Here is a 1,153,433-nt window from a genome sequence, read left to right on the forward strand (position 1 = left end):
TAAACTGTATTAGAGGACTTCAAAGCTCAGTTAAGAACAAAGTGAAATATGAAATAGTCCATTCCTTATTGTCGTTTTACTAATGTAGTAATGTGAGGGTTTTACATTTACTTAATTACAAATGGGAACAGTAAATAGACTGCTTTGATGGCAATTAGGAATCAAACACAATAAAAGGCACTCATACATAGATTCTATACAGTATATACCATATGTGATTAACAGATATAACACCAAAATATGCATAGCAAACAAACAAGAGTAAACAGATATATAGTATTTTTACTTACTAATCATTCTGTGGTTTTCTCATTAGTTGGTCATTCTTTGAGTGATTGACAGTAACCTCTGACCCATAGTCTTGGGTACCAGACTGAGAGGAATCATTTTACACAATTACTGTGCGGGAACTGTTACTGAATGGATCAGTTAACAATGTCCTTCACTGTGTCAGACTTGGAGTATGTTGCTTATCAAAGAGGTCACTTGGCTACAATCCTAATGATTGTCGATACAATGCTAAGTACTTACCCTATACTTTACTCTATACTGGGATGTATTAAAATGCATCAGATAAGTACAGTACTTTATATACACCAGTAGATAAAGTACTTATTAATACAATTTTGTTGCGCTTTATGCCTCTCAGTACATTTAGGCAAAACATATTTCTACTGTATATATACAGTTATTTTTTATATAATAATAATCGATTTGACCATGTTTCTTACAGGTAACTTAAAATGGAATGGTGGAAATGTTCAAATAAAAATACAGGGTGAATTTTTGTTCAAGTCAATTTATTTTAAAGCCTTTCACTATTAAATGAATTATCCAAATCAGTGCAAATTGCATTCACATGCTATATTTAACAGTAACATTGCACAAAAATACATAAAGTCCAATCAAATTATTTTCTCAAAATGCTTAGTTGTAAATTATGAAATAATGCATAGAAAAATAAACGGAGAAGACAAAAACAAACCAGAAAATGCCTGGAAAATACAAGATTACACAAAACCCAGAATGGAAGACATCATAGGGTAATTAATACAATTAATATAATAAAAAACCAAGAAAGACTCAGCAAAGAATACAAACAAAAATGTACATACAGTAACTGCAATTATCAAAAATACACCTTAGGTGGGTAGGTACTTATTATTTAGTTTCTGTATTGTGCTTACCAGTTTAAATACCACAGCACAAGTTAGAATTGTTGGCCACATACAGGGATCTGCAGATAGCATGACTGCAACCACAAAAGCCTGGCTACATTAACAATAATTCAAAAACAATATGCTGATCCCCAAAACATCCCAAGACATAAATTATTTAACAAAGTTATGTCAAAGGATGTGAGGGCTCATTTGAAAGTAAAGTGTAAGATTAGTGATGTGGATTTCTTGTTGTTTTTTTATTTAAAGCCAAGTGTTTCACAAAGAATAACATAACTTTCAGAAGATTTGCCAGAGTGAATCAGGATATCACAGGTACGTGCCTACACACATAAAACAGAAAGCTTTGGAATGCAGAATTATACAAGGATTAGCTCGTCTCCTTTTAGTGAATGAGCTTCATGAATAGGTTTATTTGCAAAGCAGAACTAAAAACTGCATTGAAAAAAACTGGTAGTTTTTCGTTATTGCTGCATGGAATCCTACTTTTCCATCTGCTTATTGTAATTGTATTTTATTTCTTAAAAAAATATCTAAATTTAAAAGAAAATACCTGTGAAAAGGGCAGCCTCTGTTTTCTTTGATACTTATGATAAGTGAGAAGTAGGCAAAAAGTGGCACAGACCATGTTCTTTCTTTCATAGTGATCTTTTAATGCTAAGCAGCCTGGCGTTTTGAAACAAAATAAAGATTGTTCTGGGGTTTGGGAGATGTGGACAAGGTTGCACTGGAGAAAAACAAATGAAAAGAACAAAGTACATAAAACCAAAATAACCCCAGAAATTCGAAAGCATTATAATACAATAGAAAAACCTGTGAAACCCGCAGAAGAGCAGCCCCTGGACAATACAAAAAAAACCCTCTTTTCCACATTTCAAAGGATGAAATTCCTGCAGTGCCCTTGGTATGTTAAGCAAAGAGGAGTAAAGTAAGCTCAATTAATATCACGAGGATTCTGCCGGCCTTTTTGTGGTTAAGGATCTAAACTGAGTTATACCCTATTCAGTGATTTCAGTTCCTAAAATCGTAAACAAAGCAAACTAAAAATTTGTAACTGAACAAAAATAGTTACATTTAGAATAAAAAACTGAACAATGTAGAATTATACCGCCAGCAGTGCAAATAATGTTAGCAATGTGGTATACTTTATTATTTGAATTTACCAACATATCAAGGCCTGTATTGAATTCTACAGTATATAATGAAATTGTTTTAACGGATCTCAACTGCTTATATTCATTAAACTGGATGCTGTGCCCTGCTTAAAGTCAGTCGTACACTCTTGGGGTTATATTTAGTTTTTTTTTTTGGCTGGAGAGAAACAGAAAGCCTCTGATGAAATAATGGGGGATTTTCAACCTGAATGAGCCATAGATTATTGTACCCATAAGGACTTCAGTCAGTATTGCTTTAGAGGATCACCCAATGAGTAAAAAGCTTCCTTTTTATTATTAGTCAATGTGGCACTGACAGGGGAAGAGATGCCTACAAGCACCAATAGGACTTCAGTGCTCAAATTGGCAAACCAGAGGAAGGTCAGAGGAAGCAGAAATATCATGACTGAATCTGACAACCCTCTGAAGATACAAACACAATGTACTACATAAGCCTTTGAAAGGTACATGTGTTCATTTGCCTGTATGGAATGATAAACATTTACTATTTTGTAAGGTAAGCAGGAATATGAAAAATATGGAAAAAACTTAATATTATCTTTCAACCATTGTTTGGACATTAAAACATCTGGTTTGTCAAAAGTCTAGAAGGAACCCATTTCCAATTCCTGGTGTGCTGTTAATATAATAATGATACAATTTTATTTTATCTTCCTTACAGACGACAGGTTCTCCTCTCATTCAACATAATTTCATTAACAGATTTATTCCAAGGTTCAGGACTTTATAACCTTTACTCTGTGACTCTACTACCATGAGATCAGTGTTAGGTTACTTTTCAAAAGTAATCCACATACAGTACATCACATTTATTAATTCCTTTACAGTTATGTTTACAATTTAATAAACAGTATTTTTTATTCTGTATCAAGAAATATAAAATATAATATTTTATTAAAATAATTTAATAAATAAAGGAGTGGAGGGAAAATGATTTGTCATCAGTTAAAGGGATGCAGTGTGTAAAGTTACCATTTTAAGAAACACAATCCTTCTTGAAAGCAATTTCCTATTAAAAAAAAAGAAACCAATTGTGCAAGTATCTGTAATATTTCAAAAGCAACTTTTCCCAGATCTGGAGATCATCATAGTCCTCTCTGCCTGATGCTAAAAGCCAAACTTGTATTAACAGCTTTCTCGTTTCTGTAAAACGTTGCTATTAAAGGTGGTTTTATAAACTCGATTGAAGTTTGTAATTTTACTATTTCTGAATTCAGTTTCAGGTGGTACTATGATTCATGCAACTGCCACACAGATCTTGGGTTCAGTTTAAGAGTTGGGTGCTTTCTGTATGGAGTTTCCCTGTTCTCCCCCTGTCCAGAGACAAAATTCACCTTCAAAAGGCATTGGTGACTCTAAATAACCTGTATGCATGTGCAACTTCTGACATTCTCTCCAGAGTGTACCCAGTATCTGCCTTGTACCCTTTGCTTTCTGAATCGATCTAGGTATCTGTGTGCCTGACCTGGAATAAGTGATTTTCTGGCAACTAGATGATAAAAATGAATTAAAGACTGTCCAGAAATCAATTTTGATGATATACTAAAACAAAAAGAAATGAATTTGAAAAAAAAACCATTACATTAGCATAAATTGATCATTTTTCATACAATTGAAATACACATTGGCACACGTTTCATTATGTTTGAAAATTAATTTACTCTCAGTTTTCTTTTTAAAAATGCAGGATACAGTGCTGTTCAACTGTTTGGAACACAAAGTACAGAGATGCTAGGGAAGAGAATACAATTATTTCATTTTTTAAGTAATCTCTATTCCCTATTAACTTTGCATCCCTAAATCTACAGTATAATAATCTTATCTTTTCATATTATACAGCATGTTTCCAAACTTGGATTGCGCTGTACACTATATTAGCAGTAAACTTTCATGAATATATTTATTTTCCATACCATTTTCAAATATTCTTGAAACCTGTACTCTTATACAGAACATAGAGTAATGCTGTTTTCAGGACTGCCCTGGGCTTAACAGGATTGGTTTTCATTCTAACAGTCCTTCAGTTCAGCGTTTGCCAAGTTTCATTTACATTGAGACTTGTTGTATTTGCAGTTTTCACTTTGGGAGATATTCCCATGGATACAGTTGCATTTAACCTGAGTTCCACTCATTGAAAGTGGTCTATCCTTTGGATTGCAGAGAGGTCTTCCTTGATTTTATTTGGAAAGCAGCCAAATGTGAAACTGTGCTCTTTAGATTTTAGTATTTGTTTCACATATTAATCAACATTTGTCTGTTTGCATTGACCTGCAGTGTTATTCACCCTGGAGTACAAATTTACCAATGTGATTCTATTGGAACATAGGAGAACCTTTTTACAAAGGCTATTCTTCCTAGCCTGTTAAATACCTTAGTTTCCTTTTTATCCCTCTTCTCATACTGCAATCTTACCTGGTACAGCATACAGTTCTTATTGTATTTGTATTTGAGCAATAGGCTCCTTACCTCTCTATTCAGCTAAAATTTGTAAATATAAATGTTTAGTCTGTCATAGAAACTGTAAAATATACTAACAAACAGTAAATAGATTTATTCTCCACAAGACTATAAAATGTTTTTTTTTAATTTGTTTTTAATGAGGGCTTCTTTTAAAGCTTTTTGTAGAAGAAAAAAACGTTTATAGATTGCATACCGTAGGACATCGGAAGGAATCTGCAATGCAACTAGAGACTTATTGACTGACAGAAGATAATGACATCCACCATTTTCTAGTTTCACTCTTCTTGTAATCATTTCATGTTATCCCCAAAACCTGTAAACTGGTGTGTTTCATTAGGACATGTAAATCATAAAATATAAATATATTTAAGCTTGAATAAGTTAAACCAGTGTGCTCATTTTAAAAGGAATGGATAAATTAATCTACAGTTCATTCTCTATAGTCTCCATAGTCTTTGTTGCTTGAGTAAGCTATTTAACTGGACACTGATCTTATTTGTTTTGTATGCTTATTTTTGAGAATTCATCTCTAACAGTTTAAAACCATGTTTGAGTTTCACTATGTGAATATAAAGAGAAAATGCAATTTTAATTCTTTGTAAATCTAATTGTTCATCAACAAAAATAGTCTTTCTTATGGGAATATTTCACTGTACTTCTAATTCTTGTGTACTTCTTCATATTCTGGTGCTCAAGAATGTCTCTTATATAAGTATATAAACGCAGAGTATACTCCAGTGGTATACTTTAAACATGTTTGCAGTTTGAGCCAGCTTTATTATTCACACTGTTATTCTATTCTCCAGCTACAGTGGTCCTTCTGATAGAAAACCTCCTCCTCCATTGTTAATGATAAAAATACTAATATCTAGTACTTTGCTTAATAAATATATCCATGTACACGACTAGAATGGGTTGCAATGCAGGCAATTACTGCAACTACTACATTATTAATATGGTAAGGGCCTGGCAACACAGCACATGTAACTGGATGCATTGTGATATAGATCTCAGTCTGTCTCTTAACATTCTACCAGTGAAAGGAATCACATGGGACAGCTGTAACAGATGTCCCTGAGGTGCACAAGGCATTAAAAAACACTAAATATTTTATTATTGTTAATATTTTGGAAGAACTTCAGATACCACAGAGGGCAGGAGTGAGGAGTGGAGGGTAAATGTTCTACTATTGGGGGAAAAAAATATATTTTCCCAAACTTTGTCCACATACAGTACAAAATATTACAGAATGAGCACAATAATTTATAAAATATAAACAACCTGCTAGAGTCAGAGGGCTAGAGATAAATGTTAGTGGTGTTAAGATGCCTGCTTTACAAACAAATATGAGGTACTCTAGGTAAGAAGTGCATTTTAATTCCTGTAAAGAGTCCAAAGCCAACCTTCTGAATGTAAAAAGGCATATTTAAATAACAATTCTTGAAGGGGTTTGAGTACTGTCTAATTAAACTTAAAGTATTAACATTACCCATACACTCCATCTTCCCATCAATATTAATATTCAGTGAGGTTACTAGTCCCATCCTGTGACATTACAGTTTTATCCATCTATGAATTCAACGGTGTTATTATTATTGAGGTTCATTTTTCACTCTGAAATGTGCATACTGAATGAGATACTGGGTCTCAGGAGTGACATCATTCAAGCAACAAGGTAAGAGCCTCTTGGGCTTCCAGCATTTTTAGATTTTACAACCATTACAAATTGAGCTCCAAGACACAATGGAACTAATGACACAGTGGAACTAATGACATAGGAAATGAAAACTTATAGTGAAATTAAGTGGCTAATAAGGAACAAGTAAAGGTTTATTCCATGCTGAAAAGAGAAGAAAAGAAACACAATGTTTCACCTGTGGAGCCTTCTTCAGACGTTAGAAGGAGAGGGAAACCCCACCTACTTGAACTAAATATGTTAATATTTTCATTTTTGTGATATTGTTTTAGTCGTTCTTTAAACACCAGATAAGTTTATAAAGATATTTCCTGTTTCTTACAAACATGTCCATAAGACCATCAATCAGAACTTTGTGTGTGAGTAGATCTTATTTGAAAATCAAGACACCTAAACACAGCACATTTACCCAAAACATTTTTTTGTGGATTTTATGGGTAAAAGCTCCAAAAACATGAACTACATTTCCATTGACCTAATGATTTAGTGTTATGGAAGGTAAGAGTTAGAGGTATTAAGTTACTGATGTCCACAGTATACCTCAGGATTCCACAAAACAGGGGACATAGTGATGGTTACATTTTATTGGACATTTTGTAGCTACTACATTGAAAAACAATCCTGAATTTATTAAAAGAGAACGCTCTTTGACCTAAATCAACATTAATGAATTTACAAAAAAATCAGACAATGTGCCTATATTTTGTAGATCTTGGGCCTCATTAACTTCCTTGATTTTCATTTAATAATATTTTGTATGCATCACAAAAACGGAACCAGTTCTATTCCACTTTCATAATGAGTTACATTTACACATCACCCACAATTTGCCCTTATACATTTCCCCACCGACTATTGCCATTTTGCCCACTTTCTGTTGCGACATCTTTGTTTCAGGACATTTCAGGTTCTCACAGCATGATTCTGATCCATGGCAGTGAAGAAAACGCAGACGGCTGCGGTCACAAGTGTGTGCATCCCTTCGTAGAGGAGCTTTGGGGAGAACACACTCCAGATGAACAAGTGGTACCGCAGCGCTGTGACGAGAATGATGTAGGCTGCAGCTGGTATGGATCGAAGCAGTGCAAAGCAGTAGCAACCATGGCCAATGGCCGCTGTGCTCCTGAGGAAAAAAAGGTAAAAGGTGAATCCCCAGGATTTAGAACATCTCAGCGTCTTGTAATGATAAATATCAGATATATTACTATGCACACACCCCCAGAGCTCATCTGGAGCAACATCATTAAGGTGAAGGGAAAACCGTAATCATCAGCCTTGCACCAATAGAAGGAGGTTGACACATACTACCCAGAAAATTTTGCCCAGCAACTTTTGTTTGGCTCAAAGATGATTCTGACTCATTTGAAACGCCCCGGCACATAAAAAACCAAGCCAGATCTCATCATCTGTTCACATGTGTTCACTGTTTACTCTTAATTTTCAGATCCTGCAAATAAATAGGTAGAAGGAAATATATTGAAAGCTTAGCTGAGCTCCTCAACGTAAAAACAAAATAAACAGGGTTACAAAGCTAGCAAGAGATGAAGTTGAATTGTATAATAAAAAGAATAAATATATAAACAAACTCACTGCTGGCTCCAGGGCAGTACAATATCACCTTACATTGACAGTTGCCTTGGGGGTTTCCTCTTGGTTTGAAATTGCTCATTTTTATATTCTGGAATCTATTTAACTTGCAAGGTACTACTGTTTCATGAATGAAACCTTTGCAGATGTATCTTTTTTTAAAGCAAGTTTAGCATTAAGTGCCCAGGCAGAAGTAGGGTTTGCCGTTTCACCAAGATCTGAGAGAGTGTAATCTTAATAATCCCTACTCCGCCACCCTTGACATTGAGCAAATTGTGTGCCAGCACTTGGGGAATCCCTGGGGAAGGTATTCTGATTATCTCAAGTGATTGGAAAAGACTCGGCATCGAGAAAACCAGCCATGTACAACAATGCGTTCTATGTTGAGATCCTATGGGCAATATGCTAGATTTACAAAGAAAGTCTTAGCACACATAGTTGTGCTATTAGGGCAAACCTTCTTTATTATACGTTTAGAGGAGACAAACATGAAGGTCTTAATAATGGAGAACAGAAGCCACAAGAGTGGTTTTCTCATAAATGACAATGCACAACAGTTCCTCTGAACTTTTTTTTTTCATAAGTTGTGGAAAATGGAGCACTGTATCGTACATTTGGCACTGACTGAAGGAGAGGCACTTCTCTTACACCACATGCACCTGGGAAGCTGTGTCAAAAGGAACCCTGACTGACTAATCTGACCATAATCTTGATCGCAGTTGGACCAAGCTTTGATGCCTGGACCACAGAACTCAATCTGTGCCTGGGTGAATGCCTTTACCAGCTTAGTCGAACAGGAGCCAAATTACATACTGTATGTGTGTTAGTGTGAGGTGCTCTAAAGCCACTGACATTCTCTCTTATTCATAACAAATCTGAAAAGTTGAATATGATGTCAAGTATTTGGTATTCAAATGACTGTGGAAATATCTCACCTTTTCCACAACATTGCTTTGATTTTCCTTTTGTTACACTCTCTATGTTGATATTCCCCTGCAAATAATTTCTCACAAATATCCTTAAGGTTTATTGTGGCATACCATAGTAAAAGTACAGTAAACTACGAAAAACAGAGATGACTATAATACAGCAGACAGAGGTATGAAAAAACATGGGATATTGTGACAGGCAAAGTAAACGCACAGACAGGTTTTACAAAGCAATTTTGCATCATTACCGTTGCATCACAGAAATAAGAGCGCTCCACCCGTGAAGAAGTGCTAAATTTGGGGTGTGATGCGCAGTGACAAGTTTTGCCTCAAAGCATCAGTGAATGGCAGGTGCAACAACAGCCCAGCATATTGTAATTAATCTCGTGCTCTTGCAAAGGCTCACTGAAGCAATGGAAATGCTTAGTATTATATGTCATTACCAATTTACTAACCTGCCAGGATCCCACTGTGTCTACCAGGCACCGCCTGATTTTGTGAAAGACAGATTTATGCTTCTCTGCATGGATCTCACCTCGGATTTGTCTGTCAGATGAAGGCATACATTTCCACAGCGCTACAAATTATGAGGCAGGATTGAAAGATAAAACTACTATAAGTCCCAGTCTTACCAACCCTAGAAATATCGAAGGGGATACTGAGTTTAACATGTCTTCTTATGATTACACCACCAGCCAGAGAGATACCCTTACAATGTGAAACATGTAACTGTTGAGTCACTGAACAGAGAAATATCCCTCTCAAGCATTTTGATCATACAGGTGTTCAGAGATCCTTAAATGTGTCAATATTCTAAAAATAAAGCAAATTACACTATGCTTATCATTCATATCAATTCATTCATATACATATTAATTTCAGAATTACAAATACAAATTGCATGACAGTAAAGCAAAACTAAGAGTTTTGACTTTACTGTCCTAACTTTTAAAACGTTTTTTTTTTTTTTTAATATTTTGAGAGACACCTCAGAAGTGATACTTTATTATACTGTATGTATATGCTAGTAACATGAGGTTTTAGGGCTGGGTTTGTGCTTTAATATCTAATTTTTGTGAATAGTGTTCTGGTGAGCGTAATTGTTAGATTTCTTGAAGCAGTATGACTTCTTTTTTTAAGGATTTCCAACCAGCTATTTTCGAACCACTTCTTCTTACTCAGGATGCTGGAGCATATGCCAGCAAACAACAGGCACAAGGCAGGGCACATCCTGGATGGGACACCAATCCACTGCAGGGCACACTCAGTCATAAACATGGACACAGATATACACACACTCAAACCAGGACCAGTTTTCCCAGAAGCCTACCAGTATCTTTTTATACTGTGGGAAGAAACTGAGTCACACTGAGGAAAACCAATGCAAACATCTAAACTCCAAGCAGATAGCACTTTAAGTCTGGAATTGAACCCAGGGTCCCAGCTAGGCACTTTGCCACCATGCTGCCCATGCTTTAAGGCTGAATATGCTTCCTATGGCTACAATGCTTTCAGCTTAGACTGCTTGAATACTACTATGAGTTTGGAATTCCTATCAAAATCAACTCTTCTTAAAAGAGCAAACAACGGACATCTCTGAAGAGTAATTTCATAAGCTGTCCACTTATCTGTCCCTCTCTCATGAGGGAGTCACAATGGCAGCAGATCCAGGTTGCCAAAATAGCTGTACTTATCTTTCTGACTCAAGACAAAATCAAGTTTGACTTAATGGTGAAATCATTAAGTGAGCCCTTTTAGAACATCAATAGAGATGACACAATAAAAACATCAGTCACAGAGAGGTACCAGAAAGGGAAGACAGAGGAGAACAATTTCTGTCCAAGTAATTTGACCATTACAAGTACCAGACTCTAGCCCTTAAGAAATTGACTTGTTTTCTGTTTTGGGGAAAAAAAAACTGGTTTCCATTTTGTTTTTTCCTTCAGGCTAAAATAAATCTTATTGTCTGGTGATGCATTGCTTTGAATAATGAAGGGGATTCCCATTTTTTTAGCATCCACTTAAAGAGAAAATGTTAATTTTTATAAATTTTTCTTCCACAGAAAGCTGATATTAGTACTTGACTCTTATCTGTACTGATCTGATTGATATTTCTTATTCTGTCTGTAGTTTTAACAACCACAAGTTTGTAACAGCATGAATTCCATCACTGATGTGCTGAATTTACTTAGTTAAGTTCATTTTGTTTTCTGAATGTCTAGAATATTAAATTCAGCACATTTTCTTATTCACCTGTTGTATTTTTTTAATTAAATTTGACACATTCAAGAGAAGTGGGACCTGTTGTAAATTTCCAAGATTCATGAACTCATTAAAATCACAACAAAAAATATCACACCTGCTTCTCTGTAACTATCGATATTTATTTATTATAGATATCTATCTATTAAGTTGCCCACTCACAAAAAGGAACTTTAAAGAAGAAATTAAGTCTGTATTGTGATCTGTTACATTTTTGCATTCTTGAAAAAAAACATGAAAAGCTTAAACTAAGGTGCAAAATATTATTTGCACTGATGCACTGGCATGTTTGAAAGTCAGCATGGGAATAACTTTAAACACTGGCCTTGCGCTGGTTGAAGGATTATTATATTAATATATCACAACAAGAAAAAAACAACTCTTAAAACTTTTGCTTCAGCAGAGTCCTGATAAACACACTTTGTCATGTTGTAGCTTAACGAATCTGTGTTACGTGCCACTGTGTATATTCATTTGTGTGCCTCTATCCTTGTTATAAAATGTATGATGAAAGAAGCACATTCTAAGCATGAAGACTCTGTCTAGTTTTTTTTTCCCTCAATTCAATGTGACCTTTAAAGGTCATTCTTAATTGTAATTTTAATTAAAAAGATAAAGCAAAGAACTTAACTAAAGATGTCAGCACTTTCACAACAGAGAAATTATGCAAAAATTCACACACTATTTTTACCAGTATATTTAGCTCATTGTACTGTTTACTGTTAACATAGAGCGAGACAGAAAAAATATATTATCCGGGTGGCGGTACTCAAGGATGGAGAAGGCAGAGTCTTGATTAAAGAAGAACAGATCAAGCAAAGATGGCTGGAGTACTTCAAAAATCTGTTAAATGTAGAAAATGAGAGGGAGAACCTAGTGGAGGCAGACGTAGTGTGTGGACCAATCCAAGAAATTTCAGTAAAGGAAGTGACAGAAGCTATCAAAGAGATGAAAGTGGGCAAACCAACTGGACCATCAGGAATAGCAGCAGAACACTTTAAGAACCTCGATGAAGAGGGGATTCAGTAGCTGACGAGATTGCTAAACAATATTGCAAAGGAAGAGAGAATTCCAGAAGAATGGACAAAAAGCAGTATGGTTACCATCTACAAGGAGAAAGGAGACCCAATGGAGTGTAAAAACTATAGAGGAATAAAACTTCTGGAACATGGATTGAAAATCCTGGAAAAATTCTGGACAAGAGACTCAGGAAGATAATCAGGATCCACAACTCACAATTTGGATTCTCAGCAGGGAAAAGCACAACAGATGCCATTTTTGTGATGAGACAGTTACAGGAGAAGACACTAGAGAAAGGGAAAAAGCTGTATGTGGCCTTTCTGGACTTGGAGAAGGCATATGACCGTGTGCCCAGAGAGGTGGTGTATTGGTGCTTGAGGAAGAAAGGAGTACCAGAAAGCATGGTGAAGTTAGTTCAAGCAACCTATAGAGATGCAACTACGAAGATGATAACACAACAGGGAGAGTTTGAAATCACAGTTGGAGTACACCAAGGATCAGCACTAAGTCCTTTCTTTTTCATAAACATTATTGACACACTGACAGAGGAGGTAAGAACAGAAGTGCCTTGGGAACTCATCTTTGCTGATTATGTGGCACTGATGGCAGACTCAGAAGTAGAACTACAGGAGAAAGTGTTCAAATGGCAGAAGAGTCTGGAAAAGGGTGGACTGAAAATGAATGCAGAAAAATCTGAAATAATGGTAATGGAGAGAAGAGGAGATACTATGACCAATGTTGAGGAGACAAATGGAGGAAAACTGAAACAAGTTGATGACTTTAAATACCTTGGATCAAAACTGGTAAAGGGAGGAGAAACACTGGAGGCAGTAAAACAAAGAGTGAAAGCTGGATGGAACAAGTGGAGAGAAATAACTGGAATAATCTGTGACAGGAAAATTCCCAGAAAGTTAAAGTGCAAAATGTACAAGACTGTGATTAAACCTGTACTACTATATGGAGCTGAATGCTTGGCAGTTGGAAAGAGGGAAGAGAACTTGATGAGAAGAAGTGAAATGAGGATGTTGAGATGGATTCTGCAGATTTCAATGAAGGATAAGATCAGAAATGAAGAAATCCGTAGACGATGTAGGGTGGTGGATGTGGTTGAGAAGATGCGAGAGGCGAGGTTACAGTGGTATGGACATATCATGAGGAGGGACGTTGAGGAAGTAACAAAGAGGGTAATGGAATTTGAGGTGGAAGGTAACAGAGGAAGAGGCAGGCCTAGAAAGAGATGGATAGATTGTGTGAGAAAAGATATGGAGGTATGTGAAGTGAGTGAGGAAGATGTGCTCGACAGAGACAAATGGAGAAGAGCAACCAAAGCAGCTGACCCCAGGACAGTCTGGGACTAAGGCTGTGAAAAAGAAGAAGAAGAAGAAGAAGAAGAAGTACTGTTTACTGTTAATATCATCACCATGATCACCTTCAATAACCATTTATCCCTTTCAGGGTCAGACTGGCCCTCAACCTATTCTGGGAAGGACTGGGCTTATACACCTCAGAGAGGACACTAGTCCTTTGCAGGGCACACAGAGACACAGACAAAACACTCCCACAGGGCCAGGTTTTAAAGAAGCCAAATAACTTCTTAATTTAACCTACCAGCATGTCTTTGGACTGTGGGAGGAAACTGGAGTACCCAGTGGAAACCCACATGAACACAGGGAGACCAAACTCCACATAGATAGCCCCCCCAGAAATTAAACCCAGGGTCCCAGTGCTACGAGGAAGCATTGCTTACAACTGCACCAAGTTTATAATAACATATACAGTAAATACCAAATTTACCAGTACTGGGTTTTAAACCACTCAACATGAAAATACAGATACAGAAGATCTGGTTGAACTCTAGATGGATTAATACAGTTCCAAACGGATGTGAAAAGATGTAGCTCCTGCTTGAGCTTATTATAAATTCACCAGATCAGTCAGCACTGGAGCACTTTCATATCTTGATTTTTCTGCTGCTATTTGCTTATAAAAGACCAGTTCTCAGAACAGGTTCTAGGGCACAGAACTAAGGCATTTTACATTTTCCCCTTATAACTTGCATGACTAAACAAAATGGAATTAAAATGTAGTTAATACCTTGAGAAATTCAAGATTTCGGTACAGTATGTGATATACAAAAATGCACTGAGCTGTAACTGAGCAAAGGCCAATGTAACCTATTTACATAGGATAACCAATGAGTAGAAGGGTACATTTACAGCAGTATTGTTAATAGTTAATAATTTGGTGTTGCATCACAAATTAGTAGATGGGTGGCAAGTCTGTCAATGTTGTATGAATAAATAGTACATATGTACAGTAAGTATTTAGGTAATGCAAGAAAATTTTGAAAAACTAGAGGTAATTCTGTACTAGTTTTCAATGGTTTCACATCATTGTGACAGCACCTTGTGTAATAAGATACAGTACATTGCTGAAATCTATTCATTAAACTTGTCATTGCCTGGATGAAGCATTTTTTTCTTGAAATAAAAGGTCTTTATAGATAAAGTAACAGACCTAGATTAATATGAGTTGGAGAAATATTTCAGTATGCTTGGCTTTACTGATTTTACCTTTACAAACATTTTTCCTCCTTTAATATTAATGCCATTTTCAAGAATGAACAGAAAGCAGCCAGCTATAATGCTAATGTTGGCATAAATAGATCTCCATCTCTTTACAGGCCTTGATTTGTTCCTCCTTAACAGAAAGGAGTGTAATGATATCAGATAACAATACGAGAAGTCAATGTTAATTACTTTGAATTTGCTAAAATTCATTAAAATTGTGCCAACAGACAAATTATGTGGAGCACTCACAGTGGTTCTTATCTGGAAATGCCAGACTGGCAGTTATAACGCAAAAATGCAAGACTACCTGCCAAAATGAAGGGCATTAACAGTTGCAAATAAATGGTCTGTTGTAGTATTGCCAGGGTTTTGTTGGATGTTATACAGTATGATGATATACAGTTGTCTCTGAAAGTTTGTGGTAATGATCAAATGTTGATGAGAACGTAATGTTAGTGTACTTCTGTATCATATACAGTACTATGTCCCTAAAATATTCAAAAAGAAGGATTTATGTGGCATGACCTCTGTAGGACATTCACTTTTGAAATGAAATCAAGGAAAATTATCAGGTAAAAACATTTAAACTAAGAAGTGCAGCTGAATGTTTGTAGCTGGCAGGGTTAAACTATACTCCATGTAGATGGCATAAAAGGCAGGGCAATAATTATTGATCTCATGTTGCCATTAGGTGCAAAATCATAAAATTACACCACGATCCATTCCATAGGTTAAACAATCGTGACAATATTTTCAAAATCTTGAATGGAAGAGAGAGTACATAATTGGAAACTGGAAAAGCAATCAATCACTGAACCAAAACCTGGGACAGAAGCAGAGTAAAAATTGAAAGAGTGACATTACATTCAATACAAACAAAATTATCAACTTGAATTTAACACTTGCCCTTATGAATTTACACTGTAGGAATTATATGTAGCATGTTGACTTTTTCTTGAAGATCAATACAGCAAGAAGGAAGAAAATGGGGAAATTGTCTTTAGAGATCTGCTTAAAATGTAGCAAATGCCATGCTGCATAGTAAATGGTTCTTCAACTGCAACCTCACTTATTCAATTTCCCAGAGGTACATAAGCTAAGTCGAGTTAGTATACCCAAGGAATAAAAACCTTCTGCAAAACACTGCAGGCCACACAGGCCGTGAAACTGCATAAGTAATGTGGAATCAAATTTTTAACCAATGCAGAAAAGGGATACCCTTGCATTAATAGGTAGTGTGTAAAACAGGGAGCTTCCCTCTACATGAAAAATGTAAAAAAACTGTATATCATCCCATATATAAAAGCACTCAGTGTGAAATGTCATCCCTTCACTTTTTAATAAATACAAAAACAATGTGTATATTATAACTAACAATGTTTGTTCGTATTATCTGGATTACTGGTGAATACATATGGAAAATGATACATTAATGAGAGAATTATCAGAAAAAGTGAATTTTTGATTCATAATGAAACAAAACTGAAGGTGTTCATGATGTTCATGAGTATTCAGATACCATATTCAGTACAGGACTACTGAGCTGGTGAAAACTGCCAACCTTGTTTTGCCAGTTGTAGATAGAAGATAGAAGACAAGAGTTTTTTTAGTGTTGAAATATAGAAAGGTAAATAATATGCCTTTGTATAATGTTTTGTATGATGCAGCCTATATTTCAAAGGAACAGGTTAAGGTTGATTCAATGCTGAAAGGAAAAAGAGGCACAACATTTAAGCTGTAGCGCCTTCTTTAGATGTAAGGGATAGAGGTAAACCAACAGATAAATCCAGCATGGAAAAACAAAAGATAGGGTAGTTAAGAAGGGGAAATACCACGCACATGTAAGGCCCCTATGGACAATTCTAGATTATTCGATTACATCATTTATTTCCAGCAACCTCATTTACTGCATCTTTGGTTGAAAATGCCAACCTATTTAAATTGGTGAGACAGGAAGGAGACTGGGAGACCATTTCAGGTTTGTGTCAGAGCTGTGAGAATCGAAAATCTTTCCAAACAGACAGTTCCCCGTTTCACCACTAATGGCCATGATTTCTCTGTGTGCATCCTCACAGAGGAGTTTCAGAACTCCCACTGCAGTAAGACATCCAAAACCAAAATTATCCCAAAACTTTGAGTACACCTCCCCCTTCTGTCAATGACAGACGCTTCTTCTAAATCCTTCTTTATTCATGTACAGGTTGTGGCTTCACACCTCTCCTCCTGTTCTCCCTGAGTGTCCATACCATTCCTCCCCTACTCAATGTCTCTTCTTAACTACACTGTCTTTTGTTCTTCCATGCTTTATTAACTGCCAGTTTCCCTCTCTCCCTCACATGAAGAAGGCTCCACAGCCAAAAAGTTGTGCCTCTTCTTTTCCTTTCAGCATGGAATATACCTTAACCTGTTTCTTTGCAGCTTATGAATGTTGACGCAGCGACCTACTTGAACATCTTCAGCCTAATATAATGCAGATTTACCATGAAATACATGTACTGCTATACTTCACAAATACATTTGTCGAGTTAACTAGCACAAATTAATTTAAGATGTGTACATTACAAATGTTTACTGACTGCAGATTATTTCTTTATATTAGATAACAAAAATGCAAAAAGAAACTGTAGTAGGGTGATCCATGAAAGCTTTGGAGGATGGAAAAGGGATTCACACACTTGAAAAAGTTGGGAGCCGCTGGTTTAATGTTATTTTATGCACCATTTATTATAAACGTTTCTACTGTAAGTATAATAAACCTTTCTTGTCAAAACAAATTTAACATCGGTTGGTAAAAAAAGAGAGAATGGAGGTGAGTTCACGGATTGCCGAGATGTGTGCAGATGACTACTATTTAGCAACTGATACTGAAAACAGACATTGGAACAGGTTGAAAAAAGCAATCGGGAACATGCACTGGCTAGCAAAACTGGAGAGTTTGGAATGTAAGACTGTTGAGCTGGAAAATACTTTCTGTTGAAACCCTGTCTACTTGGTGAGCTTTTCAGCAGTAACATGGAGAGGGAACACAGAATCTATGGTGATCATTTTTGACTCCCTCTTGTTTTGACAGACAATTGCTCCTGAAACTAAAGAGGCAATTCAGATCTGTTCTCCCTACTAAGGGATGTACAGTATGCTGCTGTTGGACCAGGATTATAGTAAAGTCACTGCCCAGGTGAGCAGATGCCCTTTCAGGACTGAGGAAATCACTGAGGGTGGCTTTTGTTGTACTCCACAGAGCTAAAGTCCTGCATGGAAGCAGGTGGTGTCTGTTTAGATAGATAGATAAGATTTTATTGATCCCGAAGGGAAATTGATGGTGTTTACTTTGGTGTAGGGTACAGAAGGATTGAAGGGCTCATATTCGTCATATTGGAAGATACAGTATAACAACATTATTTTAAAGCACACTAATTTTCTTTGCACGATTTCTTGAACTGTTCATATGAGTAAGAACAGACCTAAATATCATTATTTATGTGCCACATTCTATTATTTTGCCACACATGATATTAAGGGTGGTGATAGAATGGGCAGCACTGTGACACAGTGGTTAGCATTGCTACCTTGCAGTGCTGGTGCCTTGGGTTTATTTCTGGGCCTAGAGTGCTGTCTGCATGGGGTTTGTATGCTCAGATCTCACTGATCTTAACTTTCATCTATGTGTGTAGTTTTATAGTTTTATCCATTGTCGAAACAGAACCCCTCACATTTCCTTTGATACTGGTTAGATATGCATTCTGTTTTGCAATGTATGTTTCAGATTATGTTGTATGCAAACCATATGCTAGTGTGAAAAGTTGGTAACTGACTAAGGCATTAACCAGTTTATCTGTAAATTTGTGACATGTTTCTTCTCTTCTTACTAGGGGGCCTCATATTTTCTGACTACACTGTAAGAAGGAGCACTGCAATTTTATTTTATAGATACAGATAGAAAGATATAGTATAAGGTTATATATAAGGTTGTTTTATAGATATTTAGAATTTTGTGAAAGTGTCATGAATTAGGCAAAGAAAGAAGATTATGTGGGTAGAAGCTCCCGGATTTTTGGGAGGTTTCCTGTTTTTGATAGTGATAAGGTACCTTTTTAAAGGTTCAAGGTTAAGGATTTAATTTCTATTTCTGCCTGTCTCTGTATTTCTACAGTTTTGAGCTGCAGCTGCAATGTATCCTTCACTCACACAACACACAATTATTTATACCTCTTTGATAATGGGCTTGGTTTCTAATACCCATGACTAATGTTCCTATTTTGTTCTGGATCCCTGCTTATGTCCTTATGCTCTGTCTATTCAAATTTGCTATTTAGGAAAAAATGTTACCATGTTACAAAAGGCTCATCTGAAACAGCATGATACTGGTTTATTTGTTCATATGTATTATTATGGGGAGTTTGCAAAGTGCACTTGTAATAAGACATACATTTCATATTTTAATAACTGGATCAGTTCCTGGTGCTACAGATAGACAGACATATTTAAGAACATATATTTTATGTACAAATTTTATGTTGTTTTTTTTCCATTTATGCCCCTACAGCATTTGAACTAGATTATTTTCCTGTTCATACATGATTGTGGGTACAGACACAAATGCTGCTTTGAATTACAAGCCTGACAGATTTAGGCTGAAGGGGATGGAAGCCAAGTATATTGTGAAACTGTAAGTTTGATCTGGGTGTGGCAGCATCTTTATATGGAACCCTAAGTAAAAAAATGAACTTTTCTTCTGGTTATACAGTACACTACATTCCAGAAGTGGTAACATTTTGCCTCTACAAACACTTTTATCTGTGGAACACAATGCTGAGCTAGTTCTCGTGTTGCTCTCACAAATCCATGAGAATTTAGACAGATTTGACACATTTGTGACACATAATGTGGTTTTAATGCTACAGTGTTAAAAACACTGTGGATGAATTTTCAAGCGAAATCGTAGGAATTTCTTTAAATTAGCTGTGGTTTGGTGGAAGTCCCCTGCATTGTATGGAGCAGCTTGAACAGACATTAAAAATACATGTACTTTATCTGCCCCACAACTGCACGAATCCCATCATAGTAAAAACTACTGAAATGGAAACAGAGTTAGGTTCAGAACATGATTTACCTTCAGCATTGGTATTAAATGGCAGAAAGTCTTTCCCATTTGTTGTTTCTAGGGACATACTTTCATCTCTTATGTTCACCCTGTCTTTGGAAATACTAGCTTACTGTTGTTGTTGTCCATCAATCTACTGTTTCTACTTCTATTTCTGTTAAAAACTATCAATGTTGTATATTGCTGGATGCATACTGTATATATAGCTTATAGTTATAGGCTCCCCAATTACTGTATCCTCCAGTATTTTTAATAATATTGGTACTCAGTCAGGGTATAAATTGAATTGGTCTAAGTATGCATTATTACTATTATATTTTGAAATGGAATTACGATTGTGCTACCAGCCACACACTTCAGACACCATGAAAATTGCTATATTTTACATGACATCACATTAAATTACTTAAGTAAAATTTTTTAAAAGGGTAGATGCTGACCTGAACAGTTGGACACATTTTCACAGTTTCCAAAATTGTGTCTTCATAATATTTAAGAATGTGCTTCCTTCCATGAAATTTCTATGATTCAAGTTCTATTATTCCTTTTTTCTATTTGAAGGCAGTGTTTTCCAGCCCTTGTCCTTCATGATCTCAGTTGCCTTTTAATAAAACTTCGTTCTTAATCACAGAATAATTGATTTCAACTTTCTGTTCAGGAACTACTTTCAGCTCTTAAAAACTTAAAGTGGGATTTGTAATTGATATCCACTACATATCAATTTCTAAATTTCAGAACTGTTATGATTCAGCTGTGTTGTCTAAAATGAAACTTAATGAACCTCAGTAGACTTTAAGCTAATTGTGGGAGTGTTTCACAATTTATTATTCCCAACTTTGTCTATCATTAGCTGGTTAAAGTTCTGCACGCTGAAATTGTTGGAAATGTGCTACCCTTAAAGTAGGGTATTTCTACAACGTCTGATTGAGAGGAGAAATAAACCAAATGACATAGTGGATGTCTGAAAAAAACATTTGAACCTCTGCAGATGGAAAACAATGCTCATTGTGGGACTTTCGTCTAATCATGAAATGATTCACTTGAATTTTCTTCACAGAGTGTACTTGACCATTCATGGATGCTGATATGGAAACATATCCCTAGCCGCTTATGTAAATCCACAAGCATCTTTTTTAAAATGTTTTGAATCTCCACATATTCTTCCACTATTCCAAACAAGAAAAGCCTAGGTTTATTGCTCTTGTTGAACAACAAATGAGGCCTTGGCTTTTCACAGCAGTAGAAACGGATATGGTCGGCTGCCCTGACAACAGCTATGCAGTTGTTTGGTGCTTTATTGGAAACCTCTACAACAATTATTGGATCCAGAGTTTTATAGTTATTATATTTATAGTGCTTCATATTGCCAAGCTTGATGGTGAGAGTGGGAGGACAGTGAAGGCATGGAGTGATGTTGTTGGTGCAGGCAGGTCTATATTAAACTTCAATTTAATAAATTGTATAATTTATTAACAAATCTACAATTTGAAACTACAATTATCCTGCAGCTAAGATCACACCTTCCCCCTTCTCTTAATGACAGACTACTTTTCTTCTAAATTCTCTCTATTCATTGTAGGTCTCATTTCAGCCCTCTCTTCACCTATCCTGACTTCACACCGCCTGATTGGCCTCTCTTTCTGTCCCCTGCTCCCACCCCTCACTCCTCCTCTCTCCCAGCTTTTTTTCTCCCGCTACATGACCTTTGCTTACTGCCCTCTCTTTCTCACACCTGAAGAAGGCTCCACAGCCAAAACATTGTGTTTTCTTTCTTCTCTTCTCAGCATGGAATACACCTATTACTTGTTACTTTGTAAACTATAATTCTACTAATTTTGTGTGATTTGGCTCCTACAGTCCTTTAACAGATAGCTGTAGTAATAAGGTGTACCAGCAAAGGGATGAGGGGAAAAGTTTTTGCTCTGTATTTGATTTATTTTCTAAGGAAACAAGCAAATATATGATGACAATCAAAATCAGGAATATTATTTCAATAAGTGCAATTACTGTACATTACTCAAACTATTTTATCTTCTTTAACTAGATCAATCATTTATTTTAGACGTTCGTTAATGACAGAGGATGCAAATTCAAAATCCCAGTTCTATCTGATGATGGTGAGCAGGTATCTGAGATGATAAGATACTGTGTCAGAAGGGCTCTCTAACAAACTGTCTTTCCAATCAATAATGGATCAGAACAAACTGTACATAAGAGCCCAAAGTGTGTGCAATGCTTAGTAACATTGGTATTCAGACAGTCAAATGATGATGATGGAAGGATTGTGTCTGCTGACACCTGGGATAGCAGTCCTTCACAGCAGCACAGAGCAGCATAAGCCTGCAGTGGAAGACAGATACCAACTGCGCAACTGCATAGGATTTTTTTTTTTTTCATCTGCATTAATTTTGTTAAAAAGCCCATCTAGAGAGGAATTGATAAATCTTTATACAAGATGCATCAGATTTCTCTATTAATTTATCCAAAAGTAAAAAAGTTAAATGAATTTAAGTGGGGTGCTTAAAGCCCTCCCACCTACAGTTGTGATATGCAGAACACATGCTCTTCAAACTTTGCTTTCCCTTCCCTTTGCTGAACTGAAATGATGTTAACAGTTGCTCATTTTCAAGAGAAATCCTGGGGGAAGGACTTACACACTACAAGATGTCAAACATTAAAATGCTACAGTGTGCAAACACTATATTTTCAAAGCCTCTTCCTTCAAGCTCATTATCAGACACTTTAATTGGAATTACACAGTGAGAACAAAAGGCTTGAAAGCTGCTTAATGATAAATCACTCTTAAATACTGTTCAATTTGTGATTCATTTCAAACAGTAATTACTTATCTTTAAATACATACATTGCAGTTTTAACATTGTATGCAATTCCTATGTTGTAACCCGGGCCTGGTACAGGAATGCATTTAACATTGGCTTTTAATATATAATCTAGGAAGGTTTTAATCAATAATCAGTTAACTGTCTACCAGGCCATTCACATTATTCGTCCTAATGGTACATAAACATTCTAAGTTAAGCATCTTCAAATTATTCCAGATCAGTTATACCACAAGAGTCAACAGAGATTTACAGATTCTGAATGATGGCCTTCTGTTTGAAGGCTTTTCTTTTGACTGTACTGTACAGTAAAAGACCATCCAAGAAAATTAAATTAAATCTCATACAACAAGCACTGCTCTACAATTCACTTGGATTAACCCCAGAATAATTTAATTTCCATCACTGTGTGTACAAATACATGACAAGATGATAAGGCCTACTGTGTTGGGTTGCAAGCTGCACATTCTGTGATAAAAGGCATTTCCAGAAGTCTGCCAACAAGGTACAGTAGCTTTTGCAAATGATATAAGAACTGCACATAATAGACTAGTACAATGCAAACATTTAAAAATTAACTACTAAGTCATAAAATGCACAATATGCTTTTACACAGCTTACACAGCTTACCACAATATGTGCAAAAACAACATCACATTTTCCCCACAATTTGTCTAAAGAAGTTGCTTATGTAGAAACACTGAACAACAGAGTCTTACTGCTATCACTTAAAGTCACTTATTAAATACATTTTATGGCTCAAAAAGTCACTCTACCACGGTGGAACTTAGCTATTTAAGCACAGCTAAAATACATTGTTCACAGGCATCCAATAAAATGGCCACGACCCTGGATTAGAAGAGATACTGTACATCAACACCTGCTCCAGATAAGCACTTGTATTGGTTAAGGCTCTTGATATCCCACTTAGAACTTAAGGGCCTAATAAGAGTTACTAAAGAGAGGAGGCCATTCGGTCTTTCTAGTCTGTTTGCCTGCTAGTAGATAACTGCTCTGAGGATCTCATGCAGCTGCTTTTGAAAGAAGCCAGTGTATCAGATTCACCAACTTGGCTGGGTAGGATGTTCCAGACGCCCACAAAAACATTTAAGTACTTATTCAATATACTGTATAGACAAACTTTACTGTATATTATCTGCCAAAGATTATTTTGAAAAATAAAATATTTAACTCACCTCTCTCTTTCTGAGCTTAGATAGCAAACTAGGTGGCAGGCCCACAATAGTGGGCCTGCATAGGTACAAAAGGCTGTCAGAAAAATTGCTGGAATTTCAACATAGTTCTCCAGTCCCACAAAGCCTGCTGAGATATCCACAGTTGCAATGTTATTGGAATTACCCTAAAAGAAAAAAAATGTTATTTTTTACTGTATGTTGTCTCTCGGTATTTGAAAATAAAATGTAGAGGAAGTTGATGGTTATGATTTAAGAATGTTTTAGATCAACATTAGAATGTGTTTCGAATGTCTTTTAAGAATCCTAAATACTATTTACCGACATGGAAACAATCAATAAATGCATCAACAGGAGACAAATGCATCCAAGCTGATTTAGAACTATTAATTCTTATTTAGCTTCAGGAAAGTGTGCAGAGTACTACTAATGGCAGATTAATTACAGTTTGATGTTTATATATATGTGTTCAATACACCGCCCAATAAATGAGTAATGAGAAGGTAAGGAAATTCCAAGATGTATAGGTATATGCAAATGTCATTAGCCTGTACTCTAGAGAGTCCCAGTCCCAATCAAGAGATTTGAAGACCACCATATGCCAAATTGAGGGACAGAAACTAGTAACCACTAAATTAGATGTTCACGTTTACTTGGAAGTCAATTTCACTATGTAAGTCTCACTGTTTCTTTCAAATTTCAACTTCCTTCCTATAGCTGGGAGGTTTCACAATACCTACAGCAAACGTTAAAAGCAAATCCATGATCCTCGTGTCCTTTAGTTTTAGAAGAACTTTCGTTTTTCAGTTTGCTTATATCATTAGCGTAAATGTTGCACAGCCAAACCCAGAGAAGCGAGGGGTTGTCCAACTTCATTGTGCGCAACGGCTATGTATGGCTTTCATGAATCCAAGGTAACAACTTTTATCAACATCCAGTATTTTTTCTCATTCACCTTTTCAGGTTAACAGTGCTAGTCCCCTGTGACTACAAGTATTCCTACAGATATTCAGTGTTGCTAGGTTGCATGTTTACTTGAGAGCTCCAGGAGCAGGGTTTATCCTGACAGGCCTGGGCCTATGAAACCAGGTTTGCATTCCCCAGTAGTTGCTTATCAACGGAGCTTTTGCCACACGTCTTACTGTCGAAAACTGAAAATTACAAAAGAAAATAGAAGAAATGGCATCCAATAACAATAAGATCTTTAAAAATTCTTAACTATTGATCAGTACTACCCTTTTGTATCATGTAGGATAGAAATTATTATTATGCAGTTCATTTAATATTTGAGTTATACTGTATGGAGATGGTTGTGCAAGGCAGTTGTGTTCACTTGTAATTGAGTGGATAAGGGCTCAGGTGGTGGGCTAGAGCATTTGGGTGAGCCATATACCATCTTTGTCTTATGGTATTGATATGATGCTTATAGGATTGATGAATAAACTGAAATGGTTGCTTAATGCCAATTCCTACAGTATATTATGTTTTTTAAGTTCCAGCTTTCTTTACTTCTATGTGCTTAGAAATACAGTTTAAATACATCCGTCTGCTCATATCCAGACAAACCCGAGACAATCTGAATCTGCAAATGTTATGTGGCCATGTGCTTACCTAAAAATATGGTTAGGACTACTGATATCTTTGAAATATTTAATATTATACAGTTTTATAATAATTTATAACAATTAAACTGTTAACAATAGAGCAATCAATCTATGCTATTACACTGTACACTACAAGTCCAACTTCAACTCCATGGTCACTTCTGAAGACTCAATAAAATACTTAATTTATTCCAGTTCAGACAGCTGGCTAGGAATGAACATTTTTCCACTTTCTTTCTCCAAATACACCTTTTCATGACCAGGTGAGGGCTCGTAAAGGATACAAATTTGACAAAAGTATTCTCGACTACTGACAGCAGAAAATGAATTCTTCTGGTGCCACTGATGAGAACATCGAGGCATGTGTAATTCAAATATCTATTTTGATTCCTTCCCCCTGAACACACTGCAACACCCAAGAATCGGGGAAGGCAGAGGTTTTGTTTCAATTATTCTTACCAAGCATGTAGGAGAATAAATGAAACCCTTCATTTTGCTTTTCCTTCTTTATTAAGAGTTTCCAATTAAAAAAAAGCTGTGATGATAACAATGTAATTATACCTGATAAAAATAAAACAGAAGCATGGCTGTGGTCATCACTTTATGCAAATTGCCAGTTAAAAGCTTATAATTTTATGCTTCATTGCGTAACATGGCTTGTAACGTGAATATTAAAGATCCTGAGACAAATGAATGACCCTGAGAATGTCTTTACATGTTCAGGCACAAACTACAGTATGAATGTTTCATGAGCTGTTACCTGAAAGTAAAGGAATGCTTGACCAAACCAATAATGCATTATGGTAGTTTGTGCTGCATCATACTGAAGCTCTTTCCAGATGAACTGAGCCATGATGGTCTGAATCAAGAGGCAGAATAACAGGACAGGAAGGTTGTGAGGCCTGAAGAGCAGAGCTGCCAGCAGTACCACACCACTGTAGATCTCCCACAATCCCCTGCTCTTTAGTTGGGTATCTGAGCTGATGACCTGTGACCTCAGCAAGTCCTTAGCACCTGTGAACAAGATGCCAAGGACAAAGATGTAGACGAAACGGGCTTCCACAGTACCCCTAGGGGAAAACAAAAACAAATTACAAATAAAGACAACCAAATAACAGCAACATAAAAAAGCAATGAGACAAGTAAGTCAATATGATTGCAGCCATGCTGAGAATGGGTCATTGTTTTCTAAATATCACATTACTTCAGAAGCAATTCAAGATGAAACCATAAGTTAACATGTTTACTTGCCTTAATACTTTGGGTTTCTTGACATGCACAGTAGGTAACACTTCTTTTTCACCTGCCCACAATTTATCAGTCTTAAAAGTCTTAAATGAAAATAACAGTTAGGCTAACTTTAAATTCTGTTTATGTGAGGCAGCCACTGATATGTACAGTAGTGCTGTGTTAATTTTCAATCCTGAAATCATTGCTGGTTTATGGATAGAGCAGTACAAAATCTCTTCTCACCTTGGGTCCTAGATCAAAACCCTGACCTTTGCTTTTTCTGTCAAACTACCACTGACAAATGATCTACATATAAATCTGTGAAAATATACAATTGTTTTAAGAAAACAAATACTGCAGAAATACTGCAGGTCTACCAGGATGGACAACATAATTTACTGTAACATGCTTTCCCAAATTCATATAGACATAATATGTTTTTTATGAGTTATAATCTTTTGGTTTTTCCACATATTGAGAATTTTAAAAAAATCACAATCCATGACACAAGTGTATTACAATTTTAACATATCCTTTCTTGCAGGGCTGTATGGTTGAATGGTAAGCAAGCATTTCAAAATGAATCACAGAATAAAAACAAAGGATTTGACCATTCCTCAGAGAGAGGGACTCCCACTTCCTTAAAAAATAACAAGAGAACTAAAATTAACAAGAATTTAAAATACTAGAAGAGAACCTGTGCATGTCTCAAAAGTAAAATAAAACAACTTAATTTATGAAATAATAAAAATAATGTATTTTTGTTATAACAAGGTCAAATAGTATTTTTCTCCTTTTGCTAAAATGTCCCTTTGTGAGATGGGCCTCCTGCCTGGTAGCAACACTCTGGAAACCACAGATTACATTTTTTTCTTCCCAAGATTTCCTGGATTTTCTCTTTTAAGAACAAACTAATCTCCACTTAGAAATGTGAGTTTCACAATAACGGCATGTAGCTCAACATAAGAGATTTCTGCAGTACAGCCTGATAAAATATTGTTTAAATCAACCAAGTGTTACTGCTGATAGTGAAAACAGGGCAATTTTTCTTTGTCAACAGCTGACTTATCTAGCTAAATTAAAAAAATAATGGCTAACGAGCACAATTTATCGCCCCCTCCCACCCGCCCACCCCTTTCCTGAGCAAAAGACTGCAGTTTAACTTGAAATCAAATATGAATAATTTACAGTCTGAGTAAAAAAGAATGCTTTCAGCTTCCAGGTCAGTTGGACTGATTAAAGTTTTAAAGTTGGGGGGGGGGCTGTGTGATGTTGGAGCAATTTGTAATATGGGTACATTTTTTGATTAAAGTTACTATACACATATTGGGACCAGATCAGGAAGGTACTGTATATCTTCTACAGTTCCCAATTTTTCATTCTATGAAATTAAGAACGTAGAGCTTTGAATTTAATGATTTTTTTGTCTGGTATTATGCAAACATTAAAAAGGTACACTCAGGTGGCTATGTTATTTGTAGGCAGTATGTGGAAAATGCAAGTATTTAGATTAAGAATTTGTTATTACTGTAAAAAGAAACCAGAGGGTAAAGATAAGTCTTGAATACTAAACCTGGTGTGATATAATTACAGTACTTGACTACTACTGAGATCAGTGCTTGGTCCACTGTTCTTCTTAACGTATCAATGATGTACCTTCTTGTATAGTTAGTAAACTATTTAGATGATACCAAATTAGGAGGATTAGCAAACACTGCAGAAGCAACAAATGACATTCAGAAAGATTTAGATAAAAATCAAGACTGCACAAATACTTGAAGATAATGTTTCATGTAGACAAGTGCAGTGGAGGTATTGAAAACAAACCATAAACATAAAATATAAAATCCAAATTGCTGAGCCAGAAGAGGCTATGTCTGAAAAAGAATAAGGTGCTCTTCACCCCACTGCCCTCAGGCAAGAGATATAAGAGCATACGGACACTTACCACTAGATTCTTCAATAGCTTCTATCCACAAGCAGTGAGACTGGCGAACACATTTAGCCATCCCCCTCGGACCACACCTACAGTGCCTTGCGAAAGTATTCGGCCCCCTTGAACTTTTCAACCTTTTGCCACATTTCAGGCTTCAAACATAAATATATAAATTTTTTATTTTATGTGAAGAATCACCAACAAGTGGGACACAATTGTGAAGTGGAACGAAATCTATTGGATTTTTGAAACTTTTTTAACTAATAAAAAAATGAAAAGTGGGGCGTGCAAAATTATTCGGCCCCTTTACTTTCAGTGCAGCAAACTCACTCCAGAAGTTCAGCGAGGATCTCTGAATGATCCAATGTTGTCCTAAATGACTTATGGTGATAAATAGAATCCACCTATGTGTAATCAAGTCTCTGTATAAATGCACCTGCTCTGTGATAGTCTCAAGGTTCTGTTGAAAGCGCAGAGAGCATCATGAAGACCAAGGAACACACCAGGCAGGTCCGTAATACTGTTGTGGAAAAGTTTAAAGCCGGATTTGGATACAAAAAGATTTCCCAAGCTTCAAACATCCCAAGGAGCACTGTGCAAGCGATCATCTTGAAATGGAAGGAGTATCAGACCACTGCAAATCTACCAAGACCTGGCCGTCCCTCTAAACTTTCAGCTCAGACAAGGAGAAGACTGATCAGAGATGCAGCCAAGAGGCCCATGATCACTCTGGATGAACTGCAGAGAACTACAGCTGAGGTGGGAGAGTCTGTCCATAGGACAACAATCAGTCTTACACTGCACAAATCTGGCCTTTATGGAAGAGTGGCAAGAAGAAAGCCATTTCTCAAAGATATCCATAAAAAGTCTCGTCTAAAGTTTGCCACAAGCCACCTGGGAGACACCCCAAACATGTGGAAGAAGGTGCTCTGGTCAGATGAAACCAAAATCGAACTTTTTGGCCACAATGCAAAACGATATGTTTGGCGTAAAAGCAACACAGCTCATCACCCTCAACACACCATCCCCACTGTCAAACATGGTGGTGGCAGCATCATGGTTTGGGCCTGCTTTTCTTCAGCAGGGACAGGGAAGATGGTTAAAATTGAGGGGAAGATGGATGCAGCCAAATACAGGACCATTCTGGATGAAAACCTGTTGGAGTCTGCAAAAGACCTGAAACTGGGACGGAGATTTATCTTCCAACAAGACAATGATCCCAAACATACAGCAAAATCTACAAAGGAATGGTTCACAAATAAACGTATCCAGGTGTTTGAATGGCCAAGTCCAGACCTGAATCCAATCGAGAATCTGTGGAAAGAGCTGAAAACTGCTGTTCACAAACGCTCTCCATCCAACCTCACTGAGCTCGAGCTGTTTTGCAAGGAAGAATGGGCAAGAATTTCAGTCTCTCGATGTGCAAAACTGATAGAGACATACCCCAAGCGACTTGCAGCTGTAATCGCAGCAAAAGGTGGCTCTACAAAGTATTAACGCAAGGGGGCCGAATAATTTTGCACGCCCCACTTTTCATTTTTTTATTAGTTAAAAAAGTTTCAAAAATCCAATAGATTTCGTTCCACTTCACAATTGTGTCCCACTTGTTGGTGATTCTTCACATAAAATAAAAAATTTATATCTTTATGTTTGAAGCCTGAAATGTGGCAAAAGGCTGAAAAGTTCAAGGGGGCCGAATACTTTCGCAAGGCACTGTACACCATCACCATCTACCTCATTGTAATTTATTTATTGTACGTCTCCAGTCATTGTTTACACGTCTGTATTGTTTACATTCAAACTGTCTGCATGTTTACTTGCACATTGTCTGTTGTTTGTTTGTATATTGTCTTGATGCACTGTTTGGACTTTGTTTTGTTTTTTACACTTGTTTTACAATTGAGAGACTTTCTGTAAGTAAGAATTCCATTGTACCTGTACCGGTTACATATGGCAATAAAGTTCAAGTTCTAGTTCAAGTTCAACTGGTTTATTTCTGGTAAATATTTGTAGACATAAATAAAGTACTGTATAAACACTGGAATTCGCAAAACTATTTTAAAAGAAAAAATGGTGAATTTGAAATATCTGGTTAGCAAGAAAAATCAGATTAATTGGTCATTATGTCTACTTAATAACATTAACAGTAGAACAATTTATTGTTACTCAGAATATGGAGGCCCTGAATGGCTGTAATTGACTCTTAACAAATGTAGGGTAAAATAAGCTACTTATGTACTGTAAATGTTAACCACAGATTCCTGTTAAATGTACCAATGCTGTACTTTATCTTTAAGGGCTTTACCATATAATTACTGTAGGTACACCATCAAACTACTGTTAAACAGCAAGAAAAGGCATGATAATATTAATTCTAACATTTACTAGTTTACCTATTTATTAAAAATTCAAACATTTTGATAATAACATAAGATTGCATACATCAAGTTCTTATCTCAGAGGTAAATTAATCGGAATGATTAATAATCTGAAACCTGTTCTAATGATGCAGGATGTATTGTATTTAAACATGGATTCTTTGTAGAGAGAAGACATTTAATAGCTAGAACAAGTAAAACTTCAGAAATTCTCATAATACCTAACACAATCAGTATTTAAGAATTTACATATAATTTCATGCCCCATAAACTCCTAATCCAAACTCTGCAATTTCATCACACACAAAAAATTCAGCATTATGTTGTTTCTAATCCTAAGTGATACTGTCTAGCTCCCATGAACTGAAGAACACCTGCTTTCAGAAGCAATGTGTAACACAGACACTCCAAAATAAGCTACCAATAATAACAAGCTACCAAACAAAAAATCTGCATTATTTTAACCCTGAGTTCTTTAAGTCCACCTTGAGTGAGTTTTGAATCTGTGAAAATCTGTGAAAATTCAACAAAAATAAAAATAGGAATATTAATACAAAATACTGAATATCTCTGATACCCATCTTTAAATGGAAAACTTTTCATGCAGTAAGGTGACCAAGAAATGCCATAATAATTGAACTAATGTGGACAATTACACACACACACACATTTTGCCCTATAAACTATTACCAAACCAGCCTAAAAGGGTCTCCATAATGACTCAATCAGTGGGCAGATCAGCGGAACAAGTGCGTCTTTCCTCATTCTCAACATGGAGGTACTGGAGTTATTGCTGTGAGCCAAACTGTAAAGACACAACTGGTGCTTCCTAGATTTGGTGAGTATATAATAAAAATAACTGACGGTTCAAGATTTTTGCTTTTAGTTTGATCCAATATCAGCAGTAAGTACTAACCTCTGCAATACTGCAGGTTTTGCCAGGATTCAACTCCCTTAAAGTAGCAAGGTTTGGAATAAACACAGCTCATTTGAAAAAAAAAATGTGTATACCTTTGCAGGACACTGTCAATAAACATTAGAATGTTAACTCATACACCAAAACAGAAAACAGGATGTCTCTATTGAGACAGTTGTCCTTCATCTTTTTAAAGAACATAAGAACAGTCAAAAATGGCAAGAATTTGACTCATCCAGCCCCTTTGTAGTTAATAGCTAATTATTCCAAGGGTCTTATTTGTTGTTTCTTTAAAGGAGCCAGGATAGTGGCTTCAACAACATGGCTTTGTATCTTACTACCTAATCCCACAACCCTTTAAGTAAATCATCTTTCCTTGTTCTCAGTTTTAAATGCATTTCCACACAGTTTCACTGTTCCATTCTAGATCATGTTTCACTGTTCATTTTGAAGAAGTCTGCTAGGTTGACTTTGTCAATGTTCACTACAATCATGGATTTTGCATAACAAATCCCCTAATGCTATTCTCTGTTCAAGACAAATAATGTCCAGTTTTGTCAGTATAGGGCATTTTCTTAAAACCTGGAATGGTTGCGGTTGCTTTTTCTCCAGATTAATTCAGAATAAGCAGGGGGAGGAAAAGATTTACATGATTTCTGAACCTTTGTAATGAAAAACATTTTCTGATGCAATTTTTCTGTTTCATGTACAGTATTTTGCAGGTTTTATGAGTGACTGTTCACATGTTATGGGTGGTCTAGTGTTGCTTGCTCTAGAGACTTACTGTATACTGTATCCTACACTTTGGGGTATAACCAAGCCTCTTTTATTAAAATGCACATCTGACAAAGCCTGTGAGGTCCATTCACATTTAGGATATGTACAGTATATACTGTAGTTATATACTGTATATCATTCACTCCCAATAGCTGAGTTAAATGATTCTTAAGGTGGACAAGAGGAGGTGAAAATTCCAAAACAGAAAGAGTGCAATACCAGCTGTAAATCTGAAAGCTACTGTACAATTTCCACACAGCCTATACAATTTGAAGAGGTCACAAGAAAAATCAATCAACCTCTTAAGGAGATTTTTTTTACGTTTGCCACACACAACTCTGGAGCAGCACAGATGGGCAGAAAATAAATGCAAATGTAATCTCAGCCTCTACTTTTGCTATTTAGAAGTGCCACATACCCTCGAGGGGAAATCGCGCTGAAATGTCACAATGGCATTAATGTGCTGCATAGTAAAGTGGTCTTGCTGCCAAGATAACACCTCCCCTCTTTCAAAAGCCTCTGCAGACATAAAAGCTTTGAAGAGAATGAAGTGCTTAAACTGTCAGTGAAGCACAGAGCGTTTATGCCACTGGAAACTCAAAATGATAGGCCCAGAATGTCACTAAGACATTTTAAAAACTCACACACATATCAGAAAAGCACACATAACCATGTCAGCTGCAAAATGTCATACATAAAAGAAAAAAAATCTATGACACTTTGTTTTAGATACAGATACTGGTATGACATGTATGGTATGATACTACAGCTACAGGCTGAGGCGCCATTCAAAGAAATTGGAATGTATAATAAAGATAACAAAATTAAATTGGAAAATCAAGTATGGATAAAGTGGCAGATTTTAGATCTAACTTCAATTAATCCAGTTAATTAATCCCAGACATTTTCAATATACTGTATATTGTATTTGAAGAACAATATTTCACCCTAAGGTCAATAAAAACATATAATTAAAACATTTCAAAAAAGTTATTTATATAGAGTAACAACTAACACAAAATAGATGGGCCAAATGGCCTTCTCTAGTTTGTAGTGTTTCTAAAGTTCTTATGTTCCTGAAAAGACAGAGTTTCTCTTCACCCACGCCACAAAACCACATCTATCACACTCACTGGAGTTTTCGTTTTAAGATGATATTATTTAGAATTATTTTTATCCTTTCTGTGCAAAGTGATGTTAGATATAAAAAGAAACCAGCAATCAGTCAGTGACTTACTCAATACAGCTATGGAAACTACACATAGGATTTATAAAATAATGACAGGGCAACTGACAAAATGAAAATATGTATTCATTTGAAAATATGTTTTTTTATTTGCCTCAGCCTTGCTAGAACAAAGGAAAGTAACAGATAACTGTGAGATACATTTCGAAAGGACTGTTCCATGCTTGAAACAATGAAATGAGAACATTATGGCAAAAACAGAAATTAGACACAAATGAATTTAGGATTGAATGAAGTCATAAGCTGTGGGGGTGTGGAATGAAACACACGGTTTAGCTGTTAAAATTGACTCACAGAAATAACTAGACAAAATTGTATCTCAGCTTCTATTAACTAGGGGATTGGGGTAGATTGTGGCATCACTAACTTGGAAACTGGATAGGGCTGAATTTCCCCATGAAAGGAGGCCAAACCTTTTGGCATAGCTGAAGTATCTATGGCCTGTTGAGCAATAAAATGCGGTTCAGAAGCTGGATATGACCATGAGCATCCATACAGTAATTGAATCCAGTTGTACATAAGAAGGCCTGTATGCCTCCTCCCATCCTTTTGTAATATCCCTGCCTTTAAAATGATTGTGAAAGGCCAAACCCTTCTCATATGGGTCATAAAGCACATGGACAAACCACAATGGAAGGAAAATACTGTACAAAGGCTTTATTTCGGTAAAGCTCTTCGAAGGAGACACAAAAGGCGCATCTGACTCAACAGCTACCACTGTAATATCCCAAACCTAGGCTAAATGAAAACCAAATGAAAATGGGATTCTTACCCATCACCAATTATCTAATTAATTAACCAATTTATCACATGTGAATCTACAGTATATACGAGTGTCTCTGCCTCTAGTGGTAGTTCAGCTGAAACTAATATGCTCACTACTGCTATCCTGCTACAATGCTACATAGATCAAGAATACCTATTTAAGCCTGAGGTATGTCTAAAAGACAAAAATGATAGAATAATTACATGTTCTCTTAATATTTTTGTCCTTCACTGCATAAAACATCGCAAAGCTGTCTGAATATACTGTACCCTTTCTGAAAGTCACAGGGAAGTAGATGTTATGTGGCTGAAAACAGTATTCTTGAAGTAAAAAAAAAGGTCACTGCCACACAAACAAGAGGCTCACCACACAATTCTTTGATATTTTTATCTAGATTAACCAAATTGTAGTTAACTGAAAAATACAGCCATTTTTCCTGGTAAATTCTTCAAGTAAGTCCAACTCAAGGGCAAATAAAGTAGACATTGTTTGACACAGGTACTCCACAAAACCTCAGCCTCAGCTGGATTTACACAAAATACAACAATGAAAACAAGTTACAGTTCTACTTCCCTGTGTGTTGTATATTCACACAGAAACCTGATCTTCCATACTTCTAGAACTTAGAAAGTTGGAATGAAAAATTAAATTCATTTATATCTTCATATAGAAAAGGCAGGAATAAATGTATGCAAATGAGGCATCAGTACTAACAGACACAATTAGGGTAATCACAGTAGAAATGTAAATGCACACTTGTATATTTTCCTTTTGTCACAGCTGTTCAAAATTAAATTTTGATTATTGTCTAAAACCCATTATGCCTGTTTTATAAAAAGAAAACAGTCCAACTCGTTTATCATTGGTAGAACGTGGTAAATACCTTGTATGAATGATCTCTAGACACCAAAGCCAAAAAAACTTCTAGATTTTGTTTTGGCCCTTATTTATTCTTCAAATGACCAGGTTGTGCAAAAGAAGCTCTAGCTTTCTGTCTATGCCTTGCTGTTATTGTTTATTTTTAAAACTACCATTTTTCAAAGGGACTATTAAATAGAAGAATGCATTGGGCACATACAGTAGATGATAATCCCTGAATCAAATTGTCAAACCTCGCAAGCCTTCAAAAGGCTTGTTCACTATATTGGTGTGCATTACTAATCCGTAAAATCCTTTACAACAAAGTAATGCTGTACAATTATATCATCGTGGTGCAATCATATGATTTGAATCCAGTCAGTAAACACAAGGTGATGCACACATTTTTCCCATCAGGTTTGTGGCATCTCATTGATTTATCTTGTTCTGCCATAAACTGAATAATAAAATGAATATCATAATATTTTAAAGAAAAAAAAATGAATTAATTGTGCAAAAACAAGCAAAAAGAACATGAGAATGCTGGTAGTCATTCAATAGATATTCACTTTCAGGAACACACAGATGCATTTATAGGCTTATTAAATATCATATCACTTATTCTATGTCATGTATAGCACAAATCAATAGGAACATAGTACTACTGAATAATAAACAGTGTTTGATCATGAGATACATTGGAGAGTAATAGACTAATGTTAGAATTTTGTGGGAGACTTCCCTGTTGTTCAATTCCAAAACATCTCGTAAAGCACAGACTGGGATCCTATACCATGCCATTTGTCAGTTGCGTCAGATTGCATTTACAGTATAGGCTCAGATTTGGCTAATGATTTCCTGACTTTTCACACAAAGGTTACAGAAAAAATGTTAATTTTATTCATCTTTCTCCTCTGGTTGTTTTCAGTTCCATGGAACAGATCTTCTGGAGTTATTTGAACATTAATTACCTTTCATATACTGTACAGTAAAAAATTACAAAATTAAAATTGTTAATTGCTTTCTCTGCTACTGAAAATACAAACTAGAGTGTGGTTTTCTTCTTCACACAGAAGTAACTCCCTGGGACCACATGCAGGGGATAACTTGGAAGAAAGATATACAGTAACTGTTAGTTCTGGAGACTCTCACGTGACTGACAAGTCCATGGAGCTGAAACCTGACATGGTTTATTTTCAAATATGTCTTAACTGGAAGTACTACAGACAATTAGTTTTATAAGCATATACAGAGAGAAGAAGAAGCGGAGAGAGAGACAAGAAAGAGATTAATCTAGCATCATAATGTGATGCTAGATAACACTGAAACAACAGACATTTATAAAAGAATTGATGTTTGATTCTTCCAGAAAGAAAAAAAAGATTTCTTAACGAAAAAAGGAGAAAGATACAGGAATATATCTCTCAGTCTAAGATACCAAAATCATACCTTTTAATAGATTAGAAAAGATTTAAAAAAAAACTAATCATTTTGCTTCAGGGAGGATGTGAATGAAGAAGATCATTCTTAAAACCTTTTGTGCAACTCAGAGCTGTGGGCATGAATGAGGCATTTCGAACTGACAGACAACTGAACCAGCAAATGAAACATAGTAGATAAAAAGAATACAATGAATAACTATTCCTCTTTTCAAAGACAGGATATTCACAGCAACAGAAGCCAACATCTGTATAATAACCACCACAGTTTTGTCTATGAAGCATGGGTCTGTTTTACACATCTATTTTGTGTGTTTAAGACTGCATAAAAAACAAAACAAAATAAATTTCTTTCTTGTATTTTTCTTGCTTCTTCACACATGTGAAGAAGCAAAAAAGCTTCTTCACACAAACCACTTTTGTCTTTGTCACATGTTGCAACTCTAAAGTCCCTCATGCATGAGAAGAGAAGTATTTTGAAGGGGGAAAAATGGGTCATATACTGTACTTGTCAGAAGTGCCTTTTTCATGACAGAATGTAAATTTGAATTTTATTGCCGATCTCACATTTAACAGATAGATTTATTTTATAATCCTGTCAAGTGGGAGGAGGAGATGTGTCTGCAAAGAACATTTTTTTTTATTTTTGCTAAGCTGCCTGAGCGCCCTCATCTATAATTTCAAGTTAAATGCCAAAGGCAATTAGGTTTGCTTACAAATTGTGCAACACGCATAAAAAAGGCTCCAAGTAACAAGTTCAGAAGTTTGGAGGTTTGCAAGCATTGCAATTCAAAATACAAAAATTCAAACGAGGAATAAAGCAGAGTTCACAGAGTGTAAGAAGCAATACAATCTATCTAGACAGAAGACAGAATAACCCAAGTTGCAGACATCAAATGGAGTTGCATTAGTGCCAAGCTACAGTATATTTTACTATTTACTCTAAAGCAAAGCAGCTTTAAAATAATGCAAACACTCAGACTGTTCCTACTGCTTCTTTTGTTGTCGGTTTGATATTTTCTGCAGCCTATTTGGTTACAGTAATGAAATCAGTAGGCTAGAGTTCATGTTTTTAATTAAGAAGTAAGGAAAGCAAAATGGAACTTTTGTTAGTGGGGTGAACCTGCAGATGTCTGTTTTCTTTCGACAGCATGATACTCATTCAGCTCAGAAAATAAATAAGGCCAATCTTACTACAGGGTTTGCAGCAGTTATGAGAATATTCATACGTGGCTTAAAGCAATTGTTTCTAAAGTACAAACTGAAATAATCTTCTATATAGAACAGAAACATGGGGCTCAATCTGAACAACTGCTGTGATTCCCTCTGCCCAAGTCAGACAAAACACCCATTCACCCCCAACCTAACCATTCTACTAATGAGGAATGTACTGTAACTGAATATCTTGTAGCTTTAGCTTAGTAATAAAGTATTGTACTGTATTGGAGGTTTCTATTCATTGCAGCTCTGCGGCAAGGTAACCTCACCATGGCAGCTTTCCTGGGGACTGATTAAATCTTGCACTTTGGCATAAGAAGATAATTTGCACCTGGGGTCTGCTGGAAACGTGTGTGTTCACCTGTGATTCTTTTCTAGAAACTAAAATCCATAGTGCTCCCAAGTGGCTCAATCAGTACCAGTGTTCATTCACTTGCTCAGAGCACAGGTTGTGCCCTGTAGTCCATATACAGTCATTTCAGGTCTAGACTATGACTTTAGCTGAATAATATGGGAAATCCCAGTCAGAAACAAATAATTTGTTAAGCATTGCTGGTGTTGATGGGGTTTGAATTGGCAGATGAATCTTTAGTGCACCCTGTAACACTATTGGAACTTGGAGGTGGCTATTGTAAGGTTGCAGTATACCCATTCAAAGATGCACCATTCCTCCAATCAGTGGTACTTGAGGAGCCCGTCAAATGTTAGTGACTTTAAATTCAGGGGTTGTACTGTATACAGTATAACGGCAATATAACAGTATATAACATACTCCGTTGTTTTAAAATATTAGGTTCAAACCTCATGGAGACACTTATCTTTTCAAAAGACTTACAAATCTGTATTCAGATCTCCAATAACTATATAAAGTCATATAAAATACAGATGCAGCCATCTGGAAAAAACATCAAAACTTGAGTTAGCAGGCAACCCAAGGCAAACTGCGGTAAAGTTACAGTTTGTTCCGGCATACCAAATTCCACCCTTCACTGCGCAAAGAAGATCGATAGGTGGCACTTAGATGTTAATGAAACTGCACCTTCACTTTATCCTTCTTTCTTGGTCGAAATATCATAATTGATCACTTAAAATGTAACCTATACGTTATACAGTAAATGCATCTAAAATACATAGCCTAGCAACTGTTTTAACATGTCACGTGAACTTTTCTGAGACTTTTTAAAAGTGGTTTTAAATACTTCCTTTCTTGTTGGTTTGACAGCATCAGTACTGTTACTGTTACTGGTAATGAAGATAAAAAGCAAAGATCTTGAAGCAAAAAAAACAAAAAGCCAACTACAAACAGAGGGTGCTAAAGAAAGCCAAGAACATCATGGAGGGCACACCCCCTCCACCGCGAAATTACACTACTCCCATCTTGGAGATACCACTGTGTCCCCAGGTGTAATTTTTTTTAAGCTGAACAGCTTGAATTTGAACTTTATTGCCATATGTAACCGGTACATGTACTGTTACAATGGAATTCTTACCTACAGAAAGTCAAGCGCAAAAACAAAAGTGCAGACAGTGCATCAAGACATATACAAACAAACAGTAGACAATGTACAAGTAAACAAGTAAATAGTAAACAGTAATCAGTTAGCTCCCTGACTTCTTGCATCCCTACACACTGTGATTCTGATTTAGGTAATCAAATATGTGAACTGTAAACATTACAAACTTTTCTGAAATTCAAAAGTAAACGAAAGCTAGTAAACTAGTCACGTTTAAAGATCATACCAATTTAGCATGATTTGCAAACACTGTAGAGACAGAAAATGAAATTCAGAAAGATTTTGATAATCTGGGCATCTGGGCAAACAGCTGGCAGGTGATATTTAATATAGATAACAGGAGGGTTTTGCATGCTGGTAGTAAAAGCGTCAACTATAAATACAAAATTCAAAACATACAGCAGCTGGAAGAGGATATTTTTGAAAAAGACTAAGTTTACAGACAAAAGTAAAATTGTTCTGGGGCACTTATTTAAATCCTTTGGCAAAATTCTTCGAACTTTCGAACTAAAGTCGATTCCTTTACCCTAGAGGTTGTGTTACTTTTAAAAAAAATAAACAGTACAGAAATGCAGTACAGTAATGTATAAAAATAGACCAGCTCAAGAAAATCTAAAGTCTGTTCAGTTATTGCCTGCGTTCTGGGTTTTACCCAGTCACATTAAGATTTAATTGCACCAGAGATTCTTGTTAAAAAGCAAAAACCACACTTTCTCCTTTTTTATGACAATGTATTTATGTAAATGTTTTTGATTTATAATATGCTGTTTTGGTGTGTTTCTCAGTAATTTCACGTAAGTTTTCACTCAGCATTTTGAATTCATATTGTTTTCTTTTGAAACACCTCTGGTTTGTTTGGTTTCACTTCCTCTGCAAGCAATTATTACATCAGTAATCTTAATTATTTTCTTTATCTATAATGTTTCTTTGAAGTGTAATGGAAAATGAATCTTCCTATCAAATAATCCCATCATGGAGCAATGCTTGAAGCAGAACGCTCAAGACTCCAGGATAGTTTGTCTTTCCCCAGCTGAAGCTACATACAGTAGGAAACCCTAGTGGCTTACCAGCTATCTGTGCGACTGCAGTATGATCACTGCATTAGTCTTCCCACTGGACAAACATTGTGAAAAAGTGATAATGAATCCAAAGTACACATTTACAGGAAATCAAGTTCATTTTCAGTCATTTTCATTAGCAGCAGTAATCCGAATCCGCTGACAACATTTGATTCAAAATTGCAGAGAATCGAAGGACAGGTAAAACAAAATATGTAATGAGTACAAAGTTAAAAAAAAGATTTAAGGTAAGAAGAACCTTAGCTATCTGAAACCAACCTGGTCTGAAAATAAAAAAAAAATCATCATACGAATAAAGGGACAAAAAAAGGCATTTCGCAGTGGAGCCAGCTCACATTTGATAATATATTTTATATCACTGTAGCAGTGGAACTGAAGCATGTAATAAACCACTGCTACAGCTATGTAATGCTGTAGGCATAACAACATTCCAGACTCTCAGTACATTGGTCAAGCACAGATTATTGGGAACACATGAGAAACTGCTATACTGACCCACAACTCTTCACAGCTACGACATTTTGTTTAAGGATGAAACCTGGCTACATAAGCAACATATTTTAAAGGAAACAACACGGTGTCAATTGTGAAACCAACCTATGAAACCACACTAGTGGAAAAAAAAGAAAACCTTTAAAATATAGGTTCTGATTTAAAACTAGGCAACTGCCATTATCATTCTGTCTAAAACAATCATAATTATCTTGTTAACATCTGAATTGGATGATTTGTTTAAATATAAAAGCAATAAAACTCTACAGGGAGCGGGTGTAGGTCTGAGATACTATATGGCCTTCTTAAGTTTTCTTCTATCCTTTAAATGCACATTATTCGTAAAACAGCTTCGCCACCATTAATTTTAATTCTGCACTTGACAAAACTTGACAAAATGTCAGGCAACTGCCTTTCCTGTCAATAATATAAAACAAATATACAAAAGTACCGTTTAACATATAAAATCAAAACAATTCCACGTTCTGCCTTTTGTTGTTTATGAACTTACTTGGAAATGTCTCTGCCATCTTGTTGCCATGGGAACAGCACATTTCCAACTGCAGCCCGGTAACTGTAGACTCCCAGCAGTCCCAACCCAAGAGCTATTTTTGAGACCAGAGAGCACCTTCGCTGTACAAGGAGGAATATCAGGACCAGGGAGGCAGCTGCCAGGAGTGAGAGCTCAACGATGTGCTCAGAGCTGCAAAGAAGAATTAAACACTTAATTAACAACTACAATTAGTGCAACAACCCTCTTCCCTGGAGACAGTCAAAATAAGGAGATTTCCCCCAGTAGCTTTATGGTTGGGATTTTAACACACATACTTTGCACGACCACCTCAGTGGGCCTTGCGCAGTGTGCATCTGATTCCGAAGTGTGTATGCTTAATGTTTTTAATGTTTCAGCTATTCTTCTGTGCCCCAAATACTTTTTTTAACACAAACTATTTATACAAAGATCAACAAAAGCAAAAGCAACATGGGATAAGGGCAATGGTGAAGTCAACTGTGAATTGCTCTCCCATTAAAAGAGGACTTCATCCAACCATTCATCCATCTATCTACTGTACTGTCTAACTGTTTCATTCAATTCAGGGTCACCAGAGAGCAGGAGCCTATCCTGGCAACCTATGGGCACAAAGGGTAAACCCTGGACTGGATGTCAGTACATCTCAGGGCAGACACAGACACAAACACACACTCACACACTGGGGTCAGTTCTTCCAGAAGCCTGTTAACTTGCCGGTGTAACTTTGGACTGTGGGAGGAAACTGGAGCACCTTGAGGAAACCCAGGCAAACAAAGGTAACAAACTTTGTGGAAATAGCATCCCAGGTCTGAAATTGAACCCAGGACCCCTGCTCCGTAAGGCAGCAATGCTAAACACTGCTAAAACACTTTATTTGCAGAAAACATAATAGTCTATCCCATATTATTCCCATGATGTAAGTTTGTTTTGATGTCATAAAAAATATACAGGGATTATAACCTTAAAAAAGGTAATAATCTCCTCACTGACAATAAATTAATACCTACAGTATACTGTATTACCAATAAGAGATTCTAAAGTAGTCTATGGCTGAAGTACGTTCGTACTGCCACTGGATAAAGGCATTTCGATTCCTGTTTGTCCTTATTTTTTTTCCTCAGTTCTTCATACACCTTAAGAAACCTAGTGAGAGCTTTCCTTTGTTTTTGAATACCGATAATTGTACCAATTACATCTATTAGAACTGCTTAGTGAATAGAACTCATCTTTGCAATGAAATGAATCATTATAAAGCTGCCTAGGGCTTTTAATCAGCAGTAATTGTGCAGTAATCTTTAGCTGTTTTTCAGTTTGCATGGGGCATGGCAAGAAGGCACTCAAGCACATTAAGCACACAGCAAATTAGTCCTAAGAGAGAGAACTATTATTGGAGATGTTGATTCAAAGAATCTGTATGATGGGCCTAGAACTGCAGATGAAAGTTAGGAATGCTGTTTATTTCTCAACAACAGAACTTGCGGCGTTCATACAGTATAGTGCTTTCTCTTTTCATTTGTAACTACATTGTTAGAAATGTATTCATTGTAGGTTTAATTTCACCTATCGGGACTTCACACTACCTGATTGGCCACTCCGTCTGTCCCCTGCTCCCACCTCTCACTCCTCTCTCCCAGCTTTGTTCTCCTATGCAACATTGCCTTTGCTTACTGCCTTGTCTTTCTCACTCCTGAAGAAGGCTCCACAACTGAAATGTTGTGTTTTCTTTCTTCTCTTTTCAGCATGTAATAAACCTATTACTTGTGACACTGTTGGAGTACATCACATAGGCAGTTTTAAAAGTTCCCCAAACAGGGTTGAATTGTATTTTTTGAACAGTGAAAAGGGGTGTATTTAAATATACTGCGATTTAAATTTTAAGGAGTCAGTGTATATTTATTAACTCTTACATTGGTTGATTTTGTACACTTTATTAAAAAATGGTTGTTTTATCTCACCATTTGTTCTGATTGATGGGTTACTAGCAGCCAGAAGGTCCTCATAGTTTACTGTCCCAATTCTATTGCAGTAAATTCAGACCATCAAAACACTACAATAATTTAATGGAACCTCATATTTAGCAACAGTCTTAATTTTATGTAATAAAAGTAATTGTGGGACAAAGCTCAAATTTCTCAGAGGAGTAATATCCTTATGCTTCCAATATAAAGAGACAACTACTCGGCTTCCATTTCAAGACTACCTGAATGACAGTGTGTGTTCATTGCTGTTTAATAAATATCCCCGCAAATGGACTGAAGCTCACCAAAACTGTATTGACAGAGTAAGTAGAAATGTCCATGATATTGTCTGGGCCATTACATAAGAATGTGTGGGAGTGCAAACAGAAACAGTGGAGAACATGAAGCTGAAAGTTTCCTTGAAGGAACGTTAACATTGGATATACATTACAAGCACCTTTGTAATCCTGCACAATCCACTGAAAGGGATCAAATTCTAAAGCCCATATTCCCCTGCATCTAGGTCAATTACTGCTGACAGAAATGTTCCCCAAACCAGCGAGTGGTTTATGGTCAGTTAAAATTGTGAAGTGCAGCTACTGAGGTAATGCCAAAAACGTCTGACCGAACCCTGTAGAACAAAACAGGAATCACAAATGCAACCACTTTCTTTTGATTGTGACGGAATTTAGCTAATACAGCACTTCTAACAGTTTCTGAAGTGTCTGTGTAGAGGATGAAAGGCTGGCTGAAATCTAGAATGGCCACAGCAGGAGGCTGGGTTCATAATAATAACAATAATAATAATAATAATAAACTTTATTTTATATAGCGCCTTTAAAGGCAGCTTCTCAAAGCGGTTTACAGGATGAAAATAACAATAAATAAGAAGAATGCAACAATAAATAAGAAGAATACACAAGATAAGACACAATAACAATATCTAGAAAAGACCGTGGATGGTGGTACTAAGAAGAGCAGAGGGATAAAGAATGGAACCATAAGAAAAGGCTTTTCTGAAGAAGAGGGTTTTGAGTCTGGATATCTCTCTGATATCCTTGGGCAAAGAGTTCCAGAGCTTGGGGGCATAACAGGAGAAGGCCCTGTCACCCATACAATGTAGACGGGCTTGGGGGACAGTAATGAGGGCAGAATTTGAAGAGCGGAGGTTGCGAGGTGAGGAGTAGGGCGATAATAGTTCAGACAGGTACTGAGGTGCCAAGCCATGGAGAGCCTTATAGGTGAGCATGAGGATTTTAAAGTCTACACGGAATTTGACCGGAAGCCAGTGCAAGGACTCCAGGACAGGAGTAATGTGAACACTTGTACTATACCTGGTCAGGATTCTGGCTGCTGAATTTTGGACATACTGCAGTTTGTTCAGAGTAGATTTATATACCCCAGCGAGTAGAGCATTACAGTAGTCAATTCGAGAGAATACAAATGTGTTGATCAGCTTTTCAGCCACAGTTAATGATAGCATAGGGCGATATTTCTAAGGTGAAAAAAAGATGTTTTGACAGTATGCTGCACATGTGGGTCAAATGTTAAGCCATCTTTAATATACATTCAACAGTTCATAAACATGGGACGTCCTTTTTGGATCAGTTTTTGAGTGGGGTTCCCTTCTATATGAAATGACTGAATTTTAATTCATTAATTTAAATTTAAATAATTCCAGACAAAATCTATCTGTGTAGAAGGCATTGTGGTTCTATGGTTTGGCTGAGCATCCTTTGCAGACATAACAAGTCCTAGGAAGACAAGCTCTTGTCGGACTTTCCATGCCAAAATTTCAAGACCTTTAAAACACTACTTTTAATGGGTTTATATTACCTTTAATTAAACTATTGAACACAATGATGTCATTTAAGTGAGGTATTTTGTTGAATGGAGTCACAGAATCCAGCACCACAAAGCATTGAAATGTTGGCAGTACATTGCAGAGGCCCTTAGGTATTATACACATTTGAGCATATTTACTTATGCTTGACTTGACTGTTAAGACTTGACTGTTAAGTAAAAGTAACTTTTTTTTCCAGCAAAAGAATTTTCTGCCCCAGTACTTTTGAACTGCACTTACTGTATATATAACAAATAGCCTCTGCGTGAAAGCTGACTGCATAATGTTCATTCACATAACTCTTCATATCGGCTGCAGGAAATCTAGAAGTCTTAACTCCAGCCTTGGTAGTCATTTTTTGCAAGCTGATTCTATGGCCATCCTAAAATCACCAGGTGCCCCACACGCTGCATAAAGCTTTATAAGCTATTGCCAAGAAAAAAAAAGATGGTAGTATCAGTTTTACCAACAGTGTGTTCCTTCTGTTTTTATGCTCTTGCTTGCTTCCTCTTTCGAAATCTGTGTTTTGTACATTTTCAATTCGAGCTTTATTTTGATCCCCTAGGTCAATTTGTTTCATAGCAGAGTCCAGTACAACAATGCAACAAAGACAGACATCACCACCAAAGATTACAGTACAGCAGTGTTTCAGGAGATAAGAGAGTTCATTTACATTGAGAGTGATATTGCAGCAGGGATGAAAGATTTCCTTAGTCTGTAACCGTTACACCTGGGGTCACACAGGCATCCAGCGTCTTTAATGCATTTCACTTTCTTTAGAACTCTTTGTTTGCAAAGGAAGTTTTGGCTTATTTTATTTGCCCCACTGATTAATGATCTTCACTAAGTCTCCCAGTCCATTATACTTAATGGTGCTGATGTTTTTTTGGATATTAATTTAATTTATTAATTGCTTACACTTATTTAGTGCTTTTCCGAACACTACACTCAAAGCCTTTTAAAGGTAATAGAGACTCCCCTCCACCACTACCAATGCGCAGCACCCACCTGGATTGGAAACGGAACTGTTAATTTATTAGGAGAAAACATAAATTGACCACCTAAATCACAGCCTTTTTCTTTGATTTTGTAAGTTATGGTTTGCCATCCTTGTCATTCATAAAAGAGGAGACATTTCTTCACTACATACACTAGGGTGAAGATTGATTTCCTTCAACTGCTGCTAATTTTTTTTTTTTAGATTTACTCCTTATTTTATTTTGAAATTAGAAGGGAAAATATAACTGTTGCCATGAAAAAGAAATAGCATTTGAAACTTGTTTTCCCCATTAGTAAGGCTACTACCCTTATTATTGTATCCACTTGTCACTTGTGGCTATAATCACTTCAGTTAAAATCACTGTTTCCTGGAGTTTTCCAATATGTTTATTCCAATATTTATTTTATTTATTTTTTTTAATAACTTCAATCCCTTACAAATACTCCAACCCTTCATTTGAAATAATAAAACCCTACACATTTGTAAGAATTTTTCAGGAGAAAAAAACAAAACAAAAAAAAGAGGGAGGCACAGCAAGATTTAAAAAAAAAAAGAAAATATTAGTAAAAAAATAAATCTCAAATTAAACAACATTTTTTGTGTGTGCTAATAACAATAAGCACTGTTATATGGGTGATTCCTCTTCCGAAGAGAACAAAATGAAAGGGGTTTAAAATATATTCTAGAATGAACTATATTTTTGTCTCTTGAGCTCTTTCCCCTGTGGTACACAATGTGGAGACACCACCCATATCACTATGAGCTCAGCATGCCATTCATGAAGATTGTAACTGATAAAGCATTGTGTGACATGAAATTGAACTTTTATATGGGTAGCAATCAAAGGCTTAATTAAGGATAAATCTACTGTATTTATCTCACTCTTGCATAATTCTAGTCTAATTGAAAAAATACTGAACTGGGAACTTTCTTTTCTAGTGCAAGATTAAAAATTAATGGAACAAAAATGTAGATTAATGGTCAGAAGAGGATTACTACCACGAATCTAAGTACATAAAGATCAGTTTTGTTGTACTATTAATTACCCACATGGTGATATAATTAAGAATATACTCTACATACTGTACTTTCACTAGGTTAAAAAGTATTTTTTGTAGCATCACAATAACAAACTTTTCATCTCAAATAGTGAAAATTATTATTATTCTGTTTTTACCTAGCTTTCATTTAAACCACTAAACTGCATCTAATTTAGGATATCTCGTGAGGCTTTACTAGTTTATGGAATAGGTAGTTTTGTATGTAAAGAAAAAAATTAGCGCAGTAGTAAAATTTCATTTACTTATTTGAAACTGGTTTAAAGCTTCTGACTACAGCATAGCGACACAACTTATGAGAGATACAGTATCACCCGGGACTGGAATTGTCTGATTGTAGATTTAAAGTTACTCAAAATATTAATGCTAGATTTTCTATTATCATATATACCAAATACCCAAGCCTGAGCTTTGACTGAAAGCCATTTCAAAATTGAACTGCGGACAAGTCACAAACACCACTTCGTTTTCCTTCTCTGAGAATAGACATGCTTGAACATCTTTAGGGTGCATTTGGTCTCCATGCATTCTCGTTCAATATTGCAGTTGCGTATGAGCCGAGATGAAAAAGAATATGAGCATGACAAGAAATGATTAATTACGCACATGCCCGCACAAAGAGGAAACTTGTGTGTGCCATTTCTTAATTTGCATTTGGTCTTTCTTTTGAACCATTTTCACTTAAGTTTCCTTTTTTTTTTTAACCAGGGAAGTCAGACTCCACTCTCCTCCCCTTCCTTGTATTGGACTCACAGGAGACAAGACAGGCATGCTAAAAAGAGGCACCTCATCTGAGGAAGTAATCAGTGTGTTGCAAAGGGGCTTGCTCACTCACTTTACGGTGCACTGGGAAGTATAATACCCAGAGCTCATTACAGGAATTGCACAAGCTGTGCATTAGGGAAAGGTGTATACGTTAGGAGGAAATATGAAAACGCTGGATAATATTCCAGCAGTACATTACACTCCTAAATATACTACTCCAACCCATTTCTCTTTGCTGTATCTTGACAATCCTAATGATAACCTGTGAAATACATGTTTTCACTTCAGAAATATCACTCTATATTTAGGATTACTTATGATACATGTGACTGAAAGAAAGAACTCTTTTTATGCCATATGCACAGTTTGAAAGTCAGTAAAAAACACTTTTGCATAGCACTTTTTGGAGAAAATTTACTGCAGTTAAAAAAATCTATTTTAGTAGACAATCTTCTAAGATTCTTCTAAGCTAGTATTCAGAAAAGCCTTAAGCTGCCTGCAACTCAGTCATATCTCATTGCTGCAGTGTGATGTGTACATTGAGGTAGCCTGTAAGTGTAGCTTCTGATATATACAATAGAATACAAAAGTTTGAAACTTAGCTGGGAGAGTTTTGTTTCCTTAAGTAGTATTGGCAGCAAACCATCAAGCAGAGGATATTCGATTTTCTTAAATGCTTCCAATAGATGTAATACATCTTTCTCTTCTATGCTAAGACTCTCTTGCCTGAGGCAAATTGTTGATTTCATCCCTGGTAACCTCCTCAGGGAAATATTCATTTAGTATATTGTCTTTTCACTATCTATAAGCTTCCAATTATACTGGAAAGATACGATATCAACCTTACTATTTTTTCCATGTGACACTGGATAAATGTTTCTTTAAATATATTAAATATTGTGGATTGTAATTAAATTAAATTAATTTTATTATTGAATTCGTCTTAAATAGTGGACTAATGTCCCTTATACTTATAATCATAAAGTAATTATATTACAAGTGCTTGTAGTTCATTATATTCCTTTTTTTTACCTGGATTCTGTTGTTTTAAAAATATTTTTTTATGTGCTTTCTTCCTTTATTTTTCTTGATTTATTAAACTATTTGTGCAACTTTCTCACTTTTGGGATGAATCTGTTCAAGCAGATTCTCTTTAAACCGCTACCCTTAAATCTCTATCAATTCCATACCAACACTGTCCCATTCTGCTTCACTTAAACTGTCCATCTCTCATAGTCTTCTTTCCTGAAATTATAAACCTGTGATCTGGGCTCTGCCTTTACAGTTTGAAAGTGCACTTCAAAGGGATATGATCACAGGATATGATCACAGTTCCCTCATCTGTTTTCCTCACTTTGTCTTGACTGTTTGAAAATGCTAGATCTATACTGACATTCCTTCTTGTATGGTGTCTAAGAAACTAGATAAGAAAGCAAACTTTACTTTCATGCTGAAAAGAGAAGAAAGAAAATACAATGTTTTGGCTCTGGGGCCTTCCAGTGTCAACTTGAAATCTCCCATCATTAATTCCATTATACAGTGATGAATCATCATTAATACCTGAATTTAGTGGTCTGTAGCATACTTCTAACACTATGTCATTTAAATTGTGAATTCTGACACTGCCTTCATTGTCTAAGACCCTTGATTCCTGATGAAGAAGGTCCTGTACCTGAATATTCCTTTTGTGACATAATGTTATTCCTTCAATCTTATACTAAAATTCATCCAAAATCCAAAATTCTAAATCAGTTCCAAAAATGCCTTTCATGCTAGCACAGGATGCTCACAAAACAAGGGGTTATTCTATCTCATTTGGCTGCTCCAGTCTTCTGACGTAAAACCAAACATCTACTGCTAATCTGACGATAAAGTGTTCTTCAAAGGCAGAAGTGCAACAGAATTGTACTTCCCACCCCACCCACCGGAAAGAAAAAAATGAAAAAGGATATACAAGTGTCTTTTCTTTCCCCAGATGATGCTTTTGGCACTCTAGGCACCCAACAACTGGATTTACAGCTGGAAATGTTTCATCATGGAGCCAATGCCGTTTTGCTTAAAAAGCTTGTCTGGAACACTTTTAAATCTGAGATTTTAACTGCCTTTTCATTTTATTTTCTCTAACTGCATTCAAAATTGCAGATGGTGTGCAATAGTTTTGGCTTAAGCTGCGTATATCCACACATGCATACATCATTCAGTTTGGGTCAATGGCCACCTGCACATACTTATGCTTCTATATTACACTACGTTGCCAAATGTAGTTTTCATTAATAAATATTCACTTATGCAGCTCAGATTAGAAAATGTTATACAGTATATTCAGTTTTCTTTCATTTCTTCCTTCTGCTCTGTTTGTAAGAGGCACCAGATTACACAGCGATGTTGTACAGGTTATGCAACAATGTAGTACAAGAATATGGCTGGATTTGTCACTGCATTAAGTTTACTTCAATCCTTTGTGAATAATACGCGTGAAAGAGTCAGCTGCTCAAATCTTTTTTATCATCTACAGAATAAGGTAGTATCTCATTACCTTGTGACATTTGCTCTTGAAAACATAATTAATCAGTACTAGCAAATATGTCTTGGTAATTCTGTTCAATAATCCAATCGCTCTCTCTAAAAAATAACTCCAGAGCTCGATATTGAATCTGCCTTCAATTAATTTCCACTTATGTCCCTTGTTCTTGGCATCCACGATATGTCTGAAGTAGTGATTGAGATTGCCTTTATCAGGTGTACAACCATAAGCTTAGAGACCTCAATCAAACATCTAAAACATGGCTAAAAAACATTACATTTCTTTAACTTGTGTAGACAGGACAGATATTTAATGTTTGTACAATAGCCAGGTTGTTTTGCTCTGCAGTCTAACAATGATTATTTTTTGTTCATGGGGCAACCATTTTTCTTTCTCTACAGGGTGTCAAATCACCTGAACATAAAATGTTTCCTGATAGATTTGAAATCATCTCACATTACTATATTTCAGAGAAAGGCTGTTTGTTTCCAGAATGTACAAATCAATTTATTTCACAACACTGAGTTTATATTTGCTTTATTAGGTAATCTGTAATGAGCCTTTTTATTGCCCGTTCATTTTCAATTTCAGAAATTTTTCCTCTATCCGGTTCAGTGTAAAAGGTGAGGTTTTCAGTGCTTCCTGCTTTGCAGTCTTCCTCCTTCCTGGCACTGTCCGCAAATTTAGCAAGTACTGTCCATTATACTGGGCTCAGGTACCATTCAGAAGGAACAGGAGTCTTGTAGGTGAGAACAAAAATATGCCCAATTATGAACCCAGATGTGCAGAGATGCAAATAAACTCTAAGGAAATTAGCCTGCAGTTTACAACTTAGATCTTGTTTAAATTTTTTCATCATTTTACAAGGACATGCATATAATTAACAGTAATCGTAAACACGATGTTCTCTCTTAATGTTTTTCCCAATTCTTTTACATAGTAGCACCTGCTCCTTGCATTTCATCTTCTACTAATATTTATGAACTATTTATTTAGCTTTCTTTGGGGGGGGGGGGGGGGTTTACTGTAGATGCTTATCAAACTGTTTGTGTAGAGAGGGGCACAAATGTTTTGGTGTCAGGTCATAACAGCACTGGTGTCACTGATTTATCAAAGGGAAAGGGTGGGAAAAGAGGGGTTCCTTATCATCCATGCAGTTTATTCTGGGGGATTCGTCTTCTGAATTTTACTTGAAAACAATCAGAGAATTAGTAGGGAGAGGGAATTCAGTTGTACTCTGTAAAAGAGCTAGAATTTCACACGTGCTGCTTTACCTTTTGGCTTTAGCTTTACAATTGGTGTTGTATTCTTTATTAATTCCAGACATTAGTCCCTTACTGACTTTTTTTTAAATGCATAACTAGTGTTCAATTTTGTCACAGACCTGTTGCACGGTGGTGGGGACATTTATTGTTTAAAAGTCCTTAGCTAAAACTTTAAAAGGAGAGCATGACTGAGGGAGACTGCTTAGAAAATGTGTTTGCAATAAAAAAAAATCCTCCTGCTTCAAGCAAGGAGGTTTTAAGAGAAACAGAAATATTGGCCAGCCGTGAAAAAGTAATGAGGGTTATTGTTTAAGCTGGTTGTAACTTTAAGGCATCAGTCAGGTTAATAATATAACTTCAAATCTGTGAAGCTGTGATTTGAAAGAGCAGGTACAGTTTGTCTGCATATACGGTATATGTAACATTCCAAAACGTTTATTTTATGTCAGAAGAAGCTGCTATGAAAAGACTGCCTGAAAAAACTCATTGCACTATACCAACACATATGAGCGAGATATTAATTTAAAAAAACTGGGAAATGAGAGAGAGAGAAGTGAAGAATTCTACACAAAATAAAAGGCTATTCTTAGCTAACAAAAAACACTGTATAGTGTTGTTTTGTATTCTACGGGGTCTCTATAGAAGCCACCGTATAAAGTTTATAAGTGTATAATCTACATTTCTGCTCAGTTCTCCAAAGGACAATGAACCCATACCCTAACAGCTCCTTTGTTAGGAATTGTCTATCAACATAAAGTCATGCAAGGAAAATGCCTCCTTTTTGCTCCTTAGTTACACTTCCTCTCTTTTTATTTCAACACACCTGAACACAAACCTCTGCTAATGATGAAAAGCTCAAGATTTTTTTAGTGTTTCTTTTAATCTTTACTTCTCTTCTTGTTACTGTTGCCATCTGTTAGATAACATATGGGATTGACTCAGACATGCTTGCACAGGGGATCTTCAGATCAGAAGTTCCAAAACTACTTAACAGGTGAGGAGATCCTTGTATCAAACCTGACAGGCAACACAAGTCCCTAGGCTTACACACGAGAAAACCATAGCACACCTGCTGTGTAATATCACACTTTTTACCATATGTTTGTTTAGAGCAGTTAGGGACATGCATACACATATAAGGGCAGCTGAGAAATTTTAAGAGAAGACAAAGTCTACAGTCCGAAACATTTCTTTAACATAACACAAATTATCAATGCATGACTGAAGCATTTCAAAGCATGAAGATACATCAGTAAATATTGTTTTTTTACTTTCACTTAACGTGAGCAAAATGAAACACACTTAACAAATTGTATTAATTAAAAATTAAACTATTATGCACTTTCACCCAATTGTGCATACAATTAATTTATCTGTAGTTCTGTTTCTTTAACTTTATGTTCAAATGTCCAGATCATTCAGGATGTCATCTTTCATTCAGGCTGGCTGAGTGTCCTCGATGTATCAAACTACTTTACAGATCCCCATTACTTGCTCCTACAAAGGTATGTCTCCTTTTAGAAATCTATTGCTCCAAATATGTTTCTTATTTACTGTATAACACAAAAAATGCAAATGCCTGACTCAACACAGTTTTTTCTATAACATAAAAGCGCAAAACGGTGCTTTCAATTGGCCAAGTATTACTGGTCTTGGTCTGTAAAACCAGTCATACTTCTTCCAAATGTTTTGTATATTAAAGTCTAACAAATCCAAACAAAAATACTATATAAAGTGTGAGTAATGTTTTCATTTTCTATCTTTTTTTGCAATTAAGGATGGTGAAACATAAACGTACAAGATTAGATTTTCTTAAAGTGGTCAATTACAAATAAAAAAACAACAGGGAACAAATTTTTCTTCAGTGTTAAAGTTGACATTCAGACTGTCTACACAAGTACTCTCATCCTCTATTTTTATATGCACAGTGAAGAAATGCTGGATCGAACCATTAATCAGTGCTACATACTTTAGCAAAAACACCCCAACTAAATTGCAAGTAACACATTTTCAGAAATGAAAATTGTACAAACGATCTATTATTTTAAGTTAGGGAAACTAATTACACTAATGAAAAATGATCTCCTTAAACCCTTAACAAAACAGACATCTATTAGACTAGGTTTCCAAAAACATATTCTTCTATACCTACAGGCAATTTTATCTTTCAGATTTACCTCAATCCACACTTGTCCCTTGTTCATTTCTAAATCTGATGTTTGAAGACCCCACCCCCCCATTCCCGAAACCACAACTCTCACTATTTTATTTCTTCTTTTAGAAGAAGAACCTTGTTCTTCTTTTAGTCAAGTCCTTCCACAAGCAAACGTTTCTTATTACAGATCTCACGTGAGGCGTCAAACAGCCAAACACCACTTAACACTTACTTGTTCAGCCAGTGTCCTAAGTCAGGAAGATGGGCCCATTGCACCCCGGTCTGGTTCAATGAGCGGAGCATTCGGCAACATACCAATGTTGCCAAAGGTGTTACCAAAGCCAGCCACTTTTCATAGCCTGCCAAAGCAGAGGTTCTTGAACTGTAATCCACTGTTGGGGTGTCATCTTTAGAGGAGAGGTAGGAGTTTTCATCTAAATCCCTGTGACTCTTTTTCTCCCTGAAATATTTTCGGCAGACATCCTGGAACACTGCCAGACAGAGGGTATTGAGTAGGAAATACCAGGTTTGGTGTTCCTCCTCGATAAAACTGCTGGCTCCCAGACTCAGAACATGGCCCAGGGTTCCGGTCAGGAGGAGTATATCGAGCTCTGAAAAGCCAGAATCAGAGGACTGAGCCTGTTGAGAGAAAAAGGGAAAAAAATAATGGAGTTAATGGTATTGTACTAGCTTGAAAATAATTTGTATCTGTTCTACATGGAAAATGAGTAAATAATAGAAAAGGTTTGGGGTATTCAAGAAGAGGTCAGCCACACTTTAGAAATGATATCTACATAAATAAGAAACCATGAACTTCACTTGACAGTATGACTTCGAAACCTTGCTTGAAGGCAAAAAGAAACATTAAGCAATTTCCATTCTTTCCATTGAGATTTCCCTCATGTGATGAAAGTATGCAATCTGTCTCATCAGCATGCAGAAGTGCAAAATGTCTCATTAACATTCACCCGATAAAGTATGCATGCCTCTGAGAAGTGTTGATTAGTCTGAGTAGTACAAGGAACCTGAATTTATTAAACAAGAAGCTATTTTCAGAGAAATGACTCAGAGGGGCTCCTTATAAACACATATGTGGTGTATGTGCCATTCTTAGAGATCGTAGAAAGAAACTATTGTACCTTGATTCCTGATCTTGACAAGAGAGAGTCTCCCTCTTTTTGCTTGTTACTTTGGGCCAAGGGGCCAAAGATTATGAACTTAATGCTTTACAAAATAGATAATTCCTTCAGGGTTAATCAGAAATAGCCCTCCATGTTTCAAAGACTGAACATAACTCAACTATCCAAGGTCATTCTATCTGCTGTATTTATCTCCTAAGTGGGTGCTGCATTTTAGTGATGGGTGAAGTACATTCCTGCCTATAGGAACTGCACTAAATAAATTCAATGCAGCATTATTTAAAATTATATTAAAATCAAAGTAGAAAATCAAAGCAGAACAGAACAACGGGAGGTTACATTCATGCTGAAAAAAAAAGAAATTAGAAAAAATACTGATTGGGGAGCCTTCTTCTGGCATATACTGCAGAAGAATGAGGGAGAGGGAGGAGTATGAGTATAAGGAGAATGAAGAAAGAGGGTGTGAAAATGGAGACAGAAGTGTGAGAAAGGGGATTGTAAGGGATGGATGTGAATTCCAGAGGACATGAAAATGAATAGAGAAATTAAGAAAAATAATCATTAAGAGCAAGAGAAAGTTTTAATCGAATTTAAGCACAACTTTATTTATGTCTATCTGCATACCTGTGAAAGGACACAGCCAAAATGTGCATTGAAATCATGGCTGGGAGCAGTACTCTATCATCATCAAAGCACAACTACAGTAAATAAAACACTTTCTCAATTAACTTTGAACTGCATATTCTTTTCTTTCAGCCATACAGACAGAAACCAGTTTATTCTAAGTGAATTTTGGAGGAATCTCTTCTTGGTTGGCAAATTGGCAACATGTACACAAATAGTTAGGCCATGAGAAATACAGTATATAATGTAAACCATGACTATCTTCTTTAAATACCACAGATTGAACAGTTGTCATTAATATAACAACGGCTGTCTGAAGACACTCTCCAATTATCTTAATCATCTTCTATTACAATTTCTATACCACATTATGTATAGTATCACCATTTCAAGGTGATATACAGTATGCTAAAGGAAATACTATACATACAGTATTAAGCCAAGCATATAACTACCCACCTTTCATTTGAAGACTGTCCTACCACCCGCTCATACACACAAGGATTTCTGTCTCATCACAGAATTCTAAACATTTTCTTTGACCCCTCAGTATTCTGCCAGTGAAGCTCAAGAGTGATCTATTTTTGCAAAGTGTTTCCATAATTTCTGCCTCAGCATGAGAACCTTTTAGCCTAAAGAACTGTACATCAGTGTGATGGATGAAACTGACACTTAGCCATTTACGATTTGAGCACCTAACTGTGTTATGTTGTGCAGCTGTGCAATCAATCAATTCACAAACGCAGGGTAAACTTAACCAAGAGGAAAATGAATTGTGTAGCCACATTTCTGTTAGTGTAAACATGGCTGGTGAACTCCCCCGAGTCTGTCCAATGAGATTAGAATGCCAAGCTTGTATATATTTCTGTTAAATCTGCTAACATTACAGTTTAAGGGAATTATTTTTTTTCTCTAGTTCTTTCCCTTGACCAGAAATGAAATCCTAATGCAGGCCATCATTTATATGCTAATTCAAATATGTTTTTCATATGGGAGCAAATTTCTTTTGAATAGGTCTTCTTCAATCACAGACATTTTTCTTTCTTTCCTGGAGATTAGGCTGATAGTCTAACAAATTAAAACAAATGGAAGACATCTATTACTAAAATGTATACTGGCTCATTTCCTTTACTTTCAATAAGTAACCTCTCATTCTGAAAACATTAATATGCAAAGGACTTCAAACCAACCACCGAACAGCAGGGCAATTCCATTTAATTTCATTAAAGCTAGATCTAGTCAATAGCAGAGGCAATTGGGTTCCATTAGGGCTCTATATAAACAAAGCGATATAATCAGCTTTCACCAATGAACACTAACAATAAAAGACGAAATAATATTGATTTTTCTTCAGAATGGTTTAGTTAACTGCCATGTTAGTATGACTGACTAAATTAACGTACAGTATTATATTATTTATATGAATTATTTATTACAAAAAAAGTACATCCAACACTACATAGGATGTAACAAAGATCATTAGTCTTTATTATTCACAGTACACCAAATACATTACTGTATATTTATTTCGTATATTAGCTCCTTTTCAATTGAAGGAGGGACTCTCACAATTAGGGCATACATTCTGTTAAAATGGAGAAGCCATTTGGCTCACTTTGTCCACTACTGAGAATCTCATCCAGACTGTTCTCAAAGGACCTCAAGGGGTCAGCTTCAACAATGTGGCCCAATTCACTTTCCCAATACCCATGAATCTGTGTTATGAAGTGCCTCCTAAATGGAGTTCCTCTTAACTTTCTTTTGTATCCTTACATACGTGTTTCATTGCTGAGCCTAAAGTAGCCCAATGGGTGGAATCTGCCAATACTTTGCAAGAGTTTAACATCTTTTTTTCTTAGAGGTTCAGGTTCACTTTTACCTGTCTGTGTGCACAGAATTTTAAGGATATGGTCCTCAAAGGGCAGTTTTAATATGATTCCTCCCTTTCTTTCACAAGAAAACATTTAGTAAAGAAAATGAGATAAATCAAGGTTACAAACCAACAACAAATTAAGATTCTTTTTATATAAATTCATGCTTCTTGTTATTTTGTTAACTTTTCCCTTTAAAAAAAATGCAATGAGACTCCAATATTCCATAGAATATTTTAGAGGCAGCTAAAATCTTGGAATGTGATGGAAAGCAATAAAGAAATTAAAAAAAAAGAAAAATCATAAGCCAAATATAACACAGCAAAAGAAAAACAGATTTCCTTCCGGTGAAAAACACTTGATTATGTGCAAGTAATATTCTCAGATGGATAGCTGTGCTGCAATATTGCGACTAAACATGAACTGGAATGAAGATGGAGCATTTTATTTTAATAGAGACTTTTGAAATGACAATCTTACTGAAATTCTAAATAGATTTAATAAGAACTCAGTAATCTGCTTTATCAAAGATTGCTTTATATCCAAAATTTATTTTCTTAATATCGTTACAGAAGCATTTCCTTTAAAAAAAAGTTGATTAAGCAATTCTAAATTCTAGGTAGGTCTGGCATTGAAAACCTTCTTGAGTGTGTTTTATTACATAGAAACCATTTACAGCTCAGAGGCACACAAACAATCTGATTTTCATGTTTATAGTACATTCCTCTGCAGCAGAGCCATACCGTAACTGTCCACATTATGACCTCCACAGCATCTACATCAGAGTTTATCAATTGGAGGAGTGATGCAGCTCTCACTGACAGCACAGCAAACTAAGAACTTTTGCCATGATTCAAGGGATGCTGCTGCACTGTAAAATGGGGATTCTATGGTCAAATCAAATCCATACAACCCGAGTGGCATAGGGGCAATTGTGCACCATTCCTTAAGGAATTTTAGTCAAAATGATTTGGACTTTAGTTGCAAAGGAATTAGTAAAGGATTACTCCATGCTGAAACAAAAAACACAGGGTTGTGTGGAGCCTTCTTCAGGTGTTCCATTGCAGCTTAAGCATGCTGCTGCAGCTACCTACTTGGACTTTAAGATAAAATCACTTTATTGGCCAAATACAATTTCTTGTAGCAGAAATTTGTCTTTTCGCATACCCCAGCTTGCTCTCCATGAGACACACAGGCAGGAAGAGAAGCTTGGGGTCAGAGCGCAGGGTCAGCAACGCCCGTGGAGCAGTTGGGGTTAAGGGCCTTGCTCAGGGGCCCAGCGGAGTAGGATTCTTCTGGCGGCCGCTGGATAGGAACAGGCAGCCTTCCAGCCACATGAGCAGGTCGTTAGCCACAGAGCCACCGCACCACCCATTATATTTGTCCACCTGCTGTTTGAATGAGTGTCTGCTTATTGAGCCAGTTTGCAGACTGAATTTTGGGCTTTTTAACTTATTTTACATGTTAAGACAGAACATTTACTGCAACTTAAAACATAACAGTTTATAGTTGATCTACACTGCACAACGGGATCATAGGTCATATGCAAGTAAATAATTAAAGAACATCAACAATGTCATTCTGACTATATAAATACACCATTTGTTAAATTCAAGTTATTTGAGAACACAAATATCCAGCAGTCCTCAAATTGGATGGCTTCTCCATATGTAACAGAAATAATTACTTCACAAATTGATTTAAATCATCCTTATCCTCGTCACTTACCAAAACTCCTCATAGACTATAGTCTATTATGCAAATAAATTAAGCAGCTTCAGAAAAGAAAAATGCCTAACACCTTCCTGAAAAAAAACAAGACATGTTCTAAATGAAAAGGTCCAGCATAGAGCTTAATCCCCATTTTGATTTTTTCCAAAAGTGGATTTGTGCACTATCAGAAGGGAATATTATTTTGTCAACAAGCTGTAATGTGAATGTCAACCTCTGACATGAACAACCATGAAATTACCCCCTGAATAATATTCTTTTAAATCTAAATACTCTCTAATTAAATTTATTTTCTTTATTTTAGATTACTTTAAGAATATTTTGGAGAAAACACCAATCTGACTGAAATTCATGACTGAGATGCCTAATTCTTGCACATCAACTTGTGGGTAATGATGTATTAAGCATTCTTCCCAATAGGTAAAGTCTTTGAGGATAATCTAAATACACATCCTTCATCCATTTGTTCTCAATGAACTTTGAAATGCACCTGTTTAGATTAGAATAATTAACCAACATGGTAAAACAAAAAAAGAGACATAGACTATATAGAAACAGGATGTGTGAGGAGCAAAACAACACAAAAACTAGCAAATCCATCCATCCAATTTCTAATCATTTCAACCAATTCAGGGTTGTGGAAGGGGATGAAGTTTATCATAGCAAGCAACACGCATAAGGCAGGTAAACCCTAAATGGCATGCCAGTCCATCACAGAGCACACACAGACTCAGACAGACACACACACTCACACCAGGGCCAACTTTCCCAGGACTAAACTAGCGAATCTAAAAACAGAAATCTAATTTTATTATTCTAAGACAGCTTCAATGAAAACAGAACTCTTTATACGTACAGTGACAAATACTGTACATTAAAAAGATTAACATATGAGCATGGACAATCACATTCACTCTATGACTCCAAAGAAGCAAAGCTCTTCTGTTATGCATCATCACACTGCATCTCATTTCTGCTGCACAGTTCTGCTATGCAAATGGGCCACAATTATGTTTCTATTAAACTACTGTTAGAGCTTTTTATCACAGTAAACAGAGCTCCTCATTGACAAGCTGCTTCCTTATCTGAAAACATTCAGTCACCAAAGCAGGACACAGTAGTGTAGAATTTATTTCTTGTTTGCTTTGTTTTATATTTGGCTTAAACAAATTTTAAAAAAGCAACAACAAATTAAATGCTTAAAAATCATTTGGCTTTAAAACTAAAAAGACACCTTGATATTAGATATTAATTAAAGCAAGATATTTTGGGGATACATCTTAATGACATTTTTTGAAGCACGTGTTGAGTGAAACAAGCATTTTAGAATGTTCCTGCAAGGAAATCAATCCTTTCCACTGAGGTATGGATAAAATAACCCATAAACCATTGTTTGAGGTTTACTTAAAATTCATTTTTGGTAACTAACCTTATACTATGCATGGACTTAAAAGGAGACAAACACATGCTCTTAAATTAAAAGAATGTTGAAAAGGACACTATCTGGTAGGGGGTGATCACTACATGAATTACAGACAAAATATCAAAAGTAATTCTTAAATTGTGCATTTTTACTCAAGGCCTGTGCCACTTTAAATGCAACTATTAGGCTCAATTTTTATAATCTTCTGTAGTTCTTACTTCTGACATGCTGACTTTTCCAAAATGTTCATAAGACAGTGAACACTCAACGGCAGCTGCTTGAGATTAATATCCTCCAGTCTTTTTACAGTTTACCCAAAGAGTACCACTTGCTCCTGGTTGCAGGTGATTGCACAAATTGTTGAAGTGGCAATTAGTTTATTACAATAAATGACAGTGCCTCTGAATTTACACATGCAGTCTACATTGTGTAATTACAAACATCACAATATCAATAAATATCAAGCAGTCTATCCCTTTCACTGGTTGGCGAGGAGCACTATCATTTTAGAATCTATTATCTTAAATTGTTTGAAAAGTCTAAGGGTGTTTGAAGGGAGTTGATTTTTCAGTTATAAATATTATTCACAAGATTGTTTGGAAGCTTTTGGTTATTTGTATTTTCTTTTTCATTTTTACACAAAGGGATTTGTAAATAGGGGTGTAGGTTTACAATATATTGCAATATTATTTGCTGTGAGTGCTTATCAATAGACAGTCTATTTAAACTTATAACTCCTGTAGTTTGCAAAAAAAGAAAGATAGTTTTTGCAAATACATCAGCTTAGGATCTCCTTAAAACACTGTCTTTAGTTCTTTAAACTTGAGTTTGTGGAACTGGTACAATTCTTATAAAAAACAGTACAGTGTAATGATACACTAATGTGAAATTTTAAGGAAGGACAAATGTCTATTATTAAGAAAATAGGTAAGCATTATATAATAATGCATAAGTTAATGTAACATTCAGGTCTAACAGATTTAAGAACAAATTTTAAACAGACACTGAAATCACAGAAAAAGTGAAAGAAAATATAAATAAAGAATCATAATGGTTCATCAAAGTTATTAGTTCTTGTCAAACACAATCTAAATGTAGTGTTTCTCACTTTTCCTGAGCGACAACAGTCAACCAGCAAAGGATGGTCAGTTGCAGATGTCTACAATGGTTCTATAAATCCTATAAATATTGTTTTTGAATGTTTGTTTACTAAGGATGTTGACATTATATGTTTGGTTATCATCACCAATCTGACATGTTGTAACTGCAAAAAGAATTTGGACCTTCCGGTACAAATATTAACAGTTTGTTATTCCACACAGATGAAGAATGGAGAAATAGGACTCTTTAAAAACTGTGGAATCCAGAGAACATCTAATCATTCCTGGCTGACAAGTCACTAGCCAGTTAACACTGAAGGCAGACTTTCCCAGCTTACATTTTAAAACAAACAAAAAATAATGAACATAAGAAAGCAATAGAATTAACTTGCATAGGATACATCCACCTTCTTGGCATTTCAAAAGATATTTTTTTACATTAGGTAAAAGCATTAAAGTGTGAGCTCAAATCTCTCAAGTGCCATATGAGGTGACATACATATGTATACACAACATAACAAAAACATAAAGCAGATACAGTTTAGCTGCTAAGATTGGTAGCTTTTGCATGGAGAGAACTAATGAATTAAGATGATGTACTGCAGCATGGATATGAACTCTTGATTCAGCCTTTGAAAATGAGGATGCCGAAACATGACTAGAAATTAGTGTCTCCTTGTTTTCCTCATTACGGCTCTTAGAATCTAAAGCTATCCCACATGCCCACATGAGCTGGAGTCGGGGCAAGTAGAAGTACCACTTCCTCAGCTCCTAATTGATTTCAAAGGGAAACGGGGTCTGAATAATCAAGGATCATCAGGAAGAGGAGTGAGAATTGCAGAGGACAACAGTGACACAAATTGCACACAAGCACCCGGTAAAACAAAGCAGCCCGGAGAAGAAAATAAACCCATTTATTACATTGTCAGCCAGCGTCCTCACCTTCATCTGAGGTTTCGCCCAGAAGAGCTTTCTACCTATGATGGACAATATGACGCAGAGCAGGGACGAGAAAAAGGCTATTACTGCAAACACTAGGGCCCACGACAGACTGCAGAAATAGCAGGTGCTCTCTGTGGAAGTGCAGACCATGACGTGGATGGAGGAGCAGAACAGACAGAGCAGGTAGAAGGGCAGTGAACAGAGGGCCGAGGAGAGGGGCAGGTCCACCTCCGCTGCCCCACTCAGAGCCTCTGCCATGGTGATCAGTAGCAGGAAAAGAACCTGCAGGCACATGGAGGAAAACAGAGAACATCACATTACTATGGTAGTCACATTCAGCTTTAAAAAAAAAAAACATCAGTGGACATTAACTCTCCACAGATTACAACATCAAATAGTAGTGTGCCGGCTTCATATACTAGCTATGACTGAAGATCAGGTTTTTAATAATGCTATCATGACAGAAAGAGGCAACAGTTATGCAATTTAAAGCAGTGAGGAGAATGTAGTACTTGAATCACCTCTAGTATATATTTTTATTATTCTGGAAATTCTATCAGTTTTTAGACCACACTGATGATCTGTCAACAGCAAAACAAGTTTAAGATGCAAAAGGCTGCATTCTTCCAATCATAGCAAACCAGTTAACACTCCTGTGTAGTCATCAAACAAATACTGTATCATTGGATGCACTGACAACTGGTAGTTTTCCACTGATATTAAGAGACAGATGCTAACCAAACATCATACTTGTAGAACAGAATTTGTATGTACTGGCTCAGAAAAGCTGTTATAAGTTCTATTTTTTTTAAAGAAAATGTAAAATAGCATTGCACTAGGGTATATAATGCAGCTTTCAAATTTAAGGATTAAAAAGTGAAGTGTGATCCCTACCTTGCAATAAAAAGAGCAAAGCTGTTTAAAATGACAAATATACAGAAATACAGAAATTAAAGCACAGCTGTATTGTTGCTGTAATAACGTTTCATTACACCATTTGCTTTGCAGTTATGAGGAGTGGGTTATAAATTGGCCTGTGATCTGCATGTTTAAAAGTAATGCTCCACAATTAGCATATTCACTAGGCTTCTCAAACGGGTTTTAAATATCAGTAATATTTCAGTACGACTGTCTGGATGCCTTTTTTACCACTTCATTCAATTCAGGGACATGGGTTTCAACCTTCAGTATATCTTCAGTTGTAACTACTGTATGTTGAAGCAGGTTACTTCTCAGCATGGATGCACTGAAGTGATTATGATTTTATAAGAACAACAGCTTAGCCTCTCTGTCCATCAAGAAAGTAACTGAAATCCATCATGACAGGGTAGAAGTGTCATCCTACAACCACAACACGTAACATTTTACTATCACTATTTTAGAAAATCCTTACATTGTGGATGAACAAAACAATTTTAGAACTATCTGAGATAAAGACAGTGTGCTGAAGAAGGGGACGAGCACCTTAATAGTGCAAACTGGAGGACTAAAAAAAGTGCTGCTGTCTTGAAGAACCAGGGGTTATTTAACATACTGTATATATACTGCATAGATATATGTATCCATAAGGATACGAACTTTGTATTATAATTTCATATGTGTTCTATCACCACATGCTTTAGTATTTAAGCAGACACCAAAAAGCTGTTTCAGCCGTTTCTGTCCACATGGTGATATTCCAAATTGTAGTGCACATCACCTTTGATTGTTCCTGAAAATCTGGGCTTCCAAATGCTTACTGTTGTGATAAAGACTCCCACTTTCCCTAGTTTTACAATTGACAATCTTTAAGCATAAGCTAGAGCAATTTCTATTTTGTCACTGTTCTGCATAAAACGCTGTAATTGAATTTTCTATCAGAAACTCCTTTGTAAAGCACGGACAGACTTCTATTGCTGTCATCATTTGTTCTTCAGGATGACTAAAGAAGAATGCACTGACTGCATTAAATGCAGTATTTTTCCGTAAGGTGAAAAAATAGTTTGCTTGGAGAAAAAAAAAACAACTAGAGAGACTTCTTAATGTCAGAAGGATGGGTCTCTTTAGATAGTTGATTTATAGTATGACAGTTCATCAAGTTCCTGGTGGACAGCCTTGAAAAATGTACTAATGCAAAAAAAAACTTTCGGTTAATATTGTTTTTTTTTTGCGTTAAATGTGCAGAAGAAATATTTTGTAAAACCACAAACCTCATAAAAATACACTGTTGAGAAACGATTTTTTTTAAGTTTAGATAAAGCTTCTTCTGGTGCATCATAGACAAAAAAGCTTTTTAAACACAACAGATTTCAAACACATGAGAGTATTTTTTAGCACTGTTAGAGAATACTGTATAGAATATAAAAGGCACATTGAACACACACAAGAGAACACCAACACAAATGGACACGCATATTAATGAAAGGGGGATAATTATAGAAATAAAACAAATAACCCCAAGCTAATGACTGCAATCACCTGAATGGAAAAAAATGACAAATGATGATTAAATCTGGCTACATGCACTACACTGCAATAAATAAACGCAACTCTTTTATGTCTTTTTGCTCTTATTGCAAACCAAGGGTCCAAGACTCCGAATCCCTTGAGTACCTTCTCTTGGGGACATTAGTTAAAAGCTGTCATATGGATGCCCTTGGATTTCTACCTTGACAAACTGCTGACAGCTACTCTTCTCCTATTTTTTTCTTATTATTATTTCGTTTCAGGTCTCAGTGGAAATTCTTAAAGCTTTCCAGACACAAAGAGATTTTCTTTTAGAAACTTTCAGATGTTTGTAGCATTTACTGCACCACTAATAACCGGCAACATACCGAGCATATTTTGAGGCATCAACAAGGTCCATCGCCTGCATTTGTGAAAGTATTTTGTTCATCAACACTGACTTCAATTATTCAAACACCTGCACTCAGTAACTATTCTCCAAAGACTTTTGAATTTTAGAGATTTCCAGTTTATAGAAAAACAAAATTGAAAAGAAAGTAATCCACTCCTCTAGAATATAATGGTAACAGATCTTTACCAGTCTTCTTATGGCTTCTAATTCTGGTTCTCTTTCAATCCTTAACCTCCTTAAAAGTGCTGCTTTTGACACCGTTAACCAAGACATCTTACTTTTTCGTCTTGAGACTGTGTTTAGAGTTTCTGACATTGCTCTTAAATGGTTCAACTCTTACTGTACCTCACAGATCGCCGACACTTTGTCTCTCTTAGGGGTTTCAGTTGTGAAGTTGGGCTCATTAAGTCTGGTGTTTCTCAGGGCTCATTACTACAACATCCTTCTATTCAGCATTTACATGTTCCCACTTGGTCAGCTATTAAGATCATATGGTCAAATTGATAATTCCTTAGAAGATACTCAAATCTACATACTAAACTAAATCTATACTAAACTTGACATTGAAGTGTCCCTCTCTGCACTGTCTAATTGCATCTCTAACATAAAAACCTGGATGACTCAAATTTTCCTCCATTTAAACCGTGACAAGCCTGAAGTCACGCTTCTCGGCACATGTTCATTCTTTCTCAGTCTTTTTTTCAGAATTTAGTGTTAGGGTTCAGTGATGGATGTCTATCAAGTTTCAAATGCATTTTAAAGTGGGACCTACTGTATGAAAGTACAAGCAAGATTTCCTAGAGGTAATAGAAAATCGTGCAGTAACTATTTCAAAGATTTGCTATTGTCAAAAATCAAAGAAAGGATTTTCTACTCACTTGGCTATAAAAAATTAATAATTTAAAGTTTTAGTTACATTGTCAGGCTCCACTAGGCTATTGATTAGCACTGGTCAGCCTCTAGAAGATTTTACAAATATAGTATGTGAGTCTTCTTTGTACCACTGCTGCATTTCATGCCATTCATGTTTTTTACCCTTATAGTTCCAAGATTCTGACAACATAGAAGATAGTCATTCCATTCAGCTTTCCATCAGCTGTCACAATTTTTTTTTTAAAAAATGCCTGCATTTCTCATGGTTGGGAACAAAAAGGAAAAGAAAGTCAAAATTCCAAGCATATATAACTGCTTTTAGAAAAGTGGCTAGTGTAGCCACCTGAAACGACAAATAAGTTGACTAAAGAAGCTTATGAACACAATTTTTGTATGCTTTAATTTAAAAAAAAATCCTGCAGTAAAGGCATTTAGATTCATTAGTCATCTAATATAAACAACCTCAGTGGTATCAGTTACTGGTAGTTGCCGTGGAAACCCCCCAGAAGATGAAAAGTGAAGACAAACATATATGCAAATCTAGAAATATGTGTAATGCACTCTAATGCAGGTGTTAATTGAAGGGCAGAGGAAGAAAAAAAATGATTTTAAAGACAGTACAATTCTGCAATAAAGTTAAAAAAATGAAGACTCTTCCATTTCCAAGAAAAAACAATGAACTGCACTTTGCAGCTCTCGTTAAGTGATACAAGATGACAAATGCGACACTGGTAAAAAGACTCACAAAAAGATTTTTGCAGAGCAATCTTTTCAAGTGATTTTTTTTGCAACATTTTCTAGCGTAGTCGTCTCCCCTCTTAGCTCTGCCACTTTGTACTCGAAAATACTACATTTCCAAAACTGGTCTTGGCAGATCCCTTAGCCTTCTTATTTCTGCTTAAACCAAGCTTTCGATTGCATAATTTGACACTTTAATTTCACATTTTTATAATTAATTGTCCGTTGAAAAGCAATAAAAGGCCCAGTTAAGCACATTATTGTTTCCATTAATACATCAGTTGGACAACTGTCAGCTCACTTGGCACGAAAACCAGAAGACTCAGAGATACTACAGAACCAGAGTAGAAAACCCCAGTATTTAACTGAAAAAGATTTCCCTTTGGTTCCCAATCAATTATTTAATAGTTCTGTTTTCTGTAAATTTACTGAATGCCACACTTTGAAAGCACTTCACCCATACGACACTGGTTTTGTTACAGTTATAGTATAAAACCTCCAAAAGCTGTATACTGTAGTTGTACAGCTTAATGGTTTTTATTTGCTTTTAAAGCAAGGAAGATTAACAATAAATCTTAGTCTGCATATAAACGAGCTGATTTTGTACTGAAACCTGAAAAATGTTGGCAAAGGAAAATAATTTAAAATGATGTCCAGCAGTATGTCAGCAGGGGAATCATTCTTACCTCTAACACAATGCTCATGCCCACAATCATTGAGTACATGTCATATTTCCCCAGCTGCTTACTGAGGGATTCACTCATTGACTTTAAGGCATCCATGTACTGCTTCAGCACTTTCTTTCCCATGTTGCTCAGGACCTCTGACGTATTCCCTTCTAAATAAAGCTTCATCCAGCTGCCATGGGACTTCTCAGCTATTCTGAACTGCTCATATCCTGGATCTGTGAAGGTGAGAAATATGACACACATCACAAAGGAGACAAACAATTACCAAGAAAAGACTTTGAAAGTGGAAAAATACTGTAACACCAGTATGATTATCATTTCCACAAAGGAAGCTGGACATTCATAAAGCTCCCTTCACAATGCATGGACAAAAAATTCAGTGACCTAATTTCTCACTTGCTCCTCAGGAGTGTTAACAAGAAAAAAAAAACCCAACATAAAGCATCATCATTTAGATTATTCATTGTACATCAATATATGCCTGCATTCAGCCTGCAATACTGTATATTCCACAGAATACAGCAGGCTAAAATATTGAGAAAATAAGGTTAAAAGATCAACTTTCTTTGCTTCACTGAACATTATTTGCTATGCTGTTACTAGAGCTCTGTGTGAGTGTTATGTTTTGATAAATATTTGAACACAGCTACCCCGTAAATTATACTTAGTATATACCTTCCAGGCATTTAATAACCCAACTTTCTTGCTCAAGCAAATTTGCCTCTGAGTCCAAGCAATCTCTCTCTCTCAATGGAAAAGCATTATGGCCAAAGATTTTTTTCTTTTTCACAAAATGCACCCCTGTGTAAAATACACTTTAAAATCATCAATCTCATTGCAGGATTAAAACAAAATCCATAAGGAAATTTTACCTACAAGCATTCAAACACACTATCATGTGAAGAATTTTAAGATAGTCCTCTGCATTGAGTATGTATCTCTCCCTTAGGAAAGCTATTTGCTTTTACTTTGCAGTACTTGCTTTTCTTTGTGTAGTATTTTTCAGACTTATTCATTTATTTTCAGACAGTATTCATTTTTAAAATGGATATTCTGTGGGACAAGCCCCACTGTAAGTCACTTTTACAGGCTGCATTTGGTATTATACTCCTACATAAACAACTGTTATTAGTGGGAAATTAGCAGAAGATATTCTAAACTGGAGAAGAGCCTTTTATACCATAAGAAAAACAAAAAGTATTAAAAAAACAATAGACATGCAAAATGTATATAATTTATATGTAAAAAAGAGATGCTTAAAATGTCTGTCAATGCAATTGTGTGTTAAGGTGAAAAGTCCACTTAATCAAAACAGTACTTGAGGTCACGTTTATCTTTCAGAACGTGCTGTGCAGACAAGAAACAGCAAAATTCTGAATAAACGGAGATTAAATTGCTGTATCCCAGTATTTATATGTTTTCCTAAGTGAGTAAATTCAAAAGCTTTATACATGTACATGTTTTTTATTTCTAACATAAAATACAAGTATTAGTAATTCTTTTTCACATCATTAACTAGTTTAGCAAGTATTGCTCAACAGCGTCTTTATGGTAATATACTGTATGCTTCCACTACTCTTTTCACTGATAAAAAAGTGAGCAATGTAATATTAAACTAATGGAAACTGGAAAGGAGCACTGATTTCAAATTGTGTCCAGTCAGATTTATTTTCTAGCTTTAACTGTCGGTGTACATTACTTAATAAAATATCACAATTGTTTACAACTTTTACAACTATTGAGGTGTCTCAAGATCTAGAGAAAATGGTCAACATCTAGCAAGTGTCAACATTTGCAGTTCTAGGGATTTCAGAGTGAGTAAAAACAATGTGTGGAAGACAAGGTGTTTGCTGAGCTGTAGGAGGTCTGAGGCACATTGATCAGAAGGAATTGTCTGGTATACTTTAGTTAATTTAGTTATTGTTAAATCATTAAGAGTCATCAACAGTCCAGGAACACATGATAAAAAGACTAAATAAAGGAGAATGCAGAAAGGAAGAAGAACTACAAAGAAAGAAGCAAACATGTGTCAGGCAAGATGACCTAGTTTGAATCAACATTAAAGACCGGATTCTATTTGAATCTTGTCAAGAGAACGTGCCATTCTCTTGTTTTAGGAAACTCTGATTTCCTTATAAGAAATCCCTAAGTTAAAAACATCCTCTATTGGTTAGTACATGCAAATTTTAGAATAGGGAGATAAGATCCTATTCATTTTGGAGCATTCAGATCGGAAGAGGGAATGTTTATTTTGAAGGCAGTTTTATCACTTTTGGTCTGTGTTGGCATTATAAAGGATATCTTAGTACTGGGTTAGCAGTCTGAGTTGGTCTGGTTAGTCATGACATAGGCCACTGAGATGTCTTGTTTGTAAATAGGGTAACTTATACATTGGTTTGTGTGTTGCTTAGTGTGTCTTACTGTCATTAACAAATAATTCATATTTGTTTAACCCAGTGTGCCTAATTTATTACTCCATGCTGAAAAAAAGAAGAAAGAGAACACAACGTTTCGGCCGTGGAGCCTTCTTCAGGTGGGAAAATATATATATATATGTTTATCTAACTGTTTGGAATATGTATTTATATTTGTTGTTGTTTTTTGTTCCATTACGAAAACTAGGCAAGGAAGAGTAAGTTTATATAACACCTGAAGAAGGCTCCATGGCCGAAACGTTGTGTTCTCTTTCTTCTTTTTTTCAGCATGGAATAAACCTATTACTTGTTCCTTTGCAGCCTACACATGCTGACGCAGCTACCCACCTAATTTATTACTCTTTTGCCAAAGCTTTGTCAGAGAAGAAAGAGAGAGTGCCTCCAATTACACCAACCACTCAGGTATATTTTTTACATATTTTTACAATTTGGGGAGTTATGCGTATTTTACTTAATTATCAATTATCTTGCTTTGTATTTGCCATAAGTCTCTATTTTCCCAACCCTATATTAATAACAGTGCTGTTCTTAAAATCAGGAGTTATATAAACTTACTCTTCCTTGCCTAGTTTTCGTAATGGAACAAAAAACAACAACAAATATAAATACATATTCCAAACAGTTAGATAAACATATATATATATATTTTTCAGAACAGATTCACCCCAAAGGCTAGAAAGCAGTGACTGAATACATAAACTAAAAAAATATTCTGGAAAAATTCATGAAATTATTTCATAGAACAGGATCCAATTAATAAAGGAGTATAATGAATTGCAAGCTGTGGTTTAAGAGGATATTAGAAAGATCGAGAGAGAGAATATGGCAATAGAGACTAAAATAATATATTCGCAGCATTACAACAGCAAAAGAACAGTAAAGGACTCAGAAAGCAAATGGCTTCAGAGATAAAATGGTAAATGTCTAGACAATGAAAGCAAAATGACTTGATGTATTAAATCTAAATTGCACGTATTCGTATTTTAGGGATTCAGGTTTTATGCTTTTTTGTTAATGGGTTCATTAGCACATTTCCTATGTGGGACAATAAAATCATACGAGAGAAGATATTTAATGTAGACAACTGCATATACAGTACATGAATGTAGCAACAAAAGCTATAAGTAGATTATAAGAAATTCTCTTTTTGAAGGAGTTATAAAAACTCCTTATAAAAAAGACTTGGGTATCTGCTGACACATCATTTTCATTGTCCTGACACAAAAAAAGCCAGTATATTGTTTGGATATATATTTAAAAGCCACAGAACTTAAATCAAGGGACATTATGCTACATTTATTCATACCAAGATGCCATTTATATTACTTTACACAAATTTGGTCACTAAGCTATAAAAAATATTGCTGCTTTGGAATGAGTGCACAGAAGAGAAAGCAGATGCAAATCTAGGCTCAAAATCCAAAATGAAACATAAACCAGAAGACAAATATGGGTAAATAAGGCAGGTGGTTTTAAACATGTTATCATTTTACAACTGTTACAACCTGGCACAAGCTACCTTGGCATGATGCTGAAGATATGATGCTGAAGATAATACCCTGATTTCTTTCAAGAAATGGCCAGATGAGATCATCCGACCAATTAACTAGTATGCAACCAAACGAGTCTCCTCTTACACTTTCATCATTGGCCTTTGTTAATTCACTGTTGGATGATAACATCGCCAAGAATCGTCTACGCGCATCAGTTTCAATCTGTCTAAATTCACAATCTATTATTCCAGCACATTTCATGATTTTATCAAGTCAGGTCATCTTCTTGTTTGCTTACTTTTTTAAATCCAGTCGAGGATTCAAGAGAGCCATATCCATTCTGCTACTTTTATTTGCTGTACTCCAGCAATGAGAAACATTTGAGAATGAATTCATGCATTTCATTCTGCCTTTTTAATTTGCACTATATAACACTATACACTATGCTAGAGAAATGCGGGATTATATCAGACTTCCTGAATTGTTCTTCCTTGTGCTCTATGTGATGCTTCACATGTGTGCACTGAACTCTCAGACCACCAGTTAGATTACAAAATAAACTGAAGGGAGGGCCAGTGCCTGGGGCCTGATGTCCTGTCCACTCCAGATGCTTAAGCGTGGCTCACACAAAAGCACTCATGTTCAGCATCTGCCCTGTGGTTTCAGTTCCCAATTAACAGTGATGAAGTGCCAGACTATCATCTCTTCTCTGGAAAGAGAGCTGAGACAGTGCCAAGTTACAGCTGCCGAGCTTGTTCTCCTGCAAATAAGGACAGCGTCATCCCAGGTCCTACAATACCTTCTCTCAGAGTGCAGATTGCCACCAGAATACATTTTTACTAGCTTCTGTAGCACAAAGCTGGGCTCTGTCATTTCCTTTTGGTTTTACAGATTAATGTTCAGTGGTCCAAGAGAAAGCTTTAAAAATAGATTTTAAAGCAGTAATTCAGTTTTTCAGATCCAGAGGATACATTATCATATTTCAGAAGAAAGAAAAACAAGAATATAATACCTACAAAGACTGACATTACTTGATTTAAGAGGCATCATGTTCACTGCAATGAATGCATTTACACAATTTTTTTTTCTTTACAGGGTCTGAGTATTGTAAAGCATACTGAAGAAAAATAGATGATGACAGTATTTGTAAAAATCTATATTGTTATGAATAATGCAATTTAAAAAACATTTATCAGTGACCTGTAATTATATTACTGTAAATGTCAATGGAACTATTTCTTCATGCTCTAGAATGGAAAAAATGGGAAAAACAAACAGGGTTTGAATTTTTTTTTTCTGAAATCAAAATGGAATGCGAAGCTGCTAGGGTGCCATGGTGATGTACAGGTTTGTGCTGGAGCCCTGGGTTGAAGTTCTGGGGTGCTATCTGTGAGGAGTTCACATGTTCTCCCTGCGTTTACATTGGTTTTACTCTGGGTGCAGTTTTCTCCCACAGTCCAAAGACATGCTGGCAGGTTAACTGGTTAACTGATGTTTGGGAAATTGGATTCAGTGTGAGTGTGTCTGTTACTGTGTCTGTGTGTGCCCTGTGATGGACTGGCAAGCCTGTCCAGGGCATATCCTGCCTTGCATCCAATTCTTCTTAGGGCAGGAACCAGGCTACTATAAATCAGAATCCGATAAGTGGATACTGAAAGTGACGTGGTGTGATAAAATAGCTGTATCACAAAACGTACAATATAAGGTCCCATTATTGACAGAAAAAATGTGGTCAGATACACATAACATAACAAGAAACAGAACTCCCATCCGTAGTTATGTTCCTCAGCAGGTGTGTTTAGTGAAACTTGGCCTTATGTCCTGGCATTAAAGAGCATGGACCAAGCCATTAATCTACTATGGAGAGGGATTCTCCAAATGGTGAAACATAATTGGCTGGGTGAATGGCTGCGAGCACTGAGAGCTGTGCCACTAACCTCATCAAGTCTGCAGTGCCCACCATGCATCTCACAAGGTGTAAAATAGCTCTGTCAGAGGAATTGTTGGAGAACATATGCACAACCTTCATCCCTCCTGTGCTGTGATGGGGGTTATAGTGGTGAGCCAGTTTGATTAAGAAACAACAGTTCCAAACTGGGCAGCATAAACAAGAAGATAATTAGTGATTTCAAGCAATTTTCAGAGGACTTTAATCAATTACAGAGTAAATCAAATTGTAATACATTTGATAAATGATGCATGTGTGTTTTGATTACTTAATAAATCCTTATTTACCCAAATGGGAAGATTAAACTACACACTTACACAGTATCTGGGTTACTCATGTTCCGTGTTTCACAGAAGAAATAGCCATCAACTAATAGGATATCTTCACATTCAAGACAGAAAACAGGGCTTTTATAGACTTTTAGGTCAGAAATGTTATATCATGTCTCTGTTCCCTCTCTTTAGGAGAACAGTCTCTCCTTTCCTTTCTCTTTTATTGAAAACCTTGCGGAGGCACTGACAATAGAGCTGAGAGTTTTGGTGGCAACCACACTATTTCAAAGAGCAGGACTATAGCAGGACTATTCCCCTTCATTTAGAAGAGTAGCCACCAACCAATGAGACAGTATAATAATGTGAAATGCTGGCAAAAGTGGACCATGGCCAGAAAGCCTCACTGTCTCTTAGACAGAGCCCACTGAGTAGCTCAAGGTACCAGCTACAGGTATATCCATGAGGTGCTGTAGAAGCACAAAGAACCATGTGGAATAGCTCATCTAGCTGCAGAACAGATGGTGGAAATAAATGTAAAGAGTAAATGAAAAAAGAGTAAAAGAGAAGAGCATTTGCGGTGTGTAGTATATATAAAGGTGCACAGAGGAGCACAATATATGAAAATAAAGAGGCACACTGAGGCTTTGAGGTGTTCCAGGAGCTCCAAAGTGCATGGAGAATGGGGAGGAGGGGTTTCATGTGGAAATCGAGGGGCACAAATAATAAAAGCAGCATTTTAGAATTTATATTATAATTAGGTCAGCCTGAGATGTATCAGACATGAATCAAATGATCTAAATGAGGAGGACTACCTCCATCACAGTATAAATGATGAGTTAGCTGCAGTCAGACTACTTTTCCATTCCTGGTAGTTTATGCTGCAGTGTCCGACTTTAATAATGATTTACATGAAGGGATAATGAAGGAATCAAACATTCAGCAAAATCCATGATCAGATCAAGGGCATGTCACATTTACATGAAATAAATGACCCAAGTTAGAACCAGTAACCCAGTTGTATATTTTGAGGTATATTAAAAAGGAACTCCCAGTTAATATATTCAATGTTGAATAAAAGCGTAATGTACTACAATTAAATGTATTCAGATTTCTTCTGAATTCTAATTGGATAATTACAGCCAAGGTTTTAGCAATCTGACAACTGATCACAGCTGCTATAACATTTCTTTCTTTCAGGCAGTATATTTACAGCTATTAAAGACAAAGATCAATCTAATCAGCAAAGATACCATGGAGCGACAGAGAAAAGTCTAATTAATGCATGTCAAGGTTAAGCAATTAACATAAACCTGAATACTATGCAATTTAAGATACTGCACATGTTCTAATGGTCGCTGGAGTAATTTTAGCTTACTGCAGAGGTTCTTGGCAAGATTTGACGTTGCCAGTTTCTTACACAACAGTCTCTGAATGCTTTGAGATTCCTTCTTCACTACTCATTTGATTTCAAGTGAAACAGATGCTAGTCAATATTCTGCACCAACCATAAAGCCTCTGGAAAGTGTCGAATATCTAAAACCTCTGGAAAGTGTCGAATATCTGATAAATATCCTCAATATTTCCAGTTTTATTAAAATAAAAGGTTATATCACATTTATGCTACAATATGCTAAGGCTTTGCATGTACCATACTTAATTACACCTCTATTTGATTGTCCTTGGTTTTACCATAACAGGAATGTGCTTTACTAAAACATACTGTCCTGTTACTAAATGTGTGAGGAGGAAGTATTTTTATTTTTAATTGAGATTTTTTTTCAGCAAATATCATGGCACAAAATATTTTTACAATTGATTGTGAGGAAACAATAACACTCTAAACGTTGGACCTCCAGCCTCTCAAGATTATTCTCACATGCATCACGTGTTCATTTTTGACTGTTAACTAGACTGTAGGTGTAGAACAGACAAAAAAAACAGCAAGAAAAAAGAAAAGTTTGATGAAATGTACAGTATTCACGTTATCCAATGTCTTGGAGCATAAACCTTTTTCTAAGGATTATCATCTACTTGCCCAATTCATATTTTCAAACATTATTATCTTCACTGTTTACAAAGTAAGAAACAGAAACAGAAATTGTTTTGGATTTGAGTAGTTTAAAGCTAAGGAAACATTTGGCCAGCAGCCACATCACCCTGCAACTCACAACTGGCAACCTACTGAAGGTGTGAGCCTGGTCAGTACCTGAATGGGAGACCTCCTGGGAAAAGGTTGCTGCTGGAAGAGGTGTTAGTGGGGCCAGCAGGGGGCGCTCACCTTACGGTCCAGGTGGTTCCTAATGCCCCAGTATAGTGACGGGGACACTATACTGTAAATAAGCGCCATCCTTCGGATGAGACTTAAAACTGAAGTCCTGACTCTCTGTGGTCATTAAGAATCCCAGGGTGTTTCTCGAAAAAGAGTAGGGGTGTAACCCCGGTGTCCTGGCCAAATTTCCCATTCCTCCTAATAATCCCCCTCCATGAATTGGCCACTCCAACGGCAGGTGGAGCGACACGCCAGTTGGAGTATTTCTCTGTCGCAGTTAATGGCAACATCAGCTCAAAGATTTGGTTCAAACCACCAAATGGAGACGGGTGTGCCGACAAGCGGACCCTGCTGATGCGGGATTAATGCTAGGAAAGAGACAAAATCTAAGGAAACATTAAAGTGAAAGGCTTCCTTAATGAAATAAAATGAAAAACTACATGAGTGTCTGTCATCAGTTAATTTGAAATGGAACAAACTTTCAGTAAAGAATTGTGCATCTAAATAAAGTCACAACATTAAGTAGTAAGTAGGAAATAAATATCATTTTTACAAAGCAAAGTTCTATAAAGATAGTTTTTAACCAGTATGTATTGCATGAAAGAAATCATTATCTTTAATTGTGTCTTAATTTTTGAGGAATGTTGAAAAATAATGTTTTTGATATGGAAGACAACCTTCATAATTTTCCTGCTGTGAGAAGTAGCAGGGGTTTCTGAAAGACAATTGCACTGCATGGAACTGCCATACTGCTAAAAGTCTCCAGAACTTAATTTTCCCTCAGTGTGCACTCTGTAAGCTGAAACAAAAAAATCAATCACCATGCTGTGAGAAAAGAGGTGACATACAAGAACATTAAACAGCAATTTAAAGTGGGGAAGTTACCTCTAACCTCCTTCTCATTTAAATCAGAACTGCATTTAGAAGAGCAGAATTGTTCTTTTCTTATGGCTAAAATGCCAAGAGCCTGATGCAATTATCATTTACTCTTGAATAAGAAAATCAATGAAAGATAAACTTCTGAAGCAGAGAAACTAAAATCATAACAGTACTGCATTTCTGAGAATTTAACTATAGTAGCTCTTGGATCTGTGATCGAAAGGATCATTATCTTGAAGTTCAGACACACTCAGAATTATGTAAACTAGCTGTAGAATAGTAGGATATTTCCACAGTTTGATAGACTTCCCAAAAATATCACAGCTAACATAATTAACTGTAATAGAATAAGGCACTGTGATATGGGATGTGTAGTTCATCCATTTTCCTCTGTGTCAATTTTGCTTCATTAAAGGCACCGGATTGACCAGAGTGTCTTCTGGGTCTCAAACACCTGCTGACAGCACATTTCAGACTTAATACAGATTCTGCAACCAGTAGGAGGGCCAGTGCTTTGATTTAATCTGATCCTAGGTTTAGCAAGACACCATAGCACTTTTGGGGTAGTGGTGAAGCTGTAATAATATATCATACCTGACTGTAATTGTTTGTAATTTTATTTTAAATCATTTAAAAATGAATGGGAAGAAAACTGCAAATGAGCAGTGATTTGTCTTTTCTGGGAGCACAAGTCTTGGAAGTACAATGAGAAAAATGGTGCAAAGCCTCACCTACGGTATTAACTTGCAAAAAGTTTCTTCACAGTCCAAGTGAAAGGAACACCATCTCTGCCTTTTCTCACATTGGCAAATGTGATTCCAAAGTAAGAGAATCAGAGCTTTTTAGACTGGTTTGATTTTGTACAAACTGGCTTCCACCTTTTTTTTAACTTTAATTTTTCAGGAGTGTGGTTTATAACAAACTGCCTCCAGTAATTTTGCAGTTTAGGCATGCACATGAAATCACAACACTGTAGCAAAATATAAAAGTAAGCGCAAAACATTCACTTGGTAATTTGACTCATGATATTATAATGCCATAATAGAAAATGTAATGCAGTATGTACCCATCCAACATCAGAAAGGTTATCCTGGTGCAGGTGACAGCAAACCAAAACCTATTCCAGAAGCATAGCGCATAAGGTGGAACTAAGAGCACATGACTGACAAAGGATGCCAGTCCTGTCACACAAAAAAGGGAAAATTTAGAATATCTAAATCTACAGGTTTATGAGAAATCAGGGCGCATGGTAGAAATCCTCATAAAAACCATGAAGAATATATAAAGCTCCAGACTGCCAGGAGCTAACAGACATAAATGAACTGTGGACACTGGAGCTGTGAGGCACAAGTGACAACCAACACAGTACATTGACACACAGCATTGTAAGACTGTAATAAAACTTCATCTTCTAACAATTACTCAATAAATAAAACATTTTGAGATATGCTAATTACATTTTATCAACACTGCATTTCTTAGTGAAAAATAAGAACTCTTGCTTTCTATTGCAAACCATGTTTTGTGACATTATGAGGGAATTGCAAGTCACTGTAGCACAATACTTCTAGCTACTAACATCCTATTAGATACTGTAATGCTACAGGGTTCACGTGGGCGCCCTCGCCGCTGCCGCATCAGGTTGGCCCCCCACCGTCGGGGACTCAAACCCGGGTCTCCAGCATCACTCAACAAGGACCCAGCCTCTTGAGCCAAAGGAAAATCTCCCTTCAGCCCAGCGGCTGCGGTCCCTGCTATTCACAGGGAAGGGCGGTGACATCACTGCTCTGGTAAGCCAGCTCTCGCAAGCAATAGAGGCAGTATGAGTTACAATATGTTACTTACGTTAATATAAAAGGCAAGTTTTTTAACATCGAGGAGCCAGCCACACAGAAAGATGCACATAATGGACCTTTCTTATAGGCCTTCAGGTTGCACAAGGAGAAGATTGGAAACAGATAAACATTTCCTTTACTGCAGCAGGAGCTGAAGAAAAATCGTTGTCAGGTTAGGTTTTGTAAGTGTTTGATCTTTGAGACGCCAGGTCTACTTTACTCACCCTTTCTGACAGTCCCTGATCCTGGCTGACAATACAAGGCCAGAGGCCAGAGAATCAGTCCAATCTCTTTGATCTGAAACAGGTCTAAGGACCTTGGCTGCAACAATGCAGCTTTTCAGATGAGCTTTACTTTTCCCTTCAGGCTTAAGAACCAGAGAAACAGAATACAGAAACATCCATCCATTTTCTGACCACTTTATTCAATACAGGGTCATGGGTGAGCCGGAGCCTATCCTGGCAAGCAACTATCACAGGACATACAAACACACACTCACAGCAATGCCAATTTCCCAGAAGCCAGTTAAGCTACCAGTATGTCTTTGGGCTATGGGAGAAAAACGTAGCACCCATAGGAAAGCAATGCAAACATGGGGAGAACATACAAACTCTAGAGCCTTAGTGCTGCTGGACAGCAATGCTAAGCACTGCGCCACTGTGCCACCCAATACTGAAACTGTATTTTTCTCCTTTTCGTACTCAAAGAACATAAAATATTCACTTATATAGTACTTTTTACACAAAAGCTTTTTAAATATAGAAGGGGACCAACCTCATCACCAGTGAAGTACAGCTCCTACCTGGGTGATGTGTGAGAGCCATTAAGCACCACTACACAGCAGATCAGGTAGAGAAGCAGTGAATGTCTTAGAAGGCTATAGTGGAATTTAACCTAGACATTGGGTTAACAGGATCTTTCTTAAAGTAGTCAGGATTGCATCTGAGGGATGGTGCCGCCTACAGTACAGTCCTGACACCATATAGGGGCATGTTTTAAACATCTGGCCCAATGGGAAGAGTGCCACCTACTAGTCTACCAGTACCACTTACAACAGCAAGTAATTTTTCTCTGGGGGACTCCAAACCCAATATTGACAAGGCCCAGTCTTCCTTAGCCGGTGAGATCTGATGAGATCTGAGATCAGGCTCAAAGGTGGTAAAGTTGCTAAGAAAAAATGTGCCCGTGCTAATTTTAAGCATCACATTAAGTACTCCAAAGTTGCCATTGTGCAGCAATTGAGGGTTCACCCATGTGTATGACTGTACATCAGGTATATATGGGAGGTCAGCAAGAAAACCCATTACTAGTGTAAAAATAGCTGCAGTCTGGCCTTTAAAATCTATAACTCATTTGTGATAAAATGCAGTCTTCTGCAGTCTGCAGAAGTGCACAGTATGAGTCAGACAAACTCAATTAAATGAAATTCACAGAAGAAAGCAAACTATACAAATTCTAAAGTACTGGGATTTCAATTGAGCAGGATTCTTGCTTGTTTTTATTATAAACACTGCATGAGTTGTAAGTTTTCATACCAATCATATTTTACCAGTTTTATTGCTAAGAACACTGGCGATATAACAAATCTCATGTACCTTTACCGATAGTTAACAGTTTTAATAAAGAGCTTGTTAAGATAAAATAAAGGAAAAAAAAAAGAAGGATGTGTCTTCAAAAGTTGAAGAGCATTAGTCAATACATAAAAGTTTTTTTTTTTTCTCGCTGTCCAAACAGGGCACAAAACATTCAGAGAGTTTTGTGTATTCATACAGTCCACAAATCCTTTAAATGTACATTTCTCAGTCTTAAAACGTGTACAGAATACTTGCATTTGCCCCTTTTCTGTTGTTTGTATAACTTTCTAGTAGGCTAAGGAATGAACCTGGTGGAAAGTTCTTGTTGTGCTTCTATAGCGTCTTATGTTAGATTGCTGAACTCTGAAAATTGTATATTTTTTATTACATGAGGGGTCGTAACTGGTACCATGCTTTGTGTGTTTTATGAGATGGTGGCACGATTGTGAGTCTAGCTAGAAGGTAAAGAAGGGAGGAGAAAGAAGTACAGAGACAGAGAAAGCAGAGAAAGCATTTCAGCAGAAAGCAGAGAAAGCATTTCTTATACAGTAGGTGATATACCTTTATCCTTATTCTCTACAAAGAAAATAATTGAACACATGGAGTTAGGGTTTTTTTTTAAGACACAACTCTCATTTACTGTACGTTTACAGCAATATTGATGAAGGGAAGCAATACAACAATACCAGAAGGGTTCATAATCAGGATTAAATCAGGATGGGGATTAATTGTACTATCGATTGATATAACATAACAAAATAACTGCTTTAAAGTCATACTAAGAACTGGCAAAATATTTAACAACTTTTTAAAATGTACTGTAGATGTTATTCTAAAATAAAATAAATACCGACATGCTGCAGAAGGTACACTTCTGGTACACTTCTGGATGTACGTCAGTGTCTTTCTTCAGTAGAATTTATAGTTGGCCGTGTAAGGCAATTTATTGTTTAATTATTATTTTCTGTCTGAGAGTCCAGTGAGATGTTATTAGATGTAGTCATCCAGTTTCAGACACCTTTAGGGATTGTCATGGCAACCAGGATAAGAGAAAGCATCAATTGAATTTTCTCTAGACAAATTATCGTTGTGGAAATTGCAGGGTTACTGTAAGTCATGTGACTTCTACATATAATATCCTTTTCAGATGGTTTTGCTCAGTTATGAGTTAAAAGGTATTGTAAGGCGCCAGAATTTCTAATATTTATTATCAACAGTGTTTAAAGTAATGAGTAGAAATGATTCAGTGGTATATTGCTGGAGGCTGATTAGAGATGGGTAGAATACTACAAAGTAAAAAAAAAACTATTGCTTTCATTAGCTCATTCATTACATATCAGAAAAGGCTTTGCTGTTGATTGCATGCTGTGATTTCATTCATTTTACAAACTTAAAACATTTATTTTCTTATAGAATGATAAGATATCTTTTCCCATTACCTTAGAAGTCTTTCTCATTTCTAAATGAAATGGATAGAAACTATCATGCAGTGACAATTCAGTTGAATTTATATAAAGAAGCATATAAAGACAAAAATGTATTTTTAACTGCAACAAAGTCTTATTACTGGATATAGAAAGTGTTACACAATAAGGGAATCTTGCTCTCTCTTTGTCTTAAAACCTGGCAACCTTAAAAGCTAATCAATCAAGGAAACAAACTTAAGTTCAAGAATCACCAGGCATCTGCAGGAGAACAATTAATTCATATTAAGAACTGAAGTCTGCCCAATACTCTCTCTGAAACAATAGTCATATGACAAGTTACCCAATTGTAATGTCACCTGATCAATGAAATTAATACAGTTAGACTTCTGTCATTAAGCCTGAATATAAATGTAAATTCAGTAGCAGCAGCTACAACCAGATTAAGTGAACTGTCTGAATTTCAATCACCTCAGTCTCACACGCAGATAGAACCCGAATAAGACCTTCTAAAAAAACTGGTGGAAAGCCACCAAAGATCAAACATACAGTAAGTAAACTTTTTTGCACTGTTGATGAGCTGTCTTAAGTATAAGGCTCGGTGGAGCAAATCCATTTCAACCCTACTATTACTACTAATTTTTTAATCCCTGAGTGAATGATCAGCCAGTTGTATCACAACAGAAGCATTTATGTGCACTTTTACTCTAGGAGGTTTGTTATACATGTTTTGTTGTTGCATTAAAAACACAGCATATTGTACAGTATACTTGGAATTCATGTGCATAAACTGCACATGTACATTAAATTCAGCAGGAGGACAGACAAGCAACAACATGAGGAAGGAAAGCAAGTGAGGTCCCATTACAGTACACTGGATAAAATATATTTTCTTAAATACATATTGATTATTTTAACATATTTGAAGATAATTAGCAAATTGGGTTTCAAGGTCCTTCTATATACAGTATATGCAAGAACTTTATGTGTAAGAAAAGTCAGTTCCTACTGCTAGCTCTACCCTTACGTGTCTTTAGTTCTTTAAATAGTCATTTACTTGCACCTGAAAGAGTTAAACAGGATTAAGACCTTTCTTCATGAAATATTTCTATTATTTTATACTTTCTTTGCTATGAGAGGAATAAATGTCAGCACAACCTCCTATTCATTATTTTTTAAAGCAAATGGTTAAGAGATTTTGAATAATCCCATGTGCTAAAATCCAAAGCCAGAAATGCTGATTAAAAAAAACAGGGAAGTGATAGCTCAATTTAAGTGATAACTCACCCTTTTCGAAATCAGGGGTGCTGTCTTTTATGAGATGGCTTAGTTGGAAGCCATTGAGGTGAAGGAATCTGAGTTGCTCTCTCAGGGTGTTCTCTTCAAACACAGGGAGAATCAGATGCCCCACGTTGTTCTGTGAGATGGGAAGGCCGAGGCCCAGTGCCAGTGTGGGGGTAAAGTCCACTTGCTCCACAGGCTCAGGGGTTTCAAAGCCAACTGCGAGAAAATAATTGAGATTAAACTGGGGAAAGAAAGGGGTATAAATAAATAAAAAGTTGGCAAACAGCTGGTAATTTCAGGTTTTCCCAGGATCCTTTTTCCAGAAAAGCACATTTTGTTGATTTCCACTGTGGACGGCTACCAGCAGCAGATCCAGCTGACAGAAACAGCAACTGATCCACGATGGGACACTGAGCTCAATTTAACCAGATGTATGATTTTTAAACCACCTGAATAAAAATAATTGAACTTGCACCTTTCAATTTAAAAAAAAGCTACTCAAGTTGATGCAAAGGAAGAGCTAAAGCTGAAGTCCATGCTAAAAAGAAAAAAAAACATTTAAGTTCTTCTAACCTACTACATTTGATGTAAGCCATTTTTATTTCTTCATGCAGAATCCAGATAAAACCTGAATAAAACCTTTAACTTTATCTACTGTATATAACATCCAAATGATGCTAGAGCAGAATTGGTAAGGACTTTTTGAGGAAATTAAAATATTTAGCTTTTTGTAACTTAATACTCAGTGAAATACTGTTTTAACCTGAATGAGATGAGCTGGTAGGATGAACTCCCATTCATTTTTATTTGTATATGAATGTAGAAGAGGATAGCACTGGATGAGCAGGTGGGGATATACTCCAGCACTCTGGTTCAGAAGCAACTAAAAGGCCAACAAATGCAGGAAGGGTGAGTAAGATCTTATTCACAAGAAAGCGAGAGACATGTTACCAGAAATAATCAGAAGGCAGGACCTTAGCAGAGTGAAAGACAGTATAGCGGGTACACCACTTTAGCAGGTTAATATCCTGAAGTCAATTGCACAGTGAGATAATTGGTTGTAACACTTCTTGGGATTGTAAAAACCACACAAGAAGATACAGAACAAGGCTAGGACTGTTAGCTCCATTCAGACAGAGGAGGTTTAAAGAGGCAGATAACTGAAACGCCTAGGTACAAACAAGCACTGCAGGACTATAATGAATATATATTTATTTTTTTAGAAAAGCAGTGAGATAAAATTAGTGATCTTCTGATATTCTTATAGTTTTGTATTTCTCTAAATTAAAAACACATACACAAAATGCCTATTAGATAAATATACAAAATGGAAAAATACCAAAACAAAACAATTTAAGACTCCAAAGATCTTTGTAATGTCATATAAGATACTTCCAATATGAACAAGGCCTCCTGTTTTAAGTTTCTCAAATAGGTCATATAAATTCATAGACAAAAGAAAAAATAATACAAATACAATTAATTACTACTGCCCTAAGTACTAAACACAAAACTGGTAACAAAATAAACTCTACCTATTTATACTGCATTAGGCGTTAAGACTAGTCCGTCCTACAACAAAATAGAATCAAAAATCTTTTAACTGGTTTTCTGTGTATTTTACAATGGAAATTGCCCTTTCATTGTTTTGGTGACATGAGGCTTCAAATAAAAAAACTTCTTTACTTTGACAGTCCTGCTAAGACATACTGTACAACCATAACAGTGGAAGAGTTCTGGTTGTACACTGTCATTTCATAAGTAAAATAAAGCAAATAAGCGTCATTTAATAATAATAATAATAATAATAATAATAATAATAATTGCATACACTTATATAGCGCTTTTCTGGACACTCCACTCAAAGCGCTTTACAAGTAATGGGGACTCACCTCCACCACCACCAGTGTGCAGCATCCACCTGGATGATGCGACGGCAGCCACAGAACTCTCACCCCACATCAGCTATCAGTGGGGAGGAGAGCAGAGTAATGAAGCCAATTCATAAATGGGGATTATTAGGAGGCCATGATTGATAAGGGACAATGGGAAATTTGGCCAGGACACCGGGGTTACACCCCTTCTCTTTACGAGAAGTGCCCTGGGATTTTTAATGACCACAGAGAGTCAGGACCCCGGTTTTACGTCTCATCCGAAGGACGGCGCCAGTTTACAGTATAGTGTCCCCATCACCATACTGGGGCATTTGGTCCCTCATGGACCACTGACTGGCCCCACTAACATCTCTTCCAGCAGCAACCTTAGTTTTTCCCAGGAGGTCTCACATCCAGGTACTGACCAGGCTCACACCTGCTTAGCTTCAGTGGGTTGCCAGTTGTAAGTTGCAGAGTGATATGGCTTCTGGCGAATCCGAATTTAAACTGCTGTTGAATCCTAAATTGTCTTGGTAGAGCATGTGGAAAACCATAGTCCTAGTTAAGAAAACAGTTTTGAAAGGAAAAGACATTATAAAGAAGAAACAATGAACACACCGTACCTCTTCTCTTGAAGGCTAGGCTGATAAGAACGAGAGGTGTGCTCACTTCAGGCTCTGAAGACCCTCCATGACTCCCTGTTTCAGACATTCCATGGTCTCCACAAAGCACTAAGAGACTGGGTAAGGACTCCTCGCTTTCCTGCAAGCCACAGGGAAAACGGAAAAGCAAAATTAAAAAAACAAAAACGTTTAGTCAAAATGTATGTTTCGCATGGGGAAAAAGAGAATTTCAGTTGCAAACTGCAGTGATTGAGGAAACTGGCTCAATTTCATTTTTGTTGTCAATTTGGTATTTCTGTTTCCCTGAGCTACTTTTTTCATTTTTGTTCATGCATCTTATTTTGTAATGCAGTTATTATAGTTACAGTACCTGTATTGTACTTCTGACAGTTTTAAAATATGAGGCTATTAAGACCAGCAGTGCAAAAGGCAAAAAGATAAATTCAGACAATTATTCGGCCTTGCTGCAATTCTATTAAACATTGTTAAACAACACTTTGAAGGCTTAAAGGAATCACTTGTGAATGGTGAACATGGATTTGTTTTAACTTATTTCTCTCTAGTTCATTCTTCTAGCTAGAACTCCAACCTGCTGTGGCATTTTTTTCAAACAGAAACTCTAAAGTACTGTATAAAGTTGGCAAGCAAGTGTTAAGAAAAAAAGAGAACAAATATAACAAGCAAGAATTAAAAAAATGCAGACTAAATTTAAAGAGACTTAGATTTAAAAAAAAATCAAATAGATGACTAATATGGAAAAAAAAACTGCTTACACTGGAATTTAGAACCAGCTAAAAATAATTGAGATTATTAATTTTATTATTATTAGTAGTAGGGCCATTCTTTGCCTTGAGCAAGGTTATTCATGTTGTCATTCTGCAAGAATGCCAGGCATTTTGAAAAACATTGCTTCAGATGCACAAATGGAACCAGCAATCCTCATTTGTGGGAATACAATGAAATGTCAAAAGTGCTCAGTTGTGATCCTTTCTGATTCCTTCCTTGGTGCACATGTGTTTGCAGCACCACAAATTTGTACATGGATCCAGCAAAGACTGACGTTCTTTTCAAACTTGAAGTCTGGACACTTTTGTCTAGTCTCCAAATGGGGGCTGTGTGACTGGATATGGACTGGTAGAGGTTAGATATACAAAAAATCACAGAAAGGTGTTACAAAAGAACATGTGAACCTGAAGCAGAGTTGGCAGAGAGTTAGGGGCTTGAATAATCAGGTGCATTTCTTTTTAGTGAGACTATGAAGGTTTGATAGGAGAGAGCCCTTATACTGTATGAATTAATAGCAAACAAGGTTTCATGGAAGGCTTCTCAAATGTTGGGCATTCAGGTAGATAGCCAGAGGAAAGCATTTGTAAATATATTTTGTTACAGCAAGTATTTTTTTTGCAACACATAAAATACATTTTCCCACTAAATAAACATATATGTATAAAAATCTAAAGATTTTTTATTCAATGCTGGTAGCAGGATGAATTACGGACTCGGCAGCTATCAGGTTGAGCTCAGTGCATATTTTGTCACAGAGTTGGTGCAATATGTTAACAGTTAAAACAGGTATTTATAAATGACCCATTTCAAGAAGGAGATTTTCAGAAGAATCATAAATCAAGCAGGATAGGGAAAACACAGAAAATAGGTAGTTAGATTGATCAGATCCAGAGAAGTGGAAAGGCTGACTCCTTAAACCAGCACTATAAAATAATTTATCCTCAGTGAGATCCAGCCATCTCATAGTGTGATTCTATCACTGTGTATACAGTAGTTACACAGTGCCTTTAGTTCCATCCATTTTCTAATCTCTTTATCCTTTACAGAGTAGGTGGAGTCTATCCCACCAAGAAACGGATGCAAGGCAGAATACACCCTGGACATAGTGTCTCTCCATGACACAGCAGACAAACAGACACAAACACACTTAAACCTGGGTCAGAATTCCCATAAGCCAATTAACCAACCAGTATGTTTTGAACTGCAAGATGAAATTAGATTACCTGGAGAAAACCCACATGAACCCAGAAAGAAGATGCAAACTCCACACAAACAATACCTCAGGAATTGAACCTAGGGCATCAACTCGGCAAGATAGCAAAGCTAATCACTGCACCACCATTAAAAATGGATGGATATCTTAGTCATCTTTCTAGTTCAAAGGCCTCAGAGACACCTCGTACTACTGTTGTATTTATGAAAAACATACAAAAGGCATGCTAACCACTGTGCCATCCGATTCCTTAGTTAATATATTTAATTTTTATAAACAGTTACGATTGTTATTAATTGTTGATTTTTAGCAAAATATTTTAAATTATATTTTACCCAATTTCTTTATTAATTTTGTATTTTACTTATTATCTGGTAGTCAGATTTAACGTACATTTGAACAATGATTTGTAAAATAAATAAATCTAATTGGTGGGAAAGCTATGCTCTAAGTTAGTTAAGTGACTTAGAAGAGAAAGATAACGATTTAAGTTGTTTAATTTTAAAAACTAAGTGATGTATGTAGATGCAATTGGTACCATTCGCACTCCACACTTTAGAAAGCTCACTCCTGTTTATGTGCTCCTCCCTTTCTCAGTGCCGCCCCCCCAACGGAGCGCAGTGGGCGGTGAACTATTTTCACAGCCTCCGATTGGGAAAAAAGACCTGCTGATCTGTCCTTCACAACAGGATGAGAAGAGAAGGTGATTTTTTCTGCATGAAATGTGTGTTGCTTTTATGAAATACAAGTATTTTAAATGTTTGATTAAAAAGTAAAAATCTTACAGCGTACACAAAGATTCTAAGCAGATCATGAGGAAGTAAAATCACACATTTGTGCGCATAAAAAGTGTTTTTTTAACGAACCCATTTTTAACAGCTTTTAAAGTCATGCAATGTTTTAGGCAGGTACACATCATTGCATTGTATTGTTTGCCCATCGTGTTGATAAGTCGATTACCGGCAATTGTAAAAATTAACCCTTCCCCTCTTCCTCGTTTAATTTAAAGATTTTCGTGAAGAAATCCTTAAACACAAAATCATCACTTAAATAATTGATCCAGATACACACACCAGAGCCAATTTTGCCAGAAACAACCTCCCAGAGAAAATCAGGCACCTGGGCTGAGGTCTCCTTTAGCTCAGCTGTTAAATGACACTGATGGACTGGGTTCCATTTAGTTTAAACTTTTTTAGTTTAAACTGAATTATTGCCTGATTACTGGCTGCTGACATTTGGATTAAGACAAAATATAGATTTTCTCAATTTGTATGAGACATCATATTCACAATAAGCAGTGGACTATTTTTTGCATTTGGCTATATAAGAAATGAACCGAAAGTAATGCGGTGATAGCACTTAGAACCGCCTGGGTGCAACTCGTTACATTACAGTTGTAGGCATTCTCTCATGAGGCACCAATAAATATAGGGGTTTGTGCATTTACTGGGACAATTATTAATTGTAGCAGTAAGTCACACAATGATTCTTTGATGGCTATTCGAGTACCAACCTTGCAGAATAACTCAAACAACGCACACACACAGGTACTAATACACAAGAATACATTTATTAATACATAAAATGTGCATAGAAACATAACAGATCTTATCGTGAGGGTTAGCAGAATACAAAAGGTATATATTCAATCACGAAGAGTTACAAACCAAGAGGGACATTCAGTATACCATTCATTTAGACCGTTTCATAAATGAACTTGGATTACAACTTCTACACCAGATACTCAAAAGCAAGCACATCACTCATAGGAATTAAATTGATATCAACTGGCGTTGAGGTAACAATTGAATTCTCGAGCTGTAATGCAGAAGGTTGAATACTCATTCGATCTGTGGGGATTCAGATCTCCCGTGGACAGGCTGTTGCTGTGTCCAATCAGCATTCTCTGGCCCGGTGCCAAGAACTGGCCGGTGTGGGAGAAGGAGGGAGAGCTGCTGATGCTCTCTGAAGACCGGCTAGTTAGTTCTGGCTTTAATAGCGAGTTTGTGCACAGGAGAAAAGTGACTGTGGGTCCAAGCAGGTCACACTCTTTAGACAGGAAGAAGACCAGTTTGTTCCTGATGTAGCGCTAGTCCTGAATCCTTAGATTCAGCTGTCCACAGTTCCGACCGTAGTTCACTTGTTGATCAGGTGAGCTTTTGCGGTGGGTTCACGAGGCTTGCTGCTGGGCTAACCTCGGGTGGATCCTTTGGTTATGCGCTGGTGACCTCTGTTCTCGACTTCCAGAACAAAGGAAATTCCTGGCACTCGGACACACTGGCCGTTATGTGATTGTCCGAGCTGAGTCTGAGAATTTCCAGGGGGAGCCCTTCTGGGCTCTGTTTCACAGAAGCACATCTGAACAAAGGCCAGGCTTTTGTTACGGAATAATGTCTTAAATCAGAAATATGTTGTTATTGCCTTTTGTGACCTCCTCGAAACAAAATATAAGTTTTAAAAAAGTACAAAGCTACATAAGGGGTACTGCACTCTTTGCATTCAAAATTCTGAGCTCCTATTTTCTTTGGATATCAAACTGATTCAGCAGACTTACATCTGTTTCCCTGGAAACACTGGAGCTGAAATAAATCAACTCACAGATGGAAAGTGCTGATATGAGAAAAGTAAACTGAATTCAATAAGTTAGCCAAAAGTAAAATGTTATCGCTTTCAAATTATTTCCTAAGAAAGGTTATGTAAGAGAGAAGGCCGTTTGGGCCATCTAGCTAATTGGACAGCTGGAAGATAACAGATCAGAAAACCTCATCTATCCAGTACTTAACAGATCTCTGTGTCAGCTTCAGGAAAAAACAAAACGGGGAACTTAAAGTTAAGGACTACCACAATGCTCTGTGTAAAGAAGCACCTCCTGTTTTCTTAAATATATATCCTCTTATTTTATACTTGTGTCCTGTAGGCAATATTGCCCTATTGATCTTGAAGAATTTCACCTCAGAGATGTCAAATATGTTTCAGGAGTTTTACTACTTATATATTTTCCCCTCATCATCATCTTTGCCGAACGGGAGATTCAGTTCCTTTTGTCTGTGGATGACATTTATTGACAGCCCCTAATTATCCTATTTGTACCTCTCTGAATAAATTTCTCAACAGCAATGTCCTTCTGTAACACAGAGATTAAAATAACTATCTTTACCTTTAATATTTTAAAAGAGGTCTTACTAACACATGTATACTATTTTTTTTTCTTGATATAAATGTGACAACTTTAATAACATATGCTAAAAAAAGGATTTTTTATTCCCTGCTTCTTTTCAGTGGTAGAAGATGGTTACGCCATCTCTTCCCTGTCTGACAGACCTGAACCAGCGCTGCGCGTCTCTCTCTTGCTCTCCAGATGGCAGCCGTCCCCAGAGTGCCCCTGTGATTGACCGCAGTAAGGAGATGCTTGACAGGTCAGCCTAAGCTGCATAGTGAGAAGGTCACTTTGCATGCTTGCATGACTTACAATCTCCTGAGGTTCAGAAGACTTTCAATAGAAACCTCTGGGTACTTTGGAGCCCCTATCCCCTGAAGCAGAAATCAAGTAAGCATAACTATGGTAACTAATATATGCAAAAATCAACAGTCGTGAACTGACAAGTAATACTACTGTAAAACATCAAAAATTAAATATGATTATTATTTTTTGGTGAATGAATTTATTTTGCAGCATGTTTGCATTATTCACAAGCACAGGTGAATCCTAAATAGATTAGTACAGATATGTTACATGACAAATGGTCCCTGTTATAGGTAATAGATGACTAATTCATGTCAAAAGCTGACTTAAGTGACCTCACTAGAGATATGAAGATGGATCTACATGTCCCTGATGCATTGCTGAAAGCAACAGAACACCTGACTAATATTTCAATTTAAATAGCCTCAAGCTACAGGCAGCGGTTAGCAAAGAAAACACCAAGAAGCACTATTCAGACTGCAAAAACCATCTGAATCTCACATGTCACAGAGAACTGCTGACAATATGATTGGTCCCATACAATATCTTGACTGACATCTGTGAACATCCAGTGGAATTAATCTGGGAACATGTAGATCTGTAGTGCAGAACAAGCTGCTTCTAGGTATATACACACTTACAAGTTAAAAACCATTCTTTATAATTCCTTAAAATATCTTAAAATAAGTGACATGGTTTTACAGATGAATCTTTACACTTTCATGCCTGAGCATGTTTGAATTTTGTCACAGTTTGAACTTGTATTTCTCATCAACATGGAAAAGATATAAGACTGCAGAAAAAAAAGTTTTAAACATAATACACATACATGTTTACTGTGTCTCCATACCGCCTAAACATTGCTTAGTTTAACACTGGTATTGAGAAAGATTACTGGCAAGAATCTGGCCTACATGACCTGATAGCTTTAACTGACTGCTCCCAGAGCACAAAGGGATGAAAAACAGACTTAGCACCATCAGACTTGGGTTTGTTTCAGGCACAGAGAGGATAGCGACAGCCTTTGTAGTCAATCAGGAAACTTTGAGTTTCCACTGTTATCAGAAAAGAGCTGCATAACACCTTCCATGACCTGGTTTTGTTCTGAACTGTAAGCTCACAGTGTGAAAAGAAATGGATGTCTTTAGTGTGCATATTTTGGAAAATGTATACAAAACATCTTAATTACTTTCATTCTTGGTTCAAGTGTGTAGCACTAAGATAAGCTGGTTAATGGTGATGATTATGTGGAACTAAACATGGCATAGTAACAAAAATGAATCTCCATTGTGTAGAAAATGAAAAAAAAATAATTTACTTAAGAAAAAAAAGAAATTTTTAGAAAACACTTATGTGCCATTTAAGTCCCATTATTCCTTTGTAGCCTCTGTAATTGGGTACATCTTCACAGGGCGTTATAAATGACATTTGCTACTCTGACAGAGCTGTTTCTCCTTAACCTAAGTAATGCAATATTTTGGAAATAAAAACGTATTTCTTAGAAACAAAAGGCAAAAACAATTGAAACTATAAGTCAGTCACTAAAAAAAAGAAGATAATTTGCCAGCTTATACAAATCAGGTCTCAAGTTGACTAAATGAAGATAAATGTTTGGCTACAAAAAGATTGCTTTTCTCTCTTCTGACTGGCACCTGTGTATGTTAATAGCAGTGCACTTCTTTCTCTACACAGATTAAAACTGAGATACTGACTGTGAGGTAATTTGTAGGTCTAAGTTAAAAGAGCATCTTACCTGAAAGGGCAATTAGTAACATAGGAAAAAGACTTTAAACAGGAGACAACTTGGATTCAGATATCATCATAGCTCACAAAGCTTCAGAGTGTCACAGGTTAGACTGACAAGCTCTAAGAAGCTCCTGGTGCAGCAGAAAGGTGCATCAGTAGAGCAGAACTGAATTATTACAAGTTTCATACTTCCAAAGTCTATGGATTTTACCAGGAACGTCCCTCCCAATCCCAAGGACAATACCGAAACCTTTAAAGATGTGATTTCTCCCACCACTACCACCAGCTCAAGTGCCAGTACTCTTTCAATAAATATCTGAAACATTCTGAAATCCACTGTTCCACATTTCCATAAGGTGGCAGAAATGAAGATGGAGTTTTTCATATTTCCAATTCCTAGGCTTTCCTGAAGTTTCCACCACCACTACAGGGTTTCACCCTAGGCAGCGGTGTAATCAGTGTTAAATGTGTGTGACTATTTTAAAGGAACATTGATATCTATAAGTCATTGTATGGTCTATATTTTCGGTGTGCACTTAATCTTGCTCAACCCAAGGAGATCAGTCATTTGTGATCCATTTATCAGAGTTTTTTTCCCCATCATTTATAAAATCCTCTGGGTATGCTGCAAAATACAAAAAAGTTCTGAATACCTGACTAGTAATGTAAAAAACATATATATCCACTTCATGTTAACACTACATCTGCTACTGAATCATCTTCGAGAAAGACAAAAAATACTGTTTTATAGCATATCATTTTTGTACTTTATGCTTTTTATAATGCAGTCACTGAACAGAATTTAATTTCCTTTAAGTTCTTTGGCTTTTAGCAGTGCACAAGAGATTATCCCTTTTTATGAAGACCACATGAAAGACCAATGCACCGCCCTCTGAGACAATCTGACCCTGAAGCTCATGTAGAAAAAGTTGTGAATACTGTAAGGATTAGTAATAAAACATAGAACTTCTTCCCTTCTTTATACTACTTGGAACAGTGGACCTGATTTTTAACCACTATCCACCAAGCAAGAGGATGTGTCTATACCGAAACCCAATAGACAACCTACAATTTTACTTGTTAAAGAGCACTGAAATATAATGTACCAATTCAGCTAAAACCGTATTTTATCCCTCCAAACCTTAGTTTACCTTTCCATACAAATAGACCAAGTTTCTCATCACATTGTGATCAGAAACCTTGACTTAAACTATGAAAGTATGGGACATAACAATGAAGAAAACTCCAGAGATCTTTCCTGTTAGTGACAAGTTATTCGGACAATGAATAACTTGTTCCAGATTATTCTGTTCTTTGTTTAGTGTGGTAGATCATTAAGTATGTAAAAATTCAATATAATTATACATAAGCATGCACTGAGTCAAATTTACACACGCATACTCATACATTAGCTTTCTTTAGCATAAAATACTTTGTGCACCTCATGAATCAGATAGAAATCATGTAGATGAAGAGTGCTATACAGTTGCTGCAGAGAATGTAAGACAGAACAGAAACATGGAATTCAAAGTAATCCTCACTGTATTCAAATTAGTACAGTTTGAGCCAACTTTCATGTCTTTAAGTATGAAAATAAGATGTAACATATTGTCACAGCCCACTTTCTCCAGGGAGTCTAACGAGGTGTCCAAAAACCATGATAAAAGATTTTTTGTTTAATTCTAAGAGTAGTTATAAAATATTATTGTTACAAAGAACAAAACATATAAATAGAACAGAACAAAGATACTATACATTATATGCAACTCTGTTGATTTACTTTCATTTAAGTTTATTATAGTTTTAAGAAGATGTAGACAGCAAAAAGAAATATAAAAACAGCCCACTGTTGTTTAAAAATAGAAATGTATTATTTTAAAATGCATTTATTTACATCTATTTTTACATTTCTCGCCATGTCACTACACTGAATGCCAAGATAAAGAAGCCAATGTAATACATAAGGTTGATGGTTTGAGCTGTATTACGGTGACAAAAAAGTCAGTGTACAGTCACTTCAATGACCTACCAACACAATATGAAGCCACACTGACTTACTCCTAAACAGTTTGCTGTACATCTGATATTTTTTTCAATTTTCAAAAATGCACATGAAATATTCAGGATATCTACAAGGATACCCTAAAGGAAAATAATTTATGGAAATAAATGCTTTAATTAGGACAGAAAGAGGAGGCTCTGGTTTTCATTTAAATATCCGATGTACTCAGAATACTTTTGCATTTTCATAAAGGGAGGAAATGGTCGGGACTTGATCAGGCATACTGCGCACCTTGACTGTAACAGTCAAAAGCCAACAAGACTTGAGTGAGAATTTGAAATAGAATACAACAGAGCTGAAACCCTTGTTAATTAAATGTTTAAAGTTTTTAAAAGTGGAATATGGCCTGCTGCAATATAACAGGATTTGTTCTATTATTTCAATTTTATTTAATAAGCGTGTGAAATAAAGCTCACTGTATCAAATGTTAGCAAGCATGTTACTGAAAGGTACATTAACATGGTTTTGGGACAAACCTGTTTTGAAAATATCAATTTTAATTAATGATAAACTTTCAAGGAGGATATTAACACTCCTTATTCCTTACAGCAAGGCAGTGGAAAGGAAGCAAACTACTTTTAATTAAGGTTCAGAAAACAAAGGGATTACACCAAAGGGACTCAAATAAAAACTGGGGCGCTGAGGAACTGCAAAGATAAATTAAGCTTCTCACTCTGGGAAAGCATTAAAGCCTAGAAAAAGGTGCATATAAGTTTAAAAAATCCAGACAATTAAAACAGGGATGAGCTCTCAAATGCACAGTGAGACCGAGAGAGATTTTAGCAAAGAAAAAGAAGAGGATAATGACTCCTTAGTTTTATCAGTAAATTCTAATTATCATATAGATACTGTAGTTTAACCAGGATAGGGGTTTATATTATGTCTTTTGAGAAGTTACGTTTTTATTGTGGAGCATAACAAGCCTCAGCAGAAATGCAATAACAGCAAAACCCACAGACTGCACAAGTACAGTTACTTGCAAAAGTATTCGCTCCATTCCAGCAAAATCTGAATTTGATGAATTACAAAAGATGTTTTCATATATTAGATCTTGAATGCTCAAACACAGCACTTGGATGAGTGGAAAAAAGACACACTTCAGCAAAAAAAATCAATATATAAAATGTTATGTTGACATTCTCGTTGTGGTGCTTAACTATTCTTTGCAGAAATACTTAAAACAACAAATCCTGGAGCATGTAAAAAGCATCCCCGCCCTTGAGGAATACTTGGTAGAAGCACCTTTGGTAGCAATAACAGCTGTGAGACTTTTTGAATGAATTTACGGCTCTTTATTATTATTGGTGCATTTTTTAGCCTTCAAATGAGCAATAATATTTCACATATTGTCACACACATCTGTTGGATTCAAGTCAGGACTTTGGGCCAGTTAAGGACATGAATTTTCTTTTTGTTAAGATGTTTCAGTGTAAACATGAAATGGTGCTTTAGGTCATTTTTTCTGCTAAAAGGCAGATTCTCATGCCAGGTTTAGCTCTAGAGCAAAGTAAAGTTGGTTTACCTCTCTGATTTGCCAGTTATTTGCTCCATCCAATTTCCCCTCAATCATGACAGGTTTTGCAGTACATTTGACAAACTTTGACTGGGTGACACATTGTGTGGGATTTGCGATACACAAAAAGCTTTGCATTTAGACAAAATAGTTCCAGTTTTGCTTTCTCACCCAAAACATTGTATCTAGTATCACTTTGTTGCAAAAACCAGGCAGGACCTGAAAGATCAATCTGCCATACAGGACAGCTTTGTGGACTGACAAGGATATTGTTGACTCCTGGTCATTTTCTCCCATCTCAGCTACTGAAAGCTAAAGCTCTTTCAGCTCATTTGAGCCTCATGGTGGCAATCCTTACCAATTTCCTCCTTGTTCAGCTGGTCAGTTTATCAGTTACAGTATAATCTAGACACCGAAAGGGTTGTACGATACACCTTTCACTTAATGATCAATCTCATCATGCTCAAAGAGATATTCAATGACTATGAAATGTTAATCAGTGCCTTTCTACAACTTTAGCTTTATTCCTGAATTGTTCTGGAAGCTCCTTGGTCTTCTTGTTTCAATCTTTGCTTGATATTTACCACCTTTAAACGGGATCATACAGGAGCATTCATTCTGAAATAATGTCAATCTCTCTTACTGTACACTGTGTGATGATGCACAGGGATGTGCCTCACAGGGCATGGCTTTCCCTTTGGTCCATGTCGGGTTTTTTTACATTTCCCCCTGCCCAAGATGGCGGAGCGCTGATCACGGTGAGCTGATAGGCCCAACATTCACTGGAACAGACAGAACATTTAGAGCACCCAGGAAGGCGTTGTTAACGATGAGCCGATGCCCAGACCGCTCAGAACAATCCCACTTCTCCCAGCACAGACCAGGCCTGTTTCTTCCTCGAAGGTTTGCTGAGGGGAGTCACTTTCCTAAATTCAAGTAAGAAGAGCCATGTCTCTGAATGTTACTTCTAAAGCACTGAGAAAGGAGTTGTACTGCAGATGACTACTTGACTGGCACTGACCAAAAGAGGCACACAGGTATGGAGAAATATTATTTTCCCTAGAACTGATTAAGCGGTAGCACTGCTGCTGAGATTTTTTTGCAGCCCAGATAAGAGTAGTGAAACACAGGCTGGGTGTTGTATGTTTTTCCCCTTTTGTGGACTGTTAATTTCCCCTGGAATGGATAGTTATTTGCACTAGCTACCACAGGACCAGGCGTATTTACAATAAACATTTTTTCCCTGCTCAGGGCCCACCAACAATCTGTCCCCCTATTGTTGGTAATGGCATCTCAATTGATAGAGGACATTCAACTAATGACTAATGTCAAAGTAATTTTGTGCACCTGAGGTCATTTAAATTTGCCATACCAAATTTAAATTGCAATATGCAATAAACAATCATTTTTCTTTGCAGCTTTTGCTGATATTTAACTTCTTTCAACTGGAAAAATGTTCAGTTTGAGCAATCATGTTTTGATTAAGATATGTTTACTTCAAAAATGGGTAAACATCATTTGCAATTCAAAAGATGGGACATCATTGGAAGGTGATGAATATTTTTGCAAGGCTCTGTATATGCAGCAATTAAGAAATCAAAATTCAGAAACTTCCAAATATAACCTACTTATTATCGCCTATAATTTGTGGACTGATTAATCCTGGGTTTTAAGCTTCTTTGGGTTAAACAAAATTAGTCTGCAATTAGAGATTGTCAAAAGTGCTAATTTTATGCTGAAATAAACCATTTTAGAACATCCAAAAAGAAGAATGTAATAACTATTGTGGAAATCAAATCTTAATTCTGAATCATTTTTTTTTCAAATGACAGAATAGCCAATACTTTATAACCATGTAAGGATACAAGAATTCCTCATACATGCTGCTAAGTATCTTTGAATCTGTAGAAGGATACAAATCTATTTAATACTGTACAGCTGACAGATATTTCTCTTTCTTGACAAGAAGAGAGCTTCAAAGATTAAATTTGTTTGTATTTGTAAACAGTCCAGTGCCAGCAAAATAAAAATCAAATAGTTGCTTCAATCAAATTTCTTGAAATGGAAGTCCACAAGATGTTCTTTAAAAAGGAAATACATATAGTGAACAAAAACTAAATATTTTTTTATTAATATCTGCAAACGCACAGCTGATGCACAGAAATCAGACCTTCCAGATGTAGGTTAAAAATAGTGCACTTTTTCATATTTGTACTCCATTTATTAAGACTGGGAAGAAACCAACAGATGCAGAATTCCGAGTCCTAGCCAAGAAGAAATTCTAAACAGTCAATCAGTAAGGACATTTAGAGCTCTCCACTCTCTCAAGTGAAATACATGTACGCAGGGAGACAGACACAGCACAACTCTCAGAGACAACAATAAGAAAACACCTCCTCACCTCTGCATCTCTGTGATGCAGCAAAAGGTTTACATAACAAAAATAATAATACAAACCTTCAATGCTGCAGGCCTGAGAATGCATTTTTGTGAGGGTACACTTGAAGGCTAGCAAATCATAAACATTGTTCTAATATCAGAAAATGAAGGTGGAATTAAGCAAGACAACAATGACAGCTGCTTTAGTCCAGAGCAAACAAGCACCTCCATCTGCTGAAGTGATGAAGTAAACCAGAGAGCAAACTTTTGCTCTGGTTATTTTACATGAAGACACTAAAATATTACTAAACTAGTGCCAATCGTTTTCTACTTCTCATTGCGTTTTTCAATATCTGTGGGAAAAAACATGGTTGGTAAGTATTTCTTAACAGTAAAATACTGAGCATTGGCTTTGTGATAAATGCTAATAACCTCCTAACAAAAAAGGAGATCTACAAATTCCAAAATTTGATGTGCTTTATACAGATTGTTAGGAAATCACAACAGACAAGCTGGTTTAGTGTGAACAACCTTGGAATAAAAAAGTAATGCCCTTGGAATTTGCAATACAGCTAATATTATTAACCCACCACATTCATTTGTATAACTAGGCTGAGAATGTGTGGTTTAAAAAATAATTATTGACTTATTTCAACACACATTTTAAGTAAATCTAAGACAGATCCTATAATTTTGCAATTGTACTAATTCACATAAGACATATTTTAAATCTTTTCAGTGAGAGCTGTTTTAACTGTGTTCAGGAGTAGGCCCACTGGTCACAATCCACCCTCCAATCTGTTTCAGCTTCAACCACTGGTGGCAGCTTATCAGATAGAAATAAAAATAAAATTGACAGGAATTGACACAATCCCAGCAACATGTAAAGGTACGTCTTTCAGCTATGCCACCAGTCCTCCAAACAGAACTACCCTGCACGTAATGAAGTATAGTTGAAAAGTAGGCTACTTCAGAAATAATGGTAAATGTAATAATCACACGCCAATATTCCAAACCAATACCATCCAGTGAGTGCTCCTTTTAGGTCACCAGAGGTCACATCTGTTGAATCAGTGAAAAATGAAAAAGTATGTGCTTGTAAAAGCTGGATTGCTAGAAATCAAGGCATGAATAAATGAAATGAATTAATACATGAAATGAATCTAGTGTAGACCATGACAGGTGAAAGTGACACGTACGGTTGTTTCATATGCAGTAACCACAAGATATCTTCCTAGAGGAGGAAAAGCCAAACTCCTACCTGCCATGTTTTAAGGAACCCACATATCAAAGTTGTAATTTCAAAAGTAATGGCAACAAACATGGATAGTGGAAGATTTCATATTTAAATAAAATCAAAACTTCCAGTAGATGTTTACAGAATCACTGAACCCAAATTTATATTAAAAACAAATTAAATCAGTATATACAACAATGAAATGATTCACCAGTCAGAAGCCCTTAATTGTAGTCTGGCAATGAAAGATTTCCCAGAGCAGCCAAGTTATAATAAGGAAATAGCAAGAGCACAGAAGTCTATGAATTAATTAAGGTAGTGTAAAGAGCTGCTTTGTAGAATCATGTATGTGCAAGGTTTTCGGTCATTTTTTTATCTTTAATTTTCTTTATCTAGATACATTCACCTTCATGTGGATCAAGGCTAAACATGTTTTTATTTCCGTGCGCTCAGCAAATCAAACAGAAATGTAATGACCTGTACATTCACAATTCCTCATACATAGTTATAAAAGCAATTTCCAAATGGAGAGTTGATTCACATTATTGAACTTCTACTCCAGTAATTCTCACCCTGAATAGCTACCCTACTTCAATCTATGTCTTATGAATTAAACACACAAGGTACAGCAACTAATTATCAACGACAAAAAGTGCAAATCATGTATCCTTTATATTGGATCCTTTCTATGCTTTTTGTTCTTGACATTTCTTCAGGCTTTATATTAATCAGATTAAATCTCCTTATCACCTGTTCCATATCAATACTCTCACTTATGAGGTGATTTAGTGCTTATCCAGCTGTCAAAGTCACTCAAGTGTATCATGGTTAGTCACAATATGCTAAAATAATCAAATTGATGTCAAATAAATTTAAGCAAGATCCAAAATCAGTATACCTTATTTTTCTACAAACATACAGTGATAAATGAATGTTAAACTTTGATGCTGAGAATATTATATTGAGTTGACTATTGTATAAAATAACATCAATCATGTTGTAACATTCTGCACACTTTCAGAATATCAATACACAACCTACCGTTCCTAAAATAGTGAGGTTTTTCCATTTTCTCACAGAACATTTTTCACACAAGGTATCGTCCTGTATAATATCCACGAGGACAAGCTTAACGATGTGTTTCTTTTTTTTTTACATGGTGTTTTTTACACTTGTTTTTTTCCAGTTTTAATTCTATAAATTTTCTATACAAGAAGCCTCATGCTCAGCTAATACATTTACAAAGATTGATATAAGCCATTCTTGTAGTATCTGCTCATGCTAATGCTAATTCACTTGAATGCTTTAAAGTTAATATACTGTATATGAAAATTACTTTTTTAGAGGCTGACTTATTTCAAGAGCTAGAGATTGACTTATTTAGTCAATCACTCTATTTGAATGCTTTAGTGCAAGAAAAGCATAAAGACCAAGAGTTAGCAACTATTGTTGATACTGTATATTTAAACCTTTTAAAAAGTTAACTTGACTCATTGGCCTTTATATCAAAAAAGAATTATCATCTTACTGAAATGAAATATGAGGTTATCAAATATGTTTTTTTGTGTGCAAAATATACTTTTAAAAAACAATCCTGGAGATGAGAATCTAAATAATTATTATTCTATATGATTTGAGAATTTAAATCTGCAAAAAGAGGCAACTGAAAGAAAACTATCATACTAGAGTGGTCAAAGTTTTCCAATCTGAACAGAGATTGACAATTATTCACAGAGTATTTCCACTGACACAAAAAAAGGTTGTGATCAAGGTCAGTAGCCTGACCATTGTATGAAATGCCTGTCGCTGTCAATCAGACAAGTTAATTTTTCTTTTACAAAGTTTCAGATTGTGTCAACTAAGCAGGCTGTGTTGAAAAACACAGGCAAAGTTTCAAATATACCTGGCCTTGTAGTTAAGACTAAGGGCCCTGGTTTGCTCTGTGGTATTCGAATTTATGTGAACGCCATTACCTAGATTTCGCATGTTTGTCATTTCCAAAAATCTGAAGAAAAAAAATTAATCAGAATCTAACTAGGTTTGCAGAATTCTGATATGAAAAGCCCCAAAAATCAGATTGTTAAAATGAGCAATCAATGAATTTAGGATCCTGAAAGGTGCCGAGATTATATTATGAGATGTATATTTATGAGTGTTTTATTAACTTTTCACATTAATTTGAACATACAGTACAGAATTTGAGAATAACATTCAAAATGAGTGTGTTGGAGGAAAAGGGAGAAAACACTCATTTTAATTACTGATAATCAACTTTTTTTTACTATATACTCAATACCTCTACTTGCTTTTTATTAAAAGTTAAGAGAGATTCTTCAAATCCAGGTTTCACTGTGAATAGGAAAGTGTAAAAGAATTACAGCCATACTAAATGAGTAACACTCAAACAGAAAGCATCTGAACGGTGGGTGAGATTTATATTGTTAGACAAAACATGTTCCCCAAAGACGGAATGAAGTGTGAAGGGTCTGATTCACCACCTGTTTTTTCAAATGGTAGACAGAAGGTACAATTCTGCCATCTTGCATATATTAAATACATCATTCAACAAAGCTAATAATTTTTGTATGTACTGTATAAAGAAAACTAGAAATTCTAAATGGTTTTCTTTTTTATTAAATAAAATGGCATATACTGTACATATGTTTCAAACAAATTACAAAATATTGTAGGGGATCTCATATGCACCTCTTAAAAAACAGAAATTGGAATACACAGTGGATTATAACTAACTATTTTCAGGAATTATAACTAAGGGCTGCTAAAAAATATACTGTATAAAAGTATTAAATATATAAAGAAGTTCAAGCAGGTAGCTGCGTAAGCATGCATAGGGTGCAAAGGAACAAGTAAAGGTTTATTCCATGCTGAAAAGAGAAGAAAAGAAATGCACTGTTTCGGCTGTGGAGACTTCTTCGGGCTTCCTCACACTTAAGAAATGGTGTTTCTTTTCTTCTCTTTTCAGCATAAATTAATCCTTTACTTGTTCCTAAAATATATTTGTTTGGGGTTTTTTTTTGGGGGGGGTTGATATCAACACAAAACAATCTATAATGTCATTAATATTTACAATTAATTATAAATATAAACCAGAAAATAACTGTTTCAATATTTACACCCTTTGTTATGACACACCTACAAAGGCTTTGATGCAACCAAATTAGATAGATGACTTTATCGGCCATTTTCAATTTCTTGTATTAGGAATTTGTCTTTTCGCATACAGCAACTTTCTCTCCATGAGACACACAGACAGAGAGAGAAGCTGGGGTCAGCCATTTATACGGCGCCCTTGGAGCAGTTGGGGTTAAGGGCCTTGCTCGGGGGACCAATGGAGTAGGATTCTTCTGCTGGCTGTGGGATTCAAACCAGCAACCTTCCAGCCACTGGCACAGATCCTTAGCCACAGAGCCACCGCACCACCCCTAAATGTGCCTTTACAAGTCACATGTATAATTGACTGGAGTCCCCCTGTGTGCAATTAAGGTGTTTCACAGGATTTCAGGCTAAATACATCTATCTCTGGGACATCACAGTTGATTAGCATAGTTCCCAGTTAAAACTAAATCACGAAGACAAAGGAAAGTGCAAAGCAAATCCAGTATAGGGTTATTGAATGGGATGGAAAATACTTTTGATAGTCACTGTAAATTAAAATATGAAGATCACCCAAGTGACCTTAACAAGCAATGGGCTCCAGACTGCTGTTTTTCTCTTGACAGGATTGTAAAAATGCAGTATCAGAGAGAAATTTGTTAGAATTTTCCAAACAATGAGGGACATTTTTTTGTGGAAATTGTACCTGCCTGGAATGCTCTTACTGTTTATTTTTTGGTTATTTTCTCTTTTGAATCTATAGGTACCTAAACAGAAAAAAATAATATTGCGAAGGCAAAGAATATAAATCTGAATGGACTAGCTACATTTTGTTTCCAATGACAATAAGAGACTTTAAGAGTACCATACAAGCATCTACTGTAGTACAGTGGAGAGAAATAGTATTAAACTATAAATTCACATTCACATAAGTCTGTTTTTTAGAAAAAAAATATTTCCTACAGTGTTGTGAGGATACTTTAAGACCCCGAACATATACACTGTATATATACCTGCCAATATCTATCTGAGACAGGTATCTAAGTCAACTTTGAAGATATCAAATTCAAACAAACTGCTTGTACATAAGAACAGAAGAAATGTTAAAAACCAGAGGGGGTCACATCTAATTCATTTTGTTGCTTTAATTCACTAAGCCAAGGGTCCTATTCTGCTGATTTTGACAGAACCCAATTCAATGTAGCTTTTTCCAGATTTCCACATTCCACTTGCTATAATTTTCACTGCTTGTGTAGAGTTTGATCTTTTCATGTTTAAGTCTTCTGATGTGATTTTGATACACTGAGAAATCTTTATTTAGCTGACAAAGGATCCTCTGAAGTGCGGAATTTCTAAGCGATGGACATCAGAATTCAAATTCTGTGTTATTGTCTGAATATATGTTAGTGCTATGTATGTCCTTTTATATTCTGATAGGGTATGTCAAGTATGTCCTTTTACGAATGCAACATTTATGTTAACACAGAAAGATTGTGCTATTTATAAGCATAAAGTCACAGAGAAATGGCCTGTGCTTTAGAACAGAGGAATGAGAGAACAATGGTCCCTCTCTGCGTTGCTCTCCAGAGGCCATTCCTTAATAAACCTATTCAAAACCACATTGAACTGTGCTGTGACTTCTTCTATATATATACTTGCATAGTTTTGATTGCTTATGCATATCAAACCAATTCACTTGCGGGCCACCATGAAACTTCTGGAAACCTTTTTCTAACAGACAAAGTAATAATTTTATTTATACCTTTGATGTGCTACGTGGGGAATTCCTTTAAAATAGCAAGGCAAAAGAGCTGCATGGGTGGCATTGAGGCACAGTGGTGAGAATTGCTGCTTTGCAGTGCTGGGGCCTTGGGTTCAATTCTGGACCTGGGATGCTGTCTGTGTGGAGTTTGTGTGTTCTCTCCGTGCTCTTGTGGGTTTCCTCCTACTTAATTAATATTTTACTTCAGTTTCCTCCCACAGTCCAAAGACATGCTGGTACTGTAGGTTAACTGGCCTCTGGGAAAACTGGCCCTGATGTGAGTGTGTGTCTGTGTGTGTGCACTGAGATGGACTGGTCTCCAGTTCAACTGACTTGCACCCGTTGATTGCCGGGAAAGGCTCTGGCACCTCTGCGACCATGAATTGGATGAAGCGGTTAGAAAATGGATGGATGGGTAACACTAAATAAGAGATTTGAGAACATTTGCTGTCAGTCATCTCAAAAATACAGATGGAATCATAAATCTGAATCAGTAGTACTAAAATGATTAGGAAAATTTCAAGAAGCAAAAAAAATAATGATCGTAAAACTCACTTCCAAGAAATGCAAGGCTGTATTTTAAATGTTGAATGAATGGGATTAATTTACCAGAACTCATAAGTAATTTCCATAGGAAATTAAAAATAAAATTCATTGGCAAAATATGACACACAAAGAGGTTCCCTGACTAATTTGCACAGCATTGTGCATGTGGTGCCCCTCCTTTATAAAGTCCATAACAAAGTAAAACAAATTCTGGCAGTAAATTAAAAACAAATCTCTGCAGAATGTTAAAGCATGTGTCTTCTTTTACATAAACGGATTCTTCTCACTCTTCATTTAGCAATGCTTCAGTACAAAAGGGTTCTAATCCTGGTTTGGCATTTCTTTCCAGTTACGTCCCTTATTTATCTTTCTTATTACTGTTTTCAACATAATAAGATGAAGAACCTACTGCAGATTCGGGGTTGCCTTTTTTGTGCAGTGATACATCTTAATCACAGTTAAGTAGGGCAATGTTCTTACTACAGAGTTCAGTCAATGATTTGTGGTTTTCTCTGACTTCTCCAATGATAAATGCCCCTGTTTCAGTGCACCAAATGTCTTGTAAGGTGTCTGAATAAGATTGTACAAAATAAACAATTTTAATTAAATTACAGGAGCTGGAGGGGCCCATATGCTATTTGACAATTGCTTTCTCTCAGGGCCTAAGTTTGGTATCCTGGACACATTAATGTAATATAATTAACTTGCTGTCTAGCACCGTTTTATCAAGCTCACTGAAAATGACTAGAGGTCTGAATGGCTGTGAGGTACTTGGAACAAGATTCAACTGTGCTTAGAGAGCCAGATGATCAAATTTCTACAGGGTATTGAACTGCGTGTCCTTTAAGCTATGAGCAGTAACCTTGAAAGTCTGATGCACAAAACATTCTAGGCCACAACAATTTAGGAAGTAACAGCTTCACGTAACTATAGATAACAGCAGTGCGGGTGGATTCTCAACAAGAATTAAAAGAAAACTTGGTTGGAAGGAAAAATAATATTACACCGCAACACTTGCCAGTTATCACACAATCAACTTGAACTTGAACTTTATTGCCATATGTAACCGGTACTGGTACAATGGAATTCTTACTTACAGAAAGTCTCTCGATTGTAAAACAAGTGTAAAAAACAAAACAAAGTGCAAACAGTGCATCAAGACAATGTACAAACAAACAATAGACAATGTGCAAGTAAAAGTCTTATGAGTTGCCATGCTAATGAAATCGACACAGCTGGTGGAAAAATTTCCCAGTCTTAGCACTGCGCTTATCCCTGTTACTTAGACAATCGTGTATGTAATCATACATGACTCATTAACAAGGTGCTGTCAATATCCAGGGGAAGATGTTTACTGGAGCAACTGAGTGAAACAGCAGTTAGAAACGAGTGAAAAAGAGGTTAATACAACAGTTACTGTTTAGTTTGTTCACTCTGTGAGCACCAAGACACTGGATTTCCCCAAAACATGAACTGCTTTTAACATAGAAGCATCAGATTTAACTGCTCAAGAATATGATTTTTGGACTAAAAAAATAAGGTACAGATTCCAAGTGGTTCTGAAGTGGATTATCTGAATGTATTAGTCGACAATTGAGCACAAATTTGCAGTTAAGGACAAAAAGAACCAGAGAGCAATATGGACATTTGCTGATATGGTAACCTGGATGCTAAAGAGTGAAGAATTGACTGAACTGGCACCACTTATTGACATCTGTGCCACTTCCCAAGCATCTAGCACAGACTGTGAAAGTGGATTCAGTTTAATGAAGTGCATCAAGACCTAATTGCAGAACAGCCTCAAGGTCAACCACCTGGACCAGCTCATAAGAATAGTCCACTCAAGAAGCACATGCAGCCATAATCTTGGACAAAATTTACATCCTAAAAGTGACAAGGACAGATGGGAGAAGTTAAGAGTTGCATTGCTGATTAAAATGCCAACAGTTATTTTTTATTACTTATTATTTTATACAATAACTGTTGTGGTCTAAAAGGACCTTAAGCTTGTATAAACACTTTTGCATGCTGTAATTAATTGTTTCAAGGTTTGTTGTCTTTTTGGGTCTCCAATGTTGCAAAATTACTTTCACCAAGTGATCTGCTGACTGATCAGTGATGAGTTATAGGGCCAGGACCCAATTTCAATACCAATTAAAAAGTTATTTTTAATACCAATTCAATATCCATTGGTATAGAAAATAACTTTCAAGAGTATGTACAATAATTTAATAACATTTGTTAGAAAAAAATATTAGAGAGAGAGAAACTTCAAAACTTACAAAGAATTTTAAACATATCCACCGACTGCAGAGATACCTCACTATTAAATATGTAAAAGAACAGGATCACGTGCACAAACATACATTATATACAATTGCAATCTATGTCTTAAAATAAATTGTTTTTCTATGATTGGGAAATTCGATCTGGTTGTTGAGAAAATATTGATTTATAATGTAAAAAGGTGGTGTGACGTATTTAGGAAGCTAGTGAAATATACAGTAACTAAAATACATTATATAGAAACCTTCAAACTACAACTGTGGACATTATTTTCTAATGAAACAATATCAAAATTGTGTAAGAATTCTAATTAACAGTAAATATTTATGTAGACACTAAAATAAACAACCGTGTGAAAAGAAGCGTTCCATTGGTATATATAGAAAGGCCATATTAGATTTCCTGAATTTGTTTTTCATAGCCTATTACAGCATTTGCAAAAAGCTGTAAATTTTGTTATCAACGACATTTAAACTCTGTGACAGAATTCATAGGAAAAATTTGAATTGTATATTGTCTTCCCTTACACCTTCATGCCTACTTTCCACACATATAAAAGCCTAGTCAAGTAGGGAGAAACCTAATTTCCAGAATGAATTTCATTACTATCAAAGTCTTAGCTCATTAGGCACTTCATTTTCATTTTTAATCTCACTCTTTAAAAGTCCATGCCTAACATGTTTTTTTTTCCAGTCCTTAAGTTTCAGTTTTTTATCTTGGTACATAGAAATCGGGAAAAAGCCATAAACTGAACACTCTGTTGTCACCTAACAGTAAAATCTGCACAGGTAAAGCTCAACAATAAGGCAATCAAATAAAAGTCTAATGCCACTGCATTGTCCAATGCACTCATACGGGGGTACGAAAATATGGTCACATATTGTATCTTCAGAGTTGAAAAGCCTAACAAACTGAAGACACATAATCCACTGTATTTCCTCAGACTTGAGAAACCAATAGTATCTAAAGTGAAAGAGAGTGGAGGTATTGGGGATGGCAACACAATTTCCCTTACAATGAATAAACCTTTCAACTGACACAGGTCTGTGATAAATCTAACTTTACCTTGGAGATGAGGGCTGTGTGGATTTTTTTCAAGATGTCATCCATTTCAAGGAGTTTTGGCCCAATCAAGGAGCTGTGAGGCCCACTCAGGTGACCAATGTGGTCTAGACCGAGGTAGTGCAGGATCAACACGTCCCAGTCATCTCTCTTCAGAGTACTGGCCAGGTGTCTCGTTACATTGTTATCCACCTGAAAAAATAAGCAGAGAAATACACAATTTTTTCACTAAGAAAACATATTTTAATTGATTATTTCTGTATCTTTCATTGCTAAATTCAGTTTATTTTGCCCATGAAGTGTGATTGCTACATCGGTTTGTTTAATCCAGAAGAAATTAATTTAGCTCCCACATACACTACAATTTGTACATGGCAGCACATCAAATGAACTGCGCAGAGAATAAACAACATAAGCTGGATCCTGTGTATGAAGAGACATTTGCCATTGCATTTTTGGCAAATGTTCTAGATTGGGCTCTTTTTGATCAGTTACAATCATTTGCAAATCTTTAGGAGCCTTTTAGGTCTCAGTTCAGATCAAGGTATAGCTCTTTTATGTTTACTTACAATTCTGCTTATGACTACTGACTCTGGTTTGGTCAGGTATTACTAGAGAGGTTTAATCTTAATCGTATTGGTAGAAACTTTGTTTAGTTAGTGTTTGTTACTCAAGTAGAACGTTGGCTGCATTTAGCATTCCAATAAGGCTCTGTATTTACTGTTAGCCATTTCATTTTTGACTTAAGTCTTTGTAATCTATTCACAACATAAAACCTGTTTACTAACATAAGAAAGTTTGAATCACAGACCTGTCACTTTACTTGAAAATTAAATAAAATACATTTCCATATCACTTTTAAGGAGCTTTAAAAATGGCATTTCATAAGTATAGCACTGTATGTACCATTTGCTGCCTCACAGCACTAGGGCCCTGGGTTCAATTCCTGGGGTGCTATCTGTGTGGCATTTGTATATTCTGCTGTCCTGAGGTATGTCCTGAGGTATGAGTGTGTACATGTCTGCTAATGACTCTTGTTTGCAATGTGAAGTACTGGTTTCCTGCTCAGAAAGTACCCCATATTTTGCCCTTTGTTTGATGGGACAGGCTCCAGCACCCCCACAGTTCCTAAACTGTGTGATGAAGTAGTTAGAAAATATACGGATGTATATACCATTGTTTATGACAGATTGCAATAGATACAGGTGAAAATCCTAACACTACTGTATATCTTCCTCACTCTGAATTCTAGATGTTTTATAATCTTTACATTCACAAACACATACAGTATCTTACCTCTGTGTAATCAGACACAAAGAATGAAGTTGTTCCATCATATTCCATGAAGTGCTTTGGGAAAAGTCGAATCCAAGTATCATCTCCGTAGAATACCACCTTCTTCCCTGCTGTTTTGGCCTGCCAGATGAGGTTATCCTCTTGAAGAGCCGGAGAGTTGAGATTCATGACTACATCAATAAAGCCCGGTATACTGCCGGTTGTCAGTGCCTGGAAAACAATGTGTTAAAAAAACTCAGGTATTCCAAAGGTTTAATTTTCATTTAAATTGGTCTTAAGTGTATTGCTTAGGAAATATTTTACGCTAGCAAGATAGGCTGGCTATTATGTTTTTATTGGATAAAAGGGATCTTCATGACTGTCTGGTAGCAGCAACATGCTGGTTGTTTCCATGGTCTTCACAGTGGAAACCCTAATAGTAAATTTAACATCCCTGTTTGGGAAAATGTGATATAACTTTAAACACTCTTTAAGTAAGGTTCTTACAAGCCCTGTATATTCAGGTTGAAAGGTTTGGTTGAAATTTAAAGTCCTTACTTTCCCTGGAATATGGAATGCAGATTAAATGGAAGAGATTGCCAAATTGAATTAGGCCTTTGATTTCTAGTTATTCCATAAATAATGGCTAACAAAAACTAATTTAATTTCAAAATGTGACATGCAAACATCTGAAAATTACATATTTTGAAAAAGGGGACATACTAGGTAAATGAAGGCATCAAATGCTACAGAAAAAAAACATACCATTTGCTCATGAAGAGGGCAAGACGCTACCCCTGAAAAAAATTCCTGTGCTTTGTACAAGCAGAGAATGTCAAATTGCTAACATTGTGCGACTGGGCTCAATAGATCTGGCTCCACTCAATTCCCGTGTCACTTTTTAGCAGACGGGATGTTGGTTCATAGTCGCAAAGGGTTGAACACTAATATGTTAACTAACAATACTTTTTATTTTTTTTATTTAAAAAACCTAAATGAATGTCAAAACACAGCAAGCTACAGTGCTCTTCATTAACTTTATATGCTGTGCATGCCGTTCTTTAATGTTTATTAATTATATGCCTTATGTAGTTTTTTATATCCTGAAGCAAAAATAAAGCAAATGTCAAATTTGTGTTAAGTACATTGTGATAGTGGGCTTTTATTCTCTGAGAAATGCCAAAAGAGCCCACAAGCTTGTGTGAGTCAGAGCTTCCTACCTTACAAAAGTCTTCTCAGAAAATTCAAGCTCAAGACACACAGCACAAAACTATACTTAATAGCCAGAAAGAAACAAAATTATCTTAATTAGAAGTTGTAGAATTCATGCATTACTCTTTTGGCTTGCTAAAATATGTTCAAGGCCAGAAATCTAAAAGCAGGGACTGTAGAAGCCTTAACTGAAGCAATTCTGTCTCTTGCTGATATAATTGTCTGAGAAGAAAAGCTGAAATGAAACACCACACAACAAAATAAGTTAATGTCTCACACATACATCAGTACCAAAATGCATTATTCAGAGGGGCTGGAATGAAAAGAGCAAAAAGGCTTAAAACTAACTAACCCATATTTGATGTGTTTGGATTTATTAGAAGACAAGGGGTCATTTTCATAAAAATGACTAATCCCAAAATATAGGTTTCAAGTCCCTTCAACAAAGTTTGTCAAAACTTGACTCATTAACACTGTTTCCTAAAATAATTTTCTGTCGGTCTTAATTTAGGCAAGTATTTGTGTCTTGGCAAGATTCACATTATTCATATCACTATTAAGTACTCACTAAAAATCCACTTACAATTTTTACAATTCAGAGAGAGTGAAATATAATAAAAGTGCTAAAGAGGATGCTAGAGTGCCTACTTTTAAAAGTGTAAATATTAAGCATGTATGAGATATGTTTTGACTTTTATTTTAGAGATTAAATATGATACAAAAAGGAAAGCTTACAGGGCTGATGTACTGAATCAAGTGCTTTGCAAAAGTATTCAGACCTAGCTGTATTCACATTGTTGCTTTAAAGCTTGCAGTCATGACAATTTGAAGTAAAAGACATACTGATTACATACAAACAAGTAATAGGTTTATTCCATGCTGAAAAAAAGAAGAAAGAGAACTCAACGTTTCGGCCGTGGAGCCTTCTTCGGGTGTGAGAGAGACAGGGCAGTAGGCAAAGGTAAAGTAGCGGGAGAACAAAGGTTGGGAGGGAGGAGGAGTGAGAGGCGGGAGCAGGGGACAGAAAGAGAGGCCAATCAAGAGGTGTGAAGTCAGAATGGGTGCAGAGAGGTGTGAAATGAAACTTCCAATGAATGGAGTAAATTTAAAACAACAGTAGTCTGTCGTTAAGAGAAGGGAGAATGTGTGATCCTAGCTGCAGGATAATTTTGGTTTCGGTGGTCTTTCTGATGTATGAGTTCGGAAAACCGTCTTTGAGAACACAGACGGAGAGATTAGAGTGGCCGTCAAGTAGTAGAATCTTCAGGGCTGTGTTTCTCATTTCACCTCTGACGGCCACAACCACTCTAATCTCTCCGTCTGTGTTCTCAAAGACGGTTTTCCGAACTCATACATCAGAAAGACCACTGAAACCAAAATTATCCTGGAGGATGGCCTGCTTCAGACTGCTAATAACCAATAACTGGGATGAAAATCAAACTTTCAGCAAGAGAATAACTCAAAACACATGACCAAAGCTACATTGGAGTAGCTTAAAATAACATTATTGCTTCCTTCCGCCAAACACTAACCACTAGAAACTGTATTCTGAATATACTGTACTATACTTTTGTATTTATTATGCTGAAAACAATGGCATTTTAAAACACGGACATCATATTAAAATATAAAAATTAACATATAATACACTTGTTGATGTTTAAGACAAAAGCTTTAAACTTTGCTGCCAATGATGGTTTCTTTTCTTCAGGTAACATTTTATTCAAGAACAGTAAGATACACATTAGCTCAAACTGGTCTCTCTGGGCACCTGGGTTCTCAGAAAGGTTTGCTTCATTCTTCTTCATTCTTCTTATTTCCTCTCCTCAGCAAAGGTCCTTTTGAGACCATTTTGTACAAATGCACATTTTTCTAATCGTGAAAAACCATAGCACTTGCAGCAATGTTGTTTACAAGATGTAGTTTCCTATTAGATTGTCACCTTTCACACAGAGAAGTTAGTTTGCCAATAACAGTTTCTTGAATCCAGCTTACCAGTTCTTATGCACAGAACTGGGCTACAGCTGGTTGATGAAATAGCCTTCCCAGGAGCCACTGTGGTCACCATACTGTATATTTAAAACTCTACAATGGTATCACCACTTAGACCTTCAACCTTGAGCTGTTACGACACATTCTGATGGGTTGCCTGACACTGACATTGCCACCAATTGACACTGTACCATGCCAGTATTATGAAATTAGATATCCTGTCATTCTTATATAAAACATTAATTTATAAATAATAATTTGCATTGTATACCCATTTATTCCCCCAATAACAAAATATTAGAAAATATCTATTATGTAATGTTTCTTTTTATTTATGCTAAGTGTGGTATTATGCGGGGCCAGTTCCCAGTGGGGAAGCAGAGCCCTGGTAGAAGGGCGACGCCTCAGCTTTATAGTCACAGCTGGGCAAGTCCTATAAAGACACAAGGGGAAGGGGAAGTTTACACTGACAGTCCCAGAGGTGAAAAAGGTTTTCTTTTTCTTTTCTTTTCCTTCTTTTCGCATGACCCGCTGTGCAGTACCACTGGGGCAGGCTGCTATTTTTTCACACGTTTTTATTTTATTTTTGGCCTTATACACCTGTTAAATCGTGTCAGTCCAATCTGGTCAACGCTGTGCTAACTGTTCTTTTTTTCCCCAGGCTTGACCCCGCTAAACAGGGTAAGCCCAACCTGGAAGTAAAGAGGCACAGCGGTACATCTTTCATTTTTGTCTTTTTCTTTATTTTTTCACCTCTTTTTTGTGTTTTTATGCATGTATGATGTATTCGCATTGAAAACTTATCATCAATAAAACATATGGTCATTCTTACATGTTCTATATTGGACAGAATTCGCTCTCCAATCCATTATCATTAATCCTCTCATCAAGGTAAGGGTATAATCAAATAGGACCCTTTCTCAGAATCATATTACAGAGCTTTTCAAGTTGAGTTGCCATCCTGTATTCAAGAATAGTAAAATATAGTGCACTGCATTTTTGCAAAAGATACAGTGCAAAGGTTTCTGTACACTGCCAATTTATCTGAGAGGAGAGAATATGGATCTATTTGATTTAAGTTTTGTATGTTTAAAAAAAAGCCTAAAGAAATTCACACAGATTCTTAGAAAAACCTGCTCTGGTTTTTAACCATGAAGCCTTTGAAGTCAGAGGCTGGAGGTATAAGAAACCCTCCTGGGTCTGCTTTGTACTGTATCTTCTGAGCTGCTGCAACCGTGGGGACGTTCAAAACTTCAAAAGAAAGCAATTGATTAGTTGATTCCAAAACGTCCTATCCCACACAACAAAGGAACTGATACAATCGAGTCAGAAGAGGCATTCAAAGAGCTTCTAAAGATCATTACTGGCAACAGAAGAGAAAAACTTGACCTTTTAACTGTGTAAAGAATAATTGAGACATGTTTTCAAGACACTGCTAGTGCTAAACAATACAATACTTGAGCTCTGTGCTTTCTCGGCCACCTATTGTTACAAGAGGTTTGCAGTACACACTGACTGAGTATTGTCAAGAGAGACAATATTGTAGATGATAAAGATATCATCTCAATGACTACCTAAAAGCATAAATATCATTAACCTAGCTACAACTATATTGCTCAGTGTAACACAAGAAATTCTATTAACTTTCAGCTCCATCATTTTCAAATTAAATTGTTTTAAATACTGGTGTTCCCCAAGGCTGTGATTCACCTGAGTCATTAATAGCCTCTGCTATTTCCAACCTATACAATTGAAATGAAAACACAAGGACCTTCTGTTAATCTGTTAAAGTCTATAGATGATTTGGCCCTAGTAGGACTGTTTACTGAGGATGATAGAGAAGGCGTGGAGAACTAATTTGAACAAAAATAAGTAAACTGGGTGGATGAGATCAGTCAAGCATGCGTCATATTAATGTTGATAAAACCAAAAAACTGTCTACTTGTAACAATAATAAGCTTTCAACCTCTCTCCCTTATTGATCAACCTGTGAAGGTTGTTCAGTGTTTCAAATACCCAGGAATAGTAATAGATGAACATTTGAACTATGCAGAGAATACCAACTGTATTTTTACGAAGGACCTAGTCAGTGTATACTGTTGATCAGGAAGTTGAAAAGGTTTGGAGTAAGTCAAGACATTTTAGAGAGGGTTTAGAGAGGGTTGAATGGCTGGGACTGTTGTTTGAATTTTAACATGAATTTATTTTATGGCGGGTGTTTTTTTCTTTTTGACGTTTTGTATGGTGATGCCAAAGACAAATTTCCACACTGTTGGATGAACAATAACATTTTAGAAATGAAATGATAATACAATGGAAGACTAGCTCAAAGGAAATGAAATGGATTATCATTTTAATCCTAAAATTCCCCAAAACTCAAAGGAAAAACAATCTAGATCAATGTCTATTTACATAACTTAATCAATCTGGACATGAACTGGCACTGTGAAACCCACCAATTCCGCTTGGCAGCAAGTCATTGTGAACACTGCTGCGTCACACTGCCAGGATGCTGCACTGAAACACCTCTCCAAAATCCAGATGCCACATCAGTCCTTATCATTGCCATTTGGCAACACTTCCTCACTGTAAAAAAAGCCAAACTGAAAAGAGAAAACTGTTCATGTTGTTGTGTGTAAAATGCTTTCATACAAGAAAAAACATTTTCAGAAGAACAGTGGGCAAATATAATTGCATTGTTACTATTTAATTATCTCAATTAGATTAACAATCACATGGACAATAGCAGCTTTCAAACTACTTTTTAAACATATCCAGTGTCAAGAATCCTATAGATGATAAATTGAAGGGGCAGCTCTGCATTGAGCTCAAGCGATCTCCACTTGTTAGCCAGTTTATTACAAATTAAGTCTTGGGGACTTAATTTTGATTCGGGGACGACATTTTGATCATTTCAAAATCTCCAATGATGATAAAGCAGTTAAAACACACAATTTAACAATAGAGCGCCACCATTATAACTATTATTTATCATAGCTTTTCGTCTTTAAAGTCACAAGAAAAAGAGAAGATGAGTTTCAAAGTTCTAAAAGACATGTAATTAATTAATTAAATGTTTCTCAGAAAACTGCAGCTTCACCAAGGTCGTAGTGAAACGTTTACACCCAGCCTAACTCAAACCCACTTAATTTATTAAGACCCAGAGAAAAAATAACAAGTGCAAACAAAAGGTAATAATGAATCAAAACAAGTTAATGCAAAGATTACTGTTCACCAATTCCAGGAAAAAGCCATAAAATAAGGATTGCCCACAACACCCCCAAAAGGTAAACAGGCTGTAGAAAAGCACCATATAATTCAACTGTGCTTGGCTGTTATTTCTACAGTGAAGGATTAAGTTAAATGAGAGCTAAAAATGAGAGAAAAAAAATCAATACTGTGTCCAAACAGAATCGAACAGCCTATGACAGCAACTCCTTGTTGATCGATCTCAGCACAGAGGCTAGCCAAAGCTTCAGTCTGCCAGCAGGTTATGTTGACAGCATCCTTGCTGAAAAGCAAAATATAAGAGCCTACTGCTGGCACAAGCTCATGGATGACAAATCCACTTGCAAGGCGACACCTGGGACTGTAGTGTATATCCTGCTCAGCAGTTTGCGCTCCCTTCTTTGATTCCAGAACAAAATGCTGTGGTTTAGGTCTGTATCATTACCATGTAAAAAAGGAAAAAATAGATATGGACTGCATGTGCCTTACAGTATATGAAATCTTTTCTAAAAACTTGTAGTCTCCTATTATGGTCCAATATGATATATAGCTGAAATGTGGAATTAAGATATTACAATTAAAATAAGGAAATAATTTAAAACTTTAATTTACTTAAATTTAATCATTCATTTCTTGATTATTTTTAGTACTTCAATTGGGAAGCAATACTTAAATATTTAAAAAAAACTTAAAAGTGCAGGGTCTAATGACTTTCATATGCACAACACTTTCCCAAAGGGAAAAACGGAAATATACAGAGAAAACATGGGTAGGTGCATAAAACTATAAACTAGGAGGAGACAAGGCTTCTGTGGAATGTGTGTAGTGGAAGACGTGGATTTAAAAATTCCTCAATTGAATAATGACCATCTTTAAAAAGGGATTTTCCCACAGTGGTGTCATTAACATTACTGGACAGAACAAAAATGTCCTTATATAAGCACAGCTTCCAGGTTCATGTCAATAGTTAGTAATCTAAATTGACTTGAGGCCAGGAGATTCTACAACCTTTGAGGATTAAGCTTCTACAACGTATGAGGCTTGAATTTTCTAGATATGACCAGCTGAGCTCTTGTGACCAACAATGTATTAAAGAGATAAAAGAGAGGGAGAGAAGCAGAGATGCAGAGGTGGGAGTACAAAGACAGGAGAGACTTACAGCTTCACAACCATACGGGGGTCAGAAATATGCTTGGTTAATGTCAACACATTTCAAATGGGAGCAGACCCAAATAATTTTGAAAAGTTGGCTCCACTGTTAGCAACCTATCTTCAATACTTGGATTTGTCCTTCAAAAACCCAGAACCCAAACTTCTTGGGTATTTTGGTATTTCTGAATCTGAGACTTAATGAATCACATTCAGACTTTCATGTTTATGGAACTATCCAAGTTTCATTTTTAAATCCAATAGACATACTTTGTCATTCTTGATTATAAATTTCGGATAGGACCCCGAAGGTCTACTTTTTAGCATCAGATTAGAGAACAGGATCAACTGTGAAGGAGTAGTTCTGACTTTCCCCACATAAAGATCTAAATGTATTAAGATGTCAATTTGTCATATTTAATTTAGGAATTTAGTGGGGAAAGTTGGATGTAAAGTGTTGGGCTCTAGACCTCATACCAATTCTAAATATTAATTTGTGTGCTGTCTGTTTGTGTGGTAAATACGCTAGTTGTCTAGAGATTTCCTAACGATGTCTCTACCCCCAAATATTTCATGGAAAAATAAAGAAGTGGTGGGACCTTGATTGGTATTCACTGACCATTGGGAGTGTTTAATTATTTATTTTTTATATATCTGTTATACTGCAGGTTGTGTAAAGTCCGACTAATATGTGTCTAAATAGTAATTATTTTAGCATCAGTTAACGTTACTTAACACAGATAGGATAAGAAGTCCCTACATTCAACTGACAAATTATACCATCCCAACATTATAGATGGGACAAGAGCTGATAATGCACAGTATATATTAAAGTGGCTGGACTGGCCAGCTAGCACACCTGATGTGAGCCATTACAAAGCATTTTAAGAATGTTCTTCTGAGGGTTCAGAAAGTTACAGACTAAGATCCTGAAAGAAACTGAGAACATCCTGTAATAAGACTGAAACCTAGTAACACAGCAGTATGTAAGAAATAAGATAGCATCTATCAATGTAGACACTCTCCCATGTGTTTGTCTGACATTAATTTTCTCCTTCCAGATGCTTGTATGAATCTATTCCTTGAGTGGTTTCATGGTTGAAGAATAATTCCCATTATGAGAGAGAACTTTCAAAGCCACAAGGAGCATATTCTAGTTCCCTAGACATTACTTCCATCTGAAGCCAAAAAAAAACAACTTGTGTTTCTTTATCACAACATCTTAACAAATTTACATATTCTAACTGCAAGAACAATATGCCTTCACCTCTTGTCATACAAAAAGTGGGATGAAATCTGATTTTCTTCAAAAGCAATATCAATTGAATTAGGCACATTGTTGATGTTGGCAACAAAGTATTTTGTTATCTCCTGATATATTACATGGGTTTCCCCAGGTTTACTAATTCTTTGAAGAATATCTTGTTACAAATATAGGGGTTAAAGAATTATTATAATGGGATAATCAAAAAGTAAAATACATAATCATAAGCCCCAAATTATAAAAGATATATCAAGAATATACCCAAACACCTGGCATAGTTAAAGACGCCTGAAATCTTTATTTCTCTGGCACAGATCTGGCAAAGGCATAATAAATCGGAGGCATAACTTGTTAATAAAATGTTTATTAACAATGACAATAAGGCGCAAAACAACATACCCCATTTACAAACAAGGCATCTCAGAGGCCTATATCCTAACCAACCATAATTTAAAAATCCTATATACAGTAAACACTAACAGGCCAATAAAACATAAACCCGTGTCCCAAATAAAACAGAATAGAACTTAGAACTAAATCTCTCTTTCCTTAAATCTGGATGCTACAAAGTAAATGTGACCTTACCTTCCTATTCTTAAAAATACATCTACAAACCAGGAGAGAACATTTTTAGTTTCCTAAAATAGTATGGTTATGTTACATCCCTAACACCTTTAAGTCATACTTAAAATTCAAAGTTTATTAAGGGTTGTCTAGATAATAACACAAGCATTCTTTAAGCATTCATTAAGCAACATTTGGTAAATTCAACAATGGGTAATTATGTTTATACAATATACATATAGTCTAAGAGCTATGCATGATATTTACCATCAAAACTGGATTCAATAACTGAACTTAAATGTCAGTTGTCATGGCTTTTTTAAGATTTAGCTTCAAAAGTATTAATGTTGAGATTCAATGGATTTGGATTTCAACGCACAAAGCTATTAGCCTATTTAATAGATTTACCCTTGCTTTCAAATCTGTAGTGTTAGTCTCTAAGTATATGGTGGTTTTCCTCGTGTGATCCAATTGTCATAATTTCATACAGTACATAAAGTTTTAGATTTAGAGTTGACTGTCACTATCACTGAATTGTTATATAATGTCAGCAGCCATATCACCCTGCAATTCACAACTGGCAACCCACTGAAGCTATGCAGGTGTGAGCCTGGTCAGTACCTGGATGGGAGACCTCCTGGGAAAAACTAAGGTTGCTGCTGGAAGAGGTGTTAGTGGGGCCAGCAGGGGGCACTCACCCTGCGGTCCATGTGGGTCCCTATGTCCCAGTATAGTAATGCGGACACTATACTGTAAACAGGTATCGTCCTTCGGATAAGACGTAAAACCGAGGTCCTGACTCTCTGTGGTCATTAAAAATCCAAGGGTGTTTCTCGAAAAGAGTAGGGGTGTGACCCCGGCGTCCTGGCCAAATTTCCCATTGGCCCTTACCAATCATGGCCTCCTAATAATCCCCCTCTATGAATTGGCTCCTCCCCACTGATAGCTGATGTGTGGTGAGCGTTCTGGCGCACTATGGCTGCCGTCGCATCATTCAGGTGAATGCTGCACATTGGTAGTGGTGGAGGGGAGTCCCCATTACCTGTAAAGCTCTTTGAGTGGAGTGTCCAGAAAAGCGCTATATAAGTGTAAGCAATCAATAATAATAATAATAATAATATTATATACAGTACATATATTTGTAATATACTTAACACTGAAATACAAAGGGTGAATCCAAAGTTTCAACAATGTTACATTGCATTTTAGAAGAGTGGAGTGTTATAGACTCCAGGATACAGAGGCTATAAACAATGTAACTCAATTACCTCAATAATGTGCAAGCATGTAAGGGATCAGTTAGCAATCAGCATGCGTTGCTTAAAAGGCAGTAAAGAATAATTAGGTACGGCAAATTATTATATAACTGTGTGTTAAGCAATGCATTTTGATTGTTCATAAAATTAATATGACATTTTCTTGTTTCAGGAATACAGTACATATAATGTTGGCAGGCTTATCAGTAAATTTGTTGCTTTTAGCTATAGGGTGAGAGTCTAATTTGTTCTTATGAGGTGAAATGCCAAAAGTGTTCAAAAACCACTATGTATATATAGCACGTTTTCGTTTAAGTTTATGTATAATTCAGATAGTATGGAACTAAATCCTGTTCTTGAAATAAAAATAGCAAGAGCAATATAATACGACATATATACAAATAAAATAAGTTTAAGAAAGAAATAATAATATTAAAGGAGTACATTTATCAACCACAAAATCATCTTTCAAGTCTTTATTGCTGTCTGCCCTTTGACATGCTTTAAATTGTTTTTAAGAAGATTAAGTCTATCAAACAACTATACTAAGAATGAGTGCCAAATACAGCAACAGTTCAGATTCTTGGCTTCAGAGGATTGTCATATATGAACAGGTCAAAGGATTTAAAATTATTCAATCTAGAACAAAACAGACAGAGTGGAAATATGATCAAAGCATCAGACTGGGACAATATTTCATACTCACTATCGATTAACAATGGAAAACTAAAAGGGTACTAATTTAGGATGAAAATGGGAAAATGGGATGCAGACATCTGGAAAAGGCTTTCCAGTTAAGCAGCTGAGGCTGAAAATTGGGACTCTTTACAATAAATGGATGCATTTAATTTAGCTACTAAGCAATCATACAAGTAAGATGGGCAAAATAACTTCCTCTCATTTTAAACATAGCTCATATTCTCGAGTGGCATAGCATAGTGGATAAGCCTTTGGGTTTATGAAAAACAGATAGTGGGTTCAAATCCCTGCTGCAGACTCTTCTGTCGGACCTTTCCCTGAAGTACCTAGTCTCTCCAGCCCACCAAAAATGAGGATGTGGCATTATGAGGGGGGCAATATGTGCTCATCTAGGGGGACGTTATGTGCTCTCTAGTCCAGTTAGCACTACTGAAACCAGAATGACCTCTATCCCAATAAGCTGCAGTGGCTCTGGTATGGGCTTAAACGTTTTGCCTTAAATTATCTTCCACATAAAAAGTTTCCATGTGAATAGCTCTCCACCAGTGTTTCAAGGTGAAATGTGTATGTCTGGTGGAGAGTTTACATATTTTACCACATAGTCAAGGTTATCTCATTCCAATTTTTTCTATTTATGTTACACATGCTGTACCTTCTACCCAGAGCTTTATCCACAACCCTGCTGGATACCACCGCAACTGTGTATTACTTATACATCAACATAAAGATGCCGAGCATGAACAAGCAAAATAGCAGCACAGAATATGACAACAAATTAAAAAGTAACATATTATGTAAGGGTGCTTACTTTTTAGGGTAACAGCTTTAAGGTGTTTTTTAAAAATGCTTGGAAATTGTACATGGCTTTCGTGTTTCTGCTTCCTTAGTGCTTGCAGAGGAAGAATCAAATTTTAGCACAAGACCTTTTGGTACATGTTTGCAGTATCAATTAGCTGCTTTGTTTAAAAGCACATGTGAGAATCGAGATGTTTTTATCAGCCTTCTTCGTAGACAGACCAGGTTATTGCTGAACCAGGGACATTTTCTCCCATCTCAGGCACGGAACTCTTTCAAAGGTGCTACTGGCCACATGGTGGCATCATTAATCAGTTTCCTCCTTGCCCAGCTGCTAAATGTATAGGAATAACCCTATCCAGGCAGTGTCTGGGTCCCTTCCACTTCTTAATGATCAACTTCACTTTGCTTAAAGAGATATTAAGAGTCTCTAAAATGTTTATTAACCAACACAAATATTATTGCACACTCAACTAATTCTCTGTCTCATCTCATTAAGGTAATTTTGTGCATCAAAATTAATTTATATTTGCCACAATAAAGGCTTTTTACACTTATGCATTCTCAACTTTTCAATTTTTCTATCGTAGTAATGGCCTGTTTACTTCTTCGTTGTTTTTTTATATTTTGGATGTGTGGAGCAGGTTGTATATATAACAATTATTCTTTGCTACTTCATATTGTTTACAGACATTAAAGGCATAATGTGAAAACTATCAAAGAGTCTAAATACTTTTACAAAGCACTGTATATATAAAGAATGTAAACGTTTACCCTTTTCAAAGAAATAAAGCATCATACCTGCCAAATAACTAGTACTTATTGTATTAGACAATTTTCAGTTACCAAATCAAATGACTGTTCAAAATTTTACTCAAGTTAGTTGGTCAAGTTGAAAGGATATCAAGTTCTCAAATGGCACAGATGCTTCATGTTCTCAGACCTTAACAAAAATTAGGCAGGCTGTACTGCCACCTACTGATATAGATGAAACATCATGAGAAGTAAATCACATTGTAAACTTAATTGAAAAGATAACAATGCTAATTAGATTGATAGGGTTTCATGAAATATAGCATGAAAATATAGTCATGGTGTAAATATTCAGCAATTGTTCTGCTTGTCCCTACCCCTGGAATACATCAAATGAATAGGTTTAAGAAAGGTTCTTACGGAAAATCCTGCTAAGAAATTTAGAAGTGTGATAGGCAGAATCTTCATTTATGCTATACCTGAGATTCTACGTAAAGACATGCAAACAAATATGGATTAACTCAAATATACTGGTACAATTTTAGATTAATATAACTTATTAAACATATATTCCGTGACTACTGTATATAAACAGTAAATGTTTAAACAGTGTAGATAATCGTTGACCAAAAGGACTATAAAGCGCAGAATAAATAAAATCATAGCTTATTCCTAAAATAACATGATTCTGGGAATAACACACTAAGAACTTTCAAACTTTGTCTACAGTAAGTATGATACAAAGCAAATAAAATCCATTGGGCATTGGTATATTTATAATGACAATACTTAAATTCAGCACATAACCAATTCAACAACAGGATTTCAATAAGGAATTTCAATTTATTTGAATTTATCACTTGAGAAATTTGTAACACCTCTTATTTAGAACCAGTCAGTGAATCTCCAACGTAAAAAGTACCAATATGATCAAACGCTATGGACTGCTCTCCATGCCTTCTTGAGAACGGCAGAACACTAACAAAAATGCTGCATGTGCGAAGGCTTCATATACCAATATGTATGTTTTTTATCTTTTAATTTGGAAACTATTAAAAGTTTATTTTCATTTTTCAAAAATACACATTATAGAGATATAAATGACAAAGTTCACACGTCTTGGACTCTGAATGCACACCAACCATTTCAATGCAGACAGTGCCTGTTGTGTCCTAAGATTTTTCAAAGGAAAAAGGTTTCATGGTGTGTTTTTATGAATATTAAATGTATTATTAATAAACCAGGTGGAAGGCAGAGGCAGTACAATGCTAAGTTTTCAAAATTTTAAGGAAAATAAAATATTATTTGTACTTATTTCCAGTTTTTGTGGAGAAGTAAGCCCTTAAGTGCCTTTGCCAGCTAGTTAACATCTCTTACCTTGGCTACTTTCCAACTGTCAGACAGAGAACTTACAGAAATGCCCTCTAATCGATTCACGCTTCCATGCAGTGTAACTTACAGTGACAGCTTCGCCTATTTTCCTACTGCTCATTGCCATCCTTGTCACTGTCATGCTGGTGTCATTTTTCTGTGTCCTTCTTGACAGTAACAAGTAAAAACTACCCTTAACTTGTCACTTTTTACAACATTTTCAAGATAATGACCTGCTCGATTATTTGCATGGCTCATCAGTTTTCTCAGCTGTACCTATTCATAATGTAGTAGTAACCTGACACTAAATTTGACTTACCACTCAAGAAACCTTTAGTGGATATAGCCATCTACCCTGTGTCCAGATACTAAGCAGTTTTGAAAAAGTTAGATATTTCATGAATATATAGAACACTGTTTGCAAACTCCTTAAGTTTTTCATATATTTCACATCCTTGGAATCATAATGTTAAAGGGGAACTGCAATGTTATTTTTATATTTCAGGAATAGATGTATAATACATAAAGAATATACTATATAAAGAATTAACATTGATGAGTGCATTTCAAACCACAATAAAAGCAAAATGTACACAGTAACCAATTTACATGACAAAACAGACAATATTTCCAGGTGCAATACACTGTGATTCAGAACAAGACACCAGAAAATGCAGTGATGTGCTTTATTACATTGTAAACAAGCAAGCTTGTGAAAACATCTATTTAAATCCAATAAAATAATGGGCTCTTGATGGTTTTGCAGAAAAAATACTACTTATTTGTTAATTCTGTATGCAGATCACATTGGAACGTTTCCATGGTGAAATGTTCGCTGCACAACCTGTACTTATTTGCTCGTGCATCACATTTCATTAGTCATTACTGTGACTTGTGAGCAGGAAGGGCCACTTCACAAGAGACCAGCAGTTTGCAACAACAATGGTGACCATAAGGGACTTTCACAAAGTTAACGACACTATGTTTAATTCGAAATTTGTCATTTTATTTATACTGTCAATTCATTTATTTTCTTACTGAGATTTAATAACTGGCTTGAGACATTGGAACTGCAGTTTCCCTTTAATGTGATAGTACAAATCAGGAGCAACCAAATGTTTCCTGTAATTGTTGATTAGTGAGCATATATTCACTTTGGGTCTTCTCACAACATTTCAATGGGGTTTAAGTAGGAACTTAGTCTAGCTCATTGTAAAATGTGGAATTGCTTCTACAGCCACTTTTGTAAACCTGCTTCCATATTTAGGATCATTGATTTGCTGCAAGAACCACTTTTTGTTCATCTTCAGAACACATATAGATAGCCTGACATTCTCTTCTAGAAACTTTTGATACAATTCAGATTGTGTCAATGATGGCAAACCATCCAGGTCCTAAGGTGGCAAAGCAGATGCCAACCATCATGTTCTCAACACCATGCAGACGGGAGATGGGATGAGGTTCTTCTCTTTAATGGCAGTGTTTGCCAACCATACTATTTCTTATTGAGGCTAAAGATATTTTTGACTCTGACTTGTCTGTCTGAGAGCATTGCTTTAGAAGACTTGGGGATTATCTACAGTATGTGTTCTTTGGCTAACTTTAAACAGACAACACATTTTTGTTTTGGAAAGCAGTGGTTATTCACATTGTTATTCTTCCATCCACACCAGTCTTCTTCTATCATTTTCTAATAATTGAGTCATTAACAGCTACGTCAACCAAGGCAAGGGTGGCTTCAATTACTTGGATGTTATGCTAATTCTTTGATGATTGTCCGGTTTGTTCTTGAAGATATTTTGGTAGAATGACCACTACTAGGCAGAGAGACCATAGTTTTGAACTGTCTGACAGTGGATTGGTGGAACCCAAATCCTTAGAAATGGTTTTATAACACTTCCCAGACTGATGAGATTTCCTTAGATCATGGTATGATTTGTTACCACATACCTGTATGGTGAAGACTCACAATGTTTTGAACCTTTATATATTGAAGTGTGGGGCCTTCCAAACTCAGCCCCTGACATTTACCTAATTATTTCAACATCTGATTCTAATTATTCCCTTAATTGAGCAAATGAAACTAGGGGTTCACTTTCACGTCTCCTATACTTCAATTACTCATTGTTTTTTTGTTTAATTCATACATCATTTTGTTTCAAGAGACATGTAACCAGTTACATAAACCCTATTGGATATTTACATGAAGAATTATCTTGAGTCAAGAAGGCCATCATAGTAAAACTAAGAAATTACTATACTTAACCTAGGCATTCACAAACTTGTTTTTTGCATGGTATATGTTGCTGTCAAATTTTGATAATTCCATGTATATATGGTATATATATAGATCACTGTTAATTTTTGTACAGTATATTCTGTGGCATATATGGCACAAGTAATGATTACCACTTTGTCTGCTTTAGAGAAATCATTCAAGCAACAGAGTTTCATCTAGACACACCTTGAAGACTGAGTAATTGAGATGGTGTGACACCAAGTGGGAAATATGAGACTAAATCACATCACCTCTGGGTACCACTGAAGCCATGGCACTGTAATCCACAGACATGAAACAGATTGTCAGATCTTGGGTTACACAGGTTCCAAGGTGTCACAACACCGGGATTTGACTACAAATTGCAGGCTGGACATTGGGAAATCGGTATGAACAAATTGTAACTTCAAACATTAATATGGTGTCTTGCTTCTGACTTTGAAGAAGAGGTCAGCACAGACTTTTAACCTAATTGACCTCTGGGCTCAGCAGAGAATTTTCTATCTCCTCAAGTCACAAGCCCCCCCACCATTGCCTTGCCCTGAACAGGTTTAAATTTAGAAAGTAGAGTGTCAATCTGAAGCTGCTGTGAAGATCTTATTCCCTGTTCTTTGAAAATGAGGTTAGTCTTTAAGCCTTATAGCTCACCAGCTTTATAACAATGTGACAACTTGTCATGTTTTAAAAAGAACAGAAGAACACAACCATCTGTCACACAAGAAATAGTTTCTCATTAAATGAAAATTTGTACTTAAAAAAAAACAATCCATTCTGCTCTTGATCTTTTTTTCTACACACCTGAAGCCTTTCTTTCACATTGAGAATTCTCTTCTAAATGGCCTTGCCGAAAGTATTCAAAAGTGTTAGTAACTGGCAAAAGTACCAAATTCTAAGAAGTACAGCTGCATATTGTCTCAAACAATACAAATAACAGTCTTTAGAGAAAGATTAAAACAAGGAGTGACCCTAACTATTCATTCACATCCATTCAGTCACATGTAGGCCAACTACATGCGAGGTAAAAATGTGAACTCCCAATTCAAAGTCCTTGGATTTGCATCGCATCCGAGTTCTCAAATATTTAATCTACTCATATAACACTAATCTTTATTTAGGGCAGGACGGTGGCAGTTAGTACTGAACCTCTGGGTTCAATTCCTGGGGTGCTATCTGAATGTAAGTTCTATTTGCGCCTCTTTTCTCATGATTTTCTGCCGAGTACTCTGATTTCCTCACACAGTCCAAATACTGGTATGTTAAATGGCTTCTGGCAAAATTGGTCCTGGTGTGAGTCTGTCCATGTTTCTGTTTGTGTGCCCTACCATGGACTGGTGTGGATAGTTCATATTTGACAAATTAACTTTTTAGGACTAGAAATGCAGTTTTGCAAGTTATTTGTTCTCGGGCATTATACGTTATATACTTAAGCCTCTTGGATGAATAGCATCCATAACCCTTCAAAAAGACTAAGATGAGCAGTGCAGTCAAGCACATTAAATGAAATGGAAAAACAATCAGAAGAACTTGTGAGCCTTGAAAATGTGTCCCTTTTATTACTTGGAATGCAGCCATCCCTACCGTGAATCATAATTTCTGGCCTCATAATTGTGTTTAGCCACAATAGCATAATATTGTATAGGTTTGTCTAATATTGTCTAATTTTATTTTTTGTTCTAACATTTCTTGGGTTAGAACAGGACTGTCAGTAAGAGGTACTGTAACAGAAAGCTTTGGCTACATACCTACAACTTCAAAGATTTAATCACAGTACTGGGAGAAAAGTCAAAATGTAAATCCAGGTATTGAACATTTTTTAAATTAATCTTCCAGCTCTGCAGATTCTCAAAGATTAAAATGCAAGTTTGCTCACAAAATCTACTCTCATAAGTTCACTGCTTCTGTCCTGCAATATTTGGTTAGCAGCACTGCCCTGCATATTAATATCCAAAAAGAGCAAGGAAGAGCAAACTTGGAATAAAGACATGCCAACACTTTGTGAAAATGCTGAATAATTTAAAATCAACATCCTAGGAATAAGAAGTAGAGAGGAAAACTAATGAGACACTTCCAAAAATTTGAGACAAAGCAAGCCACATTCTGCCTTAGTAATATTATCCTGAAAGGTTCAGGAGCAAAGGCAGGTCAATCTGGGAATCAAACTTTGGTCGAACTCCCTTGGCACTGTTCTGTCTGGAAAATACAGCTCCCAAATCTTTGACTTGTGCATATTTTGTCAAGGATTCAGAGCACATGCTCTATGCAGTAAAATGCAGCAATTCAAAAACTTGGCAAATATTATAAAGTGAATACCTATCTGCGATGCCTTTCATTGCACTTGGATAATAACCACTGGTATTTAAAGAAGTACAGCTTTACAGTGGGTCTCAATGGAGCACTTGAATGAATGGCTTAATAGTATCAGCAGGGGTAAACCCAACCAACACCATTACAAACAGAAAAAAACTTTTTCATTTTTACATTCAAATGAATTGGCAAGGGTAGCATGCTGGCGGTGGTTCGCATTCCGGCCTCCCTGAGATGGGGCTCTGGGTTCATTTCCGGACATAGGGTGCTTTTTATGTGGAGTTCCTATGCTCTCCCCATGTTTGTGTGGGTCTCCTTCTGGTGCTCCAGTTTCCTACCACAGCCCAAAGACACACCGGTCGATTAATTGACTTCTGGGGGAAACTGGCCCTGGTGTCAGTGTGATTGGATGGGTGAATTGGCAATTGCATACTTTCTAACCTTCATATTACAATGAATGTAATACAACAATGACTGCAGAAGAATCCCCAGCCTTGCCAAAAAAGAAAATGAATCCCTGATAAAATCAAACCTTTCAAAGACCGCAAGCCTATTGATAAATCACTTCAAATGGTCGCCTCCTGGTTGCTGTGACTTTGCCAGAGGCATCTACACTACTGAAAGCTACCATTAAGGTCCGGTGTTAAAACATGCGATTAGTAGCTGAATTGTATTCCAAGCAAAAGAAAATAAAAAGGCAGATTTGCAAACGTAATGCTAGGGATAAAAAACATTTAGAACTTCCCGTCACACACACACATTCACACTTCATTTTTAGCTTTTTTTATGAATGCTTTATTAGACTGTCATTTGTGCGCTAATGCGGACAATTATCAAGCACAGCCATTACTTAAAGGTCAACTGGGTTATCAAGTAATTTAATTGGCTAATTGGCCATTAACTTGCTTGACATGAGAGGGAACAACCAGCTCTGTCTGTGGTAACAGGCATTGATGTGATTAGCTATAGAAAAGCAGGACATTAGGGAAGCTAATTGCTAGAAGCACAAATGTAAAAGGTTTTCATACAGATTATCATGTCCATTAGTATATTGTACATGACATCATTACATGAACAAAGCTAAGGGTGTTATGCTACAAAAAATGTGCAGGAATTACAGATAATTTCTAGTGCTTGTTGAATGGAATATCCTTTACAGCATATAGGAAAATAATATTAAGACATCTTTCAACATTTACACAACTTACATGTCAGGCATGAAAAGATGTACAAGTGTCCTGTTGCAGTTTATGAATTGAATACAATTTACAATTGCTCCTGGGCTTTTCTTTCTAACCGGATGACTTAAGAAAGAAATACACAGTGTGGTATAGCTCTGAGGGGAACAATCACTTTTAAAATGTATTTTATTTGCACTATAATAATTTATACAATTTGTTTTCCCATTAACACAGTTTTTGCTTTCCCTTGTGGGCAAAAGAAAGTCACTAGCCACATTCCTTCAGATAGCAAAAAAATTCAGGGACATTTAATGGAAACAGACACTTTTTACAGAATTTATGAGCCTCAATGGGACAAGTAACCTTCTCTTTTTAATACACTGTTTTTCTCTCTCATCCTTATATGAAAAAAACACGGAGCCAATCTAGGTCAGCCACATGGGACAAGCCAGGAAGACCTACAAGCCAAGCTGACTTTCGCAGACCAGATAATAGAGCAGGAGAATAAAGAAGGTGCTGTTAAGCTATACTTGTAAAGTATTAAATAGCACTGGTTCTGTTAATCCCTTTCGCTTTTGTGATTCCTGAGAGCGGAGTGTGGGATTCTAGGGAATTAGTGTTGTGCTTTCAAGGCACTAGATATGGCCTGAATATGGAATTGACTCTGAGGTCTGCTGTAACTCTATCAAGACAGCTGTTTTAACAACCTCTTTTATTCAAGAAGACTTATAGAGACTACGGGTTACCCGCGTCTCAATTACTGATGATAAAAAGTCATTTTAAATATTACCTTAGTTTTACATTTCATCCAAAGCACAGAATACATGTTAAGTTGCACAATATACAATATACAAGGTCACTGTTATCATCAACAAGACATCTAGTCCATCCTTAAGCTTATCCCTCTGCCTTCCTTCCAGTGAATATGCTTGAAGGCACATTCTCTCCCATTCACATTATATAAAGAACATTCACACATCAAAGAGCAGTGACCAGTGACACAAGGGCAGTATAAAGGGCAGGAAGAACTGAGCAGCCAGTCTTATGATTCTGTTTCCTTTCCCAGAATTCAGTTTATAGGCATGATTATTAAAGCCCCAAAACCAAGGATAGTATTGCTGAATACCCAGCATAGCTATCGGACTACCTATAAACATATTTATCCATATTGTACGAGAGTAATGTGAATAAAAGCAACTATGATGTACTTAGGGCTCTTTACCAGCTTTTCCCGATAATGAGCAGGATGGTACAGGGAAAAACAATCTCGTCTTTAAAAAAAACAACTGCCATTGTTTTACGATAATCTGCCTTGACAGTTATAAAGGTTTGTTTTCTGCTAGTTCGGTTATATCCCCAAAAGAAAAAAAACAAGATTACCATCTGAGAAAGCAAGACACGTTTACCAGATTTATCACCAGAGCTCATAATAGTAGCATGAATAGCAGCCAATCATATTAGCTAATTTCAAATGACATCTGCTATTGAGTGTCACCTACTATAAAATGATTGTAGATAACAGGACAAATTCAAGTTTTAACTATTTTATGTGGATTTATGTGCTTTATTTTTCTTGCATGAACATTAACATTATGTTGAGAAATTATGCTGAGATATGAAAGAAACATTCTAATTCCCAGCTCACCTTGATGCGAGGCATGGTCACAGTTGGAGCCCTTGCCTTAGCAACAAAACTGTGTGATGATCCGCGTTCCACCAGATGTCTTGTGTAGGGCATAAACTCTTTTCCCTTGGGGCCAAACACAAAGTCTTCCCTGAGTGCATCTACCAGCATAATGACCACTCTCTTAAACAGAGGGGGGGGAATCCTGCTGGAGTTAGCTGCATGCCCTGCAAATAAAGACACATCATCACAAATTATGACACTGCTGAGAAATACTGAAATAAAGAAAACAGACACAATTGGATTTAATACATTTGGAAAACAGTCTATTGACAGCTGCATTAACAACAGAGGGTTCGTTACATACATTTGTATGTCCATCTGATACAATTAAATAATTAAATTAAAACAGTTAATACGTGCTGCAGACTACTAATAATGTAACTGTTCAAGTCATGGAAAGCTTAAATAAGGATTCTTGCACATCCTGGAGGCAGAAAATTAATATAACTGACATTATACTGCACAGTACATTCGATCTTGAAACCTAAGCATCAAAAATGCATCATTACTGCAAAAGTGACCATCTACAGGTGTGGTACAACTGAAACAATAATCAACTAATCATGCCATACTGCTTATTAGAGCATTTCCCAGACAATATTCTCAAATAAGGCAAGCAAGATGCAGCAAAAGAATTCTTAAGTCAGCTGTTGTCTAGAAGATGTCAGCCTGACCAGCATAACATAGAATACAATTTCAACCATCACTGATTATCTCAAGATTAACTGTAATTCCTGAAAAGCCATCCAGTTTCTCAGCCTGAATAAACTGCGGTACGTTTACAGAGGATTATGGTCCAGATGTGTAGCAAATCACTGTATATATGGGACAGGAGCTCCACAGACTGTATAATACTGACTCTAAAAAGAAAACTCATTATTGAGGGAAGCTGTGTGATGATCTGCGTTCCCCCAGATGTGGACCAGATTACTCATCACAATTTTCAATCAGGCCCTATCTCTCTGTTTGCGTCCTCAAACCTCAAACCTCCTTAATACTAACTGCCACTCTCCATTTTCTCCATTATAATTAATGTACATGTTTGTGGCCAAAAAATGGAAATGCCACTAAATGAGGCAATGCGAGACATAAAAAGTTTAAGAGAGGTCTTTCACATTAGTATGGCTTACGCACAAACTAAGCATATAATATCCCAGCATGCTTGGTTTATTGGTGGATTAAAACTAAGATTTTGTTTCAAGAAATGGGAAAAACAGAAGGCAAAGGATAAGATGGTGGGGAAAAAAGGCTGCAATTATATTGTGTGTTACAAGGCTTTAGATGGGATGTTACATATGAAATATGATGAGATGTGAAGGAACTAAAGTAAGTGCATGAGGAGAGAGCAAAGGGAATAGAAATTAAAACTGAGAGGAGAGTGCTCCCATTTCTTTTTTTAAGATGGGGGTAAAGTAAACATGAGGGAAGAAATGTTATGGACAGCTGAAGACTTTTAAAAAGATACGCATAGAGTTAAAAATTCAGATCAGATTCAGATGTGAAGACAAGGGTAAAAGGGGATGAGAATCTTTAAAAAAGAGGGCTGGCTATACAATGGGACTGCGGGCATGTTTTTGGTGATTGGAGTCAGAATCTGTAAGAATACACTGTGGTTTCTGACAAGGCTGTCCTTTGAATAATACCCCACACTGGCTTGAATAGAACAGCTACTACAAAGCTTGAGATAGGAAAAAAGGAATAAAAGGGCTGGAAGTGTCTGGATATGGGTGAGAAACGGGGAAAATGTATCGCATACAGGGATGACACGAAGTTGTTGACTTAACTAGACACAAGAGAATATCTTCCGAACTGTATTTGAATTGGATCGTTTTTAGAATTATACATCCAGCAGTCCATTTTTTTAATCTCTTTAACCAAATGGGAACTAAAATCCAACCTGGCAAGCAACAGGCACAAGACGGGATACACACTGGTACAGATGCCTGTCCATCACAGGGCAGACAGACACATGCACACCGGGGCCACTTTTCCCAGAAGCCAATGAACCTACTGGTACCAAGACTCCTCATATTCGGTAATTAACCACACTAACCAGAACGGCTAACAGCACTAACGAATGAGAGCAGTTCTGCTCACCCGCGCAGCTGTAGGGGTGTGAGTTGAGTGAGATCATGACCCCCCCCAAAATAAGATGCTATATCTCGGGAACAAAAGCAGAACAAACACTGCTTTCAACTACACAGACAGCACTAACATGGGGTGCTTCCTTCATGGAGCTCTTAAGACTTTCTGCAACTTGTTGGGACGGGAAGCCTCAGCTATACTACTTGAGTCACAGCAAAAAATGTTGGGAAAATATTCTTTATTGTGTTGATTACGATGGTTCCTCCTTCTCCAGTCTTACTCAAAGTCTTATTCAAAGGATTGCACTACACTGTATTGTTCAACCTCACTTTGGATGATATTCTTGTATCTAATCTTGACCTGCTGCCAGATCCACCCACTGTTGTCCAGCTAATGTAAATGCACAAATTACTACTGCATAAAACAATATTGTTCAATGGCATAAAGAGGAGTTCCACATCAATGTCATAATAATGTAAATCAGTGAGAATACATGCTTGCTGGCTCAAATTTCGTCTTATCTTGAGATATTTCTTTGGATTTCACAATTAACTTTAAATATTCAATTTATAGGCGATTCTTTGCCCGATTCTCTGAATTGCAGCGGCTACATAATACCTCCTCTCTATACAGACTTTGTCAGAGTTTTCCCACAAAGAGACGTAATTCATCGTCACTGGATTAGGACTCCCACTTCTCTGCCATGTTTTTTTTTAACGCGGGTGAAGGATTCGATGCTCGACTCCCCTGCCTACTGAAGTGCGGCGTGAACGAGCAATTAGTCGGAATAAGCGTGACTCGTTTTAGTCGGATCATTTAAACCCGTTTCCAAACGCTAAACCGGGAATAATACTGACGTCAATTATCGGGTTAATTTAATCTAAGTAATTTGAGAAAATCCTGAATTAGTCAAACCTGAAACAGCACCCAGGATCATAATACAATAGAGAAACAATCTTTTTGCCATAATATGTATTGTAGACAATAATACATACAAAAATAACATTAAGGTAACAAAGAAACTATAGGTATTTTAACGCTTAGGTGTGTCACCTAAGAATGTGTACTCCAAAAACATTAAGATTATTAACCTAGTCATTTAAAGCATTTCAATGCTACTCACCTTCTAAAGGTTCGAGTGGGAGATCTGACACTTTGCTCTTTGAAGAAAGAGACGACTTAACAGGAACTGGGAAAAAACCTCGTAAGAAAAGAACGATTCCAAATACTTCGATTACCAGACAGAGAGAAGCAAAAACAGACGAACGGATTTTCATTTTAAAGGTTTAAGAGAACTAGCTAAATAAGCCAAATAATATTGTCAAAATGATACTAAGTTACTAAAAATAAATATTAAGCGCAAACACGTTGCATCTTCATTTTAATTGGCTTTCTTTTAAAACTAAAAATAATCTGACGTTTTTTCACATGTATAGCTTTTATTTTTCAGAATTTAGGATAAGTACTTTGCAAAATGCGTATTTTAAAGCGTTATCCACACAGGGCTCAATAAACAAACAAAATAACTATAAGCAAGAAAAAATAAATCTTATTATCTTATTTTTTACTCGATATTCAATTTAGCACAACTTAAAATTCTCTTTAAAAATTATTTTCTCAGTTTGAATTGGAATTGTTTCCATTTTGTGCAGCCCAAACTTCCGCGTTATTTATAACTACGGATGGTCAATAGGGTCAAACAACCTTTCCGGTAAATGTATGTTTTATGCACAGAATTTCCATTCAGAACCCACTGTATTAAACGTTAATTTAAAGTACAAGGCTGCCTCCATAGTCAAGATGTTAAAATTAGAATAGCTTTGAAAGTTGAGTTTGGGCGATGACGTTGAAATCCATATAATTCTAAAAATATTTTTTTCGTGAAATGCTGAAAAAAGACTTAACACTAGATGGCACTAGAGAACAAAAAAAAACACTTCAAGGCACTAGAAATAATCAGCATCCCAGGCTGAAAGAGTTTTAAAACATCTCCGCTAAATTGAACAATCTCACTTGATAATTCACTCTGTCGAGCTACACAGAGTACTGACTGGACCTACAGAAAACCATAAAGATTGAACAACCCTACACACAAAGCAATAGTTGATCATTTTACCATGTTAATATCGTGTGTCATCTAGCTTAATGTATCGCTTTTATTCAACGTATTGGCTAGGAAATTGTTTTAATCACTGCTAAAGCACCTGAAAACAAAACGTTCAGACTAACTTCGAAGGCTTCGAAGTGGTCTAAACGGTTTAATAATCCAGGACAAATATAAAGAGAAAGAAAGCACTTTAATAAAATTTTTAAAACAGATTAGTATCAATGTTTAAAAAGAGCATTATTAATTGCAAGAACAAGAAAGAAGTATTAGACTGAGAGGGATTCTGGCAATAGTGATGAGGGCTAAAAACAATAAAAGGTTCTTTCTGTATTACAATAGTAGACAAACAAAAAAAAAACGATTAAGTAAAACGTCTCAAAAACATTTTATTTTTTTTCCTGCTTTATTATTTAATGGAAAATGTTAAAATAGTTTTAAAGCTAAACCACGTAATTATGTGCCAATGTAATAGACGTCCTACTTCGTTTACATACAAAATCAATTGAAAATCATCCACACAACAACAGGATGCTAGCGGACTGTCTTAGTTAAATTGTCAGGCTTCCACAATATGCAGTAGGAGTATCATAACAACACAGCATAAGATGTGTATTAACATATACAGTATATTATATTGTATTGTGGTATATGGTATTTTTAGATTTTGAGAAGACTTTTGATTATGCCCAAAATTAATGATTAATACTTTAATGGAGGTGGTAGCCTAGGTTACATCATGTTTGTAACAAGTTAAAATAATAGTAAATAGAGGTAATGTACGTTGAGCATGACAGGTAAGAGATGAATGCTCTAATTGGAATGATGTCATTAGTGTACCACAGGTACAGCCATTTTGAATTGCTGTATCTGTATTAAGACTGCATTCGTCTTAATTTATATCTATTAGTCTGATTCAGATTTAAGTTCACAAGTTTTAAAAGTTTACAGGATATACCAAAGTACACTCACTAGCAAACACTATAGCAGTTGCAAGGAGAATTAAAAAAATAAATTGACAAAATCCAAGATCCCGACTCTTTAGTTTCAAACGGATAAGACTTGAATCAAAGATTTAAAATCCTCAGAAGGCATTGATCAAGTCGGTGCAGAGGACTTCTTTAGAATTAGGGAAAGTGAATATAAAACAGATAACGGAGATCACTATATTATGCAAAGGGCTGTTCAAGTCTAAAACAAGCTACTCAGCTATATTGGTAAAGCTGATATCCTGGATTCGTTTCAGGATACAGTTGGATGAGATCATCTAATCAATTAGCTGCTGAAAACCCAACAAGCTAGATGAACTACAAAATTGTCATCACCTTTCTTGTTCTGCAACAGCGATTTGCTTACAACTTCACCTTGTAGCATATTTAATTTTTCTAGTTTTTGAACTATGAACATACAGTATCATCCTACCATTTTTACAAAAGGTTTTAAAGGATATACATGCCCATACTGTACAGGTCACTTAAAAAATTCCACTTAGAAGAAGTGTTCTATCTTTAACCACCACATTTGTGATGTACTGTACAATCTCCCTTTCAAAGAAATCCCCCAAGCTTACAAGGATGTTCTAAGTGACACACATACTGTAAAGTCTAAAAATGGTACTGAGTGAAAATAAGAACTGTTGTTTTACTAAAAGAAGAAATATTTTCAAGGCAGTTATGTCTCAGTTGGTACTGTAAAACTGCCTGGCAGAGTAATGCACTTCCATGGGAATAATTAGTCTGTGTTCTTGTATGCTCACAATAGGAGACATATTTGATGCACAATGAATCTTCAAATGAATTCCATAGTTTTGCAGATGTTCCCCATAGACAATCTAATATAGCTCCACAGCAGACCATCTGTAATGCATTTTTTTCTTTAACTTAGCATAAAATAGCCTATAAAAATACTGAGTTTGTAAATTCTAACAAGCAACAGCTATTATTATGGATTTCCCTGGTAAATATATTTTTATTTCAGAAAGGTTTTTTTTATCAATATCTTCAGGGAATATATTTTGCTCTTCACAGCCATACTTTTGTTAACAGACTTGTTTAAGCTTACAAATTCTGTATAAACAATTAATTTGTTTGCTCACAGAATAATTTATTAAATACTTTGTAGATAATATGAATGAAAATGCACCACCTCTACTAGCCTCCAAACCCCCCATTTTCTGTACTGTATTTTTTTTTTGGTATTTGACATTCTTTTGTGCCAACTCAGCATCTAAAGAGAACACAGAAAAGCCAATGGAATCTGCAAACAAAGCAGAATTTTTCAAATGTGTCTGTCACATGAATGTCAAGAAAAGTTCTCTTAACTGAAGCTTTTTTCCCCTCAGCATACCCTTAGCTTACAGCTAGCTAAATCAGTGACAAGAAAATCAGAGATTTACACGAGTACTTAGTGGGTGCTTAAATGTGCTGATGCCCCAATACTTCGCTATGCTGAAAATCTATGTTCTCATAGATTCAAAAGACCAAAAAAATGAAAAACACAATATTCATGTACTGTAATTACACATTCCTTTCACTTTTCTCATTTATAACAGTTCACGTGTATGCCTACTCTTTGAACAGTGTACTGTTTGTACGGACAACATTCCATACCTATAAAAGAAAAGGGCCCTACTTGCTATTTGCATACATGCCTATGATATTAGTATATTTTTATATGTTCATTTTATTTATTTTTTATTGTTGCTGTAAATCCTTTGTTATATAAACATGGACAGTATAAATGACACACGTGTAATTTTAATTGAAAGGTAAACACATTATTTATACATAATGCAATATAATATATATGTATTTAATACTGCCCAGATCTAGAGAGTCAGATCTAAGTGTGTCTTAGCAGCTGCTAAATGGTCTGTAGGTATATTTAGTGGTGTACTGTAACATACTGTATATGAATGTACCTGGAAATGAATTCCATTGAGAATTACAATGCACTGCATGGAGTTACACTTATTTCTACTTAATCTTCAAGGGGAAACATATCTGAAGCAAATGATTTATGGATTTAAGTTGTTCCACTTTATTAAATGGCCTTGCGATCATATCATGAAGTGGCTTATTGTTGCCTCTTGATATAAAAATGAGAATGAGCAGGATTTTAATTTGAGTCATTGTGTGACCTAGTTTTTATTAACAGAAATGGCACAGATTTAATATATATAATAACACTCACTTTTGAAACTATACAGAGCATCAAAACATAGTTAATGGTTATACTGTAATTGCAACAAATTCACAGTAATCGTATGGAAAATTACTAGCATTACTGAAGCAGATAGCACTGACACCTTATCAAAAAGACATGACTTGGGTAAATTTATTTATAGTGGCAATCTAATACCATCTGTGGACGCCTGTGCTTTGCATCAGATCCTAGATACTGTTTTCTGGAATTCTATCCCAGAGCCTGAATAGCCATACCCCTGTTCACTGGTCTCTGAGCACTAGATACTACGTCACCCCAGCCCTACCCAAAAATATATAATGAGATTCAAGTGAGTGGTGAGTAGGATACCTATTGCATAATTGTTTCATTCTGATCTCCCAAGAAAGACGTCACACCATGAGCATGTAGACATGCTGTGATCTGCAAGAGTGTTTTCATGTTAAAGCAAAGCGAACATGTTCAGAGTAGTTTTTGCACTCAGGTTCTGACAACCACTCACAATCACAGGAGTTCTACAGTGTCTAAACACTCCTGCCCAGGCCATAAAGCTTGTATCTCCACATGGATTGGTGTGTTGTACATCTCACTTAGGGTATCATTCTACACATCTGTGAAACATTTGGCCCACAACCATCAGGGTGTTCTACAAAAGGCCTAGATTAATTGCTAAAGAAATATCGAGTATACTTCTGGCAAATACACCTGAAGTGTTGATCTAGCATTCCAAAGGCACAAAGGATTTTGTTCTCATCTTAAATGAGGAATATTGGCTCCTTTCTGTGCTTTTCTTTTTTGATTTTTACAGAACTTGACATTCATAAGGTTCAACAATTTCATCCCTTGTATCCAATCAACTCTTTCATTAATGAAGGGGTTTAGTGTTTAAGTAAAGTCACTTGGGTATATCTCTGTAATGGATGACTATTCAAATTAACCAGAATGATGGCAGAAAAATATAATAAATATCCAAATCCCATATACTTTATTATTCTATCAACATACATGCTTTAACAGAGCAATACATTTCTTGTGATGCTCACTCCCAAAGAAAAATAAACCAAAGAAAATCACAAAAGAACACAGTGAAAGGCAATCCTTTAAGCACTGGTGCAATTAGCTCTGAATTCTATGATGTACCTCCATCTGCTGGTAGAAATTACAACAGCACTGTATCAGTAACATAATACAAGTTAAGTGTTAACTCCACCACAGCTTGTCATAAAATTGGTAACAAGCAGAAATGGTCTATTGCAGTAGGTAACACAGTGTGTACAAACAGGTCTGCGCATAAAAACAAAATCCTGCTCCATTTGAATTTTAACATTAGGGATGTTATCATTTTAATAATGCAATAATGCTTGCATTGATGAGTTTAAAAATAATTTGAAAAGGGCAAAAACAAGTACTTTCCAATTCAGTGCTATAGTTACAGTGCTGCAGCTATTTTTGAGAACTGGAGCACATACTTGGGTTTGTTATTCTATGTTATTGTTAATATCATGTTATACTGCTATTTACAGCAAATGTTCTGTTCACTAACCAATCACCCACTTAGAGCTACTACTGGGTTAAAGCTGATTTAATATGCAACTAGTTGGTGGCAACACAAACAGCAGAAATATTCTAAGATTTTCTTTAAAATAATGATGATTTTTTAGAGCAATAGAAGACCTATAGTTTAACAAAAGATCACTGTTTTCTAATTCCATGCCGACTATCCTCTAGATTAGAATTTGCATCTAGATTAGTTTCATTTATGGTTCCCAAAGCAGTACATATAATATAACTCCAGTACAATTATTTTGTTTGGTTTTGTCTCCTTTTTATTGATAAGAGCTATATAACACACGTTGATCCTTACTCAGTTTGTCTGCCTGTCCAGAATGTACTGCTATATTTTAGGTTAGATCAGTAGTGATGCAATGTGTTCTGTCTCTTAGAGAAGCTCTTGATTGTAGTTCTGGAGATAAGAGTTGGGACAACATACAGGGTTGTGGTACATTCAAGGAAAACGTACAAAAAACAATCCTATGAAATAAAAATACCAGATTACTTGCCACCTATAGACAGGAACGTAAACCAAGCAGAACACTTGACTGTTGTTTTCTTTGCACAATGAGATTGAGGAGAAATGAAAAAGCAAAAGTTGAAAGGAAGAGCGAATATTTACAGTATTTTGCATCACGTACTTACAAACTAACACATTAAACGACTATATACACTGGTGCTAGAAAGTTTCTGAATTTCTGCATACAGTAAATTTGACCTAAAAAGTGACCAGATCTTCATCCGAGTAACTAAAAATAAAGAGAACTCAATAAAACAAATAACACAGAGAAGGGTATACTTTTTCATTCATTTATTGATCAAAATGATACAACATTAAATGTCTTTGTCGGAAAAAGTGAACGTATGCTTTCAGTAACTGGTGAGCTTGAGCAGCAATGAATTCACGGTAACTGTTGATCAGTAACGCACATTGGCTTGGAGGAATTTTGGCCCATTCTTCTTTAAAGAAATGTTTCAACTCAGTGATGTTGGTGGGCTTTCATGCAACGTTGTTTTTATAGTCAAGATCGACAGCATTCACGTTCTATAGCCAAATAATTACTGCACACACAAATTAATGCAAAAATGGCTTTGCATTTTACAGAAATAACTATGTAGCAGATAAACTATTATCTTTGTATATTACGTAACGTTTTGGTTTCTCAATACTGTTAAGTAAAAGAGAAGTAAAACAACTTTAATTTTTGCAGTTGTCAGTACCGACCGATTGCATTGTTGGTGTGCCATTATTTCACACGATTAACGACTTCAGGAGGAATATGTTTTAATTAAAATAAGAACATTATTTTCCTGTGTTAACTATGCTTGGTCGCTGTCAAGTTTTTTCCACTGTAACGTTTGGTTTTAAAGTGCCACCAGACTGCAGTAATTCGAAAGGTTTCCCTCCAAGTTTCAAATGACCAGCACGGCTTCTGTAAGTCGCATTCACAGCGCCTATAGCTGTTCAAGGCAGTGCCTGTAAATGCAATTGAAAATAAAACCCTAAATAAAAAGCCTTCTGCACTAATCGATATCAATATTTACCAATATAATAGAATAGAAACACTTGTCTTAATAATTAGAGCCCACCACGTTAACAGAGATGTAGTAGTAATGTTTTATTCTGGCAAAATGTGCAGAAAGCCAATCGGGCAACCAGGTCTTTCTTTTCACAATACATCTGAAAAACAATACACTGAAATGTTGCAACAAGAGCGTGCTGGTGTTTTTTTTTCCCCACAAGCGGTGAAAACTGAATCAGGGCATAGTAAACTGTATGCATGACATAGTTTTTATGTAATGCATTACGCATAATTCACTTTCTAGCCCTGCTTACTGTATATTGCCTGGCACTTTGTAATATTTTATTTCTACGATTCAGTAGTTAGAAGTGTACAGGAAAGACTGTTCTCGTTCCTAATTAATTATTTAGCTCGATTAATCAAACGGGCTGCTATCCACTGTAAGGAGGAGTGTAATTATTTTAGTCATTGTCTTTACAGAAGAGCAGAAAGACTTGTGAAGATTTGAATCGCACGCTATGGAATGCGAAAGCGGGTTCTTGTCGGGCATGAACGGTGCACATTTCGCAGTTTGTGATAAAAAAGTGAATGGCCACACGTTTGATGTACTACCCAACAAAAGAAAACGCAACATTGAGGAAAACTACGGCACAAAGGGCTGCGTCTGTGGAGCAAATGAAAACCAAAGGTTTGCAGCTCAGGAAACGAATAGAAAACACGGTTAGTAGATCACTCGAAACACGAGCATTGGTGCTGACCTAACAAGGAAGATCTTAAGTTTTCGGTGTACTCTGCGCGATGCATTGACTTTACGGAAGAAATCAGGTTGATTTTATCTATTTTTGGTTTTATTCTGTACCGACCGTTTTCTTTAGTTTATTTGGTTTTGAGATCTTTGGCTGATTATGTTAAAGTATTTGTCTTAAGGATCATGCATTTTCTTATAACTGCAAAAATACAAACGTTTTAGTTTGAGGGGATTCTTGCTGAGAAGAGTTTCATGAAAAGCATTCCTAATAATAAAAAATAACGATCTTCACAGTTGAAGGTTTTTTTTTTGTTGTGTTCTAATATATTTTTTTCCCTTTTCTTGTTTAAAAGCACGTTTTGTATCAATTAATGGAAACAGAGGAGTGTTTTACTCTGAGTGCTGGAAACCAAATGGAAGCACCCTGTACCTGCCCTTCACAAACAACATCTTGGTAAACATGGACAAATATGACCAGATCAGCATCGAAGAGGGCTCCTTTTTCATAGGCAATAATTCCGGAGAATGCCTTCAGAAAATGCAAGGTGTGTTTACTTTTTAAATTTCACTTTGCTCAGGATGTTCGAAACGATTTCAGGGCTGAAATACACAGCGATATTTCAAGTGAAATGACCGATTGCCTCACCTGAGTCGTAACAGCATACAACTTTTTTTTTGCTTTGAGTAATTGTTTTAAGTACTTTATGGAAATTCTCAACCGCGGTCCATTAATGCCACTGAAGATCACAGTGTTCTCAATCAGTAGTAAAAAGAAACTGTCCATTGAAGAGAAACTTGAAACCGAAGCAGTTATATTATGTTACAAGTTACTTTGATTCTACAAGCTGTGATTTTAAATTAGGTACCTTTAAAATTTGACTTTGCCATGGACAAATCAGGTTTCTTTAAATGAAAGGAGGTTTAACTTTTTTAGCTTTAATGTAATAAGTAGTGCATCGCACACCTCTGACATCCATGTTAAGGACTATAAATAAAACGAAGGACCAGTGTGCTTTGATTGCAACTTGTAGTGAATGTAGTGTCACATATATTCTTTGCAGTAGCTTTATTATTAATATGACAAAACCTGCTGAACCATCAATGTTGTTGTTTTTGTCCTTCATTCGTAGGTCATGCAATGCATTGTTGGCGATATAATGACCAGGAAAAGAAACTGTTTATAGCACTATCATATTTCTTTGTCAATCCATCTGTAAGTACGCGATTTTTATTAATTTAAAGGTTTCTGTAGACACAGAATTACTTGAAAGCAGTCTTTCATTGCCTTTCCAAAGACAACCCCTGTTTTTGAGTGTTTTTGGGGAAAGAAAAGAAAAATGCTGGAGAATATTCATTTTAATTTCTCCACAACTGGTGTTATTCATATGAAGTTACACGTCGAGACTTGTGATTTTAGCAGTGTGATTTATGCCTGTGTAAATAATCAAGTTGTCTGTGACAAAGTGGTCTCCGTCAGAATTACAATAAGGTTAATAAAAGGCTTGAAGAACACTTATCAGGGACCTTAATTTTCTAAGTGTCAGCTGTCAACAATGAAAAAAGTTTTTGCTTCACTACTTAAAACTACAGTCATAAAGCAAAGAACAATATTTTTCTTAATAAAGAACCACATGTGCTTATGAATTTAAATGTAGAATTACAGAAGGTCATGTAAAATAGTTTACAGTAGATCTCCAAACCTAGACCTAGAGAGTCCCCATCCTGTTTAACCGTTTTACAGGTGTCTGTGGTTTACTGAACTTTACTGAAAATTGTTCACTAAAGTTAGTATTTGCTAATTAAATCACTAAGGGTGCAGTTTGAATAAAATCTAGATCTCATGGCCTTACAGGGGTAGAATCTTTAAGGGATGATTACAAAACAAGGAAAGATTGAAATGCCATCAAGCCTAGCCATTTAGCCTTATTCTAAAAATATCTACTCTGGATCTAATGTGATCAAGCCCAACATCTACTTTAGCCTTGTCAGAGAACAGAACCTTAAAATATGCCCTGAATTTCAGTGAAGATAATTTCAAGACAACAGGATAAACTAAAAAAAAAACAGAAATACTACTAGAGCATAATTAGCCAGATATATTATCAGGAGTGATTGAGATGAATAAATCACAATGGTTCAAGAACCAAAGTGGAACCCATGATTTTGCTGCATTCATATCTTTTATGTTATACGTTATAACTTTTAAGTTATTTATAACATCTTTCCATCTCTTGCAGGTGTTCCAGGAAGTTGTGTGTTCTCTTGATGGGCTGTGAGAATACAGTGTTGCAACATCTGTGATGCAGCATTTACTCGGATACCAGTGATAAAAAACGTTTAAGATTGATCTAAATATACTACTTACCTGTATACAAGTTTTTATGAGAATCACTTGGCTCAGATATGCACTGCTATAACTGTAAGATAACTTGATTGTGATTACACTGTCACTTTATACACAATTAAGAATTTCTTTCTGCAGAAGTCCATGTACAATATGCACTGCATTTTATTTTCTTTAAGGACCCAAATGGATCAATATAGTACCAAACTTGTGAAGCCCTTGGTGACAGCTCTGCACTGTGGGCTTGGCAGCAGCTGAGAATGCTTTGTTCACCAGCTCTTTAGTGTAGTGTAATTTTTTGCATTTTAATATTTTATACTACTTTAATAAGTGACTATTTGTAGTACAGTTTCTTAATGTTGATTTACACCTTCCACTTTTGCAAACTTACATTCTGATAGTCTGTTCAATGAGCAGTGTAGTTTAATGGAAGAAAAAGGTTTGACTTTTGACTTGAGAAATGCAAAAATGGGTTGAAGTACCGGAAAAGGCTTCTCTAATCCCATTAATAACATTGTAAAATAGGGGGAATATTGGTTTAAGCCCTAAGAACGTTTTTGTGTAGCAGTATTACATTAATAATATAAGTACAGTGGTTTATTTAGAATCATAGATGTTTATGGGTTGAAACAAGAATTCTTTAAGCTTATTACATGTGCTGTTTCCATGTTGTTTTTTTATATTTTTTGTATTTTTTTATATTGTTATAAATAATCAGTCAATGCTTTGGAAACTGTTGTCTTTTCATTTAAAATTGAACAATATTAATTCAAATAACATGTGACTGCGTTATTTAGAAAGCATCTAATTATAGAAAATATTCAACAAATATACTTTGTTGTATATTTGTGAGATCTGAAAACTGAATGGTGATATGTTTGTGATGTTAGGCATTTAAAGCATATCTCTACTACTGTATGTTGTTACTGATCTTAGTAATTATGAACTAGGGTTTGTTCACAGGAGAAATGTCTTATCTTCAAACAGAAAGGACCATCTGCTACATAACTTCTTTCACAGCTCAGTGTAATGATGAATAGGTAGGATGCTCAAAACAGCCTTTCCTCCTTGATTAAATGCCATGTCTGTTCCAGGAGATATACAGTACCAGTCAGATGTTTGAGTACACCTCCTGGAAACCAGGTTTTTCATGATTATCTGTGCTTTAAACTGTAAAAATGTGTCTATAAACACTTAAATATGTAATTACATGACACGTGTACTTCTAATCTTCACACAATCTCCTCTGAACAATTGATGTTGAAACATCTGTACTTCTAGTTGCATTTCTGACTTTTAACTAACCTGGGCTTCCGACTGAAATCTGCTTGCTTTTGGTGTTTATTTTATTGAAAATGAAAAAGTAACATTTTCAGTGCAGTTTAGTTCAGATTTAAAGTATAAATATGATTTAATTAAATATTTAAGTGTTTATAGACACAGTTTAAAGCACAGATAATCATAAAAAACCTGGTTTCAAGGAGGTGTACTAAACCTTTTGACTGGTACTGTAGATGTAGACAACAAATGGAAAAACAGCACTTTGGACAGGGAAGGGCTAAAAATTGGTTCCAGTAAAACAAGTTCTGATTTATGCAGTTTATCTTTATTTGAAGTTATACATTTTAGTGTACAGTGCATGATTCAGGATATGGTGGTACATGGAATTGAACATTTTTTGACACTTGAGAAATATGTCACCCACATGCAGCATTAAGCAATATAATCTTTATGTCGTTAAAAATCTATTACACTAACCAATCCTCGTGTAATTTGCTCTAAAGATTAAAACTGCTTACTTAGTTGGGGTGCAAAATGAATGACAATTTCCTTAAGTTATATAATTTATTTTTATGTCTTTTAGTTTCAAGTAAATAATGACTTTCATAAAAAGACGATAACGCACCAATAAAATTACTACACAAATATCATTGCAACAATACAACTCCTATGTAAATAGGAAATATCATTGTATCTACAATACTCATGTATACGTTACTAAAATATTACATCTACAGCACAGTACTAGAAAAAACAGTTAAACTGTATTACAATATTTCTTGTTTGAAAATATCAAAAACAGTAGATGTTCACGTTAATTCCAAACCTAATAAGCAGATAAAGCTTTCTTTGTTTTTTTGTTCTTCTTTAACATCACATTCATAGGCATTTGTAAACCCATTGAAATACTATCCAGGGGGGGTCTCGAAATCACTTAATAGAAGTGTATACATTCAACCACCCATTTTCTAACTGCTTTATCCAGTACAGGATCACTGAGGTGCCAGGACCTATCCCAGCAAGCAGCTGGTAAATTGCAAGATACACCCTGGAGAGGATGCCATTCTGTTGCAGGACACACACAGACACACAAGCACAAGCACAAACTCACACCAGTGTCCATTTTCCCTGAAGACAACTTACCAAAGACCAGTATGTCCGAAGAACAGTGGTTTCCTCCCACAGTCCAAAAACACAGAGCAGCCAGAGGAAACCTCCACAAACATGGGGGGTACATACAAACTCCATGCAGATAACCCCAAAAAATTAAGCCAGGGCCACAGTACTGCAAGGCAACAGTGCTAACAACTGTGCTGCCTGACAGTTATATTAAAAATTAATTAAAAAAAACCTTCCCAGAATTCATTGAAATAATTATTCCACAACCTTTTTTTTTAGTGTACATGGAAGTTGCTTCTGTGCTACCATAAATGTCAAATGATTATTTGTTCTAAGATGTTAACTTCAGTATTTGATACACCATTGAGAAAATGAAATTTAAAGTGATGAATATGTTGAACCTCTTGACATTATTTTCCATATAATCCTCTGAAATACTGACAATCAGGGTAAGTTCACACAGAGTGTACATGCCAGATGCTTTACAGGAATCAAATAAACTTTTTTTCTCTACAAACTAGATGAACCCACCGACTATGGCAAATGTGATGAGCTTTTCTACATTTTGTTTTCAGATAACAGCAAAAAGATCCATTGATAAAGGGTATTACAAAAATTAAATTTGATCACTGTTGATGATGTACATCTTTTTGACTTGGCCTGAACATAAACTTATTTAAACTCCTGAGCAAATAATAACAGTGGAATCCAATATATATACACAACACCTAGTAATCTACCATAATTGTTTATGTCTTAAAAACTCATGAGAACATCTCTCTCCTGCACACTGGTGTAGAAAGGCTTTCCAAATACAAACGTGTGTAGACCAGACTTCAGCTTCTCAGCCAGCGCCATCACGATGCTGAGATCTCCTTCGACTGTCAGATCTAGGTCTGTCTTCAGGCTTCGAAGAGACCTAAATGGCTTCTTCCCCTTTTGTCTAAAAGTGTTCAGAATAAGAAATGAAAATAGACAGCAGTTTTGTCATTGCCATGGTTTTCATTTATATTCAAAAAATATATGTATATACAGTATCACATTCCAGCATTAGGACCACTTTGGGATAGGTGCTGTGGCTCTGAACCCACTACCAGACATTTGTGAGTTACAGTATCCAAACTGGACATTGCTATATCAAATACCACCTGTATAAGTAGGTACCATCATTAGATGGGAGTAAATCTGCCACTGATTAAGGGGACTTCTGCACACTCAGTTTAATACAACAAAAGCTGGGATAGGCTCAAACCCATTTGGATGTTCAACTGATGAGCAGGTAATGATCTATGAAGCCCTTGTAGCTGCTATCTATATGATAATAGACTAGGTGGGTCAGAGAGCCTGTCTATGAGAGCTACAAGACAGACATTGGTTTGGAGTACAAGAAAGGCAATAATTATACTGCCACAGGTTTTAAAGTGCTGGTTTCCTACAGAGAACAAATGATGAATGAAAATAAAGCAATGAGCACTTCTAGATTGAAGATTCTAGATTAGTTCATAGCTTTTTTAAAATAAATGTGGGCAAATCATGAAAATGTAAAGTCCAAACATTCATTTTCTAAAATGTACTAAAATACAAATAATATATTAAGGAGACAATTCCACAATACACTGAAGAATCTAACTGAGAATGAAAAAATGTATAAATATATTATATTTATAAATATAATTATAAATTAAAAAATCTCCACATTATCACAGCAAAATCGATGTACTTTAAAATACTTTAAGTTTAATACTCACGTTTCATCATCTATGTATTTTAGTAAAGTGAGTGCTTTCCTGTGAAGGACAAGCATAAACTGAGCAAGAAACGTACTTCTGAGAGACAGCCCAGGCTTCAGATGAAACACCTGTGAAAGAATAAAAAATATATAATGGGAATTATAAGGTGATAAGGAAATAATTCATTCACTAGTAACTCTTAAAATGGGAAATAACATTGAAATTCTATGTGTATTGCATGTACATGTACACCATGTTTATCTCTATTTCTTTCTCATCATTAGTCAAAACTTTAATATTTTTCCCATCTTCTTCTTCTTCGCATTTTCCCACTTTTATGGGATCTGCTTGTTTGCACCGATTTTTCCACTTCGTACTGTCTGCGGCGTCTCGGCAGGTGACTCTTGCGAGGCGCATGTCGTCTTTCAGCCGATCCAGCCACTGCGTAAATGGTCGTCTACAGGGCCAGAGGCCTTTCTATATAATTCCATTTAATATTGTTCCCATATTGCAGATAATTCAGATAGCAGCTTAATATTTGCAGGCAGTCTGTGACTTTTAAGAAGCCTGTCTTAAAGTCAGTAATAACAGGAAAAAAAGTGTACAATTCATTGACCTCATTTGGTTCCTAGTTCTTAACTGATCCAAGGATCCACTAATTTCTTAAGAGACATTATGGGGTACTTTATCCCAGATACCCACAACCCTGGTTTAAAAAATCTACTGTTACCTACAAAAAAAATGCATACGACAAAGTTTCCACTTTTTAAAAGCCTGCGATGAAATTACTTGCATTGATGAGCTGAACATTTCTGAAAAAAGCATAATGAGGCCACTGGAGGCAAGGGAAGTCATCAAAGGAAGTTTGGATTAATAACACAGGAGACTTTATATGCATTACTAATAAATAATTCCTTGCATTTACATAGCATTTTTCATCTGTGCTACATACACTTCCCTCCAAAAGTACAGGAACAGTAAAGTCAAAACTTTATTCTAGTCAAGCAATTTATATTTGTGATCATGAATGATAAGAACAATAAAATATACATTTTGGGGTAATTCATTGCACACATTTGATCACATTAGAACAAAAACATACTTTGTGTTCAATTCAGTGATTTCAAGGGATCATAAGTATTGAAACACTCCCTTTAAGTAACTTTCAAAGAGGAAGAAGTCAGTATGCCTTTGAGGCAATGCCTGAATGAAGTCGGCAACCTATAGAGCTCAACACTCTTTGGACAATCACTTGAGATGCTGTGCTGAGCCTCTGCTGTAGCAACTTTTGAGTTATTGCCTATTCTTGGGTGGCACATATAACCTGTCCTCCCATCAAGCTACCCAGTTTAACATTTCAGTCAAAAGAAAATGCACATTTTTTTAAACTCACCTGATCTAAAAATGATTTCACAAGTGTGTCTTTATGCATGACATCTTGAAAAATATTCCTGTAAAATAAGAACAAAGACAGTCTGACATCTATTTTCATATATTGCATTTCAAAAGGATGTGCTGTTTGTGAGGTGCATCCCAAATTGGTTTTACCAAATATTATACAAACTAATTTAATAAAATGTTAAGATCAGGGATGTCTGGACTTCTATAGATCAGCTATGTTAAGCCAAGCCAAATACAGGAAACAATGTAACCGAGATTCAAGCTGAAACACAATACTTACTCCTAAAGGACAAGCTTACTCCACATAAGCTGGATTTGGTATTCTGTGTAGGTGCCTTCTTGTTATTAAAATTAAAAAAAACGTGTGTGAAAATCATGTTAAAATTGTTAGTTGCTGTATTATCGCCCTCTGGTGGAAAGAACGGGATCATTGCAAAACAAAATTTGATAAAGATGAAAAAAGATCAATTGGTCTCCCCTGTTTAGCCTTAAATTAAACAAATTTCAACCTTATGTCTAGCCAGTGAGTCAAAGACCTCTTGACCCCTTTAAGACTTCAGTCCATCTTCTGATTCAGTCAATATCAACTAAATAAAAAAGATGTACATCCAAAAAAAAAAGGATGCAAACTTATTTTTTAACCTGAAAAGAGGATCCTCGGATCAGATTACCTAATGATATCAACCATCCGAATGTCTAACTATACCATTTATCAAAATATTCTTCAGGCACTGGGCTTATAATCTGAGACTCACTGGCACTTGAAAAGTTTGACTTACTTTCTGCCCTACAGTACGCCACAACACACATTAAAAATAAAACATCACAGGACGTACAAGTCAGGAGTGAAAGTTTCATCTGCAAGTATGATGGTATCAGGAGTTATCTCTTCATCAGATGCTGCCTTCCAGAGGGCAGACAGCTCTGATCTCATGTAGCGGCGCTGGTTGTAGATGTGCTCGTGGCAAGGTGGCATTTGCTTCACTGTGTTAATGTCAACATCGATATGCGTGGTGGGGTACGGAGAATAAAGAACCTGGCGAAAGGGCAGCACAAAACTACCTGTGGCATCCTGCAGGAAAGGACAACAGAAAAAAGATACAACACAAATTACATTTAATTCAGACAGCAGCTTAATATTTAGAGAAATACATGCCTGCTTAATTAATTTCCTTTTTGTTGATAGTTTCATTTGAGTATTTTTTTTTTGTAACGGATTAGTTGATTCACAGGTTCATTCCCAGATAAAAATCAAACCTAAAGAACAGCTCCTCTCTTACTATGCCTGCTAATCAGTCACATCATTGTTTATGAACTTTTCAGATTTAGACAGGTAGAATCTGTATCCTGCAATTGATATCTACAGTGTATAAACGTATGAATCTGAAAAGAGATGTTTTATTAGGATAGCACGTTAGAAAAAATCTGGCAATAAAGTTAATTAAACTCCTGTACACCAACCTGTATCTAGGGTGCATTTACATATAAAATTGGGGAGCTAATTCTGCAGGTTGGGATCAAACTACCTCATCATTTTAAATAAATTTCACTGGGAACATAACCTTCAAAGCGGTCGTAAGATCAAATGTACTATCAAGCAAATGAACGTGATGAGCCAAATAACCTTAAATTTAAAATCAAAATAGTCTGTGGAATATCCTGGTGAACAATTAATTATGACAACATTTTTGACCATTTCATGGATTACTTTAAAATACCATACATTATTTTATGTTAACAGAAGGGAAAACCATACAATAGTAAGAAAAGTAGGCAATTTGTAAGAATAAGTGACAGAGCTGCTTCTTTCTCTCAGCTCTGTCCTGGCATGAGCAGCAGGTTTGCAGCTTAAGAAACCTTTCAGAGAGAAAATAAGTGCAGACCTTTGCAAAATGTTGTGAGAATGAAATCTGCTTTCGCTAATTTCACTGTTTCAACAATGATAAAAAAATGAGGTTTTTACTTCTAAAACCACAAGAGGACTAAGGCCCATTTTACCCATCAAAATAAACATGCTACACAGAGCTATTCCACTTTCTCAGAACAGACACAAACATCCTGGAAGAGGTGCTAGTGGGGCCAGCAGGGGGCACTCACCCTGCGGTCCATGTGGGTCCTAATGCCCCAGTATAGTGACAGGAACATTATACTGTAAACAAGCACTGTCGTTCAGATGAGATGTAAAACTGAGGTCCTGACTCTCTGTGATCATTAAAAATCCCAGGGCGTTTCTCAGAAAGAGTAGGGGTGTAACCCTGGGCGTCCTGGCCAAATATCCCATTGGCCCTTACCAATTATGGCCTCCTAGTAATCCCCCTCTATGAATTGGCTTCATTACTTTGCTCTCCTCCCCACTGATAGCGATGTGTAGTGAGCGTTCTGGCGCACTATGGCTGCCATTGCATCATCCAGGTGGATGTTGCACATTGGTGGTGGTGGAGGGGAGTCCCCATTTTCTGTAAACACTTTGAGTGGAGTGTCCAGAAAAGCGCTATATAAGTGTAAGCAATTATTAATTATTATTATTATCCTGTGCTTACCTACAAACAGAAGGTTTTATCATTTTCCTACTGTTGCAGCTATAAGTGACAAAAGAAGTGTCATTAAGAAAACTACATACAAAAGGTAACACCTGGCTAATATAAAAATTTCCAATCTTCAAAGCAAAGGGGATGTTTGCTAAGATGTAGATTCAGGGATCAAAGTAATTGTGAAGTTAACCTTGGTTTAACATAGCTAATTAAGTTCTGGGTCAATCAACAATCCAGGAAGACAGTATATACGTAACTGGCAGGTACAGGAGGAAAGTAGAACACACAAGACAAACAGGAAAGATATCGGAGGCAAGAGGTCCTTGTTCCAGTTCACCCAGGAAGACCAAATTGGAGCTAAGTATTTGTACCTTATTAATATAATTTACTATTTTGTGGTTTATTAATGTTTTCAATAAAGCTGTGCAAGAGAATTTATGTGCCTCTAATTATGGCCACCACTCTGTTATATTCTTGGCAAAAATCTTTACAAGTTGGGGTTATGATTATTTAAATTATTTACTGATTTATCTGCTCGGTCATTTCCTGATATTACCCATTTTTGTAACCACCCATTTGTAACACTCCTAGATTTTTCTCTCATTAGGTCAGCGTTGATATTGGTCTATCATTAATAATAATAATAATTACTTATTAACCCTTTACAATTTCTTGCATTAGGAATTGTCTTTTCGCATCAGAGCACTGGGTCAGCCATTGTCGGCGCCCCTGGAGCAGTTGGGGTTAAGGGCCTTACTCAGGAGCCCAACGGAGTAGGATTCCTCCGCCGGCTGTGGGATTTGAACCGGCAACCTTCCAGCCACAGGCGCAGATCCTTAGCCACAGAGCCACCGCTCCGCCATTTGTATTAAGAGATACAAATGGATAAGTCTTGGTTCTCTAAAGACTGGTCCCAGGTACTCACACTCATTGTAAATAACAGCACGTTAATCTTTGACTAAAAAGATGTCTTTGTCCAAGTTTCATTTTATACTGAAACTACACTGTGCCAAGGAACCAAGAAGCCTCATGACCACACTTGCCATTCCCTTATTAATGGGGGTGTTTTATTATTTAATTTTTAGAAATGTGCTTGTTAGGCAAACTAGTGTCAGGAAATTTTCACTCTAGTGTGACCAAAGTTTACGCAACACCTTTCCTCCCCCTCGTTGGAATATAGAACATGACTTAAAATGTAAAAACTGCAACAATTAAAGCGATGTAACACCACTTCACCATTCAATGCTGAGGCACAATTTTCAGGTTTCAAACACTCACAATAGAAAAGACCATTAAAACTAACAAGGTCTGTTGCGAAATCACCTTCCATACAGTAATACCATTGAGATGTCTCCCAGTTTCATCTTCACACTTGTGCAGCCTAAAATCTCTATTAATCCATGCTTGATACACTTCTACAATTCAAGGAAATAAGCAGGATTAATTTAAATTTGTGTTGTGCTTTCTCAGTGGTGGACAAAAACCAGCATGAAGCTTCCCATTACAATCATGGCAATCTAATTAATGGGATCTCTGGGACAGTGTGGTCTCTACTGACAGGTACAAAGTGTGGGTGCAGTAACACTAACACAGGAAAAAGCTTTTCTTCTTCTCTTCCAGGTAATTGGCTGTGTTTGATGGGAGCAAACAGAGCCTACTCATTAAAAAGGAACGGTTAATCTTAGGTGATACTCCAAAGGTGAGATTAATCAATGGCAGGTACTTCAGGAAATATTCTGCTCTTCCTTCAACAGAGTTAAGGTCAGTGTGTTGCAGGCAATTTTCTGTCACAGCTGTTTACTTTTGATTAAAAATGTTTATAGTATAGTTCTTACAGTATTATCCATCCATTCATTTTCTAATGTTTCATCCAAATGAGGGTGGCAGTAGAGCCGGAGCCGGAGCCAAGGTGATTGGATTGCAAGCATTGACACCAGCCAATCACAGGACAGATAGACACAGACACACACACCAGAGACAATTTTCCCAGAAGCCAATTAACCTACCGGTATGACTTTAAACAGTGGGAGTAACACCCGGAGGACACCTACGCAAACACAGGGAGAACATACACACTCCTCGCAGATAGCACCCCAGTTTCAGAATTGAACCCAGGGCCCAAGTGCTGCAAGGCAGCATTGATGACCACTGTGCCACCATGTTGTCCAATTAACAGTATTGTACTGAATCAAAATACCAAAAATATATTTTCTCTGGTTCTACTATACTGTAATTACTAACTCTTCCTTTTGTCAAAATTTTGAATTTTGAAGAGAAAGCATTCATCACCCATTCAATTTGCTGATGTTAAGGAAGGGGTCTACCTTCAGCAGGCCCTGGACAAAGAGGCCGGTGTCATATCTGAAGGATGATTCTCCCCCACAGAGCCGTGAACATTTCCGTTCTGCTGGAGTGAGGAAAAGACAAAGGGTTCGAACAATCTGTAAAAAAAAAAGATAAGATCTACTGTCTAAAAGTTGGATATACTGTATGGCTGAGATTGAGTATTAGACTCAATACAACAATTTCAGAATTGAAATCCTCTTAATCTTTATAAGTGGTGTATGGTGCCTTGTAATAGTATCTGATTCTAGCCAATATTATCACATTTTTATGAATTACAAACAACAAACATGTTTTACTCAAAAATATCAGCAAAACCCTTTAAAAAAAGCAATCAGTTAATTTCAATTTAAGCCCTAAACCCCTGTTGTGATGGTCTCTGTGAACTTCGTATACACTCTTCCTGCAGAAGATGCAATATTTTATGACATTCAGAACTGGTTTGAACTGGATTGGAAGAATGCTGGACACAAGGGCTACTATGTAATTCTATACTATTATATAGGAATGCGTGCTACGAACCTATGTAACAAATTGTGTCAAAAAAAAGTTATCTTTAGCAAATAGGGAAGTAGGAAGATGTGCGTGATTTAGGAACACTGCCAATCTTGTTAGCACAGGGAAGTGTGATGGATAACAGAAAACTTTTTAAGGACTGTTCTAGTTTAATTAGTTTGAGAAAAATACACTAAGCATCTCTGTGTGTTTCGCTCCCATGCGCATGAAATATAAACTTATTTTAACTTCCTGACTGTCCTTTAAGGGGAAGCAGGAAAAAGTTCTCCAGCACCCCTTACATTAATACTTCATGTCCACTTGAGGACATTTACTCTTTTCTGGTCAGACCACTTCAGTGTTTTGGTTTTGATCTTGTGCTTCAAGTCATTGTCCTGCAGAACTGTGAATTTTCAACTGATTTTTAGATTCATGGGCAACTTAAGCATGTTTTCGCCTAGGATTCAACTGTACCTAAAATCATCCATCAGTCATGACGAACTTCCAAGTCCTTTATGATTCTAATAACATGATACAGACATTTTCAATATCAGAGAGAACTTACAGAGACAGATGCAGGAACTAGGATGTCTTTGTCTACGCTGAACTGAAGTTTAAAACAATTATTTAGCACTTGTACTTATTTAGGGTTATGGACGCAAAAGGGCTAAATAGTTATACAATCTCTTAGTCTTCTTTAAAAATCTAATTAACATTAACTAAGTCATACTTGAAAGTGTCATGATTGCAAGCTCAAGCAGCAACAAAATACTTTGCTGAGGTATGAATACTACTTATACATCTACTTCACAATTTATGAGTTTTGCAACTCATATGAATGCTGAACACAGGGTTCATATATTGTGCAATACTACAAGGTGCATACACAAAACAGTACACCCCCTTATGATTCTATGGTTTTACATATTAAGATCAACTGAATTTGACCCTCATCTAGTCCTCACCAAGTCCTAACAGTCCATAAATCTAACTTCATGTGACAGATAACACACACAAATTTTACTTCGGCATTACTTATTAAACAAAAAAAAACAGCCACATTTAGTAGCCTTGTGTGAAAAAGTAAGTGCACCCTTACTTTCACATACACCTTATCTATGTTAGGACTTGGAGAGGATCAGGTGAAGATCAGATGTCTTAAGAGTGTGTACCTTTTCACATCACTGTATACCTGTAATACATTGCATTTCATGTCCATGTCATGTTCAGTACTCTCCTGGCTAGATGACACTGTCATTAAATGTTGGTACAAGGAAGGTTGCATTTCAAACTACTGTACATTTATGGATGCTTGAATAAATACACCTCTATGGCCATGGTTGGCATGATTATGGCCAGCATCTTCTTGAATCCACAAGGGTTAGGCCTTACACAACTGATAACATACCACACAAAAACGCAATTGCTTCTAAATTACTGGTCTGGCTGCATAAACACTGGGGTTATCAGCATGAAGTACTGTCCTACTGTTTGAGAATGCACAAGTTCATGCATATGTATTTATAAGAACTGGGGAAGTGGGGATGTAACAATGTATTTTCTTTCATTAGAGAGTTAATGACTCTCTGTGCTAGTCCTATCCGATTTCTATAGCTAACAATTCTGCTGTGTGTTGCCCGTCAATGCTGGAAACATCCATGAAGCATTTCTCCACAAAAAGTCTGTTTAGGGCCTTTGTAATTTGGTTTGGAAGACATTTGTACATTTTTTTATTTCGAGTATGTGAAATTGGAAATGACAATGTGCATGTTTGAGAGTATGAAGCATGCATTGGCTGGAAAATGAACAAGAAGCTGTATTTACTGTTGCAGTACCTTGTTAACCTTCTCTGGATTGCTCCCCACCACTATAGAACAGCCACATGTCTGCAAGTGTGAACTGATTGCCCTGGAAAACACAGAAGCAATACGAAAATATCTGGATACACTGAACATCATTTGCATGCTCTTAAATGTAAAACAATGTAATGTTTTTAAAAGAATGAATTAATTCATCCTTATAGCCAGTCATAGTGTATGACAAGTAAAACAGCAATCCCTAAATAACACTGCTATTATAAAAAATAAGCACAGTATAATACAAATGGTATATAGTGGAGAACTAGAATATTTACACATTTTTATGGGCACATTCTTTTCCTCCTTCTCAGATTCGTTTAGGTGTTTATCCTGTCCTACACAACTGTTTCTGTACTATTACTTTCTTTACAGTGTTTGTTTAATGAGACAAGCAAATCACACTCTGGCACTGGAGCAGGAGCGATGTGCCTCTGGTAGTTACACAATGGAGGGCCATCACCAGCTGGGGAGGGAGTTTATCACAGGGACAGCAGACACAGCAGGTCTCCAGTTTTAATCCAGAACTGTTCATCCAGTACTGCAGGCCTAACAACTCCACTGCACTAAACCACTTAGGCAGAAGTCTGGAGCTACTCCATTCCCCTGAGTCAGACTTCTGTAGCACACAATACCTCAAAGCAGGGATTACCGAGGTAAATTTAAAATTTATTTAAATTATCTGGCAACAGAGAGTTTGTGATTTATTTGCAAAGGGTAACTAAAAATTGATTTTGTCTTGAATAAATGCTTGTGGGGCAGCACAGTGGTGCAGTGGTTGGCGTCGCTGCCTTGCAGCATGGGTCCCTGGGTTCAAATTCGGATCTGGGGTGGTATCTGTATGGAGTTTGTATGTTCTCCTATTGTTCACATGCGTTTCCTCTGGGTGCTTCAGTTTCCTCCCGCAGTCCAAAGACATACCGGCAGGCTAACTAGCTTTTGGGAAAAATGGACCTGGTGTGTGTGTTTGTGTCTATGTCTATCAGTCCTGTGATGGAAAGGCATCCCATGGTGTGGCTCCCCTGCGACAGTGAATTGGATGAAACCGTTAGAAAATGGATGGATGGATGGCAAATGCTGGTTTACTTAAATACTAAGTTTTAATCAATCACTAATTCCCTTATATGTTAAGACAATGATATAGTCTAGATAATTTCATAGTTCACTTTGGTTTAGTTTACTTAATACAAAAGCAAGGTGCCGGAGAAACTATAAACTATACAGTATATAGTGAATATATATAGCTTTCACTAATGAACCCCATGTAAGTTTTAATTTGATGTAAACCTGCTCTACTTTTTCATACTGAGATCACTAAGCTTAGAAGGATCTGGATTTCCTTGGAAGCAAGCAAAAGGGTGTATACTGACCTGTACAAAAATGCTACTTTGAAATGTTCATCTCCCCTTTCATAAAAGAAATGAGAGCGTATGGGAAGGTTTAAGCAAAGAAATACTGAAATACTATCCCAGAACTTATCTAGTCAAAACATTTTCACATTCTGAGAGCTTACTTGTGAAGAAAATCTTCATGGCAGCTATCTCCAATGTCGTCATCATTTAGCACTGTGTCTTTAATCTAGAAAGTATAAATTGGTTAAAAAACCTAGTGTGAGTGGAGACAGATGATCCAAAACTGTACTAAATTATACAAATTGAAAACCCACAAAGCCACAGACCTTTTATAATAAAAATGACCTTTTATTGATTAAAATGCAAATTATAGTCTAGATTTTGAGCGAGTGAATAGATTTTATCTTAAGAAGGTGATGAATTTTACATAAATTTTGATGCACATTTATAAAATAAAGACAACTACATTTTCTATAAAGATTCTGATATTCTTTGAAATTCTTTTAAAAGACAAAAGTGCGTGATTAAAGGTCAAAGACACCAACTTGCAAAATGAGTGGACCATAATAAGAATTCATGACTTGCACACCAAAAAAAAACATAAACAGAGCTGCCTTTTATCCAATAATCTATTAAATTGTGAAGGCAGGAAAATGTCCATGTTTATTGGTGCAGACCTCAATAGAATACTTTTTACTTTGTTCTTTCAAAACCCAAAAGGTGGCTCGTTTTTTATGAGTTTTTATTGCATATATTTACATATCTAGAAAGATTGAATAATATTTCTAAAGAACCTCCAGAAATAAAGCTAAATATACTTTAATGAGGTATTATTGTCAAAATCTTAAATTGAGCTAAAAGAGATTAACACATTATTATTATTTGAATACCTTTATTCCCCCAAGAATGGCTTGTGAACAGAGGAGTAGGAAAACAAGAATAATTCTGTTGTTTTATTAAACACTAGCAGGTCCTGAATATTATTCTTTCTTTATTGCTAGAGCTGGGTGATACAACAATACAGCACTGTGGAATATAGTGTTTATGATCTGTTGGCTCACAAAAATAATTATATTATTATTGGTAACTACCAGCAAATACTAGTAATGTGTCTTAATCCTAAGTATCATAACAATAGCAATTATAAAATAACAATCAAGAATGCTGAAATAAACGCAAATGCACCTTCCACTCCTTGATAATGCCATCCTGGTTGTAATGTCAATCTTTCCTTTTGAACTCACAGCAAGCTAACATTTTATAAAACCACCTCTGTGGCAGAGAGGTATCACTGTGGCTAAGGATCTGCGCCTGTGTCTGGAAGGTTGCTGGTTCACATCTTGCAGCCAGCAGAGGAATCCTACTCCATTGGGCCACTGAACAAAGCCCTTAACACCAGCTGCTCCAGGCGACCCTGTGCTCTGACCCCAAGCTTCTCTCTACCCGTCTGTGTGTCTGTGTGTCTCATGGAGAGCAAGCTGGGGTATGTGAAAAGACAAATTCCAAATGCAAGAAATTGTATATGGCTAATAAAGTGATCTTAACTCTTACTGCCAATATCAATGCCTTTTCCCAGACATCGTGTTAAAATGAAAAAGAATTTTAGCCCCTTATGTCACATCAACTTAAAGGGGAACTGCAGTCCCAATTTCTCAGACTGGTTATTAAATCTTAGAAACAAAATAAATTCATTGACGGTATAGAAATGTTTTGGAAATTTCGAATTAAGCGCAAAATCGTGTACTTTAATGCCATATTGTTGTGAACCTGTGGTCTCACCACAGGCAAGAACATGATGCAGCCCTTCCTGCTCAGTGTTCACCTTAATGACTAATGTAATGTGACGTAAAAACAAATAAGTACAGGTTGTGCAGCAGATTTCACTGCAGAAAGCTTCCAGCGGGATCTGCTTGCAGAGTTAAGAAGTAAGTTCCATTTACTGGCAAAAGCATCTCGAAATCGAGAGCAATATTTCTATTAGTTTTCACAAGCCTGCTTCCTGCTCTTGTACAATATTATAGGGCCGCCTGACGTCATCGGAAATGTTTTGCTGCCTCGTTCTGAATTGCAGAACAATGCACTGCTTATACCTGGAAATGTTGTCTATTTTGTGATGGTAATTGGAGGTTTTACAATTGCTGTGTACCTTTTACTTTTTTTGTGGTTTGAAATCCACTCACCAATGCTGATTCTTTCTAACCCCAAAATATAAAAACAGCATTGCAGTTTCCCTTTAACTTTACTCATGAATACTGAGATTTTGTTCCCTCTAAGACAATAAACAAAAAAGCTACATTACAATAATTTTTAATATTTAATTTAATGTATAATTTAATGCACCTTGCTTGAAATCATATGATATTTAAATTATATTTCCTATATATTACAATAATAGACAATATATAATATAACGGCTAAAATATTGTCATATGCCCTTTCAGCAGCATTACCACCATGTTGACTGATGTTGTTAGGAAACTATGTAAACCAGACCTGGTTAATGTTGAGATGGGAGACCTCTAAGAAAAATTGGAATGCTGTTGTAAATGGTGTTGATGGACCAATCGTCCATTCCTATGGACCAGAACATCCAAAAACTGCCCCAGTATGTTAAATGGGGAGGTTCCATTCTTCAGATGAGTCTTTGAACTAATGTGTTTTAAGTCATTAAAGTCTGTTTGTGAAGGTACTGGTGTTAACACCGGCTTCCTGACCTAATTCTACAGTACTATGGGCTTGTTCGGTATAGCCTAATTAAGGCTCCCTTTAAGTCACCTGATCGGCAGTCATTATTTAGTGGAGTTTTGGCACTTAACAGTTGGAATGTGTGTCAAGGGACTGTATTTCACTTCAGTGGTGGATGATTTGGGTTCATATCTGTGTAAGTTTTAAGATCCTTCACAATGAAAAGTGCTGTGTAAACACAAGTTCTTAATTACTACTTTGGGCAAAAGGGTTCTCTTTCTGACCATGTCTGTAAGGCTACAAGCTAACCTTCATGTGCGGGCACTTCAACCCCCTCTCTCATTTCAGCAGGCAGGAAAAAAAGCACATCTTCACAGGCAATATAAAATCATGTGCCCTAAGGAACTTTTCAAAACAAATGAGAATCGTAACTCACGTCTATGTGCTCTGGAACACTGTGCGTCTTCATAGAAGAAAGGAGATCCATTATAGGAATAATTTCAGTGTTCAGCACTGATATAATGTTGTATCCCTGTAAAAAATAACAGATACTTGCTTCGTAAGCCAGAACACATCACTGAAATACTACTCGCTTAAATATTTCATAACCCCCTTCGCATTCTTCATAAGGGTATAGCCATTAAAGAACTGATGAAGATGAAGCCCTTGACATCTACAATCTAATTTCTCCTTTCTCCCTCTTGTCCTCTCCAGTCTTCTGCTGCTTAAATATTCCTTCTCTTCACCATCCTGCCTCTCATGCCTCTTTTGCAACCCTGTAGTGGAACCAGATGCCAGAACACTTACAAACTTGGAGAAATTCACCAGTTAAATTAAGTCAAATGATGTTCCAGTCACCTCCTCATCCTGTTCATCTTTCAGATCATAAAAGGGGACCACATGCAACTCAGATTTTAATTTAAAAAAAGTTTAGCACTGGAAATTACACTGCATATCTATCTCGGTGCAGCTTGATGGAATAAATTGGCTTCTTCTCATTTGTAGGTCCTTCCTAATGTTCTGTTCTCCACTGTGAACTGATATTTTGACCCTTGAGATATTTGTTCCCTAGCATGCTTTTCTTTTATTCCTTTCCATTTCTTAAGTTATTAGTTCTCTGACACATAGAGCAGACCTCGTTAATCTTTTCCTCGTAATTGTTCTGTTTCTCTGTAGTCTAAGAGAAATGCCATGGCTGTTTCTGTCTTTCCTTTGAGAATACTTTTATTTATAAAATTATACTGTACTTTTTTTTTACCTGAAGGTCAACACTTGTCCATTTACACTTTATTTTACTATAGAATCCTTTCCTTATATTGTTCATCTCTAATGAGATTAAAATCTACATTACAAGGCATTCTTTCAAACTTTCCCAACTTAGCAGTGTTAAAATGTAGCACCAGTCTCTCTCATTACATGTGAGACCGCAAGAAGAAAGTAGAAATTAATTTCAAATTTGTGAAATCTAGCTGTCTCTTGTTTCCATTGTACTCTGTATACTTTATTCTCATTGTAATTGGTGTACTTCCCTATTTATTCAGTTTATGTATATAAAGCCATTGGCCAAAGCGAGTGGTTGGGCTTATCACATTGGGCATCTCCAGGGGGAAAAAAACATAGGCTCCATGTAGAGATGGGCAGTATAACTGGTATAGATGGTATACCAGTAGAAATCTGTGCAACAATATGGATTAGGCTATACCATTTATACCGGCAGAGAATGGATTTTATTGTTTACATAGATTGCGCCGCCAGAATCTTTGCAAAACGGGGTTTGGAAATTTTTACTATTGTAAATTCGGCCATATTTTAGCTCCGATTATATAATTCTGAAAATGTTATTCCTTCTGATATTTGGAAATCTGATAGGTTCAGAATTATTGATCTTCGGTTTATGACACATCTGAGGTCATTGTGGCCAATAAAAACACGCGGGCGTCCTCTTCCCTTTTTTCCGTGAAAACAAATGCACGTGGTCGGTGTGCCTGTCTGCAAACACAAACACGCCAAGAAATTGAGAAAGGCAGTGTTAGCGACAAGGGGACAAGCGACGAAAGTGTTGAAAAGAAGAATGCTTCACTTTATTGGCCATATGCATTTCTTGTATTAGCAATTTGTCTTTTCACATACCCCAGCTTGCTCTCCATGATGAGACAGTGCTTCAGGTTGTTTGGAAATGGTTCAGATATAAAAAGTCAGACCACAAGCAGAAAACGGTTATCTGCAAACTATGTCAGGTGACGATTTTGGCCAGAGGTGGTAATACAAGCAACCTCTTCTATCACCTAAAGACGAAAGCTGTATGCAAGTATGAGGAAAGTACAAGAATGCGCTCTAAACCAATCAGGCTGCACGAAGTCAATTTTCCAAGAGTGTCCAAATTGGCCAAGAAATGCCTCTGCATACCTGCGATCTGTGACAGGACACAATGTTGCCACCAGTGCACGTTCAGCACTGGTGGCAACATTGTGAACTGTCACACATCTGCACTCAAGCCAGACACTGTTGACAAGCTTCGCTTCCTGGCACGTAATCTGTAACCTGAAGTACAACTCAGTGTGTGCAGTGCACCTTCTTTTCCAAATGTTTACAGTAAGCAGCCGTTTGAATACTTGAGGAGTTCTTACTTTCATGCTAGAATTTTTTTGAAACTTATTTTTGTAATTTTATTTTGTTATAAGAAGTATTACATATTTATTTATTTAATCCATGCTCGTACGTTTTTGTATTGTTTCACTTCTGCAAAATAAAAATGTGCGACTTCTACTTCAGTTCAACAGGAAATTTAAAAAATACTGAAGGAACAACACAGGAGCTAACCAACAGTTAATAGTAACTTAACAGTTAACTCCAGGCAATAAAAACTTAACAATAAACAATAAAAACTTAACACAGTTTGCATTGTTTAGTCTGAACAGAATTTGTTGATTCTGACTTGCTTGTGGTCTTTGACTCTGAACACAGAAAAGAAACGAGATTTTTTTATTAAGAAAATGGGAATGCAGCCAAAGAAATATAATGCATTATATAGCAGCAGAAATGCATTATGGCTGTTTGCGTTTGCCCTCTTCTGTGGAATGGGAACCAGCTGTAGATCACTGGTTAGATTTATATTGGACTAGCGAGTAAACTTGTATGGAATTTTCTGTTAACAAATATGTACTGTAACTCAATTTTCAGGTTAGAAATGAATACATAAATGTACACTTTCACCACAGTAGCAGTGATGCAGGGTTAAACCACCAGAATTGTATTAATTTTCTGTATTGGCTGGAACCCAAACCCATTTTTATGGGTAAAGGGAGAGTTAGCACATCATGGCAGATCATTAATCTATCACAGCACATTGAGTCCCTTAAGAGAAGGCTAATTTTTAATTCCAAGCAGTCCCCCTCTCAATGTTCTTTTAGACTGCCTTTGCTGCATCACTGGAGACCTCCTGAGGACAAGGAATACTACTGGGAAATTGAAACCAAATAACGAGTCGGAGTTTATCCACTTTTCATATCATTTCTTAATACCGGGGCCTGTGAGCAAAAGAACAATTCTACCTTTTTAATTCCCAGCACACCAGTGACTGCAGTGACAGGAAGCCTACAAACTACTACTCGCACAGAAAACATGAAATCCAAATTTATTAAGCCATCAGTGTCTAACTCAGAGAGCCTGATTTACAACTCCTGTCAAAACAATTGATCCCATTTCTCTGGAACCCGATCCAAGTTATACCTTTTTATAAATTACAGATGTTTTTTTTTATATATATATATGGTAAGTTTTGACTAAGCTACTGCACTGAGCAGGAATAATTCAGTTTCATCCTCAACTCCCCTTGTTTGAGAAAACGGATAGACAACCACAGCAGTTAAACAGGACAAGCCCGAGCGGGACATTGGAAACTGCCCACCTTCTGCATCCATATCCTTCCTTTGCGAATGATGTGCTTCAGTCTCTCCACGCAAACCGTGTGCAGAGGCAGGTAAAAGCTCAGCTCGGTCTGAGGCAGGATGATGGAGAGGGCGCAGGTGTTCTTGTCCCCCTTTAGGTCCCCGTCGAAGATCAAGGACACGATGATGACCCCCTTCTCCGCCAGCACAAAGAACTTCACATCCACGGCTCCGCACTCGGCGCTCCGCAGGATCTCCCCGTTCAGGGTGTGGTTGGCCAAGAACGTGATCTCGCCGTCGCTGAGAAGCACCTGCTCTGACTTCGGCGCCCAGATGTGCCGCACTCTCGGGCCCAGGATGTTGTCCCAGTAGGCAAAGGTGGCGGCTAAGAGCGGCGACTTCCCTTTCAAAACAACCTCGGTCTTAGCCACGGCTGGGGACTGGGGTGGGCAGCCCGACGACATCTCCGAAGGCTTCCAATTATTTCCGAGCCACAGCAGCAAACACGATGGGGTTTTCCATCACATTCAAGCTGCAGAACAAGAACAGGCAGTGTGAGCAATAAGGCACTTTAGTACCATTTTAAGCTTAAGAGCCTAGTGCTCCTCAGCTCCTTAGGACCAAGGTCCAGCAGGCATGGGTGATGTTAAATGCCTTCAGATCAGTGAGTAATTGATTCATTTATTATAATCTTAAATCAGGAATTTTAGTGGCATCAGCCCAAAGACTCATTAACCTTTGAACAGTAAAGAGGGTACCTTTTCAAGGCTTCCACACAGACCACGGTACAACCAGTCTTTGCCAAATGTGAACAAGTTCACTGTACTCTGTCAATCCACTCTAATGTTAAGACAGGTTAGGTGCAGATCTAGACCCTATCTGCTCTGTATTTAATCTATATAATCTAATTTTTAACTGAATTAAAACAGCTATATATAGTTGAAGTTGAAAACATATCATACATGGGAACCAGAGCTGAGCCAATCTCAAAGAGTAGACTAGACTTTAGATCTAATTCAGATTGTATTCAATAGTGCAGTCAGTCAGATGTGGATTCTACAAGAGTCTTTATCTATTTATCCCCCACCACATAACCTCCAGTATCCCACAGTGCTTTGCTACCATGGGCAAATGGACCCCACCTTCAACGCAACTTCAATTTCAACTTGAAGTACGTTTATTGGCAATTCTGCAAAGTGGTGGGCAAACTACATGATCTGATTTTGAAATGAAAGCACTCAGGCATGTATTTATGCTTGAAGCTATTAAATATATCCAAAATATACCTGTGAGTGTACTCCTGCCATCTTCTCAAATCACTCCTGCCTTTTTTAAGCCGTAAAACATATTAAACATGGACTCCATCATAGATTTTTATATAGACATTTCTATATGAGAATGTTTATGCATTTTTAAAACCGTAAGTGCACGGTGGAATATTTCACCATTATCCTTTTGCCTACAGGGAACTGTAACCAAAGTGTCTTTTAATAAGTGTTGACATAGTAAACCTGACTAATGAGAAAACCATTCTTCGGAGTGGGCGCACTGATTAATTGGATTAATTATAGCACTTTCAAAAATGAATGAGCTGCCACTGAGTATAACATTCAGAAACTGTTTTTGGTGGTGGAATTAAAGTATTGTTTTAATATATGGGCTTTAGTGAGTGAAGCTGAGTAAAGCTCTTGAGTTTTTGCTGTTAACGTTTACGCATTGAATGAAATAAACACAAATCATGACTTCCCTTTGCATATATTGTTCCAGTTAAAAATCAATTAAACCATATTCTACGTTTTTTGTGTGCAATTCAATTGTATATTTAGTTTCCATAGATTTAGTGCAGACTGATTTTTAAAACAGAGAAGGACAACACGAAAGCAAAAACATTTTTCTGTGTAAAAAAAACAAGGGCCTTAAAATTATTGATTCACACGATTTAAACACTAAACCGTATAATCGTGATCTCTAATCTCAATCTGAAAAATTACTTTATCGCAGTGATTTATTGTAATGAAATGCAGACCATTATAAAAAATATAATAATTATTCATTTTAACTAATAATCTCACGAAAGCCTAGCTGAGTGGAAAGAAACTAAACAATATGTAGACACAACTTCTGTTTAGGTTTTTGTTTGTATAGTTGCAGACAATCGTCATACGATGCAAACACAATATTGTCTCCAGTATATTAATCTCGACGTGCTAAATCTTCTTGAAGAAACCGCTCAGAAAGGGTCTGGAGTATAGCCAACTTACTCCAGTAAAACTGAATAAAATGAATACAGATATTAAAAATAAAACGTTATTCATACAACTTTAATTCCCGTTTCCAATACAGAACATTTGCAACTGCACTTACCTCTCTTTTGCTGTTTTGTATCACTTCCCGACTTCGGAAGTCAACAACGCTGAAAAGGGAAGACGCGTGGCTCTTTCCTCAGATCTAAAACCTGTACTGCCCCCTAGAGGCAAATTAATAGTTTTAAAGCCTTCTATTACTGTATTGAGATTATTTTTTATCTACACACTTTCAACACGGAAGCTTTAATTTCCCATTATTTCTCTTTATTTCTACATGGAGTCTCCCCCCCACCCCTTTTCATTCCTTTCCTTGAATGAAATGAATGAGATCAACTGATTATATATCAGATAACAAAAACAGTAAACAGTAACACCTACGGTTTTCAATCATTTGATTTTGGTATTTCCATAGACTTTTTAAATGGTAATAAACCATATGTTTCCAAGCAAGCAACGGGTTTAATGGCAGGATACACCCTGGATGGGGTGCCAGTCAATCACAGGACAGATACAAACACAAACCCGCACACACTCTAACTAGGACCAATTTCCCCAGAAGCCAATTAACCTACCAGTATGTATTTGGACTCTGGAGGGAAACCAGAGCACCCAGCAAAAAGCCAGGAGAAATTTAAATCACAATATGACATTAAGAGCTATCTAAACTAAACTTTGTTAAATTGCATTTGTGGTGAATCACTACATTAATATATATATATAATAAAACATTGTGTGTTATTTCTAGATCTTTTGTGCATAAATTTAATTTCTTAAACTTCTTATTTATGTTTTCAGTGCATCTGATAAGTACTGAAAATACCCCCCCCCCCCCCCCCAACTAATACTTTGTGGAAGCACCTTTTGTATTTATTAAAGCAGTAAGTCTTTGTGAATAAATCTCCATCAACTTTGCACACCTTGACTTTGCAATTTTACTCCCATCTTCCTTGCAAAAAAAGTTAGAGCTCCTTCAAAATGTGCACAGCCCTCTTTAGGTCATTCCACAGGTTTTCTATGAGATTGAGGTCTGAGTTCTGACTGGGCCATTCCAAGACTTTGATCTTCCTTTTCTGAAGCCATTCCTTGGTTGACTTGAATGTGTGCTTTCGGGTCGTTATCATATTGAGGCCAGCAGGTTTTGTGCTAAAATATCTTGATATTTGGAGCTGGTCATTATCTCATCTATCTTGACCCAAAAGCACGATGCTGCCACCACCATGCTTCACAGTGGATATGGTGTTCTTTGGATGATGAGCTGTGTTGTCTTTGCAGCAAACATATCTTTTAGAATTAAGGCCAAAAAGTTCAACCTTTGTCTCACCAGACCATAATTGGTTTTCAAAGATTAAAAAATGCCTGACATGTTTTATCTTGATTTCTGGCTTTACATCACAAAATGTAATTCAATAAAGGTGTGTAGACTTTTTATATCCGCTGTATATCAGGATTGAAAAATAATTGATATTTTTATTTTTTTACTATTCTCAATGTCATGATAAAGAGAAGCAAACAATGTTTAAACTTTAAAATACTGTACCTGCTCATCTACATACTGATAACTTGTCTTCAGAAGTGTGCAGTTTCATTTTAATCCTTTGATTGGTTCTAGCATTTTTCTCCTCTCTTCAATAGGATGAAGAATGGTAGAACCACCTGCAAGCATCAATCAAAAACTCTTCAATAGCCTTTTCTTTACATAAGATCCCCCATAGTGATGATCCTGCACCAAAGATAATCCCTGCAGGCACACTGTGTTTTTCTGTTGTTATTTTCACTCTCTGTGCTTAATGGTTCTGACAATTTGTGTCACAAAACTCCAAGTTAAATGTTTGTAAAATTTTGTTGGAGATATTTTTCTTCTAGTTCACTCATCTCTCCTTTTTTGTTTGCTTTGCAAAACAACTTGAAGAGCCACCCCTATCCATATCAGTAACCAATTAGTCATGACAGGTGAAGTGTGGTTGTTACAAAAATAAAAGGTAGGAGACTTACCTTACCGACCTGGTGAATTGATAGTGAAAAGTTACTGATACTTGGCAAAGCAGCATTTTCACTTACTCTGGGACATTCTGGCCATCAATTAACAATTTTCACATTTGTTTTCTTTATCTCAGTTCTTTTTCTCTCTGCTTCTAAAATTGTTAACACCTGCTGTCAAAATATCAATGTTATTTTGAAATGCATAATATCAATATGACCTTACAATGCTTGTATGTGAGAATGATGCTGTTTCTCTAATAAAGATTAGGTTCTTCTTGTAAATCTACTGAGAGAGAGTTACATACTGTACAATATCTTCTTGGTTACACTTCCTTTTCAGTACAGGACAGGCATTGCTGAGGTGAATGCATCCTCTTGTCAAGGATGTTGGAAGGGACCAACCGTGGAATGACAGGAGAGCGAAAAGACCCTATGCGTAGTGGCGAGACGGGGGTTAGCCCGGGCTCAGCTGTCCAGGAAATGCCGAATAGAAACCTATGCCCTCAGGTAGCGGACGTGGGGCGACCTGGTGCTAGGCAGGTTTCAGGACATCTGAACGTCAATGCCGAGCGAAGGCAAATGAAAGACCCGGAAATATATAGCCCCAGAGAGAGAGACACCGGAAGGACAGCAAAGAACCGGAAACAAGAGACAGGACAGAGTAGGAGTGCCCTCAGGCTGTAGAGGGCGTGACACCTCTTTCTTGAAAAAAATTAATAAAAAAGACGAAAACAGAACACAATCACTAAAGCAATTCCCGAATCTCTCCCTAGTGCTAAAAAAAAGTCATTGACAGCAGCTATTGTCATCAAGAGAGGCCAATTATATAAAAAAATAAATAGACAGTTCAAACCCTTCCTAGCAGAAGTGTCCATCTTATAAGCAGGAGATCAAGATATCAAATACCAGACCTGACAGAAAAAAAAATCATATCTTCATATTGGTAATCATGGGCTTTTAAACTTTGTGCTTGTCTTAATGTGAGGTTTGATCTGTCATGTTGTGGATAGTATAGGACACATTGCTTTCTAATCTTTTGCGTAATCAAAGGCAAACCCAGCCAAATTAGGTTTGCTTCACAGTGCACAAAAATGTATGAGAATTAATACATTGTCTCCTCGCCTGCTAATTGTAAAACCATGCTTTTTATAAGCTTTCTGCAGCTGAATTTCTGCCTGGCCAAGATTTTTTCTTGGTTCAGCAATCATGGTGTCTTGTTCCATCTTGAGATTACTGGATCTACAATCCCTCACATCCTTTTTTCACTAAACAGAACAGGCTTGTTGACCACTGCTGAAGTTAGCAAATCCTGTGCCAACCTCTGCAACATTACAGGACTTTGGTTGCATTTTTGTCTAATAATATTTCCTACTCCAGCATTAGTTCTATGCTGTCCTGTTAGCATCACTATTCACCTAATCATGACTAGACAATGGTGACCTCTCTGAAACAATCTCTTCTGGATTGATTGTCTTTAATATTCAATCCTTAAGTAACAGAGCTCTGATTCTCAATGATCCCATAATTAAAAAGACAGTGGATTTCCTTTGTCTAAGTTAAACTTGACCCCTACTGAATAGCTGTTTGGTGCTGAATGACATTCCAGTGTCTTCTTCTTCTTTTTCACCGCCTTAGTCCCAGACTGTCCTGGGGTCAGCTGCTTTGGTTGCTCTTCTCCATTTGTCTCTATCGAGCACATCTTCCTCACTCACTTCACATACCTCCATATCTTTTCTCACACAATCTATCCATCTCTTTCTAGGCCTGCCTCTTCCTCTGTTACCTTCAAATTCCATTACCCTCTTTGTTACTTCCTCAACGTCCCTCCTCATGATATGTCCATACCACCGTAACCTCGCCTCTCGCATCTTCTCAACCACATCCACCACCCTACATTGTCTACGGATTTCTTCATTTCTGATCTTATCCTTCATTGAAATCTGCAGAATCCATCTCAACATCCTCATTTCAGTTCTTCTCATCAAGTTCTCTTCCCTCTTTCCAACTGCCAAGCATTCAGCTCCATATAGTAGTACAGGTCTAATCACAGTCTTGTACATTTTGCACTTTAACTTTCTGGGAATTTTCCTGTCACAGATTATTCCAGTTATTTCTCTCCACTTGTTCCATCCAGCTTTCACTCTTTGTTTTACTGCCTCCAGTGTTTCTCCTCCCTTTACCAGTTTTGATCCAAGGTATTTAAAGTCATCAACTTGTTTCAGTTTTCCTCCATTTGTCTCCTCAACATTGGTCATAGTATCTCCTCTTCTCTCCATTACCATTATTTCAGATTTTTCTGCATTCATTTTCAGTCCACCCTTTTCCAGACTCCTCTGCCATTTGAACACTTTCTCCTGTAGTTCTACTTCTGAGTCTGCCATCAGTGCCACATCATCAGCAAAGATGAGTTCCCAAGGCACTTCTGTTCTTACCTCCTCTGTCAGTGTGTCAATAATGTTTATGAAAAGGAAAGGACTTAGTGCTGATCCTTGGTGTACTCCAACTGTGATTTCAAACTCTTTTGTCTCTCCCTGTTGTGTTATCATCTTCGTAGTTGCATCTCTATAGGTTGCTTGAACTAACTTCACCATGCTTTCTGGTACTCCTTTCTTCCTCAAGCACCAATACACAACCTCTCCGGGCACACGGTCATATGCCTTGACATTCCAGTGTGATATGACTAAATTGAAAAATCTTGCAACTCTAGATAGGATGGTAATTTAGTAGTCATTAATCGCTTAAATGTTAATCTAACTATAATTTCTGTACAGAATGCTAGATTTCTTTTTACTAGTTTTCTACCAGTCTAGATCTATTAACTCTATTAAGACCAACTGAAGCTCACGCTTTCACAGGTTCTATTTCCTTTTATTGATGTGAAGCTATTGTATGACTGCGGTGTAAACTAAAATCAGACCTACTGTGTCTGGGTCCTTATTCTTACATCCCTACACAAAGTTATCTTATCTGCTTTTTAACGATTTGTTCTTAATTTCATCAATTAATCACAGAAATTAGGTGTTGTTCCTATTGGTTTAAGGTGTGTTGGTGTCACACCTATTTCATCTACCAGGTCTTTCAACATCTAGCATCCCACAGTATTTCCACAATGTCCTCAAAATAATTCTGGAATGGTTATTGGCAGCCGAACTGAAACATCATCTTGCATCTAATGAATCTGAATGTTTTCAGTAAGAGTTAAGACAGAGAGAGCCCTTATTAAGTGCAGTAGTCAATTTTTTTGCTGAGGGCTATGGACTTTGGGATATTCTTCCCATTTTGAACGTAAGTGCAGGTTTTTATAATCAAGCTTTTTGCTCAATCACAGCATCTTAATCGATCACATGGAAAATTATGAATGGTACTTCAGGTCAGTAGTGTAGCTTCAGTTTGGCTTCCAGGAGCCAAGTTGGAAATCTTGATTGTTGTTCCACATATTCAGGGTATTCCACTGGGTTCTGAACTGTGACCTTTACTATGTAATACTGTATCAAAGCCCGGGGTGCAGTACAGTAGCAGTGATCTTTCGATAGGTAGACCTTTGGATACACACATAACAAACACAACTGCATGTTGAAAACAGCTACTAAGTGGTCTAGCTCTGGGTTATCTTTATGACTAATGTAGTGCTGTTTTTACATGAGATGTACTGATTCAGCCCATGTTACTCTGTCTAAAGTAAAAGCTTCACACAATGGGCAATATTGCTTTTTCTCATATAGCATCATGTCTGTGGAACTCAAATTCAATAAACTGTCACTGTGGTTTTTGTGACATTTTGTGTGTTGAAGTTTTACCCTTTGTCTTAATATATTCCGTGATTGTGGTCTTTTTCTCTTTTTTAATTCTGCTATGTTTAATTATGTGAACTATTATACTGCTATTTGAATTTCTTTAAAAATGAATACATATAATAATATTATTAATAATAATAATCACATATTGCTTATCATTTAGTTTGGTGGCACAGGAAAAAGGAGAAACAGAAATAAGGTCGATTTTCTATTCTCGTTTTGATTACAACCTGTAGAGAAAGGAAAGGTCCACATTCTGTTTTACTATGCTTCTCTGGGAATTGGGGGCTGTTGAAGAGTTCTTGTCAGACTCTGACATTTCCAATATGGAGTTATTTGTTCATACTAAATGTAAACAAGTAGGGATTTTACACTTTTGAGATTGCATTGCTGTTCCTCACCCTGCCAGAAACCCAATTCTTAGATATGGGATACTTGAATTTGGATTATTACTGGTTGCACTAAGAGTCATCGATCTTATTGGCTAAATGCTGTTAACATCCTGTCTCTTTATCTCTGAAGACAATGAATTTGGCTGTTACTAAAACTTTCTGTGCAGCTGTGTTTTCTGAAATGGTGCCATTGGATTTGTCCATCCTAATTTGGTGGATTATAGTAATTGCAGAACTATCATTAATCATGTCCTCCATACAAATTGTTTTTCTATGTATCTTTGAATGGAGTGTAATTAGCTATTAAAATCACCATTTGTAAACCCTGGCAAAAGATTTACTAATCTCCATGTCACTAGCGCTTTCTTTTTGTTACATGATAGGCTAATTTTGTTCAGGTCTGCATATTAATTCTTACAGTAAATAGGCTTTATATCATAAATGGGAGATCTGCCTACCAGGAAACTTACAATTGAGTTTGAGGGAGGGCACCAAGAGTTTAATTTACATATTCTCATTTTGTCCATAATTTTAAAGTCCTCCTGTTATATTTCAAAGTAGATTTAAGTCAGAAAACATTCTGTCTCTAGGAACAAAGCCCTCTTAGTCTTGGGTTCACACTTGTGACAAAACAGAAGTATACTGTATATAAAAAAATATTTGCTGCAGATAATAGCAACCCTGTGGAGGTTTCAGTTTTGACCGTGGCCCACCCCACACAAAACAAAAGCTTTAAAGGGCCTCAAACAATATGAACCACAGTGAGCCTCTAAAGCCCAGAAGGCGTCTCAGGCAGCTAGCTCTTTAACTCTTATTATCAGCACCTACAAAACAGAGAAAGCTTATTTATTTTTTTTCCTTCTCCTTTTTAACTTTAATTCAGCCCTGTGGCTATATGAAAAATGTCTTTGCAATTCCTACAGGTCCTACAGCCTTTTTGGTTGAAGGAAGTAATATTCAGTATTAATTCGTATATATCACTATGTTTATTTCTTAAGATAGTATAATTTGAAAATTAAGCTTGTGCTTTTTCACATCAGGTGTTATGATGAATGTTTCCAGGGCTACCACATCAGTTAGACCTCTATCTGGTAATTGTCTTTACAAGATCTTATCGACTTTTGTGTGATCATGCAGAAAATGAACTGCCATGCCTTGGACTGGCTACATTCATTGATATAACGTAAGGTCTGTTCCGAGAAAAGAAGGGCATTTTCTATCGACAAAAACACACAATGTAAGAGCAGAACAATACTGAACATCTGTCTTCCTTATCCCATTTCAGTAATTGACATCAAAGTTAATTGGAGCTCATTTCAGAGCTGTGTTACTGCCTTTGTAGTATACTTCTGTTATTCACTGGAAAAGCTGTCTAAATAATAGGTTTTAATAACTAATTATTTGGGTAGTAAGACATATCGAACACTTTTTTTCCAAACAAAATTTTTTATACCGCCAACATCTTCAGAAAAGGTAAGAGTATGCACTTTTGTTGCTTTCAGCAGAGATGACTAGGAGCTACAATTACACATGATTTCATCTTCAGATTGAAACGTCAAAATCACACTTGGGTCCAAGTCTTTTTAGTTAATATATTTTGTGAATGTGGAGGATCTAACATTAAGCTCATTTCATTTTCCAGGAAAAGATTTCTTTTCTGTCGTCAGCTCTTGTCTGAAATACCTATAGCATTCAGGTTAAGCTAATAAAAGGAAGGAATGTTTATTGATTTTTAAGGCTCACCCTAATTTAAAACTTGTATTCCAGTTACAAGTCTTGAGCTAACCTGACATAACAAACAACAACAAATCTATAAAACAGCTGTCATAAAACCCTAACATGCAGCTTGCTTCTTCTATACATATGATATTTGGATAGAATGATAAAGAATGGATTAGATCCATGTAATTCACATACCCTATTTTTTTTTTAATAATGAGATAATAACTAAAAAATAATACATAACTGTAAATGTCTTTGTTTAAAAAGGCATCTGGTTATGAAATATCATTTGGGCCATTATACTAATTTTGGAGTCTAAAAGCTACTGTACGTGAATCTATAGGTTAGTAAGAGACCAGAGTTTATGACCCTACCACCTGGCCTGGAAGCCTTTTACTGATAACCAAGACTTCATGCGTAAAAAAGGGTTTCCTGTTCATTGTCCTAAATGAATTCCCTTTTATTTTTCAACTGTGAGATCAAGTCCATTGATAATAATCTGTGAGCATTAGAAAGTCCTCTGACACCAAGAATCATTTCTGCTATTCTTCCTTGAACACCTTATAACTTATTATTACTCTATTATTTCAGTTTTATTATTTTACTTTAAAAGTAAGAGAAGTATGAATTGGTATAAAATGTGCAATTCTCCAATACTTGGAGACAGCCCCTATCCTATGTCAGAACAGAAAAATATTAGTTATGGGGTGTGAATAAAATGCCTACTTTCCTTAAGGAAGACTATAGAAATACCGCCACTATTTGATTTATTTGTTGTAAGCTATTGTAGTCCCTGCAGAACTTCAGCATCGGTTATGCTAAAATTACCCACTATTGATGGAGTACCTTCAAGAGTACTGGGCATGTTATCGATGTCTTCTGTTGTAAAAACCTGTGTGAAATATTAATTCAACATGTTCATTATTTCTTTTTCATCTTGTTTTATTGATTCCCTATTACTTTCTAAACTACTACTTTCACAGCTCTTTTACTGTTGTAGTATTGAAAAACTGCTTTGCATTATTTATTTTTTTGCATCTATTGTAATATTATTTTCTATCTCTCTGCCACAATATCTTCTTTCAGCGGAGACTGTAGCTTGGTGTACATTTTTCTGTTGTTATACTGCTGGCCTTTAATGCACTGTAGACTTTTGTGTTGTCTTCCATTGGATTGATACTTTTCTCCATTAAATAATTGACATCATATTAGTCTTATTTACTTGGGCTTATTTGTTAAAGGGATCAAAAAGTTTTAAAGATTTAACATTATGTTTTTGACGCATTACCACTCTTTTCACACTAGTTCTGAATCTATCACTAGTGATATGTTCCCATTTCTCCACTTGAAAACCTTGACTCATTCTTTCACAGATCAAGATTTAGACTCAAGTTGTAGAGATTTATAGTATACATAAAAATTACCATATTATGGTTGCTTTGTCCCAGCAATTTTATTACGTCTGTTCTTTTAATTAGTTCCCGGCTGTTCTACAAAAAGAGTAGACACTTTTACAAACTAGGTTTGTGAAGAAGCAATCACTAACCATTTCAACCAAATCAGTCTCAGACTTTCTGAATTTCCAATCATTTTCCATTCATGTTTTGTTTTTGGAGGTTAGTGTGCCCCCAGGTCTCAAGACCTGAACTCTTTATATCTGCTATTACCACTGTCCCTGTAGTAAAACAGACACAGAATATTTCTGGTACCCCTTTAGATTAAAATTGTTCTTTATACATATTTTAATAATATTTACTACACATGCAATAGAGGGATGAAGTAAATGAAAACCTAGTACTAAAGCATTAGCGATGCATTATAATGTAGTAGTGAGCTAACATATTTTATTGTAATATTTTACTTCAAATCATTGAGCAGTAATTGGAAAGTACTATTACATACCATTACAAATGGGAGGGGGTGTTATGATATGATGTACCAAAAAATAATTGAATAATTAAGTCAATTGTAAAGATATGCCAAGAATATACCTCTCAGGTATATACAGGTTGATGTACTTAGAGGCACCTGAGATCTTTGTTCTCTGGCACAGCTCTGACAAAGCAGTAAGCAATCAGGCAAACGGGATAAACAAATATTTATTAACAACACACAAATCAACATACAGGTTACTCTATTTACAAACAAGGAGTCTCAGAGGCTAGCGTCCTGCTCAAATCTTTTGCCCGGCTGCTACCCAGTATTAAAAAAATCCCTCATTTTCTATCCTGAGAACTGCAAATGTTGGTGCTAGCTACTTTACATGAAGAGCCACCACCCCACCAAGTTGTAACAATATTGAAAACTAATCAGCAAAATATAATACTTTTAAATGTCTTTATTAATCACTTACTAAATATGTATAAAACACTAAGGCATTACACAATTTTCTCTCCCTCAAAATTAAAAAAAGAAAAAATGGACAAAATTCCTGCCCGATTTAGGATCCAAACATTTATGGATTCCGACAAAAAAGTTGTATTTTTTCTTCAAATTGAGCAAACCTTATTTTTTTCCTCCCAAAATATGATTTGTGTGGGTTCCACCTCCGGCAGTCTGAACCTTGCCACAATTTGGAATGGGTCCAACAAAGTTCTGTGCTCATGGCTCACCTGACAAAAACAATCAGCTCCTAAAATGAGCTTACCGAGGACACTTTTGGCCTAACAAAATTCCAATTTTTATCTAGAATGAATTCTGGTGCTGTTAAGTGATCCCCAAAAGTCCTATGGTAACTCACTTTAGACCAATCTTAGAGAAAGATTATGAACTTAACCTAGATAATACAAGCTTTGCTGTAACAGTGCTGCAAGTAATTTTAGATAGACGGCTTGTACTATGATGTTGGTCCAGGGAGACCAATCTCTATGTTAAGGTATTACTTGAAGAGCTGATTAAGGCAGTCTGTAGCCAGCAGCTAGAAAAGGAATTGATTGCTTCTCACAGATAATTGTATTGCAAAAGCATCAAGTCAAGGATGTTGAAATTTATCAGTGGCTTTACTGCCACTTGGCTGATAACCAAGGATATGAAAGCTGGCAGGGTGCATCTGAGAAACCAAAGTTTCTCATTACCATCCATAGGGTAGAGGCAGTGGCGTCTTATCTCTCTCTCTTTAGCAATCTGTTTGTGAGTTAAATTTGTAGTCCCTATGGTCTTAAAAAGAAATTCCTTGTCCCTTTCATTGCTCCCTTCAGGACTTGCAGCTGCATCAATCCCCTGTCCTATTACTGCTGGCACTTGTTAAAGTAGGATTATTCTATATAAATTAATAATCAGACAAAGAAGCCATCAAAAAAAGAAATGTGATTAAAAACATCTGTTTCTGTTATCTGGTGATATTCTGGTCATACCGAAAAGTATATTTTCCCATTGTTTTTTAAAGTATCCTCTTTGGGTTACCGGGCTGAAAATAACTGTAATACTGAACATATTCATATCAGATTTGTCTCTTACAGTACGTCACTATGCTTACTAGTGTCACTTTCTAATTCTGATGAAATTATGTTGTAAAGATTATACAAATGAAAGAAGTTCTGATATTCTGTGTTGTTTAATAGAGTTTAATCCCTTCAAAAATAAATCATCAAATAATTTCTACATATTGTAGGAACTTATGTCTGCAAAAAAAGAAACAGCTAAATGAGATACTTAGAACAATTAGGTACTGGCAACCTAACAGGGTAGGTTTAAAGAAATCACCTATGTCAGTACTTTGGTCAGACCCTAATTAAGGAGGAGAAGAGACAAGATTCTCACATTGAGCTTTATTGATGTATCTTACCTGGTTAAGAAGAACAACAGTTCTTAAGTAAGGGTGGGGCTATCAGAACCCCCCCTCACCTTTTAATGAAGAATAAGCCAGGGAGTTTCTACAAGTTTGAAGATTGGGTGGAAACAAGAAATCTGATATTTTTATGAAGAGCTTCATCTTAACTTCTATTTAAAAAACTCCTTACAGAAGAAGAAGGAACCTGTTTTTGTTAAGTGAAAGCCCTTCACAGAACTAAATCACTCCTTAAAAAGGATTATACATGAATGGGAACATTTTTCCTTAATCACTAAAAATGTGAGACATTTGTTTCATTTTCATGGATACCACAAATAGCAAATTAGGATTTCCTCCATTATAAAGCAAACGTCCCATACATAAAACATGTAGTCTCTTTAGTGCTCAAATTACCTAGGGCCTATTTGGTCTGTAAAGAGTTTTGTCATGGTGTTGCTGGTTCACCCATCTTCCTTCTTCTCCATCTGTCATTATCTGTCTTATGTATTGATTTTAAATTGTCCTTTCTATTTATTCTCTAACAAGGCAGACTTAATGATTTATCCACAATTTGTTTCATCTTAATTAAAAATTAGTGTAATTTCTTGGCCATTTGTTTTTGCCATTGAGACTGCCTTAAGTGACAAGAAAATACTGTATAAGAGACAGTGGAGCAAATGCTACATAGGAAACCTATTGCCTCACCTTATAGAATGAGGTAGTGTGAGGTGAAATGTATAATGAGGTGAAATGTATATTTTGATACCTTCGATTCACAACATTGAGTATTTAATGTATTCATGATTTTATGCAAACAATGTATTGTTACTGCAATCTTTACTATACAGTAAAAACTGCAAAAATAAATAGGAAATCCATAGTTCAATAGTACTAAAAAGGAATATCAGTGCATTAAAAATGATTAAATCACTTGTGTAGTTGCCACAGTGTATTATGTCTTTTTTTTCTCAAATAGAAATAACTAACTACTAAATAAAGCAACATCTGTGGGTAGAAAGCATATGAGCTCTTCTTGTAAAATATGAAAAAGAATGACCTTTAAAAATGAGATTCTGGCAATACAAATGGCATTGTCTAAATACTGAATTGTTTTCTTAGATGCTCTGTGCCCCAGCCAGTTACTGTGGATGGTGTTTATCAGCCTTTCCAATACTGTTTTAACTCTGCAGCAAGTACATTCAAATTCCTATCATTAAGCTTGCAGATGATTATGGATATGTCATTTCTTTAGTCTGAATTAAAAGCAGCAAGCCTGTATTCAAAATACAGTATTATTCATAGTGCAGTGGATGAGCACCTTTCATTAAAACTGTGAACCCTTGACATTTTCAGAAGGAGAGGCTGTGATATCAGATATACTGTATATCTATATAGCTCACATCTGATGTGAAAAGTTAAAGAAGAACCAAACCATGAATATATTTCAGAAGAAAGATTAGCATCTTTTTGAAGTCACAATATTAATTATGTTGTATTAGTCTGTTTCTTTTTTTCCCATAGGCTTGCAGTTGCTCTTTCTGAAACTCATGTCTTAGACTTTGAACATGGCTTTGTTGACTTTGTGACCTCTAGAGTGCACACAACTAGCATCTAATTTTACAGTACTTGAACACATATACAATAAATATTCACAAGAAAGAAAACAAGTGAAAAAGACAAGTCACTTTTTATTATGTCAGTAGATCATAAAATCAGAGAGAGCATATGTCCATTGCCTCCTGAGTTTACAAGGGCATGCTCATATGTCTAGATCTTTTAAAATGCCCCTCTATAATGCAAATTTGTGGAAAACAAATTAACCTAATTAAAATGATTTGGAGATCTTGACAACATAGTCAAGGTATTTGATATATACCTCATATAAAATATTTTCAAATATATTTTCAATAAAAAATATTTTATTTGATTGTTAGATATTACATTCAAAGGTGTGTTTGAACATGTATGTAGAATCAGCACCCATAAGAAGATTGGGTTAGTGACTTTAACTTAAAGAGTCAGTTGCAATGATGAAGTCCAAGGTGTGACATTTTGGTGAGTTTGTTTGAGTGCAAGCTGTTTGAGACCAAAGCTGTGAATCCATGTGAATATTAAATCACCAAGAATAAGTATACAGTATTATTAAATCTGAAACATAACAGAGAATGTAAAACAGCAAACCCACCTCAAAAGGAATCATTATGCTTATGTTAAGTTTATTTATACATTTTCCCTTTATAATATTTCAGTTTCCTCTGTAAAAGGTATATAAAATATGTAAATCAGTGTTCCATCAGGACATTCATCAACCTTGTAACAGGTTTTCTGGATGGTTAGGCAAACTGAAACAGCTCTGTACAACAGGGGCAATGATAGAGGGTCACTGAATTTCAACCTTGTCAGTTGTTAGAGCAGAAAGCTTATATGGAGAAAACAGATGAGATGTTTATTAAATATGTTGGATGTCACTTAAAATGATTTATAACCTCTCCACAAGTGACCTATGACTGCTGAAAGCAAAGTTATGGTGTGGGATATTTGCAGAAGCCAAAGCAATAGCCTATAAAATATACTTTGATTGATTAAAGATTTAAAGCTCAAATAAAAGTGTTTAAAGTGGATCTATGATTCCACTAAGAAACAGGTTAGAGAATTAAACCATGTTCCCAAAACATCTGCTGGCTTTCTGTTCCCTTAAACTGCAGAGACAATTGAGACGCAGAGTCATAGCATGACCTTGAGCTGGCTAGAAGGAACAGGGCCTTTCAAATCCCATGCATGTCAAAACTCAGTGATTCTCTCTGGGGGTATTCTTGGATTGGGGCTGTAAGCATCTCTACCCATGAAAGGCTGCATAAAGCCTGACTCGATGACTTATAATCTGACACTTATAATACAGACTCTTCAAGATGCTATCACTGCCTTTGCTGCTGTTAGTAGAGATAAAAGTGGCCCCTTACCGCAGAGAATAAGTTACGTGGAAGACTGGCCAGCCAAAGGTCAGTACCGGTGAGGATGTATTGTATGCAGACATAATTCTTTAGATACTCTTTACTTTTTCTGGACTTTATAAACCATTGGACTTCCCCTTAGCTGAAGCTGGGGGTGATTCTTTTAAAGTTATAACTACATTTCTAAAACCAGGGAAGAATAAAAATTCCTGTAAACATTTTTAAAAAAGGCTTTGGCTGCTATGTAAGCTACTTAATATTTAATAGCTGATTTGTGTCATAATAACAGGAAGTCTAAAGATTTTTTGTATTTTTTAGTCATTTTCCATTGTGGTCAGAGATGACTCAGCCTAAGTTTGAAATGATGATATCTCATACTCCAAATGAACACCTACATTGATTTAGCCACATGGGAGCACTAAGACCTTATCTTTAATCCCCACCACAAAAATAAAAGCACATTTATAGATATGCACCAAATTATATTGTCACGCCCTGTACAATTAGAGGGCACTCTACTTCTGTCTTGTTCCTAGTTCCCTGTGATTATTCATGTCTTTTGGGTGGGTCTTGCTGTGTAGCCTATTTACTTCCTGTGTCTACTCTGCTCCTGGCTCAGCATTGAGGGTTCGGATGTCCTGAGACCCGCCTAGCACCAGGTTGTCTCCTCCGCAGCCTGAGGGTATAGGTTTCTACCCGACATCGTCTGACCTCCTGAGCCTGGGCTCACCTCCATGTTGCCTCTTTTGCTGCTACGCATAGGGTCTTTATAGCTCCCCTGGCCATTCCACAGCATGGTCTTTCCGACATCCGTGACATATATTTAGTGATGCCCATACTGAAATTGACTTCACTATGAGCATACATCTTTAATTAAGCCAAGTTCCAGATGATGACACTGAGAAAAAGCTACATTTAGGGGTCATTATTGATTTTTGTCATCAGTCTAGAATGAAATACAGTAAATAATGTAGCTCTTTAAATTTATTTATTTGGTTTCACAGTCTCTCTCTGTATGCTCAATTATTAATTTATATTTGTGCAAAAATAATCTATGTTCAAAATAACTCGAAGGAGAATTCTCAGATGCATATTTCATTTACTATATTGATGTGTTCCTTCATATGTGAAAAATGAAGGGGAAGACTATCAATTTACATCGGAAGAACACAATTATTTTTCTTACTGTTCAAAAAGTGATTAGAATGCAAAAGGCTTATATTCCAAATTACCCTGACAAGCTGCATGTGATGTCTACATTCATTAATTAAACCAATAAGAATTTGTAGTTGTCATGACCTCTGTATTGTAATGAGTATAATCTGTACTCCTTTCTTATTTTACTTTGTCTTTTTATGTTACTTAAATCTTTTTCTCAGTTTTCTCCACTAAAAATATATGTACTCTCATCATTATGTAGAACATAAATTTATAAGGCAACATTACTAAAAATACAGTGCCTTTTGTATGATGTACCATTTTGCTAAATTAAAAAAATTATGCATACATATTTTTCAAACAAAATATTTTATTTAAGATCTGAATGCAAAAAAATGAAAACTTCTAAAGGTAAGATACATTACAGTAAATGTCAGCAAAATATTTGTTGGATAAGGATACTCACCAGAGAGTATTTGGTGGAAGTACGTACCTTTGGCAGTAATTATAGCCAGAAGTCTTTTAGGTAAGTCTCTGCCAACATTGCACACTGGCTTTGTGCAATTCTGATCATTTATCTTGGCAGAATTGCTCAACTTTCTTATGTTGCCTGGGGTGGCTTGGGTCACTCAAGTACTCTCTCATTTTTTAAGCCACTCCAGTGTAGTTTTGGCCTTGTGTTTTGGATCACTGTCCTGATGAAAGGTGAATTTTCACCCCGGCATTACATCTTCATCTTCAGCACACTGTAACAGGTTTGAACTTTAATTGCAATTATGACTTTGCCATTTTTCTTTTAGATTAATTATGAATCATAAGTATTTATGAAAACTGTCTGAATACTTTTGCAAGATACTGTATATTTTGTTCTATAGGAATATGTCTGCTTGATGTAAATACTAATAAATGTTTGAACAACACCACAATGACAACATCTCTTTTTTTCTCTGGCTTTTTATTACAGACTTTGATTTTTCTTATTTTTCTCTGAGGTTTTGTAGGCAAGGATGTTTACTTTTAAAATTGGAATTCTGTCCCTCCATCTTATTTGCTGTACTCCCTATGTGTATGAAGGGACAAACTGTTTTAAGGAATGGTAATGGTTTATTAAAAAGTACTGCTACCCTTCACAGAAGATCATCATCCATCACTGTAGTCATAACCCCAATGTGTTATATCAAAGAATATATTTTAAAGTAATGGAGTTACTGTATGAAAGTTTAATCGTGTCCACATTATAAATGCCTACACAAATGAAGACTGCATTGTATGTATAGTTTAATATCTGGTACAAGTGTAAAAGTGATCAAATACAAGGAAAAAGTATATTTTTCTGCACAGAACTGCTGCTGAAGATAATATACATTTTTTTAAAAAAGTTATACGGCTTTAAAAAGGTTCATGAATGCACTCTCTCCTCATTTCACTTTGTTTTTATAATACAGAATGTCGATCTCATTAGTGGATCACATCCCCCTGCGGTTTTAAATGCTTCATCTCATGCAGTGCAAATTTCAATTTATGGAGAGACTTTGGGAGGCAGAGTACTTGCCAACCAATAAGAGGGCAGGGATTTCAGTCTCAAGTGCAACCCAGAGCATCAATAAGTAAATTGTGCTCCCCATTGTTTGTTAAAGATGATGGAACGTCAACATTTAGAATGCTTGCTTGAAGTGCTAAGATGCATTTTACAAGCTACGAAAAATATAATGGTTATGCATGGCAAATAAATTAGCTCTCTCAATCAGGGGTGTCAAACTCAGAACCTGGTGCACTGTAGGGCCTCTGGTTTTTGTTCCAGCTAGTGCTTTTATTTAACCTAGTAGATACAATTACTGGCTCAGCTGGAGATGTTTTCAAGGTTTGTTTAAGTTGCTGATATGAATGATGCTCTCGATTCAATGTACAGGAGCTAGAAATCAATTTCAAGCTCATTGATTTCCCCAGTAGATTAAACAATCAGACCTATTTAAGTTAAGACATTGAGCTGTATCAAAAACCAGCAGACCACTAGCTATGACCCATAAGGACCCAGGTTTGATAACAGGTTTTACTAGATCATTTAGAAAAAATGGAGCATTTAGAAAAACTAAAAATAAAATGTGCACCACCACCTTTTTATTGTTCTAAGTATTATTATTATTAGCTATCTTAGTAGTGGTAGCTGCACCCTACTTCACTGCAGGAATAATAATAATACAGTCTCAAGGAAGGGGACACCGTGGATGGGAAGCCAGTTTGTCACATTATTATCATTGGTATTGCTCTAGTTGTTATTGCTATACATGTTACATGCCTTTTGTTTGTAACTTTCTTACTAAAAAATTAGCGAATCTGTTCAAGATTTCTACTTGCGACATGTTACTTTAGTCCCTAGTTCTATTGAGGATCTGTAGAAAGACCTTACAGCTGCTGTCCATAAGCAAGCCCCAACCAACATGCTTGAGTAAAGCTGCCAAGCAGAAATTTCAAGTTGGTGTGTGATGGTAGAGATTTACCCCCAAAAGACCTGCAACTGTAATTCACAACCATGCTGCTTCTGCAAAATGTTGAGTTCCTGGGTCTGAATACTTTACGTTGGAACAGCACATCAGTGTTTTTTTTTCTCTTTTTGGATTCAGTTCTGAGCATTTGATGTTTGACATCTGGAGTTAAAAATACGTGCGTGCATCATTTAGTAATTTCACAGAATGGGACACCGTAGGAAAAGTCTGGATATTTTGCAAGGCACTGTATGTCATTGTTTTTTTTATTTCCTTTAAAGTTGAATACATTAGCAGTCACTTTTACTTAATGATGTAATAATGAAAATGGCCTTTTAGCTTTCATATTAAACTGTATTGTAATAGCAGAGTCAATCTGATCATCTTTTTTCTCACTAGGCGAAGACAACACAGCAGGCAGTTTCCTTTGGGTGTGTGTGACAAAACTTGAGAATTTCTTTGGATTGCATGATGGACGTTCCGATCATAATCCTGGAAGTACTACTAAAATCACAGAAGAAGGTCTAGTGTTGTTTGTCATGCAAATCTAGTTATACAGTATGAATTCCCAGAAAAAGAAATGTTGATGAAAATCAACCTCGCAGAGATGTACAGAACATATTCAGTACCTGCCATTCAGTATCTAGCATTGTCTTTCTATGAAGATGGACAAGAGATGTGTGGCATGCCCTTCTTATACAATGTAAAACATTAGTCATAACAATAATAACACTTTGAGAGATGATGGGTTTTTAAAGTTGTAAATAAAGTACAAAATGAGCATCAATCCTTTCCTAAGATAATATTTTTGCCTTATTACAACAGGACAACATTACAATGCTATCATGCATAATGAAAAGTGAAACCCGTTTTGAATGATATGTGTGAGACACATACATTGTTTTATGTTCCAGACCACCTCCTGAGAAATATGTGTGGGAACTAGTTGCATGCTTTAAATTTTTTTTTATATGTGCCTCAGTGTTTGGAGAAAATGTTTTAATAACCAACATGCATTTTACCATTGCCTCTGTGGCCAAGATACACATGCAAAACCTTCATTTCAAAGGTGTGTCATGCAGCATTCTCTTTGTTTTAATTTAGCAAATATGTAATCCTTAATCTGAGTTAAGAGGAGACTTTAAAAACACCTGACCTGTCTTGAAGAGTCTGGTTATTAAGGGACCTGTTGGCAGCCTTAGCAGGGGAGGCTCCATCATGAAAACAAGATCTGGCCAGTCAACAGCAGGGTGCATCAACACATTTAACCAATACCCCCTTCAAAGAATAATTCTGTTGTTTAATTTACTACCTGCAGATAAAACTGAAAAGATTCTACACAGGTGGGATCCTCTCCTACAGGGGTACAGTCCTATAGGTTGTATTGGATTTTACATTTAGTATCTGATTGTATCTGAGGAAAAAATACTCATTTTAACAATTAATGAATAATTAGTTAAATCAAATTAATCTGAGTTAGTTGGAATAATATCTGGAATACAAAGTAGGCCTTAGTTGTTCTGTGCTGTTTTTTGCATTCATTTGTCTCTGAAACTCTGCTGTAATGCACTGTTCACTCAGATCCTGACTTAGTACTAGATCTCAAACTATTAAGCCAAATAATTGTTTTAGTTATATTCACCATTTAACATTTTTTGAGCTGGCTCTATTAAGGGACAAATTCAGAAAATGGACCTTCGCTTGCAAGTTTATAATCTCTGTTTATCACGCATGTTTCATCTTGCAAAACATTATAAAATATTTAATGAAAATCTTATCTGAAATGCAAAACATGATAATGCATTATAAATGACTTTATAATGCTGTATAATTTATACAGTCATAATATTTCTTTATATTTTATTGTCTCGGAAACAAATGGATAATTATTGCACTGAACTCAAAATGTTCATTCAGGAGTGTGAAAGAGAACCTAAGCACACTGTCAAACTGCTGTATAGTTGTGCTGTACAGTATTTCTGTATATTTGCCTGCCATTGCTGTTCATCTTATAAAGACTCTATTAGATGTAGAAAGATATTGTAGAGAGATGCCAAAACTGTATTCTATGTCCAAAAAACTTAACAGGAGTGGGTTTGGTGATCTGTTTAATGTAAAGGGTTTGTGAAAGAGTTTTCTTGTTCAATCTCAAGTTCTTCCAATGACTCCCTGTTTGTCACTCAGAGAGAATTGCCTAACTTTTTTGTGCTCAGTATCCCTGATAAGATATTAAACAGGGGTCCTGCTGAGAGGGATGCAGCAGCAACCATTGACACATAGTTAACCCATCTGTAAGCTGCTTCAGATGGAAGTGTCTACACACAAAATGACCAATTATGGACCACCAGGTCTTTGTTTTCTGGACAGTCAGGTTTTGGTGTTGCTAAAACGTTCTAGAGACAAAGGTCTTGCAGCAGGTACACAAGCTACTACCTTTCTAGAATATAAGGATTATAGTTTTTTCTTTTTTTCATTTCTTACCAAGATGCTTAACTGCCACCATCAAGGATCCCTATATTAGGGATTCATATTGTGTTAAGCAGTTGATATTGATCTTAGCTACTGACACATTAAACATAAAATAAGAAACACATTGGGTACCAGTGTGAGGATTACAATAATTCCTATTTTGGCTGATATTGTAACAGGCTTCTTATAATTAATGTACTGTATGTTCCCAAGTCAAAGTGGATGTTTCTCATTAGCTTGCTTGTACAGAGAGTGTTTGTGATAGACATACACACACAAATTTCCAGTTCTGCTTTTAGGATCCCAGAATCTTCATTTCCTCTTCATTACAATACAAGTATCTTATACAAGTGTTGAAGGAGAGAAGACTTTGAGATGTTTATACCTTTTAAATTATCAATATTCTTAACTAATCTTGCTTCTGCATTTCCATGTTATACTCTAGGGTTGGGCAACTTTAGTCTTTCAGTTTTCTACAGACCGCTGATTTAGATTTCTTCTGTAAGTTGAATTAAGTATGTTTCATGAAGCAAAAATGGTTAACAAAATAAAATCGGTGAGACTCTGTTCCTTGAAATTGGAATTTTAAGTTTTAAGTCAAAACTTAATATGGGACACAATTTTAATGGACACAATGTGTTCTCCTATTTATTGTATTGTGTACAAACAAACTCACTAAAAATGAAGTTCCTGTTTCAGATGTCTCACAGAGAAGTAGACATTATCAAATTACTAGCCTGTTTGCTATTTAAATACTTTAGTCATTACATGGAGGTAACAGCACACCTACAGTGAAACTGTAGTGGTAATGCACTGTTTTGCTTTTTAACTGAAGCTATAAAGAACCTTTCTCATCCAGAAACAATATGATTGGAATCTCTAACAAAGTTATTTCATCTGCCCAACTGGCAATAAAAATGCAATCAATACACCAATTCCAAGAAGTGCATGAATGTATTTTGAGCTAAATGCAATGCAAACCTTAAAACAATATTTTCCAGTTGTACTGTATGTATATGGACAGGATAGTGAATTTCTATTGAAAAATAACAATATCAAGACATGCAATGATTGTGAATATGTTGGTGATATAGAAAAAGATCAATTCAAATTTTGCACTTATAAAGATGAGCTATTTTGGATATTTCCTCTGCATAGCTTCCCTGGGGAAATTTGAAAATAATTTCCATTCACAGTACAAAACCTCTCAGTTTTCCTCCAGAGGCCTTGCAAACAAATACAAAATTATCATTGCCATGCAGCTATAAAGGGATTCATTTTATCTATTTTTCTAAAAAGGAACTTCAGCATCAGTTATGTAATCTTTCATGTCTTATTCAGTTTTTCCATTTTTTAAAATATTATTGCTAATAAGGAACTATTCATTTGTTTGTTGAGACTGACAAAATGGAATGAATTAGATAGTGGCATAACCCATAAACATAGTGTACAAATGGGTTGCATGATAGCACAGTGGTAAGCATTGCTGCCTTACAGTGCTGGGGTTTTGGGTTCATTTCCTGGGGTGCTATCTGTGTGGAGCTTGTGCTGTATTTTCTTTCCATGTTTGTGTGGGTTTCCTCTGGGTGCTCTGGTTTTCTCCCACAGTATGAAGACAGGTACAGTAGGTTAATTTGCTTCTGGGAAAATTGGCCCAGGTCCGATTGTGTACAGTACAGTATGTGTCTGCATGTGCCCTCTGATGGACTGGTGTTCCATCTAGGGTGTATCTAACAGCCTTGCACCATTTGCTTGCCAGGATAGGTTTCAGCTCACCTGCGACCCTGTGTTGGATAATTCACTTTGACCCCTGTAAGCTCTTTGCTTCTGCACAGAGCATTCCAACTATCGTTGCTTAGCAACCATGATAAAGGCCCTCTTCTGCAACCTTTATCTCCCCAGAGCACCATGAGTAGTCTCATTCACAGACCTGTCTACCCCTCAGAAGACACAAACTTTCCCTCTGAGCCTCCAAAAATCTGTCTCTAGCTCAGAGACTCCCTTTCCTTTCGATCCTCACAAACCTTCAGCTCATACAAAATTCAAAACTTTAACACATACTGTACAGCATTTTAGTAGAACAGATTTAAGTGCACATTAGCACTGTAAATGATAGCTCCCTTAAATTAGACGATCTAGGTGAGCCACACAGTGAGCTGTCACAATGGGAGACCAAAGCTATGCTGATTAGCAATCATTTCCAACTCCACCAATGTGCAAACCTAAATTTGGCTACATACAATCCTGGAATTAGTCCAGGTTGGCGTATTTTATTTGATCATATTGGAAATCTTAAATTAATGCTTATCCTTGTACATTAAACACATGTTTGTAATGTTATGCAAGTGTATTTTCTTATTGTTGTACAATTGTGTATGTCTGTGTTCATCACTCCCAATCTGAAGCAGACAATCTATTACAATACATGCTTTGGTCTTTTCAAGGCTGGATTATGGTAATGCAGTACACGGTAGTGTATCCAAACATATTTTAACAAGTTGTAGTATTTTAAGAACTCAGTAGCTTGGATTTTAACCAAATCTAAAATATATGGGTATATCACTTATTTCAGCTGCTGAGCTCCGGCTCCCTTTGGATTTCAGTATGTGATTGAAAATACTGCTGTTCACCTTCAAAGGGCTGGAACATTGTAGTTCCTGACTACATCACTGCACTGTTCATCCCAGATACACCAACATGTCATTTGTGCTCTTCGATTCTGGCCTTTTTTCAGTTCCCAATATAAGTGCCCAAACCTTAATAGACAGGGTGCCATTTTGTTGCCCCAGGACTATGGAAATGTCATATTTCATCCAATTCAAGGTTTCAGGAGAACACTGCTGCAAGGCAAGATACATCCTGGACATGATGCCAGTCTGTTGCAGAAATATGATTAAGATCAAGTAGGTAGCTGCGTCAGTATTTGTAGGCTGCAAAGGAACAGCAAAAGTTTATTCCATGCTGGGAAGATTCCACAATTGAAACATTGTGTCTCTTTTCTTTTCCTTTCAGCATGGAATAGACTTTTACGTGTTCCTTTGAAATATGATTAATGTTAATGTATCTCTGAAAATTACTCAAAATGTACATTATATTGTGCTTATCATTCATATTAAAAATTATATTGTGCTTATCATTCATATTAAACTTGTGATCACAAATACAAATGGCTTGACTGTAAAGCAAACATAATAGTTTTGACTTTATTGTCCCAATTCTTTTGGTGTTAAAGTAACAGCTCTTACCTGTACATCTTTCCAACTGATTTTGTGTTGGTTGAGTTACTCCATTACTAAGGAAAGCAAACCTACAGATCACCTTGGAACAGCATTGATAAGAGCAATTCTGAGCACAGACATTTCTTTTTAAAGAAGTACTAGTCTATGAAGTCACAGTACATCTTTTACTGCAAGACAGTTTGTCTCCCAGTATGTGCCACTGATCTGCACATTTTGGACCCCATTTCTGCTGTGCTGATAGAAGAAAACCATATGTTTCGGTGTCACTGAGGATCTTTCACAATGCAAATGCAGTGTGTTTTTCTCCAAGAATGCAGAACACCAAAGAAGAAAAAAGAATACACATTTGTGTAGGAGTATCATATTTCTCCCTCAGGGATGAATTCATTGATGCATTGCTGCTAAAATGAGATTTTGTCTTTTTAAAAAAAAAGTTTTTTTGGCAATGTAATTAAAAATGCCAGATTGTAACAAACAAATCAGGAGGTTAATGTGTTGACCTTGAAAGCTCTGACAGGCTCAACTCATTATTTTTTTCCATTACTGAAAGCACTGCTGTTCAGTTTTCGCTATGAGTCCACTGTAGGGTGCAACATAAAATGTAGACCCCCACAACGAAGCAGTCTCTGTCTTCCATAAGTAAATCTTTCTGAACAGCTGATAGTCCTTGAACTATTAGGGAGTAAAAATGAACAACTGGTGTACAACAAACCAATCAAGGGTTGCCACTGAAATTTTTATATGTTTTTTAAAGATAGGAAAAACTACTGTAAGTTTTTTCCATTTCAAATTGTATTACCTTGCCTTGTGATTATACCTATCAGGTACATAAACTAAATAAGGCAAGTCAGTGTTTGAATAGCCTTGATAGAAGCTCTGCTAGACTATATTGTTAGAAAAGGTGAAACACTACAAGGCATCCTTTTTTCTGCACTGGAATACTAACAAACATATAGCTCTGTGACTCAGATGTTTACTCTAACTGAAGCTGCTCCAGGAATCTTAAATAAGGAGAATGTGTTGCGTGCTTTGTACTGCATTGGACTCCTTAATTACTAGATAGACTACTATTCCTGTGCTAATCATGTTAGCCTGGTCCATAGTGGCTAAAAGTGTCAGTTCATGTCTAAACCTGGCTAAAAACACCACCCAAGGGCCTGTTTTCACTGAAGCTTTTTATTTTCAGTACTCAATATGAAATGTTTCTTTGATGTTTCTTTGGTGTCAACACCATACTTTAATTGTAAATTCCAGTTTAAAGATGATTTTCTAGATCAAAGGTATTCTTAGATATGAATGTTTGTTTAGAATATTTGGTTCAGAGTTTAAATGCCTCACTAATAGTTCATCAGTACAATTTCTAGCATAAACTTTATTGTTTTCAGCACTATAAAGTCAGGCGCATGAAACCTGGCGTTAGGAACCTACTATTGGTATTAAATACATAAGTGGTGCTTTATTCAGGCATGCAAGTTGCTGCATCTCCAGCTTGTTGTAGGGTGAAGACACTTTTAGAAGACTAATCAAACTAAATGCTTGATTAAAACTAATTTAACTAATGGTCACATTAAACAAGTGGTGGTTTATGATATGTTCTTGCCGTAACCAGTCTTAATTTGGAAGCATCCTGTTCAAAAGGAAACCAGACCTACCTTCCTTGAAATTGTGAGATCTCAGCTGAGCAGGTGTCAAAGAAATATAGCCGTTGCTGCTATTATTCTCAATCTGCAGCATCAAAGGGGACAGACAAAGTTAATAATCAGTCTATGCTGTGAAAATGTAGAACATTTGAGAAATTTAAAACTGAATACTGTTCAACAAGCCATTGTAGGGTGGCATTACCTTTCTGAAATACACAGTATAGTATATAGAAAAAAAGACCTCAGATACTTTTCTAGGATTGTGATTGTCATTATTGAATTAAGAGTAATAAAATATAAGTCAGGAAAAAGATGTGCAACTGTCCACATTTCGACACTATTGAAATGGTCAGAGGTTTGCACCTAAAAGTTCTAAAAGAACTTTAAGGATTGCTTTCTCATTACAGATATAGACAGTTTGTGACTTTTGACATTATGAAGAATTCAAAATGCGAAATATGAAATGCATCTAAACTGTAAGGTTATACTGAGTGCTTCATTATCTTTGACATCTGAAAGAATAACGCATCAGGCTGTGTTCTAAGGTAGGCATTAGTTCTTATGGTAATTGATGTTCTCTGGACCTGAATGGCATACTATAATGCAGAGAGGAAAGTAGATTGGTTGGTAAAATAATAAGCATTTAAAGACAAATTAACATCTATTCAGTTAGAAAATAATTCCACCAGTTTCTGCATTCTGCTTCTGAATGGTTTGAGTTATTATTTCTTTTAGGCAGAAAATAATATTTTTGCTCTGTAGCACTGCTATATAATAATTCAGGCTTTGTTTTTTTGAGTTTGTTGTTTTTTTAAAATAAAAATAGAATTGTGTGTCTCTTCGTAGCTGTGCATATAGCACATGCTGTTGTGCTGTGTTTTGAAACCATCATTCTATATTCACCTCTGCTTCAAACCTACCAGACCACACCAAATAAGAAAAAAATGATGTGGAGAGATCTAGCTGTATTTTAATGAATTTAGTATTTGCATTATTTAAGGATTTCTAAGTGCTGTGCATATAGGAGGGGATCCACTTTATCTCCACAAATAAACTACCAAAAGAGTTAAATGAAGCAAATGGTTTCCCTTGTAACCTTTTTGTAACCTTGTTTTTGTAATCTTGTTTGTACCTTTCCTTATGTTATTAACCAACACTGAAATGCAGCAGTCACCTGCTATTGTGTCATACATGGATGATCAGGTGCAGAAGTATTACATCACCTATTGAATTAAGGAGGACCTTAAGGTACATCAGATACAAATATCTTCCTTTAAAGGGGAACTCCAGTCCCAATTTTTCAGACAGGTTATTGAATCTCAGTAACAAAATTAGTTAAGCACAAAATTATGAGCTTTGGAAAAGCAGGTTAAGTCACCATGTTGTCGCAAACTCGCATTTGAGTTCCCACAAATTGAGACAGCCCTTCCTGCTCACTAGTCACTGTAATGACTAATGTAATGTAATGTATGGGCAAATAAATTCAGGTTGTGCAGCAGACATTTCACCACACAAATTTTCCAATGCAATCTGCATGCAGAGTTAACAAATAACAAGTAAGGAGTATTTGTCGGCAAAACCATATCGAATTTGAGAGCAATTTTCTATTGGATCCAAAGAGAAGTATTTACAAGCCTGCTTGTTTACAATGTAGCAAGGCTGCAACACATCACTGGAAGTTGTGTTGCCTCATTCTGAATTTCAGAATGTGGCGTTGCGTATACCTGGAACGTTCATCTATTTTGTGATATAAAGTGGAGGTTTTACAAGTTACTGTGTACATTTTACCTTCATTGTGGCTTGAAATGAACTCATCAATGCTGATTCCTTTTAACCCCAGAATATGAAAATAGCATTGCAATTTCCCTTTAAACTCTTCAGCAACACACAGTGCTAATCACTGTCTATATCATGACTTACCTCTAGAATGTGCAGTTAGGGTGGTGTTCCAGGAACGCCCCCAAACTCATTACTGCAAACACCTGACCCTTTGATGCCAGGAAGTTGGCTGCTCTTGGAAACCCAAGGGAACATCATTATCATAACAGATCAATTACTCTTTATGAGTAATTGATGAGGTTGTACCTGGATTATACAAGATTCAATAGAGAGCTACAGTCCATCACTTTCCTAAATATAAAGATGACAAGAACCATTGTGTTGCTAATATTTAAGATTAAGACAACAGGTTCTTTTAATCAGACAGGTGACAAAACATTACACTGGAGAAAAGGGAAGATCAAGGAAGTTTAACAGAGCATTTGTTTCCATTATATGTACACTACTATATCACTTTTCAAAAGGATAGATCCATTTAATTATAAAAGAAAGAAATGGGACACACGATTGGAAAGTGAAAAAAATTGAAGCTGTTGCTTAATCTCACTTTCCAAAAACCTTGACTGTCCCCACTTTGTGTTGCTTTAAATTTCTGAAGCTTTCTCTGTGACTTTATCTGACCATATTCTGTTACTTCATGCATTATAATCTTTGCTTCTGGTGACTGAAACACCTTGACATATCTGGTTTAGTTCTTGCACATCTCTGTTCCTTTGTGCACAAGAGAACCTAGGTTTCCCTTTTTATCATCCTGAAAATGTCATAAGCAATATGAATCAATTACACAATTTATACCACTTGGGCAGGTGGAGAACTACGATAAGAAATAATTAAAAACAGTTAATGAGTTACATCAATACATACTTACAAAACGTGCAGAATTATCGGAAACAAATAACTTTCAAGTCACCTTTTCAATTGTGCAAAAATAAATCTAATTTAAATTTAAGTAAACTGCAATGACATATTAACATACTGTATGGGTAACACCCCTTTTCTAACTGCTTTATCCAATACTTGGTCGATAGGGAGCCAGACCCAATCCCAACACGCAATGGCTGTGTGAGACTGGATACACAATAGGCAGGATACCAGTCCATCTCAGGACATACCATTCACAACGGAAATGCTGGGAGTTCGCAATGCTAATCACTGCTCCAGACTAATAAAACCACTTCTATCTAGCCCCCAAATTGTTTTACAAGGGTTGTAGCTGTCATGTTTACAGGGAGATGAGAAAAGCTGGTTTTTAGTCTGAGACCACAAGGAGTCAATGAAGCCACTCGGATGGAACTGATCTGGAGATCACAACAATTATAGAATCAACACATTAACTACTGGCTAAAGATAAACCATTTCACAAGAGTGAAAGACGGCTCTAACTATTGTGAACCAATCTGTGAAATAAATTATCAAAAAACAATTTTGTGTATCATATTTATCAGACAATGACTTTTACTGTCAGCTTCACTTTACTTAAAAAGTTGTAAAAGCACATTATAATGCATAACACAATTAAAAAAAAAACTTTTCTACATCAAAAAAACTTCACAGTCCTTGTGCACCAGAGTTATTATTACCACCACTATATCACATTTTTTCTGTCTTTTCTACCTAGCAGTTTCGGAGAAACCCAACTAGGGGTGAACAGCAAGATTGAGATAGGTTTCTGAAGCTCTTTTACAGCATTTTACAAAGAAGAAAAATTCCACTTGACCTTTACAAAAACTCCAGCCTTGAAATAAGAAAGCACACAACATATACCAATGTTTGCCTAGACAGGTTTCCCCTATCCCACTAAATGCAGTGGAACAGACCACTTTTCCCTGTATATAGTGCTATTTTTCTGTTTTAGGAATTTCATTTAATACTAACTACATGCTGTTCAGTTAAAATGTGTTTGTGTCTGCTTCATGTTGTGCTTGAGATTATGTTACATAGTGCCTTCCCTGTGTCAAGGTTTTTTATTTTAAATGGCAGGGCTCTGTACATATAACAATCAGATCACCTTATTTCATCCTGTTGGCCGTCGGAATTTATCATTCTCTTAGTGCTTTGGGCTTTCCAAAGGGCTCTTATAATTCTTCACTAGTCTGTTAATTCCCAACTGTTATTAAAATGTTTTGATAGTTAGGATTTTGTGCACAAACCACTGAGCAACAGTGAGGGTCTATATTTAATACTGTTTACATGCAGGATATGTCAAAATCAGATGCTTTTTATCTGACAGCTGAGGATTCATAATTTCTCAAGCTCTGAACTGTTCTCTGTCACAATTAGAATTGCTGTTCCCATTCTTAAGCTTTCAAGAGTCCTCTTAAATTACTTCAAGTGTGGTGTGCCACACATTCTCAAATGAAAGAATAGCATGAAACAGATGCCAGGTCTCTCACACTACAGAAGGATGATGTGTGCAATGGCACAAAAGACCAGAGGGTGCTGCTCTTGTCCTTTGATCAACCTCCACACAGGAAATTACAAACTTGTGAGACATCATAGATCTTTCCAGAGTGTTTCTTGGTTGGCACTGAGACATGAATTCGAAAAAGTGTCATTTATGACCTTAACATCTGCTTTATTTATTTATATATGTTTTCATATCAGTCTGTGTCAAGCTATGGTTTTATTTTGTTCATTACTGAACAGATACACTGTGTTACCTGGGTCAGCAGCTGCTCTTGATTTTGACTCCCAGTGCTTGTACAAGTGAAAAGTGTGTAGTCCCTTTGTAGTAAAGTCAACAAAATGAGGGCAATTTCTTATTGGACACCTTGGCACAAAATAAAAGACACATTTAGAAATGTGTAATGCAAATAAGACCTGCTAATTGCATTACATAATTGTAATGGTGCAAACTAAGCTCTGTACTAATGGCCAGGTCAGCACTGTGATCAAAGAGTTTGTGTGAAGTGCCCAGGCAAGAGAGTGAGCTGAGATACATGAGTCAGAAAATAAACTAGAAGTTGAAAATATATTTTTAGACTTTACCAGTTAACACAGCAAAAATGGAAATCTGCCTCTTTTCATCTCTAGCACAAGCACTGACACACACACACAGATCATCAGTTCCCAAAATCATTTTTCTATGTGAGTCAGCAAAAGTGAATAAATAAATTGAAGAAAAATGCATGCCATTGTCACCGAATTCAGCCCAAGCTCTTTCCGATTTGAAAGGTTTAATGTAAAGGGGACAGCTTCAGTTTTAATTTGTACCACTCATTAAAGTGTGTCATTGAGAAAAAAATATTGCCTAAACTTTATTCCTTTTAACTTTTAGCCTGTAGACACATCTGCAACTGACAATGGGTCATTTACCTTTAACAAATGAGCAGGTTACACAAGCTCAAGGATATCCAGTAGCTCCTCCTTTTTCAATTAAATCTGCAGTTAATTTGTTTTTGAAGACATCTTTGTAAATATTTTTCCTAGTACATTTTCTAAGGAAACTACAACTGAGCAATTGTACTGTATATTAATAAAAGTGTGAATGATAAGGAAATGGTAATACAAGTTCTTCTCAAAAAATGTCACAGCAGTTACATAAGTTGAAAGATATTTCTCTGAAAGAATCAAAAGTGAAAAATTTAACCAGTAACCCTACCATTATATATTGGCAGATACATTAAAGCAGTGACAAGACATGATCCTTAAGGCTCCTGATGATGATTAGTCGTGTGTGTATGACTGTGACTGAAAAGACCAACATATGATTGACAGTCCCTTTCCACATTGGTTGTCAATGAAAGTCACAAGGATGAGGAGATGAATGTAGGCTTCTTATGATCCAGTCTCAACATTTTGAGATTTAAGTAGCATTGCTATTCAGACTGAGCTCTCTTCTACAATAGCACTATCTAGGTGTTAGGTCTGACTTCACAGTCCTTTAAACTTCTCTTTCAGCATTTCTTTAATTGGTTCTTTATGACGCCCTTGTTTTCAGATACATCCCTTTAGTTAGTCTGATGTAAGCAAAAAATGAACTGGGGCTCACTTTTCAAACCTGTGGGATCGGAGCAGCCATATTGGAAGATGAACTCACTGCCACTCCCCAATCTACTATTAAATATTTCAGTGTACTGTTGAGGAGAACATTTACAAAAAAAGTCATTGCTTCTCTGGGAACAATTCAGAGAAGAGCCACAGGATACATTCCTAAGCATAAAATAATGTTATAAACAGAGCGGTTAAAAGACCTCAGATGTTTAATCCTGGAAACGAAAAGACAGAAGGGGATCTGATTCAAGTATTCAATATTCTCAAAGTCATTGACAAAGTCAACTTGGTGAACTTCTTCAGAAGTTCAGACACAAACCACGGGACACCTGTTGAAGCTATGTGGAGCAAATAGTAATAAAACAAATAATAACATAAAAATGTTATGGGGTCAATTTCCAAATGAGAATTTGAAAATTCGGTCTCAACCTTCCTATCCCTAGTGCATTATTTTATGTGTGAAATATTTCTTCTCTCAGTCAGACATCCACAATGACTAAAACATTGTTCAACAATGCTTTTTAGATTTTTATTTGGAATAGACAAAGTAAAATCTATTTATATTGGGACTAAAGCCCTTTATCTTCTGTTTTTATAGGTTTTAAAAAGCACATGCTACGGAAAAGTTTTACTTAAGTACAACATGGTAAGTATTTTGATAAACAAAGACATTTCACCAGAAACAGACTTGTAAACAGAGACTTTTTGAGAGACCACGGCCCTTAGTGTGATCGTAGCATACAATTTCACTTTAAGACAACCATATAAGGGGAAGAAAACATGGTCTGTTATGTTTTTTCTCAGTTCCTGTGGAAAGGAAATGCATGCACTGAAGTGACTAATGTTTACATGTCACGTGCATACTCTCTGTCTGGGGTTGGACTGAAGTGTTGTCTCAACAGTACACTCCTAATTGAGACTGATGACCCTTATTGAGACTCAAGATTCCATTAAAGCATTTTTATGCCAGAAAGTATTACCAATCATTGTTGGAGCCTTTAACTTAACTGTAAATGTCTAAGGAAATGACTCAATTTGGTGTGCAAATGCATCTTCTCAAGGTGTCCTTCGAAACTACAATAATAAATGAAGCTCAGCATGCAGTAAACTCTCTTGACCAAGGAGATTCTTACTTTACAGATGGTGGAATAGTTGCTTGAGGTTTGAAATTATGCAGCTCCACTATGATTTACTGGTAATGATAATGCATAAATAATGTACGAGGTAATCTAGAATAAAGTGTCTAGGCTCTTTGTTATTGCTCAAAATTGATTTTAAGAAGTCAGAACTGATGAGATTTCCTCTAAATGTTTCAAGCAACTGTCACATACTTTGAGCAATAAATGCCACCTCTATGACATGAGAAATGTTTGTAGATTGTTCCTTGTGCTTAGGGTGGAGAACTGTTTTAGATTTGACCTTTCATCTAATAAACATCTCTTCATGGCACCCTAGTCCTTAGCTTCTTTGCTGGTAAATCGACCACTCTGTGATAAATGTAAAAGGATTAGATGGTCACTTTGTCAACAGTTTGTCTTCAGGGAAAGTCTGGATCCTAGTGTGAATTGCAACAATATTACCAAACTACTTAAAATATCACATATTTTTAAATGGTGTGCAAAGTCACTGTATTTCACAATTTACTATGCTGTGTTTATATTGAATTACATTCAATTGTTTCATTTTACATTGCTAGCAATACACAGTCATGCCTTCATGTCATTGAATTAGCTTATTGTATGTTATTTTAAAGTAACAAATGTCATAATGAATGAAAAGTGAGTTTTTATGAGTAAGTAACGACACAGTAATGGAACATTAGAATACCATATCATATAGCAAAGTTACATTATTAGTGATTTGCAATTACATGGTGGAATACAAATTGTGCACATACTGTAATACTGACTCATAAAGAATATTTTCATTTAGGTAGGAAGCACTTTAATTCATTGTGACTGTAATGCTAAAATGTAAAATGTTTTATTTCACTTGACATCAATTTGCTTCAGTAAAACATAGAGTGTTAATCATAAAAATGTCATTTATTTTACTATTACTGGGGCTTACAGTAAAATGATAAAACTAAGTGCAGGTAGAAATTACAAAGAAATGTAAATAAAACGATCATTTCTTGTCTCTATTTTATGTGTTGTCTACAGGGGTGTCTGAACAGGGTGAGAACAGTCAGTTTTCTACAGTATGTACCACTTTCAATACTCAACAAAAATGGAGATTCATGTGTGTTTGATGTGATCACATTCGAGAGTCACTTCAGTTTGATAACACTGCTGGTAGCTAAACCTGAAATTGACAGTATTAAGTCTATTGGTCATAATGATACTGCACCGTTTTTTCTGAAACTCACACTTAATGTAAGTGCTCAGCTGACCCACTTATTCTACGGTGTCTTTCTTTTAAACCAGCTGAAATTTGAGCTAACTGGACGTCCACACTTGTTCTGCCTAACTAAACACTTTATACAGCATATAAAGTAACAGGTAACATGTTTATTCCATGCTGAAAAGAAAAGAAAGGAAACACAATGTTTCGGCTGTGGAGCCGAAACAGCCGAAACATTGTTTTTCCTTTCTTCTCTTTTCAGCGTGGAATAAACTTGTTACCTCTTCCTTTGCAGCCTACGCATGCTGATGCAGCTACCTCCTTGAACTATATATAAAGTATATACCGTATATAGTGCCTTCCCATTCTAACAGATAGATAAATTGCCTAGTTACTTTTTAGATGGCAACTAGACTTTATTGGATTTGCAGTCTGAATTTTCTTACAGTCACGGATGTGTTACAGCAACCTTGAAAATTGTCAGTGACAAAGAAGTTGTGCACAGTAGTATTGCTCTTGACATGAATTACCTTGCATGGTTTCAGAATTACTTACAAAACTGCATACAGTGTAGAAAATCTGGATTTGTTTCACAGTCTCTTCCAATTACTAATAGAGTTCATATAGTTTTTTTAACCCTTTTCTTTTCACCTCAAAAATAATGTTGCTAAGGAATCATGCAATGCAAATATTTACCTCTATGATGACACACCACACTGTACTCAGCTGAAATAACCAATTTGCAGCTTAGTTTCAATATAATGTCCAGAGCTTTTTATGAATGGAGTCTTGTGCTAAACTGATCAAACTAAATTTATGTTATCCAATAAAAAAATAATTTTAACTGCTTCCTTAATAATGACATTTATTGTAATATCTAGGTACATTTTACGGGCTTTTCTTATCACAAAACATCTTGTTTTATACATTCCTCTAGGCATAAACTAGTTCAAATGTCAGCACTCCCTATCTCGGACTATTGTGATGTTATGTACAGAATGACCTCTAAAGCAATTCTTGGGATATTATCACTGGTGCCGCCCATTGCACTAATCATTGTGATCTGTACTCTTTGATTGGTCCTCTGCTTTACTAAATGCTCCACTGGTATAAAATAAAGTCCTGACTTAATAGCTTGTAGTGATTCTCTGTACCATACTACAGCAGTGCTTTTATCAAACAGACCATAAAACTGCTACCAACTGTATCCTTTTATTTTGCCACAGTGAATGTCTGAAAATCTTCTGAATACAGTCGGCAGAAACCATCCACCTTCTTACACGACGGTGTTAAAATTGTTTGATTCAATCTTACTTTCCTTTGAAATTTTCTTTCTTTCACTGCTTTGTCTTGGTCAAGTCATCATTGTAATTGAGAATTTGTTTTCAACAGACTTATCTGGTTAAATAAATGATACATTACTAAACAATAATAAAATATTCCCTAGGATATATATTATTGGAATATAATTCAAACCAAATGGTATAAGAGAAAACATTTATTGGTTATTTACATTTTTTAAATCTCTGATTTATTTTTTAAAGAGAGTTGTTTGTTCAAACTGTTTGTTTAAGTTCTTCCTACATTCACATCACATTCAAAACCACTTTGTTCATCATTCTCAGTCCCTAACACTGAACTCTCTTTCAGAGTAAGCCAATCATTCTCCCATCAAGAAAGCCTAAAGAAAATCAAAGCTGGAATTCAGGTATCCCCTTAGACCCAATTTAATCTCTGATGGACCAAAATGAAATGAAGACAAACATTGCAGCTTTCCTATTTCCTCTGGCTACAAATAAAACTTCTCTCCCCTCATACCAGGACACAATATAAATAAGATGTCCATTAAATGTGTAGTGAATATCTATTCGATACAAAACTGAATCATTTGGCAAAATTACTAAAAAATATAAGAACAAAATGCAACACACTCATGTGGAGAAAATAAAGAAATTGTAAGATCTGCGATGAGTGAAATACCAGAAATCATCTTAGTATGAAGACCATATACAATATATGTCAGTAGCATCTTAAAAAGCTAGATATAATTCACTTGGTCTATAGTCTCTCCTATACAGAAAAATGAAACAAAGTAAGAAGTGAAAAATAATGGTGAATCTGGTTCACACAGAAGTTATTAGATCAGAAGTGTTTTTTATTAGGAAAAAATATATTTTCATAGTTTATTTCATTATGATTTTGGTGCAAGGCCCCTATCTTACATCTAACACATCAAAATGCACAATACAAAACCAAGGAAACAAGCTTAAAGCGTACCACCAATGCCTTATTCAAGCAGTAAAACGTGTGTTAAGGTCATTCAAGTGTAAAAAGAAAATCAGGGCTCCAGAGTGAAGAAACCAGTGCAGGCACAAACCTCAAGCCCCATAACCCAAAAATTGCAAGATTGAACATGGCCCATGTCATTGTCTGACTGTGACCTGGATTCCCCAAGAGGTGCAAAACTGTTGCAATGGTGTCAGGAGTGGTTTTGGGTTTAAAGGGCTGTGTCTCAGGCTTGATGTCAGTAAGAGCAGTGCCACTCCTCAAATTGACTCTGAACCTCCTGTAAGTCAATGCAGAACCTGCTCCCTGTTAAAATAAACAAATAGTTCAATGGGTTGGAGGGATGGAATAGGCTGTCTGACATTCCTTAATCTCCCTAGGTGTGTATAATTTTATTGCTGTGAGATGAGAAGGAAAATACAATTGGCAAATCCATATTGAAGTTAATAAGTGATTTTAATAATACTAGATAATTTAATGACTATCTGTTAGCTGAAGGTTCTAGGCTATTAAATGTAGTTCTGGTTCTGGTTTCACATTGATACAATAATATTATATTGAGTTAGTACATGAATACAAATGTACACACACACCTTTACAAACTATTTTCCTTAATATGCAAACTGAACCTAATTCTAACTTTTCGTTTCTCTGCCGGTTTATAAAGATTGATCTGTTTTGTAATCAGGTCTGTGAAGGTTCACTTGCTATATGCCAACAAGTAATTGGCGATTCTGAATTTATAATTGTTTTTATTGTTCATTAGATTCCTATTTTCTTTAGTTTACTGTCACGGTCCGTGGTAATCAAAACAAACGTCGGCCTCAGATTGACATACCTCCCGATAATCTCAATCAAGCGCCTTCTAATTCCCCGTAAACGATGGCACTTAAATTAATTATCTTATTACAATCCTCGGTCACCACCACACCTCGCGGTTCCCATAATATTTAAGGTCTCTTTGCCTCCATTACAATGCTCAGTACTGGGTTTCCAACGGCAACTTTGTTCTTCAAAATCTCTCGCTTGCGTTCTATCTACAGTTCTCCGAATCTCTGGCTTCCTGACCTTCGCTTTGTTTTGACCGCAATATTGGATTCAGTGTATTAGCTAAGTTCATCGGCTTTTCTAATACCTGTGTTATATTCCTGATCAACTACTGCATAGGGTCCTACTTAAATCCTGGCCGCCAATCATAACATTTACAGATTTGAGGTATTTCACATTAAATTTGGTCTTTCAAACACTCTAGTTGATGTGATCAGACATGATCCTGTTGTAAACTAACATTTTGTTTCTGTTACAGTGCAATGTCCTGCAGTGCAGTACCATACCTGAGCTAATAGGCTGATATCCAAGCACAGGGCTCCGAGCTTCTTTGTCAGTTTTCGGGAAAGTGGCTGCCCCTGAGAAATAGGCAGATGGGCTGACAGAGTGGGGGCCTATCTGGATGATCAAGCAGATGGGCTGTCAAGAGAATCAGGCAGGTGAGTTTCTCTGGTGGACCGATGCTGGCTTTCGATTTCAGAGCAAATGGATTTCGAGCACATAGCTGATTGCCAGACGTCCCTCAGTAGCTCGAATGTCACAGCACCAGTCACCTGTGAATCAAGCCCTTAAAATGATCATGAATTGGTAGCTTGATTGAAAGATTGGCTGCCTGATTGATAGGTGACTGGATGGACAGACAATGGGCCAGATCTCATTGTCACAGAGTTGACTGGAGTGTAAGCAGTCATGAGAATGCCACAGTTACCCATGGCCACTGCACGCTGAAGCTGCTCCCAGTCATGGCATGATAGTTAGCTCTCAAAGACTCCTTCTGTGTGTATTGTTGTGGCTGGAGTGTGGGAGAGGGGCATCACTAGCAACATTTCTACTTCTCAGATTGATTGTCTTACCCAGATTTGTAACAATGAAAACGGTGTGGCTATATTTCTGTAGCTGTTCCTGCTAGGAGGCAGGAAAACATGAATGTTGACACTGATGATCAAAATGAATCCTAATAAATCATTTTGATGTATTAGCTTCAGTGTAAATCATTAAGACCACCACGTTAAAGAATACATATTCAACAGTAGCAAATCCTTGTGAGATCATTAAATACACAAAAACAAAGAACTCATAACAGGCTGGTTAAGTAAGACATACTATATCCAAATCCATATTGACTGTACAGTACAATATATTGATATTTGTTTTCTATATAGGTGATCCCTAATTTACTTCTAATTGTTTCATATAACCTTACATGTAGTAGAAGTCAGATGCACTATATTTGTGTATAATTATTTGGAACAAGTAATAAATTTATTCCATGCTGAAAAAAAGAAGAAAGAAAACACAACGTTTTGGCCGTGGAGCTTTCTTCAGGTGTCACCAGAAGAAAGAATGTGTTTTCTTTCTTCTTTTTATCAGCATGGAATAAACCTATTACTTGTTCCTTTGCAGCCTACGCATGCTGACGCAGCTACCCACCTGAACTATAATTGCTTGGTTCAGTTTTCTCACCATTCAGATGTATAAGCATTACATCAGCAATTCTGCATTCCATGGTAACTACCCCTGTCTTGAGTATCTTCTGGAGGAGTTTAATCATCGGCTTGTGGATAACATCTATTGTTTCCATTGGTGATTTATTAATCTTGAGTGCTTCTAGTACCCAAAACATTTAGCCTCTTTAATACAAATATTACATATCACAGACATTTTCCTTCCCCTGTTTGATAAATATTGATGCCTTCTTACTTAATAAATATTAAAGTGAAATACTCATTAAGTGCTTCAGACATTTCCCTTTTCTTGTTTAAATTGAGATGAGGCCATAAGCAAACTACGACTGCAATCTGTATTAACACTACAGCACTTCCTAATTTAGATCCATATTTGTGTCATAATTTAGATCCACATTCTCCTATAGTAAACCAGTGAAGTTTGCAGATGATTCCAAAATAGGATTAGCAAACGCTGCCATCATGAAGCTGAAAAAGAAATTTTAAAAGATTTAGAGAAAATTCAAGACTACACACTTGAGAGATAACATTTAATGTAGGTAAGCGCAGAGTTTTACAAGTGAGGTAAGTGTTTCTCTCTCAGTCCCAGCTGGTATTTGATTCCAGTCATTCTTTGGTTTCGAGTAGACTCCTTCCTTGGCAGTGGAAAACTCCACCACAGCAAAAGACTACTTCCTTATCACTTTTACACTGACCAGTTATGTTGCCTTATTCTGAATTTCAGAACATGGGGCCTGCATACCTGGAAATGTTGTCTATTTTTGTGATGTAAATTAAAGGTTTTACAAGTTACTGTGTACATTTTACTTTTATTGTGGTTTGAGATACACTCATCAATGCTGATTCTTTCTAGTTCTGAAATAGGGTAATGGTAAAAGTTGTACAATATTAGTGATTTAGAGTTTCTACATCGTCAGTGATGCTTGAAACAGAGATATGGATCTGTATTGGCCAATATATAGAGGTTCTTGGTGTCTATTTATATTTTTCTGATATTTGGGGTAAATAATGGAAATTCAGTCCAAAAATCTACTCATTATAATTTATTACTGTTGTGGATATCATGGGTAATTGTTTTAGTCCCATAAGAAATAATCATTCAGACAGATTCATTTATTTTGAATCAAGAGTTATTTTTTTCTATATTGATATAAAAAGTACAAAACAGTGCTTTCTGTAACACACTTTTGATTGACATAATTGAATATTGTAAATAAATAATTCATCATTGAACATTAATATTACATAGATTTTGGTGTGCCTAAAATTGACTTTAGTCTCCTTCAGAAAAATTACCTACTAGTCACATCTGAAAATCTTGATTGTCATCAATTTTGCCAATTTATTTCTATTTTAAATTATACTAAAAATGTAGAATTAGCTAAAAAAATGTTTCTGGACCAAAAGAGGAATATGCCCTTGCACAATAACTGCATATCTTCACATATCCAGTTCTGTACACCATACATGCACTCATTAAATGTATGAGGCCTTTAAGTGAGAAGTAGTGCCATACAATGGTCCATTAAGCCTATATTCTCCCTGAAGGTGGAAAATCTTTGTATATATGCCTTAATTATGTGCAGGAAGCATAACCTAGCTGTTTAATGGACTCTTACATACAACTATAAGATACTTAAGAAGGTGGGGAGAGTATGATCCTTTTGTCACCTCTCTCAGCATTTAGTTTTATGTAGTGAATAAATGGTTACTAAAAATATTTTTGCTTGGGGTTGGATATATCTAGGAGCATTTATGTATCGATTGTGTTTAACATTAAGCAGACATAAACATCAAAATGACACTTTTATGGTGAAATGTAACTGCTTGTGAGGTGACATCTTACAAATTAATACAATGGTCTGAAAATCTTATTTTAAAAACATCTCAGGAGCAATGTACTGACAGGTAAAGTTACGGGAACATTACTTGAATGGATTTTGCAACACATGTAGATGTATAATGTATAAGATGGGAAACAGATTTAAGATGCTGCTCATCAGACAGATGTAAGTGTCTATGTTGACACATCATTTTTAACTTTCAGGCAATGTGGGGAAACAATGAAAAAGACATACAAAATGTTGGTCTATTTTGTCAAAAGTGTAGAATTAAAATCAAGGGATTTATGCTAAATTGTACAATACACTACAGACTTTGATTAGAATATTGTGTAAAAAAACAGGTTAAAAGGAACTAAACAGTTATAGTCTCAAACAGAGAAGACTATGAGGAGATCCCATTCAAATTTTCATCATTCTTAAAGGTATTGATAAAGTGGACCTCTTCCAAACCAACAGTGAAAAATGACCTAGACACCACAAATGGAAACAAAAGAGATGGTGATTTAAAAGTAAGAACAGGAGACATGTCTTCACACAAGGGCGTTGGTAATCTGGAACAAGCTGTCATGTTGTTAAAGGACATACCCTGGCATCTTTCAAGCTGTAGCTGGATGACATCCTGGGATCACTTTTCTTCTCTTCCAGCAATGAAATGAATTAGATCCACCAAATGGTCTCTCATTTTCTACCTTTCTAAAATTATAATCTTTAGAAATTGTCAGCACTTTGCTCCGTCCTCTTAAATCAAAACTTAAATCAAAATTGTAAGTACATATGGTTACAGTATATGATATGCATATCAGATGAGCCATGCACACAACACTGGAGAAATGGAAAGGTCTCACTGTCCTCATACCTCTACATTGACTCCTCATTGTGCTCCACATCAGATTCAAATGCTTGGTGCTAGCCTACAGAGCCTCCAAAGGGACTGCTGCAGAACGCCTAAAGATCACTACATTCCTACTAAGGCAACGAGAACAGCTCCATCAGGCTCACTGGCATTGATCAGAGCAGGAAATGAACAAGATAAGGCATGAAACTGCACCAACACTATGACCTTGCTGCCCATCAATGCAATTTAATGTCCATACACCGCTCTACACCTGACACCCAAACACCCACCTTTTTAACTCTGTGACACTATGTTCTTACTGTGCACTGTGCAACATCCTAGCACATCCTAATGCATCTTTACAGGATGTGAGTTACTTTGGATAAAAGTGTCTATCAAATGAATAAATGTGAATATAAGTTCCCTACACCAAAGCGGTGGCCTCTGGACTAGCAGTCTTCATGGGCGTGGGTGAGAACTGGGAGATGGTATTGGATCCGAGCTGCAGACAAACTGCACATAACACGGTTTCCCAGAGATGCATAGATGTTCAATAACTTATTCTCCAGTACTGTAAAGATAGATTTGGCCACATTTTCTACTACACCCTGGTGACCTTGAGAACATATGTCCTGAAGGCTCATGAGAACCCCTGACCTGCACTGGCAGAAAATTAGTTTATTTTGTACAATTGCAGGCCCTGTTTTACAGGCTTAACAATTCACTATATAAACTTTTTTTCATTCAAAATAAATTACTGTTGCCTCCAGTGGCATACACTTCCCAGACTCACAGTGCAGTATTACAGGAATCCATTAAACTACACAGACAGTTAAAGGTATGCTTTTTCTTCTGTTTGTCTGTAACACTTATGTTAACCTCATTTTTTAACCTTACCTTATTAGCTTTCTTTTCACTGGAAACACTTGATATTGCTTTACCAATGGCTTCTTTCTAGGCAGTTTTAATCTGTCAGGGAAAGAGAAATGGTTTTAAGCTCCTTAAAACACGGACTTCTTCAGCACATTTCACAGAAAGAGAAATGGATGTATACTCCCCACACAGAAATGAATAACATTGCAATGCATGCCGCTAGTGTTTTTTTTCACTGTCTTAAAGTAAAAATAGTTCAAAGGTTGATGAGGCTGAAATTCACCCCAAATATAACAAAGTCACTATGCACAGTCAGGTTTTGTGAAGTGGAAAAGCGGCGCATTCCTATTTAGTATTAGCAGCATTTTCACTCATGGTGGCCTGAGTGGCTCAACCAGTAAGCAACGAGAGAGCAAGCCTGGCCCCATAGTCCAGAAACCACTGGTCTGAATCTGTGCAATTTCATTAACCAAACATGAAAGAGTTTCACAATGATTTTTGGATTTTTAGCTTGCTGTGGAACAGCAACTCCAAAAGCTTACTGAATGCCCAGGGGATACCAAAAGGAAAATAATTGGGGGTTCCACATTATAAAATATATATTTATATAAAATCTACTTTTAAAAGACCCGAATCTATCACCACATAAAATCTTCAGCATCAAATCCCCTGCCACACTCAAATGCTTTTCAATTTCTGTATCATGCTGTGTGAAATTCTAATGGTCCATGAATCAAAAAGCACAAACTATTTATGAGTAATAAAGATTAAGGTGCTTATATCATTCAGTTAGCCTAACATTTAATTTTAGTTCACAGAAACATTTACAAGGAATCATATTTATAAAAAAAGGATTCCATGAAAATATAAATAAAAAATCATTAATATGTAAAAGCGACAGGCTTGTTCTGACATCATGGAATGACCAGATTGACAGATAGCTCAGCCAATGAGAACAAGGCACTTCTACATTCTTATGATGGTCAATCAGTCAGTTAGGCAGCCTGAACAAACCTGCACCCATTATCTAATCAAGCCTGGTAGCACTGACAGTAAAAGGTACATGTATGCACATTCAAATTAAGCCATGTTTAAAAACACTTGCTCAAAATCAGGAATAAAGGTGAAGAGTTCTATAGTCTTCTTATGTCCATTAAGAAGGCTCTGTTAAAACCTGTCCTTTGAAACAACCAAAAGACTAGCATTTAACACATGCTGAAAGAAGAGTAAAGAATGTGAGAATGTAAGGAAAGACAATTCCCGGAAGACTTACACAGTATTTGTTAGCTGAGTTTCCTTTAAATGCTTATTCAACAGAATACAGGATTAGAGGGCAGCAAAACTTGAAGAGACAATGAATGCAACAATGAATTAAGTTTTTGTTACATATTTGTAGAAAATAGTTGTAGAAAAGTGTCAAATCACGTAGAAAAAGTCTGTTGGAATTTATACATTTTAAACAGATTTATATAAGAATATTTTTTCAGATTTATTTCTGGGTAGAATGCTGGAAGTTTCCATGTCTGTAGAAAACAGTGCTCTAAAGCTCAGATAATTGTTAATTTCTGTATTTATTTAGTAGAACGTTATGTGTTGTATGTGTCATTGATTGTAATAAATATCTGTCTCTTATTATGCTTGCCACACAGTCACTACTCCATTATCAAGCTGTGCTGAAAAATAAAGAAATCATGTGCCGTGTAACACTTTGTTCCCTGACTTTAGATTTAAATTATCATTATTTTTTATAGTTTGCTTACACAAAATGTGTTTTTTTAACCTTCAATATAATTTATAATTGTTTTGTGTATTGATTGGATAACTCTTTTTCATAATTGTATCACCTTCTTTTTGTAGCAATATTGATGTGTATACAGTATCTCAATGGAAGAATGCTGCATTAACAAGGGGTATGGATGTCTAAATCTTTGTTTCTGTTGTATTTCCCTCATTATCTGGTGCATGTTTGAAGTACGGTGTTGTTGTTATCATTGTTTCTGATTTGGGTACAAGGGATTCAAATTTACATAAAGAATGACTTAATAACTGCTGGTTCTAGAGGTATGGGGCAATACTTTTTTTATATTTATATACCCCAAATTTAGTTCTGATAAGTATTTCTATACCTTGTTTATGTAAAAAGCATTATGTCAGAAAGAAAATCAGATTTGATTAACAACAGTGTATCTCATTGAACTATGTTGCAATGTATCATACTATATATAATGTGAGGATGCATATCTAGGAGGCTGGCTTCAGTTTTTAAAGATGGCTGTGACTATTTGCTGAAGTGAACATTCAGATCATAACTAATAGCAAACCAAGTGAGATTATTAGGAAGAGCAGACAAGTACATTTTCCAGTACAAATTCCTCTGCTTGTAAAAAGGCAACCTAAATAAGCTCAATACATCAGTCTGAAAGTGAGAGTCTCATTTCTCTTAAATTGCACACAACATTGAACTGAAAATCAGTCTTAGCCCTGTAGCAAAAGGCAGGACTGTATATGAAGATGGCAAGCTCCCACAATGATCTTAAGAATTATATAAAGATAATGATCTGTTCTACGTTTTAGCATCTGGATCCATTCTCCAGCAGTTGTGATCCCAATTTGATGACGATTTCGATCACCAACTCAACATTTGAAGATAAATTCCCATATGCTTTGACATAAAAATTAAAACTTTTGCAATACATTTGTACAGATTTGGATACAGTTACAATTTTGCACATAAGGCACAATAATTGAAAAATATAGTTAACAATATCTAACTCTTTAAATTGTAGTTTGAATGATATGCAGCTGGAATCTTTATTTGAACTGTGTGCTCAGATATACAGTACCTCTGTGCATTCAAGCAGCATAGTCCATACAAGTGTTAAACAGGAATTCGTATGCTCTTGAGAATCCAGGGGAGTGAGGTCAGTCTGAATGTCTCATCTTACCTGGTGTTCTGGTGCATGCAGATGTTAACTCTTATAGGGCATTTCTGGACTGAATCCAAATCATGCTGCTGCCAGTCTGTGTTGAGGCCATGAGGGAAATAGAATGTTTTTTTAGCATTTTTTAGCCTTTCATCACATTAGGAAGGTGCATTTGTCTATGAACAAGAGAGCACTGGGCCAATATTGGATATGTACCTAAACACTTATCTACTGTACATGTGTGAGCTCTTAGTGTCTTACAGTGTACAATCACAATTAGCATAGGTGTCACTCCCTCTGCAGCCAGAGGGCGCTCCTTCTCTGTCCTGTCCCTAGTTTCCAGTCTGCTGTCCTTCCTGTCCCTCTTCCTTGGGCTATATATTTCCGGGTCTTGCACTCTGTCCTCGTTCAGCATTGATGTTCGGATGTCCTGAGACCCGACTAGCACCAGGGCGCCCCACGTCCGCTCCCTGAGGGCATAGGTTTCTATACGGCATTCCTGAACTCTTTGCACTAATGAGCCCGGGCCTTTTTCCCGTCTCGCCGCTACGCATTTGGGTCTTTTTCTGCTCTCCTGCTCCCCACGGTTAGTCCCTTTGGACGTCCGTGACAATAGGAACAAGTAAAGGTTTATGCCATGCTGAAAAGAGAAGAAAAGAAACACAATGTTTCGGCTGTGGAGCCTGTGAAGACTCAATTGCCAAAATGTTGTGCTTATTTTCTTCATTTTTCAGTGTGGAATAAACCTTTACTTGTTCGTTTTCAGCCTACGCATGCTGACATAGCCACCTACTTGAACCACAATTAGCATATGACACTGTTATTTGTTTTTTGAATAGCTTATAATTCAAAATAGTTTCTCGATCATCTTTAAGTTTGTTTAGCATGGCAATGTATAATTTTGAGATTTAATATTGCCTGTATATTTCACTTAGTGTATTTGTGTATGTGGAGCAATCACAATTAACGTAGACCCATACTGTAAAATCACAGTTTGCATTAAATATAAATATAAATATAAAACTTTGTGTTTTGTACCATGTGGCTATGCAATGGATTATTTTATTATTTGCAGAAAATATTGCACAATCCAAAAAGAAAGAATAGTGGTTAAACTAATGCAATCATTTCAATACAAATTCATTTAAATTCCATTGAATTTTTCTGAGTGTGCAAGAACGTTTTTTTCAGAAATAAACATTCTTGAGTCAAAAATTGTTCTCAGATATTATACAATAGATGTCAGACCTTAGATTTATTGCTATGGAATGCTGTGAAGCCACTGGCAATGGTATGAAAATGAATGGCAAGCGCAGCAGTTTAACAAAGTCATTCCTCTGCTGAATAACAGGAAAACAAATGCAGTTTGACTCTATGAAGGTGAGTCTTACACAATCCTAATCAAATTTAGATAGATCAGTGTCAGTTCAAAAAGAAAAACACTCTCATATGGCGCTGTACCATTTGGCCCATCTTGGCAACAGAAAAAACACTTGTACTTAGCAATTACAGTATATGCTGTAAAATTAAAATGTTGTATTTAATTTGCTCAGCTTTGTGTAATACTAGAATTGTAATTCTTAATTGTGTTAAAATCTTCGGCAAATTGAAAATAATCACATGCATTGTGCATTTCATAAGAATGACTGAATTGTGTTTTATGTAGCTTGTTCCCACATTTACACACACTGTTACTGAAATATATGGTTCACCTACAGTGCACATAAAATAGAGATAAATTGCTGTATATCTAAGGGCTGATTGGGGATACAAGCATGATAACAAATGTACTCTTCCTTATTCCTGAATTGGAGATAATTGTGTTGATTAAAGTGGGCTGTTCTTCTGCACTAGCTATCCATTAGCTATTTAGTCTTATTGAGAGTGAAATTTTGCTTCTTTTTTTTTCACCAAACTGCTTGTGAATACCAAATTAGACACTACCTGATATTTTTAATGCCATAACAAGCAAGCTCATTTACCAGACCAGTGAATAACCATGACCTGGAAAATTGACATATTATGTAAGTCTAAAATATTGTTTATTGATCAACTAATTGGAAGAAAGGTAATTTATCTCTCTGAATCCACTGTCCGTACTAAAACCACTGTTCAGATCTTTAAAAATCTGAAAACTATAGAAAGTATAGTCTGAAAGACTATAAAACACAAAATATTAAAAATACAAAAAACTGGTGTTTACTTAAACTTTTTCATATGTACATTTAAAATAAAACATTATTTTGATAAAAAGCCTGTACCCATACCACCTTAAAGCCTGATCCCATCAGCTCTCTACAGCTTAGTATGGCTGGGCCTGGTGAGTACTGTGACAGTAAAAGCAGGTTCTGATGTAATAGTTGACCAATAGGTGGCCCTGTTTCTCCTGGATTAGAAATCTTGAAATCAATGTCTCAGTATAGTGGCAGGGACAATGTGTTGGAAGAGCTGTTGTCCTTCAGATGAGGTGTTTAACTGAAGTCCTGATTGCTTGTTAAGATCTTATGGCATGGTACATAAACAGAAGGTACATTTAGACTGGTCTCCTGGCTAAGTGGATATCCTCAAACATGTGATATACAGTACCTGTGGAAACCTTGGGGAAAAAGCTGTATACAAATCCTAGAAATGTGGGCCTAGCCCTACTGAATGTTGTACAGTATTGGCCACCCCATTAACAGCATTAGCACTGTTATGGATAAACCAGAAAACAGATGGATACCTGTAGAGAGCCCTTTTCATCCCCAGGGGGATTTCTTGGTCAATAAAGGTCAACAAAAAAGATATTAAGCATGCAAAAAATGAACAAAAATGTTAATATCAGTTCTGCAGTATTAGAAAATGAGGGAAAAGCTCTGCTTTTGAAAGTAAGGGTGGCATTTAGTATTGTAACGATTGCTCTCAGACCTTTCTTGTTCTCTCAGTGTTTCATTTCTAAACACATTGATGCACGAAAGCAGTCTGTTTTCAACTCAAGTGTTTCATTGAATTGATACAGTTTTACAGAAAAAAGGAAATTTCTGTTTTACACCTGAAGAAAGCTCCACGGCCGAAACGTTGTGTTCTCTTTCTTCTTTTTTTCAGCATGGAATAAACGTATTACTAATTTCTGTTTTAGTTTGTTTTTGTCCTCATGCATGTTGGGTGTTTGGTAGTTCAATCATAATAGATCTTGAAAATGACAAAAAAAGCAACAAAACACGTGTGTTTCATTAAACAGTTTAGGCAAAGGAGACTGCATGAGAGGACATTTAACATGAGATGGAAGTAGTAGATAAGCTTTGTGGTTTGCCTTTATAAATAGAGAATTACCTTATAAAAGCACCTTTAGCACAGCAAGAAGAACTGAAAGCAAAATTTGGAAGCTGGTTCTTCTACCGTCTTTAACACATAATAAAAGAATAGAAGTATTAATTACTAGTCAGTAATTAATCAGAAATTACCTCTGAATTTGATTAAGATATTGTTATTATTAACAAGAAGAAGAAGAAGAAGAAGAAGAAGAAGAAGAAGAAGATGAATTATATATAGTCAAAGTGCTTTATATGAGTCAGGAGCACAGTTTTACCTTTCACAGTTTTTTTATAGTACAGTGTCCCCATCACTATATGAGGGCATTAGGACACACACAGACCATGGGGTGAGCGCCCCCTACTGTTCCCCTTAACATCTCTTCCATTGATAAAAGCCATTCAAAGAAGTACTGTACTTCAAAATCAGTTAGAAACAAAGAACTTTCTATAAAGAATCATGAGTGAGGCCATAAGGTCATGTCGTACCCTAAAATGAGCTTTTCTTTTCATTTTTCCACTAATTTATAAGCTTTCATATAGAATTAAAAAAAAAAAACAATCAGCACTATGGTACTGAATACATTCTTGTGTAATAATATGACAAGGAATGCCCTAAAAAGATGGACAAAAATTGCAATCCCGTTTCTACTAAATAAACAAAACAATAAGACAAAATATACATCAATTCAATAATAAAACAAATTTGTACATATTGGAAAGCAGATTTATTGTCATTAAAGTTACTTGATTATGAAATTGGGTGAGTGGAGGAGATTTATTCTCTTTGAACTCCTTAATAAGACTCAGATAACAATAGTTAACTTAAGTGGACAAAGTAATTTAAGAAAGAATCACAGGTCATATATTGTAGGAGTGTGAACCTATGTAAAGCCACATAGTGAGAATTTTATGTTGTGGATGTAATCTGTTTCCAATGTTATAAACGAGAAAAAATGTACCCAATGGGACAATAAAGCTTGAACTGAATTTAATTGAGATATCTGCCTGGGGTCCATTGCTAGTATTTTAGAGTGTATCATAGATATGAGTAGCTGAATATTTCTTAGTAATACCCAAAATATTGCAAAAATAGAATATTAAATAAGATAGAATATTAAAACATGCCGCTAAGAGGAGTAAGACCTTGAGTGCATCAGTTTTGGGATTAAACTAATTTAAAATTGGAAAATATGTTTATTCATCTGAAAATAAATTAAACCATATCTCCTACACAAGAAGAGCATAAACACAATTGTACAGATTCCCTAAAATTAATGTCTGTCCACTGTTGTTTCCATGACATGTTTAATAAAGAGAGTGAGAGTGAGTCCTGTGAGACGATTATGGAGTAAAATTTTGAAATTACTGCTCTATTGTCAGGATTAGGTTCAATTACAGAATCACTATGGGATTGGGGGGACAGCAGAGGGAATTGAGATAGTTTATTATGCACTGTTCCTATGTGGGATATGGAATACTGCATTGTTATTTCCAGTATTTTAGTATAAAGTTGGAAAAGGAATTGGTATCAATGAGATAATGCACAGAGAAGGAAAGAGAGCTAAGGTGTCCAGATTGTGCCCTGATCATAAGGGAGAGTACTGTTCATATTTATCTATTTTTTGTTTTATTCTTTCAGCAAAAAAAATCTTTTTTCAGGTGCTTTCATGTGCTAAATGAAGTTGTACAAACACCTTCCTGTTAAATTTTGTTTTTTGCATTTCTACAGTAAACAAAAGTATTTGAGAATATCTTGATATAGTTTACAGTTAAGAACTGATGAAATAATAATCTTATTTTAAATATGAAGTGAGCTATTTAGAAACGTCATTGAACATGATAATGGAAACTTGAGTATTGTTGTTTTGTCCCAGTAATATTTAAGGCAATAATGTTTCACAAAAAGAGATTTGCTTTTAAAGCAACATGACAAATTAGTTCCTGAAATATAGTTATATTTTTGAGAAACAGCAAAACCTTTTCAGTCAAATTAACACCCGATGAACCATTTGAGAAAACAATATTTTGTTTGACCTCATTTTAATCATAAAGAAATGTATTTTTTCTCAAGTTCTTTTTTATTAATTGAATTGACAAGTTTCATGTTGAGATCTTATCCTCTTTAACATTCCAAGAAGTCAAAATGTACCTCATGGATGAGGTTAAAACAAAGCCTTAACTGCCTAATCATTAAAGATCCCACACAGTGGGATTTTAATCCTTGTGTCCTAAATTAATTCCACTGGGTTTGCACAATCTGGCCTACTTACATTTCCTTCCTAATTTGGTTAGTGAAGCAATTGATCACTTCTGTACCTGAAATGTTGTGTATTGCTACTGTTGGTGCATAATGATTGCCTCATTACCCTAGTGAGTCCCCTCCTACAGCATACAGTATGCGAAGAGCTGTACCTATCCTCCTATGTAAAGAGCTTTGAGAACAATTGGGATAACATTTTTTGATACATGTATGGAATTCTTCTTCTCCTTTTTCTTCTTCACAGTAAGACAAACGGTGACTCTGCTCAATTAGAATTTGTAATTCATCCTAAGTTCTTCTGCCACTGTGAGACAAATGAACGTAAAAATCTAATAAGAACATTCTTCTATTTCTATTGAATTGCACTGTTTAGGTAATTTCAGCTTCATATTGGATACTAAGTAAATGTAACCTTACAATATATTTAATAAAAACATGTTTTATCAAACAGCATTTTGTCAGTCTGTGCTCTCAGTATTGATTCCACTATATCCTGGAGGTGTTTTCAATTTTCTTTGACCATTTCTGCAAAATATGCTACCTGTACATTTTGTTTTCTTAAAACCCTGAATGAAAAAGTGCTGTAAGGGAGCTACCTTAACAATATTTAAAACTACAGTGACATTTTTTCTTATGAGATCTAAATATAGAGCTTTATTCTCCAAATTGATGGTTGTATTGTGTTTATTTGCTTGAATATATAATTAAGAAAACTCTGCTTAATAACAGTCGTGTGTGCATTGTTGTTGTTTAAAATAACGTTTGGTTAATGAAGACTACTATCTGCTCTGCATTGTAATTTTGATCCAGGCGTTACATGGTTTGTGTGTCCAGTCACCGATTGCTTACAAGTGCCATCCAAAAACTGAACATGGACAATCCTTTTAAAGTGCTGACTAGCACTGACTAGCTAATAGGTGTAAAGAGCAAGTTTTACTGGCCACCCCCAGGATGACAAGTGCATAAATGGTGGCCACAGAGAGTCAAAATTACAAAACAAAACGCAGAAGATGAAATAAAATTCAAGGTAAGATAAAAAATGGTGCAAAGTAGAAGAAAAAGCAGGTGCTGTGTCCATCTCACACCTTGCACATTTTCCACATCCCGAGTTGTGGGTGATGGGTCCCCCTTGTGTAGTTTTCTGTTCCCTTGGTTTTACTAGCTAAAAGTGAGGGGAAAGGCATTAAAACAACAGGAATGTAGTGGTATGTGATACAACTGAGCATTAAATGTTCTAACTGCAGTTGATTGGTTAAAACAACAGAAGCCTATAAATGCTCAAGTTCTTTGTAGTGAATAATTTTTAAATGTCTCCAGTTTGTAATATTGTGGATAAATACAGTATTTGCTGTGAGGAAACAAAAAAGGTTACAACTGTGAAGGGAATTTTGTATTATTTTAATAATTTGCCAAGTACCTAAATTAATCCTAGAATCGAATACAATCATCCATACATTTTCTAACCCCCCTATCCAATACAGGGTCATGGGGGAGCCTGTCCTTGCAAACAGCAGGTGTAAGACACAGTACATCCTGGACAGGACACCAGTCCATCCTATGGCACACACAGACATAAACACACTCACACCAGGGCCAGGTTTCCCAGAAGCGAATTAACTTACAGGTATGGCTTTGGACTGTTGTCGGAAATCTGAATACCCAGAGGAAACCCACATAATCATGGGGAGGACATACAACCTCTATACAGATAGCACCCCAGGAATTAAATCCAGTACTAAAGTGCTACAAGGCAGCAATGCTGACCACTGCACCACCATTCCACCATAATCTAGTTACGTGTTAAACTATTCCTTATAAACAACTCCAACAGGCATAGTAAGTTATAAATCATCTTCTACTTCATGTGAATCAAAAGACAATAGGCATATGGGCCCTTCTAAATAATTTCTGAAGGCTGAGGTGAAGATGGGTAGTGACATGTACCTGGTAGCTCAGGTTTGTTTTATGGGCATCGTGTTGGAAAAAATGTGGTATACCTGCCCTAGTGCATACCTTTTCACTTTAAAATTATGTTCAAGACACAACAATTTATGACTTTTTAGAATTCCAGAATCTATTAAACTCTTATTTATGACTCTCTAAATCAATTGCGACCTTTTTGCTCTTGTACCTCCATAGATTGTATAATTGCATATTGCAATACCTAATACAGTATGTCTAACTGGCATGTTGGTGCCTTTTGACCTAGAGGCCAGAGTGCCTCCAGAGAAGGGCTGTCAGCGATGAATTTAGATTAACTCTGGCACCTGCTACGAAACATTTCTTGGGGGACAATGGTACTTGTAGGAGCTTGGAGAATTGTTTGTTTCATTTTTCCTTTGCCTTGCATGGCAGATGTGTATTTGCTTTTTTTTTCGCCTTGTGCTGTGGTGCTGTGATCCAGGCTCCCATAGCTCCTCTTAATGCAGATCACCACTCTTGCTCGTAAGAGTTTGCTGTAATAATAGAACTAGATTCAGAATATATAAATGTAGGTTATAAATAAGGCACAATTTAATACATTTATGAAATCAGAAAGTTAGAAATCAGCAAGTTAGAAGTTCACCTCAAACATGTATACATGATGTTTTCTTAACCAAACCTGATTCTTTAAACAAACACTGAATTGATCCTTAAATCTAAAATGAATTTGTTAATGCACAAATACTCTAAAGATAGTGTTACCCCAATTCCCCCAGTTAGAGTACATAATCTAGCACTGATTCCTGATTCTACTCTAAAACTCAAATTAGAATTTTAAGTTCCAAGATTTTAATGCCCATCCTAATCCTTTATGTAGCTTCGTTCCCAATTTAAAACTTACACAGGATTAACACAAAACAAATAATGTATTACTCACAAAATCTATTATATCAGAAAAAACATTGTTCCCTCATTGTAGCAGAAGACAATGAGAGAACTTTCTATACTTAAAGTTTAAAAAACTCACCCAAGGTAAGTTTAAATACTTCACAAATTAATATTCAAGGCAGCTGCAAAATTCAGGCCTACCACCCAATGTTATCCACCAATTTTTGCTTTGTTTAGATTTGTTCAGTTGTTTCATCATGAATGCCATTCAGTCATGAAGGAGAATCTATCACGGTTGACATCCCTTCTCTAGAGGGCACTCCTACCTCTTTCTGTTATTGATTTTAGTTCAATTATTTCCTGGTGTGCCTTGTTTATGTCTTGGCTTTATGAGCTCCTGGCTCAGTTTTGGAATACGAACGTCTGAAGGCCCGCCTACCGCCAGGCTTGGAGAAAGCCTGAGGGCATAGGTCTTCATCCCAGACGTCCTGACCTCTGAGCAGCTTGGAACGCCTGGTCCCGTCATTCTTTTTTCACTCTGTGTTCCTGGTCTGTGTTCCTGGTCGTGGTTCCCCTTCCCAAGGATTTTGATCATCTTTGTCTCGGATGAATCTCCCGGCTCATGGAATATGGACTGTGCCCTGACTACCCCTTTTGGACCTGCTTGGACTTGGTTGCCTTTCACTACTGTCACTGTTCACTGTATGTCATCACTGAATAAACCCTGGTGTGTCTTTCCCTGAAACCGTCTCCTGCCCCTTCTGGATTAAACCTACTCGCATAGGGTCTTTACTGCACACTCCACAGGAGGCCACTTCAGCTCCCATGACAGAAGCCTTGCACAGATGGAGATTAATTGAGACTACAGGGTGCCCTGAGATGCTCTGTTGTGACAGGGATTAGTGCTGCCAATGATCTGTTTTGTTCTCATTTCAGCCTTTAAACTATGGTTTAATGAAGCAACTGTACCAAATCTGTTTTGCGAATTATTTCACAACATAGATTTCATTTTCAGGAAAGGGATAGATTATTACCTGTTTCTGGAAGCTTTTACTTGATATAAGTTGGATTTCCCTTTTTTATTGTCTCTTACTCAAGAAAATACATAGATAAATGTATCAATAAAAAACTGACAAAATGCCATTCAGTATTTTTTGAACAGCAAAGTTGTTCCAGTTCTCTAAAAGAAAACAATAAATAAAAATACTAAGATAACTAGGCAACACGGTGAGGCAATGGTTAACATTGCTGTCTTGCAGCACTGGGGCAGCAATGCATGGCTAAAGCAGTCAGAAAATGGATGGATGGAAGGAAGATAATTGATCACAAGAATGTGTAGCAGCATTTTACATTAAATAGCCAATATGCTTCAAGTGCAGCAAACTAAGAGATTCCAGTAAAGGTACACTTTTACAAAACAAATGAACACTTTCAGTTAACGGAAATCAGATTCGCATCACTAACATTTTATATTTTGTTTATCTTTCAACCAATTGCACCTAAATGTGTTCAGTGGATTTCAAAATCACCAGATTTTTCTTTTTTTTTACTCTCCAATACTTGAAGCCTCAGTGTTGGCACCTTGTACACCAGGAGGTGCAGAATTACAGTCTTGAAGAAGCATCTGAGAACTGATTTGCCAGATATCTAGTCTTAGAAAAAACATTTTGTTGTTCTATCTGCTTTCAAAAAGGTTGATTTTGTCATTTTCCTTTTCATATAATGGTCAGGGTGCTGTGTTTTGATTTTGCTGGTGAAAAACCAATCACCACCAAAAATTCACTTGTTGTTCTGCATGTTTATGAAGTCTTGCAAGTGAAGTGAGCAGTATCTTATTAATTTGTGGCTTTCACTGTTGTGAAAACAGAAAACATTATGGTTTTATTTGGAGACCACTTGCACTTGAGATACTTTGAGAAACATTAAAAAAACGTTTTTTGGTAAAGAAAAGTTAGTGTTAGAAGCAAATATACAGGTAACATGGGATATGACTCTAATGGAGCATGTAAGGTTAATTACCTAATTCAACTGAAATTTGCTTAATTGGACAACTTGAAGTATTTCCATGTTCTTACGAAGAGACTTATAAAACCTGCTGGACAGCAGCTTTTGAGGACCAGAGATGGACACCCCTACATAAGAGTGATTCTCATGAAATTTCAATAGATAACCAAGGATGGGTCTGGTTTAATGCTGGGAATATTAAATGGGATTGAAGAAGGGAGATTGGTGAGAATGGAACAACATAAGAGACCTAGGACCCAGGTGGCCAAACAAAGAAGACAATAGAATAAATATATTTGTACATAATATTTTCTGTATGTACAGCATATCACAACACCAGCCCTAATACCCTTTCATTCCTTGTCTGTGTCACTCACTACTACCATGTCAGCTTGAGCCTAGACACAGACTAAATCCTTTTTCTTCTCCAATTACCAAGTTTGAGCCAAGATAGTGGTTTCTTCACATAAACACCTCTAAATACATTACAGCAGTCTAAATAGATCACAGGAAAATGAATAGGGGTGGTATGGAGAGTTGTGTATCAAGGACGTCCAAAGGGACTAACCGTGGAGAGCAAGAGAGCGGAAAAAGACCCATATGCATAGCGGCAGAACGGGAAAAAGGCCCGGGCTTAGCAGTTCAGGAGTCAGATAGAAACCAATGCCCTCAGGCAGCGGACGTGGGGTGACCTGGGACAAGGCGGGTCTCAGGACATCCGAACGTCAATGCTGAGCGAGGGCAGAGAGCAAGACCTGGAAATATATAGCCCAAGGGAAAGAGAGGGACCGGAAGGACAGCAGGCAGGAAACTAGGGACAGAATTAATTGCAAGGAATGTTGGCTATGTATTTCACATGTAGTACGTAGCTATACAAAATTTGTGTTGGACAATATTGTATTTGTACTAATTCAAAATAAAAAGTGTGGGGAAATGTTATTACTAAAGTTACCTGCCTGGACTTGCAATCTAATTAAAATAGTAATTTGCTCCCAAACTTTGAAGGGTACATTTTTATTTTAATATGCATTAAAGTGCTAGGTCTTATAAAAACATATTTATTAAGTTTCACTAGGGAATTTGAATTTGGCCTTGGTGCTTTGTTTTTGCTTCTTTTTATGGGTAATCCATTTTGCCTCATTAAGTCATTTTTGTACATTTCCTGTGATTGGATCAAATACATTATGCACAGCATGCAAAAACGCTTAAATAAACCAGGAAAGCCTTCAACACATCATCCTTTGGAATCACAGAGTACATGAAAGAAATATCATTTTTTGACTGTTTAATCAATATTAATGGAACTGTGGTTAAAGGCATCGATGTCTCAACCTACACAACAAGCTCAGCATCATTTTTGCATAAGCCATTTATGGTTATTGTCACGCAAAATGCAATCTTAAAATAATTTTTGCAGGCATATAATTCAGGCTTTAGCATCTGACAGAAAATGCAATTGAATGAATCTTCTTAATCAAAATCAAAGGTTTTGCTTGCAGCAGAAAGCAATCAATTCCAATTACATTAATCTATACCTCACATATGCAAATTAAAATTGTTCAATCATTCATCAGACCTTAAACATGAATAAGAGAAGCCAAAGGTGAACTCACAGTTGTCAGTGAATAATGGAACTGGTTGGACAGGGAGGATGTGAAAGACAAGATCGACAGCCTAGTACCCTAAGAGGAAAGGATGTTCATATGCATGTCAGTAGGATTAGATGTCATAGGTGATGGCTCACTTGTAATCTTTCAAATGAGGCTCACTGAGCGAGAACAATAGCTGACCATGCAATCAGCAATGGATTTATAATTTAGACAGAGGACACAGGCCTAATCTAAGCAGATTTGCATTGTCATCCATCATTTTAATCTTTAGGAATGAGGATAGAAAAGTGACCACACATCTAATTACTGTATTCTGCAAGTACTTTTTTTCTGTCATTTGATCTCTGAGTTTTTACCTGTCAACATGCAATTCATTTACAGAACTTGAAGGAAGAACCCCTCCCTTTCTCTTCCGGAGAATGGTGATGACTCTTTACTGTTTAACAGGAGGCTGTTATAGTGGATATGGTGGTTGACAAAATGTCATTTGTTTGAGAGAGATTCAGAGCTCAATCATCCAAGGTAATGAAATATTTCACAATGTACATAGTGTCAATCTAGCATCAACAGACCATGTCTTGAAATGAAATCAGCTGATAATGACTCAGATTCAGCGGAATAAAACACCCAGGCTGTGGAATCTCAAGGCATGTAAAGCCATTTGAACATGAAGTATGTTTTTGTTCTAATATGATTAAATGTGTGCATGGAATTCCATTCATCCATTTTCTCTCCGCGTCATCCAATTCAGGGACACAGGGGAACTGGAGACTAGCATGTCAAGCACCATTCCATCGCTGGGCACGTACAGACACACACTCACACCAGGGCCAATATTTCCCAGAAGCCAATTAACCTACTGTACTCCACGCAGCTAGCACTTCAGGTCCGGAATTGAATCCAGAGCCCCAACACTGCGAGACAGCCACTGTGCCACCATGCTGAATGCATACTGTACAATTACCAAAAATAAAACATTATTACATTATATGCAGTATATATGTAATATATATATCTCAAGATTACATTATATGTTTCATTCATGTTAATTTCGTTATCACAAATACAAATTGATTGACAGTAAAAGGAAAATAACAGTTTTGAACAGAACATCTGCCGCCGTTATATTGCTTTTGAAGGCCACTGTAAATGATATGGAACAATCCAGAATAAAATCGTTGCAACCTCTGTTTTTAGTCATCTGATTCGCATCATATTACATGCTTTAAGGAATCATTTTTATTTATTTTTTTGCCAAATTCAAGTTTTAGTTGTGTATCCGCAACTAGTTTTTCAGTTTTTCTGCTTAGGTGGTTACTCAGCATGGAAACCATTTTATTTTTCCTCATAAAAGCTTCTTTAGAGATTCTCCCAGACTTAATGTGAAGATGTTAGATGAAGTATGTCAGTCCTACACAAGCCCAATTAAATAGTGTTTCACCAATGAATGAGTGTGTTTTTTGTAATGAATTTTCTGGAGGCACATTGAAATCTCAGATTGGTTGAGCACTGTGTAAAGCAAATTTGCCTCCTTATACTGTATTTTTCTGCATCTTTTTGTGACATAGGTTTGGTTGTATTATTCTACCCAGAGAGCTCACTGACATTTTCAGAGTGAACTTGCTAAAAACAGGGAAGATATTACAGAATAAGTAAGCCACACTCTGTAATGTGATGTAAAAACCAACACTGGTAAATCTTCACAGTAGTAATATAATGGCCTCCAGCATCTTTGCAGGTGGAAATCTTGTTATTCTGCAGGGAATGATTCACACTGAGTTAAATCAAGATGGCAAGTTTCTTAAAAGCCTCCTTTCCTGAAAAAGACGGTGTATATGCTATAAAACATTTTTTTTCATTTAGTTTCTACATCAGAGGACTTTTCAATGTTTCAATGCCCCTCTGTACTGTGGGGAGAAAGAAAACTGAATGTAAAGTATATTTTAAAATGTATTCCTTTTTTTGTATCCGACAAGTGATTATCAGCATGTCTGCTTCCATGCATGCTGGGCAATGTACCTTCAGTTCAAAATTCAACAGAAACCACTGATAAACTAAACCGTGTTTTCCGCAGTTCCTGTTTTCATTGTCAACAGAAACCTTGAGAGTAAAATAAATATTACGTTTCTGTTTCTAAACAATGTCTGCAGAAAAAATGGATTTCAGATGTGGGTTTAGTGCAGCATTTAACAAAAGAAAACAATAATGTACTGCACATAGCAACATAAAGACTTTGATTAATCACACCTTGTTGTGCTTATATGTGTATGTACTGTGTTAGGGTCATTGGTGTAGCCACTTTGGGTATGAATAGAGTGCATTTAACAAGTACAACAGTGCTTTTAGAAATAGTTACAGGCATAGGAGATTTTCTGGGATAAATGCATTCCCCACAGAAAAGTATGTTTGTTCAGAGTTCTGTCTCCTATTGAAGAACATTTGGTAGATACATGCCAAACACCCAGAGCCAGCTAAAATGGAAAAGCTTAAAGCTTCAGCCTTGGCATGACAGTTTTGGCATGAATGTCGCCTGGAATTAATCGAGTTGTAGAAAATGTAAGCTGTACCAAATAACACATAAGATATACATCTAAAAACAAAATCTAAATAAGGCTGGTAAACAGACCCTTACTGTTTTCATGCCTTCATGGTTCAATCACTTTATAATGCCATGGGACATTCTCTTTGGTTTTATGATCTGTAGTCTTAAGTGTAACACCTGGAGGATTGTTAACCTTTTAATGCACAGAAAATGTCGACCCTTTGCAAAAGACTTCACTCATTTGCAGTTTTAAACCCCTCAGTAAGTATATGACACATCTAATCCCTTGTGTTATGACTAACACTCTTTTATGAAATGGCTGGATGAAATCAATTATATGATCAATTATTTATGAGTAAACAAATGGCTTCTGCTGGTTTTTACCTTTCTCATGTAGACAATAGTCCACATTTATTATGATATGAGGCAAAGCAGTGGGGAATCAGAATATAAGAAAGGTTACAAATGAGAGTCCATGTAGATCACTTGGCCCATCAGGTAGTAACTTATTGATCAAAAGATCTCATCCAGCCATTTCATGAAGGAAGCTGAAGTACTGTATTGGCTTCAACCACACAGCTGGACACAGTGTTCCATACTCCCGCAACCATTTGGATAAAGACATTTTATCTATTCTTGATTTAAATCCAGTTTAATGTAATTTCCACTTTAGTTCTCTGGTTCCTGTTTTACTGTCCGTTTTGAGAAGTCTTCTACATTGACTTTGTTCTTTCGGTTATTCCTTTATGTCCCAGAATGCATCTGGTTGTTCTTCACTAGGTTATTTCCAGAGCAGCATTATAGAGCACGTTTTTAGAACATGATGACCAACATTGCACACAATATTCTAAATGTGCCCTTTTAGAACTAGAGCACTGTAAAATTTGTGTATAACATCCCTTGATTTGAAATCTACAGTTTTGCTTATGTAGCCTAACATTTTGTTTGAATGTTATTTTTATAATAATAAAGATAGAACAAAAGAAAGTGATTGTGAAACAATATAGTATGGGGTGGAATATGCAGTATGCTAATATTCTGTTAGCCTTGCAAGAACTGAAAGGAAATACATCTGCATATTACTTTTATCACTAAATATTTTCATTCTTTTTCATTTGTTAAATGTTTTTTTAATACACTCAGATAAAATTTTAAACTTAGATTTTCCATATTACTAAATTCAACAAAAAACCAGCCCACTGCAGGACATACACACATTCACACCAGAGCCAGTTTTACCCAGAACCTAATGGACCTACCCATATGGGTTTGGACCGCAGGAGGAAACCCACACAAACACAAGGAGAACACTATACTGGTGTATACTGGTGTATACAGTATATATAGTGACGGGAACACTATACTGTAAACAGGCGGTGTCCTTTGGATGAGAAGTAAAACCGAGGTCCTGACGCTCTGAGGTCATTAAAAATCCGAGGGCATTTCTCGAAAAGAGTAGGGGTGTAATCAGGGGGTCCTGGCCAAATATCCCATTGGCCCTTACCAATCATGGCCTCCTAATAATCCCCAACTATGAATTGGCTTCATTACTCTGCTCACCTCCCCACTGATAGCCGATGTGTGGTGAGCGTTCTGGCGCATTATGGCTACTGTCGCGTCATCCAGGTGGATGCTGCACATTGGTGGTGGTGGAGGGGAGTCCCCATTTCCTGTAAAGAGCTTTGAGTGGAGTGTCCAGAAAAGTGCTTTACAAGTGTAAGCAATTATTATTATAATTATTATTGACATAAAAACTCCACACAAACAGCACCCCACATCTGTCACGATCGCTACTCCTCCTCTTAAGGGCGCTCCAGCCCTTCCTTGTTCTGCCCCATTACCCGCACCTGTTCCTTATTAGAGCCCCTCTTCAGTTCCCCCTTAAAGGCCAGACGCAGACGTCATTCGAGGCTCTTCATTGAATTCCGTTTGGTGAGAGCCCGGGTCCTGCTGCGTCTGGCTCCATTATGGTTTTAACTTTCTGTTCCTGATCCCCCCGCCTGTCCCGACCTAGTTTCTGGTTTTTAATCCCCTGGATAGATCGCCTGGCAATGGACTTATGCTTATGTTTTGGTTTCCCGTTTGGACTTTGTCTTGGATCGTTTGCCCCGGACTCACTTCCCCTGGACACCTGCACACCTAGGACACGCCCCCCTGTCTCCATACCCATCTCCTGCATTACTTTTTCCTAGTGTTTCCTCACTATTCCGGATTGTGTCGTCTGCATAGGGCCCGGAAATAACTGTTCGTGACAACATCAGGAATTGGACCCAGAACCCCAGTGTTGCAAGGCAGCAATGCTAACCACTCTGTAGTACCATCCTTCGTGTATGACAATGTGATTATAATAAATGTATAATTATATATCTAATAGATGTGTAAATGTATAATAAAATGTCTAACAACAAATGTAATGTAAGTACAATTGCCTTATGGTGAACTATACATTCACACAGTGTCAGCATGATCCCTTGATGCCAGGGATGTAATGCTTCAGTGAAACCGTTTTTTAAATGAAATGTAAGCATATGTATGTAAAACCGGTTAGAGTTACATGGAAAATTCATTCTAATAATAGTTTATAATCAATAATATAATAAAATCTGGTCTCTCTTTTATATACAGTAGATTGGCAAAATAAGTGATATAATCTCTCAGTCCTCCAGCACTATTTGTCTGTATGTTGAGATACATTTTTAGGGAAGTAAAAAGAACAAAAAACAAGGAACGTATATGAGTGGCTAATTAATGTGGAGTTGAAACGTAAGGTTTTTAACAGGTTTATGTGGAGAATGTGCAGCACATAACAAAAGGTCTCTGAGTAGATAGTGTGCCAATAGGTGAAAAACGTATGTTTGATTAAAGCAAAAAAATCTTTTCGCAGTCAAACTGCTGCTTTTCCATTTGATCATCCATCCATCCATAACCAGAAAGCTGCTCTCCCTGATGGGGGAAATTCAAATTCAACACGGTCTGACCAGTAGTGACATTTAGCTAAAGAGGCTTCCCCCGTGCATTCCTGCAAGCTATGTGAGAAACATGCATGATGTGTCCTTCTAATTGATTAATGACCTTGTGCAGTTCAAGCAAATAAAAGCAGGGAACAATTACTGTCTGCTGCAGCTAGATGCTAATCAGGCAATCAGACCCTCTAATAACATCTGAAGCAATTTCAGTCTTTTCCCATTGCTTTCTAAGATATTCATAGTCATGTACTAGTGCAGTAATATGCTTTTCTACATGGCTTGTACAGTAGCTCTATGTACTTCTTCATAAATTTGATATCTACAAATTGGAGTCCTTTTTGTGAAGGTGTTGTATTATTGTATATATTGTAATGCATAAATTCACTGGGAGATTTCACCTTTCAAAATCAGCCAGGAAGGGTACATTAACTGCCCTCCAAATTAAAGATTTTTTTTCAGTCATTCCAATAGAAAGATGCTTGAACGAATCATCAGCATGAAGCAATTAATGCTGGCGTCTCACAATTCTTGAGAATTGGGTTTGATTCCTTGGGACTGGGCCAACTCCTGTGTAAACTCCTGCATGTTCATCCCATTTTGTTGGATGTTTGTTTTTTTGTATTTCCCAACTTGAGCACTGGTGTTGTACCAGCGGTCCTCACAACTGCTGGCATTACCCCAGTGCCAAAAAAGCCTAACATGACTCTAGACAATATAAACATTTTTTGCCCCATCTCCTACTTACCTTTTCTTGCAAAAATTCCAGAACGTGCTGTCACTTTTCAATTATATAACCACCTCACTGTAAATAACCTTTTCTGAACCTCTCCAATCTTGCTTCCATCAACTTCACAGAACAGAAACTGCCTTGGTCAAAGTTACTAATGATCTTCTAATAGCTTCTGTTTCTGGTTCTCTTTCTATACTCATCCTTCTTGATCTCAGTGCTGCTTTCAACAATGTTAACCATGTCATCTTACTTTCTCGTCTTGTTTGGAGTTTCTGACACTGCTCTCAAATGGTTCAAGTCTTACCTCACTAATCACTGTCACATTGTCTGTCTTGGCAGATTTAGGTCCAAAATTGGTCTCGTTAAGTCTGGTGTTCCTCAGCTCTCGATACCGGATCCCCAACTTTTCAGCATTTACATGTTTTCACTTGGTCAACTTTTAAGATCACATGGCCTCAACTATCATTTCTATGCTGATGATACTCAAATATATATCCATACCAAACCTGACACTGCCTCTATTCTATCTAATTGCATCTCTGACATAAACTTGAATGATTTAAAATTTCCTTCATCTAAACTGTGACAAGACTGAAGTCATGCTAATTAGCACCCCCCATCAACTTTGTAAAGCCAATCCTGTAACCCTATCTATGGATGGCACTGTATTTGAGCTTCAGGGTAAAATGAAAAACCTTAGGGTGAAATTTGACTCAGGCTTAACATTTGACCCACATGTGCTGCATATTGTTAAAACATCTTTCTTTCACCTCAGAAATATCACTCCCAAATTGACTACTGTAATGCTCTAATCCCTGTGGTATCTAAATCCCCATTGAACAAACTGCAGTATGTCCCAAATTTGGCAGCCAGAATTCTGACCAGGTCTAGTGCAAGTGATCACATTAATCCTATCCTGGAGTCCTTGCACTGGATTCTTATCAAGTTTCGTGTCAACTTCAATATCGTCATGCTCACCTTTAAGGCTCTGCATGGCTTGGCACCTCAGTACCTGTCTGAGCTATTACTCCCCATCTTGCAACCTTCGCTCCTCAAATGTTGGTCTCCTAACTGTCCCCCAAGTCCGTCTGCACTCTATAGGTGACAGGGCCTTCTCCTGTTATGCCCCTATGCTCTGGAACTCTCTCCCCAAGAATCAGAGAGTCACCTTCTCTAAACTTCTTCAAATTCAGACTCAAAACCTTCTTCTTTAGAAGAGCCTTCACTTAACTTGTTACATTCTTTACTCCTCTGCTCCTGCTGTTTTTATGACCACCAACTCAAATCAAATCAAATCAAATCAAAGTTTATTTATCAAATCCACAACAATGCGGCATGCAGCAGTAGTTGCTGGCAATGAAATGTCTTTTTCTGCGAGCTCACAAAAATCACAAGAATCACAAAAATCACAAAAATGTAGGTTACATTTTTGAAATTGAATAAAACTCAATATGAGTAGAGCTGTTATGTGTCCATGGTGTATGCAATATATACATGTACTGCAGTTATGCGGAATACAGTGAAAACTGTGTGTTCATGAAGCCATTACAGGTGATTTGCTAAAGGAACCGCAGGTTGGCTATTTAGCAGTCTTATTTCCCAGAGGTAGAAGCTGTTCCGCAGTCTGTTGGACTTTGACCAAATGCTTTGATACCGTTTACCGGACGGTAGGAGGGAAAACAGTTTGTTACTGGGATGACTGGGGTCCTTGAGAATGGACCTGGCCTTTTTTAGACATCTAGCTGAGTAGATATCCTGGATGCTTGGTAGCTCACAGCTGGTGATAAGCTGTGCTGACTTCACCACCCTCTGCAGTACTTTGCGATCCCGGGCAGAGCAGTTTCCATTCCAGGCAGTGATGTAACCAGTCAGGATGCTCTCAATAGTGCACCTGTAGAAATTGGCCTGGATATGTGACGGCATGCCGAACTTCTTTAGCCTGCGGAGAAAGAACAGGCGCTGCCGTGCTGTCTTGACCACGATGTTGGTGTGGTGGGTTCAGGTTAAGCCCTCTGAGATGTTAACTCCCAGGAACTTAAAACTGCTGACCCTCTCCACTGCAGTCCCATTGATGTACAGTAAATAAGTGTGTGGTCTCCTCCCTGATGTTTCCTATAGTCCACAATCATCTCCTTTGTCTTACTGATGTTAAGAGAGAGGTTGTTCTCCTGCCACCATGCTGCCAGGGTTTCAACCTCCTCCCTGTATGCAGACTCCTCAACATCTGTGATCAGGCCAATGACTGTTGTATCGTCTGCAAACTTAATGATGGAGTTTGAGTTATGCCTAGTGACACAGTCATGGGTAAATAAGGAGTAGAGGACAGGGCAAAGCACGCAGCCTTGGGGGGCTCCAGTGTTTAGAGTCAGGGTAGACATTTACTGTCTCCCCTGAGTGTTCTCATCATGTTTATCTTTTTAATATTTAATTGTTGTTGTTGCTGTTGTCATTTTGTAAAGCACTTTGAGAAGCCACATTCAAAGGCATTATAGAAAATAGTTTATTATTATTATTATTATTATTATTATTATTATTATTATTATTACTCGGGCCCTTGTACTTTGGGTATGGGCTCCAAGATGCCCAGGAATAACCAGCTTTCTGATAAGGGGTAGATGTTTTATAACACAGCTAATGAAAGAATATTTTATTTCTAATTTTCAAAGAGGAAAAACATTTTTCTTGCTTATTGTACTCAACTCAGAAGAAAGCCCTGTGGGAAATCACTTTGTTTTTACCGACTGGCTTTCTGCCTTGTGTTGTGCTCCATTCTAGACACATCCCTACTATTTTTGATCAATCTTGCAATCTTGTCTTGTCAAACTAAAGTAATTCATTCTCCATCTCTCTTGTGGCACTTTCTAGTAATTTCCTTGCACTCTTTATTCTTCTTGACAGTTGGTGATTGAATTTTAATAGCTGTAATGAACTCCCTTTTTTCAATGGCATCCATTTCTTCCAATCTGTTTCCATATCACTACTGTGAATTCTCCTATGATGCTAAGCACTTTGGGTATTTAAGCCTACCAGTAATGTGGAAATTATCAACATAATTGATTGCACCTGCACTTACAAATGCTGCTTGATGATTGCAATTGTTTGGTACATTGGAAGGGAAATTTAAACATTTTCCTACTAATTTGCGTTTGTGCTTTAAATAACAGAGACAACCTTGGACTTTTTACGTGACTCAAAACTGCTATGAAAACTGTATTATTTATATCTTGTGCTATTATTCCAGAAAAATTGTGGATTTTTAAAACTCTGTCTTATTCCAGATTCTGCAGTGAAACTGACTTTCATAAAAAAATGTGCACATAAATCTGAAATTTGATTTGATTTAATTTAATACATGCCGAGCCAAAAGACTAAGCAATGTGAGCAACAGGACAAGACTTCTGATTGATGTCACATTTGCTTCAGGCAACAAGAGTGTTGAAAATGTAAAGAAGACATTCCTTTCTTTCTGTGTTCAAGGCTGATTTTTTTTATCTTGACAGGCATACAAATGCATACTGTCAAAGAATGCCAGTATCCTGTTTTTAAAAGAACATAACTTCACAGTCACAAGGCATGAGAGTTTTAAGTTAAAATCAATCAATTTATATCTCTGAAATTGCTAGCCAAATAATCAATGATATACCTGTAAATATCCTGCAACCATTGTTCTGGGTAAATGAGACTATACAGGCAGGTGAGATTGACTTCTGATTCAAAATTAGTTTCTTCCTTGCACTATTTCTGGTTTTCCAAGAAATTTCCATATAATTTCCTTTTCATCTCCTTTTAGCAGAGCTTGAGATAGTTTAACTCTGTTAACGTGCTTTGAGTCTTCTCAAAAACACCCTTTGATTTTTTTCCCCATTCTTTGAAGTCGCTTTTAATCCACAGCACCTGGCAGCAAACCTGGCAGACTTCTACATGGATGAATTTTGGCTTCCATATCCTCCATTGGAAACCTTGAGGTATCTTAATTTTGACTCTATGTGGCTTTGAGGCCCTCTTTTTACATTACATTATCAAAGTTGAGAAAAATACTTGCATTCTAAACCTTGCATTGGAGTTGCAAGTCTTTGCAATGAGGCAGGTAATGTGGTGGGGCAGTTTGGCTTTAACAGTCTTTTGATGGTGGAGAAAGGTGTCTACAGTTGTTCTGGTTATTTTCAATGGTATGAGAGAAGTAGCTGGATCTAGAAGACTCCGTCGTATCCTTATATTCAGAAAAGCAATCATTCCAAGCCTGGTAATGTATGACTAGGCCAGAAAGACACCACCTACATTCAAGTTTCCGGGAGACTGCCTTCATTGATCACAGATGGTTGGTGTACCAGGGGGCAGAGTGAGAAAAAGAGATGGTTCGAGTTTTTAGAGTAGCAAAAGTGTTGAGGGTAGATAAAACAGCACTGTTTAGCAAATGTAAGATAAGATCACTTTATTAGCCCTATACAATTTCTTTTTATTAGGAATGTGTCTTTTTCGCATACCCCAGCTTGCTCTTCATGAGAGAGGCAGACACACAGATAGGGAGAGAGAAGCCTGGGGTCAGAGTGCTGGGTCAGCCCTTGTACAGCGCCACTGGAGCAGTTGGGGTTAAGGGCCTTGCTCAGGAGCCCAACGGAGTAGGATTCCTCTGCTGGCTCAGGGATTTGAACCGGCAACCTTCCAGCCACAGGCACAGATCCTTCATTTGTCCTTTAAAGGATCAGAGATAGTGAAACAAGATAAGGAGGATAGAATGGAATTTGTGAACTTAGGCTGATCATCTGATCTCCAGTTGCAAAAACTTATGGAGTGTGAGGCGGAAGTATTAGTAACAGGTAATTCCAGATTGAAGAGAATAGCTAAGTGGTCAGAGAGGCCTAGTTCAAAGGAAGAGAAGTGATAAACATTAAGAGTCATTTGTGACGATTAAATCAAGGGTGTGTCCTTTGTTATATGTTGGGCTAAGAACAAACTGGGTTGGATTAAAACATCCCAACAGAGCTAGAAAATCCTTAGCTAGACAGAAAGACCATGAGTCAATATGTATATTAAAGTCATGTACATAATAAAAGCATAAGCTCAATACTTAATTATGAACATGTGGTCCAATATAAACATCACATGAGCTACAGAACAGAACACAGACCAGAGTTAAAGTTAAAAAAAGCTGTTTTTAAAAACAACTACTAGATCATTTCTTAAAATAGTGGCCCCTAGAAAAACCTAACCTAAACCCTAGAAAACTAATTTCTGTAGAACTTAGTTCTACACTGTTCTACACACCTGAAGAAGGCTCCATGGCCGAAACGTTTTGTTCTCTTTTTTCTTTTTTTCAGCATGGAATAAACCTATTACTTGTTCCTAAGTTCTGTAGAGCCTGTCTTAGGCCCCATCTTCAAATTTCATAAGCACATTTTTGTTTTCACTTATTTCTCTATTAGCATTCTTCCCTGACCACGCCTTTTCCATCAGTCTCAGTCCAAGAAATCACAACAAGGTCCAATTCCTAAATCTTTACCTTTTTTTTACAACATCCATGTTCTCAAAGAACCAGTCTGGCTTATTTTTCTGCTTTGTTTCTCTCAGGGAGTCTTTTAAGCCCTTTAATTTCAATTGAAGCCCTGACACACAAGCTTCAGATTACTCTATCAGGATTGTGAAAGACCCTCATGTGCAGGGTGTCAGCAAACTCGTTGCTCACAGTGAGGGACCCAGAGCAAAATACTAGTGAATTTGTTTAGAAAAAGTTAATTGCACCATGGTACAGTTTTTGTGCATATAGCACCAAGAATCCTTGTCACATGTGTGTGAAATGCACCACAGAATCTTTATTATGCAAAGATCTGGCTAGCTGAAATTCATAGAACACCCCAAATTACGACTACATCCATAGATAACTGTACTATACTGTAAGAGCAAAAAGTTTTCTTAATTCAAATGAATGACCTTTACTCCGATATTCTATAAATGTCAAGTGCAGAGCATTAATTACAGAAACAAAGAACATATACAGTACTGTAAATGGGCAATTGTGATGACGTTCCTTACAAAAAGTCTTAGCTGTTTATACTGGTATCATTTACAACTTCTAAACAATGGACACACAAAAATATATATCCTAAATTTAGGATATATTGTTATATTGTTGTAATTTAGAATATTGTGTGCAAATGTAATCCCTACTCTAAAAAATTTAATATTTAGATTTAATTTTTTAATTTTAATTTTAGATTGTTTAAGATTGTTAAATATAAAAAGGTTTAATACTGGAATCAAAACTACGGACAAGCCAAAAGAACTGGATCTTTTATAAACCCCAACAAATTTAATGTGGTTTAGAATTCTAAAAGGATTTTGATAATGTATCTTTTTTTGGTTAATTTTCAAAACAGAAAACAGAAAGTACACATAAGAAGTGAATGCTCAAAATAGGTGATATAATTATACCTTAAATCAGGGATTTTTTGGGGGGACAACTGAGGGTAACACCCCTATTATGTTAGAAAAAACGGAGAGTCAGGACATCAGTTTAACGTCTCATCCGAAGGACGGCGTCCTTTTACAATATAGTGTCCCTGTCACTATACTGGGGTATTAGGACCCACACAGACCGCAGGGTGAGTGCCCCCTACTGGCCCTTCTAATACTTATTCCAGCAGCAACCTTGGTTTTTCTCAGGAGGTCTTCCATCCAAGTACTGACCAGGCTCACACTCACACCTGCTTAGCTTCAGTGGGATAATTTTGATCTTCTAGAAAATATGGAGAACCAATAAAAAGGCAAACACAATGGTAGGACATAAAATGTGGACTGTAAATTGAAGGATGGTATATCAGGGCTGCCTGATGGCACAGTGGTAAGCGCTGCTACTTTGCAGCACTGGTGCCCTAAGTTATATTCTGGACCTGAGGTGCAATCTGTGTAGATACTCTCCAAGGAGCCAATGGTCTGTTAGGTAAGGAGGTGGGAGCTCTTGGATGGATGGAGCTACTTCAGCTACTAGCGCAAGCGGAAGGAACCCTATTAGGATTAAGACAAAAGTGGGGAATGCGGGTAGGCCGGTATGTTATGGACCAACAAAATGTCCAGATGCTCATTTTTACACCAGGGTTGTTAAGTCTTAGCTCCAGCTTTGTGATTTCCTCTTAATTCAAGGAGTTAATGATCATTTGTTCTCCTATCACACTTCCTGTTACCATTGTTATGGTCTTTTTGTTATTTATCCTGCCATCAGTCATTGCTAAAGATTAAAATACCCAATAAAAATAAGCAGGCAAATAGCAACACATGGGACTACTGAAGGTAATGTTCTACTGCTGAGGTGAAAAACTATTTGTAAATGCATTTTCGTTTGATGGGTAAAGCCCTCTCAGTAAAAATATTGCAGAAAATGTGGCTTACGCTGCAATTGGAGAGGTAGAGAACTGCTTTATAAGTCTGAAAATCACAGATGGCGATATTTGTGTTCTGTACATACTCTTGAGGTGAGTACTAAGGTACTGAGGTGTATCCATTCTCATGTTCTCAGAACCTAACTGCTGTTGTGTGTGCTCGATCTGATAGGCATTAAATTAGGAATCAATCAAGCAAAAGAAAAGCCTGAACAGACCTCAAAAAGGACACAGTCAGACATTCCTGTTACTCCACGCCCCCAAAAGAATCGGCATTCCAGCACAGTTCCCAATTAGCCCTTTTCCCCAGCCTATTGAATGCTGCCTCACACTCTTACCGGTGCTCAGTATTAGGGTTTTCCTGGCTAGAGCTACTCCCAGTCTCATTGTTATGTGCTACTTGGTTTTTGGCTTCCTGACTGATTTGTTCTCTGTCTACGTCTCATGGTTTCGGTTTTGGTACTTTTGTTCTCGTTCTGGTTTTGTCTTTTGGCTTCCTTACGGATTACGGATCTGCCTCTGGTTATTTGTACTTTTGCACCGGCTAGTTTACCTATGGCTTTCGGACCTCGGATTGTTCTTTCGACTACGCCTTTTGGAGTTTGCCCTGGTTTTCTGCATAGGATCCTCACTACTAATTCCTAAGAATTCCTATGGCAATAATCTACTGAAAGATGCCTTTCTGATACAAATGTGATGCCTGTAGTAAATACAAATACATTTGACACATTCTGGTTTGAATACTTTGTGCTGAGATTATATGTTTATTGTACAAATTATTGTAAACTATTTCATCTTACAAAGAAAAAACAGTAAAACTACTTTCCAGCATCCTTGCCTGACCCATGTCTCTGATTCTGTTGGTTTGTTTCTACCTGTATACTGTTTGTGCTTCTATTATTTCTATTCTGGAGAGCAGTTATACTGCAAATAATAAATGTATTACGTTCACGTTCAAAATACCAAGCGTTGCATTTACTACCTAGAGAGCTGGTAGAGTCGATACAGTATAATGCCATTTCTATAGTTTTTTCTCTGCTCCTTTCTATGTGAACACATTCCATTTCGATTTAGACAGACATGAGGTTGTTTATGGTCTAAGCTGTTTTGCTGTAATTTAGAACTTTCAAAAAACAAACTGAAAACACATTGACTACACAAAGCACAGACCTGAAGCTATAGAAACTTGTAAATACTATATACTATAAGTGTAATGGCTTAGCACTAGAAAATAGTGAAAACAATTGGGATGGAATTACCCAGATAACTGACAGGGGTCTTCATAAAACAAGAATTTAGCAGGATTCCTATAGTAATAAATCCTGTGTTCTTCACAACAAGTATCTGGGCTGGTAAAATAAATGTCAGAAAGTAAAAATACATAGAGGTTGAGGTGAATCTAAAAGTCTCTTTTTTATTTACAGAAGTCAATCAAGAACAAATTTCCATTTGCAGTGACATCCAGGAGATACAGTAGAACACTTAGAAAGTAGATTCAGTGAAGATCTTTGCTCAAAGGTAGAATGGCAGCATCCCACATTGTTTTACACACACAACCCTCCCATCCAGTGCCCTAATAATAATAATAATAATAATAATAATAATAATAATAATAATAATAATAATAATAATAATAATAATAATAATAATAATAATAATAGCTTACACTTATATAGCGCTTTTTTGGACACTCCCCTCTACCACCACCAATGTACAGCATCCACCTGGATGATGCGTCGGCAGCCATAGTGCGCCAGAACGCTCACCACACATCAACTATCAGTGGGGAGGAGAGCAGAGTGAGGAAGCCAATTCATAGATGGGGATTATTAGGAGGCCATGATTGGTAAGGGCCAATGGGATATTTGACCAGGACCCCTTGATTACACCCCTACTCTTTACGAGAAATGCCCTAGGAATTTTAACGACCATAGAAAGTCAGGACCTCGGTTTTACGTCTCATCCGAAGGACGGCGCCTGTTTACAGTATAGTTTCCCCATAACTATACTGGGGCATTAGGACCCAAATGGACCATAGGATGAGCGCCCCCTGCTGGCCCCACTAACACCTCTTCCAGCAGCAACCTTAGTTTTTCCCAGGAGGTCTCCCATCCAGGTGCTGACCAGGCTCACACCAACCTTCAGTAGGTTGCCAGTTGTGAGTTGCAGAGTGATATGGCTGCTTACCACTACTTTCTGTTTCTGCCTGTGTTGCCATGCTGTTCCAGTACCTACATGACTCAGGTCTACCTGCTATAAGACTGTCCCCTAGAGTTGGAGGTTCCAGACCACATGTAGTATCTGTACTTATTGTCTCTTACAAAGGTTAAAAATGAAGAATCAATGAAGATATCCAACTGCCATTTACTAAGAATACAATAATAAATATAGTATAGTATATGACAAATCCTTAAATTATATATCATTACTGTATGTTACCTTCTATCCTCCATATACTGTAGTACTGCATCAAAAAGCATTGTGACAAATGTCCAATTTAAGGAGAGACCCTAGCTGTTGAAAGAGGAAATATCAGATGCAGATACCAAGATACAAGAAACAAATTATATAAACAGAAAAATAACTTGTTAATTTATTATTGAGAATAGCAAAACGTTCTTGATACCGTAGTGTTCACTTTTTGCCTTCTTTTGTCTAATTGCCATTTTTTTCTATTTGAAATGTTGGGGTTATCATGTTATCCAATATGTTTGTGGGACTGGGGAGGTCACCTTCACCGCTGACATTCTGGAGTGTAAGAGGAATGGGGAGGGACTTGTGTAAGAGTCTTTAATCTATTTTGTTTTGTGTAATGCTTCGAGCTAAAGCTGATAGGGAAGTTGCAAATAAAGAATAATCTGTTAGATAAAATATTTTGCTCACTTAATTCTAACCCCACACAAGCACCTTTAAATACATTTTTAATATTTAAAGCACATTACATAATATTAAATTACTTAAAATATCTTAAATGTATGCTTTTCTAACTACTAACAACTGTCTTAAAAACATTAAATCTAAACTGTAGTTGCTTACCTGAAAAAAAAAAATCTGTACCAGTTGATCAGCTATTTCTAATGACATTCACTATTATATTTTAAGATTTTTCAAAGTGTTTTAATTTATTTATCATTTAATACCAGATGTATTACATTTTGTTTTATTATAGCATATACAGTACAGCTGGAATTGTTACACTATAATACAGCTTTGAATGTTTCTTTTATCATTAAAAATTATTTGCCAACTGAGTTAATAACCTATAAACATGCAAAGATTTCAAAATAACTTCACACGAGGTCTAGACACATACTGCGTGAATTGCTGGTAAGAAGGTATTTGTACAATTGTTTTTTTTTCTATAATAACATTGTTTAGCTATATAGAAATGTTCATTTGTTATTCCATTGCGTATGTCATATTTTGAGAAGAATATAATGCTTTTCAAACAGGATTGTGGTAACCAGGCAACAGGCACGAGAACAGCAAGAGGTGTTGAGAGACATTTGGCTTTTTTCAATACACAGCTGAGCCAATGAATTGTGAATAATGTGTCCATAGTACTTACACTGGACAAAAGAAATCTAAGTATATTCAAGATATTAAGCACATTCACGAGATGCTGTGAAGTATCTCACTCCAAATATATTTATTAAACTTTTCACTGACTTCTTGTCTCAATGAAAATTATTTGAAACGAACCTACACTCCATTTTAACCTTGAAAACATCTTCAGGGATTAAAAGTGCTCAGCTTCTTTTTCTCCCTTTCTATAGATCACTGGTGGCAGTTTTAGTAATGCCAATAATGCTGTTAGACAGCCTTTGCAGCTCTTTTGCATTGTTTATTCATCAATGTAGGACACATTGTAAGGAGAAAGATCTTGCACAACCTTTGATAGTTATCCTTCTGAATCAGTAGGCTTGTTATCGTTAATGTGCACTTTCCTCAAACGGAAAAGCCCACATGAATTATCACTCCACTGTCACAGAAATAGAATTTGACAAAGGAGGTATTCCTTGCAATGTTTATTTTAACTATGAAACATTTACGTTGACAGCACTTATTGAGATTCATTAGCAGTGCAATCAAAGAAAGAACAATAAAAGAGAATGATTTCATACAGACAGCTGCTGTTTTCTATAAAGCCCCTTCTATTTAAAAAACATTACATTTCTCAATAGGTGTTTGTCACCAGCAGTTTATTTCTCCTACAGATTAATTTAAGAGGCAAAAAACAGTAGAATTTAATTATCAATTATTAATGCTACACTTCACACAAACAACACTTTTAAAATCTCAGTTGTGCAACCTTATTAGGACTCCATGGTAATCGAGTTCTGTTGGCATCATGCAATCTTAAAGAAGCTTTCTTCCAAAGCTCTGCATTGTACATCATTGTAACAGTTACTGAAGCATGCAATGTAAATTAAATAGGTTTGTGTCTGTATGTTTATAACAGAGGAAACAGAAAAACATCATCTCATTAACTTCCTCTACTTCTTAACATCCACTCTCTCACTTTAACCGAGCAACAGATCAGTTGGACTGGATTGTAAAACAAAAATGTTTATCTGTCATCTGAAAATTGTTATTAATTACTAAATAGAGTTCTTTGAGGCTTACAATGATCTTTTACTGACTTTATTTTGAAATATACTTTCTACTGTACATTTTTTTTTCCATCAAATGCAATAAAGAATGCTTTCTTTTGAAATGCTAACTGTTCATCTACCTGGAGCAAGATATTTTTATAGTGACTATGATTCAGCTTTTTGTGACATTCCCCAGAAATAAAAAAAGCTTACTTTGGTCTATGAGTACCAATAATAGCTACTTTAACTACTGTTTATGATAGCAATGATGATAAAATAAATACAGGTCAAAAACATGATATATTACTTGTAGTTTATTTTCTTTATAATGACCTCACATTCAATTTTGCCAATCAGAGTAGATTCAATCCACCTAGCTAATGTGGATGTTAGTCGCTAACCAATCCAAGATCACAGATAGCCATTAGTTGAAAGGAACTACAGCTTAAGATTTGTCAACATTAAAATATATGTTGTTTCAAACTCCCACAAGCCTTTGTGTAAAAATGTACATTAGATTCTGTTTTATATGCATTTGAGGATTTGAATGAAATTCACTACCAGTCTTCTGTGTTCAAGACTGAAATAATAAAATGATCCGGAATGTAACTGGGGTGGCAGGTGGTACAGTGCTCTGGGGCCCTGGGTTCAGTTCTAGTCCTACGTTGCTGACTATGTGCATTTTGTATGTTCTCCCTGTGTTTGTGTGGGTTACTTCTGGGTTTTCTGGTTACCTCCCACAGCCACAAGACATACTGGTAGGTTAACTGAGTTCTAGGCAAGTGGCCCTGGTGTAAGTGTCTGCATATCTGGGGTTGAGTTTGTGTCTGTGTGTGACCTGAGATGGACTAACATACCACCCAGGGTGTGTCCTGCCTTGTGCCCATTGCTTGTCGGAATAGGCTCTGGGGTACCATCACCCTCAATTGAGATGAAGTGGTTAGGAACTGGATGGAAGTATTGTTGGATGGATAAAATGTAACTGGTCAATCTCGTTTTGTCTGATTTCAGAACAGAAAAATAAGTACATACATTTTTAAAAATGTGGTTACTAAAATGTGTGCACTGCTTGTGCGCTTTGTGATCTTAATTGTGCACAGTAAATTGTAACACAATGTTCTTTGTTATACATTCTACACTTTTAACTTCATATCCAATAATTTATTTTGCCTTTTTTATTGCTTCTCCACATGTATGGAGGAGGAAAATCACTTCAGCATGACCTCCTACAGTAAGACTTTTTCATATGCACTTTATACAAACTGTTTTTCCCCATATTATATTGGTATATTGTCTTGAAATCTGCACACAGTATAACACAATGTACTTGTCTACATTAAAACTAATCTGTGAGCAGTTTACCCAGAGTCCTATATTTTATTTGATCTTCTGCAGTGTTGATTAATTCTCCAAATTTAGTCCAATTGTGAACTAAAACTGTCATGTAGCAGTTCTTTCTGGGCCCAATGCAGACAACACGATTCGGTTGGTGAAGACACAGTTGGAATAAAATCATGCAGGAGAAGGGATGGAGACAAGTCCAAGGAGTGAAGGTGTCCAGGGGAAGTGAGTCCGGGGCAAACAATCCATATAGGAAATCCAAACGGGTTATCAGAAACAAAGGCAGAAGTCCATGGCCAGGCATTCCATCTGGGTTGGGGAACAGGAACAGGGTCGGAACCGGCGAGGGGAATCAGGAACAGAAAGTTAAAAGCATAACGGAGCCAGACGCAGCAGGACCCCCGGCTCTCATGAAACGGGATTCAATGAGGAACCTCGGGTGACGTCTACGCCTGGCTTTTAAGGTGGAACTAAAGAGGGGCTGGAATAAGGGACAGGTGTGGGGAATGAGGTAGAACGAGGAAGGGCTGGAGCACCCTTAAGAGGAGGAGTAGCGATCATGACAAAAACAGTTTAATTAATAATTTTACCAGAATCTTTGTTATGAATATAAATTAGGAAGAGCAATTGTTCAATACAGATCATGTGGTACTTCACTAATTACATCTTTTTTTGAACTTTTACTGTATGCACTACCTGTACTTTGTTTTCCATTCATTAACTAATTCTAAATCCAAAAAATGCATTACCTTTTCTACAGATATTAAGACTTAGTGCTAAGTGAAAGTAAATCAAGCTTGTAGATAATATGTTTTCTGGGCTTTTCCCTGTTCAGAACACAACAGCTATTCTTATCTATTGGTCTTCAAGCTACGTCAGTTATCTCTTAGTTAATCTCTCTGTCTGTGTTCTCAAAGATGGTTTTCCCAACTCACACATCAGAAAGACAACAGAAACTCAAATTATCCTGCAGCTAGGATCACACCTTTCCCCTTCTCTCAACGGCAGACTAATTTTCTTCTCTATTCATTGTAGGTTTCATTTCACACCTCTCTTCACCTATCCTGACTTCACACTACCTGATTGGCCACTCTGTCTGTCCCCTGCTCCCACCCCTCGCTCCTCCTCTCTCCCAGGTTTTGTTATCCTGCTACATTACCCTTGCTTACTGCCCCGTCTTTCTCACACCTGAAGAAAGCTCTTACTTGTTCCTTTACGTCAGTTATGTTCTGTCAAAATATGATTAAGCTTCCATATTTTGGCATTTTCTATAAAATGTAGGCTAGCTAAACCCAATCAGGCACTGACAGTACTTCTGTCACAACACTTGTTCTGGTGCATAAGAACTGGCTTGGTACAGGCGTGATCACCTGGGCTTGCACATATTCATTTTTTACAATACCTGTCTCCTTTTGGGTGTCCAGTTGCTCCTGTAATAGACCCAGGTTATCTGCAATGGCTTCCTAACACTTCTTATCTGTCTCTTACTACTAATGTGTGCACTACAGTTTTAACTAGGTCATTAATGACCCAGAGAGCAGCCTTAATATGAAAGTTTCTGGGTATTATTTTCTAGCAAAATAAACTTTATTTCAAAATAAAACTCTTACAGTAAGTACACACTCTAACAAGTCCAGTAGGTTCTACTATAATACAAATGTTCTTAAAATGGTTGATTGTCCTTTATCAATCAGAAAAAGTGGATGTTGGTGCTGGATGCGAAAGAGTCCTTCCAAGCCCTTCCACTTGCTCTTGTCCATGCCTTCTCCCTGACCCAGCTCTGAAATTGCAGTCATCCAGTCCTCCGTAGGAGGGAACATGGATTTCCTCTTTACTCCCTGTACAAGGGCCCAGCACTTCCAGCACTCCTTCACTGTTATGCTTCATCCTCCCTCTGAGGTTCGCAAGGTTCCTCTCCTTCAGTTCTGGCTTGTTCCTCACTCTGTGTTGTGCTGGATGAGAGTGTTCCCTGCATTCCATAGTCCTTGTTTTGTCAGCAACACCAGTATCTAAGGCAAATACTGTGCCCCTGGGTTTCTGGGTATGGGTAAATAGCCTAGAGCATCTTCTTTCTATAGTCAAGGCAAAGACGTGTCTAGAACTATACTCATGCTTTCTTTGTTGTACTCCTGTTTAACTTGGAAGCCAAGGAAAAGCTACACTAGTTCATAGCTAGACCATAGCTGACAACAATGCGGAATAATCGCTATGGTAAGGGTACAGTGTTCTACCCAAGAAAAATAAAGGAAGCTGGTCTTTCAAATCACTCAGTCCTTGGAATCAACCAACTTTTTTCCCATTTCCAGTTGCACTTTCAGGGTGTGCAGCTCATAAATATTGCGACACATCTAAGGGAGGGAGCCATAACAGGATTTTGAATAGGCAGAGCCCAGGGAAAACAGACGACCGTAGCTGTACAAAATGTAGTGCTCCTTTATTTACTATGAAGGAAACAATATACAGAACAAAATCTAAGCTCCTTATTGTGTTTCTAAGTAGACATTTTCCCTTTCTAATAACTTAGCCAGGCAGCAAAGCTGCTTACCAGCAGCAAAACATAAGTCTGTCTCAAAAACAAGAGACTCATAATCCAAAAACTCAAACATTTCTGTAACAATTACCAATAAATCTCTCACTGTTCCACAACACCACATAAAAATTTCCTATCATGGATGTCGGAAGGGCCGAACCGTGGAATGGCAGGAGAGCGAAAAAGACCCTATGCATAGCGGCGAGACGGGGGTTAGCCCGGGCTCAGCTGTTCAGAAACCTATGCCCTCAGGTAGCGGACATGGATCAGCCTGGTGCTAGCGGGTTTCAGGACATCCGAACCTCAACGCTGATCAAGGAGCAGAGGAAGTAAATAGGCTACACAACAAGACACACCAGAAAGATGAATAATCACAAGACACTAGGAACAGGAGAAAAGTAGGTGTACTAGGCATGACACTTCCTTTATTCTCTCCCTTCGGTGTATCTCAAACAGCAAATCAGACCAACATTGGCAACCACTGCTTCCTGGTTTTTAAACGTCAGCCAACCAGTCTTCCTTTAATTAGTCAGGTGACAGAGGATGGCAGGTTGTTCTCATTGCTCTGTGATGAATGTTGTTCACACAAAAACTTCTAACTTGCCTACTGCCCCCTTACCATACAATAATAAAAGGTTTGGGTTGCACTCACACTACTACACCAACTATTGAGACTCTTGAAGTGTAGTAAGGTATATTTATATAGGCTATTCCAATACATATAGCTGTTATGTGTCCTCTAATGCAGTGGAAGAACTCATGTATGAATGTGTCTCTCCAGATGTACTTGTATTGTTCAGTTGTCCAAAGCCATACAATTTCCAGTGAATTGTATTGTTTTGTGTCTTCTCATACCTATTTACATTTAAGAACTTTCAGGGATCTAGCTGTCCTCAGCAGCCAGCCCATCTCATCAAGTAAAAAAAATGCCAAAATTATAAAGAAAGAAAATTAAATAAAGCAGAGCTATGTTAATGTTTTACAACATTGTCGTAAGTAAAAAACTAATTTAGATTTTTTTATTTAGTATTGGTTACCATACTGTAAAAAGGATAATGTAGAGTAATCTGAGAAAGAATTCAAAGAAGAGCAATAAAGATGACATCAGATCTGGCAAAAACAAACATGTTAAGGGGTATGTACAGGGTCATTTCACACTTAGCAGGTGTACAGTTGGAAACAAAAGGAGAATCCATTCAAAACATTTCTTATTTTCTGTCCTTTACACAGAGTTCTGAGTTTCAGGAACATGTTTTTCTTCCAGGGGGGTTGGAACTCAAACTATGGGCTCCTTCAAGGATAATCAGGTCAAAACTACAAAACTAAAAAATGAACAAAATGGGCTGAATTTCTCTTTGAATTCCTTCTCTTTGCTGAATTTGCAACCTTTCGTATGTACTTCTCAAATTGACTTGCATGCCTGAGGTCTTTCTTAACCCACTGCTTAAACCTTGAATTATATTTTGTGTAGAGATTTGGTTCAGAATGATGGAACCTCTGAGAGACAAGCTTTTTAAAATTTAATGCATTTAACCACCACCAGGAAAATGATTAAATAAGCCAAGAAAGTATTTTTCATGGCATTTGTTCCTAATATAAAACAAAATCCCATTTTCAGAATATCAGAGCAAAAGGGATTCAAAATAGGGAAATAGGGTTTTATATTTCTAAAGCAAGGCTAATCAGTCTGTCGGATGGCATACAGATACATGAACTCCTGGCAGGGTTCTTTTAAGGAGAGTAGCACACTTCAGAATTTCTTTGACTTTCTCTGAACTTTGTTATTGATTTTCATGTCTGCTTATAGACTTCAAAAAAACTATGTTTCTTGTCATGAATTGTGCTTCTGACACTGGGGTTCAGAAGATCAAATTCTTTTCACAATGTATCTAATTGTTAAATCATTGAGGTGTAAAAAGTAATCAGAATACCTTTAATAAGGAAAACAATATAAATGGAGTGCTGCAAACTAGATCTTGAAATGTTGGGATTACTTTGTTGGATCCTGCTTTAAAGCAACAGTCAGAGCCTCCTGTTGTGTTAAAATAGGTGTAGATTACAGCTGATGAGGTTCTTTTCAGGATTAAAAAGCATGTTGACTATGCTGACACCACTTCTCTGGCTTATGGTAATTCTGTATTAAACCATGAAACTGGATTTGGGGCATGTGACTAATGTTTCTTAACTTCATGTCAGCCTTTGCAAACAATGAGTTCTGCTGATGCTAGCATGTTAAGTATCCTAAAGTAATACTTTAAAAGAAAAAGGAAAAGCTGCTTTCTTCTGTAATGCACCTATGCATTATGCAATATTTTACATGCTTCTGTTAGAAATATTTTTTAAAGTGCAGTTTTGAACAATTAAAATAATTATACTTATAATGTATCCTTTTAACCTTCTTTTGCAGGCTTCATATACTTTACAGGTATATTCCTAATAGTTGCATGCCTAATATATTATATGTTAATAATAGTTACTGCTATTTTTTCTGGTTCTAGGTTTTATGAGCACTTAATTTGTGTTATTAATTCATAAAACTATCAATGAAAAAAGTTTCAATGTACTTTGCATTCCAGTGATGATTATTAAGCATTTTCAGTTACTGATTTATTATTCTTTTTTACTCTGGGGCCTGTGGGTGACCATTTAAATTGACAGAAGTGCTGAGATTGAACCAAACCATAATTACACAGCCCTTTCTGCTGGGACTGTTTGGGCAGAGACTGACAGAGTGATAGTTGTTCTATTATTTTGTTGCATTAGTTATTGTTCAAGGGTGGAAGGGTGGTAGAGTCATTAGCGTGGCTGCTTCTCAGCACTCAGGCCCTGGGTTCAGTTCCAGCACCTGGGAGCTATCTGTATGGAGTTTGAATGTCCTCTCCTTGTGTTCTTGTGGGTTTTAACCTACATACTGGTAGGTTAATTGGTTCCTGGGAAGATTACCCCTGGTGTGAGTAAGTGTGTGTGTGTCTTTGTCTGTGTGTGCCATGTGATGGACTGGCAGTGAACTCAAAACTTTGCTTTACAATCAGGCAATTTCTGTGTGGTTATGTGGTTCACATTTGAACAAAAACATAAACTGACCATTAACTGAATTTTAAGATGGAAGCGTTTTTCTTCTACTGTATGTAAACGGACAAAATATTCTTGTAAACTTCAAAGCTCATTCTGCTGAGCTCCTTCACTTATCCATCCATCCTTTTTCTTGTTGCTTTATCCAATTAAGGATCACAGGGGGAGCCGGAGCCGGTTCCACTATGCAACAGACACAAAGCAGGATGCACCCTGGACAGGACCCCAGTCCATCGCAGGGCACACACAGACACTCACACCGGGCCAGTTTTCCCAGAATTCAATGAACCTTCCTGCATGTCTTTGGACTGACTGTGAGAGGAAACTGGGGCACCTAGAGTAAACCTAGACAAACAAGGGGAAAGCATACACCCCATGCAGATAGCACCCCAGGAATTGAACCCAGGGCCACAGTGCTGCAAGGCTGCAAATCATATAGCTGCACCTCATCAATTTATTTAATTAACAAAAGTATCAGAGGCTGCTTTGCATTCCCAGGTAAGATGTGCTTCACAGATTAGATTTTGTTCTTTGAACCATTTTTTTTCTCCACTCTTTAACCTTTTCATCACTTTGGTACAAGTTATTAGATGAGAAGAAACTTATGTTGGTCTCATCTGTCCAGGGGACTCCTTGGTTCATATTTGCACTTCTGAAAAAATTGTAATCTAACTTTTCTATTTCTTGGTGCTGATGAGAAGTTGACTTTTTGTGTTGCAGCTTTTGAAGATTTTTCATTTTTTTTTGCAAACTTTAGATTGATACCTTCATGTCTGCACTCTGGAGGTTGTTGGTGATTTTGTTGTTCGTTTTGGATTTTCTCTTCACAGCTCTGATATTTTTTCTGTCATCAGAAAAAATAGTGTATTCCAAATTGTTATTATTTTTGGTATTTTTGTTAATACTCACTTTCATTGCTTCGGTTGCAATTTCATTTTTTTTCTTTTAACTTTAACATTGCTTTCTCTTAACAGATATTTCTTTGGTTTTATATGAACTTTTTAACTACAGACTCCAAACACTAAAGTCAAAGAAAAACAGTTGATAGGATGTTAACAGCTGTTTTATCAGTGCCCAAAAACAAATAAAAGACACCAGTCAGCCAAGTGCCATAATAAGTTTACTTCAAATTAAAGACATTCAACACTATAATACCTTATCATATCATATGTTGAAAAGCTTTTCATTCAGCAAGAATTTTGAACAATTTACTTTCTATGTAATAAACATTTCCAGTACACAGTAATAAAGGATCAGTATCAATGCTGTATTTCTTTCATCTCCTTTCTAAAAGGTAAAATTAAACTTATAATCAGGTCTCAAAATGTCCCAGATCCAATGTAGTCATATACCAATAACTTGGCAGTTATTTATAGAGGCATTTTTTGTTTGATTTTTTTTTTAATACCACATGCTGTCCAATAGTTCTTATAAATCCTGTTGCCACAAGACCATCTGACTGTCTGCGCTTGGAAAAACCTAAGGAAAGAGCTCTCTACTGGCTTGGCACATTCCAGGCCCAGCCAGAAAACTCTTTCATGCCACACTGGCAGTAGAAAAGAGGAATAGAGCTCTGTTGTTTCAGCTCTGGATCCCAGTGTGAAAGGGAGAGCAAGATAGAAGCAGAACATGCATATGTGCCTTCTGTTGCAACATTCATATGAGCATATGTGCTTTCTTTCAACACCGTGAGAATAAGTCTGAATTTCTACAAAAAGGGAAAGAAAATAACTGCTAGTTAGAAACTGTGCAATGATGCTGCATTGGACTGAAGAGTACAGCAGGCACAGAACAGTAGAGTGAATTCACTTTCTGGGCTCTTGGAAGCCAGGAAGCAGACTAGTAAAACTGAAACCGAAACACCCGCACTAAGAGCGCAGGCACAGTGGAACTCAATGTGTGATAAAGGGCAAAACCAGGAGACAGCAAGTAGTGTCCAAACCCAAGTAGACATGAGGAGTGAACGAGCTGAGGGGAAACCTGGAGCAAAGTCATGAGCACAACTGAGGATTTGGGTACAATGAAGCAAAGCTCATGATTATAAAGTGCCTTTATTGCCTTTCTCAAGTTCAATTCCTCTCCCAGAATCACGAGTGCATCTACAGACCGATAAGACAGTTATCATATGGAATATCCCATTTATTTGCAGTAACCAATCTTCCCTATACCTACAAATACCTACAGTATACCTATACCTTCAAATGCTTACCCAATACACAGAGCACATGACACAACTTACTCAAAGAGCACACCAAGAACCCCAGTGACCAGAACCAGTTTTCCCACATGAACAGTTTGGCTTTGCCAGGCATGCCTCCTTACACCACAGAGAAAAGACAGTGAAATTCTAGGCATCCTACTTAGTCAGGACATCCTGAAGATTTGTCCCTGGTAAACCCCCTTTACCCTGTTGTCTTCAAGTCCAGTTTTGGGGAGAGGGAGGAGGAAGATGATTCTGGACCCTTCTTCCACCATTTCTAGTCTCTGGTTTCTGAGATGAGTCCTCTTCTGGTGCACCCTGGTGCAACACCTTTTTTTAAATCCTTCAGTCATTGCTCCACTGGGGATTTTTTCCAAGTCTTCGTAACAAGGCCAGTTGACTCCCCCAGGCGGGGGGGAGGGGGGGGGGAGTGTTCCTGTGATGTTTTGGGTGTGGGCAGGGCTAACTGTCCAGGGCTTCATCAGGAAATGGCTGTATGCAGATGGCCATTTATAAAGATGTATTGTTCAATAGCACCCGGGCCTTCCCGATGGCCTCCCTCTCGACCACAGGTCCAGTCAAACCTGTTTGTAACCCCACACTTCACTCCTGAATGGGTGTCTCTGTTAAGGATGCCTTTGATTAGGGCAGGAAAAGCAGAGGATAGGGCAAAAAACTGCATCAATTCTAGGCTGTTACTGGCTCATCAATGCAATACACATCCATACAGCCCCTGACTTCTGGCGCACCTCACACCCATTCTTTTCAGTCTGTGACGCTAGAGAGCAAGCTAGAGACTAAGAGATCAATTAAGTGAAAGTTATGAATAAGCGAGAGACTCAAGGAAAGAAACCTGAAGACTGAGCACAGGACGGAGGCTGAAGCAGGACTAAATACCTGATGTTAACAAGGTTAACTAGGAGCAGGTAGTACAGCTAAATACCCATATTGTGTTCTTATGGCGCCAATAAATATTTCAGTAAAATAAATAATTGGTCCTCACACTGAACACATTCTCTTTCAAAAACTTTTTTACCAACAGGTCAGTGGAGTTGCCATGGGCACCAGAATGGGACCCAGCTATGCCAAAATTTTTGTCGGCTGGGTAGAAGAACGCTTCTTCGCTTCCTACACTGGCTATGTCCCTGACCTCTACAAACGATATATTGATGACTGCGTCGGTGCCGCCACATGCTGCAACGATCAGCTTGAGTTCTTCCTGCACCATTTCACCAACTTCCACCCGTCCCTCAAATATACGGTTAACATATCTTCCACAACTCTTCCGTTTCTAGACATCAACTTCTCTATCAACTACCCGGGCGGAGTCAACAACTGGGCGGAGTGGTGGCTCTGTGGCTAAGGATCTGCGTCTGTGACTGGAAGGTTGCTGGTTCAAATCCTGAGCCGGCAGAGGAATCCTACCCTATTGGGCCCCTGAGCAAGGCCCTTAACCCCAACTGCTCCAGGGGTGCTGTACAATGGCAGACCCTGCGCTCTGACCCCAAGCTTCTCTCCCTGTCTGTGTGTCTGTGTCTCCTTGGAGAAAAATATAAATATAAAGAAACATTATGCATTATACATTACCCCCAACTGCCACTTCAGTTTATTACAAACCCACGGATTCACACAGCTACCTCCTGTACAGCTCATTTCACCTCAACCACACTAAAAACTCTCTTCCTTTTTCACAGTTCCTTAGGTTACGACGATTACGCAGCGACGACATCGACTTCGAGAACCAAGCCCTCGAAATGTACTCATTTTTCATCAACAGAGGATACCCCAGCAGTGTGATTGACAGGGCCCTTGCCCGAGCCAAAAACACCCCCCGGACCATCAACCCGATCAGGAACTACCACCGTAACAACCGCATTCCTTTGGTGCTTCCTTACCACCCTAACATACTTCCTATCCCCACGACCATTAACCACAACTTTTCCATCCTACAGGATGATCCCTCCATTGGGGCCCTCTTTTCTGATCGCCCTATCATCTCATATCGCTGACCACCTAATCTGCATAACCTCCTTGTTCACAGCTCCCTTGACCACCCTCAACAACCATCCACACCAGGCACTTTCCCTTGCAACAGAGCTCGCTGCATCACCTGCAAGTACACAAGTACACAAGACCACTCTAATCTCTCCATCTGTGTTCTCAAAGATGGTTTTCCGAACTCATACATCTGAAAGACCACCGAAACTAAAATTATTCTGCAGCTAGGATCACACATTCTCCCTTCCCTTAACGACAGATTAGTGTTCTTTTAAATTTTCTCCATTAATTGGAAGTTTCATTTCACACCTCTCTGCACCTATTCTGACTTCACACCTCTTGATTGGCCTCTCTTTCTGTCCCCTGCTCCCGCCTCTCACTCCTCATCCCTCCCAACCTTTGTTTTCCCGCTACTTTTCCCTTGCCTACTGCCCTGTCTCTCTCACACCTGAAGAAGGCTCCACGGCCGAAACGTTGTGTTCTCTTTCTTCTTTTTTTCAGCATGGAATAAACCTATTACTTGTTCCTTGTGCACAAGTATTACAGTTTGATTACAGGACTCCAATAGAGTCAAGAGATTGCTTCTGAACCTTTAATGTGTTAGTGTGAGATGACACTATGTGGAAAATCTGAGACACTGTCGAAACAGGGAAAGTAGATTACCTCATTTTACCGACGACTTTAGTATTACACAGTGCACATGAATTAGACCCCAGAAACACTGTCAATAAATATCTACATGTATTTTCACTTTTAAATCCATTTACTCTTTGATGATTTTCCTAAAACAAATTTCTGTGTTTGTGAATAAAGTTGTTCTCTGTTCTGACCAAGATATAATTTGATTTTAAGGAATAAAAAGTATATATATATATTTCATAAGTGAAATGAGCTTATCACGACTGCATTAATAAATATATGCTCTGAATAAAACACTGCTCTACTTCTGTAAAAAGGGAATAATATCATCAGCAGGAGGTCAGAAGGCAATAAAAGTACCTACAGTAATCTAATTGTTTTTTACAGGTCTGCATTATGGTCTACCCACTAAAAAGAGCAGCTATATAACAAAACAACATCTACTCCTCCTTAACCAAGGTGCAATGTATTTTCTCTCTTTTTTTCCAAGAAAGCAATATAGAACACATCAGGCATTGGAGACTAATAAGATCACCTGAAAAGGAGTTTTTTTCTCACAATGACCTTCTTTCTTACCAAAAACTCACACATTGAAATCTACAGTATCTCTACCTTACATGTCAAAAAGCTCACTCCCCATAATTTCTATCCTTTTATTTCATTCTGTTGATGCATGTTTTTGCACATCTGATGTTGTTTTTACACATTACCTGTTACCTTTTGTTGTTTTGCACATTGCCTGTTGTTGTTTTTTTGCACACTGCCTGTTGTCTCTGTCTTTCTTTTATTATAAAATTATTTTGTTGTTTTTTTTGTACTACGTGTCTGAGAGCTAGCTAAATAGCATTTCGTTATACCATGTAGCTGTATATGAGTACAATGACAATAAATATGAACTTGAATGCTGGTCTTCCATCTCCCTCAAAGGGGCAGTGTCTTGAGCCAGCAACATCCACTGCTCCACCCAAACCCCTGCACTGTGACACCACATAAAAGAGATTCAGCTTCAATACAATGAACAGGAAGATAAAAGGGCAACAATCCATTAAACACAGGCCCACAAACTAAATGTTAAACTAAACATGCTTTAATTTTGAAATGCACATTACTTCCAGCAGGAAACGATAAGAATAAATCTAAGATACAGTTCTACAAACAACAAAAATGACTGTAAAAATTAGAAAATGGAGGAAATTATCATAAAACCCTCAAAGTACTTTATGTAGCTTTGCCATTCAATTAAGAATCTTAGATTCTTAAATTGGTCATACTCTCAACACTACTTTTTAGCTACAGTACTGTTCATTCACCCATATTCTGTATATGTATATGCAAGCGGAGTGGTGGTTCTGTGGCTAAGGATCCATGCCTGTGCCTGGAAGGTTGCTGGTTCATATCCCACAGCTGGCAGAGGAATCCTACTTTGCTGGGCCCTTAACCCCAACTGCTCCAGGGGTGCTATACAATGGCTGACCCTGTGCTCTAACCCCAAGCTTCTCTCCCTGTCAGTGTCTCATGGGGTATGTGAAAAGATGAACTTGTACCAATGGTCCTTGAAACTGCTGCCATTACCCCTGTGCCAAAGAAGTTCTTGACAATCTTAACAACTTTCGCCCCATCTCTAACTTGCCCTTTCTCTCTAAAAGTCTAGAACGTGCTGTCACACTTCAGTTACATAACCACCTCATGACAAACAACCTTTTCGAACCCCTCCAATCTGGTTTCCATCAACTTCACGGCACAGAAACCGCCCTGGTCAAAGTCACCAACAATCTCCTAATAGCTTCTGATTCTGGTTCTCTTTCCATACTCATCCTTCTTGATCTCAGTGTTGCCTTTGACACTGTTGACCATAATATCTTACTTTCTCGTCTCGAGACTGTGTTTGGAGTTTCTGACACTGCCCTCAAATGGTTTAAATCTTCCCTCACTGATCGCTGTCACTTTGTCTCTCTCAATGGGTACAGGTCTGAAATTGGTCTTGTCGAGTCTGGTGTCCCCCAGGGCTCAATACTGAGCCCCTTGCTCTTCAGCATTTACGTGTTCCCACTTGGTCAGCTTTTAAGATCACATGGCCTCAGCTTTAATTTTTACACTGACAATACTCAAATATACATCCATACCAAACCTGACACTGATGTGGCTGTCTGTATTCTATCTAATTGCATCTCTGACATAAAAATTTGGATGACTCAAAACGTCCTTCATCTTAACTGTGGCAAGACTGAAGTCATGCTTATTGGTACCCCCCATCAACTTTGTAAAGCAAGTCCTGTAACCCTATCTGTAGATGGCTCTGTCCTTGAGCTTCAATCAAAATTGAAAAACCTTGGGGTTATATTAGATTCTGGCTTAACATTCAACCCACATGTACAGCATACTATCAAAACATCTTTTTTTCACCTTAGAAATATCACAAGACTACGCCCTATGCTATCATTAACTGTGGCTGAAAAGCTGATCAACATATTTGTATTCTCTCGAATTGACTACTGCAATGCTCTACTCGCTGGGGTGTCTAAATCTACTCTGAACAGACTGCAGAATGTCCAAAATTCAGCAGCCAGAATCCTGACCAGGTCTAGTGCAAGTGTTCACATTACTCCTATCCTGGAGTCCTTGCACTGGCTTCCGGTCAAATTACGTGTAGACTTTAAAATCCGCATGCTCACCTATAAGGCTCTTCATGGCTTGGCACCTCAATACCTGTCTGAACTATTATCGCCCTACTCCCCACCTCGCAACCTCTGCTCTTCAAATTCTGCCCTCCTTACTGTCCCCCAAGCCTGTCTACATTGTATGGGTGACAGGGCCTTCTCCTGCTATGCCCCCAAGCTCTGGAACTCTTTGCCTAAGGATATCAGAGAGTTACCTTCTCTAAACGCCTTCAAATCCAGACTCAAAACCTTCTTCAGAAAAGCCTTTACTTAACTGGTTCCATTCTTCACCCCCCTGCTCTTCTTAGTACCACCTTCCACGGTCTCCTCTATTGTTATTGTTGTATTGTTGTAATTGTAATTGTGTCTTATCTATTGAATTCTTCTTATTTATTGTTGTAGTCTTCTTATTTATTGTTATTGTCATCCTGTAAAGCGCTTTGAGAAGCCACCTTTAAAGGCACTATATAAAATAAAGTTTATTATTATTATTATTATATAATTCCTAATGCAAGAAATTGTATAGGGTGAATAAAGCAAAATTATTATTATACAAAAGGAAACACCAAAAAAAAATATTCCAACAAAACATAATTTATTGATAAATAATCCATTTAATGCAGCCGAGTTCTATGTTTCAGTCTTTTTAAAAATACAGACTCTTTTATCTTAAATATCCTACAAATAGATTATCAATTAAATAATTTTACCTTGGATTACTAGAATATTGGCTAGTGTTTCCATGTTTGTACAGTGTCTTGAAAGAGAATCTGCCACTATAATGTCCCATTAAACTATGTATAAGTAAATGTCTAAGTAATATTTTAATCAAAACTAGAATACTCAAATTTATAAGAAAAATCTCAAGTACAAATATCATAATGCTTTGCTAAAACCCTTTGCTTTGGTAAACTTTAGTTCAGGTAAACAAAATTACTTTCACAAGTAATGTCACACAATTAATTGAATGGCCTCTGTCTGATAATGGTTCACATGATTTCAGTAAACATACTTCTTTGTAAGGGCCGTCAGTCAAGTAGTGAATGTCAAGTGAAGATTTAACCAAACAGATCAAGTAGCTTTCAGAAATAATTTAGGAATAGATTTATAAAGAAAACACAAATCTGGATAAAGGTATAACAAAACCCAGAGATATTGAATCTTTCTAAATTAAATTGATTTGTCTCCAATAGACCTTTGGCATGACATGTCAATTACTATCCAACCAGAAATACATTATTACTGAATTGTAATTGATAACTTATTAGGTTTGCAAGGAAGAATGGGTAAAAATTGCACCACTCTGGTATGTAATCCTGTACCCACCAAGTATTGATTTTTATTGTATTTAAATATTTTTTAGTTTAAAATTTTGTTTGCAGTTCTTGCTGACATTTAACCTCTTTCACCCTTAAAAGTGCTCATTTTGAGCCTTCAAGTTTTTTTTTTAAATATTCACTTTAAATAAATATATATAATACAATAATGAAAAAAGCATTGGAAGATGAAGAGTACTTCTGCACGACACTGTATACCCTTGGAACATTATGCCCTAAAATCACATAACAACCACATTTAAAACAGTGAAATCATATATATATATATTATTAATATAACAGGATGTCACCATCAAACTCTTAGAAAGCAAGCACCCCATATGACAGCTCAATAGTGCTCCCGTGCAATCGAACAGTTGGAGAACCCACTGACATTTTGAATTTGGTAGCCAATCCCACAGGAAAAGTTTAATTCCTCTAGCCCCTTTCTGAAGTGGCGGCCCGATTTCTGTACACTTTTTTTTGTGTTGTTTCAGTGCAATGTGTTTCAATTTCACAACTACAAAGCATGGTTTATTTAATGAAGGGATGTAGTGAGGCTTAAAAATTAACTTTGTTATGCTATCTGTATTTGTCAAAGTAGTTGCTTTCCTTTTGCTCCCAAATGACAATTTAATTTCATATTGTACAACTATTGAACCGAATTATTTAAGTTAAATGAAGACACATTGATAATACAACTTTTCTAATGAGTTTCTTACCAAATACTTCATCAATTGTACAAAGCCATACTACTGGAACATGCTGTCATTATAGCTGCAGCATCTACACAGTGTTGTGGGTGAATTGTACTTTATTTTCTAGCAGTGCATCTGAGTTAAAGTATAGTTCAATGTATATGTAAAATTTACTCTACACTGGCCTTTTACAATCCAAACACAACCCTGGTCATCCTCTTGACCTCTTGTGTTACCATAAATGTCTCATTTTAAAACAAGAATATAGTTAAATAAAGAATGAAAAAAGGCATCCCTCCATTTTCTAATCACTTAATCCAAGGAGAGGCATCAGTCCATCACAGGGCAGGCACAGACACAAACAATGACACACACCCTCACAGCACGGTCAATTTTTCCAGAAGCCAGTTAACCTTCTGGCATGTCTTTAGATTATGGGAGAAAACTGAAGCACCCGGAGGAAAACCCTAACAAACATGGAAAAAACATACAAGCACTACACAGACAGCAACTCAAGACAAGAATTGAACCCAGAACAGCAATGCTAACCACTGCATTACCATGCCACCCTAAAGGGAATATATGATATATTAATATTTTAAACACCAAAACAAAATGCATATTTTAATAGCACAATAACCAGTTGAGCAAGACTGTCACACTCTTTCAGTCCACTATTCGTGTCACTACCAGACTCAAATAACAGGGCTGCTATCTGCTTTATCTGCTTTTTTCTTAAAATAAAGAAACAATGTCTAATTGAATTCTACACTAATTTTGTCACCCAAAAAAGTAAATCTTCCCAACCTTGCAGGTCTATACCATTATCTTGATTTAGTTTGAGTTCTTCCAAGTTCTTTGAAAGGATCCAGGGTGAAGACTTCTGAGGAAAGAGGTTTTTCTTTTGTCGTCTGTGTGGTGTTTGTAACTGACGAAGAAAGAATAAAACTTTTTCATGAATCGCTGGCCAGCTCGATCTCTTTGTCTCAGACAGAGATAAACCGTGTTACATACATATCCAAGACTCATAGAATCTAAACATTCCATCAAGGATTACTGTGCTGAGTGGCATTGCACTACTCAAGCAACAGTAGAATATTAGTCAATATTTATTGTTCATTTCTAACTAATTAATACGCATGCTGACGCAGCTACCCACCTAATTAATATGTGGATTAATGTATTGTTTTTTACCCCAAAGGATTCCAAAGTGCTTGATATGTAGGTGGTCACCCACCTGGATGACACATAGCAGTAATCAGCATTCCCAGTACACAGCCAATGTAGTACAGAACTTTTACCAATTGAATTAAGATGGGACTTTAAATAGGACAGACTCAGACTGGAATTTATTCAGGACAGCAGAGTTAATACAACTATATTTAGGATTAGTGCTATGAGATCTTTCATGATCAAGTTGTCAAGAACACAATGCCGGCATATAACCTGAACACATCATTCTACCTACCAAGATTTTCGCAGCCATACGTTGGGACATCGAGGACCAGGTAGGATCACATGGTACCTCCCCCCCAATGCCCCTGGGACAGATTGTTCATCCCCAACTCCTTCTGTGGTTCTTCAATGGGGCCATGATTCTTGATTTGTGGGTCATCCAGGCACTAAATGATCCATTGACCTAATCTCCAGGGATTTCTGGTGGCCTTCCCTGAGGTCATAACCGATATGACGGAATATGTCTGGGCCTGCACCACTTGCTCCAGACTCAAGACCTGTCAGAAAAAGCTGGGTCTTTTACAGCCCCTTCCAGTTCTCACATGTCCTTGGTCCCATCTTTCAGTCGACGTTCTTATGGATCTCCCTAAGAGTGAGGATAAGACTACTATCACGGTGGTAATTGATCGATTATTGAAGGCTGCGCATTTTATCCCTCTTCATTCTCTCCCATCCTCCTGGGAAATGGCTTGTATGGCACCCCAAAGGATGTCTTCTCTGACAGGGGACCTCAGTTTATTAAGTTTCTGACCACGTTTATACCTTTGCGATTTGGATTTGTTATCTCAATTGAATTGTCCCAGCCTGGTTTTGACTTTCACCTGCCCATTGTTTTTTTTAATATTAGGACTTACGTTTTTTGTAAGCTTTTCTATAAGGACTTCCTGCAACAGCTCGAGGAAATCACCAACTTGAACCCTGCACAGGGTTTTTATTTTTTTGCATAAATGATTGTTAACATTAGCTAACTGGGAACCACAAATCATACAATTTCAGGAGCCTAGGTTCACTCCTTCGGTGCTATCTGTCCGTGTGTTCACATGAGTTTCCTTCTACTGTCCAAAGACATACTCTTATGTAAATTTGCTTCTGCAAAAATTGGCCCAGGTGTAGTGTGTATGTGTTTGTGTCAGTTTTTGCCCTCCGATGGACTGGTGTCCTGTCTAGTATGTAGCCTGTCTTCTGTCCGGTGTTTCCCAGAATAGGTTTCAGGCCACCATGACCCTGAATGGGGTAAACAGTTATTGAAAATTATGTGCCGTGTATTTAAAAACTGGTCTCTTCCTTCAAGATTTTCAAAATGCAAGCGAGTCATATATAGTGTCTGTCAAACATTTTGAACTCACTCTGTTAAGGTAGAAAATCATGTGCCTTATTTTTTGTTGTGACCAACAAGGTAAAGTATTGACAGAAATAATTTACTATCAAGAGGGCATTTTGCCTACAGTTAGCTCACAGTGAAAAAATAAGGAGCAAAATGTATTCATTGGTCAGAAATAATACTTGTCAAATGATGTGTGAATTAAGAAGTAGCCAATAATAAAAAGAGCATAGGGCAATTTATCTCCTGTAGCAATGGTAACTAAATAACAGATCTAAAGTGAAAAATGAACTTTTCACTGCAATGTGAATCTTTCATACCATGAAAACTGAAATTATGGACACAATAATGTACACAGGACATTAACCTTTAAGATGCTTTTATTCTACTTACTGTAGATGTATTTATATCAATGCTGTACATTGAGTCTCAACAGTTCATTATTTGCAAGTAATTTTAAATATTGAAGCTAACAATTTAACTGCTGAAAATTTAGATTAATTGGACACTATTTCAGCTCCCCCGCTGAATCCCATTGTGCTTTGATTCATATGTTTTTTCTGCCAATGTGGCCCTCTGGGACTTTATGAATAGAGTTAATTTTTTCTTGTTGTGGTGCTCTACTTCACTCAAAGAATGTTTCTGCAATGAAACCTAGATACTGTATGAAGAGGAAAAAAGACTGTCAGATACCATTACTGCAAATCAACACAGTGTTTTCCAAGCAACCATTTTAATGCAAATTATGATTAGTCAAAGCAAACACTCTGCAAGAGTGTTCATAATGATGATAAATAGCAATTAGTTATCTCCAACTGGTGTTGTAGTTGTAAATGTAAATAAGAGCGTAAAGAATAAGACAAGGTGAAAAACAATGCAGTGTTACTGCAGATACAGTGTGGCACACCTGTGAAGCTAAAATGGAAAAAAAAATAATAAGGTAGTGTTATAAACAACTGTACATGAGGTTTTATAAATGCACAAAATGGCCTTCAAAGCAATACTTTAATTTAAAAGGGAATCATGTTCTAACATGCAAAAGCACTGAATGTTTATTATCCTTGACTAGTTGATTTTTACAGAGCTCAGATTAAAAGAATGAACAAGTTTACACCCCTCAAACATCCTGACTGTCATAGCACTTTCCAAGCTCTTAAAAAGAACACTGCCTAAGGCAGGTGCAAATTTAAAATTGAAATTTGTGCTTGACTAATCCTTAAAAGCTTTCCAATAAAGGCAATCATGGCCTTGCATTCTTAAGTATAAAGGTGTGCTGTAAGATAAGGTTACACAATATGCTGTGTAATCTATCTGTCTGAAAGAAAATTATACCTGTATTGTACCGAATCTCATACATAAATCTCCTGTTGCAATAATTTAACAATTTAAAGCATCTTTCTGTTTCTTTAATGTATTTGCTTATTCGTTTTACCGAATGCTTTTACAAGTACAGCATATCTCTCAGGAACATATAACTTATCATTCTGTATACATAAGCTTTGAGACTTTGAAACAGAGAGCAAAAATCATTATAATTACATAAATTATGCTCCTGAATTATTGCTGCAGATGTGTTTTAGATTCACCTAATGAACACTGGTTCCAAACCATTCACTGTACTGTTGCTGATAACATTTTGTCAATTTTGTGAATTGAAATTCACCTTTCTTCCAGTGAAAGACAAAATTTCCATCGTGTGGAAAAACATTTCTGTATATACAATTTCTGTAAATAAGATGTTTTTTTTTATTTTAATTGTTTTAACTTTAACTGAGTTGACTTTCTCCACAAATATCTAACAAAATCACATTGGAGGGTCTTAGGACTCTTGTGGATGGCGTCAAAGGTTCAATCTCTTCATAGGAACTGATCCATTGACACCTCACCTTCCCTCTATTTCAAACATCTTACAAAGCTTTTGAAACATTGCACATTCTGTGTTGTTGAATTTGGAGTGAACATGGAAAACTGGCATCAGAATTTTTCTGTCAGATTTCAGAATTTCCAACATTTTGGTCTGAGGCTTGCATGCTGCTTAAAGTGTAAACAGTGTAAAACAGTCTTCCCCATACACAATACTGCTAAAAACAATATAGCAATGATCACAATTGAAAAGGACTAAACATATAGACTACCTGAGCTGGGAGGAGCTAGAATCAGGGAAACAAACAAATTTCAAAAATAGGTGTTTTGGAGCCAGTAAGCAGCTTGGCTGCCTGGTTACTGATAGAGGGGGTTGTCAAGAAATCAGTTAATATCTCAATGAGGAGCTTATGCTTTAGTTTTGGTTTATACTTTGGATGTATTTTCCTCACACCAAAAATCAAAGAGCACTAAAGCTTAACCTTACGGCAGCTTTGCATGATTGTTTCTCCTAGACCTGACTATCAGCGTTCCTTGATATGACTCTCCATTCCAGGATGTGTCACACTGACTAAACAGCTCTTAATAAATGATTAATTTATGATGAATAGATACAGAATGACAATATAGAAACAAATATTAGTCCGACGAGTCCGTTTTATTTTTCCTTCTCCTGAGTCACCGTTGGTAACATTTTAGGTGATACAGCTGAATGAGGGCAGTTATGAAAGTTAAAAATTGGTAGATAACTAATGTCGTTAGTTAGTTGCAAATCCCATTTTATATTTTAAGAGATGAAAGCAATACAATTTCAAAATATGCCCAAAACAGGAAACAGAAACTAATTTGCTTGAATTAAAGGAATCTATTGGAGTGAAAAGCAGGGGTCACATGAGTCCTCCATGAACATAGCAGGCAACAACTGCTACACAGAGCACATGTATCGTATAAGCAGTTCACCTGTACAGATGCAGCCATTCAAAGTGAGCGGTACAGACATGTACTGGGGGTAATTGGCTACGGCGTCGCGCATCGAGACGCAAGATGACGCGGGGTACCGCGGTACGTGATTGGTTGACCGACAGGGGCACTCGTGGTCCATTGGTCTGTTGTAGAAAGACTTACAGTAAACGTCTTTACTGTGCCCGTTGTAGATCTTGAATTTTACCACTGAAGGGAAATCTTAGTAGCTGAGCATAAAAAGAATAGGAGCATACTGTAACACATGTGAAGGCCATAAACGATATTAATTTTGGAACATAAACATACAGTATATGGCTGGTCTTGGTACTTTAAAGTAAAAAATACACACCAGTATTCCATTTCTCCCTAAACATTTTAAGCATCGAAGTCTTTAACTAAAGAGATACCGGAGTCAACAAGCATACTTTTAGAATTTGATTAATAGGGAATATAATATGGAATCGCGAATCTAAAGAATTTAATAACGATATGATTATATTCGTGTACTGCAACAGGGCTGTGTAGGGCTGTTTCGCCTCTCTCTTCATGCGACTGTACCAGGAAGAGGATTTGTTTCTATTCGAAACGTGTATTTTAAAAGTTTAAGAAGTAAAAACCTTACAGCGTACACAGATTTTTAAACTGATCAGGATCGTTATCTTTGTCTTATACATAATAATGTTCACCGCTCTGTCCAGCAAATTAATAATAAACTTTATTTTTTATAGCGTTTTAAACGAATAAGTAATTAGATTGCTCATAAACCTAATCACTTGCTTTTTATTTTTATTTAGGCTCAGATTTCAACTATAGATCGTATTATTAATAACCATAATAACAACCAACCAACAAAAACAACCATATAAACATAATACCAACCAAAAACATGGATAACGACCACAATACAAAATCAAATATATCAAACCATTATACTCTCGCAAATTCCTCCAATTATCATAATCCCGCCCCTTATGCAAAACTAAACCCTCCTCCCAAACCAGTTTATCCTCTTTATCATAAACAAAATCCACCTCAATTTTCAACATAAAGCATTACACAAAATCAATACCTCAACACTCCATACTCAACAACGATAATTCTCAAACAGCCAGAACATGTAACTCCACATTCCCAAACAGACCTCATTTCCATAGCCCCGCCCCTTATGCAAAACCAACATCCCTCCCCTGTTCTCTCTCTCCCCTGGCGTTTGTAATCGTTTTTATTTTCAAATAAATTTTAGCAAAGTCATGTATTTTAAAAATCTTAAGATTTTTATATTTCTGTCTTTATTTAGGGGTTTCATTAGTGACAAAGGCTAGTGACCTTTGTTTCATTAGTGACAAAGGCTAAAAGGGCTTTTATTTTCAAAGTAGGAAGTACAGTGTTAACTGGTAGCTGGGCTCCTCAATGAAATCGCTTTAACATGCTAATGCGTTGGTGTAACAGTCCGGGAGTGGCAAGCTTCCAATGTCAACTCGACTCGATTGGAAGACAATGAACGTATTTTAGCCCTAAATGAATTAATAGCAAACATGGTTTACATAAAATACATTTTTCCAAGAAAGTTTATAATAATACGATCTATAGTTGAAATCTGAGCCTAAATATAAAGGAAAAGCATTTTCAGAGAGCAATCACGCTGTGTTTATGTAGAAAAAGCGATTAGGTTTATGAGCAATCTAATTACCTATTCGCTTAAAACGCTATATAAAATAAAGTTTATTTAGAGATGAATGATAAGTGTCGCAGTTTAAATAATTTTCGTAGGAGGGCTTGGACAGATTCCAAGTGCATTTTTGCAATTTACGTTGCATTGTCCAATGTGCTGTTGTAATACAGTTTAGAATACAGTTAGTCTAAACTTTATCAGCTTTATTTATGGGTTGCAATTTAGAAAAAGTCAAAAACCGCACTCAAAATGCAATTTAAAGCTTTCTGGCAAGAGGAGACACCCAAATTATAATGTAACATGCCACTGTTTGTGCATGAACAAAGTTATACTGCAATTTTCCTTAGATACGCGATTAAAAAAAAAAAAATTTGAATCCCCGGCGGAACACACTCCATAAGAATCAGCGCTTTTATACAGTATATCGCCTTTAAACACATATATTTAAACACGCGTTTACGATTTAAATCAAAATGCGATTCAAATCAATATAAATGTTTATTTTGTAACACATAGGTGACGATTCATTAAAAAGACTTAAATTCGATCATGTTGTGATATTTAGAAATATAAATTTGTTTGGTGCGAGTGAGGTTTTATTTAATCTCTGACCAAGGGAAACGTTTCATTTTTTCAAAGAAATGTTTGTTAAAAAATAAAGTCATAGTTCCATGGGATTCAATCACAGACCATGTGACATGGGAGTCAGGAAACTAACACACAGCGCCACCAGATTTGATAACGCTATAAAAACGTTATAAAATAATGTGACTAGGCACAGAACAAGTTTACAGCACAGTACAATAATAAATGCTGACCACGACTTTAGAAGCATAAATTACCTTACACTCAATTTAAACACAAGCTGTCTTTAGCCCTCTAAGCTGGTTCATACAGAAATGTAGAGATCCAGGCTCAGAACACACAGCTTCATTAGCGAATACATATGCAGGACAACTAGAGAAGACGTTTTACAGTGGATGGATTTTTAGAAACATCCCATCAGTGACATCACTGAAGTCAACTCCTAGGTACTGTAACTGTCGTGTGGATAGTTTCACAAGAATCAGACAAAGGTTTAAGCATCGCTTGTTCTACATAAAACTGCAAAAAAAAAAACAACAACCCATAATGTACTTCTTTGCGGCTCTGTTTGCCCAAATCATATATTCACAACGTGAAATTTAGAAAATAATATTACGTAACCAAAATCCACAATATGGAAACAGAACCTGTGTAATTGTTGATAGATGATGTACTCGTAACATTTTTACAAGACGAACTACAACATTTAAAAAATGACTTGTATGTACTTGATATCTCTAATCAATCCACGGCGACATTGTTAAAGCAGAGTCCCAGCACAAAACGAAACTAAAACGCCCTGGGCATACCGTTTTGCGTTTCTTATTAGTTGCTCAAAAGTAATTTGACCGTATGAAATGCATAATATAAACCTAGAAACAGATACGTGAGCAGTATTTACGTAGTATCGGTGTTAAGACATACCTCTCAAATACTGTAAACCAAGTTAAAAATATCTCAAGACCGATTCTGGTCATAATGAAACCATGTTTCGTGTATGTTTTCTTTAAAGTACCGAGACCAGCCATATACTGTATGTTTATGTTCCAAAATTAGTATCGTTTATGGCCTTCACACGCGTTGCAGTATGCTCCTATTCTTTTTATGCTCAGCTACTAAGATTTCTCTTCAGTGGTAAAATTCCATATGAATATTCAATACTTAAACGGGCACATTTAAGACATTAAATATACATATACATACTGTATACAGTACAGTTTGCATACGGACTGCGTACAGCGTACCGGAAAATAATGCGGTATCGCCCGCACATTTTGAATGGCTGCATCTGTATATGAATATCTTGGTTGAGGGATTACAATAGGGGATTCTCATGTGGATTTTAGTTTATGTAAAAAATGATGAGAGAAATAAAGGAAAATGGAACAAAGCATATGTGTTCTGTCCTTCTATAAGCAAAGTAAAGACAAAGAAAAACTTTGATTCTCAAAGATCCACAAAGAAAAACTCTCGTCTGTGGTTCATCCTTCAGACAAACAAATGCACCACATTGGGAAGATGTTCTAGACTCTTTTTTCCTAATTTTTTTCCTAATGTGCTACCTAGCTTAGATGTTTTTTTAATTCTATGTTTCCACCTTACCGGTATGTTCAAATTTCTGAATTCAAATGGAAAGGGAAATGTCTGCATATTAAATTCTTGACTCAGTGGCATGTGAGATCTGTGGGGAGCTTCGCTCTGCCAAACTTTAAATTTTATTTCTATTCCTTTGTGTTTTGAACTGTTTAGTACTGTCTGCTTGGTTTAATTCTGACACTCCTGTGTCTTGGCATCCATTTGAAGAAATGTTGGACTTTCCATATATATTTCAATTGATTTATTAGTCATTAGACACTGCAGATGATGTTTTGGACCTATTGTATAATTACAAATTTACTTACAGCTTAACATTTTGTTGACAGATCCACAATAATCTCAAAAGCCAAGGTATTCCAAAGCTTTTGGGTTCTGTAGTCATAAACTTCATGCTGGTAATTCCCTTTCATCTACCTCCCTTTAGAGAAATAAAAGGATTCACATCCTGCCATTTTTGTATGAGGATGGTCATTTCGCATTTCAGGACTTTAAATCTTAATGTATTTTTACATTTGCATTCTGAACTGCTTGCCTTAAGCATTCTCTAGGGAGCAAGGATATGTTCAAAACCTGATGTATAATCTCTTGGAAATCAGGGGCAAAACAAAATGACTGACTTCCTTTACTTATTTTTAATTGTGTTAGAAGCTTCATACAAACATTAAGCAATTTTTGTTATTTGGAGTGAGAAGCTGAATATAGTTAATTAATTTTCTAGGACCGTTTTTATCATAACTTTGCTGAGAGCATATTTTGGGAATGGATGGAAAGGCAGTTTGATGAGTGAAACAATAGCTTTTAAACAGAAAACATTTGAAAGCCAGTCTGGTGAGTGAAACCTCTCCTTCTGAAAGTCACGCTCATCCCGGCTGCTGAACTGCAGGGTGACATCATCATTAACCCTTATCCGCAGAAAACTAATCACCAGGGGACTCGGAGCACCTGGAGTTGATTTACAGCTAAACCCATTCCAGGTGCTCCTTAAAATTAATACTCTGACATAACAAAGCTCAGAACTCTCTCACCAAGTTTGGACACTGAGTCCCTTGAATGTCATCTTTATGTTTATTTCCCGTGTGTTTATTCCCCATTTGCTTGAACTCTGTCCCCTGCTTTATTCCTGACCATGTTCCCAGATGACTCCCTGAGCTTTGAATTTGGACTGAAACTGAATCTCAATGCCCACATTTGTCTTTGTACTTTGCTACAGTGTCTTCCCAGTTTGGATCATTACCTGTACGACCGCTGATTTGGACTTTGTTTCCATGCACCATGCTCTGGTTCTGCAGTCTGTACACAACCTGCTACTCCTTCCCAGAGTTCATGTTCCCTGTGCCCTTCAGTCTCAGGCATGGGAAGCTCTTGGCTTTCCTGGTGTGCAGTTTTGCAGGCTCCCCAGTGCACCTGTTCATCCAGCAATTGAGTTTTTAACTCTCTTGCATCACACTCCGTCCCACCACGGGAGCATGTTATTACATTGAACAGAGCATTAGTTACCCAAACTATGCTGGATAGTGTTGAATGTGCAGCTTGGGGCCAATTGTTTGGGGGGATTTTTCTAAAATTCCGTTCAGAACACCATACTTCCAAAGAGTATTATAGCCACATAAAATGTTTAAAGAACAAAAAGAGTGATGTGCTAGATCCTTATTTCATGAGAAACAATGATCTCGGATCATGAAAATCAAGAAAAAAAAAACAGAAAGGAAGTGGTATGTCCTGCATATATGGAGAACAAAGACTTTGTGTTGAAGGCAGGCCTAACAGAACGTATTTTTGCTCACGGTGTGGGGTGTTCACAGCTAAATTTTACATCCATTTATGGATCCAAATATCCATAAATAATAAAACACAATCAAAGAAACTACAAGTCATAACACTTTGCCAAGATCAACACATCACCATTCTCTATTTTCAGGATCACTATTGCACTGCTAGTTCCAATACTTCAGAAATGGCATTGTGGCAACAACAGACAGGTCAACAGTCAAGCTGTGGCAGGAGAGTCCAATCACTAGAATTATACTCAAAGTGATTGATTGCAGCTTGACTGTATGACTCTATATAATCTGATTATGCCCTGGAACCTCAATTTACCCTTTACCTCCTTTATTTTAGGAGAGAGGAGGGTCCAAACTGTGGGGGGGGAAGGAGTGCTTTCTTCATTGCTGTTTTGATATATTTTAATTAATCACTGACAAAACAATAGTATAAAAACATATTATTAAAAAAGAAATCATTTTCACTGATTTTCTATGCAGTGTTGTTTTAGGGACATAATGGCTACCCCCACCTTACCTTAGTGAAGAGCTGTAATTCTATGATGGATGAAGGGTGTGTACTCTGACATTGTGAAGCCCTTTGGAATTCTCTGGAATGAAAAGCATTATACAAATGTGAGCAATTCTTTTTTCTTTTTTATTATTAATAATAACCTCTTTTTTATTTCCAATAGTGTCAGAAAGTGAGTGATCTAACTAAGAATACCTCTTCACTAAATCCATCCAACTGATTTCCAGCCACCTGGTCCATTCAGGGAGCTGGGGCTCACCTCGGCAAGCAGTGTGCACAAGGCGGGACACACCTTGAATGAACACCAGTCCATCGCAGAGCACACACAGTCACAAACATGTTAACCACTGCTGCATCATGCAGCCCCACTTCACTACAATTAAAATATTTCAAATCACTCAATAGTTCCACTGAACCAACTACGACATGCAGTGCAAAAAAAAGTTAACTATTTCAACTGTTTCAGCATTATTTTCCTAGGAGACTGGCTTTACAGAATGTGCTAATACTAATAAGCCCAAAGATGGTAGTCAAAGACAGCTTCTAAATTTGAATATGAAAGTCTCAGCATTCATATTTCATCCAGATTTCTAATGTATAATGTAGCCATTTCAGCATGGTTTAAATCACAATAAATTTGGCTCTGTGGCTAAGGATCTGCGCCCATGGCCGGAAGGTTGGCGATTTGTATCCCGTGGCTGGCAAAGGAATCCTACACTGTTGGGCCCCTGAGCAACTCCAGGGGCGCTGTATAAATGGCTAACCCTCTGCTCTGATCACAAGCTTCTCTCCCTGTCTGTGTGTCTCATGGAGAGCAAGTTGAGGTCTGTGAAAAGACATGTACAAGTATATGGTCATTGTCATATGTGAAGTGAAGTGATGATCTTATCATACTAAGGCTGTTGCAACCAGGACAAAGCTGAAGGTATTTTTAGCTGAAATTATAGCTTGTACTTAACATATCAAATACTACTTTAATGGCACATTCAGTGGGTCAATTAACAACCGGAAAGAGTATCCCTGGAGACATTTTAAAGTAAAAAAATCTTACCCTCCTTAATCCATAATTAAGACCTACTGTCATGGCCTGTTGCTGAAGTAGCATCTCATTACTGCCTTATATGGTGGGAATTACAATCTATCTGACTTCAGAGATCAAAGGAGATCTTACTTTAGAATTATTCCAGCACTGTTAACATTGTATGTTAAGTACATTCTATAATCTGAGCACAATCTTCTTTGTATATAGTTTGCCCCATTTTCTGACATTGACATAATAATCACTATTGGCAGATCTACAAAAGGCTGCAGTATAACAAATTCCACATTTTAAAATCTTAATACTTAATTACAGTAAGTTAATTACAACAATGGAAAAGCTCTACTGTACATCTACCCATTTTGGGATACATTTTTTGTTTCTTGTGAAAAACTGCATTGTAGTTAATCTACCTATTTTATAATGAATAAAAAGATAGATCTTTAACTGTAGCAATTATTGACAACCCAGGGATTTACAGAATCTGGCAGAGGTTCTAACTCGACTATTGAGAGAAATTGTTGTACTATTTTATTCCAGTCCCTAAAAAGGAAGCTAAATAAATTTGCCCTTTTGAGTAATTCTAGTTATTTGTCTTTGAGGAACAACATTTACATTTAAAAAATGCACAATGACAGAAAAAAATGAAGATTTTTGTGGTCTCTGTATACTTATTGGAGTAAGTCCTTCCAAATCCAGCCCAATTATCCAGCTAGATTTAAAAAAAAAACTCAAAGAAATGGCATCAAAGGGCTTATGGTAAAATGAAGCAGATGATTCAAATTTTAGAGGCCACTAATAGTACATGCTTAGTAAGGATTCTTGCTAAGAAAGCAGTGTGTCTGCACATTAGCCTAATTATTCATTTTGGTGTGCTGTCCAAAGCTGAAAGATCATTTCTCATCGAAGCAGATTGGCAAAGGGGTGTTCTGGCTTTCTATGCAACACTTGTAGCCAAGCTTCTTAATCCTCTGAATGGCATTGTTTACCAGAAATCTTCCTTCTATTCTAGACATTCTTTTTAAAGAAAAAAGGATACAATAAATAACTATCTAAATTCAAATACTACTAAAATGCCACTGTGATGGAATTATACATTATTTAAAGCATAATCCTAAAAGGGACATACAATTACAAACAAATTCTTTGGTTTATTAGGACTTTGTCAGCCTCATTGCAACTTTAGTTCAAAATTTCCAATGTTGTACTATATAATAGTAGCTTTAATAGTACAAGGTAATGTATCTCATGTAAGGGATTGCCACTTAACTCTGATGTATCTACCCTGTAAACTCTTTCGTTACTTACTTTACTATGTTCTCTCCATTGCTCTCAAGGATTATGGTTTCAAAGAGTTAAAACACTTACTGTAGCTTTGCAAAACCTTTGAAGACAGTGTGTGATGACTGAAGATTCCTTAATGGTTATATGCCAATAGCAAGTGAAATAAGAACAGGTACAAAGCAAGTTAAGGTTTGGAAGGATTTAACACTATGGTTTTAAAGATTCCCACTATATATTATATGCAGATTTATTCAGGTTACCGCAAGCAGTTTACAGACTGCCTATCATGGATGGTTAATGAAGGAGGTGTCCTTCAATGTCATCCCTGTTTAGTGGGACCTGCCACACTATTTCGAATATGTTTGTGAATGAGAACTGTTTAGCAATGTATTATTGGATTATTAAATTATGAATAGAATTTAAATTGGATATGTTTAGGAATGTGGAATTGCAGTAAAAGATAGAAGGGAGGAAAATTGAGTTCCATGAGCAGTGGCAAAGGAAGTTTTGAAAAATATTGTTTGACCTGTGAAGTTAAAGAAAATCTGACATAGCTTGATGTCTTTGTTTTGTCAGTATGACTATTTGTGACCTGCTCCATGAATAGTTATTGCAGGGCTGAAGTTAGAACTATAATGCTCTTTTAAATAGCTGTCAGTTTGCTTTATTTCCAGTGTATTTGCAGCTTTACAACTTGGGGAGAGAAAAGAATGAGGTCTTTTTTATGGAGGCATATGACTTGGCAAGTGCAGTTAAATCATCCCTTCTTTTCAATACAATACAATACAATACAATGGTCCCTGTCTGAACTTGGATGTTACAAAAGATTCTAATCTTAGCACCTTGTTTATATGCTGAAGGAAAATCTCATTTGAACTGTTGAAGGAAATGATTAAGCTATGTTGAAGTGAGATTTGAATAAAATTCATCCTAATGCATCCAACTTAAATTTGGTTGAGGAGAAAAAAACTATGCTTGATAAAAATTTCAAACATTTTATTCTTGAAACATTCCTTAATGTTCTATGAAATTCAAACAACTATGATTTTTTTTTAATTTACTTGATTTAAAACTACAATGTACAGTGCCTTGCGAAAGTATTCGGCCCCCTTGAACTTTTCAACCTTTTGCCACATTTCAGGCTTCAAACATAAAGATATAAATTTTTTATTTTATGTGAAGAATCACCAACAAGTGGGACACAATTGTGAAGTGGAACGAAATCTATTGGATTTTTGAAACTTTTTTAACTAATAAAAAAATGAAAAGTGGGGCGTGCAAAATTATTCGGCCCCCTTGCGTTAATACTTTGTAGAGCCACCTTTTGCTGCGATTACAGCTGCAAGTCGCTTGGGGTATGTCTCTATCAGTTTTGCACATCGAGAGACTGAAATTCTTGCCCATTCTTCCTTGCAAAACAGCTCGAGCTCAGTGAGGTTGGATGGAGAGCGTTTGTGAACAGCAGTTTTCAGCTCTTTCCACAGATTCTCGATTGGATTCAGGTCTGGACTTTGACTTGGCCATTCAAACACCTGGATACGTTTATTTGTGAACCATTCCTTTGTAGATTTTGCTGTATGTTTGGGATCATTGTCTTGTTGGAAGATAAATCTCCGTCCCAGTTTCAGGTCTTTTGCAGACTCCAACAGGTTTTCATCCAGAATGGTCCTGTATTTGGCTGCATCCATCTTCCCCTCAATTTTAACCATCTTCCCTGTCCCTGCTGAAGAAAAGCAGGCCCAAACCATGATGCTGCCACCACCATGTTTGACAGTGGGGATGGTGTGTTGAGGGTGATGAGCTGTGTTGCTTTTACGCCAAACATATCATTTTGCATTGTGGCCAAAAAGTTCGATTTTGGTTTCATCTGACCAGAGCACCTTCTTCCACATGTTTGGGGTGTCTCCCAGGTGGCTTGTGGCAAACTTTAGACGACACTTTTTATGGATATCTTTGAGAAATGGCTTTCTTCTTGCCACTCTTCCATAAAGGCCAGATTTGTGCAGTGTAAGACTGATTGTTGTCCTATGGACAGACTCTCCCACCTCAGCTGTAGTTCTCTGCAGTTCATCCAGAGTGATCATGGGCCTCTTGGCTGCATCTCTGATCAGTCTTCTCCTTGTCTGAGCTGAAAGTTTAGAGGGACGGCCAGGTCTTGGTAGATTTGCAGTGGTCTGATACTCCTTCCATTTCAAGATGATCGCTTGCACAGTGCTCCTTGGGATGTTTGAAGCTTGGGAAATCTTTTTGTATCCAAATCCGGCTTTAAACTTCTCCACAACAGTATTACGGACCTGCCTGGTGTGTTCCTTGGTCTTCATGATGCTCTCTGCGCTTTCAACAGAACCTTGAGACTATCACAGAGCAGGTGCATTTATACAGAGACTTGATTACACACAGGTGGATTCTATTTATCACCATCAGTCATTTAGGACAACATTGGATCATTCAGAGATCCTCGCTGAACTTCTGGAGTGAGTTTGCTGCACTGAAAGTAAAGGGGCCGAATAATTTTGCACGCCCCACTTTTCATTTTTTTATTAGTTAAAAAAGTTTCAAAAATCCAATAGATTTCGTTCCACTTCACAATTGTGTCCCACTTGTTGGTGATTCTTCACATAAAATAAAAAATTTATATCTTTATGTTTGAAGCCTGAAATGTGGCAAAAGGTTGAAAAGTTCAAGGGGGCCGAATACTTTCGCAAAGCACTGTAGGATTAAAGACTATTTCTCAGCAAAGGCCACAATTCTGATCAATTTCCAATGACACTGGACATCCCACAGCTGTTGATCTCAACTGTTTGTACAGTATAGCAGGATTCACCTTACAGCACAAAGCACAAAAGTCAAATGAGACTCCCTCATCAAGGGCAGACAACAACCCAGTAACTGACACTGTTAATAAAGTTAATCCCAAAATCCTTTCTGCTTCCAGGAAAAACAGTCCTCACATCATCAAATGAGAACTGCAGGTACTACAATCACTCCTTGTTATCATAACAACAGGTAAGGATGGTACTACTGATCTGTGGCAAAACGACCAATGTATTGCTGAAACCACCAGATAAATCACTCACACTTCTGCATACTGTTCTCTTGCACAGTATCCTATCACTAATACCTTCTCATCAACAAGGAAGATTTACCTCCTGAGGAACAGTTTTGCTGTTGAACACCCACAGGCTATTCAATTCTATCTTCTTCCCTAGATCTACAAGCCTGACACTGGCCTACTACTCACACATCTGTTATCCTTGATATCTTAACAAGACCGCATGTTGAGGGTCTTCCTTCCTACATTAAGGATGCTAACCACACTGTTTGACAGCCTTCAATTTCAGAAAATATTCTGAATTCATTCTAGTCTCTGATGTTTAATTTTCACCATGGACATCTTAATTGGTTCTCACCTGGGATTGAATTTTCTTTCAAAATGTTTTCCACCACCAGAGTGATAGAGTTGCTATGGGTACCAAGATTTGACCAAATTATGCTAACATCTTTGACAGTTGGGTTGCTCAGTGTTTCTCCTCCTTTACCATTTTTTCCCTGAATTCTGCATGTGATATTGATGGCTAAGCTGATGCTGTCTCCTGCTCTAGTAATGAGCTACAGCAATTTCAATCTGTGCCTATATTAGTTCATGTCTAAAGTATGTTGATCTCACTTCTCTATGGTCAGATTAGCAAAGATTTTTCAAGACATGAACTGAGCCTGTGAAGTCGTATGTTCTGGACCCAGTATGGTTGCCACTGGGATTTCAGTTTTTGTGGATTTCCCAGTATTCAGTGCGTGTCTTCCAAGTCCGTTCTTTTCTTTGCAGTCTTTGAGTTGGTTTCAGGGGACAAGCAGGTATCCAGTACACAGTCAGATGTCCTTGCCTGTACTGGAAACACATCTGGAAAAACATAATCTTTTTTTACACTGGAAGCAGTGGAAACACATTGAATAAGGTAGATAATATACTTTATATAATATAAATAATATGCTTTTTATACTTTCTTGGCCTATAAAACTAAAATTTAGACCATGAGGCTCCTAAGAATTTTTATGATTTGGGAAAAAAAAAATAAAAATTTTCTACTGTGTCCCAATTTCCCTTTGCTCTCATTAAAGAACTTGTCCTTAGGCAGATGTCCCTTTACATTTCTTCATTGTTGATAGCTATTATAAAACACTGACTGTGATGGCATAAACTCTTTCAAAAGTGCTATAAATAACTACTTATTAATGCATTTTCTGGTGCTCTGGCTGGTCTTTTTATGACAAAAATGTTTGCTTCTCTCTCTTCTTCCTATTTTACGCTTCTAAAATAGGCCAATGTGGCCAATGAAGCTTTTGTTTGTTTAATTATCTGTATTTATTTTACTTGTCTTTGCCCTGTATTTACATTAAAATCACTTTTTAAACACTTACAAATAATATTTTGTCCATCATTTAAAGAGATAAATGAAAACAACCAATATATATATAATGATAAGTAAACAGGGATTATTTTCAACATGGTGACCAAAATTGTGCAGAATATTCTAAATACAGATGTACTAGTACAGCATACAGTATTATTTTACCACAACATTTACATTCTGAACTTTTAATGATATATTTTGTCTTGTATTGTTTCCCCACAATACTCGGAAGATGAAAATGTTGTCTACATTAATACCCAACCCTTATCATAAATTTATTCTTCTTTTCCATTTTATATTTGTTTTTCTGTTTTTGCTCCTTGCATGCAAAACCCTACACTTGCCTAGATTAAATATCATTAGATCATCAAATATACATACCATCTGCCAGGCGTTTGCCCAGTCCTCAGTTTGGCCAAAATATTTTGCAGCTTCTGCAGTATTTGCTATTCCTTATAGTTTGGTATCAATTTGTATTCGAAGGTAATACATTACCTTGAATGCCTATCCTCTATTTAATAACTTTATCAACAGTTTTCTTAAAATCTACATATGCTACTGCATAGCATGTTGTAACCACAACTGCTGTTGCCCATTGAAAGAACAAATCAGTTAATTTGATTAAGTTAAATTCTCATCAACTTACATGTACAGTAATAGAAGGTCTATAATTACTTGGTTTGGTTTTATGGATGGGTGCTACATTAGCGATTTTCCAGTCAGTTGATTCTAACCCCTTCTCAAGAGACTGCTGGAGGAGTTTTGATAATAGTTAATGAATAACATCTTCTGTTACCTTAATTACTGGAATCCAATGAAACCCTGGAGATTCGTATGTCAGGTGCTTATAGTTACTGTAAAAGATCTTCTTCTTCTAGGCTAATATTATTTAATACGGAACTTAGTCGTTTTTCAGCGACAGAGGCATGTTGCCTGTTTCCTGTCTGTTCAACACATGACTGAAAAAACTCATTTAATACAGTAGCCCTTTTGCTTTTGCTTTTTTTTCAGTATCAGGACATTTTCCAACTTTAATTCATAGTTTACTGTTCCTTTGTTAATTTAATTCTAAAAAAAACATATTATTATTAATTTAGCCTTGTTTTGAGTCTTTCATTTCTGTATTTATTTTAGACATAAATTAAACCCATTGAGTTCAGAGCCTGTTCTACAAGAGGCTCCTGTATGTATATCTTTCCTTGGCAAGATGCATTAAAATAGATAACAGTGATCAACGAAATATTAATAATTAAGAATCTTATAACATCAAAACAGAAACTAGGGCATTTTATAATATTCACTATTAAAATCCAAATATTCTCCTTCAGACTATTTATCAGTAAGTTATCATATGGTTTTCTTTCATTTTTTGTGCAATCATTGTACAATTTTTCATTCTCACAGCAAAAAGTTCAGAAGCAAAAGGACGGTAGTTCAAATAATATGACAGACAAGGCTTGGTCTTTATATTTATACCATGTTCAATATAAATACTGTGTAGAAAGAAAAATGAAAGTAAAAATAAGTGGAATAGAGACAATGCTGTATTTAAGAAGCCATATATTTTAAGAAATATCATTTGTATCAGTATAAGATTGATCTTCCTATATTTCTATGTTTGTTGCTGTTGTCTTATGCTTTGCAATAGTAGTAATTACTATTTTTCAAGTAATTACTAATCTTTTTCCCGTTCTCCTTAATATAATGGCTTCTTTTATTTTTGTTTTATAATATGTCCAGTATTTTCCTTACCATTTTCATATAACTATTCTCAGAATTCTTATATTTTTCTGTCACTGATTGTTACACCTTATGAAAGTACAGTTCATATTTTTCCCCTACATTTATTAATAGATGCCTGAAGTAAATCTTGATTTTTATCTCAGTCTATGGTTAAGCAGTGGTTATGACATGACACGTATAATTTGCCTTTAATTTGCCAATGTTATTTTCAGGTTATTCCACTGTAAACAGCTACCAGTCAACCACAATTTTTAAGAACCCCATAAAATGGTTCCCTGTATTTGGTATGTGTATTTAAAATTTGACTAAATGTCGCATTTGTTTGAAATTGATCAGTAGTTTTGTCACTAAAAACAAATATTGTATTGTTTGCCCCAAAAAAATTATGTTATTGAGTTACAAGCATCAGTCTGAGTTTACTCTAGCTTACACACCTCAAAGGCATTTTTGAGGAATGAATCACACAATATTAATAAATACAATTTAAAATGCTTAATATTATACATGAGATAAAAATATGGAAATTACATGTGAAATAGAGCAGACAAACAAGGGCAATGACAAAGTTCTCATAACCCAGAAAAGGCTAGAGGAATGGTGTCAGTCAGGGTGAAATCATTAGCTGAAGAGTAAGACAAAACTAATCAGGATGGTTGAAATGAGACTCTTGTTTAAAGGTAACACAAAAGCAACAGGCTCCAGAGAAGATGAAGCAATAGATAATCAGGATGCATGGGCTGACGGGGATGGTATTCTGAAGTGCAAAACATTAGAAGCTACAACAAAGTCATGTTCTCTGCTGGCAAGAGCCCTAAGGATAGAGCAGGTATCACACACTAAATATCTTTTGAAATAGTAGATGAGATAGAAAGAGAACTAGAGTATGAAGGGCTAAATCAGGAACAGGAGAAAAGTGGAGTGAGAAAAATTGAAGTTGGAAAGTTAAACGAACTGTCTTCTATAATGCTGAAGACAGAGGCAAACATTGTGATTGTCTGGACATAGAAATTAGTAACGGAATGTCTACAGAGAATAATATTACAGTGGTCAAACCATTAATAAAATTAATTGCAATAAATAATTGAAGGAGGAGGAAATCAAGTAGACAGGATGTCTTTTAATGGCAGAGGCTATTAGATACACCAAAATGCCAGATGCCCAAAGTGACAGGAAAGGTGCAAGGAATCTTCAAATGTTCTCCAAGAGATACAAACTCAGTTCCTGGAGGTGCCATTGGAGTCTTCTGAAACTTTCTGTTTAAGTAATAGATTAAATTATTTGTGTATTTAATGCCCATGTTTATATTCACAAGGACTTTCAAAATTCATGGTTCAAAATGCATACTGAATTCAAAGTATAGTAGCTATAAAAGATTGTATAAAATACAATATCTATATTTTTCAATATTTTCCCAGGCCTGGGTATAAGTGCTATTTTTTCAGCTAATAAAACAATTGGACTATTTGAATTAGTGAAGATTTAAGTAAGGAACAGCATCAGGTCATGGAGCATTCTTCAGGTGTGAAGAAGAGACGGAAATGTGCAAAGAAATAAGGCGTAAGAGAACAAAGGACAGGGTAGTTGAGAAGAGATGGTGGGTAATGGATGCAGGTGAAAATAAGTTTCCTAACTAAGGGAGAAATGTACACCCAACTAAGGTGAGGAACATTGAAATCTGCCAGTGAATAGAGAGTTGTATTATTGCCTACCAGAAAACAAAATTTCCCCTAGGGGATAATAGTTTGAATTGAACGGGATATTGTATAAATCTAAAATACCAGTTGTACATAGGGGGAACATTCCAATTAGCATTGAACAAAAAATGTCTATATAAATATTGTTTCAAACCACATGCAGAGAAAGCAACACATGAAAGCAAATGTCCAGGCAGGCTCCCTGATTGCAGTATCAGTGGATATGACAGTTATGGAATGGGCCACCGATATGGCCTCAGGATACATGTGGCAGTTTGGGTTTTTAAAACCCATCCTCAAATAACAAAACCTAGAACACTGGGCTCCAACAGCAACATACTGGAAACTGTCAGCTCCTGATTTTTTATTTTATTTTATTGCACTGTTAATAAAAGGTGCACCCTCAGTATTACTAATTGTTTTAATCAATCACTCAATTAATTAGCAGCACACATCACTAGTGAGCACAAACATTTTTAATGGGGTGTGGTGACGAAAAATGGGATTTGTACTAAGGATAATATGTTAATTTTAACCTCTCCATTAATTTTAACCTCTCCATTTCTTTAATGGATTTTTTAAAAAAGTCCATTTAGATGAATGCACATCTTTAATATGTACAGCTTTTTAAAGCAGAATGACTTCAATACTGTAGTTCCCACTAGCATCCTATGATACCATGACTAGGATGGGAAGTCGAGTTTTAAAGGGTCCAAATAAGAACACAGGAGTGCAGGTTGAAGCATGTGAGCTGTGAAGCAGGATCATGGAAACTGAGGAAGAGGGATTTAATGAGGAAATGGGAATGAAGCATGGCAAGATAGTTGGGAAGGGGGGCGGATTTCACAGAAAGGACAGAAGAAGAAAGAACAGGAAGCAGAGTGTGAAAAGTCGGTTTTGATGACAAAGCAAACTCCTTAAAAGGGGAACTGCAGTCCCAATTTCTCAGACCGGTTATTAAGTCTTGGTACCAATATAAATTAATTAACAGTATTGTAAAATTCTACAAATTCTGAATGAAGCACAGAATTATGAACTTTGTATGGTCGCCTTACAGTCATACAGTCGCAAACCACTGGTCTCGCCATGGGTGAGAAAAAGAGTTCACAAGATCTTCCTGCTCTCTAGTCACTATAATGACTAGTGTAATGTGATGTACGAGCAAATAAGTACAGGTTGTGCAACAGACATTTCACTGCAGAAATGTTCCAACCCGATCTGCATGCAAAGTTCACTGATACATTATATTTGTTGGCAAAACCATCACGAAGTCGAGAGCAATATTTCTATTGGATTAAAAGAGATGTATTCACAAGCCTGCTTTTTTACAATGTGATAGAGCCGCTTCACCTCACCAGAAGTTTTGTTGCCTTGTTCTGAATTACGAACAATGACAGCAAAATGGAGATGCTCATACCTAGAAATTTAAACTGGAGGATTTATATGTTACTGTGTACATTTTACTTTCATTGTGTTTTGAAATGCACTCATCAATGCTGATACTGATGCATTGCAGCACACCTTTAAGTCTACTTTTTTTCTAGACATTACGTAACAAATGGTGGAAAACACAAAGGTGTGTTAAAACATCCGGATTGGTCTTGCCTTATCCTCTCTTTCTCACCTGATTATTATTAATAAAATAATTATTATTTTATTAATGCATTTCTTACTGAAACTCACACACATTATAGAAAGTGTAGTGAGGACTTGACAAAACATGAGAGACCAACTCTTTCACCAAATTTTAACACTACAATCCCCAATTAATTCTCCCCAATTAACCTGGGTATTATTTAATTGTAACATTACAGTAAATAAGCCTAAAGTATATAGATAATGTTGTGATTGCACAAGACCTTAAACTGTCTCAGTGTTATTTACTTTCATTGTCATAGATAGTAATTAAGGTGATCTGAGTGAATTCAGTTTGATTTTACTAACTTTGACTGCTTTATCTAAATAGACAGCAGCTAATCCTTGATTAGTACTTAAAATCTATTATTAGTGAGTAACTTTGAGAAATTGGTATTTAAATATATTTGTTTAATATCTTATTAATATCTCTGGATATTGTAGGTTTACCTCCCTACAAAAGCTTTAACTTTTGTTTAACAATAATTTATTATTGTTATTATCTGTTATATATCTTTTAGACTGTTTGATTTTGATTTAAATGTAATGGAATATGTTTGCAGAATACCTCATGAATTAAAACATTCTTTTGACGACTGTGTATAAAGAACTTTATAATAAGATCTTGGGTTTATCTCATCTGGATAGCAAACTAGGAAGCAGGAAAGTTATGTTCAACTGTGTAGGATAAAGTAAAGAATGGGAACATATTGAGCCCTACACCTTCACCATAGGGCCACTTAGCCTCAATAACCTTTGCATTCACTTTCTTTTAGTCGCCTTCTATAGTTAATCAGAAGGAAGTCTTCATCAAGACAGAGATTTTTGTACTTCTCAAGCACTGAAGTTTTAAATACTCTTCTTCACATTTCTTCAAACATTGTGATGTTTCCTTGGATGAATTTTTGTTCCTTTAAACCTCTCAGAGAGCACTCTGCACCACATATCTCTTAGCTTGCCATGTGTCTTGTAATCTGACAACCTTGTTACCCTAGGAGGAGAGAAGCTTTTATCTGAGCCTTTTCAGTTCTTTTATATCCTTTGTGGCATTTTCAAAAGACATTTAATGGAAAAAAAATGTACATATATATTGTCCATGAATTTAGTTATCACCCATTGTTTATTTCATGACCATTCACACTACTGAACTAGGACACTGCATTAACAATTTTATCCTAAAACCTTTCAATTCTCAAACTAATGGAGATGATTTAACTGGTTATTATTTGATTTACATTAGATTAAGGAAAACAAATTCACATAGTACTATCTTAAGTAAAAACAAGATATGGGATGCTATTTGTATTTTTCTGATTGATACAAGTAGGAAATTATCTGGATGACATAAAAAAGTAAGTCACTTGTTACTTAAACTGTAAATATCTAGAATATGTCATTAAAATAGTCACCAATGAACATTTTTCTTCTTCATACTGTTTTTATTCTTAGTTAATGTGAAATATATAATATAGATTACATTTACTTTTCTGTCACTTCCTTTATTTTACAATTTATTTTCTGATTTATTTTTTGGATTTGTTTTTGATGCTGAAACTACAGACAAATGGCCAAATTGATTTGTTTATTCTTGGATTCTCAGGTGTGTTCAATTGATGTAACATTAATAGATTGACTCTCCCATCTATTCAATCAGAAATAAACTAGAGGAAATGTATTAAAGGTTCTCATACTGTTGCAAATCCAAACAAATTAAGTACTGGAATGTAATTGGAATTATGTCAACATTGGCAGCATTTTAATTTTCAATCACTATAAAACAGTATATTGCAATAAGACTTTCAACGTTTTGTGATGATGTTTACACAAGCAAGACAAGTAATGCTCTCTAAACTAGAGAGTAAATAAATGACAATTTCTACAAATAACTGCATGTTAATAGATATACAGTAATCAAAATCACCACTAAAATACTTATAGTCTGACAATGTGTTTACACAAGGGACCCCCTTTCTAGTAGACCTCCTTACTAGGGGAAAGGACAGTCCCTTCCATAATGAAGCATCCCCTGTACCATCTTTTACATGAGTGATCTAAGACTCATTTTGCCTTCCAGACAGTATCAGCCTTAAATTTTTCACACCAATAATATTCCTGAAGCCACTGAAAAAAAAAAATTGCATTCAAACAAGACAGTATTGTGCTAAAATGAGATACTTTTTGCACTTAAATGAGAACATTTTTGTATTTTTCTGAGATAACATTACATTTATATGAGATAAATGTGATTATTAATGTATGAACAATATTGCCTACTACAATAATATCTTGATATATATAAGCAATGCATTTGTCCCATATAATGTATGTAAAAATGTTTCTTGTTTAAATATAAAAAAATAAATGCTATACTTTCTTGTTTAAATGCAAAAAATATTTTTCTCTGTGACACTAATAAGCTTCTGTACACAATATTCTTTCATGTAGATTCAATTTTTTAGGAAAAAATGCCCATCAAAGAGATATTTGTGTTTTCTGGACACTGGGCAACACATTTGTTCTGTCAGTTTGTTGTTTGTTGTTCTTCTATATACTGTGAAGCAAATTGCCCAATTTTCAGATAATACCAAACTAAGAGACTAGCAAATACTGCAGAAGCTGCAAATAAAATTCAAAAAGATTTCGACCAAATTCTGGACTGGTCAAAAACCTGGCAGATGACATTTCATGTAAACAAGGATGGGAAGATAAATGCGGATAGGAAAACATTACCCAGTCATAGAAAATGGGAAACATGAAGTGTAAAGAGTCTACACTCTGCAAAGCTTATTTGTTTATACAAATACATAATTTATCGTCTTCAAGGCAAATAAATAGTCAATAGGTAAAAGGCAATAAAAAGTAAAAACAGAATGTTAGAGTATATCATTAAAAGTGTAGAATTTAAATAAAGGAAATCATGTTGAAATTATATAATGAACCAGTGAGACTAAATCTAGAATAAAGGAACAAGTGATAGGTTTATTCCATGCTGAAAAGAGAAGAAAGAAACTAAATGTTGTGCAGCCTACGCATGCTGACACAGCTACCCACCTGAACTTAAATCTAGAATATACAATTTTGGACACCGCATTACAAAAAAAAAAGATTGCTGCTCTGGAATCTGTTCAGAGAAGAGCAACAAGATACATCCTTGGGTTCAAAGGAATTTCTAACACTGAAGGGCTACCAGACATGAACCCTTTCATATCCTAACAGAGACGACTACAAAGAGAGAAGACTTAAGTATTCAAGCCCTCAAAAACCCTGGCAAAGCCAGTCCTATGGATTTCTTCAGAATCAACTTTGAAACATGAACTAGAAATCACAAGAAAAAGCTATGCAGAGGTGGATTTATAACTGAGACCAGTAGGAACTTTTTGTACTCTATGTGAGCATGCAACAATCTGCTCAGACATGTTTTTGAACCCTGGCATCTTTCAAGAAGCAGCTAGAAGGATCATTGGGTGCATTAGCTGCTAGCGACCAAATGCTCTAGAGGGGCAGAATGGCCTCCTCTCTTTTATACAGTAACATTTCTGTGGTTCTTTTCTCTTCTGTTCTGTAGATGTTAAGGCCTACACTTTGAATAGCCTAACACCATCCTGAAAAGCACTAAGTTATAAACCATCGGTTACACTATTGGTTTTTGTATTTCTGAATAATGCTGGAATATTTTGGGAAGCTAATACTGAGGGAATCGCCTATTTTGGATAGTTAATCTGTTTGTTTTTCTTGTTGTTTTTTTGTTATTAAGTATACAGTGAATAAGTAGACAACTTGATAAAAATATGCTTGGTCATTACTTACCTTCTACACAAATCTTGCAAAGCTCAAGCCATTCTTGTTAACATCTTTGTTCCAAAAAGGGGTGTCTGTGTGTGTTTTGACATGGGGAGTTGTTAACAGGACAAATAATAGCTGATTATAAATAAAAAAAAATACATATCTATGTTTATGGCATCAATAAGCTGTATTTCTGCTTTATTTTGCAGATGCTGATATCTTGCAAACTACAGTGAAAGTATGGAATTCATATGACATATCAGAACAAATGGGGGAATATACATAGTAAAACCTTATTTGATTAAAGCATTTATCCCAAATTACAGGAATTATAATTACCTATTTTTTCTTGGAGGATTTATGGTACATTGTATAGTAAGCATGACTCCTAGATTCCGTCCCACTCCCCAACAATCAGGAGTTCTGAGACATAAAGACTACACCAACTTGTCACTTTCTGCAGTTAATTACTAATATGGACATTAATTTACACAACAGTAGCTAGAAAGCTATCAAACTCATTTTAACTTGTTGTAGAATTTCATATGTTTCACAAAACTGTTGTGCTGTAAGTGCAGCAGACTTATGCTTTTCATAGGCAGTCGTGTCAAGATAGATTTCTCTGGAAACAGGCAGATGTCTGTGAACTGACTGCAGTTTTCACTTTTTCAAAAGGTTTTAGCACATCTGTTACCTCCCGTTGCGGTGGGAATCCTAGCTGGCGGGGTTCCATCAGTCAGTTCAAGTGTGGCGATAATTGTCCATTTTAGTTGTTGAAAGCCAGTCCGCATGTGGTACCGCATATCATAGTTCAAAGTTCATATCACAGTTCTGTCTTGTCATCAAGCCATATTTTGACTTATACTAAATTTTCCCAATGGTTTTTGCTACATTTCAGCACAATGCTACATAAAAAGCATGAGATTCAAGGCACACAATTCCTTACTCCCTTGATTGACTCTAGCTTTTACCTTGTCTGTGTTTCTTAGTTGTTCTTTATTTAATCTTCATTTTCTTTCTGAGATAATGCTCAGTTAAATCTACTTCTTAATTAAAATGTCTAGAGATTAGAGAGTTAATTTGCTTTCCTTAATATTTAAGAAAGCAGGTAATCAACCTGTAATGGGACTCCAGACTTTGTTTAAGCTTACCAAGGCAGCTGGGGAATGACTTTCATCTGAACCTTTGAGATTTCTGGTGTTCAAAATGACCAATTTCCTGACAAGACTTTCCTGCTTTGCCATAGAAATCAAACCAACAAAAGGACTTCTTCCACACTTATTGTTTTAAAGGGTTCTTGACAAAATGATCTACAGAATATGGCTGGGCAATTTTGTATCGCCACTTGATTCTTCACAGGATCTTTTGTAATAAAGTTATTCCAAAACTTTGTTGACCTAGTTTGTGACCTTTTGCAACCCTTCAAGTCTCCACTGACAGGTTATTTGTGTAATAGACTTAAATTAATACTTCTTGTATTTTTATTGAACAAAAAGTAAGAGGCCTCTTTAATTGTGTCTTCTTTTCTTATTATTTTGATGCACCTACACCTTCCCATTGATTTTTGTAGCCTCTGTACAATCCTTAGACTTGTTTTAGGCAAATCTCTCAGTTTCAATTCCTTTGAAAATACAAAAATACTTATATTTGTCAAACCCTCTGCAGCCAGAGGGCGCTCCTACTCTGTCCTGTCTCTTGTTTCTGGTGCTTTGCTGTCCTTCCGGTGTTTCTCTCTCTCTGGGGCTATATATTTCTGGGTCTTTCATTTGCCTTCGCTCAGCATTGACGTTCGGATGTCCTGAAACCCGCCTAGCACCAGGTCGCCCCACATCTGCTGCCTGAGGGCATAGGTTTCTATATGGCATTTCCTGAACAACTGAGCCCGGGCTAACCCCCGTCTCGTTGCTACACATAGGGTCTTTTACGCTCTCCTGCCATTCCACAGTTCGTCACTTCCAACATCTGTGACAGAATGCTGAGCCTTTTTCAACCCCGCAGGCGGCGTCTTTTGTTTTTTTCCGCAGCCTTTTTCCTTTTTCTCTGGGCTTTTTTTCAGTTCTTCTATTCTATTCATGGGATGCTACTCCTGACTTCAGTGTCTGTGAGCAGGTCATTCTGTGTTATGCCGTCCTGACATACACTCTTGAATACCTGGCTTTCCTTGGGTTGTCTCTCCCGGCATCCGTGATTGAATGTTGAGCTGGCTCTCCCATCCTTATTGCTGGATATCTTCTGTGTCTGTATCTTCCGACATGGTCTTCCGTGTCTGTGAGCGGGTCCTGTGCCTGGCTTTCCTCGGGTTGTCCACTCCAATATCAGTGTTAGTTTGGTGAGCTTTTTGCCGTTCCTCCATTCTTTTCATTGGATATCTCTCCAGACATCCGTGCCTGTGAGCAGACTACGGTCTGGCTTTCCTCGGGTTGTCCATTCCGATATCAGTGTTAGAATGTGAACGTGCCTATTGCCCAGTCTTCAGTATTTTTCCCCAGGTTTTTTGTTTTTTATTCTTGTTTTTGCCTGGTGTTTTGATTTTTCACTTCCCCTCCTATTTGGTCCCCCCTGCTCCCTGTGTCTCGGAACTTTTGGTTCCTACCTGCTTTTTGTTGTTTGTCACCCTGGTCTCCCAGGTTTATGTTAGAAGTTGTGGTTTGTGCTTGTGTACTTGTCTTTGTTTGTTTTAAGTCTCCGGAGTTCTACTCGACCCCCCTTCCTCTACCCAATAAAGGTTTATTCCCTGGAGGAGGGGGCAGCTCTCAGCCGTGGACTCCCGGAGGTTTCCTTTCAGTTAAATGAGGTTTTTCCTCCCCCCGGTGCTGTGTAGCTCATTTATTTTTATGGGCGTCAGGAGCCGCCCATTAAGGGGGGGGTACCGTCACACCCTCTGCAGCCAGGGGGTGCTCCTACTCTGTCCTGTCTCTTGTTTCCGGTGCTTTGCTGTCCTTCCGGTGTTTCTCTCTCTCTGGGGCTATATATTTCTGGGTCTTTCATTTGCCTTCACTCAGCATTGACGTTCAGATGTCCTGAAACCCGCCTAGCACCAGGTCACCCCACGTCCGCTACCTGAGGGCATGGGTTTCTACACAGCATTTCCTGAACAGCTGAGCCCGGGCTAACCCCTGTCTCACCGCTACACATAGGGTCTTTTACGCTCTCCTGCCATTACGCTCATTCCTTCCAACATCTGTGACAATATTTTTCCCATTGTACACAAAGATTTCATTTTAGTGTCATTTTGATGTGTCCTGTGTAATATTTTTCCTTTATAGAATATCTAATCATATTCAATGCTTACTGTTTCCCCCTTTTTACAATTTGGTAGTTACTGATATTCTGAAACCTTAGGACCTGCTTTAATGCACAGGGAAAAAGGCAAAGTAGGTAGTTGCATACTTAAATTAACAGGAAAATATTTGCTATATTTGGTATATACAGTATTTTCTGTGTAAACTTCTGTAGGCAAGATGCACGTGAAGTGTTTGTGTCTAACAAGATTCAGCACACATCTAGAATAAACCTACATCAGAAAGATAAACAGGTTTTGAAATTAATTTGCTTGTCTTGTCAGCTCCCTGACTTTACTCTACTGAAATGTCATGGGATGAGATTGACAGACATTTGCAACCAATTAAAATATTTTTTTAGGTAGGATTATATGGACAAATAGTAGATAGAAATATTAAATTGGTAAATGTGTGTGACAGATTGACCAGATGTCCCCTGGAGCAACGTACTCAGATTGTCTAGGTAAAATATTCTCTGTTAGAATGGGTACTCATGATGATGATATGCAGGTGTAACTGACAAAATGGGAGGTTAAAACAACATATCTTTTGTCCCATTTTTGTTTGGAAAATAAATAAATATTAGTTTTAATCAACAGATTACAGTAGGTACTGTAAAATCCTTTGTGTGCCCATTATTTTGATTGTCTGTATGTAAAAACTAATATTTAATTAATTTTGTTATAACTAAGGGGTTAAGAAATATAGAATTAAAGAAAATAGAGTCAGATAATCAGTAATTAAAATTAAAAATCAAAACCCTGAAATTTAAAGATATGCAATCAATATATCCAAGTGTGTGGTATCATTAGAGGCATTGAGATCTTTGTTCTCCGGCACCACTTTGGTGAAGAGCAATAAATCAGGCAAACTGTGATAAACAAAGACAGTATGTATTTAAAATGGCACAACACAAAATAAACAACACAAAACTACACAACATACAATATAAATGTTACTCTATTTACATACATGGCATCTCAGAGGCCTTCTTTGGTCCTTTAACTGGTCTTGACTAACCAGAAAAATCCCTGACTGCTACGAAGTATTCAAAATTCTATATAATGCCCAACAGGCCAACAAGAGAGATAAACCTGCCTTCTTAATAAAGCATAATATGAGCTAGAATTATTTTTTTTTAAATTGTTTTAAAGAGAATGTGACACTCACTCTACATTCTAAAAACAGCACCCGCTAAGCAGGAGAGAACATTTTTAACCTAAGGTTTCTATATAAAGGAAGTCAGAGTTTCCCAAAACAACAGAATGGCAAGTCTCAAATACTTAACTTGAATCTAGTCTTTGAGGTTGATCCAAAGTAGGACCTCTTGTCTTGCACACACTTTCTCTTCTTTCCTTGTAGCGCCTCTCTTCTTCTATCCCTTTATGTCCCTGGCTTACTTTTTCTGTTTCTCCATCCTACAGTATGTTTCTTTTTATCCCTGGGTTCCTGGGATCTTATTGATTTATGAAGATCTTAATTTTATTAAGCTAAACTAACCAATTCCTTTTTATCAATGTGTCTCAGATCCACTACAACTCAGTAAACACTTCAGTTCCTGCTTTTTTCTTTGAAGCTGATAACTGCAAATACTGACACTCAAGTTCATTGTCTCTAGATGCTGAGACACCTCAAATAGCCACTACGATTGCTATTATCCTTTTGCATATTTGCAGCCCCAATAGTTTGAAATCAGAATGTGCTTTCTCTCATTTACAGTTCTTTCATTATAGTACTAAACTATTGTTCATTGACTGCTGGAAAGTGAAACACTTCTGATTTAATGTGTTTGTTCAGTAGATGATCTTGTCCAGGGTAACTTAAAATACATATTAATTAATATTAGGGAAATACCTATCATGTACATACAACATTATAACTTTGTATAATTAATATACCGCTAACACAAGTTGCTAATGCAATATAAGCAGTGATTTAAGCAAAATGAAAAGTAATAAAATAGTCAATTAATATGGAACATTTTCTTTTTTTCCACATTACTATTCAGATTTTCAGAAGCCTCCATGGTAATGTAAAAGAGTATATGTTATCCTCTACATGCTGAGTACTATAAACCATCATACTGTATCTGATTATGTGCTGACTTTGTGGATAAATAGTAGGTACAGCATGTCAAATGAATTACTTAGTTTCCACCCAAAGAATATAAATACACTGATGACATGTTCCAAATAATTTCCAAGATGTATCAAGTGCTTCAGCTGAAGTACTGTATTTAACCATGAGCTGAATTTATTAAAGCTTTATTCCCAGTGTTTAATTCTATAACTCCCCATAGTTTTTCTTCTATTTGAAATAAAATCAAACTCATATCAAAGTAGGATGTATGGTTCTATAAATAAAATCTTTCGTTGACTGTAATTAAATTTGTAAGGATCTCATTTTAACCTGAGAGGCTTCACTTGATTGAAAAGTTTCCTGTGTTAAAGTCATAGAATTATTCTGTCAAGCTTTCACTTACATCCTGAGATTCACTGGGTGTTAGGGGAAGTCTTTGTTTTCTCTTGCTCTAACCTGTTCTTTCTCTTTTTAACATTAACTTGTTTTCTCTCTTCATATCCTTTTTTTTCTCTGCATAAACTTGTATAGGCTTATAGTTAGGAGTCTTTCTCATCCTGGGGACATTTCTCAGTTTCTGCACTGATAAAAGGGCTTCCTTTCTCCAGGCTTCCTTTGAAGGTCTGTCCGTCCTTCTCAGCTCTCATAACTCTGGAGAACTTTCTGGCTACTGCCTTATACACCATAGAGCTCTTTTGCTACTACTTCCTCTTCAACCAGTGGACCAATGCACCACAACAGATCCTTGTGGTCTAATTGGCATGCCCTGCACTCTCCCTCACCAACACCGTTACATTCCCAAACCCACTGTTTTACAATCTCATTCCTAACTGAACCCATCACATTCTCACATGCTCCAGATTCCACAGATTCTCACTTCTGGACCAATTATCCAACCATGTGCCTTTCCCTTCAGTATTTAAAGTTCCCTCACGCACCAGCTCATGCTCACTATTGAGAAGCCTCTTGAAGTATTCTCTTGTGCGTGTTTAAACCTTCTTAACTGATGTCCCGTTTCCTAATCTTTTCTCCTGCCTTTTTCGACCACGCTCTTTGGATATCGTTTTTCGGATTGTCTTTCTCAGATTTCCCTGGCTACCAGACTCAGTGCTTCACCTATCGCCCTAGCTTCTGGATTACGTGTTACGGATATTGTCCCTATGCTACTCTACATTCTGCAGGATTCATGGCTACGCATAAAGATCCTCTGATTCTACCTATTGGCTCACCGTTCTCACTGTTATGGTCAGCAGAGACTAAACCATAAAGATGTACTAGGAAAGTGTGCTTTTCACTGAAACCGAGTATGTTAGAACCATCATAAAATTTGTATACTGTACATACAGTAAGAAAGCTCCACAGCCAAAATGTTGTTTCCTTTCCTCTCTTCTCAGCATGGAATAAACCTGGAATAAACATGATGCTTTACATACAGTATACTGTCTTTTACTCTCACATACTTTGCATGTGATAATATTTTACCCAGGACATTACTGTCAGTTCTGCTGAAGGGTAAAACAGCAGATTAAACCAATCACTATTTTTTGTACTACTTGTTTAATTTTTTAGATCTTAACCAAACGGAACCAGCAATGCACTTTAATGTTTTGTAAAGCATATAGCATTTATTTTTAATGTTTTTTAAAGTAATGTTGCAGCACTGATGCACTTTCTTTTAACTTTAACAGTAATTTACCAGCTATGATAAGTTTAAAATGTTTTATGCATTGCAATTCATCTTTATCTCTATGGTTGCATGAAAATAAAGAGGTCAAACACAGGTTGGGAATGGTAGACAGAGGAAGGCAGAGCTGTATGAAGTATGCCATAGATATTTTTTATGAGTTATTAATAAAATAAATTTTACACTGAAGGGGTTGCAAAAATCTTTATTGGATAGTTTACAGATACAGCCTTCTTCTTCTTCTTCTTCTTCTTCTTCTTTTTCACAGCCTTAGTCCCAGACTGTCCTAGGGTCAGCTGCTTTGGTTGCTCTTCTCCACTTGTCTCTGTCGAGCACATCTTCCTCACTCACTTCACATACCTCCATATCTTTTCTCACACAATCTATCCATCTCTTTCTAGGCCTGCCTCTTCTTCTGTTACCTTCCACCTCAAATTCCATTACCCTCTTTGTTACTTCCTCAACGTCCCTCCTCATGATATGTCCATACCACCGTAACCTCGCCTCTCGCATCTTCTCAACCACATCCACCACCCTACATCGTCTACAGATTTCTTTATTTCTGATCTTATCCTTCATTGAAATCTGTAGAATCCATCTCAACATCCTCATTTCAGTTCTTCTCATCAAGTTCTCTTCCCTCTTTCCAACTGCCAAGCATTCAGATATATATTACATTATATATTACAGATATAGCCTATTAGGTTTAAATGAAAAATAAACCTTGGTTGTAGCTCTAAATACCATACCACCGTGGTGCTCACAGCTTCTTTATGTACAATTGATATATGGTATATTAGGGTATTATTTGTATAAATAAAAAGGTAAAGTGAATCTTTTTCAAGCGTGATTAAATAGTGGAAAAGAGACAATGTTTTGATTGTAGAGGATACAAACAGTTGGAATGCAGATAAAAAAACTGAAAAAGAATACAATTACCATTAAGTGTTACAGTGGAAAACATACTGTAACCCTCAAAGCAAATTATTAATATTTTAAGCATATTTCATTTCTGTGCTGTTTTTTAAGAAAACAGGTTTTGAAGCTTTTTTTACTTATGATGTAGTAGGAAAGTTTGCTTTTCACTAAAAAACAAATATGTTAGAACCAACATATTTGTATAAAATTTGTATACATACAGTATAATAAGTGAAAAAGTAATAATAAAAAAAGTTAAAAGTTAAAGTGATAATAACTGAAAATGCTCCAATATGCATTTCATATCTAATTTTAAAACTAGTATGCAAAGAAAAACAACTTGGAGGACTCATACATGTTTAAAGTTATATTTTTTTAAATGTTTGTCACACCCTCTGTAACCAGAGGGCACTCCTTCTCTGTCCTGTCTCTCATTTCCAGTTCTTTGCTGTCCTTCTGGTGTTTCTCTCTCTCTGGGGCTATATATTTCCTGGTCTTTCATTCTGCCTTGGCTCAGCATTGACGTTCGGATGTCCTGAAACCCGCCTAGCACCAGGTCGCCCCACATCTGCTACCTGAGGGCATAGGTTTCTATACGGCATTTCCTGAACAGCTGAGCCCTGGCTAACCCCCGTCTCGCAGCTACACATAGGGTCTTTTCGCTCTCCTGTCATTCCATGGTTCGTCCCTTCCGACATCTGTGATAGTTTGCCACTGTGAATCATGGGTAATGTGTTCTTCTAGCCTGCTAACCCTGTTTACTTCATCAGTTGTTTTCATCTTTCACAGTGTTTGTTTGGGATTGGTTTTGCTGAAGGGAGTTGGTGTGCTAATTGATCACAGCTGAGAATGCCTTATTTAAATTGTCTATCTAGTCTCTCTGGGAGTAACATCAGCTGCGGACACATGGACAGTGTGGAAACCAAATTTGGAAACTCTAAATGTTTTTTTACTGATGGGCAACAATGTATTGAAGGAGAAGGGTTTGAGGGAAATCAGCTTTTATGGTCACGCAGCCAGTAGCTTGAAGTGTAAGAATGTGAGATTGCATTTGTCTTAGCATGGAATGGCATTAGAGACTGTGAGCTTGTATGTCTTGTGCGGCTGACACTACTAGGAAAGAGTTTGTGTGCAGGTGTGTTCTGGAGCTCTGAGGACAAGTCAAGTGAAATGCAAACTTAGAAATTTTTAAGCAGTGGAAGGCTGATAGGTAGGATTGCCTGAGATGTGATATAGCACTGTAGAGACATGTGATGAGTGCTGAGTTGTGTGTAAGTGGTATACTGGGAACGAGTAGCATGAGAGAGTCAGTGCAGTCTTCCCTGGAGTATGAATGGATCTGATGGAAAATGACTGCAGCAGGTCTTCTCTTCTGTGTGTTTTCTGTTTCAGAGTTGAGTGGATTCAATTTGTATTCTGAATGAGTGAATGGTGGTTGCTGAGCTGGAAGGGTTGGTCACCAGTTAATAGTGAGAAAAGCAAAGAACAGAAGACTCTATTCCCCAGCTGAGAAGAAGAGTGGAGGGTTCAGGCTGTGGACAAGCTACTAATCTAATGGCTGTGCTGTTAGTTTGTAGAGTAAAAACTGGAGAGAAAGAGTTTCAACTGTATTCCCCCAGCCTTTATGGGGGAATGGCATGAGGGCTGATTATTAAGGTGGATGGTATGTTAATGTGAGATTTGAGTGTACTTGTGAGACTGGAGAGCTGGACACTTAGATTTCCCTCCTATTCCACAAAAAAAACGTGAACTTCCCATTTCATACTAGACACTATATAAGAGATAAAGGCAATTGCATAATGCCTGAACATAAAATGAAACTCCCTGGATTTCTTAGCTGATCAAGTAGAATGAAACATGTTCTAGATTAATCACATAACTATCTTTCATGGTGTTCTTAATCAGAATTAATATTTATTGATTGACTGAAATGATTAGTATGCACAAGCCAAATTCCAATCAGGGACAAAATATAGTAAATCAATGCTCTTTTTTGAATTGGGTTGGAAAGTAGTAGGCAACAAAAATGGTAATCATTGTTTTATTTCTTTTTATTATTATTTCAAATGAACTTAAACATATCCAGCTCATGCAACAGCTTATACTGTTTTAGAAGAAAGGTTTGGCATCACACTACCACCCCATCCAGGGTGTATCCTGTTTAGCATCCCTTGCTTGCCTGGATAAGCTCTAGCTGACTTGCAACCCTGTGTTGGATAAAGTAGCTAGAAAATGGATAGATGAGTTTGAGTTAAAATCATCATTTATTTTCCTTTTATTCATTTATTAATGACATGCTCAGTGGGCTCAAGGGATCCACATCCCCTTTTAATGGTTGCATTTAATTGTCTACCGGAGAGCCGCCCCAAACAAGTATTTTCATGCTCAGAAAGGAAACTAAGAAGAACATGCTTGGAAATTAAATTAATATTAATATTGGCAATAAAGCATTAATTTAAAGTGGAAGAATTTGTGCTTGCAACTAACTACCTAAACTAGATGAGGTCCTTGGATCAATTAGTTACTTTACCTTCCAATAAATGTGAAAATGGGTCAAATGGTCTCCTTTTGTTTGAAACCTTTCTTTTGTTTTTATTTGTGTAACTAAGTAATGTGGACATGTTTTACTTGACAAACTACACATTATTTTTCTTTCTACACCCATATTTGAAAAGTGCCAATTGCTATTCATCCTGAGTCACTGTGTTCCCATGCTGATACAGGAAAGGCAACAACACTCATATGTCCTCTGAGACATACTGTCAGTCTGAGTGTTTTGTTTTGCATCTTGAATCCTAAGTGGGGAAAAGAAGTACTTTGGTTATAATGGGAGAATAGATATATCTCCTACTGATATTGTCCCATTCCTTGGAGTTTTCACCCACCTGGAAATCCCTGAGCTTTCTGAAGGGTTCATCTTGGTTTCTGGGTAGAAGTGAAATTTGGCTTGGGAAGTTTCTGGAAAATGATTGCCAGAAACAAAATTAATTTTCTCTTTCTGTTGGAAAGGAAATATTAGCAAATGGCAAATGAAGGTATATGCAGGAAATGTCCTTTTGGAATTCTCTCCATTATTACCGATTTTAAGTGGTATCTGGGTGAATGATCGAGAATCTTTTTGAAATATATTCTGCCTTCCTTACCAGCTGTCACTGTCAGAGGCTTATAATTGTTCAGCTGTTCCAAAAAGCACTCAATTTAAAGATTTTTATATTAAAAAGAGTGCATTTTTAGCAAAGAGTAGAAAGAAATGATGCTCTTTAAGGATGACCAGTAATTCCTACCTCACTGTATATTCTGATATATTGTCTCAGTCAAGAATGGCTTCTGCAATTAGGGAACTTCACAAACTTTTCCTGTTTTCAGGGTTTAATTTAAAAATGTGCTTGTTACCCAGAAAACTATTTTTACAGTGCTTCTTTGCACATATTATTTGAACAGCCTGTAAAGGTGACTGTATATATGGTACATGTATGACATCAAAGAACCTTCCCCTCATAACACAGGCAGACACAAAATATAATTGCATGATTCCTTAAACTGTAGAATTTCTACCATTTTTTTTGTAGAATTGGATAATTTTATACAGAAAAGCAGACATGTTATCTAATTCATTTTCTCCCTCTTCTGTCTCCAAGATATGTCTCATTATCTTGCTGCCTAGTGTGAAAATGGCCATGGGGTCACTGTTTGTACAGTTTTCCCAGGGCATTGCCATACTTGTTTGGATGTTATTCAGACCTTTGATGTCTCAGGGATTAAATACTCTTTGTCGTCTTTAAAAAATGTCTTTAATGGGTGTAGTCTTCTTAGTGGAAAATTCTCTATATGTAATATTATATTAATAATTCATGTTCTGTCTTCTATATACATCATGTTCAGCAAAGCCTAACTTTAATTATTAAAGTCATGCAGACATACTGTTCCATGAAAAAAAAGTATTTACCCCATCTTAATTTCTGTATATGGGCAGACGTTAACGTTAAATTTGGTCTCTGGTTTAGTTTATAGAACAGAGTCTGAGAAAAAAAATGGTTTGATGTGCAAGATAATCAAACATGCAATCTTCAGGTGTGAAAACGCTATCACCCCCTCCCGGTGAACTCAACACAGTTAAAGGAATAATTAGCTCTTGGAATACTTTGGGTGACATTCAGGCCTGTTGTGTGCCAGCCCCTCCCAATATAAAACTGGCCCTTACCATCAATTTGTCAGCACACAGGTTCTAGAGGCACATCATGTCATGATCAAAAGAAATGTTTGAAAATCTCCATAAAAAAAAACATTGTTGATGTCGATAAGTCTGGAAAGGGTTACAAAGCCATTTTTGGGTCAGAGCCATATTGGCCAAATGGAGACTGTCATGACCACCAGCCGGCGGAGATCAACCTATAAGCGAACTAATCAGCACCAGCAGCGGGTTAATAATAGCAAGCGCAGCTGCACGTTTTAATCCACCTGCACACACTTTACCGTGCAGCACCCTGCTCTATTTATACCATCATAACCCACTTCCCGCTGCTCGGTATTGAGTTATCTCCCTTAGAGTTGTAGTGTGCTCTCTGAAGGCACCAGTTCTGTAGGGTTTGGGCATTTACGGGGACAATTATTAATTGTAGCCGTAAATCACAAAATGATTCTTTTGATGGCCTTAGAATCCAACCATGCGCTATAACTCAAACAACGCACACACACACGGGTACTAATACACGAGGATACATTTATTAATACATAAAATATGCATATAAACCTAACAGATCTTATCGAGAGGGTTATCAGAATACAAAAGGTATATATTCAGTCAGTTACAAAGAGTTACATATATCAAGAGGACATACGTTCGGTATATCATTCATTTAGACCTTCATAAAGTGAACTTGGTTACAACTTCTACATTAGATACTGAAAACAAGTACATAACTCTTAGGAATTAAATTGATATCAACTGGTTGGGATAACAATTAAATTTTCGAGCTGTAATGCATTGAAGTTGAATACTCATCCAATCTCTGGGGATTCAGATCTCTTGTGGGCTCTCTGGCTCCGTGCCAGGCTGTGCTGTGCGGCTTGCGACGGTGTGCTGCTGATGCTCACTGACCGGCTAGTTAGTGTTGGCTTTAACTAGCACAGTTTGTGCACAGGAGAAAAGATGACTGTGGGTCCCAGCAACTCAGGAAGAGGACCGGTTCGTTCCTGATGAAGCGCTAGTTCTGAATAGTGATTCGGTTGTCCACAGTTCCAACCTGTCCACGAGGCTTGCTCCTGATGCTAACCTCGGGTGGATCCTCTGGTTACTCTCTGGCAACCTCCGCTCTCGACTCTTAGAACAAAGGAAAGTTCTAGCACTCGGACACACTGGCCGTTCCGTAGTTGTCCGGGCTGAATCTCAGGATGGTCAGGAGGCGCGCTGCGAGAATGTCCTGCCCTTGGGAGCCTTCTGCTCCTGGGCCATCCTGCCCTGGAATTCTCCTATGAATTCCCTTTAGAATAGTCTCAGAATAGTCCACTACAGGCTCTCTGTGTTGCCTGTTTTTACCTGGAGGAACTTCAGCTCGTTCATTGGCTGAAAGTTTCCTGGGCATCAGAGTCCCACGTGGGTTACTCGGCCCTACCAGTCCCTGATTGGTTGATCAAGGTGAGATATGAGTCACTTACTCCTGACACCTAGGAATGCAGTCCAGATGTCCATCTGGCACTCCCTAGACAGATAGGCGCCAATGGATGACCATTGATCATGATAGCCAGGCTTAGCTAAGTGCATCCCCATTTGGGAGCTGTCCCTTATCAAAAGAAAACATCTTAAATCAGCCTGCATGAATACTTTCTCTGTGGCTGCACCACAGAGATGGAGGGTGAGATGGGGCCTCATTTAGGAAAGCACAGCAACGCTTAATTCTGTCTTATTAACAAGCATTGCCACTACAGAGCTCTACCTGGTGTACCCTATACCTTTTGACACTCTGGATTATGGACTTCCCCTTTTGCCATTTGACTTCGTACCTCATCTCTCGTTTCGGATTGTTTGCCTCCTGTGTTTGTCCTGGATTTCAACCTACCTTTCTCCCTTTAACCACGATCTCTTGGATTTCGACCCTCCTTACTCACATTGACCATGATCTCGCCTCTCGATTCAGATAGTTTTTTGCCTTGTCTACCGGCTACTCCACCTTTGGATATCCTTACAGAGACAGTAGTGAATCTTCCCAGGAGTGTCATCCTGCCGAGATCTCTCCACGAGCAAGGCATTAAATTGCCCAGGAACTCACAAAGAACCCTCAACCAACATCTAGAGATCTGAAGGCCTCTCTCACCACAAAAAGAAAAAAAAACTGTGCAAAAATGGGATCTATAACAGAGAAGCAAAGCAGAAACCACTGTTCACTAAGAAGAATTGACATGCTCTCCTCAAGTTTGCCAAAATGTACTTAGACGCAAGAATCTCAAGTTTTCTGGAACATTAATCTGCCAACATATGAGACAAAAGTAGAACGTTTTGGCCAACATGGCTTCATTATGTATGGTGAAAACCAAATACTGCATTCCACAGTAAGAATGTCATACCAATGGTCAAAAATGATGGAGGTGGTGTTATACTTTGGAGATGCTTTTTTTCTTTGATCAGAACCTGGATGACCTGCCATCACTGAAGGAACCATGAATTCTGCATGGGATCAGAGAAATTTACAGGAGAATGTCAAGCCATCCATCCTTGAGCTGAAGCTGAAGAGCAGCTGGATCATCCAGCAAGACAATAATCTGAAAAATACAAGCAAGTTTTCATCCAAGTGATTGAAGAACAAGAAATTGTATATACTTATAGTATAGTATATACTTTATATACCTTATATACTATATGTTATTGTATAAAATATTAAATATTGCAGGGTAAAAGCAGATACTGTAAATATTGTTTTTAATTCTGCTGTCATGGCGAATTTGAATGCTTTCCTGCATGGTGGTTAGTTTATATTGCAAGTTACATGATATTTGACCTAATTTTTGCTTTGGACCTGCAGATTAGTAATAAAGTACATCTTTGCTCCTGGGACTATGGTTAAAACATTTTTTAATTGTTGGCGGGACAGGAAACATATTTATGCCTTAGTGTACAGCTACACCATATAGCACATGATGTCCCTAATGTAACCTATACAATGGCAATTGTTATTGAATACAGCAGCTACATCAGAATATCATTATTATTTTTCAGTATTTTTAAGTATTTACTGTATAATAATGAGGATATTATAAGAAACAGAGTAAATATTTAAAATGTTTAGTGCTGTGCATGATTATCTCCCTTCTTTATCAAATATAAGCTATAAACATATAAACATACGGACCTATTTAATTTACCTTTTCATATCCTTGTTTTACTCATTTTTAAAGAAAAAAAGAAAACAAAGCACAATATGTTGCTGACATATTTATTACATTAAAACAAAGTTGAGACTCAAGGTTCAGTAATTGCGTAAAGTGGATTTAAAGTTTTGAAAACAATTATATACATTATTCAATAGTAAAGGGATATCCAATTCAATCCAAAGATTTTAAAGACAACAATATTCGGAATATACTTTATCATACATATTACTGTATAACCAGTAACTAGAACCGAATGTTTCATTTAGGAGTGCTCCAGAAAAACATAGGAATATTTTTTTAAAGTAAAGGCGGTGTCTGCTAGACATACTGTATGTCACTGAGACACGAAAATGAGGTTGTGTGCCCATGTTGATATTTTATAGCACTTGTCAGCTTGAAGGATTCCAAAGTGTTTTTGAGTTTATATAGGCTGCTTATACTCATCTTACATTTGAAATAAAACTGAAACAACAGTTGGATTGATAAAGTGGAAACATATAACAGAATGAGAAAATGTGTGATAAATTGGTGTTAAAATGGTGCAAAAAGGACTTCAGGGCTGTTACTGTGACAATGACCCTAAATCAGGGGTGTCACCTAGACTCAAGTCCTGGACTGTCTTCACATTTTTGTTCTAACCTCAGTTGTCAATCAAACAATTGTAGTAACTGAGTTATTTTCTTAGACACACACAAGCTATTTTCTAAGGTTATTTTACAACTAATAACTCAATATATTTACTTTGTTTAAAGTACTATTAGCAATAAAACACGTTGGAGCCAGGTAAGAAATATTACAATTACTTTGCTCAATAACTAGATCCACTGTGTAACTGCTCAGCTGAAACATGAGGACAGTCTGGAAAAGACATTTTATTGTTCTATATACAATTCAAAATGACTCTAGCTACAGAAATTATGTGGTTGGTTGAAAAGAACAGTTCTAAAGTGAGAACATCAAAGAAGCAAGTAAAGCCAGCGTCACACTACATGACTTTTACAAGGACTTTCAATTGAAGCCTTCATTTACATAATCATAAGAAAATCACAGCAAGTTATATAGAGTCACAGCACTCACCTGTTTCTGTCAATTGTGTAGTATGACACCCCCAGCAACTCAGTCATAGCGTTCTAAACAGCCCCTACGATTCTCTGTGACTCATTATGATAAAATCAAACAGGTTTGATTTCAGCATGGAATAAACCTTTACTTGTTGCTTTACAGCCTATGCATGCTGACGCAGCTACCTACTTGAACAGCATTAAAGAAGGATGACTGTCAGTAATTAGAGGCCTATGAGATGAAGTCTGATCGTCCACTGCTAAGTATTCCACGGACTGCCAGGATGAAAAATGAGGAGGTTCTGCACTAGATTGGAATCCGTTATAAGCTGCTAGAAACAATCGAAGAGTGACAGTTGAAGTACTGTAGATACAAAAGTAGACAAACATGAGTTAGTCTATAAAAATCATTTAAATTTCAACAAATGGAAAGTTCATATGGGAGACCAAAAACAGAATGGAACTATGATGTGTTACAGGCAAAACAGTAAATGTACTGCTGCATATGGCAAACACCAGATACCCTACATATTTGTTACAAATCCTACCCTCACCTAGGATAGTCCATAAGATCTGTGCTTGTAAAACAGAGCTCAATGTTTAACAAACACAAAGTTAAAGAAGTGATGTCATCTACAGATGCAGCCATTCAAAATGCACGGGCGATACCGCATTATTTTCCGGTCCGCTGTATGCAGTCTACCGCGAGTTACCGGTAAATGCCGCGAGTTACTGGTAAATACCGCTAGCAAAATAATAGTATCCGGAATTTCCGCAAGGTGGAGCTAATAAAGCTCAACCTCTCATCTTTGAGCTGTCGCCATCAAAGTCTTTAACGAAGATATTACTAATAGTATTAATAATGAATGACCTTGGACAAGCTGTAAGTGTAAACTCAAGGTATTGCCCTGGTCCACATTCTTTTTTTCATTGACCGTCTTTGTAAAAGTAACACCACAGCATTTCGCAATCACGCATTTTTTTCCAATCATGCAAAGTACAGTAATTTTTGAGAATCGATTCACCATGCCTTTCACATGCTCATAAAAGAGATTGATTTAGGAACATAAACATATTACCATATGCAAACTGTACTGTATACAGTATGTATATGTATATTTAATGTCTTAACTGTGCCTGTTTAAGTATTGAATATTTATATGGAATTTTACCACTGAAGAGAAATCTTAGTGCTTGAGCATAAAAAGAACAGGAGCATACTACAACGCGTGTGAAGGCCATAGACGATATTAATTTTGGAACATAAACATACAGTATAAGACTGGTCTCGGTACATTAAAGAAAACATACACAAAACATGGTTTCATTATGACCAGAATCGGTCTTGAGATATTTTTAACTTGATTTACATTATTTGAGAGGTATGTCTTGACACCGATACTATGTAAATACTGCTCACGTATATGTTTCTAGGTTTATATTATGCATTTCATACGGTCAAATTACTTTTGAGCAGCTGATAAGAAGCGCGAAACGGTATGCCCAGGGCGTTCTAGTTTTCGTTTTGTTTTAATGCAGTGCAGTGGATTGATTAGAGATATCAAGTACATACAAGTCATTTTTTAAATGTTGTAGTTCGTCTTGTAAAAATGTTACGAGTACATCATCTGTCAACAATTACACAGGTTCTGTTTCCATATTGCGGATTTTGGTTACGTAATATTATTTTCTTATTTCACGTTGTGAATATATGATTTGGGCAAACAGAGCCGCAAAGAAGTACATTATGGGTTGTTGTTTTTTTTTTGCAGTTTTATCTAGAACAAGCGATGCTTAAACCTTTGTCTGATTCTTGCAGCCTTCACTGTTTTTTTAGAAGTTGTTTTTTTCCAGCTGTACATGAACATTTCTGTCTTGAGTCTTTCTTAACAATATGGTGTAAACAGTGTCTGGTTTCTACTGTGATTATTATTTCATTACTGAAGTAGCCTTTTGATATTTGCACAGTAATTTTTGTTGTTATGGCTGTTTTCATATTCGTAGTTTTCTTCTGTTAAACTTAAAATCTCTTGCATTAAATTGGCTACAAATGCAAGAATTCAACCAGATATTTTTACTTGTAAAATGTATACTGTTGCATTGCAGTTAGTTAATGTAGTTAGTCCATAGTCAGCAATCTAAACTTTATTGTTAAGCTTTAATGATTGATGTTGTACCAGTAACCTTTAGAAATACTATAGTACTTCACAAATGCTTTGTGTGTTTGGAAATCTTTTGAGTAAAAGCCTTATACAAATAGGTTTAGTTTTTACAGGACATCACAAAGAAATAGGATGGTATAATTCTTATAATTGCTTAGTGATTGTATTTGGAAGATTATGGACTAAACAGACTTCAGGGATGCCAGCGGATCATTGTGCTATTTGGAATTATTCCAAAAATCAAGTGACCTCTTTGCTGTAGTATTTTTAGTATTATTTATTTAGTATTAATAAGGAATAGATTTATTAAAGTTGTGCAATGTGTAAGCGGGATATGTAAAATAATGTAAAATAAAGTTTTTTATTATTGTTATAGAGAAACATGATCAGATTTTCCCTGGTTCAGAAAAAAGACGATTAAAATCTGTAATCTTTCCACTTGTATGTCATCGGACATTAACGAGTACAACCCCCCTCTCTGCGGGAGTGCTGGCTGTGACAAATTAAACAGGTTTCACAGGTATTTTCAAAGTAGGAAGTGCAGTGTTAACTAGTTAAGAAAGCTAGGCTCCTCAATGAAATCGCATGCTAATGCGTTGGTGTAACAGTCCGGGCGTGGCAAGCTTCCAATGTCAACTCGACTCGATTGGAAGACAATGAACGTATTCTAGCCCTAAATGAATTAATAGCAAACATAGTTTACATAAAAGACATTTTTCCAAGAAAGTTTATAATAATACGATCTATAGTTGAAATCTGAGCTTAAATATAAAGAAAAAGCATTTTCAGAGAGCAATCACGCTGTGTTTATGTAGAAAAAGCGATGTTTATGTTTATGAGCAATCTAATTACCTATTCGCTTAAACGCTATATAAAATAAAGTTTATTTAAAGATGAATGATAAGTGTCGCAGTTTAAATAATTTTCGTAGTAGGGCTTGGACAGTTTCCAAGTGCATTTTTGCAATTTACGTTGCATTGTCCAATGTGCTGTTGCAATACAGTTTAGAATACAGTTAGTCTAAACTGTTTCAGCTTTATTTATGGGTTGCAATTTAGAAAAAGTCAAAAACTGCACTCAAAATGCAATTTAGAGCTTTCTGGCAAGATGAGACACCCAAATTATAGTGTAACATGCCACTGTTTGTGCATGAACAAAGTTATGCTGCAATTTTCCTTAGATACGCGATTAAAAAACATTTTTTTTTTGAATCCCCGGCGGAACACATTCCATAAGAATCAGCGCTTTTATACAGTATATCGCCTTTAAACACATATATTTAAACACGCATTTCCGATTTAAATCAAAACGTGATTCAAATCAATATAAATGTTTATTTTGTAACGCATAGGTGACTATTCATTGTTATTAAAAAGACTTAAATTCGATCATGTTGTGATATTTAGAAATATAAATTTGTTTGGTGCGAGTGAGGTTTTATTTAATCTCTGACCAAGGGAAACGTTTCATTTTTTCAAAGAAATGTTTGTTAAAAAATAAAGTCATAGTTCCATGGGATTCAATCACAGACCATGTGACATGGGAGTCAGGAACCTAACCCACAGCGCCACCAGCGCAGTCACGTGGTGAGGGCTGAAAAAAACACTACAGTAACATCGACAGACAATGTACAGATTTGATAAAGCTATAAAATAATGTAATTAGGCACAGAACAAGTTGACAGCACAGTACAATAATAAATGCTGACCATGACTTTAGAAGCATAAATTACCTTACACTCAATTTAAACGCAAGCTGTCTTTAGCCCTCTAAGCTGGTTCATACAGAAATGTAGAGAACCAGGCTCAGAACACACAGCTTCATTAGCGAATACATATGCAGGACAACTAGAGAAGACGTTTTACAGTGGATGGATTTTTAGAAACATCCCATCAGTGACATCACTGAAGTCAACTCCTAGGTAACTGTCATGTGGATAGTTTCACAAGAATCAGACAAAGGTTTAAGCATCGCTTGTTCTAGATAAAACTGCAAAAACAAACAACAACCCATAATGTACTTTGTGGCTCTGTTTGCCCAAATCATATATTCACAACGTGAAATTAGAAAATAATATTACGTTACCAAAATCCGCAATATGGAAACAGAACCTGTGTAATTGTTGACAGATGATGTACTCGTAACATTTTTACAAGACGAACTACAACATTTAAAAAATGACTTGTATGTACTTGATATCTCTAATCAATCCACTGCACTGCATTAAAACAAAACAAAAACTAAAACGCCCTGGGCATACCGTTTCGCGCTTCTTATCGGTTGCTCAAAAGTAATTTGACTGTATGAAATGCATAATATAAACCTAGAAACATATACGTGAGCAGTATATACGTAGTATCGGTGTCTAGACATACCTCTCAAATACTGTAAATCAAGTTAAAAATATCTCAAGACCGATTCTGGTCATAATGAAACCATGTTTCGTGTATGTTTTCTTTAAAGTACCAAGACCAGCCATATACTGTATGTTTATGTTCCAAAATTAATATCGTTTATGGCCTTCACACGCGTTGCAGTATGCTCCTATTCTTTTTATGCTCAGCTACTAAGATTTCTCTTCAGTGGTAAAATTCCATATGAATATTCAATACTACAATGGGCACAGTAAAGACGTTTACTGTAAATCTTTCTACGAAAGACCAACGGACCACGAGTGCCCCTGTCCGTCAACCAATCACGTACCGCGGTACCCCGCGTCATCTTGCGTCACGATGTGCGACGCCATAGCCAATTACCTCCGGTACGTGTCTGTACCGCGCACTTTGAATGGCTGCATCTGTACCTCTGAAATCTAGACAGTATAAAATTGTGCCCCAGCAGAACTCCCACTGTCTAGAATGTGACACTGTGACTGTGATTCAATCTTGGCAGGCACAAAGCAGAGATACAGTACATTTGTCACTAGGGTTATGTGGAACTCTTCCTCTGCAGAAGGCTCAGTCTTTCAGCATGGCACATTCATCTACTGTCTAGTGATTGGAGCTGTGCACACTCAGAGTCTGCAAGTAACTGAGATTGCATCCTGGCAGGGGGAGAAGAGAACTACACTTGTCAAATGCAAAACTCCACAAGAACAGTATAGTAGCATGTTCAGGAGGCTTAACTGCAGGCCTTTCCAAGTCTTACAACAAAGTAAGTGTCCTCAAAAGCTTCAACCCCACTAGCACCATTAAAACCCTTTATATACCAAATACCCTTTTCAATAGGCCCATGTGAGAATGTGCACCAAAATCCTGTACTGATCTATCTAATCAATCAACAATCAATCACAAATCAACTGATTTGTGTTTAAAAAACAGAGGCCCTTTGGTGATATCTAGAAGATGATCTGTAATTGTAGCCCCCTATGGCTTGCACACGTATCTTGGCAGCATGTAAAGAAATGTTGTGGTGATGATTTGTCGTGAATATTAGCTGTCATCCATGATGTTCAGTATGATTGTCCTTTAGCTAAATGTGATCATATCAACTTTCTTTCTCTCAAAATAAGACCTATTTCCAATATGTTTCATTGTGGTATTTTTTGTATTTTTTCTGGATTATTTTTTCCATTTCACTCCTTTTTAGAAGTCATTCTTCTTCAATATCTTTCTATGTGCTTGCAGAAAACTAGACAATAGTATATATTTACATTTATTAACATACCATTTTCCAGAGAATATCTTATTAATTAAGCTTAAGCTTGCATTTACATCTTATAAATCCTCAAATGACCAATTTTACAACTTTACTATATCATTTCTAAACAGGATTATGACAGTTTAGGGTTGCATAGTATCATGGGAATTAGAACTGCTACCTCACTGCTCTGAAGTCCAGGAATTAATCCCTGCCTGGTGTGATTTTAATGGGGAGTTTGCATATTCTCCCAGTGTCTGCATGAGCTTCCCATTGTCAGAGATATGATAGTTATGCTAACTGACATAATGTTAATGCTAATGTATGTACACTGCAATGGACTGCTGTCCATTCCTGTAGTCCCACTGTGTCCCTTTTGCTTCTGGAATAGGCTCCAGGTACTGTAGGCTTATAAGATAACATCACTTTATTGGCCATATACAATTTCTTGCATCAGGAATTTGTCTTTTCACATCCCCTGGCATGCTCTCCATGAGACACACAGACAGGGAGAGAAGCTTGGGGTCAGAGCGCAGGATCAGCCATTTATATAGCAACCCTGGAGCGGTTGGGGTTAAGGGCCTTGCTTGAGGGCCCAATGGAGTAGGATTCCTCTGCCAGCCACAGGATTTGAACTAGCAACCTTCCAGCCACAGGCCCAGATCCTTAGCCACAGAGCCACCGCTCCACCCCTTATTAATATAAAAATGATTTTTTTTTTAAATGGAAGGATTAGCAGTGTAACTTTTCATTGAACATGTATAACATATTTAAGCTAAAAGTAAAAATAAAAAAACAATTTTAAATACCAATTAGCACATAAGTGTTAAAAGTGGTATAAAACAGAAGGGTATAATTGCAATAATAAAATGTTTATCAAAGGCTTCCTTTTTGCATAGTAAGTCTTATTTTTAAGATGCAACATCCTAATAGTGGCTACCATGTGTCTGAAGGCAGAGTCTTGATGAAAGCAAATGATCTTGGCAGAATCGATACAGAGAAGGGAAGGAGTATAAAACTCGGGGACTTGTGACAGGCATGGAGGGATCAAACAATCGAAAGAACCTGGCAGGCTACCTATTCATGTGCTGCTCTGTATCCTCTATCATGTCATCAAGAGGCACAACACCTTCATTCACTACCTGTGGGGTTATTCTTTTTTCTTTTTTTCTGCACTCAGTCTTTCCACCTACCCCTTGTCTTTTGCTTCATCTATGGCTGATCTCCTTTCTCAGTTTCCCAGTGCCCTTTCTCCAAAGTATTCACACCTTTTGCAGAGAGTGCCTTTCAGTCTCACTCTGAGAATAATAGCTGCCTATTTATTGACTCATCTTTGTTGAGAAGTGTGGGAACCTTTCCAAAAGAGAAAATGGTTCCCAATTCCTCAGTCGTGCTCAAAGTAAAAGTAAATTGATTTAAGAGGTGATGCAACTTTAAGAAAAGAACACTAAAAGCTCCTTTCTGCTCATACTCAGTGAAAAATAGATGTACAAGACTTACTTCTCATAAAATTATGACCTTGTAGTCACCCATAAAACGTATTCTCTCTTAATACTCATCTAATATGAGTATTAAGTTATTCTTACAAACTTTATAATGGAACTGGAAATACAGCAAAATATAAAAATTCTATCAACATTCTATATCTAATTATTTACTTGATTTCATTATTATTTTATATTTAGTCTGAAACAGAAAAGGCGTCTCAACCATGTATGTAAAAATTATCCTTATAGGCATTGACAAAGTCAACCCAGTGGACTTCTTCAGAAGCTGATACACTGGCTTGCGTCAATAAATAGTTGGATGAAGTTCTTAGATCAATCAAGAACTATCGAACTAGATAGCATTAGACAGGCCGAATGACTCTCGTTTGTAACTATTCTTAGGTTTTACTACAGAATAAATAGCATTATACACAAAAAAAAATGTTTTTAAGAAGAATATGTAATATTACAATGTAACAGGTTTTAGCTAAAGCTTTTCTGAGAGGCCACAGCTGCCGCTTGATACTACCATGATGGACAGCAGCTGCTGTGCTTCCTATCTAAATTGGTGCTTTTGTTAGTAGGCGAGTAGCGGTAAAAGCTGAGGAATGAGCACTCTACGCACTGCACACCAGGGCTCTAGGAGTGAGCAGAGTAGCCTTATCTGAAGCAGCTTGAGCAGCTGATGGCTGAGAGAGTGAGAAGGATGAATGAGCCAAAATGAATCAGCCTTGTCGAAGCAGCTTGAAAGCCTGATATTTGAGAGATGGAGAGGGGACCAAAATATTTGCCTTTCTCCTTTTTATTTATTCTCATCTCTAGGAATAATTTGTTTTTCTCACTTTATTTTTATTTTCTTTCTTGGAAAAGAGAGAAAAAGAGCACTACCAAGTCAGTTTTCCTTTACTTTATTCCATTTAAGACTCACATCGGCAATCCTAACCCAGCCCGTAACATTTAAAAAAACAATTCTGGAATTGACAACTATTTTTTTAGAATCTACCCATTCAGTCTAGAGATGACAGTTGTTTAAGGTTCAGCTTTGTGGTAATAACCCCATATGCCAATGTGATGAGTGCAGGTCTGCCACTGTCAGATCTGATCATGACCACTCCAGCTCAGAGCAACTCCCGAAACAACAGCGAATGCTGCTGTGCCAAAAGACCAAAACAGAATTCAGAATCCAGATTCCAAGTGAGTGATGTCACCTTGTGTAGAAGGCTCTGTGGTATACAGTCTTCCTATACCTATACATGATGAAGGAGAATGAGGACCTGTAGACAGGCTTTCCCTTGTTCAACCTCAAAAGTGAGCGTGTCTCTTATTGACCTCAGGCCTGCAGTCATTCAGCACCATCGCTGTTTTGCCGAAAGGTGACAGAGCTCTGTCTTGGTTATGACCCCTATCCCAACATTTTTATTTTAGCTTATTTTGTAGAAGACATTAATATAGTAGTTTTGGTCTTATTACACTTTTCACATCCACCTTCCATCTTAACTGTCTAAGTGGATATTTCCAGAAAGGAATTGTTGTTTACACCCCAGTCCACTCAATTGTTGAAGATAATTATTGGTACTATGTTTAATCTCCTCAATTTGTGACAGATTGGATTGTAAAATTCTTTCATTTAAGAGTAGGGGACATTTTCTTTTAAATATTTGCCTCATTTAATGTACCTTATAATAGTTTTGTTTGGCAGCAGACGTGTGAAATATCAACTAAGATTCTAGGCTCCTGACTGAAAAGTCATGGATTCAAATCTCAGGTGGGGATGCAGCTGTCCATGAGGAAGGTTAAATAGGTACCAGCACTTCTGTAACAAATCAGTAATTTTTAAAACAGTATCCCCTATTACCCACTTCGCATAAAAGCCTGTGCTATATAAATTAATTATAATAAAGTAGAGTTCGAGTGCCTTTATACATACAAAGTACCTCAGACATGACCTACTTGACATCCTCGCTGCATTTACGAAGTTCTGTCTTTCAGAGCAGATATACAAAGTAAATTATTCAAATACACCAGCAGATTAAGGGTAGGATTTTAATTTTAATTTTTAAAAGCACTTTCCTCTTAACCTCTTAATGAGCTGTGATTCTTGGGTTTATCTATAATGAACAAGAGGTTAAAATGAAAATAGGGAATTCAAATAGTTATAGCAGAACCTGCCAGAATTAACACACATGACCAGTAAGTACAAATTAAGGGTGGAGGATTAGCATGCTCTCTTTAGAAAGCATTCAGATGAAAAAATGTATATAATATAACCCAATCTATTTAAGAAAGCCATTAAATAAAATTAGACAAATGCAAACAAGTAAAAATGCAAATAAATTAGTCAGAACTATAAATCCTATTCTAAAAAGCTTATAAAAACTGTTATATGTTTTTCAGGCAGCAGCTCTAACAATTCACTATTGTGTAAAATATCATCAGCAGCAGTGTGGCAATTATAAATTAGAAGTTCTCAGACACAAACTCAGCTAGATTGTCTAATTTTAGCTATGCGCACAACATAGTTCAACACATGAGTTACATTTAAATTCACAATATTAATCTGGGAAAACACATTAAAATTCTAACTTAAGAGCTTCTTACTGTCTATCATTCAGTGTTTTAAACCCAAAACAAAGAGGAGCAAGACTTCACAAAGAGTGCTATTCTTAGGGAATCACAGCCTTGAGGTTTTTCTAGACTACTTAGAACTCGCAGCAGCTATAGACCTATAAACACCCTCATTTAGACCAATCACACCAATAACTGAGTGAATCGAGTGAACTCAGGTAGAAAAGAAAACTCTTGCTCTGCATGTCCTACAGTAAGTGTCTTAGCTTTAAAATAGTGCTTCAAATACATGGTGATGGGGGACCACAATTTCTTCTTTTTTTGTTTTTTTCATGACATGTACAGTGGGCAAATCTCAGAATCAGGATCAGAATCTACTTTATTAGTCCACATAGAGAGGATATTTGTTCACTAAAATAACAATAGAAACAGTGTATGTACAGAGTACATAAAACAATCAGTAGATTGCATTACAGATGCATACAATGAATGTAATTATTTATCAATAAAAATACCACATAGTACAAAAACATAAGATTAAGGTGTGAGTATGCTGTTAATGCAAGTGATTCATGCATCAGAGTTTAAAAGACTAACAGCACAGCAAGAGTGAGTTCTTTTAAATGTTTCATGTACAGTAACTTTTGGGTAACACTCCAAGTATAGACATAATTCAGCTCCTTCTGTTTCTGACCAATACTTTTGCTGCTTATGTTTAAAAACCTTGAGAGAATGGCTCTACCCTTGACACCAAAATTCCAGTACCAAGAGGAGATTTTAAAAGAAAGCACACTCTCTACCAGATATGTAGGCCAGTTCTATAATGTTTGTTTACATCAGAGCCTCTCATCCTGCTCAATAAATGATCTCTGCATGGCTTTTTAAAAACATCATCTTTATCGCGAGGTTTAGTTTGTCATTAAAACAGATATTTAAAACAAGGAACAATCTTCAATTTTCTATTTTGTTTGTATTTTAAAATTTTCTTTCAGTTCTTAAAAAAGAAATGGGGTTTGAAATTTGCAAGTGATTATAAAATTGCTTACAGTTTCTGAGTTTCACAATTCCTCCCATTCAGGTGTGTTTGGTAAAAGATAACCAATTTAAGCAAAAGCGACTAATGTATGAATGTATGATGTATTGTCTTTGCCACCTGTGCATTATCATCTCACATTTATCACCTCATAAGAGCTTTCTTGTTGGAAATAAGGGAGAAAATCAGCAACATAATTTAAGTCTAAACAAGCAAGCAGAACAATTACATGCCTCAGTTAGCACTTGTGATTAAGGGCCCAGCTGGAATGAAAACCAGCAGACACAGGGGCCACTCAGGGCTACAGCTGAGAACCATTGCTTTAGAAGATTTCACTTGCAATCAAGTCAAGTCAGCACAACACCTCTCCTGCAGATTGTCATGAATAGTTTACACATAATGTTGTTTTATAAGGCCATTTTTAGTTGCCATCTAATCCTATGACCTTTCTTCCATTGTAATGACTTCCACAATAGCTTTCTGAATACCATAAAAGTCAGAGACCTTAAAACGATTGTGTTCAAAACAAAAAAAAAGATTAGAGACTTCAAAATAAAATGTAAAATTTGTGTTTAAAAACAAAAATGTAAACATAAAAATCTAAAACCATATGTAAAACAAATAAACATTGTTAAACACTGTTTTAAATGTACTACAGCCTTGTCAATGCTTGTATAGTAAACTAAATGAGTGAATTGAATTATTTTAAAGATTTACCAAATATATTTAATATATTATTAAAACTACTTTAAAACTGAATGAAAGGTGTATTACCAACATATACAGCATTTTAGTGATATCTCATTTAAGTGTTATGTAAAACATATCTGTCTTCCAAATATATCATAATCCCTTACCATAATAAGTATTTGTTTTTAATTTATGGATTATCATCATGTATTCAACTAAATTAAACTTAAAATTTAAGTATATTAACATGTATTTATTTTCTAGCCAATATCCATTATCCAACAAAGGGTTGCGGGGGATAGGAGCCTGTCCCAGCAAGCAATAGGTGCAAGGCAGTATACACACTGGGGCAGAAACTAGTCCTTCACAGGGCACACATGGACACATTCACGCACACACTCACACCAATCATACACATACAAGTCAATCATACAAGTTTTTTTTATTTGTATTTTTAAAAGATCTATTTAAAACAGAATGTGAAATGTATCCTTCCCAGCATGTACATTTTAATTTGTCACGTGAGATAAATAGATGGAAAAAAACTACATTTCCCGATGTGAAATGCATGTAAAAGAATTCTGTAAAGTAATATCCACAGATATCCATACTGTACATCAACTACAGTATTAGTGTCATTCTAGTAGTCTGCTTTCATGTAGATGCCATTATTCACACCAGTCTTGCAAGCAATCATTAAAATGATATTAAAATGTTTTGAGCAGTGAATACTGTACCTCAACAATATAACGGCAAATTTCAATAGCAACAATTTCAGTTGTTTTGATTAGTTTGTAGTCACTCCATGAAATTGATTGTTTTCTGAGAATTTCCCTGAACCCAGGAATACTAAAAAACTGAGGTCTGTTCCAAGCTCCATTCATGAGCCTTTTCAGAAAACGAAGATTGTACAGCCATGTTACATTTTAAAATGGTAGCTAGGTGTCACGCTCAGTACACCTAGAGGGCGCTATACTTTTCTCCTGTTCCTAGTTCCCTGTGATTATTCATATCTTTCTGGTGTGTCTTGTTGTGTAGCCTATTTACTTCCTGCTTTGGGGGTCAAGAAGAGCTACTTCCTCATAGTGACCTCCGGGTAACGTCTCTGATGGCAAAAAGCTCTTCAAATCGAACTTACCATGCAATGCTTACCAGTAATGAATTGTACTCCGAAAGAAGAAAATAACCTTCGGGTTTTTCAAGAACCTACAGGTCCATGTATCCTGCAAATCAACGTGGAAGGCCTAACTAGAGCCAAATGCGTGGTCATCAACCACCTGGCTCAAGAGCATAATGCTCAAGTGATCCTTCTTCAAGAGACTCACACCAAAGACAACAGCAATATCAAGATATATGGCTACCACCTCATAGGTGCCATCTATCATGCACACCATGGAGTGGCTACCCTAGTAAAACTTGACAAAAACGCAAAGCACGTAGCCCAATCACCGGACGAAGATACTACACAGTGGATTGCTATTGAAATAGAAGGCTTTACTTTTGTCAACATCTACAAACCACCTAGTACCCAGTTCTCCAGTCTTCCAAGATACAGGCATCCTGTCATCTATGCTGGTGACTTCAATTGTCAACACAGCAACTGGGGCTATTAAAAGAACACACCAGAAGGCGAGACCCTAGCCAACTGAGCATCCATTCAGGGTTTAACTCTGCTGTTTGATAAGAAACAAGCCAACACATTCTTCTCTGCGAGGTGGCAAAGTGGAACAAACCCGGACTTGGTGTTTTTCAGCCCAACAAACAACCACATGCCTTCACCACAATGCTCAGTGCTGAGCAGATTCCCAAACTCGCAGCACAGACCAATAGTCACGTTCCATCCAGTACTTGTGACAATAACTCCAAGTCGTCCATCCACTCGCTGGAACTTCCTAAAAGTAAATTGGACTGAATTCACCAAAGAAACCAGTTCCTTTCTGCTTAAACTTCCAGATCCAAACTCACCTGATGTTAATGACTCGTACTCAAGGTTCTGCAATATGATTATCTCCACATCTAACAATCATATCCCAAGAGGTTTCTGAAAGACCTACATTCCCAGCTGGGATGAAGAATGTACAAACTTAGCCTCTGAACTTGAGTCAGCAACCATAACAGAAAGAGCCCAATCCATCGACTCGGCTCTAATAGAATACCTGGACAACAAAAGGAAACAAGAGTGGAACAACACGGTCTCTGAAATCGACATGAAGCACTCCAGTAGAAGAGCCTGGCAAACCATCAACCGACTTGACCAGCCAAAGCAATAAACCACAAACCCAAAACCAGGTCAAAGCCAAAGACGTCGCAAAGGTGCTTGTTAACAGTGGCAAACCAACCCACATAGACAAGCTGTTTGCAAGGAAAGTTTAACAAGAGATTCATGACAGCTGGCGAGCGAGCTAAGCAGATGATAACAGTCACAGCAGCTTCACCTATTCTGAACTGATTGCAGCGATTTCCACCCTCAAGGCAGGGAAAGAGCCAGGACCTGACAACCTGCATCCTGAACAGCTTATCCACCTCTCTGCACCTGCCTTAGAATGGCTACTAGCATTTTTCAACAACTGCCTGTTACTAAACAAAATGCCTAAGATCTGGAGAACAGCAAAAGTCATCGCTATTCTTAAACCAAACAAACCACCTGAGGACCCAAAAAGCTACCGGCCAATCAGCCTCCTCTGCATCACCTTCAAGCTTATGGAAAGGCTAATATACAACAGAATAAGCTCTATCGTAGACCCACAGCTCCCAAATGAACAAGCAGGTTTCAGGACAAATAGATCAACAACTGACCAGGTCTGCTGTATGGTTGATGATATCAAACAATGCTTCCAAGAAAAAAATAAAACGGGTGCTGTTCTTGTGGACTTAACATCAGCTTATGACACAGTCTGACATAAAGAACTCATACTCAAACTGCTTCGTACCATCCCAAACAAGAAAAGGGTCCTCTTTATCCAAGAACTAATCCCTAACAGATCATTTACCTTAACACTGGGCAACGAAACCTCCAGGAAATTTTACCTTAAGAATGGCGTCCCGCAAGGTTCGGTGCTGGCGTCAACGCTATTTAACATTTATACAGCTGACCTGCCGTATACAACTGCCAAAAAGTACATATACGCAGACAACATTGCTATTATACATTGCTCCACAGACATCAAAGCAATAGAAACCACACTATAGAATGACCTGAACAAGCTGAACTGCTACTTCAAAGACTGGAGGTTAAAACTTAGCATCACCAAGACAGATCGCCTTGCTAAAAGAACAATCAACGTCAAGTGCGAAGACAAAACTATTCCATTTGAGAAAAGCCCGAAATATCTAGGAGTTGTCCATGACCGCTCACTGACCTTCAAACAACATCTCGAACAAACAGCAGCAAAAATCCAAGCAAGGAACAACCTCCTGCGAAGACTAGCTGGCATTAACTGGGGTGCAAATTTCACCATCTTACGCACCTCTGTGCTTTCTCTGGCCTTCTCGGTAGCTGAGTACTGCTCTCCTGCCTGACACAACAGCAGCCACACGAAGAAGGTAGACACAGCCCTGAACAACAGCATGTGCATTGTAACCGGGTGCATTAGATCTACGCCCACTGAATTGCTACCGATTCTCAGCGGCATCTCTCCACCTAACCTTCACAGAGAAGCAAGTTGCATCAACCTTGCACTGAAAGCCTCGGATGACTCCAACCACCTGCTGCACGATGCCATCTGCATTGGGCTAACAAAAAGTGGCAAGATGCGTGGAATAATAACAACCACCGACTGAAACAATTTATTGACAAAGTATCCAACAAACCCGCTGGAAATGACCTACCCAGACAAGCCTGGGTCAAGCTGAACCGACTAAGAACCGGACATGGCCGTTTCCGGGCCACCCTACACAAGTGGGGTCTCACTGATGACCCAACTTGCGAATGCGGCGATGACAAGGAGCAGACGGCCGACCACATCCTATTCTCCTGCCTTCGCTTCAGATGGCAACTTTATCGATCTGGATGATGCCAGCCGCGACTGGCTGAGGCACCTGACTGTGACAATATAATGATGTAACCTCTGCATGTTAAGCTCATACAAATATCTATATATACTTCCTGCTTCTACTCTGCTACTCGCTCAGCATTGAGGTTCAGATGTCCTGAGACCCGCCTAGCACCAGGTCACTCCTGTCCATGGCCTGAGGGCATAGGTTTCTACATGGCATTTCCTGAACAGCTGAGCCCGGGCTAACCCCTGTCTCACCGCTACGCACAAGGTCAGTTTTTGCTCTCCTGCCATTCCACGGTTTGTCCTTTCCGATATATGTGACAATTGGCTATGTATTTAATGGTAGTTCAGGTGGGTAGCTGCGTCAGCATGCATAGGCTGCAAAGGAACAATAGGTTTATTCGATGCTGAAAAGAGAAGAAAGAAAACACAACGTTTCGGCCCTTCTCTCACCAAACCAGCATTCTGTCTCTTCACAGCTATCTGTTCCAAGACCAGGCTTTCAAACCACCTCACACCTGAAGAAGGCTCCACGGCCGAAACGTTGTATTTTCTTTCTTCTCTTTTCAGCATGGAATAAACCTATTTCTTGTTTCTATGTATTTTATATGTTTACAGAACATATACTGTAAAGTATAGTTTCAAGAACTATAAATGAAGCTTCAATTTCTATAACATCTAATGCAAAATGAGTTCCACCTATTGATCTGTGAAGGGCTGATAGCAGTATACCAGATTAAACTATAGTATACTGCAGTGTGCATTCCACCAATGCGATTTTTGACATGCATCCTAGATGGCTATATCTGTACAGTATATTGTTTTATATTGACATTTAAGATCAGTTGATAGCTTTTTCCATACTCATGTAGCCTTTGAATAAAGAACTACTTCCTGTTCTTTCTTTTAATGATATTCCACATAGTTTCCACCTGTGCTATCTTTTTCATGTTTCAATGTATATTCGGCTGTGTCGAGAATTTGTCAGTATTTAAGTGGGAAACTGCATCAGTGTGGATTGGCTATTAAGGACCAAATAAACGTTTATTCTACAGTGAAAATTTGGAAGGAGAAATACGTTTTGGCAATCGAGCCTTATTTTGTTTCTTCGGTAACCTCCATTGCAATATACCTTAAAGTTTCTCTCTTGGCCTTTCTAATTTTCTTTTTACTTTTGCAAGTCATAATATTTTTTAAAAATAGGATCCTATTGTATTTTTAAAGTGGTAACCATTACCGTTTGGGATGCTGTTTAATAGCTTTGGATTACTGACTATTGGGATAAGTGTGTTCTGTAGTTTAAGCAGAATCTTTAGATTGCTACCATCCATTTTCTGCTAATTTTGTTTTTATCCTATCCCACTTCTTTTTAACTGTGTCTCATTTCTTCAAAGTTTCCTTTCAGGACCTTGTAAACTTTAGCTTTGGACTCAACCTGTATATTTCAAAACACATCAAATAACATTTCAAGTTCCCTAATGATTCTGTCGTCTCTGCTTGCCTCACTCATATCTTTTTTAAAGAGACATGATCTATCCAAGCATTTCCTTTTGCAGGTGCTCTGATAAACTAGGGAAAAGGCAATTATTAGCCATGTCTACTATTTCAGTTTCTGATGCTGATATTCCTATGGGTCCTTCCCAGCCTTCCCAGGGAAAGTAAAAGTCTTCCATAAAAACCACTTCTGCTATTGCACATAATATATTAATTTCATTATGATGTATTGAATAATAATTAACACCAGCATTTAAAGGACTAAAACATAACATTGTACCTTTGGAATATTTAAAATTTTAATGATTCAAAGATTGTCTATTTCTCTTGTTTATATTCCTTAACCTGAATATTTTTGGATACATAGTGCTACCACCCCCACCCCCCCAACCAGCACCACCTTCTAGCCTGCATTTGAGAACTACTGTTTAAACAACTAAACGCAGCCATCCTGCCTGTTGTAAAACAATTTTATGTTCTAAACTCTGTATGGGTCCGTTATTATAATTATTGGCCAATTCTATATTTTTAGGTCTATCTGGACCTGTGGAGATTCCCATTTTACATGTAAGTGTAGGGATTGTGCAATATGACCTAAATGAACAGCAAGTAGAGGGTTATTATTGGGCGAACCAATATATTTTAAGTGGGTGGTTTGAGCAACCTGATAACAAATTTCAGTGAATTTCAGTAAATTTCAGTGAAGGAGTATACTTTCTCTTAGCATCATTAAACACAGGCATTCATTGAGATCCAACTTTCACAGAAGGGGGATATCAGAAAATAAGATTTTCATTTGCTGGTCTGTGCCCCTGGGACCTGTTGCCAAGAACACAGCTCAGTAAGATAAAACATTATGAGGATTAACACTTAGCTCACAGTCTGGTGCTCTGTATCCTTTTTTATTATTTAATGCTGAAGCCTGAAGGACTGAAGTAAGAGATAAATTACACTGAATGTAATAAGTACAATAGAAACAATAAAACAATTGTGGGGACATCTACAATTTTATGTCTTAGCAGCACCCACTGCTCTCTTGAAATCTCTTTAAGAAAATACAATTTTTAAACTACAAAATGTAATTTTTTACCTGGAGGAGTTATTGGAGTATTACATGTTTATCATTTACCTAATTATGTTTGTGATTATATTCAAAATACATTTAAATGTTGGGAATTTCTATCATATGGTGGAGGCTATTCTTTATATTGTTTTTTTTTTCTTTTTTTGTGCTTTTAGGTTAGTGTAACTTTGCAATTAACTTGTGAAATTTTGACTGTATTTTTAGGTTTGAACGATGAATACTTCAATGTGTTCATTGGAAACAAATTTAAAAACAAATTTATATTCTCTGAATATGTTCCCGAAGTCAATTTCTGCTGCTCTGGTACTGCAGCCTTTTTCTAATATAGTATGTGCATGCTAGCTCATAATTTTCCTGTGAAGCAAGAGGGTGCAAAGAAAACACAAAAAGCAATACTTCCTGCTGATAGGTCCTTCATGTGCATTTTTTACCATGAACTGGAGGCTCAGTTTAAAAGCCAAATGTGAGGTCAGAAGTTAAATGAAGAAATTATTATTGTCATGTCATGTCATTTGCAAAACCACTTTATACCATACGGTGTCATAGGAAGCCAGAGCCTACTGGCAAGCAACAAGCACAAGGCAGGGTACACTCTGGACAGGGCGCCAGTCCTTGGCTGGGCAAGTGCAAACCAATCATACATGGGGACAATTTAGAGGCCACGCCAAAGGCCAAAGGGGGAAATTTGGCCTGGACCATGGGATAACTGCCTACTTTTATTGAGAAATGCCCAGGGATCTTTAATGATAACTGAAAGTCAGGACCTAGGTTTAACGTCTCAGCCGAAAGTCGGCACCCACTACAGTATAGTAGTGCAGTACAGCCCCCCGCTGGTCCCACTAAAACCACATTCAGCAGCAACCATAGCTTCCCAGGAGGTCTCCTATCCAGGTACTGACCAGGATCAACCCTGCTTAGCTTCAGTGGGTAGCCAGTTGAGAGCTGCAGGGTAATATGGCTGCAGGTATTCTTATTATTTTCATTAATTAATTAAAATAATAGTGGTTTTAGGGTAGATGTAATTTTTTAGCAATACAAACTGATACTTTGTATCAATGAATCCAATAAATTACCAGATGGATTCATAACAAAGTTTAAATAGAAATTCAGGAGGAAGGTTGGTTCCTAAACTTGCATACTTCCACTTGCCTGCAGATGTTAAATCTCACAACCAGGACTTCCTTTAACTCATGTCTCTTGTACATACTGTACATTCTCAGCATAAATTCTCTCAGAACTCTTCCTCTTGCTCTGTTGCTTACAGGCATTGCTGGATCAGAATAAATACTAATAGTGTTATTTAGTAAATTTAATTTTTAAAGAAAAAATGTAGATGTCAACATGTCTGTACACAGTAACCATATTTTCTTAAGTATGATTCCATTTCACATGTGTACATTTAGTCTCCTTCACTTGTTTGGAAGCATGATCTCAAATGATTTTTCAAGAATGCTTGAACATATGAACACAGAAAGAAAAGAGAAGCTGGGCTATTTCATATCATTGCCAGCCTCACTGTGGACAATAAAATGAATATGAAGGGAAAATGGGAACAAAATGATCTTCACTTTGTATGAGATTTTCCAAAAGATGTTTAGAAAACATGGGTGGTGGAGGGATGTTTATTCTCAGTTTTAACTATGAAACCTCAAAATGACTAATGTGATATTAACCAAATGTAAATGTTAGATAACTCATACATTATACAAGTGTGTGCCCTGTCATTGTAAAGTGTTATTGCTGCCCTGTCGAGTTGAAAAATATCATAAATGTAGGCTGGCACAGCGGCACTGTGGTAAATATTGTTCTCTTGAAGCATTCCAGACCTGGGGTTCTATCTACATGTATGTATGTGGTCTCCATGTTCTCAGAGGTTTTTACCGGTTGGTCTGGATTCCTCCCACTGTCCAAAAACATACCGTTAATTGGCTTCTGGGAAAATTGGCCGCGGTGTTAGTATGTGTACGTCTGTGTGTGCCATGCGATGGATCTTGCGCCTGTTGCTTCTGGGCACAGGCAAAGGGTCCCCTCAACCCTGATATGGATGAAGCAGTTAAAAAATGGATGGATATAATTTGGTGTTGTCTGATGAACATTGTTCATGATGAGAGGATTATTCCAATCAAATTATCACTAAGCTAGACTAGTCCATAAAACATTTTTAAATGAAAAATGAATACTGTATATTGTCTCAAACAATCACAATTCCTCCATGTGTCCAGCAGTTCTATAGTAAGTGTAAGTTGAACAAAACTTGCTACCATGATGGTAACTGTATACAGAATGATCTTTCAAACTGTCAGTCTAGCTGATGGAAAACCTATGTGTTTTTCTTTGATGTACTACTACTGTACATCTCCTATGCTCTTATTCTAATTCAGATCTATCTGAAACTGGATTCTTTAACATTATCTACTCTGCTCAACAAGTTTTACCTTTGCATCACTGTTATTAACAGAATGAAAGGTATTGTATATTAGACACTAGTAATGCCAATTACTACACTGCACTAATTACCTTAGTGTTTAGATTCACAATATTCAGAAAAGAAATTGTCAAGTCTGTCAACTGTCAAAGAAACAGGGTCCCTCAGTTGTATTATTATTTCTTTGTTTTTTTCATTATCTCTAAACAGCTTTTTAATTTCATTCTGCCTCAACTGATGCTCTAACCCAAAAAGCATAATTGCATTGCATGTGGTATAGACACTATCAAACCACAACTTAAATTTTGTCTGATCAACAAATTAACAGTTTTTTTTTCTTAATACGGACAAATAATCTGAATTTAAGGGAAACAAAACAAATGTATCCTTGTTTAAAAATGTCTGACATCCATCAAAAAGAATCATACTGCTATGCAGATGAACCTCTGTTTTACTTATACCTGTATTTATTTTATACATATCCTTATATATAAATCTAATATATTTTATTGGTCTGTAAGTTTTGTATATTTTTATACTTTTTTTTACAAATGGGTACACATATTTGCCAGTCATTTAGCTACCAGTATTGAGTGACTGCTGGAAGAGTTTTACTAATAGTTTTACTGATACCCTAATAAATATGTTGAATAACATCTCCTGATCCTTAAGTACTTCAGGCCAGGAGATTTGTTTATATCAGGTGCTTTCAGGACCTGTAACACTGCTTTTCTGTGCTGATATTATTTAAAATAACACTTTGTCTTTCCTCAGTCTCAGGGATGTTTTGCCAGTTTTGTTCCTTGGTACAACCAGAATGAAACGTTAATTTAATAAATCAGACTTGTCCTGTTTTTTTTTTGTTTAAAATCTTCCTTCAACATTGGGGCAATTTCCTTCATTAATTATTGTTCTTTTGCTGTTGTAATGTGCAAGAAAAAATATTTTAGCGTCCATTGCGATTGACCTTCAAATACCTTTTGTACTTGTACTTGCATTTCATTATACTCCTTTTATTTAAATGGATTCTTTTAAATCATTTTATGAAATTATTTCTTTCTCTTTAAGTTAGCATTCCTTAAGTGATGTACTAAAAACATTTGGGCTCCATCTTTCTAACTTTTTTGTGTACTATTGTAATGAATGTGTTCTGTAATTCAAGCAGAAGTTTTTTAAACTGTTGCCATCATTCTCTAGTGATTTCATATCTATCCCATTCTACTTATCTTAAATTGTCATTTCTTCACAGTCCACTTTCCTGAAATCACAAATCTTTGTTTTGGAGTCTAGCTGTGAAGTTTCACCCTATTACTCCAGTTGGAATTCTACATGCTGTTTTCAATTTGTTTCTAGACTGGAGAAACATAGTGTTCAAAGTTGTCCCTATATCAGGAAAAATGAACTAAAATTAATAATAATGGGTGACAAAAACACATGTATGCTTTAATTGATATGGCTTACAACTAAACAATGACACAAATACATTCAAAGCATTCTCCTTTTTTGTTGAGAATGTGCAATTATTTTTATGCGTGATGAGATGTTTTTACCAAGTAATATGTACAGAATCAACAATAAAATAAGTACCAGATTTACCACACCTTTGCATTAAAAGTGACAGTATTTAATTAAAACAGACAGCTAACACAAATATATTATAAAAATCATCTAGTCATAGGTTTGGTATAGTGAGATAAGTGAAATCATATAACTAAGGGATTTAAGAAGAGCAGTACTTGCTCTCAAAAATGAGGTAACTAAAGAAAATTAGTCTCACTGGCTTTTGAGTACCATTCATTTTTTTACTGATTCAACTGCAACTTTAAACATCAGACATATTACTGTCTGTGGAAGTAATAAGATATGGATATTAAGAAATAAAAGAATATAAAATATATTTTAAAAATCTCTGATGGTCCTCTTACCTCTGTTTCTGATTACTGATTCTTAAATATGTTAAACTGCATTATAGTCCCCTTGTCAATGTTACATATTAAAATAATTTGCTATACGAAAGAAAACTGTTGTAACTTCATGATACTGTAGGTAACATGGTTAATGTATGTGCTTTTGGTCACTGCCAAAAGCAATTGAAAACCTGGTTAATGTGTCATTTTAGACAGCCTTAGACATTTACAGGTAGTTGTAGGTAGATGTGGGTAGTTGTAGGTAGATGAAAAAAAAACAAGAATTGAAACTCGCAAGAAACTAGTGAAATTCCACTCAGGCCTCATGCAGAGCTGTGTCATTTGCTTTTGGTCCATTTCTACACAGACATCTGTGAACATCCGCTGGAATTAATGCAATGGTAAGTTGCAGCGGTAATCAGTACTAGAAATAGTGTTTTTGCACTAGAAAGTGTTCTCTAAGATCTGTAGTGCACAGTACATATACTGTATATAGTTTAATACACATATAATATTATTATATGTTTATTATTATTAATAAACATACATTTTTGATACTGTATGTTGCCACCTACAGAATGTTAAATACAACTTAGAGGATATACTTATACACATCACTTGCTGCACTGTCAAACAGAATTATTTTGAATTATTGTTAAAACAGCAGGATGCAGTTATCTCTTATTCACAGAAAAATTCACTTGTGTGGTACTCAGCATCATAAGAGGAACATCTTACACTCTTTTCAAGGCAAATTAGCTTTTCCTAAATCACTGAGACTGACCACAGGTCAGCTAGGTTGCTGCTGGATGTAGAAATCAGCAGTACGTCTTTTATGGTTTGTGATTCTTATGTTGCGTACATTATTTGCTATTTTTCAAAATAATCATTACCTTTTGGGTATGGTTCTCATATGTATTGATGAGGTCTCCAATACTGTTTTCATCACCAAGCACTATGTACTGTATTGTATATTTAGTCACACAAGCACAAAGAGAAAACAAATAACAAAAATTACCTGTGGGTTTTCCCATTAGCAAACTGTCTGATTCATTCCATTTCTTGTAAGAGAAACTGGTGTGGTGTAATCTGAATTTAATCAGGCTGTTTGAATATGAAATAAAAAATGGAAAATATTTCACTCACTTCAAACGACATGGATACTCAAGAATTAGTTTCATATGTAAAACAGGTGCCCCCGGTTAAAACAGAACACTTTTAAAAGGCCAGCAGGGCATCAATTATATCATAACACAAAGTAATCGACTTACTCAATTTACATAAAATCAACAAGAAAAACTTAAAAGTGAAATTAAATGTAAAATAGCACAAGCCTTGCTTAAGACAATATTATCGTGACACTTAAGGATGCTCCTCTTAAGGACACTCCAGCCCATCCTTGTTTAGTACTCATTCCCTACACCTGCCTCCGGTTCCTGCCCCTTGTCCTATAAAAGCCAGGCTCTCACTCTGTTCCGGGCTCTGCATTTGTTCCCGTACCAGGCGAGTCCGGGATCTGGAAGCGCCTGGTCCTGTCAAGGTTTTAGTTTCTGTTCCCGTTCCCATTCCCGTGCCGGTCCTGACTCGGTTCTTGTTTTAAACTCGTCTTTCTTGGATGGACACGCCCCCTGTTTTCGTTCCTGATCCCTGCCCATGTTTTCCTCACTTACCCCGTCTGTGCCGTCTGCATAGGGTCCGAAAAGAATGCTTTCGTTACAAGAAGGCTCTGTTAATTAGTTAATCTTGCTCATTGTCAACCAATGCTAGATGTACATATGCAGCTTCTCGTACAGGCCCTTTCGTACACCTTTCCAAATTGCCTGACAACTCTCCTATCTCGTTCAATCCTCACATTCTCAGCTTTTCTCTATTTTAGGACAGTTTAATCATTCTCCTGTTGCTCAGAATTTTTGGAAGTTCTCTCCAAGTACTCCAAAAATTCTGGGCCTTTTCCTTTGTCTCGTTTCACCTGTTTTTCGGATTCCTCTTCACCCCTGACCTAAATTCTTGGATTCCGCTTATCAGCTTGTTGTTTTGGTTTACACTTCAACTGGTATATGGACTCTTCGACTTTCTTGCTCTATGGTTTACGATTTTGTTTTGTGCTTTGGTACTTATTGCTGGTTTTGAACTCGGTTTTGAATTTTTGAACAGGATACTGATTTATGGCTTTAGAACACAGTTTCACTACTCTGCACAGGATCTTTCAGGATTTACCTGGCTACCCTAACATAAATATAACAAGAATAACGAAGACACAGAGACACCATGACAATGACAAATGATACCTTGTGATTTTTAAGAATAACTAAAAAGCCTTTAAATTTGCTTCTAAAAAGCAATACACAATACATTTAATAAATTATTTATAAGTGACCCATACCAAGTTGCAGAAATCACTTCTTGACCTAGTTTTTATTTCGAGCTTTTACAAAACCAGGCCTTTAATATTCTCTTCTTTCAGGAGGTAAGTTTTAATTGTTACAGAAGATTTAATTATGAATTACTGCTAAAACGTTACATTTTAGGATTTTCTTTTTGTGTCTGATCACAAAAATACTATAGATGTGTTTCATATGTTCTTAGGAACATGGAGGTTTATTGTAATACCATACTATACATTCAATTATTTATATATACAATTAATTATAAATACAATTATGTACTATTAATCTAGTACAATATATTGAAAGGACATCATATACCTTTGCTGTTTTCCTCTTATATTTGAGGCTTGGGGCCTTGTCGGATAAAAGAAACTCATGTATTTTTATATGAAATTTCTTTCAGTGCTACTGTACATTTGTTTTCGAGTCTTGTTCTCAGGCTACTTAATTTTACAAATATATTCTAGGAATTGCCCAACTTTTGGAATAGAATAGTATTGTTATTAAAATGGCAACAGACATGGGAGATGTAAAAGTCTTCTGTTTTATACATTTGTGGTATCCGAGGTTAGCATTTGTGGAAAAAGAAGACTCCACTTGCAAAAAAACACTGGGAGGTACAAAGAATCAGAGATCTGTGTGAAATGCCCTAATATAAAGGGCTGACACTTTTCTTTGTAGACATTTTTCAAATAAAACAAAAACTGGATCTCCTGCAAGTAACAGCTGGAATGATATAAAACTTTATTCAAACCCCATGGAATCCCCGGATAAGAGGTAAATGGAAATCAGTGAACAGCGGTCCTGAGAGGACCACATGGGGATGACAATACTCCCTCAAAGAGCAAGAGGCGCATGCTGTACCTTTTGTATTTTATTGAGAATGTAAAATTAATTGAAGAAGACTCATATGGAATGACTAAAGAAGCATAACCATTTGAGAGAAGTATAAAGAAGGATGCAGGATTCCCCACCAGATTCCCTGGCAATGCATAAATTCTGCTCAGCAGAAGAGAATGGGGCAGTGGGGCTACCATTTATATTGCATTACTCTGCAGCCCCAAGATAGGACTGAAAGGCAGACTACACCAAAGAGAAATTCACTGTGAGAAATTCCCAATTCAGGTCAATGCAGAGTCCTTCTCTGAAAAGATATGAGGAAAAGAATTCCAGTGGGGATTAGGAAGTAAAAAAGCTGAACCCCCATTAGGCAAAGAAACAGAGAAGACCTGGATCACGGAAGGTTGGAAGTCTAGTTCTGGAGGCAACTTCACTACCATGATACAGGAGACCAAGAAAATAAAGTTGGGCTAGAATACATAGTCTTCTGAGGTTGTTGGTGCTCTCCAGGACTGTAGAAGAAAATCTAACATCAGGGAAACTATAAAACCACAAGACATCAGGTAGATGGAGCAACTGTGAGTCGCAGAATGTGGATTAAGAAGCGATACCAGAGTCCAGATGAACCCACACTTATTGACAGCTATAAGTGTAAGTGTAAGAGACTGTATACAGTATGTCACGTAGCAGTTCTTTCCGGGCCCTATGCAGACAACACGATCCGGTTGATGAAGACACAGTAGGAATAAAATCATGCAGGAGAAGGGATGGAGACAAGGGGGCGTGTCCAAGGAGTGCAGGTGTCCAGGGGAAGTGAGTCCGGGGCAAACAAAACATATGGGAAATCCAGATGGGTAAGGCAGAAGTCCATGACCAGGCGATCAATCTGGGAGGGTGACAGAAACCGGGTCGGAACCGGCGAGGGGAATCAGAAACAGAAAGTTAAAAGCATAACCGAGCCAGACGCAGCAGGACCCCGGGCTCTCATGAAACGGGATTCAATGAGGAACCTTGGGTGACATTTGCGCCTGGCTTTTAAGGTGGAACTAAAGAGGGGCTGGAATAAGGGACAGGTGTGGGGAATGAGGTAGAACGAGGAAGGGCTGTAGCGCCCTTAAGAGGAGGAATAGCGATCGTGACAGTATATCAGGGAAGATTTCGCCATCTTTGCTATTTCACTTTATTCCAGGCAATGAAAGAGTATCATAGCAAATAGGTGTCACCATGTACGGTCTGACTTGCAGCAATTTAGACTTTCTCTGTGAAGGACAACTTATCAGGGATTTGAAATTTGAAGAGATTAATTTTAAGTTTAAGTAAAGGGGTTGTTTTTTTCATGCTCCATGAAATAGTTCCTTTTTGTGGAAATCCCAGGCAATATAAATATATTTTTAAAAACTATTTGATATAGGGAGAATGATTTATTATCTAAGAATGGCTTTACCTTTAGTAATTGAATGTCTCTCTTTTTAATGGTGTTTATCTCTGAGAATCCTGGGTGGTTATATCTTGGTTCTATAAAAGGCTGATCCCAGGTGTTTCATTAGATTGTATTGTAAATAAACAAATAAAGACATGTGCGTGTCCTCTAGGTTACTCCCTCTTTATTTGCTCTGAGACCACACTGCAAGGAACAAAGAAAACACATGACCATGTTAGACATTACCTGACTATAGGAAGAAGAGCTATTATCTCGCAGCAAGCTGCTGTGGAGTCCTGACTTTCTGATTTTAATTTACTTTACTTAATTTATTTTGCACAACACGCCCATCAATTTATTGAAATATATTTAATGCAGTAGTATATTTTGTAAATAACCTTCAGACCCATAGGCACTTATTTGTCATGCATTAATAAAGGGGTTTGAAGCAATTGACTTTTTACTTAAATATTATCCTATTTCCAGACAACACTGCAAGCATAACAGAAACAGAACATAAATTTAAGAACATTAAATGCAAAATGCCATTGATGGTTTTTTTATGCCTATTAAACAATGAAGCCAACTGACGTGTTTTTAACGATTTTCACATCAGTGCTCTTATTGCCAATGTACAGTGTTGGCGGCAATAAACATGGGTTAAATTAAGTGAAAGATGAGCAGAGCTTGTGTTGCTATTGGAAAATCTAACATTTTGTAGCTGATATTATTCAAATAATTAGTTATGCGATCCTGAAACTAGTTAAATTTTTGCCTGCATGTAATGGAGTTTCCAAATGAATGCCTGGCTGTGGTTCCAATTATTCCCCAGACATGTGCTTTGGCCCTTTAGCTTTAAAGCAATTTAATAGTCCTGGGGAGAACCAAGTATAGAATAGTATAGAATTTAGATGTCTAAATGCACAAGAACATCTCACATAAGTTTCTTTTTCCAAGGTCTTTTCCTATTGCTTGCAAAACAAATATAAACACATTGATCAAAACAATGTTCTCTTTACATTAGAACATTGACCCCCCCACCAACATTGTGAATTACAAACATAATGGTTTGTATCCATCGAGAACAATAAAAAATCTGTACTAATTACAAAATAATCTTGAAATATAATAAATGCTGTCTTCCAGCCCTGAAAAAAAAAAACATCCAAGTTTATTGATCCTTAAAATGCAACATCATTTTAATAACTAGAATTAAATTGTAATTTAACATTTAACATTTAGTTTCCACCTATACTCATGTTCAATCTAAAACAAACTTCAGTTTCTTCTCTTTAAATTGGTCACAATATTGTATGGAAATAAGTTGTTTGGGGTACTTCACACATAAAACTGCTAATGCCAAGATGAAAATAAACATTATTGGTATTATTAACAAGGAGACCAAAATAAAAAAGCTTTTCAATATCAGTACTAAAAGGAACTGAAAAATAGAGGGGGCTACCACCAGCTCTCAGTTCTAATAATCGACCCAACACTTGCCCCCAAACACATCTAATTCAACTATAACACTGACATGCTTCTGGCTAAACCACTCTGAATCTAAAGTTACAGGTTCAAGAGGCTCAGTTATGTATTCTTAGCAGTATTTTAGATTTATATGATAGCCTTTCTATCAGCTTTTTTATCACTATTTAACTACTTACTGTTTGTAATTGTACAATAAGAATCCTGAAAATAAGCATCTTTTATTCAGCTGTTTCAAGGAAACAAAATGGTGACTGTTTTTTTTTCTCTGAGTCTATTTTCTCAAAACCTAATTAGAAATATGATATAGAATATTGAATGAGTGCTCATCAAGAGAAGTCATGCCAGGTGAGAGACCATAGAGCAGGGTTCAGGAGGTCTCCTGGCTTATCCTTTCTGAACAGGCCAGGTGTTGTTATGGATTGTGACCCAGTTCAACATTTGCTCAAATGATTGGAGTGGGTAACTGTCAGCATGAGAGGTGCAAAGGACAAGTTAAGGGTAATTCCACACTAGAAAGTAAGAAGAAAGATAATAAAAACCTAAAGCTAAAGGGGAATTCTTTAGGTATTACAATTTTAAATTGTTGACATTCTTCAAAAACAGTTTTCCAAATAACAATCCGACCCAACTATAAAAATGCTTTAAAGCTAAAACAATCCGACATGCAAACCAGATAAAAAGGTTTAGAAGATTCTTCCACAGTCTCTCAAAATATCATGTAAAGCAATTTTTAAAACTCCTAAATGAGTTCCCCACTGTTGATTTTTGATATATTTATGTATTATTTTGATAAATGTATCCCTAAAGTTACTTGTATATAATTCCTAAAGGAGTTATTAATTAATGATGCATTCTAGTATAAATTCATTTTTAGACAGATATATTTAGACTACCTGCAGTATTTGATCAAAAGAAAAATAATGTAATAATCTGTTATTCTTAAAACAGTACTTTACACAACATACCTAACCTTGAGCAGTAAATGATTTTGAGCTATGTTATATATACTGTAGTGAGATTTTACAGCACTGTGCAAGGTTAAGTGGCTTACATGAAAACAAAAGGCTGTTGTAAGGATGGAGTGACTACAGCACCAGGGAAACCAGAACAAGACAGAAGTACTAATCGAATACAGAAGAGTAACTTGCAACCTTGCTGACAATTCAAGCTTCAGTTTTACGTCAGTCTGCTCACATCCTTAGTATTATTTAAAGTGTCTGCATAAATGCTTTTTGAAATAAAAACAATCTGTTTTTTTCAGATACGTTTCTCAGAACTGGAACTGAATTATCTATTTTCAGTGCTGTATGCACAGAATTATGCTTCATCTAAAAAAAACATGATTCACTTGTCTTAACATATTAAGTTTACAAAAATGTAATATCATATAAATAATTTAGACACTTTTAAATTTTTTTAGAAAGTCAAAGTCTGTTCATCCAGCATTTTTTCTATTTTCCCCATCATGTAGCCCTAAATAATGAATTGATTCTTTTGGAACCCAAGATGAATAATTTCAAGCACGTAAATGTGTGATACTTATAAAATGCTATTAATAATTTGTAATATAGAAAATACAGAAAATTAATCAGCAGACTGAGAACAAAGAATGTGCTTTAAGGTCCTCATTTGCAAAAGGTTTTTAAAAACTGAATATAAGAAAGTTAGAAACACAATGCTATGCTGTTCCAGGGGGATGACAGTCATAATTGTCATAATTGTTGCTGAATTCATTTTCTTTAAGCTATGTGTACCATATGTAAACCTTGCTTTTCACATTCGTTTTAGACATTCCTCTTCTGCCATATCTCCACCTTTGGAGCTATTCCCCACTCTTCCACTCTGGAAGTCTTAGCTCACTTGTCCTGTGGCCAGAGGGCTGGCTCTGAGCTAAATGGGTTAAACCAAATCTCACTACACCAATGCACTCAGACACTCCCAAACACATCAATTTTTAAATGTCATTATTCCTCATGAAATGAGCATGAAATAGAGCATTTCATGAACATCAGCATAACTTTGATGATTTGCCTTTCTGTACATTAAACATGTGTTCCAGACAATACGCTATTTTTTCACACTCTCACTCAGAGCATTCCACTCTCAGGGTGCATACATACAACATTATATCTGGTAGTGGTTCAGGTGGGTAGCTGCGTCAGCATGCGTAGGCTGCAAAGGAACAAGTAATAGGTTTATTCCATGCTGAAAAAAAGAAGAAAGAGAACACAACGTTTCGGCCGTGGAGCCTTCTTCAGGTGTGAGAGAGACAGGGCAGTAGGCAAAGGTAAAGTAGCGGGAGAACAAAGGTTGGGAGGGAGGAGGAGTGAGAGGCGGGAGCAGGGGACAGAAGGAGAGGCCAATCAAGAGGTGTGAAGTCAGAATGGGTGCAGAGAGGTGTGAAATGAAACTTCCAATTAATGGAGAAAATTTAAAAGAACAGTTGTCTGTCGTTAAGGGAAGGGAGAATGTGTGATCCTAGCTGCAGAATAATTTTAGTTTCGGTGGTCTTTCTGATGTATGAGTTCAGAAAACCATCTTTGAGAACACAGATGGAGAGATTAGAGTGGTCGTGGCTGTCAGAGGTGAAATGAGAAACAATGGGCTTGGAGAGATCTTTAATCTTCACAGCCCTGACATGCTCTCTGAAGCGGTCTCCGAGTCTCCTTCCTGTTTCTCCAATGTAGATGGCTGGGCATTTACTGCAAGAGATACAGTAAATAAGGTTGCTGAAGGTACAAGATGCTGTCTGGGTGATCCGGAATTGTCCTGAGGGGCCTTGAATGAGTGTGGTGGTGGCTGTGTACTTGCAGGTGATACAGCGAGCTCTGTTGAAAGGGAAAGTGCCTGGTGTGGATGGTTGTTGAGGGCGGTCAAGGAAGCTGTGAACAAGGAGGTTACGCAGATTAGGTGGTCGGCGATATGAGATGATAGGGCGATCAGAAAAGTGGGCCCCAATGGTGGGATCATCCTGTAGGATGGAAAAGTTGTGGTTAATGGTCCTGGGGATAGGAAGTGAGTTAGGGTGGTAAGGAAGCACCAAAGGAATGCGGTTGTTACGGCGGGAGTTCCTGATCGGGTTGATGGTCCGGGGGGTGTTTTTGGCTCGGGCAATGGCCCTGTCAATCACACTGCTGGGGTATCCTCTGTTGATGAAAAATGAGTACATTTCGAGGGCTTGGTTCTCGAAGTCGATGTCGTCACTGCATAATCGTCGTAACCTAAGGAACTGTGAAAAAGGAAGAGAGTTTTTAGTGTGGCTGGGGTGTAATGAGCTGTACAGGAGGTAGCTGTGTGAATCCGTGGGTTTGTAATAAACTGAAGTGGACAGTCGGGGGTAGTTGATAGACTAGTGGATGTCTGGAAACGGAAGAGTAGTAGAAGATATGTTGACTGTATATTTGAGGGACGGGTGGAAGTTGGTGAAATGGTGCAGGAAGAACTCAAGCTGATCGTTGGAGCATGTGGCGGCACCAACGCAGTCATCAATATATCGTTTGTAGAGGTCAGGGACATAGCCAGTGTAGGAAGCGAAGAAGCGTTCTTCTACCCAGCCGACAAAAATGTTGGCATAGCTGGGTCTCATTCTGGTGCCCATAGCAACTCCACTGACCTGTTGGTAAAAAAGATTATTGAAAGAGAATGCATTCAGTGTGAGGACCAATTCTGCAAGGCGTACCAGGGTGTGGGTGGGTGGATCAAGCACTGTGCATTTGTCCAGCGTGTGCTTGAGGGCTGTAAGGCTGTCATTATGGGGAATGACAGTGTACAGAGATGTGATGTCCATGGTAAAAATGTAGCATTCAGTACCCTGAAATTGGAAATCATTAAAAAGTTGGAGTGCGTGGTTGGTGTCTTTGATGTATGAGGGAAGATCTTCAACCAGCGGTCTCATGAGGCTGTCGAGAAAGGCTGAGATGTAAGTAGTTGGACAGTTACATGCTGATACGATGGGGCGTCCAGGGGTGTCCGGTTTGTGGATTTTGGGGAGGAGGTAAAATTGAGATAACTGTGGATGTTCCATGATGAGCCAGTTCACCTCCTGGGGGAGCTCGTTACTGCTGATAAGAAGGGAAATGGTGGATACCACTCCCTTTTGGTAGTCAGTGGTAGGGTCCTGTTGGAGAGGGAGGTAGGCAGAAGTGTCAGTTAGTTGTCTAGAGTAGTAAAGTGACAGGTATGGCCTTTATGAACATGATTTTACAATGGTTAAGTTAAACAACATTTTGGCAAATGTGTCCTTTAGTTTTTATAAATTAATAGTAAGAATAAACTATTTAGTTAATAAAAATATTAAAAAGTCCAGGTTGTCAGTTGGGAATGTTAAATCTCCTGACGTTTTCATTCGTGTGACTTTATGTAATTTGTAAATGTACACTGCTGCACAGTGAATAGATACCTACAGTATCTAGATTTTATCTCAATAGCTTATATTAGTAGGTAGGTCCCTTTTCAGGCCATAAAGGCCCATAGGGAATGGGGAACAAGGGCCACTATTTTTTTTTAGCCATATGACACCAGAAGTGGACATGATGTGGTCAGCATCATGCTCCGGCCGGCCTATTACCCCCGAAAGGATTAACCCCTGGTACTCATTTGGAAAGCAGGCTGAGTGGACCTGGGAGTTGTCTGTAAGGAATTAGATAGAGCAAGCTACACTGCTTGCCCCTAACTGGGATTGAACTTCGGACCTTCCAGGCAAGAGCTAGGCACCCCTGCCATCTGAGCTTCATGGCTCCTAGCATATTTTGGGCACAATGCTATTTAGATTTTAAATACTGAGCAGATAGGTTTGTTGAGGTTTTGCGTACTATTTTTCTGTGGCATAATACTGTTTTGACCTCAAGTCACACAAGGTGCTCAATGTTGGAAATTTCAGTTAAAATCACCAGACCTGTTAAGAATATATACTGTATATATATGAATAGTCATCTTTACTCTGCTCTCCTTCCCACTGATAGCTGATGTGTGGTGAGCGTTCTGGCCCACTATGGCTGCTGTCGCATCATCCAGGTGAGGCTGCACATTGGTGGTGGTGGAGGGGAGTCCCCATTACCTGTAAAGTGCTTTGAATGGAGTGTCCAGAAAAAGTGCTATATAAGTGTAAGCAATTATTATTATTATTATTATTATTATTATTATTAATAATGAAATGAATCTTGCAAAAATGCAATGCTTGAGCAAAACTTTCTTCTGTTCCTAAAATCCATAGCCAGATTTGTCTCCTGAATTGTGCCAAATAAAACATCAATTAGACCAACTAGACAATCCCAGCAACAGGAGACAACCACATCTGATACAATGGGGCGTGTTTTGCCAGATAATCTGACCAGGAGTGAAAGGAGATCCATCAAATGCATGAATGCTAACCTGGGGAGACATGGACACCAGAGGGATATTCCAGCATTTAGCAAAAGAGCAAAAGTTTCCCTCTGCACCTGAGTCAACAAAAGCCGAGAGGGGAAGGTGAGTACCAGACCATGAAAGCTCCGCCGGAAAAAGATACCCAGTCTCCTTGCCGGTCTGCAAAAAGACGAAAATCTGAGAACTCCCCTGGCTAACAAGACAGCTGCCCAATCCAAAGCTTTGCCTGTGAGCAAGGAGAAAGCAAATCCAATCTGCTCCTGAGGAACAGTAAAACGCTCAGGATGCAACTGAAATGCGAAATAGCACTGAGCAATAAAGCCTCTGCAACCTGTTGGATTACCGTCATATTTCTCGGGGAGAACAAACGGTAAGGTTGGGGGAGTAGTGGGCGGGGCAGAGCCTTGGGAGAAAGACGTTGCAGGAGACGATGAGGGAACCTGAAGATACAGGAGGGGATGAAAGCCAGGCGATGTAATTAGTGAGATGCTGTACCGACAGTTGAAGCTGGGAGAGGGGTTGGGAATGATGTTGAAGGAGGGAGCGTAAAGCTTGAGCGTCCACGGGATCCATCTTGAGGCTCAGTATTCTGTAAGGAATCCCCAATGAAAAGGTATGCAGATCCTGTGCAGATACAGGAGCAAGTAGATGTTGAGACAGGCGAACAAACTGGAACATCAGGCGAGATCGTATTTGAAAGGCGAAAGGTAGATCAATATCCAGGAAGTACTGAGAGAAGCAAACAATCCAAAACAGAAGGTGAGGCCCAAGGTTGAGAGGCGAAAGGGAGTTCAGTATCCAGTAAACGAGGTTCAGAGTAAATGTGAGGTAGAGCTCTCAATGAGAAGACACAATACTGAGCAGCAATGACTAACTGTAAATACTGCTGCTTACCGCACAGTAGGGCATCTGGTGCTGAGTTAACACATGCAGTGGCGCTTGTAATTATCGCCCCGCTGCTGGCACTGGTAAGCTCTCTTGTGGGCTGGTCTAGGCAGGTTGGTGGTCGTGACAGTATCATGTGCCAATAATAATAAAGAGAAATGAAACCAATAAACAAGGATACAAAAAAATTAAAAAGACTGGTAAAACACTTGAGTACATCCGTATCATTTGATATTTAAGAAAAACAACTTTTTACGCAATAGCAATTTATTAAAATACGGTATTATAATAAATCTATAAATTTAAATACTACAAATTCACATTATTATTGTGATATACTTAGAATGTATGTGAGCAAAAATAAAGTTATTTGCCACACTAATGAGACTGTGTGGCTGATTCAAAAGTGGAAGTAGTGGTCTTACTGTTCTGTTTAAAATACTGTAGATGAGTGCCATTCATTATTCTGTACTTCTGTACTTCTCTGACTACCCTGCATTAACTGTGAAGACATTTGATGGGCATAGATTACCAATGCCCCCTTATTTTGTGGAATTAATGATGTGTATGTATGCAAAGCAGTGTTAAGCACTGATAATGACCTGTCTCCTATGCAGAAGATAATTGTGATGGCCTTATTACATGCAAAAATAACAAAATGTACTGACTGCTCAAGGTTGATAGTGACAGGACAGAAAAAAAAAACACATCAAGTGTTTTGCTATTAGACGTAAAATCATTGCATTATCCTGTAGCTCAATATTTCTGTCAACAAATTCATATCAAATGTTGTTCTCAGAATCCCCAGAAGTCTGCAAAATTACTTAGAGTACATGACCTAGACATAAAAATGAAACTGAGTATAAAATCACAACCTGATCTCCATTTGCCAGGTGATAGTATATCCAAACTACTACCCAAGCAATCTTGTGTCTAGAAGTATAGTAAATTAAGGGATAAAAGCAACAGTTAACAGGGCCAAGTCACATGCATGTATTTGTTTGGAGAACGGGCAGTAGTTGGTACAAGAGAAAACTTGACAATGCACATTTCAGGAAATTGAAAATGAAGATTTTTTTCCCCTTCTCTTGGGTAGCTATAGGGATGTGGTGGCAGGGACAAGAATGTAGTGATGAGTTGCACGGCGTTAAAATAGTTAAATTAGCTATTAAAGGATAGAAAAAAAATGTGTTTTAGCAGGCACCGACGACTCTTTGTCTTTGCAATTTTAAAATATATATAGCATATGTTTTACATTAGTGAAGTGTTGTACATTGTCTTTTCTATTTGATTACACATTAAAATGCTTCACTTTCCCTTGAATATTTCATCATAGGAGAGGCTGCAGTAGTCCTCCTTGGGAGAACCAAAAAACTTACCATGTGACAGCCCCTTTCCATTTATCAGTGCCTGCATGATGGGCTATCTTCAAGAGCAGCCTGTTTATATTAAGGCAAAATATCTGCTTTAGGCCGAATAAGACAAACAAACCTTGAGGAATACAGAATGCATGCCCTTCAATGTAAGTGCTGACAAGCTACCTCAACACTCCCCCAGGCTACCATGATTCTGCGCAGGATAGAAATCTGTTCTGCATTTGATAAGAGAGGCTGTGACAGCCTAGTTCTTCTTGATAAAACATCTTTCACTTCAGTCTCTTTTACTGGGCTGTATTGATCATACAAAATTTCACTAAATAATGTGCATCATACAATGAATGTGTTTGCCACAGTGCTATCAGATCCTGTACTTCTTGTGAATAAGCTGCTAAGAATTTAAGCTTAAAAAAGACAAATGAAAAAAAAATGTTTTGCTCAACACACAACATCCCCTTCCTCTCCACCCGTTGGTGGTATCTACCTTCATATCCTACCAAAGCATACCACTCGTGAAATTGTACAAACATGGAAGAAGGAGCAAAAGAGACCTGAGTTCAAGAGCAGCAGTAGGCCAGGACATTTTTTCTTATTCAAATCTCTCTTTAAAAAAAGAATAAACAAATCACTTTTTAATGCATGAATGTTAGGAACCTCCTTCTGCTTCCCGGTCATTCCAAACCAAGTTCAGTTTCAAAATCAGTTGCCAAATAGTTGAGATTTGAGAGTTTATGTCCATGCCTTTCACAATAATCTATGAGCACAGTGCAGTCATCTCAGCTGTGAATTGCTGCACTTGCTTGCTCCATTATCTGCAAGAAAAGAACAGTCATTTTGGCTAATTCCGGGGGGTGAAATTCCTTCAATTTCTTTCTGACTGGGGAAGAATGCTAAATTTCTTTTGAGTATCTGAAATCTTGGCATATTAAAGTAAACACAAAAAGTAAAACAGACAAGGGAATAGCATAAGCAACAGATTTGATGACAACCAAATAGAGCTATTACCATAAACTACCATTTTGGAGTACAGATTCACCTGATCAAGGCGGCTCAGCCAAATTGTGTTTCTTTATTATTTCTTTTTAATTTTCAGTTTGGAAGTTTTAATTTTTCAGAAGATACGGACAACTCCTGTGAAAAAGAAAAAGCAATTCTTGATTTGTTTGGCTTTAACCTGATTGATCTAAGGAAGGACCACCTGGACATTATACAGTCTACAAAGAACTCAGAACTCAGAACTCAGATAGATTATATTTATTTCGTGTGAAGTCTGTTATTGCTAAAAAATGCTTTAAGGTATTTCCCAAAAATAATCCACGTGTAACCAAGAGTGTTAAAAAATGTAGTACTTACAGAGAAAGTGAAAAAGAAAGTTTTTTTCTCAGGGATACACATAGCTCTAGGTTGCTGTGCAGAAGGAGTTTAAAAGGATGATGAGGGAAGCTAAAGGTCAAGACTGGGAAAAACAGGGTTTACCATACCTAGGGTGATACTGGGTTGCATGGCAGGGTACTAAAACCATGGTAAATGTTTCTAAAAAAAGCCAATAATAATATTTTATCAGTGGTAAAATGTGGTAAAATGTATGACTGGTCAAAAGCTAGCACAAGCCATAAATGTTTTTATACCTGTGAATTAAAAGCTACCGCAGATACCAATCCTGACTTCCCTGACTCTGAGGAAGGAAGGCTATTACATAATTTGTTGATAGAATTTCAAATTCGTCAACAAATTCGTCAACAATAGCAAGCTGTCTGCATCCTGCATCCTGCCCCAAACAAGCCTCAAACCTTGATACTCCTAAAGTTTGACCGTCAGGATAAGGTTTTTTTTTCCGTTAGAAGGCAGTTTGGTTTTTGCAATACAAAGCATTTCTTATTGTGACCAAACATCAACAATCCATGATGAATAATTAATGGATGCAGAATGTCAACCTCAAATCTCTTTTTTTTCACAAATATGTATAAATGATTTCTGCAGTTTTCTTTCTGTTCCACTTGAAACAAGCATATTGTGAATTAATGGAAAGAGTATTTTTTAGCACCTTACACTTGGCACAACCTACTGTATGTATTAAAATTAAGATATAATCCTTTTCGATTATGCACTTTATCATCAAAACAATCTTAGAAATACACATGAAAACTTCAGCCTGCATTAAGATCCATAGACATTCAAACTGACATACTGTAAAGATGCTAATGAGAATTCTAATTGCCTAATATCTTCTCAGTCACAACTTCACAATTGCAATTTATACCTAATTTACAAGAAGCTAGCTGTCTAACAAGGAACAATTAAAACTGATAAAGAATGTAAAGCTCTGATAAATCTACAGCCTTCCACTCACAAGTTGTAGCTGCAACTGAAATCACATTAAAAATAAAAGAAACTGTAAATTATTTGATTTTTCCAGTTCTTTTTCTCATATAGAATAACTATGCAAGTAACTTTCAGGTCCAAATTTCAAGGAAAAATAAAACAGAGAGAATATTTAAATGTGGAAGCCCTCTAATAGCTGCATTGATACTCATCCATTTAAATTCAGACATAATAGATTGTGGGATATTTATAGAGGCAGGCTTCACACAATGAGAAATTATGTAATTATATGCCTGACCCCTAGATATGATAAATTCATATCTATAAATTTGCTAATGCAATACAGTACTAAAATGTATTTTTTGGAATCTTCATACAAACAGAACTATATATGTATAAATTTGCCAATCTGGGAGGTTTTTTATTTTATTTTTATATGATCATGAAAATATGAGATAATCAAAACCTTTGAACAGAAATAAAAATAGGTCATTAGTACCACACCGTGATCTAGTGGAAAATTGACTGATCTAGCTGCAAAAATTTGAACAATCTTGCTTCTTTATTTTTTTTCTGTAGTTCTATGGTAAAGATAATTGTTTTTGGTGAAAGACTTTAGTGTGAGACTGAAGAAGTGTTATTGACCAACATGGCAGCTTTAGGGACTTGCTCTAAATGTGTGACATCTATAAGTCTTAAATATTGTTTATTATATATATTAATTATCCATGCTGAAAAGAGAAGAAAAGAAACACAATGTTTCAGCTGTGGAGCCTTCTGCAGGTGTCATTTTAAGGAGAAAAAGAACTGGAAAAATCAAATAATTCACAGTTTCTTTTATTTTTTCACGAAGAAGGCTTCACAGCTGTAACATGTTTCTTTTCTCTTCTTTTCAACATTTACTTGTTCCTTTGCAGCCTACACATGCTGACGCAGCTACAGTTTGAGACCTAGCATCTTAGTTCCTCTACTTTATTCTTCCCTGGAAATAAAATGAATTATACATTCATTTCTGTTGTGTCTGATTGCTACAGTAACACCTTGAAGCAAATTACTAATATAGTAATCCTGGCAAGCAATGGGCGGAAGGCAGATTATACTCTGGATTGAATCCCAGTCCACCACAGGCTACACACAGACACAAACATGCACAAACTCACACCAGAGCCAATTTTCCCAGAACTTAAATTACCAACCATTATGTGTTTGAACTGTGGGAGTAAAACAGCACCTGGTAGAAAACCACACATACAAAATCCATTAGACTAACACCCCAGGAACTTAACCCAGAGCCTTTGCACTGTAGAGCAGTCACATTAACCATTGAGCCACCATGCCACAGAGGTGTTTTAATTGATTAAATATTAGTCAACTAATATTTAGTTGACTAATATTTAGTTGACTAATATTAGTTGACTAATATAATTATGCCTGATTGATTTGAAAAAGTCCTTACTTGATTAATCAAGTCTACTCACACTCAGTAGTAAAAACCTTCATAGGATAAAAAAACAACAACACAGTGGTGGAGAACTGGAAAAATGTGTGACTTCTCCAAGGCAATACTACAAAGTAATCCCATTCTTTCAAATGATAAAGTAAAATTGTACATTATGCATTTGGCATCTTTAATCATTGCTTGAAAAACATTAATATCAAGGGCCATATTCTGAATATGTAAGAGCAAGATCTATTGGTTAAAAGTAAACACATCAAAGTAATGAAATACATGATGCAGTTACTCTGCTACAATCAATAAATATGTACTGCACGTACATTTTATTTAAATAATTAACTATGTTTCCAATGCATTAATGATAAATGATTTCACATACTATTATTATTTGATATGTACCCTTCCTCCCATGGATAATGTCACCATAATAGTAGACACGGCTATATACAGTTGTTTTTATCATAAAACAGGAGTATTGGACAATTTAACAGAGCACAGTGCTGTAGGTTTGTTTATATGCAGTGCATAAAGTGCAGTGTCATGTTCCCTCCGAGGCTGTAATGTATCCTCTAAAGTGGTGATGTAACATTTGTTACATATAGTAATTTCCTGCGATACACAAACTGTAAGAAATATTACACACCTTCAGAGGACTGTACAGTACTCTCCTGTAGCGTTGTGTTCCACCTGAGTGATCAACACACATGAAATACATTTTCTCTCAACAACATTTCAAGCAAAGGCGATGGCTCTGTTAAACCTATGTTCAGCAAGAGTCTTGGGATGTGTACTGAATGTTACTCTGACATAGAGTAGTTGCTTGAAAGAATGAACAAGTCTGGACCAGGATAAAATATACAGTATGTGGATCATTTTTGATAAAAATATTATTTGTAAACTGTAAAATCATTGTTTACCATGTTATGGTAATTTCTTATAAAAATGTTTACTGTAAACTGCTTTGCGTTTGAAACTACACAAAACTGGGTTTGGAAAAGTTATAGCAGATCTTGTAATTAATATTTTTTTAAAAAACAAATTCTTAATAAGTATTTACATTCTTAATAAATGTTTAGATCCTAGGAAGTGTAAAATCTTTGATTTTATAATGATATGATTTTATTTCTGAGTGTTTTTAAGATCATTGCTATTTTGTGAAATAGATTCTGTCCTGCTCATTTTTATAAACAGTATTTGCATGAGTTTCAAATGCTTTCTTGAAAGAAAGGTGCTTGCTAAGAGTTACCAGTAAAACACACTAACATCTTAAACCTTGTTGAGAGTTTCTAATGAACTGATTACTATTAAATAAAATGTTTAAAAGATACAACTACAGTGTTTTGGCACTGTTTAAGGGAAATTCAGTGTGGTAATCTATGTTCCAGTTCGAGGACTGTAATCCTAAAATTTTTCTTGTGTTTTCTTCTTCCAGAATAAATCTGTTTGCCAGGCTAGTGCGATTAACTCTGGTGATGTTATGGCCAGGTAGTAGTGCAGAGTATCTTCTCCAGTGAACATAAAAGGGAAAAGAGACAATGTGTCAGACTGGTATAGAGACTCCAAAGCAGACTTTTTAGACATTTAAATCCTTTTGTAGAACAAGTTAAGCCTATAGTTAAAAGCTGTAATACATAAATACATCTTTTCATTTCTTCTCTGTCTATCCTTCTCTTCAGCTGGATACATTTCTTAAATTAAATTAAAATGTGTGATATGTGCTGTCTATAATTTAATTAATTTAGCCTTAACAGGAAGCACAGGTATGAGGCAGAGTAAAGTGAAACAGCTCGGTCTGGGGAGGGATTTAAATTGGAGGCAAGAGCTTAATGATTCAGGGTTCTATAGCCATGCCTACTGGGTGGATGAGGGTGAAGTAAGTTAGTTTACCCTTACTGTTTAATTCTGGAAGGTTAAGTACAGAGTGCCGCAGACAAAAGCAGGCAGGAAAATTACTGAATATCCTCTCATCTGTTTGCCCACAGTGTTCCCAGGAGGACGTTTCTCCCCATTGAAGTGCTATTGAAATCCACCTGAGTCACAGTCTGGGAAGGTTAATAGCAAAGTTGAGTACAACAAGTTTAGAAATTGAGATTTTAATGCAACACATGGGCTAGCAACTATTTGACACAAATATTATTCTCCTGTCTGATCCTTGTTATAGGAACAAGGGAGCAGAAATGTCTCAGGAAGATAACATTGATTAATGCAACTGAAACAAGTCATCCACTCAGATAAAAAGACGATACCTAGTTCAGGCTTAGATACAATTATTGGTAGAGAATGGGAAGGACTATGAGAAACTGAACATGTTTCAGATTTTACCTGGGTTAATGGACAGGACATAAAATGTTGTAAAGACTGACATTCATAATTGCCAAATTGACATAAAGGAATGGCCAGATGTCAATAATGATTTACTGAGACATGATTTTAGCAATTCCCCATTCTCCTCCATTCTTCAAGTTTTCTACACCACTATGCCTACTGAATGCACTATATTAATATTAACTCAGACTAAGCAAGACTGCAGAGATAATTGCTGAGTATATCAGATAGGCAAGTAAATAGAGAATGTCAAACATGTTGATGTGGTCTGCATGTTTGTGCAAAAGTGCCACAATAAAGAATCTGCATCAAAACCATAGACAAAAGGCCTCTCAAGTGACACAGTTGACAAAGACTCTCATGGGATTTGAGCCTGGGTCATGTCACTAGTTGTACAAATGGGATTCAACAAATATCAAGTAGATTAGGGTGGGATAAGCTTGCTAGGTCTCAGGCTATGTTCAGTAACTCCTGCTGCCTTCAGAGAACTTGCAAGCATGAGTGAAGAAATTGAAATGAATGAGGAATTCACTTCTTCTCCTATGACAAAGAACCCCAGTGAGGGGCTGTGGTGCCTGTGAGGTGTTAAAAGATGTTTGCCTTTATAGTGGGCATTGTAGGCATCCTCTCATGAGGCACCAGTAAATGTAGGGGTTTGTGCATTTACTGGGACAATTATTAATTGTAGCAGTAAGTCACAAAATGATTCTTTTGATGGCTATTAGAATCAACTTTGCGGGATAACTCAAACAACGCACACACACAAGTACTAATACACGAGAATACATTTATTAAAACATAAAATGTATGTGGATATAAACATAACAGATCTTATCGTGAGGGTTAGCAAAATACAAAAGGTATATATTCAATCAGTTACAAAGAGTTACATATATCAAGAGGACATACGTTCGGTATGTCATTCATTTAGACCATTTTGTAAATGAACTTGGTTATAACTTCTACATTAGATACTCAAAAGCAAGTACATCACTCATAGGAATTAAATTGATATCAACTGGTGTTGAGGTAACAATTGAATTCTCGACCGGTAATGCAGAATGTTGAATACTCATCCAATCTGTGTGGATTCAGATCTCCAGCAGACAAAGAAGCAGTGGCAGGCTTGTTGCTGTGTCCAATTGTTGCTGCTGATGCTCTCTGAAGACAGGCTAGTTAGTTCTGGCTGAAACTAGCAGAGTTTGTGCACAGGAGAAAAGTAACTGCAGGTCCCAGCAGGTCATGCTCTTTAGGCAGGAAGAAGACCGGTTCGTTCCTGATGAAGCGCTAGTCCTGAATCCTTAGATTTAGATTGGGTTCATGAGGCTTGCTGCTTGCTAACCTCGGGTGGATCCTTTGGTTATGCGCTGGCGACCTCTGTTCTCGACTCTTAGAACAAAGGAAAGTCCAGGCACTCGGACACACTGGCCGTTACGTGTTTGTCCGGGCTGAGTCTGAGGATGTTCAGAAGGAGCTGAGTTGAGAATGTCCAGGAGGCGTGCTGAGGAAGCCCTGCACTGCCTGTTTTACCTGGAGGAACCACGGTTGTTCATTGGTTGAAAGTTTAATGGGCATCCGAGACCCATGTGGGGTTAACCTGCCCTACCAGTTCCTGATTGGCTGATGATTAGTAACAATGCACTCTGATCTTAGAGTTGTAAACAACTTGGGATGAGACTCTCCCAGAATCTCCCAGACTCTGAGGCACCAGAGATGACCATTTGTTAGGGTGGTTGATGTGTCTCAGCCTTGGGAGTTGTTCCTTATCAGGACACTCTATCAGCTAGAAAAACACCTTAATTGTGAACCAAATGGAATGGCCTCTCTGTATCAAGCACCACTGCGATGAAAGAGAGAGAGAGAAAACAGAAAAGTGTTACGGGTTCAGTAATAGGGACCGAACCAGTGAGTGAACCCTCTTGCAGGAGCAAACAAAGCCAAGTCGTAATCCGAAAGCAAACCATAATCGTAGGAACGAGCCGAGAGTCCAGGGGAGGCAAGATATCCGAAAGGGAACGAGTACCGAAGCCGAAGCGTGATATGAAGTCGTAGTCCGTAGAGCAATCCGAGAATCCAGAGGTAGCCAGTGATCCAAAACAGAGCGAAAGTATCTATCCAAAGGGAAAAACCGCAAACCGAAAACCAAGACGAACACAGAATAGAAGTAGCGCAACCGGGAAGCTCGAAAGGGAAAACCAATACTGAGCAACGAGGTAGGTAAGGACAGGTGTTTAAGTAGGATGAGACGGGGGTGTGGTGGTGAATGGTGACCATCGGGAATCCAGGATTTTATTGACCGTGTAAGCAGGGAGTCCATCAATTACTCGAGGCGGTGGGGGTTTTTGTTGCGGTTTAGACAGGGTGGATCTGTGAAAGGGCTTAAGGAGGGAAACATGGAAAGTAGGGTGGATCCGAAGGGTAGGAGGCAAGGCCAGTCTGTAAGTTACAGGGGTGATCTGGGCGAGGACACGAAAAGGACCAATGTACCTCGGAGCAAGCTTGCCAGAAGGTTGCTTAAGAGGGAGGTTACGAGTAGATAACCAAACAAACTGACCACGTCGAAGTCTGGGTGGGATACGACGGCGCCGATCAGTCACCTTCTTCTGCTGAGTTGAGGTGCGAAGAAGGGTGGCTTTGGCCTTCCTCCAGAAGGTCTTCAGGTTAGAGATGTAGTCCTGAACCGAAGGTACCTCTGTGTTGAGATGGGAGTCAGGGATAAGAGGAGGCTGATAACCTAAAGCACACTTAAAGGGAGACATGCCAGTAGATGTGGTATACAAAGAATTGCATACTCTGCCCATGGGAGCAAGGACACCCAATTATCATGGGTAGAGGAGATATAAGTCTGTAAATAGGTCAGCAGTTCCTGATTCATACGTTCTGTCTGACCGTTGGCCTGAGGGTGATAAGCTGAGGTAAGTGAGACTGAGGCGCCCAGTGACTTACAGAAGGCCCTCCAAAATCGGGAGACAAACTGAGGGCCCCTATCAGAAACAATATCCTTAGGGATGCCATGCAGTCGGAAGATATGCTGTACAAACAATTCTGCTAGTTCTCGAGCTGTAGGTAAAGATGGTAGGGGAATAAAATGAGCAGATTTGGAAAAACGGTCTACCACCACCATAATAGTCGTGTGTCCATGGCTGGGTGGAAGGTCAGTAATAAAATCTACTGAGAGGTGGGTCCAAGGACGGTCCGGGATGGGTAAGGGTTGAAGAAGGCCCGCTGCCCTCATCCGGGAAGACTTCATTTGGGAGCAGATAGAGCAGGCCTGGACATATTCCTTGACATCCTTAGCCATAGTTGGCCACCAGAAGTCTCTGGAGATGAAATCCAAGGTACGGTGGAATCCAGGGTGTCCGGCGAAGCGGGAGTCGTGTCCCCATTGTAAAACTGCCGATCTGACGGAATTAGAGACAAATAACTTGTCCTGAGGGCACTGAGGAGGTACCGTCTGCCCTACCAAGGCTCGTTGGACAATTACCTCAATGTCCCATCTTACCGCTGTCAGGAACTTACCAGACGGGATGATGGGTTCTGGAATCAATTCGGCCTCAGGGGGGTCGTGGATCCGTGAAAGGGCGTCTGCCTTGATGTTCTTGGAACCTGGACTGTAGGTGATCAAGAAATTGAATCTGGAAAAAAAAAGGGACCACCTAGCCTGGCGAGGACAAAGACGTTTGGCCGACTGCAGATACTCCAGGTTTTTATGATCAGTGTAAATTAAAAAAGGGTGATGAGCACCCTCTAACCAGTGCCTCCATTCCTCCAATGCCAGCTTAATGGCCAAGAGCTCACGGTTACCGACATCGTAGTTCATTTGGGCAGGGGATAACTTCTTAGAGAAGAAGGCACAGGGATGAAGAATCTGTTTTTCTCCATGACATTGGGAGAGAACAGCACCCACACCATGGCCAGAAGCATCCACTTCGACCACAAAGGGCAAAGTTGGATCAGGGTGTTTTAGGATGGGGGCTGTAGTGAACAGGTGTTTCAGATGCTGAAATGCTTCTTCGGCTTGAGGGGTCCATTTGCCTTGTTTAGGTCCTTTACGGGTCAAAGAGGTTATGGGAGTGACCACCGAGCTGAAGTTTCAAATAAACTTCCTGTAAAAGTTAGCAAAGCCGAGAAATCGTTGAATGTGTTTGAGATTCTTGGGAGTGGGCCAATCAGTAATCGCCGAGACTTTACTCGAATCCATTTCCACCCCCTCCGGCGAGATGACGTACCCTAAAAAGTGAATCCTCGAAGCATGGAAGGTACACTTCTCTAGTTTGACATATAGTTTATTCTTAATGAGCCGGGAGAGTACTTCTCTGACATGGAGAACATGATCCTGGAAGGAATCAGAAAAAATTAATATGTCATCTAGATAAACCAAGACAAATCTTTGTAGGAGATCACGAAAGATGTCATTAATAAACGACTGAAACACTGCTGGAGCATTAACCAAACCAAAGGGCATGACCAAATATTCGTAATGTCCATGGGTTGTCATAAATGCCGTCTTCCATTCATCCCCCTCCCGAATGCGGATTAGGTTATAGGCCCCTCGTAAATCCAGTTTTGTAAAGATCTTGGCTCCATGCACAGACTCAAGTGCTGCTGGAATTAGAGGCAAAGGGTACTGATTCTTGATGGTGATCTCATTGAGGCCACGATAGTCTATGCAGGGACGGAGCCCACCATCCTTCTTTTCCACAAAAAAAAAATTGGCACATGCTGGTGAAGTGGATGGACGTATAAGCCTAGCCTTCAGAGAATCTTGTATAAAGACTTTCAGGGCCTCAGACTCAGAATTGGAGAGTGGAAAAATACGTCCTTTGGGAGGGATAGTACCAGGCAAAAGGTCAATTGCACAATCGTAAGGTCGATGAGGGGGGAGGGCCAAGGCCTCCTGCTCATTAAAGGCTTCCTGTAGATCAGAGTATTGAGAGGGTATGGTAGGAACCCCTGAAGGGGACGTCGCCATGAGTGCAATCTTCAATGGTAGGCGACAGCATTTTCTAATACATCTGGGTCCCCAAGCTACAATCTCTTTACGGGACCAAGAAATGTGTGGGTCATGCTGCTGTAGCCAAGGAAAGCCTAGCACCAGAGGATGTGTTGGGGTCTCAAGGAGATAAAACCCGATGTCTTCCACATGGGTGGCGCCTATCTGCAGGTTAATAATTTCCGTTTGCCACCTAATAAGTCCTGGAGATACGGGGGAGCCATCAATAGACTGGACATGAAGAGGGGTAGACACCAGGGTCAAGGGTAGTTTCCAAGCTCGAGCGACGGCGGCGTCTATAAAGTTACCCGCTGCCCCCGAGTCTATAAAAGCAAGAAGAGGTCTCCTTTCATTACCCCAGAATAGTGTAGAACAAATAAAAAATCCTGAGGAAAACTGAGGGAATTGAGTATTCTCACTCACCTTAGGATTCCGAGAAGGTGGGCGGCGCCTCAAGGATGAGTGTGCAGCAGGGCAGGCCGCTTTAAAGTGTCCAAATTTCCCACAGTACAGGCAGCGACCCTCTCGTTGGCGCCTCTCCCGTTCTCAGGGGTTAACCGGGTGGGGGCTATTTCCATAGGTTGTTCTGAGTCGGCAGATCTGAAAGGTGATAGCCGAGGAGCCTCTAGTATAGGGTACCGAGATCTCTCAGCACTCCTATGAAAAATTCTGAGTTCTAATTGCAATACCTGTGAAATAACTTCCTCCAAGGTATTGCCCAATTGCGGCATATTTACCAGATGGTCCTTAATTTCTTCACTGAGTCCTTGACGGAAAAGAAAAATAAGGACCTCATCGTCCCAGTGAGTCTCTGCTGCCGCTACTCGAAAATCTATAGCATAATCATGTACAGACCGGCGGCCTTGGTGGATGGAGGAGAGGCGGAAGGCAGAGTCTTGGCCAACTACGGGACGACAAAAAACCCCCTTAAATTTTCCTAAAAAAAGATCATAATCCTGAATTTCAGGAGCCCCGCGATCAAGCAGAGCAGTAGCCCATTCCAAAGCGCGGCCGGTTAGCAGTGAAACTATGAAGGCGATCTTGTCCTGAGGAGAAAAAAAAGTTTCCGGATGGAGCCTGAAAACCAGCGCACACTGTGCTAAGAAGCCCCGACATTTTGTAGGGTTGCCGTCAAACCTGTCAGGTGGAGTTAGTGGGAGAGGTCGAGGGGCAGGTGTAGCAGCTGGCGGGGGCGGAGCCGAAGCGGCAGCTCCAGCGTTGCTTCCTCTATTGCCGATGGGCGGCATTGCAGACAGGTGCGCAGAGATCTGTTGGACAGAAGCCTGGAGCTGGAGTAAGGCTTGTCCATGCTGATCCAGAGCCGAGCGAATCTCCTCTTGCTCCGCTGGGTCCATGTTAAAGGGCTCAGTATTCTGTTCCGGGTTCGGTAATAGGGACCGAACCAGTGAGTGAACCCTCTTGCAGGAGCGAACAAAGCCAAGTCGCAATCCGAAAGCAAACCGTAATCGTAGGAACGAGCCGAGAGTCCAGGGGAGGCAAGATATCCGAAAGGGAACGAGTACCGAAGCCGAAGCGTGATCCGAAGTCGTAGTCCGTAGAGCAATCCGAGAATCCAGAGGTAGCCAGTGATCCAAAACAGAGCGAAAGTACCAATCCAAGCCGAGATCCGAAAAGCCGAAGTCCAAAGGGAAAAACCGCAAACCGAAAACCAAGACGAACACAGAGTAGAAGTAGCGCAACTGGGAAGCTCGAAAGGGAAAACCAATACTGAGCAACGAGGTAGGGAAGGACAGGTGTTTAAGTAGGATGAGACGGGGGTGTGGTGATGAATGGGAAAACTGATAGGTGAACTGATGGATAGGGGCTACGCCTACTTCTGCCTCCTCCGTTGCCGGGAGGCAGGGATCGTAACAAAAAGTCTAAATAAGCATCACAGTGAAGATAAGTAAATTGCATAAGTTAAAAGTAACATTGAGCACTGCCAGCAGTAGACATGTCAGTTGAGACCCAGCAGCAAACATTTTCAGTTTCTTTACCACCTGAGAGGGTCTATATTCTACTGTATGTATTCTGTATACTTGAAAAGGTCGGTCACTTGCCAGTTACAGTAAAGTTGGTCAATCAGATGGGACTCAAATTCTCCAATAGGATTGTGGGTGCTAATAACTTTCCATATGACATATGTAAGGACTTGAAGCACTCCACGTGTTCTCAGTGCATGACAGAGAAGTTGATTTCAATGTCACTCAGCAAGTATATTTTGAAGTAAGTTTCCTTAACACAACACTATGGTATTCCAAGAGGTACAACTGTTCTAACTGAAAATCAGTTGCTTTTAAAGGTCATGTCATGTATGTAAAGTACCAACAAAATAGGTTTGGTTCATTGTGAAGAAAGCATAATTAAGCTGAAGTAGCCTGCATAAAAACAATAAAAATTAAGAAAATGCAATTCAAAAGAGACATGTAGATGTCATTTACAGTTCTGTGAAGGAAGGTATCCTTCATATAAAGCGAGTTATATTTTGCTGTTATACTGAATCATTGTCATGCCTTCAGATTACAATTTCTGCACAGTGTTTTTTCTTAAGTCTGAGCTCAATTTATGCAACATAGAATTAGTAATTTTCTCTGTGATCAGGTTATGTTTATTTATTTACATACTTGTGGTTTGGAGGCTAGCCAAAAGTTTGAAATTCCCAGAAAAGCACTCAATTCTATAAGGATGACTGAATCCACATTACGTTTTTGTGCTCTTTTAGGCACTTAGTTAAATAATTATGTCAGCCATCTTAGAACAATCAATATTTAGCTTATTGAGAGGTCAATAAGCTAGTACTCACAGGGATGATGCATACGAAAAAGCAGGCCTTAAGTCAAGGAACACTGGGCGATGAAAGAGTTTTACTTCTTCATAAAGACTAAGAAACTAGCATCTGTCTAGGCAATTTGAGAGATGAACAATGATGGCCTTGCCAAGAAGGGGACTTGCTGCCTTTGCTTGAAATAGTGATTTCCTATTTGTTGAATTCACAGACTAAAAGTCACATCTTATTAGTTAATGATACATTATTTTGGAATATGGAAATAGGTTTCCTTTAATTTAGAATCTGTTTTTAAAGATCACTGTAGAAGGATCCTTGTTTGATAGAACACGGGTTCCCTTTTTTGCCTGTTTAAGGTGTTTCTGTGTTTAGAATATAGGGAAAGGATGGCAATCTTATATTTTAGAAATATAATCTTATAAATATGTATTGTATATATTTAGTTTAGCTAAAAGTGGTGTAGGTGTGTTTCTTCGTCTAATGTGTTAAAAAAAACATTGAAAAGTTTAAAACAATTTTCTATATTTCTATAAAGGCACGGCTGTCCTCTTCCAATTCTATTACAACAGTCCTCATCTTGAAAAACCCTGCACTTACTTGTTTTTGCTCCTGCTGAGTTCTTAATCACAGGGAAATTGAATTCAATTTTCTATTTCAGGATTATTTTGAAATTTGCTTTAATCTCTTAAAAATTGAATAGAATTTTGCAATAGCTATCAACCCTTTACTAATTAGTGAATTTGAGCACTGTCTTTAATCAGGTATATTACCCTAACAATTGCAAATGCAAATAAATTCATACTCAGCAAAACACAGAAGGTGATACTGATATCAGATTTCTAAGTAAAGATATTTTGTTTAACCAAAAACAATACATCTTTAAAAATATAAAAATAAAATAATTTATTAAAAGCACTATGAACCAAACTTTCTTTAAGAGGCCAACCTACTCTCACCTACTCCCCAGGTTATATGTGTTGTTCAAGTCTTTACATAGCCCAGGTCTTATGTATTCAGAAGTGTCCCTTACCTGTTACATGGACACATACTGTATAGAGAAATACCATTTATAATATTTCAGAGATCCTCCCTTGAGTACCCTAGCTGTATTGGTGATTGAGGAAGGAGGGACAGGAGAGTAGAACTGCACACTCACCTGGGATCAAAATATGTTTAAGAACACATGCTGCTTCTGTAGATTTGCATGGCGAAGATCTCTGTGTGTTGATAAAGCAGAACATGGACAGACAAATGGTGTCTTAGGCATAGTCTCAGAGCCAACTGTGGTCTCAGTGCTATTGGATTTAATGCTTATTTGTGGTGTTTTAATTAATCTCTGTATATTATAATTTTTTATAAAAACATTTCCCCTTTTTTGCCGATATATCAGTAATATAGTTTTTGTTGTTTTATAACAGAAAGATAAGACTATAATGAAATATTTTTTGCCTGGATCATTAAGTGTGAAAAGGAGGTGAACCCTTAAGAACTGTCAAATCTTTTTTTCTTCAGATTTTTTTCTTTTGAAGGTAAAAAAGTAGTCAAAAATAAAGGAAAGGAAAAGGTTACCAAGGTCCCTTGACAATATATTTAAAGAATGCTTGTCCTACAGGACATTTTTGTAACAAGCAGTTTTCAACTCTTACAGTAAGTACTCCAATCTCTTCAGTTTTGATTTAGCCAAGTTCTTAATTACTTAACTGAGCACTTAATTGAATTAATAATTTGCTTAATTATTTCAACTCTAAAACATCTGGAGATAGTCCAGATAAGGATTCAATAAAGTAAATGAGTGCTGTGCTACAACAAAAAAGGCTGACACAGGGGTACTCTGAAACCTGTGCTGAGAACCCTTGAGCCCAGATTAACTTAGTGCTTTTACCCAGCAGCCAGCAACAAATTTCAAGGTTATTATTTAATGACATATTTCTATTAGATATCAGCAAATTCAATTGGCATGTGGGTTATTTTTAATGGAGATATAAGCACAAAGGTTAATTAGTGAATATGTGATGTTCACGCTCTGCACTATGGTAAGCACATGAGTAAACTCAACAAGATACAGTAGTTATTAGATATCAAGGGAGGTATGTGCTCTTTCTAGGCTTTGAGAAGAAAAATTAATTTTTGGTATTTCAAAGAAAAGTCTGTACAGGACTAATTTAATTGGGGTGTATAGTTGAATTCTATGACATGCTGTTCAATTAGGAGGCCATAGAAAATGTATCCTAGAATACATCACAAAAAGAAGTTTTATTTTACCAAAACGTAAGACTTAATTTCAATTGAAGAAACTGCAATAAAGAGATGCTTTAGGAAGAGTCAAATAATATAAAGTAAAATATCAAATAATATAAAGCCTAAATAATCTTTCTAAGTATAACATGTATTAAAAGTAAAGTGACAGGTATGGCCTTTATGAACATGATTTTACAATGGTTAAGTTAAACAACATTTTGGCAAATGTGTCCTTTAGTTTTTATAAATTAATAGTAAGAATAAACTATTAATTCTTAACTAGTTAATAAAAATATTAAAAAGTCCAGGTTGTCAGTTGGGAATGTTAAAACTCCTGACGTTTCCATTCATGTGACTTTATGTAATTTGTAAATGTACACTGCTGCACAGTGAATAGATACCTACAGTATCTAGATTTTATCTCAATAGCTTATATTAGTAGGTAGGTCCCATTTCAGGCCATAAAGGCTCATAGGGAATGGGGAACAAGGGCCACTATTTTTTTTTAGCCATACGACACCAGAAGTGGACATGATGTGGTCAGCATCATGCTCCGGCCGGCCTATTACCCCCGAAAGGATTAACCCCTGGTACTCATTTGGAAAGCAGGCTGAGTGGACCTGGGAGTTGTCTGTAAGGAATTAGATAGAGCAAGCTACACTGCTTGCCCCTAACTGGGATTGAACTTCGGACCTTCCAGGCAAGAGCTAGGCATCCCTGCCATCTGAGCTTCATGGCTCCTAGCATATTTTGGGCACAATGCTATTTAGATTTTAAATACTGAGCAGATAGGTTTGTTGAGGTTTTGCGTACTATTTTTCTGTGGCATAATACTGTTTTGAACTCAAGTCACACAAGGTGCTCAATGTTGGAAATTTCAGTTAAAATCATCAGACCTGTTAAGAATATATACTGTATATATATGAATAGTCATCTTTACTCTGCTCTCCTTCCCACTGATAGCTGATGTGTGGTGAGCGTTCTGGCCCACTATGGCTGCCGTCGCATCATCCAGGTGGATGCTGCACATTGGTGGTGGTGGAGGGGAGTCCCCATTACCTGTAAATCGCTTTGAGTGGAGTGTCCAGAAAAAGTGCTATATAAGTGTAAGCAATTATTATTATTATTATTATTATTATTATTACTACTAATAATAAGAATAATTAAATGAATCTTGCAAAAATGCAATGCTTGAGCAAAACTTTCTTCTGTTCCTAAAATCCATAGCCAGATTTGTCTCCTGAATTGTTCCAAATAAAACATCAATTAGACCAACCACATCTGACCAATATTTGGCATCTGACTTGGTGGAACACTGCACAGCTATCTACCCAGAGGCTAATTAGGTCAGTGTATCAATGCTGCCAGGATTGCATTTTATTAATTTTGTGAGTTATCATGATATTCTGATGTGTATGTTTTCATATTTTTGATATATGTGTAAAATAATTGATTAAATCTTTTAGGGGTTACTGTTGTTACTTATATTATGTATAATGTATATACAGTACATATATGATACATTTTCACACTGTATATTTATTTTAGAGTTCTGTATCCTGGCTAATATATTTTTTTTTCAAATTGATATCTTTTGTCAACTCTTCAACACTTGCCTGACTTTTTGAATGAAATGTTGCAAGTTTATACTTACTTTTAAGCATAACATTGCAGTGTCAGTCACCACAGCTGGAAACTACTTTCTGGTAAGGGAATTTAAATATGATAGCAGTCAACTGACATTAACAGCAAATTTTGTAATAATGGAATTGTTTAACTGCCTTGAGTTACCCAGTGAAAACCCATTGTAGTTTTTAGTGGTAAAAAATTGTATCCGATTCAATTATGTCTTTTGAAAATGCTGAAAATGCAGTGCACAACAGAGGAGCATTGCAAAGAAGTCAATACCCATTAGCGGTTATTTTGTTGTTTACTCTTTGCACATATTCCTAGTTTTATGGCTATTATTTATAGGACAATTGACAAAATGTATATAAAGTGTGTTCTTTGTAATGTTTCATGTACATCATTTAAGGCAGCTTGAAATTTCCCTTTATGACTAATCAGCTTCTGATGTTAGGCTTGAAAATACTGTAGTTCGGGTGGGTAGCTTGCATAGTCTGCAAAAGAATAAGTAATAGGTTTATTCAATGCTGAAAAGAGAAGAGAGAAAACACAATGTTTCAGCTGTGAAGCCTTCTTCAGGTGTGAGAAAGATAGGACAGTCAGCAAAGATTAAATAGCACAGAAGAACAAAAGCTGGGAAAGGGGAGGAGGGAGGAGGGGCAGAGATCCCACTCAGGAAGTGCAAAGTGGAGAGGGGTGAAGAATGGTGTGAAGTCAAAACCTGCATGAGAATAGAGAAGATTACATTAAACTAAGTCAGTCATAGAGAGAAGGGGGATGGTGTGAACCTAGTTTCAGGATGAGTTTAGTTTCTGTTGTTTTTCTGCTACAGGAGTTGAGAAACCCTTCTTTGAGAACAGAGACAGAAGGATCAGTGTGATCATGGCTGTCTGAGGTGAAATGAGAAACTATGGGCTTGGATAAATCTTTAATCTTCACAGCCCTAACGTTCTCTGAAGCGATCTCCTAGTCTCCTTCCGGTTTCTCCAACGTAGATAGCTGGGCATTTTTTGCAGGAGATTCAGTAGATGAGGTTGCTGGAGGTACAGGATGCACCATGCTGAGTGATCTGGAATGAATGTTGTTAGATATGTATTTGCAGGTGATGCAAAGAGTTCTGTTGCAGGGGAAGGTGCCTGGTGGGGATGATTGACCAGTGCGGTCAAGGGAGTTGTGAACCAGAAGTTTACGTAGATTGGGTGGTCGGCAGTATGAGATTATTGGGCGGTTAATCATAAATTATAAATCTGAGGGCTGATTTAGGTAGTGTCTGGGTGGTGTGACGCACATTTCACTTTTTAATGATAGTGGAGTCTAAATGACTTCACTGAACTTAAAGCAATAAATAACATTCACCTGATCTGTGCATCTCTACCAGTTTATTTCTGGTTTGGTCAGAAATCTTCTTGGTCTTCAAGGTTAATTTGTTGAATCACTGTCTGACGTGTGACTTAAAATGTACTACCCCTTAAGGGAGCTAAATGAGACAGATGCATTTCAGTGAAGCCAAGATAAACCACTTAGATTTCACACTGTGACACATCCAGAGCTTGGGTTGCTGTAATGGGATCTTTAAAACACGTGGGTTCAGGAAAATACCCAAACAAATGCAGCCATAAGGTACAAAACTGTGCTCTTTTATTTACAGTGAAGGAAAAACAAAATTAAAAACATTACATACTGTATCAAAACATAAGCTCGCAGAGCTCCGAACTGAGGTTTTTCAGTCTCTAACAAAAGCAATGGAACTAAGCTGCTTAACGGCATCTCAAAAAGTCTTTCTGAGATTTTCAAGAAACTCTTCCAAACATTAATCTCTTACAAAACTTCTCTCAAAGACTCATGTTTCCATAGTCACTTCACAGTCAGCTGCTCCCTCTCCCCTCTGGTGAGAAGTTATACACAGAGGATTGACACTCTACCTCCAAAACAACAGATCAGACCAACACAGAAAGTCTCCTGGCTTTTCCTCTGGTTTTCCACAATTTTCTCTTGACCAACAGGCTTCTAACAAATAATCAGGTGGCAGGTGGCAGTGTCTTATTCCCCACAAATCTCTGCGATCTCAGATACCGATCTCTATCTTGAAAGAGATCAGACATTACACAACAAGTAAAGAGCCTGAATGCTTTTGCAGTACAGAATCCTTTCATTTTCTTTAAAAGTCAAATTACAGAAGATTAATTACCGATCTAACTAAGATTTCACTGGAATGGATTCACTACAGAAGTCATCTCAAATAGGAAGACATTTCTTCCAAGTTGAACAACATTTCAAAATCCATTCCTTTTTCATCAACAGAGGATACACCACCCATGTTATTAACAGGGCCCTCATCTGAGCCAAAAACAGCCCCCAGACCATCAACTCGATCAGGAACCCTTGGATTAACAACCGCATTCCTTTGGTGCTTAACTTTCACCCTAACACACTTACTATCCCCAGGGCCACTAACAACAACTTTTCCATCCTACAAGCTGATCCCTCCACTGGGGCCCTCTTTTCTGACTGCCCCATCATCTCATATTGCTGACCACCTAATTTGTGTAACCTTCTTGTCCACAGCTCCCTTGACTCCCCTCAACAATCATCCACCAGGTACCTTCCCTACAACAGAGCTCTCTGCATCACCTGCAAGTACATACAGAATATAATTACATGCTCATTCAGGGCCCCTCAGGTCAATTCCAGATCACCCAGACGACATCCTGTACCTCCAGCAACCTCATTCACTGTATCTCCTGCAAAAAATGCCCAGCTATCTATGTTGGGGAAACCGGAAGTATACTAGGAGACCACTTCATAGAACATGTTAGGGCTGTGAAGATTTTAGATTTCTCAAGCCCATAGTTTCTCATTTCACTTTAGCCAGCCATGATCACACTGATCTCTCTGTCTCTGTTCTCAAAGTAGGGTTTTTCAACTCCCATAGCAGAAAAACAACAGAAATGAAAGTCATCCTGAAACTAAGTTCACACCATCCACCTTCTCTCAATGGCAGACTTGTTATCGTGTAATCTTCTCTATTCACCTGCAGGTTTTGACTTCACACCATTCTTCACCCCCTGTCCACTTTGCACTTCCTGAGAGGCCTCTCTGCCCCTTCTGCCACCTCCCCTCTCCCAGCTTTTGTTCTTCTGTGCTATTTAATCTTTGGTGTCTTTCTCACACCTGAAGAAGGCTTCACAGCCGAAACATTGTGTTTTCTCTCTTCACTTTTCAGCACTGAATAAACATATTATATGTTAATGAACTAATACATACATATATATACTGTAAGTCTTAATCATTTTTACCTTTATAATCTTTAATTTAAACAATGTTTTTTATGACAGATCAACTCAAAATTTTCAATAGATCTTTCAAACAACTTAATGCAATAAATTCAACATAATTTTGAACTGCCTCAACTTATTTGCCATCACCACATCCCACAAGCAGCAGTTCACCATAGTCACAGCCCCCTGTCTGTCAACCCCTCCTGATCCTCTTTGTCTCCTCCCCTGATGACCTTCTCCACTTACTTCCGGAGTATACCGTCTGCATAAGGTCCTGAACTACACTTCGCGGAAGCCTGGACCGGCTCCTGTTACACCATAGATGTGTAGTCTGCAGAAGTAATAAAAAAGTATATGAAAATGTATAGAAAAAGACTACAAGAAAAAATATAAAATAGAAAATAATCACTCTGGTTCTTCTTGGATAAAACTGCATTGTATTTAATTAGTAGGCACAGAAATTGGGAGGATAGGCACTGAACTGTGCTTCTTGCTAGTGTGATACATGTAAGCAAAGGGATTGCTAAAAGGAACTGTCATAAATATCCTTTCTAAACTATCATTATCTCAGCTAGAAATAATCTGTTCCCATTTGGTGATGTTTAACTGCGCTGGCCACATGTAAAAGATAAAAATTGTTTAAGTTCTTCTTGACTGTTCAGTTTCAAGTATTCCAGCAGCATAATAGGCCCAGACAAAGTCCTTAGGAAGTTTAATGCGCCATTTTAATTAAAATGCATACATAGTGGTTTTGTTTTTGCATACAACTGCATTTTTTTACTTTTACATCCCTGGGGCAGCATTATAATACCCATTTTCTGCATCATCTCTACAGATACTGCACATAGCAGTAGTCAAACAAGAAAATATTACAAAAAGAAAGAAGAACAGCATATTTTGTTAGTAGCAATTTTCTCAAAAGCAAAAAAATTAATAAAACGATTGTCTTTCAAAAACATATATTCTAATATATTGCTTTTTAAAAATAATCAATTCAATTTAAATTTTAGCTTGCAAATAAACATTTTATTTTTATATTTATTATTAATAATAAAGCATAATAGCATTTTTACTAAAACATCCCTACAGAAAAGCACTGTATTCATTGAATTAGTATTTCTATCATTACTTTACAAGCTACAATGGAGTTGATAGCCAGGGTCCCTGCCTGCTCCACTTTATTTTTAACTAGATTTTAAAGATTTTATATTCAAGGCAGTTAACTAAATAAAAAACAGACACATTTTATTCGTACTTGTTATGTACTGTACACTTTCAAATTTGAAGAACGTGGGTGCAGATCTAGAAATGTTCAACTGTGTAAGATGTTTTCCAAAACTAATTTAACAAGCATCCTTTAAATTATCTCTTTTTATAGTCTGTCCACAATCAAAGGTTTTCATGCCTTTGACATGAATAAACATTCATCTGAACATAATGAGATTATAACAACCCTCCGCACCTAATATAAGGATGTAGGTGGTGATGCCTTGAAAGAAGCTGCAGGATACTTGCAGATCAGCTCAACAAATAATGTAAAGGCAAACAGGATCTTAGGGTATATAGAGAAAGGTATAGAACTGAAATCAAGGGATGTCACATTGAAATTGTAAAATACACTATTTAGGCCTCATTTAGAATATTCAGAATATAAAATTTTGGTCACCACATTACAATAAAGATACTTGAATCAGTTCAGATAAGAGAAACCAGATGTATTGAAGGAAAGGCCTAACACACTAAACTAAGACAGCAAAATTTCATTAGTTATCAATTTTTTACACTGATGTGTATTATAGAATTCTCTTAATCAAATAAAAAGTTCTAAAGTGAAATATATTTCATGTGGAATGTCACAGTTGCTGAAACACCGAAAAAGGAAAATATTAAATATGCTACCTGCTGAAATTGAGGAGTATGAAAAAGACTTACAACTACCCATTTCAACACTTTAAATGATTGTATTCCCATTTCAGTTTCTTCTTTAGTTTTCGGATTCTTTGACAATTTTACAAAATCCTGCATCCTGGAGGAAATTCTGAATGATATAACAATAAACAACAACAATGGAAACTATGTTCAAAGCTGAACTATGCAATACCACCATAGTACATAAAATGTTTACGTACATAACTGAGATTGTTTTCAAGGTCTTAATATGAAAAAATTGCATTTTTTTATCAAGCCCACTATTTATTGAACAACAGTTGTGTAGGTTGATATATAGTTTTTTGGTTAAATTGTTTACTTATGTGCAAGTCAGAATTTCTAATTAAATTGCATACAAGAGCTGCGATTCTTTTAGGTTCATGTGAAGTAAGTTTACAAAGATAAAAAGTAACAGAGGGAAGGAAAGGAGTAATTCAAAAATTCTGTTGTTCCTTTTCTTTTGGAATATCAAAACAGTGAGCTTTGCACTTTCCTTCAATGCTTCAGTATTTTCACTGAATTGTTGTATGTAAACTGTAGTTTAATCTATGCATCTCAAATGGTAAATTTCTGTATTATACCCTTGATTGTAATTATATTTGCTAAAATATGTGTCCAGAAAGAAATGTGGTTTCCATACCATTCAAAATAAGGACAAGCACATGTTTAACAATATGTTGCCAGTTTTTTAAGGGATACTAGAGAAAGAAGAGTTACACCACCCAAATATTACATTATTTATGTGATCTTATCTACCTGTTTCACTGTATATAGTATATGTGAGAAACTGAGGCTTTGACTATAAATGAGACTATAGGTCTCAAATCTGAATCAATTCAATATGGAATAAACATGAATCACACACTAATGTGCTGTCAAAATGTCCTATTTAACACAACTAAAGGTCACCATCTAAAATTGAAAAAAAAATCACAGGACACATTAACATTACAAATATATTTAAATTAAAAACACTGAACTCTCATTGGCTAAGGTTTACAGTGGGGATGTCTGTGATAGTGTATTTTAGCAATCAAATATGTAGATTATTTTGTGTTATTACTTCAATGGTACTATAACAGGTGACTTTACACAGACAACGATTCTTTTCCAATCCAAATGCTGATATTAAAACTTTGTTTTTTCTTGAATACGAACCATTTGTCTTAAGTATGAACAATTTATATAGTACTTTCCTAGGTGTATGAGTTTTGATTTTCAAAATATGTATGCTTTGAATCCAAATAATACCATTAGAAGGGATTAAACTGGATTGGATTAGCTCCTTTCTCCTGTGATCTTTTTTAATCTTGAGTCTAAATTCCAAACAAGTGCTCTGTTATGCCATTGTGAAACATTGTGATGTACAGTACAATAGGAGGTTCTAATTTTCAAATGATATGGGACTTGAATACTAACAGTTAATTTATGTTCTCAGCAGAGAAGGGATGTTATCTATGTTTATCTGTGTCCATCCATTCTGGGCTAGTTTTGATATTAACTAACTGATTAATTAACTAATTAGCATAACTGATTCATAAATCAAATTCCAAAGTACATGTAAAACTATTTGGGATGCCAGACTTAATCTCAGAATATTGATTCCAGATTATAGTTTTTAAAATAACTGCTGATTCTGAAATAAATTTATAAACAAAAACTTTAAACATCTTGATATAATGTCTTCCCACTCACACAAACATCACAAACATCAACATTCATTTTCCATGTCTGAAATTAGAATATCCAAAATGTATTTGCCTAAATTTAACCTACTGTCTAAGTAGAAAAACAAAAACAAAATCTCCAAACAAATGTCCTACAGGAAAGAAAAGGGGATTTCAGCCATGAGCAAATATATCCTGACCCAGGACAATAAATCTTTCAAATATAGCACAGTTTCATAAAAAGGAATTAATAATACAAGAGTTTTATTAATCTTGTTCAAACAGATTAATAATCCACTGAAAATAGGTTAAGGAAAGGAAAGAAGGACAAAATAAAAGTGTGATACCACCCTTGAAAAGTTTGTATCGATATTGTTAAACTACTGTAAGACTTGACAGAACCAAAGAAATTGTGCCATGATGAACAGACAATATTTCACCATTCTACTGTACAAATAGTAATTGTGGCAAAGGTGCTTCCACCAAATTGTGATTTAGGAGAATGAATACTGTAATTCTGCAAGGGGCCAAGTCTTGAAGGGGTGGTGCTTTCCCAGTACATTAAAAATCGTTTTTGGAGCTTTTCCATTATAAAAGATTGGGACATGCAGCTCACAGGTGTCTGGACACCAACAATCACTGAAGTAGATGTCAGCTGTCAGCTGCAGGAAAGAGGCTGACAAAAGTACAAAGAGGCAAAATTACAAAGGCAAAGCAGGCACCCTAGCCTATGCTGTGGACAGGCAGGCAGAACCAACAAGGAGGTCATCAGGACAGCACAAACTGCTGAACTTCAAGGCTTAGCAACTTTGCCTCCTGGCTATAAAATAAGCTGCAGTGTAACCGCCCATGCTGCTATACTACAGCACAAGCTGCTGTCTTTGCTGTCTTAATGCTGAAGTAACAAACTGGTAAGGCTATTAAGCAAGCCATCAGGCTAGAATGGAGACTATGTGTTACCACACCTTTCAGAAAGATGCTACTTTGAGATGACTGCATCTGTGAACCCCGTGAAAGCTACATATGATGCTGTGAACATGGCATTAGGGACCTGCTGTACAGACAGAGCTTGTGGTACGGTGTGAGACGACATCTTGGAAGGTGCAAGGTGCTGCTGAGACAGCCAAAACCTGACATGAAAGCTAATCACAAGTAACCACCACCATTATGAGAAGTACACTGGTATGTTATCGTTTGTGCCAGTAGTAGTTAAACTATCCGACACCAATGGTTAGGGACCAATAGATGTACTGTAAGCAAGGAGCTCAAAATGGAACATACAGTACGTTTCTTTTTAGTCACTTTATTCCATGCTGGTTATTATATGCACAAATGTAAATAAAGTGCATTTTTGTAGAGATTAGACTGATCTCGGAGTGTGTCTGTGGTCAAGGTCCCACCTAGAACCTATGTCCCTGCTGCGAGGCACCCCATGCAGCTCCATAATACCTATGCAACTGGTTAATTTCACTTTATCCTCATTGCAAGTTTTGTAGTTATTTACTTTCCAGCACATATAACAATGTCCAGTTTGCAGCCTTGAAAAAAAAGTTTTGCTTTTGAAACAAATATGCATATATACATTATTTCCAAATGTAATCTTTTTGGGTGGAGGTGAATGCTTTTGCAAAGCACTGCAGTTTCAAAGGGATGTTGACACGTTTACAATATATTCACTGCACTGAAATTGTTACTGTACAGTATAGGCAATTGGGAGATCTTACAGTCAGATTATGAAATCCTACAGAGGTGACAGGAGGTCCAACGGAGTTGATAACGCTTCAAATATAGATTGGCCTAATATCATATAATTATGACAATTGAAAAGACTCATAAATCATGTTTTTTAAGATATCTTGTTCATGGTATTGACAGTGGTGGCTTGAAAATGAATTGAAACTGTGTTGATGTCATGATATGTACAGTATATATTACTGTATACTGTATATATATATATCTCAATGTTAAGTACTCGTATAACCAGTAGTCCCTTATACATCCACTCTCTCTAGTTCACAATGAGCTTGGACAATTTACAAATTAAACTCTGACAAGCATGTACACAACATAATATATACAGCAAGAAATAGTTCACACAAATCACATCAATGTTGTTCCTTTCACTAGAACATAGTGTTTAATATTTTTCTTATACTGTACTGTAACACAATGCATTGCTCTTCCTTTATCTTTCATTGCCTTACCACCAAATATGAAACGGAACTAGGATTTATGTGAATCAACCCTTTTGGTAATATCCAAAAATGTATGATGTTGTTTAACAGAGACTTATTTTGCATAGAGCCTACAGTATTACAGGAGATGATGTTAGCCACTTGAAGCTTGGATAGTGTTGAATTCTCCCACAGAGGAGACTTTTTGCCCTTATGGTGTAATGAAATTATCTGCCAACTGGGGAATCATGCTCTATGACACTATGATGCTGTAGGTGCCTGTGAGCAGCTGTGAGCAACCAGCCAGGGTGGAACTGCACTTATCAAGATGCATGGTATGTATGTGAAGACACTTAAGTCATAACATCACCATTGTCAATACCAGAGCACATTGTGTTCTGCTTCATTAATGTGATCATTACAAATATAAGAATCACATCCCATCACAGCAAAACAGGATGGTAGTTCCTGTTGACCATATACAATATGAGTTGATTTGACAAATGTAGTTTAGCCTTAATTCCGCGAGCTTTCAGTTAAGCACCACATATGTTGCATATTTGAACATTATATTAATAATACATTATGCACGTAGCAAATTCCTTCCATTCATCCATCTATCCATCCATTCATTCATCAATTTTCTAAGAGATTTATCCAATACAGGGTGGCAGGGGAATCTTAGCCAAACACTGAGAAAATTACATAATCACAAAAAGAATTTTAAAAATCACCATTATTTATTTTCATCTTTGTGACATTCTTACCCATGATTTTTCCCCCATCTATTCCTGGTTATAGGTCAGGACACTATTGGAGCCTGTTTCAGGTCTGGTCTTAACTAGTTTTAAAGCACTGTTGCTCATAAGAACTTTACTTATAGGTTAACTTAAGTGGAAGCTGTGAAATTGTAAGACAACAGGGCAAAATGTGATGTATGTGATAATGTATCTACTCTCTCAGCTCAAATAACTAGTATCCCTGGAGAAGAAGGGAGCTGACATGCTGACAGGGCAATCAGAGAGAGTAAAGAATGTACTCATGGAAAATTTTACTGCTCTGTCAATGCAAAGAAAGTTCCAAAAGATGTCTTAAAGACAAATTACTCAATACCAGAATTGAAAGCTGGATATTTGCAGGAGAAGACAATATTGTATAATTGTCATTGCTGATGTTTTTACAGATAACCCAAGTAACATGGCAAAATACTTATAGTTATTGCATGTGTGTGAAGTGTGAAGAGTCGTTTTTTTTCTTCTTCTTAAGTCTTCTTCTTGCTTCTGTTTGGTAAATTCCATGTGAACAGTACTTTTTTTCTTGTAACAGGTTGGTTGAAATACATTTGTCTCCCACAGTTTTGTTCCAATCATTTACAGAGCTGTGAAAGTAAAATATGATACTTTACATTTATTAGCCAGTCTTCAGTACTATAAGATTAATTGGTAAGAAAAAAAGGTTAGAAAATGTTACTTTTCAACATAACAGTGCTAACAGCTGGAAAAATAGAGTGCCATAGTACTTTACATTTACATATAACCATAACTTAAAATAATATAATCTATTGTCCTTGTACAATTTTACAATGATAATGTTTTCATGTATAAAGCATGAATTAAGGCATCTTTCATGTTTTAAAAGTCCCACATCCAATGATAAAGAGCAAAAAATTAATGATATATGTTTGTAAATGCAATATACTGTACTGTATATCCAGAATGAGTAAAAAATTCAGCTCCTCAATCTAAAGCATCTTTTTAAGTGTGTTGCATGTTCAATTAACATGCACATTTAGAAATCTTAACATACTGTATTTTTATATGGTTTATCTTGAATTGGTATATCTTGACCTGAAGTAGTGCAGTGCAGACACGTTTCTACCACTGCAAGCATTCTGTAGTAAGTAGATACTTCTGCCTAGACCACATTATCCCCTGGTCTGACTGGTCTGTTGTATACAGAAATTAGCAAATTGTTCTACATGCCTGCACTGCACTTGCTGATGTTCATCAGGATATTATTTACAAAACTTATTTTCAGCAGTAAAAATACTTGGCTGTACTGCTGACATGTACAACCCAGGTAACTCGTTCCGGCCTCCAATTAACGATACAACAAAGGCTTTCCTGAGATTCAAGTCTAATGAATAGGGCATCCATGGCTTAAGAGTTACGTTTTCCTCTTGCAAAGAATGTTGCAGCTATATGAGCATAGTCATGTTGAGATGAGCCCATAGGAAGGGCACCAAATAAGTTCCCAGGACTTGATCCATGGAGCACTCTGCTATCTGAGATTCAGTTATTCAAGTGGAGAATGGTAGGAACTAGATACTCCTGGCAAGATTCAGAAGGGAGACAATCAATCTTGGCAATGTCTCATGACCTGAGGTCTCCTGTATCATAGTGTATCATTGTGTTGATTGTGTTTGCTTTAATACTAATAAAACTTTGCCAGAACAGAAATGGATAGATATGGATAAGCCTCAGATGTTGGATCGATCAGATATGCTGATTTTATCCAGTCTACAATATACCAATGGCAAAAAAGAATGTTCTCTTGACCATTCTGGAAATCAGGGTAAAATTGTTGCTTTATGTCTTGATTCTCATTAGGTTAGAACTTAACGCAGGTTAAATAATTTCATTCCCTGTGCCCAATTGCCAACCCATTCTCTAATAAAGTGATTTAGTTCTTATGCAACAAAGTTAATCAAGTGTGTTGCATTCAACCACAAATGACCAGTCAATCAAAATCAATCAATATCTAAAATCCATACTTTATTTTTGTAAAACTCAGTATGCATTGCAGGCATAGGGTATATTAATTACTATATTGATTGCCACCAGTTACTCAACTTGACCACTAGGTGGAAATCAGAGACTGTATACAGGTGTGCATTCTTAGTTCAAATAAATTAGTTAGAGAAATAATGTAAAAATGTCTCCATTTGTGTTGCTGTTCTTCAGTTATTAACTAGAGGAAACCCTACGCACACAAAGATAGGATGAGTAATAAATTTAGGGACTCATCTGGGATCCTCAGTTGTATGCTGCGGTGGTGGAGAACTTGAATGAAACAACACAAAGTGTGTTTTAGCTTGTGAAAACTGCAGCAGGACAGTACAAAGAATACTGTGTTATACTGCAAAATGATCAAGCACATGTATACAATTGGGGGCTTTAAGCAAATTGTCAGGGACATGGAAAATGTCTCTTTAAACTGAATGAAAATGACCTCTGCAAAACAGCACCGCTGTACAATGGCCATCAATTGAAAGAGTGGGGTAAAAATCTGTAATGAAAAGATTTATAAATACACTGAAATATGATTGAAAATCAGTTAATTATTACATATTGAGGATTAAGGATTGCCGATTTTATTTGCCTTAAAAGAACTAAGAAATGAACTGATGTCCAATAATGAGACAATAATGAGCACAGCAAGGACAATCTCCAAAGTTTAAGAAGCCAATTCTGGTAGCCTCTATGCATTTAAGTTGAAAGACAGATTTACAGCAGCAGGCCCTTGAGGATCTCCTGTACTTAAAAATACTGACAAGTTTGAAAAGGCTGCAGTTAAGTCATTAAACACTACAGTTCTAAATGAAGAAATCAGAAAGAAATCAGGTGCATTAATTAGCTAATGCTAATGTTGACGCCAAATTCCAGCTGCTAACTGGCTCACTTAACTGGAGTAAGTTAAGCCTTCCAGCTCAGATATTACAGCAATGAGAGGAATGACCGAGGCCTGGGACAAGACCACAATGAACCAGAAAATAAAAAGGGCTATGTTTAGAAGGGCCAGGCCCTAGCTTTTTGAGGGCCCTAGACAAGACCTTTGGACAGAGGCCCCTCCAAACCACAGAGGCTGGGTGTGCCATAAAGCTCACCACACATCAGCTATCAGTGGGGAGGAGAGTAGAGTAATGAAGCCAATTCATAGATGGGGATTATTAGGAGGCCATGATTGATAAGGGCCAATGGGAAATTTGGCCAGGACGCCCGGGTTTCACCCATACTCTTTTCCAGAAATGCCCTTTGATTTTTAAAGACCACAGAGAGTCAGGACCTCGGTTTTACGTCTCATTCGAAGGACAGCACCTGCTTACTGTTTAGTGTCACCGTCACTATACTGGGGCATTAGGACCCACATGGACTGCAGGGTGCACACCTCTTCCAGCAGCAACCTTAGTTTTTCCCAGGAGGTCTCCCATCCAGGTATTGTGTTGCACATTGGTACACCTGGTGTCTGGAGGGACCTAGGCAGTCACCTACAGTATTTCTCCTATGCATAGAATCAGCCCCGATTTGAAGAATAATAAGAAATCAAAGAAATGCTCTTTAAAACAAATTATTAGCCTGTTCTTCAATTACAAAAAAGAATTCTGAAGAAAATAGATTTCAAAATTGTTTTTTAGGAAAAATGTTGTTGCAAGCTATGAGCTCTTAAAGCCCAGGACCCATCCAACACAGTCGATGCGATTCACCAGTTCTCTTAGAATTAATCACCAATATGCTCCCTGTGTGATGAGTGCCCAGTTGGTGCTGAGTAGTGGGCAGCAGACTGGGTATGTGGCATTAGATTCAGACTTTGATACCAAGCCTGAAAATACTACATTTTATAATTGCATCTTGGAATTATAAGTCATATGCATTGCCAGAAAGGCATCTTTAATATTTTTTTAATCTAATAGTATGTTTTATTTAATTGAATCTAATTTACTGTGCTTGCTTGGTTAAATAACTGATGTGGTGACATGTTCTGTACTTAGTTACGGTATTTTAGTTTGCAACAGGTTTCTATTTAATTCACATGAAAGTATACCAGCTACTTAATTAGTGATGTTAGGTGTCCTACTTCAATCTTTGATTCCTTTTGGAATTAAAGCTTTTGGATTTGTATTCTTCGTTGATATTTAAACAATTTCTTTACAATTTAATACAATATACAGTATACAGATACTGCATGTAGGAATTAACATGCAGTTTGTTACATCATATGTGAATATACAAATAGTTATATTAAACCTGTAAATAGCACTTGCTTTAAAACCATACTGTTCCTGCTCTACGTTCTTTAAATATTTACATATTTACAATATTTAAACACTTTTAGTTATCAAAGGCAAGGCAAATCAATTATTTTCAATGCTGGTGTATTTATGAGTTTTAAGACATATCCATCAGTAATTTATCATTAAGTATTATAGCGAGAGTTGGTCTGCTTCTGACCTGTTAATTTACAGTATCTCTCCTATGTGATCATGCTGGTTTATGGCTAGGTTGTGCCCTTATCAAGAAGTAGGATACAAAGGTTTATCAGATTTTGGTGACTGATAGAGGCCAGGCCCTCACTGAGAACAGGCAGTGTGGTTTGCTTTGTTTGTGAATTGGACCTTTCTCTATTATAATGTACCTGACAAGATAATAAGTAATGGTATATGATTTGCAATAAAATAGTACAAATTAAGCACTTGCATGCTTTAAGGACGTATTCTTTCATGCTGTTTATACTGCTAGAAAGAATAATATAGAGAAAATGTATTTGCAAGGGTAACAGCTCCTAACTCCACCTAGAAGGGAGACACAATTTGTGAGGAGTGACAACCCCCCTCCCACCACAATTAAAAAGTGGGAACTCTAAAAAAATACACCAAACAAACATTTAATTAGCATCCACATTTTTCTCAGCATTTGGATTTGGAAAACTGGTAACCCTACTGCCAAGTACTGTTCTGCTAGATACAGGCACAAAGTCAGTTTATTTCAGAGAAAATAGATGTAATATTTAACTAAACTTCAAAAAAGGATATCAGACGAGCTGATAAGACAAGAAGAGAATGTACTGTATATGCTATTGTTTCATTTGGCTCTACAATCCCACCTGAAGAATGGGTCAAAATTAAAGCGTTCTTAGAGCTAGATGAGAAAAGACTTAAGGCAATGCAATTTCCTAAACAGTAAAGCACTTCCTGAATATGCTATAGTTGTGTTTAAAGTTACCAAATAATTTTTGAGAAAAACAAGTGTTCTAGGCTAAACACAAGTAGTGCTTGATGAACAAAACTGTATTACGCTGTATGATGGAGATTTTGAAACACTTAAATGCTAAAAAGTAAGTACCATTACTGGATATTTTTATGCTATCATTTTATTTCATTTAAGCCAGTACTAAATATTAAATTTAACCATTCCAAGAAAAGCTGATAGAATAAATTCATGATTTGGAGCTACAGACAGTGTGCTAATTGGTTCTGTACAAAAGAAAGGAAAGAATAATTTTAATTTCCAAATATGTAGACAGGCCTGAGGATACAGATCAATGAAAGCCTCCTGTTGATCTGAGTCATCTCAGTTTAGAATGAAAAAAGCACAGCAAGAGAATGTGATGTCTCTATAGAGGTGACTCATCAGATTAAGCAAGTAAGGCCTGTCTTCCCTAAGAAATTAATGGTTCACTAAAAATGTGCATAGGTTATAATATGTACTTCACATATTTATTTTTAAAAATCAGTCTACAAAATATGCAAAATCACATGTACCGTATGTGCAAAGCAACACATTTATTGCATTTTCTCCCAAGAAAGGTTAGAAATGAAAAATTCCACTCAATCAATCTAAGCCCACTTCTTGTCATGCTCTGATGTGACAGTTTTCATGCAGGATAATGCACATAATTCATATAACTCCTGTATCAATGGTTTTCTTGCAATGCAACATCTATGTCCATCTATGCTCTACTTACCAGACTCAAGAACATGTGTGGAATGAACTCTGATGACATGTGACATCTAGAGCTCAGAGAAAAGTATACAGCTGCATGCTTGGCCTATAAACTGAATGAAAAACTAAATCTAACAAGATATATTATGCAACTTGAAAAGCATGTGTTGCAGATGTAGAAATTGTATTGCTTCCAATTGTGGCAATACATGGTATTAACTTGTAAGCTTGATAAAAGGCTCCTTGTTGATCAGTCTTGTTGTCATCTAAAGGTTTGCTGATTATTATTATTATTATTATTGTTATTATTGTTATTATGCTGAAAGATACTAAAGTAGTCCACTTAAGACCAAAAACTATTTCTAGCTCCACCCAAAAATGTGTTTGCAAGAAAAAATACTTACCAATGAGTGGAGATAACTAGCAATGCTTGCAAAGGAAAAAAGAAGAAGTTCTGTATTGTCTTTGGCTTGGCTGGACTATCAAAAGACAGTGCCATCACTGCCTGGAAGAGTGAAACAAGAGATGCCTGGAAGCACGATTTAATTCTCTTTCCTTTCTCTTCCTTTCTCCTGCTTCAACAGATGGGACACAGATGGGTTTAAAAAGCCAACAAGGAATTTAGAGGTATGTAGAAGTGTAGGGTTCTATATAGGTCCTGTAGTCAGTGTCATTATTTTTCATACAATGCATCATGCCAGCAAATAGTTACTGAAATTGTAGTTCAGCAAATTCCACATGATCATTGGGGTCCGTGAAATTATGCATTCTCCATTTTTTCAGGTCCAGACATTTTCTGGTTCCTAGTAGACTAGATGAAAACATTGATGCATTCAAGACATCTACCAACTAATCCCCTAGGACAGGTCGTGTCTGACTTTTCTCATGACTGCTACTGTTTGGTTTGGGATGGCATAGAAACTTCTGCCCTGTCTATAAATTCATATGATCTCTTCCAACCTTTAGGATATACTAGAAATTTACCCTTTCTATTTTAAAAAAAGATTATACATCCTGATCTTTGCTGATGTTGAGGATGTTTGTGCAATGTGTCAGTATAATTGGCACTGGCAGAGTCCTTGGTATGTCTTATGTTTAATAACTTATGTTTTGATAAGTGTTTGAAAACCACTTAGGTAGAGCATACTAATGCTGCTTCCACAGCACAGTCCTGTTTAAATCTTCATCAGAAAGAAATCACACTAACTTCAAAACAGGAAGACTTTGCAATACACATCACATTTCCAAACTACAAAACTTCATTTAAAGAAACACAAAAATAATCAATTGCTTTTGTTAAAATGCTTTGACAATGTATTTTGTTCCAATGTACCTTGTTTGCTGCCTTTTCTGTGAGTGAGCTAGCTCATTGGCCATCTCTGCTGTTTCCAAAAAACAGATTGTTTTCTGTGCATGAAATGCTGTGCATCATTACAGAAAAAATCCAAATTTATGACATAATACTGTATGTCCCTTCATCTTTAAATCATGTTTGAGACTGTGCAACACATGGCTTGCATGTGAGTGATGTCACCTCTGCCCCTAGCTTGGTTCCTCTTTAACCTGCAGTCATTAGGAGCTTCTTAAGCTTGTCAGATCTTATTAAATTCAGCCCAGGGATTAATTCAGTTTCTCATTTATGGACTCGGTCTCAACCTCGAATGTAGTTTGTACAGGGCAAAGCAAAAAAATAGTAGTATTGTTCTGTAAATCTGTGTGTTTATGGCCTGCTTTACTGGTTTAGATAAAGTGTTTCACTTGTTTCTCCGGATTTCTCTTGTCCTTGGATCTCCTGGTTTCACTGCAGCACGTTTTGAAACTTTTCTTTTGCACTCTTTAATCCCATTAATTTGTAACTCCACTGAAAATCATGTACATTGGGCTCTGTTACTAGTCTTACGTTTACAAATACGTTATTGTATATTTGTTAAGATTTTGTAAAATGTCTTTAATTTCAGTTATTATTATTAAGCCAAGCATTTTTTGGAAAGATTGGATTGCAGGTCAAATGAAAAATTAATATTGAACAACACAGAGAAGGCTTGACAAAGTATCTTCTGAAAAGTTATTTTGTGCAATAGAACAGTTCTGGATAAATACTAAGAGGCCTACACCATTGCTGCACAGAAGCCAAAGCAGTTTAGCAGAGAAAAAATAACATGTAAATAGCATCAGTAATGTATATATTACATTAGCTGTAGCTGTTGGAATGACCTGTGCCCAAGCAGATCCTATTCGGAAATTAAATTTGGTAAAAGGACTACATTTAATTTGTAGGATGGAACGAGGATCACTGTTGTAAGAGCTGCCATCCTTTATACCCAGGATACTGACTATTTGGTCATTAAAAATCCAATGGTTTTGTCCCTACGAATAGAGGGTGTTAACCCTGGTGTCCTGCATAAATTTCACTCTCTTCTTGCACAATACGACTTACCAGAAATTCTCTTAGTAAGTCTTAGAAGCAGATGCTAAGATGTTAAATGAGCTGTGTTTTTTACAAAGAAGGGTTCAATAGCTTCATATCCAGTTTTACTGTTTTATTCAAAGTTCTTACATCTGATTCATCAGCAGTATTGTAAAACAGAAGGAACTCTGGAATGTAAAAAAAACAATCTATAATGAAACATGCAGCTAAAAAGGATCTGGCTGTGAGGAGGCAATTGAAGAGACATTAGATGCTTGTTTAAATGAACTTGACTGAATAAACATAACTGTTCAGTATTGGCCTATCAAACACATAACCAACATCAATGAAACATTTGAATTAATTGACCAAATGGTTTATTACGACAATATTTTCCCAAATAATTGAAATAGACGAATGAGAAGGTAATGATTTGCTATCTATAAATGTAGCTGCCTTTCAAAAGGTGTTAGGATTGCTTAAGAGTTTAGAGATTTGACAGTTTATAATAGCTCTATTTTGGAGCTTCTAACGGCTTGTGCACATTGATTTCTAGTTTATCTCAAGGAAGGCCATAGAATCATCCAAGGTTCTTGGATTTTGTCGAGATTTTTTGCTTGATTCAAGTTTATAGTTTGGAGCAAAAGTTATGGCACTTTCTAACACTATACCTTACAATTGGTATTTTTGAAAATACTGCTTGAAAAATTTTTGAAACAAGGCAAACGGGTTTTGAAATACAAAAATGTTTGTTTTTGTTTTTTGTTTTTGGAGGGGGGGGGGGGGGTGCAAATGTTTTCATGCCAGAACAAGCAGAAAAACCAATTGATTAAATTTAATAAAACTACTTTTAGATAAAATTAGAAAAGGGGGCTTTTTCAGGCTGTTTCTAACACATGCTATGAAACAACAATAACTAAGATCCTCATAAAATATATTTAATGAAAGTTGGTGAATCCAATGTGAATACAATGTCAAGCAAGATTAACTCATTTGGTGAATTAAATGCAGTTTTAGTAGGCTCTGTTCTAATCTACATTCTCATTTTGTAGAGTTCTTTATGAATCCAATTGTTTTTAAAAATGTCTTTAGAGTTATTTCTACCAGTAAAATAAACTTAGAGTCAAATACAATAAAACAGAGGGCACTCATTTTCACTGGAGGGTGTCAACTTAGTAATAATGTTATTTTAAAATTCTATTGGCTGCAAAATGTCACATTCTCCAAATCTCTAGTGATTGTGTATGGCTACTGTGCGTAGACAGTGGACGCACTCTCATTTTTTGTGGCATTAGTGCCCAGTTTTGTATAGTAATTTTTTCTTCACTCTTATCTATATCTGTCCTCAAAAGTCCACTACATTCCTGGATAGTCTTTGAGGCTTATTACCCTCTCTTCCTCCTCATCGGTCGGTAACAGCCTTCAGTTATTGTTCATAACCCAATTGCATGGTGGATTCTCTCTTGCTTAAGGAAAAGGGCTTTGTGATTTATCTTTTCTATTTCAGCCTTTGCTCACAACAGAATTAACCCTCTCAGTACAGCTAGCAGCTAGCTAGTATTCTGGTACAAAGCACCTGAACATTGATCACCCATTTCTTCATAACTTTCCTCCTCTTGGTGGACTAAGGCCTAATTCTATACTATAGAAACCATACTTCTATACATTACTGTATATACCTGATCAAAACAGTGGTAAAAACCCATGTCTATAGACACTAACCTTGGGATGCACTGGCAAAATATCCACTATATGCAGTAGGTGCTGCTCTGCTGGATTCTTTAATCAACTACTTCTTATTTACTACTTTGTCCTTCATTTCTTGTAGGACTTTCTTCTCCTTGACTCTCCCTACAGCCCAGTTTGTACTCTTTAGACTTTAGTCTGGTGTTTGTTTGGTGTTCTGGAGTTAGTAAGGATAAAACATTTGTGGGTACCATCCTCAGTTCTAGCTTTCTGCACTTCTTTGCCACATGTAAAATTTCACCACAATTTTCTTCACCTTCACTTGTATTCATAACACAAGCTCTTTGCCCTCCTCAGTAATCTGCTCTTGCTCTTCATCTTCACATTTTCCTTTAAAGGCACAATTTAATTTATGTCCTAGTCCAGGGGTTCCCAATTCATCACAAGGAGGCCCACACACCCATAGTTTTTCATTCCTGCTGAGCTTAATCACCTAATTGAAGTCTTAATTGAAATAATAAACTGCTTAATTGTAACATTTGCAAGCACTGTTTGACTCAAGAGATTGTGATTTGATTTTAATTAGGAAATGCAGTAGTTAAAAGGCTACCTCCAGTAGGTTTAAATTTAAAAACAGCCGGTTTGAAACGGTTCAAACTAATCCTGTTAAGTTAATTACAGATTCAATTGTACAACTGACAACTTGGCTGGAACAAAAGCTGATGGGTGTGTGGGTCTTCAAGACCATGATTGAGAACCCCTGCTCTAGAACTTATTTGTACCATTTCTGTAACACCGTATTAACCTATGTTAATTAATATATTAGCTTTTTGGAAGGCAGAACTTAGTGTGTGATATCTGATCCTGAATCTTTGGAAAAGCATAACTTTTTTATAATGACTCTCTTCTGTCCCATTAAGACCTCTGATTTTTCACCAATGGCATAACATCAATTTTTCACCACTCAGGCTTTGGTCCTTATTACAGAGTTTCATTTGGAGCGCAAAATACATTATATCAATCCCTTCAAACCTCCCTGTTCCTATTATCAATTAGGCTTATCTCTATGGCCATCCAGTCCAACTCCTACTTTTATTGATGAAAATGAACCAATAGTTACTCACCACTAACTCCTACAATATTACTGTCCTAACTAGCTTCATTGCTTCTGTGGCTGCAATTACCTCAATAAAATCCCTTAGGTGTTGGTCTTATAAAGCTTACCAAGCTTATAACTCACCTGATGTAAATCCAGTTAAAGCACACTCTCAATAAACTTTCCTATTAAAGGTTTCTATATCTGTATTATGGAACTCCTATTCATTCTTTTTGGGTTCTGACAGTCTTGACGGCCTAGATGTCATTCACTTAGCCTGGAGAGTAAAGACAACAAATCAGACAAATACAAAGCATATCTCTATTCTGTCTCAATTAGGTTTTTGACTTAACTGCTTAAAAAATGAGATGATTTTTGCTGTGAAAAAATAGCTGTGGAAAAAAATCGATTTTTGTGTTGGTATTTTCTAACAAAAATTAAATATTTTGAGCTGTTTTGATCCAAAACGCCTTTTGTAAAATACAAAAACTGCATTACTCTTGAATTATTTTATTGTTTTGCAGCACTGAGAGAATCTGCAAGGTTGGATGAAAGCACAGCTTCTGAAAAATAAAGGAAAATTCCCGACTTCTTTTGTTCTTCACTGCCACCATTACAATGCAATAAAATATTATTTGTTTGTCAACGTTAGTTTTGAAATGCTTTTCCTGGATAATTGGGCTGACTGAATTCACAAATTAGTTTGTAATGATCTCTATGATTGTGATATAGGATAATCACATACAAGAAGAAAAACATTTTAATGTGACTGTTCTATAAAAAATGTCAAATGTACTTTAAAGACAAATTCTCAGCACCCTATTCTCATTTGGTAAGCTAATTTTATTGATGCATTATTAATCAGGGACTCAGACATTGTAACCAGAAGGATTTTGTAGACTGTTTGAAATAATTAAATAAATTGGACAACATTGCCATTTTGCCCAGGAGCATAGTTTCTACTTATGCAGTCGCTTGCCAGGATGAATAAAATGTTTATTATAATGACTAAATAAACCTTGACTCAGAGTTCTGATACTTTTTTCAGTCTCTGCTTTCAACTCATAGTGTTTTTTTCTTCCTATCGTCCCACTAAAGCAAATTATATTAGTCATATCCACTCCATGCATCTGAAGGTCTAGCTAGCCTGTTTTTGTTAAAACTAATGAATTTTCAAACTTGAATCTGACAAATAGAGAAATCACTGTCTTCAATAAGTGGTGAGTAAAAATGCAACTGTAAGAAAAAGGATTCTAGAGTTAAAAACTATTTGAAATTCTGAAATGTCAAGACTCAAGTTAACTTTTTGCCTAGAATTTTTAGTAACAGCTTTAACATTGTAATGGTCAAATTACTTGATGCAGAGTTATTAGTCATATTCTACAAAAATAGTTTGATTGCATATTTTAATCATACAGTATACCAAATGGCCTTACTTACAGTACATTATAAATGCTGCTCTTCTGTTACACAATTGATAACTCCTAAAATACTATATGTCATCAGGTACAGTAAATGGATTACAGCTTTTTTAAATCACACATATTTGTTTCACATTATGATTTTGAAAGATTTAGATTTTTTAGGACCTTTAGCACTGGAATGTGTCCTATTAGCACATGATTCGAAAATGTTCAACTTAATCATAAGGGATGTAATGATCAAAATATTTTTGTGATTTTGTTAAAAGAAGGTACACAAAATAACAATGTAACAGAAAGAAAAAACCTTCACCAGGGAGTAATCCAACCCCCTCCCTTTCTCAAACCCTTTCATTGCTGTTATAACCATATACCTTCCCCACTACAGAGAACTCCAAGAATCCTCATCAGATACATTAATTATATTTAGGGGCGGATTTAACAATGCTTAATGCTCACACACATACCTTGGATAGTCCCTTATTTAAATCCATTAACCCACGGAATGGAGAGTTCCCCATATACAACATCAAGAATAACAGAATGCCACACTGATGGAATGATAATGAGAAAGTTGCCAGCACAAAAAGTCTATCCTCTTAAGAGCTAATCAGATCCATTTGTACAGCACAGACAAATCTAGATACCTGCCTACAGAATACTGACACTTTTGAACAAATCCATGTCATGTGAAAAAAAGTATATGTTACTATCGCAGGGCAAAGAGCATGCTTTGCAGTGTCATTAATGCCCAATAGAAAATGTTTAGGATATGTTTTTAAGAAATCAGTTAAGTTTTATAGTTAGATAGATCAGTCCTATTGTTCTGCCTGTTACATATGCAAATATATGCAAAGGGAAAAACAGAAACTCTGTGTTTCAGGGAACCTTAGTTGAATTAATTGATTGAATGTACACTGGACGATGTACCTGGTTTTAATTTCATCGGAGATCCTGAAATGTGGAACAATAGATGTCCTTTGAGCCACAGTTTAAAATCTCACATCAGACCACAAACAAAATCTGATATAGTGTGATACAAAACATGAGGATGTGAATACCACTTTGTTCTAACTTTAGTTCTTAGAACAGCTGCTATACAGTAATGAGAAGAAATAAGAAGGAAAAATCATAATCCATATTGTTTAAGGGAATCTTGTAATCTTTAAGGAGGAATCTTTCTAGTTATTTCATCAATAACAGCTCACCAAAGGATTTCTCCTTGGTACAATGGATAGCATTTGGATAGCATTTGACAAAGCCACTTCCTTTTTTACACAGCTTTATTGATTACTGAGGGCAATTTAGTCAAATTCAGAGGAAGGGGAGGGAATGGAAGCACAGAATAACATGTCAGAAATGTCACCAGCGATGCATTAGTGAGATGCAATGCTGCATATTTTTAATTCTGATTAATTAGTGTCCTTATAGTGTCAGATCTGTGGATTACATGTGTGAAGAGTACAAATGAATTGTCAAACATCACCAGGGAAATACAGAAGCCCTGATTAGCTCTGGAGACAACGAGCTGTGGAGAACACTTAGTGCTCGAGAACATCTTTGCCAAATGACTTACTTACAAAGTTCTAATTAGTTCGGTCCTTAAGCTCATGTTTTAACACAACAATAGACCCCATTTCTTTAGACTTTCTTTTCGGCATCTAAAGAATTGATTGCAGTTTTTATATCAGTTGAAGCATGGATTGTGAACATTTTATGCCAGTTAGGTTATATTAAATATTGATCATGAAGAGTCTGAAGTTTATATGTGTCCACTTAGGTTTCAAATTTATCAGAAACAGCTGTGAAATACCACTGAGGTAAAGCAGTAAAGTACATGGGTCTTAGACAATGATCGCAATACAGGTAAAACAGTGGTTAAATTATAAACAGACCTCTAACTTTTCTTAGGTCCTTGAGATTTCCAGGCACCTTGCTTGAGAAAAATATCATATCAATACTACTCCCCCCAATGTATGTCCAATCTTAGCCACAAAATGGCATTGAAAGAGAAAGATGAGAACAAAATGGAATTTAACAGATTCTGTTCAGTGGGTATCAAAATGGTACCCTGCATATCAACATATCCAAGCTTAATCTTTATTAAATGTTTTCTTCTGTAGCAGCCAAATGGCATAATTCTATTCCTCAGGAGCAGGAGTGATATACATGCATGTTGGATCATAGTGTAGGGCCTAGGAAATCCTCTGGAGCCTGCATCAGGTTATCAAGACAGTGTGGTCTTCGCTTCTATAGTAAGTAGTTTCCTTCTTGTGTGAGACCCTCAACATTGCTGTCCAGGTCCTTCTAGGTGAAGTGAGGTCCTTACTGCAAAATAACTTTGGTTGCCTTTAACTGAGAATAATTTGCAAAGTCTATTAAAGAGACATATCAACTTGGATGACCATCCACTTTTGTTGGCTGGGATGTCTGGCACTCCATGAACTGGCTTCTTGATCCATATAACAGAGATGATATATTTGATCTAGTTGGAGAACTTGCAGTGCAGGAGGACCAGGGATCCAGCAAGGAAGCACTGTTTGCAGACAATGAGAAGAATAACCAACTTCCAATCTCTTAGGTAGGCTGACCAGCTGAATTTTGTAGTGATGTGATTTATCCTCAATGTTGTTTAGCTTCTCCTGAAATTTGTTAATGATTTAGAAAAAAAAAACAAATCTGTTTTTTTTTAGCCAGTATGTCTACACAGGCAGTTAAGCTTTTCCATCACCTTAACTGGAGTAGTGAGATGTCTCAAGCATGGTCTCATTGATCGTCTCCAAAGCCTCTATCATTGGCACCACCTGCTCTTAAACAGTCACTTGGAAATGCTTCCTGTGTGGTAAACCATGAGAAAAGTTACAGAATGTCTTTCTTCTTGGATGTCATATTGAGTTAGAGGTAAATAATGAGAACAAACCTTTTGCAGGTGAGTAGATATTAATTAAGTAATGGATGTAACAGAGAAGTCAATAGATAGAGTACAGTAGGTCACCATATTCCAGTGGCCTAGGAGCTGTTCTGGGTAAGGAAGGCAGTGGAAGTCTGACTTCTCCTGTCAATTACATACAGTATTTCCTGCCACTGAGACTATTCACTCATCTAATCCTTGACTTACTGGTTACTGTTTATTTCAACCAGTGTGTGTGAAGGAGGATGTCACTTAAAATGAATTATCTGTAGTGACGTAACATATATTTCACAGTCACTTTTTAGTGCTATTTAATACTTATACTTACTGGAACCCTGAGAACAGTGTTTTCCTGTGAAAAGGGTTTCTTATTTACAGAAATTAAAACATAATGTATTAAAATAAATTCAAAGTTATTGTTAAATTTCCAGTGATGAAGATGGTGATGATGAATATTGTTGTTGCGGTTGTTGTTTTGTTTTATTATTGTTTTTTCTTGTAACTATCTGGAAAAATATCTGGAAAATATGTCCCTAGTCATAAAGGTTTGAGCACATTGTATTTTGGTGAGATGTTGTCTACATTCAGTCATGAATTATATTTAGATTAATAGCATAATCTTCAAATAAATAAAGCTTTGCATATTTATCACATGCTCACTTTCCGGACATAACATCTGCCCGAAACACAGGCTCAGAACAGAAACTAGAATGCTTGGTTATACTGGTGACATGAACTTTCTTCTTTTTACTCAGAAAGAAAAGGCTTTTTGTTAGCATTCCATAGAGCACAACAGGATGAGGGAAAATATTCTTACAATGTCAAAATAATTATCAGTTTTCAAACAAAGAACACTGATTTTTTTTGTTGAGTAGAATAATTCATTATTTTGAGACCCCTTACACAGAATATCTCTATGTCTATAATAAACTGAAAGTTGTGTGAGAAGACTACAGTCTTCTTAATTTCCTTCTTTTTCTACTCACAAGCTGTTCCCACATGGAGGTCATGACTCTGCTGTCCTATACAAGACTTCCATGCATTTTGAGGACCATGGAAGATAGCAGAGGTTCAAAGGTTTAACAAGCTCACACAACATCAAGGTTAGACAAGTTCAGCATTGCACAGTTTCTCTGTTTAATACTCTCTCATGGAAAAGTTGTACACTCGCTACATGATAATTAAGTCTGAACTGTGCAGTTCTATATATTTTCACACAATTTTTACCCTAGCAATTTGGTGGTCTGTTCAATAATAGTAGTAGGGTTGATCTTGCCAGGGCACTTGACCAGCACTGAGGAGTAGTAATTGACATTTCAGAGCACAAATCACTGTTCTTTCATCATTTTTCAAGTGCGAGAGTGTTATTTTCAAGCTATTGTCAGAACTCATTTTATTCAGGATTTTAAATAGCTATATTGTGTATCAGTAATCTTCAGTTTTGTATGACATACACTGTTGCTCCTCAAATTTAAAAAGAATGAGGGAAAGGAAGACTGCATTTGCGATCTCTGGCCTGGAACACTAATTCAGACTTATGAAAGAACTTCTTGAATCTGATGAGGCCACATACTGTATCAGTTTAAAATCGTAGCTTTAATGGAATCTTACTAGGCAGTGAGAGAGAATTTTATGAGGATAAAGTTGTGTTTATTTGTAAACAAATTAAATAAGATTTTGCTAATAATAATGCAGACCAAAGAAACTGACAACAAGATTAAATTTCTCTGAACACTATGGTGATTCAGTGACTAAGATTCTGATGGATCAGCATGAAAAGCATCCAACAAATCAATAAAAATAACAATTTATTTTAATAGTAATGTAAATGGCATTGTGCATTTAAAATAAATTCTAGGCTTACATTTAGCAATAGATTTTCTTGGGGTATGTGCTAATATTTATATCATAAATGTTGAACTGATATTAATGCAAAAGAATATGTACAGCAGCAATGATAGCTGGGAACTCAAAAGTCCAGATAAGTCATGAGTTTAAGTTATATTGAGAATGAAGCTATACTGTAGTACTCAAAAAAGTAATTTCATTGCATTGGATTTAGTCAAATTTGTGTAGAGATGTAAAAATGGCTACCCACATTACTATACAGTAACCCTTTGATAAAATGTCCACATCAAATGCACTCCCAGCAAAACATACTGTATGCTCCAGAAATTGAGATCAACTTTGACTTTAGTTTTCCGACTTTATAGTGACATTATTATTCTAAGCATTTTTTTTGTTACTCATCGGCAAGTCTGCTTCATCTTTGTAATGTAGCCTCTGGTAATTAAACTCTTTGGATAATGTGATTTTTTTCTGCATTGTACTCATGGTTGCTGCAGAATCCAAAAAGAAAAAAAATAAAAAGGAGCCAAAATTACAGAAGAACTTGAGCTGTTTAATGAAGCCCAGTGGTATAGCTTTGATCTCCCACATTCTTCTAGGTTCCATAGTATATAGATATTACAGTTCTACTCTGTGACACAGCTGACAGCAGCAGTGCTAGACTTAAATGTGTCTTCAAATGCATTAAAATAATGAAATAAGGTAACACAATCGTAACATTCACTTGGTGGTAAAAAATATCTCCTCTCGGCATGTAAGATGAAAGCATCATGGTATGCTGATATATACAGTATACACAGTATACCATTCATAAACACATCACCTCTCCACCTTCCAGGTTTTTACTTGTGCATTTATCTCAGTGCTACAGGTATGATGTTTATCATCCATCCATCCATTTCTAACAGCTTCATCCAATTCAGGGTCACAGGAGGAGGCAGAGCTTATCCTGAGAAGCACAGTCCATTATAGGGCACATACAGGCTTGCAGTGGAAGCCAGAGCCTGACAAGCAACTGGTACAAGGCAGGATAAACCATGGGCAGGATGCCAGTCCATTATGGGGCAGTGTACACACAGACGTGCACACATTCACACTGGGACAATTTTTTCCAAAAGCCATTTAACGTAATTGGACTATGGGAGCAAATCAGAGCACCCAGAGTAAATCCCAGGAGAACACAGGAAGAATATAGTCCAAGCAGATATCACCTAGGGAATTAAACCCAGCACTGCAAGGCAGCAATGCTAACCACTGCACCACTGTACTGCCCAGTTTCAATTTAACGTTTATGTTAAAGTATTAGAGACTTTCATCAATCAGATATGATGGATAAGTGAATCTGTTCATCTGATAAAATGTGACTACATGTCTTTCAGTCTGTACCTTCAGTGAATACCTAATAATCTCTGAAATACAAATCAAAGTGAAATGACCAGAAAAGACAGTTTTACTTGAAAGCTCCATGTACTGTATAAAAATATCCTACCAGAGATAGATAAAAAGTAAAAGATCAAAAGACTTGCATTGTTTTTTGCAGAGTTGTATAAAGGAACTGTGTTCGCCATTGTTTGTTCCCACAGATTACAGGGTGATATTAAACTTGCATTACAGAAGAAGAAGAAGAAGAAAAAGAAGAAGAAGTAGAAGAGAAGAGAAGGAGAAGAAGTAATTCCTTACACTTACAGTATATAGCGCTTTTCTGGACACTCCACTCATTACATTAGTTTATCTGAAAAATACAAACAAAAGCAACACCAGGTTTATATCAGTTTAATTTTTTAGATGTTTATTTTCAAGGACTCATCAAAAGAAAGCAAAAAAAGAGGTGACTAGCAACTGAATTAGCCAGATTAGATCAGTACATTTGGTGTAAGAGATTAAATGTTTGAATGCTTTAGTGTTACCTGAACTTTTATTTTCTAGCAACACTCAATGCATGATGGATGTTGAATGAGCTCAGTATCTCACCAACGTAATTTTGTCAAAATCAGAATTGTGTTTCCATCTAACTGTACATAGGGTCCAGACAGCTTAAAGCTGACACATTAGAATCTGATGGCTAACCTTATTTTCAATGGTACCATTATACATTTCTTAATTTTTAAACACCTCTTTTCTAGATGCTAATAAAGAAAAAGCATACTGTATTAATCTGTAAAACAGTCAACAGCGATCACTTGTGTGGGGTAGTGGTGTGGGAAATTCATCATAAGAGTAGCAGGACACAGTCTTGTGTGCAGATTCAGGTTTATTGAGCTCAATAAGGATAGCAACATCCGCTGGATCTGCCCCGCAGAACAGACACACTGCAAGAGGTTCCCAATGCTTATACTGTATATGGTCAGAAAAAACTTTGTTTCACAATCTGAGTGCTTGTCCTGTTCTTTGGTATGAAATTACTTCTTGTCCTGCTTTCTCCTGCTCTAGTTTCTGTCCTTTAATACGCAGGAGGCATTGATCTGCTTTATTCTGCTTATGGTATGTTTCTAGGTGTTGGTCCTGTGTTTTGTTGCAAGTCAGCTTTATCTGCATCAGTAGTCATCAATAGTCAGCATCTTAGCATAACTTTTTTTGAAGGCTAAATTAACAGACTCCAGCAACACCTTCCACAATGTGGTTAAGTGGTAATATTGCAATGCTACAGTAGGTATGTGTGATATTTACATGCCCCACTACAGTAGGAATTTAATTTATTGTCTCTTGTCTTTTTTCAAAACTGTACAGACCATAGGTATACAATATGAAGCATCAAGCTGACTATTGGCAGTCATATTTATCCAGAAACGTACAGCAACCAGGTTGTACTTTTTAAAATTTTAAGCATGATATTATTTGAGCACAAGTGACAAACACATTGTATTTGAACTCTCCAAGTCAAATGGTAACGGACGTGCACCAGGGACTGTTGAAACAGCTGTAATATTTGAATAGATATGCAAATGTATATGCACTTAACCTATAGGTCTTTGTTAGAAATAAGGTTACTATAGCAAAGTGTTGGTAAAAGAGCACATTAAGTACAACCATTAACCCTTATCCTCACAGGGTAAAAATGCTATTTAAATGTCTCGTTTTTTTTAAATAAGTACTGAACAGTAAGGTGGTAACTAAATATCTTACTATAAAGTAAATTATGACATACTGTAGCATCTTAGACAGTATTCTTATGTCAAGTATCACCTTACATAATGACATACAATAAGAAATAATTTACTTTGCCCCAGTACCAGGTTAAAGAGTTAAAAATTCAGTCAATACCAAGGAAATTAAAGACAACCTGCCTCGTGGGGCTGAGGGTTTTTTTTTTAATGAATTACTTCCCACATACAGAAGCTTATTAGCACCGTGGAGAAAAAAAAACATTTATTATTTATACGAAAAAGTAATGGGATTTATACAAGAAAATTACTGCGTTATTGCAAGTAACATGTAAATTATTGCTGTTTATTTTTCCTGCAGTCAAAGACACACTGGTAGGTTATCTGGGAAAAATTGGCCCTGATATGAGTGTGTGTTTGAATATGACTGACATCCCATCCAGGGTGTATCCTCACTGGGTGTATCCAGGTTAGGATTAGGGTTCCCCTGAAACTCTGTACATAATGAAGGGGTTAAAAAAATGCAGGGATGCTTAAATATACATTAAATATATACTGGACAGCACATATAATTGTCACATTACAGAAATGAACTTTGTAAAATTCCTTCACAAGGAAAATCACTATCGAATTGTAATTCGATGTAAATTTAAATGCAGTTGAATAGAAATTGTTTTGATCTACTCTGTATATAGCATTTTGCAGTTTATCCATACTGTTATACAGGCCATACCACTTGGGAGTTAATTTGGAAGAGAAGTGTTGCAATTGGGATCAAATAAAAATTAATCCAAACACTGTATTAAATATCGCTTCACATCGTTGGAGACTGCAGCATCTGGCACATTTGCTCTGGACGTATTTGATGTTGACCTCTACCTGCTATAACATCTGCCTTTTTCTTTTGCAATTGGCAAATCACATTTTGAGTTCCCTTCTGCATTTCATGAACCTTTTCAGCAGAGCTGCGTTTTGAATGTAAACTGCATAATTTACTGCATGCAAGCAAAACTCCTCACTCCTCACATGAAAGGTTTAAATGAACTTCAGACATCAGCTACATTTACGAATTCCTGTATAAGGACTCTGACTTTGAAGCAGTGAACAATAATGTATAAGTCCAGCAGCCAGCAACCATATCACCCTGCAACTCATAACTGGCAACCCACTAAAGCTAAGCAGGTGTGAGCTTGGTCAGTATCTGAATGGAGAAAAACTAAGGAAGAGGTGTTAGTTGGGTCAGCTCACCCTGTAGCCTGTGTGGGTTCTAATACCCCAGTATAGTGACGGGGGCATTTATTGTAAAAGGATGCTATCCTTTGGATGAGACATAAAATTGAGGTCCTGAATCTCTGTGGTTGTTAAAAATCCCAGGGGTGTTTCTTGAAAACTGTAGGGGTGTAACCCTGGTGTCCTGCCCAAATTTACCCCTGGCTTTTACCAGTCATGGCCTCCTAATAATCCCCATCTATGAAATGGCTTCATCACTCTGTTCTCCTCCCCACTGATAGCTGATGTGTGGTGAGTGTACTGGAGCACTATAGCTGCTGTCGCATCATCCAGGTGGATGCTGCACATTGGTGGAGGTGTAGGGGATTCCCAATTACCTATAAAACGCTTTGAGTGGAGTGTCAAGAAGAGCTCTATAAAAAGTGTAATTATTATCATTATTAAATCCATAAAGGTACAGTATATAATGGTACATGTCAGGGTGGCCCTGTGTCACACTGATTCGTATTGCTGCCTCACTGCCCTGGCACCCTAGGTTCAATTCCTGGGGTGCTGCCAGTGTGGTGTTTGTATGTTCTCCCATTGTTTGAATGGGTTTCCTCCATGTGTTTGTCCCAGAACATATTCCAAGGACATATTGGTAGGTTAATTGGCTTCTTGGAAAACTAGCCCTGGTGTGAGTGTGTCTTAGTGTCTATATTTCTGGCCTTCAGCTGAATGCATGCTGTCCAGGGTGTATCCCGCCCAGCTCCCTTTTTGCTTGCTGGGCGTCCCCTGTGACCCTGTATTACATACATGAAAGAATTTAAATTGGCAATATCTAAACAGAATATAACTGTTTGTCAGGCTATCTGTATAACACTGGGTAATTTGGTTGGGTGGACACCAGAATAGACTCCTGCATTATACTGTATATAATGATAATAATTATTGGAACATATGGTAAATACCATATCTTACAGCTAAAAATGAAGTGTCTACACATTTTAATGTACCTTTCAAGGACAGAAATATATAATTTAGTGAAGCAAAATGCTTCTTAAATTGCATTTGATGTCCTTCATTAGAACCATTTCAGAATACCTGCTTAAAAATAAAACTCATCTTAATTGTAGCTGCTGTGGCATTATGTGCTATTTTGTGTGTTTCATTTTTCTTTTAATGTATCGCAAATCTAGTACATTAAATACAATATAATCAGCATTTTGCTAGATGTGACCATCTGAGCTTTAGACCTTACTGAATGGGCTGCCATTTCAATTGGCTGTAATAAAACCTGTCAAAACTGGAACAAATTCTGTAGTATGCAAATGAGGAAATGGTGAAAATGGCAGTTATTGAACTGAAGCTAAAATTTTCTGCCTCAGTTATGTTAAGTGAAAGCTAGTGGGAATTTCCTTGTCTGCACATTGCTACTGCAGGAATCTGATTCTAACAAAAAATATATACATGCAGTTAGATGGCAATTAATATCTTCCTGCACTGCTTTTCCTCAGAAAGTAAAAGGACAGAACTATGTTCTAAACATATAGCTGATCAAGAGAATCACTCCCTTGCTACACTGCATAACACTGCATTGTAATGCAGTGTAGGAACAAACTGGTTTAACGTGTTATATCTGTTTTTAATGTAATAATGATTTGTACAGTTTGCATGTTTTTGTAAGTCTCTGTGTGTATCTCTGTGTAGCTGCTTGGATAAAAAAACACATCTGTGAAATGAGACAATAACGTAGTATCATACTGTATACCTCGTACATTACAAAGTATACAATAATTGACTGTAAATGATAAATTCTCTACTAAAGTATGAATGTATTGAAAACCACATATCAATATATATATAACTCATGGATGTTAATGCCTATTCATTTTATTAGTATACGCTCAGCATTGTTTTAGAAATACATCTCCTACAATTAATAATATCACATTAGTCAGCACCTGACAGCTAATTCCACGCCCCCCTGTTGGCCGGATCTAGCTTTTTGGGAGCCCTAGGCAAGATCTTTGAGAGGGGCCCCTCCAGATCACGATTTGTGCTTACACTTCTATTATCAGCTCCTGATAAATCCTTATGTTACTATTCAGAAAATAACTATAATTATATTCATTATATAAATTTAATATTAATCAGCTTTGAAGATCACATGATAAATAAGTCACAAACAAGAACAAGAAGCACACATTTTACAAGGGTAACTACAAGTTATAAATAAGAACAATACATTATTATGACACATAATAATCTCTGTTACATATAAATTATAATTTACAAATTACTGCACTGAAACCTTTGTAGAAAGGAACTGTAGAAATAAATAAATAAGAAATATGTGTTCTCAATAACAAGGGAGGTGAGATCAGTAGGGTTGAGCAAATGGAAAAGTTTGATAAAATGTTAAAGAAATCAATTCACCTCGATTTTGGGAGGCAAAATCATCAATTGCATCTTCATACAACAGTAGCTGGCGCTCTGACTGACTGATGCTCATGATGGCCAGTCCACTCTGGTATGTTTTAATCAACTTGAACTCTGAAAAACTCCCTTCTGCTCCTGCCATTGTCATAGGAGAGTGACTGTAATCCGAAGGGCTACAGGTTAAGTTTACAAAACCCCCATTTAATGAAATACAAGAGAAATCACAATGAAAACAATGCATCTTAGTGATGATTACGTACTATAATTGCTCAACAGTCTTCTGTATTGTACATTCATTTTCATGCTTTTGTTTGGTAAGGCAGCACTAATTCTTAACCATATGACCCAAATGGCATGCGTACAGTTGCGGGAAACTTCTGGTTCTTAATCAGTAAAACACCTCAAGTAGGCTATATGTGTAGTTTGAAAATGTGGCTTGTCTGTCGTTTGCTACTTATAATGGATATGACAGACTCAAAACCAAAGCATATACAGTACAAATCTATTACTACAGTGACTTCATTTGGGCTACCCCTGTTCAGGGATCGCTTATCCTGCTTTTTACTACTGCGCTTCAGAAACATATTACATATTGATTATGACTGGTTAGGTTTTGATGATTGGTTAGTTTTTGATCGAGCTTCTATTAGGATAATCCACAGCAGAAAACTATGGATATACTGAACTGTAGTATACAGTATATCCATACAGTATACAGTATATTAGGATAATCCACAGCAGCAAATGCAATTTTAGAAAGAGCAACTATAGGGAATTCTTCACCCACATTTGAATGTGCCAATTAAAAATATGCTTAGTTGCACATTGAGGGGACCCCCTGGTTGCCTTGGGGCCCTAGGCTGTTGCCTAGTTCGCCTATATCCAGGAACAGGCCCTGCCAACTTTTTATGTTATAGAGCATGAGAAATGTATTGTATGTTATATGGAATGGTACATTGGACGTTCCGAGCTACAGAAGCAAAAACCTGGACTGTAAGTTAGCCAAGATCGTTTGTAGGTGACGTAGTATGATATTTCATTTTTCTCATCTCCATCATTCAGGAGTTGTAAGCCAGAACCTGAAAGAAAGGACAGAGAAACCTGTTTAAATCTAAACATAAGATGAACATATGAAAGGCAAGATGTCATGGTCATAATCCCTCCTCTTAAGGGCGCTCCGGCCCTTTCGTATTTTAGTTGATTACATGCACCTGCCCCCTGTTTACCCTGCCGATATTTAAGGAGAGGCCTGAAAGTTAGCCTTTGCCACGCACCCCGAGCACCGGATCACCACCGTCACGCCCCCCTGTCTGTCAACCTATCCTGATCCTCTACGTCTCTTCCCTGTTGTCTTTACTTCCGGATTATACTGTCTGCAAAGGGTCCTGAACCACGCTTCACGGGAGCCTGGGCTGGATCCCGTTACACAAGAGGCAAGAGAAGGCCTTTACTCATAACTTGGTTGTTAGTAGCTAAATTGAATGAAAGCCAGAGTATGAGTTTTGATAACATTGCAAGACAACTTGTTCTATACAACCACAACACCCTGTGTGGAAAAGGTCCATATGTTCTCATTTTTAAATGCATGTCCCACAGTTCCCAATAATGAGTTTGTGTTTAACTGTTGATTCTCAAGAAGTCTATAGGGTTCATTTTTTAATATCTTTGAGCATTTTAAATACTTTAATTATGTCCCTTGATAAACTTCATTGACTAGAGCTAAAAGGTTATAAAAGATTATGGCAGTGGTAAGGGCGCACACCCAGGTGAACCAGAGAGCGTTACAATATTACACAGTACTGTATAACTCTCTATAATACTGTTGTGTGTTATAGAAACTTTAAATAATGATACTTAATAGACAACAAATGTCCAGAAGGTTCCAGAGATACAGTACCTAGTAACAAATGTCCAAGTCTTGCTTACCTGGTGAGTTTCCATTTCTAGTTTATTTGAAAGCACTTTTTTAAAACCAATAATTGTCAGTTTAGAATATAGGCCCATCTATGAATGAGCATTTATGTCACTTCTGCTTGCGTGGAAGATTTTTGGGACCTAAGAGGAGCAGGGATGTATGGTGTTGGGCTGTGAAACTTACTTCTGTTATGAATAGCATCTAAATTGTAGTTTAAGTATTTTGTCTCTGTGTTTGTAATTTTACTTGATAAATATGTCTTATTGATGTCATTGCCTTGAATGATGTTTTTGTCTGTTCATTTCTCAAACCCAAATGGGTCACAGACTAGAAAGTTATGTAACCTTGTCTGATATTATTCTATGACTAGTGGGGGTATTATTTAACTTTTAAAAATCACTTGTACTCAGAATTTTAGGACAGACTATTAATTGATTTTTTCATTTAAATATTTAACAATGTTTATTACTTATATCACCTCTTAAGACCTGTATCAAATGCATTCTTCCATTTTCTAACCACTTTATCCAGTTAAGGGCCACATGGGAGAGAATGACCTAACCCAGAAAGCAACAGGCGCAAGGCAGGATACACCCTGGACTCCACCACAGGGTACAAAAAGACAGACACACACTCATACCAGGGCCAATTAAGCTACCAGTATGTCTTTGGACTCTGGAAGGAAACCAGAGCACACAGAGGAAGCCCACACAAACACAAAAAAAAACATTCAAACCCTGGGGACAAGAGTGCAGCATGCTAACCACTGTCCCACCATGCTACCCAAAATACATTCTATATCAATTGAATTTATAAAGCCATAGAAGTTAGATTTTCAGACACCAATCTAATGTATTATTAAAAAGGGGGCAGATGCCCTTTTAAACTTTCTATAACAAACTGTAGATATTAATGTGCTTTACAATATTTAGGTAAAACGTTGCATACATGTTCACAAACTTTAAAATGTTCACTCTAAGCATCAAGAATGCCATCAAACTGAAAAGCACATTCCTCAGCAGGAAAGTGGCAGCAGTAGAGTAATTCTAATCAAAAGAACATCCAAAAGAAAGGAAAACAAAATTAACAAGAGAACAAGAACAGCATTAGAAATAAAATAGACTGTCAATTAGAAATTATCCTTGTTTCAATTTTTGGGGTAGAAACGTAGCAAACCATTTTACAAAATTAGTTACCGCATTTTAAACTCTTGCCAATTTTTAGTCAATTTTAGATAAAATATATTTCCCCAGTGATGGTTACATATCTTCTTTTCAATTTCAGTTCATCTTCTCTCCATATGGCTGTCAATTCCAAGTGAATTATTTTTCAATTTACTTCAATCGTAGAAACCTTTGTAAAAAGTGCTCAGGGAGAATGCTGATTTGTATAGTCATAAACACTTTGATATTGCATGTAACTTAACATAATTATCCTAGTGATTTTCACTTTATAGACTTTTTGGATATTCATTAAAAAGAAACTATTTGCATCACACTGAGTACATTACTGTTGCTGTTCAAGAATCTTTATGCTAAAGAAAAATACTTTAAATTTGAATGTGAGTTAACATATTATACATATAGAAAAGCTCTCCATTGTAAACGCTCAGTTATGACAAATCTTGAACTATGTTGTATAAGGGTATCCTTGTTTAATTTCCCATGAATCCCTAAGGACATTTTATCCATTTATTCAAATAGATAAATTAGTGCTTCCTCTTCCTTCCTCTGCCTTGTTTTCTTGTGATACCTATTAATCATATACAGACAAACTCAAAGCCACTGAGGAAGCATAAAAGTGTACATATTCCATTACAAGCATTGGTTTGTCATTCTGGTGACTGCTTTAGGCAGGTAATGCAAGAATAAAAACAAAGAACTGAAAGGTCAAAGGGCTGTCCTACGAGGGAAAAATGAAATCATATTTGGTATTTTCTCTTTAGGTTTTGTACTTGTATTATTTCTGTGAAAAAATATTAAACCAATTTATAAATGGCTTATTAATATGCAAAGTTGTTTCAAAGCTTCCTGTATAATCCTGTATAGGAAGCAGCATAACAAAGTGAAAGTCTGAACTCATGAGTGAGTTGGGCATTCAAATTCCCCTTGCAGATATTGGTGCCATGCCTGGAGTGCGTTACCTTACTGTCACGGACGTCCAAAGGGACTAACCGTGGGGAGCAGGAGAGCGGAAAAAGACCCATATGCGTAGCGGCGAGACGGGAAAAAGGCCCGGGCTCATTAGTGCAAAGAGTTCAGGAATGCCGTATAGAAACCTATGCCCTCAGGGAGCAGACGTGGGGCGCCCTGGTGCTAGGCGGGTCTCAGGACATCCGAACAACAATGCTGAGCCAGGACAGAGTGCAAGACCCGGAAATATATAGCCCAAGGGAAAGAGAGGGACAGGAAGGACAGCAGACCGGAAACTAGGGACAGGACAGAGAAGGAGCGCCCTCTGGCTGCAGAGGGCGTGACAGTACCCCCCCCCCCTCTTCATGGGCGGCTCCCGACGCCCATACAAATAAATAAGCTGCACAGCACTGGGGGGAGGAAAAACCTCATTTAACTGAAAGGAAACCTCCGGGAATCCACGGCTGAGAGCTACCCCTTCCTCCGGGGTATAAACCTTTATTGGGTGGAGGAAGGGGGGGTAGAGAAGAGCTCCGGAGACTTTAAACAAAAAAAGTACACAAGCACAAACACAACAGACAAAAACCTGGGAAAGACCAGGGAGACAAACCACAACAAAAAAAAAAAATAGGAACCAAAAACAGGTAGGAACCAAAGTTCCGAGACACAGAGAGCAGGGGGGACCAAAAAGGAGGGGAAACCAGGAAGAAAAAAATCAAAACAAAAGGCAAAAAACAAGAAAAAAAAACACAAAAACCCCGGGGAAAAATACCGCAGACTGGGCAAATGACACGTTCACATTCTAACGCTGATATCGGAGTGGACAACCTGAGGAAAGCCAGACCGAAGTCCGCTCACAGACACAGATGCCCGGAGTGATATCCAGCGAAAAGCATGGAGGAACGGCAGAAAGCTTACCATTCTCTCACTGATATCGGAGAGAGCCAGACCAGGAAGAGCCAGGCACGAGAACCTGCTCCAGACACAGAAGCTCGGAGTGATATCCAGCAATAAGAATAGGCAAGCCAGCTCAACATTCAATCACTGATATCGGAGTGATCTACCCGAGGAAAGCCAGGTGCAGGACCCGCTCACAGGCACGGAAGATCGGAGTGATATCCAGTGATTAGAATAGAGGAACTGAAAAAAAAAAAAACAGCCCAGAGAAAAAAAAAACTGTGGCAAGACAAAAAAAAGCGCCGCTCGCGGGGTCAGTAGGTGGCTCAGCATTCTGTCACGGACGTCCAAAGGGACTAACCGTGGGGAGCAGGAGAGCAGAAAAAGACCCATATGCGTAGCGGCGAGACGGGAAAAAGGCCCGGGCTCATTAGTGCAAAGAGTTCAGGAATGCCGTATAGAAACCTATGCCCTCAGGGAGCGGACGTGGGGCGCCCTGGTGCTAGGCGGGTCTCAGGACATCCGAACAACAATGCTGAGCCAGGACAGAGTGCAAGACCCGGAAATATATAGCCCAAGGGAAAGAGAGGGACAGGAAGGACAGCAGACCGGAAACTAGGGACAGGACAGAGAAGGAGCGCCCTCTGGCTGCAGAGGGCGTGACACTTACCCTGAATCAGTACCAGACTCCAGCCCTCCCAGCTGTATGTATAGAGGCCAACATTTGATGGAAGTAGGATCTGCAATGGAGTGGTGTCCAATCCGGGGGGAATTCATGTGCTTTCTGTTCACTTAACACCATAGAAACCAGGATAAGCTCTGAATCGAAGGACTGTTGTGGCTCGAATACAGAGCTACCTTTCTATATTCATGTATGTCACTGTAATACTGTAATATACTCAGTAGACTCACAAGGCTTAGGTAGACCCATTAGAGCATTCTAGGCTAAAAGATTTAATATATTCAGTGTCAAATCAAGCCACTAGAAGTAATATAATACCTAGACATATAATCATACACAGAGAAATACAGGCTTCTTTCACAACCTGTCTTTCTTTCTGTGGATCAGATTCAATCCTGATTCAATTATTAAATGTCCCATAAGACAAGGCATGAATCACTCTTCACTTCTGAGTGCAGTTCAGACTTTCCACAGAGAAAGATTTCTGCTCCTCAATACATATTTGATCAATACCTCACTGTTTCTGAAAGGTTGGGAATTCATATTTGCACAAAGTTTGGTTTCCAAGCCAGGCATTTTCAAGAGCCTAAAAATATTTTAATGTATTATAAAACTATTTTATGCATTGCATTCCTATAACAGAATAAAAATACATAATCCCTAGTCTAAGCTGCAACAACTCCTGACCCTCATTATTTCTTAGTATGAAGAAATACATGAAATCCCCAAATTAAAAGCATGAAATAATATAAAAACATTGTCAGTACAGGGGCATGCAACAAAATGTGTATTATATGAGCATACTGTTGAATTATAAAATGTGAACACAGAAATAGACATTCTGACAATTATACTATTGTAACGCTTAAGGCCGTCAGTGGCATGTAAGAGCCGGCTTACCAGAGCGGTGACGTCACTGCCCTTCCCTGTAATAGCAGGACCACAGCCCCTGGGCTGTGGAGAGATCTCTCTTTAGCTCACTGGGCTGGGTCCCTGTTGAGTGTCGTGGGAGTCCTGGGCTCGAGCCCCCGACGGTGCGGGGCCGTTGCGTTACACTATATATTTAAATTGAATGATCGTAAAAAGATTTTTCTAATATACACCGCATATATCATTGTTTTGGATCTGCGAATGCACAATTGCAGCTTGTAAACAGATGCCATTTAAACAAAAGCAAATACAAATATTTCTCAGCTACCATTCTAGGCTATTCACTCAACACTCAATAGAGCCATTATCAATTTACATTCATATATTGTACATACACACATACTGTATATAGGTGGGTAGCTGCGTCAGCATGCGTAGGCTGCAAAGGAACAAGTAATAGGTTTATTCCATGCTGAAAAAAAGAAGAAAGAGAACACAACGTTTCGGCCGTGGAGCCTTCTTCAGGTGTGAGCCTGAAGTATATATGTGTGTATATGACACACATATATATAACATACTGTATATATATGTGTGTCATATACAGTGCATGTGTCAGCAAATTAGTATCATTCGACTGTAGATATCCATTTTTTAACATACACAAAGCTCTTTAAATTAAAAATTGCGAGAAAAGCTGACATTAAGTAATCAGTATACAATACTTTTTTTTTCTTTAACAGATTGTGCTTTTACATTTACACTATACTCGCTCCAAGAAACATGTCTTTAGTTTTGACATAGTTTAAACGAAGGATATTGTGTTATCCAGGGTTTATGTAAGAGATGAAAGTTCAGAAAGCTACTTCACTGTCAGGTTTAACATTATGATAAATTTGAGTATCAACAGCATAGAAATACTGTAACTTTAATGTGATCTGGGGACCCAGTATGGAACACAAAGTGTCGGTGATCAATACAGTAAGAGTCGAATCATTTAAGAGCAATGTCAGAAATTGCAAACATAGTAAGAAGATGAAAAAGTTAGATGTCAGGGTTAATAGTTTCAAAAGCAGCACTAAGCTCTAGGAGAATAAGGATAGACAGAGAACTGGAGTCGGAAGCCTTAAGAAGATAGTGACTTCAAAGAGGTTATTTTCAATTAGATGGTTATTAAATTGAATAGCAACAGCACATCCTAACTTTTAGCAAGAAAAGGTACTGTAGGTGGGATACAGGGTGAAAATTGTACATCAAGGAGGTGAAGTAGTAATATGAATTGTGGAGAGAATGGAATGCAGACTTTTGTCAATCTTTGAAGTAAAGTGTTGCAAAGTCGTGAAAAAGCAGGTAATGTAGTATGGCTGTAAGCAGTCTATTGAGAGCAACTGGCCAGTATACCATTCTTTTCCATAAGACACATCAGAACGGAGACTGTGATAAGTTAGGGAACTGCTGAGAATTATTTTCTTTTGCAGCACAACACTCACATACAGACATTACTCTAATAACTGGTCTCCACACAACACATATCTAACACTTTCCTAAAGGAAATTTAATAACCAAAGCATAAACCATGATGCATTTATACATAAACATGTTAACTCTTTATTAACCCAACTATGCCTTAACTACAGAGATTGATATAGGCTGGATGACTCAGATCTGTGAGATGAAGATGTGGGTTCTCGTATTTACACTCCTATAGCACAGCCTGCAAAAAGGCTATTTCAGTCCATGGATGCAGATAAAGTGGTCACTAAAAAGTATGTGCAAATAGGTGAAGTCTAGAATTTGTAAATATATCAAGGTTTTATTGTTTATATACAGTATAAAATATTTTCAGCTTTGACTGAAAACTTTTTTGTGCAATGTGGATGTATATCAGATCAATTGTGGCAACAAATAATGATGTTGCTGCACAAAGGAACAATAAATATTTATTTTTTTGTAATTTTTCTGCTCCTGCAGAGGACCTGATTTGTTCAGTCATAAATTGGTGGAAATCTAATAATATATGCACACTTTATTTCAGATACATTTTATCTGACTGATAAGATGTGAACTTACATTGTGTTCCCCATCTATGCTCTACATCAGGGATGCATTTTCCATGGTGAGAATTTTTTCTGTCTTGCTTTTCTGAAGTTTATTTTACAGATAAATATCTCTTTAAAATGTAATCAACAATTGTTGAGTCTTCACTAGACACCAACTTAGCAAAGCTTAACCATTGTGTATTGTTTTTATCATTATCAATCTAATTTTTTAACATATCATAGTTGTGATTTTTGTACCCTACATAAAAGTGATCTGTTTTGCTGGATTGATTATTGATTTGTCATAGACTGAATAAACCTCCAAATTTGGCACACATCAGAAAAGCCAGCTTGTATTTTTTAATTTGTTTCAATATGATCTTTTAGCATCCCTACAACTCTCCACAGGTTATTCCTAGCATTCTTATACAGGTCCAAATTTTCAGATTTAAAATCCTTCGTTCTTAAAATGTAAACAGCTTATGCTAGTAAACCAAGGTTTTTGGTTAGGAAAAAAAGCAAATTCTGCTCATAGGCACACAGTCATCCATACATTTCTTAAAGGGAAATGTAATAATTTCTATAATTTCTTAAAGAACTGTAATCCCAATTTCACAAATCTCAGTAACAAAATACATTCAGCACAAAATTGTGAACTTTGTATACTGTAAACTGCCATGTTGCTGCAAACCCCTGGTCTTATAGTGTAGTGTGCTCTCTGAAGGCACCAGTTCTGTAGGGTTTGGGCATTTACTGGGACAATTATTAATTGTAGCAGTAAATCACAAAATTGATTATTTTGATGGCTTTAGAATCCAACCATGTGATATAGCTCAAACAATGCACACACACAGGTACTATATACACGAGGATACATGTATTAATACATAGAATATGCATATAAAACTAACAGATCTTATCGAGAGGGTTATCAGAATACAAAAGGTATATATTCAGTTACAAAGAGTTACATATATCAAGTGGACATACGTTCAGTATATCATTCATTTAGACCGTTTCATAAATGAACTTGGTTATAACTTCTACATTAGATACATAAAACAAGTACATAACTCTTAGGAATTAAATTGATATCAACTGGTTGGGATAACAATTGAATTCTCGAGCAGTAATGCATTGAAGTTGAATACTCATCCAATCTCTGGGGATTCAGATCTCCTGCGGGCTCTCTGGCTCCGTGCCAGGCTGTGCTGTGCGGCTTGCGACGGTGCGCTGCTGATGCTCACTGACCGGCTAGTTAGTGTTGGCTTTAACTAGCAAAGTTTGTGCACAGGAGAAAAGATGACTGTGGGTCCCAGCAAGTCAGGAAGAGGACCGGTTCGTTCCTGATGAAGAGCTAGTTCTGAATAGTGATTCAGCTGTCCACAGTTCTGACCTGTTCACGAGGCCTGCTGCTGGTGCTAACCTCGGGTGGATCCTCTGGTTACTCTCTGGCAACCTCAGCTCTAGACTCTTAGAACAGAGGAAAGTTCTGGCACTCTGACACACTGGCCGTTCTGTGGTTATCCGGGCTGAGTCTCAGGATGGTCAGGAGGCGCGCTGCGTGAATGTTCTGCCCTTGGGAGCCTTCTGCTCCTGGGCCATCCTGCCCTGGAATTCTCCTTTGAATTCCCTTTAGAAAAGTCCACAGAATTCTCTCTGAATTCTCCACAGAATTTTCTCTCAGGCCCTCTGTGTTGCCTGTTTTTACCTGGAGGAATTTCAGCTCGTTGATTGGCTGAAAGTTCCATGGGCATCAGAGTCCAACGTGGGTTACTCGGCCCTACCAGTCCCTGATTGGTTGATCAAGGTGAGATATGAGTCATTTACTCCTGACACCTAGGAATGCAGTCCAGATGTCCATCTTGTCACGGACGTCCAAAGGGACTAACAGTGGGGAGCAGGAGAGCAGAAAAAGACCCATATGCGTAGCGGCGAGACGGGAAAAAGGCCCGGGCTCATTAGTGCAAAGAGTTCAGGAATACCGTATAGAAACCTATGCCCTCAGGGAGCGGACGTGGGGCGCCCTGGTGCTAGGCGGGTCTCAGGACATCCGAACATCAATGCTGAGCGAGGACAGAGTGCAAGACCCGGAAATATATAGCCCAAGGGAAAGAGAGGGACAGGAAGGACAGCAGACCGGAAACTAGGGACAGGACAGAGAAGGAGCGCCCTCTGCCTGCAGAGGGCGTGACACATCTGGCACTCCCTAGACAGATAGGTGCCAATGGATGACCATTGATCATGATAGCCAGGCTTAGCTAAGTGCATCCCCCTTTGGGAGCTGTCCCTTATCAAAAGAAACCTTAAATCAGCCTGCATGAATAGTTTCTCTGTGGCTGCACCACAGAGATTAACAGAGATGGGGCCTCATTTGGGAAAGCTCAGAACACTTAATTCTTTCTTATTAATAAGCCACAATAGCAAGAGCCAAAGTTCCCAAAAACTGCGGCCCTTCCTGCTCACCAGTCACTATAATAACTAATGTAATGTGATGCATGAGCAAGTTAGTACAGGCAGTTCAGCAGATATAGTATTTCACTGCAGATTGTTCCCAACGTGATCTGCATTGTTAAAAAATAAGTTCCATTCATCAAAACTGTCTCAAAGTTGAGAGCAATATTTCTATTGGATTAAAAGTGATGTGTTCACAAGCCTGCTTGTTTACAGTGTAATAGGGCCACAACATGTCACCAGAAGGTGTGTTGCATCATTGGGAATTGCAGAATGTAGCGCTGGGCATAACTGGAAATGTTATGTCTATTTTGTGATGTAAATAGGAGATTTTACAAAATACTGTGTACATTTCACTTTTGTAGTGGTTTGACATGCACTCATCAATGCTGATTTCTTTTCTATGAAAATAACACTGCAGTTCCTCTTTAATGAAATCAATGGCAAGTGTGGTGTACTCATGCAGGTTAGCAGATTAACTTTTAAACACAGCCCAGTACACAGATCCAAGGGAGTCCTGGAGTACTTCATCTGTCTCCTCCATCCAGTGTTGCACTCTTTTTGTCGCCCCTTTCTCCCATTTCAGCTTCTGATTGTGAGCTGGGAGGAGAAGCACCAACAGATAATCTGACTCTGTGAAATGCGGGCAAGGGATACAACACTAGGCATCATTGATAGGCTTATAGCGCCAAGAGTATTTGTACCTACACTGTAGAGTTGGGCAGGAGACAAGCTGATATCTTCACCTTTGCCTCCTGTATTATTCTTGCATTTGTCCCATTAATTTTTATACATGGACCCTGCTTCATATACTTAGCAAGGAAGAGAAAAGTAGAAAACAAAAAAAGAGACATGCCACTCCTCTAGTTTCTCACAAACCTCTTTAATAGAAATGCACTCAAAGCTCATTTAGTTTATTTACTCTATACTTCAGACATTTGTAAGCAAACCGGTTATTCAGCATTCTTGCTTAGTTGGTGATGATGTCACTCAGCACACAACAAGACAGAGGGACTCATGGGCCTCCAGTACTGCCAACCCCAGGACATCCACCCTACCTTCTTCCCATGTTTTTTTCTTTCAGCATTCTTTCTCACTCTGTATATGTTTTTCTTAATTCTGTTTCTTCTTGTTTTCTTCATTATCCTGTCCAAATTCATCCAATTTCAAATCTCACGCCTTCTTCCTTCCTTCCATGTTCTTTTTAGACTCACCTTTCTCCTGCATTCTCTTGTGCTAGGTCCTGAATTCAGTTCAGCCAGCAGGAATCCTAAAATATTCCTTGTCCACTGGTGAGAAAAAAGTTAGTCAGTATGCTCTTTTATTTGTCCTCCACACCAACAACAAATCTTCCCACTCAAAATCCCCTCAAAGTAACTGGCTTTCACTGTTTTGGAAAACCAACACAATCCTCCTACAGTATATACAGCAGTAACAAGCCGATCAGACAAGTCAAAATGTTTACATTCAGAGCACCAAAAGCAATTCCCCTATCAATCTGTCACATCAAGTTCATTTCAACTTCAACAAGTCGTGCTTGACACCAAGCCATCCACTACAAAGGCAATAACTTCATTGTCATAACTCGCACATACGGCAAAAGCTGGAAGACTAAAAAAATAACATCCTGTTCACTGGCATATACAGGATTGGCAAATTGTTTATGTACCATTTTCACTTTACCTATTTCCATGGTGGTAGCCCCAGGCCGCTGGTGCTTCTGGGTCAGTGCAGTATCTTCTCAGTTACAGAAATGCAGCCTGACTCCAGAACTGTTGCCTATACATATATACAGTAATATATATAATATGACTAGGGGGGACATCCATTGGGCTAGGACCTCCAGAGGTTTATTTTCTCCCATTGGGAATTTATGTTTTCCTCTCCCCTGTGCCCACATGGTCATATTCCTACACCATCAACCCATCAATACATTCGTAATGTGTTCTGTCGTATTTCAAAGTCCACAGGAAACTGTCACCCATCAGTTGATTCCCTATGCTTACCCGTTCTAGCCAAACCAGGAGTTCACAAAGTCAATAGATTAATCTGCTTCAACATCTCCTTGGAGATGCCTCAGTCAGTCCAATGCCTTATTACAGCTACTTTTTTTTCACAACACAATACCTGTTCAATCCCCAGAACAATATACTCAACTCACAAAAGTAGTCCATCGATTTTGCTCTTTCAGCTGTGTGAACACATCCAATTGAATCTTTCCACCTTCCAGTCAGTTACGTTTTGCACATACAGTACAGAAGTTCTGTTTCTGCCGGGTCACCTTAATTATGCCATGTGAATTACTGTATATCCCATGGGTGGTCTTTTTTTTACATCTTAATTATTTCTATTAAACTGGAAAGGTTTGTCTTTTTTTTGTTCTCCCCGAAGAGTTTTTACATTCTCAGCTGTTTAATTTGCTAAGGAAGCTATTATTAAAGTCAGTGGTTAGTAATTTATTAGCCTTCTGTGTTTACCTTAATCTCTTTCTCATCATTCCTCTACTTTACAACAGTTTCAATTTTTGGAGTTGCTTTTTCTAGGGTCATAATTAGAAACAATGGGTCCTTATCCATTAAGATAACATTGTCATCAATAACATTGTCATCTAAGAAGAAGATCCTTTCTACTTATGATTGTCCTTTTTATAGAAAGATACACCTGTCAAGCTATATCTATGGTATTATCAATCACCATCACTGCAATTGGAATGCAAGTAGTAGAGAGAAACACAGTAATCCAGTGTTTGTGAGACTTGCATCACAAAGGGACTCTGCTTAGTGTGTGGGCTATGCCAGCTGAGACAATACACACTAATTGAACCCTGTGTCACGCTTTCTGCAGCCAGGGGGCACTCCTACTTTGTCCTGTCCCTAGACACTGTGCCTTCCAGTGTCTCTCTGTCTGGGGCTATATATTTCCGGGTCACTGATTCCTCCAGCATTGACGTTCGGATGTCCTGAGACCCACCTAGCACCGGGTCACCCCACGTCCTCTCCTTGAGGGCATAGGTTTCTATTCGACTCCTGAACTGCTGAGCCCGGGCTAACCCCCATCCCACCGCTACACATAGGGTCTTTTTCTGCTCTCCTCCCATTCCACGGTTCGTCTTTTCCGAACACCCTGTTCATTGGCTCTAACCACAGCTACCACACACACCAAAAAAATTGACCAGACCCAGCCTGCAGGCCATATGTTTGTTACCTATCCCCAATTTTCTTATTGAACAAGATTTACAACAACTTTTGGAATACTGTACAACAGAATTCTGACATTCTGACAGAATTTTAGACATTTTCAGTTTTGGAGACTGGGTGGCTCTTTTTGGATTGAGTATGTTGTTGGTGCTACCAGGGTCAAGAATTTTGTCCCTGTCTGGTCCTACTCAGGAAAAGAACTCTAAATTCCCATAAGTGCTATAAGTGGTTCTGATACATATTTCTACTACAGTCTGAAGGGGTTAAGGGACATTCTTTGCAAATCTTCCAACTTCATGACTGCCCTAATCAAGAAATCAGATATTAGTAACTTATATATGATTAAGCTTAAAAAAACACTAAACAAACCTATCTATTGTCCCAGCCTAATTTGGCATGGAATCATGTAGATTTTGAAATGACACATGGTGTCAGTTTTTGCCTTCCGTGTACAGGTAACCTTGTATTCAGGGTGGTGAGTCAAGAAATAGCCTCATGCCTGAACACTCTTGGATTAAGAAGAATGTACTTTTGTTTCTTTCAAGAAACCTTTTTGAGCGTAATATCAAGGCATGTTTATTATTCATATTATTCATTGAGGTTTGCCTTTTAATCAGAAGAGGAAACAGTGGAAAACACCTTGTTTCCATTGATTCATCAAGGCATAGTTTAGCTTGGAAGATGACATCTTATCTCCAAATACTATAAATGTATTTCTAAATATTTGCATTATTTCATTCTTTTTCTACCATTAGAATACAAAATTTCTTCCTTGGAATATATTTGTGTACAACATGTAAAGGACCATTTGAGCCTTTAGACACTAGTATGAATTAAACTATCAATAATGATAATTATTATAATATACTCTAGGTTCTCTCCCTATCTGTGTGTCTGATGGAGAGCAAGCTGGGGTATGCAAAAAGATAATTCCTAATGCAAGAAATTGTAAAGGGTTAATTGTCACAAATTGTGCATTGGATTGTGATGATACATGTTGTGCCAGAAAAAACGGCATCAGCTGAGCATTTGTGTGTTGAAAGTCATCTGTATTCATTGTGTGGCACAAGACTTAAATGACAACACTTACTTTTATACAGTGAAACAAACAATACAAGATACACTCCCACATGACTCTCTACTTGTCACGCCCCACACTCTAACTCGGAAATGCCATTCTGTCCCTGGCACATTCCACACTCTCCCTCGCAAACGACGTTACATTCCCGGAACCTCTGCTTCACAATCTCATCCCTGATTGAACCCATCACATTCTCACATGCATCAGATTTCTCAAATTCTCACTCCCTAACCAATCATCCAATCACAACCCTTTTCCTTTCAGTATTTAAACCCCCTTCACACATCTTCCCATGCTTGCTATTGAGAAGCCTTTCATAGTTTTCTCCAGTGTGTTTCCATGCCTTTTGACTGGTCTCCTGTTATGAATCTTTTGCTTCTGCCTCTTGACCTTGCCTTCTGGATTTTGACTTTTGGATTGTTTTTGGATATCTCTCGTTATTGGACCCTCTGCCTCCCTTATTGACCCAGCCTTTGGATTTTTGTCTTTTGGATCATCCTTTTGCTACTCTGCGTCCTGTGGGATTCTGGTCACGCATAAGGATCCTCCTATTCTACATATAGGTTCCATGACACTACTTGCATTGTGGCTATATATGGTCATTCTAAAAAGCTGACCATTATTTTTATATATATATTCTTTACTGCAGGCTTGCATTACAAGCAGCCACTTCTGCTGAATAGATCATTTGTTCCAGGATAGGTCACTCAGTCATTTCCCTGGGAACTATGCCAGCTGTCTGTAAAGACATCATGGGGCTATGTTATCTTTTGAGCCCAGATATCCTGAAATGGATTTGGTAAAATATAAGTAAAAATATACATAGTTAACAAGATATAATATGAACTTTTAGTTAATTCCCTCAGTCCCCCCTATTGCAATTAGCCAATTGTTTTCTAAATGTATCCTTTGATTACTAATGAATTCTTTGTGGGTGAATTTTGTTATTCTTTCTGGTGTCCTAAATGTGTGGTCAGGACTGAAGTAGTAGCTTTAGTGCAGAGGGATCTAATGCAAGTTAGTATGACAATAGTTATTAGAAACGGTACTAATCCTACTAGTACGTATTGCATCAGCGTGCCCTCCCTGTGACCCGAATACAGGTAATAGCCCTAGGATATATTCTGGAGTGATTTGGAGTGAATGGGCTGTGTGTCTGTATTCACACGTCGTACTCCAAAGCCTAAATATCAACTCCCCTTCCAGTTAGTAGGTAGCCATGGGTATGCATTATTCTTTCGACACCTGTTATCATTCTGTTGAACAGTAGGCAAATAAAAGTTGGAGATGTTGGTATGTGTAACATCATGGCCCTTAACCATTTAAGAAAATTACAATCCGAAGTATCATTACAACCCCACCATTTTATATTACCCAGTTTCAACAAAGCCCCTAAATAGTCTAATAAATTGTAAGGCAAGGGCATGAGAGGAATCCCCCACTCTCATATACAGTACCTGGGGCTAAACACACCCAACATGAACTCTTGTTAAAGTGTCGAGCCAGCTGGTAAGAGAGATCCAAGAATGTATTAACAGCTAGCTCTCTAATGTCCATGTGGTGCTGTGCATGAAGTTACACTTATTAAGCACAGCAATATCAACATTTCAAGTTACACTCCTGGTGTTTCCTCACCCCCAGCTTTTAACTTATGTACCTAATTGGAGTATATTGGCTTGATTAGACCAATTCTAATCTTTCCTCAATTCTAACCTTTCCTCAGTTATGTGTTGTAGCTACTGTACAACAAGAGCTTTATCAACTGCAGATTGCAGCCCAACTGTTCTGGAATTGTGCAATTATGCTGTACTATGGTTAGGAAATGCCAGATTCTGAGGTAGTCTAACAAACATTTTTTGGCATATTATTTTACATATTATATTAAACGCATAGCATTTATATTACCTGTATTGCAATGTCTACAGGAAGGATTTGTAAAAGCCTAAATAAATTATAGTTTATTTAGTTAAAACTGTATTAGTTTGAACAAATCACATTTATTTAATTTTACAAGGCGAGAAACTCTGTTTTTTTAAATATATAATTTAGTTGTACAAATCAAATTGAAATTAATCAAAAAATGCTCCAACACTGTTATAAAATATAAGGTTGAGATTGCAAAGTACTTTGATTAAACAGTTCATTGGCTTCTATTTGGTAGATATCATGATGTACAGTACAGTACATTGATGAAATACAATGTAATGTAAATGTTTTGAGTCCTAATGGGTCACTTAAAACAAAGCTGTGGATTAAGTAAGGAGCTATGTATATACTGTACTGTACCATGGGTCGGTCTCCAATTAATACAGTTCTATCAGTTCGTTGCAATTAATCCAGTTTTTTTCTTGCTTAATAACTTTTTATAAATACACAAAATATTTTTTTTAGCTGGCAAGTAGTATAACATTCCTATAGTAGTAAAATTTATCGCCACTATCCACTGATGCTATAAAAATATTTTTAGTGTTTGTTTCTGCCAGATAAGTAAAAATTGGTTCACTACAAAATCTTAATAAAAGGGTCATTTACTGTAGATATTTAAATTATTAGAATATTTTTTTATTTCCGAATATTGACATTTATATTATTATGGTGATGTTATTCAGGTATTAAAGTCAATAGCAAATCATACAGATTTCCATTTGCTACAGTAAATGTAATGAACAAATATCTAAACAATTTGTTATGCCTGAATATAACCTGAATAGTTGGCTGAAGCCACTAAATCTGTCAAATTAAGTCACAATGGACTAATTTAAATCATTTTGAATTATTATGCAAAGAAATCCTGAAAATTATCCTAAATTTGGATAATTTTGCTTCACAGTGACACAGCTGATTCACAGTTATCACGGTTTATCTTTATACAATAACAAGGAATAAAGAGTGAACTGTTTGCTCTTTGTGAGTTTGGTTTTTGGAGATTGACATGGTCAGATGATGTGAAATGTCCAGTTTGAAAGTTGAAGTGTTGCTGTCACCTTATTGGGGTGGCTGAGCGTTTTGTCAAGTGCCACATAAAGCAAGAATAAAGAAACCCTTTAGTGGTTGTCTATTTCTATATTTAGGATGACACTTATTTTTTACTTTTCAGTTTTGAAAAGACAACAAAGAAAACAACATTGATTAGCATATTTATTCGGTTATTGTTCACGAACCTGACATGCATGTGAAATTCATCCATCTACAGTATTTTCTAACAACTGTGTCCACATCAGGTTCATAGGGGAGCTGAATGGCTCAGAAAGCAATGGGTGCAAGGCAGCGACACCCTGGACAGGATGTCAGTCCATCACAGTCACTGTAGAATCTTGTGATTTTTTGCTAAATATCACTCAAATCAATCAATCAGTTGTAAATGATTTATATTAAATGGTTAATGGATATTAAATGAATAAGGAATGCAGTTGTTTTACTTACCTGCATAAAAAGAAGAGAAGTCCTGTTTACTGGTTACCAAAGACTCCACCATAATACACAGTGTAGTGCAGCAGAGCATAGAGAACATTATAACAGACCCTAGTACTTTTAAATAATTAAGAATATGGAAAAAAGAACCCCAGTTTTGAAGAGTATTCAGAGATGAGAATTGTGCAGATTATATCAGCTCAAAGTGTTTTTTTATTATTTGAATTTTGATTATACTACATAACCTACTTCTAGCAGGATAAATATTAGTTAATTCAATAGGAAAATGTATATACATTTCAGCAAAATAAAACAATAATTTTATGCATTAAATGTTCTGAAGGTATTCAAGTTATTTTTTAAATTATACACATGATATGGAAATCTCACAGTATTAGGAAGTGCTAGATAAGCCAGTGTCAGAGGCCATCGTGCTTGGTCTCAAAGCAATGTTTTTAAAGGTGGGGTGGCTAGACTATTTTTATCGCCTTATGTTTTACCTTGTTAATATTTTGAAGAGACATACACTACTGTGCAAATGTCTAAGCCATCTCAGACACAAACAAGAGTTACATAGATATGTACATGTAATCTTTAATTCACATTGATAAGAATATTAAAAAACGTGTTCACAATAAATGTGTTCATCTCTGAATATTCACAATAACTCAAAGTAAACTATACATGGGCAGCCAGTATGCAATGTAGCCAACTCTGTCATTGTCAACTATTCCTTGTCATTAACATTATTAATTCTTCTTTATGGATCCATAAAAATGAAATGCTGATGTTTGTAATACAAAATACAGATCTTTAAAAATGATTTGTTTAAAACAAAATGATTGGAAATTGGAAGATTACTCATAAAACTGTTTCTGCATAAACAGGAAGAATCATTTAGGAAAATCAATGACAATCCAAACTCTGTAAGACTGTTGCACAGCAGTGTAAACTGTTTCAAATTATAATCACTTTTGAAACTTTCCATATATTAAACTAACAGACTCTTCAGCTAGGGCCATCAGTGTTAATGTGTTTCACAGTCTCATTCAAAGCTCAAAGGATAAGGGCAGAACTGCTTATGATAATTATGATCACATATAACTTGTGCTTGGGAAAAGGTTTTTTTAATTGAGGTGAATATAAAAAGGCATTATCTGCTGCTTTAAATTACAGCAAAGAGCATACAATTTCATAGTCCTAGAAAAATATATTCTTCCTATTCACAATTTGAATATTGTGTATCTTTATATACTTACAAAATGTGATTGGTAAAAGCAAAAAGGGGAAGGTTTTGTCATTTGTGTGAATAGAGAAAAAACGAATCAACATACACCATTGAAATCTCTATCAAACTGTAGTTCAATTACATGATGAACTGCTGCTGATTTAACACTGTTAATGAAAAAGAAAATTTGCATCTATTTTGATGTAACTACTTTATAATTAGTTACTACCCTTAATGGTCAAATTCAGAAAGGATTATCAAAATATTTCCCAAATTTTTCAAATCAGGATTAGACAAATTTACAACTTTCACCAGACTTAACAAAGCTCACATGAAATACAGTACTGTATATAAGGAATTAAAAGTGCAGATGTGAAATATCTGGGTTCTACTGTATATCACATTGTTGTGTCAATATAGATTTCTTGTTGATCTGTTATTAATTTAGACATAAATTCACAAAACAGCTGTGTTTGTTATATACTGTACAGTATATATGTATACCATGTATCCTTTTTGCTATTTTCTCACAAAGGCTATTAGGTCTATGCAACTAATGTTATCTAAAACACACAGTACATACCCATATATTTCCTAAATATTCCCAGAACTTCCACCCAAATTATTTTTTTACTCCTCTTAGAGGATTGTGTCTGAGAGCAACATGGTAAGGATAATGCTTAAATATAAAAGTGACAGCTATCTGTATCTATATATTTATATAACTAAATTAATAACAGATCAATTTTTTTCAATAAGTGTGTAAAAGATGTGACATACAGCATACTGTAGATAACATGTCTAAAAGAATAATCAGTAACAATATCATTTGCAGCCTAACGAATGTTGTACCCCCTAATTTTAAAATCAGAAAACAATGTGTAACTGCATTCAGAATTTATGTATTGGATGGTGGAAGAAGTGTTAGTGGGGCCAGCAGGGGTGCTTACCCTGCGGTCTATGTGGGTCCTAATGCCCCAGTACTGTGCCGGGGACACTATACTGTAAACAGGTATACAGGCGCCGTCCTTCGGATGAGATGTAAAACCGAGGTCTTGACTCTCTGTGGTCATTAAAAATCCCAGGGCATTTCTTGAAAAGAGTAGGGATGTAACCCCGGTGTCCTGGCCAAATTTACCATTGGCCCTTACCAATCATGGCCTCCTAATAATCCCCATCTATGAATTGGCTTCATTACTCTGTTTTCCTTCCCACTAATAGCTGAGGTGTGGTGAATGTACTGGAGCACTATGGCTGCCATCGCATCATCTAGATGTCCCCATTACCTGTAAAGCACTTTGAGTGGAGTGTCCAGAAAAGTGCTATATACAGGTAAGTGTAAGCAATTATTATTATATGGTTGGATTCATAGGTGTCACTGGAAGATTTGTATTGTCCAGTTGCTACTGGGTATCCTCTCATTTAGTGCAACCTGCACCTGGAGTAACTTAGTCCTGCAGATTTTATAGGCAACTTTAAATATGCAATGAGAAGAGATTTGAAGTGCTTATTCACTTCTCATTTTGCAATGCAACTGATTGGTGCAATTAAGTTATTCAGAACTGTAATTAAAACTAGAATATATTGTGGCTCTTTAGGACAAGGATTTTATCTCATAATCCTAAAGATAAATATCTTGACATAAGATTAATAAATGGATGAGCATACCATAATACATCTTTACTTTCCATTCTTTTATTTATGTGTCCCTCCTCACTCAATAATTTCTTACTTATAGCATAAGATAACCTTCATTGCAAAATATGTTGGTTACACTAACTTGGATTCAAAGCCTTCAAGGGTTAAATGTAATATTTGCCTTCTCCTATTGTACATCACACTGATGATAAAATGGTGATGTTAACCCGGAATGACAATTAGAAACTCACATTCATTTGTAAACCCTAATTTAAATTCATATTACATCTTGTAGTTGCTTAAACAAGCCTAATCTGATAATTGTTTTTTTATTCATTGATTTTATTTCAATGTCAACACATAAAATCACAGGTCTCCAAGGATTAGGCAATTGTGTGAAGTGTTTTCCCCTTTTACAGTTTTATTAGAATTTTTTCAGGTTCGCTTTTCAGTCTCGATCTGGATAAAAAAAGATCCATGATTTTATTTCTATTTCTATGAAATGTTGCAGTTGAAGTGAATTTGAGTCAACTCTTTGTGATTTCATGTGAGCCAACAATTACTTTGAAATACTGTAGTTTAACTCTTTGCTTGATGTGCTGTAGTGCTGTAGTTCTCAAGGTTTCAAGTCAAGGGGTCTGTCTTACTTTTTGCACATTATATATTAAAGACATCTGTGGGAATCCATGGTGCTGTGTAAATATGTGATTGGAAATAATGCAGTTTCAGTATATTTAGCAACCTTTCGGATATGAGAAGGTGCATGCTACATGTATATATTTAAAAAAACAATATACAGTTTATGCTGTATATAAAATTGATTTTTCTTCAAACTCTTATTCAAACTTTGACTGTTTCTCTTTGACAACTTCAACGCCCAAACTAGACAAAAGGAGACAAGTAAAAACTGCAGAACTAAATGTTATACTGTACATAATATAATATTCCAATATGCAAGCTTGATGTATCCAATGTAGGCTTAAAAATGTGGTGTTTTCAAAATGTATCATTCACAAGCATGCGACCTCAAGTTGATAGTTGCTTTACTTGCAATGCATTCTAGATGTACACATACTCCATGTTACAAATGGATTTTCTTTATTCCACATACATCTTTGTCATACTTTGAACTTTTTCACAATCTAAATGATTTAACAACAAAAATGAGAAACTACCACAGAGTGTAACAAATTCCAAATTTCTAACTGGAAATGATTGTAATCTCACTGCAGAAACTGGAGACGTAATTAATGAGACCAATAGATTATCACCTGATTAGGGTGAAGCTGAATGAAGAAAGAAAGACAAGAACGGACAAAAACAGTGGTTAATACGGTAGTTCAAAACAAGTATGTAAATTGCAGTATGATAAAATGTATATACTCTATATTCTTATTTAGCTTTAAAATAATTGCCATTTCATTACTTTTAAAAACCCAGGAACTAACACCCGATATAAAATCTCCCTTACACTAATTGATACTTCAGCAGATAACCAAAAACATTTTTTCTTTTTTGAATTGCAGCAAGAGTATAATGCTTAACATTTCCTTGTTTTCCAATTTGATGAAAAAAAAATTAAATGGATTTTCTTCCTACTGGATAAATTATACTGCAAATTTATTAAAGCCCTTTCCCATTTGCTGCAGTTTGAGATTGTGAGGATAAAGTAAGCCTAATTTTTCTGATTTAACAAGGGGAATCCTTGCTTATAACTTCTAAAGCAGTATCCCATCCATATTGCTTTAAAAGGTCATATATATCTAAAGACATTCCATTTCACTGTTGCTTCTTTGCAGTGAGTATGATGCAAGACTTAACAAATAGGAATAGTTCTTTAAATACAAAGTTTACTGTACATTTTCTGTTAGGTTGAACTGTCTTTATAATTAAATCCTCCACTGTAGGATTAACTGTCGGCAATAAAAAATGCTGAAATGCTGATAACAGACTCCAACAAACTGCCTATTTTTAAGGTCCTCTGATAGTTACTTAGCCACTAGTGAGTATCCAAACTACTGTAATCAGGCTTACTCGTAGCTCTGTACAATAGCAAACACAACCCTTTTTGTATTACAACTGTTACTATTTCAGAAGGTCCATAACTGCTCCTTTCTTCTGTAGAAGACAACGCCATTCTCACCCGGCTACCCCTTTTAGAATTCTCCAAGATGTGTCAAGTATTTTCATATAAAGACATTGCTCCCTAAATCATTTTCATGTTAAATCGGCGGGGGCCACTTTGCTCTGCCCCTTCTGCAACTGCCCCATTGGATTTTCGGGGTATATACTCTATGTCAATGTTGTTTTTATGCTTGCCTTTCCCTCGGCTCCACACAAAAAGGAGCAGGAAGCAAAACAAGACCACGCCAAGGAACGTAAAGCAGCCCATTGCTGTTGACACTAGAATGGTCTTTAGGTCCAAGGCAAATGTCGTGTTGTACACGTTAGTTCCATTTGGAGAAGTGTTGTTTGTATCTGTATAATACAGAGAGGTCCTGTTTGCATAAAGCGACCTGTCACTGGCAAGGCCTTTTACTGCCAATGAGGCAGAATATGTGTCATTGCCAGCAGCATTGCTGGCCACACAAATATAGGTTCCACTATCCTGAACCTCAGAAACCTTTATTTCTAGTGTGCCATTGTCATGAACTGTTGCCCTCCCATTAGATTTATTTGTAACCAGACGCCTACGTGGTGTAATCCAGTAAACAAAGGGTCGAGGTGCTCCTTCAGCATTGCAAAACATTCTTGCTGTCTGTCCCTCATTGATGAACAGCTGCTGTGTCTTATTCTCACGGATTTTTGGCTTTGTGCATGTTACATAGTATGAAAGAAGCGTCTCCGGAAAATCCCTGAATGGTGTCCCTCGAATGCCCTCTGGGGTCATGCATTCAGGCTGTGTGTCACAAAAAGAGAGGGAACGCCTCTTCTGCAATATCCACAGGAGACGGCAGTCACACACCAGTGGGTTGTTGTCCAAGCAGAGCATCTCGAGATTTTCAGGTGCCTGGAACACACTCCTTTCCAAGGTGTCCAGCCGGTTATGAGAAACATTCAGGACTCTCAGGGACCTCAAATTTTGGAAGGCATGAGGCTCAATGGTAACTAACTGGGCTCCAACCATGTGTAGCTCCTGCAGATGGATGAGATCCATAAACATGCCTGCCTCAATACTGCTGATGCGGTTGTAAGAGAGGTTGAGGTGTGTGAGATACGACAAGTGCTTCAAGGCAAGAAAAGGAACCTCAGACAAGTTGGTGTTAGTAACAGACAGTGTGGTGAGATTCAGGCTGTGTAAGGTGTTTGCAGGGAACATATCCAACATTGGCCAATTATCAATCTCTAGGTGCCTCAGACGAAATAGCTTCTTAAAAGAGTAGGCATGCAGAGTGTTGATGCTGAGGTAACGCAGACTGAGGCTGACCAGGTTGTATAGGTGTGAGAGAGCTTCTGTGGGCACAGCAGTCAGGTTACACCTCTCCAAGGTCAGGTGCTCCAAGCTGAGTAGCCCACTAAAGGCCCGATGAGAAATGTACACCAGGTCATTGTCGCCCACTTCCAAAGACTTCAGGTTATGTAAATGCTGAAACATGTAATCTAGCAAGATAACTATTTTGTTGTCACTGATATCCAAGAGAGTTAAATTAGATAATCCAGTAAAGACACCCAGGGGGATCAGCTTGATCCGGTTGCTCTTGAGACTGAGGGAACGCATGTTGTACAGGGTGTTGAAGGCCCCAGGCTCCACATTCCCAATGATGTTATCGCTGAGGTCCAGTTCCTCCAGAAGAGGGTAAGAGGCAAAGTCATCCGGGTTAACACTTTTCAGCTTGTTCTTGCTGAGGTCAAGGATCTTGGTCTCAATGGGAATACCCTCAGGGATCACCATGAGGCGTTTCCGATGGCAAATGACGGACTTGCTCTGTGCTGAGCAGTCACAGCGGGCAGGGCATCCAATGGCGGAGCCAATGCAGATCACCACAAGGGCCAGTCCCAAGAACGGTTGCCAGCATGATATAGCCGTGTGAAGCATGACTTTGCTGATGCAGTCTACCATTCTGTCAAGGCTCTGCAAGAAGAAGAAACATAAAGACAGGTAAAAAACAAAAACTGAAACAGGATTTGGCTTGTTTTCTTTTAAAATCATTCTCCTCTAACATCATTTTAACAAAATAGTTTACTGAAATTACATTAAGACTATTAAGTAAATCACAAATTACAAAGACTGTTAAAAATAACCAAAAGTCAAGCAGACTTAACTGTCATCCAGCAAAAACAAAATAGGTATACAAATATACAAAAATATAACAAACCAATGAGATGCCTTCATCGTGCATGAAAATCAATCTTTTGGCTTGTGCGTCTCATTCTAAGCACCATTGTAAATGACACTACATGCCTCTCGCTACAGTTTTTGATATGAATATGGTAATGTTCCCTGGAGCTGTGACGCAAATGAAATGTGCCTGAGTCTCAGCATTCAAGGATAATGCTGGATAATGTGACAGCAATAAAAAAATATTCACAAGTTCAGTCTCTGGACTCACTCAGAGAGCTGAACCATCATACGTTAATACCCATTGGTCCAACACAGTTTAACTTGTTTACCGTGAAGTCTGTAAATGCTCACACAGTTTCTAGATGGGGCATATTATGCTCACTAATAGTGACCTACTGACGATCTAATCATAGCCCTCAAATCAGACTTGCCTTTACAGATTCTGATTTCATTTTAAGATTCTACATAGTATTAGTTTTAATATATATATATATCAAATTAACAGAGCAAAAACATTTATAAAGCTCAAAAGAATACTAAGGTCTTCTTACTTCAACCATGAAAAAGAGAAAAAAAATATCAGTGGATGTTTCAATTACTAAAAAGCCAAAGAAGTGGTGCGTGTCTGGCACAATGAGGTCATTTGATAGTTAATGAAAAAGCATGTTTTCCTCTGACCAGGTTACTTTCTCTTAATGAGGGTTATTGATTTCCTTGACAAACACATAAGTGAAAGTAACAATATTCACCAACTTCTGAAATAAAAGCTTCAGTTACCATTATTAACAAAAGTAAAGGTGTGTCATATATTTTTTATCACAATATTTTTTAGCAGTTCAGGATAAAAGTAATTTAAATTTTAGTGCCTGTGAAAATATAAAACTGTCAAATTATTAGTGAGATCACATAAATTGTAATCTAGAAATTCTTAAAATACCAAATCTAATTGCTATAACAACTTCCCTTTATGTGTAAAGTATATGTTTTTGCGAGACACACATTTCCATACACAATGCACTGAACGCAACAGTGTGTAGCTTTTCATTAATTAATATATGCCCAATTACCTATTTCTATAAACATGACATTTACTTAAATTGACCTTATACACTATAGTATGTTAAAGCATTAGAACAATAATATAATTTAAAAATATACCCAAAAAAGCTGTAAATGTTCTGTCCTGAACAAAAAGTAATATTCCAACAACTTTTCCACTTTAAATTTAGAATTATCTATAATAATATTTTTATCCTCCCTTTTAGTTCCAAATTTTTTTACAAACCTACTATAAATCATTGCCCACAAAGAACTGGTGAAGGTGAAATGACTTCATACTGTATTAACCTTTATCTATGTTTTTGTTACATTGTGATCCATGGAGTACCCACAGCAGAGTAAACTTCTAAAGGGAATACTGCCTCTCTCTACTCTTTGGTGACTCTATAAAATACATTTATAAAAACATGAAACAGTCACATTTTTCAGAAAAAATTTAGGTCAGTGGTATTAGGTTTATTGATGTAAACCAAATGCCACCCTAAGGACAAATATAGAACATTCTGATGACAATATTTTTTTCAGAACAGAGAAGAAGACAACTCCAAAGCTCTGGCCACTGACATACTTTCCTGCCCTCAAATTAATGCAGCTGTCCTCGGCCAGTCTGCCCAGTGTGTTCCCCCTGCTTCTTTTATCTCATACTCAGGATGTCACCATCTAAACAATCTGGTTAGACCAAATAAGGGAATAGTTTCTTTCTTAGCCACACAAATGTATTATTTGTGGAGTGTTGCCTGCCTTTCCTGAAAATACTACAGTAAGAGGTTCCACTGAATATGTCTTAGAGATATAATATCCTAAATTATAAGACACATACAGTATATCCATAAACTTAATAAAGTTGGAAAGAGACTTACAGTATAATGATACCTTTCCCTGGCATCTTTGAAACACAATTTATAGACACCCACTAAATTCAATGTTAAATTTTCAAAATGTATCTTTTTTTTGTTTTCATACAAAATATACCAAACTACAACTAAATAGAGAATAGGTCAGCAAGGATGCAATTACTATTTTTCTATCACTTTCAACCTTAACATGGACATAAATAGTCAATATACCTTCATGTTGTCACTTTTACTTCCACAAATCCCCATTATTCATCGGTTAAATCTTATCTTACACAAACCAGATTTTAACATCTCCACTGAGACCGGAAGCTTGTGGAAAAATGTCTAAAATAGTTTCAGAGCAAACATTTCTGCTACTCCAAAGACAGTGACAGCACTTCTCATTCTGGAAATGCACACAGAGTAAGTAAACCCTCATGCTGCTGGTGGATGAGTCAAGCTGGCATTTCAATTGGCAACACACTCACACACAATTGTGATCCAGAAGTATCTCATGGATATGTAGTAAATCTCACATGCTGATGTCTCACAAGTCTCACAGCAACTCCAGTAAATATCACCCTGAAGCCCTACTTAAACTGCTTGGTATGGAGGCTGTCTCCATGGAAACAGGCACACAAGCTCAGAGAGCTGCTCTTTATAAACAACTTTACATCAATTTCTGAAAACCTCTGCTCTGGAGCATTGTGCATACCCTCTGAGTCAAATTTGCATATGCATTTCTGTTGTTCATTTAACATAGATATCAAACTATACATTTAATTCATAAAATGCTTAAGCTTCTCTAGAGTTTTCTAACATTAAAAAACATGATAGTGGTATACTCTAAATCAGAAGCTTTTGGGTGCTACAGTGGCTTAATGCTTTTCTGTTTTAATCCTGAAAAGATTTTCTTCTACTGTAAATTACTCCAAGGGATTTATTATTTTCTTTTTTGACAGTTTTAAGTCTTACCCTGTAAATTAAATTATTTGTGGTGTTCTTGCAAAGGAGCCATTAAGAGAAACTGGGTTCAATTGAAAAACTAAATTAATGAAACACAAAATTAAACACAACAAGATATTTTACATTTCTATCATGTTTCGATCCGAAAACATTCCAGTTGTGGACCTACGAGAAATAAGTGAGAGATTTCTCAGGATTTGACTTGAGTCTTCAAAACTCTTGACTCAGATCTATGCATCAAGTAACATTGTCTTTCCTGTAGCTGCATAATACCTTGATATGGTCAAATCATCAATGTGCAGAGGATGAAGCAATTTAGCCCTTAACTGCAACACAGGTTCTATAAAAGTTTGTATAGGAATCACCTCCACCCACACAGATTTCTATTTAGTCTTTAAAATCACCAAAATGCAATGTGTACTATACTCAATACTATAATACTATACTCAAATGTGTACTTTACTGTAGGTTACAACAAAGGCTCAACTCTACAAAACAAACACTAGAACCACAGTAATCAAGCATGGCATTTGGTATGCATTAATAGTTTTTAGTTAGCCATGGTAAAACCATATATTATAATCATAATGTAGATGTAATTTTTTACTTTACAAATCATACATCATTAACATTTAAATACATTTTAGGAAATGTGCTATGCATTCACATTTCATTACTATATTTGCATATTTTGCTTTAGTCCAGGTGTTTCATTTACTCTAAGAATAATGAATTCCAATAGTAAATCCAAAGAATGTAAATGACAAACACAGCTTTGCCTGCTCCCTATGCAATTATGCACATTGCATTCCTCAATAAAATACAAAACTATTACTTTGCATTTTAGCTTTAAGGAAAGTGGTGTAATATATGGGGAAATATAGCATTCCTCTTTAATCATTTAATCTTTCCTATGATGAAACTCTTATTAACATACCATCTCACTGCATTTTAGAAAGGAAGCTTTACTTAACAATGATGTTGTAGTTAATGTGGTCACTGTAAAAATTCAGTTGTTTAATTACTGCCATCTAAATATCACTGATTTGGCCAAGCCAACATCTGGTAGCGATTTTGTAAATGCTACTGTAGGTGTGAATTTGCACTGGCCCTAATTATAACAAACCTGCTTGCATATTAAATTGTTGACTGCCCTTGAGGATTGCTTTCTAGCTCTCTCCTCCAGATGGCAGAGATGGATTACAGCTGTGATTCTGGCTCCTTATCCACAGACAGGTCTTTTTTAAATTTGAAATCCCAAACCTTTGCATCAACTATGCAAAAAGAAATATGTAGCACAGTTACAATAAAATCCACACATACAAGTATGGAAAATATATCCTGCTTTCAATATTATCTTAAATGTACTCCATATTCTTAATAAGTCTTTCTTTCCCTGTTATTTAGTTATATATTCACCTAATTTGGACCTGTCAGTAGTGTGTTTCCATATCACATCTATGATCCCTGTAGCCAAACATTGTAAGAATGAGCAGGAGTAGACATACTTCTCTGACCAGGTCACCTTTGAGATTATCATCTTTTAAATTTAAGCCAACAGCCATGTACAGGAGGTTTATTTCCTCCACAGAACAATCTGAGTTGCCACTTAGAGAATCAGGTGTCAGCATGCATAGGCTGCAAAGGAACAAGTAATAGGTTTATTCCATACTAAAAAGAGAAGAAAGAAAACACAACGTTTCGGTCGTAAAGCCTTCTTCAGGGGTCAAGGTGTCACATGTGAAGAAGGCTCCACTGCCAAAACGTTGCGTTTTTTTTCTTCTCTTTTCACCATGGAATAAACCTATTACTTGTTATTTAGATAATCAGTTGACTAGTGACTTGACCACATGCTTGAATCCACAACACCTACTGTAGATCATAGAGCTTTCATTCAAGTGCCTTTACCAGTTGAGCTAGTCAAATGAATGGAGAGTAGGAGACCAATATCAACTATACTCTGTGGTGTGCCTGTAATTTGCTTTTCTAACTTAAATATAAAAAGATAATTAATTTATTTTAAAGGTTCACCAGCAGACAGTTATTAATTAAGAAAACCATACACTGAGGATTGTAATATTAATTCTTTGTACTATTTAGTATGTTGTTTTTGGTTTTTGGTTGTTTTCTCTGCAGTCTTATTCACTTTGTTGCTACATTTTGACTCCCTTTAAGATATACAGTAATCCAAAATGGGAGCTTCCCCAGCTGCTGTGTCTGTGTGCTCTCCTCAAGTTAGAGGCAAAGTCAAACATTCCAGATAATAAAACTAAATATAATTTTCAATTTAATCAACTTTCTATTGAAATAATTAATGTCAGGGTTCTTTCCGGATCCTATGCAGACGACACAATCCAGGGATTAGTGAAGAAAACACAGGAAAAAGTCATGCAGGATACGGGAATGAAACAGGGGGGCGTGTCCATGGAGTGCTGGTGGTTGGGGGAGGTGAGGCCGAGGCGAACAATCCGGGGATGAAATCCGAAAACAGGGCAAAAGTCCAAGGCCAGGCAATCCATCTGGGACCGATTTAAAACCAGAACCGGGTCAGGACCGGCAGGGGAAACGGGAATGGGAACAGGAACAGAAACTAAAAGCATAACGGAGCCAGGCGCATCCAGGTCTCGGACTTGTATGATGTGGAAACCAATGCAGAGCCCGGGTTAGTGTCAGTGTCTGGCTTTTAAGGGGTAACTGAAAAGGGGCTGGAACAAGGAAAAGGTGCAGGGAATGAGGCAAACAAGGAAAGGCTGGAGTGCCCTTAAGAGGAGGGGTTTGCGATCGTGACAATTAAGACTGTTGTTTCTCTTTCAACAAGCCGTAGGCTGGTGATCTAAAACCTTTGGGCTTACTACATCTGAGAGTTCTTCCTAGTTTAGTAGATTTGTGGCTGTAAATATTTTCCAAATATTTCTTGAAGGAGCCCAGGAAAATGGCTGAGAAGCTTCTTTCCGATACCTAAAACTTTATGTTAAGTGTCCCCTATTCATCATGTCAAAGGCATTCTCCAATTGTGACCCCCTGTCACATTATGACCCCTTTCTGAATGAACCATGTCACATGGTCGTAATGTGGTTTTCTGATTCATTAAGGCTTTTCAAGACCTGTCTTTGTACACTTCTAGAGATCAATTTGCTATAGAACACAGGTGAATTACCTCCTCTCCATTATATTGATATGGATAATCTTGACCAAACATTCTGGAAAAAAATAACAATAAGCCTACAAAATTCAAACAACTAACCACTTGTTTTTAAGAACCACTAACTTTGTCAAGGTTTTGCTTTCGTAAGTGAATTATCATTGCTTATTTAGTTCATCCAAATAGTCCAGGTTCTTTTTGGAATCTTTCAATTAGATTAAACGCAGTAGGTATAACACATATTGTTCATTCAAAGAATAGCTGCTCTCTAACACTGATATACTGTGTACCGTGTATTAATGGCAAACTACCTCATACATGTGAAAATTCTAATAGATTTGCAGATCTATGTGCAAAACATATTACTGAATTGCTGAACTGAATTAATGCACCCTTAAGAAACACTGTGTATGACCACATTCAGATCTTACTGAACACAGATCCTATTGCTGACAGTATTTGGGAAATGTTGAATTCCAGGGTACCCAAGGGATCACTCCCCCAACTTTCCAAAGGAAAGCAGGGATAGTAGGGTACTGAATTATAAGATGTAAAGACAGTTCAGTGTGCAGTAGCAACAGGGGGTCTCATTTAGTTTTTGTTTGTTTGCTGCCCATATTGCAGACCTCCCTGAATGAGTGGACAAGCTCCTGATTAAAGGTGAGATGGAGATACCTCACCATGGTCCATGTAGTAATAAATTTAATTATAATAGGAGTAGGTACTATAGGTTGATGATTCTGCAAGACAAATGTAGACGTACAGTTTGGAAATGCAATTCTCAGGAATTCTCCTGGTTCCATATGCAAGCCTGGGGAAGCAAAAGAAGGTGATTTAACACAGGACTAAAAGATTGTGAAGAGGAGTAGAGATTTAGGTCTACAGGGCTTCAGGGGGGCGGGTATCCCTCTTCAGCAAATGAGACCTGTACAAGCAGGGCAGGTTGCACTTGAACTGGGGGGGCTCTGACGTATAGGGAAACTTTGTGCACAGAGCAGTCAAGATATATTTAAACTTTAAACTGTTAGACAGGGAACAGGTTAGTTCTAGTGTGGTAAGGAATGGCATATATACAGTGCCTTGCGAAAGTATTCGGCCCCCTTGAACTTTTCAACCTTTTGCCACATTTCAGGCTACAAACATAAAGATATAATTTTTTTATTTTATGTGAAGAATCACCAACAAGTGGGACACAATTGTGAAGTGGAACGAAATTTATTTGATTTTTGAAACTTTTTTAACTAATAAAAAAATGAAAAGTGGGGCGTGCAAAATTATTCGCCCCCCTTGCGTTAATACTTTGTAGAGCCACCTTTTGCTGCGATTACAGCTGCAAGTCGCTTGGGGTATGTCTCTATCAGTTTTGCACATCGAGAGACTGAAATTCTTGCCCATTCTTCCTTGCAAAACAGCTCGAGCTCAGTGAGGTTGGATGGAGAGCGTTTGTGAACAGCAGTTTTCAGCTCTTTCCACAGATTCTCGATTGGATTCAGGTCTGGACTTTGACTTGGCCATTCAAACACCTGGATACGTTTATTTGTGAACCATTCCTTTGTAGATTTTGCTGTATGTTTGGGATCATTGTCTTGTTGGAAGATAAATCTCCGTCCCAGTTTCAGGTCTTTTGCAGACTCCAAAAGGTTTTCATCCAGAATGGTCCTGTATTTGGCTGCATCCATCTTCCCCTCAATTTTAACCATCTTCCCTGTCCCTGCTGAAGAAAAGCAGGCCCAAACCATGATGCTGCCACCACCATGTTTGACAGTGGGGATGGTGTGTTGAGGGTGATGAGCTGTGTTGCTTTTACGCCAAACATATCGTTTTGCATTGTGGCCAAAAAGTTCGATTTTGGTTTCATCTGACCAGAGCACCTTCTTCCACATGTTTGGGGTGTCTCCCAGGTGGCTTGTGGCAAATTTAGACGACACTTTTTATGGATATCTTTGAGAAATGGCTTTCTTCTTGCCACTCTTCCATAAAGGCCAGATTTGTGCAGTGTAAGACTGATTGTTGTCCTATGGACAGACTCTCCCACCTCAGCTGTAGTTCTCTGCAGTTCATCCAGAGTGATCATGGGCCTCTTGGCTGCATCTCTGATCAGTCTTCTCCTTGTCTGAGCTGAAAGTTTAGAGGGACGGCCAGGTCTTGGTAGATTTGCAGTGGTGTGATACTCCTTCCATTTCAAGATGATCGCTTGCACAGTGCTCCTCTGGATGTTTGAAGCTTGGGAAATCATTTTGTATCCAAATCCGGCTTTAAACTTCTCCACAACAGTATTACGGACCTGCCTGGTGTGTTCCTTGGTCTTCATGATGCTCTCTGCGCTTTCAACAGAACCTTGAGACTATCACAGAGCAGGTGCATTTATACAGAGACTTGATTACACACAGGTGGATTCTATTTATCACCATCAGTCATTTAGGACAACATTGGATCATTCAGAGATCCTCGCTGAACTTCTGGAGTTAGTTTGCTGCACTGAAAGTAAAGGGGCCGAATAATTTTGCACGCCCCACTTTTCATTTTTTTATTAGTTAAAAAAGTTTCAAAAATCCAATAGATTTCGTTCCACTTCACAATTGTGTCCCACTTGTTGGTGATTCTTCACATAAAATAAAAAAATTATATCTTTATGTTTGAAGCCTGAAATGTGGCAAAAGGTTGAAAAGTTCAAGGGGGCCGAATACTTTCGCAAGGCACTGTAGCATATACTGTATATAATATTTTAATCTTTTAATATATAGTACACCCATTCATAAATTATTTTATCTTAGATGTTAGAATTAAGATTATAGTGCTTTTCAAAAGTATTTAGACCTCTCCGTTCCATTTTTTGAAACTACAAAAAAAAGATGTATACTCATTTTTAAACTGTCAGAAAGACAGGATGAATAAAAGGAATGGATTAAAATTAAATGGATGAAAAATAATCTATAAATAAATTATATTTAAAGCATATTGACTGTCCAGGTTTTATACATACAGCAAAGCACACATACAGCTTCCCACCCAAAAAAAAACTGTATAAATTTACCGGAAAAATAAAACATAAAAAATAATTTATAAGAACAGATTTACCTAGACTATACTTTTCTAACAGGCCATACTTTCTCAGTTTCAAAAGAGCTGCAATGCTGGAAATAAATTGTAGTTTCCTGCATAATTATTTGACCCAAATACAGACAGGCACAAAGTGAAGTTTATCCTGATGAAAATACAGCAGGAAAAAGTGAAAGCTAGATTCTTTCAACCTGAGATGGCCCCAAGGGCAAACACTTGACAGCATTGTCAGATTCAAATTGAATCTGCACATTTCTCATTTTTAGCCATGCTGAATCCACAGGATCTAATATATTAAACCTTGGCTTTCTCAATTATCTGCCTTAAATTAGCTGTCAGACAACTGAAAATAAATCAAACGACAACTCTGTGAAACTGTGCAATCTGAGGTTACTTAGCACCAGTTGTTATTTATTATTTAAAGCTGTCTGACTTTATAAAATGCTAAAATAGTTTTACAGAGATTTGAGATAAGTCTGTGATTTATGCATGTATGGAAGAGGGGCAGACAATAATTCTAATTATGCTAATCACTTTAGTGACAAAGCTTTACAGCCCTCAATAAGATCTCTTATTCCTGCTGCAAGAAAGACACCTAAGATAAAGCAATGCAATTCTAAATCTACAGAAGAGCACATATTGAACATTCTATGTTTTGTTATTTCATTTTAGAGTTCATTTATTTTCTTTTTCTGCTCAAGTTCAATAAAAGTGCATGCCAGCAGCACAGTAGTAGTACAAACAGACACAGCAGCAGCATGGTAGCACCTGTAGTACGTAACTCAAAGGCTACAAACCAGTAGCCCAAATTCTTTAATGGAAACATCATGAGGAAGGAACTCTTTACAATATGATTAAAAAACAGCATCAATTAAAAAATGCCTTTATTCTACTGCAAGCATGGGTAAAACAAGGATATTAGTCAATAATAACATACAATAAACGAGAAGCAAAGAAATAGAGAAGAACTACCCAATTAAATATTGTATCCATTATTAGAACATCAAAAGAACAGTCAAATGATGAAGTAAACTGTTATTTTATTTTAAAGGTAATAGTGGGAATCCTTTATATCAGTAAAGCAAAATGGTTCATGACTACTAAATCACTATTGCTCTCAGATGTTAACCAAGGAAGAAACGAACAACATGCATTTTTACGTTTTATACGTTTTATATTAAATAGCATTATCACATCTTCAGGGTCTGAATTTGTTCTACAATTTTTTCTTTAAAAAATAAGAAACGTTATTCATAGGCCATTGGCACAATTCTTCCAATAGTCTCTCAAGACAGAGGTAATACCCATTGAAAGTTAAATTGCTATTATACAGAACTGTAATACCCATACACAAAATGATTGACTAAGATTGACTAAGAAACAATAATTATAATTACACAAGAGAATAAACTGTATGGGGAAAAAGGTCCTCAAGGATAGTCATCAGGGATCTAGAAGAGTTAATCACAGTAAGAACAGATACAAACAAATCATAGGATATGATATATTTAGATTTTGTTATTAGCTTTCATAACATTCCTCAAAAAGATTAATTTTCAAAGTGAACGTGGTAAGTATTCAATACATATTCAAGGCATGTCTTTGGATTAAGATGGTTAATGGATAGAAACAGAAAAATCAGGTAAAAAAAGAAAGCTTAAAGTAGAAGGGGCTGCCTCAGAAATCTACCTCAGAAACTCTTTTTTAATTATATCAATGATTATAGGGGTGTCAAACTCATTTACTTTGTTGGACAAGATTCAATTTTAAGGTACCTCATGTGAGGTACATTTTAAATTTTCTTTATTATTATTAAGCACAACCATTACATTGTACAGTATTTTACATAGTAACTAATTATATCCACCCATAGCTATCTTACTGATTTATATCCTGTATACTTTTGCTACAATTAAGCAAGTATTTTAATACTCATTTTTCACTGTATTATGCCATTTTCTCTGTAATGTGTTTCTCTTCATAGCCACTTCCATTGAAATAGTTCTCGCTTATTAGTAAAAATTATCTTTCTTTTAACATAATTTAAGTCAGTGATTCAGGTGTCATGAAAGCAATGAAAAGAAGGTAAGGATTACCTTGAAAAACTTGATTGGAAACAAGGACTGAAAAAGACATTTGCATTGCCTTGATCTTGCATGTAAGCTACAGTTCACAATTTTTATATTTTGTCTTAAATTAGTGTATTAAATTAAATGTGTTTATACTCACTAACATTCCATTGTGTTATTTTTGGGACAATTTAGTAATCTTAATGTAGTGAAGGAAACATTATTAATATTGGGTGATTTTCAAAACCTGAAATGGGTCATAAGCTTATACTGTACATATTAAGTAATAGGAGTTGAATTCTCATGTGAAATTTCACATTCTAGTTTTGGAGTAACGATTAACCTTTACAAATCTTAGGATGAGCATATACAGTATGAATATATATCAGCAAACTCTGTTTGAAGGACTGATAACATTAAGAATGCACCTGTAATAAATGAGAAACAGTTCACTTTAGTTCATGATTCGCAGACTCTGTATTTTTAACTGGGAAACATAAACGATAAAAACTAAGATTAAAGGGGCTTCTTTTGATGTAATATAAAAGGCTAAAACCATGTACTGTATTAGACATTAGTGAAATAAAATGGGAAAAATAATTCCTACAGCTATTGCTATTGCTGTTTGTCAACAGCTGTGAAGCTTTCCATTCACTTCTATGAAGAAATGAAAATTTCTCACTTTCCGATGAACCAAACAATTTATTTTTTGTTTTCTTCAATAGCATAATTATAAGGCCCTTATTATCGCATTCGAAAAATCTCCTTTTGACATACTGTAAGAAAAAAACACTAGATTCACTTTCAGAGAGTATAGAAAGTGGTTCCTTCATTGCCCTAGAATTGGAGAAGAAGATTGGAAGAAGTGTGCACGGGTGTGTGCAGGTCTTGCGGTTTCAATTTTTCTTCCTCCATTTTGCTATGCCACAAGTACAGAGCAGTGCTGCATGTAGAACAACTAGTCAAAATCCAAGTAGGGTTTTGGTATCTCTAAGGTTATTTGGGGAGAGTTGAATGTAGCAAGCACAAGATTTAACAGGGCTGTGGCAGGTGTTTCAGGCAGAAATAGGGCTGCACGGGGTTTCAAGTAGACGGGGATGACAGCTTCAGGAATGCCTGGGTTTTTCAAACACCCAGGCTGCTCGTAGTTTCAAGCAGCCTAGCAAGGATGCCCGGGTTCCAAGAAGACTTAGATTGATCACGGCTGCCTGGAGATTTAAGCTGGAGAGCTAGGCTGCCCCTGTTCAAGGAGACTGATGGCTTGAGTTACATGAGAGCGGTCCAATCTGATATGGTCAGACATGATCACCTATGTCAGTTATTATCTCAATGTCAGAGCACCAGATAATCATGCCTTTATGTGTACAGTATATTGGTGTAAACGAGAGGAATGATTAGTAGAATGGCTGCCTGACTGAAACGCAGCAAGACAAACACAATATTTGAATTTTAGGCTCTCGTGAGCTCGGCTGGAGGGCGATCACTCAAGCAAATTCTGCAGTCACCCATGGCAACTGCAGGCTGTGAGCCACTCCCCGCCCAGGCGTGACACGTTTTTGTGCAAAGAAAGAGTCCTCTTAAACTAGATCTGTGATATCATCAAATAGGGGTGCTGTGATTGTACATGAACTGTATGTGAAACTGATACAGTAACATCACCAAGGTTACCTGCTCATGTGTGGGTGATTTAGGCACAGACAAGGTGCAATTTTGTTTGTGCTTGTAAGCCAGTGCCTGGTGCTCTCAATAATAAATAAGTAGAAATGCACTGAAGGCATGTGAGATGTCCTTTCTTGTTCACCCTGTCACAATGATATTTACTGTATGTAAACAAGAGGAACACATGGGTAGGTAACTGAAAATCAGACTATACAGTACATATAAACGGGAAACACAGAGCTTCTAGAAGCTATCTGTAAAAAAATCAGGTGTGTATTTTATTATGGAGAAGCAATTAAAAAGTTTGGAATTACCTTATAGCCTAAAATTCTATAAATGTGTAAAATACATGATGGTCTGAGTATACGTAATTCAGTTTGGGTTAAAATAACTTATTTGACCTAAGGGCAAGAGGTAAACCTGATGATACATATTGACTTTCATGTAGAATGGCCACCAACCCTTTATTGTGTCTTATGTATATCATGTCCCTGTGATGTATAACAGAAAAAAAATTCGACTTAATCCTTTGAGCTGAAATGATTCTTATCTACTGTATGTGTTGGCCTGGTCAGGATGATATGGGATTTCATTTCATTAACTCAATAAATCCTGCCAGATGTGGTGCTGAGGCAACATAAAATAATTTAATTATAAACTTTTATTGTTAAACTCCTCCTGCCACACACACATTCCCTGTAAGTTATATCTGAAAAGCAACAATGAATTTAAAAGGTTGTATTTTCTGAAAAGGCCTTATCACCTTATCATTCGAAGACAGAGGGGCTTCAGTGTGCAATGGTCCATCTTTTCCCCATTTCCATTAAAACTATTAAGCATTGATTTCGCTCCCTGAGCAGACATGCTAAACTACAGTGGGGATATAAACCACATCAGGCATGGAAAATTTAAAGGGAATGTTTACTCTGATAAGCAATTATCATTGGGGGAAGTGCTTTCTGATAAGGAGCTGTGGCTGATGGAGGGTAGAGGAGATATGATTTACTCCAAATCATGTGCAGAATCACATTACAAAAGGCACTTCACTGCTCTACAAAATCAATGTAGAGAAGTTGTTCAGAATCCCACAAACCCAAGGGCTCCCTTCCTCCTACACACAGAGATTATAGAGCATTCATAGGTAAAATCTAATACTGCATGTTAAAATCTAATTGCTTGGCCTTTTTCAACCAGGCATAGCTTTAAGAAATCTCTATCACCAAATTTAATTTAAACATTTTTTATTTTCTCAAACAGAACAAAAAGCACACTAAGTTGTTAAGTTTTACATTAACAGAACTCTTATTTCTTATTCAATAACATTAGGAGATAGTTTATCTTCTTTCTCAGAACTATGTAATTACACCAATCAAAAAAGGAATCAAATTGTTTCATTTTTGATGATCATTTAAGCTATTGTTTTCTCTTTTTTTAAGTTAGTCAAGTTATTTGTTCATAGGCATTAACATTCTGGTCAAAATAAGAACTTTTTTTCATGGTGTCTTGTGTGTTTTGCATGTTGAATATTTTATTATCTGGTAAGGAGAAAGCATCAGGGTGCTCCACCCCATCATCAAAAGTGTTCAAAGTCATTAGGTATCAGAGTGAATAACAAAGATAATCAAAGCCAGAAATAACAGACGTTGGCCACCTTTACTAATCAAAACATGTACCATATTACTGTATATACTGTATAGCACAAAGGTTTGAAACATGAAACAGTGGATTTGAGACACAAGTTCACACTTGGGCATTCCATATTGCAGAGAAAATAATCTAATGTACCTCTGAGACTGCTTTTAAATAGGATTGAGGGGGAAATAGAAGAGTGATTTTTGGACTAAAGCACATATTGAATCCCACACGAACTGTAGATTTCAACCATGTTAGCTTTCAAGCTCTTCCTATTTGCATAAGATTAGTACTGTCTACTCATTGAAAACTCATACTGGGTTAGGTATTCGTGATTTCCATAGTTTCAATTTGTTCCAGAAATCCTTAAATTTTCATCATCTTATATTTTGAAAACTGCCCCTATTTTCAGAATTCCTGTGATCAAATACTGTAATAGTCTAGCCATCAGCTGCTGCAGTATAACATAAAATTCCAAACATCACTTTGTGTCATTAGTTTCACAATTTTAAAAGAGAAATAGTAAAATGCCAAGAACAAAAGAAATCAGCTATGTACTGTAAGTCTCATGTCTTAAATACCACTCCAGTCTCTTAAAGAACTTGCCTGAACTAAACAATGCCATTAACATTAAATTGGAAATAAGATTAAATTAATTGTGGGTTATTTTAATTTATAAAAGCACATTTATAAGAGATTTTGTCATCCATACTGAAATTACCTAGGATACAGCATCTGTAGCATGGTAAACACTTGGTAAACATTCTGTTTACAAATCTATAAACAGAATTACAAATTTATTTTTATAATTATAATTACAAATCTGTACTAGCATATGCAAAAGTTTTATCAATGAACTTTTCACCAAAATAACTACTCAAATTGGATTATAAATTATTTATCGTTAAATGAATAATGTTTATTCAAAGAGTTAGTTTTATCTAATTTACAGTATACAGTATAAACCATTACCAAGTACAGGTATGATATAGAAATAACTAACAAAATTGTTCTCATCTGCTTAAATGTTAATAAAATATTAACTTTTTTTATGGTTTATCTACAAGACATGCATCATTTTATATTTCTTTAATAAAGTAACAATGCATCTAAAAAAGACTCTACTGATGTATTACCAGTTATACAGTATGTAGGGTCGGCAGAACATTTCACTTTTTAAATTGTAGTTCCCACAGATACATTAAGGTTGACTGGCAGACAAACTGAATATCTATAATCATTTAAGTGTGACTCATGAAATTGTTTATCATTATGCTTATAAACAGTGCTCGGTTGCTCTTAGCACCCTAATAAGAAATTAAACAATCCATTCTCTAAGTAGCTAAATATGAAATTAAACAATCCATTCTCTCTGGTACTGTATGTTGCTTAAGGAGTATTCAGGACCGCATCTCTTTTCTTGGGAGAGTATTAAAAAGTTATCACAAGAGTGACAGACACTAACGCTTGCAGCAAACAGACAGCAAAAAGTCTTTTGTTTTGCTTTTAGCTTTCTGAAAATGGAAAGAAATGTCTATTCATTTTAACCAAAACAAATAAGCAGCTTCGGAATAATCTGAAACAGGCAAAGAATCCTAATGTTCAAGTAGGAGTTGGGGGGCTCTCCTTCCCTGGGAAGACAATTCATTACATCGGCTGCTCCGCTGTCATACTTTTCTTCAGAAAAATAATCATCGTGGCTCGTGAAAAATAAAGTTATAGACATGCTGTATATACTTCTAAATGTGTTCTGTCATAAAGCAATATTACGACATGATATACAGCACAAAAGTACTTTTTTTAAGTAAAGAAAAGTCAATTCATTTTGAAAGACCCTGAGTTGACTGAAAGCTCACTCGATCACCCAGCTCCACTGTCAGGAATGGCTAAGCACAGCACAAACAAAGGGACACAGCAGGAGGATTAAAACAACAACAAAAACAAAACAACCAAAGATAGAGGAATATATTGAATAAAAGTTGCCTCAAGCACCAATTTAAGGAATAAATTGAAAATTAAGCAGGCTTGTCTGAGGACTTCTTTGTAGCTACAGTGGAATGGAGAGGAAAAAATATTCAGGATACTTGCTTTTGAGGACCACTGTTACAAATACCACCCCCCAAATCCTGTGGATTTGATATGCAGCTTTTATATGACAAATTCTTGCTATGACCCTGTCGTGTTTCTAATATCTTGATAATGCAATTTTGATAAGAAAGTTTTGTTAAACCTTTCCATCAGATATGCTAGCTGCTTTGTCAGTAGTGCACTAACTTTGTTTGTCACTCTGAATCCTGCATAAATACACATATCCAAGGCATTCTTTGTCATTCATACTATGTACGTGTGGCATTGAGGTTTTTAACACAATTTGATATCTTCGGTCTAGGGACATTTCGCAACCTTTGACAAGTGTTTAATGTCAGCAAAGTGAAAGTTACCTTAAGGTCGGAAACAAAAATTGGGCATTGTGAATGCTGCTTCAAATACAAATGTAATTTTTCAAAAGACATACAGTAGGCAACAAACACCTGAAAACTGAGTTTAAATAAGAATGTTTCTATTGTCCTTAGTGTAACTGCTACAGCGCAGTTGGAGTTTGCAGTGGAGCATGGAAAACTGTGAATATCAGCACTCTTATAAAAAAATGCTCACAAACATTCAAATATTCTGGGTCACAATCCATAGCTTAAAAAAAAGTCTTATAGCACGTACAGTAGCCACCATTCCTATTCCATATGGCTATGACATGGAAACTTAATGACACTGCATGTTACACTTCAATGGTATGTCATTTCACCTTTAAGCTATTGTACTACTGTGTATTTTTAAAATTAAACAGTAATTATCATTGTCAACCAGTAAAGACACTGGTTGAGCCCTACAGTTCAGACATCTCTGGATACTTGGATACTAGATACTTGAATACCGAATTACCTGGCGGTCAGAACTCAGGTGGTGAAAACTTGCAACAGATTCTCCTCTACAGTGATCCTAAATGTTGTCTCAGTCCTAGGCTGTGCCCCTTGTTTACCTATGACTGTACAGTCAATTATAGCAACAACCACATTATTAATTTCACTGATGACACAGTTATTGGGCTGATCGGCAACAATGATGGATCATTTGACAGGGTGGTGCTCTGACAACAACCTGGCCCTGAATGTCAACAAGACAAAATAAATCATTGTGGACTTCAGGAGACCCAAAGGGAGTCTTGTCCCAATCAGTATCATGGACACAACAGTGGAAACTGTCAGCTTTTACAGATTCCTAGGACCGCACATCTCCGCCTACTTGGCTTGGTCTCACAACATGGAAACCAGACTGAAAAAGGCACAGCCATGCCTCCACTTTCTATGTTGCCTTAAAATGCAGTATGAAGAAGCAGCTACACATGAGCTTTTACCACAGCACCAAAGAATGTGTCCTTATTAGCGGTAACACTGCTTGGTATGGCAATACTACCATACAAGACATAGTATAATACCTAATTTACCATCAGTTGTCGAAATCCGTACCCTCTGCTGTCAGAATAGAGCTTAATCCATTATTCAAGATCCCAACCATCCCAGCAATAAACTGTTTTCCCTCCTAAGCTCTGGCAAGCAATACCGCACCATTCAAAGCACAAACCACTAGGCTTAAAAATAGCTTCTACCCTACAGCAGTGAACATAATTAACAGCTAATTGTGTAATGCCTCGAATTCGATGCACCTCTGCACTCTGCACTTCTTACTTGGCTATCATGTATCTATTGTCCTGTGTGTTTGTTGTGTGTATGTTGTCATGAGATGTTGTGCATGATTATCGGCTGTGACTGTAATTATTACTGTTTTGTAATGTACCTTGCACATTGTATGGTGTTATCTATTGCACTGTGCATATCCTGAGAAAATGGCGCGAAAAAGAATCCCAATTTACGTTCACATGTCGCAAATAAGGTCCTGTCTTTCTCTGGTTCATCTGCTTTATGAGCTGACTGGAACCAGGATTCATCAAATAGTGACACTTGCGTAACCAAGTGCCATTTCAGCTGACTGAGCAGCCTGGGAATCCATGGTTTGCTGAAGCTTGCTACTGTAGGTACCTGTGAGCTTCCAGCATAGTCTGTGAGACCCACATCAGTTGATATGAACTGCAGAGTGAGCACTGTAGGGTTTAAAGTGTGGATAAAAGCACACAGAAGAAAGGTATATGTGAGACTCATCTCTCCCATGTAGGAAAGAAAGTCATAAAATAAAAAGCACAGCTGAATAACAGCTAATAAATTATTCCTCCTTTAGGGTGACTAAAACACAGAGATTGTATTATCTAGATAATAATAATAATACAAACCACTAAAGAAATCCACATAAAATGTTATAAATATTTTCTTCTCCGACATAATGTACTGTATCATCATTCATCTGATATTACCTTATCAGAAATTACATAAATTAATTAATCTGAGATAATAAGAAAATAATACATCAGTACAGAAGTACATTGATGCAACTTACATGATTTCATTTATATGTACAATGTAACAATCCAAAAGGGTTGACTCTCCAATAAATAAAACCATACAAGTTAAAATAATGAGTGTTAACTGATGCAATCCCATCAATATGAATACCCACTTAGTCACAATATGTTACATAACTGCACATACTGTACAATGTATTATGTCATGGCATCTGGTCTGTTGATTACAGTGTTTTGTTTACAATGCTCATTGAAAGATGTTCAGCTAACATAACAAGGCAATAATATACTTGTAAATGTAATTATAGGAAAATAGGAATCCATACAGAAGTATTTGACTTCTTATGGTATACGTCTAGGACACTTTTAGTACAATAAAAATTGTACTGTAGCTGACATTGTGTTACAAACATTTTAATATCCGAGAGAAGAAATTTGTCACATTTAATAGTCTTTTAGTGCAAATAATCTAGAATACTAGCTCAGACATTCCTGGGGGTATGCACTATGGGCTCCAGGTTTCTCTAGTAAAATGCAGAACATAAGACAAAATTGTTTCAATAAACATACAGTATTCAAATAAATATCTAAATAATTGTGTGTGTTTCCATGGAATTAGGGAAGGATCAACCTGTTCTCTGTGTTAATGATACTTACTGTAAGCTTCATAACAAGAAGCAATAGACAGCCTAATATTAATATTTGCAGAGTTGACAATAACAATTAATAATTCTCTTTTGCTTTCCAAACACACAAGACAAAAATTATACGGACATGTTTATCATAAAAAGCACACATTAACAACATTTTATGATGTGCGTACTGCACTACACCATTTAACAGCAGGTTTTGTATTGCCAAGAGGTCAAGTACTTTTCTACCACTTTTCTGCTTATCATACTAGCAATCTTACATCACAGAAATCTTCTTTCCACTTTCACTGCATTTGTCTTCAATTTATATAATTAAATGAAATCACACATGGCTGATATTTCTGCAACCATTTGGAAACATATGGAGTTATTCAATCTTTGAAATGTGAATTTTCAGGTTTGGAGTTTGCTGAAAGCTTGTAATTGCAGTCAGCTATGTGGATGTGTCACTATTAAAAGAGATATTGAATGACATTTACTTTCCTAATCTGTATAAACAGGGACAGTTACACATACTGGGTGAATAGTGAAAATATACAGCAGTTATTTAAAGCTTACTTTATGAAAAGTTTTCATTTAGAGATTGAAATGATTATCATCTTTTATGTACATTTATTAGTAAGACACATTACTTTTAGTCTAATTTATTGTGTAGAGACAAACTAAAAATATATTGGCCCATATTCTCAGGGATAGAAAAAATACCACATTGTTGATTTATAATTCTTTGTTACATGGGTTTGCATTTTACTCAGTGAAGGATGTGTGTCACTGTTTCACTCTTGACAAAGGTGGAGTTGTCAATGCTTCATCTGATACAGTCACCAGGCCTTGATTTAAGCCAGGTGAGGATGTGAAAGCCGCTTTCATCTGACAGCTGTCTTGTGGTCTGTCCTGAAGCAGAGAGTTCAGTTTTTAATAGCTCCACATTTCACAGAGAGGAATTTCACACTGAGCATCACTGCTTCCTCTTCAGCTCACTCGGTCCAACACCTTTATCTCTGAAGATTTTCAGGCTAAAATACGGACCTATGATTTTTAATTTCAAAATATGTCAACCAGTAGATGTGTCTCCTTTGACCACAAATCATTTTTTCAAGAAGTGCCCAAAGGAGAGACAGTTAGCATCCCTGTTGGTCTACTAGCTCTAACTAATGCATTTTTTGTATGATTATCTAGTGCTAAACTGGCCATCTGAGACATGCTGAAGGAAACAGGAGAGAAATGCTGAATGTAAAAGCCAGATTTATTAAAGGAAAGGCTCTGGCTGTACACATTCAAGTTTTAGTCACTTTATTAAAGTAGATATCCTGAAAGACAAAGTGGTTCTCAGGCCACTCCCATTTATTGACCTACAGTATAGACAGTGAATTGTTACAGTAGCAAAATATAGCATTGTGCAGATAAATATAGACTGACAGCTCTGTGGTTGTATTGTCTAATTAGTGTTGCAGTTGATTTGTTAAATTATGATGCTCTTTACACTGATTTGTATTGTAAATTAGTTTACTATTCCAGCAAAAAGAGAATTCCTAAAAATATGTTTTTTGACTAAATGTAAGGACATTTACTTTACAGTGTTCATGTTCTGAATTGTGATTATGTAGAACCCAAATCACAATTCCTTACAATCTGTTATGTTATCTGGTTGATTTATTTATGATTATGCTGTAAATCTTAAAAATCAATCTAATATCAATGCACAAAAATGTGTTTTTTTAAACATTACAAGGTGCTTGTTCTACTAATTATTACAAACATGGTTTTAAGACTCACAACATAACAAATCTACCTTTTATGTTACAGATTATAATCCTTAAAAATAAAAAAACACAGAAAATTATCTATTTTTTAAGAAAATATATTTAAAAAATGGATAAGAATATATGATATAAAAAACACTCCTGCATAGAGATTGCTTATTGTTAATCAATGTCATGAAAGGACTTCCTCATTTTCTGTAAAGTTCAGATCAAGAATTAAAATATACATTTTCTCCTAGATATTACCAGCATTTTGTGTCTGGAAATCATTCATATAACCTCTACCTGTACTTTTTTTAGAACAGGCAAATAGAATGTTAATCTACCTTGAGTTGCTCCCTGAAACAAGAAAGCAACCTAATTTCATTACATGTTACTGTACTTGTTACTGTTCTGTTGAATTTGAAAAAGCCAGCTAAGAACTATACAATTTAAAATTGAAGGTACATGCCAGCTGGATTATTAATAGGAGAGGTGGATTAGTAAACCAATTTCTTTGCATTCCAACACCTCAGAAAATAGTTCAAGCAAAGGTGAGAGGGTGATTTCATCTTGCCTAAGCAGCATAAAAATTCAATTTTCACCTAAAATTGTGGGGTTAAAACACTAAAGTATCAGTGTTATATCCCAGAAGTACAGTGTATATTAACAGGGAACCATCTACACAGATACAGTAGCACCTGAAACATGATTGCAGTCAACACCATTCTAATATTTAATTTAAATTAAATTAATCAGCACTTCTACTAAATTTCAGATTATAAATGTAAACTCACTCCCTTTTAAAGGGATACCACAGCTTCATAAGCAAAAATCACAATTTTCTTATTTTTTTAAAGCATCCACCATAGAACAAGTGATAAAGAAGTCACAAAATGATACTGAGGTCTATAAACATTCAGGCTTAATGGGCTTTTTATAATGTGGCATACTGTGGTATGAGAGAGGAATTTGATGCACTTGCAAAACTGATTCTCTATGCACAGCATTTTCACCAGCAATATTTCCAGTAGTTTGGGGATTTAGATAATAACCTGGCCCATGTGCAATCAGCCAATAAAAGTAATTTATTAAATCAGCCTGGCTCTGTCACTGCTGGAAAGTTTTCAGTGTCTGTTTATTGTGGCTCTCAGGCAGTAATCATTTCATGTAATGTGATGGCTTTTCAGTCAATTACATTCATGCTCTAGGCTTCAAGCTTATGGCTGCAGTGCCTGTTTATTATATAATTACTGGTACTCCTTAAGAGGATAATCGACGTGTCAGAGTATTCTTTTGAAAATTTAGTGATAGTGGGATGAGTTTTCATTAGCTGAATGCTGTACTCAGCTTAAAGACCAAAAACCCCAAAAAGGGTTGGATTGTGTAACTGAGGGCTCTGCAGGAACATAAACCAACCAGTGTTCAGAGCCCCGGCACCAAGATTGGGAACCACTGTTTTCTAATGTGCAACAAAGTGGTCAAGAAAAAAAGTTCCTGGATTCAGAAATGTGATGTCAGATTTGAAGCGCTGAGTTTCAAAAACTGTCAAAGTTAGAATGTTATAGATGGTATATTATGAAAGGAAGCTTGAGAAGTAAGTAAGTTACATATAAAGAACAAGTAAAACAGTTATCCTAACTTTATATGTGGTATGTGATAATGATAATAATAATGTTAACAATAATGTGTCATTCCGGCCTGTGATTGGAATTCCCAAAAGGCTTTGTAGGTTTGAGATTATTGGTTCTCTCTAACCAGGATTCCCCAAGTCATGGCATTCATGTAACAGGGTATTGTGCATGTAACAAGGTATGGTATCTTCAATTTGACACAAACAAGCAATAGCAGTGAGCTTACAGTATTATCACCGACAGCTGCAACACTCCACCAAGTGTTGCTGGCCCTGTTTTGGGCACTGTGTAGATCACAGTGTGAAGCATGTTTACTTGGCTCGGAAGCTGGATGTTCTGAAGGAAGGTGTGCTAGTATGAGAGTAATAGCAAGTTAAGCATATATGATTGAAAAGGTGCTGATTCTAAATTGGGGGTGTGAAAAACTAACACCGACTATTGAATTGCCTGTTCTAAAAAAATCTATTATAATGATCAAAATTGTAAGAAGACATGAGAGCACTCGATTTCTTCCAAAAAAGCACACTTTTTTCCATAAATAGTTTAACGAGTACACTGATTATCTAATTGAAGGAATCTGATAACTAATAAAAAATAAGTCTAAGACATAAAGTCTCTCCAAACATTGCACTCATTATTGAGTATTTTAAGAATACTAAATCTGATCAAATGTCTTAAAATATCTTTTAATGCTTTGAGAAATCTTAATGTGATTAGTTTTTATAGTTTCATCAGTTATCTGAATTGTTAAAGGTCTTTCAAGAAATAAGAATTGCTACAAAGATATCATCTATCCTGTTTGGTAGTAATTGATCCAAACATCTCCTTCAGCCTTATTTAAATCTTCACACAGTTTTTCCTTTCACTGTTGAGTTAAGGTGTCAGTCAACTGGTAAAAGAGACTTCAGCAAAACTTAGACTTGTACAAGGCTTCATGTCTGTAATGCTGTGTGCTTTACTACTTCCTACTTTTACACATGCAATTCACCTTAACTTGATCATTTGCAGATCATCAGCTTTAGGTTATAACCCTTTAACAAAAAAAAAATGTTTTATTGGTTCTTATTATGAGCTGTATTATTTCAGTGCAAATACAATACACCTATTGTAAACAGTATATATATATTATCCTGCACCCTAATCTCCATATAATGGAGGTTGTGATTAAAAATAAAAAATACATATTTATGATGCATACGACCATGCACACCCATATCACACATACAATTTCCCATTACTTTATCCTATACACAGTCATGGGGTAGCTGGAGCCTAACTCAGCAAGCAACAGGGGCAAGGCAAGATGGACCCTGGATGGAACGCCAGTTCATCTCAGGGCACACACAGACACAAATATGCACACACTCACACCAGGGTTAATTTTCCCAGAAGTCACTAAACCTACCAGTTTGTCTTTGGGCTGTGGGAGGAAACTGAAGCGCCCACAGGAAACCCAGGTCTGAAATTGAGCCAGGGCTCCAGTGCTGCAAGGCAGAGGCAGTAATGCTAACCACTGCACTACATGCTGCCCACACCCAGATCAATACCTGACTTTATTCTTTCATATGCTGCAAATCTGCCGTGTAACCTTTGCAAGAAGGAAAAGAAGATCAGCCACAAATATAGTACTTTCATATTTAGGTTATGAAGCACTGACTGTTAAACTTGAAATGTTCTGTTTTATTGTTTAATCCCGAAGTATAATTTAGAAATGCAGAAATACAACATATTTATGTTAAAAATATATACAGTATATATAATTTTAAAAAATATATTCTTGTCTTCCAAACATTTAGGATTTGGTATGTCTGTAAGAGGCTAATTATTATAAGACTGGTTATAATAATGTTGCTGTATTAGATATTATAGTAAGTGTATTTTAAAACTGTGTTATTAGTCTCTTTTGTAATCCCAGAGTGATTTGTAAACCATTTGCCTCATTGTAGATTGATTCATATATACACTTTTATATTAGTTATTTACATATTTTTGTATTGTATTAAAACAATTGTGTAGTGTAATCTGTGAATATGTGTATAATAAATTGATTGCATGTTCTGATTGATTTTTAGCAGTGTAACATTGAATTTACTGCCCCAATTTATGATAGTTTCAGTAAAGTGATAGATAGTTTCAGTAAGTGGTGGAATACAACAAGAGCAAGAGCAAACAAAAAGGTTAATGTAACAAAAGACTTCCATTCTAAATCTTTCTTTTTTAACATTGATAGTTAATGGGTAAGGTAAGAAAGGTTGTGATAGGTCTCTGCTTTGAGCAATTGTGGTTGTGCCATGAATTCAAGTAAACTAAAATGGATTTTACATTTCAGAGCAGTATTCACTAAGCTGAGAAATAAGAACATGTGAAGGTATTTCTTTACAACTGTGTTTGCCTGTTTGTGTGACTGTGTGGGGGAATCCATTAACATGAAGATCAAGGTCCAAGGTCTCTCCATTTATAAATCTGACTTTCAATTTTCATGGCTATTGGGGCCTTGACTTTTGTACTAGCTTTCCCAATGATTTAAAATGAATAGGCCTTCTGTGGGCACAGATTTTTATATCTGGCAGTGAAATTACACAAAGAAACTGGAATTGCTCTAGCATGTACTGTACGTGTATAAAAAGAGATAGAAGGGTTAACTAGTTTTGATTATTTTACCAATCTCTACCAGTCTAATAGCCATGGCTGTCAGGTAAATTAGACTTCATTTTCTTTTGCTCTTCTTCCATCTCCTCAAAACTGTTTATTATCATTAGGATAAAGGTAAGAAAAAAGGTATTAAATCTTATTTTTTATGGGCCGTATATCTTATAATGATGTTGGCCTAAGGAAAAATGTAATTAACTTAGAGGTTAAAGTCTAGCCAGAATATACAATTAACCCGACGTTTTCTTTTAAGGGTTTTTGCTAGTAATCACAGAGTCCTGTAATGAGATAGCAATTTGGAAAGGTACACTGGCCGATGCATTATTTAAATGAGACTTTAAAAGGACTTAAACTGTTGCAACGGAGATTATGGCAAACAAGTAGAGGACAGGAGGTATAAGCAATTTCTATAATATAAAAATAACAGTAATACAGTACATCAGGATCTTGTTACTGTATGAATTACTGTATCTTGGATTCAAGCTCTGGATCCAAGCAATACCAACAAACACACTTTGACATCAGCATCGGTATATTTAGAGTACGGAAAATGATGCATTGGATCTGGGCAAAATTAGTTATAAGGAACAAGTAATAGGTTTATGCTATGCTGAAAAAAGAGAGAAAACACAATGTTTCGGCTGTGAAGCCTTCTTGACAATAGTCATGGGGTGCTTTAACATGGCTAGAGCCTGGAATGGATGTTGGGAATGGCTGGAGAGGGGATCATATAGAAAACTATGGGACCCTTTTGTGCATTGTGTTTATATTTAGTTTTGTGCATTTTGGCATATTAATAAACTAAAAAATGGTTAAAAACATGACATGAACACACTATCCTCCTGACCTTATTGGCCTCTCAGGCATGCACAATGTCTGAATCTGCTACCAGACAAATTGTACTCTAGACTACCACTCAAAAAATATGCCTGCTGTATCACAAGCTTTCAGTGCTATGTCAGCAATAACAGACAAGCAAGCTCTTGATCAAACTCTTGATCAAGGTGTGCAGCCCACACCTACATTCAGTTAAAAAATAGAGAACAGAGCACAGTGACTTCACAATGAGTGGATAAAAATCAAATGACTCAGAAGATCCCAGTTGATTTTGCCAATCTTAATCATCATAATTAGATGCGAGTGGTGTTTGCCGAGTTGTTTAGGGACTGATGTCAGAAATTTCAGAGCCAGCATGCACTGGGAATGTGGAAAGCTGCAAATGAGTGATCACCTCATGGGTGACTGCACCATCCACCACCTTCAGGATGTCCAGAATGCAAGCTCATTTCCTAAGTCATGAAATGGCCCAGGACTGCTGAGCTCTATGGCTAAACCGCATAGGAAACCAAACCAAGGGAGAACATGTGAACACAGACTCCCAGTGGAGTTCTGATTGATGGTCTTCTTTTGACCATATCCTGTTATATCATCTTTTAATCCTCTGGTATGAGCCAGGTTGCTTAAAGCATTATTTTGGTTACTACAGCATAACAAATAGCCTCAAATCCAGCCTTTATTTTGTTTAGCATGCTTTTATTTGTATACCAGCACCTAAAAATATTGTAGGACTTTTGCAAAAATAAGAGCGCTCACCCTGTGGTCTTTGTGGGTCCTAATGCCCCTGTATAGTGACGGGAACACTATACTGTAAAAAGGTGCCATCCTTTGGATGAGACATAAAACCAAGGTCCTGACTCTCTATGGTCATTTAAAATCCCAGGGAGTTTCTTGAAAAGAGTAGGGGTGTAACCCCTGGCCAAATTTCCTATTGGCGCTTACCAATCATGGCCTCCTAATAATCCCTATCTATGTATTGGCTTCATTACTCTGTTCTCCTCCACACTGATAGCTGATGTGTGGTGAGCATACTGGTACACCATGGCCACCGTCGCATCATCCAGCTGGATGCTGCACATTGGTGGTGGTGGAGGGGAGTCCCCATTACCTGTAAAGCGCTTTGAGTGGAGTGTCCAGAAAAGCGCTATATAAGTGTAAGCAATTATTATTTATTATGAATTCAAATAAAAGTCAGTTATACTAGAAAGGAAAATTTAACAAAAGCAGTATACACTTAACATGCTGCTTAATGATAATACAGAGTTCAAATAAGGTGCAATATTTTGCATAAGCAATATCCCTGACTAGATATTGAATTAAGACCAGAAGGTAATAACAAGTGATTTGTGAACCAGTTATTGCTTTGTTCAGATTGAGCTCTCAGGAAGAAATTAAATCATGTTAATTAGTGGCAATTTAGGATATATTTAAAGAACAGCTGTTTGAATTTTTACTGATAACCCTTAGCAAAGTAAATGTTAAGAGGCACAAATGTTGGTAAGACCTTTCTTCATACAAAATGTTTTACATTATAATTTACAGGCTTAACACAGTATAAAATATTTTTTTAATTAAAATGACTGAAATTTGCCATTGAAGTGTACATTATTACCACAGCAGTGCTATTTTGTAATTAAATATACCAAAATTAATTTTTAATAGCAGTGTTAATAGAAGCTGATGTTGGTGAGACCTTCTACATGGGCAATGAATTAAAAAAGGATCAGCTGCTGTTCACTTCAAGTGTTTCTCATAAATCACTACAGTGCATGACATTTAAACCCTCCCAGACAGATTTATTTGAGTAATGAACAATTGATTCATCATTGCACACAGTATAATCAAATTATATGTGCTCTCATCACTTCTAGGCGTTTCTGTACTTACAGTATATTATACTTAAAAATAACTATAGTAATTTTTAATGCCACAAGCAGATATTATACAAAAGCATATCTTACAAATAACTTTCTTATTTTAAAAAGTGAAATCATAAATTAAAACTATTTGCGCTTTCCTTAAAAATGTTACTGGTGAATTTAATTTTTTTCTGAGAAGAAAACAAACATGCAGATACATTTTATATCATTTGTACAGCAGTGTCTATTCTTTGCAAGGCAAAGGATAACAAACTATAAAGAGTTTATGTGAAAGCAAAATTACACCTAAACAGCCACATACAGTACATATAATAGTCACTAGTTGAGGTACAGTATATGACATTGTGTTTAGTCCAGACTGTGTGAATTCTAACCAAAATGTGCACAAAAATGCCTAACTGTAAACAACCCGTAGAATAAGAATGTTACAGCTGCTTAAGTGGATTTTAAAAATTTTCTTCACCTTGCACCTGAAGCTAAATCAGGCATTCCATTTTCTCATGTGAATATGATATACATATGAATACAATATATTTTAAAAGGTGAAGACTCACAACATAATTTCATCTACCGTACATGATCAAAATAATTTTACAATAAACAGGTCTTCCTAAATAGGTATTTTATATTCTATTACAGAATCAAAAGGTCTTGAGGATTCAAATGAATTATATAAACACATTCTAATGCATTTACCGTAAGTAAACACACCTCAGCTACAGTATGTTAGCAATGTGCCTAAAGAACACTCATGGCAAGTTTCATAAGATTGAAAGGCAAACATCCCTGGTCATTTAAACCGTTGCCACACTTCTCTTTTCTGCTAATGAATGTCTACAGTATCAAGGTCACCCTTCATACATTACTATGCAAAGAGTATAGACTCACACTGCATATTAATAATTGGCAACGATGTCTGGCAGAATATTTATAACAATGAAAAGTAATTGCTGTTTTTTTTTTGCTAAATGTAGCATATATTTTCTTTGGCATAAACACTTCTATGACCATCTGTGCTCTGTAACCTTTTTTCCATGTACTGTAAGTACATGGTATCAGATAAGTTTTGTAATAAACCGCATGTGGAGACAATGATAAAATACAGACAGAAATCAGTGATCAAGTATACAGGATTTTTTTATGTTAAACTACTGTAATTACATGTTTTTGTGACTCATAAGTAAATAATTGGTATGCAGTTAGCTCTGCCCACAACTTTTTGTTTTAACATAATGAATCTCTCTTATTAACTTTCTCCTTGCTTTTTTATGCAGTCTTTGCTTTTACTGTCGGTAACAATACACAGTGTTGTGTCGACAAAATATACAGTATATATTCTTTAAGCGCAAACATTTTGGTTTGGTGATTATAGGGAAATACATATATGAATTTTGGTCTGCCAACAGTTAGTAAGAGCATTTTATATTTGTAATAAACCACACTTCTCAAGGGGACTTTGTGTCATGATCATAAACCCCTCCTCTTAAAGACGCTCCAGCCCTTCCTTGTTCAGTATTCATTCCCTGCACCTGCCTCTGGTTCCTGCCCCCCATCCTATAAAAGCAGGGTGCTCACTCCGTTCCGGGCTCTGCATTGGTTCCCGTACCAGGCGAGTCTGGGACCTGGAAGCGCCTGGTCCCGTCAAGGTTTTAAAATTCCTGTTCCTGCCAGTTCCAACCCGGTTCCAATTTTAATTCTGTGTCTTGGATGGACCACCCGGTTATGGATTTTGCCTTCTCTCGGTTTCCCCATTGGACTCAGTTTTGGACAGTTTGCCTCAGCCACACCTTCCCCGAACACCAGCGCACTATGGACAGGCCCCTTGTTTTCATTCCTGATACATGCATGCCTTTTCCCCCATGTTTTCCTCACTCTACCCCTGATTGTGTCATCTGCATAGGGTCTGGAAAGAACACTTTTGTGACATTTTGCCTGTTGTACAAGATCTTAGTGACACATCCTTATTGTGTTTCATGATTAGACACCGTAATATAATGGAATAATGTTGTGCTAAAATTATATTTGCAGTTTCTATATTGAAGTGTGTTAAGGAAGACTAATAATTCAGTCTTACTACTAAAACAGAAGACAAAATACAGAAATTGAAGATTTAAAAAGGAATGATTTTATACACACTTACGGTACATGCATGATGGGTCTCTCCATGGCTGGAGGTTACAGAGCACACAGCTCAGTTAAAGAGTAAATCCAGGGTAGAGCATTACACTGCAGGTGAGGGGCCCAGGAATTAGTAGCGAAACATACAGTATGTAGAAAATGTAGCAGGATTTTAATCACTGTCCTTAGTTTCTATTGATATGTACTGTATTTGTTTCTCCCTAACCTTTCAGAATCTGATCCATGTTGTACATCCCCAGGATAGCAGATTATGGAAGCCGAAAAATGTTTCCAAAGTATTTTTATCAATTAAATTAAAATTTAATCTTGATTCATCTCTGTATAGTGTAAGAAAGATCAGATATGGACAAGAAGGTCTTTAGATTTTTTTAGTAAGACTTCACAGATTTAAAGAAAATGAAGTGTTTGCAGAATGCAGAATATTATCCTGTCTATGGAAATGTTCTAATAGAATATATATTGGTCTATTCTAATTATCATATACTGTACTCAAGAAATCAAAACATTCTAAGGCTAAACAACGCGGACAATGAGCATCTACAAAAGGAGTGCAGGCAGCTAACCCGAGAGCACATAAATTTAATTGAGTTTCATCAGAAAATGTGATTGTGGTTGTTTAGCCTGCCAAGCGTAAGAAAATTCCATTAACACAGTGAGGCCTTGATCATAAGGTTGAAATTTAACTTATCTCTAAACATAAATACTACTGAATAACAGCAGAATTAACCATATTGTCTGTATTAACATTAAATTAATTGAGAATAAAATGTATAAGGCCTTCATTGTGAGGAAACAAGACATTAGAAACTCTTCCTTGGATTGCTGGTATCCCTACTGTAGGTTTTGTCCTATGTAAAAAGAGTATTACACTTATCTGTTCACAATAAAGTTCTATACACTACTACATTTTTTAAAGGAGTCTTCAAACACATCATCACAACACATTTTCTTACTACTCATTCTCTAGTACAGTTTTGTGTTTCATTCCATTCATTAGTACAGCATATACAGATTGGTTACTCTAGAGAGAGTATGAATATACTTTTATTTTCATACAGTGTATGATTAATAAAGCAAGAATAGTACTGTACAGTACAGTTCTATCAGCCCATGTGAGGCCAAAACGCTTATTATAATACAATAGGTTTGAGTGGGAAGTCAAATAGCATTTTGTTTTGGCTGCAAAGGAAAAATTAAAGGTTATTTCCACTCTATAAAATAGTAAAATAACTCATTATTTTGGCTGTTGAGTCTTCTTCATAGGCTTCAAGCCTCAACAGCAGAAATGCTGTGTTTCATTTTTAAGTGTAATTAACCTTAATGTGTTCCTCATTATCATTCCATATTTTGGGATAAACAAGGAATGGATCATAATTTTAGCAGTTAAATTGATTTTCCTAAAATTATGTTCCTAAAGCACTGAGACATTGTTACAGTTTAGAAATAGAACTTCAAGTTCCTCTGTTTCTTCCTCTGTGTCTATTTAAACATGTTTACGGGCAGAAATTAATTAATCAATTAATCAATTGATTAAATACCTATCTCATTGCAGATACTTCAGTCTTCGTAGTGGTGCTGCTCAGTTAGTGACAAACATTTGACATTCACATTAGCTAATTGCCAGGGTGATCAACAACAGCAGGGCTACAAATCTGAAAGGCCTTTTTATTGTATGTTGATATTGCACAAGACTAAACATGATACATAGTGTACATGTTTACAAGTACTGTACTTCTAGATCACTACAAAGAAAATGACATTCTGTTTTTGTGCACACTTTTATCACAGTTCTTTGCTATCACGTCTCAAGTTTGAACTGAAAACAAAAGCCAACAAATCCCATCCCAATAACAAGCAGCCTAACCATTGCTTCTTGTAAGGGAGGATGTCCTTTGATTTCATATCCAAGTCAAATCCTTTTGTTCTGCAAACCCCAACATACACATTAAATCAAGTACATTTTCAGCTTCATTTAATCTGAATAGCGAGAACAATTATAGAAGTTCTAGTAAGCATACACCCACACCTAAAAAGAGCTGTTAAGCCACCCACTAACAATCACAATGTCAATATATTATTTATATTTACCTGGGCTTCCTTAAGTTCTCCTTTTGAACTGTAGCTAAGAGTAATGAAAGAATAAATGCTTTTTCCTCATATAAAAAAAAACTTCTTTGCACAGGGATAACACTTGTTATCACTATAGAATAGGTACAGTACATAGCAAGTATATTAAAAGGCATAAAACAACTTTTACTGTGAATAAATTCATAAATATTTTTACTGACCTGAACTGAAACTCTACACCCCTGACTCTTGAGCACAATAACCTAGCATATAATTCCACTCAGACACTTCCAATGCAATTAATTAGACTATGTTTATCATATCCATACTGACAAATACATTCCTTTTATCTAAGCAGTTAAACTGCTTTTCAAACAGAGACCTAGTTTCTCTCATTAGTTACATTGATGCCTACATATTCTACAGTGAACAAAGAAGAAAGTACTTGAAAACACTGCTCAGTGACTTTTTATTAGTGACAAATGCACAGACCGTCTGCATGTTTATCAATGGCCTCTTACTTCCCTCATTAGGTGCCTCTGCAATTACTGTAGACAGTGTATATCAGCCACTACTGATCCTCATTTCCCAGCCCACTTACCCTCCAGCATACTGTATTTACATACCTCCTTGTTGCATTCCTTCTCCTCAAACCACAAATGGGGGGTTTCTTAAAGCTTTCCTGAGGTTTGGGTCTGAAATCCACCAGGCTGTCCTCTGCTCTCTCACCCTTGCTGTCTACTCCCCTTGTATCTTCTCCTCTCTTTCACACACACACATTCTAGCCCTCTGGGACCTAACCTCTGAACCCCCAGTTTAAGTCATAAAAGACAGCGACAGTAAATATATTCATAGTTCAATTCATAGCCATCACAGAAATGTGTTATTTATTTTCCATTAAATCAATCTATCCATCTTAGCTGGTTTAGAATTTGGGCTACTTTCTTCTCAAAGGTTCCTCTTTCATTAAGGAAATGTACAGTAACTGCAATTAATTACAATTGTGAAGCACAATGGTTACTTTTTAAAATCTCATTTAAGAAAGGCAGCACTTCCATTATTAAAACCTCATCAACGAGGACCATCTCTACTCTGTCTCTTGAAAAGTATTTGAATAAGATTCCAGGTGCTCTTTTTCAAATGTGATGTGAGGATAATAAAGAGAAAGAAAAATCAATGCAAAGGGCCGCTATCAGGTTGATGGTGATCTTTCCATCAAACAGGCACCAAACAGGAGGAACTGGCCACTGTTGATTAACAAAATAATATTGCACTAGCATACAATTAATTCAATCGCAAATTATTTCAGGTTGACATGATTACTTGAAAAGGTCGTAAAACAGAGAACTTTAAAAAAATGTCATGTTCAAATTATTACTTGTGATTTCCAATTGAGATTTATATTTTTTTTAAAGTGCATGTACTGTATGGTGACTTCTGGTGAGTTTGAAATGCATGTATTTTCTATTATACAGTATACGCAGTATACTAAATACACAGAATACAATAACAAATACAGATACAGAAGATACATATACACACATGCACGTATATGTAATGTGTATGCGTATATGTAATACATATGCATATATATATATAATATGTATATGTGTATGTAATTTTACAATTACAACAATCACATCTTCACTCCAGAAAAAAACAATAGAAAAGCAAGTGATGGTTAATTACTGTATCTGATTCATCTGTGGCCTGTTTAGAATTAAAGAGCAGGTCTCTGTGATACAATACAACTCCTATAATGCTACTGTTCAGCTAAACCCAAACAAACAAATATGACTAAATTACAAACACACTAACACTGCACAGGCTAATTTCTCACTGGTTTACCGATAAGTTCATAAAGCTACTCCTTGCAGAATTGTGCATTGTGCATTATACAATTCAGCTTTAACCTGGAGTGCACAGGGTGTTTCTATTATTATTCTTGACACTTTAAAATCTTACTTTGACACAAGTTACAACTGAAAACAACAAGGAGAATTAAAGGAAAACTTATATGTGTTGAAAATAGTAGCGAAACACTCTTGTTACCAAGCAACTTACTCTTGAAATGACTGACATTCCCTCACTGTATGTTTGCTTTAAAGGGGCACAGTTTAATAAAAAGGGATGTATATACTGGGATAGATAAGTCATGAAATTTCTGACATCTGATCCAAATTGAGTCCTGCATCTGATCCACACAGTCAAAAATCATCTCACAGGTGGATCAAATGATAAAAGTACTCGGCTGATTGTGGGTTGGTCTCCATGTTTTGGGTACCATGGGTTGAAGTCTGGTTCAAATTACTACCTGCCTGTGACAGAGCTTTCCTAAGAAGGGGCATGACATTTGTTTGAGCACAACAGGAGATAGGAACACAAAAGTCAGCCCTGGTTCTCTTGGGTCACAGCAGTTCCTATGGCCTACTGGACAATGGCAGGTTTGTAGGGCTCTTTGCAAGGGATGCACCTGTCTTCCAATCAGTGCTGATCCTCTGGTAGAGTATTGTGGTCATTATGATCTGTTAAGAGATGAGTGGCTTTTAATGTAGGTGGGCCAGAATAGTCATCTTACATTTGCAACCTCATTTTCTCTTGTATGAAATTGTGAGATTCATAGACACGGGCGGAGACATGGAAAGAACAACTGAAAATTCCAAAATCAGAGGGGAAAAATGGTAGATTCTAATTTTTAAGATTGTTAGATTGTTTTAAAGTTGAAGCATGTGACAAAGTTACTGGTTATCTACAATAATTCACAAATTCTCAATTCAACACACCAGCCTAGACTGAAATTATTGAGTAAATTAAAGATCAAGTATAAGACATACTGGTCTTAATTCAATTATTCTGTCAAATATTTGTTAATGAAAAGTTGCTAACTTTGTAAAAAAAGTTTATAAAAGAAATTGAGTGCAGCTTTACCATTAAATAATAAAACTTGGTTGTTTTTACACATTTCACCTGCTTCTCCCATTCTGTAGATTTGATTCCTGATGCCATGTTTCTGAGTAAAGACAGTTTGCAACTTATGTATGATACTGTCATGAATAAGCCACTCCAACTATGATATTTCTAAAAAGAAAATCTAACTAGTTTGGGATCATTCAATTTCAGTCACTTTCTACTTTGCTGTGTAAAGTATTTATTCAAAATCTCAATAACATAGGTCTTACCACATTCATAAACACATTTCAATCAAGCAGTTGTGTGGGTTACGATGTAGATATTTCTTCAGGAACAAAAACATATCAATGTATTTATGTCATATTTAACAACTTTTTTTTTATTTTGAGGCTGATAAACAAGTTATTTTTAATTTTCATACACATGAACTTATAACTGCTAGATATTGTTATTATCATCCATCCTACATGAGTGTTTAGAACACAAACGACATACTGTACTATACACTAGATGCGTCTGACAACAGAACATTTTTATTGGTGCCGAACAACAAGGATTACCAAAACAACTTCAACCCACCTAATTGAGTTTAACCATTTTTATGCAATTCCCTGAATTTTTCTAAAGTGGCCAATTGTATTTCTTAACCCAGTAATATGGCTGTCAGCATTGAGCACACCCTAAAATTCTAAAGGACAAATGTAAATAATCACAAAAAACTGAGCAAAAAGAGCTTTTAGAACCTGCAAGATATTCAGGGGTGCTTTTATGTTTTTATGCACTTTCTCCTGTCACTCTCTTTTATAGTCTTTTTTAAAACTGTCTGAACACAGTAACATTTTCAAAGAAACAAATACAATTAATACATAATGTTATGACCCTAAGTGTCTCGGGATAAAGGAGTGTAACATTTATGATAAGTTTTGGATGCAGGTGGGTTCTGGGGAGTGATAACAAGGGTTGGTGCAAAAAGTGATTATTTTAAGGTGAATAAGTTACTGGTACGTAATAAGACTAATACAAAAATCAACTATGTGTGCCAAATGTACCCAACAACCTAAACTAACCTATACACAAACGTTCACACAAATACACAACTGAACTAGGAATACAAATAAGAGAAAACGAGAGTAGACACAAGTAACAGGGTACAAAAGAAAACAGAGGTTGATACAATACGTCTGGGCCGGATAATGGCAAAATAAACAATAAACACAAACAAACGAAAGTACAAGGAGACGAACAGAAACCAAAATACACACACACACAAAGCAAAACAACAAACCAACAAAGCCGAAACAAAAACCAGAAGCAAAGCTGAGCCGAGTAGAACCAAAGTCAAACAAAAGGCCTCTTCCTTCTGAGAACCTCCATGAATAAGATGAGTTCTGATTGGTCAAGAGTTAATTGAAGATTTTGTAATATGGAAACAATGGTGTAATGGTGGACCAATGGGGGAAGGAGAACAATCAATGTCAAAAGTGTGGAACATAACAACAAAACACACATAGACCACAAACTGTGATGTAACACATATCCTTTCCTATCATTTATTACAATTACTGTTTTTGGTAGGAGGATTAGTGTCATTTCTACTCTACATCATTATTTCTACTGAATAACAGGAATAAATAAATAAATAAATAAATATTTTATACTTCATAGTAATGCAAAATGATTTTCCTAATTATTTTTCATCACTAGAATTTTGAGGTATATCTGAAACAGTCATTTAAGGGAGTTGTCTTTCTTTCTTTCATTAATTCTATTAGACACAGTAGATGTCTAAAAAAAGCTTAACTTAAGCAATTGCAGATTGTATCTGTTAACTATAAACATACATATAAACATTGGTTTCTGCAATACCAATGGATTAGTAGCTCAGTGATAAAATAATAGAAGCAATACATTTTGGGCTTAATAATTTGAGAGGCTTTGGACCCTCAGAGAAAAGGTTTGTACCCTTGTCATAATAATTTGGAATTGTTTTAGTTGCAGCAGAATGTTAGGTGTTAGAAAAACAATACAGAAATGCAGCAAAATCTTCATGTGCCATACCCTTATATATAGTATCCTATGTCAAGTGTAGGACATTTCATTCCCTGTGTTGTTTCTGTTTTTTCAATATAAAACATAAATTATTTTATTAAAATCATTTAGTGAATAAGGAGTAAAATCAGTTGTGTTTTCAGGATTTAATTAAAAGTTTGCCTCTATACCTACAGGAACTTGACACTGGAGAACTGGAGATGCCCACACCTGTTTTAGGCTAAATATTGAAAATGACACAGGCATGTCTTGGAGTCCTTTCCAAATGCCAACGTGCCCTATATGGTCTCTTGGGAAATTCATATCTTCCAGACTCCACCGTACCCAAGAAATACAATTTGCTCTATTTGACATAGAGATAAAAGGAACAGTTTCCATACAATATGCCAAACCTTTTTTTTCTGGTTCCTCCAAAGATTATGTTTAAGCTATTGTACTGGATATGTGCTGTAAAAAGCCCCTATAGAGCTATGCTGAACATCTATGCAATAGTATATGCATTAAAAATTAATATGAGCATTTAACCATCATCAAAAGCAGGTTAATCCTAGTCTTGAGGCACCCAGGGGGCCCATCCCAGAATCACAGGCAGGATTACATTATACACAGTCCATTACAGAGAACACTTATATAAGAACAACTTAGAGACACCACTTAGCCTAGCCAGTACTAATTTGGAATGTGGCAGGAAACTGGAACATCTGAACAAAATCCATGTAAACAGGTAGAGAACATTTAAACTCCCCTCAGATGTTGCTCTAGAACAGAATCCAACTGAGAGCACTAACATGTGTGAGACAGCTACTGTACATTACGTTGGCACCATGGCACCCTAAATGTGTGTGTTCTTTTAATACATTAGGTGCGAATGCTTAATGACAGTCAAATCTGCCACCATATTATACACAGGTATAAACAGTATATTTAAAGGAAATGTTAACTTTACATTAAATGTATCCTCTGTGAAAACCAGCTACAGTAGTTAACAATAACAGAAATGGATGGATAACAATTATACTATTCTCCCCAGCACCCACATCTTAATGTAAAGATTTCTAAAGCACCTTTTCCCTGCAGAGCAGAAGTAGTGGTTCTATATTGCTTGAGTTACTAAGTGGTTATGTGACACATACTTTTCTCTCATGAGGGCTTGGCTCTTTTCATATACCAAATTTAAATTATCCTCTAGTAGACGTCTCATGTCCCAAAGGTTACAAGGACTGCAAAGCCAGTTAATTAACCTAGCTCTACACACAACTCTTTTTTAAATACATGAAGGAAAGCGAATTAAAGCAGTTCTTAATATCTTCATACTTCATCAAGACAGATATAAATTCTTGAAACAGTAAGTGAAACAGGCAGAATCAGATGTCTCTTTAGACGGTTCTGCCTCCTCAGTGTTGTGAAACAGTAAGAGCTAATTAATATGCATTCCCATAATTCATTGCAACAGCCTACTCCTCTGAAATACCATAAACCTGAAAGATGTAGCTTCTAGGAAAGACAGATTTGCAGGCACAGCATTCAAGCAGTTAGAGAGACAGATAATTTACAGTCGTGTGATCTTAGCAGAAAAAAATTCCCCGATTGATATCTAATGTATTTATCATCAACTAAAAGTAAAACATGTAAAGTCTACAAATGAGTGAGTGCAGATGTGGTTGATGACAATGTCCTTTGAAATGTGTTGCATTGGAAGGATTATTGCTTCCGCTGTAGCTGAACTCACACAGTGTGAAAATCTACACTCAGCTGCTGTCAAGATATTAATGATTTATCCTAAGTGAAAATATTAACAAACTATCACACAGTATGGCACTAAAATATATTCCCTATATATTCCCTATATATTTATATCTACAAATATGTAAATTGTAGATATAAATATTAAGAAGAGAGATTTTGTTGTTACTTTTTTAATATATATTATATACCTTTTTGGAATCTTGCTATAAATTGTTTATCCTTTATGTGAAAACAGGCACACACCCTTGCCGTCTGATAAACATTCAATAAAGCATGGCTGTTTTTTCTTTTATTTTCTTGTAAAGACTAACAAGACATGAATCCCCTTTGCTCTGGCCTCTCTGTGACTGCTCCTTCAACTCTCATGCTCCCCTCTTCTGATATTAAAGTAGTTACCCATGAACAGCAAGACTACAACTATCAGCCTCTTCAAGGTTTTAGCAGAAACAATAAAACAGAGATGACAAACAGTACAGAAATATTATTTTAATTTTAAATATAATTTCACACATCCATGAAATTAACAAGCCATGTAATATTCTGTTTTCAATGCATAGCACCAGAGATTCAAATATTGTTTTGCTGTGTTTTCTTTTTTATTTAAAGCCAAATGGCTTCCTCGTTGAAAAGTATAAGTCCTTAATTTGTCATTGCAGTGTTCTAATGTTCCATGTTTCAAAGTATTGTGTTTGAGGTTGCAATTTGAAAGGATTAATGTCTCAATGAGTTCTGTTCTTGATATTTCACTCAGATAATCACCCCAGAGCAAAAGCAATAACTTCTTAAGTATACTTACATATTAGTATCAGTGCACTGACCTGTAATTCACTATAGAGAAGCATTTGCACACAAATATACATACCTGCCTCAAAAAATCAACCTGGTATACATTTTGTTCTGAAAATAATGCAGGATGTACTTGTTTACAAAAAAGCTCACATATTAATATTGTAACGCATAAGGCCTCCATTGCTTGTGAGAGCCTGCTTACCAGTGCGGTGACGTCACCGCCCTTCCCTGTGAATAGCAGGGACCGCAGCTGCCAGGCTGAGGGGAGATTTCCTTTTGGCTCAAGAGACTGGGTCCCTGTTGTGTGAAGCCGGTGGCCTGGGTTTGAGTCCCCGACGGTGGGGGGCCGACCTGATGCTGCAGCAGCGAGGGTGCCCACGTGAACCCCGGAGCGTTACAATATTTTATTATTTAATATTTTTGTATCCTTTAAAGTTTCAAAAAATGTGAGACTAAAGGCTATAAGCCTAAAGTCTTATGGTCAAAAAAGTAGGATGCAATATTTCTATCTGTCATACTGTATCTACTGTAAATTTGAAATATGAAGAAGAATTTTCAAGTAAAGGGAGTAAATTGATTCACCACATGGGCCACCTTTAAACTGAGGAGCGGTGAGATGCAAGACAAAGGTGTGTGTTTTTCAGAAGTGGGGGCAATCTGAAATACGTTACTGCTAGAACAATATTAGGAAACTCAATAAATTCCTGAAGGCTTGCCTGAGCAATTTTGTATCACAAGGAGTCAAGTGGTGGTGAACACCCACACAACCACTCATTTGAAAAGAAACACAACCATACATGTCCAAAAACACTAAAAAGGTTTCATTGCCTATTGTTTGAGCATATGTGCATTCTTCCATTTCTACTAGACACACATTGAGGGAGTTTTTCCCTTCATAGCTGTTGTTTACAGTTTTTTTATGTTCTCACACTGCATTTAACACTACAGTTAACTCCCTTCAGATGTGCTAATTTGATCAAAATTAGTGGGGAGTGACAAAGGAGCTTTAAATTCTGTCACAGCATGTATTAGGCATTCATGCTTATAATTCTTTAAAAAGGGAGCCTTTTTCATTAAAACAAAAAAAAATGTATTCTGGTCCAAACACTTGCCTTTGCATTTCCCAATAATTTAACATTTAATTTTTGTTAAAGTTGTACACAGATGCAGGGCCTTCACCATCTTAAAGCTGCTTAGAACTTGAAGTTCCAAATATAGTACAACGGCATAAATTGACATGAATTAAGAAAAATGTCCATTCATTTTCTTTGTGTGTATATTTGTGTTCACACAAAGGAAACCAAAATATCCATCCATCCATTTCTTAATCCAGTGCTTAATCCAATTCAAGGATAAGGTGCCAGAGCCTATCCCTGCAAGCAAAAGGCACAAGGCAGGATACACCCTGGAAGGCATGTTTGTCCATTGCAGGGTATGTACAGACACAAACTCAGACACACACAAACTCACACCAGTGCCGGTTTCCTAGAACACAATTTACTTACAGTACCAGTCTGTTCTGGACTGTGAGAGGAAAGTGCAGAACTAGAAGGAAACCCATACAAACATACAAACTCCACTCCAGCAACCTATGTCTGGAATTGAACCCTAAATCCCAGTGATGCAAGGTACTTGCTTACAAGGTACAGTACTTACGACTGTGACAACAAGTCATTGATGCTAAAATTATGTGCAACTTGCCCCTTTACATCTAAATTAGAAAATGCTTCTTCTTGCAACAAAACCAAGAGATTTAATGACTGTTTCTTATTCAAAACCGTACTCCTTATTCTCATAAATTCCTAACAATAACATATGTTAAGTACAGTAGGCACCATAGTAACTATTGTGACATTTATATCACACTTTCAGGAGAGCAGATATGGAAGAAATAAGAGACAACTTACCAGACGTACTGTAGAATAAAACAGGATATACGGTATATGAAATCACTAGAAAATGGATGGCAACAGTTTAAAGAGGTTTTGCTTGAAGCAGTAAACAGATTTATGCCCAGAGCAAGTAAAGCAAAAGCAAAAAAAACAGTATCCCAGAGGGTTACACCAATCAATTAGAAAAAAAAATATGTAAGGGAAAAAGGGCTTTACAACATGTTTAAAAACAATAGGATCCAGTTACAAAGTATAATGAATTGCAAACACGTGTCAATTATTAGTAAAATGAAAGAAAAGCACAAGTGATCTTAAAAGATGGCTACCAATGGCTTAACTGATTAGCAATTCCACCCTTTAACAGCAATCCTTTGAGCAGTTAATTTATAGCTCTCTTTTCTCTTCTAATGAAGATGGGACATTCTAGTAGAGCATTCTGCGCATATTGAAGATCCTATTTGTTGACTTGTGAAATGAGGTAGGAGGCTTGTGTTTGTAGATAAGCTCTTATATTATATACTTAGTAAATGGGCCAGATAAACACCTTTTTATAAACAAATATTAAAGAGAGTGCTTCATAATGAATGAGCTGGAAAATGTTATTGATTTTCTTCTTCTACTTAATCGATTTATTTACATTCCTGTGTTTCCAAGAAGTGAAAACTGTAGTTTCAATGATTGCAAGCCTTTTAAGGAAGATTGATTTTGCTACCTAAATAATTTTGAATTCCAGTTTTATATAGTAAGTTGTAATTAAAGACAAGGGGTAATAACAGTAAAATACTGCATACCGGTGCTACTGTATGGTTGTAAAATAATCATTACAATTAATCTACTTAGAAGTCCAAATGTGGTGATGTACTATGGCCACAGTCTGCATTTTCCTTATTTTCATGTTTTAGGATTTCTCTACAGACAACATTACACCTGGACATATATATATATTTTTAAAACTTGCAAGCAGGGTTAAATAAAAAAAAATATTTAGCAAATTGTCAAAAGATAATGCATTTTTAATTGATGATTGTCTATCTGCTTCATCTAAATGCTTGTTCTGAACTTTGTTTTTCAATCTCTTGAAACAATTCCAGTATCGTGAAAGTTTGTATAACATTTTTTAAAATGTGTTCTAATATAAAGAAAATAAGTCATTTATATGACATTTCAGCTAATGAAATATAAATCCACAGTGAAACAAAACTACAATCATTTAAATTGGTTATAATTTCTTATGTTGGGTCAATTAAAGTGATGATTATCTCAATCAGGATTACGATGCTAAGTATCAATTAATCTATGCATGAATGTGTTATCCTGTGTTACAACAGGATAAAAAACTCATTTAATTTATTTAGTTTCTATAAAGGGGTTCACAGTGAAATCACAAGTATAATCTGCACAAGATGTTATAAATAGATGTACAGTATAAATAATCTATATACAGTATCTATCGGTTTTATCTAGTACAGGAACGTACAGTAAGAGGGCTGCAGCCTATTGTGACAAGCAACAGGAATAAGGCAGGGTGCACAAAGGACTAAATGACACAGATACAAACACACACATTCACACCAGGAGCTATTTTGCCATAAGCCTATTAACCTACCAGTGTGTTTTTGGACTGTGGGAGGAAATTGGAGAACCCAAAGGAATCCCACGTGAACATGGGGAGAACATACAGTATAAAAGTTAGAGCACCCCAGGTCCAGTATTTAATTCAGGGCCCAAGTGCTGTGAGGCATAAATAGTGTAATGTTTTGTTTGGTAGTGCTTTGAAAATAACTGTGAAAATTAATATATAAGGAATTGTACAGGAAAATATGCTTGATTGTCACAGTTTTCTTAAAACATACTGTACCTTTTGCATAAAAGCATTTTTTTACCTTGGAACACAATTTGGTAAATTCATTACATAATGAAGTTTGCTCTTGCACTCTGCTCAACTGAACTCACAAATAAAAGATTTGTAATGTCTAATTACTCTGATATTTAATATTCTTAAAAACACACTTTATACAGCAGCAATTTTAAAAGGAAAATCTTTATATAAGTTTTTTTCCTTGAATTCCTCTGAAGGATGCTACTGACAAGGAAATGTTCCAAAAGATAATGCTTGGCTACAAACAGCAGAATACCAGTCATCCACAAATAATTATGCTGACTATTTTTTTCTCTTCTCAGCTTCAGAGGTGCAGTTTTGCTGACTTTTCAGTTTCTGAACTATGATGCTCCAAATTCATGATATTCGTTAAAGCTGACAGAAATTGCAGAGCACGGGCAATGATCTGAACTGTGTAAAAAAGTCTGACTCCACCTTTATTGTCAAATTCCTTCCTAATTAATGTCCAGATGGTTTGGATTGAAAGCCTCATCCTGAATTAATTACTGCAATGTATCCAACTGTTCATTCCTCATTTCCAGCCTATTTCCCTTGACTTTAAGTGCTGAACTAATACTTCTTTCTTAATAATTATGAGAACACTACACCAACATTGCACAGAGCAGTGTTCATTTTTTGGTCCTTTGCAATATTAATGTACTGCTCAGTGGGGTTTAACCACAGAGGACACTTCAATGGAACACTTCCCCCGTGGCCATACAAATGCTGTGTCTGAAAATCTGTAAGTGTCATTCTACCGCTGAAGTTCTGTTAATAATAACTGATAGAAGGTATTAGGAAGCAAAAATGTTTGTAACTAAGGGGATATCACATCAGTTTGAAAATTACTGCTATTAGTTTAACAAATATATTATGTCTATGATGAGAACCACTTTATGTCACCTGAAAAACATTGTTATTCTTAACAATGAAGATGCTGGTTAATGTTTTTTCATAATTTTATATTTTGACAACTGTAAGTGTAATTCACTTCTATAGCCTACTATTTTTGTTACACTGTTTGCCATTAATTTTAGAATGGTCTTTAAGGTAGCTACTGTATTATAACATTTAAAAGTCCTTCATGGATCAGGGACCTCCTACATTCAGGAGATTCAGGTCCTTATGTACCACATTGCTCCCTGAGATCTGAAAAAGCGGATTTGCTGTCTGTTCCCAGATATAGTCTTCAGTTGACTGCATTCATAGCTTTTAGTTGGTGTGCTCCCGCTGTTTCTGGATCTATAAACATCAGAAATGTTGCAACACACCTTTTCAAACTATAAACTTTGGTTTTGAAAACTTTTTAACTGCCTTATTGGATTTTGTATTTTTAATTAATACACCAGTCTAAGGGTGCCTAGGCATGAAGAGTGCTATATACTGTAACAATCAATTAATATTGTGCATGTACGGTATTTATTCCCATAACTCATAGCAGTTTATGGAATATGGCAACCCAGTCTTCATATACAGAATACGGAGTAAGTCAACATCAGGGATTTCAATATATCAGCTACTGTCAAAGTTGCTAGTCATCTCACTTTCCTTCGAGTTTCTTGCAGCAGCGTTCATTTGCATTTCCAAAGAATCTGTGTGTAATGTCTGACAAACAGTAGGCACAAGGACACCTTCCTTCTGAACCAAATGAAAACTGATGTTTTGAAAGTGTGTGTGAATTTTAATTTTACAGGTTTGTCAGACACAGCCACACCATTTGTAGTTTTGTAAAGTGACTTTTAATGGCATCGTCTCATGTCCCTTTAAAATGAGTCAAGTAATAAAATAAGGAAACTCCCACCTTTATCAGATCAACAGAATTTCATTCAAACTCACATTCATGTTACGTTTTGTTTACTTCTTACTTTGAATGATGTCTATTTGTGAAGACAAATTGTAATGTATTCAACTTTACATGGACGTACAGCATCTTTATCATAAAGTAAAATTTGTTACTTTTCAAATTGTGAATTTTGACTGCTTCCGACTGCTTCCGACAGCAAGTGACTTCTGAAATGTATTGTATTATTGAACTAAACTGTCATGACTATGATATACTTGCTGCACTTACTGTTTATTTCTCAACATAGAGTATTTGTACAAAGCGAACTGTAACACTAAACCACTATGATATGGTGCTTAAAAAGAAGAAAAACTATCGCTGTTTGCTTTTACACTTTAATTTCATTTTGTGCTACAAGAATCAGCTATAGTGTTCAGGTAATCCCAGGACTGAATGTCATTGTGTATGTACTCAGGTTGAAGGAACTGAACCTTTTCAGCCTAGAATGAAGAAGTCTCCAAGGGGATTTTAATGAGCTGCTCAAAATCCTAAAGGAAATTAATAAAGTGGCCCCAAACACATCTCCAGACTCAGCACAGAGACTAAGAGGGTAAATCAGAAAATTAAATATAGAAAGATACAAGAGCAAGCATTGGAGTGACAGACATACTGTACAGTGGCATGAGACTTCTACAGTCTCATGGCTCCAGGTTCCTAGACTTGACTCTAACATCTGAAGTCTGTCTAAGTGGTGTATGCATGTCTTCCCTGTCTTCATGTGGGTTTTCACTGGACACTAGGGTTCACTAATTATTAAATAATTGGGTTTCATATTTTTATATACTGTACTAAAGTGAAAATACACATGATGCTCTAAGACTTCCACAAAAATAATTTGTCATCCTTCCATTTTCTAAGTACTTTATTTAATAATACAGGGTCGCTGGGGACCCAGCAAGCTCGGCAAGCAATGAGCATAAGGTGGATTACACCCTGAATGGGACAGCTGTCCATCACAGGGTACACACAGACACAAACACAATTCCACTTAGGGCCAATTTTTTCCAGAAGCCAATTAACTTTCTGGTACGTCTTTGGACTGTGGGTGAAAACCAGAGCACTTGAAAGGGAATGGAAAAATTATAAACTCCACCAACATTATATAGCACCCAGGACAAGAATTAAACCCAGGACCCCAGAGTTGTGAGACAGCAATGATAACCACTGCACAACCATGCCTCCCCAACCTTTTTTCAAGCATTATGAAAATAACTTCTATGTAAATGTAAAACAATGTCTACAAAGTTTAATGAATTAATACAGGAATAAGAGCTTAATAATATATTATTTCTGAATATACTCTCACATAAAATTATCTTGATTACGTAATGATCACTAACAACCCAAATTCATAATACATACTGACCTAACTGTCTATTATGCCTTTAGCACATTAGTACTAAAACTGCTACTGCTAATGAAGTTTTGTTTGCTAATTCTCAGGTAATATTACTGTACATGACACCCTTTGAATGGTTGGCAGCCATCACCTTGGAACTCACAACTGGCAACCCACTGAAACTCAGCAGGTATGAGCATGGTCAGGACCTAGGAGACCTCCTGGAAAACCTAAGGTTGCTGCTGGAAGTGGTGGGGCCAGTAGGGTGGCTCACCTTGCAGTATGTGTGGGTCCTAATGCCCAGGTATAGTGGTAAGGACACTATATTGTAAAATGGCATTGTCCTTTGGAGTAGAGGTGTTACCCCAGTGTACTCACCAAATTCTTTCCCCCTGGCCTTTACCAATCATGGCCTCCTAATAATGCCCTTTTATGAGTTGCATCATCCAAGTAGGGCTACGCATTGGTGGTGGTGAAGGGGAGTCACCACTACTTGTAAATTGCTTTGAGTGGAGTGTTCAGAAAAGTGCTAAGTGTAAGATGATGATGATGATGATGATTAGAAACTGAGGGTTAAAACTGACATAATGTTAAACTATATACTGTTATTGTTTTAACAGCTTTTCTACACGTGGATTGGCAAGGTAACTATAAGTAGAATAACATACTGTAAGTAAAATAAAACACCCCAAAATGAGTTTTAAATGACTTTTGGCAGTTATATATCAACAGATGAGCTTTCAGAAAATTTTATCTTCTTTTTAGATTTAAAAAGAAACAATAAAATTTTCAGATCTATACCTAAAAGAGAAAAAAAAAGTGTATTCTCCCCAGACAAATCTATTATAGTCCTTCACTACTGTATGTTGTCTCTAATATTCTATAGTCCCAAAAGTTTTTGTAATTGTTTTTATTCAAGCCCTTAACTAATAGTAATAATTTAAAAAATGTTTAATAATTTGGCAGTAAGACACTGCCAGAAAAAGCCTGTAAAGATTACAGGATAGCACCCCTTCAAAATAAGAGTTGGATCACACCACATTAGTTAAAGTGTTTTAGTTTCACAGTTCACTGAACAAATGAATGGCTGAAATAGGTGGGACAAACAACAGTGAGTACAGTAGGTCAGGGAAAGATTGTCCCATTCACTATACATTGCAGGGAAATAGGGACCAATAAATGTAGCCAGGAAGGAGGTTTTATTTATAGAAAAAGGAGATCCTATGTTTTGGGTAACAATAAAACAAATTCTTCTGTGTTTGATATTTACAAAAGTTTAATTACTGTTTGGCAAAACCACAAAAGAAGAGGAGGGAGTAGCTTCTCATTGCCTCAACATAAAATGGCCTTTATTCAGAGTGCACTTGAGTTCTATAATTCGGGCATCAATGGTTTGAATCACTGCTAACTTATTACTGTAGCTGCCTGTGACTATGATTCCACACTAACACCACTGGATAAGCACCACTAAAGTTGGATGAGTTTCCTTAGGGCATGCTATCCTCAGTGTGCTAAGCAGTATTGAGACTCATGAGTTTCTAGGTGTCTGTAAACTGTTATAAGTGTTATAAGCAAGAGCTGTATCACTCATCCAGTGAAATCTAACTCCATAGTATGTGCTGTAGGGTTCATGATGCAAATACATGATGTCAATACCCACTTGACAACTGGGGAACATAAAAATAGAAAGAAGTGATTATTCAACAATAAACATTTTACAGCAATATAATATTTGGTGTGTATGTATGGAACAAAATAGATTCTACAAATGATTTTTCATTCACTCTTTTGACATTCATCTTTTGTACTTCCTAAAATGCCTGCAAATTGTTTTCTAGGGGTTTTCTAGCAATGGCATTCATGACCAGACAAAATTAGGTGATGAAAAAAACACAAGTTATTAGACCAGGAGATGCATTATAAAAGTGAGAGCAATTCAAGTCTTAGAAGATTGCCAGTTAAAACTGGAAACTATAATCACATTGTCCATGTGATCACTGAATAAGCAGACAAAAGACATTAACAATGTTGGGAGAATTACCAAAGCCCTTGTAGAAATACATTTTCACTTAACAGTTCTCAACAGAGTGCATTGATGTGACTCCCTCTGATAATATTCTAAATTAATAATATAAGATAACCTTACTGGCAAAATAAAATACATGGGTTGAAAATGTTCTCACATTTTTATTTAAAAAAATAAAATAATCTGTTGTGCAATGCAAGGTGTGCATACAGTATTTAGAAAGCAAATACACTAGATGTTTTCATATTCTAAGTGTTCCAATAGCTACAGTATGAAACAACCAAAATTAGAAAAGCCGATCAAGGCAAATAAAGAACTATCTATGCTTATATTTGTTTCACAAATGCTTTTAAACATTGCCAGTCTGCATGCTGTAAATGATGTAAGACAGAACTTTTCAATTACTCTAACTTTAAGGTATTATTAATAGCACTGTCCAACGTCCTTCTACAGTACAAAGACATACTGGTTAGTTAATTGGCTTCTGGGAAAATTCAACAAAAATTAAAAGTGGATATTTTAATTCACAATTAGGTGAGTAAGGCTGAGTAAGGTTGTATTCACTTTCTTTTACAGCCAACAGTTAATAGATTTTCACAATATAATCACTTTTATTAATTAAATTAAATCAAATTAATTAAAATAATTCATTTAAGTAAAAGCATGTACAATTGTATGCAACATACAGATCCAGCCATTCAAAATGAGTGAGGTATGCTGCATTAAAACGCAGTGGATGTACCGCAACATACCGTGTGTTTTTTTAAATAGGATAATAGTCTCCAGAAGTACCTTGTAAAACCGCCAGGTGGAGCTAATAAAGTTTAACAAAAGCTGTATGCTTTTCATTCTTTTAATAATTTTAAACTGTTTATTACAGGATGTTAAACATTGAACATTAAAATGTCGGTATGTTTTATAAAGCAATATTGCTCAGTTGGACAAAAGTACACAACCTTCCACCTTCTTCATAAATAATTAAATTTTTTAATTATCAAAGTCTTTAACTTGGTAATTTACAGTGGGTTCTGTTTTTAACGTGGTTGTTCTAACATTATTAAGTTTATATACTGTACTTCATGAAAAGATATAACGTTTTATCCTTTTCTAAGAATACGTAATAAGAACACACTTTGTTATTGTAAAAAAAGATAAATGTTGTAGTGATTTAACACCACTTGATAGTTATATTAATATGGAATCATGTGACTTAGCAGCTAAAGTATCACAAGTGGAGATTTGTTTCTTTTTAAAAAAAACACAACTTCTATTGTCATTGTAGTGGTAATGAGCACTGTAATGTAGCACCCAGGCGGTTCAAAGCACGATCAGAACATGACTTCCGGGTGGTTTGTCATAACCGAATGCTTAAAAATAGTCCACTATTATAGCTTATTGTGAACATGATGTGTCTCTCTTTCAGGTTTATATCCGAATTGAGAAAATCTATATTTTGTCTTAATCTGAATGTCAGCAGCCAGTAATTGGCTAACAATTTAACGTAAAAATTAAAAAAAAGATTATCTGTACTATATAGTACACCGCCTAGGATCGAACCCAGCTAAACGTCAGTGTCCTTCAACAGGGGACCAGCTGGCTGAGCTAAAGCAGAGCTCCCTCAGCCCAGGTGATTGATTTGCTCTTGGAGGTTGTTTCTGGCAAAATTGGTGTATGTATCTCAATGCATTATTATACGTGATAGTTCTGTGTTTAAGGACTTCTTCACAGAAATGTTTAACAAGGGAGGGGGGAAGGGTTATTTTTTACAATTGTAGTGTAATCGGAGAACAGCTTATCAACAAGATGGGCAAGCAATTTTTTTTATTTTTAAAAACAAAATAAAAAATAAGAAACGATGACGTGTCTCTGCCTAACCTAAACATTAAATGACTTTAAAAGCTGTAAAAAAACTGGTTTAGATAGTTAAATACCACTTTTTATGCACAAAAAACAGGTGATTGTTCTTCCTTGCGATCAGCTTAGAATCTTTGTGTACACTGTAAGATTTTTACTTTTTAATTCAATGTTTAAAATATTTGAATTTAATAAATGGAACAGATTGAAAAAATCACATTCTCTTCTCTTCCGATTGTGTAGATCAGATCAGAAGGTCTTTTTTTCGCAATCAGAAGGCTGTGAAAATAGCACACCGCCCACTGCGGTCCTTAAATTAACTTTAAGCATTTCAACTTTAAGCTTTCTCAACATTTAGATTTATTTTTTATACCATCATTAAACAAAGCAGAAGATAATTGTACTTCTGAATGGCATCACAAGTGGAAAGAATGGATTGTAATCATTTTAATTATTCTGTAAACTGAAGAGTTATAGGGGAAACACGTTGTGTATGTTACAATTGTAATGCGATATGGAAGACATTATTAATAATAAATGACCTTGGAAGGTCTGTAAACTGAAAAGACATGTTGAGACACGTTGAGTCTTTTCTTTTCAGATTGGAATTAAATTTTACCTACTATATTGCATTGCAGCCGCTTTATGTAACGCAGCTCCGTACTTCTCACAAAGGCTAGGAGTGTTACACCATGCTGTGTTTCTTATGTAGATTAGACGGTTGTGCTTGGGGGATGGGGATGAATTTTCAGTAGCATGCTCTCTGTTGTCATTGTTTGTTCCTCTTTAACATAAAGCAATCACCAATTAAATGTCCTGTTTTTTTCTTAACACTAATTTCTTCGAACTTTTGTTTTAAAACTTGAACAAAGACGTGCCACATGCATACAGTGCGATGTTGTATACTGAAGATACCATCACACTCTACAGCAGCAGAAGTGAGCAATAACCTGCTCGAAAACGAATGTGTTCCCAAAAGCATATACTGTACAATTATTGCAACATTTGCAAAATAATCACATTATGTACTCTCCATTGTTCTATTTTGAACTGTGACAGGAGAATACACACTGCATTTATTATTATTGTTGCTGCTGCTGGGCTTCGAGCTTAGAGTACTACTTCGATTAGCTTTTAGAGAAAATCGTTGCCCTGCATTTTATCTATCAATAAATAAAAAGGTCAATGTAGAACACGTTATTTATTACCATGTATTTATTTTGGGGCTTTATATTTAGGTTTATAATGGAGACTCCCCATTACGCCCAGGGGGTAAGAGGATGAGAAGAAATTTTCAGGCATTTTCATAGTATTTTGATGCCCTGAGTTAAATTTTCTGCTTAATTGAGTGGAAGGTTGCATTAATTCTTTGAAGAAAAACTGTACCCTAACCTTAACCTACCCAAACCCTTAGCTAGGGTTAGGGTTAGGATTATTAGAAATAATAGAGGGTGTTTGATGGCATGGCGGTGTTTTAAGGCAGAAATGAAATTTAGGAAAAGTGATGTTTTAATGTTCTCTGCACATTTTTTTTGTATATATGGCTCTATACACTGCATTGACCTAAATGGGAATGTCGTCTAATTTGCCAGAAAAGGAAAAGTTTGAAATTAAGTGGATAACTTTTCATACTGTTGCATTTGAAAGTGAATGCAGAGGTATTTAAACAGATACAGCTACAATGTATTGAGTATTCCTGACTCTTAACAGTTACAACAGCAACAGCTAAACAAGTTTTGTTTTCTATTTGAAGCTGGTAAACATTATAATAGAATGAATATAAAAGCCCATTCAACTATTCACTCTGAACAATAGCATACAGTACATTCCAACCTACAATCCCAATTAGAGATAAGCTTGGAACTCTACCAACACTTAATGAGGTGGTGAAAGCCATCACTCAAATGAAGAATAACAAAACAGCAGGAAATGATAGAACCCCTGCTGAAATTCTTAAACATGGTAGACAGAAACTATCACTAATCCTTCACACCCTCTAAATACAGATATAAAGTGAAAAGGTATCCTCAAATGATTTTAAAATGTCGAGAATATTGACAAAATTCAAGAAAGAGGACAAATCCATCCAAGGAAGTTATTGTACATAGGTACTTCTCTGCTGTAAACGTCAGGAAAACACATTACAGGAGTCCTAATTAACTGTTAGTCACTCCTTTAGCCAAACAGCTTCATTCAGAATCCCCAATAGCCAGCATAATTATTGGTCAAAGCTCACCTAGCTACTTAGCATTCTTTGACATTAATATATGGATTGTAGATTCTCCTGAAATAGGGATTTCCTTAGAAATTTCTCAGTCTTTTGCCTCCTTCATGTAAATATGTGTGCATTTATCCCCACTAATTAATCCACTAATTAGTTCACACAAGAGTCACACAAAGGTATGTTATCGCTCCAAGTCTTTTTTAATACAGTATATCTGAGTGCTCAGTTTGACTATATTCTAACATCATGCTGTAGCACAAGAGATGTGGTGAGTGGACATACAGATACATACAGTATGCTCCCATGCCATCAATTTGGATTAACATAGAACATAGAACATTTCCAGTACCTTGGAAGACATTTTTTTTCACAGAAGAAGGATTTTGATGAAGAATTCATCAAAAGTACTTGGTCTTCTAACAACGATAATCCTTTTTTGGCTTCCTCAACTCATGTATGAAAATTCAACTATGCCACACTGTCAAGCATTTGGCTGTTTAGAACATAGTGAGCACACGCAAAACAGGATCAGATAAGCAGAAACTCAAACTGTTACCTTTCCCAAGGGATATTCAACTAGTCAAGAGATGGACAATAAACATGGGCACTGGTATTGGTCACATCAAAGATTCTCGATGAGATTTGTATGTATGAAAATGTACAGGTTGTTCAGCAGAAACCACCTCAAGTTGATATGTTGAATTCAAGTCAGTTGCACTCATTCAATTTGGCAGTCTAAAGCAGTGGTTCTCAAACTGTGGTACGCGTACAAGGAGTGGTATGCGGAGCGCCGCCAGCTGGTACGCAATATGACCCTGGAACTTTGTTGTGTGCACTGAAAAATCAGGACGGGTTTACATATTTTCTATTTTAATACGTGTCGAATACGCAGCCTGTGTACTATGATACAGCGCGTGCTACTACTTGAGTGGACACAATAGCTACAGTGTAATTCTATACCACTCTATAGGAATGCGTGCTATGAATGTAAGTGGCCAATTGTATTTAAAAAAAAAGCTATCTCCAGCAAATAGGGAGGTAGGAGAATGTGCATGATTCTGGAACAATGCCAATGTTGTAAACACAGGAATGCATAGAAATGCGTGCTACGAAAGCTGGTAATCATGTGAGCATGGGAAAGCGTGATAGATAACAGAAAAATATTTAAGAACTGTTCTAGGTTGAGAAAAAAAAGCCGAGCATCTCCATGTGTTGCTCCCATGCGCATGAAAAAAAACTTCTTTTAACTTCTGAGACAGACTCCTGAAACGGAAAAGGGGAAAAATGCAAGCTTGCGGGTTGCTAAATGAGGTAAGCCCCACACTATTCTTGAAGAACCTTATTTACCATTGGCAAAAGAGCTGACACTTATTATGTGTGGAGAAAAAGCTGCTGAAGAGCTCGACCTGCTGCCCCCTCTGAAAGACACAGTCACTCGCAGAATTATTGAAATGGCAGATGATATAAAAAGTACACTGATAGAGCGTGTTAAGATGAGCAGATGCTTTTCACTGCAATTAGATGAGTCTGTAGTCAATTTGGCCAATTTGCTCGTTTAAGTTAGATACGAGTTTGAGGGCATGTCCCATGAGGACTTTCTGTTCTGTAAGCCACTACCAACAGGAACTACAGGAAAGCACATATTTTAGCTTCTGAATGAATATATCAAAGAGAATGGCATCGACTGGATAAAATGCGTCTGAGTTTGTACAGACGGTGCTAGAGCGATGACAAGCCCACACAGCGGTGTAGTTGCATGAATAAAGAGAGGTTGCTCCAGAAATAAATGGACACATTGCAACATCCACCGCGAAAACTTTGTTGTCAAGAAAATGCCTGACGATTTAAAATCTGTTAGACTCTGTTGTGAATGATATCAAAGCTTGAAAAATGACTTCACATCTGCTTTGCTCGACTAAACAGGCTCACTCCTTTCACTGAAATGGTGCTTTTTTAGTGTTTATTTTTATTTGTTGTTGTTCCTGCTTTTTTTCTGTAAAGCGCTTTGAGAAGTCACCTTTAAATGCACTATATCAAATAAAGTTTATTGTTATAATATTTATTATTTTTGTATGTGAGCGTGTGCACACGTGCACTCATATTGGTCATTGAGATTTTCTGGGGTTCTTATGAGAAGATGACTTGTACAGTAGGTGGTACTTGGATGCTTTAGTTTGATCAAAGATGGTACGTGTTCGAAAAAGTTTGAGAACCACTGGTCTAAAGTATCAAAAAAATGTCTTCTACTATGTGTGGGTTTCATGCTGTTGTATATAAATTAATACAACAGCAAAATGTGCTTGGTCTAAAGCAGGGGTTGGCAAACTTTTTAGAGCAAGGGCAACTAAAAAATGCTGACTAACCTTGCTGCGCCATCTTAGTGAAATCCAATAAACTCACCAACTGGAATAGATCGTGTTTTTCTCCGGGCACATCTCCTACGCGACCTCTTGTATACACTGCTTAATAAACTCACTGACCATGAAGGGTTTGTTAGCTGCTGCTAGAAGCTGTGATACTCAATAACTAGCTCGGGTGAACACAACTTTTTCTTCAAATTTTCTCTTGAAGTTTTTGCTGCCCCTGAAGCTACTTTTTCAACTGTTCTAATTTTTCCCTCTGTCCATCTCCTGTGGGTTCTGAAAAGGTAGCCTGTTGTTTTGTTTCATAATGCCCTTTTATGTTATATTCTTTAATCATGACGATTGTTTCCTGACAGATAAGACGTTACCTTTTCTTTCTAAAAAGAAAAAGTACTCTTCTGACCATTTGTCGTTGAACTTTTTGACCCCCTGCATCGATCTTTCTTTTTTTGACATGGCAGGACACGCTACACCTTTTAGAACCTTTTGAAATCATTACCTGCTTTCAAACAAGATAGCATACACTAGACATCATTTGCGTGACTGAGCCAATCACTGTAGGCAGCAAAAATCCAAATTAATTTACGGTAGGAATCAGTTGTAGCACAGGCTTACGTAACCTAGGCTAAAGCGGAAGATTTTCAATATCTGATGCAAAAAGTAACCTTCGAGATTCAATCAGTAGTGAGCTGCAGACCACTCTGAAGTTCAGCAGGGCAAATTTAGCCCGCGGGTCGTAGTTTGCTGACCCCTGGTCTAAAGCATGTCGTTTATTGCAACAGAAATAGATTGGTTTTCAAACATTGCCAATTTGGGATAGGTCATTGAAAGTGTATTGAAAGTTCCTCTGCTTTGAATTTTACATGAGTATAAAGCCAGGCAATTCATAATGTGTAAAATATTTTCATTTTAAGATACTAAACCAAAACTGCTCAAACCAGGTACCATTCATAACAAGAGAACGCAGTGAGAGGGTGATAGCAGTGCTTGCTAGAAAGATGATTTAAGTGTTCTTTTTATCATAATTATATTTAAGACCTAAATTATGATGTGCATTAAATATGGTTTTACAATTAAGAGCAATATTTCTATTGGATAAAAAGAGATGACAAAATAAGGAAGAAGGAAGCAAAGTGATAGCATCAAATATAGTAAAGATCACCATGACCAGATTGGATTGTGTGGATTAATGGGATTCTATGGGAAACCAAGTGAGAGAAAATAGGCTTCTTTTTTTAGTAGAATTTTTATGTTCCTCATCTTTTTTAGTTTTATCAAAGACAGAAGTCATGATTGTCTCTAATGCTAGCGATTAATGCTGCCACTTCAGGCAAGTTCAGATTGCACTGACTTCTGAAAATCCAGATTTGATTAGTTTAGTGCATACTCCACTACTATAGTAAGATCATCAAAAGAGTAATTTGAAGTTGCATACATTCATACTGTTTTTTTTCCGCTTCATACTGAAGTCTAGGATTGGTTGGTCACCATCTGTGTTGAGACTTTCAAAATCACATTCAAAATGCATGACATATATAAAACATTACAAATATTTATATTATGTTCTTATGGTTTAAAAATTCTTTGCAAAGCTATACTAAAACATAATTAGCACTTTGGTCTCAGTTGGATCTAGAGGTTTAGATGCTTATTTGACATGTTTACTGGAACCTTAGCAAATCTAATTAATTAAAGGTCAAAGCACAGTCTCCATTTAGTCTGTTAATGTTAATAAGGTTTGTGCTGAACACCTGCTATTTTCCATTTTAAGTTAATGGTCAGAATATGACTGGAAAACAATAGGAATGCAAGTAAGTTCTCTGTAAGTTTTCCCAAATCTACTCCATTTTAAAGACTTTGATTCTGGCAAATTTCATCTTGTATAAGTCCATATCTGGCAAAAATGATCAAACTAAAAATGTTCACTGTGGCTCTTTCAGACTTAAGATTTTTCAGAGGATGTCAGTAAGATTTGTAACTTAACAAGAATAATTAACCTCAGAAGAGGAGGTCACACATACTATAAGTACCTCTAGTAACTGCTGCAAGGTCTAAGCTAAAGGTATGGAAACAATCAATAAAAACAACAGAAACAGCATTAGCAATAATATAATAATGCTATTTCCCCCTGAATTAACAAGCTTTCATTCACTATAATGCTATATCTTAGACAGGCAGCCCAAGCTTTAAATAAACAATCCAATGACCCTCTTAGCAATTTTACTGCAACAAACACAGTGTAGTCATCGGATGCAAACAAGCATACAGCTGAGTACTTTTCCCCATTTCCCTACAGAGACTAGCCTTCAAACAAGACCGATCATGTTCTGTTTGCCCTGTACATTAGCAATTTAGTGAAGTCCCCTAGTATGCTATTTCATGCTCATTATGTGTAAACCACAATAACAACACAAACAACATATTAGATTTCTGTTAGGCAATGTAGTGCATTTCCTAAGAATGCACATACCTAACACACCTAATCATTATTCCACAAAAGAGCCTAGAAATACACCCAAAAAGAGAAGACACTTCTGAGGTGCAAAATGGTAACTATTCTGGGCCTGTGAATTATATAACTTATTATGAAATTCTGTGTTTTGTCGAAGCCACTTATTCAAACTTGAAATTATATTTAGATAATTCTTACAAATTACTGTAGAATAATCAAAGTGGGATTGTTTTTGTCAGGGTTTATAATTTTACTTTTATCCTGTTTTTATGTTTTGAACCGAAACATACTAATAACACTTACTTTCTGGATTGCTGATAACATAGTGTTCAAATATGTTTTGATGGAAAAGAAAGATAGAACAAACCCCTAAAGTTAAAGCGTAATCAGGGCATAAATATACAACATTATGATATAAATTCAAGCCTTGATGTTATAGGAAAATAGGCTTTGACTGTAGTGCCTCTCAATACAAGTTGTATACTTTATTTTAGTGACACTCATGCAGTTTAGGTCTTAAACATAAACTCTTCCATCGGCTTGGAATATGTAAAGAAAACGGAAAAGAGTATCACTTTTAATTTATATTGCTACTGGTGCTGACATTTTTTTTATTTTAATGACACACTTGTGGTGCAATGTTTGGAACAGCATACTCAGTGAGGAAATGTCACAGTTGTGCTATGGGAGAGGATGCATTGATTTTTAGTGACACTGTAAATGGACCCTTACTAAGTATAACTTCTGGAGTCAGGTTGCACATCTCACAATGTGGTTCTCAACTTTCTCTGTTTCACCTGAGATCTGACCTTGTGTAGACAGCTATTGGGATATTGATTCGTATCCCTTTTAGAAAATTTTCTGGCCATTACATTGCTGTAATATTGAAAAAGACATGCTCTATTAGCTCCTATACAGGAACTACAAGGGACTGTATAAAAACCCTCTATAATCAAAGGCAGTGTTTTAAAACAATCTGTTGAAAATGACATTTCCAGCATTGGACCATACTGTATGCAGTATATAATCAAATATTTATTTTCTTTAAGCAAAGGAAAAACATTTTGTGAAAAGTCACTTTCGATGCAATTTTGCTCAGAGCATCCCATGACTTTCCCATCCCATGTTTTTGCTAAGTTTTAAAATCTTTTAGAAATTTTAGAAAAATCTAATGCTTCAATGCCATATCACTTTATGTAATTCAATATTTAAAACAATCTAAATATAAGCTCTGAAGGATAACAGCCATATTCCATAATTAAACTTTTTTTTATTATACAGTACTTTAGTTATGTTATATATCACAATTTTGACAGTTTAGCATAATACCCCAAAGTTGATTTTTTTAATTATATAAAGTAGTATGCCCTCTGCCATCAACAGTGAGTTGTTGCATCAAAGATGATTTGTCTATTCTCAAATAAGAAAGCCAGAAAAGATGCTCTTGCATTTGATGCATTTGTTATTTAGTTGGAGAAACCTCCTTACTTGTAGTGATAAGTCTTTCAACATTATTTTTATTTTAAAAAACTGATACTAACATATTAATTGACTCATTCAAATCCAATTTTTGAATTTAACAACACTTGCAAATGAGCACTGAGGTCTCACCCTCATGTCTTTAGCTTAAGTCTGCACTTTTGTTTAATAATTTCAGGGTTTTATTCATGAAAAATGCAACAAGAAACTGCTATTTCCACACTAATATTTGCTTTGAATAGCTGCTAATTGTAAAAGCATTCAATAAAATGCAAAACACATTCATTCAGAAATTCTCCCCCACATACTGTATATAACCAGAATTAAGACAAGACAGATCAGTTGTTTTGGATGACCACAAGATACGTTTTTGAAAGTTTGTTGAGGATCACTGAAGCCGTTCAGCTGTGAGCTGCAGAGATGTCAGGCAGCACACATCCAATTGAATATCAAATTAGAAGTAACACAGGTACACAAGAAGAAATCACAGACTGCTCATGTTATTTTCTTTCAGTCTTTTTTCATTCATGCCTGAGAAACTCTTAAAGCAAAAAATATCACAGTTCTAAATTAACTGAATCAGCTGCAATGAAATAATTTGTATACCTGATAAAAGAAAAAAAGTAATTAAGAAGCTCAAAGCCATGAAGCCAAGATTTCTGAAGTTTGTTTTTAACACAGAATTTATTTTTACTAATTGGGGTAATGTGAGAGTCTTAACTGCAGAATCCCTTTCAGCCACCATTTTATAACATTAACTCAAGACTAATCAATCTGAAATCAGTGCAGTCAGCCTTAGAAACATCAAAGTGTGTGTAGACTCAAAAACACAGCCTAATCAACATAATCTATCAATGCATCCAGGTTAATCAAAGGAAAACATTCTTACCATTGAAGTTCACTGCAGTGAGAAGTGGAGGGAAATACTGGCAGCCTCTTGCCCATAAAATATGTAACATAAAAAGGAGGCATTTCCTTTTCACTCTGTGCAAATGTCTTTATACTGTATGTGAACTAAATCTCTCTCAGGCACCATCTCAGCTGACAGGAAAGCTATTAGTTCACTGGCCATACACTGCAAGAGCCACACATGGTTTATAGTACTGGTTTAGGCTACATTTAGATCACTGAGTGATAGATGACCAGGAAAGATTTGGAGTAGTAACCTAATAAAGGTGGTTGTTAAAAGACACCTCCAGCCCTGAGTGAGTCAATTGTTTGTGTGAACAATGGATCCCTGCTGTATCAGTGAAAAATTCAAGTGGACTATCTAATAGTTCAGCTTGGGCGCTACCTCATACACTTAATTAACCCCATGGGAACCAGCCAGGAGAAGCTCAGATTACAAAGTAATAGGTCTTCTGGGCTCAATCAACACTGGAACTAAACACTGTATTCTGCATGAAAACTATTGTAGTAAACAAATTCTGCCTCCCACTGGGAGCTTTTAATCAAACCTTAGAGTACTAATGGCAATGCTTCTAAAACAACACAAGCAAGCTCCTTTCCTCTTTAATTTCTTTTCTGCTTTACTTCATTTTTGTAGTCACATATACTGTACAGAATGAACATCTCCTGGATCCACAACCAAAAAAAATTATTTCAATGTAAAAATGATTAAACATGGTTTGTACAGGTCATGCATGGACCAAGAGAACTTTCATATACTATAATTATCTCTTGGTTTTGTCTATTTGAGATTGTGATTAATTGACCTCTTAATTTTCCTTTATCTTCCTTTTCCAAGGGGTGTATTGTAATATGGAAAAGGTATCACTCAGCAAGCCACGTCAGTTCAAATTGATTACCCACAGTTAATATCCACTGTAGCTATTTGTAATAACCCTCATGCAATATACCTTACTTACTTTCACTACTTCATATTTAACTGCTATTGCTTTCACATTTCAATATGAAAAAGACAGCTTTGTATTACACTTCTGCTAGATACGCAATATACAATATATCACACATTGTAACTACAGACTTAATGTTACTAACCCATACCTTGTATTAATATGCTATTGAATCTCACAGCAAATCTGTTTTGCATCTTAGATGAGATCAAAGACAGTCCAAGTAACATTGACAGTCAATATGCAGATATTCTCATATGCTCATATGTTCTACACCGTATCAGGTTTTACAGTTAAATAACAAATATATTGTTATAAATAACATGGAGGTTTTGCATTTAGATTTTACATATTCAATGTGAAATTTGTCTTATAAAACTGCCTTAACTTTGCCAGCTAATGACTAAAAAAAGAACAGTACTTTTTCAGCATAATCACTTTCATTGCAAATAATTAATTTCAAATAATTGTTTCTTACTAACACCCTCTTACTATTAGAACATTTAATAAGAGGGAGGGGGTATAACTTCTATAGTGGAATAGTTCCAAAAATACATGTTTATTTTTTAAATTAACATTAATGTGGTTAATTTATTATTAATACAAATCAGCAGAACATTTAACTTGTTAAAATTGTTTTGCACCTAGTTTAACTGGATTTAACGGACTGCATAAATTCAGAAATAAGAAGAAAAGCAACCAAAAAGCCCTTGTCTCAAAATAGAGAAAGGGCAAAGGCTAATTGCAAATAAAAAGATGTATTTCACAGCTACAAGTAAGGTGGCCCATGGTAATTGCAGGTGATGTCTTAGAAGATGCCCAATAATGACCCAGAAACAACTAAAAGAGGATAAATGAACCTTGGTTTTCACAAGATAAATGAGTATACAGCAGAAGGACATTTGGGCCTGAAGCTGGTTTAGTCCTCAGAGAGAAAACCTTTAAAGGTGAAGGAGAAACCTAGACATTCAAAAAGAATTCAGTAACACATTGATTTTTTAGGTGCGATCAACATTAATGGCCATCTCACAACCACAGCAAAAGTATCGCAAGTTACCCTTCAGGTTTATGCTCACTATTCCCAATATGTCTCCAAGCCTTTGGAATGAAATATCAATAATGAGGTAATAAAAGGTTTTAATATAGCACAGACCAGAAGTCAATATGGTGTCACTCATATTGAACTGTTTTCATTTTCATTTTTTGTTGATCTGCTTTTGAAGTTAAGAATTTGCCTTTGCACCTATGGTACATTTTGCTATTGTATTGTTGTGGAATATAAAGCTTCTTCTCTGAAACAACCTTTACCACACCATTTGTCTTTCCAGCAGGTCCCACAGAACACTTACACTTGGGAGAAGACATTTGTTAAAATCATGAAGATTTAAAATGTTACACTAGTAAGAACTATGGTCCTAAATGCATTTTCCATTTGTATTTACATTGGCAGATACAAATGAATGTTTTAGTTTAGGTGATGTACAGTATAATAACATTCCAATGATGAATACATGGAACTTAAATTTGGGAAGGATAAGTACTGTACAGTTAAGCCAATCTCACCCAACTGCTACATCTCACAATTATTAATGACTTTTGCTCTAGAGTATATATAACTCTTGCACACATCTCTTCTCACACGTTTTTCTCATTCAATATGTGGTCTATGTCTCAAACAACAGGCAAAAAAGGGGAAAAAAACAACAAGCACAGGAATAAATAGACGCCAGAAGGACAGAGAAAATATGCTTCTTGTCTTGAATTCATCTCCCACATTATTTATCCAAATGTGGAACCTGATCCACAGAAATACACATGTATTCGTCCTTCATGTTCTTTAGTTTAATCGTGACTTGTTTTTCTGTGCTCTCTTTCTCTTCTGTTCCCCAGTGTTCAACTCGGCCCCAGGATCCTCCCTCCTGACTCTGGCTGCTCCTGAGGCTAGCTGCCCAGCCCTGGCTCAGTCTGCTGTCCTATCTCTGGCTCTGTCAGCAAGCATCCCACAGCTTTTAATGCCTGCTCTCTCCTTTAACATAATGTCTGCATTTCAATTTTGGTCCTTTCTATTTCTTCCCTGGTGTTTTTGGGGTTCACTTGTTTCTCTTGGGGTTTGAGTGGCCCAGGGTACTGTCGTCGACAGGGACAGCCCAGCTTCCTACAGTATCTCCAGTTTATTTAGCAGGCATCTTAGAGCTTTTAATGTCTGACTTCACTGTTTACTGCAATGTCCACATTTCCATACTTTGCCTGAATGTTCCTTCTATCTCTTGTTATTCGGTTTTGGGGTTCACTTGTTTCTTTTATTGGGCCACGAGGCTACCTCTTAACCAAGCGGGCTAAGCCAAAAGGTATTGCACTTAAATACTCAATAAACATTAGAAAAGCATCAGGTTCTTGGATGCAGTTTCTTGTCAGGAAAGGAAAGTTCCACCACCAATGTACAGCACCCACCTGGATGATTTGACAGCAGCCATAGTGTGCCAGACCGCTCACCACACATCAGCTATCACTGGGGAGGAGAACAGAGTGATGATGTCAATTTATAGATGAGGATTATTAGGTGTGTCACGCCCCACACTCTCCCTCGCAAACGACGTTACATTCCCGGAACCTCTGCTTCCCAATCTCATCCCTGATTGAACCCAGCACATTCTCACATGCATCAGATTCCTCAAATTCTCACTCCCTAACCAATCATCCAATCACACCCCTTTCCTTTCAGTATTTAAACCCCCTTCGCACACCTTCCCACGCTCACTATTGAGAAGCCTATCTTAGTATTCTCCAGTGTGTGTTTCCTAACCTTTTTGACTGATCTCCCGTTACGAATCTTCTGCTTCTGCTTCTTGACCTCGCCTTCTGGATTTTGCCTTTGAATTGTTTTGACTATCTCTCGTTACCGGACCCTTTGCCTTCCTTATCGACCCTGCCTTTGGATTTTGTCTTTTGGATTGTCCCTTTGCTACTCTGTGTCCTGTGGGCTTCCGGTCACGCATAAGGATCCTCCTATTCCACGTATTGGTTCCCTGACAGAATAGTGAGCCATATTAAAATGGATCCAGCGGACCAGAATCAACTTTCTATTCTCCTTGAACACTCCCGGAACCTGGACCTGCTAACTACTGCAGTCCAGCAACTAGCTGACCACTTTGCACTTCCGCCGTCTCCCCCACCTGCAGCTCCTGCTCCTGCACCCCCGCTTCAAACACAAACTAATCTTCTACCCCCTCCCCTCCCGGAAAAATTTGATGGCGACTCCTCCAGTTGTCAGGGCTTTGTGACTCAATGTCAGATGGCTTTCCACATCCGTCCAGACTGCTTCCCCACCGATGGAGAAAGAATTGCTTTTATGGTATCTTGCCTCTCTGGACGAGCTCTGGAATGGGCTGGACATCTCCTCTCTCAAAACGCTCCTGAGACTGCTAACTTCCACCTTTTTCAGACAGCTCTACAATCTGCCTTTGGGCAGTTGCACTCTCGCCACCTCATTGTTGCACGCCTCACTTCCCTTACTCAAGGATCTCGCTCTTTTCAGGACTACTCTTCCGAATTCCGTTTTCTGGCTATCAAGCTCGCCCTGGAGGAATGGAGACACTGGTTGGAGGGGGCCCTACACCCTTTTACTATTCTTACAGATCATAAGAATCTCTCTTACCTACAAACTGCCAAACGTTTGAATCCACGCCAGGCCCGCTGGTCACTTTTCTTTTCTAGGTTCCATTTTTTTATTACTTATACACCGGGATCCAAGAACATAAAGGCTGATGCCCTATCTCGCCTCCATGATCCTCCTGGCCTTTTGGACCCTCCTGAACCCATTATACCCCCTGAGAGAATTGTGGCTGCTATTAGATGGGACCTGGAGAACCAAATCAAACGTGCACTTCACAACCAAACCGTTCCCCCCCAGTGTCCTCCAGACAGACTCTTTGTTCCTGATACCATACGCTCCACTGTTCTTCGCTGGGGTCATGACTCACTATTTGCAGGTCACCCCGGTGTCAAACGTTCCTTGGAATTCATCTCTAGACATTTCTGGTGGCCTTCTATGAGGACTGATGTTACTGGGTTCGTGCAGGCCTGTCCCATCTGTGCCATGTCCAAATCCTCCCGTCTTGAGAAGCCCGGTTTACTCCAACCACTCCCAACCCCTAGAAGACCTTGGTCCCACATCTCAGTGGATTTTCTTACAGATCTTCCTGAGAGTCAAGGCAAAACTACCATTATGGTCGTGGTAGATAGATTCTCGAAGTCGGCTCATTTCATTCCTCTTCCTGCCCTCCCATCTGCTCAAGACATGGCTGACCTCTTCATTCTTCATGTCTTCAGACTTCACGGCATTCCTGAGGATATCGTATCAGATCGAGGACCTCAATTCATTTCAAGATTCTGGAGAACTTTTTGCAAATCTCTCGGGACTTCCACATCTCTCACGTCTGGCTATCATCCTGAATCCAATGGACTGACGGAAAGAACCAACCAGGACCTTCTTACTTACCTTCGATCTTACGTCTCTGCTTCTCAAGATGACTGGGTCTCTCTCCTCCCCTGGGCTGAGTATGCTCATAACTCTCTCTCTTCCTCCACCACTGGGATGTCTCCCTTCTATTGCTCCCTGGGATACCAACCCTCTCTTCTCCCGGACTCTATCCCTGATTCGGATATTCCCTGCCTCCAGACCCGCCTCACTTTCCTCAAGAGGATTTGGAGACAAGCCAGATCCGCCCTCCTGAAGACATCCTTGCGGCAGAAGACCACCGCTGACCGTCATCGACGACCTGTGCCCAGACTACGACGAGGACAGTTTGTCTGGCTGTCTACTAAAAACTTACCCCTTAGACAGCCTTCACATAAGTTGGGACCCCGTTTTATTGGACCTTTTCGCATCCTCTCCCAGCTCACCCCTGTAACCTATCGTCTTGCTCTTCCTCCAACTCTCAGGGTGCACCCCTCCTTCCACGTCTCTCTCCTGAAACCCTACCACAGATCCCCCCCTCTCCCGGCCTCGGCCACCTCCACCCCCACCATGACTCATTGATGGTCTGCCTTCCTACACGGTCAATAAGATCTTGGATGCCCGCTGGCTCCGAGGTCGCCAACAATTTCTAGTCGACTGGGAGGGCTATGGTCCTGAGGAACGTTCCTGGGTCTGGGAGAAAGATATTTTGGATCGCAGCCTCATTGATGACTTTGTTCGTACTCGCTCTCTGAGGTCGTCAGGAGCCGACCCTAAAGGGGGGGGTACTGTCACGCCCCACACTCTCCCTCGCAAACGACGTTACATTCCCGGAACCTCTGCTTCCCAATCTCATCCCTGATTGAACCCAGCACATTCTCACATGCATCAGATTCCTCAAATTCTCACTCCCTAACCAATCATCCAATCACACCCCTTTCCTTTCAGTATTTAAACCCCCTTCGCACACCTTCCCAAGCTCACTATTGAGAAGCCTATCTTAGTATTCTCCAGTGCGTGTTTCCTAACCTTTTTGACTGATCTCCCGTTACGAATCTTCTGCTTCTGCTTCTTGACCTCGCCTTCTGGATTTTGCCTTTGAATTGTTTTGACTATCTCTCGTTACCGGACCCTTTGCCTTCCTCATCGACCCTGCCTTTGGATTTTGTCTTTTGGATTGTCCCTTTGCTACTCTGTGTCCTGTGGGCTTCCGGTCACGCATAAGGATCCTCCTATTCCACGTATTGGTTCCCTGACAGGTGGCCATGATTGGCAAAGGGCAGTGTGAATGCCAGGGTAACATCCCTACTCTTTTTGAAAAATGCTCTGGGATTTATAATGACATGAGTGTCAGGACCTCGGTTTTACATCTCATCCGAAGGACGGTGCCTTTTTACAGTATAGTGTCCCCATCATTATACTGGGGCATTAGAACACACACAGACTGCAGGGTGAGCCCCCCCTGGCCAAACTAACACCTCTTCCAGCAGCAGCCTTCATTTTTCCCAGGAGGTCCAGGTACTGACCAAGCTCACACCTGCTTAGTTTCAGTGGGCTGACAGTTGTGAGCTGCAAGCTGATATGGCTGCTGGCATATTCTATAATGACAGACAACTCAATCTCACTCAGGTAATCTGAAATAAAATTTAACTTTAAAAATGCATCCGCACATTAACCTCAATCTTCTGGTAGCTAATGACATCACTACCCTGCTTGATTTTCAATGGGACAATAATCAGGAATTAAGCAAACAACTGGTTTCACAATCCTTTGTGGTGTAAATACTGTACACATCTCAGGTAGAACTGTTATTGTTAATATTCAAAAAATGATATGTTATATTATAGAAAATTAAATTTGACTGCTTCTTAGTGTATATTAATAATGTACTACAGGTTTTTGCAAGTAGGTCTTTTAGGTCTCCTTAAATCATCAGCCACCTGATGGACTGCTTTGAGGACTGGATTTGGAATTTGGATTTGTTTTTGCATCTTTAACTCACAGTAAGAAGAGGACATTTTGATACAGACGAATTATTGTAGTATCCAACAAATCACTATAAATCTATGCCTTCTGTTTTCTGAATTTAAATCACTTCATAATAATTGAATTCTGACAGTCTAGATTGTATTACTGTTTATAGGTAACCCTAAATAAGCAAATTCTAACAGTTTGCAGCACAAGCTGCTTGATTAAGCAAGTACAAACAAGACTTTTATTTATGTTTCTTATGTGCTGAGGAGTATTTAGATTTTTACTTCAAATGATCTCTAACTTACTTAATAAAAAAAACAACAACAATTAATTGATGGCAATTAAATTGTTCAGAGTCATTATAAATTGATTATTTAATGGATACATATAAATCATACTGGTCTGGGTGCCCTCCAGAGTGAGACCACAATGGGAGGCCTCTAAGCTAAGGTGAAGGAAGGAAGTTAAAGAAGGGTTTTGCCATTAATTGGAAAGCTGCAGTTTGGCTTCCAAAATGCTAACAAGACATTATGGTATTTAATGGAAAACTACTGTAAAATAACATACATAACAGGTCTAGATGTTAATTTTGTTATTTTTAAGCTTTCATTCCCATCTGTGCGTATTATTTTTGCACTGCATCTACTTATACAGAATCTCAAATGTCCTGCCTTGCATTTGACCTTGGTCACACTAATAATTTAGCCTTCTGATGTGTGAATTATGCTGTTGTCTGTATAACATCTGTGTGAAACTTTCTTGGTAGCTTTCACTGAACAATTAAAAAAAAAAGGAAAATAGTTTTTTATAGTAAGCCTTTAGACATACTGTGAATTCCCTTTGGAGCAAGGCAGTTGGCAGCTGAGCTGCAGACAAAAATGTAACAAAACTTGCTAAAATGTTGTCAGAAAAATGACCATACATGTCTGTTAGGGGTTGTGCATAATGCATTTTGACTACAAGGCATTCATCTAAAATAAGTGTCCTTCAATGGTCTGTTGTGGAAGAAGTCTTCATACTTCAATGAAATCATGATGTAAAACTTTTTTTAAAATCCAATTAATGCAGATGTCTTTATTAGCATTGATTTACAAAGGATAAACTGTGTAATGAACTTTTAAAGCACTGTAATCTAATACAGTCACTTTACAAGCCTGAAGCAATAATTTTTCTAAACAAAAAAAAAAATAAATTCTCCCAAAGCATTTCATGAACAGAAAACATGAAATCTTTGCATGACTCAAGAGTTCCTTTGTAAGTGTTCTCATTAAACTGCAATCAAACTCTCAAGGCAGTAACATTTCTTTTGGGAAAAGAAATAAAAAACATTCATTTGTGCAGGTGGTACAGTATACAGAAAATGGAAAAAAAACTGGAAATGCACAAAAAATATGGAGTCAAATTCCGAACACTGATACAAAAGTAGAATCCAATTTAAAGGCTGATTTGCTCATGAGTGAATGTTATTATTTTAATGTTAAATGTGATCACAGTGAAATGGTTGCATTTAGTTACTGTAGGAGCTAGGTTATTGAAAATATGGTCCATCTGCTGGAGCAGTTCCCCATCATGTCATGGCTGGGGACAGGTTACTCGCTAAGGACAATAGTATTGGTCTTGATGGAGTAGTTCAGGTGGGTAGCTGCGTCAGCATGCGTAGGCTGCAAAGGAACAAGTAATAGGTTTATTCCATGCTGAAAAAAAGAAGAAAGAAATGTGTTGTTTTCAGCATGGAATAAACCTATTACTTGTTCCTTTGGTCATGATGGGTTAGCTATCTCTTATACTGTATCTGTACTGTAAGGCAATGGGTCTATTATTAGTGTGTACAGAATGTGACCTGTACTACTGACTTTGACAGCTTCAGTCTTGTACAGAGAGTGCTGGTCAATAAATAACAGAAATCCACATCTCTGTATTGATTCATTTATGCTTCTTAATATAAAAATGCTTCATGTTTAACTAAATTTAACCCTTATTGGTATTATACTTTTTTTTCTTCCTAAAAATATCATAGGGGCAGTGCATAAACTAAAAGGCTTCTAAACAAGTTATAAAAATTAAACATCAAAGACAGATCTTTTTTCAATTAGTTAATGCAAAGCAAGCACCTTCACAATACATTTAAAAACAGTACTTCCCCATTGTTTCATATCTTTACATATAAAACATGTCAATTATAGTTTTTACAATCTATTCAGTAACTGTGCACAATTTATTCTTAAATAATTATCATTACATTAATGAAATGTGATCTGTGCAACCCATTTCTTTTTAAATTTAACAATTTAACAACTAAAATTTGTAGTGTTTTGGGATTTTTTGTTTGGGCCGTGGTTCACTAACCGAAAGGTCAAAGAGAAAAATAGTTAAAATGATTTCTTTATTACTTGTTGAGACGTTTGCCCCATTTTCTAAGTGTTTTTGTAATAGTTATGTTTTTTACTTAGTTACAGTTTTAAAGGATTTATAAACATAGAGCTATGACATTGTCTATCGTCTGTCAGCACAGGTTCTCTTAGTATTACTGGTAGTACGTGCACCACTGACAGTAATTAAGAAAACTAGAATAGAATGCTGTGTATTCTAGTGATGTCTCTTGGCAAGGGCACTACTGCATGTGTATATTTAAAATCCTTTGAAAATTGTAGGCCAGGAAATTATATTAAACAAGAGTGACATAAAGTATAATGACACACATACTGACCCAAGATTTTAGTAATATTAATATTTAAACTCTTTCCATTAGGGACATATTCTGACCTTTTGGATGTTCTAATAGACCATGCACAATTACATTCGGTTTAAAACTCATAGAGAATTTTTTTTTCTGAAATATATTTTAGTAAGAGTTCTGCATTTTAACAGCATTGATTACTCACACTGTCTCTTATAAGTCTTTAGTTTTCCCTGTGTCAAAAGGTTTCAGGAACGTCTTCTGAAGAAGGCTTGATATCTGCTTAGGGTGATGAATGATTTCTGAAGCATTAAATCTCGTGAGATTCTGCAGAATGTTTACGCTTATTTAACACAACAACCAAAGGAATTGAGGCTTAAAACTGTCATAGCCTGACGCAGCCAAGAGAAGAGAGCTGCTGTCAAAGACATGTATCTGCATGATTGAAGGATTTCTCAGCACAAATACAGGAGGAAAATTAGTTTAAGATTGCAGAGGCTTCAGATTAGAGAAATAAATACCATTGGAAAGGGACAATTACTGCCCCAAGATAGAGCATAAGAGATGTCTTAGCTATGCATGACATGAATCCATCATCAGTTATTTCATCATACTGTAACGCATATGCCCTCCATTGCTTGTGAGAGCCGGCTTACCAGAGCTGTGACGTCACTGCCCTTCCCTGTGAATAGCAGGGACCGCAGCCGCCAGGCTGACGGGAGAATTCCCTTTGGCTCAAGAGGCTGGGTCCCTGCTGAGTGACACAGGAGGCCTAGGTTTGAGTCCCCGATGGTGGGAGGCCGATCTGTGGCAGCAGAGGTGAGAGTGCATACCCATGTGAACCCCAAAGTGTTACAATACTATATGGTATCATTCATAATATAGCCTACCCATAGGTTTAGCAGTAGTATTCTATACCAGAGCACATGGAAGCTCATTGGGTTAGACAGAGCTCATCCTGTTGTCAGTAGTGTTAAGCAGACTAGAGAGCATGTGACTCCCCTAGATTGATGCTGATAACCCCAGAAATTGCACTGCTACAGCTGAAAGATTAGTAAAGTGCCCTGCTCAAAGGTTTCAACAGCAATGTCTGCAGCTAGAACTTAAATCCACAACTATAAACCCAACTATGAGTCCAAGATTTCTTACACAACTATTTATTAAAATGTAAAATGAGGTCTCAGAGTGCTAAATTTTCTTTATGTTTAATGCATTGTATACAACCAACTACAGCAACCATGTATGCTATTAGTAATACCTGCAACTGTCACTGCTTTCTTATTTTGTGAAGGTATTGAAGAGCTTGCAGTATTACAAAAAGATGTCAGGAGTCTATCTGCCAGTCATTCTCTTCATGAAGTACAGGAATTGCTTTAAGCCAAGATGTAAAGAAAGCAATTTCAAGATAGAATTAATTAAAATTCAAAATATCCCCCCAAAAAACTAAAAAACAACGACATACTGTACCTGTACACTTACTTTCTATACGTCAAATATAAAATACCCCAAATCAAACAAAATCTCTGAAACGTTATCGGAATAGAAGCATCAGAATAACGAAGAATCAAGAATAAATCATGGTGGATTTTACAACATTAAATAAATTATCTAACTCTAAATGAAAGCCTTGTTCCATGTCAGGTCCTGCATCATACGCAAAACTAAGTAAACTTTTATCTATATGTTTGTGCTTATTTCTTTTCCAAACATTGTGTTTTGTCATAGTTTACTCTCTGATAAGGCTGAGCATTTTCATTTAAACTAAGGGGGTGTAGCAGTATACAGTATGTGTGTTATAATATTGTAAAATGCCTGATTGAATAAAACACCTTTTCACTTGGTCATTTAACTTCACATTAGTTAATGTTCACATCTCTACCCAACACTGCCATTTATCAAAGAATCCCACTGCTGTAATGATCAGACAGCAAAAACATTACTCAGATGTACAGTAGCTCATCTATATCTAAGGGCATGATTGGCTAGCATGCACTTACAAATAGGAATGCAAATCAGCTTACTATAGATAATTGGATACAAGAAGGCTTTTGCTCAATTAGGTCAGTAGTTTGATTATGTTTTGATGATGGGCTGATGTACAGTATCTGATCAGTTTTTATAAGTATAAGAGCTGGAAAAGGCTTAAATACTAATCAAAAACCAAGGCAAAACAAAAGCTGGGGAATATTTTTATAGACAGTTCCAGACAAGAGCAAGAAAAACACACTCCTTCATTAAGGTCCAGTAACTTCATTACAGTTCCACTGTGGTGGGTGGTAATTTTAAATGTAAATTGTATTTGATAGGTCAGGCATGACAGAGGATGGAAAAATGTGGTGTGTTGATGTTTAAAGACTGATAGATCCATTTTTTTGTAAGAAAAAAGTTGAAAGTGAGTACTAATGGTAAAAGGTCCAGAAGATCTTTTATAGTTCTTTATATTTCTATACACTATATTTATTTGTCTAAGAGAAGAAATCTGGGTTCCAAGGAGTTTAGATTCTGTAATTTTTAGGTCTCTGTAGTTCACCATCTGCTTAAGTTATGGAAACAATGCATTGTTCGGTTTAGTAAATAATTGGCTCAATTAAGTAACTGAGCATTCAGCTGGTATGAATAATGCGAATCCCTCCAGCACCAGTGTTGCCTCCTACTCACACATGTAATTCCTTTAATAGGAATAAGGTGTACTGTATAACTTCATAGCATTAAAAAATACTGCACTCTCCTGACTTTCATACTGTATTAGAAAATAAATTGGAAAATATGACTTGAAACTAATAAATGTTGTATATTTAAACTGTGATATAAATATTAAAAGCAATACTGGCACAGTTTCAAGCACAACTTTTTACTTTTTTAATTAAAATACTTGAATGTATTGCAAATTTAGGATTTCGGAAATGAAACTGAGAAAATACAAAAAATGTTTAGAGAAGATTAAAGCAGAACATGCCCTCACTGACTTCAGGTCAACAAAAGTGTTACTAAAAAGGGAAAGTTAAACTTCTATTTTTGGAAAGGAGCAGACATTTGTTTAAAAGGTTTTCTAATAACTCCCTAAAAATTGTGTACTCTCTCATCTGACAGCCTGTAAGGACTGCATTGCAATAATCTAATCGGGGCCTGATAAATTCACTGGCTGCTAAGGAATGCTTGTACAAGCACAAACTTATCTGAGCTATTCATCTCTCTTACAAAAACAAAATATACTGTATGTTCCACATATCCATTTCTTACAGGAATTTGAAACTAACAGAATGCATAGGGGACAAAATCACTAAAAAGGAAAGAAATGACAATCCCCAAAATGGAGAAAGAACTTTTTTAATCTGCTTAGCTATATTTGTTTTTATGGGGAGGGAGATAATTTCCAATGCTTTTAGTTATTTTAAAACTGAGGAACAACCTCCTATTTCCCCTACTGGTTAGCAATACTTTGTGGTTCCAAACAAATGCTTTCTGTATTTCAAAACATGTTATCTATCATCTATTTGCTCTCACAAGGCTGCTTACTCCTGGTTAGAACAACGCAGCCTATCCCAGAAGCATATGAGATCACAACACCCTGGGCATGATGCCCTGGACATGATGCTAGTCCATTACATGTCAGAACCTATCCCAACATCAATAGAATATACAAACATCACACAGAAGGATCCATTGAATAAAATTGAACCCAGAACCAAAGAACTGTTAGACAACAGCTCTAAGTGACACAATACTGTCCTACTTCAGCATCCCAAAATTGTGGCACACAATTTTTTACTATTAGATTAAACAAGAAAGAGTAATGTAAGGGTATCATCTACATACCACATTCTCCATATGACCCTCTAGGAGTCAGACTATTTTAATTCAGTAATTCTAATGTTTAGTGCAATAGGTCCATAAGACATTTTGTACTGAGATATGCCAGTCAACATACTGTATAATAATATACAACACAACAGAACAAAACACTGAAAAGACCAACAGCTTTATTTCAAAACTTCATGATGTGCGGATTACCAGTTTGAACTCTGTGTTTACTGCACTAATCCCCAAATCCCAGATTGTACATAGAAGGTACAAACCCATGTAATTGTTTTTAAGTAGACTGGATTCTACAAATGGACTTAAACTCCTGGCTGCCAGACATAACCTATAAGCAGAAAGCATTTTCTATGTTAGCATTTCTGGACACTTACACAGTTCTGATAAGCAATGAATTTCAAAAACATTTCAGCAAGTGTCTTAAGCTTGATAGTAGGATTTCAGAAAATAAATGAGAGTCTTACAATATGCGTGTGGGTGTTGTTGTGTGAGGCGGTAGATAGTCAATTTTGAAACCCACTGCTTGGTTACATTTCCTGAAGTGCATAACCAAGTCAAGAAGGTTTGCAATGAGATTTTAGGGCTCAAGAAGGGATATATTCTTTAGGTATTGACATATATAGGGCATGCCCTGATTTATTGTATTTATTTGCACTCAGAATTAATAATAATTAAGTGACCCACTGTATACTGTCAATCTTGTATTTGTACCCCTATGTCTTATCTAATTTTTTTTTTATCTTCTGTGGTGATATTTTATATAGATTACACCTCCCAGTCCCTGCTTCATCTGATCATCTGATGATCTGATGATCACTCAAACCATCCACTGTAATTTGGATGATTTGAGTGATCTATCAGGATATACAATTACTGATTTAAAATGTTTTAAAGGGAAAAGGCTAGCCTTCCTCCTAATGGAACTGCCGGTCACATATAATATCCAGGTATGAAGATTTAATTCTTCTTTACACACTGTCACAATAATTGCATCACATTAAATGATTTTAATCACATTTCCAAATGGGTAGACATTGAGATGAACAGACAGGCTCATTTTCTCTGTTCTCTTCAGGCTCATATCTCCATAATAAAATAAAAGGAATGTGCTTCACTTGATTTTTTTTAGTTCTACTGTATATTCCCTCATTCTCCCCCCTTAACTATTGTGATAAATTGCAAACTTTCTAAATTCACATGGAAAAGGAAGGGACCACATAATAAATTCTGTACTTTGCAGATAGAAAGATTGCAGGTGCAGGTCTTTTCATTTTGGTTTTGCTGTCTTTGCCTTTTTCTTTTAAGCCTGACACTAATTATCCTTTTGATACATATATACTGTAGACTACAAGATTGGATTTATAACAGTGTACCCCTTAGACTAATTGTGACTTTGCCTTTAATCGAAATTCTCACAAAGTCGGGAAGACCCAATCAGAAACACTGTACAGGTAATTCTCCCTCTGTCACCTTCTCTGTCCTGTCTCTTGTTTCTGGTCCTTTGCTGTCCTTCCGGTGTTTCTCTCTCTCTGGGGCTATATATTTCTGGGTCTTTCATTTGCCTTGGCTCAGCATTGAGGTTCGGATGTCTTGAGACCTGCCTAGCACCAGGTCACCCCACGTCTGCTACCTGAGGGCATACTGTAGGTTTCTATACTGCATTTCCTGAACAGGGATTCAAAGACATATTGTATGACAATTGAGGTGGTGTCACACTCTGAATTTCAGGGACAAAACAAAAAATGATATCCCCTGTTTATCATTTTTGTTGTTGTTGTTCTGTACAAGGCATTCTACAAACCTTTAGCAGTGGTTGCTATTCTTAAATTTGAATGTTAGGAAATTTGAATGAAATCAAAGGAATTTTCAGGAACTATATTCAGGAAAATATAAATTTGATTCCCAGAAATTGTATTCTCCAAATGAAGTTCTGTCTCCAAATGAAAATCTGTCTCTCAATATCAACAAGACCAAGAAGGTGATTGTCGAGCTCAGCAGTGGAGTTAGTGCACAGCTTCATGTTCAGGTGATATGTAGGGGTACATATCACCAAAGACTTGTGACATATCTCTTGGAACCACAATACATCACACCTAGTCAAAAAGGCACAAAAGTATCTCCACTTCTTGAGGAAACTGAAAAGAGCCAGTCTTCCTCCCTCCATCCTCACCAGTTTCTATACAGTAGGTGCACCATCAAGAGCATCCTGACATGCTGCATCACCATCTGGTATGGGAACCGCACTGTTTCTGACTGGGGAGCTCTGCAGCATGTGGTGAAGACAGCCCAGTCCATCACCAGGACTTCACTACTTACCATCCAGAGCATTTACAACAAGCGGTGTGTCAGGAGAGCACGTATCATCATCAAAGACCCCTCTCACCCTTTTCACAGTCTCTTTAAACCCCTGCCTTCTAGAAGACGGTATCACAGCCTGTGAGCCAGCACCACCAGGCTCAGGAATAGCTTATTCCTGCTGGCTGTTAGATTACTGAATTCCAAACAGCACATGGACTGATCACCACCTGCTGAACAACCACCCACTGCTGTGCTATCACCACCGTCCTACTGACTGTCCTACTGACTGTATGCCTTGTAATGTTTGCACCGTTGTGTCGTGTTATGACTATGTCCTGCACTATTGTCTGCACTTGTCTCATGTCCCCCCCCCACCCCTGTATTTCAAAATGCTTATTTGCACATTACTACTTACACTACTGTAAATACCCATTTATTCATTTATCTATTTATCTACTCATTACATTGTTTTATTTGTACTTATATACCAATAGTATCTCAAAAGCTGTAATGATCCTCAGTCCCCCCCCATGTTTTTTTTTTTGCGCTGTTCTGTGACATTATGCTAATTGTTTCTCGTGTATTGTACACCTTGGCCCAGGAGAAACTACTGGATATTTTGTTCTCTCTTGTACATCTGTATAAGTGCAAAATGACAATAAAGTGGACTGAACTGAGTTGTTTACATATTACCCTTATTTATATGACCCCTTTTAGACTCTATCATACTAGATTTGGCTGTAAGTTTTTTGTATGTTTCTTATCATGGTAGGTTAAGGCCACTTTTCACACATCTCTGCCTAGATGTCATTATGGTGAAGCTTTTTTTGCCATTTTCCACTTTTGTAAACAGGAATATGTTTTGCACTCAACAAATGTTTTTGTAGAACAACAACTCGATGTCTGGCTAAAGCAAAACACACAGCTTTAAATCACAGCTTTAAAGGTGTTAATGCTGCATCGGAATCCTCTGCATTTGCTACATCAATCCTCAGCATATGAAGCTCTCATCTACTGAATGTGGAAGCCTGGAGCACTTCTGTCCCACATGTCTAATTTTATTTTAGAAGTCTTTTGCTCAGAGAGGAGGATTACTTATAGTGGGGGTGAATTTCTTTGTAAGAGGAGAGGATGTTGTTGAAATGTTGTACTGTGTTGTTTTTTAAAAAGGTGAAATAGAAAAAAAAACTGTTTCACAAAAAGCAAATCAGTATTCATCAACACCTGAGATTCCATACTCACTCAAAAATACTCTTTGGTCCTGAAGCTATTGTCACCATTGAATGTAAGGCAAGTCATAGTGGAGTCTCTTTTTGTTATGTATGAGCCTATAATTGTGACACACTGTCACTTACTTCTTAGACTCAGGCTTACGCAAGCTCTATCGCCACCTAGTGTTACAGAGCTACACCTATTCATCAAAACCCAGTTGCCACTCTTTTTATTTGATGACTTGCCTATCAATTGCAACATCTGCTCTAAATGTAATTCAGTTAATTGCAATTCAGCCAAAACATCATGCAAATTACCGTGGGATTGTATTGGGAGTAAATTGAATTAAACCAGCCATTGTCCATAAGCATGTGCATTATGCTGAAGTAAATATAAAATAGTACTGCAATCCAACTAATTGTACCTACTTTTACCATAAAAAATCTTCATCAGGTTAGATTTTCCCAGATCCATTAAAAAATCATTCCAATATCCTCAACAGATCTACAGAACGTGGTTTCCGTCAGTGCCAAATCAATAACTCTAAATTAATATTGAACAGCAAAACTAATATATATATATTCTGCAGTAAAACAAAAATAAATTGCAAAGAAAAACAAATTGCCATCTCTTGCAGTGTCTCACTCAGTGTGCAGTAATGAGACTCCATTGCAGAATTTCCATACGAGTTGAAAGTGCAATAACTGCAGTTGTCAGAAACAGCTGTGTTTTGAATGCCAAGGGGCTTGTTGTCTGCAATGTCCTATTAACTCTCAAGTACCAAGGCACCTTCTGTTTGCAACAAGCCAACATGATTATTTTTGGTGCATTGTTATCAAGTTTTGCGCATGCATTTTCCCAAAGCCAGCATATTGGTTTTTATTGCTCTCTTTACAAAAAGTACGGCAATAGGGAGATTTCAGAAATATCATCAATTAATCTTTGTAATGGCAGCTCATATCAGACTTCTATCATGGCTAAAATTACTTTACTGAACAGGAGACATTTTATTGATGTCTCCTGGGGTAAACTCAGTCAGAATTGACCCTGAACAAGGTCACATTTAAAAACCATTCAGAAGATGCTGATTGTATTTTTCCAAGTGTAATGTGATAGTTGATATGATTATAAAATGGACTGAAAATTTGTAATAAATTACATTGTTCCACTAATGTAAAACAGTACCTGTTAACCCTCTCTGGAAGCATTTCAACTTTGACAGTGTTACAGCTTTAGGTGACTGAGCAGTGTCTCTTACATTTTAGATAAAGTTTGTGACACTTGGCAGAGTAAACACTTCCAACTTCAAAGGTCAGAGGATGTTTTTTCTGAGGTCAGGGGGAACCCTTGAGCAGAAACAATTGTAAAGTTTACCTTAGTATACCTAGGTAAGTTGTGGGTTAATGATTGTCAAGGAGCAGTACAGAAAGACACAATATAAGATCACATTAGGAAAGGGAAGAAGAAAGAAAAAGCAGGAAAGAAGAACAGGAGAGACAAGACTCCGGAGAACTCTTCCAAACCTGACTGGAGCTAAGTATTTTAGACTTGTTTAATAATGCCTACCCTTGTGGGCGGAGCGGTGGCACTGTGGCTAAGGATCTGTGGTTGTCGGTTCAAATCCTGTGGTCGGCAAAGGAATCCAACTCCGTTGGGCCCCTGAGCAAGGCCCTCAACCCCAACTGCTCCAGGGGCACTGTACAATGGCTGTCCCTGCACTTTGACCCCAAGCTTCTCTCCCTGTCTGTTTGTCTCATGGAGAGCAAGCTGGAATATGCGAAAAGATTAATTCCTAATCCAAGAAATTGTATATGGCCAATAAAATAAACTCTCTTAAAGAGAGAGTGCTATTCTGTGTTTTTTAGGGAACGTGGGTTTTCTGGGTAAAAGATTCCTCAGTTAGAAACATCCTTCCTGCTTAGGGTGCATTTTTATGGATAGGGTTATAGGCTCTCATTTATTTTGTGGCATTCGGGGTGCAGAGAGAGAGATTTAACTGCAGGTCACATTGTATTTAATTAGAAGCCAGTTTATCTCTTATGTGGCCTCTGTAGGCATCAAGAGTTTTTAATGCTTTGTTGCAGTCTGGGGTTTTCTGGGTGACTAGAATGTTAGGCCTCTGAAAAGTCTTGTTTGTAAATGCTGTGCATAGAGTAACTTGTGTGTTGTTTTGCTGTGTGTAGTGTAGTTTGCATTTTGTCATTGTAATAAATATACAGTATGGTTAACCAAGTGTGTCTGGATTATTACTCCTTTCAACAAAGCTGTACCAGAGAACAAAAAATTCACATGCCTATCATTATACCAACCGGTCGGATATATTCTAGAGAAATCACTTGCAAGTTGGGGGTTATGAATAATTATTTAACTTATTGACTTAACCGCTTGGTTGATACCTGATTTTCACAATTTTTGTAACCCTCCATTTGCAACAGCAGTTTGTTTAATATTGTTGAAGAAAGGAAAGTCTCCTACACATTGAAGGAAAATTTCCTCAAAAGAAAAAAAAATTGTCATGAAAGAAATAATAAAATGAGTTTAGCATGCTGTGGTACAGTGTGAGGAGGAAATTGGTTTATTCTGTTTTTTTTAATTAATTCTCCTATTCATTTCCAGAAGACAATAGCAACTGAAACTTGCTAAGTGTAACTTGATCTTATACTGTAGCATACATTCAAGCAACTAATTTTCAATGTAAATCTGTACTTTTTTTTTAGTTGTGAAGTGAAATGTCTCATTTTTTAAAATGACTGGAATATTTTTTGTAAAATCAACATCCAGATTATTCTTACTGCAAACTAATGTTTATTAGTGTCACGCTAAATTCCCTTTAACATACTGCCTTTAAATTGTACCTGTATTGGAAGAGTTTGTGACTGTGTTTCCTTTTCAACACGGTAGTACAATAAATAAAATACTGGTGTTCAGAAACAAATGAACATTGTGTATACAGTATATCACAGAATTTTCAAATTAAAGTTTTGCAAACCTTTACATTTAGAATTGTATCACACAGATCAAAGAGAGCCACTGAAAGTTTATGTTATTGAGCAATTACCAACAAGCTTAACATGTCTACTTGATATGTCAGTTACCACAGAATCGATTCATTGCTCATTCATGGAGGGAAAATAAAGGCATTACTCTTTCTCTTGGTTTATTAAGTGTAGATTTGTACCCAGACATTAATAAATAAAATGCTGTGATTCAGATGTAGTGATAAGACCTACTGTATTATTACAGTTAGAATTAAGTGTTGCTAAGGATTTTTAATAATCTTTGTGTTGCCTTGACCAAGCAGCTTGGTCTCACTCTGTGTAAGACACAGGGATGTGGCTAAAGAGGCCCCCCTGATAACAGACATTATAAAGCTGTATCCATCTAATGATACAGTATACAGTGCATATTGACTCCAGTAAGTTGTAGCAGGGCAGGCCCTAGCTTTTTGGGGGCCCTAGGCAAGATCTTGAAAAGGGGCCCCTCCAGATCACGAATTTGCGCATACACTTCTATTATCAGCCCCCAACTCAAACATATTTTTCTATTTAGAACAATTAACTAAATTAATTATCTAACTAGAAAATATATAACTTTTATTAACCAGCTTTGAAAAACACATTATGAATTACCTACAAATAAGAAGAAGAAGCACATGTTTTACAAAGATAACACGTATTTTAACATACCTGTCTTTTGACAATACTGTTTCCTCAAAATTATAGCAAATCATAATGTACAAATGACTGCACTAAAACCTTTGTAGAAGGGAGTTGTAGAAATAAATAAAGGAGTTGTAGATATAAATATGAAACTAAGTAAGAAAAAAACAAGTGCACTCAGTAACAAAGAAGATCAGTAAGGCGGAGAAGATGGGAATGTTTTATAAAAAACATTCTATACTGTACATCAATTCGCCTAGATTTTCTAGAGGCAAACTAATCATTATTTCCTCATACGATAATCGTCAACTCATTGCATGATTGATCCTCATGATGGCCAGTCACTGAGACAGGCTTGTGGCATGGTTGACCACAGGTATGTTTTAATCAAGCTCTTGTCTGCTCCTGCCACTATCACTGGGAGAATGATAATCCAAGGGGCTTGCCACAGTTTAGGGTACACCTTTGGTTTTTGGATGCTTTGGGGAATGAAGGTTAGGAACTCCAGTGAGGTCATGTTAGCTGAAGGTAACTCTAGCACGTTTCGAATTTCAATAACCGGTTCCGTCACATCTACATTACATTGATTACCACAGCTTAAGGCAATCACTTAAGGTACCACTTGTTTGTTATTTCCTCATCTGACAGCTCGGTGAAGTTGAACTGGACTACAAACCTTGCTTTAAGTTCTCCAAGGATTTTGAACCTCTCTTCCAAGGACACAATGACATAATCTACAACCACATTGAATAATGTGGTTACTAGTTTTTTTCATGTTATCAGTGGTAGGATCGTCTGGAGCTTCATAAGAAAAATGCCCTTTTGAGCTTTTTAGCCTTTTCTCCTTCAGGATACATTCATATCTTCACACATGTCTTTTGCCGATGCTTGTGGTACAGCAAAGTCAGTATATCAATATCTGACCAAAAATATTTTTGACTTGTTTAGCAGCTAAACTACATCCACCTGTACTGAAGGAGGCTGCATTAGTTTGCTGTCTCATTGGATTTTGCAAAGTATCTGTACATCATAGTACAAATCGAAAAGTGGACCCAAACTCCTCTGCCAACAACCGTCCATCAATTTTGAAGACAGGATCTGTGGCTTTGTCTCTGATGTCCAAGAGTACCTGTCTTATTTCAGGAGTCTGGTACAATACAGGCCTACAGCTTCAATGCTTTTCACCTGACTTTCCCACCTTGTTTAAGACCAGATCTTCAGGGTGATGTTGACATGATTCTTCAGGACTGTCCATCTTTGAGATGCAGCTGAAAAGAGAGTGAAAAACTTCTGTACGTAGCCAAAGGATCCAGTAGTACTTTTTAATCTTTGGTGTGTCCTCCAACGTTACAGTTCAAATGATGAAAGACATTGTAATTCGCTCATTTTTAACGGTTTTATCCAGATGTCCTGTGTGGCCACTAATTCCACTTTCAACTTGCCATATATGCTGTCTCATTACTTTCCTAGAAGTTCAGCTGCTTTGAAGAAATTATACATTATTTGGCTAATGTACAATGTCTGTGGATCCCCTTAAAGCAAGTTTCTCTTTGTCAGATACTGAATTATATGCATTAAAAATGTTAGAACGTCTTGCCAATGCTATCTCGCAGCCTCAAGGAGTGAGATCACTTGTTTATCAATTGATTGTCCTCTCTTAAGTTTCATCCCCAATTCTTTTCACATTGACGTGTTTTGAGTGTACAGTACATCATTGTTTTCATGGGCAGAACAGAAGCATTTTTCCTGTCGGCCAGCCCATCTCCTATCAACTTGTAGTTCTTTACGGGAAACAATTTGGAACAAAAGCAGAAGAAGGCATTATTTTTTCTAGAATAGACAAGCCTGCGTCTGTTGATCTTTTCACTTTTGATCAACATTCTTCTGAATGAATGGTGATGGCAGCTTTATCCATCCTATTTTTTGGAAATGTAAAATCTGTTTTTACCTTAAATGGTATTTTGCTTACCAAACCTATTTGAGCCATGTCAGATAGGTTAGATGGCCAATCAGCCAGATCATATGGTGGGGCAGAACTTTTGTGTTGATCTTGACTTTTTTATGGGATTTTGCCTGATTTGCAGGGACTTCAGCAGAAGAAGACCATGACTGATGGTTTTGAGTGCCTAACTTATAGAGAACAAAGAAAGTTTTGTTCCCTCATCCAAAGGTATTTGGGATTTTGTAGAGGAGGCCCCTCCAAAATATTTCAGAAAAGCATCTGTAGTGATATACTGTACTGTAGTTAGAGGATGGGGTTAACGAATTTCATAATACCCCCTTTTAAAGTAATACAGGAGTAACCAAAATAAAAACAACGTGTTTTTACTATATGTCGATAATCGCTGAACAGTCTTTTGTACTGTAAATTCACTTTCATGCTTTGTTCGGCCAAGCAGCACCAATTTTTAGCCAGGTGACCCACACAACCTGTATAAAACTGTTAGAAACATGAATCTGTTAACTTCTACTAAAACACGTCAAGTACTCTTTATGTATAACTAGAAAACTAGAAAACATCCACTAGTTACATGGATCTGAAGAGTCAAAATCAGATGTAATACAAATGCATTATTTCAATTACTTGACTTGGCTTACTTTATAACTAACAAACTTTAACAACCTAGATTAGCACAAAATTGTGGAGATAAACCTGTGTTAACTCAACTATTTCTTCAACTACTTTTTCATTTCAATGATATTAAGACACTACTATGACACAATTGCCCAAAATACCAGAAAGGACACCTACTGTATGAAAGCTGGCCTCCTTTAGACATTTTTGCTTCACAACTTTGTTTATCAGAAACAAACATCTTATTACATACTCAATGATGATTGGTTAATTTTTGACAGAGCTGTCATTATAATCATCCACAGTAGCAACAGGAAGAATAACTATGGGGAATTTGTTGCTCAGAGTTGAACATCTGATTACAAACACATATGTTGTGTTGCACATTATACAGTAGGTGCCCCTATAGTTCGCTTATGCCCAGAGCCAGTCCTATTCTGTAGTCTATTTCTTCTCTTGACCACGGTAAAAAATGATTGTTAATCACCCAAAGGATGATCAACCAATGAGGGATCTGCAGGATGAATACCAGACCTATAAATGATGGCATCTCAGCCAACCACTAACTGTGATGTTGCACCTTAAAAAATAGAACCTAAATTATTTTGTGAGTTAATTTACTAGCTCCTCATCTAGCTTGAGCTAAACTGGCAATCTGACTTTTCCAATGACATGTTTGCAAGCAGTCCAAGTCAGGACTTAAACCTTTCTCCAAGACACCAGACCAAGAGAATGAGTCTTTATAAAATATTGAATTCTGCCCAAGATATTAATTAAAAAAGAAGAAATCTTGTGTTCACAAACATACAGTACTATTATTTTCTCATATTAATGTATTCAGTATATTCAGAACCTAGCTATAACTGGTATGAAATTAGTTATCCTACCTGTCTAACTTGCAGCCTGACCCAAAAAGCTTTTTGTTATGCATATTTTGGTTTTATATCATTAAAGTTTTTACTATGTACAGTAAATAGAATACACATAAAAGACTTGAAAGTCATCAAGTACTCTTGCACTTCTGTGTTCTTACAATTTCTGATTGTCAAAGTAAATTAAAACACTGATATCACTACTCTTATAATAATAATAATAATAATAATAATAATAATAATAATAATAATAATAATAATAATAATAATAATAATAATCTATACATTAGAATATGCAGACTATAACAATATATTTAAACTTGCTTTACTGAATGCCTTTCCACTGGTTCAAGCACCAACATGTATTGTTTAGTGTGTGCATGAAAAAATGCATGAAAAGATCACAAGATTTAAATAACAAATGAATCCTCAGCAATTATAATAATATGTATCCAACAAGCTCATTTGCAAATTGAATTAGCTTTCTATTTGTAAATGAAAATATGAAGCTTTGTCAATTTTGTAGGATGATTTTCAGTAGTTTAAATTTAATTTAATTTTTCACACTATTATCACATAGAAATGAAAAATTTGTCTTAAACAGATATTCACCAAACAGTTTGTGACTGCATTTTGCATGTTACTCTTCTGGAAGACAGAGGTGGTAGCTTGGGTTCAACCCCAAGTCCTTGGGTTCAACCTTTATAATCAAACTTACAAAAACATTGTTTAAAAACAAGAACAATTTTAGATAAATAGAAAAGAAAAAAAATATTGTAAAGAATCTTTTTTTTTCAAACAACTCATGAAGTACACTGATCCTACTAAGATCTTGTAAATACATATCATCTACAATATGAAAGGAGGATAAATTGTTCATATATTTCCATTGATCTGAAAATTCCATATTTTATTCTAAAGGTCAGAGAAAGAGTAATCTACGAAGGTGAGAAGTAGCATTAATTCATATGAGAGATACAGTAGACACACACATAACAGGGTGGTTTCGGATGAGATTAATATGCCTTAATACCCTGAAATATAGAGAGAATGAAAGAGAGAGAGTGGAAAGTGCCCCTGAGCAGATAATATAATGATGACTAACACGAGTTGGGCTTAAACTATAAACTGTCAAGCCTTATCTTAAATAATAGTGATTCCAGTGTTAAAATTTCTGAATCACATTAGCCTTCCTTTCCCTGCCTCCAGATTTGTAGGCAGTCTTGTGAGACGGTGCTTCTAATCCTGCTGTTTGAATGACTTGGTGTTCCAATTTAAAATGGATAGGATTTTGTAATGCCAGCAGCCTGGGACTAAGGGATCTTCTTAAGACGAGATTCCCTCCCTCATTAATATGAGATTCCTGTTTACTTATCTGTGCATCGGGAACTGTCCCACATAGAAACACAAATTCAGCTCAGTGAAAAAAAACTGAGAAGAAGTAAATGCCAAGCAGGTACAGTAGCAATCAAGCGAAAGGAGGTATACTCATAGGCCCTGTTCAAAATAAATGCTTAAGCAAGAGTGAGGACCAGGTGGCCCTCATAGGCCCAGGGTTGATGCCAGTAATAAAACATACAGGTCAGAGCACTCCTTTAGGATCGGTCAATCTAAGAATTCCCAATGTACTATCCAGACATGTACATCATCTATTCACTCTGCTGACTAATTGATGACTTTGGTAACCATTTGCTAGTAAAATATTGGGACAGTATTTCTTCCTTTTCTGGTAGATGTTTTTTTTTTAAATGACTTCCCATATCAGTTATTTTTAAATTTAGTCATTTTAGATGACTGATCATTGGCAATGATCAAAAATCAAAAGATTTGCTTTCCTTTTCTTCTTTAAACATGCGGGTACAGTACATTGTTGCTGTTTTCCTGCTTGTACATAACCTTGTGTGGCTCATTATGATTAAACTTAAAATGTTCTGTGCCAATTATTTAATTCTTGTATAGCAAGGTATAACCAAATTAAATATATAATGTATGAGAAACTACTGTACAATGCCATTTTAAACTAAGCAATTATATTTTCAACACATTTTCCTAAAAAAAAACATAAAGGAAAAAGCCAATCAGCCCTTGATCAAAGAATCTCATCCAGTCAGATCCTGAAGGAAGCTATGGTATTAGTTTAATCAGCTTGGCAGGGTAGCTTATTCCAGACTCCCATAACATTTAAGTGAAGAAGTGCCTGTTTCCAGGCAAGAATTTAATTACCCTTGATTTCCTCTTTCCATGCACTGGAAGACAATATCACTCACAAAACCACATATTAATAAATTAAAAGTTGTAACGGAATTAAAAGTCTTTGCAAAGCTTAACAAATGACATCATGGTACTGACGCATGTGTGACTACATCCATGCATGTATCTACTTTGCAATAACAAAAAAAGTCTCTTAGCAGCAGGAAATGTTTATAAAATATTAATCGGCAGTTAAATGAGCTCTCCCCACAGGCCCATTTCTTGATCATGCCCATCAAGCACAAGATTCTGAGGCTGCACAAAGCTCAGTCTCTGCAAAACACTACAGTTTAGATTTTATTGAACTGGAACCCATGATAGCAATTAAGGGTTCACAGATTCTGTGTTAAATGTTAGCCAGTTATACAGCATGTGTTCCCACGTACTGAGTGAACAAACAGCAGGTGATCCTTATTCTCACTCTTGCTGCTCTTATTGCAGAGCCCTGGTGTAGTTAAATGAGTGCCCTGAAATGATTATTCCAACAGCACTGAATATTAATATGCACCTGATCCACAATACCAACCTCCAGTAGTTTAGCCATCCCCTCGGACCACACCTACACCATCACCATCTACCTCATTGTAATTTATTTATTGTACGTCTCCAGTCATTGTTTACATGTCTGTATTGTTTACATTCAAACTGTCTGCATGTTTACTTGCACATTGTCTATTGTTTGTTTGTACATTGTCTTGATGCACTGTTTGCACTTTGTTTTGTTTTTTACACTTGTTTTACAATCGAGAGACTTTCTGTAAGTAAGAATTCCATTGTACCAGTACCGGTTACATATGGCAATAAAGTTCAAGTTCAAGTTCAAGTTCAAGTTCAAGTTCCAGCACAAGATTTGTAGTTTAGCTTTTTGTGTCAGTGTTTCATTTTGATCCTGTTTTATTCCTTAGCCTCTGATAAATAATTCTTCTTAATTAGTTTAACACAAACTACTACTACGTTTTAAAAAAAGTTGCTTAAAGCTGAGTGACAGGAAATACCACAGAGCTGCATTTTGTCTTTCCATTTCAAATGAAATTTCTCCAACTACTGTCTGCTCCTAAAACCCAAACACATACTTTGTAAACCTGTAGTGCTTTCTGTTCGTACAGTGTAACGTTTTGGAGCTCTAGAAAAACTTTGTCCTGAAGTTCTTTCTTTTGCTTTTCAGTCAGTGTCAATGTGTAAAATAATTTGTGTTTTACACAGTAGACCACTGAGATAAAAAATAACCCAATTTATCAAGCTCTTCTCACCTAATTAGGGTGAAATAAGGCATATCTGAGGATGCAAGTGGAAACTACAGGGAAGTGCATTTAAAACTAAGAATGGGAGGCACTTACTCGAAAAATGTGTGCATGTAGAACAAGCCAGAAGTAAATACCGTAGCTTCTTTCATATTCTTGGATTAATTAGCTGCTAGAAACCAAATGAGCTGGGTGAGCAGAATGGCCTCCTCTTGTTTTCAATTATTCTTATGTTCTAAGAAATCAGAACATATATTAAGAGACAGTATGAACCGTATCAAAGACAATAGTGCATTTCAGTTACAATTGAGAAGCAGACTGTTGAAGAAAGTAGCTTTTACTATATAACAATTGGCATGTCATATTTACATGCTATATTTAACATACCATATTACTGTCAATAACTGTTTATCCAGTTCACCTGGAGCCTATCCTGGGAAAGACTGAGTACAAGATGGGATATGCACACTTTCACACCAGGGCCAGTTTTTTACAAAGAACAAATTAACCTACCAGCATGGCTTTGGACTGTGGAAGGAAACTTACATGAACATGATGAGAATGTGCAAATGTCTCACAGATACTGTAGCACCCCAGAAATTTAACCAAGGATTCTAGTGCTACAAGGTAACAATGATAACCACTGTGCCATCCATACTTAATCCACATACTGTACAAAGTAAGCAGAACATTTTAATAACTTCACTATCAACTATCTGTTTTGTGCCCTTGAATGAAAAGACAAAACATGTCTGCCTTTGAAAAATAGCACATATTTTTATGTAGCTTAAACCTTTTGTTTTATCTTCTACTTGAATATTAAAACAAACAGAAAAATGGGAGAGTAATTTTACCGTGTAAAATTATAATTAAAATGCTTATACATTCTGTAAATGGTTGTCTTAACCTGGGAGACTAAACCCTGTCTTCCTAAATCTACTGTACAAGAGTACGTCCTGCAAAGTTGTTTATGCTGGAGTATCTCATTAGTGTAACAAATAGTCACATCCTACAGCACTACATTTAAGATGCATATGGAATTATAGGAAATTGCAGAATATAAATTGCTCTTGGAACATATCTCCTGTGCATTCAGGAGTAAGTCGGAAGAACAATTCCTTTGAGTTCCATGTTCCTTTCAGTTGAGCATATAAAATTTTATATAATGGTTTCTAGCCTTCTCGGTTGAAAATGTTTGTATTGATACTTATTAATGAATTATACATAATAAAAAAAACTTCAATGATCATTTTATCTTTTTACAGCTTAGGGTAACTCTTAACTGATTTTATTACATTTTTGTCAATGAAATCTTGAAGATTCTGGTATTTATATTTGTATATGTCTGTGCTTGTTTTGTTAAGTTATATACAGTGACTTGCAAATGCATAGACACCCTGCCAGTGATGTGTTATTCCGTTCAATTAGCAGTGATGTACTGTATACACGTACAGATAATATTTTTCTCAAAATTTAAATGCTCAAACTGAACACATTCAGTGAAAGATTGTGTCAGCAAAAATAAAGTTGAAAACTAAAATATGTCAGTTACATAAGCTTTTACTCTCTGACTCAGGAAAGCACTCTTGGCAGCAATAACAACTTTAAGTCTTTTTGGGTCTTATTCATGTCAAGTAACTTTAAGACTTTAAAAGTCTGAATTATGAAAAGAAGCTATCTATAACTGATTGTGTATTTTTTTTTTTTAGTTTAGCCACAGCTATTGCTTTCATTTTTTCTTCACTATGCTCAATTACATAGAAATCTAGACTCAGCTGGTTAAAGATTTTCCACTTTTCTGCTAATAATGAGCACCTTGGTTGCAATGACAGCATGTTTTGTGCCATTTTTATGTTGCATAATGAAGCTCCACCCAATCAAATTGGAAGCATATCTTCACCATCCATTTTCTAAGCACTAAATCCTATACAGGGTCACTGAGGAGCTGGATCTTATCCCGGCAAGAAACAGGTACAAGACAGGATACACCTTGGAGAGGATGTCTGTCCATCACAGGGCAGCCACAGACACAAACACAGACACGCACATGCACACGCTCACATCAGAAGCCAATTAACCTATTAGTATATCTTTGTGCTGATATGTATTTTTGGAGGAAAAAGAGAACTCGATAAAAACATAAGGCGTGAACACCAGTGCTGCAAGGCAATGATGCCAACTACTGCACCACTATGCTGCTCTTTTCTTCAACCTAAGCAGATGATATATTTCTGTAATCTCCAGTATTCTTTACGCTACTACCATCATTAGTTACATTATAACTACATTAAACCCTTATTGAGATGGCCATGCACAGCCTGGACAAAATGTTATGTCCATCATGATTCAGAATTTGCTTGGAATTAACAAGATGAACCAAGAGAGTTCTAGAATGAAGTTTTGCGGACATACACAGGGTATGAGACTGTATATAAACCATTGGCACAATAATGAAAAAGGTAAAATGTGGAGGAATTATGGAACTGCAGATACTCCAAGAACACCTAATCTGTGAAGAATGTTGGAATTAATGTCATGTACTACACACGCATAGACAGCTTTGGAACTGGCTATCTCATCTTTTTTGATGACGTAACTAATGATGACAGGAGCAGAGGTCAATGAGTTACAGATCAAGGCCTCAGTGGAATGAACTCTGAAATTTTTTTGCAATGCTTGCATCTCCATATTTATGACATGCATCTAACATGATTATACACAGAGTTTGTGTAGCTAATAGGGTTGTACACTTAATGTAATTTTTGCCTCAGAGGCATATGCAACTGTATATCCACATTTACACTGTGAAATGCACTTTAAGTAATGTGTCACAACACTTGCTGTACAGTCACTTGAAATCACTGAGCTGAGCACTAATAAAATATATTAATTGAAATACGCAACAGTAAAAAACACTATATTGTACTTATAATTCATATTTATGTCATTATCACAAATTCAAATTGGTTGACTGTAAATTAACTGTAAATGTAATTTTTGATTTTGCTTTCCCAGTACTTTTTGTTGGCACTGCTTATGTAGCCTATGGTTCATTCAATTATAAAAGCCTATGATCAAGAGCAAATAAACATGGTTTGAGGTCAACCTGCACATTCTGGGTTTCAAATACATAAATGAAGTCAATGTAAAACATTTATGAAACACACAGCAAAGAGAACACCATCAAACGTTGAAGAATAAAACACATTTAATATACTCCATTAATGTCTCTTACAATTCCACCATCTGAGCCTCAGCTCCTGTATAAAAGGCTGTAAAGTCTACATTTCCATTTCTTTAAACATTTTTCTTCAGACAAATTACTTAGTCTTTGTCCAAAGCATTTTTGCAGTAAAACAGATGCATCTCAGATATTTGCATACACATGCCAAGATTACAGCAATGAAGGCACTTTATAAAAAAAATAGCAATTTCGAATTAGAGCTTGCTTTAGCTCTTTTTGAAAATCCTGTGTCCCACAAATTTACCATCACGTGCCATCAAAAATACCATCGGTGGAGAATGCCTGTAACCTTTTTTAATCACCCCATACACTAACTGGCAATTTAAGAAAAACATGAAAATTATCACTTTTTAGCATGTTCATAAGTAAAATTTTTTTACCAGAAACAAACCAAAATATTACACCACAGATAATGATTACTGTAGGTAAAAAATGCACTATGGTGAACACATACTGTAGATTGTATAAGTTGGTCTTTGTTTTAAGATTCCAGCTATATTCAGATTTGCTTTTTTGTCAAATCTTGTTCAGCTATCAACTTTCCTCTCTCTGTCTCTTGGCTGTATCACTGTATCTTGTTCTTTCCTCTTTCTTATTCCACCTTCTTGATGTTTTTTTATTTCTTTTCATTAAACTTGATGTCCTAGACTCATTATATAATTTTAAATATAATAATTTATATTTGTATTTTCTCTTCACCGGAGTTTTAACGTACAATAACATACATAGTATAATCATTGAATTGATGGTTACCATGGAAACCAGAAACCAAGTCCGACCTTACTATATGTTGTCTGCTGATCTAAAAAAAATTATCATAACTGTAAAAACACTACTATGCTACATTCTACATGTAATGTTGAAAAAACTTAAAGTAATGACCAGGTTTGGGAATTGCCTATACCTGCGCATATAAAAACGCATTATGAAATATACACTTGCATGTCTTAAGTCAGCTCTTCATAAAATAGCCAAGAAATTAAATGCCCCCATGCTAGTTTTTCACTTTTTTTACAACTCAGTCTTCAATGTTACAGCTATAGTGGAGTAGAAGGCAAGTATTTCATTAATTTTATTATATGATGTCATCATTATTGTTATTCACAGTTTTGTTCTGGCTAGAATTGTTACTAAATTTCATCATAGTGGTTATAGGAATCAATACTCAGCCTAGTTGATTGGCAAGATGATGCTGAAAACATTAATACAATAATTACATTATAACAACAATAATATAACTCACCTATTTTGAATATCCACATGTATACACCATAGTCATTGCCCAGCAGCAGTGATCAACATGGGGGGAGAAAAAAAATGCTTTTAAGTTATTGTCTGATTATTCCTGTCACAGACATAATAAAACCACTCTATAATTAGGTAATAACCATATCTTTAATAATATTCAAACTATTAATTGGTGAGCAGTTATTGTTTTTGAATATTTTAACAGGTTTCATTATAACAAGTTTGAATACATATTATAATTTAAGTGAAATGGTACAGTATATTAATAGGAACCCCAGGTAAAAATCCTTAACACCTGTTTTGTATCTTGTATGTTATTTAGCCAGATTACATTACTTAGCCGGATATAAGATTATCTTATTCATATTATATCATGTACAGTACATGTACTGTATACTGTATATTCACTTTGCATTTGAATAGTCTGCTAACAGAAACAAAAACAACAAAAATATTTCTTTCTTCAGAACTCACATTACGAGAATTTTTTTTTTCAATCACAAACGCTGGTTGAGAAGACTAACTCATCACACAGCATTTCTGGAATTGTAGAATTGTAGAACCTGATTGTATGGTTCACCATTTGTCTTTGGATGATACAGTACATGCATTTTGTATACAATCGGAAGCAGCAGTTATTCGATAGCTGCAAATATCTGTATCCCTCAATCATTTCTTGTATTTAAATGGTGCCACAGCAATTCTGTGTTTAGGTAGCTTGTTCCCCCCTTCCTCCATATATTGTATAATATGAAATTATGAATATTACTTCTATGTTATTTCTATTCTATGTATAGCAATATTGAATAATATTGCACATTATTTTCCTCAGTTCTCCTACACATTGTGTAATATTTTGTCAAAACAGCAAAGGTAGAAAAAGTTGGTAAATATGTTACTCAATCTAGTGCCTCTGATATGTCCTACTCCCCCACATACACACAATCCGCATTTTAATCTTTGTCTCTGATCTTCATTTAATTACAAATCTCAGCCTTCCACAATGTACAGTATGGCTGTGAAGTAGCTACAGTAGATCTCAAATCAGTCCTGGGAGTGGAGAGTAGAGTATACATTTGGGAGATGCTGGTGTAAACCACAGAAAAAAAGTATATTCCAGCAATTGTATAGAACTGAGTCTGCAATTCTTCTTAAGCCTGACAGACAGTATAAATACTGTATACAGCATGTTCAGACAACAACGGGACACAACTCAGCATAACCACGCCTGGTGGAAAACACATATCGTTACAAGCTTACTGTTGTCTTGAATGACAACAAAGCAGTAAGGAAGCAGCACATACAGTTTCGGCTCCTGGGTATAAAACTGTGGCTCTATTTCCCGGTTTTCAATGTACTTCCCTATTGTTCAGCTGTTCTTCTTTGCACTGATTCCAGAGCAACAATATCTTTTTTGGAAGTGTACTGACCAGAATTGTACATATCATTCTAAAGAAGGTTCTACTGGTGTGTTACATATTTCTAACATAACATCTATTTTCTAAACAGCTTTATTCAGTATTGGGTAGCTTTGGGAGCCAGAGCACAGTCCACCAAGCAAGGCAGGGTAATCCCTGGAAGAGATGCCAGTCCATCACTAGGCAGACATACAGATACAGAAAAACATGCACACACTCACACCAGGGCCAATTAACCTACTACCATGTCTTTGTACTCTGGAAGGAAATCCATGTGAACATGAGGAGTACAAACTCCACACAAATAGAACCCCAGGAATTAAACCTAGTACTCCAGCACTGCAAGACAACAATGCAAATCACTGCACCACCATGCTGTCCAACATACGTAATATCCATTGATTAACATTTTAAATTGTTAACTATATACTGTGTGTACTAACATTCTGTTTGACATTTTATTGCTCCCCTACATTGTCCAGAAGAGGATATGTACTGTAAAGGTTATGTTGACGTACAGTAAATGTCTGTCTTTTTCATAAGTAGTTTCTTCAAGCTCAATGTGTCATTATATTTATAGTTTATTTACAGGTATTTAATACCTGCATGCAACTGTGTGCTCTTGTCTACATTAAATGTTTCAAGCCAGCTATTTTTAAATACACTAATTATTTTAAAACTTCCATTAGAATCTTATGGTTGTGCTTGTTTAGGAATGTACAAATGTATAAATATATAAACCATGTTTAGGTAAACCATATTTCCATTATGTAAATGCATGTGTGCATACAGTATATAGAAAAACCTATAAAAATCAACATTATAGTTTATGATAATAAATGAGAAACAAGTTATTATTTAATAATAAGTAAAATTAATAGAAAATTGCATTTATTATTAGATGAAATTTATAGCACTGTTCATTCCAAAGCATCTCTATGATATGAGGGGACCCACTACCTCCACTGCTGAAGTGCAACATCTACTTGGGTGACAAGTAGCAGCTATTTTGAGTCGGCAACTCCACTACACAGCAGATTAGGTAGAGAAGTGAGAAATGAGTTCACTTAAGAGGAGAATTCAAGTAGTCCAGATTGACTAAACCTAAAGTGGAATTTATCCAGGGCTGGTACCCTTATACTTACAAACAGGGCCATAGTATTTTTAAAGATCCAAGTAGCCAGGAACTCAGTTATACAGTAGTTTCATCCAAAGGATGGTTTGTTACAATTATTTATTAGATGTCATTGAATCACTTTTTGTGGTTTTACATCAATAACTATTAACTTACATAATTTCAATTTCTGTTATTTTACACAACAGTTCTTGGCATCAATGGTGTTGGGAACAATTTGCATATTTAGCACTTACTGTACATATTCAGATCTCCTAAGTGGTAAAAGCATTACTGTGAATTGAAGCATTTTTCACTGGTAAAGAGGAAGGTGTGCACACTTTGTCCAAAAGTGTAGATACTGCAGTATAATTCCACTGTGAATTTACTTATATTATTAAAAATAAGTGGTGCTGAAATTACATTTACACCAAAATAGGTTTTGAAGCAGGCGGCATCAAAAAGAATCTCAGATGTGGCTGAAAAATGACAACATCACACAAGCTTCATCCCATAAATCATTCAAAGAGCAATCTCAAAATAAAATGCAAAATCAGGCCTCATGTCATATTTGAGAACTGCGCAAATCCACTATGGGAATGGGTTTGCAAACCATAATGAAACATCAGAAGATATGAAATGGTTGCTGCTATCTGAATAGACAAAATGAAATGCACTGCAGTTATCGTGGGAGAGAGGCAGGTAATGTTGTAATAAATAGCTGCTTTGGATAAGGACGGTTATTTAGACACCACATACCTTGATTAGTTATTTGCAGTTTTCTCAGTTCAATGTGAAACAAATCATGTGGTACTGAACTTGTTGACCCCACAAGCATTTTATATATGCTTTTAAACATTGATCATTCATTATTATCATCAATTTCTCATTGATATTTCACTAAACCAGTGAATGTGTTCTCAAGTTGCAGGTACAACATGACTTACAGACTTCTGATTTTCAATAGGAATTGCGGACACATAGTATGTGCCTGTGTTTCTCAATGTGATTAGTACAGTTCTGCCCTTGCTAAAATTTGATCACAGTCACTTTCAAGCTCTAGGCGTAGACAGCTCAACTCCCTAGACAATGGTAAACGCCAGTGTGTCGAAAGAGGGGGGTCTTCTCTAGTTAATTCTTCACTTTCTAGGTTGCAAGGTGTGTGTGGGTTCAGCTTCTGTAACAAGCTCTTGTTTACTAAGTATATGACCAGACTATTGCATAGCCACATACAAAAAGACAAATTAGGATATTTAATCACACTTAACAAGTATGTGTTTGAGAGGAAATCAAAGCACCTATCAAAAACTACAATAGCCGAGGATCTTGGACTTCACGTAACAGTGCTAAACACTACCATGGCTCCCAAAGACACAAGTACGTATTATTCAGTATATGGCACGCTTATCACTGTTCTTTGAGCCAACATCAGTAAGCAATGGATGCAAGGTAAGATGCACCCTGGGTGGGATACCAGTCCGTCACAGAACACACACAGAAACAAACACACACGTGCTTACACTAGCATCAGTTTTCCCAGAAGACAATTAACCTACCAGTACAGTATGTCCCTGGACTGTGGGAGGAAACTAGAGCACCTGGTGAAAAGTCAGACAAACATGGGGAGAACCTACAGTACAAACTCCATACTGAACGCACCCCATAAATTTAATTCAGGGCAACAGCACTGAAGAGGAAAAAATGCTAATTAATACACCACCGCGCTGCCCAAGCATTTATATTATTAAATGACATTCTTAGTGAGAGAATTTTAAAACAGGATTAAATATTTATGTGGAATTTTTATGCACTTCCTGTTATGGAGATATGGATCTACTGTTTAGTGAATCCCACCAAAACTGTCATAGACATTTCCAGTTCCACAGTTCCATTTGTGTGATAAATTTCATTGCATTTTTTAAAGCTGAGCTGCATTTCTAGACGTATAGTACTTATAGTACAGCTCTGTACAGCTCCAACAGCATTTCATTCAGAACTCCCAGAAGAGAGGGAGTACAGTATGCAATTTTATTTCATATTTGAGTAGTAGTTAAGAGTTTTACTGGAAATAAACGAGTGTCACAGGGAATGCAGCACACAGGAGACTAAACTTTTATTATCTGTAATTTCTACTTTCTAGTCAAGGCAAGAATGCTAGTATTGTCATTAGGGAATGACAGAGAGAAATGTTTCCCACTGGATACAAGAAAAAATGTTTTTTTTTTAATATATAATAAAAGTGTATATATTAAATATTGCTATTATATTGTCAATAATATTGCTATGCACCTGACATAAATTGTCCACTAAACTCTGAACAATTTGCCTATGAACAGCTAGCAACATTTGTGTAAACCCATCCTAAAATACTTCATGATCCAAAAGCGTTAAATCCATCAATCAAATAAGTATAGCAATTAGAAGAGAAATATGGTGCAAATAAAATATCAATGATAAATTTGACTGAACAGCAGTTGAGAACATTATGGAATTATTGTTGATCAGTGACCACATTGCCAATTTCAAAAATGAAATGCTCACATTGCAGTCTTGTGAGAGATTTAAAAATGTCTTCCATATGAATCAATGTCACTGCAGAATACTCTGTCTGTGGACATATTATGGGTCCATGTTGAAACACCCTGGATTTGCCACTTGTGTGCAACATAGTAAATAGTAAAATTGTTCTTGATTTGCATCAAATTTTCTCCTCAACCAAATGAAGGCCTGGGTTGCTCCATGTGATGGAAGATTCAATGGCCCTAAGGCAAAGGAGTCTGATGCCCCTCTTTTTAAGAGTCACTGCAAAGGTCTGTATTTCAAGTGTCTGAAAGGTGTAGTGCTTACAATGTTCTCATCTACAATTAAAAACAAAAGTTAGGTTGGGAATGCTAGAGCTCTGATGATAGAGTGAGTACTGAGGAGATTTAGATTCTAAATTAAAGACTATGAAAAACTGGAGCACTTCCAAAAGATTGTAAAATTTTTAGTATGATTCTCTCTGTGTTCTTTTTGGCTTTTCTCTCTAGAGATCTTGCAGTGTGAGCATGCTTTGCTTTTCCTATCAGTCACTGGATCCAAATTGTACATATATTGATTGATGGAGTATGGTGCTAGAAATATCATTTAGAGGCTATATTTTGTGGTTGTAAATCGTTTATCGTCTCCCTCTGTGCTCTACATGTAGGATATAGACAGTTTCATTGTGAGTTGGATGATTTCTATCTGATGGTTCAAAGACATGCAGAGTTTTTTTCTAGCAATAAATGCTTTTGAAGTCTGTAGGCAAGCATCTTTTGCACAAAAGTCTATTTTCTCGACAGACAGAACCAATCTTCATTTTTTTTCTCTGAATCAGGCTGATAAGTCTGGACCATGTTGTTCATAGTCTGTAGTGTCAAAGTCGATTTACTCAACTGGATTGCTTGATGCTATCAGTGGGGTTTCAGTCACCAAACTTGTAGAAAGACATATAGTTTATTTTAAGTGCCAAAGTTTTTTCCACAAACAAAAGTAAGCTTTATCAGTTACTACCAATGTATATTTTTCAGTCTAGACACTTCAGTTTATTGTACTAATTGTACTGTTATATTGTACTCAGTCTACAGTATGTGCATTTGTGGAGCTCACATTTGATTTCCACCATTTTGAAATGTATGATATTCCAATAAAATAATGAAAGTCAGAATTTCAATCATTATCTTCACTATGAGATACGGTTTATTTACAGTATGTGTTTGTTACAATATGTAAAAGATTCAATTATCATAACCTGGATACGAGGGAAGCATATTAAAATAGGAAGTTAATGTTTGCAAATGGGCCATTCGTCAACCTATTTAGTACAACTATTGAACTAAATATCATTTGCAGTCATTTCTTAAAGGGAGGTGTCGATCTTCAACAACATGGCCAGGCTCCCACAACAAAGTGATATTCAACAACATTCATAATGTTATTGTCTAACCAGTGGGGGGTACATTCAAGACTGGAGGTGACTAGAGTGGGATCTTGATCAAAATATTTGCCCAGCACAAACGAAATGTAGTGATGTGAGTTTGCTCTAAACCAGCCACTGCAGTACAGGTTTTGAAACCTGCTCATCAACTATGAGTCACAAACATACCCATGAAGAGGCTGTATCATACATTGACCTGAAATTAATAAATTAGGAAAGGAAAAAAGACTGGTTCTTTAATGTACTCTGCATCTTACAGTAAGCTGAAAAGGTACTTATGCTGCTGCATATAAAGCTAAAAAGAAATTCTCAGACCATATGAGCTTTTGTTCTGCCTGTGAAAGGCTAAGCCAAAGAAAACGGGTACTAATGACACAAGACATTGCCCACTCTCAACAAAAAAGTGAAAAGACCACCACCGTCATCACGATCATACAAAATCTAAATGTCTCTTGTACTGTTAGATAAAATAGAATTTACAGTATGTGTGTTTTCTGTTTTGTATCTGATTGTTTTCTATTGTTAATATAGAATATATATATATTGTATATACTTATATACTGTATTAGGAAAAGAAAAGAAACACAGCATTTCATCCATGGGGCCGAGACGTTGTGTTTCTTTTCTTCTCCTGTCAGCATGGAATGAACCTTTACTTGTTCCTTTTCAGTCTATGTATGCTGAAGCAACTACCTATTCAATATTATATATTTGTACAGTATATAACAGTAATTGCACATGACATAAAATCACCACCAAATGGTATTATTCTATTCATATGTATCAATAACCAATAAAATAATATATACAATATGACAATATTATTAGCAAAACAGTATCTCTATACCGTATAAGTTGCATTTTTATAATTACAAATCAATCAATAATCCAATTAAACATAATTTATATTTTTAAAACAAATCTAGGTATTTATGTACCTATATAATTTAATTAAATACTTTTTTGCTGTTAGTAGTGTACATTTAATGCATAAATTACAATTTGTGACCATTTAATGTGTCTGTCAGGTTCAGTACACTTTCCTAATTAAGTCAGGGTAACTTTTTATATTCACTTTCCTGTTTAATGCTTTGTATTTTCAATTTGCAGAATTGTTTGCCCTGAGGATTGCTCTGATAAATACCTTTCCCAGACTGGGTCTTTTAAAATGCAAAGATAAGACATTGATGTGTTTGCACTATCATCACAATCATTTCACAAGGAAATGTTAATAAGCCAATGCCTCAAAGGTTGGTGCTGGAAGTGGAGCTCTGTTCCAAAATACCACTGTATAACAAATGTAATATCGCCCCAACATTGGCTTTTCTGATCAGATAACAGGATGTTTACCATGATGTTAGTGCTTTGCCCATAAAAAAAATTGTATTTTGTGCATCTGCCCCAAGAATTTAACTATACTAAAATAATCCAAAATGGAAACAGTCAAACAAAGATACACAAAAGAGTATCTCTAGGGTACTCCACTGTAATTTATTATGTTGTTGTGGTCTTATGCAAAATGAAAACAGATATTAAATTATATGTTTATATGTAAATTATATTATATCAAAATGTCAACTAATGAGGTAACAGGTAGACAGAAAAAGGAAGATGCAGTAAATCAATGGAAATTGCATAATATATAGTAAAGCAATGCAAAATATGCAAATTGTCTCCACAGATCTTTAAGGAGAGATGATGCTATTTGCTATTTAATGAAAATTTGCTTTCATTACTGCATTGCAAAGTTTATTTTATTAACTTGACATTCTGCAACCTGTGTTCTAAACACTATACATATTGCACCTGACCAGTAACAAACTCTGGTAGGACAAGTAGTGTACCTTGAATGTCGCCCAGACGATGAAAAAGTAAGTGGTAGATGGTGATGAGAAAAAAGGATTGCAAATCTGCACTAAACATTGTGCTATTAGTGTATCGCTATTAAGTGTGTGTTAAAATGTTTTCTCTTTCATTAACCTAATGTTGTTAGCAATTCACAGATACACTAAGGGGTATTCAAACTGACAGAGCCTGTTTAACATGTTGTAATCGGAATCAGTATACTGTAAGTCCTTGGTTCATACAGTACTTTAAATTTTCTTCATTTAAGTGTTATGTTATATGATCTTAAAGGCTATAGGTTATAGTTAACCTTTGGCTTCTTTACATTTTTGCAATATTTACAGTTGCATGGTTCTTGCCTTCTAGTGTTCATTTCTTTAAGAGACTGCTATATACAATTTTTAAGAGGCCTACAAAACCTAATCTCATATCTATTTCCACAGCAGAAACCAGAATCTACAGTATAAGGATGTTACATTCTCTTACAATGGTGTTCAATTTGACAAGAATTCAGAATAGATAAAAATGCATGCTCTGGACTAGGGGTTGCAAAGATTTTATTTCTAGGCCTCCGGGAACATTTAAAATTTATGTTATTGATCCTAGCAGCACAATTTGCTCCGATTGGATTAAGGTCTATTGTACAAGGCAGTGACTTTCAGATGCAACTTTATATGAAGAAAAGTTACATTAGGTGAAGAATGTGAAATAATGATGTACCAGCAATACAGAGCACTTTCATGGCTTCGTAATGGGTAACATGAAAGAATCATGTTTAAAGCTTTTAAATGTATTCTACATATTTACTTTATAATGATCAGATCATAATATAGCAAATTTTATACATATTTGGGAACCTTTAAAATCATATAAAATGTGCTCAATTGTATATATTACATTGTATATGTATATAGTTACAGCCCATTTAATTTTTGAAGTACTGATCCATTTCTACTGTAGTTTTTGCACTTCAGTTTTGTTTTCATTACACTTTACTAATGCAGTTGTGTGTTTTCTAGGTATTCTAAAGGTTTAGTGAACACAGGAGGCTACCAAGTCTAGCAGTGAAAATACAGAAAGTATGCGTGTCAAGCCTATGCTTTAATTTAAAGATGTGAAATTTATTTTAATAAAAACATGACCTAATCCTTTTTTCTCCACTTTATTTAAGTAACACCTGAGAGGAATATTGTTATTTAACATGTAGCTCCATCAACATGATAGCTGGCAAATTATGTCCTCATGATGAGAATTCCAAGAATTACACGATTATTAATCCTGTAGTCTATTTTGTTTACTTTAAAGTGTGATCATTGGCTTTTTTAATGCTTTCAGAGTGATCTCAGTATTACTGCTTACACAGCAGTGGCCTGCAATGATAATAAAAAGAACACAACGGTTATTTTCTGCTAGGAGTTTTGAACACACAAAAGACAATTACCAGCTCGGAGGTTGGCCGTATTTGTGCCTGTTATATGTACTGTTTTTGCAATGCTAATAAAACACATGCTGGCTTTTGTAAATCAGTTTTGTCTCCAAGGCAGATCTACCTTCAATGCAGTTCTGCAGTTCTGCTTTTATTTCACAGCTTGCAGCTTACTGCCCAGAGGATAACTGAAGATAAAGAAAATGTGGTCTCATTGTAGATTAAATTTAAAACTTACAAGCAACTGGAACATTTTAAACATCCCCCCAGCGGTAGAGTCGGGGAGTAATTCTACACCTAGCCTGTTTGGAACTAGAACTACAGTAGATTCATGCAAAAATGCTTTTTTCAGATCTACCTTGTACTGTATATGAAACCAAACAAGCAAGATGCTGTTTTTCGGAGTCTTACATTTAAAAGAGAGTAAAATCAAATATATAAATTTTCCCTACTCATTTGGAATGATAAATTGTTATTCTGTTTGGCTAATTTGGAAAGTCATAATGCAAATTGTAGATCTAAGGAATCAGAAAGACACTTGATGCAACTTCAACAGAAATATAATCCATTCAGTTAAAAACTTGTATTATTTCATTTCCAATTTATGTGTAAAGCAGTGTAAAATACAATCATCTAATCCTTTCAATAGATGCGAGACTGGTTAGTTTGAAATTTCACCAAATGCAAAAGGACATGGGATTATAAGAATAGGATGAGTATTGAGAAAAAGTACTGTAAATGTGGGCAAACATGAAATGAAATTAGTATATGTATATGTTTTTTTAAAAGAAGCTAACCATTGATAGTCATCCTACTTGCTAGAATAAGGTATTTTGTTTATTGATGGTTGAAATATACAAGGAAAACCAATTCAGATTTATTTTATCTACTGTAATTTTGAGTTAATACAACTCAAAATGTATTTATTAAATGTATTCTGGCTGCCGAATTTTGGACATACTGCAGTTTGTTCAAAGTAGATTTAGATACCCCAGTGAGTAAAGCATTACAGTAGTCAATTCAAGAGAAGACAAATGAGTTGATCAGCTTTTCAGCCACAGTTAGTGATAGAATAGGGTGTAGTCTAGCGATATTTCTGAGGTGAAAAAAAGATGTTTTAACAGTATGCTACACATGTGGGTCAAATGTTAAGCCAGAATCAAATATAATCCCAAGGTTTTTCAATTTAGATTGAAGCTCAAATACAGAACCATCTACAGATAGGATTATAGGACTGGCTTTACAAAGTTGATGGGAGGTGCCAATAAGCAAAGAAGTTTTGAGTCATCCAAATTTTTATGCCAGAGATGCAATTAGATAGAATAGAGACAGCCACATCAGTGTCAGGTTTGGTATGGATGTATATTCGAGTATCGTCAGCGTAGAAATGAAAGCTGAGGCCATGTGATCTTAAAAGCTGACTAAGTGGAAACATGTAAATGTTGAAGAACAAGGGGCCCAGTATTGAGCCCTGAGAAACACCAGACTTAAAAGACCAATTTCAGACCCATACCCATTATGATAGACAAAGTGACAGCGATCAGTGAGGTAAGATTAGAACCATTTGAGAGTAGTGTCGGAAACTCCAAACATATTCTCAAGACGGGAAAGTAGGATGTTATGGTCAACTGTGTCAAAAGCAGCACTGAGATCAAGAAGGATGAGTATAGAAAGAGAACCAGAATCAGAACCTATTAGAAGATCGTTAGTGACTTTGACCAGGGCAGTTTCTGTGCTGTGAAGTTGACGGAATCCAGATTGGAGGGGTTTGAAAAGGTTGTTTGTCATGAGGTGGTTATGTAACTGAAGTGTGACAGCACATTCTAGAATTTTTGCAAGAAAGAAAGAAATTTCCTAACATAGCTGAGGAGAAGGTGAACTTTACAGTTTCATAATCACTGCTTGGGATCAGCTTCTTGTTGAGCAGAATAGAACTGTAAAGCGGGCACTAACTCAATAGCTGAAGCCTGATTGGCAGAGAGATTGACAGTTTTAAAGAAGAAGAAAAAAATCTTCTCTGCTTCCAGGAGATGGTGTCATCAGGTTTTGTTGATTATGCACTTTACTCACAAGAAAGGTAAATGGGCTGTTTTTGGAGTGCCCATATTCGATTCAATTACAAAACCAGAACAGGAATGGCCTTCTCCATTCAAAAACTAAAGATACAATAAATGGTATTCTGTTCATATCACATATCTTAAACATCAATGAAACCGATGGTCTAATAAACTTTCATCTTAGATATTCTAAGAATTTATTTTTGTAAATATTGCCTTTTATTTTTCTGTATGACCTCACTGTTTCATAATGTTTCAATCAAAGAAGAATTAAATCAAAGCAGTGTAACTGGGCTAAAAGGGACTAGATAATATAAGAAAGCAGGTCGAAAAAATCTAAATTTGTAAATTTTCCAAGGAGAATGCATTACAGAAGAATTCATTAATACCCTGAGAGGTACTGTATGTCTTAAGGAATACAATGTATACTCAGGAGGAATTTGAAAAACAAAAATGGACATGACATATAAAGTTTGTTATATGTTTTTTATCTTTAAATTGGCAGGACTTTAGGAAACCCTGAATTAGTGACTATATTACAGTATATATGCAGATAATATAAAACATTGTGTAATATATAGTATACAGTACATGTATGGACTGAGCAAAATAAAAGCAAAAAAAAAATAGTATTAGCTTAAGTGTAATTCCTTTTTTATTGCTAGATAAATGTCTGTATCATTTTGTAGGAATACCTAAAACAAACCAAAAGTATAGTAATGCTTCAGGTATTGATGAGTAAGTTCTTCAGGAAAGAATATTCTTTAAAACCTTTATAATAATTAAGTGGCTTTATCAGAAAATATACTACTTTGAGCCTGGTTAATGACCCAGCAAATGGGCCAGGTTTTCCAAATTGGCAGCACAAAGCACAGGGCACTGGGTCCCACAGAGGATGTTGGGGTGGAGCTGACCAAGGTTTTGTGAACTCCTAGAACATGGTGAGCTCCAGCAAGATTGTAACAACATCAACAGCTTCTCCAGTCAGAAATAATTCACCTTTATGAAGCCATAATTTAGCATGCTAAATGTCAAACTATTCCCAAAAGTGTGCCTATTAGAGGAGTACATGCATAAGTCCTTATCCTCCCCATCTCTGGGAGTAGAGTTGAAGTAGTTAACTGATTGAATAAACAACTGGTGATTCAGACTTTAGCAGATATAGTATAGAATAAAATTCCACCAAAAAATGTCACAAGAAGTTTCCAAAGAAACACACAGCCTTCCCAATAGTACCACTTTCCAGATTAAAAAAAAAACATTACTGTATGTCTAAAATGTATTACAAAACAGAAGTCCTTCAGTAGTAAACATTGATCTTCTGTCTGCATTACTTCTGCTGCAACTGTCACATGGGAATCAGTTTGATGGATATTTCAGACCAAATGTGTTGGTGATCGGTCCCACAGTTGTCAATTCCTGGCATATAAAGAGTGAGGTGAATATCTTTGAGATTTCAGGCACGAACAATGATTTAATCAATCAAGAACTAATGAGTTCCAAACAATAACAGTAGACATACATCATTAGTGCTTGGTGTGCCCTCAAAGTCCACTATCATTAGTGCATCTGAAGTGTCTAAACGATTCTCTTCCAGCAAACTTCAGGAGGATTTCAGGAGGAAGTTCTCTAAAATCCATTTCCACACACCCCTCTTGAGGATTAGGAAGATGATTGATTTTATCAGCTAAGAGCACTGTGAAGGATCCTTCTGAAATTGTGAGTATTTAGGACCGAATTCTAGCAAGGTTGCATCATTGCCCAATATTCATTCTTCTTGCCACAATGTTACACCTAACTGCCAACAAGCTCCTTATTGAGATTTAAGCTAAATTTTAACGTCATCTTAACCTCAGCCAGCTCCAATCCAGAACAAACACCATTCTGGCTTGAGATATGAAATATAATTTGTTTACATAAATATGTATCAGACAATTTCACTATTATTGGTGGCATAGTGGTGCAGTTGTTAGCTTTGCTACCTTACTTAATAACTTAAGTATTGAGTTTATACTGGCTCTGACCTACAATGACAAAGTTTCATTGACATGGAAAAAATGACCCAAAGTCATTAAACAATCTTTAAGTTATAAACTTCAATATACAGTATCACAAGGCGAAATATACATGAGCAGCCAATATTGAGTGTTTAGTAGTAATCTGTCACTTTTACCAATCAAAACTAACTGCTGACTGACTGTCACGTGAACTTTGACATGAATGTATTTTTTTCTCTCTATACTTCCATGAAGCTACAGTAAATGTTTTCACAGTACCTGTCAATATTAACTGTGAACTTCATACACAATAGCTACAATTTCAGTAGTAGCTCACTATATGACTGTATTACTGCGTAAAACTTTGAGCCAACAAAACATTTAGTTAAATGCATTAAACAGTCACAAAACACTTGAGACGTTTTTGCAAAGTTCTTATACATATTTTCAATAAATACATCTATGAGGAATTCCATAATAATGCATTTAGTCAAACGAAGCTGCAGTCAATGTATATCAATAAGATCACTTTTCTGATGTTTTAGATGTTTTACAATGTGACACAAAAGCACCAAATGGAATTTTCATTCCATCAGCCATGTGGAACCAAAACTTAACTACCTTCTGCACTGTGCTAACAGGTCTGTTGGACATGGTCCATGGCTATGATATGGGTTATCGAACAACACCAATGTACTGTATGACCAGTGCTATAAACACTTGTTCTATGAAATACATGATGAATTACTTTTTGGTGTATCTGAGATCAATTGTGACTTGTTCAGTATCCAGTGGGCACAAACTTTGCACAAACTGTTTTTAAAGCTGTGCAATCCTACTTCAAGGGAATTTTTGTTTACAATTAAACCAAGTTTCATACATCTGTCTTTGCTTAAAGTGCTTTAATTGCTGTAAAACTTATCTTCTGTGGAGGAGGTACTGTAAGTGCCCAGGTTGCTTCTCATCTTGGTTGTCCATCTGCCATTTATCTAAGGCACTGAATCACACCCACACTTTTTTCAGTGATATGACATGAGGTAGGCAATGGGTTTCATCTGATGTTGTGAATTTTGCACCCAGAAATTAAATCATTCTGCCCTTAACAGTTTTTAACCACATTTACACAAAACCTGTCATTGTGTAACTTAGATATAGGTTTATTGCAAAACTGTTGTCTCTCTGCTGTTAGTTTATGATAAAACAGAAAATGGTGCTACATGCAGTAACTCTACATATTTTGCCTTGCTGCAATAGTTCATTTTTAACTTCAAAAGGACCTGTTATCTTGTGTACAGTATGGAAGCCAACATGTACTGTACATACAGAGTTTGTAATTGAGCACTTGGTTTGAGAATGTATTTAAATTAGATGCAAGACGAAATTTCCTTCTATGTTGTATGAATGAAAGGGGCATACACAGCTTATTTTTCCCAAGAAATAAAACACATTAAAAACGAAAAAAGCTGGCCAGTTAAAAAATCTGATCTTCCAAACTGTTTCAGATGACATTACAAACAAACCAATAAAAGTATCCTTTAAAGTAATCCATCAGTCCCTTTTCATTTCACTTTTCCTGACATGTCATGACATGTAAGGTGACATCCTTTGTAAAAAAGTGATATACAGTTGGCAACAACTTAATCTAGTCAACATAAAATCACCTTAATATCACTGTTTTGTTCAGATGAAATGTTCACATATGTATATCACTGATAGTGTCCCGGGCATTTATCACATCAAAGCATCAATAAGGACATACTGTGAACAGGTAAGAAAATATTATTTTTGTGATTTTCTTTTGAATTCATATACAGTACATTGTTTCCTAGAAAAAGACAAACAACAACAACAACAAAAAAAAAACTACCACTGACCAGGAGCACTTTGTAGTATGTCACTTCAGTTACAATGCCTTCTGAAAGTATTTGGACAGTACAGTTATTTTTGCATTAAAGCATTGTATTTTTCATAGTGAAATTAATAATTTGATCATTGTGAATATCGTATTTACATAAGAGAGTCAGTACTACCTGAGACCTTTTCATTATTAAAATATTCATGCTTAATAAACAAAAAAGCACTGTTCTAAATTCTTTCTTGAATTCTCAGCATGTCAAACTTCATAGTAAAACAAGTTCTGTATTATCATCTAACAGAAAGCTCATTTTTATCTTCCAAGTGCAATACAATGCAATAGTGGCCGAATGTTCTCTAAGGCTTTAATTAATGTTTGTTCACCTAACAGTATCTGTGCATTAAACAAGGTCAGGGCCACAAGACTTGTTCATGGAATTAATAAGTAAATAGAATCCTTTGTTGAACTTGTGCCTTATTCCTAGGAAATCAGGTTACACATACGGTACTGTACAGAGCTGTTTGAAATCTTTTAAATTATGATGAATATGTACAGCAAGTTTAAAAGTTTTTAGATAAACATTGTATGTGAATATTTGACTATGTGGAGATTTTTTTTCTTTGTGTACCATACTGTACGCATTTGGAATTACCATGTTGAATCAGTTAATTGGTTCAGCTTTATTGATTAAACACTCCACTCATACCAGAACAACGGAATGCGGACTGCACTTACTTTGTTTGATTTCTAAATGCCACTAAAACACAGATCCAAAATAGTTTTATGAAACCTGTCATCTTTTTATAATCGTGACATCAATTCAGCTAGTCTCAAAATTGGATCTGTTCATCAGCAACTATGTTATTGTGAATTATAATCACTTCATGTGAATAATAGGGCATAATTTAAAGTACAAAATATCAAGTGCTGGCTTGAATCTTATATCAAAAAGCTAATGTATGAATCATACAGATTTAACAAATTTCCTGGTCTAAAATGGTTGAATAGGCATGTCAGAAAGCAGCAGATTGGTTTGTATGTTAAAAATTATGTACAGTAAGTCAATCTGGTTCTTTATTTACTTATTTCAAATTTCAAGTGAGTTAAAGATGGTGGCTCCCAACACTCTTTGCTACACAAAAGCACTTTATACTATTTTATTTATTTACTGTGATAAATCAAAATGTAGATATTACAAGTCTCTTTTCTTTATATGTATTTTTACAATCATCATGAATTTACCTTTATAATTATCCAAACATTAAATTCAGTTTTGGCATATCAACCTAAGAGTATATATAGTAGAAATAGAAAATTTGCAGTAAATTCAACCTTATGGCAAACAGCTGTGACTGTAAGCCTTTTAAAGCTTTGATAATGCACTGTAGAAATATTATCTTCAAAGAGGTATCAGCACACTCTGTCTGATATTGACAATTTAACTGAATCGAGAGCCAAGAAAAAATCTTTATCCCTGTCTGTGCTAGTGTTTTGAATGCTTCTTCATTTCTGAAAGGGGACATACAAATACTGTTACTGGAAAACATAATAAACTTAGTGAATTAAATGTCATAGTGTAGAATGTATGAATATATTTCATACTGTACCATCAAGGATAGATTCAAAGAATTACTGTATGTACTCTGTATGTACTGTGTGGACCTATACACCCTTTAAACACTGAAGGAAGGGAATATTCAAAGGAGAAAAAAATATTCATTTTCAAAAGACTGACAAAATTCTAAGTGCTTTCAGTTATTTAAATACTACATTTTTTATTAAATACTTCTGAATAACTATATTAGATAATACAGTATTATATCGGTTAGTAAAATAAATATCTGGTAACCACTCTTTGATGTCATACTGTATCTTGAAAAATATTTTGGTTAAATTAAAAGAAAATCTGTTATGTTTACACTTACTGTATCTTACAGTATATAAACATTGCATTTTTAGCTTCATGTAGTTTGTACAGGAGCCTAAAGCCACTAAATTCATTTTCCCCCCTGTGTATTGCATGTGATGATGTGATGATGACCAAAGGATGCAAACTGATTTTGAAAGGTATTGACAAACATAGGTTAGACTTCTTTTATAAAGTCTAAAATGTTACCTCTAACCATTCTGACCCTGTGATACTGTCATATACAGTAGTAGAGGCAACTAAAACATGTTATAATAATTAGCATATACTTTACAGTAGCAAAGTCCCAAAGCCAAAATTGTTTAAATTGTTATAGCGTCTTTGAGACATGTTTATTTGTTTTTTACAGGGGTTCTTTTGGCAAACATGGCTTCTTTTGGCAAACATGGCTTACTACAACACTCCTTTTTCCTCCCACAGTCCAATTAACTGGTACTGTAGGTTAATTGGCTTCTGGGAAAAATTGTTCTTGGTGTGAGTGTGTGCGTGTTTGTATCTGTGTGTGCCGTGCAACAGACTGGTGTCTCGTCCTACAGGTAGGAGTATCCTACTTTATGCCCATTGCATGCCAGGATATGTTCTGGCTCCCTTGCAACCCTGTATTGGATAAAGTGGTTAGAAAATGGATGGGTAGCTGGTTTACTATAATATCATAACTTGTTGCATTGATTGCTAAAACATTTGAATTAATCACAGTATGATGTATGTCTCTGTTAAATGAAATGGTTTCTTAAAAAATGGATATTGACTTCTGTTGTACCATCCAATCTTTATGGCTTCAAGGTTGCTTCATTGAATTAATATTCAATGATAATCAAATCTGCAAAACATTGAATTTTCATAACTTAATATCAGTAAATAATTACATAATTAAGATTTCTCAATTTTCAAAGAAGCGTCCCATCAAAAATCTGAAGCTGAGTTTTTTGTTAATTGCATCCTGCACATTTCCATTAAATGCCATCTGCTATGGGTTATGTCCTTCTGATTTGGTCTGCATCCCATACATAGCTTCCTTATCCTTCCAGTTAAGTATAATCTCCAAACTGTTTTGCTAATTGCATGAGAATCTGTATCAATGATATGTTATAAATTAGGAAGAGGTTGGTCCTTATACAGATTCCTGAGTTACTCAACTATTAACATTACCTCACTTTGAGGATTTACCTTGTACAGTATCTGTACCTGTTGCTTCCTGTCCATTTGCCAGTTTGTAAATCAAGTGCATATATTACCTTGAATATGTGCTTACTACATGTACAGAATTAACTTTTTCAGTTTCATTGCATTAATAACTGGAATAGTAGCTGTCTCTAATTTAACTTTGAAGAATGAATTTGAACTAAAAACAAAAAAACAATTTAGTCAACATATATTAAAGAAACAGACCCACCCACCATAAAGAAACATTATATAACATTAAAATAATTGTGATTAAATCATATCATGTGTCTATTTCTGCTTTTGTGTGTTTTACAGGAGTCAAATATTATAAAAGCAAACCCTGCCTTTTCTATACCTACACTATGTTGACAATGCCTTAGAATCTTATTAACATAATTCTTTAATCCTTAAAAGATTCCTTAATTTAGTTTGTGATGAATGTTTAGAAATAAGATTGGTATATAAAATCTTGGTTTCTTTTTTACTGTTTTTATAGGTGGGTGCTACAGTAGTAATTTTCATGGGATATTACCCCTGTCTCAAGAGATTGCTGGAAAGTTATTTTTTCTTAATGGTCTGTGAATAATATCTCCTGTTTCCTTGAGTTGTTAAAATACCACAGACCCAGGAGATTTGTTTTAGATCTTCAATAGTTATATACAGTACATATATTGTACATCACATGCTGTATATATTACGCTGCTGTAGATACACTGCTGTTCCAAAATCCTTAAATATTTAGCATTTCTTTACTCCAGGCTGTTAGGAAACTAATACCTTGAGTTCAGTATACTGTAAGTACCTGTATGAAAAAGAAACTCTTATTCAAACAACCACAGTTTAATTGCTGTGTAAAGGGGAAGGATAGTCATGAATGGAATTACATGCCTTTTCGGGTGTTATGAGTGTTCCAACAATGGTGATTAATTGCCAACGACTGTCATTTTGTAGAATGGAACGTTAGCATTGTTCATGTCATTGACATTGAATAGTATTTCATCACGCACTGCTGTAGTCTCAGTGAACTCTTTCTTTCAGTACATCCCTTTTACATAGTGTAAGAGCTGTTCCCTACATTGTCTGTGTGCTCTAGCAAAAGCAAGAGTTTGTGAAGTGGCCTTCTTCTGTGTAAAATCTGTTGCAAGCTACCAGTATCTGGATTGTTGTCAAGGACAGTGGTACTGAAGCTCAGCAACCAGAATAATCTGTTTTCTGTCAGTTACCAAAAAGGGACCTTCTGGGAAATGTGATGTTTTTAATGTTTTGAAGTGATTAGATCTTAAATTAATATACTGTATAACCTTCCTCTTTAAGGTTATGTTCTCTGGCTTTTAAAATATATGTCTAACAATATTATTGCAAGGCTGCCTGGCATTCACCTACAGTACAAGCACCTGCCTGGATGCATGCAGCAGATACAGTACCATTGAATCTAATCAGCACACCAAAGAAGTGTTAAAACTGATATGCCAGAATGCCAAGCCTCTGATGCAGGCTATTTGTCACTCTTGAGAACTCTGGGGAATGATGTCACAGTAACAGGCCCATTATCTATGAAAGAGTCTGCTCCACTCAGCACTGCAACTGAGATCTGTACCTCTATCATAAATGGATGAGATACTCTTACAAGGCTTGTATTCATGCTCTTGTGTCACCTAGGAAGAGCATCTTTGAGACTGTGAGTAGCACTCTCACTTTCATTCTGCTCAATATTGTATATGACAGTATGGGAAGTGCATTGTCTTCACAGTGTTCACAACAATATTGATGACCTACTGTATTAATCAGTGCTGTTTTACTGAGGATATTATACACAGATTATTTAACAGCTGAATTATTTTATTTTTAAATTAATAATCACACTGAAATCACAACACCTCTTTAGTTTCAGTTTATTTGGGTAGAGTAATTGTCCATTGTTTTGCAAATATTAGATTTTACAGAGAGACAAATAGATGTCTTAAGTTCTACATAATTTAAAAAGGTCTGTGTAATCTCATTTACAGCTGTTCAAAAATATTTCATTTTTATGCTTAAATTATTATTTGAAAGGTGTTCCATGGTTGATTCTGGATAGTGCATTGCAAATCAGATGTACTGCTCTGGAAAGAGTTAAAAGAAGAGCAAACCAAGCAATTCTGTGTCTGACAAGTGTGCTCTAGAAGGCAGGTTTCAAGAATTAAAATATTTTAGAACAAAGATGACCTGAAAGAGAACTTTTTGAGTTATTGGTATTCAACTGTAAAATTCAGCCTCTAAATTCATACTGCAAACCCAACCCAAACACTAATATAAGAACTCACAATGGGAAAGTGAGTGTGGATATTTTCAAGAATTAAAAATACTTGCATTTCCGGTAACAAGCCACATTTTATGAAAGCAATTTACTGGGGTTACTCAAGACATCGAAGACATGGGTAGGTGGTAATCTTAGGGTTTATTAGGTTTTGAATTAGTCAATAAAATGGGCACGTCATGAGCCACTATGTTATACTTTTGAGGGTCAGGGGAAATTTAATCATACTGCTCACCATTCTGTGGTCCATCATAAGGAAAACAAGTCTCATTTCAGTTTTAATGTGGCGACTATAATACATTCATTAGAGTGCATTAAGAAGTGGTGTAGTCGCTGTCTCAAATTTCACTTTGGAGATGTCACGAGCCGCATTCCCGCGTACACCTCTCGTTGTCAACACCTGCTCCCTAGTTAAGCAATTAGCACTGCGCTCGTCATTTTTTCCCATTTAAACCCTCTCACTCCTCTCAGTCCTCGCTCAATGTTGAGATCGACTTAGCCTTTCTCTTGTGTGCGTACCTTACTGAACTGACTGCTGGTTACCGGCTCTGTTTTGTCTTTGGCAACGTCTTCATTTCTGTCTAGCGGCTTTTGGATTTGAATTCCTCACAGACCTGACTACTGGAAACCCGACCATGCCTGCCTACCCCGACCTCATATTCTGTCCTTCGCCCCTAGGATTTTTGGACACCTACTCTCGCAGCACCGCATAGGGCCCGACCACCTTTTTCCACAAGTCCCTAGTGACTTCACTGACAGGAGAATGGATTTGAACTTAGACTAAGACTGAAAAATTTTATCTATTTTATCTAAACTAAAATCTATTTAGTTAACATATATTATAGCAACAGACCCATCCACCATAAATGATATATAGTGCTGCTGAAAGGGCTAAAACTAAACTTGGCATTGAAAATTCCTTCTTAGTGCTATCATAAAGACTGGGGTTGATCTGCTCTTTGTTCCAATTTATTAAAAATACAGAATTGCATTACAAATGATGTGCTGCCGTTCCTAAATATGGTAGGAATCACTTCCTTTCCCCCATTAATCCAAAAAACACAAGGAGACTTCTATAAATTCCTTACTGTCCAATTCCTCTTCATGGTCTTCATGATACTCTTCCCTCAGAGAGTTAAGAACTATAACCTCTGACAATGACTGCCTTTTTAAATGTATGTTTTGCCCTAATTGTTATTCTGATGGGGATGTGAGAAGGCTGATTGCATTTCAAGTCTAGATGTAACCAGATAAACAGCTCACGTGTGTGTCTCTGTGTGTGCTTGGGGAGGGGGGTATTATCAGGGTGTCCTGACATGTTCCTCACATTCCCTGCGTTAGGAACCCTGCACTTGCCGTGTGTGGAACATGGTGAACTTACCACCTGCTGTTTAATTGTCAGACACTGGAGGCTAGCGATATTCAGTATTCCCTCCAACACCAGTCCAAGACTATTTTATGTGAAAAAAATATTTTTATTGCTGAAGAGATTTTTTTCTTCTTTCTTTCCATAGACAGTAAGTTACTTAATGAAACACACATATACAGTACATACGTGTGTTTTTTTGTTGACTACAAGTATTGTTTTAATTAATACTCTGGACATTCTGATTTTTATCAAGGTGTACAGACGTTTTATTTGTTAAAAAAGTATGTTTAATGTGATTCAAATATTAGATACTTATTAAAAATTAGAACATTTTAGGTACAGTAGGATTAATGAAAATGATTATATATGAGGAGTATTTACATGTTGCATTTACAAATAGTCTTCATCAATGATTTTCATATCTAGTCCTGACTTACTAAGGAACAAGTTAAAGGTTCACTCCGTGCTGAAAAGAGAAGAAAGGAAACAGAATGTTTCTGCTATGGAGCTTCACACCTGAAGAAGGTTCCAAAAATTGTTTTCTTTCTTCTCTTTTCAGCATTGAATAAACCTATTACTTGTTCCTTTGCAGCCTACGCATGCTGACGCAGCTACCCACCTGAATATTACTAACCTTACTTACACCACAACATACAGCACTTGCTAATTATCATGCACAATAAGTATTTCCGGCAAATGAATAATAGATTTCTGCAACTGCAACAAAATAAAAACTTGGTGAACTACAATCTGTAAATGCAAAAATAAATGTTGTTATTAAAGTCTGTTTAAAGTGAGAACATTTAATGTTTTTTAGTTATTTTAAAGTAAATGAAAGTCCTTTATCAGATTTTTTTTTATTTTGAATTGGCTTTGACTTCTTCAATGGTGCTTTCTTAGAGATACAGTACGTCCAGTTAACTGTAACTTGTCAATAAAAAACAGTCATGAAGATATTACATCTCATTTGTCTTTTGTTTTCACATGGTAAATGTATAAAAAAGTGTTTTCATATTAGTAGATGAATAGGCTGTCAATTACATTGATGTCATTAGCATGTTGTGGTATAAATGTCATTAGCTATTATACTGTCCTACAGAAAAAACAGTGTCCCTAAACCAAACCATACAAAACATGGAATAAATAATTATATGCTGAAGGATAAAAAGAAAATAAAAATGTTTCATCTGTTGAGCCTTCTTTTAGTGTGTTGGGGAATGATTGAGAGAAAATAAATCCAAAGGTAAGAAGCAGAATAAAAAAGACAAAGAGAAAATGGGTAAGGAGAGGAATCTGGGTGATGATTTCCATCAGCTGAAGTCTGTATATGTATTAGAAATAAATAGCCAATTCTTGAGATCTGGTGGAAGGTGTGAACCTAGTTTAAGGATGAATAACTTTGCCTTCTGAGGTTTTCCTGGGCTAGTAGTCTTTGATACCCTCTTAAAGGATGTACTGTAGATGGATGCAGGCCAATGTAATCATGACCACGAAAAGGCTATCTTTGATCCTCACTGAGTTTACATGTTTGCTGAAATTGAATCCTATAACCATACTCTAATTTATAGTGACTTGACATTCCAGAACTTATTGGAGTTCAAATTTAGAGTGGTTGTCCAGCTTCTCATCACAATGAGACAATGAAATAAAAAAAGTTATTTTATACATTATTTTTCCTTTAAATATTTTATATACTGTACCAATATATATGAATTAATATATTTACATGATATACTGCATATATATATATATGTGTGTGTGTGTGTGTTTATCCTTTAATATTGTAGTTTTACATTCCAGCATCTTTTCAGAGTTCTGTTGGTACATTTCACATAAAGTTTGCAGTTATGACACAATGAAGTGTCAATTAGTATTTTTATATAAACAACCTACTTTATGCATGCAAAGCAGTTCAAAGCAGAAAAAAAGAAAAATTAAGTAGACAGATAAGTAGGTAATTTAAATAAAAGAAAAATAACAGAAATTTGTTGTAGTTTTGCTTTTCATAAGAAGATACTGGAGAGATTATGGAGACAAGAGATAGACTCTTAGAATGAGCAAAGTACTGTCAAATCTTAGAGGAAAGCCTGTAGATCTAAAAATGGAACAACATTTTACCTTTCAGCAAAATAACAACCCATAGCACTAAAGCAAAGCTACACTGAAGTGGCTTTAGAACAAGGAAGCGTTTATCCTTAAGAATCCCAGTCAAATTCCTGACTTGAATCCTATTGAGAATCTATGGAAAGACTTGAAAAGACTCTCAGTAAGCCATCCCAAATCAACTAGAGAGAGTTTGAGCAAATCTATCAAGACGAATGGGCAAAAAAAATGTACCAAACTAGTGTGCAAAATTGATAGAGGCTAAATAAAAATGCTTACAGTTGTAATTGCTGCCAAAGGTGCTCCCTGTAAGGCACGGGGTGCTGATGCAGTTAATGGACCCTATGTAGAGTTCTGGACGCAGGTCAGAAAAGATGTGAACTGGGAAAGTAATCGGTACTACCAAAGCCAAATCGTAAGACAAGAAACAAAGTCGAAGACAGGTTCCGAATTCAAGGCCACTAGTAATATTAGAGAGAGCAAGAAAGAAAATGCGAGGCAAAGCGTTCCAATGGAGCTACCAATACCGAGCAGTGAGATGAGAATGGGAGAGGATTTAAATATGTCTGAATGTGGAGGGTGCAGTGCTTGATCGGGGCAAGACCGTTTGTGTGGAGGAATCCGATTAGCAGCAGGTGTGGCACTCCCCCCACCAAATACTAAGTTTGTGTGTCTGAACACTTATGTAAAAAAACATTTAATTTTTTTGTTCTAAACCCCCTGATTTAAGAGGTCTTGTGTTTTCTGTACCTCTATTGGTGCTTTCCCTAGATTGCCCTATGACAAAAACATTTCTACTGCTGCATTGACTTAAACATGTTGAAATTAAAATTCAGAGCAACAAATATGAATAGTCAGTAGAGTATGGTAAGGAAGAACATTTAGCTGTTTAAGTGTGCTTATAACCATTAAATTCTGCACTACAGTATATACAGCACCACACACTCTAATCAGTTACTTCATAAAAGGTGAAGAAGCCTGTGAAAGATGTTGCAAGTGCTGCTACTGTAATTGCAAAATTGGATGCCTTGTCTTTTCCATTGTTTTTCCATCTACATGACAATTTGAAAGACAAAAATTCCTCTGTGCACTTCAATTACACTAGCTGATGATTAGGGCTACATGCATGTATCAAGTAATTAGACTGTTCAAATGCTGAAGCATGAATAAAATCTACATACACTGTAATATGAATCTGTGGTTCAATCCCTGTGTTTTAGAATACAGCTGACACTTTTTTTTTGATTATCCGCAATTGGTATTGAGAGCAATGCTAAGACTAAAACTGAAGGCAAAGGCAATTATTTAACATATTCTGTTTGTTTTGAATCTCTGATAATCTAAAAGCATTTAAATGGGTATGTTAAAACCGCTTTTAACTATTGATTACTTTCTCTCACCAGCTGTCATTGTGAGTGCAAATTTGAATGATTTCCTGTTTTACAAGCTGCCTTCTTGTACAAGCTTGTACAGTACAAATTAAGCACATGAAGTAGCAAAAAGAATATCGTGCATCTGCCTAATTAAGAAAATGTACCATAAAATATGCTGGATCCAAACATCAAATATTTTATGAGCAAAGGAAGTTAATTTTAAAGGTAACCTCTCTGCTGATTTATAAAAGCAGTCTGAACAGTTGGTGCAGCTGTACCCAAACATTCTGGAGAGGCTGATGGATCTTTTCATATATAGGAAAGTCATTGCAGTGAATATGAAGGATTTGCCTTCCGAGAAATATCCCTCTACAAATCTTTCAATTTCAAGAAAAGTCTAAATCACAGAGACTTTACCTTTCTGCTAATTTACAGCTTCAGAGCAAAATATGTTAAGGTGTGATATTATGCATATTTCATATAAATTTGGAAATCCTTTCTGACAGCAACCTATAAATAACTGGTATTTCTATAGAAATGTTCCAATTGGATCCTGTGACAGATAATTGGGATATTCCTATAGAAACTTAGAATATTTTTGTAAGCAATTGGAAGTAATTCCCAGTGAACAGACCAATGACAAATAAGTTCCACAAACAGTCTTTTCTATCAGGAACAGTATCACCTTAAAAAGAAGTGTAGAATTGTGTCTTTCTTCCCTTTAATTGGTTATTTCATGCAAGCCCTAGTCTTTACAGATGTGTGCTGTTCTTTAACATAGCCTGTATCCTTCCTTGAGTCTCACAATAACCAATAAACTTGCACTCGTCACACGATTCTCACGACTCGCCAAAGAATTTCTTTCAAAATCAGCTTCATAGAATGCTTCTTGACAAATCACACATACTGTAACACAACAACTCTATTATAATTGAGTATAAATTGCAATACTAAATTATCACAATATATAGAGTCATTTCTAATCTGAAAGTATAACTGAACTCTTCCTGAACAGACTCTGCATACAACTGCAGCAGTATTGAAAAACATTTTTTTCCCAAGAGTAAGACATGATTGCTGCAAATGAGTGGTGCAAGTTATTTATACTGCAAAGTTTTGGATGCTTCCATAATAAAATAATAAATAAGAGAAAAAAAGTTTGCTGTATCCCAATGTGTTTTAATGTACAAAACGCAATATCATCCAAACCATGTTGGCCTGTTTCACCAGTTAAATAAAACTTCAGCCTTACTGCAAAAAAGTTACCAGAATGCTAACAATGAAATTAAAAATTATGTTAGGTTTGTTAATGTTAAGATAGATTAATGCTGTGTTTTGTTTCATTAGACCTTCATAAATTCAAATTCATGGATATTTCTGTGACAGACATACTGTACATGCTGTGGTCTCAATTAAATGTCTCAAGGTCATCCTTAAGGGGTGTACAATGTATGCGAATCATAATCTCGTCACCAATCCTAGTGACAGCTAATCTTACCATTCCCCTGATCCATTATGGATGATTTTGCATCAGAATCAATTTAATTTTTCCCCTGGCTCTGAAGCTGTCCCTGTATTTTTATAAGGATTTGATTATGATAGATAATTGGACATTAATAAGATAAGTACTGCTTTTATTTGAAGGACACTGGAGGGGATGCCACCTTCTTTTTGGTGGTTTACCACACATTTAGTATTAGACTGCAAAGGGACAAGTAATAAGCTTATTCCATGCTGAAAAAAAGAAGAAAGAAAACACGTTTCGGCCATGGAGCCTTCTTCAAGTGTAAGGCTCATACCCGAAGAAGGCTCCACGGACGAAATTTTGTGTTTTCTTTCTTCTTTTTTTTCAGCATGGAATAAACCTATTACTTGTTCCTTTGCAGCCTACGCATGCTGACACAGCTACCCACCTGAACTACTTTAGTATTAGACTGTGTAAAAAAAGAAAGTTGACTCAACAGGACTCAAGATCTTCACAGATCAGTCTTTTCTCTCCAGTGTGTTCCACTGATATGTGTTACAGGTACTGTACAGTATGTCCACTTTGTCTCAAACACACATTGAGACAAGCTTGAATTAGTATTTAATGTTAACTAGAATAAAAACATTCCTTTCAGCAAAATTATTTAGAACTACTTTCATAAAATGTATACATTTTTGGAGGATTTTGTTTATTTGGAGGTTGGTTTATTATTTTTTATTAATTTCATGTATATTTATTTTCTTAAAACATGGCAGCTGTATATAACAGTAATGTTTCAGCAGCATTTGTATCAGCAGCTAACAAAGCAAAGCTCCTTTAGCATATCAAAAAAGCTTATCTATTTTCTGTAGGCAAACCACAATGACACTCAATGTGGAAGATCCCAAATGGCTACAGTCTTTCATAATTGTAATCTATTCTACACTTTTATATTCTTTTAGCACATATTTAATAAATATCTAAGTGCAACTCTGTACATTATTATATAGGTACAGTATACACCTTTTCAAGTGTTGAAAATTCAAGTTTTTAAACAATTACTACTTATCATTACGGATGTACTGTAGACACCAAAACCCATTATGCACCCAATCAGTTAAAGAATTGGGGTGCCCAATTAACTTGTACTCTGGAAACAAAAATCGAAATAAAATCCCAGATAATGCCATTCTCAAACATAGTGATTCATTTGACCCTATGCTATTCTTATTAGAACTATCATTAAATTAATAAAATAACAAAGTTTTCTTTTATACCTGGATTTCATTTTTTAACTTATTGTACCAATAACAGCGATTAATTTGTTATTACTTTCTTACCCTGTCATTCTTACACTAAAAAATGATAACTAGACCAACTGACCCCTATAACCCTGTGATGTAGGGAATATCTACAATCTAGAATATGAGCTACCAAAGCCATCACATGTTGTGAGATTTCACAAAACACAGTTTGCAACATCTAGAAGAGTGACACAGTTCTCTGTGATACAGCAAAAAATGTCAATACATCTGCCAGTAGAAGAAATGTAAAAATAAATTATATTTTAATTTATATAATTTCAGCTGGAATCATTACAAATAAGGTGCAGACATTTTCTATTGGACTGACAACTCAACTGACAGCTTGAGATTGAAAATGGAGAAGAAGCCGTATCCGAAAGAGACAATTGAATTGTAGTTCTGTATAAAATAATTTAAAACAACAAATTATCCTACCTTAGACACACCAAATCTTTCGCATTCTGTTAATCAGGAATTTCACATACATGTATCTCTTTAAATTAATTTCACAGGAATGCACACATTATGTTACCATGTTATTAATTTACAATCCAATTGTACCTGTGACTTCTTTTGCAAAAAAAACTGTACAAGGCTTTCATGTTTTAATATATTCATATGATCTGGTCAACAATGCAAATAAGATTAATTTCTGAAGGTGTTCATCTTTGTATATGATTATGAATAAAACTCATTGGGATGCAATGCAAACATGTACCTCTGATCCCTTGTACTGGGTATAAATTGATATGACTATGACAGAGGGAAAACATTTCAGTAACACCATTATTTGTTTTACTAAAATGTTACCAAAACATAATCAGACGTAGAAGAAAAACAAAGAGCAAACTATGGTAAAACTGCTTGCATTTTTTACAAAGTACCAATTGTGCTTAATTGGACTTTGTATTGTTTTTTTCTTATTTTGCATTTAAAAAGCTTTTAACAAATATCTGTTTTACTGTTGTTATTTTTAATAGTGAGCTGCTTGAGTTCAGTACTGTATACTGCAGAAAACATCTTTAATGATTTTATTTCTCTGTGTTTCACATTTTATCAAATAAAAAGGATTAATAATAAGCACATAATGAACCTCAGAATCAGCCTTTCACTTAGTATTACAACTAATTCACAAAATTACTATTAGGAAAATACCTTTTCTTGTAACAGGTGCTATGACATTTTATGAAACAGGAATGACACATGCCACAAATATGTGGCACAACTGTCACATTCTCGTCTCACAAGGAAGCATGAGCGCATGTGTTACTCCAACGTTGTCATATACGAATAAGCCCAGAGAAAAAGGCAACAAGTGAGGCCTAGGAACTTGATCAGCTCATTCCATGCTGTAGCAACATGCAGTAAGATTGTCATCAATCACTACTAACGGAGTTGTGTAGAGATAAGACACTCCTGCACAGTCACTCTTGTACTTTTTCATTGTTTGGTTTGTTGTGCATAACAATTCTGCTTACCTCTGCCGGTCTCACCGATATACATCGGGTTTATATACAGTACTCACAACCTTGATTCATATGTAATGAGGACATGACTCCACTAATGGTGAGTCCATTCGAGGTGACTTAGTTCAGTCTACCACATTTCAATAACACACAGGTATTGTTGGCTTAATAAGTTGAGTGTACTGGTTCTTTTCTGTGTTTTCTTGTTTTGCTTTTCATGAGGCTTGACTTTAAACTCCCATGTCACCTGCCCCCAGTAAGCTCTTTAAGTAAAGAGATGGAAATATTTACTCTATGCAAGTGTCAACACTGAGTGTATAACTGTCAGTTATGAATAATTGATTAATCAAAAAGTGACAAAAAACATTCAATTATTATCTAATATATTTTTGTTTTATATTTCTAAAACACACATGCATAAATAGAGGGGTTCATTTTTTATGTACACCATAGATATATAAAATCTTGTTAAATTGTTTGAAAAGCTAATAAATAATCAGCGTGACCTGACTGAAGATATGCTAGCCTGACTGTAAGGATGAGGCCAACAGAACCAGCGACATAGTGGACTGAGCCAGTTAGCTCCGACAATAATGATGATGGAGTGGAAGGATGAGAAATGGCAATTACTAGAAAGTTGGATTGTCTTTAACAAAACCCTTTGTTATAAAAATAAAATATTATTAACTGGGGTAATGGGTAATGTACAGTATTACCTAGTTGTGTCAGTATGAGTCTTTTTATTAAATGTTTCTGCTACTAGATCTCATGCAGAGATTTTATATTGTGGAAATCAAAATTATTATATAATAATATATTAAATAGTATATGTAGCAGATATTATGTAATTTAGATTGAGTGCCAAAGTGCAATAAATAACTGAAATGATTGTAACTGAAACAAAAACTTTAGCTTCAATCCTGAAACAACCCTAACCCCTAGAGTTGTTCTCACTATCTGAGTAATTTAATGCTCTCTTGTTCTTATTTTGAAACACAACCTGCTCTGTGTCTTGAAGACGTGATACAGCTGGCAGGTGTCACAAAAGTCTGGTTTCATAAGCTGGCTTCACGTCGCACTTTGTGTGTACATTATTAACAGGCTAGCAACTCTTGGGAGTCTTTCTCTGTCTTGCTGTTGGATCGCTGCTCAAGCAGTACAAAAATAGTGAGATGAAATCTTAGAACCCTGAGGAACCTTGCAACTCTATGCCACACTCAAAATACCAAAAAAAAAAAAAATACATAAAAGTTTCTTTAGGCTAAAACATTTAAGTTCTTTTAACAAGTTAAAAAATGACATAACAGACCACGAATCATTCTTATTTTCCTTCTTTGAACTAAGTTAAGAATATCTATAAACACCCAAATTCCTACTATGTGGAACTCCCTGGAGCTCATGTAATAATAATGTAATAATAATAAGACATCACAGTTGAAGAGGTAGCTAAAGTCATCGAACAGACCCACAACTGGAAATCTCCTGGGCCAGATTAACTGCAAAACTTCTGTCTTAACTAGCTCACTGCCATGATGATCTAATTAGGACCATAAATGAGATTATCAAAGATCCAAGGAGTATTCCTGTGTGGTTAACATCTGGAACCACCTTCCTACTCTCGAAAGGTAAGGATACAAAGGACCCGAAGAACTATCGTCCGATCACCTGTCTGCTCACATTGTATAAGATACTCACGGCTACATTAGGGAATCAGATCTATAATCACTTATTCAAGAATGGAATCCTCCCAGACAAGCAGAAAGGATGTAGAAGGGCATCAATGGGATGCAAAGATTAGCTGTTGGTGAATAAAATGGCACAAAAACACTTAAGAAATCTAGGCATGGCATGGATAGATTATAAGAAGGCATTCGACAGCTTGCCTCATACCTGGATAGTCAAAGTCATGGAGATCTACAGGGTGTGTCCAACAATTACTTGATTTGTGGAAGCATCGACGAGAGAGTGGAAGACCAAAATGTGGCTATACTATGCTGGTGGCCACGTCAGGACAGGAAAAATCGCAATTAAAAGAGGAATCTTTCAAGGTGACTCCTTGTCTCCCCTGTTGTTCTGTTTAGCACTGATTCCACTTACCAATATGCAGAACAGACAAAGTTTTGGATCTGAAGTTGACGAGAACAACAAAATTAGCCACCTAATCTATATGGACGACTTGAAATTATTCGCCATAGTGTGCCAGTTCACTCACCACACATCACATCGAATGTTGATGAAGTTGTGTTTGTCAAGATTAAATTTCATTTGTAAGTGTGTGTCTCTAATACACTCATTTTCATAAGTCTCATGATTATGAGGTTATACTCCTAAGAAAAACTCACTATTTCCTGTAATTAAACATTCAAAGGTAATTTGGCCAATATTGTGCTCTAGGTTGTTTTCCGCTAATCAATCTGAAAATTTGATCCAGCCATTTTTCTAAGTCTCTGTGTAAGTAAATTTAAAAACATTTGACTGAGTAGTTCATTTGAGAAATGTACAACTCTTTGTTCAAAGAAGTGACAGGAACGTTCAGTCTTGCTCCTACCTACAGTACAAGTTAATTTCCCCTTATGGCCCCTGAAATGTATACACTAACATCTGTGCGTCAGCTCTCCATTAGATCCCTGTGCTTCACAAATGTACTGTAGCTAAGACTGAGACCTTTACTGAAATTACAGGTAATACAGAATGGAAATTATATACTGCTGCCGTCCAGACACTATATTCATTCCTACTAATATTTTATAATTTTACAATGCTCACTATATGTTAGGGAATATTAATGAGGACCCTATGCATAAAATCCAGGACGATCTCCAGAGGCGTAGTCAATTTAACAGTCCAAGGTCCGAAAGCTGAAGGTAAACAAACTGGTGCAAAAGTACAAAACCAGAAGCAGAGCCGTAAGCCACAAGGAAGCCAAGAGTCAAAGCCAAAATGTTAACCAAAGTACCAAAACAAAACCAGGAAACGTAGTCAGAGAACAAACCAGGGTCAGGAAGCCAAAAACCAAGTAGTAATAAATTGCGAAACGTCAAGGTAGTTCTAACCAGGATAAACCTAATACTGAGCACAGGGGAGAGTGTGAAGCAGCATTAAATAGGCTGGGGTAAATGGGCTACAGGTAATTGGGAACCGTACTGGAATGCGAGGTGGAGGAGGCATAACACTATAATCGGTATAAAAAGGGTGAATAATTCAAGAGCTGTAGAATGTCTTTTATTATTAGTAAAAACAGCAAATTAATCTATGTTCATAAATACAGTATATTATCCAGATTCTTAGAGCCTGTACAAACATTTTGTAAACAAAGCTCTGCAGTAATCACATACTGTACATAGACTACAGTACACAAAACTACCATACCAGAGCCAAATTTCCCAGACACCAATTTACCTATCAGTGTGTCTTTGAACTGACAAGGTAAACTAGAGCACACGGCAAAAGTTCACATGAACATAGGGAGAACATACAAACTCAATACACATACTGTACAGTACATTAGCACCCCAGGTCCCAAACTGAACTCAGGGCCCCAGCACTGTAAGGCAGCAATGCTAACTACTGCTCCACCATAACACCTTTAATGGTGTTATTCCTTAACATTGATCACTCTTACAGGATCAGAAACAAAAATCCATTTTAAAAAGAGTAAGTAATACCACTTTCAATTAAATACTAATCATGTGCATGTTAGCCTGCCTTCTAAAACTGATGTTATGAAGGAGAAAATACATTGGTTAAGAGTGACAAACTCTGTCTGGACAATCTGAAATAGATACTTACTGTATAAATATTTCTAGAAATATGAAAAATACAGTCCCTTCAATGTCCAATGCTTAAAAGGTTTCAGTTTGTCTGGGGGGAATTTGGTAATTCCAACCTCATAAGCAGTAAAGCCATCTGATCTTCACTCTGCTGGGGTTGTTATCTAGTTACTGTAGATGTCCCTGAGAATATGGGCCACTTATCTAATCAAAAACCACAGCAGTTCAAGCGCACTTCATTCAATATAATTTCACAAAGCAGCTATCCAAGAGGAGGAACAATAAAAATAACCACATTCATAGTGTACACAATATACAGTACATCATCTTATCATATATTCATGTTTTTACAGAATGTTCAAGCAAACATTGATTATTTATTGTAATGTCAGTCTCATTTTAAAATAATATTAATAACATTTCAATCACTGAAAAAACAAAACAAAAACTTTTTTTTAGAATAGTGAGTGGTGAACATGCAAAATACTTGTTTGGTTATATTACTTTATATTAATACAATCATATTAATATTAATTAAGCTAGTTTTTGAAATATAAAATCTAACTTCTGACTTAAGCATATCATACATTGTGAAAGACAATTTGAACATTAGCCAATTACCTGAACAAAGTTTTTCATAGAATTTTAATTTCTGTTTATCAAAGCAACATTTTCTCTTTTACTGAATATATAATATCATACATAATAAAAAAAAAAAAAAACTTGGAACCTCCATTATACAATTGGAGACATTGGCTTCAGACAGTCCTTGGGTTGGGATGTGAAAGGCAACTGTATTACCAATACTAAAACACATCACTAAGAGACAGATACTGTAAGCAGCAAAAAGGCAATCTAATAGGAATCTAGCTGCTGTTCATTTATTTTGCTGCAAATGCAGATTTGTGCCCATTCACATAAGAATTCTGCTAATATGACAGCTGTTTCATCAATATTACTGCACTACTTCATGCAGAAAAGAATTAAGACTTGTGAGGGGTATTTAAAAGGATTTTGACTGAAAGTAGTGATATGTGGTATCTATGGGTTACTAAACTGTAGGATTGCAATTTCTTGTTCTTGGGCTCACTCGTATTGATAGTCAAATCTACATTCTAACTGTAAAGAGCCTTTTCATCAAAATGGCACTGTGTGAAGATAAGCGATAAAATGAAATTTTACTGTTAGCGTCTAGAAAACGAGGTGGGGATTTCCACTAATCCCACACTGCTACTGTATGTACAGCAGAACATTTTGCCCTCCCAGTTCCAATCAATGTATTTTTCTTTAGAAAAAAAATAGTTCTACATCCAAAACAAGACCTTCCTGTGATGTGTGGCAGCTAGTCCAACAAAGATGAAAGTAATTCTAACAAGCTTTATTTTATACTTTGGTTTTTCGGTTTTGGAATTAACATTAGAGTTAACACTCGTGCTTTCATAGTAAAGCACAATGGTGTGTTTAAATGTCAACATGTACAGTACTATAGATACAACTTTGGTTAACCATCTCCTCTGAAAGACTATCTCAGCACATTACCCCCTTTAACCCGACTGGATCATGGGAACTTCCTGTCCAGAGGACTGTGACATAATTGATTGCGTGTACCACTTCATGAAGTAACACACTTTTCCTTTGATGCTTCATACCTGAGTATTAAATGACTTTCTTTGGTCACAGGACTGAAAAAGATCAGTAACAGAGAAACTGCAAGTTAAAGAAGAAACATTTAGAAATTTACACCATCTGATCCCAATCAAAATACCAGCACATGCACTATTAGTAAGAAATACTTGTCTAAAGCTAATTTACCTGTTTTTATTTACTTAGAAAGCACCTCATGTGAAGATCTGCAAAAAAATACTATTTGCATCAGTAAAATATTTGAAAGTAAAGAGGGATCCTTCTGTGCTGCACGAAGTTACAGTCTTTCTTTAAATTGTGTTCTCTGCAACAGGGTGAGAAAATAACCAATTATTCCAAATTCAGATATAACTTTTACAAATAAACCTGTTCCATGCTTATGTTAATTAATAGTATAAAATAATGTTTTGCCAAAATTGAAGGCTTCTTTATCATAATTGGTTTAGCCAGATGGAGCTCAATGGGATTTTATCATATTCCTAACAGGGCCAATTATGATTGCTCTGTAGTGGTAAATAGCACAGTCAGCATGTGGCGTGTGATCTTTTGATGAACAGCACAATGGAAAAATATGTTACTTATCCTGTGTGCACTGTTGGAATCTGACAGAGCTAAAACATTAAACCTGCTCTTCTGCACCTTCAAGCATTCATGGGGAAACTACTGTACTTCACGATAAAATACTGTAACTTCCTTCTGATGTGTCATACAGTCTTTATTCCTACTATAAAAATGTGTTCTGATTCTTTAGGGTGGTCAGCAAAACTGTCAGTGAACTGTAAATTCATGCATTTGCCACAACACCTCCAAGTCTCAGTTCATCTAGACAGGCAAAACAATGCGCTAGACTGCTTTAACCACAAATTCCCACTGTCTGTGCTTTGTGTTTTTTACAGGTAGACCTTCTGTAAGACATAAATAAAGAAAAATAAAAAAGAACATGCAGTCATACAGTACATTAATTGATTCTAGAGGTTACTAGGATCTAATGTTTTTTTGTGTGTGTGTGTTTGAATATATTCATCCGGTGAAATGAACACAGAATGATCCTGGTCAAGAAAGCTTTTCTTCTTTCAAATTCAAATTATTTGGAGCCTCTCAAGGGAGCATTGGAGATTTTCCCCTTTCAATATATTAGAAGTGCATAAATGACATTTGTCTATTTGAACTTAGTGGTATTCACTACTGGGGTTAGTTATCCTGAGGAGAGTGGTAATCCAAGCACTAGTTAAAGTAAACCCAAGTTTTTTGTTAGTTGCAGAGTGAAATAACGGGGAACACCAGTTTTGTGTAACAGTCAAGTAACATTTACACCATACTTCAAAGGATATAACTATCAAATATTGTTCAATTAAATTGCTAAACTGTTTTTTCAACTGGATCGCTATCCAACAGCTAAAGAACTTGTTTTTGACCTGCTTCCACTGCTGAAAGAAAGTGGAATCACCTTGACAGGTGACAGGTTCATAATTGTTTTCAGATTTGATAGGGTAAAGCAATATGAGGACATGTTAGTAGTGGCGGGTAAATGCATTAAATAAAGAATGGCTACAGTAATGTGTTTAAAATGATCAATTTTAATAGCTAACCTGTGCACCGCATAATCAGAACAATAACATAACAGTTATCAGAGTCGACTTAAATAAAGCACTGAACAAAAAGTATTAAGCTTTTCACCTTCTGTGCTGTTGAACTACCACCGAAAGATCAGACTGCTGGCACGAAGCCACTTAAAAGCTCAAAATCCAGACTACAGAGACAAGATCTAGGTTGCAGACTTAGCCATGGAGAGTTGGGGTCACAAGTCAAAACACTGCAAAAGTCAGTGCTTCCTTAGCAAGCTCTATAGATGACAGTAAATGAAAAGTAACATGTCTTGAAGCACAAAGGTTATCCTTGTCAACACACAATATTTAATATATAAAATATTTCTTAATTTACTATTTCCATGTCTCTCTTATAATTAAAATGAATATACATGTAGTACAGTATGTGCAACCCAAACGTTGTGTATTTGTATGCCTCAGAAACAAACTAGGGTTTGACTATTTAGCTGCAGTGTTTGGCAATGTTTTTTTTTTTCTAGATGTGTCAAGGCCTTTCTTGATATTAAATAACTATTATATAAAAGCTTTTGTAGATGCTGTTCCAAATAATTTCGTAAATAATTGATAAAATTACTATCTTATGTATACAATAGGCCCATTAGAAAGGAGATGTTGATTTGTTAAAGGACTTCCAAATAAAAAATGCATGCTACTTTCAGTGTTCAGTAACATCAAAAGTGCAGTGACATTCTTCTTTCAAACTTCCTTCAGATTTGTATGGAAAGTGCTCTATGTAAATAATTCCAAGAAGAAAGACTGAATATGCTGGCTTGTTATGGGTGGTAGCAATGTCATTTGTTTCCATGACAAACATCTATTGGAAATACATTGGGTGAATGAATAAACTGTTCCTCTAAATATCTAAAGAGCTCATTAACATTCAAACAGGGATATTACATTACAGTACGGAAGATAAGCACTGGCAAATGGAAAATTCAGGAAATAAATCCACCTTTATCTGCCTTAAACCAGAGAGAAGAATAACATAGCATTTGATTATCTCAGTAAAGCTACTTTTCTGAATGTGAGTAAAAGCATCTGTATGGAATGAGGTTTAGAAGTTGTGATGTAACTAATGGATTTAAAACATTTTAATGACAAATGTATTGCCTGAAGAAAACCATAATGAAACACTTCAGTTCAATTTTAAATCCCCATACCTCTGTGCATAAAGTGCAGAATGTTTGACAATCCTTTAATTATATTATATTTATTGATCTGGTAGATTTACACCCCCGTGCCAAGTTTTTTAGAACATAAATTTTGATTGAAGTTATTGGTTCTCAACTCATTGATATTGTTAAGCCATTTTTGATGGGCATTATTTGAGGTTAAAAACATCTCAAAAATCATTGAAGCAAAAAGCTTTAAAGTTATCCAATACATACTTTTAATTGTACCCTTAAAGTAGAGTTTTTTTTCTATACCTGATTCTAATCCCACTGAAGAGCATAGCAAGTCCAGACAGGAGGGCAGCCTTGACTGGACTACAGTACATTACCCAGAAACCTTAGAGGGAATGTTCTACTGCTCCCGGTCACCTGACCAGTTTCTAGGCAACAGTTGGTTCGGTGACAGTTTAAAAAGCAGGAAACAGAAGCTTTCTGGGTTTGTCAGTTGGAGTGATATCTGCTGTTGATAGAAGGTGTCTCCTTCACCACAGAGAAAAAGAATAGTCATCTAAAGAACCATGAGTTTTTTAGATTAAAGGATTTTTTTAAGAGTCTTGGAAAGACAGTGAATTGTTTTGAAATTATCAAATTGAATAGCTAAAATGTGTACTGCATAATCAGAACAATAATATAACAGTTATCAGAGTCGTTTTAAATAAAGCACTGTACAAAAAGTATTAAGCTTTTCACCTTCTGTGCGGTTGAACTACCACTGAAAGAACAGACAGCAGGCACGAAGCCACTTAAAAGTTCAAAATCCAGACTACAGAGACAACATCTAGGTTTCAGACTTAGCCATGGAGAGTTGGGGTCACAAGTCAAAGCACTGCAAAAGTCAGTGCTTCCTTAGCAAGCTCTATAGATGACAATAAATGAAAAGTAACAGCTTAGCTGCCTAGTATATTAGAAAGGAACTTGAAGGAGTTCAGTCAAAAAGTAGTTTTTTTTACTCATTTACTCAGTCTGGTTACAGCAGAATAGAGAAGAACAAAAAACCCTCTGTAACTACACCTGAACTTTAAAAATTCAACATTTAAAATCAGGAAATCCAAAACTCTAAGGGCTCTATACATATAGGGCTAACAGCTGTTGATAGAGCAAAAGAGGAGTTCAATAAAGTACAATGAAAATTGTTATAACCCAACAATGTTTGTGTGTGAAAGCTCTCTATTTAAAATTAGATAATTGTTTAAAATCAACTGATTGGCATTATGTACACTGATATACAGTACATTGATGATAATGAAACATGAAGCAGCAAAATCTTGTCTATAAGTAGGCATTATACTATTTAATATTTTTTTAGGTCAAATCTAAACTAACAGGTTCAAAATCAGATGGGGCCGTCCAACTGCTGTTTATGTGATTATTTAACATTTTGTGCACAAACAATGTTGTTTGTTGTTTTAAGATTATGCACTTACAGTACATTCCCTGTAGGAAAGTGTAAATTATGTAAAATGTATCTTAGAATCCTGCACACTGCAGAAGTTTGAGTTCATGAACGGAATCCAATAATCAAGATGCTTGTGAATGTCTGAATATTTTTTGGTAGAATTTTGTTTTTACAAGACGAGGGAGCTTGAACTCCATTCAGAAAGAGGTAATCAGGTGGTAGCTGCAAGATGGAGATGGGGTGGAGGAGTGATGCTTGAGACAAATGTGTAAAGACATGTTTGTGTTATATAGTGTACAGCACATTTCAGTAATGATTATGGTTAAGAACAGCTAGGTAAGATTGTCTTCTTCTCATTATCCCTCCTGGCCTTCAGTTAATAACTTATATTTCCATATTTTGAATGTGTCTTATAGAATTATTTGTTGAGGTGTAGAGACACTGCTCTTTTATCCTTGTACTATATTATCAGACGGTTTAAACTACACACCTGTAGATAAGATACAGTATATGCTAATACACAATAGAAGACCATTCACTTTTGTGTTCTATTTTTTTTCTACTATCTTTTCATTCAAAATATAAAAAAAATGCTTATAAAGATTTAAATCAAGAGTTTGGTTCTAAAATAAAATGGCATAAATAATCTGTACAAGCTTCATTTGCTCCTAGTTATAAGCTTTATAATTCACAAGTTGTTTCCTTAATGCCAGAATGTTGCATTTACAACAGAAGATATAAGCATTACTAAGCCTTCAACCACTTTAACTGCTGAAGAGATAAAGCTAAAGAGATTTGAGATGTTTCTGAAACAGAAACATCACCAGAAAATATACCATTATCTCTGGCTAGACTGCAGACATTGGGTTGACCAACTTATAAAATACAAATAGTTAAAACAATAACAGTAAATTTGGAACAAAACAAAAGTGTTTATTGCTTTACTGTTCTCTAGAAACCATAGCCTTAAAAAATTGAATCTCAGATGAACTGATTATACTTTATGTGGTATCACCCTGTGGCAAAGTGTTGTGTGACAAAGGAGTGCAGTATTTAAAAATTAATTTTTTAAAAAATTAACACTGAATAAATTTAAAAGGAGTAGGAAATAATTGTGTTATTTAAAGCAAGATTTTAAATTTCTAATTCCATTTGGAAAATATTAGGTATGAACATGCATTTTTACAGTTCATGTATTTTAAATATGCAATATTCTGTTTTAAGAATGGCAAGCAAAGTTTTTAATTAAATATTACTGTATAAAGCAATACACTAAAACTACAGTAGTTTAGTCTAAAAGGTCTAGTCTATTAAAAGTGAAAATTGAAAATAAATCTGAAAAGCTTTTGATTTGTTCAGGAACATAGAATTCAGTAATGTATGACATAAATAGGGCACTTCTTTTTACATGCCACTGCTGCAGGGTGATAACATCAAGTATCATCATTTCATCTCTGGAGATACAGTATGTGTCCATTTCTTGATGATAAACATTATAAGCAGACTGAAGCATGCAAACATCATTTCTCCTAGGCTATCATTGGGAAGTAATAGGTACTGTAAGTAATTTTGCTATGGTACAGTATATTGAATACTGAAAGCACTGACATCTTGAATGCTGATATCTTAAGAGTCTTAGTGATCTTCTCAACTGCATATTGTTTTCACCAGACATAAAGAATTAAAGGGTATCTGTATTGGAGTAAATAATTACATTTCTTAAGATCTACAGTATGATAAAGGTAGCCTTAGGTCAAAACTGAAATGGTGACAAGCAGATTGATAAGCAGATAAGATCTGTTGCTCATTGGATTGGATCACATCTCACTTTAAATTAGGTATCAAATGATTATTCTCTGATATTAGATTAATTTAGTTGCTAATATAGTTAACATAATTGCTAACATACAGTATTTGAAACCATATGATTTTTAAAATGGAACAATGACTTTAATACGATTTTTAACATGATATTTTAATGAAGCAATGATTTTAATAATCTTTGGAAATTGTAATCTTTGGGAAATGTATGCAAAGTCTGTGGAATGTATAGGAACTCTTAATACACTGTTAAATTGAACATGTCTGATTTTCTTTAACAGTACCTTCTGCTAGACCTTTTAAAATCCAGAATCGTATATTTTAAAATTGTCTGTTGTCGAAGCAGACATTGGTTTAATTGCTTTTAGTGCATACGATATTTGTTTCTCAAGCAACATTTTCCTCTGTGTCTCAGACAGCACTTACTAGACTTAAATGAGGATTATTCTAGATGACAGTAATGATGTGTCTCACAGGTTGGAGTGCTATTTATGTACCAGATTACAGTACAGTCAAAATTGTACATTACATGTTGCTTAGCACAACACAGAAAGCAACTTGTAGAATTCTTTGAGTTCCTTTTTAATTTAGACCCTTCTAATTTGTTTGCTTTCTACTGTGTGATTAATATGAGGCATCCTGATGCTTTTTGAAGAAATCCAGAGCATCAGCTTCAAAACATGTGGCAGAGTAACTTGTTCCAAACTTAAATTTGTCAAAAGTGCCCGTCTGCCCTCAATCTTAAATGAACTTTCCTTTAAAATACGGGAAACATACTTGACGTTTCTGTATCAAAAGATATAGTTGTAATACAAATGATTTCATTATTATGTACTTTTCAAATGAATCACAGCTAATTAATTATTTGAAAAGAGAAGACGTGACAGACAGTTGTAAAGCACAATGATCATCTAGTATTACTGCATTTTTGCTGAATATAATTGGATCTGCAACCTACTATAAAACACATAAGAAAATTCACAAGCTGTTGTTCTCTTTATGTTTACTTCATTTTCACAAATGTTATATGATTCAAGGAAGTATTAAAAAGAATTGTATTTTCTTTCTTGTTGCTGTTGTTTGTTGAACTTGAATGTGGACAGTAAGTATAGAGCACTCAAGATGAATAGACTGACTTACTGTACATCCCATGCAATCAACTGCGAAAGTGAGCACATGGTAGCATGTTAAAGTTTGAACCATACTGTATGTTAAGAGCCACCTTAGCGTGGGTTACTTTTCAAAAATAAAAAATCTGTATGTTACTGTGACATACTGTATGAACTTGTGTATCCATCTCACGCTTTATGTAAATTCTTACAAAAATATTACACATACAGTACACCACAACATATAGTGTCAAACAACCTATAAAATAGATGCCTGTACCTTATACACAGCTCAGAGCATAATATACTTGTCACTTTAAAGTCTGGATAGAAAAATTGTTCTCTGACAATATAGTCTATACATTATAAAATGAAAACAGGCATTATTTCACTTGTTTCAGAAAATAATTAGTGTTTGCAATCTTATATTGCAAAGATTGGTCCACTGGGTGTGAGAAGCTGCTGTCTGTCTGAGGTAACACGCAACATCAAAGAAACAGCTTTTTCAAAACCCAATGCAACAGATAAGCAAAATATAATTCACCAAATGTACGGTTGATTTATTTTTGCCATAACAGAAAATGAAAATGGTAAAATCAATAATTTCAATAGAAGGCCTCTCTTGACCTCTCATTCCTATTGGTTCACAACCAGAATCAGACTCCTGCAGCTACTGTTTAAAGTTGTGCTGTTCAGTGAAAGATTTGTGCCAAAATAATTGTGTGATGGCTACCCTTGAAGAACTTCAGGAATCGCTGAAACCAAGAAACACCAAGTACAGTACATTTACTCTTCCATGGTGTGACCCCTAGTTACAGTGAAAAATGTGTTGAGTTAGTTCTTTATTACCTCTAAATGCACAGTGTTACTACAATTATAAACAGTGCAGTGCAATCAGTTTCACATGCAATCATGTGAAGATTCCTTTCTGGGTATTTTTAGCCTTTATAATATGGCGATATGCCTCTTAATGGCAAAGAGACAATGCAGTGATTATCCTCTAACTGGCAATAAACAAAGTAAAGAGGAATTTAAATCTGTGTGAATAAAATATGAGAGAAACACGAATTACAAATCTACTGTAACTCAACAAAATCCTTTTTTATTACATTCCATTTGGAAAGACAATGAAAAGGTTATGTTGCATTGTCAATGATCAGATATCTTAATAGATCAAGCATAGGCAGATCTAGTGTTCAGGAGCTACAAGACCTGCTGATTTTCATTCCATTCTGGTCTTAATAGCTTACTTAAGATAGGTGGATAAGTAGTCAAATTATCTGTTTTTTTATCTTTTATCCAGTTACCAATTGAATAATTGTTGCAAAATGTGTAGCTCAAATACTGGATTTTCCCATCTCTGCTATCTGGTCTTATACTCTTTATTCTGTACTTTGATTTCTAATAATACACATTGTTTGTTATGACATTTTCACAGATGTAAATATATTATTTGAATGTCCTTAATGAAACACAAGGACTCTATTAGCATTTTGAAAACGTACTGTGCGTTATGTTAAGTAGAAAGCAAATTGTACCTAGAAATTATGTATACGTAAGTTTAGTATGTTATTACATCAGCAAGATGTTGCATATACTACAGGTTGAACAGGTTGTCTCCTCTGAAGCTAAGAATGATAATATTAACACATATATTTGTGTTAACACAATATATGTGTTATATAAGAGCAACATAACCTTATATAATAACACAATATATGTGTTATAATATTAACACATATATTTCTGCCATAGGACTGTGCAACGCATCCACCTTGTGTCTTGGCAGAGGCAACATCGACGGTGACCTGTTTCTGGACTAAACGCATCTACACATCTACTGCTACATCTGTTCTCTTTCTTTTTCTTTTTCTTTTTCCCGTTTACAACCATTTTTTGTGCAATATATGCCAGGGACCTGTGCAATACATTTATATTTATATCTATATTTACATCTATATTTATATTCATATGTGTGATACGATTTTTCTGTGTACTGTTCTGTTCTAGTTTGTTCTTTGTATGTCCGGACTGTGAGTAACTCTTGTATTGTATTGTATGTATTGTATGTATTGTACTATTATTATATAATTCGTTACACTGTGGCTGTGTTGTGCGTGTTAAGTATCTATCTATCTATTTCCTAGCATGTAAAAAATAGCCTGGATAATAACAATACGATTTCACAATATGTTTTAAAAGTCAAGTAATAATGTATATTCTCATTTCCATCTTTGTTTTGATTAAGGTGATGTTTTTTTTGTAATGTAAACAAAGTAAAAAAATATCAGTGGCCTGATTATGAAATCAAAATGCCAAACAATCTCTCATTATTCACATTGCTCACACAATGACATTAAATCAATCAAGACTTTTAAGAGTTTGCAATTGGGAGATTCATACTGTATGACCCTATGAAACCCCAGGATGAAACCACAAAGCTCATACAGTATATACGATTTCCTGGCATTCAATGTAAAATCTTGCCGAAAGATAATAAGTATTTGTTTGGAAGATATAACTGGATAAATGGAAGTCATAGCCAGCTGTTCAAATAGGCATTACAAAATTTAGCTGCTGCAAACTAATAAAAATCCTTCATTTTATATAAAGTATCAATAACATGAGGTAAACTATGATCCTCTCCTAGGTTGTTTAGGTAGTATTTAGTGCAGAACATTCTCTTACATGACCGTGATAACAAAACACAATAGTATTGCCAGGGATGCCTTGTTAGACCACAAAATACTATTTTTAAAATAAGTAAATGCCATATTATTTTAAATATTCAGAATATGAAATGCTTGGGAATACACATATTAAACTAACATACTGTACACAGTGATGTCCAGCATTTGTACATGCTACTGTACAGTGTTTATTCAACAATAAAAACAAATGCATAAAAGCAATAGTTAATAATGTCAAAAATTAAGTGTTACAAAATTTAAAATGATGTAAAGCTTTGACTAGTCTTACTGCAGATTAAAAGAAAACAAATCTTTAAATGTTATTATTAGGTATTTCTCTGGCCACTCATATTGGTGGGGCAATATGAAATGGTGATGTTATTCATCAATTCATAGCAGTACCAATCCTGAGCGAACTGTCTGCTACAAGAATTCTATGCTTATTTGAAAGCATTGGCATTCATGTAGAACATTCAGAGTTAAATTACCACAATAATCATTTCCATTTCATATGCAATGTCTGATAATTCTATAAAAAGTGTATGCAATCTCGCTGCTAGAGCACAGTAGCACAAAGCTGTACTGTACAATAGCAAGTGTCAGACTTCTTACATGAAGGCAAGCCAACAACTAGTATCAATCATCTCTTACAAAGAGAGGCTGCCATTTTAATCTATCAAGTAAGTCAACATAGTGACTTCATTATTAACATGTGTAGTCATCATCTTTGCTGTGCTTAATCTCTGCAGATGCCAAGCCCTAATTAGCTTCAGAACATTGTACTAAAAGCTGCCACTCTCTCACAAAACCTTTTCAGTCATAAACATGGACAACATAAACAGTGGGCTCGTGATTTCAGCTGTGGACCCGTGTGATTACAGATATGTTGCTAATGATTTGGTTCTCATACAAATTGAAGGTGTTTAAGGCTTTATTACACAACCTAAAGCTAGTGTTTTATCCTGAGGCTTGTATGCAGTCATGTGCTATGCTATAATCCTATAAAAAGGTAATCTGAGCAAATCTGAGAACTGTAGCCAAACAGATGTGTGTCTGGAGAATATCCATTAAATCCCATAATTTTGGTTCTGTTTATTTTTCTATAATCTTTTGCCAGAGTGATTCTGACTGAAGACTTATTGTTATTGTTTTTTTTACACTAACATTTTTTCTTCTGCTATCAATAAAATTGATATTACAATATTTTCTTTTATTGTGATTGTTTACAGTATATAAATATAGGCTTTTGTTTTGGAGATACTATATCTTGATTGTAGGAGTTTTAGATATTTTACTGTTATATATACAGTAGTACATGTTTTGTTATAACTGGAAGATAAACACCAGGAACATACAGTATGATTTTATGTCTCAGAAGTTGAATTTTTTTTCTTGTAGAAAAAAAGAATATTGAAAATAGTTGTATACCCCTGCTTCACCTTAAAGATGTAATCATTTAGAACGCAGGACAATGTCAACCGAGTGATTGTGAAGTAGACCATTGGGACACCTATTTCTGCACTCTTAGGCAGTAATTGCAGTTGGTACAGCAACACCCTTTGCAACAAGAGGCCCCACAGGTAGTGAATGGTTAAGAGAGGTATACTGTAGACCAGATCTATGATGTATTCATGATGTGATATGAGCGCGTAGAAAAAAGGTTGAGGTTCGTCTACAAATTGAGAAGGTCTGATTCATGACTTGAGGTATATCTGGGTAATAAGGGGGAAGGGGAGGCGCTGTCTGAACAGGGCAGGTGGGAGTAGTGAGAGTCGTTATACTTGCAGCACATTAAAGATGAGATCAATACCATAGTCCCACAATGTTGCCAAAAGAAGAAAAAAAACATTCAATATGCAGTATATGGACAATTAACAATACAATAAATCTTGATAATCATTTGCTTAATTCCAGCCTATTATGGTGTAACTGGTTGAGTGAGCTTTTGAGGAATAGGAAATCAAATGGATCTGGGTTTTCTTGGGAGTGGATGTTCCACCCAAGGCTGATTTTGTTAAGGCTGTTTCTGGTTTGGGTGGGTGTTATACCAATAATATGTGAAGGATATTTTTCTGTCAATAAAAGATCTCTAGTCAGAAGAAAAAGAAGTCTGAGTAACTATGATAAAGCAAGATAGTTTTTCTTCTGTTGGAATGGGAGGAACTACAGTATAAAGGAGATAAATGTCAATAAGTGGGCTTGTGTTACACATATGTCTATACTGGGCAGGTAAGTAAAGACCTGCATCCAATAAAAGCTTATTTTGTTTTACTTTTAAAAGAGAAATTAATCTCTGCTTCTTCCTTTGTAGCCCGCATGCTGACAAAGCTCCCCACTCTAACCTTTTTACTAACAATATACTCAATAGAATAGGGAGCAAGATATGAAACACAAGAACAGATGCAGCATCAAGGAAAACAGAAATAAACAAAAAAAGTCTTGAACAGATTTAGTAACACTTTGTTCCAAAAAGATTTTGAGATTTGTTCACATCTCGTAAAATAGAAAGTTGCTGATTATGTAGGAAAAACATCACAGTCCCAGTATTACAAGGAGCATTTTATCATAATAAAAATTGTTTCTGGTCTTCTGTTTATAGAAGACTTCTGTATACTTCTGAGTACAATATTAAGATAACTTTATTAGCCATATATAATTTCTGGTATAAGGAATTTGTTTTTTCTCATACCCCAACTAGCTCTTGATGAGACACACAGATATGGGAAGAAATGGGTCACCCATTTATATGGCGCCCCTGGAGTAGTTGGGGTTAAGGGCCTTGCTCAAGGGCCCAACGGAATAGGATTCCTCTTCTGGCTGCAGGATACAAACTGGCAACCTTCCAGCCACAGGCACAGATTCTTAGCCACTGCACTGCCCCCCCCCCCCCCCCCCCCCAATATTATACCTTATCTTTAAATTAGAAATTAGCTAAATTGGTGATAGGTATAGAAAACCATGAATGTATATGAATCCAAAGAAAATGGAGAAAGTGCATTCAAATGAAATGAGTGTTATAACAATGTCACTATGCTGTCAAAACAGGTCATTCTGGGAGCATTGTCAAACTCCATGATATATTTGCCACAATACACTGAGATCTATTGCCAAGGAAAGGAAGATTTTCTGTTCTCTTTGAATATACTGTAGTACTGTATTGTATTGTAGCCCTTACATGTTTGAGGTTTTATTGAAGAAAATAAAAATGTCGTAAAGTTCCAATGAGGTTTGCAGCCTTTTCTGAGGCCACATGCAGCCATGAGAACACAACAGCTCATGTTTTTAGCTCACTGTTGTTCTTTTTATGTCAAAAGCAGACTGGGTTAGGAGTCTGTGGAGAAGTGGCAGTCTGTTAGGTAATATGGCCTAGTCTCTGTAGTCCCTGGACACGGCTGACCTTCTGGTATAGGAAGAAGTGGATATCTGAGTAAAGCACAGGAGCAAAGAGTCAAACTGCTCTGGGATTGCTTAGGGGCTGAGGGAAAACATTTGGAATTACTTGGCTACATCTTAAGCACTGGGGGGCTTTAATTGAGGGAATCCAAGAGCAAAAGCGACTGCTATTAATGTATCATTTTGCCTTGGTAATGTGTCTCAAAGGGCACCATTTTTTTTTAATTGCATCATTGAACTTATCCTAACCTTTCGAAAATAGTAAGATTTTGAGTAAGTTCATAAAAAATGAAAACGGAAAAAAAGACTTGAGTCTTAAGATTAAATGCATTTGCTGGCTTGTTCTGTTTAAGTTGTCATGTTCAGAAGCATGATGATGAATACATGCTTAAGTTGTATTAATTATGTAAAGTTACAGCCTTTAAACCCTTAAAAGGTACTCAGTCTTTCTTTAGTGTGAAGTACAGTTCAGTCACCCTTTCTTAGTCTTCCATAGAGTACTGCTCCCAGTGAAGACTTTTTTTTTAATGATTTTATTAATCAGATTAAAATTACATTTGGATTTAAAAGACTGATGGAATATAAAACATAAACCTTGCTATTACTGTAGAGTGTACTTTCCCACCACTTGTTAAACCTCTTTTACCTCTGCAAGTTCTCTGCAAGACTTATTTTATTAAAGATGTATCAAAACAGGATTATATTTGTTTTGTCTGGTTTTAAGTAGGTGATGTTTAGATGTGATTGCATTATAGAGAGGCTCCGTAGAGTCTGTGCAGAACACTTCCATTTATTTATTTAAACAACATTATTTTTTTCCTTAAATTACTTATTATAAAGAATATTGTTTTTTTTCCACCACATTGAAAATATAGTGTAATGTGTACAGTACAGCCTTCAAGACTTTCAAATTAACATAAAAACATAATAGAAGTTACATATTTCTGAAGCATATATTAGTTTTGTTTTATTAACGGGCTCTTTATTTTTTTAATATATAGACAGATATCTATGAATGTAAACAGTATGATACAGATCCTTAGGAATATAGAATATAAAATTTGAATTATTAGTTCAAATGTAGGTGTATGTTTTCACCAGTACCATATCATATTAAACAAATTCTATATTTTTTAATGTACTGTAATTATATTATAGATTGGATAATGTTATCTGTATACAGAACTTGCTTTTCACACATCAGTGTGTAAGTAATAAAGATTTTCTTTATCAATACAATACTGTACATAACAGTCAATTTGCTGGTGTTAATTCTGAGCTACAGAGTTTTAGCTGCTGGTTGTGCAAAGCAATCTGAGCAATTCCATAACCCAGGCATTACAACTAGTCCCTTGAAACATATGAAACATAAAATATTATTTAGAAGCAATTCTCATTTGCAGGCACTAGAAAGCACTAACTGTACGTTCAATTTAAATTAAAAGGTCATTGCACACCACAGTGTACCTCACTGTGTGAGGTGGAGATAATAAACTGTCCATAGCCTGCACCCAAGTCTTTTCACCAGTTTCTTTATTATCCGTAGCCTAGGCTAACCATGTCTACTATTAAACTCTAAATTGAGAGACGAACGTAAGAATGTATAGGGTCATTTTGTCATTATGGATCTTTTGCTAAGAATGCTAAGACAGGTCACTAGAGAATCTCCCTCCATAATTCTGTGTTTCTGTCTGTCATCTGTAAATCCACTTTTGTTAAATTACCATTTGCTTTACCATGATTTGATGCATGAATTAGAAAGAGCTTGGAAGCAACTTTTGAGTTGCTTCAATATTTAGGAAAGGTTTCATAAACCTTTTCTTAGCCGTAGCCCCACATAAGCATTTGCATCTTCCATAAAGTATTTTAACATTACTTTTGCTTTTCAGCACAGGAAGAAATCTAATTGCACTTCTTGGAGTTATATGTACTAAGTTAAGCAGAGAAGAACGGAACATTATAGAATTCCTCATATCTTCTCTTGCCTTGCATTTTAGACCATGAGATATCCAATCCACTTCCATATTTGATCATTTTTTTAAATATATATATACATGCAGTATACAGTATACCGTATATTCTGACAGTTTTATACCTTCAAAACTTTGTTTCTCCACTTGGTACATTACAGTTTCCTCCCACACACTTTCTAATAATAGTCCAGATTTTCTTAATGAAAAACACAAGGAACATGTTGGAAGGAGTCTGGAGGGACTCAACTTCATCTATCCCAAATCCAAAGCTTTTGCCTTGAAGTTTACTATTCACTTTCTCTCCTTTGCCTGTGTTGTCATCTGACACAAATGGTATGCTGATGTACTTTCATTATCCAGACTACCATTCTTTATTAGCTCATTAACCAAATTCAATCATGCCTCATGGATTGAGACACGCTTTTAAAAAATGACAATAATGAAAATCTCAGCTTTTGAAACTATTTAAAAAAAACTATTAAAACAATCCTGGAAATGCATGACTGTCTTCAGGTTATCATTCTAAGGTCTAACCTCCGTCTCTTCAATATGTTGCACTATGCTGAGGCTTTTAGAAGCCTTCATTGTTAAGGGTTGACAGTTGTTTTTTTTTTGCACAAGAAAGCCAATAGTTTCATAACATGGATTTTGATACACAAGCTTTGTGAAATTCATACAGTCCAAATGAAGGCTACTGTGAACAGTTATGTCTGCTTATAAGCATTACAATCAGAATTGTATCTATTGAAATAAAAATCGATGTTCACACACAATCAAGGCAAAATAGTCAGAACGACCATATAACGAATGCTGTCAATCAACTCAGACAGGAAAACTTCTGTATAAAGTAGATATTTGTAACTATCAGTAAGTGACAAATTATTACCAAAAGAGCACAAAATCTACACAGATAAGCATTTTGGTTAGTTATCATGAAAGTTTATTTTATGAGATCTCATATTTATTTCCTCTATATTCACCGCACTTGCTGGTCTCCTCTTTTAATAATCTCATACAGTAGGAAGGCATCAGTTGACAAATGTTATATTCTTATTCTTCTATTATATATATATATGTTATATCATTAATGGAATTTGAAGAGTTTTTAGTAAAACATCACAAGCTATCTGATTTACACTTTCATTCAACATCTGTTGTAATAAATATTTTTTTGGAGAGTAGCTTAAGGAGGAAAGTAGGATAATAGAATACACTTAGAAAATGCATCCATTATCTACCTTATTTTTATGTTTTAAACTTGAAAGTGTTTTTGTGTTTAATGAAACACTTGAGGGCAGCATGGTCCTGGGGCCTTGGGCTCAATTCTGAACCTGAGGTGCTGTTTGCATGGAGTTTGGATGTTCTCACTGGGTTTGCATGGGAGTTTGACGAGTGCTTTGGTTTCCTCCCACAGTCTTAATGCTTCTGGGAAAATTGGCCCTGCTGTGAGTGTGTGTGTCTGTCTATGTGAGCAGTGCACCTTACTAGTGTCCCCTCTAGACATATCCTGCTGCTAGGCTTCAGCTCCCTTGCAATCCTGAATCGGATGAAGTGGTTAGAAAACAGATGGATGAAATACCTCAAAAGGTAAAAAACATTTTAGTATTACCTATAGTAAAATATAAAATATTTTCATGTAATAGACAAAACACATGCCTATGCCTGGTTGGAGGATTTCCTCAACGTGTTGGTCGACATTTAAATATATATGTTATATATTCATATGCTGTATATATTTTGAAAGTGCATTTCCAATAAATAGAGTACAGTCCAAAGTCCTCTCATGGTCAAAAAATAGTTATCCAATGAGTTTGATGGCAGAGTGCTGTTATACCATCATATGCTCACAGAAGCGACTCCACCCACCTCTGTTAATTTGAAGTGTGGAGTGTGATTCAATTTCTATGTACAGAATACCACCTGCACCCGCTTTGCTAACTCACAGAAGTGTACAGACTTCATGTTATATAATAATCACAGGTGTGTTGTAGTGCCGTGAAATGTCAGGATACTGTAATAACTCACAGACGCTTACAACCCCATTGGGGATGGGCTCTGCAACCAGCATTCAGTGTCTTAATTCAATGTAGCAACCACAGGTACACCCATGTAAAACACCACTTGGTGTTATACCAAAATCAACTTTGTGATGGACCACCTAACTCATAGCTCTGACATATAACCCAGTGATTTCCATCTCTTTGGACAAGTAAAGAAACACCTGACCAACAGATTTGGAGAAATTGAATTCTACAATGTCTTGGTCATGGCCATATAAACTTACCTTTGTCACAGTATTGTATGGTACAGTGTCACAATTTCAGATGGCACTTACTGTAAATGTGAACAAAATTTGATATTTAGTACAGGTAATTTTAAAAGTCAATCATAATTTAACCTCCATTGTATGACTGATGGGAATGAATCTAGAAGATGGTATATTGAATACTAATGTTACTCCATTCTGGACAGAAAATCTGCCTTTTGCTTAGGGTCCCATTTTAATCACAAATACAAACCCCTACTGTACACTGATAGAATCTATCTCTGAGTCTACATAAACATGCCAGAAATCTGACAAATACTGTAGGTGCAAATTCCATCTCTTCATACAGTATGTAGATGGCAGCTGTGATTTTATTTTTTTTTAGGTAAAAAAAAAATCTTCAGAAAAGTTACAAATGGCTGATGTTTTTTAAAGCAAAGGCAAAATATTTCATTCTCACCCCACATGTTCTGAGATCCAAAAAGCCCCTGTGATGCAAGCAACATACCATGACTGTAACAAATACATATGCTACAAAACAATTTTCTTTTAAAACTTGAAGCTGAAAGGCACAGTGGTTAGCATTGGTGGGGTGCTGGGGCCCTGGGTTTAATTATCTACATGGGGGTTTTATGCTCTACTTGTGTTGCTATGGGCTTCCTTTAGATACTCCAGTTTCCTCCACAGTCCAAAGACATGTTGGTAAGCTTGTGTGTGTTTCTGTTGCCTGTGTGTGGCCTGTGATGGACTGGTGCCCTACCCAGGGTGTATCCTTCTTTGAATCCAATTCTTCCTGGACAGGCCCCAGTCAATCATGACCCTGAATTGTATAAGCAGTTATTGTGATGATGACGTGATATAACATGTGAAAGTCAAACCTAGAACGGTTCACACCTTGTGCTAGACAACAGATGTTCAAATACTTCCTTAAAAAGATAAATTAGCATAGTTGTATGTTTTAACACTTGAACCTGTGTGTGTCTTACACTCTGATTGACCAACAAGTTGTGAAAATGGAATTTTCAATCAGTGAAAGTCCCCAGGCAGGTACACACAAAAGCTCTACACAGGTCTGTTAATGTCATTAATGGCAAGGAGGGGTCTTCTAGCTACAGTCTCACAATAAAAGTCTGTCTAAAGCCTGTATATTTCTGTCATTTAATTAAACTCTGCTCTGAAAGACAAATTGAAAGATAAGACAGTACAGAAAAGATGTCAGAGAACACTACTCTCCCTTAGACTGACAGTGACAAGTTATTGAATCTGCTGCTAATGCTGAAATAGCTGAGGTACTGTACTGTCCGAATGATAGCAAAACTAACGTCCTTAAACGAAAGTCAGGATGACAGCTGGTGACTGGTAAAGACTGACAGAGCAATTAATCATACAGCTTAGTCTGAATAAAGTCATCAGCAGGACACACTCTCAGCAAAATAGTCTAGCTACTTTGGATCATTGTAAAAAGTGTACAGTACAGTATGCCAATAATAAAAACAACCACCACAACCACAAAAATGAAAAAAGGTCTCAAAGTGACACAGGAACAGTGTGGCACATTAAATGTACAAAACCTAAAGTAATTATTTGCAAAATAGGAACTTATTTTACAGATCCAGTATGCTTTGACTAAAAGCAAGATAAACATGAATTTATTCTTGTGCTACAGAGCAAGTTTGGGACTCAAGCTTGTATTCATCAGAAGACTTCATAAACCTCAAAGGTCAAAGAAACAGCAGGCTTTTGTTGTAGAAAATTTTGTTTTTAGCATTTTCATCTTCGATCACTGTAATTTGTTTCACAAACATATCAACATTGCGTCCTGTCTTCAGAATTTTTACTTCAGGCGTTTTCTGTCCCGTTCTAATATGATTTTCCAAATTTAGGCCTTGAATTATTTATTTGCCATTACAGTTATACAGTTATACAGTTTTTTTTGTTGTATATTTATTTTCATTATACTGTACATTTACTGTATATTTCTATTAGGAAATCATTCCTGAAAATCATTAATGGCTGTACTTTTAGTTTATTTTCATCTCTCTCCAACATGATTTGTTTGTTCTACTTTTAATACAACATTATCATCATCCTTAAATACAATCAAGGATTCTATGGTGTAGCGTAGAGGCTTATTAATAAGGCAGAATTAAGTGTTTCTGAGCTTTCCCAAATTAGGCCTCATCTCTCTGTTCATCTCTGTGGTGCAGCCACAGAGAAACTATTCATGCAGGCTGATTTAAGGTTTCCTTTGATAAGGTTTCCTAGGACAGCTCCCAAAGGGGGATTCACTTAGCTAAGCCTGGCTATCATGATCAATGGTCATCCATTGGCACCTATCTGTCTAGGGAGTGCCAGATGGACATCTGGACTACATTCCCAAGTGTCAGGAGTAAGTGACTCATATCTCACCTTGATCAACCAATCAGGGACTGGTAGGGCCGAGTAACCCACATGGGACTCTGATGCCCATGGAACTTTCAGCCAATCAACGAGCTGAAGTTCCTCCTGGTAAAAACAGGCAACACAGAGAGCCTGAGAGATTCAGAAGGAGGGATTCAGGAGAATTCTGTGGACTTTTCTAAAGGGAATTCAAAGGAGAATTCCAGGGCAGGACGGCCCAGGAGCAGAAGGCTCCCAAGGGCAGGACATTCTCGCAGAGCGCCTCCTGACCATCCTGAGACTCAGCCCGGACAACCACGGAACGGCCAGTGTATCCGAGTGCCAGAACTTTCCTTTGTTCTAAGAGTCTAGAGCGGAGGTTACCAGAGAGTAACCAGAGGATCCACCCGAGGTTAGCATCAGCAGCAAGCCTCATGAACAGGTCGGAACTGTGGACAGCTGAATCACTATTCAGAACTAGCTCTTCATCAGGAACGAACCGGTTCTCTTCCTGACTTGCTGGGACCCACAGTCATCTTTTCTCCTGTGCGCAAACTTTGCTAGTTAAAGCCAACACTAACTAGCCGGTCAGTGAGCATCAGCAGCGCACCGTCGCAAACCGTACAGCACAGCCTGGCACCTAGCCAGACAGATTGGACAGCAACAAGCCTGCAACTGTTTCTTTGTGCCCGCAGGAGATCTGAATCCCCAAAGATTGGATGAATATTCAACTTCAATGCATTACAGCTCGAGAATTCAATTGTTATCCCAACCATTTGATATCAATTTAATTCCTAAGAGTTATGTACTTGTTTTGAGTATCTAATGTAGAAGTTGTAACCAAGTTCAATTACGAAACGGTCTTAATGAATGATATACTGAACGTATGTCCTCTTGATATATGTAACACTTTGTAACTGACTGAATATATACCTTTTGTATTCTGATAACCCTCTCGATAAGATCTGTTAGTTTTATATGCATATTTTATGTATTAATAAATGTATCCTCGTGTATTAGTACCTGTGTACAATTTACTGCTACAATTAATAATTGTCCCAGTAAATGCCCAAACCCTACAGAACTGGTGCCTTCAGAGAGCACACAACATTATATTTTAGCATCCCTGAACGGCTATGGCAACGTTACAATGGGTAAAAGCAGTTAGAAATGAGGACAAGAGGTATTTTTTCAGGGTTGTGGGAGTCTTGAACAACCACCAATCCTGCTGTTAAAGGTGACATCCTGGATTCTAAGTGGGTACTATCATATCACTTTGTTTCTTGCAAAAAATGGGTTAATGGGTTATATATGATGAATGGCCTTCTCTATTTTGCAACCATTCTCTTTTCCAGTGCGAATTTAGTTTCATTTGTTTAAATACATTATTTTGAATATTTATTCTGGGGAATTGTGGGAAAGGGGAGACAAAAAACAACAGAGTTAGGCTGAGGTTGTAGGTGTGAAAGGTTGGATGCTTGACTAGCAATGGGGAGGAGAAAAAAGAGAGAGAGGAAGAGAGAAAAGCATGTTGGGATTGAAAAGGGAAGTTTCCCCTGTTGTTATTCAGAGTAATGTGCCTGTCAAACTAGACCGTTGCTAACAGACACACAGAAATTCTAGAGAGGTACAGAATCACAGAATGCCTCATACTATATGAGAAACTGTTACAGTCACATCACCAAGGTGGCCTGATGTGTTTATGGACTATGCCAATTAGCTTGGCCTTGTTTTGCCACCCTTGCCTTTACAAACTCTGCAACTATACAACCAACAACTATCAAGTGTTACAAAGTAGTCAGATTGCAATTCCACAGTGGGATACTCATATGCTGCTCTAAGTGGTGCATATACTGTAATTGTCTCTCAAGACAGCTGCTGATAGTGTTGATAGATACCATTGTGAACATGGTGCTACCATGTAGAAGACCTATAGGATGAGCATCTTTGCTTTGGTGCATGAAAGAGGGAGCTCAACTTCATTTATGTTGTTCATTTTAAGATGTATAAGCAGTTTACAAGTTTAAGATGTTATCTGTAATACTGTTATTTTAAGTCCATGGATTTTGAGTAAAATCAAACTGTGATTTCCATGAATGAAAGAGGATTTTTTTCTCCTACAACAGTGCTAAAGATAGTGGTGTGTCTTTGTAAAATTGCATAAGATGAAACACTGCACACAAGCATGCTGTTTAAAACATTACTTTATCCTCTGTATTTAAAAATGTGATCTGGAATCATCATTAAATTGCAGTCTAAGATGAACCAGATCAGAACACAAGATCAATCTCGTATCTTTTATGCATTTGTAGTTTTTTTTAGTTGACAAAAACATTCATGCACCTCGTTGATAATTAGGTTCGGAATACTTCAATTGAGTGTCAACCCTGGAATGTGACCCTCTCCTCTTTTAGATGCCAAAAAAGCACCTTCATGTGCATTATTTTAATTGTACAATACGTGTTGTGTAAATGTATTCATATATTTCCTTAAACACGTTATTATAAACTTAACTTTACAGTATATGACTGAATAGTATTGTTTCACCCAAACTAAGACAGTAATGATGAGAAATGGTGGTGAAGACAGACATGATCAAAGATTTTGTTTTCAGTGACGATGAATGCCAGGTGTGTAGGAGGGAATCAAAAATATCATCTGTGTGGTATTCATAGTGTCCTGATGCGGAAGATGGTCTGCAGTACATCACTAATATAAAAAATAGACAGAAAATCATTTTTGTCAGATGTAGACTCTAGCCTAATGTGAAGCGACTTTCTCTCTTATTCAGGTTCTGTGCTAACAAAGCTCACTTTCACAAAATCCTTCCCAAAACTAGTAACAACTTTAATTGACTATGTCTTGTACCTAAAAAAAAAGATGACATTCATAAAATCGAAGAAGTGACAACTGCACAGACAGTTATACTTCTGGGCTTTCAGTGTGCAGAAACAGCTTATGACAGCCACCACCTGGAAAAAATCCTTAAAGCTGAATTTCAGAATCCTCCTGTCCAAAAAAATTGTCAGCCGAAATAATTAAACGAAGTTTTAGTGAATGGTTAAATTTAATTTAATCAGATAGAAATGGGGTTCAGCTTTCATTTTTATGAATAATAATTACAGTACACACCACTCTCTCTTCTATATATATATACAGTAGGAAACATTTTTATAAATGCAACTCCATCTGTTGTGTGATTCTGCACTAGTTAAGTGAAAAAAACTACATAATATAATTAAGTAATAATTAACTGAGTCAGAAAAATGAAGGGATATTTGATGTTAATGGGAGTACTAATGATTTGTCTCGGCAGTTTCCCTGTCTATTAAGCCTTCAGCAAAGTTGGGTGATTGCTAATCCCCCAGGGCAGGATTCTTTGAAGGTCAATGAATGCCAGAGGGATGGAATTGGCATTTACTGAAAGTTTTTCTGTCTCAATTTGGAGGTTATGATTCACACAAACACACACACACATATATATATATACTGTATTTATCTTTATCAATCAATGGAAGTGTAAATTAACATTAAATTGAAAACAGGACAGTTAAATAAACCCATAGAAAACAAGGTGTGTTGTTCAGCACTCTGCAGCCAACATCAAAAATCAGATTAAGATGACAAAATCCATGTCTTAGTTTCTGAGATATTGCATTGCAGATTCTTCAGATTCAAGAGAAATCAAGAGAAAGAGGAAAACACTTACTAAATACTAAAATGAGTGTAAAACTGAGACGTACTTTATTGTCTCTTGAACATTTGTCGTTTTAAAGATTAAGATTACAAAAAACTGTATAAATATGAACTACAAAAACAACAGATGTCCACACCTTCTATTTATATTTACAATCTTGTGTAATGCTTGAAATCAAAGAGGTAAAAGGCAATTCTCTCTTATATTATGATTAACCTCTGAACCACTTACCATATTGTTAATTAAGAATCTCTGTGGGAATGTTTAAGGCCCTGCGGAACTGAGAAAGCAACTCTACCCCTAACCATAAACATAACTAGAATCCCATCCTTTCTACTGACCGTTAACCTCACTCTAATGCTGACTTAAAAACAAACTTTAAAATGCTTTAAAAACTTTAAACACAGCTGATATATGCAGACCTTAGGATTGCTATTGAACCTGCAAAGTGTTCACCAAGTTAAAGCCAAAGAAACCAATCAGGAGAAAACTTGTCCCAACAAATATACAGTAGATGATAGCTAAAAACTGCACTGTATCAGCATCATCACAAGTATAATCATCTTGGTAGCCAGGGTTGAAGTGAACCCTGACTGTCATAAAAAGGAACATACAGCACACCTGAGAGTAAGATAAATACTGGACAAGAGATTCCATTGTTATTTAAATGGTGATACTGTCATTGCACAATTGTGCATATTGCACAATTTGAGATATGCTGTTGTACAAAAGAAATAACACTTAGTTCTATTGGATTTAGTAAATCATTTATACATTTATCCATCTTATCTATTTTCTTACTGCTTTATCCATTTTGGGGTCGTGTGGGAGCCAGAACCTATCCCAGCAAGCAACAGGCACAAGGTAGGATACATCTTGGATGGGATGCCAGTCCATCACAGGGCACACACAGACACAAACATGCACAGACTCAAACCAGAGGCCAATCAAACCAATTTACCTGTTGGCATATATTTGGACTGTGAGAGGAAAACCCACACAAACACTGGGGGTACAAACAAATCCAAACAGATATGTCCAGAATTGAACCAAGGGACTGAGCTCTATAATGCAGCATTGTTAACCTCTGTGCTTCCCTATAATTATTTTAACATAATGTATAAGGAGTAAATTAGCACATTTTGCTATGGTATGACCTTCCTGAGCTTTAACAGAATACATATACTGTACCTACATAGTATAGACTGGATAAGCCTTTGGAAATTACATGTCCTGATAGTCCTGAATAATTGTAAGTGGCTGGTGAAAGTTTATGTTTTGTATTTTGCAGTCTCCTGATTATGGTATAGCTTATCAGCTTGGACTCTAGTTAGGAGAAAAAGATGACAAATATAATGATTGTGCTCGTAAAGTTGCAATATTGTAATCCTAGCAGTATGTTCTTGGATTATACTATTGGGAAAATCTTCTGCAATGGATTACTAAACATGCCAAACAGAACAACAGTTATCTCAAGAATACACCTCACAATCTGTTCATCCATACAACTCTCAGCATAACACTTACCAACACACATTGACTTTCATTAAGTCCATGATGGGCAAAATGTTCACCATTCATTGGTAAATAAAATACCAAACACTACTTCCAATGTTCTCTGACAACAGCAATTTCATCTTTCAGGTGTTAAGGCTGCTGCAGACCTACAGATATGTTATTCATATTAACAGTCAATGGGTGATCTTTATTAATCAGGCTGTTTTTTTTATTCATCTCATCTTTTTGAAAATTAATGTATACTGATTTTAATCAGATGATTTCATAAATTTTAAGAGAACTCTAAGGACACTAAGCACCTGATGATTTTTGTTTTTTAATCACATTACTTGACCTAATTATTGTGTTATCTAAATGAAAATACTGTCCAAGTTTTCAACTAATATATATGCTATTAAATACAGTATATATACTGTATATGTATATATATAACATTAAATGTGTTCCCAGTGAGCTACTGATTTAAAACTCCTCAAACATTCCTATTATCAATCATCTGCTAGCATGTCATGTCTTTAAAAACATTTCAACAATAATTCTGAACATCAGCTTTATTTAAACTTTATTAATGATGTTAGGTCCCTTCTTGTAATATACAAAAGTTTAAAGCCTAGTGAGCATTTCATATTAATTAGATTGTATTTATCATTCATTAGTTTTTGCTGGTAGGCTTTTTCCTGGTTTTCCTCAGGGTTTGGAATCAATAAAACCAAGAGAAAATTAGTATATATGCTGATTTATCCAATGACTTATTCTATTTCTCACAAAAAACATTTGTGGAAGTTGTTTATTGGCATAGTGAACGTTTTGTTGTTAATGTTGAAATTAATTACACATTCTATTTAGTGTTTTGTAAATTCTAGTGTTTTGTGAATTCAGGAAAGAGAAACTGTTTACATACTCTATCCACAGTACTTATTGCATAATTTGTGTACACTGCAGGGTTATTTCTTTAAAGAGAGGCTGAACTTCTATGGTTGTCAACTACTTTATTTAGAATAACATCAATTAATAAGAGAAGAATTTACAAAGTTTTTTAATGAATATCACCTCCTTACTTCTCTAAATTTAAGGAGTGTTAAAAAAAGTAAAACAAAACTTTTCCTCATTAAATCGGATGAAAGATTTCTTTCATGTTGATGTAATTTTAGTATTTACTGTCTTCTTGTTTTTGAAAGCACCATGATGAAGTATAATTCTAGGTATGTGCTTTTGGTTTGTTAAATACCACCATCTTATCACAGTGAAACTTTCCTATTTTATATTGCACATCACTAACACTCTTGTTTAGTATTGTAAGGAGAATTTGAAATTGAACTGTAATTCCATTTATGTAGGAAAATACTATGATAAAACTTTCAAAGACATACAGTAGTTATTTTCCTTGGTGAAAATGGGTATTAACTACTGTAGGCTTACAATGAACATTAGTTGACATGGAGTACAATAACAGTTGGTAAGTTAAAAATGAGCACAACAGTTTGTTTTGCACTGAAACACATTTGGCTTTTTCCATGTATCTAGTTAAAATGCTTAACAGAGTAAGCATTGAACTTATCTAAAGTGACAAATGGACAATTTCCTCACGCCATTTTGTGCAAGGCATGCACCACTTCTTATTTATTGCCCATTTTAAAATGCCACATTTGCTTCTTATCTCCTAACTCTAAAAAGAACTAAACCTATCAGCCATGTCAAATGTATTCTTTGTGTTATCCATGATTAACCCAATTTATTTATTGTGCCTACCTCATGTATTTGTAGATAATTTACATTTCAAATAAGGTCTTTAAAAGGTGAATTCCTATGACTTCAGTGAAAAAAAAGATTGTATAAAACACTTTAGAACACTATAACTTTCTTATTCAAATTCACAATGGTAATGCTAAACAGCTTGCTTGCTTACCTACAGTATCTCCAATTTCTACCTTTCTCAGAAATTTACTGATTTTGTTTTTTATATGGCAACATAAACTGTATACTGAGTTTCTTCTGCATAGATCAAAATAATAAAAAGATACCCTATTTAAAACTATAAATGGAAACATATTTAAAAGTGATTGTGTAAGGAAAAAATAATTTCAGCACTTTTCGACATATTTCCTTCAAAAAAATAATAACTGAGAAAATAAGACAATAAAACATGTGCCGGTTTCTGCAAATACATTTGCAGTCCTTACAGTATAATAAAATGTATAAGCAACTACTCTTGTAAAGCTGTTCACAAGTGGATGAGGAATAGATGGACTGCCTTCCATATGGCTTTTGCTCACCAGGCAAATCAACCATTGTCTATTTTCCATATTCATTGGGGACTAAAGTGGTATTCTATAGTGGTATTTCTCTATTTGGATCCAATGCCAAATCATTCAATGGACATATTTTATTCATCTCAAGGCAGTGAGATGTGATGTTTCAGAATGTTTTAATTTTCTCTTAACTGTGTAAATAATTTCACTGGGTCCCTCCAGCTCTGGATTACTTGTGGCTGAAATACACTGACACGGATGCCTTTCTTTGTCTCCTTGTGCCAAGGAAAACCTTGTTCTTGTGCTCCGGAGCCATAGCATAATAATAAAACAGGATTTCAGGCTATTACTTCTGAAGGTCATCAGGAACATAGTCCAATAAAAAACAAACAGCTTGCTATAATGTTGACTGTTAATCTTAAATGTAATTATTCTTTTGCAACAGTGCACCAAACCCTAGGTTTCCTGACACTGAAGGGCATTAATCATTTAACATCTTAGCTGTTTAAGGACACATTATATAAAGTAAATAAATACCAATTTGTTGTTTTTTAAAGATAAAAATAGGAATTGTATAATACATGCAAATTGCAGCCTTCAATGGTTATTTAAGCAATGTTTACTTAAGCTGTTGAATAACTAATTAAGCTCTCAATCACATTTCCTCTGAATTGGCACATAATATACAGCACTTTATAAAGTATTCATACCTCTCCTGTGGTGTCCCATTTTGTGAAATTACAAAATGATGCATACTGTATGCATTTTTTAAGCTTATTTTTTTTTATTAAAAACCTGAGTGCTCAAACTGAAGAGTTCTTAAGGTACAGTACAATAAGTTACAGTAAATGTTGGCAAAAACTATGGAGAAAACATAAAATATGTAGATTGCCTAAGTATACTGAACTGTGAACTCAACATTTAGTGGGAGTCTCTACCAATTTTGAAACAGGTCTGGGGTAATTTTAGCCATTCTTTCTGGCAGAATTGTTCATACTCTCTTGAGTTGCAGGGGGATCACTTATGGATAGCTAATGTATTTCTGTGTCTTTCCATAGATTCACAATAGTATTAAAATGAGGACTGGGACTGGGATATTCACTTTCTTTCTCTTAAAGCACTCCAGTGTACTTAGATCATTTCCCAGCTAAAAGGTGTTTTTTTGTCCCGGTTTTAGGTTTACTAGTACTTTTGTTCTGTCTGTGTTTCCATCTTGGCAAGCTCCTGGAACTATAAAACAATACTGCTACCATTAAGCTTGAGAGAATGGATTGGTGTTGACCAGTGTTGTTGAGTGTACAACACTCAAATGGTATCTTGCAGTTCTTTCACAAAGTTCATGATTCTGTGTTTAGTAAAATATGTAATTTATTTTGTTTTATGATGGCAATTAATTTCTGGGAGATACTGGGACTGCAGTTCCCCTATAATTAGAATAAGACTAAACATTTTACTAAGTTATTTTATTCTAGGTTGCATAATACACCTTTTATTTCTAATTGAGCTCAACATGCTCAAAGAAACATTAGGGGTATTTAAAAAAATGATTTTTTTCCCCAACTTTTTATGATATGTGCCTTACTATGGCTTTATCCCTGAGCTGTTCTGAATGTTTCTTAGTCTTGATGGTTGAATCTTTGCTTACGGTTGTCATGCCCTCTACAGCTAGAGGGCACTCCTACTCTGTCCTGTCCCTAGTTTCCTGTGCTTTGCTTGTCCTTCCAGTGTGTCTCTGTCTGGGGCTATATGTTTCCTGGTCACGCTTTCCTCCTCACTCAGCATTGAGGTTCGGATGTCCTGAGACCCACCTAGCACCAGGTTGCCCCACGTCTGTGTCCTGAGGGCATACTGTAGGTTTGCATAAGGCATTTCCTGAACAGCTGAGCCCGGGCTAAACCCTGTCCCGCCGCTACGCAGAGGGTCTTTCTTTGCTCTCCTGCCATTCCACGCTTCGTCCCTTCCAACATCCGTGACAACAGTAAAATTGACTCTTTAATTTATTCTGAAATCATATGAACCACTATTAATTGTACACAGAGATCACTCAACTAATTGTGTGACTCATTACAGTAAAATTGAGAACCTAATATATATTATAGTGACTTTTCAATTTTCTTTTGTACTGTGATATGTACTTCTTTCCTTATATGTTTTGCTTTGTGCAGAGCAGGCTATGGACTTCATATAACTAATATTAATTGCTACTTCAATGTGTCATGATTACAAGCTTTAAAACAACAAAATGTGAAAACCATACAAGGGTCCAAATACTTTTTCAAGTCACTGTATTCACAAATATACAGTATACTGTACAAAGAGGGTTGATCCATAGTAAACTGCCAAAATACTGAAATTGACCTACAGTATATATTTGTCAAATATTATCCTTTCTTCTCACATTCTATGGTACATCTAGCCCTGAGTAATCTACGAGTAACACTATCCAGTGCAGTATGCTTTCTTGCCTGATCTCTTAGTGCCTGGTGTTTTCTTCTTCTAGGATTCCTCCCCACATCTGAAGCTGTTCCACCTGTTTTGCCCAATTCAGATTCAGCAGACCTCTGACTTGTAAAATGTATAAGCTTAAACTTCATTATGACTTCATTTATTAATAATATTATTTCAATATTTAACCAAATTGATTTGTTAAAACACAATTTGTGCTTTGGCTAAGAGTCAAACCCCTGACCTCCTGCATGCAGGAGTTATTCAAATGTAACTAAACTAAAAACTACAAGTACTTTATTTTCCATTATGCTGCAAAGAAACATAATATAATATGTTAACAAATAAATAAAATTATTGATGTTATAATTGGTTGCAAAGCAAGTGAAATCAAATTAATCTAAAGTATTTCTAAATAAAACAATATAAATGAAAATGTTGAATGAAAACATACACAAAAGTAATCAGAAACACACTAAAACATATTTTTACATGCTTATTTGCCTTTTCTAATTACTATTTATACACAATTACTAATAATCAGTTATTAGCTATACTGTATGCAATTAAAAAGACAGTCACACTGCAGTACTTGAAGGATTCACTGCACCATTTGGCAGTTTTTACAGAGTATGCAGTCCTGCATCAGATTATTTTAAAACAATACACCTGTATAAACAATATGTATTAATTTTACTTTCTATGGTATTTATTTTGTGGTCAAACTCTTAAGTTTCTTGCTGATATTAGTATTAATTTTACTTCTGCTGATAGGTTTAATTTATTAAAGGACTTGGAAACTAGGCAATAGATACTACAGAGGTGTACACTGCATCCATAACACTAAACGTAAAACTAGACACACTGGTAAAAAAGGCAGAGAGGCTCATTAGGTTCCCCATTGCTGAAGAACATGGATATACAGTAGATGGATACCTACTTTAGCTGCATGAGGCCACAAAACATCAGGAGTGTTGAGTACCTTGACAGGACAAAGTATGTGGATAAATCACTTGTGCTCAAACTCAAAAGGAGATAACTGGAACCCACCAGTTCTCCTGTAGTGTCAGGCTAATATGTTGACCAGATAAATTCTGAAATTGAATACATCCTCCAGCCAGCCCTGGAGAAAATAAATTAATGGCAACACAGGTCAAGAAATAAGGTCCCAGCTCCTGGCTATGCGCCTGGCTGTAAAAACTCTCCATTTCAAGTTGGAGGTCCTGGAAGGATCTCAAAGGTGAAGCTTTTGTTTTGAGTAGAATTAGGCTAGTTTGAAGATCCTTGGCACCATAATCATTCCAAAGCCATGCAGAAATCTGAAAGAACTGATATTCTAAGAGGCGGACTACAGTCTACTTCAATTTCCTGACGCAGAAAAAGGTGGAAATAGACAGTAAAGGAGAGAAAAGAGATATTGATTAAATCTAGCAATCCGAAGGCCATCTCTCTAGCAAGACTCTGAACTCTGTTGAAAGAATCCTTACAAAATAAGATATGTGCTGTAAGTGCAGCAGTGAGGCAAAAAATTGTGATGAGCTACCAAGTCAGCAAAGCCACAAAAGAGAAGAAAGCTGGAGCTGAGTGTCATGATGGGGTTCAATTTAAAAAAAAAATGCTAGAATTACACAGTGGAGAGGCAGTGATGTGAGTACTCCCTAAGAGAAGACAACTATTACTGTATATCTGAATAGTGTATTTTAATGAATATTGTAAGGGGTATTCACATACAGTAGGCACAAGCATATTAAATGTACATATGGCATGCTTTAGCTAGTATTCAATTATTAAAACATTTAAAATTAAAAGCAAGGATGTATCTCACACCCATATGATGGCATCATAATTGCAATATTATACAGGGAAGCAGTATTGGTTAAGGTGACACAAATGGCACCACACAGGCCCTCTCAAACCTCATGCTGTACAGTAATTTTCAGGTACCATTTCCAGTCCTCAGTATGTGCTATGAATGTTTCTTTCTGTAAGCACTAGTGAATTCAAAATAAGGAATAAAATGTAACTTGTCACAAATAATAACAGTTACACACATAAGCACCACTGCTATCACTACTGTTGTCATTATTTGTCAAATAAAGGCTGAATTTATATTAAATTAATGTTATATTTATATTGTCATATTAAAATTATATTTTGGGACACTATACTGTAAACAAGCGCTGTCTTTCGGATGAGACGTAAAACCGAGGTCCTGACTCTCTGTGGTCATTAAAAATCCCAGGGTGTTTCTCGAAAAGAGTAGGGGTGTAACCCCGGCGTCCTGGCCAAATTTCCCATGCCTCCTAATAATCCCCCTCTATGAATTGGCTACATTACTTTGTTCTCCCCCCCCCCCCCACTCCGACGGCAGGCGGAGTGACGCGCCGGTTAGAGTATTCTCGTCGCATTTAATGGCAACGTCAGCTCAAAGATTTGGTTCAAACCACCAAATGGAGACGGGCGTGCCGACAAGCGGACCCTGCTGATGCAGGATTAACTCTAGGATGAGAGAGAGAGAGATTAAAATTATATGCATAAATGAAATTAAATAAAACAATATTTTTAAAATAATGTGATTCAAGTTAAGGCCTAAAGCCAAGTACAAATAAAGCAGCATGATTTGAAGAGAACATTATTATCAAATGCGTTTTATACAGTAAATATCTAAACTTTTTCAGAAAACAACTGAAGCAAATAATCTTGATCAATACCTTCTCGATTAATTAACCAATATTGGCGCATCAGTTTTTTTTGGTTTCAAGGGTGTATTTGATGATCAATTGCATAAAAACTGCACTACTGACATTGCTGTATTGACAATTATTTTTAAAATGATAATCCAACCCAAAAGTATCAGTATTATTTTATATATTATACAGTATATAAAAAATACTGTATATACTGTACAATATATAGGGTATGTATGACAAATGGCACTCAGTGATGATATTTGCATTTGTATAGTGCTTTTCCTCCCAAAGGATCTCTTAGCAGTTAACATACTTTATAAGAAGAGATCCATGTCATTCATCACTGCAGTGCAGCACCTACTGTCGAATGCATTCACAGCCTGACTAAATAGCAGATCAAGTAGACAAGTGAAATAATGCATCATACACTGATTTAGGTAGGAAAACAGAAGAATTTAACCTAGACTCCAAAGTTAAAAAATCCACAGTTAAAAATAATATTATGTGATATTTAATAGTTAGACTAAAAAAAATAATTCAAAGGACAGAACCTTCAACAGTATAGCACCACTGGTCATAGTAGGAAATTAAGAGAAAATTTTGTCAAAAAGAAAAATATCACCTACTGGACCACCGGGCCTTGCTTAGCTTCAGTGACTTGAAGAGATCAAGCTAAAAAATTGTTACGCAGTTGGCAAGATGATCATCTAGACTTTACTCACCAAAACTTTCATGATTTTCTCATATCACTGTAAGACAAAAATGTCCTCTTTTTTCCATGTTTTTTTTGCTTGGTCAATATGTCCAAGAGAAGACAGAGTTTACATGAACAAAATTATATGAAAAATTCTACTGATGTTTACTTCATCTTACATTCCAAGAAGCACAGATTTGCATATACGGTACATACAATAATTCTAGATGACCTTAAAGTAAACTTATTTCCATATGTTAAACCTAAACAATACATTTGCCCACAGAATCAAATGTACTGTATGATCCAGTTTCTTCAAAAAACACCTCTCTCTTTGCAACAGTCTTTTCATTCAACCTTTTTAAACCTTTTTGAGATGTTAAAACACAATAATAAGCAAATTATAACCAATACTTCCTGACTGGAGTTCAGGCAGATGTTGGAATTGAATTGGAAACATGACACAAGATGATGCGGGGTACCGCGGTACGTGATTGGTTGACCGATAGGGGCACTCGTGGTCCGTTGGTCTGTCGTAGAAAGATTTACAGAAAACGTCTTTACTGTGCCCATTGTAGTATTGAATATTCATATGGAATTTTACCACTGAAGGTAAATCTTAGTAGCTGAGCATAAAAAGAATAGGAGCATACTGCAACGCGTGTGAAGGCCATAAACGATATTAATTTTGGAACATAAACATACAGTATATGGCTGGTCTCAGTACTTTAAAGAAAACATACACAAAACATGGTTTCAATATGACCAGAATCGGTCTTGAGATATTTTTAACTTGATTTACAGTATTTGAGAGGTATGTCTTGACACCGATACTACGTAAATACTGCTCACATATACATTATGTTTCTAGGTTTATATTATGCATTTCATACGGTCAAATTACTTTTGAGCAACTGATAAGAAGCGTGAAACGGTATGCCCAGGGCGTTTTAGTTTTCGTTTTGTTTTAATGCAGTGCAGTGCATTGATTAGAGATATCAAGTACATAAAAGTCATTTTTTAAATGTTGTAGTTCGTCTTGTAAACATGTTACGAGTACATCATCTGTCAACAATTACACAGGTTCTGTTTCCATATTGCGGATTTTGGTAATATAATATTATTTTCTTATTTCATGTTGTGAATATATGATTTGGGCAAACAGAGCCGCAAAGAAGTACATTATGGGTTGTTGTTTTTTTTTTGCAGTTTTATCTAGAACAAGCGATGCTTAAACCTTTGTCTGATTCTTGTGAAACTATCCACACGACAGTTACCTAGGAGTTGACTTCAGTGATGTCACTGATGGGATGTTTCTAAAAATCCATCCACTGTAAAACGTCTTCTCCAGTTGTCCTGCATATGTATTCACTAGTGAAGCTGTGTGTTCTGAGCCTGGTTCTCTACATTTCTGTATGAACCAGCTTAGAGGGCTAAAGACAGCTTGTGTTTAAATTGAGTGTAAGGTAATTTATGCTTCTAAAGTCATAGTCAGCATTTATTATTGTACTGTGCTGTAAACTTGTTCTGTGCCTAATTACATTATTTTATAGCTTTATCAAATCTGTACATTGTCTGTCGATAATGTTTCTGTAGTACTTTTTCAACACTCAGCATGTGACCGTGCTGGTGGTGCTGTGGGTTAGGTTCCTGACTCCCATGTCACATGGTCTGTGATTGAATCCCATGGAACTATGACTTTATTTTTTAACAAACATTTCTTTGAAAAAATGAAACGTTTCCCTTGGTCAGAGATTAAATAAAACCTCACTCACACCAAACAAATTTATATTTCTAAATATCACAACATGATCGAATTTAAGTCTTTTTAATAACAATGAATAGTCACCTATGCGTTACAAAATATACATTTATATTGATTTGAATCGCATTTTGATTTAAATCGTAAACGTGTGTTTAAATATATGTGTTTAAAGGCGATATACTGTATAAAAGCGCTGATTCCTATGGAGTGTGTTCCGCCGGGGATTCAAAAAAATTATTTTAAATAAGCTGATAAAGCTTAGACTAACTGTATTCTAGCCTGTATTACAACAGAACATTGGACAATGCAACGTAAATTGTAAAAATGCACTTGGAATCTGTCCAAGCCGTCCTACAAAAATTATTTAAACTGCGACACTGATCATTCATCTCTAAATAAACTTTATTTTGTATAGCGTTTTAAGCAAATAGGTAATTAGATTGCTCATAAACCTAATTGCTTTTTCTACATAAACACAGCGTGATTGCTCTCTGAAAATGCTTTTCCTTTATATTTAGGCTCAGATTTCAACTATAGATCGTATTATTATAAACTTTCTTGGAAAAATGTATTTTATGTAAACCATGTTTGCTATTAATTCATTTAGGGCTAAAATACGTTCATTGTCTTCCAATCGAGTCGAGTTTACATTGGAAGCTTGCCACTCCCGGACTGTTTAACCAACACATTAGCATGTTAAAGCGATTCTATTGAGGGGGCAGCCCAGCTACCACTTAACACTGTACTTCCTACTTTGAAAATACCTGTGAAACCGGTTTAATTCCAGCGAAAGGCACCTCCGCCCCCCTCAAAAACCCAGTAAGCAGTAATGCTTTAAGTTGAAAATCGAGGTAGATTTTGAGGATGATAAAGAGGATAAACTGGGATGGGAGGAGGGTTTGGTTTTGCATAAGGGGCGGAGATGATAATTGGAGGAATTTGCGAGAGTATAATGGTTTGATATATTTGATTTTGTGTTGTGGTCGTTATCTATGTTTTTGGTTGGTATTATGTTTATATGGTTGTTTTTGTTGGTTGGTTGTTATTATGGTTATTAATAATACGATCTATAGTTGAAATCTGAGCCTAGATAAAAAGAAAAAGCAAGTGATTAGGTTTATAAGCAATCTAATTACTTATTCGTTTAAAACGCTATATAAAATAAAGTTTATTATTAATTTGCTAGACAGAGCGGTGAACATTATTATGCATAAGACAAAGATAATGAAATCTGTGTACGCTGTAAGGTTTTTACTTCTTAAACTTTTAAAATACACGTTTCGAACAGAAAGAAATCCTCTTCCTGGTACAGTACTGTATGTATAGCAAACCAGCATGTCTTTTTTCTCCAATCAGAGGGGTGTCAGATGGTGTCAGCCAATCACAATTCTGAAGCCCTACCATAATCTCTGGTATGGGGAGACCCCAGAAGTATGTCCCATAGTTTAGACAGATGATAGATACTTTTATTGATCCCGTGAGGGAAATAAAGTAAATCATTTTCATTTTAGGAATATATTTTTCATTTTAGTTATAGTGGACATAAAAACAAGAGTTCGCTGGCATTATATAATTATACGAATTACACGAATATAATTATATCTTATTAATTTCTTGAGATACGCGATTCTTTTAATACAGTCGTTGCTGTGCTCTAGAGGATCCTTGTGATATTTCGAGCTCTGGTTGAATGATAAGTGTCGCATTTTAAATCATTTTTGTAGTTAGAAATTATGAAATGCCCTGTTAAAAGCAAGGGAGTTTTTATGCCCGTTGAAGTAAAACAAAATGCCTGACAAAGTATGGCTTGGACAGATTCCAAGTGCTTGTACAAATGTGCTAAAGAAATTATACTTTGAGTATACAGCTTGTCCAAAGTCATTCATTATTAATACTATTAGTAATATCTTCGGTAAAGGCTTTGATGCATAAATATTTCTGATAAAGGTAGGTTGTGTACTTTTGTCCAACTGGGCAATCTTGCTTTCATAAAATATACCAACATTTTAATGACTGATGATTAACATGCTGTAATACACAGTTCAAATTTAAAAGCTCAAATGCTGTACATGAGAGGTTAAGCTCCCCCTGCCGGTTTTACAAGGTGATGCCGGATACTTTCTGGCATGACGTCAAATGACGTGATTAACCACGTGATTCTGCGTGATACTGCGACACGCCCACCGGGGTATGCAGCGAAATACCCCACCCATTTTGAATGGCTGCATCTGTACATGTAATAGCACACAGGCTCACAGAAAGTCTATTCATTTTAATTGATTGTGTCTTATAATACATATTTGTAATGAATGAAACCTACAGCCAAATAAAATAAAAAACAAACTAAAAATTTATATTTGGAACATATTACTATCATGGTTTGCCATATTACAGAAACATTCAAAAGGCTGAAAATGTTCTTTAAAAATTTCTAGATTCTTCAGAAGAAAAAAATCAAGGTAAAATATGTTTTCTTTTTGAAGACACTTAAAATGGCTTCAGATTTCCAGGAATATATAGCACATACTGTATGTTCTACAGCTTGTCATAGTAACTCAAATGGTTTAATATAAGTGATTTATTTGCTAAGAATGATTCAATTTACCCTTGGCATCCTTTGATGATAGTTTTTCATCACTTTAACAATCTGTTGGTAGCCTCATATCGGTAATGACACATAAAGACAGCTAAATAAAATGCAAGCATTTTTGATTTTGTTCCTAATTACTCATCCTATTTGCCATTTAGCTTTAATAAAGGATGCATGTATGGATTTTCTGATTATAAAAAAGCCCTGCTGGGAATATGAAATGTCAACAAATGCCTTTTGATAGCATTTTATGAATACGTCTCCTTTCATAAGAGAGATAATGGTGCAGTTGCCAGGGTGCAGTTTGACAATAATTAATGCCCAACTCTAAATGTAATACTGAAGAATTACATGGACTTCTTGCTCATGTGGAGCAACTGGAACATCTGCATACCTCCTGCTCCCTTCTGGAAAAGTAATATGCAACAATTATCAGCTGTGTTGGATAAAATTTGCAGCTGGTATTCAGATGATTTTTTCTTTAACTGTTATAACATATGTGAAGGAGCAGCAACCTATGTTACAAAAACATTTATTCAAATGTATCCTACAATTGCAGCCATGCAAGTCCAGGATATGGGTTTAATACTGTATATATCTTAATTTAAAATCATGCTGGGATTGCGCAAATTGTCAGAAGCAGTAATCTATTAAAATGTAGAAGGCAAAGGCTCAATTACAGGATCACATTAGCACTACACCTAACCATGCATTCTCATAGCATTCTAGATAAAAACTACAGACTGCTTCGTTGCTAATTGCTGTGTCTCACAGGATTATTTGGTCATCTGTTAAATTTTTACATTGTTATGATTTAGAATAGGCAAATCAGGATGATACAGCAGTCAACCTGGAGACAAATTAGCACCTGTTAATTCTGTTTTAAAATTAAAAATAAATATAAATATACATAGTTATTATTCATCACTGGTTTTCAAGCCTTAATTTTATTTCTGGCCATTATGTAATCTGTTGGGTTTCATAAGGTAAATAGACTAGGTACTGTATGCAAGTTTTCTATTTTTCTACCAAATATCCTTTTCTATAATTTAATATTCATTAATAATGATACAGTACTGAATTATACACTGTGTAACAATATTCCTATATACTGTACAGTACAGTATAAAGCACAACAGCGTGACCCCGGATGCTGCTTTTCAATTCAAGTATTCACTTGCAGAAAATTTAAGTCTGACTTAAAGAAGTGTATAACCAACACTCTCAGCAGGTGAATTAGTCTATTAGTCTGTCAAAGGAGGCCAAAGATGATGAGCCTTGTTTCTGCACATTATCCACTCTTTATACTAATTGATCATTCAAGCTTGAAGTGTTTGATGGTTATCATACAAATAAAAAAACACCATGGATCTGGCTTTAATTAGTGTCTTAGAATTCACATAAACATATTATGTACCCAAAAGAATTCAAGATAACACTTTGTCTTTATTTTTAAAGGAATTCTTTACAAAAACCAGGTAGAGATTCTTAAGGATTTAATCTCAAAGGTATAAACTATAAGAGGAAAAAGTAATAGGTTTATTCCATGCTGAAAAAAGAAGAAAGAAAACACGTTTCGGGAGAAGGCACCACAGCCGAAACATTGTGTTTTCTTTCTTCTCTTTTCAGCATGGAATGTAGCCTACTCATACTGACGCAGCTACCCACCTGAACTACGAGAACTACTGTATAATATACTGCTAAAGGTCTGTTAGGTGGTGAAACCACTGGATTTAGAAGCTTTACTGTAGTAGACCTATAGTATCCATCATTTTAAAATTCATGTTCCACTTTATCTTTATAGCTGACCATTTATGTGTTTCCATCTCAACTGAAAAATGTGGGCTTATTAACATATATTTCTATCCCTTGTCCAGAGATCTAGTCTTTTCATATCTTCTTTAACTTTCAACTTCATCTCTCTTAAAAAAATAGAAATAAAACATGAACACATATTTCATTGTATAAAAATATATTTAAATAAAATAATTAACAAAGCTAGAAGTTGTGCTTGATTGTGCTACAGCACTTTTTCTTTTACAATCAGAACATGCAATATCACTTGCAATAACAGATGCAAAGGTAATGAATGAATTTTTGAAAATTTGTTGTAACTTCAGTTCACTTCCAGCTACACAAAATGCAACGTACAACACTAAACAAAGTGCAGGGAATTTTCATATAACAGCTCCACTATCTTGGCAATGCTTGTGTGGAGAAATGTGTATCAGAGCAACTTATAACGGCATCCACCTGTACCAAAATACTTCCTAAAGCTAAAGGAAAACTATACTTGTGAATGCTTCTAAAGATTATTGTATAATGGTTTCTAAAATGAAGTGTTTTCATTTCACATAGTGGGACTTTTCTAGATTTACAAATGTAAACAGTCCTGGATCAGATTTACCATCACTAAAATAACAGGCCTTAATTATATCATATGGATTACCATTAAGTCCTCTGGCAACATTTTAGCTTAGCGGCTATGTATGACATTTTATAAATGAATACACATCTAAAAGCACTCAAGTAACCAATAATAAATAATTTATTTGAAAAAAAAAAGTTCATACCAGAGACAGAACAGCTCATCTTGGTTTCCTCAACATGAGGGGGGCAAGATAACACGTGACTGTCCCAATGGAGGGATACAAATCCATCACATGGATACTCCCCAGCAATAGTGATCCCAAATGATACTTAACAGAGGCAAAATACTGCACCTCACCTCAAGTGTACATCATTATCTGAGAAGAGACTTGAGCCCATAATATGAAATGTAAAAAAGTCCAGAGGCTTACCTATTACTCTGTATGCTACCAACATTGCCAGTAAAATGGAATTGATTATTAGCTGGGATATGTTCCTCAGTTATAGAAAATAGTAGTAGGGAGATTACTAACACTAATGCCAACAATATCTGATTTTCTTAGATTGAAAGATGGCTGTTAAAATGAAGGCTTTATATGACAATATGTAACATACTGCCATAAGATGGAAAGTGTTCTGTAAGAAATGGGCCTTTTATAGACTTTTCTCACAACACTGAGTGTTTTCTACCAATTTTATATTTTTACTGATGATTATGTAGCTTTCTCAAATGATAAAATTGCACTAGTAAGATATCTCTGTCATTGTCCTTTGTAATTTCTCTCTCTTATTCTGACAAATGTAATAAATAGAAACCAAAAAGGTGCTCATTGTTTACTTATATAAAATGCCATGAAGAACTCTCTTTACAAAAAAAAGAACAACCTACTCTCTCGTCTTTCAGCATTCAAAGTACAATTTTGCAGACAATTCTACAGATTGCCAGAGACACTACAGCACCTTGCCTGCATGATCAGCTCCCAGAAAGAGAGTCTGTGATGAAACTAATCCCCACTGTACACAGAACATGCTGATCTCAGTGATCCTAACCCCAACCTCTAGTTCCACTAATTAAGGAAAAGCAATAACTTCTCTCTGTACTAACCTCTCCCTTCCATAATAGCTATCTTGTCACAAGCAGTGTAGTATTAGGTCATTTGTTGGCCCTCATTTTTCCATTTAATAATCAACCAGGTTATCAGCTAATCAAAAGTTTATAGCTGACCAAAGGTATTTGGTGGATCACATTCATTATATAGAAATCCATGGAACATCCTTCACTGCTTAAAGAAAGACAACTCAATTAAACGGCTTAAAAGACTTGGGATCACTGCATTTTGGCCTCTCTGAATACAGCCCCATTCCAATTTTCCCCTTGGGATTGGTTTTATAAAAGAACCCTCAAGCATTGGCGATAATTAGATGAAGAGACTTCTGAGTCCACTGTCCACATTTTTTAAATCTTATTATTTTAGTATTTCTCCTTTATTTAAAGAGTATTTATAGAAGAAACCCATGTGACATTTCAGAACAACATTTTGCCCACAGCCAGAGCAAGAAATAGCAGAACTCATTGGCAAACTGTTCAAGTCTTATAGACTTTGATAGGTTAAAATGAGGTTAAATATATTTTACTGCTAAAAACTTAAGTTAATGAATAGTGTATGTACACTTGACTAGGGATCAAATAATATACTAAAATGCATCCCTCTTATCATCACATAATTATTCTACAAGATAAAGGAAGTGATTGAAATGTAGACTACACAGAATTTCAAAAATATTTTGTGTAAGTGCTTTGATATAATCAAGCACTCAGCATGTGCATGCACATTTAATGTTGCAAACAGTATATCACGATACAAGATGGAAGATATTCAAAAGAAGTACAAGATATGTGGTTATCACGAATGTCGGAAGACAAACCATGAAATGGCAGGAGCGCACAAAAAAAACCTATGCATAGCACCCTTCATGGGTGGATCCTGACGAACATACAAATAAATGAGCTGCACAGCACCGGGGGGAGGAAAAACCTCATTTAACTGAAAGGAAACCTTTGAGTCTCCAGCTGAGAGCTACCCCCTCCTCCAGGGAATAAACTTTTATTGGGTCAGGTAGAGCTCCGGAGACTAAAAACAAAAAAAAAAATGTACACAAACACAAACCACAACAACCACCAAACCTGGGAGACCAGGGAAAGAAACCACAAAAAACAGATAGGAACCAAAATTTCTGAGACACAGGAGACAGAGGGAGCAGAGAGAAGTGGAGACCAGAAAGTGAAAAAATCAAAACACCAAGCAAAAAACAAAAATACACAAAAAACACAAAAACCCGGGAAAAAATACCACAGACTGGTCAACAGGCACATTCAACATTCCATCACTGATATTGGAGGGGACAACCCGGGGAAAGCCAGGCACAAGGCCCACTCACAGGCACGGATGTCGGGAAAAGCATCCCGCAATTAGAATAGGAGAGCTAAGGAAAAAAAAGCACCGCTCGCGGGGTCAGTAGGTGGCTCAGAACTCTGTCACGGATGTCAGAAGGGACAAACCATGGAATGGCAGGAGAGTGGAGAAAGACCCTATGTGTAGTGGCGGAACGGGGGATTAGCCCGGTCTCAGCAGCTCAGGAGATGAATAGAAACCAATGCTCTCAGGCAGCAGATGTGGGGCTACCTGGTGCTAGGCGGGTCTCAGAACATCCAAACGTCAATGCTGAGCGAAGGGGAATGAGTGACCCAGAAATATATAGCCCCAGGGAGAGACACCGGAAGGAAAGCAAAGCAGAGGAAACTAGGGACAGGACAGAGTAGGTGCCCTCTGGCTGCAGAGAGTGTGACAGTGGTGAGTTATAACTGTAATGATAACATAGAAAGAATATTTAAAAGAGAAATGCAAAGATGTTATGATTCTCCATGCTTGCTTTTCAATGTGCATCACATCACCCCAGTGGGCATTGATTTGTCGAATATACGTATATTCACGGCGAAAATACGGCTATACGTATATATACGTCGCCGCGACATATAATCAACGTCGAATTGCAACTGTAAAATCGACGACATTAATAAACGCATATATAATGTCGAAAACACATCTAACACAGTGCCTGAGGCTTTTTACTGTATATATATTGTGTGTGCTGCAACTAGGAGTATACGGCAGTAATTAATTCATTTATTATATTTATTACTATATTTATTATACACGTGTAAATAAATTAATTAATGAGAAAATAATTTACTTCGTACACTGTGCAGAGTGCCATATACTCCTAGTTGCGGCACACACGATATATACAGTAAAAAGCCTGGTTCTAACTGTTAGGACAATTAGACAGGGTTTGCAAATAGTGGACAAAAATCGTCTTAACTTCTATTGTAATATTTATTTTCTTGGAAATATAGAAGTTGTACATTTTAAAATTTATATTTGAATCAAAATGTGGTTTTGAGTTAGTGTGTTAATGTAATTAGTTTGTGTTTGTCATTACTATACTGTATATTGCCATGTTACCAGAATTTGTAGCTGAAGTTTAAGATGATTATTGCCCATATGTTGATTGTTGATTGATTGTATACAATGTATAATTTGAAAAACATATTTTTCAGGTGTGAATGTGTATTTTCAGAATAAATTTCTAGTCCTCTAAATGTATCCGTATAATAGAACTCCAACCATTCACGTATAATGCACATCTAATCATAGACGTATAATTGACGTATAACAATAGACGTATATTAGAATTTCATTCTAGATGAATTGCGGACCACATTTAGACGTCTAAGGTATGCGTTTAATAGACGTATATTATACAGTACGTCTTTTGCCCACTGGGACATTGCTACTGAGAAATGGAACTGGTAAAATGAGGTTTTATACAGCTAAAAACCTTAATAACAAGGTCATCACTGGGTTATATGCTAAATAATTCATGAAAAGATAAGCTTCAGATGAGGACAATTAAAATAATATTATAAATTAGATGGTTAAATGGTTGTTTTTTTAATAAGTCACAGGTTATGACAAAACCATAACTAAAATTATAAGATTGTTCTGATTCCTCCTTACTAGTGATATGAAGAATATCAGTGAGCATTGCACTGCAGAACGGAAGCATACAATGTATCATCAATAATATCAAGCAGTTAAAATAATTTAAAGTACTCCACAAATTATGGAGAATCTTGAAAGATACAACTGAATATGAAGGTACTTCATAAGCTATAAGAGTCCAGTGGTCTATACTGTAAGTCTCTTAGCCTTCAATGGCTTTGAAATACAGTATGAGTACCATTGTGTTGATCAATGCAATTATTGTATGTTTTACTCCTACTGTACACTATGTCAATATTACAAAGTAGGCATTTTGATCTCAGTTGTGACTTTTTTCTTTTGTGTTGCAGAAAGCAACGTAATGGTAATTTAGAGCAAGAACTCTTAATCCTAACAAAAACATTATCAGACAACAGTACAGTATATCATTCTTTAGACATGTACAGAGTCTGTAAAAACTTTTGCTCAAGATAACTTTGAGTTAAAAGTGGAATGCAAAAAAATGTGTGGTGTTGTTTTTCATTTCCCATTATTTGATTGTCACATCCTTGTTTCACAAAATGTATGACATTTTGCATGCAGAAAAATATTTTAGATTAGACATAATTATTGCCACTTCAGCGTTCTTTGTCTGAAGACAATAAACCTCACAGCAGTACTGAAAATTACTTCTGGAAAATAACTATGATAGATATGTTTGAATGACAAATGGTGCTCATTGTATGAGACTTGTCTGTTGCTAAGGTGTTACACATTCTGAGTAATTGTTTCAAAATGATGCATTTAAGAAAATAATATAACTTTATTTGTGATTGAAAGGCAATTTAAATTATTAAAGTAGACATTTGCACTTCAGAATATTTTGCATATTTTACCTAAAGTGCAATGTTGAATCATAATTTATGTTATTAGGTATTCCGTTTCTAGAAAATATATTGATGGATGCTTACGTGAACTATGGTGAGAAAAAATTATTCGAAGCCACCTCATGTTATTATTTTAATAACTAATAACATGTAGTATATACTGTACTGTATCAACATAGTGTGTACATATATACTGTATGCGAATTCCTACAGTTGCAATTACTGTATGTTGTCAAGTACTAGTCATACTGTCAAAATATTATGACAGTCTTTACTCATATATCATTGCCCTTTACTCTCTGGTAATGCATTTCCAAGTGGTATTATTGTCCTTTTTCCATATTTTCAATAAGAGAAAGAAAAATTATACAAAATGATTGCATTGTCAGAACAAAATGTTGCTGGACTTCATATCTACAGTAAGTTAGATCCCTGTGCAGGAGCCTAAAAAAGTCAGGGGGCCACTTCGAAGAGAAACTAGAAGCTGAGAAGAAGCATCAAAAGGAGGAAACAGAAAAGACAAACCATCATCGTGGAAATATTTCTAACTCACACTCCTGATCCAACTAAGGAACCATAAATGGACTCAGGTAGCAATTATTCTAAAATCAAGATTTTGTCACCAGATAAAGCAGATAAATGACTATTAAATACTTTATATTTTCTCAGTTTTCTTGATAGACACATACAGGTACAATAAAACACATTTAAACCTGCCTGTTTCCATATGCTGATGAATTATATAGTTCTGAATTCCACCAAACATTTATAACTTTTGTAGCGTAATAGAGAGAACAAAGGTAACAGCATTGGTAAACCTGTACATGAAAAGTTATGAGAATACTATTTCTGAAAGAACTTTTTTTTACCACTTAATGCTAAATCACAAGTTCCAGCAAGCACTGACTGTGTGTCTTTGTAGGAGTGTAACATCAAGACTCATTTCCTAAAAACAACACAATGGCAAGCTCCCTTAACAAGGTTCAAATAGTTAACCTGAATCTTTAAGACTCTAATTGGTCTTTAAGGATGATCTGCACAAGATCCTTTCATCTTCTGTCTTTCTCTCCTCTTCTCTCTATCTTTCTTACTCGCTCTACCTGTACCCGCCTGTTTTACACTGTGTTCCTGGACTGTTGATTGAATATTTTGCCCAGAACTTAATAAAGTGAAGTAAACCAGCTAAATGAACACCATAGTTCTTTCCATGTTTTGAAGCTCCAAGAACTGCAAATGTTTAAACTAGCTGGGTGTTATCCATTGTGTCGATATTCTTCAAGACACCTCAGTAGACACTTACAATAGCTGTAACAACATAATAGTCTGTTATCCTTACAAAATAACTCAAAAACTTTAAAAGACAAATCCTGAAAGCAAAACCACAAAATCATTATTTTATATTTGGCATTTCATGAATAGTTGCAGATATTACTGAGAGTACTGGTTCCATTACATTGCATTACTGTGTCCTTACGTGGCTTAATATTATAGCATTAATCTTTCAAACATATACAGTAGACATGGACAAGGGAATGAAATAATTTTGATATAATTACCCATTCGCCAGTGTCTAGCATGTACTGTACACATAAAGAATATGAAAATTCAACACAAGTTTATAGTGTTCAAAATATCAAAATCCATAATAGCTAATATATGAAACTGAATAAGTGAACATAAATATTTCCAAAAAGGTATGATCAAGAGTTTTTTCATAATAGGAGAAATCCTTCCACTTGTGTGCTTGAATGTGTCTGAATTATGAAATGTAAAGAAAAAACATGAAAAGTTATTCAATGGTAATACAATATATTATAAGAGATTTTAATGATGGCTGATCAAAGGAATACAATTTGCTTTACCTTAGAGTCCTAAGAGTGGTTAAGGGAAATACTGTACAAATTGTTTACATAAATCAGATTACAAGTCTGTAAAATTCAAATGTACAATATGATTAAAACACAACTAAAGGGGATAAATAACCCCAAATAAAGAAATACATTTATACATGTATTTATTTTTTATTCATGAAGCCTGGGAATCCTGTGGAGTTTAGTGTCATTTGTTGTATTTGTGTTTTAATGAGCCACCATACCACTCAGCAGGACTTGTGGATGAGTAGGCTTCCAACTACTGTAAACTAGATACTACAGCATAAGTAATATTTACATTAGTATTAGCTGGTTTAAAATACAGAATTTATATCACATTCGCTAGTGGTAAATACAGAATTCAAATCTGAAAGAGCTCCATTATTTACACAGTGCATTTTAAAGCTTAACATTGTTTTATATTCTCCTTGTCTTAATTAATAACAGTTAAATCACACTTAGTTTGCTTTTTTTTTTGCTATACACTTGTAAGCTCCTCTTCAGAAATCTGCACTTGATTTTAATAATGAAGTTGGTCCCTCAAGTACACTTGCATCAGCATAGTTGCAGAAAGAAACAAAATACACGATTCATGGTTTAAATTGCAAAGAATGGTGTAAGTGATCTGATTTACATAATCTTACGAAAGTGCTTGCTTTGTGTTATATGTAATCCCTGCTAATAGCCCAGGTTCCCACTTAAACCCCAAAAGAATTGAGTGGTGCCAGGGTGAGAGAACAGGTGCTGAAACAGTACTTTAGGGAAGGTGAGGAAATATACTGTCACATTGTCACATTAGGAACTAAAGCCACTGGCTCCAAGATTTACTAAACAGTGTTTATTTCTTAAGCCATCCTATTTCAATCTAAATTTTAAAATCCCCCAGAAATTGAATTTTACAAATGAATCATCTATTGCTACTTAAATAGGTTCAGTGGGTAACCTAAACAGCTGGTTACTGAGGATTTCTTTGTTCATATTCTAGCCCTTATGATAATTTACTGTGTAATTACTTAATGTATTTTACCTTCTGCAAGTTAAAAGTACGGCAACTGCTTTTTCTGCATTATTTAGATTTCTTGTAAGAGCATAGAATCATCTATTCTAATGACAGTTCACCCCTCTAGTTTCTGTAGGCCCCTCGTAATACAACTGTGGGCTAACTGAAGTGCTACTCCAGCTATTCCCATTAAATAATAATGGTTCTAGTATATTTTAAAAATAAGATCACTTTATTGGCCATATATATAATTTCTTGTATTAGGAATTTTTGTATACCCCAGCTTGCTCTCCATAAGACGAACAGACACACAGACAGGGAGAGAAGCTTGGGGTCAGAGCACAGGGTCAGCTATTTACACAGTGCCCCTGGAGCAGTTGGGGTTAAGGGCTTTGCTCTGGGGCCCAATGGAGTAGGATTCCTCTGCTGGCTGTGGGGTACAAACTGGTAACCTTCCAGCCACAGGCGCAGATCCTTAGCCACAGAGCCACTGCACCGCCCCGTATAATATGCTGTAGATGGTCGCATTACTTAGCATTCTTCTTCAGAAGATGTTTGCAGATGTAATGCTTTGCTTTGCAAGATGTGGTGCTTTTTAGTCCACAATATTCTGATTTGATCTCATTTGATAACAAAAACTATTTCCACTTGCTAGCAATATTAGCAAATGCTTTGTTGCAAATACAAGATTTTCTATAGATTTGCCATCTGATTTTTCTCCCATCTCAATTCATACACCATTCACTTATTAATAATCAATACACCATGCACAAGGGGATATACTGTGTCAGATTTTTTATACACTTCTAAGCTGTAATTTTCTAGAACTTTATACTGCATTTGTTTTGGAAGTTCTTTGGTTTTCATCAATCATTGCTTGAAATTTTCCACCTGACTAAGGAACCTTACAGAGACAGGTGTCTCTCTGGAATCATGTGAGCCATTATTATTGCACACAGACAGGCCTCTCAACTAATTATGTGGCTCGTTAAGGTAATTAAGTGTGCTGTGTTAACAAATTTAGGTTTACCATAGCAAAGTGGGTGAATACTTACCTGACATTGAAACTCTTAACAGTATACAGTAAATTGGAATTGATCAAATTGGGACATCATTAGAAAAGGGGGAATACTTTCGCAAAGAAAAGGCATGGAACATCTTAATGTTTTATAGAAAGCTATTAAATATCAAATAATTTGTAAAGTTTTAGGATTCACTGATTTAGTAAAAGAAGTTTAAATAATTCATTATTAAGTGTTCATACTACTCATAATAGTTGTATATTCCCAACCTCCCTTCATACCCCTGTTTTAAAATATAAATATAAATATAAATACAAAATGGAAATTAAATTCCAAACTAAAAGTAGACATGCATTTCTCAACACAAATGATTAAACCTTGAAAATAAAACAGTATTGAAATGGAAAACATTTTAGTAGAGGACAGTATTGTATTTCTTTAACTTAACTTTGATGACATAGGCATGCTTCTCTTTATTACCAGTTTTTATTTTAAGCCAAAAAACGTGACAAGCTTTACAAGAAACATACAGTATCCTGTTCTGTGACAAGTGTATTCTTTTTACAGTGTTGCACTGTGATTATTGCTGTTACCAGGGCTGTTCAAACCGATAGATCCTGATGAAAGACAAATTTTAGGATTGTGAGATGCTGCTATTTCTAGCCAGAGGCTACCCTGTGACCAGCTCAACAAAGGCACATTACCTAAAAGTGTCCATCTATCCCTCCAATTTTAACATGAATTGGCAATCCCCCTCTCAAATGTCAAGGTCCATTGACATTTATTGTCTAAATGAATATAAATTTCCTAGCTTCTGTTTTTCAACTGATGAAAAGATTAGTTCAGCTCACAAGGAATTATTTTCATTACATCAGCCTCGTAAGGCAGAATGTGATGAATATGGTAATATACTGTTATGCTGCGTGCAAATCCAGCAATTCACACACAATTCAGCTCAAATGTTTTCTGTTATGTTAATGTACACACTATCCCTTATAAGACAAATACAAGATGATTGGAGCCTTCTTAAAAAAGGTAATATTATTAACGTGTTAATACATTAATCACATTATTTCACTGTGGTGCTGTTAAATCCCAACATCAGTGCTTTCCTTATGACTTTTATATGTTTTAAAATTCAATAAATATGTATCACAAATAAATATCATAGCAAACGTGGATTGTACTAGAATGTGGATAATTGTATACTGTACATCTTAGTGTATGCTTTTATAGTGGGTGATGTCTGTGCAAGTGGATTATTTATACCTTTTTACCAGGAATTTACACTGTCCTCTCTTTCAGGAAGAAGCCTGCAATTTCAAATTGCTGCCTTTGAGAATATTTTAAAGAAAGAATTCTAAAGAAGATGTAGAGATGCAGCGAGATAGATCCCGACAAAGTGAAAAAAAAAACAACTGTAATGCATTGCTATTGCAAGAAATGTGTGTTGAAAAAATGAGAGCTCTGCCAGCAATAAAACTGACACAATGATCTATTTCTATTTAAACCGAAGCAATTCTAAAACACACATATATATAGTATATTTGTATAATGTGCTGTATATTGCTTTGGTGACACATTTATTGAAAATAGATTTGGGATTTCTGTATTACTGTAGTGTAAATTAGAGCACTGGAAATGGTGTATAATCACTCAGATAAATAAGTTATTTTTTGCTTCAAGGTTTTGACTTATCACGCTTATTGTGTGGACACATCAATTTGCATACATACCGTATGCACAAATAAATGCAATAGCAAAAAACAAAAACAGATGTATGGATATCTCACCAATAGCACACCAATAGTCCATAACAATTAATTTTAGGCTGCAAAATTATTTATAAAGGTAGATTTTAGATAGAGTTCTGTTTGGTGGTGTTTTTTATTGAGCTAAAGAACATGAGAAAAATAATAAAGGACTGAAGGTTACTTCAATCATTGTATTAATACAGATTTGTTTACCTATACTTTGTTGATCTGGGATAAAGATATAGCTATAGACAGAATATATAAATACAAAATAATATAGCTCACTACAGTAGATACACAGGCATCTATACTTAAATACAGTATGTATACTGCTGCTACTTACAGTTTTCTTACTCTTCTATATTACATAGCAACACTGACTCACTGAAAACAGTGCAGAACAGTAATTCCGAACTGAAATATGAGCATCAATGGAATGGAAACTCAATACAAAACACTTCTCTGGCCAAAATTCTTCAATCTGGTTTTATAGTTATACAGTTAACTTCTATACTGCAATTATGAAGGAAAATATATAAACAAATCAGAACAATTATTCCACAAGCGAGTGGATTGGTAATCACAACTGTGTCCATATCTGTTATATAAACTAATTACTTGTGTAGCTCCAGTGTATAATAGATTAGAATATGTCTTGCAAATTATTTCATTTTGGTGATAGTTTTCTCCTGCATTTTTACCCTTTCACTTTAATCTTCAGGTATTCCATGTGGTCCCGATTTATATCATATACAGTACATGTTATAAATAATTTACAGCAAGCTGTTATAAATAATTTATAACAGATTATATTATAAATCTGAGAGAGCTGTCTTGCATGGGATCCAAATAAAATTTTGAATATCACATTCTAATTAAGCAATAAGGCACAAGAAGCCATGCTATATCGTGGATATAGTCACAGTTAAAAAGGTGTTGTTAGGTGTTAGGTTGTTAGGTTAAAAGGCGCTGGTCTCGGTGCCTGCCAGGATATCACTCCAGTGCCTTGTCATTAAAATTGGGTTTCCAATAATGCCGTAGTGAACTCGTTTTTTATGTCCACTATAACAGACATAATCTCCCATGCCTTTAACCGACCTTTAGATCATTTCTAAAAATGAAAATGATTTGAACTATGTGACACTGTCATTCAACAAGAGCACAAAAAATCACAAGGATCCTCAAGAGCACAACAAAGACAGCAGAGGAAGATACATGTATCAAATACCTGAGAATCCAGGCTTTTTTATCTACGCTTTCTTATCTACACTAAGAAGTAGTCTTTAAAAACCTGTATGATTGATCTGATTGACCGTTATTTATCGGTGAGCGCATTGATAATTCTTTTTCACACAGTAAAAAGTCAAAATTTCTCCAGGGGTGTGCGTATATCAGAGAATATAGCACGGCTTCGAAAGCGTTGACGGACAATCAGATTTCAGGACTGGAACTATCCGTTTTGTAATTTTCAGTATTTTCATTTCAGTGTGTTACTGGGTGTCACCGTGGCACAGTGGTTAGAAATGCTGGCTCCCAGAGCTGGTGCCATATGTTGAGTTCTGGATTTAGGATGCTACGTGTGTGGAGTTTGTATGTTCTCCCCATGTTCGTGTGGGTTTTCTCAGCGTGCTCTAGTTTCCTCCCACAGTCCAAGGACGTACTGGAGGGTTAACTGGCTTCTTGGAAAACTGGTCCTATCATGAGCGTGTGTGAGTGTGTACATGCTTGTGTGTGTCCAGTGATGGACTGGTGTCCCATTCAGGGTGTACCCAGCCTATCCATTGCTTGCTGAGATGGGCTTTTGTTACCCTGAATTGGAAGAAGCAGTAAGAAAAGAGATGAATGGAATTGCATTAATAAAACAGGTCTTTCTACCTGAAAAGTAAAGCATTCTATAAATACCATACTGTTAAAATAGGAGAGCTGTAGCAGGGTGTTTCAAAGTTTCCGATGAATTTGTGAGTTAAAATGTTGATTTAGCTTTTGTATACAGTAAATACACATAAGACGTTTGACAAGTCAATAAATGTGTTAATAAAACAGATAATTGTTTAAAGAGGCTACATCCATGGCTATCCTATAAAGCCATTACAGTGTATTTCTCAACGGTAACATCTGAATAAGTAAAGGACATTAAGAATCAATACAATTGAATTAACATGTTGAAGAAATCCTCTCACTTTTCTTACGGGTGTTCTTTTCCCTTATTTCAGTTATCATTTCAGACATTCTGAGAGGTTCAAGTTATTTCCATTTGAACACACTATTTATTTAATCTTTTGAATTATGTTTAAAGAAATTAATGCATACCAAGGCTCCAAAGAGGACTATTGAAGCAAAAAATCCTAAATTTGACAAGACCTACTGTATCAGAAGGGCCATAATCAAAAGAGTTTGGCTGAAATGAAGATAAATTAATTTACAATGGTGATTCTGAGCATGAGCACGTGTAAAGTAGCCAATCCTTTTTAATTAGGACTTAACAATGGCTAGAGCAAGCATGTGCCATGGGGTATCTATGCACTGATAGAAGTATTTCAGTGTTGGGAAATTACTTTCAAACTTCCCTGGAAACAATTTGCATAATCAGAAATGTAAAACTAGAACAATCCCTTACTGTGTGATTATGGGATCCTCCAGGGGCACTGCAGGGAGTGACAGTAAAACAATCCCTTTGTTAGCTTCATCAGTTTCAAATAAGCTCCTTTATTTAGTTCAGTTTCACTTTTGTCTGGGAGCCCTTTTTCTGGATGTACAATTACAGCTTTTCCAATCAAAGAACTAAATGAACAGTTGGTCATCTTTTTTTTTTTTACCATAATCAGACATGTACAGTAGTTATAGGGTTTAAATCTATATTTTATATGAATACATAACATATTGCCAGTCAATTCATGTGATAATAACAATATAAATAATAGACACGGGAAATCTACAATGCATGTACTGTATATACTGCACAATGTTTAGCTGAGGTCTTTGTTTGGCTGAGGTCCCAGCTCGTATTGTATTTTGCAGTCTAGATTATGATACAAAATATATACTTTTGTTATATTAGTGCTATGTCCTATTATAAGTGGGTTTAGAAGATACAACATCTATAAAGGTGGTTTTCAATGTCTACAGGTAGATGCAAAATAATACATTTACTTATCAACAAACTGGAGAAATGGAAAATATTTTTATGCATCCACGTTTTTTATGCAAGAATGGGTTTACTCTTCAGTATAAAACAAAAATCTTAAGAACAATAAGACAATATGGTACTGCAAGGCAAATAAGATAAGAGATGGAGCATGCAAATATGATACATGGCATGTGTTATACAGTTCAGATTCATGTAATAAACTTTTGACTTGTTTCACTTTGCAAAGTATTTGTAACATGAAACAAGTGCTAATTAGCTGCTTCTAGGCTAGCAATGGAGTCTTCAGTATTCCTCTTCCTTTGGATACTTGATTTAGTGCACTTTTTGCACTAGGTTAAAATATTCAATGAAATATTTATTTACTCAGTTTTCCTTTTCTCTTTAACAAATGCATACTATCCTTCATAGTCACACCTGCTGATCCAAGCTTTTCTCAGGTTTTGCTCTCAGTTGGATACACTGAATGCATAATGTTTCAGTAGTTATCAGCACGTCACTGAAGATCAGTCTGCAGGAGCTGATTTGAAACTCAATATTGCACAAACACGTGCAGTCAGCAGGCCTGTGATGCCCAACACTGGTCCCATTTATTACCACACCTGTGAACTCCAATCCATCTTGCTATTGATGGCATGTTGTGATTTTATTTGTTTGACTTTGATATAAGTTTTTTATAAGTATTTCTAAATGATTGGACACATTGAGTTCAAGCCCTCTTGAGCACTACTTGTTTCTACTCATGGAAGCAGCAATAGCAGATAGTACAGTCCATTGCAATGTACAGTATGCTATTGCAGAGAATAACATAAAATACACTTGCCACAACACAAGAACATTCATAAGGAACAAATAAAAGGAGCCAAGACCATAACTGATAGAAAAAAGGGAAAAATTGCTGTTTCTGTCTAAGAACTGTTTTCTGGCAAAGAAAAAATAGCATTTTATAGCTTGGAATCCAACTGTATTTTTGTATAGGATTTGTCAGTAAATCAGAGAATGGTGAGGACTGAAATTATTTAATTTTAAACCTTTAATTCTAATAACACAGGTAAATCCTGAACTTCTATTAAGTAAACCTGAAACAAAACCCAGATACTTGGTGGCTCACATATTGAATAAAGTGCATGGTATTGATCACCACTTCATGCTAAAGGACACTACAGCTCCAGTAATATTTTTGAAACCAATGCAATTATGCACAGAATTCTGCCCCACAATTTTATCCTTTCAGTACAAAAGGCTTTAAGTTATTTTGAAATCTCCATTTAGAAAATAAAATTATAAATGCACTGATGTTTTTTTCCTCACAGTTCATTATTTCAGGTACATTAATAATGACTGTAATTAATAATGTTAGTAAAATATGTCTACTGCATGCATCTCCTTCATCAGAAGTATTTAAAACAGAAACATGTTATTCTATTTATCTTTGAAGACGTTTCCTTTAGATAATAAAATAAATAACTGACAGGTTATAGTAAGTCTCAATCTTGCTCTCATTGCTTGCTAAGGCAGTAGATTCCAGCTCCTCCATGACCATACACTAGATAATAAATGGATGGTACAGCAAGTCCAACAAGCCAAGCTTATCATATACTGTACCCATATCAGAAGTCAAACATCAAAAAGTGATGGGGATTTTCAAGACTTTGTTTGAAATATTAATACAAAGAACCGCTAGTGACCAAATGACTAAGAGGGAGGTAAACAGCCTTGTGTTTTATGGCCATTCTTAAAATCTTAATTTTATTCTGTATTTACAATTCCAGTATCTGCCCACTTACTTTTTCTTCAGCGCCCTTCCAACGCACATTTTGAAGACTGTCTTCAGTCACGCAGACAAGGTTGCACTCCCACAAGCACCTCATCACTCACTAATTAACTTCACTCACCTTGTTTATTTAAACTTCCACTCTGCAACTTGTCCTCACTCACTATTGAGGTTTCCTCAGCCTGAGCTGCTTATCCAGTTAGTGACTTATTCCGACTTCTCGTTCGTTCTTGTGATCTCCCGGATTTCTGACCCACCGCTTCTTAACTCCAACCTCGTTCTAGCCTCACGATTTGGATTACAGTTTTCTCTCTCAGGCTCCACACAGGGTCTTTTTCCTTATCTTTTCCCTCGGCATACGTGATACGTTTGTTTCACAGATCCCGAAACTTTGAATTCCATAAGTCTAAGCACTGCAATTCAGATACTGTAGCTGTATTTCAAAATTTTCAAAACCCATCCACTATAACACTGAAAAAAACATCTACTGCAACTTGTATCATAGCTGTCGAATTTCAAATTGGAAATCCTGAAATCTGACGCCAGTTCTCGAATGTACACTCCAAACTCGGCAACACAGATTGCGCAATGTTTTGAAAGATCTTTAAGATGTTGGAAATGACAAAACGTTGAGGTGTCAATGCCCCTGAAGAATAGCAGTTTTACAAGAAATGCCTGCCACGTTTCCAAAAGACCCTTAGCAGATCCGAATCCTGCAGACTGAGTTCCTTCATATACTGTACATGCTGATGTTGACTAGAAACATTAGTTTGCAGTCTGAATTTCATCGTACAGTTTGGGGTATTTTATACCCTTTTCTGACAAAAAAGATATTGATTGCATAAAGAAAACCCACAAACCATGTCAAAACTCTCCCACAGCTTAGCTTGCTGTGAATTAGAATGTCCTTGTACAATATGCATTGTCCATTTCCTGAAGCAGAGTTTGCAGCTGCCTGTGTCAAGACACATCAAGCAACAAGATAATTCAATACTTTCATCACTGTAGTGAGTAGTCATCACATTATTCAGCTCATAATTCAAAATTTTGGCACAAAGATTTTCCTGATGAAAATGTAAATTTACTATAGGGTGGCCAATGTGATCTGCAATCATCTGTACTGTATGAATCCCTTCTGTTTACTGACCACAGCAGGAGAACAGAAAATATTTTCTTGGTGTCAATTCCTCTTTCCTCAAAATGATTAATAAACATCTTAGATATGTCTTCAATCTGTATATGTACTGTAGTATCTGTAGTATTATGTTTTGATTTTAGTCTGCACAGCAATTCTCAAATTAATCTAATTCCACCAGTTACACAGTACCTAGCAAGAATTGCTAATGGTTGTAAAGCATATCATCAGCCACAACACTACGTTTACATCTTTTAACACCAACAGCTGTTGTTTGTTAACATTTTCAGCAATTTCATTTATACAGTAGATGCTACCATCCAGAAAGCACAACATGTCTGTCGGTATACTGCTGTAAGCCCGTAGTGTCATGACAGATGGATGTAATTTATTTTGGGGGGACTAATGTGATGCAGGACTGCACTACTCTGTAAAACTGCCACTTGGCACTGCGAATCCTTAACCACCACAGCTGCATGTGGTTGTCAGACAAATTGGTTCAGTGTTAAATGTTCCTTTGTTAACCATACTGTACAGTATGCATACTAGTGACAAAAATGTTCATTGAGTACAATGATTACATTGTTGAGACAAGATGTTACAGCTCCTAAGAATGGCAAATGTTCACAATAGCCAGGTGTTGACCAGTGTCTCTAGATTCTTAAGACACACCAATATCCACTTCCAATTACCATAACAGTATAGACAGTTTGTAATCAAAACCTTGCCACATCCAATACAAACACGAACAACACTGATGTTGAAGGTATATTTATAGATAATGAACAAATGCTAAATAATCTGCCTACTTAGTTTCTCACTCTTTCCTTTGCTTAACAAATTTGTAGCATAGTAACCCAATGATTCACAATTTCCCTCAGAATTCCTCATTTTATCAAGCTTTTTACTCATCCCCCAATATGAGATTTAATTACAATGAGCTTGAACTGCAGAATCCCTTAAAGGCAAAGAACAATCCAGTTAACATGCACTCATCATTTTCACACAGCAGGATAAATGATGTCCAATACAAAAATTGTACCACTTCAGCTGTGCCATTCCTGCTGCCACAGTACCCCTTTCCAATGATGCCCCATTTTGTTTAATAATAAATTATGTATACTGTATACATTTTAAGTCAAAATGGTTAAATTTACTTTTTCAAAATTAAATGCACAACATTAAACATGTTTTTAGTTGAAAAAAAAAATGAAATCTCTCCAAAAAAATATATTGATATTCCATAAGTATTCACTCACTTTGCTTAATTTAGAACCTAAATTAGTTCAGGTGCACAAAATCACTATGACAAATTACATAATTAGTTGACTGGTATCTGTCTGTGTGTAATGATAATGGCTCACATGATTTCAGAATAAATATACTAGTAAGGTCCCTCATTCATGTGAAAAATTACAGGCAAGGATTCAACCACGAAGATTAAGCTACTGTACAGTACTTCAAAACAATTCAGTTTTTTTTTTATAATTTCAAAGACACTGAATATTTATTTGAACACAGTGAGGTTGATCTGTAAGAAGTGGGAGGTTTCTGATTGTTCCTCCAGACTGAGCAGTCGGGCAAGGAGGAAAATGGTTAGACATGACATTTTGAGGCCAACAGCAACTTTGAAAGAAAGAGTTCAGTGGCTGAGATGGGTGAAAATGTCAAGGAGTCAACAAGATCCCGGTTAGTCCACAGAGTTGGCCTCTGGCATTTGTCTGAGTGGCAAATACCACATAAAGTTTATAACAACAACAGGGTTTTGTGGTCAGGCAAGACCGAATTTGTTCCACTGTATATACAAAGCATACAACACAGAGCACCAACCAGTCCACTTTTAAGGATGGTGGTGGTGGTGGTGGGGGGGGTTGATACACTGTAATTCAATAAAATGGAATGGCACAGGGTTAGCATTGCTGCCTCTCAGTGCTGGGGCCCTGGGTCAATTATGGACTGAGTGGAGTTTGTATGTTCTCCCTTTGTTTGTGTGGGTCCCTCCATTTGAGTGCCCCAGTTTTCTCCCACAGTCCACATGAGTGGCTGTCTGACTTGTGATGAACTGGCTTCCTGTCCAGGGTGTACCCGACCTTGCGATCATTGCTTACCAGGACAGTCTCTAGATCCCCTGTGACCCTGATTTGGAATATGTGGTCAAAAAATGAATGGGTGGAAAATCATTGGAAGAGAGTGAATATGTTTGCAAGGCACTGTACAAGTAAACATGTTCCTGAAGAAAAAAGAACCACATGCAAAGCAATGCTGCAGTATCTGAATTTGCCATAAATGTAAACTTTTCAACTTTTCAAAACTGTTGATTACATTTCATTTAAATGAAGTATTAATCAAGACAATGATTTATAGCATTCTATTGGATTCATATTCAATTTGATAAATTCTGCATATGTCTACTTCATTGTTAACACTTTATTATAACTGTTATGCATCTATAAACTGAAATAATCTATATTAATAATTGTTATCATCATCAAAGGACACAAGAGGAAACTTTACAGAAGTGCATTTAAAATGGAGAATGGGAAGCACTTCTTTGCATAAAGGGAGAATGAAACAAAATTATTCAGCCAGGTTGTTAAAGCCCTGGCTTCTTTTGAGAAATAGCTGGATGAGGTCCTTGACTCAATTAACTACTAACTACCACATGGAATGAACTGAATGACCTCTTTTCATTAGTACTATTAACATAGATAATAAGTTACAGCCCTTAAAATTCTTTGTAAAGGCAAGGAGTGTATAGGCTACATTGTCATCTCCCAGAATAAACAGTCATCCCACACTGTCCACAGAAAAAAAAAGAGAATCACTGTCCTTACTTGAGCCTACCATCCTTTCCCTCCCAAAATTTATTAAAGTAATTTTTTTATCTGTTCGATCGCTAAAGATACCTATTTCTGCACTCCATCATACTTTAGAGATTAAAGTGTATTAAAAGTGATTTCCCTCGCAGATGATTGTACAGTATGGTCTGTCCAAGTGCATCTGAACAGAATCATTTCTTGTCAAGTTAGTGTACAGTACAGTATATAAACATTGGGCTGTTATTTCCACTGGTTAAAATATTCATTCACTTTTGTAATTAATCCTAAATTGAACACATAGTCAATGCAGGCTTTACATTAGTGGGGAGACATGCTTATTGTTAAAGATTGTAGGCAACCCTTACATTTTTAATTTGTATTCATCAGTGGATCCCTCTCTGCACCTGCAATCACATTAGTGCTGCCGCATTACTATGAAAAAAAATGACAAGCTAGCCTGTGATGCATTTTAGGAAATTCAGAAGGATCTAATCTTATTCCCATAATAAATTGCACTGCTGCAATTTATTGGGAAACTCATTGCCATTTATTTATATTCACTATCTTGTGCAAACACTCCTATTTTTTACTGTCCTTTAATCGAGTATATATTTTCACCTTCAGCAGTTTTGGATTTGATTTTTTCAGTAGAACTATTTCTTTAAACATCTCCCCAGAAAATGTGATAAAGGCATGATAATGAGTGAGCTACTGTTGACGTCTTCCAGAGTGAGTGCAATAATGTTACTGTTCTGTTTCTGGGAAATGAAATGTGAATCAAAGTATGTTTGGTGCCTAATTCAACTGTTTGGTGTTTCATGCTTTGGATAAAATGGTCAGAACAGTTTATTTTATTTTTTTCATTGTTAACAAATGTAATACCACCCCCTTCAGTTAAACAAAAATATACAAAATTAAAGAAAATTGTATTGTCTGTTCTAATGAAGATTAAGTATGAAACATCGAAGTTCTTCAATTTATGGTGTCATTTGAAAAATACACTACTGCACATACACATTTCATAATATATACAGTATGTGTAGGCAATGTATGGTAATGTAATAAGACCTAAAGTCTGATACCTCAGAATCCTTTTAAAAGTGCTAAGTGTTTGGAAAGATTTTGTATTTCTATTACAATGGTCTTCCACCTCACTCTATCTACGATATCTGACCTCCTTTGGAGTTTTTCAGCATGACAATATTAAAAGCCTCACTTTTCAGGTTTGTTTTTGTCAAAAGAAAACAACCAGTTTATGTATTTTAACAAAATTTGTACTCTCTCAAATATTTTACAGTAGGTGAGTATACTTAGCTAGCCCGATTTTAGTTGATTAAAGAAGAAATGTGCATAGTGGGTTTACTATTTTTTTAATATTTGAGAAATTTGTTGATGTGAGAATTCAACAACCTAGTGTAGCTTACGGTCTCACCACTGGAAGATAGGTTTTGCATGAAACAGTATGGACACCTTGGAAGATGGCCTGGTAGAATTTTACTTAATAAAATATAAAAAATGTACTGTATACTGTACTGTAACAAAACTGGTATTCTTTTAGATTATTAAGTTAAAAACCATCAGGACAGTCTAAGTGTATGCATTTAAATGTAAGATATTAAAGAGTCTAATTGTCATTATTGAAAGGGGTCTCCTGGTGCCAAGTACTAATTTTCCAGGAATAGCTATTTGAAATCAAGTCTAGTTTAAAGTATTCACTTGGCTGATCAACCCAAACCATTCACTGAGAGTCCAGAATTACAGAAATTCCTGCTGTGCATTAAAGGTCTTGCACAAAACATTTTTTTTGCTACTAGCAAGCATATGCATTATGTATGTCAAAAAAGCCATCAGAGGATGCCCTAAACAAAACATCTCGTACTTAAAGTCCTAAAAATCAACAACAATGTCAGCTTATTGAACTTCTGTATAATCATCAGTGAAACACAATCCACAAGGTCCTAAGGGGAAATGCATCTAAAACTAAAACAACAATAACTTTTATATTGAAATGGTTGTGGGTGTCTAGATGTCCAGAACATGTTATCCTGCCATATTTCAAAAACTGATTCCCTGACTTCTTTAAAGAAATGGCTGTGTAGTATACTGTAAATCACTTATCAAATAGCAACCAAATAGCAACTTAATGGGCCAAATGGCATTCTCTCATTTGTTACTTTCTGATGTTTTTAATTAAGTTTATAAGAATATCAGTGACATGGCTGTGTCTGACCAAAGGGCTATGACTAGCTTTGAGAATAGGTCCTGATTATTCTACATTGAGATAGCTTTTTGGTATTCTGTATTTCAAATCAGTACTGCAGTTTTGTGCTCAGGGTGGGCTGGTAACAAGCAGACTTCACTGTAGCCTAATGAGCAGCTATTGTAAGAAGCTTAACAACATGGAATGATGGAATCAAATCATATTTGTTCGATGGAAAATTTAAAGACTTTTTTAAAACTGCATTCATCTAGCCTTAATATTATAGCAAAAGCAGCCTGCCTAAAAAGTCTGATTTCTTTCTCAAAATTTACTTGTGGTTTGCATTCTTGTACAGAATTTCTGAAATGTAGATCATCAGATTATGATTTTTTTCCTTAGAAAACCACAGATAAATAATTTGGAATTCTGTGCATGCAAAACATGACATCAACTGAAACTGATTGACAACGAGTGGCAAGGAAAAAAAGTATCAAGGATTAAGGTATTGTACAGTATGTCCTTGCTTTGTGCCAACTACTACAGCACAACATGCACCTGTTACTGAATCTGTTATTATTTCACTGCATTTTATTCATGCTATGTACTGTAGTAGAAGTATTTCAAATAATTGGAAAACACAAACAGATTATGGTAGAAAGATTTCAGCCTGCATATAAACATAGCTTTTTGTGCTAGCAGCTGGTTTGAGTTGGCAATTTAATATGGAAAACACAAAGAAAGCATCCTAGATGTATGCAGTACACCTGTAAATTGAAGAGAATTGTGACATCACAGATTTGCCTTGGATCCAGCTGGTCAACACTAGACTGAAGGCTTGGTCACATCTTTTATCAAAGGTACTATTTTTCTTTTGTGTTGCTCTTTTGGCAACAGGGATCAAACATAAAACAAGCCTAATACTGGTGAGGTGGCAGCATTCCAGTAACAAGACTTTCAAACTTGTGACTGAAACAGAACTGGGTCAATTGACAATTGTTGCTGTAATCTTGCCAGGAAACAAAACTCATGTCCTGAACACAAGGACACATTACTACAGTATCATGGGAGAACTGCCTGCAGTACATGTTGGCAATGGTTATCCTTGTTCTGTAACTAAAGATGTGCCAGTGATCCGACCTTAACACTTACCAATTGCTGATGGCATATGAGGTCTCATAATAATCATAGTTCTCTACTTATTTTTGTCTTGGAACAAAACAAATGTTATCCTCCAATGGACAATACACATGTTGGCATTCTGCATACAAACTAAATTAAAAAAAAACGTCAAATGACCTTTTCATTGGTATGCAATTTAGTACGATGAAATATAACGCGGTCACAATTTGAGACATGCTTGTTATAGTTACAGTAAGTACATATATTTAACAGAACTAAGGAGGTAACATATTACAAAGGTTTTATCTGATGTACTCTTGGATGAGAAATGTGAATTATATATGTTTTCATACTAAGAAATAAAAGCTTTTGTTGCAATGTAACATTGATTATCGTGTGTAATGCTGTACCAATAATAATGTGGTCTTTCTCTTTCACAGAGAAAGACCACAGTATTAATGGTACAGCATTACACACAGCATTCAATGCTACATAGTAACAAAAGCTTTTTTTGCTTAGTATGAAAACATATTTAATTATATTGACATTTATTAGCTACTTATCTCTATCACACCGCCAGTAGATTTAATTCAAATGGATTCAGTGTGACAATGCACAAAGAATGAAAAATGAAGCATTAAAGGTGGACTGATATATTGATTTGTAAGCATTTTAAACATAATGCTGTGTTTGTCTTTGCTACCCAGTAAAAAGAGACATATTTCACTCCCTGCATAAATCTAGATTTATTAAATTTATGAGAAATACAGCAACATCTTTTTTTAGTTAGAAAAGCAATATTGTGAGTATTATAACTGCCATGGGAGAATAAATGCCTCATTTTTGTTTTCAAGCATGATCAGGATTTGAACTGAACTTAACAAAATTAGGACAACTGCGCTACAGAAAGGAAACGACACATGCTGTATAGAATATGCATGTGAACTATGTAAATGGAAGTGAGCAGTTTTAAACATACCACTGTTTATTTCTATAAGTCTTCAGCTTCATGATGCTCCAAGAGATACTGTAGGGGGAGAGATTGGATGTTTTTTTTTAATTAAAAGTCCTGTCATCTTTCTGTAGCTTCTTAGAAATTGCATGCGACAGGTAAGAACATTAGTATACATCAAGTATGGTATTTTGAAATGTAGCATAGCATATTTATTAAGAAAGCCTCAAGCTGCCAAAAAAAGTGAGATACAGGAAGGCATTAGTGACCTTAACAGCAACACATTGTGACAGTTAGTCCTAGCAGATATACTGAAATTAAGACCAGAACTCAAGCAGCGAGGAGTAGTGGTTACGGCTGCAGACAACACACTACAGGGCAGTGGGTTCATATCCCAGCGGGCATGCTGCTCTTGCACCTGTGAGAAATGTACTTAAGTCAAACTCTTCTAGCAAATACCTACTGTATACAGTAGGTACTCCCCAAGCTGGCATTACATAAAATTCAAGCTATTCTTATGATAAATAAATAAGAATTTGTTCTTAATTAGTCTTTCAGGGTATATCAAAATGTAAACCTCTACAGAAACCCTTTACATAATACATAATATCTAAAGGACCAAACTGTATCCTCCAGTTTTCCATGGATAATCAATAGATTCTCCATGGATTTGTCAGTGTAAGCCCTAAAGCGTAAAGATTCAGTCACATCACTTATATTTAAAAAATAATAAAATTGACAATGTGGGCATATTCCAATGATTTTTGAGGATATTTAGTGTGCTTAAATAAATACTCAAAGATCTATATAGTTTCATAAGTTATACATATAAAGAATGACCAAAAAAAGGAATTTCATACAGTACAAAGACATGCTAAAGAATCTTACTCTCTTTTGTCATAAATAAAGGGGATTACATTGGGATCTGGTTTCTAAATTCCCAAAAGTACTGATAAAGTTAATGAAAGGGATAACATCAAGATCAAAAAGGAAAGACAGACACAGGGTCAAGTACTGTGAATTTGGTACAGGTAATAGAAAGCACATTATGTAAAGAGGATCCCAGAGTTCAGTAGCAAGTTGTCCAGCCAAGCTGCTGAAGCTAATACTCTGGAAACCTTCAAGGAGTAGTAGCTGAATGAGCTTTTGGGACCAATTAGTCACTAGAACACAAATGAGAAACATACCTGTAGTCCAAATAGCCCTTCATTTATTCATACTGTATGTACTCAAGAGAAGGAGTACTCAAGAATACTCAAGGAGAAGACTCAAGAATAACATTCTTGAAGTTAATTAAGATATACCCTTGGAACATAAACCATGCTGCACCAATCTAGGACCAGGTTTACTTACAGTAACTTCACACAATTTTTTTTTGCATTTGCTAGGAAATTGATTATACAGTATAACAAATTATATACTGTATATATAGTATATAATCTGCCTTACTCTTCCAAAGCAACATTACAATATCAAGCCAATATGACATACAGTATCAGTCACACATGTTCATGTTTTAAATGGATCTACTTAACAATACCTTTTTCCTTCATTAGACAATACATTTTAATGAAACAACCATAAATGAATCAATAGAAATGTTAGATAGTGGTCAGTTTTGAATTTGGAAGTACAGTAATCTAAACAAATTTACCAAAGTCACAGGGTTGGATGCTTGACCGCAGCGTTATCATCTAGCCTAATTTTGTTGTATCTGAGAAGTTAAGCAAGGCTGGGGCTTTTAGTACTCTCTCCAGATAAATACAGGTTACTCCTGTAAGTGATGCGGGTAAACTAATACAGTAGGTAACACTTTTCCCAGAGTATGGTCAATGGGACATTTTGCTGTAGGATGTCCTACAAATTAAATGTTAAACAGAGGTTCAGGTTACTTAGTTATGGGAGAGCTTTTAGTGGTGTTAACCCTGAATTGTAGCACAAATCAACTTGGGGTTTGCAAAATCTAGCCTTTATGCATTGTTAGCATAAAATGGAAATATTAATATAATATCTAGTTTATCAGATTGGTAAAAACATATGCGATATTGCAGGAAAAACTTGTTTGATGTTTCTTTCAGTTGCAAATGAGAGTAATTCAAAATGATAGACACTATAAGAAAGGAAGAGCAGTAACAAACAAATAGAGACCCAATTTATTTAGTAGGTTGTAGCTACAGTAAAACATCAAAGGATAGCATACATTCATTTCTTGAAAGAAGCCAGTGTATTGGCTTCTACAATATGACTGGAGAGTTTGATCCATATTCCCACAACTCTTTGGTTAATTAAGTGCATCCTGTTCTCAGTTTTAAATGTAGTACCATATACTGTAGATTTGTCTTGTGTCTACTGGGTCTTGTTTCACTGTTTATTCTGAAGAAGTCAACTAGGTTGAATTTGTTCATTACTTATACTATACTATATAAATATTATTAAACAAATTACTCTCTTTATTTGCTAATTTAATGTCAAACACTTCAAAGAGACAAAACAACTGGGTTTTCATTTCGATTAAACAAAATCCCCTTTTCCATATGAGAGCTTAGTTTCACCACTGTTAAAGTTAATTACATGAACACATAAATAAAAGATCCATATGTGGGAATTACCTTAGAGCTTTGTAAAGTAAATAACAGTTAGCTGTGATTGTTTCAGGAGAAGCAGATTAGGTTTTTTTTCTTATCACACTGGTATTTGTCTTAAAAGAAAGTTACTAGTTCAGTTCAGCTACTCACTTACTGTACATCTGAGGACATTTGTATAGAGTAATCTAATGGGGCAAGAAGAGATCTTTATAATTACACTTTTGCTCTTTTTAGCAGTTTTGTAAAATGGGAATGAGGCAGCACCAATCAATCACAACAGTACAGATCACCCTTTATTGCCCCACTTCTTCTTTGATAGTGAGCTACCTTCAGGTGAGGTGGGCATTTTTAGTCATATACAGTACCTGTTCACTGTAACTGAATGCAACATCAATAGCTAACCTAAGGTACTGTAGCATCAAAAATGGTTAAGATCAAAGATCAATTACATTTTCAGCATAATTTCCCATTTATTGCAAGAGTTCTGTCTCCACTCTAAAACTCTGTTTATCTTGCTGAAATTCTATTGAAACCTCTTTTAGTCCACTCCTCTTATTGTCCTCTTATACTACAGTATAAAGAATCCTCTTATAAATACAAAGGTATTAGTAAAAAAACTTTACAGCTTTATTTTTAATCATAACCCTATAATGCTCTTATTTCTAGCTATGTAATTAACCATTATTTTATTTAAAGACTTATTAATGAGTATATTGTTAAATTTTAAAAGTAGAAAGATGGTTCAGATGTACAGTATTTTGTAATCCTATCCTGCAACTAACTGAAAAATGGGCCATAAATCCCATACAATACTTCTTTTTCTGTGTTGCCACTCTCCATTAGCCATTTAGGGTTACCTATTTAAAAATAACTAAGATTTCAATTTTCTTAAACACGTACTATTTCAACAATAATGAACTATAGTAGTTCAACAATAATTAGCAGGAAGTCTGCTTTCTTTTAAGGCATTGTTGCCATGCGAAACTATTGGAGTTCAAAATTAACTAAATTTTTTATTTTCTATAGCAAAATAATCAGTTTGAAATGAAGGATTTGTTTTTATGTTGCCAACCTCAGTCGTTTGTGTTTTTAGATTTGATTCTAACCAGAGGAATTGCTTTTTTTTTTGCTTCAGAGAAGCTGTCTAATAGTTAGTCAGCAGGACAAAATTCAGTCTGATCAAAATGTTATAGTTTAGGTGCTGGGGTAAATTAACCTTGAAAAAATATGTGGAGACAGTACTCAAAACTTTTCAACAACTATTTTAAGACACAGAAACATGCTGGGAGCATATTGTAAATTATATGGTGAGAGGAATTAAAAATAAGCAGGTGTCACGATTATAGTCTCCCCCTCCTTAAGGGTGCTCCAGGCGCTGACGTTCATCCTGGCTCTGCATCTGGTTTCCGCACCATGCGAGTCAGGGACCTGGAAGCGCCTGCTCCCATTAAGGTTTTAATCTCTGTTCCCATTCCCTGTCCGCCGATTCCGACCCGGTTCATGGTTTTAATTCTTTGTTTGGATGGATCACCTGGCAATGGACTTATTCTTGTGTTTTGGATTCCCTCTATGGATTGTATTTTGAATTGTTTGCCTCGGCCACACCTTCCCCGTGCACCAGCGCACTTTGGACACGCCCCCCTGTTTTCAGCCCCGTATCCCTGCATGACGTTTTCCTAGTGTTTCCCCACTTCTTCGGATTGTGTCGTCCGCACAGGGTCCGGAAAGAACTGTTCGTTACAGTACGCATTGGAACCAATAGTACGTGTGACATTTTTAATGGCTCACATTAGGTATTTTAAAATAAATAAATATGTTTACAAAACAAGGCATAGAAAAAGCTACCCAGGGACATTGTTTCATCCAGTAACCTACAAACAAAAGGTTAGATCTTAATCCATCTTTATCATGTTATTATTCATCTAGATCCAATTAAACGTCTGTCTATAACTAATATTATGGATCCAGAAATGAAAAAAAGACACTAGAGTGCTTATAAATGGGATATGTCAATTTTTTTTGTTGTTGTCATATAATTGAGTATACAGTATACTGTATACTGAATATCCTCCAATAGACTAGAGTACAGCCTGCTATGCAATTACATTATACCAAAATGGCCTAATCTCCTTAAACATTATGCACATATCCTTATGGTATTGTAAAGACAGGAAACAGCATGATCACCAAATTGGAATTGATGCATGTTGGTAACCTTTCACAGGTATCATCCATTGGAGAAACAAACTTTTAACTGTAACATACAGTAACTTAACATATTTTGGTAGATGGGCTCATGAGGAATAATATTCCATTTATGAAGGCATTAAAAATGCAAAAAACTATATGCAATAGACAATGCACATACAATAATCATACAGTATGTACAATGCACACAGCAGAAGCAAAAGGCAAGAAAAATGAAGAGCCCAGAAAATTAACTAGCAGGACTTAGAGCAATACTACATTATACATTAAAACCTGTAGTGAAAACTAAAGCATTCACAGTCTCTAATTACACAGATTTGAGCAATGAGCTTCACAGACACAGGGCTGCACATCTCATTGTGTGTGTGGAGCCATTTCTTTGAAAGAGTAAGACGTCCTGAATCAGCAGACCTCATTTTAAGAGTTAGCCAATACTCATGTACAGTAATACAGTGGCCTCTAAATGTATCAATACAGAAGAGTTAAACTTTTATGCATGTGACATTGTTTTTGTTTTACATTTTTTTATTTGTAATCATTAGATTAATGTAAATGCTACAGTAAGTACATATATATGTTCTATTTCTGTGGAATCCTTATGGTATCTGGTATAGGTCATTGTCATGCTGCAGGGTCCTGCTGTAAGCTTAGCTCAGTAAGCATGGAAGCCATGTTGGTGCAATAGATAGTATTGTGTAGTATAGTGCTGGGGCCCTGTGTTCAATTGCAGTGTGCTATCTGCGTGGAGCTTGCAAGTTCTCCTTGTGTTTGTGTGGGTTTAAACCGGGTGCTCCAGTTTCCTCCCACAGTCCAAATACATACTGGATGAGGTTAATTGTCTTCTGGGAAAATCTGCCTTGGTGTGAGAGTTTCTATCTGTATATGCCGTGTGATGGAGTGTCATCCATTTCAGGGTGCATCCCACGATGCACCCTTGCCTGCCAAGATCGGCTCCCTTACAACCTTGAATTGGATGAAGTGGTTAGAAAAATGGATAAATGAATGGAAGGAGACAAATTGTTTTTGTAAACTTTAGAATGCATACTGCAGTTTCAGTCATCATGCAAGGTGAGTGAATCTGTTCCAGCTAGGTGGCCAGCCATGCACAGACCAGGTCATACTGTCGGTCATACTTCACAGAGTAGGTGGTGTTTTTTGGAGTATCTCCAGTTCTTTTGTTTTTCCACCCCCAAACATTTCCAACTATTTGGTGAAGGTGTATATTGGTCTAAACTGTCCATAAATCTTTGTCCAAAACTGTACTGCCTCAGCTTTGAACGTCTGAGCCTATCCAGCAGAATGGTGAAAGTGAGGTGATGTCAAATCCTGGGATGTTATCTATGTTATTTGGTGGCACTTTTCCATGATTCAAGGTATCCTGGATGACAATCACCCAAAACATTCAGCCGATGCAACCATGGAGTACATCGAGAGGAAAACAAAAGATTTGGCCTCTTTTTGCAAGTAATCTGTTCTATCAACAGTTTGAAAGCATGTTTAACTAAGAGATGTAATTTGTATGTTTCTAGTAAAAGAATGAAGAAAAACACATTTTTCTAACACTTTTTTTTCAGTTTTATCAAGGGATTAATCTTTACTTAGCAATTTGTTCTGCACATTGTCAAATTACAAAATCTTTGTAAAATGGGGTTAAATTAATTTAATGGAAGTTTGAATTTGTGCTGGAAAATAAAACTGTTTCTATGTATGTAATTTAAAAAATAGCTATTGTTATTTCTGAGAAAGGTTGTTATTGCTCTTTTTGTGTCATACTGTATGTTAGCTTGTTCTATTTTTCTAATTGTTAAAGAACTTTTAAGTAATTGTAATTGTGCAAGGAGTTAAAGGGCTTTCTTAACGTACCATTTTTAAGAAAAATGTACTGTATTGATTATGGTATTCTGAAAAGAATCAGCAGGTGAAAATATTAAATACAGTTTTAGCCATACAGTAGTGAGTGAGAATGTAGAGACATACTGTACAAATAATAGCCATTTCAAAATCTAAATACTTATGAATCAGGATTTAAAAAACAAAAACCCTTTCTCAAATTTTTAGGGTGACAATGTTGTAGACAAACAGTACTAAATTACAATAATTAGTTGACCTCTTTTTAACAATTAGAAAAAAGTGAGACAATGAAAATGGAAAGCCTAAATGAACTACAATAAAATATCAAGATTATGAAAAAAATTACATTTTCATTTTAATTAAAATCTTATTTTCCCTTTTTTGTAACAATAATATATAATACTAAACATACAGTGATACCCAGTTATTGAACAGACATTGGGGACCATAAACAGGGGAAAAGTGGTCTTTGATGCTATATTCGGAGGGAAGTCTGTACAATATCTAATTCTAAGATAATTAGAATGTGATAGAATACTGTATGTACCTGAATGAAATTAGTAGAAGAATTATGGCAACATCATCAGATATCTTACTTGCAGCAAAGAATAGATTGATCTCAAAGAAGCAGCCAGATTTTCTTATGCTAGCATATGGAAATCCAAGAGATAGAACACAGTTTATTAAAAGAATAAAAAAGAACAGAATCTAGTTAAGCAAATCAAGTACAACAATTGCAAGCATCATTACAATATTAGCAAAGCAATAAATTAGGCTATTCAGGCCAGTTGGCCCATTTGGGATTAAGTGGCTTCTAGGTCCAGGGATCACATCCAGACATTTCTTTTTTCAGTACTACAGCAGCAAAAATGTGGCAGGGTGACATATGGTGTTTCAGAAATAAAAATGGGAAAATATCTAAAAGATGAAAGGGAAGTGGCTAAAATATTATCTGAATATTTCACTCAGGTGTTTGACAGGGAAGACATCAACAGCATGCCTCAGGCTGAGCTAAGACAAAATGCCATACTACAAAACATCATTATAGAAGAGACTGACATGTTGTGGTGATTAAAAACAGATAAAATACTTATGATACAAGTACAGGTCTGTAATATGTCTGCTAAGTTCATATATCTTTGCTATGTTTGACCTATATGACCGAAATGAAAAGTTCTTTTTTTTCTTGTGCTAGATTTTACTTTTTGCTAGAAAGGGTGCATACCTTTCTAGCACACAGTAAAACCAATACACTAATATACCTAATTATTGATATGAATATACTGCATCATCCTAATACCATTTCTTCCCAAACACCAAGGTCGATCCTTGTGCTCAAAGACCAAAAAAGGTTTGTTCCAACACCACTCACACTTTTTTTCTTAAATTTGTCTACCTATGTAAACACATACTGTAAGAACCTGCACAGTTTGTACTGAACCAAAGAGCTGCTGGAAAGGTAATGTGTTTTTTACCCATATTTTATGTTCATTTTTATATTTCTGGCAAAGGCTAAAGACTTATCTTTCACTCTTGGACTTATGATTGCAGAACATCATTTAATGTTAAGTTCGTAGTAAAATCAACTGAATAGAATTAATGGACTTGCATCCATATGTTTTTAGGTAAAAGCACAGATGCATCAACCATCTCCTGTGACTTATATTCTTGTGTGCCTTTTCATATTAAGAAACTCAGTTTTGGAAGCACCCCCTACAGTAAGTTATATAATTGACTCAGCTTCACTGTTCTCTACAACTCAAGTGATAAATTGTCAATTAGATGCCTCTTCCTTCAATAAAATAACACTGTACCATAGCAATGTTGTGGATTTATTAAACACATACATTATTCTGTAACTTGCTGAACTTGGAATCTACCACTATTAATGAATCTTTCTCTTTATTTGCCAAGTTGACATTGTACCAATGTTGCATTGGTTTCAATGCAGGCTAGCCAGATACAAAAAAAACTCAAGCTTGCAGCATCCTATACATATTTATACATATCTCAGTGCACTTCAATGAAAACTGCATGGATTATACATAAAATGTGTTACATACTGTATTAATCATCACACTATATGACAGACCAAGACATCAGTGTTTTATATTTTTTATGGGTTTTGGAGAATTTACTGTAATAACTTTAAGAAAAATGCTAAGTACCAGAATACAACAAAATAACTGTATTCATATTTTCAAATTATACTGTATGTATCTTATAATCTTATAACTGACTGATTCAATTAAGAGCTTTTGCCACATAAACATTGCTTGTTTCAGCTATTTAAAAACAGAAGGAGCAAATGTCCTCTTTTTTCCACTATTCTGATTTACTGTAGATATTCTACTTCCAGTTTAGCATTCACTGTTTTCAGCCAACAGAGGAAAGGCCATTCTGAGTTAGCAAAATCTTAATGAATGAGTGCACATCGGAAAGGCACTGATCTGGTTGTTCAACTACTGTATGTTAATAATGCAATAATGTCTAAGAGATGTTTTAAGTATTTGTTTAAAATGTTACTGTTGATAGGTGACAATTAAAACTCCAGTAGCTGTCTTTCAGGAAGAGCAACTAAGAGACATACTGTATAAGAAATAACCCCATATACTGTACTGTACTTAATTAAACAAAAGCTTTCCGTGGAATAAGATATGTGTCAGGTGGAGGCGAAAAACACTTCAATTCCCATGAGGCTTTGCCAAGACTTCAAAATATGTATCCAGAAAGAGATTTTGAATATTGCACCTGGAGAAAATGGCATCCTTCAGAAATGTTATCATTTTAATAGAAAGTTACATTCAAATTGAATTCAGGATTGTGTGCAATTTCTATTGGATAAACAATACAAAATACAAAATTAGGGGTGCTTTTGGAGAAATAAAAAATTGCCACCCATAAATCCATACAGTATGTAAAAAGAGAAGGTTAAGATGCTCATATTTGCTGCCAGCAGCTCCTAATTTGTAACGCAAATGCTTCTCTTGTCTTTTTGTTACTTCACTGGGTGTCTGTCTTTTTTTCTCTCTAATTAAAATTTCAGAAAGTGGTTGACAAGGTACTGAAATAGTATGGTTGATTTGTGTTTAAGAAATTAATGCTTTTTTAATCACACAACAGTATTCATTAACTTACTTACACATACAGTACAGTATATGTTAGATACTCCAACATTATTAAAACCAACAGACAACACTGAACAAATTGCCTTTTTGAGAATTCTGTATCTGTCACCAGTATTCACCTGCTTAATTTTTCATTTTATCGATTCCAACTTTTAAAGCCCTTATGAACACAAATTAACATATTTGCTTCTATATTAAAAGCACCTCTTTTTACTAATTAAGAATGCCTTTTTATACTTTCCTCACTTGTTCTTTGTGGAAAGGCAACAGTGAAATAAAAACTGCAGATATGAACTTTGCACTAATAGCTCTAATGTTACAGAAAACTCTTTTTTTTTTTCCTGTGAGAATCCCATGCACTTAAGTGTTGGCCTTTCTGACTCATCTACCAGCAAGGAAATCATGTGTGCTATGAGACTAATCCAGCAGAGCATGACTAAAATAAACCATTTCCTTACTAAATGTTATTATTCAATTACTAGATAGTTTGCTATATTCATATGCTACAACATGAATATTCCAGTCAGACAACTTTGTATCTGAAGGTGAATGCAAACTCAAACAGATTCATGGAGAAATCCTTTTAGAAACAAGTATAGTAAAATATATCCACATACCCTAAAGGTAAGATATGTTTACACATAAATAAAGATATTTTGAATTTTAAAAATATAACAAATTGCTGTAGATATATATCTATAGATATAGATATATAGCTAAATATTTCTTCTCAATTGGACATGGATGTGTACAGTATGTGTCACCTCTTTTTGCATTTTCATTTTGGTAAGGAGAGAAGTAATAAGAATATTGACAAAACCAGTGTCGGCCTTATATGCTGTTATATGTACATACAGTAGCTCCACTATAGTAAAAGCTTGACAAAGTGGCTAGTATCACATTGAGCGTAAATGAGCATGTTTGTTTAATAGAAGGTCAACTTTATGAATCTACTTTATGCCAGAAGCAGACATCCATGTGTGCCGCTGATATTAATTACATGAAGAAGAAATGCTTTGGAAAACTGGAAGAATTGTATTTTTTGCTTACTTAAATGTGGAAAGGCTATAAACATGAAACTGATTAATTTCCTTCACTTGTCCTAGTATTGTCTCATGCCCTTTGTATACATGCTTTATCATAACTGTGCAGGGTATCAAAATGCAAAGCTGTATCTGTTTGTGATAAAATTGAAGTGAAGAGCACAATGCTGAGCTTCAGAGATATGGCACACAGTATGAAACAAAACCTTAAGTAACATAAAGGGATTAAAAACCTAAGAAATAACCCGATGCATGCCCTTGAAAGGCTACTGCTGGAGATTAATAAAGGTAAGGGTGATTATTGATAACTTAAAAATGATAGAATGCACAGAATCTGGGTATTGAACAGTGCGTACTGGATATTCTCTGTAGAACAGCAAATGAAAGCACTGTAATGCACCCCTCTAGTGGAATGTGAAAGGCTGACAGAAAGAAGGATTAGTTGCTGCTGTGTGTGGGATGTCTTTGCGGGAAGGAAAGAAAAAAAACATGTTTTTGCATGATTTCAAGTACTGTAGCTTCAAGGAGATTTTAGCAAATATTTTGAATTAGAAGATATATTAGGGATAAACTGTTTTCTTGGGCCTGATTCAGTAAATATTTTAGTAACTAATGTTTGAATTTGAGGTGGCAGAGTGGTGTGAAGGTCAACACCGCTTTCTTACAGCTGCAGGAAGTCAGGAGCCTGGGCTTGATTTTGAACTGGGGTAGTTTTAGTGTTGTTTTTTTTTTTTCCCCACAGCCCACAGACAAATTAATTTACAGTACATCTCAAAATTGCCATTGTACTGTATGAGTGAATATGTGAGAGTGTCCTATGATGGACTAGCGTGCCATCTAGATTGTAGGCTTGCTCCCTGCACTTGCAGAGTTAGACTTCAAATCACTGTGACCCTCTGAGGATAAAGCTGTTACTGAAAATGGATGGATAATTGGATTTGGAAAATGCTAATTGCTTTTCATGTTATTGAAAGTACTGTCCTTTTCTCATGTCCCCAGAAACAAACAGATCTTGCACATTCCAGAGTGAGCCCTCATTGCTCGAAAGGAACATGAAATATTGCACTTTAGGAAAATGACTATGAGGAGTCGCTATAATACGTTTTGCAAAAATAATACAGAACCCAAATTTCACCCTTCTGATCACCTGGTTATTTTGCTCAGATATTTCAAACACTTCTTAATGTTTTTAATGTAGATTGTTTCATGACTTGGTTTTCACTATGGAAACAACAAATAACAACTTAGAGTGTAGACTACTGAAATTGCTTCATGCCCAAAGGAATCCATGGATCATTCATGAAACACGGACACATAAATATTATGTAAGTAGCTGAAAATCATTTGAGTACTCTGTCAGACATGATTCAACATCACAAAAAAATATAATCACTTTCACAGGTCTTGGATCCTCATCTGCCAAAAGTCACTGAATGAATGTATAGTTTTCTGGATAGAAATGGAGGCATTTCTGAACAGGAAAATCTCTCCACTCCAATCTCTCTCCACAGTTAGAAACTGTGTAATGTGCATACAGTGACTTCACAGACTGTGTAAATGGACATACCAGGTAGTTTGTCTTTGTCATTTATATCATCTGACATCCAACTGTTGGTTCTGTTACAAACCCATTGTAGTCAGCACTGCAATCTATAATGGCAGTGTAAGAAACACATCAGCAGAGCAGTAAAGCATGAGGTTCTCCATCCTGTCCTGCTTTTTTATGCTTTCAAGTCTATTTTCTGCATATTTTCTACACTCCTGTAGCATGTACAGTAACTGGAGCATAAAAACTCATAAATTTACTATATATATAATGCAATATACTGTATATATTTCAAATTTTTCACTGCACTGTTCCAATATTATGTCCTAAAAGATCACTACCCCCGGAAGGCAAATGCCACAAGTTTCACTATTTGAAATCCTAAGGTTGACTATGTGACTAAGGTTGATGAGGTCATGTGCCAGGTAAAATAATTAAGTGTCAAACCATGTCTCTTTGATTTCATTAGAATTATTGCATTAGAATGTCTTTTCTGCACCCTGGGAGAAATAACAATAATAAAAAACAAATTGTTCCTTTTATTGAACAATCTTTTTTTACAGAATAAGTATTGGAAGTTCAAGAACCATTTTAATGATGGCCAATGTAAAATATGTTGTTAAGGTGTAGAAGTGCAAAGATCTCTGTGACACCAGCAGTCCTTTTATAAAGACATCACAAAATGAGATACAGTATGGTCTAAAACACAATTTCACCAAGTATCATGTCGAATTAACTACAAGACAGTAAAATAATGGAATTTAAAATATTTTTCTTCATTAAAAGGCACAATATAGTGTTATTGAACAGCAGAACAGATGGAGGTCAAATTCTACTCGTATACTTCCATTTCCTTACTCATAAAAGCTCCCTGACTGAACAGAATATGCTTTGTGCATTTTCTAGTACCTTTCCCTCCAACCCAACATTACCAATGCAGCATTAAGCTCCCTGGCTTATTTCTGGTCTCAGACTAACACGGTCATTTCCTCCACCTGGTGAATTGAAGCCAAAGGATTAAGCATGCTGTCCCTTTATATTTGTCAACTTGTTATGTCAGTATTAGAATTAGACCAAACAAGCGAAATAATCTGTTATGCACTGAATGTTTTTCATTGCATGTTTATAGTGCATGCACTATAGTGTTAACAACAAACAATATAATGACAAAGATATTGAAGAGCTTATGTTATGGCACATTAGGCAATGGAACAAGATATTCTTTTGACACTAAACTAGTTATAGATTTCCACCTGCATAAAAATGCTGCATGAGCACATGTAGATTCATCTTAAGACTTATATTATGAATATTTATTTTTCCCTCCAAACATCATGACATTCATGGCACTGTGGGCATCTTACAGCAGAAACACATACTGTAGGAACATTGCTAGTTGATATGCTTGGTCCAGGCAGGAAAACAATCACACTATGACGTACTGTCAGGTAAAATAAATTGTTGGTGCTTTAAATCCAGTACATTATAAAGGACAAAAAAGCAAATTACTTTATGTCAAGAGCACTTCTGTATTACACTGACTCAGATGCAGGAAAAAAATAATTCAACAGGATCCTGTGAAGCAACACAGCCACAGTACAGTATATAGTCTATAAAGCAGTACCAATAAATGCTTGCCAACTGTTTTCTCAAAGGCTACTTCAAAATAGTAAACTGTCTGTGTGTGTGTATAGTTTCATTGGTTAACTTGATTTACATCTTCAATGGCAACCAAGTTATTAATATTTAATTAACCCTCTTCATGATTGATTTTACAGAGTACTGCAGTGCAAGATCCCTCAACATTTTAAAGAGAAAAAAAGTTGCCCATTAATGTGCATTTTTACTCTTCTGGAGAGAAGGGTCAAAGAGCCTCTTCTAAAAGAAGAAATTCCAAGACTAAAAAAGATTAAAAAACTAGTAACACTGAAATGATTGCAATAAATCATGCCTCATATTGAGACCATCCAATACAGTGCCTATTGTATGACAGGATTAAGAAAGCTTACACTACATACCACTTTGAAATGAAATCTTCTTTTCACTCATGGTTAATGTTTCCAGTCAGTGCATTCCAATAATCATCTTAAGCCTGGTTGAGGAAAGAAAGAGAAAGCATTAGAATGTTTTTTTTCTGCATTGTGGGAGAAATATCAATAAAAAAGTAATATTTCCTCTTAATGAACAAGAAAAAGTATTTGAATTCTTTGTAACTTTTATTAATTAATGCATACTAATTTCCCTTCTAAATATAATGCTAGAGGAAATGGTACTTTAGCTAGCATTTCTAATGAATGAATTAATCTAAGACAGCAGGTGTGAACAATTATTTTTTCAGTACCACAAAAATTCTCTGAAAACACTAACACATCCACACTCATACACACACAGTATCACAAACGTTAAGCACATACAGTATATTTCATATATGCTGGATAATGTATATTTCTTTATTTTGTCCTACTGTTTGAAAACCAGTACACGTATGCAGTATATATACAGTATATACAGTATACTGTATATTGTACTGTATGTTATAGGAATTAATACTAATTCGTTTTTGCAAGTTCACAAGACTGAAGAATTTATCTACATGAACAGTTTAGAGTGCTAGGTTAGCAAGATGGTTGATTCCTGACTTTAACGAGACAATTGAAACCAGAGTGTAGAGTGTGCTGTTTTGAAACCAGAACAAGTCTGCAAACTGGTTAATTACAGTATATCTGGCTAATTTGTAAAAAAATAAACCGAAGCAGTTAAACCTGCTTTGCGAAACAGCCACCAGGAATGAATATCAGTGTACTAAATAGTATACTAAATGTGCCCCCTTCAGTGTTGTGAAGCAGAAATAGCTCATTATTATTCAGTCCTATAATTCATAGCAACTGTATGCTCTTAAAACACACCATCAACCTGAAAGGAGTTCCTTGTAAGTTATATATTATAAGCTTATAGTGTATATAAGCAGCTTATTATACAAAGGGAACACAATCAATCAGGTTTGATTGATAACATCTTTTTCAAAGAGTAAAAATCTGGAACCAGTGGTCATGAAGAATTTAGAATAAATAAGAAACTTTAGCCCACCAAGACCAGGTGGATTTTTCACAAAACAAGAATTCTCAGGCAGTTAACTTTAGTAAATCCATCCATGCATTTTCTAACTACTCTATCCAATATGGGGTCACGGGGGAGATGTCACGATCATTACTCCTCCTCTTAAGGGCACTCCAGCCCTTCCTCGTTCTGTCCCATTCCCCACATCTGTTCCTCATTCCAGCCCCTCTTTAGTTCCACCTTTAAAGCCAGACGCAGGCGTTTGCCCGGCGCTTCTCATTGAATCCCGTTTCGTGAGAGCCCGGGGTCCTGCTGCGTCTGGCTCCGTTATGGTTTTAGTTTCCTGTTCCTGATTCCCTGTCCCGCCGGTCCTGACCCGGTTCTGGTTTTAATTACTTTGGATGGATCCCCTGGTCTTGGACTCTGCCTCCCATTTTGGATTTCCCTTTTGGATTTATTCTTGGATTGTTTGCCCCGGACTCACTTCACCTGGACACCTGCTCACTTCGGACACGCCCCCCTGTCTCCTGACTGACTCCTGCATGATGTTTTTCCCTATTGTTTCTTCACCTTCTGGATCGTGTCGTCCGCATAGGGCCCGGAAAGAACTGCTCTTGACAGGAGACAGAGTTCATCCTGGCAAGCAATAGACGCAAGGCAGGATACACCCTGGACAGGATGCCAGTCCACCAAAGGGCACACACAGACATTCACACACTCAAACCAGGGCCAATTTGTCTTGAAGCCAATTAACCTACAGTACCAATAAGTCTTTGAACTGTGGGAGGAAACATTAGCACCCAGCAAAAACAGGAAAGATGTATAAACTCCATACTGATAGATGCAGGAACCCAGCACAGCAAAGTAGCAATATTAATCCCTGTGCCACTGTGCCACAAACATTAAAAGATATCTTCATGAAAGGTTTTTTTCCATTTCACAAAGCAAGATTGTATCAGGTTAAGTAACTACAGTATAGCCAATGTAACTACAGTATAGATACTATACATCCACTATTCCTAACCCTGCACCATGCAGGTTAGTTCAATATTAGCCTGAATTTTTGGTTAAGAGCTTGTCTCTTATCAGTGTCTTTTAATAAAGAACATTATCTTTCTTAAGGGGTCCAGTTGACAGAGCTTTCTGGAGAGAAAGAAAGTTCAGAGATCACAAAAGCTCTTTACAGTTGTCTGATAATTTTTTATTGGAAAGATACCATTTCAGCAGACATTGTTAATACTACTTGTCTTGGTTCAGCATTAACAGGAACTCAAAAACTCTGTACATTGAGCTGAAATTTCTTGTTACTGTTACAGCTTATTACTGTATTGATGAATTGTGCAGTTTGTTGTTATTGCGTTGGTGAATCGAATTACTACAGTTAAGAGTAAGTTGCTCATCCTATAAGGAAAGTGATGCTTACACTAAAGCACTTTAAACATGCATTCATGATATTTCACAACTCTTTCTCAGGCATACATAGAATACAATGAAACAGAGGTTTTTTGAAATAGCAGATAATATTATTACACTATATATAATTCTGTTCACATGTGGCTTCTGCTCCCTGCATCTAAGCATCATGAACTCCACAGTTTATTGCAACATTTCCCAAAATAGTATGTTCTCTGGACTGCTCAGACCACTCCATTAAAGCCCCCACAGAGCCAAACGATCACTTGCTTCAAAAGAAGTATTAAAATGTGTGAGCTTACAATGAGTGTTATCTGGACTTGCAATGGGTGTTGCACTACACTGTGTATTGTCCAGAAGTTGTATTGAAGAACCACATACTATGATGGATAAAATAATTTTATTTTGTCTTGACCTTCTACCAGGTCTTTTCATTGTGTTGCACAACTACACAAGGGATTAAATAGGAGCTTCACTTCAATGCGATAATAATGTAATTTAAGTTTCATCCAATTTCAATAGTTTTGTAAGATCTCAAGATGTGTCATAGCATTACATAATTAACTTAATTCTTTGGCTTTTTTTAGCAGCTGCAGTATTTTCACCATTATAACATATTTTGCCACCTATTGTTTTCCATGAGCTCTAATTCATGGTTGCTGAAATCAGACACATTTTGTGAGCCATGGTTTCGCTAGTGTGGATGAAAGATTCAATGCTCAACCCTCTTCCCTTCTGACATGTGGCATGCGTGCTAGGTTAGCAAGATGGTTGATTCCTGACTTTAACGTGACAATTGTAGAGTGTAGAGTGTGCTGTTTTGAAACCAGAACAAGTCTGCAAACTGGTTAATTACAGTATATCTGGCTAATTTGTAAAAAAAATAAACCGAAGCAGTTAAACCTGCTTTGCGAAACAGCCACCAGGAATGAATATCAGTGTAATAAATAGTATACTAAATGTGCCCCCTTCAGTGTTGTGAAGCAGAAATAGCTCATTATTATTCAGTCCTATAATTCATAGCAACTGTATGCTCTTAAAACACACCATCAACCTGAAAGGAGTTCCTTGTAAGTTATATATTATAAGCTTATAGTGTATATAAGCAGCTTATTTCTGATAAGGATTATGGCAATCCAAATCACATCCCAGAAGCATAAGGTGCAAGGAAGGATTACACCCTGGACTAAAGACTAGTCCATCAAAAGGCACATGTGTGCATGCATAGCTATAGCAGGAATGCTACAGTATGGGTTTAGAGGTAGAATTAAATAATAAAACTTTCCATAAAATAGCTAGAATTATTGAGTTTACTATGCAATTGGAGTCTTCTGTTTGTAATTATAACTAATTTTAATGATAGATTTTGATTTCACTTTCACTGAAGTTGTACAATTATATTTGATATCATCACTGGAAGTCAAAGACTGCAAATAAGTTTTATAATACATTTGTGGATGCTTGCAGCTATTTGGCAGAATTTGAAAATAAATAAATAAATAAAGGAATAAAAGAAACAAAGCCTTGTAAGTCTAGTCTGACACCTGCTGTTATGACTACTATAGGTGACAGATGGAGAACTGCTGTTGATCAGAAACTTGGCTACATCGCCTAGTCATTTGCAACTGCACTAAACACAGATGTTGTTTTTTAAGGATCAAAATGTTGATAAGGACCTGCATTGTTTATTAAACCTTTCAAACGTGTAATAGCAAGGTTTACCCTGTACCTTGCAGAACTAGAGAACAACTGAAAGCAGTACATTTCACTGTATCCTAATTGGGAGTTTGGTCCTAATCCTAGCTCTACATTTGTGTAAAAATGAATCAAATGGAAAAGGGTAATCAGATCATACATTCTTAAGGAGTGTGAAAACTAAAGTACAACTGCTTGAAACAAATCTAAAGCTTACACTTTGACAAGAGTTTTTACGTAAACTTAAAAACTCAAAATAAAATGACCTCAGAATTAATATCAGATGCGCAGTGTTCCCTTAGAGTGTAAAGTGTAACACAACCAAATAGAAAAAAGCAACACCACCTTTTTCTTACAATAAGCACTAGAAATTTTACAATATTTTCTTTGTCTTTACATATGATTTGCAGCATAAACTATCATTTCAAACTTTGTGTTTCTTAAAAAAGAAACTATCATTTCAATTTTCAACTATCATTATAGATGATGATGATGCAATCTGCCAGAGCACCTGTAATAACTATTTTCTGAGTTATTGATTTTTTTATCTATGTGGATCACAGAAAGCTGAAAGCGCATCGATGTATGTTATGGAATGCTCAAAGCAACATTTACAGTACCCTATGCACTCACAAACCCATCATAAACATACTACAAAATATTGAATACACATTCACAGAATTTTGAAAAAAACTGACCCCTGAAAAATTAAGTTTTGGTTCAGCAGTTACTGTACTTCTTTCACTGTACTAGTTAAAAAATTACTGTACATGAGGAATGGTGCGGAGCTCCTAATGCCATCTATCTTGTGATAATACTGTATATCTTTCCTTGGTTTGCAGCAGTCATTAATGCCAAGAATAGACCCATCTTATTAAATGTACAGTGAGGGCGACACCCAGCCTTTTGGTAATCTAGAGTATTTAAATTACAGTAGCAATACTTTTCCTGCATGTCCAAAGAAACATTACTTCTAAATGTAATAAATCCACAAATTTCTTAGAATGGTTATCTTTTCTGTACAGTAAAGACACTGACATTTTTATGAAGCCGTGACGTACAGTACATAAATTCATTATGATGGTTTCCATTTGTCATCATCTGGGTTGATCCAAGGCTTCTCATACCAGTCAACTCAATTTACACACTCTTAAACTCTATACTAATTTGCATGTTTTCAGTATAATGCACCATAGTAGTACACTGAACACTACTCCTTAGTTTAGGACAGATTAAGTCTCAATTTAACATGTATTGGTATGGTCGGCAACTGGAAACCTGCTGAGGAGACAATACACTATTTGTACTTGGTTGCACACCTGGATGAGTAAAATCCCTTGGTGATACACAGGCAGATCTCTGTCTCAGTGCTCTTCCAGTCATCTATGCTTTCATGTATCCTGATTTAAATCTATAAAATAGCTTTATTGTTATAATCAAGTTTTATGATGTATTGTATAAAATCAGCAAATAATCGAACGCAATGCAAAGCACTTTTGTCTTTGAAAAGTTTGTCAATTTGAATATTCAATATATGAGATGAGTAATTAAGACAGTCTACAATCTTACAGATCTTGCTGCAGCTCAACTGGCTGCTTACTTGTTGCATGATCCTGGAGGCCTGGGTTCAATTCCCCAGCTAGTAGAGTGTTAGCCTGAAAGCACTACATTATTATTATTATTATTATTATCTTCTGTGTCGCATTAACTACCTCTTCAGTTTATTCTGCCAGACAGTACATGCGTATAATTGTATAATTATAAATTTCTTTAGATACTCGATTCCATATTATATTCCCTGTTAATCAAATTCTAAAAGTATGCTTTTGTTTAAAGCATCGATAACGAGCGAATTCAAAGAAAAGGTTAAAACACTATCACTTTTCACAAAGTATATAAATGTAATATGTCTGAATGTTAATATGGTCATATGTTAATATGTCTTAATATGTTAATATGATCAGAAGGAGCACATACAAATGTTTCCTAACTAATCACATGTAAGACATGATGCTTAAAATGTTAGGGAGAAAGTGGAATACTGGTGTGTATTTTTTCTTTAAAATACCAATACCAGCCATATAAAGTTTACATAATATGTTTATGTTCCTAAATTAATATCGTTTATGAGCATGTGAAAGGCATGGTGAATTGGAGAGTCTCAAAACGTACTTTGTATGATTGGAAACTAATACGTGATCGGATCAACAAAATGCTGGGGTGTTACTTTTTGTCAATGAAAAAATAAAGTCTTTTCATTTACAAAGACGGTTACAAAACAAATGTGGACCAGGGTAATACTTTGAGATTACAGCTTGTCCAAGGTCATTCATTATTAATACTATTAGTAATATCTTCGGTAAAGATTTTGATGCATTAAATTAAAATATTTATGATAAAGGTGGTAGCTTGTGTAATTTTATCCAACTGAGCAATCTTACTTTTAGAAAATATACCAACTTTTTAATGTTTAATGATTAACATGCTCTAATACACAGTTAAAATTCAAAGTCTAAAGAGTATAAAACTTAAATTCTTAATTGAATAAAGATTGTCCCTTAGCAGTGCTAGGGATTTGATACCAGGTGTTCTCTGGTGACAGCTCAAATGCTGTACATTAGAGGTTAAGCTTTATTAGCTCCATCTGGAAGTTACACAAGGTGTACCACAGCGTACCTTGCTCATTTGGAATGGCTGCATCTGTAATAATCAGTTGAAACACTAAACTAGGAAAAATATTTGTGACTAGACACATAAAATATACATTTTGTCATTAACTGTACCTAGACAAAATACAGTACATGCCATTCAAAAGGCTCAGTGAGAGTAAAACTGTAGATACCGTAGTTGTGCAGTCCAGCTGTCTTCCAAAAACCCACATAAACACGAACAAATATTTAGTTTAAAAATGACTTTTGTTACAGCTATACAGTACAAACACATTACATGAAGACATGTATGTAGTTGTTTTTTTATTAAGACATTCAAGGCTCCAGTTGTGAATGGACCTTGAACACATCCCATTCATGTACAGTAAAGTACATGCATTCTTATGGGGAACTAGTTTCAATGTAAAATGTTTTGATTGATGCAGCAGTTTTCAGGAATTTATCCTCCACGTAAATTGAGAATTACATGTATCTGTGGCCTTGCTTGAAATCAATACAAGCTGCACTTCTTTTACTTTGATTCTCTTACATTTCTCTTGTAGAGCCTGGACAAGCATTCACTTTCACAGGTACAGTATGTAAGGTCTAGATGCCTCACATTGTCCCACTCATTCCGCAAAATTCAGTGGGAAATTCAATGCTGTTCGATATATGAACAGCAAAAGAAAGTCGAGCTGCAATGCTATTACAACTAGACGAACCCACAAGGAGAATAGCAATTGAGGTTCCAGGATTTGATCAAAGGAGCTCTGCACAGTCAAGTTGCCTGTTACTGATGGTCTGTGTTTGGCTGTAATGTCTTGTTATCTTAGGGACTGTTGGCTGTTAACTCTCCAGACAGCAAATCATTCTGATTTAATCCAGCCTCCAACATACAGTACCAATGGAATGAAGTAGTTTTTCTTTCTTGAAAAGTGAGGCATGTTGGTTCCTTGTTGGTTCCTTTCTCTGTTGTTTCCCTGATTTCCATTACACTTGACAGTCAACTAGATAAATAACCTCATCACCTACAGTATGTCAAATCAACTCTCTAAAGGGATGCTTATAGTGTACAACAGTCAAGGACACACGATTGTATCACAGCATCAATTAATAAAAATTATGCCAAAGAACATTTGATCAATATCAATAATCCATATCAATACATACTGTATTATTTAAGAAAAACATGTATGTGCAAATTGAGCAATATTTCTTTTGATGTTCAGTCTTTCAGTTTTTTGGGTGCTCTAAATTCAAATTTAAACATAAACATGTAATCTGATGGACCTCAATAATCTGCACTCGCAGACACATACTCTCACAGGAACAAAATATCTACTGGAATTAGTTTCAAACAAATTTCACCTTCTCTAAAGATTAAGCTCACAAAATAAAATGTTTGTTTTACCCATAAATAATTATAATGATTATACTGAAAGGAGCAAAACAATGATAGTTTCTGGTTGTTGGGGGCTTTGTGATTAGAGGGTATTTTATTTTGAATAACAAATATCATCTTTAAATTGCATATTAATTATAATTGTAAATTAATGCCAAGAATCATACCAAGAAGTAAAGACTCACTATCAATTTTTTGTTTTGTTTCATATTTCTGTCAAATGTTATGGCGTGTGGGACTGTGCAGAATTTTTCAAACTAGATGGTGGGTGTAATTTTAGTTGAGCAGCTGGTGTCAAGAGATACAGGTGTTCAGTCAAACGCAAACAACTAAGGTTCTTTAAGGGATGACTGCAGGACCCATTCAGTGCTCGAGGAGATAACATTCTCACAAGAGGACAGAATCACAGGCAGGCTTGTGAATTTTACACATTCGGCCAAGGATGATTGTTGTCTTTAATCGCACTCAACACACCCTACAGTTATAATGCATAAATTAAAAGTGCTGTCAACAGCCCTTATATTCTTTGCTCTTTTGTCGCTGTTTTAAAATCACTTAATGTCTCCACTGTCCACTTGTAGTGGTAAGATTGTTAATTACAAGCTAATGTACTTCTATCAGAAATCTACACATGCATGCAGGATAGGATGACATTTTCAAACACATACTGTATATACTGTACAGTAACTATGCAAATTAAGTAATCACAATGTAAATACATGTCAAAATCACAGAAGCTTATTACAGTATATTTAGGGAAATAGAGGCATATTTAAAAAATCTAATATATTATATAATAACAATGTTTTTGTCAATCATACACTCCAAACCATGTATCAATGTTGTAAAGTACAGTAGCTATCCTAAGCAATCCTAATTTTTCTTCCAGTTATGTTTATTGTGCTAATTTCATATATCCATATTGTTCAGCTTATTTTGTTAGGGATCAAGACTATTGTTTCTTCAAGATCACACTTTAAAACGCAAGAATAATGCAAGACAGTACAAGGCATTTCAAGAAGTTGTATAATTCTCAAAGACTGCTTGTGATGGGATTTTGGATTTAAATCACTTACAGTACAATAAGAAAGCAGTCTGTGTGAGAGATTGCTTAAATCATTTTAATTTATCCATTTAAACTAAGTATCCATCAGTACACTGCCAGAATTTCACATCTTAAAAGTAATTCTGTATGATTTCACAGATAAAACATCACAGCAATCTGCTCCTTTTGTTCTTCTACAGGTGCATACTGCATACTGCTCAAGCTGGTTTATGTCTTGCAAATCAGTTTTCTTTTGCTATTTTACTACATGGGGATTTCATTTTTAACAGGATCATCAGCTGCAAAGGTTTCCTCTTGATGAGGACTTTATTATAAGTCTGGTGTTTGGATATTAATATTCTGTTCCTTGTGCAGGGGCAAGACTACTTTTCTCTACAGGAAAAAAAGGCTTTGCATAATCGTCAGAGCTACAAATCAAACCACTCCTTATCTGTGTGCAATGCTCTCATTTTCTCTCTTTAAGAAATTATGCCCCTCAGGAGAGCCTGCTCTAAAGGTCTTTAATCTTCTTCAGTCTTTTATTTTCTTAAGCTAGATGTCCTTCACATGCAGCAAACTGTTGTCAACTAGTGGAGACCCTTGACAGGTGTAGTCAGTAACATGGAGTTATATGTACAATACATTTGTCCTTGATAACATATTTCTGAAGTCATTTTAGGTGTGTATGAAATATATGGCTGAAGGCTTTCTATACAATTTTTCACACCAACAAAGCAATGTACTGTACAGTATATAGGACACTGAGCTAGTGGCAGTTAGATTAAAAATGTCAGTTTTTTTTCAAACAGAAAACAAACCCATATATCTTAGCAGTTACTACTGTATTCTTTGTACTTTTTAAGTCTCCAAAGAAATTTCAGTACATATTCAAAGCTGTCATTGTATTCCTCATTTTACATTTAAATCACTACTAAACTTTTCTAATAACTTAAAATTGATTTTCCTTAGCAATGAAGTATTGGAAATCACCATATATTGATTTTCTGCTTTTATGTATGTATTTCTGTGTACTTCTCCTGAAAAAAAAGCTTGCAGAAAAATTCCAACAAGTCTTTTTAATCGATAATACATGATTAGTTTCTATTGGGACATTTCACTTCATACAAAGTAAAATGCATCACAATAATTGCTATGTACTGTACAGTATATAATGTGCTCTGGCATTTTCCCTTGCCATTGTCTCAATAACACAAGCATGTCTTCATACATTTTAAACTGCTTTGGCTACCCAGATAGCAGACTTCAGGCTGATAGGAAATTGAGGGGGTGATGAATTGAGGAAGACTGAAACCAAAGTATTTGTCCCCTTGAGTGCACAATCCTTGGAAAAAAAAGATTCTGTGTGTTTTCTGTGTCAAACACTTTCCCCTGGTACAAAAGGAACATACTGTATATTTAGTTTAATATACACACAAAATAGTGCCCAGCAGCTAAACAACATTTAATCTTGGCTATATTTTAGTAAATTTATAGCATGTTTATCTTATATCCTATATCCTATATACTGTACTATATACTACATACAGGTAGTTACCAGGATTATTATTTTCAAAATGAAATGTTTGTGTGAGATAGTCTGTCTTGAATATATTTAAGTCAATAGAGCAAAGTCCTGTTTATAAATTACAAGAAAAGCTCATTCTCTGATTTTCAAGCCTCCAGATTAAATTCAGTTTTGAATATGAATGGATACAAATCATTTTGCTGTTCCACGAGCCACACAAAGCTACACCTCAAGTGTACAGTAACAGAGAGAAATAGCTGACCTTTCCTGTGACAAATCCCTGCAGCTCCATTTCAGATCCATTCACTTGACAGAATGTTCAGAAAATGTCCAAACCTAAAACCCAGAATGTTCTGATGAATCAGTGAAAGGACTTCTTGATTTTTTTCCAACTGTTGTACATATCATTGCATGTCTGAGTTGTCAGCACTACCAGCTATTAAAAAAAGCTACCCTGAAAATGAAATATGAGTCTCACTGACATCCCCAGCTGGACAAAGTGTGGTAGAAGAAGCAAATTCATAAGACAACTTCTGACCTGTAGGTTTTTTTTACACTTTCAATATTTTTGAAAGAAAATCTTGATGATTTTTACTTACACAGCATATTCAATTAAATAATGATATATGTAATGCTATCACAATGTTTAGTATTCATTTTCTTGTGTTCAGCTATTTTTTTAAAAGTGGTTTCAATCTTATAGCATTTCTTTGAGACGAAATTGCTAGATATTTCTATATTTATGATATTTTACATTTAAAAAAATAAAGCACACTTTTATTTCCAGGAGTGTAGTGGTAATATGAATTGTATGTAGTAATGTACTGTAATACATTTTATGTTGTTGTAGTGGGGCACAGGGGCTTACTGTACAATATGTCCCCTCATAATTCTGAATAGGAAATAAAGTTGGGGGAAAATGTGATTTAATGAAAAATCACAAGAAACTTGAAAAGCAAAAGTTTAAATCTAAAAGCAAAAATAGAAATGTTAATTACTTTTTTAAAAAAATGTTGCAATATATTTGCAGCCAGGGAAAGCAGAACCCATTTTTCCATTGTAATAAAATAATCTGTAAACAGCCTTGTCAAAGTATTAAAATCTTGGGATTGATAGATCGATCATTTTCTGCTTAGGGTTTAAAGTTGCCATGTTTCATAAGGAATAAGGAAAGTCAAGTCTTAAAGGCACTGAGAAATCATCTTAGTTTCATCCTAGGATGATTTTCTTAATTAAGGTATAAGGCAGTGAAAGATCCAGAAATATTTCATTAGTCATCCAAATGCATCCACAATTCATGCCAACAATCTGCGCTAACAGCTCTTCAGCATGTGATTATGCCTTTATATAGTATATGCATAAATCTTCAAAACTATTGTGACAAAAGGAATCATCAGGGTAACATCCGCTTTTGTTATATTTTTCTTTAAAAGTCTTGGCTTTTATCTTGTTGTGCAAGCATGTGTCTGTTTTGTTCCGGAAGTGAAGAATCTAGCACATTTATTTCACAAAAAAACTTCAGCCATAGGTTATCCAGATGGGAAAAAAAAATCAGATATTCTGCCAGCAGGGAGCCACTGCTTGTGGATTTTGTTTAGCTTGCACTTGTATTTTTCCTTTTGATATCCATTTTACTTTTTGAATGAAGCAAAACAAATGAATGGATGACCCCTGTTTCTCCTTTTGCATTTTCCACATCCTTAACATAACTGGCTGAGGCACCTGACTGTGACAATATAACTATATAACTTCTGCATGTTAAGCTCATACGAATAATAAAATCATATTCTTAATTCCTTTGGAGGATTTGCCTATTAAATTTAGAATTTTTTTAACTGGCTTCATAACCTCAAATGTTTTTAATTTTAGTGCCAGTCGCTGTCAATCACTATACAGTGGGTGGCAGTGTTCAGTCCTCTGTGATTGTGTATCATACCTGTCGCTCCATGAGTTTAAAAGCTGACACATTTCAGGGAGTAGAGTGTGCGGTAATGAAATCAGTCACAAACCAAAAAATCTGAGCACTTGTTGTCTTGGTCAGTAACTGTTTGCAGATTAAAAGCTGTTTTATTACTTTGTATTGTAATATGAACTGCACATAAATCACGAGCTGTGCTAAATTTGGTTTGTTGGTGGTTTATTTTCAAGCTGCAGCACAAAACAGCCAGCTTTACAAATCATTTCAATACATTGTTCTTTCACTTTAATGCCCATGTAACTGATGCACTGGCTAATGCTGTTATATGATAGAGGTACTGTATGCTTCCCGTTTTATTTACAGCATCTTCAGGACCTCTTGACACATACCCTGCACATAAGCCAAAATCAAATTATCTCCAAACATTTGAGGGTTTTTTTTTGCATTTAGCAATTCTCAACTAAGGAACAAAGTGCTTTTTAAGCCCTTTGTATTTGGGTATTTTTCTCCAGTACAGACTTCCGTTTTTTAATTTAATTTCATATTCATTTCTAAATATACTGTATATACTGTACAGATTTATTTTGTACTAAGATGAGTTTTGTTGTAAGTAATGTTCCAGTTTTGACTTCAGGCACTCATTCACTAATGTTTTGTGGTACTGTATGTCACACACTAATGTTCATGTGAATTTGAACTTAAAGTTATTATGATTTCTGATCACTTTCTTGTTTTGTTTTTGGAGTCTCCAGAGACTAGATGATTATCTCTACTAGTTCACCCCTCTCAATTCCAAACAAAGAACTAGAAATATCACTAGTAGACTAGGTTTGCTTGACTATTTGTAATGTAATAAACAGGGGACTGTATGAAATTGACTAGATTACAGAACAATTTCCGTATTCTGATGATAATTCAACATGACACGACATACTGTAAGCTTGTTTTGTTTTATAATATACACCTCAAAATAAGCTTTTAGTTTAATCATGCAAGTTAAATGTTAAAGACGTACCTCACTGTACTATTACTATGAATTCAGTTGTGACTTTGACACATAAGGGAATATGTCATAGGCTACTTATGTATCAGCGCCCACAGTTCAAGAGTCCCCGGAGTAAGGCATATTGTAAAACAATATAATAGGAAAACCTTCTGTAGACTTCACTAATGATTTCTTGTTCTTTTTCTTATTGATGCATTCTGTTCTTGTATTGCTAATTAACCATCACACAGTATCCAAGACTGACAGGATCAAAGTCGGCCTGACAGATCAACAAAAGGCCTCATGTGTATGAATCAATTGATGCCTCAGCCTGCTCTGATATTAATTGGATATTTTATGCAATGTAAAAACCCTCATAATGGAATTTTGCCTATCAAAAAGTTTTAAATTTCACCATTGCACACCTTTATCAGTTTGTATTGATTTTACTTTGATCATTATTTTATAAGCCCCCAGAAAGTTAAGTCATTAGAAATGTGCAAATTAATGCTCCTGTGAAGTTGCAGTATTGGTTTAATAATTTAACAGAAACACTATGTTGAAAAATCTATATAAAAATAGGCAGAAAATCAGTGAATCTCCCTAAAAACTGCTTGTAGCTTCACAGACACAATAGTCTTGCATTGTGTTTCTTGCATGTGTTTCATTTCTATGCCATATTGTCATTGCAGATGATCCATAGGCTGGGGTTCTTCTCAAATCAAGTGAAGACATCATGATTTCTATTCTTCTTATTAGAAGCTTGTGGGCTGTCATTTGCAGTGATGCAAATGACAGTAGTACTCCATGTGATGATCACTAAATATACACTAAATATGGTAGTGTGGACCTGTATAGTAATTGGAGAATAGATGTCATACCCTGCATCATTGAAATAATCTTTTTATCAGAGACAGCTTGCACTGCTATTCTTCTACCTTGGCTATTAAATTGATTATTGGTTGATTTTTCTGACTGCCTTAAGCCATTGAAAGCCAGATCTGGTTAAAAAAGTTTTAAAAGTACATGCAAAATATAAAATGGTTAGAATATGTATTTGGATTTAGCAGAAGGTTTTAATTGAATCTTCATACATTTTCCACTTGGAACAAGATGAATACAAAGATGAATACAAATATTGATCAGATAAAGAGATTATTTTCAGAAATATCTTTTATAAATAAAAGTTGAGCAAATTATCAGTGGAAAAGCATTGGGATGAAAAGATCATATGCTGGGAAGATACCATAAGTAAGCTATTACTTGTCATTTAAATGCAACATATAAAAAATGGGGAAACACAGGGGCTTCTTATTTAGTAATGCTAACTTACAGTACATCTCTGGGGTCCTGATTTCAGTAACACCCAAGGATACCCTCAATGTGGAGTTTGATCATTCTATGGTCTTTTCCAGATGCCCCCACAGTCCAATGATATGCTATCTGTAGGTTTATTGGGTGTCTCTATTAAAAGAAAATTACATTTCTTTAGCTTTAGAGTGTGTAGACGTTTGTGTCTGTGTGTGCCATGCAATGGACAGGCATCCCATCCAGGGTATATCCATTGCACTCATTGCATGTTGGAATAGGCTCTACTGCGTCCCTCTATTGGATACAGTGTTTAATAATGAATGGATGGGTTATTCAGTTAAAAGATAAAAAATAATGTTTTTTCATTTCATTATTTTAGGTAAAAACAACCTACCCATTAGATGGGCAAATTGCATACAGTTCAGAAAACTGATATCTAGTCCTGTTGACTGTAATCAAACAACATTTTATATTGAAACGTTAAATTTAGTTCTGTTCCCTTGTGTAGTTTAAAAAAATGACAGCATCTTTTTTAACTGAAGTGGACCTGAGGTGAAGTTTCTATCTCTAACTTAAAATTAATACAAACGGTATGATGTAAGGAGCACGTCCCCAAGACTGGTAGCGGTATTATGAGGGTTTTATGAGGAACAGTGAAAAATGTGATTTAGGCTAAACCAATACTGATGTAATAAGCCTTCCCAGTCCTAGTTTGGTCAATGAGCTACTGGCCTTTCCATGTGTCATTTCCTTTGAAACCTAACCTATTGATGTTTCTCAATAACCAGTACCAGTGTGCTCAACACAACAGCAGTCGATTCAAAATTTTGGTCTCAGTCTTGTTTTATTTTTGCCTTGCCACAAAATTGAACCTTTAATATTTAAATTGAATCACACAGTACAAGCTCTGTTTCACTACTAAAATTTAGCAGTGCATACCTGTATAGCGGCAATGCTTATTAATAATACAGGAATTAAGTTTGCTGTCCCCCTGCCACTCTCTCTTCCTCATCTCTGGGTGCTGGACATAGTGAGGCCATTCCATTTAAGGTGGTTCAGATTTAATGTGTTTTTCTGTCTGATAGGGTTTCCTGATAAGGAACAATTCCCAGGGCTGAGATTCTCCAGCCATTCTAATGAATGGTCATCTCTGGTGCCTTTTGGTCTGGGAGATTCCAAGGGAGAGTCTCATCCCAAAGTGTTTACAACCCTATGGTCAGAGAGGATTACTTTGTTCTAAGAGTCGAGACCGGAGGTCACCCACACGTAACCAAAGGATCCACCCGAGGTTAGCCCAACAGCAAGACTCATGAACCGCCGGTAACCCACCCTAAATGCTTGCCTGATCAGCTGTCGAGCTATAGTCGACAGCTAAATCTTAGTATTCAGGACTAGGACTTTTCATGTGCACAAACTCTGCCAGTTCAGCCAGGACTAACTAGCCAGGTCTTCAGAGAGGCATTGCTACTGTAGTGCACTGCAGCAGGGATCTCCCTCCTTTTCCCAGACCTCCGACCACACCAGAACTTGCTGGCTCCGAGCCAGAAGACACCAATTGGATGCAGCAACACCCTGTTGCTGTTCCTTTGTGACCATGGGAGATCTGAATCCACATAAATTGGATGAGTATTCAACATTCTGCATTGCAACTCAAGCAATCAATTGTTACCTCAGTCCCAGTTGATGTCAATTAAATTCATATGAGTGATGTAGTTGCTTTTGAGTATCTAGTGTAGAAGTTGAAATCAAAAAGCTCATTAACTAAACGATATAAATGAATGGTATACTGAATGAACAGTATGTGTCTCTTTGTAACTCTTTGTGATTGAAGAGAATTCTTCTATCCCTCACTATAACAAAATAAATATACAAATTGAAAGCAGTGACAACATCTGCCTGGTGGATATAAAAAGGAAACATAAACAGTTCCACAAATAAGAAAATACAGATTATTTCAGTACGTTTTATCCAAGTTAATTTAGTGCCCAGTGCCTGCACAAATCCAATGTTAAAGGTGGACTATACTGTAGGCTGTCTTTCACTGTGTTGCTTTCCTAACAGTGCTATAATCATTACTTCCTTACATTCTGTCTCCTTTTAAGTATTTTTAAGGGACCCCAATTAATACTGGTGTAATATAGACCACTTACACACCATAATATTTTTGCTTGACTGCAAGGCACTTCCATGCTACTGTACCCTGTATCTCTGGTATAGTCCTTCTTTTGTGCCTGTCCTTCCAGGATTGTCTTCAGATGGTCATTTTTCTTACTACCAATTTCTCTTAATGGATATATGAATTGATTTTTGCTCTAAGATGTCTAAATGAACAAGAGAAAAGAGAACTCTTAATGTATTGTAGCATCACATATCCCCTGGAATGGACTGTCTCAATATCCTCTGACCTTTCAACTTACAAAGCTCTCTTCCTCTCCTAAAAAACAGGAGGAGCTCTTCCTCTTTCCCTCTTTTACCTCATGTCCATCTAGAAGAAGCATTTCTCTCAAATAAAAATTCAGATTCAACAAGCAATGACCAATGTACAGGATAACATTGTTGTCAAAGCACTGACAGACATTTCAAGTGCACACATATTATTGGACAGTTACTGTACATACAGTCCATCATATAAAACTATTATTAAGAGATAGGGAGAGGGCTGCCAGCTCTATTGAGTTTTCTCCCTCCTTCCCCGGCAGGATTTGAAATAGTTCTGAATCTGGCAGGTGTGGGAATTCAGGGATTTGATTTTTTATGTTGGGAAGAATGTTTGCCTAATTCTAGTGTATTTCTCACAATGCACAATAAAGGGCATCTCTGTTTCTGTCTCTGTCCTCTCTGGGCAGCTACTGTAGAACTGCCTTCATCTCGCTGTTTCTAAATCTGTAATTCCTCAGGGGCCTTAGGGTCTGTTCCTGGTTGCTGTTTCTTATCTTAGTCAGATACTCAGCCAGCGTGTATTGTCTTTTTAGGGTGCTTTAGCATTCACATTTGTGTGTGTCCCAGTGAACCTGTGTAAGGTAGTCTCTCTCTCAGGCTTTTTAGCTACAGTATCTTACTGCAGTGGCTAGTGTCCCCCTCTGTAAATAACAGGGCAATAAGCCTGTTTGTGAGCTGGAATCTGCTTCTTCAGCCTTTCTTTCCCTGTGGACTAAATAAACAGGGATCGCCATAGTATTGAAAAGTCTGCAGAATATCTAAACATCAATGAACATCAATGAAAGATATAATATGTGGAGACATGATACACAAACAGGGATCTAAATAAACGGGGATCACCAAAAGTCTGCAGAATATCAACATAAATGAAAGAAATACTGTAATGTGTCGTGACATGCTACAGACTCTGATGAAGATCAAAACTTTTGTTACTCTGCTTCCCTATATTCTGACATTAAAAATAAAATGTTACTGTAAAATACTGTACATAAAAAGAATGAAAATAATACCTTTATATTCTCCATGTACTGTAAATATGGTTTAAAAATAATTTAACCTTTTGTGGTTCTGGGGATATCGTGAGCAAATTTTGCAATTTAACATCCATGCTCAGAAGACATTGAATCTAGTATTCAGGAAGGATTTAAACATTTCACAATGATGAAAGAGTTCAATTTAAATTTCAGTAACTACAACTGCTAGGTTTAGAAGAAAGATTAAGGCCAGAGGATACATTTTGTAGGAGAGGAGGGACAGATAAAAAGTAAAAGATAGAATCTTAGACACTTATTTATATGTATACTGCACCACAGAATTGTTCTGCATTTGTATGTACAGGAACAAAGAAGATTGAAGAGTCCAGTGCTCTTAGAAAGGCCCATCTCAAAATAATCTTTTATTTCCAATGGGAACCCAGACCCACAGTATGGCTTAGAGTTAGAGGCAGCAAAGTTGTTTTTTTTATTTTCATAGTTGCATTTACAGTGAAGGAACAGTTTAGTATTGAAGTGTGTGCATACCCTCTTGATTAGAATATGGGCCATATACTGTACTATTACCTATTACATATTCATTACCATATTCACTGATCTAAAATGGGAGGTTCAACCCCTCCTCAGAACAAGATGGTAGTTAAGTAATCAACTATCATTTGCAAAATCTTTTTTACCATGTTGAAGATTAGTTTCTTGCTTTCATATGAGCCTGCGACAAGTTATACTGTACATTATTCTCACTCCAAAATTCTCACACTGAAGCTCAGTGTGAAATCCCAATATTCTACCATTTTAAACACAATGAGAGTGTGTCTTGATACAGTGAAGGTGCTTCATGCTTCCTTGCATCTGTTCTGTTCAGGGTAGTTTCACCCTGATCTGCTGGTTTGGCAACCTAAATCTGAGAAGCAAGAACAAACTGGGCAGTCTTTTGTCAGAAGGTCATTGGTGCTGATCTTCCAGCCCTCTCCTCCATCTATCAGTCACGTGTGATCCTTCAGAATCCTTGTTTTATAATTTCCAGTTGCTCACATCAGAACGCAGATATTGACTCCCCAACTCCAAAACCAATAGATTTAAGTTTACATTCATACCCGTAGCCATATTGTTACTTAACACTTGACTTTCTATGCAAATCTGTATGTATTATCTTGTTCCTGTCATTTGTTTTCTTCTGTCCATCTGTACACCAATACTGCTGCTGGAATAAAAAGTTACCCCCCCTAAGGGATAATAAAGACTCTCTCTCTCTACGAGCAATGTTATGTAAGCATTCTGAGTCAGCAATAGATAATATTTTAATTTGTACAGTTTTAGGATGCTACCATATACTGCACAATGCCTGTAGCCAGCGCAGCTGCTTCCTAAATTGTAGAAAGTTAATGGATGAAATTTATCACAATTTCTTCTTGACAATTCCTGTGTGTTTCAAGAGAAGGTGCAGTACTTCACGCATTAAATTGTTTTGCATTTTACTATGTGATTACATCCAGAAAGATATGATAAGGAGGTTACAGAAAATATTGCCATCTTATACATTTGTTTGATTTTCACTGTGTTCGTATGGGTTTCTCCCAGGAGCCCTGGTTTTTTCCAACAGTCCAAAAACATACTGGTCTTGTAGGTTCTTCTGGGAAAATTAGCCCCAGGTGTGAGTCTGTTTGAGTCTGTGTGTCTCCCCTGGGATGGACTGGTGTGCTGTCCAGAGTGGACCCTGTTTTGCACCCAGTGCTTGCTGGCATCAGCTCTGACTCTGCCACCCTGAATTTAAAGAAGTGGTTAAAAAACGGATGGATTTACAGAAATATTCTACACCTGACTTTGTTAAATGTCTCATGCTAGGTGTTCTCCTATGCTTGGATATTTGGATCTTTGCATTTCTTTGGAGCTTCCATAGAGTACAGTAGTAGTGATGGGGACACTATACTGTAAAACAAGCGCCATCTTTCTGAGGAGATGTGAAACCAAGGTCCTGACTCTCTGTGGTCATTAAAAATCCCAGGGTGTTTCTCGAAAAGAGTAGGGGTGTAACCCCAGTGTCCTGGCCAAAATTCCCATGCCTCCTAATAATCCCCCTATATGAATTGGCTACATAACTTTGTTCTCAGGCAGAGCGACTCGCCGGTTGGAGTATTCTCGGTCACATTTAATGGCAACGTCAGCTCAAAGATTTGGTTCAAACCACCAAATGGAGACGGGTTTGCTGACAAGCAGACCCTGCTAATGTGGGATTAATGCTAGGATGAGAGAGTATTTTTTCTTTAGAAAAAGTTCCAATGTAATTTTCACATGGGTAACTGAGAAATCGGAATATGAATCAAAATTTCTCAAAGAACAGGAATACAGGACCTCGGTTATACGTCTCATCCGAAAGACGGAGCTTTTTTACAGTATAGTGCCCCCGTCACTATACTGGGGCATTAGGACCCACATGGATCGCAGGGTGAGCGCCCCCTGCTGGCCTCACTAACACCTCTTCCAGCAGCAACCTGCTGATGCGGGATTAACACTAGGATGAGAGAGAGAAACACCAGTGACTCCTTGAATAATTAATAATAATAATAATAATAATAATAATAATAATAATAATAATAATTGCTTACACTTATATAGCGCTTTTCTGGACACTCCACTCAAAGCGCTTTACAGATAATGGGGACTCCCCTCCAACACCACCAATGTGCAGCATCCACCTGGATGATGCGACGGCAGCCATAGTGCGCCAGAACGCTCACCACACATCAGCTATCAGTGGGGAGGAGAGCAGAGTAATGTAGCCAATTCATAGAGGGGGATTATTAGGAGGCCATGATTGTTAAGGGACAATTGGAAATTTGGCCAGGACACCGGGGTTACACCCCTAGGCATGCTTTTCCCTTTTTTCTCTGCCTTGTATGACAATAGACTTATTTTTCATTTACACTTATAGTATTTTCTAATCCTTTGAACCACCATCCCCCATGATAGAGGAAAGGAGTCTTTCTCCTTTTCGGAGTAAGCTAGTCTTTCATGTTTACAGTACTGTCATATACAGTATTTTCAATTTTCAATACTGTATTGAAGCAGGTCAGCTGGAACAAAGTTAATCATGTGTGGAAACTGGGATTATTTGTCTAAAAGTTCTAACTGTGATGTTAAGATTTCAGTTTAGAATGCACATTCAACCTTTTGCTTCACTTTATTTCTTAATATTACTCAAATTTATGTTGCATAATGAGAAGAGCTCACTCAACTTCAGTTCTTCTTTGACTATCTATACTATTTAGGGCACAGAATGAGATATTATTTCATATAAAGAGGAGATGCATGAAATGAAATGATTTTTTTCATTTAACTGAAATGAGTTTTTTTTAAAAAAATTCTTATTAATAGCCATATTAAAGACAATGTACTTTCCTCACTTTTTACTTTGGCAGAAACAGCTACAAATCTGCAATCCACAATAATGTAATGCTGAAAAAACCCTTGATATTGTAAATCCAATGCCTGAATGTCAACAGTGGCCTCAAGCTTCAGTCTAGTTATTAATTCTTCAAATTGCATTCATGCTAAAACTAATACATATTGTATTTTAAAAACAAAAACTTTTATTGATTGCCATTTCCCATGTATTCATTTACTAAACAATGCCATACAAAATTAATGTCACTCGGAGGATCTTGTTATTAATGTAATTTGAAAAACGCAGATGTGTTACTGAATAGCCTTTAAAAGGCGATTCTGTCGAAATCCAAGAAACCATTATTAAACCAATTTGTTTCTCTGACAATTTGCTGTATGTGACAAATAAATCTGCAGCACTATCTCATTTCAGAGATGTGATTGTTTTGTTTTTATAAAGTAACACATGAAGCCATATCATTTTATATGGCCATGTAGGAAAAATACAGTACATTTTAAGTACAGTACAATACAGGCTTCAGTTATCATTAATGCTATAATTATTTATTTATTTTTATGTTAACATCCCCAAAAAAGCAGAATAGTATTGTTACAAGCATGGTGGGATTAAAATTACAAAGTAGGTATGTTATCACATTCGTATCGAAATCAATTTCTCACTCCAGTTTACTATGGAAACAAAATACTGTATAATTAAAAATATTAACAAACAAAAGTCAAGGGATACTAATTGTTAATGACCTCCCTGGGAATAACCCAGTCACTGTTGAATGTTTGTTCTTTAATATGATCATCTAAATGATTCAGCAGTGAAGATAATTAACCTGAGCAAATTAATAGGACTCATTTTTATCATGTGCATCTTCTTTCATGTTTAAATGCTTCTTGGCCTAATGAAAGCTGTGGAAATACAGCAGAAAAAGCACACATTGTGTCATATCTTCATGATGAGGCAATCAATTTGCCCCCCATTTCTGCAACAGTATGGTATGGAGTTGTATGATATTTCATGACATTGCAAAACATGTCGCTAATTTTTAAAGCAGAAAATCAGAACCCTCACAGAATTTTAAGATCAATGTTGATTTAATCAGGGACTAGTCAAATTCCTGAAGAAGCTTGCATAAATATAAAACATAGGTATGGTGCATTTTTGAATTACATATGACTTTTATGACTATGAAATCTTCAATATGTTTTAAAATATATTGTCAATATACAGTAGTTTTTGAATATGGCAGGACTTCCATATTGTGGCCCTATTCTGTTGGCTTGCTTTCATTCCATCTGAACTCTGCATTATTTAATTAATCCCCAATAATAAACTAATAATTTACTTATAAAAATAAAAAACTATTTTTTCAACAGTAAAAAACCTGCAAAGTGAGTCAAAAACTGACATATATAATGTATTAATTAACATCTAAATATGATATAGTAGCCCCAAACTTTTAAACCATTCAAATTAATTACATCTTTAGTTCAGTTTAGATTTCAATTAAGTAATTTAGATCTTAGCTAGAAAATAAGCAGATTTTGGGGTCAAGGGGATTAAGATTAGCAATCCCTGTAATAGAGTGTGTACAGTTTGGAATATGGCTTTAGGAAGAAGGATTAATACAGTACATTAAGACAGACATAATTTAAATTAACAATGGAATCTCAGAATACTGTACAGTATGTGTGATGCCACCAATAATTCTGTTTAAGAAACTATTATGTATGCAGTACAGTATGTACAGCACATTGAAAAAACATACTGTAGGCCATGCAAAATTATATTACGTACTTTTTCTGAAGATTGAAATATACAGTAACAACATTTGTGTATATCGTTACTTATGGATAACAAACAGGACTAAATGGACATAAGCCAAATTGCGAACATCTTCTCAAGAAAATACACAAAACAAAACACAACACATGTCATGTACACATACAAGGTACGCAGACAAGGCTCATACAGTATGTTCTGACAGTATTGTGATCCATAGAATCACAATTATTTTTTAAGCAGGGACAGTAATCAAAAAGGAAATGAAAATTGAAGGACTTGATACAAAGAGAGCATCATACCCACAGTCAAGCATGGTGGAAGTTCATTAGGTAGTGTTAAAACACTAGTTCTATAAGGATAACACAATTTCCATGACACAAAAAGTAGCTAGCAGTCACAGGTTTATAAGACATACAGTAGCTTTCACATTTCAGAGTGACAATTATCCAAATCACACAATCATCTCAAATGAATTTTTAAAACAGGAAAAAATGAAAGAACTCAATTGGCAATTGCAATAATCTGACTTGAATTCTGCTGAAATGGTGTGGGTGGATCTGAAGGAAATGCGTCTGCCAAGAAATCAACCAATCTGAATTTTCTAAGCTAATCTCTTTGAAGAAAAAGGAACAAATCTTATGGGACAGGAGCCAAAACCTCACACAAAACTTCCGGAAATGTAAATATCAAAGATGGACACACTCCTCAGTAATTTAGAGTGTGATTTTTTTTGGTGTGGGTGTTGTTAATTTTAAAATAAAGTTATTTTTAAAGTGAAAGGCAATATTATTTCATTATTTTATTTCTTTAACGTAAAATGTTATTTGACCCAAAATGCTCTGCATTTTATTTTGCATAGCTTATGCAGGGCGACAAATATCTTATCTTTGAGTGTCTAGTGCTTTCATGGGAAAACATATTTTTTCTGCTGGTGAAGCCCTTTATTAGTCTTGGTGGACAATGAGCCATGAAAGAGGATAGAAGAGTCTCTTTAATAGTTTCTGGGAAGCTAATGTAAGCTGAAGACAATCAATAGCTACGCTTCATTTATTTTATATTTCTAAACACTTTAAAAAGAAAATGTTGCTTTTTTTTCCAATCTACAGCATCTCACAGTTCTCTTTCAACAATGGGAAAAAGAAACATCCTAAACATTCTTAATACTATCAGCAGTTTTTCTTGATCAAATCATTTGTGTGCATACTGTATGTCCTGTATGTCCATCCCTTTCATAGGCAGCTACAGAATGTATTTACTAAAGGAAATGCCACAGAAACCATGGTACTGTACATGCTAACTGGATTTTAAATTTCCTTTTTGAACACCCCCTGGAGTTTTTACAGTAGTAATGCAACTTTGTCATTCTTTGAAGCTTTTTCACCATGAAGTCTGTGCCACTACTAACCAAGATTAAAAATGTATCGTAAAAATAATAAGAAACAACAGATTCAACCTATAGAATATATAACTTTGGTTAAATATATAACCTATTGAATATGTAACTTTTATTATAAAATAAAAATAATATTTTCTTGTTGGTGACCAAGTTTTGCAGTTGTTTACATATTTTGCAGGTATTTTTCAGATATTTTGCCGGGTTAACAGGCTTCTGAGAATATTGGCCCTGATGTGCGTGTGCGTGTGCGTGTGCGTGTGCGTCTCTCTGTGTGTGTGTGTGCAGTGTATAGTACTGTATGTGTGTACCCTATGATGGACTGGAGTCCTGTACAGGGTGTATTACGCCTTCTGCCAGTTGCTTGCTGGGATGCCTACTCTAGTTCCCCCGTGATCCTGAATTGGATGAGGTGGTTAGGAAATGGGTGGGTGGATGAATACTATAGTTTCTTGCATTTAGGCATTCCTTGCATGCTTTCTTCTCAAACAATCTCCAAACACTTTACAAATGCACTAATGTATGGTATGCATAAGCCTTTATGCACCAGGATACCCACTACACAGCAGTTAATGGAGAAGTGAAAAATTGTTTTCAGATTGAATTAAGGTAGAAATTTAGGAAGGCTACATTGTGCATTTTAGCCAGGTTGCTGGTTTTACCATTCCAACACATTCTTATTGACCACATAATCACAACCTTGGTTGAATGACTCATCTGAAGGATCATGTCCTCCTACAGCACTGCATCCCCGATCACTGCTGAGGCATTGTTTTGAGATTGTATTTGAGGCAAAAACTTCCACCTACAGTTACACAAAATCTACTTGCAGCAGCGACCTGGTTTTTCTTGGAGTTCTCTCATACCAGTACCTACACTGTAACAGGAAATGCCTCACTTAAAATCTGTTAAAATCCTGTTACAAGGTGGTAACACTGCTGCTACAAATAACACAATAGTATTGTATGTATAAAAATGAATACTGCAACTAGAAAGCAAAAATATTCCAGTCTAAAACATCTATTATGTTTATGGCTTTATAATTATCACACATCAAGGCTTGACACAATTATAGCACATGAATTACAATTGCAAGCATACAGTACCTTATTCAACTTCCAACTACAAAGGCACATCAACACAAAAGAAAAGAGAACCATCATTACCAGTTCAGATGTCTTGTGTTTTTGCCTTGGCTGAGGCTTTTCTGTTGTTTTAAATTATGAATAGTCTCATAATTTAATTTGCCATCCAGCTGATGAGGAACTGACTAAAGCACAGTAATCCTATACCTAGATACCAGAGTCCATCGTTTCTATATGTTTTCAAAAAAGGTTTTGCTCTATTTTACTTAGTTTCATGGATATTTTGCAGATCTTTGATATTTTCTAGTAATATTGTCAAAAGATACCCAGAAACAGAAAAAAACAACATCTGGACTCTTGACCTTGAGAGCTTGAGGTGGGCCTTTCAATTTTTTCTGCCAAACCGTGAAGGATGCTTGACACAGATATGAAGCCTTTCATATATTTTATATCTAATATAAACCCACAAAATGCAGAAATTAGATCACCTAATGAAGTTTCTTTATAGGATCTGACCAGTATTGTTATTTTACACCAGGGACACCTTACATAACACATTTTCTTTAAAACATAAGTGGCTGGTTTAATCTGGGTTGAACATTCATTTACCCGAGGACAGCTCAAACACACAAAAAACTTTTATATCTCAAAATTAAATTTACTGTACATTAATTCTGGCTCCAAATTAAGGTAAAAGAATCGCATTTACCACTTGCAGAATTTCAAAGTCCCCTTATTGTCAGTTCTCCTGCCTTTTTTAAATTTTGGGTGTAGTGTTCTGATTTCCTATTACTTGAAAAAAGCTTCCAAGTATCAAAAACCTTAAGTTCACAGCAATATGAATGTATTTAGGACTGGGAAAGCTTTGCATCCAGTATATAAGGAACTCACTCATTTTGTTTTGTTGCAGTACTGTACATGAGGCACTGCTGCAATACTGACATATTCTTTTTATTCAAAACTGCAAAGTGTCCAAGTGTCACAAGTGCTTGCCAAATTATCTCCCTGCTTTCTGGTACATACAGTATGTAATGAGATCTGTGTCTTTTCCTATCCTTCAGCTTGGAGCTCCTGCACTCATAAAGCAGAACGTACATGAAATACCAAATGCGTTCTTTGTTAAAAAAGTGGGCATGAAAATCAAAAAGGATTAGAATTAATCACGGCTACAACAGAATGTCAGAAATCCTGAATGACCAGCATAAAACACTGCATTTGCATAGCCTGTATACAGTACTTTCATGTTTGACAAAGAATTAGTGCCAGTACAAAAAGTTGTTTGTTTTGGCATCCTTTTTAAAGTATGCCATCTGCCCCAAGTGGCTGCCTGAATGATTGATCATCCTAATATGGTTCTACATTCCTGCTTTGAAAAACCGATGATCCAAGACCAATACAGGATTCCTGCTGGTTATTGAGGAGACAGACTGTGCTGGGCACTTGGCATACATATACATATAATTCACTATAAGGACTCTTGCAGTAAGTTGTTACTCTGAAACATTACAGGGACACAAATCAATAAATACGTATGCCTACTGTTAATCACCTGGCAAGGTTGTAGAACTAGACTTTATTATGAGATTTTTTTTTGTATTCACCGTTCATCACATTGGTACTGTCATACTGGCTCCTCAGTAGAAATGACCTCGAAGACTAATACGTTTCATTACAGCCTTTTCTAAAACAGAGTGCGAGCAAATTAAAGTAACAGGAGTTTTTAAATAAGATAATAAAAACTGGATTAAGTGAATAACTCAATGGAATGTGATCTGTTAAGTTGGATTTGGCATGAGCATCTGTTTAACCTTTTGTTCTTTGTTTGTAGTTGTAGATTAATCAATCGATTTGAAATAACAGCTACATGTACAGTTAATAAATGCTAAATGGAAAATACTGAAATTGAAGTTCATTCCCAAACAATTTTTGAATGTTCTTGACAGCAGCAATTGAAAATTAACAAGAAAATAATACATATGTCCATATATATGTAGATACATAAATGATTTCAGTTATGTGCAAAGCCTTCATTATGATGGCTTTGCACTAGTGAAAGGCTCTCTGCTCCCTCACTTTCGAGGTCATTAAATCCAATGTGAATGGTGAAAGAGAGGAAGAAACTCTTTAAATGCAGACCACATCAGGATTCACTTCACAGATCAGGTTTTGCTTCAGAGTAGCTATAGCATGCCTGTCTGTAATCAGTAAGCATACCTCCATGAAAAGACTGGTTCAAAACAGCTTGCATTACTGATAACAGAGACTCTAAGGGACTCCAACTTAACTTGTCTAATTAAAGTTGCATTATCATTTCCTCATACTGAAGTCTACACCACAGCTCACTGTCATTGTTAAAGAGCAGGTTTAACTTAAAAGGAGGAAGTTGCCATATCTTGTGCAATTACAAAAATAGTAGCATAATACAATATATCTACAGTATATACTGTATGTGTCTTTCATGGCTGGATAAGATCTTTGGATCAATAATTTAGCAATACCAAAGGTTCTACTGTAGATGTGTCAAATGACCTCCTCTCATATATTTCTTATATTCTTTAACACATTAATTTGCATTACTGGGAAATCTTTAGTATGGCGGATCATGAATTTCAGATTGATGTACAGTAGCAAGATGTATTGTGTGAACAGAGTCAGAGAAGCTATACAAAAAATCTACAAGAACTGAGTTAGATTTCTCCACCTGCAGAAGAGCAAGTAGTTAGCATTACCACTTTGCCACTTTCCTATTTTTCTATTTAATAAGTTTAAATAATCTGCATCTACAGATCCTCACCAACTTCTACAGATGTACTGTGGAGAGCATACTGACCAGCTGCATCACAGTCTGGTACGGCAACTGCACCGCATCCGACCGTAAGCACTTCAGCAAGGTCAAAACTGCCCAACGCATCATCAGCAGTGCCTTACCATCCATCCAGGAAATCTACAACACCAGAAGTCTGAAAAAAGCCACCAAACTTATGTCTTAACCCTCTCACCCCAGACATAATTTGTTTGTCCCACTACCATCTGGCAGAAGGTTCCGGACACTCCAGTCGCACACAACTAGACTCCAAAATAGCTTCTTCCCCAGAGCCGTCAAGCTGGTGACGCCCCCACTCCCTTCCATCATATTATGATCTCTCCTAACTTCTTCCTGTACCCACAATGACTGTACTCCAACACCACTACATACAGGACAACCGAATGTAAGCTGAAATTGTACTTAAAACTGTATTAGTTGTAATATTTATTAATCACGCACTGTTCCCTGAATTACTTTTGCACTGTTTTTGTCCTGTTATATTCTTTCTCTGTTTGCATATTTGCACAGTTTTGTTTACACTGTTACAGTATGTTATTACACTGTTATTGTTACTGTGTTACTGTCTATTGTCTTATCTTCTGTTCTATTTATATACTGCACCTGAGTGACTAATGAGTCACTTTTTTTCACTATACTATGCATCTGTGTAAGTATAATGACAAATAAAGTTTAATTGAATTGAATCAGGAAATCAAACTAAATAAATCCCGACAGTATGCTGATCAAATGCTGCAACCATAAAATGTTTTTTTTCCTGCAAAACAATAACAACAACAAAAAAAAGAAAATAAGTCTGGTCATAAAAAATGTAGTTAAACCCTACAACAGATTGACAAGGAGATATGTTCATTTTGTCAGAATGAACCAAAACAGAAAAGTTGGTGATTCTGGAAAATAACAAGTGTTCCAACAACCAGTGCTTGTTCATGTTAGTAAGAAAAAATGAAGAATCTTTAGCAACACAGTAAGAAACCAAGGCAGGAGTTTATTAGGTTACGGAAACATTTTGCTTTGAGGAGGATACTCATTTTCCTAGGTAATTCTGTGGGTTGTATTTTAAAGAGCCAACAAATAAACCTCAAAAACAAAGCTCAGACCAAATTACTAAGGCCAGTATTGGTATTTTAGTATACCATGCACTAATATAAATATATATAAATAAAATATTCAGAAATAAAATGGAAACAAAAATTACTACTTATTCTGAATATACAGTACAGTATATCCCATGAAATTTAGAACAATTTTATTTAACATAAATGAATAATAGCGTGAATGCTGACATTAGCATTGCTGCCTCTCAGCACTGGGTCCTGGTTTTAATTTCATGCTACCTGCATGGAGTTTGTATGTTCATCCTGTGTGTTGCCTGGGTTACTTCCAGATACTCTGGTTTCGTCCCACAGTCCAAAAAGATACTGCTACAGTAGGTTAATTTGCTTCTGTGAAAACTGGCCCTAGGTGTGAGTATGTGTGTCTATGTTTGTCTGTGTGCACTGTGACTAGCATCCTGTCCAGGGTGTAGTCTGCTTTGCACCTACAGTATTGCGTGCCAGAATAGGCTCTTGCTCCCCTCTGACCCTGTACTGAAAACAGCAAATAGTAAATGGATAAATATTTAATGTATAAAATAATATTAATAGTTTAAGATGCCTTATCTTTTTAAGTGGAGTCACATGATAGTACAATAAGTCCTGCAAATATGTGCTGTACTGTACTGTATATACTGTAGGTCACTGCCAAAAAAAGGAAATACTGGCACAAAGTGATTTAATAGGGCATGGGGCCACCACAATCCACAAGAACGGCTTCAGTGTGCCTTGGCACAGATTTTGCAAGTGCCTGGAACTCTGTTGGAGAAATGTGACATCATTCTTCTAGGAGAAATTCCATTATTTAGTGTTGTTGTTAATGGTGGTGGAAAGCTGTCTCAGGCACCACTCCAGAATCTACCATAAGTCCTCAACTGGGTTTAGATGACTGGGATGGCCAAGGCATATGGTTTACATTGTTTTCATGCTCATCAAACCATTAGGTGACCACTTGTGCCCTGTGAAAGGGGGTACAGCATAGTCATCCTGGAAGATTCCACTCCCATCAGGATAGAAATGCTTCACCATAGGGTGATCCCTCAGAATTACTTTGTATTAATTAGCATTTATGTTGCTCTCTAAGGATTTGAATGGACCTAGAACATGCCAGGAAAATGCACCATAACAGGGTTATCAAAACCGTGGGAAACAAGCACTCATGTCTGTAGGCTTCTTTTGAGGTAAATACACATTAACTTATCTGCTTGTTCAGAACAGGGTGAAGGATGACTCACCTGACCATACTGTATAGCTTTTTTTCCACTGCCCAGTACACCACTGCCTGCTGTAATAAGAAGCTTATGCACTGCAACTTGACCATAGTATCCATCTCTTTGAAGTTCGTGATGGACTGTACTTGATGAAACTGCCTGCACACATGTTAGATTGATGTATGCAGTTAACTGATTCTGAGTTGTTTGTCTGTTTTGCTTTACATCTCTAATCGATGCATAGCCATCACAGTTGAGGTGCCCTTTCATCCACAGTTGATGACATCTTTAACTCAGACTTCCATACCAGCATCACCTAAGCCACTGTTCTTCATGAATCATTAGCAAGTTGAGTAGTCTTCATCACTAAACCTCCTGCCAAACATGCCCCAACAATCTGAGATCTCTTTTTCAAGCCATGGTGGCCAAAATAATGGGCAATTGAGCCTTTCCAGCATTTTTATACATGATCCTCAGCATGATGGGATCTTAATTGCATAATTATCTCAGGAACCACACTTGTGTGAAAGCACCTGGTTTCAGTATACTTTGTATCCCTCATTTACTCATTTAAAGTGCTTCATTTATTTTGGCAGTTACCTGTGCAGTATATTATTTAAAATATGGACTAAGTAACTGCAGTGCATGGAGCTGTAGTCTGACGCAGAGATTTATCTTTTTAAGGTCATTCTTTGTCTAATGTTACATGAAACTGCTAACAGATGCCCCTAGGTAGGAAGAAAATTGTCTGACGCCCCTGCAGAAACAGGCACATTTATAGCATCAGGGTTTGGAGGAACATGTTACTCTCAACAAGAAGAAACATTTCACAACAGAGAGGCCTTGGGAAAACATCCTGGAGCTACTGTGCACCTCCTTACATGATGACTAATTTTAAGTACACTGCTTGCTAGCACCCTAGTGTATTACATTTAGAGTAATTATAATAATTTCTTTAATGTGACAGGGCTTTTAAAAGTTTTACCAACAAGTTCTAACATTTTATGGAAATATATTTGAACTTTTTTTTTGTTTGGACAGTAGGGTACTCCAGTACTTCTGTCTTTAAATCAGGACCAAGCAAATAACACAATGATGATATTGCATGGACTGCACTCTGACTAATTTGAATGGAAAAATTTTCATTATATCCAATTTCATAAGAGGCACTGTATAAATAAATGTACCTTAATTACTCAGATAAGATGGAAAATGTGAAAGGTTAGTGAATGAATATGAAATAACATACAGTAAGAGACATATTGTATACTGTATACTGTATACTGTATACAGTGTATTTGAATTTGGGAGATATCAAAGTCCTGTAGTCATCTGTTCTTCCAATAGTATAAAGACCGCATGACTTTTTATTTTTATCAAAAATGGTCACAATTGCCACAATAAATAACATCCATTTTGAATTCAAAATCTTTCATTCATTTTTTCCCCAAATAACTACTAAAACAGGGAGTTCCAAACTGAGTCTTAAGCTGATTATTTTACATCTATGCATGCAAACTTAAAAATGCATAGTAACAGAACACATTTTAACACATTTTAAAACAAAATGAATAGAAACAGAACATTGAAACTTTAAATCAAGTGCATTACAGTACACAAGTATGGTTTCTGGATCACTATCATCATAATGTCATAATGATCATATGGAAGGCACGGATATATGCTTTTTTCAGTATCACTACCATTTCTGTGAACACTAGCTTTTTTTTTGTCTGGTGATTTTCTAACCAGATTCATTTTTTCATGATTCTCTTTGGATATAGATATGGATATTGTTTATCATGTTTTACTGTCCTTCACAACATACCTTTATAATTGTACACTATCGATCCTTTCGGGCTGTTTCTCTTCATGGCATTCTGCTTACAAAGGTGAAGGAAGGGCCACATGAGTCCGTCATACCTCATTAACACCCACCCATTGCGCTGTTTTTTTGTTAACTTTAATGTGTTCAATAACCTCAGCCTAATTAGTCTTGAGTAAAAGGACAAGGAACTCAGATAAAAGCAAAGCGAGATATATCTGTGCAAATGTAATTCCTGGAACAAAAAGATATGATGCTATCTCTTAAATTTCCAACAAGTTCATGCTCAGGGTGACATCCTTGTTTTTGATGAAAGCACAATTTAAAGTTATCTGGAGTCCATGCTGATAATAAGTACAAATCACAGCATTAGAAGATTTCGATGAGAAATTTTTTTCTCATTTGGTGCCCCCTTTTCAAAGATGTGTATTTTCTTTAAAAAATAAAAGATATGGGGGTGGGATGTATTAAACTGGAAATAAAATCAATGCTGAAACTTGTGTTTCAAACAGCTTATACTGTAATACCCTTAATCAAAGACCATTTTATTACCTTTCATCAAATATAAATCAAACAAATAATATTTTAAATCCAACACCTGCTATTCTGCAGCCACATTACTTTTCCCAATTTCCTAATCTTGGAAATTGGATCATGAGAATCAGGTTTCAGTTATTTATTGTTTTATATGGACACTGATGGTTAGGATAAAAAAACACATAGACACATATTTACACATAGACATAGTGTAAAAAATGGAAAAGCTCATGGGCACTTTAAATCTGAACAATGTTGTCCCTGTGCTACAACTTTGGATATCCAGCACAGATCTCCTCACTCTCTACTGGTTTTGAAAAGAACCGTAGAATCTAGGCTGGACAGTTTCATTATATAGTACAGTATGTAACCATGTTTAGTTCTCTAATAATATTATTGTTGTAAGCAATGTTGTTTTGCTGTTCAGTATACTGTACAGTATACTGTATCTTGCACAAGCTCAAAATTTCTGAAACAAAACCCATACTGTACAAAAACTAATAGCCGCATAAACTGCACTTTCTTTCAATTTTGGAAAGTTATAACCAGTTTTATATACCTCTTTTTATAAACAGCTTCCTTGCTTCTGAATGTGTCTGATAACCACCTGATGCCTGATGCTTTAAATATTTTCAGTCATGCAAGATATCAACTAACCAACGTGAATTTCCTGATTTTCTAAAATGGCTCTAAGCACAATTATGGCTAATCTGCAAAACAACCCTCACCTTTCTTGTTCACTTACATAACATCAGATAGACAGCAGGTCTCCTTGTGCTAAAGAAATTGAGTCCACAAAAATGCAAATAAAATAATGTCATTTCTCCTATGGCTTGAGCAAGATAACAACACAAAGAAGAAAAAGCACATTTGTATTTAGGTAATGGATTTTTCCTATGACACTGGTCTTGTGATAAATTCATATTCCTGTATCTCCATGTTTTGACAAAATAGAGAATTTAAAAGGGAGCCCTAAATCCTCATTTCATGCAAACCAGTCTCTCCAGTTCATCTTGCACTTAAACTGATTTGTTTTAACAGCTAAAAAGCATAATCTTACCACGTAATACTGTAAGTGTTTTGATAGAACAAAAACTTCAACAGTGAGTCTATTTCTGGTCGTTTTTCTTAAAAACTACTGTACAATGATGTAAAGTGCTTTAGGAATTTTTGGAGAAGTAAATATTATTGCATGAGGAATTGCAGCAGCTGAAGGTTATGTGACAGCAGAATCATTTACTAAGTTTAAAAAAAATATTGGCTTAACCATTTTAGCTGAGGGCTACATTCTCAGCCATAGGACAGGGAGGCTAGTACCCCCATGCCGGGTGAAAAGGTGACCAAATAAAGCTACAAATATGGAGATGGGGTGGAGGAAGGATGCCAAAATGAGTGAGAAAGGGGAGAGGGTGTCATGTGATATATAATGTACAGTATGGTAACTAAGGCAATTACACCAGGATTAGTTGTGAGTTGCAGCAGCTGAGCTTAATTAGTTTGTTGCCTTCGTCCCTCCTAAATTTTTGTTCCTACTCCATTTCACAAGGAATGACAGCAGCCAAAGATTGTGTGATGGTCAAATAGTTTTTTGAGTTTTGTGAAAAGTTTGGCTTAACCCCCTTGTTGGCTGAGGGCCAACCTCACTCGCACAGGAGGGTAGGACCCCCAAAAGAACCCAACGAGACCTCAACCACCAGTACAGAAAACAAGATGTCATCATTGTTCTAAGTTCATCCAAGGAGAATAAGGCATGAAGCTGTATGTAATTGAATAGGGGCTCGTAGGGATCTAGAGTATGTAGGATTTAGTTTTGAAGTAAACATGAAGGTGCTGGAATTTAATTGATCAGTTAGCTTTTCTTGAGATGTACTGTAGGGTTAATATATGAAGATTCAAGATATTAACATCAGATACTGTCAGTAGGGTTAAGAAGAAGGATGAAAGGATGTGCAAACACCAGTGTACATTGGAGGCCTTTTAGAAGGAGTGTGATTTGATGGTGAATAAGAAATGGACAAGTGGTACCATAGGAAAAAAAGAAGCTTATGGAATAACTGGACTGCACTAAGGTATACCTTAACAGAAGACACCCAGACCTTGAGTGAGTCCTTACAATAACAGATAAAAGAGGATATGGTGAGGATATTAAATATTTGGAAACATGGAAAGGTGGAAGGGTTGGAAACATTTCCAAGTAATCTAGTAAGAACTGAGAGTGCAAGGAGCAATTACTGACAAAATAGCTTGCTTGGCTGGTTGTAGGTAGTGGTGAAAGGGTGTTTCAGAGGAACAGATAAGAGAAATTAATAAGGAGGTATTGTGCAAGGTTTCTGGTTCACATCTGGAACCAAATCCCCAAATTTCTGAAATTAAAAGCAAGAGAGAGAAACAATTATTCAGTTAAGATGACCTGGGATATGTACTGCAAAAAAAGGAATTAAATTATGAGAGAAATCCATTTGTGGCATCTGAGAAATTTCCTAATACTGTATGTACAGTAGCAGAGCTAGTTCAGATACAGTGACGTCATTGCCCTCCCTGCGCGTAGCAGGGACCTCAGCTGCTTAGGCTCAGGGATGTCTCCTTCAGCTCATGTGGCTGGCTCCCTGTTGCGTTACGCCAGAGTTCATGCCCCAGGTGTTGCGGGATGAAATGGGCAGAAGAGGTGATGGGAGTGTTCTTCCCCGAGGTGAAATCAGCAGGGGAGGGTGTAGCGGAGCTAGTTCAGATACAGTGACATCATCACACTCCCTGCGCGTAGTAGGGACCTCAGTTGCCTAGGCTAAGGGAGGTCTCCTTTAGCTCATGCGGCTGGCTCCCTAGCTCCCAACTACCCCAGAGACCCAGGTTCATGCCCAAGGTTTTGCGTGACGAAACGAGTGGTGTGGAGCGGCAGAGGCCACGAACTTGCATGGAACTGCGACGGTCACATGTATACTGGGCAGGTGACCTTACTTTGTTTATTATATGGATGACTGGGATGTTATCAGAATGAATAAGAATGGATTTTTGCTTCCAGCTCTGGCCCCAAAAGATTCAGCAATGACAACTGGGAACAGTTCAAATAAGTTTAAAGAACCTTCAGCAGGAGGAATTAAAGCAGGAGGCCAAGGTACTCCTTCAAGGAGTAGGTTATGGTTAGATAGATAAACCAATTGTCATTTGGGAGCATGAAAAGGGCAGGGAAGGGCTGGCTGGGGCACATGGCATGGGCAGTTTGGGGTCCTTGCTGTAGGCTGAAGAGTTGCAACGAAGTAAACATCAGAGGGCGCAGAAGAATTCTTGCGGTCTGAACCTTGCCTTTTGTAGATTTTAGTTAAATATAGCAAAACTATCTTTTGGAGGTATTTTTTTAAAGGGACTCCATACTCTTTGAACATTCTTTGAAGCTTTGCTGTGATCCAATTGGTGATTACAGGAAAGGATCTGGATGACAGAGGATACAGCTGGGGCTTCTTGGAGAATTTTCCAGGGATAAATGTGAAGGCTACATTTTTCTAGAGGAGGAATGATGACAGCAGACTAATCTTTGGCGAGAAGTAGAAGCCCGGGAGGTCTGACCAGGAGATGAGCTGTGCTGAGATGAAAAGGTAGGTGATTGAGATGGTGGGATGGCGGAGAGACATAGAATGGTCTGATCGTGGTAGGTGTGATATTCCTGGATGCTTCTGAAGAGTTTATCAATGGAGGAAGGAATCTGGAGATCCATGGGGATGCAAAATGGAATAAAGTAATAATAACACAGGGTAGAGCACAGTCTGTGCAATGCAAAAACAAGGAAGGAAGAGGAGAGGATGCCGTGTTGTATATATGGGAACTGAAGCAATTACGTCAGGATTAGTTTTGAGTAGTAGCAGCTGAGCTTAATTAGTCTGGCTGCCTTCACCCCCCCCCGAACAGTCATTAGAATTCCAGATTAATGCAGAGGATTATAATGCTGTCAATGACAACATCCCTCTATCAGGTTTAATTCTGTACTAAATTGATTGAGATAAGAATAATTCACTTGGTATAGCAAAAGTACTATTGTATATATGAAGAAAATAAGAGAAAAAAGAAAACTCAGTTTGTCAATTTTATATTAATTTTCAATGTGATAGTTTTGTTTGGCACCAGATGGTGTCAGGAGGTTAATGTTGATTTAATAAGCAATTAATTTATCCTGGTACCTCAGATTCCAAGAGAGCAAGGGAAAAAGATTAACATCTTCTGGTGCTGTTTTGAACAGAATACAATTTAATATATTGAAGCTAAGTAAATTGACTTTTCTTTCCAAAAGGGATTTGTTTGTTCATCTTTGTGCCAGAAGTCTCAGAATAGGTTAATTGAGTTAGTATTCTCCAGTGTGGAGATGATGTCATAATCCTAATTATCTGAGGAGGTTTGGATGAGCAATGGGAGTTATGAGTACAGATATCGTCAAAACAATCTACTGTACATTACAACTTTTTGTTGTGATTTTCAAATGTTACCTATGTCAGAAGAACTAACATCTAGCTCTGCAAAATATGTAAGGAGGCAAATTAACAAACAAAATGTGGAAGCAACACATAATTCGTAGGGTACTCAAGGTAAAGATATAACCAACAGGTATGACACAATCTGACTTTTTGTAAAATCTACATGGCTAGGGCCATTTGTGACATATGGTTTTCCTTTTTGTAAAACAAAAACAGATTTAAATTAACAGTGCATCTTAATCTGTGGAGATATGTTAATTATTCAGTGTGTTTTTTGACTGTCCATAAATGCAGTGAGTTGTCTCCTGTTTGTACCTGAATGAGAAACCTGTTCTTTCACAACTCAATCAACATGAAAAAGAAAGTCTATTAAAAGGAAATTACATAAAATGGGATTTTATGGCAATCATTCATTCTTACTCCTAATACAACCACACAATGCCTGCAGACAAATCGTGCAGAACTATACTATAACACAAAATTTTCACTAGTACTGTGACATGACACCAATCCTAATGCCAGTTTCCTTCAAGAATTTCAATTTAAGGGAATTATCTTTGTTGTGCATAAATACACACCACCACAGCTAACAGACTACCTGTTTGGTCAGTTATATAGCTCTGATTATAGTTTTGTTTTCAAAACTTTTATAAAATTGTCCTTGATATTACCTTCTACTGGTTTCACGATTTATCTTGCCTTTTTACTTTTCATAAAAGGATTTTTTAAATCTCCCTACTCCCTTCTGGCCTACTCCTCAGAGCATTTGTGAACCTTACACAGTATTCAGCATGCGATTTCCAAATTACTTACCAAGTAGGACTATGTTTTGCTGATCCCCTGCAGGAAAATTACACTCAGGCTTCATATCATGTCACTTGCACATATGTGCATTTATGCATAGCAAGGGATCAATTTGTCAGCCTAAACTGAGAAGGGGAGTTTTCTCCTTGCATCTACCCAATTTCAGCATGAAATGTCAGCAACAACATTTTGTGCTGTGCGCAAATGTTCCTTAAACTCGATTCACACATTTGCTTTCTTTTGAAAACACTTGCACTAACTGGAGATGTCTGATCAAAGTCTCTAAAGAACCTTTTAAAGGTGATCTGAGTTCTAATTTGCTAAATAATCCTTCCCTCATGCACAGCTTACCTCAGCAGTGTAAAATAATAAAGCAAATACATCTTTCATTGTGTTTTCTGTAATATCTATTGCATGCATTTTGAAATAACTACTAAAACAAATGTTAAGAAAAACAGGTCACCGGCAACTGTTTAAGCTACAGTATTTAGTATGCTATGGGAATAGCCTAGAAACAGCAGCCCCTAATGCTCATCTTATGCTGTGTTTTTGTGGGCAACATAGCAGAAGTCCATTCAAAATGGCAGGTAACCTATTTTTGTTGGCTAATTTTCAATGCAAAATAAAACAAAATATGTTTGCGCCTGTTCCAGTTAAACCCCTGAGCACAATAAAAGCACCTCGCAATTCAGTGGGTGCCACCTAAATGGGATTGTTTTAGTGTATTACTAAACCAGAAGAGATGGAGAGGGGGATACTGTAAAAGATTCAGTTTATACGTATTTACCAAAACCTGCCCAAGTCATCAGAGAAAACCAATTTATCATACCAGTGCTATTCCTCGGTATAAATGATTAGGTTTAACGTGCTATGTTTTTTTAGGAATATCTATAAATAACTGAAAATAATAAAGTAGTACAGATAGAATCAAAAGTGATAGCCACGTGCCTTGCTGCTTCATAATCAAGAGGTGAGAATTTTATTTACTAGTCAATGGCTTATTTACTAGCCAATGCATCTCCAGTTCTGTTGCTTCAGGCTGTTTCGCAAAGCGGAAAAGCTGAGGCTCAGCGACAGTAAATATAATTCTTGAAAACATTGGAAGCAAAGCACTGATGATGTGAGAGTATTTAAATAAATTTTAGGCAGTGGAAAAGAACATTTGTCATAATGTTACCAGTCTAACCAATCAAATGTTACAATACCAATCCTAATTTTCAAATTCTGTCATGTGACCAAAGTTCAGAATGACCTGAAAATGGCTTCTTCAAAAGGTATAAACTTCATCATAAATGATTTACTGCATTCATATAGCGCTTTTCATCACATACTGTATGACCTCAACTCACTTTACAAATAGGATGGACCCCACCTCAACTTCATCCATCTCTGAAGTGCAGCAAGAAAAGTACACATTGTAGCCTTTATACACCAGCAGCCCCACTGCTCGGCAGATCAGACAGAGAAATTGCTTAAACAATCAAATCAAATGTGTTACTCCAGATGATATAGTACATGTTCAGAGTGGAATTTAGGGAGGACAATTGCGTTAAAACCCCTGTGTCATGTGATTTTGAATGGCCAACATATCATCCTATAGCACAGTTTGCCGAGTTCCCATAATGGGGTACTGGATTGGAAAATCTGATATAGAAAGGGAAAATATCACCTCATGCTCCTTCTACAATATTTGGAGCATTATCCTGCTAATTACCTTGATGCATTAGCCTGCTAACGTTTCCTTGGAGGTCTCCCATCCCCATAGTGCCTCTGGCCATTTTTGTGATATGATGAGATCAGGCTGTATTATGGTAAGGATTATCCCAAAATATTTATTAACAAATCTATTTTATATAATTGCTACAATTTCTTCTTATGCCTTCATTCACAAGCATATACTTTTATGTTATTTCACAGATTTTTCAATGCAGCTGTAAAATATACTGTAAATGTTTACCAGATAAATATTGAATTGGACTAGAGTCTGTTTTAGAAAGCATTAGAAATATGTGCATGTCTCATAATAATGGTATGATAATGACTTTTTATGTATTGCAAGCTTTTCAAAATGGTTTAACTTTCAAGTGCTGTGTGGGTGGGACTGTTCATACTAATTTAGTACATCATGCCCTACTAATTCCAATGAAAATTTGCATTATGAAGAGGTGAAATGTGTTTAGCTTCCCTGCATTCCATAAAATCATCAGCATATACATTTGGGAATTAAGACTACACTACATTTAAATACTGTATATATGGTGATTTACAGTATATGTACCAAACCTTTTATATAACATATTATCTTGTAGACGATAACAAAAGAAAAAAAAGGCTGGTATACTATAATATATACTGTATGTTATACTATAATACTATAATATCATATATTGGAAATTCTTGTGTTGGAATAACACAATTACAACAGCACAATTACAACTGCTGTTTGTACAGTACATTGATTAGTGCTTAAATCACCCACTGTATCTTAATACAGTATTTCAATATACTGTATTTCAATAAAAGAAGAGGTCATAGGTGTTTTACCCAAAAGTAATATCTGAGAGGCCTGGAAAATACAGCAATAAAATAACTTTCACTTATATACTGTTGGTATTTACTATACTTCCAGTATGAATCACAATGACAGCTATGGTTAATGTTAGTTATAGTTAATATTGTTGTTTATATAACTGTATGCCTCAACAAAAAAAACAAAAATTATAATGTAATACAATATTTCATAAATGTATTAATTAAAATTAATAATCATACCTGGCTCACCTAGAAGTTGACTGAGCTACAATATGCTCTTTAGATACGTGAGCTAAGGTAGTGACCGTGCAACACAACTCACAATTTCAACCAGACACCTTAATTCATTGTTTTTTTGTCTTTCTTTGTTAAGTTTAATTCTTCTTTTGCATGAAATTCGATGGCTATATGGATAATTCAAAACTCAAATTAATAGAGCTCCAATATAAGTGACACAGACTAAGGCGCGCATATGAGAATGTCTTGCAGACTGTAAAACTGAAGAATTATGACCGATAAATCCTAACATACAGTATGTCCATTGAACAGCATAAAGCAAACAGATTGATGATATGTCCTATTTTTTTTCTTCTTCGGATACTCTGGTTTTCTTCCACAGTCCAAAGACGGATTAGTGGGCTAATTGGCTTTAGCATAAATTGGCGCGGATGGGAGTGCATGTGTCTCTGTGTGTGCTTTACAACGGAGTAGCATCTCATACTTTGTACGGCATCCCACTGTATGCCCATTGCTTACTGGGATAGGCTCCAGCTCCCCTATGACCCTGAATTGGATGAAGTGGTTAGAAAATGGATGGCGTGGTTTCATAAATTATTAACAACTTATTATTCAAAATGGCACGTGAGTCACCATTATATAATTATATACTCTTACAGTATATATACCATTATATACAGTACACCATTATAAAACAGAAACAATACCACAAAGCACAGAATTATAACATTTACATGTACCAGTGAAGACTGAAGTCTGAATGTCATTCTTTGGTGCTCTAAGTAAAGATGATTTGCTTTGATGAGGAGGATTTGAATTTGCATATGCATCCACCTAAATAATAACTAAATAATGGTGAAACAAAAAGCTCTTAGAAAGAAATATAGTTCTCTAATAGGATATTATGCAGTATTGTTATGTTTTTGAACTAACACATGTAAAAGGTTTTTATCTTATACAGTAATTGTGCACAAGAAAGTGAAACGTTTTATTTACTACTACAGTATAAGGTCCTTTGTATGCAGTACAGTGCAGAGTGGGTGGGCATATTATATATTGTTCACCATCCTAATTTTCTTAGGACATTGATATTAACACAACATGTCCTACTTTCACTTGAAATCTGGATAACTGTTTACAGCATGTTTTTACTGTATACTGTATGTGTATTACAAAATCAAATCACACCATTCTCATTACACAGCCACGCTACATTTTCACTTCACAGTTCTGATGAAAACAGCAGTAACCTATTAATGAAAAATGTAATTTTTTGATAAATAAATTATTCTCCAGGGAGATACAATCAACCTCAACACTGCATCTTTCTTTGCAATGTGCCTTTCATTCCTTTTCTGCAGCCTCTGAATCCTGTCACCCATTAAGTGCCAAGGCTGTGATGAACCGAACCAATTAAGCAGACCACTTCTGCATCACTGAGCCAACATCTCTTGTTCGGAATAGCTGTACATCGCTCCTCATACTTAATTAGCATGTGGCCATTTGTGAGCACTCATGTGCATCAAATCTGCATTTACACTAACATAAATTAAGGCAGATTGAAGAAATGAATCACTGCTTTAAACCAGAGTACTAAAAGGGACAAAATAAACCTAAAGCGTCATTTTTTCTATGCATTGTTTTTGAAGTTTCAGAAATCTAAAGATATGTATTACTTAATTGAAATATCATTGTTGTCTTTTTTTTAGTAGTCAATTTATATACAAATACATCTAATGATCCTACTGAATAAAAATGCAACATTGTTGACTTAGATTACTGTATTTTATCTTTGACAAAAACAATGTAAGATTTTGTTTACTGTACTGTATGTTTGCCTGACCAGATGGTATTTTACCCAGTGAAACTAATCAGCGGACATTGATAAGTTATATGAGCCCGGGAGAATGATTTCATTTCAGACAGATGCAGTCCCTCTCTTTTTCAGCAGGGTACATCTGAAATGGAATGGTAAATCAGTTTAAGGCAGTTTCCCAACCCAAATCCTGAGGGACATCAAAGGCAATGTTCTTATGGATCCCCAGCTCTGTGAAACAAAGCTCAATTGGGACTGAAAACAATCACCTCTGCTTCAGTAAAATGAGTTAGATTGGGTCTCCAATAAATCATATTCTTTAGACTTGTCTCGAAAGTATTCAGAAATAATACAATGCCACGGTACTGCTTTTACATAATATAATAATACACTAATTAATTCCTGCATTTCTTTTTTTGTTGTTGAAGATTCATATTAATCCACAGATGTAACAGTGTCAAAATCCCTTTAATGGAATTATGAACAGATGTTCTGCTTTATTAGTTCATTTACAGTCTCAGGATGTACCCAAGGAACAATTTTCTGAGAAAAGAAAGCTAACGCCAGCTCCTTTCTTGCAATATTCAGCCATACTGAAAGATCAAACCACTGCGTATTTCCATTTGCGCCATCTAATAGCGCATGATGAACATAATACACAGTGTGCAGATGAGTGCATTGAGGAGATAAAGCTTTAATAACATTTTAAATTACAGTGTGTTTTGAAAGAATTTAATAATTCATTAAAACCTCACTGAAGGCCTGGCAATAGATGTCCTTTGAAACTCTAAGAGCTTGACTCCCTAAATTTGAATTTTAATTGTTACAGTATAATACATGCTCACTGAGAAAGGGTTGTCTGTGGACAAGTAAAATATGAGTTATAATATAAGGAACATTATAAACAAGTACCACAGCTGCACTTTTGTAATTGCATATGCAAACTTAATCAAAAACCTTAGAAACTGAAAACAAGTATTGAAAATACTGCTCCTTAGCAGATACCCATGAAAATTAAAATTCAGTCTTTCTGTTCTTTAAAAGGGATCTACAGTATGTCTAGGTGATACTTTGTCATAATGTTTAAATGCTGAAACAGAAAATGCCCCTGAGTTGGCCCCTTTTCATTTTCAGCTAACACTAAGGCAAATGTTTTATCATCGTATATAAACTTAAAGAAGACAAAATAAATTTCTTCAAAGACAAAATTAATTGAAAAAACAGACTTTTTACACATACTGTATACACAATATACACAATATCTGTAAATTCATGGCTCTGTCTTATTTTCATTAAACACAAGCATGATGGCAACTAAACTATCTCAACCTGACTGGAATGGGACACTGGAATACATACTGCAAGACCTTTATAGGGAAAAAAGTATGTCTTGAAGAGATATAAAACTTAATTATTTAATCTCACAAAAAAGAAAAAGACAGGTAGAAATAGGTAAGAATTGTGGCTGGTGTTGGCTAAATGGTCAATGAAACAAGATACATTTTAATTAATATTATAAAGAATATTAAGAAAACTAAGAAGAATAGATCTCCTCAAATACTGTGCATCCTGCAGCACAGAAATATTTCACTTTTTAAATGGGAGAAAAAACAATAATTTAATAGTTAATGTAATACAATCTTGAATAATCCCCTTATTTCAAGTTATTTCTGATATTGTTAAACATGGACTGTTAAAAAAGGGTACCACATTATACAATTTAGTAGGATTAAAAAAAAACAATTATAGAATGGTCAGAAATGGATGGTTGTGAGGCTGAAGGTCCATTTCATTACAATGAAAACCATAGTTGTCAGAAACAAAGGAACCTCCAACTAATATTGTATAATCACAATGGATGTAAAGACCTAACAGATGAAAATTGAATAGAAATCATTGCATGCTATGTCACAAAATGAACTATTCGAAAATGTACTTTGCCAGCCAGAATACCAAAATAAAATTTTATTTTATTTATATTAATGATTTCAAAATAAAATATATTAAATAATAACTTCTGTGCATACAGTATAAGAGAAAAAAATAAAAATGTAACAAGTTGTATTTAAATTATGCAATACAAAAAGCCTGCAGTAGGAGATACTTTAAGATGATGGATGATGCATTGCAAGGCAGGGAAATATGTTTTCTGCTGGGCCTAACTTTGAATACAGGAGAACAAACAACACAATGTTCTAATTTACACAACATACGGTACAGTAACAATGCTGAAAATGTCTTACTTCTTAGTGGGCTGAGTGCTTATTTTTGGATGAATTAAGTGTTTCAAATAGCTGAAAATATTATCTAATTTAATAGACACTGAAACAACAATCCCTGTTTCTAACTGATACAGAACCTGGGATTTGAAAACTTAAAAAACAGAATTTCCTGTGGGAGTTAATTAAAATTTCATAGTGCAAAAGGGCATTTCTGGAAAAATGGTTAAGAATGGCATGATAGAACCCACTGGCCATGAGCAGAACTTTTAAATAGAGATTGTGTAATTGCCACTGCTATGTCCATCTTGCACATTATATATCACATGGCTAAGACAGGCTGAACATGTCTGGATGTTTTAGTGATGTTAGGAAAAATAGTACTAAAGACCTTGGCTTTGAGAATTTACACATTGATCTAATTTAAGTCTGTAAGGATCAGCAGACACAAAAGCACTAATTCTATATCTTTTGAAGATGGACCCACAACTTGGTTTGCCTAAGATCTGTGAAGTACCATATATGAGAAGCGGCTAACAAGTTTGTTTCATGCAGGACGGCATGATAGAGGACTTAAGCAGGGATTAAGGGCAGATGCACTACATACAGTATTTACGACAGCCATAAAGCCTCACAAGACTTTATATTGTTCAAAGGACTCTTAGCCCCTTCCTTCATCTTAACTTGCCTCTGTTTTCTGTCTTCTGAATAACAAATCTGATATAAAACTACATTTCAACATTGAACGACTGGCCAGTGACGGTTCCCGATGATAAGCATGTGTTTATGTACATACAGTAACAGTGTAAATAGTCATTACTTAAGCATTCTGTTTCATTTAAAATGTAAATGCAGGGATACACATGAAATTTTGCAGACAATCAATGCCTATTTATTTTTTAATTAAGGAATATGATAAAGCCCTGCTAATCAAGATGACTTGCATATTCAAATATCCCCGACAGCTAACTGCATTGTTGAAATCAACATTACATGTACCTCAGAATGCTTTTTCATTTTATATCCACATACAGTACTCTCTCACAAAAGTAATGCGACTACCAAATGTTTCAAGTCTTTCATATGCTGTTTTTTGTCTAAAATAATGTCGTGCCACATTGTGCATCAAATCCATTTTCTACTAAGTATATGGTGAACAAATGTGTTATAGCTTTCCATTTACATACAATTACACACTTTAGTAATTACATGTATATTTAAATAGTAATAACATAACGCTATCACAAGTTAACTGTAATTAGAAACTATTAATGCAAAGTGGGACCACAAACTTCATTAAAAGGAGCATGCCATTAGCTATCTCACTCATGAGTTTTATGCTCTTTAAATTTAATATGCATACGTAATTAGTCCACTGTGTTTCCTTTTTGTACATTCACCATAAAATCAAGCTTTACTCATGGTACAGCCAATAAAATCCTCCTCCCTCTCCTAAAATAACAGCATAGTTTGTAAATTAAAATGGCATGCATATTATAAAAACATCAATGTAACAGTCATTCAATGAAACATTGTTGGTTTTTAACACTTGGTGTTAACACAGGTATGTGTTTAAAAGTATACCACTGGTTAAAGCTAATTTTGTAAAAGTACTGAAAAAATAAGCACAATTGAAGATTGTGCTTAGAGGATAGAGCTTTCCAAATATCTTGTGCTCATATCCCAACTACCAGATAGAAATTCCACCTGAGAAGGAATCTCGTGATTAATGTTTCTGTTTTAAATTGATTTGCAACATCAGTTTATTAGGTTAATCAGGTCTATACAGAATGTCAGGAGAACAGGTATTCTGAGAAATTCAATCTCACAAGCTTAAAATGGGAGAAAAAACAGTATAGGGGTTTTGTGCATTTGTTGGGGCAATTAATAATTGTAGCAGTAAGTCATAAAATGATTCTTTGATGGCTATTAGAAAACAGACCTTGAGAATGATTCAGCAATGCACACACATGGAAACTTATACACGAGAATACATTATTAATATATATATAACATGTGCATATAAACATAACAGATATTAAGAGTGAGTGTAAGCATAATACATAAAGTATATATTCAATCATGAAGGGTTACAAACCAAGAGAGACATACATTCAGTATACCATTCATTTATACCATTTTGTTAATGAGCTTCTACACTAGATACTCCAAAGCAAGTGCATCACTTATAGGAATTAAATTGATATCAACTGGGGTTGAGGTAACAATTGAATTTTCGAGCTGTAATCCAGAATGTTAAATATTCATCCAATTTGTGTGGATTCAGATCTCCTGGAGACACAAGGAAACAGTGACAGGCTGTTGTTGCGTCCAACCAGCATCCTCTGGCCTGGTGCCAGGCAGTCCTGGTTTGGCTTGAGCTGGGGGAGAAGGAGGGAGAGATTCCTGCCGCTGCACGCTGGCAGTTACTCTCAGAAGACCGGCTAGTTAGTTCTGGCTGAACTAGCGAGAGATTGTGCACACGAAAAAGTGACTGCGGGTCCAAGCAAGTCACAGTCTTTAGACGGGAAGAAGACCGGTTTGTTCCCGATGCAGCGCTAGTCCTGAATACTGAGATTCAGTTGTTGACAGTTCCGACTGTAGTTCACTCCTTGATCAGGCAAGCGTTTGCGGTGGGGTACCGGCAGTTCACGAGGTTTGCTGCTGGGCTAACCTCGGGCGGATCCTTTGGTTGCGAGTGGGCGACCTCCGTTCTCGACTCTTAGAACAAAGTAAAGTCCTGGCACTCGGACACACTGGCTATCACATGATTGTCCGAGGTGAGTCTGAGAATGTCCTGGAGGGGGCATTTTCTGGGCCCTGTGCTGCCTCTTTTATCTGGAGGAACTACGGTCATTCATTGGTTGAAAGTTCAGCGGGCATACGAGACCCACATGGGGTTGTCCTGCCCTACCAGTTCCTGATTGGCTGATCGAGGTGGATGATGAGTAACAACGCTCTCTGACATTAGGGTTATAAACAACTTGGGATAAGACTCTCCCTTGGAGTCTGCCAGACAGTAAGGCACCAGAGATGACCATTTATTTGAGTGGTTGGAGAATCTCAGCCTTGAAACTCTATCAGATAGACAAACACCTTAAATCTGAACCACGTGGAATGGCCTCTCTGTGTCCAGCACCACTGAGATGAGGGAGAGAGGGACTGGCAAGGGAGCAGCAAACTTAATAATTCATTAATAATCCTTGCTGCTACACCAGGAATCTTTTTTTTTCTTTTAGATTTAGAATACCCATTTACTTATGTACCAACACAATTTGGAGTTGCCAATTGGGTCTTTATGTGTTGTCTCAGAGTAACAACTCTTATTGAAGACAGAGGACGTGAAGACAGATCCACCCTTTCACTTAACAGCTCATCGAGCCAATCATCATTTGTTATGCTTCAAGCTCTGCAGTGACATACTGGATATTTCAGCACCAGAGAGGCATGTTCCTCATTGAAAGCATGACAAAACTGGAGTTGCCAAGAATGCCCTGGCTAACTTAGTCTGTACCCTACTCAGGCAATCATTGCTAACTCCTAGGAATCACAAGAAAGAAAATTTTCAGCTCTAAACAACTGCCCTCTGAAAAAACTAAAAAGGTCAGAATCAAACTGAGGACCAAGGCGCTATAAGGCAGCAGGGCTAAATCATCACAGTACTATGCCACTCGTTAACCTGTGTTCCATAATACAACAAATGTTGTGGTTTAGAATGGGGTTAAATAAACAAAATAAAAAAAAATCTCTGACATATTGCTTCATATTCAAAATAAAACAAAAAGAGATGACACATGCTGTACATGGGATAACTAACCTACATGCTTGATTTACTTTATGAAGATGTTAAGAAAACCCTGAAGAGCAGGACAAAGAGTAGTCACCTTCCCCTCTCCATCTTTTGTGCACAAAGGCTGTCTTTCAGACAATTTACAACTACTATACACTAAGGTTTAATGCTGTGCAAGAATAAAAAAAATCAACACAGTTACAGAATATCTTAGCAACAGCATATTTAGGTAGATCTAAATCACGCAGCTCTGCTTGTTATTCCAACCCGTCATGAAAGATAAATGTAATTGTTGATGATAAATATACTGTAACCTCCATCACCATTCAACATCAAGGACTGTTTCATTAGTCCAGTAATCAACAATTCCAGGTCATAACTTCATCATCCGCTGCACCAATAGAACACATTACCTGTTGTCTGTCACTACCATTATTCCATGCAAACAAGTATGATGACCTCAAATTGATGGAGACATGCAGCTTTCCATGGCAATCTTGGAATATAAAGATCACCCATTAAATACTGTAAAGTAAATTTGATCTTAAGTTGTACTGGCATTGCAGGCACTGATAAGAGGAGTACTGTACCTACAGTATATTATTTGAAGCGTACAATTTCATAACTATCGCATTTTCTGTACTTAAAGCCATCAAATAAATAATGCTCAGCATGTGTTTGGGATATGTTATATATGCCGTGAGCATACAAATTACTGTGTCATCAACTGTTACACATATTACTGTACATGCTGATCATAAGAAGTCAATGTCCTGAGAGCACATTCGTTGTGGGTCCCCAATCTAAAAGTCTAGCAATTTTCCAAGAATTGCAAATCTTCAAACAGACAACAACATAACATGCATAACTGGGGTTAAAGTGGGGCGCTAACCCCAGGAAAAGGAAGAAAAAGCAACAGAGAAAAATAAAATAATAGATTTCTTTGTTGGCATCATAGCATCAAAATAATGAATATACTGTGAGATGTGGACTACTGAAACATGGTTGTACGTAGATACATAGATACACATGTCAATCTCCGTATAGTCCGGAATATGGTTTTATTTATTATGAACAGATAACAAACAACTCTTCATCTACAGTAAAAACATACATACTGTACCTAAAAAATAGTTACATACCTACTAAAATAGCCTTTCAGATGGAAAATAGTCCAAAGCACAGTGTCAAAACTGGCTGGTCAAAACTGGTCACAATTGCTTAAGAATAAGAATGTTAATGTCTATGAATGACCCAGTCAAAGTCTTGAATTGAATACTATTGACTAAACTTGAAAATTGCAGTGTGACATTTAACATTTGATCAACTGATGAGAGCTTGAGCAAATCCTATAAATTGAAAGGGCAAAAATGCACCAGGCAAGTGTGCGAAAGTGGTAGACACTTACCCAATAAGACTTGTGCTTCCACTTAATATTGAGTTAATGACTCTGCATATACAGTATATGCAATCAACAGACTTCACTTTGTTATAGTTTTATTGATATTTACTGCAGCTTACTGTACGTTACTTAAACGTCACAACCACTTGTGCACACCTTATGTCATTTCAGCATATTCCTTTAAAGCATTATGCATGTGATTATAACGCCTTGTCTAGCAGTTATGAAGGGATTATGTCAACCCAGCTGTATAAATGATAATTCTCATTGCTGCGGGTAGGCCCTCTGATGGACTTGCATCACATGTTGGGGGAGAACTCATGTGCTTTCTGATCTCTGTATGCCTAGAAACCAGGATAAGTTCTGGCCTGATGAACTTTTGTGTGCTGCTTGAAAAGAGTTGCTTATATGCTATCAGCATTTTTGAGCTTCATTAGTCTGGAGCAGATTATGCAGAATTTAAATATAAAGTCTTATTTGAAAGTGTCATGACTGCAAGCTCAGACAGCAACAAAATGTGTTAGTTTAAGGAATAAATACTTTTGCAAGACACTAGATTTATTTTCTAGACATTATATTTCTTAACCTAATTAATTTTTGCCCATTAATCAGGTTACTGTTTGTTTAGATATCTATAAGATGCAAATTGTGACCCCCCCGCCCCCAATAAATCAAAACATATGGAAAAATCAAGAACTTTATACACGTGCCTCTCTAAGACTCTGAGCTCTTTTTAACACTTCCATACAGTAGTGTATTTCTGGTTCCTTCATTTTTGAAAATTGCTCCATGGTAAGATCTTTAAAACAAGGCCACCTGGAATTCTAAGGCACAAATACAGCTCTGAGGATGTGCTGTATAATACAACAGTGGTTTTAACTTTATCTGTTTTATTTTGTGTTTAAAATTATAGAATTTTAATTTTCTATGGTAATTGATAGACTAATATAATCATACTGATATTATTAAATAATATTAAAGCTGAATTAAAACTGGAATATACAGTAGGATAAGGATGTTATCATTGTTTTAACAGCAATAACCAGGAGGATCTCTAATTTTGAACATAGCTGATAATTCCCTGGAATTTTTTTTGTATTGCTCTCAGACAATAGTGACTGCAAAACTAGTTGGGATAGGCAATACAGATTTATAAACTTGTTTTAACTAACTTGTTTGAATTTGAACGAACAAAATCAATAATGAATACAAGCAGTATTTGTTATGAGTCTTCTGTTAATATTCTCCAATATTTAATTAAATCCTAGATGTAAAGCTGTTATAGAAGTATCCAATATATTTTGAATGAGGGTGGCATGGATGTGCAGTGGTTTGCATTGCTGCCTCATAGAGTTGGGATGTGGGTTCTATTCCTTGGGTACTATCTGTGTGGAGTTTGTATTTTCTCCCTGTGCCTGTGTGTAGGTTGGTAAATTTTCTTAAGGTTTCCTCTCCTCTAGTTCAGATGGCTGCCTGTCTGGACCTGGCTCAAACATTTTGCACCGCCTGCAAAATCTGGGTTTGTGAAAACCTTGGACATGTTGCATATTTTTATGTAATTATAGCTGAGTAGTATACTTTGTTAAATTAGACACCTTATAACATATGTTGCAAGTTTTACATAAAAAAAGATGACAGCACAGTTATGTAACGTAAAAACTTGCCAATTAACCCTACTGAGAAGGAATTAGTTTGCTTGCTGTTTTAACAAGCTACAGTGTGCTGCTATTTCAAAATCTTGTCTTCTTTTAAACACTTCTAATTTTTCATATGGGTAAAAATACAGACAGGCAGACACGCATATATAGTTGTGTGTATTCCTGTAAGATTAGTGTGAAATGAAAATATATGAGTTGACGTGTTGTACGATATGTAATGCTACCATGTTTTTTTATTTTTTAATTTTAATTGTAATGTTTGTATGTTTTGTTAAGTTTCTGTTTGTGTGAAATACAGTTGTTTTGATGCAAGACAAATATCAGAGAAATGAAACAATAAAGTATTAACATATCTCATATACTGTAGAAATTAATCTTTTTGAGGAATGAATGTCAATAAAACCTGAACTTTGAAAATAAATCTATTCATGGGTGTTGCTTTTATTTCATTTGATGAAACAGCACCTGCTAGAACAGTTTTCATTTTAAAAATTAATTTTCTTATTCAGGTGAGCAATCCATTTAGGAGGTTTTAAAATGAACAAATGAGAAATTGCAAACATATTTCATTGCTTTAATTATCAGATTCATATTATTTAATTTATTAATTTGCAACATTAATATGAGTATTGAATTAAGAGCTTTTTTAGTATGGTCTTGATTATAATGACAGGACAGGACAAGTATTATCAAGCATTCATGTCTATTTATGATCCTGATTTTATCAGCTATAGTGAAGTTGAAAGCAAGGGACTGAACATTTTAATTTTAAATTTAACTGCGAGTTCTACTTTCAATATGCAGCTGTTTGAAGGAAGCAAAGAAAACTGCACCTAATACTGACCTAGTATTTTTCAGGGCTACTGCATTATTCAGTGCAATCTCAGTCTTTTATTTTCTCTCAATTGTTACAACTGTTTTGTCAAAACCCAGTGAATATGCTTTTAGTCTACTGCAGTATTCTGTTGTGTTTGAAGCCATTCCTAAAGAAAATTATAATTCCCTTTCCTTGAAAAATACATTGAAAGAAAGTTTTATAACTGTTTCATGTAACTTCAAATTTTTATGAACAGAAAGTACAGTATGCATTCATTCTTTTCTTTTATATTTAGAGCGGTTAATAAAATATCTGACATTCAATGCATTTTTTACTTAGATGTTTTTTAGTATTTTTTCAAGGCTTTTTATGTCTATTATTCAGTTAAAATACTTTCAAAACACAGTTGTTTGTTAATACTTGGAAAAGCTATATATATGCAAAGAATATTAAAGTGAAAACAGTGAAAAACAAGAGGAAATCCTTCTATCTGGTTTGGTTTTGCAGTAGCTAATGGATCCAAGAATCCATTCAATCATTTCTTTAAAAACGCCAAGATACAAGCTTCAATAAAAGTGTTGGGCTGCCAGTTCCATACTCCAACAACCCTCTGTGAGAAAGATGTGTCTCCTATTCCAAGTTTTAAAAATCTACATAATTTCCAGTTATGACCTTTGGTTTGCATTTCATTCTTGAAACTGATGGAGCCCATAGGACTGACTTTGTCAAGGTCTTATTAGTGCATTATAGAATTTTTAACATAATATCCCTTGTTTTTTCGATAGGAAGGGGGTGAAACTAATCTCCTGCCCTGGAGGGGGTAGCTAAGAAGGGTAAATCCTACTGAGCCAGAGAGGCAGGTAACAAATGTGCACTGCATAGTACAAGCCCTTGGAAACAGACCAATCCTTCAGACCCCCATTTGTGGGATGAATTTGAGCAGTTACTTGGAAGGAAAAAGAACAAGATCCATAATCCTAGAAGGGATTAAAAGAGGCAGACCCACACAAAGAAATGTAGAAGCTCAGGTTTTCTTGCAGGTTAGAGCCAATTCTGGAGACAACATATCTCAACACCTGTTGGAAGGAAGATGTGGAGAATGAAGGCCAGAGTTTACCAGGCCATTGGAAGTTCTTTGAGAACATTGTTTGCTTTTCTGATAAAAAAACTCATATCATTTGGAATAGCTGTTGTGTGTTTATCACATCACACTGTTAGGAACCCCTAAAACTTCACATGGGAGAGAGTGAGAAAGTGCTACTCATCCAACCCGCCCATCTTCAATCTATTCATCATTTATCATACGGACAAGGTTTAGCACCAATTGGGGGTGAGTCATGTCCCTTAAAACACCACCTTAAGCCTTTAAGCACCTTAGGAAGCCATGCTCATGAACCTATGATACGTGGATTGGGATCCAGACAGTGTCAAGAAGATGGAAATGATGTGTCTACAGCTAAGTATTTCTCACAAGTAACCTTATTCCGGCTTAGTGTTTCTACTAACTTGAAACCCCCATCTCTGTCACTAAACTCCATAACTCCTTCAGAGTCTGAGAGGAGTGAGTCTACTGTATACCAGGACACTAATTTAAATTACATCATTCCAATCGGAGCAACTACCAATAGGTTGTCCTCCCTTTTCTATCCTTTTTACCACTTCCTAATTGATGTACATGCGAAAATCTTATTCACAAACTATAATATATGTTCCATGTTGTTTCCTATATAAAGAACAAATACTGTAAGTTAATGTGCTTTCATGTTAACTGTCCCTTTCGAATACTATTACATACAGAAACTCCTCTAGTACACCGCTTATTATTGTTTTCATAACTTTGCATGTAATAGAAGTAAAACGTACTGGTCTATAATTGCCCCCCAAGGAAGACTCCACAGCCAAAATGTTGTGTTTTCTTTTTTCTCTTTTTAGTATGGAATTAACCTACAGCTACCCACCTCAACTACTATCCTTATAGATGTTTACTTTTCAAGTTTATTTGGAAAGTGCAAATATCTACCATGAATTTAATTTTCAAGTTATTGTTGAAGAAAATAAAAAAGTATGGCCACAGGAAGGCCAGCAGTTGTATCTACAGGCTAAAGAGGCTAAAGTGCTCATATTAGGCTGCCATCTTTCCTTCTCTAAAACTCACTGCTCTAAAATTCCTTGTCCCAACATGACATTAAATTATGTCATAAATTTTCAAGTTGCAGAAATTTGGGGTTGATAAAAAGGTGAAGGGCGTGCTTTAATATTATACGACTTTAAATATTAAATATTAAATAGAACTAATTTAAATAAAAATAAAAGAATACCAATGTGTGACTACAATAAGATAATACAGTTGTTATTCAGAAATAATTTCCCTCAAATGATTAACATAACATGATTCAATTGATTAATCTGACATGAATGTCGACTGATTCTGACTTACAATTTTATTATTATTATTATTATTATTATTATTATTATTACTTCTTTTCTGCCTTTTTGTTTTGCTTTCAGCTAGTGTTTTCTGTTAAATACAGCAAAAAGAAGTTGTTGAGGTGATTGTCAAGGTCATATCAAGGACATGGTTAGTATATGAATAAAACCAATAGTTTGATACACTATGGCATAAGTATATAGAAAATATTACTGTAAGATTATGAATATTTAAAATATAGTACTAAATAAGATCAATTCATACAATTAAAGTTTTATATTTCGGTTTTTCACTCAACATTCTACACTGCAAATTTTACTGTCACATTTTAAATGTTTTATATTGATGTTTGCTTTCTCAGTTACAGTAAGAGACCAAGATGCTGTAATCAAACAGACAAAAAACGTCTTGCTACTGTTATTTAAAATTAATTTTATTCTGTTCATTCTGACAACCAATTATACGGAATAAAACCACCAATTATTAACAATTATTATCAAAATGCTATTAAATTATCAAAGAAATCAATTACTCTGAGTATTGAAAGGGGGGGTGGAGTATATTTACTGTGCAGTTTGCCATGCATTCAGTTTCTAATCTGGCAAACCACAGGCATGGGGCAGAATATACCATGGATGGGACACCAGTCCATCACCGGACACACACTCACAAATGCAGATACACACACATAATCGCACCATATTTATTCCCAGAAAAAATACCAGTATAATAATTAATAATAATTCCTTACACTTACAAAGCGCTTTTCTGGACACTACACTCAAAGTGCTTTACAGGTTTATTGAGTGACAGAAAGTGGTGTCAGACTTAAGTTATGGATGATGCTTTCAGTTGTTTCACAATCATATTCTTAGCTTGTAATAATAGCTTCTGACAAGGTATGGCTTTGAGCAAGTTCCATTAAAGGTAAATGGAATATTTAATATGCACATGTGCTTAGCACTATCAGACTGGATGATGAAGACCCTTTCGGACACATGGTTTCTGTGAATAACATGTATGTCTCTAGGTAATACACCACAAACTATCCCTAGCTCTACAAAATTAATTTGGCTTCTTTTAAATCAATTCACCTGCAAACAAGACATTTCAAACATGTGGTGCTTGTTAATTTACTATTTACTCAATGGGAAACTGTAATAAAGTACTGTTTTTTACATTTGTCCATTATTCTACACAGGGATATTCCTTGTTCTCACGCGGTGCTCCTACTAAAGGAGGACTCCATGCTGTATTGAAAGCCTATACATTTCCTTTGAATCATTGGACTCTGGTTATTGTTGACATCATACCAACTGACAGTATTGAGAACAGCTCTGTTCAGGAGTTGAATTTGGGGGAGCACCGTGGTGCAGTGGTTAAAATTGCTGCTTTGTATTGTTGGGGCTCTTCAGGGTGTACCATTCCTTTTGCTTTGCTTGCAGGAATAGGCTCTAGCACCCCTGTGACCCTAAACTGGGTGGCTAGAAATGGATGGATGTTTAAGAAATTTGGGAATTTGATCCTAACACCTACAGGATATTATAATACAATAAGTATCAGTTAGGATGGCCACTTTTGTACAGCATAAACAAATATGGAAATTTTGTTTCTTCTTTTTTTTTAACATAATGCATGGTTTTGAAGCAGATACATTATTGTGTCTTTTTACTAGCTAGTGGCCAGTGACGTTTTGTCAGTTTTTAAAGACTATGATCAAATGCCAATGCAATTAGGGCTTCACAGCGTCTCATATTCTGTATTATTACAAAGAAAACCTTTGGACTAGAATCTATCTAGATTTTTATATTTAGATGAGTCTTCGATAGTTAACAATTATCTAAATGTGTTTTATAGAACACAACCAATTTTTTCCAAAAGCTGTAAAGATAATTCTAGAGATAGTATTGAACAAAAGCTGAAAAATAAACTTGTGCTACAAATATGATAAAGAAAAGCTAATAAAAGGTGATGGGCGGGTTGGATTATGAAAGGTGCTTTCATTATGCCCTTAATTCATGTCCTCGATTATCAAGTGCAGCTGTGTTTACAAAAGCAATGCGTTGCCCTTCATCCAGGGCTCTGCCACCACATTGAACATGCCTCTTGCTTGTAGTGCCACAACAGGTACCAAACTGTCAGCTGGATGGGATTTAGGAAGTGACAGAGAAAAAAACGGGCTTGGTATGAAAAATAAGGACATCATTTTTTTTCTTAAATTCTTTAAAACACACACATATGAATCGAAATATATTTTAGTTCAGGTGGGTAGCTGCGTCAGCATGCGTAGGCTGCAAAGGAACTAGTAATAGATTTATTCCATGCCGAAAAGAGAAGAAAGAAAAAAATGTTTCGGCCATGGAGCCTTCTTCAGGTGTGAGCTGAATATATTGTATAGCAGTACAGAAGAACACAAACATCAAATATTGCTTTCATTTCCTTGTTCTTTTACAAAATCATATGGGAATACAAGTGTTGTGCAATTTAACTCTAGATAGACCAGGGCTTTCAAAACTTTTTGCCCTCAGATAAACTTCCCTTGTCTATGTAGAAATAAATTACTACACTTTCATATCTTAAAGTAGAGCAGAGTATAAATATAAGAAATGAATGATAGACTTGTCATTCAGGAGAGTGTGCATACTGTATAAAATATGCACAAGAAAAATAAGGACAGCAATTCTACCCTCAAGCCTTCTGTGGTCAGATGTGGAAAGTTAAAAAAGACAGGGCGTAGTCAGTATTTGGATGGGAGATATTAAAAGGAAGATTAGTTTTCTGTTGTTAAGAGGTGTTAGTAGACAGCTAATTTATCACAATACTTACTAAGAAACAGGATGATTTTGTGTACTGCACCTGAACAACTGTGTATTTATGGTACATTTCTTAATAGCCAGGATAACAGACGCTTCGGTTGTTGTTGATGATTTGTTGTTTTAAATATTGTAGATTTTCACTGCTGTATAGGAAAAAAAAATACCTTCTTTACTGTTACATGACCAGCATTGTAATACTGTATAGTGACTTGCAAAAGTATTCAGACTTTTTCCATTTTGTGAAATAAAAAAAAATGCATACGTATACATTTTTTAACAATCAGAACTATGTTTTTTTTTTACCACAAAACCACTTACCACATGTTTTCAGCATTACTTGTGCGATTTGAATTTCTTTTCCAGTTTCATACAAGCCACCTTTGTGGAGTGACTCAGATACTGTATTGTTGACCCTTGGACATTACCCCCATCTCAGTCACTAAACTCCATAACTCCTTCAAAGTCCGAGAGGAGCGAGGCAGCAGAGTGGTTGGTAGTTCCAGGCTAGAAGCCAGAGACCACTTAGAGAAGGCAAACAATTCCAAAAAGGGGGCGAGACAAAAGAGTTCTCAAGAGGTCCAACGCTACAAAGGTCTGTGTGTCGGTAGCCAGAGGTTCGAGGACGATGCAAGCTCAGGTGGCAGATAGATTCCTAATACGAGGCGAGGACTAGGAGTGAATGCAGGGTTTAAATAGTGAGGGAGGAGGAGATTGAATAATGAGGGTCAATTGGTGCCGGCTGTGCTCGTAACACCTCCCAGCCCAACTCCACAGTGCGGAGGAGCAGCCTGATATAGACAGTGTCTGGATGCCTTCCTCTTCTTAATGATCTGCATAATGACATATTCAATTGCTTTGAAGCATTTTATACCTTTCTCCTAATCTGTGACTTTTGACAATTTTATCCCTTAATCATTTTGAAACCTCCTTGGTCTTCATGGTTGACTCTGCCTGAAATTCAGTATCACGTGTGTTTACTGAGAACATCTTGTGAACCATGGTTATTACACACATACAGTAGGTGCAGAAGTTTGCCGTAACAAGGATTTTGAATACAAAAGTAGTCATGGCTGTGTCTTTCATATGAATGGTCTATTTACCTCTGACTGTTTTTTTGGTACGTAGTTTTGTTAATTACAGTATCTGTTTACATATAATTGTCACATCAAAGTCTCCTGAAAGAAATCTTTAAAGCAACAAAATGTGAAAACAGTGCAAGGGTCTGAAAACTTTTGTAAGGCACTGTGTAAAACATGTTTCTCATTCAAAAGATAAACTGCACACATGCTACACTCTCTGACAAAAGCATGCCTTTGTTTTCTGATAACAATTGCCATATACAGTAGTGTGTTGATGCTGAGCTCTTTATGATTGTGGTTTGAAAAAACAGTATTGCAACAGTATTGCATTTTAACATTGATTTATTAATTTTTCACTCATCATATTACTAAAAAAAAACATGAAATTCTCATCAAAGAGACCAGAAAAACAATAAAATCTGGTGTGGATGCATTCTGAAATATTTCAATGCGAAGATCAAGTAATATACTGTATATATATTATTTTATGGAGGTAGTGTACTATTATGATTCTCAGACTATACGTGAAGAAAGCTCCACAACTGAAACTTTCTGCTTTTCTGTGTGGAATTAATGTCTACATGTTTCTTTACAGCTCACACCCTGGCACAGTTTCTCATTCAAACCTACAGTACTATTAGGAAATGTCATCTTTAGCCACATTTGCACAATCAGCTTAATATAAGACAGAGATATTATCACCATCTAGTTCTGCACTGTATCACCATTCCTGATCCCCATAGTAATATTTTTTACTCTGTATAATGTATGACCAAATAATGAAGGGTTTTGTTGACGGCCCGGACTCCTATAGCAACATTACCAATAATATTGTAGACCTAAAAGGTTTCTTTTTTGTGTCAAAGTTATGCTCCCTTTGGTAAAGATGACATAACAAACCTTGTAGATTCTAAGGCTAAGTAAACTAACACTAAAAGCTCTTTTTAGTTTTGCTTATATAACCCAGACTGTTCTTGTTCAGTAACAGAAAATAAATCAAATGTAACACCTGCTTCCTTATACGAGTTCCATAAAAAATACTTTTTTTGTTTTTGCTTTAGCTAAATAATTCTGTGCAATTTTATAAAAATATAAACAACATTTTTTTTTCCAGTTAGTGACACTTTCCCTTTGTGATTTAATGTGTACTGACATAGCCCACAGCCATTTCCTTTCCCAGCAAGACAGGCCATAGCTTTTGTCAAGGCAGGGGAGAGGGCAGAACCAGCCAGAGTGCACCATTACGCTCACCACATATCAGCTTTCAGTGGGGAGAACAGAGTAATGAAGCTGATTCATGCATGGAAATTATTAGGAGGCCATGATTGGTAAAGGCCAAGGAGAAATTCGGCCAGTACATTGGGGTAACATCTCTACTCTTTTCGAGAAATGCCCTGGGATTTTTTATAACCATGGTGAGTCAGGACCTTGGTTTTATATCTCATCCAAAGCACAGCACCTTTTTTTTTTTACAGTGTACCGTCCCCATCACTACTGTATATACTGTAGAGGCATTTGGACCCACATATTCCGCAGGATGAGCACTCACTACTGCTCCCACTAACACCTCCTCCAGCAGCAACCTTAGCTTTTCATGGAAGTCCCCCATCTGGGTACTAGTCAGGCTCACACCTGCTTAACTTTATCAGGGTGTCAATGGTGAGTTCCAGTTTAATAAGGGCATGCACCAGGCTGAAGGGGCTTTTGGAGGAAATCAATCAACAGGGCCTACAGCATACTGAGCATGGTGGTTAGCGAAAGAAGGTTAAGGATTGTCAAGGAGCAGTACAGGAACACACAATATAAGATCACATTAAGAGCACAAAGAGGAGGAGAAGAAACAACAAGCAGGGAAGAAGGAAAGGAGAGACAAGTGTCCAGAGGAGTTGGAACTTGAAGCTTGCACCAAAAGAGAGCCCCTACTTCATGATCATCCAAACCAAACCCAACTGGAGCAAAGTACTTAAGTATTTAAGTACTTGTTAGAGAAAACGCGCTATTCTGTGTTTTTAGGGAACTTGGGTTTCTGGATAACTAAGATACCTCAGTTAGAAATGTAACAGTGCACTTTTATGCATAGGGATATAGACTACCATTTATTTTGTGGCAGAGAGAGAGATTTAACTGCAGGTTTCATTGTACTGTATTTAGTTAGAAATCAGTTTATCTCTTACAGTATGTAGCCTCTGTAAGCATTAAGAGTTTAATACTTAGTAGCAGTTGGGTTTTTTTTTTTTGGATGACTAGAATGTAAGGCCTCTGAAACACTTTGTAAATACTGCACATAGAGTAACTTGTGTGTTGTATGTTTTGTTGTGTGTAGTGCACTTTGTATCTTGTCATTTTAATATTTTTTTAACCAAGTGTGCTTGGGTTATTACTTCGCTCACCAAAGCTCTGTCAGAGAATAAAGAATACACATTCTTATTTCAACCGCTTATAAGTTGGAGTTATGAATAATTATTTCACTTATTGTCTAAAACGCTCAGTCAGTTACTGACCATTTTCAAAACCCCTGTATGTAACATCAGTTTAAGAAGAATACCTACAAGTAGATTGAAAACCTTGTGTACTGTGAACATAGGGGAATGCTGAAATCAAGGTTACTCTGTAGAGTTTGAAACTATTTATCATCTCTGCAACATTGCATAGAAACACTGAAAAGTTAAAAAGGGGGACAACTGAGCATAGCAATATTTTTATTTTTTATACAATCCCAGAACCTTATAAAAGTTTTTGGAAGAATTTCAGAAAAAGAGTAGCACTAAGAGTGCGAAAAACAAAAGAGTGCAAATTCGCTTCACTCTTTTTTGAAAAAGAAACAAAGCTGAAAACAATCTTTGATTTCAAGAAACATGATTGACAGTGGCTTATTTAGGACAATATTAAAATACATACAAACTGAGAAAGTAGTTTTAAATCTTCTACAAAGACTATATTATGACTATATTATAACTATATTAACCATTTTAGCCTAATGTATCAGTCCTAAGCAATTTTGTTGAACACTCATTTACTGAAGTCGGTTTTCTCCTGAACATTTCTCCATACCCTAGCAGAATATACAATGCAAAGATATAAAATAATACAAAGAGACTTTAGTCATATCTTGTAGGATCACAATGTTAATGTTGCTTTTAATATGCCATTATTTTAATGTACAGAATGATATTGTGCAAGAGCTAGCATGTTTTTAGCCATTACCCAGTTTTAATACCATTTTTAATGTCTTTTACAAATTAACAATGTCTATTATTGTCCATACTCTCAGTGGATATCTGTTTTTTCAGCATTCCCCACATTAGAGGTCTTTGTTGTAAACGCAGTATGTAATTACAGAAACAGGGGAGGAAGGGATTCTTAATTGCTTCCACAATCATTAATCTCTAACTAAAATAGATTAAATCTGTCTGGTTGCTACTAGTGGTTTTTTTTTTTGTTTTTTTGTTGTTCTGAGGTTTGCTCATTTTAATTCCATTAAAAATGCAAAGGGAAAGTGAAGGTGACCTGAATGTTATTTAGTCTGAGTGAAGTCTGAAAATTGGACTCAGAAATACAAACCATTTTCAACACTTCTATACCCATGAATATGATATAATATTTAGGAAAAACTCTCTATCAAATATCTGTTTCTTATGGGCATATTTATATTGTGAAATGTTGCTCTAGTATGAAGCTCTGAGTTACTTTAGCATGAAATATACTTCCAAGTAATACATTTAAACTAAAAGCAGTTCAGTCAAGGTCAGGAATTATTACATTCATTTATAGCAACAAAGGCAGTTTGTAATGATGATCGAAATATATTCAAAAGTTAAAGTACATGAAATTCACTATGCATGAGGGCACTTCAATAAACAAGATTTCCTGTAATCAAAAAGTTGCTGTGGTGGACTTTAACAGTTTACTGTCAAGGCATACTGTAATTTGTTTGTCATGAACCCACAGAAGCATGCTGACCATCCATGATCACGCAAAATATCAGGTAAAAGATGACTTGGTCTTGTTCAAACATTGTACAAAATACAGTGTGCATAGCATGATTCAATTTCTTTGTGCAAAGGGCATGACAGCAGCTAAAAGACATTGCCAGCTCATGGAGGTGTATGTGACAGAGCCCACCCTTATACACAGTGGCTCCAGGGAACTGAACACATTAAAATTCACAATGACAGTAACTTTTCTGTGCAGGAGACTTCACTACAGAGAGTTTACAAAGTCTTATAATAAAAGGACTCTAAAATGGCCTCCACACAGTCTTACGTGACTCAACTAATCTCATGAAACTATATCAAACACAACATTAATCAGACTCATGTGAGAATGTGTTACTTACTGTAAGTACCTCCAATAATCAAATTAATTGCCTAATTACAACCCAGTCTTCCTATTTACAGGTGCTACAGGCTCCTGGAAGAAGCTGACATTATAGTCTCTATATATAGTAGCCCAGCCTGCAACAGCATGTAAATCCCATTTCATTTCAGGGCACAAGTTACAGTATGTGTGCAGTGTTATTCCTTCAGTACTGGCAGGATGGATGTTTAAGATAAGAAATCATTGAAATTAGTTACTTGTGCCTTTAACCGTCATTGATGTAAAATTTATAGGTTTCCGCATAATACATTTCCCTTTAACCGAAAGAACTAGCATCTTTAATGCCTAGCCTGTTGGATTTCACAAATATATCTGAATATCCCCTTCTTTTTAGGAGCATTTTATGTATAGTATATGAAATATCATATATTTATATATTACTTTATATCTTTTTTCCCCTTAAGAATGATTAAGACTGAGTAGGTAAACCTTCTGTTGTTCAATGTTTAAGTTCTTTTGAAACATTGATGTGCTTTAGTTCAACAGTAATAATCATATTCTTCTTGTAATATTTGTGTGGGTGATGGATGCCACTTTAAATGAAGGGTTAGCAATATCATGGTTGCAGAAAATTGATACATTTGGCTTTAAGCTAAGCTAAATTGGAAGGAATGTCACAGATTTCAGAATGAGTCAACACAATCAAACATCATTACTGCCAGTGCGGTCCTTATGGAGATGAGAATTATTAAACAAAAAAAAAGTTTCCATGCAATAAACTATACTTGTATGTGATTACTATATACACCTGTTTACTCTGGGCTTCATTTTTATTACTATTTATGCTACTCCTAATGATAACAAACATTTATCTGAGAGGGAAAAAAGCTTAACAGTTCTGATTGGGAATGTTATAATGCAGTTTATTTGATGTGGCATTTTTGTTTTTGCTAAGTAATCTTCTGTATCAATGCCATTGTTTTTAATTATGTTTGTAAGGCACACCTTGTGTGTTGTGGTTTGTGTCATGTCAGTTATACACTGGAAAAAGAGTTGCATTAATACATCTTAGTTTCTCAGCAAGCTGTGTGTGATTTTCTTGTCCTCCATTTTACATTATGTGAGATATTGGCAAGTATCTTATTTTTTAATCAAATTTTAGGTGCCTGTTGAAACACAAACATTTGTTGAACCTCCTGGAAACAGAACCCCTAAAATGAAATTCATTTTAGGATTCTCAATGTCATTGAGAAAAAGAAATTTTGCCCATGCAAGTTTCAATTTGACCAAATGACCAAATTTGACCAGTTTCAATACACAAATACACAATAAACAGTACTAGATTTTCTTGTATTTTTTTCCAATAAAATTTAGATATCTTCTCTAAGTCTAGATGCATTTAGAAAAAAATGATTTTACATAATTACATCTCCATTCATCCATGTTCAAATCTCTTTATCAAATACAGGGTTGGCAAAGAAAAATTCACAAGGCAGGACCACTCTGGACCAGAGCCATCTTTTTCCCAAAAAACAATTAATTTACTCAAATATTTTTGGGATTGTTTTAGGAAACCGGAAAACCTGGTGAAAACCCACATGAACACGGAGAGCACCTACAAACTCCACTCAAATAGCACCCTAGCTCTGGAATTGAAGCTAGGGCCCCAGCACAGTGGGGCAGCAATGCTAATCACTGTGCCACAATGCCAACTTATAAGATCTCATTAATGTTAATATACATAAACCCCAATGTAAAGCCAGGTCTTAAGACTACATGTCACATATTTCCTAACCTGCCCTGTTGAGTCTGACACAAGAAGATATTGTATCATTGTATTATAATACATGCATGTGTATTTTTCCTTCAAAAACAATATAGAGCAATGTACAACAGTTATAAAGAACTCAGGTCTAAGGGATTTAATCGAATATTTTAAATAAAAATATAAATCAAAATGGAGATAAGTGTGAAAAACTTCAAATTGAGAATCATGTTAAATTTCCCATTTGGAATGTGACATACAGTATCGTTAATAAGATTACAATGGTACAGTAGTATGGATTATGATCTCCTTGAAAAACTGGCAGTATTTGACCCCCCTGGCTATACTGCTGTGGGATACTAGGCTGCTTTTCCTGTACAGCACAATGTTGTCTTCTGTGGCACTGGTCAAGTGTGCCCACAGATGCTCTGTTGGAAAATGGCAAGACTTCAGCATTGTTTTTTTGCACTGTTGCATCGTCTTGATAAAAAACAGCCAGTTCTATGTTGGTTTGTATGGTAAAAAGAAACTGCTGGCCCAAGGTCTTTGTCAATGTATCATTGACCAGTAAGCTTGCCCTCAATTAGTACCTACTGTATGTTAAAGGAGAGTGCTCTACACATCATCACACTTTTACTTTCATAAAGAACATAACAGTCTCAACAAAACATAATGTTCATCACAACATAATGCTCACTGTGAGGTCACCACATACAAGTTCTTCAGTCTGACTGTCAATGACATGCAGTGGTAATAAAATACAACACCTTTTTTCCATATTCACCTCAGATATTTTCTTGCTCAGAAGTTACTGTGATTTTGTTCTCACAGCTGTCATCATGTTATCCTTGAATGGCCACAAAGCATGCTTGCGATTTTCATGGAGATAACAAATCTACAGTCATTCTGCTTATGGGTGGGTTATTCCTTTCTGAAATATTCCATGGTGTGACTTCTGTTGTCTAAAAATAATTATACAGATTGGATCAAATATACAGTATGCTGTATGATGGTCCGGCATACTGAATCTACCAGAAAGTAGACAAGTTTGTTTATTTTTGAAGTAAATTGCCTCATTTTACGAGCAATTTCTTTCACAGGCAGCTTGCATTCTATCAAGCTGATAGCAACCCTTCCTTCATTAAGTCACTGGGCTTACGTAGGGCATGGTAATATCTTGCACTGTTTTTGTGCTAATTAAAATCATCTTTCTGAATGAGCATTTATGTCAATTTAATAATCAACTAATTTTAACAATTTAAAGTTAACTTAAATTGTGAACACTGACACCTGGGGCATTTTATGAAATTATGTGGCATAAATTGAACGCTCTGTGAATCTAATGTTAATTACTGCTCAAAGAATTAAAAACTTGTTTACGATTGAACATGTAAATACAATTATCTATGTAATTTACAGACATAACATAACTTTAGACTGTTGCAATTGCATTGTGCAGTATGTCAATGTGCAATTAATATCACTGCATCAGAATATACTGTACTGTATAATATACTTTATAGTAATGCATTATATATGAGCTTATTTATATGAATACACTATCTACTGTATATACAGTATGACCTTATTATTGCACTTTGATAAGAGATCTGAAGGAAACTGCAATCAACCGTTATTAGAATTAATGTACTTTTACCATGGTGTTACTGGAAACACCATGGTTTTTTTAACACACGTTTTTTTGTGGTCACCTACGGAAAACTAAATCATAATTTCTTAAACCTGTTTCCTCATTTTACATGGAAGAGAAATAATCCATTCTCAAATTATATATATTTTAAAGTAACAATTGTCAGATCTAAATGGGAAATTAAACATGAATTCAGTATTTACCAGTCATTTAGAAATAAGCAACAATTCCAAATACAGTGTGACAGGACAGACAGTAAGAATATATAGATGTATTATTATTATTTCAGCATTTTATCATATGGCCTTTCATGAGCAGTTTGAAATTGGTCCTTTTTCATTTTAAACATACTGTACATAACATTTAAACTCTAATCTTGGATAGGGTAACACTAAAAATAAATGACAGCACATACAATAAAGAAAATATATACAGGTGTCAAATCATTAAAGTGGTTCTGTTTCACAGCATTCAAATCACTGGAGGCACATATTAGCAGATGGCTACGAGTATGTCATTGGGTTCTTCAGCTAAAGGAGGGAATGCAAATATGGTACAATATCCTCGTAGTCTAATGACTTTGACCTCTAAATGAATGCATTTTATGCTCTGAATATCATACTAAACAATTATCCTATGGCTTCCTTTTAAAAGTTAACAGCATGTATCATGCTATGGTTGCAAATATAGTTTTTGCCTTTCAACTGCATTTTATACCTGCCTTAGTATGATTCAACAGTTCATGTGCCCAACAAATGAGTTATATTATATTACATTACAATACAACAAATAAATAGTCTGTGTGAAATAAACAATATTTAAATACGAGGCTTCGGCTGTGGAGCCTTTTCGGGTGTGTTGTAACAAACAAATAAGTTCTGGACCCCGAGATGAAGCTGAACAAGTGCGTTTTATTGCATGCAAGGAACATTACAACCAAAGAATTGTTCAAAGATTATAGGTGCAGAGCTCCAGTTTATCTAACAAACTTCAGCCATTTATAAAACAAATTGTTACCAGGGTAACGGGGGGAGGGCACCTGTATTTGGACATTCTCAAGACCTTGAACACTTTGAATGGCTGGTCTCATCGTCCCATAGTTGAGTTATAGGGAGTCTCTATCTCCTACTTGGAATCTCTTATCAGTTAACTCTCGTCCTTGCCATACTGTAACTCACAAGGGCTAAAGCATGGAATGTTTTGTACCAAAAGAAGTCTTTGTGCAGAAAGAAATCAGTTTTCCCTTTTTTCACATCTCAAATCTTTCTTCAGGTGTGACATCCGAAGAAGGCTCCACAGCCTAAACATTGTGTTTCCTTTCTTCTCTTTTCAGCAGGGAATAAACCTATTATTTGTTCCTTTGCAGCCTATGCATGCTGAAGCAGCTACCCACCTGAAATATTTAAATACATACTGTACATATAGTGTTATATTTAAATTTAATTTAGATCACTGCAGTCATCAAATGAGAATGGAACAAATGGAAAGGTCTGTAAAAGACAAATTAAAACTTAAGAGAATATTTTTATTGGTAAAACTCCAGAAATAACTTAAAGGTATGCTTTACAAGTAACACAGACATTAATATAGGTTAAAAATAAAAATGTTAAAATATAAACTAAAGCTACAGTATTGAACCAATTGCATTTTTACTGTTATTTTGGCTATATACCTGTAGTATTACCAGTCTATACCTGTATCTAACAAGGTTAAGAATGACAAAAACAATGCTTTGTAATTTTTAGTATACAAAGCTAGAAGATATTTAGGAAGCTATTTAAAAATGAATTTGTTTGCCAGTAGCTGTGTTAAGTGGAATTATGGAATTATTATGTTAATAATTATGTTAAGTCGAAGTGTTATTGTTAAGCATGCATACTTGATTTATTTATTGGTATACTTTAAAGCAGATTGGGTACTAGTATTAATGAGTTAGAGTACAGCTCGATGCTTCAGCAGGAAGGTTAGAATTGATTAAAGTTTTTTATTATTAAACAAATTTTAGTGCTATGCAAGATTGGGATGGATTTAGCCTATTTAATGAAACTTCTGTTGCATGAGTGGTTTTATTCTGTTTGAATTTTTGTTGAATTCATGTTTATACTGTAGCATGGCCTGCCATCATAGATTCCTGTTTTTGTGTTCTGTTCTTTAAATACATGCCATAGATGCATAACACCTGTCCTAGAATGCCTTAATATTATTTGTGCTGCTGATGTAACATGTCTACATGGTATAATCCTTGCAGTTGATGTAATGTTTTTGTTTCACCTCACATCTTGTAAATGGACAACAGCTGGCAAATGATGGATTCCAGAACAGCATGTAAAAAATATTAAATATAACCTGAACTACATAAATGTACATAACAATAACTTGTATACGTGTGTAAGTGATAACGTGATAACAGTGAAGACATCATGAATGTTAAAATTGGGTAACATGAGGATCTGTAATTACAGCATCATTATACTGTATATACTATACAAAGTAGAGTTCTAATCTATCTGTGCAACTTCTCCTGCATGGAAAACAAATACTGTACAATACACGAAAAAAGTGCAAATCATGCAAAATCTATTTTATATGTCAACAATGTTTTATGAAGCAACATGTTAACATTAGATGTATGTAACAAATCAATTTTTGTCACTTACTGTACACTACCTCATTGTCTTAATTGTATGAGCATGCCCTCTGCTTATCATACCAACATTTCTAGGTGTGAGTATTCATGCTAAGGTGTCAGCTTGTCATTTGGGGTTACACAGCATCGTAATCACTTGCATGAAAGTAGGACTAGTGAATTTTGACAAAAATACAATTTACTGAATTTAGCTTTTCTTTTTATAGTAAGGATAGTAAGGTACAATATAAAGCCTATACATGTAAATTCCCTTCAAAATGTGTTTGATTACCCCCTCCCTTTTTCTTCTTTGGTATTTCTATTCTGATATGTTTCCAAAAATCATAAAATGGTTTAAAGGGTATAACAAATCCACAAAGAAATATCTAAAACAACTCAATTTGTAATATAATTATAATTCTATTATTCTAATATTAGAATTATACATACAGTACTCATATTTAAATATTGTCAGACAGAAAAGGCATGCCCAGACTATCAGCATTTAGCAAATTTTTATTTTTTAATTTCCAATTTTCCTTCTTTTCTCCTATGGGTACAGTACTGTATTTTTGCCATATTTTCAAATATGTGCTATTAGGGGGGAAAATGATCGACTGGTCACTAATGTCTGCTCCTGCTCTCAATCTACTAAAAACAACAAAGAAACAAGGAACTTGGGAGAAAAATAGAGGAATGCTTAGTGGAGAAATCTGGAGGCATGGGGGATTTGCGGAACCTTTAGAAATCATCTTGAGATCACATTGAGGGGATGATGAAGGAGCTTTAAAAATTGCTAATGTTTTCTTACTTTACTTCCATTGTTCTCCCTTGACATGCTCCTTTTTTGCCAGCCTGCAGAATTCGGGAGGGCACAAGCAGGTTCTGTCTCTCCTCACAAAATCTATATTGAGCTGTGCTGCTAGAGACTTATTAATCTCAAAATGCACCTGGAAGGCTTGACAGTTAACTGTAAGCTTTAGTAAGTAGGTGCCTGGTAATAAATAAACTAAGAGTTTAGCTTGCTAAAGTTCTTTTTAAAGTGTTAATTGGCTTATTAGACTTTTTTTTACAAAAAAGTAGGTAAAAAATCTATACTAGGCTACTTGTTTTACCATCTTTCACTTATACATTTATTTGTTACTGTCCAATAATTGCTTTATGCCAATATCTCACAATTGAGGTAGAATTGAACAGAAATTGTTTTTTCAGCATCAGAAGGTGACTGAATCTTCCTGCTGCCTGAATTATCTTCATTTGTATATGAAGTGGAAAGTGACAGCTGTTGTTGCTAGAGATGATTGCCAGACACTGTAGCAGATTATCACAAATACTAAAGTGACTCTAATTTATTTCTTACTGAAGAGTACTGTTTCATGGACAGTATTTGTAATATAATATTATGTTTTAAGGTCTATTTACTCTCCTAATCCACATGAGAATCGGTCCAGTACATCCTCATTATGTTTAATGCAATGGCTTGGCTGATTTAGTCATCACAGTGTTTTGGCCTTCACGCTGAATGCACCTGATTAGACAAATGCACCAACTAGACTATCGTGAGTATTTGTTTTTGGCACTGTCACAGCAATGCATCAGCATTTTTAAGGAAAGGTTGAAAATGGAAGAAAGATGAATAATTGTGTCCTGCTACAGTTTTGACTCTGTTCTTTCTAAAATAAAAATAGTATTGTGAAACACTTTGATCAAATTCTGAGGTGGTCTAATATCAAAGGGAAATGTGAGGATGAGCTTTATAAACTGATTCTGGTGTTGTTTTTGAATAGTCACGCACGATTCATGATACTGTACAACAAAATATCATTATTCAAAATGAGCTCCCTTTTCTATAACCTTTCATATCTTAAAAATAGTGTTTTTTTTGTAATTCGTTTATTTTCAATAAAAGCAGAGTATTTTCCTGTCCCAAACCTTTAGGACCCTGGTTTTTAACATTGGCATAGATAAAGAACCATAGTTCAAGTATTTTGTATTAAAACACTTTAGAGTAAGAAATTCTCTACTGTAACACAGTGACAGAATGATGAATGGATGCTTAGATTTCTGCCCATCTTTTCAAAGACAGTTCATTTATCAAGGGTATTCAAAAATACAGAATAATTAATCCAAATGTGTGATATTGATCTTACACAATAGTATGGTTAATTATACTGGTATCTTTAAACATATTGTATGACAAAAACACATTATATGAATGGTTGGAAGGAAGTTGGAGAAAAAGGATATTGTTTTTTTAGGCGCATTTTTAAATCCTGCAGGATACCTCTAGCAATGAAATGTTATTTGCATTTCCATCTACTTACTTTTTTGTACAACTAAAAGCTGACAGACTTCAGATTTTAATTGGAATAGGTCCTAAAGATATAAATGGTATACTGTGTATCTGAGTCTTATTTTTCACCCATGCCTAGTTTTATTTGTTCAAAGTACTGTTGTGCAGTCCTTATTTTTAATTACATAGAGTCACTGTATGCAAATGCCTCCATCTGCCGCACTGTCTGCGTAAAAGATATATATATATAAATCAGGCTTCATGGGGTCACCAATCTAGTACCACTGATGCAGGCATATCTTGAGCAAAAAAAACAGGTTGCGCTTGAGTCAAGCAAACGGGACAAGCAAACACATTGAGCAATGATTCAGAATCAGGTTAGCAGTAGAATGTTAGAGCATCCAATAATGAGCAACTCTAATAGCACATGTTAAAGAAAGAAAAAGAAAGACATCTGTATTCACAAAGGAGGACTCAGAGGTGCACAGTGTATCTGGCAGACTAAAAGAAAAGAGGAAGGAAGTCATATGATCAAGAAGGAAAGATACTGGAATCTGCCAATCATGCCTGACCCCAGTTTTGAGTTTTTGTCCATTATTCCTCCCACTGCATTAATATTGTTTGAAGTTTCCAGTTTGCTCAGTTCAAGCTTTGAGGCATAAGCAACTGTTAATCCATGTATCTACTACAAACATAGTTAAATAGTTTGGGAGTAGTGTCCCTAATCTTCCATTGAACAAGTTACTGAAACTGATACCTTGGCCTCTTTCAAGAAATGGCTGGATAAGTTCCAGAATTTGATGAAATATTAAATGAACTACTGTAGATGGGCTAAATGCCCCCTTCTCATTTGTAGCCATTGTTATATTTTATGAAAAAATGCCGAAGTATATACAGGCATAAACAAGACCCAAACATCTGAAATGACAAAATAGATGCCTCTTTAAACTCCTGTTCTGTCAATGTTATGTTTTCTCTGGAGCCTGATGATCACCCTAATCATGGAACACATATTTTGTGTAATTATATGTTTACTTAAGGGTTTTATGTTTTTAACGAGCCATACAGCCTTTAAAAAACAATACAAAAAAATCAAATTTGTATTTCATGAAAAATCTGCAAGTATACAGAATATGTGCAATATACTGTATGTATATTTAAAATATGTACAGTTTATGGCATCTTGCCATAATAAAATGGCCTTAATAGTCATTTGATAGATGTTGTGTTCTAAACAAATACGTACTATGAGAAAAACTACTGTACTGTAAATTACACATTAAAGTCCTGGTACAGTATATTCTAATAATTCTATAGGTAGAATTCAGTTTGGCACACATAAGTTAGATTTTTAGGTCAAGCTCAGAATCTGCAAAATGTAGATCTGTGTTAATAGAATGACTAGGACTGTGAAGTTGCATGTAGCTTTTTGTAATTTGGCTTAGTCCCATCGTGACTGCCTAGGGCATCACAACTTGGCTTGCTGTGCAACACTGACTTGCCAGGCACCTCCAAGTTTGCAGTGAGAGCCATTTATATGATACATTAGTTTCCCTGTCTCTCCTCTGCTTCTTTAAGTATTGAAAATAAGTGGATGGCCTATCAGTGCAACACTCAGCAGGCATGTTGATTTCAAATTTCCTATACTAGGTTTTATAGTAATGTGATTTAAAAGTTGACCATTCCACATATTTAAGCTTGTGGCAAGTCTAGGTTTTCTAGCAAAAAAAGAAAACAAATTCACCAAAACCTATACCTAACAGTTAACAGTTCCATGTAGGAATGTCATATTTGCTTGTTATAGTATAAAACAGTCCAGTTAATACTGTTTATCTCTGTCCATATCTATTTCAATATTACAATATTACAAGTCAAAGTTGCTCTTATCAAGTAATCTCTATATAGAGCAGATCTGACAAGCATCTGTGAAGAGGTCTCAATATAACTCTGTGGTATTTTTTTAGTTGTTTTGAACCAAATAAACATGCATGTAAATAAAATGTCAATTTCAACAACAAAAAAAACTAATTATATGGGATTGCTAGCCTCTACAGTATTATCATAAGAATCTGTATAGTATAACAACAAATAAATATGGGAGGACGGCTTTCCATTAGTGTTAATTGTGTCCATCATCAGGTAATGACCACAAAGAATAAATTAATACATCATGGAACTGGTGGCATTTCACTCACACTAATTGGATTAAACTTTATTCTTTCCTCTGGTACATGGCAATGATGTGGTAGACAATGTAGACTGGAGCAACAAATCCTACTGCATTATCAAAGCAAGCAAACAAACTGACAGTCTAATGAAAATGTACAGCTAGAAATCACATCCATCCTATACAGCTTTATGCAAGAGGCATTTATTATACAAGGCTGTTGGTCTAAGCTTATTTTCGTTTAAAAAAAAACAGCTTAAACAAGCATATGGCAAATTGTGGTGGAATTATTTTCAACCTACAGACATGCATGAACTAAAACTATTCATATTTTCAAAGAGAATATTAGTTTTGAGTTCTAATTTTTGTTGAGTATTAGTTTCTGAGAAATTGAGCGCCCTTAAAAGCAAGAACACATTTTGATGTTTTGCAGACTGAAAATCAATGGCTAACATGAAATAAGAAAGCAATTAACTCAAATATGGACCCTGAAAGAGCTGATATTTCAGTAAAAAAAGCATATGGAGTACTGCAATTTTATTTCACTACGATGTCCTTGAAGTTAGTTTAAAAAAAATCACTAACCTATTTTTTTTCATTTTCAAACTTTTCAATGTTAGAAGTTTCTATTTCCCTAACAAGTGTATTTAATCAAACATTTAGTTAAATATGGATTTATTTATAAAAGGCTTAATAGTTAAAGGCAAAATCAAAATGAAAGAAATATATTAAGTAAGCTGTTTTCAGGTTTCCCTTTAAAAAGTGTAAACATAAAGTGAAGTTGCAGTGCATAGTTCAATAAGTGTCTTTGGTGACACTTATACTGTAGGAATTCCTTTTTCTGAACTTTTTCTGTGTAGGAAGTAATGCTTAATCTCTAGAGGAATTACTTTTTCTGACCTCAATAAGCCAAACCAATTGACTTTTTGGCCAAGGTAATGTAACCCCTTAACTATAAAAGAATAGCAAACTGTTATTTTTGCTATTTTCTGTTAAAATGTCTGTTAACAGAAAATGTGGTCTTAATCACTCTTAGAGAAGGAACTTCAATGAAACTCTCACTGCCCAATATTTCTTACAGAAAAGAGATCTGTTCAAAAAATGAACTTCCCTTTAGGGAACATTACTTCCTTTTCCTTCTTTTTGACATTCAATTGAAATCACTTATTTATCTTCAAATGCTCTCTTACAAAATGGGTGCTATCATCAGATAAAAGACTGTATAACCTGGTAAGGTACAGTATGACTTAGCATTTTTTCTTCAGGGTCATGCTGACATCAATAAAGGTGCAGTTGTGGGTAAGATATCATTTGCAATACTTTGTGGCAAAGTGTAGATCTTATTTCTAGAGAAGCAGTAATTTCCACCTATAAATGTTGACATTCAGTTTTACAGTCATATTGTCAGTGTGGGAAAGTATTTGTCCTTGACACTTATGAAGGTTTTTCACACAGCACTAAATTTATTTTGAATTATATATATGTATGTCTCAAAAAGGTAAGCATGCATTGTTGCAGAGTGTCTGTTGGGACACAACGGTATTGTAACTTTTCAACAGCTTTCAGCTCCTGCTGACCCCTATCATATTTCATCCATATAGATTGAAACTCTAGGCTCCTGAGGTGATAGGTGGTGGCTGAGATCATAACATCACAAAGCCCCTAGAGCAATTGTCCTCTGCAACTGCCACAGAATGTTATTAAAATTGCACAACAGCATTAGAGACAGGTCATGTGTGCCACAATGCAAAGACATGAAGAGCCACCCTTAGGCCTAAAATATCTTTCTGTAGAGAAGCTTTGACATTTTGTAAGATGGTGAATGAAACATTTTCCTTGGAAATAATAAGCAGTGGTCATTCTGACCAGCCCTGTATTGTTCATTTTTACTATAAAGTTAACATTCTCTCCTGATGAATAGTTACCTTTGTTTTCTGTGTTAGATGATTCACTTTTTGATACAGAATTCCTTTTCTTTCGAGACCGCAATTACAAGCCTCTAAAGGGCTTTTACTCCAAGTATAAAGCTTTTCTTAGCATTTTAGATAGGTTACACATTTGAACATGAAAATACTGTATGATGAAGGCCGAGATAGTACCTTTTAATTACATAAAAAAAAACATCTCCTGGCTTGGAATATTCAATGGCTCACCTCACTTTTTAACACTGCAGTTATGCAACATGACTTTTACAGAGTGTGGCTAAAGGCACTCACAAAGTGCACTTTAGGTGTCATTTATGTGTGTAACAATGCATGAATAACAATTCTATGGATATATACACATGAAACAAAGCCAGGGAGGATCCACAACCAGACATGTCTGGAAAATAAAAAGGATACATGGAGCATGGACAATACAGTATGTTTTTTGAGTGTGTGATACAGATCATTTCACTCCCAAACTCAAATCAGGAGCATCTAAAGTCAAGAGTTAAAGTTCAGTATTTAATACAGAATTCCTTTTTGAAACCATAATAAACATTCTTGTTTTCAGTTGACCTGTGCTATTTACAGGATTTACTGTATGTGTATAACTCCTACAGGTTTTAAAGACAAGACAGGAAATGCAAAAACTCTTAAAATCATACAGGTGAAACGTTGGCAAAATTAACAGATTCCCAATACTTAAAGAATTGTTAAGGAAAAAAATACTAAGCAGGTTGTAAGGCAGTACAAACTTAAAATTAAACATGCTTTGTTGGAGTCTGCAAGAAGCAAGGATATACTGTAAGTCACATTTCTTAGAGCCCTAGAACAGCAATGTCCGTGATTTCTTTTCAAGATTAAGCCTGGCACATATTTACAGCACTTGTGAATTACATTAGTATTACTTTGGAGCAAGTAAATAAACCTAAAATAAAACAATTTCTGATTTTGCAATTGTTTTTTCCTTAGGCATACTGTACTTCACATGGCTTATAATGTGTACAAACACTAAAAATGAACTGCAAGGGAAGGTACAGTATTTAAAGTATCTTGATTGGACCTAGAATCGCAGATTATTTTATTGCCAACTACCTGTTTCTAGTATAAAGTTTTCTCAAACGTGTTAATGAAAATATTCAGTACTAACATTCTATACTGATCTTACGGATTTTTTCTAGAATTATCTATTGGTAATTTTCTTAAAGATGTTTAATGTTTAATGCTGTAGTATAAGATAAGCAAAGGAAAAAAAAGGCAGGTCCATGTTTGTATTCATTTTCTTAATTTTGAAATATATTCTAATGGAACCCTTGAAAGCAGAGTTGTTTTCCATAATTACGGCTTTTGCTGTAAAATTTATTTACATAGATTGCTTTTAAAAGTACCCTTTAGATCTGACAAAAAATGAAAACATCTGCTATGACTTGTGTCCAAAAAGAATATGCCTGCCACCGAATTTGGATTCAGGATTCAAGTTAATATGACTGACTTTACAAGATGTTCATAACAACAGGGCATTCTTCCATCTTTGAGGTAAAGGACAAAATTAAACAATATTAATTAAGAAATAAACATCAAGCTCAAAATCATATATACTGTACACACATAAGTATTATACATTAATACACCCATTTTCGAATCACTTTCAGTACAGGGTCACTACAGGAGATGCAAGAGTCTAACCCAGCAAGCAAAGAATGCAAGGCAGGATACACCCTTGACAGGATCTTAGTCCATTGCAGGACAGATACCCACACACATGAGGGCCATTTTTTTCAAGAAGCCAGCAGCTTTATTCCCATTTTGTAAAATTGTGCCTTTTTGGATTGCCTGTTTTTCTTTGTAAAAGATAGAATGACCACAGTATATTATTATATACTGTACAATGTTATCTTATACAGTATACTGTATATACATGTACAGTAAATGTTGATAGAATCTACAACCTGTGATTCCTTTTATAAATACAGGACAGCAGATAGCATTTACTTCCAGCACCATTATGCTGTAGTCTGACTGTGATACTCCAGCAACAATATTTCAGTGACACTTATGCAACCACTAAGCTAAACCACTTTTTGGCAGACTTAATATTTTATTTTATGAGTAATAACAACACCAAAGAAATGGATGCATTTGAGGATGTTTTATTGAGTATTTAGGTCTATGGGGGTAGATTTAAGAACCTAAGCAAATTGTTATGATAAATACAATTTATATCTAGAGATGTTACAGTATGTTAAAATTGTGTAATGCCTAGTGATACATTAATAAAACGTCTTTGAGATTATTGAATACACATTTGGTCAGCATGTTAAAGAAAGCATATTCCTGATCAGAAGTCAGTCCAGAGAAAAGCAGCCAGATACAGCACATTCTGGGGTTAAAGGGAATGTCCCACACTAACAGGTTAAGGGAATTTAAACTGTTTAGACTTGAACAAAGACGATTGTGAGGGGTCTTTACAAAAGTCTTTAAAATCCTGAAGGGCATTGGCAATGTCAACTAAGCTAGAAAGCAGGCAAATGAACAACGAAACACAAACCGAAGGACACAAGTGGAAACTATTGGAAGAGCACTTAAAACTCAGAACAGGAGTGGGAGTATGCAACAAGCTATCCACCATGTTACTGAAACCGATATGCAATATGTGATATTCTTTCTGTCTCCTTCAAGAAATGGCTAGGTGGGCTGATTAGATCAGAAATGCAAAAACTAATAAATGGGCTTGATGGGCCATAGCTCCACTCACTCCACTTGTTCACGCCTGAAGAAGGCTTCACAGCCAAAACGTTGTATTTTTTCTCTTCTCTTTCAGCATGGAATAAACCTAGTGCTTGTTCCTTTGCAGACTACACATGCTGACACAGATACTCACCGAAGTTCCACTTATTGTTCTTATGTATAGTTTTTTACCTTTTTGTTATGGCATAGATCAACTTGTTCAAGCACAAATACTCTGACCAATCACACAATAAGGCCTCCTGTGTCCACTAATAGTGGATAACTAGATCTCAGAATTAATACACCTTTCTTTGTAAGGTTCCTTAGTCAGAAGTGAATTTCAAGCAGAGATTCCCATGAAGACAAATGTGCTTTCAAAGATTCTCAGGATAAAAATAACATGACGCAGATCAGAGGAAGGGGATAAAAAATTCCAAGACTTCCCTGTGAGTATGATAAAGTCTGATCATATGGATGCAAGAGTGCCACTGACTAGATCAGGCTGTACTTCCAAACTAAGCAGTGTAGAAAGAAGGAAACTGGTTAGGGGTGCCACAGTGTACTGGTTTTGAAAGAGCATCAGATTTCATTGACTAAGATGGAAGAAAATGTCAATGTGTAAACAATGTCCCACTCAATCCACAAAGCTAGCCTGTATGGGGGAGTGGCACACCCATCTTGAATCTAAATTCAAAGTGTTATGCCTGGTGCAAATCCAACACAGCACATCACCCAGTTAAAATCTCCCTTACTGTCAATCAGGGTAGTGGCTGCATTATGTTATGAGGCTGTGTCTCATCAGCAGCAATAGGGAAGATTGTCAAGATGAAGCAGAAAATGAATGGACCAAAGTATAGGCAAAGCTTAGAGTAAATCCTGCCTGGGTCCTTAAAGGATCTAAAACTGGGACGGACATTCACCTTTCAGCAGGACAATGACCAAAAGCACAATGTTAGAGCTGCAATGGAGTGAATTAACATGAAGAAACTAATAGTCCCTGAGTATTTTAGTGAAAGCCCTGTCTTTAATAGATTCATGTGGCAATAATTAAAAATTGCTGCCCATCAAAAATATCAAAGTAACTTTACAGAGTTTTAGCAAGTTTGGGCAAAAAAAATCAAAATCCCAATCCTGGTTGAAACTTATCCAAAAAGACTCACAACTGCAGTTTCTGCAAAAAAAAGTGCTTCCAGCCTTGACTCAGGGGACAGATTCTGTACTTATGTAATCAATTAAATTTAGCTTTTGATTGTTGCTAGCTCTTTGTTCTGATATTGTTTTACCAATAAAAAAGTGCAGTTTGAACTTTTAAGTTTAAATTCAAAATTGTTGCTTATAAAATGACAGTTGTTTGGTCAAATTCTAATAAGGGTGAAATGAGCTAACGCAAACTTAGAGATAGTGTGCTTAATACTTTGGTTTTAACTCAATTTGCTGAGGAAATGAGAATGTTGGTCTGAGCGCAGCACTGTCACATCCCTCTCAGTTACTGTATGAGATATGAACCACAGGAATTGCTGCAGTGGTGATATTGGGGAGGAAGGACAGTTGCTAGGAAGATGCACACAGTGCAGTGATCAGAAAGTAAGCTTTTATGCGCAGGGAGGTAGAAGTGTGAAATTATACTGTAACTTGACCGCCACTGGAACTTCTGTTCAATAACAATATTTACTCAACAAAACAGGAAGATAATACTTTGACAAGACATTGAAATATTAAGCACATTTTAAAGTATTATCCTAAGTAATAAAATATCGAGGTGTCAAAAGAAATATGTAAATACACACACACTGAAAAACAGTAAATGTACAATTTTGTTGAATTTTGTAGGAGCGCTAATACCACTGCATTCTTCTCCTAAGCATATGGTTTACACTAATGATGTTCAAGTGATGAGTTGCATAAGTGTGCAGTGGCTTCAAAGTAAACATTAATTCCATGCTGAAAAACGGAAAGGAGAAACACAACATTTTGGCATTTGAGCCTTCTTCATACATTTGAAACATTTTTATACGTTTATTTAATTACTGTATTAGTTTTTGGAAAATAGATAACCATTTACAAGTGAAATTTCCAGCTAATTAAGTTAGAATGTTGTGACCCACATACAAATGCAGGTATATATCGATTTAGCTTCCTAGGCTTTCATAAAAACATGTACAGTACGTCACTGTTGGCAGAAATCTTTTTTTCATCATAGCTTTGTTTTACCATTTTCAAGTAATAACAGGGTAGAAAAGCTAAAGTTTGTCCAGATTGTCCTCGTTTAAGTTCTATATTGTTGAAAAACATTTCAAAATTATTTACCTACAATTAAAATCCACACATTCTGTTAAAAAAATAAATCAGTTTGTCATTTGTTCATAGATAGTTATAGAGAATCCAAACTTTAGATAACGTACATCAGCATTTATCATTACAAAGAATAACTACACTTCATTATTTATTATGGGACTGCATTTTGTACACTACTATTTACTGCACAGATAGCCTAATTGTAAATTGATATTACTTTACCTAAGTTATTCTGCAATACACAACAATCTGGATTTTTTAAAGTTTGATTGATTTCTGTGCCCCAATGATATGAACATGATTGAGTCAGCAATGTAGTATAAGCTAATATATGGACAATAACATGTTTATTCATTTAGGACTTTGATACTGTACCTAGCCAGGTCTACTCATTTCTACAGCAGGATAATTCTTTGAACTTATCATAGTTTATTAAGAGCAAGATATTGTACTTTTAAAACATTAAGAGAATGATAAACCTTGAACAAGGAGGTCACATAGTCCGTCATTACTACAATATCAACAATTTAATCAGGAAATTATAATGCCAGATCTCCTCCATCCACATTGAGTTTTACAGTACTTATTTTTTTCTCATTATCCAGAAAGAGAAAATATGAAGAGGTGTTTCCTACACTGTTTAAATGTGCAGCAAAAAATGATTGGAAAACTGATAAATGTAACAATTTAAGAAGAAACAAGATCCTGACAATCATTCCGACTAGCTTGTTATAGCTATTCTTGCTGTTCAAGATCCCATACAGTACAGTATGTGGTCACTTACTGTATATACACCCTTATCCTTTGTGAAGATATTTTCTAGGTTGACATGTGTCATCAGTCAGCACATGGAGCTGTCTCGTTCTATCCTGTCTGTAGAACCTGCATGACGGATACTAAACTCAAAATCCATTCAAGAATCATTTTCAAAATCCTTTTAATAGCCCACTGCAACTATTGACAGTAACACTATAGAATGACATTGCAACATTATAACACTGTGTCACAGAGTACACATGGAGTGTTTCTCGAAAAAGAAAAACACTTTTTGTTAAATAGAAATAAACAAAATAGTTTTATAATTCATCCAATTTCTAAGTGTTACACCACGCCCCCAGAGGACTCGTCATTCCACTTCGCATAACAGCACAGTTTCCAGTTAACCTTTTACTCCAGCCTATTTAATGCTGCTTCACACTCTCACCTGTGCTCAGTATTAGGTTTTCCTGGCTAGAGCTACCCCTGTCTTCTTGAGATTAATTCCGTCTTGGGTTTTGTCTTACTGACCCTGGTTTGCTCTCAGACTACGTCTCCTGGTTTTGTTTTGGTACTTTGACTTGTTCTGGCTTCCTCTTGGCTTCCTCACGGTTTACGGCTCCGCTTCTGATTTTGAACTTTCGCATCGGTTTGTGTCTCTTCGGCTTTCGGACCTCGGACTGTTTAATCAACTATGCCTCTGAAGTTCGTCCTGATTATTTTGCATAGGGTCCTCATTAATGTTCCGTTACAAAGTGCGAAAAGGTTGTACTGTAATACAGGGTAGACCCTGGACAGGATGGCAGTCCATCCGCAGGGCAGGCACAAACAAACACATGTACAGTTTACTCACACCAAAGTCATTTTTCCCAGAAGCCATTTAATCTACAGTACCTGTGTGTTTTTGCACTGTGGGAGGAAAAAGCATCTAGAAGAAACCCACTCAAACATGAGGAGAAAATATAAAACACCACACAAATAGCACTCTCCTGCTGAACACTGGGCCCCAGCACTATGACACAGCAATGCTACTGTAACTGCTTTGGCACTGTGCCACCCAATTTGAAATTCCAGAACATTAAATAAGGACGAATCAAGGAGTATTGTTTTCTTTCTTGCAGAACTACTATCGTTAAACTAAAAAAATATTCATTTTATAAAATGTTTGTCTACATCCTCAGGATAGAAAATTACTTATCCAATGAACAAGAGGTTATACAGTATAATTATGTTAACTTGATACTCTATTATTTATTGTTGTAGTTTTTGTAAGGGATTCAATCTGTTTTACAAATGAAGCCTAGAATTGTTTATCAGATAAAACACAACTTCAATACAAATCAGTAATCACAATTTTGGTAGTTTAGCTTCAAACACAGGCACAGAAGCCAACAGATGGACTGTCTGGGTAAAGGTTGAAAACTGGAAAAATCTTCATGCATAGAATGTTCAAACTAAATTACAAGAAATAATTTTCTTTAAAATGCCATCCATACATAACAGAAATAATATAATAAAAAGCTATAAATCAAGAGAAATGTTATATATAGCATATTGCAATTGGCTTTGTACTGTAAGTATCTTTCTACTGTATTTTTAAAAGAACAAAAAAACATAAAAGTAAATATCAGAACTGTACAGTTATTATACTACTCCACCTCTGAAACTAATACTGTATTAATTATCAACTGTATAGATATCTAACTCTTCTCAAAGACAGAATACTATGATCATTAAAATTAGCCACATAGGCATTTGTACAGTATGAGCACTAGCTTGCTGAAAACCCCCCAAAAGTGAGGAAGTTGTGGATTTTTGTTACATCAAAAAGCAGCACAATACAATTGGTACTATTTGTTCTCAAATAAGAAAACACATTAAGTACACAATAGCCAATGTATTCTTTCCAAGCCTCAAACATGTAAAATAGTCTCTTATCTGCCCTACAGCAGTCATTGAGCTTTTACACCTTGCTTCTGTTTGGCTTGACCAGTAACTGTAATTCCTCAAGCCACTCAATCCAATCACTGCACTGACAAAGAGGCACACTTTTTCTACAACCATGGATAAGGCACTACAGCATTGTGACAGATAAATACACATTAAGTATGCAGAAAATACCTGGACTTGAACTCAAGATTTATTCCTACTCAGGGTCAAGAGAATGACACACAGGGGGGAGTGAACAGTTTCCTGCAGGCCTTTGTCCTAGCTGCAAGTTCCATTTGTTTTATTTCTCCAGCTCCTCACCAGTAAAGCTATGTTCAACTGTTATACAGTACATGCAGCAAAATATAACTGACTTACAAGTCAACATTATTAAAATGCTTAAACATAACTGTTTTTTTTCTAAAAATATAACTTTTATGCAGTACTTTACTACAGTCCTACACAAATATATCTGTTTCTTGCTTTAAGTTTTTCAAATTCCTGCTACAGTATACAGTACTGAAGTATACACCTTCAGGTATACACCTGAAGAAGGCTCCACGGCCGAAATGTTGTGTTCTCTTTCTTCTTTTTTCTTTTTTTCAGCATGGAATAAACCTATTACTTGTTCCTTTATAGTACTGTATGTATAGTATACACTATACAAAGTATATTTATAGCCAGAAGCTATATCACCATGTAACTCACAACCGACAACCCACTGAAGCTCAGCAGGTGTGAGTGTGGCCAGTACTTGGATGGGAGACCTCCTGGGAAAGCTAAGGTTGCTGCTGGAAGAGGTGTTAGTGGGACCAGTAGAGGGTGCTGTCCCAATAGTCTGTGTGGGTCCTAATACCCCACTAGAGTGATGGGAACATTATACCATAAAAAGGTGGTGAGTTTTGGATGCGACATAGAATGTATGTCCTAACTCTCTGGTCAATCCCAGGTCCCTTTATAAAAAGAGCAGGAATGTTAACCAACGTGTCCTGGCCAGATTCCCCCCTGTCCATTACCAGTCATGGCCTCCTAATTATCCCCACCTATGAATTGGGTTCATTATTCCGTTCTCATCCCCACTGATTATGATTATTATTATTAAGAATAATATTAATATTAATTAGTGTTATATTATCCCGCAGCCAACAGAGGAATCCTAGTCCGTTGGGCCCCTGACCAAGGCCCTTAACCCCAGCTGCTCCAGGGGCACCGTATAAATGGCTGACCCTGCGCTCTGACCCCAAGCTTCTCTCTCCCGGTCTATGTGCCTGTGTGTCTCAAGGAGAGCAAGCAGGGGTATGCGAAAAGACAAATTTCTAATGCAAGAAATTGTATATGGCTAATAAAGTGATCTTATCTTATCTTATTAATATAATGTAATAATATATTATTTATATATATACATAAAAAAGGAGTGATATATTTAATGTACTGTATTTAGAATATAAATATATACCATTGCAGATCATTCAGACTTTAATGTAAATTCTGAATCCAACAATTATTACACTTATTAAATATTAAAATTTATTAACTGTTAAGTGGCTCAAATGTTGGCAAATTGTACTATTCAAAATGTTATGTTTAAAAATTTGATTATGGGAAGTAAATATCAGTTTAGTGTGAGACAATCAACTGATGACTGCATACATGCTTAGATTGCTTCATGTTACAAAAAGGGTGAGAAGATATAGTAGAAAGGTTTCTTAGTCTTAAAAAAGTAAAATATCGGAAGATGATGGGGAAAAACAATGTTTTCAAAGTAGTATTTACAGTATCTAAATCATCTTTTGCAAACAAAATAATTAGTACAGTTTTAATGACCCTCTCTTACCCGTTCTTCTATGTACGTCTCATTATTGAAGCATTCTCTCCATGTTTCTCATTTATTGAATAAAAAAGGTAAACTACTGTGTGTTATCCACGCTCCCTTAAAATCATGTTCTCCAATAAAACAAAAACATAACTTATCTTGGTCTTATTTACAGAAACAAAATTATTACTGTAAAAGGTCATTGCTGGAGATAGCAACGCAGTGACACTGGTAAACAAGAAAGTGCTGTAAGCAGGCAGCGCAGTGATTGCAGCTGGAATTGAATACAGGCAGGTGCAATGAAGACAAGCATGGTCCAGCAAACTCAGAGCATTAAACAGACAAGCAAAGTTAAAATCTGAGACACAAAGTACTGTATGCAGCACCAAAGGAGAATTCAGAGAATGAAGCAAGCATCCAGAACCCAGGAAGCAAACACAGCGATGAATTGGGAAATTGGGAATATGAGAACTTGGGTGAAGCCTGAAGCGCAGCGTACTATATGATAGAATTTCTGATTACTGCAAGATCATGGTTTATGTAGTCTTGAACCACCTGAGGCAAGCATGGTGGTTGAAAATTGATTCAGGTGCTACAAGATTCCTGTGGAATTATTACCATGGTAACTGGCACTGAATGACAGGTGGCCTTGTAAATACTAGCTCGCCTTTTGCTTATCTACGGCAACAACATTATAATTACACAATATATTTTCACTTCATAATTACCACCTGAGTCCATATAACAGTTTCAACTGTAGTAATGGTAGAATTAATCCATAGTTTTTTTTTTATTCCTTGGCTCAAAGATGAGAAACAAAGATTCAATAAAATAAAAAGTGTATGGATTTTTGCATACTCTGGGCACTGAGATAATTTCAAATACAAAAAAAATAATAATAAAAAGTATAAACATAAGGATGGTAATGTTCTGATTCATACCAACAGTATGAACTGCACAGTAATCATCACACTAAAAGCAAAAACATATTTCTCGCTGTTTTACTCAGCATTAAATTCACAGCTTCACCATTATTTGCAGGGTATATCTGCAGCTTTCATTAAATGAAAATTAAATGTCTATATGTGGACACTTTTTGTATCAGACACATTTTTCATTAAGAAAAAATATCTTAATACTGTGACACTTCATTTGAACATAATTAACCAGCATACACTTTACACAACATATGCCTGGAAGAAACATGAAGGAAGCATCAAAGAAACCTGTTAATTATTGCTACATTTTTTATCATTGTAACTATCCCAGTGCTTTCATGAAAACAGAAACAACAGGGCAATTCATAATAAGACAGTTCAGCTATATTATGTGACATCATCATCTGGATAATCAGAGAGATTTAAAATAACTCAGGAGGAGTAAAAGTAATTCAAAATCACATCAGCAGTTTGGTCAGAACCTACTGTAATTAAAGTAGAGACAAATACATGTTTTGAATGGCAAGCTTTATTGGGTCTGTTATGTGAATTCCTTGATGTGCAGAAAAGATAACTGTTCTAATCAAAGAAATGGCCAGAAAGTGCCATGCAGAAGCTGACTTAGCTCTTTAAGGAGTAGTGTAGGAATCAGTGGCAAATCACTAATGACCCACTCTCACGGCTGGAGAAGATGGCTATCCAAGATGAGTAGAAATGGTAATTGAAACAGGGAGGTTTTAAAAGGCTGTTTACAGAGAGATTTGAAGTAATAAATGAATGGAAATTTCAAAGAGTGAAGCTCTGGAGAAGTGATCAAAGAAGAAGCAGCATACAGTACAAAAGAAAAGAAACTGGACTATGACTTCTGAAAAGGTGTAGAACTGGTGCAGGGGTCTTGAATCTTTGATGAAGCTGGAAGCCTGCAAACTACAGTAGATTGAATAACAGGGAATATGACCTATTTGTTTTAAAAATTGGTTGCAATTAAAGACTCCAACAAGCTAATTGCTTTCTGTAGAAAGTGCAGCAGGAGAGTCTGAAAAGACATGTTTTCAAGTTTGTGAGAGAAAAGGCAACTTCAGACTACTTTCAGTGTCTTTTACAGGTGAGTCACCAGTCCTTTTTTCCCTACTTTTCTATGTTATGTTTAGGAGAAACCACATGACCTTGCAAGTCTTTCAAGAAATCTTTTTTTTTTCTCTGAAATTGAAGAGCTGTGAGGAATTTGGTTTCTTTTCACAATGTAGAAAGAAGAAGAAGCCACACACCGTTGTAAAGTAAGGTGCTTTACTGCAAAGCAAATACAGTAGAGCATACAATATACAGTACTGTATATACTGTAATACAGTAGTAATACAGTATATACTGTATAATAGTTTAGATTAACATAGTAATATCAAGTAAAACAAAATGCATTTTTATCATTATTATACTCTTCACTTTCGGCAAGAATAATGGAGGGGTGAGAGAAATAAAAGATGGACATAATCGGCGGGGCAAAAGAAAACCCCAGGGTTACAGCTGTGCTGGAGCTCTGTGGAAGTGTCAACAAAACAAGATGAGAAATAAATAAGGCAGCCTGAAAACTGGAAACCTGGAAAAGGCAGAAGGAGGTTGGACTACAGTAGAAAGCTTTATATGCACTTAAGAAAAAGATGCAGGACTGAAACTGGATTTGCTGGATAGCCAGCAGCCATATCACTCTGCAACTCACAACTGGCAACCCACAGAAGCTAAGCAGGTGTGAGCCTGGGCAGTACCTGGATGGGAGACCTCCTGGGAAAAACTAAGGTTGCTGCTGGAAGAGGTGTTAGTGGCGCCAGCTGGGGGCACTCACCCTGCGGTCCATGTGGGCCCTAATGCCCCAGTATAGTGATGTGGACACTATACTGTAAACAGGCGCCGTCCTTCGGATGAGATGTAAAACCGAGGTCCTGACTCTCTGTGGTCATTAAAAATCCCAGGGAGTTTCTTGAAAAGAGTAGGGGTGTAACCCTGGTGTCCTGGCCAAATTTCCCATTGGCCCTTACCAATCATGGCCTCCTTATAATCCCTATTCTAAGAATTGGCTTCATTACTCTGCTCTCTTCCCCATTAATGCATGGTAAGCGTTCTGGTGCACTATGGCTGCTGTTGCATCATCCAGGTGGATGCTGTGCATTGCTGGTGGTGGAAGGGAGTCCCCATTACCTGTAAAGCACTTTGAGCGGAAAGTCCAGAAAAGCACTATATATGTGTATGCAATTATTATTATTTGCCTGTTAAAAAGATAGATGAAGGCCGGTGGAACAAGACAGCTCACTGGGGGCACTTGTGAGAAAGATACACTTTCGGCTTAGATTTCACTTTTAATTCACCTGGAGTTCCATGGCTGACAGAGACAGTGGAAATGATGGACTGTTGGCTTCTCTTTCATCAGACAGAAGAAAAAGAGGCCACGGTTAGGTCTTTTTATTACTTTCAGTTTGGTTCCACTTTCAAATCGGCTACAGCTTCATGGCTCACTGATATGTTGGAGGTGTTTGGTATTCTTTGAGCAGGGTGAAGAAAAAAAGAGGAGCCATGGAAAATAGCAAGTAAGATTATTTTTTTCTGGTGAGAGAAAAAGCCAAATGTGAAAATAAAACATGCACAAGCAAGTAAGACGTGAAATTTGAGTAGGTACTGTATAGTAGCTGGGGAAAGAATAAGGCGTGACCTCCTTTGAACTTCTTTTTAATATTTTTGTTATTTATCATTTTGTCTCATCATGAAGTTGCTTATTAGACCACAGCACAAAATACAGTACCTTACATAATTTTTATATCATTTCCATAAGAAGTATTGACATTCCTGCAAAAAATCTTTTTTTTTCCCTACAGCTGAAGAAGGGAATTTTGATACACAGTAACCTACAGTATGAAAAAGCTTTTTTTTCCTAATTTTCTCATTTGCGCAATCAAGTTCCAGGCAGAAGTGATGAGGTGATATAACTTGAATTTCAAGGCTTGTGTAAGCGAAGGAAGAAAAATGCATAAAAAAAAGCAATATATCATGCTTATCAAGAGAAAAACATCCTTGTGCCACTGATTTGCTGGAGATTAGACTGCGTCTGTGCAATGTTATTCACCATCTGGAGTGTTTACAGACAGCAATTTCTAACCTGGCAAGATCTTATAAACAGGCTCAATTAATGATAGATCAAGATGTGCAAGGCCAAGTCTCAGGAAAAAAGATGGGGAGGAACAAATGTGCTGGTCTGGACAGGAGAATCTAGTCACAATAGAACTCCACATGTAGTGATCAATTGCAGCCTGAAAACACAGTCCTACATTATTCAGGTTCAGGAAACATTCTCATGTTGCTTGTGTGACAACATCTTCCTCACAAAATGGGAATGTGATGTTAATGTCATACTAGATGCAATTGTGCCCCAATGAACATTTGTGGGACGAACTGGAACCACATGTGACTTCTAGGTCTCAGAGACTATTGGAAATACTCATACATACATACTTGTCCAAGATCTATGAATTATTGAAATAGAATTCCCAATTGGGAATCTGCAACCCGATGCAAAGAACATGTAGAAGATATATATCTTATGTTGTTTTCAACAGATCACAATAAATGTAATAGTGTCAATACCATTCAATTAAATATCAGTGTAAGTGATGTGAGTAAATAGTTAAAAGTGATGTTTCTTTTGATTCATTGCAGTACATTGCAAAATTATTCTTCTGCCCTTTCCAATGTTGTGCCATATGTCTTATTATAATCTTATTTGTACTGTTATCAATTATGTATATACAATTTTATGGTGTACATCTCTAATCAAAACCCGAAGAACCAAATTTAAAGCTTAATTAAGGTTGAAGATGGTAAATGTCAGTAATAACTGCAAATAACAATAAAATATTTTGTTATGGCAAACCAAAAAATATTTCATCATTAGGTCATCAAACACATTTCTCCACTTTAAAGAATCATCCTTCACCTTTTAGCTCTTTTTCAGACCCACCAATCATCACACTAGTGACACAGCCTTCTTGTCCACAGTTCCTTTAAATGTCCACATCTGCCAGATTTGTTGAACTGAAACAGACGTCTTTGTTTCACCTGCAGACATATCCAACAAGACTCAACCATCCATTACACGTTGACCCAATGGACATCAGACTGTAGGAAATGTCCAGAAAATGCCCAGTCAGCAAAAAATGAAGAAATACAGTATGGCCAGTCGTTTTCGTGAAAACATTTCAGGGCAGATCAAAGATTTCTTCTAGCTAACAGTTTGTATTTTAACTCTCCTGGGCGTAAAGTCACTAACCTTTCTGTCTGTGTCCTTACAAAGGCATTCAGAGGCTCTTGTACTAGAAAGACAATGGTAGCCAAAATTATCCTTAGTCTTGGTTCACACAGTCTCACAGAACTTAGTGATGAACTACTCTATTTTAAATCTCTCTATTCTGCAGTTTATTTATAATTTATGATAGTTTACATTTTCCCCGAAGCTTTCCGTCTCTTTAACCTTGTTTCACTATTTTCTTCTGTCTTCCCTGCACCACCCCTTTGCTTGTATTTCTGCTCTCTCCTTCTGCTAACTTACACACCCAAAGAAGGATTCCCAACAGTTTAGATTATTCTTTTTTTATTTAAAAAACTGATAAACAGCTATTGAGTGGCACAGCAATGTAGTGGTTACAAATACTGACCTAGATTAAATTCTGACCTTGGGTGAATCTATGAGAATATGTGTAACATGTTCATAAACACTGGGTGGCACGGTAGACCTGGATTCAATTCCTGTGGTACTGTTTGCATATGTACTCCCCGTTTTCCTTGGGTTTCCTCCAGTTAGTCTCACATTTCAAAGACATACTGTACTGGTAGGTTAATTGGATTCTGGGAAAATTGGCCCTGGTGTGACTGTGTGTGTGTGTTAGTGTCTGTGTGAGCCTGGCAATGCACTGGATTTCCCATCCAGGGTATATTCTGCCTTGTGCCTATTGCTTACTAGGATAGGTGCCGGCTCCCCCACGACCTTAAATGCAGTTAGATAATCAATATACTGTATGTTCAGAAGCCCATAAGAAAGCTAACAAGTGAACACATGTCGCAATATGTGATCTCTGTCCTGCCTTGAGCCTGTCCTTCTATAAGAACCTTACAATAACATTCATAAAGAAAATTACCTTTCTGATAATGGAAGAATAAGCAACTATTCCTACGTAGATTTTGGGCAAACTAACTGGGGAAGTGGATCCAAGCATATGCTGTGAGTGAGAAAGTTCAATATTGTTCCAATTCCAATCATTCACAGCAGGAGCTAATGGAAGCTAAAACATACTGTGTACCTGCTAATGGAAAGAAGGTGAGTGAAAAGGGAAATACAATGCAATACAATAAAAAAGGAGAAAAATAATTATGTGCTAGTTTCACACTTGTCAAAAAGCACATAGAATGTGAGAAAATAATTCTGTGGTGAAAATTGGGAGGTACATCAAGACTTATATGTGATAAATGTGTAATAAACACAATATAGTTTCAATTTTGTAGAATTGTAAATATGACAGTGTTAAACACACAAGTTAATTAAGATCCATATATTTGTCCCCCAGGGTTTTAACAATTAATTATTTATGGAGATTATAGAACCTTCAAGGTAAAAGAATGCTTACAAATGCCAAAATCAGTTAATAGAATCACTCAACTAATAGCTAGTTGGTATTATTATTAAACAGTTTGATTTTTTTTTATAAAAACACTTTGACTGGTATGAAAATGGACAAACTTGAAAAGAAAAAGGTGAGTGAATACAGTATATGTAAAGTTGTGATTTAAGGGTCCATAAGATTCCATAAAAGTCTCCTTCAAAATATGAAATTTCAGTGAATATTCCTGTGGTGGATAATCCTGAAACATGTTCAATACTTGTGAGTGAGTATATAACTTTATGTAAAGTTACGATTTTGTCCATAAGATTCCATAACATTCTCCTTCAAAATATGAAGTTTCAGTGAATATTCCTGTGGTGGATAATCCTGAAAAATGTTCAATATCTGTGAGAGAAGGTCAGTAACCCTCATGTTGTGATCTAGTAGTACATTCGTTACCTTCAGTAGTATGGTATGAGTTAGGGAACTGTTTGTGACAAGTATATTATTTTACATGAAAAAAATTCCTCATACACAATAAACTCCATATAAAGTACATTATTTGCAATCATTAGGATTGTGTGTTTATATACAGTAGGTACTGATATGTTACTTGAGTCCGTTATACAAATTAATTTCAACCTTATAGCATACTGTATATCACAGAAAAGCACAGAACAATCTTAAATTGCTTATACAAGGTTCCTATTTTATATTTATAAACTTGGAGGACCTTGGCAGACAGCTCTAATTCCCTAGGGAAATCTGCAGTGTCCTGATATAGTGGTGTAGGCAGAAAAGACCAATATAGTACTTCTCATAGAACTGACAGTCCCATGGGAAGAAGGGATGGAAGCTGCATACAAAATGACAGGAAGTGGCTGGGGTACTCTGAGCTCACAGCAGAATGTGGCTGGAGATCCCTCATCTACCCTGTGGAAGTGCGATGCCGAGGTTTTATAAGCACATCAATTTTACGCCTCCTTAGTGATGTGGGAGTGACTGGCACAACACTGAAGAGGCCAGCAAAGGATCTAGTGGAAGAGGTGGAAAAAGGAAGGTTCTGGCTATGGCTGGGGAGAAGAGATAGGAGTTGGGGGTAAAAAACTCCTAATTAGAGAGAGGCCAGCTGCAGGGGGTGGCAGGGAGAGGTCTCTGTCACTGCCCCACCACTATGGCATGCATGGGGATAAGGGACAAAAGATCGATGAATGGTGGTCCCCTGGCTAAAGACCCTGTAGCTGGTCTCTAGGCACTGTAGGAGCTGCAGCAGGCAAAGGCCCTGCAGGTTAACATCCAGCTGTATACTGTAGATAATGACACATTTATATTCTGTAGTAGCTTATAACACAAGTTTGGGTGGAAGGTTAGATCCTAATTTTGCACATCTCTAATCGGCCTGTATATATACTGTAGGTCTTGCTTTCAGGTCTTTCCTTTACATATCTTCCTCATACCCCACCCGCGTCTCCCCATCTAGAGTTAACTAGTTTAATCCTCAAAATAGTGAAAGGAGGGAAGGGGTTGGACAGCCTTATCCTCATGGCTAGACTACCATTTCCTCTGGTAGGTGAGTCACTCCAAATACAGTACACTCCACTGTATATATTTCATCCTTTAAATTACCTTCAGATCTAACTAATTACTGAATATACAGAAGGCAAAGCACTGCTTCTAAAAAGTGGTTTCATTATGGGATGTTTTAGCACACAAGTTATAAGAAAGTAGTACATCCTTTAAATAATACTATAGGGCTGTTTCCTGATTTGCTGTTGCTGCTATTAGATCACATAAAAACAGAAGAACTATAGCACTAAGCAGACTCGGGGCCGGACATAATGATTCAATGCACACTTAAAAAAAATATCTCAAAGTGCTGTGCTGCATGTTGTTTTTCTCCAGCCGCTGCTGTTCAACACTACATTTTGGTGAAGTATTACAATGTGTACTAATATCTACCGCTTCCCAGCTTGTTGTAAATATCAGTAGACTATCTAAGGCATACCAGAGTAACATGAAACAGTGTGCCTATGTGTTTAGTTAAGAGTGAACGTGGGTCACAAGAAAGTACAGTATGGACTTTATGAACTCCCATTCAGCAGTACATATTGTATATCTGTATTGCGAGCAGTGAAAGCTTGGTCATAATTACAATTGAGACTAATAAAAATAAATTCTAAAGTTATGAGAAGCTTACTGTATAACTTCAGCTAAAATGACTACTGTGTGCAACAATTGATATAAGAAATGTTTCTCCACTACACCTGTTGTTTTTCTTAATTTGCAAAGTTTTCTTTTTGGTTTCTAATTTTTAGACTCTTCAATTGCTACTTCTGTCTTTTTACAAAATCGGCAAACTATTTTTTTGCATGAATTTTAGTTTTGTTCCTCTGCTACCTTAATTCATACAGTATACACGTGAGCATTTACAGTACGTAATTTTCACCATTTGCACCAAAGTATTATTTTGTGTTTTCTATTATCAGTTATCAACATTTTGTTAACGAGTAAACCATTTTTAAATTTTCTTTACATTTATTTTTCTTTTGAAATGTTTCTGCAATTCTTTTCTGAAAGCATTTCATAATGCTCACTTTTTTTGATTGTGGATAGTATCTTTTGGGGGGGCAAGGTGATTTCAATATAATAATAATAATAATAATAATAATTGCTTACACTTATATAGCACTTTTCTGGACACTCCACTCAAAGCGCTTTACAGGTAATGGGGACTCCCCTCCACCACCGCGTCCATCTGGATGATGCGATGGCAGCCATAGTGCGCCAGAACGCTCACCACACACCAGCTATCAGTGGGGAGGAGAGCAGAGTAATGAAGCCAATTCATAGATGGGGATTATTAGGAGGCCATGATTGGTAAGGGCCAATGGGTAATTTGGCCAGGACACCGGGGTTACACCCCTACTCGTTTCAAGAAATGCCCTGGGATTTTTAATGACCACAGAGAGTCAGGACCTCGGTTTTACAACTCATCCGAAGGACGGTGCCTGTTTACAGTATAGTGTCCCCATCACTATACTGGGGCATTAGGACCCACATGGACTGCAGGGTGAGCTGGCCCCACTAACACCTCTTCCAGCAGCAACCTTAGTTTTTCCCAGGAGGTCTCCCGTCCAGGTACTGACCAGGCTCACACCTGCTTAGCTTCAGTGGGTCGCAAGTTGTGAGTTGTGGGGTGATATGGCTGCTGGCAATACTGATGTACTATAAGGCTTGGCAGGGTAAACTAAAAGGAAGATAAGAAGATTATACAATACCAATATTTCATTTAGTGTTTGAACAGCTCAAACAGTACTACAATAAAAAGTTTCCCTTTAAGCCCTAGAACGAAAAAAGGTCTACAGTATGTTCCAAACTAAAACTCACTTTGATATTTTCTAATTGTTTACAACTGTTCATATTCACCTAAATTATGTTTAATAATTATTTCTCTTAAGAAACTCTGTATATGAATAATTCATTTTACTTCAACAGATATTTCTGAATGATAGGATTGATATCCTCATGTTTTATTTTTATTAATAGCATTTCATAATGCCTGCGGAGTTTCATTTTGCTGGCAATATGTGCAGTTATGGGATAATCATCAGAAACATTTTACTGATGTACTGTAGGTACAGTAATTACTGTAATTGGGCAACTACTGTACCATTTCTCTTTTTTCCAATCATTTTAAAAGGAAGTATTTTGTTTACTCAAAGATGATAGTTCTCCAGATTATATTGCTTAGAATGTACTTTTCTTTCATTTTCAGTTGCTATTTTTATCAAACTTATTTTAAGAAGCTTTTTTTTTAAATAGGAGAACCAATTTGCTGAAAGTATGTGAGAAATTCTCAGCATCCTCTGTTGCAGTACAATATGTTCTCTACAAGGATGTTTGCAGGAATGTATGGCCAATAAACACTCCTTATACAGTACTTTTTTTAATATTTAAAATATTCCTAGATGTGCCATATCTGATAGACATTTACATAATTTTGTGCTTGTTATTCCCTGCTGATTCTTACACTTCTCCAGTATGTCACTACATGGATTCCAGTTTTTCATTGAAATTGAAACATTTCAATTCAGTGTGTTTTTATGCACTTTAGTATGTACTGAACTGAAAAAAAAAATACGATTGAATGCAATACTTCAGGTTCACTTATCCAAAACACTTAAAAATTAAAATATAAACACAAAGAATGAGTGTTTTTAAGAGAATATTAAATGAGAAACTGAATCCCATTACCACACACCAGAATTGCACTGGTGGGATTTCACAGAGTGGCTGTGAATTATCTGGAAAGAAAATTTGAAACTTCAGTGAAAACATATTATTCTTTCTGGAAAGCTAACTAATTCAATGGAAAAAATCAACAATTGCATAACTGATTTGTTAACATAATTCTAATCACTGGATAATTTGGATGTGGTTTACATTGAAGATTATTGATTTAATTGGGAAGGATGTAGAAACTTCTTCTCCTTAAATTATTTTTTTCATTATTCATAAAATGAGCTACTGAGGGCAAACCTCTCTTCCATGATGAAATCAAGTAACTGTCATGTTCTTTTTCACTTTAAGTAGTGTTTTGCATAATTAACAGTTATGCATGTGGCATCTTTGAAACAGCACTTAAACAGTAAACAGAGTAGAAAACAGTGTCACATCCTGCTAATCATCCTGTTATTTTCCTACAAGTGGTCATTAGGGTTATAGTCTATATACAATCACATGTTTTTATTTTATGTAAATTCTAGGCACTGTTTTTCAGCCTTTGTCCTATTGAACAACCATTAACTGCATTATATAGTTGAATAGATACCATTTCCATCCATGGCTTAATTAAAGTGTCACATTCATTGTCACAAAACAGAATGAAGTTCTTGCTGAATTAAAAAGAAATTAGGATGGCAGATGCTATTTTAATGGTCTAATCATGACTTTCTATGGGCTTCAGTAAAAACACGTTAAACCTTAATATTGTACAAATCTTGGTTCACAAGTATTGCTGAAAACTGATTAGTTGTGCTAATTTGTAGACAGCTGTTTTGGGCCTGTTAAAGCATGCCTCCTTAGTACCAACAGCTGGCAAAAAACACTCCACCATACATTCTCAGATAATTCCTCTCTCTAATTTTAAGCTAATGTTTAAGCATGAAATGACAAATGAACAGTATGGTTGACTACTAGAAAACAAAATAAATTTAATTAACTTAATTAGAGACCACTTTGCCCTGTTTCTAAACAAACCATTGTATTTACTGGTGAATTCTTTATATTCTTCCTGTCCTTGAACTCCATTACAATTGAGAATATTAAAGTATCAATTAATGGAATGTTCAGGGACATTCATCTTTTTTGTACCTACTACTGTATACTGTATATCCTGTTTGATCCCACTATATCTTAAGCAATAAAATTCTCTTATATTTCAATCCTCAACACACTCACATTTCTTATTGCTTGTACTGTAATAAAAACATAATCCAAAGTTCTTCCTTCAGTTTTATTTTACTTTCTATATATATATAAGTTTGGAACAAGCTTTATTTCTGCTTGGAAACTGTGCCATTGGGCATCATAACCCAGAGCTTCTGAAAATAATGAAGGGCTCAAGCTGTGAAATTATGCATTTTCCCCCTCCAGTCTCTAGTGCATGAATTGTACAAAGCTGCAAAAATAATATGGTGAAGACTCAACCCAGATGCTGATATTTTATATGGGTAGTGCCCACAGACGCTTGTCTGGAGCATTAAGATATTATTGAGATATTAAGAAACTAGAGATCTGCAAGGGCACAGACAGCAGGCAATAACTGCTGCAGTCTTATTTCTGTATTTCTTATTTCCTATTCTCTCCAATGTACAATGAAACTCTATCCACCAACATCAACATATTAACTCAAATCTTTTATGTGTCCTACACTGCCTTTCACTTTATAACTTTGGAAACATTCCATGAAAATTAAATTAGCATTCTTTGCCTCTGTTGTTATTGTGTTGAGAAAAAAATAGGTGACATTTAAAAGCAATGTATTCAAATGTTTTGGGATGACACATTTGACTCATTTGAGAAATTCAGTGTCACACATGCCCTTTAAAAATGCTTTAGGTGAGAAATGTAACTCTTACTGCAGAAACAGATGTGCAACTAACATGCAGAACTTTGTATTAAAGTGTAATCCTATGAAATAATAAATACATGTAACTGCAAGGAAAATGAAGCAGCTACCCCCAACAAGATCCACAAAAAATAATATTCAATAATGGACATAATTGAATATTGGTTTTGGACCTAAAATTGTAGTTTAACAGTAAGCAAGCATTTTCATTGATCCTTTTTTTGCCTTTCCTTTAGAATATTACTGTCGCTCTTTTTGTTTTTGTTGTTAGAAAATAACAACTTCCAAAGAGCAACTTACTGTATATTGCTGTTTCCAAGAAAAAGCAAATTTATTCTTTCTTGCTTTGCTGGGAACCTTGTATAAAACTGTGTCAGATATTTAAGCAGGCGTCTGTGTTGTTGTAATTAAGCTATTCAGCGGAATGGAGGGGAACATGCATTTCATACCTTGTAGTACTGTAGGCCTTCAGAAAGTTAAGTATAAGAATAATGCTGCTCTCCTGTAAAATCCCAAGTGTCATCTGATTCATAGTAGGTTATACTTCCAGATCAGGGAACCTGAAATTAAAACAGTTTTAAAATTCATTTAATTGCACATTACATGCCACAGCAAGCGCAATAAAACACCGAAAAGTAAACAAACACTAATTGGAAAGAAACAGGTGAGCATGGCATGAGAGAAAAGCTTGAGCAAAACCAAAACATACAGTGTGTAAGGATGCTTCCAGGACCATGTAGACATTTTTTTCAACTTTAAACACTCTGTCAAATGATGGTTTGTTAAATTCTGAGTTACAATTTTACTTCACTGAATGATTGCAGTCCCAAAGGAGATTCTATTTTAACCCTTATGACATCATGCGTGTTAATCAGAGAAAAACAGTAAATTAGAATAATTTAATAAAAATAAAAATAATTGAACGCAAGGCTGTTGCTGTCTTTTAGCTGAGGCAGGAGCTAAATAACCAATTCGTGAACCAAATAAATGTTACACATAATTTTATAAATGACGGATCTTGCACATCCCTTTCTGCTTCACACTTAATTTATTCCAGAGTTGATGAAGTATTTGTTTGATCAGGACAATAATGCAATAAATTTCAGCTGCAGCTCAGCCCAGGTACTGTATATGTACAGTATATTGAAAAGTTTGGAACTACCATGTTTTTATGCCCTACCAATTTAGAATCACCAGTCTATTAATCAGCTCGATCTCTACATCTTACACAGGGGGGAATGACTATATATTCTTTCTTCACACTTGTCACAACCCTTCTCTATTTTACACACTGTGAGCTCAATGGTGCCTTCAAGAGAGCCAGCATTGATGCATTGAGACAGGGTGATGAATCTCTTGCTGATAACACTAAAAGCGTACAAGCTCCAGGTCCTTACACAACTGACTGAATCGCAAGAGTTGCATGCTGCCTTTTGGAGAATCCCAGTTATAGTAAGGCAATAACAGACACAAGATTCAGTCTACCAATTGGACTACAGCACTCCACCTGCTTTCTGAGCAAGCACCTCTAAATGATCTGACCCCTCAGGACCAATGGGATTGCTGTCTGTAAATAATATGTCTACAAAAGTACTGTATGAATATTACATAAGTTGTATGTTGAGGTAACCAAAACGTCATGTTTAACCAGATACGCTTCTTAAATGCAATCCTTTGGGTACATTTTGGGTTTAAGAGTTATTATGTATCTGTCTGGGCATTCTTATTGTTATTTACTGTATATTATGACATATCTTTTATAATATAACCCATAATTATAGACAGAAATTTAGGCAGTCTTTTCCTCTCCATCTAAGCAGTGCTATACCTTTTGTCTTCAATAGAATTCTGTATTTAGAACTGGAGTCTGTAAAAGCTTGTTTCTTATTAATTACAGAGGTAGTTTTTACATAAGAAGAGTTACAAAGGACTGGAGGTCATTCAGCCTATATTATCCATTTGATTCACTAGTACTACAGTAATTGATCAATCCGTTTCTTAAAATAAGCAAGGGTATTCGGTTCAATAACATTGCTGAAAGCTTGTTACTGACCGCACATGCCCTCTCTAATTGACCAGTCACCTGCTTGTTTAGTACTCTCCATTACATACTATAAGCAAAAACCAGTTCACTCATTCAAACCCAGTTCAGTTTAATTTATTAACCTTCTCGCCACCACTGGCCAGTTACATAACTTGACCCCTGTAAAGAAAAGAAAATGTTGTATAGTACAGGTCTGAGCTTTTGCTACTGTATGTTCCTAAAATAATTTTGCAGTAAAATATTTGTTTCTGGTTATTTGCTGTCAATAAATACCATAATAAATGTTATCCTTACATATGGGTTTTAAATACTGTATAAAGCATATTAAATATATTAAATTTAATATAAAGAAGTGCTTTGAAAATGATCAATTGCTGGTTAAAATACCTGGTCACCACACAGTCCCTCATATCTGTTACCATGTCTGAAGCCAGAGATTCATTACAGGTTGAACATGTTCTGCAGTGTTTGAAGAACATTTGAACAATCTTTTTTTTTACTGGTAACAAATATTTGTTCCAAATATCACTGAACAATCTTTACAGTGAAGGCAGACATTGTGTGTTTATGCATGCAAAGAGCCATTAGAGTAAGGATATTACATTAGAGGGAAACAAGAGTAATATTCATTTCAATCAATATTTGCACTCAGAGATTATCGATTTTACTTGGGGCCAAGCAAAAGACTTGAGCCTCCTATTCTTATTTGCAATTGATTGCTTGATTTCTTTTCAACGTTCTGTAATTAAGTAGAAATGCAAATGTACACAACCGTCTATATTTCTTCAGTATTAGGGAAAAGCTAAAATGTTCTTCAGCTATAAATGTATAAATGTGGTTGCACAATTAAGGGCTGTAAAATGTTTTATTGCATTCTATAAAAAACAGCCATTGTAATTAATTGATTTCCTATTGCTTCATAACATTATCGTATTCCAGTGGTTACCCACTCTTTTCCTCATCATCTATGAGACAGCAACCATTCGTGAGCACTGTGTGTTTAAATAAATGTCAGGAGTGCAAAATCACACATCACATTGATTTTGTGAAGACATCTTAGATTTTAAATACTGTAAGTGAGATCTTTTGCAGTACCCCTTAGAAGACTCTTTAAAGACATTAGGACAATGCTACAGTATTTAGGGGCGCAAAACATTTTATAACAGTAAGGGCTGGACTATACCTGTTCTCCAAGGATAGAGTGTACCACAGGGATAGTACTGACTAAATACAGTAGACGTTATCCAGTACCAAAGGATTTTAATTTGCAGACTGCTAATCATAGTGCTAGTGCAGATACAGTACATCACTTGGAATAACATTAGGACATGTTTTGTAAGCCAATTAGAACACTTTAAAAGAACGCCAGATCTTGAGAAGAAACTTCTGATACTTTAAAAGAGCTGTTATTAAGTGTTTGGTGGCTCCTGTGGCACTCAGTTTCATAATACACAGATACAGTAGAACCTATACCAATCTTGCAGAACATGCCCTACAACATTACAATACCATGACTGTCTTCATAGAAACATCACAGAAATATTTTATCATGATTTTAAATCTGTTCATTTGAACATCAGTTCTGTCAATAAAAACACAAAATGCTGTGCGTATCAGAACTATAAAATATGTCAATTTAAAAGCCAGCATCTAACCTGAATATTGTTATGTCAGTGTAATGGTTGAGTTTATTGGAAATCCGTAGGCAAGAACAACACTTTGTTTCTTCCACACAAAATCCTCAACCTTCATTTTAAACAAAATGCACCTTGTTAACTTTGTAGTAGTTGATTAAACAGTATTTCAAAACTGAAAAATATACATTTTCACAGATATAACTAAGAAAAGACAGCTGTTCCAATATCTTAATATTTAACCCTTGTCAATCCCTGACATTTCTGAATGGTGTACTGTATATAGTACACCTACTGTATATATTTTATATGCTGTGCTGTCATGGTCTTGGTTTAACAAAATTCAGTCACTGTTTCTACAGGTTTAAGCTGTAATATAGAGGCTAAGTAAAATTATTTGTAAGCAGAAAGAAAAGTCTTATTTTTTAAATGTAAAAAATCACCTTACAAATGTGAGCAAGCAAGAAGGTCCAACAATTCATAAACTAGCACTTAAAAACAGATTTAGCAAAGGGTACAACTTCAAGTTAGTGATCTGGACTATGGTAGTGAGAAATCACAATTGATTTACAGAATATCTGACACTGTTACAAATGGTTGCAACAACACCACTGTTGGCAGAAAGAGTCAGCTGGTGGGTGCAACAGGAGGAACAGTTTACAATCAGCAAGTGAAGGACAAAGCAAATACAGCCGTTTGAAATACATTTTCCTTTGGAAACAGGTCAGCAATACAGTATGAAGCTAGATATGAGTTCAAGAAATAAAGATAAGAGTCCTGATGAAGAAGGAAAAGACTGGTAAAAAGATTTTGTGTTGAACGCAAAAAAGAATGTTTGTTACTGTAAGACTGAAAGCACAATTGTTTCCCACGCTGATAGTAAGACAAATTAAGAAAGTCATTTAGAACTGTAAATAGTAAGGTAGGCTTTTGTTTTACAGCATATTGTCTTGCTGAAGGATAACCTGTACTTCTGTACTCTTGTTAGTTAACTGCTTTTCTGTGTTTTATGGGCTCAGACCCTTCTGTAGCAATGGCCCAGATGTCCCTCCTACCTGGAATGTCATATTAAATAGAGAATATGGATGCAGATTGCAGCCAAGTGCATAGTACTCCCAGCCTGGGAGAAACTAGCCGACTGTCTGCTGGAGAGCAACAAAGTATAAGAAGTGTTTTGCTCCTATTGTAGAACAGAAACAGAAAGGTTTTCAAGTTTTGGCAACACAAAGTAAGACAGAAACTACTCAATGAACAAGAATGAGAAAGAAGAGCTACTAGTCCTTACAGAATGAAAAGCGGAGGAACAAAAATAAACAAGCATCTGTCTATGAATTAGAGAAATTAGAGAGAGAAGACTTATTAGAAGACTTCCAATAATTAGAGCAGATGAGACAAAGAAGACAGAGGAACAGAAGAAGCAGAAGAGGCTGGAAAGATCAGAGAAAGCAAAATGCTAGCACAAAATACTAAAACTCCAAATTTAGAAAGAAAGAAAAACAACACCCACTTACGGCTTGAATGGAAAAAAATGTTGATCAAAAAAAGAAAGAAAGTGAAGCAATCTGGGGAGACTGAGTGTAAGGAGAATGGAGATAAAGATCAGGAGGTGGATGAACCTTCCACAAAGAGACAGGTGCTGGTGTTCAGTAACTGTATCTGCTGCTCCTAACTGCTGCTGTAACCCAACTGCTCCTAGGTGCACTTCTTCTGTACTTGACTATTCTGTTAATTCTGAAAATGCTGGAGAGGAGGATATGTTATGCCGTGAGTGACAGAGCCACAAATAAGCACAATATCACCTCTGACTGGCAAAGGAAACTAAGAGAAGACTATGGCTCCCAGAAGGCTCCAGAGTCACTTAACAGGACAAAGGGTGGAAAGTCAGGTCAGTGTAGAGTAGACAAAGAAAAAGCCCAGCTTGTTAATCTTGTCTGGATGGAGGAAGCTCAAATTTAAAATGAAGAGAAATCAAGTCCTGGCTGTAAGGACGACAGTATGCTAAGCCTGTACTGTATGTGTCACTGGAAGTTTATAGCAAGGCAACAAAATAAATAATTTTAAATTGGTCGTATATGACTGGGAATATCAATACTGGGGATACTGGAGTCCATGATTGTAGTCCAATGATTGTATACTTACTAAATATATTAATTTTATTGTTAATATTTCAAATGTCCACCGAGAACACAAACCGTACATCAATTGCCTACAACATGTATTCAAGTCAGATACAGTACTCTATCTGGAATGACATGTAATGAAAATAACAATTTATTTTGTTTTATACTTCAACTCATGTATAGTTTTAATTTAGAAATGTCCAGAGATAACTGGTATGGTCTTAAAGTAGAAAAATATTGTAATTATTTCCATAAACCTTAAATGAACTTAAAAAAAGAAGAAGCTAAAACAGTACATCTCTGAGTCACAAGAGGGTTTACTACACTAAAAGATAAACATTTTTTTCCTTTCTTCTTGTAAAATGTTTGCCATTCTCAAAATGACCTTGATAATGTTGTATTTAAGTATCTTGGAAACAAGACAGTGTATTTTGATTAGAGAAAATTATTAGAGATCCAAAGTAAGTAGATAAATCATGGGTGAAATATAGAAATCAGCAGTGTCAACAGACAGATAGATACTAAGTGCCTGTCAGGAAAGCAATTGCACTAACAATGAATGAAAATGAAATATTAATGTCACAATTAAGTGATCATTAGAAGCAGAGATTTAATTGAGCTATTTATCATGGAAATTCACCATAATTACTCAGTCTATTTACCATTTTGGCCTCTGAGTGGGTTAAGCACAGAGTAATGATTTAAAAATGTTGTACAGTTGCAGCATAATTACTAAGCATTAGCAAAAATAGTTTTAGTCTTTTAGTTTACTATTTTGCATTTTCTTGCATATTTACCTGTCACTTACACATAACAATATCTAATGTGCTGAGTACTCATGGTTGTATGAAATACTGCTGAAGAAACACTTATATTCTGTAAGAGAGAAAGGACTGAAATAAAGTAAATCAAAATTCTGACCAGCAAACCTGTTCTAAAGGAGTACCCAACCCACTTATAATGTATCTCCACCAGAGGCAAGCACAAATTTCAATTTCCAAATTAGACACCATCAATCAATAGGTTTCTAATTAGTGATTAGTTGGACTGGATGTTCTGATTTAATAATCCCTAAATTTTGTGATTCAATTCTCAGATTCTGGATTCTATAACAATAACATAATTTTATGATAACGACCAGATCAGGTTATATCAGTTGTCATTATGTTTCAGGTACTGATGATCTCTGATTTAGGAGAAAACGAGGGCCTTTTTAGCAAATGATTGATTATCCATCTTTATGCATTTAAACCTGAAGTGTTTTTACTGTAAGTAAAGATGAATACAGTATGGATTTCAACCAAAAACACAGAAATATTCGAACTTGTAGACATGTATCACAATAAAGTTCCAAGGATTTGTTTAGTGCATACTTTACAGATTTATTTTTTTTATTCTTCTGGAACATACAGTAAAAATTAACATACTGATCTGCTAAGCTTTATTTGTTATTTCATACACTTTTTGGGACACAATAAAAGGATATGTTTAAATGCCCATGAAGCACATCTTGTAACCTCTAAGCCAAACTGGGGACAAAGATGGAAAAAGCATTTTAGCATACAGGCCTAAAAAAACATCAAAAACGTAATATGAGAAATATTTTTGTACAGTATATGCATCATGTACACCTGATTAATGAAAGAACTCCTCTGAATTTCCTGATTACAAAATAAATAGCAAGCTATCCTGTGTTTTCAAATCATTTAAAGAAATAGACCGCAAAGAGGTTTAGCAATTTGCTCATTGTCAGATGATGATTCAGAAGTTGATTCTTAGCTTATGCTTTATCTTTTCCTTATACTTTAAGCACTTTTGGAAGTTTTAGAACACTAATACACTAAGATGTATTTTGAATTTGTACTGTATTTACATTGATTTTTTCAAACCAAAAACAGAAAATAAATATTTTAAACATACTGTATCACCATTATGTGTTCCGACAGTCCTTTTAAAAAGTACCTATTTTTTTCAAATATGATTTTTATTGTAAATTATTAACCTTAGGTATGGTTTTGCACATATTTAATGCAAAAAAATAAAATATTCTGAAAGGTGATCTAAAGGATTATTTATTTTTTGTGAATAAAGGGAAATAACACCTTCAAAAGGAATTAAGGAATTATAAAAACTAATCCTGAAAACACCTTATTTTCACATTTGCCATTAATCAGATGTACTGTATTTTTTTGGTATTTTCTATAGCCTCCACATATTTGTGAAGCTACATTAAAAAGGAGAGGTTGACAGAGATTTGAGCAGTTTTTGCACTGTTCTTCTGGGTATTGATGTCACGCCCTCTGTAGCCAGAGGGCGCTCCTTCTCTGTCCTGTCTCTTGTTTCCAGTGCTTTGCTGTCCTTCCGGTGTGTCTCTCTCTCTGGGGCTATATATTTCTGGCTCTTTCAGTTGTCATGGCTCAGCATTGACGTTCGATGTCCTGAAACCCGCCTAACAACCCAGGTTGCCCCACGTCCGCTGCCTGGGGGCATTGGTTTCTATCTGACTCCTGAACTGCTGACCCCGGGCCTTTTCCCCGTTCCGCCGCTACGCATATGGATCTTTTTCCGCTCTCCTGCTCTCCACGGTTAGTCCCTTTGGACGTCCGTGACAATTGATGTCTGCTTCTTTATGTAATAAAATGACAACATAAAATGAAATCAGTTTTAAAATCTGAATGGCTTCAAGGCTGAATTTTTGTTGTTGTTTTTTCTTGTTGCTAAGGAAACAATGATGGTGAGCAATTGAGTTTGCTGTACAAGTGTGCAACTCACAATACATCATCTGAGAGATGGCCTGTCATTCAAGTATATTGTTTAATACAGAAAGCTCAGAAGTTGACACTTGAGCTGTTCCTTTTCGATTCTGTGTAATTAGCTATGAGAGGGTTTTGTAGTGCAGTTGCATAACTGTCCTGTAGTAGGGGGAGATATCATTTTGATACGAGTTAGCGAGTTAGAGAAAAGCTAATGAGCCCCCAGGAGGATTTTAATAATCAGATAGCCACATTGATATTGAGTGAGTTGTGGCTGAAGACTCATTCTGAGGGTTACCTTAAGCAAACAAAACTTGTTTAGGAATGTCAGTACTTTGACTCACACTTCAATGAGACATGAATGATATATTACTCAAAATATTGAGTAAGACATCATGAAGTCTTATCTTGTGGACATGGGCATGTATCCACATACTGTATACTTCAGTAAAATTATATCACAATGATAGTGTTTTAATTAGTTCTTTGACTTTCCTGAAAAGCACTCATGAAGTATACAATATCTGTCACGATATTAGTCCCCCTCCTTAAGGGTGCTCCAGCCCTTTTACTTATGACTTTATTCTCTGCACCTGTTCCCTATTCCCAGCCCACCTTAAAAGCCAGGCGCTGACGCTCATCCGGGCTCTGCATCTGATTTCCGTATCGTGCGAGTCCGGGACCTGGAAGCGCCTGGTCCCGTTAAGGTTTTTACCTCTGTTCCCGTTCCTGTTCCCCGTCCGCCGGTTCTGACCCGGCCTTCGTGGTTTTTTAATTCTTGCTCTGATGGATCTCCTGGTTTTGGACTTACCCTTGCATTTTGGATTTTCCCTAAGGACTACTCTCGGATTGTTCGCCTCAGCCACACCTCCCCGTGCACCAGTGCACCTTGGACACGCCCCCCGTTTTCAGCCCCGTTTTCCTGCATGACGTTTCCCTAGTGTTTCCCCACTCCGTCGGACTGTGTCGTCCGCATAGGGTCCGGAAAGAACTGTTCGTTACAATATCAAATTGCACTACAGTATATGTGGATACATGCCCAGCCTATACAAACTTATCACTGCATGATTGCTTGACATTTACAATAACAGTGGATAAGTCATTTCTGTTGCATTTTCTTTTATATAGCAGAATATTTTCAAAGTCTGAAAAAGATGTCAAAAATGTTTTGTACATGGTTTCCAACTAGTAAAGCCAGTAAAATCTCTTTTACAACATAATAATCTGATTATTGCCAATTTGAGTTTAGACTTCTTATTAGCTGTCTATGGCACTTCAAGAAGTACTTCATAGTTTGTCAAAAGCAACGTGGCTTGGGTGCGTTTGAGTTGGGCAGTGTATCCCTTTTGTTATTGGGAAGGTGAAATCTGGCAACATTGTCAAAATCATACTACCCTTTCAGTTCCTCTAAAAGTAAAGGAGGGCTCACTGTATGGAAATTGATGTCTTTGGCACTTATCCCTCCTGTAGTGGTATCTGAGTCATGAAGATCAAAAGATTTTCCAATTTAGACTAAATATAAAAATGCTTTGTAAGCTTTTGTAAGGATACATTAGCTGTTCTAACATTGAGTTTACAACAGAATTTCATTTAATATTGTAAAATATACCTCCTAAAAATAGTATCAGATCAGATATATCATCCAGTCTTATAGGTAAGAAAGTTTGATCTCCTACAATAAACCACAATAAATTACAATAAAGGTACAGTATGTTGCATTGATGGTATTGTTAGTGATGATGATTGTAGTATGACAAATCCTGGGAAATGATGCACATTATGTATAGGTCTAGATATTGTCAGTAACTGGGATTTGCCCTTCTTCCTAACTTTCATTACAAAATACAGTGTGAAATAGAGAAGATTAGCTGGGCATTATGAAAATATATATTTTCTTACAAATCACTTATGAAAAAGCCTTAGGTTTTTACTGTATGTTGACACATCATTTACCTCTACTAGACAATGTGAGGAAACAATTAGAAAGTCAAATAAAAATATATGATATACAGTATAGTCAATAGCATAAAATTCAAATCAACTGATAGTATTTTATTATTGTAGAATTCACTTAATATGACCTCCATTTAGAATACTGTGTAAAATATTGCAGCTCTAGAATTAATCCAGCAAAGAACAACCAATTATGTTCCAGGGCTTAAAGGAAGCTTCTACACTGACAGGCAGAAGGAACGGGACCCTCTTAGTCTTGAATAAAGAAGATTATTAGGCGACCTCATATAAATATTCAGATCCTCAAAGGGGCTTACAAAGTTAACCCAGCAGACTTCGTCAGAATGAGCAGTTATAGGCGAACCACAGGACACAAGTGGACTACAGTATTTCACCCAAGGGGTTGTGGGAGTATGGAATAAGATACCGCCATGATGTTGAGCCGTGCATTCAAGGATCTCATCCAGATGTTTTCTGAAAGAAGCCAGGATATCGGCTTGACACCCTGGCTTCTTTCAAGAAACAGCTGGATGAGATCTTTAGATTAAAAGATTAGATTTCGATTACAGTAACTACAAATGGGCGACCTCTTATCTGTAACCTATAAAAGGCTACATTTTGAATGTACATGTTTGTCTGCATATAAAGCCACATCATGTTAAGCTGCATTACTGTGTACTACAATTGCAACAAAGGTCTAATCACAACTACATACAGTAGTTATATCATTATCATTTGGTTATTAGGATGCTCTCAGTTTTGAATAAAATTAAATACAGCACTGCGGCATAACATTTCCCAGGGTCATAGCAAATAAAATAATATGAGCAGTTATGTATTAAATAGTAATAGTGTGCCTTGCCTATGAATATTTTACAAAATACAAGCTTGAGAGAGGCAAGATATACAGTATACAGTCCAAAAGATTAAACCAATTTTATTTATTTTTTTCAGAAAAATAATCTGTCTTGCTTTCATACCAGCATTTCATTACAGCATCTTTTCCCAAGAATAACTTTGGATGTTTTATCAGCATTAGACAACAACAGTCTGGAGTACTCTGAACTTCATCTGTATTGCACCTGCATATTAAAAACAGAAGCTCACCGCGACTGACAGGGTGCAGATAAAACGGACCATCTCCCACTCCTGTCTGCTAGACAGTGCACAAATAGAGGCATTGAGGTTTTCTAGTTTTATTTCCACTTTTCACAGTTTGCAATGAAATTGCTCTCAGCATGGCACGTGGCTCAGCACTGTCAAGGCCAGAGACATCAGCTGAGCCAACCACTTTCATCCTCTGTGCTTGCAAACAGATCAAATATTATTAACTAAAGTGGGTGGTCTTCCTACGTGTTAAGACTTCAGCTCCTTTCCAACCCTCTCCAGAATTTTCAGTGACCAACTTTTTGCGATCTCTCCATTATATTAGAACACAAAAATCATATACTGTAGGAGCAGTCATACTGAGCAGACATAGGAGCAGAAATGTTTCTTTCTTCTTGTTCTTTGTCTTTCTTTGTCACTGCTATTTCCAAGACACAATTTGCCACTCTGGGGCAAGATCAGCAAACAATTTTATGAGAGTCAAGAAATTATTAGCACAATATTGAGACACTTATAGGAAGTGACTAGTTTTCCAATGCAAACTGGTGGTTTCTCTATCTCTTATCAAGAACCTTGACATGCTATTTGTGGGACAGAACTAATTTGATCAGTACACAGAGGTGGTACTTTTTCACATCACACATCTTGCATTTTCATGTATGCAGTATGATTTTTTTTCTATCTATGGAGAGGAAAGCAACTGACACAGACTTGAGTGAGGATAAAAAAACATTTTTTTTCATGTTCATACAGCAGGGCCGTGTAGTGATTCAAAGATTCAAAAGCTGCAGTTTCTGAATTGTACTGAATTAGTACAATGCCCGAGGTAAGGAGAGCACAGAGAAGGAACGAAAACTGGGTCTGGGAGCTGCTGTTCTTTAGCTCCCAAGGTGACTGCAGAGTTGTGAGGCTGTTTGAGATTGAGAACTTGGTACAGTTGCTGAACAGTTCAAAGAATAATGCATCTCCAGACTCCAAGTTCAAGCTTCATTTTGATGTTTGACATCTATACGCACTAAGTTCGCTGCATTACAAAAATTTCACATTGATGACCTTAGTACTGTATATCACATTATGTCCAATTCTTGTATTTTTAATATCAAAACTTAATATATTATCTTTAATGAAAGACATATATTTTAACATTCTCAAATTACAACATTGGCTCTGAATTGTTTTTCAAATTTTGAAATGTGATGCTAATTACCATTTAAAGCCACAATGTATACTTGCATTAGAATACTGCAAAGACACTGTACATACCATTAATGAGATAATGTAACATTGAATTATGCAATAGATAAAACATAAAAATAATAACTTCAGCAGAAACAACAACAAGGGTGTTTTCAAATTACTGTCATTTTGAAATTTTGTTTGGGGATGTTAAAATTGTACAATGCAGACGTAAGACCTCATTTAGAATATTGTGGACCATTTTGTTTCCCACATTATAAAAAAAATATAGCTGTTCAGGAATCTGTCCGGAGAAAAGCTGAAACGTACTGTAAATTCTCAGGCTTAGAGGAATGTCCTATACTGATTAGTATCAGTAAAGCAACATTTTTGGTCAGAGAAGGGCACAAAAGGACATGATACTATACATGTATTCACTGTATTCAAGGAATGGCACAACATCTATCCAGTGAATGTCTTTGGAACAAACAGGGTAACATAAACCTGAAGATACAACTGGAACTCTGTACAAATGTAATTTAGTCAAGAACAGGAGGTACTTCTTTACATAAAGAGTTTAGGGAACAAGCTACCCAACCATGTTACTAAAGCTTAGTTGTTCTTGAAGCTTAGCTTAGTCCCTGAGCTACTAACTATCAAATGGGCTACAATAGTGGAAGAAGAACATTAGAAAGAAGATGGGCAAGAAATAAAGTATCATGTGTTTGGCAGACAATAAGGAAGCAGTAAATCAGCATATTACTGTCAATTTATTTCATTGGACTCTCTTTTACTTGGCAGTGCACTTCCTCAATGGCCTAGAATTTGTGTGCGTTGTTGAATGCCTCATCTAGGTTTACTCATAAACATTTATTTTCAGATAATTATTTTGCGTATTGGCAAAATGATTTTCTGAGATAAGAAAACATGGTTCTATGGCAAAACAAAACCCCCTCTAGAGATGCCTCCGTAAATGGTAATCTCTGAAGGCACTGAGTGTCAATCTGCTTTGAAGAGAGTTATTTCAAATACAGATTACTAACAAAAGTGTAAACAAGTATGTTCTGTTTGATAAATAGATATACTATATACTGTATGTTCTGAAACCTTTTAGAACAGAGTTATATAGGTCACATTTTCTCATTACTCATAAAAGGTTGCAAAAGGTACAGTAACCTACTGTAATTTGATAATGCTATACAATTTCAAACAGTAAGCAAATTGACTGAAACAATCATGTAGATTCTGTGAGATACCCCAAAAACTAAACGAGTCTGTTTTGTGAAGTTATTCCATTACATTTCCATTCCATTCTGCACCATTCCCATTAGTTATTCAGGGTGATCTGGCAGAAATACTATGGATGCATTCAGTTAATTAAGCTTAGCCCCTAATGAACAGAAGTCAATATTGCAAACTTCCACACAGTTAAGCACAATCTGACACAAATGGGTTTATTTATTTGGCAGAATCCCAGATCTGACTGGCATGGGGATACTTAGGTCAAGATAGATGAGCCTTTTCAAACCTCAGAGAGAGGTTTCTCCTGGCAGTTATTGGCATGGTGCCTTATTATTAGTAGTCACAATGATCTTTCCATGGCAAAACATGGCAAATCATCTCCAAGAAATATTTTAATAACACTGATTATAATGTTTAAAAAACATGAGATACTGCCCATTAAAAAGCTTAAAACACAAAATTTTAGTCTGCATTTAAATACTGTCTGAGGAAACACTGCTTATAATACAGTCTTGGAAAACCAACACTAGCTAATCTTGGAAAGATCTTTGGTGATATTTTGGGAATATTACTAGCTATAGCTATTAATATTTTCATAATTTATGCACACTTGTCCAAAGTCATAAATATACAGTTGGCCATAAGAAGCTTCTGTAGGAGTCATTTAAAATCTGATCTCATGAAAGGTGAACTTATAACTTAAAAAATGTGAACTTATTATGAAAAGCTGTTAAAATGATCAGTCACCTTAATTAGAAATGTTCAACTTCATTTTTAACTTTCAAACTTTTTTATGATTGCAATAAAAGGCAAGAGCATAATTTTTGAATTGTCTTTAATGGGAAACCTGCCTACATTCATTACTTTGCTAGTTTAACTGTTTTTTTTATCTGTTTAAGAAGTAAATGCATTCAAGAAAATACCTATTCTTACAGATTTGGTTCAAAGGCGAACACAATGGGAGTGCCATGACTGTAACCCTTTACAGAACACAAAGTGCCTAGTATTTAACCTTTATCATACTACAGAATGGTTAAAATAGTTTATGTTAGATATTTCTTGGAATATATCCACAGTATATTATATACTGTGTGACTTAAAAGGGAAAAAGGCCAGGACCCACTTTCTCTAGACATTTGAAAAAGACCGAATGGAAGTCTTCAACTTTTTTGGAAGTTGGCTCAAGCTTATAAACGCACCTGAAATTTTTATTAAATAGTTCTGGTTTTGGTTTAATTTGACCATTTCAAAATTGCCTAATTGCATTTATTAAACATAAATCAAAAGTATTAACATTTATTTTCGATAGCTTACTGTAAATAAATTGATGAGCAAACAGTGATATGTACTAAAATCAATTTATACACAAGTCAAGGAAATGGACACACAAGACAAATAAGAGTAATAAGAAAAAAACTATCCTGTAAACTGTAATTTATCTGGAAACAACAAAAAAATCCTTGCGGTGAAAATAAAATCTGAAAGTAGTGACTCACATTGGGGGGAAAAAGCATGCCTGTGCAAGAGATGCTCAATTCCCATAAACTGACAGGTTCAAGATCATAAAATTATTTATTTGAACTCTATAATTGAAGAATGAACTTTGTCTGGTTCTAATTGATTGATATTAGAGTTAATCTACAGCTTTTAGTATTTCAGAGTACTAGTTAAATCACACAAAGTTAGCACTGACAATTAAAAAATAAATTATTCAATTTTTAATTTATAAAAATGGATGAAGAGTGATACATAGGAGAAAGTAATTAGGTTCAGATGTAATCAACACAGCTACAGTGCCGAGAAAAAGTTTATGAACCTCCCATGTTGATCCATATTCTTGGACTGTACGGTATATGTTAGACCTGAAATGTAGTTAGATCTTTATTAATGTCTGAATTAAAGATGAAAATAGCCTGATTGAACATATGATATAAAAATGTAAAATGATCAAACAGAAAATATAATTTTGTGAGTACATGAACATTTAGATTCAGTAACTGGTGACAGCTCTATGAGCATCAGTGACTTCAATTAGATGTTTCCTGTAATGTTTGTCAGTCTCTTGCATTGACCTTTTGGAATTCTGGAGCATTCTTCCTAACAGAACAGCCTTTGTGTCAATTATATTTGAGGGTTAGGTGTGAATTTTAATTTCCAATCCAAGACACAAAATATCTTCTTCAGCCATTCAGCTCTAGATCTACTCTTATGTTAGATGACCTACTTCTATAAGAGTAGAAGATCTACTCTTATGTTAGGAAGACCTAGACTGAAGCCATCTTGTCTTCCTGCATGATCTACTTTTGGCTTCCTCTGGTGATTGGGTGGCTTGACATTCTCTTCCAGAATTTCCTGTACAAAGCAAAATACTTTACATGGCTCCATAAACAATGGCATTCCAATAGTTTGTGGGTCCTAAGGTACCAGAAGGTCAAGAATAGGTTGTTCTACTGGAAATACTTTAATAATATTCCATCCATCCAATTTCTACCTGCTACTTCCAATTCAGGGGCATGGGGAGCCTATCACAGCATGCAACAGGCACAAGGTAGGATACACTCTGTATTGGATGCCAGTCCTTTGCAGGGCAGACACACAGACACAAACACACTTAAACCGAGGGCCAATTTTCACAGTTGCCAATTAACCTACTGTAACAGTCTGTCTTTTGACTGTGGGAAGAAACTGGAACACCAGGAGGAAAACTTTGTGAACAGAAGGAAAACATACAGACTCCACACAGATAGTGCCCCACATCCAGAATTGAACCCAGACCCCAGTCTTCAATGCTAACCAATGCACCCTCCTACCCCATTATTTGTAATACAATGAGCCTAAGAGTAATAATTTAGCAATTTGATCCTCAGCTGCAGTCTACTTCGTTCTTCCATTACTTTGTGCTAAAAAATAGGCTGAATTTCAACTCATGCATTTGTTATTGAGGATGACAAAAAGCATCTGGAAGTATTAAACACGTCCTCATTGATCCACTTTTCTAGTCGTTTCCTTCAGTACAATTTGATTAACTCCAAATTGAACTGTGTTAATAGAGATCACTTCAACATCTGTTTCTGTTTGAGAATCAAGGTTGAAAACAACTTGTTTTTTGTTATTACAATATATATTTATTGCAGTCTGCTAAGATATCTGAGGTTTTTTCAGCTGTACACTGGAGAATTTAGTATTTTAAGTGATAATAGGACCACTAGCAGGAAATTATTTTTTTACAAATCCTACTTGAACTGATAACATTCTTATCAACATCTTACAGTAATCCAAAGGATGGCTATTTAGAATGTTTATTGTTCCATTTTAATTTTGTGACTAAATAATGTTTTATGCCCCTTAAACCAAATGAGTAATTTGAAGACTTTCCATTGACAGGTTTTATTTCCACATGCACTGTGAATAATGTCCTCATTATATTTCCATCACTATCAAGCAGACTTTTGAACATCTTCATTATCTATGGTGCCCCATATTTTCTGTTAGTGCTCTCTTTCAGTTGGTTCAAAAAGCAAACAAATGATACCTGTGGCATCTTAAATATGTCATTTCAATGACACAATAAGTTAATTTTTCAAGTAAATTCAGCATGTCAATATTATCGTATGCTTCATACCTCTACTTAATAAAGATTCTGCTCTGTTTGAGTTATTAATATGTTTTTTTTCTCATGTTTAATACAGTATAAGCACATTGTCTGGAAGACAATTATTAATGTAGTCTGTTTTAATTTTCTTAACAACATCCATACGATTGTGTGAGAAATGTCCCACCATGCTCCTTGAGATTTTTTATCTTCTTTTTCAACTGTTTTTTTGGGACAAGATTGTTAGTTTGTATTTTTGCAGAGGTACAGTGATAATGTACCTTGTTGTGTTTGCAAGTTGCATATTAGAATAAAAACTGCTGTGATATAATGTACCTGTCTTGTACCCGTCTGTGGATATGCTGGTGAATCTGGGTGATTTGACAACCAGTGTGGGGATAAAGGTCCTTCACCTAATAACTACTCCACTTACTGTAGCACCTATAAAATTTTTAGGCGGCATATTCGGCTACAATACGTGCAAATTGTCAGAATTGTGACAGTAATTCTTTTAGTAGTTTTCAAATTCAATGTACACTATGTCAGTCTGAGACTTGACTGAAATCATTGCCAAATGTCTAATCCTTGAAATACTTATTCCACATTACTGGAAAGTATGTTCTTATTATAATGTGTTAGGTTCACATGTTTGTTTTATAACAGAGAACTGTAGTTTGGGGAGAAGCACAAAAACAAACAAAAACATACCACCAATCCCCATATATACACTAGCTGCATTAAAATGCAAAAGCAATAACACAGGATACAACAGAAGCAATTAGTTTTTAATTAACAAGGGCTCCACAGTTCCCATTTGTTTGAGTCTTCTGTACATTAAGCATCAGCACTTACATATCCAGTGCTGATACCTTGTTACAAAAGGGCAAAGCTTGATGATCGTAAATAAATCCTGTTACATGGCTCTTAACCCAGAGTAAACATGCATAAAGCCTATTAAAGTAAGCAGTTTTGAAGCTTACTTACCATAAACACATTATAGATGACTGATAATAGAAAAAAATATTTCTTCACTCTATAAAATGAGTTTGTTCTTTTCTCAAAAATGACTGTAAGCAAGCTTTGCCTGGTGAGTACAGGTTAGGAGACCTCTTACGCAGTGGTTTAAAGACATTGGACATCGGAGATAAGTACCAGTATGTTTTCTGTCTTTTGTTATAGCCGAGTTCTTAATCACATGCTAATTGTTTTCCATTTTATATCCAAAGCATATTTTAACATTTGCTTTCCAGTTTTAACAGGTTTTCCACTTGAAATCAACATAGCACTAATTACCGAGTTGCAAACCTTCCCTTATCCTCTTATCTGCAGAACAAAGGGAAAAAAAACTTGTGAAAGTGTTTGATACATTACTATTCCAATCTATGTTCTTTTCATCATACATTGATTAACTACTATATTAAGACCTGTTTACAATAGATGAAAATAAGGGAGTAAACTCTTATTAAATAAGGTAAGGTATCACAAATTCTAAAGGTTCCAAAACCTCTGGTATACAGAACTATACACTTGAAATTGAATTCTTTTGACACAAAGAATGGACTACTAAAACAGGGAAATGTGTAAAGAAACAAGTAACTTATTTAATTAGCTCCAGTGATTACTAACCTAATAGGAATGAAAATCAGCAGGGTGCCTCAACTTTAGGAAATCACTGTTTAAAGTACAACCAAACTACTGTTTTAGTTGGTAATGGTGTATCATTAGGTGGTCGTCTTCTAACCAGAATTTTCAAACTCATGTCACAGAATTGTTACAGGTGCTGTCCTTCAGCTGATATATTAAAACAAGAGTAATGGAGTAAACAAGAGTAAAGAGTGTCCACGTTAAATTCTGGCTCAGATCTTGCACAATCTGGCCTTATTAAAGTTCCATATTAACTCAGTTTCTAACTTCTTTGTCTGTTGTGTAATGGGGCTGCTGGTGCATAAGTCTACTGTGTGTTACCTAGGTGGGTGCTGAATTTTAAAGGTGAATAAATTGGATCCTCTTCTAGGTGTAAAAGGACATTGTAGAACTATTATCACAATAAATAAGTGTTTACTTAAACCTCACTGTAGAACCAATCATCAAGTCACATCCAAACTAATGAAAACAACTTTAAAAAAAACTATCCAAATAATATCCAAGTAAAATAGGAACCTCACCTGTATTTTCTATGAACTGCATTTCTGTTGGTGTACTGTACTGTGATGGTGGTGTGTATCAAACATTCTATTTTTAAAAGGCATTACAAACAAGGCAAGGAATTTAACTGCAACTTAAGGGCTTTAATTGGCTTGTTACAGTATATGTGATAGCATTGGTATGGTCATGAAAAAAAATAGGCTAAGTGAAAAACAAAACATTGAATGTTTGATAATATTTTTGAAGTGCCCAAAGGTCAGTCTGGAACAAGAACCACATGGTAGTAGCCAGCCCACAGAGTTATAAAGTAGAGACCACAGCTGTATAAAATAGAAAGATAGTCAAATGAGAATCCAAAAAGGAACAAAAATGTGTCGAAAATACTATTCTGGAAAAACATTACCCACAGACCTGGAAGATATGGGGTGCAGAAAGCAGACTAAGCCAATATGCTGCATTTGGTAAAAAGTGCAGAAGGTGCTGAGAAAAGACAGAAACAAAAAGAAAGTCTATGGTGTCCAACAGAGAGGATAAGTTCAACAAAACATCAGGGGACTTGTGTGTGTAATCTGTGTGCTAGTGTGGTGTTAAAAGAGAAACTTAGTGAAAATAGAGAATGTCCTGACATGCTTTGAATTGAGTCCACCTTCTCAATCTACCTATTTTAGCATTTTGACAATAATAAATTCAGGTGGGTAGCTGTGTCAGCATGCATAGGCTGCAAAGGAAAAATTAATTGGTTTATTCCATGCTGAAAAGGGAAGAAAGAAAACACAATGTTTCAGCTGTGGAGCCTTCTTTGGGTCTTAATAAATGTAGGTTCAATTTCAAAAGGGTGAAGTACAGACACACTCCTTCTTTCCCAGTGCTACTGTACTTCTGTTACCATTAAAACCTCTTAGGATTCTGTTATGGATTCGGTAAGAGGGATCGAAACCAGTGAGTGAACCCACTTGCAGGAGCTGACAAAGCCTAGCTGTGATCCAAAGAAAGCCGTAGTCGAAGGAACGAGCCGAGAGTCCAGGGGAAGCCAGAGATCCAAAAGGGAACGAGTTACTGAAGCCGAAGCGTGATCCGAAATCGTAGACAATAGAGCAATCCGATAGTCCAGGGGTAGCCAGTGATCCAAAACAGAGCGTAAGTAATGAAGCCAAGCCCTTGTGATTAAGCTCCCCAGGTGTACCCTTTCAGCATTATTATTTAAAGACCAGCTCCTCCAGTCCTCGGGGCTCATCATTAGGGTAAGATGTTGCGAGGCCCGCCTAACACCAGGAAACCCTACACCCATCTCCTGAGGGCATAGGCCTCATCCCCGACATCTCCCGCTTCCTGAGCCTGGGGTCTGGAGGATCTCGCCCCGTCACCCTTGGACCTCCATGTTTTGTTTGTCCGTGTGCTCCCCCCTCCCGGGGATTTTAACCTTGTCGCGTCTCAGGATGGATTCCTTGTTGATGGACTCTCAGACAGTGCTTTAACCTGCCCTTGGACCTATTTGGATTCGGATGCCGTTCTGTCTTCCCCGTTCACTGTCTCATGGATTGTCACTATTATTTTGTGCACTATTAAACCCCTGTGTGTTCCTTTTTACCACGCCTCATGTTTTCTCCAGCTCTTACCGCATCGCATAGGGTCTTCTACAAGATCTGACACGGATTTAAGTCCATGTTCGTGATATGTACTGTACATCTTTTCTGACAGAAGAAAGGAGCAATAAAATGAGACCTCTGATCATCTTGGTCTTGGAACATGGTTGCGTTCTGTCAAGCTGCATGGAAGATGTTCTGTACCACTTTCTCCTAAACAAAATACAAACATCTAAGGCTTAGGCTTTTGTTTATATTTGGTTCTTATATTTCATATATGTAAATAAGCTACATTGTTTCATACCTTTACTGCATTTTCTATCAGCTTTCCTGAGACCTGCCTATTGCAAAGATTGTTAATTACTGCACACCAAATCCTTGGGTGTGTCCCTATATACTTAATAAATTGTCATAGTCTGTAAGCACTGAAAGACCAATCAGGTAATAAATACAGTATATCCCTAAAGAGAGAGTCATTTTTTTAATGGAGAAGAAAATGGAAAGCCATTTAGACTTTTAAAACTCAAAAGCATAATGCTAAAGGGAGATTTCAACATCACCTTCTAACAGGGTCAGATGAGCTGTTACTAATGTGCTGTCAATTAAAGACTAGTGAGATCATCCAGAACACAGAAGGGAACTCAGACACACTTACAGGTTTATGGTGTGTGAAACACAATGCAGTATTATCTCTCACACAGTAACTGTTTGATGATATTTACCCCCACATGTAATTGGAGGGTGAAGTCTTAATAATCAAAGCACATTTCATATACTATACAGTTAAATAACATAAAGCATCTCTAGAACACAGAATCTGATGTAAACGCAAAGATTGTCAAAGATTTAATATTTTGACTTGGATAAGGACCTGGGTTTTGAATTTTAAATACAGAAATGCATATTTCTGTAGGAGAAGGACTTCTGTAGAGTTAACGAGATTGCTCAGACATCAAAGGGGAACATCCCAGAATTTGGCCAGTATTAATATCCAGATTTGCAGTTCTTAACACTTTGATAATAGCAGCATGTAATGAAACTAAATATAGTCACACATTAGCTGCTCGGAAAAGTATGCTTGTACTTCCTATCTTTAAAGAAGCTAAAATATCTTCTAACCTGTATGGCTCAACAAGTAAAAGGTATTTGAGGAGTGGAGATGACCTGGTTTGATGGACTTTAGTTATCCAGGATTTGGCATTCTAACTGCAACCACCTGTAACTTTCCAAGTGTCTATTTAGTGGTGCAAATGAAAACCAACATTAGAATTGTAGTTGCAGGGTGTGTGAAGTTCAAATGAAATTAAATGGAGAATGGCTTGACATAATACTTTCTCAGAAAAGGCAGAGATAACCCTCAAGTCCACCTCTGCTAATACTGCAGATGGATTGTTAAAGCCTGAGTGATCACCATCTGGGAATCACAAAGAAAAATTAATAAAATAAGCGATTCCCATATTACAATAAGTATAAATACAGCAATAATTGATTTTTCTGGAAAGAAGGGCACAGATTTGAAAGTAATGTCAATTCAGAAACACAGCACTGTCTTAGAAACTAACCATATTAAAATATTGACAGCTTATTTCACTACTGATTGATGGTTAATCAATATTTATTCATTCTGACACGAATTGCAAGTTTGCTTTTTTACACTTCTTTAAATAAGTTCAAACATAGCTGTGCTGAACCTGCCTTTATATATGCCTTCTACAAGGATAGTTGTAGTATACATGTATGTTTGTAATTCTCAATCTCTACCTCGAGAACAAAAGAAAGAATAGTGCCACAAGTGAGCTTCACCAGCATTTCAAGGCTTCAGTCATTTGGGCTTAATCTTTGAAGAATTAAACCTAACAAGTATTTTAGAGTACCAAAGAGAGTGGGCAATAGAAATAGAGAAAAAGAGGTATGTATTTTTTAATTTAGTGAAAATGTAATTTCTCATACCGATTAGGCAGAGCATGTCCCTGCAGTATTTAAAGAAATGGATCTTCCAGTTTAACATCCATTTTAGAAGGCAGAGTGCCCTGAGTTGTGTCTTTTGTTACCTAGAAACCGTCTTCACTTCCCTAAACAACATTCATTAAGATAATTTTCATTAAGGTTGGTTCATTGATGAGGAAAATAGTGAGGGTTTCTTGAGGTTCTGGATTCAGAGAGGTCAAGCTTTGTATAAAGCAAAGGACTTGAAAGCAAATTAATATTTGAACAATCTATCACTAATCAACTTTTTAATCAAATTCTAATTTTTAGATTTACTATAACAACAAAATGTGAATACTGTGTACAGTATGTATTTAATATAATTTGCATTATAGTCAATAGTCCAAACTATTTTTTTTGTATCATATACAGTAGCTTAATTATGGAAGCTGACGTTTTATTTTGTCTTGAGGAATATCTCTACTTCAGACGGATGGTCAAAGGGGTCCTTCATAGCTGAAAACAAACCACATGGTACAGAAGGCATCCTGCCTTTATTGTGCTGCATAAAAACATAAACAAGCATACGACTTCACATATGTTTAGGCTACCATCACTCTCTGTGTGTCCTTACAGTATACCAGTGTAACAGACATATCTATTACTCCAGCAGGCAGCTAGATACTCCAATTGACAAGACTTTCCCCCTCAATTAACATTTATGTGATCATTGACACTGCAGACATGCAATTACAAGTAGGACTCATTCAATTTATGTGCAACAGATTGGCAATTAAGTATTTTCAATTTTACCGTGGTGGCTCCTCCTGGTTCTGCATTGTTATTATAACTCCCACCTCCTAGCTTAAGTCACAGGAGATGATTTACCCCAATACATACACTCTTGTATTTAAAGGCTTGTCTCTCTAGAAAATCCTTTACAAAGCTGGCTAGTTTGCTCAGTAACATTTTCTTAAGAAATGGCTATTCAGCACAAAATAACTGAAGTGTTACTGGGAGTGCACAGAATGCTTTTATGATAGATAGAAAAATTAGTTTGCTGGCACACTCCAGATTCATTGAAGTAAACAAAAGCGATCTTCTCCTTAAGACCTTCTGTAAGTGAAACGACTGTTTTAAGCAATCGTTGCAGGGTGCAAGAAAAGTGCACCCCAATCACTGTTTTGTATATTCATAGATATTTAAGTCTACAGTACAGTACGTGACATTTACTGTATACAAAGCTGAAGGCAGCAGATATGAAATGCCATCTTCATTTGCCATCGCTTTGATTTTTTTTATTTTCCTAGCCATATCTTCTGAACATTTCCCATATGGTATTCCAATCAAAATCAAATGTTTCCAGTACACAACCTATTCTTCAATATGTTTTTCAGAAGTGGAAATGTTGTTGTATGTCACATCTTATTTGGATGATACGGAAAAAGTGAGGAAAATTATTTACATAGGCACAATATTCTTTAGCTTCCCACATCACGTGTAACTCGTGTTGACTTAAAACGCAGAGCTGGAGCAGGCTGTAAGCCTAGAAGAGGCTTTTCAAGGCCTATAGTAAACGGAAAATAAATCTCATGATTGCTGATTTTATCATTTATTTCCCGGAACAAAAAGTAAATACTTCTAAGACATTCTGTGGATCAAAAAGATTGCTTGGGTTAGGTGATTAGGTGAGACAAACTTTTTTTAAGACGCTGACATTCGTCTTTTGAGGATTTCTGGTCAAATGTTTTAAATACAGATTGGTGTCTGTTTTAGGGAAGATACAAAGCTAATTTTTTCAAAACCTGAACCAGTTTGTTTTTTTTTACAATAGCTAGACACTTTTTCCTTAAAATCAATCAAATACTTTGGAGATATGAATATATAGAAAAATATAAATTAGAAAACTTATAGAAAATTATTACATGAATTACAGTATATATTGTAGCTAATGTACTGTGCTAGATTGAAAACAAACATAATTATAGTACATTGCGGGCAGTAGTGCGATGCTGTGGTTAGCATTGCTACCTCGCTGTGCTAGAGCCCTTGAGCTTTATCTTTATGGAGTTTGTATGTTCTCCCCATTTTTGTGTGGGTTTCCTCTGGGTGCTGCGATTTCCTCCCACAGTCCAAAAACATATTGGTACTGTAGGTTAATTGGCTTCTGGGAAAATTGGTCCCAAGTATGAGTGTGTGCATGAATGTATGTCTGCCCTGTGATGGAGTGGCATCCTGTCGAGTGTGTAATCTGCCTTGCACCTGTTGGTTAGGAGAGGCTTCAGCTCTCCCGCAACACTGAATTGGAAGAAGTGGTTAGAAATGGATGGCTTGAAGGATAATTACATATTTTTATACAAACATATCTACAATGAATGAACACACAAATGTATTTACAGTGCATGACTGAAACCTATGACGTCTTTTTTGAATTGTTTGCTCATTTTGCAGAGAAAAGAACTGGGAAAATGTTTATCTGTCTGTTTAAGCTAGTGTGTCTGTACCACAAGTAAATCTGGGTAAAAATGTTATCTGAAGTGTGTGACTTACAGCGCAATTGGAGGTAAGCTACTTTTCTCTACAGCCAAATTTAAAAGTCTCATACCAATTAATGTATTCCTTGCTCGAGTATAGAAATAACCACAAATAGCCAGCACATTTGACAGGTGTTGTTCCCATGTAACAATAAAGTATATAATCAATATAGAGCAATATGCAAGGATGAGTGTTGTTAACAGAAACTAGGTTAGAAATAGATTACTGCACAGCTTGATTTAATAGTTCCAAAGACAGTGAAAACAACAGCAGGAAAAGTGGGCATCCCTGGTGACTATCCCTTGAAAGAAGCACACTCATACTGTGATAGAGCAAGCCGAGGCTTTGTTAAAACCTCTTCCTTCTCTGAAGTAAATTGGACACACCTGCCTTGATTGAATTTCACAGGCATAAAAGGGATCAGCTAACTGACTGTGTGCTTAACTCACATTCCTCAGGAGCAGCAACAGTCTCTATAACAGCAGTCAGGTGCAGAAAGCAAGGAAGCTACTTCTAAGCTTCTGCAGTTCAGGGAGGGAGTGATTTAGGAGTTTTTTGGGTTGTACAGAGTTTAAATGGCAAGGGGGTGTTTACCTCCTGTCCTCCTGTGATCTGTAGTTGGCCAGCGGTCCTAACCAGTATTAGATCTGAAGTTAGAAAGAGACTTGCAAGACTGAGGACTTGCGAGGTTTTTTTGTTATGGATAAGATTAAGAAAAGACAGATGGATCTAAAATGAATTCATTATGTTCTCTAGTGTTACTGTATTCCTGAATTATTTTGAATTTTCTGTAGTCTTTATGTTGTAAAAGATTAGTAGTGTTAATAGTTGGAAAGTGGGTACAAGAGGGTAAGGTATGCCTGTAGGCCTGGAAGAGACGGGGGAAATTTTATTTTTTTCAGTCTAGGGGAGACTGGCTGGAAGGTGAGCCCAATTGAGTGAGCCAGGGGTTCCAGGAAAAGAAAGTACAGAGTTTACTGTATATTGGCAAGGAAGAGAAATCGAGAATTTGTGAGTTAATCAGGAATTCCACTGTTCTAGTTCTTGCAGTGGAGTAGGGGGGACTGAATAGCTCTTCCATGTGACAAGAGGAACTGAAGATCTTTTGGGGACTTATCTCTGTGAAGGACTATTTTTTTGGGACTGAGCACTGGTACATCTTAGGAGCCTGGAGGGGTTCTGCAAGCCAGGGGAGACAGATCACTGAAATGCATTGCTCCTAATGTGAATGCTGGCTCAGGGCTAGGCTATAGTCTGTGGCTAGGAGTTGGCATTCATCACACATCATACCTAGAACAAGCTTTCGCAGAAGCCAATTTAAGTATGAATATGGGACAGTACAGTGCCTTGCAAAAATATACACCCCTTTCCAATGATGTCCTGTTGAAGTCCAAAGGAAAAAAAATCATAACAAAATCAGGGAAAAAAAAATCACTGCCTTCACCATTCTGACTTGTTACAGTAATGTTGTGAACCTGCACTATGTTTCTAAAGGGGTTTTATGGTTTTATACTGTTTACTTGTAGAATCAACGCATTTTAGTTTTTGATTTTTCCTTTTAGTTCCATTTGAGGATTCACATTTTGATTAATAAACATTCACTTAAAAAATGTATACCTCATTCAAAGTTCATTCACAGTTCAACAAAATAGCCATCATTGGAAGGAGGTGAATACTTTTGAAAGACACTGCATATGCTGCTCATTAATACTATTTCTAAAGGGTAAAAATTAGTTTAATGTTTATTATCTAGAGCTCAGTCAGTGTCCAATAAAAGAACAACACAGCATAAGGAATGGCAGTTTCTGTAGCTGTACTGTATATAAAATGTGGAGGATGCAGGGACCTTATCAGGTGCAAGACTCCTTTAAAAATCTGTCTGATCAGTGTATACTAATTGGGTTACACAGGTCTCAAGTTGGTATGACAGCACGTTTAACATACTGCTGGGTGTCAGAGCAAATCAAAGAGATAGGATAATAGCTTGCACAAAATGTGGGATCCCTTTTTTCAATAATAGGGATATGAAGAGGGTATGAATATCATTCAGAATGAGTCTTTTTAATTTGACAGAATATATAGTTTCAAGCAGAATGGACTTGAAACTGGAGCCAAAAAGTTAGATTAAACTCAGGAGGATACCATTAATGCCTTTATATTTACCCTGTGTCCTGATCCCCCTCCTTTACCTCAGGCAGGGATCTAGATAATTCTAGTGCAGCTGTCTCTACAGGAAAAAGACTAAGTAAATGAAGAGATTGGAGAAGCTTCATTCACTCCTCCTGATCTCATTGAATGTCATAGCTATATAATTCAGAATATAATAGGCATTTACTGTACCTGCAAAATATAATGTGGGGTTTATCTGCATGGTGTCTAACAATAAATGCCCTTGTGCTGATTAAGTTCATTGCCACAGTTTCAAAGCACACTGGTGGCTTGTGGCAATAATTCAGTTTATTTCTACATACAGTATAATATACAGTATATACTGTAATGTAAACTCTTATAAAATACTTCTCTAAGAAAATTGATTTCCAATGTAGTGTCATCAGAAAAAGTAAGGCTTTGAGTATATTCTAGGAAATCCAACTTTATTTGTAATTTAGTTTATTAGAGGTTAGTTTTACTAAAATCAGAATTATGCTCTTTTGAGGCAAATACAACATACTTCAGTAAAGTATTTAACTATGCATAGAAAATAATATGAAGGCTGCAGATTGAAACATGATTAAAGTTAATAAACTGTTCCAATCTGGCATGACACTTCATCCAAAATGGTTCATTACAATGCCAGTTGGTGGGGGGTATGTATGAATTTATCAGTTCACAATGTAGCGGGGAGGCTTATTAATAATAAAGAATTAAGTGTTCTGAGCTTTCCCAAATGAGGCCCATCTCTGTTCATCTCTGTGGTGCAGCCACAGAGAAACTATTCATGCAGGCTGATTTAAGGTTTCCTTTGATAAGGGACAGCTCCCAAAGGGGGATGCACTTAGCTAAGCCTGGCTATCATGATCAATGGTCATCCATTGGCGCCTATCTATCTAGAGAGTGCCAAATGGACATCTGGACTGCATTCCTAAGTGTCAGGAGTAAGTGACTCATATCTCACCTTGATCAACCAATCAGGGACTGGTAGGGCCGAGTAACCCACGTGGGACTCTGATGCCCATGGAACTTTCAGCCAATGAACGAGCTGAAGTTCCTCCAGGTAAAAACAGGCAACACAGAGGGCCTGAGAGAAAATTCTGTGGAGAATTCAGAGAGAATTCTGTGGACTTTTCTAAAGGGAATTCAAAGGAGAATTCCAGGGCAGGATGGCCCAGGAGCAGAAGGCTCCCAAGGGCAGGACATTCTTGCAGCGCGCCTCTTGACCATCCTGAGACTCAGCCCGGACAACCACGGAACGGCCAGTGTGTCCGAGTGCCAGAACTTTCCTTTGTTCTAAGAGTCTAGAGCGGAGGTTGCCAGAGAGTAACCAGAGGATCCACCCGAGGTTAGCACCAGCAGCAGGCCTCGTGAACAGGTCAGAACTGTGGACAGCTGAATCACTATTCAGAACTAGCTCTTCATCAGGAACGAACCGGTCCTCTTCCTGACTTGCTGGGACCCACAGTCATCTTTTCTCCTGTGCACAAACTTTGCTAGTTAAAGCCAACACTAACTAGCCGGTCAGTGAGCATCTGCAGCGCATCGTCGCAAACCGCACAGCACAGCCTGGCACCTAGCCAGAGAGCGCGGATTAGACAGCAACAAGCCTGCAACTGTTTCTTTGTGCCTGCAGGAGATCTGAATCCCCAGAGATTGTATGAGTATTCAACTTCACTGCATTACTGCTCGAGAATTCAATTGTTATCCCAACCAGTTGATATCAATTTAATTCCTAAGAGTTATGTACTTGTTTTGAGTATCTAATGTAGAAGTTATAACCAAGTTCATTTACGAAACGGTCTAAATGAATGATATACTGAACGTATGTCCTCTTGATATATGTAACTCTTTGTAACTGACTGAATATATATCTTTCGTATTCTGATAACCATCTTGATAAGATCTGTTAGTTTTACATTCATATTCTATGTATTAATAAATGTATCCTCGTGTGTTAGTACCTGTGTGTGTGCGTTGTTTGAGTTATGTCGCATGGTTGGATTCTAAAGCCATCAAAAGAATCAATTTTGTGATTTACTGCTACAATTAATAATTGTACCAGTAAATGCCCAAACCCTACAGAACTGGTGCCTTCAGAGAGCACACTACAACAGAAGCCTGCAGAAAATGCCATGGTTACCTGAATAATATACTCAGTTCCTGAGAACAACTTATGGCAAGTCAAAAATAAATTTGTCAGAGGGGCTAAATGCATGCCATACATCTACTACACCAAGAGTAGTTTCTCAAAGCTGGACATTCATTTAATTTCAATTTTTCAAGCATATGATTCATGATGGCACCCACATCTGCACTTGGAATCATCCATCCATTTTCTAATCTATTTATCTAACATGAGGTCATGGGAAAGCCATAGCCTAACCCAGAAAGCAATGAGGCAAGACACCCTGAATGGGACACACATACAAAAACACACTTATTCACACTAGGGCCACTTCTCTCAGAAGTCAGTTAACCTACCAGTATGTCTTTGGACAAGGGAAAGCAACCAGAACACCTGGAGAAAAAACACATGAACACAGGGAGAACATACAAATAGATAGAACCTGAGGAATTGAACTCAGGGCTCTAGTGCTGCTAGATAACATTGTCATCCATCTGGAATCATTCAAGACAAAATGAGTTCCAGCATGACTTTAACTAGGAAATTAAGTCAAATATGATTTACTTTAATAAAATATCTCTGATCAATGTATACTAATTTGGATATACAGATCCCATGCGTGTATGACAACATACTGTAATATAACCTGAGTTAAAATGTTTTAAATACCTAAATTATTCTGTCTAATTGTGAGATCAATTGCTGAATGATTGACTGTTTACAGTATTTGTGCATTGTTTAAATCCATAAACATACCACTGCTCTGTTTTTTCTGCCAGTTTTGCACACTGTTCCAATGGCTTAGTAATTAAAAGTATTGTTTCTTTTACATTAGAGGTTACAACAGAAATGCATGAGGTTTTTCTGTGTCCCTGCTATCCTAGCTGAATCAATTATCTCAAATAAAAAAGATAAGGGGATAAAAAAAGATGGTGATAGAAATTTTAAATATTACCACCCTGGAATTGTGGTTCCTGACTACCTCCTAAACAAAACATACTACCATAGGTGTTACCCACAATGAGTGTTGCCTTCTAAATCTGCCAGCCCACTGCATGATTATCAGTAACGTTGATCCAACTGACTTTATGTGATTGCGGATTGTAAATGCAGATGGTACGATTAGCAGTTAGCCTATCCATACACCATAGCATAGCATTTTTAATCAATTCCAGCAAGAGATTAAAGTATTAGTAAAGTTGCAGAATGCATCTCAAATGTATAATGAATTATGCTACTAAAATAAGGGTTCATAATTGATTGACTGGAATGGCCATACTTAAAAAAAAGACTTTCAGGTAAGTTTCAGCATATAACCCATCTTGGAAATTGAACATCGATGGTCAGTCTTTGAGAACAGTTAGAAAAATGTCATAATAGTGGTTGTGTCAGAAATTTTCATTACTTGTAATATGTTTTATTATAAGCTAGCAGCCATATAACCCTCCAGCTCTCAACTGGCAACCGACTGAAGCTAAGCAGCATTGAGTCTGGTCAGTACCTGGATGGGAGACCTGTTTGGAAGCTATGGTTGCTGCTGGAAGTGGTGTTAGTGGGACCAGCGGGGTGTGCCCACCCTGTGGTCTGTGTGGGTCCTTATGCCCTGGTATAGTGGTAGGAACACTAGAATGTAATGTGTGCTGTCTTTTGGATGAGACATTGAACTGAGGTCCTGACTCTCAAAGGTCATTAAAGATCACCAGGAATCTCTGAATAAGAGAAGGAAGTTATCCCGGTGTCGGGGCCAAATTTCCCCCCTCGGCATCACATACTGTATTATAGTGGTTTTAAATCCATACAGTCTCATACATTATATATACATAAGGTACATACAGTAGATGATAGTGGTAGCTAAATATAAAAAAAACAAAGTACACAACAGTATGTACGCCAGTGAACTGCAGTGTGATCATATACGGTATAAATATACTGTATATACAGTGTGATACCAGTATGGTTTTGCTGATTAATCATTGCTGAAATTAGCATTAAGACAAAATACGAATTTTCTTAATGTGGATGTAAACCTCTGAAAGAAGTAAATTGTCTTCACAACCAGTCACAGTATAATAATAAACTATTTTTTATATATCCAACTGAGTAATATGTTTTTGTAAAATAACCCTACTTTCATTTTTAATTAATTTAATGTTTAACATACTGTAATACACAGTTTAAAATTAATAAAATTCTAAACAGTATACAAGTCAAATTCTATAATTGGAAAAAGATTGTCCTTCAGCTTTGACCAGGATTCAAAACCATGTGTTTTCTGGCGACAGGCCAAAGCTTCCACACGCCATGTTAAGTAATCACTGTTCCACCTAGCAGTTTTACAAAGCAGTGCAGTCCGACAACAGAATATTTTTTTTAAAAGGTCAGCATGTTGCGTTATATTGTGGTGTACACGGCGTAGTGTGCAGTATTATCTGGCATGCATTCTGAATGACTGGATATGAAATCTCACTAATTTTTAGGAAAAATTAATATATGACAGAAAGCAAAGATCTAATTCTGATGCATGTCTGCATTGAGTGATTTAGTCATTTTTATAGACTTGCCTTTGGTATCCTGTCTTGTATGCCTGTCCACGTTTGACTGAGAGAACCAAACCACTACTTGTGTCAGAACACAGCACACCCAAGACTGCTAAATTATAGCAATCAGATTGACAAAAAATTTAAAAAATCAAATGAGACAGGGTTCTACTCCATTCCTTACTCCTTAACATTTCCCTTTGGCTCAAGGGAACATGTACCAAGATGAAGTCAAGCTTTAAACCTTACCCTCTAACAGAATCTGTCAAAAATTAGCCAGGCGTTAAAGAATAACACTTAGGGTCACACAATTACTTGCAGGCTTATTAGAACTTATCAACCCTTTTTTTCCTTGATAATAAATTCTCTACTTTGGCTCTACATTACTTGGGATAAGAGCCAACCAGAAAAATGCACAGTTGTTTTATTTTTGAATAGATACAAGCTTATCTTGTATTGAGCAGATAGCTTACAGCAATACAGCATAAATGAGAAATGCTGCCATTCCCACAAAGTTTAAATGAGCTTGAAACATGATTCCCGAATGCACTGTTGCGCCCACATTGCTTTGATCTACCTTTCCATAACCTTAAAATATTTTTAATGGCATTAAGTCTGAATAATCATTCATTACATAGAGCATATCATGACCTGAACTTAAACTATCCTAAATCGAATTATTGTTTGCATTTGTATCTGCATTTGCATTTGTTTGCATTTGCCCCAGAGAGCTTTATACTGTACAGTATATACTGTACTGCAAGGGTGGCCCACATAATCCTCCACTGCAGTACAACATCACCCGGGGGGAAGCACAACAGAAAATATGCATCAGAAATATCACAGTAGATCAGGTAGTGAAATGAGAACTTTTTTCACCAGGAGTTGCAAAATTATGGAAACACAAAGTGGAATTTAACAAGGTCATTGGGGTTAACAGTCCTTTATTACTCTTAATAACAGTGTCATGGCATCTTTAACGACCACTTAATTTTACCTTAGTTAAATGTCTTATCTGAAGGATGATAGCTCCTACAGCTCAATGTCCTGATGGGTGGATGGTATTTGGTTCAGAAATTGTTCTTCTAAGAGGAGAGCACCATCTACAAACACTAACTATAGCAGAAACCAGATTTTGCTTGGTAGTTTCACAGCCCCTTACCAACCAGGCCCTAGAGTTTATATAGTTTAAAATCATATTCTTACATTAGAATTTGCAGAAAATAAATCACTGTAAAGTTTCATGTAATATTAAACACCAACAGAATGCCACCAATGTTTTCCTGGATCTTGTGGTATAGATGGCAACCTGCAGGAAAATCATTATGAGGCCCAGCAACATTTAAAATGGCTTCCAAATATGAGCATTGCATTGGAAAACATTTTTTTATTGAAATTAACTCTGTGTCTTACCTGATCACAAGTTTTTTTTAAACTTTAACATTATGCTTATACATTAAAATTAAACATAGTAGAGGACCTTCAAAGCATTAACCTACACTGTTTAAATACTGTACATCTTAGCATACAATATATGATATGAGTTTTCAGATTTCATCTGAAATCAACTTTTTATTACAATAATAATTATTATTGTTTGAATTAGTAAATGTTATGCTATTATGAGCTCTTTGTCGCTAGTGAATATCCAAATATCAATGAAAATATTAATTTTAATTTGGGAAAAAAAATAAATAACATGTTTTACAAAATATGTTGTAATATTTGTACCACTTCTTTCAAAGCTTTCTGTGCAAAATACAGTTATGAAGCCATACAGGTATATTGCATATTGTATATTTAGAACTTACATACTTTTAACTATTTCAGAGCAGCAGAAATGCTAAACTAAAAGAACTCCCAATATTGTTTAAATTTGTGTGGGACAGTGAGTGGTACAGTGAGACTAGTATTTGCTTTTATGCCTTGTATCTGTCATTAAATAATTTTGCTGAAGTTTGTTTTTTGTCTCGACATACTGTACATTAACTCTAGACAGTTACAAATTTAATAAGGTATTTAGAAACACATTTGTTTAATTTGATCCGCAATGCTGTTGCCAGTACCCTATACAAGTAGTATTATCTGAATGTAGAAATTAATGGTATTAATTATAATGTCTCCCATAAGAGAACTTAAAATGTAGCAGTACAAAGATTCATTAAAGCAAAAGGTAGTTTCATACTGTTGTATTCTTAGCTGCACCTAAATGCAAAAATATAATTTCTTCAGTTCTCAAGGGGCTTAATTTGATTTCTGTGGACTACTCACGCAAATTTTTCAATGATAACTTTTTTAGGTAATAATTCCATGATGGACTGTGAGGTTTTAATAACACATAGGCTGATTAATTAAAGGTAACATTTTATAGGGAAAATATTTTAGCCTATGGGTTTGAATAGTGCTTGGGAGAGATGAGCACTAATTTTATTTTACTTTTTGTTTTTTATTTATTGCATTGTATACCTATAAATAGGATAGAAACATGTGAAAGAAAGGTCTCAGACAATAAATGGCACAGAATGTGCTGTTTCTGTTTTTGCAATGAGAAAAGAAAAAAACTGTGTTGAGGTCAGATCATAAACACACAATAAAGGGTAATTATTCTTGAGAAATTCAAGATGCAAGGAATCTACTCATGAGTGGATGAATGTTAATGTGTGGGTCCTTTATTGCAGTTGTCAAATAACTCTCAAATGAACTTTTCAAAATTCCATTCATACTCTATCTTTGTTATTTGTTAATGTTTCTGGAAAGCAGTTAGTAATGTGACCTACAATAATTCACTGGCTTCCATGTCTTGAAACAATTACAATGCTAAGATTCTTACACAAGCTTTGCATACAGACTCAAATGAATATTTTTTTCTCAAATATATCTGGAAGAAAATTATTACAATAATAAAATGTATTTGTACATATTTCAAACCTATCGATTTTAATTCAGTACTTTGCCTACACTATTTCTAAAATAAATGCATGTATTTCCTGTGACCCTCTAATTGGCTATCATTTGGTCAATGTTGTAGCTTTGAAGGAAAATACTGAGAAAGAGATAGCGGGTCTAGTTGTTTGTGAAACTGAATATTACAAACTGCAGTGTAGTGCATACAGTAACGAATCACATTTGGCTACTCTGTGCTTTTGAAGAGAGTGAAATAACTATGAAGTAAAAATTCAAACTCATCCCATTTTCTCTTACTGCAAGTAATTCCTTATAATTCTTATAATTAATTATGGAATAAATGGAAATTATTTCTATTGAATTGAAGCTTACTCTCTCTATTGCCCTCCTAGAAAAGAAAACTAAAGTGTTACCATGAATTCAGGAGATATAGAGAAGCCCAGTAAAGTTCTCTATGGAAAAGGTTACAGCTGGCTTTAGATTAAGCAGCTTGGCTAAAGGGATGACATTTTTGCCATGAGAGATGTCCTTCTGAATCACTTCAGATGTGCAGAAAAAATACAGTACTATAAGGGCTCTCCAGATGGGGTTGGCAGAGCGTTTCTGAGCATGGAAAATAAGGATGGAAGGTCGTATTTATCCAAATGCTGAGAACTTCTTATATTTTCATTGCAAACTCCAGAACACATTTTTAAATGTTTTTTTAATACTTTTCCATATAAAAAATGTGATCCCTACAGACTTTATCTCAAGAAAAAAAAAGATATGTTTCCGCATACAGTACAGTAGGGAAACATTGGATATATAATGTTACAAAAAATAAAAAAGCCAAGAAAAATGTGTTTTTGTTTCTTTAATAACGATGACTTGAGGTGCAAGATGTTCTGAAAGCAATTAAGCTGTCACAGGTACAGTAAGTACAATTGTGCAAATTTGAGCTTAGGCCTGTTAGGAAAACAAGCACTGCTTAAAATGGGATGATACTATATGGAACCTCATGGAACAGAATCACCTCTCTTATGCAACTTATTTGAAGAAAAAAAATATTTGACAGTAAAATATTGAAATCCATCAAGTGTTATATATCTTTCCAAGAATGTGCACTATGCAAATGAAAAGCATGTCTTTAGCAGTCTATATCAGGTACCTAATGCTTCTCAACGCTTTGTTCTTAAATCAGCTAAATCTGTTTTTTCATTTGATACACAACCGCACTGAGCTTGTTACATTTAATAGGACAAACAGTAGCACTTGATAATGTCAAGATTATAATTAAACATCCCCTCATGAATCTCATTAAATAGTCACATTTGCATTTGGAGTAAGACATGTCAGTATTTATCATTTTGAGTAGCCAAACAGGAACAGGTTCAAGCTACCTTTCCATTACAATAAATACAAAACTTAACTAAATAGCACATTTTGTGTAAATATATATATCACATCTCAACAAAAGTGTTATAGTGCCAGAATATATTAATTTCAGCCTGAATTCCAGTAACATTTTGACGTTAACTGTTCTATTAAATTTCAGGCTGTCTCAGATGCAGTACATGACAGCATGAGAGCTACAAATGAATATCATTACAAAGGCTCGCATGGCCATTCTCTCTGCTATTATGTATTTAAGTGCATATTCAGATAAATAATATATATAAGAAGTGTCAAAGTTTAAATATATTAAAAGAAAAGTCATGACCTGTAAAGTTACAGATTGCTGTTAAGAACCACCAAGGTGTCTTTGGAATATATTGTATTAATAAATGTACTGTATATTGTTGAAAGATCAAAACTTGATTCAATATAGAATTTACATTTAAAATGTCATTATAATCCCATTGCTATTGTCATTATTATTACATTATCGTTAGTTTGGTTGTTTTGTTTTTTTATTGAGTGTACTGAATATTGTTTGAAAAGGATTTACATTCTTTCAAAGGATTCAAAGTGTCTTACAGATAAATGCTACCTTTTGTCTATGGCTCTTCCTTTAAGTTAATTGTACTAAAGCCCAATTTATGAGTATTTGTTGTGTTTCTGTTGAATGTGGTGAAAGAGTGACAAGTAGGATTAGTGACAACATCCTCTTTCAACACTACTGTTTATATTAACTGGGTTGTTTAACAATTTTCACAGAAAATGTAAATCATATACAGTAATTGCTGTGTGTTTCAGTTTACTGACATGTTCCATTGCGCAACTGAAGGTCATGTGGAGAAAGTTATGTTTGGTTCCTTTTTTTAAATGATCAAGCTTCACTACAACCCAGAGCTGTCTATTTCTGACGTTATGCACTAATCCATCAAAAATGTATGATATTGAAAAAAAAATGTTTTTATTTCTATTCATCACAATTTTACCTTTTGAAGAATTTAAAATGAAGTGCAGTTTCATACCAGCATAAAGACTTGCTTTTGATGTTGTCTTTTTCACCTTGCATGCATTTAAAGATAGTTTCCTTGGAATTCTAAAATGCAGCAGTGTACATGATTCTTTTGAAGCAGCTTAACAAGTAATGATTAGAGGAGAAGAAGGAAAATTGCAAAAATGTGTAACCTGTTAAAAGGTATGAGTGTCAATGAGGCAAACAAACAGTTATTGAGTGCATATATAAATCTGTAATAATATAAAATATTGATTTGTTTCAACCATGGGATACTGGAAAATGTATTTATTTGTGAAGAATTTTAAGTCATTTTATTGCATTTCCAAGAGTGGAAAAATGCTTTGCTTTACTCTGTGTTAAATTCTTATTGATTAATGGTTCAATGTAGCCTTGTTCCAAGTTGACAATCAAATGTAAATTTGATTGTCAATCTAAAAATACTGTCACCAGAAAGAGCAGCACTTCATGCATCAGCAAAACAGAAAAATCAATTTCAACTAGACTTAAACTGCACAAATATGATTGTGCCAACTTTAATTTAAGACTAGCACAAGTCTCATTACATTTCACTCAATATAAGTACAATTGTAGACAGCACCCAATCATCTAGTTCGTCTTTTCAATCTGAGTGTGAATGTTGAAAGAATAGCAAGTGATAGAAAAGCCATTGGGTGGCTGCTCATTTGATTCCGCAGAGATGGAATCATATTTTTTTCTGGTTACAACAAAATAAGTCATCAAAATCTGATCTCTGCTGCCTATTCTTTGACTTTACAGAAAGGAAATTTCTGCACTAAAAGAAATTCAACTATAATAATGTACAGTCCCAAGGGAATGTCATACACAAAGAGGTCAATGTAACTAAATATCTTTAGTCTTCAAAATAGGATACTGTGAGAGGATTAGATTTAATTATTCAGCTCTTCAAAAGTATTGATGAAGTCAGCCCAAGGGACTACTTCAACTGCAAACAAGGACCCAGGGTCAAAAGAGGAAATTACTGTAAGTGCAGATGCATTCAAGAGCAAAAACAGGAGGTACTTGTCTTACAAAATATACGTGGGTGTCTACAACAAACTATCCAGCCATACAATAGAAGATGCTTCTGAAGTATACTTCAGGAAACTGCTGAATGACATTCTAGGATCAGTTAACTACTACAAATACAGTATAAACTATAGTAATGGCTACCTATCATTTCTGATATTTTTTACAGTATGTTCTGCATGGCTTTTATGACTTTATTCATAAACAATTGTATATTATACTGATGGAAAAAAGAACTGCGACACCTTCTCCTCCACACTCTGGCCCTCCCATCTGCATGGAACAGGCTGAAGAGTGACTCATCTGTGAAGAGGACCTTATGCCACTGCTGACAAGTCCGTCGCAGCCTCTGCCTGGCTCAAGCAAGTCTGGTGGGACATCTTGGAGGTGTAAAGCAGAGGGACTCTGACAGGTCACCTTACTCTAAGGCCAGCAACGTGGAGCCTCACTGTCCTGTCACTGATGAGGGCATTGTGTCTGCCGGCAGTTTCAGCAGCAATATGGGTGGCAGATCTGAAATGATCTCTCAGATGGACCAATCTGATGTGTCGGTCCTGCTTGGCATGGTCACTCGAGGGCGACCGGATCTTGGATGGTCATCTGTCCTGCTGGTCTGCTGAAACCTTCTTTGCAGTTGGGACACAGTGGAACAGCTTTCTTTATAGTGTCTGGCAATGCTGGCACTGGACATGCCTACCTGCAGCATGCCAATGGCCCTCTCCCTGGCTTCTGGTGACACTAGCGGCATTATGCAATGCACAGAAAACTGACTAAGTGTGTGTGGCCTTTTTCATGTAGTGACCTACGTTTTGAATTGAGGCCTTTTTAAAGGTGACCTGATCAGGCATTGTTCCACCTAGATGAGCTTTCGTGTGAATGACAAATTGCAATGCCTCACTGCATGAGCTGTACTGCTGGTCAGAAGACTTTTTGTGAAAGTACATAACCTATAACCACAGTATAGTATTCTTTTTCCAGAAAATGTTGTGTTTCTTTTTTCCATCAGTATATATTGTATAAATAATAATGGAATTTCTATGTACTGTATTATCACAATCTTTCACATTTTTCTTCATATTTTAAATGTTTAACAAAGTATTTGGAGCAATGAACCTGGTGTATCCTATTTAAATATTAAAAAGACTTCTATGAGACTCACACGCTACTATGCCAATGAGGCTGTACAGAATTCTACAGTATATAATCAAATCATTTTTCTCAACACTTAGACAAGATTCATTTACTTTATATACTTATATACTTTATATACACTTTATGTTTTATTTTTTATCTAGTTTATAATCCTGATTCAGGAGAATATTGGGAATGTAATTATCAGAACACAAGTACAAATGTAAGAATTTCTCCCTATTTCTCCCTATTTGCTGGAGATACAGTAGCTTTTTTAAAATACAATTGGTCACTTGCATCCGTAGCACGCATTCCTATAGAGTGGTATAGAATTACAGAGTATCTCTTGTGTCCACTGATTAGCGCACATTATATCGTAGTACGTAGGCTGCGTATTCGACACATATTAAAATAAAAAATATGAAAACCCGTCCCAATTTTTCATCGCACACAACACAGTTCCAGGATCATTTGGCATACCACTTGGCGGCACTCCACGTACCACTGCCGGTACGCGTACCACAGTTTGAGAACCACTGCTCTAAGCAAAATGTTCACATTCATTGCATTGAAAGAGATGAGTGCTATCTTAACAATGTTGACATCCTCTATATAGCTATACTTGCAAGGAGCCACATAATCATTTTCATGTGATTCTGTAGTCCGTGTGGCACAGTCTCCTCAAAAATGATGCAGTAAAATTCATAGCAGGCTAGCACTGTTGTGGAAGTCAGAGTCATGTATTGATTCATTTGATGGTGCTTGTCCTAGGACATACACCACCCTCTCTTTAGCTAACTTTTTGGGGCTCTTCTTGTCTTCCACAGGCAGATACTCATATTCCTTGATGCCTGCTTACATGCGCCAGCTAGTTTCTAGCTTTGAATTTAAAAAGTAACCGAAAGACTAAGGTGACCCTTTGCTGTATAGAAAAGATATTGGCATTGTTAGGTAATTGATCTAAGAATTACCTATAGATCAAAATAATGTTCTCTAAAAGAAATGTCTTGCTAAACTGAGATCAGCAGCAACTCTAACCTCCCACTCAGTCTTTGCCACCCATGCTTATTCAGCTAAAATGAGCTTGGCTTTGAGTGATCTGTGATAGCTTTTCAGCTTTTCATCAAGCATTAACTGTTGAAACCAGTGTCACTTTGATTTGTGTGAAAAACCGCAGGAAGAGACAGGTCAGAAAACAGGGAGAAAAACCTCTCCTTTATGAAGCCAGGAGCTAATGGGGCAGTAAAAAATTCCACTGCAATGTAGGCAGCAAGTAGTTTTTTTTTTTAACAGCTAGTTGACTTATGTGCACTTTAGGTGTCAGCAATAGCATTAAGCCAGTGGTTTAAAATTAGCATTTTACTTTTGCATTTTTTGTTCACAACTACAGATGATTATATTTACAAATCACACATATCTGGTCCCAAACTGATTTCTGAGAAAGATTTCATTTAATAGATTAGCAGTATTTGCTTTTTTTTCTAAAAAATAAGGTGAAAAAAGATCTATCCTTCTGTTTTTTGGTATCTGAATTCTAGATGGATCCACTGATTTCCTAACTGCTTCATCCTATATCCAATTCATATTTTCATTTAAAAAAATATTTTCTCTAGGTTTTCTAGCAGTTACCACAATAAAGATTTGAGAAGTTAAAATCCACACCTGGGTAAACATTGAAGAGAAAATGTTATGAACAATAGCAGCAAAAAAGTCATGTGTCAAGAGGGTATCAAAGCGTTAAATTTCACCTCATAGCACCTCGTTCTTTAAGGTAAGATAATTGGCATTATTTGTAGCATTTGCTGAGCTCAACATTGCCTTATCTTGTCCTTGAGGCAGTCAAAAATGGCCAGGCATTTGTACTACAGTAATTTCTAACTCAGACTAAATCATTGTTTACAAAACATTGCTAGCCATCTTAGGGATGTGGTGTAGGAAAAGTGCATCCCAAGACAATATAAAAGACAGAAAACTAAACTGAATTGAGAGGAGAAAAAATCAAGTAAGAAAGAGGGGAATCAGAACTATGGCACAAAAAAGAATGTGTCTTGGCAGTTTGGGCATCTAAGAGACTTTCAATTTGTGGTAATGGTCTGTTGACTTATATACAGTATGTGGAAAAATCTATCTCCTATTTTTTATATCCTATTGTGATATTCTTACTTTATCCACAAGGTTAAAGAAATCAATAATTTGTTTAGTGATGCACTATTTTAAATGGGGGAAAAAAGGTTCTCATTTGTTTAACATACTTTTTAGGAAGTGGTTTAATTCTGAGAAAGGACTTTTATTTCAGAAGAGGCATGCTTCACATCTTTCTACATACTGTAGTACTGTATTTGTCTTAGCATAGACCTGTGACTTAGTATACTGTATAGATCTTTACTTATTCTTTTGGCTCTGCAGAAAGTAGAGTCCTGGTACTCACAGTACTTTTCAGAGTAGTACTAGATGTTGTCTGCCTATGTTTGTAATTTGTTTGTCTAAAACCTGCAGCCTGGAAACACATACCTACAGTATAAAGGTTACTGTTCAGTATTCTCTGACAAATAGGGGGTTTGCTGTTGTTGTTTTTAGAATTTACTTGCAAGGAAAGCTACTGCCAGGAACTGATTTACTGTACTTTTGATGTCTTAACTTCCCTTTTTATACAAATATTCACTCCTAATGAGTAACTAGCTTGTAAGAACATATTATTAGGCTGTAGTAAAAGTATTTTTTGGTGTAACAAACAGTGGTCAACAGGTACTGTACACGGAAATGGTATAGTAGTACTCTGTTGCTCTGTAATCAAACCAAAGTGATTAAGAAAAAGGAAGAAAACAACTGAAAGACAAGAAAATTATGAAAAAGGTACAGATCTAATCATTTTGAAATCAACACTCATTGTGCTGTTGATTATAAATTCCAATTGAAATATTGTCATGCCAAATAAACCAAAATCTCAATGAGATATGTTGTAAAGAGACTAGAAAAATACAAACAGCTTAGAGCACTAAATTGGAAAGTGATCAAAAGAAAATTTTGAGCTCCAACAATAAATAGAGATATTGTGAAAGTGGAAAGTGTGAAATAGTAAGGTGATAAAGATGTAGGGTAGTTTTTGCAGAGATAAGACACAATATTATTTAATTTTCCTTTTTTTAGTTACAAAATCTAGAAACCTCTAAAAGTTACAAACAACTTTTTTTTTCACAAACTACTTAGAGTGGTCTATAGAATTTTAGAATGTTTAAATTGTTTCCTTTTTTTTCATTTTCTTCTGTAATGCAAACTAGGTGAAGTATTATGTGAAAATAAAGAAATGCTCTTAACCTTAATTTGACATTTTTTAACAATTTAATTCTAGTGCCAAGCACCTTGAAAAAGTAAGTCATGTCACAACAATAGGGGAAAGTGATCAAACTCTCATAGAACATAAAGAGCATATTATGTACAGTAAAATGAACCATACTTTGCTAGCAGAAATGGTGTGTTGCACATTATGAATGCCAGTTCATTCAACATATATTTGGGTTGAAACAGCAGACATGTTATCATATTTTAAAGGTACATAAAGTATTGACTAGTCAATTAAGCATTTCATTATGTATCATTACGTACAGTATCTAGTTTAAGAATTCAGTTTATGTACAGTACTCTCATTACTAATAGTACAAATGTGATAGATACTGCATTAAATGTCACTAAGACCACGCTATCCAAATTATAGAGACATGAGGTGAGAATTAACAAAAACATTTATAAGTTGTTTTGAAAGAAGTCCCTATAAAAATACTAGAAAAGTCCTGTTCAAGATACTCTATTATGGGTATATTATGGGCTAATCCAAAGTAAAATAAATATAATCCAAAGATATCCAATAGTCCATTAAGAAGACATATCATACAGTATACTTGAGTCTTGAGTTTTTTTAATTGATAGTAACATGGATGAAAAACTATAGTGCATCTTTCAGGTAATTACATTTGTCCCTATTTGATGGGCCAGAAATGATAAGAAGATGGAGTACAGTAAAGAACTGGTTCTATTTTGCATAATTACAACCAGATCTAAGCCACTGAAAATGAAAACTGTCATCAATCTAATTTCCCCCCACATTTTTATAGACAAACTATCACAAACATTAATTTTGTTTTTGAATACTAAAGCAAAATTAGTGTTTAGAGTATTTGTGTTATGTTTTTTCTCCCTCAATGAAAATTAAATCTGGATACAATTATTATAAATAAAAATCTCTATTGACAACAAAGTTAACAACTCCCAATTTTTAAGAGAGCATTTTATTAATGTATTTTTTTCACCCTTTAGATCTGCACTGATGTTAATTTCATACAAATCAGCATTTTACATTGTTAAGCAAATGTGAGCATGCTGCACACAAATAAAAGTACTTATTGAAATATGTAAAGGAACAGATAAAGGTTTATTCCATGCTGAAAAGAATAGAGACACAACATTTTGGCTGTGAAGCCTTCTTCAAGTGTCCTTCCACCTTCCACCTTTCGCCTTGTTAATATGCAATTGTAATTTTCTCTACACTGCTGTAGTCTACATATGAAATGAGCGTAGAGGGAAAAGATGTGGGACAGGCTAGGGGAAACTTCACTAATACACCACTTCTGATGTGGATAGCAAAAGCAATAATATGTGACACACCACAAACTGTGGGTATATGGCTGTTACATTAGAGTACTTTTTACAAGTTTACCTCTGAAAACAGACACATAACCAAATATGTAAATATGTGTTTTATGACACCATTGCATGTTATTGTCATATCAAAATGTTCAGCGATGTGGGCAATCACTTCAAACATATGTACTGTACTGTAATTTATTTGGGGTTAGCCTAGGCTTGGTTCATGACGTAAGCCTTTCACTGTTAATAAACTGCTGGAATACTGAATATGTAACAACAAAATATGCTATACTGTATATATGGTATATATTTTTAGATGGTTTTCAGAAAACTGAAATTATTAATGCTTGAATTAACTGTGAATTTAAATTAAATGTCATTAGTAAATATACTTTGACTTTCCATAGACTCAGTTGGTGAATTCAGCTACAGTATTTTGATGGAGGAGATCTCACTTAATGTGCTCAGTCTGTGTTGCTCTTCATAAAGAAGTATATAACTTGGTTTGTTTTTTGTTTTTCAAATGAGAGGAGACCTTTATCCTATTTAGCTTATGTAGTTTTTAGGAAGTGATTTCATCCAGCTGTTTCTTGAAGGAAGCCAGGGTAATAGCTTTTACAACATGCATGTACATAGCTTACTCCCAACTCCCATTTCTCCTGTTCACTGAGTAATGGGAGTTATGAGTAAGCTATGCAGCTACAGTATGTTTTTAAAAATTACCTCTCCTTGGTGTCCAGTTTTGTCATCTAGTTTGTGTTTCATTGCCAGTTCTAAAACAGTCTTTTTGTTTTCAATACCTGAATTAGGTTCCTTTATAATCTTCTTTGTCCCAGACTAGAAACATTTATTTCTTTAGCTTTTTTAGAACTGGACATTCCTTTCTGTCCAGGAATGTACCTGGATACTCATCTCTGGACTGAATGTACTGTATATGCTGTACAATATTGTAAATGGGATCCTTTTAGTGCATTGTACAATTTTGTCATTCTTTTAATTTGAATCCTTTGATTTGAAATATTCTCTTCTAACTACTGTATGTGCGGTATACCCTAACTTTCCATTCCAACAACCATGCTTTTAGATAAGATTTCTTATCCTTTGGGATCTTCTTTATGGGATTTGTTAGGAGTCTTAAGATTTTTTAGATTTGATAATTTTACAGTATGTACAGCCTTTGTATGGAGGTAGCAAATAAAGAATATGTTGTGATAAAGAAGGAAAAATTGTGTTTGTGTATCATTTTCTGACACTAACCTGAAAAAATGCTTTTAAATCAGCAGTTTAAGACAGATGTCGGGAGGCTCATACTATCTCACGTTGAGTTCCTCATACTGTCCACACATTTCAAGATTAATCTCTTGTCTTAAGACTGACAACCAGAATTGACAGAACTACTGTAATGAAGCATAATACCTCAATACATTAGTGTTAACTGTTAGTTTGTTTATTGTTTTATAGGTCAAGAGAAGAATGATGATGTCAGTCTTACACTAGAGGCCAGTGCAAGGAGACTTACAGAACTGTACATGTCATAAGACTCAATTTCCAGTCAATGGGTATTACCTAGTGAATACTAAAAGGTTTTGTGACTTTAGTTTGTTATTAATGTCATGAACGAGTAAAAACTGGCCTTGTTCCTATGGGTTTAAATGCTGCTGCAATCACACAATCACAACTGTATTATATAAAAAATCTAGTTTACACTCCCAATTACTCAACGTCTACTGTTCTATTTCCAATTTCCCTTTTCTCACAGAAATTCTGGAGTGGGCAGTGGCTGCTCAATTACAATCTTAACTTACATCTAGTGAGCTCTTTAAACCTTTTCCACCTGAGTTTTGACAGAGACACAATACTGAAACAGCACTTGTTAAGGTAGTTAATGATTCATTGAGGGCTTCTGACTCTGGGTCACTGAATATTATTCTCCTTCTGGACTTAAGTGCAGATTGTGATGCTGCCAGTCATGGAATCCTTCCTTCTGGATCACATGGAAAATTATCTAGTGATTACTGGTACTCCATTTTATTAGTTTGGCTCCTATTTTTTCTACAAGCAGCCAGGTCATAAATCTAAACTCTTGAAAATTTTATGGGCTACAATATTCTATGCTAGAATCCTTCAGATGTAATATTTAGATAATATTTCAGTTATGATAGTAACTTAAAGTAACTTAAATATGATAGTACCTTAAAGATGTATCTTTCTTAGTACTATATAAACTGCACAAAGACCTGAGTTTCTGCTCATAGGCTTCCAACATTAGCTTTACAGAACCTTAAAACTTTAAGGAGTTGACATAGAAGCACTGATGGACATTAAATTGTGTGATATCGCACAAAAATATGAAATTTTTAAACTTTTTTATCTTATATATTTCTTATTTAGTTGGTAAGTACTAATAATTACATATTGTTTAATGATCATTTTTGCTGTATAAATGCACAATCCCATTCTTTAATCTAATGTTCTCAGCTCTGACTATGTTTTAACTGCTTTGGTGTGAAATCTTTGGGGGCTACATACAGTATATGTGTTTCAGGTACATGGAAACAAACACAACTGAAAATATAAGTGTACAATTAATTTTAAAATGGAGTGAAATTAAATCTTAGCTTTCTCTGCTAGGAGCAGGCCAGCTATGCTGTTTGCCAACATCCAAGACAAAAGTCTCTTTCCCAAAACTCACACTTCAAAAGTGGTTGTTGGTTGGTTGCTTCCTCATGACCTTTTCCCTGTGGTGCAGTATATCACAGGCTTTGCTCTCTCCCTAGAGATAAGACATTGACATCAACTAGAAGGCTGTGCTTCCTTTTTTTTAAACATCACTTGTACAATTATCTTCCACCAATTATTCACCTGACTGGGGCTTCCAACAATAACCACCATCATGTCTGTACCTATCACATACCCATGGATATACTGGCCAGCAGCCATGTCACCCTGCAACTTACCATTGGCAACCCACTGAAGCTAAGCAGGTGTGAGCCTGGTCAGTACCTGGATGGGTGACCTCCTGGGAAAAACTAAGGTTGCTGCTGGAAGAGGTGTTAGTGAGGCCAGTAGGGGGCACTCACCCTGCGGTCCATGGGGGTCCTAATGTCCCAGTATAGTGACAGGGACACTATACTGTAAACAAGCGCCGTCTTTCCGATGAGATGTAAAACCGAGGTCCTGACTCTCTGTTGTCATTAAAAATCCCAGGGTGTTTCTCGAAAAGAGTAGGGGTGTAACCCCGGCGTCCTGGCCAAATTTCCCATGCCTCCTAATAATCCCCCTCTATGAATTGGTTATATTACTTTGTTCTCCTACCCCCCCCCCTCCGGTGGCAGGTGGAGCGCCGTGCCGTTTGGAGTATTCTCGGTCGCATTTAATGGAAACGCCAGCTCAAAGATTTGGTTCAAACCATCAAATGGAGACTGGTGTGCCTATAAGCAGACCCTTCTGATGCGGGATTAACACTAGAATGAGAGAGAGAGAGATTGTAAAATGGATATACCCTAAGCATAATCAGCAAAATTTAACTTCAGTTACGTGGCACAGACTATATGACCTTCATTGGATAAAAACAATATATAGAAACTTTTTTCACACTTTAGTAAAGGTATGACCTGCAGGAAGACCAAACTACACTTCAATTCAGCAGCTCTGGAACTGCACAGGTATAAAAAATGACTATGGGAATAATACTGTTATGCAGTAGTAACTTGTGCACCAAGCATGTCTGATTAGATCAATTTAGATCTGTATTGAGTGTTTATTAGTTTAATTGTTTTCTGGCAGTAATTACATCTGCCTCATGTGTAATTCATACACAATAGCCTCCTCTTTCCTTCCCTGAAAATGTGCATCTCACTGAAGCTCCATATATGTAATTTCTTTTGTCAGGGGTTGTCTTGAGCTCAGTATTTTAATGAACCACTTTTGAGGAGAGCCATAGATTTAATATGACTTAATCAGACATGACAATCTATTTGATACACTTGTTGCTCATTTTAGCTGAAATTAAAGGTGCTTCAGGAATTGTGACAGTCTCAAACAGTCAATAATATATTTTACAAACAAGGCAAATGTGGATTTTTATCTACGGTACATGGCTCATATGATACTTTAGAGAATTACTCAATAATCAAGTGCTATTTTACTGCGCATAAAATAATATGTTTGATTTTTGTAAATATCACCTAAAGCATTTCAAGCTAAGAAAAAAAAATGAAGTGTTGCATGGGGTCATCTGCAGTTGGAAATTAATTTCCATTCACATTCGTAATCTCCTGTGTTTATTTTTTCATTATGGCCATAAAAAATATTGAGCAAAATAATATTTGTCATTGTGCTGTAATAAGGGTTAGAGTAAAAATATAGGGAGAGATTATCATCAAATTGGCACAATGTTGGTTAAATACCATAAAAGGCTTTTTTTAAGTTTCCATATATTCAAGTGACCTTTTATATTTGGAGATCTATTTAATACAGCACTATGTTTTTGTTGTGGACAGCTCTGTGAACTTTCTAATGTGCCTCCTTGATTCCTTAGATCCTCCAACCCTTATGTTTCAGTCCACTTTTTGCTGTGGAAAGTCTGCTTGCTGGCATGAACCCCAAGCTTTGCAGCTTTACACCCTAGTGAGATCATACACAAGGATGCCATTGATTTGAGATCAAAACTAAAGTCTGACCTTTTATATCCAGACTTTTAATGGCTGTTTCTAACTGTATCGCAGGTTTTTATTTAGTGACTGAAGTACACTATTATTCATTCTTCTCAGTATTACATTTTCACTGACCATCCTGTAAGAAACTTATTCTAAGCATATATTTCATTGAGTATAAAAAACAAATAGTTCATGAGCAATCAGTACATTTAAAAAATGAGACAAGGCATGTTTAATTTCTCATTAATTGTTATTAAACAAAATTAAATGCATTTTCAGTACATACTGTATTATATAATCTGCATCACAAAATCTTTCAGAAAGTTTAAGATTAATTCATCACATTGCATATACTATACAGTACACTAAAGGGGGAAATATCCATAGCTCCAAGTGTTCATACTTGTACAGTATATATTCCCAGAAATTGTATTTAATAGTTGATGAAAAACTATAGTTTTATTTTCTCCCACTAACAGAAATAATTCTGTTAAGTTACTATACTTCTTATGTTCTTTGATACACAATATCCTTGACAAAAGTTTAACAAAAGGCCTTCATTAATTTCTATATAATAAATTCTTTATAATGTCTTTAACCTTCAATACAAATGTAACAAAATGGTTCTCAGTATGAATTTCAAGTCACAACTGCAAGCACAGTAAAATTGGCAGTTACATGTAATTATATGTTAACATGTAGTTATATATTCTATAAGAAAACATGGTTTTGTCACCTAACGAAACGAATAAAGCATACAGGGCAGATGACAGGAAATCACTTTGTTTCGCTTGAAAATTATTCATATTATTTTTTTGCTTTGAGATGATGGAAATGAGGGAGATGATGAAGATGATCCTGTTCTTCAACTCACACAAAGTTTAAGGCAAAAATATGCTAATTTGTGGACACCAGAATAGTAGTTTATGGCTTTGCCATCAATAAACAGAATAATTGAAGCCCAATGAGCTATGCTTGATTTACTGTATTAAGTGGAGGACACATTGATTTTCTTTCTCTTTAAGAGTGTTTTACCTTACCTATTGATTGCAATTAACTTCTACTTAAAATAACTAGAGAAGGCTAAGTCCTCTATGTAAATTTAATGTCACTGGCACTGTTTCTTAGACACAGGGTGATAACCAATAACTCATTGTAGAGACATTATGCAGATTCTCTGGTGCCCAATATTTATTTTCTTATCATGAAGATTGATTAACAAATGTCCCATGATAGAACATTCACAAAATCACTATTTCAAGCTTCAGAACTACAGGTGCAAATTTTCATACACCTTCCCATTACTTTCTGTGAAATCAAGTGCTGCAGTAAAACATGAAACAGAAAGCACTTGGAAAACACATTAAACATTTAAAATGTTGAGAACAGCATTTTAAAAACCCCTCTTAAACCATACACTACTCACTTTTGTGAATGTCCTGTTAGACATCCTGTGACACATTTTTGTGAGCCAAGCAAAATATTAAGCTGGGTTTCAGTCTTTTCATAAAGTGTAAAAAAGTGTAATACTTTTTATGAGACACTTTGAACAGAAATAGGAGCAATTCACTGGTAAAGGCTAGAATCATTCATTGTGCATTGTAAGATTTTAATTTAATATCTCTTTATTAAGTAATGCCAGTTATCAAAAGATGTAACATATTCCTAGAAATAATTAAAAATGAACACATTTTTTTAGTTTATTTAAATGGACTAGGCAACATGGTGGCACAGCATGGTTAGTGATGCTGCTTTGTGACACTGGGCCCTGGGCCCAATTTCTGGGGTGTCATCTGTGTGGAGGTGGGGTCTGTATGTTCTCTCTTTGTTTGCATGAGTTTCCTCAGGGCTGCTCCAAAGATATACTGGTATGTTAATTCTCTTTTGGGAAAATTGGCTCTGGTATGAGGGTATGTCTTTTTGTGAATGTGTGTGCGTTTTGATGGACAGGCCAATGTGTATCCTCCCTTACACCAGTTGCTTGCTAGGATAGGTTCCTTCTCCCCTGTGATCTTGTATTGGATAACACAGTTAGAGCATAGATGGACAGAAGTTTTAACAAAATGAGTTTTGTTAACATTTACTCTGTGAAAGTGGGGATTGGGATGTGGTGTATATTTTGTGGTGGATCTTATCTGTACCGTAATGTACAACCTCCTTGTTATAGAAATAAATAATAAAAACATTTTTTATAGTAAAGCAAATGAATATCACCTGATCAAGAATGTGTATATAAAGGAAAAAGTGGTAAACATGGAAGATTTTCCTCACATAGATTAGGAAAAACAATCAGATATGTCAGCAGCTGAACACTTGGCTAATGACTGCTTTCGTATTCAGTTTGTCAGAGCATATAGAGCACCTAAAGGGAATGCCTGTATTGATCTAGTCCAGTGGTTCTCAAACTTTTTGGACCAAGTACCACCCCTAATCCAACCAAAGTATCCAAGTACCACCTACAAGTCATCATCTCATAGGAACCCCAGAAATTATCAATGACCAACATGAGCGCACGTGCACACACGCTCACACATACATTTAATAAATATTATAATAATAAACTTTGTTTGATATATTAAAATGTGGCTTCTCAAAGTGTTTTACAGAAAAAAACAACACATAAAAATAAAAAAGCACCATTTCAGTGAGAGGGGTGAGCCTGTTTAGTTGAGCAAAGCAGATGTGAATTAATTTTTCGAGCCTTGACACAATTCATAACAGTCTAACAGATTTTAAATCGTCAGGCATTTTCTTGACGGCAAAGGTCTCGCAGTGGATGTTGCAATGAAACCATTAATTTCTGGAGCAACCTCTCTAATTCGTGCAACTACACCGCTGTGTCGGCTTGTCATTGCTCTAGCACTGTCTGTACAAACTCCGACACATTTTATCCAGTCGATGCCATTCTCTTTGATAAATTCATTCAGAAGCTGAAATACGTGCTCTCCTGTAGTTCCTGTTGGTAGCGGCTTACAGAACAGAAAGTCCTCACGGGACGTACCCTCAAACTCGTATCTAACGTAAAAGAGCAAATTGGCCAAATCGACTACAGACTCATCTAATTGCAGTGAAAAACATCTGCTCATCTTAACGCGCTCAGTCAGTGTACTTTTGAGATAATCCTTCATTTCAATAATTCTATGAATGACTGTGTCTTTCGGGGGGGCAGCAGGTCGAGCTGTTCAGCAGCTTTTTCTCCACACATAAAAGTGTGGGGCTTACCTGCTTTAGCAATCCGCAAGCTTGCATTTTTCCACGTTTCCGTTTTTATTTCAGTGTTTATTTTATTTATTTCATGTGCATGTGAGAGAAACACAGAGGCGCTCGGTGTATTTTTCTCAAATTAACTTAGAACAGTTCTTAAATATTTTTCTGTTATTTTTCATGCTTTCCTGTGCTCACAAGATTACCAGCATTCGTAGCACGCATTTCTATGCATTCCTGTGTTTACAACGTTGGCATTGTTCCAAAATCACGCACATTCTCCTTTCTCCCTGTTTGCTGGAGATACAGTAGCTTTTTTTAAATACAATTGGTCACTTGCGTCTGTAGCACCCATTCCTATAGAGTGGTATAGAATTACGGAGTATCTCTTGTGTCCACTGAAGTATTAGCGCGCACTGTATCTTAGTACGTAGGCTGCGTATTCGACAGGTATAAAACTACAAAATATGAAAACCCGTCCCGATTTTTTCAGCGCACACAACACAGTTCCAGGGTCATTTGGTGTACCACCTGGCGGCACGCCACGTACAACTGCCGGTACGCATACCACAGTTTGAGAACCACTGATCTAGTCTATTCAAACAATCAAGATAGAGTGAGGAAAACAGATATGAAAGAAAAATTCAGGAACAGTGATCATAATATGGCATGTTTTGAAGTACATTTAAAAAATATAGGGTCTAAAATAAAAGTTTTCAATTTAAGGACAGCAGACAATACAGGGCCAGAAAGAGTTAAGTTAATGGGATATGATAGATATTGGTGGCTCACAATTTCTAATAAATCAATAATGAAAAATATATGGAGTTAGAAAGCACTATGCAAAAAAAGAACTGGGTCCAATTAAAAATTGAACAAAATGAAGTACAGGCCAAAATAAAATCATAAATACTAAAAGAGAGAGAAAAAAAGAGTATTGCAATGGAGGATAAATTGATGTTTTTCAGCATTATGACAGTAAAAGAAGAGTAAATAATGAACTAAAGTGTCTCAGATACGGGTGGTAATCTTTTAGATGACAAAATGGAAAAGGCTAATGTATTCAATATATTTAATTCAGGTTTCATCCATGGAAGACTTTTCCAAAATGTCTCAGACTGTACAAAGACAAAGTTTAACATTAATTAGTCTTACATACTAGAAACAAAAATGTAACAGGTACTTGAAAGTACTTTAGATACACAAATCTCTGGGGAGATAATGGTATACTTCTAATTCTCTTGCAAAAAGTGTGGAAAAACAAACTAACTGACCAGTAAGTGCTATTTCAATTACTGTATAAGTAGAATCATCTGTGTGACTATAGAATTCCAAAGTTTAATCAACACAGATTTAGAAAAGGTACTCATGTTTAATTTGTTAGAGATCTTCAAACAAGCAACATCGGTAATGGATCAAACAGAGCATCTGATAATTTATTTAGGTATATTTAGATTTACAGGAGATGTTTTCCCATAAAAGATTCATTCTCAAATTGCAGATGGTAAGCATTTGTATTAGGACTGAGTATTCTTCAAAATAAAGGGTACAGAGAATGTACAGTACCAATTGGGTTGATGTAATTAGTAGAGTATTAGAAATACAGTATACTGTACTGTATTTGTTAGGACCACTGTTTTTCCTAGTATATGTATAGTATATGTATAGTATTTTCATAAATAGTAACAATTGACATATATTCTAGTATAGTTAGTAAAATACTCAAAATAAATAGTAAAGTACCCAATTTTTAAAAAGTTAACTAATTATAACAAAATTATAACAAGATTATTTTATTATGTGGTATTATACTATTGAAGAGATTATACAATGGTTAAAAGTGTAGAATTGAAATAAATTTAAATTTAAATCAAAGGAAGTTTAGTTTGTCATTATTTCAAATGGTGTGCACTACTCTGATCACCCTGCTACAAAAAACATCAGCGCTCTCAAAAGCACAGAGGACATCCATGCTTTTGCATGGCATGACAAACTAAAAGAACTGGTTCCTTTTAATCTTGAGCAAAGATAACTACAAGGGGACTTGATTCAAGTACTTGAAATTCTCATAAGTGTTGAGAAAGTAAATGCAGCAGCTTTCTTCAGACACAACAGTGAAATACAAACCAGAAGATCCATCTGGAAATGAAGGGGAAAGTGAATTTTAAACTGGTAACAGGAGGCACTTCTTCACACAGATCGTTGTAGGAATCAGAAAGAGCTATAATACTGTATGTTGTTGAAGTTGATACACTGGTTTGTTTCAAGAAGAGGATATTAGCATCAACATCATAGCTGTTTCTGACTCTGATGAATGTGTTATCCAGAAATGGATGGATAACAAATTTCTATTAATTACCAAATAACAATACAATCATCTACAATTTTTCTTAGGGAGATCTTACTAAAGGAGGAGAACAATTGCTCAGTTTGAAAATATAATTTGCTTTATTTTCAATTGTTTTAACAGAAATTATCATCCAAATCATTTCCTGTTTAACAAAATTGAGTTAGGTTTTCTTTAACAACATGAAGTAGGATTAAATTTGGAGTGTTTGCATTTGATATGCTATTAAATAAATCCCTTTAGACCAATGTTCCTTTCAACGAGTGTGAAAGATATAAAGGAAGAACTGAATTGGACAGAAGTCAGAAAACATCAAAGAAGCGTTATAGCTTTCAGAAACCCTTGTGAATTAAGATCAAAGAAGAAGAAATCATAAGTGCAATATGATTATTTGTTTTATTGCGTAAGGCAGCTTTATACAGTATGTGATTTTCCAGCTCATAATGCAGTCACTTCAGATTTGAATGTTGGCCTCAACAGCTTCACCTGGGAAGTCCCCCATTTAAACTGAGCGAGTTGTAGATGTGAAGTGATAAACAGACATTGCTGATAAAGAATAGAAATCAAAGAGGAAGTCAAATATTCTATATGAGAAAAATGAAAGGAAAACTGCTGCAGCGTTCATAGACAACATCTTCAATTTCCATCACACATGAATATTGATTCAAGCTTGCTTTGCTGTGAATGAAAGCTTTATCAGTAAATATGGTTTTCATAAATCGTACAAATGACTAGTATTGAAGAGTTTGAGTAACACTTCCTTGAAAAACAACTAGATAATACAACCCCCTCCATAGCTGAAGTTCTGATGCCCTAGATCAAATGATTGACTGTACTGTAATTATTATTGCTAATATTTACACATGGTGTTGGTTGATTGCTTGCTTGTTCAATACCATATTTTACTTATTAACAAATTCAACTGACCTAATTTAAATGTTTTACTTTTGTTTTTACTTTTTTATTTTTACTTAGTAGAATGATACCTGCCTTACAAAGATCATTTTTCTCCTTCTTCCAAAGCAAATTACTTTGCATTACCAAGTCAAATACAGCTTGCTATTTTCAGATCAGATTTAGTTTTCATCTGCATCTTCAGTTTAAAAAACAAATGGAAATTTTACATTTCCATGAAGCTACCAGTATTCTATTGGACTTTGTTGAATTGAACAGAACTCTAATCACTGATCCTTTTAGAATCCTATGTTCTCATTAGAAACACTGTAGTGAAAAATGGAAAACACAATACTGTGTGGAACACATGTCCGTGTGCATTAAGATTTTTACTTTAAGGTTACATACTAAATTTTAAAATTGATTTGGACTAAATACTAAAAAAATAAAGATGTGTCACATTTTATATTCACGGGAAATGTTAGAAGTTAATATACTAGCTAAACTACTTCTGCATTGTTGCTGTAGTATTTACAGACAAATGACTCAGGAGCATGCTATACAGTACATCACACTTATTGTATAGTTCACAGCATTCTGCCATTACCTTCTGTTGCACCTCAGGGAACCATATATCAGTTAATCCTATAATAAAATATACATAAAACACTGTTAAACTACAGATGCCTATGAATCACACAGCACTGCAAATGGCTGAAGTAGAAATTTAAACATTCATTCTTGAATGTTCATGTCAATGATAAAACTGATGGTTATCTTACAAATGAAACTATACTGACAACCTTTAAGCAAGTGGCATGCCCTGATTAAACCTTTTCCTCTGAGCCCCAGTTTATAAAGATTTCCATTCTATTTTCAGGCAAAAAAGAACTGCATTTTAAGTTGATGGAGAGATAGCAATCCACGAACAGTCAATACTGGGACTGGGAGTCAATCTACATGAATCTCTGATGTTTTTTTTCACTCCTGAGGGACACTAATTCTTCAGCTACAAACATAATCTGAAGCTAAAGAAGTACGTGTTAAAAGTAGTTTTCTTTCATTCAAAATATATTCAAGGGATATTTTAAATATGTAAATAAATGGTTAGGAATAATGAAATACATTTTCACAAATAATATTTATATATATGAAATATGTTTTTATTTACAGTGTATACAGCTCTGTATACAGTATACAGTATAACTTTTTTGTGTTTAATTTAGAAAACATTATAGCATAATTTTCTGGATAGTTTCTAATGTAGATATATATCTTTATATATCTACATTATATATCTCTTGTGCATGGGTATAAGTAGTCCATCCATCCATTTTCTAACCAACTGTTCAATACAGGGTCACAGGAGAGCCAGAACCCAACCCAGCAAGCAACGGGTGCAAGGTGGGGCACACCCAGAACAAGATGCCAGTCCATTGCAGAGCAGACTCAGAGACAAACACACACACTCATACCTGGGACAGTTTTCTCGGAAGGCAATTAACCTACCAATACGTGCTTGGACTGTGGAAGGAAACTAGAGCACCCAGGTGGAAACCCACGCAAGCATGAGAAGAACATACTGTATAAATTCCACACAGATAACACCCCAGGTGCAGAATTGAACCCACTGAATTATTGAATCAATAAGTAAAGCAAAAAAGGAATAACAACAACAGCCTAAACAAATATAACAAACAGCCTAAAATCACCAGCACTATGACGCATGGAAGCTTTACAACTGATTCATAGACAGTTATATAAATGACTTAAAAAATAACCAAGGATTGCATCAGCTAAGGATTACTGTTGAAGTTATGTGAGGATCTGAATATATAGGAACAATTAGAAATTGGAGGAGTAAACTGAGGGATTACTTTTATGGCAACTTAGAATCATTCAAACAAAACAAGATCTATACATGGATTCGAAGTGTAAAATATACAATTGTAACAATACTATACTATAATACTTACTGTCAATCTTAAGTCAAATTTAAGTCTGTCACATATTATTACTGAAATGTACAGTATATACTCTCAAAGACAAGTAGGCAATTACTGCTCCTAGCAGAACTTCATGATACATATGTTTGGAATTATAGATTAATTCTCCAGGTTTATAATATTGACATTGAATTTATACTCAACTCAAATTATAAGCTTGCCAGGAGATTCAGATACAGTTTGAAAGTCCCACAGGGAGATGAAGATGAAGCTGTGTCCAATCTCTTCCTGCAGATTCTATGATGAGGGATTTCATGGCTCTGGGCCAAAGTAGTAGAGAGAAATTCCACTGTAGCCTCATGCTGAAGACTGCTACTCACAAAGGAAAGGCTTCTACTTATATGTTCTCTTGTGGCTTTTGAATAATTTGTGTACAAGGTCTGATTCAGCTCTATCTGTGAGTGAGATATACTTTAGGTAGCGAGAAGTTTTGAAATTCCACCTACCCAGTGGAAGTGGCTGCTATTCTGAATTTGAGTTGATATTCAGGGTTCTGATAAAGTACAACTGTATTTTTTATTGATCAGGCAAAATTAGAAAATGAGAGCTCATTGTCAAACTTCCCATGGAGCAAAATCCTGTTTTATGTCTGGAATTTCTTTCAAATGGGATTTTTCTGAACTTATATTTCCTTCCTTGAAGTTCACAGTTCACAGTGGTAGCCAGCACATGGTTGGTTAACTTGTCAGACTGTTAGGGTATACGTGAAAGAGAGCAAATTTCCATTGTTGTACAGCATCTGCATCTTATAAGTCCAGTAATCATGGCAGGTGATTGGTTGTGATGTCTTCATGAGTATAGGCTGCTTCCCCACCCAGAAGGTTAATCATTGGTTTGTCATTAAAGTTAAAGATGGATCCAATTTATGATGTCCTGGTTTGTACTGAGAGTCCCATCTCAGCTACTGTCGTGATTCTAATCCCTCCCCCTTAAGGGCGCTCCGGCTCTTTCACATTTTACCTGATCTCTTACACTTGCCTCCTGTTCCAGTCTCCCCTTTAAAAGCCAGATGCTCCCACTTTTCAGGAAGATGGACGCCACAAGGCTTGCCTATTTTCCAGGTTGTCCGAAGGCAAGCCTTTTCCCTGGCATCCTAACCATCTGTGTCCTGGGCTGGAAGCGACTGGCCCTGTTACCCTTTTTTATTCCCCGACCCTTCGCCAGATCCCGGTCCAGCTTTTAACTTAATTTGTCTTTGTCATGGATGGACCAACTGGCTCTGGGCTTTTGCCCCCCTACGTATTTCCCTACGAACACCCTTTGGACTGTTTGCCTGGACCACGCCCCTCTTGAGCACCATTGTCACACACCCCTGTACGTCTACCAGCCCTGTTCTTCATTTTTTCACCATGTCTGTTCACTCCCTTCCGGATTTGGCTGTCTTCATAGGGTCCTGAAAGACGCTACATGACAGCTACACTCTTAACAAACTGACTCTGAAGATCTAAAGTTGGTTTCTGTTCAAGGCCTCTATAAGATCTTTCTTTACGTTTACTTCTAAGTGTAATAATAAACCTTGCTGTCTATAATAAATGTAAAGATATAATAGCTCTTCCCACATTTAAGCAGTAATTCACAATAAGTATTAAATTAATTTTATGAAGATATTTTGAGTTACAGTAGGAATTAAAGCTGTCAGTTGATTGATTTAGTATTCAAGAAATTAGGAACATATGGCAGGACTTAAGTGATTCTGTCCAGATGTTCCCAAATTCAGTTTTGCACACCAACCAAGCAAGCAATGGGATACAGAATACAGTAAGTTTATTTCAGAACAGCACCCAGACCTCAGTATGAATATTACTGTCACAGAAGCCATTGTAATAGGGAAGACTTGGGTACATAAAGTCAACAAAATGTTTAAATTATAATTTAAAAAAATGAAGTGTAGTCTTACATCGTCTTACATCTACTGATATGGTATGGGTTAACATTTATGAGACTACCTTAAATGCTAGCTTTACATATACAGTACAGTACCAAATGCAATGCATACTAGTTTAAGTAGTTTTACTTTGAAAGACAATTTTAAAGTAGCTTGGGTAATTGTTAATCATAAAATCTATGCAAAGTTACATTAGAAGATTCTCAGTTGCAGAGGTTGCATAATATTGCCATATTTGCTAAGGTAAATCTAAATGAGGTCAGTTTCAAAATTAAAGACTGATAGGTCATGAAATAAGTGTAATGGTCTGTTTGTGTAATCAAAATGGTTCCGCTTGAAAATCTCTCAAATACAGTATATATTGATTTAGCAATTTTCAGTTGTATTGAAAAATGTATTCCCTAATTTAAGGTAATATATTATACAGTATGTAGAGAATGTGGTTTTCAGATTTCATCAGGATACAAACCTTAGTTATAGAGTGGCTAGAAAAGCCAAAAAAGACACACATGATGAACACTAGGTAGTTATAAACTGTGTACTTACAATATATGATAAGAAAACAGTCAACATTCAGAATAAAATCAATATGAACTACTAATACTGCTGATGAGTAAAAATCAAATATGTGTAAAGGAGTTGTACAACTTTTCAAATTCCTCAGACCATTCACATTTAAACTGTTCCAACAAAAATAATGAAATATTACAAAAAAATAGTTACATTTATAAATAATAGACATAAATTAAAATGGGTTTTCTAGCTGAATACTGCAGAAATTCCCTGAATATTGAATATCAGGTACTTCTGAGTTCTGTTATTGTGCTCATTTAAGGAACATCAGTATGAGAGAGCACCTTTAGAAGTTAATTTGGACACTATGTCTTTATACTGTTTAAGGTTCTGCTGCCTTACATTTGTGAAATTTATTATTTTCTATCTTTAGTATCCATCAGGCTGAAATAAATCCATGAATAAAAGGTGCTCATTAATTTAGCATCTGTTTTAGGAATAAATTTAGTGCTGAGTAGGATCTTTTCTTAAACAATAATAAAGGTTGCTTCTTTTCCCTAAATAATATTTATGTCTCACTTACAGGTTTCTAATTTTCTGTTTCTGATCATAACAAGGCCCTAGTGCTTAAATTGTACAGAACAGTCACAAACATTGACAACAATATTTTTGTAAATAAATATTTGTTTTACATAATTTGCTGCATGGGTTGTTACCTATATCATGTGACTATAAATATTACTGATGTTTTTTTTTCCCCATACATTACAGTAGTTGGTGTGCAATAGCAGCTAATTTTAGAATTATGTCAGGATATGATTTTCTTATTTCCATTCTTAATCTCCCTTTATTCAATTTTTCGTTCCCCCTTATTTCTAACATTATTATTATTGTTGTTGTTGTTATTATTATTCTTTATATATACCAAGCCTCGAGGGAGACAGCTCTTGGGAGACAGGACACTTTGGTATGGCTAAAATACTGCACCTCCCCCACTTTTATTGTGAAGAATGAGACTCTTCTTACAAATCTGTGATGGCATTATGGCAGCCATGTACATCCCACATCACCCACAACAGTATATGCTGGGTGAATCGATGAAGCACGAAGGGGTGGAAGTCTTTGGTTGAGCAATTACTTTGTCCTGGTTGCTTTGGATTACTTTAATAATACAGTCACCTGAGGATTTTATGCTCCAGAAGCAAAATCCTCCTCCATTTGCTGAGGTGAATCTTTGTCAGGTTCTGAGTTCCAGAGGAGTTTTATGATAACCATTAAATATATTTTAAGATCCAGTATACATGGTGCTTAATCAATTATTCAAGATTCAGAAAACTCCTAGGGAATTAGTACAGTAGCTCAGCTAGACACATGACTCCACACAACAGGGGAACAGGCTCTGGCAGTCCCTGGTGGTAGTTCTTGGGAGGCAGCAGCACACCCTAGTGGACTTTGTGTTTGAGCGGTGATTGGATTATTGTTCACGGACTATGGCTAGCCTAGACGTAGTGGATGTCTTGAGGCAACATTTGGATGATGGGTGCAAAACAAAACCAGTACTATGGCCAACATTCCTTGAGTTGAATCATTTGAGAATTAATGTTAATGGCATCTTGGTTGGCCCAGAATAATTGTCAAGCAGCAGTTGGATATGATTTATCAGATGCTAATGAAACCTGGCTATGTCATGCAGTGCAGACAGTAATTAGCATTGCTTAACCCCTCATGACTTTGTTTCCTGCACAGGCCAGAGGAGTCTAAATCAGGTTCAGAAGAAAAGTAGATCTAGTGTACTCAGCAAAACAGGAGCCCTGTGAGCCTTATTTAGGTTGTGGCCTGTCACAGAGGTAAATAGAATATTTACTTACACAGAAAAATGCAGGATTTGGTCCAGGGTGTGTGTGTGTACAGAGACAGAGCAGTGACGAGGTTCTAACTGTAGCTGCTGTTTTTCTATATAGCAAAATATACAAATAACACAATAACACAGAAAAAGTACATACAACCTAACAGGCCACTGCTACTTTTCAATTGTCTATTTTGCTAATATTATAGTAAAGTGTTCAAAAATGTTGAAGTCATAGACAAGTTAGCACAACCTTTCCATCTGTTTTTCTGTTAAAAAATATTGCAGCTTTTCTTTCTTGGGGAAGGGGTATCTAAATAAACTGCTATTCACAGGGAAGGGCGGTGACATCACCGTTCTGGTAAGCCGGCTCTCACAACTAATGGAGGCCGTATGTGTTTCAATATCATAGTCTAGATCTTTATGCTCATAGTCTAAATTTTATCTTTTGTTCTGAACTTGGGGAATGTTAAAAAAAACTACAGTATCCGTTAACTATCAAATGTCAAACTAAAAGGGTAAAATACAGTGCCTTGCAAAAGTATTCAACCCCCTTGGACTTTTTCACATTTTGTGTAACAACATGAAACCATGATGTATTTAACTAAGAATTTTGCCACTCATCCACACAAAGTACTCTATAATGTCAAATTGAAAAAAAAATCCAGACATTTTACTAAATTCATGAAAAATAAAAAAACAGAAAATAATTGAATGGATAAATATTCGCACCCCCAGAGTTAATGTGATGAAAGAGGGGAGCGTGAGATCGACAAGCAGATCGGGACAACATCAGCTGTTCTGCAGGCACTGTACTGGTCTGTGGTGGTGAAGCGGGAGCTGAGTTTGAAGACAAAGCTCTCGGTTTACTGGTCGATGTCCCTGTCCTCATCTATGGTCATGAGCTGTGGGTAATGACCGGAAGAATGAGACACAAGCGGCAGAAATGAGGTTTTTCCACAGGGCCGCTGGGCTGACTCTCCGTGACAGGGTGAGGAGTTTGGCAATCCGGGAGAGCCTCAGAGTAGAGTTGCTGCTCCTCCAGAACGAGAGGAGTCAGCTGAGGTGATTTGGGCATCCACAGGATCTGTTCTGGGCACGTCCCACTGAGCGGAGACCCCGTGGCAGACCCAGGACACACGGGAGGGATTATATCTCTCGGCTGGCTTGGGAGCGCCTAGGGGATCACCCTGGAGGAGCTGGAATCTGTTGCTGGGGACAGGGAAGTCTGGGCTGATCTACTCGGCCTGCTGCAACCGCGACCCTCACCAGGAAAAGGGGAGTGAAAATCGATGGATGGATCTTTCCCTCTTTACATTAAATAGCCAAACAATATCTCCATAAAATCACAGACCAAGCTGTTGTTATTAATGCTAATGTTTAAATGGGCTTGTTCTAAGACTGAACAGTTTTTTTACTAACATCAGTTAGTAAATTATCTGTAATTTTCTTGTGAACGTAAGTTTAATAAGTCAAGGTATTCCTATTTTACGATTATTGCATTTCCTGTTGTTAATAACAGGAATGGTTAACAAAAATGGTATTCCAGCCTATATTTACTGTACTTTGCTTGTGATTTCAATAGCCTACAGAACAAAAGAAGGCCTAGACAAGAGTAAAAAAAAAATCAATGTCTATACTTAATGGTACACTAGAAATATGAGAAGAGCAATCATTTGAAAGAGCATTTGCTTTTTTGTTATAGTTTTTCTCTTCAGTCTGTAAGAGAGCAGGCTGTGCTGTTTTTAAAGTACCATCAAGTCCAGATCAACTCACACTCTCAACTCAAATGAATCAAAGCAATTATGTGGGCAGCTGTGATCACGCTTCTATCCACGGGGCCTTCTAATTAAAATCAGAGAAAAAAGACAAGAACAGAAACATAATATGGACAATTTGACAATGAAACTGTATCAAATAACATGGGGTAGTCAATGTTTTTTCCTGCATTGAGTCATAAAGCTACAGTACATAAAGTGCAAATATATCCTTAGAATTCTGATGATTTGGAGTATTTTTTGCCAGTTTGTTTTTCGGTAAAGAAATACCATCTTCTCCAGGTATTGTGCTCTTCATGGGGGTCAGACCAAATGATCCTAGTCCTCCATCCCACACTAAAAGCTCTTTATGATTAGCAGATATAATTGATGTGTCCCCAGGACTGTCCCCAGTGACAGTCTAAGTAACAACAGCATTATTTTAAAGCGCAAACCACCCTGATGCATTTTCTGTGCTTCTGTGCAGTTAGATGGGATTTTAAAAGCCCCTCATTTTACCATCAGCATTATGCTATCAATCACAAGGCTTCCTGTACAAAGGATGTTTAGCAGTGCCTTTTTACTCGCCGGCAAAGACAAATGATGTAAGCTTTTAAAGGCTTTCAGAAGCAATTTTTCTTCCACCACCGTCAGATTGCATGCCTTCGATGACACCATCAGAAAATGATGCCTGCTCCTGTTTCCTTTTGATTAGCTGTTGTCTGTTGATGAGATAAATTAAACTTAAAAAAAAAAAGATTAACAAAAATGTTAAAAAAACTGAATAGGCACATTTTGACCATTGATATCAAATAAAGAACTCATATAAAATTGACAGTGATTGAAAAGACAGCTGTTGTGCAGATTACTGTAGGTTTAACAGCTAATACACATCTGTTTTAAATTGTCAACCAATCCGTGAAATGAGCTCTTAGAAATAACTTAAGGGAAAATATTTTTAGATGAGTTTCCTATGTTTTCTCAGCTAAATCAAGGGGTGCAAATTGGGGAAAAATAACTGAAAAACTGTCATCAGTCCTAGAGACTTTATAAATCTTTTATTGGAAGTGTCTTAATGTACTGTTTTATCTGTTGGTTTGGTAACATAAGTACTGAAAATTGTAATGTGTGAAAAATATTGAACATTAGTAACAACATTATTGGGATAAACCAAATGAAACTAAATGTGCTCTACAAGCAAGGAATTCTAAGGTGAACAGCATTTTGGAATGAACAGTCAATCCCCTTCCATCGTAAATTTGCATTGTTCCCATTGGGAAACACCTCTAGGCCCTAAGGTGTAATGGAAACCGATTTAGGAAATTGTTTATCCCTTTGCAATATCACTTTTTACTCATAAAAATTAAAACAGTAAAACTGTCTTTGGAAATAATAATAAAATTAGTATATTCTAATATGCTGTACAAAATATTTACATTTCAACAGATGAAGATGTACTGTATCTTCAATCTGTTCTTCAACCCATTTGAAAGTTACAAAATTAAAAACCCATTATTTGATGGCCTGTTTCCATTGGGTAAAAAGTAAATACATGGGAACATTAAAACTCTAATAAAGTCCTGAATTGGTAATTTGTTATTTGCAGGTGAGTACAATGTAAAAGGTTTGACTCTCAACCAGCTCAACACATACTTAAAATGCATGTTCTTTTGAACAGATATTGCAGTTTGTTCATTATTATATTTATATTTTTGCTTTTTACAGAAATCCATGTTCATATGAAGTTTGGTTTACATTACTGTGTTATTATTGTGTTATTGTCACTTGATAGCAACTAGATTTCCTGCAGGTAAAATCTATTGCACATCCAGCTGTTATCCAAAGCAATTCTGCATAAAGATGAATTTGCCATTCCCCATTCAAGTCCATCACTGAACTGCTATGATATTGAAATGCTCTCCTATACAATCTTCAAGGACATGGTGTTTTTTTAAATCCTTCCATAAATAATAAGCCAAACATAACAGCTTCAATTTTTAAGCCATTGACTTAAGGAACCCAAAGCAAAAACCATTTGTACTACCAGTAAACCTGTCCTGTTTTCCAGTTAAATTTTTTCATGCATATTAAGTTTAGAATGAATGAGTTGACATTTTCAAATGCTAACTTGCTTTGCTTTGCAAGAGTTTCTGGAAAAAACATCTATTTTCGGTACTAGTGCTGCACTTTTTTAACATTAAGTTTCACGCTTTTCTCCAATCACCAAGGGAAAGGGTTCAGAGAAAAAATAGGCCATAGTAGTTTTGTAACAGTCAGCAGGATTAGATAGTAATTACAGAAAATTTGTGAAGATTTTCTGTGCCATATTTCATATTAAGGGAAACAAGAACTGCTTGCATGTTCTCGAGTTTCATATCGCCATTGCTGTTCATCTTAAAAACATCTGAAGAGAAAAATCATGATGTTATAAATGTAAAGACTAATAAGGTATAATATAATTTATCGAAAGGGAATTAAAGTATAAGCAATGTGAATGAAGAACACAGAGATAAAAAAACATTTTCATCATTATGACAGTAGGTATACAGTATGTGTGGCAAAAGTATATGGAAACTGTATGATAAATGTTAACAAGAGAGGCCTACTTTTTTATTTTTTGTTGGTACTTAAATAGCTTTACTGTGCTTGTACTGCAAAAGACCAGAAGCTTTATATTTAACCTGCCATCATTGTATGTTCCCCCCATGTCCACATGGTTTTTGTCAACTGGTTTCTTCTTCCCTTGCAAAAGCATGCTGAATAGGTTAACTGGTGCTTTTAAAATAATCCTGTAGACTTGAACGTGAGAGTGTACAGTTTGCCATACAAAGCACAGGCATCTCTTACAGGGTTCAGCCTCAACTTGTGCCCTGTGCTACTGAAATGACTACTGGTTGCCTAAACCACTACCAGGAATTATGTCTGATAATGGATGATGGATGGATAATTGATTTAGATTAAATCTAGTTTTAGTCAGTTGGCTAATGAGAGACAGTACAGGGACAGGTTCACAGATTCTAATTTAGAATATACTGCACAACTCTTAACCAGGTTGAGATGTTTGGGGCCTAATAGTTTACAGTGTGAGAGAACACCATGAATAAATATAATGAAGACCTATTAGTTAACATCTGTCAGAAAATGACTCCATAGGGTTAATTAATCACATTTTGTTTCATATGATGTGAGAGTATCTTTAGAGGCTTTGGCATTTAACATTCAAGTTAATTTTCTTTGTAATGTCATTCTTTATCAAAATGGAAGTGAAACAATGTGCTCAACTATATTTCCTTAAATACTTATCAGAATAGCTATTTTGACTATTTCAGAAGGATAAATCAAACTATACCGTCTACTTATATAATTTCAATTTAACCCAAATTAGTCAAATTTATATGAATAGCTCATTGGCAAAAAGTGGCCCTGATGTGAGTGTCTGTCTGTACATGCCCTGTGCTGGACTGACTTCCCATCCAGGGTCTATTCTACCACCCATTGCTTGTCAGGATAGACTCCAGCTCCCCTGCAACCCTGTATTGGATAAAGTGGTTAGAAATTGGATGGATGAGTGGTATTTGCTAAACAAATGTTTAATATATATATAGCTTGAAACTAATACATGAAAAGGCAGTTGAATTTCAGAAATCCTTTGTTGGAGGACATTCTTTTGTAAATTTACTAGAAGATTGTTTTCTATTATGCTACAAAGAAGAGAAAAATACGCCACAGAAAATAATCAACAAAAAAATGCCCTCAGTAAACTACAGTAGGAGTGAAAATAACATTAAGATGATAAAATTAAAATCCCACAATTATAAAAATTCAGATTTTTTTTCATTTTTTACACATGTATATTATTAATGTTTTCCTATTATTACATACTACCTTGGTTACATGACTCTCCATCTAACTAATAATAATTAAAGAAGGTTAAAAGGTGATCATAAACAAATTCAGCTATTCACATTCAGAGTGAATTGTGAATGTGCAAAAAGTCTTTCATTTTCTCAAGATTAACTCATATCTTAAGGAACAAACAATCTTGACATGTACCTATTAGCATGTTTCTAGGGAAGTGAATGATTTTAATTAGAAGTAATTACACAACCATACAATAAAAGTGAAATGCAGATCTTGGGGACATTTTATTTTATTCAATTAGATTTAAGACAAAATTCCCTAAAGCTTTTTCCATTTCTGTGTACTGTACTGTATGTCTGTGACCCAGTGGATGAGATTTGGTGGGGTGGGAGGTTTTGGTAATGTAACAAAAAAGGAAAATTTAAGAGCCAGGTCTTTGGGGCTTTGGAGCTACATGTTAACAATTCTTGTCTGGAAAGCCATGCTGCATATAGGTTAAATCTCTGTCCTATCCATTTATTTACCTTCCACCTTATAAATGCTGTTATAACAGAGGCACTTCAGAAATCATTGGTCATAATGATGAAATAATACACTGCAGCAGGCAAGCATGGCTATATAATAAAATGCCCAGAAGCAACATTATTTTAGCAGAGATTACAGAGATGAACATTCAGTGGGACAGTTTTAAAATGTTCATGTAATCAATGGTGCCATATTTTTATATACAGCAAACTTCTGGTGTGTGATGCAAGGGAAAAAAATATAAAAACTGGGATACTGTATTTTTCCTGTTATGGAAAAAAAGAAGGAAGAGTATTCAGTGAATGGTCTACAAGTCTGTGACCTCTCATGGAGGGATACATTTTTTTATACAAGATATGAACTGTTAAACATCACACACGGGATATACTACAGTAGCTGTTTCTTTTTAAATGTGTCAATTTGTAGCAAGTGTGAAATTGGATGATGGGGACTAATAATTTAATAAAATTTGGAAATTTAACAACACAACTAAGAGCCACATTTGTGGTTGACTAAGACTTTCTGTGATGCCAGATATGTAAAATAATTAATAATACTGTATATATATATAGTTACAAATGGGGGATTAGGAAAATGGAGGAAATCAGGAATTGACTGAGTGGTTTAGTCAATTAATAAAATAATTATTCATAACCCCCAAATTGTAAGTGATTTCTCCAGCATATACCCGAACGGTTGGTATAATTAGATGCATGTGAATTCTTTATACACTGGCACAGCATTGGGTAAAAGAGTAATAATTTAGGCACACTTGGTTAAACAAATGTTTATTAAAAATGACAAGACAAACTAAGCTATTCACAACAAAATATTTAACACACTAGTAACTCTATGCACAGTACTTACAAACAAGGTGTTTCAGAGGCCTAACATTCTAGTCACAGGGAAACCCCAGACTGCCATTAAGCATTAACCAGGCTGCAAGGTGGAGCTGGGAGGGAAGGGAGGCTTGAGACAAATGTGAATGATACAGTAGTTGTGATTAGGATGTTGTGTGAGATTAACTTGTTGGTTTTATCCCTCTCAAAGTTCAATTAACAACTTCCGTATGTGGAGAAAGTAAAATACAATAACGTGTATTAAAAAGTAAAAAATCCCATTAGAGAACACAAAGAAATTAATATAAACCAACTAAATATCTTAAATCAGAATTAAGAAGATGAAAGTAGATGAAAAGCCTGCACTTCAATTTTAGATGATATAAACGATTTTGCTTATAAAGTTAGATTGGATACATGAATGTTAGTGTTGTAATAAAACATCAAGGCTATTTATATTATGGTTATTGTTTCTTTTTCATTTGCTCATAAGTATCTGCAGTATTTTAGGACTCGAGGTTAATTTTAATCAATCATGTCTATATCTTCCATTTTCATATACTGTATGCACTGTCTAGATTGTCTCAAAAATATGGTGTAGAGAGTAAAATCTGGTACAGTAGACTTTTAGCCAGACATTAAGACTGTTTTCTTCTTTGAGCAAAGGAGACTTGAGCAGAGCAAACTTTGAGTCAGTTGCTACAGGTGATCTGATTTCAATGTGCAGATTTTTATGTTCAACAGGTAACTGAGGAGATATACTGTATATATTGTGACAGTGTTAGGTGACTGAGAAGTGTGTCTCAGATTTTAGATAACGTCTGTGACACTTGTAAACACTTCTATTCTCAAAGCAGAGAGGATGTTTGTTGAGATCAGAAAAGATTGACAAGTTTATCTTGGTATACCTAGGTAAGTTGTAGGTTAATGATTGTCAAAGAGCAGTACAGCAATATAAGATCACATTAAGAGCACAGAGAGACAACAAGGAAGAAGGAAAGAAGGAGACGTGGACAAGAATAGAAAGAAGTGAAGAGTTGGAACTTGAAGCTTGCTCCAGGCAAGAGACCCTACTTCATGATCATCCAAACAAAACCTGACTGGAATTACATTTTTTATCCTTGCTAAAGAGAGAGCTTGCTATTCTGTGTTTTTAGGGAACTTCATTTTCCTGGGTAAAAGATACAGTACCTCAATTAGAGACATTTTTCCTGCTTTTTTAGAATAGGGAGATAGGCTCCCATTCTTTTTGTGGCATCCATGGTCCAAAGACAGAGATTTAACTGCAGTTATGTGGCCTCTGTAGGCATTAAGAGTTTCAGCTACACTATGTGTACAACATAAATTCCTTTCTTTTGCTATAAGTTATTTTTAAACTGCAGTTCACTTCCCTGCAATACACTATGGTGCATTCTAAAAGAGAAGATGCCTTTAATCCTCAAAAGAACAGCCTTGGGTCAATGTATTCTGCATGTCCTAATGTGAATGTGAAATGTGGATACCAAATAACATAATTTAGAACATGAAAAATAACCCCGCCAAAAAAAAACAAGGAGATGTAGAGCATTGTTCTCAATACACATAATGCCTGGACATTTTCAATGAGTCTGTTTGCCCAACAGATGATTGACCACAACATTACCTTTTAGAACCTCTAATACTGTACATGTCTTTCTTCAGAATTTCAGTTTGTGCGTACCGTCAAATCCATACTTTGTGAATTGCAAATTGTAATACTGTACCAGAATCATCTTTCTGAATTTGAAGTTGTTTTTCTGTGCTATGTTCTCTTTGAACTCAACTCTCTCCAGAACCCAGTTAATCCTCAGGGATCACTAGAAAAAAAATTGCTGCCATAATTTCAATATTGGAAGAAAGAAGCAAACACGACTAAAAATAAAACGTGTGCATATGTATTATGTATTTTATGAGGTACAACAACATTACAAAATTAGATACTTTGTGATTTTCATTGGTAGGATAGCTTTGGCTTAACCAGTTTGGTTAATGGGCAACCTCCTTAATGATTTAATAATTTGCTTCAGCATATTATTGAAACAAAATCCTTCTTGAGGTGTTAAAGAAAAAATGTAACCACTGTACTATATTATGTGCATTTAAAATTCTATATATCAACAACAAACTTTTCAGTTCTGTTACATACTAGAAGGTATTAAAACACCACATTTGATCTAATACTCATTTGCTGTGTTTTTAATACCTCTCAGTGAACATAAATGCATACATATATATTGATATATACTGTACCATGCATGTACTGTATCTATCTCTTACTTTCAGTCACTTAATCTTATTTAAGATCATGGTCGGCCTGAAACTTACCCAGCAAACACTGGTAAAGGACTACAATTTAGTGAGCCATTGGTCTACAATATTTTAAATAAACAGAATTTAGAAATCTAAACAAATACTGTAGATCTAAAGATTTCAAAACACATCTTCAAAATTGTAATTGAATATCAAGTGCAAATGTGGTTTCAATTTTACATGTTCAATTTTAATACAAAGACACAATTTTAATAGAGATTGTATGGAGGGAACTAATTTTCAACATCATTGGAGAAGCTCTGAAAAATCAACCAAATATTATTTTTGGATCAATAATCTACTTGCAGCTAATCAAGAATGATGGGCCTGCCTCTATCCATAAGCTTTTTATGTCCTCATGAAAAGTAATATTTTTGCATTGTCTCTGCATACTGTACGTGTTGTGTGAATGTGATATACTGTATACTTATAAATAGCTTTTTGAGTCCTTAAGAAAACACCTAGATGATATAGCACACTACTCATTGCATTTTTATTTTAAAGTTTTCAATATAAGGCCATTTAAATGTATTTTATTTTTATTTCTTCTTATTTAACAGTTGTTTCAATACTTGTGGTCATATCTTGTGACCATGTCACAGATGTTGTGATACAGCAAATCATATTCCTCGTGGTTAGTCATTTAGGTGGCAAACTCCCTGGTGTACTGCTAAATACTGCATATTGCTATGCCTAAAAAATTAACTTATTTGAGAAAGCAATGAGAACACCCCTGAGGCATTATCTTCAAATGTCTGTTTTGCCCTTCACCTTCAAAATGTTACTGATATAAAATCCACAGAGGAAGAAAATTGAATATTCAGAATTTTAATGAGTGCAAAGAATATGTCACATTGTTCTGATTTTACCCTGCAATTACAATAAAATAAGTCAGCTTTGACCAAAGAGTGGTTGATCCAGCCTTCCTACAACAGTGTAAAAAACTGGGAGTCTGGTCAATAAAAGGTAACAGTAGTTTTGCAGTGTGATTGTCTGTTCCAAGATGTACGAAACAGAACTTGAAACTACCTGTGATCCATACAATGACGTGGACACATTGTTGACTCTGTTTGCAAATTGCTAAACAAAGAAAAATAGTAGGTGACAATCTTATTAAACTATCTGCAGCAATTCAGAAAATGAGATGATGTTGCCAAATCCTTCTTGGCAATCCAGAAGAAAATGGTGCATTTCTAATACATTTATTTTACATTTATTTTAAATTTTCAAATGCTAATATAAACCACAGTTACTGTATATATTTAAACTAAACAACAGTAAAGTCACAGTTATAATATGGATAAAATTGCCATATGAACAATATTAAATACTAATTTTTCCTAAAATTTTGGCTTTTTAAAGTTTTTTAGTTGTAAATTGTGTATAATCTGTTGTTTTTTTTTGCTATTTCAAGAGTCCTGGAACACACAGTATCACAATGCTGACATTTTAGAAGTGTTTCTTTTAATAGGTTACTACCACTTTGAGACTCATTGTGAAATGTAACACAGCTGCTTTGTAATTATTTTGTAACAGTACAGTAAATATCATGTACAGTACATACCCTCAACCTACAGTAATTCAAGAGAGAAATCTCAAGAGACACTGCAGAAGGACTTGAGACTTACTGATCTCTGGACTGCTTAACATTATCTGTTTTCATCTCCCTCCTTGAATATAACAGTGGCCAATCACAAAACATGAATTTTGTACTACCAAAGTCTACATACAGTTAAACAATCTCCCTGAAGTTACTGTGGGTGACACCCTACTGTATTTGGCTAGATTCCAACATTGCTCCAAAAACTGCTACCTGAATGCAATCTTTAATTAACAGAGGGGGATTCCATCCACGTGAAATTGCAGTTACTGTATGTCATAGCAAGAGTAATGTTCCTTTCTACAATGTTTTTCTCTAGATCCAAGAGAGGATTAACATAGGATTTTACTACCTGGGAAGCAATGGATTAGAATGTATTTATCCAATGGCACTTCAAGAACATGCCTCCAAATCTGGCACATTTGTAAATAAGAAATTGTAGAAACAAGCAGTGTGATATTTAATGAAACAGCTGCTGCCCAATCTGCAGTTTAGTTTAACCAGACAAGAATGTTAACCTGAGAATTTTGAAGAACACATATCCGGGGCACGATACTGTATGTTTATCTTAAAGGATATATTCTCCATATCATTTTAGGCCACATTCACTACTACTAATACAGTATTAGAATTATTGAAAATGTTGACAGTTTTACTACTGATTAAATATTTTACAGTGATATCAGTAAAATTCTTAAATATTTTATTAGAGCTTTCATGAATTTATTCTAACATAAGAGATTTCGTGAAAAATCTCACAATACTGAGAGTCATATTCTTACATACAGGAATTTCAAAAAATACTTCATGTACACCTATAAATATTTTGCTAATTAACTGTTAAATTACACTTTATTAAATAATCACTGTATTTGGAAGTGGCAGTGGGGTTGCATGTACTGTACTCGACAAAATTATCTTTCAAATAATTTTGTTTCAGTGTGCAAATATTTCTATACATAAGGTAAGAGGCACCTGAATCACTTTATTGCTCATATACAGTATGTCAATATAATACAGTATTTTCTATATTAGTGAATATTTTTTTCAATAAATACAGTATAAGAAAATGTTAGTCCTGTCTATTTTTAGAAATTTAGAATAGGATTAGTTTTACAAAAGACAGAAGGTTCCACTGCATGTTACAATAGTACAATTGTATTATTGCAATTCAACCTGTTCACTTTGACACATTGATAGAACTCCGTAGCAATGTCTCACAAACATACTGAGAATAAATTGCCTGTTCCCAAGGTACAGAAAATCTCCTAAAATATATCTCTGTGGCATATCCTGTCTGAAATATCCAATAATAACTATGTGAATGTTCTGCACTGTGTCAGCACTTCCTTTTTAAAAGCTTGCTTGATAAAATGGCATATTTTATTGATCACATCACACCATCTGACAAGTTCAATAACATAAATAAACAGCAGAGTACTGTACATCTAAAATTATTATTTTGTTATCAAATTGACTATGCAGCACAGTTCACAGTTTTTGTCCTGGAACATTGTTTTATCAGTCAAACTTCAATAGTATTTCTATTGTCTTTATATCTTTTTTATTGCTGCCAAGGTAGAAAATCCAAGAGATAAAAAATAAACCATGGGATAGGAAGACAGTGAGCTGAACCTAAAGCTGAAGCACTTATGAAAAAGAATGCAAGTTTTTTACAATTAAAGGTCAGACAGAATTTAATATTTACTGTAGTTTGTATGGAAAGACATTGTGCTGCGGAAAATGGTCTAATTACGCACTTAATTCCACATGGAATAGTTGGGCAAAAACATGTTTTTGGTTGTGATACTTTATTCAGGTGTGAGAATCTGTAAGGCTGTTATAAGTTAATTAATTTCACTTGTGTCTGATGGTTATAAATATAAATATTTGTAGTTTTCAAAGCTGTTTTTTAACAGACATTATGAAAACTCCATTGTCCTTTCTCTGTGTCGTACGGCTCTTGTCATTGATTGATTATGTTGTCAAGAGGTTTAGTCAAAGTAAGTTAAAGGATTTTTATCTGTGAAATAATGTATTCATAACTTCACTACCACAACTTTGACATTTGCCCTTCATCAGTGGCATTTCCTTCAATAAAACTGATGTTCAGCCAAGTTAGAGGTGACACTTCACTTTTTAATTTAATAGCATGTCAAAAATCAAAACCAGCATTTAAAAGATTATACACTGAATTCCTTTCACAATAATACTCCATAACAGGATCCAAGTTAATAAGGAATTGTTAAAAGCCAACAATAATATATATGCACATGTGCAAATACAGTATATTGAATTGCAGACATACAGTATACTGTACGTTGTGATGTCATGATTCTGAATCAAAGTTATTCAGAAATTCATTAAGTGTAATTAAATATTGCTTTTGAATATATATTTTGTCTATGCTGTCTCTTTCAATTGATTTTACTGAACCCATAAATGTGTTATACAATTACATACAGTTGGACTCCAGACTGCAATTAAGTTATTATTAATTATTTTAATACATTATGCATATTTCAAGATATCAGCCTGTCATCTTCCATGTAAACAGTCTTATTTTAACCTTAATACAGGAGCCAAAAGATTCATCATGCCAATGATAGGAAGATGTCTATCTCACTGTCTTATTGCATACAGTATATCTGTATGTACTGTACAGTATACTGTAAGCACATAGTTGCACACATACTAATCATTACAAAAAAAATAGAAAATTATAACATTTCTTTAAGGCAAGTAATGATACAAACACAGTTTTTTACTTTAAAGCAAAACCATTTACAGTATGTATTTGCATAAAATGGATACTATTTGAAATATTTCCAAGACACTTAAGGGGAAAGAGAGAATAGTTCTCACAGTTAATGGAATTATTTTGAATCTAGTTATAGCACTAGGATTGGCAATGTTTGAAATGTGTTCTTTTGTTTGTAGACCTGTATTTGGGGAGTACAGTTTTTAATTTCAGCATAAAACAAAGACTGCTTCAGATCTCATAGATCTCATGCAAGTGACAGCTGGAGTGGCAGCTGCCTGAGTGTTGAAAGCAATAGTAGAGAGACGCTGAGTGAGAAAACAAGCTGTAACAAACTCTTTACTCGTGTTTTCTTTTCCTATTAACTGTGCTCCTATTAAGGGAGTAGCATGGTGGCACAGTGGTGACCACTGTGGTCTTGCAGTGCTGGGGCCCTGGGTTCAATTTTGGACCTGGAGTGCTGTTTGTGTGCTGTTTATACATTTTATACATTTTTACGTTCATATGATTTTTCTCCAGGTGCAACCTTTTCCTCCTTTCTCCTTTACCTCCCAGTCCAAACACATACTGTATAGGTAAGTTAACTGGATTCTGGGAAAATTGGCTCTCCTGTGAGTTTGTGCATGTTTGTGTCTGTATGTGCTGTGTGATGGACTGGCATCCCATCCAGGCTCCTGCTGCTTGCCAGGATAGGCACTGACCTCGCTGTAACACTGTATTGGATAAAGCTTTTGAAAGTATTTTTTTTTCATAAGTAACCTCTGTTTTTTGTTACCAATATGCAATACTCTGAACTTATCTACATATTACCAGAGGTATTCGCTTTAATTTTTTTTTCCTGCTTCTATACTGTGTACTAACAAAATCAGAATCTTGATCATTGATAAAAAAAATATTATGTTCAGTGATCGTAATATTGATCCCTGTGATACTCCACTAACTACATCACCCCATTTTGAGCATTTTTTCCTTATCTGTTCTCTTTGTGTTAGCCAATTCTCAATCCTATTCCATTAATGCCTACTTCCTGTTGATAATTAATATCCTGAGGAACTTATCATAAGCCATTTATGATAAATACACCATATCATATGTGTGCTTTGTGTGTTCATTAATGTTTTTTTTTTTCTGGTTCAAAGATGTTGTTTGTTATTGACAGCTGACAATCAGCTGACAAGTGTCCCCCCTAGAATTCTATTTCATGTGATGAGATGATCCCGTAGTTCAGTCTTATTAATTATAAGATATATTCAGTACTTTCAATATTATATATTATGACATATATATATATATTCAGTCAGATTAAATATTTAATTACCTTTCATGTAATATGTTCATCCTATGTAATTATTATTGGTCAATAATTACTTGGTTCAGTTTTTTTCACCCTTATTATAGATGGGACCTACATTAGCACTGACTTGACTGTTGGGTGACATGACTTGAATGGCATGCGGATAACTTTGCTTGTTTCCTTAAGTACAGTTGGTGGAATGTTACTGGGCCCAGCAGATATTTTTAAAATTTGGAAACTCATAATACCTGATACAGTTCTGTGTCTCCTACTACTGTATACTGTATGTTACTACCATTAAATAAAGAACTTGAACATCACACTGAATGAGGCAGGGGGGATGTTGCTCTGAGGCAATACCTTAGAAAAAATCCCCATTTATTACATCAGCCATTTTCCTTTCATTTTCTAGAGGTTTTCCATATTGTCTCATATGTATTTAACTTAATCCTTTTATGGTTCTTTTGCTGTTGTGGAATTGAAAGAAACATATAGTATTTATGTAAGTCCCCATTGCAATACTCTTGTGGACACTTGTTGATTAAGTACAATTCATGGATAGTAATCATATTAATAGAAATAATATGTAATAAATATTGTTATAAAACATATTGTTTAAAAAATATCAGGAATTGATGGATAAATCCATTTGTAAAATACATTATCCAAACTCATAACTTGTAAATGATTTCTGCCAAGAATAAACTCAAGCTGTTGGTATAGGTACAGTAGAGGCATGTGGGTTATTGGTTCTCTGACATTGCTTAGCACTACTGCTTTAAATCTACAGGTATTTCGATTAATTTCCATCTTGGGATATCTGTCGGTATGCTGTTTCCTTGATTCTTCCTATTCTGTGGTGTTTTGTCAGGTGACCTGATTTCTTCCAACCTCCCCTATACATGAAAGTTACAGTACATATTTAAGTATAGCCTAAATTTGTTTAAATGAGAATTATCAATTGTTGTTACCAGTACAACCAGTAAGCACAGAGAAATGTAATCAAATAATCTCAATAAAACAAACCACTTCTTTGTGTTTGTAACCTTACCTAAGATCTAAGGTGTCAATTAGTTTCATCTGAGCATAAACGTCTTATAAAAAGTCTGAAAGTTTTGAATTTGTCAAAAATACGGTATGTAGAGGGTCTTCTACATACATCTCTTAATGATCTTTAACAAAAGCTGCCTGCAGAATGCCATCCCTATACAAATCAATCTCTACCTCTACGAAGGACTGAGCTAACAATGTTAGATTTTAACAATCTTATAAAACTTACTGTACTTACAATCTTAGATTTTAACGATCTTAGAGAATTTATAAAATGTTTTATGGAGCCTGTTTTGCCAATCCTGCCCATGATTCTTGATACATTTTCAAATCTCTCCATGCAACAAACAAAAGAACTGTGTCACTTTAATCACATGAATAATATAATTCAGGTGGGAACCACTCATGTTTATTCCTCAGAGTCAGCAACTGAGAAATGATTTGTGCAGTAATATTAAACTGGCAACAGTGCCTCCACTAAATGGGACACCTTTTAAATTTTTAAATATCTCACCTCTGCAGATAGTTTGAACTGTCGTATTAATAAACTCCCTTCCCTGTGCTGGTCTTACATTGAAAACGTTTTTTTTTGCTTTGTAAGAAACTCACTGTGTTTGAGCTGTCAGTCTGCAACCCGACTTGCCAAAATTCATTAGCACTGCTGACTGCTTCTTCAGCAATTCCAATTCTTCATTTTCTCCTTTGCTCAAATGATTAAATTGTATATTTTGTGGTGCAATTAAACACCTTCTTGAGTCACCTTTGAATAAGCCTTTTTTAAATATGGAAACTGTTAATTTTAGTCACACAGATATATAGTAATTGGCCATTGATAAGAAATATTATTATTATTATTATTATTATTATTATTATTATTATTATTATTATTATTATTATTATTATTATTATTATTATTATTGTTGTGGTTGTTGGGATTTGGTAAAAGTATATCAAGAGTTTGTGCAATGCTTCAGATTAGGGGGTTCCTATGGGAGAACTGCCAGTGCAGCAGGCCTTTATGCTGCTGAAGAAGGCTCCATAGCCGAAACTTTGTGTTTTCTTTCTTCTCTTTTCAGCCTGGAATAAACCTATTACTTGTTCATTTGCAGCCTACGCATGCTGACACAGTTACCCACCTGAACTAATATATCCATGGCCACTTTGACTCAAATAAACAATGAAAATTAAACATTAAATACCACAAACAAATGCAAAATCAGATTATCTCAAATGTTGTATTCATTGAATTTTAACATTCTTTCAAGCTTAATATTCATGCTTGAATACTTCTTATTTAACACTAATTAACACCAAGCTTTTAAACACTTACTGTATATAGTTTTTGATTAGCCTGTTTGAAACAAATATTTTAATGTGTTAGATATCAATAGTGATAGCAATAGTGATAGATATCACACCTATCCATGAATCCATTTACAATATTATGTGTTTTACTTTATAGACATAAAATTTGACATAAATGTCACTCTTATTTATAAAGACTGAGTCCAATTTTGAAGACATTAATATTAGTAGCAAAACCCCAAATACTGTAGCTATCCAACAGCAGTGTAAGCAATATGTTACTTTTCAATAAAAATGTACAGTAAATACAAATATAGAGTAGTTCTTCTATCTAACAGTTTATCCAATTCATTGAAATGGTAAATGTTTAGCCATTAATAAACAAAAAATGAAGGCTTACATTTTTTATACTCTCACTGCATTGGCTTTATATACTGTATTAAACAAATGTCCAGTGTAGGATAATGTATGGTAATCTAGGCATTAAAACCTCTTGCTGTAATGGAATAGTGGAATATTTAAGTGGATAAGCCAATATTATCACTTCACAGGAGAAAAATAGCCCACCTCTGAGAACAGAACCAGACTTTCCAACAACCCAAAGCCTTAGCATTTTCTATACTAGCACAACCAAAGGATATTCATTTCTCAAAACACCACTGCTTAAATTCATATGCCTCAAGTTGATATTCTGTCGTAATTTTAGGAATTAATAGTGTTAGGTATGTCAATGATAGATAGTCTCTCTTCTTTGATTTCCTATTCCTAATTTTAATAGAAATGTAAATTCATCTATGCATCAGGGAAATAAGACACATATTCAGCATACATCTAGACAGTCAATCAACTGTATAATGTCAAATTGCAATTTATAATGAAAGATTATCAGTGAAACAACAAGAACTAATGAGATAAAAGTAAGAAGAAACTTCAGATATTGATATAAAAGATGCTTTTAATATTAACATGCTTAAAACCTTGTACAGAAACAAGAACGTCCATTAACTCCACATTTAGTTAAGTGTAGGGTCAAGGTTTCTCTGCCAGGTTTAGCCTGCCTAATTTCTGTAGACCATCAGGTCCTAACCTGTGATTCACTGACCCCTGGTGAGCCATAGAAAAGAGCAATACAATGTGGAATAAGGTATAAACTAAGACTAAAACTGTCATCACTACAAACCCACATCCTGTCAGAGAAAGAGCACTTGCCATCTCAATGTCACACTTTCATGATGTATAATACATACGTTGATGTCCATGTACAGTACAGCTTTGCTTTGGAAATATATTTGTTAAGGTAATAAATGAGAATTTCACATAATTTAAAGTGAATACATGATTAATATTTACACATAATATGTTTTTCTAATGTTAGATCTCCATGCACATGTATAACAGATGGTAAAAGATCATGTAACATGCATTGCCCATGTTGGGAAATTCAAGAGAGCTCCATACACTCAAAAAACATTTGGAAACCACACACTAGACCTTTAAGAGCAGCTACATTCTAATTTGTTTACTGTTTTTTGTGTGCTACTAAGGACATCCAAAAAATAATGACAAAGTAAATTTCACAGAAAATTTTAAATTATTCATTTTTTTAAACTGTCAATTTTCTCAGTAGCCTAATGAGTAATGTCTAACAGGACTCAGAATTACCAAGATAATCTTGTTATTTTAATATTGTTATTAGAAGAAAAATAACAGTAAACTGTTTTTGAGTTATAAAGATGAATTTTCTAAAAACAGTTGTCTAAAATGTCCCTAGATGAAATGCTTTAAATAATGGGCTGATTAAATTATAATCACATACTGTATGACTTACAACGGAGGAGAAACCTATTTATATACAGTATTTTTTACAATGTAATATTTTCTACTGTTTCATTTGTTTTCAAGCCATTTTTAAGTGTCAGACCTAATTTTACAATTTAAAGATCTTAATTGATATTACTACAGCTTATTTTGTTTGCCGTGAATCAAGCTAAGTGAATGACTAATCACAAAGCTTAATGGATATTTGAGTTTTGATATTATATATTTGCAGCATGTTGTATGATATGACACACAAATGGCTTCATTACCTAATGGACAAAGAAGTTGACAACTCACACCATGATTGGTTGGATCAATAGCTGATTCTGTGTTCTTGCTCTCAGTTGATCAATGTTATTGACTCAGGGTTCAACACCTCAAAATAAGAATTAGTGTCATTTACCTTAATATTGCCCCATCTGGTTAGGCATATAAGTGCTACACATGCCTATGGATTGTAATCAGGCCATTCAGTATGAAATATGCCTCCTGTGTTTCAACAACATTGTAAATGTGAAGAGTACTATCTAACTGTTATTTGACTGGAGACAGTAACAGTGTTACAAAGAGTGATTTGAGCACACTCTGTATATGACAGCAAGACACTGGAAGTGGAAGTCTAGGAGCATCTAAAATGTACAAGCCAGGTAAATTGCAAAACATGGATTTGCCACTAAGGCCACTCATGTTCTGTCTTCAGGGAACAGAATGTGTTGGCCAAAAGAAATGTTAAAAAACTACCTGAAAATTGTACCATTGATTCAGTGCCAGAAATGGCATTCACTTGTCATTAATGACAATACAACATTTGTTGTCCCAGAAGAGCTTTTCAGCAGGAAACTGGGGCATCTCTAACCTGCTCCCTACCAATCTGAACCTGACTGAGCATGTCTGGATCGTGAATGACTGATCACAGCTACAACTCCATGATCTCCTAGGAATGCATGTTGCATTTGCACAGTAATGAAGTGGTCTCAGTATTTTTAGATTAGTGAATAGAAAGGAAAGTCAAGATATCAATGATGACCATGGGGGTATTATTTGATATTGACTTTCTGGATCTGTTGTATGCTTGTTCAGTGGGTAAATTATAATAAATAAATTAGACCAATTTATAGATTATTCAAGTCTGTAGTTACTGTACATCCTGAAAGTATGCTGTTTTATAAATAAATACATAACACTCAAATTTCAGCCTCTAAAATCTAACGAGAAGGGTCCTACAGTATTTTGAACATCACCACACACTTGCAAAATCTGACTGAGTAACACTGAAATCACAAGGAATGAAAAGTAAAGTGTGGACAAGGGAATCCACCTCGAGACTAAGTGAGTTTCTACAGCTTCTCCTATATAAGGGCTTGGCATTTTGAAATGTATAGCATAAATGGGGGCAGGTCAAAATCCCTTTTCCCAGTCAGCCACCCATGCTTCAACTCCCCTTTTGTTAAGATTTAAAGAATCCTGTTTTCTGATCATGTGATTCTTTTTTTTTCATTTTGGGTTCATTAAATGCAAAAGCCCTACTGTGACAGTAACTGTACCAGCTGGAGCTCCATGCACAGTGACAATAGCTAAAAGCATGACTTTTAATACCTGGAGGCAGACTTCAGAACAGCAAAAGAATTTCAGTGCACCTTGCGTTCTAAAGTAATAGCTTAACATACTTGAACAAAATAAAAACTGACATGCTGTTCTTTTGCATTTCAGTCACCCTTTCCACCCCCAATCTGAAACAACAAAACAGCGGAACAAGGTATTTCCCGCTAATTTCAAGCTGTGTGCCACCTAATGGATCTCTTCACGCTTTGTCACCTTTCTGCTTGTGGTATCATTCTACTAACTGTCAATTTTAGCAATCTGTGGAGCTCCAGGACCAGCAGCTATTTTTTTTCATTTTTTTACAAAACAATACTACAGAAAAGAATTTCATATAGTTTGCAGCATATGTGCCTTGACACTGAAAACACTGCAAACATTGGAATTAAGATGAGATGATGAACAATACGTCAACAACAGATACAGAAGGGGTACTTACTACAGGACCTTACTCCTGCTCAGTCTGAAACAGAGTTTAAAGAGTAATTTACTCAAAGTTACATAGTGGCCATAGTGGAAGTGCTATGACCAAGACAAAATACCTTAGTGCAAAAAAGAAAACTTTTATCAGCCACTGACTACCCTATCAATTTCTTTTTTGGTTTTGGAACTGTATGAAACAAGCAAAATATTTTTTTTTTGAAAATTCTGTCCAAGAGGAAATATATGAAAGGATTTAAAGTGTTATTTTAATCACATATATCCCTGTCAGTCTTCCTGCAATAAAACATCAGTGTTCAGCTGGATGGTAACAGTTAAGACGCTATAGAATATATTATTTCTCCTGCCTTTTTGCTTCTTGTCTTTTTTTAAGCATGATGTCTCACAGATAGGATAGCAAAACATGAGAAAATTGTCTTGCAGGATTTTCTTCTTAATCATTTAATACATCTTAATCGTGCATAAATTATTTAAAATTATTTATAAAAAATAATCAGCATTCATAAAAAATGTTTTCAACTAAATATTGAAATAGAAATGATTTTTTACTTTGAAACTTTAAGCTACAGTATTTTGATTCAGTGGGAACATTATCACAAGCATGCCTGAGAGTACATTTTTCCTCCAAAAGTACAAAGCAAAATCTCAATTTAATTTAATCTCAATTCAAAATAGAAATGAATTGACAATTTATTTTACAAAGAGGAAAAACCTGAAGGAAAAAAAATCTCAGTGATATGTTAAGAGACTTTTATACAGGTACTCAATGTAATTGAATGTATCCTTTTCTTTCACCCCAATCCCTTAAATTCTACAGGGAGTAAGTAAAGGGACATGTAGTTTTCATAGTGGCACACAATAATCCTTTTGAAAATAGGTCTAACCCATATAAGTAGGTGTGACTTGAGTAAGTGCTTGCTTGCAATGCTGGGGATTCCACTGACTCTTGTAAGAACTATACAGTAAGAACTATACAGATCCCAAGCTAAATTACAGTACTACTTCTAATAATAACAATATTTTTAGAGTTTTGATGTAGGAAGTTAGCCTACTGTGTATACAGTAGCTGAAAATCCAAAACCCAGTTGAAAAATAATGAGGAGTAGATTATTTATTCAGTGTACACCCTGTTTACTAGAAGACAGAAAGCCAGATTGGTCAAGCCAATTAAAAAAGATTCTTCTTTTCAACAAAGTGGTTCATTAAAATGTGCTGCAGTTTCTAGTCGGTTGTATTTTGTATTCTTCCATAGCCCATTACTGGAGTAAAAACAGAAATGTCTGTCAACCACAACCATCATGTTACTCTGTGTGTTTTTTTTTTATTTCTTATGTGGATTTACCAAGATGTACAGTATATGCAAGACAAACAGTAAATCCACTTTGATGAAAAGCTTGTTTCTTTCAAGATTAGAATTCAACCTCAGCTATCTAAATCTCATTCTGACTACTTTGCTTTTGCCTTCAGTTGTATTAAACCTATCTTTCAGTAATATGGAAAACCTTTCTCTTCCAAAGTGAGTCAAATTGTTTAACAAAAATAGAAACATTTACTAAAACAGTAGCTACAATGTCCATTGTATACAATTCAGCCCTTTAGATTATTGAACGAAAGATTTGTTTTGTTTTATATTTTTCTCTGTATCAGTGCCTTGGGAATACATACTCTAGATACTGTGTACCAAATATATCCTTACCAAAACTAATTTGACAAGCCTTTTACTTATGAGAATAATAAGGTGTTTTTTTTAAACATCCAATTCTTTCCACAACCTCACTACAAGAACAGACTGGGATATGAACCTATTAATATAATTTTTTATCTCCCTTGACTATGTTGATTAATCTGCACAAGGAAATGCTTCACAATTTACTGAATCTGCAAACACCCTAGCACTGAGATCTTTGTTCAAACAGTGAGATTAAAAAGAAGAGTTATGATGTTCTTATTCATAATCTAATTCTTTATAGTTCTCTTACCCGCATTCAGACTTGCTCAAGAATATCTTTTGCCATGCCAATCATTTCTTTAATGCATTTAAATGAAAGAATGTAATCTGAACTCATTTTCTCAACCTATTTAAAGTTGTCAACCGCTTATGAAAGGCATCTGATTGTCAGCTCTAGATACTGAATTCCATCTTCCCCGGAACATGCTCCTTCTTAGCTGAGTAAAAGGAATATAAAGCTCTTCTAATACTTTTTAGTCCTTGCTTTGAAATGAAAGAACTAAAGCAAAAATGGCAGGTCTAATGATGAATTTGTGATAAACACAGATTAGCAATTGCCATCCTGTGACATGCAATAGTGTGAAATAGATTAGTGGTCTTTTGGAACAGCTCACATACAGTATACTTTACATGTAAAGAGACTAAAGATTATGGAAGAAGTACCACAATGCTGCTTGGATAATCAAGTCTCTTGTTAATCAGACTATTACCTCTTCAGTGTATTGTAAGGTAAAGTGCAATTACACAGTGAATATTCCAATTAAAAAGATGCAAGGCTCTGGCAACATTATAATTCTCAGCAATAAAAGGCTTTATAAAGAGTGCATGTGCATCCTGAGATAAACCATCTCTAAGGGAAAAGAAAATATTTAGAAAGAGTGTGGAAGGATAAATTCATTAGTGTTTGAAAAGTTTGGTCAAAAGCTTAGTACAGACCCATACCACCACACAATTGTACTGTAAATTTATTTTATAATTCCAAAAATAAACAAGATTAAAAATGCAATAATGTTAACAGTTAAGAAAGTGCTAGCAAGGGAAGGATCAGACATTATACATCAGGGATTATAATACGCTTTGATGAAAAAAATAATTATAAAAAACAAACAACAGTAATACTATAAACATTACAAATCACAATACCATAACCTCAAGGGAAGGAAAACAGTGAGTGAAAATCTGTTTTGTTTCTCCCTACTGTACCTACTGTGTAGTTTATCTTTTCTTCGTTTATGGATCAGCATCAGCTTGTTCAGTTTTGTGGTGATTTTCAGTAGAATATGGTCATTTGCACATTAAGGCTTAACAGCAGCTGTTAAGAGTCCATACTTTTGAAAACTGCCAATATTGTAAATATTGAATTTACAATGAAAAAGGAATCTGAAAACACAAGTATAAACCATATGGACACGCATTTACAACTAAGAACAGAAGGCACTCTACACAAAGGATTGTGGAAGTTGTTGAAGCTGATACACTGACTTCTTTCAATGGATGGCTGGATAAGATCCACTGATCAATTAGCTGCTAACTTCCAAATGGACCGGGTGGGTTGAATGGCCCATGTTTTTAATCATTTTTATGTTCTTTCACCCCTTCCTATCACTTTTAATTACCATGTGAAAGTTACAAACAGTAACATACAGTACATAGTATTAAAATACACTGTATATATAATTGTATTATAAAATAATGATAATATATACACTGCTTTTGTTATTGTTAATTCAATAGCTCATTCATTAGATTATTTATGATTATTACAATTTACAAAGTTATCAATTACCTGTAATTACTGTTGATGTTTTAAATCAGTACATCATGCAAATTAACTTCATAGTCTGTGTAGTCATTTCTACTGTGTTACTTTGGTACTACTGTGGTAAATGCTGTTTTTATTTCTTTTGTTGTAATCATAAACATAATCACTTCACCTGCTGATGTTAATTAACACCAGTAATAAAGGACAGTTATATTATATATTTTGTTGTTGGGTCGGTTTCACAAGATGTTATTCAAAAAGTACTGCATTTTAATATATTATAGTTTACATAGACTTTATATGAATTATATAAAAAATCGCTTTCTGAGCCCATCATTGTCCTCTAAGTCTTGCATGATGGCTGCTGTAGGGTCTTATCACAACTTGCTTAGACTTGATTGATTCATCAACGATTTGAACATTATCTCATACAAAATTACTCTTCTTAGTTCTTTCTATTCAAAATGAAATAAAGTGGTATGCAAAAAATTCTGATGATCTTTAAAATTGAGGTTTAAGGTCATTCTAAAATGTTCAGTTTTATTTACGCCATTGATAACATGTTCTTATTATACAATCATTAAGTCCAGCTGTGGTACCTGTCAGACATGAGAGACCGGTTCTGTTTTCTACAGATGTTGCTAGAGCTTGGGGCTATTGTTTTTAGTTTATTTTTCAATGCTGTCACAAATGACACATTTGTATCACAACAAAGGATTACATCAGACAAAATGGTCATCCTAATTTTCATTTATGGCTTAGACCAATGCCAAATAAAATTCGATTAAAACAATTAGGCAATATTAATGGAAACAGGAAAATCATTCATTAATATAAATCTACAACAACATAGCCTTTAAGGCAAAGAATATACAATTATTGAGCTAAGATAAAAAACAGAAAGAAGATAAAATTGATACTGATTGATCCTGCTACTGCATACATTTTGCTTGTTTTTAGTTTGTGTTAATGTATTATACAGATCCTTGATTGAGTTATTGCATAATGTATGTGCAAGAGACCTGCTAAGCTAAAATGTTCAGAATAAAGAAAGAAGTTCTCTGTTATACAGTATACATGCTTCACAGCTCTCATTATCTCAACTGGTTTAGACACATAAGTGTATACTTTGCACACATTATGATCTGACCCATATGAAGTTAATGTCCTTTAAATGTTTAAAGTAGAAAGAACTATAAACATACATGCATGCTTCTGGCATTAAACAGATACCCTTTTATATCAACTAATGGTTTCTCTGGAACCAAAGAGCAAGTAAAGTTCCTCACTGCGTACTACAGATTACGTACTGTATGCAATGCTCAGGTATGGTGAAAATGTACCAGAAATACAGTATGTATTACACATTGTTGGTTAAAATTACAGCATTAAAAAAATAACAACAATACATCTCTCATTAAAAAAATACCATTGTTGCCAACAGCTGCATATCCTCTGAGTTTCCTGTCATAACTATAGTAATGCTTTGCTACCTTAATTGTGGTCAAGGATCATGCTTGCTGTCCATAAACATATCTACAGTATCGCTTTTCTTTGATGCTTTTTCAAACATTTCTGCTTTTCTTTAGGTTCAGTTTGCCCTGTGATATCATAATGACATTATCATTATGAGAAACAAAACTCTTCACCTAGTTTACATCCTTACGGTTTTGCAAGGCACTGATGATCCAATTCAATAAAATCAGAAAGAACAAGATAGTGTGGTAACAATGGTATGACGGATGTCCAGACAAGACAATGAAATAATACACACAATTTGTATTGTAGATACTTGGAAAAAATCTTTTTTTTAAAGTTGAAAAATGTTGAAAACTAAAATCATATATGTATCTAAAATTGGTATTTTATGCTATGGGTAACTCAGTAGAATGATCCCAGGACAGTCAAACTACAATTTTTAGACAAGAGCTAAGAGCTTCAAGAGATCTTTTAAAGTGAGAACTAAGAAGATTGTCTGCATTAGACCTCTGAACTTCTCATCCTCAGACTACGTCCAAATCTCTTCAATCAGATAGGTATACTGTGTAGTGATACTATATGGAAATAGAAAGCACTGTAGGATAAGAAACTTTAACTGTTTTGTGGGATGAATCTGGACCAAGGCATTCAACAGCACCAAGATATGGAAAAATCTCTTTTGATATGTGTTGTCACTGTTTCTTTTTCTTTTCTTAAGTGCAGACATATTTTGTTTAGGTAAAGTATCTTTGAAAACAAATGTGAAATTATGAATAACACCGAAATTGTTAATATTCATACCAGTACATCTTGGTTAGCCAGCAGCTATATCACCCTGCAGCTCTCAATTGGCTACCGATTGAAGTTAAGCATGGTTAAGCCTGGTAAGTAACTGGTTGGGAGACCTCCTGGGAAGCTATGGTTGCTGCTAGAAGTGGTGTTAGTGGGACCAGCAGTGGGTGCCAGCCGTGTGGTCTGTGTGGGTCCTAATGGCCCAGTATGGTGGTGGGGACACTACACTGCAGTGGGTTTGCTGTCTTTTGAATGAGATGTTAAACCAAGGTCCTGACTCTCAGTGGTCATTAAAGATCCCTGGGCATTTCTTGATAAGAGCAGGGAGTTATCTCAGTGTCTGGGTCAAATTTCCCTCCTCGGCCTTTACCTTGGCCTCCGAATTGTCCCCATGTATGATTGCCTTTCACTTGCCCTGCGATGGACTGGCACCCTGTCCAGGGTGTACCCTGCCTTGCTCTCGTTGCTTGCCAAGTAGGCTCCGGCTTCCCGCGACACCGTATGGTATAAAGCCATATGGTATAAAGATATATGGTATATCATGACATGATATCTAGGTTAGGGATAGAGTGCCTTGCAAATACTGTATATAAGATATTCTGTAAAAGGAGTACTGCATTTTGCTTCACAGGAATACATATTTACTAGAAACTTGTATTTGATTGATTCAATACATAAGAAAAGGCTGATGCAATCTCACAAATTATGGTCATGAAATAGAACTGATTTGGCCAGATGCCTAACTGTTTATCCATTGAAAATTTAAGTGATTCCTACTTAAATGTTGATTTGGCAATGTGCCTAAATGTTTTAGTTAAAAGCTCAGTTTAGAGCAGGCTTCTGCACACAGACACTATTTCCAACTCTGCTACAAGTTAATTAGCATTTAACAATGTAAAATTGTGAATAGTATTGCATATATTTTCTGCTATAATGTGTATATACCAAATGGAAACTGTAAAGGAGAATTTATAATATAAATATTATATTGATGAACAAAGACCTGTGAATTAATCAAATCACAGAACAAAATGGAATTAATGTTGTAAGGAACTGTGCTCTAAAAACATGTTTAACGAGAATGACAAACAGTATAATGCCTAACTGCAATTTTCTAATTTTATAATGAAAGTTTAATCTGTCCAGTGAATATGCACTTATTCCTAAGTGGTTAAAAATGTTTGCCTCTTTTGTATATCATTTTGGTGATTGATTTTAATAGATTTTCATAGATTTAAGAATTTGTCCTTTGTTTAAATCAATTAAGTCTATACAGTAAGTCCAATTTTTAAGTCAAGCCATAATTTTCAAACACTCTAGTGGCAGCAAATGAAATTTAAAAATATTAAAAATCTAGCAATGAGCTTATGTTGTACCAGGGGCACAATACAACTGAACATCTACAGTAAAATGTAGCGTACGTATCATGCTTGTTTTGTGTTTTATTTTCCTTATATTATCATTGATGTATTGCTTAACTATTGATATGTTCAAAAACTTTGCTGCCTTGATATAAGTATAATAATTACTATGCTAGTCACAGCTGGGTTATTTTCTGTGGCACACATCATCAATTTCATATCTGAATTGTGAAATAAATGCTTACATCTGGGCAATAGTGACTGCTACCTGTAAGATTTAACCAATTTCGAAAAAAGTGCAGTCACTGATTTTAGAGTCTATTGCAGCACATGTTCAGCACACTTGCCAAATTTCAATACATCATGACAATACAGCCTCCAAATAATAATAATAATAATAATAATAATAATAATAATAATAATAATAATAATAATAATAATAATAATAAGATACAGAATAAAGTTTTGGCTGTGGAGCCTTCTTCGGGTATAAGCCCCAGAAAATTGTTGTAGAAGTCTTTGAGCATTACTCTGGGTGGTGTCAGAATCAAAAGAAAAAGTGTTACATTTCAGGTGAAATCCTTTAGGAATTATATTTCAACGACATCTGTTAAGGAATAGGAGGTGGTGAGAAAGCCTGGTCTTGGAACGAATCACTGTGAAGACTTGGAATGCTGGTTTAGTAAGAGGGGGGGCAAGTAGCCCAGGGAGGAAGAGAAGGAGCGACGAAGAGATCTAGAAAAAGATTTAGAGGAAGGCATAGTGGGTGGCAGCAGAATTACAGTACAGTAGGTTGAAGTAGCTCAGGTGGGTAGCTGCGTTAGCATGCAAAGGCTGACACCCAAAGAAGCCTCCACAGCCAAAATGTTGTGTTTTCTTTCCTCTCTTTTCAGCATGGAATAAACCTATTGTTCCTTTGCAGTCTACGCATGCTGACGCAGCTACCCACCTGAACCAAAGAAGACTACGGTATATTCTATTGTATACAGCACATTCATAATTAACATCTTACATCTTGGATACATATTATGCATATAATATTTAAATACATTTCATTCCTGTGCCATTTCTTTCATTCAATATAATCTTGATCAGAGGAAGACATTGAACACAGATGTGGAATTAAAATTCTGTAGGACCTCAATTTATAGTAACAGATACTGTACATATCCAATTTAAGCTTAATTTATGCAATGAAATGTAAAGTGTGACCAAGCTATTCATAACAAAATGATGGTCACATTTTAGTTTGGGTTTAGGTTATGCCATAACTTTGTATGGAATGTAAACATTTATTTGATATTTTTACTATTGTTATAAACAGTTATAAAAGGGATTACCTTTCTATCGCTACCCTAACCGTAGCTTCATGCATTTTCCTACTAACAATTCCGAGTCTAAAGTGATAAAAAATATATTAAAGATAACTGATCTAAATCAATTCATTTTTATGTAAAGCTTGAATAAGCCGCCGAAAAAACTGTTGGTTAATTTCCTTTATTAAGCAACATAATATGAAAGGAATCACTTTAATTTAAATTTAATGTTTTGGATGAAAGTATATCAATTCAGATGCTTAAATGACAACAACAAATGAAATCCTTTAGAAACATAAAATAAAACTGCATTAAATTACACTGTGAGCAAAGTGCAGATCCTGTTTTTTTTAGAGCAGAGTTTGATGTGGTTTTATTTCATTATTCTGCAGCAAATATGAAGACTGGAACATCTTCCTTCTGAGAGTCAATCTTCTTGCTACTTTGGTCTAAATTTAGTCCCAGATTTTTTCCCAATGCATATGCATTATTGTTTCTGAAAGACAACTTTCTTCTTTCTGGATATTTATTTTAATTCCTGGAGTGTACTGCAAACACAGGAATCCTTTTTCTGCTGAAGGCATTTTTTCTGAGTATATTAACTAACACAAAAAAGTCTGGCTTTATAGATATCGAGCATATTAACGAAGAACTTGTGTTCCAGAAAAGGTCTAGCAATGCTACACATTGATTTCTGCGATTTAAGCTTTAGGAGAAACATACAAGGTATCCTCCAGAGTTGTATCTGTTTTTTCTTAACAGGAAGGAAAACCAATAAAAACATAATTTACCAAGCACAGATCAATACATCAATAAAAAAGCTTTGTTTTGAACAAATCCATTTAGAGGAACCTATGAGGATGAACACAAAAAACTGCAATAAATTAAATCTGATAAGTACCACTTTATTATAAAAGCAGCCCTTTCCATTTCTGTAATCAAAAGCAATGCACAATATCTGAAGTCATTTGGGAATTTGGTGCAACATGGGCCACTGAGTGATAAACACTTTAGACTCTACTCTACCCTTGTGCTTCAAGAATGTATGACAATTCAGCAAATTTATTATTAACATACAGTAAGTTGCATGAATCCTCATCCTCTTTTCCTCATATCCTCATAAGTTGTCCTCATCCTCTTTTCCTTTTTAAACTTTTGGCTAACATGTAAACTCTCATTCAGTTGTAACTGAAGTCCTAAAACCTTAATTACCTAATACCTTCTCTCCATACATTTTCTAACCATTTGATCTAATTCAGGGTTGTGGGGGAGTCAGAGCCTTTCCCTTCAAGCAACGGATGCAAGCCAGGATATATGAAGACAGGATGTCAGTACATTACAGGTATTGTACATACATGAAACACAAACAAACACACTCACCTCATACTGGGGCCAGTTTTAGCAGATGCCAGTTAACATAAAAGTACTGTATGTCTTGGACTGTGGGAGGAAACCAGAGCACCCAGAGCAAACCGATGCAAAGACAGAGAGAACATACAAACTCCATGAAGAATTCACCCCAGGTCTGGAATTAAAACCAGGGCCCCAGTGCTGTGATGCAGCAAAGCTGACCACTACACCACCATGCCACCATTGAGTTTCCAATTCCATTCAATATCAGAGTACTGCTTGTTCCTAGTGAGGGACAGCATCCTGGAAGGATACAAACTATAGAATGCAAAGTGGGACACCACACTGGGTGATGTGCCAGTCCATCACAGGACCCATTCAGAGACAATAACTAACCTAGCTAGAGGATAGAGGAAACTAGAGCACCCAGAGAATCCCCACATGAACACTGACAGAAGATGCCAACTCCACACAGAGAGCTACACATTTCTGAATCAAACTCATCAGCCAAGTTCTGAGGCAGCAGCACTTACCACACCAATATACTGTCCCAAACACAGCAACATATTCAGAATGTTAATTTCACTCGAAAATTGAAGTGTAGATTTCATTGAGACCGTGAAATAGCACATATGCTGTAAGTGAAACTACAACTAAGCTGTCTTAGCTGTAAGTTACTTATGGTGGTATGAGGGAGTCACCATCATATTTTGATTAATGAAATCCACAATTCTCAAAATTATCAGAATGCAGGAAGAATTCAGGGGCTTTACAAATAACTCTCAACATTAAATACAGTTAGATATGAAATGGTTGATGGACGGAAGACATCATAAATCAATTTGAGGAGAAACTCCTCCCACATTATTTTCCTAATTAATTGTGTTTTACTTAAAATAGTAAGTTGATCTTGTACATTCAGCACATGCACATCAATGGGGAAATAAGGTAATGGAATAAACCAATTTTGTGTCATATGTTTTGGGTCTAGAAATGTGGATAATTAAAATAAAAAAAATGTTTTATTACAGTCTTGATACTTTCACTATAAAGCCAGTTCTGCCAATGTTAAAGGAATGGAGAACTTACCATATCAAAACTTGGACTGTTGATAGCATAATGTCCACCTTTAAAGATGATGGAGCAAGAGAAAAATCTGAAAAAGAAAAAAATCAAAGCATGTCAAGATTGATTTTGCTACTGAATAAATTCTATTTTAAAAAGTGCGTAATGTCATATACAGCATGGCATATATTTTGATTTTACTACATGTAATATTTCTCTGTTCATTATATGAGTACTGAGTTTTCTGTTGCTGTTTCTTTTTAGATTTTTCTTTGTTGCCTTGATTAATTTCAAGAAAAATAAATTTTGCAGAACAGAAATTATTACAAAGAAAGTGGAAACAGAACAACAGTGTTGTACTTCACATTGCTATTATTGGAAAAAAAACATATAAAACTACACTTCTAGCCCTAGGGTTGTTTCAGTACATATGGTAGGATGTAATGGTACATTGAAACTACTCGTAAATATGTTTCTGCAGTGATTTACAATGGAAGGGCTTCAATAAAACATGCTGTCTTTCAAAATTCTGTCATTTCCCATTTACTTCTCTACAGAATAAATACTGTAGAAAATACTGCAAAAAATATTTTGTCATTCTCAAGGAATGAATAACTAGAAGTGTGTCCTTGCAACATAAGAAGAGTTACAAATTAGAGAAGAACATTTGCTCCATCTAAATCGTTTGATTGTTTTGATTCTGGCAAAGTCGATTGGGTTGTCCTTGTCAATGCCATTGAGGATGCTGAAAGAAGTCTACTTGGAGTCTACTTTGTTAATGTTTAAACAGGCTTTTTTTTGTCTGTCAGTGTAGAACACACTTAACTGTGTATGGCCACACTTTTCTGGGCTGATTCCAGAAAAGTAAAGTAGTAAACGGAACTTTTCTGTTGTATTGCAAATTTGAACAATATCATGTGATTTGTAAATTGTACACTTAACTATATCATCAAATTCAGCATAAACACTTATATAAGTAGATTTTACATTGCTGTATTACCTATCTTATATGTTTTTCTACCTACTATATTTGAAATACTAGTATTGCAATACCTATACTAATACAATAATTTGAGTAGTTTTCTACAGTATGTTACTTCTATGCCACAAGTTTAAACTATCTTTAAACTAATGTTGTCTTTACTGATTCCATATTTTATCCTCTCGAATCTACCTTCTCCTAAACTTCCTTTGCATGTTGCAGGTTGTCTTTCTTCCGAACCCCACAGTTTCAAAATATTTTTTAAAGCATATTGCATTCTGAGTCATTTCCTGATGCACAGTTCCCTAATGGTTCTTTTGTCTGTTTTCTTTACTTTATCTGGTTTATTTGAAAACAATAGAACAATACAGACATTCCAACTTGAATGTGATTTGACTAACTGAGCAAGAAAGCATTTATTATCAATGTTAGCCATCTCAATCTGAGCAACTTGGCATCCCTTTTTGTTTTCTGTCATCTGTCATAAAAATTAATAAAAATGCATTGATTACCATTGTAGCAGTAGGGTATATAATTTCACTTAAAATTCCATCCATTAATCCATATTCTAATGGCGTCTTCAAATTCAGGGTTGTGGGGGAGCCAGAGCCTATCCCAGCAAACAATGGGTGGAAGGTGGGGTACAGCCTGGATAGGATGTCAGTCCATCACAAAGCAAGACACACAGACATGCACACTCACACCTAGGGCCAATTTTCACAGAAGCCAGTTAACCTGCAAGCATGTTTGACTGTGGGAGGAAACCCACATGAATATAGGGAGAACACACAAACTCCAAACAGATAGCAACCCAGGGATGTAATTGAACCCAGTGCCACAGCACTGCAAGGCAGGTAACCACTGTGCAATAAACTGTGACCTCTTTGTAAATTTAGAGGAATGTGGCTTGGATTCCCCTTTAATAAGAGGAATTATAAAGCTGTGTCCAGTGCTGAACTATTTAATGGTATCTAGTGCTCATGGGCAGCATTCCTGTTGTCTTTTTCTCCTGAAGACAAGGGTCAGATATCACTGAACATCACCCAAAGAAAGATCCACAAAACAGGGACTTGCAGGGTAGGTGCCAAAACAATAACTGATATCATCTTAAACACCAGCTGTAATGGTACACCATAAAAGCTACTGTAACTCCCAACTCATTTTCATTAATTACCCCATTGGCTGTGTCCTCTCTCCAATTAACTTGGCCTTCTGATTTTTCAATCCATATGACTGTGAGCTGTCAGGACTGTTTTCGGGAATGTTTTTTCCAAGCCAAAAGGCAAAGAGAGTGAGTCAGTAAAGTACAGAATTCTACTCATGATATTCTTTCTCCAAAACAAATCTTGTGTTTGAGAACCTCCAGTTATTTTCGCCTGATCAGAGAAATTAGACAGACTTCTGAAATTCTGAATATCCAGGTATATTCACTAACAATCTGTTGACAGGATGTACCATTATAAATTCCAGTGTCTCACTTATGGCCAGACCGAAACAAGAAAACTACTGTAAGACTAAGACCCAAGATGACTGTTTTTAAAGACAGAAGTCAGAGCCACATGATTTTCTGGCAGAACTGTTTTCGGCAAAGCAAAGCTCTCTCCTTTTCTCTTTTTGGACACTCTTAGTCCATGGTACAAAACAAGCAGCTGCCAAGTCAGATTGTGGAACCCAGCCCAAGTTTGAACTAATCAAGAATGTTTGGCCAACGGGTCTTTGAGTATAAAAAAGTATTCACTTTATAATTTCTATTACACTGCTGTTCTCAACACGTTTGTCATGTAAATACAGTAGTAAATGCATATTTACCTCTATTTGGATTATAAATGTGATTTAACTATATGAAATTGAGGTAACCTTCAAATTAGACCATAACACATTTTTTTTTCTTTATTTTAACTCTGAAGTTATTAAGCCTTTTCCTTGTAATCCCCACATGAATGATCAACCTTTCATATCACAGCAGATATTGTCATAAATAATTCCATTACTCATCAGTCTGTTATGCATGTTTTGGTGTTATATCAGTATATCAATATGTTGTAAATTTAGTATCTGTATGTGAGACTGTAAATTATGATGTTTGAATGATTCTTAGCAGTCGTCAAGACCTCTTGCAATTTACAGTTCCAATTTTGAATTTTCACAGTAAATTAAAACCCTCACTTCCCTAAACCATCAACCCATTCTGTATTGCATAAAGCGGTTAGAATATGGATGGATGTTTCCAATTTTGCCTTGATAGTTTATATAATGGAATTTAAATCCTCCATCTTTTGTCTGTACTATATGCTTTATTACCCCCTACTGTCACTATCATTAATATGTGAATTCTATTACTAAACCCTTTGAGTTTTCTTAATAAGGCTGATCCAAATGTGTTGTGAGATATTCATATTTTAATAGTTTTAACATCTGTGGTTTTATATAATTTACTATATTTATCCATTTTCTGTTTTTCTTTTCTCTGCAGATTTCTTTATGTACTCCTTAAAACTATTCATTGCCATTACTTTCTGTTAGTCAAGTTTTAGGAAGTCAAACAAAATTTGTTGGTTCATAAAAAATTAGTGTTGAGTTTTAACATCTAAATCAGATCATTTAATCTGGAGGTTTCACTAAACACAATCTTAATCAAGGATGTACCCGGGATTGTGCTTGCTGGGACTTTCTGCACATGCCAAATGGAGTTCCCACCCTGTGTGATGTCAAGGCATACTGTAGCAGAGTTGTGATACTATGACAGGTCCACAAGATAGTCAGCTGGAAGACAATTACTTCTACCTGAAACATCAATATTTTTCATTAAGGGTTTCTGATCTCCTGCCAGTATTCAATTTCCCACATGAAGAAAAAAAATAAAAGAAGTTCAAACCACATTTTAAAAGCACATAAAAGAGACATGTAAAAACATGTAAAAAGAGAATGATTTGCTTTCATTACCGATTACCTTCTTGAGCTACACAGAATCTCAGCTAATCTGATTATTTATCTTTGTATATTATTTTCTTTTTTGGACAAAAATTTTAAAGCATAGAAAAACTTAAATTTCTTCAAATGCAATTTCCATGACTTCATAGGAATAACAGGTTTAAAATTAAATTGTGTTTTTACAGTGTGTAATTTTTAAAAGCCTTTTTGAAACAGCCACTATCACTGTTAATTTGCTTTGATTTTAAAAGATCAAAACAAAATTTGGACATGCAATTGAATAATTCTGTTACTGTTACATTCAAGATATTTGTGGATTTTCCAGTGCCATGCCCACTTTGAGACAAACACTTGAGAGGTAATTACAAGTAAGTAACATGATAGATGCATGAGTGCAACAAATCTGCCTAGGATAAACTGTCTGTATTCAAATGTCACAAAACATTAATTTATACCATAACTGATGTAGAAATAAATGAGTGCCGCTATTTTCCATTTGAATGCTTAAAACACACAGTGTTGCTTGTGCCATACAAAAGTGATAACACTGAAGAATATTTGGGGAACTCTGCTGCATGGAAGTAATGGTATTAAGGAAACAAGGCCTTTCTCCTTTCAATTACAGCAGAAAAGAAAACTCACAAAATGTGATTTAGGCAGAGAAATTGCTCATATACTGTCTGCACAGCTCCAGTTATGTACTTAATGAATGACTTGAGACTCTTCTAAAAAGTGTTTAATTTAGTATCAAATATTTTCAAGAGTTTACCTCAACATACAGCAAGTGATAAGGATAGTAAGTAAGAAAACCAAAGGCTGAGTAAGCAAGCCCACACAAACATAGCACAAAAATGTCTCAGGTGAGCAAAGGTAAGTACAATTTACAAAAGAGACTATTACATGTATCATTCATAATTATGGAAATAGAAATGCAACATTAAATTAAGGCATGGTAAACATTTGTGATGCCAAACAAAATTTTAAACATTGCAGAAATAATAAAAGTTTCACGTGAAATCCAATGTTAAAGCACAATGGGCTGGTATAGTTCCCTACAGTAGGATTGTGTAAATCCCTTCACTCAGACACACATGTGCTATTATCAAAGGAACAAACAACAGGTTTATTCCATGCTGAAAAAAAGAAAAAAGAAAACACAACGTTCTTCTTCACCTGAAGAAGGCTCCACGGCCGAAACGTTGTGTTTTCTTTCTTCTTTTTTTTTCAGCATGGAATAAACCTATTACTTGTTCCCTTGCAGCTTACGCATGCTGACGCAGCTACCCGCCTGTGCTATTATCAAGGTGGTTTCTTTGCACATCCTGTTGATCTGACTGATTAAAGGATGTTAGTTTTTCCGAAATATCCTATTGGCACCTAATTTCCTACTTCTATTTCTCCTTTCTTCAAGCATTCTGAACTGTGGTCCATGATGAAATCTTTTTCATGTGTGAAATCGCACTTCTGATTAGCTGCAGCAGTCGTTAATAACGTGTTTAGCTAAAGATTGTGCTACATTCATGTGCTGTCATCATTTATAGCAATCAATGTTAACATAACTGTCCAATTGGCACACTTATGCTCGATAATCATACATTAAGGGGTATGTAAGTGGTAAACCAGGGCAAGTATTGAATCAAAACTGTAATCCACAGCTTTTGAGTTCTTACAATGAACATAAACTGAAAATGTTGACAAAGTACGAAGGATAAAGGATGATAATGTAAAAGATTGTGTTGATAAAATGTGTGATGCTGATACCATAATCCTCCAGCAAAAAAAATATTACCACTTTGAAAGACTTCCCTGAGCAGACTGCTTGTCAAGGTAACTGTGAGGTAGTGAAAGGTGGTATTCTGAGAAAGCCACCATATTGGCTCACAACACAGACCTAGTGGTGAGGTCTTGAAACACAGCTGTCTGTTAATTGGTAGAACCTGCAAAATGAGGTCTGAATGTGTAATTAGCACTCAGAGGGAGTGAAATACCTTGTGAAAGTAAGCAGCTGCTGGGATGGGTTCTATCCATGAATTTAGCCACTTCTCAGGGGCTACTTTAAAAGGCTTAAAAGACCACCTACTGTATGAGGAAATTAGTTTCTGTATGTGTCTAGGTTCGAACCGAGAAGAAGGTCCTGGATTAAAATGTCTTGGGATGGCTTACAAGTCTGTGAGACTCAGCAAGCTAAGTATGCTTGTGAAATACAGATAGGGTATATGGTAGTTCATTTGCCAGGCTCAATGGGGATGAAGTGCCCTTATGAGGAAGTGACCAGTTGAATCAGGGCTGACTGGACATTTTATCACCAGAAAGAGTGGGGTATCATTTGGCAATGTAACAGAGTACCTTCTCTCAACAGCTGGGAGGAAGGGGTGTAAATGGCTTGAGTTTCCCCTCTGTCACAACATCAGAAGATAGATGTGCAGTCTTAGAGAGTGAGAGATAGAAAACGGAACACCATCTAGCTGCTGCAGTGTCAGGGGCACAAGTGTTGGTTGTAGAGATGCATCCCTGCTGAAACAGGAGCAGTCAGGAAAGTTGTGATCAGAAACGTTGCACATTGTTAGTGAGTAGTGCTTGGATAAGAATGAAAGCAAGTTAAGTTGAAGTGTTTTTTTTTAATGAAGATAGAGATTGGGTGACACAGGATTAATCAAACCGAATACTCTAGAGCCAAGCTATGTTAAAGTGAAAAGTGAGTGGTGAAGTTAAGACTATGATTGAATGACACAGAGTTAATCAAGTTGAATAGTCCAGTGTCTGATTGTGTCGAAGCAATTTTAGTGAAGAACACAATTGGGTGACAAGGAGTTAGTCTAATTGATAACTCCAGCACCTGGTTTTGCTACAGTGAATAGCGATTAGTGATGTAAAGGCTAAGAATTGGGTGACAAATAATGTCAGCAGTGTCATGCAGAATTAGAATTGTGTGCCAGTGGTTGTCAAACTATCATCTTGAATAAACGGGAGAAGTGGTGGTGTACAGTATATTGAATGTATTATTGTTTTGAATACATATATTTAATTAATAATAATAACATCACTTTATTAACCCTTTACAATTTCTTGCATTAGGAATTACCTTTTCACATACCCCAGCTTGCTCTCCATGAGACACACAGACAGGGAGAGAGCCTAGGGTCAGAGCACAGGGTCTGCCATTTTGCAGCACCACTGGAGCAGTTGGGGTCAAGGGCCCTGCTCAGGAGCCCAATGGAGTAGGATTCCTCTGCTGGCTGCGGGATCTGAACTGGCAACCTTCCAGCCGCAGGTACAGATCCTAAGTCACAGAGCCGCCGCTCCCCCCAATTATGATATTTCTTTAAAATGGCACAGTGGTTAATTAGCTGTTTTTAATTCTAATTGTATGAACTAACCATGATGAATTAAATTAATGCATGTGATAAATTATATGTAAGACAGATGTGACATAATTAGTTGGTTGTTTACATTTTTTGTCTTTATCTTGCTAACTGAAGGCAGATTTAATAGCCAATAGTGTCATAAGAACATAAGAAAGTTTACAAAAAGAACAGACCATCCATACCATCTAGTCCATTTTCTTTTTAGTAGCTAATTAGTAGCTAATTGGTCCAAGGAGCTCATCCAGCTGTTTCTTGATTAAAGCTATTAATCATTGGCTGGATATCTTGTTCCATACTCCCTCAAACTTTGGGTAAGAAATACCATTTTTTTCCTTTTGAGGATTTTGAATACTTCACAATATCTGTTCAAGACTAGAAAGGCTGAACATGACATTCGTTTATCCTTTGGAACGTATTTGCACTTTACTGGACAAAAATATTTTCTATAATGTGGTGACTGAATACAGTATGTACACAGAAGTCTAAAGGGCCTTAATAGTGCATATACAGTTCTAGTGTAACATCCCCTATTTAAAAACTACACTTTTATTTATACTAATGTACTGTATATATAGTACAGTATACTAGTGTCACATAAACACCTTTTTCATAAGTAGCCTCTTCTAACTCATTTTGTTCCGTTTTGTATTTATAGCTGTTTTTTATGTAGACTGTACACTTCTCTTTTTGTCTACAATGTTACAAACTGTACTGTATTTGAATTTCATTTGATGCTTCTACATTTGTTTGCTAATGCTACTATTGTGGTACCATCTGCAAACTTGGCGATTTTACGAATCAAATGGAAATTATGAATTATGAATTAGAAAGAACAGTGGTACTAGTATAAATCCTTGTGGTACTCCACTCATTAAATCACTGCACTTTGAGTATTCACCACTTATCTGTACCTTCTGTTTTGTTCATTTTTCCATTAATTGTTTATGACAAATGCTATCAAAAGCCTTCTGCAAATCTAAACACAACATTTCATATGATATGCTGTATGTGTATCTGTTACCATTGTTTTGTTTTCTTTATTACAGCTGGTTATCCATTACTGTTATTTTCACAGAAGCATAAATTATGTAATTAATATATCTGCCACACTGCCTTTGTTTTAAAAGCCACACAACTTCTTTATTTAGCATTGAATTTGACAATTTAATCAATGCAAAGATCAAAGGGTGGCAACAGAAGAATGTAAATGAGAATTATGTAGTGGGAATTCACTACAGTACAGTATGTATCATTGACACTTCCAATATTTTAAACCTAGCATTTAGAATCTGGTATTCAAGAAAACTTATTTTCATAAGCCAAACCAATTTAGTTTTGTGAGATAACTATATACCTTTGGTATTTCAGAGTATATTAATGTTAGATGAACACCTGTGACCACGTCTGTTCTTAAGAACAGAATTAAGACAGTGAGATATAGAAGGGTGGTATGTGATCATACTGCACATTGAAAATTGTTTTAAGTTAGAGTAATCAGGGAATGTCCTTTGAAGCTTGAAACATGAGGTAAAGCCTTAAGATGTCGCTAGCCTTTTTTTACACAATATTAAATTGGGATGCATTTGTGACTCAGACTGAATTGTAAAGAAAATATATGACAAATCTTTTGCAAATGAGGCCCTAATACCTTACGTTGTATGACAAAAGCGTGTATACAGTATATAGGAAACGTGTTTTTAACTTATTTTGCTGGAAAATGCAAGCATAAATTATAAATTATAAATCAATTTCTTTCTAGTTCTGGAAGGTCTGCTGTGTATTTGCTTATTTCTTTTTTGTAATTAAAAAAAACTCTGGTAAGTTGTTTTATATTGTTAATTCTTTGTTAATATTATATTGTTAAAGTCAGATATAGCTCACTTTAAAAAGTGCTTTGCATCTCTGTATACACTATATTTATGTACTTCTGTTTTTAGACACGTCTACTTATAGTTGGTAGTCTAGTTAATTTGTTTCTTATTTTATTTTTTTTTCCTGAAAAGTAGAAGAGGTACTATATTAAAAAATAGGTAGATTAATGACATACTGAAACAATTAGACTTAACTTCAGGGAAACCTTCATCTGATAACTTTTGTAGGTTCAGTAATCTGATTCAGAGTGTGCAAAAGATACCTTCTTCAATATGAACACTGTCATTAGATACTGAATAGGTATTCAACAAGGTAGAGTGGGATGATCTGTTTTCACCTTACAGTGTTCTAACTTTGATTAAACTTTTCTGAGGCAGATAAAGGTTTTATAAAGCCAACCCACAGCAAGAGCACTTAATACTGGTAATTGTTTTCTCTCTGATGATATTAACTAGGCAAGAGAAATGTGACAGTCTCTTTTCTGCACTATTATGTTACAACATCAACTTGAAAGCTTATCAGAAAATAGGAAACATCTGTTTTACAGAGGTAATATTATTATGTATATTTTTGACCATGCACTGCTAGATCTGCTCAAAGCAATGACAAAATATTCCTCCTCTTCCAGATCCTATTTAATCTCCATCCTTGCTCATCGGTGGTACATCCTAGATCCTACACATCCTTCAAGTCAGAGGGCAGTTTTTGGTCCCTTTTTCAAGACACATCGGTTTAGACAGCACTTGTGATCTCTCACCTCTCAAATCTATTTTTTCAATAGCAATCATATGGTACCTACTAAATGTCACTTGCTAATAAAAACCAAAATTGTAACCAAAATACTGATCTCCAGCAACAACATTGCAGTCTTTTAGTTCTTCACATCATTTGTGCTGCACTTATTACTCAACCTATTTAACCTTTCAAAAGTATTCATCCCCTAATAATTATGTCCTATTTTGTTGAATCACAAATGAAGTTGAATAAATTTTCAATTTACTGTTTAATCAATACTCAAATGTTCAAACTGAATTATTTTAAGTTAGATATCAGCAAGCTGCAAATTTTAAGCTGCAAATCAGGCCCTATTATTTTAAGATACTGGTGCAGCAAATGCCCTCTCCCAATTGGTGGACAATAGACACCTGTCAATAGAAGTTTATCAATCTGTCCATACAGCAGTTTTACAGCATTTCTGCTGTTTTATACCCATTTTAGCAGATATGTCCCTGGACATACCTGCTACAGTATGCCTTAATGTTTTCTCTGCCTGGCCTATTTGCCACCCTATCTATGTGCATATGCTATTTGTCATTTCATGCTGTCTGAGAGTTTGAATTGTGCCCATGCATTTCTCTCAGTTTGGTGCAGTGACAGGACATAAGAAAAACATGTATGAATTCCACTCTGAGTCATGCTTTATACCAATAGTACCGCAGTAGCTCACTGCCACAGTCTGCAATCTATATTTCAAAGTCTTCAATCAAAAGAGGTAATGAGAATTCACAATAAACAAGAATAATGTTTTACAAATTAAATATTTTTATTATTCACAAACTTTAATCTGGATGGTTATGGATTCATTTATTTCTTCCTCCCAGCATCACTGTTGGAAGAAAATGTACAGTATGCACATATTCTTTCATAGAATAGGTGACAAGAATATATATTGCTTTGTGGTAGAGATTTCTGGTGGAAACTAGTGTTAGTCAAGATCTACAAGTCAATAATTTAATTACACACAATGACTGCATACAATGTCATAGTCAGACTATACATAGTGAGTATTTTAACCTCTACCCTCTTTCTAATGTGTTGATTTTCTTTGAGACAGCTGGATTTATGAACCATGCCAACCTAAAAAAAAACATATTCTTAATGATATTAAAAAATATATATTCATAAGTGTAAATTGTGGATAATGGTTTTTCTCATTATCTGTTTACAGTATGTGATGTCTAAGGGAAAAAAAAGTAATTTCGGTTATTTCCAGTTGCAAAAATATGGCTATGCAGCAACACAAAATACATACAGTACAGTATATCAATAGGTGTAAGCTATTTATTGCAAAGATAATTAAAATGCTATGTTCATGGAAAGGAAAGATATGGTTTAAGATGTGATTCAGGACAGAAATTTGTAATGTCTGTAATATGTTTAGTTTGTCAACTATACTGGGTGTACAGTTCTTTTAACTTTAAAATTGCAAGTGCCAGTTATTAGAATGGTGAGTAAAAGGGTAGAGAGAAAAAGCTGTATTAAATTCTAGGTTCATATTGTATTTTCCTAGAAACTGTGTAGTGTTCTCATTAAGAGAAAAACTAAAACTATATCAGACCATGTTTAATTCAGTCTTCACTGCATTATTAACATGGCTTAGAATATGTACAGCATAATGATGTACAGTAATATGTTATATGTTGATCTGAACAGTTCATACTGTACAGTATATCTAATTATTATAATATGAAATTAATAGTTAATGGCTCTGCACTTAGAGTTAAATATTGTTAAAGGCAAATAAAAATGCAATTAAACAATACTTTATACTTGAGCACATACATACTATGCATGAAACTCCAAGAACAAAAGTCAGTATTGCTTGTCTCTTCCAAACAGATTAATCATTTGAGAATCCATCTAAAGGTTAAATGCCAATTTTCCGTAATATATCAGTGCATTTGTTCTTGGGGAAAGCTTTGTTGCCTTTGATACTCTACAGCACCTTTTTGACCTGCTTTAAAGCAATCAGACTGTACTGAATTTCGAAAAGCTTTGATGTGCATCACCTTTTGGAATTAACAAAGGTTGACTCCAGGGTCTACAAACAGAACTTGTGAGACAGCTTGCCTGCAGTAATGCTTTAATTGTTTTACATTGTATTTCTGTATCAATATGGGGAATAGCAAAGAAGGGAAACAAACACAAATGGCTAAAGGGCACATAATGAAAGCTATTGTATTGACTACAGTGCATTCACTGTTCCTCTGATGACTTCTTAAAAGTAAAATCCCCCAAACACCAAACTCTCATCTTTTCAAATAAGATAACTCTTTTAATGACACAATACCGTATGACTTAAATACTGTGTTGTAATTTTTCGTTTCCTTTGGTGCAAAATAAGTTCGGGTAATTAATACTGCATTATAATAACACGGAGCTGTGATAGCTCAGACAGCAAGGGCATCTATCTCCTGACTAGAAGGTCCTGGGTTCAATCTCAGGTAGGGGCAAGTGATGTATAGTAGCTTGCTTTAATTCCTTCCAGATGGCTTCCAGGTCCACTCAGTCTGCTTTCCAAATGAGTACTGTGGGTAATAGGCCAGCCGGAGTGTGATACTGACAGCATCACCTCCACTTCCAGTGTCAAGTGGTTGAGAAAAATGGTGGCACTAGCCCCCATTTCCCCATGGGCCTTTATGGCCTGAAAAGGGGACCTAACCTACCTACCAATTAAAACACACTATTAAGCCTTCAGATCTTCCCATTTACAATATGTGAGCCTCCAGTAACTAGCTCAATGCTGTCAGACCTAAGTACATATCCTGTAGTTGTAAGATATTATGTTTTAAATGGGGAAGAAAGACAGACTTCTATACAGTAAGTGACGCAACAAAAACAAACATTTTTTGTGGTACTCCTGCTGGTAATATTTCCTGTGCTTTCCATAAACTGAAGAACCAAGAAGAAAAAAAACAAAGATGGCAGTTAATGTCTAACAATCTGAGACTGTACAGTATTTGTATTCAAACAGAAGCAATAGTTTCTTTTTTTGTAAAACAGTATACAGGGTATAATGATAGCATGCAATTTTTTGTTTGCCATTCTCCTTGTAGAAGATTGTTCAAGTAAATTATGGACTAATCTTTTAGCCTTTGTAGGTTATCCTACATAACATTATTGTTACAGTTCATCTACAGTAGCAAGTCAATCTTCATATTGTTTATGCATGTATTTATATTTATCTACATTTTGGTACTTTAGTGGAGTGAAAACTCTTAAGCAATAGTCAGACACCTGCAGTTGCTGACCAGGTATTATCACTTACCTTGATATTCACATCATAGAAAGAAATACAAATAAGATTCAGGGCAGTGCAATGCTACCAATGACTTGGTAAATCACCAGTCATGAACTGTACTAAACATTCATTAGTTATTGTCAACGAATTACCGAGTAAATGACCCTCAGTAGGCAGACTTGTCAAGACTCCTTTACACAGACTCTGCACCTAAGAATACTGATGATGTCCACATAAGCTTTAATTGCATTTTTCATATCATGCCAAGTGTGATACCTCAAACAATCTAATGCTGTTCAAACTTAGAATTAAGAGGTACTGTAGTCACAGTCAAAAGTTAACATACAGTAGTCTGTTTGTATATGTTCTGATGAAACACCATATATTTACACTATATTGTATTATGTCACTGTGTATCCATTACAGATTAATTTAATCTCGAGGTTCAGTGGGAATTTCAAATTTATTTTCTTATTAATCTTAAGAGGATGTAAAATCAGGAAGTGAAAAACTACAATATCCTGTGAGTTATAACTCAAGGACTACAAGATTTCTCATATACTGTACAAAATATTTTGTAGGTAATGAAGTAGAAACAGACTTTGACATCGGAGAACATGCAAATATTCATCATAATTAAATTCTGATTCATTCATTAATAACTTTGTTAATGAAGACAGTATATTACAACAATAACATTATTCCATTATAAATAAATACTGTATGCAAAATGTATTAAGTCTTTATTTGTAGGCTGTCTTTATAACAGTATGTATATTATTACAGTTTGTGGGTCTCATGTTCTGTTTTCATGGAAATCCTGTGCCACCTGGGGCGTATGTTTTATCTTTAAACTCTCTCAGTATGGACTAGCTACCAGCCATTGTCACTGGTCTCAGTCCAGATAGGAGCTGTTTAATTCATTTTGTCAATGCCTGGGGATGTATTCCTTTGGCACAGAACTACCTTCTCTGTTTCTTTTTGTGCTGGCCTTGTGTACTAGCTCTCTTGATAATAAACACTGCTTTTAGTGCCGCAAATCTCTTAGGAAATATTTTCACAGCTTTGGAAAGCTTTTCATAAGCATCAAAAACAGATCCCAAACAAGGCACATAAAGTGAAACAAAAACATTCATTGTTAAAAAAAATAATTGTACATTGTTCAAAAATCAGGAGGTATTTTGTTTTTCTAATGTGCTTTAAAAACTCAAATAAGTATGTCTTTGGTTGATTTATAGTATGTCTATTGGTAACTATATTTTAGAACATTTGCCCTCTTTCATAATGAAAATGCTTGCTTGCCTTTTTGCATTTATCATTTATTAAATATTGGGATATGACAGAGGTACGGACAATACTAACTGGATCCCCTATAGGTCAAATGAGTTCTAAATATAAATAATTTTAAATGTTTAAATTTAAAAGTTAACACTACAAATTTCCATTGTTGCCAGATTTCCTGTAGCAGTACATTGGTTTTCTGGGACGCATTTAGAAGAATTTATAAAATGATAACGTGTCTGTAACGTCATTCTTCAGTGATGTCAAGAATATTCCTTGTAGCACTTTTGGTCTGACCTCCACTGTCAGTGAGTGAGTGCCCATGTGGAAACAAAATGGAACTCGTGCGAACTAAAACAGAATTGTTGCTAGATGTCCCATTGATGGGCCTCACTAATGACATGGTTGGTTGCAGGCAGAAGTATTTACATATTCAGAAACCTTTTCAAGCTACAATTCAAAACAAACTGTCATAAAAAAATAAACAGGGCGTTTAAATACACGTGGTGACATCACATCATAAAAAGCTTTAATTTTTTCAAGCTATTTGACCTGAAAAATATTTTACCAAACAGCTATTTAAACATGTTAATCATGGGATAGGCATTTCTTGATATTACTTTTAGGACAGGGGTGGGTAGTCCTGGTCCTAGAGGGGCTGTGTGTCTGTAGGTTTTCTCTTTTACAGCACCAGCACCTGAGGAGCTGGAAAAGGTTAAAAAATCCCAAACAAAAATAAGAGCTGAGCCACTTATAATAACTTATAATTAAGTTTACTCACAATTCTCATGCAAGAAACAGATTTATTTCTAAATGCCCTAAATTCATAATGTGTCAAGAAAATCAAAAATCAAACAGATAATAAGTACGACAAATGTAAATCAATTATGTAATTATGTAAAATTAGGTGTCAATTTTAAAATTCCATCTATGTGAAATGTAGCCAATGTTTCCTTTTTTATCCTGTACTGTACATACACCTTTTTGAAGAATCTCAGTGCAAAATATTCTCACGCTGTAGGAATGAAAATCTTTCCACTATAATACTCCTGTATGTACACCAGTCTGAAGGCAAAATAAACATGTAAATGAATAGATGGGTCATTTTGGGATATTTCACAAAAATTTAAGCTTCACTTAATGAGAAAATACTCATTAAGTGAGTATCTTTTGTTTTATAATTCTAAGTTTTAAATTCACATGTGTAGTGTCGTCCAAAGGTATTCACCCCTTCAAATAATAGTTGTAATCATATTTTCATGATTATTTTCATGTGTAATGTAGAATTGTTCAAATAAATGGTTTAAAATATAATGATCCAACAGCACATACAGATATGTTATTCTATATGTGAAGGAGGTTTGATGGCAGCACAACTTGCAAAGAAGATATATGACATGAATTGCACTGACTGGATACGTATTCAGCCCACTAAGTCAGTAGCTGGCGAAGATACTGCACAGTTATGACAAGTTTGTCTTGAATAGATAAGCTTTATGGACTGCATAATTGTAAATGTATGAACAGTAACTAATTTCTCATTTAAACATCTTTGCAAATTTTGCTAAAAAGTAACTTTCTCTTGAAATTCAATATATAGCTGAGAAAACTTAGTCAAACCACATTCATTACATACAGAGGCAATTGCACATATTTTGGACGATTATAACTGATTTACCACCCAAACTGATTTACGATTCTCATAGCATTCAACAATATTATAATTGTCTTCAAAACTCAAAAGTATTTGCATACAGTCAGCTTTATCTTAACTTGATCAGTTTGGTACCGTATATAGTGTGAAAATTAACATACAGATATAGCAACATATACAAATACTGTATATAATGCCATTTGAAATTATTATGATTGACTGCAGTAACATGTAGATTTTAAAACACTGATCAAATGTTTAGTATGAATTCAAATGACCAACAGCCAGTGTGCTTTCAAAATAATATTCCAAAATATGATACTGATATTCACCTTAGAAATGATAACTGTATCAAGGCTGAAATTCAGTGAATGGCTGTGTGAGCATTGACAGCTAAAAGAGGCAAAAGTGAAACTACTGTAAGTATTCTACTAGAGTAAATTTAAAAGCTAAACTCTTTATTTTGTATTCTGAATGCATACGTTTCGCTATCATACATTCATTTAGGTGTCATTTACACCTAATGACAACTCGTCAGTTGTCATTTTAGCTAATTGCATTAATGAAGTAAAGTCTTGGAAGTGTGAACATTTTTTGTCACTCAACTCTGATAAAACTGAGGTTCTGTTGTTTGGAGTCAGCAGTGCGGATAGGACTGCTATAACCTCTGCACTCAACTCTGAGGGATTAAAATTTTGCCTCAAAGATTTGGCACATAACTTAGGCACCATCTTAGACACAAGGCTCTCATTTAACTCTCATGTAATGCAATATTGAAGGCATTCTTCCTACAGTTAAGAAATATTGCAAAACTAAGGTATTTTCTCTCCACTCAAGACACAGAGAAACTAATACATGCTTTTGTATGCAGCAGATTAGATTACTGAATGCCCTACTACCAGGGAGCACCTATCGCACTTTCAACACCTTACAGCGAATTCAAAACACGGCAGCTAGACTTTTTACCAGGAGTAGAAAGTATGACCACATAACACCTACAGTATACTGTACTTAGCTCTCTCCATTGGCTTCCTGTTAGGTACAGGACAGACTTCAAAATTCTTTTACTTACTTATAAGGTTCTCAGAGGTCAGGCACCTGTCTATTTAATGGAACTGATTAATGTATACGATCCAAGTCGCCCACTTAGGTCACAGAACGTAGGTCTTCTTCTTATTCCACATATTAATAACAAAACAGCTGTCAGTAAAGCCTTTAGCTACAGGGCCCCTAGTTTATGGAATAGTCTGCTACCCTACGTATGGGATGGCTAGTCAATCTCAGGATTTAAATCCAGACTGAAAACCTATTACTTCCGCCTAGCCTACTCACATCTTACATTATAGCCTACTGCAACCATGGCTGCTGGTGCTGCTGGTGCTGCTGTACATGCCATTGTGTGTCTCAGTGTTGGCCTTCCAGGTAGATACATCTGTTCTGACCAAACTATCCTATTCTCCTCCCCACATGTCTGGACGGTGCCTGGGCTGGGTACCATCTGAGTTGGATGCTGCATCACTGCCATGATGCATGATGCAGATCCAAGAGGGGTGTCGCGAATACAGCTATCGTTTAGGAGGATTTGCTGGTCTACAGAGAACTGTATGGACTACTAGCACACAGAAGTACATGATGGAGGACTTAATACTCCACATTTAGTACGTTTTTTGGAATTGTATCATGTTAGCATGCCTAGAGAGGTTAGGCAGCCAGTTGACCTTGGACCCCTAGAGGTTTTTTTTCTCCTTACAGAGGAGTTTTTGGTTCCTCTTCTCCATTGTCTTCTGGCCTTTTCTCTTTCTGTACTGTAATGTCATGTACTGTCACACAGCTTTGTTAAGTGCCTTGGGACAACCTTGTTGTGAAAGGAGCTACATAAAACTAAATAAATTGAAGAACAATTTAAGTAGTGGATCGAAGATAAAACTACAAAATCTTAGGATAAGTGAATAATATTAGTATAAGTTGCTGTAATTACCTATTTTTTATAAAAATCAAAACATTTGAAATGGAACTCTTACACTGTACATTATACTTAAAGAACATTTAGGTGCTTCATTCCACTAGGAAGCAAAAAAGGGCAATTTTCAATGCAGGGGCCCATTATTTTTGCAGTTGCTAACATTTTGAAACTGCTCTTCTTGTTAATTAAAATCTCATCCTCAATTGCACAGTCTCCCTGAAGAAACACTGACAGCTGCTTAGTCTTATTGGTACTGAAACAGTGATCAGTAATATGTATTTAATGAGCATGAGCCTCTTCAATAAATGATTATGTATTATTAACTGCAGAATAACAATTTTATTCTTGAGTGGGTTAGAATATTTAAAACTTTTAATACTTTTAATACCCTTCCTTTTTATGTAAGAGCATACTTATGTAATCATATTTATAATCAAGGCATAGCTATAGCTATTGTTTAGTACAACTGAAACAATTTTAAAATATTTAATTTTTGAAAGTAAACCACTTAATTATAACTTATGAAATTTTACTTAAACTTTTTATTTATTCTGTAGAGTTCCATAAACTATGCTATCTGACCCACAGGAAATCTAATGGTTATTCTTTGAAGCTTGGTATGTCTTTTAGCTACTGCATACAGTATGCAGGCCAGTGAATAAAACTGTTTCTAGAAGATGAAACCATCTGCACATAAAAAATATATATATAAAATTGTTTTAACCTAAGAGCATAAAGGGTACATGAAAGTAGATGTTTTTCATTCAGTTCATCTAGTTGCTAGAAGTTAATTGGTATGAGGATTTCATTCAGCCATTTTTTGAAAGATGTTAGGGTATTAACTTTAAGAACATAGCTGGCCACATACAGTAACTTGTACCAGACCCCATGAGCCTTTAGGTAATAAGAATATATAAATCTTCTCCAGTTTTTCTACTGTTGGAATAGTAGCATTTAGTAAGCCAGCAACCTCTCAATAAGAGAGAAACGTCTGAAGAAAAAATGAATCAAGCATTTAATATTGCAGTATCAACATTACGAAAGTAATTAGGCAACGTCCTGAAACATTCAAAGTTTGTTTTTTAAAAAGAGATTTAGAAATCCACAGGGTTACACTTTCCAATGCTGAGTTCCCTTCAGCATTGACAAAACAAATCCCTCAAAACAGGGACTTCTCCCTTTCTACATTACTGAATTAATAGGTTAACTTGCTGTGGAACATTTAAATGAATTTAGACAATAATCTTGATATTTCAAGCAGTAGATAGATTAGGAAGACCATAAAGAAAGGAAGGCATTCAGTCCATTTGGTGGGCTGGGTTATTTAATGGCATCTCCTTATCGAAGCAAACCCTGCATATTTTATCTGCTGTATACCAGAACCGTATGGTCAACATATTATCCATTATGAATTGCAAATGAATCCAATATATTAAAGACTTTATAATTCAGTATACATAGCCAAGTAATCACAACATATTAAAAAAAAATATTATTGTATTTGTGCTGCCTCACAACACTGGGGCTCAGGGTTCAATTCCTGGGGTGCTCTCTGCTTGGAGTTTGCATATAGATTTCCTGCCGGTGCTCCAGTTGCCTCTTATGTGTCATGCCCGACATTGCTCACCTAGAGGGAGCTCCACTACTCCTCTCATTAGTCCTGTGATTGTTGCTATGTTTCCCAGGGGTACCCTGTTATGTGTAATTCTATTTAAATACTAGCTCCTCCAGTCCTCAGGGCTCAACATTAGGGTAAGGATGTTGTGAGGCCCGCCTAGCACCAACATACCCTACGTCCATCTCCTGAAGGCATAGGCCTCTTCCCCGACACCTCCCGTTTCCTGAGCCCGGGGTCTGTAGGATCTCGCCCCGTCACCCTAAGACCTCCATGTTTTGCGTATGTTCGTGTTTTCACCCTTCCCGGGGATTTTAACCTCGTCACGTCCCAGGATGGATTAGTTGTTGATGGACTCCTGGACTGTGCCCTGACCTGCCTTTGGACCTGTTCAGATTTGGATGCCATTCTTTGTCTCCCCCATTGCTATCTCCCGGACTGTCACTGTTATTTTGCACACTATTAAACCCCTGTGTGTTTTCCCATACCATGCCTGCTGTTTTCTCCAGTTCTTACTGCATCGCATAGGGTCTACTACAAGACCCAACATGGACTTCAGACCATGTCCATAACACTATGTTCCAGAGACTGGGAGCCTCATAGGTTAATTGACTTCTGTAAAAAGTGGCCTTGGTGTGAGTAGTTGTAAAATGGTTGAATGTTATGCTATACAGTAACACCAATTAAAACAAAACAGGCTAGAAATTAAAAAAAAAAACAGGAGATCATCCTGAAGCATTTTTGGTGGCATTTCTGTCTGTTTTTGTCAGTATGTCTGCCCTGTGATGGACTTCGATCAATGCTTCCTAAGATCCTAAATTGTATGATTGAATTTCAGTTATTGAAAGTATTGTGATGATTTTTACAACTTTGATATTTAAGTACTATTTTACAGACTCAATCTTTTATTTTTGTTATATTAAGTAATGTTCTAGAATAAATCAGAAACTTTTACATGTAAAGTAATTGTAATTTCTCATTATGCAAGATGTTCCTTGGAAGTTCCTTGCATTTTTCAGAATGAATTGAGTTTGAATAATGAGGCATAGGATTATTGCCCTTAAAAATGAGGTTGAGTTTGGACAGGTTAGTGGCTTTTCAGGTTTGTATGGTAATTACATTGCCAGCAGCCATATCACCCTGCAACTCAACTGGCAACCCACTGAAGCTAAGCAGGTGTGATCATGGCCAGTACCTGGATGAGTGACCTCCTGGGAAAAACTAAGGTTGCTGCTGGAAGAGGTGTTAGTGGGGCCAGCAGGGGGTGCTCACCCTGTGGCTCATGTGGGTCCTAATGCCCCAGTGTAGTGACGGGGACACTATGCTGTAAACAGGCGCTGTCCTTCGGATGAGACGTAAAACCGAGGTCCTGACTCTCTGTGGTCATTAAAAATTCCAGGGCGTTTCTCGAAAAGAGTAGGGGTGTAACCCCGGCGTCCTGGCCAAATTTCCCATCGGCCTTTATCAATTATGGCCTCCTAACAATGCCCCCCTTCATTACTCCCCACTGATAGCTGATATGTGGTGAGAATTCTGGCGTACTATGGCTGTCGTCGCATCATCCAGGTGGATGCTGCACATTGGTGGTGGTGGAGGGGAGTCCCCATTACCTGTAAAGTGCTTTGAGTGGAGTGTCCAGAAAAGCGCTATATAAGTGTAAGCAATTATTATTATTAGATTTAAGAGCTCAAGAAAAAAGTGAACACCTTTACCATTTGAATTTACATAATATCCAAAACTGTAATGCCCCACTTTGATGTGTGTAAAATGTAAGCCTACCCATTACATTGCATGTACTATATACTTTCACATATAAAAATATGTTATTATTACTATATTGTACCATAAAGGGCAGCATGAATGTGCAGTGGTTAGCATTACTGCCTTGTAGCACTGGGACCTTAGGTTCAGTTTTAGTCCTGGGGTGCTATCTGTGTGGAGTCTATTTGTTCTTCATGTGTTTGTGTGGATTTTCTCCAGGTGCTCTGCTTTCCTCCAAAACTCCAAAGACGTACTGGTAGGTTAATTGGCTTCTGAGAAAATTTACCCTGGTGTAAGTGTGTCTGAGTGTGACCTAAGATGGATTGTCATCCCATTCAGGGTCTACTGTATCATGTCTTTCACTCAATGCTTGCTGGGATAAGCTCCAGTTCCCCCACAACCCAGACTTGTATGAAGCAGTTAGAAAACAGACAGATGTATGTTGTAACATAAGACCAATTTGAGAAATTCTAGAAATGAAATAAATCCAGGAGATCATCCTGGAGCATTTGTTTGTATGCAGTATGTGGCGATTTTACTGTATGTCCATATATGATACAATTAGTAATGTTCTATTTTGTTATTACCTAGTATATCTGTGCAATATTTGTAAAAGGCAGCTTTTGCCTGCTATGCTTCATAACATTGTAATTCAGTCAAACACTGATAGACCAACATGCAGAGTTCTTAAAACACTTATGTACAAGCATGTAAATCTATGATGCAAGCATTGTGCCAAGTTGGAAACACTGTCTTGTGGGATTCTGTCATAGATCCTGGATCAACATATATACTGTATATATTCCAGGGTCTCCAAGCCCTAGATGCATTATCATGTGAGCTCATCTCACAAATGTTGCATGTTGTATGTGAGCTCATCTCACTAATGCTGAAGTCTGTTGTGTCCTGTAGTACATCAACAAAATAACAGTTACATTCTAATCTCAAAATAAAGCTATTATTACACAAGTCTGATGTGCTTTGTACTGCTGGTATGTTGTCACATCAGACTGAACCCACAGGAAGGGCAGCAAGTAAGGTCTGAAGACATGATCAATGTATTGTACCTTGCAGTCGGGTTATTATCACAAACTACTGGTGGAGTTCTGTCTAAATGACTAAACACTCCTTCTGATTGCTCACATGGCCCTTCCCAGCAATCTGGTTGTGCCGTAACATATTTCCAGGTTAGAAGGTGCAGGATGTGAACACTACAGGTAGCACCACAAAAGTTCACTGACTAGGATCACCCTCCAATATACTGTACCAATGAAATAAAGCTATTGTTCTCTTTACAAGCAGGGCATATTCCATTCTAGGTGTTCTTTCTTGATTCGCACCAGACTTCACATTCAACATGTTAAATCACAGCTTCATCACCTGTGCCAAATCAATTCTTTCACTTATGAGGCAATTTAGTACTTTTGCAACAGTAAGATCCACTCATGTATATCTTAGTAAGTCATGAATTTTCAATGAATAAAAATTATGCAAAACTTAATCGGTATCCACAATCTGAACACAGTGATGCATAAACAGACATGCATAAACAGTGCTACAGTAAGTTTATTCTGATGCTTAGAATGTACATGTAGTAATATAAATTTAAAAACTGAATCACATTGGGGGAATAAGGCAACTTGTATGAGACTTATTTCTAACACACTAAGGATTGACAATGACAATGATTACTCAATACTCAAGTAAATAGATAATCCAAGGAGTTATAATAGTAAATGGACATAGTGAAATAAATGTATAGCATTTTTAAAGGGACATAAAGTTGAAGTAACCTTGAGCTTTTGCATGCATTTTAATCAATAAGGGCTTCTCCTATTGTGGTAACCAATAGGCACAAGGCAGGGTATTCCTGAAACAGTAGCTTATCGCTGGGCACGCACAGCCACAAAAATGCACACACAAGACATTAAGAGGAAACTGGAGCATCCGGAGGAAACACAGGAAGAGCATACAAACTCCATGAAGATAGCACTCCAGTTCCAAAAGTGAAAAGTGAAATCATCCACCCATCAATTAACAGAATGGTTCCTATTCCTATGACTGTCCTTATGCCTAACTAACAATCTAGATCTAGATCTAGCAAACTAGCAAGCAAGTTTCTCACATTTGCGTAGTGTGCAAGGTGGAATTACAGCCTGGGTTGCATCTTATTAACTGCAGGTCATACATATAGAAATTAAACATGAGGAGAACGTGCAAACTCCACATACTGTATAAAGCACACCAATCTAGAAGTAACCCAGAAGCAATAAGTATATAAGCTCTACGTCTTTTTAAAAATGTCTTTTTTGACATTTTAAGCATGACTGTTTGGCTTCACCTAAGGCTGACTACCCAAAGATGGTCATTATGAGATAGCAAAAATAGCATCATTAAATTCCATTGTATAAACAGCAGGTAGAGACAGCCTAGGGCAAGAGTACTTACACAACAAGCCCATCATGTGTATAATATCTTCGAAGATGAATAAACATGAGGAGCATGAATGATCACTACATAATAGGATAATAATGATAACACATATGCAACTGTGTGAAAAGCAATAGATCTTATCATTGCAAAATTTGTCAAGGTTCTTTGCTACTTTTTTTTTCTTTCCAGTTTTAATTACTTTTTCAAAGCAGCGTTATGTATTTTTATTAGGTGTTGTTCTCATCTTGATTATATTGCATTTCAGCACTTGCTCTCAACAGAACGATGTCTAAACATCTTGCAGAGAGATTACCATTTTCCTCTGTCATGCTTTTACGCTTTGGCTGGGTATCAATTATCTTCTGCATGCAGCCTACACAGACCCAAAAAAGATAAAGCTTTGAGTCCTAATGTCCCTTAAGCACATTCTGCATCAGCACCACTGTTTATATACCCTATGTTACATAAACATTTGTCTACAAGGAATATTGCAGTGAATAAATGTGCCATGCTCCTCGGCTCTTTACACGGTATACTAACATTTTGCCAAAATCTAATTTTGGAAGCTTCAGTGACCTCTTTCAGTCACAGCCAATGTGGAATGTTTATTATGTGAATATTTCAGTTCCATAACCTTGAATGCTCTATATACTGTACTGTACAGTAGAACAGTAATATGAATTTCCACAGGTTCTTACAACTTAAACAGTACCCTGTACAAACATACAAGAGTAATGAATTAATGCCGCAGTTGCACTCTCTCCCACTACTTGTATTTTGAATGCCACTAAATCAGTGAATAACATTGGCCTTTTTATGCCATGGGAAATGAAAGGAGGGGATTTTCAGATCACTGAGTGGGTCTGTATTCTCTGTAGTTGAATAAGCATTAACAATTAAGCACTAAAATTATTCTGTATGGTTTACATGTATCAGAGAAGATTACAGGAAAATATTAATCAAAGCCCTAGATCCCTATCAGGGTAATGGCACCAATACCAAAATGTGGAAAGTTTCAGGACACTGGATGTGTACTGTAGTTAGTGTGAATCATATTATCTGGACCTCATAATTCTGAAAATGCTGTAAGTATGTGATTATTTTCAAGTTGTAGGGAAAAATGAAATTGAGTCTGACCTCCCCCAGGAAACAAACAAGAAAAAACTGATCTATGATAGTTGCCCATTCATTTTACTTGTATTAAAACAGTGGCATTCAATTGAAATTGGTGCTCATCTGGACTCTTGTTAGTATATTATTTCCAATTGCCTTTTGCCTGATGCTTCTCAAATCAAAGAATCTCAAAACACATTACACATAGGAGGGGACTTAATTCATCAACCACTGGAGCTCAGTAGCCACCTGAGTGATGAGGGGCAACCATTGCGCTCTGGTACGTAGTAGATCAGGTAAACATTGCTTCATCAAATAGGGGTAACTTTATATAGGTCAGACTGTATAAGCCCAGAGTTCCCTCATTTTTACAATGGCATACTGTACATCCTCTTGCAGAGCAGTCTCCCTGGTCACAATATTCTGGTACTGGTTTGTAAATTCTGCTCCAGAAATAACCACATATTAGTTCACCACACCAAAACCACTAACCACACCTTTAGCTTTTACGTTAACAAGGCCAAACCTTACAAAATGTAGCTCCCAAGATCTGACAAAATCAGCTAATTTGTAGATGTATATTTATATGTTCTTGTGCTTCTTCTTTTCTCCTGTTAGATAATTTTTTCACATTGTCTATGTTAAAATAACTCCTCACACAAGATATTAGTACAAAAAGATGTGTTACTGCTTTTTGAATTAACACAAATGTTTGTTCCTAGATAAACCTTTGTGCAAAATGAGCAGGATACAAACCTGATTTTGTAAAATGTCAAATGCAGAAATAAACTCAAAAAGTAAAATAACAATATTTGTATTAAAATGGCATACAGTAAAGCTGATGCTCTAAAGCAATTCCATACCCAGCTTTGTGTTTATGCTGTATGGTAATGTGTTACCCATTGAACCAAGAGCTAGAGTCATCTGTCTAAAATGTGTTCTTCTTAAATATTCATAGGAGATGAGGTGGTAACTACTAATTCCTTAAGGTGCGTGAAACAAAAATGTAGATAAACTCAGTATCCAAATTGAAAGGTTCAAGCCCTCCATTAGTTCATTCTTAAGGGTACAGAATATTTGCTTTCTACAGCACAGATGAAAAGGGAGGGAAATAATGTTTTATATCACAAAATTAAAAACATGGATATCGTATATTATAGAACAAATAGCTTCAAACAGATGAAGAATTAGAAGTTAAAATGATATTCATAATAGTTCCTTAAAGTTAAATACATTTTAATGTGCAGTGACTTGCGTCTTGTTAAAACAAGACTTCACAATAAGACAGAAGATTATGTAGGAGAACTGACTTGTCAAATCTCTGCCCACATGTATGCATTACAGTAGAAAGAAAAAAATTGAAAGAATAAGTTGTAGTCTATTCTCCAATTACTGTTTTCTATACCTAAAGCACTTAGAGAGTACAAACATGACAGACCTATTGCACTAGACATTCATAGGGAAATCTTTAATATGAATTTACTTGACAAATAATTTTGTATTAATTTAAGTGCATATGTACAGTATGTGAAAAAGCAATAGAAATATCCAGTACTGTACATTGGTTCAAGCTTCAGCCTGCCTAAGTATTGACAACAACAACCCAAATTAACAGAATTCTTCATAGTGCAATTAGCCAGTTTCATACCTACTGCAGTAATGTTCCATATACTGTAGCTCTCCTCTATCTTGATAGAAATTGGCATGTAAAATTTAGCTTTGCATCAGAAAAAAAAATGTTGTATTATTCTGTTTACTTACAGTATGACAGAGATGCTCCATAAAACCGACTCTAAAAACAACATATCCAGTCTTCAGCACACCTCTGATTTACTGAAGCAAAGTTCAAATGAATTAAATGGAGTTTTCTCTTACTGGCAAACTATTAATAAGTAATTAAAAGGAAACGTTCTTTACAAAAAGAGGAAAACAGCACACATTGTTTCAAGGGTATTACAAGGAAGCACATGTTGCCTAGACCTGAAAATGTGCTTTTGGTGTTTGGTCTCTCATCTTCCTGTGTAAGCAAGTATTTTGCTCTGATTAGCATTATTAGAGTCCTTGGAATCCAAAGAATGGCAGTAGAGATGTTCAGTCACCTGAAGAAGGCTCCACACCTGAAATGTGTTTCTTTTTTTCAGTTTTCAGCATGAAATAAACTTTTAGATGTTCAGTCGTGTTCCCTATGCTCTTATTTATTCATACAGTATGTATACTTAGGTTTTCAGTACCAATGGATTTGCAGTTTGATGTGACTTCTAAAAGTGTTAAACATTATGGGAATTACAATATTGAGAATGGTTTTCAATGCATATAATTTATATGGTATATAAATGCAAGCTTTCAGAACACCAGTTTTATCACCCACAACCCCCCTGTCCTCAGTCTTAAATCCATTTTTTATCTATCTGCTTTACATTCCATATAAGACATTCACATGTCCTAGATTTTCAAATAAATTAGGACAAGAGTGTTTCATATGCAATGCAAGGCACTGCAGATTTTAAAATAAATGACCAGGTACTGATGAAATGAGACAGCATAAAATAAAATGAAAGTGTCAGACATAAAAACCAAGTGTGGCATGGTGGTGCAGTGGTTAGAACTGGTGCCTTCCAGAGAGCTGAGACACTGAGCCCAGTTCCTGGGGTGCTATTTGTGTGGAATTTGCAGGTTTTGTTGGTTTTCTCTGGGTGCTCTGATTTCCTCCCACAGTGCACAATTATATTGGTAGGTTAAATGGCTTGTGAGAAAAATTGACCTTTGTGTGAGTGTGTGTATTTGTGTCTGTGTGTGCCCTGTGATGGACTGGTGTGCTCTCCTGGGTGTATCCTGCTGTGCTTTCATTCATTTCTGGGAAAGGCTCTGACTGCCCTGTAATCCTGCATTAGATAAAGCAATTAGAAAATGGATGGATGGGTAAAAAAAAAGAGAATAGGTATACTCGGTCATGTGCGACTGAATTGTGCATAGTACTGAATCATTATAACATCCAATATTTATCATTGCCTCTTTTTTCACAAATATAATGAGATTATTTATGCGGTGACTAAAAGACAAAAAAACAAATGGGTCCATTGCAAATAATATGGACAAGACTGAGAAGTCAATACTGCTATTCTCATCTTAATTCTCGTTCTCAAAAATGTTAGAGAAATTGATTCATTTTGTTACTTAATTATACCTCCACTCCAAAAAAAGAGGTTTAACATTAGGAAATGTTAACAACATACAGTACAATGTCCACTAACACATTACTAAATTAACCCCAATGAAGAGTCCATAAATTACTAATCAATACAAGTTAACATTATGATAATAATTATGAATGCAATGGCACTATTACTGTTTAGGAATGTGACTTGGCCCCATTACGCAGTGAATATTTTAAGACAGGACAAATTTTGAAATGTGAATTGAAATTAAAAGGAGTTATCACATTCACTGCTTAATTACTATCTGGCTGAGCAAAGAAATTTAATCATAAATGTTGAATAGAATGGCAAATTCTAATTTAATTTCATTTGTTTTTACAATATTGTGTCTTGAAGCTGATAGACTTCTTGATAAAAAAGACAGACCCATCTTCGCCCTAGTTAAACAGATGATAGTGATGTTTATGATAGGAAAAATATTTCATACATAAAGAAAATGCTAATAATAAAAATTATTAACTTAAAGCGTGAAAACAGATAAAAGTTAAACATCCAAAGCCTGCCGTATTAAATGTCAAAGTTCGCTTGAAATGCTGCTTTCCATCATAATAATTCTGAAATTATTACCCTGGATCAAAAATAGAAAAATCCAGCCTTTGTTATAACATTAACTTGAGTATTTAGTGAAATTAGTCACACAACAAATCAGATAAATCCATTCTAATTTCATGAGCCTTTGATAAACTGTCCTGATCTGTCCTGTAATTAGCTGCTTATAGTGTGGATGTCCATAATTGCCAAGACAAGAGGAGTAGATTTTGATCAAAAATAAGTTTTTGGGACTCTTATTATCTTATTGATAAGCGCTGAATAGGATGTGGAATATTGAAGAAAATTCTTATTTGGTCAGTAAGGGATCAATGAATCATTAGACTGCTGGTCATCTGTTCTTTAAACTGAGAGAAACTATACCTTGGGTAGTCTTACTAAAAACATTTGAGAAATCACTTTGTTCAATACAGGGTCACGAGGGACCTGAAGCCTCTCCCGGCAATCAAAAGGCACATGACAGGAAATATCCTCGACAGGATGCCAGTCCGTTGTATCTCACACACACACTCGCATCAGAAGCCAAATAGCCTAACAGTAGCAGCAGAGCACCTGGAGAAAACCTACTGTATGTAAACAGAGGGAGAATATACTGTACAAACTCCATGCAGATAGCAGACAATTGGCCCTGGTGTGATTGTGTGCATGGTTGTGTCTCTATAGGATAAAGTAGTGAGAAAATGGATGGATGGTATGGAATAAGAGAAGAATTAAATGGTCAAATATTTTGTTATCAAAAAGACTTTTGATAGGTTTATGATGTATGTCTTAATGCATATTCTTCATCTGTTGCAGCACACAATTTTTGTATTCAAGTTAAATACGTGCCTGACAGTGATTAGTACATTTAAATTTGTATTCTGGTTCTTGTAAAAATCACTATATTTTCCTTAAAGAAAAAAAGTGTTAAGTGATTACTGACTGGTTTCTCAGTGTATAGCAGGGAGAGCAAAACTGTTTTCAGTTACATGTACAATTGGTCATGCATCAGCCTCACATTTTCCCCTATCTTTACTGCTAGATGATTTGCTGCTTTGCTAACATTGTGCAGTTAACTAGAAGCACATTAAGCTCATTAGGAGGAAAGGATTAGTGACCACCACAATTCAAGACACAGTAAAATTCAAAGATTTGCTTAATACTCTTGGGTATAAAGAAACTAATGATGTGTATCCCCCTTCGAAGAATAAAATGGACTTTGATGGGGGTGTTTGTCCTAACTTAGCATTCCCCTGCCCCTGGTTACAACCACATACAGTATCACTACAGAACAATGAAAAAAGAAAATGAAAGCAGAAAGAGGGAGCCTGTGTGGCCTGTTATTTATTAAGGATGGTTCATTCCTTGTTCAAGCTCTGTAGCTCTGGCTCTGCAATTGTATGAATCCACTCATGTGGATAAGATTTAATACTTAGGAAAGTTTTGTGACTGTATGCACAAATTAGGTAAAGCTAAAATTGCTTGGAAGGTGGTACTGTATAAACTCTTGTGAGAAGAATCTTCTTTTGCATTTTCCTTTTTCAAAGGTTAATATTTTTCCCAAAAATGATTCCATATACTTATGATCCTTAGTCCCATTTCCAGCTGACCCTGTAGTTTTAGCCACCAGTGTGCATGTAATGTATCTTTCCTCATCTGACAGAAAAGTCTTTAGCTGAGCATATTTAAATCTCATGTTCTGATACAACATTACCGATAACTATAATGGTGCACAAGGCAATGATTCCAGCTGGTCTGTAGTTCAAGGACCTCAACATCTGTCATTAACACTTAATTAGCACCACAGAAGACCTGCTTCTAGGCTCAACATCCTGCAGTGTCTGCCATTTTAAAGATTACCTCTGATGCCGCCTTGGCACTGAACATTAATCAAGTCTCTGGCTCTGTGTTTAATCGATCTCTCTGAGGCATTTGATTTCCAAAGTAAACAAAGCAAACTTTTCTTCAGACAAAGTTTAGTCTTTCAAAGGGTGATTTAAAGATGTTTTTGAAGAGATAATTGTCTCTTCATTGAAACACATAAAAGATTTTGACACATATCTTCCCAAAAGAATAGTAATTAAAGAAAGATCCTTGAGCTACAGAATAATTAGGTTGGACATTTAGGGGGAGGTGCTGGGTGAATTGAATTGAGACTGCAACACTGCCACATTACAGCTAAAATGGTCATGAAATTGTCAAACCTGCAAACATGAGCAGCTGCACAAAATGTGGCATCTCAAGAATAGTTTTCACCTGCCTTTTTATGCCTGCTATCACATTAACACTCTGTCATTAAATATTTGTGATTTCTATAGTATGTAAATCAGTATTAAAGAGTGAAAATCGACAATGGACTGGAAGAAAAGGAAGCACAAACATGAAAATGAGAAATGATAAAGTTTTTCACTTAAGCTGGTGCAAACCCTCCAAAACATTTTTAGTAATATAATTTAGTAATATTACCTCTTGGGAAAAACTAATACTAATGTTGCTAATGGAAGAGGTTTTAGTGGGGCCAGCAGGGGGTGCTCACCCTGGGGTCTATGTGGGTCCTAATACCCCAGTATAGTGACGGGGACACTATACTGTAAAAAGTTGCCATCCTTCAGATAAGCCATAAAACTGAGGTTACATATTGGACAAACCAAGCACGATTTCTCTATATTTTATTTCTCCATTAATTTCTCCATTTCTCTTCTTCCTGTGACACAAAAGTGTTACAAAGCCCTGACTTGCAATTTCATACAAATGTATCTCTGGCTATATCCATGTAAAAGCTGACACTTCAATATCCAAGCATTAACTACTGTATGAAGGCTACTAGTTAAGAATAAAGGGAATGAGCTGTTACCTGTTCATATTGTAACCACGCTCCACATCTGGCCTCATTGTGAGACTCCAATGGAAAAGGCCTTGAGCTCCATGGAAACAGATTGAAAATGTTGACTTTTGTTTGGACTAGTCTGTCTGAATGTTACACTGATGACTGATGCAACAATGTGTATTGCTGATAGGCTACTTTCCCCAGAGACTCAATGATTGTGACAATAGAGTAATTTGTTTCTATTTAAGTAAAACATTGTTTTGTATGTCTTTTGTTCATGGAAAGGCTGTGCTAATCTGCTCTGTAGGAACCAGTTAAATTATGCACAATATTATCAATTATTTTGCACAAATGCAACACTGTTTGCATTTAAAGTCTGTATAAGATATGTTAATTGCAAAAACTGGTTTTCTGTAAGAGATCTCCAGAAAAAAAGATAAAAAATAAGCACTTGTGACAAAATGCTTCTTCCTATCAAAATATTTATCTTATGTAATTTTTACACTTATTACTATACACTTGCCATTGCATAGTAAAGAAAAATGAAAATCAGCTGGAGGAGAAAAGTTTTTTATTGATGTAAATTTATTAATTAAACAGTACACCAACAAATATTAAAAATAAGAGAATAAACATAAAATTAAAGCTTAAAAGATAGGGTGGTTTTAGAAAATAACATCCCTTTGGGTTCTAAATGCATCTATAAGTATAGGACGAAGCCTGACTCTTTGAAAAAGCCAAAAAAACATCAGATTTTACCTAGACCTTTTCATTCCCTAATGAGTCAAAACTAAATACATTCTAAGAAAAGATACAGATTCAGTGGAAACAATGGATTTTAAAGACAAAGGCAAATACCAACAACCTATCCATTAAAATTGCCTTATTGTGTGCATTATTTGGTGGTAACTTTTCATCGTATTGCTTATCGCCATTTTGCAGCACTTCCTATTTCGTTGTCCCATTGTCATACTGCAATTCCTCCAACTTCCCTTTTGCAGATGCTTAATCACCACAGCCAATGTCTGTTTCTTTTGTGAGCTCCTCTTTGCTTATTGTCTCTGTCTAGCATTGTTCCAAATTGGGTGTCAATGTTTATGGAAAAACAAGGCTTGAGTAATTACCCACAACCCTAATGTGTTGTAAAATTGTAAATGTAGAGTCACAGCCCTGTTGTCTGTTTGAGTGTTGTCACCTTAACACTACTTTCATTGTAATGTACAATAGAAAATTTACTTTCATCACAGGTTATGAGTTTTTTGGTTCCAAGTGCCAAATTGTGTTTTCCAGTTCTGTGGTGCAAAGTGTCATGTAGTATGGAAAATTGGTCTGGTACAGTATAACAGTCTTTCTGTGCAACACAAGTCAAGATGTCCAGACTCTTAAAGATGTGTTTTTAAATTAGTGGGAAAGCCACTTAAGCAGAGCTTTTAAACCCCTTACATTAAGAGTGTGTTGAGACTAGCTGTTAGGATCTGCTCTGATTCCTTGCTTGTTCAGCATGACAAACACAAACTGATGCCTTAAAACAGAGGTTTTAGAGTCTGTTTTAGAGAAATTCCTTAATTAGGCATTCAATAAAATTACTCAATAAATGAATTCGTAATAAATAAATATTGGTCTATTGGAAAGCGTAATGAATGTTTTACGTGCAAAAATGAATCCGTATTGTGCAATTATAGGAGCTTAGGCTAATTGTGATGGAAGTACTGTAACCTTATAGGTTCTGTTAATCTACAGTATGTGGATTCCTGTAGGAGTGTTGCCTATTTTTTGGAAGTGTGTGTAAACATACAGTACGTGGATGAAAAATAAATTGCATCAGACAATAAAATATTATTGTATCAAATAATATTCATACTTAATTGAGATTATATTTTCAATGTTTCTATGACTGTAGAAGAAAGAGTATGAAAGTATGAAAATGTTTGTTATTTTGACACATTGACCAATTAATTGTTACCAAAGATCTCATCGGTAACTTGAACTCTCTGTCATGAGGTGTTCAAGGTACTACAAGAGAGCTATGTTACACCTGGACGAGCCAGGGCTTGCAGCCCTCAGTCTCCAAGCAAGTACAGGAAGATGCTGAAGTTCATTTTCTTTATTCTCTGTATTTTCATTTACTTAAAAAAAGCTAACAAGAATGGGACAGTCTTTTTATTTTATTTTTCCTTAATTTCTATAGTCTATGAGGCAGTTGTCACAGGCAACTGCCCCCACATAATGATGATGTCACACCCGCTGCTATTCGGAATCCTCCACACAAACAGCCTTGCCCCAATCAAACACCAGCTGGAGGCAATCCCCGCAAACGCCGCCGATCAGACCCGTTAACCCATTCAGGACAGCTCACTGGTTACCACACCCTCCACATCCAGACATATTTAAACTCTCTCCCATTCTCATCTCATTGCTTGGTATTGGTAGCTCCTTAGGAATGCCTTGTCTCGCATTTTTCTATCTCTTATATTACTAGTGGCCTTGAATTCGGAACTCGTTCTTAACTTAGTTTCTCGTCCTGCGATTTGGCTTTGGTACTACCGAAGTACTGTACTGCACTTGTTCAGCTATCTCCATCAGCCTGCACAGCACTTTCTCTGTTAGACTGACTTTGTGTGCTCGCACAGTATATCCTTCATCTCTTGACACTCCTTTCGCCTTCACTGGGACCAAGTATTTGAATTTCTCAGCCTGTCCTAAATGCGCGGTTCCTTTCATTTAATCACTGCGTCACAACAGGTTATATTTTCTTTCTAGTGCTTTTTGAATATATTGATTTTTCCTCATGTTTCATAGAATCCATTGAGTCCTTTTCATTTTCACTGTAAAGTAGTCTGTCTTTTTTGGCATCATCGCACACTATGTGCAATTTTTTTCCATTGAAATGTTTGCATGGGGCATTCTAGATGGCTATTCAGGTTTGTCTGATGGAAAAATAATTCCTTTGCACAGAAAATGACCTCTTTTCCATTTGCAAACATGGCTGTTTTGTTTCTGCAATCACAAAAAGAACAAAGCCGTATTAATCTCCAACATTAATTCTGAAGGGGAATTGGCAAAGGAAAATACATTGAAGCAGCCAAGCAACGCCTCCCTGTCTGCCACCTTTACTTTCCCATGGCATTATAATTAGAACTTGAGAAGAGGAAGCATTTACATTTTCTGGGCCTTGTATAGGAATTTTTTTATTGATTTCGTTAAAGTGTAGGATAACTGTGCTGGGAAACTGAGGATACTTTAGCTTTATTTCAAGGTCAAGCTCAGAAGAGAAGACTGTATTAACACTCTACTGTCCTGTCACTTGGCAGACAAGAGATGCCAAACAGATTAATATGCCTTGTCAATTTTTTTCCTTCACAAACCTTTGAAAATCAGGATGAATTCTTCAATGCACGTAGCTACCCTGTGAGAAGGTAAGACTCTGTTGCAAAAGGGGAAAAAATACTAAGACAAAGACAGATTAGATCCTAAAACGCAGCAGTTTTTCACATTCCAAAAAGGGAAAGGCTTGCAATCTGTTTTAAGGTATCCATTGCCCATGACATTGCACAGAGCATAAATCTATTCCTTTAACATTGGTGCTCAACCAGCCAGTTAAATTCAGCATTACTAGTTAACAGATTGCCAAATGGAAAATGGTTTGTCACAGACCAATGTTTGTATATCTAACTCTGTGCCAACAAACTAGCCTCTTAGCTTCACTTCATTTCTAGAAATTAGTATTCTGTCCCACAGACTTTAACTGTTGTTGCAAAAGATGTTGCATTTGGTGGACAGGATTAACATATATCAAGCCCTGCGTTTATTTCATGTTGCTTTTTATTTTTTTCTTCAAAGTAGACTACTTGTGAATAGATGGAGCAATTCTGAAAGCTGTTTTGAACCAGCGCACAGTTTGTGCTGTATTGCTCTCTTTGCTGAATACCTTTTGAAAACAAAAATCAATAACTGCTCTTTTTCCTTGAAAATTGTAAATCCCTGGCTTTCTTCTACAAAAGCCAGTAGGTGAGTTTGCTGCTGCAGTGGGCATTCCAAATGAAGGGTGAGCATGTCAGTAAATTGAACCTTGGCCGGAAAGCATCTCTTGTTTTGCATCTGTGTTAAAGACTTGTGTTGAATACAATACTAATGTCACTAAACTGACTGTATATTATCATAAAACTGGGCCAATTACCACAAGAAGGGCTAGTAAGCATTTATAAATGTTCAGTTTCTCTTACCTTTTCCACCATGTTTGCTATTATACAGTATGTTAATAGTTCCGTATAGTACTGACTGCAAATGAGGTGGACTTAACATACTGTTACGTCCGTGTGTGTCTGTATGTTTTGTTTTTTTTCCACTTCCTGTATTCAGCCCCCCCCCCCCCCCATTGATTCATCATTACACCATTGTTGTCGTATTACATCATCATCAATCAGCTTCTCGACCAATCAGAACTCAACTTATTCAGTATTTAACTTGGAGGTTTTCCAAATGAAGGGGCCTTTCACTTGACTTCAGTTCTGCTCGGCTCAGCTTCGGCTTTGTTTCGCTTTCGTTTCGCATTCGTAGCTCACTCGTGTATTTGTGTGAACTTTTGTGTAAAAGGCTAGTTAAGGTTATTGGGCACATTATGTGAAGGTTAGGCTAGGGCGTTAGAAGATGCAGACGACCGAGTGTTTTGGATTTTATTGTGGTAGTTAGGTAAGCTTCCCCTCACTTTATTAGCCAGCTCCATTTTGTTTGTTATTTTCTTTCCTTTGGCACCGCTCAAGTTCCTTTCCCTGTGTCTTATTGTGTCTTGTTTATGTACCAGTCATTTATTCACTTTTTAAAAATAAATCACTTTTGCACCAAACTTCTTGTCCCGCTTCCTAAGTCCCTCACCAGAAACGCACATGCATCCAAATCCATCCTAAATGTTACACCCCTTTACCCCTAGAAACCTGGGGTCATAACACATACAGATGATACTGTCACGATCGCTAACCCCTCCTCTTAAGGGCGCTCCAGCCCTTCCCTCTTTTCTCCTATTACCTGCACCTGTTCCCTATTTCTGTTCACCCTTAAAAGCCAGACACAGACTCCACTCCTGGTTCCTCATTGAATTCCGCTTTGTGAGAGCCCGGGGTCCTGCTGTGTCTGGCTCCATTATGTTTTTTACCTTCTGTTCCTGATTCCCCTCCCTTCGCTGGTCCCAACCTGGTTCATGGTTTTAATCCCCTGGATGGATCTCCTGGCCTTGGACTTTGCTTTTGTCTTGGATTACCCGTTTGGATTTTCTCTTGGAACGTTCACCCCGGACTCACTCCCCCTGGACACCTGCACCCATTCGACACGCCTCCTGTCTCCATACCCTCTCCTGCATGACTTTTTCCCCAGTGTTTCCTCACAATTCCGGATCGTGTCCTCTGCATAGGGCCCGGAAAGAACTGTTTGTGACAGATACAAAGTTTGTCTCTAAAAAAAGACACAGAACCAGTCCACATCAGTAGTGGATGATGATATTCTTTTTTTAATATTTCTACGGTTGAGAAAACTTTATGGGTGTGACAGAGGAGTCTGTCACGGGGTACAGATAGCACAGAAAATACAACATTAATACAACTTCCATTGAGCGGTTGCTAGATAAGTTCCTGAGGGTGCACACTCAGGGCTTGACTAGTAACTGCTATTACTTAATTTCATATACATTCATGTACATAAACATACCTAATTTCACATACATTCAAATACTTAAACACAGGTATGAGTGAGTATTGTGGTGTGAATGGATAGTGCTCTCAAAATGGATGTTACTCACTGTTTGTTTGGTGTCAGAACTTCTGGGGTGAGTCAGCCTATGGTGGCCTCCAAAGGCCAAACCTAACCCCAGTTCTCAAGGGTTATTTATGGAAAGGGGAAAAACCACTTTGAATTAGATAAATGGTTTGTTTCAGAGGGAGAGGGGTTTACAAGCTATTTAAGCTGGGTCCTCAGCCTAAGAGCTTGGTTGGTAGGTAGGTAGGTAGGTAGGTAGGTAGGTAGGTAGGGTAGGGTAGGGTAGGGTCGGGTAGGGTCGGGTCGGGTCGGTAGGGTTGGTCGGTCGGTCATAGATAGATGGTAGAGGATTTACCTTTATTTGAATAATTAGTTTTTGTTTCTTTTTTTTTGGGGGGGGGGTGTTTTTTGGTGAGGGGGAATGGGAGCACTGTAAATAGACTGCACTTGTTTGCTTGGGTGCTTTTGCGGCAGAGCCAGTTTGAGATAAAACTGACCTACTTTGGCCTTGCTCACGCCATTGTGTGACAATGGGTATGGAAGAAAAGAAGGAAAAATAGGAGATTTTAATACTGTTTGGCTTGTTAACTACAGTCTGTTTATTTAAAACTATGGAAATGAAAAAAAAACATGAAATGCAAGTGATCTCCCATCTTTTTTGCAACACTAAAAAATACCAGAAAACAGCACTTGTTTACAGACTGTAAAAGTACAGACAAGTGATGCCTTTGTAGAGAATGAGTGAAGGACTTACATTAGCAAAAATTGGTCCCAATGATTATGTTTAATTTCAACTTTTTGTTTTGATTACGTTTCCTCAGCAAAAGGTTTTTTGGATAGCAACAAATGCAATCACTTTGTACTATTTCAATAAACAAGTATTTTCACTGTTTCAATAAACAGTGTAAAAGGAACTCTTAAAGTGGAAAATGAGTTACCCTGATGTATTTGAACAGGACAAGAATCACTGACATTGCCTGTGTAACGAATACGCCCCTGCGTATAACAGGGATCTCAGCCGCCTGGGCTGAGGGAGTTCTCCTTTAGCTTAGCTGGCAAGTTTCCTGTTGCGTGACGCCAGAGACCCAGGTTCATACCCAGGCAGTGAGGGATGAACTGACAGGGCAAGAGCGACAAGGGGAGAAACCCCAAGAACCGTTACACCTGCTTCATCACAAGGCCATGGAAGTGCACTAGTTGCCTGTAGTAATCACAATTACAGTATTGGTTTAACAGTTTCAGGCCTTGTGCAAACACATCAAGGTTTGTGGCATATTTTGCTTTTGAATGTGAAAGACATAACACCAGCTAAAGTTGATCAACTCACAGAAGTATATACAGTAAATGCCATGTGTGTGGCACAATTCCTTCACTAATGGCAGGAAGGACATCCAGTTTGAACAGTGACCTGGGCCTTTAAACGTGTATTGTACTTTACAGATGGACATGTTTGTTGAATTGAAGGCAGAATTAGAGAAGGCAAATGCATGAAACTTGTCATTGCCAGCAAGAATATTTTCCTGATTACCATGCACAGTGTCATCCATGGGCAGCTGGGGTACACAAACTATATTCCTGCTGAGTGCCAAAGCAATTCAATGATGTTCACAAGTCTACCCAGATGAGGGTGTCTCTGCTGCATTTAGAACTTGACATCTTTCTTCACTATAATACCAAGTCACAGTCTGAATGACAACAACTGTAAGCATTGGCAGTCTCTCACAACAGTATTCAGATTATTTCTGTTATGAATCTGATCCTATTGTATTGAAACGGATGCATATTCAAATACATTTTAAAATAAATATTTTATTCAAAAAATTAAATATATTGATTGCATAGGTATTAAGAATTTAATATTCGATGGAAGCAGCTTTGGCAGCAATTACTGCCACAAGTCTTTTTGGGTATGTCTCTACCATTTTTCTAACTTGTTAGCTATTTCTCTAGGCATATTTACTAAAGCTTTCCCATGTTTGGGATTGCTTAATGACAGCAGAATTTAAGTCTTTGGACAGATTCTCATTATGAGCCAAGTATGGACTTTAACTGGGCCTCTCATGCATGTCCATTTTGTTATTCTTAAGCCACTCCAGTGATGCTTTGTTCTTGTGCTTTCCATCATTGTCTTGCTTGAATGTAAATTTATGTAGCAATTTTAGTTCTGAAGCAAATCTTCCTGTAAGATTTGCCAGTATTTTGCTCAATCTATTGTATATTCCCATCAGTCTAGACAAGCTTTCCAGTCCCTGCTAAAAAGAAGTAAAACTATGCCATAATACTGCCATCACCATGATTGACAGCAGGAATGGTGTTGACAGAGTAATACACTATGATGAGTTTCGTTGTTTTTGCATCAGATATAATGCTTTGCATTTAAACTAAAAAGGTTCAGTTTTGTTTTGTCTGACTACAAAACCTTTTGCCACATTTTTTCAGTCTCATACTTTGTTGTAAACTGTACCGGGGGTTTGAGATATTATCTTTTCCTGTTCTATACAAGCCACTTTGAGGTATAACCAGGATATTGTTGAGAAAGATGTTGTGGAAAAGAGATGTGTATGATTGTCAGTTGGTTTTATACTGTAAATATCATAATTCATATTATTTGTCCCCTAACCTTGTTTGTCAGCTGTCACCTGGACCCTGGGATTTGGGACAGTCTGTTTACTAAAAACTCAGGACTACAACTCAGTGGACATGTTTTTTTTATTGAAATTGTATTTGACTGAACAATGTTATATTGCATTATACCATGCTGTCCCTGTTATGTTTCTGTATCTATACCTGTGTTCTGCCCTCATTTTTCTCTGTGTTTAGGCTAATGCGCATGGGGCTTGTTACATCATCTCAATTTTACATGTGTAATTTTTGTGTGACAAAAACATATACTGTACATGCACTCTCTATTGCTCCTTGCAGAGTCCAGTAATTTCATAAGGAAGTGGTCTCTTCATTTTGGATTTAGAATAAATTAGATTTCCTATAACATACAATACATTTCCAATAAAAATGGGTATTTCCAATAACATTTTCAAATGGACATTGCTGCTTATACAACTGTAATACCATTTGTTCTTGTGGATCTTTAATTTTCACTTTGTTTTTTTTAGACATTGGGCTGTGCTAAACTAATAGAAGCTGCACAGCAAAGTAATATATTCCTTAACAAGGTTTCCTTTCAAATTACTTGGTGATTTCAAAGGGGACCATTACTGTGGCACATATATATATATTATATATATATAATAATAATGACATTTCAGGTTCATAAACATGTTTTTTTTTTTTACTTTCTTCATTCACTGTGTTTTAAAAAATACAGTATACATGATAGAAATATTATATTCAAACTCATGAGAATATCAATCCAGTATGTTTTGAATATTTGGGCAAATCTGTGCTCCTTGTCTATCAACTGAATCATTCATTGTCTAATTTGAACACCTAAATCAGCCTCAAATATACTCCCAGTATTTTATACACATTTATTTTTTGGTACAGGATATCAGATGTACAATTTTGCGTCATCAGTCTTACATACTGCTTCTGCTAGAATGTGGAAGTCTGCCAGCAATGGAATAGCCTTTACTAGTGAAATCAGATTTCCAAAATTTTGTGTGATATTGCTTTTTTAGCAACTATGGCACACTACAATGGTATCACTGCACATAACTTTATAAGTTTTTAATTGACTGTGGCAGATTTCAGTTTCAATTTTACTTGCATGACAGCCTCTAACAATATACAGTATTATCATATGTCTGTAGTAAGATGTGTATCACTTTTACTTATTAAGATAGAATACTGTTATATAATTTTTATATTTAATTCTGAGTTTTGTTCATATTTTATTTATGATACAGCAAGAAGTGATTTAGTCAAAACATGGACTCTGCCTGCCAACACTTGTCTCTTTCTGAAAGAAAACCAGTAAAATTAGGCTTTTAGGACTCTTGTGACTAATTTTAGGACTTTAGGACAAACTGTGAGAGTTTGTTGTCAAGGTTGATACATAAATCTTAAATTGCTGTTATGTATCAAAGACAAGAAATCAAGGCCATGAGCATTAATAAATATTAATAAAATTAATGGCACACTACAATGGTATCAATACACATACCTCTATAATTCTTGAATGATTGTGGCACATTTCAGCTTCAATTTTATTTGCATGACAGCCTCTAATAATGTAGTATTAACTGATATTAAATGACAAAGTATTATCATTTGTCTGTACTATGATGTCCAAAGCAAAGCCTGTAAAATGAAAAAACCTTTAACAGTTCATTCCAATACTACAATGGAAAGTCTTGAGGACAAACAAGCAACCACCATAAGTTCAATTGTTATGAGAAAAATGGTAAATAATGAAGTTCGTTAAATAATTACTATCCAGTATGATCGTTCATTTATTTGTTATGCGATTTTCACATAACATTACATTAGCAATGTTTAATTTCAACTTTTTGTTTTGATTACCTCTCCTCAGCAAAAGGTTTTTTTTGGATAGCAACAAACGCAATCACTTGCAATCACAGCATGAGATATATGAAAACATTTTTAGGATTGAATAACAAATAAAATCTGTACCTTTTAACATAACTGCTAAAAAAATAAAATGTAATCTTAAATGTTTAGTATTTTACATTTTAAAGCATTAAATGTTAGTTGCCAGCTTTTTTTATATTGCTACTGTATTTGTTATTCGGGTTTTTTGTTATATTACTGGAAACACTACAGGTGACCTAATATTAATGCTTTTGACAGCAGTCTTTTCACCACCTGTAAAAGATCTCCTTCATTTTACACCTAAAACAAAAAGGGAGACAATCAGGTGCTGACACCTATTTGTCACAATCCTTTTAGCTTTGTCAGATGGCCGATGCCATTATTTTAATTACATTTCTTTCTGGTGCTTTTAACCAGAGTTATAAAATGAAGTTCCAACAGCTGCTGTGTTAGAAGTAATAAATCATTGTGGGAAAAAGGAGGAAAAAAAACCCTTATGTGTAATTATGACACTATATTGTTCAATTGTCACTCATCCCTCATCTTCCCTCCTATGATTGTTTTAGTCACAGATTATTACAGTCCAGGTGTATAGCACACTATCCATATGGCCCATTATCCCTTCATTTATCAGCTATTTTCTCACTGCTACTGTTCGTGTTCAAAAAATACAAAAATTCAAATCAAGCCATCTGTTGCTTGTAACAGGTATCCAAATTAAGCTTGCTTGATTTTTAATGAAAAGGGCCTCTTTAATACTTAATACAACCATAACCATGTACAATGTGTCAGAAGCCTGTGGGTAATGAGCACAGTCACCAATCCATACAGTTTGTTACACTGTTTTTAAGGTACTGTTGCAGAAACAACTTTCACAAAGGCTTAATAAGTGTATAACAGACCAGTAAACTAAAACTGCAAACATGATCATTCAAAATTCCCTTATGCCAAACTGTAAGTAACGAGTCCAACTTAATTAGATTGAATTTATATAGTATGCATGCTTAACATGTGATATGATGTTCAAGTTGTGAAGACTACTATTCTGCATTTTGTTTTATGACAGGCCCTGCATAGAACAAGAATGAAAAAAAAAACAACTTCTATTGTGCCCTAGGATTAAAATACAATAACTGAAGAATTTCACCAAGAAAGCTCATGCAGATTTCACACAAATGCAGAACATTTTAAAATAGGTCAACATCTTAATATCTGGTGTCACAGTGTCATACAGCATAAATATGTGTTTTTACCAATGTGCACTTACCATGCTGTATAAAGTTTACTGGGAAAGTTTAGGTTTATAACTACAGTATATTAGTTTTTATAGAAAGAGATACGATTTAAATGCTGGTGGTGATAGAGGGAGTAGAGTGGAGGTAAATGAATGTGTCAACAGGAATTACGTTGTCTGGAATATTCCTCTGTGTGAACAGGTAAGCCAACAATACAGGCTTTGTCAAGCCTTGTCACGAATGGAAGGCATCTGGGGATAGAGCATGGGTTGGGAGTCTACAAGAAACTGACAACTGCAAGACTCATTAAGGCTGCAGCTTGACAGCAATAATTTCATGCTGTCATCAACCTGGTGGTAGTTTCTTCAACTTATACTGTATGTCATTATGTTCATTATTGTATTCTCAACTGGTATAATAGATGCAATTTTAGGTTGAAGACTAAACTCGTGGGGCTTGCTTTCGACAGGAATGCATAGCACACAGGGGGTTACAAAGGCAAGGAATATAAGTGAAGGAAGCACCACTTATTCTGCATGTCAAGTGTACTCGAAGAGCAGCCGTCTAGGTTATTCTGTTATTATTTGAACTTTGCTGTTAGGACATGATGGATGAAACATTGTGTAGAAACCAAGAAATTCGAGCCTGAGGTGTTCATTTGTCCAGCCAAGCTTTATTGTATGCATACAAGGAACCACAATAAGGACCAGAATAGTTATAGTACCTATTGTAGCTCAAAGGGGATATGGGTCTACACAGCTTATATATACCTTTCTCCACACCCTCCCCCTCGTGTCTTTGATGTAACTCTAGAAAATAGAAACCTTCCTTTCTCATCGGAGTTTAGTGTAAACATTCACCATTTGGGTAAACATTCACCATTTGGGGGTAAGTACGGGGAGGGGGGGAGCATCTGTGCTCAAGCAAGCATAATGGTCACAGTTCAGCATGTAAAAGCTGCTAGCAGGCCCCATCAATTGCTATCATCTTGTTTTTGAAGCTAAAAACATTTTAACCATACATTCATAAAATGATTTGTTCAGGATTAATGAAGAAAAATTAATGGCAACATGTTAGATATGAAAAATACAATGGTTACAAATGAGAGAAGAACATTCATCCCATCTAGCCCAATAAGTAGTTAGTAGCTAATTGATCTGAAGACTCCATCAGCTTTTTCATGAAACAAGCCAGCAAAGCCAGTATGTTGTTGGCACTAGACTCCAAAACCTAAAACAGCATTATTATATTGAAACAATAATGCCGTCTTAGTTATCGGGTAATGCAAAATTGTTTAAAATATTGATTCAGAAGTATTGCAACAAAAAGACAAACAGACCACTCCCTTACCATCTCATATCATGACTCATGGATTAGGACAGGCCAATTTTGGAGACTAAAGCAATAGCTAAATACAGTATTTCAGTATACACTTGCTGCAGTCATCCCTCAGTCACATTTGTCTCACATTTTTTTCCAAGTTACCTCCAATGTTGAATCCTTGCCAGTGTACCAGTACCAGTACTAGTGTTAGGTTTTGTAAGTAAAAAGAACATCACCAGATTTTGTAAGTGAATGTTCTGAATTTTCATTTCAGTATTCATTAAAAAGTTAATTACTGTAAGCAAATTATCCCCAGATAATCTCAAATTTACAGTATAATCAAATCATTGACATCTATCATTTTAAAATATACTATTTCTTTTTTTTTTCTTTATATACTGCAACCTTAGTCTCAGGAAGCTTGGCAGTAGCACATAACATGTGTTGTTAACATAATTGCATGGATTCCTCTGTTTGAAAATGTAAGAATTACTTGTTTCATTTAGGTGAGACAATGTTATTAAAGTTTATTAAAGATCTTTTGTTTTCAATTGCATACTTCATACACGATGTACAGTAAATATCTACACAAACTAACATCTGGATTCTTTGAAGGATCAAATAACATACAGTAAATAACACTGGGAGTTAGACTGTCCTAGTTATGCAGCTGCATTGAACTGAGGATATTTCTTAGAAGCTGTTCTTCACAAAGGCACTTTGTATATTTTTGTTAAAAAGGCTCATGGAGGGAAAGTGATGGGGGGTGGGAGGGGGGCTTAGGGACTTTAGTGCTATGGTGTTGAAGACCATGAGAGAATTATGTAAAGTGCCATGATAAACTGTATTTTTTGGATTCTTTTCTTTCACAGAGACCTAATTTCTAATGGAATCTTTAGAACAATTTTCATGTATTTTTTGTCCCAACAAGTTTCTGTGTATCCTATTGATCCAAAAGCATTATTACATGATGAAAAAAAAACATTACATTATGCACTAAGGGTCTTAAAAACATATCTGTTGCTGAACTGTAAGCATATTAGGAGCAAGACCTACTGTATGCTCTGTGAAACATCCATGAACCTTGCAGGACAAAATGATTTATTTTTCTCCTTGTTTTTTTATGTAAGGCTGCTTCAAGTATTATAAAAAAAAATGTAATGCAAACCCTCATTTTTATTGAAACCTAATTTATATTAAACCAAACATGAAATACCACAGTCTCCTAAGAGAACACATGCATTAGATGATTCCTGTGCTATGGAGCTTGTTCCACAAACCTCAAAACCAGATAGTGTATCTAAGCTCTTCTCTTCAGTCTAAATGTAACATAAAACTGTGTTATGCTTTTGGGGAATAACATTTTTTTTAAAAAAAGACAAATAAATATTGCAATGCCTAACCAATAAGATTCTTCACAGAATAACTTCAAAAGGAGGTGAGCATAAAGCAGACCTGCCTAATTCATTTTCCTCCTGAGTCTACCAAACAGCCAGAGCCTTCATTGTGACAACTTAATTATTAGTGCCATGAATAGTGACTGCTGTTGAAGCTGAAGCCAGTCACAGTTCTGAAGGAAGTTGTCAGCAGATAATTTCCTCACTTCAGACAACACCGTCTAATTAAAAATAAATAAAAGTTGTGTATCCATTTTGTTGCTTCAGCTCCTTCATAGATGACTTCATTTCAGAAACAAAAAATGTTCTGTACCCTACACTCAAATTAATTGCATACAGGATACAACCATGCTCTCTGGATATTAGGTGTAGTATTTGTATTCATTTAAATATTCTATAACAAGGACTAATCTGTATAGGCAATGAATAATGGGGACATACAGTATGAATCCTGTATTTAACTGCATAACAATACTTACCTTTCTCTTACACATACAGTATCTTGTCCACACAGTTGGGGTTATTTTTAATAGCTGTGATGATCAAACTTGCATGACAGGGTCTATTTCTTTGAGAAGAGCTACATATAATTTCTTCCTGATGGCTTTACACAAGAAACAAAATAAGGGAAGTTTTGTTTAATGACTTACTAAAAGAAGTTAACTTCAGTGAATTCAGTCCAAAGCAATTAAAAAAAGCTTTATAAGACAATAATGTATATTCTGGTTTTGACTATTCTTTTCAAAGATGCTTCAAATTTAGGAGGCACATAAAGTCTAACAAAATTAGTCACTTCCCTGAGTGAACCACAAGAAACCTGGAGTGCACAACTGTTAATTATTGCATCATATTTTAAGTAGGAAAAAATATGGAAAAATACAGAACAATTAACAATACATTATTAATAGCATTCATTAAAACATTATAATAATTTATCTTAGACAGTCTAATGCATTTTACTTACTGTATTATCTTTATTTTACAGTTCATGAATGTGACTTGTAGTTTTGGATGTGTTTGTGGCACCTTTCTCATTTCTTTGATGCTTACAATATTGGCTGCATGCCAACTGATAGCTATCACCTTTAAATCAAGAGGACACATGTAATTGAATGTTAGAATACCCACCTACTGTATGGTATCAAATTGACTTAGTACGCCATTCTGTGCTGTACCTGTTTTACTTCAGTTCTATTTGCAGCATTTCAAATGTATTCAAATCAGGTGACTGATCACCAGTCCATTACCTTCTTTTCTTTTCTGTGGTGACATAGGTTCATGCTTTTGATTATTGTCGTGCTTACACATGACAAGCTATCCAATGAGTCAGCAACCACTAAATATAATTGCATTAAGTAATAATCCTTGGGATTTTACTGTGTTTAATATTCTATAAAACATATAGTTTTCCAGTTCTTGAAGTTAAATCTGTACAAGCACTATCACATTCAACAAAAGTTTAAATTTTGTAGTCTATTATAGAACATTTGTTCTTACAGTAAATACATTTCCAATTTTGTCTATGTACATAATGTATGAGCTTTTGCAAAGAAGGGGCTTGTTCCATAACCAACATTATTAACAGTACGTACTGTATTTTGCCAAATCATTCTGTAGGGCCTTGACAATTATTCAGGTTTTCAAGAACCTCTTTGGCTTCTTGCTTTGAAGGTATTTAACATTTCCATAAACCTGGGAATTATTCTGATTTTATCTATTCACTTACTGCATTTTCCTCAATAATCAGTCTTACTGTAGTGCTAGGAATGCCAAAATGGACTGCTGCCATTATGAATTGGCAGAGTGTTATTATTACTTTGCCATTTGAGCTGTGTATCATATGTGCTAGTCTAGCAAATTATGAACATACATAACTAGGTTTTAGCTCTAAACTTGTTTCCTTCATTGACTGAAAAAGAAACTGTATTAATCTGACTACAGTTGCTACATACAGTATGAGAAGGGAGTGGGCAGTTATACAATACATTTCAACGACTACTTATAGTACCAAATATACAGAATATAGATATTGCTTATACTAAGATGTAACTGTGTGAATACTTTTGCTCATTCATGTTCCATTGCTGAAATATGGATTTATTAAAAATGTGATCTAAACACCTAAAAATGATTTAGGCAATATTAAGATATGAATATTTGTCTGATTATTTTGTGCCTGAACAGGTACAGTACCAACACCACAAGGGAGCTATTACATAAAACTGAAAAACAAAATACGATTTTTTTTTTCCTTTGGCAGAAAAAAAAAACAATTCACCTAAAAGCAGACAATGGTGATGAGACAGGCAAGAAGATGGATACAGTCACTGGTCAAGGTCAGAAAGACATGGAATTGTGCACAGTGTACGGAAGGACACCAAGCAGTGCAATAAGGTATTGGGACTGCAATTCAGTCATTTAAAAAAGTATTATTTTAGGACTTACCAATGGTAAACATGAGAAACAATTAGTTACAAAATAAAAATGATAATAACAGAAAAATTCTGGCCAAAACAAGGAAGGCAGTAGAAGCAAGACATTCTAGAAAAATATATAAATGGGAGTGAATTTCAGGTATTTTATGAAGACCAATGTCATGAATACTTCATATTCCACCTCCAACCATTCCACAGCACACAAATACACCAATAGTTTACACAGACTATCTTTTGGGTCCTCCACTTCTGGTATGATCTGTCAGGGAAAATATCTTTTGAGCATATGAAGATGCAGACTTCAGCAGGGAGTTTCAACAACGAGGGCATTGCTGTCTTCTCTTCAATGACTCAGTGACTGAAGTTTTGGTGTATTTTCCCCCCTTTTTATACCCTCTTTATGATTTGCAACAGTAGTAAAATCCCTGCCCCTGCTGCCAACCAGAGTACACCATGCATTACTGTAAATGCCACTTGAAAACAGTATCCATATAACTTATTTGGGTTACACTGAGAGAAAGTAAAGTTAACCACTGTGCTATAGTACTGCTCCTTTTAAAAAATCTTAAAATCTTTTCCAATCTGCAGGCCACACTTCATTAAGGTACATATAGAGTAGCATATGTCATACATTTACAACATCTAAGTTATTCAGCCTTTATCTTTTTTCTCAGAAGATTTTAAGGTTCAATATATCAGATCTCCCATTGTTTTTGATAGATCTGTTTTCCTAAGATTTATCAGATAAATACACTGAGTATCAGTAGTAAAAGCAAAAGCTTTGCTCCCAGGCTTCGAAGAAATGAAGGCACTATATGATTATTAGCAGCCTTATCAAAGGCAACATAAATCAAGAAAAACATGCAAGGAAGATACAAGAGTAATACAAGAGTACAATCTCAATATAATACAGATCAGAATTCATGTGTCAGTAATCTGACGTGTTGTCATAATTTTATTTTACTGGTCTTGCTGACCATTTCTGATTTTTCTTATTTCTGATTGAATTTTATAAATCATAATCATACTGCATGCAGGATGGTAAATTTGCAAAGAGCAACAACTCACAATACACATTTTAACAACCTGCAATAGTGCAGCTTTCCCATTAGATTTCTATCTGCTTTTGGTGTAGTGCTAAATATAAGAAATATATTTACTTTAATCTTGTCCTTAAGGCCAACGTTTGCTAAATTAATACTACCTGATGCAATGTGTTACATAAACCAAGGTAAATATTTCATTCAAGTTGCCAATTATATCAAAAATGTTTTGACCTGAAATTATTTCTGAATTGTGGTCAATACCTTACATCTCTGGGAAGGTCTATCAGTCAAAATGAAATTCTGCTACAAATAACATGACAGCATTTACTAATTTTTAGAGATTAACATTTGTAACCTAAATTTAGCAACTCTCTAAGCCTTACAAAGCAATAACTAAAGACATTTGATAAGACTGTCTTTAAAACAGAGCTTTAATAATTACTGATGCTCAAACCACATTTTCCAATAATATTTTATAACCTACATAGGACCCTTAGCTTAATCTTCAGACTCTCTAGGTAATGTCTAATAACTAGAACTAAATTAATTCCATGCAAAAAAGTTTAATGTGTTAGCAATACATGAATTTCCTGGGTACCACCTTTGACTTTAAAGTTGTTACCTCCTACAAGACACTTCAGTGTATTAGGTGATATCAAAGTAGAGAATGGGAGTTAAAAAGGTGGGATTGTTTTCATACAGAAGACATTACAAAAAATGCAGTTTAAAAAAAAGGTGACTGATATAATGGAATAAAAATACTTTGTAGACAACAAAAGTAGAAATGATAAAAAAGCTTAAATTAAGTACGGGGGGGATACACTAAAACATATATCCTACATGCACAGAAACGAAAAACTGAATCAGCTTTGACCACAGTAGACTACAGGGTGATCCAATTCATGTATTTAAAGTCCTCAAGAGCATTAACAATGCTCACCCCAAGCCCTTCAACAGGAATCAGCAGTGAAATACTGTATGTACAAGACACAAGTTGTAACTACATGGAAATAAGTTTGGAATTGAAGGAGTTTTGGAGGTTTTAAAACCGGGATGCATTTTTATGGAAAGGGTTGTGGGAATCTGATAAAAAAAAGCTATCTACAGTATATTGCCAAAACTGATACCCTGGCTCCTTTCAAGAAGTAGCTGAATGGTATATTTTCATCAATTAGCTGCTAGCACCAACTAAGCACGCTAAATAAGTTAAATGGACTTTATGTACAACGAAGAACAACAAACATATTTCTAATCATAATCATCTACTTCCAATGTTGCTTTTGAAACTTCGATTTTTTATTCTTTGTTTCCTGAGATCATAAAGCCTTTTTTTAATAAAGTTTAACCTTGACTGAACTAAACTATAGTTAACTGCATAATTATTTTTCAGTCGCTTCCAATCATTTATTTACAAAATCTTCTCACTATCATAATAGCCTGTAAATGATATTAATGTAAATGCAATTAAATATAACCAAGCTACATGTATTAATTTCTACTGCAGTGGTAGTAATGGAATAGCTTTGCTAGCAACTCATCCAATTGATGAGTTTTTGTTTTTTTTTCGTTGATTTACAGTACCACGTACCACTCTCACATTTTTTAATTACTTGCTCTTAGCACTTTTGTAAAATACCTTTTTTTTTCCCTCCAAATGGAAACAAGGTACATAATGAAAATCTCACCTTTTTGCATTACAGCACTTTAATTATTCTTACTCTCTGTTGTGCTGGCAAATATATACCTCAAAGGAGATTAACAGAGTATCACTCAGGTGTACCTTTGGGATCAGACAAGTCTCTCAAAGTAACAGAAGATTTTTTTGCAAAATGTGTTACCTAATAAATATTCTACGAAAGAATCAAGGTTAGAATTAATGATGGATTCTCCAAAGAAAAATATGCTCCCAATTCTGAAAGAAATAATACAAATCCAACCATGTTTATTTTTTCCAGGCAGAACGGTGGTACAATGGTTAGTATTGCTGTTATGAGCAAAGCCGGGATCAATTAATCCTCATTATTCAATCTCCTCTTCCTTCACTATTTAAACCCTCCTCACTAGTTCACTCCTAGGCCTCGCGTGGTATTAGGGATTTATCAACTTCCTGAACTTGCAACGTCCTCTAACTCTGACCACCGATACGAAGAACCATCTAGCCTTGGCCTATCGACAACCCTATCATCTTCTCCGTTTTTGGATTTGTTTGCCTTGCTGTTCTCTCGACCCGGATTCGACCTTGCCTGGAACTACTGACCACTCTGCTGCCTTGCCCATCTTGGACTCATAAGAACATCGGACTCTCTTAGAGACAATTGCTGCCTTGCAGCACTGCAGCACTGGGGCCCAGTTTCTATATGTGGGGTGCTTCCTGTGTGAAGTTTGCGTATTCTCCCCGCGTTCGCCCATGGTTTCCTCTGTTTCCTATCATCCTACCAAAGACTGGTAGGATGATTGGCATCTGGAAAAATTGGCCCTGGTGTGAGTATGTGCATGTTTGTGTCTTTGTGTGCCTTGTGATGGGTTGGCGTGTCAGCCAAGGTACTGTACAGTATATCCTGCCTTGTGTTCATTTCTTGCTGGGATAGGCTTTGTATCCCTAATGATCCAGAATTGGATAAAGAGGTTAGAAAATGGATGGAGGAAAGTTAACCTGAAATATATATATACAGCAATTGCAAATACGATCAAAAATAAATTTACTGTTGAATTACATGACCACAATTCCAGATGGTAACCCAGAGTCAGACCTTCTCTTGCCATCGACCCCATTTTGCTTGACTTTGTTATTTTCCTCATCCTTTTACCATTTTGTGCTCACCAGTTCCAATGTAACTGGAGAGTCTGTAATTCATGGTTAACAAACTGCAGAACTGCTCTTGCCACAACAACACTCATACAGTACAATGGGTTTATCAGAGGTATAAGAGCTCCTGCCACAATAACATCCATATACTGTAGTGAGTTTATTTGTGATATAAACTCTTGAATAAGCCTTGTGATAATCATGTGAATAAAACACAGAAAGGAAACAATGCTAAGGGGCAGCACAGTGGTGCAGGGGTTAGAATGGTTGCTTTACAGTGCTGGGGCCCTGGGTTCAATTCCAGATGTAGGATGCTATCTGCATGGAGTTTGTATTTTTGTGTGGGTTTCATCCAAGTGGTTAGAAAATGCATGGAAAATGCACGGATGGAAACAAAGCCCTGCATAACTAAAGATAAATAACTCTGTCTCATCAGTTTGTTGGAAGATGTTCTAGGTCAGCACACTGTTGCTTGCCATCTAGGGTATTCACAAACAGAAAATCCTAACTTTGACAAGGTGTTATAGCCAAACTATCCATCAATATTTAGCCACAATATGGGAGACCGTGAGAAACCGAATTTTGTCAGGATCAACACATCATCCAGGTGTGATGGAATAATAACTACAGTACCCTACTTGCAGTGATTTATGGCAACCTGTCTGTATAGTGCTACATTGATTAACCCCTGGGACTTTACTTGCAGTCTTTCCTGTGGGCACATCCTACTACAAAAAAAGTCCAGCCGGACAAGGCATTTCCTCATTCTGCTCATGTAAAAACTGCTGTCTTGCGAAGGGAGAGTTACTGAGCCAGGATAAAATGTACGAGGTTTCTTTATTTACCTAATCTTTCTCCTTCACAGGCAGCTGTTCTGAAGGTGCCTTTATCATTCTGTGAGCTAAAGGTAGTGGTTCACAACATGATAAATGGTGAATGACCCTTCTGAGTATTATGTGATCTTCTAGCCCCAATTACTTCCCATTCTCATATTTAAGGATACATGTTTTCTTTCAAAAAGGTTCATTTCAGGATCATGTTATCACTGGTGTTGTACGCCTTTGTATTGTTTGAAAAAAAAAGACATTATGTGTGCTATTGTCCCATCTCTTTGATGTTTGCTGATGCCAAACTGCATGCACCAACCTAATACATGATCAGACAGGCTTTACTAAAGTGCTTCCTGCTACATTATTTACCTCCTCCTCAACAGGCATCATTTCCCTCTGTGCTGCCCTTTCAATGAATGCCATGCAGAAATGTAACTGGTGTGACTGGAAATATCTATACAGTAGGTGTTTCTGTAGCGTGTGGGTTCAGGATTAATTAACATTAAAGATTTATACACCAACCCTTCAGCAACGACATTCATCATCACATCTGTTTTAATATTGGCTTATTCAATTCGAAGTCACACCAGGCCGAAGCCTATCCTGGGTAACGTCGGGAACAAGGCAGAATAAACCCTGGATAAAATGCTAATCCATCACTGGGCACACATAGACACAAACACGTACACACTCACACCAGGGCAAATATTACACAAGAATATAAACCTACTGTACCACCATTTTACCTACACAAACACAAGGAAAATTTGAAAACTCCAGATAGCCCAGATTTGGAATTGAATCAAGGGTCCCAGCACTGTGAGGCAGCAATGCTAACCACTGTGTTACCATTTTGCCTATCAGTCAACAATTGTGCTACAGTATTTCTAGGGGCACACATATTTGTACTCTCCCTCAAAACATGTAGTACAGGCTCAGTTCTCTTGTTATACAACTATTTCTGTGAACAATAAAGGTTTGCACAACACTCAATAATGATGAAATGTTGTTATACAGTATGTAAATAATGTCTCTTAATCCCTGTGTCTGCCTTCTAGCTCTTTTTAATGATGCTAGCACTCTATTATGTTACAGCATGAATTGGTCCAAGTAAACATTACTTTCTCGCAATGGAAAAAAAAGCTTAATTGAGCTTCAGTGGTCAAACACTTCACATTCCTTGGTATTGACATTTACTCTTCATTACACACTATCACAATAAAAACTATAATTACATTTCTAACAGGTATACAGCAATTTGAATAGTCATACTGTAACTTCAAACTCGTACAGTAAGTCCAATATAAAGATTATTGTGATTTTTCATTTGAATTTTTGCAGTACTGTATATGCTTCCACCTTGAGGGTACTGGGATATAACACATACTCAGATTTCAAAATTCATTTGGAAAGGGACCAGAACTCTGAATTACATTGTATAATCATGCTGCTGTATGTATGTGACTATGCTTGTCTGTCTTCTGTCCTGTTTAAATTTATGCTGTATATGTTGTATGTCTGACTTGTGTTATTTTCTGTACCAAAAGCAAATTCCACCAACTTTTGTTTGTGGCAATAAAGATATCTACAGTATCTTATTAAATTCTCTACTTTGCAAAATGAGAAACCTTCATGAGGGCTTAGTTCTGCCAAATGCCAAGTGTTATGTCAACTCTTTGCAAGGACTGTTGTGTTTGATCTTGACACTCCTATATCTTGACAATCAAATCAAGTGTGTTCTTCAGATACAGACTTCACATTTTAAATCAAACCTATAATTGTACACTTAATTGAAACACAATGATTAGTTAAAAGATTCACAAAATCTCAGAAGATATACAGTAGTATGCTCATTCTGTTTTCCATAATGATAATCTCCTTACAGGTAATTCACCTTTTCCTTTCCTTTTTTTAGAAATAAAACAATTCACACTGGTAAACATACATGTAAACGTTAAGCAGCTGTTACTATTTGTAATAGTTATTTAGAATGTTATATATAGTATATAGTTTAATAGAATGTCAGAGAAATGATACTTGTCTTGGAAACTTTTTTGGGGTTCTGGAAATTTTGATTCCAAAATCCTAATCAAATGATTCAATTTTCTTAAAAGAGTGTACTTGACCCCTCATAATATCATATGAAGATTGTCACTAGTTCCATGGGCATACTCTGTACGCTGACTGCCATAGGCATCTTTTTCCATAAGGTTTGTTAGCATTCACATGATGTGGAAACTGATTTCTATTACTGTCCACTATTCTAAAGAAATACATTCCTTTCTCACACCTATCACTTTTGTTGAATGATAACTCTAATCATAAGCTTTGTTAGCATTCACATGTTTTGGAAACTGATTTCTATTACTGTCCACAATTCTAAAGAAATACATTCCTGTCTCACACCTATCACTTTTGTTGAATGATAACTCTAATCTTGACCACTCACAGCAGCAGTAACAGATTTGGTGGGCTGTCTGATTGCAGCTAAGAAGATGTTGGTGGTGTTTTATTTTTTGGTTCACGGAATTACATCTAGACCCTCGGTCACTGAACTTACTTTTGATGGATGTCACATTATGAAAAATTAGTTCAAAATGTACCTTTCTCAAGCCATCTAATTCTCTGGAGGCCAGGTAATGTGAAATGAAAACCATCAATAAAGGAAAACTCTGAGGTCAAACACAAAACACTGATGAAATATTAAGAAGAAAAAAACATTCTTATAGCGGTTAAAGAGGAAGCACCAAAGTTCCACCCATCAGCCCCCAAAACATGATTATTGCTCTTTATACTGCTACAAAACAAATAACAGCATGGAAACATTTTTCAATGTGCCTTTAGAAACTAACTGGGTGTTCTTACATATGCCTTGCTCTTGTTTTGGTGAAGTGTATTATAGGCCATTAACTTTAAAATAACTTTAAAAAGCAATTTAAAAATTATGTTGTGATCTGAGCATCAAAACCAAAATGTATCACCTCTAGCTACAAAACTTAACACAAAAAGTAACAGGTAATCCATTCGTAGCAGGACTACTGACATTTTATTGATCCTATTTGGCAGAGGTCATTTTGTTATTGTGCTAACTCAATAATAGGCTACCTGTTGTGAACATCATAAGCTTGTGGCATCAGGTTGCATTTGCTGTCTTGCTGGAAATATATCTAATTCCTGTAGATCATAGAGAAGCATGTCCCTGTTCATTGGTCTCAGAACTATTTGCCACACATTATCCCAGCTCATCCCATAAACGTTCAATGAGGCTTAAATCTGGTAAATAGGCTATCCAAGATTTTCATTTCACAGGAAATCCATTATGCTACAGGAAAGTGGTCACATCAGGGCAAGCCCACAAAAAGTGTAGAACATCTCAATGTGGTGTCCTGCAATCACATTACCATTGGGCAAAATTCTATAGAAACTAAACACTCCAATAATTAATTGTTCTATTACACATGTACAGTATGAGTGTATCATTCTACAAATCTGCATGATGTTCATTGATTCATTGTTTAAAAAAGACTTGGCTCCCATGCTTGCAAAAGCACATGAGGTGTCCTAGTCCAACATATGAATGGCACAACAGCATTGTTCTTTTAATGAAGTGTATTTGTTCTTTTGTGTTTGTCTTTTATATTCGCCAGGCTTGACTTTCAATGGTTAACTTCCTGTGTTAAAATCAACTTGCTAATAAGGTGACTTAGTGCTTATGCAACAGTTAGTCAGTAGAGTAGATTGAGACAGTAGAATGTCTCAACCATCTGGTATAAATTAATCAGAATATATAATACCAAAAAATGTAATATGAAAACCTTGCATGCTTTATTTAACAAATTCAAACTGAAATGTTGTTGGTACACAGTAGTCCACAAGTACACAGAAGTCCAGAGTGATTGAAAATAGGGAAAAAAATATGGAAAATACAACGTTATTCATGATGTATTAACAAGAGGGGATTAATTTGTATGAATACTTTTGTTCAATTTGCAATTCACAGGTTGTATAATTTTGAAAAGTGCTTGAAAATGTTCGTAACTACTTTCTCATCCTTCACAGATTCTGGCTTGTTGAAGTGAAGGAATCACCACAGAATTCCACTGTTGCCACTGTGGTTGACTTTAAGCTGCTAGTTTTAATAAGAAGGCATTATTTTACATTACAATTATGCACAGTGTGAGCAGTCCCTGGAAGCGTCTAATTTTACTGCTTTTATTTCGACAATATACAGTCAATACAAACCCAATTGAAAAATGTATTACAATTTTAAATATACTACTAGCAGCAGTAAAGTACAATAAGTAATATAATAAATAGATAAGTAAGAAAGTTACCCATCTGTAGAACATATAAGCACATGTAATAGAGAGGGCCTTTCTCATGTCATTATTCAATTGAGTAGGAGATGACACACAAGAACAGACTAGGAAACAGAATGATGACCATTTTTTCTGTGTGAACATTGACTTGCATTCCTTTTTAAAGTTAAAAGAATAGATCACGTGAGAGTGTTCGATACCAGTATTAAATAGAATTTTAAATTTTTTTACATAACGATGCCATTTTCCATTCCTCAATTTCATCCCCCTATTTTCATGAAAAAAACCATTTAACATCAACCTGCTGCAGCTAAATCATATTAACTGAAATGCACAAAACGTTCATTTCCATGGTACTGATATTTTCAAATGATGGGCGAGAATACAGACAAGGTCCTCCAACCTACCCATCCATTGAGCCATTCATCTTTTTGACATACAGCAAAGCTCCACGGCAGAGCTGGTGCTGATTAGAAAAGCGGCACACCTCTCACTGACATTATTATAAGCTTACAGATGCATGAAATTGCAGGAGTCACTGTTTCACTAGGAGCCAAGAGTGCCCTCACTGGATAATCCCAGTCCTGCTCTTGCAAGTGCTCTACCTTTTGTGCTCTGCCACTTGGGGAATCCCCTTCACAGTCAGCTGAAGACACCAAGGCTTGTGATGTCTGGTCTATAAAGTTCAGTCTGGGAGAATATTTATTAAATAAAATGTACAAAACTAAATTTATGAACAGTACAGGTTCACATGAGCAGTGCCTCAGTTATTTATAAATCTTTAGACAATAAAATGGTTTTTTTTACAAGTATTTCAATGTATGTAATACTTTGCCAATCCGTACAGTGGAAGCTAATAAGGTGAAACTATTCAAAATTCACCTTGTGTGTGAAAGGGGGGTTGGGATGTGGGGAGAGACAAGCTCTGATGGACTGAGTGATCTGTTCTCGTCATGAAAGGTCTCTGATTGGAAATGATTCACTGTAACAAAACTCACTGTTGAACTGGCAGTTTAATGGAGCCCTTGGACTAGTGACAAGACTTAAAATCACTTTCAGATTTATAAGTGGAGACTTTGTGAAGCCTGCAAATATGATGTGCACTTTGTACAAGAACTCAAAAGCACTGAAATAAAGCTGAGAGGATTTAATCATGTGATATTCTGGGAGCTCTGGACACCTGATCCACCTTAGAGACTTTCCTCTCGGTGCTGCATTTGATATATTTTATATTGTGCCCTAAAGTGACCTACTTACAATCTCTAGACTGCGCTGAAAGATGATAGCAGGAAAGTCATATACAGTATAGGGTTTTCTGACCTTTATACTAGTAAAAGGACATTACTCTATTATCTGAATCAACCTATTTCCTACCAGATCACACCATGGAACAGGCTTAGTTGCTGAACGGAAAATACTCACGTGTTGAGACTTTAATGTTTGGCTTTTCTTTATACTAGTGAAGAACTGCTTCAGCTTTTAAGCTTTCGGTCCCTCTTGTTTAACAAGCTACTGCATATTGCAAATCAGAGACAAAAGAAGAGAAATCTAACTTGTGGGACATGGGTCAGTTTTTTTATCAAGTCTTCAGCACTTCTAGGTCACCATGAAAAGGAGCTTTACAGTATGTGTGCCATGATGCACAACTATCTGGAATGTGGAAGTTGAACACATGGGAAATGTAAAATGCTTAGGAGGGATCAAAGGTTAGTCAAGTTTACCATATTTAATTTAATGTATAAAACCATTGCAGAACCTATTCATTTTCAAAGTGTGAATTTTCAATAGAACAATCACACTGGTGTACTTGTCCTGTTATACTAGAATGATTCTGTATTGGGAGACTAAAATATGTAACCCCTGTTCTAGTGATCTAATGATTGTTTCACTTCACTTCATTGTAAAGCATGCAAAATATCTGGTTTAAAAAAGTCAAAAGAATATCTGTCTTCCAAGTGTGAGACATTGCTGGTCACCATGATCAGATATATAATTTCATCCTCTAATACAGGAAGTGAAACAGCAGTCCCAGGAAGATATTTAAATGCATAAAAATAAAAAAAGGGTTCACTTCCCATAATCAATTATTCTAGACAGATTTTTCATCACCAATAAAACCCTCTTCTTTCCCAAGAACAAAGTCCAAAAGGATTTATCAGTGTTCCAACATTATACTTGATTCCAAACAAAAGATTATAGACTATGGTTTACCAGAGCAGGGGTTGTGTTCCTGTGACAACCATTTCACCCATAACCAATGGAGTTCATGCTACCTCAGGTGGCCCATGAACTACAAGTGATAAGGCAACCACACTCTTGGCCCTTAACAGACACCACTTCTCCTTGTCCCATACATTGTCAAACAAATTTCAACCAGGATGGTGTATTGATGTATTCATTATAGGACATAGCTTAAAAGAGTTTTGTCAGTGAAGTGGTTGGACTGAAAAAATAACTTTTGGTCTTTCATACCAGATGGGGAGAATACTATGAACAGTATTGAAGATAATAATAATAATAATAATTGCTTACACTTATAAAGCGTTTTTTCTGGACACTCCACTCAAAGCGCTTTATAGGTAATGGGGACTCCCCTCCACCACCACCAGTGTGCAGCATTCACCTGGATGATGTGAAGATAGCCATAGTGAGCCAGAACGCTTACCACACACCAGCTATCAGCGGGGAGGAGAGCAGAGTAATGAAGCCAATTCATAGATGGGGATTATTAGGAGGCCATGATTGGTAAGGGCCGATGGGAAGTTTAGCAAGGATGCCGGGGTTACACCCCTACTCTTTTCAAGAAACGCCCTGGGATTTTTAATGACCACAGAGAGTCAGAACCTCGGTTTTACGTCTCAGCCGAAGGACGGCGCCTGTTTACAGTATAGTGTCCTTGTCACTATAGTGGGGCATTAGGACCCACATGGACCACAGGGTGAGCACCCCCTGTTGGCTCCACTAACACCTCTTCCAGCAGCAACCTTAGTTTTTCCCAGGAAGTCTCCCATCCAGGTACTGACCAGGCTCACACCTGCTTAGCTTCAGTGGGTTGCCAGTTGTGAGTTGCAGGGTGATATGTCTGCTAAAGATGCCAAAGATATTTGGAAGTCTCTACGGTACATTATTGCATTGTCACAGGTTTCTAACTATTACAGTAGATGGTAGGTTAAAGATGAGATACTCTACAAATGCAAGTTTTTCATGAGAATGTTACAAGATTTTTATAGGCATTAAGACATATTGTTTATCCTTCCTCAAAACCGACAGCTGTACACATACATTTACAGAATATTGAACTTTATACCTGGATCAACTTCCAAGATCAACCAAAACATTGCTGCTACTTTTCCTTCAGAAACTACATAGGAAGCAAATGATTTTGCATCTTCAGCTACTTATAGTCTTAACCATTCTGACCCCTGCAATAAACACATTTTTTTGCAGTAAGCTTTATTCTAACACATTTTATCTTGGTAAGCACTTTTATTGCAGATAAATTAATTTACTGCATAATAAATATATAAATAATAATAATAATATATTATATATGATATAACCTATTATCTATGCATTGTATATTATCTATTATCTATATTATTATAACATATTACCCATATTATATACTGTGTATAACACATATCATTCCATTTTTGCCTCAAACAAAAAAGCACCACAATGTCCATTTCTGTGATGGTAAATCCTTGTGTGAGTTTCTGTTTCACACAATATTTTGGTGTGACTCATGAACCCTGGGGTTTGTCCCATCAAAAGAAATGTCATCATAGTTTGAAACATTATTCCAGAGATGATAATAATTAATGACAATAGGTTTCCAGTAATAGAGGTTTTTTACTTCCTCTACATCTCCTACCCATAAACATTTTTGTCTAGGGTCACCCGAAGTCCCATATGCACTGCTACAGTAATTCCATCATAGCTGTCCGGAGAGGTAAATGCTACTTAATATATATTTTTTCTAGTTCTGGTACCAATTCAATTATTACATTTTTGCAGACATTAAACTTAAAAATTCAGCAATATCTAGCCTCCTTATGGTGCCTAAATATTACCATTGCAGAGTTTAGGTAGTTCAAGTACGTAGCTGCGTCAGCACACGTACAGTAGGCTGCAAAGTAAGAAGTAAAAGGTTAATTCCATGCTGAGAAGAGAAGAAAGGAAACAACGTTTCAGCTGTGGAGCCTTCCTCCACAGCCAAAACATTGTTTCATTTCTTCTCTATTAAGTTAAAAGGTTTTAGTTAAGGGTTAATCACAGCCCATCGGAATTCACTACAAGCATTGAACAGACACACAGTACAAACTGAATTACTGTAGGAGATTTAACCTTACAACTTTGAAAATGGTGAGACTGTCCTTAACTATCTTTAGATTGTAGAATATTTTTTTTTTTTGCTAGTATGTTTGTCTGCCCTAGACTTTTAGCAAATCAAACCACATGCAATTTAGTTTTTACTTCATCAAACAGTTTGACATTTATATAGGAAACTGCCAACCTCACTCCACAGTGGGAGTGCAAATTTCTGTTACTGGAATATTAGGCACCAAAGACCATTTTTCTGCAGTAGAGCTGTTAACAATGTTTCATTTGTTCTTGTTTTTTTTTAAACTTTCAGAGCTTAATTTTCATGTCAGTATTTGCACGTTGAAAAAAAATGTGATAAAATACTGGTGTTCTAGTCTACGACTGAAAATGCAATGTTTTTTGCTTGGAGTAGGATGTTTTTTTTAACATTGCCAAATTGCTGCATGGCATAAGATTAGTGTAAAGTATGGAGCATGGTTGTTTGTTGGCATGTTGCCAGAGTCTCAGAGTGAAATATTCCATTTCCCTGATGTAAGCGTTGATTTCTTGCAAAAAGGTGGTGGATAAAGAGGCTTAGGAGCACAAAGCTGGCATTTTTATAGGAATCATCCAATTATGTTGTCTAAAGTTTTCAAGAGAAAACAAACTACATGTTGAAAGTGTGGGCATAGTAAGGATTTGTGTGCGTACAATATGTAGGAAAGATGTTTGTCTTTTAAGCGTAATGTAAGCTGAATATCTTGCCCAATTCCATAGAACATAAGCTATTATATAGCCTGTACCATCTGGGAGGCTGTGTGCTGTGCTAAAAATAAGCCTTCAATACACGCTAATTAAATAAGTATTGTAGAAGAAAACATTTTTTTTTCTTTGAACGTTCCACACCTGGAGCCTATGTGACACAGAGTGTAAGACCAGATCACAACCTGGAAAAGGACACCAGTTTATCAAAGAGCACCAGAGCACACACACAACTTAGAGACATCAATTAACCTATTGTACCTACAGTAGCATGTCTGTGGAACAAAAACAGAAGACAATGACAAGGGCATGGGGAGATCATGTACTGTAAACTCCACACAAGCATAATATACACTGAAGGCATGCCAGGCCAGAATTGAAGAAAGGATCCAAGTGTTGTGACACAGCAGAGACAAGCACTGAACCACCAAACTTTTCTAAATCAGCTTTTAAATTTACAGTATTTTTTTTGTCTCACAAGCCATAATTTGTGAATGTAAAGAGGCAGGACAGTTATCTCTTGTTTTAATTTCAATAACTTTCAGTTACATTTCATCATGCTATGAATGAAAATGCATTGCATTGCTGCTTGTCCTGGTAGTTTGACATAATCGTGTGACACTGATGTTATCATCCTTTTCAGTGTCAAAGAAAGTTGTTTTTAATACTTGCACTGCATGAATCCAATGTACCTTGGCTCTTAGCATTTAAAATCAATCAAGTGGATTCTTATGTTTTCTTGTTCATACGTTTACAATGTCATGCCTTTTTATGCACTACCACATTTCACTTGTGTAAATGCTTATTAGAAATAGCTGCTACTGGATTGTATATAAATAAATCAAGAGATCAAGCATAATTTGGATTTGTGGAAACACACTATGGCAATATTCACATTTTTGCAAATACAGCATTACTGTATGTTCTAACTTGCATCTTCAAAATAATCACTGAGTCTCTCACTTGGTTTGTAAACTAAGGTGATTGTCAATGATATGAGGGCTGTATGGTATGGTATTGTATGACCAAATTTATTAGAACTGCTTTAAAGTTAAACCCAAATTAATATCCAATTGTTACTGGTAATTATTGCCTTCATCAAATCAATTGCACTTTCATATTTGGAGTTGAATTTTTAAGATAAGATGTTTTTCTTTGTCTTTATTCACGTATTGTATACTTCTAATTACAGCTACCATCATGACACTGCACATAAGCTGAATCATTTGCTTTCAATGCATAAAATATAGCTTGAGCTAACGATATGATCATGATATAATCATCTCTAGTTACTGGATCAGTAATGTCCCACTTCTTATGAATTTAAATGGCAATACCATATAATTTATTGCTTGTGCCAATGATATACAAGTTTTTTTTTTATTAAACATGCTTCATTAAAGAAAACATTGATTAACCTTTTAGGAAGCCAAAGTAGAAGCTGATATTTCATATTCTGGATGACAATAAAGGTGAGTTATATTAGGGTTACCGCAAAGGCCAATCAAAATATATGACAGGTGGAGCTGCTGGATTTGACTTGGCTGAGGTGCAGTCTCAAAGCCTATAGTTGTCCATAGAGTTAACTGGTCCTTGCAATTAAGTTGATTAAGTTGTCACTGTAAATTGATTCAAAGAATAATGAAGTGCATAGCTCATTAAAGAAAGCAATTATAAGGCATCTCTTATGGAAGAGTGTAGATCACTGGCATGAGAATGAAGTGATTACACATAACTACAGTGTTATTTAGATGAGCACTTTATCATTGAAATGCATGAAAAGATCAGTCACAAAATCAATGCTGTAGAAATGCAATTTCAGCTAATAAAATCAAGTCAGTCACAATGTCTTGTATAGAGTCTTTCACTGTGTACTGTATATGGAATTCCCACTGTGAATAATGTATTTTCAAAAACTCTGTACTCCTAAATACATTTAGTATTTTGAATTTACTTTTATAAATGGGAGAATAATTTGGTGCCCTTTCCCACTTTTTTATTAACAGTAACTTTCAATTATTTTCACTATTCTTGATTTAGGAATGGTGGTTCAAATACAGCTGAAAAATGGAACACATCTGTGTTTAACTGTGATTTTGAGCCAATTTATTTTCCCTAAACACTTAACAACTGTTTTTATGTTCTTGACAGAATGCATCTCTAAATTTGCTTCAGGAACCTAAATTACTGTTTTGTATTTCACTAAGTGAATTAAAATAATGAATGATTTGAAGTAACAATCTATGAAACAGTATAACAGAAAACAGTTATTAGGGTGTTAACACAATTCATTATGAATAAATTATGGATTTTCTAAGGTTTTCTAAGGATAGCTTCTGTTAATCAGTTAAGCATTTAACTTTTTATAGTTAATGCTATTTTATAGGCATTTTGTCTTCATAATTAAAGGAAGCATGTTATTGGTAGTTGAACCCTAATCTTTATTGTTTTAGACTTCAGCAAAGAAATGTTACACGACTTTATCCCTAGATGTATTTAGATGTGTGCTTATAAGTTACCAAATTTCCGATATCTATTCTAATTTCTTAACATTAATAAAGCCTAAAACTAACTTAAGATGTACATGGAATAAATTTAGAAATCAATAGGTATTTATGGATGATGACAGATGAAGACATATTTATAAGGCTGAAGCAGTCGCTGGAAACTTAGTGGCATGAGCTGTGATACTGCTTAATATTTTGTTTTGGTATCACAGAGTCTGTTATGTGTATTTATCTTTCTTCTTAGCGGTATTTTATAACCTCTGTCATAGCCCTTAGGAAACCTTGCCAAGCAGAATACACCTACAGCTCACTGTAGTCTAATCCTCACAGTTAACTACAGTTTAATAGATAGCTTGCATCCCTCACCTCTGACACAGCACCCAGAGGCCCTAATGGAAGCCATCTCAGAATAGCAGTCATGTACTGTAACTCACAAAACATCCTCCTTGAAAAATGTATTGTTTTTAGTATTTGATATGTTGCAATCCAGCAGACTTTTATGTTTTGCCAACAGTGAAAGCAGAATAATAAGGGGTTTAAAAAATATAATCAGGCTTTCACAAGTCATTGAACTTCAGGATTTAAGTAATTCAGATCATGTGTAAAAAATAATTTTTAACTTTGTGTTCCCATAATCCTGGAGTGAAAAGATCAATGCATTGCAAATTCTTAAAGCTGACATTTAATCAGTCCTCCAAATGCTTTTGCATTTACTGTCTTGACATAACCTGTGTTTCGAAATTACCATTCCATTAAATAGTAAGTTTCTACAGGCCTGTGCTTATTGGACACTGATCAAAAAGAAAGTTTTTTTTTCATCTTCCTTATGCTGGTCTCCTTTGTGATAATTAAAATTAAAGAGAGCAGAAAACAGCTAAAGCCCAATAGCTCATCAAATTAGAAGGATCCAATTATTGTGATAACCCGTCTCTGGTTAGAAATTACACTGCAGAATAGCAAGCTGCTGATAATATATAGCATTTAGCAGACTTATCGGTTCCATCCTTTAGCACAATTGACCAGGGTTTTTCTTCACTTTACAGGAACAGAAAGCACACACATAATAAATAAATACCTTATTTAGTTGTTTAAATAGTGCATGTCGACAAATAAAATACTTGAATGACAATTAAATTATTTTAATCATTAATTTTAATAGTATACAGATGTCCTCTGTTAAAACAGAATTGTAACCATGGTTACAGAAAAATAAATCTTACATTCTGATCGTATTTCCATATAGAAATGAGCAAAATCACTTTATTCAAAACTTTTCCCATTCCTTATAAACATGATATAAGCTTTCACAATTCTAGGACAGCATTGGGGCAGTAGATGTTTGTACAACTTCAGTGTCACAATTTGTATTAATAATATTTTATATTGGATTTAGTAGTTACACTGTGAATAGTAGTTCTTTTTCTGTGTAATCTCCTTTTTATTCAAATTAATACCATTCTGCATTTTGCCAATATGCCATAGCTTGTTTTCCGCTCATATCATGCTAACTTAATAAATCAATAAATTGATTAATAAAATTGACAATTGAAATTAAGCAGACCTTGTGATCTGTAGCAGTAGTGCTGATAACAGCTTGTAGTTACGATGATAAGGTAATCAGAAATGCTCAACTTGATGACAAAAGCTGAAATGCAAATATACTACTGTATATAAAACAACAAAAAAAGTCACAGCATTAAAAAATTACATAGTAAAGCCCTTAAAACGAATTGACTACTAATAAGAAAGCACCCTTACACTAGAAAATGCCCTCCTATTCTTATATAATCTTTTGATTAAAGTCTATCCTGGTATTAAGCAAATAAGCAGGAAATTAATGCATTATACACATCAATTTTAATCATCACAAAAAATGCAATTCATGTGTAAGTTGCCATTTTTTATAACAAATGAGGAACACAGCTCATTAAAAATAGAACTTGTTTTCAAAATCAATCCCTGTTTGAATATACCTCAGGTGTAAGATATTAACTGTAGAGTATTTAAATTTTTTTACGTTTTACTTTTAGCTCAAAAAAGAAAAATAACAGTGATCTTTGATTTAAGAAAGACAACTACAAATAAATCAGAAGTTTACTGGTGAATGTTATGGCAGAGCTGACAAGGATGAATACTGCAGTGAACTTGTAAAACTGAAATAAGTGAAGATCAGCATGTAAGTTTTAATCTTTTGCTAGCTGTGTTATAAAAGTAACAATAAAAATGTACTTTCACATAAAGTACTTAAGTACATAATTAAGACCTGATACTGTATGTAGCCCAAGGAGAAGTGTGAGCAACTTCTCCAGAAATTAAAACTGTGGCAAACTTTTTATTTATCCTACATCAGGAAGATTATTTGTCTTTTCATCATAATGTTAATGAAAGGCAATTTCTAGCCTTAATTTAATTAATCACAACACTGGTTTAGTGTTTACAAATAAGAAAAGATTGAACCAGAAACAAGCTTGTTGTAAATCAAAATGCCAGTGGGCTACGATTATAAATGCATACACAAAGCAAACCAGCACCAATACTGATGACTGTGAAGTAATGGTCTTCAAGCATGTACTGTACCTGAGCAGGGAACAGCCCACATACAGTAAATACAGTGTCATACAAGAGTGTTGATTAGGAGAAGAAGTCCACATCAGCATCTGACATACTACTAAACAAGCCTCCGAAGATTCCAGATATTCCAGCTACAATCCCAGCCTTTGTGTTACCACCACGGCCAATCTGACACATTAATTTTTCAAATCCAGCCCCAGGGCCACAGACCCCAGTATTACCGCGAGTCTACAAGTCTTCTGTGTTGCTACTGCACCAGCTTCTGTAACACAGCATAGGCTGCTGCTGACCCCATCTTACAGCTCCAGCTCCTCAGCTGTTTGACAAACCTCCGGGCTGAAGATGGACTGTGTTGTTACTGCATCAGCTGCATATTTGCAGTGCAGGTTGCAACACAGCCACAGGAATTAAGCCTGCAGTCTCAGGGCTACCTGTACATCCCACTTCTATTCTATGGGCTGCCTCTGAAAGGGCAATGACCATCCCTGGTGCTGTGTCAGACATGAGTTGTCTTACAAGGTTCTAGCCAATAAACAACTGTTTGTATTTAAGACTCGTCTGGGGTGCATCTGTGATCGGGGTCCCGTCTGGAGTCTGTGCCCCTGTTGTGAACCACCTTACATGGCATCACATATAAGGTACAAAGCATATAAATGTTAATAGACATTTTTTAACAAATCTTGTATTAAACTTGAAAAACAGTTAAAAATGTGATTCAAGAAGCAAGATCTAATGTAGTAATTAAGGAATGCGACACAAAAGAGCATCAGACCAGACTCACATTTGCAATAGAAGAATGTAATTGTACTGTACTTTTTTATTCCTGTAAGAACAATTTAAGATCTGTAGGTATTTAATTATGCAATTTCGAAAGCCAAGCAGATATGGATTGTTTTTATTTCTGTATCTGTTTATTATTTTAATTACATCCATTTTTAATTGAGCATCAAAGGGGCTCTTCTGCCATGATCCCAGGGGGCTGAGCCCAACAGTACTTGCATTTTCACGGCATAAATCAAAGCCTCAGAACCCCTGCTTAGTTTCTGCCTGTAGCAAAAAGGGTATCCATATGACAAACATATAACACCACTAACTCATTCAAGCAAAGTTTGAGTTGCACTGTAGGGGTTAGCCAGGTAGCAGTATTGTGTACTAGTGGGTCAAAACTGGAACCATAGGGAAGAAAGCAAAATAATATTTTCATTTCCCTTGAGCTATAATAGAAAAAGACATACAGAACAACTGGATGATGTTTTTGAAGTGCAGGTTTCCTGCAGTGTTTAGATCTGTCAATTTCTCGTCTGGTAGCATATCAGCCCTTAATACATACAGTATCTCACTTGGAATCAAAAGGGAAGCTGCTCTGCTAACATGCAATGTGCACAACTTCCCAAATGAAGGAAAATACTCAGTGCAATAACAGTTCGATCTAAAGGTAGACTAGGACTAAACATGGAAAGCAAATCGAGGATTCACTGTAATACCAGCTCCTATATAATCAGCTCCTACATGCATTCTTGAAACTAACAGAATGTGTGCAAAGTCCCACTCCTAGTCAAAGCACACACATCCTTTGTCCTGTGTCATGCAGACTTCCATAAATGACAAATACCAATATTGATATTTGTTTTGATTAATAAGATGTTAAGTTAAGTTTCAGCCCCATCGGAAACAATCTTAAAATATAATTTGTAGTAAATTCAATTATTATAGTGGCACATTATTATATACATAAAACGAAGTGGTCTGGGGAGAACCCTTTGTTTGAGCATTTTAAAATGGATGTAAGGGGGTATTTGCAGACTATTTCGAAGCGCAAAAATATGAAAGCTGTGCAGACATTATTTTTATTTAATTTGTTTAATCTTTTTTCCTAACTTATGTTTATGTAGTAATATGTACCCCTGATTATCTTTTTTTCTTGAATTGTTATATGTACTCTTGTTTGTATTGTCATTTTTGTTATTCTGTAATGCATAAATAAAACAAAATGTAAAAAGACTTCCATAAATGAGGCTCCTGGTTAAATCTGTGGTACCAATGTAACACTAGATGGAAAGGCAGTGTCTGCTTGGAATTAACCATTAACATTGCAGAAAATGCATAACATGGCAATAAATGTGGACAGAAAATAATTGAAAAATATAAAAAAATATTTTACTTAAATTCTTAAAAGAAGTGTTGCTAGGTAAGACATTAATCAGAGTGGCTTAAAAGGAGGGTCACCACTTTATTTCTGACTACTGTAAAATGCTGTTCATCCTACATTTAGGTAGATATGATGAAATTCTGAGAAAATAACTGTTCAAATCTAGTATGTGTTTGCCTCTGTAAGTATTGTTTTTTATATGTTTCTGTCTCCATCTAGCAACCTATTATCCCTTTTGTTATTTCTGCCTGTTTTGCATCCAGCTCCTCCAGAATTCACTCCCATAATCGTAAATGCTCTTCCCCACCATCCAGCCCCACTCCTCCTCTGCCAAGAATCACTCTCAGCCAATCCTTTATAGTGTTCTCCACTTCCTGCAACTTCTGCTTCAGCAACATTTGCAGAATCTGCCCATTTATTCCTAAATATTTAACACAATTTCCTGTCTAAGCACCTAGTCTCGCAGCTATTGTTAATCATCCAGCATTCAGAAAAATCATCCATAATGCCTTCATTCATTTGTTTGTGATCTCTGATCACTCTATTGCAACCTTCAATATCTCTTACACTGCAATACTGCACTATTTTTTTAATTCTCAGACTCTTAATGTAACTTGCTGATTTCACTTAATGTAAATATAAAGGATATTTACAGTAACATAATTACAGGGTATGCACATTACTGTCACACAACTGATATCCTGTACTCTTTTAGTTCAATTTTATTTGTTTTCATTTAATTTGTATTGCTTATCCAGCATAACGGTCGTACCCTGCACTTGAGCAAGCCACAGGATTGTTGCTTGTGCTTACACATAGTGTACTACTGTATATTCTTCTAGATTGTTATCCTATGTCTGCTAGTAAATAATAATAATAATAACATCCTGGTAGTGATACCTAAAAAATACTCAATAAAAGATTGAATAAAGAGGAAATCATTTTGCCTATCTAACTAATTTGGGTGCCAGTAGTTAATTGATCTTAATTGGCTTCTTCAACATGGCTGGGTAGGATGTTTTAGATCCCCATATCTCCTTGCATAAAAAAGGCATCTCCTTGTGTAAAAGATCAGTTTTAAATACTTGCAAATACTGTAGTTTCTTCTGGTCTGTGTTTCACTTTTGGTTAAATTCACTGTGCAACAAAATAAAATATACAGACATGGGTACATAAAATCTTCACAAAAATGCAGAGATATTAACACAGCAACACAGAAACTCTCTGGGAGTGAGTTAGTTTTTACCTGTCAATGAGTCATATGTTATAGTCATATAGTCATATGTTAACAAAAACAGAATTCTAAAACATTTTTTCTTTGTGACTACATTAGTAATGAAATACAAAACCTTGACAAACAAACATACATTAAATAAAACAGAAAACAAAACACTTTCAACAAAAATACCTGATATTGTAAATGCCAGATATAATTTTAGAAAACAACAAGGTGAAACGTTGTTTATTAGATAACTGAACTTTTTGTTTTCATTTACCTGGAAAGATGTACAATACTAAACAGGAAAGCAGTAGGACAAAGACTGAAAGCCCTCAATCAAAAAGTTACACCCATGTAGTGTCACGTGTGTTGTTCCTCTTGGTCTGGGATTTGATACATCATCTCTCTGGCATCTTCCAGTACCCCAAAGCAACACTGCACACAGGCAAACAAACAAATGCACTGTACAGAAATATTAGTCATTTGACCCAATGGGTTTTTAAAGGCTTTCAAGCTTCAGAAAGATGCATCACTGTAAGAGGCTCATACTGTACTTAATGAGCTCTTTTACTGCAGTGTAATGCAAAATCACAGTCATGATTACTTACATTTACATATTGAGCATTATGTACAGTGTTGTTTACATGAACCATGTTAATTGAATTTAGCATGCTGTATCTAACATAAGCTCTCCTATCATAAACATCATTTTGACTTTCCAAATTTTTTTTCAGCAAAACATATTCGAAATTAAAAAAGAATGTTAGGCACCCAAGAACATAGAACTTAACATGTTGAATTTAGAAATGGTTTTCCCAGATGTTTGTCCACAGAACCTGTTTAAATTTGGGAAAAAAAAGTGAGGCAAATAACCTCTTTGGTTTAAATGGAAAAAACTTTTCTCATATTGAAATTTGATTGTCCCCAGAATGATATGCGCTGTGTGAAAATAATTGGAGTTAACTGACTAAACAGTTCTCAGGATACATTTAAAGGTCACAGTCAGTTTTGAACCAGCTTATTTAATATTGAATATTGAGCAAATTAGTTTGTTGGACCTGTATAAAATAAATCATATGACCAGTTTTCTAAAGGCAAGGATTGTAGACATTTTCTATCCCTTCATCAAATTTTATGCAGAAATGAATTTGTGTGACAGAACTTAATTCATCTACCCATAGGATGTTACCTGCCATATTTAGAGTTGATTGACCAAGAGCAGCTAGACATTTGGGATGAAAAAAGGATAAAATAAATCCTCATAGACTTCCAGCCGCAGGTGGCTTGGAAGCCTCAGAATAATAACAACATACTTGTGGTCTGTCATTGCTAGCTTTACACAGTTGTTGCCCAGAGAGTTGATGGAACAAATACATTTATCTTTACTACAGTATAGAGTGCGTCAGCCTTTTCTTTTGTTCTCCTTCCAGTTTCCTCCAAACCTATGACTCGTTAAAATTCTACAGCAATTTTCTGGGATTTAATTGTCAGTATCTCATAAACTGGTAAAGATTAAACACAGAAATATTTTTATATAATTAGTGTTGTTTTTCATTTGCCACCTTTCTTATGTACTTGATTGTGTAACAACCTACAGTATAAATAATATCTATGGATTATTCCAGGAAATAGCCTCAATAGCCCCAATGTACAAGAACTCTGACAAAATAGCTACAGTACTTAAATCGTTAGTGAAATACTGTTACAGTTTTTATGGTTAGATCTTATTAAATCACTGGCTGGTGTCTTTTAGACAACTGACTGAGTTTTTCAGTTCACTATTACTGAGAAGCTGTTCATCAAGAATTACAATAAAAAACTACATTTTATAATGAACATTCCAATTTCGTCCTCTAAGGCAATTACATATAGATATACTTATACACTATATAGTACATATACTGTTTAAGATACTGTTTATATTCTCCTATAATCAGACTTTATTCCATATTATAAAATTGCAAACAGTATTAGTTAACTTACTTTAAAGAATATAGACACTGCTGCTTTTTTTTTTCTCAAAAAGCCAACAGTTAATAAATACAGTATTAAAGAAAAAAAAATACACAGCCATCATTGTTATAGATGAAACATGACTTTTTTTTTCTTACCCTGTGGTTACGGCAGTCCTTGATCTAAATTTAGGATATGTCTTGCCCTTCACTCATTTTCCCTGTGGTTCCAGGGTAGTTATGCAGTGCTGCCAGTCAAATCACCATTTTCAGTGCTTAGAGAAAAGAAGATTTCATTTGGTAGTCTGGAAAAATGAAGCATGAAAACCTTTGTTCAGAGAGAAACACAGGCCACATGCCCATCCAACTGTGTTAGGATTAAATATACATGCAGAAATAGAGATTGGTGGATGATTAAGAAAAAAGAAAAATCAATACTATTTTATACTAATTTATCCATCTTTTCTTGTGTTCTGCTTCATACAGCTTTGTGAGATGCCTTATATCACTGTATTATTCATATGGAACTTGAAACATCACACTGAAAATGGTGTGTAAAACAATTTAGTGCTCCTTATGGTCAGAATCTAAGAATGTATTTAAAAATATTTCTAGTGTGATTATCTTACACCATTATGTGGTAGTGTCCCCTTTCATGGATCTTCTCTCTCTTCCCTTCTCTAATATATTTTCATAGGGCTTTTGAGGGCAGCTTGTTGGACTCACTGATGGAGGTACTGTAAGTAGGGGTATGTGTTCTTCTTAGCAAGAATCACCGTACTACAGGGGTTGCTGTGTGTGGAGGATTGTTTGACGTCCAGATATTACACTCAATTCATGTATGTTTATGTGGTCTGTGAAGACTTAAAAAGCATTCCAGACTCCTTCCAGAAAAATTCCACCACTCCTATAGAGTCAGTAGCTCCCAATTACATTACACACATCTGCTGCTGAGAGTTTCCTGGAATATAAGCACAAGGGTTATAAATATAGAATGGGCCAGACCGCTGTGAAAGGACAGCCCAAACTCCCACCTCTGAAGTGTTTAACTCCAGCTTGATAGGAACAGTAGCAAGGGATCAGGATGCCCCAACAGGGGAGCAGATGTGAACAGGTTTTAACTCATCAAAGCCTAGTTGTGCTTCAGGGGTAAAGCTGCCTTTCTTTGTAAGGACATTGATGGATCCATTAATGAACTGAAGTTGATGCAGGATTCTGTCTTTTTTTCTACAAAAAAGAATCCAGTACTTTCTGGAGAGGAAGAAGGACAGATGAACATCTTTGAAAGGTTTTCTTCTGTAGACACCTTCATGGCTAGCAATTCCACCAGAGAGTGAAAACAGAAGACCCCTTGGAGGTGAGGTCCCTACCAATGAACAGTGAAGACGCAGACTTTGAGCTTTGTCTTTACTCAACACAGGGAAGTCATGGTACTCTGGTAGCAAGTGAACTGGAAAGACCTCAGCGGAAGTTATGGTTTGAACTGTGGCGAAGCAGCAACCATGACACGCCTGATCCCATTCGGTGAATTCCTTGTGAGCCCAGTTGAATTGTGGGTAGTGCTGTTCAATCCACAGAAAACCCGGCACCAGCTGACAAAGAGAAGAAGAAACACACAAACGACAGTGCAAGGGGTTGTCGTTCAATGTATTGCACAGGTTTTCCACTGCTTCTTCTACTTGATTCACTGGCCTCTTGAGAGCTCAAGGCAGACCTCTGACTTGCCAGTGTTTGAAATATATCCTCAGAGTCCACTAGATTAATGTTTGACTCTTCCATACTGAAAGGGTGTTGCTCTCACAAGTAGAGGAGCAATAGTCTTGAGATTTGCGGCTAAATCCAATAGCGGGAAAGGAGCTGAGAAAGTGGAGATCAGGGTGACAAATCAAAAGTAAAAAATATTCTGGGGAAAAAGTAAACAGGTGAGGGGAGAGCCGGAGAATTGAGGAGAACAAAACAGATTTAGTTTGAGGTATACTGTAACTCAATAAACAGATAACAAGTAGGAATCGAAGAATTATATCTCTTTACAGGACTCACTGAGTTTATCATGGAGTATATAGAAATATATTTGACTATGTATTGTATTTAAAGATAAGTTAAATACTCTATATTTAGAACAACAACAATTGTATTAGTATTAGTATTAGGAAAAATACATCAGAATACACATGTAAAGAATCAGATTTCATCATGTCTCAGACATTTATGTGATAGGCTTCTTGACATCAATGTTTCCTAATATATGATGTATGAGTACTCCTTGTGATGTTATGTTATGTTATGTTATGTTATGTTATGTTATGTTATGTTATGTTATGTTATGTTATGTTATGTTATGTTATGACTGCCATGTTACCTTCTGCTTTTCGTCAGATATGAATTAACTTTGTTCCCTTTTGTCGCTGGTCTACACCAAAGACATATGGCTTAAGGAAGACCATTATAATCATTGTTTTTTTTTGTAGTGTTAAGTATGTGACACTATAATGCATGTTATTTATGCCTTTCAAACTTAAATTTTGAGTTGTAAGTGAAGCTTTAATAAACTGTATAGTTATTACATTTAATAAAGTTATACAGTTAAATTTATGAGTGAACCCAGGTTTTAAAACAGTGCTGATAAATCCTGGTGTTTCCATGTAGACCTCAAACAAAAATGTAATAGTGAACAGTAACACAAACAGTAGGAAATAAATGTGTTATTAATTTAAAGCATGTACTGTAGGAAGTTATAAAAAAGTTGTGTAGCTCCTGTTTCCTGCTACTGAGGTATTGATCTTGCAAATGGTGTACTAAAAGATTGATTTTTTTACAACACGTTTTGCAGTACAAAGAGCATCAAATAATAGGAATTAATGCCACTTAAAAGCTATACTTAAAAAGCATAATCTATTAATGTATGCACTTAGATTGCATTAAGCCCAGTGTGAACCTATCAAGGTGCTGGTATAGCAGTTTTAATCTGTATAATGCAAATGGTGGAGTACAGACAGAATTTCAATAAATCCATCTTACTTTAAGTACTCATATATAAAAAAACATATATATTCAACCCCTTGTTAATCAATAATTTATTGGGGTTATACTGTGCAATCCAGATGTGCCAGAATGCGTTGGTCATTTGTGAAGACCATTTGTATGTATGGCTTGTATGGAGGCTGGAAGTCATAGTACAGCTGGGAAAAGCTTTGAAATGAGTTTTAATTTGTTATGAAAAGGGGCATTTTGGAAAAAACAAACAAGAAGTGCACATTCCTGTAATGTTCTATATTCAATTATTCCCAAAGGTTTTTTTTTATAACCCGAGTATAGCCCTGGTCAATCTCTAGTGTTACCACGAATGTTGTGTTAAGGGAAGCCTTAGGACCAGAATATATTAAGAATTAACATTTTATAATATACAGTATATAATCCTATACACAGATTTTCATATACCAGACAACAGTGTGCATTACAGAGTTTAAATGTCACTGCATCTTCTGTACAAATACCACACAACAGGTGTTTGTTTCCTTGCTCACGCACAGCATTTAAACACCTTTAAAATACAGGGCAAGTTTCCTACACTTTTTAGGCTCAAATCATATGATGACAATGCAAATTTTAAGCACAGACAGTTTTTTTATTTACTCAGCTTTGTACATTACCAAAAATACACAGAAATCATTTTGTTTTGTAAACCCAGATTAACACCATTCAGAACTGGGAATAGATGTTGACATTTTTTAGATATACATTTTAGGTCGTTAATTGGCAAAGAGAATACCCAAGTGAAACATTCAGTATTCATGATGATTCCTTATTTCATCTAGAAATAATTCATTATTTTTTTCCGGAAATAACACTTTAATTCCTTTTGTGGATACATTTTGTTTTGCTTTCTATTTTCAGATAATTGAAGAAGAATTATAGCAATCCAATTAGTACACTGTTCTAGATTGTCATACCAGTCATACCAGCATACCAGCATACTAGTTTCAGTCATTGAAATGACAATGTTTTGCTGCTGATTTCTTGTTAATGCGGATTTTAACATTTAGCTTTAAGCTCTGGATTTTATCTTTTTTGCATACCGGCGTAATTATTGTTCTTGTCTTTTTTAAACTAATTACAATTAAAACCAATTTAAGGGCTATAAGTACAAAATGTATATTGTTTTTTATATATAATTATCAATGCCAAGAAGCTGAATATTGATAGCAATCTTTCAGAATCAGTTGTCAGTATTTCAGACAAATTCTAATTAATGCAATGTAGAGATGAAATGTATTGAAAGTTTGAAGTGTATTTAAGCTTACGTGGTGAGGATGAGGCTGATAGCACCACCCCTCCCCTTCTGAGGAGTTGCTGCAAGGGTGAAAATTGTGAGTAGGTGTTGTAGCGGCAATGCTTGTTAATAAGACAGAATTAAGTGTTGCTGTGCTTTCCCAAATGAGGCTCCATCTCTCTCTTCATCTCTGTGGTGCAGCCACAGAGAAACTATTCATGCAGGCTGATTTAAAGGTGTTTTCTTTTGATAAGGGACAGCTCCCAAAGGGGGATGCACTTAGCTAAGCCTGGCTATCATGATCAATGGTCATCCATTGGCACCTATCTGTCTAGGGAGTGCCAGATGGACATCTGGATTGCATTCCTAGGTGTCAGGAGTAAGTGACTCATATCTCACCTTGATCAACCAATCAGGAACTGGTAGGGCAGAATAACATACGTTGGTCTCTGATGCCCATGAAACTTTCAGCCAATGAACGAGCTGAAGTTCCTCATGGTAAAAACAGGCAAAAAGGAGAATCTCTAAGGAGAATTCCAGGGGTGCAAGACTATTTTAAAGAATTCCAGGGCAGGACGGCCCAGGAGCAGAAAGGCTCCCAGGGGCAGGAAATTCTCGCAGCGCGCCTCCTGACCATCCTGAGACTCAGCCTGGACCAACACAGGACGGCTAGTGTGTCCAAGTGCCAGAACTTTCCTCTGTTCTAAGAGTCTAGAGCGGAGGTTGCCAGAGAGGAACCAGAGGATCCACCCGAGGTTAGCATCAGCAGCAAGCCTCGTGAACAAGTCGGAACTGTGGACAGCTGAATCACTATTTAGAACTAGTGCTTCATCAGGAACGAACCGGTCCTCTTCCTGACCTGCTGGGACCCACAGTCATCTTTTCTCCTCTGCACAAACTTTGCTAGTTAAAGCCAACACTAACTAGCCAGTCAGTGAGCATCAGCACCGCACCATCGCACGCCGCACAGCACAGCCTGGCACCTAGCCAGACAGCGCGGATTGGACAACAACAAGCCTGCAACTGCTTCTTTGTGCCTGCAGGAGATCTGAATCCCCAGAGATTGTATGAGTATTCAACTTCACTGCATTACTGCTCGAGAATTAAGTTGTTATCCCAACCAGTTGATATCAATTTAATTCCTAAGAGTTATGTACTTGTTTTGAGTATCTAATGTAGAAGTTGTAACCAAGTTCAATTATGAAATGGTCTAAATGAATGATATACCGAACATATGTCTCTAAATATGTATAACTCTTCGTAACTGATTGAATATATACCTTTTGTATTCTGATAACCCTCTCAATAAGATCTGTTGGGTTTACATGCATATTCTATGTATTCATAAATGTATCCTCATGTATTAGTACCTGTGTGTGTGTTGTTTGAGTTATACCGCAAGGTTGGATTCTAAAGCCATTAAAATAATCATTTTGTGATTTATGGCTACAATTAATAATTGTCCCCGTAAATGCCCAAACCCTACAGAACCGGTGCCTCGTCAGAGCACACTACAGTGTGATGTTTATATGTAAGAGAGAAAGTAGGTAAAAGTTCTGTTTAAAAAAATACTAATTAATTTGGAAAGCAACTAGAAGGCCATTTTTACCAAATGTAAAACTCCATTTAAAAGAAGGTTCTTCTACTGGTACCTGTAGTAAGTTTTCATACAGGTATCAACTTTTCTGAAGTCTACATATACTGTAACATTATACTGTATGACGAACTTATATATGATATACTGTATATTCTGTATATATCATATATGGTTTTCTGTAACATTTTGTAAATTTAACATTAACAATTCTGATGATTACTCAGAAAGTTTCAATTTAAGTTGACATGTGATGTATTAAGTAAATTATTGCAGAATATCCAAAATGGCAAAACGGAGCATAACGCATACACTAGCTTTAGAACAAACCTTTCTATTTTTTTTTTATTAGGAAAGAGATCTTTATTTAATCTTTTATGAAGGCCCATTAAAATGCCATAAACTATACTGTATATGTGCATTTATATCTACAGTAATAGGTACATTTATCCAAACACTTGGCTTTCATTTGCCACTCCAAGTGCATTATTAGACTATTATTTACTAAAGCTCCAGCACAATCTGAGCATCATTTTGTATGTTCTGTGTTGCTTATTTCCATTTTGAATTTAATTTTAATTCACTCACCCCGAGAAGTTCGCTTTTTAGGTGATGGGACAAAGCAGTATTCACTTTTTCAAAGTAATCCAGAAAGCCTGTCAGCCGACTCTGGCTTCCATACAGACTGAGATCCAATGTTTGCATACAGTAGATATTTGTTTAATGAAGATTCCTCATCTATTTTGACCTGAGCTCCCTCCCTTCTTTCAGCTGTCTTTCAGCACAATATACCTAAACAAAGATTATGAGCCAGTTTCTAAATGTTATGTTTTAAGTACATGTGTAGATTAAATCATTCTGCTACATCAGTTACTAAGTAAAAAAAATCAATCTGATAGAACACAAAGTTCAATAAATGCTGGATGTCAACTAGGAAAACAATCTGTAGAAAAGCAGCTACTTAATTTATTTTCCATATTACAGTATAAAGAAAAAAAATATTCTGTGGCTTACAATCTTACATAAAATGTTCAATAATTACGTTCAGAACCCTGTATGGCACTTCTGAATATGAAGCATGCACTCACAGTACTGCTCCAGACAGATGAGCATAACACAATAAACACATAGACATACGGATAGATAATTAATATTAACATTCCTTCTGTAAACTAGCTCAGTGAAGCTGTGGTTCACTGTGAAAGACACACCTGGGAAAACAGCACAAAAAATGTTCACTATTTTGATTCTGAGCATGTCTACTTTGTCTTGCCACAATTATAAATAAAGGGCTGCAACATCACATTTTAAAGAAATTATGGTATTGCTTATTCAAATGGAACTACTTCTAAGGAAGTTAAGGATATGTTTTTTTATATGGATAGATTTCTAAATATTTAATTTTTGAATGGGATTTGGGTTCAGTGTGAGTGCAGTTAATTATTTTACATTTTAAGGTTGTAAATTGAAATTCAGAATGTAATGTTTCAAAATTCCTTAAGAAGAACCATCATTACAGGGTATTCTGAAAGCCATGTAAGCTCCTTGTTTTTTTAAAGACCCTCAAGGTTTTACTTTTTAGCAGTGATACCCTGGAACCTTGTAAATCTGTTTAGTAGACCATGTTCAGAAGCACTGGAGGCTTCTCTCTAAGCCACAGAGTGAATTTGGAAGTTAAAAGAAAAAAACAACAAAACCAACAAAAACCAAAGAAGTTGTTATCTGGTGTCATTCCACCTTATCAAGCTATGGCATGATTGTGTAACAGAAGTGAAGTGAAGGCAAGTGGAAATCTCGTATTTATCCCGACCCTGTTACATCTGATTACATTGACAAGGGTATACTTGTATATATATATAAGTTCTGTTTTGGTGAAAATGCAAAACCTGGTGACACACTTGCGGTGTTCAGTCATTGTCACTTATGCGTTTGGTGAACTAAAAAATCAGTGTAGGAAGCAAAAAACATCTTCTGTAAAAAAGCGGTTGCCTACGAAAACAGCTATGTACTGTACCAGCCCAGGTTTCCACAGCATGTTCTCTTTGTGTGAATTAGTCATTGCACAATCACACACCCACTTGCTGTTCTATCACAATTAGATGGTTTCAGCACCACCTGGGTCAACAGGATTCACTTTCAAATGGAGTGTTCCTGCTTCAAGCTACATTTTCCTATGCAATGTACTGTAATATCACCCTGAAAACATTTCTAGGTGATTTTCCTATTTTTAAAATGTTTAAAAAACTACTGTAAGTATATAAAGTATGAGCAAGAATTTAAGGCTTTGCAATTGGCACTTCTTATGATGAAATTCCTTTTATTTTAGTGTACAGTAGATGTTTGTATTCCGGTAATGCGATCCAAGATGAAGAACATTCTGAAATTACAGTATGCTTTCAAAATACTAAAGTGAATGTATGCGTTAATGTACCAGCTTCTCTTTAAATGTGTTTTCAAGTACTGGCAAAAGTCACCAATAGCAAAACAAAGTATTCAAAGTTAATTCTTCAGGGAAACAGATGCAATAATTGTTTTGCAAGTATTCATAGTGGGATTCGCTAACCATTCTTTGCATTGTAAAAAGCAGACATTTTCATTTATGAACAACCACTTTTCTTTTCTTGGTAAGAAAAAAGCTAACATTTTTTGTGATCACATTTTTCTTTTTCATTTTGACAAAGAAGACAAAACATTAACAATAAGAAAAGAATAAAAGAAAAATGACATCCTATTACCCACTGACCCTCCCTTCCCTTCAGAAAGACCTGTTGATAGACAGATCGCAGCTAGTATTCCAATTTACCACATATTTCCAAAAGTGCTTTATTTATTCCAATAGTTAAAATTTCTAACAGTGTTGTCTTTTAAATGTGACATCCATTGTCATACTGGCATACAGGCAGGGTGCCAGTATTGCGCTATCATTTTTTTTTGCAGCAGTCAATCCAGCAAGCCAAATCATTTGCTGACACAACAGAAGCCGTAAAATTATCATTAAGTAACAGCACAACTGGATCTGAAGGTAAATATGGCAAAGGTAATGGTTTGGAAATGCATAATGTTATTACATATTGCCAAAATTTCGCTATTTGTGCGGTGAGCTGTTCACAGTAATAGATGTTTAATGTTTTGTTGAAAGATTTAACAGTAAGGTATTTTTTATGTGTACTGGACTTTATATTGCCTGTAGCTTGATACCTGGTGTTCATTCAAGCAGTTATTTAAATAAATTAAAAGAATTTTAATTAAAAGACACTTGCATTTCTTGCTCATTCTACACCCGAGAGTAACAATTTCCATTAAATTAAAGAGGATATACATCATCAACCTCTTCTCTAAGCACTACATTCGACGAACTGCATGGTATGCAATATGTGATCAGCATTGCTGTCTCAAAGGTCTAGGTTTTGAGATTTCTTTCAAACGATAGGCATTTTTCTGTGTATTGTGTATGTTAACACTGTGTTCATGCCATGGGTTTTCTCTGGGTCTTCTGATTCTTCCTGCCTTCCAGAGACAAGCTGGCTAGGCTTAATTGACTATACTAAATTGGACCATCCTGTATTTTCTGGATATACAGGATGGATACATTGCTATTTAACTATTTCTCAGCATGTTTTTTTTTAAGAGCATTTTGTCAGCCAAGAACCTAATAAAATAAATAAAAATCATATAGTTTAGGTTCTTACGAGAATAAACAAAAGAATGAGAAAATAAATACATATCATACTTTCCACTATACCGGATGCTATCACAGCAACAGATATTAGTCATGCATTTAGATTAATTGGGGCAAATACTGTACACATGTTAAATATGGAGATGCAGGTCATGTTTGCTATTAAAGAAAATACCACAGAGTTTTTATACTGACCTCATATATTCATATATTGTATAATGTGTGTTTTGTGAAGATGTAAATTAGCATAGATAAAAGTGTTCTTCAGTGAACTTGCTCTGAATGACTGAAGAACTTAAAATTTGTTGTGTTTAATGATAATCCATTAATTTAATTAAATTACACAGTATCCTAACATATCTTGCTCTGTTAGCTACATAATAGTAATTACTTTGATTATTCTGACATTTCCCACCACTTTTTGAAATTTTAAGATTGAACTACAATTAATAAAAGAACAGCTGCAATATATGCTTCATAAGATAGTAACAAGAACTGAACAGATGAACTTTCTTCTTACAATTTATAACACTAACATTATTGAGATGTAAAAATGAATTATGCTACATTTCCAGTACAGTATAAGCATTGTTGGTAACTGTTGGAACATGTAGTGTGAAAACTATTTTAAAAATTGTGGTCATTTTCAGAGCATAGTAGTTCAGGTGGGTAGCTGTGTCAGCATGTGTAGGCTGCAAAGGAACAAGTAATAGGTTTATTCCATGCTGAAAAAAAGAAGAAAGAAAACACAATGTTTTGGCCGTGGAGTCTTCTTCAGGTGTGAGAGAGACAAGGCAGTAGGCAAAGGTAATATAGTGGGAGAACAAAGGCTGGGAGAGAGGAGGAGTGAGAGGCGGGAGCAGGGGACAGAGAGAGAGGCCAATTAAGAGGTGTGAAGTCAGAGCATTAGCAGCATGCTAACAACTAAAAACAAGAAATTAACAAACGTTTTGACCTTTGTCCCTATTGCTTTGTGCCTGTCTTATTTACACAGGTAGTCGTTTATAGATTTCAGTCAAAACAAATACTGCTCGGCACAACTTACAGTATTGTACGCCAAACCTACAGCATTATATCCTTCAGTAGAACCATGCGTTCCTCTTGCCAGTTTATAAAATGTCTCCATAGTACTTATATTTTCCACTGGCCTTTTCTTCAGAAAAATATTATCTTTCAGTTCATGACCAAAATAAGAAAATTAACCCAAGGAAAAAAATATTTTTAAGTATAAGGCAGTTTAGAAGAAAAGGGTAGAAGACAAAATAGATAAAATATGGCCTGATTATATACAATAGCTACGTCCAGTTCTGTTTGGGAACCCGGATGTCTAGTACTGGTAGTTGCAGTGCAGACAGACTCATGGCCTAGTTTCATAACATGAGACTAATAAATATGACTCCCTTTAGTGATGACTGCCCCAGCGTCATAAAAATATTTTGGAGAAGCATAAGCATGTTCCTGGACTATATACTGTAGGTAGTATTATCAAAGAATATTATTGATATGATAAGACAGGTATAATACACTAGAATCACTGAAAGAGCAGCTTGTGCTTATTGGATATTTTTATATAGGTTCGGTATATATCAATTTAAGCCTGCATTTTAAAATTGATCTGGGTCATGCCGTGTTTGCAAATATTTTTTTAGTCTCACATAGTTAAAAATAGCCTTAGTTCTGATAGCAGTGTCATGCCTTAGGGTTAGGTTAATATTTGAGTCTATGAAAATAATATCATATATTATTAAAACGATAAAAAAACAATATCATATACATAAAAACAAAAATATAGAGAAAATTATCCGTACAACCTATTTGCTTAGTAATATAAATCAAGGAACAAAAAAGAAGCCTGTGAAAGTGCTATATCAACAACTAACTCTACACAATTTTGTTTTTCTGGTATGACATTTGTGGTGGTTTGCTCGATTTCCCAGTGTTAATATAGTTTTTCACACTGTTAGGAGCCAAAGTAATCCCACTTCATAAATATAAACAGATAAATTGGTGCTACTATTTGACTGCAAAGCACTAGCACTGATGTTACCAGATGTTCATCACAAATGTGCTATTGCACAGCACTTTGAGTTTCTGGAAAAGAAAATTGTGTGTGAGGCTTGTGGTTTATAATGTTATGGTGATACATTACCTTTGTTAAAATTCTGAATGTTAATTTGATTCTTAGTGATATTTCCAGTTTATTCTGTATTTAATATGGTAATCAATGAAATTCAAAGAGCTGTAACTTGCTAATGATTATTGTTCAGTACTATTTATTTTGTGCTCAGATCAGATTTCCAATATTGTGAACCTTGAGGAATTCTAGCAGTGTCCCACAGAAACATATCAAACTGTCTTCAAAGACTCATTACTTACCGGAATGTCCAGACAGTTGGTCATTGCAGGAGAAAGAGATCAAAGAGTATGTGAGCACTGACAAAGTTTTAGATGTTTAAAATCTCTAAGTCTAAAATAATTTAAAATGTACTGCTTAGAAAACTAACAAAATATACCATTGGACTCTGTTACTATAATGGTAAGGTTGGTAGAAGACAACAGCAGTGAAATAAAAAAAACAACCAAAAGTTCACATTAAGCCTTTTTTTTCTAGAACAACTCCCAAACACTACTTCTCTAGGTTTTTTCTAAACATTTACCCTCATCAGTCCTCATTAGAGAACCTATGTGTGTGGGAGCTGAAGTACACAGCTTGTGTTAGTGTGCATCTTTCTGTGGCTTACTTTGAACCAACATTGTACTCAAAAAACATCAAAGCAACCAGGAAAAATTCTAATAAACAGATATTACGAAAAGTATTATAACAAGGGCTAGGCTGTGACACGGCGATATGTCAAGCTCAGCTCTTGGTATAACAGAAAACAAAGCTAGGCAATTTCACCGCTTCTTATTTTTTCCTTTCTTTTAAAAAGCCAGCAAACAGTAAAGCCTACCTATCCTTTGATTCCCAAGACAAGGCTAAGATGTTCTTTCAGATGGATGTTTAAAAGCTCAAAAGGCTTTCCTATCCCATATCTCCTCAAAATGGCCCTTTACCATTAATACTATAAAAGACACTTTGTAGCATTCCCTCCCTAACTGCCCAAGATATTGCTGCTGCACAGTTCTGATTGGCCTCAATTACTGCCGTCTGCCCTAGAGATTAACCCGTAAAGAGATCACACCGGCAGCACTACACCAGCTCCCCTCGCATTCACACTATGTTGCACAAAGGCGGAAGGCTGTCAGACAACATCACCAATCAACATGAAAGAAATAAAAGAAGAAATAAAAAATACCAGACTCAAGTCACCCCACTTTGAAAATTCAAACACTTCTTAAAGGCTTAGAGATAAAGTCTGAATAAGGATGGAAAATTAAACCTTTTATAGATAGCACTGTTAAGCACAGTTTTCAGCACAAAAGTATCTGCATAGTTCTTATGCTAATTCATCCTTATTAAACTGACTGCTAGATGGATATTACACATTAAAGGCTCACAGACATAAGTGGAATGGTGCCCCTTTATCCCAACCCATCCATTACATACAGTATGACATATATTTGTACATTTTAATGTGATCATATAACTTGGCTTCATAACAATAAACAGTTATGTGTATTACCCATAATGAAAAGTACATTTGCTGCAGCATTATTTTCTCATGTTTACTAGGATAATGTTAATTTGCCAATTCTTATTCATTTTTTAAGTGGCATTTTCAGAAAATTGCTAAACTCTTGCCAATGTGATGAAGGCCAGTAGCCAATAAATATTAGATCATGATTTTTAACAACACCACTTCTGATCAATGATTCTTTTTTGTTTGTTGGGATAATAAAGATACTTTATGTTCCCATTGTATTTCAACCCTAAATAAAATTTGAAAATTATCTTTAATTTTTAAATTAATCTTTAAGGCTAAGCACGGGCTGAACAGTTGTAAGTGTGCAGTGTACATTCCATAACAGTTGTTCCACAAGTCTCAACATCGGCAGAGTCCATATAAATAGTGTCAAACATCACATAAAATACAATGCCAGCAACACACACCAGTCATAATGGGCCTTTTGGCTTCCAAGCTCACAGCCTACCCTTGTGGAATATAATACTTGCTCTTTATATGAGGCATAAATCACAAAAATAAAATCTGAGAGCATTGGGAATGAATCAAGAGCTCTGTTCATTGTTTAGACTCAACCTGCCAAAATCATGGTGGAAGTTACATATTCACAAATACCTAAGAGCAAGGAGCATCTTTAAAAGAAGTGGATGGACTTCATGTGCAAAATGAATTAACATTGTAAATAATTATATGAAGAAAAATCCTTTCAGTAACTACTAGGGGAAGTACAAATAGAGATCTGTGACCTTGAATGGCAGTCTCTGGTATCAAATATCCATCCATCCGACTGATGTAAATAGAAAAATGTGGCCAGGAATGAAGCTGGAATAATCTTTCTTGTTTTAATTGAAAGTGCCAGATGGAAGGCTCATCTGTCCCCAACCAACATCAACCAGCAGAATCTTCGCTTCTGTCTCTTTAATGATTGCATGCTGGTGTTTGTCGCCAAGCTCAAACAATACTTCTAATTCTAGAAAAGCATCTGTCAATGAAAGCAGTGAGTTAGATATTAAATCTAAAACATGGTGACAGGAAAGTGAACATTGAGTTTTATTCCTTCTTAGGAATGACTAATATTCCTTATTAGGCTTACTAAAATGTTCCCAGAAACCTGTACAGCACTTCCTTCACACTGCTATGCAGTATTGGTTTTCCTATCTTTTTTTTTGTTGTTGTTAGCAAGGTAGGACATCAGACACATCTGTTTGTCAGTGTTCAGAGATTGAAAGAAAGGCATGTTTTATTTGGCTTTTGGAGACACGACAGATAACTGTGAAAAACAGAAAGGGAATTCCTTAATTCTAATTAAGTTAAAACATTTTCTTTCCTTGGTATAGAAAAGGTATTTCATTGGTAAAAATCCCTTTGTAATTGCTTTTTTCACCCTGATATCAAAACCAGGTGTCCTTGTACAGCTCCACGGGACATTTTGACAAGAAAATACAGCTGTTCCTTCACGCATATACAGTGACATACAACTTGGAAATTAAGCAGGAAAAAATAGGGAAAAAAATAACTAGTTTGGAAAAAAAATGTTTCCTTATTGTTTTCTACTTGATAGCTATGCACCTGGCAACATGCTGACTGGAACTGAGCAATATGACACCACAGCGCCCCCTATGATCTCAGATAGTTTACTGTCAAAGCTCTAGCACACAGACACGATTGCTCTGTACTGAGATGTCATATACTGCAGCACATGACAGAAGTCTTCTTTTTAAGTAATACCTAGGTTTAGCTTTGTAGACAGATTTTAGTTCTGATGAGTTTTTATTCACAAAAAGGTTGTATGACACTATCTGAGAAAACAGCATTCCCATTAGAATGTACATCATGTAAACTGTAATTCACCTGCTGTTCCTTTATAGCACACAGTGTTATTAAAATTTTATAGGACAATGTTATTGAAATGCACCAATGATTTCATAGTATGTTGCTAATAGAGGTAACTGCCTGATATTTTCTATACTGAAGATTGGTTTTGCGGTTAATTGTTATCTTAACTGTGTAAGATTGTTTTTGTGTACGATGGTGCTTTTGCATGTGACTGTCTGAGTGCTTTTGAGAATAGGGCAGCAACCCTTACTTGCATATGACATTTATTTCACATTGTGGGCTTGAGCCTCAGATTCAGGAAAAGCTTGAGATTGTTGATGAAAAAGCCTGAGGTAACGCAATCTGCAATTCTAATTTGAGTTTCATGCTTAAATCAGGTCAAAAAATAATAAAATGCAGAAACATCACCTGGAAAACAAGAGCACCTCAAATTTTAACATTTATTGCAATAATGGCAGCTTTAACGTCAAACAGGTAGGAATACATTTGCAATTTCAATGAAAGGTACTGTAAACTGCAAACATTTTTAAATCTAAAACAATGTAATGCAAATTATTCTTTTAAAACAGTCAGTAAATCTTTGATCTTTTATAGAGCTTTGCTGTTATGTTATGTGTTTGTATTAATTTAACACTAGACTGCAAGCTATAGCAATTATTTCCTATTAAAAAATAAGACATACAGTAAAAACACGATGCCCTGGAAAACAAAACCAAACATACCAGTGACAGAAGGATTGCAGTTTCTCCATTACATTGAGTTACTGTATGAAAGCATGAAATCAATTGAACAGAGACTTAGTTGCTTCACTGTTGTAAAAATCAACCTCTGCAACAGACATTTTAAAAGCTTAATATGAAGAATACTTACAGTTGTATTTCACACTTAAAGGTTAAGATTTATACCAGGGAAACATGATTTACAAGAAAACTTGTAAAAAGGAGGATAAAATCCATCTACCCAAACTCAGCAACACTTCAGGTAAAAATAAAATGCAAAATAAATCACAAACAAAATATGAGAGTCGTGGGAATGAATCAAATGCTCTCTTCATTGTTTAGACTCACCACCAGCCAAAATGATAGTGGAAGTAACATATTCACAAACAACACAGAGCAAGGAGCAAAATCCAAAATTCCCAAACCAGAAGCAGGAGATTTTGTTTTATAAATGAAACTGGTTGATTCTAATAAAAAAATCCCTAAAACACGAGTCTTAGAAGTATGGCCTTAATACCCTGACACACGCTCTCCTCCCACCCACACATAGGCAACTGTAACTAGCTGATTATCGGAATAAAAAAACAGAACAGATAAATAAGCAATGCCTATCTTTACTAGAATAATTTTCTGCTCTTTATAGCCTTCTAAATACAGCCTGATTCAAATTTTTCACTTGGCACACAATCTCATGATGAGGGATACTGTATGTACCTAACAGAAAATTAAGGAAAGAGTTAATAGTCAATAAAACATCAAAAGAATACAGCTCGTTTCTATTTGAAGGCAGCATGTGTGTCATACAGTACATGCAATTCAAAATTCTCTGAAGGTTATCTTTAACTGAGAGAGAAATCAAGTGAGGCAATTGATTTTGATTTTATCTTTTGTCACTGACATATTAATTCCCGACTTTTTCCTGTTCTTCTCCTCCACTGACGATGATGATACTGACAAGAATTGCTTGCTCTAGTTTAGAACTTAATATAACAAGCCCTGCCTTTCAAGAAATTACTGGTGTAGAGATAAAAAAGAAGACCCTGTGATTATCAGTTGTATGTAATAATTGTGAACAAATAACATTTGAATTATTTTTAAACTGGATGATAATATCATAACTTTCTACCTCCCGTCCCTCTCCACCAAAGGCATTTTGTTCCATGGTATTGCATGCTCCTGGGAATATGTATCACTGCAGGTATTCAAATATGATTACTGTGGAAGGAGCTGTGCTTCGCAGAGGCTGTAGACTGAACTGGCCACTGAGGGGACTTTTAAAAATTTCATAATAAGGGCATAGTCATTTAGCAGCTGCTCTACTGTACAATCTGCATGCAGCTAGCACCAATGCAAGTTGGAAAAGGGTTAGACAGCAGAGCTTATTTATAATTCAATTATTTTAAATATTTTAAGGCAGAGAGGATGTGCATGCAGTCATAAATGTTTAAAGCACTTTAGCTCAGGGATTGGTGTCCACTTAGCTTTCAGCGGGTGTTGCTACAGATTGACTCCCTGATAATGCAGCACAATTTAGAGGCTTTCCTCACCTTAAATCAGAAATAATGCATTTTAAAAAAGGAACTTCCATAAGGCGGCATCTCATTTAAACATTCCTCCCTCACTCTCACTCCTCACCAACAGAATGCATAGAGAAAATGACAGATAGCGCTGTCTTTTAAGAAGGAGACTCAGATAACTCACGGGGAACTGATGACAAAGTAATTCTGTTAGGCATGTTGGAGATTCCATTGAAAAGGCTAGTGAAATAATCAGCAAATTGTCCGCTCCCATTGTGCCTTACATAGGTTTGTAAACGGAAAGCTTCATGGCAAATTCAGACCCTATAGTCTAAATACAAAAGAGCTGAACACTAAAACTGATGGTCTCCACGCGACAGGATCTAAACCAGATAATAGCAGCTGTAAGATATGCACTGTGCCTGTAATTACTGTATAAACATTCAGCCTAATTCAATGCCTTGTGGAAAAAAAAGAGTTGGAAAATAATAGGTATTGAGCCGAATAACATTGTATGTTCTGGTCTGAGTTACTAGAGCTAGAAATGTGCTCTTAATAATAGCCCTGTTAACATCCTTTAAATTCAAATCTCTCTCAACTTTTTTATCTATTAAATATAAAACATAAACCTGAAATGTGCAGCTAAATATTCACATTTCTGCTTTACAGAAAGATGGTCACAGACATATAAATCCAGCATTTAGAAAAGGTATACATACAGTAGGTTTGGTTCTTACCTTGAAATACTGTTCACAATCCAATAGTCCACAAGATAAGCTGGATGAGCACCACAGCCTGCGAGCCTCACAGTCTGCTTCAGCGCAGCAGCTAAATTCAGGATTCGTCTAAAACACTTTTGACAGAGATGGGGAAGTGCTTCCTTGCTGCTGCCAGAGTCCTTTTTCTCCCCCCTTTCTTTCTTTTTTATTTAACTTGCGTTCTTAAAAATCAGGATAGTCTTCACATGAGCACAGGGATGATGAAAAGAAATCACAGGGGTTCCTCCTCACTCAGAAACTCTCTTTGTGAATGGCTAGAGCAAGTCAGTGCTTCCCACCTTGACAAATCACCCTTTCAGTTCAGCCCATTGTTAATAAGCTGCTCAGAGAGCAAACTTTGAGGCATCAGATTGAAAGGCGGGGGGAGTGTTTTCTTTTTTTTTCCCTTTCTTTTCCCCCAGCACAGCTTTTCTGAGACTAGATGCTAAACATCACCGGCACGAGTTTCTCTCTCTCTCTCTTCTGGCAATTACTGTTATGGCATATGAAGTCATGTCGGAGATAAAGGTTCACAGCTTTCCCCCAGGGAGAAACTCATAATGGTCTGACTGGAGAATTATTCCAAGAGGAGGAGTAAATATATGAAGAAAAAGAAAAAAAAGGAGAGCTTTTGCCCACCCCCTATCCCTCCACCCTTACTTATTACTACCTAGTAATTACTATTACTAGCACTACCTGTACATGAGCATCCCTAAGCTGGCTTTTCCTACTTGCAAAATAGAGTATAAGGACTGGGTCATAGCTTGGTGTGTGTGAACTGACAGGAAAAAAATGAAGAGGTGGACTAAAATAGAAACAACAGCTCACAGCTGAATGGTGGAACAAGGACAGTACACAAAATGCAACAGACGTGATTTTCTATAATTAGTACTGTAAATAAGTGATAATCTAAATCCAAATCTATCCCAATGCATATGCATAAAGATAATTAAGAGAGGCAAATGGCTTTTGGGGGTAAGAAGCAGAAAGATATTAAGTGCACAACACAGTGATAAAGAAAATTCACCCATCAATCCTTATTTTTAATTTGTTCCTAATTATTCTCAAAATAAAAGAAAATACATCAATTTATATAGATAGAAGATTTCTTATGTCTATGTCAAATAAAAAGCCATACAAATCTTCATATAGTCTCAGTTTTTATGGTGCGACCCACTATTTCTTCCTCCAAATCTTTTTCTAGATCTCTTCGTCATACCTTTTCTTCCTCCCTGGGATACATGCCCGCTTCTCTCACTAAACCAGCATTCCATCTCTTCACAGCTATCTGTTCCAAGACCAGGCTTTCTAACCACCTTCTATGCCTTTACAGATGTCGTCAACATAATATCATCCCGAAAGGATTTTGCCTGAAATTTAATACCTGTTCTTTTGATTCTGATACCACTCACACCTGAAGAAGTTTTCACGGCCGAAACGTTGTGTTTTCTTTCTTCTTTTTTTCAGCATGGGATAAACCTATTACATGTTCCTTTGCAGCCTACACATGCTGACGCAGTTACCCACCTGAAATATTAAATTTATTAATCACTGTAGAAAGCAAGACAATTCTAATGTACTGTTTTTATAATATTGTTACCTTTGCCATTTTAAAATGACCCCCCCCCCCCCCAAACATCATTAAATTGCTTAAATAAATCGCTTTGCCTTTAATGAAAATATCAGCCATGCATATGAGCGTACTTATCAGGCCACTCATGATGCACAAGGTCAAACTACAAAAGGACCTTTCTCTCCCTCTTTTCATTTGCTTTGCAAATCTGCAGCATGATTTCAAATAGTGTGCACAGAGTCCTTTCTGTGTCACATGCATACAGTATACCGCAAAGGTTGAATCACGCTATCTGATGTCTTACTGTATGGATCCAAGGCTGTAAATTCGGTACATTCTGGATGTTGACCAGTAAATGCCAGAGTGGTTTGTATTTGAAGGCAATGTAAAACTCATTAGAGATTGATCTACTTCTAAGTTTGCACCTGCTACCTCAAAGGCATAGAGTAAGAGAAGGAAAAAAATAGTGGATCTAAAGCTGCTATTAATCCATATTAATACACGTTGTGGTTTCTTGGTCATTGTCTTCTGGACCCCCATAACCACTAATTTGTGCTCCAAATAAACTTGTATAAGTACTTAGATTCAAGTGCCTTGATTAGACCTTTTCTATAGAAGAGTTCAGTTTTTGAACCTGTTGCAAAAACTAAGCTTCAGAGTTCCCATAATTTGCATATTTTACTTAATTTCTATACTAAAATTTAAGTTATAAAGTTAAAGCAATGAAGAACTAAGAAAACTTATGGAACTGTTTGCTAGAGTTCTTCCCTCCTGTAAATGCATTTATGTTGTTAATTGATGGTTTAAACAACTGCAAGACACGAACAAAATTTTTAGCTAAGTTTAGCACATGCTGAAAATTCTGTTTGACGAAATTATTGACAACAATGCAACTAAACCAAGGGGTAATTGCCATAACTACTTTCTTTGAAAACAGAAGGATAAGGAAAATAGATACTGTACAACAAGGACCAGGCCTGATATGGATATGGACATACAGAAAAATTATATTTATCTGGCAATTTTTGTAAATACAATACTTTAAACAAACTCTTGATTCATTTCAATTAATCTTAAATTTGGTAGTCACTGAGGTAACAAGATTGAATTATAGACAAAATTCTCTGTTTACATTGGAGGAGGAGGAAATGAGAATAACTCTTCAAATCCATCACCTGTGATAGCTTACTGTATATATAAAAGTTGCAATGTTTAAAACTGTCATTCTGCTCACGTGGTGTCAGAACTATAGAAATGTATCAACACCTCAGAGATATTTCTGTTTATTGAAGTTGATCCTAGCTTCTTTCCATAAATGGATGGACTGTAGATCTTTGGCTCACTTACTGTAGTTACTAGCAATCAAATTAGTTAGAGAGGCTTAAGCGCCTCATCTATAACCTTTCTTACGTTGTTATGCACAAAGCAAATAATTAAACTTATTGTTTTAGAAAACAGACAGCAGTACTTGCAATATAACTCATTACAAAGGTCAAAGGATTTATTTGACTTCTGGTTTGAACCTGGGCAGGCAGAGGAACGACAGTTTCAATTGCTAACGAGATATGTCCATATGTTCAGCTATGGTACAACAACTAACTGAAATACAGTATATATATATAGATTTAGTTTGTGTAGAGGGAACAAACTGAAAATCTAGCAAATATAGTCCCTAGCAGCTACTGTCATCACTATGGGCAGATAGCTTTTTATGAAAGACTGCTTCCATTAAAATAACTTTTTTGGGCATTAAAAACAGTAGACAAAACTTATACAAAGTTTTTATCAAGCTGGCATGGTAATGATTGTAGGCTTTAGATGGTATATCACACAATTGCTCAAGTAATTCTTTGACATCCTTAGGATGTCATTATTAACAAGAATGTATTGGGTTGGGAGGATACAAAGCTGAATGGGTTAGCCTGTAGCAGCCCAAAAGCTAGCCATAGTATAAAAGAAGACACTGATCCTCTGTTATTTGTGCTGTGGGCTTCCATCATGAAAATATAGCCTGTACGTTTCACAACATTTCACAAAATGGGAAAACATAGGAAGGGTCTGAGTACTTTAGCAAGGCACTGTGGTTTGTTATCTAATCATGTGTGGGGACAGTAGCAAACAAGGAGGAATAGAACACTATAGAAAAAAAAATCCAAAAAAGATTAGGGAAACACCTGGCAAGCAATTCTGAACATACAACGGTACATGCAAGCAGTAAAACATAAAATATAGATACAAAAACTTGTAAAAGTTACTTTTACAAAACAATAAATTGTTAATTTTGTCATATTATTTTCTAGACATTCTGGGAAAGCCATTGAAAAGGAAAACAAAATGTAAGAATAAGTAATATTTTTACACAGAATTTAAAACAAGGGATGGTATTTTAAGAGTTTACTGTGCTCTAGTAAGACCTCATTTAGAATATTGTGCACAATGTTTGTCACTATGCTAAAAAAATGCTCATCTGGAAGCAGGCTAGAGAAGATAACCAGATACATTTCCAGACTCAAAGGAATACCCTACAATGACACTAGTAATCTGCTAAAAGAAGAGAAACATTTTGGTTTCAACAGAAAAGTCTATGAAGTCTATTTAAAAGCACTGAAAAAGTTAACCCTATGGACTTCAAAACAACAGTGAAACACAAACCAGAGGCCACAAGTGGACACTTCATGAAAGAGCATTTACAACAGAGAACAAAAAGTGCTTATTTACCCAAGGCGTTGGTTACTATGGACCACAAGCTACCCAGACATGTTGTTGAAGCTCATAAGGTGTATTTTTTAACAAAAAGAATGAGATCTTTGGATAAATTAGCTGCTAGCAGCCAAATGTTTGAGTTGATATCAGCAGGATGAGCAAGATGGCCACATGTTTTCTTTGTTCATATAAAGGATTTAGTTTGAAAACTACATATGCAGTCATGAATGAAATAATATCAGAGTATGTGATATTATGTGAATATAGACACAGACCGAGATGAAAGCAATTTGGCTAATGTTAGTGGCAGATGGATCAAAGGCATTAGAGAATTATGGTGACATTACTGTTGAGGCACTGTATTTACTGTAAGCACAGCTTGAATGCTACCAAATTCTTACTTCTACGTTTAAAATTCTGTAGATTTTTTTAGAATAAGTGAAAAGATACATTAAATTACAGATACTGGCAATTGTACAGCACACCACAGGATACTGACTCTGCTATAATGCTTTTTCTTCAAAACAGATAAGTGTACTATACCGTTTAGATTGTTTGTAATTGTGTTACTCGAACTATGAAGCAATCTACCATGTACCTTGTTTTGCCATCTTGATCAAGCTATACTGAAAACGCTATAGGTTTTCAATCAAAAAGCCTCTATATAATATATATTAGCACATATACAACAAATATTTTTTTAATAAATTCAGCAATTTCAATATAAATAAAACCCAACTGAAATTCAAATACTGTGTATTTTCTTGGCAAAAAGTCTTTATGACTAACATCATAATGTTAATGAATAAAAATAAAGTCCGGTACATTCTTGAAATCCTTTATCTGGTTTCTTTCTTTCAAAAAAACAGTTTCTGACTGTAGAAACAGAACTTGTATCGTGCTGTCATTATAAAGCACTTTCCTGATCAAGTTACATTAATTTTCATCAGTTGCTTTCTTCCTTCTTTTTTCTTCCTGACAGCCTTTGGATGCTTGTTTACATTCGCTTCTTCTAAAATACAATTCAGCACATACTGATCAACAGAGAGCTTCAGTTTGGCTTCAGCTGCCTCCTGCAGCTCCCAAGACATTTCATTTTCATGTCTAAGAAAAGTGGGACACCCAAAGAGAAAAAAAAAAAGAACACAGTAGTGCTTGTTTATATCTACTCCACTAAGGCAAAAGCAAAAATGAATGACTTATACTCATGCAGGAATGGTGAGCTTTATAACTATATGCACAAAGGAAATAAAGAAAAACAAAGTATATCTACAATAAAAGTCATGAACTGAAAGTTTTGTCACAGATCCTCAAATAGGCTTTTTCCTAAAGTGGGGTATCAGACCATCGAGTGACAGGTGAGTCCAGCAACTTAGACAAGGCTAATTTGAATTACTGTATAGCAGTATCACATTTCTGCTTGACTGGGCTTCAATGGGGAGCTTAAAAGTGACTGTTATGTTCCAAATGCTACTCTACAGATTATGCACAATCACTTTTAAAAGATTGGTTGCAATTGTCCAATAAACATCCAATCCTGCCTGCTAGTGTAGTGCAAAGTAACAACAGAATTTCTGACACAATGATTCAAATTTAGGAAACAAATAACACACTGCACTGTTTAAATTCATTAATAAACCACTGAGAGGGAACACCATAGCACCCTAACCACTGAAAGGAACACAAAAAATACTGTCTACGGGTATACATAATGTTGTTTATTGTGTAGAGTAAAATGCTAATGTGTAGAGTGAAATATTTTGAAGAGCCACATTAGAACCTGTGATTTAGAAGTACCAGAACAAAACCAATGAACTCAGTGCTCTACTTTGTGATAGATATACTGTAACTCATTAGCGGGCCATCTTCAACTCTGCTTTTGATTTTTTTTTTCTGGTTATCACACACTTCAAAGAAAGAACAGAAAAAAGTATATGTATGTACTTTTAATTAACATCCTCTGACAACGATTTATAAATGCAGAGGAATGTTTTATTTGGTTTGTTTTAATGATGTATATGCATTTCCCATACTGCTGTAAGGGCTACAGAAATGCATTTAACAGTAAGGAAGTAATGGCTTCCTTCACACTTACTGACAGACTCATAACTTTCGCTGCCTCCATCACTCTAATCCTCACCACTTAATCCACTTACACATGAACCAGTAACACTCTGTTAATTGACTTGTTTTCCCCACTATTAGAGAAAAAAAATGCTTTCAACCATGCACCACTGTTTCTCTTTAATGGAGTGGTAAACAAATATCATGCTAGGCTGGTTACTAAATTTACAGAAATATCTAGCGTTTTGTTTGGTTTCGCTTTTAAAGCTGGTAAACAATGAGCTTTGTACTAAACTGGAGGGTTAAAATGTATAACCTTGTTAGTCTTTTCATAATAACTCATTACAGTTAGGAAAAACAATGTCAACAACAAGTGTTCTAAACAAAAATAGACGTATCACTTTTACTTTAATGTTTAGACATTTTTGTTTAACTTGCAGACTTCTCATTTGAAGAGAAACAGGTTCCAACAGAAACAAATTGAAAGTGACACTAAAACTTGAGATCCCATCATATCAGCTTTTTAATCCTTAATGGCATAAAAATACTATCAAAACAACAAATGGAAAAATAAAAGCAGATGCCAAGATATAACTACACATAACTGTATTTGAACTCATGAATGCTACAAAGTAAACAAAATAAGCCCACCAAGTGTTCTAAAATTTTCAAAACTGCCACAAATTAATAGATAATGGATGAATTTTATAGAGGGATGACTAAAGATTCCAATTCACATTAGGCCCTAAAATAAGTTGTTCACAAAATGCTGGTAGGAACGTCATAATTACTAAGAGCCGTCAAGTGCAATTAAACATTGGTTATGTTGTGGTGACATTGGTGTGTGGATATATGGTATAAATTTGGTTGGCTTTGTTAAAATATAACACTATAACATTGCCAAGTCATCATCCCTGTGGGGTTTCTTTACAGTTTCTATTAATCTAAGTTATGTACAGAGAAACTTAAATCTACAATTATTAATCTGGCATTAGGTTTGTTTTATTTCAGCTTTGCTTCAGTAAATGTAATGTGTCTCATCTCTTTATTCTACAATCCTAAAAAGTCAATATGTACGTGTGTAAGGAGAATAATGCTCTTAATCGCAGAGCTCACCCTCTTTAGGACAATAATGCTTTCTGAATCCTCATTTTATTCAGAATCTACAGGAATAGGAATGTGTTGAAAGTTTTCCTTTCTTCTCAATGAAAAATTTGTACTGTGTGACTCACTGTGGCACTAGCAAGGTCGAAATTTACAGTAACACAGTGAAGGCAATTATCCAAACAAAGAAAACTGTGACCAAGAGTTGTGTATTAGTGTTCTTGCTCTCCAACTATTCCACAGAGTATCCTTTATTGAGCTGTTTCATGAAATCTCCCTGAAAAACACAATGATTCATAACAAGAGTTGCCTCATGCCTAGATCTTGAGCAAAGTAATTGTAAGTGAAAAGTAAATGATTCATGTATACTATATGTGGTATACTGTAGGTATAGACCTAAAGTATAAGTAAATCATCAAGAAAGTCTCAGTAAAAATTAAGAAAACCTGATTGAATGCATAACACAAAGATATACAGTAACATATTTTATGATTTAAATAAAATTAACCAAGAATAAATATCCTTGTGTGAATAAGTATGATATTCCTTAGAATCAGCAACTAGTGGAACTTCATTGAGCAGCAATAATTTCAACAAGAGTTTCCTGTTACTTTTCATTAGTAAGTTGCATCAACATTCAGGAATATAGGCCCATTCTTCTTTACCGAATTGTTTCAAGTCGATAACATTTAAGGTTTTCTTTTGCTTTAACGGCTCGCTTCAGGTTCTGACATAACATTGAATTGAGTTTCAACTTGGCTGATTCAAATGCCAAGGGTCAATGCCTTGCTGTATGATCCACTTAAGACTTATTATTTCATAAACAGATCAATACAATGATTCTTAATTATATGTTTTTTTTTCTTATTCATACACTACTGAATCTCTAAAAGCAACCAGCTGGTAAATATAAACATTTTTGGTTAATTATAAAAAGACCAGTTCCAATTAAACAAAGGTGTAGTGGTAAGAAACTGTAATTCCCATGGTTTTATTCAGGATTCACATACTTTATCTAGGAACTACACTTGGTATTTTGAAGCAGCTAAAGAACAAAAAAAAGACCCTACTAATTATTGATCAGTGATTGGAACAAGAAAGGTGTCATCTAACATTCAGAAAAGGAAATGAAGAACATTGATCATCAAGTGAATAATCAGATATTTTGATTCTATTTAATTGCAACCTTAAGCTTTATTAAAACCACAAAAGTGCAACAGGCCTAGTGTACCAATATTGGGTCAATAAATGTATATTATAGGAGTTCTGTAAAGTGATAAGAGATTTACACATAATTGGTGGTATGAGTGTAATATAATTGATATTGCTTTTCTATGCCATTATACAATATTTTATAAAGAAAATCCAGGCAGTTGAAATATGCATGATACTGTATGTAATTTGTAAGAATATGTAGTTTATGCATACCTCAAGTCAACAATTCAATTCCATGGAGAAAATGTCTGGGGGATATGAAGATTCAGCATTGATATCAAGGACATTTGTTTTGTATTTTCGATAACAAACTGTTCACCCTGGATGAAAGGAAACTATGTTTTTATTTCTCTCCAGGGCAAACCTGCACTGACTTTTTTATTGCTTAATATGATTGTTGATTATCTGGGAGCAGCACACTGAAGAAAACATTAGTTCATGTTTACCTTTTTTGCGATTAATCTTGGTTGTTTTTTGTTTTCGGTCTGTAACTCTGTTGTGATGATGCTGAACACAGAACTCAGCTTGATAGACCCTGCACAATCCCTCTGCAGGCATTGCTCATGGGAAACAAGGCACCACATCAATTATAGTACTTGTAACTACTGCTGTTCAAGCTTCTTAAGCAGCTCGATCCTTTTCTCCAGGGACGTCTCCAATACCAATCCAACTAGACAACATGACAGCTCTGGTATGCGTGAGTAGATATCCATCCAAATTTACAATCTTTTCTCTGTCTCATGATAAGAGGGACTAGAAACCCAAGAAGGAGGTGCAGAAAATTTACCATTTAACGTGGTGTATGGATTGCAGCACCAGGTGTTAGTAAACTGTAAAAGTTTATACATTTTAGGGCAATGGGAATCTCAGTGTTCTTTCTTTCTCATGCCATGCAACAGTGTTGGTTCTTTCTTGCATTCTTTAAAATCTTTTTTTCATTTGTTTCCATTTCATAATGAAGTAAGAAAAGCAAAACTAAGCCCATCCAAACACAAAACATTACTGTTGTGTTATGATATTCTTGCAATATTAGAACTGATTCATTTTGGTCTAATTATGGTGCTTTTAATTGAAAGAACTGAAATCTGCATAGCTGTCAGGCACCTTTGCATCAGCTTGGGATTTCAAAGCACTCGACAAATCCTTTGCTGTTGAAATCATTTTAAGAAGCATTGTGGAAACCCCCACGAGGCTTGAAACATGGCAGCTATTTTGCACCTGGATAACATGCAGACAATTCAATCCATTCTATCAAAGGGAGCAGAGCCCAAATCTGTTCAGTAGGAAGAAAGAAGACTCATTCAAAGGCCAATTTTCTTTTATACATCATAGTAGAAATGAACACTGATCCAAGAGGTGAAAGGCAAAGCCTTTGACTTTGTGTTTTTGTACTTTCTATCCCATCAAACCAGATGATGTCCATCATCAAGATTACATCTTATTCAGCACAGGGCTTTGCAAGATATGGGATTCTGAAAAACAGAGCATTATAGATTATTTTTTTCCACAAATTCTTTAGTAACATGTCAGCCCAGCACTGGTTGCATACTGTATATGCTTTACAAGACTATTCTGTATTTTGTGGTATCTCATTTATACCCAGTTACATGCTCTTTTCACATAAGGAATGGATTTCTGTGTAGAATAAAGATTTAACACTTAAGTCTAAATGTTTTTTACAATTTTAAAACTTCAACAAGAGTTATCCTTTGTAGATTTAGTTTACTGTAAAACTAGATTATTACAAGTGTTTACAAGGTTTTGAGAGTATTTCTAAGAAATGAAGCATAGATATTAAGCATACCTAAAGAGGACCTCAGTTATGTTTTAATTCACACAGTTCCTTTGAATTTTGATTTTCCTAAAGGTGTAGTACTGTTTTCAGGTGCTTGGTTCTCCCCATAGTCTTGTTGCCCTGCCCTAGGACTAGCTAAATCCTGGCCTAAACAAAACAACAGTATCTTCTACTGTTACTGGCCAATTACTAAATCAAGCTAGTTATTTGACCAAAGTGATAATTATTCCTGGATAATATTAAAATCACATCAGATAATTATAATTAAATAAGGAGTAAATGAGTTTGTGAAACTCATTTTAGGATTTCCATGAATTTGTAGATGAAGTGTAGGTATGTCCCCTTATGAACCTATTGGTTTCAGTTATCAAGGAACTAGGTTTAACCTGCATTCTCACATAGCATCATGGACGTGTGGTTATGTGAAACCCAAAGAAGTACTGTATCAAATACAAGTTCTATAAATGCTACAGTCAAGACACCATGTAAATTTAGGGATATAAAGCTTAAACACCCTGACACTACTAATCCAGATGGTAGCAGAGTGTTATGTCTCTAGAGCCTGCAGTACTTCCAAGTGAAACACATGATCTTATATCAAAAACCTTAGTAATATTACACAGACAAAAAAAGTGCAAAAGGTTGTTCTACTAAGCTCAGATTTCAGATAGTAAAATAATTATTGTACCATCAAAGCCTTTAAATGCAGTAATCTAAACTAGTGGATCTTAAAATTATGCTTCTCTGTGTCTCATATTACTCCACTCAGCCTTGCCTCATAGCTTCTTATTTTTGTGTTGCATCTCTTCATTTTTATTTCCTTTTTATCGTTTTAGTTTTCCCCCCTTTTCACCTTACATATCTGGAAATAGTACTCTAATTGGACTTAAATTGGTCTTTTGAGTTTCTTACAGTAGGTAAAACAGAAAACATCTGAGGTGAAATGCTTCCTTGTCTTATAAGGGTTTTCAGTTTCCTAACATATCATAATATATTTATAGAAGATTGGTAGTACTGTATATTTTATTCATGGGTTACTCTTCTTGTAAAATTGAGAACACCTAAATTCACTCTGCAAGCAACATGGCACCCAATCACCTGTATCTTGTGAACCTTAATTTTAACCTGCAGAATAATAAGTGTTGGCCACAATGCTTATTTTTCTTCAGTATTGCCTTTTTATTAGAAAGGTTGATAAAATAAAAGTTTAAAAAATTATCTCCTAAGTACAGTATCTTTAAACAGCATTGAAGAACATTATGCACAATTTACAAAACTGCTAAAAGATGTTATGATTCACCAAGTAAAAGGTCAACTTTTTTATATTTTGTTTCACTGGCACCACTGATGTCAAGTATACTAATTTGCATAGATTTTCATACAGACCCCTATATGCAATGTAGGTGTTATAGACATTCCTGCCAGAGACCTCCTTTATAATAGCTTTATGACATGAATCAGGCTTAAGAAAAGTACTGAATTGGTCATTCATCACATCTGCCATGAAATTACTTGCATCTAAATGCAAAATCATTTCAAATTTTCATTTATCATTTTTTCTTTTTTATGTTGTATTTGTTGCCCCAAAAATTAACAACAATTGTTTGATTTTAAGATCTGTTAGTTATTATTGGGTTGTTTTTCTGTAGTGAAATGTATAGTAAGTAAAGCCCAGCAACATATACAGTGATATAAGAGGGTTCTTTTCAGTTTCTTTGGCTTGTGTGATTGCTATATCTATATTTAATTTATTTATTACTATGCCTCAGAAGTGAAAAAATAACCAGTGAACATCTTTATCAGGATTACAATTCAATTTAAACCAAAAACATTGTCACCCGCAATACCGTATACAGTATATACTATATACTGTACTGTATTTACCTGTATGAGTGTAAAAAACCCAGTGAATAAGAAGTTTTGTTCAGCTTTACGTCCACAAACAGTACTACTTCAGAATATCATTTTTATATCTCACACTGTGAAACATTTACTGTAATTAAACTAGTTTACTGTAATTGTGATTGGTGCTTTGTTGTATTTTTCCTTTTCGATGTTCTTGAATCAACCAGTTCCATTTTATTATTTTATGCACATAGTGTATATTTAATTTTTAACCACTTTGTGTGAGTCATTGTACACTAACAGGAGAACAATGAGGACAACACATGGTTTCCTCCAACACACCTACTGTCAGGCCATTCGCTATTAGACATACTGAAAGCTCTATAGTGCCTTAATAGACAGTTAATGTCAACTAATGCATTATTAGCATTAAATAAGGTATGCATATTTAATAATGTCCAAGACAGCCAGCAAGTCCCAAATTTCACGTTAACATGGGAGACTGATAACACTCTGGACAATTATAGCCACCTTGATTGTCCCTGGGCTAATTGAGCCAAAATTTGTGAATCCTTGTCACAGTTGATTAATGACGTAACTTTGGCTTGGAACACCAAGTTCTATATTCAGGCTTAACCAGCACTCTGAGCAAGAACAGGTTTTCTCGTTCTGTGTTTGTGTAATTTGTGATGGCCAGCTTTTTGGACAAATGAAGTAGGATTTATTACTATTTGTGATATTTCACTCATTCAACTTGTGCCTTATCAATCACTTAATACATTTTAAAAGGAATAAAAGGTATGATATCTGACCATATCATACATTATATATGATTCTCCATCCATCTATAGTACTGTATATGAATTCACACAGTTGATAGTAATGTCTCAGGGTAAGTAATGTACAGTATAGTAACATAGAAGGACATTTTGTGTCAAGGTGTAAATTTGAATCACCAATTAGTATAAGTGATTTTAGCACTACTCTACCAAATGACCAGGCTCATCTGGCAAGCTAGTTGACTAAAAATTTATAGGTTGAAAAGAAAATTTAAATAACTAAAAATAAAAGTGTGGTATAATACGAAATAAATTACAGTATATTGTACACCAGGTCGCTACAGTATACTGTGGTCAGAATAACAGTAGTTTGAGGAAATGTCTGCATCAGTGATAACATCTTTGACTATTTATGACTATTTTCATAATCATTTACTCATACCTTTGTTTTATTTAAGTGGATATATTTAATTATACATATCAATGGAGCTGCTCCAGAAACCTCTTCCAGGAGGTGGTTTGTCCACCTTGAATCTATCTAGGGTAACAATGGTTCCTGAGATTCTGTATACCCATATCTCTGTGCACAACCTTAACCATAAACTTAACTGAAATATTAAATTCTCTGCTAAGCCAAGACCTAACCTAAACACTTTCTTCAAAGCAGAGACATTATTGGTGTCAACAGACTTCTAGACACTAGGTTTTTAAAGTTCTTAATTTGAGGGTTGGCAAGTTGCTGGTAAATGGTTGTAACTGATTTCTATAGTATGTCATAGTGAAGGCAGAGGAAAGTGTACTGTAGCTCTGATAAGCATTGATGAAAACATGGTACAGTAATGGGGGCTGGGAAATGCAAAGTATGTACAGACACACATAGACCATGGAAAACTGCAAATTTAGCGTGGTAAACTTAAAATAAAATACAGACACTCTGTAGAGAGTTGTATTGGGCTGTTCTTTTAAGTATTCTAGGATGGAAAAGGTTAAATAGGGAGTGAAGATAAGATGTGCTTTGCCAGCATTGTTTTAGTTTGATGAAAGTTTAATTAAATTAATGTTTTTCACATCATATAAATGATACTGCAGAATTCTTGACATTGATTGGAAAAGACCAGGAAAGCATTTTTCTTTTTTTTTTTTTACTTTGGCAAGACATTATATAGCAGTGAAAAAAGCAAAAACAATTAAAATGAACTGACATTTCAATTGTTTCCTCTTCCTCTTTGTTATGTCTGATTAATTATGTTATGCAAATTAATTTCTGGGAAAGCCATTTCCTTCTCAGATCATTTAGACAGTCCCATGTATACATTTTTATGCATCATGTCAGTTAATTATAATTAAATAAGGGGTCAATGTTTTGTGAAACCCATCTTAGGATTTCCATGAATTTATAGATGAAGTGTAGGTACTGTATGCCTCCTTCTGCAGTGGTGCCTGAACGCTCTAATTCAGTATTGCCTGAGATTGTTGAATTATAATGTTTCTATTGCAAATTCATTATTTTAGAAATATGATGGAAATCATCATTTAAATAGACAATTATTGTAAACTGTGTTGTAGTGAAAACATGCATATTTTACACATTCAAACCATGTAGCAAGGAAACCTCTTCACCCCTTCAAATGTACTATTACTTAGGAAATTTGGATAATTTACCATGCATTTCAAATGCGACACATGTGTCCACATCTATACTCAATATTTGGTAGATGTGTCTTTGGCAAAAAAATATGGCACAAGCCTTATTAAGTAAGTCTCTACCAACTCTGCACACTGGCTTGGTGCACTTTTTGCCTATTTTTCTTAGCAAATGTATTCAATGTCCCTCAAGGTTCTTTGGAAACATTAATGGACAGAAATTTTCACATTTCACAAAGGTCTGAATACGTTTGCCAGACACTGTATACTGAATGTGTTGTGCTCAAAAACAAGAAAGAAATTAGCCTGGAAACAAATCACTGTAGCTTGCCTGACTAAATATGTGTATCATATTGTGTTTTAGTTAAATATATAACTAATTGTAGCGCCCTCATCTGGCAGAAAAGGGGAACTGCGTGGACAAGCAATGGGGCTGGTGATGTCAGCCTCAGGAGTGCATGATGGGATAGCTGGGAACCTGTCTGGGAACCTAATGGGAAGATATCAGGGACATTAACTCCTGGGACTTGGAGGGAAGGACAGAGGTTTATGTACATGTTGTGCATGTATGACTGTTCCATGTTTTCCCATCCTGATTTGTGATCTTGGGTGCCCACTCTAACTTGCCTGGCCTGTATTAGTCAGGACCACTATTATATTAGGTTTACTCTTATTGACCAGGGAGAGCAGTTTTTTTTAAGAATAGCTATCCTATGCCTTTCTGATCTTCTCAGCCTTTTGGCTAAGATCAAGTTCAAGTGGCATGCCCGCAGTTCTTGTCTTTCCAAAGGTCTAGAAGGCGATCGAAGATCCTGAAGAGTGCTTGAGCTGGTATCACTAGGTTGAGCCTAGGGGGTTAAGGCCAAGCAGCAGCTGAGCTGGGTGGGATCCGGCAGCAACGTTCTCTCTCTCTGCTCTCTCCTCTCCTCTCCCCTGTAACGACCACTAACTGGCCCAGACCAGCTCCTAAGAGGTCTAATCAGTCCCAGCAGCAGGGTGATAATTACAAACGTCGCCGCACGTGTTAATTCTCATCAGACGCCTTACTGTGCGGCAGGCTGCATTATTTAAGCCTCCCTTACCCGCATATCACTGCTCGGTATTGAGTTCACTACGTGTTGCTCTACCTAACGTTACTTTCCCTTTTGCCTTACTGGATTTTCTGACTTCACCTTTTGCCTTCGGACTTCAGTTCTCGCCTCGCCCCTTGGATTGTTTGCTACCAGTGACTATTTTTCGGTATTGACCCTGCAGCTCTTGTTTCGACCACGAATCTGTCTCTCGTTCTGGATTGTTCGCCACCAGTGCCTTAACCGGATCTTGACCTTTACCTTACGCCTTTGGACTACGACTCAGCTCCTGGATTTGTTCTGTCCGCCTACTCACCGCCCAAGGTTTCCTGCATCTGCATCAGATCCTTTTCACCACAACCTAGCTTCGTTACATCCCCTCCCCCTTTCTCTTGCTCCACCTCCTTGACCTCTTGGCTGGGAGTAGGTACTCGTGGCCTGCCCACGGTGCTTGCTTTCTTCCTCGAGACTCGGAAGCGCTATCCGCTCCCTCTCTCTCTCTCTCTCTCCCTCTCTCTCTGCCTCTTTGGCCTCTTGGCTGGGAGTAGGTACTTGTGGCCTGCCCGTGGTGCTTACTTTCTTCCTCGAGACTCGGAAGCACTTTCTGCTCTCCTCTCTCTCTCTCCTCCTGCGCTTGCACCTAACTGGGCTTTGCCCACAAGGACAAAGGCCAGGGCTCCCTCGCTGCTCCTTTAGCAGCTAAACCCTCCTCTCCACAGGACCTTGCTCTCTCTCTTTCTCTCCTTTTTCTCTTTTTCCCCTTTCCAGATGGCAGACAAGAGGACACTGATCCGGTTCCACTTGACCAAGAAAACGGAGACAATGCCAACTGCAAAATCCTTTTTTATGACCTTCCTGCGAGGGATCCTGGAGTTGGTGGCCGGAGATCTCTACTGTCTGCAAGACAACAAGGCAGAGAGATACATGGAGGCCTACATGGCCACGGACGCCTCATATGAAAAGGCAACGAGAATGATCAGAGAAAAAGGTAAGCACCCCGGTTTCTCTGATTTCAGGCCGGAGCCTATGAAGAAGACAAACCAGAGGACCATCACAGTCCTCACATACAACCCCTACGTACCAACGGAACTGGTAACAGCGTACCTCGGGAGGTATGTACCTGTGGTGGGCAAACCGACAGACATCAGGGACAGTAGCGGCGTCTGGAACGGCAAACGCCAGTACTGAGTCCTCCTGAAAGAGAACCCAGAGGGCGTCGACAGTTTCCAGCACCCCCCGGCCCGTTTCTACATTGGAGCCGACAGGGGGTACCTTTACTACCCCACGATGCCGGATTTCTGCAAGAAGTGCAGACAGTCCGGCCACAAGGAGAACACGTGTGACATCGTCAGATGTCACAACTGCAACAAAGAGGGGCACCTGGCAAAAACCTGCCGGGCAGCCAAAAAGTCCTTTTTTCAGCATGGAATTAAACTATTACTTGTTCCCTCACAAAAAAAGGCCTATGGGACGCGAGGAACATTCTTATCCGGCACAACATAAAGTTCGGAGTGAGGGAGCTAGAGGAGAGGATCCTGGCAGACCTCAGAAGGAAGATGAAGCATGACGTCGCCAAATGGGGTTTCCCCACAGCAAGGGAGCGCTGGAAAGGACTTTGTTCCCTGTACAGGGACTAACAGACACAAGCAAGTGGTAAGGCTTGGAGGGACTCTTTAATAGCGCAAATATGGCCTTATCATCCACTTGTATTGATTGAAAATGGACAATCACCTCTTTTGGAATGTTTTCTTATTGCAATGATAGTATGAAAACGTGTTAGAATGTTTATTAATTGTGAGAATGTTTTCTATTGTGAGATGTTGTTTTGGAAATAAAGTTTATTTTGACAGAAAAAAATGCCTTTCTGATCAATAAAGAGTGCTTCTATTACTGCTCATCCACATGATTATTGCCCATATTACAATATGATTTGATAAAACATTAGTTGTTGATTCCAGTTAGCTTTTTGAGCAAGCACAGGAAAAAGGGGAAGTTGGACAATATATTGGTTAGGCCTCATGTACAATAGATCATCATGTGCAACTATTGCCATCTTTTTACAGTAAGAGGATAGCTGCCCTGGAAATAGCTTAATGAACATATTGAGTATATTTTCTTTTTCATGAAAGAATGTTTTCACTCTGACAGGGTAAAAGCACTAATAATAAATTGATGATCTTGTTTAACAGTAGAGGACATATGTTTAAGACAGTTAAACACACAATGGATAGTTGTCTGTGTTTGACAGAAGTGGCATTAAATTCATTGGACACCTCAGATTTCATAATGAACATATTTGCTTGACAGGCTGAATGGCTTTCTCTTGTAACTTTTTGTGTTTTTATATTCTGATATTTCTCTGTAACCATCCATTCCAAGTGCTAAAGTTAAAGGAACAATAAGAATATGATCTGACACTGAGTCACCTTTCTCTGTGGCAGAAATGTGAAATGGTGGTCTTAACATTTAAAAATGTGAGTAAATCACAATTGGACACAGTGTTTAATATTCATCAAACATTTACAGTACAACCATGCTAATTTCACATCTTAATAACTAAATAATACAATGAAGATGTAAAGTGTCACAGAAAGCTTTCTGACTGCAAGGTAAAAATAAATAATGATTTATATCTTATACTTGATTATGTCACATCAGGAATTTCTTTGCTAGATAGTTAGCAAGGGAAAAGGGGCTTTATAAATATGACCATGTATTTGGAATGAAAAGGTTACATGGATTCTGCATTTTAAAAGTATATGCCATAGAATTGTTCAATGTCAGTATTCTCAGGCATATCAGTATTTTTGACAATGACGGCCATTGAGTAGACTAGGAAAGAACAAACAGTCGGAGTTTATATAAAAATATCATTGGTTTACCACAATTTGGTCACATTGAATAATATACAGTATGTCTTCTATAAAAGCTAGGAAAGCTAGGAAACCTACTCACAAGCCTTGCATCCTTCCTTTAGGTGTGTTTATTGATCCCAGCAGTGAACTTCAGTTTAGATGTTAAAAAAGGTATTTACATCTTCAAGTTCAAGTTTATTGTCATTATACTCATATACAAGTATATGGTATAACGAAATGCTATTTAGCTAGCTCTCAGACGATAAGTAGTACAAAAAAACAACAACAATACAATTGTATAATAAAAGAAAGACAGAGACAACTGGCAGTGTGCAAAAACAACAACAGGCAGTATGCAATAATGATTCTGAGAAAACAAATATTGCAATGCCAGACCTAGAGTTGTAATGAAATACTAAATACTAAATAGAGCAAAGACAAAGTTAATATAAAAGTAACAAGCAAGCTTTAAGAACGTTGTCCAGGGTTTACCTCTGACACTAGCAAATGGCTCCAAATATCTATAAAAACAATTAACTAATATACCAAACCTTTATTTTGAAAACTGAATTGTAACTCAATTGTAACTGTAACTCAGTTTTGATAGTCACATTTAAAGATTTCTCAAATGTATCAGACAAACTGAAAACCCCAACTGATTTTAACGAATTTTATTTGTACCAAATTCCCCTTTTTATAGACAATCAAACACACAATAAAAGATGTAATGGCTGTACAATTTTCCATGATGTTTTAATGGAGGCTCAAAGGCCTAAAATGAAGATTCCCTGTAGGAAGCTGCAAGCAACACATTACATAAAAGAATCTTCTTGTGCAAATGTTATTTTGGAAACTAAAGAACTGAGCATGCCAAAACTACACAGACATATAAAATGCCATAGGACGACAAATAATTCCATAACATCAGACTCTGAACCATTTCTCATCTCCCCATCTCCCCAAACACTTGCAACCATGCAGTCATAAAATTAATCTTGACAATACTACAAAAATAGTTCAAAGTAAACATAAGAAGCTAATGCTTAAGCAGTGAACCCAATATTAGGTCATTCTGCCACTAAAAGCATTTAAACTTCTAAAATACATGTAAATCAAACGTTTATTATTTACAATGGCACAATTTCCTCTTACACAAGCAAATTTGTATATCACCATTTGAAAGGGGTATCTACTAATTTTTCTTTCCAATCCAACCCATGCCAAACCATGACCCATCTATACATTATCTGACAGCCACTTATCCAGGTAAGGGTTTCAGCAAATCAATGTCTGTCACAGAAGTGCAGGGCATGAGGCAGTAATGAGAGAAAACAGCTTCCCTATCTCTGGATGTGACAGCTAAATTGACCAGAGAAATGGTAAATTGATATCCAAACACCCTCATGGATATGAAGAAAACATGCAAATTCCACACAGATGGATGTCCAAATCCAAAATTGAACACATCCCCTTCATGCAATCATGCCACTCTAAATAAACCTACCATATGCAAGCAACAATCAGATACTCATTACATTTAATTGATTGTCCTGCCTACCATCCAGGGCCTGCCTTAGGCAAACTAGTAGACTGCCTATGGCCCCAAAGCCACCAGGGAGTCCCTAAAATGCAACGCAACATTTTTTCAAATATACCGTGAGTCAAAAATTCCCTCCAGTGGTTCTTTCAGTTGTTGCTGCACTAATATAGGCTGTTAAAATTTGTTAGTTAAATATTAGTATATGATTAGTTGTGAATTATTATTGAATGTCTGTACAGTGGTTTATTGTCACTGTCAGTGTATTAAATGACTCTCATCTTCACCATAAAATGACAATATCAGTGTGGTTTCTGCTGCTGCCACACCAAATGTTGTTCATTTAATTTTGAAAAGTAGTAAATGTTGTGATGACCAGTTTTGTTTTATTTTTCATTACATCTAACATAATCAAAGATTACAAGTGACTTTACATTCATTGCAAACTATGTTGTAGAGATTCAAAATTGAAATCATATGGGTGCAACTGGTAAACGCACATCATCCTCCAAAAGGATGTACTGTACCTATTGGGTGCTGAGAAAAGGAAGTGCAGGAAAGAAGAGCAGGATAAGTGACCCCAAACCAGCGATACACTAAATCAAGTCATTAAAATAATGCATTTGTATTTAATTTGGATTTGAGTCTGTCAGATCCATGGAAATAGCGAATGGTAGAAAAGCCATATTTGTAGGCGAGACACTACTTGAAGTCTTTTACTAGAAGTTAACAGATTAAACTTCAACTTTTATTACTTTCAATGTTAAAATATGTTATCTTAGTAAAATGTGTGCTTATTGTTTGTGTTTGTACGTTATTTAGTATGTGTTCCTCAAAGCTGGTTACGAAATGTTTTCTAGTTATATAATTAATTTATTTAATTGTTCTAAATAGTAAAGTAAGTTTGGAGTGGGAGCTGATAATAGAAGTGTATGCGCAAATGGTGATCTGGAGGGGCCCCTTTTCAAGATTTTGCCTAGGGCCCCAAAAGGCCATCCTGCTACAATCTGAACTGATTTGTTCCTAGTTGGAAAAAGCAACAGTAACTGGCAATAATCTAGAAAATAACTTCTCTGTTCTTTATGCAGTTCTGGGCAGAAAAACTCCATGGTGCAGATTTTGGGAAAATTCTTGGCTCTCTGACAGAATTCGTGAATGTGTCTGAAAGTAAGCTGTTTTCTACTCCGAAGCAGTAGTTAACAATTTCTTCTTTCTGACAGTGACGTCTTCCAATTCAGTGCCAGCAGTGACCAATTCTGGACGGTTATATTAAGAAATTTTATGTTGTCCCACAGCATAACTCATTATATCTTCCAGACATACAAGAGACAGTGTCAAACAACATTAGTAACTTTGGGAAATCCCTTACCTTACCTTCATTCAGCATGACTGGAGGGTGAGTTTGTGTAGTTGTTCTTTCAGCTGCAATTGATTTCACAGGGCAGTTACATACAGTATCAAGGCAATTCCTTTATACCGTACATAATGAATAAACACAAAGAAACTTACATTGCTAAATGTCTCCTCCAAATGTTTGATGAGCTTGTATTTGGGCCCATTTGAAGCCAAGAATCCTGCCTTTGAGAAGAGAATACAATTTCTGTTTGTCTAATTGGTTATATAAGCATGTACAATGGCTGCAGCTTTGTCGCGTGGTTTTAGTTGTGGTCTTAGTCTGAGACTTGGGGAGTCCTCCAAGGAAAAGGTGGTACACCTGCCTCTAGAATTTCCAATTGAATGTCTTAGTACTGTATGGTGACTGGGGGGGGGGGGGCACTGTGCCGTAGTAGGTACTAACATATACAAGAAATTAAACCATCTGGATTCGAGCCTGGGTCATGTCACTAGGCTATCTTGGCTTCCAGCAATACGGTGACCCATATGGCCTATGGGGATGTATCTCTCCTCCAATTGGTGCTGAACCACTGTCTGTCTGCATGAACTGAAAGTGGAATGCAGATCCATATTCCACAGTAATTTATTAACATCTTTCTTCACACTGGATATAAGGTTACTGATCCATTCAGTTATTTTTTTTAATTTTATATCCCTACCCAACTGTTCAGGCTGCTTGTTTAGCAGTGACATTATTGAATGGGAATGTTTATAACTAAGATATACAGTAGCAATTAATTGAACTGCTTCATTCTGGAGGACCAACAATATCCATTGCAATATGTGCAAATGGGACATCAACAGCAGGAACTGGAAATAGGGAAAGTTTATTTGAATTCTTGCAAGCTGAAGTGTACTGACAGGCGGCACATGATTTACAATTTATTTCGTAACATCTTTGTGCATTCTAGATTCCAAATAAAATTAGCAGCTGGACAACAATATGTTTCCATTTTCCCTAAATGTCATGTTAATGGAATAGAATGTCCCATACGTAACACCTTCTCTTTCTGTTTGAGGCATCAGACGCTGTTTGCTATCCTCTCCGAACAACTCCCTTTGCACCACAGATTTGCATCCATCTATTCTCTTCTGTTTTCCATCATGCACCAATTAAAAAAAACATGGTGCTCGAATAGGATCAGCCTTCTGCGCTTCTGCAAACAAAAAGAGGGGGTTTTGTGTGTTTAAAGCAGCACACAAAACATGTTGAATGCTGTCAGCCTATTTTAAGTGGCACTGTTTCTTCAAGATTTAAAAGTGTGTTTCTGTTCCTCAACCTCATGCACAAAAAGAAGGATGCTACACCTATGGTGCCATCTGAGATGCCCTTGTTTTCCCTCTGTCATGACTGTAACACTTGCTTATGCCAAAGCACTGTGGGACACCTTAGAGTTTCCACAGCAGCTCACCCTACCTTAATTACACGTAATGGTAAAAAATCTATGCCACCTGCTCACAGTTAAAGATCACTCACCTCATTTGCCATCACATATTCAAGACCAGATTCCATGCAATATCCCCACTTAGTCTTGAAGCTTTCTCTCAGTCTTGTTGTACCTCTGAGTTTCCTGCATTTCCTGTTTACCTCCTGTTCTCGACTTTACCTTTGGATTTTGGCGGCGTGTTTTTCTGTTCACTGTTGGCTGGTTGCGTTGCACAAGAATGTTGGTTCATACCTCTTTCCTTTCCAAGAAGAAGGGAAAAATGACTTATTTTGTGTGATGATATTCCTTCTCTATTAGGTAGATCATACCTCCCATTTTTAAAGTGACCAGTATTTCAGGCCTTATTCTTTTTATTCTGACATCTTAAAAATAAGCTGTTTCATATTTTCTTACCCCTCAATTTTGTATTTTCAATATATATCAAAATATTGTGCATATATTAATAAACATGCAATGGACTAATGTATCCAGTCTTTGAGCTTTGTCATTGCTTTTAGCAAAAAGTGAATTTCTTCGGATGAAGTAAGCTCAATCTTGGAGGCTATAGCCATGTAAGCTAATTAAATTGTCATAAAAGCATGCATGTAATTTTAATAAAGAACAACAAAAACAATTCAAACTTTTTAACACAGACCCAGATCAGTAGATGATAACAATGAGGTTGCATGCCAGATATGTGGAGCTTATTTTTCAGTCACTCATGACGGGCATACAGACATCACTCAACATCTTCAAAAAAACATTAAGACACTAAGCAAAGTATGTCACTTCAAGTGTTTCAGACTTTTTGTCAGGCCAAACCCATAAGAATATTTAAAAAAATGTTTAATAAAACAGAATGCCATTTCTGTTTCCCTATGATTTAGTGCAACATGAGCAGTTTAAGATACAGCATTTGCACTGTACCTTTAAAATTCTCAAGAAACTGTATGAACCCAAAAATCATCTGCATTCACCAGGTATTAGAATTTGGAATAACTACATTATTGTAAGAATAATTGCAGTATGGTTTAGAGAAATCATTATTCATCATACTGATCTTGGATACTACCTTATTCCAAATGTTGTGGTAAAGACACAAATCATCACATTTTCTTCTCTGCCTGGTGAAACTTTTCATCTGTAAAATTTCTTGAACAGCTGGTGTAGAATCATACTAAGTGACAGCATTGCTGGACACTGTGCAGTACCAATACAGGTTTTGGCATCACTAAGCATGCTTGGAAAACTGCAAGTTAAACTCGGTAAAGATTATTGGTGTTGGTGCTCACATTGTACAGTACATAAAGGATTTTTCTTCAAGCACCTGCCAATTGTTGTCCAATTGATTTAGAATGCTTTGCCGTTAAAGTTTACAAATACTTTTACACTAAAACTGTTCATGTGGAACAATTCAAACAGGTCTGTCAGTTCTGTTAGTTTATTTATCTTTGGTATCCAAAATTGCTACATCATGGTAGTACACTCTTTATTTCTCTTGGGTCAGCTTTAGAAAGAATCTTGTCGATTTTTGATGGGTTCAAGGCTTATTTTTCTCAAGACAAAAATCCAACACTGCTGATAAAAATGTTATTTGACCCCTGAACAAAATTGTGGATTTTTTTTGCCACAGAGCAAACGACTATCTCTCATAAATCAGTGTAGGCAATATAGACGAACGACTTATCTGTGTCTCTTAAAAAATACTTTCAGCAGTGAGGGTCACTGAGAAATTTGTCACATCACACATAAAAGACTCAGATTTTATGGTGGATTTTTACAATACAGTTTAGAATTTTTAATTGACATTTCTGGACCACGTCCAACTATGAAAACCTTGATGGGCACTATGGAGAAACTTCTCATGTGCAAAGACATCGAGGGCAGCCAAGAATTTCATCTCTAAGCCTAAAGTCTTTCTGATGAATGGTGAAATGCAAAAGCAATCATCTGCCACAACATTTGAAACTAGAACACAGAAAACTGTCAAATGTCTGATAGGTGGTAAGACATTCTTTTATGAGGCTGATATCGCGGCAGTATACTATGCAGACCTAGAAAAAGCTGTACAATTTTCTTTATGTTTGACAAGCATCATTGGTCCTGTTGAACATATGTTTTCACTTATAAATACAGCTTTGTCTCCTGGAAATTCAGGTCTTATAGTTTAATCCATAAAGACTGTTCAGTTAAAGTTTGGACTGGGCCACTCTCATCATACGCAAGTGAAAACTTTGCTTTAAGTGAAAAATACAGCACATAAGAAGTATCACCCTGTGAGAAGACCATGCAAGATCTTCCAAAAAACACTGACAACTGAAATTGAAACTAGGCCTACTGTACTCTATATCTGTTTTATTATGATAATATTCCATGTCATACTTCATAATATTTTTTTCCTTGGTGAGAAGAGTTAAATTAACTTGATATTAAAATGTTTTGATATTGCTACCCACTATGTATTTTTGATGGGTTGCTATTGGATATCATGAGTTTCAATAAATGTCCAGTATTCAACATCTGGAAAAAAAAGGTCACCCTATTCTATGCAGATTTTGCATGCCCTAAATGGCCTTGTGGGTTGCCTCTGGGTGCATATGTCAGATTTCTTCACAACGTATAAAGACATTTTGTCTTTTAATGAGTCCCTCCTCACATTAGTTTGTGTCTGTGATGACTGGTGTCCTGAGTGTACCCTGCATTGCACCCCAAGACTCGCAGGCTAGACTGTGGCTTTAAGCAAATCCTGTACTGAACTACAGTAAGTGGTTTCTGAAAATGGGTGGATGTGAAGATTATTGTTTTGTACATTTGTTTGTTTATAAACACCATATTGGGTGCAGCAGTGGCTCTGAGGCTAAGGATTTATGCCCGTGGCTGGAAGGTTGCTGGTTCAACTGTGGCCGGCATGAGAATCCTACTCCATTGGGACCCTGAGCAAAGCCCTTAACCCCAGCTGCTCCAGGGGTGCCGTATAAAAACACTCTGACCCCAAGCTTCTCTCTCCCTGTCTGTGTGCCTGTGTGTTTCATGGAGAGCAAGCTGGGGTATGTAAAAAGACAAATCCTTAATACAAGAAATTGTATATTGCTAATAAAGTGATCTTATCTTATAAAACCATATTTAGCCTCTACTATTTTTCTGACCCACCTGGTTCCAACCTGCCACAGAGACATTTGAAGGGACAGACCTTTTAAAATTGAATAGAAGGTACCTATTTACATAGAAACAAAAGATTGCAGAGGTCAGAATCTTCTTCCTAGCCATATTCGCAAATAATTTTAAGGAATGGGTAAATAATATTCTTTAATGATTGTGCTACTAGCAATCAAAATAGCGACATAGCCATAATAGCTTCTTGTTTGCAATTCTTCTCAGATTATAATACTGCTTTGAAAAGAACCTGTCACGAACTGTTCTTTCCGGGCCCTATGGGACTAAAGGACTAAACAATAAAAAAAGATTTGTCTTGACAACCCTCCTTTCCAGGGCGGTTCCGAAGCCCTAAACAAAACAAAAAATAAAAAGGATGGAGTCCATGTTGCCAATGTGCCGTCCGCGGGGCCCGAGTGTTGGCTTCTCATTCTGTCACGAACTGTTCTTTCCGGGCCCTATGCGGGCGACACGATCCAAAAGGTGAAGAAACAATAGGGAAAAATATCATGCAGGAGTCAGTCAGGAGACAGGGGGGCGTGTCCATCCAGTGCTAGTGTCCGGGGGGGAGTGAATCCAGGGCGAACAATCCAAGGGTAAATCCAGAGGGGGAATCCAAGAGGGGAGGTTTAGTCCAAGACCAGGGGATCCATCCATAGTTAAAACCAGAACCGGGTCGGGACCGGCGGGGCAGGGAATCAGGAACAGGAAACTAAAACCATAACGGACCCAGACACGGCAAGACCCCGGGCTCTCACGACACGGAAATCAATGAGAAGCCCCGAGCAATCGCCTGTGTCTGGCTTTAAAGGTGGAACTAAAGAGGGGCTGGAATAAGGAACAGGTGTGGGGAATGGGACAGAACGAGGAAGGGCTGGAGCGCCCTTAAGAGGAGGAGTAACGATCGTGACAGAACCCCTCACAGTTGTATGTTGGGGGAAAAAAATCTAATATCTCCCTGGCTTCAGTAAGTAAAGCAAATGGAATAAAAAATGCTTTTAATGATTTATATCATCTGACATGCCTCCTTTTTGAGGTAAGAGTATTAGAAAATTAAAACCTATAAAGAAAATAATCTTCAACCCTCTCGCATACCCATGGAAATGGTAGATCATTGAAGTACACACATGCAGACAACAAAGACCTGTCTGCAATTTAGACTATGTGTAAAAGGAAATAGTATAGGTAGTTGAGTTATACTTTTTGTTATGTCTGCCTCATCAACAGTGGTTTTCAACCACTACCATTCCAGGTGTCTTTTACCATAAATACTTGGACCTGAAAGATCTTGGGGCTCTTTCACTGAATTCAAATACATATATATAAACAAATATATTGTGTCTTGTTTTCCCTAGCTTGTCCTTGTCTTGTTCCTGTTATATCACATGATGATATAAAGGCACACCAGAGAAATCAACCCTCTCTACAGGTGGCAGAAATAGGAATGCTGTGATGTCATAAAGGCATGCCAGAGAGCTATATTTTTCTAGACTGAAGATTTACCATACCATAGTTGCAGGAGGCAAACATTCTCCCTCTGCAAGACATAAGACCTGGACAAAACTTACCGACAAAACCTGATATATTTAGTTTCATTAATCAACTAATGCAAAGCAAGTCATTTCATAGGCTTAAGATGATGTACCCTATAAGAAACTCACAGTATTAGAGAAGATTGAAAACATAGTTTTAGTTTGTGTACATTTGTATTCAACTGTTTGTCTACCATCTTCTAACCACTTCATCCAATTCAGGGTTGTGGGGGAGCCAGAGTCTATCCCTGCAATCAGCGGTCACAAGGGGAACATTAACACTGGTCACACCCTGGGACATTAACCCATCACAGGACATACATGGACATGAACACAGTCACTCAAGGGTCAATTTTCCCAGTATGTTTTGGAAATGTGGGAAGAAACCGGAAAGCCTGGAGGAAGCCCACGCAAACATGGGGAGAACATATAAACTTCACACAGATAACCCCCCAGGTCTGGAGTTGAAGCTAGGGCCTCAGCTCTGCAAGGTAGCAATGATAACCATTGGATTACTGTGACACCCTTGTTTACTGTATATGCAACTTAAAAAAATCTAGGTATTGAATAAACCTGCAAAAAGTGTGCTTTTCAGTTGACATAGATAACATGATAACATGAAGTTCAATGACTTGTCAGTTTTCAGAACAAAGCATAACCTCAGAAAGCTATTTATCTACCCATCCATTATTGAAAAGCCTTTTATTCCAAGTAGCTCTCAGATTGCAAAGTGACATCAAAGAAACATAGTTTCTCATTGTCTCTCTGTAATGTTATTAAAGTAATATACAGTATTAGTCTAATCTTTTTTGTTTGTTTTTTTACCTTTTAATTACTTGAGTGTGTTTTGAAGGCCTACTATCGTCAGATTATCATGGCTTTTTATTTTTACATTTCATTGAAAAATAGAATTGCATTTGAAGATTCATGTCCACTAAACATGATTCTGTTCACACAGAGGAATATCAACATTTATCTGTAGTGGGCTATACCAGCTTCTTAGCAGTTAAGCTAAATGTTGTTTTTCATTACATAGTCCTACATGTACCATGCAAGCTATTGAGAAAACAGAACCAAAAACTAATGCCTGTGGTACATGATAGATATACAATTTACAAATAAAAATGTTCTACAGTATTACAAATGTGTGAAATCGATAGAATCACAGATACCTACTGCTTTACAAAAAATAAAAGCACACTTACTGTATGCATCTCATCTGTTTTGCATTAACACTGCTATTTCACATAAATTAGAAAATTAAATATAATTAAATAATATATCAATCTTTTAGAATGTAAATCAGAGATATTAAAAGAATCCTAAATATATGTTCATTAGTCATGTCTAATTATGTCTTATTTGTGGAATTCTAAATACTTTTCACCATACATTAATATATAAATTGTGTTGATGTTTTAACGTCTGAGAGAACTGGAGGGGAAAAATGATTACTTCAAACTTAAATAGCTACTAGTTCAGGTGGGTAGCTGCGTCAGCATGCATAGGCTGCAAAGGAACAGTAATAGGTTTATTCCATGCAGAAAAAAAAGAAGAAAGAAAACATAATGTTTCGGCCGTGGAGTGGCCTGAAGAAGGGTGAAGAAGGCTCCACGGCCGGAATGTTGTGTTTTCTTTCTTCTTTTTTTCAGCATGGAATAAACCTATTACTTGTTCCTTAAATAGTTACTGTATTAAAAGGTCTATATAGTCATGGTTGATATACTGTAGACATATATAGTGCTCTTTTAAAAAACATTTGTAAGAATTGTTGCTTAAAATAGATTATTAATGTGTTTAATTAAAGGGGAACTGCAAAGCTATTTATATTTTTCATGTTTTGGGGTTAAAAAGTATTAGCATTGACGAGTGCATTTCAATCCGCAATAACAGTAAAATGTACACAGTAGCTTGTAAAACCTCCAATTTACACCATGATATAGAGAAAATTTCTAGGTATGAGCAGCATTATGTTTTGTGACTCAGAAAGAAACAACAAAATTTCCAGTGACATGCGCAGTCCTATGACTTGGTAAAGAAGCAGGCTTATGAATGCATCTCTTTTAATCCAATAGAAATATTGCTATTTCTGCAGTGATAACAGAACATTTCTGCGGCGAAATGTCTGCTGGACAACCTGTATTTATACACTTGTACATCGCATTGCGGAGACTAGTGAGCAGGAAGGTCCATTTCATATTGCAGTTCATGGGAACTGGAACGTGAGTTGCATCAACATGGCAACTTATAGGACTTTCACAAAGTTCACGATTTTGTGCTTAAATCGAATTTGTAATTTTTTTCTATAACGGCAATGAATTTATTTTGTTACCGAGATTTAATAATTGGTCTGAGAAATTGGAACAGCAGTTTGCCTTTAACTTATAGAAATATAATACTTAATATTAATATTATTTTTCTTTTTCATTTATGTCCTTCAGTTATTTTTTTCCCTATTATATATTTATTCCAACTCCATTCTTATTTCCTTATGTTTTTCATTCCTTTTACTTTGATGCCATTTACTTTATATATTTTCTTATTAAGTTACTGATTGTTTTTATCCATTTCATGAGAATTTTAGATAGTTTTGTGTATTTCCCATTAATTTGACTCACATGTATTGCTTTCCAGTTGAGAAGTCAGGGCCTAATTTATCTGTTATGTATTGCAATGAAAACCACATATGTCTAGTACATCATGGCATTGCTATCAGGTTTTGATTTCTGAGCTTGGTTCATATCATTTGGGCTATATTAACTCACGTGTGCCTCAGGCAAGAGAGAGAAGACAAGGGAAATAGTGGAAGACAAGACTACAGCCAGAGGGTATCGACCACAGGCCTTGGGGGAAGACTCTGTGAACATCTTTTTTATTCCAAGTAGCTCTCAGGTAACATTCGCTCCTGTAGGTAAACAGGCAAAAATGTTATTATTTTAACAATTTAGTGTTGTATTAAATTTCATGTAGTCTGTAATAATGAAAAGAAAGTTTTTATTCTGGCTTGGCTTCTGCCTTCTCAAATCTAAAGGACAGAAATCGATCTTAAAAAGGGGAAAGCATACCAAAGAGTAACAAAATTTATCTTAAACAGTTTCTTCCCAGACACCTGCTTTTCTAACTTACAGGTACTTTCCGTGTTTACCAAAAACAACAATTTCTAACTTTTTTACAAAGAATATAACAAACACATAAACTGTTGAACCCAGTAACAAAACCCTACACATACCAACAAGAAAAGAAACTGGAAAAGAATTTGCAACGAAGTTGAACTCGGCAAACCCATAATATAACTATATTATTCATCATCTGAAAGCTGCTAATATATTGTTGTCTGAGTAGTATACAGTACATTTGACATTTTTCAAAGAATGAAATAATTTATAGCAGTCTTTGAGATAGAATGACCATTACATAAGACTCTGTTCTGCATATCAAGCAAATCCATTATCACATTAATATAATATTCATATCATTTGAGATGCCTTAAGATTAATAGGAGGTAAATATTAAAAAATCACTAAGACGGACATTGAGCAATCAAAAGTAATTTCTTGTCTTAAAGACTGGTCTTATGAATCAGTGGGGCATGGCTCACAACTTGCCGTAGATCAAACGGATGCTTTGAAAGAGAATGGGTTTTGAATTTAGTCCTCTTTAAGTCCTAATTTTTTAGAAATGATCAACCTCAATGGCTTCTGTCACAATCCATCCATCCAACCATTCTCGAAAGCTTCCTCTATTTCACATACAAAACAAGCTCCACACAGATAGCACTCCATGTCCAGAATTGAACCCAGGGCTCCAGTGCTACTCTACCATAACATGGTCCCAGCAAAAATAATAACAATGCCATAAATGCGAAAATTAAAAGTATTCACAGTAACATCATATCATATCATATCATATCATATCATAGTTTATTGCTGCATTGCAATAATAGAGCAACAATGTACAAGACTGGTAAACAACCTCGTGTGTCATTCTTTCACTTTTAGAGGCAAAATGAAAAACTTTTTTAAAGGTCCACTGATGTCAAGTGAATTAGTAACCATAAAAATACAAAAATTACATGCCTGTATGTACTGTGGAAAACCTGGACAATGTCACTATTTTTGTAGGCATTTTGAAATCATTCATCATTTTTTAATATTCAGTTGTTATGACAGGGCCCGACTTGTTTTAGTTTGTTCTTTAACCGAAATGCCACAGAAAATGGATGCTGAAGCATTTCTTTTTAATTCACAGTACCTCATTGAATTTGCCTTACAAAGCCTGTTACCTACATTGTGAAAGGTAACACTTTTGTCTGCTGGAAAATGAATAGTGATGTGTTGCTCGGTGGGATACATCTGCTGTCCTATAATGGGGAGACTAAGAACAACAAATTACATTGTTCTAACATGGTTAAACATGTTTGCAAAATAATATACAGAAACAAAAGCTGAAATTCTATTATTTTGCTCTGTATTAATCATTGGATCTCAAATATAAATTTCATTAGCAAAAAGCAAAAATGACAAACTTCATTTTGCTGTTCCAATACTTAAGCTTTACACTGCATTTTTAAATTATTTGAACCACTACACTATATACAATGTTTTTAAGCCCTTTTAAACATTCATTAGAATTACATATCCCAAATCTTTGAAGGGGTATATTTAATTAAAGATAATTTACATTAAATCCTACCATGCATCCTGCACTGTGTCACTGCTTTTGGGGTAAATTTTATTTTACCTTTATTACATGTCTGATGGAAATGTGTGATGGGTCTCCCTGTTTGAAATATGAGGTGCTTTGAGCACAAATCTAAAACAGACATCCTTTCGCATTGTGGTAAAAATATCATTAAAGCCGAGTTGCAGCATACAACTGTAACACATCAGTAATGATGCAAGTCATTTTCACCAACACAGCAGCATTTCCTGTGTAGAGACAGCACCTTCATCACACCTCAAGTTTCTAGAGGATCAGATATGGGTTGGGGGGGGATTAAAAACCCCCAAAAGAAGAACTAAGTGCCAAAAAGTATGTTATTGCAGGACATGCTGCATGATGTGCACTCAGCTCTGCAGGATACTGTAGAAGAGTACTAAGTGCATTCAGAAAATTCCCCCAGAAAACTTCTCTTATTAGCAGACTCATGATAATAGAAGTTGTAGTTTTGACTATACTGTGTGCAAAGGAAGGCTTTAAAACATCAAATTGATTTTTTTAAGAAAAAGTAAAACTCAGTTTCTTTCAATGCATTTACAGACAGCACTCTTAAAGCTAAGTATAGGTGCTGGAATTGTTGACACCATAATCCTATTTAATTACAATACTGTGAACATACTGTAAAAGGTCTGAGTGAAGTTACTATGTCTTTAATGGCCTGAAAAATTATTTAAATAGACTTTAAAGGTATATTTTAAACCTGTGTTTTACCACTTTATGTTTACAAATGACTGACATTTAATAATATTTCCTGACATTTATTTAGTGCTTTTTTCCCAAAGGAACTACCACAGATTCACTCAGGCAATGCATGGCAGCAACCCCACTGCACAATAGATCAGGAGAGGAAGTGGTAAATACAGTAGCTTCACCAATTGAGTTAAGGAGGAACTTAAAGTAGGTCAGATTGTACAAGCCCAGAGAGGAATTTAGATAGGACAATGAGGTTAACGTTCCTACTCTTTTGAAACATGTCATATTATATATGAAATTTTATGGGATATTTAATGACCAAGTAGGTAGGGTCTCAATTTAATTTCTCAACTGAAGGATTAGAAACATATTACACACATCTTCTATTGCACATTATTGATTAAACAAATCTGTCCCTTTGTAATGATCTATGCTGGTTATTTTATTAATACACTTCTCATATTTATAAACTAGTGCATTTTCCAACAGGATGCAAAATAGTTTATGGCGCTTCACATTAGAATTCAACTCTATAACTAATCAGTACTTTTATTTGTTATTTATGCAAAAATGTGTTTTCCTTAGTTGTACAAATACTGATTGCTAATTAGATGGTTCTGATTAGATTAATTAGATGATTGCTAAGTTCATGCCTAAAAACAAAGTCCTCTGGTTAAATAGACATTTTCTAGCATTTAAATAAATTCAGATGAGGAAAATGATATATTCATATTACAAAGAATTTGATTTAAAAAATATACAAATCATAATTTTATATAAATAATAAAATATTTATATTTTATATTTTAGCTTGGAATGGTCCTTTCTAATTTAAAATGATTCACTGCCAATAACCTCACCTACCTCAGAACAGTATACTGTATATATTTGTAATGCACTGTTCGTTGTTGTTTTTTTCCACTCTGCATGTCCACAAGACAGTTAGCCCTAAGGCGCTGGTCTTGACACAACCACCACGAATAATGCTGAAGGCTCTCAAATCCCCTACTACGCCCTACAGGGTTGCTGCTTCAAGGAAACATAAGGAAACACCAATTGATCTGTAATCAGCCAAGCTCTGAAAGTGATTGTCCAGGTCTGTTTTAGCATAAAAATATAAATAAATACTGCAAAGAGAGGGCATCATCCGGTCCATATAGCTCGTTTGGCAGTTTAGCTACAATGCAGATCTAAAAATTTTATCTGCTGTTTTTCAGAATGATACCAACAAGTCTCAGAGTAAAGTGTTTCCTATGCTCTGTATTAAATCGATCCCCTTTTCAATTTAGTCTCTGTCACACGATGGCCTGAGGAAGGCCAAAGTAGGTCCGTTTTATAACAGAATGGCTTAGCCGCAAAAGCACTCAAGTAAAATAAAAGCAGTTTATTTACAGTGCTCCCAGTCCCCCACACCAGGAAACAAAACCCTAAAAAGAAACAAAACTAATTCTTCAAATAAAGATAAATCCTCCTTTTCTCACTGCTCTCCCTCTGTTTTCAGTCACACTACCTGACATACCAACCACCAATAACCAACTCCCTCTTAGGCTGAGGAGCCAGCTTAAATAGAATGTAAAGGCCCTCCACCTCTGGAACAAACCATTTCTCCAATTCAATGCATGTGGTTTTTCCCATCTCCTTAAATAACCCTTGAGAAATGGGGTTAGGTGTGGCATTCTGAGGCTACCATAGGTTAACCCACCCCAGAAGTACAGACACCAAACAAACAGTGAGTATCATCCATTTTGAGAGTGCTCTCCATTCACACCACAATACTCACTCATACCTGTGTTTAAGTATGTGTTTTTGAATGTGAATGTATATGAAATTAAGCATGTGTTTATGTATGTGAATGTATATGAAATTATGTAATAGCAGTTAGTAGTCAAGCCCTGAGTGTGCACCCTTTGGAACGTATTGTATCTAGCAACTGCTCAACGGAGGGTGTATGAATATTGTATTTCCCATGCTGTCTGTACCTTGTGACAGGCTCCTCTGTCACAGTCTCCTAAATTGAATGCATCTACAGTATATCCCTTAGGTTTTTTTGCACTTTGATCAAATCTCCTTTCAGGCCCTTTTTTCTAGATTGAAGAGCTTTAGCTCCTTTACCCCATAATCATTTGTCTTGTTCTTCTTTGAGTTCTTTCCACAGGAACTATACAAAGTCAGTGTCACACAATATTGGAAATGATGCCTTACTTGTGCTTTGTATAGCTTAGGCATAACTTTCCCTGACTCTAGTTCCATACTTCTTCCTATGTACCTTACTATTTTCTTTGCTATTTTTATTGCTTCACCATATTGTCTTGATAAGGACTTAAAGGAATCTGCATAAAGACCCAGATCCCTTTCATGTGTAGCTTCCTGCAGTTCAGAATCACCAATGCGACATGTATAATGTATGTGCCCACTTCCTGTGTGAATCACTTTAGGCTTATCAGGATTCAATTTCATTTTGCAAGTTTCTGTTCAACTTTTGGTTTTATGCAATTTTCTTTCCATAGTTTGTTACCAACTCTCTTCATTCCGTGTGCCATCTGCAAATAATTAAACTAGCTTCCAAATAGACATAAAACTGATAGGTCTTAAGTTCCCTGATTTAGCTGTGTACTTGTTTTTATCAATTGTGTGATACTTGTTTACACCAATTGTGTAATTTCCATCATTAAAGAGAAAAGAAATATCAGAGCTAATGTTCTATGAGTAATGGCCTTCTTTTTCTAAAGTGTGGCTAGGAAACCACTACAAAGACTAGGATTTTTTCTTTTTTGTTTTTAGCAGACCTGGCCCCTGTAGAAACCTAAGTAAAAATTGTGCAATGGAGCTCTGTCTACTTTGGCAATATCGTTGTGTAGCTTGTTTCAGACTCCCACACCCCATTGTACAAAAAAGTCTCTTTTTCTCACTTTTACGTGCATTTCTCCTTAGGTTCTATTTGTTGTTTGTGTTCCATTATTGAATCTGAAAAAGTCCATAGGGTTGACTTTGCCCATATCTTTAAGTATTTTGAATACTTCAATCATTTAATGGTTTCTGATCTTCTAGCCTGTCAGTGCAAGATTTTTCTTCAAGTCCAAGGGAAATATCAGGTTATCCTTCCAGAGCAGGCCATATTATTTTGTATCATGATGGCCAATATTGCACACAATAGTTAAAAAATAATAATTTACTAGTTAATTTTAACATAACTTTTAAACTACCCACCTTTAACCATACTATATCTCCTCATATTCAATTTGTCTTTATTATTGCATATTCACTGATATGCAATGTAAAATTAAATATAAATAGAAGTTGAAACAGATGTGTTAACATAAACACCTACTGTACATATTTTTCATAGGTAGGTTCTTCAAGCTTCCATTTCACTTTTATAGTTTAGATTTTTCTGTCTGCATGTAACACTCTGTACTTGTGTTCATTAAATATTGTAGTACAACTGTGGGTGTACTAGAACTTCAAAATAAAATAAACAAGATGGTGTTGTAACAACATCTTTAAAATAAAATGTGATCAGACCAACACTGGTCTTTTTAACCAGCCAACTGCAGTTTTAGTCTCTTTTTTGTGTGGCTTGGGTTCCCACCTGCTACTGTTCTTTTATGCACACAGCATTTAAGTAGCAATGGCAAGCACTGCATCCCAGTATATTCTTATTTTAAGAAGTTTAAGAAGTTTAAACAGTTCAGAAAATATCCTTGTCAAGGTTTTAGATGCTTTATTGATGTCTGTGGATTTTGATTTTAGTAATGGACTTCTGGAACATAGTTTGATATTTGACAGTGGCTCATAGTATTCTCCTGGATTGTTTGAAGGACTATCGACTGTATGTAGGTGTTGCAGACATTGTTCTTTGGTGGCTCACCTTTTAGTTTCCTTCAGATGAAGTTTCTCACAAATAGTTTGTTGTTTTGAAAAAGTATTTACACTTCTATATGTTCTGAAGTATAAATATCTTATACATTACTCCTTGGATGGATAATTCATAGTAAAGGCATTGATTTTCATTATAATTCTTCCATGTTCATTCTCATTGCACCAGGTGATTATGTACCATTTAATCCTTTGACAGAAATCAAAATATGAATGTGTGTGGACATTATTTATTTAGAAGACTCGCATATAGAAGTAGTTCTGTGACTGTGTGCTTAAAGTGGGACAGTTTAGTCTGATCATCATTCTGCTCAAGATTAGTCCTATGTTGGGGGTCGGTATTTTTACTGTTGGGCTTTCATGTACCTTACCTAGTAAAGACACTGACCTTGAAAGCATGTTGAACTGTATATTCCATCCAATATACATGTGACATTAGCTAAATATAATGGAGGTTCTTCCACTGACAATCTGCAAGTTGCCCCACACCATTGCTGGCATTATTGTACAGTTTTTATTATTAGGATGCCCTTATCCAGTGTGACCTACAGGTGTGTACAGTCAATTGATAATGACATTCGTGAGTGCCTAATAGTGGGTCCCTAATAGTGGGGCATTTAAAATAGTCTAAGGGAGGGACCATACAAAATAAGGGATAATCATAGGGGAGAATTCAACATGCATCATTGTAAGTAACGTACAATGTACAAGTAAGTTCATATATAGGATAGCTAGTGCATATTGCAAAGTACGAGAAGTGCAACATTTAAATAGAGTTGTCAAATTCCAAGTACAGGGACAGTCTTAGTGCAGGTATTTGGTAGTTATTTGTCACAGCAGTACTGTAGATATAAAGGGTAAGGTTGAGTGCAGTCAAGAGTGGTGTCCGAATGGCGGTCTTTAGAAGATATCAGAAGGTGTTTAAGAACTGAACAACTCTGATTGCTGCAGGCAGGTCATTACAACTTCCAAGGGCATTCCAGGTCGTTCGAACTTACTGTAAAAGGGCAAGTTTTGAGAAAAGTCATTTTAGTAGTGACAACAAATGCAGGTAGGCATTGCCAATCAGCCAGGAGAGGAAGAACAGAGGGAATATGAGTTTAGATGTGAATAATGTTAGGAAGGGGAAGAATGATTGGGACAACAAGGGGAAAGAAACATTTTGAAATGGAAGAGATCAGGAATATGGACCTAAGAACTGAAGAAATGGGATAGCAAGAGAGAAATAAAGAAAAATAATAAAATCAGAAAGCAAAACAAGCAGAAGAAATTTAGATGTGCAGAAGTGATTGAATAGTAGAGGTAGGGAGGTCAACTGTTACAGAAGTGTAGATGGGGAAAAAGGGGGTATGTAGGAGAAGATATTGAAGAAGAGATGTTTGTGAGAGGGAGAGGTCAAGGGTGTCTCCAAGGTTTTCTCAGTGGCTTAAATGGAGAAGATGGTACAGCCTAATATAAAAAAGATGATTGATAATGTGTGACAGATAGATGGGGAAGAAAAAAAGATGAAACGGAGGTCAGATTTAGAGGTGAGATTTTGAAAGATTTAGAAAGGATGAACATGAACAGATGAATAATGAAGGAGAACATGAACGTTTATTTTCCCCCACATGCCAGTTCAGGCATTTTAATACTGAGCCAAGTCAATTAACAATTGTAAATTTCAAACTGGGAGATGTGATGGCAGAGCAGATTTAGACAAGAAGCCTGTGTCCAGATGACATTTTCACAAAGCTATAGGAAATCATACACTCACTCACCTGACCATTTGGTGGAAAACAACTGGTTAGGTAAAACTTTTAAAATAAGAAGCTGAACCTGGAGATTGAGGGTAGATCTTTTGTAGTGTAAACTCACTAGGCAGAAAAGGAAGTTCCCAACCAAGGATTTGTGAAATTTAAAATTTTGAAAAATGTATTATAACATAGCAGGTTCAGACAGGATGACAGCCCTGTCTTGACTACATTCCCTGGAAAGCAGTCTGAATGAGTTGCTGGAGGACATTTGAGGGCAGCAGATCATTAACCACAGCTTTCTGTGTCATGGCAGAGGGAAACAGAATACAAAAGTAACTGGTGTTTACCATTTTCTTTTCAAAAACACTCATTAAACAAATCCCTCTTTAAAAATGTACAAAATAAAACTTTAAAAATAAATGTGGTAATGTTTTATTGTTTCTTGTCGGGGGTCAGAAAATTCTTCAGAAATGGACCTCTAGTTACAAACCTTTTTTGTATTAATCCTATTCATTGAAACACATCTACACTATCCTATAAACCACAATGAGATTAATACAAATAAATAAAATTAAAAACAGAAGCCAGAAACTGAACAGGTAGAATTTAAGGCAACCTTAACCCCAGAAAATGTATACTATAGGTGGAGTGGAGCATTAGAGGGCCAAATAGAGAAAGAAATGCAAAATGAATAAACCGTATAATTAATAAGGAATCTACGCAGATTATAAATATTGTTTATATGTGAATATATTTGTGCTTTGATTAAGTATGTCTCCCTTCATGTTAATTCTCAGCATTTAATGTGGAAGTTGATAATATATTGCTGTGACTTTATTGCTTATTTCTGATTATTGTGGGTGGTACACTGGTGTAGCAGACAGCACTGCTGTTTCCTGTTTGAACTGAGCACTGCATCCTAGGTTTGATTGTAGCCTGAGGTCCTTTCTGTTTAGAGTTTGCATGCTCTCCCATGTCTGTATGGGTTTTCTCTGGCTGCATCATTTTTCATCCAAAAGACATTACAACTATGTCAATCAATGTATATGCTAGTTACCTGCTAGTTTCACATATAGAGTGTCATCTCAAATTTAAGTCCTTTGCTTCTAGAAGAGGTTCTGTATTGTCGTAACAAACTTTTCCAGAGCCTATCCCAGGAAGTATTGGGTGCAACCTACACCCTGGATGGGATGCCAGTCCATCACCGGGCACACACAGACACAAACATGCACACATTCACACCAGGGTCAATGTTACAGAAGCCAGTTAACCTGTGGCCCAAGCAGAGCAGACCTGGTCAGAACTATTTAATGTGAATCATTACATTGTCTGTGACAGAAATGCAGCTGAGATGACATAGAGGAACTCCGGAGAGTCCAACCCTCACTGACAGGTTGCTGTGATGTCATAAAAGCATGCCAGAGAGACATTTTCCTAGACTGAAGATTTACCATAACATTTACCATGAAGAAGTCAAACATTCTCTCTCTGCATAACTTGTACAATATTTGGACTAAAATAACTGATATAACCTGATCAATTTGATTTCATTAATAAAGTAACAGAAAGAAAAGCATTATCTTGGCTTAAGAAAATGTACTGCACCCTGTAGAAAACTCACAAGTGTGAGAGAAGACTGAAAATACAGCATTAGTTTGTCTAGTAATGCAAAGTACACAAAGTACTCCGTGACTCCACCCTGGAGCCACCACTCTGTGGCTAAAGATTTGTGCCTGTGGCATGAAGGTTGCTGGTTCACATCCTGCTGCCGGCAGAAGAATCCTACTCCATTGGGCTCATGAGCAAGGCCCTTAACACCAGCTGCTCCAGAGGCGCTGTATAATGGTTAACCCTGCGCTCGGTCCCCAAGCTTCTCTCCCTGTCTGTGCGTCTCATGGAAAGCAAGCTGGGGTATGCAAAAAGACAAATTCCTGATGCAAGAAATTGTATATGGCTAATAAAGTGATCTTATCTTACATCTGGTTGTATACATTCATCCATCCACTTACTAACTATTTCATCCAATTCACTGTCATAGAAGAGCCGGAGTCTATCCTAGTAAGCAACGAGTACAAAGCAGAGCAGAGTGAACCCAGTCCATTACAGAACATACACAAACACATTCACACTATGGTAAGTTTTCCCAAAAATCAATTAATCTAGCACCATGTCTTTTGACTGTGGAAGCCAGTGCTCCCATTCAAGTACAGGAAGATCATACAAACCCCAGGAACTGAACTCAGGACCCCAGCACCATGCGCTACTCTCTTAAGTAATTCCTTTCTAATACAATAGTTCTGTTTGCCATATTTATTCAGGTTTAGTTCATTCTGAATTGTTAAATACAAATCCATCTGTCAGAATAAAATAAGGTAATGATTTTCCACATGAAAGCATGTATCTATTCTTATTCAAAGAAAATTAAATTACCCCTCCCAGAAACATCCAAGGACACAGATGAAGTAATTATTGCATTTGAACAATACGGGATTGTAATCCTGGCAGAATGATAAAACATCTAACCCTTTTCACCAAATGGCTACCATTTAACCTACTTCTGGCAGACGTTTAAGAGAATGTCATAATTTATTTAGAAAAGTACTGGAGCAATTTAGCAAGCCATCCACGGATGTTAGTTTTTTTTTTAATTTTAACTTGTGTGTGAAAAAAATATTTAAACCTGCCACTATGCAAAATATAACTGCAGGAAATCATAATATAAACATGAGATGAGAGAGACTACAGCATATGGAGTATGCACTTGCATTTGTCAAGAGAAGGAAAGACCTGCATTTTTCTTTATCTCTGTGAAATGCAATATGGAATGCAGTTCAGAATATTTACCAACCCCTTTGTATTATATTGACTGATATTTACTATTCTAACAATTACTCGACTTGATATACTGAACACATTTTGAATGTACTATTAGATGGATAAAATAATATAAAACAAAATTACTTGAGAACGATATTTCTCAAGATTGTCCACAGTCTTGATCAGGATGATGACCCTAGAACTAAATTCAAAAACAATGTCTCCACAAAACATTAATAATACAGTATGTACAGTATAAAGATTTTTCTATTGTTTTAAATATGTATTTTAATGTACTGTGCTTTAATTTAAATTCTACTTTGCTTTTACAAATGATTGTAGTACCTTAAACAGATAGGTGATGTAACAGGAAGGGTACCACATAGATAATAAGAAATAAATCATGACTAGAAGAACATTGAGGCCAAGATTGCCCAGCTGTCTGATTTTGCTCTATGCAATTCCGTTCTATTCTCTGTGATTCCATTCATCTTGCGTGTAACTGGTACAGTATGTATAGAACATAGTGTCTTGTGCATACCATCAACTTGTCTTGTAGCTGACTGCACAGAAATCTTGTTTGTGAGCAAGTGAGAATGAATTTATCCTAAATTTGAATTAATAAATGTATATCTGAGGCAGACTAAACCAAAAATGTACAAATTAAGAGCACATTAATACAGAATTACAGTACCTTCATACTGACTGCATATAGACTATTCAATATTTAGCTCTAATGGATTTAGTTAACAATTGGTTATGCAAATCTAGACAAATAATTGAAAGCATGAACACTATTGTAGATCTCAGAATCATAATACATTTTTATTATGAAATGTGAACAAACTGTTAAAATAATAACATTACAATATCTGTTAAGGCCTTCATAAGCATTAACAGCATCCTGGCAACACTGATCAGCATCTATATAGATACAATATACTCTATATGGAGACCTGTGGTAATTTTGACCACTCACTGCGTTTCTACAGCCAGCTGGCAAAGGTTGGCTAGTGTGGCTAGGTTGAACAGAACTACAGTCAGCATCACTCACAATGATGCAGCAACAAATGCTGTCTTCCATCACATCTGTCAAGAGTGGTATGAATGAATACGACATTCCTTTACACTCTCTGCTACAACCTCAGATGATGTCTTAAACACATCATCTCTTTAGGTTCTCTACATACTGCCCTTGAGAAGCCATTGAGCATGTACAGATGCAGCCATTCAAAATGGGTGAGGTATTTCACGGCATACCCCGGTGGGCGTGTCGCAGTGTCACGTGGTGTCACGTGGTTAATCGCGCGTCATTTGACCCTCTGCCGGAAACTATCCGGCATCACCTTGTAAAACCGCCAGGGGGAGCTTAACCTCTCATGTACAGCATTTGAGCCTTTAATTTTGAACTGTGTATTACAGCACGTTAATCATCAGTCATTAAAATGTTGGTATATTTTATGAAAGCAAGATTGCTCAGTTGGACAAAAGTACACAACCTACCTTTATCAGAAATATTTATGCATCAAAGCCTTTACTGAAGATATTACTAATAGTATTAATAATGGATGACTTTGGACAAGCTGTATACTCAAAGTATAATTTCTTTAGCACATTTGTAGAAGCACTTGGAATCTGTCCAAGCCATACTTTGTCAGGCATTTTGTTTTACTTCAACGGGCATAAAAACTTCCTTGCTTTTAACAGGGCTTCTCATAATTTCTAACTACGAAAATGATTTAAAATGCGACACTTATCATTCAACTAGAGCTCAAAATATCACAAGGATCCTCAAGAGCACAGCAAAGAGTGTATTAAAAGACGCTTGTATTTATCAACGCTTTCTTTTCCGTATACCAGATTTTATGGAACCACTTCAGAAGGGTGTCAGCCAGTCAGATTCCAGGAATCGGTACTTTAAAGGAAAAATACACACCGGTATTCCATTTCTCCCTAACGATTTTAAGCATCGAAGTATTTAACTAGCATGTGAAATAGCGTGTGAAAAAGTGGTAGTTTTAAGCTTTTCTGCCAATATAATATGGAATCGCGTATCTAAAGAATTTAATAACGATATGATTATATTCGTGTACTGTGACAGGGCTGTGTAGGGCTGTTTCGCCTCCCTGTTCATGCGCGTTGTCTTGTAGCCTGCTGGTCTATATGCCTGACTAACAACTGGCAGGTTGTGTGTTCGAATCCAGCTGGTGATGGACTTTTCTTTTAACAAACATTTCTTTGAAAAAATAGAATAGCGATATTATGGACAATCAATTGACTGTTATATTTCAAAATATCGCAACATGATCGATTCTAAGTCATTTTTGATAACAATGAATAGTCACCTTCTTCCCTTCTGACAACGGTCCCTGCTTCTGCTTCCTGCTTCTATTGTATGTGTGTGTGCAACAGAGTAAATTTTTATAGAGAAATGGAGACTGGACAGTATGCGTTACAATATAAACATTTCTATTGATTTAAATCGTGTACTGATTTAAATTGCAAACGCATGTTTAATTATATGTGTTTTTTAATCATAATCAGGCTAATGCAACATAAATTGATACAGTATCTTTGTCTTCTAAGTATCTTAATAAACTTTCAGCTTAGCTTTCTACCCGTCAAGATTTATATTTCTTGGGATTTTGGGATCAAATATGGAAGGATTAGATTGTAATCGTTTTTATTTGTCAAATACGTGATTGTATTTCTGAATGTTATGTGACACCTACAGTAGTTCACTGCTTTAAATACATTGAATTAAGAAAGTTATGTGTAACACTTTAGATCTTTTTTCTGAACCAGGGAAAACCTGATCATGTTTCTCTATAACAATAATAAAAAACTTTATTTTGCATATCACCTTTAAAAGTGGCATCTCAAAACAATACAGTAGATCGAAAAACAGTTAAAAGGGACCAAGGTAAATACCAGACAATCGCAAACACGTTTTCAATAAAATTATTTTATTCATTCAGCAGAGAGTGAGAGGGACATCCAGCAGAGAGACACACACACCGGTTTTCATTGACAAAATTGTTTTTTTTTTCAATTCCTCTTGTCTAACAGGAATGTTTTGTTTGTGGACAGATTGTTAGACTAGAGGAAAAGAGTGCTAACAATGTTTGTTAAAAGTTTGTTAAAAGAAATGTTTGTTAAAAGAAAAGTCCATCACCAGCCGGATTTGAACACACAACCTGCCAGTTGTTACTCAGGCACGTAGACCAGTAGGCTACAAGACAACTCGCATGAACAGGGAGGCGAAACAGCCCTACACAGCCCTGTCGCAGTACACAAATATAATCATACCGTTATTAAATTATTTAGATACGCGATTCCATATTATATTCCCTTTTAATCAAATTCTAAAAGTATGCTTGCTGACTCCGGTATCACGTTAGTTAAAGACTTTGAAGCTTAAAATGTTTAGGGAGAAATGGAATACTGGTGTGTATTTTTTTCTTTAAAGTACCAAGACCAGCTATATAATGTATGTTCAAAATTAATATCGTTTATGGCCTTCACACGCGTTACAGTATGCTCCTATTCTTTTTATGCTCAGCTACTAAGATTTCCCTTCAGTGGTAAAATTCAATATCTACAACGGGCACAGTAAAGACGTTTACAGTAAGTCTTTCTACGACAGACCAACGGACCACGAGTGCCCCTGTTGGTCAACCAATCACGTACCGCAGTACCCAGCGTCATCTTGCGTCATGATACGCAACACCGCAGCCAATTTTCCTGCGGTTCGTGTCTGTACCGCTCACTTTGAATGGCTGCATCTGTAGATCATTTTCAGGTGGTGTGTCCTGGTGTTTCTAGACTAGCCTGTTCATGTAATGAACATGTAATGCTCATTGATTGCTGAATGTTATTCTAAAAGGTCTTTCTCTCATAGAAAGTCCTCCTTCAATGGACAAAACTAATATCCGACGTACTGTTTTACAGCCATACCTGTCACGGAGGCTGAAGTCAGGGCAACTTTCAGATGGGTGAACATATGGAAGGCATCCAGCCCGGATAGCATTCCTGAATGGGTCCTTAAGTCCCGAGCAGACCAATTGGCCATGGTTTTTATGTTTACAATCTTCTGTTCCACCACGATACTAGTGCTGTACAAAATTACTGCGACCCGTTGTAATAATTAAAGTTCGGTAGCTCTCAAATCTACAGTACCATAATGAAATGCTTTCAAATGCATACAGTATTAACACATTAGTACCTGAGTGCTTGGACCCCCTGCAGTTTGCAAACCAGCATAACAGGTCCACTGACGACACTATTTCCCTGGCTCTTCACACTGCCTTAGCTCATTTGCATGAAAAAACACGTCCGAAGTCTATTAATTGATTATAGCTCCACCTTTAACACTACAGTTCTTTCCAGACTAATCAGCAAGTTTAATGACCTGGGTACCAGCACTTTTCTATGCATCTGGATTATGGGTTTCCTTACTAGTAGACCACAGACTGTGAGGGTCAATGGAAAGCTTTCTTCCCCACTTACCATCAATATAGTTGCCCCTCAGGGCTGTGTGCTTAGCCCCCTGCTGTTTTCCTTATTTACCCACGATTGTGTGGCCAGACGAAGTTGCATCTCCATCTATTGTTGACACTACCACAATTGGCCGAATCATCAGTAATGATGAGACAGGCTACAGGGATGAGGTCAGGAACCTGGTGGAGTGGTGCCTTGACAATCTCTCTCAACATTAGCGAAACCAATGAACTGGTTTTCAATTTTAAAAAGCATGGTAGGGACCACACCCCTATTCACATAATGAGGTGGCTGTAGAAATGGTTAGTAGCTTCAATTTCCTGGATACCTTTATCACCTTCATTACATTAACATAGTCTCAGCATGTAACTGAACCTACAAAGAAGGCACAACAGCGCCTTTACTTCTTTAGACATTTGAAAGAATTGTCTGACTGGAAGGCACTACAGGGGATGATCAGTTCAACCTAGTCAATTATAGGAGTACAGCACCCCTCTATTGTAGACATTTTTACAACTCTCTGTCTCAGGAAGGCTGGAAGTATTGCTAAGGATAACAGTCATCCTGGTTTCTCACTTTTCTCTCCCCTGCCTTCTGGTAAGCATTATAAGTTGTATGTTATTTAACTTGTTGATGTTGTTGCTGTCCTGTGTTAATGTTTTGATGATTCCATAATATCTTTGTATTGGAGCATACATGCAAATAAGCATTTCATTGCACTTGTACATATGACAAATAAACTAAACTGAACTTGTATTGAGCACAATACTAGGACCCTGATACAAGCATTTTACTGGTGGTACCCCAGAGAGCTTCTTCAAGACCAAAAATGAAAAAAGTACTGAAGGACACAAGCAGAAATTAAGTCAAATGGAATTCAGAAAACATTTTTTAAATAAAGGATTGATGAGGTCTGGAACAAACCAAGTCTTGTTATCCCTGTCCTTCTGATCATTCAAGAAATGGCTAGAATTCTCTTGTCTATAAACCTATGTTCTTATCCAGTTTATTAGTCATTTATCCAATTTTCAAGGATGGTCATAGCAAAATTGTAACCCAGCATTCAAATTTTAAAAAGTAAATACTGTACACACAGAAAAGTCCATACATTTCCTGTAACAATTTATGACTCTCTGCCATTGGCTTTGATGAATTGTGATCAATTCTTCATTACAGAAATATTTCAAGTCTGTGACAGTTGACAGTTTCCTTGCTTCAACAGCCTGCTTCTGATCCTCTTCTAGAACTTTATTGAGGTTTGTTTAGAAGAATTTGCTTCTTTTTCAGTCATTCTGATATGCCTATAATGTATTGTCATTCACTTTGTTGCTGCATGACCCACTTTCGGCTCAGCTTCATCTGACAAATGGATAACCTAACATTTACCTTCAGAAACTTCTAACACAAAACTAAAATCATGGGTCCATCAATGATGGCAAGCCATCCCCATTCGGAGGGCATCAAAGCAGTCCCAAAACACTGAGACCTAATAATTTTCTACTTCAGCTGTGAACCCTATGGAGATTTCATTGGATGAACAGTAAAAGAGATATTCTTTTAAAAGGCAATTTGTAACCACATGTAGTACATATACATACATGTACAGTATATGGTGATATGAAACATCCTTTCATAAACAAACTTGAGAAGATAAACTCACATAAATTTAATGACACAGAAACTGAGCATCATGTACAGTAGCTCCTTTTCAATACACGACTTGTTTAGTTGAAGTTCAACCTTGAATTGGGATTTAGAATATACAAAACCTTTCACAGAATCATTCACTTTTGTAAAATTCTGTGTGGCACCTCTTGCATACAGTTTCAGAGTTTCAAGCAAGATTTGTTTGTTTTAAAATTCTGCAGGGGTAGAATAAAAAAAAAAACCTTGCCTAAACATATTTTTTATCCAATTAAGCTCTTAATGGTTTATATTAAACATACTTCATATTGTCATGGGATATCATATAAAAATCCACACAAATCCTTATAAGTAAAATGCAGAAAAGTGTGCCTACAAAATGAAAATCTCTATCACTATCCATGGCTTCACATTTTTGATAGTTACCCTTCTTTCAATGTTCTATTCATTTCAGGTTTCAAGCTGCTAATTTGTTCATTGTCTGAATTTGATTTAAAAATTACTTTGGCAACCTAACATGATACTGTTGTAAAACAGATGTCATCCTTCTAAGAATGCTTGATCTCCTCAGCTTATTTCATTTTATGCAGTTTTATTTCACTCCGTACATTGAAGAAACCTGTAGCATGTGTTATTCTATTACTTATTTAAGATATTTGCTCCCTTTGAAATAAACATTATACTAACAGCTGAATATTTTATGATGTTTTTGGATGATCTAAGAAATTAACCATTAACTAACCTAACAAAAAACATAATATAAAAAACAGTGGTAAAGTTGTTGAAATAAGCTAAATTTCTATTAAACATGATTTTATATGGTGTTCAATGTTTGAGTTATTTAATTGTTCAAAGTATTTTGCTACTGCACCGATTACCAAAATCAATTTTCAAGTCCATCGCAGAAAAAAAGTATAGTAAATTATATGAATGTTACAATACACATAATGAGTGCATGAAACATAACAAAGTAACCTAATGAAATAGATAAGATTAAAAAGCAGAAAGAGTTTTTAGATGGTTTATTCCCATGAAATATATTGTATTGTTCATTTACTGTAGATCTCACTTTACAAGAGGCTTCCCGCAGAATACAGGTCCGCTAGACAACCAATGATTTGATAGAACAATTTTCAGTCCATCTGATTTGCTAACTCGCATAACTACTGTGAGCACTTGCCAAGCCACGAGCCTTTTCTTCCATGGCTGTTGCTAATGCAACTGTCATGACCACCAGCCAGCGGAGATCATCTCACAAAAGAACTAACCAGTACCAGCAGCGGGTTAATAATATCAAGTGCCACCGCATGTGTTAATCCATCAGCACACGCTCTACCATGCAGCAAGCAGCACTATTTAAACCATCCTAACCTGCTTCCCGCTGCTCGGTATTGAGTTTACTCCTTGAGAGCTCTACCTGGCATTTATTCTGTACCTCGCATTCTTCTGGATTCTGGACTTCCCATTTGCCTTTCGACTTTGGACCTCACCTCTCACTTCGGATTGTTTGCCACTATTTGTACTTCCTTGATTTTTAACCACCTTTCTCCTTTTGACCATGGACTTGACTTACGTACCGGATTGTTTGCCTGTTTCGTCACCTACTGTACCTATCTATACAGGATCTGTATACTGTACCTTTTCTTTGAGGATTCCTGACAGCAACTCTCCTTGTAATTCAGAACATCTCAAATGAATCTGGGAAAAAGACTCCAAGCATTGACGGGAATGAATCCTTTACAATGACTTGTGTCAATGCTGCAGTTCATCAGCTGGACCTAGAGCTACCTATTGAAAAGGCACTGCTACTAAAATCATCAATGCTTCTTCAGACATAAGATGGGAGGAGCAGACTACATCTGCCTGGAGATGCTAGTAGCAAATACATCTGTTTAATTTTTTGATTATGGAATTAACATCAACAGAAAAGCCTACTCCAAAGTGCTGGAGAGCAGACTTCGTCCACTAGTTGAATCTCCGATGCAGTAGGAACAATCTATCAGCTGTTTATTCTTTTAAACGTTTAAAGTGTTGTTGGAGTACTGTATGTCAAACTGTGTTTTGGAAAAATAGAGAAGATATACAGTATGATCACATTCTACCAAATGTTCCGCAGAAAGGTCTCAGTGAATATGAGGTGTTGACACTGCTTCTGCATACTATTCAGCTTTTCTGTTGTCAAAGCTAGAAAAATTTCCAAAGAATGTTTAATGTGAGTACTAGACCCCGCCAAGGGTGTGTATTGTTTTTGGTCATTTTCATGACATCTACTGTATAAAGGGGATATTAATGTGCAATTGTGGTATGTAGATTGACCAATTTGGGAACTTCAGAACAGTTTCTATCAGTTGCAGATGATGTTGTACTTCCTGACTTCTCTGACCTGTACTAAAGCAGTTTTCTGCAAAGTGTAAAGTGAAACAGTAATCGAGGCCATGGTTCTTTCACAGAAAACGCTAAAGGCATGAGGACAGCCATTGCTCTTAGTAGAGGAGTTTTTCTTAAAGAAGGATTTTTGGATATTTAGCACCTTATGCCAAAAAGGCATAACTTAAAGCATTTATAATAATTAGTTTCTTGTTGTCTTTTGTTTTCTTCTACTGAGCAGGCAGGTGGATATACTGTGCACAGTAAATGTAATAAGGTTTACTTGGACAGAGCTACATGATAAGTACTCAAAAACACACAACATCTCTAGTAAAATACAAGCTTCATTACCATTGCAACTGGAATATGTGGCAAAAAAGAAATCACTGATTTATAGAAAGTTTAAATATTGCTATGAATGTTGGCATTGAAAGCACACACTGTATCATTTTGAACATTAAGAGTTAAAAAAAGGTAAAAACCTATATTCCACATCAAAGACAATTAAGGAAAGGCCGCTGAACAAAAGCCAATGAACATTGTAGTACTGCACTATCATAATTCCTTGCCAGGAAATCTGTTAAAGTACCTTTGTTAGTACATGAGGTAATACATACACTTTTAACATTAAATTGCATAGAAGGAAAGGATCCCAATGTCTGATATGCTGTTAATGAAAATAAATGAAAATATGTCTAATAAACAGCTCTTAAGATTTAATTTAATGAGGTTTAATTGTGCATTACTTGAATGTGAAACAGTTAAACAAAACATGGACAGAAATTAAGAGGATAAGATAACATTCTGTTTGAACTTCAATATTGCAGAAACTTACATTGGAATTAGGATTAATTGTTTTTAATAATTGAGTAAAATGTATTCATAAAGGATTTCAAAAAGATGCAGAGCATTGCCAGTGAATTACCAGTGAAAGCAGCCCTGGGATTTTAATGAATATTAAAATCTTGTATTGCAAAGCACCCAATCAGATGAAAGCACCTGTGGAAATATCAATATCTACTGTATATAACAAAGCAGGAAGGCATTGAACCAAGGATGTTTCACACAGATCAGACTTCATTTAAAATAAATTTAAATAACCAAATGGTACCTGCACACTTTGACACATTTTTTTTTCCAATGGAAATTTACACAGCTGCATTTTCTATTTGAAAAATATAATCCCTAAGCCTTATTAGAATACAAATGTAGACTTGAAGTAATAGGACTGTTCGAATGTTGAGGTTGATTTGGGGAAAAAGGAAATCAACACAATAGAGGAGGGGATTGAGTGTTTACTTATTTGAAAACTAACTTTTTGTTTGTTGTGTTTTTCTGCTAGGTAGAATCAATTACTTTGTAATTGTACAATTTTTACATAGTATGTGTTGTCTCCTATAGCACAAGATGCCATTTGATGTACTCAGAGCTTCAGTGAAACTCATTCTCGCAATGCTAAACTAGACATCCTGCACATAGCCCATTACTTCAAAAATGCCTGCTGTTTACCTAAGCTCCATAAATATCAAAAATTATTTGCACATTAGAACATGTTGCAAGTGTGGCACAGTGGTTAACATTGCTGACTTGCAGTTCTGGGGCCCTACTGTAGGTTCAGTTCCTGGTGTGTTATCTGCATAGAATTCGTACAGTATGTTCTCCCTGTGTTCTCATGGATTTCCATCAGGTGCTCCAGTCTCCTCCCATAGTTCAAAGACATGCTGGTGGGTTAGTTGGCTTCTGTAAAAGTGGACCTGGTGTGAGTGTGTGCGCTTGTGTCTGTGTGCCCCGCATTGGACTAACATCCTTTTCAAGGTATTTCCGCCATGTGCCCAGTGCTTTCTGGAAAGGCTCAGGGCCGCTGTGTCCCTAAACTGAATAAAGTGAGTGAAATATATAGCAGGTATACAAGTATTTGTCTGTATATTTTTTTTTAATTAAGTGGCTTTTCCATTTATTTTGCAACTACAGTATGCTTGATGTGCAACATTTTGAAATATGTGTGACTGATCTTTTATATGGAAAGCTATTGCATTTAATAAATTTAATGCATTTTAGAATGTATGACATGGATCCCTTTCCCAATAACTGGTGTGGTGCATGGGGGTAGTTGACACCGCATTGGGCGTCGTCAGGCTCCCATTCTCCCTTGTCAAGTCCCTTTATAAGCTCTTTTCGGTTCCTTTTCTTTATCTTACATGCACTCTCCTCCGGGAGTGGTGATCACACTGACCCCCTCATGGGGGCAACAGGATACATGACTCCACTTCTGGGCCCTTTAACTTTGGAGTCTCAGGTTCACCAAGTTCATCCTGTTGTCCTCACTGCTAGGAATCTCCTGCTCCCAGACACCATCACGGAGCCTACTGCTCCTACTCCATTAGGCCACTGTTTCACACACAACCTGTGCCTTGGTCTCCCTCCTTTGTTCACTCATACACTGCGGCACACTCTTTTACTGTAACATCACCCTGACTAGAAGCGTCTCACACCCGCTACTGTCATGCTTCTGCCCGGCTCTCTCACAGCATCTGTCCTCTCACCACCACAGCGACAACAAGACTGAGGTCCTGCTGGATCTTTCCCCTTCTCCAGAAAGTATTCAGGCTAGTTTTAAACCACTTCTCCACCTGCCCTTCATTCACTTAGTCGCATCAGGTGTGGTTTCCATGGCAACACATTTCCCTTAATCCGGGGCTCCGCCCCCAAAGCCAGACACTTCCTGCATTGCACCACACTGGTTTCGGGTGGACAAGCTGTGTAATAGGGCACTTTCTTCTTGCCATATCTAGAGTACATACATCAACCCATACAGGGTCAAGGAGGAACTGAAGCCTATTCTGACAAACAATGGGTGTAAGGCAGTACACACCCTGGATAGGGCATCAGTCCATCACAGGGCATATGTACAGACGCAATTACACAGTCTCATATCAGGGCCATTTTTTTCAGAAGCCTATTAACCTGCAATCAAGTCTTTGGATTGTGAGAGGAAACCAAAGAACCTGTCGGAAACCCATGGAGAACATACAAACTTTACACAGATAGCCCACCAGAAATTGAACCCAGGGCCTCAGCGCTGTGAGGCAGTAATGTTAACCACTGTGCTGTCATGATCTCTGCATAATTATGATAATTAAAACAACAGCTACATATTCATTTCTAAATCTTTTGTTAAAGCAATTATAGATCCCTAAGATTTTTTTGTTGGTGATGATGATTGCCATCATCATCACTGGTCATCATTGTCCTCAACAATACAATGTTTTTTGTAAAGTGGAAATGCTGTAATTGATTTGAATTAAAGGACACCCAAGACATCCACTGAAGTGTTGAGGGGATTTATTGGAATGTCCATTGTTCTATAGCACAATGTTGTCTTGAAATGCAGCAATTTACACAAAATTAAATTTTCTTCAACAATCTGCCAAATAGAAAATGGTTTATATTGATATCATTTTATATTTTTTTTATATTATGCTATCTTTTATTTTTATATAATATCTTAATACATTGTTTGTGGTGGTTTATGTACATTAAATCAGATCGTGACTTTCAATACATTGTTAAATGTATTTCAAGTTAGAGATACATGATTTAATATGAAGATATAACTGAAAAAATTGTGTACTTGTTTACTTTTGCTAAGATAAAAAATGTTGTTTTGATATAACATAACATTTGTTTATCACAGTATGACTGCAAAATCCAAGTATTAAACCTCTCTCATTTGTTTCATTTAAGTTTATGATCTTACTCTCTTTCTTAGTCTTGCCTTTATTTTGTTATTTCTGCAAAGATCATCCTCTGCCTCCTATGTTTTTTTAAATTTCAGGTAGTCTTTAAATAACTGGATTCCTGCAGAGTTTGTCCTGGTTTATGTGTGAAGAAAAGCTCATCAAGCAGGTGTTGATTGATGGGATAACCCATTTAGTTTTCTTGTAGGTGTTTAAAACAGCTTTGAAATCTGTCCTGTATTGTACTGGGAGCCAGTGGAGAGAAACCAGTACCGGGTGTTAAATGAAGGTTTCATTAAAGATCCTTGCAGGGGCATCTTGGATTATTTTGTGTATAGAAGGCATAATGTGGGCTATGCATCAGAATATAATTGCAATAATCATTACAATAATTTAAATGATAAATTACATTAACAATAATAAAGGAATATACTGTTTTTACAACATTTGTGAGGTAGTAGGATGACATTTTGGAAACATATTTCATGCATGTGTAGTAAGCAGAATAATTCAGAGATACATTGTACAGTACATCTTATTTCTAGTGGCAGTTACTTTAAGTAGCTAAAATAGTTTGTAAAGGAAATACTGTAAAGAATCGATCATAAATGAATCTGTTACTTCCTAGCCACCTTTTTGTTACAACTCTTGTGATAATCTAAGTTATTTAAGCATCTAGATCCAGTGGGTAACACCTGGTTTGTGTTAACAGTTTTAGTTTTCGGGCGCTTCAAAGCAAGGAGATGTTTGCTGAGATGTAGTCATTCGAGATTCAGTGACCCAACGTAATCATAACACCAATCGTAAAGTTTACCTTTTTTACCTAAATTCTGTTAGTTTAGAAGTAAAATTCTGTTCTTTTGGTATTTGTAGGCCTAGATTACTTGGTAGCAGTCTAAGGGTTTTCTGGGTGGTTAGGGTGTAGGCCTCTGAAACCCTTTGTTAATGAGTTTGCACATTACTTGCATCTTATATGTTTATGGTGTGTACTGTTTAGTGTGCGTAATTGTTATTTTTAATAAATATTTGTTTAACCCAGTGTGCCTGAATTATTACTCTTTTTCACGGACATTGTGTGAGAACAAAAAAACTCAGGTGCCTCTTATTATACTAACTGCTTGGGTATATTCTTGGCAAACTCTTTCCAAGCTGAGGGTTATGATCATTTAATTCATTTAATGATTGATCTGCTTGGTCATCTGATGTTTCTGATAGTCACTATTTTTATAACCCTCTTTGTGTAACAGTATTAAAAATACTTTTATTATTACTCATTCATTACTATGATTTGATTATTACATTAATTTTATTTTCATTTTATTTTATTACTAAAATTTAAGCTGAAGTACAAAATAACAAAACTGAAGATAAAGACAGCATTAAAAAGCTATACTTTATAATACTGTCTTTCCGTGCTGTATGAAAAACATGTAACTTTGTGGCTCTCTAGTTGTATTCAAGTTTGAGTTATTCTAATTTGAGTTAACAGCTTGAGTCACTGAATAAGGGAGTATATTTTACATTTAGCTTTTTTTATATTTTCAAAGGTGCCACCATATCTCGAGCACTACCTACAGTATGGTAGCATTGTAATTACTTAATAGTCAGTCTGCTGTGCCTGTTTCAGTAAAATCTGAGGTGGTAATTGAGCTCATAAATTTAAACACAGCTGCAGAGTAAAGGTGCTGTGTGTATTATATATTTCCCCAGTAAAACCAGAATTAAGCCATTCAAACTTGAGAGAATGTTCAAAAATAATTAGATTAGTAGGCTGCATAATTAAATGTTAAACTTGTACACTTTGTGTAATAACTAGGTCAAGGGTGTTATTTAGAGACCCAATACATGCTCAGAAAATCTAACATCAGAAAGTTCTCAAAATGCACATTCCCATATAGCTGTAGCTTGGTATGTAAAGGATGTGCATGGTGGTAGTGATGATTATTTTTTTCCCTTTCCTGTCAACTGAAATATGCTATAAAGCATGGAAGTATGGATGCTTTACTTTCTCATCTATTGTGGATTTTTGTGTGTGAAAATCTATGGAACCAGCCAAACTCAGGTTAGTCTGTCTCATAGTAAACATCTGTAAACATATTTCAATCTCATTTGCTCCTAAAATGTGAAGATGTCCAGTTGTGAACATTTCAGCATTGCTAAATGTTTTACTCTTTTACTGATGTTCTTTCCACAAGCTCATTTCCTAGAATAATAAAATCTTGAAAGGAAAAATGGTTTGCTTTGCCTTTTTATCATATTAATTTGAATTCCTTAAGTTATTACCACAGTAAAACTCCACAATCTTCCTCAGTTTAGCCATCAGACTTGAATATTTTAAATTTGCATATTGAATTGTCTTGGTTGCTTTACACTTGCTGTTAATTTACTTTCACTTCTAATGTGGATAGTGACCATTTCATTATTTATCTTGAAGTTTATATATGTATATACTGTAGTTTCATATAAGAGGTAAAAATACCCTCTCATTGCATTTTAAAAGGGCAATATGGACCAGCACATTTATTGTTTTCTGAATAAATGCTGTTTAAATGATGTACTGTATCATCATTCTAATATAACATGATTGATATAGTATTGAATTGATAAAAAATCTTACAGAATTAAAAGCTTTGATATAAACCTGCACATGGGTAATGAGGTTTAAACATGCAATAAAACAACATACAAAAAATAAAACATCTCTTTTCTACCTACAGTGTAAATAGGGAACTTAAAATGCACCACCAAATGCTGTTTCCAATTCGTTTCAGTCTCATCCTCAGGCCAAACAGGATTTGCTAGTGATTTAAAATAATTATCATAATGACAAACTCTTGTGCAAGATTATACCAGCTTGTTCAAAGAGACTGGCAAAAGTGTCTTTTAACTAGACAGGGAAATTACAACACCTTGTTGGTTGGTGTGACTTTAAATCTGAAGTTTAATGGCTTATTCTAGACCTTGGTCCAAACAGGTGGATTAAGAAAGATACATTTAAGATTAGACAAGAAAAGCCTAGATAAAGGACCAAACTCAACTGGGCAGGACAAAACTGTAGGTGCCACCTAGTGTATACTCAAAAAGTGCTTACCTTATAATGGAGAGTCTGTGGTTTATGTTTGTGCTATAGGTTCTCCAAATCTATGCTACCTGACAGGATGATCTGCTACACACAATACTGGGTATCCTTAGGTTAAAAAAATACAGCAGCTGTATGCACTGTTTTGCCTATGTGTTGACAAGGGTTTCCAGAAACAAATGGAAAAAACTGTCAAATAAAATTAAATTAAATCTGAAGCTCATATATAAAGTATCAGGTTGACTCTGATGCCTTTCTGTGAAGAGTTATCTACTCATTGTGCTGTTGTGGGTTTTTTTTTATTCTCCCACCTTCTCAAAACATGCTAGCTTGGTTTGACAGGCTACTCTAAATACTCTAAATACAGCAGCTCCTTGTCTCCTTGGGCTCTTATGAAGCAAAGCAGTTTTCTGGTAAGGGATGGACAAACAGTATGTTTGGTGTCTTTGTTAGATCACAATTCGTCCTCTCAGTGTTTAAACAGCCAGACATATGTACTGATGGAAAAAAGAAATGCAGCACTTCCTCCTCCACACTCTGGCCCTCCTGTCTGCGTGGAAGAGGCTGAAGAGTGAGTTATCCGTGAAGAGGACCTGACGCTACTGCTGACGAGTCCATTGCAGTCTCTGTCTGGCCCAAGCTAGTCGGGTGTGATGCTTAGGAGGTGGGAGCAGTGGGCCTCTGACAGGTCATCTTGTTCTAAGGCCAACAACATGGAGCTTCACTGTTCTGTCACTGATGTGTCTGCCGGCAGTTTCAGCAGCAGTAAGGGTGGCAGATCTGAAATGGACCAGATGGACCAGTCTGATGTGTCGGTTCTGCTCTGGTTTGGTCACTTATGGGTAACCGGATTTTGGATGGTCATCTGTCCTGATGGTCTGCTGAAACCTTCTCTCCAGTCGGGACACAGTGGAGCGACTTACTCTATAATGTCTGGCAAAGCTGGCACATGAAATGCCTGCCTGCAGCATGCCAATGGCCCTCTCCCTTGCTTCTGGTGACATTCGAGACATTCGAGAATGCACAGAAAACTGACTAAGTGTGATCCTTTCCTTGCAGTGACCTACAGTAAGCTTTGAATTAAGGCCTTTGTAAAGGTGTGTTCCACCTCGTTGATTAAAAGTGCACCTAATGAGCTTTCTTGTGATTGGCAAGTTGCAATGCCTCACTGCTCAGGTTGTATTGCTTACAGAGGGCTTAAAAAATTGACAACTTTTTATGAAAATACATAAGCTATTACAATAGTATTCCCATTTCAGTAAATGTTGCGTTTCTTTTTTTTGTCAGTTAATTTCCACAGTTCTAACTTAAGCTGCTTTGCCATTACATTATTAACAGTCATCTTGTTACCAAATTACCACCATTTTTATTATGTTTAAATACTTTAAGCAACAATACAAAGATGACTACTAAACTTTCTCTTTAAAATGTAAGTGTCTCATTGATTACAGATAAACATTTAAAAATGTACTGCTTGCACTTCTGCTCCTACTGCTACTACAGCAGTACTACTAATAAAAGTATTATATGATTGAATGAAATAATAGGTCCCCTGTATCACCAGACTATAATTTAATTGAATCACTTTCAGTAAAATGTTTGTATTGTGTTCCCATCCTCCCAGTATATTATTAAACTAGAGCCTTAGCATAACGCAAAAAATCTATATGTGGAACACCAAGTTTCAGCAACAAGAGTATTTCAAGTACAGCTATGCTGAAACCCAAAATAGAAACAGCAAGGTCAGCAAATGTAATTGACTGTGAGTATTAAAAACGGTAATGCTCTTGAAAACCTAATCTGATTCTAGGTTTTATAGACCAGCTGTTATATGCTAATAAAATTCTGTTTCTTCATTTTTTCATTCAGTTAAGGCTTATAAACTTTTTTAATTCACACATAAAAACAGTCTTCTTTAAAATAAAGGCAAAATGTACATAATTATGTATTTCTAAACCATACATAACCATATTAAGCCTTCAGCATTTTTTTTTACTCTAAAAACAATAAAATAGTCTCCAAAATAAAACATAATAAATCCCTAAAGTGCTTAAAAACAGAATCATTAGTATACCATTATCTCTATGTTTTGAAAAACCTACATGCTGTAGTAGTAATATAGTGCTTAACTTACTGGAATGCAAATATTTGTATGCAAATAGTTTTACAGGTTCTGAGAAAATGATACGATTATGTTGAGTGACAACATGATAAAATATGATTATGAGAAGTCTATGCTATAAATTCTAGATATTGAATGAATTTATTTTTGTCAAAATCATATTTTTATAACAAAACATCCTTTGGGGGGAGAAATAGGAAATGGCTAGCTCTATCTATACAGTAACTTGAACTGTCTACAAACAGCATAGACTATTGTTTTGTTTACACCAATACTGACTCCTACACAACAATTATCTCTAAAACGTAATTAAATAAGTCATTTACACAAGTGGTGTAAGAAGACAAAGCAACCACTTAATTAAAATAACCTTAGTTTCTTTAATCCTTAGGAACTAGTGATCTAGTCAGGATTAAAGTAGTCACATATGGATTGAAAAGCCTAAAGCCTAGTGTTTCTTAGGCTGGCTAATACCTGGATAATCAAGGGTATGGCTTTAGAGAAGGCTCACAGTAGAATAGTGCAGGTGCAAAACTAATAGAAAATGTATTACATTAATACAGTTAGTAAAGCTGTATCCATACAAATGTATAAGTAAAGACATTATGAATAAAATAGACTTAAGTAGTACCTGATAATGGCAACACTAAAACATGTCCCTTCTTCAAAATTATAGAGAACCTTTAAAACTTGCAGTGAATCACCAGTGAGTAGATTCAGATGTGCAGTGCATGAAAAGCTATGGTTAGCAACTAGTATCGCTGGCTAGTTTGAGACTGGAACTCTGTGGTGGATGGTGGTCCTGATGAGTAGCCTGATGCAGAAACCAAAACTGAGATGACAGTTACTGAAGTATGTTAGATGGGATGGTTGAGAATATCTTCCGAGCTGAACCCCTAAAAAGAGAAGGAATATTAGCTCCATATGCAGCTGGAAGCTTTGAGAGGGGCAAGATTTGAGCACTGACACTGAGCTCTTAAACACCAACTGAAGGAAGAGTTAATGTGTGGGGGGAACCCATTGCTGTAGCAGACTAGGTAGCTGGAGCATAGAATGCTCAATCCATTTTTTATTTATTCCTGTTAGAACTTGATAATAATTTGATGTTATTTTGGATGTATTTGTATACTGTACATTTTCACAATAGATTCATGCAGCTGAATATAGTTGAATACCCAGCTTCAAACATCTACACCTGATCTACCTGTACTTGTAGATGTAATTAATGTATGGTGTGTTCTCAAGCAAAGAACTGACCTTTTCTAGAAAATAAATTTTACTGAAAAACTGACTATTTTTTTCCACCAAATCTCCCTTCTTAGTGGTACGCAATGTGGAGATTTTAAACATTGTTACAAATCACCACATTCAATTCTGTGTCTTTTAACTGACAACTGACTGGCATTCTGACAAAAACAATAACTTTTTAAAAGCAGTGTCAAGCTAAATTTAAGGAATTTAGCTATTTTAATCACAGCTTGATCAATGACCTTTACATTTTATAGAACACAGTCAAATGCTTTATTAAAGATATTAAAGTGCTTGACTCATGAGTGCATAAATATAATCTTAAGAAAATTACTAAAGTAGAAAGTGAATGGTCTTTTTTATCAAAAACTTAACCTTTTCTGAGGCCATAGCACTAGAAACGAAACTTTCTACCGTAGTGAAAAGAGTGAATTTTCACATTTCATTTTAATTTTGAAATTTGAACTTTTACTGTATGTCAAAACTACCCCAAACTGCACAATGAAAAATGGATTGCAAAAAAATGTTTTTAGCTGACATCACCACACATATGAATGAACTCTGCAGGGTACAGATCAAACTGTTATGGGTCTTTTCAAAATATGGGAGGCAAGTCTTGCAAAACGAGCCATTTTGTCTCTGGACATTAACATCTCAACTTTCTGCTGAGGTGATTTCTGCAATTAATTAACTTATAGCAGCTATTAATAGGTGATTTCTGCTATTACCAACATCTGAAAGAACTTTCAAAACATTGCACAAACTGTGTTGCTATGTTTGGAGTCTACATGCAAGAAATGGCATCAGAATTTTCTGTTTAAATTTTCAGGAATTTCAACATTTTGGTGCAACATTTTTCCTTTTCTGATTAAACCAGTCAGCTTTGATACCAGGGTTTTGAAATGAAGTCTCTGACAGTGAAATTTGACAATCTGAACAAAAAAAAAAGCCATTTTCACCACTCTCAGAATTTGGATCAACATTCCTCTGTGAACTGAATGAAGTCTGTTTTTTGTCCGTCTTGTAGCCAGTCAGCAACTGAACACTCAGAGGATTGCATGCTGCTTAAAGTGTCAAGCTATCAGCCTGAATTGTAGAATTCAGCAAGGTATAATTGGAAGCACGTGAATTCTTTGTTTTCTGGCACAGCTTTATTGAGAAGAACAATAATCCAGGCACACTTAGTTAAAACAAATATTTATTACAATGACAGGACACAAACTACACTGCACACAACATACAACACACAAGCTTCTTTACATACAGTATTTACAAAGAAGGCGTTTCAGAGGCCTAACATTCTGGTTACCCCGAAAACCCCAGACTGCTACCAAGCATTAAACCCTTAATATGCCTACAGAGGTGACACAAGAGATGAGCTGCCTTCTAACTCAATACAAAGTAACCTGTAGTAAAATTTCTCTCTCTGTACCCTTGATTAATTAATAATAACAATAATTGCTTACACTTATATAGTGCTTTTCTGGACATTCCACTCAAAGGTGGAATTTACTTACAGGTAATGGGGACTTCCCTCCACCACCACCAATGTGCAGTATCCACCGGGATGATGCGACGGCAGCCATAGTGCGCCAGAACACTCACCACACATCAGCTACTGGTGGGGAGGAGAGCAGAGTAATGAAGCCAATTCATAGATGGGGATTATTAGGAAGCCATGATTGGTAAGGGCCAATGGGAAATTTGGCTTGGACACTGGGGTTACACCCCTACTCTTTTCGAGAAACTCCCTGGGATTTTTAATGACCACAGAGAGTCAGGACCTTGGTTTTACGTCTCATCCGAAGGACGGCGCCTGTTTACAGTATAGTGTCCCCGTCGCTATACTGGGGCATTAGGACCCACATAGACCGCATGGTAAGCGCCCCCTGCTGGCCCCACTAACACCTCTTCCACCAGCAACCTTAGTTTTTCCCAGGAGGTCTCCCATCCAGGTAGCTTCAGTGGGTTGCCAGTTGTGAGTTGCAGAGTGATATGGCTGCAGGCTGGGTGCCACAAAATAAATGGGAGCCTATATCCCTATCCCTAAAAAGCACCCTAAGCAGGAAAGATGTTTCTAACTGAGGTATCTTTTATCCAGGAAACCCAAGTTCTCTAAAAAACACAGAAATGCATGCTCTTACTAACAAGGTTCAAATACCTAGCTCCAGTCAGGATTGATTTGGATGATCAAGGAGTAGGGATTCTCGCCTGGCACAAGCTTCAAGTCCCAACTCCTCGGGACTTCTCTCCTCTCTTTGTTCCCTTGTTGCCTGCTTCTCCTTTCTCTGCCCCCTTTGTGCTCTTAATTTGATCTAACATTGTCGCTTTCTGTGCTGCTCCTTGCCAATCATTAATCCACAACTTCCTTAGGTATACTAAGGTAAACTTTACTATTGTTTCTGCTCAAGGGAACCCCCAGACCTAAGCAAGCATCCTCTCTCCTTGTAAGTTAGAAGTCATTATTCTTACCAGTGTTACAAACTTTATGTAAAATCTAAGAGACATTTCTTAGTCACCTTAAGCTGTATAACAATATTATATTTTTATTAATTACAATGTAAGGAGGAATATTATTTTATTAACTTTTATTTATGTAATATAACTATCAATGGCCCATGAGCTAACTCTTGACACGTCTCTTCTGAAGGTAGCAATACTGCACACGGTTCGCTCACAAATCACTGGGGAGGAAAACAGAGGGATGAAGCCAATTCATATGGATTATTAGGAAGCCATGAGTGTTATAGAACAATGGGAAATTTGGCCAGAACACCATGGCAACTCCCCTATTCTTTTCAAGAAATGCCCTGGGATTCTAAATGACCACAGGACCTCAGTTTTCATCTCATCTGAAGGGCAGGGCATTTTTACAGTATAGTGTCCTCGTCACTATATTAGGGCATTAGGACCCACACAGACCACAGGGTGAGCACCCCCTAGTGGACCCTCTAATGCCTCTTCCAACAGCAACCTTAATTTTTCCCAGGAGATCTCTCATGCTTTAGTGAGTTATCAGCTGTGAGTTGCAGGGTGATATAGCTGCTAGCTACCCTCCAACACTCCAAAGAATATGTATAGGTTCAGATGAACTAGTAAGCAGAATTCAATTGAATGGACACTTCTCTTAACAAATCAAGGAGAACAGATACTATTCCAGACTCCATCTACAACTGCAGACCAGTGTCCTCAATACATAGTTTCCCCCTGAGTCTCTAAATAGTCCCAAGCTTTTAACAGTGAATGTCTGCCTGACATTGCTGTCATTTTTATTTCATTGAGCAGAAAGCAACCTCCCTCTTACAAGCGGCTGTGATAGCAGACAAGTTTGTGTTAACACACTGCACCCTTTTGACTTTGAATTTCTATCACTTTATCATCTTTGTCCTGGGGGTGATGGTTGGGTGGGGGTGTAATACACAGTTTAAAATTTATAAAAGTCTAAACAGTATATAGCTTAAATTCTATAATTGGAAAAAGATTATCCCTCAGCATCGACACCAAGTTAAGCATTCACTTTTGCACCTGGCAGTAGTGCAGTATGAAGTAGTGTAGTCCGACAACATAATATTTCTTCAAAAATGTGCAGCACACTGTAGTGCATTGAGGTGTCTTAGGTTCAGTTATCCAGTGTGCATTCTGAATGCACATTTGTATGTGCCCTTTTATTTGCATGGGTTTGCAGTGGGTGATCCAGTTTCCTTCCAAAGTCCAAAGACATACTGGTACAGTAGTTTAGTTGGATTCTGGAAAAAGTGGCTGGCCGCTTTGTGTGTGCATGTCTGTGTCTGTATGTGCCCTGTGATGGATTAATGTCCCATCCAGAGTGTATCCTGCCTTGTACCAATTGCTTGCTCAGAAAAGCTCAGGCTCCCCCATGCCCCTGTATGGGATACAGCAGTTATAAAATGGATGGATGTATATCTTGTATTTAAAAAAAAACATAAGTAAGCACAGAATGGAGCACATAGTGTACAAACAGTTGGAGGTCAAAGACAAAACAAAGAAAGGGATTATGATAATAAATATGATTTTCATTTAAAAATTTGTCTGATTATGCTGTTATTCACGGGTTGCTTTAGTGTTAAGTAGATAATGATTGGTGGGATTTTTGGAAAAGTATTAACATGAAAATAATAAAACTTCTTCCATTCATTGAACAGTTGCCATTTTCAATTGCTACAGTACAGTATATGATATTTTCAATTATTTTTTTACCAAAAATATAATATGAATTACACTTATGGATACTAATCACACAACAAACTTCAAACCCAACCCTAACCACTCTCTCAAATGCTATATATAGCCCTGTGTAAATATGTTTAATTACCTTTCTCTTTTAGAGAGCTATAAATAAATATTGAATTAATCATGCTCTAAAAAAAACATATTCTATTATTACAGTTATTCAACATAACAATCTCATAACCCTTGACATATAAGACTTTTGAATGTTTTCAGGATAGAAATAAACTTCAATTCTTTTTTAAGGTGATTCCTTTTCCTTAATACTGCAGCAGACTTAGGGCAAAATCCTAACAAGCTTATCTGTTATTGAATCAATTTTATATTTAATTCAGAAAGTGAAACTATTTACATTTATGTTTAATTAAAGTGGATACATCATTTTTCAAATGCTGCCTTGACAGTTTTAGTTTTGAATTTAATCAAACACTCTACCTTGCCCCCATTCTGAACTCCTATTTGAAAGTTAATTGCATTACAGAAAACTTCTGCATCTCTCAAGAATTTCTATGATCAGTACATGTGAGAAGACCATTCCAGAAAGTGGAGCAGGCAAGCAGAGGCAGAATGAGCAATGCATGTGCTTTGGCCCTGGCTACGGTGATTAAAGAAAATCCTTACTGTGATGTGCTCTCTGATTAAGCTGCGAGATGCATTATAAACCTTTGAAATACTGTAAGTGTTTTTGAGCACTTCTCTGCACTGAGCTCTTTGTATATATCTGTGGGTGAGTCTGGTGCAGTGTAGGTATTTAAGTTTTAATTCAGTAATTCAAAGTTTTTCATTTTTATTACTAAAAAAACAATCTGGATTAAAGAAGTGCTAGAAAATAAATTCTGAAATCCATGTATCCAACTTACACCCTCTCTTGCTATTTATGACCTCACTACTTTTTAAAGTTGTTTGTCAAGTATTTCTACATTTTCAATTCAGAGATGTAGTTTTGCAATTGAGTGCTACAGGAAAATTACTCATACAGTATTTAAAGTGACACTATAAAAAACTAATTAAGTGCTTCCTTACTTTCTATGTTTTAAATAAATCACACAATTCAATGGAAAAGGTGGGGATGAGTTTATATTTAGAACTGGACATTTACTTGAGTTGGAATTGCTTGGAATTTACTTGGAATTACTGCTAAAATGCTTCAGAATATAACATCTGTAAGTTGTCCGGTCGTAGCTTTACCACATTTGTTCCATTCTGCAACTATTTGTTTTAGATGAACTCATGGAAGTACTAGTGTGTTGCCTAATCATTTGTTTTTAAGTCTGGAACTTAAAGAAGTCTATTGAGAAGGGTATTCCTAATACAGTAAATTCCCTTTCATTACTAGTAAACCATTCCCTTTTAGCATGAGATGTGTCTCAAAGAACATTGTCTTATTTGTATACATCTTCAAAAGGTGCTGAATTAGAAGATACTACGAATTAAAATTGTTAATACTTTGTTGAGAATGTTTTTATAGCTGATAGAATTCATTCAGGCCTCATACAAAAACTGCAAGACTGTGTTGTGTGCAATTAAGGTAAAACTTTTTCACTCCTCCTGCTCCTGACAAATGGTTCTACTGATTTTGTTACTAAAAGCGTTAAATCAAAATGAACTTCAACACTCATTTCGCTCATTGCTCTTCCCAACGATGCAGCAACAAAATGTTTATTAACCAATATCATAAATGGTGTAAAAAACAGAGGGTTAACTAATTTCTCATCGCTTCCTAAGATGAGCACAAGAAAATTCAGTCATTGAAAATAATTGGCCTTCATCCAGTTTTGCTTCAAAGTACGTAACCAGCTGTCAATGATGTCTTGCAAATCAGCAGCGCCTGTTTTTAGAGCATGATAAAAGGGGGTGAGTGTATAGTACTTCCTGTCACACATCATCTTCTTCCTTCTGTTTTTTGAGTATGTGTTTCAGGGTATGACATTTTGAAAACCTGGTAGGCATGCAGACCTTTCTGTGATGTGCAAGTCAATTATGCTGTGAGATGTATAGTAGACGTCAGCACCGATCCCTATGCAAGCAATCTGGTGTAATGGTGGTACTTCAATATTAACCTAATACTTATAATTATTTTTACATGTTAGTTAGTCAAATTACATTGAAGTGTCATAGATGTAAGGAAAATTTAAAATATGTGGTCAGCAGTTGGTTGCCTACAGTATGTTATATGACTGCTGTTGCGAAAGATTATACTGAATGTCCTGCTACACATTATCTTATCAGCTCCTTCCTTTTCCAGATTGTGAGGATGTGTTACTGGTTTTGAAAGTTTTATATTATAGTATGTTTTCAGACTAGGACAAAAACACAAAACATCCTGTCATGTTATGTAATTCTATTTCTTTTTGTAATTTCTGGTTACCTTGGAAATATGCATTGAGCTCTGTGCATATCCTGCTTTTATTTTTTTGTCTGCTCTCTACAAATGTCTCCTTCGTTATTTTTCTTTTAAAATCCGATGGCACAAATAAATGCAAATGCAAAAATAGACTTCCGAGAAGCCAAAAATCTGGCTTGAAAAAGGTGCTACTAAAATTATGCAGGCAAGAGCTATTTGGATACAAGGTACTCCTCTCCTGTTTATTATGCTACAAACTCTTCCATTGGTAGTAGCACTGCTTGCAGGAAGGACACTGATGAATCCTCTGAGAACAATGAAGAACATTTATATTATGGTTGTGAAAAGGAGATGCACATTAGCCTTATAAGTTTGGAAAAGACAAGCATGAATAGTAGAAGAAATTATAAGCATAGAAGGAATTGTTAATTTCTAAAAAAGATGCAAATGGCAACTTTTATGGCAAATAGCAAGTAAGGATAAAACAAATTAAAATGTTGGTTCATCATCATAGATTTTAGACTTTGTCTGGGACCAAGATGAGCCTCCTTCAAAAAGAAAAATGCACAGAAACATCATCATTACCTCTCTGAAATGTTGTTGTCATACTGTTTGGAATACCTTTTCACAGGATAAATAGACAGATGTAGAAAATACATTTAACTCATCAGGAATTACAGAGGAATAGGAAAAAAGTGATGATGTCATAAATTATGATGAACTGCAGTGTACTTCATCTTGAAAACTTAAATGGAAGTTCTTACAATGCAATTAATTTTATGTTTTACTTCCTCGAATACTTTGAATGCTGTACTGTACATTTACAGCATAAAGTGGCTAAATGTGTTATTTTTCTGTTGTTTAAAATGGTCCATGGATTTTTTTGGGGGCAGCATTATCATAAACTGTTTACTGCTTTCAGCATCTAAGTGCCTTTTTCTGTGATGGCTGCGTGTTTCAGTAGTTGATAAAGATGGCATTGGCTGAAGAACAAATCTGATTCTTGCACAAAACTGTCTCCTTGGCAACCTGAAATACAGCATTGAAATTGTAGTCCAAGCTGAGCAAAGTTGCAAAGAGATCCTGAACTGAGTAAAAATGAATACACTTTCCTATGTGCTCTGTACTTTTCGTTCCTTAATGTGGATAATATGCCTTATTCAAGTTACCTATGGGTCAATGGTTAAAGTGGGGAACTCATTTTAAATATTTTACAGCAGTTCTACATAACTCCATTCATGGAGGGATGCAGTTTTTGTAGATTCACATTACACTTCAGGTCTTAACCTTATTCAGCTAATTGTTAGCTTCAAAGGTTAAACTTAATTGTTTTCGGAGATTTTCAGTTATTCATGATGCAAATTTTCTAGCGTGTATTCTTTTTGTTACTAGATTGATATCTTTATTGAACTAATAATTAGAACTAATTTATTGTTTTCAGTTCTTAAAGTGTTAAATATTTCAGTTAAACTATGAAAGTAACATATAATCTTCAGCTTTTGATAACAAGGCCAGATTATTCAATTAGTTTGATTGAAGGTTTTATAAATTTCACAATGTTCAGCTGGAAGAAGCTCTACATTCAGTAAAAAAAAACCTCCTTTTTGCATTTTCCTGATACATTTGAATTTACTGCATATGTCGCCAAATCAACTGTTTGAAACATTTCAATAATTAATTAATTTGAGTAGTATTGACAGTACTGTATGTCCTAAAAGTATTAAACTACTGCCAGAATTACAAAAACATTTTTATATGCATTAGAAATACAGTAAAGGTTTTGGTAATAATTTTCATCTGTCTCTGTCACCCTCTAAAAGTATTATTTTTCAGTCACTTAAAAGTCAAATCTTAACAATGTAAAAATAATGTAATGATGTCCATATACAGGAAAAACTGTTTAAGAGAAAAGGGAAGCTTATAAATGAGTAGATTATTTTATTCTCAAATTTCTTAATATGGCTGTGTTGAATGACCCAGAAGGAAAGAAAACATGATCATACTCAACACTAACATTGCATGTGTGTCTTTTTTCTTTTTATGTCTGCATGTTGACCAAGGCCATAAAGGATTTAAGTGCACTGAACGCCAAAATAATCTCTGCAGTCATTTAGTCAAATTCTAATAAAAAGATGAAATGGTGAATAGAAAGAGATAGCATACTTAAGATGTTTAAGTTACCGTATTTTTGTAAATGTAATGAATGTTCTACACACGCATATACCTTTAAAACCTCCAAATGTGGCTGAAAATGAATACAGTCAATACCAATAGAGAAGTGCTTTACACTGACAAAATCCTGAGACCTTATCTCAATACATTTCTATAGGGATGCAGGCGTGGCTTTCCAAGGAGTTCACTGAAAGTAAGACACGAGGGGAGGGTCAATCCGATTTTCAGTTATCGCCACTAGAGATAAATAAAATGCTCAAGCAGCTGCAAGCAGGCAATCAACTACCTGTATATTAGCCATAAGCAAGAGGTGGAACTAGGGAAATGACAGCTCTTGAGCTCTGTTTTGGAAAAAGGGACTTGAGGTGTTGCAAATCTTAAGGTCATATCATTTTCTGAATTTAAACAACCTAGACAAGAATATGTTTGTATTGAGGATTGGTTAATAAATAAACAGAGAGTACAGATAAGTAGTGACTGTTCATTTTGGGACAATATAAATAGTGGAGTTCCACAAGGATCCATTCTACGACAATGTTCTTCCAAATTTATGTCGATGATCTGTGTTGATACAGAATATGGGGGGTTGGCCAACACAAAAGAAACAGCAAATGACATTTTACAATATTTAAATACATTTCAGGTCTGGATAAACAGTTTGCAGATGACATTTAATATTAGCAAACACAGGATTGTACATGCAGGTAGCAACAACATACGATGTAAATACAAAATGGGAAATACTGAGATGTTTTTGTTGACACAACAATTACAGTACCTCATCTACACTGCAAAAGCGATTGAAAAGGCAAACAAAATGTTAGAATCTATCTTTAAAAGCACAGAATTTAAACCAATAGACATTATGTTGACATTTTATAATGCATTAGTATGGCCTCATTTAGAATTTTGTGTATTATTTTGGTCACTCCATTATAGAAAAGATAAAGCTATAATAACACTGGTTTAGAGAAGAGCAACTCTTTATATTCTGGAGCTTGTTCTATAGTGACAAACAAAGGTAACTAAAAGTTTTGAATAAAGAAGACTGAGTGATCACTTGATGCAAGTATTCAAAATGTGAGTGCAAAATACAACAGGCTAAAAAGAAGTAATTGTCTTCTGTTGATAGAATATCCATACAATAAAAATGATAGTACAAAAATGTTTCAGAATAGAGTTAAAGTACAAGCCTTATTAGACTTAGAAAAGCTAAAATGAGATTAATAAGACCATACTTTATGTTATGACCATTCAAAATTAGCATATCAGTGAAGAGCAGAAGCACTGTTGTTATGTGTGTCCCTTGTGTTAGAAGAAAGCTATGCAAACAGACTTTTTCAAGAGTAAAGCATAATGAAATTAAAAAGATTTATATCTCCAAGGCATGACAGCATTGACTTTGAAAGACAAGTTTGAACACATTAATAAATAGTATGCTATGTTTGCTTGTTTCAAATTTATATTAAGGAGCCTTCTGCACTTTGATCATTACAAAAAGTACAAGCCAACCATAAAGTACCATCTGTGTCCATTTTTAAATGAAGAAGTCACAAAGCATCAATACCACAAGGTGATGGAGCTGAAACATTACTGTATGACAGGGAAACATTTCATTTAGTCACTCAATCCATGTTATGGAGGATGTCACAGAGAATGTTGTCCCAAACTAGATCACCCACTGTCAGGGAAATTACACTGCTGTCAAGGGTTTACAATACAATTATCACCACTGTGTAAACCAAATGACTGAAGATGAATTACTATTCCTGTGCTGCGTGTCTTTGATAAACACAGTGAAGAAAAACTACTATTGAACTAGGTCAATGGGCAGATGGACATCATAATCCTGGAGGAGTAAGAAAAAATCAAATTATTATATTAAATTATATATATATAACTATTAATTTAAAGACTGTTACTTGTATTCATTCATTATTGATAATAATTAATTATGAAGGGTTTTTAAATAAAATGTCACTCTTACAATAAACCTAAACTGTTATTAGTAGTATTTCTTGTTGTAGTAGTATCATGTACTGTAGGAACAAGTAAAGGTTTATTCCATGCTGAAAAGAGAAAAAAAAATGCAACATTTTGGCTGTGGAGCCTTCTTCTGGTGCGACCTTCTTCGGGTCAGAACCAAAGAAGGCTCCACAGCCGAAACGTTGTGTTTCTTCTCTTTTTAGCATGGAATAAACATTTACTTTTTCCTTTGCACCCCACACATGCTGACACATCTACCTACTTCAACTACTGTGATATGATATAGTTGATTATGAACATTTTTGATGGCTGGAACAAGTTATAGGTTTATTCCACGCTGAAAAGAGAAGAAAGGAAACAACATTTTGGCTGTGGAGCCTTCTTCTGGTGTAAGAAAGATAGGGCAGTCAGCAAAGATAATATAGCATGGGAAAATGAAAGCCAGGAGAGAGAAGGAATTAGGAGCAGGGGAGAGGCAGAGTGGCCAATCAAGTGGTGCGAGGTCGAGAGAGGTGAGTAGAGGTGTGAAACGAAATCTACAAATAGAGAGAATTTAGTTTCTGCTATAGGAGTTAAGAAACCCTACTTTGAGAATGCAGACAGAGAAATCAGTGTGATCATGGCCGTCAGAGGTGAAATGAGAAACTATGGGCTTGGAGAAATCTTGAATCTTCACTGCCCTGACATGTTCTCTGAAGCGGTTGGCTGGCTAAATTGACTGACAGGTGGCACTTGTGGTGCATTAGTTGTTAGTGAAATTATTGCTTCATTTAATCTGTTTACTGTGCATGTTTAAATCCACTTGATATGGTATATGAATATGGAATTTTACAACTAAAGGGAAAATTTGGTAGCTGAGACAGACACTCTGTGTCACTATTATGGTACGATTTCAACATATTGATAAGCTGTTCTCTGGTTACCGGCAATCCTAAAAAATAACCTTTCTTCTCTCCTTTGTTTAACTTAAAGAATTCAGTGAAAAATTCCTTAATCACAAAACCATCACATACAATAATTCATCCAGATACAGACACTCATGTTGGAGCCAATTTTTCCAGAAACAACCTTCCAGGGTAAGTCTTTGGACTGCACAGTACTGTACAGTACAATTTACGGTTTAAAGTCTTGATCAGACTTTCAGGTGTTTTTCCAGTCACTATAGCTTACGGTCAGATAGATAGATAAGACTTTATTGATCCTGAAAGGAAATTGAGGTGTTTCAGTACCCCAGCCCAAGACAAGCGAAAACAGACATCAGAATAGACTAAAAATTTGGCTGCCATTGCAGGTTGTGCGAGCCGGCTTACCAGTGGTGATGTCACTGCCCTTCCCTGTAAATAGCAGGAACCGCAGCCGTCGGGCTGACAGGAGATTTCCCTTTTAACTCAACTGGCTGGGTCCCTGTTGAGTGACGCCGGAAACCCGGATTCGAGTTCCCAGCGGTGGGAGCGATCTGAGGCGGCAGCGGTGAAGGCGCATACCCATGTGAACCCGAGAGCGCTACAATACGTACAGTAATACAAAATAAATATAAAATACATACATAGGTGTGTGCAAAATATGCTCATAGTCACTGTAAAACAATAAAATATATGCAAAATGTGCATAGGTATATACAGATTGAGTGTCCAAAAAGTACAATAATACAATAGTGCAACATGCTGTCCATAGACTAGCAGATGAAGGACTAACAGTCCTAGCCTAGGGCAGTGCTATACACTCTGACAGCCGCCAGTAGGAAGGACCTACGGAAACGTTCCCTTGAACACCATAGCTGGAGCAGTCTGGTGCTAAAACTGCTCTGCTGGATAATAACAGTCCCATGAAGCAGATGAGAGGCATTGTTCATGATGGCTGTGAGCTTGGTCAGCATTCTCCTCTCCACCACCACCTCCAGGGGGTCAAGGCTCAGCCCCAACACAGTGCCAGCTTTCTTGATGAGTTTATTGAGCCTATTTACATCTCTTGTCATGTTGTTGCTGCCCCAGCACACAACAGCGTAGAAGATGGCCGCTGCCACCACTGATTCATAAAAAATGCGTAGCAGTGTTCCACACACACCAAAGGACCTGAGCCTCCTAAGAAAATAGAGTCAGCTCTAACCTTTCTTGAACAGGGCGTCAGTGTTACCAGACCATTCCAGCTTATCATCCAGGTGTACCCCTAAGTACTTGTAGGACTGCACCACCTCTATGTCCTCTCCCTGAATGGAAACAGGGTTCAGCGTAGACTTATTCCTTTGAAAGTCCATGACCATTTCTTTAGTCTTGCCGGTGTTTAGTTGGAGATGGTTAAGATGATACTACTCCACAAAGTTGGTAATCAAGCTCCTATATTCCTCCTCCCTCCCCTCACTAATACACCCTACAATTGCAGAGTCATCCGAAAACATCTGCAAATGGCATGCCTCAGAGTTTTACTTGAAGTCAGAGGTGTAAAAAGAGAACACAAATGGAGCAAGGACAGTCCCCTTTGGAGCCCCAGTACTGCTAACAATCTGTTTTGACACACAGCTCTGTAGTCGTAAATACTGTGGCCTGCAGGTCAGATAGTCTATAATCCAGGACACCAGGGGAGTATCCACCTGCGCCACCCTTAGTTTATCTCTCGGTAATGGGGAATGGATGGTGTTAAAGGCACTGGAGAAATCAAAGAACATAACTCTCACAATGCTCCCCGTCCTCTCCAGGTGAGAGTTAGCTCTGTGTAGCAAATAGATGAGAGCGTCCTCCACTCCGTAGTGTAACTGGTGCCTTTCCAGAGTTTTCATCAGGTGTGATGTCTGTGCCACTGGTCTGTAGTCATTCAAGACAGAAAAGATGTCTTCCAGAGCACCGGAACCTTTTCTAATCTCAGTCTCAGGTTGAAGATGTACTGTAGCACTTCACCCAGTTGGTATGCACAGATCTTTAGCACCTTAGAGCTGACACCGTCATAACCCACTACTTTCCCTGCATGGAGTCTCCTTAACCATCTACTGACTTGGTCAGCTGTGATGGATAGGACGAGGAGGGCAGATCATTGGCCCTCTCCAGACCTCCCTCACTCTGTTGGCCACCTGACAGCTTGTATCCGGAGATCTTTCTCATGCCATTCCACACTTCACTCACATTGCTCTCCATCAGCCTGTCCTCCATTTTCCTCCCATAAGCCACCGTGCTCTTCCTAACTCTCACCTTCAGCTCTTTCTGTGCTCACCTCAGCTCCTCCTTGTCACCTGCCTGAAAAGCCCTCTTTTTCCTATTTAGGACAGCCATCAGGTCACTGGTGACCCAGGGAAAGCAGCGCACTTTCCTAGTGGGCACTGCCCTGTCAAAACAGAACTTTTTGTAGTCAGTGATGCAGTGGGTAAGACCATCAATGTCATCTCCATAAGGCTCACAGTGTATCTCCCAGTCTGTCAGTGCATCATTAGCCTCAGCTGACTATCTCCTCACTGTCCTGGTGGTCACTTGTTGCTGTACGACAAAAGGCTTGTAAAGAGATAGGAGATGAACAAGGTTGTGGTCAGGTCTGCCAAAGGGGGGGAGTGATGAGGAGCTGTAGGCATCCTTGACTACAGTGTCATTCCGGACTGATAATCACTGTCCCCAAATAATTTACACGCAAAACAAAACACTGCAACTTTCAAAGGGGAATACAGCAGCCATTCTCTTGACACACTCGCCATTTCCAAGTTTTCTTTTGAATAAGGTTTCACCTTACTCATGTTCCCTTGATTCCATTGCGGAAGCTGGCTCATCCTCATGAGCAGCATTGATATAGACTGCGCCCAGGCTTAAGCTGGCTGCACCTAACTTTTCAACCGCGATTGCTGTAGCACTGGCTGCGACATAAGCCATAAACTCACGATCAGGGTCTGGCTCAGCAAACTTGAAATAACCAATCAATCTGGGGATCTTTTTAAGAAGATCCTGCTCACACTGCTCTTTTAACCGCTTTTCGTTTTTGCACCCCACTATCATACCGTAAACTCTCACCAGAGATCAACCAATGAATCCGCCAAAAGAAATTTGAACTGCGAACCCATTGCATCTAACCAATCATTGGTTCACAAATTATTCAACATTTTTATGGACCAATGGGGGCCCACAGGTCCATTTAAAAAAATACCCTGGCCAATCAGGGGCCCCTGATCAATCTAGGGTCCCTAGGCTACATAGGTCCCTATGCTTGCCTATTCATTAATCTGCCCCTGTGTGTATGCATCTGGAAGCCTTGAGTGGAGGAGGTGTGCAGGCCTGACACTCACCAATTAGACACCAACCAAAAGAGGAGTAATTGCAGGGGGACCCATCACTGGAGTAGCCTAGTGGGGATAAGCAAGATTATCTGGATTTCGTGCAGACTGATACTGTGTGCTCACACCCATAGGGCAGAGTGTGAATCAGCGATTTGAGGCTCTTGCAGTGGACAGCGAAAGAAGGATAGGGGAGAGAGGAAGAGATGAAACAACAGATATAGGTTGGGGCTGTAGGTGCAGAAAGGTTGGAGGCATGACCAGAAATGGAGTGTGAATGCAGGAAGGAAGGAGAATGGAAGGGGCGAGATTAGGACAAGAGAAAGGGAGGGGAAGGGAGACAAGACTGGCACATTTGTTTCTGGAAACCTTGCTTGTATCAGGAAACATAAGAGAAAACTACAGATGGTTTGGTGGATGTACAGTAAAGCCTTTTGTTTTTAGTAAGGTTAAAGAGGCAAGAAAGCAACTCCAGTCCTGTCATGAAATTAGTTCCCCCTCCTTAAGGGTGCTCCAGCCCTTTTACTTAAGACTTTATTCTATGCACCTGCTCCCTATTCCCAGCCCACCTTAAAAGCCAGGCGCTGACGCTCATCCGGGCTCTGCATCTGATTTCCATATCGTGCGAGTCCGGGACCTGGAAGCGCCTGGTCCCGTTAAGGTTTTAATCTCGGGTCCCGTTCCTGTTCCCTGTCCGCCGGTTCCGACCCGGCCTTCGTGGTTTTAATTCCCTTCTTTTGATGGATCTCCTGGTTTTGGACTTACTCCTGTGTTTTTGGATACTCTAAGGATTACTCTCTGGGATTGTTCGCCTCGGCCACACCCCGTGCACCAGCGCACCTTGGACACGCCCCCCTGTCTTCAGCCCCGTTTTCCTGCATGACGTTTCCCCAGTGTTTCCCCACTCCGTCGGACTGTGTCGTCCGCATAGGGTCCGGAAAGAACTGTTCGTTACAAGTCCTGGATGAATGTGATCGAGCTAATGTCACAGTAACACATAAATGTGACACATGTCTGTCTGCAACGCAGAGTACTAGAAAAGGTGGGCAGAGCGTGATGTTCAGCCAGGGAGCTTTCATGCACAGGCAAATGGAAGTGCGAGATTAGAATTTGACCTCCACCTGAACTTCTGTTCAAAAATACTATTGATCATATTGTCTTACTCTCTATCCCATGCAATTATAAGTGGTAGGGTACTGAACCTACCAAGATAAAAAAAAAATAGAAAAGTAATTAAATTCCATACAAACTATATTTCTTTATATTATTGAATATTTGCTCTTGATTTCTAAGTTCTATGGTGCCAGTGGAGGCTTGGAGTTCTGTTGCTGACATAGTCTATAGCAGGGATAGGCAATCTAGGGCACACATGCAGTCAAAGGGATTTTTAATGGCACTTGCAATTTAAGTGGTACATGCAATAAAAGTCTAATAAGCCACAAATAAATTAAATTAAAACAAAACTGTGCTTGCCTGTTCTGTAATTTTCTACAACATAAGACTCAATGAAAGCTCTTTGGTGTAGAAAAAAAAATATTCACTCAGTTTATTTTATATGTTTTCATAGGAAAGCCCGCAATCCACTTAACTGATAATATTTTTTACACTGAAGTGTAAAATCAAACATTTTGGACTAAAGGGCAGTTTCTACAAAAGCAGAGTTAAATGTTCACTCATTTCAGCCCTTTTCATGATCATATTTTTTGTGCTCTATGCTGTAAGAGCATTCTCTGTCATACATCGTGTCCAACATTTTCAGGTGAAACATGACAAACATTTCAAGGATGAGGTGGACAAGGCTATCAAACAGGCCATAGCAAAGTACGGAACACAAATCAGGGTCTTTGACAATTTCTGTGTAAGTAAAAATCAAGCCACAGAAGCAAGTTACAAAATCACATAATCTGTTGTGTATCACAAAAGGCCATTAATATATGGGAAATATATATAAAAAGGGCTTTTCTTAGATGTTCACTTGTTTTGTCTTAATGGTTTGCCCAACACAGACCCAAAGAACATGATGATCTCTAGAATGAAGGACATACCTTTGTCTGCAAGATTGGTGTAGAGATGCATAAGTGAAACAGCCAAAAATGTTAACAAACAACAGACATTGAAATTAAAAGATATAAAAGTATTTAGTGTTTTGCTTCATGAGTGCATGGATATAAACAACAATGAGCAATTCTTGTGAGATACTTTGACTCGTGATTTCGAGAAAAGCTCTGATGCCCAAAACCAATTCATGTTGTAACCAATTCTGTTACAACTGATGGCATCTCTGCTATGTTGGTGTAGCGGCGAGGCTTATTAATAAGAAAGAATTAAGTGTTCTGAGCCTTCCCAAATGAGGCCCCATTTCTCTGTTCATCTCTGTGGTGCAGCCACAGAGAAACTATTCATGCAGGCTGATTTAAGGTTTCTTTTGATAAGGGACACCTCCCAAAGGGGGATGCACTTAGCTAAGCCTGGCTATCATGATCAATGGACATCCATTGGCGTCTATCTGTCTAGGGAGTGCCAGATGGACATCTGGACTGCATTCCTAAGTGTCAGGAGTAAGTGACTCATATCTCACCTTGATCAACCAATCAGGGACTGGTAGGGCCGAGTAACCCACGTGGGACTCTGATGCCCATGGAACTTTCAGCCAATCAACGAGCTGAAGTTCCTCCAGGTAAAAACAGGCAACACAGAGATTCAGAAGGGATTCAGGAGAATTCTGTGGACTTTTCTAAAGGGAATTCAAAGGAGAATTCCAGGGCAGGACGGCCCAGGAGCAGAAGGCTCCCAAGGGTAGGACATTCTCGCAGAGCGCCTCCTGACCATCCTGAGACTCAGCCCGGACAACCAAGGAACGGCCAGTGTGTCCGAGTGCCAGAACTTTCCTTTGTTCTAAGAGTCTAGAGCTGAGGTTGCCAGGGAGTAACCAGAGGATCCACCCGAAGTTAGCATCAGCAGCAGGCCTCGTGAACAGGTCAGAACTGTGGACAGCTGAATCACTATTCAGAACTAGCTCTTCATCAGGAACGAACCGGTCCTCTTCCTGACTTGCTGGGACCCACAGTCATCTTTTCTCCTGTGCGCAAACTTTGCTAGTTAAAGCCAATACTAACTAGCCGGTCAGTGAGCATCAGCAGCGCACCGTCGCAAGCCGCACAGCACAGCCTGGCACCGAGCCAGAGATCGCGGATTGGACAGCAACAGCCTGCAACTGTTTCTTTGTGCCCGCAGGAGATCTGAATCCCCAGAGATTGGATGAGTATTCAACTTCAATGCATTACAGCTCGAGAATTCAATTGTTATCCCAACCAGTTGATATCAATTTAATTCCTAAGAGTTATGTACTTGTTTTCAGTATCTAATGTAGAAGTTGTAACCAAGTTCATTTCCGAAACGGTCTAAATGAATGATATACTGAACGTATGTCCTCTTGATATATGTAACTCTTTGTAACTGAATATATATATATATCTTTTGTATTCTGATAACCCTCATGATAAGATCGGTTAGGTTTACATGCATATTCTGTGTATTAATAAATGTATCCTTGTGTATTAGTACCTGTGTGTGTGCGTTGTTTGAGTTATATCCCATGGTTGGATTCTAAGGCCATCAAAAGAATTAATTTTGTGATTTACTGCTACAATTAATGATTGTCCCAGTAAATGCCCAAACCCTACAGAACTGGTGCCTTCAGAGAGCACACTACATTACATTGGTAAACAGAAGGAATTTGTGAAGAACATTGAGGATCACGTAGGTCACCCTATGTGACATGGTAAATTGTCCTTGTGCCAAGATTTCAAATTATAGGCTGAATAAGTTGATGACTAGTGCTGAAAATAGTTAATTGCCTTGTTGCTCAATCTGATTTGATGCACAGGCATTTTCAAACTGCTTCAGGAAACAGACTTGTGTACAAGTACATTTTGCTTCACAGCAGTGCTCATCGGCTAAACCTTGGGAAGGTTTTTACATTCTTTGTGGACTGTGGATTGATTCAATCAAAATCTTTTGTCAGAAAAAAACTCACAACCACCCTGAGCTCCACAATGAAACATGTTTTTGACATCACCACGCATATGAATAAACTTAACCTCTGACTACAGGGTGCAGATCAAACGGTAATGGGTCTTTTTGAAATTTCTTGCAAAACATGTCATTTTTGGGGGACATTGAACCCCCAACTTTCCACTATTTCCATCTAAAAGAACTTTCTAAAGAGTACAAAATCAGTGTTTAAAGTTTAAAGTGCACAAGTGAGAAATACTTCTGAATGTCCTGTCAGATTTCAGGATTTCCAACATTTTGGCCCAGTGTTTTCTTTTGTGATTTAACCAGACCGCTTTGATACCAGTGACATGATTTTTCATTGTTTCAATGGATTGGTGTTGAGGATTTTGAATTTCAGCTAATTGAATTACAGTGCTCAGATTTATGTAATTTAGGGATCTGCAAAACACAATTTAGGCTAACTGAAAGAGATCTCAGCATCTTTATCATGATCTATTGGATGTCCCTGCCAGAGAAATGTAAGTATTTAAGAAAGGGGCATTTTCACTGCTCTCAGCATTTGGATCAACATACCTCTGTGAACAGGTATTTTCACACATCAAGTCAGTTCTTTGTCCTTCCCGTAGACAACTTAACACTCAGAGGCTTGCATGCTGCTTAAAGTGCTAAACTATGAGCCAAAGGTTGGAGAACTCAGCAAGGGAAATCAAGGGGAACAATCACACTAATGCTAAATGGCATATTAGTTTATTAAGTTTAGATATAATATTTTCAAATATTAAAAAATGTTAGTATAATCATTACTGAGATGTATCAAGTAAAATATCAATTGCACTAAAATCCATAAAAACAAGTGCATGAGATAGCTATTGGCATGCTCCTTTTTTTCTTTTGACTTAGATTTCTTACTCATGTTTTGTGTTAAGTAGCCTAATATACATATTTTTATCCCCTGTTTCCATTGGCTGGCATTACAAAATCATAAGATTATTTTAAAAATACTAAGTACATTGGTACACAAAACATAAGATTGTGCTTCAAAATGCTTCAAAACGCTCTAAGAGTCCAGATTAAATCTAAGTAACATAAATAAACACATAACTAGAGAAAACAAATGTGCTGAGAGTAACTGGAGTGCATGTTTCTCTCAAGACTAACCTACTGTATATCAAAAGAACTGTTCACAAAGAAAAAAGGCAAAGTCAGGAGAAAGAAAATGGAGTAGGGAATCCAATTCCAATGTTTAACAATAATGTATCAGGAGAAATTCAAAGTATTGGTTCTCTACAGATCTTTGCTTTCGCTGCTATGACAGGCTGCTTGAACTGGCCAGTATTAATAATTTAAGTTTAGCCAGGAAAAATAGCTAACTACTCTGTCCCAGGTGACACAAAAGGTCATTACTGGAGTGAAACACTTTCTGTACGCTTCCTTGACAGTTAAGTAATCCAGGAAAAATAAGACTTTGGTTTAAACTGTTACAACTCTCACCTAATGATTCCTCGTAGCTAGGAGACAATAACTGCTAGTATACTCTGTCTGCCAAGGCTCATGGGTTATTACAAATTGCACAGAGCTGGATACAGAAGACTGGCAAGTATAGCTCAGAAGCTGTGCATTGCCTGTGCAGACGATACCTCCCATAAATCCACTAGCCAGCTTCATGAAGTGCTTCTGCATCGTGAGTCACTAAGCGCCATGTCATTTGTGAAAGAATGCAGGTTCTGCCTATCCTGGTGGTTTCTTCAGTGGTAGTCTGTGTGACTGGAGAATTCAGACCACATAGGATACTTTCTTTCTAGATTTATTTTCTTAGGTTTTCTTAGGATGGCACAGTATTTGATTTCTGTAGCTGGTATTGGGGAACTAAGTACCATCCTGCTTGAGGACGCTACCCACCTTGTCAAGATTTGTCGTTTTAACCTTGCTGATCCACAGAAGACAGGGCAGCTAAAATCATCCAATGTAGTGGCTGAAGGTAAGGATGGATCCCAGAGTATCATAGACTGCTCAAACATACAGTAAGTGAAGAAGTTGGTCTACAGAGAGTCCCAGGGGAAGTTAATAAAAAAAGTCCTTCAGCCAAGACAGTTTTCCCAGTCATGACAGGAAAGTGAAGGATTTACATTTGTTATTTGTTGGGTAAGAGGCTGCTTAGTGACTTGTTTATAGGATAAGGTCTGGCTGATACCATTTCTGACTATTTGTGCTTCTCAGGGATTACTAAAGTTGTAATAAGATTAAATATAAATTATTAAATAACATCTATAATAAGTATAAATTCAGAGACATTGACATGAATGTTTTGCTACATATTACGAGAAATAATTATACTTATTTGACAAACAGATAAAGTAGTTTTGCCTTTAATATCTCTAAACATTTTATTCTTACATTGGGGAAACATACTTTCCCCAATGTAAATACTGTAACTAATAATAAATACTAATATATTCACTCCTGACCAGGTAAGTGGAACAATCTGTATAAATGGCCTTCAAAAATAAGTGACATTCACAGATTACTGGCTTTTTAAAAGACTTTAAAAGAAAAGTAAATTTTTAACCATGTTTACTTCAGTTCCCTAGACAGATATTTTTTTCACTGTTAATAACACAGTGTAATAGTATCTCTATAAATACACAGTGGCAATGCCAAAGAAAGGAGAGGTATAATGGGTACCTCTCTTAAAATATATCTGCATCTCCTAAAATATCCAGAAGTACATGGACAAATATTGAGGGGAAAAGTAGTGGACACCACTGATTAAATGAACTCCCTTGTGATTGTGATTCTCTTTGGATGCCCCAGTATCTTTCTGTCAAACTGACTTCATCCCTCTCTGCCAGTTGAACAGTGGCACCACTACTGTATACCACTACACATCCTCTTGAACCATGCAACATTACATGCTTGTCATTTTCAATATTCTGGACAGGGAGGTTACTCCCAAGGAACATACAATTTGTTTTTATTTTATAATAATAAAATACAATAAAAAACAGCTTATTTGCATCTTATTATTCTCCATCTTCTTATCTTCTGTGGATCATTCTTAGGTTTTATGATCCCTTGATCAGTGCTTGCACCTGCCTTGCTCTTTGGCATTGTCAAGTTAAAAAAACCACTTAAATCAACACAATGTAACTTATTAAAAACAAGACATCAAGTGGAATGCATCAAGATAATGTAGTAAAAGAAACAAATCACTCAGATTAGATCTTCTTGGAAGTTTCTTATTGGTGACATTGACCTATAGAGAAAAAAAACATTGTAACTTAGAGATGCTTTGGGTTTTTTCAGAGTAAATATAAGTTTTGCACACGAAATAAACAGTGAGCTACTATTTCCACAAGGGGCAGTAAAACCCCCTTATGTAAGTTACCAGACACTTGCCAAGATTCCTCATCATACATTGAAACCCATCAATTGTTCTCTGCCAGTCCAGCTTTAATAACAGCCCAGTTCTGATGGGGCTGGCAGTCTCATTAACAGACACACTCACAGTGGGGCCATACACAAAGGGGACACAAACAGAACATATGGCAAATTGAAATCTTGAAAACAACAACAAATCCAAAACAATTGGGGGATCAGTACCACCCTGTCTGCTCCAGCCCCCACAGAGAGGTTTGCATTCATTACACACATACCCCCCTACCTTGAGAAAACACATATTGACAAGATAAGCTTCATCTTACACTTCATTATAGCATTCAACCAACTGATTCTTTTGGATTTTTTTAAAATATGCCTTTGAGACCAGAAAACCACAATGAAAGGGTTCTTATTCTTAGTGGAAGAGTTGGGATGGCCAAAACATTTAGCAAGCTCTAATGTCAGCTTAGTGGAAAAAACAGCACGTTTGGCAAAACAAGAAGTATGAGGAGCTTATTTAGAAACTGGTAATGGCAGGTTTATTTATACAGAAATACTAGCGTATAGCTGTAGTAGCTTTGCAAGAAAACCCTGCACCAGAGAGTTTCATTATATCTCCATAGTAAAAAAACGCCATGAAAAATGGTCCTGAGAATTTTCTCCGCAAGTTCAGTTCAGTTTATTTATCAAGTGCAATGAAATGCTCATTTGCAACTGTGTCAGGTTAGAATTGGCAAGATTAAGCAATACTCAAAATGCAAAAGAGACTTTTTTAATTGTTAACTGTCATTTAATCTTGCTTAAAGAAGTGTGCATTTAAACGAATCCATCTTTGCTACTTAAAAATGTGCCATAGTTCATGACATACTGTATCAACCTTTAAAGAGACTTTCTTTCTAATTATTTCATCAGAAATCTGTATTTTTAATTTGCTTTATCCATTCATGGACAAAATAGAGTTGTCTACAAGATGTTTGCTGTTATTTATTATGACTTAATAATTGTATGCCTGCCAAACCTAAAACTAGTCAATATAAAAGCTTTTGAAACAGCTTATTCAAAACCTGTCGGAGCAGTTGAATGCTGAGTGCTATACTGTATATCTGTTTCAGGTCTAAGGAGAATACTGTGGATAAAGGTAGGGAAAACACCTCCAAAATATTATATGTATTCGTATTTTTGTATACCTTTGGTTTAGAGGGCATATGTTGTGTTATGAATAGTTCATAGAAGTGTGTGCTAATATATTTTTAAAACATTATAAGTAAAGAATATATGAAGACCAACAAATTACTGTTGGTCTTCAGTAAAGAAGAAATGGGCTGACCCTTAAGGAAAAAATCTAATCTTTTTATTCTTGTTGAAAGTTTATGTCTTTTTAAGTCTTTTTTCCATGGCTGCAAAACTAGGACTCATAAAAGCTACATTTGTATTATATGAAACAGTAATTTATTGTATGACTTCAAAAAAACCTTTTCTGGAACTAATAATCTTCATTCACATTGTTTTACGTTTTTCATGAAACTTGCATTAATTAAATTACATCTTGGAAATTATGTTTCCAATTAAGCTGTTTCCCCTTGTTTCCCATCAGCTCAGGGCTTGACTGATACCAGGTGCAAGACACATTTTATATGATGCTGGATACTGCATCCACTGCTGAGAAAAAGACCCAGCAAGACCAAAGTTGCTGTGAAAATTGATGTTTTACAGAAAATAAACTGTAACAGATTAGACTTGGCTTGCCTATGGTTTAATGAGAATGTATACATTTATTTGATATGCTGTCATTAACACCAAAGTTTCTTATTATTGATATTTTATTAAAATATATCTGTTTCCTTTGAGGTAGGAGGTGGAAGTCATTTAATAATATTTTTTCAACTTTATTACCGGTGTGTACACAACGTTCAACCATCATTGAAATCAATGATTTATTGAGTTTTAATTCAACTTACAGTAGCAGGTAGCAGCAAGTAGGTAGACTGCAGTTGAATAAAAGATCAGAAATATATATGTGTGTGTTTTAATCCCTGGATACCTTTCATATTATCAGAAATAAAACTGGTTTTATGATTGTAGTTTTTACTCTTTATTTGGTTGATTTTCCTTTATTCACCTGCCCACACCCTCTTTCATAGTGAAAATGGTTCTATAATCATTCTGGAAGTTCAAAACGTGCTGACACCTGATGTCAAGGCTGAGCTGATATACAGTATAGGATAGCTGTGCTGTTGCCTTTAGTGCAAAACATGTATTTGAACTTATCTCACATTATTGTCCCAGTTATTCTTTTCATCATATCCTAAATTATCAGAAACATAAATAGCCAAGCACCCTCCTCCATCCTCCAAAAAATATTACAACTCTATCCAAGATAGTTTTGTCATAGAAATATTTTTTTTGTTTCATATTTAAAGATTTTCTAAACCAGTATAGCCAAGATGTATACTGTACTATTCCCCTTGTTTCTTTATTGTACGCAAGCACACAGCTTTTCAGATTGAGGGCTGAACATGAACATGCTTGATGGAAAGGAAAAAAAAAACAATATACTGTAAGCTATAATTTTAAATAACAATGAGAATATGTTAATATAGAATTGAGAGCTAATTCCATTTTGCTAAAAACTGTGATAAGCAGATGATTGAACCCTTTATTTCTTTTTTAGCCCAAATTGAATTGCTATTGAATATGATAAGAAATAGTTAGTGAATGTGGTCCTAGGTGTCTTGTTATCCTTGAATAGACAAGGCCCTTCTCTTCAAAAAGAAATCTAACTCTAATTCTGATGATCAAGCTACAGTATCTCATTTGCACAGTGCTGCATTTTATTTGCAATTTTGCCCTATTGGGACATTGTTTTTTTTTTCCCCTGCTTTAGCCTATGGACATCACAATCACAGGACAGCACTGCAATGTAATTATATTGGTTAAAAGTGATTCTGATATGCAATTACAGCACAAAGAAAAAGGTTTGTCAACCCCCAGGTTAATTAGAGATAATACCAAAGTCCTATCGTAATGCATAGTATAGCATAGTGTGAAAGTCTCTTGATTCAGAACTGGTTCCTTTTGCATACACTGCTGTAGTACCTTGAGCAAGGTATTTTACCTCAATTGCTCTAGTCCACTTAGCTGTATAAGTGGAATGCAACATTGCTTGGGAATCCCATCAAGGGGTCAAAGACAAGTGTTCTGTGATTGCTTCATGTCTAGAACCCAGGATAATTATAAAGTAATTATGAACATTGTAAAGAACCCCACAGAAACCCCTACAGAACCAGGCTTCTGGAAGGATAGAAATATTGCTCTCTAAAAGGATCATTGCTGCCATCTCAAATTCACCAATTCACAAGACTACTGGAAGAATGTTCATTGGACAGATGAGTTAAAAGTTGAAACATTTGACAAAAATGTGGAGCAAAATCTAAACACTGCCTTACAACAGAATAACGTTATCTAAACTCTCAAGCATGGTGGGAGTATCATGGTTTGGGACTGCTTTGCTGCTTTGATGGGTTTACATCACTGAATTGCGCAATCCATTCATCAGCTGAAGCTTAGGCAATAGTGAATCATGCAACACCACAATAATATTAAACATACAAGAAAATCTACAACAGAATTGGCAAAGAAATGTCGCATTTTGGATTTCCCAAGTCAAATTCAATATCAAAACCCCCTTGAAATGTTACGGCGGGACATGAAGCAAGCAGTTTATGCAAGAAATTAGTTACTGAATCTCAGGTTTTACATTCTTAAACAAGGATATTTAATATATGAGTATATGAGAATACAAACTAATTTATGAATTTCACAGTTTCTTTGTGTATTCATCCATCCAACCATTTTCTAATTGTTTTATCCAATACAGAATGCAGGTAAGCGGAACTATCCCAGCTAGCAATGGGCACAATGCAGGATACACCCAGGACTGGACACCTGTCAATCACAAGATACACACAGACACAAACATGCACACACTCACACTAGGCCCAAATTTCCCAGATATCAATTAACCACTGTCTTTGGACTGTGGAAGGAAACTAGAGCACCTGGTGACAACCCATGAGAATATGGGGAGAACATATAAACTACACATAGATAGCAGTTGAACCTATAGCCCCAGTGCTGTGAGGCAGTTGCTGAGTGCCTCATATTCAATGAGTTATAGGTGGTAGAGTCTTCTGAGACATTAATTGCCTAAATTGATTTATTAATATATTTAAATAAATTTAGCAAGAGCCTTAAAGATTACTTTTCTTTAAAAAAATATATAGAGTGAGTTTTTAAGTACAGTAGCTAGTGACTTAAGGAATGGAAGACATTTTAGGAATTAGCTAAATATTTTTCACACTTCAGGCAGAACAAACTCAGAACACTCAAGACCTAAGCAAATGAAATGTGATATGAACAGAAGAATATAAGAAACAAGAGGAGGTATTTTTTTAAATCTAGCTTTAGTTGGTAGTAGCATAAATATCTAGGAATTCCATCCATCTCTTAAATAATCCCACAGAGTCAGCTTCAGCCACATAACTATTGAATTGGTTACAGGCTCTCAAAATCCTCTCTGTAAAGTTTTCCACTTCTTTTGACCAAATCTTAATCTATGTTGCACACAGTGTCATAGTTTTCTCCAGCTCCATGTCTGAGGATTAGTCTTATTTGGTATGGTAGTAAAAGCTTTCTGAAAGTGCAAATATACTGTATCATGCTTCTTGCCCTAAAGTTATCCACAGAGGTAGTTACTTACTCAAAAAAAAAAAAAGCTAGTAGGGACGTTAGGCAAGATATAGCACTTCTTAAATCATCCAAGCTATTTTCCAGAATACAGTTTTCATGTAGATGCTCTTCTAGGTGTGTACTTGTAGCTTTTCCCTAACTTTGGATGAAATTGAGCCAAAGATGATTGAATTGTGCATAGCCTCCTGGGTCTTGCATTTGTGATTTTCTAATCAGTCGGCACCTACTCTGCCCTAACAATCATTTGTAATATTGTACAGTAGTTAGGGGTCTGTGAGTAATTACCACATTTTTGTAGTATAAATACACACTGGTTATGGTAATTTGTTTGAAGTTTTTCTAGCTCAGTTAAGAGCTCATCCTCTAATCCATTCATTTAATTTCCACCTTTGTGGTTGTCTGTGCTATGTTTTTACAAAAAGGTGTTAAGAAAATAGCAAGTAGAGGGCAAGAGATTAAAATGATTACAATAAATAATAAAAAAACCCAGATGTCAAAAATATGCCCAATCAGTTTTTACAGTTTGAGATATGTGAGTTCTTTATTCTCTGGCACAGCCTTGGCAAAACAGTTATGAATCAGATGCAAACTAGAACAAACAAATATTTCTTAACAAGACAAAATAACACAAAAAATGTTACACACAAAGCTACATTATTTACAAAATAAGACATCTCAGAGGCCTGTGAATTTTTTCCGATGGCAGGTGGAGCAACGCGCTGGTTGGAGTATTCTCGGTCGCATTTAATGTCAACGTCAGCTCAAAGATTTGGTTCAAACCACCAAATGGAGATGGGCGTGCCAACAAGCAGACCCTGCTGATGCGGGATGAACACTAGGATGAGAGAGAGAGAGGCCTATGAATTTTTTAACTAAAAACTCATATTGCTAACCCATCCATCCATCCATCCATTTTCACTCCTCTTTTCCTGGTGAGGGTCGCGGTTGCAGCAGGCCGAGTAGATCAGCCCAGACTTCCCTGTCCCCAGCAACAGATTCCAGCTCCTCCTGGGGGATCCCCGGGTGCTCCCCAAACAGCTGAGAGATATAATCCCTCTAGCCTGTCCTGGGTCTGCCACGGGGTCTCCGCCCAGTGGGATGTTCCCAGAACAGCTCCTGAGGAAGCCAACCGGGAGGCGTCCATATAAGATAAGATGTCCAAACCACCTCAACTGGCTCATCTTGATCTGGATTGCCAAGCTCCTCACCCTGTCATGGAGAGTCAGCGCAGTGGCTCTGCGGAGAAACCTTATTTCTGCAGCTTGTACCCACGATCTCGTTAATTCGGTCATTACCCACAGTTCATGAACATAGGTGGGGACAGGGTGGCGTTCACTGTCAAGCTCCTGGTGGCCGGGCTCAGCCCGAAAAGGCAATGTGGGGCCATCTTGTGGGCTCACCACCTGCAAAACGAAGGGTGAGAGTTGGGTGCGATGCCAGTCTAGTGGCAGGTATAAGTGGAAAGGACCTAGACGAACTAGACCCTGGCAATGGAGACTATTGCTAACCCTGTAATCTGAAATCCTATATACTGTAACATCCAAACAGACCAACAAGAGAAATACCCAACATCCTAAATTAACAAAATAGGACTCAGTGCCAAATATCCCTTCCTAAACCTAGATGCCCAAACGTAGATGGGACTCTATCCTCCTTTTCTAAAAATGCATTGGGGAACTTTTTATTGCACAATAAAAGAAATCCTGTCTTTTTTACCCTGTGTTCTGATAAGGACCTTTAATGATTCATCAAGGTGCTTATTAATTAACATAAACCAGAAAATATCCTTTGTGTTAGCTGGCCTGTTAACTCTGTTGCAATCTAATAAACTGGAACTCTTCATTTTACAAAAAAAAGACAACTCCTCCCCCAGCCATAACAATAATAAAGGATTTTTATATATTTTTCTCCATAGTTTTTAACGGAGTTCTATTATAATTGAACCCTCTGTTGCCAGGATCATTGTTTATATGCCTTGACAGACTTTCAGTTTAAACACATCCACAAAAAGTGTTTATTTCCCAGGGATTTTGTGAAAGAAACTGAATGTGATCTGGCGTGGCCTGTACTTCCAGGAGTCTCTGCATAATACCTCATAATCACATCGCTTTTAGATATGTTAGACCTCTTGGGCATCATTCTTAAATAAGCCACATTGAGATATTACAATACACTGTATGGATGTTACAAAGATCAATAATTCAGAAGCTTCACTGTTGTTTTCTACCATTGTAACAGCTTTAACTATTATACTGTTCAAATAGAATGCTGTTCAGTTTTGGTGAGAAAAAAAACAATATTGTAATTTAGGTGGGTAGCTGCGTCAGCATGCGTAGGCTGCAAAGGAACAAGTAATAGGTTTATTCCATGCTGAAAAAAAGAAGAAAGAGAACACAACGTTTCGGCCGTGGAGCCTTCTTCAGGTGTGAGAGAGACAGGGCAGTAGGCAAAGGTAAAGTAGCGGGAGAACAAAGGTTGGGAGGGAGGAGGAGTGAGAGGCGGGAGCAGGGGACAGAAAGAGAGGCCAATCAAGAGGTGTGAAGTCAGAATTGGTGCAGAGAGGTGTGAAATGAAACTTCCAATGAATGGAGAAAATTTAAAAGAACAGTAATCTGTCATTAAGGGAAGGGAGAATGTGTGATCCTAACTGCAGAATAATTTTAGTTTCGGTGGTCTTTCTGATGTATGAGTTCGGAAAACCGTCTTTGAGAACACAGACGGAGAGATTAGTGTGGTCGTGGCCGTCAGAGGTGAAATGAGAAACAATGGGTTTGGAGAGATCTTTAATCTTCACAGCCCTGACTTGTTCTCTGAAGCGGTCTCCGAGTCTCCTTCCTGTTTCTCCAATGCAGATGGCTGGGCATTTACTGCAAGAGATACAGTAAATAAGGTTGCTGGAGGTACAATATGCTGTCTGGGTGATCAAGATGCTGTCTGGGTGATCCGGAATTGTCCTGAGGGGCCTTGAATGAGTGTGGTGGTGGCTGTGTACTTGCAGGTGATACAGCGAGCTCTGTTGCAAATTGTAATTTAGTCATCTTTAATTCGAACTAATATGAACTGTTCAGTATCTGAGCTTTAACATTCACCAATCAAATTGAATTGACGTGATTAGTTCTTCATAAAGAATATTTACACCTCTCTATACATTCTAAGGGCACATTTTGTGGCACAAAATCCAGATCTAACCTGAATAAACAGTTATTATAAAAAACATTGATAAGATTTTAATATAATCTTTGAGTTAAATGAGTAGAACAATACATGATTTATTTTTTGTGAAAGTATGTGTGGCTACACTCTTTATGTAAGAAATGACTGGTCTTTGCTACTATCCTTGTATTTGGTAGATACATGGGTAAAATGAAGATTTGTTAACAAGTGATAACTTAAGGGCATGCTAAACTGAACTGACTGAAGGTACTGAACATTCTGTGAATCACATGCAAACAATTGTATTTAATTCATCTTTAAGGTAAGAGGGCATTAATCTATTAGTATCACATGGTTACTGGCATTCCCAGGAAAACATTATATGTTTTCCTGTGTCTTACAAACATATTCATCCCACTTCAATGATCTACTGTACATTTTAGATACAGATTTGTATGCAAATATTTTAAATACAATGTGCATGTTGAAAACTTTTATGGGTGAAAGAAGTTAAATCTCAAACATTTGGCAAACATTCCTCTCCATTTCCTTCCAGAAAAACTCTTCAGTGTTTTTCTTCCATGCTTTTTCTCTATTATAAAAATTTGGTCTGTTTTTCCTTTTCCTTCAGTCAAGTGTGCATTACAGCTTTCTTAAAAAAGCACTGTGATCCTTCATTCCTTCATCCCTTCTGAATTATCACCCTATCATTCTTCTTCCATTTTCTGTAAACCCCTTAAAAAAGGTAGTGAACAGACAGCTCTCCTCTTTCCTCTTACAGCATTCACTGCTCGACCTTCTTTAGTCCATAGTTTGCTCAACACACTCAATCTTCTCAATCCCTCTCCTCTTAATCTTAGTTTTAATCATCCTCGATTTCTCTGACTTGCCCTTTGACACTGAATTATTATAGCCTCCTGTCAATACTCTGTCAATACTGGGGATTGCTGGCACTGCACACACTTGATTTTTCACTTACTGTACCACACTAATTGGACAGGTCAGTTCTCCTGGTGAACTTTGCTTTCTGATCTTTCTATTAGCTCTACGGTTGGCCCCAAGACTCTGTACTGGATTCCTTTCATTTCTTCATATATCATCTTCATGCTGATAATGCGTCATGATGCTTTTCCTCTCTTTTTCTCGTCTGATTTGCATGACTGTTACATTTTTGCCTGTCTTGTAGCCATCTACTCCTGGATATGCTCAAATCTTACAAGATTACAAAACTTTTTTCAGCATTTGGATCAACATACCTCTGTGAACAGGTATTATCACACATGAAGTCAGTTCTCTGTCCCTCCCATACCTGGTTACGAACCTGGTCAGAATGCTTGCTTATAAATATCAGCAAGGACACATACTAGTTGGTGTGACATGCATATAAATTCAATAATTTTATGGATGATTATATTTTAATAATACGTTTTTCTCAGTCATAATGTAAGTAGGGTATTGTTGACATTAAAAAAAGCATTAATGGCACCCAAATCTGTAAAAACAATAGCATGCACTAACTCTTGGCATGCCCCTTCTGAAAGGTTGTTCAGCGCTGGTCTAAACCAATCTATCCCTGTCTGTCTTCAGTCTCTTATCTCCCACTGTATCCACATGCATCTTCTTTCCTCCTATTCCAATAACAGTACCAACCAACCCTTCCCACATTCTAGAGCCCTTTGTAACGGAGCTAGGTTGTGGTGAAACAGATCCAATGCAGATGCAGGAGACCTTGGGAGGTGAGTAAGCGAACAGAGCAAATCCAGGAGCTGAGCCGTAGTCCGAAGGCGTAAGGTAGGTCAAGATCCGGTAAAGGCACTGGTGGCGAACAATCCAGAACGAGAGACAGGTTCGTGGTCGAAACAAGAGCGGCAGGGTCAATTCCGAAAATAGTCACAGGTAGCAAACAATCCAAGGTGCGAGACGAGAACCGAAGTCCGAAGGCAAAAGGTGAAGTCAGTAAATCCAGTAAGGCAAAAGGGAAAGAACGCTAGGTAGAGCAACACGAAGTGAACTCTACCTAGAGTGATATGCGGTGATATGCGGGTAAGAGAGGCTTAAATAATGCAGCCTGCCACACGGTAAGCGTCTGATGAGACATTAACACGTGTGGCGGCGTTTGTAATTATCACCCTGCTGCTGGAACTGATTAGACCTCTTAGGAGCTGGTCTGGGCCGGTTAGTGGTCGTGACACCCTTTCATTCTTTTCACTTGCTCATCAACATTGAAATGGAATACCCACAGAAATCAGAAACACTCAATACTATAAAAACTTTCAGCTTCTGCTCAAGACAATTTGACAGAATCTGTGCACTCTCAGCTACATTCTTAATTATTTTTTGTACTATATCAACCCATTTTTTTATTTATACTTCCTTGTTGTATTTGGTTTATTTACATACCTAATGTAACGCTTTATAATACTTGAAGTTAGTAATGTGATCAGTCCCACTTCTGACTTTTTTGGTAACTTTTTCCATTGTTTTTCCTACAATTAGGGTTTATTATATTTAGAACCTGGACTGTATGTTGGGGACATGTCCTTTCTCTCGCTTCTTCTCCACCAAAGAACGAATTGAAATTATTTGATTCTTTTGATTTGGATAAGATGGCCACTCTGTGGATCAGCAAACAGCCTGTGGAAACTGATGGCAATTGTGACTTCCAAGGCTGCTGTAAGGGCTGAGAAATTAAATACTCTGATTCAGAACTTGGTTTCTGAACTAGAGTTTGTTTTAGATCCACAAAGCAAACCTGGAAAGTATAGTGCTTTCCATCTTATAGTCATTATATCCAAATTCTAAGCTTACTATGGTCATCTGAAGAAGACGATCAGGTTAGATTCCTGAAGAAGGCAATTACTACATGGTTTTCAAATCTGCCACAATTTTATAATAGGGCACACGAAGTCTGTTGAAGCCCCAGGCATTCATAGACATTTTCATTTGAAAGGAAGCAAATATTCCAGTACTGTCCAGGATTTCAAGTTGGCAATTTGTATAATGGAGAGATGCATTACACTTCTTCACAAATTACAGTCCAGCCATAACCCAAGTAGAGAATAATAATACCAATGAGAAAGGTTCTGAAGTTTCTTTCTGCTCATAGAAAGAGTTAGCTCAAATTAGTATAAAAGACTACACTAATCTACCAATCTGAAGAGTTTGCCTGCTGGTTGTCTGGGGTGGATATGAGATTAGATTTAATTTCTGATGGTTAGTGATTGTTACATATGAGATAATTATTTGTATTTTCTTAATGAGGAAGCGTTGTGATGTTTCTTGGCTAGTTGTTGATGGGGTCACTGGTAATTTGGTGTTTGGAAATGCCAATGCCAGAATTTGTGTCACATGTTCAACAACTGGAGAGGATGGAAGGGATAGTGGCTCCTAACTAAGGTACATTGGGGGAGTGGGCTGTTCAATTTGTTCTTGTTGTGTGGCATGGGGGTAAGGAGGGGTGGTATTGTTATAATGCAGGATTAAGTACTTCATCTTTGTCATTCTTTTTCCACACTTCAGTTTAGCAGCTGTTATGTACTCTTTAATTATTCAAGACATTAATTCCTCTTGACACTGGATTTGGTTTTCTGATACACATGACTAATGTCTCTATTATGTCCTGTAAAATATGCAGAATAAGTTCTCCCACCAAACATATTAGCTGTTTAAATTTGCTTTGAAGGAGAAATATAGATGTTACAGTGATACAGGAGCCTAATTTGGAGCCAAAAGATATTTGTAAATTTTCATATTACGATTACTATCTAGTGGCTCTATTCTGCAGAGATCAAAACAAGAGCGTTTATATACCAGTGAGATTGGTAGATTTGAATATTAATTATCCAATATATTTCATAGACTTTTTCAGACCCAAGTTAGGCTCTCTTTTGCTTGATGTGTTACAATAGATGGTCATTGATAAAGGATCATTTTTAGGAACTATATTATTGCATTTATTTCATTATTATTAAAATAGTCATTGTATAGGATATGCTTTCTTTTTTTCCCCTTGTTGCCTAAACCCTGATTCCAATCCATTTTCTTCCACATTGAAAAGGTAGGGCACACTGGTGCAGTGGTTTGCATTGCAGTGCTGGGCCCCTGGGTTCAATTTTTGTGGAGTCTGTATGTTTTCCCCCATGTTCATGAGTGTTTCCTCCAGGTGCACCGGTTTCAGCCAAAGACATACTGGTAGGTTAATTGGCTTCTGGGAATATTGGCTCTGGTGTGTGTATGCGTGTCTGTCTGAGTCTGCCTTATAATGATGCAACCTACGTTACGCCCATTGCTAGCTGGGATAGGCTCTGGCTGCCCCATGACCCTGAATTGGATGAAGTGGTTAGAAAATGGATGGATGAATGTCCAATCCAACTCTGACAAGAAAACCCTCATTACAGAGCAGTAACTGTCTATCAGAGCTGACACCTTTTGTCTTTTCCTTATCAAACACTGGAGCCCCTGAAACAGCATGCTTTTCGATATATTGTTCTTTCCTTTGCCATTCCTTTCCTTTCAAATGGGAGAAACAGATTTGCTTGATTGGTCTGACTGCAACTAAAAAGCTCAGTTAGTATGGGAAACATATTTTTTTACATTTTTTTAATAAAATAAAAAAAAACATACAAAAAAGTTAACCCAAACAAATAATTAATAAAATTAAACCATATTTTTACTACAACCATAGGGATAACTCTGAGTTATAAAGACAATATGCCCCCAGGCCTATTGGAGCTGCACTCCAAGAACCAGTTAGAGGTGATAAATGTTTTGGCATCACTAGAGCCTCAGTGCAGCTTTGGGGTCATAGATTGTATGATAAAGACACATTCCCAAAGACACAAAGGTGGTTGTGGAATTATCATGGTACATCTGACTTACTCAAAAGTGATTGTAGGCTTAAATTATTATGTTGATCAAAAGTGAGATGAGTTCTGAAATATTCTGAAAAATAACAAATCACATAAGGCAAAGTACAGTACCCTCTCTGACACATGACTGAACATTATAAAGGTGTACAGCATAGGAAGGTCTGACACCAGGAACACATAGGAGTATCTCTAGGGTCAAACAAAGCAAAAATCGAAGAGATAGAAACAAGCCTCTCTATGGCTAACTCCTTTGCTACTGCATTCCTAAATCAGTTCTGGTGCAGCAAATTAATTGAAAAGGTCATAAAACAGTTTAATTGTTTTGGTCTGTTAGCAATGTAATTAAATTTGTCTTCAGAGGAAATGCATCTCTCTGTATGCTTGTCCCTGCAATTTCCACAGATTTGTATATACATATAATTTTATGCCACAACCACCCATGAAGTCTTTGCAACTTTAGGGACAAAGTAGGGATAAAGTTGTATAAAAGCAAGGAACAGGAGAGAGCTAAACGAAAATTCAGTGATCTTCATTAAGAAGTGGAATGTTCATTATAGCAACATAACTGGTTAAGGAAGCCAACATTGAAAGATTTACCAAATTGTATGTCTAAAATGAAAGTCACAGTGAAAATGTTGATCTTTTTTTACACAAAGGTGCTCTGAATGGGTGAGAACAAGGGAAGGAACAGGTTTTGAAAAAGAGAAAAAGACTCATCCTAAAATTTGAATGAGATAAGAGCTAAAAAGATTTTATGGTCCGATGAGACACACTTGAAATTTACATCTAAATGAAAATACTTAGATCTGCCACGAGTCCAGTACAATACATCAACCAGTTAACACCTTCCCAAGTGTCAAGCATGATAGTCATAGCACTGTATTATGACAATGTTTCTAATCTGCAAGGACTGGCAAATTAGCCAAGACTAAAGGGAACATGGCGGAGTACAAAAATTCAGGAGAATTCTAGAGGAGTCACACAGGACCCTAAAACCTGGGTCAAAACTTTACATTTCAGCAAGACAATAGCACTATGCACAAGGCTACAATATTTATTTCTGCTTTTATTAAAGACAAATGTATACAGATTTGCACAATCCCCCACACATTTCAGGTAAATGATCAATGAAAGCAATTTTTACTTTTTTTTTCAATTGTGTAACATTTTTTTTTTAGCCCCAGTTAAATTACTTGTGAGGGAAGTGCAGCTCTCCAGGATTCCCTGTCTTTTTGTAGACAAGTGGTCTCAGAGTTCAGTTTTCTTGGTCCATTAATTGTCCTTTGTTCATAGATGTACTCCCTTTTGTGGTGGCTGTGGGGGGGAACATTAAGGTTCCACCAGGGCTAACTGAAAGTAAAGGGAAGCTTATCTGAGTCTCTCAGTCATATTCGTGTACATACTGTACAGTATTAATTCCTCCAGTTTGTCCAGTGTTTCATACTCATATTCCTCCTCAAAAGGCCAGGGGATGATGGGTTCCTGCTCCCTGGGTCTGCTCATTCCTATAGTAGTTCTCATTCTCCAGCTGCTCTAGGTGTTGGGTTCCCCTCATGGTTTCCTTTCCCTCCAAAAGTTATCTGGGTCAGACTCCCACTTGACCCCAATCAGAAAGCAAAGAAAAGAGGTCTTGTCGCTGTCTTCTGGAGTTGAAAAGAAAAATAATTGGCCTTCACCTGATGGGCTCAACCTAAAGCAATACTGGATTGGGCATCTGTTTTTTTTTTTTTATACCCAAAAGCATATGGAGATCTAGGTGAAAAGAATGTAGAAAAAAAATTTGGTAGTCATTGGTAGTAATTGGAGATTATGAAAAATCATGCAGGGATTTGCTAAATATCAAGATTGTTAAGATCGCGCCTTAAACACATTTACAAAAGCCATCACTCCTTGGCTCATCACTTATGATTTGCTAGGCATAATCACCTGAATCCTCAGTGTGAAAATTGGACTAATCTACTTTGTACAGCCTCAAACAGAAACCGAGGATAGAACTTATATTATTTTTTTAGGTTTTTAAGTTCAGGAAAAAAAACAACTTACTGTCTAATTTAGCCTTGAGGGCAATGGAAAGGCAGTTTGCTTACAAAGAAAATAAATACTACAATGTTTAGAGTGTGTCACATAGTCCATTCTTTAAGAAAAGCATTATTGAGAACTCATAACAATAAGGTTACACCAATAATATATTGGCACAATGTATAGTTTAACTATGCTTTGTGCTAGTAAGAATTAGGTTACGCTCAAGGAAAAATGGACTACATCTTCTCCAAAATCACCTAATTGACTTTCTAAATGCTCAATCTAACTCAATCTACTCATTGTTGAATCACTATTCATGTTTTTAATATATAAACCATCCGATCTTCAATCAAAAAAATAATAAACTCAGCTTTATCAATCAGCATTCATACTGACAAAGGAAAAATTAAGAAGCTGATCACCTTATTCACCCAGTGCCGATATAAGTAGATATAAATTTTCCAACCCCTTTCCCCTCAAAATAAATAGACCCCAAAAAAAGAAAAAAAAATATTTTTATACAAATTTTATTTTCTTTTTTAAAAAATCAATTTCTCAAGTTGTAGCACTACAATGTACAAGTCTTTTTCTAGATCTTTTCTAAAATGTCTACCACTTATGTATTAGATGATAATTTGAAAATCATTGAATAAACATACAAAAAGCATCTGCATGATTTGTTTAGGAAGCTGTCCTTCCTAAATTCAAGTTTGTCCAGGACTCAAGTCTACCAAAGACATGTTGCTTAGCCAATTATGTGTTGCTACTGAGAGATTAACAGACACAGCCAGGCTCAGATCACCAATGTTTGAACTGTAGGCTTCATCTTGCACTCAAAACAAGTGTCTCTGTAAGTTTAGCCATCTAAGAGTTTCTTGAATTCTCTCCCATTACAATTATCTTTTCAATATTTATTCTCATCAATGATATGTTGACATCACCTTGCTACAACTCTAAAAGAAAGCTGATAACACCTTCAGAGAGATCATACAAAATTAAATGAAGACACTGTACATGCATTCAGTAATATTAAAATTAATAATAAAATTTAAAGTAGAAAATGCCCTTCATTTCTAATGACCATTTTACAAAATCCTTAATATACTTCATTTTATAAAGCGTTGTGACACCTTTACATAGAAACGTGACACCTTTTCAATGCTTTTCAGCAGTTTTCTCTGTCACATCTTAAAAGATCTTATTGGTTGGTCTCAGACAGTTCTCCCTAGGCAACAGGCTAAAAAACAGTTTTGCCACTTCATAAGATCAAACTTACTCATCTGGTAGTGTGACCTAGCACTGTTTGGTGCAGGAAATAACACTTTCTACAGCAACTTAAACTTAAGAAGTGTTAATACTCTTTGTGTGACTTATATGCTCACTTTCTTTAACTTGCTTTTCTTATTTCTGTGTGGAAATCCTGCTCATTGGCTTTAGTTTACTGAAACATTACTGAGACATTAATAGACATACTGTATATGACAGTATTTGGTTAGTTTGTGCAATTTATTGTTTTTAGATGGATTTTCACATACACCTACAAAGACTATAGCAAGTGCTTCAGAGAACTATGAAAATGCATTATACTCTTTGTCTTGGACTCTGCATCAATGCCTGCTAATTTCCACATTTTAAATGTTGAAGAAATAGAGAACACAAGTGGAAAAGAGGACACAAGTGAAAACACTGTGGAAGTGCATTTAAAATTGAAATTAGAAGACACTTCTTTGTTTCAAAAGTTTTTTTAAGAGAAAATGCTACCCAGCTTACCCTAGCTTCTTTCAATAAGTGGCTGAAATCCTTCAATCAATCAATCAGAAAATACCAAATGGGGTAGATGACTAAATACCCTCCTCTTGTTTGTAACTTTTCTTATGTTCTTATGGTTGATACAACTAAAGCCTTATTGAAAAATTCATGCATCTCTTTATGTTCTTCTACTTTTCAGCAGTACAGTAAATAGATCCTTTTTATAACTGCTTTATCTGCCATCATCCATTTTCTAACTGTTTTTTTTCATGTTGCAGGGGAGCCAGAGCCTCTTTTGGCAAGCAACAGGCTCAAGGCAGGATGCGGTCTGGACAGACACACACAGACACAAACACACACATACAGTACTTGCACCAGATCCAGTTTTTTCAGAATTACTTTAACCTACAGTATGTGAACATACAAGCTCCACAGAAATAACACCCCAAGAATTGATTGAAAACCCCAGCACTGCGAGGCAGCAATGCTTACAAATGTGCCACCATGCCACACACACTGGCAGAGATAATTATTGTAATTTATTGTAGAAGATAAATAGTAATTTAGGTATACATAATGTTTAGTTTGTCATTTATTCAGTTATGCTTTATCTTATCTTGTCACTTGAGCAATGACAGCAGCCACAAATCTGAGTGGCTGAGTGGCTTTAGTACTTTAAAACAAATTATAACTGAATCATTCTTGGTGAAGTCATTAACACAGTCTACACGGGGATGGAGATATGAAAAGTATGCTCAGCGTTGTTACAAAACATAATACAGAAATAAGATGAGATGTACAGAAAAGAGAAACAGAAATAGGATGACAGATGTAGCGGCAAGGCTTATTAAAAATACAGGAATTAAGTTTGCTGCTCCCTTGCCTGTCCCTCTGTCTCTCATCTCAGTGGTGCTGGATACAGAGAGGCCATTCCATTTGGTTCACATTTAAGATGTTTTTCTAGCTGATAGAGTGTCCTGATAAGGAACAACTCCTAATGCTGAAATTCTCCAGCAACCCTAATAAATAGTCATCTCCCTTACTGTCTGGGAGATTCCAAGGGGGAGTCTCATCCCAAGTTGTTTCCAACACTAAGGTCAGAGTGCGTTGTTACTCATCCTCAGGCAATCAGGAACTTGTAGGGCAGGTTAACCCCACGTGGGTCTCGAATGCCTACGGAACTTTCGACCAATGAACGACCGTAGTTCCTCCAGGTGAAACAGGCAGCACAGGGCTCCTCCGTGCCCCTCCTGGACATTCTCAGACTCAGCTCGGACAGTCACGTAACGGCCAGTGTGTCCGAGTGTCAGGACTTTACTTTGTTCTGAGAGTCGAGAACGGAGGTCGCCAGCGCATAACCAAAGGATCCACCCGAGATTAGCCCAGCAGAAAGCCTTGTGAACCCACCGCGAACGCTCACCTGATCAAGTAAACTACGGTCGGAACTGTGGACAGCTTAATCTCAGGAATCAGGACTAGCACTACATCAGAAATGAACTAGTCTTCTTCCTGTCTAAAGAGTGTGACTGCTTGGACCCATAGTCTCTTTCCGTGTACAAACTCAACACTAACTATCCGGTCTTCAGAGAGCCTACTACCAATGTCGCAGCAGGAATCTCTCCCACTTCTCTCCAGCTGCAACAGCACTGCCTGGCACCGGGCCAGAGAACACCGATTGGACACGGCAACAGCCTGCCACTGTTCCTTTCTGTCTGAGGGAGATCTTAATGCCCATGGATTGGATGAGTATTCAACATTCTGCATTAAAGCCCGAGAATTCATTTGTTACCTCAACCTGAGTTGATATCAATTTAAGTCCTATGAGTGATGTACTATTTTTTGAGTATCTAGTGTAGAAATTGTAATCCAAGTTTATTTACGACACAGTATAAATGAATCATATACTGAATGTATGTCCCTCTTGGTTTGTAACTCTTTGTGATTGAATATATACCATTTGTATTCTGCTAACCCTCACTGATAAGATCTGTTATGTTTATGCACATTTTATGTATTAATACATGTATTGTCGTGTATTAGTAGCCGTTTGTGTGCGTGCTGAGTTATCCCGCAAGGTTGGTTTTCTGATAGCCATCAAAGAATAATTTTGTGACTTACTGCTACAATTAAAAATTGTCCCAGTAAATGCACAAAACCCCTTCATTTATTGGTGCCTCGTGAGAGGATGCCTACACAGAAGAATCTTCAGCACCATAAGAGACCTCCTCCATTACAAGCCAGAAAAATAGACCACATCCAGCTAATTTGAGCACTAATGAGGCAGGTTCTCCTGCAGGTTTTTATGTAAGATTCTGTTGCTCAGTAAATATTTCATTTCCTATTTGTGGTATACCCCGTGTAAATACATCTTCCAGTTTTTGTAACCATTAAGAATAGGAAAAATGGTTCCCATTCATTTAGCATCAATTTTGTGGAGTACTTTAGCCCTAAGTGTGTCTGTTTTATTTGATAAGAAACAGGTTTTCACTTTCGATTTATGGTATCTCCATCTCAGTTACAGGATGAGTCTTGTTTCTCCTGCTAAAACTCAGCTTTATAAATATGTTATAAATAAAAGATATAGAATTATTTGTAAATTCTAACCACCTCATCTTTAACATGTATACACCTATATCTATTAATGAATAGGAATTATTTTCCTGCTTCTTTTTTATAATTGAAATACAGTATTTGTGGTGCATGCATGGAACAAATTGAAATTTAACAATATATTTTAAATGGCACTTTCATATTTTGTCAGGAACCTTTGAAATTCACAGAAGTACCACAATTATTTTTTCCCAATAGCTTCACATTGTAAATTGCTATGAGAATGAATGCCAGGCATACTGTACATCATGTAACAATGGTGAATGTGTATTGTTCTTTTGTTCTCAGTTCCAGCAAAAGAATTGTCAAAAATGAAACCTGAACAAAGACTTGTTTATTTGCACAAGAGAAGCTTTTGTGCTTTCGAAGATCCTTAGGTTGTCAACAGCTCCTGTGGATTTGATTTAACAGAAGTTTCCATTTTAAGTGAGCAATATTCAATCTAAAAGAAAAATGTATCAAGGCTTTGACCCACCTCTTGGTGGTTTGTGTGTATTTAAGTTCCACATCAGCATTAGTTCCTTTCAAAACGTTTTTGTTATCTAAGCTTAGTCTTTAAAGCAAATCATTTACCACTCTACAGGTATATTAGTATAAATTCTTCTCAGTGCATCTGTGAACAACAATAATAATGCATTACATATTAAGAAGAAAATGTATATCTGTATTTAAACATTATGCAGGGTGTTTCACATGTACAGCAAACCTATAACTTGAATTAATGAATTCATTAATTATGAATTAATTTACACTTGTTTTCATATTCATTAATGTTTATAGTAATGATGTTGATATCAATATGTGTATTTTTAGCATTTTATTTGATTATTTAATTATTCATCTGTTTATAATGTAGATATATAAAATATTATTTGTAACTGGAGTCTTGCGTGTTTTAAGAATCGCAATCACAATAACTTCGCTGGGGGAATATACTGCTCTTTGGTGACTCACAACTGGCAAGTGACTGAGGTCTTTACAGTATTCTTATTGTTTTATAATCTGTGGTTGAGTGTGTGAGTTTTCAATTGGACACAGCCTCCTGCCACTTGCCTGGGTTGATCCTCTGTCATGTCTCCCTAGTAAACTAGGCAAATGGTAACTCATCGCTTTAAAAACTTTTGGGGGGGCTGGGGTTCAAGATGTTCCCCATCTGCCTTGTTTTAATTCTTGGTTTATATTACTAGTTACTATTTATAACAGTATTTGGTTGGGTTTCTATTCATATTGTCATACATGTATCCTATATACAGTATGACAATATGTAATTTATATTGTCTTATGTTTATATTGCTAATTATTGCAATTTTCACACATTAATTAATGGAGCACCACAAGCATCTGTATTAGGACCACTGCTTTTAATAATTAATACCAGTGTAGCGGCGAGGCTTAATAATAAGGCAGAATTAAGTGTTTCTGAGCTTCCCAAATAATGCCCCATTTCTCTGTTCATCTCTGTGGTGCAGCCACAGAGAAACTATTCATGCAGGCTGATTTAAAGTTCCTTTGATAAGGACAGCTCCCAAAGGGGGATGCACTTAACTAAGCCTGGCTATCATGATCAATGGTCATCCATTGGCACCTATCTGTCTAGGGAGTGCCAGATGGACATCTGGACTGTATTCCTAAGTGTCAGGAGTAAGTGACTCATATCTCACCTTGATCAACCAATCAGGGACTGGTAGGGCCGAGTAACCCACGTGGGACTCTGATCCCCATGGAACTTTCAGCCAATCAATGAGCTGAAGTTCCTCCAGGTAAAAACAGGCAACACAGAGAGCCTGGGAGATTCAGTAAGATTCTGGAGAGGATTCTGTGGACTGTTCTAAAGGGAATTCAAAGGAGAATTCCAGGGCAGGACGGCCCAGGAGCAGAAGGCTCCCAAGGGTAGGACATTCTCGCAGCGCGCCTCCTGACCATCCTGAGACTCAGCCCGGACAACCACAGAACGGCCAGTGTGTCCGAGTGCCAGAACTTTCCTTTGTTCTAAGAGTCTAGAGCGGAGGTTGCCAGAGAGTAACCAGAGGATCCAACCGAGGTTAGCACCAGCAGCAGGCCTCATGAACAGGTCGGAACTGTGGACAGCTGAATCACTATTCAGAACTAGCTCTTCATCAGGAACGAACCGGTCCTCTTCCTGACTTGCTGGGACCCACAGTCATCTTTTGTCCTGTGCACAAACTTTGCTAGTTAAAGCCAACACTAACTAGCCGGTCAGTGAGCATCAGCAGCGCACCGTCGCAAGCCACACAGCACAGCCTGGCACCGAGCCAGAGAGCGCGGATTGGACAGCAACAGCCTGCAACTGTTTCTTTGTGCCTGCAGGAGATCTGAGTATTCAACTTCAATGCATTACAGCTCGAGAATTCAATTGTTATCCCAACCAGTTGATTTCAGTTTAATTCCTAAGAGTTATGTACTTGTTTTGAGTATCTAATGTAGAAGTTATAACCAGGTTCATTTACGAAACGGTCTAAATGAATGATATACTGAACGCATGTCCTCTTGATATGTGTAACACTTTGTAACTGACTGAATATATACCTTTTCTATTCTGATAACCCTCTCGATAAGATCTGTTAGTTTTACATGCATATTCTATGTATTAATAAATGTATCCTTGTGTATTAGTACCTGTGTGTGTGCGTTGTTTGAGTTATGTCGCATGGTTGGATTCTAAAGCCATCAAAAGAATCAACTTTGTGATTTACTGCTACAATTAATAATTGTCTCAGTAAATGCCCAAACCATACAGAAGTGGTGCCTTCAGAGAGCCACTACAGTTACATTTTGGCTATGGCTACATTACATTTAATTTGGCAATGAATGATTACATATTTGGGATCCCTGAGCCGGTTTTCTTACATATTTGGCGTCCCTGGGTGGGCGTGGCAAGACTGAAATGAGTCAACCAAGCGGAATAGTTCAATATAAAACGCAGCGGGTTTCATACACGACAATACAGTGCTGAAAGCCGAAATGAAAAAAAAGTTCCCCTTTGCTCTTTAAGCAGTGCTTGATTGTTTTGTGATCTTTTGCAATCTACCGGGTTGATTGCATACTTGATCTTGTGGTTTTCTGTGGTAAAACTGTGATTTCGTACTTAAAAGTAATACTCTTAAAGTTTAACGATGGTTGCTAAATGGTCTGAATTTGAGTTGCTATTAAGCAGTCTCTCTAGCAGCGACAAGTCTGACCACGATCTCTTCCATATCTCCGTCAGCGGAGAAGCTAGGAAAATAAATCTCCATTCTCTGAGAGAGCTAGCGAAGGACATAGAGAGATTTGACCCCGCAGTGTCAGAGAATAATATTGAGAGTTATATTCAGGACCTCAGGTATAACCTGTAGTACCTGCCAAATGCCACAGAACAGGAGAAAGTGTTTCTGGTCAGGAAAACTACCAGCAGAGCTGTATATGAGTGGATGGCTAGGCAGATGAAAGAAGTCTGTAATGACTTTGAGCAGCTATCTCAAGCACTTATCGAAGAATACAGTGCGTTTATTGACCCGACCACTGCGATAGCCGCAGCTCTTAAAATTAAGCACGAGAGAGCAGAGTCCCCTCGTGAATATTACGAGAGACTTAGACGAACTTATTTTGCAGGGCGAAATGATGAGGGTTGCGAAGAGAACACACATTTCAAGGGTTTATTCATTGCAAATCTCCACCCGTCAGTCAGAAAGATGATCTTAATGCATACAGATGCACAGACCATGAAAATGACTGATATTAAGAGATTCGTGCAGAAAGCCTGGGAGTATGATGTCCAAAGTCGCTCTGAGCAAAAAGCTGTTAAAGCGACTGTGTTCGCCGTCAGAGCCAGCAGGGTTAATTCCCTCCTGCTCGAAGGAGCACAGGCTCCTGAGCTGGCTAAGCCCTGTTACAAAGCAGGCACACAGGACCGCACCCAGCGTCCTAAGTGCCATGAGAACACCGGGGGAGGGAAAGGGCTAGAAAAGGCTGAACAAAAGGATTCAGTAGCCGCCCGCCTAGCCAGTCTTGAACAAGCTTTATTAGGACAGGGACAACCGCTCCCCAAGGCTGCCGGAAGCGTGAATGAGCTGATACTCTCCACTGGAGGAGGCGGAGACCCGCCCCCTCTCCCTCCCTCAGTCTATCTGATTGAGCGGAAAGGTTCCTGCCTGGATGAGGTCAGCCACTCCCAAGCGAGTGCTGACTCCACCCCTGAAGTCATAGAGCAAGCAGTAAAACACAGAGGAAAAGCAGGAAGCTTTTACCTCAAGGCTGCCATGGGAGATGTCTTACACAGTGAGACACTGATTGACACTGAGGTTCAAAGGTGTTTGATGTCACACGGCAAGCTCAAACGGGTAGAAAAAGAAAAGGGCATGCGACTCAGAGAGGAACCTTTGGTGGATCACCAGAAAGGCAAAGTGTGGAAACAGGTCAAGGCTCCTAAGCCTTCTGTACAGAAGGAAAGGGGGGCCAAGAGGCAGACTGTGCTCACACAGTGCTCACCAAACACAGTAGCCCATGCGGAGATTCCTTCTGTTCCCTCTGGACAAGAAATAAAAATATTTTCTTGTTCCCCGAATATACAGGGAAGTCGTGTCCCGGCTGAGGTCCCAACAGCCTCCCTGCCACAGGAGTGGTGCTCCAAGCAGCCGCCTGATCCACCAGGTAAAGCACACCCCTTTAACATCCCTAAAGAGGAGCAGATCTCCCCACCTGGCGATGAAAAGGAGCTTTCCCTGTGCACCCTGGCACCCAAGAGGGGTCAGGACCACCACTCTGCAGTGGTGGAAGGGATCCAGATGGCAGGAGAGCAGGATGGTGATGTAGCCCTCACCCTTAGCCCTGAGAGGTCCTCTATTAGTAAGGATCTGCTTGAGCAGCTGTCACAGGGCCACCGCCAGGTGCCCCTGGTGCAACATTCACAGGTTAGACAGGAGGTCCAGCTGGACGCTGAGGCTACTGCGCTGTGGACACACCTGATCCCAGATGCCGATTCCCTCTGCTGTGACCCAGGGAACCTGCAGTCAGGTAACATTATTTCTCACAACTACCAGGTAGTGAGTGAGACTGACCTGATTGTTCCTGCCTCAACGGCAGGGTTGCCAACACACCCAGTCCCCAGGAAGGGACAGGGGATGAAAGCCGAGCCGATTTTCTCACAGCCACCAGCTCAGTCTGTCAGTCTGAGTCTGACCAACAATGGTTCACCCAGACTGGAGCTGGATGGTCAAGTCACCCGCCTGCCAGTGCAGGACATCGCAAAGAGGGATGTCAGAATCCCCGCCTCCACTGACATGGGCCTGGTGAGTGATAGTGAGTTCAAAGACAGTGAACTAGCTATCCCACTGCTGGAGCAGCTCCCTGAACCCCTAGCGAGGGAAGGGGGGAGCGAGCAGGTGTCCTACACCTACCCCCAGCGAACGATTGTAAACATGCCGATAGAGGGATTTTCCTCAATCAGGAGGTGTGCAGGGTGGACCTGAACAGTGAGAATAGGGTAACAATCCCAGATCACTCAGCCGAGGGTCAGGCATGCTCTACCGCTGCACCACCCCCTGCAGGGTTCCTAGAGCACAGGCATGAACAAATTGAAAAAGCAGATGCCCTGGAAACGGAGGAGCAGCATCAGCCGCTGCGTCAGATCTCCCCAGATTTCCAGGATGTTGGTGCCCAAGATGCCACAGGGCATACTGAGAAAGACACCATATACACGCTGCGCCAGCTTAGAAAGGCAACAGTCACTCAGAAGGAGATGACTGGGATCAGCCACACGAAAAGACTTTTGGGAGGACTGATTGCTGCCGCCACTGTTGCACATTTGCTATTTCTGGTAGGTTTGTGTGCTACTGGCACTCTCACCCCGACTGCCCCAAGAAGGCAGGTGTCAGAAATGCCAGAGGGTAGTGACAGACTGTATCATATTTGGCGTCCCTGAGCCGGTTTTCTTACACCAGCTATCTCCTGTAGGCTGTAGTTTAGGTAACAAACATTTCAATCTAAGGATGATGTCAATCTAGATGGACTATCTAACACTACAGAATCTGCAAACAAATTAAATGCACCCTAAAACTCAAACGTATTTAGTTCACATTTAATGCAGAGATCAGAATGAAACCCAAACAAGGAAACAAAATAAAAAAACTGATACTATATATGAATGACTGTCCAAATCTGGCTTGCAAAATATTAAGTAGTAGGTTTGGCTATACTGTAACTCTGTTGAATCCTTCTAAACAGAAGACACTAGATACCGTGAGTGAGTGTTTTCCAACTTACAACACATCCAAAGCACCAGCAATTTGGCCTACTATTTGGGGACTGAAACATAATACTCTAGGTATTGCTGAGCATGGACGAGAAACAAAATCAGTTTACAAAGGGCTGTTTTTATATATTGAGAAAATATTTATTTCATTTTAGTATCCACCAAGCAAAGGTTGTATCTCTGAAATGCACTATCTGGTTTAGAGAATCGGTTCACACAATTTGTTATCAGTTTTATAGATGAGATTGTCCTGTTGGTTCCGTTTTTATAGTACAAAAACCTGCATTACCCCCTTAAACTACTACATCTGTGCATAGGCGCCAGCTTTTCATAATTATTGTGGTGTTTGGCATAAAATGTATTCACATTTACAAGGCATTTCACTGTACTCCTCACACCTTAGAATAAAAAAGCCTTTCTGTACAAATAATGAAGGCTTTAATAATAAGTGTTAAGAAGAACATGTTCATTAGCATTACATCCAGCTAATTCAGTTTTTTATGACATCTTCAATGTCCAGTGAAAAGAAATCTCCAAGAATTTAGGGCAACAAAAATATTTTTTCTTAGGTGAACTTACCTTTATATACATATTTTGTGTGATATTGTACACATTACTTTGCCAACAACTTTGTGGAAACAGATTGTTTGTTTGTCTTTAAACCTTTCTATTGCATGATGAAATCTGTCAAATCCATTTTGATATTTGAACCTTTCTAAGAAAGCATGGTATTCTGTAGTGTTTAGGAAACTTGGATTTTCTGAGTGAAGAGTCCCTGGTTAAAAATAGCCTCTCCTGCATAGCGGTTGCATTTTGGTATAGGAAGATAATTTCCCATTTATTGCGGCATTCAGGTTTGCATAGAGAGAGATTTAACTGCAGGTTGTATTCTGTTTCATTTAGAAGGCATCTTATATCTAATTTTGGCTTCTGTATGCAGTTTTTAAGAGTCAAATACTAGGAGTACTTTCTTGTTGAGGCAAATTCAAAAGATCGCTTAATGTCATTGTCTAAAATGAGGAGTACGAAAATGAGTAAACTTCCCAATCCCTCATGACTAATTGCTACCTGTCATATGAACTAAGGATGTTACTTAAAGGTAAGGACATGTCTTATAACAAAGCAAGAGGCCAAGTAATGTAATTTATGTTTATATTAGAAAAGAATAACACTTAACAACATACATTACCATAAGTAGTTATTTGCATATTTTTTAAGGAATTCATAGCAATAACTGAGGTAAATTGGAAAATAGAAAATATACTCATGGAAAAAAGAAACGCAACACCTCCTCCTCCACACACTGGCCCTCCCATCTGCATGGAAAAGGCTGAAGAGTGACTCATCCATGAAGAGGACCTAATGCCACTGCTGTCGAGTCCATCACAGCCTCTGTCTGGCCCAAGCCAGTCGGGTGTGACGTCTTGGTGTGAGCAGAGTGCCTCTGACAGGTTGCCTTGCTCTAAGGCCAACAGCATGGAGCCTCACTGCCCTGTCACTGATGTGTCTGCCGGCAGTTTCAGCAGCAGTACGGGTGGCAGATCTGAAATGATCTCTCAGATGGACCAGTCTGATGTGTCGGTCCTGCTCTAGTGTGGTCACTTATGGGTAACCTGATTTTGGATGGTCATCTGTCCTGATGGTCTGCTGAAACCTTCTCTCCAGTCTGGACACAGTGGAGCGACTTACTCTAAAATGTCTGGCAACTCTGGTAGATGACATGCCTGCCTGCAGCATGCCAATTGCCCTCTCCCTTGCTTCTGGTGACCTTTGAGACATTATGGAATGCATGGAAAACTGTCTAAGTGTGGCCTTTTTCTTGCAGTGACCTAAGCTTTGAATTAAGGCCTCTTTAAAGGTTACCTGATCAGGTATTGTTCCACCTGGACGTCGTTGGGTAAAAGCGCACCTAAGGAGCTTTTGTGTGATTGGCAAATTGCAATGACTCACTGCACAAGCTGTATTGCTGGTCAGAGGGCTTAAAACAAATTGACAAGTTTTTGTGAAAGTACATAAGCTATAACTATAATATTCTCATTCCAAAAAATGTTGCATTTCTTTTTTCCATCAATATAAATTGTAAAACGGAGAATACAAATATAGGGTTTTCAATAATCAACAGACAATATATTTGTGAAGTAATGTTGATATATTTTAAATTATCTGATGGTTTTGTATTCCTTCTATTCATTGTCACTTTTTGCTGCCAAAGCACATTTTTTAATGGATCTCTCTAACAGGTGTCCACCATATACCCTAGTTCATCTGTGAAAATGTATCAGTGAAGTTGCAAGAAATGAATCTTAATGTTAGTCAGCATCCAATTGCATCCTCTTACAAATAAGCTAAGAAAGTATTACTTTCTTAAGTTTTCCACAATCCATTCATCCATTTTCTAACTGCTTCGTCCTATTCAGGGTTATGGGGAAGTCAGAATCTCTTCTGGCAAGCAATAGGCACAAGACAGGATACAGCCTGGACAAGATGGCCATCTATTGCAGGGCACACACAGACACAAACTCTAGGGCCAGTTTTGCCAGGAAACAGTTAACCAACCAGTATGTCTTTGCAATGTGGAAGGAAACCAGAGTACTTGGAGGAAACTCATGCAAACATGGGAAGAACATATAAATTCCATGTAGAATGCACCCCTAGTACTGAACCTAGGACATTGCAAGGCAGCAATGCAGCAATGCTAACCACTGCATCACCATGCTGCCCTCAGTTCTGTGATATTATATCATAAACACATTCCTCCATTACTCTCTATGATAATAAATAATAAGCAATCAACATATATTGAAAGCATGATGAGCTTTGGCATTTGGATGGATTCACACTGATTAGATTCCCCATTGCCTAATCAATTTCCTCAAGCCACAATGAAAGAATACTCAATGAAGTATGTGTTCACCTTTGCAATAATATGTCCTCTGAGAATTTACCTTAACTGTAACTCCAATATAAATAAGGTATTGTGGTTTCTTTAGATAAACTTTAGGATCTAAATCAGAGACATCTCTGCAAGCAGGGTGTTGTAGGTTTTTTAATTTAAATTATTTTTCCTAATAATTATCTATATGTTTTTCTCTTGAATTGTGTTGGTTGCAAGGTCACATTAAAGATGGAAAAATGTCTGACATGATTTATCTTGATTTCTGGCTTTATATCACAAATACCTGCAATTTCAATAAGGTTGTGTCAACTTTTTATATCCAATGTATTATTTTGTGTCTTGTATTCTGTAGTCATCGTACCTGTTAATTGGGATGCAATTGATTTATCATTTAATAACTTCTAAGTATTCATGAACAACTAATATTTGATCTGAAAAGTGCCTGCAAAGGATAAAAGGTGGGAAGGTGTGAACCTAACAGAAATATTTTGGCAATTGATACATTTGTTACTCACAAAAACTGTCACGGACGTCCAAAGGGACTAACCGTGGGGAACAGGAGAGCGGAAAAAGACCCATATGCGTAGCGGCGAGACGGGAAAAAGGCCCGGGCTCATTATTGCAAAGAGTTCAGGAATGCCGTATAGAAACCTATGCCCTCAGGGAGCGGACATGGGGCGCCCTGGTGCTAGGCGGGTCTCAGGACATCCGAACGTCAATGCTGAGCGAGGACAGAGTGCTAGACCCGGAAATATATAGCCCAAGGGAAAGAGAGGGACAGGAAGGACATCAGACCGGAAACTAGGGACAGGACAGAGAAGGAGCACCCTCTGGCATTCAGAGGGCGTGACAAAAACAGTCCCACAAAAACACAGACTATTATCTGCAATTAATTTGACTTCTCACAAAAACAGAAGGACATTAGTACTGGAACAAAACTGAATACAATCCTCGATTTATCCTGGATTTCAGCAAAAGTGGCCATTAACATTTACATGGCTTTTCTTTGAGGACGAGAAGGGAATAGTGCTTTGCAAAAATTAAGACATTGTTACAAATTGGTGGTTACAAAAATAAAGAATAGCAGAAAATGACAGAGCAGATAAGTCAGGAAGTAAAATAAATAATCATAACTTCCAACTTGCAAAGATGTTGCCAGGAATATAGGTAAGTGGTTGTATAGTTAGAGGCATGTGAGTTCTTTGTTGTTTGGCACTGGTTTGATGTAAAGAGAAATAATTCAAGCACTGTCGGTAAAAAAAAAAACTAAAAGTCACAATTCACACATTAAACTACATACAACATTCAAGTTACTCTGTTTACAAGTTTATTGTCAAGGTGTTTTAGAGACCTATATCTAAACCACCCAGACAAATCCCAGATTCTTACAAGTATTTGTCTCTTAATGCCTACAAAGGCCAGAATAAGAGATAAGCTGCCTTGTAAGCTAAATAAAATACAACCTACAATAAATCTCTCTTTCTGTAGACTAAGATGCAACAAAATAAAGGGGAACCACTCTCCCTTTTCTAAAATGCACCCACAAATCAGAAGAGGCTGTTTTTAACCAAGGGATTCTTCACTTGGGAAATCAGTGTTCCCTAAAAACACAGCATAGCCAACTCTCTTAGCAAGGTTAAAATATTTAGCTCCAATCAAGTCATTTCAGATGATCTCAAACAGGACCTCCCTCCTGGGACACGATTTACAGTATGTTCTGTCTCCTCCTCTTCTATCTCTTCTATTCCACACTTTTGACACTCATCTTCCCAGAGCTTAATTAACTAAGGTAAACCAAATGATTATTTTGAACACTGTCTCACACCCTGCACAACTAAGAAAACATCCCTTAGTCCGAAGCTCTAGTAAATACCTTGATGCTGTAGATATTGGAAATATTGACACTAGTTAGGTGTTATCCATTGTGTCTATATTATTGGAGACACAGACATTGTCATCTACATCAGCCTGTACCAATACTAATGAACAAAACTCTCCATTATGTGAGAATTTCAGAGTTCTTTAAATGTGTTGTAAAATGTATGGTTCATCATCCTTCGTGTTAGTTGTCAATAGTTGTGTCAGTTTCATAGTGATAATCAGAGACTTGTTGGTGCTGGGGATGAAACCACTAGAAAAGCACAATCTTCCTTTCAAAAGCCAATCAGGACTTAAATATAAGGAAAGGTTCAGCCAACTCCTAAAACCTTTGCTGAGACTCAAGCCCTTTAAGGTAATACATATACAGTAGTAAGCAATGATCAGACATAACATTCTTGATATGTTTTTGAAGTACTTACCGGCTTTTAAATTGCTTCCATGATCATTTTTTAAAAATGAAATGTCAAATCTGTCTTGGAAACGTATCAAAATACATTTTGCAGGTTTACTTTGCTTAAATTAACATTTCTTTCTGTCTCTTTGATGAAGCACAAATAAAAAAGGCTAACTTATCTTGACAGGGCATTAACTATGTTCACTTCATTAAAAAGAAGTGTCATGACTTCAAAACAAGATATTTGCTCTTAAACTGAAATATAAAAAGCTGATTTAAACTTCTGATTCGGTGTTTGTTTCAGATTTATATTTAACATGCACAGTGGATGGCAAGCTTGTGATGGGATATTTTTATACGGTGGCTTTTGGAATCAGTTAAAATTCTTCAAATGGCAGAAAATCTTATTTTGTGAAAACTGTGCGCGTCTAATGTGATTTAACTTGCCTTCGTTATGTTAATCCCCTTACCTGCTTTATGTTAATTTTATGAGCTGTAGGAAAAACGTGAAGCAAGTATTAAATCAGAACACAATTTTTCTCTATATATAGATACAGGATATACATTTGCAAAATTAAATAAAATAATATTGGCATTTTATTTTATTTTCTACTGTTAGTAAAAATGAAGGCTGCAGAAAGGAAAAACACAATTTCGTTTTCTCTCTTAGCCCTGCAATTTGAAACAAAAAGGGCAAAGCAGAAGTATTTTTTATCTTCTTTGATACAAATGTTACTGTACATACTGACCAAAAACAGAAACTTGCAACTGACACAATGTTGTTATTACAAAAATTGCAAAAGCTTTTTGTACAAGGTTCACTGACATTTTGTTGAACAGACATGACATAGATAAATTCAACATGCTGATTAACATTTAGCATTAAGTGGGTTTACCATAAGGTGTTTGCCATGAAAGTCACACACTTGAAGTGTGTTGGAAACGTTCTGTACAGTGCATGCTTTGCAACAGGTTCCAGATTATTTCTTTGCAGTGTGTCTGCAGGGTTTCATTCAATCTCAGCTATTAATGACTTAAATCAGGTTATAATTGGTTTAATGGGACCAATTTACCATTTTGTCTCAGGTCTGCAGATGCTAGTATTTGGAAAATCTTAGAAAACCTGGCGAGACACCATCACTCCTTCAGAAATGCCTCTGAAACTCTGAAAAAGTCACTTCTATCCCACACCATCCCACTTGCACTTCTACATCATATCATTTGTTGTACACAACAATGAGTGCATTGATCTATATACTGTATTTGTGCCGTACTCACTGATTTCCATCAAGGTGGTCTACTTGCCTATCCAGAAAGCGATGGGTGCAAGACAGGATACATCATGGATGGGATACCAGTCCATCACAGGGCAAATAGAGACACACACTTCCACCAACGCCAGTATTGTACAGATGCCAAATAACAACTGGTCTTTGGATCGTGGGAGAATACTGGGGCACCTGGTGGAAACCCACATAAACACAGGGAGAACATACAAACTCCACACAAATAGCACTCCAGTAACTGAGCACAGGGGCTCAGCATTTCAAGGCAGCAATGCCAGCAACTGGTTCATTGCAGAATGGACAAAAACACACCCGTCCCTAGGGCAAATTTTTCCAGAAGCCAATTAACCTACCAGTATGTTTTTGGTCTGTAGGAAAAAATGAGAGCATCCAGAAAAAAACATGCTAGGAAACAAGGGTACAACATACAAAATAGCATGATTCTTCAGTACCCAGTGTTCTAGGATTTATAATAAAATGGCCTATAGCCAGAAAGGCATATTAAATGGTCGGTAAGGCAAGTGTTTATCATAAGAGCAATACTTGTGAATGGTGATGTGCACTTCACTAAAGTGCATTTTGCTATGCCAATGATTTGCTAATGCCTTTCTTAGTATTTCTCTTTATAAGACCATCTTACTAATGTCATTGAATGGTGTTGACATTCACCTTACTTATACTTTTGAAAACCTTTAGTAAATGAAACCCAAAGTCATTACTGGGTAAGTAATTTACAAAAGGAAATGAAAACCAAAATTGTTGTTGTCATTACTGTTAACAAAGACAATTAAAACAAAGACAATTAAATGTGACACAAATATAAATATTTCATTTTAATAGATGTAATAACTGACTTTTTCATTAAACAAAACGTAGAAAAGTCTCCATCCACTCAACGTTTGTACTCTATTATATTACTGTACATGTTGTATGCCTTCCTGGAGGTTATAGAAAAGATGTTGGGAGGGATGCCTTCTGGCTTGAACTGATGGCAAATTCTCATCACTGGAACCTGTACCTGTATTTTCTTGAAGAAGTACCTCTTCCACCTTTTCAGATCATAAACAGTACAATTATGCCAGCAGTCGTATCACCTTGCAACTCACAACTCATAACTGACAACCCACTGAAGCTAAGCAGGTGTGAGCCTGTTCAGTACATGGATAGGAGACCTCCTGGGAAAAACTAAGGTTGCTGCTGAAAGAGGTGTTAATGGGGCCAGCAGGGGGCATTCACCCTGCTGTCTGTGTTGGTCTTAATGCCCCAGTATAGTGACTGGGACACTAAACTGTGAAAATGTGCTGTCCTTTGGATGAAATGTAAAGCCAAGGTCCTGACTGCCAGTGGTCATTACAAATCAAAGGGCGTTTCTCTAAAAAAGTAGGTGTATAGCACCGGCGTCCTGGCCAAATTTCCCATTGGCCTTTACCATTTGTGGTCTCCTAATAATCCCAACTATAAAATTGGCTTCATCACTCTGTTCTCCTCCCCACTAATAGCTGAAGTGTGGTGACCGTACTGACGCACTATGGCTGTCGTTGCATCATCCAGGCGGATGCTGCACATTGGTGGTGGAGGAGGGGAGTTCCCATTACCTGTAAAATGCTTTCAGTGGCGTGTCCAGAAAAGCACTATATAAGTGTAAGGAATTATTATTATTAATTACAATGATACAAAGTCTCAGTGTCATGTCGGAACTGACAAGGGTGCATTCTGGCAATTTATTATCCAAAAGCCCTTATGAGGTGACTCTACTCACAGTACTATCATAGGGAGACAGGTGATGCTGCTGCTTCTCACACCTTTTGTGACAATTCAGTTTTAGCTTGCTATCCAAGGGATGACCCCACTGTACCTTCTCACCTAACTTAGGCAAGATTTTGCCCCAAAACTGAATAGTATACCACTGGGAAGAAAACCCCCAGGATCATGTCATGACTCTTAACTCCTGTGGCCTTATGGGTGCTAGAAGGCATATGGTTTTGTTGCTGAAAAAGGTTCTGCTGTTTTGCAGTTGTGGTAATCACAGCTACAAACCACTACTTGAGAAACAAACTATTTACTGTTCTTAAAACTAATTGAATAATTCTTTGTTCCAATTGCTGATTACTGTAGAGCTCCTCAGGGACCCTGAAGCAGGCTCTGCAGCAGCATATACTGTATGCCACTGCGGCTGGTCCTCTCATCCTGGAACATCTTGGTTTCTTACAGTATAAGTGCCCATGCAATCCATACAGTAAATACCCTAAACTTCTACTACTGCCAGGGATCTGCTGCTTGTCACCAGGCCCCTTCAGTGACTTGTATACTGATAGATGCAGCATGATGAAGGTCCTGGTGGCACTTTCCATAGATGGAATGTAGACGTAGTCTATACTTTTTCAAGGTAGCCCTTTTTGTGGGTTATGTATACAGCCTATAATATGAAATCCATAGAAGCGCCAACAAGATCACCAGTTTCCTATGACTCTCCTATTCTGCAGTGCCCTGTCCCAGCATGCAGTCAGAGCTTTCACTACTATGGAGTGGGAACTACCAAAGCAGGGGTGCAAAGTCTGGGTCCAAAGTTTTGCAGCATGTCAGATCTACTTAGTCCACTCAATTCAGCCTGTCCCTAGCATTAAATTCTTTCTTGAAGCTATGTAGTGGTATAGCAATGCATGGTCAATGTGGAACAAGATGAGTATCCCATACATCCCATAATCACTAATGTGTTTTACAGCCCTCACAATTGCTAAATGCTCCCTTTGAGAAATATGAGTTTCTTATTTTTACTGGATGCCTGAATACAGTTAGTAGTCACCTCCCTGTCCAGACCTGCTGGAGAGAACTATATTATCACTGCTTTTTCCTTCCCAAGGCCCTTTCCCAGGCCTCAGGTTGATTGGAGCCATTTTTTGTCTGTGAGTCTGTGTAACAGAGCATCTATCTCAGAGTAAAACCTCACAAACAACCTATTGTAGAGTATCAGCTAACCTCAAAAAGTCTAGCAGCTGCTTTATAGTCATATGTCACTGGCCAGGGTGCTATAGATTCTAGCTTTCTGAGATCAGTTACTTAACCCCTCGGGCCCACAGCATTCCTCAGAAATTGTCTCCCAGTGGAGGAGATGGCAATTTTTGGGGTGCAGCTTCAACCTTGAAGTCCTGATGCAATTAAATACTTCAGATTACCCAAGGCATTCTGTAAAATAGCTGTGTGTACTAAATGATAAACACTCTATCCAAAAGGTTGTTAAATATCATTTATTTTAGAGTTTAAAGTGTGCATCTTGCAACTCTGATTTTTATATTGCTTTTATCTAGACAGCATCACCATGATTTGTGGGTGTCCACTCTCTTCATCTCTTTTTGTACTAAATTATATTTTACTGTGAAGTCTTTCACTGGCACAGACATTAAGGCAGAACCCAGAAACACCACAACCACTATCTACAAAAAGGCAGCCATGAGAAAGTGTTTAGGAGTGAGTTCTACTTGCTAGTATCCCCTTCTCTGATTAAGGGAGCTGAATCACAGAGAGTTAGTGATGTGAGCAGTGATGTGAGCAGAGCCTCATCAATCTTGAGGAGTACATACAAATCTTTCCACATCATCTCAGTCAAATTCCTATAGTCCCTGCAGAACCTGAATGTTCCATGTAAGCTCTGCTTGAAATAACCAAGGACTGTCAGATAGGGCTTCTATGCTGGGTTTCATCATTCTCACTTGCTTTCTTTCAGGGTCCTGCAGTTTTGCTAACAGCTGGTGGCTTAGGGGAGTAGACAGTAAAACCTGATCTCTACTTGCAACTCCCAAAACTCAATCCTGAAACCTGTGTCAACTACATAATTTCTTTCAATTGCAAATAAGAACTTTGATTTTTTGTATTTAGTTTTAATAAGACAACATGATATACCATACTAATAAAAAAAAAATATCTGTCATATGTTAATAATTTACCCACAAATATAAAAGGAAAACACAAGCATGCTCTTTGTTATTTTCATCTACTATATTGAAAGGATTTTTCATACTTAATATTATTACTGTGTATATCATAATCTCATTATGCATTTTAAAGTATTTCAAACTGAGCTGACAAAATATGCAAGAAAACAATTTTGAGTGGAACAGTAAATTCACAACAATTATACTTAATAAAAATGACTGTGTGCACTATTTTGAAATATATAATAATATTTCAGTTTACCACACATACTGCTAAAATTGTATACCTAAGATTAGTGTTTCACAATCTTGGACCTGGACTACTGTGCCTTCTAGTTTGAATTAGAAGTAAAATTAGTTTGAATTTAAATTACATTAAAATTGAACTATTAGCTTTTTAAAGTACTTACTTTTCAAATAGTAAAACAGAAAACATAGCTGATAATACCATTTATATTAAAGAAAGTAAAAATAATTAATAGCAAATTCTTATAGAAATTAACTATAGGTCTCTCCTGAGTTATGTTTATAGTTTAAATGACTTTTTGACTTTAAGCAATAGACACATGCAACACTAAAAATACTTATTGTAAGAATGCTTTAATGGTGTCTTTCCCACAATAAAAACAGTTATTTAGAAAGCCATAAAAGATAAACACTTTTAAACAATGTTCAATAAGAGTTCTGCTCATTATACTGTATTTCTTGGAAGTGACACACATTAAGGATGGTATTTTAAGTCCTGAGTACATCCTCAGTACATCCTGTGTGCAGAAAACAGTTAAAATCAATTGGTTCAACTGAGAGTTCAATAAGCTTAATTTATTAAGAGCTCAGATGGAGTGAAAATCAGAAGATACAGGGTTATAGAAACCTGGACTGGGAAATACTTCCTTTTATTCTTTTGTTAGATAGCTGCTGAAGATCAGAGAAGAGTTTCATTTGAACATACTTAGAAGCAAATATTAATATTTACAGAACAGCACTGTCATTTTCATTTAGTCATTGATTTCATTTTTGTATTTTGACAGTTTTTTTGCAACATGATTTGTTTAAAATTTGAAGTTGTGCACAATATTTTCTGTTTCAATCACAGACAACTTACAAGTAGGACACACTTGAGGATTCACTTGAGGACGATGTGAAAAAGGATCTAACACAGTGCTTACTGAAGACTTGGATGTATTGATTATGCTCATTTTTAACATTAATATGTATTTTACTGTAAGTACATGAAACAAGGGAATTTAAAAAATCTTTAAACATTTAGCCAGAAATTTCACATATTTACTGAAATATTTAAGGATTTCATAAAATCTTTGGTTAAATATTTAGAGATTTTATTAAATCCCTCTTTTCACATTTTCACTGTAACATGTATAAAAGAGTAAAAGACATGGTTATTTTGGTCCCTCCATTCATTCTTTGTTGTTTTAGATTAAAAGGACTAAGTTGGATATCATCATTTTACACTTTGAAATAAGAGCTTTCATAACTTTTTAAGAAAGGATACATTATTGCACAGTAAAGTTAGCAATTCCTGATGAGGTGAAGTAGGTTTTTCATGTTTTAAAAAGTGCTTCAGCATAGAACAGCAGACTAAACTGTCACAGAACAGTTTTCTTATTTTGTCAAGAAATTATCAATTCTAATTAGAGCAAATCTTTTTTGGGGGCGGAAACAGAGGCGACTGATTTTTTGAATGATTTAATTTGGCTCTTCAGTTGGAGCTAAATACTGGACATCAATGAGCAGCATGTTAAGAACTTCAAAAAAGATTGCAAACATCCCATCTACTTAGTTTGGTTGCTAGTAGCAGATTGAGACTCATTCTCATTCAGCTATATGAATAGTCTGGAACAGTTAACTGGTCACTCTGTCAAAACTAACGCCTTAGGTTTTATTCCTTTGACAGCATGGCTTTGTAGCTTGTTCCAGATTCCTACATCCCTTTTTTGCAAAACGTGTCTCTGGTTGTACATGGATGCAGCCACTCAGAATACTGGGGTGTTTAACAGTGTGCTGCAAGGACTGTTTCACGGTACCTCGGAAAGTACTGCCCAACTCTTTTTATTTTTTCAGATAAACAAATGTGAGACTGTACTACTCTATAAAACTGCCAGGTGTTGAATCCTTAATGTGCTGTGTGTCTAACAGTTAATCTTATTTTAATAATAAAAGTTAAAATCTGTATTACTCCATTAGTGCTTTCCTGCATTAGTTCTACTGTACAGTAACACTAACATCATTTACACAGAATACAGAATTATTACTATTTGTGAATAAATAGTAATTAGAAAACATAATTTTATTTTAGGTTTCATTGCAATATATTACAATATTGGATATAGTGTACGTAGTAAAATATATTATACAGTACATGGATATAGTCAAATATAGTGTATGGAAAACATATTGTATTAAAAAAACAAACAAACAGAGGCCAGTAGTGACTTGAATGATTTATGGTTGTGTACTGTACAGTAAATTGCACTATATTTTGCAAGTCTACAATATTCTGTATAAAGGGTTTTCTGTAAGGAAACCACACTTTTGCCACAGCAACACCACAGTAATTTTGACAAAATGTTTATGATTTAGAATATGCTGTTTTCAGTGTTATTCTCAATATGTAGACTCAGTGGTGCAGTTGGTTCAGTTACAGCCAAACCAAGTTGGGTTTATAACAAAATTAAGATATTGGGTTTTTAATCAAATTAAGACTTTTCCTGTAATCATAAAATACAATAGGTATTATTGGATTTATATATCACAGCACATTAAATATTATAATAATATTAATAAAAGTAGCTGTGATGGAGCACACTGAGCAGACTTAGTTAAAGCCTTTTCCTACTCTGCAGTAAATTGGATACACCTGCCTTGATTGACTCATTGGACTCCATTTCACAGGCAGAAAAAGGGTTCATTTGATTGGTCCTGTGCTTAACTGGTACATTCCTCAGGAGTGGTAGCAGTCACTATAACAGCAGTCAGGTGAAGAAGGCAGCAGGGAGCATCAAAGGTCCTGCAGCTCAGGGAGGGAGTGGGCATAGTTGTATTGTGAGGTATAGTGAGTTTAGATAACACAGAAGTGTTACATTTCTGTGCTTTAACATCAGCAGCTAGCCAGATGTCCTACAGTGTCCAGTTTGAGAAACTATGGCCTGAGAAAACAGAAAGAGATAATGAAGACTCAGTAAAGAGAGTCAGGATCACATAGAGAACACGCTCAAATGTATTTTTTCTGTTTTACAGTATCATTTATATACTGTATAGTAATGTTAGAATAAAACCTCTTGACCTTTGTAAGCTACTCTGAGTTAGTTTGCTGCCAAAGGCTGTTTCACTTGTTCTTTTGTTCTTTGTCAACAAATTATAAACTAATCTCTGTGTATTCTCATATCTAATATTTTTTTAAGTTTTGTAAAAACTGAAAAAAGTTTTGTAAAATAAAATTAGAAGTTCTGTGTGCATGGACTGGACATCTCTTTGCCCATGCTATTTGTGATTCGGTGTCTCACTGAATTTTTTAACTTGTTGTACAGTGGTTTTGTAATGCAAGAACTACTATCAGCAGGATACCTGCATATGACTATAAAATGTAAAGCAGAATATCACAAACTCAATATAAGTTATAATTACTGTATGCATTATGTATAAATATTGGATTCAACCTTTCTTTAATTAAAGAAAAATCCTAAAGAAATACTAATCATCCACTTTGTGCCATAAAACAATGAGATTGTTGGTCTGATCTAGCTGATAGAACTGTTTTAATCCCACCATTGTCAGTGTTCACATATTAACTCATTCATGTTCATTCATATATTATTTATATTATTTTCATATTTACAAATTGTGATATATAAAATTAATAAAGATGTCAAAAGGACTATATACATATTATTTATTTTTTGCATTAGATAAACAGTCTTTATTTGTTAAACAAATGGTGAATTGGCCGGGAATTTCACTAACAAGCGAGAATTCTATCACAAGTTACCTTTTCCATTTTCTGCAATAAGAAGCATTTAATTTCATTACAATAATAACATTAAAATGCAGTTAAAAGAAGCACATTCAAACTTTTCCAAGAATATACCCGAGTGATACACTATGTATTTGTATAGTTAGAGGCACATTAATTCTAAGTTATCTGGCACAACTTTCGTGAAAAGAATAATTCAGGCACACTTAGGTTATATTTAGTAAAAAGGACATTACACATATTAAACTACGCACAACATAAACATACAACACACAAGTTACACTATGTACAAATTTACAAAGAAGGTGTCCCAGATGCCTAATGCCCTAATACCAACCCAGAGAAATCCCAGACTGTTACCAAGTATTCAAACTTGTATATAATGCCTTCAAAAGGCAAAAATAAGAGATACAGTATGCTGCCTTCTAAATTAAATAGAATACAACCTGTGGTTAAATTTTTCTCTGCAAACCCAGATGCCACCAAATGAATGGGCACCTATAGTATCTCCCTATTCTAAAAATACACTCACTAACCAGGAGATGCCATTTTTAACCAAGGGATTCTTTAGACAGGAAATAAGAGTTCCCTAAAAAACACAGGATGACAAAATCTCATAACAAGGTTCAAATACCTAGCTCCAGTCTAGTCTTTCCAAGTGGTCTGGAATAAGCTCTCTCCTTCAATATCTTCCTTTGTGATGGAATTGTCTGTTGTTCTTTCCTTTTCCCCTGGGATTTCTCTCCATTTTATGCTCTATTCCTGGACTGTTAACTGACACTTAATCATTTGCCAAGAACTTAACTAAATTAAACCAAGGTAAACTTTGCGATTGTTTTGATCACTGAATCTGGATCACCTACTGTACATCTCAGCCAAACATCCCATTTGCTTTGAAGCTGGAGATCTTGACACTAAGCCAGGTGTTACCCATTGTATCTACTGTAGGTTCTCAGAGACACTTCCATAGTCACCTATAGCTGTAAAAGTATTATATTTATACTCATAAATTAATATCATTAATGACATTTAGAAACTTATTTTTGTTTTAATCTTACAACATTTCCCTTTAGTTACATGATTCCATATAAAGTAGATTTAAAGAAGGAGGACAACGTAAAAAAAAAATCAGATGATTAATTCATCTAACATCACTAACATCTAGTACACCACAAGTGCCACCTATCAATCTTTTTTGACTAGTGAAGATTCTTTGGGTGGTGTATTGTAGTATGGCAAAGTTATCTTGCTGCGGCAATAAGTTTTGGCACACAATCAGAGTGTCTGCATCAGTAGCATACAGTATATAGTTTAACTTAACTGTACCTGAAGTCTCTATGTTCTTTTTTCTTTCTTTGGGAATCAGAACGATACCCAGATATCAATTTTCTATCATGAATTGTGCCATGGTTTCAGTATATCAAAAGTAAAGCCAGCTAAGCAATATTTCCCAAATATGTATGTAAACAAGCCTTTTGCAGTATTTTATAGCCTTTTGCATTGTTCAAATTTAAATGTTATTACTATTATTTTACAATTTTTTTTCATAACTTATACAGTATGTGATGTATATCACTAAATGGTTTATTTTATTGGTCATTCAGGATTTCCACAGATGTTTGTGAAAATATAATATATTGTATATTAATGTATTTCAAATTTCCCTTTAAAAGATTCATTTTGTACTAATTTTGCACTCCCCTAGCTTCACATTTGCAGATATGAAAACTACATACTGTACATAGGACTTCTAAAACATTAAGCTTGCGTAGGACCATCTGTTTTTTCACTGTGTGCCGAAAGCACCAACACAGAAGAAAAGACATTGGACAGAGAAGCAAACCTCTCTCACTAAAAACATTGCAAGCTCACTACTGCCTAAGAGGCCGTGGTATTTGTTTCTAGACAGACTGAAGAAACCTCCACTGCAGCTGTCGGTTGTTTGAGAATCCTGGTCACAGTTGATGTACAGTAGCAGACAAGATTTGACTCAGAGATTAGATTTTCATACTCACATAGCAAAATGCAATGCTTTATATATTTAAAGACTGAATCAGATATTTCTGTACAGCATTATTGTCACTTTAAAGGTGCTTGTCTAATATCAATATATCAATATATTTATGCAACAAAACTTTGTTAAGCTTTACTGTGACAAGACTGAAGTTAGATTCAAAGGCTCCCAACATCGGTTTTACAAAGCTGGTAATTTCTATGTTGTTTATGAATATTTGTGTTACTTTTAACCCTGTAATACAAGCTTGTGTTAGCACTTTTACAGAAGAAACTTTCTTCCACCTGTGTGGCTTTGGTGGTTAATGGACTTTGCTTTGGCTGATCTGATGCTGAGATGCTGATATATATCATTATTTCATCAAGATTAGATTACTGCAATGTCTTAATTACAGGAGCATTGTTTAAGCTACTAAATTGACTTTAGTATGCCTAGAATTATATGACTCATGTGCTAAATAAAAATACTCTACATTAGCACACAACTCCTGTCCAATTTAAATTCCACCGGATCCATGTGAACTTTAGAGTGAACTTTAAGGTGTGCCTGTCACATAAAAAGAACAGCAGTCTTGATATATGTGTGTATATATAATGTACATATTGCACATTGCATGTAGAAATGCTGGAGCCTTGGGTCAATTCTGCACCCGGGGTACTATCTGGGTGGAGATTTGTATGTTCTTCCCATGTTCACATAGGGTTTTGCTGAAGTGTAAAAGTCCAAACACATACTGGAAGGTTAATTGGCTTCTGGGTATGTGTGTATGTATTTGTGACTGTGTGTGCCCTGTGATGAACTGGCATCCCTTCCAAGGTGTATGCCACCTTGTGCACATTGTGCACATTATCCCACATGCCTGGTGGGATATGCTGTTTCCTTTGTGTCTTTGAATTTGATGAAGCAATTAGAAAATGTATGGATGGATAGATGGATACATACATATATAAAACAGGACACCTATCTTTTCTGTTGGAACTGTACAAATGTTCAGGGATGCAAACTGGGTGGTATGCATCATATCACCATAAATCTAGTCAATTTACCAATATTTCCAGTGAATAAAACTACATGTTTTGCCCATTGATTTACTGCTTAATTCAACTCCCTGCTGCATCCCTAATAAATGTGCAAGTGTATTCTAAAATATAATTTATTTTCCACTTTCAAATTCTGATTAAATATTTACTTTATACTTTATAAATAATATAAATATCACACTTGGGCCAAAACTGAAAAGGGTGCACTGTGTTATGTATAAAGACAGATGCATTCATATATACATGTACTGTATATATACACTATATTTATACAGTATATTTTGCATTATTGTTAATTAATAAATAAGGTTTGAGTACAAATGACTGAACACATTTGATCCTGAAGTCCTGCAATTCTAGTCTACTTTACTTGCAAAGGAATGGGTACTTTTAAATCAAAATGGATTTTTTCAAGAAACAAATTATCTTAAATATTTTCATATTTTCAATTATTTTTAAATTTACGCCAACCATGAATTATCAATCAATTTATAAAATAGCAAACTTCTAAGTGTAAAATCAAGATTATATTTTAATAATTTCCAGCAAAGTTTGGGTGACCACTGATAATGCCACTTAAAAGTTTTAAACCATTTATCTATTTCTTGAATTTATCAGACATTCAAGAATATTATTTTTCTTCCTTTAGGTTTATATTAAATATTTAATAATCAAGCCATACTCTTAACACATACAATCAGCCAAAATATATACTGTGTATATAAGAAGCAGGTAATGGTTAACTCTGTCAGTGTACTGTATATACAGTACATGTGTATACTATCCCACAATGATCAAAATGTCTTAAAATATAGCAGAAATAAAAGTTGAATGTGGCTAAAAACTCAACAATGTGCTAATGTTAATGACAATGTTGATGAATTAGAAAAAAATAACTCATAGCAACGATCTTCACAGGCAGTTTTTTAAATTAGGTTTCTGTCCTGTTAATTATAAAATCGAATGGCTGAAAATGATGAAGTTAATGTGCTGAAATTAATTTTTGATTCCCTGGTGTGTTGCCATACTGCCAAATGATATAAACATTTAAGGGGATTCTATTGCTTGTATTTCTTATATCCTGTATATAGGCAAGAATTTGTTTTAAAAAATCAAATAACATTTCACATATTTAGTTCTCACAGGATCCATTAAAAGCTTTGGACAGCAAGCAATATGTATGTACTGTATGATGATGGCTTTCATTTTCTGTATTTCCTCATGCATCAAAAAAGTATTTCTGAGAATTATCATATTGGAAGTATGCAGTACAATACTATAATGTACCTAAATCTAAATCTTTGTTGGTGCAAGAGATACTGATGGTTTCACTTAAATAATTTACTATCCAAACTCAATAATTACTTTAAATTTTGAACATACAGTATACAGACTTGCACATATACACGTTTAATATTAACATAATTTATATTATATTTTATAAGCATCTTGCCACTTTCTCTCCGCCTTCAATACAACTGAAAAAGGAAAACAATTGATGAAGTATTTTTCTCTTAATCTTTTCCACAAAAAATAATTACTTAACATGATTTACAGGCACTGTATTTAGACAAATTCTTAAAGTTTTCTCTCTCATTAGCAATCATAGCAAGACATACTCTCAGCATTCTATTACACAACTACAGCAGTGTATTGCGATCTTTTTTTTCCATTTCCAAATACGATCTCAGAACATATCAGCACATCGGTGAAGCTGAGCTATTTTAACAAGCCCACTGACCTTTATCCCGTTGAAATATTACACGATGAGATCCCATGACAGGTGCTAAGATTGGAGTGGTGATGAAAAGAGTGTATTAATTTCAAAACCTGCTCTATCCGTTTTGGTCTCAAGAAATTTAGAACTAGTCTGGGGTAGTATTTAGGTTTATTACCATGTTCAAAACTCAACCTTTTATGAAAAGGGTTCTTCTTCAGGGTATTTCATCACAATAAAGGATGTAATGACATTACTATTATTTTTAAATGTTCCTTGTATTTGTATAACTACAAAAATGATCTTTTTGCATAAATATACACAACTCATCAGCTGTAACTGAGTTAATGCTCTTATTCTCTTCTGATCCTAGTTTGCCAGTTATTATTGCTTTATATGTAAATAAAGGGATGGGTTATTCAAAAAAATCAAGTTTGCAACAATATTAAATTTAAAATATTGAGTCTGATATGCACTCATACCATTTATTCATGCCAAAGAATTTTAACTTTTCTTTTTGACAGAGAAAGAAGTCGCAGCTGACATTTAAATTATTCTATAAAATGAAGCACTATGCTTTGCACGTCCACGTTAAACCTTTTAATGGTAAGAAATGTTTTTTAAATCTACCATGTGTACATTTATTGAATTGCACTTGTTCTCTTTTAATAAAATATACTTTACATGTTTATATTACTTTGTCCATAATACTTGTACTGTATGCTGTTTTAATTCTTACTGTTTAATTTGTGTAGCACTTGAATTGCTCATTTTATTTGTTGTACCCTCAATGTCATTGTATTAGTTTAATTGGTTTACTTTGTTGCACTTGTGAGATTGTTCTTTGGGTATGAGTGTTTTTTGCACTTACTTGTAAATATGGTTTTATATAATGTCTACCAAACAAATAAATAAAAAGAACTAATAACCTAAAAATAATTATGTAAAATATAAAAGATAGTGAGACCTGCATTCTCTTTCTGTTTAATGGGAAAGTGTCTAGATACATTTTCATTTACTGTACATGTATTTAATGTAGCCTCTTTAACTTCCAGAAAATAGTGACAATGAAGGTGAAGCTTGAAATTTTGTTGGTCGCCACAATATAACACTCCATGTAATATCCTTGAGATTCATGAGAACATAAAAAGTTAAAAGTAAAAGAATATTACTCAGCCCATCTAGATCATTTGGTTTCTACTAGCTAATTGATCTAATGATCTAATCCAGCTATTTCTTAAAATAGTTCTAGGGTATCAGCTTCAACAACATGGCTGAGTAGCTTGTTCCAGACTCCCACAATGTTTTAATTATTCATTCTTTTTTAGCAGGTAGCATGTTTAATTTGTGCACTATTACTCTGAGTACAACTACAGATTTCTTTTAAAACATACCGCTTTTTTTTTTTCATTTTATGTGAGAAGTTACAAATAACATTAATTCAGAATGTGTGCTCCTTTTTCATCAGTGGAGACAAATTCAAAATTTCAGACATCAATTACAGTACTAACAGTTGTAGCAGCAAGGCAAATTATACAGGAACAAGTTAAGTGTTATTAAAAATTTGTAGTAATCTTTCTGTTGCATTAAGCAAACAGTTTGGGCCTCTGTGTAAAAGCATAGGGATGCAGCTAAAAGGGACCTGTCTGATACAAGGACACAGTAAATCTGTGTTCATTCTGAAATACCCTAATGATAAAAGGTGCAGCCCGGCTTCCATCATTCTGCTATTCCACTTTTGCCCAAGAGAATCAGAGGCTGATTTCCATCACCCAAAGGATGATCAACTAATGAGTGACCTGCAGGGGGGATACTAAGTCTGTACCTGATAACATCCTAACCAATCATCAGCTGTGATTTCCTGCCTCATAGTGGTAATACACAACTCATTTTGTTGGTTAACTCACTGGCTCATCTCCTCTCTCTCCGACTAAAGTGGCAATCTGACTTTGCAAACCAAGTGACTGCCAACAGTCCAAATCAGGACTTAATTTTCCTTCAAGATGACAGGCAAAGAGAGTGAGTCAGAAAAGTTCACAATACCTAAAGTATTCTTTCTGCATCGTTTTTGTCAACATTCCTCCCACCCATCTCTTGTTTGGCTTGTCTCAAGCTGGACGGATGTTTTTCAAATGCACATATAAAAATATTTTTTTTTTTAATAGACTGAAATTCAGCAAGACGCTAACTTCCTTGGTGAGCTATTCTCAAAAAACACCAGTTAAAATCTGCTCTCTCTGATCTGGGACAGTTCTGGCACAGAGCAAGCAGCTGATGAAACTATTTCTTCAGCAGGAAGTTCAAACTCCTTAAAAAGGTATGGCCAACTGGTTTTTGGGTATAAGACTATACTTCCTGAGAGTTAAACTATTATTCCAAACATGTTGGATGGTTTAGTTCACAATAGTAATAAGAGTAATAATAATAGACAATATTAACACTGATCTTTGTAATCCCTGATGATCTGTCTTTCATATCATAGCAAATCAATTTCAGTAGTCAAAGCATCCTTGTAGTTTACTGTTCCAATTTCTAATTGTTTCAGTAAATTAAAAACCCCCACATTACTGGATATCATATTACCATAATTAAAACATTATTTCATTATTACTACTGTATGTGAGACTTAATAAATATCACAATTACATAATATGATAATCCATTATCATTATCCATGATAAGTCTGGTACAGTACCTCACACATTTTATCGATAATTGTGTGACAACGCTTGAGATAAAATATACATTTTTACAGGAGTATATTAAAATAATTTAATGTTAAGATAATATTAACCTATTTAATTTATCATGTGTTCTCTGTGTTATTAATATTATACTCCTTTTCTATCTTTTGCTGAATGTTTTGTGTGGATTGTTGCTTAGAATTCTTTGCACTTTAATGCACTTCAACACCTCTGGATAGATATTTAAGTATATTAAAGATGACAGCACAGAGCCTCAGAGAGCCGCTGGACATTATTTAAGTTGGCCAACATGAAAATGAGGGCCTATGTGCCCTTTCTGACCCTAGCAATAGTCTCCTTGTCAGTCAAAGCCTTTTAGACTACTGTACCTCCACAGAGGAAAGTCTGGCTGCTTTTAAAGGAAACAACCAAAGGGAGAGTACATGTCTATCATCAACCTTCATGTTATTCTCAGTGTCTGTAATAAGGACTCGCAATGCCCTTTATAACCCTTGTGTTTCTGTTGTTGATCTTATCAAGATTAATATGCATAAATATATACATTAATATATACATAAATAAATGCCACTGTATCCATAGACACAAACTCCTTATTTATCTAATTTGAAGACTTTCCCAATTTATTGTTTTCTAGAATTCTGACTGGCATAGCTAAATTTATTTCACAGTGTGGTTTCAAACAAATCACTGGAACCTTAAGTTCAATGTTTCTGTCTGGAATTTCATTTAAAAATCTGAAAATTCTTCCATTTTTTTACATTGAGACAGATGAGGAAGAATCTTCCTTTTAAGCTGCCTTTCTATATTCTCAAATGTTGCCTTAAGGTGACCAAGTATACAAGTCACCTTGTGAAAAATGCCATTGCAGTGTAATACTCAATCCTCCTAGAACTCCATTTCAAAATCTGTTATATTGGTTTCAAGGTGACTATAGTATCATTAATGCAATCTCTATCTGACCTACTGTCCAGCTAACTCCTTGAACTCTCTTTTTAGGAAAGGAAAAGGTACTGCCATTTCTTAATTCTTCATGTCTTCTATACGTTTTGTCTTAAATCTCTTTAATATTGTAATATGTATTTTAATAGGAAATAATATGTAACTTATACTGTACCTTAGAGCATCACAAAAACTGGAGGTACTGTATGACTAAGGATGATATAGAAAATAAAAAGAAAAATATCTAGAATACCAACTAATTCATGAGAAAAATAGTCTAGTGAGCCTTGGACTGAAGCAATGAAGCCTATTTTTATATTAGTAAACTCTGATTTAATTTGATTTTGTGTTCAGAATTTGACAATGAAAATATGAATTCTCAGTGTTTTCTATAGTTGTTATCTGAAGTGAGATATTAAGTGTTGTGTCATTTTACATCCTTTGAAGGTAGTGTTATGTTAATTGCAGTGATCTACAAAGTCCCTTGAAAAGGCATTGAGACATATTGTACAGTATAATACTAAGCTGTAATTAATTAATTTTTAAGCATAGAGTTAAGTTAAGTTAATCATATTCTAATATCTTATTGGTCCATTGCTTTTTCAGAATTTGAATGCATTTCAGTTGGACATTTGAATGAATTCAATTAAAGAAATCAATCCTTGTCCAAAAAATGTTGGACATTATTATTGGTTGCTGTTATTGTCCATAATCTATTAAATATTTTCATAGACTCCACTTTAAGCTTTATTCTAGGTATGATGACTCATAGAAAGATTGCCCATTGCAGTTTCAGTCAAACTAAAAATATTAAAACCCAAGTTGTAAAATTATATATGCACAGTATTTCATAAATATATTTTCCCAAAGAAACAGAAATGATGACCCTTTAACCATTCATAGAAGATCTTTGGTTATGTAACACTAGCTTAAAAAATTATTATGGCACAATGCTTGATTTTCGTCATGAAATCACAAAGCACAAAACAGGTTTATAGCAAATAAAAATATTAGTTTTCTTTCTTCACACATACATACTCTCACTTTTATCTGAGTTAAATGCAGAGACTAAGTGAAAGTCATTAAGTACACTTGTGTCTATTTGCATTATCACTCAATTGGAGAGTCGTATTTTAATAGACTAGAAAGGATATAATTGTTTTAGGTATTTATTGTTCTTTATTCATTATATCCAGTGTCCTTTGGAAGCCTATGCAAAAGCAAATTGGCAATGTTATCTGTTGTGATTCGGAAGGAAACGTTCCAATAAAGACTTCTTCCTACAACATTTGTCAGAACTTGTCTTGCTTAGTAACTTAGTTCTGTTTTTACCTAGTAAAAAGGAAAAATAATGTATGAGCTGATGGGTTCTGCCACAGGATAAAAGTTGTAAAATGTTGAATTGACTGTGTTTTAAGGTGCTTTCTTTTCATGTCAGCAATACTGCCTAATGTTTTCAGTGGAGGAATTTGTTTTAATAAAGATGAAGCCTGAATCAAGAGAACAGCAGAAATTGCATGGGACTCAGCAATTCATTCCAGACAGAAAGCAAATATTACACAAACCTTCTGATAATATCTACCCATCCAGCCATAATCTGAAAGTCACTTATTCCTAGTAAAGGTCATTGTAATTAGGAGCCTATTCTGGTAGCACAGGGTGCAAAATGGGACTGCACTTTGAATGTGATGCCTTTTTTAATAATATCTAAGAAAAACATTGATGAGATACTATTTTTGATTGTTATTGTTGATTCATGCCCCCAAACTCAACAAGTGGAGTTTGTAACACAGGATGTGTAATATTAAAAAGAAAATCTTCTATAATCTTGAAATAGTTTGAGAAACAGGCAGACAGAAAAACAAAGTACATTCTACATAACTAAGCCTCTCCATCTAAAACATCTATAGCATGACAACATACATTTCTGTACTTTAACATGCATAACTGACACATTATCTCTTGCCTTTCACCGTATCAGGTTACATTTGGTAAGCTTCCATCTCCTTGAGCTGAACATACAAAACATAACACATATCGCCACAGCCCTTAATTAACAGTCACAGCAGGTGACAGAACATGAAATTAATAGGTAGGCAAGAATCCTGCACAGTCAGCCACAGTGGTGCAGGGTGAGCTTAAATTACAACAAAAAAGGATGTGGGGAGTGTGGCCTGTTTGTGCAAAAATTGTGAGTGATCAAATCATTGGTACTTTGTGAATGTAAAAGCAGAAAGGCAATTCCTTTAGACAACAGCGTGAGTAATATATACAGGTCTCGTTCCAATTTATCCAGGGATAGTCTTGGAAAAGTGGGGCTGATATGGAATGACTTACTAAAGTGGCAGCTAGGGGACTGGCAGGTCGATTGATAATAACTGTGGTTGATTGCTCAGCAATAGAGGTCAGGCCAGGATTTGAAACGTTCACTCCCATTAAGATCTACAGAAGTGGAGCTTTGAAGAGTTTAATCAGATGTAGGTGGATAAAAATGGCAACTAGTGTACACAGCTGACAGAATTCTGTGGAAAGCAAGGATATCTGTATATCAGGATGTGAAACAGAAACTAATAGCTCATTCATTTACCACAGTGGCAATGAACATGATCTGTACTTCATCTCCATTAAATGTGGACATGGATTTTTATGTGAGCATGCAGATCAGTGTGTGCAAGAAATATTTTTCTACATGTACATTTGGTAAGGGTTGTTCTTACCATTGGAAAATTAACAAATTGCATTACTTAAATTCAGCATTTGGTTATATGTTGAAATTTAACCACAATTTGTCTTCAATCACTATGCCACTTCTTTTGTTGTTCTAAAACAACTACAGTGCCTTGCGAAAGTATTCGGCCCCCTTGAACTTTTCAACCTTTTGCCACATTTCAGGCTTCAAACATAAAGATATAAATTTTTTATTGTATGTGAAGAATCACCAACAAGTGGGACACAATTGTGAAGTGGAACGAAATCTATTGGATTTTTGAAACTTTTTTAATTAATAAAAAAATGAAAAGTGGGGCGTGCAAAATTATTCGGCCCCCTTGCGTTAATACTTTGTAGAGCCACCTTTTGCTGCGATTACAGCTGCAAGTCGCTTGGGGTATGTCTCTATCAGTTTTGCACATCGAGAGACTGAAATTCTTGCCCATTCTTCCTTGCAAAACAGCTCGAGCTCAGTGAGGTTGGATGGAGAGCGTTTGTGAACAGCAGTTTTCAGCTCTTTCCACAGATTCTCGATTGGATTCAGGTCTGGACTTTGACTTGGCCATTCAAACACCTGGATACGTTTATTTGTGAACCATTCCTTTGTAGATTTTGCTGTATGTTTGGGATCATTGTCTTGTTGGAAGATAAATCTCCGTCCCAGTTTCAGGTCTTTTGCAGACTCCAACAGGTTTTCATCCAGAATGGTCCTGTATTTGGCTGCATCCATCTTCCCCTCAATTTTAACCATCTTCCCTGTCCCTGCTGAAGAAAAGCAGGCCCAAACCATGATGCTGCCACCACCACGTTTGACAGTGGGGATGGTGTGTTGAGGGTGATGAGCTGTGTTGCTTTTACGCCAAACATATCGTTTTGCATTGTGGCCAAAAAGTTCGATTTTGGTTTCATCTGACCAGAGCACCTTCTTCCACATGTTTGGGGTGTCTCCCAGGTGGCTTGTGGCAAACTTTAGACGAGACTTTTTATGGATATCTTTGAGAAATGGCTTTCTTCTTGCCACTCTTCCATAAAGGCCAGATTTGTGCAGTGTAAGACTGATTGTTGTCCTATGGACAGACTCTCCCACCTCAGCTGTAGTTCTCTGCAGTTCATCCAGAGTGATCATGGGCCTCTTGGCTGCATCTCTGATCAGTCTTCTCCTTGTCTGAAAGTTTAGAGGGACGGCCAGGTCTTGGTAGATTTGCAGTGGTCTGATACTCCTTCCATTTCAAGATGATCGCTTGCACAGTGCTCCTTGGGATGTTTGAAGCTTGGGAAATCTTTTTGTATCCAAATCCGGCTTTAAACTTCTCCACAATAGTATTACGGACCTGCCTGGTGTGTTCCTTGGTCTTCATGATGCTCTCTGAGCTTTCAACAGAACCTTGAGACTATCACAGAGCAGGTGCATTTATACAGAGACTTGATTACACACAGGTGGATTCTATTTATCACCATCAGTCATTTAGGACAACATTGGATCATTCAGAGATCCTCGCTGAACTTCTGGAGTGAGTTTGCTGCACTGAAAGTAAAGGGGCCGAATAATTTTGCACGCCCCACTTTTCATTTTTTTATTAGTTAAAAAAGTTTCAAAAATCCAATAGATTTCGTTCCACTTCACAATTGTGTCCCACTTGTTGGTGATTCTTCACATAAAATAAAAAATTTATATCTTTATGTTTGAAGCCTGAAATGTGGCAAAAGGTTGAAAAGTTCAAGGGGGCCGAATACTTTCGCAAGGCACTGTACATGCTTCATGATAAATTGCACAATCCACAGCTTTGTAAATGTAATGGAAGGTTACATTTAGAACAATTAAGAAAAATGTGCTTCATAGAAACCCTTTTTTGGAGTTTGTTCAAACCCAGTGTGGGTTTCTGGAATACTGAATGGGTAATTGGATTGGGAAGTATTAACTAGACTGTTAAATAAAAAAATATTATTATGTTAATAAAGATCATGTTTTAAAAGCACCTAAAGACTTAGAAGGCAATTAAAATTACATGACCAACAATGATGAACTTTTGCCTCTGTGGGATAATACGTATTCATCAGAAATTCTCTACTTTATCTTTTGAATTCGGTCTTGTTAAAAGTCAATCAGTGTACACAAAGTTAACTGATAAAACTGAAATCTAAAATCCTATCTGGGCTTGTTAGACTGCAAGGCATATACAGCACTTTTCAGACAGACTCATCTCCTGATAATAATATAAAGCAGTTTAAACTTTCTCATACAAAATTGACTTTCTCAGTTTTATCTGCGTGTTGTATGATCTGCCAACGTTCAGTGAGTGTGGTCTAAAGGATATTGACAGTCCCAGAACATAAAAGTAGATTTTTTATGGGGCCCTGGGTTCAGTCCCTGCGGCTTTGTGTGGAGGTTCCATGTTTTCGTGTTCAGTTGCTCCAGTTGCTGTGTGTGTGTGTGTGTGCCCTGCAAAGGACTTGTGTCCCATCCAGCCTTACACTCAAATCTTCTCTGCAGAGGCTCCAGGCCACCATGACCATGAATTGGATAAACAGCTATTGCAAAGATGTGATGGTGATGTGTTCCTGAAGTTAAAATAGCGAAGTGTCAACATTTTATACTGTACCTACATTTTATTTGTCTCTCCTGTGACATTTAGAAAATTCAGTTTCTATCTGCCATTGGGTCCCTTCTGCTTTCCAAGATCTTAAGAAACCAGACTTTTTTCAAATAACAATTCTGACATAATTTTTCTTGTGATTTTAACATAAATATGTTTAGGGTTTTTTTTTTACCTTTTGATCTTTGATTTTTACGTCATAAATAAAAAAAAAGCATAAATTGTCCTACCATACTACACTACAAAGGAAGCTACACAGAAATGTGTTTGTAATTAAAACAAGTTAAAACTAAATAGTAATTCATAGTAATAGGGTTCGATCTGAATGGAATGCTTCCATTTGCATTTTTTTTTCCAAAACAGAGTGATGTCACATTGACATTTTAACATTTTCTGAATGCTGTGGAAACTGAATGTTAAAGGAAAAATGGATTGGTCCCCAGGTCCCAATCAAACAGTGTGAAAGAAAAAAATGGATATCTATTTTGAATGGTATTTTTCCCATTTAATTTCTTATCCAAAAATTTAAGAGATAATTTATCTTTTCTGTATTCATGTGTAACACAGATGCAATTATAATGTTAAGAAGGTAATTTTGCTGTGTGCTTTCATCTGACAACAAACTGCTGAAAGAACATAGTCGCGCTTTCACTTCCATTCAACTGTACAACATCGTTAATAAGAAGTGTCGCCAATGAATACAAAACATATTGTACTCATTCAAATTTCAAATTCAGTCAGAGAAAGATATTCATAAGGCATCATAATGTCTTTAATTTTGTCCATATACACATTATCACACAAGTATCTTTTCATGATACTAAATTTAAATCCTAATTCAAAATAGACTATAAGGTTTAGATGAGTGGCAAAAACCCCAATAATTCTATATAACATGAAATAAGAAGAATTGACCGGCACAATGGAGCTAGTGTTGAATACATAAGTGATAAGATCCAAAAATAGTCTTCTTCTTTTCACTGATAATAATATTTTATAATGATAAAATGTATTAATTTAGTTGGATAAGGCAATGGTAAATTTTGATGTCTAATACAGATGCAGCCATTCAAAGTGCGCGGTACAGACACGTACCGCAGGTAATTGGCTGCAGTGTCGCGTATTATGATGCAAGATGATGTTGGGTACCGCGGTACGTGATTGGTTGACCGACAGGGGCACTCGTGGTCCGTTGGTCTGTCGTAGAAAGACTTACTGTAAACGTCTTTACTGTGCCCGTAGTAGATATTGAATTTTACCACTGAAGGGAAATCTTAGTAGCTGAGCATAAAAAGAATAGGAGCATACTGCAACGCGTGTGAAGGCCATAAACGATATTAATTTTGGAACATAAACATACAGGATATGGCTGGTCTCGGTACTTTAAAGAAAACATACACGAAACATGGTTTCATTATGACCAGTATCGGTCTTGAGATTTTTTTAACTTGATTTACAGTATTTGAGAGGTATGTCTTGACACTGATACTACGTAAATACTGCTCACGTATATGTTTCTAGGTTTATATTATGCATTTCATACGGTCAAATAACTTTTGAGCAACTGATAAGAAGCGCGAAATGGTATGCCCAGGGCGTTTTAGTTTTCGTTTTGTTTTAATGCAGTGCAGTGGATTGATTAGAGATATCAAGTACATACAAGTCATTTTTTAAATGTTGTAGTTCGTCTTGTAAAAATGTTACGAGTACATCATCTGTCAACAATTACACAGGTTCTGTTTCCATATTGCAGATTTTGGTTACGTGATATTATTTTCTAATTTCACGTTGTGAATATATGATTTGGGCAAACAGAGCCACAAAGAAGTACATTATGGGTTGTAGTTTTTTTTTGCAGTTTTATCTAGAACAAGCGATGCTTAAACCTTTGTCTGATTCTTGTGAAACTATCCACACGACAGTTACCTAGGAGTTGACTTCAGTGATGTCACTGATGGGATGTTTCTAAAAATCCATCCATTGTAAAACGTCTTCTCCACTTGTCCTGCATATGTATTCGCTAATGAAGCTGTGTGTTCTGAGCCTGGTTCTCTACATTTCTGTATGAACCAGCTTAGAGGGCTAAAGACAGCTTGTGTTTAAATTGAGTGTAAGGTAATTTATGCTTCTAAAGTCATGGTCAGCATTTATTATTGTACTGTGCTGTAAACTTCTTCTGTGCCTAATTACATTATTTTATAGCTTTATCAAATCTGTACATTGTCTTTCGATAATGTTTCTGTAGTGCTTTTTCAGCCCTCAGCATGCGACTCTGCTGGTGGCGCTGTGGGTTAGGTTCCTGACTTCCATGCCACATGGTCTGTGATTAAATCCCATGGAACTATGACTTTACTTTTTAACAAACATTTCTTTGAAAAAATGAAACGTTTCCCTTGGTCAGAGATTAAATAAAACCTCACTCGCACCAAACATATTTATATTTCTAAATATCACAACATGATCGAATTTAAGTCTTTTTAATAACAATGAATAGTCACCTATGCGTTACAAAATAAACATTTATATTGATTTGAATTGCGTTTTGATTTAAATCGTAAACGTGTGTTTAAATATATGTGTTTAAAGGCGATATACTGTATAAAAGCGCTGATTCTTATGGAATGTGTTCCGCCGGGGATTAAAAAAAAATATATTTTTTTTAATCGCATATCTAAGGAAAATTGCAGTATAACTTTGTTCATGCAAATCATTATACAGTATCTCATTTTGTATTTCTATAAAAAAAATCGTTTGCCCAGCCACAATTGTTGTTATTGTTTTTATCCTGTAAAGCGCTTTGAGGAGCACAGCTTTCTCACCACTTAGATTACTTTTTGACACCATCCTTACACAAAGCAGAAACTGATTGTATTTTCCGATGACATACAAGTGCAAAGATTACAGATTTTAATCGTCTTTTTTATATTATACAGTAGATGGAAAAACAGTTAAAGGTTAAACATTAGAGGCTTGCCACACCCGGACTGATAAACCAACACATTAGCATGTCAAAGCCCATTGAGGACCCGGGCGCAATAGTTGTTTTGTCCCTTGATTTACTGATCTGCATTAATGATGGAAATCAAGTTCCTGCTCTTTGCAGACAACCTGGTCCCGCTGTCGCCCACAGAACAGAGGCTGCGCCAGAACCTGGCACTGCTGGAGCAGCACTGTCAGACCTGGGCACCGACAGTCAATCTGGACGAGACCAGAGTTATGGTTTTCCAGAAAAAAAGCCAAACTTCAGGGAAACAGGTACAAATTTACACTTAACAACACATTAACACCTAACAACGGGAGCAGGGACGAATTAGGCCAGTACCCACTATTGTTAAACATACAGAAAAGAATATTAAAGTATTGAATATTAGTATTGGCTTTAGTATTAGCCATACAGAACATTAAAGTGTCCCTTTTCCATTCAGCGGGTGCCTGAGCCACTGTGTCCTATCTTCTGACAGTCGCCGTTGTGAATGTCTGTAGAGTGTATCTTATTTTTAGTACTATATTTTTGTATTATATTCCCTATTGATCAAACTCTAAGAGTATGTATCGGCTTGTCCCCTCCTCCTGCCCCTCTCTGTGTACAGTAGAGCCTCCTGTCCAGCCAGCACATGTCCACAGACATTCACAACAGTGACATATCATAAAACGTTTGCACATATAGTTAAATTATTAGTTGTTTTTCAGGAAGTTAAAAAAAAACACTTGAATTACTTATCCAGTCTCTCGAAATAAAGTTATTTTTCAAGCAATGCAACAAACGTCGGACAATATGTTTTTTTTAATCCAACATTGACAGCCACATCTTAAATCTTGTCAGTCAGCTCTTTTTTCACTATTTGAATTGTGGCTTACACATCCCACGACTTTAAAAGCTAGAAAGACAGGTTTCGATTCACATTAGCTGGTGAACAAACACCACAAAACTATTCTTGATTGTATTTCTGAATGTTATGTTACACCTACAGTAGTTCACTGCTTTAAATACATCGAATTAAGACACCCAAATTAATAATGTAACATGCCACTGTTTGTTAATGAGTAAAGTTATACTGAGATTTCCTTAGATACGCAATTAAAAAAAAAAATTTTGAATCCCCGGTGGAACATTCCATAAGAATCAGCGCTATTACAATATATATCGCCTTTAAAGGTGGCTTCTCAAAACGCTTTACAGGATAAAAACAACAAGAACAGCAACAACAACAATATTGTATTTCATTGCACTTTGAAAACCAAGTAATAACTTAACTATATGTGCAAACGTTTCATATGTTGCTGTTGTGAATGCCTGTGGAGTGTATCTTATTTGCCTTACGTCCTGGTTATCTCGCTCGCCCTCCCCCCCTCTCTCCCTCAAATCAATTCAATTCAAGGTGTTTTATTAGCATGACAGATGGGTACAATCAGTGTTGGGTATTTACTTTGCTTTGAGATTCCACTTTTGAAGGTGATATATAACATTTTGACTAAAATAAATTGTCTTCTAAGTATCTTAATAAACTTTCAGCATAGCTTTCTCCTCGTTTAGATTTATTTTCCTTAACTACAGATGCAGCCATTCAAAATGGGTGAGGTATTTCGCGGCATACCCCGGTGGGCGTGTCACAGTATCACGCGGTATCACGCATTTCACGTGTGTCACGTGACTAACTATCCGGCGTCGCCTTGTAAAACCGCCAGGGGGAGCTTAACCTCTCATGTACAGCATTTGAGCCTTTAATTTTGAACTGTGTATTACAGCATGTTAATCATCAGTCATTAAAATGTTGGTATATATTATGAAAGCAAGATTGCTCAGTTGGACAGAAGTACACAACCTACCTTAATCAGAAATATTTATGCATCAAAGCCTTTACTGAAGATATTACTAATAGTATTAATAATGGATGACTTTGGACAAGCTGTATACTCAAAGTATAATTTCTTTAGCACATTTGTACAAGCACTTGGAATCTGTCCAAGCCATACTTTGTCAGGCATTTTGTTTTACTTCAACGGGGCATAAAAACTTCCTTGCTTTTAACAGGGCGTTTCATAATTTCTAGCTACGAAAATGATTTAAAATGCGACACCTATCATTCAACTAGAGCTTAAAATATCACAAGGAAAAATACACACCGGTATTCCATTTCTCCCTAAACATTGTAAGCTTCGAAGTCTTTAACTAACGTGATACCGGAGTCAACAAGCATACTTTTAGAATTTGATTAAAAGGGAATATAATATGGAATCGCGTATCTAAAGAATTTAATAACGGTATGATTATATCCGTGTACTGCGGCAGGACTGTGTAAGGCTGTTTCGCCTACCTGAACATGCGAGCTGTCTTGTAGCCTACTGGTCTAGGTGCGTGACTTCCAACTGGTAGGTTGTGTGTTCGAATCCAGCTGGTGTTGGACTTTTATTTTAACAAACATTTCTTCGAAAAAATAGGTAAGCGATATTATGGACAATCAATTGACTTTTATATTTCAAAATATCGCAACATGATCGATATTTGCGATATTTTGAATATATCTTCCCTTCTGACAGTGGTTCCTGCTTCTATTGTGTGTGTGTGTGCAACAGTAAATTGTTATAGAGAAATGGAGGCGGGACAGTATGCGTTACAATATAAACATTTATATTGATTTAAATCGTGTTCTGATTTAAATCGCAAACGCGTGTTTAATTATGTGTTTTTTAATCATGATCAGGCTAATGCATTTCTACATTTTCTGTATGAACCAGCTTAGAGGTTCATACAGAAAGACAGCTTGTGTTTAAATTGAGTGTAAGGTAATTTATGCTTCTAAAGTCATGGTCAGTATTGTTGTACTGTGCTGTACTGTGTCACATTATTTTATAGCGTTTTTATTGCGTTATTAAATCCGGTGGCGCTGTGTTAGTTTCCTGACTCACATTATTTAAACTGCGACACTGATCATTCATCTCTAAATAAACTTTATTTTATATAGCATTTTAAGCGAATAGGTAATTAGATTGCTCATAAACCTAATCACTTTTTCTTCATAAACACAGCGTGATTGCTCTTTGAAAATGCTTTTCCTTTATTTTTAAAGTAGGCTCAGATTTCAACTATAGATCGTATTATAAACTTTCTTGGAAAAATGTATTTTATGTAAACCATGTTTGCTATTAATTCATTTAGGGCTAAAATACGTTCATTGTCTTCTAATCGAGTCGAGTTGACATTGGAAGCCTGCCACACCCGGACCGTTAACGCATTAGCACGTCAAAGCCCATTGAGCCAGTATTGGCTTTAGTATCCCCCCCTTCTCCCCTCAATTCAATTCAATTCAAGGTGTTTTATTTACATGACAGATGGGTACAAGCAGTGTTGGGTACTGTATGTATATTGTAACGCTTACGGCAGACAGGCACTGTGTAGGAGCCGACGCACCAGAGCAGCGCCTGCAATTTTTATATTTATAACTTAGTTTTTAAAATTAGTCAAGCAATACGAAGCATCTCCTTTTACTTAGTGCCTGAGCATACTGCAACGCGTGTGAAGCCCATAAACGATATTAATTTTGGAACTTAAACATACAGTATATGGCTGGTCTCGGTACTTTAAAGAAAACATACACACCAGTATTCCATTTCTCCCTAAACATTTTAAGCATCGAAGTCTTTAACTAACGCGATACCGGAGTCAACAAGCATACTTTTAGAATTTGATTAAAAGGGAATATAATATGGAATCGCGTATCTACAGAATTTAAAGACCAGACAATCGCAAACTCGTTTTCAATAAAATTATTTTATTCATTCAGCAGTTTGTGAGAGGGACATCCAGCAGGGAGAGACACACACACCGGTTTTCATTGACAACATTGTTTTTTTTTCAATTCCTCTTGTCTAACAGGAATGTTTTGTTTGTGGACAGACTGTTAGACAAGAGGAAAAGACTGCCTCCTCCTACGAAGCATTTCGTTGATCCGATCACGAATTCTTTTCCAGTCGTACGCAGCAAGGGTTGAGAATCTCCGATTCACCATCGTACTAATGGTTTCCCGGAGATTGGGTTAAAAAAAAACAAAAAACATACTAACAACTGTGCCATCCTACTCCTTAGTTAATACATTTTATTATTCATAAACAGTTAACATTGTTAGCAAAATATTTTGAATTATATTTAACCCTATTTTTTCTTTAGTTTTGTATTTAACTTATTATATGATAGTCAGACTTAATGTATATTTGAACAATGAAAATATATTTTTACAAGATTTTACATTAAGCACTTAAAATTAATATGGTTAATAATAGTAAACTGTAACATGCTGTAACAAGATCGGTTACAAGAAGAAAATGCTTTCAGAGAAAATGTTTCAACCAAACTTATTCCCACACACCCCGCCCCCACTACCATTAGAATATACACAAACATTTTAGCGTTTCATTCTGAGCAGAAGACTCTCACACCTGAAGAGTGCTGGCTGTGACGAATTAAACCGGTTTTACAGGTTTCAATCACAGACCATGTGACATGGGACTCAGTAAACTACAGTAACACCGTATTTGATAACGCTTTAAAAACGCTATAAAATAATGTGACTTGGCACAGAACAAGTTTACAACACAGTACAAAGATAAATGCTGACCATGACTTTAGAAGCATAAATTGCCTTACACTCAATTTAAACACAAGCTGTCTTTAGCCCTCTAAGCTGGTTCATACAGAAATGTAGAGATCTAGGCTCAGAACACACAGCTTCATTAGCGAATACATATGCAGGACAACTGGAGAAGACGTTTTACAGAGGATGGATTTTTAGAAACATCCCATCAGACATCCCATCATATTCACAACGTGAAATCTAGAAAATAATATTACGTAACCAAAATCCGCAATATGGAAACAGAACCTGTGTAATTGTTGATAGATGATGTACTCGTAACATTTTTTCAAGACGAACTACAACATTTAAAAAATGACTTGTATGTACTTGATATCTCTAATCAATCCACGGGTCCCAGCACAAAACGAAAGTAAAACGCATACCGTTTCTCGCTTCTTATTGCTCAAAAGTAATTTGACCGTATGAAATGCATAATATAAACCTAGAAACATATACGTGAGCAGTACTTAAGCACTGTAGTATCGGTGTTAAGACATACCTCTCAAATACTGTAAATCAAGTTAAAAATATCTCAAGACCGATTCTGGTCGTAATGAAACCATGCAAGGGAGTTTTTATGTCCGTTGCAGTTCTTTTGCAACATGAATATAATTATATCGTTATTAATTTCTTGAGATACGCGATTCCATATTATATTCCCTTTTAATCAAATTCTAAAAGTATGCTTGTTGACTCCGGTATCACGTTAGTTAAAGACTTCGAAGCTTACAATGTTTAGGGAGAAATGGAATACCGGTGTGTATTTTTTTCTTTAAAGTACCGAGACCAGCCATATACTGTATGTTTATGTTAAGATTTCCCTTCAGTGGTAAAATTAGATATGAATATTCAATACTTAAACGGGCACAGTTAAGACATTAAATATACATGTACATATTGTATACAGTACAGTTTGCATACGGTAATATGTTTATGTTACGCGATTAAAAAATAAATAAATAAAACTGGAAGGTCCAGCACCACCATTATGTTTATATGGTTGTTTTTGTTGGTTGGTTGTTATTATGGTTATTAATAATTCGATCTATAGTTGTAATCTGAGCCTAAATAAAAAGAAAAAGCAAGTGATTAGGTTTATGAGCAATCTAATTACTTATTCGTTTAAAACGCTATATAAAATAAAGTTTATTATTAATTTGCTGGACAGAGCGGTGAACATTATTATGCATAAGACAAAGATAACGATCCTGATCAGTTTAGAAATCTGTGTACGCTGTAAGGTTTTTACTTCTTAAACTTTTAAAATACACGTTTTGAATGGAAAGAATCCTCTTCCTGGTATAGCACGCCAGCACGTCTTTTTTCTCCAATCAGAGGGGTGTCAGATGGTGTCAGCCAATCACCATTCTGCGTTGGGTAGCAACGGGTGACTGTTCTCAGGCGGAAGATGTAAACAGCTTAATGTTCGTGTTAAATATTTTTTTTTAATTAAAATTCATTCTATACAGCAATCGCATATTTGGGTACCGTTTCATAAAACTTTCATGCTTAAAATGTTTAGGGAGAAATGGAAGACTGGTGTGTATTTTTTCTTTAAACTACCAAGACCAGCCATACACAGTACAGTTTACATACATACAGTAATGTTTTAAATTAATATCGTTTATGACCTTCAGATGCGTTATGCTCCTCTTCTTTTTATGCTCAGCTACTAAAATTTCCCTTTAGTGGTAAAATCCATATAAATATTCAAAACTAAGCGGATTAAAATGTGCACAGTAAAGACATTAAATGATTCAATCTTTGCACTACCAACCAATGCACCACGAGTGCCCCTGTCGGTCATTTTGGCCAGCCAATCACTTGCCCTGCGGTATGCTCCGGTGCCCCGCGGTGGCTTGTGGGTAGGTTACCGTACCGCGGGTTTTTACCGCGCATTTTGAATGGCTGCATCTGTAGTATACTTTAGATATTTTTTTCTGAACCGGGGAAAATCTGATCATGTTTCTCTATAACAACAATAAAAAAAAACATTATTTTACATATCACCTTTGTGTGATATCACCTTAAGGATGCGCAAAGAAATTTAAAATAGTCTTCTTTAGGTGTGAGGGTAGGAGTGGATCGCAGCAGGCAAAATCGGCAAATTAGGAAAACAAAGAACTGGACAGGCGAGACGTTTATCCAGAGAGCGAGTGATCAGAAAAAGGAACATCTGTTACACCCAGGTTTTACGCTCTCTCTCTCTGTTGAATGAATGAAAGCATTTTATTAAAAACACGTTTGCGTTTGTCTGGGTATTTACTTTGTAACCTGTGGTTTATATCTACTGTATTGTTTTGAGATGCCACTTTTAAAGGTGATATGTAAAATAAAGTTTTTTATTATTGTTATAGAGAAACATGATCAGATTTTCCCTGGTTCAGAAAAAAAAGAGCTAAAGTGCTACACCTAACTTTCTTAATTCGATGTATTTAAAGCAGTGAACTACTGTAGGTGTAACATAACATTTAGATATACAATCGAGAATAGTTTTGTGGTGTTTGTTTAGATGAAACGTTCCTAAAATGTATAACGTAACAAAATTAAAGACGATTAAAATCTGTAATCTTTCCACTTGTACTGTATGTCATCGGAAAGTTTCTGCTTTGTGTAAGGATGGTATCAAAAAGTAATCTTAAGTGGTGAGAAAGCTGTGCTCAATGTATTTAAGGGACTTAAAAGTAAAAGGAGATGCTTCATATTGCTTGACTAATTTTAAAAACTAAGTTATAAATGCAGTTATAAATCCCTCGGTGCCGCGCTGGGTGTAAATATCAAAATATACATTCGTCCCGGGCAGAGGCTGAAGAGCGCCCGGCTGGGGTGCGGGGGGAAGAGCAGGACAGGAGTGAAAGGCGGGGTTTAGGAAGGCGTACAGTCTGGGCAGGTATAGATTACACTTTTCTAAAACGTATTTGAAAAATAAAAACAATTACAATCTAATCTAATCCTTCCACGTTTGATCCCAAAATCCCAATAAATATAAAGCTTTGCTGAAAGTTTATTAAGATACTTAGAAGACAAAGATACTGTATCAATTTATGTTGCATTTGCCTGATTATGATTAAAAAAACACATATAATTAAACACGCGTTTGCAATTTAAATAAAAACACGATTTAAATCAATATAAATGTTTATATTGTAACGCATACTGTCCAGCCTCCATTTCTCTATAAAAATGTACTCTATTACACACACACACAATAGAAGCAGGAAGCAGAAGCAGGGACTGTTGTCAGAAGGGAAGAAGGTGACTATTCATTGTCATCACTATTCAAGTTGTGATATTTTGAAATATAAAAGTCAATTGATTGTCCATAATATTGCTATTCTATTTTTTCGAAGAAAAGTGTTGTTAAAAGAAGAGTCTAGCACCAGCTGGATTTGAACACACAACCCGTGAGTTGGTAATCAGGCACGTAGACCAGTGGGCTACAGGGGAAGTTGCATGAAGAGAGAGGCGAAACAGCCCTACACAGCCCTTTCGCAGTACACGAATATAATCATATTATTAAATTCTTTAGATACACGATTGCATATTATATTAGCAGAAAAGCTTAAAACTACCACTCACACGCTATTTCACATGCTAGTTAAATACTTCGATGCTTAAAATCGTTAGGGAGAAATGGAATACCGGTGTGTATTTTTCTTTTAAAGTACCGATTCCTGGAATCTGACTGGCTGACACCCTTCTGAAGTGGTTCCATAAAATCTGTTATACGGAAAAGAAAGCGTTGATAAAAAGCCTGGATTCTCATGTATCTCATACATGACTGTATCTTTTAATACAGTCTTTGCTGTGCTCTTGAGGATGTGATATTTTGAGCTCTAGTTGAATGATAAGTGTCGCATTTTTAATCATTTTCGTAGTTAGAAATTATGAAAAGCCCTGTTAAAGCAAGGGAGTTTTTATGCCCGTTGAAGTAAAACAAAATGCCTGACAAAGTATGGCTTGGACAGATTCCAAGTGCTTGTACAAATGTGCTAAAGAAATTATACTTTGAGTATACAGCTTGTCCAAAGTCATTCATTATTAATACTTTTAGTAATATCTTCGGTAAAGGCTTTGATGCATAAATATTTCTGATAAAGGTAGGTTGTGTACTTTTGTCCAACTGAGCAATCTTGCTTTCATAAAATATACGAACATTTTAATGACTGGTGATTAACATGCTGTAATACACAGTTCAAAATTAAAAGCTCAAATGCTGTACATGAGAGGTTAAGCTCCCCCTGGCGGTTTTACAAGGTGATGCCGGATAGTTTCCGGCATGACGTCAAATGACGCGATTAACTGCGTGATACCGCGACACGCCCACCAGGGTATGATGCGAAATACCCCACCCATTTTGAATGGCTGCATCTGTATACACAATACCTACTATAAAATACAGTAAGAAATAAAAGCAATCATAAAATCCCAAACTGTTTCTATGTACAAATTCAAGGGTTAAAAATGTGAGGTTGGTTGTGGAATAAAAATGAAAGGTGTTTTGTATTTCACAACATCCTGGAAATAGTTGCAATGTACAGTAGAAAACAAATCAGGAAATGGCATGATGTTTTTGTTTTACATTTTCTTTGGTCACTGAATATTTTCTCAATAAAATGGGATATTATTATTGTAGAGTGCTCTCACGAGGTACCAGTTCTGTAGGGGTTTGGGCATTTACTGGGACAATTATTAATTGTGGCAGTAAATCACAAAATGATTCTTTTAATGGTCTTAGAATCCAGCCTTGCGGGATAATTCAAACAACGCACACACACAGGTACTAATACACGAGGATACCTTTATTAATACATAGAATATGCATATAAACCTAACAGATCTTATCGTGAGGGTTATCAGAATACAAAAGGTATATATTCATTCAGTTATGAAGAGTTACACATATCAAGAGGACATAGGTTCAGAACTTGGTTATAACTTCTACATTAGATACTCAAAACAAGAACATAACTCTTATGAATTAAATTGATATCAACTGGTTGGGATAACAATTGAATTCTCAAGCTGTAATGCAGTGAAGTTGAATACTCATCCAATCTCTGGGGATTCAGATCTCCTGCAGGCACAAAGTTGCAGGCTTGTTGCTGTCCAATCCATGCTCTCTGGCTCCGTGCCAGGCTGTGCTGTGCGGCTTGCGACAGTGCGCTGCTGATGCTCTCTGAAGACTCGCTAGTTAGTGTTCGCTGAAACTAGCAAAGTTTGTGCACAGGAGAAAAGTGTGACTGTGGGTCCCAGCAGGTCAGGAAGAGGACCAGTTCGTTCCTGATGAAGAGCTAGTTCTGAATACTGATTCAGCTGTCCACAGTTCCGACCTGTTCACGAGGCTTGCTGATGCTAACCTCGGGTGGATCTTCTGGTTACTCTCTGGCAACCTCTGCTTTCGACTCTTAGAACAAAGGAAAGTTCTGGCACTCGGACACACTGGCCGTAACATGGTTGTCCTGGCTGAGTCTCAGGATGGTCAGGAGGCGCGTTGCGAGAATGTCCTGCCCTTGGGAGCCTTTCTGCTCCTGGGCCGTCCTGCCCTAGAATTGTCTCGCACCCCTGGAATTCTCCTTAGAATAGTTCCTCAGGCCCTCTGTGTTGCCTGTTTTTCCTGGAGGAACTTCAGCTCGTACATTGGCTGAATGTTTTATGGGCATCAGAGTCCCACGTGGGTAACTCGGCCCTACCAGTCCCTGATTGGTTGATCAAGGTGAGATATGAGTCACTTACTCCTGACACTTAGGAATGCAGTCCAGATGTCCATCTGGCACTCCCTAGACAGATAGGCGCCAATGGATGACCATTGATCATGATAGCCAGGCTTAGCTAAGTGCATCCCCATTTGGGAGCTGTCCTTTATCAAAATAAAACATCTTTAAATCAGCCTGCATGAAGAGAGAGATGGGGCCTCATTTGGGAAAGCACAGCAACACTTAATTCTGTCTTATTAATAAGCCTCGCCGCTACAGTATGCAACATTTCATATATAGTGTTTTATAAATAGTGTACATTAGAGCTCTTTACTTTATGTGTTTCCTGTTTTCTCATATAATTCAATTAGGCATCCTGATTTTAGAAAAGAACAATTTCACTTTTGATTCCATATTTATAAAACTTCTGAACATTACAGCATGTCATAAAATCTGGGAGAAATCCCTAAATATGTCTTCAGTGACTTCTACCCATATAACAGTTCTACAATACATTCTGTTTTTGCTGTTGGACATCTTTAAAGAGGAGAGGCACAATTCCTCAAACCAAAAAGGAAATGAAAAGGGACATAAAAAAGGAAATAGAACCTCACATTTAGCACTGCTGATGGAAGTTAAAACTCTTGTTCTGAGATACCATGAATGTGAACCAAGGCAGTCAGTGAAAGAAACAGCATAGGGTGGAATGGGTAAACCAGCTTACTGCAGAATTCTTCATCAAATTAAATTTTAAATTAGACTTTGTATAAGCCTTATCACCAGCACATACTGCATGCTGAAAGCAATTGTGTTAATCTCTAACTCACAGCTGAAAGATATCAATTCCTCATATGAAATGAAAAATTCCTGAATGGAATCATGAAGAACAGGAATGTTTTATTGTTGTAACATTGTGTTGTTATAGAGATGAGGAACACGACCCTGTTACTGCGAAATGCAAAGTTTGATAGCATCTACAATTTAACATTTTTAATTGGAAATAATAATATTTGTGTATCTTTATCAAAGCTTTGGTTAATGTAGTTCCTTATTATCACCAGATATATTAAAATACAAAGGAACAGTTTTATTCCATGCTGAAAGGAAAAGGAAAGAGACACTTTCAGCTGTGGAGCCTTCTTCAGGTGTGGGAGGTGGTTAGAAATCCTTGTCTTGGAACAGATCGCTGTGAAGCAAGTGTGCCATGAAGAGTCTACTTCAGCTTCCTTCACACCTGAAGAAAACCCCACAGCCAAAACATTGTGTCTTTTTTCTTTTCCTTTCAGCATGAAATAAACTTTTACCTGTTCCTTTCCAGCCTACGCCCACTGACACTGCTGCCTCCTGTTCTTGAATTTATTTAAAATACAGTGTCATCCTCTCAAAAAGGATCCATCTCAAATTAGACACCTTTTCCTTTGATTCTGGTATAGACAAACCCGGCACTCAAAGGTTTTTTTCACCAGTTTTCCCCCCAAGACACTCAGAGTGACAACACCATAAGAGAAGAATAGAACACTTTGTAGCAAGCAGCACCACAGCAGTTTAATTTCACCAGTAACCATATTAGGTCCATACTGTAAATTCCAGCCTTTACCAATTTTTCATGGTGTCCCATCAAAGGACAGTTACTTCCACAGGTCTGCCTCTGGATGCCATCTAATAAGGCCTCAAGGACATGTAATGAATTCACTTAGGTGCATCCTCACTAATTTTATTATCAAATAATTGCCTAGTATGCATTTTCACAAGGGTTTAATTTTGTAAGAGTGTACATTTTTACATGAATTAATAGATTTCACGTATCCTCCTTAGACTTGTAGTGTTGATGATAAGCACCCTCAATTGGCATCTTAATTCCTTCTCAAGATCCACAAACATGATATCCCTGTCTGTGTTTGCTGCCATCTTATCCAGAAACCTCAAGGAAGTTCAAGAAATATTATTTTCAAAATAATTCAATACAAAGATACACTATACAGTAGTACAATTTCACTTAATCTCAAAAAAGGCAAATATTAATAGCTTAAAAATAAGGAGTTTTACTTCATACACTGGACTTTATCATAGAAGGTATTTAACAGTTATACAAAAGGACACAAAGCTTTGCTGGCAAACCAGTACAAGAAACGTTTTGGTTTCAGTGATTATAATATATTGTACCTGGGCACTTCCAACAAAATAAGAAGATGGACTTTGAAAAGTTAGTCCAATGTACCTTACAAAATGTCAGGGGAGCCATATACTGTAGCATACTTTTAAAATTACAGGAAATAGGCAGTTATTTTGCTTCATATTGTTTCAGTTATTTTTTTTCTTTTAGTACTTGCAAAAAACAGTAGTTAAAGAAACGCAGCATGTCGATGTCTCCCAAATAAAGTCAGAGAGTTCAACAGAATAAAAATAGCCAGAGTTTTCTAATAGAAACCCCTACAGGGACATCATGAGACAGCACATGGGGATGAGAGGAGAGGTGTACCAGCAATGTTGTGAGATTAAACAGAGAAAGTAGCCTATTAAAAGTGTCCCTGTGGTTTATAGAGTAGGAGTTTCCCCAGCCCAGAAAGATGAAAAGATCGGGACAGGAAAAATTACTGTCAAGTACAATCAATGGTCCCCTGTAGAGCACAAAGTAGCTGCCATGCATAAAAACCACTTAAAACTGTAAATATTCCTGTGCCAATGCCAGCAAGGTGTTTTATAACATTTTTGTACAACGCTGTTTACATCTTCAACAAAAAAAATCAGATATTCATTTTGCAGCATATGGTTACAATATATTTGCATATATACACACACTTCTAACAAGACCCCATTCAATGTTGACTAAGTTAACCTTAATCCAAATTTAATTATTAGGTTTTGCTGTTCTTTATAGATTCCCTGTTTTAAGATGCAAAACAAATGCAATGAGTTGTGCAAAACCCATTATTGTAGGCAATGAACTGACCAGATGGCAATCATTTGTGAAACTGTCAGTCCCTTGCAGGTGTTTACAAATAAACCTTTAACTGTCTGCTAAGCCATAACCACTACTTGTGATGTCAATATGGTGTTTTAGAACAAGCTTTTCACACTGATAGACATTTCTTTTGTTTACCTTTGAATGGTAAGGAAAGTTTTATGTCATTAAAAAGATGAAGGGACTATGTGATTCTCTTGGGCTCAGTTTCGAGTTTAAACGATAAACAAAAATTTGGCAGATAATATTTGTTTATGCATATCGGGAATACAAATCATGATGATCATAAGAACGAAATGTGTGAGACAGAGCTTGATAACACTTCTGGGAAAAAAAAGTGATTCCATAGATTTGATCTTTCTCATCATCCAGACTATATCAGAAAGCAATTAAGAAGTCAAAGTGGATGCATTTTACATATGTTGCAGTGCAGCATCCATTTCCAGAGAGATTAAGATGAAGAAATCAGTTTGTTTTCTGATTATTCAATCACACAACTCTGACTTCCTTCCTGCCTGGGCACTTACTGTACATCTCATAGAGCTGTGGAGCTCATTAGTTGCAAGCTGCAATTGAGCTTTTAAAACTCTTCCTAACTTTTCCCACCGGATGCATTATTGTCCATCTCTGTAGCTCACCATTCATAGTTTCATTGCATAGCCAGTTCTCAAGTCTTACTGCTTCTGTATATTCAAAATAATCTTCTGCCTGTAACTACCCAAACTAAACCTTTTCAAAAATTCTTCCTTGTTCTCATTTTTTTCCCCATTACCTACTTTTATAGCTGTTATTGAGAAGTTGCCTTTTATTTTAATTTAATTTACCTACCTCTCTATTCTGTGTTAATTACGAAGTCCATCCTTTCAGGCCAGGGGTCATCTTTGATCTTCCAGTGAAAGAGCAAGAATTCAATCTAAGCATCACTTTAGTTACTTGATTAAATCTGCTGCTGGGGACTTCAGTGTTGTTTATCTGCTCTCAAAAGTGTATTACATGTACAAGTGTGTATGTGCAACCTGTCTTTTCTCTTTTCTTTTCTTCTCAGTGCCTCCTTAATCACTCTACAAAATAATTTTTTATGCTCTTTTCTCTGTTTTTCTTTTTTGTGTCATAACCATATTTTGCTTTCATTATATCTGGGAAGACAGGGATGTACAGTATACTAAACAAGTGTTGGTGTTAGGTTATGTGTTCATTATTGGTATGAACTATCACCCCTTTTATGCCTAAGAAACTGTGTTCAGATCAGGATTGTTTTTCAAGTTAATATGGACCACAGTGAAGTACAAACATAACTGTCCTGAACATATATTATAAGATGTGGACAGAAAATGATTGTGAAGTCATTGAAGATTGTCATTTGATCAGTGAGGATGTGTATGAACGAAATTCAATCTGTTTTATTGTGACTGATTTCTGCAATAATTAATCAACTTGATTTATCTTTATAATTCTGCCCAACATGGGCAGAATGATGGAATGCCCATGAGCAATTGTGACCCACCCACCTCTCACAATAATATAAGCTCCATAAAATCTTAAAAGAATGCTAACAGTGACAGACGAAGTGATGCATCTATACACTGACAACTCAAAGGTGGCCTGTAAATAATAAGACTGCTGTATCAGAGAAACTAAAGGAAAAATTGCCTGGTTGATTTTCTGGTAGCCGCCATCCAACTTTAATAGCAGATTAGTTGACCAGTTCTGCATTTCTGCTTCGGAGTCCTGTGGCAGCTCATGACACAGCTCAGGCTCGAACCAGCACTATGTGGACTATAGAGCCATAAACTTTGCTCAGAAAGACAATGCTACATAACAGTAAAACACTGGGTTGACAAAATATTAGGCAAACAGAAAAGGGGAAATTATGTTAATTAAAGTATGTCCTCACCCTGAGCACAATGTAGACATTAAAGTTGTTTTTAGACTGCAACCGCGTGAATACATATGGAAGAGTTCAGGTAGGTAGCTGCGTCAGCATGCGTAGGCTGCAAAGGAACAAGTTAAAAGATTATTCCATGCTGAAAAGAAAGAAAGGAAACATAAATTTGTCTGTAGAGCCTTCTTCTGGTGTGAGTTTTGTTTAATTGCTCACACTCGAAGAAGGCTCCACAGCCGAAACTATGTGTTTCCTTTCTTCTCTTTTCAACATGGAATAAACCTTTAACTTGTTCCTACATATGGAAGAAATACTTTGATGGTTTTCTGAAATGTTTTTGAGTGCTCAGTATTTGTTCCGTGAAATGATAACATTCTTACACTTAAAGGGCAGCTTAATTTGTGTAATTGACATTTTGTAGCAAAGAAAACATAGTAAATACCTGAAACGTGTACTGTACATGCCTCTGTTTCATCCAAAGAACATTTGTGTCTTTAAGTACAAAAAACTAATTAATAACATCCAAAGACTGCTGACGTCCTGGGAACAGTCAATTTAATAAGACCATTAAATTTTAACTGTTAGAAAAGAAGGAAAATTTCATTTGCATGATTAAACAGGAGTTTTTCCAATTAAATAAGTTAGACTGCCATCTGGCACAATAGTCCCAAGACAATTTAAGGAAGGACAGGTTTTTAAAGTTGTTCTTAAATTAAGGAAATCAATATGGTTCATTAATGGGATATCACTAAATACCCCACTGCAAAACAAGTTGGAGTGTTATGGTAGTTAACAGAAGATGTATAGCATTAAATATGTAAGTAAAGACAAAAATACACAAATATAAATATAAAAAGATGAGCAATTATATAATCAAGTTTAAATGTTTTATATGCATTTTACTTTTACATCCATGCAAAATCATTGCATATCATGTATACTTGTGTAAATGAAAGAATATAGTTAGAATAGATTCAAAATTTAGTTAAGCCATGCATGTCTCTAATCTTTTAGTTCCCTGTATCAAAGTGCCCTGAGATTGAGATGTGCATTGAGATGTACTGTATCCATTTTTGAAATTTTCATTTCAGGTCATATGTTTGTGTTGAAAGTTTTCCACTTCATAAAGGGTAAAAGAAAGAAATCTTAAAGGTCACTGAGATAATACATTACTCGTTATTCCTTCAGAAGCTGTAGTATATAAAATACTCTATGATTTGGCTACATTACTCTGCTCTCCTCCCCACTGAGAGCTGATGTGTGGTGAGCGTTCTGGCGCACTATGGCTGCCGTCGCATGATCCAGGTGGATGCTGCACATTGGTGGTGGTGGAGGGGAGTCCCCATTACCTGTAAAGCGTTTTGAGTGGAGTGTCCAGAAAAGCGCTATATAAGTGTAAGCAATTATTATTATTATTATTATTATTATTATTATTATTATTATTATTATTATTATTATTAAAATACCATGATTGCTAGGTTCAATTCAGCCTTTTTACAGTGACATAAATTTATTAACAATGACAATTTACATTGGTAAATTACATTGCCTTTCTGCATTTTATATTTTAGAGGAACCAAAAAAAGCTAAATAATAAACTATAATATGGTGTAAATTGTTGAGGAGCCATGCTGATAGAACACAGTAACTATCCTAATAAAGTACCCTGTTGCACTTTCTTAGAATTATTTAAAGGATGCAACATAAAAAAGACATTGCAATTTAAAAGATGATATTCAAGGGTGAAACTGTTTAAAAATTGCACCAGGGCCACATTATTAAAAATAAGAATTTTTAATCAGTAGAATCAGGCATTCTGGTGAGGACAAAAGAACAATACAATTAAGTTTTGCAGTCAAATAAAAGCTAATAAAAAAGGCATGAAAGTTCAAAAGAACTAGCTCATGCCAGTGACGCAACAGGGTTATAGAGCAACATCAATTGTTCCTTGCAGCAAGCACACGAAGATACTACCTCATTCTCATGATTAGGTTGTCATCTCTCAACCACGATTATGTGCATTATCCCAAAATTATTTGCATAAATACACAAAACACAGCAATTGACAAACAGATTGTTGACTGAATCTTCTGAATAGAAATTGTCATTTTCAATCTAGCAGTAATAACTATCTTTAAAATCAAATGATAAAAGGTTTAAAATTTGTATCCACATAATACAGTGGCTATATCCTGTATTAATTCATTATTAATTAATTAGTCTTCAATTGCTAGTGTGTAAATAACAAAATTAACTATACATTAAAACCTCTTGGGAAATGAATGTGGCATGTTGGGACTTTCAGCTGCTTGAATAAAGCAGTTAAATGAGAAAGATACACAGTACAGTAATTGTGTGGGAATGTTCAAATTCACTAAATATTATTTACATAATCTGGGATGCAAATAATGGATTATATATTAAAGATCAATGATCTTTTAAATACCCACTTTTTATTTGTAGTATCATTGGGGTTTCCCAGTTACATTCATTAATCAGTGGATGAGTCTTGATTTAAACCTCTAACCTTCAAGCTTTGTGGCTTATTCTGTATTTTTATCAGAAAATATACCAGCCATGCAGGAACTATATGGGATATGTTTGTTTGCCTTAACATGGGCCAGCTCCTGAAAATCACTGGGCTAACAATGCCACAGCCATAATTCTAACACTTGCCCATCTGTGGATGTTCTCAAGATAAATGTAAATTAAAAAGGTTCTAAACCATGTGTTCAAAACCATATCAATAATTATATTAAGAGAATGTAATCAGGAATGAAAAGGAACATAGGAAACAAAAATAAACCACAAAATGCAACATTTTAAAGAGACCAAATACACTACAAAAACAGCACAATAGCATACTGTAGCTATAATTGTTTTATCACTTCCAGCAAGCCCTAAATGGATTTCTGCATATTTCTACATTGTAACAGACCCAAGAACAAAGACGCAACAGTCCAGAGAGATTGGCCGACTCACTGTACCTCAGGCGCAGGAGAGTGCCAGCCTAAAGTAAAATTGTCCTCTTAAGTCCGCAGACCAGAGTTCAGGAGCTAGGGCCACAGGGGTGTCCATCTCTTCTGCTTTGGAGCAGATTCCTGCTGGTGGGCTCCCAGGGAAAGGAGGCTGCAAGGGATTGGGTGATAGGCTGATGGAGTTATCTGGGGTGCAGGCAGGCGGACTGGCAGACTATAGTGCAGGAAAGAGAAGTGCAGGGAGAGCTGGTATAGGACGGGAATGAGCCACCACATTCCAGAGCTGTGCTTAGTCCAGAGAGCGTCTCAGCGCAGAGGGGTCCGACCTCCCAGTCCAGACAGGAAACTCTAATTCCGAGTGGTCCAAACAGGGAAACCAAGAGACGGCCAATTAAAGGCACAAGCCCTTGGGGCGGGGGGGGGTCTCCTGCAGGACCTGGCCAGTCCAGGGATGTGCTGTCAGTGCAGTTTCCTGGAAGGAAGTCCTCTGGGAAGCAGATGAAACTGAATTTGCAGGGGCCATCTGGACCGGACCAATGGGGAGAGGTTTCCTCTCAGTCATTGGAATCACCTTCTTTAGCTAGACAACACACCTGCAGGCCAAGTGAACTGAAAACCAGGAATAAGAAGGGCTCTGCTGGGCCACAGGTAGATGGCTTAGAAGAGGAGTGATGATTGTCAAACCGGATCACAGAGGACAAACAACAGAAGGATTAAATACCTTGAGAGTCTATAGCCAGGTGCTCTGAATAAGATGTCTCCATGCCTATCAGGGCAGAGTAGAGGTGTGGCCTCTACTACCCACTGGAGAGCAGCGAGGCCGAGCGTAAAATCTATTAGATAAATTTCTCACTATCCATCCAATTTTAATAACTTATAAATACAGGGAGAGCATGTGAACTCTAATCCGGAAGGCACATAATCTGGAATTGAATCCGGGATCAAAAGCTGTGATGCACCCAAGATGACTGCTATGCCACTACACAGCCCCTCACTGTACCAATAAACACAAATTTAAAATTGGTTAAAATGCACATGCACAGTGGAAAAGAACACATTTCTAGTTATCATTAGTATTTACTAATACAGTAAATAGTATAAAAATAATAATTTATTTAAAAAAAACAATAAACTGTAGTTTTGCACTTACGGAATGCTGCTTTTGAAGTTCCAAATGGGTTTCTATAGAATTTGTCTAGTAATATCTAGTCACATATTTAAAAAAGTGGTTGAATTTATTGAATTTATCAATTTTTAAAAAGACATAGAAAACAATACCCAGGTGCTATTTGTGGAAATATATATCCTCCATAACTGCCATCTACAGTGTGTTACATCAACAGAACCAGACTGACTGAAATATCTTAATAGAAGTTCTAATCAATTGCTTCCTTTTAAAAATGGATGTAGTGGACTGATTTGTAATCTAACTACTGAAAAGTATCTACTCTATGAGTGTGCACAGCTCCTTAGATGTCTTGTAATTTTCTAAAGATTTTTAAAGCCTTTGCTTGTTGTTGCTTGACTTTCAATTAAAAGTTTAAGAAAGTCAAATGTAAAGTACGGGTGTTTTATTTAGGGGTGAGGGATATTTGAAGACATAGATAGCACGAGTACAACAACCACAGGTAGTCTTACAGAGTGTTAAAGAGGGCAAATGCAAAAACTGCCTGTAATTAGGGTTTTCCACCTGATCCAAACATGTGTGCCTCTTTATGGGAGCCTATAATGCTAATGTCATTATTGATAAGGAAGCATCCAGAAGCAAACCTGTCAGAGACAAAAGTGACATTTTCTAATTGTTGCCAATGAGTCTTAATTATCAGTATTGATTTTTTCGCATTTACTGTTACCTTCAAATGCAGTGGTATATTGTTTAAAGACCCCAGATAAACCAGGAATAATGTCTTATTTTATTCTTGGTTCACCTTTAGTCTTATTTGATGAGATTGCATAGGCCTTCTTAATAAATTAATAGCATATTCTGAAAAAAAACATTGGGATCACTAATCCCAATCCCTATCCCAATCCCTATCCCAATCACTAAATTTGGGATTCAGCACAACTGATACAAAATCAGTTTGGTTCACATTTCGACTGCTGGATGTATGTTGTTTTGTCCCCCATGTGCTTCAGAATGTCTGGAGAGTAAAATAAAATGAGACAGTAAAGGTAACATCAGTTCTTTAAGTCTCAGAAGAGTGACATATTCCCTAATTTAAGGCTCGACATGATCAATACTTGTTTGGATTTTGTGGATAGTCTATATAGTGTCTATAACAGTGTCTCAGACCCAAGATCTGACCCCACACACAACATCAATTAGACAGGAGCCCATCCATCATTAAGATTTATGCCGAGTGCCATTCATCCCATGCTGGGATTCAGTTGGTGTCTCTGTGGCATCTCTGAACACAGTGAATTCAGCTGTACTAGGCCATCTCACCACATGAGAATCAAATGCTTGCATGGAGTCTTAGAGAGGTTACATCTGTATCTTCATCAACTACAGAGCCTCCATTTGCTTAATCAAAAAATCACCACATAGCTCAGTAGAACCTCCAGAAGTTTTGCTCTCTTTGGGTGATATTTTAATTAATATTAATATTTCACTCGGTGAACGAAAGCACTCCATAAAGTAATGTTCTTTATCTAGCTCAAACATGTTTATCTTACTGTTAGGCTTCTACACATCTGTTTTCCCACCTCATGAATTCAACAAGAAAGCAATTCTTAATTTGAGCCTGGGTCATTTCACTAGACAGCTGTGTCCAGGAGTCTCTAAGCAACATCATACAATTGATCACAAGTGCATCTAGTGTGGGATTGGTCATCCAGTCTTGGCTCTCACCAACACAGAAATCCCTGATGCCTCTGAGGAAAAGTAGGCAGTGAATGCACCTCTTTTCAAATTGGAAATTAGGATTTTGAATACTTATGTCAGGTTCAATCATAATCTTCTCTGCTCAGGACCAGCAATATTCAGTTTCTTCAGCCTGAAGGAAACTCCAGCCTCGAGTATTTGGGTTGCTCTCCAGAGCAGCAGTTTCTTTTCTATATTATGGTGACCAAAATTATACATAATTTTCTAAATCAGGACTTAGTACTGAGTTCACATCCCTTGACTTTAATTCTGCATGTTTTGCTATACATATCCTACCATTTGGTTTGCTTTTTAATAGCTTCCCACATTGTCAACAAGATGTAAATGATGTGTTAACTTACATGTAAAACAATTTGGGTGCATAGTTTACACTTTTACTACCTGTAAACCCTGCACTTCTCTACATTAACTGTCATCTCAAGTACTATATTTACCCGATCTTGAATTTAATCTAAATCTTTTTGAATTTCATTTGCTACTTCTACAGTGTTTGCTAATCTTCCTAATTTTGTATTATCTGTCAACTGTATTATCTGTTTTCTATTTAATAAGAAATTCTCCATACAAACACTCTAATTTCCCAGAATGCCTACTACCCGCAATTTGAGAATTTATTGTTTTTGAGAAACTATATCAAAAGCCTTCTAAATATCTAATTACACCGTATCATAGACCTTATGTGAATCCATGTACTACAATGTGTCAAAGAACTCTAATAAGTTGGGTAAGCTACTTTTTAATTCCATGTTGACTATGTAGTTATTATCTATCACCTTATATGTAATATATTGGTCTATAATTACATTAATTATTTTTTTTCATACCTATGGATGATCATTAAGTCTACAGTTATCAAGTCTCTAGGTACTAGCAATTTTTTAACAGAGTGTTGGAAGAGTTGTGTCAATGGCCTCTCAAATTGGCTTATGTTGTTAACCATGTGACTTCCACTGTGTAAAACTTAATTCCTAGAAAAACAAGAACTCATCAAAACAATCAGCCATAGCACTCATTATTTATCATGCACAGCAGATGGTGTATACCTTCTTTATTTACCTTTTTGAGATTACTTTTGAAGGCTGCATTTTCATTATGCATTGAAATATACTTTCCTGTGTAAGACTGAAACAATTGTATTCATAAAATAATCTAATGAAACCTTGAAGAGAGGGAAACAATGCTATTTCACAAATAAGACACAGGGTAATTAGTCTGAGAATGTAAGATTTGAAGTCTGCATTCCTAAGCTTCGTAAGCCAAAGGCAATAAATCTGGTTATTTTAATAAAATATGTATTTTACTTTAATTAAACAAATGTAAATTCGGTGAAACTGTGTTTTTAACAAAACAAATGGCTAAAGCCATTAGCCTACGTCACGCTCATCACATTCAAATTGTGTGCGAATTAAAGTATGGTGTTATGCATGTAATCACATCTATTCATAATTAAATACAGTAAAACACCCTTTTATGAATAATAAAAAAAGATTTGTTAAGGAGTTTTAAAAAAGGCATTTATGTCTGTAATGATACACATTAGAACATCACTATAATTTCTCAATAGCCAGATCAGTTTGGTAGTGAAGTCTAATGAATAATAATAATAATGTAATGGATTTGGGTTTTCAGGCTTCACCACTCCCACCCCACATGGGTTTGAACCCAGGTCTCTGGAGTCACCTAACAGGGGTCTTCCCAGCAAAGCTAAACAAGACCTTTCTGCCAACATCCCTGCTATGCACAGGGGCATATGCATTACAATAATAATCCATATCTAAAAATAGATATTATCCACAGTACATTAACACAATTCCTTCAGCAGTTACTTGTGATAGTTGTACCAATTTATTGTAAAATTATCAATGTCACCACCCATCCATATAGAGTATCAAATCTCATATAACTAATATAAATCAATGTATTATACTTCTTTTGTATGTGAGGTTATAGAAATAATTATTAGAAAAAAACTAATGGAACATCAAGAATATTTCAAATGGTTCAACCAGTGAGCTGAGAAAGAAAGCACTGTTCACTACAACAACAGATGAAGAAAAATTGAAGTAAGAATTGAATTTGTGCAATATATTATCATAAAGGACTAGAAAGTGATGGAAAGAATATTGCAATGGAGGCTAAAATTAAAAAAAAAGTTATTTTAGGACTAACACGTCAAAAGAGCCATTAAGGATGTGGTTAAATATGTCTAGGAAAATAATGAAAAACCTATAGGCAAAGAAAGGGAAGAGGCAGAACTGGTTTGGATGCTAGAAGCACTCAAGATTAATAAATTCCAAGGCCCCAGTGGTACCTTACCAAGTGTACTCAAGAAAATGAAAAATAATATTATTCAAAAGCCATTGACTCATTGCTTCCATCAGCTGTTCAAGATAGGGATAGTATCTATAAACTGGAAAATTGCCAATCCTTAAGAAGGTTGACTAAACTCATTAAAGTATTTATATACCAACAAGTCTAATTTCTATTGCATATATAGCTATGGAAAAAATAGAAGTAAACTAGAGGATTATCTACTGTATATGGAAATAATATCCTAGGCAATATTACTGGGGCTTGGAATACCCTACATTGACAGCCTGCAAGACCTACAATTTTTTTAGTCATAAACTGATTACACTACTAGAAGACTTGAAATCTCCAGATAATATCAAAGCAAGTGGACTTCCTCAGAATCAACTGTGAAACGTGAACCCATGGATACAAGTTGAAATTACATGGAAGTGCATCGAAAACTAAGAAAAGAGAAGTACTTTTTACCTGAAGGGCCACGGGAGTATCGGACAGCTGATGGAAGCCAGGCATGTTGTTGAAGCCGATACTCTGGCTTCCATCAAGAAACAAAGGGGTGAAATACACAGAGCTACTGACTACCGAATTGGCAAGAGGGTTTAGTGGCCTCCTGTGTTTTGTAACTCCTCTGATGTTCTTATCATTTTGGCAATACATTTCTTGGGGATATTCTAAATGGGTTAGAAAAGGTAGGTCTTGCTAAAGTAACTTCTTAGAGTTCTTTGAACAAGCAATATCACTAATGGGTACAAATGTAGTTTATGATATGGTAGAGCATACTGTATCTATATCACAAACTCCATATATTATTGATATAAGATATATTTAGATTTTCAGAAGGCTTCCGATAAAGTTCCTCATAAAAGATTAATTTTCTAAATGAAGAAGATGGATATTCAAGGTTATGCATATAGATGGAAAGAAATATTTTCTAATAGGGAAAAAAAACATAGATCATACATAAGGCATGAATGCTCAGATCAGGGTTATGTGATTACTGGAGTACCACAGGGGTCTCCATTAATAATAAATGATTGCAATGATGAGGGGACACTCTCCCACCACTGAAGACATTATGAACACCAGCGATGAAGAGGCAAGGGATTTGTGTATCATACTGTAAGTGGGCAGGACACTGGGGTTTACAACCCTAATTTTTTAAGCAGTGCAGTAGGGTCTTTAATCACCAGGTACTCAGGACCTTGACTTAAGGTCCCAGTCAAAGTCCAGCACTGTGCCCATGGTCATCATACTGTGGCATTTGTTTGGGGAGTCCTGTAAAGAGACAAAAGTGCCACCTGCTGGTCCCCTATATGACTTACAGGAGCAACTGCTGGGATGTCTCACGCGCTACACAGTTTACATAACATAATATTCCAGTATTGGTTGTAATCCGCATATTTTCTTTCTTTTTCTCTTCCCTGCCATACCTCTTTGCCTCCGAATGTTTGGTTTAGTAAATCTCTTCCTCAACACAGCTGAAGAAAATTCTAATTTTTTTTTTTACTTGAACCTTCATACTTTCTCTTTTGCAGCTGTCATGCTGATGCAGCTTAAGTCACAAATAATACAAAAATAGAGGATTAGAAAACTCTTCAGAAAGTGCAAAGAGACTTCAAAGGGATTTTGCCAAAATTAAAGATTAGTAAAACACCCAAATTGTAACACAGAATGTTGACAAGTACAGAGTGCTACATGCAGGTATCAGAACTATAAACTGTAACTATAAAATACAGTAGGACACACCAAGCTTGTTTGTGCAGTAAGTAAAAGAATTACTGTACAAGCTTATGTTGACACATCATAGATAATGTACACAAACAAAAAACAGGAAAGTAAGAACAGTATGTTGTGATATAAAGCTGTGTAGAAAATACTCCAAGGGATGTTATGCTAGATTTGAACAATACGCTAATATGAGCTAAAGTATTTAGAATATTATGTAAAACTTTGGTTACTACATAAAAAACTGTATATTACTACTCTAGAATTATTTACAAGCAGATCTAGTAGGTACAGTACATTCCCAGACTTAAAGTCAGGTATTGATCATTGCTGGAAGTGTACCTGATGTGAATGCTCCAAGCACCTCAAACAACAGCTGTATTGTCAGATATGCATGTGCAAATAACATTATTTTAAAGCTGAAATCTAAAGAGTAAACCTCACTATATACAATCACATAACATCATTATATACCTATATGAAATTGATTACCAACAGCATTCATGTAATATCTACATCTGTAAAACACATTTCATCTTAAACAACCCCAGTGAATTTTGCCTTTATGATTTTACTCCGTTTCAATTAATAATTACTTACTGTCAATGTATTGCCCCCCACTGTATATTTTTCCCAAGAAGTGGTTTTATATTTTCTATATTGCCTCCAAAAATATTGAAATGCTTAATGAGAAAGTTTGGTGTATATTAATTTAATCTAGAGTCAGAGAAATACCCAGCCATTTGTTAAATGTTTAGCAGTATGCTTTGTCAAAAGAAAAAAAAACAGGACTTAGGAATGATGTGGCAGAATAATTCAAAACTAAGTAACAAGGCATATTTAAAACATATATATATATAGCATGTATTATATGTTTTAGCCTATAAGTAAGCTTCACAGCCTAAATGTTTTCTTTATTCTTTTTTCAGCAAAGCCTACGCATGTTGACACAGCTACCCACCTGAACTACAGAATAATATACTGCTAATACTTTTACAGTTAACAAGAAAACTGTTTAAAAGCAGCCACTCTAAACAAAAAAAAACATACAATTTACAGTACACTTAACATGTTTACTTCCTGTCTATGTCATCTTTCTGTTATATGTTCCAGTCTCCTACCGCATTACTTAGATAGGAAGAATGTGGCTGGCTGGCTAGGTTAATTGATGTCTCTAACTTATCACTGAGTGCTTATGTGTCCTTATAAGTCCTCAGTGAACTGGCATCTACACAGAGTGCAGTTCCACCTTACAACCTATGCATTTTGGAAAGCTCTAGATTCTCACCAGGAATAAGCAGCTTTCTGATAATGCCTTAGGCTTTCTTTCTTTCCTTAAAAATTCTATTGCTTCTATTGTTTTCCCTGTTTCAAAGACCTCATATTAAATGATTTATCAAAAAAAGTCTCCCTCCATACATTCCCTCCCTTCTTCCCACCCTGTCTAACCTCTGTTTACTTTCCTCCCCTCTGGTCTAGCCGCTAAGGTCTATTAAGACCAGGACTACCAGGTTTTGTTGCTGCACCTACTTGGGAGCTGTGAGGTGCATAAATTCTGCACTTGAATTTTGACATTTCTGCATGGCTCATTGGTATTCTATTTGACTCCATCTGTTATGTGTTTTATCACTGGTGTGTTTAGGATGGCTTGTGAATGTGTTGGGTGAATGGATGCTGTCTATTATCAGCTTTATGTAGTATATTTGTATTTTATGTCTTTAATTGCATTATATGAGCTAACCAAACCAAATTCTGGTTGTTATGACAATAAAGCATTGAACTTAAACATTACTTGCTTGTGTTATAAAATAGAAAGCGCTGTACTATCTACTAGCAAAACTTTTTTGGGATACGTAGCACCACTTTCCATGTTCCATGTTCTGACAGCAATCCCCCCATACCTTCATTATTCAGAGATACCGTACATTGGGGACAACCTACTGAAAAGCAATATAACAGTATTCTATGAGCAGAACCAACTTTTAATTTATCATTCAAAAAGCTTTATTATGTTTTGGCTAAATCACAGATATAAGTCAGGTCAGTGTCACTTACATGTCCCTTCTTCTAGTATATCACATCCAAAAAAGTTATGCTACTTTGCTGAAGGCTCTTAAACCTTCACAGTCTTTGCTTTTTCACCTGCAGATCTTTATTACAAATTCTGAATTCAAGGTTTTATTTTTAACTTTAGATCTGAAGTTAGTTTTTTTTGTTTGAAAGTTTAGCATTTTTGCATAGTTCTCACTCAGTACCACAAATAAAGGCTTTCAAACATTGATTTTTGTGGAAGAGGGTATCTTTTCACAAATTCCAAAAATATCATTACTAGCTGTAATTTGCAAAATCAGTGAATTTATATCCTTTATATAAATGACTTAAAAGAGATATGGAGCTAAAGCAATTAATGTAAGCTGTTACTGAAAATTACCTATACCGCAAAGTATGCAGTCATGATATAATGTTCTTGCATTATTCCAGTCAAAATCTAACTCCTAAATTAAGTTATGAGAGGTAGCATGATGTATATTATACTTAAGTTTTATGGGTTTCTCATTATGAGCAGCATTATTGAAAATTTATTGGCATTTAATAATTGTCAAACTATTCAAATTGATTTGTTCCACTGAAAAAATGTATCTTACTTTTATGCATTGATTTTTTTAGGTCCAGAGTTAAATGTTCAAATTTTGTGTGCTCAATATTTCCAAAGAGTTTCACTTGAGTAAGAAAACAAATTAATTGAATAAGAAAATAATGCAAGAGCACAACTGGTAATTAAAATAGATTTTTTGGGATAAAGTTAGTTACAGTGGGTGTTAATAAGGTCTTCATCAGATCAAGTGAAAAATATTGTAATAAGTTTTATTAACTGAGGATACCCAGTGTCAGTTTAAATCATTTTGAATCAATCAATTACATTGGATGACTTGACAATACTTTTCATTATATACTTTTTGCATATACTTGTTATTCATTACATGGAGGTCTCTCACATTAAACAGTGGGAGAAGTCATCTCAGAAATTAACATACCAAGTGTTGTGGTAATGACTTTACAGTAAGTGAAATAATTGAAATCATGAAAAACTCACAACTGTAAAACTCCAGGACCAGATAAAGAAAAAACGTCTGGTTTAAAAAAATTACAGCATAGTGTTAAGTCTCTGTACTCATGGGTGTTGTTTTGTGTATTCAAGTACCTGCTTTACACACTGCTGTTGTATCTTGAGCAGGGAACCTCACCCTTGTTGCCCCAGTCCACCCATCTGTATGAATACAGACCAGTTTTTTCTTAGGGTAGGCACTGTGATGGACTGGTGTCACATGCTGGTGTCACATCTTTCTTCACTAATGGCATAGAAACTAAGATAAGCGCTGGCCAATAACTCTGGCCAATAAGTCAGGTACTAAATAACACCATAGTTCCAAAAGATATCCCTGAGTGGTTAACAACTAGATTTTCTTCTTTCAAATGGCAAGGATACAGAGCAACCCTATGAACAATCATCCAATTTTTTACCTAGTTACTACTAGATGCTTACCTCAGCAGTATCAAATAGAGTATATACAGTACATGTAATCACTTACAGTAGTAATAAAATACTCCCTAGTGAACAGGGAGTAGAAGGGATGTAGATATGGCTCCGGAGGTTGTAAAGATTGATTTTTAATGAGTAACATTAGCAAAGAACATAAAAGAAGCTTAAATATAATATGATTTAATTAATAAAAGGTTTTGGATACCTTCCAATATACAGTATGTGAATACTGATTTTCATGAATACCTACCAAATTAACTTATCTTTAGTTTGGTTTGTAGAGGCATCAATGAAATAATGGAAGACAGAGCATCAAAATAGGGAAAATAGTGACACATGGTGTCAAAGATGATTTCTTGTTTACTTTACTTTAATTTGTAGCATTAATACTACTCAGCAGTATGCTCTACAAGAAAGGTCTTGTACTTATAATTGATAAAGATCATTGCATCAGCCACCTCCTTTATTTGAACAAGCTCAAGCTGTTTTATAAAGATTACCAAGATCAGGCTCTAAAGACTGTAAAAAGATTCACTGATAACATCAAAATAAATTTATAAGCCTTTATAAGCGCTCGATTGCTTTCTTTCAATCTGGCAAGCTTATCAAATACCAAAATATCCACTCAGTTATTAGGAGGTATGTGAAGTATACAGGCATTTTCATGTTTACAAAAATGATGGAATACAACATTTAAGGATAAAAGGCACCATATCCAGAGAGTATTATCACCTTGTACTCAGATTTGAGCTAAACGAAAAGAACAAAATTGGATCCATAAACAGCTTTGCGTTACCTTTTGGAAAAGGTAAATTGAATGAAAGGAAAGCAGATAAAAAAAACGTTAAGAAATGTGAAGGCAGATGCAGACTGAAAGAAGATGAATCTGCTTATAACATCATTGCTGACTTTTGTGACATCCAGCAAGATCAAGATAAGTTTGCTGTCATAGTACAAACCCATAAATGCTTAGCAAAATGGCAGAAGAAACAAAACTAATCTACAGTACCTGCCATTTGAGCCTGTTTCCTCTAAACGTGTTTGGAAAATAGCATTATATCATACAACGTTTGTAGAATAAGCCATTGCATGCTCAGATTTTTCTTACAGTAATAATTTGATTAACCTTTAGCTGATTAAGGAGCAACCACTGAATGGATTCATATCTCTAGGCTCAAAGGAGAGACAGAAATTTTAACAACCACAGTGCAAGATCAGGTATAGAACACCAGATACCACTTAAATAATATCTTAAAGCAACACTTTAACAGCAGGTGTAGAATGTGCAGTAAAGCAGTAGAAACTATACAAAGTGGTGGCTGCTCACTGCTGGCAATTAAAAAGTATATAAATATATACAGTATATACAGTATATAATATATATATATACTGTAATAAAGTAGCCTAATGATTTTTTAAACAGCTAGGTACTGTATAGTGGACTGCTAAAAGCAGTTGACAGGAATGGTGGTCCAGGCTGGACAGAGGATGCCTTTGCAGGAGATGGATGGTGCTGAGATCAGGGAACACAGAGTGAGACAGCAAAGTTGCAGGAGCATGCAGGGAGGCAGGCACACAGGACAAGCAGATGAAGATGCAACTGCGCAGCCAGGCAGCCACACAGCAGTCGCAGAAATGCAGATGTGGAAGTGTAGCAGAAGACCGAGGGCAAAATGCAAAATTGGGAGCCAAAAACTGTCACTCCTACTGGCTCCTACTCTGTCCTGTCCCTAGTTTCCTGTGCTTTGCTGTCCTTCCAGTGTCTCTCTCTCTGGGGCTATATATTTCTGGGTCACTGATTCACCTTCGCTCAGCATTGATGTTCCAATGTCCTTAAACCCTCCTAGCATCCAGGTCGCCCCACGTCCGCTATCTGAGGGCATTAGTTTCTATTCGACTCCTGAACTGCTGAGCCCGGGCCAATCCCCCATTCCGCCGCTACACATATGGGTCTTTTTCCACTCTCCTGCCTCTCCACGGTTTGTCCCTTCTGACATCCATGACAAAAACAGATAAGGGTCCAAGCACTGGAGAGAGCAAGACTAGGTCAGGAGGTCCAGGTCGTACTCAGGAATCCAGGAATAGTAGCAATAGTAGTTCAGTAGCAAGGAGCAGATCAATCAAGGAAAACACACTAAGCATGGGAGAATCAAGCTGAGCTCTAGCCATGGCTAAGATATGGTGCTGTAATGATAACAAAGTGGGAAGAAATATCCTCCCACTAATCAGGTAAGCACCATTTAATTACTGGCCAGTGGCATTGATAGCTTGTCCGATTGTATTGTCACAAGAATGGGCAGATTTGCTGATTGCCCACTGGCCCCAGTGTTATGGGAGCTGGAAAAGGTCCGAGTCCAAACACATTTGGTATGCTGTCATTAACTTGAGCATAGAGCTTAAGTCTATTTTGATTGATTATCATTAATCTAAAAGTTATTTTTACAACACTTTGAAATGGAAACATTTAAACATTATTTAGTATATTGTACAACTTTGTTTTTTTAAGATACTGGTGATATTCAGTGATTTAGGTGCTTCAAAATAAATACTATTAGGTATTCAAATGTATTTGAGATCATTTAAAATGCTGAAGTATTTAAATTGATTGGATTTATTTGTACATTTCAGTGAATAGGTGTTAATTAAGTGTGGTGCTTACCTGATTAGTAAGATGGATGGATAAAGAGTGATACACTGTCAAAAATGGTTGAAACTGATGTTCTGTTATGTTTTTTGAATTTTTCACTTCACTTGCATTTTTAAAAGACAAACATACAGTTAACACAGTACTAACTTTGGCATGGATTTATAAGCTTGGATATCAATTATTTTCTTTGCACATGATTCTGATTCCATCATTTTTTTATTCAACAATTGTTTTTGTATTACATACTAATTCAATATCTTCCTTTATACTTGTTTAATTTTATGTTCAAACTTTTCATGACAGTAGCATTAATGAAATCCTGTTTCATATGTGTACATGTACTGTACAGTATATAAGGCCTAATACAGTATACAGTATACAGTATAAGTATACATTGTATACACGCTTACAGTATATACTTCTTATGTACTACTTACACTATTTCACAGTTCTAAAATGTAACAATGGTAGCAATGGTAGCAGCCAGGACTGTGAATCAGGTTATTTTATAATTCTTATCTAGACTGAATCTGAAAGACCTGAGAAGGTTTATAACCTCATTTACAGCATATCAGTTCTTTCAAGGCTTTTTGAGAGTACAGGTCTTTACAGTTCCCCATGGTAATATGTTCTGATTTTCCAAGGCACCAAAAGTTTGATGAACTGTATTGATGCTATGAATTTTAATCACATTTTGCAAATATCTGCTGTAAGAGCAAGAAAACAGCCCTAAACACTTAGGTTTCAGTATATGAAGGTCTTTACACATACCTGTAAGTGTAATGTGTCCTCAGATTGTGCATAGACAAATCAGCAATCATGTGGATTAAAATAGTGTATAATTAGCAAAAATGTTTATATTAATAAAAGCACCAGTCATTGGGGTTTCTATCTTAAAAAAAGTGAAAGGCAAGACCATCAATTTTCAAAGAGACAATTAATTATTTTTCTAGTAGGTATTATATTTTTTATTGCATACAGTATATTGTTTGTTGGTTGCTCTCAATAACGTTTTTTTCTGGCAGCCAAATACACTGTTGGAATCGAGGTGGTGTCTAACTTGGAGATTTGGAGACTTGGTGACCACAAAATACAACCAAGTTTTGTAATTCTCCTCTTTTGGCCCTTAGATTTTTCCTTGTTCCCAAATCCATCCTCCTGTGTGTTGGGGCAAGATGCACTTGTGTCCTCTACCAGGTGAGTTTGCCACTGTTCCAGTGATTTAAGTAAACGTCTTAAGTATTGCTCAAGTAGTGGTAAGTGGTATACATATTTGTTGAACCCCTTGCCTGATTTATTGTATGAAGATTTATGAACATCCATTTGTCTCTTTTCTTCTGTGAGTTCTTTCTGCCCATTAATGGATGACAAAGAGATGTTACATGCATGTTACCTTATTTTTATACCCCAGTGAAACAGCAAGTCACAAAATGTTTCCTTAAGACATACAAAATGAGAATGTTGAGGCAGATTTAATTTTGTTTTTAAATAATCTTTAGGGAGTGTGGTATGGTGACACAGTGATTAGCACTGTTGTCTCACAAAGCCTGGAGAAAATTCAAGACCTGGCGTACTGTGTGCCTGGACTTTGGATTTCTCCTGTGTTCATATGGGTTTCCTCCAAAACCTCTGGGTTCCTCCTAACATCCATAAAACAAACTGGTATGCTAATTGGCTTCCCATACAGAGTGTACCATTTCTTGAGCCCGTTACTTGCTCAGATAGGCTGTGGCTCCCCCATGACCCTGAATTGGAAGAAGCAGTTAGAAAATGGGTAGGTGTTTACTCTTTAAGGGTGTCAAATAAACTTATCAAGGATGCCAATACTTTTGGATGTGACTGTAACAATAAGATAAACATCAAAGAAATATATAAATTGCAGACTACATTAAAAATATAACATGCAGACTAAATTAACCTACAACAGCTGAAAAGCTACTGTACACTGCCTGTAAAACTGGAACATCATCATTTCAGCAAATTACCATTTTAAAAGGAAAGTCTTGAAGAAATGTAAATAATTGAACCTTTCCTATAGAGAGTATATGTTTTTTTTATTTTGTAACATTAGGGGTTACTTTTCTGTGGTCTAAAAAGGACAGTAAAGTTATTGTGGTAGAAATTATTCACTTTATTATTAATAATATGAATTTGCATATTAATTTACCTTATGTCAGTGTTAGTTTCTTAGCTTCTGTTTTTCCTGTTATGTAATTAGAACTCCTTTAGCTTAAAACAAACATTCATCTATCACTGTAGTACATAAGCAGAAGTATTGCTTCTATGGAGTGTCAGCAGCCCCACTACACAGTCGAACAGGTAAAAAGAGAGAAAAATAGTTAATTGAATTAAAGGGAACATTTAGGGAGACCAGCTTTAAATAATCTAAAATGGAATTTATCCTCCTCATTTGAGGTTAATAGATATCACACTGCAAAAATTAAGCATGAAACCATGTATTCTGATGTTATTTCAAAACCAAACAAAATCAGATTTAAATAACTTAATCTCATGCATTTTATTCACACAGACATCCTGACATCCTCCTTCTAGAACACAAAAATAATTTACATGGGGAACCTAAAGAAAATGTTATGTAGACCCCTATAAACCTGACAAAAAGTCTATACTATGCAGTGGCTTTTCCTATATTGTGTTTTTAAAGCATTCCTCCCTTTAAATTATCAATTAAAATAGAGATCACTCTGCAGAAGACTTGTTCATTATAAGATTAGATTAATTCCCAGCCTTAACATTAATTTTAAATCTAAGGAGAATCCTGTTGTTTTCCATTTAATGTTTTTTCAGTTTTCAATAGCAGGCACTGTTGGAAGAAAATGGGAGAAACATGTATTGTACTAAACCGAAATGCCCCCCTCCCCTGAATACCAACAACAGATATGTAAAGTGTCAATTCTTGGCTTTGAATGATAACACAAATTATAAACATGGAATCTCTTGATTAATGCCCCTACTCTTAAAAGCAGTGCTGTGGGATAACCAAGTTGTCTTTACCTTTATTTAAAAATAAATGAAGGACAGAATCTATTGCAATACAGTATTCCCTGTAACCACACTAGGCTATTAGTTTGGATATTTTCATCCAGAGGGATGAGTACCACAAATCTGGATTTACTATTTAAGTAACTTAAGACAAATGTGCATATATTGCATGCACATACTGTAGTCAAACGTGATTATATCGATTTTATAACTTATATTGATTCTACAGCTCTGAAACCAAAATAGCTTCAAGTATCCAAGTTTGAATCCAAGACGGCATGGTATTTTCTGAACACTGAACTGTAGTTTTGTTATGAAGTTATTAGTGTGATAAATTCAATATATTGATTCTACAGTGTTTTACAGTATTAAAGAAAGCTGAGAAAGATGTTTATCAGATAATGGAATAATCAATTCTCCCAAGATGCAATATTTTCTATTGATAATACTGTATCATCATGCAACAAACGTTTAGAGTGGAAAACTGGCTAAAAGCTTGTGACTACAGAAGTTTCAAATGTTCAAAATCAAATATGACTCATTTGATTTTCATTCACAACAAAATCTGCCTTCAAAACATCTTGTTCCTATTTAAATTATGCTTCTTGTATTCTTTGCTCAAACAATATGGAGGGACTTCTAAACAATACAGCCAGTAAATATGTTTATTCTGAGGTGTTTATGACTGATGTTGCTGGGAAATGTTACTCTTGAAGCAGAATTGCACAGTTGGTAGAATACTGAAAAGGGTATGATTGTATTAAATTGGCCAGGACTATTTGTGCTCTTGGGAATACAATAATTCTTACTTCCTGTATGCTTGCAGTGACGTCAGACTAAGGGACACACAACTCGTTCAGCATCAGCTGGTTTTTGCTGCATGTGACAAAAATTGAATGGCTTGATATGTGTTGTGTCCTGGAAGCACAATTGTTGTTCTACATTCTTCCTAATCAGTAGAAGAGTCTTTGTTTTCAGCTAAGAAGTAAAGAGACTTGACAATTCCAAACTGGGGTTTGTTAAAATGTTGAAAATGAAAAGCTAAAAAATAAATATATATAAATAATACTGAACTAAAATATCAAAACTAGGATTAAGAGCAAAGGGTAGTGCAGTGATGAAATGGATAACATTGCTTCCTATAAGTGCTGGTAGCCTGGGTTCAGTTCTGGACGTCGGGTGCTATCTGCATGAAGTTCGATGTATGTTTTCCCTGTTTACATGGGTTTTGACAGGTGTTCTGGTTTCCTTCCGCAGTCCAAAGACATACTGGTAGATTATTTGGCTTCTGCGATAGTCAGCCCTGGTGTGAATGTGTACTTGTCTATTACTGTGTATTCCCTGTGATGGACTGGCAGTCCTTCCAGGTTGTATACAACCTTGTGCCTGCTACTTCCTGGGATAGGCTCTGGCTCTTCCCAACCCTGCATTGGATTAAGTGGTTAGAAAATGAATGAATGGGTGGATTAAGTGAAGAAGCTTTCAGTAATGTTCTTTCACTTTTTTATCTCTTGATAGATTTAAACCTTTACAAGTCAGAGAAAGAAATCATCTCATTCTCAAAACAGCCCTTAAATAGTTCAAACTACTGTACAATAGATGCGTTAAATATTTTACAGTAGGTGCAATGAATAAAGGTTGCTACCTTTTAGTTAAACCGGCATTACCAAAAATCCTTAAGAGAAATATTAAAAGGTTATTGTACAGTAGAAGAGGTCATCTATTGACTGCTACCAAAAATATCAATACCAATCAATATCAATTTGAAGGTTGAAAGAATCTTAACTCTTCATACAAATGACCCAAGAGAATGAGAAGTGGCTAAAAACAATTAGTGTAATCAGATGGAAAAAATTAAACTTGTTGTGTTGAATCACCAAGTTACCAATCCTCTTTCAAATTTGTTCCATCATACAGCTAAGTTAATTCAAGGAAAGTAAAATTATTTTACATTTTAACACTTCAAAAGCGTTTATTGCAATGTGTTTTGAGGGGTAATTTTAAAATCTTTTTGCTAAAAACTTTTCCTAATTTCTTGATTGTGTTGTTTTGTTTTGTATTTTAAAGATTAAGTGTTTTAAATAGGTGAGCTAAAGTGAATTTTTAAGCCTTCGTCACACTACAGGACTAAACATGACCTCTAGTCGGAGAGCATGTCAAAGTTAACGACTGCAGCTGCTGGATCTTGCAGTCTTTTTTGTCCTAGAGGGTGACAGATTATATGACTAGGAATCGCAGGGGGTAACTACACAATTCCTTCACGATTTTTCATCATGGTTCCAAAACTCGTATTGCACTGCGAAAGTACTGCGAAGTCACCTCATTTTGGCAGCCAATCAACATGGGGCACACCTGAATAAGAGGAGGAGCAACGCACGAAAGGAAACAAACAACAAACACGAAATGACAAACACAAAACATCGAAGAGACATCTGTGCTGGCTCCAAGATTCGACGAGCCTCTCCTCAATTTAGACAGTCCAAAACACTCGATTTCATTCTTTACTTGCAGCTGCATTGTATGCATTTAACTTCTGGTTCAGTTCTCATTGGCTGTTGTCTGTCGCAGACACAAGAGTCCAACCCTACAACTTGCAACTCGCCAGTTTGATTTTGTCGTAGGGCGTTGCAGAGAGTCATAGGGGCTATTAAGAACGCTATGAGTGAGTCTCTGGGGGTGTCACACTACAAGACTACACACACTGTAATGAACACTCGCTGTAACTCTACAACTCACTGTGATTTACTTACGATTATATAAATGAAGGCTACAACTGAAAATCCTAGGAAAAGTCATGTACTGTAGTGTGACACCAGCATTACAGAGATGCACGTTTAACATAATTGAATGAGATAAAGAGGGAACTGCATTCTTCCAATAGCCTTTAAAGGTGTACTGTATTCGGCAAAATAATGTTTCTTTGACCTATCAAGTGACAAATAAAAAAAGAGAATATTTGAAGTCACCCTTAAAATAGCCTTTGTAGAAGTATTACATTGGGCAAAGCTTTCCTTCAACAGGGTGGTATAGTGGCGCATTGATTAGTGTTGCTGCCCCCCACAGAGGTGGGGTCCTGGGTTCAGTTCCTGGTATGTTATCTGAGTGGTATTTTTATGTTTTCACATAGGTTTCCTTCAGGTACTCTGGTTTCCTCCCACAGTTCAAAAACAAACTGGTAGGTTAATTGTCTTATGGGAAAACTGGTCCTGGTGTGAGTCTGTGCTTGTTTTTGTTTATGTGCACCCTGCAATGGACTGGCGTCCCATTCGGGGTGTAGTGTACTCTGCTTACACCTGTTACTTAAATGGGCTCCAGCTCCCCTACAACCTTGTATTTGATGAAAGGGTTGGAAAATGAAAGGATAGCTGTTTCCTCAGCAGACCAAATAAAAAATTAAAACGGGAATAGCCTTTATAAAGAGTCATACAATTTTTATTAACAAAATATCCACTTTAATCAAATTCAAATTAAGGAATTGAAGCTTATGTGTTAAGTTAAAAAATATTTTAAGTTCAGGATCTAGTTATCAAACTTTTAATAAATTCCATCATATTTGGTGCATTCAAAAAAAGAAAATTAAATTTAACTTCAGTAATGATTTTGTAAATTCATTATGTTCACCACAAATCATGCAAATCTCAAACACATCAACATTTTAAAAATCCTACAAAACATGTAATATATTAATTACATCCTGACTAGATTATTGAATTAGAAAAATTAATTTTAACATCAGCAATGCGCACCTCCATTGTATATACTGTATATAATTTTCAAATGTTCCCAGAAAGAATGTTTAATGTTTATAATAATAATTTGAATGTAAGAGTTCAAAGGTTTGTGTAAATATGGTAATTTATTCAGAATTTTTCCCTGTTCCCTGCAGATGATCTGTTACACTGTGGAGTGTAAATATCAAATACAAAAATAATATTAAATATAAGATCTTGCCATTCTAAACTTAAATGAATAGCAAATACTGTATGATTGCTTGAAACTTGACCTGCATAAGCAGAGTTTTTTTTATTAATCCTTTGAAGATACACATCATGTCATGTTGACAATCCTGAAACTTTAGAAAAGAATAATTAATGTATAAACCCTTGATACTCAGAATAGCTTCTGTAGAGCTACAGCTGTGCAAGTGCAATAAGCAATATTAATTCCTCAATGTCTTTTATCAATACAAAAAAAACTTAAGATCAGTAAAAATCATTAATATTTTAAGAGATCAACTGACCAGGGAATGAGTATCAGTGGTAAAATCAAAGCTGTACTGTTTTTGCATTTAAGTTTTATGTCAGCATTGGCAGAAGGCACTGTTGCTCTTAACTCATGGTTTCTTTGTTTAATTTCAGCCTGTGGTGGATACTGTATACAGATTGCTTGCTTTGTCCATTTCATCTTTGGTTTCTCTGGGTTTCTCTGTTTTCCTTCCAGCTCCTAAAGTCATTTTGGTTAATTGGTATTTCTAAACTTCCCCCTGACCTTATTTGTGTGAGCCATGCACTGGACTGGAATCATGTCCAGGGTATACATCAGCATTGAGCGTTTGTACAGACTCTGGGTTGACACGACTCTTACCGAGACTAAGAGAATTTCTTTATAACGGGTGAATCCATAGGTAGAGGCATTCAAATTTTGTTAACCTCCGCATTGTTTGTGCAGCGTGCTATTATTTGCCATTTTCATGATTTCCCTTCTATTTCTAGTTTACATCTAAATGTTATGACAACAAGATTTTTCCATTTAAGGTGTTTCTAATCTGTATCATATGATCTCCCATGAGATTAAAAAAACTAATTCACATTTCTACCCAATTAAAAGGGTTTTCTTAATAGCTAACTGTTAGATATGCATTGCTTGATAGCAAGTTGACACTTTTGATTTCCAGAAAAGCACTTTGGAGGAGTGAAAGTCAGTTTGCTTTCAAGGTCTGACTAAGTAATCATTGATTTAATCTGACTTGTTTGTCACCTTCTTCAATGCAGTTCTTAAGAGATGTATTTACATTTGCTTTATTTGCAGTTTAAACCAAAATGTTGTACATTTGTATGGTCAACAAATACTTTCTTACTCAGTTTGTTAGAGCACCAGAGGGAATGCCTGCACTCATTTAGTCTTTTCAAACAATAAAGACACACATAAGAAAGCCACAGGTTTGAGAACCATTAGGGGATCTCTGGACAGCAGACTATTGAGGAATGAGAAACAGAAATAGGATAATATGAGAAACAGAAATAGGATAATATAAAATAGGAAATAAGCTGGATACAAGGCCATTCTCACGGGGTAAACCAGGACCTGAAAAATTCGCAACCCAGGAACACAGAGAAGATTTCACGAAGAAGTCCAGAACCTGGAATAACCGAGAGTCTATGCCGAAGATCCACAACCAGGAAACCGAAAGATTAAGTACTGGAGTATGTCCGAATGTTCAAGCTGACACCGAAGATGTTACAAATCTGACAATGCTGAGCACTGAATACAGGGTTAATCAACCCTATGTACAAGGAAGCGACTAGTTAACCAATTGTGAATGGCCACCACATAATAGCAACACTCAGAGAGTGTTCTGACAATTAGCGCTTCCTGACACCATAAGGGTTCAGATTGTAGGTGAGAGAGGCTGGAAGTTTCATAGTTTGATAGTGCGGGGTAAAAACTGTCTCTGAGTTGGTAGTCTGGGTCTGAATGCTCCAGTACTGTTTTCCAGATGGTAGAGGGTCAAACAGTCTGTAGCTGGGGTGTGTGGGGTCTTTGATGATGCTTAATGCTTTTTTCAAGCAGCATCTGTCATAAATGTCCTGGATGGAAGGGAGAGCATCCCTAGTGATGGCCTGGGCAGTTTTCACCACCCGTTGTAGGGCTTTGCGGTCAACAATACTGCAGTTGCCATACCACGCTGTGATGGAACCTGTCAGTATGCTTTCTGTAGTGCATCTGTAAAAGTTAGTGAGGATCTGGGGAGATATCTTAGCCTTCTTCAACTGTCTTAGGAAGTACAGGCGCTGTTGTGTTTTCTTAATCAGACAAGTGGCATTGGGAGAGCATGTGAGGTCCTCGGTGATATGGACGCCAAAGAATTTGAAGTTACTGACCCTTTCCACTTCAGTCCCATTGATGTGGATAGGGGCATTACTGTTTTGCAGTTTTCAGAAATCAACGATCAGCTCCTTGGTTTTGCTGATGTTGAGGGTGAGATTGTTGTCTTCACACCATGTTGTAAGGAGATTGACCTCCTCCCTGTAAGTCCTCTCATCATTGTCTGATCAGATCTACAACTGTGGTGTCATCGGCAAACTTGTTGGAGTTAGTGTTACGTTTGGCCTTAAAGTCGTGGGTGTAGAGGGCGTAAAGCGTTGGACTTAGCACATAACCCTGGGAGATTGCAGTGTTCAGAGTTAGTGTGCCGGAGGTGTGGTTTCCAAGCTTGATAGTCTGGGGTCTGCCTGTCAGGAAGTCCAGAATCCAGTTGTAGAGGGTGGTGTCAAGACCCAGTGCACTGAATTTCTGGACCAGTTTCTCTGGAATGATAGTGTTAAAAGCTGAGCTGAAGTTGATGAATAGTAGTCTTGTGCTTGTGTTCTTTTTATCCAGATGGGATAGGACAGTGTGTATGGCAATGAAGATTGCATCATCTGTGAATCTGTTGGACAGGTAGGCGAATTGGTACAGGTCCAGCGTGTCTGGAATAGTGTCATTAATGACTCATGTCTCATGACTAACCTCTCAAAGCACTTCATGATAACAGGAGTTAGTGCCACCAGTGGTAGTCATTCAATTCAACTTTATTGTCATTAAACTTACACAGGTGCATAGTATAATGAAAAGTGTTTCTCATTAGTCACTCAGGTGCAGTATATAAATAGGACAGAAGATGAGACAATAGACAGTTACACAATAGCAATAATAGTAACATGTAATAACATAACATAAATAACATGTAATCAAGTAATCGAAAACTGTGCAAAATTCCGCAAACAGAGAAAATTTAACAGGACAAAAACAGTGCAAGGTAATTCTTGGAACAGTGCAAAAAAATAGTGTGGTTAAAAGTAGTATGGTTAATTAATATTAAATATTATTATGCCTGTTACAATTTTACAGGGCTATCGAGGGGACAGTACAATTTTGGCTTACATGTGTGTGTGGTGGTGTAGGAGTACAGTGGTTGTGGGTACAGGAGGATGTTAGGAGAGATCATAATAAGGTGGAAGGGAGTGGGGGCGTCACCAACTTGACAGCTCTGGGGAAGAAGCTATTTTGGAGTCTAGTTGTGTGCGACTGGAGTGACCGGAACCTTTTGCCAGATGGTAGGGGAACAAACAAGTTATGACCGGGGTGAGTGGGGTCAGACAATTTTGGTGGCTTTTTTCAGACTCCTGGTGTTGTATATTTCCTGGATTGATGGTAAGGCACTGCCGATGATGTGTTGGGCAGTTTTGACCACCCACTGTAGTGCCTTACGGTCGGATGCGGTGCAGTTGCCGTACCAGACTGTGATGCAGCTGGTCAGTATGCTCTCCACCGTACATCTGTAGAAGTTGGTGAGGATCAGTGGGTGTAGGTGTATTTTCTTCAGCCTTCTCAGGAAGTACAGCCGCTGTTGTGCCTTCTTGATGAGACTGAAGGTGTTCAGTTTCCATGTAAGGTCCTTAGAGATGTGAACGCCTAGGAATTTGAAGTTATTCACCATCTCCACCGCAGACCCTTCTATGTAGATGGGGGAGTCGAGCAGGGAGTAAAGCAGTGGGCTGAGCACACAGCCTTGAGGGAGGTGAGGTTGCCAATCCTGACAGTCTGGGGTCTGCTGGTGAGGAAGTCTAGGATCCAGCTGCAGAGGGTTGTATCTAAACCTAGAGCCCTGAGTTTGGTAGAAAGTTTTATGGGTATGATGGTGTTAAATGCTGAGCTAAAGTCAATGAACAGCATTCTTGTATAAGTGTTCCTTTTATCCAGGTGGGTTAGTGTGGTGTGTAAAGCTATAGAGATTGCATCCTCTGTGGAGCGGTTTGTGCGATAGGAAAACTGTGTTCCAGTTTGCGATTTAAATCAGAACACGATTTAAATCAATATAAATGTTTACATTGTAACGCATACTGTCCAGCCTCCATTTCTCTATAAAAATTTACTCTGTTGCACACACACACAATAGAAGCAGGAAGCAGAAGCGTTGTCAGAAGGGAAGAAGGTGACTATTCATTGTTATCAAAAATGACTTAGAATCGATCATGTTGCGATATTTTGAAATATAAAAGTCAATGAATTGTCCATAATATCGCTATTCTATTTTTGCGAAGAAATGTTTGTTAAAAGAAAAGTCCAGCACCAGCTGGATTCGAACACACAACCTGCTAGTTGTTAGTCAGGCACGTAGACCAGTAGGCTACAAGACAACTCACATGAACAGGGAGGCGAAACAGCCCTACACAGCCCTGTCGCAGTACACGAATATAATCATACTATTATTAAATTCTTTAGATACGCTATTCCATATTATATTCCATATTAATCAAATTCTAAAAGTATGCTTGTTGACTCCGGTATCACGTTAGTTAAAGACTTCGAAGCTTAAAATGTTTAGGGAGAAATGGAATACTGGTGTGTATTTTTTTCTTTAAAGTACCAAAACCAGCTATATACTGTATGTTTATGTTCCAAAATTAATATTGTTTATGGCCTTCACACGCGTTACAGTATGCTCCTATTCTTTTTATGCTCAGCTACTAAGATTTCCCTTCAGTGGTAAAATTCAATATCTACTACGGGCACAGTAAAGACATTTACAGTAAGTCTTTCTACAACAGACCAACGGACCACGAGTGCCCCTGTCGGTCAACCAATCACGTACCGCGGTACCCAACATCATCTTGCATCATGATACACGACACTGCAGCCAATTACCTGCGGTACGTGTCTGTACCGCGCACTTTGAATGGCTGCATCTGTAGCTAGGCAGGACTGATTTCAGATTTCCCTGATTAAAATCACCTGCAATAATAAAAACACCATCGGGGTGTGCTGATTCTTGTTTACTAATAGCTTTGGACAGCGTTTTGACTGTTTCCTTAGCATTAGCGTAAGGAGGTATGTATACAGCAGTAATAATGACCGACGTGAATTCCCTAGGTGGGTAGAAGGGTCGGCATTTTACCATTAAATATTCTAAGTCGGGTGAGCAGTGGATAGCAATTTCTGTAGCATCTCTGCACCATGCTTGGTTGACATAAATACACAGACCTCTTCCTTTATTTTTACCAGAGGCTGTTCTGTCCGATCGGAGAGTTAAAAAATCATCCAGCTGAATCGCTGGTCCGGTATGTTGTTGTGAAGCCACGTTTCTGTAAGCACAAGAGTGCAGCAGTTTTTTATTTATTTAGGTCTGTTCCGCTGTTCTTTTAGTCGTATTTGCAGCCCGGCTCTTTTACCGCATTTCTGTTTGCGCTCGCACCGCTTGCGCCGTCTCCTCTCCCGGCGGACACGGTAAGGTGGCTCCGCGGCTTCCGGGTCTGCGGTGTAGAGGATGGACGAGCTGATGTAATCCAGGTCAAGCGAACTAAAGGAGAAATCCCTGCAGTTGTTTCTGATGTCCAGTAATGTTTTCCAGTCGTAGGAGAAGTAAGCTTCAGTGTTTTGAGTAAATAACGTGACAAAAAACGCAAGAATAACGAACAAAAAGCATCATTGTTTGAGAGCTAATGAAGCCGCTGCGTCCAAGTGCGCCGCCATCTTTAAGGCATGTGACTGTGGTTTTCATCGGTATGGGGATGATGGTGGTTGTCTTGAAGCAGGTGGGGACTACAGCTTTGGCCAGGGACATGTTGAAAGTGTCTGTGAATACACCTGACAGGTGATTGATTGAATGCTGCATCCCTTGCTTTCATTAAGATGTGAACCTCATTGTTCATCTATGGTTTCTGGTTAGGAAAAGTTCTTATTTCTTTTGTGAGTGTAACATCATCACATTTCCTGATGTAGCTAGTAACTGATGATGCATATTCCTGTATGTCAGTGTGTGATCCTTGTGTGGCTGCCTCTTTAAATACATCCAAGTCAGTGCATTCAAAACAGTCCTGCAGGACTGATTCAGCTCCTTCAGGCCACACTTTCACCGTTCTGACAACTGGTTTCACTCACCTGTGCAGCTGTCTGTATGCTGGGAAGAGAAACAGAGTGATGTGGTCTGAGTTTCCAAAGGGGCTAAGGGGAACAGTCTTGTAAGTATTCTGAATCTTAGTGTAAATGTGGTCCAGAGTGTTTTCTCCTCTCATTTGGAAGCAGACATGCTGATGGTATTTTTGGAGAATGGAGTTGAGATTTGTATGATTAAAGTCACCAGCGACAATAAAGGTTACGTTGGGATGTGCAGATTCCTGTTTGTTTATTGCAGTGTACAGTACCTCCAGCGCTTCTTTGCCATTAGCGTCAAGGGGGATGTAGACAGCGGTGATAATAAAAGCTATAAATTCCCTCGGCAGATAGAAGGGGTGGCATTTGATTATTAGAAATTCCAGAGCGGGTAAGCAGTATTTCGTGATGGTAGATACATTGTTGTACCATGCCATGTTAATAAAAATGCATACTCTCCCACCTCTGCTTTACCGGACTCTGTATTTCTGTCCATGCAGTAGGCAGAGAATCTATCTAGGTGTATGGCCGAGTCCGTAATACTGTCTGTTAGCCATGTTTTGGTGAAAATAAAAGCACAACATTCTTTAATTTTTCATTTGCTGTGAGTCTCAGTCTAAGGTCATTGAGTTTGTTGTCAAGGGAACGGACATCGGCAAGTTAAATGGTTGGTAAAGGATATTTGTTGTGTTCGGACTTTAGTTTGATCGGTCTTATTTGCTGATCCAGCCCGTTAACCTCATTTCCGTTTTCGTTCACATCGCTTGCAATGCTTTCTGGCTTGGTTACCTTGTTCAGGCGATACCGTGGTTTCCAGGCCTGGTCTGAAAAGTCTGTGCGAGCTAATGCAGACAAGACTTTCAGACGAAGTGATAGTCCTACAGATCTTGTTCCGATCTCTAAAAGTGCCTGTAGATCATACGTTATGTATATGAACATTGGGGAGAGAGAAACTGAGAACTAAGAACAGTAACAATAAAAAAGAACAAAAAAAAAATATAAGATCCATTTAAAACACCTTGCCAGGGTGCTGCCTGCGTGGGATCCACCCTCAATTGTAGATCCTCAAAATTATGTAGTTGTAATTGTCGTTCAAAATGATGCATTGAACTCAACAATTATTTCCTTTTAGAATTAAGCTAAATTCATATTTATCTACTGTATATATACTGTAGTTCCTGAGTCACATTCTAAACTGAACTTGAAAGCAACTGTGTTTTTGAATATCAAATATTAGTCTATAGAACTTTATAGCACTATTGTGGAATGACTGCTATTGTACTGTAAGTAAAACAAAGTTGCAGTTTAATCTTTTTTTCATCAAGCTGTCTACATTGATCAATGTTTTCAACAGGAAGGATGCATCTGAAGAGATCACTAATCGTTCCTTGAATACGGCTTGCAAAGTTAAGAGTGACAGTGCCAAGGTATAATGCAATTGATTGATACTGCTAATAGTCCATTTATCACTTTGATCTTGACACTTCCTGTTGATGTTTCATTGGATTTGTTTTATTTTGTTGTACACTATTAAGCAGCAGCATAAAATCTGATCAAAATGTGTTGACAGTGTTTCCTTGTCTTGGGCAGCTAAAATACATTAAGTGGCATTCCAAGAAAACTTTAAGGCAGGAAAAAGTAAAAAATGAGATCTGTACTTCTTTGTCAGGTTACTAAAAATATAAAAGTTTTTGTTTAAACTAACCATTTAAAACCATAATCCTGGATTGGCACTTTCCCTCAAATATGCAATATTATTACAAGCTTTTAAGGAGGAACCTGATTATCATGTAGTACAGGAATCCATAGACAAACCCTCCTGGGTATCCTCTTACAGTAGGTCTCTACTCCAGTTGTCACATCTGTGACATCCCTGCCCCTGACAGGCCTTCGATATGTCTGAGCACTTTGTGCATAGAATTTCGAAGTGGATTCACTGTAAGAATTGATGACCTGGGCAGAAGATCCATGCACCTCCCCAATATTTTAATGTATTGGCATTTTTCCCTGTTAAGGCATTTATAACTGTGCAATGGGTTGTTTTTGTACATTTCTCCCTTACACATCTGACTGTTGCACCTCTGATGATGTCCACTTCTCTGGTGAGCTTGTCCAAGTATCTTGCTTGTCCCTAAAAGCAGTTCTGATTGATCAAGCTCTTTGTAAAAATTATCTATACTGCTGTACCTTGACCACAGAAAGCTTGCTCCAAACATACTGGGCTATGCTAACTAAGAACATGCTTCACTATTGGTCAGCATTCTTCATTGTTTGCAGTCTTCCCAGAAGCTATGCAAGTTACTTCCTCCTGCAAATCCTCTATGGATAAAGGTCATCAAAAACTGTAACCCCAACTGTGTAACTTATGGTTTTGCTTTACTTCAGCTAAAGCACTTCACCATTCTGTAGCACTTTGCTGATTTGCTGGGGTCATAAGTAAAGTACAGTTTCACTTGGTCCAAGAAGCTGGGATCTGTCAAAACAAACTGTTCTTCATCACCTTAGTCTCAGCCTCCTAGGAAATGCTGACTTCATAGAGTAGTGGCTGTAAATCCTTATCATGGGATTCAGATTGTCTGCATGGTTTCTAGGCTTCTTTAAAGCAGCAGCACTTGAAAAATTGGGAGAAGTTATTACATTGAATGAAGCCTGATTTAGGCTTTAACTCAAAATACGTCCTGTTGCCCAAGAGAATGGTCTTGGCCTTGTCCTAATTCCTACTGTGCTTTCAACCACTGTATGGCAGTATGGTTCAATGCCTCTGTGTTACATGTGATGCACAACAGACATTACCGACTGGGAAGCCCTCTGCTGGTGAATCATTTTCATAATGGATGCCTGTAACAGGAGTTAGGGTGAGATCTCAAATGGGAGAAGAATTTGAGGACTATAAAGACAGGCCTCTGTCTGTGCACACACATGTGTGCTCTGGAGTGGTGTTTCTAGTAATTCAGCATTTTCTTCCATCACTCCAGAATAGGCACGTGCAAGGAGCTCTCAATCATACAGTGGATGTGAGAGTGTAATTAATCTCTTCTCTGTACAAAAGTTTACTCACTTCCTGCTATGGTTCCTGATAAGTTATAGATATGGTTAAATGGTTAATAATGTGCTTTTGTTTGTACAGTTGAATATACTCTTTCCTGTTGGCTACCCCTCCTTCAAACCATCCCAGAAAAGGTCAGAGAAAAGAGTGTGGTGTCTTATTTGTCAATCCTCTTTGGCTTCAAGTTACAGAACCACAGCAGCTTCTGAATAGCCTGATTTGGTAGTTACTACTTCAATCGGATGTGTTTTTGCAGGTTACTGCTCTGCTCTGCCCCTCTCTGTATTACGGTAGATCATAGTCAAATCACAGCTGGCTCAGAGCATACATAGCTGTGCTCCCTATATTTTGTAATTTACCTGAATCATTTATATTAATAGAAAACTATAGTTTGATTGGTTGCTGAAATCATTACCTATACAGTATATCAAGTGGTAATCATAAACCAAGTTTTTTTCTGAGACTACTGGGTTACTAAGCAGTCCATCTGATATGGAAAAAAAATTCTCATTCTAAGCATTTCTTTTTCTGATTTTTTAGATGCAAATGTACTGATGGTTTTTAATATTTAATGCAGCACAGACAGTGTTTTGCTTTTGAAAGCACCATATCAGAACATCACATTATACTTCCATGCACTGCATTCATTTTTGTAAGAGTAATGATGCTATTTGATAATCAATTTTAAATATTGAAGAGGCTGAGAAAGCACAATATAAGCTCCAAGTTTACTTATTGATTTTGACATGCCAATTTTTGAATGCATTTTGATATTCTTAAGGAGTCAGAGCCTACAGTAAGTATAAATACAGGACACTGAAATCATTCCAATAGCATATTACTGTATACCTTCAAGCATTCTACCACTGCTGTGGTACTACTACAATAAACTGGTGAATATACAGTGTTTCTTCTAGAGTTTCTGGTATATCTCATTAGAAATAGTTGTATGTGATAGCTATATTATTTGTTTTTCTTTAGCCCCACAGAATTCATTTTATCTATGAAGGAAATACCTATCATAGCTATCAGAAGAAAACATTGCATTGTTTTAAAAATAGCTCATGCAATATGACAAAATATTACAGTGTTATTAATCCACCAGAATGCTCATTTGAAATATTACTTTATGTACAAATCATTCAGAGGTGTTGTTGCTCTTTTCACTTTTTTTTTCCACTGATTGTTTTTTTTCATTGAAAATTGCAGGATCTTCATCTTTCTCTTAAACACTAAACATTATGCTCACAAGAAAAATCTCTGGCATGCTTGTTATTGATCAATTAAACAAGTAATTTAAAAGACAACTCTTGTCCTTGAGGTATAAAGGGTGTTTAGATTTTTGTTCCAAATGATTAAATTACTTAATTTAATCAATCACCTGCCTAATTTATCTCAATTAAATTGTTCCATGTCTTTTGAGATTACTAATGTAATGTACAGTAATACAACCTGCTGCATAGGGAATCTCCAGGATTAGGACACTTTGTCCTAATTTTATTAGTAAGCATGCAACAAACTCCAACTTTACTACTAAATTTGGTGTTCTGAAAAATTTTCAGAATGGAGTTTGATCTACAAATTACAGTATATGACTAGTATTTCCATCTGGAACTAGAAGGGCAAAGCATAATATTTTACATTCTGGAAAAAAGAAAAGAAATCAACTTTCCTTTACTAACACATTTGTAAAACGGATAATAAAATTAGAGTTAAAAATAGAGCTTTAGAAAATCTCTGTATGTACTGTATGCTCCTGCTGTACTGTATGCTCATTTCTGAGTCTGCTCCTGTTTGATTTATACAGTACATATTACTCAAATTTAGGTACCTGAGCATGAATTTGAACGTAGATGTTTGAGTTAGTTTGTGAAGTGTCGGTATATTGTGTTGATGCTAACATCTATTCCATATCCGCAACATTAAACATAGGGTATAGTTTTTGCTCATTTTAGGTTTAAGCTTATAGAATAATTTTAAGTGGGATAATCAGTCCTATTAATCAAACAATGACTATATATTATAAATCACATATCTAAACAAAAGTAGGAATATTATTTTCTAAAACTGTTACTTCTATTAGTTTCAGTGAATGATCCCTGTCTAGTGTACAGTAGCTTGACTAAGAGAACTTTGCACTTGAAAACAATGCTTCTGCAGTGATGTAAGATGGACTCAGACTTTATTCACTTATTAGCAATGTAAATGCTGCAACAAAAGCCTAGCTCTGTCTGAGCTCCCGCTAAGCTTCTTCAGATTCTCTTCTCTATAAATAAAGCCAAATAACTAAGCAGCTTATGTCTTCAAAAGAAAGGCTAGTCAGTTACTCACTGCCTTCCTCCCTTTTCTGTATGGTGCTGCCTTTCACCAATTGGTCAGATCACTGAGGATGGCAGGTGATTCACTATTGCCTTCTGGGGAATGTGGTTTCAGAGACAAGAACTGCCATCTTGTCTGAACCTACCACCCTGTTACAGTCTTATAGTGTAATGATAATTGAAAAAATCATTATCAAGTTGCTGAAAAGCTACCTTCCTTCAACAACAAATACATCTAAACTGTATTTTTAAGTGCAATGTTTGCACTGTCATGGCTATTAGTTATCTTCTTTATTTTAATGTTTGCATTCACTATTTGTGAATCACATTACATATGATCGTGAAAAGTATTGTGATTTATTATCTACCACCAACTTTACTGTTTATTGCTTTGTAACTGTACAGCAAAGTGACAGTCTAATCTTAAGATTGTTCGTGAGGGCCCAATTACATCTTAAATTTGCTGTAATGGCAAAAGCTCAGAATAAGGAGTCATAACATTCTCTGCTATTGCTTTCTAAGAGGTTATGTGGGATGTGCTTCAAATATGTTTGAATTTTTCTTACATGTCCATTGTGAGTCACAGGTGGAGTTCATGGATTTGCATGAAAGTGAAATGAAATAGATGTTTTCTGCAATATTGTTCTACAGCTATCAGCACTTTCCTCTCACTCAATCAAATCTTATCTGAGTGCTCTGCTGTTTTTGTAATAGCTATAATAAATTCCGAAACCCTGGCCAGAACACATTTCTTCTTTGTACATTTGGTCTGAAGCATTTACAAAATATATTATTTCACCTGCTGTTTCACAAGCATCATTTAAAGCTATTGTTAAAAGAAAATATAAATAATATCCATACTGTATGCATATCAGATATTTTTCTTTTAACAGTCTCGCTAAGCAATGTCTTTGATGCAGTTCCCATGATGTATGTTAAAAAAGTGACTAAAGCTGCTGTATTATTTAATTATATACAGTATGTATGCAAAAACTAATTCTATGTGTGTGTTGCCTCAAAAGACTGAATTCCAGCATTAAAGGGGAGAAATTGAACACTATATAGTAAGTTGCTTATTGAAAAAATAGTTTCACCTGAAAATTTAACATTTACGTTTGAGATTACTTAATTTACAGTATTTTATTTATTTAATCACTCAAATCATTCCATTAATAGCTCCTGTTTGAGATAAACAGCACAACAAATATGCCCTCACACCCAGAGGTCTTTTTTTTTGGGAGAATATTTTTTTTATTCAGTTTTGGATGTCATTTCAAGATAATGAGGCCTGCATTTTGAAAGATTAATATTTAATCTTTGTGCTTCTTTGACCTTCTCTGGGCAGTGCTTGTATACACAGCAATTCTTTTTTCTGCTGCCTGTCTGGGTCTCATGGTACCCCTTTATTTTTTTGTCTGGTCACTCATATGTTTGTACATCACACAGTAGTTCAATTTAGCCCTCTACCTTATTCAGCTCTTCACCTACAGTATATACTGTATATACACATTATCTTCGCAAGGTTTGTATTTACTGCATTATGATTTTAAAGGTTTTTGTTTTGATTTTGTGATACAGAGAGATGGGATTGTGTGGTATGAAGTACTCACTGTATTTTATTTTCTTTTGATATTGTTTCTATTCTGGATTCTATTTTTTGTATTTTATGCTTGATATAGAGCCTCTCAAGTAGCATGTAGAATAAAAATGTAATATATAAACTACATGTCTAGTAGTGACTACAATGCTGTAAGCGCATTGATGGATCATCCAATAAACTGTGCAGGGGAGAACTGTCTTTTAAAATTGTGAAGTATTGTCATTATACAGTCCTTATTGGAATGAGATAGCAAGATGTTTGATTACTTTGAAGCTTGAAACCAAATATGTAAACTGTCAAAAAGTTATAGTATACGAAACCCAAATAAATACTATTGCACGATCACACATGGATGGACACGTGAAAGTATGTACATTTTTTTCAGTAATTTAAAGTACTTTCATTGTACAAGTGTTTTTTTAGCACAAGCATCTGCATCAGCACTGATCAAACAAACGAGCAATATAAAGGTCAATAACTGTAAGGATAGACTAGAATGAAGCCATATGAAATATTACATACTGTATGATAAGTTTCATTTATAATGTCCATAGTACTCTGGAAATGCTAAGAAACTCTAATGTATTATGCTATTTTACTTTTTTTTAAACAAAGATTGAATGCCAAAGCGCTATGATGGAATAGCTAGTTGTCACGATTATAGTCCCCCCTCCCTAAGGGTGCTCCAGCCCTTTTACTTGAGACTTTATTTTGTGCACCTGTTTCCTATTCCCAGCCCACCTTAAAAGCCAGGCGCTGATGCTCATCCGGGCTCTGCATCTGATTTCCGTATCGTGCGAGTCCGGGACCTGGAAGCGCCTGGTCCCGTTAAGGTTTTAATCTCTGTTCCCTTTCCTGTTCCCTGTCCGCCGGTTCCGACCCGGCCTCTGGTTTTAATTCCTTGTTTTGATGGATCTCCTGGTTTTGGACTTACCCATTTGTTTGGATACTCTCTAAGGATTACTCTTTTGGATTGTTCGCCTCGGCCACACCTCCCCCATGCACCAGCGCACCTGTCTTCAGCCCCTATTCCTGCATGACGTTTTCCCTAGTGTTTCCCCACTTTTTCGGATTGTGTCGTCCGCATAGGGTCCGGAAAGAACTGTTCGTTACACTAGTCATCTAGCATGTATCCTTCCTTGAGCCTGTTGTTAGCTGTGTCCTAGCTTGCTTTGACACTGTATTGGACTATATATTTAATTTAAAATGGATGTTATGTATGCCAGATTGTGTTGAGATTATTTTTAAATAGATATGTTAAACAACTGAATATGCAGTATCACTGTTTTACTACAGACTGTGACAGTAGAATAGAAGACAACGAACTTATTAGCTGGCTTCGTCTGCACTGACAGTAAAATTAACTTTTGATAAAAAAAACCTCCAGATGCTGTTTGATTAACAGTTTACTTAACAGTTAACAGTTATTTGGTCAGGTGAGCTCCAAAGTACAATGGCTAAGCTGGGGGCAGTGTGGAGAAAACCATTAGAAGAACTCACCACAAGTGATTGAGACCTCAAAAAACATCGTGTTTATGTAAGATGGAAACAAACTGAAGACTGTGAGGAAGGGACAGGAACTCTACAAGGATTCAAATGTAAGAGTTTATTGTATAATTTATATATAATTGTATACTTTAATGTCTTCGTCTTTAACTTTTTCTATTCTGTGCACTAATTGAAATGTGGGCAGTTCCATTTTTTAATTGTTCCAGAGGCAGATAATATTATGAGATTGGTATTGGAAGTTTTGAGTAGTTCAAAGAGGTAGCTGCGTCAACATGTGTAGGCTGCAAAGGAACAAGTAAAGGTTTTTTCCATGCTGAAAACTGAAAAAAAGAAACACAACATTTCAGCTGTGGAGCCTTCTTTGGATGAGAGAGGAAAATCAGCAGCTGATAAAGCATGTGGAGAACAAAATCAGGAGAGGAGAGGAGATGGGTGCAGGAGTGAACATTCTGGTGGTGTGAAATCAAGACAGGAGAAGAGAGGTGTGAAGTCAAAATTTGCAAAGGAATAGATTAGATTAGAGGATTAGAAGGAAACAAGTCTGTCGCTGAGAGACGGCGGAAGGTATGATCCTAGTTTCAGGATAATATTGGTTTCGGATGTCTTTCTGTAATAGGAGTCCTTAGGGGCCCTTATTGAGTCTGGTATTCTGGATACTCTAAATATTTACAGGTGATGCAGTGAGTTCTGTTGCAGAAGAAAGTGCCTGGTGTGAATGATTGCTGAGGGCGGTCAAAGGAGCTGTGAAGAAGAAGGTTACGCAACTTAGGTGGTCAGAGATATGAGATGATGGGGCAGTCAGAAAAAAGGCTACAACTGGAGGGATCATCCTGTAAGATGGGGAAGTCGTCATTATGGTCCTAAGGACATAAAGGGTGTTAGGGTTGTAGGGAAGTACTAATGGAATGCAGTTGTGAGGCTGGGAGTTTCTAATTGAGTTGATGATCTGGGTGGCTGTTTTTGGCTCAATAGAGGGACTGAAAGTATCAAATATAATACTTTTTTACATACTAAATTAAGTGTTATAGTTAATTAAAACATAACCTTATATACATTATTCTGGTTATTCACCTAATTTACCAAAAGGTTATAATTAAGTAATGGGATAATTGTTCAATAAAATACAATAATAACAATAACAACAACAATAATAATAATTTTTACTATTATTTTACTTACTGTGGAGACAAAAGTGATCTGGCTGTAGGACTAAATTTCAACCTAAAGCCTTTTGAAATAACTGTGAAAAATGATATACAGGTATTGATACAGATTATGAAGTATTTTGCTTGCCAGTGACAAGTAGATAGAAAATACTGTAACATATGTTGGGTTATACAGTATAAGCCTAAACTTCAGATGTGTGTTGACAGAAAACTGAATTTAAGTCAAACAGCATTCTTCAACTTTTTGGAAATCAGAATTGGATTGGATTATTATGCTAATTTCCTCATCTCATATTTCTCCTTCTCAAACATGAAAATGTGACCTGCCTCATTGTTATTGGTAATATACTTGTGAAATAGTAATAAATATATGCATTAACGGTGAGGCTCTTGAGGATTATCTAACACAATTTCAAATTGCTGCCAAATTAAATATGAGCTTCCTCATGTACAAAAGAAGTACCCTATTTTACTATAATTTATCCAACTAATTGGGTTAAAACAATTTATTGTTGCTGATTAGTCCATTCTGTAATAACAGTATCTTTTGTGTCAAGCCTTGCCAAGCCCCATAATAGTTGTGGCCAAATGTCACCAAACTGGTATATATTTGCAAAAGAACTCTGAAAATGTATTACAGGCCCTTGCCATGTTAATCTGAGCAGTTCTGACAGAGGTACTGTAACTTGAACATGACAATACCTAGCATTACATTGTAAGGACACAAACACAGCATTATCTGATAGCAAAATCATGTGCAGTACAGTATTTAGGGCCTGGAATACTGTAACCATAAACCCCATCTCTCGCATGGAAACCAAGGTCAGTGTCCTCCTGGAACAGACATACCCTTTAATCATCTTGACTTATCTTGGAATCTATACATAGTTAAATCCTGATTAGAGTCTTGAATTCAAGGGAGCCCTGTAGACATCAAGTTTGAACCTCGAACTAAGATGAAACCTCACACCTATCACTAAAGTTCATTTACCTTTATTAAAGAAACAAAGCAAGAAAAAGCTCAAAATATACATTAGTGAATACTAAATCTCCTACCAGATTTTACTTCTATGGCATTTTATCATTATTGGTCTATAGCTCGTCAACGTTTTCTCTGAACTTTGTATAGTGCCACATTTAGCACATCTGAATAATTATTCTCCATTTAAACACGGCCTTACTGTCATAATGACCTGTTGGAACCAAAAACAAGTTGATTTGTCCATTATCCATTCTCGTTTCAAGCTAAATATCAAACCAGCAGAATCAAACCATCCTGCCTCTAGAAGTCACAGCTATGTCTTGAGAATTAAATGCCAGCTCACAGTGTGCAGTTCAGAAGAGAGGCCTCCATGTGCTTACATAAATTCCATAGTACATGTTGGCAATGGGTTTTGTCTTTTATTTTAGTTGAAGTCTGATTTACAACACTAAATTTCAGTTTTGTCAATTTTCTGTCCAGTTAGGCAGTGGAGAGGAATTCTCAGAAACTGAGTGTCACAATGTAGAAATCCACCTAAAAATCTTTGTTGTAGAAATTATCACTGAACAGAGGAGTTTCACAATCATGACAGGTTTGAAACAGTGAAACCTGAAGAACTGTGTTCAGCAACTATACAGCAGTGGCTAATCAAGCTTATATTTTTAGGAAAATGAAACAAAAGTCTTCTAAACCCTCCATTGTGAAAGCAACAATCTAAGAGGAATTTGCATCTAAGCATTGTATTATTTATTTTTCATTTTAATACTGAAAACATTAGCATTTGTCAGTGGTGTGTTTTTTCCAAGATAATGAATGTCCAAATTTCTCCTTAGTCAGATAATGAGTTTCATAAAAGACATAGTACTCAGTCAACAAATTTCCACCAATTGACTGTAAAACCAATGTTTCATGATGTTCACCAAAAGGAAATCTCAATTGGCAGTTGATATGAAAATGTTTGAAATTTTGGCTTTGTTACAATTATGGATTTGTGTATCTCATTCATCTTTTTGTCTTGAAAGAAGCATAATAAAATGCATTATTCTAAAAAAAGTCTTCAAAAATTATTCTCAGTGCTGAGACATCCATATCAATACATGATTAAAACATTAAACAGTTGTTCAAATAAATGTACTACATCCTTTTTTAAGATAAACATCCCTATTTTTTTTGTACAGTATATAACATAGAAGACACAATTCTTAAACTGCATTATTTTTACTGTAACATTATTTCACAATACCCTCTATCTAGGTCCTTTTTTTGTGGCTCTCTAGCAGTGTGACTTTTTGAAAAGAGACAATTAATTAAGGGGTATTAATGTGGAAGTTCCTTGTTTTAAGTTAGTAAGTCCTCCTTTTATGATAAGAAAAATCTATCGAGTTTAAAGTAAGTAGGTTGCTACCCTGGGAAGAGTGAAAAAAGATCATTATCACCACACCACATTCTGATGTACATGATGTGCATATAAAATGCATTCTAAAAATAAAATCCCTTACTCATTTGATATGCATTTGGATATGCACTGTATATTTTCTTTGTTAGATGGAGATGCTACTGTTCACAGCAGGGCCTCCACTGTTTTGCAGATACCCTCTTTTTCCTCTCTTCTGTAACTGGAAAGAGTTGACAGGAGGCAAACATGACTGATGGTACTAAGAGATGTCTCAGCTGTTCTGCATATGCACTACTACAGTGTAACAAAAGCATCAACATACTGTACAAATTTATTAATGCGAGGTGGGGTAAAATGTATCCAGCATGCTTTAAGCAAATGAGATAAAATGGAGGCCTGCAGAGCAAAAGCAACTGTAAAGGGAATCTCTGAGCACTTTTTTTTCTGTAACAGCATCAGTAGGGTGTTATTAAATATGATGCGGTTAGCACTGTGAAAATGAATCCTGGGAACTTTCATTTGAATAATCAGCTGCTGAATACTTTCTTCTTCTACTATTTATCAGCTCAGAAAAAAAAAGATGAGTCAAATTTCACAAACCATGCAAAATGTCAAATTCTCGGAATTTTTTTTTATTTATCCTTTGCCTGCTGCTGACACATTACTTTTAACATAAATATCTTTCATGAGTTTTACTTAATTTTATTATAAAACTAAGGCCGGCAGACACAATAATTCATCTTTCATTTCATACTGTATGTACAGGGTATACATACTGTACATTTTAGATCACCAGTGTAGCGGCGAGGCTTATTAAAGTACAGGAATTAAGTTTTCTGCTCCTTTGCCAGTCCCTCTCTCCTTAATCTCAGTGGTGCCTGTTACAGAGAGGCCATTCTATTTGGTTCACAATTAAGGTGTTTTTCTAGCTGATAGAGTGTCCTGATAAGGAACAACCCCCAATTCCTGAGATTCTCCAGCAACCTTAATAAATGGTCATCTCTGGACTTAAAGTCTGAGATTCCAAGGGAGAGTCTGATTCAAAGTTTGTTTACAACTCTAAGATCAGAGGGCATGGTTACTCATCATCAGCCAATCAGGAACTGGTAGGGCAGGTTAACCCCACGTGGGTCTCTGATGCCCATTAAACTTTCAACCAATGAACGACCTGCATTTCCTCCAGGAAAAACAGGAAACACAGAGCACCTGCAGTTCCCAGGAGCAGGACATTCTCGCAGCCGCCTCCTGGACATTCTCGGCCTCAGAGCACCTCCTGAACATCCTCAGACTCAGCCCGGACCACCACGTAATGGCCAGTGTGTCCGAGTGCAGGACTTTCCTTTGTTCTAAGAGTCGAGAACAGAGGTTGCCAGCACGTAACCGAAGGATCCACTCGAGGTTAGCCCTCGTGAACCCAATCTGAATCTAAGGATTCAGGACTAGCGCTTTATCGGGAACGAACCGGTCTTCTTCCTGACCTGCTGGGACCCAAGTCACTTTTCTCCTGTGCACAAACTCTGCTAGTTTCAGCCAATACTAATTAGCTAGTCTTCAGAGAGCATCAGTAGCGCATCGACGCAGGAATCTTTCCCGCCACATCGCAAGCCGCACCGAGCACTGCTTGGCACCGAGCCAGAGAGCGCGGCTTGGACAGCACCAAGCTTGCCACTGCTTCTTTGTGTCTGCGGGAGATCTGACTCCACACAGATTGGATGAGTATTCAACATTCTGCATTACAGCTCGAGAATTCAATTACTACCTCAACCTGAGTTGATATCAATTAAATTCCTAAGAGTGATGTACTTGCTAGTGTAGAAGTTGTAATCCAAGTTCATTTACGAACAGTCTAATTGAATGATATACTGAATGTATGTCCCTCTTGATATTTGTAACTCTTCGTGATTGAATAAGATCTGTTATGTTTATATGCACATTTTATGTATTAATAAATTTATTTTTGTGTATTAGTACCTGTGTGTGTGCGTTGTTTGAATGGTTGCAAGGTTGGATTCTAATACCATCAAAAGAATCAATTTGTGACTTACTGCGACAATTATTAATTGTCCCAGTTAAGCACAACCCCTACATTTACTGGTGCCTCGTGAGAGGATACCTACACCAGGAACACCTTACTGAATTATATTAAATGTATGCAATAATTTAGCATATTCAAAAGGACATGCAGATCAACCACCAGCATTTTCCCTCAGTTATTCTAACAAATTATGATCTCTTTTAATATAATATTAATTCCCCTCTCAGAAAACACTCTGCACATACTGTATATTTCAAAATCATTAGTAATTGAGAAATTGCTATGGGATAGGAGCAGCAAATTGCTTGGTTGTGTTAAACAGAGAGCCTGGAACAGAATGGCATAGGAAAAAGATTGTGTTACATCAGTTCCAAGCAAGCTGGCAAATTTCAGTCACCATATGTTCATAGTTATACCTACTGTAGGAAGGCAGGGTGTTGTGAAAGAAGAAGTAGAACAGTCTAATGCTTCACCTACTGGGGACAACAAACAAGTATTCCAGACAAATGTGAAGATAGAAACAAGTAGAGGTTAATACCAAACTGAAAAGTAGAGAGTAAGAGAAATCTAAAACATTTTTCGCACCTTACGTCTGAAGAAAGCTCATTAGCCAAACACTGTGTCTTTCTTTCTAGACCCTCTGACCGCTTAAGTACTGTAATGCGGAAACAAAATGTTTCCAGTCAAAATAAAGTCTCCACTAAGGTAAAATGTCCATCAATTGAATCAGATTAAATGAATAGTCACAGAGTGCTCGGCTGAATTGTTGCTGGTTAAAACAATTTAAACATAAAATATTGAAAAAAAAATGCCTTAATTTGTGTTATGGCCACTGCTTTATAAGAGCTGCTTACTTAAGAGTCAGCGAAATACCTGAGTCATTTTGTAACACTGGGTAGTCCATAAACAGTCATTTCACTAGATAAGTCACATCTTGTTTAGATGGATATTTGACATCTTTTATTATTGCTCTTTGTTATTGCTCTCTTTGAAGAAATCATGTTGGCAACAACTAAAAACTATTACAAACCTTTTTGCTCATAGGGTCTTAATTTTGTAAGTGATTTTCTACAAATGCTAGAACTGTAAATCCAATATTATCTGTACAATAGTTTAAAACATGCTGTATAAATACAATAATTGTAAATATACTGTATTTTCTATTTACTTAAAATAAATAAAGCATATATTTATGATGTTTTTCTGCAGTGTTTACCTTTTCTACAACATTAAAACTATTAGTTTTATGTCTTCAGGAGGTTTGTAGCTTACAGTCACAAATATTTACTGATGTCCTATAAAACACATTTACTGTTGTATTAAGTAAGCAAATTACACAAGTGATTTTGAAATGGAACGGAAATTGCATTCGTTAAAAGAAAGCTTGTTCCTGCCATAAAGGACATGGATATGTCTCAACAGTTAAAATCTGATCTAACCCTAGACAAAGCTATATTGCTTACACGCCAATTAGAGAAAATAAAAATAGAAATGACTAAGCAAACAACCTGTATCACACTATGGAAAGTAGCTATAAATCTGAGCATTTTTCATGGGAGGTCTGGATGGAAATTAATACAATCAAAAATAATATCAAGTTTGATAGTTTCACTAGAAAAGAGTGGTCAAGTTAAAGTAACCAGACACCCCACAACTCATGAGATAGCGTTCGGAGCATTTTTATCCTGTGTCCCACCATAATGAGATAATGTCCTACATTTTAAACCAAAGAATAAACATTAAAAAGTAAAATAGAAACACATTATTGTCCCAGATATATTTTTCAGTTAAGTGTTTACATATAGTAGTTGAATATTGTTGTGTTAGCATTCTCCTGTCTTTCTCATTGTAAGGTTGGGTATGTTCCCATGGTTAATAAACACCAGTCCTGTCAAACAAAGTCAATGCAAACAAAAACGCTTGTTTTGTTGAAAAATACATACCAATTCACAGTTGTAAATCATTATGCATGCTGCCTTGTTTTCAGAAAATTCAAATTCATAGCTGCAAATTGCTAAGGGAAAACTTGTTTCTGTTGTTACACCTGAGTAGGGGAGTACTATCATTTAAATGTCATACCATTTCTTATTGTTAGTAAAATGAAAACCATTTTTAGTTTTGTGAATGACGATAACTTGGCTACCTAAAAATACATCCAGAGAAAGTGACTACATTTGTGGCCATCTGTCAAGAGGCTCAATTATTGCTGGCCAGCTGTCAAGCTGTCAAGAGCTACTTTCTGTCACTTGGAGAGAACAGTGGCTGAGATTACAGTGAAAAACTTCAAAAATGACAAAGATGTTGAGGGGTGGCCATGTGAGCTTAAGGTGTACCTGACAAACTGAAGCTCTTCAATGATGTCGTTCTCAATGTTGAAGGAAATTAGGTAACTAATAGGGATCGTGTTTATCTTCAACTGCAGTATACAGTACTTCACCAGGAACTATGCACTGTTCGAATTTATTTTGTGGCAATTGTATGTATGTATGTTTCATAATGAAGTTATCTTAAACAATTGTGTTAATCTTGTAGAGATCTTACCAAGTGTCAGACAGAAAGAAACTATAATACAAGTGGCATTGGCTTGTGGATCCTAGTCAACTCAGCTCTTCCTCATAAAATTATAAAAAGTATAATGCATAATCAAAATACACTGTCTTTTATAGATTCTTTAGTTTTAGACTGAAATGCAGTATGCATGTTATTATCTGTGATTGAATACAGAAATGTCAGCTATGATATAATCTTTGTAAGATTCTTTGAAATATTTGTTTGCTTAGTGTTCTGTCATGTTATGCATAAGGTGGACTGGGTTACTTCAGTTACATTGGTCAGATCTGATAACTCTAGGGCACGTATGTGTAGATTTGCTGCATAGATGTTACGATTGGATGTGGCTGGATGCCCATCATTTGTATGATAGAGGCATACTTTGTATACCTGCCAAAGCATGGAAAGGTAATTTTGTGGCAGTAGAAAAGCAGCCTGACAATGAAGCAGCAGTGAGAGTCATGAAAGAATGGATATAATGTCTCCTTGTTGTTATGGAATGCTTGCTGGAGGATGCAGGAGAAAAGAGAGGACCCCTGAAGTCTGAGCCCTAGTGTGGTCATATGTAGAGGAAAGAAAGGCTGAAAGACAGGGTCCAGAACTAGTAGGGCTCTGTAGTAGAGAATCTGGACCTGGAGGTACAACCTGTGGCTTTGCTGAATTTTAAAGGGGTACTACAATATTATTTTTATATTTCGCTGTTAGAAAGAATTGGCATTGATGAATGAATTGCAAACCACAATAAAAATAAAATGTACACAGCAATGTGTAAAACCTCAAATTTACGTAACAAAATAGACAAACTTTCCAGGTATGTGTAACGCCATATTCTGAGATTCAGAACAAGGCAACAAAGCTTCAAGAGATCTGAATTACAGTTATTACACTGTAAACAATAGGCTTGTGAATACATCTCTTTTAATCCAATAGAAATATTGATCTCGGCCTTGAGATGGTTTTGCCGACAAATACAACTTACTTATTAACTCTGAATGCAGATCATGGTAGAACATTCCTGCGGTGAAATGTCTGCTGTACTTATTCGCTCGTTCAGTACATCACATTGCATTAGTCATTCCAGTGACTAGCAGGCAGGAAGTGCTATCACATTGCAGTTTGTGCAAACTTGCACTCTCACCCGTGGCGGGACCAAGGGTTGTCGACTATCCAGTACTTTCACAAAGTTCTTGATTCTGTGCTTAATTCTGAGTTTGTCAAATTTTGCAATATTGTCAATTAACTTATTTTGTTACTGATATTTAATAACCGTTCTGGGAATTTGGGACTGAAGTTCCCCTTTAAAATAGAGAAAACAGAGCTTGAGACAATTTCAATGTTGTTGAGGATAGGAAAACTAGACAGAAAGAAGGTGATTGGGATAAAAAAGGACAGCAGGAGCTTTAAGTACAGGAGGTAGGAGGCATGTACTTCAATACGCAACGAAATAAGAAGAAGTTTCAACAGGAGAGTGCCCAAAGGGCTGGAGAGAGAATAGACTGGATGTACAGTAGTTGTACGTGAAGAAGTCTCCTTTCTGGAGGATTATCCAGTCAATTTGGCAAATACAGGAAGATGATAAAGAGTTAGGAAAGAGTCCATTTTATTTTGGTGCTTTAATTTATCCATGGAGTTGAAGGAATAAAACATAAGGAAAACAACTGACATTTGTAGAGAATAAGAAATAGACTGAAGCTGATATAGATGGTCCAGAATTGAGGAAATGCTGACTTTGTGAAATAATTTGTAATCTGGGTCCTCGACCAGAAAATCTAGAAATGAGTAGTGCAGCAAATGAATAAGAACTTCTTTACTCACAGCAAATTGTAATTTCTAATTGTTTGCCTGAAAATAAGTGTGGGAAAGATTAAAAATTGAAGAAAAAAGATTTTAGTTAGTATATTGGGTAATACTTGATGAGAGCCCTGCATTTATACTCGGGAGCATGATGATTGGCAAGCCTTGTTATCTTTTGAACACTCCTTAGTAACTTCATAAAAAATGCAAGGGTACATTCAGTATATATTGTTTAAATACATGAAAACATGAGAAAGTGCTGTCAGGACTAGTCATTTTGCATTCAAATATGTCCAAAAAATGTTAATATTTTTCTAAACTTGTAATGTTGAAAATTGTAAAAATTATTAACATCCCAACAAACAGTATTTAATAGATTCTGTTATGCTCACTAAAAGGTACTTTCTTCAGCATTTTATTAGGTTCAGGCAGTTCTCAGTATGAATTTTTTATCATTGCTTTATGCAAATCTTCTCCGATGCCTTCAGAATACATTGGTTTCTACAGTTTACATCACACATGTATTTGACTGGAGTCTGTTGTGATGGCTTATTAAGAACATTTATTTTATGGACCTTTAACCATTTGTCAGTATAAATCATATTGCTGATGAAACTGTATTTCATCTGATTGAGTCATTTGATCCTATTTGACTTAAGTCACTTATTTGCTATTTGGCAAATTAATGTTTTTTTAAGTTGTTATAGATCTCTGATGTAGTTATTACCTTCATGGGGTTAATCTCAAATGGAGACATTGTGTCCTAATATAACCATAATTTTTCACACCACTCATACACCACTATCTAATAACTTTGTCATCTTTCATAGAGATGACTGCTATACCTTTTTCTTGGTGTAGCAAGCATCCCATTAGCCATGAATTTCTGGATGACAGGCACCATAGTCGAAAATATGATGTGTGAATATTTTCACTCAATTTGCTGAAGTCGATAATATAATATCTTTGACCAATTTTCAGATTTTTCCAAGATCATATGGTTCTGTGAGTTATGCTGCTGTTTTTAGCCACCTTGAATACCCCAGTGTCTATCAAAGTGACTTCCAGAAGATTCTGTAATTTTTCAGAGGATTTGTGAAACTACCAGATGATTTGATAACAGTGAAAATATGTCACCTCTAATAAGTAAAATAGGGACAATTCTTTTTGGGTACTGCAGGTATTGTAGATACTGAAGGAGACACAGGAAGATCACATCACATGCTACATTAAATACATTTTAATTTAACGTTTAAGAAGTCCAAAAAACCCTTGCAAATGAAGAAATTATTGTATGAGTGATGATTTTTTATATCATGGCTTATTGATTGTACACAGCAACTAGCCTATTGTTCTGCCTTGGTTAAATGGGCTGTAGAACTTTCCTTATTGTGCCTTGCAGATGCTCTGTGCCAGGTAATAATGCAGCCCATACAAAAATATTCCTAGTCTGTACTACAGGGCTGAATGCAGCTCTGTACAAGTGTACTCTCTGTACTACTGCTTGAGAACTTAATATGATCTTAATCAACTGTCAGAAAACACATGTTGTGATTTCAGCTACTCAACAAGAAGGTCCTCTCCTGTTGTATCATGGATTTACACTGTATAACCTGAAAGGTCTGGGTTTTCTTAACATTTATCAGGCAGATGGGAAATATAAAAATTAATTGCTTACAGTTATATAGCGCTTTTCTGGACACTCCACTCAAAGCACTTTACAGGTAATGGGGACTCCCTTCTACCACCACCAATGTGGAGCATCCACCTGAATAATGCTACGGCAGGCATAGTGCGCCAGAACGCTCACCACACATCAGCTATTAGTGAGGAGGAGAGCAGAGTAATGAAGCCAATTCATAGATGGGGATTATTAGGAGGCTATGATTGGTAAGAGCCAATGGGAAATTTGGCCAGGACACCCCTACTCTTTTCAAGAAATGCCCTGGGATTTTTTAATGACCACAGAGAGTCAGGACTTCGGTTTTACATCTCATCCGAAGGATGGTGCCTGTTTACAGTATAGTGTCCCCATCATTATACTGGGGCTATAGGACCCACATGGACCGCAGGGTAAGCACCCCCTGTTGGCCCCACTTACACCTCTTCCAGCATGAACCTGAGTTTTTCCCAGGAGGTCTCCCATCCAGGTACTGACCAGGCTCACACCTGCTGAGCTTCACTGGGTTGCCAGTTGTGAGTTGCAGAGTGATATAGCTGCTGGCCAATATGCGGATTAGAACCTGAATATGATATTCATCCATCCATTTTCTAACCACTTTATCCAATAGAGGGTCACGGGGGAGCCAGAGCCTAATGTAGCAAGCAATGGACGTAAGGCAGGATACACCCTGGATGGGACACCAGTCCATCACAGGGCAGACGCACACACAAAGACAAACACACACAAAGTCCAATTTCCTCTAAAGCTAATTAACCTACCAGTATATCTTTGGATAAGGGAAGGAAGCCAGAGCAGCTGGAGGAAACACCATCACAGTGAGGCAGCAATGCTAATCACTTCCCCATCGTGCCACCCATACATTTGATATGGCTAATTAAAAAATATTTTGATTTTTAAAGTTGCTTACAATTAGATCCACATCTGCAGACCTGTGGGCTGCATGGTTTGTTGCACAGGTGGACATGAGCCTTTCCCTTGCACTGATTGTTAAATATTAGTCATATACAGTGGTAATACAGTTAAATTAAAATCAGGAAAATCAGTTCTGTATGTGAGCAGGGTGATTTTTATAATCATTGAACAGATGTTTCAGATAAACTCACATTTGACATTCTTTTTCCCATACTGAATTCAAACATAAAAAAGGTTTAAAAACTAAAACCAGAATCAAATACACACAAAAATCATTATGGAAGATTTGCTCCACAGAAATTTTGTTCTCCTTTTTTGTGACTTTAGGCTTAAAGTAGATTTTGAAAATAAGTCTTATATGTCTACCAGTCAAGACTAGCTTTGAAGTCCTGTAGGAAACAATAAACACTAATATTGTCGAATGCTATGTGGTTTCCTGTTCTCTGGGTAGTCAATTAGGCAGTAAATGACCCTTAGCATATCCTGAAATGCAGCAAGAACCAGCAGGATTGCCTTTAATATATCACTATTATGACAGTAATTGATACTGAAAGTTGATTGCATTTCTGGAAACTGTGTAATGTTTTTCCTGAATACATCCAGCACATGCAAATAGGTGAAATAACTTATATTTGAATGATATCTTCAATGTTTTTTTCCCAAATTTTTCAATTTAATTGTAACAGAGTATCACATGTTAAAAGCTATACAGTATCTATGCCCCATTGTATCTCTTAATGTTTTCCTTTTCTAATGTTTCTATTGCTAATTCATTTCCATACATTTACTCCAAGAACAAGAACATTGTGTAACGAACAGTTCTTTCCGGACCCTATGCAGACGACACAATCCAAAGAAGTGGGGAAACACTAGGAAAATATGGAATACGGGACTGAAAACAGGGGGGCATGTCCAAAGTGTGCTGGTGCACGGGGGAGGTGTGGCTGAGGCAAACAATCCAGAAGTAATCCATAGAGGGTATCCAAAAACACAAGAATAAGTCCATAACCAGGAGATCCATCCAAACAAGGAATTAAAACCATGAACCGGGACGGAACCGGTGGACAGGGAACGGGAACAGAGATTAAAACCTTAACGGGACCAGGCGCTTCCAGGTCCAGGACTCGCACGGTGCGGAAACCAGATGCAGAGCCAGGATGAATGTCAGCGCCTGGCTTTTAAGGTTGGCTGGGAAAAGGAGTCAGGTGCACAGAATTAAATCTAAAGTGAAAGGGCTGGAGCACCCTTAAGGAGGGGGGACTATAATCGTGACACATTGAACCTAATTGAACTGAATATTCGACTTTTATTTTAAGATCTGTGAAGCTGTGTAGTATTTTTAACAGTGTAGTATAACAAGATTCCCCAACTCTGGTCCTTGGACCTAAACTCCAGCAGGTTCTGTTTGTCTCTATAAATTCGTATAAGCTCTCGCCCTGGGAATAGGTTCATGCATCTCTTAACCGGAATCTCTAGTTTTGCATGACTAAAGAGATCTAGAACACCTGCTAAACTGTGGCCACTATGGAGTGATGTTCGTAACTCATATGTAATATGTTGGCAGTCATCAGCATCCAATATCCGAAATGTTGCTTACTTTGCTCACTAGTCACACTAGTAACATATCACCTGTTAAAGGTTAAAGATCTTCAACCATATTGCATATTCTGTATCTCTGTATACTGTCTTCTTTGTCAATATCTTTTTATGACTTATATTTTATCAACTCTCAAGAAACAACAAAAAATCACTATTTATTTTACCTGTACTGCATTGCATAAGCTTAAAATACTAGTTTTTTTCATATAGGATTAATTTCCATTAATTAAACTTTGTTCTGTGTTCATAAATACGACATATGATGATTTTAATACAGTGTGCAGTCTGTGCTTTCCTGTGGTCCTAAACAACTCACTTATCACCTAAACAACCATTGATGCAGCCTGGATTAAATATTATAGTGTTTACTGTATTTTGAAACTACAGCTCTCCCTGCCAGGACTTGATCTTGGTTGCTTACTGGATTCAACCACTCACAGCACCACTCCCTAGACAGTGGATAACTCCGCCATTCCTCTGCCACAGCAGATAGTTATACTGTCTAGCTTTCAGAGGGGCTTTGTGTCATTTCAGTAGCTGGCTAAGTGCACAATTACATTACATTTATAGACTAGGATGTTTGAAACTGAGATACTGAGGCTGGGTGGGCATTCTCTTGCAGGTCAATAGTTATGATATGTGTCCTATTATGAGAATTTCAGTTAAAAACCTTTTGTATTTTAGATGCCTAAAATATTTGTATTTCAGTTGTTTTAGTCTTTATCTGGGAAAATAAGACTATTTTTAAGAAATAAACTTCCACTGATGAGCCCAAACTCTAAACTACTGAGATGCCTCTGTTTCCAAAATGGTTGTGTACTTAATAAATTACAAACTTATGCCAGGTAGAAAAAGGAAATTTACACAGATATGAAAAAACTCATCTTAGATTTGACCTTGAGCTCCTGCAGTCAAATTTTGATTTTGTTTTTAGTTTAAGAATAAACAATCCAGGTGGTGAAGATTCTGTGAAGAGCTCCATCATTCACTGTCTTCCTAGCTTTTCTCTAGTCTCTCTGTTAGTTAAAATGTAAGTCTATTGCAGATCTCTACTAATAAAATACAGGATGATAGCACAGATTCTGTTAAGATCTCAGTACAATTATTTATATTTTTTACTATGTATTTTATGCATAAGTTCTCATTAATTCTAAATTATTTCTGACAGTTTAAACTTGTCCTTCTTTGGTTCTGTACGAACATGTACACAAATTAGAAAGCATAAAAAGCTAATATAAAAACAAATTTAATGTTATCAGATTTAGAATGTATCTCACTTAAAACTATATATTTTTATCTAATCATATTGTGAACAAGTACGCCATATAATAACATACTTTTGTTACATCCTTGGCTGCTGCAGTGCTATGAGTGAGATGACCCAGACACAGGGCTTCAAGGTTTTCCATGAGTATTCCAGAGAGCAGAGAAACAAGGAAAACAGAGGACAGGTGAGGAAATTGAAGAGCACAGAGCAAACTGTTGGAGTAGGGGCTGCCTGGGGCTTCAGGCTGCTAGGGTATCAGGACAGGAAAGCTGCCCAGGGAATGTTTCTTTTAAGACTCCATGTGCATTCGTCATCATGCAATACAGTCAAAAAAACATGTATGCATCTTAAATGCCTTTGACCTTTACAAGGCTAACTTAGTGAACATTAATGTCACGACCCCTATTGCCTTCAACCTTCTGTCTATATTAGTTTGAAAACAACCGGGGATGCAATCTACAAAATTTGCACTCATGGATCAATTCACCAGGAACCCCGAGAGCCATTAGGGATTGCAGCTGAGTGGTTGGGTTCACCGAAAGTGACGGTTATAAAATTGCTTTCAAAAAAACTATTTTTAACTGTTGATGAAGTTGTCTTTATGTGTTTTATACTAAAAAACTAATTTTCTGTCCTTTCTAAATTCACAGCAAACACTGATAATCACATTTGTTCAAATGCTTGGTTTAGATGTCTTTGATATGAGCCTATATTATCTACTGTATATATAAAGCGGTTGTAAGAAGATATAGATTTGAGCTTTGGTGGGCAGTTGAGTGAACTGTAAAAAAGACATACAGTACTGTAATCCTAGTTCTATGATACCTTACCCTTCAGGGCAGAGTTCTTCAACCTTGGTGCTCAAAGGTTATATTCCTACAGGTGGAATGAACACCAAGAGACTTTGATAGGCTGTATAAACATGCCCTGAGGAACAGTGTTTTAAAACCTTATAGCCTTTTTATGTATTGTGTAATGTTGACCTACATAGCACGTCATTTAATGAGGTTTTATAAATAATGTATAAAAATGTGACCATACGTTCCTTGATTTAAATTCCACACTTTTTTATACTGTACATAAGCGTTCCATTTGATTTTTTTGCTGCTTCCTTGCTTTGATAATTATAAAAATACAGTAAAAATAAACATAAAGACCCGAATATTTTTTATTGAGCGCTGAGAATCACCCATGTTATATGTATTGTGTATTTTTTTTCAGTTCCTGAGTGCATCACTTTGCATTAGTCAATGAGAAATGTTATCACCCAAATCCTCTTACTACATTTCTCCACAAGGATAGTGACCTCTTCTAATATACTTCAAAGACAACTGAAGACTTTCTTGGCAGAAATAAAGACCTGAATTCTTAGACTCTGGCCCCATTGAGTATCCTCGTCTCAGATCCAGGCACAGGAGTAAATTTAAAGATTTCTCCAAAACAGACAGAAATATTTATTGAAAGGAAAAATAAACACTTTTGTCACACTGTTATTTTACTGTAGGTTCAACAACAGCAACTTTTTTGTGGCATCTTTTAGTTAACAGTTAAATGGAAAAAATAAGATATGTCTTGATACTTCAAAATTTTTCCTTTTTTGTTCTGAATATTCTTGAAAAAATACTTTTGAATAAATATTTTAAATGAAAACATGAAAGGTGTGGAATAACATATTGAAACAAATAAAAAGACAAATTGAAATGAATGTTCTTTTACTTCTAGATATGGTTTTTATATTACATAAGTATGTTCTAATGTTTTTATGTTTTGCATGGTAATATTAGGATTACAAACAGTTCTTGTATATGGGGAGCTTAATGTTCTTTAACACATCCTAGGTTGTGAATACCCAGTGGAACTACTCTAGTGCTTTTCAGATAGAAACATTGAGTCAAATATCAATATCTGATATACAGTATCTGAAATATCTAATTGAAATATATAATGCTTTGCAAATGTATTCACATTTTGCTGCTTTAAAGCTTGTGAATTTAGCACTTTTAAATAGCAAATAATATTAGTCATATTATAGTATATACTTTGTATATACTGTAAATGTTATTAAGTAGCAATGTCAGTACACCATGTACTCTAAACTAAAAAAAGTGCCTATACAATGTATTTGAAATATGAAAGAAAAACGTCAAAGAATGATTGCATATGTATTCAAATCCACTGCTGTGATAAACCTAAATTAATTAAAGACGCAACAATGAAAACCAAGGAGATTTCAAAACAAGTCAGGGATAAAGTCCTTGAAAATGTAGGACAGGAGAATATAAAGGTCTCTAAATATCCCTATAACCACAGTCTATGCAATCATTAAGAAGTAGAAAGTGTATAAGTTGCACCCACACCACTGCCTAGCTCTTACCATCCATCTTAACTGAATAGCAAGAATGAAACTGGACAATAATACCACTGTGAAACCAACAGCTTTAAAGGAGTTCAAAGGCTGAGATGGGAGAAAGTATCCATAAGACAAAGTTGGTTTGTACTGTATGACACTGTTGCATGAAAGAAGCCGGTACTGTGTCAAAACATGTTTTGTGATCAGATTAAACAAAATTTGAACATTTTGCAAGAACATTTGTAACAATTGCAAAATGCTACATCTAGTGCAAATAATGCATCACCTAGTCATGACCACCCCACTGTCAAAAATGGCGGTACCATCGTCATGTGAATGTCCGCAAGCTTCCCTGTCACAGTCCTCATGTTAATCCTATTGAGAATCAATGGAAAGTCATGAAAACTGCTGTCCAAAAGTTATCCCCAAGCAACTTGAGAGCAGTTGAGCAAATCTGTCAAGAAAAATAGGAAATAAATTGCTCCAGGTGAACATGCAAAGTTGATAGATTTACCTAAACTGTAATTGATGCCAAAGGTTCTTCTGCCAAAATACAGATTTTACAGATTTGAATACTTTGGAATCAACATATTTCAACATATTTCTCTTTATTTATTGTACACGTTACTGCAACTTTGAAGTCTTCAATTTGAAGTTTTGTTAAGGATTGCAATTAAATATTATAAATATTATAAATATAAATTTGAAATTTCACAAATGTGATTTTTGCACGGCACTGTACATATGGATTAACACTATATACTTTCCACTTTATTAAAATTTGTATAAATATATAAATAAATATTTTAATATAGTAGTATATTGTAAGAGATTTGTTTTTTACTTGATGTTTTACACCTTTATCAGTATTGTTATTTTGTAGGTTTCTTCTAAGCCATTCCGATCCAAGAAACAGCAGTTTATTAATTTTACATTTTTCATAGTGGATTTTATTAATTTAGCTTTTACTTTTTACTTTACAAGTTTCCATTTAACCTTAAATATTACCACAAACTAGCAGATTTTATGACACTTTGAAATTGTTGTACTGCATTGGGGATTTCAGAATATGTCATTGTACGTATAGTCTGAACTTTACAAGATAAAAAAAAAAGCTAGACTTAAAATAAAACATCAAAGTCTTCACAAAATAAAGCTATATTTACAGCTTTGCTGTATTTAAAGAATTTAGTTACCTCCGTTTGATGTAGTGTTCAAAGCCATTTGTTGGTATATTAGCAATATCCTTTGTGTTTTTGTAACCATAAAGAAAATATACTGTAGAATTCATATTGCATTGAAGTTGCTATTAAAATCTATCCTGTATTCATGTTATGTGTGCAGTAAAAATGCTTTGAGCCTTAGTGAAAATAATGTAGCTACATTATAAGCCATGTTGTAATAAACGTTGAGAAGAGAATAGCAAACAACAAACAGATGACTGGTTATTTAAAAGATGCAGTGTAAATGGGTTAGGCGGTCTGAGCATTGTCTGATCACAATGAGAAAGGGAGTTATCTAACAGAACACATTAAATGTGCTGTGAAGGATATAAGGATCTGAAATTGAGTAATAATAATTAATAATAACTCAAAAATGTTAACTTTACATAGAGTATACAATATACATATAGCAAAAAAAGTACATGCTGAACTATTTATTGCATACATGAGCCACAATAAGTACTTTTACATACTGCAAGGACAGATCTGCCTAAAAGAAAGACAAAAATCTAAAAGTATTTTTTTTCTTAAAGTTATACAAAAATTCATATTTTATAAGAATACAGATTCTAATATTAATTCTGCCATGATCCATTTTTGAACTACCTTGAACTTGAACTTGAACTTTATTGCCATATGTAACCAGTACATGTACTGGTACAATGGAATTCTTACTTACAGAAAGAAAGTCTCTCAGTTGTTTAAACAAGTGTAAAAACACAGAGCGCAGACAGTGCATCAAGACAATATACAAACAAACAGAAGACAATATACAAGTAAACAAGTAAACAGTAAACCGTTTGAATGTAAACAATACAGACGTGTTAACAATGACTGGAGATGTGCAATAAATAAGAAATCAAAATGAGGTAGATGGTGTAGGTGTGGTCCGAGGGGCATGGCTAAATGTGTCCTCCAATTGCACTGCTTGTGGATAGAAGCTATTGAAGAATCTAGTGGTAAGTGTCCATATGCTTTTGTATCTCTTGCCTGAGAGCAGTGGGGTGAAGAGCTCATGCCTGGGTGGTGACTGTCCTTGGTGATGGCCAGAATTCTACCACTGCAGTGGTTCTCATAGAGCTGTTCAATCTCGGTCTTCTGGGCCACATTCACCATTCTCTGCAGTGCCTTTCTTTCTTGAGAAGAGGTGTTGCCATACCACACAGTAATCCCGTTGGTGAGGATGCTCTCGATGGTGCAGTGTTAGAAGTTCACCAACACAGGTACTGGCATCCCCCATCATTTGATAGATGTTTTGCCTTTGTTTTACTAAACAACCTGTTTCTTATAAATGGAAGAGAACACAAGCTTTAAGATAAAATTGTAATTTTATAATAATATAATAATTGTAGTGCTCATCATCTATCACTGCATATATTGATACATGGTGGCACAGTGGCTAGCTTATCTTGCAGAGCTACCTGTAGGTCCTTGAGTTCAATTCTAGCAGACCTGAGGTGCTATCTGCACCTGTTAGGTTCACTTTATTCACTTGGACCTCTCGACACCGCGTTTCATGCTTGGTTAAATTGTATTGTTTAGGCATCCAGATGTGTGCCTGTGGAGGCTATTCAGATATGTGGCTTGACTACTTAGTTTAATAAATGTTACAATTACATAATTGTATGACCAAATCAAATTTCCCAAAACTTAATAAAAACAAGTAATTATTTTCATTGCTGATAATCTTACCAATGCATAGATTGTACTGTATTAATCCTACTGTACATCTCTTTACTAGAGGGATTAGAAGGGGAAAAGATTGCAGAATAATTAGGTCTTTGAAGACTAGACTGTAATATAGTCTGGATACAATTTGTGTAATTCAAGAGATCAGAAAATAAGAATACTCCTCTTAAACTACAACTGTCAATATCTTTATAATAAAAGCTTTCCGTGACTGTGTTGGCTCTAGTTCTCATGAAGTATCTGACACACAAAGGAGGAAGACTGCTGTTTGCAAGTTTCTTATGTGCTATGTAAACATCTTGGACAAAATGGTCTATCTCTGTGCATCCCCTTTAGAAGAGGTAATACATTCCATGATTTCTGCAGTCAGTGTGTTTTATTAGAAACTCGATTGCAATAAAATATCTGTGCTCCCTGGTGAAAATGTGTAGTTGCTGGAATAATAGCCAGTAGGCTGTATTTTAGTAGCTTATAATATTGTTTATTATTTTGTCTCTTAATATTGATGACAGATTAATATTTTGTATAGGAAACATTATTATGTCAATTTAAAATACTGCTCCTCATTGTTATCTATCCATCCATTTACGTACCGCTTTGACCAAAACAGAGTCATTGGGGAGTTGGAGTCTATCCCGGCAAGGCAGGAAACATCTGGGACATAGCACAAACAGAGACACTCACACCGGAAGCAGTTGTTCCAGAAGCCAATTAACTTGGCATTTGGCTTTATACTGTACTAGGAAAGTGTATGACTGTGCTTTAATTTTATTCAGTTTTACTCTAAACACTTTTAGAATACTGGAAGAAATCACCATGATGGTAAATTTTGTACATCTAAATTATGGTTAATTGAATTATTTTTACTATTACTGTCAAAATGTTTACATTTAGCTATAGCTTTTACTGTAGGTCAATGAAAAAAGAAAACTTAGAAAAAAGAGACTATAATTATAAATACACTGTATGTTTCCATAACAAAAGAATAAGTTACTTATGTTATGTTACATTATATTATGGTAATGATAATTAAAACTCCATGAAAGAATTACAGAAATAGGATCCTTGGGGACAGTCACTATGGATATAGAAAAGGTAGGTCTTGTTTAACTAGAAGGCTTGTAACTAGCAAATGATCTGTAGATATCATAATATCACTATACATGTATCACAATATACTGTAGCAAGCTTCCTCACAAATTCTCAAATTGTAGGAAAAATACATTCATGGTGTTGGACTTTTTAGATTGCAAAGAGGTTCATACTTAAATATAAAGAAAAAGAGTCAACTGATCAAATTGGTTATTTGATTTGATTTAATTAGTGGAGAACCAAAGCGGTTTATAGGTTTTAATTATGGCCATTGCTATTTTTAAGTTAATTTTGCAGTGACATAGATTCTGGTATACTGTAGGTAGGAAGACCAGTTAAGTTTGCCAATGTTATAAAAATAGATTAGGAAAAACTGTAGAAAGGAAATTACAAACAATTTGGACAAAAGTCAATTTCGGGCAAACATCTGACGGCCCACTGTAGAGTTGCCTATCCTTTTACACATCTGTGGCACTACAACCCCCCCACCACCACCCCAGTGGTTCAGCACCCAATTGAGAAGAGGCATGTCCCTCACCAACAGTTACACATGTTTGCAAGTGCCCAGGAGGCCACAAGGGTTACTAAATTACTCCAAAGAAAAAGAGCCCTGCCACAGTAGTCCCACAATTGGTGATCAGATGTGGGCAACAACCTAGGGAATTACGGTCACAATCAGCTAGTGATGTGACTCGGTGTGGAAGCCGTGATCATAGAGCTTAACCTGCTATCAGGTACCACTCAGGTAGCCCCAAAACATTTTAACACTTCATGCAATTACCGTTTTTGCATTGGTGCTACTGAGATTATTACATTAAAACTGGTTACCCAAGAACTTCCAAAGTTTAACATAACCAGTGATCATACAACAGAGTGATTTTCGCTTTATGGAGGGCATATCTTAATTCAGTGCCTACTTGGGACTAATTTTGCAGCAGCATTTTATCGAAGACATTATTTAAAATGCACTCATTGAGAGTTCGGGCAAGTATTGTCAAAATGTAATCAGGACAACTGAAGTAGAAAAATGCTTTTGAAACTCAGAGGGTACAGTATTTAAGCGATTCATAGGTACAATAATTGTTTAGGACCAATGCAGTGTTCTTTTCATAGACTTTAATTTAACAATAAATGTGTTTTTCTCAAGAAAGGCCCACATCCGCATAAAGCTTTTAAGTTACAAGCTCTTACTTCATTACCTTCTACAGAATAGTGTTTTATATACTTCCAGCCTTTTGCATCATCTCTTTTATAAAAAAATAAGAATTCTCAAACAATGCTGGATTTAATGTCATGGGTTACTGTTACTGGATTATAATAAAACCTGTAATAAGAATGTGATAAACAGCATTATTTAACAATTCATTTTTTCTATTTGTTTTCTTAAATTAATAGTCACTGATCACCGTGAACATGACAGATGAACAACTGGAACAAATGGAAAAGAAAGGGTGAGAGAATAGACATACTGTAAAGACAACAAAAACAGGGTTTTCTATTCCTACCAAATAGCTTTGGAACCAATGAAATAACATAAATACCCATAAAGAGAAGTGAAGCAGCAAAAAAGTAAGTTCTACAACAGAGTATCTGGGTCAGGGGGATATGAAGACCATTGATTTACCACTAGAAGCTAATAAAATAAGATTCAAAACCATGACTCAGGATTGTTAAAACTTCCTATAGAAGCAAATTATTGGATGATTGCATGATATATTGAAATTCTGAAATGGCTTGAATATACGAGTGTTGGATTGTTCAGTACAGCAGTGACATTGGACTATAATAACTGGGTTAAAAAAAATGGCTGCTAGTTACTGCTACAAAGACAGGTTATCTAATATTTAGTAAGGACTCACGGGAAGTAGGTTTTGGTCTGTATTATTTTTTCATATGTTAAATAAAGATATGATGCCTCTGAGTACTGTAGATCCAATGTAGCCTTGACCTATGTTTCCACATAAATGAAGCTGTTCCACAGTAATCTTACTGTAAATTACAGTTTAAAAATGCTTTCCTAAACCTCAGTACTACAGTACAAAATAGCACAGTATACTGGATTGCTGTGTATTCCAGGATGGGTGTCCAGCACAGCAGTCAGAGGCGACAAACAGATAAATAAAAAAAAGCTTACTTAAAAATAAGTATAAAGATAAACAATATGAAAGAAAATGATTACATAAGTGTTCAAACACTGTGCTGCAGCAAACCTTAATCAATTTACCTGCATAAAAGTACCCTAATAAACCACACAATTATTTTAATGGCCTCTGTCTTTTGTAGAAAGTTTCATATGGCTTCCAAATAAAACCTGCTGTCTTTCTGAGCTTCCTTGGTTACATAGTAAATTTACAAGTAAAGACATAACCATGAAGACCCAGAGCTTCTAAAGCAAGTCAGGGATATAAAGTTATTGAAAAGCACAGATCAGGAGAAGTATACAAAAAACATCAAAGCCTTTGAATATTACTGTGATACAATGAATCTACTTAATAATCGAGAACCAGAAGGTACATCTTTTGACTCAGACACTGCCTAGATCAATATTGTAAGTGTCCCTTCGAGCAGCTGGGCAATCAATAAATTAGTAAAGTAAAGGTTTATTCCATGCTGAAAAGAGAAGGAAACAAACACAACATTTTGGCTGTGGAGCTTTCTTCCACTTGTTCCTTTGAAGCCTACAAATGCTGTACAGTACCACTCTCTTGTATGATTAACCAATAAGATTTGTTTTAGAGACTGTTAGATGAAATATTGCTGACATATTTATTTTAAGAGTTCAGGTGGGTAGCTGCGTCAGCATGCATAGTCTGCAAAGGAACAAGTAATAGGCTTATTCCATGCTGAAAAGAGAAGAGAGAAAACACAACGTTTCAGCTGTTAAGCCTTCTTCAGGTGTGAGAAAGACAGGGCACACAGCAAAGATTAAATAGCACAGAAGAACAAAAGCTGGTAGAGGGGAGGAGGCAAGAGAGGCCACTCAGGAAGTGCAAACTTGAGATGAGAATAGAGAAGATTACATAAAATAAGTCGGTCATTGAGAGAAGGGGGATGGTGTGAACCTAGTTTCAGGATGAGTTTCATTTCTGTTGTTTTTCTGCTATAGGTGTTGAGAAACCCTTCTTTGAGAACAGAGACAGAGAGATCAGTGTGATCATGGCCGTCTGAGGAGAAATGAGAATCTATGGGCTTGGAGAAATCTTTAATCTTCACAGCCCTAACATGTTCTCTAAAGCAGTCTCCTAGTCTCCTTCCAGTTTTCCCAATGTAGATAGCTGGGCATATTTTGCAGGAGATACAGTAAATGAGGTTGCTGGAGGTACAGCATGTCCTCTGGGTGATCTGGAAATTATCTGAGGGGCCCTAAATGAGCGTGTTGTTAGGTATGTATTTGCAGGTGATGCAGCAAGTTCTGTTGCAGGGGAAGGTGCCTGGTGGGGATGATTGCCGAGTGCGGTCGAGGGAGTTATGAACCAAAACTTTATGTAGATTGGGTGGTTGGTGGTATGAGATGATTGGGTGGTTAGAAAAAGGTACCAATGTAGAGCGTTCCGCTCTGTAAAATAGAGTAGTTGTTAATAATGGTCCTGGGGTTAGAAAGTGTCTTACAGTGGTAGGGAAGCACCAAAGGAATGCAGTTTTGAAACCGGGAGTTCCTGGTCGAGTTGATGCTCCGAGGGCTATTTACTGATGCAACTACCTATTTTAATGTGATCTATAAATTTGTTAGGGATTTCAACATTAGGTAATGGTGATGCTAAAATGGCTACAGAAAGAAAATGTTAAGAATATCCTATTCATTCCATGAAGCCGGTGTGTAGAGAAGAGTGGCAAACCCATCTCAGATCTTACATGGAGTCTGCAAAAAATCATTTAAGTGACACTACAAATTATGTCTTGAAAAATGATTTGGAAGTACAAAATTGAACTTTCTGATGTACCTGAAAAGAATTACATCTGGCACAAACTCAGCTCAGTATATCTTCCAGTCAACACCATCCATACTCTCAAGCATAGTTGTAGCAGCATGATGCTAATTCAGTGCTTCCCATAAGCAGGGAATTGTCAAGACTGAGTGGAAAATAAATGATCCAAAATCCAGGCAAATCTTAGCAGATTCTTTGCTTCTGTTGCTAAAGATCTAAACTAGGACAAACGTTCACTTTCAAGCAGGATTATCACCCAAAGGACAAAGCCGAAGCTACACTGGATCGACTTAAGAATAAGAAAGTGAATGATCTTGAGTGATGTAGTTCAAGTCCTGACTTGAATCCTTTCAAGAATATGTGAAAGAAAGACTGCGAAACTGAGTCCATAGGTGACCTCAAAGAGATCACTTGAGAGAGCTTGAGCAAGTTTTCCAAGAACAATGGGAAAAACATTGCAACAATCCAGTGTGCAAAGTTCATATAAACTAACTCAAAAAGATATGTGGGTGGTATTGTTGCCAAATGAGCTTTCACCAGTTACTGAGTTCACAGATCAGGATACTTGTGCAATCAACAAACAGTATTTCAGTTTGTTCCTTTGTTTTTGGTGACATCGACAGTACTGTAACTTATCTTACCCTTAGAAGTCTTCAGTCTGAGCATATAGGTTCTGAATAATGTATTAGGTTGTATCATGTTGTAATAAAATGGTACACCATATGGGCGGCATTGCTGACTGGAGCCCTGGATTCAATTCCAGAGATGCTACCTGCATGGAGCTTTATATTAAATTGGCTCTATTGTGAGTGTGTGAATGTCTTATTTGTTTGTGTCTGTGCCCCGAGATGGACTGGCAGAGTGTATTCTGCCTTACACTTGTTGCTCTGACCTGCCTATGACCCTGTACAGGGTAAAATGGCTAGAAAAAAGATAGGTACTGTAGATGGATGGTATGCCATATGAGGGATCTGAATATGTTTCCATAGCACTGTACAGTTAATCGTGTGAAACTTAAATCAAAGAAGTCAATTCAAACGCATACTGTATGTTCATATGCCCAGTATAAGAAATTCACTGATCCTTGTGAAGACAGATATTCAAGTGTTATCATGGAAGCATAGAAACAAGACAGCAGTACACTCTGGGTGATACATGGAGGTGTTTGTGGGTTGTTGCTGATGCTCAATAACATCAGAGGATTTGGGATTAGCTCCAGGTTAGTGAGATACTAGGCTCAAGTATGTACTTCATTATTAATGCTTTTCTACCGATATATTTGTGCTCAAGAAACTAAACAGGGAATTACAGCTCTAATTTATTTTCCCAAAATTACTAAATGTATTCAAGAAAAAAAATGTTTTGGCCAAAAGGTCATCCCTACTAATGAATATATACTGTATTTAATTGCTTCAAATCATTCTGATCATGCAATGATATGCTAAGCACATTTACTTTTTCCATGTTGATTATGGCTTATTTACTGTCTTCTGGACAGGTGGTAATAAAGACATCAGAGACAAAAGAGTTATGTGCTTTTTACTTAACTCATCCACCTCACTGGGGGAGTTAACAAATAACATCAGATTAAGCCATCTGTAAAAGCTATTTTTATATAAATTATGCATTCACATACTAACAAGTGACTGGAAAGATAAACAGGCTACACTTGGAACTATCACACATTATCTGCATGATGTGTTCTGCACTATTACTTTATGCCCAAGGCAACCACATCAAAGTCCTAGCTGTGCATATGGTGTCTTAGACATTAAGCTTTCCAAAGTTCTGAGAATTGAATATGGCTATTGACAGATTAGATACTGCCCTATCTAGATTATGATTCTTAAGCACATGATGGATTTTTCAAATACACCACATACATAGTAATTTTTAATAATACTTTATGTTTTCAACTCAGAGTAAATAAACCAATTATTTATTAGCTGGGAGAGCAGTAGTCCTGAAGCCAAGTTACAAAAAGGTGAGGAATACATTATGTATAATACTATATTATATACAGTATATACAGTGCCTTGCAAAAGTATTCGGCCCCCTTGAACTTTTCAACCTTTTGCCACATTTCAGGCTTCAAACATAAAGATATAAATTTTTTATTTTGTGTGAAGAATCACCAACAAGTGGGACACAATTGTGAAGTGGAACGAAATCTATTGGATTTTTGAAACTTTTTTAACTAATAAAAAAATGAAAAGTGGGGCGTGCAAAATTATTCGGCCCCTTTACTTTCAGTGCAGCAAACTCACTCCAGAAGTTCAGCGAGGATCTCTGAATGATCCAATGTTGTCCTAAATGACTGATGGTGATAAATAGAATCCACCTGTGTGTAATCAAGTCTCTGTATAAATGCACCTGCTCTGTGATAGTCTCAAGGTTCTGTTGAAAGCGCAGAGAGCATCATGAAGACCAAGGAACACACCAGGCAGGTCCGTAATACTGTTGTGGAGAAGTTTAAAGCCGGATTTGGATACAAAAAGATTTCCCAAGCTTAAAACATCCCAAGGAGCACTGTGCAAGCGATCATCTTGAAATGGAAGGAGTATCAGACCACTGCAAATCTACCAAGACCTGGCCGTCCCTCTAAACTTTCAGCTCAGACAAGGAGAAGACTGATCAGAAATGCAGCCAAGAGGCCCATGATCACTCTGGATGAACTGCAGAGAACTACAGCTGAGGTGGGAGAGTCTGTCCATAGGACAACAATCAGTCTTACACTGCACAAATCTGGCCTTTATGGAAGAGTGGCAAGAAGAAAGCCATTTCTCAAAGATATCCATAAAAAGTCTCGTCTAAAGTTTGCCACAAGCCAACTGGGAGACACCCCAAACATGTGGAAGAAGGTGCTCTGGTCAGATGAAACCAAAATCGAACTTTTTGGCCACAATGCAAAACGATATGTTTGGCGTAAAAGCAACACAGCTCATCACCCTCAACACACCATCCCCACTGTCAAACATGGTGGTGGCAGCATCATGGTTTGGGCCTGCTTTTCTTCAGCAGGGACAGGGAAGATGGTTAAAATTGAGGGGAAGATGGATGCAGCCAAATACAGGACCATTCTGGATGAAAACCTGTTGGAGTCTGCAAAAGACCTGAAACTGGGACGGAGATTTATCTTCCAACAAGACAATGATCCCAAACATACAGCAAAATCTACAAAGGAATGGTTCACAAATAAACGTATCCAGGTGTTTGAATGGCCAAGTCAAAGTCCAGACCTGAATCCAATCGAGAATCTGTGGAAAGAGCTGAAAACTGCTGTTCACAAACGCTCTCCATCCAACCTCACTGAGCTCGAGCTGTTTTGCAAGGAAGAATGGGCAAGAATTTTAGTCTCTCGATGTGCAAAACTGATAGAGACATACCCCAAGCGACTTGCAGCTGTAATCGCAGCAAAAGGTGGCTCTACAAAGTATTAACGCAAGGGGGCCGAATAATTTTGCACGCCCCACTTTTCATTTTTTTATTAGTTAAAAAAGTTTCAAAAATCCAATAGATTTCGTTCCACTTCACAATTGTGTCCCACTTGTTGGTGATTCTTCACATAAAATAAAAAAATTATATCTTTATGTTTGAAGCCTGAAATGTGGCAAAAGGTTGAAAAGTTCAAAGGGGCCGAATACTTTCGCAAGGCACTGTATATACAGTAGTCAATATCTATGTATAAAATATACATTAACACATTTTATTATATTGCCAGGTATTTGCCAAATAAATTGCCAAAAGTACCATTCCTCCTAATACATATAATTCAAAAGGTCAAATGTGAAAGAATAATTCAAGGTGCCATTACTTAGTGAAAGCAAGGGTGTTACGTCACGCCCCGGTGAACTCACCGCCCTTAATCAACTCCTTCACATTCCAGTGCAGTGTCCAATGAACTAATCAGGCACACCTTCTTCCACCTGCCTACTTAATTCAATCTGATATACCACTCCTTGCACAGTATTTGCTTTCTCGTTTCCCATTTCCCATCTCCCATTTCCCATTTCCCATTTCCCATTTCCCATTTCCCATTTCCCATATTTTTGGCCCTGACCCCTGGCTTTGTCTTTGACTTCGTCTTCTGGATCTTGATTTGGCGATTGTGGATTTACTAGTTTTTGACCCTGGCCTGACCTCCTGACCCATGTTTTAGGATAAACCCCTACTGGTACTTTTGAGTTCTGAGGATTCTGCCTAGGGTCCTTCTTCTGGATTGAAACAAAGGAAAAACCTGTAGTTAGAACCTTGAAAATAAATGTCAGTATTGGGCCTGGAAGCAGCCCCTGAGTAGCAATCATTTAATAAAATGATATTGTTTCTGGAAGACCAGAATGTGGAATTTTTCCCTCAGAAAAAGAAATTCTAAATATTGAGAAAATACTTTAGAGAAAATCTAAAAACATGTTTCAGTATAATGATGATAAAAAGTACCATGCTGCATGAGGTGGCATTTTTTTAATAAAAAAATTAACAAAAGTCCAGACTGCATCTGGACATTAAATATATTATATAAGATAAACTTATTTTTAGGATGTTAACCTCAGAGATATGTCATTGTTCTTCTCTACCCTTATCTTCTATACAGTTAAATGTTGGTGTACAGTGTTTGCTTACAGCAGACCACCTCACACCGTCTCACAGTCCAAAGACATAATGTCTGTGTCTGTGTGTGCCCTGCAATGGGGGTGCATCTAGGGTGTATCCTGCCTTAGTCCTATAGTTTTCCAGGATAGGCTTCAGGTCCCACACAGCTCTTTTTATTGGATAAGGCACTAGAAAATGGATGGCATGATTTATCCTAACTTGTATCATAACATTTTATTTTAAATATGAAATGACCCTTCTTGTTTATTCTTTATTAAAGAGTGGCTTTACCTTCCAAAGGACAATGAAGCATCACTGCCAAGTTTCACTTTATCTCGTGGCATAAAAAATAAATGAAGTGGTTAAACTTCATCACCAGCTGTGAGCTACCAAGCATCCAGGAGATCTACTCAGCTAGATGTCTGAAGAAGGCCAGGTCCATTCTCAAGGACCCCAGTCATCCCAGTCACAAACTGTTTTCCCTCCTACCGTCCGGTAAACAGTCCGGTAAACAGTACCAAAGCATTCGGTCCAGGTCCAACAGACTACGGAACAGCTTCTACCTCCAGGCAATAAGACTGCTAAATGGCCAACCTGTAGCTCCTTAGCAAATCACCTGTAATGGCTACATGGACACACAATTCTCACTATATCCAGCATAACTGCACTACATGTATATATTTCATACACCATGGATACACAACAGCTCTACTCACATTGAGTTTTATTCAATTTCAATAATGTAACCTCAATTTTGTGATTTTTGTGTTTTTGTGAATTTCTGTAATTTTTGTGAGCTCCCAGAAAAAGACATTTCATTGCCAGCAACTACTGCTGCACTCCATATTGTTGTGCATTTGATAAATAAACTTTGATTTGATTTGAAATAATAAGTAAAATATTTACACTTCTAATAAAGCAAACACACTTTTTAAAGAGTAAATATGCACAATACAGTTAACTCATGATCCTCTGTATTGATAGATACAGTACCACTCTCTTGTATGATTAACCAATAAGATTTGTTTTAGAGATTGTTAGGTGAAATATTGCTGACATATTTATTTTAAGAGTTCAGGTGGGTAGCTGCGTCAGCATGCATAGTCTGCAAAGGAACAAGTAATAGGTTAATTCCATGCTGAAAAGAGAAGAGAGAAAACACAACGTTTCAGCTGTTTTAGCTGGGAGAGGGGAGGAGGCAGGAGGGGCAGAGAGGCCACTCAGGAAGTGCAAAGTGCAGAAGGGGGAAGAAAGTCAAAACCTGCATGAGAATAGAGCAGATTAAATGAAAATAAGTCGGTCATTGAGAGAAGGGGGATGGTGTGAACCTAGTTTCAGGATGAATTTGGTTTCTGTTGTTTTTCTGCTATGGGAGTTGAGAAACCCTTCTTTGAGAACAGAGACAGAGAGATCAGTGTGATCATGGCTGTCTGATGTGAAATGAGAAACTATGGGCTTGGAGAAATCTTTAATCTTTAATCTTCATAGCCCTGACATGCTCTCTGAACCAGTCTCCTAGTCTCCTTCCGGTTTCCCCAACGTAGATACTGTAGCTGGGCATTTTTTTGCAGGAGATACAGTAAATGAGGTTGCTGGAGGTACAGGGTCTTGTCGGGGTGATCCGGAATTGACCTGAGGGGCCCTGCATGAGTGTGTTGTTAGATATGTATTTGCAGGTCATGCAGCGAGCTCTGTTGCAGGGGAAGTTGCCTGGTGAGGATGATTGCTGAGTGTGGTCAAGGGAGCTGTGAACCAAAAGTTTATGTAGATTGGGTGGTCGGTGATATGAGATGATTGGGCAGTTAGAATCGCCCTGTAATAGAGTAGTTGTTAATTATGGTCCTGGGGATATAAAAAGTGTGTTACATTATTTACTTTAATGTTCACACTGATGTAATTTAATAATACTAATTAATGTATCTGCGTAAGCATACCAGTGATGAATGAGTTTTATTATTTTTAGTTATGAAAAAGTGAAGAAAGGGGTTCTCTGAGATTGCTGACAAGGGTTACATTCTAAGGCTATTTTGGCCAAGTACCACAAACATAACAAGGACTATAACCATTGAGCATGCTGTTTCATGACAGGTGACATCTGAAGCAGTCTAAGGCAGCAACCCAGACAAAAAGGGAAAATAAAAGCAATCACCTTTTGACTTTCTTGACTCTTGTAACTGTCTTGCTGTTGATATTTTTTTAATGTGAATACAGACTTTATAGTGTAATGAAGCTCTACCTGTTTACTTATCATCCAGGTAGATGCTGCACATTGGTGGTGGTGGAGTGGAGTCCCCATTACCTGTAAAGCACTTTGAGTGGGGTGTCCAGAAAAGTGCTACTGTATATAAGTGTAAGCAATTATTATTAATTATTATGAATTACTTGCCTCATACACAAATGACAAATTGTTTGACAATTTTATAGACGTTCTAACTTCTACACATTTTATGGACTAAAAATACTTTTAGTTAACTACAAGTCATTCTGAATTTCCAGTGGTAAAGAGGTTCACGAGATTTTAATGTACAGTATTGCTTTCCCGCCCTGCCTCACATGCAAACTCTGAAGTCAATTCAAACAGCCACCCAATTCTATCCATTCTTATGTTAACACTTTAGGTAATCTGTGGGGAAATATTTTCAGCTCTCAATTCTTTTTTCCATCAGTGTTTGGAGGAAAATTAAGAAACCTTCCAATCTCAAAAGCTTCCCTCACCTCACTGTAGTACCCACAAAAGCTAAACCAATTCCCAGCTAAATACCTCTTCATTTTCTGCAGGCTGCATATTTCTTCCTTGTTTAGAGTCTTCAGACGATAAAGAATTCTGTTTAGCAATTCTGCTATCATAGAAAAGATGTAAGATGTCTTTTAACTGCTATTAAGTTGGTCTGCGTTGTAGGCACTTGTCTCCCTCTGCTGATGAGAGCTTTCTGAAAGCTCAGATTTTAGGACTAGTTACGCCTGGTTGGTTGTCAAACTGTAGCAGAGGGCACCATTTAGAAACCGTGATGAGACAAACCTATTTGTTACTGCTGAATTGTCAAAGATTTCCTGCCAATAAATAAGTCCCTTGCACATGAAATCTTATTTGAGTTATTTCCTGCCCTCTGTATGCTTAGAGCCATGTCTTGAGAACAGATTACTGTAGAATGCAGCCATCATCTATGGATAACATTTTAGGTATCAGTTTAAATGTTAGCACATATCACTAAATATATTATATTTTATATTTTTAATTAGTGGTTTCTAATTTTTTATAAAAATATTTTAAGCATCAATATTTCCTTTTCAGTGCATGCAAGAGGTTTGAGAATGAGAAACTACGTTATACCAGATTGTAGTCAGTTATTATGTCTCCAGTGCCTTGCTCTATTACTGTTACAGGAAGACAGAACCAGCATGCTGTTATAATTGGCATTTTAATTGAGTTTTAATGTCTACCTGCCTTGTTATGTAGCACGATAGAATTCTAATCATTACGATTTAATATAGTTATAACAGGCTTTATCAGCAGGGGTATTGATTGCAGGGTGTGGATTGTATCTTAATGTATAATTAGAAAGCATACTCTACTATAATGTTTAAATGATCCAGAAGGTATAAGCTGATTCAGTGAGTTTATGATCTGCCAGAACAAATTGTTTAAACAGTTGAGTATAAGTGTAGTAAAACTTCTGTTGAAGAAAAACAATTATACAACTGCATTGCAGGCCTGTGAACCTACAATAGATTAAGAAAGAAATGATGTGTGCCTGAATTTCAAATGTCTACAAGTGTGATTTTGATAAATGTCGTGGATATTTTAATGAAAATTTTACATATTCGTTCTTGGGTCAGTTCTTGGGTCAATGGGTTAGTTCTTAATTATTTAATGTATTTGTTTTTCACTTATGCAAGGTTAATAGGTGCAAAACTGAGTCTCAGTGGAAACACACTCAAATCTGATTAAAGAAAGGAAATATCAGATATTTGACACTTATATTAAATACTGTATATTGGTACATTTTGCAAACTTCCTGATGGCATTTTAATACAAGACTTTAATTCTTTAACTAAATATTTGTCCTAAGGTACATACAATTGACTGTTTAAACTTCTTTTCATCAATTAAAATGAATAGTGATCTTGAATACAGACATATAAAGTTATAACTGCACTAATACATTAATCAGTTAATGCATTAATGTTAATACATTAATGTCAGATTTCTAAATGGATCACACAAAGTCATTTTGTGGTACAGGTTTCAGTCGTGAACCTGTCCCACAAATTTATATTATTGAGTTTAAGGTTTTTAATTAATAAACTGTCTCTTTCTAGCTCCTTGCTTATGCATATTTGCTTTGCTCTCCATTGCAAGATTGTGTACCATTGAAAAGAAATGTTGAATCCCAGCCTACTTGACATTTTTATTTGAGTGTAATAGCCTTTTTGTGGAGTGATTTTCTTCACTCCAGTTAATGCCAATCCAAAAACACTTGTTACATGTGCAACATGAATAGTTGTTTCAATTTGTAATTATCTCTACATGTGGAATTTGTATTATTTATTTTGAGAGGACTTATGTTCTGTACGTATTTTGCTAGACAAAACTTAGAAAATAAGCTAACCATATTATTTAATGTACATATTTTCTGTACAAGTTGTTTCATACAATGTTGTATATTTACAAGTACAGTATATATTGGTTAAATTATGGGTGTATTTTATTATAAAGTAATCATTTATATTAATGTATTTTAGCATTCTGTTATTCCTCCCACTTTGCAATATACAGTATTTGATTAGATTAGCATGTGGGGTATTTGCTCTGGTCATATACAGTCTCAGCTATAATTTTAAATAAGTAGAATGCCCTTTGTAATAATTAATTATTGTCATTAATGAACCAATTGACAATTTACATATTTTATTTTGATACATACAGTACATTTTTCTAAACATTAGTTCTTATACTGAATGAGTGTGGACAGTCATTCAATAAACAGATACAATAGTAAACTAATATCAACACAATTTAAAAAATATCTAGAAAGAGGGTTAATTAAACACATCCTGAAATTGCAAAGAGCAACTGATTAACTTTTTGTTCTGCTTTTTTTAATAAACCTTTCTGCAACCTTAATGCCACTAATTCTGATTTTGTGCAGATACTAGCCTCTAATAAAACATTTAGTAACCTCCCACAAAGACTGAATTAATTACAGGATTAGTGTTAATCTGAACAAAAAAGCTTCTAAGGCCTTAGATACAGTAGATTATTTATAATGTCTTAATTCTGATGTAAGAAAGAGTTAAAAAGCCAGCATTTAACATAATTCCAAGAAAGATATTAAATTAGAACACAAATAGGTTCACAATGAGATTGGAAATGTAGTGGAGGTGATGTGCTATAGGAAACAGAAAATAAAAAATGTAATCAGTGCAAGACTGTATTTTGCAACTATGTCATACAATAAATGTAAATGTAAAATGTACACCATTAATTCTCAATTTCTATACATAAAATGTATTTAAAATTTTGTATGAAAGGTATTGATAGGATTGTAAAATGTTTTAGAAATCTTAGAATTAAAAACTTATATGGTCTGAAACCTATTTGCCAAAAACATGCACATAAACTGATGACAAGCAGAACTTAATACGGTTAAGTATTACTGTAACTTGACAGAAACAACCTTCAAATTCACTGCTAAAACCACTTAGATAATATTTATCATCCTATGAACTGTGAGAACAACTGTCTTTGTTTTATTCCAAGCGTAAGAATGAAAAATGGCTCTAGAGGTTTTTGTTTAAATCTAAGAACATCTGCCAGCTCACTGTAGGTCCACTGAAATAAAACTATTTAAATGTTCTAACAGTGTAAAAAATGTCTAAACATTTTGCTGTTTGACATCTGAATTCAAATCAACATGCATTCTAGAAAAAAGTGTAATACATATTTAAAATCAGCAGTGAAAGACGACCCTTTCGCTGGGACCTGGACATATGTACCAAAAAAACATAGTAAAAGTAATAAAAGGGCAGGAAAACATAAGTCAGCATATTCTTTGAAATAATGTCATATAAATAAAAAATGGCATGAATAAAGCCCAAAGTACATTCAAGTGCTATGCAATATTATAAAAGTGAAATCCCAAATATTTAAAAGCAGTAAATCAATTCAATTCATTCGGAGAACATTACAAAATCACTTTTATAAACCACCTGAGAGAAATAACAGCCTACAGTACATATTTGCGGTGACTCTTTCTGCTAAACCAAAAACTAAAAAAAAGCACTTCAATCAGTCATTCCCGGAGCAATGGTTTTATAATGTGCAATCCAAAAACAGTTTAAAAAACAGAATCCAGAACATAAAACCTATAGTAATAACGTTGATTACTCCTCTTCCTCCCATTTCCAGAAGACAGGAACTGAAATGACTTATCTTGACTTGTTTTTTTTACTTGGTTTGTTGGAGTACCCTCAAACCTGAGTGTAGGTGGCGTCTTTCTGGCCTAAATGCACATTATCAGGCTTGGAGAAATATATAAGGTTACAATAGAGTCTGCTAGATCCACCTATGTCTCTCATATCGTTGAAAATTACCATAACAACCCCAGACATCTTTTCTCCACCATCAAAAGTTTGCTAAAGCCAAACTGCCCCACTACATTACCTGCCTCATCGCAACTTTGCAACACATTCTTAGATTTCTTTATCTTCAAGATCGTCAACATCCGGGATCACATTCTCTCCACTACGAATATCATTTCCATACCTCCTCCCTTCCTATCCAACTTTTCTGGTTCCCATCTCATCAACTTTTATCTTCTTGACTCAGCATCCCTCAAAAAACTACACACATGAAACCCACCATATCTATTTTAGATCCCATTCCAACCATTTAATTTCAGTCCTGTTTCTCTTCTCTCTGTCCCATTGTCTTCAATATTATAAATTAATCCTTGAGCACTGGCATTGTACCACCGGTCCTCAAAATTGCTGCCATTACCCCCGTGCCAAAAAAGCCTAACATGGCTCTCGACAATCTAAACAATTTTCGTCCCATCTCCAACTTACCCTTTCTTTCAAAAATTCTAGAATGCGCTGTCACATTTCAGTTACATAACCACCTCATGGCAAAAACCCTTTTCAAACCTCACAAATCTGGCTTCCATCAACTTCACAGCACAGAAACTGCCCTGATCAAAGTCACTAACGATCTTCTAATAGCTTCTGATTCTGGTTCTCTTTCTATACTCATCTTTCTTGATCTCAGTGCTGCTTTTGACACTGTTGACCATAACATCTTACTGTTGTCTAATCTTGAGACTATGTTTGGAGTTCCTGACACTGCTCTCAAATGGTTCAAGTCTTATAGTACCTCACTGACCGCTGTCACTTTGTCTCTCTTAATGGATGTAGGTCTGAAATTGGTCTTGTTAAGTCTGGTGTTTCTCAGGGGTCAATGCTGGGCCCTTTACTCTTAAGCATTTATAGGTTTTTTAAGATCACATGGCCTCAGCTATCATTTATATGCTGATGATACTCAAATATACATCAATACCAAACCTGACACTGAAGTGGCTGCTCTCTGTTCTATCTAATTGCATCTCTGACATAAAAACTTGGATGACTCAAAATTTCCTTCATCTTAACTGTGACAAGACTGAAGTCATGCTTATTGGCACCCCCCATTTGGATTTGTAAAGCCAATCATGTAACCATATCAGTAGATGGTTCTGTACTTTAGCTTCAGTCTAAATTGAAAAACCTTGGGGTGATATTCAATTCTGGCTTAAAATTCGACCCACATGTGTAGCATATTGTCAATACATCTTTTTTTCACCTCAGAAATATTGCTAGATTACGCCCTAGGTTATCACTAACTGTGGCTGAAAAGCTGATCAACACATTTGTGTTTTCCCGAATTGACTACTGTAATACTCTACTCACTGGGGTATCTAAATCTACATTGACCAAACTGCAGTATGTCCAAATTCAGCAGCCAGAATCCTGACCAGGTCTAGTGCAAGTGTTCACGTTACTCCTATCCTGGAGTCCTTGCACTGGCTTCATGTCAAATTCAGTGTGGACTTTAAAATCCTCATGCTCACCTATAAGGCTCTGCATGGCTTGACACCTCAGTACCTGTCTGAACTATTATCTCCCTACTCCCCACCTTCGCAGTACTCGCGACCTTCGCTCTTCTAATTCTGGTTTCCTGTTTCCTAAACCCGTTTACATTCTATGGGTGACAGGGCCTTCTCCTGTTATGCCCCCAAGCTCTGGAACTCTCTCCCGAAGGATATCAGAGAGTCACCTTCTCCAAATCCCTTCAAATCCAGACTCAAAACCTTCTTCTTTAGAAGAGCTTTTACTTCACAAGTTCCATTCTTTACACCTCTGCTGCTACTATACTTAGTACTACCATCCATGGTCTCCTCTGTGTATTGTAATTGTGTTTTCATCTTGTGTATTGTTTTTATATATTGTTGTTGTCATTCTGTAAAGTGCTTTCAGAAGCCACCTTTAAAGGTGCTATATAAATTAAAGTTTATTATTATTATTACCTACATGGGTGAAGGTTTGTATTGATCTGTTCATTTCAAATAATCAAGACAAAGTGAGGAATATTGAGGTGAAAGAACCACTTGGGAACTGTAATCATAATATTGTTGTACTTTGGAAATATACTGTACTGTACTAAAAAAGGGTTGTGCATTTTTTGCATCATATTTGATGGCAACACATTAATTCTTTATGTTTCAGAATCTCCAGTCCTTAATTAAATTGAAGGCAAAACTTTAGGGAGAAATACGTTTTAACCACTGTACTTTAAATGCTAATATCCTTGTATGTCCCTTATTGCTTTATTCATACTCAGCATGCAGATGATGTAGACACTGCCCATTTCCTTAACCAAAGACTTTGTGTCTGGAGAAACCATAAAATTGTCATTAAAAACAGTAGAAAATTAAGTCATACAAGTATTAACAAGGGCCTTGTTTAACTCTGGATTTGTGGGACTTTTTCTCTTTTTTTTCAATCTTTCTAAGATAACCTTTTTGACATAATGTAACCTGTGTTTGTTTGACCTAACAGTGTAGTTACCACAATACCATGGTATATTCATTAGATTGTGGCACCTGCATTCATTCAATCACTATTCATATTTCTATATTTGTCTTAGAATTTCTGCTGAAAAATATCAAATGTCATGTAACACTCAGTCATATTTAGTTTTTAAGCATTTAAGTAATCTGGGAATTAGAAGGAATTATTTCACAGCTTTGTCTTTCCTACTGAAAATTAATAAATCATTATTAAATTACTTTCAGATGTTATACAGTATGTGTTTGTATCTCCAGAAAAGGTACTGAGCCATTCAGCATGGCCCTCTCACAATGCTTGATTGTTTTGTTCTTATCTGCTCTGGCAAAATTCATTTTAAACTAACTCCCCCAGGTAATAAATACAGTTGGCACTTAAGTATTTTATAATATTTTTTGAATCATAAGGTTTAGGTTTCCCTTTTTTTAACAGATGGAGACTGTATTCTTAACATTAACAGCTTAATATATTGTATGGTACTTTAGCCCCTTTCCACCACTCTAAAACTAAGTGTCTGAAAATCACTAGATATTGTAGAATACCATCTACACCTGCAGCAATCTTACCTTTATTTATTGAACCTATTGCTCCTTGATGGTCTCAGAGTGTATTTTACTGGGAGACTTAAACTGTGTTATGTTTAAGCTACTGACATTGTCAAAACCCCATTGATTATTAAAAATGTTTTGACTGAACCTTCTAGACTTGACTGTAGGTCACCAAACACATTGAATGGATTTTGTCAGGATCACTAGATCATTGCTTCATGTGTTAGTGAAGTGTGAATGTGAATCCCTCCTCATACTTTATCTAAAGGAAATTTAAATAAATGACTGAATAGGTGTTTCCACATAATATGTCTTTAATAAACTGGAGTGCAATTTCTGTCATCTGTTTAGTTGTTTGGATCTTTTTTAAATATTATTTTAGCAATATTGTCAGCATGAATACACAAGTTCTGAGGTTTAGAGACAGACATAGCTGTAGCTCATGCTTTAGCCTTGATTTTTAATCAAGCAATATAATCTAACTGAACTGCTAGATTCTCTAAAAATCTCACTACTAATTAGTTAATCAAATCACTACTTTCCTTTAGAAATAAATCCATTAGAAGCTTTATGACACCATCATGCGCTCAACATCTCAACTCAGCTTTATGATCAGAAATAACTGATTTGCAGCTTAGTTTCAATATATTTCAGTTAAATGTGTGTGGATTGCATATACAGCTATACTCAACTAAAACTTAATTAATACTATTAAAAAAATATATAATGTTGCATATTATACAAACCTCTAGGAGCCTGGGTTAGTATCACTAGGAGGTGCTGTACATTAGTAATATCTCTCTCATCCTAGCTTGTTTCAGATGCCCTAAGAGTGCACAGTATGTTTTGGAGGATACATTTTTAGTATGTATTTATGGAGTTTATAACAGATGTGTGGGAGGAAGCCTATATGATAATCTCACACACTCCTGCTCGCTCATGTATATAAATGTCACATGCAGGACTCCCCTTCACATATCCCTCTTCTTTTCCTCCTGTTACACTATCTATGCCCTTGCAGCAACTCCCTAGCTAAATCCATGCCTTAGTGAGGAGGAGATTGGGCAACCATTTTTCAAAGCTAGGCTGGCATTCCCTCGGCAAGCTGAGTAACACAAAATACAGTACTTTGCGCATATTTCAATCCTCTATTGCATTCATTAGGATCTAACCGCTCTACTGAAATAATGCTTGTGTAGTGCACAATGGTGGTAGCAATGAGTCAAGTTAAGTCAAGCTACAAAATTGGCCTCTCAAAAAGAAAATAAGTCAGTGATGCCAAAGAAGAAGAAAACACAACATCCGAATACTAATAATCAGAACCTCCAAGAGAACCGTCAGCCATTAGCAAAGCCATGAACTGTTAATAGTAACAAGAAGTGGAGTAGCAAGTCTCCTTTCAATAAGCCAGTTACCAGAGGTGGTTAACTTGCCTCATCCATTGCACATCATTGTCTCTGCTAGTCCTAAATTATTCAATTATTTTTTGGCAGCTGGGTCAGTTCAATAATGAAGGACCACAGAATGCAGTGTTCCCTGTCTCTGTAGCCTGGCAATGGAATACTTTATAACATTACTTTCTCAGCAAAATGTTGACCTTAAAGAGAATAAAAAATAAATAGTGAACATACTTTGCAAAGTGGTTACATTGACTTAATTTTGATCTAAAAAACAGATCTGGAAAAAAAAGCTATGTAAAGGCAAGTCAATTCATCATAAATAATAAATAATGCAGCCACACTAAAGTATTTTGTGATACCAATTCATTCTTTAATTCAAGGTCAAGTCTATTGTCAAAGTCCTTGTCTTTATTTACTGTAAAAGTTAACTTCCAGTGACACTTCACAGACAGAACTACATAACCTGAATAATACTAATACTAATAATAATAATCTTATGTATTTTGGATCAATCCCATAAAACTATACATGGTATAATTTGTGAATTGTTTGTCCTAGCAATCACTGGTACAAGTCCGTGCCTGAGGGTCCCAAGGAGTGAGTGAAATTGCCCTGGGCATTGTGAAATGTCAGAGAAGAAAAATCAGCCATAGATGAATCCATATGGGGAATATCCAGTTTGAGTGTTGTCCTGTGCTCGTTAGAAACATTCACTGACCGGTTTCATCAATTGGAAAAAGAAAGAAATCTTAGAGCATTTGGGCTTTATTGGAATGCTTGAATTGCGAATTTTAGCTAACAAAAACAAACAAATATTTTGGGCACACAAAGCCCAGAATGAAAAATAAAAAATTAAAACATTTTACCAGACAATATTGTAAAATATTGTAAAAAGGCTAAGTTTTATTATTATTATTGTTATTACATTTTATATGCATTTTTAAAATGTGTGCCATTGCAAAAACAATCAATGTCAGCTTATGCCTTTATATCAAAGTCTGTCCTTTGTCTTAAAACAAGCTGCATCTTTAAAGAAACCCTGTTAACAGAATTATCAGCTGTTAAAGTAGGTGATCTTAACAAATCTCCAAGCCAAAGTGTCCCTACTTTAGACAATTTCATGCATATTACAAAAAATCACCAGCTTCGTGGAGTGGTGTGGGGTGAACCATTTGGAACTGAATGTAACAAAGACAAAGGAACTGGTGGTAGATTTCAGGAGGAAAAAGGTCAAACCTACTCCTGTCTACATCCATGGGAGTGGCGTGGAGATGGTGGACTCGTACAAGTACCTGGGAGTGCACATCGACGATAAACTGGAATGGTCTAAGAACATCGAGGCCATCTATAAGAAGGGACAGAGCCAACTTTACTTCTTGAGGAGGCTCAGGTCCTTCAATGTGTGTAGTAAGATGTTACATATGTTCTATCAGTCGGTGGTAGCGAGTGCCATTTTCTACGCAGTGGTGTGCTGGGGCTCTGGAATTAGAGCAGTGGATTCTAAAAGGCTCATCAGGAGAGCAAGCTCTGTCATTGGGTCTGACCTGGACCCCTTGGAGGTAGTGGCTGAGAGGAGAATGGTGTCCAAACTAGAGGCCATCATGGACAATATCTCCCATCCCCTCTATGACAGGCTTGCAGAAATGAAGAGCACATTCAGCAATAGACTGATTCATCCACGGTGCGACAGAGAGCGCTACAGGAGGTCATTCTTGCCTTCTGCCATAAGACTGTACAATGCATCCACCTTGCGTCTGTGCAGAGGCAACATTGACAGTGACCTGTTTCTGGACTGAACGCATCTACACATCTACTGCTACATCTGTTCTCTTTCTTTTTCTTTTCGGGTTTACAACCATTTTTTGTGCAATATATGCCAGGGACCTGTGCAATACATTTACATCTATATTTATATCTATATCTATATTTACATCTATATTTATATTCATATGTGTGATACGATTTTTCTGTGTACTGTTCTGTTCTTGTCTGTTCTTTGTGTGTCCGGACTGTGAATAACTCTTGTATTGTATTGTATGTATTGTACTATTATTATATAATTTGTTACACTGTGGCTGTGTTGTCTGAGTTAAGCTGCTGTTGCACTGCATTTCCCTCACGGGATCAATAAAGTATCTAAATCTAAATCTAAAAATAAGTTGCATAGTACAAGTTATTCACATACTAGTCCAAAAGAGCTTTTTAAACATTTTTAAAGGACATTTCTGAATACTAGGGAAAGTCAAAGAATAAAACACATTTTAAACATCATTAGTGTTGTACTAATACAGTATGTGTATAATTGAATGACTACTGGGTGGTTATAGTTTAAAATTCTAATAGTCAAAAGACAGTTCAGTTCAGTCATATACTAAACAGCACAATCAGAAGGTCCACAGTAACGTTTTTAAATGTGTAACTTCACAAAAATGGTATTATGATATGGGATGCCAACTTAAAAGTGCAAAGAACCACCACAGTGGTAAATGTGCGTAGTATCCTGAGCTTGTACATGGTCCAGAGATTTATCACACTAAAAGTCACAATATCATGCTCAACAGTGCACTGCTTTTTGGCCACTGAGCCCTCACAATGCTCAACACCCGAGACATTTTGTTGCTCCTTTCTATTTATCAGCAAAGAATTAACCTTTGCTTGCTCCTTATTACACAGTGAAATCTTCTCAGAAAAACAAAAAAAGAAAGCTTTTATTATATTAGAAATAATTTTTAGAATTTCTAAAATGGGATCAGAGGATGAGGAGTTAAAGAGTTTGGGTTGTTTGAAAGCTGATAATTAAGCAAAAAATAACATTGCTTTTGGTTTCAGTTGATTCCCTTTCAACATTCAAACTAGGTTTTATAATCTCTTGACTAATCCATGCTAGAACCTACTGAGTCATGCAACTCTGGGTACAATTGTGAATGTCATATGCCTGACAGGGTGAAAGAGACAAATACCTAGAGTGTGGCATCTGCAGCACATTCTGTTTTATATGAAGGTTACATTTAGTTAACTGCCTTGTCATTGAGTTTACTTTTTTTCAGGTATGCAAGAGAGATTTTAGTCATGTCACTATCTGATCACCATACCAATATCTACAGATCTAAAATTGCGCTAACTGATAAGTCTGATAGAGACAGGAGTGTGGAACAGTGATTAGCAGTCTCAAATTGTAACCAGAAGTTTGTGGGTTTAAATTCTAGGTGAGAGTGTTGCTATACCCCTGAGCAAAATACTTTACCTGAATTTTTATTCTATAGTAAAACACACAGTTAGGTAACAACTAACAATAATTAAGGGCAGCTTTAAGTTGCTTTGGATGAAAGTGACATTCAGACAAATTAGTAAATATGTGACTCTTGCAGGTATTTGAATAACACTTTATTGCAAATGCAAATGTCACGGACTCTGACCCCACCCCTCTGGGTGAACTCACTGTGGGCCTGTGCTGTACAGAAGCTTTGCTCTAACTTGCAGCTGTCATCACACTTTCCTCCCATCCTGGCCATTGTGTGCTTTACACACACACTACAGCTGACAATGTCTCAGTCCTGCATCACCTCACTGTGTCAGATACACTGCACTGTCAGAGAGCCAGGAGTAGACAGATCTTCCCTATCCTCTTCTGGTACAGAGGCAAAGCTCCCTTCAGTCCTATTTCCTGCCCTTCGATCATGCAGTCACAGGATCCTATATCTGAGTGTGGCCCTTAATATCCAATCCACTTTCATTTGCTTATGGCATAACAGCCAGAGAGTCCTGATGGTCTAACGGCCATTCTCTACCGGAACACCTCCAGAATCTCAGGGTATAAATAAATGCTCGCAGATAGGACTTCTTTGGGCTCCCCAGATCTTTAAGTTATTCACCATTCTGGAGAAAAGAATAGCCTTCTAAGCCTTCTGTCTTTCCACATGGGTATTTACTGACCACAGCACCTTGCAGTCCAGCTGTGTCACTTTTCATGTGCTGTGGAGCCACCAGCCTTCTAGATACATGTCTGGGGCAACTGGCCTCTCTAACAAAGCACCAATGGATGGCATGTATTCTTAACAGTTGTAACTGACCATTTCCATGGCATTCACACGCCAGCAGTGTCTTTTATAGCTAAGGAGAACTAGATCTTTCCAAGATTTACACAGTAGTGAAACTGCAGTCCCTTGTCTAAAGAGAAGTAGGCAGGCCATATAAGTAACATCGCCCACAGCTGTAGCTTGTTAAATCACTAACCCCTTACAGCTGTGGGCTCTTAAAGTCACAGCAGCTGACAGCCTGTTACATAAAGATTTCAAACTCAGTGTAAGGCAAAATTGAAAGCTACAATTTCTTGATTTCACCCATACCTCAGTTGATGAAGCCCACATTCCATGGATATTAGTCAAAAAACTTTTTAAAGATGCTACTGAATTTGCTTCATAATGTTATGAATATCATCAGAGTGAAGTTATTTTAACTGAGTTGTTACTTAGTACTTTTTGAGCTGGGAAAGCAAAACATGTTTTTTCTAAATCCTTCTCTTTCTTAGAATATTTGTTTTTTTCTGATTTAGAGCTAATAATTATTTATAATTGTTTTAAGAAAAACAATGGGATACAAATTTGAGGAAAACATCTTATTATTGATATATTATACTAAAACGAATACTCTCGTAACATTATAATGTGATTAAATTAAATTTAAGCAGAATTTGCTTTGAGACCCAGACATAATGGGTGTTGTCCAGCCTTAACTTCAGCACATGTTGTTTTGCTGTCTTACACTATGCAAATGCCAAATTTCACTTTTATTATTTCGGATTATGGAGCTCAACCATTCAAAGTTTTATTAAATTCCTTTACATGTTTGACTACTGGACCCCAGTTTGGTCCCCTTCCTATTTGGCATCAAGAGCAGTTTGTTTCAAAAAGATAGTAATACTTTTTTATAACCTTATTATTGAAAAAAAGATAATGACAAACCTGCCTCTGCCTCTGTTGGCTCTGAATCTCCATTACAGGACTATCCTACCTGTGACATCAGTTCAATGGCTTGAAGGTGTGAGGGTAGAAAGAATCAATTTACACTTCTTCATTCTTCCCTGTGTATGGCCGTGGGCTTAGTGCAAGCTAAAAAAAATACATTTGATTATTTCAAATGTGTATGGGTTTAACAAAAAATGGTATTTTTAAATTAATATAAAAAGTTTATCTTGCATCTGAAAATGTTTGCCTCCCCCATGCACCTACGGACATTGTATACCCTCTGTCCTTTTCCTTTATTAAATGCTAAGAAAGATTTTGAATGTGGTGGGAATATCTATGGTCAACCCTTTCTTACTGGATGTTCTCAAATTCTTATGAATTACCCACTGTTAATTAACTACATTCGCTGTGCTTCTTAAGAGGGCAATTTAGAAAAAAAAAAGTTAACTGACCAGGCATCATCAGACAAAATTTGATTGCTTCATTTATCCACTTAAACATCTTATTTTGCTAAGTATTCTTTGCAATAACTCTTGAATTGAAAGACTCTTGGTAGCATTGTTTTGGCACCAAACAAGAGTTGTAATAACTGATTAATCTTAGGTCTTGGAAGCCATTTTTATTGACCTGTATTCATAATGGATCGGAAATGCCAAAAGTCCAATTGGGACTGTATTTTGGACAAATACTTTATATGTGATATGTGAGGTTAAAAATAATTTGCTGTTCATAAATCTTGTAACTTCTGACATAGTTCTTAATTATCATTATAATGTTAAAACACTTCAGAAGGCACAAAACAAAAATCCAGTATTAACTATATCAAACCGCAGTTCATTGTATTATGTCGTTGTATGATTTTTGTATCCCACAATACATCCCCTTAAAACTACACTACCAGTCTCAAAAATCTCCTTGTTCTCTCCTTGTCTTTTGTGTTTGAGCTTCAAAAGATGCATTTTGCAAACAAGGCACTTTTACTAATGCATTTTGATGCCTCCTGCCCATTGCTGCATTCTTGGACATGATAAAATGTCCATGACCAAACATCAGATGGAAACAACATAGGGCAAAAACATTTCATAAATCAATGGGCAGCAATATTCTATTGTCATAAATTTAATCTTGGATCCTCCATCTTTGATCGTGTCATAAAATATAGCTAGCTTCTACTAGAGTGTTATGTGAATATAAATATGTTTACCACTCTTCTTGTGTGTTTTGGAGCATGATTATTATACAATTAGTTAAATGCAATCTGAAATGTAATTGGTACAGTTTATGGCTGATTTTGCTTTGCATAGATTTCCTATTTATGTCCAATGACATGTTAGGCTGTGATAAAATAGGTGAGTTAATGTCAGCCTATTTTGTGCTCCCAATCATGTGGATTTTATGGTTACTAATATTATTAAACAACTTCAAGTTTTACTATTGAGTTTAATAAAAAAATATATATTTTCTTAAGTCAATGTGTATTTGCGGTATTTTGCTATTATAGCAAAAGAAGAATTGGCAAGTAAGAAGTAGTAATACAAGTACTTTTTAAAGTGTCTCGCAATTAGCATTCATATTTTATTTATTTTCTGCTGTACTGTATGGCAGTTCAGAGAACGGGAAGTCTCACATTCTAGAATTCTTCCTCAAGGAGTTTGGTTGTATTTTTGTTCTTCTGAGAAAAACAATTTCATTTTCTGTCTCTGTATTTAAACTTACTTAACGAGGGCTCCCAGAAACAGCATCTGCTTCTTTGGTATCCTAGCAACAGTTTTAATTACATACAACCAGTATCGTGAGACATAGCAAGGGACTAAGTTAAAACTTACATACATTGAATGCCAGTTAAGTGAATCACTTAACTTAGTGGGGTGTTAAGGGTTTAAACTTGATTTAAAAAATAATATTCATGGATACATTCTCCAGGATCCATAGAGAAGAAAGTAAGACGAGATTAGATCCATAATAATTGTGGGAATGTGGTAGAGCTTCACTGTGCTTCCTCTTTGGTGCAAATGATTTCCCTATCAATCTGTGCCATTGCATTGTCATGTTGCAACAGAATACCTAATGTCAGTGTCCCACACTTTTTTGAAATTCCTGGCTTCAGATGGTATATAGATCATCATGTCTCACTGGGACTTTCATTATATCTGAGGTATACAAGGATTGTCTCTGTAAAACCACTGACACTTTGAGCAAGTGAAACAATTTTGTAAAATTGTTGTAAAGGTACCTGCTGTATCATTATTGAGAAAGGAGCTGATATCACATGCACACATAGTGCAGCAGAACTTCTTATCACATCTCTTTTCAAGTATAAACATTTGTTACAATTGAGAGAGTATTGAAATGAATCCAAAAGTGTGTAATTTATGGACAACCATGAAGAAAGGTGTAGTGTTTACAGCACAGATATTTCTTATTAACAATGCTACAGTCATAGGCTTTTAAGCACAAGAGAGGATGATCATACTCATCACCATTCTAAAATGTTAGCTGTGACAAGAAATTTCTTTAGGAGTGTTTAAACAAACACAAAAACTCTGAAGTGTGATAAGAACCATTGACTGTAATATCACACTAAAATATATATCAACAATGAAACCCCCGATATTCAAATATATTAGACTTCTCAAATGTTTACCGCTCAGTTGGAGTTTTTTAGGTGTTTTGCCTAATGTTAGGCCTCAGGCAGTTCTGCAAGGAAGAGGCGATTTATTTTATTAAAGTACTATTAAAACAGTCTGCAAAGGAACAAGTAAACAATTATTCCATGCTGAAAATAGAAGAGAAGAAACACAATGTTTCGGCTGTGGAGCCTTCTTCAGGTGACTCACAAAGAAGGCTCCACAGCCAAAACGTTGTGTTTCTTTTCTTCTTTTATAAGCATGGAATAAACCTTTACTTGTTCCTTTGCAGCCTATGCATGCTGGCTCAGCTACCTACTTGAACTAGACTACTTGAACAATCTGCCACAGTTGTCTTTTTGGGTCTGGCTGTGAGGTAAACAGATGGAAGAACTCAGTTTGTCCTGCTATGGCTTGGTTCTGAATATGCTCGAATTTTAGGATGTCGACAAAATGAGTCTAGCTACTGTATCTTAGTTTGTTAATCAGGTGACAAATAACCGTGGGTTCACAAACACAAGATTTCTTCAGTTTCAAAAAGAATATCTTGGACAGAATGCAGCACCTTACTGACTCACTCTCTATGCCTTACAAGTTTAAGTCCTGACTCAGACTTCTTTCAGTTATGTGGTTAGAAAAGTCAGATTTCCACTTTAGTTCAAGAGAGATGAGGAGCCAGTGAGTTACTGAACAAGAAATGAGTGCGTCCTAGCTTTTAAGATACAACATCGCAAGTTGGTGATTGGTTATAATACTAACAGGTACTGTATAGTTCTGGTACCCACCCTGCAGATCCTCCATTGGTGCATCTTACCCAGAGAAGGTTTCTTCCCACGGTCTTGGGAAGAAACAAGCTGTAGTATCACTGGAGCTCATCTGCACAATGCATCATTAGATGGTTCAGTTTTGGATGCAGATTAACGATGTCTCTTATCAGAGGTGCCTCTTAACCACATTCCTGTGTCTTTGCACAGATCTCCAAGCTGCCTTGACAAGGTTATTAATAACACTTAATTCTAAGTTTAATAATATGCCTTACCGCTACAGTAGAACAAGCAGAAGCATTATGTTTACCCTGTGCCTGCCTAACAGCGTTTCAATTCTCCAGTCTTTAAGGGCCACATAGCCTTCTTGCTTTCATACCAAATTAACCATTGATTATGTAAATGAAATAGTTAGTCAATAAAACTGGACAATTTAAACTAGTATTTCTAAATTTAAAAAGTTTATGATTTAATGTAGAATTTAAAATATTACTGAGTGGTGCTTTTGAGGTCCAGAATTGTGGAGTTACTGTAGGTGCACATAATTTTAGTCTAGTGTCATATACAGTATGACCACAATTTTTCATTTATATTGTGTTCTTTTACCTATATTACCAATATTTGGTTTGTCATGAGATTTGTAAATGGAATTAAAATTTACTTGTGGGCAATTTCTATTTTTACTTTTGTTTAATTAAAAAAAAAAACATTTTCATGTGTACCCAAGAGAAATGTACTGCATTGCTACTTCTTCATTGAAAGAAAAGGACATTTTCGGGCATACCCAGTCAATGCTCAGTTAAGTAAACTTCTCTCATGCCATTTTGGCCCCTTTTTTATGGTTTTAAGGCTACAACTTGCTTTTAACTTTCTTTACTATTGCGATTAATTATTAAGTACTTTACAGAAGTTTACTAGGTTAGGGATCCTGATGTTTTTCTTTTCTTGTAAATAAATATGGTTGTTAGATTTCTGTACATGTAATTATGGATACCTGAGAATGAAAATGAGCACGAAGTGCGAACAGAATATAGTTAGAGGACCTTCATATCTAAAAGCAAGCTGAGATGTCAGAAATACAATACAAAATGTATTACTTATCCATTCTAGACCTTTCAAGCTATCACATGTTACCTACATGGTTAAAGGATTATCATAGTTAACTAAGATGTTAGAGTTAATTCTTTACTTCACCATGAATATGACTAAAATTCCTCAGGGGCACTCAATGTTGATGATACGGAATAGAAGACAGGATGACTAAGACATTCTTACTACAAATATGTATCCAAGAAACGCCGTCAAGCAAAAGGAAAGTAACAAACATTGTTAGTTTTGCAAATTAATATCCAATCTTTTTCATTACACAGTTACACAAACATGTGCTCATCTGTATTTTTTTGAAGAACCTAAGGAAATATACTTAATGATACAAGATTTTATGATCACAGTCAGAAAATTCAACATAAACCAGACTTTATTTTTCATTATCACAGTTTGTCCACAACTGCTCATAATGCTAGTTTGTATTTGTGAGTTTCTGAATGGATATGATCAATCTAACTTTGGGCTAACTTGGCCCTGCTTTCATCCATAAATCTAAATATAGCATCTCAATACCAGGAGGGACCAATTTAATCTGAATCCTGTCATGTTTAAGGCATGTTATTTCACATCCTTATTTTGCTTGGCTGATGCCCTTTAATGACGTGATGCTTTGTTTTCTATGGATTACCACAATAAAATCTAAAACTATTGAGAAATCAAGACAAATGCTTATGCATCAAACATTTAGTTCAACATACAGGAACTGTTTTTGTGACCAAAATTGTAAGTGTAATTGTAACTAATGCAATGAACAATACTGTATAAACATAATTTTCCTGCATAATGATGATCACATGGTTGATATCAGTCTGACTGAAGGAAACCTGTCTCTGATCAGAAAATTAAGTCAAGTAGTCTAGTTCAGAAAACCAAGAAACAAACTCAATGGCGAAAAAGACACATCCCAGAATAAAGACTTCTACATGCATGGTGACAACTGAAATCTTTGTGGGTTACAGCCTGATGGAAATTACATATTATATTTATTTTTATATTCACCATTGGTGGGGCCTGAAGTATGGTGATGATACAGGAAGGAATGTACATTTACATGAAAATACCTTTACTGCTGATTGAGGGCAAACTTTAGTGCTAATACTGTATGTTTACAAAGTCATTGATGTAACAGTTTTTCAGTTCATGAAAGGTAATCTAAAAGCATTGATTTTCCCAAAGGACAATGCAAGATGACCAGGTTCTAGAATTACAATGACATGACTTCATTTGACATGACACCATTTCATTTCAAAATGGTGATTTATTTCTGTGGCTCACTACTTAAGTACACCTGCACAACTATGGGACTAACCCACTAAAAATAATGCCATCAAAAGGATGATAATAAAAACTTAATCAAATATTTTAGTATTTTAGGTATCCTCTGTGACATCTCAAGGCGTGTTACAGTAAAAGCAAGGTAAAGATAAAAACAATTGTGATGTATACAAATTAATATAGTGTACTAAACAAAATTAAAATTTAGGGTATAAAAGTATGTTTTACCACTTGATTTGAAATTTCTTGTTGAATTCAAAGATCTGATATGGACTGGGAGATCCAAGCTTTGGAATAATAGAACAGAAAGCATGGTAACCCACAAGTCACAAGGGAGCCTTTAAACTGAAAGAAGGACTAACTCCAAAAAGCATAAACAATGTGTAAGTGTTTATGGGGTTAACAGCCCCATTATATTAATGCTAAAGAATGTCATGCCTAATGCTAAAAAAATTACTTGAGAGTTTCACATTTTATACTGAAAATTGGTTAACATTTTTTACCTGTATTTTTTTTAAGACCAGAGTGTTAAATACTCAGAAGGGTTCCTGTGTAACTAATGCTACAGTACTGAACCATGCTATGTCTCTCCCTGTTTGTCCTGAGCAGCGACTCGAAAATGACTAAGCCGAGGCCCTTTAGGATAGAGTAGACTGAGGGACCCAATCTTTCTGTGCAGTGCTGACACATTTTGCTGGCTGGCTGCCAACAGCAATGTAGCTCATAAGTAGGAGTAGTTTACTTTCCATGTCTGGCACTTAATTCTGTTGTTGTGTTTGCGATTTACAATTCAAGAAAAAGCAATTGAAGAAATGAGATGTGTTTGGTGACACCCGTACAAACACCCATTTTAATTCCTTCCACAGTCCACTTCTCTGACTGGACTATGCAATAACTCATATCAATGGACACCAAACAGCTGTAAAGAAAGGCAGTGTCATTTATTAAAGGAACTGTGGGACAAACATCCATTTAAAATAAGGTACTTATCAAATCCACAACCTTTTCAATATCAACATCTCAAAAGGGTAGTGGGTAAGCAGGCTTTGCACAGCTCCTAGCAGCTTAGTTCCAAGTCAGTACTTCATACAAATGGTAACAGTGTAACAATGAATCTCCCCAGAGTACTTTGACTATAAGCCTGAGTCTGCATCTCCTTACATCTCATGCATCCTGCTAAAATAGCAGGCCTATAAAATTCTTCTGTAACACTACTAGAAAAGCAGTACTCTGGTTGGCTCCATCCTAAAGGATCATTCATTCCACAAACAACATTCAACAAAATCTATACTCTATAACAAAATATGACTTCAAACAAATTGAATAATTCTTGTTCTATTTTCTTATGCTTTTCCTTCATTCTCTACTAGATGCTAATAATTGCTGATATCTCCAAAGCTACAGTACACACAAAGTACAATAGTTGTTAACTGTATATTCCAGTCTGTTATATCATTGCCACAATGTCCCAGTCACAGTTCCCTTTATTACTTTGATTTATGGAAATATTCTGTGTACATTACAGTATTCCATGATGAATCCCCTTGCAGGGTGTATACTGCCTTGCACCTGTTGACCCTGTATTGAACAAAGTTGTTGATGGATGAATGGATGGATAGAAGGATCAATGGAAATGATGTACTGTAACAATCTGAGATAACGATCATTTTGAACTCAAAACATGACAGTCTTTGAATGCAATGTGAAAAATAAAGTTGTTTGCTTTTGAGTAGTTCTTTAAAAAGTAAAACCATAGACTTTATATCCAAAACAAGTGTTTACCATTTTCAGTTCCATGGCATTTAGGGACATACATTTTTTTA

The 1,153,433-nt window shown here is 36.2% G+C and overlaps 4 protein-coding genes and 2 long non-coding RNA genes across 12 annotated transcripts; 3 read left to right on the forward strand and 3 right to left on the reverse strand.

Moving 5' to 3' along the window:
* Positions 1-783: 783 nt before the first annotated feature.
* On the reverse strand, positions 784-136,344 carry pigg (phosphatidylinositol glycan anchor biosynthesis class G (EMM blood group)). Its single transcript, XM_069190969.1, has 13 exons — positions 135,826-136,344; positions 132,576-132,781; positions 110,906-111,115; positions 109,613-109,801; positions 86,441-86,579; positions 83,947-84,159; positions 68,528-68,745; positions 63,395-63,676; positions 54,797-55,203; positions 41,976-42,167; positions 26,376-26,685; positions 24,015-24,178; positions 784-7,632 (listed from the first exon to the last, which is right to left on the reverse strand). The coding sequence occupies exons 1-13, from the start codon at positions 135,977-135,979 to the stop codon at positions 7,413-7,415; spliced, it is 2,904 nt and encodes a 967-aa protein (XP_069047070.1). The 5' UTR covers positions 135,980-136,344; the 3' UTR covers positions 784-7,412.
* A 6,885-nt stretch (positions 136,345-143,229) lies between these two features.
* Positions 143,230-147,544, forward strand: LOC138239396 (uncharacterized). The gene is made up of 4 exons (XM_069190980.1): positions 143,230-143,783; positions 144,165-144,356; positions 144,942-145,024; positions 146,049-147,544. The coding sequence occupies exons 1-4, from the start codon at positions 143,582-143,584 to the stop codon at positions 146,085-146,087; spliced, it is 516 nt and encodes a 171-aa protein (XP_069047081.1). The 5' UTR covers positions 143,230-143,581; the 3' UTR covers positions 146,088-147,544.
* Positions 147,545-147,739: 195 nt separating this feature from the next.
* c9orf72 (C9orf72-SMCR8 complex subunit) lies at positions 147,740-169,288 on the reverse strand. Its single transcript, XM_006629806.3, has 10 exons — positions 169,200-169,288; positions 166,856-167,367; positions 163,385-163,480; positions 160,425-160,489; positions 158,891-158,963; positions 156,542-156,658; positions 152,523-152,758; positions 151,679-151,736; positions 150,304-150,413; positions 147,740-149,498 (listed from the first exon to the last, which is right to left on the reverse strand). Exons 2-10 carry the CDS (start codon positions 167,297-167,299, stop codon positions 149,312-149,314), a joined length of 1,386 nt encoding a protein of 461 aa, XP_006629869.1. The 5' UTR covers positions 167,300-167,367; positions 169,200-169,288; the 3' UTR covers positions 147,740-149,311.
* A 245,482-nt stretch (positions 169,289-414,770) lies between these two features.
* Positions 414,771-908,090, reverse strand: lingo2b (leucine rich repeat and Ig domain containing 2b). Of its 7 annotated transcripts, none has more exons than XM_069190989.1 (7): positions 907,575-908,090; positions 816,950-817,016; positions 723,255-723,365; positions 635,246-635,319; positions 624,217-624,290; positions 500,510-500,579; positions 414,771-417,816 (listed from the first exon to the last, which is right to left on the reverse strand). In XM_069190989.1, exons 6-7 carry the CDS (start codon positions 500,564-500,566, stop codon positions 415,951-415,953), a joined length of 1,923 nt encoding a protein of 640 aa, XP_069047090.1. In that variant the 5' UTR covers positions 500,567-500,579; positions 624,217-624,290; positions 635,246-635,319; positions 723,255-723,365; positions 816,950-817,016; positions 907,575-908,090; the 3' UTR covers positions 414,771-415,950. The 7 variants fall into 7 exon arrangements, with proteins under 7 accessions (XP_069047090.1, XP_069047091.1, XP_015200651.1 ...); XM_069190990.1 differs by lacking the exon at positions 635,246-635,319 and adding an exon at positions 889,759-889,874; XM_015345165.2 differs by lacking the exon at positions 635,246-635,319.
* Positions 851,642-868,978, forward strand: LOC138241291 (uncharacterized). The gene is made up of 3 exons (XR_011190520.1): positions 851,642-851,902; positions 864,959-865,092; positions 868,135-868,978. It is a non-coding gene; the product is annotated as an uncharacterized lncRNA (long non-coding RNA).
* Positions 908,091-988,426: 80,336 nt separating the features above from the next.
* Positions 988,427-992,057, forward strand: LOC107077125 (uncharacterized). The gene is made up of 3 exons (XR_001478238.2): positions 988,427-988,812; positions 991,325-991,350; positions 991,807-992,057. It is a non-coding gene; the product is annotated as an uncharacterized lncRNA (long non-coding RNA).
* Positions 992,058-1,153,433: the final 161,376 nt, after the last annotated feature.

The sequence above is a fragment of the Lepisosteus oculatus genome, chromosome 1, assembly GCF_040954835.1.
Source record: "Lepisosteus oculatus isolate fLepOcu1 chromosome 1, fLepOcu1.hap2, whole genome shotgun sequence".
Lineage (NCBI taxonomy): Eukaryota > Metazoa > Chordata > Actinopteri > Semionotiformes > Lepisosteidae > Lepisosteus > Lepisosteus oculatus.

Excerpts from the sequence above, each read along its gene's own strand:
- pigg (XM_069190969.1), bottom strand. The coding sequence starts at position 135,979 with ATGAAAATCCGTTCGTCTGTTTTTGCTTCTCTCTGTCTGGTAATCGAA. Across the intron at positions 109,802-110,905 it reads TTGTGTCTGATTACACAGAG|GTGGATAACAATGTAACGAG; the intron begins GTAAGATACTGT and ends TTATTTTTTCAG. Across the intron at positions 86,580-109,612 it reads ACACAGCCCTCATCTCCAAG|GAAAGCGAGGAGTCCTTACC; the intron begins GTAAAGTTAGAT and ends TGTGGCTTGCAG.
- LOC138239396 (XM_069190980.1), top strand. The coding sequence starts at position 143,582 with ATGGAATGCGAAAGCGGGTTCTTGTCGGGCATGAACGGTGCACATTTC. Across the intron at positions 143,784-144,164 it reads GGAAACGAATAGAAAACACG|CACGTTTTGTATCAATTAAT; the intron begins GTTAGTAGATCA and ends CTTGTTTAAAAG. Across the intron at positions 145,025-146,048 it reads ATTTCTTTGTCAATCCATCT|GTGTTCCAGGAAGTTGTGTG; the intron begins GTAAGTACGCGA and ends CATCTCTTGCAG.
- c9orf72 (XM_006629806.3), bottom strand. The coding sequence starts at position 167,299 with ATGTCGTCGGGCTGCCCACCCCAGTCCCCAGCCGTGGCTAAGACCGAG. Across the intron at positions 160,490-163,384 it reads GTGTTCCAGAGCACATAGAC|ATTAAAGACACAGTGCTAAA; the intron begins GTGAGTTACGAT and ends TATACTTTCTAG. Across the intron at positions 158,964-160,424 it reads CATGAAGATTTTCTTCACAA|GGCAATCAGTTCACACTTGC; the intron begins GTAAGCTCTCAG and ends TGTGTTTTCCAG.
- lingo2b (XM_015345165.2), bottom strand. The coding sequence starts at position 500,566 with ATGGACAGTCCTGAAGAATCATGTCAACATCACCCTGAAGATCTGGTC. Across the intron at positions 417,817-500,509 it reads AAGATCTGGTCTTAAACAAG|AGCCTTGACAGAATGGTAGA; the intron begins GTGGGAAAGTCA and ends TTCTTCTTGCAG.